The sequence below is a fragment of the Periplaneta americana genome, chromosome 4 (assembly GCF_040183065.1).
Source record: "Periplaneta americana isolate PAMFEO1 chromosome 4, P.americana_PAMFEO1_priV1, whole genome shotgun sequence".
NCBI classification, from domain to species: domain Eukaryota; kingdom Metazoa; phylum Arthropoda; class Insecta; order Blattodea; family Blattidae; genus Periplaneta; species Periplaneta americana.
In genome coordinates, this window is record NC_091120.1 from 122,236,732 (window position 1) to 123,281,987 (window position 1,045,256).

General features: G+C 35.4%; 2 protein-coding genes, 5 long non-coding RNA genes and 1 other non-coding gene across 9 annotated transcripts in view; 4 read left to right on the forward strand and 4 right to left on the reverse strand.

Moving 5' to 3' along the window:
- Window positions 1-131,636, reverse strand: part of LOC138698172 (uncharacterized) — a 367,249-nt gene extending 235,613 nt beyond the window's left edge. Inside the window, exon 1 of the long non-coding RNA XR_011331751.1 lies at window positions 131,622-131,636. This is a non-coding gene — a long non-coding RNA (uncharacterized lncRNA). The remainder of the gene's footprint in view (window positions 1-131,621) is intronic.
- Window positions 114,158-122,120, reverse strand: LOC138698168 (uncharacterized). Its single transcript, XR_011331748.1, has 2 exons — window positions 120,205-122,120; window positions 114,158-119,990 (listed from the first exon to the last, which is right to left on the reverse strand). It is a non-coding gene; the product is annotated as an uncharacterized lncRNA (long non-coding RNA).
- LOC138698167 (uncharacterized) lies at window positions 122,186-127,175 on the forward strand. 2 transcript variants are annotated; one of them, XR_011331747.1, is made up of 4 exons: window positions 122,186-122,562; window positions 123,003-123,120; window positions 123,573-123,702; window positions 124,790-127,175. It is a non-coding gene; the product is annotated as an uncharacterized lncRNA (long non-coding RNA). The 2 variants fall into 2 exon arrangements; XR_011331746.1 differs by having other exon boundaries at window positions 122,194-122,562; window positions 123,573-127,175.
- Window positions 131,637-135,591: 3,955 nt separating the features above from the next.
- LOC138698169 (uncharacterized) lies at window positions 135,592-141,197 on the reverse strand. Its single transcript, XR_011331749.1, has 2 exons — window positions 140,842-141,197; window positions 135,592-136,042 (listed from the first exon to the last, which is right to left on the reverse strand). It is a non-coding gene; the product is annotated as an uncharacterized lncRNA (long non-coding RNA).
- A 280-nt stretch (window positions 141,198-141,477) lies between these two features.
- Window positions 141,478-145,759, forward strand: LOC138698170 (uncharacterized). The gene is made up of 3 exons (XR_011331750.1): window positions 141,478-141,585; window positions 142,608-142,728; window positions 143,419-145,759. It is a non-coding gene; the product is annotated as an uncharacterized lncRNA (long non-coding RNA).
- A 54,027-nt stretch (window positions 145,760-199,786) lies between these two features.
- Window positions 199,787-352,313, forward strand: Usp14 (ubiquitin specific protease 14). Its single transcript, XM_069823918.1, has 11 exons — window positions 199,787-199,977; window positions 206,013-206,191; window positions 243,040-243,144; window positions 243,595-243,709; window positions 257,451-257,721; window positions 275,318-275,474; window positions 315,244-315,309; window positions 321,308-321,490; window positions 343,065-343,179; window positions 351,470-351,652; window positions 351,773-352,313. The coding sequence occupies exons 1-11, from the start codon at window positions 199,962-199,964 to the stop codon at window positions 351,913-351,915; spliced, it is 1,533 nt and encodes a 510-aa protein (XP_069680019.1). The 5' UTR covers window positions 199,787-199,961; the 3' UTR covers window positions 351,916-352,313.
- Window positions 241,478-241,549, reverse strand: TRNAC-GCA (transfer RNA cysteine (anticodon GCA)). Its single transcript has one exon. It is a non-coding gene; the product is annotated as a tRNA-Cys (tRNA).
- Window positions 352,314-388,143: 35,830 nt separating the features above from the next.
- On the forward strand, window positions 388,144-973,345 carry Src42A (Tyrosine-protein kinase Src42A). Its single transcript, XM_069823919.1, has 8 exons — window positions 388,144-388,684; window positions 785,383-785,504; window positions 798,207-798,370; window positions 893,819-893,987; window positions 900,352-900,510; window positions 925,352-925,530; window positions 949,180-949,336; window positions 973,073-973,345. The coding sequence occupies exons 1-8, from the start codon at window positions 388,287-388,289 to the stop codon at window positions 973,279-973,281; spliced, it is 1,557 nt and encodes a 518-aa protein (XP_069680020.1). The 5' UTR covers window positions 388,144-388,286; the 3' UTR covers window positions 973,282-973,345.
- Window positions 973,346-1,045,256: the final 71,911 nt, after the last annotated feature.

Sequence of the window (1,045,256 nt, forward strand, 5' to 3'; positions counted from 1 at the left end):
GTAAGGGGATCCACTGGCCTGCCTTCTTTTTAATATAGCCCTAGAGAAGGTAGTGAGATCAACTGGAAAACAAATAGGGAATACAATATTTTATAAATCAGCACAAATTCTAGCATTTGCTGATATTGTCATCATTAGTCGAAACCAGAAAATTTTATGTGAACATTTCTGAAATTTGAATGAAGCGGCACAGACGATGGGAATGGTAGTGAATATCCACAAAAACAAATATATGTTCACGGGGCAAGCAATATTACGAGGAGGAGAATCCCTTTCAGTACAAGAATACGAGTTTGAACGAGTCACGCAGTTTAAATACTTAGGATCAATCGTGACGGCAGATAATAGTATGGATGCAGAAATTAAAGCAAGGCTATTAGCTGCAAATAGAAGCTATTATGGAATGACAAGACTATTTAGGTCTAGAATTCTCCAAAGGTCGACAAAGATCCAACTATATAAAACCCTAATAAAACCAGTATTATTATATGGAGCAGAAACATGAACCATGACGAAAGCAGAAGAAATTCTCTTAGATCATTTGAAAGAAAGATGCATATAGAATATTCGGTCCAGTAAATGACAGAGTGTGTAGCGAAAGAGATACAACAGCGAAATAGACAGACTGTATGGTGAACATAACATAATCGCCGCCATAAAATTCTCGAGAATAAAATGGTTGGGGCATGTAATGAGAAATACGGAGAATAACATCCCAAAAAAGGTATTATTCAGTGAAACGTGGGGACACAGACGACCTGGACGACCCAAATTGAGATGGTTGGATGGTGTAACAGATTATTTGGTAAGAATGGGAATAAGAAATTGGAGAAGAAAAGTACAGAAGAGAGAGGAATGGAGGAAGATTGTTGAAGAAGCCAAGGCCCACTTGAGGCTGTAGCGATGATGATGATGATGATGATGATGATGATGATGATGATGATGATGATGATGATGATGATGATTGTCGGTTAATTTGTCAGATTCATGTAACAAATGTTATTACAAAATTTTAGAGTACCGGTATGTATCTGCGAATAATTATTCGTGATAATAAAAAGTAATCAGACTCACTTAATCTGACGGGCCCTTACTGCTCGCGGGCCCATATGCACTTGCCGCCTTTGCCCCCCCCTCTCGGTGGCCCTGGAAAGATATAATGATTTTCAATACGCTGATGCCCACGTTGTAAGATAAGCCATTTCAAATTTAACGTCACTGACCGACAGAGATATAATCCGAGATCTGTACTTTCTTAATAACCGTGTCTATATCAACCACAATTCTGTATGATTTGAGGCTTTCTCGGCGTTGGTTCGCTAATATGTTTTCGCGGGATATCAGCCGAGTTAAGATTTTGGAATGCTCCAAGCTTTCGACTGCTATCTCTGCAGCCATCTTCAGGGAAGTGATGTCCGAACGAAGGACTCCAGGGATTTACAAGATTCCATGCGAGTGTGGCGAAGTATACATAGGGCAGACTGGCCGCACAATAGAAGACAGAATCAAAGAACATAAGAGGAACCTGAGGCTGTATTACCCGGAAAAATCTGCAGTGGCGCAACACAGCATAGAAAAGGAGCATAAAATACTGTTTGACCACACCAAGGTCATTAACAAATCAAGCCACTACTGGGATCGTACAATCAAGGAGGCCATAGAGATCAAGCTGGAGAAAAACAACTTTAACAGAGACAGTGGACTCCAGCTCAGTCAGGCACGGACACCGGCCTTAGACCAACTCAGGCCCTCTTACAATCAAGGTCATGAAGATCACGGACCGAGGACGGCAACCGATTCCAACCGGCGGAACAGGGCTCGCCGCCCGCCAAACTTCACGCAGGAATCCCGGGAGGGGCGGAGCTTACGAGCGATGACAATTCCCGGCCCCGGATTGGCCGATCCGCCAACCAATCCCGTTTCACCTGAGACAGCCTAACATCTATATAACCTTTCGACTTTCTGTTCGGACATCACTTCCCTGAAGATGGCTGCAGAGATAGCAGTCGAAAGCTTGGAGCATTCCAAAATCTTAACTCGGCTGATATCCCGCGAAAACATATTAGCGAACCACAATTCTGTCTTCATACTTTGGAAGACAGAATATTTGTTTTTTTCTCGGTCTGTCATTCAAGATTTCCCCCTTGTGTCACATTTCTATGATTTGGCCAAGGTAGAATTTCATGCCTCATGGTACTAAAACAAAACTCCCTGTTGCGTAAGTTCCTCCACATTCGGATTCATTTACAAGGTAGTATTCTTCTGCTTCCAAGTTACCTATCATTAACCACACTTTCCTGAAATGAAAAACAAAACTACAAATAATTGTCTTGATAATCCATTTTGAATCTTGCGTACACTACTTTTAACACTTGAATGTAAGTAATTGATTAACTAGCGGACTTACTCGTGTTAATTATGCAAGTCTGTGCGGCTTACAGCTGTTTCGGTGTTTCACACACCATCCTCAGAGCCTACTAGATACCGGCGTTATCTCGTACTTCTCTGCCTGTTGTGTGGAGTCAAATAATTTCCTAGTCATCACAATAACAAAAATTGACAACAAACACACCTTCAAAATATACAGAAAACCAACCACCACCACCACACACATACACAACACATCTAATCACCCCACACAACACAAACATGCTGCATTCATGGTACACAGATTATTCAACGCACCCATGAGCCAACAACACTACAATGAAGAAGTGAACACAATCAAATACATAGCACAAGAAAACGGTTACAATCCAAACATAATAGACAACATCATAAGAAAGACAAAACAAAAACTTTACAAACACAAAAACACACAAAACACAAGAACACAAGAAAGACATTACACTAACATATAAAAACAAAAGCACACATAAGATCGCATCTTCATTCAGAAAGCAGAAATACAACATAGCATACAGAACAGAAATCACACTACAAAGACATCTCAACATACAAAAAAACACAAACAAATAAATACGACCACACAGGTGTATACAAACTTACATGTAATAGTTGCGACAAGTTCTACATTGGACAGACAGGCAGATCATTCCAAACACGCTACAAAGAACACATTAAAGCAATAACCAGAGGACACAATACATCTACATACGCCGATCACATAACCAATGCTAACCATACATACAATAACATAAATGTGGACATGGAAATCCTACACATACAACCTAAGAACCAAAAACTCAACACACTAGAACAATACGAAACATACAAACACACTAAAACACACCCCGATCAAATTCTCAACACACAGATCAATTTCAGTACACACACTATTTGACTCCACTTTTCAACACTTTTCAACAATCAAACGCACCCACACAACAGGCAGAGAAGTACGAGATGACGCCGAGATCTAGTAGGCTCTGAGGATGGTGTGTGAAACACCGAAATAGCTGTAAGCCGCACAGACTTACATAATTAACACGAGTAAGTCCGCTAGTTAGTCAATTACTTACAAATAATTAGTCAATTGCATTTACTGGGCCTACTACTAGACTACCCGACTAGTTAAGAACTGAGCTGCAAGTTATGTTGGTTTCATTTCAAACTTAGCCGTAAACTTGCCTGGATATCCTCAACTTTTTTACCTTGAAGTTCATATTGTGTCTTTTCAATGAATACTGAATTGTGTGCAAATTCAAGAACAACAGGAGACTGTCCATATCTGATATAGCCTAATGGAGTGTCCGTGTACCTCGAACCATTCTTATTTCCATACTTTCCTATTGCCTTTCAAATACTTCCTTTTCCTTTTATATGGTTTCTCCAGATACATTGATTCATTCATAGTTTTCTACCCAAGAGCATTGCAAACCCAGCATTCCCCAATTTTTCCTATTTTCTGTCTTCCTCTTTGTCTCTGCATGTGATTCATATACAGTATCTTAATGTATCCAGATACAGATATACTCCAGAATATGACGGCCTCTCTTCCTGGAATTGGTAAACTCTTATAAACCCCTCCTCTTCTCAATCCTTAGGCATGTGGCAGAAATACAATATGACAACGACTTCAACAACTGTCAACTCAACTAAGTGTTTATCACTTGCACATTCCTACAGTTAAGTGGTGAAGGATGTGACCGTGTGAGGGAAGGCCGTCATGTTTTGGAGCAAAGTATAGTAGGCCTACTACAATTTTGGACTCCAAGTCTCCACCAGCCACTACAGCAAATTCTTTTGCAGTATTTATTACAGCTTGCTCTCTCAAAACTTTCAGCTACATCATCCTTTTCACTTCTGTATCAACTCCATCTACTACGCCCTTGTCATGGGCAATCTCAAAGTAGCTCGAATCTGCTAGGAAGTCATAATGACCCTCATGATGTAGTATATCGTTGGCTTACTTAGGGTCACAATAAAACCTAACCAAAAATATGATACCGGTACATATAAATTCAGTTCTTTTAAATATTTCTCCCTGACTAACAAAATGTCTAACAAAATGTCCTGTGAATAACATCGTAGTGCATGAATTTTCAAAATGATTTTATATTTATAATTTTAAACTTATCTGAATACCAATTTAGCACCAAGCAGCCATGTTGAAAGCCTATCATTGAATGCAGTACCGGTATTGTCACCATAGGCAACTCAAGGCAGTGTTGCCATACCTACTGATTTAGCAGGAGATTTCCTGTTTTTCCATTGAATCTACTGCCCTACTGATTTTTTTGTCAAAAGTCGGAATTTCTCCTGCTTTTTTGCATGCTGCAGTTATCAATGGTTCTATGCCCGGATTTTCAATTTATTACTTTAGTATACATATATTATGTCACCATGTCTTATTTCTGCATCTTATCCACAAGTCAAACAAGGTTTTTATTTGTCTCCCTGCTCATAACGCGTCGACACAATAATGCTTACAAGGAGCAAGGTGTCGCCTCTTGCCTGGGGCCTGTTTCACAATGTTTACAAGCTTTGTAAATTGTAAACTTTGCTTGTAAATTGTAAACTTCTGTTTCACAATCTTTGTTTGTAATGTTGAACTTTACAAGGAAATCAAATCTTTGCAAATTAAATTTTGCTCACTTTACAAGTATTTTGTTTCACAATGAAGGGTAATTTTTACAAACGTGTAAACTTTACTTGTAAAATTAGCACATTTTCTACAATACCTCTGAGACATGTAAAGTTTGATATTGCAACAAATTATGAATAAATACAATAAAGATATACTTTTTAAATTAATTTTTGAGTAACTGGATAATATTAAGAATTAAACTAACGCAGTTTTGATGTTATTAAGGAGTTCTAATGACTCAGACAAAGATATTGAATTTAGGCCTATCAAACGAAGACGTATACGTAAAATTCTTCTGTCAAGAATTAATAACACTTTCGTATCTTTGTATGAATTTAATGAAAGGTTTCGAATGAGTCTCGCGCTATACTTCAGAATACCGTGTAAGTATTTATATACGAAGACTGTATTTAATAAGTACTCGCACTTAAAAAAAGGTCCCCTGCTCCAAAAATAAATAATTCAATAATGCAATAACGTCACTACTTATGCGGTATTCTGAAGTCGTTTCGCTGGAATCTCTCCTACAAGATATGGGACATCATATCCAACATCCAAAAGGGAAAAGTGATGCCCTAACCTCAAAGCGAGAACTGTATTGTTTTGCATTGGTTGCACAGTAGCTGTCAGTTCTGTGCGTTAACAGATAAGCACGGAATTTCTAAGATATCAGTGTGCAAAAGTGGCCACAGGATAGTTGATGTTGTTAAGAGTTAAATTCAGGGCAGGTTCTTGATCACCAAATGTTATTTACTATAGCACAGAATTTTAATGCTGCTGCTGGGATCACTAATGTTGTGAGTTTATGGATGCAACATTAATAAATACTGATGGATCAACACAAAGATGAACCTGATTTTGTAGTTAGACATCGTAATTATTTAATCAATTGCATATTTGTACATGGACTAAATCTGTTATTTACTTATTTGACTGAATTTGGTGCTAACTTTGATCATTTAAGTAATAGACGTATTTACATACTTGACCAATCACATCACATGAAATTCCATTGTTGCCAATATATAAAAATCTAAATACTTTTAATTTTCTTTAACAACATTTTATATTTTCTGTCGGTGAAATATGAATCAGCAAGCTTAGAATAATCTATTTTAGTACAAAATATAAACATACGTATCGGTAGTAGTAAAAATACAGCGACTTTAGCTCTGCTCCTTAGCGATATTTGTAAACTGTGGTTGGCGATATTATGTAACCAATAATGCGCATTTGTCAACGAGTTAGAAAGAGAAGGATATGGAGTGGCCATGTTGTCCTGTACAGCGCTCTTTGCGGTCCCACCGCGAAACACAGCAGATCTGAACTAAGCGCTCACCTTTGTAAAAATTCGTCTGCTTACAATGTTGTATAACGGAGGTAAGGGCTACAAAAAAAACAAAGAAAAAACATGTCTGTCGTGTGTGCTGCATATAACTGCAATGTCAAAAAGGAAAAAGACAACTGATATATCATATTTCATGCAAATTTTATGAAGTTAAGTCCATAGTTTTGTTAATTAGCAGCATTTTTTTTTCATGCATAAATGTGTAACAACGCCCGGCATAAGCAAAATAAATGGTTCACTGGTGATGTACTTAAACTAAATACGGATAAAACCAATACAATTCCGTTTCAGACCCAGTGAAAAACAAATAGCAATACAATATTGAAATTGTATTTCGACACCGGCATCCTTTATTTCTGCTCCTTCTGTCCTTACTGCTTATAGAAGAAGACGATGAGCTATAGCTTATGAAAAGTAGGCCTATTTCGAAGACACACAATTAATCAAATAAATGGTTCATTAGTAATAAAGTTAAACTAAATACGGATAAAACCACTACAATTCCGTTTCAAACCCAGTAATAGCAATCAAATATTAAAATTATATTTCGACACTCGCATCCAAAATAACGCAAAACTCTGGGATAGGTCGTATTGTTGTTAGTATTTTGACTGGAAAGACATGAAAGAACATAATTGAGCACCCACGTGCAATAATGGGGTAAGTATGAATATATTTCGTAACTACTTACCCCATTATTGTATGTGGGTGCTTAATTATATATTAATAATAATCAGTGGTGCCACAGCCCTTGAAAGGCTCAGACAGACCAGTCGGCTGTTCGCCTCACATTCAAATTTCGATAATTATAATCTACTGTAACAAAAAAAAACTGAAAGCGTGTTTGGTCATGTTTTACCCAAGTTACAAGCTTGGAGGTAAAGGTTGTTTACTACAGATAGGGCCTACTTTCATTCTATATCTTATGGTATAATAAATAGCTTTGCAACGTGTAGAGACTGGGGAAACAATTTAATAAAATCATCCGAATCATACTCGTTCATTTTATAGGCAATCATGCAGGTCGCATTTAAAAGAACCTAGGAATATTAACATTTTGTTCAGTTTATTTGCTAGGACTTCTTGTCATACTACATGACAATTTTGCTTAGGTTATTCTTTTAAGCATTCCTGCTAGGTATAGCTCAAGTGTTTTAAATTTAGCGTACATAAGTTTAGATTAAGTTCCTAGCACGTATTTGACGAAATACTAGGTTTTTCCACTTCAGTTTAACTGATTTATGCAAACGAAATTAAGACAGCTGACGATTCTAACGTCACTTAATTGCCACGCTCACTTTGTTTTGGGCGCATAAGTTCATGGCGGACGGTCGTTCAATTTTCTTCAAACATGGCGGCACAATGACCACTCTATATCTTTCTCTTTCTAACTCGTTGGTATTTGTAAATTTCTTTAGCTGATTTTGTAAAGTTCGTCAAACTTTACAATCTAATAAGATAGCATTGTGAAACACAATTTATAAGCATTTGTAATCTTTTACTTGTTATTTGTAAATTGATAATTTGTAATTTGTAAGGATTGTGAAACGGGCCCCTGGAGTCCAGGCGACAGCTTCCGCCCTGTAGACTAAACACTATTCTGGCGACGGCATATATCAGCAGCACACTGTGCAGATAAAGGCCATACTGTTTTATACACATGACTCAGAGTTATGTGTCTCTCTAATCTACTCGATATTGTAAACATAATTTTACAGAATGATAGTTGTTTATAGAGAACGAATTTTTGAAACCTTACCACGAAAGGATGCACACCCTCCTCCCCCCATACTCAGTAATATAATCTTCATGCAACGTAAGTATGTGATAAGTTATTTCAATATTGTTTTGGGGACCTGGGGAACAGACGAAGAAAACTTATTCTGGTTATTCGGTAGTGAAGTTTGTTTCTCATTGTGTGCACTTGAAACAATGAGAGAGTGCAGTGTAGGTACTGGTATTTTTGTGTTACATATTCTTGCACAGTGATCTTTTAAAATGAGTGAAAGTGTCCCAGCAAGAAAGAAAAGTAAATACTCCCAGAATTATAAATCGGAGTGGGAAAATGATGAACAGTTTAAAGGGTGGTTATGCAAAAGCAGGAAAGGGGATAATTTTGCGTACTGTAAAGTCTGTGATTTTCATATATCTATAGGAGCAAGCGGGAAAACAGATTTGGAAAGACATGCAGAAACACAAAAACATTTTAGAAATTCGAAAACACTTTTAGGACGAAAAACTCTATCAAATTTTACGAGTGCGACTACAAAAAGGGACACTCAGGTGAGAGAAGCAGAAGTGAGACTACCAGGTTTTGTAGCAGAACATAATCTGTCTTTCAATATTATGGAACATTTGCCAGCACTAATTAAATCCATTTGTCCACATTCTGGAATTGCCAAAAAGATAACTTGTGGGCGTACAAAAACTACAGCAATCGTCCAAAATGTAACGGGAGTGGAAAGCAAAGGAAGATTGTACAAAATTCTGAGGGAAAACAATTTTCTATCATTGTCGATGAATCTACGGACAAAAGTTCTACGAAACATTTGTGTATTGTTGCACTCGTTGATAATGGGGAAGATATTACTGACGCTTTTTTCGATCTTATTCCAATAAGTGAGGAAACAGCGGGGCATTTATATGAACATGTAAAAACCTCGTTTGTGTCTAATGACATCCCATATAAAGACAACTTAATTGGCTTTGCTGCAGATAATGCAAGTGTTATGATGGAGAAAAGACATTCTCTTTGCACTATGCTGAAAGCAGATGTACCCAACTTATTTATTATGAATTGTATTTGTCATTCTTTTAATCTTTGCTCCTCGTACGCTTGTACCGAACTTCCACGCGCTCCTGAAGATTTGGCACGTGATGTGTATAATTTTTTTCATGCGAGTGCAAAACGTATTGAACTATTCAAAAAGTTTCAAAGTTTCGTGCAGGTCAAACCACATAAACTGTTGCATCCCAGCCAAACACGTTGGTTGTCCCTACAAAGTGTAGTTTCCCGACTTATAAGAGCAATATGATGCACTGAAACTCTTTTTCACTCATTCAGCTGCAGAGGATAGATTGTTAGCTTCAGAATCTATTCTAGAAAAACTAAACAATCCATTCAATAAACTTTATTTGGAATTCCTTGAATTTGTGCTACCAATTTTCAATAGATTGAATAGACAAATGCAAAGCGAATATCCTCAAATCCATCAGTTGCGAACTAATGTATGTACTTCTGTCACAACCATTGCAGAATGCTACATAAAACCGGAATATATTGGAAGCAAAGGAATAGAAAATATTGATTATAAAGATCCCATTAATTTTTTGCCCATTGAAAATATGTATTTTGGTGCGAAAGTTTCCATTTCCTTATGTACTAGAAATCTCCAAGAGCAAGGCATAAAATTATTCAAACTAAGATGTATAGAATTCTACATGAAGTCACTTCGTCAAATATTTGATCGATTTCCATTCTCAGATCCAGTAATGAAGGATTTACACATTCTGGATCCCTCAGTATTAAAAGACTCCGCAATTCAATCTGTAGCACCATTGCAGCTTCATTCCCTAACATTATGAGGAGACGAAAATTCAGGAACTCGATACTGAATGGAGGTTGTTGCGCAACGCAGACATTGCTACGGGCAGTGACGGTACCGTTCAAGACTTCTGGATGAATGTGAGAAAAAGAAAATACGCCGAAAACAGTCCTGTGTTTCCATTACTATCAAAATTTGTGTGGTCCTTGTTGAGTCTTCCCCATTCAAGTGCGGCCGTGGAACGAGTGTTCTCGTCAGTTAACTTGATGAAGACCAAAACAAGAAACAGACTTGGAATAAAAAAAAACAATCTGTGGTTTACTGCACGCAAGAAAACTTTTATCAGGATCTCAGTGTTACTCATTTCCAATAAACACTTCACTAACGCAGAGAGTGACGGACAACATGAGCGAAAATGAAGAAAACTGAAGAAATAAAGGATGTGCTGATAGTTTCTGAAGATACGATGCAGGGTAAGTTTATTGTTATAACTTATAGACCCTAATGTTGCAGTAAAGCACACAATCACATGTTATTCAAAGTGACTGTCACTTGTCACTATCTTATTGTCATACTGTCTTTTTTGGACAGAAGTCTGTTATAATCGCAGCTAATGCAGTACTGTCTTTAATATAATCTTTAAAATAAATCTCGTTCTATCGAAAATCGTTTGTGAATAGTGTGTACAAAAAATTTCTGATTAATACATTTTAATGCGGAACATTGTCAATAAGACATTACTGTGGAAAAACAAAATTGCATTGGGCGTCTAGTCGTCTGTTTAGTTACATACGCTGAGTAGAGATGACAGTAGTTACATTTAGCAAAATTGTTCATTTCATTGGTTGAGGATGTGTTATTTAGTAATGCAACAGTATTATCTTTCTTACAGTAGGCCTACACTGTAATTAATATGATAATACAAAGAGGAAATTCATGTTTAATTAATCTACTGTAATCTCCTGTATTTTTTTTTCGATGATTTTCTTCTGATTTTCGTGAGTAGGTCGTGGCAACACTGCTCCAAGGTTGCCAGAATCAAAGTTACAATTTAAAAATGTTAGTTACAGGACACCATGGCTATTGGCAAACATAAAATATAATTTCTAATAGTGTTTACAGGTTTGAATACATTTTATATTATTCTATACCCTACAGTCATTATGCCAAATTATATTACTTGTGACTTTGAAAAACAGTAAAGACCTGAAAAAATATAAAGTATGTCATGTGACTAACGTGAAATTACTGACTGCCATAAGTATAATCATGAAATAGTGGTGAACCGAAAGGAAGCAGCTGTAATGATTCACATATCTTCAAACTATATGAAATAAACTTTCAATTGACATGTAACAAGAAACTATAAGATTATTTTTTTTCACTGCAAAGTGATCACTTACTGTGGAATGACCCTAAAATGCAAAAATAATTATGTAAATAGTGACAGTAATGTAGTAATTACACACAAAATCATTGTTATCATTGTAATTATTAACATTTAGTTTGTTTTCAAATATTACATTAGCCCAAAATTGTAAATGATATTTTTTTTTCTTTATATTTAACAATTCCTTGCAGAAAAGGGATAAGTCATGGTTCGATTAAACAACTTAAAAAAAAAGTGTTAGAAATGTCAGATGTCTAACGAGATGTATTATACTTCGCTGTCAATAATTAAACAAAGTAAGAAAAAATATTTATAATGATTACTCCAGTATTGGAAGAAAAAAAAGTTTTTATTGATTATCTCAAAAGTAAGATTTTATGACTTATCCCCTTTCTGCAATTACCGATTCAAATAATATTCCATGTAGCAATGTTGTATGTGTAGTGATACATAACGTTGTTACACTACCAAAACGTTTGAACGGAACCGCAATTTTCAGTTGACTGTCTATGCTGTAAACAAATGACAATCGCAAAGCATGTTTTATAGTACCGTAAATAATTTGCAGTTTGAAATATTGGCAAATATAGAAACAATTGTAGGAAGATGATAAAAACAGAAGAAAGTATATAAAGATTAGAAGAAATAAGGTACTCTAATACAATAAAACAGATATTAATTGACTTAGTAAAATTCTATTTCATCAATGTTACCTTCACCAAAATGTTTGAACGGAGCCGCCATTTTCAGTCGACTATCTATGCGGGAAACAAATTACGATCGCAAAGCATGTTTTATTGTATCGTAAAGAATTTGAAGTTTGAAATGTTGGCAAACAAAGAAACAAATGCTAGGATAGTGATAAAAACAAGCAAATGCTAGGGAAGCGATAACATTAAACAAATGCTAGGGAAGCGATAAAATTGTGCGATAAGCAGCCATGATAGGTTGAAAGACGTCCTTTCGTACGGTTTCATTGGTCAAAAGTAGTATGAAGTAGTAAAAGTGTAATAGTCACTATAAAAATTAAATGCTTATTTGTATTAACAAGCAACACATCAAAAACGAATCTTGTATTTTTATAGAATGTAACATACCAGTAACACATTAAACAAGGATCGAATTTTCAACTGGAAGACTCTCATAAAACTCCTTGTATTGAGACAAAAGAAACTGAAACGTGTTCAAAAGGTCCTTCTTTGTAGTTTGTTTGATAGGAATGATGCTTGTAAATGTTAAATATCTTTCAGTACAGGTACCTCTTTCTTTCCTCAGTTTGTTGCGAGGAGTATGATATTCAAGGATATAAAACATTATGAGATTTCCTTGCCCGAATTTTAGTGGAATCATGACTAGTCATCCTTAAGCTATACTTTTAGTTTGAGATCTCTTTTCATATAATTTTAATTTTGTGAGAAATATTTGAAATCTTCTCCTTTCATTAGAGTGACAGTGAACGGATTGCTAGGTCATGTCGTAGATACACACAGAGCTTTCGCTTACTAGATCGAGCGGGCCATGCAACTCGCGGCAAACCATCTCTTGCGTGTCTCGGCAGTCCACTTCAGTCTGTCTGTAGGAGTGATTGTGTTGACATTAGATTGCGTGTTATTCTTCTGATTGTGTTAGTGAGATGTTTAGATTTATATTTAAGAGTGGTCTTTTATGCTGCTGTTGTTATGTGGAACTGTAACATTAGGAAGATTTGTTGCAAATCGTCTTTTTACCTTTCCTCAATCACTCTTTTTCAGATAAGTCTATAATTTCCTGTGATGTAAATTTCTGTGGTACCATGTGAGCAAGCTAATCTAAACACTTCACTAACACAATCAGAAGAATAACACGTAATATAACGTCAACACAACCACTCCTAAGTCTAAAGACTAACCGAATCTTTTCTAATATTATCGAAGAGAAAGTGCTTAATGGTATGCTTGCTTAGAACATTTGTGACTCTAAAATTTGTCTATAGTAAAATTCCACAATTTGTCATTTCATTAAGCTAACGTATCTCTAATCTCAAAAGGAAAACAAGTTTTCTACATAAAACGTTGTTTTACATACCTCACTTTGTTCTGATAACTCAGGTTTATAATATTTCTGAAGCTAAGATATACTTTCTCTTGATCTCTGAGTATTTTCCAAATATTTTGCTTTCACTCAACCACGTTTCTTCGAAGCTTTCTTCCCGAATTTGAATGTTTTGTGTAGAGGATGACAACAGTACAAGTCTACTCTCCTCCATACTATCCTACTTACAACATTTTTACAGGGTAGCTAACTATTCAACTAATCCTGCTCTCACACATCTAATGTCCATACGATTCTTACTGTAGTTTCTAGTGATGCAGAGGAACACATGACACCTTGTTACATGGAAATCTCACTTTCGAAAACTATGTGGCTTACAACATTGTTACGGCCCATGCTTCAATTATTAGGAATTCCGAAAACAACAGTTAATAGAGCTTTAAAAGAAACGCCTTCATCTGCCTCATAAACTTCAATTGTTACTTGTACTTCATCCAGATGATTATCACAAAAGGTATGAGTTTGCTGTGAATACGCTTAATGAAATTGACAACGACGAACAGTCACAGATTCAATTTTTTCCAGCCAAAAAAAAATTCTACTTCTTTTTGGACATTCATTTCGTATAGTTAGTTGTAACAATGCATATTATTGCATTTGTTAGATTATTATCGTTTTTTGTTTTCTTCGCTACCTCAAACTTCCCACAAAAACTTTGAGAATTTCATTTTCATGTCACCAATATTAACATTACTACCTCTATTCGTTCAAAAATATAATCCTTTGAAACCTCACTATGACTTTTGGGACACAGTGTGTATCTACACAAAATAAAATAATAAATCTGTAACCAAAAGTTGTCTGGTAATTTTCGCATTTCTAAAAATAATTGGTGTTGACATGTATCCTGAAACCAAAAATTGCATTTTTGAAATTTTTGTCTGTCTGTCTGTCTGTCTGACTGTGTAGATGTTTGTTACCTTTTCACACGATAATGGCTAAACTGATTTCTATGGAAATTGGAATATAAATTAAGTACGTTCTAACTCAGATTTTAGACTATAAGGGGGCCTGAATTAAATAAATCGAAATATCTCGCTTATTATTGATTCTCATGGAAAATGTTACATAGCAAAAGTTTCTTTAAACGCTGTTTCCGATACGTTTTATTCTATGCAAAACTTTGATAGGACTCATATTTAACGAGATACACGAGTTTTAAAATAATAATACGTTTTATCAGCGCCGCCTCAGACTAATAGGCTATAATGGAATGAAAACAAATAACTCCGTCTAAGGCGGCCTTGCACAACAAACGGAGAATATTATTAATTTATCACTATTTTTATAAGGATATAATTGATTCTATGATGGGAATCTATACTAATAATAAATCTGTAGCCAAAATTTTTCTGGTAATTTTCGATTTTTCAAAAATAATTGGTGTTAGCATGTATAATTAACCATCCTGAAACCGAAAATCGCTTTTTTTTATTTTTGTTTGTATGTCTGTCTGTCTGTCTGTCTGTCTACTGTCTGTCTGTCTGTCTATCTGTCTGTTTGTCTTTCTGTCTGTCTGTCTGGATGTTTGTTACCTTTTCACGCGATAATGGCTGAACGGATTTCGATGAAAATTGGAATATAAATTAAGTTCGTTGTAACTTAGATTTTAGGCTATATGGCATTCAAAATACGTTATTTAAAAGGGGGGTTATAAGGGGGTCTGAATATCTCGCTTATTATTGATTTTTGTGAAAAATGTTACATAACAGAAATTTCTTTAAAAATGATTTCTGATAAGTTTTATTCTTTGAAAAATGTTGATAGGACTGATATTTAATGAGATAAATGAGTTTTAAAATTAAAATAACTGCCGTCTGAGGCGGTGTATTGAAATAAAAAACAAATGACTTCGTCTATAAGGGGCCTTGGACACAACAATCGAAAGCTATGAAACATAGCCTACAGACAAGACAATGTTTCTGTGTTTGTATGAAGTAATATCGGAAGCTAAATTAACCGATTTGTATAATTAATTATTATTTCATCATAGGAAAGTGTAGTTTCTCTGGATGGACATAATGCTATAATGTTATTACAGTAACTTGCGCGTGAATTGAGGACAGGTAAGATTAAAATAGCTTCTTATGCACAGAAAACTTGATAGGTTATTCTGTATATTCATTTCCTGTATTTCTTAAAATAATTTTTATGAACATATTCATTTTTATCTCAGAGAATTAACGAACAACGAGAGTGTATTGATTTAGTATGCAGTAATAGTACGTTAGCTTAGCAATTCATTATTTTATAATTCATTCAAGTTTTAACTATGCACAATTGAATCGTGTTAAAATACATAAAATATATATGCAATAAATGCAATGCAAAAAATTGGGTAATGAGCCAAGCAGATTATGTTGCGCTGTTGTAAAAGTTGTTCCTCCTGAGATTCAAGAGCTCCCATAAAAAATTAAAAACTTTCTAATTCGAGTACATCCGTTATCAACACACTTTTTACATAATATAATATAATATAAACATAATAATAAATATGTAGCCAAAATTTTTCTGTTAATTTTCGCTTTTCCAAAAATAATTGGTAATAACAATTAAGAAACATGTTAAAGGAATTGTCATTGCACCAAATGAGTGGTCTCTGGATCAAAATGATCGCATTTTAATATTTTAAATACAATTTAAATTAAGTAACATATTAAACGATTTATCCTTCTATCAAACACGAATGTTCCCTGGGTCAAATGTCCTATTTTAATTATGTAATTACTTTATATTTATTTCTAACGGGTGCAGCGGAGCGCACGGGTACGGCTAGTGTATTATAAATGAATAAATGTTTATCAATATTAATATACAGAGAATATTTGTGTGTGCGTGTGTGTGTGTGTGTGTGTGTGTGTGTGTGTGTGTGTGTGTGTGTGTGTGTGTGTGTGTGTGAAGTAATCTCAGAAGCTACTTAACAGTTTTAGATAATTCTTCTATTTGAAAGCGTAGTTTCTCTAGATGAGCGTAATGTTATATGTCATTACGGTAACTCCTGAGTGAATCGAGGATAGAGGTAAGATTAAAATAGATCCTTACGCACAGAAGACTTGATATTCTGTCGCAATGTTGTATTACTTGATTATTTAAACTTTATTTGGTCCACATAAAATACTCTAATTATACACACTTCAGTTTAATTTTGTCCTCAGACCATAATACATATTTTTAATTGTTTTATCGTATATATGAGTATTTTTACTGGACCAAAACCACAGCACATGTTGTTGTTTAGTAAACTGTCCGAAGACAGTTCTGAACCTCACAAGTGACACCAAGAAGGCACCACTTATGAGGCAACTAGGCCAGAAGATATTGGGGTAGGATGGCCAGTTCCTTTCCCTCTCCTTACATACATCGCCAACTAGCTACATATTACACAAGTCACACTTCAGATGCATACAAACAATTGTTCTTCCTCTGACACATATAGAATAAAAATTAGTATTTTATCGTTGAATTCACTGGGGCTGAGTTATTTTACAAAGTATCACGAAATGGTGTTAATGCGCTCATCATTTACCCATATTCGTTTCCTGTGTTTCTTAAAACAATATTTATGTACCACATTCATTTTCATTTTTTTATTTACATAAACAATGAGGCACAACCGAGCGAGTTGGCTCAGACGCTAAATTGATTTGAGACTCCATTCGGGAGGTCACTGTGGCCGAGGATTATCAGAGATATGGTCCGTTCCTGCAAGGGTCAATATACGAAAAGTTCTCACGTTTGGTAATGTCCACGTTACAAAAAATGTCCATTGTTCAAAAGCTTCTACAGTTATATGTTCCCGGCCTATAAAGTCCAACAAAAATGACCAGCATTTCATAAGGACCACTTTCATAAAATGTCCTTTTTCAGAGAAGTCAGTACTTAATTACGTCAGGTTTTTAAATGTCCTACGTGTTACCTCTTGCTGTCCTTCGTATGTTATTCAGAACCTCTCTCACTCGTACCTCTCTCACTTTGGAAGATCCAAATGGTTTGCTGTACCATCTTTTATGACTCTAAGATTTTCCAAATCTGAATTAGTCGTATATCTCGCATTACAGTTCTTCCGATCAAAACATCTCCTATATTTTCTGTCACCTTTTCGGTTGTCTTGATGGTAATGGTATAGATTATCGTGATGTAATAACATTGGTTTTCTTTTTGACTAGAGATAATTTGAGACATTCTGAGATTTTATATGCTATTTGAATTTGACATTCCACATTTCAATGCTATGGCATCGATAAACGATTATTATTGAAAACATTATGACATGCAATGTAATTAAGTGTGTGAGAAATTTAGTTGAAAGACTTTTAATGGTTTGACCAATTTTACGTGTGACATTAAATGTGGGACTATTTGACCTGTGGACCTTTCAGCTACGTGGGACAATTTTGTTGTGGTCCTTTTTATTATGTTGACCCCATTATATGCAAGACATTGAATGTGGGACTGTTTGGTTTCAGTTCTTCTTCGTTGGACATTGCTAGTGGGGACATTTTTATGACCATTTTCTCTTGGAAGCTGGCCGACCAATCTCACTGGGGATTTTCATGGTTTCCCTTAGTCATAAAGGTAAATGCTAGATTGAAAATTTACATGCTATAATTTATCACCGCCTCAATCATCAATACCAAAAACATAAATCAAAATCTATAATCAGTTAACATGAATACAAGCCATCTACAATAAACAATAGAAACAGGAACTCAAGAGTAAAAACGGCCTACCGGCATTCTCACACATTCTAACCACGCGATATGACCACGGGTGTTAAAGAGTGTACAAATAAAGTTAACAAAGAAAAAAGATTCACAGTGAGGCCAACATAAAAAATTATCTTCCTACACAATCTACTCTATATTGATATTAATTTAGAATAATTCATTAAAGGTTGCATTCAAGACTAATTTAGAAAATATTAAACGAATTATCCTTGTACCAAAAACGGATGTTCCCTGAACCAAATGATTCTATTTTAATTATTTGCATATAATAATAATTAAGAAATATGTTAAAGGAATTATCCTTGCACCAAATGAGTGCTCTCTCGACCAACGTGACTGTATTTTAATTATTTAAATACGATTTAAATTAAGTAACATATTAAACAATTTAGCCTTCTATCAAACACGAATGTTCCCCGGACTAAATGTCCTAATTTAATTAAGTAATTACTCTACATTTATTTCTAATAAGACCAGCGAAGCGCAAGGATATGGCTAGTTTGAAATAAGTCAACACATGAGTGATATTTCCATCTCACTTAAGTTATTTGTATTTCCATTACGCTCATTTTGACGAATAGGCCTACCACTGATTCCACAATTTGGGACATCTGGCCGACATCTACGGCTGACCACTAGCATCCAGAATACAAAGCGAATGTTAACTTACAAATAAAGTACAATTTGATTTGCGGAGAGAATATAAAATATAATATAAGGATTCAATCCAAATATTACATTACCATTTATATTTTGGCCATTGATGATTCTATTGGGTTTGCATTTCTCTGGACTTTTTACTAAACAATTCCTGTATGTAATCTTTTTATGTTTCTAAATTATTCTGCAGTGCTTTTATTCTGGATCTTTATGGTCACCCTCATTGTGGGCAGATTATTTTGTTAAAAATTAATATAATTAATATATAAATTTAAAAATAAAGTATAATTTGATTTCGTAGAAACATGAGATAAAGTACAATGAAGACTAATTGAAATGAAGTAAATAATATTGTGAAGTGTTAGACAAGAGATTGTGTAAAATGGACAATGAATCTCTCAATACCATTAGGCAAATTTTGTTAATGTCCTCATTAGAAGATGTAAGAGAAATGAGAATGGTTTTAGTTAAATTAAATTAAGTTCCCCTAACTCCAAAAAGAAGTCCTTTGACTTCCCATGTATTAATACTTATAACTGATTAAATGACGATCTTACTCGTGTTAATTATGTAAGCATGTGCGGCTTACGGCTGTTTTGGTGCTATTCGACACCATCCTCAGAACCTACTAGATCTCGGCGCTATCTCAACTTCGCTGCCTGTTGTGTGGGTGCGTTCGTGTGATGAAGAGTTGTGTCACATAGTGTGTGTGTTCTGAAATTGATCTGTGCGTTGAGAATTTGATTGGGGTGTGTTTTAGTGTGTCTGTATATTTCATATTGTTCTAGTGTGTTGAGTTTTTGGTTTTTGGGTTGTATATGTAGGATTTCCATGTCTCTTTTTATGTTATTGTATGTGTGGTTAGCATTAGTTATGTGTTCGGCATATGTAGATGTACTGTGTCCTCTAGTTATTGCTTTAATGTGTTCTTTGTATCGAGTTTGGAATGATCTGCCTGTCTGTCTAATGTAGAAACACATTACAGATACTAAAACAAATGCTCATGGTGTGTTGTTGTCTATGAGCATTTGTTTTAGTATCTCTAATGTGTCTTGACACACCACAAGAACACATCGAAGAAATCATCCAAATCACAGACATTATAACAAAGCAAAACTATTTCACACACAACATATACTACACCCAAGCAGAAGGATTTCCAATGGGATCACCCATATCTAGCATACTAGCAGAGATATTTTTACACAACATAGAACAAACATACATACTCAACAATGAACACAACAAATATGCAGACAACATAATATACTGGCACAGATACGTAGACGACATACTCATACTATACACAAACTACACCAATACATAAAAAAATACACCCAAAACTCCAATACACACTGGAACTTGAAAATAATAACTCCATAAATGTCCTAGACATCACCATAACAAAAGTTGACAACAAACACAACTTCAAAATATACAGAAAACCAACCACCACCACCACACACATACACAACACATCTAATCACCCCACACAACACAAACATGCTGCATTCAGGATAATGGTACACAAATTACTCAACATACCCATGAGCCAACAACACTACAATGAAGAAGTGAACACAATCAAATACATAGCACAAGAAAATGGTTACAACCCAAACATAATAGACAATATCATAAGGAAGACAAAACAAAAACTCAACAAACACAAAAACACACAAAACACAACACAAACACAAGAACACAAGAAATACATTACACTAGCATACGAAAACAAAAAAAACACACAAGATCGCATCCTCATTCAGAAAACAGAAATAGAACATAGCAAACAGAACAGAAAACACACTACAAAGACATCTCAACACACAAACAACACAAACAAATAAATGCAACCACACAGTCGTATACAAACTCACATGCAATAGTTGCAACAGTTTCTATATTGGACAGATAGGCAGATCATTCCAAACTCGATACAAAGAACACATTAAAGCAATAACCAGAGGATACAATACATCTACACATGCCGAACACATAACTAATGCTAACCACACATACACTAACATAAATACAGACATGGAAATCCTAAACATACAAACCCAAAAACCAAAAACTCAACACACTAGAACAATATGAAATATACAGACACACTGAAACACACCCCAATTGAATTCTCAGCACACAGATCAATTTCAGAACACACACACTATTTGACACAACTTTTCATCACACGAACGCACCCACACAACAGGCAGCGAAGTTGAGATAGCGCCGAGATCTAGTAGGCTCTGAGGATGGTGTGGAATAGCACCGAAAAAGCTGTAAGACGCATATGTTTACATAATTAACACGAGTAAGATCGCCATTTAATCAATTATTTATATTCAAGTGTTAAAAGTAGTGTACGAAAGATTCAACATGTATTAATATTAATTTTATATCTCTCACCAAAGTGAGGAATGTCCTACAGAATGTAGTTGCTGTCTTATATTAATAGTATTTCCCATCGCCGCTGGGAAAGGAATGTAGAAGCACTATACAAATATAAGACAGCAACTACATTCTATACTACATTCCTTACTTTAGTGAGAGATACAAAATGAATATGTAGACAGAATGAATCATTAGGTAAGGCATCAAAATATACAGGGGGTGCTGATATAATACGTCCTCAAATCGATGATTTTTTTTATTTTTCAAAATAATCTGAAGCAAGACAATGAACATTGAAAGTATGTGTGTCATACTTTATCAATATTAATTCATTAAATTTACAAAGGAATTATCAAATAAAATTAATTAGCAATTTCATCCTTACTCACTCAAAATAACTTCAGCCTGGCCTGTGAATTTCCTCAGGACATTGTCAAACTCCAGGGCCTCTGTTCGCTGCTTCTCAGAGTTACAAAAAAATAGTTTGCCTCTCGCTGATGTTTCATGGATAACCTTTGTCGACGATTTATGTATGTTAAAGTTGAAAATGTTGATTCGCATGTTGCTGTGCTGTACCCGAATTTTGTCACTATTGCCAACAAGCCATATATGTTTTTGAACACTTCGACCTTTGAATAAATTATCAATTTCGTTTTCATTAAATTTTGAAGACAAAATATATATCTTTACCACTGATACCTCTTCTCTGCTTGGGAAAGTTACACCTAAATTTACTAGGGATTGAAGATTTTCTATCTTAAGTTCTTCCACACTCTCAATAGCCAATGAAAGTTCTTAATTTTCACTGAAACGTTCATCTAATTACACTATCACTAAATCCACAGTTTCATAGAATATATTTTTTAGCTGGAGTGTATCGGAGCTGTTTGAGGAATGTACTGACAACTAAACAAAATAAATACAGTCAGTAGTTTCAGTTGTCTTCTTAGGTATTTATTTGGAAAGGAATCAGAAGCCAGTGTCTCTGGCAACAGATCTTCAGCTTCTTTCAGCATAGAAGAATATTGTTCATCTTGACGTAAATCAGTAATTTCATGTTTCACACACTTTGTGATAGCAGTTGCATCATTTAGGCTTGTACGACGATTTTAAAGTGTTTTTTATCGCCTAGCTCCAATAGTCCAAGAATTTTCTTGTTGAACACCAAGAGGAAACGAAATTTAAGTAAAGTCATTACAGTCTTCAAACCAATAATTTTACCTATGTCTTCTCCATTGAAGTTTTCACGTTCTATAGCATTAAGCACTCATATTATTTCTTCATATGTGGAAAGGATTATTTTAATACTTGCAAGGTATCCACTCCTTAACTCCATATGTAAATTAAATTATTGAGAATCATCAGTGTGGTTTTAGACGTAATAGATCAACTATCGATCAGATATTTTGTATTCGACAGATAATGAAGGAAAAAAGGGAGTATAAGGGTACAGTGGTCACTTACTCATAGATTCCAAAAGGATATGACTCGGTTAAGAGAAAAGTTTCATATGATATTCTTATTGAGTTTGGTATTCCCAAGAAACTAGTTCGATTAATTAAAATGTGTCTCAGTGAAACGTACAGCAGAGTCCGAATAGGCCAGTTTCTGTCAGATGCTTTTCCAATTCACTGTGCGCTAAAGCAAGGAGATGCACTATCACCTTTACTTTTTAACTTTTCTCTAGAGTATGCCATCAGGAAAGTCCAGGATAACAGAGAGGGTTTGGAATTGAACGGATTACATCAGCTGCTTGTCTATGCGGGTGACGTGAATATGTTAGGAGAAAATCCGCAAACGATTAGGGAAAATACGAGAATTTTACTTGAACCAAGTAAAAAAATAGGTTTGGGAGTAAATCCCGAAAAGACGAAGTATATGATTATGTCTCGTGACGAGAATATTGTACGAAATGGAAATATAAAAATTGGAAATTTATCTTTTAAAGAGGTGGAAAAATTTAAATACAACAGTAACAAAGGCACTCGGGAGGAAATTAAACAGAGAATAAATATGAGAAATGCCTGCTATTATTCGGTTAAGAAGCTTTTATCATCCAATCTGCTGTCAAAAAATATGAAAGTTAGAATTTATAAAACAGTTATATTACCGGTTGTTCTTTATGGTTGTGAAACTTGGACTCTCACTTTGAGAGAGGAACATAGGTTAAGTTTGCTCAGGAAAATATTTGGGGCTAAAAGGGATGAAGTTACAGGAGAATGGAGAAAGTTAAACAACACAGAACTGTATGCATTGTACTCTTGACCTGACATAATTAGGAACATTAAATCCAGACGTTTGAGATGGGCAGAGCATGTAGCACGTATGGGCGAATCCAGAAATGCATATAGAGTATTACTTGGGAGGGTGAAGGGAAAAGACCTTTGGGGATGTCGAGACGTAGATAGGAAGATAATATTAAAATGGATTTGAGGGAGGTGGGATATGATGGTAGAGACTGGATTAATCTTGCTCAGGATAGGGACGAATGGCGGGCTTATGTGGGAGAGGCAATGAACCTCCGGGTTCCTTGAAAGTCAGTAAGTAATCAAGTAAGTAAGGTATCCACTCCATCGGTTTTTAGAAGACGCACTATGGTTCTTCCTTTGTATAAGACTGCGATTTTTCCCCATTGATAAAAGTTGTGCAACATAGTACATTGATATAAAAAACTGTCTTATGTCACGTAATTCAGACACTGTTTTAACAACTACTAAATGGAGTTTGTGATTATAACAGTGGACATAAGGGACATTTCTTTTCACATATTGTCTTAATTTTTGTAGCTACACCTCCTTTCCTGCCGCTCATCACACTAACACCGTCAAAACACTGACTTAGTAGGTAATTCTCATCCATTACATTCAATGTGGCTTTTGTAAACGATTTAACATCCAGTTCTTTTGTTGTTACTAACCTAAAGAAGCGATTCTTTAACAACACCGTCCTTAACATAGTGAATAGCAAGGGCAATGTTCTTCCTGTTATTCCTATCTCTTGTACCAGGAGGGTGAACCAAGGCACATTTGCATTCATTACATCCTTAGCGATATTTTCTCGCATCACTTCTGCCATAACTTCAATGATATAATTTTGTATATCAGGTGAAGAATTCGTTGCAATTTTAGGTATATGTGTGTTAAACATTCTAAACAGGCTTTATCTTTCTTCAATGTGCGAGCATATTCAAAAAGATTTATGAACAAACCGTACTCGATTTTATCTTCAACATAATAATCTTCTAGTAGAGCAAGTTCATTGACTGCTAAAAACTGTAAACTTCCACTATTGATTTTAATAATAACATTGTTTCTCTAGGTCAGTTTCATTCACTAATGTTGAAACCGAAGTGCAGGTTTCTACACAGTTTTCTCGCTCCTTCCACATTGACATGGCACGGATATAAGTTTCAGTATTTCCTGTTTGGGAAAACCACGCTTGTTGCCTAATGCATTCTTCCGGTGTGTGAACCCTGTTTCCGTGAAACTTGTTTCCTTTGTGTCATGAGGCTGAAATTGCATGCAGACATAACAGAAAGCAGCGTTTTTAAGAACGGAATACTGCAGCCATGCAAACCGTCTATACCATTCAGGCGGAAGCTTTGCTTTGGGTAATTTGTCAAAACAGGTCTAACTGGTTTTATTCACTCACCTTTTTGTAGCAAATCAACACTATCCATCCAGGTTCTATGTTCTGAATTTTGGTTGAGGTATTGGCGCCATAACCATCCGATTTGTGTCGCTAGAGTGATTTGAGGATCTTTGCCTTTTCCCTGCCTTACGTTTACTTCCATATTCACTCACAAATCACAATTTTCACGCACTTCTATTGAGGCAAGTAAAACAGTACTGTGACACCACATGGGACGCACGTAAATGCATCCGGAAATAATATGAACTGACTCAATTAGTTAAAGTTAGTATTTCCAATACCAGTTCAAGGAAAGTCACCAAGTAGCAGCGCTAAACCTGCAGGATTCACGGATAAGTCAATAAGCAGTATAACTAACGGTGTACAGTAATAGTACCATTGTCTATCGCCACTTTTGTCTAAACATTCTGAAGATTTGAAATCTCGTGGTTTTTAAGCATGAGGAAACTTCAAATAACTATTTTTTCAAACCCCTTTTCCTGAGTCCAAAAATGCTTAACGACAAAGGAAACGCATAGGCCTAAATGCGAAAGTTCACCAGTACGGGCAAACTTTTTTCCAGTACGGGCGCAGCCCGATCTGGCCACCCTCTGGCTACGGGCCTCTTCCTAGCAAAATTTCAAAACACGTACATCCCTAATTATAAAATGTTAAATGAAAGTGAACGTTCGTTTTCTTCAGGTTAATTTTAAAATGTTACGTTAGGTTGTATAGATTTTAGTCACAGTTTGAAATATAAAACAGCATTGGATAAGATGAACGTTTTACTGTTATTGCAATGGACATAAGAGTAGTTTTGTGTCTATTAATTCATCCCTTATTTCTATTTGTTACTGTATATTATTTTTTGCATGCACCCGAAATTCGCACTTACGCAGAAATGTTGAGGATATTTCATGAAATTTCTGCCTGTTTAGCTGATGAAATTTTTGAGTTAAAGCTAGTAACATTGATCTTCTTAGTCATTAGAAACGGTAGCAGTTACAGAATGCCGAAAGTAGTAGAACCATTTATAACCGCAAGTTAATTATCCATCGTTAACTGACACTTCTTTTAATGGTACAATGTTTCTACGAAGAGACCCAGAGAAAGAATTCATACCTCTCACCCACGCACGTACGAGCCAATAACGAGCCGGCGGCGATCAGAGCCCCACGGCGGCGACCCTGGCAGATTCGGTCGAGCCCGGCTCGTAGGGCGAGTTTGGCCCATTGTAACCCGAGCCGAGCCAGACTCGTACGTATATGATCCCCTTTAAACTAAAACCTTACAAAATTGAAAATAAAAAGCGGAAAGGATCACCTAATATATGACTATTGACAGGCTTAATTACTAAAATATGAACACGTAATGCAAAAATGTAATGGATATCAATTGTAGAAATAACCGAATCTTGAAAAGGTGTGGCGGTGTCGCCATTAACGTACGCTGTGATCTCCATTATAAAATTATTCATCAGCTGTCAAACGAACAGCATGACCATCCTGAATTTCTCCGGTTACCAGAAATGTCTAATTACAAACCCTCAAAGGCTGGTTTTCCTAAGTGATATTGAAACGGCAATTTTAAATCGTGTACCTCATTATGATCACGCCATTGTAATGGGGGACTTCAATATATACTTAGTAGATCAAGACAGTAGTGCTTCCCTGCAACTTAAATCCATGTTCCATACAATTAAAATGTCTGTCCTCGCTTCCCAACCCACCCATCACACCACTTCTTCTGATACTCTTTTTGATATTATTGTCACGACTAATTTAATTCTGACAAAATACTTTGAAATGATCAACAAGATGGTCCTGGAATATCGGGACATGACATCATAAATATAGAGAGTACTCCTTACATTGCCCCAAGAAACAGTAAAAAATTAGCACGTATAGAGTCATAAATAATAATAATAATAATAATAATAATAATAATAATAATAATAATAATAATAATAATAATAATAATCTTGATCAATTATTAACCGATGCAAGTAACCTTCCCTGGGATTTAATTTGAACATTGCGAAACATAGATGAAAAAATGGATAAATTCAACGAGTTAGTTACCCATCTTTATGACAAGCATGCCGCTATAAACGGTTAACCAAACCCCAGGCTCTGTGGATGTCCGAAACCATACGTTTCCTTATGACAGCAAGAGATACCACTTATCGCAAATATCGCCGGAGCAAACGATTGACTGATTTTGAAAATTATAATCACCTGCGTAAAAAAAAAGACTAGCCAAACCATCAGAAATGCAAAATTACGTCATGCGCACACTCTTATTCACCCTTCTGTTAGTATGAAAAAAAATGTGGAAAAATATCAACTCTACGGGTCTAACGAAACAGAAATCTCAGGTAGAAGCCACTAAATTGCCACTTGACAGTTTGAACGAACATTTCACTTCCCCTTTTCCAGATCCCATATTGAAATAAGAAACCCTATCGGAATTATATTCTTATCCTGTACCTGACAGAGAAAAATTCTTTTTTAAATTCATAACCCCGGCTGAAGTAAGAAAATCGTTGAGAAGTATTAACTCAAAATCCCAAGGTATAGATAAAATTAATACAACTCTCCTAGATAAAATAATAGACGTAATGCTACCCACTGTAACTCACATATTTAATCCCTCTATTATATCAGGTACTTATCCGAACATAAGGAAAATGGCAATAGTAAAGCCTTTACCGAAAACCAATGAATGAATACAGGCCCATAAATATCATCCCCACTATTTCGAAAGCTCTAGAAAAAAATCATACATCGACAGCTAACGGACTATCTGAATGATAGACTTCAATCTGGATTCAGATCAGGTCACAGCACTGTTACGGCCCTTCTTAACCCTCAAACGGAGTTGTGGGGTGTTTTTCGATACCAGGCAAATTGTATACTCCTGACATTCCTTAACCATTGCTTTGTTTCTCTAAGGCCTAATTGTATAAAACTCCCTGACTAAAGATCAACTTTGATCGAAGATCGAAAAGTGAACCGAGTTCAGACACCTCTTCTATTGTATAAAACTTTTCTGCGATCAATTACCTTGGTTCAAATGCAATCTAAGTTCACGTGAAAAGGATTTGGCAACATCGCATAAACAGGTGAAATATGTGATGCGCGGACCATGTTGTACAAGTTTGTTCAGTGTTGCCAATCTAGCGACTTAACTCTTTTTCAATAACAATTTCTTTTAACTTTTGTATTGCTTAAATAGGGGTTTAGCGAACTTTTTAGCACCTCATAGTGACAAAATTTAATCTTTCTTTGTTGATTAATGAGAAATCTAGCGACTTTACAACTATTTTTTGGCGACTTTCCGTACACACTATTGGAGACACTGGTTTATTTGTGCAATGTAAATAATGGCGAACAATAAGAAGAAGGTTGACTGTTCTCCAAATTGTTATCATGTTATGATGTCTGATACTGCTAAACATAATAAAGCTTTATAAAACGACAAATTGAAAATTTATGAATATACCTATCACATCCATTAATAATTAATGGTTGTTATAAACATAATATAATTATAGGTTATGTTATTTGATACTGCTGAACACGATAGAGCCTTATAAAATATAAGATTGTTTGTGTATGAAAAAGAAATATATATATATATAAGTGTAACTACCATATCTATTAATATTAATAACAATGGTTATTCTATTTGCACAGCCTGCCACTCGTATATTTCAAACAGAAAAGAAATAACTGAACTTGGATCATCTAACTTAATCGGAGAAATTTCTTCAGTCAAAGTTGACTTTAGTTTGAGACAAATTAATCTCAGATTAGACTTTATACAACACAAAATTCCAAGTTCAGCCAGAATAAGGATCAATTTAACCTCTGATCTAAGATTAAATGGTTTATACAATCGGCCCTAAATCTTTTGTGTACCTTTTCCTTATGTCAAGTTCAATCCACTGGCTGTGTCGTTGACCAGCAGGTACCGTTATTTATTTCCAGTAATAGCTAAAATATTGAGTGGTATCCTTTCCGACCCCACAATTTAATTGTGTATCTGTTCCTTGTCAATGTACAACCAACGAGTTTTCATAGTGGAGTATGGCTACTAATGCGCGTAAAAGTATATCAATGCTCGATTCTGGTTTCCCACGCTTTGTAAACAGTGTTGTAGATGAAAGTGAAGGAAGTGATACGAGTACTGTAAGGACGAAAATGACAAGGACTATAATTCCGAACATGACACGGATTCAGAACAAGATTACGACTCGGATGAAGTGGATGAAGATGTAAGCCAACCAAATGGTGATTCATTGAATTTCTATGGTAAGAATGCATGCAGATGGTCTACTACCGAACCTAATAGAAACAGAAGAACACCAGGACACAATATTGTAATGAAAGTTCCTACACTCAAAGGAAAAGCTAAAAATTTAGGGAATTCGTGCAATCCTTTACAGGCAGGGAATGTTTATTTATAGAAGACAGGATTACAGAAATCGTTATACACGCAAATGAGAAAATTAGTTCCTACAGGGCAAATTTTTCTAATAAAACTCCTACAGAATTGAGAGACACTAATGCAGTAGAGCTGCACAGCAATTTTCAAATCAAACCATGAAAGTCTCGAGTCCATGTTTGCAACTGTTGGTACTGGAAGAGATATTTTCCGTGCCATTCTTTCTGTCAGGCAAACATATATCTTGATATATTTTGATGATTTTTCAATACGAGCAACAAGGAAGGAAATTGATCCATGTGTGGCAGTGTCGTATATTTTTCACAAAATGGTTGAAAACTCTCAGGCTTGCTATAATATATGTTCTTATGCCTGTTAGATGAGATGCTAGTAGGTTTCCGTGGCCGCTGCAAATTTAGGGTTTACATGGCTAGTAAGCCGGAGAAATATGGGCTGAAAATTATGATTTTGTCTTACGTTAACACTAATTATCTCTTGAATGCATATATATATATATGCTGGGAAAGACAGTGATGGGATAGGTCAGACTGCACAAGAAAAAACGCTGCAGAAACCAACACAATCAGTACTGAGATTAGTGAAGCCTATTTGTGGAAGTAACAGAAATGTTACAGCTGACAATTACTTCACTTCTATGGAGTTAGTTTCCGCACTCAAAGAACCTAAACTAACTTATGGGGGGACGATGCGGAAAAACAAGAAAGACATTCCACAAGAATTTCAGGCAAACAGGAAACGTAAAGTAGTCTCAACTGAATATGTTTTCCAAAATGACCGCAAATTAATTTCTCACGTGCCTAAGAAAGGAAAGTCTGTTACTTCGCTCTATAGCATGCATCAGATCCTGACACAGGCAAGCCTGAAATTATTTCCTTCTAAAACAGTACAAAAGGGGGAGTAGATAACCTTGACCAATAGTAACAGCAGACGAACCCGAAGATGGCCTCTGGCTATTTTCTATGCCATTCTGAATATTACTGGTGTCAATTGTTATATATTACAGATATCATTCAAGGATTATAAACCCATTTCCCGCTTTCAATTCCTGAAAACACTAGGAAGACAACTTACAGAGACATACCTACATGAAAGGGTTGTAAATGACCGACTACCAAAGGAACTCAGAATGATTGCTTCCAGGATTTTGAAGGAACCTCTGCCAAAGAAGGAAGGAACACACGAAACATCGAAAAGAAAACGTTGCGCACTGTGACCTCGTTCAAGAGAGAAGAAGACAAACCAGTACTGTGTTAGTTGTGACCGACCAGTTTGCCAGGCCTGCCGATCAATTACATGTAGAGAGTGTGGAGAATAAAGGAAATCCAGTTTGACAACAATGTATGCAACCAGACTGACAATTTTAGTGTGATTACTACATTTGAATGTGATGGATATAAAGAAAATATGATAAAATGGAACTTTATCTTTTACAATAATTTTAAATTAGCTCAATAAATGTCATATAGTCTTTCGGAGTTACATTATGTTATGCTATTTTTTCAATGTCTTGCACAAATTACTAATAATTATATTGTACTCATATTAGTTATATGTCCTTAATTTATGTAAACAAACTTAGTAATAATTACATTCCTATTAGATCATCTTAAAATGTAAACAAGATTAATATTTTACCTCCTTTTGTACTGGTATCGTTTTTGACCCCACAACTCCACTTATGTCACAAAACAGTCACAACTCCGTTTGAGGGATTTAACTGAAGACATTCGAAATGCAATGGACAGAGGAGAGGGGACGGCTCTATACCTTCTCGATGTGAGTAATGCTTTTAATTCTGTGGATATCGAATTGCTCTTAGCCAAATTAAAACCCTTCATCTTTCCGACAGTACTATGAGCTGGATGGAATCATACCTGCATGGCCTCCGACAACGCGTCTCCACAAAAGGGACTCAGTTCTCACTTTACACTTTTCAATATGTGAGGGGTCAGAAGTAAAGCGGTATAAGTGCAGTTTAGTTAATTTTGAGAAAATATGATTGAAAATGTTTACGCTTTCGTAAATTCCGTGAAATTTTAATTTTAAATTTTAATATGTGATGTCTTTAAAAGATATATCCCTTTGCCACTAAATTTTTTTTTATCATTTAGTTTATCCTGGATACACTTAAATCATTTTTAGACATGTCACTTATACTCCTTTGCTTCTGAACCCCTCATATGTAAATGACGTGTCAACGAACATAATACATTGTTGCTACCATCTATATGCTGATGATCTCCAACTCTATGTACATTTCCGACCTGATACAGTAAAAGATGCTATCCACAAATTAAACAGCGCTCTTATTTCAGTCGCGACATCGGCCAGCAGATCGGATTTATGCAGCTAAAGCCTGGTTCAGACGGTGCGTGTTTCTGTGATGAATTCCAAGGTGGCTGCGCGGATGGGTCGCCTGCGTGCTGACTGGCTGGCTCCCGTGTTGCCTACGGTGATGGTAGTTGTTCACACGGAGCTGGCTCTTTTCACAGTTCAAATTGGAAAATCATCTGCTGTTTCATCTGTTGCCAACACTCATGGTCAAAAAGAAACTAAACCGTGAGTGGAAAGCAACTAAAGTCCTACATTAACAGTAGTAAAAGTCGTAATAAAGTAATTAAGCCATAAGTGCAAAACAGCTAAAGTCCGATGTAGTTGTCGTGTCTTAGAAACCAAAGAATACAGAAAAAACAGGTTTAGTTGGAAAACAACGAACATGGCGACATGGTTTCAGTGGTGATATGATCACCTTTGGTTTCCAGCCTGCAAACCATCACGAAAAATAGCAAGGAACCTACCCTCGAAATCCAGCAAGCTAGTCATCCACGGAGCCACCAGAGCGCATTACTTCCGGTGAGTGACCACGCAGGCGACCCATCCGCGCAGCCACCTTGGAATCCATCACAGAAACACGCACCGTCTGAACCGGGCTTAAGACTCAGGCCATAATCATCGGAGCCAAAAGACTACTGAAACTTTGAACGACAGTCAAATTCCGATCATTACGCTTAATAAAATTGAAATTTCTTACTCACCTATCTTGAAAAATCTAGGAATATATTTTTATAACGAATTAAGTTGGAATTACCAAGTAAAGCACACTTGTAAAAAAAATCTGCTCGTCTATTCACTCGTTAAGTCGGTTCAAGCATTTCTTTCCTCCTCAAATGAAAACAGACATTAGTTAAAACACTCCTAGTGCTGCACTTTGACTATTGTGACGTATTGTTCACTGACTTAAGCACCGAACTCTCGAACAAATAACAACGTGTTCATAATATGTGTCGACGATAAATCATATTCACCATTTTTCGAACCTTTATCTTGGCTCCGGCTCAACGATCGCAGAACTTTACACTGTCTTTCTCTTCTATTTCAAATTCTGCGCACCTCAACCCCAAGTTATCTGTCGTCACATCTTGTGGATTTATGTTCCAACCATAAACTAAATACTCGATCTCAGATTACAGGTATATAGAGTACACCTCATCATAACACTTCCCGATACTCTTCATCATTCACCGTTTCAATTTCTCGTCATTGGAACTCGCTACCTCATACCTTAAAGAGCTGTCAGACATTTACTAATTTCAAAACCCGGTTGCCAGCTAGACTGCTTAGACTGTGAGCTTTCCTAAAATATAATTTTTTTCTAATAAATTATTTTTATTTTGAATGTATACATGTAAATTTTCTTTATTATTTTAACAATTACTTCGATTACATTACTGTAATTGTTTGATTATTAGAATTACATGTAACTAAACTTTTTTCATTTTGTTGTGATTATTATTATTATTATTATTATTATTATTATTATTATTATTATTATTAATTGTATAATGTTCCTGTATTTCTGCCATGTTTATATTTGTTATTGTTCTTATACTGGTGGAATGGAAGAGAAGGCTTTATGGCCTTATCTCTGCCAGTACAAATAAATCTACTAAATAAATAATAAATAAAATTAATTAATTAAAATAATGAGGCATGAATTACCAGGAGATTAATGTAAATTTATGTACAATTTAAGGTCCCAGTTACTTCAGGAAACTGAAATATTGTAGAATCTATCTTTGTCCAGCATGCGACATAAGAAAAGGGATATATCCCTAAAACAGAAAGGTGCTAACACTTTGTTCACATCTTGAATGATTCGTGCTGCAATTTTTCTATGTATCTGTTGAATTTCCCCCATTAGGATACTGAAAGTACTAGTTTCATAGAATCGTAATGTTGTAAGTACCGTAGTCGGTTCGTAAGAAAAACAAGATTGTTTTTGTTTATGGGATGTTCCAAATGATTCCTCGTCTGTTGCAGCACAAATGACACTTATAGGTTTCGATAAACGAAATCTCCAGAGGCAAGAGTTTTTGTTGTTGGCGATAAATGAAAAAGTTGTTAACTAAAATGTGTTTCATATGAATTTGACGTAAGTTTGAAGTGGCGTATGATTTTTCTCGCGAATTTTTTATATACTTGACTTTTTTCAAGAATATTATGTTTTCTAGCGATTAATAAGAAATCTGTATTATTTTTCCATTTTTTTTCTAGAAAAAATGTAGCTACATTTGTTTCAACTTCCAAAAAAATAACACTTTACAAATAAAATTTTAATTAAACATTCACAGTTTCATGCCATGAAATTAACTGTAAGACGATTTGAGAGCTTACTGTAGAATGACTTTATCTAACATGACATGGTGATGAAAAACACTGATGATATAACAATAATAATTAAAGCTTTAAATCATTTTTTGCGTGTTCAAGTTTACTTACCGGTACTAAATAATGTATCGGCAATGTTCAACCATACATTTAAAAATGCTAATTTTGATTTTCTTCTTTGTTACAAAGAACTTTGTACCATTGTTGAATAGTTAGTTAATCCTAAGATGCTACCGTATGTAATTTTGACGTATAATGGGTAAACGATTCATCCCCACAACTTTTTCCGCGAAGCAAGCCCATTCTTCTTTTAGCTATGCCTCCATCCGTCAGTTGTTGACTAGACATTGTTACAGTAGGTTCCAACTTATATGTTTAGTCATTATTAAAGACGAGAATTTCACGCAAATGCATGTTTTTATAGGAACATAGAACACAGCTTAAACTTATTATTTATCCATTTCATTGCTTTCCGGTTCCAAATACGTGTACTTTTTTTCGTACATATTTGCATGTTTTGGCCTTTTTGGGGATAAAAACATGCGTAATGCATAGTTGAGCAATTTTTATCTTAATCATGTATAAAATATACATTATATTCAGTTTACATGCATGTTTGAATGGTTTTGAGTGGACACCTCAGTTTCTCGATTTTTATGTTCCTTATTTTAGCTTTAAGGACAAGAACAAAAACTGAATAACAATAAAATGAAACAAAATGTTAAGATTTTCACAATACGATGTTAGAGGACCTTTCCCTAGACGAAAGTTCACTTTTGCAACGCTTTACCGACGACTCTCTACAGACTGCGTGTCATAAATGGATTTACTATGTTGGATATTTTGAGAATAGTAGAGAGGAAATATAGAAGGTTCAAGAAAACTACCGACAAATAATTTAGGTCAAAAGCACTCTTTCTCAGGAAGGTTGTAAATAGACTACTCTCTCTCTCTCTCTTTCTCTCTCTCTTTTCCAGTACTAGTAGCAATTTAGATTCTTCTAAAATTGGAATCATTCTCTAAACTGTCTTTGTAGTTATGAACCTCGTAAGTGGTTAATGTGTTTGTTTATTCTGTTTGTGTGAGTTAATGTGGTTCTAATATGCCTCCAATTAAAGATTCAAAAAGTATACTCTTTGCACAGTGGATTAAAAGAAAGGATTTCATTAGATCATATGGGGATGTCGTATTCTGCGATTGTTGCTGTAAAGACGTAAGCACTGCTATTCTGTTTCCGAATATTTTCTACGACAGTTGTTCTTTGTAAAACATTACAAAACTTCTTTCAAATAAACTGGACAGGGTCATAAACGCGAATCCAGACTACGGATTCTTTTGTTCAGTGAATTAAGTTATTTATGGTTCATTTAAGTTTGCATCCATAACTTCTTGCGATGTAGAGAAGTCATTCTCTGCCTTCAAAAACATATTACTGAGAAACACAAGAATCTCACAGAAACCAATTTAGAAATGTTGTTGGTCAATAACTGTGCAAAAAAAAAGAAGTGAGGTGAAATAAGAAATTTGGAACAAAAATGAAAGTGCATATTTTTAAGTATTTATCGCTTGATCATGGATGTTTCATAATTTGATAGTCCATGAATGCATGCATATTTTGGGATTTTATAGTGCATGAAAGTCTCGTCATGCATATTTTGGGATTTTATAATAATGCATGAAATTCTCGTCTCTAGTTATTATAAATAAATTATGGTTTATTTAACGACGCTCGCAACTGCCGAGGTTATAACAGCGTCGCCGGTGTGCCGGAATTTTGTCCCGCAGGAGTTCTTTTACATGCCAGTAGACTAAATCTACTAACATGAGCCTGTCGCATTTAAGCACACTTAAATTTCATCGACCTGGGCCGAGATCGAACCCGCAACCTTGAGCACAGAAGGCCAGAGCTATACCGACCGACTAGGCTACCCAGGCCGACTAGTTATTATATGCAGTAGAACCCCGATTTTCCGTCACCCTATTAACCGATTTATGGATTATCCGACTGTCTTTCTTTCTCGCCCTTTTTTTCTGCATTATATTATATTAGGACGAATTTTTTCTACAGAGTTTTTTTATACAAACCTTTACCCTTATTGATCAGCTAGTCTTCGAGTGGCCGTGCCGTCTAACTTCTATGCAAAATGTCTTCCACAGGTGTCAAAAGAAAACGTGTTGTGCTGCGAAAAAGTAGTGGTTTGTGAAAAAAACTGTGGTTCACGTCGCATCAGAATATAAAATAAGAATTACAATTGTGCGCGATTTAATGAAAAACAAATATAAAGTGTATAAAGTATGTAATTCTACTACATGAGACCTGTACTATTCCTATCTTTCCAAAGACAGCCGTCATAAGGAATTTCCTTGGCCATTAAAAACTGGTCGTTGAAAACCAGACTTAAATTAGTGAACTTCTGATCCACTACCTAGCGTATTAAAAGAAAAGACCACGGAGAAAATTACGAAACTGTATTATGCACTTAATTTATGAAAATCTTTCATGGTACGGATTATCCGATTTTTTCGAGTAACCGTTCACTCTACCCCCTTCATTACCACGGATAATAGAGGTTCTAATGTAATTATTTGGAAGTGTACGTCAGATTTACGTATCAATAGTATTAATAGAACAAATCTGTCAGTGCAGTCTATTTTCTTACAAGTGTATTTATCTAACAAAATATCTAATACTGGGTGAAAACTACATGATGGTCCTGATACTATTATGTAAATTATAGATGAAAGTTCAGATGATGGTGCTGAAGACAATGCAGAATTTGATTATGAAGTTTGTGACAGTAAAAATGATCCAGAGTAAGTACAGGATGAGGTTGCAGTTCAAGGAAAGAAAAATAATAGAAGATACAATAATAGAAATTGAGAATGCAGGAAACAAGCGAATGGAGAAAGATGAAAAGGAAGCAAGAAAACAGAAAAGGGGAAGCTCACCACATATTCAACTACCGAAGAGAAGAAAAGGAAATGTAGGAAATTAATCGAAACACTTCCAGTTGAAGTTGAAGAAAACTCCAATGCTGAAAATCCAATAATAAAACTCCAACCGCATTTTGAAGCAAAATTTCCCAGATTTTTCTGATGGGAGAAAGTTTTTCTTCCCATTTGCTCTGCTCTCGCGTATCTTTATCATCAAATTTCATGTACCGGTAGTTGTTTTGTTATACTTCGTAACATGATAATCCTCACCACACCACAATATCTATGTTCTATGAAACACTGTATTTGTAGATTTTAGGGCCGCCATTAGTACCAAGATTCATAACAATCCTTTGATTTTCATGTGAATAAAATTTACAAACATGAAACAAACCAACTTAATAAAACTAAGGAAAGGAATAATATCCTATTCTGAAATATTTTCTTGTAGTTACATATATATGATTTTTTGTTTCCTGTAAATTTATTTTCGTGTGAATAAAAATTAGAAATAAAAGGAAATAAAAGTAAGGAAAAGAAATAAAAAGTATATTCCGAAATATTTTCTTGTAAATATGTCTAGCTATATTATTTTATATTTCATATAAGTTTATTTTCATGAAAATACAAATTACAAACAAAAATAAACCTAAAAGAATTGAACTACAAAAATAAATAAAAATTATATTCCGAAACAAATGTAGAGCTCAAACTTTTTTTCACCTTTGACGTCATTTTTACTTACCAATAGTAATGCAGTACTGCTCAATGACAATAGTACTCTAGGGTTAAGCCATCACAATAAAGATAACAAATTTGATATTGTAAAGCACTGTTAGCATTGAAAGCAAAAAATTGATCCCTACCAAGTTTCTTGTGAAAAGTCCCTTCATTGTCTTTCGTTACCCGTATCAAATGCCGACAAAGAGAGATTTTTCTGTAAGTTTGCTTTGTTGTAACAGACAGAAGAACAACTACGAAGAACAAAATTGTCATAACTTGTACAGTATGTGGCAGTTTGATAATATGCCTAATGATACTGATGTGATGTAAAATAAATGTTTAAATTTGACGATAATGGTTTTGAACACCAATCACCAGTGTTACTGTACGTACCTATTAGCCTAATTAATATTTGTTAACTTTCATTTCAACCATTACTCATTAGTTTTCTCGAAAATTAGTGCGAAATTAATAATAATAATAATAATAATAATAATAATAATAATAATAATAATAATAATAATTGAATGGGAATTTATAATATAAGCCTAATGTTTAACACAAAACACCGCCGATTAAAAATTAATTATAATTTTTTTAATAATTATCATCATAAAATCTCGCCTCGGAAATCTCTTCTGAAATATTCTGTCACTCAATCACTCAAAATAAAGCTATCTCTCTCCAATCGAATACTCGTAACTTCGCGCTCAACGCCATCCCGATCCAGATAAAATAAATGATCTTCGAAATTCTGTGAATCTAACAGTCGACGTAAACATTGCCGGCAGAGGAAGGGAGAAACATAATTGCCAATCAAATAATGGTAGACGTCACATTCCAGGCTTATCTTGAAGTTGAGCGGGGATAGGACGCTTCAGATCGCCAACTTCAACGTCGCCTGTCAGATATTATGGAACGCAGTAGACCTATAATCACTGGTTATTTCCCACAACTGCTCGAAAGTGGACGGTAAGAAATTACGTACTGTGGTTAACCTCCTTTTCAATTCTCAACCGAGATCGATGCACCGTAAAAGTGCTTATTTGAGGGTTAAGTGGCAATGTAAGCCGATGGATACGCTATCCGAGGTTGATGTACTGTACGTGGTCATCAGATACATACTCAGATTTTCTTCTATAGAAGGTTGTTTACTTACCTGATGGTGCTTGTACACAAGAATTCCTCCTCTGTATATGGTCCCGGTATGTTTAGAGGAACACAGAATTGACAGATTCCATTGCTTGTATATGGATTCCAAGACTGTTTCTTCGGAGCAGTGAGTAACATTCACATGAGGAGTAATCATTAGTTCACCCGGACGAATTTCGTAAATATATTTTTTGTAGTCGTAAACCTGAAAGTATATTTTATCAAAATTTAGAAATAAAAAATCCGCTTTCTTCTGTCGCGGTGATTGGAAGATATTCTGTGTGTACAAAGTTACAAATAAAATAGATCCCTTTCGAAAGAAGATAGAATTATTTCTTATACTCTTGCAAAAATTGTTTGTTGCTTTAATTTTACTTTATTATATTTACTGCAATAATTAAATTTTGATATTTTCGTGAAAATTCACATTTTCAGCATTGTTTTAAGATAGTTTAGAGCGTAGCGTCCGTCTGTGTATAACCACTTTTATCGACGAATTTCATTCATATAGAAAATATAAAGTCAATACTAAATTACCATCATCATCATCGTCGTCGTCGTCATCATCGTCATGTGACTAGAAGCATTTGAAATGTGGATCTGGAGAAGAATGGAGAGTGTGAAATGGACAGACAGAATAAGAAATGAAATTGTGTTGAAAAGAGTGGGTGAAGAAAGAATTACGTTGAAACTGATCAGGAAGAGAACAATGAATTGGTTAGATCACTCGCTGAGAAGATACTGCCTACTGAAGGGTGCACTGGAAGGATGGTGAACGGGAGAAGAGTTCGGGGCAGAAGAAGATATCGGTTGATAGACGACATTAAGATGAATAATTTCGAGGGAAAAATTGTTCCGGAGTCGGGTATCGAACCCGAGACCTTTGGTTTAACGTACCAACGCTCTACCACTGAGCTACCCGGGAACTCTAACCGACACCGATCCAATTTTTCCCTGTATATCCACAGACCACAAAGTGGGCTGACAACCGTCAAGCAACCAACTTCGAGTGCACACTAACTCCGAGTGACTTAAATTGTGGTTTTCTGTTAACGAACAGTGACGTGTATTATGCAAATCAAGATTTCAGGTATAACTCCCTGTAAAGTTGATTTGAATAATTTCGAGGGAAAAATTGTTCCGGAGCCGGGTATCGAACCTGGGACCTTTGGTTTAACGTACCAACGCTCTACCACTGAGCTACCCGGGAACTCTAACCGACACCGATCCAATTTTTCCCTCTATATCCACAGACCTCAAAGTGGGCTGACAACCGTCAAGCAACCAACTTCGAGTGCACACTAACTCCGTGTGACTTAAATTGTGGTTTTCTGTTAACGAACAGTGACGTGTATTATGCAAATCAAGATTACAGGTATAACTCCCCGTAAAGTTGATTTGAATAATTTCGAGGGAAAAATTCTTCCGGAGCCGGGTATCGAACCCGGGACCTTTGGTTTAACGTACCAACGCTCTACCACTGAGCTACCCGGGAACTCTAACCGACACCAATCCAATTTTTCCCTGTATATCCACAGACCTCAAAGTGGGCTGACAACCGTCAAGCAACCAACTTCGAGTGCACACTAACTCCGTGTGACTTAAATTGTGGTGGCGGTTAGAGTTCCCGGGTAGCTCAGTGGTAGAGCGTTGGTACGTTAAACCAAAGGTCCCGGGTTCGATACCCGGCTCCGGAACAATTTTTCCCTCGAAATTATTCAAATCAACTTTACAGGGAGTTATACCTGAAATCTTGATTTGCATAATACACGTCACTGTTCGTTAACAGAAAACCACAATTTAAGTCACACGGAGTTAGTGTGCACTCGAAGTTGGTTGCTTGACGGTTGTCAACCCACTTTGAGGTCTGTGGATATAGAGGGAAAAATTGGATCGGTGTCGGTTAGAGTTCCCGGGTAGCTCAGTGGTAGAGCGTTGGTACGTTAAACCAAAGGTCCCGGGTTCGATACCCGGCTCCGGAACAATTTTTCCCTCGAAATTATTCAAATCAACTTTACGGGAAGTTATACCTGAAATCTTGATTTGCATAATACACGTCACTGTTCGTTAACAGAAAACCACAATTTAAGTTACACGGAGTTAGTGTGCACTCGAAGTTGGTTGCTTGACGGTTGTCAGCCCACTTTGAGGTCTGTGTATATAGATGGAAAAATTGGATCGGTGTCGGTTAGAGTTCCCGGGTAGCTCAGTGGTAGAGCGTTGGTACGTTAAACAAAAGGTCCCGGGTTCGATACCCGGCTCCGGAACAATTTTTCCCTCGAAATTATTCAAATCAACTTTACAGGGAGTTATACCTGAAATCTTGATTTGCATAATACACGTCACTGTTCGTTAACAAAAAACCACAATTTAAGTCACACGGAGTTAGTGTGCACTCGAAGTTGGTTGCTTGACGGTTGTCAACCCACTTTGAGGTCTGTGGATATAGAGGGAAAAATTGGATCGGTGTCGGTTAGAGTTCCCGGGTAGCTCAGTGGTAGAGCGTTGGTACGTTAAACCAAAGGTCCCGGGTTCGATACCCGGCTCCGGAACAATTTTTCCCTCGAAATTATTCAAATCAACTTTACAGGGAGTTATACCTGAAATCTTGATTTGCATAATACACGTCACTGTTTGTTAACAGAAAACCACAATTTAAGTCACACGGAGTTAGTGTGCACTCGAAGTTGGTTGCTTGACGGTTGTCAACCCACTTTGAGGTCTGTGGATATAGAGGGAAAAATTGGATCGGTGTCGGTTAGAGTTCCCGGGTAGCTCAGTGGTAGAGCGTTGGTACGTTAAACCAAAGGTCCCGGGTTCGATACCCTGTTCCGGAACAATTTTTCCCTCGAAATTATTCAAATCAACTTTACGGGAAGTTATACCTGAAATCTTGATTTGCATAATACACGTCACTGTTCGTTAACAGAAAACCACAATTTAAGTCACACGGAGTTAGTGTGCACTCGAAGTTGGTTGCTTGACGGTTGTCAGCCCACTTTGAGGTCTGTGTATATAGATGGAAAAATTGGATCGGTGTCGGTTAGAGTTCCCGGGTAGCTCAGTGGTAGAGCGTTGGTACGTTAAACAAAAGGTCCCGGGTTCGATACCCGGCTCCGGAACAATTTTTCCCTCGAAATTATTCAAATCAACTTTACAGGGAGTTATACCTGAAATCTTGATTTGCATTACATTAAGATGCATGCATCATATCCTGGGACTAAGAGGAAGGCATAAAATAGAAAAATGGGAGAATGCTGGGTTTGCTGTGAAAGACCTGCCCTTGGGCTGAACACTATGCCTGTATGCATCATCATCGTCGTCATCATCATCACTATTGGCCTCATATGTATTTTGTACTCTGTATTTCACAGCAAACGTTATTTAATATGATCCAATAATCCCATCTGTAATTTGAGAAAAATTCCTTCAAAGGTCCATTGTAATTCGAAGAACAGACACGTAATGTTTCAAGACAAATTTTACAACATCTTACATGATACAGCAAATTTCTTCCTTCTTTTCCAAGATTTAGGACAAGCATATTGTTATAGTTAATAAATATTGTTTCTGTACAATCTTTAACTTTAACTTTAATTCTTTTTAAATACCGAATTAAAATTAGTTGACTTCTCTAGTTAAGAATGATACAGTATAATAATCTAGAGTCCGGATTTTTGTGTAATTACGTATTTTTATTTTTTTTTCCTTAGTACGTATCATTTTTAAAACTCAACATGTTGGCAAATTAGTTTCCTAAGACCACTATATTTAATTTTAATGCTACATATTTCGCAAGTTACTATAAGCCTATATTTTAAGAAAATTACACATTTTAAATAAAATTAACATTCATGCCAAATCTGGTATAATTAAATGCCTTGTAAAGAAAATTGACAATATTTCAGCTTAAACAAAAATGAAATTATAATAGTAGTTTATACGGTGTATAAGAGAATAAGATTAGATTTTATGCGCGAGTAGAAAATTTAGCACCCGAGCCGAAGCCGAGGGTGATAATTTCCACGAGCACATAAAATCTGTTTACTCCCGTGTGCTATACAATATTTTATCCATTACTGGTATCTAAATTTCATGACTGGTGTCTAAATTAATTTTAAATTGTACGCCTTTTCGTTGTAATGTGTTGTTTGTGAAAAAGTTATAAATTAATGAATGTATGGATTTTATGGTTGCTAATGTGTTGGTAGTCATAGAAAAAGTTTTTCAGTGAATTATAAACTTTTAATTCAGTGCTGTGAATAAATTCATTGTTTAGGTTGCTAAAGGCGAAAATAAAGATCAGTTTATATACTAGTTATGGATAAAAATATTAATACAATCATTTTAAAGACAAAGTTGTCAGTGCATAATGGGATACAAATTTCAGCATTCAGGATAGGACGACCACTAAGTTTGAAACTGGTATTTATTTCCCTGCTAATCCTGCCGTCTTGCACTTAGTTCTCGATTTTGTAAAAACTTGGGCGAACACTACATAACAATTTCATGTCTCTATATTGTCCCGATACAGCTCAACTTTTAACTGCATCTTTTGTTAGCAGGTGTTTACAGATAAATAGGATTTGGCGAGTATGTAGGGCATTCCTATAACTGGAGGAGACACGTTTTGTTATACTGTGCTGTGCTTTAACTTTTATTCCAATATTTCCTTGACTACTTCGCAACGTGTCTTACAGAATATTATAAAATTATGTTTGAAGTGGCATATATCGACTGCAACTTCATCTGGACTTCCGAAAACATCGAAAAGTTGTACATTATCGAACTTTCGCTCATGATGTCGATGGATATTATCTGTGATGCAAAAAATACACTCAGTGTTGCCGGTGGAACTGCAAGTAAGCAAGGCGTGGAAAAAAAATCCAAGCAATTCTTGAAATAAATCGGAGTGAGGCCAGTTTATATACTGTTAGCCAGGTGCTCAGTATAGAAAAGCGGAACTTTTCAGAAGACATTGCTATCATCCAAATCCACTGTTTAAATATGCACCAGTAATCATATATGATGTTCAGAAATCATTTGTCGGTGCATAAGAGCATACAATCAAATCGCCGATGTAACTTAGCTCCTGAAAATATGGAGAAAGATCGTGTGGCACATTGTGCTTCATGCCTTGATTAACTGTAATTTGTATGAAATTATTCTTCTCATTTATCTTCATTTAAAACAAAACCATGCTTTGAAATAAGTAACAGTTTTTAATTCTGTTATTAGCTACATATGTATATATATATATATATATATTTTCCAGGATGAAAATTACATAAAAAACCGGACTCTACTCGTATTTATGTAGTGTTCCACGGTTATATTGTTCCGGCCTTAGTGCCAATGTTTGCTGACTTTTGCGTAGAACTGTAAATTTTTTCTCACTTCGTGGATGCTTTGCATTTTTATGTAAGTTAAGTCTTAAAATGGTTTAAAATGTCGTCAAAATTGAATAAGTTAGGGTGATATATATGAAACTGAGTGGAGCGATTAGCATGCGTTCGTGGAGTTTTCCAACGTCGGTCTAGTTTTAGCCCACATTTAAGAAAGAAGTTTGAATAACTCTTTATACAATTAGTTAATTGCATAGTTCGGTTAATTTTTAATTAGATGGGCTCAGGCTGAAATTAAGTCGTAAGCGAAGCAATCTCCAACGTCTTCAGGTTTCAGAAATGTCAACCCAAATAAATATTGCAACCACTTAACTTCTTGGGAATCATTTTCTCAATAGCCTACGCTTAGACCAAGGTTTTGAATTTTCTTCTATCACGCTGATCGATATGGAAGCAAAACTTAAAAAGGCCTCAATTAGACCATGATTATAGCACGATATTACGTATATCAAAATCGCACACTATTTTTAAGGTTCAAAATGGTAGGAATTCAAATTAAATAATAATAATAATAATAATAATAATAATAATAATAATAATAATAATAATAATAATAATAATGATAAATTAAGCTTCCCTTATGGAAAGGTTGCCAGATTTGACAAAGCGTATTACATATAATTTGGAAACATACCTAAAAGGTAAAATGATTTACATTTGAAACAGTTAGGGAATCGAATATACAAAACGTCAGAAAAATTTACACCTAAGTAGCGTTTGTGCTCGTTTGCAGTTAAGAAAGGGATAATAGTATCATCAGATATGATAGAATAAGTTGAATGCCATATACCGCAAGGAAAATAATAGTTACGGATTTATTGACATTGATATCAAAATCAATCAATAGCCATCGGTTAAGATAACTTGAAATTTCCATTATCACTTCCATACAAGTGATTTTTCAATATCTGAACCGATCCTTTGAGGGCACTAATGGCTATTTCCTTCACAATGCTGTGTGTTAGCCCCAGGTTTTTACATTTGTTGGCAAAGAAGGAGGGTATGGTACCTCGTGCTCCCACTATCAGACCTATTACATCAATGTGGGACAGGCTATAGACCTATTTATCTTTATAGAATGGAATTGTTGGTTCATAGATGCGTTTCTTTACACTGTCCACCTCATGCGGTTGATCTGCATGTGTCTCAAATCTGATGGTAGGATCAAGAATGTATGACGAGTTGTTCTTAACGGCAATGATATCAATTCGCCGAACTCTTTCTTGTGTAGCTAGTCCCTGCATCTCTTGATGGACTGTAAACCCTACTTCCTTCAGTGCCTCGGCCAGCATACAATGGACAGCATGGTGACGGATGTTGCGAAGGGCCTCTTCAACAGACGAAAGTGGTTAATATACGTCAATTCTGTTTTATGTATTAACAAGGAAAATACTAAAGGAATATAATATCCAATTTTAATTAGTGAAAAGTGAAAATCTGTATCCAAAATGTAGTGCTGTAATGAAATTTCATCTTCCATCCACGTAAACCTTGTCACATTCCGACAAAACGTCAAGTTTTCTTCACAAGAAAACTTAACTAGTCCAAAGCATACATCAAGAAGGGTAAAAAAAGGTTCTGCTTTCGTTGTTCGAAAGTATATTCTTTTCCGTATTTCAATAGCTTCATCACGATTATGCGGCAGATCAGATTGTTTTAAGAATCATGTTCAGCTTGAAGGGAAAGAGTGCGAGATTGGAAATGATTCACCAAAAATAGGTTTATAATAAGGCATTAATTTGAACACATATTGTTTTTAATTCCTGGTACAGTTTTAGATCCAAAGACGAAGCTTACCTGTAAAATTGCTTCCTTGAACATACTGTGAATGAGACATTGACATAGGAGACACAGGGAGGGAACTAGAAAATCTAACGGTGTGAACTTTCTAGTAACCATTTAATTTCTGGCCAAGTACGATCCTGTGTTATACATAAACCGAAATATACACAAAAGAGCCTAAGCTTTTCAGTTCAGAATGAGCTAATAGTCCTGAGTGTTGTACCACATTCAGTTGAAAGAAGATGAATACATTGAAGGTGCCCCATTTGTTTCTATTGTTATAAATACACCACAAGACATGACAACAGAAACCAATTAACTGAGTTACGTGAAATGTAAAGCTGGAAATCCATGTGATTTGAAGATCAATGAAAGCTCCTTAGATTTTCGCTAAGTAAAAGATCAAAGTACGTTTGTTATATAGAAGAAAATACGGAAAGTGAGTGCAATAGACGTGAAAAGACTCTTATTGACGTAAGTAAATTTCGTGGTCAGGGATATTACGGTTGTAGGCCTACCAGTACGTCAGGAGTGAATAAAATTGTCAGAAATAGAAATGAGGGAAACAAAAAACTGCGAATGTGCACTGTATGCTAGTACATAATTTTCTAGGAGATTTATACTGAAATAAAGATTTCCATGTCAGAACTTTATTTATTTATTTATCAATGGGTATATGCCGTTATAAAATGCTGACCTGCATGACTAAATGAAATTAGTTCCGAACGCGTATCACAGCCAATACAACAGAGGTGCAGACAATCATTAGGTAAGGAAACCCTATCATAACTATTATTTAAAGTAAAATTCGTATTGTCACTTCGAAGTAATTTATCGTCATTATTATTTTTATTATAGTTATATTATTATAATTTAAGTGCATAATATTATTCTTCTATAGGATAGACTATTATAGCACAAGTCATTTTATTAAAGCTAATATCTCGTCGAGCGTGAACACAAACTGCTGATGCGAACAACAAATGTGCATCATAAAAAAGGGTCGCTGTTTTGGGTGGCTTAGTAAGCTGTCATAATTTTAGGTCCTACTGGTAAGACACAATATGTACAGAATTTTACGACAGTGATAGTGGATTGAAACTAATATCACGTTAAAATACCAATTTAAAAAATTATCATTAAATAAGCGAAGACCGAACACGGTAATTTTTTAGTTTCATAGTCAATAATTTTACCAATGAGTTACGGCACAATTCGCCAACAAGTCTTTGCCAATGTCCTTTCCAAGCGCATGCGAGATGCAACTTGCGAGGACCTGAAAACGTATTTGTTGTTAAATTCGTGTATTTTGAAGTTTCGTGACTTATATCATCATCTCAATTAGATACAGACAACGGCAGAACAGCATTAGATTCGTTTTAAAGGTGTGGGAGAAAAAAATAGTGAATGTAATCATAAAATTTTGTAAAAATTCTGTACAGCTGTAGCTTCAGATTTCTAAATTCTATTGTTCACCTGTCTTCAGCTAAAATGTAACTTTGACATTGGCAGAGTTTCCCACATCTCCAACCGATAGCGGTGACTTGACTTTGGTGGTGTTTCGTCCCTCGGCTCGGCGACTGGGCGGGTCTGTTATGAAAATCTGTAGTAATCGTTGTCTATTCTGTTTCGAGTTACTTTGGCTGCTAGCTTAAATTTCGTTTCAATCGTGTCTATTCTCTTTCGTGGCAACATCTTCAAACTGCTATGGTTTGAAACATCAAAATTCGAAGTTACGAAAGGAGCTGTTTGAACTTTTTGTGAACACAACATTCCCAAAGTGTTAAAACGAAATTTACAATAGCTTGAACTTGGTTTTTGTACATGTGAATTTCTGTTCACCAAATTTCCTTATTAAATAAACATACATACATGTATATTTAAAACACTGGTAATGTTTCAGGGTATGGATCGCAAATATCCCTTACTCCTTCTTCAGTTTTCTTAGGCACAACACCTTTGAAAAATTGAAACTAACGGGCCCGCAGTGCCCGCGATGCGGTGGGACCCATGGGCTCAGGGGAGACAGAAAACCATTCTATATTTTACCTGAAAACATTATTTCTAGTTTGAATAACATTCATATTTCATTCATCCATTCCAAAGGTACCTATACCATTTACATTATTATTATTATTATTATTATTATTATTATTATTATTATTATTATTATTATTATTATTATTATCATCATCATCATCATCATTATTATTATAGTTATGTTTCTTTCAACAATCACTTCTCAAGTGTAATAATCTTTTCTTTCCAATGACGCAACGTTAATCCCCAAACCCGCTTCTCCAACACGTGTTAAAACTCTCAGCGATGGCTGAAAATTAGTGCCTTGGGTAATAGAACAACCAAACGCACTAAAAAATAACTCTGCCCTACGAGATGGTTTTCGCAATTTGATAGCTTATTCGTGTATAAAGTTGGGTTTTGCAGGTGATGATACTGTATGCTTTGAGATTATAATTCTGTTCTTGAACAAATCTTCGAAAAAAAAAAACAGCTCATGCATTGAAAAAGGAACTGAATTCCTTTGACTTTGTAGTTATGTTTGTGTTCGAGTGTAAAATATTACAGTACATCAATATTGTTTCAAAATATTTATAAGAAAAATCCTGTGACTTAAAGACGGCTACATCACTGTTAAAATAAATCCGAAATAATGATATAGAATGTTTTATTTCTAATGGCGGGTACTTGACTTCGTCATTTGAGGTAGTAATTTTCGAGTACTATTATAAAGGAAGGAAAGGAAATCTCAAAATCCTGGATCATCCAAACGATTCACCACAGACGAAGAAGTGAAGGAAGCATTTCATATGATATGATATATATTTCTTCACAGCACTTCTTTACATGTAATGGTGTACCTCACATTTCTGTATCCGGTGCCACCATTAACATATTATTACAATAACACAATATTTGCAGTACACGTCTACACAAAAACTCCCAATTACACTATGTACCTTTTTTGTTACTTGGTCAATCTCCCCTTCAGTATTTCTCCTACATTTCAATTGCTATTCTCTATTTGTTCATTAATCCTAATATATCTAATATTATACACTTCTTTCTCACCCCCGTTTTCCTCTAACTACTTTTCACTAAAATCTCAAATACAATTTTTCTCTATAAATTATTATATTGAATTATTTGACCTATTTGTTTTTTGATCTTTTATTCATTTACTGTTCCAACGTTCAAATGTTAGTACTAATTTTATGCTGTCACATTTTCACTTCTCTTAACCCTTTCTCACTATTTTCACTCATTCTTATTTGCGCTCACTTTCCTTTCTCACTATTCTGCTTACACCTAATCCATTGTCACTATTCTCACTTCCTATACATACTTATATTTATCTCTACACATCAGCTTATACACTTTCTCTCTCCCCTATACTTCTCGATCATTTACAATTTCACTTTACTTGCACTTTTGATAGCATCTTCACATTGATTTTTAAACATATCAAATATCTCTGCTATATCCTCAGCTGTCGCAGGTTCTGACCTTTCTTTACTGTTCGTCTCTGTCTTATTTCTACCTCTGTATTTCTTTCTATTTATTTCTTCTTCTATTCCTCTTTTATTTTTCCCCCCACGCTTTCACTTTCACATACTAGATTTCCACTTGCACTTGCACTCTTATTCTTTACACTGCTTTCTTCCCTATCACTTCCTGACTCTTGGTTTCTCTCCTTTTTTCTAGCGCCCGTGTTGCTTGTTCTGTTATTGTCAGCATTCCTTCTGGAGTGCGCTAACCTTACCGCCATGGTATGGAGACTAGGAATCCGCTTACGCTGCATGAACGCGTTACTGTTGTCTTCTCCTTGCTGTGCCATCATCTTTACACTTCCTCGTACGTCAGTATGTGGGTTCCTGAACTCATTACTATTCGCTCCTGTTACCATGTGTTGATCTGCGACAATCACTTGTTTTGTCCTTAAAGTTGGGATGATTTTCTTCTGCTCTTTCCCTCCGCTTATGTAGCTAACGTCGACTCTCTGTTGCCTTCTCGTTGCTTCCCTCTGCAAAGTTGAAATATGTCCACTGTCCTCTTTTGTTCTTCTCGTTAGTCCAAATTCTGGATGATCTTCATTCCTCAGGCAAAACTCCAGATCATAACATTTTCCGTTCACTTTCAGTTTATCCTCGTACATTTTAGCAAAGTGACCCTTCGCCCTCACTGCTTTCATATAAGGTAGTAGCTGTTTTCTTCTATTTCTTACTTCAAATGGCATATCTGTTTCCACTCTCACTCCTGAACCACAGAGCCGTCCTAGGTTATTCAGAATAGCTTCCCTTACTTTTGTATTCATAAAGCTCAAGAAGATAGGTCTTTTGGTCCCGTTCCCTAACCTGCACGTATGGTCGACATGTTCTTCTCTCAACTCGATATTAAAGATCACTTCACATAAATCTCTCACTTTCTCAAAGGTATCCATCTATTTTTCCCGGCCCCTTTCTTCGACCCCGAAAATTATTAAGTTATTTTTCCTCATCTTGAGATCGTAGTCACTCATCTTCTTCTTTAATTTGTTATTCTCTGCCATCAACTCTTCTATCTTTTCACTGATGTTTTCTACCTTTAGTCTTAAGTTTTCTAAAGCCTGGTTCTTCATTTCTACTTCTACTTGATTCGAGCCTGCCTTATTATTCCTTTCCTCTCTACTTAATTCACTTACTTTATCATTTCCTGATGTCTCTTTCTGTAACCACTGTTCCATCTTCTCTTACTGTATTCTTCGCTTCTTCCTCAGGCCAATAGCCTTTATACTGTGTTAGCGAATTGTGCACACGCGACTGCTCTCTCCGGCGTTCTGCTGTAAACTGTGGAAGCAATTCATATGTGAGTTGCTGCTCAGCCGAAATAATTTTTCTGAAGTCATCAGGAAACTTGTGCGACGATGGATCCATGTTGAAAAATGATGTAAGTAAGTTTTCTATTGTTGTAATAAATTATAAAACGAGAGTGCGGATACTTGTTGACTTCACTTCGTAACAAAAATCAAACTACAAGAACAGTCATCATCATCATCATCATTAACAATCTTGCTGTGTTGGACATACTGTCCTCCTCCATTTCTTGCGTAGTCTTCCCAAAGTAACGGAGAAAATGTAATATTCTGGAATGATAGTGGAGTTATAGAACCTCAGCACGGAAGTAAGACTACTACTAAACCCACAGAAAACAAAATTCATGACTAACAACTCCAAAATACCAATCACAATAGGAAGTGACTAAATACATCTACCTCGGCCAACTAATGTCCTTTCACAATAGACGACAGAACGAGATTCAAAGAAGAATCGGAAACGCATGGAAGAGATTTTGGAGGCTCAGTTTCATTCAAGACAGACAAGACTTGCAATTTAAAATTAAGAAGCGGAGTCATGAACAGCTGCATCCTTTCAGTTCTCCTATACGGAGCACAGGCATGGTCTCTAACGGAAAGAGAGCGGGACATGCTGAGAAAGTGCCAGTGAAAAATGGAGAGGAAGATGCTGAACATCACACTCAGACATAGACTACGTAACGAAGACATAAGGAGACAAACACATCTCAAAGACGCAGCAGAAACGGCCGACAAGCTGAAGAAGAAATGGGCACGACACGTGATGCGACTCAACGCGAACCGGTGGACACACATACTTACGACATGGGACCCAAGGATTGGCAAACACAACACTGGAAGACAGAAGACAAGGTGGGCGGACGAACTTAGATCAAAATCCGGCCATCTATGGTCAAGAACAGCGAAAGACCGACAACAATAGAACCTCATTACAAAGTGACTTGCAACCCAAACAATGCATAGTGAACAGTGGACTCTTCAGCTTTAACCCAGACAGCATCTTAAAACTATTATATTACGAAAGTGACCAACATTCCCGGAGTGGCTAACCGGGAACTGCTTGACAAGCCACCTTGCATAGTCAGGAGGCCCTTGCCCTTTACGCGATTTCGTGGTTAATTATTGTCACGGTCAAAACGAGGTAAACAAATGCAGTTCCAACAAGGTGATGCATAAAAATCATAAAAGAGAGTATACCTCAGACCCTAGGTAGTATTTAAAAAGAAATAGTAAAAATAATAAAACAAATGCCACCAGAAATAAATTATCTGGCGCATTTCTAAAATGCACTGACGTAAAAGGTCCAAATGTCATGTTTGTTAAAAACATATACTAAACAACAAATGTAACCCCCGGATGTAAAGGGTCCGGAGGATATCTTCATTGCTAGCTAGCAATATTGTATCGTCTATATACAGGCCTAGTAGAGAGTATCGAGGGAGTTATTATGCTAAAGCAAGATACAGTATTTTCATCGAGTTACAATAATATATTTTATCTCCAATATCTGATACTAACGTTGGTAAAAATAAGCTTGGATTTTAAAAAAATAATCTCAATATAACAATTGTAACTACACAACTCAGACCTGTCTTCGGACAGTTCACTACACAACAACAAACTACACTAATTGTCATTTCTACTAACTAGACAGCAGTCAACACCATAACTACTAGAAGAAATCAGAAAATTAAGTTACTTTGTCGACAAGAGCGCCATAAAGACATGGCGAAAGTTATGAGAACTATGAGAGCTATGAGAACTACAATAAGGAATATTAGCTATAACTCAGTACCACCTCGTTTCAGGGGCGTAATTAACGGGTCCGCAGGGCCCGCGATGTTGGGGGGGGGCAATGGGCTTAGGGGGGCCTGAAATACGTTCTATGTTATACCTGAAGATATTATTTCGGTTTTGAGTAACATTCAGATTTCATTCATGCATTCCAAATATAAAAATTGGAAATTTATCTTTTGAAGAGGTGGAGAAGTTCAAATATCTGGGAGCAACAGTAACAAATATAAATGATACTCGGGAGGAAATTAAACACAGAATAAATATGGGAAATGCCTGTTATTATTCTGTTGAGAAACTTTTATCATCCAGTCTGCTGTCGAAAAATCTGAAAGTTAGAATTTATAAAACAGTTATATTACCGGTACCGGTTGTTCTGTATAGTTGTGAAACTTGGACTCTCACTTTGAGAGAGGAACAGAGACTACGGGTGTTTGAGAATAAGATTCTTAGGAAAATATTTGGAGCTAAGAGGGATGAAGTTACAGGAGAATGGAGAAAGTTACACAACACAGAACTGCACGCATTGTATTCTTCACCTGACATAATTAGGAACATTAAATCCAGACGTTTGAGATGGGCAGGGCATGTAGCACGTATGGGCGAATCCAGAAATGCATATAGAGTGTTAGTTGGGAGGCCGGAGGGAAAAAGACCTTTGGGGAGGCCGAGACGTAGATGGGAAGATAATATTAAAATGGATTTGAGGGAGGTGGGATATGATGATAGAGAATGGATTAATTTTGCTCAGGATAGGGACCAATGGCGGGCTTATGTGAGGGCGGCAATGAACCTCCGGGTTCCTTAAAAGCCAGTAAGTAAGTAAGTATTCCAAAGGTACCTATACTGTTTACCAGGATTTCCCAACCGGTGTCTCTTAGCCCTATAGAATGTGTCGCGAAACTTTGGAATTAAAAAATAATTAAAAAATAAATTTTATGCCATCCAGAAAGTCTCTCTACAACGCATTTTTTTATTTACAACGGAGTCTTTGATATGATAAATTTTTATTTTGAGGCAGACTTTACCAATGAAACGTGAACACCTGCAATAATGTTCAATTTAATTTTTCTGCCTTGCGATAATTCGAACGAAAGTGAACTCCTGCAACAAATCTCAGTAATCCTTTACTCTTTCCACGTAGTAATAAACAGAGATTAGAATCGTCAGAACATATTGGTCAGTTTCAGTACATGCGTGTGAGCAGGTGATAGCCCGGCTATTTTATCAAAAGTACTTCATTTAGATTTTATCATGGACAAATTTTTAATTCGAAAAAGACAATCTGAATCAATTTCTGGGTTATATGACAATAGTGCTAATTCCAATAATATGAAATATATATAATGTATATAACTCCCTTCAGAATTAAAAAAAAACGTGCTACATTTCGTAAATATAGCTATGAATAATTTCAATATGCTTTTATGTAGCGTGGAGATAAATATAAACCAAATCCCGAGTGTCTATATGCGGAAATATTTTGCCGAATAAACTAAAAAGACATTTAGAAAGTAATCATTCTCATGTAGATTCAAAACCCAGAGAATATTTTGAACGTCTTTTGAAATCACAGGAAAAATCCTCTAGTCTGCGTTAGTAAAACGCATTTCTGTTTCTGACCAAGTATTGCAGTTTCTGAGTTAATAGCCCAACAGAAAAAACATCATAATATTGAAGAGGAACTAATATCACCAGCCGCAAAAAAAAAATTGTGAAAATTATGTTTAGTGATGCTGCGGGAGAAGAAACATCCAAAATTCCATTATCGGATAACATTGTTAGTCCCAGAATAAAAGAAATGCCTCATTACATTGAAATTAATGTAAACAGTAAATTAGTGGGGGATACTGTATTTGCTCTAGAGTTGGACGAAACCCATGACAAAAGTGGTAAATGCCAATTAATTACCTTATTAGATTCGAATATAATTTAGATATTATTGAACATCTTTTATTTTGCTAAGAAGTCAAAATCATTACTACAGGCAAAGATGTTGGGCGGTCGGTTAGCTCAGTTGATAGAGCAGCTGGCTACGGACTGGAAGGTCCGGAGTTCGATCCCAGGTGGTCACAGGGTTTTTTTCTCGTTGCCAAACTTTCAGAACGGCCCCGAGGTTCACTCAGCCTCCTATAACATTGAGTACCGGGTCTTTCCCGGGGGTAAAAGGCGGTCAGAGCGTGGTGCCGACCACACCACCTCATTCTAGTGCCGAGATCATGGAAAGCATGGGGCTCTACCTCCATGCCCCCCAAGTGCCTTCATAGCATGTTACGGGGATACCTTTACCTTTTTACAGGCAAAGATATTTGTGATTGTGTTAATAATTACAGTATTTTGTTGTGGGAAAATTGCATCTCTCTTTTTACAGAAGGAGCACCGTCATTAATAAGTGTAATGAAAGTAGTGAACCCGACTATAATGACAATTCATTGTTTCTTGCACAGTGAGGCGTTAATTATGAGAACTGTTGAAGGGGGACTTTTAGAATCTGTGTTAAGTACGACTATTAAAATGATAAATTAAATAACAAAAAGATCAGTTAAGTGTAGAGTGTTTCAAAAGCTTTGTGAGTCTATGGGGGCCGAGCATATCAATTTATTGTTGGCTTTCTAGGGGTAAATCAATAATGCGAGTGGTAGAGCTTCAAGACGAGCCTCATTTCTTTTGAAAACGAAAAGCCAGAGTATGCTAAACTTTTGGAAGATAAGTTTGATGTGCGAAACTAGCATATCTTGCCGAAATTTTCGAAAGACTGAACCTTTAAATGCAAGCATGAAACACAAAACAGAAACTATTATTTCAGCCGCAAACAAAATTCAAGAATTTTACAAAAAAACTTAAGTTTTGGGCGTCTTCGGTTATAGCAGGTAAATTATTGCCCTATTACCCTATTATTATTATTATTATTATTATTATTATTATTATTATTATTATTATTATTATTATTATTATTATTATTATTATCCTGCTATTGCCAGCAGTATTTCTATTCTGTGTACAGTTCTACAACTTTTTCTTACTTGACCAGCTCATGGCTACTTCCGTCATTGACTTTTAGCAAAATATGGTGCCCACAAGTGGCGAGGTGACACGTTGAAGTACAAAGTGTCCAACATGCCCGAATGTCCAACAGACCCTAATTTACCCTATTATTATTATTATTATTATTATTATTATTATTATTGTTATTATTATTATTATTATTATTATTATTATTATTATTAAATATCCACTCAAGAGAACCCTAATTTACCAAGCGGTATGCTAGGGTTTTAGTTTAGTTATACGGATACTATATATATATATATATATATATATATATATATATATATATACAACTTATTTTATGTCCACAGATAATGGTGAAAGATAGCTCTACAGTCTTATAAAGATAAAGTTTAACAAATTTATAAATTCTCTGTAGCAACACGGTTTTTTAATCACTTCACATGGTGGAGTGCTATACTCGGTGTTACAGTCCAGGAGATGTGTCTTTAGTTCAACTCTCTTTACTTCAATAATGGGAAAGTCAAACAGAAGGTGTTTCACACTGTGAAGGTCTTCGCGGCAGGAACAAGTAGAGTCGATGTCTGCTGGTATGTTGAATCTGCCGAAGTAAGTTCCAAATTTCCCATGTTCAGAAAGAAACTTCCTTCATATGAAAGTAGTTTGAAGTGAAGGCTTTATTATTATTATTATTATTATTATTATTATTATTATTATTATTATTATTATTATTATTATTATTATTATTATTTGGTAAGTTCAAATTAAACACTGAAATAATCTGGCATGGGTAGTTGCGAAAGATACATTGTTAATACGGCAATACAACAACTTCGGGGTGGACGGATATGAGAAGGGGGGCCCAATGGAAACTTTTGCGGGGGGACATGTTTTTTTAGTTACTTACGTTATTTACTTACTTACTTACTTACTTACTTACTTACTTACTTACTTACTTACAAATGGTTTTTAAGAAACCCGCAGGTTCATTACCGCCCTCACATAAACCCCCCTCCGGTCCCTATCCTGTGAAAGATTAATCCAGTCTCTACCATCACCCTCAAATCCATTTTAACATTATCCTTCCATCTACGTCTCGGCCTCCCCAAAGATCTTTTTCCCTCCGGTCTCCCAACTAACACTCTTTATGCATTTCTGGATTCGCCCATATGTTCTACATGCTCTGCCCACTCAAATGTCTGGATTTAATGTTCCTAATTATTTCAGGTGAAGAATACAATGCGTGTAGTTCCGTGTTGTGTAACTTTCTCCATTCTCCATAACTACATCCCTATTAGCCCCAGATCTTTTCCTAAGCACCTTATTCTCAAACACCCTTAGGGGAGAGTCGGGTAGTATCGGACATCGGGTAGTATCGGACAGTGCGTTTCTTTCATCTACCACCATATGGTAGTACCTGAATGACATGGTTACGTTTCTCTATGCGACACCACAGAAACGTAACCATGTCAATCAGGTACTATCATCGTGTGGTAGATTAAAGAAACTCACTCTCCGATATTACCCGACGTCCGATACTACCCGACTCTCCCCTAATCTCTGTTTCTCTCTCAAAGTGAGAATCCAAGTTTCACAACTATAAAGAACAACCGGTAATATAACTGTTTTATAAATTCTAACTTTCAGATTTTTGACAGCACACTAGATGACAAAAGCTTCTCAACCGAATAATAACAGGCATTTCCAATGTTTATTGTACCTTTAATTTTCTCTGAGTGTCATTCATATTTGTTACTGTTGCTCCCAGATATTTGAATTTTTCCACCTCTTCGAAGAATAAATCTCCAATTTTTATATTTCCTTTTCGTACAATATTCTGGTCACGAGACATAATCATATACTGTCTTTTTGGGGTTCACTTCCAAACTTATCACTTTACTTGCGTCAAGTAAAATTTCCGTGTTTCCCCTAATCGTTCGTGGATTTTCTCCTAACATATTCACGTCATCCGCATAGACAAGAAGCTGATGTAACCCGTTCAATTCCAAATCCTCTCTGTTATCCTGAACTTTCCTTATGGCATATTCTAGAGCGAAGTTAAAAAGTAAAAGTGACAGTGCATCTCCTTGCTTTAGCCAGCAGTGAATTAGAAAAGCATCAGATAGAAAGTGGCCTATACGGACTCTGCTGTAAGTTTCACTATGACACATTTTAATTAATCGAACTAATTTCTTGGGAATACCAAATTCAATAAGAGTATTATATAAAACTTCTCTCTTAACCGAGTCATATGCCTTTTTCAAATCTATGAATGACTGATGTATTGTACCTTTATACTCCCATTTTTTTCTCAAATATCTGTCGAATACAAATAAAAATTGATCAATAGTCGATCTATTACGCCTAAATACGCACTGATGGTCCCCAATAATTTCATCTATGTACGGTGTTAATCTTCTCAAAAGAATATTGGACAAAATTTTGTACGACGTCAACAAAAGTGATGTACAATTATGGACTCTTTCCATTGTTCTGGTACAATTTCCTTTTCCCAAATAGCAAGAACAGGCTTATAAATTTTGCTAAATAATGCATTTCCATCCTCTTATATTAATTCTGCTCGAAATTGATCGACATCTGAGGACTTCTTTTTCGGATTTTCTATCGCAATTTCGACTTCTGAAAGTGTGGGTTCGGGTATAAATGGCTCAGCAGTTTGTATTTCAGTTTCGTCCCTATCATTTCTATTTGGCCTGTGTACATTTAGTAGTTACCCAAAATAGTTTTTCCATCTGTTCAGGATAGAATAATAGTCTGCAAGCAAGTCACCATTCTCATCCTTGATCATGTTTACCCTTGCCTGATATCCGTTCTTAAATTCCTTAAAACCCTTATATAAATCTCGAATGTTTTTATTCGTACTATTTGTTTCTACTTCATTTAGATTTATTCCTAAGTGTACGACTTGCATCCCGTCTTTCATTGAAATAATTATATATATTCTCCTCAACTGGATCCTGTAAGAATTTCAATTTTGTCTGTTTCCTTCTTTCTACTACCATGCAACAATCTTCATCAAACCACGGTCTCTGTTTCTTAGTTTCATATTAACCTATGCTCTGCTCAGCTGCAGTTTTGATATTATCTCTGATATTTTCCTACACTCTATTAATATCTAATTCTTCCTCAACTTCGTCGGAACTTCCTAATATGGCAAACCTATTCGAAATTTCGACTTGAAAATGTTACTTAGTTTCCTCGTCCTTTAATTTCAGAATAACAAATCTACTAATATTAACTTGTTGCACTACTCGCTTGGCTACTGACAGTCTTTCTCTTAATTCTCCAATTACCAAATAATGGTCAGAATTACAGTGTGCCCCCCTGAAATTTCGAATGTCTACTATACTAGTATGTCTCCGTTTATCTATCAAGATGTGATCTATTTAGTTGTGTGTCAATTCATCTGGGGAAGTCCAATAGTATATTTCTTATATTCTTGTGGGGGAATGTTGTACTTTTGACAATGAAATTTTTTGATGTCGCAAAGTTAACTAACCTAATTCCATTGTCATTACAGTTACATGTAGACTCTCTTTTCCAATAATCGGTTTAAAAATATCCTCCCGTCCTACTTTAGCGTTGATATCCCCCAATAACATTTTCATGTGGTATCTAGATAACTGATCAAAAGTGTATTCCAATTCCTCATAGAAGCTATCCTTTATATGGTCGTCTTTCTGTTCTGTAGGGGTGTGAGCATTTATAAACTGGCCGAAATTGCGTGAGAAAATTTCTTCCCTGATAAGGACTCAAACTAGCGCACATTCCGTAACACGAATCCTAGGCAGGATACCTTAAACCACGACGCCACGGCGCGGTACAGTTACGCTACTACTTCCATTATTAATAAACCTAACTTTCCCAGGACTAAATTTACCTTCGTCTACAGATGAGCAAAAATGTGAGACCTTCATTTTAATCGTTGTATTGTTTAAATGAAACCCAACAAGCAGACGTTATGTTTGTTGGCGGGGAGTCGTAAGGCCGGGATTACGATCGACGTTCGTTTGCGTTTCGGTGAAGTACGTTGAAGTTCGACAAATGCAAGCTCCGTGTATTTCGTTACGATCAACGTTAGAATGAACGAACGCATGACGGCGTTGTTTCAACATTGTCAAGATCAAGCTTTCACAAACGCAAAGAAACGTAAGCTGAACGTCAACCAATCACGAATCAGAAGCCCTTCATATGTTTTCACCTCTTCTTTCGTTGTAGATGCGCCATATTGCTACTGAAATATTAAATAAAATCATATTAATTAAAAATCACGTAATACGAGAAACGATCTTTGATTGAATATGTCACATCACATGAATATATTTCCTCTATATGGCATAAATCACACTTTGTTTAAAATTAAACATTATAGGCAGCAAACATGAAAGCCTCCATAACACCTAATTCAACAGTTGCATTCCGAATTTCTCCGTAGCATAATGGTCAAAAGACTGGTCGTGGCGTGGATATTCCCTGCTTCGAGCCTCGGTTAATCTTCTTTTTTTTATCTTTTAAATAATTTGTTTACATTATTCTAGATACGTTATTTTATTTTAACCCGAAATAAAGGAGCTTTACCTCACAAATAATATATTCGTAATTCGTACTAGTCCAGCTATTTAGTAGGGAAGACTGTTGTACCTTCAGCATAGTATAGCTTTGAACATTTTTTGTTTTTTTTTTTTTTTTTGCTGCTACCTAGAGGACTCAAACTGAAGTAGATTGTAGAGAAAGTCGCCCAGTAGCTCTGGTCGTAATTTCGGTTTGATTTATTGGAAAGTGTGAGTTCTGTGGACGAAACAATTTTTTAGTACCAGAAGTAAACATTTCGTTCATTGATATATGTTTTCTAACACAAACCAAGAAATAAAATCTTGTAAAGTGAAGTTGTAAAGGAAACTTCAATAATTATTTCAAGCATTTTTCATTTAAAACATTTCATTTCTCAAAATTAAAAAAAGGTGAAAAGTGTTTCAAGGTACAGCAGTCTTCCCAAGTACCGGTATATGGTTTTATTATTATTATTATTATTATTATTATTATTATTATTATTATTATTATTATTGTCATTCTATATTATTCTGTCGTAAAATATTTTTATAATACCGGTAGGCCTATTTTATTTGTCTCAAAGTTACCATAAAATTCAATGTTTATCATAATCAGCTGACTGACTGACGTGTGCATTTCAGTACTCATTATGGCAGTCAGAGCGTGATAGTTGTCAAGAACGTCGATCATAATACACAGCCTCTGAACGTTCGGTAGAAATTCAACGTACAGATGAACGCAACGTAACGTAACGCAAATGAACGTCGATCGTAAAGAAACGTCATCTGCCTATCTATATACCAATATTTGCTTCATTAGCAATGCGGAAAGTGCAAGGTAACACCTCATCCGATGAAAAGACTATTAATTTTAATTAAACTTACTATTATTCTCCGAACATACCAAGTAAACTACTAATGATTAGTGATGAGAAATATATGGAAATGCATATTTGCATCGGAACGGCATATCTTAATGAAACTTAGTAATTACATGTTTCATGTTAAATTAAGATGATTGACGCATAGCTGTTCGTGCATATATGTGCATATTTTTTATGTTAGTGCATATTTTTATTATTTTTGTTTTCCATTTTGTAGCGAAAACAGTTTTCTAGTTTTATGGACTTTAGTCAGACATGTATGTAAGTCGTTAAAGGTCAGGATAGCGTTGTTGGGCAGTTGCTATGCAGTATAGACATCCTATGCGGAACCATTGTATTAGTACAGGTTATAGAGGAGGTTCGGAATTCATTTCCGGATATAAACAGTTTAATATACTCTGTGAAAAAAAAAAGTGTTTTTAAAAGTACCTTCCAGAATAAGCACATACAGATAGATGTCGCCAAATGTTTCTCTACTTCCAGAGCCTGTCATTACAAGATGGGGGATTTCTCTTGAGTCTGGTGTTTTTTACAGGAACATTTTTGTGAAATAAGATAGGTATGACATTTTAATTTTGAAATACATTAGTTAATTACTGATCTCAAATTTCCTTCTGCCATTAACTCTTACCCATTCAGATAGCCTACTAAACTCAATTGACGATGAGGTTACATGTGTTGGGGTTGCGAAGAAAGCCATGACTTCACCCAGTGTGCATAAGAAGCTTGCATATATAAAATCAAATTTTTACATTCTTTCTAGCAGCATCAAGCAATTGGAAACGCGAGGCCTGCAGCTTAGTGCAGCTTTGAAGGTGCTTGATGTTGCAATCAAAGCTGGTGCTAAACGAGGTTGATCATCAAAGAGAAAATGGCTATCGTCCTTGCTAAGAATAATGAACTAAAGAAGATGAGGTAAATTAGCAAAGTGCTACAAGGGTACGATAATGATGTGGACATTGACTCTACCATATTTCCGGATTATAAGGTTTTGTCCTCTCACATCATGTGATGTGGAAAGAATTTGTTCTATATACAAGTTCATATTTACTGACAGGATAAACAAGTTGGATCCTGATAATATGGAAAGAATTAATGTATCACGAAGTTTTACACAATTATGCCTTATAAAAGAAAATTGTCTGTGTAAAAGGCTGTAACTAAGAAATTACAGTGACTATTTCGTTTATATGACGTCATTCCATTTTAGACCAATGTAGTGTAATGAAATTTTGAATTCCAACCAATCACAGTCAGACTTTGCGATAATTTTTGCAGCTAGATTTATCGCTATCAATTTATCGCATGGTCGTTCTTTTGTTTAGTCGTTGTCGCCAACTGTTTCCCCGTAAATTGATGATCATGAATACATTAAGATGTAACTACACGGTTAAACTTTTATTTCAACTTTAAAGCAATGAATGCAAGATTGATATTTAATATTAATTAATATATTGACGCAGTGAAGACGACGTTCAAAATGGCGCACCATTTAGACACAAAATCTTCATGCATCTTAATTGAACGTACCTTTTAAACTTGATTCTTTCAATATTCTTCCCAGATTGCACGCATACGCGATTGGAATATTGAACTGTGTAGATGCAGCTTTAGTTCCGTTACACACCACAGCGAGAATGCGTTTGTCGAGCTATAAAAAATGCTTTCGTGTAGCACTGATTGTAACGGTCGAAATAAGACACGGCTGAGATTGGTCCTGCTTCCACAGGTAACATAACCTATCATCGCATATCAAACCCAATGACCTTGCATAGTAATAACAAGGTCTTTTGATCAAACTGCCTTCCGTATGGCGTAATAAAATTCGTGGTTTAATTAGGCCTAACTATACAGAGATGGCTTCACTGTGTAGCAACATGTCTCGCTGTGAATACATAAGCATTGGTATATAGCTGTCCCCACTGTTATTGTTAAATTAAATTATGATTTCAGCAGATAAAGAAAAATAATGTATTTATGTTATTATAATAATAAGAGAAAAGTGCATTAACATTGTTAAACCTGTATTTCGCAATTGGCATTACTGAATAATAACATCGAATTTCTTTATTGCAGTAATCGATATTCATCTACGAGTATTTCAACTTCACAATGTCTGAATAGGTTAAGTATTCGTTAATAAACAATTATTAACATTTTGTGATCGAATTTTAGGGATATATTATTTACATTTTTATTTTATTCACGAAATAGTCCTAATAAATGCCACTCGAGGTCTGAGATTTCCCAGATAAATCCACTCGCTTCGCTCGTGGATTTATCGGCGAATCTCAGACCTCTCGTGACATTACTACAGACAGTATTTTTCTTTAAGCCCAATAATTTGAATATTTCCTATCACATGACTTGTGTTTTGTTTTTCATCGGATTCTTTACTATGGTAACTTTTCAGTTTTTAATGCATAAATGTGCATCCTTAAGGATGTTTAGTGCATATATAAGGGTATATTTCGGCATTTTAGTGAATATTTTAGGTTTTTAGTGCATATATTTCTCAATACTACTAATGATGCTAATCTGTTTTACTGAATTAATTACCGTACAATCTTCATAAAATTCCGGGAACCACATATTGGCCAGCGAGATTGGTTGAACCCAAATGTTGAACATGATTGCCTCTTCAGTTTTAACCAATGCGATGCCGTGAGCAATAGGGTGGTCACCGGGCATCTCATAGTAGTTGGCTATTTGGTACAGATATAAGTGAATCGGTGCATCGTACCACACCGACAACTTCAAATATGAGCAGTTTTCTTTCGACAGCAACGTATTCTTTGGGTAAGATTTTCCATACCGAATTTCTTCACGTTCGCAACATTTGTCTGTGAGAGCGAATCTCTGACTAATAATGGAAGCAGTCTTAATTAATTCCGTGTTATAGTATGTGTTTTTATCTATCATATATACAAGAACTCCGCAAAAGCTACACACATCACTTGCCGAAGCCACAGACAAAATTAAAACCAATGCTAGTTGTCTCATCTTTTTATGTCCCCTTCGCGAGGTAAAGCCATAGAAATTCAACAAACAGAAATGTGCACTGTTGACTCCAGACTTCATTGCTACATGTTACTTAGGAAATAATACCATAGGCCAACAAGCGAAACCAGCGGAATATCTGAGCTTTTAGCGAGCTGACTAAAAATATTAAACTTTTCCCTCAATTTCGACAGATGACTCCAATAAAGGCAATATTAAGTGATTTCCAGTCCGTATTAAGTATTTTATGAGGTTAGTGGGGTTAAAGAAAAATTGCTCAGTTTTTATGATGGTACTAACGAAACAACTGACGGTACTTTTTTAAAACTTCAATCTATTTTAGATGAACACAATTTGAAAGTTTATAGTATATAGGGTGCGGCAGTGGGGTATGACGGTGTTTAGAACGCGCTCGTTGCTAGCTGTTTTGAGTGAAGAAATCAGCAGTGTTGATAATGTGATTCCCACTGCCTGCTAAGTCGCATCTTATAGCTGCATAAACTGCCTGCTCAATCAAAGTTATTTTGCCGCTAAGTGGCAGAACAGTACCCACCGATATTAACATTATCAGTATAGCCTATGCAAAGTCACTACCTGCCACATTATGGCTACTCGCGCATAACCGTTGATTGGGCAGGCAGTGTAAACAGCAATAGGATGTGATCCAGCATGCAATAGTGATTCCGAAGCCATGCAATATTGTTTTTCTCATTGTCGTGAAAGACAATATCGATAACTGGTCTATGGCAGAACATGAAATTGATCACTGGTGTGAAAAGAAGATTTAGGATTGAATTTAATCGCACGGCATGAAAGAATTGCGTCACAAAACACTATCCTAAAGTGGGTGAGTAAATTTAACAAATCTGGTAATGTTTGTGATAAATTTTTTGGTAGTGCAAAAAGTCCGCACTGAGAACACTGCGAGAGTTATAGAAGCTGTGCAGCAAAGTCCAATTCGCTGTCGGCCTGGTTGGTGCAGTTGGTGTAGGGCTGGCCCTCTATGCCCGAAGTTGCGGGTTTGATCCCGGCCAGGTCGATGGCATTTAAGTGTGCTTAAATGCAACAGGCTTATGTAGTAGATTTATTGGCATGTAAAAGAACTCCTGCGGGACAAAATCTCGGCACACAGGTGACGCTGATATAACCTCGGCGTCGTTAAATAAAAACATAACATTTTAACATTAACATCCAACTCGATCTGTAAGGCGCCAATCAATGGCTTTAAATCTATCGGACAGAAGGTTTCGCCGCATCCTACAATGTGACCTCAAATGTCATCCGTATGAAATTAAAATTTTGCAAACCCACCAATAAACTTCCTTGAGTGCAGTATTATAGTAGTTTACTGACATTTTGAATGCTAATCTGGATATTCTGAACAAACTGATAATGTCGGATGAGGCACATTTTCATCCTTCTGGTTATGTAAATGACAGTGGTGGCCGCTGATCATATTGCAGCATTGCACAACAACGAAGTTTTTCACTCCCATTAAAGTACTGTTTATATTAAATAACTAAGCAGATTTTAAGTTTCCTTCGCGTCGAATTTAAATGTATACATTCAGTTATTTTATAATTCAAGAATTGGAGTATAAAATAATTGACTTTTATAAAATCCATCAAATTGTGAATACTTCAAAAGTTGTCGTTGTGTGGCTCAAGCAACAACCAGATTCGTGTAGCGGCTAGTCCTGAAGGTAATCGTAATCAAACCATGGAGTCCATATAAGTCTAATCAATTTCTGTGCAGAATTAGATGGTGCATTACAATCCCACCTAGAAAAGGCCACAGCATTCAAGTGAACGTCCAAGATAATTCAAAATGAACTTCTTCAAGCGATGCTGGAGGTTTATAAAGAAGAAATTGCAAAATAAATCAGAGACAAATTTTCTCGCGACCATGGCAGATGAAACAAGGGATATTTCAAACATATTTCAAATGGCCATTGTACTGTATATCGCTATGTGATAAAGAGCAATGCTGTTGAAAGGTTTGGTTTTGTTTCGCTTCAACACCACGACGCTGAAACATTGGCCTGTTGTATTTATGCAGAATTGAAACAGCACAATTTATACATGCAAGAGAATGCTTCGAAGTTAATTCCACAAACCTATGATGGAGCTTCCGTTATGTCTAGGTCTTCTGGAAGTGTGCAAGCAATAATAAAAAGAACATTTCCTAATGCTGAAAATGTGTATTATTATGTTCATCAAGTTAACCTTGTAATGGGAAAGACTGATTTTATAATTTTTTTTTGCCAATTTACAAGGTATTTGCAAATTTTTTTCTGTTAGCCCGCAGCGGAATGCAGTTCTTGATTCAGTAAAGAAAAGTTTACCTCGTGCCAGCAACACTTGTTGGAATATTCAGACGGGGAATGTTAACACTGTATTTGACTATAAGAAGATATAATTCAATGCATGAATGAAATTTTGAAAATGTATTAAATAAAGAATTCACAAACACTTCACCAGGCTGTCAGCTATGGATCCAATTTTTGGCTTTCTTTCTTCAGCAAAATAATGCCACTGGTAGACATCTTGTTCTGCCAGCTCCAAAAAAAAAAGAGAAACCGATTCAATTGCTGCTCGGAGGGCTATTTCAAACTCTGAACAGAGCATTCAAGTCATTCGAAAACAAATTGACATTGATTTGAAAATGCCAGCACAATCATCTTGCACACCATCAAAAATAGAAAGACTGATTATACAGATTGGAAAAGAGAAGCAAAGGAATTGTGTGACGTTATAATACGTGAAATTAAAGACCGCTTTAATTTCACAGGGCATCGTGTGGCATCAAACCTATTTTCACTAGGTAGATATGTTTAAGAAGCAGTGAAGAAGGTGTGTTCCATATACAGTTTCTTTGACAAGGCAAAACTCTCACATGAGCTGTAGTTGTCAGGAACTGTCAGGAATTTCAGTCGTTGTCAGGAACTGTGAATATGCTAGATTTCATTGTAGACAATAATTTAACAAAATCATTTATGGAATCAACAAAACTTCTTAAGTTGGTGTTGATTGTGCCTATGACGTCAGTGGAAGCAGAAAGGTGTTTTTCTACACTGAACAGAATTAAAACCTTTATGAGGAACTCTATGTGTCAAGAGAGACTGACGGCATTGGCGATCTTTTCATCGAGAAGAACCCCATCATGGCGACACCAGACTTCAACCAGCGTGAAATAAACAAATTTGCTGCAGTGAAGGAGAGGAGAATGAGGTGAGTACAGGATTTGTTATCATTAATATCAATTATTGAAAGAGTTCTTTTTTTTACTTTTTCTAATAATTCATACGCAATATTGGATTCAAATGTTCATGACCATGTACGAGATAACTAATAGTTACCCGTCATCACAGAAAGTACAAAACCTGAACCCAAACTACACCGGCCGCCACTAGTAAATAAACAGAATTTCCGCTATTGGAGCGATGAACAATCCATTCAAGTCTGGGAAAAACCACTGCACAGTCCAAAAATAACGGTCTGGTGTGGCGTCTCTGCCTTGGGAATTATCGGCCCGTGCTTTTTCGAAGAAGATGGTCGTACTGTCACCGTCAACTCAGAACGGTATCAACAATGTTGGAAATTCCTGATGAAACTACTTTTGATGACGAATTATGGTTCCAGCAAGATGGCACCACGGCGTACACTGCTCATGATTTAATGAAATGTCTGAAAAACATGTTTCCAGGACGAATAGGCCTAATTTCACGATTTGGAGACATTGCCTGACCGTCAAGATCTCCTGACCTGACTGCAGCTGATTACTTCCTATGGGGTTATCTCAAAAGTAAAGTATATCGCAACAAGCCTCGCACCATCATCCAGCTGAAAGTAAACATAAGGAACGATATGTACAGATTAATAAGGAACGAAATTAGTATCATCGAACCTGTTTTGTTGGGGCGAGTTATGCAGAACTTTCATAGCAGATTGCTGGAATTTATTCATTGCCGTGGAGGCTGCTTACTAAATAAAGTTTTTAAAAAGTAATCAGACATTAATAAATTGCATTGTACTAGATTACTGCCAGTATATATGTTTTCCTTTAATTCGTCCTGAGTGTCCAGCAACAGGACTATAAAAACCGTCATATCCCACTGCTGCATCCTATATAAAGTTCCGGTACAGACGATGCAACAGTCAACTACAGAATACCCCATTCAATTTTTTAGAATTTCAAATCTTTAAAGAGTAGGTAACATAATTCAAGCGAATTGGAACTGTTACATTATTCATAACATGACGAAAAATGCGTGAAAATTGATAAAATTTGATGTCGAGTGCCTAGTGCTAAAAGTTCATAAGGAGTTTTCATCTTCCAGTAAGAAAACTAATGAACTCAAAAAAATTTTCAATTTGTTGAACAAGAATATTAAAATTTTAAGACATATTCCAGGTCTGTGGTTGTCCCTGTTACCAGCTCGAGCATGTGCTTAAGGGTACCCAGTAGGCAAAAATTCTTGAAAAAAAAAATTTCGTTTCTTATGCTATAAAATTCTACATTCTTTTCTGTTTAATTTGACATATACACTACTGTTTGTGAAAAGTGCAACACCCAGAAAGAATAGTCGGAACGGCTCCGAACTCGGGAGATGTGTAGAACAGTGTACCATCATTAATTCATTACGTTTCCAGAGAGACGGTGTGCACATAGACCCAACAGTCAGAGACTTTCTTATGTCACCAACAAGGTCAGTGTTATGCCTTGCTCAGTCAGTGTAAAGCTTCCAAACGAAGTGGAAAAGTGGAAGCTATTATAGGTATGCCTCGTTGACGTGGAAGGGCGCAATATCAGCACGTGAGTGAGTTCGAACGGGGCAGAATGATTGGTCTCCGGGAAGCACGTTTGTCATGCCGTAAGATTTCGGCTCGTACAGGGTATTCTGCTCCGACAGTGATGCGTGTGCGGAACCAGTGGATAGACGAGAGGTACTGGACCACGTAATGTGACCACAGCACGGGATGACCACCATCTTGTCCGCATGACCGTGACGGACCGTACAGCTTCATCCACAGTGTTGAGTCGACGTTGGAGTACTGCAACGGGTATGGACCTATCTGCGTCAACGGTTCGTCGCCGTCTTTTAAGGGCTGAACTAACGGCTCGCATGTCGTTGCGTCGGCTTCCATTGTCGAGAAACCACCAACGCCTCAGACTGATTAGTGGTCGACATAACATAGTTTTCGCCAGTCTCATGATGATTTTTTCAGACGTGACAACACATTAACTGACGCAATCATGAGAATCCCACTCCAGTTCCACGTAGCTTGGCACTCCCACGACCCAGCTGCTAGGTGATACGTGTTGCACTAGCGCTCGATTTTCTAGGTCAAAGCCACAGACGTTTTATTAGTATGGTATATGGCATCAACCTCTTACTCCCCTTTCTTCCCTAACCCAAGCGTAAGACGTATATTACATTATCCAAGCGTTTTCCTAACAATCTGGCACTGACCTCCTTATCGATTACGATAAAGTGACCCAGGTCACAGTTTATATTCCCCATGTCTAAGGCTGTTATATAAGTTCACATGTTCACAATAAATGACTAGAAGTCACCTGATGAAGCTGTCAGGTTGTTTAGTTCTACTTTTCGATTGAACTTGAACCATTGGAATTAAACACGTAGAAGCAGTACACGGCACCCGTTGACTCACTCATTTAGTCTACAAATATGCACTGCAGGAACGCTGTCAACATGTCACTTATTATCTGAAAAAAAAAATCAGTTTCTTTGCACACACGGCACTTGTGAATCTCTCGCACTCATTATTCACAAGACAGTTGTGTATATTCTATAACACAGGGATCTAACACTTCCACGTAATGTACTCCATGAGTTGCCGGAAAAGGTGCAAGATGTTCAAATCGTTTTTCGAGAGACTTCTTTCCTTCGTCTGTCTCAGTTTGTGATAACTCCTGAACAATAATTTGGCTGTTTTATTGCTCACAACATTACAAAATCTGCAGCGCTTTGTGTCTTCTTCTCCAATTTCGCAGCCATCCATGCCATCTTTCTTACTTGTCTCCAATCGCATTCACAGCCCCTTCGCCATGATATGACTGAAAGAAGTTCCATTATATGTTAAATCCAAATATGCGAGGAAGCAATGTCATATTGCTCAATATATACTTCTGCTTAAAATGACTCGCTGCCCCATCTGAAAATGTTTTTACCACCTCAATGTTCGGAAGAATTCCCAAAACTTTCTGAAAACATTTTGTAGACAAACATCCACTGCATATTTGTCATGTACTACATAATCTGACACTAATACAAAGGAGATCTTCTAAACTTTTTGTCACCTTCCTGTCTAAACCAGACAACAGCAGTAAATATTGAGATTTGCTTATTGCTCCAGTGAGCTGCCTGGATCTCATTTTGGTCTTTGCAGGTGTAATTTTCCGAGAAGTCAATTTGTATGATCGCTTCATTTACTGCAACTTCTTCCCGAGCACGTTTAAATGCCTCTGCCTGCTGCCTTATAACATAAACATCGTTCAGGGAATCCGGTAGACGATTGCCCAATTCTTCCATAAAATCAATTACTGATCCTTCTTTTATGTCAATTGGAGTTCTTCTGTTAAGAAATGTCCACTGACCCCACTCACGTCGTGAATTACCACATTCGTCTGCAATCTCAATTTCAGTTAGTAAAGGACATCTTTCACACCGGGTCTGCATGCATTCACCTGCGTTCTGGTCACAAAACACCTGACATAAAAACTCCCGAAATTCTGTCTCTTCAAATAAGCGTTTCTTATGTAATGCCTTTAGAAGAAATTTCACATTTTCGTGTATAGTGCATGTGTATAGAATATCACACTAACGATGCAGATGTGCAGAGTGTAATTCTGGAAAAACTAATAAGCATATTTTTATAATTCTGTATAAACAGTGCGTGTGCTTCCTTTAGTGTTACAACCAAATATACAATTCGCACCTCTTTGATTTCACTTTCACACTGATATTCTTAAAACCATATTTTCCTGTATGATATGAGATAGTATCGTCTTCATAGAACTTGAGGACCACTGCCTGAACATCATCTGCTAGCTGCTTTCTGGGTACACATTTTACTGCCTTACTAATCCTTATGCTCCGTTTTTTTGCCAACTTCGCTATAAGTTCTTTTATTTTTCTTGGTGAAGTGGGCAGTGTTTCCTCAATATGTTTCCTGCACTTACCGTAATTCTGCCGACTTTTGAATGCTGTAGCAAGAATCTCTATATTAAAAATATCTTCTCTTTCTTCAAGTCTTTTCAACTTGTCTCTTTATCGCTGAGCTTGTTTGTATATGCTGTGTTGTGCTTTAACTCTTTCTCTTCCTCCTTTAGTATTTCTTGCTTTAATTCTTTGTTCCTTTTCCGCTTCCTTGATGATTTTCTCTTGCCATTCTTCTTATTGTCCTCGATTCTTCAGACGGATTTGTATTCACGTTGACTTTCTACCGCGGATTTCCTCATATTACTGCAGCTCTTTACACCAGTTCATGTGTAATTTCTCCAAGGTTTTTCAAGCAACTAAGTACGCTGTGTGAATGAACAGCATAACCGAGAGAGTCAGTCACAATGCCGCTGCGGAAAACGAAATCACTTTAGAATAAACTACAGTAATATTTTCTTGTTGGTCATGTAGTGATAACGTATAATCCCAAAGGAAATTTTAATCTGTCAATTATTGTACTGTGTGGAAGAGTTTTTATATGTTTGTATTTATAGAGATTTTAAGTTATTTAGAACACTAGGATATTCCAACGATTCCAACTAATTTTATATTTACTTCAAAGAAAGACCAAAATATAGTATAGGCCTACAAGAAAAGAGGGCTCGAAATAAAACAAATTTATTTGTCCAAATTGTGACACGAAACATAAGTTTCTTTATGTGTTTTTAAAGTGTTTGGAATATACCCGTAACAAGATCTGTTATAGACTAAGAGAAAGAGTATTTGAAACTTTATCTTACGGAATAAGGAAACTTAAAGTATATCAACGAAAATAGTGCTATATTAATTTAAAAAATTTCACCTCAGTATATTTTCATGAAATTCCTCTTGTAACAAGTGGATGGCTGTACATAGCATTAGAATAACGGGTATAAAAAGACTTTTGAATAATTTCGAGGGAAAAATTGTTCCGGGGCCAGGTATCGAACTCGGGACCTTTGGTTTTAACGTACCAACTGAGCTACCCGGGAACTCTACCAGACACCGATCCAAATTTCCCTCTATCTCCACAAACCTCAGAGTGGGCTGACAACCGTCAAGCAACCAACGTTGAGTGCACACTAACTCTGTGTGTGTGGTTTTTCTGTTAACGAACATTGACGTGTATTATGCATCGAGGGAAAAATGGGAAAAATTGTTCCGGGGCCAGGTATCGAACCCGGGACCTTTGGTTTTAACGTACCAACGCTCTACCAACTGAGCTACCCGAGAACTCTACGAGACACCGATCCAATTTTTCCCTCTAAATCCACAGACCTCAAAGTGGGCTGACAACCGTCAAGCAACCAACGATGAGTGCACACTCTGTGTGACTTAAATTGTGGTTTTTCTGTTAACGAACAGTGACTTGTATTAAGCAAATCAAGCTTTCAGGTATAACTCTCTGTAAAGTTGATTTGAATAATTTCGAGGAAAAATTGTTCCGGGGCCAGGTATCGAACAGGGAGTTATACCTGAAAGCTTGATTTGCATAATACACGTCACTGTTCGTTAACAGAAGAACCACAATTTAAGTCACACAGAGTTAGTGTGCACTCAACGTTGGTTGCTTGACGGTTGTCACCCACTTTGAGGTCTGTGGATATAAAGGGAAAAATTGGATCGGTGTCTGGTAGAGTTCCCGGGTAGCTCAGTTGGTAGAGCGTTGGTATGTTAAAACCAAAGGTCCCGGGTTCGATACCTAGCACCGGAACAATTTTTCCTTCGAAATTATTCAAATCAACTTTACAGGGAGTTATACCTGAAAGCTTGATTTGCAAAAAGACTTTTATCCTGAAAGTATTTGTGGCTGCAAACTAAAACCAAGTTTTCACTAATAGTCATTCAAAAGGTAAGGTCAACCGGTGAGGAGATGATTTAGGGCGACATTTAAAGAGAGAAAGTCCTTTGTCAGTTTTATTTATTTGCAACCGTTTCAGAGTTACAGCAGGTCAAACAGTTAATTCACATCTCATGATACTTACAATATAGTAAATACTAATTTACCGACAGTTGTTCGTTTACAAAGCATGATTTCCACCACTGATGGAATGACAATGCAACACACGCCGTGAAATGTTGTGATTGGCCAGCACAGTCCCTTGACTTAATGCCTCTGAACTTGTTTGTATGGGGTTTTATGATTACGGAGATTATAGACAGAGATTACCTGCTCCAGCGAATTAATGCAGCTACAACAGACATCACACTACGAAACGGGCTGTTAGATCTTGTGCAGAGCGCAGTAAGAGAACGTGCCCAGGCACTTTTGCGTGCAGACGAAGAACATTTTGAGTAGCTGCTCCAATAAAGTACTGTAAATTAGCAATTATTGTAAGTAAGTCACCTTACTTAAAAACACTAGATCTACAGCGCAAGGGTCTGACAACATAAACATTGTTTTTATTAACAAATTAATCGATATCGTGCTTCCTGTGATAACACATATTTTTAATTCTTCCATCATTACTTCTACCTACCCAAATCTTTGGAAGACGGCTTTAGTGCGTCCAATACCTAAAGTAAACACACCTACATCTCCTAAAGACTATCGGCCAATCTGCATTCTTCCCGTTCTGTCAAAGGCTCTTGAACGTATTCTCCATAAGCAATTAAGCAAATATCTGATTGAATTTAATATTATCGACCACTTCCAATCTGGATTCAGAAGCGGGCATAGCACTTCCACTGCTTTATTGAATGTAACTGAATATATACGAGAGGCTATGGATAAACGACTAGCAACAATATTAATTTTATTCGATTATAGCAAAGTATTTGACTCTGTTGACATGGAGCTACTATTAACTAAACTTCGAGTGTCAAATTTTTCTGACAGCGTTATCACCTGGATGCACTCCTACCTCACTGGCCGTCAGCAGCGTGTTGTCTTTAATAATCGGTTCTCCTCCTGGCAGAGAGTAGAGTCAGGATTTCCCCAGGGTTCGGTATTGGGTCCATTGCTTTTTTGTCTCTATATTAACGATATCGCCAAGTCATTTAAATATTGCAGATATCATATTTATGCAGATGACGTTCAATTATACATTTCCACCAGTCCTGATAGACTAAGTGACTGTATTAATAGACTCAATAAAGATCTCGAATCCGTTTCATCTTGGTCTCAACAATTCGGACTTAACTTAAATACAGATAAATCACAGGCTATCTTATTTTCGAATAAAAGATTAATCCCCGATATTAATAAGCTCAACCTTCCTCCCGTGACTCTGAATAAAGCGATCATTCCATTCAGTTCAACTGTAAAAAACCTAGGAGTTCATTTTGAATCTAACCTTACCTGGGACACGCATATCAAACACACATGCAAGAAAGTATTTTCCACTCTTCACTCATTAAAAAGATTGTACCACTATCCAGCTAAATTAAAGCAGATGCTTGTACAGACTCTTATTATGCCTCATTTCGATTATTGTGACGCTTTATTCAGTGATCTCGGGGTGGATTTATCCCAGAAATTGCAACGTGTCCATAATGCGTGTGTTCGCTTCATTTGTAATGTCCGCTACTACGATCACAAGTCCACACCTGTGGAGTAACGGTCAGCGCGTCTGGCCGCGAAACCAGGTGGCCCGGGTTCTAATCCCGGTCGGGGCAAGTTACCTGGTTGAGGTTTTTTCCGGGGTTTTCCCTCAACCCAATATGAGCAAATGCTAGGTAACTTTCGGTGCTGGACCCCGGACTCATTTCACCGGCATTATCACCTACATTTCATTCAGATGCTAAATAACCCAGATGTTGATAAAGCGTCGTAAAATAACCTAATAAAAAAAACGATCACATTTCGCATTCTTTCGATAAATTATTGTGGCTCAGGTTAAATGAGAGGAGAAAGTTACATTCCCTTTCTCTCTTATACCGAATTTTGCACACCTCTACTCCCTCTTACTTATCTGTCCGATTCCACAGTCTTTCTCGGTAATAAATAAATTTGTTTAAACAACACGCTAGAAATACCACTGCACACATCATCTCTTTATTCTTCGTCTTTCACTGTTGCTACTTCTCGTCACTGGAATTCTCTGCCGCCTGAAATCAAGGGCTGCCGAACTTTAATTTCCTTTAAATGTAAATTAGAAAAGTATCTTATGATGAGTTGCCAGACCTAACGTGTTGCAAATGTGTTCCACTGTATTTGTTATTATTTTTTTTCTTATTTTCATTATCTAAATCGTGTTTATTTATCACTTAACGCCAATATGTATCCCACTGTGTTGTTGTTTTTCATTATTAATCTATTTTTTGTGTACATTTTATTCAATTGTCGGTTTCTGATTTAATTATGTAAGTCCTACTTAATTGTAATCTAATATTAATATGTATAGCCTACTAATGTGTTTATTTTTATTTTTACTGTGTACATTTTTCTTTTTTTATTAAATTATCGGCTTCTGTTTTTATGTGATTCGCATTTGATTCTAACAAATTAATATGTATTTCACTATGTTTACTTTTATTTTATGAGGTAAATTTTATGTAACTACCTCTTTTGATCTCATTATGTAATCAGTATGTAATTACTTAATTCTGATCAAGTTTTATGATCAACTGTGTAAGCAAGTTTTAATCCTGGTTGAGTGTAAGAGAAGGCCTTAAGGCCTTAACTCTGCCAGGTTAAATAAAGCCATTATTATTATTATTATTATTATTATTATTATTATTATTATTATTATTATTATTATTACTTGTGAGTAAATGTTTGACTTGTTGTAACTCTGGAACAGTTACAAATAAAACTGATAAAGATCTTCCCAAATGTCGCCCTCAATCATCTCCTCATCGGGTGACCTTGCCTTTTGAATCATCCTGTATACATCACGCAGAAGCCAGTGGAGGAAAAATAAATTTGCCTTCTTTGGTGCAACTTTTCTGGAGAAATGCCGTTATACCCTCACTATATTAAACGGCATGCAGCAAATTGTATTTTACTTTATTACGAAACGGAATGATAGGGCTTACTATTCATTTCATTCAGGAACAGCGTTCGCTCCGGTCTAATAATTCACCACCTGCATCACGGATACAATGAATAAAACTGAATCCTTGGTGTTGACTAACATGTAATACATATAGTAGGTTAATATTTTATTACAGAATCACAATTTTTATTGTTAAATATTATCTGGTAATAAAGTCATAATTTCATTTATAGTAGGGTCGCCATATTTTGATAAGCAAAAAAAATACTGATTTATGTATAGTATGTAGACTATTGAAGCTGAGAAATATTGCTAGTAGTAATTTTCTTAACCTTAAATAACAAAATAATAACACAAATAAGTGAATTGATTATAATTTAAACTTTATAATCATGAGTCTAATTATTAATCACAAAAAAGCAATAAAAATAACACACAATTTCAATACTTTGGTACCCTATAATATATTGATACAAAAAATTTACCTTATGATCTGTCACTTTGAGATACACTTTGTCCATCTTTCTGACGCTGACTGGCCCAAGCATATTTATCTGTAGATCTGATTTTGTTCAGTAATTGCTTATTACTTTAAAGATAGTTCTCGAATTCTTTGCAAGTAACATGCTTACAATTATACTGAACTAGCAATATACTTCGCACTGATTCCATAGATAAGTTTCCTCTTTCTTTGCTCCACTGACTTCGCATGAAAGAGAAAATGCGTTCCATGTTTGCATTATGTGATGCAATAGGAAAAACAAACTTTGCAGCCATCAAATGCTCTGAGTGACACACAATATTACAGGAATCAAAATACTTGGTCCACTTCTGATGTGCCTGACGATTAGCGAACCCATCTTTGTGTTTTCACAATTCAGATTTTCCTGCAAATCAAGTCCTCCTTTGTTCGACACTAACACAAATGTACCGTTTTTACTTACCATGTATTCACCTTCGAAATCATCTCTACCTCTTCGGAAACAAGGACATCTCCTGTAACTCGGCAGAAAATGTACACTTTCTTTTTAGTATTTCTTCTCGTACAAACTACAAACATGCATTTATAATAATAAAAAAAAACGTTGGTTGGTGGATTCACTGGACTGGGACAAGGTACAATTTTTCACCAATTTTTTTTTCTGAATTGCGATGTCTCTATAGATGATGTGAAGTGCTTTGATCAATTTTGCAACCTCAAGAAATTTGGTAGGCAGCCGGAAAGCAATAGTAACCGGAAGACGACATATAGAATTGTCACCTAGTGGCAACAGTTTTAAACACAAGACGCAAGCTTCCAAACATTACAAAAATAAAACATCGATAATATATCTCGGTCAAAGAGTAAGTTTTTTTTTTACGTTTAATATTGGTCGACCAGCAAACTTGCTATACAGACCACTGTTAAATGATGGAATATCACATGCAGAATATCATGTTGAGGTTGGCTCTAAAGGCTCCTCTAATTAATTTAAATTAATTAATTAAACATTTTTGTCAATTATGTCAACAAAAATATGATGATTTCTGTGTCAAATTTATGAAGAGTCGTCATTATCACTAAGAAGGATGTCTTGAGGGAGTTTCCTTTTAAGTCGAGATGGCTGACAAGATCTTGCTCCAATGTTATATGTCACAGTTCCAGGAACACCAGGAAGTTTGTTGAAGAAAGATTTTGACATTGAATGGATGTACTGTTCTAGTGGAAGAATTCCCAATTCTTGATGTAGTTGTTGATTTCTCACAAACCAGGGGGCATTTGTTGCAGTACGCAGGAACTTGTTCTGGAGAACTTGTAGGCGATGCATGTGTGTCTTATTTGCTGTCCCCCACACTGGCGCTGCATAAGTTAAAAGAGGTCGTACAAGCGAGGTGTAGAGTAGCATTGAACAGTCCAATCCAATTTGTGAACGTCTATTAACCAAAGGGTTTTCTTTTTCGAATTCTAGAAGAGGTTAGTATGACGATGCGAGTTATATGGGCATTCCATGTAAGTTTCGTGTCTAATAATATTCCCAAATATTTGACAGCTTCTTGACTGGAGAGCCATGTAACTTGTTCATTTAGAAGAACCAAAGGAGGTGGATTATGAATAGGCCTTAAAGAGAAGGTTTTAGCTTCTGTCTTGGTAATGTTGAGTAGTAATCTCCAGTCAGAGAACCATTTAGACAGCTCCTGTAAGGATGTCTGAAGAGTGCTGATTGCAGTATTTAGGTCACTATGAGAATAAAAGAGAACTGTATCGTCAGCATACATAGCTATGTGTGACGGTTGTAAACATGGAATGTCATATGTGAAGATATTGAAGAGAAGTGGTGACAGTATAGATCCTTGTGGTACTCCGGCTAAAACTGGACGAAGCGTTGATTTAATGCCATCTATACGTACTGAGAACTGACGCTCAGATAAAAAACTTTTCACGATGCGTGTGAGATAGTCAGGAAAACCAATTCTATATAATTTTAGCATTAGACCATCATGCCAAAGAGTATCAAATGCTTGGGCAATATCCAGAAACACAGTGGCAGTATACTGATTTTCTTCAAAGCCTTTTATAATGGATTCAGTGACTTTGCAGTTGGTGTGTTGTAGAATGTTTTGGACGAAAGCCAAACTGAAAATCTGGTATTATCTTGTTTTGGAACGTAAATTTACAAATGCGATGATGAATAACCTTCTCAAACAATTTCGATAGCGTGGGCAGTAAGCTAATAGGTCGATAACTTGATGGCAAGTGCTTAGGTTTGTTAGGCTTATGAAAAACAATGATTTCAGCAAGCTTCCAGGCTCGAGGAAAGTACCCAATTAAAAGGGCAGCATTGAAAATTATCGTCAAGTAAGTGAGAGCTTTGTTGGTGAGCTTCTTTAGTACAATGTTGGGTATAAGATCATGGCCTGGAGATTTTTTATTTGGAAGCCTTTGAATGAAGTGAGACAATTCTTGTGGAGTAGTATAAGAAATTTTCTCTGGCACAGTCGGTTTATTAATATTTTCTATAAGTCCTTTTTCTAATTCAGAGGTAGTCTGTTCATTTTTATTCTCGTTTGGGGTGAATACATGTTGATAATGAGATGCAAGCAAGTTAAATTTCGACTCTGTGTCTGTGGCTATTTGAGAGTCTAACTGAAGTGTCGGGATGACTGTTGGCTCGCGTAGAATACGCTTTGTAGCGTACCAAAGAGTATTATCAGCTTCAGATAGAGATGATAAGTAAGACTGATATGACTGCAGGCGAAGTTGTTCAGGATTTGTCTTCAGCTTCTTCCGCTGCCATGGTTGCCTCTCTCGTTGCCATTGTCTACGAATACGATGTTTTTCCTTAATTAATTGGAGTATGGAAGATGGTAAGTAGTAGCGCGTTAATGACCGCTTGGAGCATATTGTAGAATAATTTACACATGAGCATATTGTGTCCGTAAAATGTTGAACGTCAATATCTGTTGCTGTTAGTGGATGATATTCTGTGACTAACATTGAGTCTAGAGTCAACTGAAATTTATCCCAATCAACAAAACCATTAATAAGGCGTTGCACTTTAGGTGTTACATTAGGAGACAAGTGGAAAGTAATCAGCACTGGACAATGATCAGAATCAAGTGCTGTTAATGATGCAATATAAGTTGGTAAATGCATATTCTTTTCAATTCCGATTCCAAGAATATCGGGAAGATTGACGGGATTATATGGATAGTGTGTTGGTTCAGTTGGTGCGAGAATATGGAGACCAAGGTTGTTAATGCAGTTGTAAAGACGATGTCCATTTGGGTTCGTTACTCTGCAACCCCATGATGTGTGTTTACAGTTTAGATCGCCCACAAGAAGTGTTGAACCGACTGAGGGAAATGAAAGAGCAAGGTATGCAGTATTTAGCAGATATTTTGGGGCTTATAAGCACAAAATAAAACAAAATCATGGTTATTTTGACACTTAATTTTGATTCCGACTGTTTCTATATCAGACGTATAAGGAAGAAGGACTTGATGATGTGTAATATTTCGTTTAATTAAAATGGCAACACCACCAGATGCAGTTGAAGCATTCCTATCATATCTATATATTTTATATCCTGGAACAGTGAAAACTTCGTTTGGAAGAAGGTGAGTTTCTGTGATGCAGGCTATCATAATATTATGTGTTGACAAAAAGGCAATCAGAGAAAATCGTTTCATTCGAATACCATCAGCATTCCAATTATTATAGTGAGTTGATGAATAGAAATTTTATTATTTGCTGCCATTCTGGAAGTAAGATGACAGAGAAGAGATAAAGTAATCTTTAATTTCTGACAAGAATGGAGTCAATAAAGTGATAATGTGCGGAATAACCTTAGAGAGTAGATCGGTTAAGAGAGATGAAGTGGAAGATTCTGGAGCAGGTTGACTTATAGGGCAACGGTGACTCTGATCAAAGGATCCTTTCACTGCATTTGCATACGTCTTAGATCGAGAATTTGCTTGAAATTTTGACGTAGATGGTTGAGACATTGAAGGATTTACTTGATGTTGAGAATCTTCTGTGCGTTGAAGTAATAGTTGCGAAGATTCTGGAACATGAATCCGTTTTTCTTGTCTTAACTGAACACCACGTGAGAGTTTTTCCTTCAATTGTAAATAGTGTTCACAGCCTCTGTAGTTAGCTGGATGTTGTTGTTGACAGTTGACGCACTTAGGCGGTATTGTTTTGGGATTTGGGCATTGAGAGAAATGATGAGCCTCTAGACATCGTACGCAGCGTGGTTCGAGTTGGCAGTAGTTCTTAGTATGACCGCGTGGTTCGAGTTGGCAGTAGTTCTTAGTATGACCAAAATTTTGGCACCTTGTACACTGAGGAATCTCTTTGGATTGGCGTCTGATTTCGACTTTAACTACACTGTAAAATTGCACAAAGTGGAGTGGGCTGTTTGTTCTTTCCTAGGAGTCTCGTTACTTTATGAACTGGATAGTTAAGTTCTTCAAGGGCGACTTTTATCTCTTGATCACTGAGAGAGTAGGGTACATTTCGAATAACAGCAGAAAATTTCTTTTCAGAGGGATTTTTATAAGTATAGTATTGCTGACGAATTGAATCAAAGTAAATAGTAATTGATCGAAAATCATGGGATGTTGATGCGTATACTTTTATGATTGAGCCTTTCAACTCTGTATGAAATTCCGATTGTACATAATTCTGTATGGTTTGTAATAAGAGCTGATAGTTCTCAATGTTCTTTAAGCGGATAGGTGGAATTTTTTTCCTTTTGAAGTGTAGAAGCAGCAGAAGGTTCCTCCATGCTGTCTTCCGTAGCTAAAGGCTGAAATCTGTTTTGAGTTGGAATGTTGGTTTAACATGTCATATTCTGTGCTATTTCTGTATTTGAACTTGTGCACGGCCGCTTATTAATTTGCATATTAGAAGGGGTTGCATTCAGATTAGGTACTGAAGAGTTATTCTTGTTCGCAGTATTTAAGATAGTAACATTTTTACTTCCAAGAGGAGTCAACTTAACATGCTTAGCAGAAAGAGGTTTCAGTGATTTTTTAGGTAGCTGCATAAATATTGTTTTTTGATCTTCTTTTGTTTGTAACTAGGCACCAAGGAAATGTTTACAGAGCCTGTGTCATTTCCACAATTATCAATATTTATATCGCTACTCACAGTTTCCATTTGATCAACCATAGTATCAAAATCATGTTCAAATGTGTTAGGATCTAAACCAGAAGAACCGGATTCATTTCCAGAAGAACCACTAATTTGAACTGTGTCCATGCTTGAAGAAAGTTTTTCACGCACTCGCACCAATGAATAATAATGTTAATTTGAAAACTAATTAAACCATTATTTTAAGTAATTAATCAACACTATAACAAAATAAACAACAATTAACACTAATATTGACTCTTCAGGTTGAAATAATTACAGTTAAACCACTCGAAAAATCAATACTGTATCAAAACACAAGGCACATACACCCGATCACCTCGACGGTTCGCGTGCGAATCAAAAGAGTAAGTTACAGAAAGGGAATTTCACTAGAGCATTTAAAGCGAGGTGGGCTAAAGCGTTACTTAAGCCTGGTTCAGACGGTGCGTGTTTCTGTGATGGATTCCAAGATGGGTGCTCGGATGGGTAGCCTGCGTCCTGACTGGCTGGCTCCCGTGTTGCCTACGGTGATGGTAGTTGTTCACACGGAGCTGGCTCTTTTCACAGTTCAAATGGGAAAAATCATCTGCTGCTTCATCTGTTGCCAACACTCATGGTCAGAAAGTAACTAAACCGTGAGTGGAAAACAACTAAAGTCCTACAGTAACAGTAGGAAATGTCTTAATAAAGTAATTAAGCCATAAGTGCAAAACAGCTGAAGTCCGATATTTAATTTTTGTTTCTTAGAAACTACAGAATATAGAAAAAAACAGGTTTAGTTGGAAAACAACGAACATGGCGACATGATTTCAGTGGTGATATTATATGATCATCTTTGTTTTCCTGCCTGCAAACCATCACAAAAAATAGCAAGGAACCTACCCTCGAAATCCAGCAAGCTAGCCATCCACGGAGCCACCAGAGCGGATTGCTTCCGGTGAGTGACCACGCAGGCGACCCATCTGCGCAGCCACCTTGGAATCCATCACAGAAACACGCACCGTCTGAACCGGGCTTTAAGCCTGGTTCCGACGGTGCGTGTTTCTGTGATGGATTCCAAGGTGGCTGCGCAGATGAATTGCCTGCGTGCTGACTGGCTGGCAGCCATCTTGGAATCTATCTCAGACGCACCGTCTGAACCGGGCTTTAGCTGTAACGATTAGAATGTTCCAAGTCACAACAAAGTAACTGTTGCAAATGTTTAAGCCATTTTCCTTCGCTAGTAACGTCATATTTTAAGCTTAACCTAAGAACCCGGATAATTAGCCAGAATCTAAAAACTCGCCCGGACGAAAAATTTAACCCTAAAAAGAGGATATGTCCGGGAAACCCCGGACGTATGGCAACCCTAATTTATAGCCACTCTCATGATGATTCTCACTGCAAATCAGAAATCTAACGTAATGTGTGATTAAATCGATTGTTATTATAGTTATCGTAGCCACTCTGATGTATTAGAATACATTTTGCTACATTTTCTGAATAATAAATTTAAAACAGCTGCAAAATGTTTTACCGACCTCTGTGTGTAATCGTAATCGTTGACAGAGGCCAAATGTGTCTTGAAAATTTGCTAGCGATTAGAGCGAGAAATGTGTTTACCTCGTGCGAGATGAACGAGAAACTCGTTGTAGTGTAGGGCTCTCTGAAGACTATACTTCGTCCCACAATATGTACAGGAGAAGTAAACATTGCCGACAGCCGAGGAGAGAAGTATAATTGCTAACCAACCAATGGTAGAGGTCTCATTTCATGCTTATCTTTAAGTTGGGTGATGGTAGAATGTTCAGACGCCCTATTTCAAGACAAGCGTGGAATAAGACCTCTATCATTAGTTGAATAGCAATTATACTTCTCTCCTTCTCTACTGGCAATGTTTACATATCCTGTCAGACATTACTGAACGAAGTATAGGTATCATCGTCCGCCAGTTTGATTCTTTCGTTGCCGGTTGCAGCTAGGAGACGAGTTAGGTATTTCCCGCCCCGTTAATATTGATCATGTCGTAGCTCCTATGGCAATCAATCAATTGCGCTGAACTGCTTCTTTATTTATAGCTTAATGTCTGAGGAAAAAAACAAAGAAAAGTCCAAAATCAAAATCTTTTTTCATAAGCGCGAGAAAAAAATACTAATTTCGAAATGATATCTTCAGAATAGACATTTACACCTTCAAAAGTTGGTAAGCCGCAAACTTTTTTATTTCTCGCTTAACATGAGGAATGAGAGCAAGAGAAATGTTGAGAAAGAATGGAAATTACTTTTAACAGTGCTAGCTACTCAAATCCTTACTGATTAATGGGGCTAGAGGTACAACCCACAGGAGTGTTTAGAGTCTTACGGAAATTAAAAGTTCCTGACAGCACCCTGGAGATATTCTCCACTGCATTGAGGTCATCGATTTCCATAATTAACCATAATTTATATTCGTTATAAAATGTAATTTTTATTGTAAACTGTCTGTTGTATTTTCAATAAATTTTTCCATGATAGCCTACTTAACTAGGGTTTCTAATGTTTAATAATAACAATAATAAGAATAATAATAATAATAATAATAATAATAATAATAATAATAATAATAATAATAATAATAATAGACATTACGGCGAAGTGAAGAGAAACGACTAGAAGCATTTTAAATGTGGATATGGAAAGAATGGAGCGTGTGAAATGAACAGAGAGAATAAGAAATGAAGCTGTACTAGAAAGGGTGGGTGAAGAAAGAATAATGCTGAAGTTGGTCAGGAAGAAATAAAGGAATTGGCTAGGTCACTGGCTGAGAAGAAACTACCTACCTACAGAATGATGCAAAGGAAGGAATGGTGAACAGGAGGAAAGTTTGGGGAACAAGAAGATAGCAGAAGAGATGTATAAGTCGTATGCGGAGATTAACCCTTAAATTGAATCGTGATTTTATAATTTTGCTAGAAGTGCCGGTCACGATCTAGGCCTAATAGTGATATAGTTTGCAGTTTTCTGTTATTCTCCAGACGGCAAAGACCACTGTCCAAAAGCATTGTGATGGATTTTTGTGTAAATTTACTTGGCATTTTTCACATAAGAGTATATCGAGGGGTCGGCACTAAGAGGGTTAAGAGAAAGACAGAAAATAGGAAAGAATGCTGGGTTTCCAGCGAAAAACCTACCTTTGGGCAGAAAACTATGAATGAATACAACTAAAACTTTCATTATTATCAGAGTATAAAAAGGCCATATATGAAGCAAAGCTCAACTCATGGAAATCCTTCTGTTTTCTGCAAACATCACGCAACACTAGTCTTTTATGTACAAGATGTGTAGGAAGCCAGAAAATTTCAATAAGTATTCAACTACTGTCCAAACCCAAAATGGTACCATCAAATCTGCACAATACAAATCACAGGTTATGGTTAGGCATTTCCTCCCCCTGACAATTGGGATGTTAAACAGATACTAAGGCGCAGAGACTCCGAAATCATCCCAAATAGAAAACGACATAGCATTTTCTTCAAGAGAAATAGGAAGAATAATCATGTCTCAAAATGATCGGAAAGTTCATGGGATTAACTCATTACTAGACAGCGGATGCGGGATGACTTATCCTTGAATGAAGGTGCACATTTACTATATGTTACACTTTTTTCATTCAGACAATTGGCTCAACAGGTTTTAAACGTAAACAGACGACGTCAACATGCTACTGTAACAGAAGGAAAAGGAAAATGAAGTACTGTAGCACATACCTCGTCATCATTAATGGAATTACTAGCGTTGTAATTAACGACGATATATTCTCGTAAGTTATCGAAGCTGAATCATCTTCGCCTATCACTTAAACAGTTTTTGTATCGAGAGAATTTCTGAAGAAAACCTCTAAAATGGGGTCACTCAATTTCTTTAGAGGAACATTTGCACTAAGCATCATGTTGCACATGTCTTTGCAAAACGTTTCGTTTAGACCCGCACAACTAAATTATGATGATGGTTTCTCAGATTTCATTTCAACGCATTTCCTGTGCGATGAACTGTTGCAATTTTTCTCTATAGCCTGAGTTCTTCTGGTTTTTATTTCAATTTTACACATTATACAGGTACACAAAAGACGGACGACGCGGCATGTACCATATACTCTGATACGAAACAACTTCACTTTTCCTTAAGTCTTCCCGGAAACACTGTCTGCTCATTACCTGTTGAGATCACCATACATGCACATTTCGCTAAACACAAATTTATAACAAATGTTTGGCCACTGATACCTTTCCAGATCTGTGAAAGACTGCTGTTGTAAAAGTCATCCCTAACAATTCTTAAATAACACATCCAGTCTCAAAAATGTATGTCCAATTACCGGTTCATGGAAAATTTTTGGAAAAATTATTAATTGGCAGAATCATGCTCCATCTACAGAGTAACAATCTCCTAAATCACAATCAGTTCGGATTTTTGCCATCTCTACAGAAGACGCCATGCATAAAGTGGTTCACATCATGGAAAAAACTTTACAGAAAAGAGAAATATCACTGTTCATTTCACTAGATATCCTGGTGCTTTTGATCATGCTTGGTGACCGAAGATCTTAAGCGTACTGAAAAAAAAAAATATGCCTTAAGAATTTTAATAGGCTAACAAAAAGCTACCTAAATCGTCGTAAAGTCAATTTCACAACAGGAGGATCTACAATTATGACTGATATAACTAGAGGGTGGTCCCAAGGTTCAGTCTGTAGTCCAGATCTTTGGGTAGTTCTCTGCGACAATATATCAGAACTGGTTCTGCCTGACACCTGCGAAATACAGGGTTAAGCTGATGATGCCCAATCTGCGGTTTACATTGAAGGACATAACTCAGATCGAAAATGTTGCAAACATCGCATTCCATATATTGCACAAATGGGGAGAAGAGAACAAGTTAACGTTTAATCCTGGTAAAACCAGGACTATGTTAGTCACGAGAAAGAGAAACATTGAAACTCGGTAGAGTTACCATACAAATTACAGTCTCTTTGAAATACCTTGGACTGATTCTAGATCAAAAACTCTCCTTCTGGAAACATTTAGATTACATTTCCACTAAAGCTAACCGCTTGCTTTCTAATCTGACACGTGCAGCTAGGCCAACATGGGGACTGAACCCTGAATTCCTTAAGATCATTTACAGGACTGCAGTTGTATCCTTAACATTATATTGCGCCTCCGCCTATGTTAAAATATTTTCCAAAATTGGGCTCAGAAAAAATTAATTCTAATTCAAAGAGGTTACACGTTGAGAATTATCAAAGCACGTAGAAAAGTATCGTAGCTGCAATGCTTATAGCTGGAATTGAGTCACTCTCCTTTACAGGATTAATGAGTGCAGAGATCTACATGATTGAGAATGGAGAAATCACCATAACAAATTAATATAAATTTAAATATTGTAAACCGACAAATATTTTGACAGCGGGACATCTTGCTGTGTTTGCAAATTCTATAAAAACTAATTGCAGCCATAATCACAAATACGAAATGTTCACAGACGAATCGCATATTGGCGGAGAGACCGGGTGCGCCTTCGTGGTGTATAGGGAAGGACAGGAAGTTAACTCATCCTTTTTCAAATTGGCACCATGTTGCACGTCTTCCAAGTGGAACTGTTTGCGATCAAAGAGGCGTGAGGTGGTGCTCTTCCAACAACAGCAGCTCCTGAATACTTAGTGACTCCCAGTCTGATCTGAATTCCATCGAAGATAAGTATAATTTACATTCTCTAGCTGTTGAAATGAGAAATATAAACAGCCGCACAAAACACATTTGTATGAATTGGGTTCGAGGTCACTCTAGACTGCTTGGAAACGAGAGAGCTAATGAGATAGCTAAGATCGGAAGCCTGTCCAAACAGCCACATGAAGAAAATCTGTGTTCCCTCTCGTATTTCAAATCCAAGATGCATCAGTACATGATGGATAATTGGAACGACAGATAGGTGAATAATTTAACTGGAAGCACAACTGGAAACCTATTCTTTCCTACCATAACAAGTAAATTCTTCCAACCGAACTTTATCGTTGCCAAATTTATTTCTTACCATAGAAAATTCAAACCACATTTAGTCCGATTTAATATCGTAAATCACCCAAACAGCTTAAAGTGCACATGGATGACGAAGAAAATCTGACGGTTCCCCAGTGGCTACTCAAGGAGGGGTTACCGGGTTTGAAACCCCCCTTGAACTAAAAAAAAAAATACTTAGGCTATATTTAGATTTGAGTATTTTTTTATCCATAATCTTTTTCCCTTCTCTAATTTTTCACTGTCAGACTAACAAGATCTACATCGACATAGGGCATATTTCTCATATATATATATATATATATATATATATATATATATATATCAGGACTCTTAGCCTGATATCACACTCGGCAAAGATTCTTCTGCAAATACTGAATAGAAGTTTATATTTTAAGATGGAAGAACTGTTGAAAGAAGAGCAGTTTGGCTTCAGAAATGGAAATGGTATGAGAGATGCAATTGGACTGCTACGAACAATCAGCGAAAGATACCTAGAGAAGAATAAAGAAGTGTATGTGGTATTTGTGGACACAGAAAAGGCGTTTGCCAGAGTGAATTGGAATAAACTGGTGGGGATCCTGAAGAAAATTGGCGTGGATTGGAAAGAGAGGAGGCTGTTCAGTACCCTTTATATGAAACGAGTCGAAGTCAGGATAGGAGAAGAAATGTCAGAAGGAAGTGAAATAGAAAGAGGAATATGACAAGGATGCCCTATCACCTACCCTGTTCAACATCTACTCGGAGGATTTAATGAAGGACTGTTTTCAGAACATGAGAGGAGTGATAGTAGGAGGAAGAAGAATAAATTGTATAAGATTTGCTGATGATATGGCGTTGTTAGCAAAAGAGGAGATGATACTAAGGGATATGCTACTACAGCTAAGTGACAGCTGTGAGCAGTATAGAATGAAGATAAATGCCAACAAGACGAAGACCATGGTAATAGGAAGAAAAGTAAAGAAGGTAAACTTGCAAATTCTAAATGAGGCAGTAGATCAAGTGGACAGCTTTAAAGATTTGGAGTGTACTATAAGTAGTAACGTGAGCTGCTGCCAAGAAGACAAAAGGAGAATAGCAATGGCAAAGGAAGCTTTTAATAGTAAAAGGAGCATCTTCTGCGGACCTCTGGAGAAAGAACTAAGGAAGAGACTTGTGAAGTGCTTTGCGTGGAGTGTAGTATTGTATGGGGCAGAAACTTGGACTTACGACGAAATGAAGAGAAACGACTAGAAGCATTTGAAATGTGAATATGGAGAAGAATGGAGCATGTGAAATGGACAGACAGGATAAGAAATGAAGCTGTGTTGGAAAGAGTGGGTGAAGAAAAAATTATGCTGAAACTGATCAGAAAGAGAAAAAGGAATTGGCTGGGTCACTGGTTGAGAAGAAACTGCCTTCTGAAGGATGCACTGGAAGGAATGGTGAACGGGAGAAGAGTTCGGGGCAGAAGAAGATATCAGGTGATAGACGACATTAAGATATATGGATCATAAGGAGACAAAGAGGAAGGCAAAAAATAGGAAAGACTGGAGAATGCTGGGTTTGCAGTGAAAGACCTGCCCTTGGGCAGAACATTATGAATAAATGATACGTGTATGTATGTGTGTATATATATACATATATACATTATGAATGAATGATACGTGTATATATATATATAATCACCTACCGCCTAGTACCGATCTTGTAATAAAATGAAGCCGACACAATATGAAATTTAGCTTGTTTGACCTACCGCCTAGTACCGACCTTGTAACCGACACAATATGAAATGTAACTTGTTTATTAAAAATTTGATGACTGTGAAAAAATTACGTTTCAAAGGGATATTAATAAATATACCTAACATAATAGTAATAAAAATAATAATAGTAATAATAATAAAAATAAAAATATCAAATACCGATAATGTAAATTGTAAACAAATGTAATAATAACCCCCTTTGGCAAAACTCTGCGTACGCCACTGCGGTTACCCATCTGCTTTTCAAGCGGCCCCGCTTTGAAAGGAGAAGACGCATGCTCTCCCTCTATCTCGGCCGTGAATACATTCATTAGTTCACTACAATAGCCAATCACCACTCCATTTCATTTTTAACAATGTTAAAGCCAATAACAGTTTAATTTGTAATTTTTAAGCCACATGCACTCGACATTATGATAATTCAATGTAGGTATGTAATAACACTAATAGCATGTACTTATATATAATATTGTACATATTTTAATGCAATAGCAGGTATTTCTATGTAATTTGTCTGTATCTATATTTAATATGTATTTGTAATGTAATTTCTGTAGCTAGGCCTAATACTGTACTTCTTTTTATATCATACATGGGTTGATTTTTTAGGAGTGGCAGCTATGCTGCAGTGATGCCTGCAAAGGAACCAGGCAATATCGTTTATACCACAGGTTGCTTACATGTCTCCTCTCCCTCAGAGCTTATAAACTCGCCCTCCCCCTCCATGTCCGTTCACAGTGACAACAATAAGACGAGCAGTTGTGAGCAACCGGTCGCAGAATACAGTCGCAATGTTTTCGAAGGAGGAACAGAGAACCTGGTTAAAAAATTCAATGTCCTAGACGTCGCACGACACAACAGTGTCATCAAGGAGTGCAAGAGGCTTGTGGTGCGGCTGCGTTACCTTACCGAACGGTAGCAAGATGGGTTAGAGCCTTCAGACCTGACGCTCTTTACATGCAGTTGTTTATTGGCTTTTCTGGCTTTGAGGCGAAAGCGTGTTGGACATGCCTCGATCTGGTCACCCACCAGCAAGTGACGAACAAGTACAGACTATGTCCGCGTTAATGGAAACGGGTCGGAACTTAACGATTCGTGAGTTAGCGCAAGATACAGGATTGGCGCCTTCGACTGTGCTTCTCATCCTGAAGGACCGCTTGAAAATGTGGAAAATTGCCTCCCGCGTGATTTAAAGGAATACAGAAATGGCAACAATATGACGCTTCTCGTACTCTCTTGCAGCGCTATGTGCGCAAAGGAGAGGTCTTCTTACGGCGTATCATTACAATTGATAGGACCTGGGCCAGATCGTATGAACCTCAGCTGAAACGCCAATCCGAAGAGTGGCGCCATCACGGGTCACCACGAAAAACAACAGTTCGGCAGACCCCCACCAATATGAAGGCTATGCTGATTCTTGCCTATGATTGGGATGGTATGATCGTAAAGCATACTGTACAGTTTCCTCATGGAAGAACGTTAATGCGGAGTAGTAGGCCTACTGTTCGTTTTTGCGAAACTACCTGTGAGCAGCTCTGAGAAGAAAACGGCGACACTTTATGGATAACCCACCTATCGTTCTGCATGACAATGCTAGGGCACATACAGCAGGAGTTGTGTCTGAATTGTTCAGTCGCCGGGGCTGAGAAGTGCTCTATCACTCGCCATATTCTCAGGATTTAAGTCCCTGCGACTTCGATCTAATCCCTAAGATAAAGGACCCACTCCGCGGGATTCGCTTCTGAACAGTTGAAGATATTTTACAGGCAACCGAGTCCTCTATTCGCACCATCAACAGATTAGGCAGTGCCAAAAGGAACGAACGGCTTCCGCATCGCTGGGAACACGTTGTTCGCAACGCTGGTGACTAAATCGAAGGCTTGTAGAACTTAGAACCATGTAAGTATGCTAAGTATTGAGAAAAAAAATAGTTGCGACAACTAAAAAATCAATTTATGTATCTATGAAACTTCTATGTAATGTGTCAGTTTTGTGAGGTGTTTTTGTGTGCCATATGTGTGTAATTTCTATGTGATATGTACTTGTTTTTGTGTGCCATATGTGTGTAATTTCTATGTAATATGTTTGTTCTAATGCAATATATCTGTTTTGTGTCAAATGTGTAATTTCTGTGTAATATGTCTGATTTTATATAATATATCTGTTTTTATTAAATATGTAGGCCTACTTATTTATATGTAATTTGTCTGCTTTTTATGTTATATGTAGGGTAAGCATTGGTAATTTCGTGATAATTTCATGAAAACTAATTTAAAATGCAAATGTGTAACTATATCCTCATTCCGATTTTTTCATCTAAAAGACGATAACTTGCTGTACAAATCTGGAGACATAAAAGATTGGATACGTTCTTGAATATGTGCCAAAAACCACTTTTACAACTTAAGCTGAAAGGTTGGTTATTTCGTGATAACCTTGGTAATTTCGTGATAACCTTGGTAATTTCGTGATAACCTTGGTAATTTCGTGATATTGCATTGATAATTTCGTGAGAGGTAGAAGAATTGTGGAAAAATTCATTAAAGTCAAATGAAATTCTCATTCATTGTTACAAGACTTCAAACATAGAAAATTCCGTCTAATATTCATAGCAAGAAAACATAGAAATACATATCAACACATAATAAGAATGAAATCAAAGTAAAAATTGAAATTGAAAAGGGATCTTCTTTGCCCTGAAAGGGTGAACGCTTTTATTACGGACTTTACTATAGCCTATATTACTAGGGTAACTCCAAAAGCAATACATAACCTTTGTTTAAAAATTATATTTCTATCCTACAGCTTTGCTATTTTCACAGAATGTAGATGCATCCTTAAGGAACAAAATGTCACTTTTCCACATAATCCCCGTCTCTTTTAACTGCCTTACGTAACCTAGGAACGAGGGCCTGTAGACCAGCAAGGTAAAAGTCTGGACCAACAAGTCTGAGCCACTCTTTAGCAGCGTGCACAAGGGATTCATCTTCTAACCTCGTTCCGCGAAGGGATCCTTCAGTTTACCAAAGAGATGGTAATCGCACGGTGCCAGTTCAGGACTGTAAGGCGGCTGTTTCAGTGTTGTCTATCCGAATTTTCTGATCTGGTCTGTGGTCTTGTGACTGAAATATGGCTGTGCGTTGTCGTGCAATAGCAGAACATCCTGCTTCTCCCGATGTCGTCGAACATGACTCAGTCGAACTAGAAGTTTCTTGAGATTTGCAACATACCCGTCAGAATTAATGGTGGTTCCGTGTGGCATGATGTCCACAAGCAAGAGTCCTTCTCAATCGAAAAACACAGTAGCCGAAGGTGCCGAAGGTGTACTTTTGAATTTCTCTTTCTTTGGTGAATTTGCATGATGCCACTTCATTGTCTGCCTCTGTCTCCGGTCCAAAATGGTGGAGCCATGTTCCATCACAATTCTTGCAAGTAAGTCATCTAGCACTTATCATTGACACTTAGCATGATAACAATTCAAACAGAAGCTACACTGAACCCATTGCGTCTCCGTTTTCTTTTTTGTTGTCACATCTTGTCTTCAGATTTCTAAAATTCCTATTGTAATACAATTTTTAAAATAGTATAAAATGTAACACTTAATGCTCAACAAAATTTCACCTCAAACAGCTAAGATTTCTATCAGTAAAGCTAAGCCTATATGGCGACTACAGGTGCATCTAAAATTCCAAAAACATTTCCTAAAATTTCATGAAGATACAATAAATCTTTGTACCAAATATCATATGCTTACCTTTAGTAATAAGCCTGTAATGTAATTACAAACATCCACAAAATCTGTACGCCAGAGAAGTCGACGTAAACTTGCTCTCTCCAAATATAAAAGCTCACTGAAGCAACTACAATAGTCACACAAAGTCTAGCTGTATGTTTCTGGAAACTGGACAACATATGCAATCCCTTGGCGGAAATTTGAATCTCGTAACACCATTGGTTAGTTCAAAAAAGAGCAAAGAAAAAGTATCACGAAATAACCACTGCCACGAAATTACCAATGTTTACCCTATGTAATATTTATGTCATATATATATATATATATATATATATATATATATATACATACATATATTTCTGTATGTATATGTTATGTACTTGCATGTAATATGTCTGTCTGCCATAACCTCATAAGTAATATATATTCGTCAGTAACCTTTGAGTAATTTTATTGGAAACTAGCCATACCCGCGCGCTTCGCTGCACTTGTCATAAATAAATATCATTGACTTAAATCTGTTATATTTCCAAATACAGCTTTGTTATGGTTAGTGAATAATTAATTTATTATCAATTATATATCGTTTGCTCCTGAATTTCTTTCAAAGTTGTATTTAGAACTATGAATGTAACTGTTATTACCATGCAATAGATTCTATAGTTGTTTGATTAATTCTACTTTTAAGCTCGGTATTATGTTAGACCTAACAGCGTCTGAAATAGAATATATTTGTAAGAACTGAAGGTTGTTACTCTCAGCTGGAAGAAGGCTTTCTCACCAAACGATACCATTCGAAATAAGACGACCTATTCAATGTATATGCAGGCCGGATTCCTGAATCCACCGAAACTATTCGAGCCAACACGAACGCTCCCGAAGTTGGCCGGGACTGCAGCATATCGCGTTTGGCGCTCGTAAACGAGATGTAACGAAAGACCAAACTTGCAATTGTGGTCGGTTTTTACGAACGGTGGAGGTGGAGAAACTTTTTCAATCTTGGCACAGTGACACATGTAAATGAACAACACATGTAATCATGCACCATTTAGAAAACACGTTAGAGAATTCGATGGCTTGGGAAAATAATTTTTATGCTTTGTATTGATTTGTAACTTCCCTTATTTCTTGAGAAATTACCCTCATTGCCTATGTGAAATGCCATTAATGAAAATATATCTCCGCGAGGTAATATCAGTATTTGGTTTACATTAGAGATGGGTGCGTTAGGGGTAAAATGGGAGGTAAATGGAGTTTGGCTTAAAAATCGATAATGTGTTAAATTGGAAAAATCATATTAAAGAAATTACCCCCAAACTAAATTCAGCTTGTTTTGCTATTAGATCTATGCAAAAGATAGTAAATATCAATACCTTAAAAACAATATACTTTGCATACTTCCACTCGGTAATGAGTTTTGGAATAATATTCTGGGGAAATTCCACAGATAGTAAGAATATATTTCTATTACAAAAAAGAGTAATTAGAACAATAGTATGTGCGAAATCTAGGGAGTCGTGTAGGACTATTTTCAAAAAACTACAAATAATGCCCATGGCTTGTCAGTATATCTTTTCATTAATAGTCTTCCTCGTATGTAATCGTGAAAACTTTGTAACTAATTCAACAGTTCATAGCATAAATACACGTCAAAAAAATGACTTTCATACTCCATCGGCAAGTCTATCGTGCTATCAGAAAGGAGTGCGTTATATGGCAGTAAAAATTTTTAATAGCCTCCCTATCGATATAAAAAATGAAACTCAAAACATAAAATTATTTAGGGCCAAATTAAAGAAGTACCTAATTTCTCACGCCTTCTATTCTGTAGGTGAATTCATGACATTCAATAACACTTCATGAAATTGATACTAAAACTATGTGTTGTACTAGTAGACTGTACTGTAAATCTCGTCTGTATATATTTCATCTAGACTGTGACTATAAATTAAGATTTTATAATAGTATTAAGTTTTTTGACTTGTTCCATATTCTAGCTGTAAGCATGTATGAATACCATGGAATGTTAATAAATACAATACAATACAAGATATACAATCTGCTACATATGCAGGGGCAAGAGCAGAGCAAGTTACCTTAGCAAGTGGCGAACTGGCGAATTAAAATCTTTCATCGTTTTTGCCTTTCTGTTCGCCTGAATAGCATCGTTAGTCAAATTTTATTTTTCAGAAAGTAAAGAACTAAAGGATAATAAGTTTAAGGAACGAGATATTTAATCAATGTAATCCATTCATTTATTGACACGTACAGCAGAGTCCTTATAGACCAGTTTCTGTCGAATGCTTTCCAATTCACTGCGGGCTAAAGCAAGGAGATACACTATCACCTTTACTTTTTAACTTCGCTCTGCAATATGCTATTAGGAAAGTTCAGGATAACAGAGGGTTTGGAATTGAAGGATTACATCAGCTTCTTGTCTATGCGGATGACGTGAATATGTTAGGAGAAAATTCACAAACGATTAGGGAAAACACGGGAATTTTATTTCAAACAAGTAAATCCCGAAAATACAAAGTATATGATTATGTCTTATGACCAGAATATTGCACGAAATGGAAATACAGTGTAAAAATTGCAAATTTATCCTTCGAAGAGATGGAAAAATTCAAATATCTTGGAGCAATAGTAACAAATATAAATCACACTCCGGAGGAAATTAAACCCAGAATAAATATGAGAAATGCCTGTTATTATTCGGTTGAGAAGCTTCTATCATCCAATCTGCTATCAAAAAATCTGAAAATCAGAATTTATAAAACAGTTATATTACCGGTTGTTCTTTATGATTGTAAAACTTGGACTCTCACTTTAAGAGAGGAACAGAGGTTAAGGGTGCTTGAGAATAAAGTGCTTAGGAAAATATTTGGGGCTAAAAGGGATGAAGTTATAGGGGAATGAAGAAAGTTACAGAACACAGAACTGCACGCATTGCAGTGGCGGCTCGTGCCTTTCTTGGATGGGTGTTCACAAAAAAAATATTGGTAATGAACACACTGATATAGGCTATTCTCGTATAGGTGAGTCACACGTCAGAGATAAACGAGTTCTAATATGCATGTACCAAATCTACGCATATACACCAAAATTAAAACCATTAAACAAGACTAGAGTAAAATTAATTCATAGGACTCACCTTCACTGCTGTTGTTGAAGATCTAGATTTATTTGTAGAGAAACTCCATTCGCCTAGTTTTGAGAGATGCAAATTTATCAATAACTCTAATGTTGTTAACAAGTTTTTTTTTTTTCCACGGCCAACATACCCAATGTACTTAATCGCTCTTATGTCATTGTGCTACGGAGGAATATTTTAATCCTCTCTTAATTTAACACCCTCACAACTTTACACACGTGTGTTACTTATTTTGCTGAACAAAAGACAACAGAACCAACCCCCGTGCGTATCGGTATTTTGAAAAGAAACAGTAAAGAGAGAAAACGAGGAAAGAGGGAGAAAGGAACAGGATGCCAGACCCAAGGGAGATGGAGCATCTCTCTTTCTCTGTCACTAGCACGTTAAGACTTGTGCGAGCCAGAGCTATTGTAACCATTGTACCAAACCAGAAAATATTCTCGCCTGAGGCCATTCCACCCTGCTACGGAAAAATTGTGCGAACTGCTGTGAATCTGTCCAATAGAGATTTAAAGACACACGACACGCGAACAGGACATTCTCTCGAGACGAAATATGTAGGAACGTCATTACACATTGGAAAGTAATAGATTTAATAATATTAATACAGTAATATGTACGATTATTGTTGGTTTTTAAGGTGTTCACGTGCTCCTGTGCTCATATAGAGGAACCGCCACTGACGCATTGTATTCTTCACCTGACAATTAGGAATATTAAATCTAGACGTTTGAGATGGGCAGGGCATGTAGCACGTATGGGTAAATCCAGAAATGCATATAGAGTGTTAGTTGGGAGGCCGGAGGGAAAAGACCTTTGGGGAGGCCGAGACATAGATGGGAGGATAATATTAAAATGGATTTGAGGAAGGTGGGTTATGATGGTAGAGACTGGATTAATCTTGCTCAGGGTAGGGACTGATGGCGGGCTTATGTGAGGGCGGCAGTGAACCTCCGGATTCCTTAAAAGCGAGTAAGTAAGTAATGTTTAAAAACGTCTTAAAATATTATTAGTTTATTGTTATAATTAATGGTAATAACAATTGTATGGTATTTAGTAGTAATCATCATAACATTAATAATAATCATACAATAACAATATACCGGACACAGGGGACACATTTGCCCTATCCTGGTTTACAAGAATCCGTTTTATTACCACGGGCAGTGAAACGAATACTCTTCTTTTATAACTATGTAAGTATATGTAAAATTCCTTAATAATTTGTCAAACAAAACGAATCATACGAGAGGCTCGGGTCAGGATTATCAAACGTCTGAGATTAACAAGAGCGGGTTGTGAGATTGTAAACTGCGCATCCTGCGCATGCGCGGCCATCTCATGCACTGCCAGTGATATCCTTACCGATATTTACTTCATGCGAATAAACGGAAGCTTTTTATTCGAATATTTACATGTGAATGTACAAATGTGCAACGTAAATATTGCGTACCTACCTCTAAAGACAATTAAACGGAAGCTTTTATTCGAATATTTACGTGTGAATATACAAATGTGCCACGTAAATATTGCGGATCCTTATCGGGATTCACTTTGTGCGAGAAAACGGAATTTTGCCATTCAAATTCTGTTTATGTACTTTTTTGTATATTTACATGTGAATATACAAAATAATGGGCCACGTAAATGTTGCGTACCTGCCTGTAAAGGCAATTATTTAACTGGTTCGAAAGTGAGTGTATTTTTATTCCCTAAGGATGAAGATTTACGCCGGAAGTACATCAGGGTGATACATCGGGATAATTTTGTCAGTCAATGTATTTTTATTCCCTAAGAATGAAGATTTACGCTGGAAATATATCAGGGGGATGGATCGGGATAATTTTGTCTCAAATAAATGTGAGGTAAGTATTTAGTAGAATTTGAATAAGAGGTTATGTAACATCAACTGATATGTAGCCTATGTTGTAAAACTTAACTTGAGAAACAAAAACTAATGAGTATTAATTTGTTTCGCAGGTATGCGAGTTACATTTTGAAACCCAGTATATTGAAAGAGAAGCATCAGTGTGTAATTCGAAGACTGGGAGATTATGAACAACAAATGTAACGTCCCCGTCTTAAGAAAGGTAAGTTGCAATTTGTAAAGAGAAATTAGTTAGGCTACATAAGCTGTAATAGCTTCCTATACACTAGTGCAATTTGTTAATACAGTACTGCAACTTGTTCACATCCTGAAAGACTCATAATTATTATTTTGCTCCAGGTTTGAGGTTATGACCTCAACACTAATAAGACACATTGTTTTCTTTTATTGTTTATTTTGCTTCCATTCTATAAAATATAATTAAATAAGAATTGCATAAAATCGTCACCATAATCTGAAATAGTTTACATACGTAAAATTTATTTCAGATACGTGCCTTCAAAACTTCCTGACTGTCCTTCATATCAAGTCTGAAGCCTCATCATCCAGGGAGAATCCTATTGATCGTAGGGAACGTCTACAATACAATCGCCTTAAAGGTTCGATGGAGGAGAGTTTATCTGTGTATAATAAACAAATGGAAATGATATTTAATTCTTTAGATGAACTTACTTCTAAATCGAAATTGGACAGTGATTGGGTACTTATGACGAAAAACACCTCTGTTTGCTTGTTGTTAATTTGTGAAGTTCCTTACCCAGAATACTGTAGCCCAGCGTTTCTCAAATTGTGTTCCCCGGAACCCCGGGGTTCCGTAAGCAACTCTTAGGGGTTCCGCACAATTCCTTATGTGAAATTATTTATTTTTTAATCTCTAAAATATAATGTTATAAAAACATGAAAAAGAATAAGAACAGAACTATAACTGTTTATTCAGCCATTCTATTGACAATAATCAGACAATAATGGGTACCGTTTACGGCAAACTAATCATTAATGCACATTGTTGAAATAATAATAATAATAATAATAATAATAATAATAATAATAATAATAATAATAATAATAATAATAATAGGTGCGCTTGAAATAACTTAAGTGTCTGCAGCTAACACATTTTTCAACAATAATGCACGGGTGTAAATTGTATATGAAGTTAATTGAAAGTTCTGTGAAGGATATTTTGCAGAGTTGTTTTGACGTTCCTTCAAGAAAGCACAGGAAATTTCTTTTGGAGAAGAAATAACATTATTTTGAAGTTCAAGGTTAGTTATGTGTTAATTTTGTGTCTCAACGTTTATTTAATAATATTCGAAAAAAGCTAATGTTTTAAAGAAAAATTGTGCGAGTTTTGTCATCCCTTCTTCAGAATTGTGTAAATATAGGGCAAGACCGAATATTGTGCGCTACATCATCCTATTTTTAATACAGAGTGATACCGATCCTAACTGTACTTTTTTTAATACAGAGTAACACTGAATCATGGATCGGTGACTTAAAACAGGATCATTAAAACAATCAACATCCAAGTGTGCCACTATAACTTCAACTATCCCTAAACAAGTATGTGGGTCTGATGAAGGCGAAATGGAAACACCAGGTTTACAAAATAACTTCTCGTCACCTGAAAATGTGAAGGTGCCAATATCAAAAACATAACATGAACCTGTAATTAAAAAACGTAAACATAATGTGAGCTACTTAGCCTTGGACTTCATGGATGCTAAAAATTGCCCTCAGTGTGTAATATGTGGCAGGATTTACCTAATAATTCGATGGCACCTTGAAAATTACGTCGCCATTTTGAAACAAACCATACTCAGTTACACGACAAGAATATTGATTTCTTTTATAGAAAACGTCGTGAGTTACTAAATTCACAAAATTTCATAGCTCAGTCATCTTATAGTACAAATGAAAAAGCAACAGAGGTATCTTTCATTGCAAGCTACAGAGTGGCTCAGGCAGGTGAGTCCCACAAAATAGCCGAAAAATTAATAAAACCCTGCGCGATTGACATGGTTAAGTGGAGAAGGAGGCTAAACAATTATCTTCCGTTCCGCTTTCAAATGACACCGTGGCTCATCGCATTCAAGATATGGCAGCTTACGTCAAGGAAGAATAAAACCGTCGGCTGAGATCATGTTAATTTGCACTAGAGATAGATGAGTCAAGTGTTGTAGCAGATCTGGCAGTTGTTCTAGTGTTTGTCCGTTAACATTATTAAGGTGCTATTGAAGAAGATATGCTAATACGTAAACCACTGCCAGCTAATGCAACAGGATCTGAAATTTTCAGACTTGTTAGTGAGTACTTTGAAGAAAATCATATACCCTGGGACAATTGTGTTCATGTCTGCACGGATGGTGCAAAGGCAATGGTTGGGAAAACAGTTGGTGCAGTATCATGCAAAAAGTCAGTTGCAAAAAATTGCAAAATCAGTCCTTGTATTTTGCACCGTCAAGCTTTGGCCATATAAAAAATTCCAGTGTCCCTCAAAAATGTTCTTAATGAAGCAGTAAAAATCGTTAATTTTATCAAGTCCAGAAAACTAAATTCAAGGCTCTTCAAAATAATTTGTGACGACATGGGAAGCCTTCATAAATCTCTGCTTCTCTATACAGAAGTGAGATAAGTTTCTCGTGGAAAAACTGTAAGTAGACTCTTCGAACTTAAAGGCTGAGGTGATGGCTTTCTTCATTGATCACCATTTCGAGTTGGACGATCATTTGAGTGACAATCAATGGCTCTTGAGATTTGCCTATTTAGCAGAATTTTTGTGCTAATATATTCAATGCAGAAAATAAAATCATGGCTTTCAAGAAAAAATTGCAGCTCTGGATGAGAAGTCTAGCCGGCCGTGAATTTGAGAGCTTCTCTGGTTTGAAAGATTTCCGTGAGGAGAACGAAGAAACTCTCCGAGAACTTGATGAAATCAATGAAGAATTTGTAAAGCATTTGGAGAATATGCGCCACACTGTAGAGCGGTACTTTCCAGAACAGGAAAGTGAAAACAATTCTCAAAACTTGTAAATCAAAAATCCACATGATATCAAAGAAAAAAACCTTCTTCTCTTGCTTCTGAAGGATATCAAGCATTACCACAGTCTAATATATACAGTCGCGCAACTTCAAAACTTTTTCGCCAACATTCACGACACTAGCGCTCAAGCGGCAGGCAAGGCACTGGTATTAGGGTTGATACAGCCAGCACGTGCTTTAAAGGTATGCGAGATGTTATAATAACGTTTTAATCATGCGTCGGAATAAAGGTAATGTGTGCAATGACGTAAATTGCATTAACAACATGTTTAAATCTCCGAATATGTCGTTCTTCAGATTCCCTAAAGATCAAGAGAAAATCATAACTCAGTCATAACCTATAATCCACGCTGTAGGTAGCCTACGTATTGTGTTTTATAAAACATTTATTAGTTATCAGTTACCTATTTGTATGTCAGGAAGGAGAGTTTAAATAAAAACAAAGTAAATACCTGTTACAATATATTAGTGTTTTGCAGAGATCATATGTAAATGTGTACCGATTTTGGATAATGTATCTACAGTTTTTAATGCAAGTAATTCCATAATTTTTGTATTCGTGTTTTTTTCTTTATATTTTTCAAAAGTTGAATGTTATATTGCATTCAAGTAGGGCTATGATGTTAATTTTTTCAAGAATCCATGGCGTATTATAATCCTTTTGCAAAATATTCACTTCTTGAATAAATCCAGACTGTGTCGATAAATTTCTGATGTGTTGGTGTAGACACAGTCTAAGATACAGTCACGCAACTCATACGTATAAAATATGCCAACATTTGACAGCTGGCGCGACAGTAGCCCTCTAGCGGCAGGCAAGTTAAAAGTGTGCACACGACATATGATAACACATCAGAAGACGGGTTTTGCGTAATTTATTTTATATTTTTATGCTATACAATAAGTGTATATGGTTCTTATTAATTCTACTTTAGAATCCTGGAAGAATTTCACACGCAGTTAATCTACAAGTTTCAAAAGCTGGGAATAAACGTAATTCTTTCTGCTCCTTACAACTGAATCATGGCCCTGATCTCGTATCATGGTTTGAAATGATATAATTGTTCGTTGCGTGGGCGGTTAATTCAATTCATTCCTAAATATATTTATGAATCATTGGAACTTTGTATTTCCTGTGAGAAGAGTAAAAATTACGTAGCAGCTTCAAAATTGTAGGGAATATCTCGTAGGGTACATCGCGTGGTAAACTCCTCTCCCTATTTCCTGAGAAATTAACGATTTTGCATACCGCAAATTGGGGTAACTCGGCCGCTGAGGTAAACTTGAAAATAAAGAAAAGGGGAGGATTTAAACATTAATATGAAATTCATTATTTTTCCATTTCTTAACAACCGGTATTTCCTTTATTATTTTGAGTCACAAATAGTGCTGATGTTATGGTTTAAATTTTTATGGCAAGTTTACCGCATTTTACATTACATTTCCAGTTTTCACACATAATGCCCAATTTTAACATATCCTACCTATAAATACGTAATTTACATGCACTTACTGTTAATATGACGTAGGTGAGAACAAATAAATGAACATACAATTTTGTTGAAAAAATTGTAACTTCAATTAACTCAGAAAATGTAGGCCTAATTTTATTTTCAGAGCAGAAGTGGTGTAAGTCAAAAATGGGTAATGAGGGGTTAAAATAAACATTCTGTAAAATACATCGCAAAGCGGCAGTTAATATTGAATGTATTTAAACTATTAATAGTCAGTGAATAGCACGAAAGATATATTAATTGCTACTTTGCGCTGTATTTTACAGAATTTTTACTTTAAACCTCATTACCTGATTTTGACTTACACCACTTCTGCACTGAACGGCTCAAATAATCACTGGGAATGTAAAATCAACACCAATAACAGTCATGCAAATTATTACAGAAAAGATTGCTTTTTATATTAAATTTAAAAAGGCTCTTTTATTTCTTGAAAACTTAATACGTCTGCCACATGAATCTACACGAACACATCAGAAATTTATCGACACAGTTTGGATTTATTCAAGGAGTGAATATTTTGCAAAGGGATTACTATAATCCATGAATTCTTGCAAAATTAACACCATGATACCTACTTGAATGCTATATAACATTCAACTTTTGAAAATATAAAGAAAAAAACACGAATACAAAAATTATGGAATTACTTGCATTAAAAACTGTAGATATATTACCCAAAATCGGAATGGTTACACATTTACACATATGATCTCTGCAAAAAAATAATATACTGTAACAGGTATTTACTTTGTTTTTATTTAAACTGTCCTTCCTGACATACAAATAGGTAACTGATAAGTAATAAAATAATGTTTTATAGAACACAATACGTAGGCTACCTACAACGTGGATTATTGGTTATGACTGAGTTATGGTTTTCTCTTGGTCTTTAGGGAATCTGAAAAAAGACAAATTCGGAGATTTAAACTTGTTGTTACTGCAATTTTCGTCATTGCACACATTGCCTTTATTCCGACGCATGATTAAAACGTTATTATAACAGCTTGCATCCCTTTAAAGCATGTGCTGGCTGTATCAATCCTATGACCAGTGCCTTGCCTGCCGCTTGGGCGCTAGTGTCGCGAATGTTGGCAAAAAAAAGTGTTGAAGTTGCGCGACTGTATCTATTAGACTGTGGGTGTAGATTCATGTGGCAGACGTATTAAGCTCTCAAGAAATAAAAGAGCCTTTTTAAATTTAATATAAAAAGCAATCTTTTCTGTAATAATTTGCGTGACTGTTATAGGTGTTGATTTTACATTACCAGTGATTATTTGAGCCGTTCAGAGTAGAAGTGGTATAAGTCAAAATTAGGTAATGAGGTTTAAAGTAAAAATTCTGCAAAATACAGCGCAAAGTAGCAATTAATATATCCTTCGTGCTATTCACTGACTACTAATAGTTTAAATGAATTCAATATTAACTGCTACTTTGCGCTGTATTTTACAGAATGTTTACTTTAACCCTCATTACCCATTTTTGACTTACACCACTTCTGTTCTGAAAATAAAATTAGGCCTACATTTTCTGAGTTAATTGAAGTTAATTGTGCATTCATTTGTTCTCACATACGTCATAATAACAGTAAGTGCATGTAAATTACGTATTATATAGGTAGGATAAGTTAAAATTAAGCTTATGTGTGAAAACTGGAAATGTAATGTAAAATGCGGTAAACTTTCCATAAACTTTTAAACCATAATATCAGCACTATTAGCGACTCAAAATATTAATTTTAAAAAATTGGATAATAATGAACTTTATAAATCAATGTCTGTCAAATTAAGGTTTAAATCTTCCCCCTTTTTGATTGTTAAGTTTACTCCAGCGGCCGAGTTTACCCCAGTTTGCGGTATGGAAAATAGTTAATTTCTCAGGAAATAGGGAGAGGAGTTCACCACGCGATGTACCCTACGAGATATGCCCTACAATTTTGACTCTTCTCACAGGAAATATAGAGTTCCAATGGTTTATAAATATATTTAGGAATGAACTGAATTAACCGTCCATGTACAAACAATTATATTATTTCAAACCATGATACGTGATCAAGGCCATGATTCAGTTGTAAGGAGCAGAAAGAATTACGTTTATTCCCAGCTTCTGAAAATTGTAGATTAACTGCGTGTGAAATTCTTCCAGGATTCTAAAGTAGAATTAGTAAGAATCATATACACTTATTGTATAGCATAAAAATATAAAATAAATTACGCAAAATCCGTTTTCTGATGTGTTATCATATGTCGTGTGCATACTTTTAACTTGCCTGCCGCTAGAGGGCTACTGTCGCGACAGCTGTCAAATGTTGGCATATTTTATACGTATGAGTTGCGTGACTGTATCTATTAGACTGTGGCATTACTGGAAGTGACGTCTGATTCATCCCTGCAACCTCGGTGTAAGAATCTCTCTGAGGTGGATTTTTGACGAGACGATAAAAGTCACCCTCGGCTCCCTTTATTATGCATGCGCTATCGGTGAAGAAATTCCGCTTCCGGTGCGATGCTGAGCCCCGTTGTAAGCATAAAAATGTTTTATTTACCGCAATCCAGATATTCAGTGTGTTCCATTAATTACATTACATCCTCAACATGTAATTTCGCACCACTATTCAAGCAACAAACACTTATTTTGCACTTATTTAATGCTAACGTATTATTGTTTTTATCATTATCTTAAATGAATAATGTCTCCATGTATCGTCTCTTATTTTCTCAAAGATAATTTCTGTAAATATTCCTCATAATTTATATATTATTTTCTGTTAATGTATTGTGCTCTATTTTTGCCCTGTAAATATCTTACATTTGTAACATTGCATCTTATAGTCGTTATTTATTATCCTTATATTTTGCCATAACCTAAATCAGTGGTTTCCAAATATGGTGTGTGATGAACCCTTTGAAGCTTACATTTCATTTTGGTGGACCTCCAGTGTTTTCTGTAATAATCTGGTAATCATTTTGTACTCATTAAACATTTGCATAATGTAGTGAATTAACTACCCTTAATAAGTTGGTAGCTATATTAAATATCGGTTTTAAGTTTTGAATATAATATACAAATACAAGGTTATTTTATGTTTTATCATATCTTTACTGTCAAAAATAAAACCATACGGTTTCCAGTGGGATGTTTCTTTGGTGTTAAAATTAACATTACAAAGACTGGGACTTTCAAACTACCTAGTACGACCAGCACCGGTCATTTTGACATGCACGTTTTATCCTAAATTTCTGTCTCATTAGCAGCTTTCATTTGAAATATCGTCTTATTACAGACTTAGTGGGTATAATTAAAGAGTTGCGAGTTAATAATTTCAGGACAAAATTTGAGACCACAATACACTCTTCTTCTAAGAAGAAATTGTTATGTGTAGATGAAGAAAATTTGTTTTATTAACTGTGTATAAGTACTAGCATATTAATTCTGCCATTTCTCAAATGCAGTTCTGTTCTTAACATCATGTTCACTCAATTTTACATTAAATATTTTTTACATATATATTTTGTGTTTTCTGAATTTATCTATAGTCTATTGATTATTATAATCACATCTTGCACACACACATGTACATGATTCTACACTTTGCACACACATACATGATTCTTTCAGAATTTGTTATACTTTGCGCAGACATGTGATGTCTTATTTCTGCTGTGACACCCTCCAATCTGACAGGTCTTTCTCTCTGGTTTCCTGGACACTGCTGGAATATATAATCTCGCGAGATATAATTAAAATCACCAGTCTCATTTTCATCTTCGTCACAAACACCAACTGGATATTCTCTTTCCTAATCTATTTCTGACAGTGTTTCTAAATAATGCAGAATTCTTCATCCCTCATAATCTTTCATAACAGAAGTTCATCGCTCAAACCCTTTCGTGCCATGTTTGCAAAATAACTACAGTATATGGCAAATAGAAATCTTGAGATAGACTAATGAAATACTTCACACAGTTGCCAAAAGAATTGCCGCTGTTATCCAGAATATATTGACTATATTGTAATGTCATAGGAAAGCGGTTATAAACTCCCTATTGTCGTTCTTATGTTTTGAGTATCAACCAGTCTACATAAAGGGAATATTTTCGGTAATATGAAAGACTTGCCACATACATTCAGTAAGCTTGTTACATGGGGACAATGTAGGCCTATTGAGTTCATTATTAGGAGGCGTAAGACGATCATAAAACAGCAATATTTGTAGTTTGCTGCTGCATGAAAATAAGACAGTACAGACCAGTAAAAATGACCTATGTTCGTCCTTCTAGGTAACTGTACTTTTATCCCCATAAATAATGATAGGGACTTGACATTTTCAGAGGATCTAAAAAGAGTAAATTCAATAAATGTTCTGAAGGACTAGCTTGATGAGCAAATACACAGAGGAGGTACAAATTAATTAAATATCGAAATGAGCCAAATGATCGGTTGGTTCTTCTAGTGTTAAACAAGTTTTTTTTATACTTATAAAATTATTAGTGGAATGGTTGAAGTCGCTTTGCGAAGTCTGGCTGAATTGTAGGTACTCTAAAGCTGCAGTTTGTTTACGGCGATCATTGCTTGGAGTTGCTGGCAGTTAAAATGAATGAGCACTGTTTCTTTACAGTGATGATTGTTGGACGCGGTGCAGATCACTGGAGGTTGCTTCTGAAGCAAATTCAGGACGCATATCACTCCATACATCGCTCATTTGCGATAAGAGTGACACAACTTAAAAAAGTGTTAATTTTACAGGAGAAGCATTTCAAAATTTTCATATTCTTAAAAATCAAATTGTAGGCACACGCTTTTTCCAAACGGAATGCAATTTGGACATGTATTATATTTCTAGTCTTGTAGCGTATAGTACCATAATTATTAATTAATTTCAATAATTTCAACAATTATTTTAAGTTGTGTCGTTCTTTTTTTAAATAAATATATGTCTGTTTTTAGTTATGACAGTAAGAATATTTACCTGACGTACAATAATTGTACAATTATTGCAGTTGTACAATAACTGCACAATTATTGTGTTTGTAGAAAAGCAATTTTTCGATAAAGTAATGCAAGGGAATAATTTATTGGCATGTCATTATACAATAATATTATAAGGATGCTCTGTGACATTAATTAATAAATTTAAATTTTAACAAAGATGTTTTATTGACAAACGAATGTAATAACTTTTTATGAAAATTATACTTTATAATTAACCGTATAACTTAATGACTATGAATTATGTTAGAAAAAATAATATAATAGCAACAACCTAGATTGAGAAAGCATTATAAAAGATCAGAAATTCTTTACACAAAATCATTTTAGAAATAAATTGCCCAGTAAACATAAACTACAGCACAACACTTTCAATACAGTTCACAACACTTCTCTACACTTTCAGAGATTCAAAGAATTCTTTATAGAAGCTTGGAATGTGATTCAGTTTAATGAGATCTAGTAAATCTGCTTCTTTTCTCTCACTTATACCTATTTTTTTCATTATAAACTTGTGGCAATTCTGGAGTCTCGGTTTTGGTTTCAGTTCTTGAAGAACTTTTTTTAGTTATACTGCTTGAAATTCTTCGTCGAAATAGAATGTTTTGTAGAAAAATGACAATGGATGACTTTGATGCACTGTCAAAACCTTTACTTCGTTCATTTTCCTTGTGCTCCTGAAGTAATTTGCGTTCTTGTAATTTGTTCCTAGATTCTTGATATTGAAAAAGTCCTTATGGGATATTTCCTTGGTTTTGTAGGTCCGTCCTATTTTCTTTGCAGCTTTAACAATAGAGACAAAATGATGTGGAGTGTAAATCGGACCACTTTTGGACACGCGTTTTACTTCACTCTCAATAATTGAAAGGGCACTATCATCTTCATCCTGAGTGTGTCCAGTTATCAAGAATTTATGGATAATGGATTTCAGATTTGGGAATTTGGATACAGTGAACACGTACAGATGGATCATGAACCTTAGAACAGAAGTCCTCAGCAATGATCAGTATAGAAAATTATGTTTATGACTTCAGCCGACATTTTCTGTTTTTCTTCCAAGAAGTTAAGTACACAGATACCTATTTCATTGACATCTCTTTCTGCTTCTCCCACATGCCAAATGAAACAGGTGACATCAGTTGTTTTCAAGTTAAAAATGTTAAATTAAAAACATTCTATTTAGAATCTGTATCAGCATCATTTACACTAGCATGCTTACTTTATGTAAATAACAGGGTAGATCATTATTCATGTTACATATTTTAAACTTATTTCATTTACAGGGACACTGTTATTTCTTTTAAATTTTTAATCAAGGCGTTAATACTATTCATCTTGATAAACTTTTCGGTATATTATTGAACAAACATTCGAGTTGTGTTTGAGTAACCGGCTGCCAGACATCATTGTCTAAAAATGTTTGTTTTGACAGCTTTAGAATTACATGGGAACGTAATTGACTCATTTCTGTGTAAAAAAAATTACTAACCATATTCAAAATAAAGGTAAAACGTTATTATACTTTTCAAATAGACAGACATAACATTAAATAATTATTAAATTAAAATAGTTTTAATCATAAATACCGTCACAGTATTAAATGTAAGCTTACTGATGATAAGGGAAGTTAAGTAAGTATTTGTTACTTTTCTAAAATAATGACACAACGCAGAATAATTCTTTGCCGCTGAAAAAAAAAATTATTCAATGAAAAGACGCAACGCAAATTCTATCACTCTTCATGAAAAGATTTAAACCTTTCAGTTTAAATGCTTCGTAACAACTAAAATTAAGTCTTTGTTGTTGTAATGATTTTGTTAGATTAAAACAATTTAATAAAGACACATCTGCCATCTGGGGGAAAAATAATGTAATCATGTATTTGTCGTTATTCACGATGAAAATATACTACTTTTGGAGTTCATTTTTGTAAAAATCTCAAAAATGAAAAATTTTGAGTTGTGCCTCTCTTGTCGCAAATGAGCGACATGTTCAATAATCGATTTTTAGAGAAGCCCATGTAGAAATATTTAATCGAGTTAAAGTAGCAAAACAAATGAGAATTGACAGCGATTTACACTGATAAAGAAACCACTTCCTGACAATCATCACCAGCATTTATAATCGCCGGCGATGTGCGTCCGGTGATGATCACCATAAACAAACCGTAGCTTAAGTTGCAAATCTACCTTAAGATTATGTTTACTTCTATACTCGTATTTGTTCTTCAAGAAGACCAGAGCAGAAAATGTACTCTCACTGAAATATACTGATGCAAATGGCATTAAGTGTAGTACTGCAATCCAGAAAACATTGAGATATACTGGTGAGTCATGGAACCAAGATTGCAACAGAGATGTTTTAGGAAACACAATTTTTAACCACGATATCAGTAGATAATTCTAATAATTTTAAGAGACCCTTTTCTTTGGTCAAACTATTAATTGTTTGTCATCGGGAATGAATTTTTCATACAATTGTCTTTATTAGATAATATTTCCGTAATTTTAATGTCAATCAATGAGGATACTTTTATGCTTCCAAACATATTGGACGAAAGTCACGGAGTGGAACATTAATCGAATTCCCGATTGATAACTCAGCAAGACAAGTTTAATTTCTTTATTGTTGCTTTAGTCTTATCCTGAATGCTGAACACAGTTGGATCCTGGAGATTAAAATAAAGAAAAATAATAATAATAATATCGGATATGTAAGCAAGAGTTTCAAGCCAAGGGAAGTCCTTGGACAAACTCATTCCTGTTAAAATCTCAGAAGTGTGAGATAAAAAATATTTCAGCCAGCTGATATGTCACAGAATGCGATGAAGTTAAATTTAGTTAAAATAACGTTTGAAAACATACATTGGTTCCACACACCCAGGTGGGCAACCACTTGCTTAGGTAATTTGTCAACTATGAATGCCATAAATTGTGTATTAAGTTATACATCAATATTGTATAGCATTGTTACATGTTTTAATAATTTTTGTCCTGTAAACATCTTACAGATTATTGTAATACAGTTTCTTGATGGTTTCTTGTCCATTTTGTTACTCAACTGTGGAATAATAAATAATAATGAATATAGGTCTATGCCGGTAATAATAAAAAAAATATATATTTTCTTTTTTCCGAGATGTTCCAGTCGAACCAAACCACTACTCTCTATAGAGTTCAAATAATAATCTTTGGCCTATATCCTACTTCATCTTTCAAACAAATTAATTCAATTTTTAGCTATACTAGTGCTGAAGTAGTTCCCTGCTTATATACATGTTGCATATACGAATCTGTGACAGGTTAGATTTGGTTAGTTTAGGCTTTTGTTATGCCATGCATATATTTGTCTATGATGCATATACGATCAACTGTATCTACATAAAAAGAATCCGTTATAAATTCAACAATTTTCACTTCCGAAATCACCAGAACTACCTCAGCGCTAGTTTCGCCGCTTTATTAACATAGGAATATCTCTTCGAATTGTTAACAAGGTTGAGATCACTCTTAATTTTACTGGATGTGATGCCCCTGGTTTTATAAATTTGCACACAAAGCGTCTTGCAGCCCCTCTGAAGTTGGCACCTACATTTGGTGATATTTATTTGCATATCACGACATTCATAAGTTGGTTTACAGTTGAAATATCCAGAACTACCTCAGCGCTAGTTCTTGCCGCCCCTCTGAAGTTGTAGATGGAATATTGTGTTGGCCAAGTTTAATATCAATACTACCACCAGAAATTAACTCTTAATACATATAGCCTATCAAGACTTACGAGGAAATATTCTGGAATACAATTATACAAAAATAAGGTTTGACTTGGATAACAGGAGCTGGAGTAATAATTGCGAAATCTACCAATGCACTATTATTATAATTACATAACTTGTATCACCGAAATGTAAATAATATATGATTGTGACGAAGGTGAATCTAGCATGCGGTGAATAAAACAATTTTTATGCTTACAACGGGGCCCAGCATCACACCAGAAGTGGAAATACTACACCGATGGCGCATGCGCAAAAAGAGAGTCGAGGGTGACTTCTATCGTCTTGTGGATTTTTGGCACAGCCTGAGAAGAGAGTACCCAGTTTTATCAAAGAAAGCTATCACAATTATACTTCCTGTTGTAAGTACTTATCTATGTGAAACTGGGCTTTCATTGTATACGTCTATCAAAACTAAATACCGAAACATACTGGATGCAGAACCGGACATGAGACTTTAGCTTTCCAACATTAAACACGGTATTAAAGAAATATGCAGGCGTAAATAACAAAAACACACGTCCCTCTGATCTATTTCAAATAGGTGTCTTTTTCTGAAAAAAAATTAAGGACCTGAATTTTAGTGTGAACTTAAAAACAGTGTAAACAATGCAAGTGAACTTAATTTAATTTATACTTGTTATATAATTACTGACAAAAAACATGTTTAATGTTAGTGGTAAAACTAAGTCAGGATTACTAATCTTTGTAATAACAGCAAATATAGTTCAACAATATAATTTATAATTTTTAAATATGTATAATTTGTGATATCAATAAAAATGTGTAATGTTAGTGATAAAAATTCATTTCGTAATTATATATATATCACTAATATTCCGCTGGGTTCCACAGTTCTATTTTAGCTTTAAAAGGGTTCTGCAGAAAGAAAAGTTTGAGAAACGCTGCTGTAGCCTATTATGTAGTTATAAATAGTGATTAGTTGTAGTGCATGTGAAAGATACACAAGTAAGAAGGATAGACAACGCAACTCTTCCAGTCATGGTAAGTGACATATGTAAGTTAAACACTATAGTGAATGAAATTAGTGTTAGATTTAAAAATTGAGAATATGCAGTTACTGACAAACTGGAATTGATTCAACACTTGCTAAACAGCTTGTGTATCGATCTGCCAGGAAAAGAGCTAATTAGTTTGCTATTTTTATAGTTCAACAAGTTTCTCTGTTAAATTGTAAGAAGTCAGCATGAGATATTCATGGACGTTAATGGTTTTCTGGTCACTGGTACAATCTGTATCAATAGGCTACATTGTTACATATACATAAGAAGCAATACTGGTCTAGTGTTGTCTTTTGAAATTACATTAAGTAGGGTCTGCAACAATTTTTCCACAGATACAATAATATATCAACAGTCTTCAAATTTCTTAAATTATTTGCCCAAGAAAGTATAATTTCTAAAAGACGAAGATAAAATTGTCTTACTGCTCGTGGATGAAGTCCATTTAAAAGCCCAGTTTGATTACAAGAGTGGGAATATAATAGTTGATCAGGCAGAAGAAAATTCACAGTTTTTATGGCACAAAGTTTGGACACAAGTTATTTAGATGTAGCACATATCTTGCGTGATGCAACCATAAAAGCCGAACATTTGTATTTGTTTGGAAGCGGTATTATTTTAAAGCTGGAGGAGATAGGTTTCCACGTTTTTGACATTGTCTCAGTTAACAATGCTATAAACAGAAATACTGTTTCATTATTTAGTAATGCCCCAATAGCAATCTCACAGAGTGATCCCTGTACTTTATTTTTGACAGTGTAGGCCTACTTATTTTAAAGTAAGTTATGTCAGAAATAACTGGCTGAACCAAACAGATCAAGTTATTAGATTTAAATGTTACTGTGATGGTAAGGAGAGGCTTCTTTTGCTTCATGCCCTAGAGGACAATTTATTGAAATATGGTAAAACTCTGACGTGTTAAATTGTTAGTCGTTATTCAACAGTGTTTTCCATTAAATCATTAAAATTTGCATAATACTAAAATGTTACAGTTGGCTATTAAAACACTTAAAAAGTTAAAAGTTTCAGTGCTTTAAGTACTGTCCTATCCTCAGTAGCTATTGAGTCAGCCAGCTAAAAACACGTACCAGGAACCAATACACTAAATTCTCAGAATATTACAGAATTTAAGACTAGCTTTTCTGTGTGGTTGAGCAAGGGAATGACAGGTTTCAGTATGCAGGCAGTCGTCATTCTAACACACAACAGTTGTCTTGCTTGACTTATTTTCATTGGATCAACATAATGCATTGGAACTATTTTTTAACTTGTTGGGTGCAAACAGATGACCTGGAAGACAGATTTGGTAACTACCATCAAATGAGTGCTGGGAATTACCACATATCTGTCAGACAGGTTTATGAAACAGAAGCAAAATTAAGAGTACAAATTTATTTGCAGTTAATTATGAGATCGAACAAAGTAGGAAATATCTTAATTTCACACAATGAAATCTATGTAGGCCTAAATGATTCAATGTGAAAGGTGGTAAATGATGTACCTCATGAATTTAATGTTACTGTAATGGAGGATGACATAAATGATTTAGATGAGAGTACTTTTCCTGTATTGAGTCATTCCATGCCAAATCACTCAGCCCACAACCTTACATCCTCTGATCTTCATCAAATTTGACATATTTGCAGACCTTGTTAAAGTAAATATTCATATAAAATTTTAGGTTCATATCTTATATAAGGAATACGGGATTTCAAAGAATTTAAAAAGTAAAGGATTTTCTAGCATATGACTCTATTTATTGGTATAACTCAAATAATAGGCCTAATTAATTTAGACTTGGGAAAGGCCTTAATCGAAAGCTAATGAAAAAACCTTTCAAATGATATATATAACACAAATATATTTGTAACCCAGGGGCGTATACTGGTTAAAGGGTTTGGGCTACCGCTGACCCTATTATTACACAAAATATATCTAACAATTACTTTAATTTTAATTACTATGGTAAAACTAATAATATAAAATTATTACATTATGTTATATTATAAACTTTTTCTTTTGTAATTTCCTTGGGCTACCGCCGGTAGCCCCGGTAGCCCGCAAAATACGCCCCTGTTGTAACTTTTTAGTTTGCAAGGTCATGTAATTTGACCTTTCAACTTGAATAACGCAAAATATGTCATCTCAAAAAATTCTGAAAAAAATTACACAGAAATTAGCAATGTTAACTTCATAATTACCCATAATATCAAACTGGGACGCTAACATGTGATCATGAAATAAAATTTCATACAGTGAAATATACATCATAAAGCAATGTAAAAGTGAATCGGTCAAAGCTAAAAGGCATTATGTCAGTTTTTTACAAGTTTTCAGGAGAAGGAAAAAATGTATCTTCAAAAGATTTTTTGTACACATTTTTCACTCATTCAGTATTGTAGAGTACTGATAGACACGACGTTTTCATGGATAAATATTTGGATTTGTTTAATCATTTAAAAATAATTGTTATATAAAACTGACATAATGCCTTTTAGCACGGAAATTTATTTCCAGTAATGCAATCAGTTTGAAATCTTATATACCTTTATTTGTATTCACCGAAATTTGGTTATAGAATATTAAACAGCGTTAAGTAGTAGTCTGCTGTGTTTATTCAGTAGTAATACAAAACATAATAATTCAATTTTTAAACTATAGGTATTCAAAATTAATAACAAATACCCGCAAGATGATGATAATAGATTTACCTGTATAAAAAGTCAAGTCGTTATTTAATATATATATATATATATATATATATACATACATATATATTAAAAAAATTAGCAAAAAAAACTGTTCAAATACATTATGTTATATATCTATTCATTACTGATTTGTTATCATCTCCTCCCCTGGCAGTAGTATCTCCTGCAGGCTATTTCAGAATTTTTTTTTTTTAAGTCAGTGCCTTAGGTTTCACACATTTAACTAATATTTTAATATCCTGTATCTTTTTTTAATTGGTTCGTACTTTTCCATCATAATATGTTTTATCTTGAATCTTAGTGCAAAGAATGTTTAACTCTGACTTTTTCAGAGAGTGTGTCTGTTTCATTGAAGAAACATTGTAAAATCTGAAATATACAGAATGTTAAAAAAAAGTATCCAATATTTTAGATGGTGATAGTATGCATCAAAACAAGAAAACAATGTCTAATAGACATGAGTCCTACAACACATACTTTCGGAGCTCTGTGCACTTGCTCATCGGAGGTGCTCAATGTGACGTCCATTTATGGCAATGCATTTCTCTGCCCTACAATACTGCAGACTACCAGATAATCATACCGTAGTTGACACCTGGAATGGAATAATGATAGGTCGCAAGTAATACTGAAAACAAAAGTCTGGTTGCAGATTTGAGCGGGATTCATCAGAGATGGTGTTGTGAATTTTCATAATCAGCATGTGTGGGCAGATGAAAAACCCCATGCTGTTGAAGAAACAAGGCATCAGCACCAATTCTCAATCACCGTATGGGCAGGCGTTCTTAGTGACAGATTAATAGGGCCACACATGCTACCACAGAGATTAACTGGGGATAGTTATCAGGACTTTCTTGTTAACATATTAAGACAAATTCAAATGGTGAGTGATTCCTTACGCCGAAGGGCAGAGGAATGCATTGCCATGAATGGACGTCATACTGAACAGCTCTGTTGGGATTCTTATCATTAGGGATTATACTGGACACCAAAGTGACATGGTAATACTTTATATGTTAAACTTTCAAGATTCATTTATTTATTAAGTCATTTAAAACCTCTTATTCCCAAACATATCTTCAAAACTCATATTATGCACTTCTTCTCTATGGTGTAATATCTTATGCATTCGTATAGCAGTGCTATGTATCTGAGGTGGAAAATTTCAAATACCTGGGAACAACAGTAACAAATATAAATGATACTCGGGAGGAAATTAAACACAGAATAAATATGGGAAACGCCTGTTATTATTCGGTTGAGAAGCTTTTATCATCCAGTCTGCTGCCAAAAAATCTGAAAGTTAGAATTTATAAAACAGTTATATTACCGGTTGTTCTTTATGGTTGTGAAACTTGGACTCTCACTTTGAAAAAGGAACATAGGTTAATGGTGTTTGAGAATAAGGTGCTTAGGAAAATATTTGGGGCTAAGAGGGATGAAGTTACAGGAGAATGGAGAAAGTTACAAAACAGAGAATGCACGCTTTGTACTCTTCACCTGACATAATTAGGAACGTTAAATCCATACGTTTGAGATGGGCAGGGCATGTAGCACGTATGGGCGAATCCTGAAATGCATATAGAGTGTTGGTTGGGAGGCCGAGACGTAGATGGGAAGATAATATTAAAATGGATTTGAGGGACGTGGATATGATGATAGAGACTGGATTAATCTTGCTCAGGATAGGGACCAATGGCGGGCTTATGTGAGGGCGGCAATGAACCTCCGGGTTCCTTAAAAGCCAGTAAGTAAGTAACTTAAGTGCTATGTATCCAAATTTCTCATTCTCAAAAAAAGAAGGTATACAGACTTTCCTTATGATAAACATTATAGATCTTTATTCATCAGAGAAAAAATTTTAACTGTCGTAAATCTTTGCATACTATCCTGTTTATTAGGTGTTGACAAAACTTCAACAATTATATTAATAGATCTAAATTTCACAGTTACAGCACGAAATATAATTATCTTTCTGAACCAAATATTAGACTGAACAAATCAAACAACTGTTTTAGCTCCATAGCAGTTGCTACAATCAATAAATTGTCACAACAGATACATAGGCCTATACAGACGTGGACAAATTATTAACAAAATTGACGATTTTTATGATAATTCTGTTTACAAAATTTGACTTTTCAATTTAGACTACAGTTGACAATTTTGCATATTTCCATCATTACAATAGACAGAAATATGCAAAAACGTCAACTGTAGTTTAAATTGAAGAGTCAAGATTTGTAAAAATATATAATAAAAATCTTCAATTTTGCTAACAATTTGTAAATTAGCAAAAATGTCAACTGCATTGAAGAGTCAAATTTTGTAAAAATATAAAACAAAAATCTTCAGTTTTGCTAATAATTTGGAAATATCCAAAATGTCAACTGTAGTCCAAATTGAAGAATCGAATTTTGTAAAAATATACAATAAAAACCTTCAGTTTTGCTAATAATTTATAAATATCCGAAAATATCAAATGTAGTCCAAATTGAGGAGTTAAATTTTGAAAAATATACAATACAAATCTTCAATTTTGCTAATAATTTGGAAATACACAAAAATGTCAACTGTAGTCTAAATTGAAGAATCATATTTTGTAAAAATATATAATAAAAATCTTCAATTTTGCTAATAATTTGTCCACGTCTGTATTGTACATTTTAACACATTTAAAATCATCTTGCAACATTTGGTAATAGAAACCCACTTTTATCATATTAAGGATTTTTTTGAGCGCCACAAAGGTGTGAGGCTGTCAAAATAGAGGGGTAAAACGGCACATTAGAGAAGAGCAGCACTATAGAACAGTGGAGTTAAGCATGTTGTTAACGCCTTGACAGCAGTTTTCAGTTTGGTTTTGATAGCTCACCTGTATTGTTAAGAATTATGTTTGGCATTACAGATATACACAAAACTTCAAAATTTTAAGACCCATATATTCAAGAAACAGGTTTATGGCTTCATTCATCAGACATACTAGGAGCATGTCCTGATGGACTTAATGATGTTGAGGGGGAAAAACATGTACACTTGAAGTAAAATGCCCCTAAATTCACTACAAATACATTAAACAATATTATAATTAATTAATAAAACACATTACGCACTTAAACTTCTTCCTACGACTGTTTTTGTGAACATTATATATTGGTCGAAACAACATAGCCTAAAAGAAACTGAAATCTTGGAAAGTTAGAACTCGATAAAAAAAAATTCAGGCACCATACAAAAATTGTTTGGTGCCATGGCAACCTGACGCCAGATATTTGTCTACACCTGGATGTGTTGTTTCTAGTGAAATGAAACGTGTAGCTTCTTTCCTAATTTGGTTTTTCTTTCACAGATCCTTATTTGGAAAACTACAATGACTTGAAAATTTGTTCACCACATTTTTTTCTGTTAAGGGTATTAATGTAAGTCTATTCACATTATTACTTCTTATGTTCGTGCAACCATGGCACGAATTTATGAATGAGAAATGACTGCAATATTTGCATGTTTTTTTTTCCCATGAAGAGTCCTTCTCAACGAAATACGCAACAGGCTGCTGTGCAGCCCATACTGCCAAATATCCTACATCACAACCTGTCATATACAACTGACTTTGGATTTGATGATAGTAATCATGGTCCATATTAAAAAAAAACATCATCATCATCCACAAACAATATTCAGTGCCTGAGTCAATGTTGTATTTTTGTATTTATAGCGGCATTTTATTTCACGTGTACATGTTTTTCCCTCAATATCATTAAGTCCATCAAGACTTGCTCCTAGTACGCCTGTTGAATGAAGCCATAAACCTGTTGCTTGAATCTGTGACTTTAATAACCCTGAGACTTCTAACACTGCTACTGCTTCATGCTGTTTTCCTCACTACACAGCTTTTACACTTGACATATCATAACCAACAAGTTTTTTAAAGACAAATGGGGGAAATCTATCCTTCTGACAGGATTTGAGTAAGATACAAAGTTACTTGCAGTAAATCTACACTTTCTTTGAGTTCTGTCCATCTAGTATTTACTGTCTGCCCCTTAGTCTCATCAGCAGAGTAATTGCTGCATCTGACAAGGTGCAGTGTTGCTTTAAGAAAGCCCCTTTATCTTTTGCACTATTGTAGTTCTCAGAAAAGATAACTTTTTCCATACATGGTGCTAGAAATGGTTCCAGGTACACAATATTCTAAACCTAATAACTAAGTAAACCCAACTGTATGATGATATTTCAATGAAGAAAACACTAGGCCTATCTTTTATGTCCATTGCAGGCTTCTTATTCAAAGGATTGTATTCCTTTTCTGCTGGGAACAATTGTTCAGTAGTCTTAATTTCACTATCTTCCTTCTGCTTTCTCACACTCCAGCTGCACGACTAGTCAGTCACCGACACATTGTGATGTGCGTGTATAAGCAGCGCTGCCATAAGACATCCAAATGCTCCTCAAGGATAGAAACTTGCAGCACCACCGATATTACCATCTTCCATCGTTAACTATTAAAAAATCAGAAAATCTCAAATTAATAGGCCTATTCACAGTAGTACTACGCATGTTGAACTAACTTCAAACATGAAGTATCAATTTACACAGTAATTTACACCAACCTGAAATTCATGTTTTATTTTTCATACTAGTTTTAATATTATATACGTATCTTACATTATTTATACATATCATATGCTTTAATTACCAGCTACTCATACTTACCTCACAATTAGTTGGGACCAAATTATCCCGATGCATCGTCATGCTATATTTCCGGCGTAAATCTTCTTCTTAAGGAATATAAATACACTGACTTTCGAACCAGTTAAATAATTGCCTTTAGAGGTAGGTAGCAATATTCGTGTGACATATTTCCGTTTAATTGTCTTTAGAGGCAGGTACGCAATATTTTCGTTGCACATTTGTATGTAAATTTTTGAATAACAAGCTTCCGTGTACTCGCACGAAGTAAATACCGATAAGGATCTGACTGGCAGTGCATGAGATGGCCGCGCGTGCGCAGCATGAGCAGTTAACAATCTCACAACCTGCTCTTGGTAATCTCAGACGCTTGATGATCCTGACCCGAGCCTGTCGTCATTTTCTTCGCTCTTGTCGTTCAAATGATCTCTGATTAATATGATATTAATCTGTATAATTACCCGTGGTTATCAATATATCCGAATATTAATCGATTTAATATTATTTAGGCGTATTAAATTAATTATTGTAGATATTGGCAAATTGATCAGTTGTGTATTTATTCGTCATATGTTATGTGATCACAAGAACCAATCACAACACAACGAATTTATACTATCTTTGGGATGAGAAACGGGTTTAATTTTGTACGTATTTAACTTATATTAACATTGAACTTAGCAGCTGATATTTCCTATATATCTTATTTCATTACGTGAATGCATAGAATATCTTCTACTGATAAATCAAAATGTTCTCTTCTTTCGTCCTCGTTGCTCCGATATGAACACTTGATTCTTTGATAATACCACAGTCTACTATATACAGTCGCGAAGCTTGAGGTGTTTTTTTTGCAAATCTTGTGATAAAGCGCTCCAAGCGGTTAGTAACTAGAAACAATAGACTGTCCATGTTCGACTTTGGACTGTGTCGTATTTCTATCGAGTGCTAGCTCGTTGCGTATTTCACATTGATGCTTGTGAAATGTTCGTTATTGGTTATAATGAAAATGTTAATGACTAAAATATAATAATTGGAATAATAATATGGGACAAGGAGGAGACGTTTGCAGTGCTATACATTGTAGCAACATTAAGAGAAAGAGGCCAGCGTTATCCTTTTTCCGGTTTCCGAAAGATTCAGAAAGATTCCTGGGTTTCCACAAGAATGCTGTGCAAAAACAAAACTGTTAATTTGAAGTTTTTTGTGACTATTAGAATACATTATGTTCTTAAATTTCACAATGAAATGTTTCAGTCTAACCGAAAGGACATTAGATGCCGGTTAAAGTTCTGTCACTTAGGCTGCTAGATTTCCAGAGAAATAAAGGTTAGGTCTACTTTTTTTTTCAGAGAATATATTTTTAATTGTAGCTAGTAATTTTGTTATTATTCTTATGTGTTATTTTACTAAAGACGTAGAAAAATTAAGTTTGTTTTAATGAGATTTATTGATCACATTTTATTTTCAATTCTGGTGGGATTATTATTGCTTAGGCCTTCTTTTTTCTTCAAAGGGTATGTTTTTAATTATAGCTGTTAATTTTGTTGTTATTTTTATTTGTTGCTTTACTAGAGACGTAGAAAAAGTCTGTTACAATAAAATCTATTGATCACGTTTTATTTCCAATTCTGCTGTGATTATTATTGCTTAACCTCATCCCACATTGTTAACTACGTAAGCCTACACTACAAGTACCGGTACACGTAAGTTACTCCATTAATCATATTTCCATTATTATTGTTGTAAAGAGAAATGCAAATTAATATTTATTGGTTTCATAGTTGATTATCGCTATAATCTTGAATGAGTGAAGCTATTATAGTAAATTTCAGTTCGTTTTGCACAAACAAAAATTATATTAACTTAAGCCTGGGTCAGACCAGGGGGGTTTAACTCAAATGATAGATATTGGATGCTCATAGATGTTCCATAGTTTGCCGCATGTGGTCAGGACAGCGCTGGCTGTATTTCGTTCACAGAGTTTGTAAAATTAACAGTACAAAACTCTTTGGTTTCGAAAGTTCTTTGGTTATAAGTTTTGCCAATATGACAGTTTTAAACAGATATTATTAATATCCATTATTTACAGAATGTGTCAGTTTTATAATATTCGGATTATTATTACTATTACTATATAGCTAATTTGCATTTTCATTCGAGGACAAAGTAGCCATATTAGTGTACTGTGTATGACCTATTAACCTCATTTGTTCAGTTGATCAATTGTTGGATGTTGGCATTCCTATTCTGTTTAAATCTTGTGTAAATTATGGAATGGACGAACATGGCTGCTTAAGGAAGAAATTTGAACAGATCGAGTTAATTGAGAAGTTACTGGTGCTTTCCTGCAACGAGAAATAATTCGCAACGTTAAAGGTAAGAAAGAAATATGTTTGAGATTACATCTACACGGTTCAACTTTTCTTTCAACTTCACACATTCAAGCAATGCCTGCAAGATTGGTATTTAATAATAACGGAAGTGCACACAATGTGCAGGCTAATATATTATTTTAGCTTTCGCTGCTGCAGAACTTGGTCAGTGAAACTATAATCGGTTTTTACACTCCATCACATGGTATTTTAATATTAATATGGCGTACCTTGTAGATAGAAAATCTTAATGTACCTATCTTAATTCAACATGCGCTTTAAACTTGATTCTTTCAATATTCTTCCCAGACTGCGTGCGTACGAGCATGAAAAATTGAACCGTGTAGATGCAGCTTAACTGCACCGTCATGTTTTCTAATTTAAACTGAATTCTTCCATCATATCTTAAACGTTTATTAAACTGAGATCTGTAATTGTTTTCAGGGATAAACTTCAGAACGCGATTACCTTCCTTCTACCACTACCAAATGATGAACTGACTTCTGTGTTGAATTACAACAGTGTATTAGGCCTAACTGCAATTACGCCAAGAGCTTTAAAGGTAAGCTAACAGAGTTAATATACACTTTGGGTATGAACGAACATCTTATTTTTGTATATAGCAAAGTTAAGTTGGTCAGACATCTTAAAATTCGTGGGACAGAATCTGATATGACTAAATATGTTGTTCCCGGTGTAATTCTTTACAGTTGCGTTACCAAAGGATGGCGGGATACCTTAGCTTGGTAACGCAATAGTAAAGAAGTGTTCCTGAAAAGATATATTTTAGAAATTTGACTTTACAGTTAACAGTAGTACCTTTACTGGAATAATTTTGATAAAATAAAAAGAGTTAAATTGCCGGAGATATTTATTATTTTTATAGACTCGTGGATAGAATTCTTCCAGGAATATTTCACAAACGTTGATTATACTGCAATCCTTCAATTGTTCTATGAAATGTAGTGTTATTAATACATTATATGATACTAGGCTACTGCTGGTTTGTTTCAGTTAATAGAAAGACAAATGGCGGAGTTTTACACTGTGAATGTGCTGCAGTGTACTGTCAGAAATCGGATAGTAATGAAAAGACCTGGTTATTCCTGTTTCCTGCGCCAAGTAATGCAGCACAGTTTAAAAGGTAAGCAATGCCGTTAGCATAAGCTCAATGCAAAGATGCCCTTATATATCATCAGTAAATAGTCAGGGTTGGTAAACTGTAGTGGTTTTTAAATTTAGGTGGGAATTATTTGTCAAATTCATATTAATTTATTAAAATGAGTTTTTGCCTTCTTTTGTAATTCATTTAAACTTAATTTGTGCATTAGTTCCTACATAATTGTGTATTTTGTTAATGTGTTATTTTAAGTAATTAACAACATCGCTTCAAAAATAATTTACTATGTTTACACATAGGCCTCATTATTAATACATGAAGAGTTACAGCACTAATAACCTGCACTTAATGATAATAATAATTAGCTTAGACTTAGGCAAGATATTATGCTCAGTTTATTATTCATTAGAAAAAAATTCAACTATTTAGGGAGATTAATATTTACAAATAAATTTATCAGAAGAGCTTAGCATTGTGTGTTTTCAGAATAAATACGTAGTCCATTTGGCATTGTGCAACTTTTACTTTGAATATTGTTATGAGCTACAACTATTCATTTCAATCCTCAACATCATACTGTGCTTTAATTAGGTGGTGATTCCGAAAGTAGGCTCTACTTGACTACCTGTACCATGTGTTCTGTTGCTCCTTAATTAGGAGTTGGGAAAAGACATATGAGAAGCAAACTTTCAAAACCTGTCCATTTCTTCAGAAAATGCTAGAATTATATGTCTGTAATAAACAAAGATTTTTCTGTGGTGAAATTTTATATGAATTCATAGGAAGAAAAATATATTTCACCATAGAAAATATTTTGTTCATTGCAGAGATGCAAGTTTGCTACTCATATAATATTGCTAATAGTTTTAAGAAGCAGCAGAACAGTCATATGTAAAAACGTTAAAATTTTTTTTTTCAGGAAGTTAATGTCTCATCTTAATCATGTTAGGTGCATTTAATTTTAATCTGTGATTTAAGTAGTAACAATTATTTGATGTAAATAAAATGAAAATTATTTTATTTACATCATGATTAAATCATTAATTTAAATTAATACCAACCCTGGTTTGTGTATTTTTTTAAGATAATAATAGAATTTTGATTGTAACAGGTACCACATGTGGGCTGCTGTGGCAGAAAATCCTCATCCTTACAGAAGGGCCTATATATGTGCAAGCCATTTTCGCAGTAATCAGTATAACGGTGACTTCAGATATAACTTACAAAGAGGGGCCATTCCATCAAGGGATGCTTGGTATCCCACTCAAGAACTACGACCCACTTCATCACCAGCCTACTTACATTAACCTTTTTCACCACCAAACATAATTGCTTCATTCATTGCACTTCACTGTGGCATCAATTTGAACCTGTATTCTCTTTCATTGAGTGATTCATTCATTGTCTTTTTAACAAAATTGTGTTTAATTTTGTTGAGAAGTGTATGGTAATGGACTTCATTTATTATTATTATTATTATTATTATTATTATTATTATTATTATTATTATTATTATTAAAGGTAAAAGGCGAAGGTATCCCCGTAACATGCCAAGAAGGCATTTGGGGAGCATGGAGGTAGAGCCCCATGCTTTCCATGACCTCGGTACTAGAATAAATTATTATTATTATTATTATCATTGTTATCTCATTTCGTTTAATGAGTTGATTTCTTCAGTTAATTGAAGGAAAATAAGGGGAATTCATTCATTCATCTGAAAAAAAAAAAAAGTAGAGTACTTGACTTCTACATTATAAGCAATATAATTTTTGTAATATATAGGGCAATGATAAATCTAACGATCTTTAAGACCCTAAGTTAACATTACATAGTAATATAAATACTAATAATACTTACTAGTACAATGAGCATTTCAGTTGTGTCATCTATAGGGCATAGGAGGAAGTCCAGTGGCAGCGATACGAATCTGCAGCTTCTGCAACTGGTGAGATTTGGGTGTATTATTTAGAATTTTTACAGAGTAAATATGTTGTTGTTTTCTAATGTCAGGCGTTTGACAATAAAGTCATTTGACTTCTTGCACTACAATATTTTTCAAAGATATTATCATTACCAGAGTAAATATGTTGATGTTTTCTAATGCCAGGCATTTGACAATAAAGTCATTTGACCTCTTGCACTCCAGTATTTTTCAAAATTATTGTCATGGTCAGCCACTGAAGCACAGATTTTGAGGTGTTCCGAATCCATTTCTTAGTTTGAGTAGCACAATGGACAGTTAGGAGACTGATATTTTCCAATTCTATGCAGCAAAATAATCCCCCAATCTGATTTCTGGGCGGGACTACTTTAATGGTACAGAAGCAACTAAATTTTTTATAATGGAATGCTTGTCGTATAACATCAGCTAAGAAGAGAGTAAATATGGTACAATATTTTGTCTCATCTCACTTTATAGATCTCTTGGATATGGAACAACAAGTTTTGACGGAAAAATCATTGTAATAAGTGAATGTCTCAGGAATCTTCTATGCCACATCAATAAATTTAAGAATACAGTTATATCCAAAGCAGCTATTCTATCAATAGTCTCTAAATACATACTTTCATCTCAAACAGCAGAAATAACTAAAATGCTCTCTCAATTAATATCACTCAATAAAAGAATTGTATTCCAGTGGATACCATTCCATTGTGGAATCCTGGGAAACGAGAATGCTGATGCTTTAGCGAAGAAGGGCAGCACTGCTACTTACAGACCTGTTACTAAATCTACGTATTACTCTGTGAAAAGATTTATTAAATCTACATACTTAGACTTCAACAAACAAAATTTGATAACACAAATCTCGAGGGAAAAAATGGAACTCTCTGCATCATAATCCACAGTTAATTCCCGATTTACCACGAAAATCGTCTGTAGCTGCATTTAGATTGACAACAGGCCGTGACTGTTTGGCCAAACAAACACCTGCATAGAATTTGAATATATCAGTCCCCTAACTACCCACTGTGAAACTCAAACCTAGAAATGGATTCGGAACACCTTAAAATCTGTGCTTCAGTGGCTGGCCATGATAATATCTTCGAAAAATATTGGAGTGCAAGAGGTCAAATGACTTTGTCAAACCCCTGGCATTAGAATACAACAACAACATATTTTGAGCAATGGGGCCACAACCAAATCAAACACTCAGTATCAAAGCTCAAAATTAGGAAATGTTGCGAAGTATAGACTTATCTCTAATAAATTGTATTGCACTTTTTCTAATATGTTGAGTGTTTTGAATCAACTATACATCAGAGAATGAAAAATAATTTTTTTACTTGTATTTCTTAATGGTGTTTTTATTAAAAGTCTAAGTTAATTTTATGTCTGTTGTAGACAAATAGTTTTCTTTGTATTCTTTATCAGTGGTGATTATTGATTACTTAGATTTTTAATATCCATATATTAAACTAATGGCAGTTACTTTTAAAAATAGATGTTCAGCTCTGACAGTGTAAAACAAATAAAGTGGTGTTTTATAAATGTTTATGAACGTGCGTTGTACTATGTCACAGCAAAACATCTTATGACTATTTTCAAGCTAATGTTTGACATAAAAAAATTAAGAGCGAATTATAATTATATAACTGACCAATAATAACTTCGAAGTCAATATTCCAAAGTCAATCTTTGTTTTTATCTTCCAATACATGATACATAACATTAGTTAAAAATAGTGCTTAAGGTGTTTTGGAGAGAAGTATCCTATCCTATTCGCATCCTGTATCTCAATTACATATTTGATCTAGAAGATGCAAAAACTTTTATTAGTCAAATTTGATAAATTAATTTAATAAAAGGGTTAAATGACTGTGTTAAAAGAGGGAGTGTGTTAATGGTTTTCAGTTTCATGTTCAACCATTATATTTATATTCACATGTTAGAACAAAAATGTGATATAAATATTGTGGTTAAACATGTTATTTAAACTGATAAACCATTACACACTCCTTTGGCGATATGAAAAATGCCAGTATGTGTTGGTATAATAGGTATCTGCAGTACCGATCGTGCTCTAATGTTGACATAACGGATACCTGTAATACCGATCGGGCCGTGTAACAAGGGATGGAGTTCCGCATTCTGCCGCTATGTGTAACGAGATGTAGTTCCGATGTTTTGCCGCCAAGTGTCTTGACGTCGCGTCAATAGCGTGTCGAAGGTAATGCATTGAGTTGGGGGTCTTTCTATTTATTTGTCTATGGGTCAGACGGTGCAAGTTTCTGTGATGGATTCCAAGGTGGCTACGCTGATGGCCGCCCTGAGTGGTCACTTGCTGGCTCCCGTGTTGGCTACGGTGACTGTAGTTGTTCACACGGTGCTGGCCAACGAGATAGTGCTGGCTCTTTTCAGAGTTCAAATTGGAAAATCATCTGCTGTTTTATCTGTTGCCAACACTCATGGTCAAAAAGAAACTAAACCGTGAATGGAAAACAATTAAAGTCCTACATTAACAGTAGTAAATGTCGTAATAAAGTAATTACGCCATAAGTGAAAAACAACTAAAGTCCGATATAGTTGTCGTTTCTTAGAAACTAAAGAATATAAAAAAAAAAGCAGGTTTAGTTGGAAAACAACGAACATGGCGACATGGTTTCAGAGGTGATATTATATGATAATCTTTGGTTTCCAGCCTGCAAACCATCACGAAAAATAGCAAGGAACCAACGAGTTAGAAAGAGAAGACTATAGAGTGGTCATGTTGTCCTGTACATCGCTCTTTGCGGTGCCACCGCGAAACACGGCAGATCTGACCTAAGCGCCCACCTTTGTAATAAATTCGTCTGCTTACAATGTTGTATAACGGAGGTAAGAAGCACAAAAAAACGAAGAAAAAACATGCCTGTTGTGTGTGCTGCATATAACTGCAATGTCAAAAGGAAAAAGACAACTGATATATCATATTTCATGTAAATTTTATGAAGTTAAGTCCATAGTTTTGTTAATTAGCAGCATTTTTTTCATGCGTAAATGTGTAACAACGCCCGGCATAAACAAAATAAATGGTTCACTGGTAATGTACTTAAACTAAATACGGATAAAATCAATACAATTCCGTTTCAGACCCAGTCAAAAACAAATAGCAATACAATATTAAAACTGTATTTCGACACCGGCATCCTTTATTTCTGCTCCTTCTGTCCTCACTGCTTATACAAGAAGACGATGAGCTGTAGCTTATAAGAAGTAGGCCTATTTCGAAGACAAACGATTAATCAAATAAATGGTTCACTAGTAATAAAGTTAAACTAAATACGGATAAAACCGCTACATTTCCGTTTCAAACCTAGTAATAGCAATCAAATATTAAAATTGTATTTCGGCACTCGCATCCAAAATAACGCAAAACTCTGGGGTAGGTCGTATTGTTGTTAGTATTTTGACTGGAAGGACATGAAAGAACATAATTGAGGACCCACGTGAAATAATGGGGTAAGTATGAATATATATTTTCGTAACTACTTACCCCATTATAGTACGTGGGTGCTCAATTATACACTAATAATTATCTGTGGTGCCACAGGCCTTGAAAGGCTCAGACAAACCAACCGGCTGTTGGCTTCACGTTCACACTTCGATAATAATTATACTTTACTGTAACAAAAAAAACTGAAAGCGAGTTTTGTCATGTTTCACCCACGTTACAAGCTTGGAGGTAAAGGTTGTTTACTACAGATAGGGCCTACTTTCATTCTATATCTTATGGTTTAGTAAATAGTAATGCAACGTGTAGAGACTGGGAAAACAATTTAATAAAATCATTCGAATCATACTCGTTCATTTTATAGGCAATCTTGCAGGTCGCATTTAAAAGAACCTAGGAATATTAACATTTTCTTCAGTATATTTGCTAGGACTTCTTGTCATACTGCATGACAATTTTGCTTAGGTTATTCTTTTAAGCATTCCTTCTAGGAATAGCTCAAGTGTTTTAAATTTAGCGTACATAAGTTTAGATTAAGTTCCTAGCACGTATTTGACGAAATACTAGGTTTTTCCACTTCAGTTTAACTGATTTATGCAAACGAAATTAAGACAGCTGACGATTCTAATGTCAGTTATCACCACGCCCACTTTGTTTTGGGCGCATAAGTTTATTACCGACGGTCGTTCAATTTTCTTCAAACATGGCGGCGCAATGACCACTCGATATCTTTCTCTTTCTAACTCGTTGCAAGGAACCTACCCTCGAAATCCAGCAAGCTAGCCATCCACGGACCCACCAGAGCGGATTACTTCCGGCGAGTGACCACGCAGGCGACCCATCCGCGGAGCCACCTTGGAATCCATCACAGAAACACGCACCGTCTGAACCGGGCTTTATTTCTTGCACGTTTCTTCGAGTTTATGGTGGAATTTAATATATTTCATTAAAATAATAAATTAACTTTATGCATTTAATATTTCAATAATGGAAGGAAGGTGTTAATTTTTCCAAAAGAACACGACAACGAAAGTGTAACATATTTTGTCGGCTGCTAGGAGAGATCTGCGATGATGAGGCGATAGTAGCGATCCTAGTGGTGGGCAACTACCCATGTTTGCATTTTTACTACATATTGAGATTCGCGACTGTATATAGTAGACTGTGATAATACCAAAGCGTCACTAGCTCATTTCTTTTATCGTTTATCGTTGCTCCAACGTGTACGTACTACGTACCCTCAAAGCTTCCGACACGAGACTGAAGTGGCTTCACCCATAGTCCTTGTCTCTCTCTGGCTGCTTCGCTCTGGCAGCACCAGGGGAGAAAGTGACTTCACTAACGATTACGTGCATGTCAAAGAGAGCGAAATTTTTAAAAAATTCGAGCCGCTAAATGTATTTCACAACATAAAAACGAGACAAGAGCCACAAATGTCTGGGGGTGCTGCAGCTCCGCAGCCCCTCTTCGAAAGCCGCCCCTGGAATTGTGCCATTCGAATTCTGTTTATGTACTTTTTTAAGAATTGCATAAAATCTTCACCATAATCTAAAATAGTATTCATATGTAAAATTTATTTCAGATACGTGCCTTCAAAACTTTCTGACTGTCCTTCATATCTTTCTGAAGCATTATCATCCAGGGAGAATCCTATTGATCGTAGGGAACGTCTACAATACAGTCGCCTTAAAGGTTTAATGGAGGAGAGTTTATCTGTGTATAATAAACAAATGGAAATTATATTTAATTCTTTAGATGAACTTCTAAATCGAAATTGGACAGTGATTGGGTACTTATGACGCAGTGGCGTATACTGGTTAAAGGGTTTGGGCTACCGCTGACCCTATTATTACACAAAATATATCTAACAATTACTTTAATTTTAATTACTATGGTAAAACTAATAAATTATTACATTATGTTATATTATAAACTTTTTCTTTTGTAATTTCCTTGGGCTACCGCCGGTAGCCCGCACGAAAGATACCTCGGTGTGCTTGTTGTTAATTTGTGAAGTTCCATACCCAGAATACTGTATCCTATTATATTGTTATTAATAGTGATTAGTTATAGTGCATGTGAAAGATATACAAGTAAGAAGGATAGACAACGCAACTCTTCCAGTCATGGTAAGTGACATATGTAAGTTAAACACTATACTGAATGAAATTACTATTAGATTCAAAAATTGAGAATATGCAGTTAGTGACAAACTGGAATTGATTCAACATTTGCTAAACAGCTTGTGTATCGATCTGCCAGGAAAAGAGCCAATTAGTTTGCTATTTTTATAGTTCAACAAGTTTCTCTGTTAAATTGTAAGAAGTCAGCATGAGATATTCATGGACGTTAATGGTTTTCTGGTCACTGGTACAATCTGTATCCATAGGCTACATTGTTACAGATACATAAGAAGCAATTCAAGTTTATTGTTGCCTTTTGAAATTACATTACAGTCCATGAGGATTTACTTGTCTAGTCCCTTTTAGAAAGAGAAAGAATACTCACCGTCTCTCTCTACCCTCATTTATGGTGACGGCGGTATGGTCGACACTCCTTCCAGCGACCAGGAGTTAGCAGCGGCGGCACTCTCTTCCTCTTCAAATTCTGACTCCTCTCCGCCAGAAAGTTCCTCGTCCGTGTCCGTGTCATCCAAATTTATTACGAATCGATCGCTAATTTCGTCTACTAGTCCGTCCTTCTCCCAATAAAATTGTTCGACTTTTTCCACGTGTTCACAGGCCTTTCTCCAATTATCTTCCGTCACTTTTGCAAGAGCGCTCTCAAACAACAATTTCACATCTTTACTTTTGAACGAAATATTACGCTTCGCAACGTCATTTTTAAACTGCCCCCATATTAATTCGATCGCGTTTAAATCACAATGGTATGGTGGCTGTCTCACTACAGTATGGGAGTGCATTGTCGCAATTTGGTCGATTTCGTATGTTTTGAAATTATCTTTTTTAGTTTTTACAAGTTCATATAATACAGGTTTCGTGGATCGTAAATCAAATTCAATGTTATTGTTACGAAGCCAGGACTGCATTTCAGATTTCGGTGTTGATGAAATTGGTGCCTTATTGAGTTCTGTTGAATGATAGGGGGCATTGTCCATTACAATGATGTTATTGAGAGGAATGTTTGGTAATAATTGATTAATGAACCAGTTCTTAAATACAGTGCTGTCCATCTCCTCGTGGTAGTCTTTAGTTGATTTAGATTTGAAAGTTAGAAGCGCGTTTGGAATGAAACCTGTCGAACATCCGGCGTGTAAAATAATAAACCGTTGACCTTTTCCTATTGGGGTTTGAAGTGGGAAGTCAATTTCGTGATCATCGCTTTTCCAAACTTTGCTTTTCGTATGGTTCACATTAACCCAAGTTTCGTCTAGATAAACAACGGCGCGTCCAGTGGCGCGTAATTCTTTCATTTTTCTTAAGAATTTAAATCTCTTTAAAATAACATCTGACCTTTCCATTAAAAATTTTCTGCCTTGAGTATTTTTAACATACCTAAATTTCATTTTTTTAAGAATTTCTCTCAAACTCCATATGCTTCCAGTGAATAAGCTTTCCTTAATTAATGCGTCATTTATATCCTTCAAACTAGGCAAAAAATCAGTCCGATACAAAGAATAAATTACTCGTCTTATAGCGGCGGCAGAAAATGAGTCAATTGCAGTTTTCTGAGGGGTCCTGTTTGGGCGTTTCTTTCCTGGAGTTCGCAGAACACTTCCACTTTCTAGTGCCTCCCTTTGTTTTTTTAAAATCCTGCTAACACTACGAGACGATATACCTGTCGCTGCAGCAGTTCTTTCGATAACACTCGACACAGATATTGTTTGCTTTCCGCGTTTCAGTGCCTCATATTCTTCAGTAAAGAATTTGTGTACATTAATAACCATGTTCATACTGTCCGACTTCAAGGCTTTCCCGCGTTTTCCCATATTGCCTACCATGATTATTAAAAACAAGAGCACAACACACATTACAATGTTTAAGATAACAGGGAAACCATGCAATTCCGAAAACATTTTGTTTAAATTGTGAATTATTGTATATTATATTATATTATATTATATTATATTATATTAAATTGACACAACGAGACACACACTTACTTCACTATTCACAAAACACTACTGAATAAATGAACTCGAACAACGCCAAGACGCCACTGAGAGACCCACTAATTGGATTTGCAAAAGTGTGTTCTAGAAGGGCCAAGGGAGAAGGAGGGAAGGGAATTCCAAGAATTCTACAAAAGAAAACCTTTCCCCCCTTACATCTGTTGACAGTCGATAGACAAGGACCGCAGACAAGGATAGTAGAAATCACGCCAACTTAACCCTCATGCACTGTAAGTAGGTCTGCAGCAATTTTTCCACAAATACAGTAATAGATCAACAGTCTTCAAATTTCTTAAATTATTTGCCCAAGAAAGTATAATTTCTAAAAGAGGAAGATAAATTATCTTACTGCTCGTGGATGAAATCCATTTAAAAGCCCAGTATGATTACAAGAGTGGGAATATAATAGTTGGTCAGGCAGAAGGAAATTCACAGTTTTTATGGCACAAAGTTTGCACACAAGTTATTTAGATGTAGCACATATCTTGCGTGTTGCAACCATAAAAGCCGAACATTTGTATTTGTTTGGAAGCGGTATTATTTTAAAGCTGGAGGAGATAGGTTTCCACGTTTTTGACATTGTCTCAGTTAACAATGTTATAAACAGAAATACTGTTTCATAATTTAGTAATGCCCCAATAGCAATGTCACAGAGCGAACCCTGTACTTTATTTTTTACAGTGTGTGCCTACTTATTTTAAAGTAAGTTATGTCAGAAATAACTAGCTGAACCTAACAGATCAGGTTATTAGATTTAAATGTTTCTGTGATGGTATACTTAGCTGCAGAGAAGGAGAGGCTTCTTTTCCTGCTCTTAAAGTCCTTCATGCCCTAGAGGACAATTTATTGAAATATGGTAAAATTCTGACGTGTTAAATTGTTAGTCGTTATTCAACAGTGTTTTCCATTAAATCATTAAAATGTGCATAGTACTAAAATGTTACAGTTGGCTATTAAAACACTTGAAAAGTTAAAAGTTTCAGGGCTCTAAGTACTGTCCTATCCTCAGTAGCTATTGAGTCAGATCAGCTGTTGTTCTTGCTGATGTCTGGTATCTATGTAAGCCTATATTGCTGGAGTCAGCCAGCTAAAAACACGTACCAGGAACCAATACACTAAATTCTCAGAATATTACAGCATTTATGACTCGTTTTTCTGTGTGGATGAGCAAAGGAATGACAGGTTCCAGTATGCAGGCAGTCGTCATTCTATCACACAACAGTTGTCTTGCTTGACTTATTTTCATTGGATCAACATAATGCATAGGAACTATTTTTTAACTTGTTGGGTGCAAACAGATGACTTGGAAGACAGATTTGGTAACTACCATCAAATGAGTGCTGGGAATTACCACATATCTGCCAGACAGGTTTATGAAACAGAAGCAAAATTAAGAGTACAAATTTATTTGCAGTTAATTATGAGATCGAACAAAGTAGGAAACATCTTAATTTCACAAAATGAAATCTATGTAGGCCTAAATGATTCAATGTGAAAGGTGGTAAATGATGTACCTCATGAATTTAATGTTACTGTAATGGAGGATGACATAAATTATTTAGATGAGAGTACCTCATGAATTTAATGTTACTGTAATGGAGGATGACATAAATGATTTAGATGAGAGTACTTTTCCTGTATTGAGTCATTCCATGCCAAATCACTCAGCCCACAATCTTACATCCTCTGATCTTCATCAAATTTGACATATTTGCAGACCTTGTTAAAGTAAATATTCAAATAAAATTTTAGGTTCATATCTTATATACTTTAAGGAATACAGGACTTCAAAGAATTTAAAATGTAAAGGATTTTCTAGCATATGACTCTATTTATTGGTATAACTCAAATAATAGGCCTAATTAATTTACAGACTTGGGAAAGGCCTTAATCGAAAGCTAATGAAAAAACCTTTCAAATGATATATATATAACACAACTATGTTTGTAACCATTTAGTTTGCAAGGTCATGTAATTTTACCTTTCAACTTGAATAACGCAAAATATGTCACCTCAAAAAATTCTGAAAAAAATTACACAGAAATTAGCAATATTAACTTCATAATTACCCAGAATACCAAATTGGGACGCTAACATGTGATCATGAAATAAAATTTCATACATCATAAAGCAATGTAAAAGTGAATCAGTCAGAGCTAAAAGGCATTATGTCAGTTTTTACAAGTTTTCAGGAGAAGGAAAAAATTTATGTCTTCAAAAGATTTTTTGTACACATTTTTCACTCATTCAATATTGTAGAGTACTGACAGACACAACATTTACAATAATGGATAAATATTTGGAGTTGTTTAATCATTTAAAAATAATTATTATATAAAACTGACATTCATTCATTCATTTATTTTATTCCATAAATCTTACATGAGCAATGAAGCTTTAAGATGTGGAACAAGTCAAAATTTTACAATATTACAATTACAATTTTTACAAATTTTTATAGTTTTACAATTTAGTAATTTTCTACAATTTTTACAATTTTGTGCAATTTTTTACATTTTGGCGAGATGTAGTGAGATGAGGTGATGTCAGAGGATTCACCAAAATATTACCCGGCATTTGCCTTTTGGTTGGGGAAAACCACGGAAAACCCCAACCAGGTAATCAAATCAAAGGGGTTGATGCCAAGGACTCGCCATAGATCATTCAGCTTCAGTCCCACAGCTGTGGAAAACCTCGGAAGAAACCGAAGACCAAAGGGGTTTCCAATCCAAGCCCGAACGCAGCTCCGGATCAGCAGCCCAGCGAGTCTGCCGACTGAGCTACATCGATGGCTCTACTAAAAGTATACAATACATAGCCAATCAGATTATTAAATTTACAAACGCAAACGATCATTCATCAGTTGAGCTATATGCATAATACAAAACAGGTAAGTTAATTAAATTTAAGGCATAAACAACTCAACCAGTTGTGATATACAGAAATTGATAATACATATCATGCAAACTACTTCAAATTACAAACACAATTTATCAAGAGAGCTATATAGATTACTATTCAAATTAAAGCATATACAATTCATCGGCCAAAACTATAGAAATATATACAATACAAAGTAGCATACTTTCATTAAGCTATACAAATTTGTGCAATTAATATCAAGTAGATTAATTCAATTTATAATCATAAACAATTCATCAGTTGAGCTATATACAGACTACTATACAATTTACAGCATATACAATTCATCAATTGAGGTATACAGACTACCATTCAATGCTAAACAAAAATATACAATGCATAGTAAACAGATTAAGTCAATATAAAAACATATTCTAGTTGAGCTATATAAAATTGTACATATCATTTAAGTAGAATAATTCAATTCACAAGCATAAACAATTCATCAATTGTGTAGAAGGTATGAGTATGTAGAAATTTGGTTAATTCTTTTCTGAACCTTTTCTCGTGGTTCTTCAAATCTTTAAGATAATTAGGCAGTGCATTGAAGACTGTTATACATGAATAGCGAACTCCTTTTTTAAAACAGCTTAGACTAACAGAGGGTAGATGAAGATCTGATTTATGTCTTGTATTAAAATGATGAATGTCTTGATTAGTACTGAATTTATCTTGGTTCTTAATATACAGCATCATTAGGGAAAGAATGTATTCACAAGGTATAGTCAAGATTTCTAAGTTTCGGAAAATATTTTTTCATGATGTTCTTTTATGCACACCGGCCATTATTCTTATAGCTTTCTTTTGTAAAACAAAAACGTGTTTAGCTTCAGACGAGTTACCCCAGAATATTAATCCATATTTCATTACAGAGTGAAAATATGCAAAGTATGACATTTTAAGTAAGTTTATATCACCAATAGTAGATAAGGATCTTAATGCATAACAGGCAGAGCTCAATTTACGAGTAATACATTCTATATGCGTTTTCCAGTTCAAGTGATTATCCAATTCTGAACCAAGAAACTTTGTGCTTATAGATTCTTTGAGATGAGTTCCATTTAATCGAATACTGTAGGAAACCTGAGCACTATTGTGTGTACTAAATTTGACTGCACTGGTTTTATCAACATTAAGTGCTAGTTTATTTGCATGGAACCATTCATTCATTAGATTCAGCACTGTATTAGAAGTGTTTATAAAATGATCGTATTGTTTGCTTGAAATAATTACACTTTTATCATCTACAAATAAAATTACATGAGATAAATTGTTTATGGTCAAGGCTAAATCATTAATATAAACTAGAAACAACAATGGACCTAAAATTGACCCCTGCGGAACACCATGTTTAATATTTCTAAATTCTGAATAAGTAACTTTATGACTATTTGTTGGCGGCCGGGTAGCACAGTTGGTAGAGCAGCTGGCTACGGACTGGAAGGTCCGGGGTTCGATCCCAGGTAGTGACAGGATTTTTTCTCGTTGCCAAACTTTCAGAACGGCCCCGAGGTTCACTCAGCCTCCTATAAAATTGAGTACCGGGTCTTTCCCGGGGGTAAAAGGCGGTCAGAGCGTGGTGCCGACCACACCACTTCATTCTAGTGCCGAGGTCATGGAAAGCATGGGGCTCTACCTCCATGCCCCCCCAAGTGTCTTCATGGCATGTTACGAGGTTACCTTTACCTTTACGACTATTTGGTACATTTATTTCTACTTTTTGTTTTCTATTTGATAAGTACGATGTAAACCAACCCAACGTCTCATCTTTAATACCATAAAACTTCAATTTTTTTACTAATATACTATGGTCTACAGAATCAAATGCTTTAGCCAAGTCACAAAAAATCCCACCTACATGTAGTTTCGAATTTAATGAATTTAGTATTTCATCCACCAAACTAAAAGCAGCATTCTCTGTCGATTTTTGTTTTCTAAATCCAAACTGTTCTAAAACTAATATATTGTTGGACTCCAGGTAATGATATAATCTATTATACATAACTTTCTCAAACACTTTTGAGAATGTTGTTAATAATGATATGGGTCTATGATTAGCAATGGTACATTTATCTCCCTTTTTGTATATTGGTTTGACTATTGAATATTTGAGTATTTCTGGAAAAATACCACATTGCATTGACAAATTGCTTAGATAGCTTAACGGAGGGGATAATATTTCAGAACAAGCTTTCAGAACTTTACTTGGAATTTCATCATATCCAGAGGAATATTTTGTTTTTAGTTGTTTTATCACATGCATGATTTCTGCTACGGTAGTGGGAATAAATTTGAGACCTAAAAACTCAGTGTTAAATGCATCAGTTAGGTAACCAAGTGCAGCATCTTCTGCACAATCTTGAATGTTTAAGTTCTGAATAATATTTATATAGAAGTCGTTAAAATGATTTGCAATTGATTTTGGGTTATCTATTTTACTATCATTGATTTTAATGCAAGTAATATTTTCATTCTTTGAATATCGATTAGTTTCATTTTTAATAATATCCCAAATAGTTTTAATCTTATTATCTGAATTTTGTATTTTTTCATTCAAATACATTTTCTTTGCATCTTTTATAACTTTTGTCAAAGTTTTACAGTAATTCTTGTAGTAATTAAGAACATGAGGATCATCACTATTCCTACTCATTAAATATAGATTCCTTTTTGTAGCACATGATATTTTAATTCCCTGAGTTATCCACATGTTTTTTCTTTTACATTTTTTCACCACCTTGACTGGAAAACATTCATTGAAATAATTCGTAAATGTAGTGAAAAATTCATTAAATTTTGTATTAATATCAATGGTATCGGTACTATATACATTTTCCCAAGATTCATTTTGTAGGCAAGTATTTAAATGATGAAGAGATTCAGCATTTATAATCCTTTTTTTGATTTTTAAATCAACACTTCGGAATTTTTCACTCATATTGAAAACACTTAGAATTTGTGCATCGTGATCAGACAGGCCATTGACTAATGGTACTGTTGAATAGGAATTCAATCTACTTTTATCTATAAATATATTATCAATGGCTGTACTACTTCCAGCTTGTATTCTGGTTGGAAAACTTACTGTGTGACTAAGATTATAAGTTTCAAGAAGTGAGTTTAATTTTCTTTTACGTGAGCTTTCTGATAGATAATCTATGTTTATGTCACCACAGATTACAAATTCGGTATGTGGTTTATAAAGCCTTTTCAATAATGAATCTAAGTTAGTTGTAAATTTCTTATAATCTCCCATTGGCGCCCTATAAACACATAAGATATTATGTATTGATATCTCAAAACCAATTTGTATTCCACAGATTTCAATATCTTGTTCAAGACAAAAATCAGATATATCAATTTTACTAAATAATAGATCCTCTCTGATAAAAATACAGGCACCTCCTTTTTGGAAGACATGTCTACAGAAATGAGAACCTAATATATATCCATGTAAAGACACTTGTAATATTTCCTGTTGCTTCATATGATGTTCAGTTATACATAATATCTGAGGTTTATGATTTTGAGTTGCTAAAAAAGTGATCAATTCATCAGTTTTTTGTTTTAATCCCCTAATATTTTGATGAAAAATAGTGAAATTACTGTGTTCATTACTAGAAACATCAGAGCATTTACAATTTAGTTGAACTTGTTTCAAACACCTTACTAGTGGGAGGTTTAACCTAAAAAAGGAGAAGCCCTAGCATTAACTAACACAGGAATATTACAACTCTGCTTTTTAACATGGCTGCCTCTGATGCTATTAGCAATAAGAACCGAAAGGTGCTCCTTGCCTCTACCATTCAGATGCAGGCCATGTGACGTATATTCATACCTTCTTATAGGGCTTACATCTATAAAATCAATGTGTGATGTCCCAGGTCTCATCAGAGCCTGCTCAAGCCGCATATTCACACTTCTCACCCTCCTGTGAAGACACGGCTTGTCGTACCTGCTGAAAAGACTGAGAAATCCCACATTGGTATGGCTGCTCATTTCAATTATGTTGTTGACATCTTTCTCAATATAATAGTTACAATCGTTATCAATACTATTACCAGGCCCACCCACTATAACTACATGAGCCCTCTTAGAAAAATCTGAACTCAATTTCGTCATATCCTCAACAACATTCTTGAGAGGAGCATTAGGTTTACATACACTAGATACTTCAAACTCATCGCCCATTTTCGACTTCAAAAGTGAGGAAATACCTCTTGCATGGCTGCTTCCTAAAATCAATACTTTACTCTTACAATCATTAACCTTATCTGTTTTCTGACTGACCTTTACTAGTGTCGATACTGGGTATGAGTTCTCCTGATCAACATTCATTGCTTGAAGAGTACTGAATTTGTTGGTCAGTTTGATTGATGCAGCATCATCCGCAGAGAAACGTCTACTCATAGATTTGGAATTCTTCGGTTTCATCCAAGTGTCAGATCCCCCTTTATTCGAAACACTAATGCTATCCTTCAAAGCTCTCAATTTATTAATTTCACACTTTGCCTCATCTAATTCCAATTCTAGGGCTCTGATTCTCTCCAGTTAATAGCGCATCTTTCTATCATACATGCAATCACTACATTCCCAACTACCATTACCAACAAAATTATCAGGATCTATATCTATACATTTCCAATGAAAGCAGAAATTACAGTTATTACATACCATTCCTTTCACTACAATCCTTCTACAACTACGACAGTTTCCAGACAGAGCAGCCATAGCACACATTGTGTATATTACAAATTCAGTTTCACTCACTTTTCAATTTAATGTACTTGTGTATATTAGTTTTAGGTTATTTCTACCCTTTAGTATTACCACACTATAATATTTCAATAGGCCAACACTACACATTTATCACTTCACTATACCACACTTGCCGTTAAACTACACGACACGTCACTGCACTTATATTTCAGTCTAGATGAAACTTCACTATTTATGTTTTAAATTATTTCTACTTTGAAGTATCACCACACTACAATATTTCAATGGACCAACACTACACTTTATCACTTCACTATACCAGTACCACACTTGTCGATGTTAATCAAGGAGAGGAGTAGAAATAGAAGAGAGGGGGTCAATCGTATCTATTCCCTGTTAATCGCTGTTAATTCTATGGCACTGCCACGATGAGCGCTAACATCGCCTCTTACCAACATTCCGTCACTGATTTTAGACTCTTGGAAATGGAGAATGAACTTGCGTGCTCTTGGTTTAAGTTGTTAGTCCTGGAACAATTTCTTGCCGTATTTCAAGAACTGAAGAAGAAGACATATTGAATTTTCTTGCCTAGGCGAGGGAAGGATGGCCGGACGAATTAAATGCGAATATCCATACTGCGGAAGTAAGAAGAGTAGTCACCACTCGAAATGTTTCTTCAAATACCTGGGATAGTGAGAGGTGAGTTTTCATTTACAATATATAGCACTGTTATCACTTATAACTAATTTGATATACTTGTAAATTTTGCTAGCCACGTGCTCATTTTAAATTATATAGGTTAGGTTATCAGATATTAATTCATACACACATATACAGAATTTGTAACATCTAGTTACATATTAACAGACTTTTATTATTATTTCTATTGATAGAAGTATATATATATATATATATATATATATATATATATATATATATATAGAAGATGCATTTTTTGTTTTTATTTTCGAAGCTTTTTATACAGTGCAGGAGAAACTTTGCTGTTTTGCGCACCACACACGGGAGAAAAAAAGTTATTTCAAACACTGAATATAACCAATAAAATTGCAGCAAACCACGTCGTGTCGTGTGCTGCTTGGTACCGGAGTTTCAATATTCCAATAGAAAAAAATAGAGTAATAGACCCTTTCCTTGAATATTCCCCGCGTGGTATTATTACTTGAGACTTTTACATATTTATAACATTTATTATAAAAATAATAGTAATATTTATAATAATAAATTGCAATAATAATAATAATAATAATAATAATAATAATACAAGTCTACTTATGATATAATTAAATGTTATATAGGCTATACTGTATATGTGTATGAAATTACCGTAAGCACAGGAACGTGACTTCGTGGCACTCTAATAGCCTATAAAGTGAAAGGGAACAGCTGCAGTGAGCTATGATGATGTAGCTTATACTTAAACCATTTTATGACATATTTTATCCACCTATATTTTATTTAATTTTTTGTTTCGCCTACATTGTATTTTTACAAATGTTGTCTTTAAATACGAATTTTTTCCTGGACCAAAATTAGGCCTACAATAGAAATGATGAGATAATTAGTATTTTAACGTGAAGCTGACTGGAGGAGTTTATTTTAATTTTTCTTGGTTCTCAAAGTGATTTTATTAAGTGCCATGAAATGGTTTTCCTGTGCTCATAATTTATATTTATTTTACATTTTATTTCAATTTTTTTCAGATGCAAGGCATGCCTAGAAGCATTGGGAATATAAGATCTGATGGTTAAAGAGCCCAACAAACTGCACAACAGCTTTCGGGAGCCATACCTTTCAAAGTTGAAGCTATCTCCAATGGTCAAGGTAACTTACCTAAGTAACTGCAAGCCTTTTATATTATGAAATTTCAGTGCTTCATATCTATACCTATAAATTCTGTCGTAATTGCAAATTGTGAATGAATACGTAAAGAAAAGCCATTCACACAAATAGTGAAGTATCAGGCTAAGTAGATCCCATAATTAAAGCGTTGGGGCGAATAATGGTCTGTATTGCAATCTGCTAACTGGGCAGGAGGAACGAAAATGTTACATCGTCATTCCACTCATAAATAATTTACTATTGGACGGGCAACATACACCGTTATTCCATCAATATGTTTTGTACACTAAGCAAAGTATAGATTGTATGTTACTGAAAGTCATATTAAACATCGGAGAAGTTTGTAACATTATGAACAGAATAATAATGAAGACAATGACAAACACAGTTTTTAAATGTTGACTATAAGAGAGTAACACATTTTAAACAGTTCCTTTCTGACATCAAGAGCAAGCTGTGAGCACATCTTGAAAGAATTTCCGCAAATCTGTTCCTGAAACGAAATAATTTGATAACATTCTAAGATAAAGTATAATGACAAAAATTGTAACATAAACCATTATTCGGCCCAACGCTTCAATTGTAACCTCTATCCTTGGTGGTACAGGACTACTTACTCTTGCTGTCAGTTCATAATTGTAACCTTTTGGTTGTTTTATTTTGTACGGAAAGAAACAGAGGACCCCCGCCAGAGAGGCTGGTGACCCCCCAAGAGAGGAGAGGCAGTGAGAAGAGGCTGGGGAGCCCCCAAGAATGCAAACCACGGCCACACCGATAGTAACACTGAAGAGGAGGAAAATTTGCAGTCTTCGAGTACAACTGCATCATCTGAGAGGAAGGGTCCTCAAGACCACACAGAGAGATCTGAAGATTGACATTGCCCTTGCAACTTTAAGGAAGAAGGTTCCCGGGCCATTATATGAATTGGTAAAAAATTGTCTCCTCAAATGCAAGGTATGTACAGAGAGTTCGGTGGTCACAGGAATTGAAACCAAAGGCTCTTAATATGTATTTACAGAGCCCAAGTGCCTATAGAATGATTAGGAAGTTATTAAATTTCCCTTCTAAGGCTACATTGCTTAGAGTTTTGCGAAAGTATACCACTGATGTTGGTTTTAGTCACAAATTATTCGACATATCAAGGAATGCCTGTAGTAAGATGACTCACACTGACAAAGTAGGTTGCCTTATGTGGGATGAAATATCTTTAAAAGCAGTGTTGACAAGCAATAAATGTCTGCAGCAACTAAATGGCTTAATGTCCATGTTGCACTATTGAACATATACCAGGAGTAGCAGAATTTGCTAAGAAGTAATTCATTACCTGCTTGTAATAAAGACATAGACCACTCACCATAGACACAAGCATCTGATTTGCGGGTTTACCTGACAAGTGTTTTTCAAATCTTTGAAACCCATCAACAAAATCATCATTATTGTTACAAGCCAAGCTGATTTTAGTGGTATTTCATCGCATATGAGACAGCACAGCTCATCTATGTCACTCATTTTGTCACAAGCATATTTTAGCTTATCCAGTATTTTCTCACAAAACCCAACATCATTTGTATATAAGGCAAACTTTCGTAGAAGAGTGGCTTTACAAGGAATACTCAATAATTTTCTAACAATTCTGTTTCACTTGTACTGTATAAGTAGATATTAAGGGCTTTACATTTGAATTCTGTTAACCAGGGACATTCCTGTACAAATCATGAACCAGAGGATTGTCTGCAGGATTGTATATGTAAAATAATATTAACATTACTTTTCAAATACAACTTTATCTTCGCTGGCACTCCTCTTCTTCATGTCAACGAGAACTGCAGGTGTGAGAAGTTTTGCACCTAATGTGCTTGTGAAACTGGATGCAGAAAAGTGATGTGCACATTTACTGATACTGTGGTATTGTGGCCAAATGAGTATTTTTTCTTTGTGTATTTTTGATTTAAGATTTTGCATGTTTAATTTTAGTTGCTATTTATTGCTATTTTGTATTGTTCTTGTATTTTTGTTACATTATGTTTCTTGTTATGATTTGGTATTTTTCTCAAACAAAAGGAACCTAAATTAACTACAATACGAAGTAACTCAAGGCAATAATAATTTTTTTTTTCTTGAAATAACATCATAATATCAAACACAGGACCGATGTTGTTGGCATATTTCAACAAAGCCTGTGAAATGTACTGTAGACTCTATTTACCATAATCGCAATGTTGGAACATAAAGTTATTGTATTCTGCACTAGCATTTAGAATATTTTCATATTAAATGACAAATTATGCCATTGAGGAAATAAATACAGTAGTAGGTGCTACATATACGTTGGAATTCTTAAACCTGTACAACTTAACTGAAATCAACAAATGCTGAGTTTTTGGCAATAAACCCATTAACTCTCTTACTCTACTCTCTAATATTCCCCACAGGCAGCTTAAAATTTCATGTTGAAGTTTACAGACAAACTGGCATAATGTCATTAAATATTAATTTTTATTGTTTTAATTTTATGTTTATCATGTACTGTGTATGATTTTATTTCTTCAGTTTGTTATATTTGTGTTTCTCAGAGAAATGGAACTTAAATTAACTAACCACAATACTAATGTTCGTAATGTTTGAACACAAAGTTACACTAGTGAATACAATATTTTCCAATATTCCCCACATATGGTCCAAAATGTAATGTAGAAATTCATGAACAAACTGACATAATGTCATTAAGTGTTAATCTTAAAAAAAATATTTGTGCATGATTGCCTTCAATGTAACCAGAAGACTTTACACATTATAGCTACTTATTTGGAGACAATAAGAACACAGCATTGTAGACTCCAATTTCTACTAAGAGTTATTTGAAATTATTTTCCTTACAACACAATAATAACTAATGGTAGTATATCTGAAAATATCAGAAAATTAAGCGGTTAGCTGACTTCAAAGAGCAGAGATTACTTCATTAATAAATATGTAGAGTATTAAGAATGTTTTGGTATGATTTTTTTTTCTTTGTGTAACATTTACTACTATGTTGTTAATATTATATATATATATATATATATATATATATATATATATATATATATATATATAGTACCTATCGTGAGCTCACGATCTTTTCTCTATTACAGTAAAACATCAAACAGTTAATTTCAATAAAGATCTTTGTGTTTATGTACAAAATGAAATATTGTTAATAAATAAATCTGATACATTCCAACATAACAGATTTGCTTGGTCATGTCTAAATCATTTCCAATTTCACAGTCCATTTCCTACCTCTACTACTCTACTTCATGAGATATCTCATTCTTAAAACACTTATGGTATTCTAATTTACAAAAAAAGGTTTCTGGCTAAAAAAAAAAAAAAAAAAAAAAAAAAAGGAATTTCAATAGGGATGGTTGGTTGGTTACATTTCAAACATTCATGTTAATATGAATGTAAAGGGGATGTGCAAAGAAGTATTTTGAAATTCCCGCTATTTCCGGTGCAGGAAGTCGTTTGAAAATCCCGCCATTTTTGTGCATGTGGCGCTCCACTGCTAGTAAAAAGAAGCTTCTTGACAGATTACACTTAATCCGCCTCTTGAGCCCCTCTCTTCTATTCTACTCCTCTTCATGTTAATCTACATCAGGTATGCTCATTCTCTGACTCCCGATTACGTTCTGTAATCACAACCTTCGAATGTAGCGTGTGCTGTTCCCCGTTCGAAGCTCGACGGATGGCTGCAGAAGGCTGTTCAAGTACTTAGTAAACGTACGAACAGTGTGGGACAATGACACAGTCAAAACCTTCTGTAAGCAAACGATCATTCCGTACAGTGTGGGAGGTAGACTATTTTTGTTGTACGTTCGGTGAAAACGGAAAGTGATTACTATATTGTAAGGTACTGTCAGAATACTACTGAGCAACATAAAACTACATTATAGGCTCTGCTACCCAGAACATGCCGAAGTGACAGAGAAGCTGTTTTCTGTAATATAGCCTATTTTCATATACCAACGTTATTATTATTATTATTATTATTATTATTATTATTATTATTATTAGACCTATTATTATTGTTATTGTGGTGATTTTATTCCAACAGAAATAGATATTTTGATAAAATAATTTTTCAGGGATGCAACGTACACTACAGCTTCAAGAATTGAAAGCACTTCATGAAAGGCCAAACATTGAAGAGAGTCGAATAATTCAGAGTCTATGTTTTGAAGCAAGTTAGCCTATGTAGTATGTTGGGAATTAGCTAAGGCACTAAAACCCTTCACGGATGGTGAACTTGTAAAGAGATGTATGGTGCCTGAACAAAATATAGTTAATTAGTCTCTGTACTGCAACAGTTCAAATGTGAATTCACAGAACATAGATTTAGTGATTTTAGACGTATGGAGAGTGATATTAGTATTTTTGTTAATCTTTTCATAAATTTAGTACAATCCGTGAGGGTGCAGTTCCAGGACGAGTTAATTGATTTACTAAGTAACGTAGAATCCAGAACTAAATGCAGAGAATATGACTTGACATGCATAGAATTATTTTAAAAAATGAACAAAAGTAAATATTACAAGATGAGCTTTATTCGTTGCCACTATGTTAGCTACCTTCGCCTCGACATATGTGTGCGAACAATTATTTTCGAGAATGAAGGTTACTGAATCCAAACATAGGTCCCAATTAACAGATGAGCATCTTTAGCGCATTGCAGTAAATTCGTTGGAAATAGATTCCCGATTACTTGCAGAAAAGAATGCAGATGTTGAATAGACCGCAAAGTAGACTATATGGTGGAATATGAAAATGTTATTATCTATGATATTATTATATCATAACTATATTAAATATAATAAATAATGTAATAACTGAATATTGCAGTGTATACGCTTTCCTTTTTGAAATTCAGTTTATTATCCGTATTTGTAAGAGTGTAAGAACTATGCTACGGGCGGTGCTGCAATGTAGTTGCGGAGCCCAGTTCGTACCCAGTGTGTGTTATGCAGTGCAGCATCATCCGTGTAATTGGGGCTTTTACAATTTTGAGCATACCTGATCTACATGATACGTCACTTCATAATGCCTTTGAGCACGGAAATTGGTTTCCAGTAATGGAATCAGTTTGAAATTTTATATATCTCTATTTTTATTCACGAAATATGGTTATAGAATATTAAACAGTGTTAAGACGTGGTCTGCTGTGTTTATCCAGTAGTAATACAAAACATAATAATTCAATTTTTAAACTATAGGTACTCAAAATTAATAACAAATACCAGCTAGATGATAATAATAGGTTTACTTGTATAAAAAGTCGTCAAGTCGTTATTTAAAAAAAAAAAATTAAAAAAATTAGCAAAAAAAAAAAAGCTTTTCAAATACATTATATGTTATATTCTCTATCCATTACTGATCTGTTATCATCTCCTCCCCTGGTGGTAGTATCTCCTGCAGGCTATTTCAGAATTTTTTCTCAAAAACTCAGTGCCTTGGGTTTCACACATTTAACTAATATTTTAATATCCTGTATCTTTTTAGAATTGGTTCGTTCTTTTCCATCATAATATGTTTTATCTTGAAACTTTGTGCAAAGAATGTTTAACTCTGACTTTTTCAGAGAGAGTGTCTGTTTCATTGAAGAAACTGTAAAATCTGAAATATACAGAATGTTAAAAAAAAGTATCCAATATTTTAGATGGTGATAGTATGCAACAAAACAAGAAAACAATGTCTAATAGACATGAGTCCTACAATACATACTTTCTGAGCTCTGTACACTTGCTCATAGGAGGTGCTCAATGTGACGTCCATTTATGGCAATGCAATTCTCTGCCCTACAATACTGCAGACTACCAGATAATCATACCGTAGTTGACACCTGGCATGGAATACTGACAGGTCGCAAGGAATACTGAAAACAAAAGTCTGGTTGCAGATTTGAGCGGGATTCATCAGAGATGGTGTTGTGAATTTTCATAATCAGCATGTGTGGGCAGATGAAAATCTCCATGCAATTGAAGAAACAAGGCATCAGCACCGATTCTCAATCATCGTATGGGCAGGCATTCTTTCTTAGTGACAGATTAATAGGGCCACACGTGCTACCACAGAGATTAACTGGGGATGGTTATCAGGACTTTCTTATTAACATATTAAGAAAAATTCAAATGGTGAGTTATTCCTTATGCCGAAGGGCAGAGGAATGCATTGCCATGAATGGACGTCACACTGAACAGCTCTGTTGGGATTATTATCATTAGGGATTATACTGGACACCAAACTGACATGGTAACACCATATATGTTAAACTTTCAAAATTCATTTATTTATTAAGACATTTAAAACCTCTTATCCCCGAACATATCTTCAAAACTCATATTATGCACTTCTCTATGATGTAATATCTTATGCATTCTATAGCAGTGCTATGTATCCGAGGTGGAAAATTTCAAATACCTGGGAGCAAGAGTAACAAATATAAATGATACTCGGAGGGAAATTAAACATAGAATAAATATGGGAAATGTCTGTTATTATTCGGTTGAGAAGCTTTTTATCATCCAGTCTGCTGTCAAAAAATCTGAAAGTTAGAATTTATAAAACAGTTATATTACCGGTTGTTCTTTATGGTTGTGAAACTTGGACTCTCACTTTGAGAAAGGAACATAGGTTAAAGGTGTGACGTTTGAGATGGGCAGAGCATGTAGCATGTATGGGCGAATCCAGAAATGCATATAGTGTGTTGGTTCGGAGGCCGAGACATAGATGAGAAGATAATATTAAAATGGATTTGACGGAGGTGGGATATGATGATAGAGACTGGATTAATCTTGCTCAGGATAGGGACCAATGGCGGGCTTATGTGAGGATGGGTTCCTTAAAAGCTAGTAAAGGCTGGTTCACAATAAACCGGGAACGGAAACGACAACGAGAACGGAAAATATTGTTAAAATAAATATACGAGGCGCAACCAGAAAGTAAGTTTCCCGATTTTTTCCCCTTGAAAGTAAACGTAATTAGCCGTGTCAATTGCGCATGCGTAACAGATCTATGACGTATCAATCATATGCCAGCCGGACAGGTCCCGCCTGGTGCCAGTAGCGTGGCAGCAGTGGTCCGAAATGGTAGCTCTTATTCCTTCTCCCGCTGCCTGCGAGGTTTGGTCAGTGATAAAATTCTTTAATGCACAAAACATTGCGCCAATTGAAATTCATCGGCAGCTCTGTCAGGTCTATGGGCCGAACATCATGAGTAAGCAGATGGTGCGTCGCTGGTGTAGGCAGTTTTCCGAAGGTCGTCAAAGTATCCATGATGAAGAGCGCAGTGGGCGACCGTCCCTCATCAATGATGATCGTGTTGAGCTGGTGCGGCAGTGCATCATGGAGAACTGTCGCTTCACGATTACGGAGCTGAGCAGCCATTTCCCGCAGATATCGCGATCCTTGTTGCATGAGATTGTCACTAAGCACCTGCTGTTCAAAAAAGTGGGTGCCGAAAAACCTGATACCGGAACACAAAATGCAATGTTTAGGAGCAGCACTGGCATTTCTGCAACGGTATCACGATGACGGCGACGAGTTCCTCAACAGGATCGTCACAGGCGATGAGACTTGGATTTCGCACTTCACACCAGAAACCAAGCAGCAGTCAATGCATTGGCGGCATAGTGGATTTCCGGTCAGTACGGAAAGTGATGTGCACAGTGTTCTGGGACAGGAAGGGCATTTTGCTCATTGACTTCCTTCCAAGAGGTGAAACAGTGAACGCTGACCGTTACTGTGAAACACTGCGAAAATTGCAACGCGCCATTCAAAACAAGAGGCGTGGAATGCTTACTGCAGGTGTTGTGCTCCTCCATGACAATGCTCGTCCACATACAGCTCGGCGCACAGCAGCTGTTTTGAGGGAATTTTGCTGGGAATTGTTTCATCAACCACCCTACAGTCCTGATCTTGCTCCCAGCGATTTTCACGTTTTCTTGCACCTCAAGAAATTCCTGTCCTCCGGTGAGCGTTTTGGAAACAATGAAGAGCTGAAGATGTCTGTCACACGCTGGTTCCATTCACAGGCAGCAGAGTTCTACGACAGAGGAATACAAAAGTTGATCCCACGATACAAGTGTCTCAATTCTGATGGTGGCTATGTTGAAAAATAGATGAAACATTGCTGTACCTGTTGCCAATAAATGTTTTCCTGAAAGTGTGTGTTCTTTTTTAAAAAAAATAGGGAAACTTACTTTCTGGATGCGCCTCGTATTTAAATGTAAACATTCACAATTAACTATTGTGAATGCTCATATTTAAATACGTTTATTTTAACTTTATTTCCGTTCTCGTTCTCGTTTGCGTTCCCTGTTTATTGTGAACCAGCCTTTAGTAACTTAAAGTGCTATGTATCCAAATTTCTCATTCTCAAAAAAAAAAAAATTATACAGACTTTCCTTATGTTAAACATTATAGATCTTTATTCATCAGATAAAAAATTTTAACTGTTGTAAATCTATGCATACTAACCTGTTTATTAGGTGTTGACAAAAACCTCAACAATTATATTAATAGATCTAAATTTCACAGTTACAGCACGAAATATAAATATCATTCTGAACCAAATGTTAGACTGAACAAATCAAACAACTGTTTTAGCTCCATAGCAGTTGCTACATTCAATAAATTGTCACAACAGATACATATATTATACATTTTAACACATTTAAAATCATCTTGCAACATTTGGTAACAGAAACTCACTTTTATGATATTAAGGATTTTTTTGAGTGCCACGTAGGTGTAAGGCTGTCAAAATAGAGGGGTAAAACGGCACATTAGAGAAGAGCAGCACTATAGAACAGTGGAGTTAAGCATGTTGTTAACGCCTTGACAGCAATTTTCAGTTTGATTTTGATAGTTCACTTGTATTGTTAAGAATTATGTTTGACATTACAGAAATACACAAAACTTAAAAAATTTAAGACTCTGCATTTTACCCATATATTCAAGAAACAGGTTTATGGCTTCATTCATCAGGCATACTAGGAGTAAGTCCTAATGGACTTACTGATGTTGAGGGGAAAAACATGTACACTTGAAATAAAATGCCCCTATATTTACTACAAATACATTAAACAATATTATAATTAATTAATTAAACACATTACGCACTTAAACTTCTCCCTACGACTGTTTTTGTGAACATTATAGGTTCGTTCCAACAGCAGTCAGGAACCGTCCGTAACCATTGTGAGCATGCGCAGTACAGAAAAAGCGTTCCAACACAATCCGGACCAGTCCTGAACCGGAAACATGTACTGCAGTCGGGCGTTCCAACAAGCTTTTGACATGGGTTCGGAACGGTCAGAAATAGTCTGTGGATTGAGGCATGTACGGAAGAGTACGTAAGACGCGCATGCGCATAAACTCACTGTCTCCTGAATACTGAAGAAAGACATGATCGACTGTTCACATCAGTGAGGTTAAAGATGAAAAGTGACAGTACAGACGAATAATAAAACTGGAGATTTAATTTAAATTTTCGCCAAAAAGAAAGGGAATGGAAACTATTTGGGTATTGAAATAGTTAATTACAATTTCAATATGCAGCTTTGTTTAAGAGTATAATAAATAACGTAAATACATTAATAATAAAAAAAGATTTATTTTTAGATGAGAGTCCCCCAGTACACAACATTGAATTAACAGAATTCTTGCCTTCCATATTTTTTGTCAACTTTTTATAGAATATGATCGAAATTCTATTTTCTGCAATTATAATTAGCTGCAAAACGATAATAATAATCATCCCGTTCTTAGCAAAGATGATCACAGTTATAGCATCTCTGGATTTAGTACATAACGATCCGCTAAAGCGTTCCAACAGCGTCCAGTCCAGTTTCAATCACATAGCAGATGCTCGACTAGCGCATGCGCATAGGATCGTACAGGAACCGTACATGAACTGATCCATGAACCGCTTGTTGGAACGAACCTTATATATTGGTCGAAACAACATAGCCTAAAAGAAGCTGAAATCTTGAGAAGTTAGAACTCAATAAAAAAAATTCTGGCACCATACAAAAAGTTTATGCTGCCATGGCAACCTGACGCCAGATATTTGTCTACACCTGGATGTGTTGTTTCTAGTGAAATGAAACGTGTAGCTTCTTTCCTAACTTGGTTTTTCTTTCACAGATCCTTATTTGGAAAACTACAATGACTTGAAAATTTGTTCACCACATTTTTTTCTTTAAGTGTATTAATGTAAGTCTATTCACATTATTACTTCTTATGTTCGTGCAACCATGGCACGAATTTATGAATGAAAAACGACTGCAATATTTGCATGTTTTTTCCCATGAAGAGTCCTTCTCAACGAAATACACAACAGGCTGCTGTGGAGTCCATACTGCCAAATATCCTACATCACAACCTGTCATATACAACTGACTTTGGATTTGATGATAGTAATCATGGTCCATATTTAAAAAAAACATCATCATCATCCACAAACAATATATAATCATTTACCCCTTTCAGTGCCTGAGTCAATGTTGTGTTTTTTTTATTTATAGGGGCATTTTATTTCACGTGTACATGTTTTTCCCTCAATATCATTAAGTCTATCAAGACTTGCTCCTAGTACGCCTGTTGAATGAAGCCATAAGCCTGTTGCTTGAATCTGTGACTTTAATAATTCTGAGACTTCTAACACAGCTACTGCATCATGCTGTTTTCCTCACTACACAGCTTTTACACCTGACATACCATAACCAACAAGTTTTTTAAAGACGAAGGGGGAAATCTATCCCACTCACAGGATTTGAGTAAGATACAAAGTTACTTGCAGTAAATCTACACTTTCTGAGTTCTGTCCATCTAGTGTTTACTGTCTGCCCCTTAGTCTCATCAGCAGAGTAATTGCTGCATGTGACAAGGTGCAGTGTTGCTTTAAGAAAGCCCCTTTATCTTTTGCACTATTGTAGTTCTCAGAAAAGATAACTTTTTCCATACATGGTGCTAGAAATGGTTCGGCAAAAACGTATTACGGCGAACGCCAGTAGGGGAAGTTATCCCCACCCGCGCCGCTCGGCACCTCGCTCGCATGCTCTCTCTCTCTACTATCTGTCCCGCTTCGATGGATCACTGCCTACCACATTGTAATACGCATTAGACAACTGTCCACAACCACAATGCAATACGCATTAGACAACTGTCCACAACATGTACTGACACAACACAACACAACACAATGTAATGTGGTTTGCCTACCACATTGTAATATGCATTAGACAATACGCATTAGACAACTGTCCACAACCACAATGCAATACGCATTAGACAACTGTCCACAACATGTACTGACACAACACAACACAATGTAATGTGGTTTTCATTAAACAACACTCACCTGTTAACTTTGCACATCCTCGAAGTAACACAATAGTCTTTTTTTTCCCACGGGTTGGACACTCGTAATAACTAGCAAGTAGTCCATGCTCCTCACAGTACCTTACCGTATCCGCCTTCAAATTCTCCCTGGACATTTTCAGGAAGAAGTACACGTCTTCGGTACGGATCATCACTACACGTGGTTACGTCTGTACACGAAGTTGGACACGGACACAATGAAGCTCCACGCGTTAACACTTATGCCACCCCCGTAGTCAACCCCTACCAAGCGACATTCACAAGTCCACCAGTTTCTACCCACGCTATTCGGTCATTGTCCCCTTCTACAATACGTTATGGCAGTTCCCTTAAACATAAATAGATGCATTTTCCCTTCTACCCCAACTCGCCTCGGTAGCCGAGAGGTCTAAAGCGTGATCAAAAAGCGTGCGTTTAGGTTTAGTTACGAACTTTCTCGGATCGCATCTCCCCTCCTGCGAAGTCGTAAGAAAAAAAAAGAGAGAGAGAGAGACATGAAGCAAGAACCAAAGAGTTTGTAATATATAACTAGAGACACCAACGGCGCTAGTTTCGCGTACAAAATTGAACCGCTGTTCGGCCGCCATTAAAGGGAGTTGATGCTTCGCCGGGAGTGCGAGCAAATAATGCATATTGAGGAATACGAATAAATATAAATACACTTGAATGGAAATAATAAGAAAATGGTGAAATACTGCGCCACAAATAATTGTTCGAACATAGCTACTATTGTAGGATGCTCAGGAAAGCATGCATATCTTAATATTTGGAAGAATGTTCCAAATGCAGTTCCTCCTTTGTATGTGTTTACAGAATGTCGGAATATTTCTTCGATAAAGTTTTTCCAGAAATACATTAATCAGGTTTATAAGGTTGGCTTCAAAAATGTATGTAAGGGTTAGGTGCCATCATATTATAGAGGATTATAATAGCAGAGTGCATAAGAAAATCCTCAGACTATATCTGTCTAAAACTGTTTTGTTTCACAATAAATTAATTAATCATGTAATTCCCGTTTAGTACAGTATGTATTTCTAGTTTTTGGTTGTATTAAATGCAAAGAAATTAGTGAAAATATAGCTGATGCCCTAACTAGGCCTATTATTACCACTACTACTAGGTCTACTATGACCACTACTACTACGCCTACAATTACCACTACTACTAGGTCTACTATTACCACTATTACTATAACTATTATTACCACTACAACTAGGCCTATTATTATCACTACAACTAGGCCTACTATTACCACTACAACTAGGCCTACTATTATCACTACTACTAGGCCTACTAATACTACCAGAACTAGGCCTATTACCACTACTACTAGGCCTACTATTACCACTACTCCTAGACCTACTATTACCGCTACTAATTATATTAAAAAGTCCTGTACTGACCTCTAACTTGGTGGTCATCAACTAGTCCTACACAATGAATAGATTGTTTTATGATAAAATTTATTCTCATATTGTAAATCAGTTCCCAGAATTTTTATGGTATATTTCACCACTAAATATTTTCTAAGCAACATATACCTTCCATATAGGCTACCTTCCTCTTACTTTGCATGAAAGGACTGAAATATAGATCATTTTAATATTACAGTAAATATCCATTATTATGTCCTTAAAACAATACTAGTAATACTGAAAATTAAAGTTGACATGGCCATTATTCAATATTTCACATACTTATCCCGAGTGTATATGGTTGAATTTATTTTTTAGAATATCGCCAAATATGAATCATTATAATACTTTAATAAATACAGCGCTCCTCTGCCATTCATGTTTATTTCATCACGACTCCTCCTTTGCAAAAGATGTTTAAAACAGTGTCTATCACCAGGCTACATCAATGTATTGTGGTACTGTTTTCGAATTTCGCGCCGCAAACACTCCCTTTAATGGCGGATGCTAGCCGATTCAATTTGTGACATTTTTCTTGCCTGCCACTCACGGGTATGTGTCTCTAGCAACGAGTTAGAAAGAGAAAGATATAGAGTGGTCATTGCGCCGCCATGTTTGAAGAAAATTGAACGCCCGTCGGTAATGAACTTATGCGCCCAAAACAAAGTGGGCGTGGTGATAACTGACATTAGAATAGTCAGCTGTCTTAATTTCGTTTGCATAAATCAGTTAAACTGAAGTGGAAAAACCTAGCATTTCGTCAAATACGTGCTAGGAACTTAATCTAAACTTATGTACGCTAAATTTAAAACACTTGAGCCATTCCTAGAAGGAATGCTTAAAAGAATAACCTAAGCAAAATTGTCATGTAGTATGACAAGAAGTCCTAACAAATATACTAATATTCCTAGGTTCTTTTAAATGCGACCTGCAAGATTGCCTATAAAATGAACGAGTATGATTCGGATGATTTTATTACATTGTTTTCCCAGTCTCTACACGTTGCAAAACTATTTACTATACCATAAGATACAGAATGAAAGTAGGCCCTATCTGTAGTAAATAACCTTTATCTCCAAGCTTGTAACGTGGGTGAAACATGACAAAACTCGCTTTCAGTTTTTTTGTTACAGTAAAGTATAATTATTATCGAAATGTGAACGTGAGGCTAATAGCCGGCTGGTCTGTCTGAGCCTTTCAACGGCTGTGGCACCACAGATAATTATTAGTGTATAATTGAGCACCCACGTACAATAATGGGGTAAGTAGTTACGAAATATATTCATACTTACCCCATTATTTCACGTGGGTCCTCAATTATGTTCTTTCATGTCCTTCCAGTCAAAATACTAACAACAATACGACCTATCCCAGAGTTCTGCGTTATTTTGGATGCGAGTGTCGAAATACAATATTAATATTTGATTGCTATTACTAGGTTTGAAACGGAATTGTAGCGGTTTTATCCGTATTTAGTTTAACTTTATTACTAGTGAACCATTTATTTGATTAATCGTTTGTCTTCGAAATAGGCCTACTTCTTATAAGCTACAGCTCATCGTCTTCTTGTATAAGCAGTGAGGACAGAAGGAGCAGAAATAAAGGATGCCGGTGTCGAAATACAGTTTTAATATTGTATTGCTATTTGTTTTTGACTGGGTCTGAAACGGAATTGTATTGATTTTATCCGTATTTAGTTTAAGTACATTACCAGTGAACCATTTATTTTGTTTATGCCGGGCGTTGTTACACATTTATGCATGAAAAAAAATGCTGTTAATTAACAAAACTATGGACTTAACTTCATAAAATTTACATGAAATATGATATATCAGTTGTCTTTTTCCTTTTGACATTGCAGTTATATGCAGCACACACAACAGGCATGTTTTTTCTTCGTTTTTTTGTAGCCCTTACCTCCGCTATACAACATTGTAAGCAGACGAATTTTTACAAAGGTGGGCGCTTAACTCATATCTGCCGTGTTTCGCGGTGGCACCGCAAAGAGCGCTATACAGGACAACATGGCCACTCTATAGTCTTCTCTTTCTAACTCGTTGGTCTCTAGTAAGTATTACAAACTCTTTGGCAAGAACAGAGGAGAGGCTGGAGAGAGAAAGGTGAGAGAGAGAGAGAGAGAGAGAGAGAGAGATTGACAGGACGAAGTTCCTCTTTTGCTTAGTAGATGTCGTTACTCTTTTTGTTCCACTTCCCTACACTAGATGTCACCCACCCTAAACCCCTATTTCCACTCTTTCCCGCTAGGGTGTGTGGTAAGCTTGAAGGGGAAAAGTGGAAAGGGGACGTCGGCGGAGCTTTGCGTTCGCCGTATTACGTTTTTCCCAATGGTTCCAGGTACACAATGTTCTAAACCTAATAACCAAGTAAACCCTACTGTATGACGATCCTTCAATGAAGAAAACACTATATTTTATGTCCATTGCAGGCTTCTTATTCAAAGGATTGTATTCCTTTTCTGCTGGGAACAATTGTTCAATAGTCTTAATTTCACTATCTTCCTTCTGCTTTCTCACACTCCAGCTGCACGACTAGTCAGTCACCGACACATTGCGATGTGCGTGTATGAGCAGGGCTGCCATATGATAACATCCAACTGCTCCTCAAGGACAGAAACATGCAGCACCACCGATATTACCATCTTCCATCGTCAACTATTACAAATATCAGAAAATCTCAAATTAATAGGCCTATTCACACTAGTTAACATGTTGAAATAACCTCAAACATGAAGTATCAATGTACAGAGTAATTTATACCAACCTGAAATTCATGTTTTATTTTTCATACTAGTTTTAATCATATGCTTTAATTACCAGCTAGTCATACTTACATCACAATTAGTTGGGACAAAATTATCCCGATGCATCGTCATGATATGTTTCCGGCGTAAATCTTCTTCTTTAAGGAATATAAATACATTGACTTTCGAACCAGTTAAATAATTGCCTATAGAGGTCGGTACGCAATATTTACGTGACATATTTGTATATTCACGTGTAAATATTCGAATAACAAACTTCCCTTTACTCGCATGGAGTAATTACCGGTATGGATCGCGCTGGCAGTGCATGAGATCGCCGCGCATGCGCAGTTAACAATCTTAGGCCGGTTACACACTATCACTGCCATCGTGATCTAATACAGGCCTTAAGGCAGACCACGTGACTCGCTTAACAGCTGATCGCGAAAGGCGGTCTTTCAACCATATGAATTAGTTGCAGTGCATGAAGAATAACATATATTTCTCTGAAATGCAGTGTAATTGCGTCAGTAAAATTTTAAACAGTGATTGTGGGACACTTGAGACACAATTTACTTGCAATTTAAGGTATAACATTATTTTTGGTGTGAAAATTACGTTGTTGCAGGCAAAGTTCGTATGTGTAATACCTGCCTTTATTTCGATTTAATATTGCGCCCTTATGTGGTTAAGTGAAATTTTGGTCTTATAAACAGTAGGCTAAATATGTGTAATAATATATACGTGAAAGTGAAACATTGACTGGCATGTGAAGCAAGTTGTGATTAGGCCTAAGTGCAGCGTTACCGATGTTACTCTTGTCTAATCCATTATTGCTAGTTTACCGTATTTGTCTTATTAAATTTAAATTATTGCGCCCTTTTTATTTGTGAATAACCTACATTATACGAGTAAATAATACGACGTTTGATAATATACACAATTTGAACTAAAAACGAGATACATATAGTATATTACGAAAAATTATACCCTATAGTTTTCATTACTGTTACAGTATCTAGAATTGTAATTAGTTGAAATAAAGCACTCATGCTTCATTACGAAATTCTTGCACATTCATTTATGCACGTTTCAACAATTTTCAGTTGCATCGCACGCATAGGCCTATTTTAATGTGTTGAAGTTATAGGTTATGTTTATTCTATCAGTACTTGCCTTATTTCCATATTCGCAATTATGCATTATAATTAAGCATAACGCTACGTATAACTTATAAATGCAATTTGTCTACACTTCAATTGTATTTATTCGTTTCAGACGGTACTCCAGTCTGAAGTCTGATTAGTTTAATATGTTACTGGGGCTAAACTAGCGCTGAAGTAGTTTTCTTCGTATTCATACATCTTGCATATACAAATTAGTTCGGTTCGTTCAGGATTTTAATATGCCTTGCTTATAGGATCAAATGCATCTCCACAAAAAATAAATTCAACTGTTTTCAGTTCAGAAATTACCGGAACTATACCTCAGCGCTACTAAGTAATATAACGTATGTACATTTCATAGGAGGGACTGTGGTGAATTTTCTACCTATTAGTAAGGACGGTAACCGTGTTCTGAAGTTCATCCTAAAAATATATTCTTCTTTATTAAATCTCAAAACAGTTTTCGTTCTCAACTTTAGCCTAAAATGTTGACGCAGATAGGTTATGTTAACATGGTAAATTCTCTTCACATAAAAATAACACAGTTTTATTTATTATTCCTGCCACATTATGCAACACATAAATGGAACTTATGCACATATTACATTGAATAAAAATTTAATTGTATTATTTATTTGTTCCCTATTATACTGGGTTGTAATGAATTGTATTTATCTAATCTACCAGATTAACACACAATTGTACATACACTAATTTCATAGGAGGGACTGTGGTAAATTTTGTACCTACAAGTAAGGAAGGTAGATGTGCTAAATTAAAATCACAATATAAATAATTCTTCTTTATTAAATCTCAAAATAGCTTCCATTCCAAACTTAAAATGTTGATGCAACCAGGTTATGTTAACATGTAAAACTCCGTTCACATTAAAATAACACAGTTTTGTAATTATTTCTGAAACATATTATGCAATAAGAAGTGTGAAGGGGTCTTACACACACATTACACTAAATAAAATTGAGCGCCGACACGCTATAAAGTAAAATATTTCACTCAGCTCCGTATACTCAAATAGAAAAGCCCGACTCATCGAGTGACGTCACACAACCTGCATTACGGCCTGGTCTAGATCACGATGGCAGTGACACTATACCGCGAAATGTGTAATGTGAAATGTGTGCCGAGAAATGCGTTTAATCGAAAGCATTGTTTTAAATGGAACGTCACACACTACAACGAGTTTCTCGCTCACCTCGCGCGAGGTAAACACATTTCTCTCTCTGATCGCTACCCAGCGAATTTTTCAAGACACATTCGACCTCTTTCAACGATTACGATTACACACAGACATCGGGAAAACATTTTTCAGCTGTTTAAATGCAGAAAACTTAGCAAAATTGTTCTAATATGTCAGATCGGCCATTGAACTTTTTTGGTATCATACAAATAAGTATGACTCACGAGACGATAACTATAATAATACTAAATTGAAGTCGTCGACGGAAAAAAGGAATGTAACATCAAATTATTAAAATATGTTATGTAGGGAGGAATAGAAATTTTAAAGCATTTATTTATAACAATAAACTGAACTCAATGGCTGAATAAACATTTATCCCTGTTTAGTGAAATGATTGTGATAGTAAATAAAGCACTAATGAAATATGTTCCTGAAATAATTTTCCTTTCTACTGAAACATGAATTTACAGTTTTGTTCGTTATGCCCTTATTCCGGAGAGGTCTTCAAATAAAAGAAGAAATCTGGAAGCAGATAACCGATTTAATCAGACATTAATTAGGTTAGGTTTCTAATGTAATGCCAATTAACGTAAGATTGGCTATGAATGAAATTATGACTTTATTATCACACAATACTTACCGATGAAAAGATATGATTTTATATTAGATATTACTGTATGTATTACTTGCTAGTCAACATGATTTTATTAAGGATTCAGTTATCTTAATTGTACTCGTGATTCAAGGGTTTCATTATTGGACTGAAGAGAATATTGTTCCTGTTCATGAAAAAGTGAACACTATCATTCCGTTTCGCGATAATGTGAAATACAATTTCCTGCATGCCGTTTAATACAGTGAAGGAATAATGGTATTTCTCCAGAAAAATTACACCAAAGAAAGGCACAATTTTCTTTCGTTTCACTGACTTCTGCGAGTTGTATAATGTGGTAAAAACATGGTTTTGGTTTGCAGCCACAAATATTTTACTTTCAGGATAAAAAATCTTTTGATACTTGTGTATTCTAATACGATTGTTGTATCCCGCACTTGTTAAAATTATACAAATTTGATTCTTCTGTATTTTAATACATTGTTGTAGCCCCCCCTCACTTGTTACAAATATAACACTCGTTAGGTCCAAGATGCAATACTATGAAAACTGGTTACTTCCCTAGTAATTAGTGCAGGAACTATTGCGTCTTATGTTGATAATTTTGCCAAATATTGTATATAATTGGGTGCTAAGAAAGAAGCTCTATCACCTATATTATGACCACATTGTCATAGTTTCACTGAAGGCCGTGAAAAAATTGAAAATGCATAGTTCCAGAGCCACTGTCGCATTAAAGAGTATATCAAATACACTTATTGCAGTTTTATGCAATATAAATCTTTTTCATAGTAATGGAGTAACAAACGTCTCAAAGAAAATAAAAGTTACATTTAATTAATTCATGTTTTGCACCACGAAATTATGTAAACTACTTACCTTTTTAGTATTTTTAAACTGTTCGTTCTTGGTTTGATCCACTGCTATATTTTTATTAAGAAAATGCATGATTTATAAGGTTCAAACTATAGGCTACAACATAATAAACATAGAAAAACAATTATTTGTATATTAACATTTTATTTATATTATGCTGTGAATATGAATATCCCATTTATTGTACAATGAACTGCATTTACGATACTGTACCATTTATATAGAGTCCGAGGATTAGGAAGAGCTGTATCAAATTCTTTAACAAAGTCATATGTGTTTGGGGAAAGAAAATTAATTGTTACCGGTACGTTTTCATCACACTGTTTCTTTTGTTTTTTTACCTTAACAGTTCATATGTCTCCTGAGAAGAGATAGGCCTACAAAAGTCTTTGAAATGGAACGTGACATATCACAAAACTACTGTTCAAAAAAGATTTTTTGTTTCACAGTTTCCAACACATCTTTCAAATCACCCACTGATTTCACCACTCGCCATTTATACTGTTGCAATATCTAATTCTCTTTTTGTACACAAAACGATCCATTCCTTAACTTCCTTATTCTTCTTCGATAGAACCCGAATTTCATTTTCAGTATCACCTTCCAATGACATAACGGAGGTCCCAACTTCGTCTACAACTGTCAAGTAGAGAGAGGGAGAAAAAGATTTCAGCAAACTTCAGTTTTACTCTTCTTCTTTCCTGAAAATAATAATTCATATAACATAACGAGCCTACTTTATACACAACAGCGAATAGATATACCAATATTATTCTATCAGTGTAATGATCATATAATTAATCTTTTGTTCTTCAGGGTGCAAATATATACAGCACAGCCCCCTTTCTGATACATACATGATAAGGTCGTGCGATCCATATCCTCCTCCCTGAAGTGACTGGAACAAATTGTGCTGCGACAACACGAGGTGTCCGAACAGCTTCAACCTCAGGATCCTTTTGAAAGCTGTAACACAAGTTAAATTTAAATATTAATAAACTACAGACGACAACAACTCCGGATATTTACGTATACAATGTCATTAGTCTCTCATACATACCCATGATAGGTTATTCCAGGTAAGTTCTTGGACACTTTATTTCCTCTGCCATATAGCACACCGGATCGACATATTTCAATTTATCAAAATATTACTAAAAAATTTAAAACAACACAACTACACCATGAAAATATAATGATAGGTTAAATTAAGATGGCTACTGCGCGAAACCTGCAACTATTTTCTATTCTGTACTCTTGGTTCGATTCTGAGAGGATTACACATTTCTCGGCGCTGTGTGTAGACAATGCTGTCTCGCCTCGCTCGCGCATTTCTCGGCACACATTTCACATTACACATCTCTCAGTATAGTGTGTAACCGGCCCACAGTGGGGTATTTGCATCAAAAAGTTGGCCAAAAGTATTAATTATCATAATAAAATTATTATTGTGTTCCAATCGCATTTAATTGGGATAATATATTAAATTAGGATGCAATAAGGAGATTATGGCACTTGGAGAGAAATACAAAATATGTTTTATGTTATTTATTGATTTATCCAAGTTCTTTATTTATTATTTTAAATCGCAGCAACTTCAAGGTTTTCGACTAATATGACTACCTATACACATAATTACAATTACAAAAAGATAATCAGTAGTGTCATTAGAGTAGGTATACATTAGTAGTGAAAATAAACTATTATTGCATCATGTATAAACTTACATTATATGAAAGCCAAAAATCAAAACGAAATTGTTACATTTTAATGATACATATTTTATAATGATTAGGCTATGTAATGTTTGCAATTTTTACACTTAGTCAATCAATTAATATAGGCCTAATGGTCTTAAACATATATTTTTCATACAGCAGATACAGGTAAATTTATATCTCTGTAGCAAAGATTATAGTTCATTTACGTAAATCTGATTTCGTTATACAGAAGGCAACAACTCAACTTAAATAAAATTTAATTTATTCTAATTAAAGACATAAATATATAATAATATACGAGTACTTTGAAAATAAGTTAACACTAATTATATAATATATGTAATTATGTAAGTATATAAGATATTGATCTAAAAATACGTAGATGGTTCCCATGTCATGAATATATAAGTTTATTACTAATTTTTGTTTACCTAAACATTTAACTCACTTTCAGTTTGTTAGATACTCTATTAATGAGATTATTCCCAAGATTCCTCATCAGAAGACTCTTCAGCTTCACTTGCAGATTCATCGTCTTCATTTCGATCAGCAGAAATTGTAAATAAAGAAGGTAGTAGCATTTCTGTGGTTTCCTTTAAAAATGGTTTCGTTCTCTTTCTCTGGGTTGGTCTCATGCTTGTGAGCAGAGGATCCGAGCTACGCAGCAGCCTGTTTATAATATCTAGGTTACATGACTCTCTAGAAAACTTCCTGGCATAATTTTGGCGATAGGAACGGAAGTGCTTATTCCTTGCTTCAGCTGCTTCCTCTGACAGTTGTCCAATCGGTAAAAGGGCATTTTCAATTACAGTTGGGCCATGAATTAAAATCTTATGCATTGTGGGGGTCATTGGATGCCATGAATACAGCTGAACATATAGTTTTGCTGTATCCATGGCGTAAGCAGGGAATTTTAGAGTATCAACTTTATGTCCACTTGATATAACTTCTAAAATGACTCTGAATCGATAGATCAGTTCAACATTCATACCTGTTATTTCAGCGGACAAAGCAGGATCCATAAAAAATCTTCGGCTGGTATTTCCATCATTGCTGTTTCCAAACCCAGGTTTAGGAACATCTACAATAATGCCCATTCTATTCTTAAATTGATTTTGAATGTCCGTCTTCCTCTGTTTATAAATCTCTTTGTCATTTTTGTTCTCAGTTGCCATTTTTTGAGGGGTAACTTATAAGACAAGTGCAGTAGACTCTCAAATAATCGAATTCTTGCATGCAAGATGGATAATCCAAATTTGAACGTGTTTGATCAGCTTCCCTTCTATTTGATAAACTGTTAAATTCTTTTGATGTGGCTCCGCAGATATAACATTTCATAGTAGATGTAGTATTAGTGGCCGCATTGCATATTTTGGCATTGATCATAGTTAGTATCAGTGTGTGTTTTATAACCAAGTTTCTTCCATTTATTTCAATTTTCGTTTCATTTAAAGTTACTATTTTTGGTTCCAAGTAACCGATTTCTTCTCTAGTTAAATCAGCTGACTCTTTCACAAATCTAATCTTAATGGGTCGACAATATCGAGGAGAAGAAGGTGTAGGAGTTTTCCATATTACCTTCTTTATATCTGTACCGTAAACTAACTGTAAAGATACTAATGAGCTTTGAAATATATTGGCATCTGAATCTATATCAGTTTCAAATTTCTTTTTAAATTGAGTCGAGATCCGTCGCACCCCCATTTGGTTATTAATTCTAATGTATTGCACTCATCTTCACTCAAAGTTTGCACAACTTCTTGCAAATATAACAATAATCGAGCAACAGTGTGGTTTAATAAGTCTTGCAGATTTATTTCTGCGCAAGTAGCTGTCACTTGATAAGATTCAGGTACAGGGTAACAGTCTTTCTTAGCTTTCTGCAACACGGAGTAGCATGGGTAAAGCGTTTTGTCGCTGGCTCTTACGATCTCGTACTGTCTTCTTGATAAACCTATAAAGAAGTATATAAAATAAATATTTTTCATTTGTTTGTGTACATCTGAAGTCTGATTAATGTAATATGTACCAAGTCAGCGATGTATGAAATGGAGGGGGAAAGGAACTGGTCACTCTACCCTATGCCTCTTTGTTGGTATCACCTGTGAGGTTCAGACCTGTGTTTGGACAGTTGACTCAACAACAACAACAATGGAAATAGAACAGATAATTAAGGAACAATAAGACATAAATAGCAGGTGATAAAGTAAATTACCTGCTTCCACGAACATAGAAAGAGCTTGTAGACGTGACAACTGCCCTCTTTTTTCTTGTAGACTGCTGGAGTACGCCTTCCTGTATTTTGTCGCTCGCTTAGGAGATTTAGTAATTTCCTTAAGAACTTTTGATGCGTCTGGTTTTCCACAAGCTCGCAGCTTCATCTGGGTGGCAAAAGTCAATTCCTCGGTATCTACTGTTTCTCTAAGTCCTTGAGTCTTCCTTGTTTTACTTCTTTCACTAGAGTCGCTGAAAGATTTTTGTGGCCGTCCGAATACAGTCGTAGCCGCTGTCATTGCTTTGGGTAACTCCAAGGTCCCTTGAAGCCAGATTTCATTCTTTTTCCTGAATAAATTATCTTTTCTATATGCACTAAACCATCTCCTTTTTAACTCTGCCTTTGTATACGAAAATGTATGTTTAAAAGCCTTAATTTGTTCCTCTGAGTAATTCTCTTGCATCAGCAAATATTTTTCGAGATATTCTAATTTTTCGTTGATATCACATTCTTTTTGCTCTTGCATGATATCATATAATTGTTTCCTTGACAAAATTTTGATCCGAGATGACCCTAGTAAAAGAAAAAATATATATATTTGTAGCAGAGTAAAAAATTGAGAATTAGTATTTGTTACAAAAATGTATGAAAATAAACAATTCGCACGAGATCGCAGCCAATTTCTTTTCTATTACACACCCAAAGATCTAGTCTTTGTAATAACATAGGAAATAACATCGGGACTCACCCTGAAGTACACTAAATCATTAAACAAAAACTTGGGTTCGTAAAATAAATACTGAAAATATAGACGGTTTTCTAACCTCAATAACTCTGTAAATATATTTTATATAAACACAAAGAGCCCTCAAAAGTGAAGTACATACTTTGCTGAGAAAGATCCATCCTGTAACAGGCCACACTGTTTCTTTAAAACGTAGACAAACAATAATGAACTTGTCAACTTGCTCAGAGCGTCAATAAGATACACGTATACTGTCACAAACATTCAACTTTCGACTCAGCTGACGACCACATGATGAAGCAGATGAAACACAAACTGTTATCTTATCGCTCCCCCACTATTTCTTTCTGTCAGGGAGCAAGAATTTCAGGGGTAGGACAATATTGAAATATCGACTTTTGGCCAGCTTTCTGATGCAAATACCCCACTGTGCGGCCTTACAATCTGCTCTTGGTAATCTCACACGCTTGATCCAAAGGTCTTTCGATTTCGAGGGTAGGTTCCTTCCTCGTAGGTTTTGATCACCGCCGTCTGGATTGCAATATTATTACAATATATCTTCCTGTTGGTAATACCACAGTCTACTGTATACAGTCGCGAAGCTCAATATGTAGTAAAAATGCAAACATGGGTAGTTGCCCACCACTAGGATCGCTACTATCGCCTCATCATCGCAGATCACTCTCCTAGCAGACGACAAAATATTATACACTTTCGTTGTGTTCTTTTGGAAAAATTAACGCCTTCCCTCCATTATTGAAATATTAAATGCATAAAGTTAATTTATTATTTTAATGAAGTATATTAAATTCCACCATAAACTCGAAGATACCTGCAAGAAATAAGTTAATATTATTTTTGTTTGTGCAAAACGAACTGAAATTTACTATAATCGCTTCACTCATTCAAGATTATAGCGATAATTAACTATGAAACTAATAAATATTAATTTTCATTTCCCTTTACAACAATAATAATGGAAATATGAATTAATGGAGTAACTTACTTGTACCGGTACTTGTAGTGAGTAGGCTTACGTAGTTAACAAAGTGGGATGAGGTTAAGCAATAATAATCACACCAGAATTGGAAATAAAACGTGATCAATAAATTTTATTGTAACAGACTTTTTCTACGTCTCTAGTAAAGCAACAAATAAAAATAACAACAAAATTAACACCTATAATTATAAACATATCCTTTGAAAAAAAAGTAAATAATCCCACCAGAATTCAAATAAAACGTGATCAATAAATTTCATTAAAACGAACTTAATTTTTCTACGTCTCTAGTAAAATAACACATAAAAATAATAACAAAGTTAACAGCTATAATTAAAAACATATCCTTTGAAAAAAAAAAGTAGGCCTAAGCAATAATAATCCCACCAGAATTGAAAATAAAACGTGATCAATAAATTTCATTAAAACAAACTTAATTTTTCTACGTCTCTAGTAAAATAACACATAAAAATAACAACAAAATTAACAGCTATAATTAAAAACATATCCTTTGAAAAAAAAAGTAGGCCTAAGCAATAAAATCCCACCAGAATTGAAAATAAAACGTGATCAATAAATTTCATTAAAACAAACTTAATTTTTCTACGTCTCTAGTAAAATAACACATAAAAATAATAACAAAATTAACAGCTATAATTAAAAACATATCCTTTGAAAAAAAAAGTAGGCCTAAGCAATAATAATCCCACCAGAATTGAAAACAAAACGTGATCAATAAATTTCATTAAAACGAACTTAATTTTTCTACGTCTTTAGTAAAATAACACATAAAAATAATAACAAAATTAATAGCTACAATTAAAAATATATCCTCTGAAAAAAAAAGTACACCTAACCTTTATTTCTCTGGAAATTTAACAGCCTAAGTGACAGAACTTTAACCGGTATCTAATGTCCTTTCGGTTAGATTGAAACATTTCATTGTGAAATTTAAGGATATAATGTATTCTAACAGTCACAAAGAACTTTAAAATTAACAGTTTTGTTTCTGCACAGCATTCTTGTGGAAACCCAGGAACAGTTAGGAGAGCTCTAGAAATTAATGTTCCACATTTAAGTTTATGTGCTGTGCCATCAAAAATGCGTGATAGTTTATTTTCACAATTCATAAGAAATGAATATACTTTATTGTTGCACACAGTCAAGCCTCCAAAGTTACTGCTTTCATCATAATTCTTAAAATAGCAGTAAATCTTAGTATCATTATCAAGAATACATGTTTCATCTACTAATGATGATTTACACCTATCACAGTCATGAACAGAAAAAAGCTTTTTCTGTACATATCCAAACACATACTGCATAGAATTCAATTCTCCCAAATCTCTCGGCAATTCTACACTAGGCATGTTGACATCTGTTTTAGGACTTAGAGTAATAAGTGTAGATGACATTTTACATTTATGAGCAGACTTCATATCTAGAATTAGTTGGCCCCAGTCTACAATTTCACAATTACTGTTATTATCATTTGAAGAATTCAATATTTTATACAAAGATGCATTATTAAAATTGGACATGAATTGTTTTGGAGAAGGGTTGCTACAAAATCCTCCCTTGTGTCTTATAGTTGCGAAAAAATTCTCAAGACCATCTTGATTAATTTTTTTCATTAACAAATACCTGTCATTACCAGATAATAATTCATCTTTCAGTAATACTAGAGCAACAATATTAATTTTCCATCCATTTACACACTTAATTCTATTTGTATGATTCTTTCCATTACTATCAACAAATTTCCAAGACTCAATCCAGTCCCTAAGTCCTGAGAGTACTTCAAGGTGATCTGAATCATTTGTGATCGCATTTCTTAGGTGCACTGGCTCATGGAGAGTAGTACAATTAAATATATCAAATAGGTCATTCATTTTTTGACAAAAAAAATAGCTGTGGCAAGAGCTGATGATTCCATGACATTACAGTCTACAAGTGTTTCAATAGCAGAAGCTACTGAATGACTAAAAACATGAGCAGCACTGCTTACCTTCATTTTTGAAAATGCAGGTAATGATACTGCTTTCTTGTTAAGTTTGGGAGCAAGTTTGTATTTCCTTTCACAATCAGTTGCATGAAGTTTTTCAATTACTCTCCAAGATGCAGTGAGAAAATCATTTTCTACCTTATGTAAAACATTATACTTAAACAAATTATTGCGAACACTTTTCAACAGATGAGGTGTGTCATAGAAGAATAATATAGTTTCATTATTATGCACTATGTATGGTTTTGTCTCAGTAATTCCTAACCTCTTCCTCCATTTCATAAAATTAGAACCTTGATCACAGACACAGGTTTTCACAACTAAACCAATTTCACTTAATTTATCGAGTACTTGAGTAAACAATTTTTCCAACTCTACAGCACTTACACCATCCTGTGTAAAAACATAAACCAAGGGCTGCCTGAATTTTGAAAAAATTCCATTTATCATTATAACAAGGGCACTGTTTGCAATTTTTGATGTCCGATTATCACCCATATCTTCAAACACTACAATGCAATCACTGGAAGCATCATATGACAAGCTACAATTTAAAGATATTTCATCTAAAGACAAATTTACTAGTTTTTCTTGTACTGAAAAAGATTGCACTTTTTCTTTCAAAACTTGAAATATGTTTTCATTTATTCCACTGTGAAGTCTTATTCCCTGTACATACTTCTGTAAGATTCGAACAGATGGTAAATCAAAATATTGAGACAAAAACTGGTAGCCTTGTGGGCTACAGTACAACATATTTAATGCGAATAATTTCATTTTGTCATCCCACCTAAAGCCACATTTCTTTCTTAAGGGCAATCTAATTTGGTTAAGCAATACATTGAGAGCCTGTGGTGTTAAATATTTTGAACCTATACACTTCAACTTTTCTTTATCTGAACAACAGTAAGACTGATTAATTTACGAACTTTTCTTTTGCACTGACAAGTACATGAACACTTTTTAAGTTCTTTACACTTTCTGCGTAAACGACTGATTTCTGCCGACTTGTATTTCACTTGTTTCCTTAAACTCTCAATAAGTTTATTTAATTTCAGAACTTCTTCTTCTGTAGAGACTTCTGTAAATGGTCCCTGTCCTGGCAAAGAATGTGCAGAATTGTCTGAAAATGTATAATTATTCAAGGAATCAGCTGATACAGAGGTAGAATTATTGCAGAGCTTATGTTTCTTAGCTGCAGGTCCCAGACTTCTGTAGGTATTTTTCGCTTTAGTGATAAGAGTTTATTTAATTTCAGAACTTCTTCTTCTGTAGAGACTTCTGTAGATGGTCCCTGTCCTGACAAAGAATCTGCAGAGTTGTCTGAAAATGTATAATTATTCAAGGAATCAGCTGATACAGAGGTAGAATGATTGCAGAGCGTTTGTTTCTCACCTGCAGGTCCCAGATTTCTTGTAGGTATTTCTTGCTTTAGTGATAACAGTTTATTTAATTTCAGAACTTCTTCTTCTGTAGAGACTTCTGTAGATGGTCCCTGTCCTGACAAAGAATCTGCAGAGTTGTCTGAAAATGTACAATTATTCAAGGAATCAACTGATACAGAGTAGAATTAATGCAGAGCTTTTGTTTCTCAGCTGCAGATGATAACAGAAAAGGTTTATTTGAAACATCAAATAAAGTTGGAACTGCATTCCAGATTAATTTATTTTTCTTTTCATTCATAAATTGTGTGTTTTCGAAATGAAGAGAGCAAAACTTTATATTATTATAAAGATATGCTTCATTCTTTGTCATTAGATCTTCCCTCCTGCTGTTTATTAACCACTTTTTGCATCTAGAAGTAAAATAAGAAATAGATGTTAGGATATTATAAATGTAGGCCTACTAATATACATTAATAGGATAATCCATCAATAAACACTATAACCTTACTCTTTATAATGGTATGTACTTTTTAAAGTATCATAGACAACTACAAATTCGTCATTTATACGTAATTTTTACATTTTTAATGTAGGCGAGATAGTAGGTATGTTTTATAAACTCACCTTTCTGAATCTTTCGGAAATCGGAAAAAGGATAACTCTGGCCTCTTTCTCTTACTGTTGCTACAATTTATAGCACTACAAACGTCTCCTCCTTGTCCCATATTATTATTCCAATTATTATACTTTAGACATTAACATTTTTATTACAACGATCATTTCACAAGCATCAATGTGAAATACGCAACGAGCTAGCACTCGATAGAAATACGACACAGTCGAAAGTCGACCGTGGATAGTCTATTGTTTCTAGTTGCTCACCGCTTGGAGCGCTTTATCACGAGATTTGCAAAAAAAACACCTCAAGCTTCGCGACTATATATACTAGACTGTGGTAATACTGAGTAAGGTGCGCGTGTAATAAGCAAGCTGGAAATATTGAAGAAAACTAAGCAGTCACACAACAAAATAGCCGAATAACACAAGGTCAGTAAATATAGACCTAAGATAAAGTACTGCTAATATTAGCATCACATCCGCCGCAGAGAAAATTACAAAAAACGAAGTAATCATAAACCACGTGAGCGAGAAGCACGGCCGACTTGATGCTCGCTTTGCTTCTTCCTTACCGGACTTGACAATTCATGTTGATCCCTGTGTTAAAGCTGTAATCGAGAAAATATTAAATTTCCGCCAGGTGGCATTAGCTGCCAAGGTTCGCTGAGGAATGTGTGTATGGTTTCTTGTACGATTATACTAAAATATTGTGCTTCTTTCTACTGGTAAGTCAGTTTATTGTGATGTGATTCAAAATGACGAATTGTTGTGTACCATTGTGTACTTCGAATAGAAAAAAAGACTGAGGAGCAATATCATTCCACGAATTTCCGTGTGATAGGGAAATATGCGAAAAATGACTTAAAGTGATTTCACGCCTAGACTTCGTTCCAAACAGCAACTCCCCATCTTCAGTCGGATGTAGTTTACATTTCAGGGAAGAAGATTATTCTAATAATGGAAAATTTAGACGACTAAAACCAATGCTGTGCCAACAAAATTCCATCATTATCTTAGGTATAAAGTGACAAATATCAAAAGACCAAGACGAACGATTACTAAAACTGATCTCCCTCCACCAAAGAAACACTAATCTTTTAGTAATATTGGTTTTGCACTATTTGAACAAGATGCCCCGAGTGGTTCAACATCGGTTAGTGACATTTCCTTCTTGCCAGTTGAAAATGACCATAAAGCCACGCAAACAGATGCTGTCACCATTGAGAGCTAAAAAGAAATATTAACAGATTGCGTGTGAAAATTACACGACTTAATCGGGTGTTACAAGAGAAGCAAGATGAGATAACGAAAACAACCGAAAAACTCCAACTAATTTAAAGAGATCCGTTACATAAGGAACTGGAAAATGTAAAGAAAGAGGCAGATGAAGGCAGTATTCATGCAAAATTTATCCTAGATCAGCTGCTTAATCATCGAAAGAGAATACCAAGGTAGAATAGTGAGACAATCAGAGAATGCATAATACTGCAATACATATCTCCTAAAGGTTATTCCCATATACGATCAAGAGGTGTTTTTAAACTACCTTCTAAGAGAACACTCACGAGATATTCTGGCCCTTCTGATAGCTCGTCTGGAGTCACTCCATTGATTAAAGAAAGGTTGGTCTTAGAGGCAAAAAACCTCACTGTAGTTGCGCGTTTTACATCACTTATTGTAGACGAGGCTGCAATCAACCCCAAGATAATATACGATCGCAAGATTGATACTTTTTTTGGCTATAAGGAAACAACAGAAGCACAAAGAAATGAGGATGAAATACTTCATATTCCCAAGAAAGAAGTAGACCTAGTGGCTAATCGAGTCTTGTGTTTTGTTTTAAGGGGGCTCTCAACCAGCTACCGTATACCATGTGCATTTTTCTTCACATAACAATTATCAGGGCAAGAGTTACATGCATTAACATTGCAAGTGATTAGCGAAGTCGAGAAATGTGGTTTTATAGTTATTAGAATTGTTTCTGACAACCATAAAAGCAATACTACAATGATGAAGCATCTTTCAGGTGGTTCATTGAAACCCGTGACCACACATCCTTGTGATGGAAACAGAAAGTTATTTCTAAGTTTTGACCAGTGCCACATATTGAAAAACATCAGAACCCAATTCCTGGAACGTGAAATGTCTGATGGTACTGGAACAATCTCAGGGAAATATGTGAAATTGTTACACAAACTCAAAAAAGATGATACAGTGGAATCTGTCAGATATCTCACGAAAAAACAGGTTGAGCCTACTGCATTTGAAAAAGTGAACGTTCGAAGGGCAAAAGAAATATTTTCTCCATGTGTAATTGCTGCTATCAGAACATTGAAAGAAAATGCAAGCTCACACCCTGAAGCCCACAAATTCAAAGATTCTGATGCGACATTGACTTTTATGGAAAATGTCAACAAGTGGTTCGCAATGCATGATATTAGCAATACACATTATCATGTGGAAAGTAGAAATCATGATAAGCAACAGTTCTTCTCTTTGGATGATTATCGTCTAGACTGGCTAGAAAATTATTTCCTTTCTTATCTCCAAACAACGAAGTGTGCAAGTAGCACACGACAAAATGATTCCCTAAATAACGAGACATATGAAGCTATCACGTTGACAACAAAAACAACCATTAAGTTCTTACTAGAGCATTTTCAAGTGATCCTGTTGAGTCGCTCTTTAGTACATTGCGCCGTATGTCCGGATCAAATGACATGTTGGATGCAAGGGCAGTGAACTTCAGTTTACAAAAGATTTTGAAAACGGGTATTTTTTGCATGTCAAACTTCAGCAGTATAGAGAACCATGCATCTGACATAACAGATGGAGGACCTATTCAAGAACTATATATGCCAGATACCGCTGCTGCACCATATAGTATTCCTGAGTCAGTTTTAAACATCCTGCAACAGCTACTAAACCAATCAGGTAAGCTATAGGCATATTGAATGACAATTAGTCATTTAATTTACTAGTAATTGTTACAATGACCGTGAACACTGAGAAAAGAAAATGTCAAACTTTTTCCCTATGTCACAATCAGTTAACACCGGCTATTATATACAACAATACACAACTGGACAATGTCCAAACATTCAAGTATCTGGGTTTCACTTCTGATAAAAAAAAACTCACATGGAAAGATCATTGCTCCGAGATAGCTTCAAGATCCCGTGGTAGATTATTATCCTTACTAAAGCGGCTTGCTGGAACCAAATAGGGAAGTGCTACATCTACGCTAAACTGTACTTATAAGACATAAGTGAAACCAATCATGATATATTGCTGTGGTGCCCTTACAACTGCATCTGATCAATCAGTAAGCTAGACTGTGTCCAAAATCAAGCCATGAGACTGATTACTGGTGCTGTCAAATCAACACCAATAAACTCACTATTGCTACATACCAATAACATAGACATCAAATCATAAATAAGACATCAGCGTTAAAACGTCATGGAAAACTCACTGGTTTGTCTGATATTGAATACTCCTCTTGCTCCTCACACACTAACCGCAGATTAAAAACCCAAGAGGGTTTCCTGCAAAAAGTAATCACTGAAAGGCATCATCTGGATCTATCCTGGAAACCCCAGCAATTGATACTACCAACCAACCCACTGCGTTATATCATATTGACTATGCACTAGATCTTATTGCAATAGAAAATAAACACGACAAATGTAGTGAAGTACTCCGTCTTTCTGCCTTAGAAACATTACAAATCTGCTACCCACAAGGCAAATGGCTGCATGTGTACACTGACGGCTCCCAAATACAAAAACTCGGGCCCACTGGAGCCGGAATTCATTGCCAACTGTTCTCTACCTATCTCACTCTAGGCAACAACCATACACCTTTTGATGGAGAAGTAAGAGCCATATGTACTGCTGTGAAACAACTGTTGTGCAGGTCCTTCCCATTTCCAAACATTGTCCTCCTCAGTGACCCAAAAGCAGCGATATCTGCAATTAGAAACTACTTACTACAACAGCTAATGATGACATTCAACAATGCAGAGAAAACATCAAGAAACTAAATAAAATTGTACATCTGCAATGGATACTTTCTCACTGCGGTATTGCCGGGAATGAAGCAGCAGACTTTCTAGCAAAGAAAGAAACAACTATCCCCCTTTCATATTCTAATATGCTGCCATTCCACAGAGCATCTACAAATATAAGCAGTTGAGTGAGACAATGTTTCCATAAGAGTTTGGAGGACCAAATTAAAGGTAAACACTGGAAGGACGCACTAAACTCTACTCTCCCCGAATGGCCCAGAAGAGAAGCTGTTGCGACGTTCCGCACCGCAGTAGGTCATGACTGTCTGGCCAATCAACTCCACCGCCTGAGTGTATTATCCAGCTCCCACTGCATGCTCTGTGGATGTTCCGACACCATGGACTCAAACCACATTAAGACTTGTCCAGCACTTTCATCTGCCATCTTTGTGGATAGGTACTGCGAGGCCAGAGCAAGAATGCAGCAGTGCTGACATCCACTCCTTCACAGTTTCACTTGGACATTGCTCACTTTATTTCGTTTTCTTTCCTTTTAGTTTTTATCGCCATTGTACGGCCAATGACTCTAGTCAAGCGCCACTGCATTGAATTAAAAAAAAAACAATGTTTCATTAAAATTTTCTGTGGTTCTTATTACTTATTATTGCAATTTTTTTTGTAAACCAGGAATGGATTTTTTTTACAGGCATTACATTACCAACAATGAAAACAGCAAGTTTGACATATTTTGGTGGCTATATAGTACGAACAGTGGAAGAAAGGGTCTTCTGCATGGGATGCTTAGATTGTATAGCTCAGAACACTAATAGCTCTCCATTGATGAGTCTTATTGCAAATCAAGATTTAGGAGCCCTGCGATATCTGAAACCTACCTTTGTTTCAATGTTATCAGTCATTCATCATCGTTTTGTTGAACGGGCAGTACCATTCATACAAAACAAAAGTGTATTAGAAAATTTGTGTTCGGAAATTGAGCCGTTACTGTGTAGATGCCCTCGCTTGCAATGCCCAATTTGTGACGAAGACGGCCAAAAATGGCTTGCTAATATCATTACTGTGAAATTTGTTAGGCCGCTTCTAGATCACATTGCAGCAGATTTAACTGAACAGCTTGTTCCTTCGAAGAATGTGGCTTATAATCCACTGAGACGCAAAACCTTTAAACTATGATTCTTGAATCTGCAATAACAAGTGGAATGTACCAGTGCAGTGAGTGAAATTATAAAACTTAGTACAAGATATGATAAATATTTACCCTAAGTGATTACTTTGAAACATCGCAGTTTAGGCTAGGAGTGCTACTCAGCGAATAAACTACAAAATTACGCCTCTGTCATGATGTTACTTAAACTGAACAAGTTACTGTGTGTTATCTTCCCTGCTTTTAAACTCTCGCTTTTACCATAATTAACAGAACTAAACATAATGATACTTATTATTTTCTTATTTATTATTTATAATTGTTATTACTACTCATTATTAATCTATTTTAATTCATATTCAGTATTTCTTCTGTGGACACCAGAGCTTGGCAGAGAGCGCCTCGTGGTGGAATTGACAAATTATCCAAATTCAGCAAAATATTACTATTGTTAAGGCCGTATACAAAAAAGCGAAGGGAACATCAAGTCGGCCGTGGCGAGAAGAAAAATAGTACGTGAAGATACCAGTAGAGTGCAGTATCGACAATGCCAGACCAGAGAGAAGAGAACACTTCAGACGACGATGCAATGATGCATTGCCGATCATGTAAGCAAGACCTCGACAGAGATGATAAGGCTATAGAATGTGATCGAGAAACTCACCTTCTTCCAAACGAAGTCTTCACTGTTCCAGGATATAAAATATATAGATATGATAGGAATGCTTCAACTGCATCTGGTGGTATTGCCATTTTAATTAAGCGAAATATTACACATCATCAAGTCCTTTTTCCTTATACGTCTGATATAGAAACAGTCGGAATCAAAATTAAGTGTCAAAATAACCATGATTTTGTTTTATTTTGTGCTTATAAGCCCCAAAATATCTGCTAAATACTGCATACCTTGCTCTTTCATTTCCCTCAGTCGGTTCAACACTTCTTGTGGGCGATCTAAACACATCATCATGGGGATGCAGAGTAACGAACCCAAATGGACATCGTCTTTACAACTGCATTAACAACCTTGGTCTTCATATTCTCGCACCAACTGAACCAACACACTATCCATATAATCCCGCCAATCTTCCCGATATTCTTGACATCGGAATTCAAAAGAATATGCATTTACCAACTTATATTGCATCATTAACAGCACTTGATTCTGATCATTGTCCAGTGTTGATTACTTTCCACTTGTCTCCTAATGTAACACCTAAAGTGCAACGCCTTATTAATGGTTTTGTTGATTGGGATAAATTTCAGTTGACTCTAGACTCAATGTTAGTCACAGAATATCATCCACTAACAGCAACAGATATTGACGTTCAACATTTAACGGACACAATATGCTCATGTGTAAATTATTCTACAATGTGCTCCAAGCGGCCATTAACGCGCTACTACTTACCATCTTCCATACTCCAATTAATTAAGGAAAAACATCGTATTCATAGACAATGGCAGCGAGAGAGGCAACCATGGCAGCGGAAGAAGCTGAATTATCTCATACGATTAGTCAAGACAAATCTTGAACAACATCGCTTGTAGTCATATCAGTCTTACTTATCATCTCTATCTGAAGCTGATAATACTCTTTGGTACGCTACAAAGCGTATTCTACGCGAGCCAACAGTCATCCCGACACTTCAGTTAGACTCTCAAATAGCCACAGACACAGAGTCGAAATTTAATTTGCTTGCATCTCATTATCAACATGTATTCACCCCAAACGAGAATAAAAATGAACAGACTACCTCTGAATTAGAAAAAGAATTATAGAAAATATTAATAAACCGACTGTGCCAGAGAAAATTTCCTATACTACTCCACAAGAATTGCCTCACTTCATTCAAAGGCGTCCAAATAAAAAATCTCCAGGTCATGATCTTATACCCAACATTGTACTAAAGAAGCTCACCAACAAAGCTCTCACTTACTTGACGATAATTTTCAATGCTGCCCTTTTAATTGGGTACTTTCCTCGAGCCTGGAAGCTTGCTGAAATCATTGTTTTTCATAAGCCTAACAAACCTAAGCACTTGCCATCAGGTTATCGACCTATTAGCTTACTGCCCACGCTATCGAAATTGTTTGAGAAGGTTATTCACCATCGCATTTGTAAATTTACGTTCCAAAACAAGATAATACCAGATTTTCAGTTTGGCTTTCGTCCAAAACATTCTACAACACACCAACTGCAAAGAGTCACTGAATCCATTATAAAAGGCTTTGAAGAAAATCAGTATACTGCCACTGTGTTTCTGGATATTGCCCAAGCATTTGATACTCTTTGGCATGATGGTCTAATGCTAAAATTATATAGAATTGGTTTTCCTGACTATCTCACACGCATCGTGAAAAGTTTTTTATCTGAGCGTCAGTTCTCAGTACGTATAGATGGCAATAAATCAACGCTTCGTCCAGTTTTAGCCAGAGTACCACAAGGATCTATACTGTCACCACTTCTCTTCAATATCTTCACATATGACATTCCATGTTTACAACCGTCACACATAGCTATGTATGCTGACGATACAGTTCTCTTTTATTCTCATAGTGACCTAAATACTGCAATCAGCACTCTTCAGACATCCTTACAGGAGCTGTCTAAATGGTTCTCTGACTGGAGATTACTACTCAACATTACCAAGACAGAAGCTAAAAATCTTCTCTTTAAGGCCTATTCATAATCCACCTCCTTTGGTTCTTCTAAATGAACAAGTTACATGGCTCTCTAGTCAAGGAGCTGTCAAATATTTGGGAATATTATTAGACACGAAACTTACATGGAATGCCCATATAACTCGCATTGTTACACTAACCTCTTCTAGAATTCGAAAAAGAAAACCCTTTGGTTAATAGACGTTCACAAATTGGATTGGACTGTTCAATGCTACTCTACACCTTGCTTGTACGACCTCTTTTAACTTATGCAGCGCCAGTGTGGGGGACAGCAAATAAGACACACATGCATCGCCTACAAGTTCTCCAGAACAAGTTCCTGCGTACTGCACCAAATGCCCCCTGGTTTGTAAGAAATCAACAACTGCATCAAGAATTGGGAATTCTTCCACTAAAACAGTACATCCATTCAAAGTCAAAATCTTTCTTCAACAAACTTCCTGGTGTTCCTGGAGCTGTGACATATAACATTGAAGCAAGATCTTATCAGCCATCTCGACTTAAAAGGAAACTCCCTCAAGACATCCTTCTTAGTGATACTGACGACTCTTCATAATTTAACACAGAAAATCATAATATTTTTGTTCACATAATTCACAAAAATGTTTAATTAATTAATTTAAATGAATTAGAGGAGCCTTTAGAGCCAACCTCAGCATGATATTCTGCATGTGATATTCCATCATTTACCAGTGGTCTGTATAGCAAGTTTGCTGGTCGACCAATATTAAACATAAAAAAAGAATGTGATCGGTGCCTAAGATGGACCCACAGAAAGTGCTCGCGTCTAATCGGACAGGAATTAGAAGTCCTTGACAGAAAAACTGCAAGCTCATATGGCTATGTGAAATTTGCAAACCCGAAGCGCTAAAACTAAATAACGCATACGAAAAGCAAATTGAGTAACTCACAGGAAACCTGAACGAGCTAACAGAATACATACATAAATATATGCAAGAAACAATGGAAAATAATTTCAAAGAAATACTTGCCACCGAACTAGGAAAATGGACAACCAGGCACTCTGCTACAAAGGACAATCAAAACGATGATCAGAAGCAAACCAGCAGAAGGGAAAATAACTCCCAAAAAGAAAAAGGGTAGCGAGAAATGCCACTTCTGATGCCCGAAGAGAAAACATCTACTACTCAAACGAATACAACCAGGCCAAGGCGGAAAAGCGAAGGAGATACATATCTTTCTACTAAACCTCAGGGAGCAGAGAGTCCCAAAATGTATGTGCCAACGAGCGACGCCGAAGAAGGCTGGACGAAAGTAATGAGCGGAAGAGAGCGGAAACAGCAGCACATACCCAGAGCACCCAGAGAAGACAGTCGTAGAAATCTAGCAGAGAACATGATGGAGCGACAACAGCAGCACATGCCAACATCATCCAAAGAAGACAGACGTAGAAGACCAGCAGACAACAGATGGGAACGACGAAAACAGCACGTCCTGACAGGAACGAAAGAGGACAACAGTAACACAATAAGAGCAGGTCAGAGAGCAGCCTGGCTATATATAGGAAAATTGAATCCAGCAACAACGGACAAAGATCTCCAAACGTACCTGGAAGAAAGTAACATACAAACTATTGAATGTGAACAACTGGACACTAAAGGAGTGAATAAAGCCTTTAGAGTAGGTATCCCACTGGAAGACTTAAGCCTTGTAGATCGACCGGATTTCTGGCCCAGAGAAGTTGTAGTAAGGAGCTACAATTTTCGTAGATCAAGGCAAAGAGAAGTGGCCATATGGCAATAGTGAAAAGCTCTCCACGGAAAAACGTAACATAGGGATAAGTTTATGGAACATTGAAGGACTGAACACGATGAAGAGAAATATGCCCATAAACATTTTAAGGGAAGACGTAATAATACTGACTGAAACGTTTTTATCAGAGGAAACCGAGCTGCAATGGTACAACAGTCATCTTATTCTTGCAAAACAAGGTTTAATCGGAAGGCCCAGCGGAGGAATATCCTGTTTCTTCCTTCCCTGGTTAGCACCCTCTTCATGTATTACTATAACGCCAAATCTACTGGTAACGCAATTAAAAGGCATGGCTGTTATAAGTGGCTACTATCAACCAGAATGCAGAGCGCAAGAAATAATAGAAGATCTCACGGAAGCTTTCAACAATATCAAGAACCAACAACCAGTCATAGTAGCAGGAGACTTCAACTGCCGTATTGATAAAGGAAACCAGAAGACAAGAATGCTTACCAATTACATCGTTGAGGAAGGCTTCACATTGCTGAACAACCCGAACGAGCCCACCTACATCTGTTATAATGGCAGAAGTACAATCGATCTCATCTTTAGGAACTCATGGCTAGAAACAGAATCGATAAAAATATTTACAGACTCGGCAATGGCTCCACTCAGAAAGCACCAACCTGTCATAGCATCTGTGGTACAACTAAAACCCAGGAGAATAGAGGTTCATGACCTACCCACCCAAAGTGCAATGAACCCTAAATGAAGAGACACTGCAGAACCATCTACAAGAATTACCAGACATCAGGAGCCAGATCAAAAAGGGACATATAAGTTTGTTCGCATCGAGTGCTGATCGGAGAAGCATCTTATCGAACAGTGCTCCGCCCTGATTTGTGTTTACGTAGTTTTTTCAAGTTATATTTAGTGGAATTATATTATTATCTAACAGTTTAACGACATTGTGTGGTGTTTGTTTAAGTTATACCTTTATTTCTTCATCATTTTGTGTTACGTGCGCGAACATAATCGAGATTGTGTAGTAATTACTTTAGCTTGGCTCTCGGAGCCAAGCGTGGTGCCTGTTAAAATGACTCAAAATACTGAAGACTGGTGTCTAATCGAAAATCAACCTGGTGTATTCAACATAGTGACTTCAAATACGACAACAACCACAACATCTGTAACAAGTAGTAATACCCCTACATATACAATGACTACATTATGTGAATCTACTCGCGTACCCAATTCAACTAGCAAACAAATTAATCCCGCGGAAAACGCAACTTCAAGTAAAAGTAAAGTAAGAGATCATGTCGTTAAGAAACAGAAACTAAATACGGACAAAGCCAAACCGAATTCTTCAGTTTCCGATACACAAACAACATTATCTATCTCATGAAACATTAATTCATCCGGATATCAAACTACAAAATGTTTTTGATCCTCTTGTCCATGAAATGGACACCAACATATCACCACAAAACCAAAATAATCCTCAAGTAGGAAACCAAAAATATAACAACAACACAGATTTTCCTAGACCCAAATCAACTCGAATGCCGCCAATTATTGTGAAGAATATCCCAGCCGGAAATTTCTTTGCAAATAATAAAAAACTGCAGTCACTACTTAGCCAGCCACTGAAAATCACATACTCTGCTGAAGGAATGAAATATTTAACTAGTTGCCGCGCTGACTATGACAAGTTATATAATATCTTGCAAACTGAAAACCTTCAGTTTTATTCTCACGAACCTCGGGAAACTAAATTACTACAAGTAGTACTGAAAGGACTTCCAGCTTTTGTAGAATCTGCTACTCTCAAAACAGAACTTGAACTCTTAGATTTCCAAATAGAACACATTCGTCAAATTACTGTTCCTTGCTACGACACTGATGGCATACCGACACGACGTCCCATCCCCATCTGGATAATTACACTTCCAAATAATGAACACTCCCGAACCATATACCAATTGCAAGATATTAACAATCATATCATAAAAATTGAGTCATATAGACCTCGTCCGCATATTACACAATGTCATAAGTGTCAGGGTTTTGGTCACACTTCACGTCGATGTAATTTGCCTATTCCATGTGTTAAATGCGGAAATAATCACTTATTCGCCGATTGTCCTCTGAAAGGCCCTATACATAACCCTAAATGTGCAAATTGTGACGGTGCTCACACTGCCAGCTACAGCCAGTGCCCAATTCAACTAAAGAAGAAAGCGGAACTTCAAGAGAAGATGAGGAACAGGAGAATTCTTTCCGACGAACGTTCTACACCACCGACATGGAAACACAGTGACTTTCCTCTACTTGCTAATCCTGGCAACACCAAAGCTTTCCAGTCAACATTAAATTCTCAAAGTGCTACATCAACATCATCTGAATCAATATCAGACTTCTTCAAAGATATTGTTAATATGTTACGCTCACTGAACATTCAACGTACAATTCAGCTTGTCCGCACAACACTTCATAAAATCCAAAATGCAAATGACTCAATATCCAAGGTCAAAATATTCATTGAAAGTTTCATTAATCTTTTCAATTTACAACAATCTATAAATTACCCCTAAATGCTTTCCAAACACAGAGGACTAAACATCTTAAATTTCAATGCCAATGGAATAATCCACCAGACTTACGAACTACAAGCCTTGCTCTTTAATTATGATATTGACCTCGCATGTATTAGTGAAACTCATCTAAAACCCACTATAAAATTTCGTGTACGCAACTATACTGTTATCCGTACAGATAGAAACAACCGACCTGGAGGAGGAACTGCTATACTCATTAAAAATTCCATACCATATCGAACAGCCATTCTACCGATTTTTCAGAATCTTGAAGCCACTGGTGTATTCATCCAGCTTGAAGGAACAGAAATACTCATAGCATCTGTTTATTACCCGCCATACGCTCAACTCAATGAAAACGACCTGACCCTACTTATCACACATCACAAACATTTCATTTTCTGTGGTGATCTCAATGCAAAACATAAATCATGGAATTCTAGACTGAATACTCCGAAAGGTGAAACTTTGTCATTACATTCCCATAAATTTCATTACTCAATTACAGGACCAAAAGAACCTACAAGATTTCCCTGGATAACCACTCATCATCCAGATGTACTTGATATTTGTTTATGTAACACAAAATATTCCCCGGTTCAACAAATCTGCTTAAACGCTCTTGACTCCGACCATATTCCAGTACTTCTGACTTTCAAGGCCCCTTTCCATATGATATCAGATCAACCTTCTACAGAAAAAGTTACAGATTGGAATGGCTTCACAAAACGCTTGCACCAAATCATCCCAGGTACTCTACTGACTTTAAAAACTTCAGAAATAGAAACTGCTATAAAAATATTTTCAGACACTATCATAGACACATTCGATGAAATGTCCTCCACATTGACTTTTGAGAAATCAGATAACAACGCTTATGGTAAAAATGAACTAAAATATCTTCTTAAAGCCAAAAACCAAGCTCGAAAACGGTGGCAACTTTATGCGGATCCTCAAGCAAAAAGAGCTTTTTATCGGTATCAACGTGCTATCCGAAGAAAATATGAGCTTTACAAAATCAATAAGTTTGCCGACACAGTGGAAAACATAAAGCCTACAGGAAAAACCTTTTGGTCGTTTACAAAACGAATGTTAGCAAAATCTATCACAAAAAATTCAACACCTATTAAAGACTCAAGTGGTGCATTTAATTATGATCCCATTGATAGGCTTGAAGCTCTTGCAAACTCCTTTCAAAACCGATTCTCCTCCTGTCATCACTCTTCACTACAAGACTTTTCAACAACAATATCGCAACATGTACAGTCCATATTACATCCCCCTGAACCGGGAAATGCACCTCACGTACGACCACAAGAAATCAAGATCATAATTCGAAATCTAGCACCGAAGAAGACACCTGGTCCGGATAAAATCACACCAGCCATACTGAAGAAATTACCAAAAAGAGCAATAACACATTTAACGAAGATATTCAACTCATGTCTACATCATAATTATTTTCCAACAGCATGGAAAACAGCACATATTATACCAATTGTTAAACCGGGAAAAGATCCAACATTACCCCAAAGTTATAGACCAATCAGCCTAACCAACTTCCTTGGAAAAATTTTTGAACGTATCATTCTGGCACGACTAAAGCCATATTTAACTGCACCAGATGTCATCCACCATGAACAGTTTGGATTTAAACCCCACCATAGTCCCAGAGAAGCACTTCACAGATTAACAACATCCGTTCAAAGAGGATTTCAACTTGGACAACATACAGTAGCTACATTTATCGACATTCAGCAAGCTTTTGATACTGTCTGGCACACTGGTTTATTATATAAACTTCACAAACTTAACATTCCTATAAATTATATTCAACTTATCGCCAGCTACCTTTCAGATAGAACTTTTCGTGTTCAAAACGGACGCTGTCTCTCAAACGCTCACGTCATAACAGCAGGAGTTCCTCAAGGATCAGTTTTAAGCCCAACACTGTACTGTGCATATGTCCGTGATATACCAATTCATCCAAAATGTAAACTTACACTATACGCTGATGATACTGTTATTTATACGAAGCATATAAACATTCATTTTGCTTGTCTACAAATGCAGGAAGCCTTAAATATTATTACCCAATGGTCCACAAAATGGCGCCTTAAGATAAATGGCTCCAAGTCGCAAGCAGTTGTTTTCACAAGAAGATTTCCACGGCAATCACAACCCTTAACCATTCAAAATGAAAATATACCTTTCACAACTACCGTCAAGTATCTTGGAGTTTTTCTTGATAAGAGACTTACTTTCAAACATCATGTCTTACATATTCGTGAGAAGGCCTTCCAACGATATATGCATCTTTACTCATTTTTCAAGAGTTATATATCTTTAAATGTTAAAACCATGTTGTACAAAGTTCTAATTCGATCCTACATGACATTCTGTTGTGAAATATGGGCTCAAGCAAATCAGCGACATCTTCAACGACTGGACGGACTTAAACGACCCATCTGCCGAACCATCACTGGAGCGGACTATCTCATTCGAAATAGCCAACTGTACGACGATCTTGGCATACTGCACTTCTCAGCTTATATCTAAACTCTTCGTACAAAATTTCTAACATCCCTCCATAAACATCCAAACCCACTAATAAGTAAAAATATACCGGTTCCTTTTACATGACATTATCAACATGCTCACCCTGCTATTGGTAGAGTTACGGTGCCTTGAAATATTTTAATTTCCAACTTATCATATGATCTCCTACACTTCTTTTAAAAGGAAAGGGTCAATTTCGACCTGGTACTTATGAAAAATCAATCAATGAAAAAAGAAAAAAAAAAAAAGGACATATAGAAGAAGCAGCCCACAGAATAAAATCCATGATCCAGTCGGCCCAAACAACACAGGGTTTGAAAAGGAAATCGCAGCCTTGGTTTGATGCGGAATGTCATCAAGAGCGAACAGCAGTCCTGAGATCTCTTCACCAGGCTAGTAAATCAGGGAACCTCCAAGATTTAGAACAATATACCGGCACCAGAAGAAAATAGAAGAATCTCCTGAAGAGGAAGAGGGAGACACACCTGGAAGAGGAAAGCAGACGCCTAATAGAGGAAGCAAGAGACAACCCTTATGCCGTATTGAAACCGAGGAAACCGACTTTCGCATCCGCTCTTCAAAAATAGATTCCTGGGAACAACACTTCGCTCAGATCCTTAATCAGAGACAACCGGGTAATGAACCTGACACGGAACAACAGCCACAACCGATCACTTTCCCCAAAATAATAATACGAGAACTCACATCAGCAATACAAGACCTGAAAAACAGAAAGCCGCCGGACCAGACCTCATATATAACGAACACCTGAAACAGACGGGAAATGTACTTAAAGAAACATGGGTCGAACTTTTCAATAAGTGCCTGGAGACGGGGCGAATACCAGAAGATTGGAAGAAATCGAACATAAAAATTATGTACAAGGGCAAAGGTAACACATCCACAGCAGACTCCCACCGCGGAATCCCATTGGAAAGCACCATTTTCAAGCTCTTCACGAAAATAATCACAAACAGACTCTCGAAAGAAACAGAGAGTAAAATCCCTGTGGAACAATTCGGCTTTAGAAAAGGAAGATCAACCATCCAAGCAGTCGCTAACCTTCTAGAAGACATTCAAGACGCCCTACTGGAACCGAAAGGAAAGCTGTATGCAGTGTTCATCGATTACAGCAAGGCATTCGATATGATCGACAGACAAAAGCTGATCAAGAAATTAGGAAACATGATCAGAAGAAACAATTACCTGACCCACATTATCACGGGAATACTTGACCAGAATGTAATTACCATCCACGACGGCGCAAGCGTCTCAAAACCCATACTACAGACGAACGGCGTACTCCAAGGCGACCCTCTGAGCCCGATTCTATTCAACATTGCGACAGCAAATGTAGTAGACATACTGGACAGCCACACCCCAACGAAAATGTACATTTCCGCTGACGATATGGTCATGACTCCGAACAAATTGGAAGATCTACAACTAAATTTCAACCGACTAATAGACTGGGCAGACGACAACGGACTGAAAATAAATCGAGACAAAACTCTACAGATGGTCTTCCGGAAAGCAGGGAAAATAAAAACTCAAGACCGTATTTGCTACAAGAGGAAAACCTGAGCATCACCAACTATTTTAAATATCTAGGAGTGACATTCCAACCCAGCCGAACCACATTCGGACTACACGCAAATGAAAAGGCAGTCGCAGCCACTAGAGCTATGAGCGACGTACTCCACCTGCAGGCCATCTCATTGGAAACAGCAATGAAGATTTTCCGAGCCAAAATCGTCCCAATTCTGACCTACGGAATCCATGTGATTTGGGAGTACCTGAAGAAGAAAGACCTGAGAGCATGGGAGAAAGTAAAAGTCACATACCTAAAGAGGGCACTAAGGGTATCGAAGTTCACACCATCCAGACTGGTGTATATATTAACCAGATAATCCTTCCTGATCGAAGACTTGCGAATCACCCTACTCCTGCCATCTACGGACGCCTATGAGAAACTTCTTGCACAGAATCTACGAAAGAAGAGCGAAGTTGAAGAAGAATTCTATGGGACCAGCGCCATGACTGACAGGAGCTGGACAGGAACGAATCAACGGATGAGACATGTTGTTGCCAGGTTGGCAGTCTATGGATTTCATCACAAAGTGTGTAGCACCAAGTCACCACACTGCCGGCTGCGCAGAAGATACGACTGGACCCAAATTGAAGCGATCGCTCGCCGCCATCTTGGGGCAGTGACGATAGCGGACGGAAAGCAATGCTGATAGAACGCAATCGTAAAACAAACTAACATTTATTACTATACAACATAAAAAAACCAAACATGAGCCTAAGAGTAACAAGGATAAAGACAAATATAAATAGTAAAACGTAATTACCTGCATTCTTGTGATATAATATCAAATAATCAAAGATTTTAATCCTGCAACTGTAAGTCAATAATCGTCGTCTTTGTGACTTGGGGGTATTTATATTTACATAATTCATCATATCCATAGGATGGGCTTCCTGAAATGTATTTCAATAACCGAGTGAGAACATTAACTTAATCTTGCACATTGTGTGCATCTTGCAGTCGTGAAAATTAGCGGACGAAAAGTAATGCTGATAGAACGCAACCGCAAAAGACACTAAGATTTATTATTATACCATAAAAAAACAACCAAATATAAGCTAAAAGAGTAACAAAGATAAAAACAAATATGAACAGTGAAACGTAATCACCTGCATACCTATAGTAGTCTACAACAGCAAATAATTGGAGAAACTGGAACTGTCAGTCAGTAATCGTCATCTTTGTGAACAACAAATATTAAGGTGTTATGCTAAAACTGTCAATTAAAAATTCTTGTCTTCGTGATTGGGCCTATTCATATTTACACAATTCATCAAATCTGTACCGATGGAGTTCCTGAAATATTTATTTAATCGAGTTAAGACATTAACTTAATCTTGCACACTGTGCGCATTTTGCTTAGGCCTAATAATAAATATTTCAATAAACAAGGAAATGCATCAACTGTTATTATTAAATCGAATATGTGCAAGAATGTCAAAATATTGTAACTAGGCCATATCTAGATAGTATGAAAATACTTAACCAAATTTATTTTGTACTCACTTATTGATTCATAAATAAAATTGATTTAGGGAGATGCTGTTTAACTACCTTCTTGTGCAAAGCAATACTGGTGGTGAATTGATGGTATAAATTTATCGCGTTTAACAGCAGATAACCATTTACAGAGAAGCTCAGGCTTTTGCAATGGAAACCTAAAAAGAAAGTTTGCGCTTACTCCTATAAAACATTCTCTTCTATTAACACAATAAATGTGCTAATGTTCTCAATCATTGTACAATATCCTAATACAATATGTAACTTACTTGTGAAAAGAAATTTCCGAATCTTTCTTACGTCGATTCGTACAGTTGTATGCGACACAACTATGCCCATGATTCCACTTACGGAATTTATATAGGAGTACGATGAAAATAAATGATAAAAGAACACTATTTGTACAGTTGTATGCAGCACAAGAGCACACGATGGTTTCACTTATAACAAAGAAATATGATTAAAATACTATCTGTATAGGCCTCATATGTAGCACAATAGTAGGCCTACACTGTGATTTCACGTATATCACAGGAGAACGATTCATTTAAACTACATAAACACTATATATACACACACTATTGATTAAATTAATACGCACTTACTCCTAACACATTCAATAATACTGAATAACCTTCTATATTATTTCAAATTAAGCGGAATTGTGATGTAAACATATTGTAATCACATGGCTCTCTGCCCCAAGATGGAGATGCGCGAAAGTGTTCAATTTTTGGTCGAGGAACAGCGCTCGTAGTGAGTCTAGGTTAACCTATAAAACGTATTTGTGTAGCACAAGCGCTTTCCACACGGCAAATGACAAGTGCGTTTGTAAATTCTGTGATTCACAATTGCGGCAAATGCCACGTTCTGAAATGTAGCAGATGCAGCAAAACAGTGACGCAACTCAGCGCTGAAAACTGAATTATCATCTATGCACCCTTGTGCACACTCTCTATATTATTGATGATCCTGACCCGAGCCTCTCGTGTTTTCCCTATACCCCTCCCCCTGCGGCCATAGCCTTGAATCCAGAGTTTACAGGCGCTGCAAAATTTGCAGCATTTTCTCAGTAGCGCGCAGTTTTAAATACACTTTCTTTAATGTTGTGAATATAACAAGTGCAACAATGTTTAATTCTGTACAATATTTACAGTCTATTCAGTTCAGCACCTTAACAATTCTGGAGAAATGTGAAATTAAGTGCCCATCAGTTGAAATTCATAATGGAAAGAGCCGCTAAACAAAATGGCCTACAAAGCTCAGATATTTTTTCCTAATTTATCCAGTATCCCTGCTTTCTTCTCTCGATCTCCACACAGCCTGTATTAGATTAATGTGTTTCAAAGACAATTCCATCAGCTAGGGCAAAAAGATGGAGTTTTAAAATAAGAACCGTAAATGTTGTTCATGAAAAGGAGCCATGCTAGAATATTATAGATATATTAATTTGTCCTACAGAATTTATCTGTAACATTGATTTTTAATATTTAGGAGAAAAATTCGCTCCGGCGCACAGTGGTTCCAAACTCAAATCTGACTGGACAAAAGGTATAAATGTTTGAGCTTCAAAACATTATAAATACTGCAGTTCTATAATCCTAAATAGTCGTGTATCTACGATTCGTATTCTGTTTTCCATAAAAATAATGTGGTCTGCGCAGGAGCAGGTAGAAGTCAAGTGTTCAGCACAGACGTTCTCTTCTCGTTAGCATCGCTCGGCAAGTTACCTTCGGAACATCGATGTGTGAAGATATAATATATTGCCAATCCCCTTCGAGTTTCGATGAATAAAACTACAGGTATTTCCCTAAATTTTTAGTGCATTTTCGAACTTTAACATTGTGTTATTTAGTTATAATACTCATTAATACACAGAGAAGTGTTCCATGAATATTTTTTAAATTTTATTTGCTGTAGCAGGCCCGCAAAAGCAAAGGCCACAAAAGGCCATTGTCAAAGCAGGTTCAGCATTTACATTAGTCATTTAGGTATGTAATTATAAAGGTTTTATAACCAACTTCAACCACCTTCTCCTTTTATTTATATTTTAGTGATGGTGAACGGAATTCTAAGAAGAGAACTAGTTGACATTTCGTGAAAAGAAAATAATATTGTAAGAAGATTAGCCTGTGTGTTTGAGTATGTATTAATAAAAATGGTTTAGGAGATTCTGAGGAACATGGTCGTAAATTAGTGTAGAAAAATTTCTGAATTCTGAATGAAACTTAAAGAGCAATGGACTAATTGCCTCTATGTAAGTTATTATAAAATTTTCTTAAGGAAATACAAGGATTAGTTAAGTGTTAAAATGACTTTTTTTAAATAGACTGTGTCTAGCAACGAAAAAACAAAGATCGTCCACAAAAGCCGTTTCATGAATGTGCTGAGAAAAGTCAGAAGAGGAAGCTAAAGCTTTTGCTGGAAACACACTTGGTTGATGAGGCTGCTTTTGTCGCGGAAGTGGATTTGAGATCAACAGGCAGGCCTGATGCAGCAGAAATGGTAAAGCAAGTGTTAAGTTTTTACTCAGAAAGAGCCACGAAAATGAATGAAAGAAAAGAAAACAAGATCGCTTACGTAAAGAAATGGGACTTCTCGTCGACATTTCCAAACCAGAATTTGGTACGACTAATGACGGGATTAGCGCGCGGAGGTTCTTCAGGTTTGGCATCAGAAACTACTGGCGTAGAAGAAGGCTTAATTCGGTGATTTGGAACCATCTTTGAAACCAGTGGTCGTCATTTCGTAACTCGCGAATCAACCCCTTAATATACAAACAGGGCGGAGGGGTAAGGCATGATCTCCCTCCCCTTAGCCAACACTTGTTCATTCAACGTTAAGCAATCTGGATACCCTTCTCATCTACATTCCCCTTTGCTGTGTATTGCGGGCTGCATTTTATATGACTAATCTTTGCCGACCACTGCTTAAAACAATCACCAGTGGGTACAGCATTAATATTGGAGAGTTTGAAAAAATACTTTTTGGGCACTGTAGAATTATACATCCAGAAATATAAGTGGTATTATATGCCGCAAAGTGTGCACAAAATACTTATTCATGTTGCGCAGTTGATAAAGGAAGCCGTACTTCTGTTTGGATGATGTCCGAGAAACCCCAAGAAGTCCGATATAAAGATTACAAGAATTTCAGGGAATAAGCTTATCACGCGTGCAAGTTTTGTACAGCCGATACGACGATGGATTTGATGGAATTTCCTCTGGCCCGATGGTAAGCAGTCTTCGTATCTAACGCCAAAAGAGTAGAAAAAGTGTATCTTCTGATGTAGACTTAATGAGACTGCTCCAGGATCACGATGGTGATGATGGTGATGGTGATGATGATGATGATGATGATGATGATGATGATGATGATGATGATGATGTTTGAAAATTAATAGTGTTACAACTCTCTAAAATATCTGTAAATATTTCAAATGTAGGTTTATTTAACCAAAGTTAGCGGTTTTGTTAAAATTGTATTAATATGTAGGCTATTTTATTTTAAAAAATTCAATGATATTTGACTCAATATGTACGACTGTTGTGTATTTTCAGCATCTTTCACACATTAAAATCAAATGGAAAGTATATAATGCATTTGTCATTTCGTTCCAATCCCTGCGAAAATCAGTTTTGTAAAATTATTATAATGCTTTAAAATCTAACCCCTGTGAAAGGGTGGTTTATTTTATCCAATCGTGATCAGAGTTTACATGCTAATGCAAAATTCCATTTGTAACCTGTAGACAAAATATTATGAAAATCTGTTAGAAACGAGGAGAGTTATTAATTTTGACCTGCTAGATGTGTATTTGGAACCACTGTGTGGCGCCGGGAATAGATAGATAGATGGATGGATGGATGGATGGATGGATGGACGGACGGATGGACGGACGGACGGATGAATGGATAATTGGATGGATAGATGGATGGATGGATGGATGGATGGATGGATAATTGGATGGATAGATGGATGGATAGATGGATGGATAGATGGATGGATAGATAGATAGATAGATAGATAGATAGATAGATAGATAGATAGATAGATAGATAGATAGATAGATAGATAGATAGATAGATAGATAGATAGATAGATAGATGGATGGATGGATGGATGGATGGATGGATGGATGGATGGATGGATGGATGGATGGATGGACGGACGGACGGACGGACGGACGGACGGACGGACGGACGGACGGACGGACGGACGGACGGACGGACAGACAGACAGACAGACAGACAGACAGACAGACAGACAGACAGACAGACAGACAGACAGACAGACAGACAGATAGATAGATAGATAGATAGATAGATAGATAGATAGATAGATAGATAGATAGATAGATAGATAGATAGATAGATAGATAGATAGGTTTATTTGTTCCATAATATTCTTACATTTGCTTTACAGCATAGAATAAAGAACATGTCCAATTCTTACGTTTAACAATAAAATGCAATACATATAAAATGCAAATATGAAATATGTACAGAATTAATACCTTAATAACAATAATATGTTGTACAATGTAATATGTTTACCATTTAATAGTATTATAATATTTACACAGTACTGTGAAATGTCAAGAATTCATCTACAGAATTGAAAGTGTGAAATATTAAGTAATTTTTTAGTTTTGTCTTAAATAATGCAGGGTTTTGGCTATGATTCTTAATGTCTTCAGGAAGACTATTGAACATTTTTATCGCCATGTAACGTACTCCCCTTTGAAAGCATGATAAATTTGATGATGGCGTATGAAAATCATTCCTTCTGCGGGTATTTATACTATGTATGGCTGAGTTAGTTGGAAAATTTTCTTTATTACATAAGAGGAAATTTATTGTAGAGTATATGTATTGATTTGTTAAGGTTAGAATCTCTAATTTTTTTAAAAATAATGTACATGATTCTCTAGCCTTTGCTCCAACTATTATTCTAATGGCTCTTTTTTGTAATAAGAATATATTTTTACTATCTACAGAATTTCACCAAAATATTATTCCGTAGGACATAATGGAATGAAAATAGGCAAAATATATTGTCTTTAAGATACTGCTGTTTAGAAATTGTTGTAACGACCTAATTGCGAAGCATGCTGAGCTAAGTTTGGGGGTTATTTCTTTGATATGATTTTTCCAATTTATTGTATTATTAATATGCAAACCAAGAAATTTGGTTGTTGATGTTTCTAGTAGAGGTATATTGTTGATAGTTGTGTCCAATGTTTCAGAGATTAAATTTGAAGTGGCTTTAAATTGAATTATGTTAGTTTTATTAATGTTTAATGCTAGTTTATTGGTTGTAAACCAGCCATAAATTTTAAGGAGAATTGTTTCTGTTTTATATTTGAATGTGACAAAGTTATTGTCTGTAATTATGATACGTGTGTCATCTGCAAGTAGTATAGGATAACCTATTCCTTTTATTATGGGGCCAAGGTCATTTATAAAAATTAAAAAAAGAAGAGGCCCTAATATAGATCCCTGTGGGACCCCTGTATGAACATTTCCCCATGTTGAAGTAGATTTAAAGGAGTTATTAAATGCGTTGATTTCTACTTTTTGTTTTCTGTTCCGGAGATATGACTCAAACCACTGATATGCTATGCCTTTAATACCATAGTATTCTAATTTTTGTAGTGGAATTTTATGGTTAATACAATCAAAAGCTTTGGAGAGATCACAGAATATCCCTCCTACTTGTAATTTTTTATTAATAGCTTCCAGAATTTTATCGGTTAAATTAAACGTCGCTTGCTCAGTTGACTTATTCTTTCTGAATCCAAATTGTTCCGGAATGAGAATGTTGTATCTATCAAGATGATGATATACTCTTTTATATATAACTTTTTCGAAGACCTTTGAGAAGACTGGTAGAAGGGATATGGGCCTGGAGTTTTCGGGCGAGGTTCTGTCCCCTTTCTTGAATAAAGGAATAACAACTGAATATTTCAGTCGCTCTGGAAATACACCATTAAACATTGAAAAGTTACATAAATAAGACAGGGGCTTGGCTATTATTTGCGAACTGGCTTTTAATATTTTACTAGTAATTTCATCATATCCCGAGGAATTTTTAGACTTTAATTAAGAATTGTAATTATTTCTCGTGAATTTGTTGGAAAATTTTGAATATTTGGGAAAGTTACAGGAATAGATATTTTCAAACAATCGATGGCATTATTATTATTATTATTATTATTATTATTATTATTATTATTATTATTATTATTATTATTATTCTGTGGGATGTTTAGGTTATCAGTTATTGAGAGAAAATGATTGTTGAATATGTTCGCAACTTCTGTTGCATCTGATGTTTTTCTATTATCTGTTACAAGAGTGTAACCTTGTTTTTTACTTCTACACTTTCCACTTTCTTTTTTTATTATGTTCCAAGTTGTTTTGATTTTATTATTCGAGTCAGAATAATTCCGTTATAGTAAAGTTCTTTGGCTTTTAAGATTACTTTGTGTAATATTTTAGAGTACTTTTTAAAGTGAGCTATTAATTTGGGGTCATTACTATTTCTACTTTGAATATAGAGAGACCTCTTAGTTTTACAAGAGATTTTTATGCCTTGTGGAATCCAATTGTTTTAGATGTTTGAGAATTTTTGTACTTTACAGGAAATCTGGATTCAAAGATATTTAAGAATGTATTATGAAACACATTGAATTTACTATTCATATCACCATTTTCATATACTGATTCCCATGTTTCATTTTTTAGTTTAGCTTCGAAGTCCCTTAAAGATTCTTCATTTATGACCCTTAACCTAAATTTATTCGGGTGTTTTGATGCAGGAATGCTATCATTTCTTCTTATTAGTTGAGCATCGTGGTCTGAAAGACCATTTATAATGGGAACTGTGTGGTAACTATCTAATCTATCTCCCCTTATAATTATATTATCAATTGCAGAAATCGATCCTTTTTGTATTCTAGTTGGAAAATTGACTGTATGTATTAAATTGAAGGTTGCTAATAATGTGTTAAATTCTTCTTTTTTAGTGTTCTCAGTGAGATAGTCAATATTTAAGTCCCCGCAAAATATGTATTCTTGTTTTTTTTTCATGTATGTGTTGTAATGTATTTTCTAGTAGATGAAGAAAATGTTTGAAATCTCCAGAGGGCGACCTGTATATACCTATAACTATAAGATTACCAGATTTAATTCTAATTCTACCGCACACAGCTCTAAATCTTTTTCTCTGCTAAATTTTGAAAGGCTGATATTTTTTTAATTTATATCGTTTCGAACAAATATGCACACACCTCCTTTCTGTAGATTCTGTCTACAATAGCTATCTCCTAGTTTGTATCCTTCCAGTGAAAGTGCCGATAATTCCTGTTGTTTCATATGATGTTCAGTGACGCATATTATATATGGGTTTATTTGTTCTATTTCTAAGAATGTTAATAACTCTGGTGACTTGTTTCTAAGGCTTTGTATGTTTTGATGAAATAAACTAAACTGACTTCCGGTATCTTTTGTTTTGAATTTGAATTAACTCCACAAAATTTATGATTTGTATTTACTTCACTGTTCTGATTACCTGTAGGCCTACTTTCTTTTTCTAATTTATATTTTACCCTAAAAAAGGAGCTGCCCTATGATGAACAGCAGGAATTATATTGTTAATCACTGGAATCCTACCCTTTATTCTATTAGCAATCAGATGCGAAAGCTTCTTCTTGCCTCTAGAATTCAAGTGTAGGCCATGAGATGTATAATCATCTCTCTTCATGCTGCATACCTCTATCACATCAATATGAGAGGCATTGGGTCTGATCAAGGCACGTCCAAGTCGTGCATTCATACTCTTCACCCTGCTATAAAGCCACGGCTTGTCATACCTGTCAAAAAGCTCCATTACCTCCACATTTGTGTGGCTGCTGTCCTTACTTATGTTCTCTAGATCTCTCTCAACAGAGTAACTAACATCTCTATCCAGGCTGTTCCCTGGCCCAACCACTATTACAATATGATCCCTCTTGGTAAAACCAGAAGATAGTTTTACCAGATCTTCTGTAACATGAGTAAGTCCAGCACTAGGTTTTACTATGCTACAAATCTCACAGTCAGTCCCTAATTCCTCTTTCAACAGGTTTGCTATTCCCCTCCCGTGACTGCTCCCCAGTAACAATACTTTACTTTTTCTACCATCATCTTCAGCAGAAGCCTGTTGTTGAGGATTTAGGGATGGTTGATCAACTTCCATTGTTTCTAAAACATTGAATATGTTGGTCAACTTTATTTCACTAACATCCTCAGCAGAGAACCTTCTCCTCCTACGATTTCGTCTGGATACAACCTTAAAATCAAGCAAATCTGAATTAAAAGTTGAAGCAACATTTCTACTTCCCAACTGAATTTTGAAAAGTTCCAGCTCATATCGTATGTTGGCGATGGTTTCCTCCTGTTTCACAACTAATGTTTTATAGTGACAGAGTTCACATGACCAGTTATCGCATAGACTAACCTCATCACTAGTAGTGTTACTACATCCGTAATGAAACCACATTCTACAACTGTCACAAAATACTCCCTGTCTAACTTTCCTACGACAAGCACCACAGTTTCCACTCAAATCACACGCCTTAGTACTCATGTCACTGGCATAATAAATCACGAAAACAATTAGGCCTACACTTCACACTTCCTAGTATTACACACTTATTGTTAGCACTGCACTTTATCACTTCACTATACCGGTACCACACTTGTCGATGTTAATCTACACGATACGTCACTTCACTGCACTTATATTTCAGTCTTGATGCAACTTCACTATTTATGTTATTTAACACACGCAATTTCTTAACCAACAATAGTATTTATATTGGAATGTGTTATTAATGAATTAGCCTAGTCCTTCTTAAACTATGTAAACATATTCTATATTAGGTGTTACAATTAAGCCTACTTGTGTATCAATTAAATATTTCAACTTTACAAATAACAAAAAGCCTTAAAATTAGTCAACTTATGAGTTAAGAATTGCTCGAACCCGGGTCCTTGGTTCTACGTACCAAGCGCTCTGACCACTGAACTACGCCGAATTCAATCCACAGCACCGGATCGAACTTTCCTCCTACGATGTTTCCCTTTGTGGCCTGACTCCAAGTTAGGCATATAATTATATGTTGACGTGTATCCAATGTCAACTGCCATTTATACTAGGAGCGCACTCCGCTGAGTGACTTGTTGGCCGGGAATCCGCAGTTATGCACTGCTAGCTGAGAGAATATTATAGACATATTAATTTGTCCTACAGAATTTATCTGTAATATTGACAGTTAATATTTAGGAGAACAATTCGCTCCGGCGCTGATTGAATTCGGGGTAGCTCAGTGGTCAGAGCGCTTGGTACGTAGAACCAAGGACCCGGGTTCTATCCCCGGCGCCTAAATGTAAGTGTGAAACTTTTTCCAATGTTCGATAAAGACAAACTAAAAACGGAACTCACTGTGTTGTATCAGAGACAAGAATTCAGAAATATCAGTGACCCAGTCAAGCTCTTGCAGTTTCTTCTATTTGAGAACTTGCAGGCCTCATTTTCAGAAATTGTGGAACTACTACGCATAGCTACGCAGTAAAATCCTATCTCAGAAATACGATGAGAGAAGAGAGACTGACCGCATTAGCTATGTTTTCCATTGTAAAGACTATGTTAAACGACATATCAGATTTTAATAAGAAGATGATTCAAAAGTTTGCAACCTACAAGACAAGGCGCATGGAACAAATCTTTAAATAAGGTAAGTTGCATGGTTTATTTTTGTATGTAGCCCTCTGAATTCAATACCCACGAGTCGCCACAGATGCATAATTTTTTTCATGTAGTACCTTGCGAACGTTCGTCATAATTAAACATCAGTCATTGCGAGATTGCATTATTATTATTATTATTATTATTATTATTATTATTATTATTATTATTATTATTATTATTATTATTATTATTATTATTCGGACGGAGGATATTTTGCAGTAAAGTCGGGTAATTTTGGGATTACATATCGGTAATTTCATTAACAGGTTTTGGCGAAACTGAAACAATTGAATGTTCAAAGATCTAAGTAGCCATGATGCTGACTGCTTAGTTTTAGAAGAGTAATTTCTGAAAAATTTTAAGAATTATATTCCATTTGAGGATTTATACTTCATAATTTTTTTTCTAAGAATTAGTGATTTATTTCTGTATATCGTTCGAGAAATTATAATATATCACCATGCCAACGTATAAAGGTAAGCATAACCTCTATTCTTGTGACAGTAGTATGCATAAAAAGTATTTAAAAAATGGTTTTCATGCGCTTTCTTTACTAATAACCTTCATCGTTTAGATATGATACCATAACTTAACATTTAATTTTGTTATTTCTTTATGGAGGTTATCCCATAATGTTCTGAACATCCAACAAGTATTTTGTCAAGAATTCATAAAACTTCCCATATTTGCCTTTCAGTATATGTAAACTTACGTTCATCTTTTCATAATGTATAAACATGCATCCTACCATATTTATTTCTGTCTGCATCTTTGTAAGTTAGTCAATTTCGGGAAAATTTTAGAACACGGACTGCCTACCAAATTATATCTTAAAATACTAAAATGAGCAGATTTGTCTGAGTTTGTCGAATGCGCATCATTATCCTCAATTATCCTCAATTTATCCTCAATTTCTTACATACTATTTGAATTTAGTAGCTCACTCCCAATATTGGTCCACATTTATTATATTGTAGCTTTGGGGAAAATTTCATTACACGGATTCCTCACTGACAATTATATCTTAAAATACTAAAAAGAGCAGATTTATCTGCGTTTGTCGAATGCGCATCATCATGCTTACGAAGAGCCAATAATTTATTTTGTGTGCACATGGTTGGAATTTTGAAGTAAGAGGGACAGGAAGAAATCCGTGTTTTGAAATTTATCCCTAAAGGGGACACAGTTTTCTTTTTGCTTCACTGGCTTCTGTGAGATGTAACTATAACTCTGTAGTGATAAATAGACCACTGAACTTCATGCACTAAAAAAAAAAACCTGAAAATATACATGCAGCTAAAAATTGAAATACACGCAGTAAAAAATACACTTTAGAGGTTTATTTGATTTAATGATGTGATATAAATGAAAATAATTTTAAGTAATAATTGTCAGCAAGCCATCATTATTATTTTTATTATATCAGTGACTGTTTCACATTTTCCACTGAGAATGTCAGTAATATGGAGCATACTTTTACAACCAGGATTATTCTCCAACACATGCTTAAATTTTGCAGTCACTGCTTTACCTTGTGATCCAGGAACTGCTTCCAGCGAGTTTTTTTACCTTTTGCACAATTGCAAGGGATTCCTGTTAGGGGAGTGCCCACGTTTTACAGCATGTTGATGCTGCTGTCTTTCCTGGAGGTGTTAGCAGCAACATAAGAGAGCTCCTTCCAGAGGTTCTTTTTTCACATAATTTGTATATATCTTGCAAATTATTCTTATATTTATCTTAAAGAAATTTTGAAATTAGATAATAAATCGGGAAAAACGAGGAAAGATGTTTATATAATATTCAATTAATTAATAAGAAGCAATGCGCACAAGTGTGCAAGAGTTGATTTGTTATTATTCTTTGCTGTATTCGCTAATTGACTTAATTCTGTTCTTGCATTTTATTATATGATATCTTTCGCAGAGCTGATCACAGAGTTTGCACACACATTCCGGGCTAGGAGAGTGGTAGTGTTGGGTCTTGCAGAGTTTGTGGTGGTAGCCGTGGGTTGCCAGACTTGTTACTGTATGTCGTAGTTCTTGGTTGGGTCCTGCCCAAGTTCTGTCGGTCATCACATTCGTGCTATAGAAATCAAGGCATATCTCGTCTCTTTTCTGTCTCCTTTCCTCCATCAGTCTGGTCGAGCTCTCGGTAGATGGCAGTTTGTACAGTAGGTCTTCTATCAAGAAATTTTCCCTCGCCAACTCGTAGACTATTCTCGATGGCGCGTGTTTTGAGATCCCAAGGACTGCTTTCAAGAACTGCGCTTTGACGTTTATCATAGTTCTGAGATCTCTTAGGCTTAGGTTGGTCCATATGATGTCAATGCCGTAGGTTAATATCGGGACAATTTTTGCCTTGAAGAACCTAATAGCAGTGTCCAGGCTGAACTGCCTTATATTCTTAATATCAAATATTGCCTTCATTGCTGATGTTGCCCTTTCTTTGACATGGATCCGGAAGGATTTCGTCGTTGTTTGCAGTGTTACTCCCAAATATTTAAACGCATTGGTGACTTTTAGTGGTTCATTTTTGTAGTAGAGCGTGTCGTCCGTCTTTCTATCTCCCCTCCTGAACGTCATTTATACTGTTTTGTCTTTGTTGATCTGAAGCTGGTTTTCGTCTGCCCAGTTTACAATCCGGTTAAAGGTTTCTTGCACGTCTTCTTTCTTTGTCGAGCCTAGGGCCATGTCATCGGCATATATAAACAAGGAGGTTGTGGGCGGGCAAACTTGAGTTACATCAGCCGTAGCGATGTTAAAAAGCAATGAACTCAGTGGGTCTCCCTGTAATATCCCTCTGGTTTGGGTGATTCCTTCTGATATTGTGACAGTGTCATTTACCTTAATGATGTTTTGGGCTAGGATGTTGTGGACCAAGGTCGCTGTGTGCTCATCTAGTCCTGCTATTTTCATCAATTTTTGCGAAAGTATGAGTCTGCTTACGCTGTCGAACGCTTTTGTATAGTCGATGAAAATGGTGTAGTACTTCCACTTTGGCATTCTAAGTGCATCGTGGATGTCCATTAACAGGCATTCTACCGCTTGCAAACATGAGCGACCTCTCCTAAATCCAAACTGTTGCTCAGGCATTTGCGCGTCCGCTATCTCCGTGATTCTCTTTGTTAGTATGGTCGTCAATAGTTTGAAAGCGTTGTTCTCTATTCCTCTATAGGAGTTGGGGTTGTCAGTGGCTCCTTTGCCTTTATATAGCATCTTGATGTGTGATAGCCTCCAAGCGTCTGGTATGTTTCCCGTTTCCAAGCACCGGTTGAAGAGGGAATCTCATGCCCCGGCTAGTACATGATAGGAGTCTATAATGTGTTCGTTCACAATCCCATCTGGTCCAGCTGCTTTCTTCATTTTAAGGTTCAGTATCGCTTCCGTGATTTCGTTTGTGGAGATGCATCTGTACGTCTCTTCTTCTGGTGGGGGCTGTTTGGGAAAAGCATAGCTGTCCCCATCTGGGTTCAAGATGTTCGTGAAATGTGCTTGCCAAGTTTTCATCTGAATGTTTGGTGGTACTGGTATTTTCCTTTGCCTCAATGCTACGAAGGGGTCTGTTTTGGCCGCTTCCACTTGTTTTTGTCCCTCATTTTTAGTGTGGGCGTTCCTTTTTTCTTTCAGGAGGGTTTTGTATCCCTTTCTAGCACTCACGTAATTCTCCAGATCTTGTGGGAGCCCTGTACGTTTTGCTTGATGCAAGGTCTGCAACGTAACCTTCCTCTCTCTGTAACACTGGGTGTCAAACCACGGTTTTGCTCTTCTGTGTCTTGCTGGAGTAGTGGCGGTCTGGAGTAATCGCTGAATTTTGTGGAAAGCTTCTGTTGTATCACACTTTATGGTCTCTTGAATTGAGCTTATTTCTTCGCTGGCTGCTGTCAGTATTTGTGGGTTGAGTTTCCCCGATATTCTGGGCGCATTCTCTCTGCCCCTAGGAGCTTTATTGCCTACGCTGAAAGTGGCTGTTACTGGGACATGTTTCCTGAGCGGCGCTGGCGCAGAGGCGTATGCCACTGAGTGCCCTCTTACTTGCAGATTGTTCCCTCTGTAGAATATGAGATCAATTGTGCTGCTACCGTTGGGCGCAAAATATGTCTTCTGGTCAGTCTTGTTTAGTAGTGTGAATCCTTCTTTCTCAAGGGCTTCCACTAGAATTTTTCCTCTCTGTCCGTCTTTGTCTATCTTGCAGTTGAAATCTCCTGCAATTATTGTGGGGTCTCTGGGGTCTGTTTGAGATAAGGACTCATTATAGTCTGTACTATCAGATCTATATCTGTGTGTGGTTTGAGATACATGCCTAGAATGGTTATCGTGTTAGTTTTCAGAAGTATGAAGTTGTTTTCAACAATTTGGTGTGTCTTCTGTCCTAGATTTGGGCTGAAAAAGCACCATAGTCCTCCGCTTGGTCTTCCTTTGTTTTCCTGCTGCGCCAGCAAGTGTGTTGGGTATCTTCCCGGTAGATCTATCGATTCAATGGTCATTGTTTCTGTCAATATAAGTAGATCGTATTTCATTAGTTCATTTCCTGAGTCCATGTGTAGTACGTTCTTTAGTCCTTCCACATTCCACAGAAGTAATGTCAATGTTCCGGTCTGGGGTGCCGAGTCATCATTTGTATTCCGCTTTACCTTCCCAAGGGGGGCCTTTTTCTTTTGTTCTTGTGAACATCCTCTTCCTGCTCCTGCGATGTTACGAAAGTGATACGCCTTCTGTCTGTTGCCTATCTCTGCGAAAAAGAAAGCATCGTGAGATTGTTCCCGCAGGCCAAAACTCGGGTGATTTCAAATGTTCTAAATATTGGTATGGTACTCCTGCTTTGAATGCCTTGTTTCTGCCCTTGGTAATTCCTCACATTCTATATCCCCTTCTATGCCTTTCCTTTCCAGGAAGCTAACGATATAGGCTGAGGTGGTAGTTTCAATTAAAGTATTCAATTAAAGATGCAAAATAAAAAAAAAAAAATATGTAGGTATACCCTATATCCTTTTTAAAGGTAAAACCGTCGAAATATGTATTTATGCAAAATAAAGTTGACTTCATTCGAACGTAAAAACCATTAATGGCAAAGATCCACTATTCCTTTTCAATATGCCAAATCGATAAAAACATGCAAATGGATGAAGTTCCGCAGTATAGTGATAAACATGTGGCTTTGGTTAACACCCACATAATACTTTCAACATAAAATTCGTTTAAAATTTAGCTACATAGGCGATTCTAATGCATTGTTGTAACCCTTCTCCTCATTTCTTACCAATAAGCTATAACACTGGAGAACTCCAAAACGCAATACTAGGGAAACAGACCATTTTCCTAGTACCTAATTCGTGTTGGACCTCTCGTGTGTTATGTTGGTAATTAAGAGAGTGGGAAGGGAGATGGCCTTCTTTAGTGTAGTTCTTCTGGAGAATTACGAAAATCTGTTTTATAGGGACCTGGGCATACTTCCTACATTTTGTGGACGGGTGTCTCTTGTTCTGGTGCACGGAAACTTGTAGTTTACTATATGGATGGATGTTTTAAGTTTTCTATTCATTTTTCATGGGTTCATAACCAATACAGGACAGTCTCTGTGCACAATGTTCTTTGTTATCATTATCTGCCTTCTTTTGGATTAGTCCTAACGAAATGTTCCCCAGATCTTTATACATTCTGTAGAGGAACATTCCATCGTTCTGAAACAATATTGCGGAAGAAAACTGGTGTAGCTACATAAACTAGAAGTTTACCCAAAAAATGTTTTAACCTTTAAAAAATTTAACATATTGTGTACCGAAGCAAACTTTATTCATCATCTTTAAGTGCACGTAAAATTCATCCCTTCGTCTTAATATAACTTAGATGAATCTGTGAGTTTATACTAGTAGTCAAATGAGCTCTGTGATGTATGATAGATAGTTGAACTTTGCTACCGTATGATCACAGATTCGTTTGAGATACATTATCCAAGATCAAGGAAGTGATTTATGCCTCATATTATGAATACAAGGAATTTATTTTGCTATATAATATGTTCTTTCGTAGCCATGAAATGTATTGTAGATATTTTCTAGAGCTTTGGTTCACACTACAGCCCAGACCCTTTCTCTCTTACAGACGAACAAAGCATGTCATCTGTTACAGAACGGAACTATAACAACATTCATATGTGATATGGATTGATGCAATTAATATTATTCTTGCTTTATGTATATCTAGTAATTTTCCTAGGTTTGGTAGGTTGAATAAGCTTAGGTTTAGATTTGAGCTTGTTAGTGCCTAAGTAGTAGCCAAATCTTTTCATCATAGGCGTATGCTTACATATTTTGTATGTGTGCAAATATTCTTATAGTAGGCCTATTTGCTTTTCGTAATTCTGCATGTTGTAAATATGCATGAATGACATAGTGTAAATCTGAGAGTGGCATGGAAATATGTTTCTTTTATCCTACATATTTATATAACCAAAAACGTATTTAATTATAAATGCCTGTATTCTGATGTACTTCGTATTAATTATATATTTTCAGTAAAGGTAAAATGGGGCAAAGAGAACTATCCTGATGTGGAAGTTAACACTGACGAAGATCCTTTGGTGTTCAAAGCGCAACTTTTCGCCCTGACAGGTGTCCAACCTGATCGCCAGAAAGTCATGCTTAAAGGAACAACTCTGAAAGACTCAGACTGGGGAAACATTAAACTTAAAGATGTAAGTCTTAGTACCTTACTGAGTACAAATAAGAATATGATAGGAAAAAATCTATTGATTTCCTCATCAGATAGGCCTATACCTTCTAAACTTCGTAACAGTTCACAGTGTTGTGTAATTTAACATTGTCGAACTAATTGAATGAAAGATCTCCTAAGGAGATTTTCTGCTTAGACCTAGTCTACATGAATTTTTAATTTTTCGTAAGAAGTATGGAAAAAATATTTTGGTGTTGCAGAAAATTGATTTCAAGTTAATCTCCATCATCATCATCATCATCATCATCATCATCATCATCATATGTTCATGCAGCTTTCTTTCATCCTTGTTACATTTTCATATCATTTTTCTTAATTATTTATAATAGCTATTGATGACACTTTCATTTAGTTTGTCTTCATTTCTCTTTCTGTTCTGCCATCTAAGTCCAACAATTAGGCTAATCTTCATATACAGAGAGTTTCTATGCAGACCAATCCCACGCCAACTTTTACCTAAAAAGAATCTGTTGGTGGGCAGCGAGTGGTTGTGTTCAAGCATACGGACAAGTCTGAGCATGCTTCCCTAAACAGGTAGGTTCCACTCCACCCTTTACCGCTTAGCTTCCTCAGGACAGGCACTCCGCATTACGGTCATTAAGCCAAGAGAACATTACTACCTGGGACCGGTCTGCATAGAAAATCTCTGTAGGCTATATGAAGGCAGTATGTTCCTTATCTCGGTAGGTGAAAGTCCAATGTTTCATGATATGAGAATAAAAAGTTTTTATCTGCGTTTTATTATATAATTTTTTGGGAGAGAGGCTTCAAGTTTGAATTACAAAATACTTCCCATTTTTAATTCAATTCTTCTGAAATTTTGTCATGTGCTTTCATTAAGGGAGGACAGTCTGTGATTGGAGTTTCAAAATTAAAGTTGTACTGTATCCCCATTGCTGAAATAATAATTTTTCAGATACTGGAAACTTTTTACACTGAAAAATAAGAAGAGAAAACAAGGACAAGAGTGGAAGATAGCATCAATTATGTTAGAAAACTTAATTATTAATATTAATAATATTTTAATAGTGGTAGCGCATTTTCTAGCGAAATTTATAAGCTTGTATTGCTATTTGGGAAAAGGAAATTGTACCAGAACATTGGAAGGAGTCCATAATTTTACCTATCTTTAAGAAGGGGGGGGGGGAAGACTAACTATAGTAACTTTTGAGGACTATCACTCTTGTTGATGCCATATTATGGAGTTAATGTTTTCAAAAGAATGTTGGATAAAATTTTATCTGAAATCAACAAGAGTGATATTTCTCAAAGATTGTATGTAGATGAAATTATTGGGGATCATCAATGTGATTTGAGACGTGATAGATCGACTATTGATCTGATTGTTTTATTCTACAGATACTGGAGAAAAATGGGAGTATAAGGGTACAGCAGTACACCAGTCATTCATAGATTTCAAGAAGGCATATGACTTGGTTAAGAGAGAAGTTTTATTTAATATTTTCATTGAATTTGGTATTCCCAAGAAACTAGTTCTATTAAATAAATTAAATTGTGTCTGAGTTGAAACGTACAGCAGAGCCCACATAGATTAGTTTCTGTCTGATGCTTTTCCAATTCACTGTGTGCTAAAGCAAGGAGAATATGCCATTAGGAAAGTCCAGGATAACAGAGGATTTGAAATTGAATGAGTTACATCAGCTGCTTGTTTATGTGGATGACATGAATATGTTAGGAGAAAATCTACAAACTATTAGGAAAAACTCGGAAATTTTACTTGAGGCAAGTTTGGATAGGTTTGGAAGTAAATCCCGAAAAGACAAAGTTTATGATTATGTCTCGTGACCAGAACATAGTACAAATGCAAATATAAAAATTAGAAATTTATCCTTTGAAGAGGTGGAAAAATTCAAATATCTTGGAACAACAGTAACAAATATAAATGACACTCTAGAGAAAATTAAATGCAGAATAAATATGGGAAATGCCTGTCATTCAGTTGAGAAAAATTTGTCATCCAGTCTGCTCTCAAAAAAGCTGAAAGTTAGAATTTATAAAACAGTTCTATTACCAGTTGTTCTGTATGGTTGTAAAACTTGGACACTCACTTCGAGAGAGGAACAGAGGCTAAGTATATTTGAGAATAAGGTGCTTAGGAAAATATTTGGGCTAAGAGGGATGAAGTTACAGGAGAATGGAGGAAGTTACACATCACAGAACTGTACGCATTGTATTCTTCACCTGACATAATTAATTAGGAACATAAAACCCAAATCTTTTTAATGGGCAAGACATTTAGCATATATGAGCGAATCCTGAAATGGATATAGATTGTTAGTTGGGAGGCCAGAGGAAAAAAAGACCTTTGGAGAGGCCGAGATGTATATGGTAGAATAATATTAAAATGGATTTGAGGGAGGTGTGATATGATGCTAGGTACTGGATTAATCTTGCTCAGAATAGGGACTGATGGTGAACTTATGTAGTATTTAGTGTCTATTTATTTAACCTGGTAGAGATAAGGCCATCAGGTCTTCTCTTGCCTTCTGCCAGGAAATTAAAACTATAATATGAAGAATACAATTAAAATTATAATTACAATTAATATTAATTACACAGAAATTACATTTTTACCATGGTTACTGTGTAACTGTCATTTCGTAACCTATGATTACTGCATTTTTAACCGATGTTGATACACTTTGCCATTAATGTATTTTGCTTGTAAACCAACGATATTATAGTGATAGAGCAGCAGATATTTCCCGCTCATTATCATGGATGATGTCATTAGCAGTAATGGAATTAATTAATCAGTGCTATTTGAAAAATTGATGATGTCACGTGTATCTTGTACCATAATGTAGTTACATGCACCAAATCTCTACACTCATGTTAGCCCCTCGTTCTAACATAACACTCAAAAACAAAAATTCCAATACCTATCCAAACACAAAAGTTATAATAGGTGCACAAGATAAATGGGACACCCTGTATATATATATATATATATATATATATATATATATGATATGATATACAGAGTGGAAGGTAAGGTAGTACATTAATTATTGACAGGAGCCATAGAACTCATTATTTAAAGTAGCCTAAGTTTTGTCAAATAAAAAAAATTGTGGGACTAATGGATAGTGAGATAATTAGAAGTGTTTCGAAAATGCTGACGGCGATTACAAGATGTCATAATGCTGCATAAGTAGTACCTCACATCCCATGCAGTCAGTGACTTGAAGGGGGTGGGTTAAGTTCAACTACCTTTCACCGTGTATCTTGGAGCAGGTGAGGGGAGGACGGCAAGAAACAAATGTACTGAGCTTCGATGCAATACTTCGCAAGCTAATCTGGGGATAAAGCTTCGCACAAAAATGACCTATGTAAACTCTGGATAGGGACGTAACTGTTAAATGTTTAGTTTGTGTAATTTAATATCAGAAAATGTCAATTAACAACCCGAATGAACAAAATTTCTCGTTTCTGGGCGCACTTCAACAATGAATGCAGAATTATCAACTTACAATGCACTACACTAACAATTCAATACTAATTATGGCATAATAATTTTAATATAAGCAAGAAATACGTACAGCAGTAACAAGAAATAACGTGAAAATGAAAATTATGTCCAAATTAGTGAAAACACTTAGGATTGAAGTTTCAGTTACATTTAATGAAAAAATAAAACTGATGTAACTTTGTGAACAAAATGTAATTAACATTACAGTTTGTTGTTTTACGAATCACTAATTCTGGGCGTTAATAATGAAATAAAGAGTAATAAATTCTGTAAACCACATTCCACTCACATCTTACAGGTACTGTTCAAAATGTCCACAATCAGCATTCGTGCAGCTTTCACATCTTCTAGTCCAATTATGATGTACTCTGGCCAGTAGTTCTTCACTGTTCCGAATTCTTCCGCGGCCTGGATCATGTCTAAGTACTCACGATTTGTGAACTCTGGCATCTCGTAGTTTTGAAATAAACTAAACTGTATCGCTGTACGTCCAACTGCACACTAATGCAATGTAAACATCACAACAGCTGATCATTTGTGAGTACTAGGCAAACTGTCTGCCGTCTGGACAGCAATGCCAGATTTTTAGACCTTCTGTATGTGACCCGACAATCAATGTTTCCGTTGTTTCTTCAATCGATTAATTCGAAATCTGTGAATTTTCTAATTAAAATACTGCTGCACCATGAACATAATAAACGTTCTTTTCGTTGTTATACAAGAAAGTAAACTGTATTTTAAACAGTACTCGTAAAATTCGCGATCGAAATGTCGGCATAAAAGTATTATTTCTTCAAAAACCTCGCAAAAACGAGCAAAATGGTATTATACTGTGACAGCCACGTCGAGAGTCGATCACGCGTCCCGCAAGAGGGCAGGGCGCGCGGCAGACGAGACGAGCCCCATGGAGCACTGGGGGCCAGCGTGCAGTGTAGAGAGGAGAGGAGAGATGGCAACATGCTGGGCCGTGGCAGAGAGGGGGAAGTAAAGCAGTTGCGACAGAGGGGAGCAATCCAGAGAAGTCGAGAGGCGCCATCTTCTCGGCATCTGTAGAAATTTCGAGCATCGTACTTTCCCGAAACTATGGTCTAGTTATAAATAGGAGACGCAAGTGAGCTGAGCAGTTGTTGTAGTCATTACTAGTTTTTGGACAGCAAGCGAGTCAGTCTTGTGTAGCAGTGAAGCCAGCTTCGAGACCGGAGTTCGACTTGAGTGTGTCTGCATCTGTGGGAGCGTCCTGGCCAGTGGACTGTTGCCGGAAGTCCTGAGTTCGAGTGCAGTGGACCGCAGTTGGGGGACCTGAGTTCGAAGTTCAGTGGACTGTCTCTGAAGGTCTTGGGTTCGAGATACAGTGAAACCTGCCTTTGCGGTCACTTCATTTAAACGGCCACCTGGCCAAAAGGCCAATTTTCTCTGGAACCAATTGGATTTTCCATAAGATCAATACAAATTCTCTCTTTATTTAGCGGCCACCTCATGCGCTGGCCAGCGGCCGGGGTCTATTTGGGTTGGAACCTGACTATAACGGTCACTGTCCAACAAAAAATCTTTTCACGGATACTGTCTGACCTATTTTTTCGATGGTTAGAGGACAGGAAGCTAAGTGTACAACAGTACGCCCTCCATATCTTGGGGTTAGTTGGTTACTGTTTTATGACTCTTTTGTCACTTTCCACTCCGACCGTGCACAGCTATAAATTCTTATTCGTTTTTTAAGGATTGAAACACGGAATTTTTCTATCGAAAATGTCACAGTATGTTTTAGGTAGTTAACCATTCGAATTTTTTTTAATTTTCTTTCTCCTCTTTCTATCTTTCTCTATATGGACCAGCTTTTACGAATTTTTCTTCTTTTCATTCACTTGATTCAGAGGAACTGTGAAGTTAGTTTGAGAGAGAAATCATGTCTAACAATAAATTTATAGTGGTGTTAAGTTTAGAGGTGAGACGAAAAATGAGAAGGGAACATCTGCGAGAAAAATTGCAGAAATATTCAAATATGGAAGGACACAAATAAACGGTATAATTAAGAATAAAGATGAAATATTAAAAGAATGGGAGGAAAAGAGAATCTGTGTTTAATAATGTGAATGATTTCGTTTATGAATGGTTCAAGTGTGCGAGGGCGAAGAAATTGCCAATAAGTGGGCTTATGATTCAAGAGAAAGCTCTTGAAATTGCCAAAGAACTCAATGTAAGACATTTTGTTGTTAGTAATAGTGGTTAGAGTGCTTTAGAAAATGGCATAACATTGCATTTCGTTCTGTGTCTGGTGAAGGTGACGTTGCAACCAATGTTATTGAAGAATGGAAAAAATAGACTGCCTTCAATTCTTGCGGAATATGAACTCAGAGACATTTACAGTGTTGACGAAACAGGGTTTTTTTCAGGGCCCTCCCTAACAAAACTTAAGTTTTAAGAAAAAAGAGTGTAAAGGGGGGAAGTTGGCAAAAGACAGAATAACGCTGCTCTTTTGTTTTAATGCTGCAGGAGAAAAAGAACTACTGTTAATGATAGGGAAATCATTGAAACCGAGATGTTTGAAAAATGTTGACGTGGGCTTATTGGAGGTGAAGTGGACTGCCAACTATAAAGCTTGGATGACATCATCATTGTTTGAGAATTAGCTATGCGATTTCAATTCCAAGATTAAACGACAAAACCGCAATGTGATCCATGAAATAGGTGTTTCTTCTCCCAAATACCACATCACACCTCCAGCTCCTTGATCAAGGTATTATCCAATCATTTAAACTGAGGTAGCGCAAGCGAGTTTTGAAATGGCTAGTTGCAAGAATGGAACAGGCTGACATTAATATGCATGACTGTTGTAGCGCACAGTCCTAAAAAGTCCGTGAAATTCAGTATTTTCATGCTGATTCATAAAAAAACGCAACCTTAATCAAGCGGCCACCTGATAAAACGGCCATTTTACAAGGTAACTTCAGATGGCCGCTTTAGACAGGTTTCACTGTACTGTGAACTTGAGTGACTGAGCTAGAAGAACTTAGCCAAGGCAAACGAACTGAGAACTGACAGTTTTGTGTTGTAAATAGTGCTTTGTGAACATTAGTTGAGATTAGGAGTGCATTGTTGTTCGCAGTAATCCAAGTGAATTGTCATTGTCATCTGTGGAGTGCAATAACGAATACTTTGTTGCTGTGTGGAGTGGAAATCCCATTGTTGACGGGAGTGTTTAAATTAAATTGTAGAAAGTAATTATTGTTGTGAGAATAAAATTACATTATTGTTTTGAAATAAAAGTTACAATACTTTTTTGTTCGTTACATTTCAAGGAATCACATCTAAAGGCTGGTTCACAATAAACCAGGAAGGAGAACCAGAATGAAAACTAGAAGCAGAGGATGTGAATATGAAAATTTTTTATTCACAATAAACCAAGAACGTAGACGACTATGCATATCGATATACATGTCAATAACGATATGTAAAGTCGATATTACGCATTCTGATGTTATTTGTGTATAATTGACCAATGGCGTTCTCTCATGAGTACAAGGCAGCCAACATAAACACAAGTTAACCAACTTCGAAATTTCAACTGAAACATTTCATTATGTACGGTACTATAAATATGCCCATGCATCTTTATTATCACAACCTATTTTAAGTCTACCATAACGTAAAATAATTAGAGAAGAAACATTTGTAATAGAACAAAAATGAACACAACAGTAGTTATTGAATTGAAGCATGAATATGTAGTGTGTAATACAACCAATACAGTAATAAAATATGATTCACTTCTGATCGGTGTTCAAAGACGCAGCTATTGAAAGCCACGTATTCTCCTTCATTTTCTCATCTTTATATGAGGCGCGCCTCTTATCGTAAACGTGAGGATTTTCCTCAATACTCAATATTAGAATCTCATCAAATGAAACTTGCTCCATGATGCACAGCACAGAACGAATAATGCATAGGTTATGTCACAGTCTTCTTTCTACAAAATATACGACAAAATAGCTTTTAGATGGCAATAGAATGAATCTAGTGGGCTGTGATCGGAAACGTGAACGCCAAAGTTGAAACTTGGCCAACTTTCCGTTCCCGATCCCAGGCTCCGGCAAGCTTTTCGTTAATTGTGAATGCTCACATTTAAATGTACACATTTTAACAATTTTACCGTTTTCGTTCAGATTCTCGTTTCCGGTTTATTGTGAACCAGCCTTTACAATTAATGTACTACCTTATCTTCCACCCTGTATATTTATTACCATTAACCTGTCTCCACATTTTCTGTAACATTTGCTTATTCTTATTAAGTATTGATATTTAAGCCTTGAATAGAATTACTATAGGCAGTCCAATTATTTCCATCTTTTTGCTGCTACTGTATTACCTACATTTAAACCTTGTTTCATTTTTGTAATCTAATCAATATAAAGTTATTATTCTAGTTAATTTTCAGCCCTTTCCTTCGTATCAATCCACAAGATCCAAGTTCACTACAACGTACTTTAACACAATTCAGCAAGCTTTAATACACTTTTTGACCTCATCACATAAACCTACACCTTCTGTACTTTATCACAGTTTTTTCCTTAGTGCCTGTTTTAATATCATTTACATTACATCAACTTGAAACCACAAGCATCATTACAACATTTTAGTCTATATCTTTCGTGATTTGACATTGGTATCTCAACTGTGGTAGGAATTTGAAGATGAACAAAAATGAGTTCAGGAGAAATGACATTTTTAACGAAATGTTGCATAAAACTATTCATGATTTACAGGTGAGGAACAGGAATTCACATTATTTCCCATTAAAGAATGTTCTGGTATTATGCTCACCAAATACAGTTAATCCCAGTTGATATACTTCTAACTTATAGAGATTTTTTTTTTCATAGTGTTCTGCCCAGGGGCAGGTCTTTCATTGCAAATCCAGCATTCTCCAGTCTTTCCTATTTTCTGTCTTCCGCTTTGTCTCCTCATATGATCCATGTATCTTAATGTCGTCTATCATCGAATATCTTCTTCTTCCCCAAACTCTTCTCACGTTCACATTCCTTCAAGTGCATCCTTTAGAAGGCAGTTCTTCTCAGCCATTGACCCAGCCAATTCCTTTATCTCTTCCTGATCAGTTTCACCATCATTCTTTCTTCACCCTCTCTTTCCAACACAGCTTCGTTTCTTACTCTGTCTGTCCATTTCACATACTCCATTCTTCTCCATATCCACATTTCAAATGCTTCTAGTCGCTTTTCTTCACTTTGTCATAATGTCGATGTTTCTGCCCCATACTACATGCTACAGTCCACGCCTGTGGAGTAACGGTTAGCACGTCTAGCCGCGAAACCAGGTGGCCCGGGTTCGATTCCCGGTCGGGGCAAGTTACCTGGTTGAGGTTTTTTCCGGGGTTTTCCCTCAACCCAATATTAGCAAATGCTGGGTAACTTTCGGTGTTGGACCCCGGACTCATTTCACCAGCATTATCACCTTGATCTCATTCAGACGCTAAATAACCTAAGCTGTTGATAAAGCGTCGTAAAATAATCTACTAAAAAAAAAATACATGCTACACTCCACACAAAGCACTTCTCTCTTCCTTTGTTTTCAGATGTAGCCTACCTATTACAGAAATAAATGCAATGAAATAATTTTTTATGGCCATCTTCTGCATTTTGTAAGTGAACTTTCTTTAACACAGTGAACATAACACTATTCAGTGGATAAGTTTCTATAAAAACTGCACAGAACAATTCACTTATTAAAAATTATTATAGTTACTAGCTAAAAGCACCCAGCGTTGCCTGGATTTTCCTTTTTGCTTCAGACTTAAGGAGATCTCGGCAACTCAAGTATAGAAAAATAAAAATAATTACTGTCTTTACTAAGTTCTCCTCGTCCCTAAAGATAAATCTTTACATAGCGTCACTTACATGAATTAATGACCTTCTTAGCCAAAATCATAGACAAATAAATATAAAGACCCCCAACTCAATGCATTACCTTCGACATGCTATTGACGCGACATCGAGACACTTGGCGGCAAAAAATTGGAACTACATCTTGTTACACATAGCGGCAGAATGCGGAACTACATCCCATGTTACACGGCCTGATCGGTATTACAGGTATCCGTTATGCCAACATTAGAGCCCGATCGGTACTGCAGATACCTATTATACCAACACATACTAGTATTTTTCATATTGCCAAAGGAGTGTATAATGGTTTATCAGTTTAAATAACATGTTTAACCACAATATTTATATCACATTTTTGTTTTAACATGTGAATATAAATATAATGGTTGAACATGAAACTGAAAACCATTAACACACTCCCTCTTTTAACACTGTCATTTAACTCTTTTATTAAATTAATTTATCAAATTTGACTAATAAAAGTTTTTGCATCTTCTAGATAAAATATGTAATTGAGATAAAGGATGCGAATAGGATAGGATACTTCTCTCCAAAACACCTTAAGCACTATTTTTAAAGAATAATGTTATGTATCATGTATTGGAAGATAAAAACAAAGATTGACTTTGGAATATTGACTTCAAAGTTATTATTGGTCAGTTATATAATTATAATTCGCTCTTAATTTTTTTATGTCAAACATTAGCTTGAAAATAGTCATAAGACGTGTTGCTGTGACATAGTACAACACGCGTTCAAAAATATTTATAAAACACTACTTTATTTGTTTTACACCATCATAGCTGAACATCTATTTTTAAAAGTAACTGCCATTAGTTAATATATGGATATTAAAAATCTAAGTAATCAATAATCACCATTGATAAAGAATACAAAGAAAACTATTTATCTACAATAGACATAAAATTAACTTAGACTTTCAAAAATAACACCTTTAAGAAATATAAATAAAAAAAATATTTTTCATTCTCTGATGTATAGATAATTCAAAACACTGAACATATTAGAAAAAGTGCAATATAATGTATTAGAGATAAGTCGATACTGAGCAACATTTCCTAATTTTGAGCTTGGGATACTGAGAGTGTTTGATTTGGTTGTGGCCCCATTGCTCAAAATATTGTACCATATTTACTCTCCTCTTAGCTGATGTTATACGACCAGCATTCCTTTATAAGAAGTTTAGTTGCTCTGTACCATTAAAGTAATCCCCGCCCGGAGATCTGATTGGGGGACTATTTTGCTACATAGAATTGGAATATATCAGTCCCCTAACTGTCCATTGTGCTAATCAAACTAAGAAATGGATTTGGAACATCTCAAAATCTGTGCTTCAGTGGCTGACCATTTCAATAATTTTGAAAAATATTGGAGTGCAAGAGGTCAAATGACTTTATTGTCAAACGCCTGGCATTAGAAAACAACAACATATTTACTCTCGAAAAATTCTAAATAATGCACCCAAATCTCACCAGTTCCGGAAGCTGCTACTGGACTCTCTCCTATAGCTGATACAACTGAAATACTCATTGTACTAGTAATTATTATTTGTATTTATATTATTACGTAATGTTTACTTAGGGCCTTAAAGATCGTTAGATTTATCATTGCCCTATATATTACAAAAATTGTATTGCTCATAATATGGAAGTCAAGTACCCTACTTTTTTTTCAGATGAATGAATTCCCCTTATTTTCCTTCAATTAACTGAAGAAGTCAAGACATTAAACGAAATGAGATAACAACAACAACAACAATAATAATAATAATAATAATAATAATAATAATAATAATAATGAATGATGTCAATTACCATATACTTGTCAACAAAATGAAACACATTTTTTGTTAAAAGATAAAGACAATGAATGAATCACCCACTGAAAGAGAATACAAAGAAAACAATTTATCCACAACAGACATACTGTAATAATTAATCTTAGGCTTTCAACAAAAGCACCATTAAGAAATACATACAAAGAAAAAAGTGGTACTTTTAAGCTTCTCATGTACAGCTAATTGGAAGCACCACCATATTTGATAAAGTACAATGTAATTTATTAGAGATAAGTCGATATTTCACATTTCCTTATTTTGAGCTTCGATACTGGCAGTGCTTGGACTGGTTATGCCCCCATTGCTGGAGTATTATGCCACATTTATTCTCTAAAAATACGTAAATAGTGCACCCAAAACTCGCCAGTTGAGAAAGCTGCAGGTTCAAATTGATGCCACAGTGAAGTGCAATGAATGAAACAGTTATGTTAGGTGGTGAAAAATGTTAAAGTAGGTAGGCTGGTGATAAAGTGGATCGTAGTTCCTGAGTGGGATATCAATCATCTCTTGATGGAATGGCCCCTCTTAGTAAGTTGTACCTGAAGTCATCGTTATACTGATTACTGTGAAAATGGTTTGCACATATATAGGACCTTCTGTAAGGATGAGGATTTTCTGCCACAGCTGCCCACATTTGGTACCTGTTACAGTCAAGATTCTATTATTATCTTCGAAAAATACACAAACCAGGTTGGTATTAATTTAAATTAATGATTCAATCATGATGTAAATAAAATAATTTTTATTATTTACATCAGATAATTGTTATTATTTAAATCACAGATTAAAATTATAAGCAGCTAACATGATTAAGATGAGAAATTAACTTCCTGAAGAAAGAAATATAAACGTTTTTACATATGACTGTTCTGCTGCTTCTTAAAACTATTAGCAATGTATATGAGGAGCAAACTAGCAAAACTTGACATATCCATTTTTAGAAAATACACTTCATATGCCAAAATATTTCATCTCTGCAATGAACAAAATATTTTCTATGGTGAAATATATTTTTCTTATAAATTCATATAAAATTTCACCACAGAAAAATCTTTGTTTATTACAGACATATATTTCTAGCATTTTCTGAAAAATAGACAGGTTTTGAAAGTTTGCTTCTCATATGTCTTTTCCTAACTCCTAATTAAGGAGCAACAGAACACATGGTACAGGTAGTCAAGTAGGCCTACTTTCGGAATCACCACCTAATTAAAGCATAGTATGATGCTGAGGACTGAAACGATTAGTTGTAGCTCATAATATTCAAAATAATAGTTGCACAAATGCCAAATGGACTATGTATTTATTTAGAAAACACACAATGCTAAGCTCTTCTGATAAATTTATTTGTAAAATTATTAATCTATCTAAATACTGTTGTTGAATTCTTTTCTAATGAATAACAAACTTCGAATAATATCTTGTCTAAGTCCAAAAATACACAATCATGTAGGAACTAATGCATAAATTAAGTATAAATTAATTACAAAAGAAGGCAAAAAATAATTTTAATAAACAAATTTGATTTCGACACAAAAAATCTCACTTAAATTTAAAAATCACTACTGTTTAGCAACCCTGACTATTTACTGAACATATATTATGCCAACGCCATTGCTTACCTTTTAAGCTGTGCTGCATTACTTAGCACGGGAAACAGGAATAAGCAGGTCTTCTCATTACCCCCTGATTTCTGTCAGTACACTGAAGCACATTCACAGTGTAAAACTCAGTGTAACTGAAACAAACCAGCAGTAGGCTAGTATCATATAATGCATTAATAACACTACATTTCATAGAACAACTAAAGGATTTTAGTATAATCGACGTTTGTGAAATATTTCTGGAAGAATTCTATCCATGAGTCTATAAAAGTAATGAATATCTCCGGTAATCTAGGCTTTTATTTTTTTTATCTAAATTATTCGAGTAAAGGTAATACTGTTAATTGTAAAGTCAAATTTTCTAAAAGATGTTGTTTTTTTGGTGACGGCACTTCTTTACCATTGCATTACCAAGCTAGGGTACGACGCCATCCTTTGGTAACGCAATTGTAAAGAATTAACCTGGGAACAATATATTTATTCGTATCAGGTTCTGTCCCAAGAATTTTAAGATGTCTGACCAACCTAACTTAGCTATATAAAAAAATGAGACATTCGTTCATACTCAAAGTGTATATTAACTCTGTTAGCTTGCCTTTAAAGCTCTTGGTGTAATTGCAGTTAGGCCTACTACACTCTTGGAATTCAGCACAGAAGGAAGGTAACCGCGTTCTGAAGTGTATCCCTTAAAACAATTAAATAAATTAAATAAATGTTTAAGATATGATGGAAGAATTCAGTTTACATTTAACAACAAGACGGTATAGTTAAGCTGCATCTACATGGTTCAGTTTTTCATGCGCGTACGTATGCAATCTGGGACGAATATTGAAAGAATCAAGTTTAAAGCGCACGTTGAATTAAGATGCATGAAGATTTTGTATCTACATTGTACGCCATATTCATATTACATACCAATCTTGCATGCATTGCTTGAATGTATAAAGTTCAAAGAAAAGTTGAACTGTGTAGATGACGTTAAGTCTGGTAATCTCAAACGTATTTCTTTCTTACCTTTAACTTTGCGAATTATTTCTTGTTGCAGGAAAGCATCAATAATTTCTAAATTAACTCGATCTGTTCAAATATCTTCCTTAAGCATTCTTCGTCCTTTCATAATTTCTTCAAGATTTAAACGTAACGGACTGCCAACATCGAATAATTGATTAACTGAACAAATGAGTTTAATAGGCCATACACAGTAGAATAATATGGCTACTTTGTCTTCAAATGAAAATGCAAATCGGCTATACAATAATAGTAATAATAATCCGAATGTTATAAAACTGACACATCCTGTAAATAATGGATATTAATAATATCTGTTTAAAAATGTCATATTGGCAAAACTTATAACCAAAGAACTTTCGAAACCAAAGAGTTTTGTATTACCCTAGATCATACAAATTCTTTGATCAAAATACAGCTAGCGCTGTCCCGACCACTGTGGCAAACTAAGGAACATCTATCATTTAAGTTATACCCCCCTGGCCAAAATACCTGCCAAGATTAACAATTTAAAACAGCTGAAGATCAAGCACCGAAGAGAAAAGATAATATCATGTACCTTGCTGTTTTTGTTTTTAATTATCTTTGTTTTGTATTTAATTAAACAAAAATATCCCCTCGGTCCCTTTACATCCGTGTGGCATAGACTCAATGTTCTACATAGATCTAAAGCTGTACTGACACAAATTTAATGTATATAATTCCCTGTCTATGTTCGCTTTTGCTTGATGTTTAAAGACAGTTGACAATAAATAGGGAATTATCTTGTTACCAGTCTGAACCTCTTGGGGTCTCATGGTGAGTTAAAATTTACCTCTTTATCGCTCGTATCAAAGAATCAATATCAAATCAAAATGACTTTTAAGGGACCCACAGATTTATTGCCGCCTTCACATATGTCCGCCATCTGTCCCTATCCTGTGCGAGATTAATCCAGTCTATCATCATATCCCACCTCCCTCAAATCCATTTTAATATTATCCTCCCATCTACGTCTCGGCTTCCTCAAAGATCTTTTTTCCTTCGGTCTTCCAACTAACACTATATGCATTTCTGGATTCGCCCATAAATGCTACATGCCCTGCCCATCTCAAACGTCTGGATTTAATGTTCCTAATTATGTCAGGTGAAGAATACAATGGGTGCAGTTCTGCGTTGTGTAACTTTCTCCATTCTCCTGTAACTTCATCCCTCTTTACCCCAAATATTTTCCTAAAAACCTTATTCTCAAACACTCTTAATCTCTGTTCCTCTCTCAAAGTGAGAGTCCAAGTTTCACAACCATACAGAACAACCGGTAATATAAACAAAGAATCAATATGTAAATAAAAATATATATAATAGGATTGGAGAATTTTGTACCTCTTGCCCGCTTATGTCATACCCGGTTTCTTAAATATGACTTGAAAAATGATGTCTTACAAATACTCGTATATAATACATATATGACCAGCCTCATGGTCTAGTGATCAGAGCTTCTGGCTATAGTTCATGAGGTCCTGGGTTCGATTCCCGGTTAGAGCACAGGAATTTTTCCTTAAAGGGGATTATTCCTGTGTTCGTCCATGGTCTGGAATTTAGGTTAAGTTTAGATTTAAGACCTCTCCTGGCACTACATTATCATAATCATCCTATCACATCATTGGGGTAATGTAACTCTGCCTTCCAGGCGCCCCAACCTCAGAAGTGGGTTACAATTAAGCCACAGCCAAGAGAGAAGACCAGAAATGTCGAAAAGACAACCTGGTGGCATTGGATAAAAAAAAAAACATAATACTGTATATTAATATATGTCATTTTATTTTATGTACAGAATACAGTATAATCTCGGAATGAAACATTTTTTTGGATTTTAAGAATAATATTTTGATAGAAGCTTATTTTAAAAATTAACAGATTGTTATTTCCAGTAGGTTTAACAAACATACATTCACGACATAATAATACATATATAATTTAGCAATGGTGTAAGTACACTCGTGTGACATTGTGACCTGTTCTGGTTCTTGGTAAAAATGTTTGAACATGTCTGGGCAAATTTTTGTACTTTTCCAGGTCATTTGGTCTGTTTTGAATGGACTGTAAAATTTTTCCCTTGTCAGAAGAGAGCCAATTGTTGATCCATAGGTTTATAAAATGAGACTTTACTGAAGCAAAAGCACTGGATAGAGATATCACTTGAAGAGGTCTTGATTCCAAATATGTTGCCTGTTTTGCAATATTATCGACTTTCTCGTTTCCAGGTATACCTCAATGACTAGGTAGCCATTGAAATGTTATTTTCTTTTGGAGTTTTTTTAGTTTACTTGTTTCTGGATTGGAATAATACTATGTGCGTATAGGCTTGGTACATATTTAATTATATTAAATATAACCCCCTTGGAGTTGGTAAGTATGCAAATAGATTTTTCAGAAATTTGAGTAACACACTGAAGAGCAGCATCGATAGCTAGCAATTCAGTGTCAAGACTGGAAGAGAAGATTTGGATGAGGCTTGGAATTTTAAATGTATTTTTAGATTCTTTTGTAACACGTAGTGTCTGATTGGTTGAATATTACTTCAATTTCTAGGGCAACAGTTGATGTGGTTTTTGGTACTCCTAGGCATAATCTTAAGGCTGAGTTTTGAAGAACAGAAATTTTTTGTAGATGAGTTGCTGATGCTCCTCCCCATATTTCACATCCATAGGTCAATTTTGATCTTATATAAGCATTATAGAACAGACGCATTGTCGTGATATCTGATCCGCATTCCTTATTAGTAGGGATCGGAAGTTGAGGCACTAAAAAATGGTGTTTTAGGGTCCTAAAAAGGCACTAAAAATGGTATTTTAGGCTCCTAAAAAGGCACTAAAAATTGTATTCCAGGCACCTAAAAGGCACTAAAAATAAAAATTTAGGGAAAATTAATTACTGAAAATTTATTCCACACACAATAATTAATATGGGCTATTTCCTTACACGATGTTTTAATTAAATGCCAGTATTCGCTTTTTTGTTCATTATGTATACTGTCCGCGAAACTTATCTGGGCAGCTAAAAGAGAGAGGCACGGGGAATAGAGGGGTCGCTTCTAGCCAGGGGCATATTTTGCGGACTACCGGGGCTACCGGCGGTAGCCCAAGGAAATTACAAAAGAAAAAGTTTATAATATAACATAATGTAATAATTTTGTATTATTAGTTTTACCACAGTAATTAAAATTAAAGTAATTGTTAGATTTATATGCACTCTCTGCTCTCGAAAAGAAACAAGTTGTCAAGGTGGCATCGCTGGAGAAACCGCTTGCTACGTGAGGTAGCCTGTGACCGTACCGCGCACACTGTCCTGTCGTACAACTGCCCATCCCCCCGCTCTCTTCTGTTTCCATCGTGCAGTGTAGGCGGGTGAGTTGCTGCTCTCGTGATCGGTTTCTTCGCAGGCGCGAAGCAGCAATACGCTTAGCACGCTAGCTCATGAATGTGATTGTGTTCTTACAGTGCAGTATTTTAAATTTGTGATTTGTTCGAGTGTCTAAGAGTTATATTAATTGTGAATTATGAAGTTTTTAATTTCCCAATTAAGTGATATTGTGAAAAATATGGCAGAACAAGTTTCTGGAGAGGTTTGTGTTGAAAATGACTGTATAATAGAAGGTTTATTAAGTGCCTTTTAACCGTCGTACATACAACGAGGAAGTTGAAATTGTGAAAATGGAAAGACCAACTCCTGAGTTAAATTTGTCCATGGACGTAAAAGAAAAACAGCGTGAGTACACACGCCATTTCACTTCAACATCATATGGTCAGTGGAATTGGTTGTGTGGTAGTTCTAAACTGTCTAAACTATTTTGCTGGCCATGTTTGTTATTTAGCCGCGAAACTAATGTGTGGTCAAAAGAGGGTTTTCTAATATCAACTCCCTTCGAACGGCAGTCCTAAAACACGACAAATCAAAAGCTCATATTTGTAGTAGCATGAACTTTGCAAACTTTGGGAAGACAAGAATTGATTTGCAGCTAGATAAGCAAAAAGCTCTACATATCAACTAACACAATGCTCCTGTGGAAAAAAAATCGGGAGATTTTACTGCGTCTTATTAACGCAGTCTGCTTTCTAGGAAAACAAGAACTGGCTTTTCAGGATCATAATGAGAGTGTGGAATCAGACAATAGAGGAAATTATATTGAATATTTAAGTTCCTTAAGTGAATTTGACCATTTACTGGCCAATCATCTTGAGAGTTCAACAGTATTTCGTGGTACTTCTCCCGCAATTCATAATGACTTAATATTTGCTATAAGTGGGGTTATGATAAAGAACATAAAATCTGAAATAGAAGAAGCACATTTTGCGGCCATTGTTGTTGATGAAACAAGTGACTGCTCTAATCAGAGTCAATTGCCCACTGTTTTAAGATACGTCGATAGTACTGCCAATGTTCAAGAACGGTTTATAGGATTCACAAATGTCAGTTCGGGCAAAACTGCTGCTGCTTGGTTTCAGCATGTGGAAGGTGTTATAGCAGAATACAATGTCGGCAATAAGTTAATTGCACAGACATACGATGGTGCTTCAGTTATGGCGGGAAATATTAATGGCTTAAAAACAAAAGTTCAAGGAAAGTATCCTCAAGCACTATTTGTCCATTGTTACAGCCATGTTCTCAATTTAGTTTTGCAACAAACTAATTCATCCATTCCAGAATGCCGCATTTTTTTTTTCAAAACACTGTTGGGTTTAGCTGCATTTTTCTCATCATCTCCTAAAAGATCAGAAAAACTCAAGAATTTATGAAAAAGAAACTCCCAAAAGTAGCACCAACTAGATGCAATTTTACATCTCGGCTTGTAAATACAGTAAAGGAATACAGAGAACAACTGACTGCTTTCTTTGAAAATATCATTTGTAATGACTCTGAAGAAAACTGGGTTGATGATGTAATTGTGCAGGCTCAAGGTTATTTGTATTTTTTTCACACAGTTTCAGAATATATTTCTTCTTGAAGTCTATGCTAGTGTGTTCGCACATACAGATATGCTCTACAATATTCTTCAGACAAAAAGTCTAGACATAGCATACTGCTTGCAAGAGGTATCAAAGTTAAAAAATACTATATTCGAGTTCAGACGTAGTGGGTTTCCGTCCATATGGAGTAATATGGAAAATGAAAATTCTTCAGCCAATACAATGGAACCACCATTAAAGCGAAGAAAAGGAGATGATGAATTGAAATACAGGCAGCTGTACTACAGCATACTAGATGGTATGCACATGGAAATTACTGACAGATTTTCTGATTATGGAAAGCTTCAGTTCACATATCTTCTACATTCTCAAAAATTTTCTGCTATAGAGAAAACTTCCCGAATGAGGCACTAAACAAATTATTTCAGTCCTATAACAGTCACTTTGATCAAGTACGTTTGAAAAATGAATTAAGTGTAATATATTCAGCAGAAGTCTTTGATTTTTCAAACAAACCTATCCATGAAATATTATCTGCCATATATGAAAATCAGCTGAACCAAGTTATTCCTGAAGTCCTTAAATTGGCAACATTAATTGTGACAATACCAGCTACGTCAGCATCAGTAGAAAGAACATTTTCTGCGTTGAAGAGAATAAAATCCTACTGTAGATCAACTCATACACAAGAACGTTTATCCGGCTTGGCACTGATGTCGATTGAAAAGTCATTTCTACAGAAACTTCGCAAGCGGCCCAACTGTAATTTCAATGACGAAGTCATCAAAGCATTTTCGTCCCAATCAAGACGTCTGGAATTCATATATAAATAGGTAAGGAATTCTATTATAGGGACTTTAAAATATATTTTGTGTAATAATAGGGTCAGTGGTAGCCCAGGCCCTTATACCAGTATATGCCACTGCTTCTAGCAGTAGCGTGGCAGGAGAGGGGAGGATGGTGTACAAGGTGGGTAAAATACATTTGCTTGCTTAATGTGATCGAAGAGTTCGTTGTACTTACAGTAATTTTGCGTTCTGTGAAGACATATTTATGCAATGGCCTTAGTAATGCGAGATGCAACAAGGTTATACGCGTACACAGTAATGAGAGAGAGATAATAAGATCAGTGGTTGTTTGTTGCGATCAAGAGGCGGAAAAGAAATGTCTTACTTATTTACTTACTTATGGCTTTTAAGGAACCCGGAGGTTCATTGTCGCCCTCACATGAGCCTGCCATCAGTCCCTATCCTGAGCAAGATTAATCCAGTCTCTACAGTAATCATATCCCACCTCTCTCAAATCCATTTTAATATTATCCTCCCATCTATGTCTCGGCTTCCCCAAAGGTCTTTTTCTCTCAGGCATCCCAACTAACACTCTATATACATTTCTGGATTCGCCCGTATATACTACATGGCCTGCCCATCTCAAACATCTGTATTTAATGTTCCTAACTATGTCAGGTGAAGAATACAATGTGTGCAGTTCTGCGTTGTGTAACTTTCTCTACTCTCCTGTAACTTCACCCCTGTTAGCCTCAAATATTTTCCTAAGCACCTTATTCTCAAATACTCTTAACCTCTGTTCCTCTCTCAAAGTGAGAGTTCAAGTTTCACAACCATACAGAACAACCGTTACCAACTGGTTTATAAATTCTAACTTTCGGCTTTTTTGAGAGCTGACTGGATGACAAAAGCTTCTCAACCGAATAATAGCAGGTATTTCCCATATTTATTCTGTGTTTAATTTCCTCCCAAGTATCATTTGTATTTGTTACTGTTGCTCCAAGATACAGATATTTGAATTTTTCCACCTCTTCAACAGATAAATTTCCAATTTTTATATTTCCATTTTGTACTATGTTCTGGTCACGAGACATAATCACAAGGTGTGAGTCCAAGATCCATACTCACAATAAGGAAAGATGCGCAACAACATCCAAACGAGACTCTGAAATCTCCTAGGAAGAAGAGGTAGGTTAGCACAATGATATTAATTTTTCAATTTTTTTTAATACTCGGGCATTCAAAAAGTAATGGCAACATAGTTACTAACGGAATATGTTGTCAAGAAGGACATGATATCATGGCTCGATAAGAAAGGCATTCCTATTTCGTCGTCTATGAGAAAATATGATTTGATGGACCTAATTGACCTACATAAACCAGTAGAGAAATTATTCAGAGTGGACCAGCTTCTGAAACAGCATGGCCATTCAATACTTCTGCTCCCACCATACATGTGCGAGTTCAATTGCATAGAGCTGGCATGTTCCAAGATTAAACACTAGTTCGTGAAAACAATCCTGTTGGTGATCTGTCACTGAAGACACTACAGGAGACGACTACAGCAGCTGTGGACCAGGTGACAAGAGAAGACTGTGCAGGCTTCTGCAACCATGTGATGCATTTCGAACAGGACTACTGGAAAAATGACGCCATAATGGAGGACACTATTGACGAATTTACAATAAGTCTAGACGACACCAGCAGTGATGATGATGATGATGATGAAGAAGAGGAAGAGGAGGAAGAAGAAGAATGTGGATAATAATGACTGTGTGTGAAAGTGAAGTTTTTTGGAAACCCAACAACTACAGACTTTTGCTTCTGTTTGAAAGACTTTATGTATCGCTTACCATCACGGCCAGATACGAATATTGTAATAATTGGAGTTGTGATCATACTGTATTGCACACAGAAGAAGAAAAATATAATTTATTTATGTTTGTTATTTTGTGAAACCATATACTTTCTCCTACCATATCCAATGGAATGCACTGAAATTAAATACCAAATGATGTTTTTGTAACTGTACGTACAACTGCTGCAGCGATAGTCAGGTAGCCAGCAGATAGCTATGGGGCAGCGAGAGAGCACTAGGGAACCCAGGTGCCTAGATAAGTTGCGCGGACAATACACAGCAAATTAACATAACACTGCATGACTACTTAAAAAAATTAGACCTACGGAATGTTTAATTTAGTGTGCGTCTCCATGTTCATAATTTGAATGACAGTACATAACAAGCAACTTTTCAAGATTAAAACACTCGCTCTTGTGATGTCTATTGGACAAAGTTTGTTTATATGCCGAAAAGGATTTCTCAACATGAACTGAAGTGACTAGAACGTGCTTATATATTTTTTATTTTAGTAGGTTATTTTACGATGCTTTATCAACAGCTTAGGTTATTTAGCATCTGAATGAGATGAAGGTGATAATGCCGGTGAAATGTGTCTGGGGTCCAACACTGAAAGTTACCCAGCATTTGCTCATATTATGTTGATGGAAAACCCCGGAAAAAACCTCAACCAGGTAACTTGCCCCTACCGGGAATCGAACCCGGGCCACCTAGTTTCGCCGCTAGACGCACTAACCATTACTCCACAGGTGTGTACAACGTGCTTATACAGTATCATCCTGGCTACATTAAACCCCTCAGGAAGCTCACCACCGGTCCCACTTAGAACTTTATAAACAGAATTAATGGTTTCATATCCAGGATTTCTTGAAATAACACCTTTTTACTTCTCATATATTTGAGCAGCATACTTGCCAGGAGCTACACATAATCTGTTCTTTGCATTCAAAAACAGGGACATGGATTCACAAAATGACAGACTGGTGGATTCCAGTTGTTGAATGGTATCTGCTACAAAAATGAAATGCGCATCGATATTTACTAAGTCTTCTTTAAGTCCTTTTTCTTGAAACACACACTGAACTTCTTTGATTGAGAGAGAATCATTACCTGAAAATTCCTTAACAATTAGTGCTATTTGTTCAAAGTTATTCACATAGTATTTTACTGCTCTCAACCATGCCCCCCACCTCTTAACAATATGCTCAGGGGGTAGAGGAATGTCAGATAACTTCTCTCTAAATACAAAGATAATCCTAGACTGTGTGCTTCAAGCAGATATGTCGTCTATGTTATGCAGGAGAAGGGTAGATAATAAAGTAAACCATTGGCTGAACTCAAGACAGTGACTGGTTGTTATGAACGATGGGACTAGTTAGGTAGAGGGTCTTAAGAATTCCATCACAAAAGGGTGTCTGAAATCTTTGTATACTACAAGAACTATCAGTTTCAAGCAAAAAAATTAATTAACTATATATGCCTTTACAGAAAAGGGAAAAAAATAACAAATAAAATAAAAAAAGGCACAAACTGTAAAAAAGGCAAATATAGGCAATATAAAACTTCACCACAACATTTGATTTTTCGTGATTCGTATACATAAATTAACAGCCTTAAAATACATACATTCAAACAAAATAGGCATTTTCCTAAACTTCCGATTCCTACTTATTAGCTATGATCTTCAAGAGATTTAATCGTGGTAGACACTGCGAAGCAACATTGGTTAAATGTGTTTTCCATAAAAGTTTTTCATCAAAAATTAATCCTAGGATTTTAGGAGTTGGATTGTACATAATTTCTTGATTATTCAAATAAATGTGAGGTTTATAGTTTTTTAAGCTATACCTATCTTCTTGTGAAGGCAGTATATTCAGTTTTTGATTGTGAGATAGATAGATTCCATTTGGATGCCCAATTACTGATATTATTTACAGCTGTTTGTATAACTCTTAATGATTCATTTGGATTGTTGTTCATACCCCATATTGTAACATCATCTGCATAGATACTTATTTTTACCTCAGGTGGAACATCAGGTAAGTCATGTAATAATAATAATAATAATAATAATAATAATAATAATAATAATAATAATAATAATAATGATTTATTTAACCTGGCAGAGTTAAGGCCATACGGCCTTCTCTAACACTCAACCAGGAGTAAAAACTGCGTTACAACATGTGACATTATATTAAATAAATTTGGGTTTAAAACAGAACCTTGAGGTATACCACCTGTAATTTTTTTGGATAATAGATAAATGATTATTTACTAAGGTTTGAATTGTTCTTTCATTAAGAAAAGAATGTAGAAATCTTAGCATTCTGCCTTTGATACCAAGTTTCATAGATTGTAATAAAATGGATCTTGAAATAACTACTGAAGCTTTCCTGGCGACGTGATACAGTCTACGATCCCAGATCCAGTTCACGATGGAGGTTGAAACGAACGGTAAACTCCCATTTCTGGACATCCTTATCTCCAGAAATAACAACGGTCTCTGGGCCATGCGGTATACCGTAAACCCACACACACCAACTTGTACCTGAACGCGAATAGTTTCCATCACAAAGCGCAGCGGATGGGCATACTTAACACACTGGCCCATAGAGCAGTCTCTATATCGGACCCGGAGCAATTAGACACTGAATTTCGACACCTGAAGCTCACCCTCCAGCAGAATGGATATTTGGCTAAAGACATCACGGCCTCTTTGAATAGAGCAAGACACAAGAAGCAGCAGCAGCAGCAGCCCATCACGGACTCACTAGAAGCGGAAAAACCAGCCACAGCCTGTCTACCATTCACAGGGAAGTTGTCGGGAAAGATAAGCAGACTGCTCCACAAGCATGGAATAAAAACAATCCACAAACCTCCGCCAAAAATCAGGAACAAGGTCAGATCAGTAAAAGACGATCTAGGCCTCAGAGTACCAGGGATCTACCGCATCCCGTGTGAATGTGATGCGGCTTACATTGGACAGACTGGACGCACAATAGCTACGCGTCTTTCGGAACATCAAAGAAGCATCAGATTAATGCAGCCCGAAAAATCCGGATTGGCTGAACATTGCATTGAAAAAAGCCATAGGGCTAATTTCAATAACACCGAGGTCCTGGTAAAGTGTGCGGGCTATTGGGATAGAAGAGTAAAAGAAACCCTGGCCATAGCGGCGGAACGCGGTAACCTGAACCGGGACTCGGGTCTCCAACTAAGCGCGGCATGGTCACCGGCTATTAAATTTCTCACCTCCCGGACGACGGGCCGTCATCAGCGGAGAACCCGTCTGCCGAGCCCACCGTGAGACCCAAGGTCATTCAGCCGGAAAGCACAAAGCAAGACGACACGGCGGCAACGTTCTCGCCGCGGTCCGCACTAATAACAGCCAATCGGCGCACAGCTCCTCGGCTGACTCCCTCTGGCACTATAAATTAAGGAGCTAGGTACCCTCAGATATCACTTAACCCTGAAGATGAGGAAGATGAACATCCTCGAAACGTCGGTGGATCACCAACTTATGACCTGGCTGGAAGCCCGAAAAAATGGATCTTATCAAAAGCGGCTTCAAAGTCTATCATTACAGCTAATGTGGTCTCCTTTTCTGTAAAATCTTTATAAATTTCTTGAGCAAAATATAATAGAGCTTCAGTTGTGCCACATGATGGTCTAAAGCCAAACTAATATGGGCTTAAAAGATTGAAAGTTTCAAGTCTACAGGTTAATCTTCTGTGAACAATGCATTCGAGTAATTTAGAAATGCAGGATGTTAAAGATATCGGTCTATATGATTTAGGATCCAATTTGTCTTTACCTGGTTTGAGAATACGAATTACAAAATTGCATTTTTCCGAGTTTTAGGATAGAAGCCTGTTTTCCAAATATTATTGAAGAGATGGAGAATTTCTTGCCTAATTTTATTAGAGGAATTTAATAACATGCTGGTTTGGATTTCGTCTTCTCCTGTAGCAGAATTGTGTAGCTCTGATATTGCCAAGTTTATTTCTTCAGTGGTAAAATCATTGTCTGTTATATCATTATGATGAAAAATGAGTTGAAAATTACTTGTAAGATATTGTTCTTCTTTGTTCATATATTTAGGCCATAATGAATTATTAGTCAGCCTTTGGGCATAGTGTGAATTTAAGAGTTCTGCCTTTTTAGTATTTTCTGTTAATATTGTTTGATTGCTATCTTTAAGGTGAGTGATGTGTTCATAACTCTTGTCTTCTATGGCTTTAAATATTTTCATGCAGTTGTAGGCGGAGTATTTGGGTTTAAGGAGTGAACAAATTGCTGCCAGCTTATTCTTTTGGCTTCAAGAATACTTCTTCTGAGATTTGCCCATGCTTTATTATATTTTATTTTGTCATCAACTGTCCTCATTTTCATCCATTGTCACCGAGCAGATTGCTGTTGTTTTCTCATGTAAGTTGAATCATTATTCCACCAGATGTTCATAGGTCTACAAGATTGTTGTTTGATAGTGGGAATAGACTCTTTTGCTGCAGTTATGATGATATCAGTAATTTCTGAAGTTCTGGAATCAATGGTTTTTTGAGACAATGTTGTTTCATCATTAAAATTGTTAAATCTTATAGTTTCATTATTGAACTATTGTTGATTGTTGATAATATTGCCAAACAGGCAACATCTTTGGGGTCCAAACCTATGCAAACAACTTCTTTAACTTGCGCATATTCTGCAGTTAATTCTCATTTAACAAATTTATGGGTCGAATTATGGCTTTCTTTTGATAAAGGCAAAGTTCTTCAAAACATACAAAAGAAACCTAAATGATTTACAAATGTTCTGCAACATTCCCAGTTACATACAAACTTTCTTAGCAAGAGCCAGGACAGGCCATATTATCACTCAGAAGTATCTTCACCACTTTAATCTTGTTGACTCTAGTAGTTGTTGCTGGTGCAACAATAACGAAGAAGTGTTCGCGTAGGCTTCCGCGGCTGGTGTACATGGTCTGTGGATAATCTTCGGGGCTTCTACCGCGTTGTCTTGGTGTTGGTGGCTGACATTTCGACCGCTGTGTTGTGGTCATCTTCAGAGCAGTTGGATAAGGAAATAGTCTGCGAGCTTATATATACAGGGTGTTTCAAAAATACGGGGCATAATTTCAGGTATGTATTTCCCACATGTAGACAATCAAAATAGTTCATTACAACATGTGTCCGGAAATGCTTCATTTCCGAGTTATGGCCTTCACAACATTGAAATTCACCGGAACGTTTTTCTTTCCGCAGGTCGTTGTCATTACAGAAGATGTTCAAAATGTCCACCTCCTGCTTGAATACAGACCTCACATCAATGTCTCATTGACCTGCGAACACGATCCCAAACTCCAGGAGTATTGCGTATGTCCTCAGAACATGCCACAATTCGATTCCGAAGGGATTCCAAATCAGGCACCGGAAATGAATAAACCAATGATTTTAAATGGCCCCACAAGTAGAAATCGAGAGGGTTCAGATCAGGTGAGCGTGGAGGCCAAGCAATTGGGCCACCTCTACCTATCCATCGATCAGGAAACCTTCGATCCAAGTACCAGCGAGCTGTATGACTGAAGTGTGCAGGAGTGTCATCATGCAAGAAGTGAATATGTTGACGATTGATCAGTGGAGTGTCTTCTAAAACATGAGGTATGGTGTTTTCCAGGAATTTTGTGTACGCCTGCCCCGTAAGTCTGTTTACAAGTACATGGGATCCAACTAATCGATCACCAATGATACCGGCCCACATGTTGAGGGAGAACCGCACCTGGTGATGAGATGGAACAGTTGCATGTGGGTTTTCATACGCCCATACATGCTGATTGTGGAAATTTGTTATGCCATCTCGTGTGAACTGTGCTTCATCTGTAAATAATACTAAGGCAGGAAAGTTCGGATTTACACCACACTGCTGCAAGAACCACTGACAGAACCTAACTCATGCAGGGTAATCTGCTGGTGACAGGGCCTGTACACGTTGCAAATGATAAGGATACATCTGATACTCTTTCAACAGTCTCCAGACAGTCGTATGAGGAACATTGACTTGCAACGCTACCCTTCGTGTGCTGATAGAAAGAGTCATGTTCACAGCCTCCAGAATCTCCTCCTGTACTTCTGGAGTTGTAGATCTTGGTCGTCCCCTTCCCAAACCAGGAGAGTTAAATTTTTCATACTCGCACAGACGGTAATGGAGACGTACAAATGTCTTCCGATCTGGACATTGTCACTGTGGGTACCTCTCCTGGTACAAACGACGAGCCAGCGCAGCATAGCCGTCTGACTTACCGTACATGAAGTGTATCTCTGCCAGCTCTTGATTTGAATACATGTCGCACAGTCTAACGCCTACACAACACTGAATGTAACCTTCGCCTCGGAATGAACTGTCAGAGTGCCCTCTTAATGTCTCCTTTGACGGCAACGACCTGCGGAAAGAAAAACGTTCTGGTGAATTTCAATGTTGTGAAGGCCATAACTCGGAAATAAAGCATTTCCGGACACATGTTGTAATGAACTATTTTGATTTTCTACATGTGGGAAATACATACCTGAAATTATGCCCCGCATTTTTTAAACACCCTGTATATAGTAGTCTCGATGGGGGGAGTACTTTCGGTGATAGGTCGTAGGTTCTCCTTCTGGCATCCGATTGGTCCTTCATTGTCCAATATGGTTGAGGTCTGTATGGAGGAGAGTATTCATATTAAATACTGGCCCTCATAAGGTCCGAAAGAGTGACCTTGATATCGTGCCCGATGTCTGGATGAAGGAGGAGGGGCGCCGCGTACACGTGGAAATCTGGTTTCTCATTCCTAAGTATGATCTTGGAATAGTCTTCCCCATGAGTTGCTGAGTTGTAACCCCTCGTCCTTGTTGATGTTGTTGGGATGTAGTTTGATGTGGAAGGCTTCTTTGACCAGTCTTCTGTATAAGTTGTCTTCTTTATCTATTATCTTGATATTGTCGAATTCGATGGCGTGGTCTGAATCTGCTGAGTGTAAGGCTATAGTTGATTTTTCGTATGGTCCGTATTTGCAGAGTCGGATGTGTTCCTTCCTTCTATCTTCCACCTTACGTCCAGTTTGGCCTATGTATTTTAGACTGCAGGAGCAAGGGATCATGTATATTCTGGCTGATTGGAGGTATGGAAATTTATCTTTGACTTTGACTAATGAGTGGGAGATCTTGTGTGGGGCATTGTATACCGTCTTGATATTGAATTTCCTCAATAATTCCCCAATTCTGTCTGTGGTTCCTTGTGTGTATGGGAGGAAGGCCTTCTGTTTCATGTTCACAACACAACACAGCGGTCGAAACGTCAGCCACCAACACCAAGACAATGTGGTAGAAGCCCCGAAGCTTATCCACAGACCAATAACGAAGAAGATTTGGAACATATCCTCTTAAACTACCCTATCACAAACATATATAGAACTAATTTAAAATCTGCAATCCCTGTAACCTTGAACAATTTTCTCCATTATATACTGAATACACCTCATCTTTGGAATGTGGCTGCTGAAATATACAACCAGCATCGTGCTTTTTGCCCATCATTTGTAAGAAGAGGAAATTCGTAGTGAAACATAGTGGAACATGTGATGTCAGCAAATAGCTGGAGACACTACGAAGATAGATTATTGAACTTACACCAGTTTGCAGACTTTATTTTCCATTTTGTTTTAGGTAGCATGTTATCTGGCGAGTTATTTGTAGAGAATGAAAATGTAATATAAACAGGAAGATGATCACTTGACAGATCTTCACCAATACTCTAGTTTTTTAAATTATCGTATATGTTTGATGAGCAGAAAGAGAGATCTAGAGTACTTGTAGATCCTGTACTTGCACACTGAATGTTGCTGTTTTGTTGTCATGAAGTAAAATGATGTCAATATTCAGTAACCATTTGTAAATTATGTTTTCATATTGATTTGAAGGTCCATTATTCCATATGTGATGTTTACTGTTAAAGTCACCAACTATGATAAACTTGTGATCAGATGGGATCAATTGTTCTATATCATCCATTACTAGGTTTAGCCTGGAGGTATACAACATATACATTGACAAGTGAAAATGAAATGTTATTTTTAAGTAATAATTTTGTCCTAATGTGTTCAATTTGGCCTTTAAATTGTTGTTTAGTTTCAATTACATTAATGGAGTTGTGGATTATGGTAACAACACCTCCACCCCCTCTATACTCACGAAACAGATTAAAAATTTTGTAGTCAGCAAATTTGTAAAATTTTAAAATATTATCAATCTGAAAAGATTCTTGTATGCATATTATAGAAGGCCTTTTGTCTTGAACTTCTTGCTTTAATAAAGACCTAGAGTTCCATTGTAAAATTTTTAGAGTGTCTATATCTTTTTCGTTATGTTGCCTTTTCGTTTTAATTCTCGGTCTTTAAATGAACTACCCAATGAGACATTGAATTTATTCTTTTTAGCCTCATTTTTTATATTACAGAGAATGAATTTTGCTTTTGCATTGGACTGACACCATACTTCAGTCCTTTTGGTATTATATTTGCCTCTTTGTGTCATAATTGAGATATATATAGACAAAAGAATTGGGACAATTTACATTATGACATAATTATGCTAATCTTTTATTGCCTGTTAAGACGATTTGTGGTCATAAACTGGTATGCTCACAACACTAGCTCGAGGTATCGTAATTCACATTACTTATTTATGGCTTTTAAGGAACCTGGAAGTTCATTGCTGCCCTCACATAAGCCCGCCATCAATTCCTATCCTGAGCAAAATTAATCCAGTCATATCCCATCTCCCTCAAATCCATTTTAATATTATCCTTCATCTACGTGTTGACCTGCCAAAGGTTTTCCTCCTCCTGTCTCCCAACTAATACTCTGAATGCATTTCTGAATTCCCCCGTACATGCTACATGCCTGCCCATCTCAAACGTCTGGACCGTAATTTACATTAGGACAACTATTTCACCTTTACATTTTATGTTAATGAAAAGTGTATCATGCATTTAAATGTGTGGCATTAACATTCCTATAAAAACGGAGTTCACCTTTCAGCACTGTTGCTGTACACAATTAGCCACATTTATAAGTTTTTAGGTGTGAAACTGTTGTCTCGTAGCACATTTTTATAGGCTGGGAAAGGCCTTTCTATGGCACAAGATGTCAGTGGCGCATATTTCATAGATGCCATTGCTCGTGGTCTCCTAGGTAATTCTACTGTGAACTCATTCTCCCAAATGACTGCACTCACTGTTTTCATCTGTTCATACCTGGGATACCTTTTCAGAATGTTTACTAATTCATTAGTGCACTCTGTTCCTATAGATCCAGATATTTCGTTGACAGAATTCTGTACCATCTCCATGGTGCCAAAACTTCTTACATTGACAGTCACAAAGACCCCAGGCATTGAATTGCAGCTGGAAGATGTTGAAAGTGCACCCTTAAGAATGTCAAAGAGATGATGAGAAGTAAAACCATGGCCACTCCCCAAAAATGAAAATTGCTTTTCAGTTCTTGTTGGTAGAGGCAAAGTTTATGGTCTGAACTACCCCATTCTGTCAGCAGTCCCCTTGAGGGTTGTGAACAGTTCTATGACAAAATAACATGTGCAATCTGTGTAAAAATCGGTAGCTCTACATGGGTGAGAGAAAAAATATGGATTTACTTTACCAATTTTGAAAATAAAGTTTCAACTTTTTTTAGGTATTATTAAAGTCTCGTTAGCCGTTTTGAGGTTCAATAAAATTCACACATTAGAATCTTGTGAGCATAAAACGTAAAAGTATGTTGAAATTTTGTAATTAATATGCAAGGAAAAAAATAGGTTAAAACCTAAGAATCCAGGCCCTAGTTATTATATTACTATGATGTATCAAAGTACATATGATATTTCCGTGCAGGAATTCTTCACCTAGTTATTAGTTTCACTTATACAATAATTACACTTTTAAAAAATTTGTTGAATTTATTTTTCTAAAAGAGATGATATCTTTTCCATGGTCAATGTGTATTGTCTTCCAGTTGGGGTTTGGGCTCAGTCCTTGTCAGGGGAGAATCCAAAATTTCTGGGTTTAGTGTTGGGTAAAAAAATTAAGGATGAACGAAGAACTTCCTGCATTCAAGGTTCTTTGTAAAAAATGTAAGCAACCTGTCACCAAGTTTGAGACTTGTTGCTATTGGTTATTGTACTTGAAACAAAACCAAATTCAAGAAACTCCATCCTGTTTGGAAACTTTTTCTATACTTATTTTATTGTTTTAACTCTGAAAGAGTAGGTCACAGCTTGAAATTCTGACATGGGAATAAGAGAATATAGTTTATGAGTTTCTAGGATCGTTATTGAGACACAAACTGGAATAATCTACTTTCTCTTTCCTTATATTCCTCTGTTGTGGAAAATTTAAAACAGATTGCAGGAATATTTCCTTTTGCAAAATCGTAAAGTTGCGTGGATGTTTTAGGACTTTTTTCGCCTCTTTGCATCTCTCTGAATGATCTTTACAGTTTGTCCCCACTCTGGTTGTATAGCAGCCATACAGCTCGTGTCTCACGTCCTGAGCCGAGAGTTCCCTAGTGCTTATAACCACGCCTCTTATGTCTGCTCGGACTATCACTGCTGTTGCAGTGTGCGGCACAGTAGCATATTACATGTTCTGAAAACATTATCCTATGCCTTTTGCAGGGGTCTTTACTGGTTATAATACTGGAGACTCTAATTGTGGTTACCACTGCTATTATATCTCTGATGGTGATTTCCTAAAATGTATGTATGCACTAAGCCACTCTTTGTTCAATCTGGACAACTGCTGAATTACCATAGAGCAGCATTTCTCAAAGTATGTTCTGGGGTTACATGAGCCCTATATGATTTTAAATTTTATTTTATACTTTTTTTACTTGGTTATTTAACGACATTGTATCAGCTACTAGGTTATTTTGCATTGATGGGATTGATGATAGTAAACTTGTATTTGGCGAGATGAGGTCAGGGATTCGCCAAAGATTACCTGACATTCGCCTTATGGTTGGGGAAAACCTCGGAAAAAATCCAACCAGGTAATCAGCCCAAGCGGGAATCGAACCCGGGCTCGAGCGCAACTCTGGATCGATAGGCAAGCTCCTTAGCTGACTGGGCTGCTCCGGTGGCTATTTTATACTTAGTGGATACTATAAAAACATATAAATATTACGAAAATATGAATCAATATCATGAAACCACTGATTATGATGATGATGATGATGATGATGATCCAAGAATGTGCGTAATAATAACAATAATAATAATAATATTCCAAGAATATGCGTAATAATAATATTCCAATAATATGAGTAATAATAATAATAATAATAATAATAATAATAATAATAATAATATGTTTAATGAACATCTAAAACGGAAAATACCAGTAATACTTATCACTTTCATTACTGGATTCTCTGCATATGTGTTTACTAAAACAAAATGTCGAAAACACAAAATGCAGAAGTACAGTAGAAATGAAACTGCAACTTTCCGCCATAAAACCAGATTGCAGGCTTAAAAAGCAAATACATTCGTTCCATTGAACAGAATTATTGAGATACTAGCTTTCACTTGTCTGTTAATTATTAAATGCTAATAAAATATTACAAGGATTCCACAGTTACACTTTAGATTAAAAGACGTTTCACGATGGAAAAAGTTTTAGAAACACTTAATATTTGAGGAGAAAAATTCGCTCCGGCGCCGGGGATCGAACCCGAGTCCTTGGTTCTACGTACCAAGCGCTCTGACCACTGAGCTACACTGAATTCAATCCACAGGACCGGACCGAACCCTCCTCCTTCAATGTTTCCCTTTGTGATCTGACTCCAAGTTAGGCATATATGTTGACGTATATGTCCAATGCCAACTGCCATTATACTAGGAGCGCACTCAGCTGAGTGACTTGTTTGGCCGGGATTCCGCAGTTACGTGCACAGTAATCTCTACAAATATATGCACTGCAGCTATGAGAATATTATAGATTTATTAATTTGTCCTACAGAATAATATCTGTAATATTGACAATTAATATATATATATATGTCTAACTTGGAGTCAGGCCACAAAGGGAAACATTGAAGGAGGAGTGTTCGGTCTGGTGCTGTGGATTGAATTCAGCGTAGCTCAATGGTCAGAGTGCTTGGTACATAGAACCAAGGACCCAGGTTTGATCCCCGGCACCGGAGCGAATTTTTCTTCTCAAATATTAATTGTCAATATTACAGATATTATTTTGTAGGACAAATTAATAAATCTATAATATTCTCATAGCTGCAGTGCTTATATTTATACAGATTACTGTGCACGTAACTGCACAAGTCACTCAGCTGATTGCGCTCCTAGTACAATGGCAGTTGACATTGGACATACACGTCAACATATATGCCTAACTTGGGTCAGGCCACGAAGGGAAATATTGAAGGAGGAGGATTTGGTCCGGTGCTGTGGATTGAATTCGGCGTAGCTCAGTGGTCAGAGCGCTTCGTGCGTAGAACCAAGGACCCGGGTTCGATCCCCGGCCCCAGAGTGAATTTTTCTCCTCAAATATTAATTGTCAATATTACAGATATTATTCTGGAGGACAAATTAATAAATCTATAATATTCTCATAGCTGCAGTGCATATATTTGTAGAGATTACTGTGCACATAACTGCGGAATTCTGGCCAAACAAGTCACTCATCTGAGTGAGCTCCTAGTATAATGGCAGTTGACATTGGACATATACGTCAGCATACTTGGTGTCAGACCACAAAGGGAAACATTGAAGGAGAATTTGGTCCGGTGCTGTGGATTGAATTCGGCGTAGTTCAGTGGTCAGAGCGCTTGTTACGTAGAACCAAAGACCCGGGTTCGATCCCCTCTGGAACGAATTTTTCTCCTCAAATATTAATTCTCAACATTACAGATATTATTCTATAGGACAAATTAATAAATCTATATTATTTAGAAACACCGCCAAGAGGAAAGAGTTTACGGATATGCACACATGACAACAGTGATCGCGATTAGGTCGATAATCTCGAGTAGAGGTGTAGTCTACCACTGGTATTAGTGTTTAGTTACAGAAATTGATGAGTATGACATAATTTGTTTTGTGAGGGGATAGCCTATACATTCGCTTGTCCATGGCTGATCTTGTTCCACAGCTGACAACAACAATCCTGAAAAGGACAATGTGTTGAACGTAGGGTCGTAGGCACATGCTGTACCCAGGACCTCCCACTCTCCCCCTCTGTGTCTCGCCCCGCATAGAAACAGCTCAGGAAGTGAGACACAGCAGTATCTGTTGTCTTGTCCAAAGGGGTCAAAACATGTTTTATTTTCTTTTCTTCTTGAGATTGCTGTAATCTCTTTACCTTCTTGCTGATAGTCGAATCTGCTTCTTGTTTCGCCATTCAGTATGCACTAAATTAATATTGTTGGTGAGCTGATGTCGCCTGAACATGTGTACTACTCCACTGCTACGAAAAAAAATATAGTCCATTTATGATCAGCTACTATATACATAACACAACCCCTATCAAAGGGACGGAAATCTCTCTGAACTTCACTATACCTATACAGTGTGAAAAGGATATAACTGCATTAATTTGAACAAGTAATAGATATCAATGAAACTAGTAGATAAGTTCAAATAACCGTTTCTTTATCTATAATTATTATTATGATGTATGGAAGTACATATGATATTTTCGTGCAGGTATTCTGCGTTATTATATGATGGATGGACAGAACAGAGAAAAATTCTCTCCGGCACCGGGACTTGAACCCGGATTTTCAGCTCTGCATGCTGACGCTTTATCCACTAAGCCACACCGGATTTCAGTTCTGATGCCAGATCAATCCCCTCAGTTTATGTTCTATCTCTCAATTTTCTCTTTGGTGGCCTACCTTCATATACTGAGAGATAGACCTTCAATTGAGGGGATTTGATCCGACATCGGAACTGGAATCTGGTGTAGCCTAGTGGATAAAGCGTCAGCACATAGAGCTGAAAACCCAAGTTCGAGTCCCGATGCTGGAGAAAATTTTTTTCTGTTCTATCCATCCTGTATCTATCTGTAATGACTATGGAAAAAATCGAATTTCTATTGACAGATTGGAAGTGGCTACATTGCAACAGCGCAATGCTTTGTTTACAATTGTGGCAGTATGAAGTCTAATGCAGTAGTAAAAAGCAAAGGATTTGCTTCTGATTGCATTGAAAGAGAGGTATTTTAGTGAGGAGACGTTCAATAACAGCTGATTTGTGTACTTTCTAAAGACGAAAATTCATACATGTGCTTTATTTTTACGAATAAAGTAAAGAGAATGGAGTACTTAAAGATAACCTTGCAATTCATCATTAACAAATATAAGCAGGCTAATTATGAACATCAGTAGGCCTGTTTTATTAAGAGTTTGTGAATAACAAAAAACAATAAAATTTATTAATATATCCATACTTTCAGCGGAATTACATTGCAAGAAATAAAACTAAATTGCACTTGAACTTGGACAGTAATCAATTCTGTGCAGAACAAATCATAAAATAAACTTTATAAGACATAAAGATAGGCTAGTAACCGCAGTTCTCTATTTCTACAGGCTGGAATTACACATCCAGTCTTTAACACTCGTTGTGTCACAGCAACAAACGTTCTCGGATTTTGCATTCTTCTGTTAGGAAATCTCATCTGATACAGTCTTACTGATTCATAGGAATTCTGTTTTGATTTCCCATCAATTAAAATCTTATCTAGATACAATTAGTAAATTTTGGCATTGTCCTTAATTGACTTTACTTTTAGAATTCCACGAAAAGATTAGCATATGTCTTGCTACTGCTGAGGTACAGCGTAAGAACACAGATAGACAGTGTACACTTGCTGAGCAACCCTTAAGTGCAGTGATGCCAGATTTCCTTGAACGTTCCATCACACTGTAAATGCGTTTTTAATCAGTACGTTATTACACGAAACGTTTTTTTAAATTACAAAGGAATATTTTTTTCACCTTGTTCTTCACGTTGATATCTTACCACTCATATGTCTCAGTACCCAATAGTTTTACCATAAATGGAATTCAAACTGCAGATACGTATTATTTTTTTCAGCTAAACCATTATTTAAATACCAAATGACATTTTACTTTTTGGTTACTTATAACCTAAAGATTCTGTTCTTAAAATGAATGCAGTTATACCCATTTTATCCTATATATTACGAAATGATGCTTTTGCAATATTTATTTATTTATTTGTCTATATTTTATTTATTTACTTCTATATTTATTTATTTACTCATTCATTAATTCATTCATTTATTTCAGGGTGTTACTATCCTTATGATGGGCAGTAAAGAAGATGTTCCTACAGAACCAATTGAAAAACCTTTGTTTGTTGAAGATATGAATGAAAGTGAATTGGCGTCTGCTGTAAGTACTGTAGATGTGATTGTGTAAGATATCCAGCATTAGATCTAGATTCATTTTCCGGGCTGAGAGGCCGTGGTCTATTGGTTGGTTTTATACCAGACGTTTAGGCTGCAACTGCGGCAGACATATTCAGTGGAGTGGTATCAGAGGTCGCAAAACTCTTCTCGGCGTACCTGAGGCAACTGATCTGATCAGTTGCCTCAGGTACGCCGAGAAGAGTTTTGCGACCTCTGATACCACTCCACTGAATATGTCTGCCGCAGTTGCAGCCTAAACGTCTGGTATAAAACCAACCAATAGACCACGGCCTCTCAGCCCGGAAAATGAATCTAGATCTATTGACTCCGGCTGTGAAAGCCTACACTGCAAGATATCCAGCATTGTTCTGTCTTAATGCAATGCATTCATGGGAATGCCTCTTTTCGTAATCTTGTCTTCCCATTGTTTCAGCTTGATATGCCAGCAGGACTTACGAATTTAGGTAATACCTGCTACATGAATGCAACAGTGCAGTGTCTCAAAACTGTTCCTGAGCTTAGGGATGCATTACGAAATTTTCAGGGAGGTTAGTATAACAGGACATAAGTATAAGTAAACAGTGTTATGAAGATGATACATATATTTTCACATTACACATTGGGAATCTAGCATCTCCGGGCTAGAATTTATCTGTCGCTTCTACAATAGATGCCTGCTACACCTCCAATGAAGAATATAGCATCTCCTCTGCGCAGGTGAAGTCTAAACCTTAGTTTATAAAGAGAACGAGACTTCCTCTAAATTTGAGAATTGTTTGTAAATATCTGAAATAATATATTACGCAAATTTTCATGCTTGGCTGAGCCCTGAAAGCCCCCAAACAAGAGACGCTTCTGTTTATTTTTATTATCTTTTAACAATCATACAAAAGACATCTATACTAATAATAAATCTGTAACCAAAATTTTTGTGGTAATTTTCGCTTTTCCAAAAATAATTGATGTTAACATGTATAATTAATCATCCTGAGATCGAAAATCGCTTTTTTGAATTTTTTTTTTGTCTGTCAGTCTGGATGTTTGTTACCTTTTCACGCGATAATGCCTGAACTGATTTATATGAAAATTGGAATGTATTTACGTTCATTCTAACTTAGATTTTAGACTATATGTCATTCAAAATATATTATTTAAAAGGGGATTATAAGGGGGCGTGAATTAAATAAATTGAAATATCCCGCTTATTATTGATTTTTATGCAAAATATTACATAACAAAAGTTTCTTTAAAAATGATTTCTGATAAGTTTTATTCTATGCAAAATTTTGATATGACTGATATTACTATGTTGTATCGAAGTACATAATGATATTTCCGTGCAGGAGTTCTGCATTACCACATGGTGAGATATATCTGTTTTAAAATAACAATGCTTTTTATATCTTTGCCACCTCAAATTAATATACTAGTAATGAAGATAAAACAATTTTTTTTTTATTCAATGCAGTGGTGCTTGACTAGAGTCATTGGCCGTACAATGGTGATAGAAACTAAAATGAAAGAAAACGAAATAAAGTGAACAATGTGCAAGTGAAACTATGAAGGAAAGGATGTCAGCACTGCTGCATTCTTTCTCTGGCCTCCCAGTACCTATCCACAAAGCTGACAGATGAAAGTGCTGGACAAGTCTTTATGTGGTTTGAGTCCATGGTGTCAGAACATCCACAGAGCATGCAGTGGGAGCTGGATAATATACCCAGGCGGTGGAGTTGATTAGCCAGACAGTCATGACCTACTGCGGTGCAGAACTTCGTAACAGCTTCTCTTCTGGGCCATTCGGGGAGAGTGGAGTTTAGTGCGTCCTTCCAGTGTTTATCTTTAATTTGTTCCTCCAAACTTTTATGGAAACATTGTCTCACTCGACTTCTTATATTTGTAGATGCTCTATGAAATGGCAGCATATTAGAATATGAAAGGGGGTTAGTTGTTCCTTTCTTTGCCAGAAAGTCTGCTGCTTCATTCCTGGCAATACCGCAGTGAGAAGGTATCCATTGCAGATGTACAATTTTATTTAGTTTCTTGATGTTTTCTCTGCATTGTTGAATGTCATCATTAGCTGTTGTAATAAGTAGTTTCCAATTGCAGATATCGCTGCTTTTGAGTCACTGAGGAGGACAATGTTTGGAAATGGGAAGGACCTGCACAACAGTTGTTTCACAGCAGTACATATGGCTCTTACTTCTCCATCAAAAGGTGTATGGTTGTTGCCTAGAGTGAGATAGGTAGAGAACAGTTGGCAATGAATTCCGGCTCCAGTGGGCCCGTGTTTTTGTATTTGGGAGCCGTCAATGTACACATGCAGCCATTTGTCTTGTGGGTAGCAGATTTGTAATGTTTCTAAGGCAGAAAGGCGGAGTACTTCACTACATTTGTCGTGTTTATTTTCTATTGCAATAAGATCTAGTGCATAGTCAATATGATATAACGCAGTGGGTTGGTTGGTAGTATCAATTGCTGGGGTTTCCAGGATAGATCCAGATGATGCCTTTCAGTGATTACTTTTTGCAGGAAACCCTCTTGGGTTTTTAATCTGCGGTTGGTGTGTGAGGAGCAAGGGGAGTTTTCAATATCAGACAAACCAGTGAGTTTTTCATGAAGTTTTAACGCTGATTGTCTTATTTCTGATTTGATGTCCATGTTATTGGTATGTAGCAATAGTGAGTTTATTGGTGTTGATTTGACAGCACCAGTAATCAGTCTCATAGCTTGATTTTGGACACAGTCTAGCTTACTGATTGTCTGATCAGATGCAGTTGTAAGGGCACCACAGCAATATATCATGATTGGTTTCACATACGTCTTATAAGTACAGTTTAGCGTAGATGTAGCACATCCCCATTTGGTTCCAGCAAGCCACTTTAGTAAGGATAATAATCTACCATGGGTTCTTGAAGCTATCTCGGAGCAATGATCTTTCCATGTGAGCTTATTATCAAGAGTGGCGCCCAGGTACTTGAATGTATAGACATTGTCCATTGTCCAGATAAAACAAAATATGACTCTGCATTTATTTAAGGCAGCCATGGAGTCCTTGGACAACAATCGAATTAATATTTATTTAACAACCTTTTTTGTACGGATGATATTCATATGTGTTTATAATATTGTCATTGTTCCTGCAATAACTCCTATACGCGAAATATAAAATTTTGCAGTAAGAAGAAAAAACACATTTATTAGTGGAATTTTTTTCATTTATTTATTTTACACATTTAAATAACATCTATGTGCAGTCAGATTACATAATTTATAACAATAATTTACACTTACCAAGCCAGTGTGTCACAGTTATAAAAATATATGCTTAATATTCACATAGGAGGTTTTACTTGTTCCTCTACATCATATGGGAGGAATTGCATTGCATAGCCTACAGTATAACAAACGGTAATAAGAAGTATAACCCTAAACACAGTTACAATGAAACTGACAAATTGTGTTTAATTGAGGGGGTCCCGGCAAGAAAGTGCCAACCCACATTTTTACACTTTTGAAATAAGGCAAGTTGAATGTTTGATCAAATCCTCAAATCATAGAAAAAGTTAAATTTTGATTCTACATGTGTAATGAGTTTCCTTGATATATTTTTAATTAAAATGTCAAATATATTGTACATATTTTTTATTATTTTATATTAAAAATTTATATTTATATGTATAATGTTCCATTGCTTGACACAATCTTGGCCAAAAGAATTACTAATTATATAGTGTGAAGTTTAATTGACATTAGAAATGTTATATTTTCAGCTATTATTTACCATTTTTTAAGACAAAGAAACTTTATATTAATTTCGTTACTTCCCAAAAGACAAACAATAACCTAAAATATAGGGTATTTCAAAAGTCACTTCAAACATTTAACCCCTGTAAATATTATAATATTTGAGATAGGATAGAAACAAAAACATCACAGTGTTGGGCAAACAACGGGGTTTACAAAACATTGAGAAGATGTCTGCCGTTCTCTTGTTCAACGTACAGCATTCTGTCTGCGACACCATGCACAGCATTTTGCAGATAATGTCTTGGAATATTGGCAATTTCTTGCGAGATGACATCTTTCAGTTGCAGTAGGCTTGTTGGATGTGTCAGGAAAACTCGTTCTTTAAGGTAACCCCACAACCAAATAAGTCGTCCGGATTGAAATCTGGAGATCGCGGAGGCCACATTGTTGGATAGTGCCTACTGATGACTTTGGTCGGAAAACGAACCTCAATTAAACGTGTTAACTCCACCATTAATTTTTAGTAGGTTATTTTACGATGCTTTATCAACATCTTAGGTTATTTAGTGTCTAAATGAAATGAAGCTGATAATGCCAGTGAAATAAATCCGGGGTCCAGCACTGAAGTTACCCAGCATTTGCTCATATTGGGTTGAGGGAAAACCCCCAAAAAAACCTCAACCAAGTAACTTGTCCCGACCGGGAATTGAATCTGGGTCACCTTGTTTCCCGGCCAGACGCACTAACCGTTACTCCACAGGTGTGAACAATAATGGAATAAGGCAGACTGTTACAGTACACGGGAAGCACTACTACAGCATGTTACAGAACTTCATCATCCCTAGACAGAGGAATCACGATATGGAAAACATAATCTTCATGCAAGATGGCGCTCCACCCAACATCTTTATCCCTGCAAAATAATTTATTACACATATGTTTGGCGATCGTGTCATCAGTAGGCACTTTCCAACAATGTGGCCTCCGCGATCTCCAGATTTCAATCCGGCCGACTTTTGGTTGTGGGGTTACCTTAAAGAACGAGTTTTCCTAACACATCCAACAACCTTACTGCAACTGAAAGGTGCCATCTCGCAAGAAATTGCCAATAATCCAAGACAGTATCTGCAAAATGCTGTGCATGGTGTCGCAGACAGAAAGCTGTATGTTGAACAAGAGAACAATGGACATCTTCCCAATGTTTTGTAAACCCCGTTGTCTGCCCAACACTGTGATGTTTTTGTTTTTTTCCTATCTCAAATTTTATATTTATAGCGGTTTAATGTTTAAACTGACTTTCGAAATACCCTATACATCTTCCACAGCATATTCCCCATCGTCACCATCATCATCAAATATCAAGTTGAGGAAAAAGCCATGGTGGATTGGGGGACATATTCCATTAGCTTTATTACATCTGTAAGTTTGATTTCCTTTATTTTCACAGATCACACATTTTTCTGTCTACAGTCATGGTACTTCAAGAAACCTCTTCAAATTTCATATTCATTCTGCTGTTGTTCATTCATTCTGCTGTTGTTCATTTGTTCTCTGTGATTTTGAAGGCTGTCAGTGCTCATAAATTATTTTTTTCCAAACTCTTACTGACCTTCCATTAATTTTAACAATGAAAATGAAAATGCATTGTTCATAGCAATTTTCTGGGGAATTCTTCTTGTACCTTTGCTTTACATGACCGGCCTCAATACTGCCGAATAGATCAGTATTTTGCTTAACAAAGTCTCCTAAAATCCCAGAATCCATTGAACACTTTTTTAATTGTATCTGCATCTAAATCAAAGCATCTTAATGTACACTTGTACATTTCTCCTATTGTTGCTGACGTGACAGGTTTACCTGCTGTTGAAATATATTTGCGACCTTCATTTTTTCGTTATTTATTTCGATTAACCTCCTTCATATTTTGCACTCTCTTCCTCAATGTAGATTGTTTTTCAGGACTGTTGAATGAAGATCTACCGTGAGCTAACTCTTTTTCTTCTTCTCGTGGCAAGATAGTTCTATTGTCATCTTGAAGGAAATGTATTACTGATATAGTTGAAAAATATATTTTAATAATGCATTTTTTCTTTCAATACAAAATACCATGTTATAAAAGTCAAATTAGTTCACATGTTTATACTACTCAGAAATCTACTTGATGGCAATTCAATAATATGGTAACACACTCATAAATATTAAGGGTGCTGTTCATAGACATTTCGCAGCACGCGCTACAAGTGTACAAAGCTAGCCCCTGCTATCCACTGGTTACTTGTACAGAATTCAAATCATATCCTATCGCTAACACTGGTTTATGAATACGAAAAACGCTGATCATCCACTGGAAACCCGCGCTAAAAATGTCTATGAATACGGCCCTAAATATTTAGGACAAGAAAATGCCAAACAACATATTGCAAAAATTTAGGGCAAGAAAATGCCAAGTAATAATTTTAATTTTAAGAATATCTTGACTCACATAAGATAATAAAAGGAACAATATGTTAGACATTAATGCACAGTATCATTACTTTAAATAAATAATGAAAAAGCAATTAGGCCTATAAACATGTTTTTTGAAATGAAATGCATACTTTGACCAACCAACACATCTACATTTAACACCCTGAGGGCAATATAATGCCAAGCAACACTTAACTGTATTTCAGTTTTTGATATTAATTCTTCTTCAGAAAGTGGCAAATATTCAGAATCAGAGCTGGAATCACTGCTTTCATAATTTGATTCATTAGAAAACTTCAGATTCCTCCAGTGCACAATTCTCTCCAAACTACCTTTGTTGCTTGACATTGTCTTGCTGTTATAGAAGATGCATGAAGTATTAGGGCAAGAACATAAAACAGATAATAGAGCCATCTGTTAAGTTTTATGCAGAAACGTTTGACACCATAATTTTAAATATATTATTTCCCATGAAATGGCATGATTAGTTCAATTTGACCAAAAATGTGGCTTGGCACTTTCTTGCCGGGACCCCCTCAATTAAACAATTTAAATTGTTGAAAGTGTGATATTTATGACTTGTACTTAAGGTCATAAAGTGAATGGTGATATTTATCTTTTACTGATTTAATCTATTGAAGGTGCTTATATTTAGTTTCAGTAAATTGTAACTGTTAATCATACAAGGGATTGACAGCACCGGACTGAACCCTCCTCCTCCTCCAACATATACGTCAACATATATGCCTACCTTGGAGTCAGGCCACAAAGGGAAACATTGAAGGAGGAGGGTTCAGTCCTGTGCTGTGGATTGAATTGGTGCCAGAGCGAATTTTTCTCCTCAAATATGTTGTTGTTGTTGTCTAGTGCCTTGCATCTGGCAATGAAGCCATTAGCAGTCGTGCTTTCCAATACTTTTGAACTGTAGTTTCTTCTGATCTTAATGCTTCACAGGTCTTCAAGTGATCTTCATTCATTTCTGCTGGATCGTTACACAGGACACATATTGGTGAAGCTGAGATACCTATTCTGTAGAGATGACTTGCTAGACAGTCATGATTTGTCAATAGTCTGAAGACTGCAACTGCTGTTTTCCTTGGTCTCTGGGCGATTATATCTGGGTTGGAAAGTAGTGTAATCCATTTTTTGCCTTTAGCATTTGATTCTATTTCTTGTAGGTATGAATGAGAAAATTTTGTAGTGATCAAGCGTTTTATTGAGGAATATGATAAATTAAATTTAGACTTTTGTTTTATTGTTGTGCCTTTCTTTGCAAATGTGTCTGCGGTTTCATTCCCCAAGACTCCACAGTGTGCTGGAATCTATTGGAGATGGACAATCTTATTAACTTTTTGGAGTTGTGTTAACATTTTGTAGCATTCTCTTATTTTTGTTGACTTCTTTGTAGCATTTGAACATATTCCCTGAATTGCAGCTTTAGAATCTAAAAGAATTACTGTCTTGTTATATTTATTTAAGGGAAGATTTAATAATTGTCGGAGAGCAATGTGTATAGCCTCTATTTCACCATCATAATTTGTTGTGTCTCTGCCAACAGAATGATAAAAGGAAAAATGTGTACATGTAACTCCAGCTCCAGTAAGGTTTTCTGTGGTGGATCCATTGGTATATATGTGTAGCCATTCTTCTGTAGGGTATTTAGTATTGATCGTTTCCAGTGCTAGAAGTTTTTGTATTTCTTTTGGCGTGTCTGATTTACTTATTTCCTCTGTTAATTCCAAACTGAAGGTAGGTTGCAATAATTCCAATGGATTTTCTCTTATGAGTAAATTTTCTCTGGTGTTAGGAATGTTTAATTTGGATTTAATCTGTGTTACCTTTTCTAGGAAACTACTAGGAGTTTTAAGGATTGAAGAAGGGAGGTTCTTTTCTGTCCATTGAGAGTTTGGCAGTCGTGACATTTTCTCATGTTGGAACAGTGCTTGTTCTTGTATTTTTGTTGTTATTGATGGGATCCGTGTTAAGGCAAGCATGGCATCAACAGGTGTGGATTTGACTGCTCCAGTGATTAGACGAAGAGCCTGATTTTGTAGTTGTTCAAGTTTATTGATGTTAGCATTTGCTGCTGTTATTAGTGCTTCAGAACAGTACAAAGTATTTGGGGCAAAGAGGGATGAAGTTACAGGAGAATGGAAAAAGTTACCCAACACAAAACTGCAAGCATTATATTCTTCACCTGACATAATTAGGAACATTAAATCCAGACGTTTGAGATGGGCAGGGTATATAGCAAGTATGAGCGAATCCAGAAATGCATATTGAGTGTTAGTTGGGAGACCGGAAGGAAAAATTTCCTTTGGGGAGGTCAAAACTTAGATGGGAGGATAATATTAAAATGGATTTGAGGGAGGTGGGTTATGATGACAGAGACTGGATTAATCTTGCACAGGATAAGGACCAATAGCAGGCTCATGTGAGGGCAGTAATTGACCTGCAGGTTCCTTAAAATCCATTTGTAAGTAAGTAAGTAATAAATTAATTATTCACTAACAATAACAAAGCTGTATTTGGAAATATAACAAATTTAAGTCAATGATATTTATTTATAACAAGTGCACCGAAGCGCATGGGTATGGCTAGTACATAAATAAAATTATATACTTTGCACCCAAATAATTTCAAATTTATGTACAGTATTTAATACACTAGGTTAACACTACATTAGGCATTGCAGCCCAAAAAAGCAGAAGCTCATCCTCGGGCGCAGTCACTTTAGTTATACAAAATTGAAGAGTGTTCATTACTAAAATACAAATCATGTAATATATATAAATATAGAAAATACAAAAGTACACGAGTGTTAGATTACAATTTTAAACTCAGCGTAAGAAAAGACAGAACAATAAAATAATTAATCTAATTTGTTTCCTAAATCTATGTTTGTTCATTGTACTTAGTTCAGGGTAAGCTCTAATTAATGCGTTATATATTCTGGGTCCAAAATTTCTGCTGTTTTTTAATCCAGCAGTTGTGTGGTGTTTGGGGGTGTTTAGAGAGAAACTGTAGTTTTGTCTCGTATGGTATTCATGAGGATCAAATTTTAATTTGTTGTAATTTTATTTAAGTAAATCGGCAATGTATGTTTATAAATTTGCTCTAGATTTGATACACCAAATTCTTGAAAAATTAATTTCGTTGGGTAATCAAAAGTTTATATAGACAAATTTTGATCATTCTTTTTGGAGCAAATTTAAAGGGTGGAGTGTCGATTTTGCCATTCCTTCCCAACCTAATATACCATACTGAATTATTGATTGAAACAGAGCTAAGTATACAATATGCAGAACATAAATAGATAAATAAGAATGAAGAATGGAAAATTTGTGGATTGTTTTACGCAATCTGTTACACAGGAAGGACATATGCTTGTCTCATTTTAAATGTTGGTCAATAATAATACCTAAATATTTAACTTATGAGGATATAGTCAAGGTGTGACATGCGCAAGTAGGTAGATTACAATAATGTATTGTTATATCTCTGTTATTAATTATTTTTAGTTGTTCAAGGCCATGTGATGTTAATGAAAATGGTATTAATTTTGTTTTAGAAATGTTCGAAGAAAGTAAGTGAGCATCCAGCCATTCTTTAATAATGTTAATACCACTGTTAGAATTTTGATAAGTTTCATTCCAGTGCAAACCGCTAAATATAACCACAGCATAAGAATACAGAGTACCTGAATATTTCTCAATGTCAATTTTAAGTAAGTTGTTGATACATATTAAAAACAAGACAGGACCTAAAATCATCCCCTAAGGTACATCTGTATCAATGTTATGTGATTCATTGATTTTAATTGATTGAGTTCTGTTACTTAAGTAAGATTTAAATAATTTTAAAGCCAATCCATTAATAAAAAAAATTTAACTTTCATTTTTCACATTGCACATACAGAAATTTTGTATAATCCAAAATATTAAGACATCTGAATATGCTTCTGTGTGTGCAATATTTTTACACAAATTCACAAGAAATATCTATTTCTATATTTTATTGTACAGTACATTATATATTTGCATCTCGATAACAAGCTCAACATGAAAGAACACATTACTTGACATCAGAAGAAGTAACATACAGAAGTAATATCTTAAAACGTCTAGGAGGTGTGAAATGAGGAAATACACAAGAAACCCTTAACAAAACATACAAAAATACATTAAGCCAATTATAACTTACGGAAATGAGGCACTAATTGCTTCTTCAAACCATCAAATCAAAATATTTTAACCCTTCAAAATAATGCATTGGATGTTGTAATTGGGCAAGTAAAAACAACACCAGGAATAGCACTGCAGTTATATACATCAAATAAGCTAATATCAGCAAAGATAATAAATAATCAAAAACAGTAATAAAATTAAGCACAGTAAATGATAAACCACGAACAGAACAGTGTAATATTCGACTGAAAACATAAATACCTCCAGTACAAAAAAAAAAATAGAAAATCGCTTAAAATATATACAACTCAACTATGAAGCAGAAGCTACAATTAAGTCTACAAATCAGCTTAAATAATGAATAATACCTTCATCTATTAGAAAAAGTATGGAAACAAGCATAGGCGGAGTTATGGGGGGCATGGGGGCACTGCCCTCCCAAACTTGTCTGAACTCTTATTTTTTTCTATTAATGTTAGAAAATATTTAATTCAAAATATCTTTTTTGCTTTTGTTTATGATTAAGTTTCTGTGCTTAAATTGATGAATTAATGTCTTCAGATCATGTGTCTAAGAATTCCTGTCCCATTCCGAGGCTTATTTGAAGGTTCGTAACAAGCTGTTTTTTATGGCTCCAGGTATCGATCAAATTCCAGCAGAATTAATACAAGAGGGTGGAAGCGCATTGTCTGACGAAATTTATAAGCTTGTACTTGCTATCTGGGAAAAGGAAATTGTACCAGAACAATGGAAGGAGTCCATAATCGTACCTATCTTTAAGAAGGGGGACAAGACTAACTGTAGTAACTTTCGAGGAATATCACTTTTGTTGACGTCGTACAAAATTTTGTCCAATATTCTTTTGAGAAGATTAACTGCATATGTAGGTGAAATTATTGGGGATCATCAGTGTGGTTTTAGGCATAATAGATCAACTATTGATCAGATATTTTGTATTTGACAGATAATGGAGAAAAAATGGGAGTATAAGGGTACAGTGCATCAGTTATTAATAGAGTTCAAAAAGGCATATGACTCGGTTAAGAGAGAAGTTTTGTATAATATTCTTATTGAATTTGGTATTCCCAAGAAACTAGTTCGACTGATAAAAATGTGTCTCAGTGAAACGTACAGCAGAGTCCATATAGGTCAATTTCTGTCAGATGCGTTTCCAATTCAATGTGGGCTAAAGCAAGGAGATGCACTATCACCTTTACTTTTTAACTTTGCTCTAGAATATGCCATTAGGAAAGTCCAGGATCACAGAGAGGGTTTGGAGTTGAACAGGTTACATCAGCTGCTTGTCTATGCGGATGACGTGAATATGTTAGGAGAAAATCCACAAACGATTAGGGAAAACACGGAAATTTTACTTGAAGCAAGTAAAGAGGTAGTAGGTTTGGAAGTAAATCCCGAAAAGACAAAGTATATGATTATGTCTCGTGACGAGAATATTGTATGAAATGGAAATATAACAATTGGAAATTTATCTTTTGAAGAGGTGGAAAAATTCAAATACCTGGGAGCAGCAGTAACAAATATAAATGATATACAGAGATTGTGTGCACTCGATGTGGGTCTCTGGCATTTTGTCAGCCCACGCGAGTTGTGTGGATATAAAGGGAAAAAAAGAGACGGTGTCGGGTGGAGTTCCCGGGTAGCTCAGTTGGTATGAGTGCTGGTACATTCAACCAGAGGTCCCGGGATCGATACCCAGCCCCGGAACAATTTTTCCCTTGAAATTATTCAAATCTGTTTTACAGGGAGCTTTACCTTAAAGACTAGATTTGCATAAAATATAAATGATACTCGGGAGGAAATTAAACACAGAATAAATATGGGAAATGTCTGTTATTATTCGGTTGAGAAGCTTTTATCATCCAGTCTGCTGTCAAAAAATCTGAAAGTTAGAATTTATAAAACAGATATATTACTGGTTGTTCTTTATGGTTGTGAAACTTGGACTCTCACTTTGAGAGAGGAACATAGGTTAAGGGTGTTTGAGAATAAGGTGCTTAGGAAAATATTTTGGGCTAAGAGGAATGAAGTTACAGGAGAATGGAGAAAATTACACAACACAGAACTATACGCATTGTATTCTTCACCTCACATAATTAGGAACATTAAATCCAGACGTTTGATATGGGCAGGGCATGTAGCACGTATGGGCGAATCCAGTATTGCATATAGAGTGTTAATTGAGAGGCCGGAGGAAAAAAAGACCTATGGGGAGGCCGAGACGTAGATGGGAAGATAATATTAAAATAGATTTGAGGGAGGTGGGATATGATGATAGAGACTGATTAATCTTGCTCAGGATAGGGACCAGTGGTGGGCTTATGTGAGGGCGGCAGTGAACCTCCGGATTCCTTAAAAGCCAGTAAAGAATTAAAATACTCATTCTATTTACACATTAAAAATGCCCATTTTACTTAAATACTTTAAACTGCTGATATTTTGAGAAGAGTGGATCCCAATTTCGCAGCACATTCCTGGCAGGTCATATTGAAGTTGGTTAAGATAGTAAGCAGGGCTCGAACAGTTTCTAAATAATTCTGGATTTTTTTGGATCTCCACAACATTTTCATAGGAAAAAAAATTTTCTTCACTGAACATTATTTCCAGGAAAACGTGGAGATATTTCGATCAACTTCTGGATGTGCACATAGAAAATCACTTTCTTTAAGAAAATAGAAAAGAATTGCACTCCATTTTGAAAGAAGAGTAACATTTTTTAATTCCACTTTGTTATTTTCTATGATGTCACATATTTCTTCAAGCAAGAAATTTCATAAAATAGATTATTTCATCTACAAAAAAAAAAAAAATAATGGAATGCCTCTTAAAATTTCTCTCTTTCTGGAGGACATCTCTCCAATATACATTTCACAGGTATGAATGAATACCAAAGGCACAGTGATATTTAACAGCATTTTCATAAAATTATAATAATTAACACTTAAAATTCTGGGATATCTGGGGACAAATTATTAAATTTGGGGACATTCTGGGGACAAATTTTGTTCGGAGACGAAAAGCAAAATTCGTCTGGTAACCTTATATTAGAAATAGTGGTTTGTAGTAATTATTAAAGCTATTGCTTGTCATATAACAAACAGAACTGTGGAATTGACTTCAGTTTTTAACTTTTTGAAAGACAGTTAATGAAACAGTATTCTATTATGGACATTCATTATCATCATACTTCTCCTGGTTCTGTTTTTAAAGTTCTGTGGATTGTTTCACACACGTAGTAGAATCTTAACAATTTTCGTTCTAGATCTTTATCCTCGTCATATGAAGTGAGACATTCCAGATAATTAATTAAATGTGCTAGCTTGTTTTATTGTTGTCCATAGGTCCTTTTAGAATCAAATTCTAGGCCATTTGGGTGAGATGCTGTCTGCTGACTGAATTATGGTTGGATTTTTGTTCCCTCCTCAATCATCACCATCATCATCATCATCATCATCATCATCATCATCATCATCGTCGTCATCACTGACATAGGGCTACCTCCTCCTTTTCCTTGTTCTGTTCATTGTTCTCTCCTTCTTTTTCTTTTCTTTGTCCTCTTCTCCTTCCCCTATTTCTCATCCTCATGCTCTTCCATTCTTCCAGTTCACCCTCGTTCTTCCTCCTATTTGTAGTCTTCCTTGTGCCTCTCTCTCTATTAGTCATTCGGATCCTCTTCTCCTGTCCCTCATCCTTATCCTTGCATCTTCCTCTTTCTCTCTCTCTTTCTCTCTCCCTCCTTCCCTCCCTCCCTCCCTTCTGTTGTCTCCTGGGTCTTCGTTTTCATTGCACTTGTATTTTATCACATTACCACATAGATTTCTACTGTACTGAATTCACGACAGTGATTTATATTCTTTTATGTTTCATTCAGGAGTAACGATGGCTGGTGGTATGGTGCCTGCACAGTCTATCACAGCTGCACTGCGAGATTTATACGATTCAATGGACAAGGGTGCCTCTATTCCTCCTATCATCCTTCTTCAGGTCCTTCATATGGCTTTCCCACGGTTTGCTGAAAAAAGTGATCATGGAGGTTTTACACAGCAAGATGCTAATGAATGTTGGACGGAACTAGTCAGAATGTTACAGCAGAAGCTTGCACCAAAAACAACTGAAGGATTAGAATCCTCATCGACATTCAAGTAAGAACATGTTTGTAATGTTGAAAGGGTTGGGATTATTGTGAAGCTGTGTGCACAAAATAGAATATTAATTATTCACTCTTCGTTCATTTGAGTGTTGAAATGTTTCAGCATGACAAGTTTTTTTCTTGCTTTTCTTGTGGTTTTCGTTTTCATAGCTTCACTATAGTACTGTTATTTCTGTAGTGCTCGGGTTAAAGTGACACAAGTCAGTTTCGACAAACCTTTTTTGAGAATTTATTGACAACTTAGGTAACATCTGTTCACTTGGAAAAAATTACATAGGTATTCCTCCCATTACAATAATTCATACAGAAAAAAATAAAATCGACATAAACCAGTGTAAGTTGTCAATAAATTATCAAAAAAGGTTTGTGAAAACTGACTTATGTCCGGAACAATTTTTCCCTCGAAATTATTCAAATCAACTTTACAGGGAGTCATACCTGAAATCTTGATTTGCATAATACACGTCACTGTTCGTTAACAGAAAACCACAATTTAAGTCACACGGAGTTAGTGTGCACTCGAAGTTGGTTGCTTGACGGTTGTCAGCCCACTTTGAGGTCTGTGGATATAGAGGGAAAAATTGGATCGGTGTCGGTTAGAGTTCCCGAGTAGCTCAGTGGTAGAGCGTTGGTACGTTAAACCAAAGGTCCCGGGTTCGATACCCGGCTCCGGAACAATTTTTCCCTCGAAATTATTCAAATCAACTTTACAGGGAGTCATACCTGAAATCTTGATTTGCATAATACACGTCACTGTTCGTTAACAGAAAACCACAATTTAAGTCACACGGAGTTAGTGTGCACTCGAAGTTGGTTGCTTGACGGTTGTCAGCCCACTTTGAGGTCTGTGGATATAGAGGGAAAAATTGGATCGCTGTCGGTTAGAGTTCCCGAGTAGCTCAGTGGTAGAGCGTTGGTACGTTAAACCAAAGGTCCCGGGTTCGATACCCGGCTCCGGAACAATTTTTCCCTCGAAATTATTCATGACTTATGTCACTTTTCCCAAGCACTGCAAATTTATAAAAGTTAAAGCCAACTAGGTTTATTTTCAGTTTTGACATTTTCTTCCTTTTCCTCTTCTTTGTTGTACTCCTATTTTAGCTGAATCTTTCGTTCTTATTATCACTTGAAAGGTTAAAATTGCATTCCAGTATTCTCAGATATGGTGTTGCTTATTACAAATTAGCAGTATCATTTTTATTAGCATAATATTGACAAGGAGGGCTATGCATTTACAATTGAAGAGTCCAGGAGAAAAAACCTGGTAAGTCTAAAATTATCGATTTTCTGATTTTGATGTTATTTAATACAATAGTTCATACATCTTGATTATAGTTCAGTTAAAGTAGATTTTTATGATTTAAATGTACAAAAAAACAACCTTTAATAACCCAACACAAATGATATATATATATATATATATATATATAATTTATATTTTTATTTATATATTTGGTTGCTTATTTGTTTATTTATTTACTTGGTAGAGTTAAGGCCTTCAGGCTTTCTCTTCCACTCAACCAGAACTAACTACTACAAACAATATAAAATATTTTGTTGTTGTTTTCTAATGCCAGGCGTTTGACAGTAAAGTCATTTGACCTCTTGCACTCCAATATTTTTCAACGATATTGTCATGGTCAGCCACTGAAGCACAGATTTTGAGGTGTTCCGAATCCATTTCTTGATTTGAATTGCACAATGGACAGTTAGGGGACTGATGTATTTCAATTCTATGCAAGTGGTTGGCCAAACAGTCATGGCCTGTTGTCAATTTAATTGCAGCTACAGACGATTTGCGTGGTAAATCGGGAATTAACTGTGGATTATGATGCAGAGAGTTCCATTTTTTCCCTTCAGATTGTGTTATCAAATTCTGTTTGTTGAAGTCTAAGTATGTAGATTTCATAAATCTTTTCATAGAGTAATACGTAGATTTAGTAACAGGTCTGTAAGTAACAGTACTGTCCTTCTTTGCTAAAACATCCGCATTCTCATTTCCCAGGATTCCACAATGGGATGGTATCCATTGGAATACTATTCTTTTATTGATTGTTATTAATTGAGAGAGCATTTTAGTTATTTCTGCTGTCTGAGATGAAGGTGTGTGTCTAGAGATTATTGATAGAATAGCTGCTTTGGAGTCTGGCAATATAACTGCATTTTTAAATTTACTGATGTGGCATAGAAGATTCCTGAGACTTTCACTTATTGCAATGATTTCTCCATCAAAACTTGTTGTTCCATATCCAAGAGATCTATAAAGTGAGAAGAGACAGCACATAACACTTACACCAGCACCTTGTTCCCTGGAGATCAAGGATCTGTCGGTGTATAAATGAGTGAAGCCAGTTTTGTGGAGGGTACCTAATATTAATTGTCTCTAAAGACAATTGTTTCATTATTTTAGTGTTTACTTCTGATTTCAGTATTTCTTCTGTTAAATTTAGATTGTACTCTATATTTAATGAGTTAAAGGGTTTAGTTTAATTTGTAAGTTTTCTTTTAAATTCGGAATGTTGATTTTCTGTTTTAATTCTTGAACTATGGATATGAAACTTTTTTGAGTTTTTAATCTACAGAGAGGATTGCATGAATGCCAATTGTTTCCTGGTAATCTGATAAGTTTTTCATATTGAATCAGTGCTTTTTCTTCTATTGTCATTTTGATGCTGTTAATATTAGTGAGGAATCTCATAGAATCTATTGGAGTTGTTTTAATTCCACCAGTAATGAGCCTGAGAGCTTGGTTTTGAACACGTTCTATTTCGTTTATGAAAGGTGAAGTAATTAAAATTTCTCTGCAGTACGTCAGCACTGGCTATATAAACATTTTGTATGTAGTGTTCAAAGTATTTCTAGAGCATCCCCATTTCTTTCCTGCTAGTCTTTTCAGAAGGAAGAATCTTTTACGAGCTTTTTCAGAAATATATTTCAAATGGTTGCTCCATGTTAACTTACTGTCGAAAATAACTCCAAGATATTTGGATTCATAAGTCCTAGGAAGGTGAATAATTTCAAGGGAAAAATTGTTCCGGGGCCGGGTATCGATCCCGGGACCTCTGGTTGAATACCAGCGCTCTGCCAACTGAGCTACCCGGGAACTCCACCCGACACCGTCTCAACTTTTCCCTTTATATCCACACAACTCGCGTGGGCTGACGAAACGCCAGAGACCTACATCGAGTGCACACAAACTCTGTGTGACTTGAAATTGTGGTTTTCTGTTAACGTACACAGTGACATATATATTATGCACCTTCCTAGGAAGGTGTTGGCCATTGTATTGGATATTGAATTGTCTTTCTTTTTTTACCAAGTGAAAATATTTGGTAGTTACTTTTGCTTAAATTGAGTGTCATCAAATTTGATGTGTTGCATTCATGTAGTTGATTTAGGGCTTTAAGAGCAGAATTTTTAATTTTGTCTCTATGTCTGTAAGATCCGGAAGTCCACAAAACTATATCATCTGCAAATAGTGCTGTTTTCATGTTTGATTCCTCTAATAGAGAGGGTAAGTCATTTATATAAATATTGAATAAAGTTGTGTTGAGGACAGAGCCCTGGGGTAGACCTCGATATGTTTGTCTATAACTGAAAAGTGAGTTATTGAATTTAGTAGCAATGAATCTTTGACTAAGGAATTCTGATATCCATCTGAACATATTGCTAGAGATACCTGATTTCTGGAGTTTTAGTAATAATTTATTTCTCCAAACAGAGTCATATGCTAATTGAAAGCCAATAAATATCGCCAAGGTATCTTCTTTTTTGTTAAAACTGTCTTTTATTTCTTGGCCGAGGTGTATGACTTGTTCATTAGTAGAGTGTAGTTGTCGAAAGCCAGCTTGTCTTAGTGATAAAAGATTTTGGGATTCTAAATACCAAGTTAATCTGTTGGAGATCATTGACTCCATAGTTTTTGCTATCATGCTTAATACCGGTAGTGCTATTGTGCTATAACTAGTAACATCATGAACAGGTTTCCCTTTTTTGTGAATTGGTACAATGATTGCTTTTTTCCAAGCTGCAGGAATTGAGGTGTTCCATGATAAATTGAAAATGGATAAAAGTACAGACTTGGCGTTTTCCCCCAGATGTTTCAAAACTTCTGAATGAATGTTGTTGGGACCAGGAGATTTCTTGGTTTTTAAATTTTTTATAGCTATTCTTAATTCTTTGGAAGTAAAATTTTGATTAAGTGTTTCAGGTTTTGTGATAGTACTAGTAATATTGTTTTTATTATTTTTATGTAATTCTCTTTTGATAAATTTGTCAGTTTTTTTGTTATTGAGATGTAATCTGTGAGAGTTTTGAGTAGTGTTTATTAAATGCATTTGCTATATCTCTACTATCTGTTAGTGTTTTGTTATTATGAATAATAGGTTGGCTAATATTTTCCTGTGTATTGGAAATATTCTTCAGAAATTTATATGTTTTAGCGCTATGGGTTCTGTAATTAATATTTTCAATCAATTTATTAAAACTGTTCTTTTTTGCTGTTATGATTGTTTTTTTTTTTTAATGGCAGTCTTCTTCCTCCAATCTTTAGTATCTTCTGGTGTTTTGCTATGTTCTGCTTTGGTTTTTGCTTTATCTCTATCTTGTTTCAATAAATTCAGATTTTCTGTCCAGATTGGGGTGTATTTTTTTGGTTTGCCTCGTGGGATGTGCTTTTTTGCAATTTTAAGAATAGATTCACAGAAATATTTGTTCAATTTATCTGAGTTTGTATTTTCCATTAGTGGTGTGTTGAGCTTGAGGTGTTCGTCTAGTTCTGTTGTAAATAGTTTCCAATCCGCTTTCTTAAAATTCCAGGTTGTTTTGTTATTGCAGGGTTCATTTCTTCGGTTTTGGTGGAGATGAATAGAAGTAATGATGACTCTATAGCCAGATCCAGGGTCTTCAATAATATTTTTCTTGGTTTCGTGATGGATATCTGATGTTACCAGTAATAAGTCTGGATTTATGCCAGAACCAGAATAATGTATGAAAGTAGGGGGATCTTCTTTCCCATAAAGTTCTGCAGTTATATAAAATATAATATTATAAATTGAAATAGATATAATAAAACGATTTTACAAGACAGTATTGGTATAAAAGGTTCAAGTAACATTTAACTTGAAAAATGTAAGCTACACTAAGAAGTAAATTATAGTATTCAGTAATTAACTATATTAAGCCCAGTAAATACACGCAAATAACAAAATTAAGAGAGAAAGGATGTAAAAATATGAATAGACAAATCATATTGTACACTGAATGATAGTAAGGTGATTCATTTTTTAATAGATGAATTTTCATTTTCTTTTTTTAATTTTGACAGTTCCTGGAAACCTCTGATAGGAAGAGGAGGAGGAGAATTACATGTTGCTTATCAGGTTTTCCAGGACTCTTCAATTGTCATTTACAGTATGTACAGTGTAGTCACAATTGTAAGCAATTTGATTCTAAGAGGGAGCCCATGACTCAGAGTTCAGCCACCTTACAGGGTCCGCAAGAACAATATTCACTGTTTCAGGTTCTGACTATCGTAATTTTACCAACAGAGAATCGAGGCAGTTTTGTAAATTAAATCGTAAGAATATAACAAATAGGGAAGGTAACGGGTGGGAACTCTCTTAGGAGACAGTCTCACTTCAGGGAGTAGCGACCCTGCCTACGTGAAGCTACAGGTCCTTCTGGCCCAGAAGGTAGTACCTGTTAAGGGCCCCATCCACAGGGTAACATGGAGGGAAGACAGATCTCTTAAGCTGAGGTGAAAGCAGTCTGCCTAGAGGAAGGAACCTCGAACACAAACCAAGCCTGTTAGGAGGCTGAAAGATGGCAACCCCATCACCTAAATATATCTGCGCAGCCCTCGTAAGGCGGCCAGATGAATTATCTATTACTGAAAAGCTTCAAAGGAAACAGCCGGACGGAAACATCGGTAAACGACATGGCCACGACAAAGGAAAACGATTTGGACAAGACAATATATTGAAATTAGGGACCTGGAATGTCAGAGGACTAGCAACAAAAGAACAAGAACTCAACAACGAACTTAAAAGAAAAGGAATAAATATTGCAGTCATAACAGAAACAAAAAAGAAACAAAAAGGGACGAAAGATCTAGAGGATTTTACTATGATTTATAGTGGTGTAGAACAAAACCAAAGAGCTTGTTGCGGAGTAGCTATTCTTGTGGATAGAAAATGGAGTACAAAAATCAAAAGCTATGCATATGTAAACGAAAGAATTGTAACACTCAGATTGAAAATTAAGAGAGGCCATCTGACAGTAATAGAAGTATATGCCCCAGAAGAAGGCAGAAAAGAAGATACAAAAGAATTCTATAGAATATTACAAAAGGAATTAGACAAGTGCACCAAAAGCGATCATGTCATAATAAGTGGGGACCTGAATGCACGAGTGGGCAATCTTCCCATCCCTAAAATAGTTGGGACTTATGGAGAAAATCATTTGAACGAAAATGGGAAAGAACTGAGGAATTTTGCAACTTTCAACAATTTGAAAATCACGAATACATTCTATAGAAAGAAAGATATTCATAAGTACGCCTGGTCCAGGCGAGAATACAGGTCGTTATTAGATTATGTTATTGTAAACGAAAAATTACACAAATTAGTACAGGATGTGAGAGTACACAGAGGAAGTGATCTATATACTGACCATTATTTAGTTATAGCAAAATTAATAATGTTATCTAGATGGAAAAAACAATACTTGCTCGAGAAAAGAGATGATGAAGTATACAAAACATACCTTCTACAGGAAGATAGCATAAGGAACTTGTATCAAACAAGACTTGGTAAATATCTTTCGGAAATACCAACTGAGGAAGACATAAAGCTAGAATGGCAAGTAATACAAAATACTGTAATTAAAACGGCATCTGAAGTTTTAGGAAAGAAAAAGAAAATACGAAGTAAAAGAGGGGTACGTATATGGAACCAAGAGATTGAAAAAGCAATTAAAGAAAAACAAAAATGGTATTTACATTATCTTCAAAATAAAAATGCAGAAACGTACCAGATTTATAAAGAAAAGAGGAACCAGGCTAAAAAATTAGTAAGAGACGCACATCAAGAATCCTGGGATACTTTTATATCTAGGACAGAGGATGATGTTCATGGACGTCAACAAATGGCTTATAAGGTGTTAAAACATATGAATAAAGCAGAAAAGGAAACCTCGTGCCTAAATGTTATATCAGAAGAACAATGGATAGATCACTATGGAAAATTATGGTATGATACTAACAGAAGTGAGAACGAAATAGAGCCAAATGAAGAAAATAACTATGATAACATAATTATCGACCCCATAACTTTGGAAGAAGTAAATCAAGCACTATTATTAACCAAAAATAGAAAAGCATCTGGATTGGATGGAATGACAGCAGAACTCCTTAAATATGGCGGACTGATCTTGAAACTAAGATTAGTACATTTCTATAATATGTGCTGGCAAAAATGCGAAATTCCAGATGAATGGAACGTTGGATTAATAATTCCAGTTTTTAAAAAAGGGGATAGAAATAAATGTGAAAACTATAGAGGAATAACTCTTATGAATGTAGGTTATAAAATTCTCACAAGAATAATAAATAAAAGACTGCAAATCTTATCTGACGTTCTGATACTGGAAGAACAGAGCGGATTTAAAAAGGGAAGATCGTGCACTGATAATGTATTCACAGTGAAGCAAATAATAGAAAAGCGCCGAGAGTTCAATTTAGAAACACACATGGCTTTTATAGATATTGTGAAAGCATTTGATAAAGTCGACAGGCCAAAACTATTTCAAATATTACAATCTAAAGGCTACCCACAGCACATTATCAGAATGATTAAGAGTTTATATAATGCCTCAAGAATTACCGTAAATGCTGGAAAACATTTAACTCGAGAAATTGAAACAAATATAGGCTTAAGACAAGGGTGTAGTTTATCACCGACACTGTTTAATATTTATGCTGACGAAATTGTTCGACAATGGAAAATTTTAGTAGATCCTGGAATTTTAATTGATAGAGGAATAAATATTAATATTCTGGTATTTGCCGATGATATGATTGTAATACAAGATACTGAAACAAAACTATAAAAAGCAGTATATGAACTGAATAAAATATGCCAGAAGCATAACTTTAACATATCAAATACAAAAACAAAAGTAATGGCATTTGAAGGCAAAAATACTGTAAGATCTAAGATTGAAATAGATAATAAAGCAGTAGAACAAGTAACAAATTTTAAGTACCTGGGATGTGATGTGAGTTACAAAAAGGATAATGATATAAAAATAAAATTACAATCATTCCAAACAGTATGTGGCACAATTAATAGAACTTTGAAGAATAAAAGCAGAAAGGAAACAAAAATAAAATTCTACAATGTAATGGCAATCCCTACTCTTTTATATGGAAGTGAAAGTTGGGTTACAACAAAACCTGAAGTTAGCAAAATACAAGCGGCAGAGATGAGATTCTTGCGAAAAGTAAAAGGATGCACGAGATTGGATAGAATTAGAAATGAAGATATTAGGCAGGAACTAGGAGTATACCCACTTATTGATAAAATAGACAATTACAGACAAGATTGGAAATTACATGTAGAGAGAATGGACGACTACAGACTTCCCAAGAAAGCAATAAATTATAAACCAAAAGGACGAAGAGATCAGGGACGACCGATGAAAAGATGGAGTGACCTTTGAAGCCGGAACGGGCAATTGCCCATACCATGAAGTGAAGAAGAAAAAGAAGATAACAAATAGGAATATTTGAAAAGAAAGGAATTGATTGCAGTTGAATTTAAACATATGGTAAATAAATAGAAAACTATTAAAACAAGGAAACATTTTAAACTTTTGTAACATCTTTTTCATGAAAGAATTCTACACTCTAGAGAATTAAAAAATACTCATAAATAAAATGTAGTTAATTACTGCTTGTGCCACCACATAAAAATACTTTCTTCATATATCACAGTACATATTGATCCTTTTAAGAGAGGAAAGAAAGAGCATAATCTCTCCATTGTTTACAGTCTATAACATTCGCAGTTGCACCTTCACTTCCCTGGTTTACATACTAAAATGCACGTTCCAATGCTTTTAATCCCTCAGCATGTGACAAAGTTTTTGAAGACGTACTTTGAAAGGTACATACCATATCCCCTGTAAAACTTATGAAATTTCTCTGAATGCATCTCTAGTTGCCTTGAGACTACGTGAATTTCACATGTGACTTACACATGTAGAAACAATAGACTTTGTTAGCAAAAAATATGCGAGGAAATGTGTTCAATGGTTCAAAATTTTGTACAAATGCAATTATTATACATCAGAGTTGTACATATGGTATGTTGAAAAATTTACATCACACATGAGGTACATAATTATAATATTTTGTCATAGTATGATTTATACGACAACAAAAGACAGTTTCACAATTTTTGCTTTTTTATTCGATTGATAACAAACTGAATTGTAATGGCAAGGAAATTAAATTTTGAACATTATTTTACCGCTTATTCCTAAAAAAATGGTGTAACTTACATGGCAGGTATATTGTGACACGACTTGTCAAGGTACTTACAAACATACAACTTACAAACATAATATTCTCAACCTTCTGTATGTTTCTCTGTCCATATACAAAGAATAAATGAAATGAATAGAATACAATTACATCTCTGTGCAACATAACAAGCTAATATAAAATATAACTCCATACTATATAGTTCAAACCAATGACTTTTATTGCCAAATAAAGTGTAACTCCATACAATATAACAAAACTTATGACTTTTCTTGCAATATATCACCTAGCCTAAAATTATATTCTTGAAATCAAAATTGAAGAAATATTTAAGTCTATTATCAAAAATTGGCTGTGGTAGTAATGCTTTAGGTTTCTGCATCATATCTTAAGAATTTAACTTTAATGTCTTTTTCTTTTTCACTTTTATTCACCACATTTGTTGCAAAGTGTTTGGTAGTTTTCTTTCCAGGTAATGGTACCAAAATCCAGTCCCCTATGTTCACTCGTTTCTTAGAATCTTCCTGTGTCACTGAAATGTTAATACTATCACTGTTGTGATTACTGGTATATTCAGCTGTTGGACAGAAAACACCTTCCTTAAAATCAAATAACCTTTTCGGCGCTCTGTGTGCAATAACAGAATATTCAATTCTGTATCAAAATACAGAGTGAAAGTAATAATAATTTCTAATATCAGGTTTCTTTCCCATTGGGATTCTACTTCCTTAGTTTTTGTGATTTGTTTGAATTGATATCACTTGCACTGCAGTATAAAACATTTATCTTTGGGCATAATTGCTGTGCACAATCAGAAAGTTGCTCAGCAGTTTCAGGATCAATTGTTCTGGCATGGCTAGCGTCTCGTACCCGTCGTTTTACCATACCTTCTAACCCATCTATGGCCCCTTTCTGTGGGCAGTAGCTAAAAAGTTCCAAGTAACCTCCTCTGGTTGTAAAGTTATCTAGGACAGAGAATACTTCTGTTTGAAATGTTGAGCTGTGCCATCAGATTGATACTGTGTATGTGAAAACAAAATGTTTGGATGCTTTGTCTTGACATGATCAACCAGCAAAGTATTGAAGTGGGCTACTACATACTTATCAGGCTGCATATAATCAGACACTGTAACATAGGATTCATGTTCTAATTGTTCAGTTTCTGAAGCAAAATATATAATAGCAGTATACAAAGTATGACTACTGTTGGTTTCTGGTAACTTTGTCCATGGAAGAGAAGTAAACAAGCTGGTGCCGGGGGGGAGGAGCGGGTGACTCATTAGGCAAGCTACTATCAATGAAAAAAATGTTTATTTTACCTTACTCATGGTGTGCTCAGTCGAAGTCTTCCTGGGAGGAGGAGAAGCTGGACACATCTGAACTAGCTTCGTTGTCACTATCACTGTTGGTGTCCAGGAGCCTGTTTCTCAAAAATACTAGTTTAGTAGTTCACCAGTTATTAGTTACCAGAGTGTATTTCACCAGCTCTAGTAGATTCTGTTTCTCAAACTATTTTACCAGTCTAGTAACTTGTGACAATTTTTCACTAGTCACATGATCTCTTTCATTAGTCAGCTGATTGAGTTCATTTGTTTATAGTCATTGGTAGGTATTTTTATTTGAGGTTAGAAGGCTAAGTTATTTGTGTTTTAGTTTTGATTTCTCTTTTCGGTTAAAATTCCATCAATTGAAAGCAAATTAACTATACTCAATGTGATTAATGAAGCAAAGGGTATACTGTTCGGTCCTTTTTCAAGCATAATAAGAAAAAAATTATAAAGTAAACGAATGGACAAAAAATGTTGTAATGTGTGAGGCTATGGAACTGATACCTCAGAACAAAGATTATGCATACGTTAGGAACATTTACTGGCCCAACATTAAGAAAGCAACTTTGATGAGTACCAATTCAAGTTCACAGTATCCTCACAGTCTAGTATATACAGTCAAGAAGCTTGAGTTTTGAGGGTGCTAGGGATAATAGACTGTGCCGGTACTATTTCGCATTGTATGTAATGAGGCGATATTAGCGATCTTAGTGGTTAGCAACTATCTATGGATGCATATTTACTACATATTGAGCTTCGTGACTGTATATATTAGACTGTGGTATCATAATATAAACATATTACGTAGCTAGTGGGTCTACTGCCGACATGAATGCCACTTATAACTTAATGAAAAATTAGCTAATTTTTTTCAGTTTTACATTTGATCTATTCATAAATTAGTGTCGTTTTATATTTAGTTTGTAGGCTTAAGTCGACAATGCCAGAAGAACTGACAGTGGAGGAGAAAATCCAGCAAAATTCACTGCAGTTGATGAATTAGTATTAGATTATTAGGAAAATAGTCTGCATGTGTTGCTGGTCTAGGACAGAAAGACCTGATGGCATTGGAAAATAATCAACATCCCAATTTGTAGAGCAATTTGTATTTGAAGCTTTGCTGATATTGCATGACTTCGATTATATGTCTCGTTATGGCAGGTTCCACTATATTTAACAACTCTCCAAGCTTTTCAAAATTCAAATTATGGTTTATTTAACGATGCTCGCAACTGCAGAGGTTATATCAGCGTCGCTGGTGTACCGGAATTTTGTCCCGCAGGAGTTCATTTACATGCCAGTAAATCTACTGACATGAGCCTGTCGCATTTAAACACAATTGAATACCATCGACCTAGGTCGGGATCGAACCCACAACCTCGAGCATAGAAGGCCAGTGCTATACCAAGTACACTACCGAGGCTGACTCCAAGCTTTTCAGCACTTTGCCTAAACTGTTCATTATATTTAAATAAATGCTCCCGTAAAGGAATAATAATTGTTCTTTCTCGATATAGTTTTAGCTCTTCTCATAACAACTTCATCACTTCAATCGGAATCACTAAACCACATGTATTAAAAAAATAAATAGATTATTTTGTTTTGATTATCTGAGAAAGGTTGTCACTGGTAACTAATAATATAGAAATTACCAGTCTTTAGAGTCTTGTAGGAATATTCCTATTGAATACTAGTATAATCAACTAGATTATCATTTTGAGAAACAGAATCTCTTATGAACTGGTGAAATCGACCAATATTACTAGTCATTGAACTGGTAACTACTACTTTACCCTTGTAGTTTCTAGAAACACAGACTTGTAAAATAAACTAATATTACTACTGTACAGACTAGTATTACTAGTCCATGAGTTTTGAGAAACAGGCCCCTGGTTGATTATTATACTGTCTATTACATCTAGGCAATGCCGTCTTTCTCCTGGTACTGTTACTCGGACGTTTCCACATGCCAACAGAAACCGTCCCTGTCTTCTGCAGTAACATTTTGTATAGCATCTGTTATAGTAGCACGTAACTTTTCTAATGACAAATCTGCTGTAACATTGCACTCTCTAATGAATCTTTTCATTTTAGACCAAGCAAGTTCTAATGCAGTTAGGTTACACATGTATGGGGGCAGACGAAGCACAGTGTGTCCGTAACCAGCTACAATATTGTCAAACTTGAAAATTTTTTCTTTAGGCTTTAATGACTGAATTAAAGCGTACAACTCAGTTTTTCGCATTCCCTCATTACATTTTACTCCCTTCTTGTGTAACCACAATAGCATGTCCTGCTTCACAGAGTAAGGAGTCTGTGGTTTATCAATTTGGATGGAATGGTATGGTGCAATGTCCAGTGCAATTACAAATTGCGGAGGAAGATTCGGAATTAATTGCTGCATTGTCCATTTCTCAAAATTTTGACTGTTCATTTGTCCATGGTAATCCCCTGTTGTGCACCCAGCCTTGTATATGTTGGGAAGAAACCCCTGCTTGCTACCTACATGCACTACTAAGAGCCTGTTACTGGAATTGTAATTCGTCTGGATGCCCATTACGTCACTACTTTGCCAACATTTCCTAAATGTCAAATTACTGTCCACCCATGTTTCACCTATATAAAACACAGGACGTCTTTCTTCGCGATACGCTTTCATTTTTACGAGATATTTTACTCTCCATTCCACTATGTCTGGCCTCTCAATCAAAATTTTTCGCTTTGATTGACACTTCTTCCATTTAAAACCCATTGATTTTATTGCCCAGCATAAAGAAGCCTTGCCCCAAAGAAAATTGATTTTACTTCTTACTATAGGAAGAAGCTTTGGAATCGTTGGCACCCTTTTCTCAGTAACATAAAAGTCTTGTATGACGTTTCTAATCACACACTTGTTGATGCCATCAACGGATACGATATTATGGGAAATCACTCTTCTCTTCTTTCCAGGTGACTTTAGATGGTTGTCTGCATTGGTCTCCTTCCTTTCTTTATTTTCTTTTCTAATATTCTTTATTGTAGAGTATGATACCCCAGTGTACATAGCGGCCCTTTCGGTAGATTTAGGCAAACTCCTTACATGTATGCACAACGGTATGTGGTTTTCGTAAAGCCATAGTACATTACGTTACACTATTTCACTACACTATACAGTAGTACACAGTAACAAGTACACTAATACCACAGTCTAGTATATACAGTCACGAAGCTCAATACATAGTAAATATGCATCCATAGATAGTTGCTAACCACTGGGATCGCTACTATCACCTCATTACAGACAATTACAAGTCACATACAGTATGTGACTCCCAATGAGCAAAATGTATCTCATCTTGTTATTGGAAGCATAGTTTTCACTGAAGTCAATTTGAATAATTATTGTATTGGGCACAATGTTTTTCTTCAGGTTTTCAAAATAGGAAGATTGTTTTGAGTTAATAAATGCATGCTTAAGGAATTGTGGCAGCTTACTTCTCATTGCGTCCAGTACAGACGTGGACAAATTATTAACAAAATTGACGATTTTTATGATAATTCTGTTTACAAAATTTGACTTTTCAATTTAGACTACAGTTGACAATTTTGCATATTTCCATCATTAGAGTGGACAGAAATATGCAAAAACGTCAAGTGTAGTTTAAATTTAAGAGTCAAGTTTTGTAAAAATATATAATAAAAATCTTCAATTTTGCTAACAATTTGTAAATTAGCAAAAATGTCAACTGCATTGAAGAGTCAAATTTTGTAAAAATATAAAACAAAAATCTTCAGTTTTGCTAATAATTTGGAAATATCCAAAATGTCAACTGTAGTCCAAATTGAAGAATCGAATTTTGTAAAAATATACAATAAAAACCTTCAGTTTTGCTAATAATTTGTAAATATCCAAAAATATCAAATGCAGTCCAAATTGAGGAGTTAAATTTTGAAAAATATACAATACAAATCTTCAATTTTGCTAATAATTTGGAAATACACAAAAATGTCAACTGTAGTCTAAATTGAAGAATCATATTTTGTAAAAATATATAATAAAAATCTTCAATTTTGCTAATAATTTGTCCACGTCTGTATCTCTGTAACAGACCCGCATATTCTTTTTCTGAATATATGTTTTCCTTCGCCCTTCACCCATTGTTTGTAGATTCTTTCATCATCTTTAGTATCTTCTGAAAATACATTAAGAATGTAATGGTCAAACTTTCTAGCAGAGCCATAGATGTGCATTCAGACATCATGCACTTCATTTCGTTCTCCTCACATACAATGTTTCGTATAAAATCTGATATGCTTTTAGACATTTCTGGTAATGATGTAAGTAGCATTGTCAGGTTTTCATGATAGACACAGAGGCATAAATGTTCAGAGTGTAGTGGATGAAGTTCACCAAATCTTGTCAATCCAATTTTAAATTCTGGGTAGGCCTAATCGTTTTGAAACTGTTTGTAGTTTCACTCACATTAAGGAACAGGTACCACATTTGTACCTTTTCTTTTTCACCTTCTGAATGAATGACTATATAATCCTTGGTCTCAGGCTTTTGATAGGAAATGCTGTCACTGTTATAGAAAGTGTGACTTACACGACAAGTTAATAAAAAATTATTACATTGAAGGCAAAGTATCTAAAGTTAGGAATCATAAATTTTATAACTTTACTCTTACTAATAAAAGAACATGATAATTTGCAAGGGATTACCTCTAAGCATTATACCTAGAATCTGAAAATTCACAAATTTTTGTGACAACCACACCTTAGTTAAACAATTAACTTTATTTCATACATTCCTTGCAGAAACTAACGTATTTTTTAGTTCAGTGTGAAGAAATATAGTTATATTTCAAGTTATTACGGTAAGTAATATTTACTTTTAACTCTTATAAACGTTCTACCTGCTTTTATTCTGGGTATAATCTTCAATACTTCATTCTGATGACACTTTCCTCCAATCTGACAACAATGCTGCCAACTGTGTCCAAAATTTAGAACTATGTCATTTGTTTCTAGAAGCTTCAATGTCTAAGCAACATTATTTTTTAGTGTTACCAGCTTAACACAGTACTTCCAAATTTTCACTCTGGGTATATATTTTCATGAAATACATCTGTGCATATATACATTGTGTCTCAGATATGGATGTACCCAATACCTCCTCTCACATCTTCTGGCAATCACAACAGCAGTCAAAGCAATAATTATATCAACATCATCGTCTGAAGAAATCTTGAGAATTGAGAACTAAGCAAAAGAAAACATTTGCCACTGACAACTGCCACTTTGATCTGCAACCTTCATGCAATTTGTTACTTGTCACTTGTCATCTGCCACTTGCCGTTTTGGTGTGAAAACCCTCTTACTGTGAGTTGTATAATGGTGTCTTTAAGGTGTATTTCTTCACATTTTGCTATTCTTCCACAATTTATAAATAAAAATAGTTCTTCCGACAAAGGAATGAAAACAGGAGGCATCAATGGCCTACGATGGCCTACGTTTTGAAGTGCTTTCTGTGCCTGACATCTCTTGTTTGAATGGATCACAAGAACCATCTCTGTTCACTACATCATCACATGTTCACTACAACATATCAAACCGTTCCTCTTCTTGCTACACCCAGCACACATCTGCCAGGCACTGCCCCCCACCCGCCCTTACTCCAGTTGATGAACACTGATTTAGGTGTTTCCTCGCTGCACTGTTGATATTTTTCAGTGAAAGGAATAGTTTAGAAGAGACAGTAGTATCAACTGAATAATGCTGAGGTAATAAAAATAATAAAAGAACGAAATCAAATTAAAAGACATATTAGTAGTACAATTTACATGAGCAAAGGCTGTAACTCTCAACCTTCCTCGCTCATACAATCCCTAATACAGTGCAGTACATTCTGAATTGCCCTGCGCAAAATGTAGTAACTATGGGGTTGGAAGCATGCATACGTACTTTTGTTCACCAACACATTCTATTTAATATTCAGTGTCACGAAGACAAAAGCATTCCAAGAAGGATAATGGAGATTAATAAAGCTTAGTGAGTATGTTGTTTGGGTGAAATTGCTTCCATAAAATACGAGTATATATATTTATGGAGAAACTTACTTGCCCCATTTGACATGAAAAAAATTTTAAGCTAAGGATTAAGTTCCTATCCTTGTGCATTTTGATGTGCTCTACCATGTCATATGGTATACTGAGGTGGCATTCTAAGCATACTCTGTATACACAGTGACATCAGGACCAGCGTATTAAACAAGTTACTCCAATGCCATAAGACAGCTTGAACTTTATTAAGTTCTTTCTGTAAAATAACATTGCTGAAACAAGAGAATAGCTTTAAATCCATGTCTTGTTCACTCATGCATTGAGGACATGAATATTGATTTCTTGTTTATTTTATTTTTATGTAGCAGTTTTTCACTCAACTTTTCATATGATCAACCGGAAGCAATGGCTATTTAAATTAATTTGAACTATTATTTTCGTTTAGATGTGCCATTGCATTTTATGTGAAAAATCTGTATTTAAAATATTTTTGTAGTTATTTATTAGCATGTGGACGCCTCAGTCATTGATATACATTTTTTCCATTACAGATCAGTGGTGGATCAATATTTTGGTGGCACCTTTGATGTTGAGCTGAAATGTGTGGAAGCTGAAGATGAACCCCCTAGCTGCAGTAAAGAAAATTTCTGATATACATTTTTTCCATTACAGATCAGTGGTGGATCAATATTTTGGTGGCACCTTTGATGTTGAGCTGAAATGTGTGGAAGCTGAAGATGAACCCCCTAGCTGCAGTAAAGAAAATTTCCTTCAGCTCAGTTGTTTCATTTCGCAGGAAGTGCGATACATGTTGTCTGGACTTAGATCTGTAAGTTGCCACCTTTTATTTTAAAATTTATTTTTACTCTCAATCATTCTAAATCATAAATTATGAACATATATTGTCCAGAGACTCATATATATTTACACATTTATAGAACAAGGTCTTGGGGAGGATTTTTCCAAGTGAAATATATAACAGTATTGATAAATTCTTAGCTTAACATGAAGAAAGTTACTGTATTTCGAAACAAATTTTGTTTCTTCGCCATAATCATCTTTTATAATTCTGTATACTTATCATCAGTATATGCTCTACCATAAGGTCACATAGTCACATGCCCTCCCAGTTGTAAATAAAATTGACGAGATTTTATTCAGTTCTAAATTTTTTCATTTGCACCCTCCTTCCCTTACTATTGGTTCAGGACTGGCACTTATAGTAATGTGACAGCATGGACTGATTACATTTCCACTGCCGATTTTTTGTGCCATACTGTTTTACAATGAATAATCATCTCAGTTGGTGCAGTTGGTGGGGAGCAACAAAAGATATTTCCTACTTCCTGATAGTTTTCGGTCACAGAGGTAGTGTGACTAACAACTTGAAATAACTAAAACACCCTAACCATCCCACTATTTGCCACCCAATGGTATCACTGTATTACTAGGCTTGCCAACCATCCCGTATTTCCCGGGACAGTCCCGATTTTGACCAGTGTGTCCCAAAATAATTTGCATACACATCAAATATCCTGATTTCATGGCATATTAGACATATACAGCTGGTTTTCGTTCCTATCAAATTGTTGGATTTAGTCTGGATTGGAAGATATTTCCGAACAGTCTCATACAGACATGCTTTGTTCCATTTTATGTGTCATACATTGGTTTCAGTGGCAAAATGGGGGGAAAAAAATTACACCACCACTTCTACGATACATTCATTCATTCATTTATTTTATTCCATAGATCTTACATGAGCAATGAAGCTTTAAGATGTGGAACATGTCAACATTTTACAATATTACAATTACAATTTTTACAAATTTTTATAGTTTTACAATTTAGTAATTTTCTACAATAGATATAGATATCAACAAGGACAACAACAAAGAATTGTAAAATACCGTAGCCCCTAAAATGTGATAAGATCTGGTAGCTCAGGTTATAAATCATGTAAATGTCTCTGTGTTTTCCAAGAAGAGTTGCTGAAATCTTTTGTGTACGTTTGTTAAGTTAGTTCGGGTTAGTTCAGGTTACGTTAAGTTAGGTTAGTGATTATATCAATATGATGGGTTCCTAGTTTCCAACGAGTTAACATTTTTTTAATAAAGAATTTATATTGTTTTTCAACTTGTTTTGTGGTGATTTTGGTAAGTTTTTGTAATTTTTTTACATATGAATCGAGATGGTTCTACTGATAGATGGAAATAATTAGTGCAGTAAAATTGTGAGTAATGCTTGTGTCCCTAATTGTTACTTACGAAAGTTGGCAAGCCTATATATTACACTGTATCAAAATTAATGGTTTAGAATTATTGTTTCCCTGTTATGAAAGCCCTCTTGCAGTGTGCGCAATTAAATGGTGAGAATATTTCAACAAAATATTTGAAAGCATGGACTGCAGAAAGAAATTCCGAAGTTATCAGTTCAGTCTAGTCATAAATAAAGATTTACTGCCAATTTAAGGAAGTGGAGGTCATTGCATGTTTCCTTAGCCGATTTCAGTTTCTTGTGTGAATGAAGTTGAGTCTTACTATTAAGGAAGTAGCAAAGTGACGTCTAGTTTTAAGTAACATGAATTATCATCAGTTATGTCAATCAAGTGGCCAACAGTGTAGTTTATTGTACTCAGTTATGAGTGAGAATTGTGTTTCAAATTGATTGTCAATAAGTGTTGTGATTCAAAATGAAGTAAAATGTTTACAAGGTAAAGCTTTATGCTATGAGGACAGACCTTTAGCAAAGGAATTAGGCCACAAAACCACAATTACAGATAAAACAAACTTTCAGGGGCAAAAGTAGAACTTAGAATAGAACTTTTACCATATCAATTTATGAAAAATGGGATTGGATAATTGCAGGTGCACCAATACAAATGTGTTGTTTTGTTTTCCTTGCATCTTCTTTGGGGACAATGATACATGGATTAAGCTGAGTGAAAGACTTGAAACATTTGCCTGAAAAACTAGGAAGCATGCCAGTTCGAAATCATATTTAGACAATGAACTAAACTTGGCTGTTGTAAGCAAAATTAACATCAGACTACAGCTCAATGATGGCTGGAGAGCTTTAATTTGCAAGCATAATGAACTTGTGGATAAAAATAGATACATTGTTTCGTGTTAAATTCTGTTGTGAGTTTGAATTAGCATTACATGATGAAAGTGAGGGCTCTGACAATCCAGGCATTTTCACGGGGTTAATTATTATACCTTGGCTCTTGACAATATTTTAAAAGATCATTTGGAAAATGCCACATCATCATTAGCACTTGTAAATTGATTCAAAATAATATTTTCTTTTTTAAGTGAAGGAAAACTGCTCCAGGCTTGGTAGAAATAATTTTAGGGCAACAAAATGAAATAGGGATAGAGAAATTTCCTAATAAACTCACTGCTATACATGTGATGGCAGAAGTGTAATGATTGGAAAAAGGAAAGGGTGCAGTATAATTAACGAAAAGTATCCCAAAGGAAATTTCATTCATTGTTACACACACCAGCGAAATGTGATTTTACAAAATTCCACCACAAAGTAGGATATTTTCCCAGGACTTGCAAAGAATAGGCTCATTCTTTTCCAGAGCTCCTAAAAGAATGGATTGTCTATCCCAATTTCTAAATAAACGAACTAACTGAACTCCATCTACAAGGTAGTATTTTTAACATCGAATTGTGAACACTGGTTTTTCAAGCATAGGGACAGTTTACTTAATTGTTTTGAACATGTTAGAGACAGCAAGGTTGACACAAATGTGTGTAGTCAATCTGCAGGATTCATACGAGCCCAATAAGATTCTCAGTTTCTGTTTTGGTTGGCTTTCTGAAACATAATTATGCCTCATGTTGCGATATTCTTTGATTATGTCCAGCAAAGAGACATTGGAGCTGTAAGAATCAAGAACTTTATCAGGCACTTTGTAGATGCAGTATCTAATATTCGTAAAATATACAAAGAAAATGAGCATCCTGTAGGTGAGCCCTCAAAAGGCATTTTATTGAACATGGAAAGGATCGAATTGCCACACTAAAAATATTCAATGTAATTGCGAATAAAATCAAAGACCTGACTCGCGTTTTCTGGCCACTTGTGTGGATTGAAGTTATTTTTTATTTTTGACTAAGGATTTTCACATGTATTCTATGACATTTTCAGAATGCGACTTTCAGAATACAATCAAATCATACTTTGAAGTAAATATTTCCAAATGCAAGTGGAATTGGAAATGTTGTATGATCGTGAAGACCTTCACTGTGCATCTGGTGTTCCATCCCTCTTACAGTTTTTCTTAGCAAATAACATGTCTCATATCTTTTCGGAATATCTGACATTTCTGAAAATAATAGTAACCATTCCTATGACGACTACAGAAAGTGGCAGGTGCTTTTCTATCCTGAATCGTCTGAAAACATCCATAAATTCTATGAGAACAGACAGACACAATGTGCTGGCAATGCTGTCAATTGGAAAGAGATAATGCACAGTATTCCTGACTTCCAACAAATGGATACTGTCAACCGGGATGACTTTGTCTCATTTTCAACACATTTTTCCCTTTGAAGTGAAAAGTATTTTTGTAAATTTCTGGAATATTATTTTCAAACTGTTTAGTGTCTAATGACTAATTTAAAGCCATTTTTCAAAGTTATTGAAATTTCCGAAGTCCACGTATTTTTTTTTTTTCTAAAAAAAATGGGACAATCTCGCCTAGTGTGACTTTGTCTTCAATCTCGAAAACCACTGAATAAGCCTTTACAGGAAATAAACAATGTCACCCCTATAATATCATAGAAAAATGAAACTCAATAAACAGTGATAATTTCATCCTTTTCAGTATGTGAAGGATATAAACTAGGCGAATAATACAATTTCATGAAAATTTCCATTTATTTTCATATTTTTTAAGTAATTTGAGGAGCACAAAAGCAAACACAAAAAAAATCTGGAAAACAAACAATAATAAAGGAACTATTTGCAGCAGTAATCACTCAAATCTAGAACTGAAGAATAGTTGTTCCTCTTCACCGATATAGGTCTTGGAGGATCAGTTTTCTTCAAAATGCTCTCCCATTCGTATTTCTGAGATGCCAGCTCTTACTTTCTTAATATTTTGCGCAAACCTCACCGTTAATTCAGGGTGATCATGGAGAAACTTTTTGATCCAATCAGAGGCTCGGGATTGTCCTTGAATTTGGGCACACTTACACCTTTCTGTTGCAGATAATATCGCACAATCATTCTAAAAACAGTTTCATCCACAGGAAACTCAAACTCTGATAACTTGATAAGATGGTCAACAAATGATTGTTCCTCCCTATCGTTGAAAATCTTTTGCTCCCCCCAGTGTTTTTGTATGCCTGTTTTTCAATTTATACTTCAAAGTTGTAATAGGAATTTCATAATTTATGGCTGCTTTTATTTGGCTTAATCGCTTCATTAAGACAACATCTATAGCTTTCTTCAAAGTTTCTTCATTGTAGTTTTTGTAGGACCGGCTACCTGCTGGGGACACATGGCATGATGGATCAGTATGTACCTAGACTTACCTATATGAAAACAAAAGCGAATACAAGTATTTGTTAGTATTCATGTATGGATATAAAGTCATTTTCAATACAAAACATGAGCAAACTTTGATGAGACAAAGTCACTCCAAATCACTGTTAGAAACACCACATTTCTCTAAACCCAACAAAATAACCTAAAATGTTGGCTCAATAATTGTAACTTTCATTGGTGTTTCAAGTAGACATTTTAGGAACAAAAATAAATATTTACCAACTTACTGAAGTAAGTTCAGACACCCATTGCAATAGAAACTTTGCTGCACAAGAAATTCACTAAAAAATGTAAACAACACAACAGTTCCAGTACAGCCAACTGTGGAGCTACAAAGTCCAATCTGAAATGTTCAAACTAGTTCTGCCACATATCGGAATCGGGCATTAGTAACCTTTTTCATTGAAACAAATGTGAGATGGCGCCATTTTTATTTTTTTTCTGGGATATGAGACAAGTGACCTCAGCTGATGTTAATAGAGGAGTTTTCTCTTAAGAAGGATAGGAAGATTGATCTCCTTTACAAGAAGTTATAGATGAGTTTTTATCTCCTGATTATTACATATTTTTTAAATATCTTCTGTTTGTGCCCTACCTGGTCCTAAGATCAAAAGTCGCCTTTGCTTATCACAAACAATGATCATCAACCAATTCTAAGCCTTTTAAGAAAATTGTTTGCTTTGGTTTACAGACCACTCTTTTACAGTAACTTACTTGTTATTGTTTCATTCAAACAAAACTTTTTTTGGCAGGAGGAAATAGGTGATAGGCTGAGGGGGCTAAATTTGGGGAATATGGGGGATGTCATTCAATTCAAAGCCATCTTCATCAATTATGCAATTTTGTGCAATGCAGTCAGGTACTAATAATAAATTCCCATCACAGTTTTACCTATTCTAAGTACTCTGTCATAATTATTCCATCTTTGTTCCAAGAAACTTGATGCAAGGACATTTCCTGTCAATTTTTTAACGTGAAATTCTTTTGAATGTCCCCATTCAGAGCATTTCCATTATTTTGATTGTTCTTTTGTCTCTGGATCATAATGATGGATCCATGTTTCGTTCATAGTTACATAGTTAGCAATTTGAAAATTGTCACTCTTGAGTTATTTCTGAACAGTGTTTAGGCATTTAAGGATCAATTTAGCAGATACTTTTCACATACCGAAATAATGATGTATAATTTGAAAGACAATGTTACAGAAAATTTTCGAAGTCTTTCATATATATGTTTAAGCTCAATTTTTCAATCCTCTAGAGTCATATTATGCATTGCATCAATATTTTTTTGAAATGATCATAGAAACAAGTCTTCCAAAATGATGTTTTTCTTTGATCTCCATTCTTATGTATATATTAGTCAGTTTACAATGCCTTTTGGCATTTTCTGGCAGCCAAATATTAATTTACAGTCACTGATAAATGTATCGCACTGCAAGATACCACTCCCCTCTATCTCTCCATAGGTCTTCTCCTAATTGTATTCTTTCCATAGCTTCCAGAATGCCCTTTTTCCATGTTGTCATAGGTCTTCCTCCTTTTCTTCTTCTTGATGGGGTCCAATCATATGCCCATACCATATTAGTTGTTTTGTGAAAATATCCTCTACAATATCATTCTTAACTTGCATTTTCTCTCTGATTATATCATTTCTAATTCTATCTCTTCTTGAAATGCCTGGTGATCATCTTCAATAATCCATTTTTAAGGCCAAAAATTTATTTTTGAATGCTTTTTGCAATTGCCAAGTTTCTGCCCCATATAAAGTTGTACTTCTGACAATTGATTTATAAATTTTATGTTTAGTTCCAATTCTGATTTTATTATCCCATAATACTTGATTAAGAGTGGATATTGCATATTTTCCTTTCTTCAAACGTTCTTTCATTTCTACATGGTTCCTTCCATCATCTGTGATTGTAACACCTAAATATTTTTATTTATTACTATATTTAATAACACCTTTATTTTCAAGTATCAGATTTTGTTTCTTTCTCCCAATAACCATATAATGAGATTTTTCATATTCTTCAATGAGTTTTCTGCTCATGTATTCAATATCATCTTGGTCTTCTGCTAGTATAATTTGATCATCAGCAAATTGTAGAGTATATACAGTATATTTTTGTCACCAACCAAAACACCCATATGCCTACATTTCTTCTTCCATCCTTTCAGAGCTTCTTCCAGGTAAATTTTAAACAGTGTTGGAGATAGGAAGCATCCCTGGCGTAATCCTTTAGTAATACGAAATTCAGTTGATACCTTATTTTTTATTTTTATTCTTGCTAAAAGAATGTCTGTATAAATTTTGAATTGCTTTAATTAAACTTTTTGAAATATCAACTCTTTCCAAATATTCCCTAAGTTTAATGTGTGGGACCATATCAAATGCTTTTTCCAAATCCACAAATAATATATGTAATTCTTGATTGTAAATTATTGTCTTTTCAATAATTTGATTTAGACAAAAAATATTGCCAGTAGTAGATCGTCCAGGCCTAAACCCTGCTTGTTCTTCAGCTTCTTTAACTTATTTATGTATTCTTCTTCTAGAATTCCTTTTAATATTTTACCATATAAATGACTAATAGTACTTGCAACAGTCAAACCTCTATAATTACTACATTCATTCTTTGATCCTTTTTTATGTATTGTGGATATATACCCCAATTTCCATTCAGTTGGTATGTCTTCACCATTTATGCATCTTTCAAATAACTCTCTTAATTTTTCCCAAGGTTTATCTGTTCCATGCTTCACCAGTTCTGCAGCAATTCCTCCATTACCACTAGCTTTTCTGTTTTTTAATTGACTTACGCTTGTTTCACCATTTCTAGTTCAGTGTGAATGCTATTGTCATTGTCACCCACAATCTGTTCATCATTTATATTAATTTCATATTCTGGTCTATTTTCTTCCAATAGTTCTTCTCCATTCTTCCTCTCTTAAATTCTCAACCCTATTTTGTATGGTGACATACAAAGGACAGTGATCTCTCAATATATCCACCATATCTGCATAGGTTTTCTTGCTGGATAACCCTTTAAAAAATAGGTACTTGATCAATTCAGCTCTAAATTTTTCTCTTCCTGTAAGAAGAACTTTGCCCCTTTCTTAATCAGCCTGAAGTTTGCCTTTCTTGATCTATTATAAGTACGTTCATAGTTATTATTATTATTATTATTATTATTATTATTATTATTATTATTATTATTATTATTATCTGTAATTGTGATGGTGAGTGAACTCCCAGATCAATACAGATAGATGGGTGATGAACATCTTCCGAAACTATTGAATGATAGCAAGATTAACTGAACAGTTATGAACATTTGTAAAAACAAGATCAAGAAGAGTTTTACAATTTCTCGTAAGATTAATTTGGTTTAGTCCTAGAAGACAAGATGAGGAAAATAAATCCTGAGACTTAATTTTTCATTACTACAATGAATATCATTAAGTGTGCAACCAGATGACCAATCCATGCCAGGAGAATTGAAATCCCCGAGAAAAACGATTCTAAAAATTGTGGGTATCAAGATTGTTTTCAATAAAATTTAGATAAGACCTTAAATGTTTGTGATCTGTGTCGGGTGGAAAATAGTGATTACCAATTAGCAGATTACAACCAGCTGACATTTTAATTTCGATGCAAACGCATTCATTAATGAATTCTAAATCATATCGCCAACGTTTAAAGGTATCTGGTTACTAATAGCAGTTAAGACACCCCACCTTTTACTTTGTTGGTGTCTTCAAACAACCTGTCAGCACGAAACACAGTATAATTATTAGGAAACAAATTTGTATTAACAACAGACTCGCATAACCATGTTTCAGTGAGACAGATAATGATATCATTATTACTCACTATATTTTGGAAAATTTCATCACATTTCGTATTAAGTCCACGAACATTTTCATAAAAAAATGTCAAGATTATTATTGGAATTGTACATTAATAGTTAAGTGATAGCAGATAAGACTAAGAGGCATTTCCCTGAGAATCTGAATTCGTAGAATGCGAGAAATGCTGTTCTGGTTTGAGTTTCCCAAAAAAAAGGTGCAATTAGGCATCCAGCAGGCCAAACTTCAGGATTATTTATCAAATCAAAATCCCTTTCATCCACAGCTACATGGAAGGAAGAATACGTTTGAAATTTTGTTTTAAGTTTAGTTACCAAGAGCGACCTAAGTTCTAATTGATTTTTGAGAGAGTCGACTATATTGTTAGAGCTAACTTTGGAACTGAATCTCGAAACAAAGAGAGATTTAGTTCTGATTCGCTCAGGGGCCATTTCAATGTTGCTAGTAGAAGAGGTTCCAACTTTGGGTTCTCTTTTTTTAAATTTCTTTCTAGAAACTAATTGAAAGCCTTCATTGTCAGTGTGAACATTAGTAGCATTGGCCTAATTCATTTCCTGATTCACATTATGTTTCACTGTAATAGCAGTCGCACATACTGGTTTACCAGTCGCTGAGACTGCAGAATGTGAAGTATTTGAATTGTCAGCAGCTACGTTATCCGACACAATCTTGCTGTAAGACTTCTTAGGGCCATTAGTTTGCACAGATTGTTGACCCTCAGAAGAAATATTTTGAGAGGATTTAGGGGGGCAGCATCCCTCTGATAACAATTCTGCCATTTGTTCTTTTAGGACAAAATTTTCATTTTTAAGTTCATTGAAGTCTTTTTGTAAATTCTTGACATAGATCAAAATGTCGCTAACCATGTCCAATAAAGAAACACTATTTAGTCTGACTGTTTCGATCTGAACAGCAAGAGCATCTTTAGACAAAGGGGTTAAATTACTATAAACAAGCTCACGTGTAGGTGAGATCACCTTCTTCTCTCCTGGAGTAATAGGACGCACTGGCGTGTTGTCCCCCTGCGCTGATTTCAGAGCACTTACACACTTCTGGCACTTATAAGTTGAACTGCCACTTTGCATGAAGATGTCATACTCAACATCTCCAATATTTAGGCAGCCTAGATGATAGCGAAGACCACAAGGCCCAACACATTTCAGAAATTTTTGCCTTCCAAAGAAAGGCAAGTTACACAAAAGGCGCCATATCCACTTATACTTCGATACACCTGCTGTATGCTGTAAGTTCAGGAGCTATATGCACACACAACCGAACAGCATGATGGCTCACGACTGAATGATGATATAATCAATCAATCTTATTTAAATTATTCTCAAGATGATTATCACTATCTTTATTCCACTCTATACAATTTTGATTGGAATTGTTTATATCTTACTACCGATGTCAATGTTGCTACTAACTCTCTGTCAAAAATCGTTAATGATGCTATATCTAAAGCTGTCCCTGTCACCTTTGTGAAGAAGTCGCACTATCCTAAATGGTTTTCAAACAGCATATGTCTACTCATTAAGAAAAAGAACAAAGCACATAGAAATTTCAAAAAATATAAATCTGATCACCACTATCAAATTTTCTCTCACTATAGGAAACAAGTCAAGGCATTGATTAAGTCTGATAAATTTAAATGGTTACAGTCCATTGATGATAGTTTAAAAAACGAGCCTAATAAATTCTGGAAATATGTAGAATCTTTTCGGAAATCGAAAAACATTCCAAATGAATTTATTATTAATGGGGTTCACATAGCTGATCAAAAAATCATTGCAAATGCATTTGCTAGTCAATTTAAATCAATTCAGATGAACCAGAACTCTAATTTTCTCACTTGTTATTCTAACTTTAAAACTTTTTACCCTTTCCTGTAATCTCTTGTGATGATGTCAGGAAGACCATAAAAAATTTCAAGCCTAATGAATCTATGGGTACGGTTGGCATTCCTAATTTTATTATTAAAGGATGCTCTGAAATTTTCGTACCTGTTTTAACCTGCATTTTCAATTTGACTTTAAAAACAGGGGTATATCTTTCTCTTTGGAAGGAAGCATCTATTATTCTCATATTTAAGAGTGGTAATAAAGCTATTTTAAGTAATTATAGACCTATGTCCATACTTAATAACTTCTCAAAAATTTTTGAAAAAATAATTCATAAACATATTTCTTTTCACGTGAAAAACAAAATCAATTCGGCCCAATATGGTTTTATAAAAGGAAAATCTACGACTACTAATTTAGTATCTTATCTCAATTATGTTATGCCTATAGTTGAAACTCAGGGTCAAATTGATTCCATTTATTTTGACTTCAGCAAAGCGTTTGATGTTGTTCCCCATAATATGTTACTGAGTAAATTAAATTTTTTGGTCTTACCACTAATTACCTGGGCTGGTTTGAAAATTATTTAAAAGACAGACAATCCTGTGTTAGACTTGGAAATTCTTATTCTGATCCTTATATTACTTTATGCGGAGTTCCACAGGGTTCCACTTTGGGGCCTCTACTATTTTTATTATTTATAAATGACATCTGTAAAAGAATAAGTTCTAACTGCCTTTTATTTGCCGATGATCTTAAAATATTTCGCAAAATTAATAGTCTGGCAGACTGTATAACTTTGCAAAATGATATAAATGCTATTGATCTATGGTCTGCTAATAATGGAATGAAAATTAATGAATCGAAAACTTTTGTCATTTCCTTCTCTAGAAAAACCACTTCTCTTAAATTTAATTACACTCTTAATAATATTAACATAATAAGGGAAGACTGTATTAGAGACCTGGGAGTTCTACTCGATAACAAATTACATTTTCATAATCATGTCCAACATATTTATAATCATTCCATTAGAATGCTCGGACTTATAAGGTCTATAACTTATTCTTTTTCTACTCCAGCTACTCTTGTAATTCTATACTATACATTAATCAGATCTAAACTAGAATATGCATCTGTCGCCTGGAATTCTATTACTTCTACTGATTCGTATCTTAAAAGTATTTATTTCAGTCACTGACTTCACAGCATATGTTTAAGGTGCTACGCCTTTACATTACATATTTAAAAGACATATGAACGTTTTCGTTGGTCTACGCCAACATCATCAGATATGAAGTACATTTCAGCAATATCAGTGCTCTCTACATAATATCTACAAATACAAAACATACGAGTATTTAGTGGCATGCAAAATGAGACATATTAAAAACCAACATTGCTGTGATACACATTGACATTCAATATGACTGCCTTAATTGTCACTTACTTAAAATACACGTATAAATTACAAAAAATATTGATTTACACACATATATATATAAATGCAAGTCTTCACATATGAGATAATAAAATGACATGATTTAAAAGTGATAAAAATAATAAAATATAAAACTAAGATAAAAAAAGTATTATGAATGTGAAGAGTTGCAAGATTACAGTAATTACATTTATTATATTCCTATTTCTGTTTCACAATAATATATATATTTCCACCATTCAGAAACGTATGTATCGTGGTTTGTGTCACATAATTATTTGAATATTTTTCAAGTTTATATGGTTTTATTATAAATGCCAATGTATTATACGTTGGGTTGTTTGATGTTGATTAATGATGTATATTTGATTTTGTCGATAATGCTGTTCGTCCAATCTGGAAGTAATTGAATTCAACAAGTTGATGACTCAATTTTTAACGGATTTAACATTTGATTTGTATGATATGTTAAATGGAAGAAACTTACATGGCGATGTATTGTCGATATCCAATACTGTAATTGTAATGAACGTGTGGTATGGCGCAAGTCAAGTATCAGAATTAACTGAAAAAGATCAAATATTGAATAAATATATCACTACTAATGATATTGATGAAGCAAGTATTTGACTGGCATCATATGAATTTAAATGAAAGTCAAAATTCGGTGCAGTTATTTTGGGTAATGAAATAGTTACGAAAATAAATATTTGTGTGTGGTTATTATGTACTAGTAGCAATTTGAAATTATAATTTAGTTAAGTGAATGTATAAATCAAGCTTTTTAGTTATATTATCCAAAACAGCATAAAAATATCTATATAGACTTACTCAGTGTAGACGTGCCTTCTTAGATGTTGATTATGTGGTGGTTGTGTGAGGACTGTGCGACGACTATGTGTATCATGGTCTGAGGAAGATGTGGACAGTGCGCGCATGAATACATCACGTCATATGTTGTATAGTGTGTTCTGTAAGTTAGATAAATTTTCATTAATTAAAGATTTATTTCTTTTATAATATTTCGAAATATAATATTCTTCCGCTGTATTTATATGAGTATTATCTTTATATGTTTTAATTATTGTTAAAGTATCATTTACTGAGCCAAGTTCGTGTCCGTTTTGAATGAGATGGGATGCATATTTTGACTTTGCTCTGTTATGTTTAAAATCGGAGATGTGTTCTTTATATCTTACTTTGAAGTTCCGTTTTGTTTGCCCGATGTATTTGGCATTACAGGTTTTACAATTTAACATATACACTCCTTTCTTATTAAGTTTATCAATATGGTGCAAATCATTATTAATGTTATTGTTGATTTTATTGTTAGTTTTGTATGCTATTTTTATGTTTTATTTTTGGAAAAATGTGCTAATTTGTTGGAAATTATTTTATTATAAGTCAAAGTCGACCACGTTTTGTTGCTCTCTTTAGTGGATCTAGATAAAGTGGACGAACTTTTCATTTTCTGTTCATTTTCTTTCTTAGATATTAGTTTTCTAATTAATGTTCTATTATAAACTTTTTCATGCGCGATGTCAAGAATGTTCTGTATTCCTTTTCTGTATTTTGTACGGGATAAGGGAATCTGCAATGCTCTATTAATTAAATAGTGAAACATACTTAATTTATGGGCAGGAGGATGCTCTGAAGTTGCTGGTATAGTATGATTAGTATGTGTTGGTTTCCTATAGATGTCGAAGGATAGGTTACTTTTTTGTTTTATTATTTTTATATCCAAAAATGGTATGGATTTGTTTGTTTCCAATTCAACTGTAAATTTTAGATTATTGTGAATTTGATTGAAATCGTATGCAATGGAATCGCTGCTTGATTTATTGTTGTGTATTATGATGGTATCGTCTACATATCTGCGGTAATATATTATACCGTGTTTATTTAGTAAGTTTTGAATGTGTTTTTCTTCTATGTGTTGTAAAAAGATTTCTGTTAATATGCCCGATAATGGACTGCCCATTGCTAAACCACTGTTCTGTTTATATATTTTTTGATTAAAAGTGAAATAATTTTGTGACGTACATAGTGTTATTAACTGAACTATTTGTTTGATTATTGAATCGTGAATTTTATTTTCAATAAGCTTTGTTTTAATTACTTCTATTGTTTCTTGAACAGGAATATTCGTATATAAGTTTTCTATGTCTAATGACATTAGTTTTGTATCTTTATCAATTGAGATATTTTTCAATCCATCAACTATATGTTTTGTATTTTTTACTGTATATACATTGTTCATATTAAGAGTCTGTTGTAACCATTTCTGTAAAAATGTACTAAGTTTATAATTAGGTGAATTCATATTGTTAACTATTGGTCGCATTGAAAGAACGGTTTTGTGGGTTTTAGGCAAAGCTTATAAGGTTGGTATTGAAGGATTCATATTTATATATTTATTAACTTCTGATTCTGGAATGATGTATGGTGCTGACTTTAATGCTATTCTAATTTGTTTTTGGTAAGAGTCCGTTGGGTCCTGCTTTATTTCTTCTATTTTGGATTTTACTAGAAAATCTGTGGTTTTCTCATTATAATGTTCTTTAGTCATAATTACAATTGCGTTATTTTTATCTACCTTTACATGGATCAAGTTCTTTTCTTTTAATTTCCGTTTTAATTTTGTTATCTTGCTTTTCAGCTTCTTTGCATTTTGTATGCGGTTGTTTGTTCTGGGGTCATTTTTGTAATCATTTATAATTTTGGATGTGTTATACCTTAAATAATCTTTATTTTCGTGAGAGCTGTTTTGTATTATGGTTTCGGTTTCAATTATTGTGTCTTCTACTGTTTGATTAAGGTTTGCTTGAGGAAAGTTGGTTTTATATCCTTGATTAAGAATTTGAACTTCGTCATCCGAAAATGTGACGGTGGATAAATTGACAAATTTTATCTGATTCTTGTTTCCTTTTTCTTTGGTCAAATTGTGTTTAGGAATTTTATTTCTATTTGCCAACATCATTAATTTACTTTGTAAGTGGTTATATTTTTTGTCCATTAAATGCTTTATTTTATTTTGAACTATAGTATCCAAAATTGGCCAATTGTTTCCGAAGGTTTTTCCTGCTAGCAAATGTTGTTGTTGTTTTCTAATGCCAGGCGTTTGACAATAAAGTCATTTGACCTCTTGCACTCCAATATTTTTCAAAGATATTATCATGACTAGCCACTGAAGCACAGATTTTGAGGTGTTCCGAATCCATTTCTTGGTTTGAGTTGCACAATGGGCAGTTAGGGGACTGATATATTCCAATTCTATGCAGGTGTTTGGCCAAACAATCATGGCCTGTTGCCAATCTAAATGCAGCTACAGACGATTTTCGTGGTAAATCGGGAATTAACTGTGGATTTTGATGCAGAGAGTTCCATTTTTTCCCTTGAGATTGTGTTATCAAATTTTGTTTGTTGAAGTCTAAGTATGTAGATTTAATAAATCTCTTCACAGAGTAATACATAGATTTAGTAACAGGTCTGTAAGTAGCAGTGCTGCCCTTTTTTGCTAATGCATCCGCATTCTCATTTCCCAGGATTCCACAATGGGATGGTATCCATTGGAATACAATTCTTTTATTGAGTGATAATAATTGAGAGAGCATTTTAGTTATTTCTGCTGTTTGAGATGAAGGTGTGTGTTTAGAGACGATTGATAGGATAGCTGCTTTGGAGTCTGACAATATAACTGCGTTCCTAAATTTATTGATGTGGCATAGAAGATTCCTGAGACATTCACTTATTGTAATGATTTCACCATCAAAACTTGTTGTTCCATATCCAAAAGATCTATAAAGTGAGAAGAGACAGCACGTAACACCTGCACCGGCACCTTGTTCTCTGGAGATCAAGGATCCGTCAGTGTATAAATGAAGCCAGATTTGTGGAGGGTACCTAATATTAATTGTCTCTAAAGACAATTGTTTCAGTATTTCAGTGTTTACTTCTGATTTCAGTATTTCTTCTGTTAAATTTAGATTATATTGTATATTTAATAGAGTTAAAGGGTTTGGTTTAATTGTAAGTTTTCTTTTAAATTCGGGATATTGATTTTCTGTTTTAATTCTTGAACAATGGATATGAAACTTTTTTGAGTTTTCAATCTACAAAGAGGACTGTATGAATGCCAATTGTTACCTGGTAATCTAATAAGTTTTTCATATTGAATCAGTGCTTTTTCTTGTATTGTCATTTTGATCCTGTTAATATTAGTGAGGAATCTCATAGAATCTCATAACAAATGTAATTCGTATAATTTGGTATTGATGTAATCTTTTTTCTTGTGGAGGAATTTTATTTCGTTCTTTACCCAATTTAACTCAGCTTTCGATTTTGTTAGTTTTGCTGTAAATGTTGTGTTCTTAATTTTGATTTTAGCATAATTAGGTATTGTGTTTTGTTGGAGACATCTTTGATTGAACCAAATATTGGCTTTTGTATTATGTAGTTGTACTTTGAGATTCAGATATTGCCTATACGTTTTTGCCTGACTGGCATGTAATATTTTGCAATTCATTTTTAATTTTCAGAGAAGTCTATATTATATCTTAAAAGTATTTATTTCAGTCACTGACTTCACAGCATATGTTTAAGGTGCTACACCTTTACATTACATATTTAAAAGACGTATGAACGTTTTTGTTGGTCTACGCCAACATCATCAAATACAAAGTACATTTCAGCAATATCAGTGCTCTCTACATAATATCTACAAATACAAAACATACGAGTATTTAGTGGCATGCAAAATGAGACATATTAAAAACCAACATTGTTGTGATACACATTGACATTCAATATGACTGCCTTGATTGTCACTTACTTAAAATACACGTATAAATTACAAAAAATATTGATTTACATATATATATATATATATATATATATATATATATAAATGCAAGTCTTCACATATGAGATAATAAAATGACATGATTTAAAAGTGATAAAAATAATAAAATATAAAACTAAGATAAAAAAAGTATTATGAATGTGAAGAGTTGCAAGATTACAGTAATTACATTTATTATATTCCTATTTCTGTTTCACAATAATATATATATTTCCACCATTCAGAAACGTATGTATCATGGTTTGTGTCACGTAATTATTTGAATATTTTTCAAGTTTATATGGTTTTATTATAAATGCCAATGTATTATACGTTGGGCTGTTTGATGTTGATTAATGATGTATATTTGATTTTGTCGATAATGCTGTTCGTCCAATCTGGAAGTAATTGAATTCAACAAGTTGATGACTCAATTTTTAACGGATTTAACATTTGATTTGTATGATATGTTAAATGGAAGAAACTTACATGGCGATGTATTGTCGATATCCAATACTGTAATTGTAATGAACATGTGGTATGGCGCAAGTCAAGTATCAGAATTAACTGAAAAAGATCAAATATTGAATAAATAAATCACTAATAATCATATTGATGAAGCAAGTATTTGACTGGCATCATATGAATTTAAATGAAAGTCAAAATTCGGTGCAGTTATTTTGGGTAATGAAATAGTTACGAAAATAAATATTTGTGTGTGGTTATTATGTACTAGTAGCAATTTGAAATTATAATTTAGTTAAGTGAATGTATAAATCAAGCTTTTTAGTTAAATTATCCAAGACAGCATAAAAATATCTATATAGACTTACTCAGTGTAGACATGCCTTCTTAGATGTTGATTATGTGGTGGTTGTGTGAGGACTGTGTGACGACTACGTGTATCATGGTCTGAGGAAGATGTGGACATGAATACATCACGTCATATGTTGTGTAGTGTGTTCTGTAAGTTAGGTAAATTTTCATTAATTAAAGATTTATTTCTTTTATAATATTTCGAAATATAATATTCTTCCGCTGTATTTATATGAGTATTATCTTTATATGTTTTAATTATTGTTAAAGTATCATTTACTGAGCCAAGTTCGTGTCCGTTTTGAATGAGATGGGATGCATATTTTGACTTTGCTCTGTTATGTTTAAAATCGGAGATATGTTCTTTATATCTTACTTTGAAGTTCTGTTTTGTTTGCCCGATGTATTTGGCATTACAGGTTTTACAATTTAACATATACACTCCTTTCTTATTAAGTTTATCAATAGGGTGCAAATCGTTATTAATGTTATTGTTGATTTTATTGTTAGTTTTGTATGCTATTTTTATGTTTTATTTTTGGAAAAATGTGCTAATTTGTTGGAAATTATTTTATTATAAGTCAAAGTCGACCACGTTTTGTTGCTCTCTTTAGTAGATCTAGATAAAGTGGACGAACTTTTTATTTTCTGTTCATTTTCTTTCTTAGATATTAGTTTTCTAATTAATGTTCTGTTATAACCGTTTTCATGCGCGATGTCAAGAATGTTCTGTTTTTCATTTTCTGTATTTTGTACGGGGTAAGGGAATCTGCAATGCTCTGAAGTTGCTGGTATAGTATGATTAGCATGTGTTGGTTTCCTATAGATGTCGAAGGATAGGTTACTTTTTTGTTTTATTATTTTTATATCCAAAAATGGTATGGATTTGTTCTAGTAAAATCCAAAATAGAAGAAATAAAGCAGGACCCAACGGACACTTACCAAAAACAAATTAGAATAGCATTAAAGTCAGCACCATACATCATTCCAGAATCAGAAGTTAATAAATATATAAATATGAATCCTTCAATACCAACCTTATAAGCTTTGCCTAAAACCCACAAAACCGTTCTTTCAATGCGACCAATAGTTAACAATATGGGTCATTCCACGAGATGAGGGACATAAAGACAAAATTTTATATTTAATCGAAGAAACTGTTCTTTTGCATTAAAAAATTCTCCAATTCATTGACTTTATACAGCATGGTATAATTTTAATTTTGGCGGCATAATTTCTTTGTTCCCAACAAGCAAAGTCGACATGGCTGCTACAGAGGGATTCTGGTAAGATTACGTCATTTGATTTTAGGACATTGCTATCAGAATATTAAATTCCATGAAGTTAGTGCTATATTACCTTTGAAAGTAATTGTTTCAGTGCCTGTATGTAGTAACAATGAGTGGAAATATAATCTATTAAAGTAGTTATCCACTGTTAAAAGAAATACTTAAGTTATGTAACGTTTGTTACAAAAATATTAATTTTATTTCATAATTAGAAAACTGTTTTTTATTTTAAAATGAAACTTTGTATTATCTTACTTCCTCATGTAAGCTACATAAATACTAGACATTCTGATTTTTAAAATAATAATTTTATATAAATTCTGTGTAACAAACGTTACATCAATAGTAACAATCGTTACATAACGTTTGTTACACAAAAAATAATAAGATAATCAGATGTAATACATGAAATTATTGATTAATGGCCTATGTTTGGTAAGCATATATTTAAAATAAGACATGTTTTAGTACGTTTTCATGTTTGATGGGCCATATATGCATTTCAGTATGAAAAAAGCTCCAAAATCTGCTGCTGAGAGAATGCGTGAGTACAGAGCTAGAATGGACACAGAAAAAACTCAAGAGAGACTAGAAAAGTGTCGTAACATTATGAGGAAGCTTAGGAAAAAGCCAAAATCAAAATCGGAAAAATCTACAGAAAGAGAAGCCACTAGGAAGCGAGTACAAGAATATCGTAGAAGACAAAAAGCAAGAGTTTTAAGTTCATGTATTTTGAAAGATGGTTCTTCAGGAAGTCCCCTTATAAGAGTGCAAATTCTTTTGGAAAGGCTATAAAAAGAGCACAAAGAAACCTTCCAAGGAGCCCTCGAAAACAAACAGCCATAGTAAGAAAGCTTGCCGAATCATTTAATCTATTAGTACAGCAAGCAAAACATTCCACATCTTCTACATTGTCTATTACTGCAGATACTATGAAAATGGTGAAGGATTTTTATGAATGTGATGATGTTTCCCGCCAACTCCCTGGAAAAAAAGATTTTATTATAATACGTGAGGATGGAAAGAAAGAATATATGCAAAAAAGACTACTTGTATATCATTTGCGTGATGTATACACACTTTTTCAAGAGCAGAATCCAAATGTAAAGATTGGTCTATCAAAATTTTGTGAAATGCGACCGAAACATGTCAGGTTGATCTCTGATAAGGATCAGATAATGTGCTTCTGTCCTTACTGTGAAAATACGCAGTTAATGATTACAGCAGCGCCCTGGAAAACAAGTGAAAAACCAAAAACCATCCAGGAGCTTCTGAAAGAAACAGTTTGTCAAACTGAAAATAAGAACTGTATGAAAAGAAGTTGCCAAGAATGTGGAGATATTGAATCCACGCTGATTACAAAAATTGATGATGACTGTGATGAGGTTCACACCAAGCAATGGGAAGGTGGACATCTGGTTCAAAAAGATATGTCTATAAATGAATTCTTCAATTATTTCAAGAATCAGCTAACGCAACTATCCAATCATATATACAATAAAAGAAGACAATGGAAGGAACAGCAGAAACAAAAATCATCACTACAACCAGGACAGCTGATTCTCCTAACAGATTTTGCTGAGAACTATGTAGCAAAATTTCAGAATGAAGTTATGGCAGCACACTGGACACACACATCAGCTGAAACATCAACGACAATCTATACTGCAGTTTGCTATTTCCGAAAATCTTCTACTGATGATGTCACAACAATATGTTTAGCAGTCATTAGTGATACACAGAGTCATGGCACTGCTGAAGTTGCTGCTTTCAATGAAATCCTACTAAACTACCTGTCTACATTAAAGCAGTCTCCTATAACTTCAGTTTATCTGTGGACTGATGGTGCTGCACAACATTTTAAAAACTGGAAGGCAATATCATACTTGTGCACATTACCAAAATTCTAGGATATAATGTTGAGTGGAACTATAACGAGTCTTACCATGGTAAGGGCCCACACGATGGTGTTGGATCTACCCTTAAACGCAGTGTATGGAAGCGAGTTTTACAAGGAAATGCTACCGTGCAAAATGCTGAGCAATTTTATGACATCACAAAATCTAACATTTACAACATACATTGTTTTTATGTCCCTGCTGGTAATATTGACTCAATTGCTGCAAAATATGTAGAAGAATGGAAAAGTGCATTGCCAGTGGTAGGAATCCAACAAGCCCGATGTGTGAAAATTACTGCACCAAACACAGCTGGGCTCTTCTCAAATACTGGAGATGTTGAACCATTTAAGAAACATAAAATAAAAGAAACGCAAGAAGAAACAAGCAGTCCTACAAAATCTACTCATTCCATTGATCATGCCATGAATTCAAAATTTTCAGAACTATCAGTTGGTGATTACGTATTGGTAATACGTACTACTACGTAACTTTAGTGACAGCAATTTTGTAAAATTTTGTGATATGGTAAGTTCAATAGATTGGAACCCATTAATCATTTGCACAGAGGTTGACATATCATTTCTGAATTTTGTAAATCATCTTCTAAATTGCTTTGAAACCTGTTTCCCATTACAACACAGAAAAAAAGTTGATGCAAGTCTATCTGATTCAAAATGGTACACAAAAGAACTCAAAGCTTTAAAGAACTCTGTACTTGCCCACCATACAGCCTATATGTGCACTAAAGCTGAGGAGGCAAAGAGACAATACTCAATTTTAAAAAAAGAATATAAAAGGAAAATAAATGAGGCGAAAAGAAGCATGTATGATAATTATATTAACTCCTCTGGCAATAAATGTAAATCAGCATGGAAAATCGTTAAGCAAGAAACTAACATGACCAACAACACAAAAAATGTTCAAATAGATCCTTATGCATTTAATGAATTCTGTATTAAATCAACTGAGGACATTGCTGACAAATTTGATGGTGATATACCTCAGCATTATATTAGCACTGCTCCTGAAGGAGAATTTACTTGGCGTAGTGTGACAGAAGATGAAGTTATGAAAGCAGTTGCTGAACTCTCTTCCTCTCATAGCTCTGATATTTTCGGCTTCTCTAACTTCTTCATTAAAAAAATAGTGAATTTAATTGTCATACCATTAACTCTTTTAATCAATATGTGCATCCATGAAAACTCCTTTCCAGATTGCTTGAAACTTTCTAAAGTAATACCCATATACAAACGAGGTGATATAAATGCAGTGTCCAGCTACAGACCTATTAGCCTTGTCCCAAGTTTTTCAAAAATTATTGAATCTCTCCTCTACAAGCAAATGAATGAATGGTTCGTCCAACACCAACTTATCTCACCTAGGCAGTTCGGTTTCCAAAAGAATAAATCTACAGTATTAGCCCTGGAATACCTGGTCAAAGAAATCATTACAGCATTTGAAAACAAAAAATGTGTCTCTTTAACACTGTGTGATCTTACTAAAGCATTTGATTGCATATCCCACGATCTTTTAATAGCTAAGTTACAACACTATGGTATTAGAGGAGAGAGTTTAAACCTTATCAGATCTTATTTAAAAAATAGAAGACAAATTGTTAATATATCAAATAAGCTCTCTGATGTGAGACTTGTCACTAATGGAGTTCCTCAAGGCAGCATATTAGGCCCTTTTCTCTTTCTTGTATTAATAAATGATTTACCATTCAGTCTGCCTCAAGATCTAATCATGTATGCAGATGATACCACCTTAATAACATCTCACTCAGATCTTAACCAGTTAAAGTTGTCACAGATGAATAATCTTAACATAGCTAAGCAATGGTTTCACTCAAACAAGTTAATGCTTAATGAAGAAAAAACCCAGAAACTAATCTTAGGCCTCCCCAACACACTAGATAATGAAATATCTTATGTTAAACTGTTAGGGTTTTATTTGGATCCAAAATTAGGATGGCACAAACACATAGAAAGTATATGTACTAAATTGTCGAGGGTAATTTTTGTTTTTAGGAAGTTAAGACCATTGGTTTCAACAGAAACTCTCAGACAGGTATATTTTGCACTGTTTGAATCTCACATTAACTATGGAATTCATATATGGGGAAGTGCAACAGGAGTCAATAGCATCTTAATATTACAAAAACGAGCACTGAGGGTAATATTCAATAAAAATACCAAGGAATCATGTAGACCACTATTTCCAGAGTTAAAGGTAATGACAGTTTACAATCTATTCATTTACAGAACCTTGATATTCCTCAGATCCAACATAGATCTTTATCAGACTAGATCAGATATACATTCCTTCAACACTAGAAATAAAGATAAATTAGATTACACAAGGTGCAGATTGAGTGTAAGCTCAAATACCTGCTTTTTTAATGGCATAAATATATTTAATAAGTTACCATTGGAGGCGAAAAAGTTACCAATAAATAGGTTTAAGTCCTGCATACATAGATGGTTGCTGAACAGACCTTTTTATTCAGTGAATGAATTCATGGAGTGTGATGTAAATATTGTATTTTAGAAATGTAACCCTTTCTTTATATTTTAATTTGTCTCTTTGTATTTTAATTATACCTTTTGTCCTTATATAAATGTGTTAACCTACAGCATACTCTGTTTATCTCTCAGTGTTTGTTTATTTGACTATGTATGTTTATTTGCTTATAATTATTTGTTTACTTGTCTATATTTATTTGTGCTAAGTTTGTTTATGCATGTGTGAGTGTATGTGTGCGTGTGTGTGTATTATCGAACCTGACGATGTCATATCCATGCCTTGTACACTGGTTTCTGACAAATAAATATTATTATTGTTATTATTATTATTATTATTATTATTATTATTATTATTATTATTATTACCCACAAACTGGACAATATTATGTTGGACATATAATCCTTCTCAATTATGTGAGTAATATGTGTAGTGTACAATTCATGAGAAGAAGAGAAGAAAAGAACACTTATTTTGTGTACCCAACAAATGACGATATAGATGAAATATCCCCAGACCTAGTTTTAAGCACATTGCCTAAACCTGAGGAAGTTAGGGGAAAATTTATTTTCAACACAAATTTTACTGTGCTAGTTGAGTAAGAATGTTATTGTACTCTCAAAAATTACCTTTTTTTTTAATTATCACTATGATGTTCTTTACAAACTGTTCAATTCTGACTCTGCAACGTTTGTTACACTGTTGTAACGTTTGTTACTCTAAGTTTTTAATTATTTTCAAGTAACATACATCTGTAGAATTAAAAACGTTTATGTCATTTAGTTCTGTAATCTTCCTAGATTCAAGCTGTATTTTTTTTATCTGACATAAAATATTGTAAGAACAGAGAATCACAACAGTCTTTCACAACTTGAGAATCCATGTCCTTTGATGTAACGTTTGTTACATTTTTTTCAAATTGTAAACCCAAGAACATGCACCATCACAGTATTATATTTTTGGTACTATATAATCTTCACACTATCCTCTATTACCAGGTATGTTCCAAAGCATTGCTCTTGTCTACAGTTGACTGCAGAAAAATGTCAAATGTTCAAATCCATGTAAGAATGTAACATTTGTTACAATGGAATGACCCATATGAATTCACCTAATTATAAACTTAGTACATTTTTACAGAAATGGTTACAACAGACTCTTAATATGAACAATGTATATACAGTAAAAAATACAAAACATATAGTTGGTGAATTGAAAAATATCTCAATTGATAAAGATACAAAACTAATGTCATTAGACATAGAAAACTTATATACGAACATTCCTGTTCAAGAAACAATAGAAGTAATTAAAACAAAGCTTATTGAAAATAAAATTCACGATTCAATAATCAAACAAATAGTTCAGTTAATAACACTATGTACGTCACAAAATTATTTCACTTTTAATCAAAAAATATATAAACAGAACAGTGGTTTAGCAATGGACAGTCCGTTATCGGGCATATTAACAGAAATCTTTTTACAACACATAGAAGAAAAACACATTCAAAACTTACTAAATAAACACGGTATAATATATTACCGCAGATATGTAGACGATACTATCATAATACACAACAATAAATCGAGCAGCGATTCCATTGCATACGATTTCAATCAAATTCACAATAATCTAAAATTTACAGTTGAATTGGAAACAAACAAATCCATACCATTTTTGGATATAAAAATAATAAAACAAAAAAGTAACCTATCCTTCGACATCTATAGGAAACCAACACATACTAATCATACTATACCAGCAACTTCAGAGCATCCTCCTGCCCATAAATTAAGTATGTTTCACTATTTAATTAATAGAGCATTGCAGATTCCCTTTATCCCGTACAAAATACAGAAAAGAAATACAGAACATTCTTGACATCGCACATGAAAACGGTTATAATAGAACATTAATTAGAAAACTAATATCTAAGAAAGAAAATGAACAGAAAATAAAAAGTTCGTCCACTTTATCTAGATCTACTAAAGAGAGCAACAAAACGTGGTCGACTTTGACTTATAATAAAATAATTTCCAACAAATTAGCACATTTTTTCCAAAAATAAAACATAAAAATAGCATACAAAACTAACAATAAAATCAACAATAACATTAATAACGATTTGCACCATATTGATAAACTTAATAAGAAAGGAGTGTATATGTTAAATTGTAAAACCTGTAATGCCAAATACATCGGGCAAACAAAACGGAACTTCAAAGTAAGATATAAAGAACATATCTCCGATTTTAAACATAACAGAGCAAAGTCAAAATATGCATCCCATCTCATTCAAAACGGACACGAACTTGGCTCAGTAAATGATACTTTAACAATAATTAAAACATATAAAGATAATACTCATATAAATACAGCGGAAGAATATTATATTTCGAAATATTATAAAAGTAATAAATCTTTAATTAATGAAAATTTACCTAACTTACAGAACACACTATACAACATATGACGTGATGTATTCATGCGCGCACTGTCCACATCTTCCTCAGACCATGATACACGTAGTCGTCACACAGTCCTCACACAACCACCACATAATCAACATCTAAGAAGGCACGTCTACACTGAGTAAGTCTATATAGATATTTTTATGCTGTTTTGGATAATATAACTAAAAAGCTTGATTTATACATTCACTTAACTAAATTATAATTTCAAATTGCTACTAGTACATAATAATCGCACACAAATATTTATTTTCGTAACTATTCCATTACCCAAAATAACTGCACCGAATTTTGACTTTCATTTAAATTCATATGATGCCAGTCAAATACTTGCTTCATCAATATGATTATTAGTGATTTATTTATTCAATATTTGATCTTTTTCAGTTAATTCTGATACTTGACTTGCGCCATACCACACGTTCATTACAATTACAGTATTGGATATCGACAATACATCACCATGTAAGTTTCTTCCATTTAACATATCATACAAATCAAATGTTAAATCCGTTAAAAATTGAGTCATCAACTTGTTGAATTCAATTACTTCCAGATTGGACGAATAGCATTATCGACAAAATCAAATATACATCATTAATCAACATCAAACAACCCAACGTATAATACATTGGCATTTATAATAAAACCATATAAACTTGAAAAATTGTGAAACTTGGACTCTCACTCTGAGAGAGGAACATAGGTTCAGGGTGTTTGAGAATAAGGTGCTTAGGAAAATATTTGGGGCTAAGCGGGATGAAGTTACAGGAGAATGGAGAAAGTTACACAACACAGAACTGCACGCATTGTATTCTTCACCTGACATAATTAGGAACATTAAATCCAGACGTTTGAGATGGGCAGGGCATGTAGCACGTATGGGCGAATCCAGAAATGCATATAGAGTGTTAGTTGGGAGACCGGAGGGAAAAAGACCTTTAGGGAGGCCGAGACGTAGATGGGAGGATAATATTAAAATGGATTTGAGGGAGGTGGGGTATGATGATAGAGACTGGATTAATCTTGCACAAGATAGGGACCGCTGGCGGGCTTATGTGAGGGCGGCAATGAACCTTCGGGTTCCTTAAAAGCCATTTGTAAGTAAGTAAGTAAACTTGAAAAATATTCAAATAATTACGTGACACAAACCATGATACATACGTTTCTGAATGGTGGAAATATATATATTATTGTGAAACAGAAATAGGAATATAATAAATGTAATTACTGTAATCTTGCAACTCTTCACATTCATAATACTTTTTTATCTTAGTTTTATATTTTATTATTTTTATCACTTTTAAATCATGTCATTTTATTATCTCATATGTGAAGACTTGCATTTATATATATATATATATATATATATATATATATATATATATATGTAAATCAATATTTTTTGTAATTTATACGTGTATTTTAAGTAAGTGACAATCAAGGCAGTCATATTGATTGTCAATGTGTATCACAGCAATGTTGGTTTTTAATATGTCTCATTTTGCATGCCACTAAATACTCGTATGTTTTGTATTTGTAGATATTATGTAGAGAGCACTGATATTGCTGAAATGTACTTCGTACCTGATGATGTTGGCGTAGACCAACGAAAATGTTCATACGTCTTTTAAATATGTAATGTAAAGGTGTAGCACCTTAAACATATGCTGTGAAGTCAGTGACTGAAATAAATACTTTTAAGATACAATATAGACTTCTCTGAAAATTAAAAATGAGTTGCAAAATCTACTGATTTGGCTAAATTGGAAATCATCCCTATGTGGTTTTAGGTTTTTACGAAATTCATCTGTTTTCAATTATGAGCGTACTTGTAAATAATTTAACTTTTCTAGCCTTTATGCTAGACGTCTTGAGCTTGACTATTTATTCTTTTGTAAGGCCTTAAAGGGTGATATTGATTGTGAATCCTTCATAAGTAATATCTACCTTCGGGCTCCTTCGAATGGTTTAAGATTTCAGAAAAATTTTTATACCTATAAGCCTAAATCTCTCTCTCCAGTTGTCAGATGCATGAAAGCTGCCAATTTACTCTATATTAATTCAGATCCGTTTAATGTATAGTTTGTTGTTTGGCTATTCTTATATTAAGCACATTCATTTTAACTTCGTTTGTGTTGTTTTTAGCTTTTCTGTATCATGTATTTTTGTAATTATCTATTCATTTTGTCATTATTGTTTATTAGTATTTGTCTCTAATTTAATAATTATTTGTGTGCACTGTTTCTTATATTATTCCAGTCTTCATTTATATGATTTCATTAATTCATTTGTAATTCATTTTATTTAATTGCCATTATTTTAATTATCTCACTGTACCTACTAATTGTAATAATTATTTGTGCTATTTATTTTGTTGCATTTGGTCAATGATTAATGTTGACTATTATATTGATTGTATTTCATCTCACTGGCATTTTCTGTCATTCATTCTCATCATCATTTGTTGTTTTGTTTTGTTTTGTTTTGTATCTTGTGCTAAACTGTAATTGGCCTTGTGCTTTTGTTTTGCACATTAATATTCTAAATAAATAAATAAATAAAAATAAATAAATAAATAATAATTATTATTATTATTACTATTATTATTATTATTACTACTACTATTATTATTATTATTATTATTATTACTAATTCTAGCTGTACCCGTGCGCTCCGCTGCACTTATTAGAAATAAATATAAAGTAATTACATAATTAAAATAAAACATTGGATCTAGGGAACATTCGTGTTTGATAGAAGAATAAATCGTTTAATATGCTAATTAATTTAAATTGTATTTAAATAATTAAAATGTTATCATTTTGGTCCAGAGACCACTCATTTGGTGCAAAGATAATTCGTTTAACATTTTTCTAAATTAGTCTTGAATGTAGCCTTTAATAAATCACTCCAAATTAATAGAGTTGATTGTGTACGAAGATCATTTTTATGTTAACCTTACTGTGCATCTTTTGTTTTTGTTAAGTTTATTTTATTCACGCCTTAACATCTGTGGTCATGTCACGTGTTTAGAATGTGTGGGTATATCAGCAGGCCATTTTTACTCTTGAGTTCCTGTTTCTATTGTGTGTTGTAGATGGCTTGTGTTCATGTAACTGATTATAGACTTTGATTAATGTTTTTGGTATTGGTAATTGAGGCGGTGATGAATAATGGCATGTTATCTTTCCAATCTGGCATTTGCCTTTATGACTAAGGGAAATCATGAAAAACCCCAGTCAGATTGGTCGGCCACGGGGTTTGAACCCGGGACCCCTGAATGCGTGTCTCAAATGCTACCACCTGAGCCAACTCGCTCGGTTGTATATCATTGTTTATGCAAATAAGAAAATGAGGTACTCTACATAAATATTATTTTAAGAAACACAGGAAATGAATATGGGTAAATTATGAGTGCAGGAACGCCATTTCATGACACCTTTTAAAATAACTCAGCTCCAGTGATCTCTATGGTAAAATGAGCGTATAAAATTAAAGTATTTTATGTGGACCGAATAAAGTTGCAATAATCAAGTTATACAATATTTCGACAGAATATCAAGTTTTCTGTGCGTACAGATTTCTTTTCATTTTACCTCAGTCCTCATTTGTAGCATTACATCCGTCTAGAGAAACTACAAATTTCAAATAGTGAAGGTTAATTAGCTTCTGAGATTACATCATACAAACACTCAAAATATTCTCTGTATATTAATATTGATGAACATCAAGGCCGCCTTAAATAGACGGAGTCATTTGTTTTGATTTCATTGTAGCCATCCCCGTCATTCCTGCAATAACTCCTATGTCACATATCGATGTTCAGACTTTTGCTCTATTATATAACTTAAATAGTGATGCAGCAAATAACACAATATACTATAAATAACTTAATTATATTTCTTTCTTTCGAAAATGTAAGAATTCACGATCTCTTATGAACTACTGCCATAGAATGAATAAATTTTTCTTCCTACTAAATAATTCAATATTTTGCACATAGAAGTTACGGAACAACGACACTGTAATCTGAGGCGGCGGTGGAAATGTATTGTATTGTTATATTAAAACTCCTATATATCCTTAGAGATCAGTCCTATCAAAATTTTGCCTGGGATAAAACTTATCGGAAATCATTTTTAAAGAAACTTTTGTTATGTAACATTTTTCACAAAAATCAATAATAAGCGAGATATTTTGGTTTATTTAATTCAGGCCCCCTTATAACTCCCCTTTTAAATAAAGTATTTTGAATGCAGTGGCGGCTCGTCATAAAATATTATGTGTGTTCACAATTTTGTGGTTCCAAAATCGAAGAGAATTTGAAATTGTACGTTTAGTCTAATATGAAATGTCATGATTCCAATATTTCACTATCGAAAAAGCCGTATATAAATTCAAAACGACATATAATAATAATAATAATAATAATAATAATAATAATAATAATAATAATAATAATAATAATAATAATAATAATAATAATAATAATAATAATAATAAGAAGAAGAAGAAGAAGAAGAGTAATAATAATAGTAATAATAATGAAACTCAGTCTTTCTATTTCCAATTTTTCCTGGTAAGCCAGTTTACCCAGTTCTTTACTGTTCCAAATTTCATTGAACAGAGTTCATTGTTTACGTTTGTTAATAATGAATACATACCACAGTCCTGTTATTTACAAACGCGTGTGTTCAGTAATATATTTTGATTCACAACACACTGATACACTATAACCTATACCAGTACTGTAATCCCATTCGCATAGATTGATTGCTATAAATACATGCCAGTAAATATTATTCTTAAATATTATACACTACCACACAGATATAGGTCGCGCCAGGGATTTTGGCAGATGGATTTTCTTAATGTGAACTGGAGAGCGAGTTCCTCACCGCTGCAAGATCGGCTGTTATCTCTGTCGCAGTGGAATGGGTAGGACATAAGAGTAAACATGCACGCGCGAGTATTTGTGCACTCTGGACAGTCACCTCCAAAAACTAAGCAAATATTACAGTAGTCTATGTGTCTTTGGTATTCCCAAGAAACTTGTTCGATTAATTAAAATGTGTCTCAATGAAACTTACAGCAGAGTCCTTATAGGCCAGTTTCTATCTGATGCTTTTCCAATTCACTGCAGGCTAAAGCAAGGAGATGCACTATCACCTTTACTTTTTAACTTCGCTCTAGAATATGCCATTAGGAAAGTTCAGGATAACAGAGAGGGTTTGGAATTGAACGGGTTACATCAGCTTTTTGTCTATGCGGATGACGTGAAAATGTTAGGAAAAACTCCACAAACTATTAGAGAGAACACGGAAATTTTACTTGAAGCAAATAAAGCGATAGGTTTGGTAGTAAATCCCGAAAAGACAAAGTATATGATTATGTCTCATGACCAGAATATTGTACGAAATGGAAATATAATGTGTTATATATATATGGAAATATATATGTATATGGAAATATGTTAATCCTTAGTCAATAGATAAGACTGAGTTTTACGAAATACGAACATTAAGGGATGGAAAATGGGAGGCAGTAATGATCAAAATAATTATACCAATTTATTTTTTTTAACCAGCAGATGTACAGCCTTTAAATTTAAAACAAAGATTCACTCATAAAATTGGGTTAGATTATTCATCTCATCTCTCACAATTGTTTCTAAAATGTATAAGGAAAGTAAAAAAAAAAAAAAGTTCCATTTCATGTAGGCTACTCCCTTGAAATAACGTCAGTTTTTTTTTTTTTTTTTTTTTTTTTTGCAAGCAGAGAGGAGAGAGAAAGAAGTCGACGATTTTAAAAATTCACTAAACTATATGTAACTAGAGACGTAAAATTTAAAATGAAGGTTACTCTCTGCAATATTGGTTAAATATTCTTAGATTTTTTAAATACCATATCCTAAGGTACTGATGAAAAGGCAGAAGGGAGTGAGAAATCTCATGTCATCCGATCTCGATGAAAGTCGATATCTGGGGATCTTTGCGATCACAGAATACGAATAAGGTAGTATTTAGTCCGACTTTGTCCCTAAAGTGGTGGAGTGGGACAAAAATGGGTGAAAAATTAAATTAGATATCTTAGGGGTTTTCGGGACGAAAATTACGAATAATGCAATTTGTGCGATTTCAATATGGCAGTTTCAGTACTATGAATTATATTTTAAAAAATTAAACATCGGACATCGCACAGGTAACACATGTACAGTATTTAAGGGGGTATGTAACACCTTTTGATAGTAGGCCTATACATTTAGTAAAATCCAAAGTGTAATTTCTACATATTCTGAATGAATGTTGTGCTGGAATTTAATATAGTCATCAGCCAATACCTCTAGATTAATAAACAACTTCTTAGAATCCATAAAATACAGTATTTATTGTGAATGGTAATTATATTTTTCAATTGGTGCAATTTGTGCAGGGAAAATTGGTTTCTCCGATGTTTTGTACGATTTCGAATATTTTAAAATGCTTTCTTCTCTGTTCTATTCATAATGTGCGTGTGAAGAAATTATTGCCCTTGTAATATCCATTACAATCCTATTTATTATACTCTTATATAAATCTAACTTCCGCAGCATGCAATTTTACCCAATTAACCAAATTATATTTTGATTGTGCAAATCAAGCTTTCGGGTATAACTCCCTGTGAAGTTGATTTGAATAATTTCGAGGGGGATTATTAAGAAGAATCATAATTTTATTAACTTGAATTGTCGCACCACCAGTAGACGATCCCTAGATTATTACTGGACAAATCTTGTATATTGATCTGGTAAGAGTAGGATTATATATATATATATATATATATATATATATATATATATATATATGAGCAATGCAATGCTTTTTCCTTTTAATTAAGAATTAATTTAATTTAGAAAATGTAGGAGACGTATTGTAAAATCATTGCGAACGGAAATCATTTACATTTATTAAAGGTATTCTTTGAGTAGGACTGTACCGTGGTGTGTTTCATAATAAGGATAATTGATATGAGCTGCTGTTATGAAAATGTGAACGACTCAGAATGTTACCGCATCTCATTCTCACAGCTTACACAAACAATATTGGCTCGCCTACTGGAAATGTCATCGAGGTCATCTGCCAAAATCGGTGCCTCCGACTATACTTAAATTCATACCACCACCACAATCAGCCACCACGTGTTTGAAAGTCAAACTAATGCTATTATGCCGACACTGAAGTATAGTAATTCACAAACTACACTCTCGTAGCAGCACTGTACACACATCTACGTAAAGTAAACGTTCCTACAGTCAGATGCTGACATCTACAGGCTTTTAAATTTTCTCCTCGAGATATAGCATGTGAAGGATAGGCACCGATGCACCTGACATCTGTAGGATAGATACTCATCATGTTCACTTAACGCTTTGTGCTCTTGACGAGTCATAAGCGGCCAGCTAAAGACAATTTTCTCCCGCGCATGCGTGAAATTCCTGTAACCATCTCGAAAAGAGCACGGCTTGTACGTGAACGGATGTTGCCAAGTTTACATAAGAAGTTTATGCAAGATGCGGGAAATTTAAAATACTCGATTCTGATATTATACATCCCCACTACATCAATACGGTATCAAATAATAAAACTAGTCGTGCATTAATGGAAACAAGGTGTTCACGTGCTCTTGTGCTCTTATTGACGCACCGCCACTGTTTGAATGCCATATAGCCTAAAATCTAAGTTACAACGAACTTAATTTATATTCCAATTTTCATCGAAATCCGTTCAGCCATTATCGCGTGAAAAGGTAACAAGCATCCAGACAGACAGACAGACTTAAATATCAATCCTATCAAAATTTTGCCTGGAATAAAACTTATCGGAAACCATTTTTAAAGAAACTTTTGTTATGTAACATTTTTCACAAAAATCAATAATAAGCTAGATATTTCGGTTTCTTTAATTCAGGCCCCCTTATAACCCCCCTTTTAAATAAAGTATTTTAAATGTCATATAGCCTAAAATCTAAGTTACAACGAACTTAATTTATTCCAATTTTCATCGAAATTCGTTCAGCCATTATCGCGTGAAAAGGTAACAAACATCCAGACAGACAGACATACAAACAAAAATTTCAAAAAAGCGATTTTCGGTTTCAGAATGATTAATTATACATGTTAACACCAATTATTTTCGGAAAAGCGAAAATTACCAGAAAAATTTCGCTTACAGATTTATTATTAGTATAGATTATTACTATTACTATTATTATTATTATTATTATTATTATTATTATTATTATTATTATTATTACTATTATTATTATTATTATTATTATTATTACTATTATTATTATTACTATTAATATTATTATTATTATTATTATTATTACTATTATTATTATTATTATTACTACTATTATTACTATTATTATTATTATTATTATTATTATTATTATTATTATTATTATTATTATTATTTCCTATGGTCTCATTCCATCGTTTCAGCGGACAGCCCAAAGATCTTGTTCCTAAAGTTCAGTAATTAAATGCTAGGCATGGTATCTATCCTTGTTCTAGGCTTCTTGAGTGTATGGTATTTCCATTTCTGTCTATAATTTTTTATTTTCTCTAAAATTGGGTCAGAATTTAATTCTTTCAAAATATCCTAATTTTTCCTCTTGTCTAATCTAGTATAGCCAGCGGATATTCATAGTCATTATCAGATTTCCTTTTGGATTTTTGTTCGTAATAATTATTGAACATGCCACAAACAGAACTTATGAATTGTGCATGTGATTCAAATAGCGTAATCCATGAACTATTACAATGTCTATGCTAACACTTCACAATTTCACATTTATACTATAAAATCTCTGCTGTGTGTCCTTCCAAACTGTAATTAAGAAAGTCGTGATAAACATACAAAGTTTATTCAACAGGCATGAGACCTCATTTCACTTCATTTCATACTTGCTGTTTCTCAAAGATAACATAGCTGACATGTGTAAAGGCCTTCATTATGCTATTCCAATTTTCATATGAACATTTATATGTCTTCTCTCGTGAAGGATTTATGAACATGTCTCCTGATAATAATTTGCAGCACTAGTTGCGACAAAATTCAATTAAATAATCTGCACAGGACACATCATACTGTGTTCTCGAAATTGTTTTCATTAATGTGACTCTGTAAACCTATATGCTCCTGACATATTGAATGTGTTGTCATAATATTGATCTCTACAGTAAATGAAATAAGCAGAATTGTATGAAAATATTTATTACTGCTGCAGTTAGAATTTCAGACATGGCAAAAAGTAAATGTGAAGATCAACAGGCCTACCATTTTCGCCCACATACCTTAATGTAAAAGATAACTGATCGATTTATGAAATATCCAGAATGGACTCAATTAATTATGATGGAGAAATATTTTGACCGTTTTATATCATCAATAATTATTTCTTTCACTTATGGGCACAGATTTTTCAGTATATTCTCCAAGAAAAGGATCGAACTCAGCAGTAAGTTATATACATATATGAGGGGCGTTCCGAATATAAGTTTCGTCATTTTATTTCACATGGAAGCTGTGTTACAAAGTGAGAAAATATATTGTCATAACAAAAGACAAACCTTTGGCTACTTTTCCACATAGTCACACCAATATTGATACATTTGTCGTACTGTGAAATAAATTTCAAGAAACTCTCCTGGTAAAATTCGGTGCCCAGCAATTTCATAACATTCTTTACAGCCTGTTGCACCTCTTTGTTGCTTCTGAAGTGATGTCCCGATAGTGCTGACTTCAACACAGGAAAAAGGTGGAAGTCCAGTGGGGCAAGAACGGAAGTTTCAATCTCTCTCATCCCAGATAACGAATGTGTTAAGCATCCTCCTCTCTTGTGTTGAATGGAGGACTTCAATCGGCTTAATGTGTGGCAATAGCATGCTGCATTGATGGTCCCTGTAGTGAGGAAATCAAGCAAAATGAAGCCCTTCACATCCCAGAACACTGTCAGCTTAATCTTCCCTGCGGACTGCGAAACTTTGAATTTTTCTGGATGAGTGAGCTGGGATGTTTCCATGTCATTGAGGCGGCCTTGATCTCCAGGGTAAAGTGGTGCACCCACTCTCATCTGCTGTGATGATCCTGAACAGGAAGTCATTGCCCTTGCGCTTATACCACCACAAGTGTTCCAGGCTTATTGCCATTCTTGCAGTCTTGTAATCAGGGGTGAGCTGTCCCGGCACCCATCTTGCTGACACCTTCCGATATCTCAACACATCATGAATCATATGGTGGGCCTGAGCACATCCAATACCCAATGACATTGCTGTAATGTTTATTTATTGAATGTCATCCATCTACCATGTAGTCAACCTTACGAAGTATGTGTGGAATAGGGGTAAGATATATGTTTTCTATGTCATAGGTTGTGAGTTTGCCTCCCAGTACAGTAATATTATTTTTTATTTTAATTTTTAATTGAGTTATTTTAAATATTTAATGACATAACATTAATAAACTTCGTTATGTCTGGTAAAAATATTATTGCCCATCACCTGTGGACTATCAATAGGCGAGACCTGGCCTGTATAAACAAAAATAATAGTTGTTTCACTGTCTAAAAAACCCGGAAGCACATAGAATAAATAAATACATACATGCCTGTGGTAGGGTCCGCAAACCACCTGCATCAACAACTACCCCCATTCTGCATGGCTTGGAGTCCACAAAATTATATTTATTGATGGAGTAATTGTGTGTCTGTCATATTCAAGAGTAATGCTGAGTCAACCATCTTATTTACAGACAGGAGTATCATTGCTCGGGAGAGGGGAGGGGTTTGCTATTTACTTGAGTTTGGGCATATAATGTGAGCGACATAAATCTAGCTTTGCAAGACATATGATAGGGAAATTTATAATTAAAAAAATTAAGATTGTCAGAGACTTGAACCTTGAACTACTCCCCATTTCAGTTTGGTTGATAGGCCTTCCCCTCTACTCAAACTCTCAACCATCAGTGAAGGGGAAGAAGCTACTATCCATCTTACTAATATTCGACTAATAATTGACTTTCAAACTAGTGAAAAATATTATTGAAAATGTTTATTGATAATCTATATGTAGAAAGTCTATACTAAGCGTTTATATTTCATTTTATTGCTGTTTTTACTAACTGGCACATTAAAAGCTACTGAGAGCAGAAGATAAATGTTTTCTTCACTGCTAGTTGCTACTCTACAGTACACAGAATGGGACAATCTGCACTGTGTCACTCCCCCCTGACTTTATAATACAAACTAACATTCATTACTATAAATATTAGTTGAAAATATTTAAGAACGACATTAAAATATACTCAACCATGTAATTGTCAAACATCTGTGTCACTGTATTTTATATTCAGTTATGTACTTTAAGATTCTATTTTCTTGTGTGTACAACTTGTTGCAGGTATAGTGGTAACAGCTATCGCCCTGTTACTGACGAACTTAGGTCAAGTAGAAGGGGAAAGAAATGCTTTTGCATCCTCTCAACTTGTATGAAATGTCGTTTAGTCACATGCTTTGTATACCCATGCTGTAACGATCTACACTCTTGAAATTGATAATACCAGATTGGCATAATACGTGACCTCTTGTTCATGTTCACTTCGATTGATTTTGTATTTATCAATTATATTATTTCTCTCTTCAGAGGCCCTGATGTATCTAAAATCAACTCTCCATTCACTCTATAACGTATTTCAGACTCTGAAACAAAATATACCAAATTTAAATTGTTTAATTAATTGTAATCTGGTGAACGACAGCTTTGACGAGATGAACATGTGAAGTATTATGTATCTGGAACTTATAAATTGTTGGTGGTGTATTCTTTTGTCGCACAGTATACTTACAAAAAAATAAGTAATGAAACACTGTTAAAAATTGTTAGTTGTTTTGAATAAATCAAAATTTGTGCTGTTCTTATTTAGGAGTTACAAGTTACATTATTTCTGGTGAAAAATCTCTGCTAGTACATATGCCTTTTCTCAGATGAATTGCCTTCTACTGGGTGAACAATCCTTCATGCACTCGCACTTTTACAACTTATGGCTAGTCGGCGGAATCAGCTGCTAAGCCTCCACAGTGCTGAAAGTCGTGTCAGGTGTCAGTGTGAGTTGTACTCTTATAAAATAAGCACGTGTGTTTTAGACGATGTAATACAGTGTGTTAATTAATTCTATTCCCCGAAGAGTATTCCTGTATGATTCATACGATTAAATTACTTTTACTTTACTTTTTAATTCTTTATCTTTTAAGTGTGTATTAGTATTTATTTTTTAAGTATTTATTAGTAATAACTTACGTGCCAAACTGTAGGTAGATGTGGACTTCCTGACACTTGATTCACCACAGTTATTGACTTGACCCCAAGACTGCAAGCAGTGGAAGCAGGCATGTGGAAGATTGTTCACCCAGTACATAGTGAATTTAATTGATAAAATTCTGGAGGCAATAGATAAAAAATTCCAAGTTGGAGGGATTTCCTGTGATTTATCCAAAGCTTTTGTCTATATAAATCATAAAATGCTACTAGACAAATTAGATTATTATGGAATTAAATGCGTTGCACACCAATGGTTTCACTCAAATCTCATAGATAGGAAAGAAAGTCGAAATCAATATCTCTAGGAAATCTGCCTCGACATGGGGAACTATTTAATAATGGAATTCCACAAGGATCAATATTAGGTCCTCTACTTCTTCTGGTGTTCATAAATGATCTTGCCCCCCTAATAAAAGATGTAGGTCATCCCATATTATTTGCAGATGATATAAGTATAGTAATTACCCCAATAACTCCAACACATTCCAATCTTCAACAGAGACAATTCTTCTCAAAATATGTGATTGGTTCTCAGTCAATAAATTATTATTAAATTGTAACAAAACTGACATAATTCAATTTAAATCCTGTTAAAATTCAAACCCAATAATTAAGAACAGGTCCCTAATAGAAACAAGAACCAAATTTCTTGGCTTACAAATCAATAATGTGTTAAATTCGAAAAATCATATTAAAGAAATTACCTCCAAACTAATTTCAGCATGTTTTGCTATTAGATCTATGCAAGAGATAGTAAATATCAATACCTTAAAAACAATATACTTTGCATACTTCCACTCGGTAATGAGTTTTGGAATAATATTCTGGGGAAATTCTACAAATAGTAACAGCATATTCCTACTACAAAAAGAGTAATTAGAATAATAGTAGGTGCCAAATCTAGGGAATCATATAGGACCATTTAAAAAAAAACTACAAATAATGCCCATAGCTTATCAGTATATTTTTCATTAATAAACTTCCTCTTATGTAATCGTGAAAACTTTGTAACTAATGCAACAGTTCATAGCATAAATACTCGTAAAATAAAAGACTTTCATACTCCATTGGCAAGTCTATCATGCTATCAAAAAGGAGTGCATTATATGGCACCTAAAAAATTTTCAATAGCCTCCCTATGGGTATAAAAAATCAAATTCAAAATATAAGATTATATTTAGGGCCAAACTAAAGAAGTACTGGTACCTAATTTCTCACGCCTTCTATTCCGTACGTGAATTTATGACATTCAACAATGCTGCATGAATATTTCTGTCTTGTATTAAATATTGACACTAACCCCTTGTGTTGTAATTGTATATTGTAAAACTCTTCTGTATATATTCCAAGTAGACTATTACTATAATTAAGACTTTGTAGTACAGTTAAGATTTTTTTGACATGTTCCATATTCTAGCTGTGAAGCGATGTACAAATACCATGGAATGTAAATAAATACAATACAATATGAACAAACCATGTCATTTAATTGAGAAGTAAAGGCTGCACTAAGAGAAATTTATAATTGATAATGGCATTCCTAAAGGACACTTTTTTCATGTCAAAAGAAATAAACTTCTGCATTGTCGAAGTAATAAACTTGACATATATATTTTGTAAACAAATATGGGTATTTCTGGATTTTAATCAATTTCATTAAATTTATTTACAGAAAATGCAGGAGCAATTGACAAAACAGTCCCCAACATTAGAACGAGATGCAGTGTACACGAAAACAGTAAGTTTACTCTAAAAATGAGAAAGTTTCTCTAATAGAGAAGTGAATGTATTATTGTCCTCTGTTTTAACTCTAGCATCAGTTCAGAATTGGGTTTTTGGGTATTCCACCATGTCCTGGAACTTGACATTTCCTATTCTGATCACAGTCACCGTGAAAGCCTAAAACCTCATATAATCTAGTATCAGTTATTTATAATATGTCAGAAAGCATTTCAGTTCCATTTCATCATAAACCTATATCACTTCGACAGCTATTGAAATAAGTACAAAGTTAATTGCATGAATCAAATTGTTCATAATAATAGTGATTGTTATGAAATTGATTTGATAGGATCTTCATGCTACAGAGTGTAATATTTTATGGTATAAAAAGTGATCACTCATTTACAAACATGTTTATTTATTGCCTTGATCTAAATGGAAATAAATGACTGTATATTTGCCAATTATCGTGTGTTCAAAATGCCATATGACCTACCATTATCCAAGAAAGAGATTTACAGTATCTGTAACCTAAAAATAAGTATGTATACATTCTACTCAAGTTAAAATTTATAATATATATTCTGGGAATACACACTGTACATAAAATACATGCATGCACATACACACATACATAGTGTTCTGCCCAAGGGTAGGTCTTTCACTGCAAACCCAACATTCTACAATCTTTCCTATTTTCTGCCTTCTCTTAGGCCGGGTGCACACAGAATCAGACGTGCCTCGGCACGACATGATGGTACATTTTGCTTTAAAATGCCTCGTGACAGCTTAAAACTGTCTGCTCATGACAACTGATTTGCTGCCTGTGTGGGTTTGGAAAACTGGCCTAGGCTATAAAATGGCGTCAAGTCTATATGAAAAATTCTATTGTATTTGGTTATTATTTCCTAAGGACACTTAATACACCTAAAAATCTGTAAGATTGAAGAGAATTAAAATTAAATACTACTATGTACTGCACAAACGTCATTTTGTATGTTTGTGACTACTTCACGACTTACAATAAAGAAAAATCATCATCATCATCATATCATATCCCTTACGTATTAGACCCTACAGGATCTTTTACGGTCTCATGCCAGCGCTTTCGTGGTCTTCCCAATTTTCTCTTTCCTCTTGGTACATAAGTAAGAATCTGTTTAGGCCATCTAGTGCGATCCATCCTTTCGACATGTTTTTTCCACTGAAGTCGATATTGTTGAACAAAATTAACTATAGGATCCATTTTGAGTTCCTGCAATATGTCTACATTTTTACGGTGTTCCAGCAAAGAGCATCCCGCTGTTCGTCTCATGAACCTCATTTCCGCTGTCGTCAGCCTTTGCTCATCAGCTTTTCTGATTGTCCATGCCTCGCTACCGTAAGTGAGGACCGGTCGAGCAAGTGTTTTATATACCTTTAGCCTTGTATGTTTCTGAACATGGGAGGATTTGAAGACGGCGTTAATGACGCCAGTGATTTTTATAAATTTAGATATTTTGTTTGACATATCTTCATCAGTGATATAAGAGAGGTTATAACCTAAATAGTTAAATGAATTAACACGTTCAATTAAAGTATTATTTATCATGATCTTACTTGGAATTGGGTTCTCTCCCGAAAATGCCATGACTTTTGTTTTCTCTTTTGAGATTTCCATATTGAAATCAGAGGCGATTATTTGCAAATTATAAATGGCTCTTTGTAAAGCATCCTCTGTTTTAGCGATAATAACCTGATTGTCGGCAAACATTAGTGTATCAAGAACTGTGTTTCGATTAATTTGAATTCCAGCATGATGGCTTTGCCTCCAAATGTATAAAATATGCTTCATATATATAATAAACAACAGAGGGGAAAGACCGCACCCTTGTCTAACACCTTGGTTGATGGAAGTCCAGCTAGTAGTTCCGCGTTCAGTTCTTATGGCAATTTCATTTTGTTGATATAAATTATAAATGGAGAGAATGATTTGGTTTGGCACATTATCATAGCGTAAAATCTCTAAATGTTTATTTCTATCAATTCTATCAAAAGCTTTTACGAAATCAATAAAAGCTAAGTGGGTTGGAATATTAAATTCTCTGTGCTTTTCAATTAAAATCTTCATGGTGAAATAGCTGTCACAACATGATCTTCCTTTTCGGAATCCATTCTGTTCTTCAGTGATTTTGTCTTCGTAAAGATGTGATAGTTTATTTTTGATTATGGCTGTATAGATCTTATATCCAGAATTGAGAAGACTTATACCCCTGTAATTTTCACGTAGTTTTTTGTTTCCTTTCTTATAAATGTGTACTACAATGGCTTTTTGGCAACTTTCTGGGGGGTTTAATCCTGCCCATATATTGTTTAAGAAATATAAAAATCGATAGGTAAATTCTTCTCCAGCGTGTTTAAAAAGCTCTAAATTTAAATTATCTTCGCCTGGGGCTTTCCCGTTTTTTAAACGTTTATATACTTCATTGAGTTCATCATAAGTAATAATATCTGTTGTGTTGTTGTTGGAATTCTTTAATGTAAGAGAGATGTTTTTGTGAAACCATATATTTTTAAAGTAAGCAAATAGAGATTCGTTAGGAATAGGGTTTATAACAGTATTTTCTTTTATCTCCGAATTTATTTTCTTTAAAATTTTGAAAGTTTTGGGTCTTGGTAATGTTAAATCTCTTTCTAATCTTGAGACGAAATCACTCCATTTCTCTCTGTGTTGCTTTCTTGTTTCCCGTTTTGCAATTGCTCTCTTTCTTTTATAATCAATCAATAATACATTCAAGTCTCATAATATTAACAATAAAGAAAAATAAGATATTAAATCAATACTGAGTGATAGTATAGAGCAGAGAATTAGACTTACTACAAATTATTATTATTACTTATTATTCACGTGGTGCTTTCATCTCATTTGCAATTTCTCACATATTTTTAGAAACCACATTATTGTCGTGATATTGTTTCAAAGATTGTACAGAATGTAACTTTCCTGTGCTGAAACAATTAATTTATCTGCATCGAGCTCCATTATGAATACTGTGCACTACACAACAATAGTATTCGTAAATAGTGAAAGTGTGCAAACATAGTCACTACTAATGCATGCGCAGTATACTGCAGCTATCAGACTGTCTCCTTGCGATGAACTTCAAGCAGTCATTCGATCTTGTCTCTCCATGTCTCCTCGTGTCTGCTCGCGACCGTCACACCACGTCTGATTCTATGTGCACCACATCATAAGAAATCAGTGGAAGACAAGTACCATGAGACAAAATGTCGCATCATGCTGCACCGTGTCTGATTCTGAGTGCACCCGGCCTTAGTCGCCACATATGATCCATATATCTTAATGTCGTCTGTCATCTTATATCTTCTTCTGCCCCAAACTCTTCTCCCATTCACCATTCCTTCGAGTGCATCCTTCAGAAGGCAGTTTCTTCCCAACCAGTGACCCAACCAATTCCTTTTTTCTCTTCCTGATCAGTTTCAGCATCATTCTTTCTTCACCCACTCTTTCCAACTCTACTTCATTTCTTATTCTGCCTGTCCATTTCACATACTCCATTCTTTTCCATATCCACATTTCAAATGTTTCTAGTCGCTTCTCTTCACTTCGTCGTAATGTCCATGTTTCTGCCCTATACATTGCCACATTCCACACAAAGCACTTCACTAGTCTCTTCCTTAGTTCATTTTCCAGGGATCCGCAGAAGATGCTCCTTTTTCTATTAAAAGCTTCCTTTACCATTGCTATCCACCTTTTGACTTCCTGGCAGCAGTTTGTTACTGTTTATAGTACATCTCAAGTATTTCAAGCTGTCCACTTGCTCTACTGCCTCATTTAGTTTTCGCTTGTTTATCTTTTTTATTTTTCTTCCGACAACCATGGTTTTCATCTTGCTCGCATTTTTCTTCATCCCATACTGCTCACAGCTGTCATTTAGCTCCAGTAGCATATCCCTTAGTATCGTCTCCTCTTCTGCTAACAGTGCTATATCATTAGCAAATCTTATACATTTTATTCTTCTTCCTCCTACTATCACCCTTCCCATGTTCTGAAAACAGTTCTTCATTAAATCCTCTAAGTAGATGTTGAACACAAAAGGTGATAAAGGTTCTTGCCGTACTCCTCTCCCTATTTCACTTCCTTCAGACATTTCTTCTCCTATTTTGATTTTGACTCATTGTTTCATATAAAGATTAATGAACAGCCTTTTCTCTTTTCAATCCATACCTATTTTCTTTAGGATCCCCATCAGTTTATTCTAATCCATTCTGTCAAATGCCTTTTCTGTCAAATACTGTATACACTTGCAAATCTAGTCTTTCAGGTGAAACTTCCTGTAAAGCAGATTTGAATAATTTCAAGGGAAAAATTGTTCGGGGGCCGGGTATCGATCCCGGGACCTCTGGTTGAATGTACCAGCGCTCTCCCAACTGAGCTACCCGGGAACTCCACCCGACACCGTCTCAACTTTTCCCTTTATATCCACACAACTCGCGTGGGCTGACGAAACGCCAGAGACCCACATCGAGTGCACACAAACTCTGTGTGACTTGGAATTGTGGTTTTCTGTTAACGTACACAGTGATGTATATATTATGCAAATCTAGTCTTTCAGGTAAAGCTTCCTGTTAAGCAGATTTGAATAATTCCAAGGGAAAAATTGTTCCGGGGCCGGGTATCGATCCCGGGACCTCTGGTTGAACGTACCAGCGCTCTCCCAACTGAGCTACCCGGGAACTCCACCCAAACACCGTCTCAACTTTTCCCTTTATATCCACACAACTCGCATGGGCTGACGAAATGCCAGAGACCCACATCGAGTGCACACAAACTCTGTGTGACTTGGAATTGTGGTTTTCTATTAACGTACACAGTGACGTATATATTATGCAAATCTAGTCTTTCAGGTGAAGCTTCCTGTAAAGCAGATTTGAATAATTTCAAGGGAAAAATTGTTCCGGGTCCGGGTATCGATCCCGGGACCTCTGGTTGAACAAACCAGTGCTCTCCCAACTGAGCTACCTGGGAACTCCACCCGACACCGTCTCAACTTTTCCCTTTATATCCACACAACTCGCGTTGGCTGATGAAACGCCAGAGACCCACATCGAGTGCACACAAATTCTGTGTGACTTGGAATTGTGATTTTCTATTAACGTACACAGTGACGTATATATTATGCAAATCTAGTCTTTCAGGTAAAGCTTCCTGTAAAGCAGATTTGAATAATTCCAAGGGAAAAATTGTTCCGTGGCCGGGTATCGATCCCGGGACCTCTGGTTAAACATATCAGCACTCTCCCAACTGAGCTACCCGGGAACTCCACCCGACACCGTCTCAACTTTTCCCTTTATATCCACACAACTCGCGGGGGCTGACAAAACGCCAGAGACCTACATCGAGTGCACACAAACTCTGTGTGACTTGGAATTGTGGTTTTCTGTTAACGTACACAGTGACGTATATATTATGCAAATCTACCCGACCCCAAAACAATTTTTCCCTTGAAATGATTCAAATCTGCTTTACAGGAAGCTTCACCTGAAAGACTTCTTTATTCTTCTCTAGGTATCTTTTGCTGATTGTTCGTAGTAGTCCAATTGCAGCCTTTGTACCTCTTCCCTTCCTAAAGCCAAACTGCTCTTCTTCCAACTGCCCTTTCATCTTAGAATATAAACATTGATTGAATATTTGCAGAAGAATCTTTGGCGAGTGTGATACCAGGCTGATAGTCCTTAACTCATTACATTTCTTGGCATGAGAATTTTGAATAAATAAACCTTTGTTGATTTATACATTAAAAATTTTAAAATGTAAAAGATGCTGTACTATGTTAGAAACTCTTTATATATCAAAAAAATTTAGAGTTGAAAGTTGCTGCCAGCCTGATAAGTGAAGATGTATTGAACAGTTACATAATTTTTTACAAACATAAAGTACGCATTTATATGTTTATGAGATAATGGAAAGATTCTGTTGTGTGAAGATGAACGTTTATTTTCTTGTGTTTCAGTCGAAGATAAGTAGATTACCAGCCTATCTGACAATACAGTTCGTAAGGTTCTACTACAAGGAAAAAGAATCAATAAATGCAAAGATATTAAAGGATGTGAAATTTCCATTAGAATTCGATGCATTTGAACTTTGCTCATCTGAGTTGCAACAGAAATTGACACCCATGCGTGCAAGATTCAAGGTAAAAAATTATATAATAAAATTTAATCTTATATGTATAACAGCACATATTTTGTATAAATTTTTTCCAGTATATTTAGATTTGTTTTAGTTCTCCTTTGTGATCTAATGGTTATTGTACTAACCTTTGGATCTGAGATTTACAGGTATGCAAATTCAGTAGAGAGCTTTTTTTTTTGCTAGAAAATCTATAGCATGAGTTCCTCAGGAGAGACGTATAGAGTAAAGTTCTTATTCCAGTGTTGCTTAATTTTCAAGGTGCAAAAAATGTAGGACTAAAGTGAAAACTCACGTGGTACTAATTAATATCGCAGATGCTGTAATGTCACAGTCCATAGATTATACTAATACTGAAGATATACGGTAACACCACAGTCTAGTATATACAGTCGCGAAGCTTGGGGTGATTTTTTGCATTTCTCGCGATAGTTGCTAGCCGTTTGGAGTGCTGTGTGTACTAGGAACAATAGACATCGTGATCTAATACAGGCAGTAAGGCAGACCATGTGACTCGCTTAACCCGATCACGAAGGGCGGCGTTTCAACCATGTAAATTAATTGGAATGCATAAAAAGTAACATATATTTTTCTAAAATGTAGTGTAATTGCATTAATAAAATTTAAAACAATGATTAGGAGACACTTCAGACATAATTCCTTGCGAGTTAAGGTGTAATATTGTTTTTGGTGTGGAAATTACGTTGTTCGTATGTGTAATAGACCTACCTGCCTTTATTTCGATTAAATATTGCGAAATTATTGTACATTCATTTATGCACGATTCAATAATTTTCACTTGCACCGCACGAATATTTAGATATGTTGAAATTATAGGTTATGTTTACTGTCCCAGTTGCACCTTTCTGTCTAATTTTAGTGGTCTCCAATGCCCTGCCATTCATATGGAAATATTATAGGTTATGTTTACTATATCTTATATTCCTAAATTCGCAATTATACATTATAATTAAGCATAATGTCATTGTATGATACTCCGCACATTCAATTTGTCTGTATTTTAATAAGCCTACTACAATTGAGTATTGATTTATTGTATTTATCTACTACCTAAGAGACGAAGTAACAATCGTACGTACACTAATTTCATAAGAGTGGTATGATAAATTTTCTATCTTTATCAAGGAAGGTAGATGTGCTATATTAAAATCACAATATAAATTCTTTTTTATTAAACCTCAAAATAGCTTCCATTCTAAACTTAAAATGTTGATGCGAAAAGATTATGTTAACATGTAAAATTCTCTTCACATTAAAATAACTCAGTTTTGTAATTATTTCTGCAACATATTATGCAATACGAAGTAAAGGGAACTTATGGACACATTACATTAAATAAATCTTAGCTATGATACGCAATAAAGTTATAATATAATCATTCACTGAGCTCCATACACTGAAATAGAAAACCCGAACATATATTACTGTCTGATCTAGATCGAAAAGGCATTGACTGTGCTGTATTTCGCATTGTTGTGAAAAGTTGTGTAAACTGTGAAATGTTCGTTATCGGTTGTAATAACTGTAAATGGCTAAAATACAATAATTTGAGTAATAATATGGGACAAGGAGACGTTTGTTGCACTATAAATTCTAAGAAAAAGAGGTCAGAGTTATCCTTCCGAAAGATCCAGGAAGGTGAGTTTATAAAATATAATATATACTTTATGAAAATAATATATAAACCTTATGTATTTCGTATTTCAATAGTGGAAGGAAGGTATTAATTTTTCAAAAGAATACGATATCAAAAGTACAATACATTTTATCGTCTGCTGGGGAAAGAGTCTGTGATGAGGCGACAGTAGCGATCCTGGTGGCTAGCAACTATCTATGGATGCATATTTCAACTGTCTATGTTTGCATATTTAGTAAGTATTGAGCTTCGCAACTGTATATACTAAACTGTGGTAACACCATAGTCTAATATATACAGTCACGAAGCTTGAGTTATGAGGGTGTTAGGAACAATAGACTGTACCAGTACTATTTCGCATTGTCTGTAATGAGGCGATATTAGCGATCCTAGTGGTTGGCAACTATCTATGGATACATATTTACTATGTATTGAGCTTCGTGACTGTATATACTAGACTGTAATAACACCGTACGATGATCTTTTTCTGGTTTCATTTTGTCTCTTTGCTAGTACACAGAGTGGATACTAAATACTGTAAGTAAATGTCAGGATGTTATAGATCACGTCGAAACAAGCATAATTAGGAAATAATGTATTCTTTATCTCGCAATTTTTCCTACAAGTCAAATGTGACTTGTACTTTTGTGAGTAATGTTACTATCATAGTATTAACAGTTTTAAGCTGGAATTTTGTTTCTAACATATCTTCGTTGACCATCCAAAATTACTCTTTTGTTCCTCCAAGCATCAGTTTGCTAAGAAGAATGGTTGATTGTGAATAAAAAGTTAGTTGTGCATTACATATTGAAAATGGTTCCTGCAATTCGTTCATAATGTGAAAATCAGATATGAAGGCCATTCCATAGATCATGGCAACTATTTTCATTTCTCCCGAAAATGCATCAACAATGTAAATTTAATATATGCATTTGAAAGTATGTAATGTGCATTGCTTACTGTCACCACTAAATATGGCATAGGTTCAGGATTTGCCAGCAGGGAAGAAGCAAAAGCACTCATATTGAAATCAACATTTATTCTGACATATAATGTACAAAGCGAACATGGAACACAGCATTGCACAATGTAACCAACATAGTCGCCATCATTGCCATCATCATAATTAGACTCTAATAGACCTGTTTCAGCCCCATCCAGTAATCGTTTGAGAGATCGCCTGGTTTTCTGTGCTCATTATTTTTGGGATTCTTAGGTGTGCTTTCTGGACACATTTGTGTTTCTTTGAGGCTTGAAAGTGATATTATTTTTCTCTAGGATAAATTTCTAGCCTTATTGCTAAGTAGTCCAGTAGTAGGGCTGCCATTTTATAGCTTCTGAACAAGCATGTTCTTTAATATATTCCCTGTAATTATTGTAACTGTTATACCACTGTGATTCAGCCGCCATTTTCTCGTTGATAAAAACAGAGTGGATTACATGAAGGTGAGGATGGCATTTCGATAAGAGAGACTATGTTTTGCATGTATCCTTCCATCATCCCAACCAGTGAAGTGCTGGTACAAACTGCTAAATGGTCATCTACCGTGGCATGCATAAGTGTTCCCTAAGTGGTGAAGAGGGGATATGATCAGTGGAGTTGTGTGACAGTCCTCTCAGCTAGGTCATATAGACCTGCTAAACAACAGCAAGTGTGGTCTTGCAGACAGTTTGGGAGTTGTGTGTAGGCTATATAACCACCATAATGCAGAGATATAGAGCCTGCAGAAAAATGGTTATATATATAATCGTTAAGGAAATGGAGTCTGAAGATAAGATGAAAATAATCAAGTCAGATCTGTGGAAATATAAAACACACTTGAAATTGTATGATGCTTATAACCCTCCCAGAAATAAACTTGATTTATCATTTATTAATATCACATCTAAAAGACATATAGTTGGAGATTTTAATGCTCACTCCAAAAGATGAGGGTTGTGAAAATGTAGATTATACAGGGAAGATTATAAAAAATTTTATAAACACAACTCTTGAGATTATGGAAAAGGAGATCCTCCAACTTTCCTTCATTATTCAGGTTCAGAAAGTAATCCAGAAATCTTGCTAGCTTCATCAGATGTTACCAAGAAGATTAGTTTGCAGTGTTATAGAAGATCCGGGCTCTGGCCATAGAGCGTTATTGCTACCATGTAATTAAATAACCCAAGCAGTGACTCATCTCATCCCAGACTATATTGGAATTTCAAAAATGGCAAACTGAAAAGGATACAGAGATGAGTTAGAATATAAATTCAGCTAACCTTCAGAAAACCCAGAACAAGTTGATCATATGAATAGAAGACTTTGTAACCTAATCCTTAAAATAAAAGTTCATTCCCCATGGTAAAGTTACAAATATCAAATCTTTTTGGTACAATGATTTATAAAAATTGAAAAAGTAAAGAGATGCAGCCAGCAGTGGCGAAGCTCTTAAGAGGCTTTTGAGGTTTAGCCTTCCCAAAAATTTGAGTTATTATACCTACAGTACGTCCAAATCTCCTGACATTTGGGGTGTGTTCACTTACACAGCAATATCTAGTAGCAACAGTGCTCCATTGCTGTGTACGGACTTTTGTTTATGCTGCTTGTAAAAGTAATATGTGCACTCGGACAAGTTCTTTGTGATAGGATCTCTACATGTGATTAGGTTGAATCACATTTTTCCGAATGTATAGAAACAAGAATCTCATTTCTGTGTCAAGTGGTTCGCATTTTATGTGTCGTAATCGTGTCCCTGCTGAGTCATGATTTTTATGGTCTTTCACGCGTGATGTTTACACAGCTGTGTGTCGATAAGAAAGCCTTTGGAAGCACAATGCTATTAACTATAAACAGTAAGGACCTACCCATTCACCAATATAAACACCCGAGAAAAATATTTATGAAGCGAGAATAAGAATGCCAGTTCTACATGAAACTGACGTTTTTCGAGTACACAACCAGAGTAACAAGGAAATTTACGTTGTCTTATTAAAAAAAAAAGTGTTTGCAAGTATTCTTACAGTTCATTCGACACTATAACACATAGATTTTCTTTATTATTCTGAACTTGAAGTAACTTTATAAGTATCGTTTATATTTTAAACTTTTAGAGTTTTACTAATGAAAGTTGCTTATAGATATTTTAAACAATGTTATAGTTTTTCACAGAAAAAGACGTGCACAAGCCATGTATATTTTTCTTACCAATAAACGCTATATAGCGGGCGTTTTTCTATACTGGTGTTAAACTGTATACATCATAACTTCATCATTTGATTACGTCGTAACTCTTTCTCGTTACATATTGACTGAATCTTGTTCGATTTGTATAACCCAATGATCGATATTACATAAGTTCATGTAAGATCGCGAATTATTTAGAACACAAATCTCACACAGAAAGAAATGGTAAGGAGGAAGAAAATACGATCTCCAAATAACACCAGGTACATTTCATCATACAATAACTCTTTAACATTTTCTCGGTATACAGAGTAATAATATTGAAGGATATTTATTTTGTTTAATTACAAAAATATGTATGCTTCAAATAGGAATACAAATAATTTTACACTTTAATACATTTATTTTTGTATTTCGAACCTGCAGTAATTTGACTAGTAACAAATAAATGAACAATGGACACAGTGACATCGAAGAAAATAGATGTAATGTATAATGTGAAATATCATAATGTAAACATATTCAAAAATATAATTACAATTCATTATAAAACAAAATAGGAAATAAGTACATAAGTCCATTATGACGTTTGTACTCTAAACTAAAAAAAAATGTATAGGCCTACCTCTAAAACAATAGTTGCATGATTATTCTAATCAGTTGCAATATTATTTATTAAGAAATCAATTTAAAAAGATAAACAATAATGTTATTTTCAACAGTACGATTACTTTGGCTCCCAATGGTTGTTGTTCTGTACAAAATAAGTATAATGTACACATTTTTAAACTACGAATAACAAAAGAATAGCAAGGTTTAGAAACAAATCATTCTGTATAGAAAAGATCTACTTCAGAGAAAACAAGTGTCATTCAAAGAACTATTTTATTGCATACGTGCTAATATCAACTATTTGATGTTCACAATTATTATTAGGGCCTATTATCATAGACTACATGATCAGGGTTGACTTCTTGTGTTTATGTATTAATAAATCTGTTTTACTAGTCTAAAGTTACGCTCGGTGGAAACACTTATTCATGGAATGGCCAATATTCGTTTCACAAGTGTTGCTAGAGAGGCTAGAGTTGTTTGGTGATCTTTCCATCAATTTAGTATGTAGAAAATGAAATGAGCATAATGTATAATGTGAGATATAATAAGTAAATGAATCCAAAATAGAATTACAGTTAATCACAAAACATAAAATTAAATAATTATTAACTCTAAATGCATTCCTCCAAAACAGTAGCTATTCATATACAGGGTAGAAGTGAAATAACCCTGCAGATTGTACGGGGCGATAAGGTCCACTTAAATGAATGGAAAACCTATATTACGTTTAATTCTCTAGTCATAGTAAACATACTAAAAGCATTGGTTGTAGTAGGTTTCAGAAGATATAAAGTTATTTTGTTTTAGTTTTACTATTGATCGAGTTTACTGTTTTTTAAGTGTGTCATTATTGTAATATTATAATTCAGTTTTCTAGTGTAAGCAAAAATTACAACCGTGGTAATTTGTGGATACTGAAAGTTTTTTTTTTTTTGCAATTTACGCTTTACAACGTCTGTAGTTTCACGCTGCATGCTGTTTGTTCCTCTTGATGATCTGCAGCTATAATATCTGGATGGTTCACTGTGATCTTCATTTTATACGTCAGAGCCGTCCACCCACAGAGAGATTGAATCAACTCGAATACTCGTTAAACCAACTACTGAGGCAGTACGCAAGCAGATGTACTTCGCATACTGCCTATAAAGCCAGACGTTCAGTAGCGCTGTGTAAGTTTCTTCTGTTTTCAACCGGTTTTGCAGGACTCTAGTCTGTACTGTGAGACTCTGACATCACGTTCGAGAAGATTCCATTGCTGTAGTCTAGACCCTAGAAATTCTGCCTTCTCCTTTGACAGGTCAAGGTCTCTACTGAGATCACTCAATTCCTCTTGACTCAGTCTGTGTTGTTTATCATCTTTTTTCCTCAAAATCAGGGTCATGGGATGTGGAAGGCTTGTTGGGTTCTTCTTCCTGTTCCACACTGTCTTCATTTTCTACTTCAAACACACAATTTTCGTGGCATTTTCACAAATTTTACACTTTAAAAACACTTCCAAACCAGGAATTCTGCATTAATTACAGCAGAAACAATATGAAATTCACAGTCACAACAACAATATCTATGTTTGTAACTTACAAACAGCTGAAGAACATTTGTGTTTTGTTATTTGACAGGTGTGCCAACTCCCAAAACAAAATTTCCCCCAAACTGAAAATGTTGACTCTAAAAAGTGAAATGTCACTTTATCTCCAAAGCAAGAGCTAATCTGTCATTTTTATGGTGATTTTTTAATTCAGCAGGTGAAAATACATAAGAATTAGCTATTTTTGAGCCAGAAACATTTACATTGTTGACCAGTGTTATTAGCAGATTCTGAAGATGACCTCCAGTGTTCTATTTTCCAATTACAACTCATTTCTGAGGAATATAGAATGGAAATTTCAGTTAATAAAACTAAAATAATGGGATTCATCAGAAAAAATAATCTCCGCAGCAAAATTTGCCTTTATAATAAACCTGTAGAAGAGTCTCATATTTTAAATATTTGGGTTATCATTTGAGCTATGAACAATAAAAAGATATTTCTACAAAACTGAATTACTTTAACTATGCAATAAATACCATTAATAACATTTTCAAACCTTCTCTTGTCCAAAAACATACAAGAATTAAAGTATATAAAACACTGGTGAGACCTGTTCTCATGTATGGAAGTGAAGTTTGGACCATACGTAAATGTGATGAACAATGAAGAAAAATTTGTATATTTTGAAATAATTAAATATTAACCCAGTTTTAGAGAAAATTCAAAATTATAGACAGAAATGGAAATCTTATATATTCAGGATTCCTAGAACAAGGATACCACACCAACCACTAAATTACCACCCTTTAGGAACAAGATCTTTGGGTCGTCCGCTGAAACGATTGAGTGAGACTGTAACAGGCTACCAGGCTTAATACGTGATAGGAAGAAGAAGATTTTAATCAGAAGTGCATGAGTGTGTACCGGTATGTGTTACATATTAATTTTGTATAAAATGGCTCATACTGAGAGAACATCGAGGTTGTTATTTGTAGAATTAAAAGAAAAATGGTTTTCAAGTTGGACGTATGAAACAAAATGTGCTTACAAAGATAGGAGATCGACACCACATTTTCATATTAGAATATCGCATGGAGGAAGACAAAATAGAAATTTTCAATTTTCATGGTATAAGAAATGTCTTTAGTAACAGAGTGCTCTGAGACAAATAAGTTGTATTGTTATACCTCTGTTTTGTTTGGGGCTGAAAATGAGTGGTCATCATCTTCTTGTGGAGTCTGTGTCACAAAAAATGTTGATAGAAAACCCAATAAACGTCTGTTTTATAAAAAGGTGAAAGATAAGCAGATTTTTTTCAGCCTACCCAGTTTTTACACCTTAGCTTCACCACTGGCAGCCGGAAATGTTGTGGAACATACAAAAATTATATCTGATACTCAGAATTGGTGTAAAAAGTGTGCAGTGCTCTATAAAGAAATGAACACTGCAAAGAAGAATTTTTTTACTAAGTTTTTACAGAACGTGGATGGCAAAAGAGTACACAAATTCATACATAATATAAACATTAATAAGGACAGTGCTAAAACACCTTTTGTTCACAACAAAATATTTACACAGGATGCAGATATAGCAGAATTGAGGGGTGCTCTGCAATAACAAGGTATATGTAAGAAGTGGATGTTTGGCAGTAAGTAAAAGTAACATTGTTTTTATTAACAAAGAAATGCCTTTGCAAATCTGCGTTTTTGAATTAGTATTATTGATAGTTTATATGTTTAAGTTTCATGTACTATTCGTCAAAATCATACTTTAATTCAAAACAAGAATGTAACTTTTATTGTCACAATAATAATCACTTGCTATAATTGAATTTAAACACTCCCGTCAACAATGGGATTTCCACTCCACACAGCAACACAGTATTCGTTATTGCACTCCACAGACGACAATGGCAATTCACTTGGATTATTGAGAACAAGAATGTACTCCTAATCTCAACTAATGTTCACAAAGCACTATTTACAAACAAAACTGTCAATTCACAGTTCGTTTGCCTTGGCTAGTTCTTCTAGCTCATTCACTCAAGTTCACAGTATATCGAACCCAAGACTTCTAGAGACAATCCACTGAACTTCGAACTCAGGTCCCCCAACTGCGGTCCACTGAACGTCGAACCAAAGACTCCAGATACGCCGCACTCGCCTGGACGCTCCCACAGTTGCGGACACACTCAAGTCGAACTCCGGTCTCGAAGCTGGCTTCAATGCTGCTTCACAAGACTGACTGGCTTGCTGTCCAAAAACTGAACTGGACTTCTTCGCATCTTCTATTTATTGTTACATTACACATTCTCGACGTTTCTGTTTCTGGACGATTCGTTTTCGGGAATAATCTGTCATGCTGCTTCTTCTCCCTCTTCATCTCGCGCCGCAGTTGGTTTTCTCCTTCCCTCCAAACCCCGCACAGTGCTCCGCGGAGCTCACCTCGTCTCCCGCGCCGCCTTCCTCCCCGCGCGCCCTCCCTTCTGCCGGATGTGCGCTAGAATCCCGAGGCAACGAGAAGTTTCTATTGTCGGACCATTGGATCTCTGCCCCTTCAGCGCTGTCGTCGTTCTTGGAAAAGTTAACACCTCTACTCATTCCATTCCACCAGCTTTCCTCCCACCACGACAAACTGCAGGCCACGAACCTTGCCGAATAGGGGTGTTGCCAAACTTCCGCCAAACAGTGTCATGTCTCTTGAATATTGCTTATTAATAATGCGAAGTTAATTATAATTACTTATTCTTAATTTAATTTAAGTAGATCTAATGACACTGATTGACTTCTACGATTAATTGGAGATAATTATGATTACAGTGGATATTTGTTGGTTAAATGGAATTTACGTGAAGGGAATCTATTTCGTTTCTAAAAAGAAATGTTTTCGTCATAAATACTTTTTCTTCACCTTATTATCTTATTTTGTTAGGTTTGGAACGTGATCTTGAAGGCCTAATAAAATTATAAAATTGTAGGACCTGGCTAAGGACCAGCTATGGCGAAGTTAATACATACTACGATCTTATAAAACATAATATACTGATAATGTGCAGGAGTTCTAATTTATTCTTATGAAAATAATTTACATATTTACAAAAGACCAAGACTTGTATTATGCATGAAATTACAGAGGACATATCCCGGACATATCTGAATCTGAGTCACTACTATTGCTGCTGCTGCTTTCTTCACCCAAGTTGATAACAAATCTAGCTACTTCCTCTTCTATTAATCCGTAACGTTTCTTTCCCACCTTGGAAATTTATTGCTTTCCTCGCAACCTTCAATAATTTCTTCAAAGTCGGAACTTCTTTCTGCATGGTATAAAATTCTTGTATCTTTCTTCTTAAAATATATCGCTCCATATCATCTACAAGAATTAAAGATTCCCTTGGTCTGTTCCTCCCTGGTGATTCTAGCTTTTCATCTTCTGCACAGACTCTCTTTCGCCTGATTTTCTTTATTAGGCGCTCTGACCCACCTTTATAAATTACATAAAAATGTTGTATTATATCAGTATTAGTTAAGTAAGTAATTTTAATATGTAATCAATTGAAATAAAATAAGCCTCATCTGTGATCGCAGCTGCTCTTTTCGTTGCCTGATTTAGAGGAAACAGATATTGACCTGTTTGTTTCTCTTCATCGGAAAATGCTATTACTTGCTTAATAATATTTTTTTCACCACTCCGTGCTATAGTATAGATGTTGAGTTGACAACACTGGACTGCAAGTGCAAATAAACTGAAGAAGGTTCAAAATTGTGAATAGTGGGGGAGAGAAAGGGAGAGAGATAGAAAAGAGAGAGATAGGAATGCAAGGAGGGAAATGAATTACAGAGGCTGAGGAGGAATTAGGGTTCAGTTCGCATATCTTACAGGGGCACAGATCCGATGGTCCCACTATAGCAGGGTTGCCACATTGCTCCCTCCTTAGGGCTGTCCATCCCTGACAGTCCCTTGGTAGGCTGCTAGACGCCCAGATGTACCACCATCATCTTCCCTCGGGGTTGTCGCTGGACACGGTACACCACATCGTTATCTGGGTCACCACGTGGTATGGTCCATCCCAGGCATGCTGCAGCTTCGGTGATTTTCCTTTGGTCCTGGTTGGTCGATACAGCCACACCAGGTCGCTGGCCATCTTGAGGTGCTCTCTAGCCAGTTGATGGACTCCATTCAACTTCTCGGTCAGTTCTGCCACGTAGTCAGTCGCTGGCTGGTTGGCAATGGGTGGCATGCCAAACAGCAGGTCACAGGGCAGGTGCAGCTCTCTCTTCCGAAGACCATGTTTGCCGGTGTCATCCCTGTAGTATCGTGGACCGAAGATCTGTAGGCCAGGAGGAACAGTGGGACTCTGGCATCCCAGTCTCGCTGATGGTTGGACACCACCTTCCGCAGTTGCTCTTCCACAATTTTGATGTAGCGTTCCACCATGCCGTCGGACTGTGGGTGGGGGGAGTGGTCCTGGTTTTATGCACCCCCAGACGCTCGAACATATCTGTCAGGTTGGATTCGTTACCATCGTAAAAGACGAACTTAAAGCCGATTTTGACAGACTAAATGAGAATTTTTCAACTATAAACGAAACAGTGCCCGAACTAAGACAGGATGTATACCAGTTCGACGGCAAAATTCGCGCTCTCGAGCGAGTGTGTTAATGGACCAACATGCTGTAGAAAACAAGCACATACTCGCGTTAGTGGATCGCCAGGCCAGAGAATAGAAACGGATAGTTGCAGAAGAGGCTCGACGGGCCATGGAGAAGGCGGCAACACAATTAAGGACCCCACACAGTGGCTCTGTGAAATCGACTCCTCCAGTCAGACATTCGAACGTTAAGACGCCGAAGTTCGACGGAACGACGTTCTGGGAAATATTTCGGCGCCAGTTCGAGGCTACCGCGGCACATAATGGGTGGACGCCAGCAGAGAAGACTACTTTACCAACTCCAATATCAAACAACAATGATCCTTGCTATATATCTGAAGATGAATTGAATATAGCTCTTAAAGCTTGTAAAAATAACAAAACTCCAGGTGAGGATGGACTCCCTATAGAACTTTTCAAATATGCTGACAGATCTCTCAAAATAAAATTTCTTAATCTTTTGAACAGAATACTTGAAGGAGAGGCTCCACCAACATCATGGCAAAAAGCTATCATCATCCCAATCTTCAAGAAAGGCAACATCAAAGATTGCACAAACTATAGAGGAATCAGTCTCCTAAATAGTGGATACAAAATTTTCTCAAGAATAATAGCTCTTAAGTTGGAAGCTCACTAGAAAATTCTATTTGGTGAAGAACAAAACGTTTTTCGAAAAGGCAAATATTGCGCAGATGGATATTTTACTTTGAAAATTTTGATCGAAAAACATAGAGAATTTAATAAAGAAACTCACTTGGCTTTTATTGATTACGAAAAAGCTTTTGATCGTGTTGACAGAAATAAGTTCTTTCAAATTTTGGCAAATGATTCAGTTCCAAACGCAATTATGAGAACAATTTACGAATTATATAACCACAATATTATCAAAATTACTATCGGATCAGAACACACCAAATGGAGACCAATAAACTGTGGAGTTCGTCAAGGATGCCCCCTTTGACCACTTTTATTCAATATATACATCAACTCCATCATCAGACAGTGGCGACTAACAATTCATGGAAACATCCCGCTCTTCCGAAATTGTACTCTAGATGCATTGTTATATGCAGACGATCAGGTTCTTTTTGCTATAAATGAAGACGAGCTGCAATACTCAATATATCACATGAATATAATAGCACAAAATTTCAATATGAAAATTTCCCCCAAACAAAACAAAAATTATGGTGTATCCAGGTAAACAGCCACTTAGGAGTAAAATTTGCATTGGAACCCATACGTTAGAACAGATAAACTTATTTAAATATTTACGTTCTTGCTAATAAAAACTCTATATACAGACGTTTAACTCTCTTATACTTATACAATGAGTAGTTCGTTTATAAGTCATGTGTAAATTCCTTACTAATAATCACTACATACATCGTGTATAACAGTATAACTGTTACACAGCTACGTCATAGTTTCGTCATTACTTCATTACGAAAGGTAACAGAACATCTGAGATTCTCTATTGCTTCCGGTAGAGTGCTCTAGTGTGCCGTGTTAAGAATCGATAGTACAACTGGCTCTGATCAATTACCACACTATATTTTGGTCAAAGAGAACAAGCTACAGCAATAATATTCTACTTATTCTGTGCTCTTTGGTGTGTTCTTCTGTGGTTACAAGGCATCCTTCATCATAAAATGACAGTCGATACGAACAGCTGTTAGAGGGGCGGCCATTTTTTCTCTATATATAACGCTTAAACAAGGGGTTTCGTATATATAACTACTGCAAAGCAATTCCCATTGTATAGTTACAGATTGTTTATACATCCATCGCTTATGCATGGTTTATTAGTAACGTTTTCTGTCTCAACACTGCATAAGTCTCGTATAAAAACTATACACGGTTTATTAGTAAGACCGTTAGGTTATAATTTGACATATTTACCTGTTACTGATATATCTGAAAATATTCAACATTTTAATGGAGCCTTAAGAACCATCAGCCAGGTTTTCACAGCCACGAAAACCCAAAAACATACCAGGTTAAAAGCTTACCTGCCCTCATGTATGGTAGTGAGGCCTGGACTGTCTGAAACTCAGATGTTCAACGCCTAATAACTGCGGAAATGAGATTTCTAAGGAGGACTGCCGGGTACAGCTTGCTTGACCACAAAAGGAATGAACTAATTACAAAAGAATTGAAAATTACACCTATTTATGAACATCTCAACCACTCTAGACAAAAATGACTTAATCATGTCAATAGGATGGACCGTTCCAGACTCCCAAGACAAATTCTCCGCTATATACCACATGGAAGACGATCTTTGGGATGCCTCCCAAAAAGATGGAGACGTAAAGGCCACTAGGCCTAATACCTGCAAGGAGGATGATGATGATGATGATTATGATAATACATTGCGTTCGTAGTTGGCCGGACCATTCTGCGGCGGCCTTGGACTGGGTGAAGAGTGGCGCACCTGCCGCCAGAGTTACACGTAAATGACCGGCAAGTCATGGGTACGGAACACTAACTACTCTACTAACATTAGGCTTACCTGCATCACAACAGATGTTGAAAGTGATGACCTTCAACTCGAACACATTCCCTGGTGTAACGATTCGAGAAGACCTGACCAGAATCCGGCATAACATCCTGAAAGAAGCCATCAATAAGTTTGGAGTGAATAGTGTGTGGACTCAGAACGGTGTTATCATAGTGAACAGAGGTGACTCGAAGCGATGTGTTACATGCTAGAGCGATCTTCACAACATTTAGAAGTCGAGAGTTTTGTATCACGACACAAGGTTTAATTCTGTTAATTCTAGTTATAGTTACATAGTACTTAAACCTATCTACTTTTTTTTTTTTTGCTTTCTTATTTAATATTAACTTACTAGCTGTTAGTTTATATTGACAGGAAAAGTGTTGTGAAAGTAGTGATAGCGTCTTGATTGAAACTTTTAACAAAAAGGTAGAAGTAGTGTAGTTTAGACTAGTAGTGTAATATTCTTAGAGTTGGTAGAAGTGGACCCTAGTCAAACGGAAATTCTGACAGTCTCTGACAATGACACTGACCTTCATAATTCCCCTCCCCTTACCAGCAACAACCTGCCCCAGCAGATGGCAGATATCTTACAGGCTGCTTTCTCTTTCCACCCCAATGCCCTTCGAGTCGCACACATAAACGCTCAAAGTATTTTAGCACACATTGACGACTTTTACGCTATATTTTCCCCACTAAACTTGCACGCCATCTTAATTTCTGAGACATGGCTTCAACCATTCTTTATCCTCTTCCCTAATTCACCTCGACGGATACAATCTACTTCGCAATGATCGGTTAAATAAGCGGGGAGGTGGTGTTGCAGCCTTCATTAGATCGGATCTCGAGCCCAAAGTTATTCACCAATCCCCCGGCAAATATTCCTCTCGCCCTGAATTTCTCTTCGTAGAAATACGAGTTAGTTTTCAGAAATGTTTGCTGTGTATTGTTTATAAGCCTCCGAAGGTTAATTTTTTAGCTGACCTGGAGACATCCCTACAGAACCTACTGCCATATTATGAACACGTAATCGTTATGGGTGACTTTAATACAAATCTACTTGCCGCTGACTCAATACAGACGACACAACTAAAGACAATGTTCCATGCTTGTGATATGACTATCCTTCCACTTGAACCCACTCATCATACTGCCTACTCAGAAACGCTCCTTGACTTAATCATCACCAATAATCCTGCCAAAGTTCTCTCACATGGACAGCTACCTGCGTCTGGAATATCTTCCCACGATATAATATATGTAATATACGCATTGCAGTGTCCCAAATTGACAACCAAAATAGCTACTTATAGAGACCTAAAACGTATTGACAATTCTGATTTAATAGACGACGCATTACTTATACCCTGGGACGCAATATGGAAGTTACGAACTGTGGACGAGAAGATAGAACAGCTAAATAACTTTATTATAGACTTGTATGACCGACATGCTCCTCTAAAAACTAGACGTGTGAGAAGACTGCCTGCGCCGTGGATGACTGCTGACATACGCAACATGATGGCTGAACGAGATTCGGCATATCGAAAATATAGACGAGACAAAAACGAAACTAATTTTAACAGGTACAAGCAACTGAGAAACAGAACCAGCCAGACTGTTAGGAATACTAAAATCCGACATGCATACAGCCTTATTGAACCAGGAACTAGCCCCTCCATGCTTTGGAGACATGTGCAGACAATGGGATTAAGACAGACAAAGACCCAGGTAGACGGCAACTCAATCTCACTGGAACAGCTCAATGACCACTTTACGAAAACTCACACTACAACCCTTAGCCCCATTGACAAACAACAGACAATCGATGAACTCTTAAACCTACGGACCAACCCCTCAAGGGAAAATTTTCACTTTTGGTATATTACGCAATCTGACGTAAAGAAAGCCCTAAAACGAATCACAACTAAAGCAGAAGGACCAGACCACGTCAATATTTCGTTATTAAACAAAATCATAGACGTAATACTACCGACTGTGACCCACATTTTCAATGCCTCAATTATGACTTCGACTTACCCACAGCAATGGAAACTCGCTTTTGTCCACCCAATTCCCAAGACCAAAACACCGACATCTTATAACGACTACAGACCTATCAGCATCCTACCTGTCCTATCCAAAGCATTGGAACGCATTGTACACAAGCAACTGACAGAATACTTAAACAAATACAAACTTCTCGACTCTTATCAATCAGGTTTCAGGGCCGGACATAACACAAGTACAGCATTACTTAAAATCACGGAAGACCTATGCGAGGCCCAGGACGAACGTAAAGCCTTCGATTCTGTAGACATTGACTTGTTAATATGTAAACTCAGAAGACTACACCTAGAAGAGCACATTGTCCTGTGATTTGACTCTTACCTTAATGGCCGCCAACAAAGTGTGATAGCTGGAAATCGTTCTTCCCCTTGGCAGGCCGTGAGGTCAGGGATCCCACAGGGATCAGTTCTTGGCCCTTTACTACTTACAATTTATATCAACGACATATCAGAATCTCTAAAGTACTGCCGACACCATCTCTATGCAGACGAACTTCAAATATACATAAAATTCCACACTGACGAAATAAATGATGCAATAACTAAAATTAATGACGATCTGGACTCAATCTGGACATGGACACGGAAATTCCGACTTAAACTAAATTCAGAAAAATCACAGTCAATCATTGTGGGCCATTCACGTTTGTTAAGCACTATTACCATACCAAATTTGTCCCCGATTAAAATACACGGCACCGAAATTCCGTTCAGTGAATCAGTAAAGAATCTAGGTATTTATATGGATAAAGGTTTAAATTGGAACATTCAAGTTGCAGAAACCTGCAAAAAGGTATTCTCATTAATCCACTCGTTTAGACGATTGAAGAATTTTCTACCCTTTTCCATGAAAAAAATGTTAGTGCAAACACTCGTGGTGCCCCACTTCGATTACTGTGATATTCTGCTTACTGACCTAAGTGTTACTTCGGCGCAGAGACTACAACGTGTTCATAATATGTGCGTCCGTTTCGTCTGCAATATTCGCCGGGCTGATCACGTAACACCATCCCTCGAAATGTTGTCCTGGCTCCGTCTAGAAGATCATAGGAAAATCCACTGTCTTTCCCTTCTCTTTCACATATTGCATTTCTCCACTCCTGTCTATCTTGCGTCTCGTTTTCAAAATTTATCCACTCATCATAACCTAGACACATGATCACAACACTCCTCAATAATTATTATTATTATTATTATTATTATTATTATTATCATTATTATTATAACTATTTCTTACCAGTGTTTATTATTGTCACACTAACATTAGTTATCCAATTTCATTATTTACTTTCATGTTGTTTTATGATCTAGATATTAATGTAATAACTATGTAAGCAAATGTATTTAATTAGAATTACAGTCTGGCTGGGCGGAAGAGAAGGCCTACTGGCCTTAGCTCTGCCAGATTAAATAAATAAATTATTATTATTATTATTATTATTATTATTATTATTATTATTATTATTATTATTATTATTATTATTATATCTCCGAAAACAATTCTGGTTCACTTGCAAAAGTTCATGTTGACTGATTGTATTTCTCTCGTGATGTTGTCCTTCAATTCTTGTAATATGTGCGGATTTGATGCGTACACTTTATTCTTTAACGATCCCCATAAATAAAAATCGCATGGAGATAGGTCAGGGGAACGAGGTGGCCACAATCCTCGATTAATTATTCTGTCACCAAACACACTTCGCAATTCATGCATAGAATTCTCAGTGGTGTGCGCTGTAGCTGAATCCTGCTGAAACCAGCCACTGAATCGTTCATTTCTTGTTAGTTGTGGAAAAAAATTATTTAAAATTGAAGTTACATAAACGTGTGAATCAATGTTGTGTCGAAAAATATGGGACCAATAATTCTACTCGCACTCACTGCACACCAAACCCCAACCTTTGCAGTGTGGTGAGGAACTTCATGAATAATATGAGGATTTTCAGTAGCCCAGTATCTATTGTTCTGAGTAGAAACGTGACGGTGAAGATGAAACCATGCTTCATCAATGAAGAATGTTAAAAGTGGGTCCACGTCGCCATTATGAACAGACTGCAAAAACCAATTGCAATAATTAACCCTACTTACAGGATCTTGTGGTTGTAAAGCATGAACTACAGTTACCCTGTCCGGCTTAAGTTTCAGAAGTTTTGTTGCCACAAAAGCTGATGTCTTGGAAATGCTAACCTCTTGTGCTAAACGTCGCAGTGATTTGCAGGATGAGTGCTCTAACTGGGCCCCTACTTCATTAAGCTTCTCTTCTGTCAATACATGGTGTTATTGAACACGTTTCTTGTTCAGAAAAGATCCTGTACTTCTGACTTTATTGACAAGGTCATGAATAGTTGACCTGCTAGGAATTCGAACACCTGCAAACTGATGTTCAAATTCTCTTCGACACCTTCTTGCAGAAGAGTATTTCACATATGCATCATAGAGAAAAATACGTTGTTCTAAAGTGTATTCAACCATTAATAATAGACACTTTATCACCACGATACAACACAATTTTACTCACAACACGCGCATAGACGTCTTTCCCTCACGACAGATCCAACTCGACTGACTAGTGCGTCTGCTGTAGCTACAGCGCTACTCTGGCGGCAAGCGTGCCAATCTTCACCCAGTCCAAGGCCGCTGCAGAATGGTCCGGTCAAGCTACAAATGCACTGTATATCGGCATTTCCCCCATGACTAATTGAAAACACAGCCAGACACATTGTATACTGCACCTTTGACCCATCACCTACTGGACTTTCTTTCATAAAAAACAATTTTTCCTTTAAATCATCATTGAAAAGGAATTTTCTCTTTGACATTTTATGATATTACTTCAGTAACAAACACAGAACACCAAATAAATTAACAAAACTGAAGTACTGGCCACGTGGTTGTTATAACTTTTAAACACTTCAACCACAGTTCACACCAGAAGAGAACAGACAACAAAATGAAAGAGGCACATGTGCATAGGAAGCACACTCTGTAACCAATTACATATATTTTACTTACACTGTAAGATCGCATCGCCATACTGTCCCACACTGTTATTGGCATAGTGCATATTCATTCAAATTTTCCATTTGGTATTGTATGGTAGCACTTGGATTTTTCTGTTTGTTTTGGTTAATAATAGCAGACAATACAACGTCTGATGAAACAGCACTGGATATGAATTATAGTTTGAAAGGGAGAAAAACACGTAACACATGTCATTCCAAAGATAATTTGTCGGAACATTAGGACAGAGCTCTGAAAAATTTAAAAGAGATCCTTATGCGATAGTAATCACCATCTTCAAAGCTTTAATTATTTTTATTTACTACCATAAAAAGTAGGGGTTTTCTAAACAGATTTGCATATGAAAGTCCCATGCCGTGGCATCACAGTCTAAGACATCCTGCCTAGGACTCGTGTTACAGAATGCTCACTGGTTTGAGTCCTCATGGGGGAAGAAATTTTCTCATGAAATTTCGGTCAGTGTATGGGACCGGTGCCCACCAAGCATCGTGATGCACTTGGGGAGCTACAATAGGTAGTGAAATCGTAACGAAATCCAGTTACGAAAGCCAGCTATAACAGCTGGGGGGATCATTGTGCAAACCATACTGATTGAATGATCGTCCACCTCTGCTTTGGCATGTGGACGTGAGGCCTACAGCCGGCTGGTTGGTCATGGTCCTTCATGGGCTGTCATGCCACGGATTATTATTATTATTATTATTATTATTATTATTATTATTATTATTATTATTATTATTATTATTTACTTATATATGAAAAGTAAGCCTTTTCTGAACACATGAAATAAAGTTACTTTATCGCACACTCCATGGCCTGCTGTGTTACAAATATATTGTATGACTTGTCACCATTGAAGGAGAATGTTGTTGCTATTAATGTTAAAAATAGATTCATGACATATTAGAGATTCTGTTAGACATTATAGGATGTTTTATTATGAAAGTAGAATAAATTTCTTCAAAAAAATGTGTCTTTTTCTTATGGTAATAAATAAAATTATGTATGCAATTTATATGTGATGTGAATTTTTTTTGCACTCGTCTAATTTTAGCGTGAGTCATACTATTATTTACTACCATAACAGGAAGTAAGAGTTTATTAACCAGTTTTGCTTATGAAAAGTACTGGTAAGCCTTTTCTGAACACAGTCAAATGAAGTTACTTTACTGCACACTTCATGGCTTGCTCTATTTTTATTACATAACTTGCCTCCATAGAAATAGAATGCTACTATTATTAATATTAAAAATCAATTCAGTACTTACTATAAATTACTAGAGATTCCATTCTCTTTGGGTATCATAGGATGTGTTTTTTATTATTAAAGTGGATCAAATTTCTTATAGAAAATGTTTCTTGTTGTAATAAATTAAAATATACATGGGTCATTCAGAAATTAGTGTCAGCACTCCTAATATTCAGCTCACTCCTTCACCACTCTGCCCCTTATGTGATCTTCAGAAGGAAATGGATCAAAATCATCTTCAGCACTGCCCAGCCACTATCAACTTGGCATCCTTGAGTGAAAAATACTGGAGAGCGAGAGAATTAATGATTTTGTTGTCAGAAATTCAGCATTAGCAAACAACAACAACATATTTATCTCACCAAGCGGTGAACCATGGTGCTTGTCACGTGGCTGCTCAAGTGATTGATTTACTATCAGGTGTCGACCTGGTTGGCAAGTTGGTATAGCGCTGGCCTTCTATACCCAAGGTTGCGGGTTTGATCCTGGGCCAGGTCGATGGCATTTAAGTGTGCTTAAATGCGACAGGCTCATGTCAGTAGATTTACTGGCATGTAAAAGAACTCCTGCGGGACAAAATTCCGGCACATCCGGCGACGCTGATATAACCTCTGCAGTTGCGAGCGTCGTTAAATAAAACATAACATTTTAACATTTACTATCAGGTGGAATTGCATAATTCTGGAGCATCTTCCATCTTTTCCGGTTATGAGTCTCTGCGCCCATGACCTTTTCCATTGCGAAGGTTAATGGGATGGGTATTTTCTGCCTTAGAGCATTGCAGATGACAGTCTTACTATTGCAGCCACTGCAAATAAAGTTTAAATGAGGTTATTACCTTATAACGTGCAGAAAACACATATCAGACATCATTTCACCTTTTATTATCAGCTTATATTGGTCACTGCTAGGGGAGCTGAATACCAGGAGTGTTGCCACTAATTTATGCAACGTGTAGGATGGCATGGACTTTTTATATTCATGTAATTTCAGCATAAGGCATCCACTTGCACAAAGAAGTTCCACTTTACATACAGATTGCATAAATAATTAACTATTAATTACAGCAATGCCTTCTGTTTTACTATATTTTCAACTTTTGAACGAACTTTTCGTGCAGGAATATGAAGATAAACGTGTAGAGGAAGCTCAGAAACAAGAGAAGAATACCAAGGATAAGGGAGATAGCAACAGTAAAGCAAGAATGAGGCATGAACCATTCTCCTTTGCAGACGGTATGATTTGTATAAATGTTATGCTATAATATACCTATTGAAAATAGATCTACTTTTTGCATGTTGTACCATCTGACCTATTAATAATAAAAGATATTTGTCTATTAAGAATTAACTTTATCTTCGTATATACAGTGAAACCTCTATTCATCATTTTGTTCTGACTTCTGAAAAAAAAACGGTGGAAACGGGAAAACAATTGATACGGGAACCTGTCTAAAATGAATATAAGCAATCAAATTTACTTACAGTACACACATGTATTCATATACTAAAGAATGTGTGGCACATGAATGATTTTTTGATTAACTCACTTCATTTCTTGTTAAAAAAGTCACTAATTTTCATTTGCTTACTTGCACCTTTACTTTTTAAGCTAAACAGTAGCTTCTCAATATTAATAATGTTCATTTGGTCTCTGTCGGCGATCTCGTGAGCATTATGAACGCTCTCATGGTCTCGAACGCACTTAGTGCTTCTTGAAAACTCAGCACTGGTTTGGGATCAACTTCATCATTATCGTCACTGTCAACTTGTCCCTCCTCCATGGAACTTCCACTCGCCACTTCCTCGCACATTTCTTCGACAGACAGACCACATGTCGCGAGTTCTTGGTCCACAGACACATAAGCATCGAAATCAACGCCAGCGGTTCCTGTCTCCAGCTGAGTCCAGTCTTCTTCTTCATCATTTCTGTTGACTTCCGACATGTCTGACTCTTCATTTCTGTCCCCATAATCACATTTTACGAAACAGTTCTGAATTGTGAACTGAGTCACTTGTTGCCATGCCAAAACAATAAAGTGAATGGCCTGTAGTATGTCTATCTTCGTTTTTACCTCTTTCCTTTCATCCATCAAACATAAAGCCCTCTGTATAGCTGCTTCTTATATGCCTGCTTGAAGTTCTTTATAACTCCTAAATCAAGTGGCTCTACAACACTGGTGCAGTTTGGGGGATAAAATATCACCTTGACATTCTTCAACGATGATGTGTCTGGAGAATGTGCAGCACAATTATCAATAAAAAGGAGGATTTTCCTGCCTTTTGCACCAAAGAATTTATCAAGAGCGTGAAGAATGTCTCTGAAAATCTCCGATGTCATCCATGCCTTGGAATTAGCATAGTATTTCACAGGTAGTTTCTTCACGTTTTTGAAACACCGTGGTTTTGCAGACTTGCCAATAACGATGGGAACTTGTTTGTCTGAGCCATCGGAGTTTGTGCACAGCAGTACAGTCAGTCACTCCTTCGCACTTTTGCCTCCGTGGCAGGATTCTCCTTTAAGTGCCAGCGTATGGTCTGGAAGACAGTTGAAGAAGAGGCCTGTTTCATCTGCATTATAGATGTCCCGAGGCTCGTACTCTTCCAGCAGCTCCGGGAGTCTTTGGAACCAGAGATCCGTGGCGTTGGTGTCCACAGCAGCACTTTCCTCAGCCAGTTTCTTAAACACCAAGCCATGGCGTTGTTTGAAACGAGAGATCCAGCTGTTCGATGCAGAAAAGTTCTCAATCCCCATTGTTTCAGCTATTTTCAGAGATTTCTCCTTCAAGATGGTCCCATCAATGGGAATGCCTGATGCTCGTGCCTGTTGATACCAGGAAAAGAGGACATTTTCGAGCTCGCTATAAGTTGACTCCTTGCCTGTCTTCCTCTTTTTAGCTGCTGTACCACACTTATCAGCCTGCTGTCTGATTTTATTTTCTTTGCCATTATGCAATTTAGAGTTGAAGGAGGCAGGCCAAGACGCTTAGCTATGTCAATCCTCTTCTCCGTTGGATTTTTCTCCACCTCTTCTATGATACAAAGTCGTTCTTCTAAAGTCCGAACTTTTTTACACGGAAATGCCATATCTGAGAAAATCAGATTAGAAACTGCCAAGTTAAAAATACGAACTGTCGAGAACCGAACACATGTGATAGACTGAGTACACAACTTGGTGGAAGCGCGGACTGGAATGTTTTACAATAGAAAACGATCGATAGGACACATGGCCCTTCTACATTGTCTTGCCAGGCAAGCTGTGAGGAAGGTCGGTGCGTAAGTAGGCCAATAACCATAAAACTTCACAATTGGAGCTTGCAGCACAACATTCTGAAGACATCAACTGCTACAAACATTTGTAAGCTTGTTGCTATTTCTTAAAACTGATCAATCCGGGATTTACACACTTCAGAGCTAAAAAATCTGGCCAATAGATGCGGGAAAACGATAAATCAAGGAACGATAGATGCAGGCTTTATAGTCGTAGTTTAAATAGAATATGTTCAGGGACCAACGAATTTGAATGATGGATCCAGGAAAATGATACATCCGGGAACAATAAATCGAGGTTCCATTGTAATACATTTTATCCATTGTAAATGATTGAGTCTTGATTTTCTCTGATAATGTCATCAAACTTAGCACTAATTTTGCTATCCTCCAGACCCTTATCTGAGAGACCCCGACAGTCATCCTCATCAGGTGTGCATACTTCTTTTGGTTCTGCATTACAATTAATTGAAATCATAATATATGGCAGTAAGTATTTTTCAGCATGATTTTTTACTTTGTCATCATGTTACGGTTTTCTTTAGTTCACCTAAACTAGAATTCGGATTTAGCTTTATAATAAAGATAAAGATAACTCCTATTTATTACTTTAATATCTGTTATTTATTTGCAATGAATAACCAATGTTGTTATACTGCATCAATAACTTTGTTGTTAACTTGTTTATACAATAGTGACATTGTCCTGTGAAATGGTAAAAGGAAAAATACTGTTTTAGTCTCAAATAGTTCTGAACACATTTTTCCTTGTGTCATTCTTGGAAATAAAAATGTTCGCAATCTTCTTGTTGTCAATCTCATCCGGTACTTGTTTGTGGATGTGACACACTGCTACATGGTTGAGCCTTTTTTGCATCATAGGTTGACCGCAAGTAAGTCTTGAGTCCACGTAGTGCAATGAAGCTACTTTTATCTTCACAGCTGGACAATGGATATGTCAGTAAAAGCCGGACAAGATTTTCTACATTTCTGAATATACATTTAACCTCTTTTTTGTCATTGATGACTTCAAGCTTCTCTAGCATCAATTAAGCAGAAAATCTTGTTCTTTTGTTGGAACAAATGTATTTCCACTTTTAATTATGTTGTGTCTATTTCAGGATAAAGTGCTATCACATCAAAATGTTCTCTCTTCATCAGGACATTTTTCAGCAAAACTTGATTCTTTCCGTCATGGTGATTGAGAATTCGATTTTGAAGTCCCACCACAACTATGTCTATCATTTCAAAGTATTCTTGTTAACAGTATTCTTCATATGATTGATATGCATGTGACTCAGGCTGTTCTGTCAAATTTGCTTTCTCATTACAATATTCTAAAATATATTGAAACTTTTCATTAGACCTAAGTCCGTTTAAACCAGTGATCAGCAAGCGTGCTCTTTGTGCAAGAGCGCTCTCCGTTGCACCTGAGCAGTTTGCAAGAGTGGATCCAAAGACATTCGAGGGATAGATAGGCTAATGTGGCTAACAAGTAGACCTCTCCAGTTCACCTGTACGTTTTCAGAATGAAACATATACTGACACATAGTATGCATTTGTAGAATTTATTGATATACCTTTTAGCTACTAATGATCATGGGAAATGAAGGTACAAATTGGAAATGTGAACTTCAAAGACATCAGTATAATTATATGAACGTATTTGCTGATTTATCAGTCTTAATGCACAAAAATGCGGCAATGGGCAAAGTGCAAGCCACCAGCATTCATAAAGGGATCAAAATAGAACTTTGCAGTGCACCATGAGCACCTGATGTAGAAAGAACCTCCACAAATGTCGCATAAGTTAACTCCTCATATTGAAAAGCGTACTGCTTCAGCACTTCAAACCATTCAATGGGATCATTAATGTACCCTGATTTATAAAATGTATATCGAATCTTGTCTTTGAATCACGGTGACAGTAGTTGATTGTAGAGAAATGAATGCAGAGTGACAATGGTATCTCTCTCATGAAAATGGTCGTCCTTGATTGCATAATTCGATATAGTCCTCCAATATGTTTTGTATTGTCTGAAAAGAATACGTCCAACAGTTGAATCAAACCGGTAGTTCCTTTTGGAATTTGTCGAACTTCCACTGACTTCCTTGTTCTCTTCTGTACCGAGTGAAAATTACGTTTTATATTTAACCTTTCTTGGTTGTAGAAATAAGACATTAGCATGGAATCTAAATTAGATAATATATAGAAGGTGTGTTTTAATGAATTGAGGAACAGTTAAGGCATGTAATTACTAATCTTTATTGCAGATATTAATGTATAGCCTATGGTGTAATTTTAAGTGTTTCACATGATATACACACTCCTATTACATAGAGTATACTCGTACTAAATAATTTTCCATTGAATGTTAAAAATTCTGTTCATAAGTTTTGATAGAGTTTCTCTACAACCAAATATTCAATACAGTATGAATTAAGGAAATTTCGCATGCTTTTTCTATTAAAGATCTAGGTTTAATCGAAAATCAAATTATGAGATCATAGATGAAGTATATGGACATCCAGGGTTTATTTTTCGTAATTCAAAAAATATTTTAAGGATGAACGTGTTTTAAAATTAAATAGTTTAATACATAGAAAATTTGAATTGTGTTGTCACCTTTATATAAAAATAATTATTAATTACCGTATATGCTGTAGAAACAAATTCAGAAGCATTTCCTTCGATATAAAGATTTAGAGAAAATAAATATGGTAGACCTAGTAATTAATAACAATTCTTACTCGTATAATGCATTATGAAAGGAATTTCATTATGTTGGCCTACCTCAATAACCTATTGGTAGAAGATTGTTGGCGCAACAATTATTCTTATATAAAATTGTTAATAGTGGTAATTATTATGAGTAAGGAACTATTACATCTTATTCATTTTAATACAGTGAAAAGAAATTGAAGAAATATACAATTACTGCATACTCCCATTTTAAATAAAAAATACCGATACTAAAATGCTCACTTTTAATTCAAATTTTTAGTTAATTCCCCATCTCTTAAAAATAACCTTCAGGATTTTGGCTTATCATTACAACATAGCCTATTCTGTACAAAATCGCTTTATGAACTTCTGTGCATGCCATTTGCTTAAAATTTGTATTAAAATTAGAGATTTTACATAGCTATAATATTTTTCTGTATCCTCAGACTTAATGAGTTTATGTATTTTGTTTTGCATTATACATCACAATTAGGCTTAGTGGGATTTATTTCTCTTGTTTGGCAAAATAAATAAGTGCTCAATCTGTTATAGTAATCTTCATAAAGGTTACATTCATTCTCTTCATGCATTATCCTGATTGTATGGTACACGAAAGCTACTGCTAAAGTCAATTGTAAAAGAGTTAAAATCAAACAAATGATCGATCATTCAGACTTTCAAGTATGCTAATTTCTGCAGCATGCTCGACAATATATGGACTATAAATCTATAATATTGCTATGTCCCTCCTTCAAAACGGCTTCAATTTATCGTATGACAAGTGTTTCCTTCTATCCCTCTAATATCTTTGGAATCGTGCACATGGCTTGCTTGCTGGTTTAAACTATCAACAGGAGTTTCAACAGATTTAATGAGATCTATCATAGTATTTTTCTTCCTCTAGAAAGACTTGTTCAAGAGTTCAAGGACATCAGTTACCTGTTCCCTCATCAAAAAACCAAGATATGTTACTCCATTTTCAAACACAATGACTAGATTACTGGCTTCTTCGTAACTTACTTCTGATAGTTTACTCAATGTTTCAAAGATCAAATAATATATATATATATATATATATATATATATATATATATATATTTTTTTTTTTTTTTTTTCAGAATGTTCTCTAATTGTGACTTTCGGTAGATCCATCTTGGGGGACAGAGTGGTTTGATCCTGGCAGTATTTTCAGTTGGTCCCTTAATTGCTTCCTCATGGATATGGGTGAATATAGATTTAACTTTCATGTTGGAAAATAAGATTCTCAACTGGTTGGCTCACTCCATAGCATTTCTTTACTAGAACTTTACTGAATTACAACTCTCTTTCATGATCAAGTTACAGCAATGAGAACCATAATGCACATAACAAGCCAAAGGTTGTTTGTCAATTATGATAGACTGAATATCTTTATTGAACCTACTCATGTTTTCAGCCCTATCACAAGCCTGTCGTCCAAGATTTGCCAATGGCAGTTGTAGTCTAATGAGAACATCTCGAATTAATGATACTATGGCTTCACTAGTGGTTAAAACAATTTGGTAAAATCCCATAAAAACAAGATTGAGACGAATTACACTCTTTAAATTACCTTGCCTCTAATTAAAAACGTACTTCACTGAGTAAATTACGAGGTTGAATTGGAAAGTAACGCACAATAATTAAAAAAAAACGTGTAATAGGTAACAAAAATAAAAAATACACAAATGAACTCTCATCTTTTAGCTACTTTTCTACATAGGCGCCAAGTTTCTCAACACATTTCTCCCATTGTGGTACCAGTTTCAGTACACCCTGTTCATAGAAGTCCATTAGTTTGAAGTATAGCCATCTGTGGACAGTTGATTGCACTTCTGCATCGGTCGCAAAGTGATGGCCGGCCAGGAATTTCTTCATGAGACCAAACAGATGAAAGTCTGATGGTGCAAGATCTGGACTGTATGGTGGATGCTGGAGCATCTCCCAACCAAATGTGTTGATTTTCTCAAGAACAGAAGCCGCTACATGGGGGGCGAGCATTGTCATGAAGTTTGACATCGTCACCATTAATGTTATGGCGTTTGTCACGAAGGGCATGACGCAACTTTACAAAGTTTGAATGTAAGCTGCAGCAGTCACAGTGGTCCCGTGTTTAGCAAAGTCAACCAACAAAACACCATGCATATCCCAGAACACTGTCACAGACACTTTCTTAGCAGATTGCGTCACTTTGAATTTTTTTCTTTTCTGGGGAAGCAGCATGTTTCCACTCCATAGAGGCTTTGTTTCGGGCATGTAGTGGTATATCCAGGACTCATCACTAGTGACAATTCCTTTCCGAAAGTCATGCCCTTCTGCAGCATAACATCTTAAGTGATCCAAGCATGTCATCATTCGCTGGCTCTTGTGGTCGTTTGTCAGGTTCTTAGGCCCCAGCAGGCACTAACTTTATGAAATTTTAGTGTGTCATGCACGATATCGTACACCGTATGAAATGTTGAACTGCTGAGATAAGATTCACAATTGGATCCGCCGGTCATTCAAAATTGCCGCCTCAATGCCTGTGACATTCCGCTGGGTTGTAGCTGATACTGGGCGTCCAGAACGTGGCGAATCACAAAGGTTCTCACGGCCGTCTGCAAAGAATGCGCACCATCTGGAGATTTGCTAGAGTCCATACAATCTTCCCCGTACAGGCTACACATGTCCCTGTGAATTTCACTCAGGTTATGTCCACAAAAATCGCACAACACTTCGCTGCTCTTCATAGATTGACGACAATAACATGCGTGCATCTTTATTGCATAGTTTATGATTCTCTTGATAGAGCTGCACGTGCAAACAAATTGTGTCTGTAGTGCAAACTTCAAACTATATCTTGGTGAAATGTCAACATCCCAGCCACAATACCAATGCAGAAAAAAAATTATTGTGTGTTACTTACCTATACACTCTTGTAGTTTCCCTCAGAACTATTTTTCGGAAAATTATTGGTGTGATAGAGAAGGCCTAATGGCTTTAACTCCACCAGATTAAATAAATAAATAAATAATGAATAATAATAATAAATACTTTTAGTAGGCTTATATGTAGTATTCTTATTCCTGATGCACCATAAGGAACACCGAGAAGGATAGTTTTGACTGTTAATCATTTTACATTTTCTCCCTCACTATGAATAAGATACTGAAACTATAGATCACTTTTCTGTCTTGGATATTGTCTGAGGTACACAACTTGTGGTGGATCTACTTTACACTAGATAATGATAAATTTTGGAATACTAGCAATAGAAATGGGAGTACTTCACAACTCTCTGTCTCTGTCTTAGTCCATCGAAAATTCCACTTGAATTCGATGAGAGTTGAACCTTGGTCTCTAATGCAGAAAGTCAGTGTTGCAGTTGTTTGAAGTAATATTTATGAAGAATTAAATAAAACATTTTGGACTGTACATTTGTTGACAACTTCCCTTGGACCATAACTCTCAATTGTACACAATTGTTATATGATCTGAACTGAAGAGAACTGGCAAATGTAATGTTGTGTTCCAGACCTGGGGTCAAACAACTCTGGTTACTACACATTGCAGGCTGTGTTGACCCATCGTGGACGTTCTAGCTCAAGTGGACACTATGTAGCATGGGTTCGACAGAAAGGAGATATCTGGCTCAAATGTGATGATGACCAGGTATCCCCTGTCACGTCAGAAGATGTGCTCAAATTGTCAGGAGGTGGTAAGTTCATGTTCTAAGAATAACACATAATATGAGTAAATTGTTGTATATATTCCAGTATTTTTATAGAAAGAGAAGAACTGACAAAACAGAGGAAATCAATATTTGCTGTTTAAATAGGTGACTGGCATTGTGCTTATGTACTTCTTTATGGACCAAGAATCCTCGAAGTTGCAGAAGATGAGGATCTGAAGTCAAAGGCACTCGAAGAGATAGCAGCACAGTCGCCTATGGAAACTTCATCCACTTCTTCACAACAGTGACATGTTACAAAGGTGCAAAATCATATTGGAACTGTAATTTCAATTGTTAACATTCTGAAACACCTCAGCTCCTTGCCTCTTTTTTATTTTGCATATTTCGTTTTTGCTACAATGATCCCAAATGTGTTGCATTGACCAGACCCTTGCAAACAAAAATAGATAATAAATTAAAATATAATGTAAAAATGCGTTTATGATTGAATTATAAATATTGCTTTGTGTATACAGTTTTGTCTTTTTTTTTGTTTCATGTAAGAGTTGACGAACAGGGTAGTTCAATTGCTTTTATATTTGGTTCGGCATTTAAGTGTATCAATGCCTGTCATTAGTGCCTTCAGGTCACCATCAGACTGACAGGTTTATTCATGGAGAATTAAAGAAATACACTGAAGTGGAAAGATTTTGTCACTTATTGCACGAGAATTGCTTTTGACTGTAAGTTTTCCAACTGTATTCCTCCTCTTATCACTCATCATTTAGTCTGCCAGAGCCATGTCGATAAACATGAAAAATGATTTTTAGTTGTGGTTAGGGATATATACATGTTCAGTATTAAGTATAGTTTATGATAATATTTTTACACGAATTTTACGTTTTCTTGAGAAAGTCTGTAGTTGTGTATTTTTTTAACAGCAAATAATATCTAGTTTTTTCATGGAAAAACTCGGTATGTATTTAAACATTTTCACTTCCTCTTATTTATATATGTTAAGATTGACTAAATAAAAGTACTTTTGTCTGTCAGTTAATAGCTTGACCATCCCTTAGGAACATTGCTTTCGTCCTATATGAATGTAAAAGAGATATTTTAGTGGTACTTCATAAAGTGAATATTTGTCAAACAACTCCACATATTTCATCACAAAAGTGGGAACTTAACTGTACCATATTTCAAGCAATGAATCTTTGCAAACTATTTTCATTCTAACTGATAGGTTTAGCAGATAGTTCACGAAGCGATGGTGTGAATATGGGGCAAAAAACTCAAATAATTGTGTCTTTTCATATGGTAGAATACCATAGTCATAGGTTTTATTTAAGTGGTAATGATATTTTTATTACAAGAGGTCTTAAATGAATTCGGAAAATAATGCAACTTTTATTGCAGTTAGTCCATTTCACTGATTTGGAGTTAACAATAAGTTAAAGTAATAACTGTGTTAAATATTTCACTACAACTTACCATTCATAATGTCTTTCAATTAAATATATCAATTATATTATAATTTGAAATAAAATCTGCTGGGTAATAATAGTAATAATAATAATAATAATAATAATAATAATAATAATAATAATAATAATAATAATAATATATACAAATCTACACTGCTCAAAAAAATTAAGGTATATTTTTGTATCTTCCAGATGCCTATGCGAAAAGGTGACTGGTCACTTAATTAACTAAAACAATAAATAAATGCATTACATTTCCATTTGTTTGGTGGAATGAACAAAACAAAGCAATATTAAGAGCACGTCCACACCTGTGGAGTAACGGTCAGTGCGTCTGGCCACAAAACCAGGTGGCCCGGGTTTGAATCCAGGTCGGGGCAAGTTACCTGGTTGAGGTTTTTTCCGGGGTTTTCCCTCAATCCACAGGTATAGGGCATTGACAGTGTGAGGTTGTCGAGACTTTCATGAGGAATTTGTTGCCATTCTTCTACGAGGTAGTGTTGTAACTGCTGTACAGTCACTAAAGGGTCCTGACGACTTGCAATCCTTCTACCCAGAGCATTCCAAGCATGTTCAATGGAATTGAGATCTGGAGATCGAGCTGGCCAGTTCATTTGCTGGATACCCTGTTCATGAAGCATATTGTCCACCATGTATCCTCAGTATGTTCGTGCATTATCATCCACAAGAATGAAGGCCTCACTAACTGCTCCAGCTTAAGGAACGTCTATGGGTGTGAGGATTTCATCCCTATATCTCACAACTGTTAGGGATCTGCCACTGACAACATAGAGGTCTATACGACCTCCAATGCTAATGCCTCCCCAAACCATTAGTCCTCCTCCACAATGAGCATACCTGTTTATGGCAAAATCCAGGTTGTTTCTGGTTCCTCGTTCTCTTCATATGCAGATACGCTGATTGTCAGGATGTAAAGAGAAGCACAACTCATCTGTGAATGGTACTGAATGCCATTGATGTGAGCTCCAATTCGATGTTCTTCAGCCCATTCTCTCTGGTCTCCAAGGTGCTGCTGTAAGAAAAACGTGTCTCCTCGGTCATTAGGCATGTAAATGATTCCGTATAATTTGCGATGATATATGCCTCCTGTTGCCAAAACAATCTCTCCTTGAAGTAGAGAAGCGTGGAGATGATGGTTCCGGCAAACCAAGAATTGGTCTCTTTGGTAACAATCATCCTATGGTACTGTCGATGTAGGACGACCTTGGCCAGGTCGTAACATGCCAATGGCTCTCCAAGCAGAATTTGTGGCTGACTGATGATGTCGATCCATGGTATGGATGTATTATTAACATGATGTCAGATTGTGAAGTAAACAACTCCTAAACAGGAAGTGCTGTTTATAGCCAGTGGGATCACCATCGCATGGTCAGCATTGATTGACTGATTTAACCCTGAACCTCAGTGCCACTATTTTAATTTAATGGTGTCCTTACAACATTGCTTTAGGTTTACAGTTACTGTTAGATGACTTTAGCAGTGTATAATATATTTAATTAATATTATATATTTATGTAATGTGTTTAAAATTATTTTTCCATCTAATCAAATTTGGTAGAGCAGATGTGATGTGTTATTACATGATGACAGACATATTATTTTATTGTGGTATTATCGTGGAAATTTGATACCTTATTGCACAAAAAAAAAATCTTACTAAAGGTTTTGATTTATCTAGAGAAAATTAAAACTGTAGTGAGATTTAATTGACTATTACACGAATAGAAGAAAGTATATAAAGATTAGAAGAATTAAAGTACTTTAATACAATAAAATATTAATTGACGTACTAAAATTCTGCAAATCAAGATTTCAGGTATAACTCCCTGTAAAGTTGATTTGAATAATTTCGAGGGAAAAATTGTTCCGGAGCCGGGTATCGAACCCGGGACCTTTGGTTTAACGTACCAATGCTCTACCACTGAGCTACCCGGGAACTCTAACCGACACCGATCCAATTTTTCCCTCTATATCCACAGACCTCAAAGTGGGCTGACAACCATCAAGCAACCAACTTCGAGTGCACACTAACTCCGTGTGACTTAAATTGTGGTTTTCTGTTAACGAACAGTGACGTGTATTATGCAAATCAAGATTTCAGGTATAACTCCCTGTAAAGTTGATTTGAATAATTTCGAGGGAAAACTTGTTCCGGAGCCAGGTATCGAATCCGGGACCTTTGGTTTAACGTACCAACGCTCTACCACTGAGCTACCCGGGAACTCTAACCGACACCGATCCAATTTTTCCCTCTATATCCACAGACCTCAAAGTGGGCTGACAACCGTCAAGCAACCAACTTCGAGTGCACACTAACTCCATGTGACTTAAATTGTGGTTTTCTGTTAACGAACAGTGACGTGTATTATGCAAATCAAGATTTCAGGTATAACTCCCTGTAAAGTTGATTTGAATAATTTCGAGGGAAAAATATACTAAAATTCTATTTCACTGATACTAGCTTCACCAAAATGTTTGAACGGAGCCGCCATTTTCAGTTGACTTTCTATGCTGTAAACGTGATGATCAGAAAGCATGTTTTATAGTACTGTAACGAATTTGCAGTTTGAAATGTTGGCAAACAAAAAAACAAATGGTAGGAAGATGATGAAAACAGAAGAAAGTATATAAAGATTAGAAGAAATAATGTACTCTAATACATCGTTTCCCAACCTGTGGTTCGCAAACCCCTAGGGGATTCGCAAAATATTTCAAGGGGTTCACCAAAACTTTTCCGTAATGATGGGTTTCGAAGTTAGGCCTATTACTGTTTCCTTCATTTCTGCGGCATTGTCATAATAATAATAATAATAATAATAATAATAATAATAATAATAATAATAATATATATATTTTTTTAATTAAATTAACCCTATAATGTCCCTTGTTACATATGTCTAACATCGGGAATTTATCACATTATTTCCAAAATAAATTAATATTTACCGCGAATGTCTGATTTACAGTTATGTAACAATGTTAGGAATGCATTTGATTTCACAATGGAAATTTAGTCTGGCAGCTTCTTTGTGTTCGAACAATACTAACAACAGTACCTCGACCCGACTAAGGAACAGTTACATGGCGGTCAGGCCTTTGATTTTAGATGTTAATGTGGAATTTCAACAAACTTATATTTAATTTTGCATTTTCAACAATAGCCTACTTCTTCTTTCCTTGTGGCAAATGCAGTAAGTTGTCAGTTGTGTATCAGAATCGTTTCCGTTCACATTAAAATGGATAACTGGTAGAAAAGTGGAAGTTTGAAAGGGAAACAGGGTTTAACAAAATCGCAAGTTAGTGTTGTGTCAACAGGTCATTCAGCTTCTAGCGATGTGTGTCAATCCGACAAAAGCGAACCGTGTGTAAAGAAAAGAAAATACGATGATAATTACGTTAGGTTTGGATTTTCATATATAGGTGACAAGGACTGTCCAAGACCATAGTGTGTTTTTTGTGGCGACATTCTTGCTAACAGTAGCCGAAACCTTCTCTACTTAAACGCCATTTAGAAACTAAACACCCCACCCACATAAACAAATCTGCTGATTTTTTATACGAAAAGCTAACTAGTCGAAAAATTATTTAACTACTTTTGTATCTGCTGCAAACAGTGACAATGAGAATACTCTTGAAGCATCTTATCACGTTAACTACAGAATTGCTAAAACTGCAAAACCTCATTCAATAGCTGAAGATTTAGTGCGGCCATGTATAAATGATGTAGTACAGTGCATGCTTGGAGAATCTTTCACAAAAAAAATCAATATGGTACCATTGTCCGACAATACGAACAACCGCTGGATTAAAGAGATGGCAAATTATGTCGAAAATGAAATTTTGAAAATTTTGCCAGTCATTCTTTTGTGATTCAACTTGATGAATCGACTGATGTTGCCAATTTAGTCATTTTGTTACTTTTCGTCCATTATATTAATGGAGAGTCTGTAAACCCTTAAAAGAGAGAACTACAGGAGGAGATATATTTAAGTTAACTGACGAATACTTTCGCGAAAATTCAATAAACTGAAGGCATTTGTTCAGATGGTGCGAAATCTATGACAGGGTGTTATGCTGGGTTTGTTGCCAAAGTGAAATTGGTAGTGCCGAACGCTTCTTGGACACATTGTTGCATTCATAGACAGGCTCTTGTTTCAAAACACATGCCCGATGGATTGAAATGTGTGCTGGACAATGCAGTGAAAATAATTAATTTTATTAAGGCTCACCCTACAAATTCCCGCATCTTTGCAGTGCTTTGTGAGGAAATGGGAAGCATTTATAAGTGTTTATTGTCTCACACTGAAGTTAGGTGGCTATCTCGAGGTAGAACTATTTCCAGACTGTATGAGCTTAAAGACGAAGTTTATGTTTTTCTCACCAGCCGTCCCTTTCACCAAGCAAAGTGCATGGAAGATGAAATCTGACCTCAGACTTAAGCTTATTTGGCAGACATTTTCTAAAAAAATTAACAGTTAAAACTTATCTCTTTTGGGGTCAAATATAAATGTTTATATTGTGCAAGACCATATCGAATCATTCATTAAAAAACTTAATTTTTGGGAAATGTGGTTCAATAGCAATCACATCAAGTGCTTTGATACCCTTCACGACTTCCTAGTGGAAAATCATCTTTCTTTGGACGAAAATGTCAAGAACATGGTTAAAGAGCATTTGAAGGGACTTGGAAAAACCTTCAGAAAATATTTCCCTGCTATGTCCAATAATAACAATTGGATTCGCAATCCCTTCGAAGAGTCAACAATTTTAGAATCCACATTAAGCGTAGATGAAAAAGAGCAGCTTCTTGAAATTTCCACTGATTTTCAGTTACAGAAAAGTTATAAATCTTTATCATTAATTGGTTTTTGGTTCAGTTTAAAGGAGTTCCCAGTGTTAGCGAATAAAGCCATAACGGCTTTATTACACTTTTCATCCACATATTTGTGCGAAAAGTCTTTTTCTTCATATGCCTATTTAAAAAATAAATACAGAAACAGACTTTGTGCTGAAAATGATTTGAGGCTTTATTTAACTTATGTGGTTCCTGACTTCAAAGCTGTGCCATGGAAAGCAGGCGCAACCTTCTCACTGAATTCCAAGGAAGAGGTGAGTAATTATAATGAAAACTTGTATTTATTATTGCAACTAGGCCTACACGTTGTGTAACTTTTAAGCCTTAACTAGAGTAACTATAGGTTTTAACCATTAAGGGTTAAGTTAATTTAAGGTTATTAAACCTATTGCTTGGAATTAAATTTTATGCATGTCTACTGTATGTATATTTAAAAGTCAGTGGTTCACCCAACTCAGATCGTTGTGGAAAGGGTTCACAAGTCGAAAAAGGTTGGGAACCGCTGCTCTAATACAATAAAATAGATATTAATTGATTTACTAAAATTCTATTTCACTAATGTTCTCTTCACCAAAACCATTTTCAATCGACTATCTATGTGGGAAACAAATGACGATCGCATAGTATAGTACTGTAAAGAATTTACAGTTTGAAATGTTGGCAAACAAAGAAACAAATGCTAGGGAACTGATAAAAACGAACAAATGCTAGGAAAATGATAAAAATAAACAAATGCTAGGAAAGTGATAAAATTATGCAATAAACAGCCATGATTGGTTGAAAGACGTCCTTTTGTACCGTTTTATTGGTCAAAAGTAGTATGATGTAGTAAAAGTGTAATAATCATCATAAAAACATGGCTCTAAAATTAGCTTAGATTCCAAAGCTATGTAGCACCTGTATTTCTCTCCTGTGATCCCTACAGAACATCTGTTACGCAACATGTTTAAACAGCAGTTTTAATTTGATGAAAAGTCATTTCATATATACTTTGATTGAATGTAGGTACTTAAGAACTATTTATAGTGAAAATTGTAAACTACGAGAGTCTCATATTAACTTTATAATCATTATTTGGAAAAATCCGAGTTTATGTAGACAGTCAATTGTAGAAATGTCAAAAAGAACGCAGTTTTATCCTAAATCTTCTTCTGATCCTGTCCTTGCATGTTATTCAGTATCCATTAAACTGACATTTTTTAAAACTTGCGTCAAATGCATTAAGTACAGTTCCGTATATGAAAAATAAATTATTCCTGTCGAGCATAGCTGCCCCCCAAAAAATAAAATAAAATAAAATTGAAATTTAAAATAGAATATTGTTGATCTACAATTAATTTAGATGCTGTTACCACTCGGTACCCCTTTTTCAAGGACAGCTATCCTTTTTGGATTCTTCTCTCTTTACGGAAAGAATGCTTAATGATGAAGTACAGTATAATCGATCCACAGTCCGTAGTTCTTAACGAAAAAAAGGGTAAGTCAAAAATGTCTTAAGTTTTACGTCTACTGACAGATAGTCTACAACCAACATGTCCACAAAGTTACATTTATTTTAATTGTTCTGTGGTGTTTTGGCATAAGCTGACATGTACATTTTCCTTATTTTACAGGGAAGCAGTTTTAAAGTTTACTGTGTCGAAAAATCAAGCCTACATTAGAAGGAATACTGTATTTTCTGGAATACTCTGCGCACTTTTTTTTTTTTCGAAATATACAAATAAAAACGTATAGCTTATTTGAAATGAAGTTAGCAACATTGCCCAATTTTCTTCCCGTGGAACTCCTAAGGTGGTAACACATGTCATTATCTTCCTGCACGGGTATTTCAACATTGTTAAATGGCATTTGAATTAACTATAAGCCTACATGTGTCAGAATCAAGTTAAAGTGTGGTGAGTGTATATTTTGTGCGTCTTATATTTTAATTTCTGAAAATTTCGTACCACTAAAGTATGAGATTGCAATCCTTTACTTGGAGTGAAAAACTTAAAATTGTGAAAAATGCAGAGGAACATGGAAATCGTGCAACAGCCCATAAATTTAATGTAATTGAAACTTGCACCACAGACTTGAGGATCCTGTTTCAGGATAACATTTGTTGTCAATGAACTGTATTTGTGTTTGTTTTTAATTTGTCGTGAATACACCTGTTGAAAGTTTTATTTTTGTAATTTGTGGTTTTCTTTCCATTTCCCCCCACCCCCTTTCAAAAGTGTGGTGCGTGACTTATTCCAGTGCACGGGGTATTCAAGAAAATACAGTACCTTTTTTATTACTTAAACTTACAATTTATGATATTTCCAATATAATACAACTGGTCCTGAAAGTATTCGGACATGTGCTTAAAATTACACAAAACTGACGGTAATGACATCTAGTAGTTAACAATTTCAATTGTCTTGTTAGGGCAAAAACGGAATATAGGAGAGACGCATTCTAAGAAAATACTGGTTCTTCTGCTGTCTATAAAGCCATGAGATTTGAACTGTAAATTGTTCCTCTTTCACGGCTCCTTTAATTTCATTCTTTTTTTTTTACTTGATATTTAATGACGCTGTATCAACTTCGGGGTTATTTAGCGTCGATGGAATTGGTGATAGTGAGATGAGGCCAACAATTCGTCATTCCTGACATTTGCTTTACAGTTGGGGAAAATCTCAGAAAAAACCCAACCAAGCAATCAGCCCAAGTGGGAATTGAACCCGCTCCCGAGCACAACTCCAGATCGGCAGGCAAGCACCTCAGCTGACTGAGTTACGCCAATGGCTTCTTTATCTTCAGAGATGGATGTGTGCAAGTTCGGGGTAATTTACCAGAATGTTTCACTGTCTACTGTTTCTCAACAAGAATGCATCAAAGCATTTCACCCTAGGAAAGTTGAATCAAAGAAAAATTCACCCACGTAAATTTCCTCCAGGAATATTCATCCAGTAAGATTCACCCATGATTCATTGCTACCCTCGCCCAAGATAATTCATCCATGAATATTCATCCAATAATGTCATTCTTCTTGTACTCAACAAATACAGCTTCACAAGTATTGATATCCATGACAATATATTTTTATTATCTCAGTAAAATTTATAAGTATAAACTAAATGCAAAATTGTAAAGTTCACAAAATTTACTATACAGGGTGATTCAGACCACCCATAACAGTAATTTATTTCGGAAACTAGTGCATTAAAATTTTCGAGAAAAAAATATTTATTACTAAACCACATGTGAACTTTCACTTGAGCTTAATTTCATCAATCAGCTCTAACAGGAAGTAGGGTCAGTGGCGTAACACTTTAAAATTTCAAATGGGAGTATGGATCAAATAGGGTACCATTTGATAGAGCTCTTCAGAACAAACAACTTTCATAGGAAACGTTTTTATTAATTCCTATTCTTTCAATGAGAAAACGTACGAAAAGGCAATAGGTGGTTCGGACCACACGTAAGTCATTTATTTCGGAATCTAGTGCATTAAAATTTTCGAGACAAAAATATTTATACTAAACTACATGTGAACTTTCACTTGAGCTTGATTTCATTAATCAGCCCTAACAGGAAGTAGGGTCAAATGGGAGTCCAGGTCAAATAAGGTACCATTTGATAGAGCTCTTCAAAACAAACAACTTTCATAGGAAACGTTTTTACCAATTCCTACTCTTTCAATGAGAAAACGTACAAAAAGATAATGCCATCAATATTGAGAAATGTTAAAAGACGAAAATGTAAACAAGACAATTAATGTTGACATTTTACTGAAAGACTGGACAATTCCATTAATTTTTATAAATGTTCAAACTGTCTGCCGTTCTGAGCAGCACACACCCGTACTCTTCTTCTAACACTGTCAGTGACTCGTAATACTTCGGCGTGGTCAAGTGACTGGCAGGTCTCCTGGATTCGCTGTTTTGTCATCTCTTATTGTGGGACAGTCTTGATAAACGATATTTTCTAACCGTCCTGATTAATGAAATCAAGCTCAAGTGAAAGTTCACATGTGGTTTAGTAATAAATATTTTTGTCTCGAACATTTTAATGCACTAGATTCCGAAATAAGTGACTTACGTGTGGTCCGAATCGCCTATTGCCTTTTCGTACGTTTTCTTATTGAAAGAATAGGAATTAATAAAAACGTTTCCTATGAAAGTTGTTTGTTTTGAAGAGCTCTATCAATTGGTACCCTATTTGACCCATACTCCCATTTGAAATTTTGAAGTGATACGCCACTGACCCACTTCCTGTTAGAGCTGATTGATGAAATTAAGCTCAAGTGAAAGTTCACATGTGGTTTAGTAATAAATATTTTTTTCTCGAAAATTTTAATGCACTAGTTTCCGAAATAAATTACTGTTACTGGTGGTCTGAATCACCCAGTATGAGTAATAGGGGAGATACATCCAGTGAAAGGCACGGATTTATTTTAGTGTACAGGGACTATATGTACAACCTGCAGGAAATTACAACAGGAAAAAAGCATATTGGGTATGTAGAATAAAACCAATTTGCACGAAATGAGCAACAAATGGTCCCACTGTAGAAGTTTTAAAGGTGGACAGTCATGAGCATCCTCTATGTCATGAAAAGATAGATTGCAGTTTAACCATGTGTTCAGTTAAAGCAAGCTGCCAAGAATAAGATCCTTACTGTCCTTCACAAATTATTCAGCAGGAGCTGGAGAATGTACAGTGAGGTTAGTTAGGGATGCTCGGGTTTTCGTTTGAAGCTGACCCGGCTATCAGTGTGTTGGTTACCGTGAGGAACACACGTGCGTCTCTGTCACTTTTAGATCTACAATCCTACTGTTACAATGCTTAAAAGTTACAGTACTTACCAAGCTCACATTTGTTGCTCAAAATGTCTTGCATTTACTGCAACACACATTTTACTTCTTTTTATGAAATTTGCAGACACTCTCACAAGTTCTTCAGCACTGATAGAATTTATTGTATCTCTTATATTCTGGTTAAGTTCGTTTATGGAGTGTGGGTTTCTTGCATTCTGTAGGGCTTAATTTAAGCAATTTTGTCGCTACACGAGCAGAACTTTTACTTATTACAGTTTCCTGCGCTAAATGGCTGAGGGATTTTTTAGGGATATTCCAGTCTTGCACCAGTCTCGTCTAATTTCTCTTCTGACAGAACACGGCGTTCTCTTTTCAGTTTTCATCGTTTACCGAACCTGTTTGCATGAACTTCTTTTTAAGTCTTATTGTACTGGCTGCTGGAACAGGTGTCTCTGGAAACTTTTCCTGAAATCTGCGTCTTGTTGCCGCACAAGATTTTCGTTTCCATGTGTGTATTGTATATTTAGATAAATATGTTCACATAGTGAATAAGCTATTACAACAGTAGCCTATACAGAGCACGTTAAACTTAACTTAAAATTTTAAGATTACAACTTTCACCACCAACTTATTTCTCACAACACAACTAAAGTGAAATTACAGTGTCACTCATTGCTTGCGTGCCGAGAATGCGGACGCACTATTCCTGGTGATCATGCCATCTCTTGGTGGGGAATAGCTCCTGCAAAACCCGAGCGTCCCCATTTCTACCTTTATGAGAATCATTGAATACAAGTACTAATCAAACGTGGCAGAAACGCTGTCCGGCAAACCCAAAATCTGTCGGAAATCTTTGCACCATGGCACTGGAATTTTGCATGACAACCTTGTTTCTTGACAGTCACAACAGTGCTGATGGGGGGTGAAACTGATCGAATAACAGTATTTGGTTCAAAATCTCACTTGAAAAAGCTGTCCCATTCTACAATGTGGTACATAGATGGCACTTTTCAGACAGGACCAAATATTTCAGGAGGAAATTAAACGCAGAATAAATATGGGAAATGCGTGTTATTATTCACTCGAGAAGCTTTTGTCATCTAGTCTGCTGTCAAAAAATCTGGAAGTTAGAATTTATAAAACAGTTATATTACCAGTTGTTCTGTATGGTTGTGAAACTTGGACTCTTACTTTGAGAGAGGAACAGAGATTAAGGGTGTTTGAGAATAAGTTTCTTAGGAAAATATTTGGGGCTAAAAGGGATGAAGTTACAGGAGAATGGAAAAAGTTACACAACGCAAAACTTCACGCATTGTATTCTTCACCTGACATAATTATGAACATAAAATCCAGACGTTTGAGATGGGCAGGGCATGTAGCACATATGGGCGAATCCAGAAATGCATATAGAGTGTTAGGTGGGAAGCCGAAGGGAAAAAGACCTTTGGGGAGGCCGAGACGTAGATGGGAGGATATTATTAAAATGGATTTGAGGGAGGTAGGATATGATGATAGAGACTGGATTAATCTTGCACAGGATAGAGACCTATGGCGGGCTTTTGTGAGGGCGGCAATAAACCTTCGAGTTCCTTAAAAGTCGTTAGTAAGTAAGTAAGTTATACTTAAGACTTTAAGGTGTATTTTTAGTAGACTTCAGTGTATGAGGGGGTGGCTGAAGTTGGAGTGTTTGTTTTGATGATCCTTGTATAGAAAGCATTGTGATGTATTAAGCAATTGGTCTGTCATTTTGTCTTGTATAAATTTAAAAAAGTGGTTTCTGCCCAATTTCACTAGTTTGTACATATTAAGGAATATACATACATATTAAGGAATTCTGAATAAATTTTGTCGATAAATCTTGTTGTCTGATAAAGTAAAGAAGAGGAGGGAAATTAGCAAAATGCTTCAAGAATATGATACAGATTTGGACATTAAACATATCTTGTTACCAGATTACAACTTTTATCTCACTTCATGTGATGTAAGAAGAACTTTTCCTATGCACAAATTTACTTTTGCATATAGGAGAAACAGCTTGACTCCTGAAAACATGAGAAAGATTATTGTGTCACAAAGTTTCATAAGTCATGATAGAAAATGAATTGTCTGTATCAAATTGGTTTTAATTAAATTAGCAATAGCCAGCAAGGCAATAACTAATTAAAGTGATTGTGCTCTTCTTTAAGCGAGTAATTTGAATATTTTCCATTATATGGGTGTTATGTTTTTCATGGGATTCTATACAATGATAAGTTTGTCAGTTCTTAAGTTTTAATGCATATATAAGTGCATATTTCAGCATTTTTAAATATGTATCTGCCGGCATATTTGTGGGTTTTTAGTGCATATAATTCTCAACATCACTTATCACATAATTATGTCTAATTCGTAAAATTCTTTTCAGTATTGATAATCAAATTCCATACAATCTGCCATGAAACAGATCAATCTTCAGCCAATCTGCATTCCAAGAACACTGTGGTGCAGATTGCTTGTTTGAAAATCTATTATTATTATTATTATTATTATTATTATTATTATTAGTAGTAGTAGTAGTAGTAGTAGTAGTAGTAGTAGTAGTAGTAATGGTAGTTTTTAGTTGGTAATTTAACGGTAATAGTAGTTTTCTTACTTGGTTATTTAACGATGTATCATGGTTATTTAGCGTTGATAGCGAGATGAGGCCGAATATTCGCCATAAATCACCTGACATTCGCCTTACAGTTGGGGAAAACCTCGGAAATAAACCCAATCAGGTGATCAGCCCAAGGGAAATTGAACCCTCACCCGAGTGCAACTCCGGATCAGCAAGCAAATGTGCTACTGCCTGAGCTATGCTGGTGGCAGGTATGGTAGTGATAGTAATAAGGACAATACCGTCTGTAATGCTGGACTAGTTATTAAACATTAGTTCATTATCAAGAGTGGAAGAGACTGGCCACATTATCCCCACAGATGAGTCAGTAAACTGTTGATCAAAAACCTGTATGATATGCAAATCTGTAATTGAGCTAATTGTGCAAGTACACTAAATATATTATTTTGTCATGTAAATTACATTAAATCAGTAGCCACCAGTGTAGTTCAGTCGGCTAAGGCGCTTGCCTGCCGATCTGGAGTTGCGCTCGGATGCAGGTTCAATCCCCGCTTGGGCGATTAACTGGTTACGTTTTTTCCGACTGTATGGCGAATGTCAGGTAATCTATGGCGAATCCTGAGTCTCATCTCGCCAAATACCATCTTGCTATCATCAATCCCATCAATGCTAAATAACCTGGTAGTTGATACAGCATCATTAAATAACCAAGTAAATAAAAATAAAATTAGTAACATCTCTAAACAATAATAATAATAATAGTAATAATAATAATCTTATTTTGGTCAGCAGCAGAAGAAAAGACTGGTAATGTCAACGTGATTTGGACTGCTATGCTTCTATGCTGCTAGATGCAAAAAGTGGCCCAACAAATGGCAGTAGATGGACTCTTGAGAACTCAGCAGTGCAAGTTGTCATAGGTACTTAATGAATCTTTGAACTCGCATTTTTTACTGATAGTGGAATCTTTTCTAAATTGTTCAGGAAAAGGAAACTAAAACTTTCAACTTTGTCTATATCTAAGCACATGTCCCTGTGTAGCTTCAGATAATTGGTATCGAAGTCATTTTTATAAAACTATTACATTGAATTTACGTCTCCTTTCACCATTGAAAAGTTTTCATTTCTAAAAGAATTTTCATTATATCAGAAGGAAAACCAGGGGCGAATTCTCTGGGATAGCTTAGCATGTGCCGCATGCTTGAAGAATAAGATAATAGGACAGAAAGTTTTGAATGTCAATATACTTACTTTATTTGAGAACAAAGGTGTCAATACTTTATTCTAACGTCTAAACTCAGTCATTGATATTGTAGGTTGACAGCTAGCTATTTCACCAGTCAGTGTGATGCTTGCAGGAACTCAATCGCTTGCTTGTGCGATGTTCACAGCAGCAAACACGTGCATGCACATGATGTCATTCTAAAGCATTTACACAGTTATTATTGTGATCAAAGCTTGCGGAACCAACTCAGCAAGAAATATATACAGTGTCTAGCTTGAAAGTGTGCATTTTTTTTAAGTTGTGAATTGTGAGTGCGTGGTCATAAGTAGTGGAAAGCAAATATTTTTTTTTTAATAAGTGACCATTTTCCAGAAAAAGTATAGGCCTATGTGTGCTAGGCTGATTTACAGACATCATACCTGCTGACAGCAACAGACAGACAATTCAAATTTGTCAACCCATTTTTACACCACACTCCATTGTCTGTTGAAAATATCAAACAAGGCCAGCAGAAAAGTTTATTTAGCTTTTTAGATCCAAGTTCAGATTGGTTACTGATCACGATTGCTTTAGTAAATATCTTCATCAAATACTTATTATGCATAAAGGAAGAGGATATAGTCGGCAAATTACAAATCTCTTGAGACTTATGTGGATCTTAGGTCCATATATTGGGATTGGGAAGCAAGAAGAAAGATACTTCATTGTAAAAAAATCCTGAGCATTACACACACACACACACAACCTAACTAATAACTATTTTAACCACAGGACAGCTGTCTTGTCAGCCAACAATTTTCTGCTAGAAAGAGAAGTGAGCAAAGGATGCCCACAAGGGTCCTGCTGTGGTCCTGGTTATTGGAATTTGCAATATAATTCACTGCTGAATTTAAACTTTACAGAACACACAAAAATTCTGGCTTTTGCAGATGATGTAATTCTATTAACTGAAGGGAGAAACGTCTTAGAAGTAGAGAACTACACTAATATCGAACTAAATAAAATTGAGACATGGGCGACGAACAACAAAATACAATTTAATGAAGAAAAATCAAAAGTCATGCTGATATCAAAGAAGAAAAGGAAAGAAAATAAAGACATAAGCGTATTTCTAAATAATATACAATTAGAACAAATTCACAAGATTAAATATTCAGGCATAATCTTAGACGAAAAGTTCAGGTTTGATGAGCACATTAATTATGTAGCAGAGAGGTGCACAAAATTAGTTCATTCACTATCCAAGTCTGCAAGAATCAGTTGGGGATTGAAACATGAAGCCATACAAACAATATACAAAGGAGCGATATTGCCCCTGGTATCTTATGGAGCCCCTGTGTGGATAGAGGCATTGTCAAGACAAAGAAATCAAAGAATATATCAAAGACTACAAAGATTAATCAATATTAGAATGGCAAAAGCATTTCGTACCACATCCTCCGAAGCACTGTGCATTTTAACAGGGTTAACTCCAATTATACTGAAATTACAAGAGCTCGCAAAGATATACAATGCAACAAGAGAAAAAAAAAACATGGACCATGATGTTCAATGTGACAAATGGCCACACCCTGCAGACATTGTCAAAATAAAAGAAGTGAATAAAAATAAGACTCACAAGTTTGAAGTATTTACTGACGGAAGTAAAAGTGAGAGAGGAGTAGGTTCGGGAATCGTAATATTTACAGATGGAACACTTACACATAAACTGAAATTCAGAGTGGATGCAAGGTGTTCTAATAACCAAGCTGAACAGATGGCAATTGTGAAGGCTTTAGATAAGATAATAGAACTTGGTGGAAAAGATAATAGAGAAAAGACAGTTGCAATATACACGGATAGTCAAATAACACTGGACTCTCTTAAAAATGGCAACAACCATAAGGCATTAATAGAAGAATGTAGGACGAAACTCAGAAAACTGGAAACAGACAACTGGACCATAGGATTCAGCTGGATTAAAGCACACGTAGGAGAATACGGCAATGAACTTGCTGACCAACTAGTGAAGCAAGCATCTCAAGACAGTGAACTGGAAATCTGTTACAAGAAGATTCCAAAAACCGAAATACTACGTGACATGAAACAACATAGTTTATCGAAATGGGAAAGCTTGTGGCAAACTACGTCGAAAGGGCAAATTACAAAATCGTTCTTTCCAACAGTAAAATCGAGACTGCAAGTGAGCCTACATATGACACCCAATTTCACCACATTTGTAACAGGACACGGTAAACTAAGACCCTATTTTCACCGCTTTAAAATTATGGAATCACCAATGTGTCCCTACAACCTAAATGAACAGACAATAGAATATCTAATATATGACTGCCCTAAACTGAACTTGCAACGAGCAATATTCAGGAACAAAATTTCAAGAAAGAAAGGGAAATGGCCAATTAATAAAATAGACATAATAAAATTGTTCTGTAAAGAATTCATGCAATTTGTAAATTCAGTAGATTTTGAATCACTGTAAAAAAATTGTAACAAATATGTATGCAGTAATTAGGAGGTAGAATATATAAGTAATATAACTATAACTACAACTATAACAATATTAAGAATAGAACTGGTATAAATAATTGTACGCATAAATTTTTGTACTAATCAACCAGTCATGTAGTATTACATTAATTGTAATAGAACATGATGTAAATAAATGCTTATAATAATAAAAAAGCACACACACCTGGGAATCGTGTAAATACGGGAAAATCAGTGACATGGTGGTCAAACGAACTGACCATATTAAGGAAAATGACAGGCTCTACGGAGCAGGTACCAAAGGACGAGAAATGACGAAACCTTGAGACAAGAGAGAAAGCTACAATACCATGAAGGCAAGAGGATATACCAGGAAAAATTACAAGAAGAAAAAATCAGATCATGGAAATTATTTTGCACCCAAACCAGTAATTCCAATCCTTGGAATGCCATGTACAAATTAGCTTCTGGTAAACTGCAGAACACAACCACTCTATCTACTCTTCGAACTTGAAACGGTAACTACACAACAGATATGAACAGCACAATCCAACACATGCTAGATTATTTCATACCTGAAGACAACCGGAACAACGATAATGAATATCATAATCAAATTAGACATCATGCTGTGCAGCCTATTGATACACCTGATGATGTGGACTTTACGGAGGAAGAAATATTGGCAATATTACAACAGTTCAACCCAGACAAAGCACCTGGGGAAGATGGTTTAAATAGCGAAATACTTACAAAGACATTCAACCTTTTTCCAAAATTGTTCACAGAGACATATAACCAATGTCTACAGAATGGCTGTTTTCCTAAACAGTGGAAACGTTCAATTATAATCCCCATAGTAAAGCCGGGGAAAGAAGCATGTGAAGATGTCTCCAAATATCAACCGATTAGCTTATTAAATGTAGGTGGCAAACTGCTGGAAAAACTACTCATTAACAGAATAAATCATCATGGCTTCTCTAACAAACTTCTAAATGACAACCAATATGGTTTTATTCCTCAAAGGAGTACAGTGGATGCAGCATTTGCTGCAAAAGAATTTATAAAACATAACTTACAACAGAAGAACTCTGTAATCATGGTGAGCTTGGATGTCAAAGGTGCCTTTGATGCTGCCTGGTGGCCGAACATACTAAGTAACTTCCACAATCTTAGCTGTCCAAAGAACCTCTACAAACTAACCAGTAACTATTTTGAGGATAGAGTAGCAACTCTCCAAGTAAACAGCTATAAAGCAGTAAAAGCGGCAACAAAGGGCTGTCCTCAGGGATCATGTTGCTCCCCGGGATTGTGGAACATCATGTACAATAGTCTCCTAAATTCAGAATTTTCTAAACACACAAAAGTAATAACTTTTGCCGATGATATTGCTATACTGACAACAGGAAATACCCCATGCGAAGCCGAAGTGTATGCAAATTCAGACCTTGCAAAAATAGATAAATAGGCAAGAGACAACAAAGTAGAATTCAATGACAGCAGATCAAAAGCTATGTTAATAACACGGAAAAAGAAAATCGAAAACATCGACATTTATTTCAACAACAGTACACTGGAAATGGTTGAAGAAATAAAATATCTAGGAATACATATTGACCACAGACTGACTTTCGACAAACATATAGATAAAGTAGCAGAGAAATCCACCACTTTGATCCATATGCCAGGTAGATCCGCAAAACTTAATTGGGGTCTAGGCCATAAGGCACTTAAAACAATCTACGAGGGAGCACTGATACCATTGATTGTGTATGGAGCCCCTGTATGGGAAGATTCTATAAATAAACAAGTAAACCTTCGGAAGCTGCAGAGGGTACAAAGGCTTATAAATACAAGGATGGCTAAGGCCTATAGAACTATCTCCTTTGAAGCCTCCTGTGTGATGGCCGGTGTGCCACCAATAGGAATGGTAATAGAAGAAAAAGTGCAGCTCTACAAAGAAAAACACCACGTAGAGAGAAGATCTGATTATGATCTCCTACTACCTGTTGAAGACTGGTCACACCCAGCACGACAGACGAAAATATATGAAATAAATGGCACAACAACATACCATGTACATATCTTCACAGACGGCAGCAAAATCGAAGATAAAGTCGGTGCAGGAGTAGCAATATATGTAAATAGAACTCTGATAAAGAAATTTAAGTACAGACTAGATCAAAATTGTTCAAACAATCAAGCCGAGGCTATAGCCATTTTGAAGTCCCTGGAACAACTACAGTCTCTCCTCAACTGTACTAACGACAACAAAACAGCAGCCATTCACACTGATAGCAAAGTGACGCTTGCCTCACTGAAGAATACTGTTATACATAGCCCAATAATAGAAGAAATTCAAAGGAAGATTCGCCAACTTAAGGACCTCAACTGGACAATTCACTTTGGATGGGTAAAGGCTCATATTGGTATAAAAGGCAATGAATTGGCAGACAGACTTGCCAAAGAAGCAGCCCAAGATAGTGAACTACCTATAATCTATAACAGGAAACCTGTAACATCAGTCGTCACTGAGCTGAGGAAAGAATGTCTTCAAAAGTGGCAGAGTCAATGGCAAAACACACAGAACGGTGCCATATGCAAATTATTCTTTCCAACAATAGAACAACGACTAAAACTGAAAATCCCCATATCACCAGAGTTCACAGCACTTGTTACAGGGCACGGGAAAACAAAAGCTTACCTTCATAGGTTTAAATTAGTAAACGATCCAATGTGCCCCTACAGCCTTGGAGAGCAAACTACACACCATGTCATCCATGAATGCAAAATATTAGAAAGACAAAGGAAAATTCTGAAGAACCAGATTGTATCTAGCGGAGGGAAATGGCCAACCACTTACAGTAACCTCATAGCAAGATATACAAATGCATTCTTAAGATTTATTAAATCGATTGACTTCGACAAATTGCAGTAATACCGCAAGTCAGATGAGATGCAAATGTATCATATATATTTTTAAGTCTGCAGAATTAGAATTTCAATATAAAAGAAAACTCAATATCACACTTGTATAAAAGTATTATACAGTGTATATATATCAAATTATAACTGATATAAATGTGTTTTAGTTTTACTTTTATTTTCTTTTTGGGATATATATATATATATATATATATATATATATATATATATATATATATATATATATATAAGTAACAATATACATCCATAAATTAGAGAAATAAAACAATCACCTCCAACTTCGAAAGTGAATAAACTTTAACCACCTCCGCTAAGATAGAACATACAGCTAAAAGAAAACTAAAACATGTAATACACACACACACACACTTGTCCGGTCTGGTGGATTGTTTCCTATTCATACTGCATACAAAAGGATGCTAGGTTTGGGTGAAAATATGATCTGGTGAGAAACCGTACCGCTGATATACACGTGATATCTAACATATACAGAGTGTTCCGAAACTATTCGTTCAAAATTATACAGGAGATAGAGAACATCAAAACAAATATATTTTGTAATGGTACATATGGTCCCTGAAGGCAATTTCTGATCCTAGGGACGATTTACACAGAAGGTAGTTTAGCATGCTAATTACATCAGTGGCATTCACAGGAACTGCTCGAATGCGTGACCATTAGCTTGTATGCACGCAGTACATCGTCGGACCGTTGATTGTCGTGTTCGCTCGAAGATACCTGGCATGTTCGCAATGGCATCAGCAGCGACAGTAATTCTAGCGACGAGGTCTTCTTCTCTTTCCACAACGGTTTCATACACCAGCTGCTTCATATGCCCCCAGAGGAAGAAATCCAGACACGTGGTCAGGTGACCTGGGCGGCCAGGCCACGGGACCACATCGGCCGATCCATCGATTCCCAAAGGTAGCTCTCAGATGATTCCTCACAGCAATGCTGAAATGGACTGGCGCCCCATCGTGCTGGAAGTACATCCTTTGTCTAACATTCAAAGATACATCCTCCAGCAGTTCCGGCAACACATGTTCCAGGAAGTAGCGATATGTCCGTCCGTTGAGGCGAAATGGAAGAATGTATAGTCCAATCAACCTATCGCCGAGAATGCCGGCCCACACATTAACACCGAATCGCTGTTGATGAGTACGAGGTCGAGTACTTCGTGGATTCACATGGGCCCAAACATGCGAATTGTGGATATTGAAACAGCCTTCACGAGTAAACAAAGCCTCGTCGGTGTACAGGACCTCGGCCGGAAAAAGGGGTCGAGGGCAGTCTGTTGTAAAAACCATTGTGCAAACTGCACGCGTGGGGGAAAATCTTGCGGTCCTAGTGCTGCAACACGCTGAACATGGATCGGTGTGTTTACAAGGAAGTCACCGTTGTTGTCACTAGGCGGTGCTGCTTTCGAATGAATCGGTATGTTTCCAAGCAGACCTCAGAGCCAACCAACTGTACACAGAGCAGTTTTGAATGTCAGTACACATTCCCAGTCAGCGACACCGTCACAACAGCTTACGTCAGCACCACTATAGGGGTACCACTTTGTAAATGCAGTTGTAATGCGCATGCGCTAATCTCCCCTCCTACAGTTCTTGTTCATGGCGAGCGCTGAATTCGTAGGGAGTACAGTTGCGCCAAAGTGAAGTGAAGTGGTAGTATAAAATAAATAAATGAATACTAGTAATAGTGCTGTGTGTTTAAGTTATAACCAGAGTATTGACATGTCTTTACGTGAGTAATATTGTTTGATCATAAACTCATGTATGAATGTTCCCCAGAAAAATAGACGAAATTATGCGAGCATGTGCGGAAATCAGAGGACAAATATTTTGACCAGAAGTGTACAGTTGAAGCGGAAGTAAAGAACACAATCCAATAAGAGTCTCGATAATAGCGACTTAGCACCGCCAACTTCGGTTAAGACACAGATTCTGATTGGTGATCGACGTCGGGGAATGCACAGAGGGGAACACGCAGCGAGTATGGGAGAAGGAAATGATTTAGGTTTCCGCCATAGCTGTCTTTTCTAAGTGGTCTAGCTATAACATAATGTTCCATAACATTACAAGTTGACTTCAGAGACCATATATTCCTTACCGAAATATTTTCGTTTTCGTGTTCTCTACCTTCTGTATTAATTTGAACGAATAGTTTCCGAACATCTTGTATACATAAGATGGCGGATGAAGTAAAACAGCAAAGTGAAAACGCTTTCAATACCTTAGTGAGCATTACGGAAAAAAGTGGCAACTTAAGAAAAGATCTGAAGAAGGACATACTAGATTCCGTAAGTACCCTAAGGGAAATAATTGTGGAGCTATGGGGAAATGTGGAAAGAAACAATCTGGAAAAGAAGAAACTAGCAGATGAGGTTAAAATCGTGAAAGACGAATTGGAAGCTATTCGTAGCAGTAGGAGAATGGTACAGACAGTGTCATCACAGTCTACTATATACAGTCGCGAAGCTCAATATGTAGTAAAAATGCAAACATGGGTAGTTGCCCACCACTAGCATCGCTACTATCGCCTCATCATAGCAGATCTCTCTCCTAGCAGCCGACAAAATATGTTACACTTTCGTTGTCCTGTTCTTTTGGAAAAATTAACACCTTCCTTCCATTATTGAAATATTAAATGCATAAAGTTAATTTATTATTTTAATGAAGTATATTAAATTCCACCATAAACTCGAAGATACCTGCAAGAAATAAGTTAATATAATTTTTGTTTGTGCAAAACAAACTGAAATTTACTACAATAGCTTCACTCATACAAGATTATAGCGATAATTAACTATGAAACCAATAAATATTAATTTGCATTTCTCTTTACAACAATAATAATGGAAATATGAATTAATGGAGTAACTTACGTGTACCGGTACTTGTAGTGTAGGCTTACGTAGTTAACAAAGTGGGATGAGGTTAAGCAATAATAATCACACCAGAATTGGAAATAAAACGTGGTCAATAAATTTTATTGTAACAGACTTTTTCTACGTCTCTAGTAAAGCAACAAATAAAAATAACAACAAAATTAACAGCTTTAATTAAAAACATATCCTTTGAAGAAAAAAAGTAGGCCTAAGCAATAATAATCCCACCAGAATTGAAAATAAAACGTGATCAATAAATTTCATTAAAACAAACTTAATTTTTCTACATCTTTAGTAAAATAATACATAAAAATAATAACAAAATTACTAGCTACAATTAAAAATATATCCTCTGAAAAAAAAAGTAGACCTAACCTTTATTTCTCTGGAAATTTAGCAGCCTAAGTGACAGAACTTTAACCGGTATCTAATGTCCTTTCGGTTAGACTGAAACATTTCATTGTGAAATTTAAGGATATAATGTATTCTAACAGTCACAAAGAACTTCAAAATTAAGAGTTTTGTTTCTGCACAGCATTCTTGTGGAAACCCAGGAACCTTTCTGAATCTTTCAGAAATCGGACAAAGGATAACTCTGGCCTCTTTCTCTTACTGTTGCTACAATTTATAGCACTACAAACGTGTCCTCCTTGTCCCATATTATTATTCAGATTATTATATTTTAGCCATTAACATTTTCATTACAACCAATAACGAACATTTCACAAGCATCAATGTGAAATACGCAACGAGCTAGCACTCGATAGAAATACGACACAGTCCAAAGTCGACCATGGACAGTCTATTGTTTCTAGTTGCTAACCGCTTGGAGCGCTTTATCACGAGATTTGCAAAAAACACCTCAAGCTTCGCGACTGTATATAGTAGACTGTGGTGTCATCTAGCGACCCCAGACTGGAGACTCCAGCAATCACCTCGCGACACGTGCAGCTATATAGTGAGGATCACGTTTAAGGTGCGTACACACTTAGCGAACGAACAACGAACGAATGATGAAGCAAAACTTCGTTGTTCGTTCGCTGTTTGAAGCGACGTACAAATCATCAGCAAATTGTCAGAAAACATTCACATTCGCTGATTGTCCGCTATAAAGGCAGACGAAAATATAATTATAGCAAGTGCAGGCCTGTTTCATAAACACTAATAATATTAAGTAATAGTAGGCTATTACAGTCATGAAAACAATTTTATTAACCGACTAAATTCTGTTTCATAAACGTTTTGCACGAGTCATAAAATACGTACAGTAGCAAGATGATTTGAGGTTAAGGCTGACAAACATAATCAAGTTGGTCTGCACTCTACAGCTATTTATATTATTCTCTCTGTTAACAGTTGTTGAATGAAATAAGTTTTGAAGTACTATCTTTAATAGCAACAACAGAGTAAATCGTAATATGTGTGAAGGTTTGGGAGACAATTTATTTCAGATAAGATTGTAAATCACTGCAACTCGAAGTTATTGTTTCTGTTATTTTGATTCAGTTGATTTACGAGTTGATATTTATCATTCCTAATTGTTCACGTCTCTGCTGTTGTAAAGTTTGCAATTCCAAAAACAGTGTATCAGTGACAGAAGCATGTGTGTGCCCGCGCGCGTGTGTAAAACTTGCACCTCGTTATCTAAAGAAGTACCATATGAAAATGTTAAGCAGTGAAAACTTTTGATGACAATATTGTAGCAGCCTTAAGGACAGTGTTAACGACAGGGTTGGTGGACCCTGCAAAGTGTCATATGTAAGATATTTTCAAGTTCCGTTATAATTCGGAATACTGCGCAAGTACTTATTGGTGCAAGCGTAAATAAATACACATAAAAATTACTCTTTTACCAAAAAAAAAAAAATAATAATAATAATAATAAGTAATGCAATAACGACATAAGTACTTACGAGGTGAAGTCGTTCCTAGAAAATATCGTGTTTGAGTTTGAAGGTGTGGATGTTGTAGAAGATTAATGTTATGACGAAATTAATAAAAATACTGAAATTGTCTTAATGGGTTTTTATTGCTGATTATGTTATAAGTAGTATTTTCAAGAAGTTACCTGACTATACAAAATGCAAATATGTTCTAATTAGAGATTGTGATGTGGAATTGTAGATACGGTACCTATAAATCTCGTAAGTTAATTTTAGTTTATGCCCTCAATAGGGGTGGTTTAAAGTAATCCATATATTTTGTAATAGATCTACTTGTTGATATATGTCTGCAAAAGATTTTGGCTCACCATGATCTTCACAATGTTAATTAGTGAAGAGTATATAGATTCAGGTTGTCACAAGTATACATTGAAAAAACATTTCAATAGGTACAGAAAATATTAATATTACTGTATTTTGTGATGTAAATGTCCCATAGGCATATATTTCTGAACAATTATTATAATTTAAAAAATGACGAGAAAGGAGGGAAAAAACGTTAAGTTCAATCATTCAAATAACATAAAATAATGTAAAATATACAGTAATTACTTTCTAACAGTTCTATACAATAATTGAATTTAATTTATATTTCACCCTTTCCAATTGTTCCTCTTTTACAATTAGATAAGATAGTTTTCAATTTCAGCCTGGTCCATCTACATTGGCGCCTATGACAGTTTGTAAGTATTTGTAAGTATGGAGAGGGACTTTGTTAATAATTCATTTTGTCTCTGATGCTTTTTAAAATGGGGAAAAGACGTGAAAATAACTTGAAGAAACAGAGTTTTTTGCAAAAAGTTCTCGAATTGAAAGGTCAACTATTTCATTATATTCGTAACTTTCTTGCATATGGTTGTAGGATATTCGTTGTCTAAAATTTCTTGGACGTCGGACAAACACTCCCTCTTCATCACTATTTGAGTCAGAATTGTCCATTTCAAATGTTTTCACGGTTTTATCTTCAAAATCTAACCCTACATTGGCATTTACTTTTTACAAATTATTAAACTATTACTTAAAATACAGTCATGGAACTAACGTTAATATTATTAATAAATTTAATTACCTTTGCTGCTTTATGAAACACTTTAGTAATATTGTTATTTATTTTAGTAATAATATGAGCGTTTACAGTAATAAATAATATTATTAACTATTACTTCTATGAAACAGAACAGTAATAATATTACTTTTTCAGTAATGGTATTAAATTATTACTTTTATGAAATAGGCCCCAGGGGAAAGTTTCAGTACACGGATACCTCACTGACAATAATTATCTTAAAATACTAAAAAGAGAGATTTGTCTGTGTTTGTCGTATGCGCATCATGCTTACGAAAAGACACTTTTCAGTGCCAATAATTTATTTTGTGTGCACAATGTTGGAACTCTGTTATTTCTGGGCGTGAATTTGTCCAAAAGGAACGACATATGTTTATACGCGAACCAAGTTGACTCGTACACTTCATCACTCCCCATTTCATATCTTCTTGTGGACTTCTGTCTTTCCCTCCGGAATGATATCAGTAGGGATTCAATTTTCTTTTTGACTTCTGCTCCCTACAATAAAAAAAAAACATGTATCTACTGAAAATAAATAAACAAAAATAATTTTCAAATTTTGCACGTGTTTGACTCGCCTATCTTGCAGCTGAACATCTTTCCAATAGGTTCCCAAACATCATGTTTTCTTACTTTATTGTGGTTAGTAGGATGCTTGGGATTCCATGAAGTTTCCTGCTCCCTATATGCATTAATAAGATTTATAACAGCGCCTTCCGTCCACTCCAGTTTCGACATCCTGTTAGTGAAATTGAACTAAACGCTGCGTTCTGCTACGAACAAAGAGTTTGTAATACTTACTAGAGACACAAACCCGTGAGTGGCAGGCAAGGAAAATGTCACAAATTGAATCGGCTAGAATCCGCCATTAAAGGGAGTGTTTGCGGCGCGAAATTCGGAAACAGTACCACAATACATTGATGTAGCCTAGTGATAGACACTGTTTTAAACGTCTTTTACCAAGGATGGGTCGTGATGAAATAAAGATGAATGGCAGAGGAGCGCTGTATTTATTGAAGTATTATATGATTCATCTTTGGCGATATTATAAAAAAAATAAATTCAATCATACATATAAGTTTATACTCGGGATAAGTAAGTGAAATATTGAATAATGGCAATGCCAACATGAATTTTCAGTATTACCAGTATTGTTCAAGGTCACAATAATAGCTATCTACTGTAATATTTAAAATAATCTATATTTTAGTCCTTTCATGCAAGGGAAGAGAAAGATATATGGTGCTTAGAAAATGTTGTGGTGAAATATGGGATCATCAAAATTCTGGAAACCTGATTTAAAACATAACAAGAATAAATTTTTATCATTAAACAATTTATTAATTGTATAGCTGTCAGTACAGGCTTTTTAATGCAGTAGTAGTAATAGGCCTAGTAGTAGTGACATAATAGAGGTCTAGTAGTAGTGGTAATAGTAGGTCTAGTAGTAGTGGTAATAATAGGCCTAGTATTGGTGATATTAGTAGGCCTATTAGTAGTGGTAAGAATAGGCCTAGTATTAGTGGTATTAGTAGGCCTAGTATTGGTGATATTAATAGGCCTAGTAGTAGTGGTAATAGTAGGCCTATTAGTAGTGGTAAGAGTAGGCCTAAGCCTAGTATGGATGGTATTAGGAGGACTAGTATTAGTGATATTAGTAGGCCTAGTAGTGGTAACAGTAGGCCTAGTATTGGTGATATTAGTAGGCCTATTAGTAGTGGTAAGAGTAGGCCTAGAACTGATGGTATTAGGAGGCCTAGTATTAGTGATATTAGTAGGTCTATTAGTAGTGGTAAGAGTAGGCCTAGTATTGATGGTATTAGGAGGCCTAATATTAGTGATATTAGTAGGCCTATTAGTAGTGATAGGAGTAGGCTTAGTATTGATGGTATTAGGAGCCCTAGTATTAGTGATATTAGTAGGCCTAGTAGTAGTGGTAACAGTAGGCCTAGTATTGGTGATATTAGTAGGCCTATTAGTAGTGGTAAGAGTAGGCCTATTATTGATGTATTAGGAGGCCCAGTATTAGTGATATTAGTAGGCCTATTACTAGTGGTAAGAGTAGGTCTAGTATTGATGGTATTAGGAGGCCTAGTATTAGTGATATTAGTAGGCCTATTAGTAGTGGCAAGAGTAGGCTTAGTATTGATGGTATTGGAGCCCTAGTATTAGTGATATTAGTAGGCCTAGTAGTAGTGGTAACAGTAGGCCTAGTGTTGGTGATATTAGTAGGCCTATTAGTAGTGGTAAGAGTAGGCCTATTATTGATGTATTAGGAGGCCCAGTATTAGTGATATTAGTAGGCCTATTAGTAGTGGTAAGAGTAGGTCTAGTATTGATGGTATTAGGAGGCCTAGTATTAGTGATATTAGTAGGCCTATTAGTAGTGGTAAGAGTAGGCCTACTATTGTTGATATTAGTAGGCCTATTAGTAGTGGTAGGAGTAGGCCTAGTATTGGTGGTATTAGTAGGCCTAGTATTGGTGATATTAGTAGGCCTAGTATTGGTGGAATTAGTAGGCCTAGTATTTGTGGTATTAAAATGTCTAGTAGTAGTGGTAAGAGTAGGCCTAGTAGTAATAGTTGGCCTAGTATTGGTGATAATAGTCGGCCTAATAGTAGCGGTAATAGTATGCCTAGAATTGGTGGTATTATTAGGTCAGGTGGTGGTGGTGCTGATTGTAATAGTAGGCCTAGTAGTGGTAATAGTAGGCCTAGTAGTAGTAGTAGTAGTAGTAGTAGTAGTAGTAGCAGTAGTAGTAGTAGTAGTAGTAGTAGTAGTAGTAGTAGTAGTAGTAGACCTTGTAGTAGTGGTATTAGTAGGTCTAATATTTGGTATTAATAGGCCTAGTATTTGGTATTAGTAGACCTAGTAGTAGTGATGGCAAGGCATCTTGTGGTGGTGGTAATAAATTTGTGGCCATCAGCTATATTTTCACGAATAAACTAGAAGTACCAAACGGAAATTACATGATTTACCGTAATTTATTCTGAAATAAAACAGTTTTATAGAGATACTGTCTGAGGATTTTATTATGCACTTTGCTATTATAATCTACTGTAATATGATGGCACCTAACCCTTACATACATTGTTGAAATCAACCGTATAAACCAGATTAATATGCTTCTGGAAAAAAAAATGTTATCCAAGAAATGTTCCGACATTCTGTAAACACATTGAAAGGAGGAACTGCATTTAGAACATATTTACAAATATCAAGATATGTATGTTTTCCTGGGCATCCTACAATAGCAAGCTATGTTAGAACAATTATTTGCGGCGCAGTATTTCACCATTTTCTTATTATTTCCCTTCAGGTGTACTTATATTTATTCGTACTCCTCAAATAAGCATGAACTGCTCGCACTCCCGGCAAAGCATCAACTCCCTTTAATGGCGGCCGAACATCGGTTCAAATTTGTACGCTACACTAGCGCCATTGGTGTCTCTAGTTATATATTACAAACTCTTTGGCTACGAACTACAAGCTAGTGGCAAATCCCGTCCACAACGAATACCAACTTCCTTTGATGTACCGACAAGCGACGGATCACTTCCGAAGGCAAACCAAACGATCGGTTTGCCTTTGTTGCGACGTACACACGTACCGATTTCAATCAACGAATGCAAAACTAAAACTATGTGTTGTACTAGTAAACTATATTGTAAATCTCGTCTGTATATATTTCATCTAGACTGTGACCATAACGAATAGAAAGAAGAAGTGTGCGCACTCCTATCTGTTCAGCATTGTCGACGGTGACCAAGAGAATTAGTGACGCTGCGATCGGTATTGCTCAGTTGGAAGCGAATATCCATAAAAGAAGCAGTAAAGTGTTCGTTCATTTCGTTTGCTTTTTTAGTATAATTAAGTGCGTTAAATACTTTAAGTGCCAATACACTAATCTGCAATTATTCGTACACGAGTGACAAGTGAGTAGCTCTCACGATTTATTTATTAAAGGACGAGATTATTATGTTTTTGTCGTGTTATATTTGAAGCAATGCCTTCGTGTTTTGTTCCGGGTTGTAGGGCGTGCGTGTTTCATTTGCTTATGCAAACAGAACAGACAATAAAAGAAAAATTGAGCGATGGAATGTGGGGCGACATATTTCACGAGTGCATAGACAGTATTACCTCAATTGTAATTCAGCCACCGGGAACAGGATTCTGCTTGGATCATGCCATGGATATCATACCGAAACTAATTTTTCACTATATGAAATGTCGGTTCTTCTTCCGGACGAAACAAATCCGACGAGAACTCCAAGCTCCGAGAGCCGCCAAACCATCTCGTAAATTCTCCAAAGTGTCGGACAAGTAACTGTTGGTGAGTACATATTGCATGCCTACAAGCAGCCCTAAGTTAAGTTTTACATATTAAACTATTATTTGTTTTACAGTGTGATGTATATGAATGTGTTTTTCTTTCAAATAGTCTTAATGTTGTAAGTACAATGCCAGTTACGTACGTATATGGAGCGAAAGGTAAACAGTGCAACTTACGTTAAATGTATTTACGTACTTACACACGGAACAGACTGAGCGAACTCTGCACTAGCGCCGCGTGGTATCGGCCGTTTGAATTAACAGAGTGCGACCACTACTTCTTTCTATTCGTTATGCTGTGACTATAAATTAAGATTTTATAATAGTACTAAGTTTTTTGACTTGTTCCATATTCTAGCTGTAAGCATGTATGATGTTAATAAATACAATACAATCGTTTGTCGTTCGTTCGCTTAGTGTGTACGCACCTTAAGTTCAGTTCCCAAACAGCAAATATTACGAGACGATAAAATTCACCCTCGGCTCCCTTTATTATGCATGCGCTATCGGTGAAGAAATTCCGCTTCCGGTGTGATGCTGAGCCCCGTTGTAAGCATAAAAATGTTTTATTTACCGCAATCCAGATATTCAGTGTGTTCCATTAATTACATTACATCCTCAACATCTTATTTTGCACTTATTTAATGCTAACGTATTATTGTTTTTATCATCATTTATCTTAAATGAATAATGTCTCCATGTATCGTCTCTTATTTTCTCAAAGATAATTTCTGTAAATATTCCTCATAATTTATATATTATTTTCTGTTAATGTATTGTGCTCTATTTTTGCCCTGTAAATATCTTACATTTGTAACATTGCATCTTATAGTCGTTATTTATTATCCTTATATTTTGCCATAACCTAAATCAGTGGTTTCCAAATATGGTGTGTGATGAACCCTTTGAAGCTTACATTTCATTTTGGTGGACCTCCAGTGTTTTCTGTAATAATCTGGTAATCATTTTGTACTCATTAAACATTTGCATAATGTAGTGAATTAACTACCCTTAATAAGTTGGTAGCTATATTAAATATCAGTTTTAAGTTTTGAATATAATATACAAATACAAGGTTATTTTATGTTTTATCATATCTTTACTGTCAAAAATGAAACCATACGGTTTCCAGTGGGATGTTTCTTTTGCTGTTAAAATTAACATTACAAAGACTGGGACTTTCAAACTACCTAGTACGACCAGCACCGGTCATTTTGACATGCACGTTTTATCCTAAATTTCTGTCTCATTAGCAGCTTTCATTTGAAATATCGTCTTATTACAGACTTAGTGGGTATAATTAAAGAGTTGTGAGTTAATAATTTCAGAACAAAATTTGAGACCACAATACACTCTTCTTCTAAGAAGAAATTGTTATGTGTAGATGAAGAAAATTTGTTTTATTAACTGTGTATAGGTACTAGCATATTAATTCTGCCATTTCTCAAATGCAATTCTGTTCTTAACATCATGTTCACTCAATTTTACATTAAATATTTTTGACATATATATTTTGTGTTTTCTGAATTTATCTATAGTCTATTGATTATTATAATCACATCTTGCACACACACATGTACATGATTCTACACTTTGCACACACATACATGATTCTTTCAGAATTTGTTATACTTTGCGCAGACATGTGATGTCTTATTTCTGCTGTGACACCCTCCAATCTGACAGGTCTTTCTCTCCGGTTTCCTGGACACTGCTGGAATATATAATCTCGCGAGATATAATTAAAATCACCAGTCTCATTTTCATCTTCGTCACAAACACTAACTGGATATTCTCTTTCCTAATCTATTTCTGACAGTGTTTCTAAATAATGCAGAATTCTTCATCACTCATAATCTTTCATAACAGAAGTTCATCGCTCAAACCCTTTCGTGCCATGTTTGCAAAATAACTACAGTACATGGCAAATAGAAATCTTGAGATAGACTAATGAAATACTTCACACAGTTGCCATAAAAGAATTGCCGCTGTTATCCAGAATAAATTGACTATATTGTAATGTCATAGGAAAGCGGTTATAAACTCCCTATTGTCGTTCTTATGTTTGAGTATCAACCAGTCTACATAAAGGGAATATTTTCGGTAATATGAAAGACTTGCCACATACATTCAGTAAGCTTGTCACATGGGGACAATGTAGGCCTATTGAGTTCATTATTAGGAGGCGTAAGGCGATCATAAAACAGCAATATTTGTAGTTTGCTGCTGCATGAAAATAAGACAGTGCAGACCAGTAAAAATGACCTATGTTCGTCCTTCTAGGTAACTGTACTTTTATCCCCATAAATAATGATAGGGACTTGACATTTTCAGAGGATCTAAAAAGAGTAAATTCAATAAATGTCCTGAAGGACTAGCTTGTTCAGCAAATACACAGAGGAGGTACAAATAAATTAAATATCGAAATGAGTCAAATGATCGGTTGGTTCTTCTAGTGTTAAACAAGTTTTTTATACTTATAAAATTATTAGTGGAATGGTTGAAGTCGCTTTGCGAAGTCTGGCTGAATTGTAGGTACTCTAAAGCTGCAGTTTGTTTACGGCGATCATTGCTTGGAGTTGCTGGCTGTTAAAATGAATGCGCACTGTTTCTTTACAGCGATGATTGTTGGACGCGGTGCAGAACGCTGGAGGTTGCTTCTGAAGCAAATTCAGGACGCATATCACTCCATACATGTTCAATAATCGATTTTTAGAGAAGGCCATGTAGAAATATTTAATCGAGTTAAAGTAGCAAAACAAATGAGAATTGACAGCGATTTACACTGAAAAGAAACCACTTCCTGACAATCATCGCCAGCATTTATAATCGCCGGCGATGTGCGTCCGGTGATGATCACCATAAACAAACCGTAGCTTAAGTTGCAAATCTACCTTAAGAATATGTTTACTTCTATACTCGTATTTGTTCTTCAAGAAGACCAGAGCAGAAAATGTACTCTCACTGAAATATACTGATGCAAATGGCATTAAGTGTAGTACTGCAATCCAGAAAACATTGAGATATACTGGTAAGTCATGCAACCAAGATTGCAACAGAGATGTTTTAGGAAACACAATTTTTAACCACGATATCAGTAGATAATTCTAATAATTTTAAGAGACCCTTTTCTTTGGTCAAACTATTAATTGTTTGTCATCGGGAATGAATTTTTCATACAATTGTCTTTATTTGATAATATTTCCGTAATTTTAATGTCAATCAATGAAGATACTTTAATGCTTCCAAACATATTGGACGAAAGTCACAGAGTGGAACATTAATCGAATTCTCGATTGATAACTCAGCAAGACCAGTTTAATTTCTTTGTTGTTGCTTTAGTCTTATCCTGAATGCTGAACACAGTTGGATCCTAGAGATTAAAATAAAGAAAAATAATAATAATATCGGATATGTAAGCAAGAGTTTCAAGCCAAGGGAAGTCCTTGGACAAACTCATTCCTGTTAAAATCTCAGAAGTGTGAGATAAAAAATATTTCAGCCAGCTGATATGTCACAGAATGCGATGAAGTTAAATTTAGTTAAAATAACGTTTGAAAACATACATTGGTTCCACACACCCAGGTGGGCAACCACTTGCTTAGGTAATTTGTCAACTACGAATGCCATAAATTGTGTATTAAGTTATACTTCAATATTGTATAGCATTGTTACATGTTTTAATAATTTTTGTCCTGTAAACATCTTACAGATTATTGTAATACAGTTTCTTGATGGTTTCTTGTCCATTTTGTTACTCAACTGTGGAATAATAAATAATAATGAATATAGGTCTATGCCGGTAATAATAAAAGAAAATATATATTTTCTTTTTTCCGAGATGTTCCAGTCGAACCAAACCACTACTCTCTATAGAGTCAAATAATAATCTTTGGCCTATATCCTACTTCATCTTTCAAACAAATTAATTCAATTTTTAGCTAAACTAGTGCTGAAGTAGTTCCCCGCTTATATACATGTTGCATATACGAATCTGTGGCAGGTTAGATTTGGTTAGTTTAGGCTTTTGTTATGCCATGCATATATTTGTCTATGATGCATATACGATCAACTGTATCTACATAAAAAGAATCCGTTATAAATTCAACAATTTTCACTTCCGAAATCACCAGAATTACCTCAGCGCTAGTTTCGCCGCTTTATTAACATAGGAATATCTCTTCGAATTGTTAACAAGGTTGAGATCACTCTTAATTTTACTGGATGTGATGCCCCTGGTTTTATAAATTTGCACACAAAGTGTCTTGCAGCCCCTCTGAAGTTGACACCTACGTTTGGTGATATTTATTTGCATATCACGACTTCATAAGTTGGTTTACAGTTGAAATATCCAGAACTACCTCAGCGCTAGTTCTTGCCGCCCCTCTGAAGTTGTAGATGGAATATTGTGTTGGCCAAGTTTAATATCAATACTACCACCAGAAATTAACTCTTAATACATATAGCCTATCAAGACTTATGAGGAAATATTCTGGAATACAATTATACGAAAATAAGGTTTGACTTGGATAACAGGAGCTGGAGTAATAATTGCGAAATCTACCAATGCACTATTATTATAATTACGTAACTTGTATCACCGAAATGTAAATAATATATGATTGTGACGAAGGTGAATCTAGCATGCGGTGAATAAAACAATTTTTATGCTTACAACGGGGCCCAGCATCACACCAGAAGCGGAAATACTACACCGATGGCGCATGCGCAAAAAGAGAGCCGAGGGTGACTTCTATCGTCTCGTCCCTGCTCTTGGTAATCTCAGAGTACTTGATGATCCTGACTCGAGCTTCTCGTGTAAATACCGGTAAGGATCTCACTGGCAGTGCATGAGATGGCCGCGCATGCGCAGCATGAGGAGTTAACAATCTCACAACCTGCTCTTGGTAATCACCATAGACAAATAACAGACTACTTGATGATCCTGACTCGAGCCTCTCGTAACTAAATCTGCTTTTTTTATATTCTTTAATTTCTAAGAAACAACAACTATATCGGACTTTAGCTGTTTTGCACTTATGGCTTAATTACTTTATTACTATATTTACTACTGTTAATGTAGGACTTTAGTTATTTTCCACTCACGGTTTAGTTTCTTTTTGACCATGAGTGTTGGCAACAGATAAAACAGCAGATGATTTTCTAATTTGAACTGTGAAAAGAGTCAGCACCGGGTGAACAACTACAGTCACAACACGGGAGCCAGCAAGTGACCACGCAGGGTAGCCATCAACGTAACCACGTTGGTATCCATCACAGAAACTTGCACCGTCTGAACCAGGCTTAATTTAATATGCCTATGGCATATTGGTTCAGTTTGCTAGTCGCTTGGAGTGCATCTGTCATAGCAGCTGTCGGATACTGGCAGAAAGAAAATGTTCGTTTTATGCGATTGTTATTTGAGACTGTGTTAAATAGTTTCATCGAACTAAAGCCAGCTGTGAACAAAGTTGATATACTCAACCATAGAGAATATGTAGCATGAATCAGATGCTGAACTTAGTCATTTTGTTTTTTAAAAGATGGCGGCAGCGGATGTCGTTAAATATTTACTTAGTTTTTAACATTCGATTTCATTACATTATGCATTATGAAAATTCAAATAGAGATATAATTGTATATAAATATACAATCATCTGTTTAATATGAATGAAATTTCACATTTGCCCAAATCATGTTAATAGTAGAAATTCTGATATGAGTGTCTGTAGATAGTACATAGTCAACCTGGAATTCCCAGAAGATGCTATCCCTAGTGAAAGTATTTAAATCGATTCAAATATAGTGGGCCATGTTATAATTGAACTACAAGGATGGTTGAATGAAGTGAAGTAAGCTGTGCCTTTGTGTTAAAATAGTGATTAAATGTGATCTTTCTAAAATGGTGCGTTGACTTTAGAATAGGTAATGATGTGTTTAATTTCTACCGAGCATATTGGACGATGAGTGTTTGAGTGAATCATACATGGTACTGCATTTTGAAAAGACTGTGATCTGTTACTGTGAGTAGTAGCGGAAAGCGTCAAGATGGGAAATTGTTTCAGCCGTCAGAGAACCCCGCCGCCGAAAAAAGAACTTCCATCCCTTATTAAAGATCCTAATGCCCCAAGTCCTGTAAACCCTCCCATTACTGGAGGGGCTGATCCAATAGGTGGGGCTGGCAGTAGAGAACCAGGAAGAAATGGACCTATGCCACCGATTCCTGAACCTGACAATCCTGGTAGTACAAATGCAAAAATATTTGTGGCATTGTATGATTATGATGCACGGACAGATGAAGATTTAAGTTTTCGTAAGGGAGAACATTTGGAAATCTTGAATGATACTCAGGGTGATTGGTGGTTAGCAAGAAGCAAAGCTACAAAACAAGAAGGCTACATACCATCAAATTATGTCGCAAAATTGAAATCCATCGAGGCAGAACCGTAAGTAATGTTTTAATTTAACATATGGTACAAAATAAGGGTTTAGTATTATTTATTAAATATTTTATAAATTATTAACTGTTGCTGTTTGAGCTGAGTTTTAGAGAAAGGTGGAAACATCACTTACAGTATGTGTAAATATTATTTTCAAGCATGTCGTTATACGTATGTTACTTAAACATCATCTAACAATAGCTTGCCATGTAATATGAGATACTTAGATTGCAATTTTGAAACACCTGAAAAAATTGTAAATATTTTTAAGAACTACTTCCAAAGTGTGTACATACCTAGTAATATCACTTCTGAAGTTACCATTGAACACGAGTCTCGTGAATATTTTGATTGTATTAACATTAATGTTATTAGCGAAGAAGATATTATTAGTGCAATTAAGAAACTTAGATCGAAGAAATCAGTAGGGCCAGACGAAATTCCCCCATATATTGTAAAGGGGTGTAAAGAAAGTCTCATCAAACCCCTATTGCATATTTATAATTTTCTCTCAAGACTGGGATTTTTCGTGATAGATGGAAAATAGCCAAAGTTTGTCCAATTCATAAGGGCGGAGACAAGGAACTGGTTAATAATTATAGGCCTATATCGATATTGTCGTCTTTTCAAAATTTTTTGAATCTGTTATATATAAATACATTTAATTCTCAGTCAAAAACATTATTGACGACAAACAACATGGTTTCGTTACTGGTAGATCAACTTCATCCAATTTAAGTTTGTGATTATGTCACTGAAAATATGGACATTGGTAATCCAGTTAAAGTAATCTACACAGACTTCAAAAAAGCATTTGATACTGTTGATCACTATATATTGTTAAAGAAGCTTGCCAAATACGGGATTAGTAATTCTCTTATAATTCTATTTAGAAGTTACCTATTAAACCGCAAACAGTTTGTTGTCTTCAACAAATGTCGATCTGAAGAATTTACAGTGACATCGGGGGTCCCTCAAGGATCAAATCTGGGTCCACTTTTATTTTTATTATTTATGAATGACCTACCGAACTCGATATCAAACTCACTATGTTTAATGTATGCTGATGATGTCAAAATTATTAAATCTTGTCCTACAGCTAAGGACTGTCACTTGCTTCAGAGAGATCTAAATGAGTTATACAAGTGGTCACTGAAGAATAAACTGTATTTCAACTTAAATAAATGTCATTATATGATATATACTAGGAAAAAAAAACTTATTTTACTTACAGATACTCAATGGGTGGGGAATTCCTGGAAATTACTGACAAAGTAAAAGATTTAGGCATAGTATTCACATATAATATGGATTTTTCCAGTCATATACTTGAACTTGTGTCTCAGTCTCTTAAACTTCTATGATTTATCTATAGACATACCACAAAATTCTCCTCTCAAGATAGTTTAAAAATTCTATTTTTTTCACTAGTTAGATCAAAACTTGAATATTGCAGTACTGTATGGAACCCCTATCAAATTAAATATATTAACAAAATTGAGAGTGTTCAAAAAGATTCATCAGATTTTTGTTTCTTAAATCATTTGGTTACTATCCCTTCTGGAATAATGAAAGTAGTATCTCGTACTCATCTCTTTTGTCTCTCTTTAATTTTGAAAGTTTGCAACACAGAAGAAATAATATTGATATAAAATGCGTCCATAATTTATTAACAAGTTCTGTAAATAGTCATCTACTGTCTAGGATAGCAATACATGTACCAAGGGAGAACTGTAGGACCAGTAAAACATTTAATATAAACTATGCTAGGACATGTTATTATAAGCACTCTCCACTTCTTAGAATCTGTTCCTTCTATGATAAACTGAGCAATATTGACATCTTTCAGGATAGAACCACACTCTTGAGAGAAATAAATACCAGTACCGTTCAAAACACTCCATAAGTATTTTGCTAATAAATAGGTCTTAACTGGTTTGCATATTGTATTTTTGGTCTTCTTTCTTAAATTATTTCATATCAATTATCATTACGAACTCACTCCTAATTCTGACTTAACGCAGGTCTAGTTCCTCATCAGTTATTGTATTATTGTTATTAATCTGTGACTAGTTATTTGCATTTCATGTTTTCTTCATACTGTAAATACTTTTGTTTTTGTTTACCGAGATTTACATGTACAATATTTGCTTAATATCTTCTGTTGAGTAGTATTGGATTGTAACTGTTGAAGTTTAAATACCATTATTATATGTATTACTACTGTTATTTTCATTTTATCTACTCTGTAATTACATTGTTGAGTGGATTAAATAAATAAATAAATCTAAGAAACTGAAAGGTTTCAGGTTGGTATAGCCTACAAGATTATATTTGTAACATATTTTAGTCTAATATTATGCAAATAACGTATTTCTAACACAAAAATAGATGAGCCTAGGCCTACACATTTAATACATATGTAAGTTAGTTGATTTGTATGCTTGCACTATAGGTCTAGTAGTCATCCTGTGTGTATTTTCTTGGTGAATATTATTTATGTCCCTGCCACTATAGGAACTTCATAAAATACTTTGAAAATGCCATGGATTTACATTATTGATTAGTTGAAATTTATGTGATCACTGAGAGAGCTCTAAATACGTACATTATATAAGAAAATCGCCGTGCGTGAATGAAGAATATGGCCATATTTCGTTAATGTAACAGTGGGTTTCAGTGTCGCTAACATAGTGGTAATACACACACCTAATCTAACCTGTCTCTCATAATACACACCTAATGCAACCTAACCTAACCTGTCATATAATACTACACACCTGTAACTTAGTAACATTCCTTACATTTAGCGTAATTTCGTTTGCATGTATTGTCGGCTCTGCTGCTGGTGTCGGTAGCCATCTAGTGGAAGTGGATCTTAATTCCATGAAAGAAATATGACGACTTTATGTGTGTGTGTGTTGTGTGTGTGTGTGTGTGTGTGTAAGCTGGTTACGCTTCTCAAATTTGCGAATGTCATAAATACCATATATTATGTCATGAATATTTAAGTCCACACCTGTGGAGTAACGGTTAGCACGTCTAGCCACGAAACCAGGTGGCCCGGGTTCGATTCCCGGTCGGGGCAAGTTACCTGGTTGAGGTTTTTTCCGGGGTTTTCCCTCAACCCAATATGAGCAAATGCTGGGTAACTTTCGGTGGTGGACCCCGGAATCATTTCACCGGCATTATCACCTTCATCTCATTCAGACGCTAAATAACCTAAGCTGTTGATAAAGCGTCGTAAAATAACCTACTAAAATAAAAAAAATAAATAAAATGAATATTTAATATTCGTTTTATGGCATTTTGATTCATTGTCGTACTTTTTTCGTACATTTTTGCATGTTTTGGCGTTTTTGGGAGTAAATTCATGCATAATGCATATTTTGAAGACTTTAGATTTAATAGCATATTTGACCCTTTTTTCTGACTAGTGCATATGTTATGTTAAACTTGCATAATAGTGCCTTTTATGAATGTTGCTTTGTAGAATCTGGCATTTCCACGTTATTTGTCTATTGAGAAAAAAAAATAGAAACAGAAACTTATTGGTAATATGGTTTCATGGCATCCTACATGACAACTAGTCTTTGGACTTGCAACTAAACTTTACCTTTATACTGGAATTTCACCCCCCTCCCCCCCGCAACTCTTGCTCGTTACAAACCAGAGGTTAAAATATTGAAAGAAGGGAAGACAGATGCAGTGTGCTTGCAAACTGCAATTTACTCGTAAGTTAGTACCGGTATACTTTTATGTCGAATTGCGAAGTGTTGTTGTAACTCTGTTAGAACTGCAAGAAGAGCTCTTATGACAAAATTGAGGAAAAAAAAATTCCTAAAGACGGACTGTGATGTTTATTGTGACTGCTGTAATAAAGATGTAAGTAATTGTGTATTTTGGAGTGCGCGATAGCGTCTCGGTTAAGGTGTGATGCTGCGAAGTCAGAAAGTCGCGAGTGCGACTTCAGATGAGGTCATGACCATGCGGAAATGCAAAAAGACTTACAATTCAACCTCACGTTTTCCCAAATTTCTTCACTTAAGTATGCACCTGTCATTTGTGATCATTTTCTGTGTTCAAGAACGTGGTTAAGATGAACAAATAAGCTTAAGTGAAAATAGACAGTGAGAAATTAGCTGTAGTAGCCTACGTTATTTCAAAATAAAAATGTAACTCCATTTTTCTACATTCCTTTTAACACTATATCACTGATTAACTTTCCAACTTCTTTATTGTTAATATTTAGGGGTATACCGGGCTACTAGTTTCGAAGTGTTATTCTTCATTGTCCAAAGTATAGTCAGACTAAGCTTTGAACAATGAAGGACAACACAGTTGCCAGGTAGGCTATATTCCTTAAAGTCTACTTTACAAAGCAGCCTGTGATATTGAAATTTAAATTCATTATCTAAACATGCCTATCTAAGTGGTGTCATTGTATCTCTCAGCAAATGAATAGAAACTTTAGTAGGTACCTATATGGTTACCTCATTGCCATTAAGAAAAGTTACTAAAAAAGAATAGGTTTGTATATATTTGTCGAATGTGCATCATTACACATACAAAAAGACACTTTTCAGTGCAAACAATTTATTTTGTGTGCACAAAATTGGAATATTGGGAGAACAGGAGAAGGAAGGTAACCGTGTTCTGAATAGACCTACGTTTATCAAATTGGAAACTGGTACCTATGCTGTAGTACCAGTATGAGGAGTATTGTAACATATAAATTTCGATTACGTATATTATATTCGGATATGAAGTATGAAACAAAATTTGGAACATCTTTAGTGTAGGCTACTTTGTATTTATTGCGAGCTAGGTATGTAATTAATGGGGGGAAGGCGAAAGCTGAGGAAAGAGGGCAGCCTATATAACATTATTTTAGCTAGTAAATTGTTGTTTAGATCAGTGGTCATCAGCACTTGCTGAAGTCATATTTCAGCAATTTATTGACATTTAAAATTGGCTGATGAGAGTCCTCCAACAGGAGGACAGTTTTATGTGATAAATGGAATGCAAGATAACATTCCTTCATCTTTGCAGTCTGTAATCAACAAGCTTCTGATAAGATAATCTTCATCGATAGGAGGGATTTATAAAATTTGGACCCTAAGGTTAGTCTCGTTTTAGGCTCTACCATTATTATTATTATTATTATTATTATTATTATTATCCACCTTACTCACTTCTGTCCCTTTAGCTCCTCACTTTTATGTGGTTCTTAGGTTATAGTCTAGATCATATAGACACAGTTTGCTCGGCCTTATAGGCTTTGACGGTAACAACTTTTGTCAGGTTTACTATGCTGCCATCTAGTTGTTACATAAGGAGTCACGTCATAACTCCCATTTGAATTGCATTAGCGACTGTACTGCCATCTTGTGTTTGTTTACAGCGGACGGGTGGCGATCCTGGCAGTTCTCTTCGAAGTGCTACCGATTTTAACATAGGGATGAGTAATCTGTTATAGGCTATGTGATTTGGGGTTATAGCCAACCTGTAAATCCTCCCTCCCTCCCCCCACCCCCCTTCATTCATCGCAAGTTTCGTTCGAGTGGCTGCTGTCTGTTCTGTTTTGAGTTATTTTTTCTTGCTCACTACTATCTCTAGGCGATCACGCATTTCAGTGTTCGGAAATTTTGTAGAGTTAACGCAGTTTCTGTGAAAACGAAGTTCTCCCATACTGTTAGCATTCATGCACTCCCACATTTCTGTACCCGAGTTGCCACATATTCATATTTTATGGTTGTGCCTACTTAATACGGTTGCCATAATTCTGGATACAAAAATACGGACACTTTTACTTTTCCCAAAAATTTGGAATGTAATTTGCGTTAAGAAAAGCTATCTGCTATATTGTGCAAATACTTAAAAAAAAACAACAATGAAACAATATATTATCATACTTTTATGCCCGGTTTCTGGTACACCTCAGTTAACTGTCAGTTACTTAACTGCACTTATAAATTTTACTGCACTGATAACTTTCATGAGTTTCCAAAAAGTTAAATGTAGATTTATCAGATCTTATAACTAACAGTTGAGGAAACTTCAAGTTCAGTATCTCTTGTTGTCCATAGATGTCTCCACTAGTATTTTGTTAGTGACTTTTTTTTTTAGTTATTTATAGTTATTTTTATTTGCAGAAGTTTTCAGTAGTAATATGACAGTGAGCTCTGTACTAGTAGCAGCAAGGCTTTTTAATTAAGGAACCGTGTGATAAACGATAGTGTACATGTACACTTCCATCTCAGTCATAATATGATGAAAAAGGCAATGATTATTGTTATTTGGCATGATCATTGAGGTAAATAATACTAGTGGAGAGAGGGCTAGATGTAATTTCTGCTACAAAACTGCAACTGCAATCAGCTGTGGTGGTTATGGCAGCCATATTGGTAAAGTAAAAATATGTTACATTCGTCCATATGAATGCCTTCATGTGTTCAAATGGACTTTTTGGAGACCGAAATACCATTGGCATTGGTAGAATACCCAAGAATGAAATACTCCTTGATTGACGACATAGAATCTGAAGTTTATGAAGAAAATTAAGCTTAAGATATTCGAAATTGTTTTTGCAAACACACATTATCAGGGAACGGATTTATATGGACTAAAAATATATGAAATATGTAAATATATATGTAGTTATTTTTACCAAAATATGGAATTAAATATGGATTTTTACCAAAATATGGAATTAAATATGGACTTAAAATTATAAAAAAATGACTATGTACGTTAAATATTGGTACATTTTAATCAAACTAAACAAAAAATATAATGGACGTACCTTATCTTCCAATGTAGTTTCAACAAAACACAATTTTTATTGTCTGTTACCATAACAATAGGTTACAAACATTTCTTTCAAGTGCTGAAAAGTGAATCTTCTTCTATTGTCTCTGAGGATAGATTTATACTGACTAAAAGAGCGTTCGACGTCACAAGAAGTAACTGGTACATAATTCAATTTCACAATGTCTGCTGGGGATAAGTCCAAGTTAATCTTCACTGTTGATTCACCACTCATCACAGCAACAACCTTTTGTAGTTCTTCATATCCAGGGTTTTTTGAAAGTACAGTGTCCACCTTAGCTCTTACTGCATCTGCAACTTTACCTCTACCACGATTCAGTTGTTCCACAGTACTATTTATAATTTCAAAACTTTCAGATAGTGAAAGGTGCCTATTTTGGAGACTTTTGAGCGTTTTTATGATGCATGAAAATGTATGCTGAATGTGAGCTAAGTCATTCTTCACACTTATGTCACAGGTAACTGTTTTCGCAGTATCAATTGAGACTGCATCTTCAGAGTCCAATGCAAGGAGAACATTGTTAATAGAGTCTATATGTTCGGCATAATATTCAACTGCTTCTAGCCATGTACCCCATCTAGTTAAAATTGGCTTTGGTGGCAATGGAATTTCAGGGTACATTTCTTTCAACACGTTAACTCTACTGGGAGCTTTGAGAAATACTTTTTTCACTGATGAAATCAACAAATCTACTTTAGGGAAATTGTCTCTGACCACTTCTGCCACACGATGAAATGCATGCGCCACACAAGTAAAATGAGTCAATTTAGGATATACAACAGATAATGCTTGTCCAGCTTTGACCATATAAGGGGCAGCATCGCTAATAAAGAATAACACATTATCGTACATAATACCCTTTGGCCACAGGATACCCATAGCTTCGTTGAACAGTTTAACTATAGTTTTGTTATTGCACTTTTCTAGAACATCACAATGTAAAAGAATTCGTTCAGAATATTGTTCACTTAACAAACCGATAACTACATTACCAACAAGTCTACCTTCTTTGTCGGGAGTCTCATCAATGGAAACCCAAATTGAACTATCTTTAATTTCATCTCTTATCTTCTGTATTGTCTCATCGTAGATGGATGGAGCATACGTCTTCCTAAGTGTTGACTCATCCGGGATTGTATGTTGAGTATATTTTTCAAGGAATTCCCTGAAGACCTTATTCTTTAGTTTGTAGAGAGGAATATCAGCAGAGATGAGAGAACGGCACAGGTCGATGTTAAACTCAGATCTTACATTCGATGTTGTTGGTTGTGTTAAAAACAATTGTCTCTGCTTGGAATTTAGTTGTTTGTTGGCCTGATGTTTACTAGTTGTAATGTGTTGTTGCACCAGGAACTTTTGTGTAGATGATACTGCACACTGACACAAATTACAAAATAATATTTTATTGTCAGTTGATAAACCATCTTCTTTAAATTCTGAAATGTAACTTGTTAGTTTTGATTTTAAATTGACTGAATGACGTACTTTTGGCATATTTACCGTCTTTATAGTATGATTTACAAAACTGAACCTATGTGTACTCTGACTGGCATTTAACTGTTGAGCTGCACAACTGAAGTCTGTTAAAAATTTTAAATTAAATTAATACAGTTTTGTAACTTACTTTCCCATTGTTGATAGGACTGCTAATTTTCAAATAACTCTGATGTTAAAGGGATTACTGAACATGTGTTTAAATCTCTATTGTTGAAATGTATTTTTAAAAGTTAATGGAATTTTGTTTTGTTTTATTGTTAAACCTAATATAATATGGACTGTTTTATATGAAATATGGAAAATATATGGAAATTAACGAAAATATGTACTAAACTCTAAAATATGGAAAAATATGGAAAATAAAAGTAGGATTTTTCAACCCTACACATTGTGAAACATAAAGATAATGCAAAATATAAATTATATTAGCTTTATAAGTAAATATGTATTTACATATAAATCCTTTCCCTGCACATTATTATCCTAGAAAGTATGTCATAGAAAGAAGAACATTTACCAGAAGTTATGTAAATAAAATGCTAAATTTTAATTATAACAATAATATAGTAAATTAATTAATTCCAGTTTATATTATTATTATTTAATGTCAGTCATTATATTTTACGAAACATTAATGCAGTAGCGCTGCATGTCGGTATTTGTTCGAATCAGTACTAACAGCCATGTAACACGGCCGACTTGATGCTTGCTTCACTTCTCCTTTACCGGCCTTGACAATTCATTTTGATCCCTGTGTTAAAGCTGTAATCGAGAAAATGTGAAACTCCCGCCAGATGGCACTGACTCCCAAGGTTCACTGAGGAATGTGTGTATGGTTTCTTGTACGATTATAATTAGTAATTTTGCGCTTCTTCCTACTGGTATGTGAGTTTATTGTGATATGATTCAAAATGACATATTGTTGTGTACCATTGTGTACTTCGAATAGAAAAAAAGAGTGGAGAAGCAATATCATTCCACGAATTTCCGAGTGACAGGGAAAGATGATTATATTTCGTGACCAGAATATTGTACGAAATGGAAATATAAAAATTGGAGTTGTATCCTTCGAAGAGGTGGAAAAATTCAAATATTTTATTTTATTTTAGTAGGTTATTTTACGACGCTTTATCAACATCTTAGGCAATTTAGCGTCTGAATGAGATGAAGGTGATAATGCCAGTGAAATGAGTCCGGGATCCAACACCGAAAGTTATCCAGCATTTGCTCATATTGGGTTGAGGGAAAACCTCGGAAAAAATCTCAACCAGGTAACTTTCCCCAACCGGGAATCGAACCCGGGCCACCTGGTTTCGCGGCTAGACGCGCTGTTACTCCACAGGTGTGGACAAAAATTCAAATATCTTGGAGCAATAGTAAGAAATATAACTGACACTCGGGAGAAAATTAAACGCAGAATAAATATGAGAAATACCTCTTAATATTCGGTTGAGAAGCTTTTATCATCTAGTCTGCTGTCAAAAAATCGGAAAGTTAGAATCTATAAAAACAGTTATATTACCGGATGTTCTCTATGGTTGTGAAACTTGGACTCTCATTTTGAGAGAGGAAAAGAGGTTAAGAGTGTTTGAGAATAAGGTTCTTAGGAAAATATTTGGTCTAAGAGCGATGGAATTAGAGGAAAATGGAGGAAGTTACATAATGCAATGTATTCTTCACCTGACATAATTAGAAACATTAAATCCAGACGTTTGAGATGGGCAGGGCATGTAGCACGTATGGGCGAATCCAGAAATGCATATAGAGTGTTAGTTGGAAGGCCAGAGGGAAGAAGACGTAGATGGGAAGATAATATTAAAATGGATTTAAGGGAAGTGGGATATGATGATAGAGACTGGATTGATCTTGCTCAGGATAGGGATCAATGGCGGGCTTATGTCAGGGCGGCAATGAACCTCCGGGTTCCTTAAAAGCCATAAGTAAGTAAGTAAGAGTAAGATGCGAAAATGCCTTAAAGTGATTTCACGCCAAGACTTTGTTCCTAAAGCAACTCCCCATCTTCAGTCGTGTGTAGTTAACATTTCAGGGAAAAAAGATTATTCTAATAATGGGAAATTTACACTATTAAAACCAAATGCTGTGCCAGCAATATTCCCTCATTATCCTAGGTATAAAGTGACAGATATCAGAAGACCATGACGAACAGTTACTAAAACTGATCTCCCTCCACCCAAGAAACGCAAATCTTTTAGTAATATTGGTTTTTCACTATTTGAACAAGATGTTCCGAGTGGCTCAGCATCAGTTAATGACATTCCCTTCTTGCCAGTTTAAGATGACCATAAAGCGACGCAAACAGACGTCAAATTTGTGGAGCTAAAAAGAAATAATTAACAGATTGCATGTGAAAATTAAACAACTTAATCAGGTGTAAAAAGAGAAGCAAGATGAGATAACAAAAACAAGCGAAAAACTCCAACTAATTGAAAGAGATCCATTACATGAAGAACTGGAAAATGTAAGGAAAAAGGCCGATGAAGGCAGTATTCATGCAAAATTGATTCTAGATCAGCTGCTTAATCATCGAAAGAGAATACCAAACAAGAATATATTAGAAAATTTGTGTTCAGAAATTGAGCCATTACTGTGTAGATGCCCTCTCTTGCAATGCCAATTTGTGATGAAGACGGCCAAAAACTACTTGCTAATATCATTACTGTGAAATTTGTTAGGCCACTTGTAGAGAACATTGCAGCAGCTTTAACTGAAAAGCTTGTTCCTTCGAAGAATGCGGCTTATAATGCACTGAGTCGCAAAATCTTGAAACTATGATTCTTGAATCTGCAATATCAAGTGGAATATATCAGTGCAGTGAGTGAAATTATAAAATTTAGTACAAGTTATTGTAAATAATTACCCAAGTGATTACTTTGAAACATCGCAGTTTAGCCTAGTGGTGCTACCCAATGAATGAACTACAAAATTACGCCTCTGTCATCATGTTACTTAAACTGAACAGGTTACTATGTGTTACTTTCCCTGCTTTTAAACTCTCGCTTTTACCATAATTAACAGAACTAAACATAATAATACTTATTATTTTCTTATTTATTATTTATAATTTTTATTATTACTCTTTAATCATTTATTTTAATTCATATTGAGTATTTCTTCTGTGGACACCACACCTTGGCAGACAGCGCCTCGTGGTGGAATTGAGAAATTATCCAATTTCAACATAAGATTACTATTGTCAAGGCCGTGTACAAAAAAGCGAAGGTAACATCAAGTTGGCCATGCATGTAAGTACAGGCTGAAGCACGTTACCAGTTGAAGCACAGATAACTGTAAAGATGACGATAACTGTTGTTTTGGAAATTTGTTTCAAACATATCAGCACGTTAAATCTTAGATAACTGTGTATGTACAGGTAACTGTCTTTCGAGAAACCAAGCATTATTCTCATAACATTAATATCCTGGTAATTACAAACAGATATGCTAGTCTGATTAGATGATTTGAACATAGTAGGTATTAATTATGTTAATCATCAATTGTTCTTAGACTTCTGGGAAGAATGTGGGTACTTGCTTTAGAACAGAAGTGTTTTCTTTGATGAAGTCATAGAAATACACGCATGAAAACTTTGAACTGACTTTAATTTGTATCAGTGCTTTTACCTTAATTATTATTAGAAGTCTCTTCCTTCCAGGTGTCGAACTGATTTTCATAAAAAAACACTCTCCTCCACAGGTGCAGAAGTTCTGGGATACAGTAGCTACACAAATTCTAAAATTTCTCAAAATTGTTATCCCAAAGTTTCGTTTCACTTTCTTTTAAATGGTTGAAAACTGTATTGCATAGATTTACACTTCTCAGTTCTCTGTTCAGGTTTTTTCTTTCTTTCTTTTTTTTCATTCCTGCTTCTCTATGTGTTCTTTGATTTTTTTTTTAAAGTACAAGATTCATGAACACGAACTCATCATAGAGTTTGCCAACATTCATGGAAGCATTAGAATTATAAATTTAGCTGATTTTTCGACAATTCTCCAGTGTAATTCATAACCTAAACTTATTTGAATCCAAGAAAACTGCTCAGCACCTTCATCTATTTTCAGGCAATACATCTCACTTGACAATATATCGAGGGTTCAGAATGACAAGGTTCTATCTTGTGTTTAGTAAATTTTACAGGAGAGCATTTTAAAAGTTTGGTTTTTAATAAAATCAATGCAGATAAGAACTTTTTCAAACTAACTTTATCACGAACAATAATTGAGATATCAACATATATAATTTATATGGTAGATAGCTGTGAAATAGCAGAATTCAACGCAACAAAAATCTCAATTTTGCTAAAAATGTCAGATAGAACCTTGTCATTCTGAGCCCCGCAATGTGTCAGATGAAGAACAGTTGTTTGTATACATCTGAAGCTTAATTAGTGTAATATGTTACTAGTCAGTCATGTTATGTTGACACGTTTTTGCTTCAACTAAGCTATTACTTGACTTCATTTCATTGCTGAACTGTAGCTATGTACCATACTAAGAATGGTTAACTTAGTGAATAAAAAGAAAGCAGCACACACATTATGGGGTTATGAAAGAAATGAAGATATAGATCATCTTACACCTTGCAAAGTTTCATTTTGGGATCATAATGGGATCAGATGATACAAAGAGCACATAAGTTTCACATGTACCGTACTGTAAGGAGAAATAGCCAGCTTATCCAATCTAGCCTTTGACAGAAGTCTAACATTAGACAAATCCAGCTGACTTATTAACAACAGTTTTAAAAACAAGAAGAAAACATTTCTTTTATCAGCTTACCCCAGAACATTAATATAGTATTTGAATGATATGCCAGGTATGGTGGCTGCTGCTAACTCAAGTCTGTTAGTCTTCTGTTTAGTGCAGGAGATGCTTCATGACCTTAGCAGTCTTCTTCTTTTCATTTTTAGGTTGAACATAAGCCCGACAAGTTGGCATGTAAGGATTCAGTTTGAAAATTATATCAGCATAAGGTATCCAGAGCACATAAAGTGTTGGAGGGTAATTAGAAGAATGACAAGATCCTGTTGGGTGAAGAAATGTAACTTTAATTTTCATGTCCATTTTCCCTAAAACATAACTCAATCACCGTCTTCCATTGTATATAGAAATTACATAACCATTCAGTTATTAATTTCACCAAGATCTGACATCTCTCCTTGAGGGATGACTGAATAGCTGGTTGATAAAGGGGAGAAAGGTAAACAACTTTGATAAACTTTTGTTCCACATATTGAGGGAATGAAAGCATGGAGCTTTCGAATTCCTGAAACTTTTGTTCCACATATTGAGGGAATGAAAGCATGGAGCTTTCGAATTCCTGAAATTGCCATGATCATACTGAATTGTAGTGCCAGCTGTTGTTAATTTTCTATCCACTGTACTGTTTTACGTGTCAGAGTCAGGATAGGAGAAGAAATGTCTGAAGGAAGTGAAATAGAGAGAGGAGTACGACAAGAATGCCCCTTATCATCTACCCTGTTCAACATCTACTTGGAGGATTTGGTGAAGAACTGTTTTCAGAACATAGGAGAGGTAAAAGTAAGAGAAAGAAGAATAAAATGCATGAGATTTGCTGCTGATATGGCATTATTAGCAGAAGAGGAGACAATACTAAAGGATATGCAATGGAGCTAAATGACAGCTGTGAGCAGTATGGGATGAAAATAAATGAAAACAAGACGAAGACTATGGTTGTCGCAAGAAAAATAAAGAAGGTAAACTTGCGAATTCTAAATGAGGCAGTAGAGCAAGTGAACAGCTCCAAATGCTTGGGATGTACTATAAGCAGTAACATGAGCTGCTGCCAGGAAGTCAAAAGGAGAATAGCAATGGCAAAGGAAGCTTCTAATAAAAAAAGGAGCATTTTCTGCGGACTTCTGTAAAAAGAAGTAAGCAAGAGACTAGTGAAGTGCCTTGTGTGGAATGTGGCATTGTATGGGGCAGCAACATGGACATTACGGCAGAATGAAGAGAAACGAATAGAGGCATTTGAAATGTGGGTATAGAGAAGAATGGAGCATGTGAAGTGGGCAGACAGAATAAGAAATGAAGTAGTGTTGGAAAGAGTGGGTGAAGAAAGAATGATGCTGAAAGTGATCAGAAAGAGAAAAGGAATTGGTTGGGTTACTGTCTGTGAAGAAACTGCCTTCTGACGAATGCACTGGAAGGAATGGTGTACAGGAGAAGAGTTCGGGGGGCCGAAGAAGATCTCAGATGATTCATAGGAACGATTGGAGAATGCTGGGTTTGCAGTGAAAGACCTGCCTATGGGCAGAACATGTATGTATATACTGTTCTTGCATAATGTATGTGAAGTCTATGGCATAACACCATGGCCTTCCACTTATTTCAGAAAAAACTTATTCAGTTTTTAACATCGAAATTTAATGATGAAGTGAAGAAGATTTTTAATTTTTCAGGTGGCTCAGCTGTCCAATATAAAATTAAAGAGAGCTTTTTAAACCTTTGCTATCCCAAAAATGATTTTGGACTTGTAGCACAATGATATTTTTCATCTACAGCTCACAGTAAAGACCCACGTGATGGGGTGAGGGCTACAGTTAAAAGAGAGGCACTAAGAACAAGTCTACAGAGGACATACCAAAATCAGATAAAGATACTTTTTCAACTCCATGAATGGGCAAAACTTTAAACTTTGCAAGACTATGGACTTCACATTATTTATGTACACTCATGGAAAGAAAAACTGGTGGCTTAGAAATGTCTTCATAGCATTCATGCAGTACAGTTTCACCAAAATTTTACATCACTGTTTCCCCTCCCATGCCTTTACAATGAACCGAACCATGTTCTGCCATTATGTATTTTTAATTTAGATAATGATATAACTCACGAAACTTCCAAATAAACGAATTTAACAACAAATAAATTATGAGGTACCCGTGATTTTCATTGTGCATACATGTGGATAGGACATTGGTAAAGACTTCTTGTCGAAGTGTGCAGTAACTCATTGGTATAATGCACGACTACCTACAGAACAGAAGTTACTCTGTTATATGAAACAAAAGTTGCCGTGTTCAGTACCCACTTATGTTTGACTTTTTTTAAGTTTGTATTTCACGTGATACAGTATTAATTTTATTCCACAATCACTGTCATAACATTTAGGTCTTATAAGTAGAGCTCGGAGTTTATGCAGTATGAAAATGAAAAAATGTGGCTAAAAATAGCAAAATATGTAATAAATAAAGCATATGTAACTTAAAATCTAAGCTTTATTAGATGTGTTTTTGCACACTGATAAGAAAACAAAACTGAACAAAATTACAGGTGCTCATGTGACTCTACCACATTTAATTATTATTTGGAGATGAATTAATAATTGAATATTGTTTTTTATTTTCTGCAGTCGTCGATTTCCTTCTGTGTGTTAGAATGTTCTTGTAAATGGAAAACAACTTCTCAACTTCACACGAAGTAACTGATGTGTATTTCAGATGAGAAATGATACACAGAACAATGTTCTCAGCAGGGAGCTGCACACAACCATCTTTTAAGTATTTTGCATACAGTGGAAAAAGTTGTGTATCCTGGGTTGTTTTTCAATACATCATTAAATTTTACTGAAACACTCACCGATTGCTCCCAGAACAACACTCAGTTTATTGATTGTAACTTCCACTGTCGACATAGATGTTTGAAGGTCCAGTCCAGAATGAAGCTCGAAATTCAACTAGAGTGACTTGTGATTTATGCTATCGATGAAGGTACCTTCGAATCTTGAAAGGCACTCATGGACTCATGCACAGATGGTTCACTTTCAGGAGAAAATGTTTCCACCACCGACTTCTCTGCCTCGAAATGTTCGTTACAGAAGTTCACCATCTAGTATTCACAGGCTGTGGAGGTAAAGGCACATTCAGTAACAGTTTCTTGTAGCACTGCATAGGGAGATTTGTGGAATACATTTTTTAGTTCTGATATTAAACCATTCACTTCAGGAAATTTATCTCTTATGGTCTCAGCCATTTGGTATAGTCCATGTGCCAAACATGTGAAGTGAACCTTATTGGGGTAAAACATAGACAGGGCACCCGCAGCTTTTAGCATATAGGATGCAGCATCCAAGTAGAGCACCAATACCATTTCTTTGTTAATCTCTAACACCTTAAGTTCAATTTTAATGAATCGAGAAACTGTAGTATGATTTATATGTGGTTTGCATTAAATTAAATATGGTTTGGATGGAGTCTCTAGATCCAATTTACCTGCGATGAGATTTGCAATAAAATGACCCAAGGCATTGATTGTCTCGTCAACGGCAAGCCATGCGTAGGAATCACCAAGTTCAACTCTAATTGTTTCCATTGTGTCGGTGTAGCAGGAGTTCAAATAATTTTTCTGGATTGTTGGTTCATCTGGAATATTGAAGTCACAGTATTTGCTTAGGAATGCTTGAAACTAGGTACCGGTACTCCAAGTTTATACCGTGGTATGTTTGCAGCAACCATTACCATTCACAGATCTTTATTAAATTCACTGGTAGAAGACAAAGAAAGTTCCAGCACCACTTGTGTAAGAAGAGCTTGTTTTTCCAACAGATCACGTTTTTTATTTCTCACATGAAGTCCAGTTTTTAAATGCTGTTCTAATTGTGACTTCATGGACACCCAATGCATTTGTCACACACTTTGCACAACGATTTTACGATCACTAGTAAAGGCATCATCAATTGAAATCCAATCTTTTAATTTGGATGCGACTGGCACCAAAGCAGTAGTCTAGCTAGCTTTATCACCTGATGTCAGAATAAGTTTCTCAAGCAGCGTTGCCAACCTCAGATCTACCTTTCCAGTTATATTTGGGCAATTCCACGAGAAAGTGGACGTGTACATGAAAATTTAAAATGCATGCAATCTGTATGTAAAATATACCAAACTGTAGGTAAGTTAAATGTGTGTAGTTTCATGTTCACAAGTGGGATGAACAATTATTTATCAGATTTGTATATTTTTCACGAAAATTTTCACCTGTGTCACTAGTAGCCTGTTTCCTCATTGCATATGTGTGTGTGTGTGTGTGTGTGTGTGCGCGTGTGCGTGTGCGTGTGGGTGTGCGCGTGTGCGTGCGTTTTTTTTATATAAAATATATTCATACATAAGAATTGACAGAGAATTTTTATTTTTGTTTTGTTTACATTCCTTCGACATTAAAGAGATTAGAAAATAAAAATATATTTTTTTCACTGCAGAACATATAGGCGTATTTTATATTATTACTTTTCAATAAGATGCTCCATGAAAAGTAATTCCATTGCCAAAAGATATGTTTTTTCTCTTTATTACCTTAAGAAAAGTAAGAATAATGAACTGCAGGATTTTCTAATTATATTATGGGACAAACATGTAGAATTTTTATTAGAATTTTATTTTTATTTACTATTAGGTTAATGGTGATAACAGAATTACAGTCATAGAGTATGCCATTAGGAAAATCCAGGATAAAAGAGAGGGTTTGAACGGTTACATCAGCTGCTAGTTTATGCGGATGACGAGAATATGTTAGGAGAGAATCCACAAACTATTAGGGAAAACACGAGAATTTTACTTGAAGCAAGTAAAGAGATAGGTTTGGAAATAAATCCAAAGCAAGACAAAGTATATGATTATGTCTTGTGACCAGAATATTGTACGAAATGGAAATATAAAAATTGGAAGTTCATCCTTTTGAAGAGGTGGAAAAATTCAAATATCTTGGAGCAACAATAACAAATATGAATGACACTCGGGAGGAAATTAAATGCAGAATAAATATGGGACATGCCTGTTATTCGGTTGAGAAGCTTTTGTCATCCAGTGTGCTCTCAAAAAAGTTGAAAGTTAGAACTTATAAAACAATTGTATTACTGGTTGTTTTGTATGGTTGTGAAACTTGGCCTCTCACTTTGCGAGAGCAACAGAGGTTAAGGGTGTTTGAGACTAAGGTGCTTAGGAAAATATTTGGGGCTAAGAAGGATGAAGTTACAGGAGAATGGAGAAAGTTACACAACACAGAATTACAGGCATTGTATTCTTCATCTGACATAATTAGGAACATTAAATCCAGGTGTTTGAGATGGGTCGGGCTTGTTGTACATATCTATATAGAGTTTTAGTTGGGAGGCTGGATTGAAAAAGACGTAGATGGAGGATAATATTAAAATGGATTTGAGGGAGGTGGGATATGATGGTAGGGACTGGATAATCTTGCTCAGGATAGGGACTGATGGCGGGCTTATGTGAGGGTGGCAATGAACCCCCAGGTGCCTTAAAAGCTGTAAGTAAATAAGTAACAGAATTACAATCAACAGTAACGGAATTACTAATCGTAGTAACAGAATTACATCAAGCTTCTCAAAACATTTTCATTATTCAAATCCACAGAGAAAACTTTACATCAAGGTTCTCAAATCTCTCTCCTTATTCAATTTCATAGATAACATATTTTCTACTTAATTATTTTCCAAGTTGGTAGCATTTCGTAATATTCAGATTGGTTAGGCTTTGTTAATGTAGTTAATTGTATCTCATGGGATCGCATATTATATTGATGGTGTCTTGCAGATAGTTACAGCAAATATGTAATTTTTAGGTCTTGCTTTGAGTGAAGACATTGCAATTATAAGGATAATTTTAATTACAGGTAAGTTAACAAATTGCAGGCCTGAATAAGATAATTTCAATTTCATGCAAATAAACTTGTGTCTCTTTTATGCTCCATGTTCTTTACAGATTGGTGTTAGAAATGCCTCTAATACCAAAAGAAAAAATGAGAATTTATAGGGAAAAGCTGACAAGAGACAAAGAGAAATATAATAAAGCAAAATAAAACAACAGAATTCGTAAGAATATTCGTAAGTTATAGAGAAAATGCCGCAAAAAGAGAAAAAAATGAAGAAAATTAACAGGGAAAGGATTAAAAAAAACAGAGAGAGACAATTAAAAATCTCAATGGAATCACATGGCAATCCAAATAAATTATCACTTCATGCTATAGGAAAATCTAAACAAAGGATTAAGAGATCTTCCCAAATCACCAAGGAAGAAGGAAATTATAATGAAACTTGTAGCTGATGAAGAAGGGATAGTAATGTGAGATGCAAGTACAATGAAAAATGATGTACCAATTCTACCAGAGCCTGAAGTTACCGATGGGAAGATGTTCTGTCTTTCAATGTATCTTTAGTTAATTATAACATGAAATGAGAGGTTCTTAAGTCAGTTTCGCATTATTACAGTCATTTTCAGTAAACGTAAGTCACTATTGTTGTTAAGTTATGAAGTTTGAGAAGTTTCCTTACTATATGTAATTCCGTTGCCAAGAAATGTAATTCTGTTACTGTACTCTTCATAAAACAAAGCATGTATGGAATATGTAGATGTTTTTTTTTTATCACAAGACAAATAGTCCTCATTACACTATTATCTGTGCATTTCGAATTGGCAGATCAAGGTCATGTACAAAAGTACAGGCCATGCACAAGTCACTGAACTGAAAACTGTGAACTGAAGCACTGGTAATTCGACTGTCCCACTTGACTTTAGTTGAGGAGAATGGTCCAGGATTGGGGTAAGCTCATGTGGCAAATGCAGTCCCTTGCTTGACCTTGAGCCGCCAATTTGGAATGCACAGATAATAGATGGTATTACTTGTATGACAAAAAAATAAAATAGGCTTGTGACAGACGTGACAGAAAATGGACATAGATAAGCAAACACTATCACAACAAGTTTAAACTCTCTGATTTGAATAATCCAAAAACATTGTAAATTTTTCTTTAAGACACAGACATATCATCCGTTCATCTTACAAAAACTAAAAATGTGGAAGAAAAAAAATTTACTTACTTTCTTATGGCTTTTAAGGAACCCGGAGGTTCATTGCCACCTTCACATAAGCCCACCATCGGTTCCTATTCTGTGCAAGATTGATCCAGTCTCTATCATCATATCCCATCTCCCTAAAATCCATTTTAAATATCATCCTCCCATCTATGTTTCGACCTCCCCAAAGATCTTTTCCCTCCGGCCTCCCAACTAACACTCTCTATATACTTTCTGGATTCGCCCATATGTGCTACATGCCCTGCCTATCTCAAACGTCTGGATTTGATGTTCCTAATTATGTCAGGTGGAGAATACAAGGCATGCAGTTCTGCGTTGTGTAACTTTTTCAGTTTTTCTGTAACTTCATCCCTCTTAGCCCCAAATATTTTCCTAAGAACCTTATTCTGAAACACCCTTAACCTATGTTCCACTCTCAAAGTGAGAGTCCAAGTTTTACAACTGTACAGAACAATCGGTAATATAATTGTTTTATAAATTCTAACTTTCAGATTTTTTGAGAGCAGACTAGATGACAAAGGCTTCTCAACCGAATAATAAAAGGCATTTCTCATATTTATTCTGCATTTAATTTCCTCCCGAGTGTCATTTATGTGTGTAGAAGGCACTTTACATTAAAAAATAATAATATTTGTGTGGCAGATATGACAGGCAATTTGTGACACATGACAACAGCAAATCAGTTTTGTCCTGGATTGTATTTCTTGCAAAATGCTGTTCCTGAGCATAACTAAATTTATTTTGAGTATATTTATTACAAGCTCTAGTGAATCACTAAATTAAATAAAAACTGCTAATGGAATAATTTAAATTAACCACAAAGCTTACAGTGCTCACGAACATTTACACATAGAGGAGTAGGTACAGCTTTTACAATATTGTCTCTTGTTTACCATACTGCTTGTTTTTTTTTTTTTTTTCCTTCCTCAAACCTGTATATTTCCTTGATACCTGTATCTTTCAAACATTGTACATGATATTCATTTTCAGCACAATCAGTGATCACTCCATACATAGTACCTCATATAGGATTTTGACACATTGTCTATTTTGTAGTAGAACTTCAAGGCATCATTGACTGATTTCATTTTCATTCCTGTTATTGCTTTGATCATCAATAAGAAAGTTAAAAAAGAACCTACTTTCAGTTTCAGATGTCTCTGAAACTTGTATAGATATGGAAATAAAATTTGGATCTTCCTCATTTTATAACTCTCGCTTACAACACACTGTGCATTTGCAGTAAACAAGAGTCCCTGTATATGTGCTACTTGTGGACAATCGTGTGAAATTGTTGTCTGATCAAGACTCGGCCCAAATTTTGATTCCGTATCTGTACAACTTCTGTTTGTTGTGATCTGAAACAGTGTGCTTTTCTGGTTCGAGGAATTCCAAATATATCATGGCCATTTACCATCCAACTCTTATCTAGGTCTATTTTTTTTCAGATTCTACAGCTTCTGCTGATATATGAATAATGTTTATGTTTGGACACAATTGTTTTACTACATTGAAAAATTCCAGTGAATTCCTGGGATCAAACTTTCTAGCTCTGCTGGCTTCTCTTACACTTTGCTTAACTGAGGCACCAATATAATCGAGTCCACTGCTGTGGAGTAACAGCATGTCTCACCATGAAACGAGTGGGCCCGGGTTCAAATCCTGGTTGGGACAAGTTACCTGGTTGAGCTTTTTTTCAAGGATTTTTCCTGAACCCATTAAGAACTAGGTAACTTTCGGCACTGAACCCTGGACTCATTTTGTTGGCATCATCATCTCATTCAGACACTAGATAACCATAGCAGTTGATGAAGTAGCCTATCATAAAATAACCAACTAAAAACAAATATCATTGATGCAGCCTTTCCCATGCAAAGTTGCAAAGAAATGCCAGTCTGTGGGAATGCTATTTGTTGTCATTGAGTTCAAAGTGTACTTTTGCTTAAAATGCTGAGAGGTACAATCAGATTGATAATGAATTTTCTTTATTTCATAATATGTGTTTCTTGTCTTGAAGACATTGAGAATCACTTTGTTGAAGACAATTATGGCATACTTATCATGATTCAGTCTGAAATCACTACATACAGCTTCCCTTTCACATGATTTTCATTAACACTATCTCTTTTTAAAGAAGTGTAATAATTATGTGGTGTATACAGTTGAACATGTGATTTACCAATGTGCTGACAATATTTCGTCCTGGTAAGTAAATACATAATTTTCACTCACTGAAATCAGCTTGTATAAGAGTGTCCTTGTATTAATGATTTCTTCATTTCAACAAAATGCTTTGCTTGTACACGTTTTACATGAACATGTCATAAAAAATATGGAAGCTTCTCTTCTAAAACAATGAAAACTTCATAACTTCAGCCACATCACACCGTCTCACCTGATTCCCTTCTGATTTTGTCCATTGCTTGTACTGAATGTCAAATTCCAGGATATTTTCAAAAATTTGTTTCAAAACAAAATCTCTAAACAAAAATAGTTAAAATGCACACTAGATATATAAAAGTGTTATTTTGTAGCCACATTCTGGGAAAAATTGATAAATCTCTACATTTTCAATGTAAAACTGAATTTTTTAAATAAAAAAGACTAGGGCCTATGTTGGCAATACTACAATTCTCTCTGCCAGCAGGCACATAATCAGTAGGCTATGTCCAAACATTGTCACATAGTTGTGCCACTTAAGGTACACCCACAAAACGCAAAAAATGATGAAAAATTAGAATTTTCAAAATATAACTATTTTAATAGAGAATTTTCTCCCCTTTAGTTTGATATAAGAATTTTCGATTAATGCCTTATGGTTTTTCAGATAAGTTCCATTTTTCAAAATTCTGCGTCATCAGCCATGGTCACTTCTATGATCACTCCAAAAGTAATGCACAACATTTTTTAAAATTTATTTTTATTCTAAACATTTGCAATTTATGGAGGCCATAGATACATCCTTCCCCCCTTGTATCCAAATTTAATTTCAGTCGTTCCCGTGAGTGGCGCTGTGATGTCACTTCTTCAAGATGGCTGCTGTACTTGACATTCATTAGAAGCAACGTGCTGTTATCGAGTTCCTGTGCTGTGAGGAACATTCACAAGAGGTTGAAAAAAGGTGTATGGAGAACCAGCTGTCGATCATAGTACGGTTAGTGGTGGGCAAGCAGATTATCTTGTGAAAGAGGCCACGCCAATATTCGGGTACTCCTTGCACTGCATGAAGACCTGACAACGTGCAGCACTTTAACAACATGGCTGTGGCTGACAAACACGTTACAGGGAAAGAATTGTCACTCCAAGTTGGAATAGAAGAAGCAATTGTGTGCAGAGTATTGAAACAGTTTGGGTTTGTGCCAGGTGGGTTCCGAGGATGTTAACAGAAGCCCATAAAGAAACCAGAAAAACAGTGTGCAGCGAGCTTTTGGACCAGTATGAAAATTATGGAAATTAATTTCTTGCAAGAATTGTGACAGGAGATGAAACATGGCTCCACGATTTTGGTCAGAGATAAAGAGGCAGACAATGGAGTGGCATCATGCAAATTCACCGAAGAAAAGAAATTCAAAACTGCGCCTTTGACAGGAAATGTTATGGCTACTATGTTTTTCGATTCAGAAGGACTCTTGCTTGTGGACATTATGTCACACGGAACCACCATTAATTCTGATGCATATGTGACAACTCTCAAGAAACTTCAAGCTCAACTGAGTCATGTTCGACCACATCGGGAGAAGCAGAATGTTCTGCTATTGCACGACAACGCATGGCAACATGCTAGTCACAAGACAACAGACCAGATCAGAAAACTTGGATGGACAACACTGAAACATCCACCTTACAGTCCTGATCTGGCACCATGCGATTACCATCTCTTTGGTAAACTGAAGGAACGAGGTTTGAAGATGATGACTCCCTCGTGCACACTACTAAAGAGTGGCTCAGATGTGTTGGTCAAGACTTCTACCATGCAGGTATACAGGTCCTCATTTCAAGGTGGCGTAAGACAGTTGAAAGGGTCGGGGATTATGTGGAAAAGTGACGTATTGTTCCTGAAGGATGTATCTACATTCTATGAAAATAGCAAAGCTGTAGGATAAAAATGTAATTTTTAAATAAATATTGTGGATTACTTTTGGAGTGATCCTCGTAGCAGTCAATCCTCCCGTCCAGCATTGCTTATAAAATAAACTTCTTTCTAGTTCCAAAATAGATGCATAGATATCAGGGCATGATCATTAGATTGAAAACACGTTTTTACATAATGAAGTAATTTATAATCTTTTACTGTTAGTCATAAAACTGTAAATTTGTATGTCAGTGATGTTGTACGTCATTTTAATAAGAGTCCAAAAGTAGAAATTAAAATTCTGAGGAGGATGGGCATAAATCCTGGGACAAACACCATCGCAGGATTCGTTGCATCAATGGAAAATAAGGACAAAATGCCTTATTCAACATCTGAAGTTAAAACAAGGAGGAGATATTTGAGAGGCAGAAACTGGACTGACATGAAGCTGCTTAAGGGGTGACATATGAGGATGGAGTCTTATAGGCTCTGAAAATTTGTGGCTCATTTACTGTAAATAGTAATTTTAGAATATTTAATTCTTTTAAACATGATATCTCAGCCAAATATGGTGATACCAAGAAGATATTGGTGTCATTTTGAAGCTTGAAATGTCCCCTAGTGCCTGACAACTAGTAAAATAACATTAATATAGTTAATAATTATCTATGGAATTTTACATGATATATGCAACATAAAATATTAGTATAAGTTACATATATGGTAATATTTAATTAATGTAAATGAAAATAAAAAATAGCTCTATGTCAGGCACTAAAGAATAGTTTTAGCTATAAAACAGTGAAAAAAATATGGTTCTATCTTAAAAACTGCATGAGCTATCATGTTTCAAGTTGTATGTCAAAATTATAAATGAAATAATTTTTATAAACAATTTAGGCCGGTATTCATAGTCGAGATAAGTCATACTTATATATAAGTCGAACTTAAATCTCGTCTCAATTGCAGATAAGTCGTACTTATTATAAGTCGTGCTTATTTTATAAGCTTAACTTTACAAAGTCTGACTTCATGAAGTTGAACTTATTGCAATTCATAGTGACTTAAGTGCGACTTTTGTTATGAAATAAGTTAAACTTTATCAAGTCAAGGGAACCCCCTGACTTATGTCAGTTTTAACCTAAAAATTAATAACGTTTATAATGAACTGGCCAAGGAAATGATTGAAATGCAGGAAATTTGCGCCCAAAAGCGTTACTTGCGAAACATCATGGGTCGCTTTGAATTTTATAATGATCTTGAATTCAAAAGGAGGTTTCGTTTTTGCAAAAGGTTTTGGAATCAGTACTTCCGAAAGTGGGAAGAACTCTTGCAAAACCGAGATAGCGAGGTTTGCCATTTCTTCTAGATTACTATTTCTTGTTCGCTTGAGATTTTATGCCACGGAAAATTTTGAAATAAGTTTAATGTTCTTAAAATATAGCCATAACGGTAGTCTATAAATATATGAGTTATTTGTCGGCCTAGGTAGCGTAGTTGGAATAGTGCTGGCCTTCTGTGCTCGAGGTTGCGGGTTCGATCCCAGCCTAGGTCGATAGCATTTAAGTGTGTTTAAAGGCGCCAGGCTCATGTCAGTAGATTTACTGGCATGTAAAAGAACTCCTGCGGGACAAAATTCCGGCACATCGGCGGTGCTGCAGTTGTAAGCGTCGTTAAATAAACCATAATTTAATTTACATTAAGTATTCAATATATCGGTGAGGTTAGGTTTCTTTAATATACATGAAATTTCAGTATTAGTAAGATTAAACACCCTTATCCAGTCAATTTAAATTAAATTATTATGTGTTAATAAAATGAATTTAAAACAAAACCTTCTTGCTGTCATACTTACTTACAATTGGCTTTAAGAGAATGCGGAAGTTCATTGCCGCCCTCACATAAGCCCAACATCGGTCCCTATCCTGAGCAAGATTAATTCAGTCTCTAGCATCATATCCCAACTCCCTGAAATCCATTTTAATATCCTCCCAACTAGGTCTTTATCCCCCAGATCTCCCACCTAACACTCTATACGCATTTCTGGATTCCATACATGTTACAGCCCTGCCCAGGCGATGCTGATATGACCTCTGCAGTTGTGAGTGTCGTTAACTAAACCGTAATTTAAAAATTTTAAATTTTTGTCTTTTTATGAATAAAGAATCCTGTTCCAAATTGGTGTTAGACCATTCTCATCTAACCTAACCCCCTGTACTCCCAGAAAGTCTATTCTATATCTAGCTAGTTGTTTTTTTTTTTTTTTTTGCTACCAATGTCCTGTTGTGTAAAGACTGGTGCCATTCGAAGTACCAAATTCCATAATCTTATTCCTTTGCCAAAGAATCGATTCCATTTCGAGGCTTATGTTGGGGTTTCGTAACAAGCTCTTTTTTACTGTGATGGGTTGTTAGTCCTTCGCCCAACCCTTAAGCTGGAGGACCACCCCTTATCGGCTGTCCACGACTGCTTATTCAATATATTCGCAGCTACCCTTCCCGGTGGTTCATTGCTTCAAACGAGCGTAGAGCTCACCAAACATGCAACCACAGTAACCAATTAAGTTTTCTTACTGTCATAATGAAAGTAAATAAATTGTCAAATGTAAGCAGTTGTGGAAATATCGGCTTGACACTTTAAAATTTATAGGTACAATAGAGCCGACAAAAGGACGAGAATTAATGTATTGGAGAGAATGTTTGAGGTACGGAAGGTAAGATTCCCTTATCTGTCGGTTGGTTTAAAAAACAAACTCGACAATGTCCCAAATATAATTTATTGTTGCCTGTGCAGTGCTTCACAATTTGAGTTCGGAGAAAATGACAACTTACCAGAAGATGATCCAAATGTAATGACTCTTCCATATGAATCTGTGCCTGTTGCATCATCAGCACAGCAATCTTCGGTTTGGCTTTCAGGGAGAACTGATTAACATAGTGTTTAGGAGGCATGATGATACAATGTAAATGAATTTCGCAATTAGTTTTAATGTATTTCACTGAAGAAAAATATTTATTCTTTTATGTGATTTACCAAAACATTTAAAATTTAGATGATTTGTAATATCAACAATGAATACTATGAAGTTTTATACAATAACCGATTGAAGTAATTTATCTGGATTTCATTATGGACAAGCAGTATTTGTTTGAGAGCTTCTGATCTCAGTTGCATTATTGACACGTAAAAATAATAATAAATTCACTCTGTTCCTTCAAAACTACATTCCTGCCCTTTCTTGTGTGATCCCCTTATGCTGCTGGAGTTGCTGTCGCTGTTGTTTGAGCTGCAATTGAGTTGGATGGACCAGCAGTAGAGGGGGATACGTCATCGGAAGGATTTGGTGCAATACGTGCTCCCTCTACTTCCTCTGCAAACACAACTGCAATGTAAACAATATGTATACTATGTCAACTGGCTAATTATGTTGTGTAGAATTTATTCTTCCTCATTCTATCACTTGTTAGGTATAGTTACCTATTACGGACTTGCTTCGTGTAAATAGATATGATTTGATAATTTTCTTTATTAACAAATAATAGCTAATAGGCTAAGAAACAAATTAAATGTTTAAGAAAGAATGTTGAATGTAATACTGCTTACCTTCTAGTTCACTCACAATCATATCGGAGTCAACCACTCCCGGAACTTGGACCATTGTGAGAGGGATTATTTTTGCTACAGGTGGATCAATGCCCTTCATATATTTCGGTTATTTGTAAGAAGTCGTCGCTGAACGATTCACATCGTTTATAGTTCACTTCTATTGTTACACAACAAGATGGATGCACTGAACGATTCACATCATTTATAGTTCACTTCTGTGAACGATTCCATTGTCTATTGTTACACAACACACTAAACCTGGAGTAATTTAAGCTTATTAATCAAATAAATAATTCTACTTACTGTTTTTTATATGCTCACCTGTATGTAATTTCTATTTTATACTTATTTCATTGTTATTTTCCATCCAAAGATCATTAAGAACGATGAATATTATTTAATATCTCCTATCTTTCTTCAAATAGTGTTCATATGCCATGTTAATTTTCATTTGTTTTCATAAGTTAACAATGATGCACATTGGAAGCAACATATAAGAAATTATTTTCCTACACAATGCACGCTATATTCACGTTGTTTTGAAATGATTAATCGAAGATGGTTTGCTTATTGTTTATTACACGCACATTTGTATGTAATTTCTATTCCATACGTTTTTCTTCTATCCCCCAATCATTAAGAATGGTGAATATTGTTTATGCTTGTTTCCTGTATTTCTTAAAATAATGTTATGTGGCATGTTAGTTTTTATTCGTCGTTATTTACGTAAAAATGATGCACCAAAAAATAAAAAATAATAATAATTTCGTCCTCACTCCACATCCCATTTATTCACATTTGTTTTTCAGTGATTTATTAAAGAGTGTACCGGTATTTAAAATACTAATAATTTAGAAACATGTTACATAAATCATCCTTGTGCCAAAACAGAATGCTCCCTGGACCAAACTGTCGTATTTTGCAGTGGTCATCAGTACTCGCTGAAATGGGTAATAATAGTATAATAAAATAATGTTGTACGTAGCCTTTAGAAACATGTTACATAAATCATCATTGTGCCAAAAGAGAATGCTCCCTGGACCAAATTATCGTATTGTGCAGTGGTCGTCAGTACTCGCTGAAATGGGTAATAATATAATATAATTGTTTTGCACGTAGCAAGCAGGGTATTGGGGCTGCAAACCCCGATGATGATCTGACGTGTAGCACATGATGTAAAAAGCGGGGTATCGGGGCTGCAAGTCCCGATGATGATCCGACGTGTAGCACATGATGAAAAAAGCGGGGTATCGGGGCTGCAAGCCCCGATGATGATCCGACGTGTAGCACATGATGTAAAAAGCGGGGTATCAGGGCTGCAAGCCCCGATGATGATCCGACGCGTAGCACATGATGAAAAAAGCGGGGTATCGGGGCTGCAAGCCCCGATGATGATCCGACGTGTAGCACATGATGTAAAAAGCGGGGTGTCAGGCACTTAAAAGTGCCTTTTGGAAGGCATGGTGATGCGCATTTGACAAACCCAGTGTACGTACTTGCTAATAATCCCTTTTTATTTGTCGTTATTTACGTAAAAATGATGCGCCAAATAATAATAATAATTTCGTACTCACTCCACTTCCTATATTCACATTTCTTTTCAGTGATTTATTAAAGAATGTATCGGTATTTAAAAGACTAATAATTTAGAAACATGTTACATAAATCATCCTTGTGCTAAAAGAGAATGCTCCCTGGACCAAATTATCGTATTTTGCAGTGGTCGTCGGTACTCGCTGAAATGGGTAATAATATAATATAATATAATTATGTTGTACGTAGCAAGATCGATTATGCAATTGATAGGATATTTTATGAGGTTGTCATGACTGAGGTATCTATTGTCAATTGCTTTTATTTGTCAGAAGGCCTTGACTGACGGGTATATAAGGACTGGCGCTCTTAGGGGTGGAGGTCGGGGTTTGGGACGGCTCACAAGTAACAAGAGGAGAAGGGATAGAGACACCTAGTATTTTAAAGATTTATATCGTTCACTAGATGAGTTGATTCAACTAACCTGGAAATAATGTGAATCGTTCAGCGACGACTTCTTGTAAATAACCTATATTTCCTAGAAGACGACCTCGTGTAGGCATCACTGTTTGACGTTAATTGGTCAAAACATTCCGTTGGTGACATTTGATGTTCGTCCATAGTAGCCTATCTGTAGTTGTTTTCCAAATCTCTGTAATCATTATAACCAAATTACAATAAAAATTTCCAACTTCGCGTAAACGAACTTCATAATTTCTTTCTTTATGTTATAATATACACTTTTCAAAGAAAATATTGTATTAGGCTTACTTACATATTCCACAATATGTATCGACGAATTGAATTCTTCTGCAATCTTCTGTCTTCAAAAAACTGCGTCGGTCTTCTTATTCTCTACAATCTTTGAATATTTTAGAATAATCTCATTCAATACAATCATCTTTCTGTACATAACTGAAATATTTTCTTTTCTTTTTTTCCGTACATTAAATCAATCATTTTATTGTATTGTACAGAAGCTATGCATACAAATTTAGAGACAAAAGAAAATCGACTGTCTGATTTACATTGTCGTGACAATGGCCTTGCAATTTCTCATACCAATAAGTTCGACTTATTTGTATACACATAAGTTACACTTATTGAATGAAACTTAACAAACTACGACTTATTAGCCGACTATGAATACCGTAATCATATAAGTTAAGATTTTCCAATAAGTATAACTTAACGAAGTCATACTTATTGAACCAATAAGTCACCGACTATGAATACCGGCCTTAGACATAATTTCAAGGGATCTGTTCACTTCATTCTCTTTCTGGTACTATTCTCAATTGTATAAAAATTTTACAGAGCAAAATAATGCAAAACAAATTTTTTGGTATGTAAAGGTGTACATATACCTTAAGTAATTTCAAAATATAGAACTGTATCCTGTGACAGACATGACAAGTTTTCCTTTTTCATCAGTTTTAGCACAATTATCATATAGGTCGTGTTCATACCATTAAGTTAGGGTAAGCCATAGCTTCTAATGAAGAAGAAAAATAAAGTCAAGTTGTTCAACTCACAGGATTCCTTGTAGTAAGGAAAAAACTTTTTTTGGGGGGGGGGGGACAGACATGACAAGCTGGAAGTGTCTTACAAATGCCATCAAAGGTAGTATTTACATTTGTGCTGGCAGTTTCTGGCTTCTCTCAATTGCTACAAGTGTCTCTTCATTAAATAACAAAAAATATATAGTTTAAACTCATCTTTTTTCTCTAGAGAATTTTATTCTTACTTTGTTTAGATGGTGAAATGGTGACCAAATAATATTGTTTGCCAACATTGTCATTATTACAAGGACAATATTGTGCAACAACATTAAACACATTTCTGAATACTTCCATCCCTTAGTATTAAAACTACAACAGGAATTTAATTTCTCTCTGTATTTTAAAATCTTACTCTTGGGTGACCTTAATATGAAATTAGCCCTAAGTTTCTTTAAGGTATACAGAATGACCAACAGGTAACTAAACATACTTGTTGCCATTGTGCAGAAGCACTGATTACTGCCTTCAGACTTCTTTTGGAGGAATTGGTAAAAGTCTCCATTCGTCCACTTTGTACTGAACATTAAACTTTTGTATCAAACCAGAAATGTCATTGCAATATACTAAGGCACCCTCTTATGAAGAGTAGGGCTAAATTACTTTTCTCTACACTTGTACCAATGGAGAAATGTTCCTGGTGTCAGCAAATTTATTTCTTTTAATCTGGAGCATAAGAGCTCAGCTTTTTCCTTGGGTAATCCTATCTAAATCTTTTATTAAATCATTAAGGTCAAACTGGTAAATTCTTCAGGAATTTCACTCTTTATATCACACAGCCTTCTAGATCCTCATCAACAGGTTAGTACAAAATTTTACATTAGAGCATTGGGTTATGGATGCAGCAAAATCACTAGTATATTAGGCCTAACAATATACAACATAAAATATAGTTTTGTGTAAAAATGGTGCGTGATGTGCCATCTTTTATGTCATTTCTGGCTTCAGCACACAAAAATACATAAAGGAGAGCAAAAATGTTTTAAAAAGTATTTTCATCGCAGGCCTGTGTTATTTATTGAATTTATGACCATTTTATTTAACTCGACGTTTTAAATATTTTGACTGTATTGCCATTCTTCATTAATTAAAGAGTGGAATCCATAATGATTTGATAACGTTAATCAAATATTATAAATGGCAATTGTAAATTATTCTTTTAGTCTATACATAATATATGTTTCAGTCTTATAATATGCTTTCGCGAGTATTTAACATTAGTGCAGTGGTCCCCGTTTTGTGATATTGCTGGTAAAAGTAATTAACCCTGCGTTAGTGTGGCACGGTGTCAGAGACCAACCTCAGAATAAATTTACTGTTCTTTCCCCATCCACTCAAGGACAGGGGTTGTTATTTTGTATAGCTTTCAATTTTATTGCCCTTTACATACCAGAGCAAGGCCAGTTAACAAAAGATCCCTTTTTCAAGTAAGACGAGGCGATTCGGTGTCAGAGACCGACCACACTGTTGTCGTAACTTGGAGATAGACAAGCAGGTATATATAATTTCCATATATATAAATACAGTTTTATATAATAATGTTCATATTTTGTTAATTTAATTATAATAACGATAATTACAAGGAGGTAAAGTGTAAAATTAGCATATTGATGAAATATAATAAAATAGGATATAGGCTAATCTCACGTTCATCACATTATTATTATTATTATTATTATTATTATTATTATTATTATTATTATTATTGCTATTTATATATGTAAGCTGTTCTAGATGTAATGAATTATGAACAAGAAAGTCGAATTCAGAGGCTACTAGAAAGTATTCATATTCCGAACATGAACCAGTATCAAATAACGAATCAGACACTGAGGAAGACTATATCATAGAGGCGAGAGAAGATGATTCAGGAAGTGAAAATGAGCTAGACGCTGAACATTATATTATATTGTAGAAAAAAATACAATGCATCCCTTTCAAAGGTCCCACATCTCAATTAAACATTGCTAACAAAAATATGCGGAATTATGAAATGAGACAGGTATTAAAAGAAAGAGAAAATCAAAGAAGTTTCATTGTCACACACTAATACACCCCCTACATGTACATTATTGGTAGCACGAACATCAAGTCTGTATTCGATTTCGTTCCACGTTCTGTCCAACAAGTCCACTGATAATGTTACAATATTGTGTCACAGATACGGGTCCGTAAAACTGGAATATCTTGTAGTGGAGTCGCAAACACATGGTCTTTACATAGCCCCAGAGAAAGAAGTCCAGTGGGATGATGTCTGGCGAACGTGGTGGCCACCAAATTGGTCCGCCTCGTTCAGTCCAGTGATCTGGGAAGGTTTCTGTTAGGGAATTCCGAACATCCAGGCTCCAATATGAGGAGTCTCCGTCTTGTTGAAAGATTACTTGAGGTTGCAGATCAGCTACCTGGTGGTACAAGAACTGTTCCAACATGTTTTGGTATACTGTGCCAGTTATTGACTCCTCATGGAAGAAAAAAGGACCGATAATCCTGTTCTTCATCAGACCGCACTAAACTTTTACTATTGGGCAATCCCGGACATGTTCATGGTAGACGTGTGAATTTTGTGTACCCTAGATCCTTACATTGTGCCGAGCATTTCAGTAGCAAATGTCTGTCGTTGTGGCCTGTCATCTGGTTTTAATTGTTGAATAATTTACCTCTTGTAGGGTACAAACGAAGTTTCTTATGAAGCACTCGATGCACAGTTGATCTCGGCACATTGAACTGTCGGAATGAATGGCGAATTGATTTTTGAGGAATTCTCTGAAATCCTGCTCTAATTTCTTCAATTTTCTCTTCTGAGACACGTCGACGAGAACCTCCTAATTGTTTGTTCACACTTCCAGCCACCAGAAACTTCTCACACCATGCCTTAATGATTTTCCCATCAGGTGCATTTCCTCCATATTCTCTTCTGTAATTTCTTTGCACGGGTAATTATTTATTTCGTCTCTGCATACCAGAAAACAGTTTGTGCGCGTTGCTGCGGAGTCGCCATTTTGTTTTATGCCATTGTTGCCGAACATGTGACAGATGAATTAATTTGGAACAATGAAATAATTCTTTGAGATTCTCATTATTTTATTACCAGACTCATTTCATTATTCCAGTGATTAATTAAAATGTGGAAAGTTTGAAAGGGACACGGTATACTTTTTCAAGTTTTGTTGCCCTTACAATATATGGAGAATGGGGCTTGAGTTAAAATTCTGAAGTGGAATGACAGATTTGAACCTAGGATCCTTTACCAAAATATAACTAATTGAAATCTGAATCCACATAACGGAGTAGGCCCATAAATCTTTCTTTTATCTAGTTACCACATATTCAGAATTTAGGAAAACATTCTCATTGGAATGACAAGATTTGAAGCCAGACCTCAGGCAAAACATTCTATAGAATCCCCCTCTATATATTATAAAAGTCCATGAACTTCAAAATATCATTCTCTCATCTCTTCACAATTTATAAGTATTTCCAGTTACAATGAATGGGACACGGAATTAAATAATTTGTATTGCAAGAACAGGCTCGAACCCAAGACCTGGTACCTACCTGTCCTTAATTTGAACCCAAGATATCTCAAAATTTAAGTCAGCTATCTTACGCACAGACATAACATGAAATAAAACTAAAAAGAAAGAATATATTGGTAGGATGGTCTGAGAGACCGGCCACACTAAAGATGTTGCAGTCTTGAGCCACACTTGCGCAGGGTTAAAATCATTTCATTCAATATTTATTTTTTTTAAAGAACAAGAGAATAATATTCAAGAACATAAACTTATTTTACAGGGGATTTATTTGCTTACACCTTACAACAAAAGATTTGAGATATGAATGAGAAACTTGAGCTTGTTGGTTCTTACACATAAGTTCAATTCTTGGTGAAATTTAAGATAAACACACACGCATTTCTTGTTCAACTGAGAGAAGTCTCGCACTTCTGGTTTTTTATGTTTATTAGCGTCAAAAAGCTCAGCCCGCACAAATAGATGGTTTGAAAATGTAATAGGATATTAACTGCTTCCATTGCTATTACTGGGTACTTTTTGTTCGCTAACATCCAAACTTGAGAAGTAGTTCACCATATTTCAGTTGAAGTGTTTGGGCTGTCTGAAGTTCTGTGCAAAGACGTTATACCGGATGTTTCAGACCACCCGTATCAGCCTTTTTTCTCGAAAACTATATGATACTGGTTGTTCATAAAAAAAAATTGATAACTAAAACCTAGTAAAGAATTGATTGGTGGTAGTTCCATTTCCCGTAACAAACTGGAAGTAGGGTTACCTGTGGTCAACTTCGAAATTTCAAATGAGAACATGGGTCATTGAAGGTACCATTGGAAACTACTTTTAAAAGGAAACAACTTTTACTGGATCTGTTTTTGTCTAACTTTTATTGTTTACTCACAATGCAACAAAAATGGTATCTTCTGAGAAATGCTTATGTCGTTTATGTACGTACACTGTTCATAGTAAGTGTTCAAAATCTCCGCCACCCTGTGCTAAACAATGTTCTGATCACCTCCTAACATTCGTGATTGCACATCAGCACAGCTGAGAGACCCACAGGCTTCTCTAATTCTTTGTTTCATGTCTGCTCTAGTTGTTGGACGCACCTAGTAGACCATGTCTTTAATTCTTCCCCACAAGAAGGCTTGCCCATGACTCAGGATTTCACCATAATACAGTGTTTAAAATTTTGAAAGACAACAAATTTCATTCATACCATATTAATCTCCATTAGGAACTTGGGGGACATGACTTCCAGACTCGTGTCGATTTCTACAACTGGTTTCTAAACACGGACAGTGATTTTGAGCTCAGAATTCTGTGGACTGATGGGGCAACTTTCAAAAGTAATTGTCAGCTGAATATCTACAATGCCTGCTATTGGTCTGTGGTTAATCTATGAAGTGGATTACCAGCACGTGTGGAGCCTCAACACATGGTGTGGCCTCCTCAGATACAGAGTCATAGGACCATACTTGTTTGAGGAGAACTTGAATGGTATAATGTACGCTTTCTCCAAAACATTTTGCACCAGTTGCTTCATGATGTTCCCCTTGCGCTTTGGTTAAAGATGCGGCTTCAGCAGGACTGCTGTCCAGGTCACTTTTCATGTAGGCCGCAGGGATGAGACGATATTAGCTCCCAATCACAGTAGAAGAGCTCGAACTTGATCACGAGCGCATAGTGCATCCACTACATAGCATCGTAACGTAGACATCAGGGATGTACAGTACATACATATACATCGCATAAAGGCAGCAGTTATTACAATAACTTGCGTTACTAATTTTCTGGCTATGTAATAGGGCTAATTATTCAATTATTTAATATATATGTACATAAATAAACAAATCCCAAAGGAAAGGGGATTTAAGAACAAAAAGAGAAGTAGGAAAAGTTAATTGTTTGTAAACCATTTTCTTGTTAAAGGCAATTGAGGACCGTTTTTGCAAAACTTGCTAACTGAAAAAATTAAATTTTACAGGAGAGACAAAACACTATAGTAAGCAAGTTTTGAAAAAACGATCACACTTTGACACACTACAATGAAGAGAAATAACCCAATTTTACTAAGACTCTTTGAACATCATGTAGAGGCCTGCCTTATGTTAACGAATCCATCAAAATCTCAATTTTGCAAATTTTGGAGTTAGCAAGTTTTGCAAAAACGGTCCTCAATTATTTATTATGTAAATACTTCACTTCATTGGTTAGTAGAAACTAATAGGGTCTACCTGCTCGACGTGTGTGATCTCAAAGTACTTTTTAGCATTTGTTGAAAAAATAATGACAATATTGATTGAAATAGAGTATATTGATTGTGTGATTGTGAAAATGTAGTCCCTACTCTCCAGTTGTGATTATGTAATGAGTTTTCTTAGAGTGATTTGTGAGATGCACGTAACATGAAAAAACAAATTGATTAAATTATGCTATTGAAGAGCCATCGTAATTTTTGGGGTCAATCATTTAAAGGGATATATATATATATATATATATATATATATATATATATATATATATATATATATGATTTTTAAAACTTCCACAATTTTCGTCCAAAATTTGTGAAATTTAAACTATATAAACAGATCTAGATCAGTAAAAAGGCTCCTGGCATCAACTTTTCAAAATTTTTGGTTCATATCTGCTCAAAATCTTGAAAATAGTTATGGGAATAAAAATTAATTAGCTTTGGAGATCAGTCTAAATCTCTAAATAGAGAGACACAATAAAATTTTAAACTTTATGAATTTACTATTACAGCATATTTAATCTAAGTGCAATATGAATATTCCCCGAAGAAACTTAATATTAATATTTCATACAAATGCTAATTAAATTTTATTTATCAACATTTAATTGATCTTTGTGAGAAGCTTCAGACCAATATGACAATAACTGTTATGCAAGGAGCTTTACATTCAGTAAACTGCTTAAAATTTTAAAGTCGACAAAACAGCATAAAAAAAGAACAAAAACAAATTTCCTCTCAACTCACCGCATGTATGGCCATATATGATTATATGGTTAAATCATTTAAAACAATTTCAAATATAATTACAATTATAAAAAAAAAAAAACTTGGATTTTCTTACATTTTCAGCATTATTTCTTGTCTGAAATCTATTTCTCTCTTCTCCAGAATAATGTCTATATCTGTGTTGTGTTGTGTTTCGTACTGACGTTTGAAATTTTTTTACAAATAATATAGTATATATTTTTTACTTATTAAACACTGTACTTCACCGTCATGTTCATTATATAAAAACTGAATCTTCTACTTATCATTAAAATCTGTATTGTACTCTCGCTTGCAATCTGTCACGGTCTGCAACGTTGTATGTGCTGTACACCCTTGTGCTTCAGGGAGAAAAGCTCTGTGCTTATGGAGAGAGCTTAAAAAAGCTCACGCTCAGAATTACTAGTAAGCATCCCTGACGTAGGGCTAAGGCAAGTTATTAACCGGTTATTTCCCCTACGGTGAATTGGACGAGGAGGACCAGTAGCTTGGCCGGCCCGATCTCCTGACTTCGCTCCAAATGACTTCTTCTTGTGGGGAAGAATTAAAGACATCATCTACCAGGTGCGTCCAACAACTAGAGCAGGCATGAAACAAAGAATTAGAGAAACCTGTGGGTTTCTCAACTGTGCTGAAGTTCTCCGTGCAATCACGGTTGTTAGGAGATCATAACATTGTTTAGCACTGGGTGGCGGAGATTTTGAACACTAACCACGAAGAATGTAAATACATAAAGTGTTGTATTGCATGTTTCCACGTATTCACATTTTTTTTATGTTCTAATGATATTCAACTTATTTTATATTTTTGTTTTCATATTTTCCGATAATGTTATATCTCTAATGTGATAAGTTGAGCTATATATAATCTTAATTTTCCTTATTGTGTGTACTTAGAAATATTGTATTCACTGTATACTTTGTACTGCATATTTTATTACTACTATTAGTATTATTATTATTATTATTATTATTATTATTATTATTATTATCATCATCATTATTACTATTCTTATTTTTTATTATTATTATTATGAATAATTGTCTTTTTTTTGTATGCCTCATTTATTTTGACCTGCTGTTCACATATTTTATGCTTCTTTCTTTCTGTATGTTATATATTATGTCTGATTTCTTCTTATTTGTTGTTTATTTTTTATTATTATTATTATTATTATTATTATTATTATTATTATTATTATTATTATTATTATTATTATCTTATTCAGTTTTGTGTGTAAAATTGTAGTGTAATTTGTAAATTTGTAGTGTTTTTGTAACGCAGTCTTTACTCCTGGTTGAGTGTTAGAGAAGGCCGTAAGGCCTTAACTCTGCCAGGTTAAATAAATCATTATTATTATTATTATTATTATTATTATTATTATTATTATTATTATTATTATTATAAACAACATACATCTCAGAAGATACCATTTTTGTTGCTTTGTGTGTAAACAATAAAAGTTAGAAAAAAACAGTTTCAGTAAAAGTTGTTTCTTTTTAAAAGTAGTATCCATTGGTACCTTCAATGACCCATGTTCTCATTTGAAATTTCGAAGTTAACCACAGATACTCCTACTTCCGGTTTTTTACGGGAAATGGTACTACCACCAATCGATTCTTCACATAGATTTTGGTTATCAAATTTTTTTTTGATCAACGAGTATCATATAGTTTTCGAGAAAAAAGGCTGATACGAGTGGTCTGAAACACCTGGTGTAGTATACTAGCACAGTCTAGTACAGCATTTCTCGAACTTTTTTGAAGTGGGGACCACTTTTTAAGGTCGGAACAGTTCCATGGACCATCTTACTCTTGTTCCCTTCGAAAGCAAATTTATCATTTTCGTAGCATATTTTGATACCAAGATACTTATATTTTAAAATTGAATTAAGGTTCGGTACTTTGGTCCTCTGTTATAAATTCGGGTGGTCCCTGGCTGGGTTACAGGTGCGGCGCCAGATGTGCAGGGAAAAGATGGCGAGAAACACCACGTGTATAGTGCTTTAAATCCCTCTTTTGTTGCTGAGAGTAGAGTAGGAAGTCGATAGATGGATAGGGTAATAAATTTCATAAAATGTCAGTACTGGGAGAAAAAGTGAAATTCGATTGCCATGTGTCATTTCCAAACTCTGAGATTTTAAGCTATAGTGTGATACGCAATTCGTTTGAATTTTACTTTTTCTTCTATCTTGTTTGAAGGACCACAGGTGGTCCGCGGACCGTACTTTGAGAAACGCTGGTCTAGTACATAGTCACGAAGCTCACCTATATGGGAAACACTCCACATATTTGTTAAAATTATATATCTGTGATTGAAAATCTGTATTTTTATCTTAAATTTTAATCTCTGTATTTTTTTCATGTGTTCATTCCTGTATAACTATTATTGTAAATTGTGTGTTATTCTGTGTCTATAGGCAAGCCTTGGAAGGTCAGATAGTAAAAACTAAAATAACGTTGGGAATATGCTTCCAATGACTTTAGTTGCTAGCCACTAGGATCGCTACTATCGAACAGTCTATTGCTCCTAGTATGGTACTCTCAGTTGCTAACAGCTTGGAGCATTGTATCGCGAGAAATGCAAAAAATCACCTCAAGCTTCATGAATGTATGTACTAGACTGTGATACTAGATTCACACGGAGCGCAGGTGTTCTGTCCAAAATTGAAACGGGTCTGCGCATGTTTACGCCGCCATATTTCTAGTAGAAACAGCGGTAAACACGATAGTGTCAGGCTTGTGGTTTGTTTTCGTCTCGGGTGGTTTTGTGAACACTATGAAAGTGATGTAAATCGATGTATTAGTATGAATTTTTATGTTTTGTAAATATTGTAGTTGATATGAACTTACGTCCTTTGTAAATAGTGTAACTTAAAAAATAAATAAATAAATAGTGTAAAATGGTGCTTTTCTGTGCGGCATATAAGTGCAATATACTATATCTCGTTTTTAGTTCAAATTGTGTATATTATCAAACATCGTATTATTTATAATGTAGGTTATTCACACATGCAAAGAACTCAGTAATTTAAAGTTAATAAAACAAATGTGGTAAACAATAATGGATTACACAAGAGCAACATAAGTAACGCTGCACTTAGGCCTAATCACAACTTACTTTACGTGTCAGTCACTGTTTCACTTTCACATGTATGTTATTACACATATTTACTGTTTATAACACCAAAAATTCACTTAACCACATAAATGGGGGCAATATTTAATCGAAATAAAGTATGGTATTACACATACGAACTTTGCCTGGAACAGTGTAATTTTGCACTAAAAATAATATTATACCTTAAGTTGCAAGTGAATTATGTATGGAGTGTATCACAGTAACTGTTTCAAATTTTATCAATGCAATTACACTACATTTTAGAGAAATATATGTTAGTCTTTATGCATTAGAGTCCTGCAAAACCGGTTTTCAATAATTTTTATTATACAGCGATACTGAGCGCCTAGCAGTGTAGACAGTATGCAAAACTCTTCCACCATGCGGACTGCCTTATTATTCGGTTTACCGAAGGCTCGATTTGTTTCGCTCTCTTTGTGGGAAATCGGCTGCGGATTCTGGATATAAAGGGCAGATCACATCATTGAGCCATCCAGATATTACAATTACCTAATCTTCAAAAACAACATGCAGCATAAAACTGCATCCATCAGGAATTATATTCTTTCTTAAAACTGGCATTCTATCTTCTTAGAAATGACTTCTTAATGAAATAATAATGCATGTGTACTTACAGTAGTTAAAAATCATTATATATGAATTACTTCTTTTTAGTTATACATGTTCATTTTACTAATAAACTATGTCCAGTATAAAGGTTATACAGGACTTATACACCAGTGGAACATAAAACGTAATTAATAAACAGTGTATAAGCTATTCTATATACAGGGTGATTCAGACCACCCGTAACAGTAATTTATTTCGAAAACTAGTGCATGAACATTTTCGAGACAAATATATTTATTACTAAACCACATATGAACTTTCACTTGAGCTTAATTTCATCAATCAGCTCTAACAGGAAGTAGGGTCAGTGGCGTATCACTGTAACATTTCAAATGGGAGTATGGGTCAAATAAGGTACCATTTGATAGAGCTCTTCAAAACAAACAACTTTCATAGGAAACGTTTTTACCAATTCCTACTCTTCCAATGAGAAAACGTACAAAAAGATAATGCAATCAATATTGAGAAATGTTAAAAGACGAAAATGTAAACAAGACAATTAATGTTGACATGTTACTGAAAGACTGGACAATTCCATTAATTTTTATAAATGTTCAAACTGTCTGCTGTTCTGAGCAGCACACACCCGTACTCTTCTTCTAACACTGTCAGTGACTCGTAACACTTCGGCGTGGCCAAGTGACTGGCAGGTCTCCCGGATTCACTGTTTTATATCATCTCTTATTGTGGGACAGTCTTGATAAACGATGTTTTTAACCGTTCACAAGAATAGAAATCCGAAGGATTCAAGTCAGGAGATAGTGTTGGCCATGCCACAGAACCACATCTCCCAATCCATCACCCAGCGAAGAGCTGATTGGCTTTATCACGTGCCACCATCCTGCTGAAGCCATCCTGCAACCATCCTGCTGAAGCTATATTACTACTCGTGTTGCCAGAGTGGTACGTCCCCAAAAGTTGGTTGAGGATGTTTTTTCAGGAAGTCAGCATACATGACACTATTCAGAACACCTTCAAAGAAATAAGGTCCAATCATTCGGTGTCCGAAGATGCCACACTAGACATTGACACTCCACCTATGCTGGTTGTCCACTTCTCTCAGCCAGAGAGGACTGACTTGAGACCAGTAGTGACCATTATGGATATTGACATCGCCATTTCTCTTGAATGTCGCTTCATCTGTGCAAAGAATACAGCGATGAAACCGACAGATTTTACCTGACAATTAACTCTATTTTTGGGGACGATTAGAAAACATCGTTTATCAAGACTATCCCGCAATAAGAGATGACATAAAACAGCAAATCCGGGAGACCTGCCAGTCACTTGACCACGCCGAAGTGTTACGAGTCACTGACAGTGTTAGAAGAAGAGTACGGGTGTGTGCTGCTCAGGACGGCAGACAGTTTGAACATTTATAAAAATTAATGGAATTGTCCAGTCTTTCAGTAACATGTCAACATTAATTGTCTTGTTTACATTTTCGTCTTTTAACATTTCTCAATATTGATGGCATTATCTTTTTGTACGTTTTCTCATTGGAAGAGTAGGAATTGGTAAAAACGTTTCCTATGAAAGTTGTTTGTTTTGAAGAGCTCTATCAAATGGTACCTTATTTGACCCGGACTCCCATTTGAAATTTTAAAGTGATACGCCACTGACCCTACTTCCTGTTAGAGCTGATGATTCATGAAATCAAGCTCAAGTGAAAGTTCACATGTGGTTTAGTAATAAATATTTTTGTCTCGAAAATTTTAATGCACTAGGTTCCGAAATAAATGACTTACGTGTGGTCCGAATCACCCATTGCCTTTTCGTACGTTTTCTCATTGAAAGGGCGGCCGGGTAGCTCAGTTGGTAGAGCAGCTGGCTACGGACTGGAAGGTCCGGGGTTCGATCCCGAGTGATGACGGGATTTTTCTCGTTGCCAAACTTCCAGAACGGCCCCGAGGTTCACTCAGCCTCCTATAAAAATTGAGTACCGGGTCTTTCCCAGGGGTAAAAGGCGGTCAGAGCGTGGTGCCGACCACACCACCTCATTCTAGTGCCGAGGTCATGGAAAGCATGGGGCTCTACCTCCATGCCCCCCAAGTGCCTTCATGGTATGTGACGGGGATACCTTTACCTTTCTCATTGAAAGAATAGGAATTAATAAAAACGTTTCGTATGAAAGTTGTTTGTTTTGAAGAGCTCTATCAAATGGTACCCTATTTGACCCATACTCCCATTTGAAATTTTAAAGTGATACGCCACTGACCCTACTTCCTGTTAGAGCTGATTGATGAAATTAAGCTCAAGTGAAAGTTCACATGTGGTTTATTAATAAATATTTTTTTCTCGAAAATTTTAATGCATTAGTTTCCGAAATAAATGACTTACGGGTGGTCTGAATCACCCTGTATAAGAGTTGTACAATTACACATGATAATCGTTACACATCCTATCACCCTAGTATAAGCCTTGCACAGAAGGAGAAGATGGCTGACTTCGTAAACAGCTGACCGTTTGTTTCCCGACTTTTTTTCGAAAACTGAGCTAAATCTCCCGTAAAGAAAGCTATACAACCGAAATGGAAGATTTAAACGATTATTTAATAAGTACAAAGGACATTGAATACATTGATGGTATAAATAATTGTGGCAATAGAAAAATTAAGCCGTACAAATCTCGTTTTTATCCATTTAAATTTAACGATGAGAATTTTGAAGGAAAATGTAGATGTACCAAGCAATATATATGAATTATTGCTGACTTTGTAAAAGAAGATTTGAAGCCGGTGGATCTATAAGTTCTAAACTGCAAATTTTAATATCACGTCGAAGTCTTCGCACATGGGGAAGAAATGAAGTATTGACTTAATTTTAAATAGGCCTAGATCTATGAATACGGTTACTATATTATTTATATTCTATGTCCGAGTTTGGGAAAGTGAAAGGACCATGTCTTTTTAATATATCCTTCCCTGTCCTGTTGGGTAGAGAATTGATTAAAGCACGCTTTACTTTCGTTACTAAATGCACTTACCACTAATTTGAATAGTTAATGAGAGAAAACTTCTCCTTTCAGTAACCATTATTTATACATTTATGTCTGAAGTTCAATTGGTGTAATATGTAGCTAGTCGGCGATGTATGCAATGGAGGGGAAAAGAAACTAGCCATCCTACCCCATTATCTCCTGACTTAGTTGCCTTATAAGTGGTGCCTTCTTGGTATCACTTTGTGAGATTTGGACGTGACTTCGGACAGTTGACTAAACAATAATCCTCAATATCTCCTTTTTTCCTTAAGAATAAAAATAAGTATAGCATATATATCGTTCTACTTATGATCAAAGCATACGTTTATTGTAGTGTAAAATATTATCTGAGTATTCTCATGGCTTATTAATGTAATGCTACCTATTATAAAATACGTTTATTAATATACACAATGACGTATATGGTACTTAATTTTTCTGTACTGCCCTTATTTGGAGATCGTATTTTGTTCTCCTTTCCCATTTCTTTCTGTGTGAGATTTGTGCTCTGAACCATCCGTGATCGTACATAAACAGTAAACACTTACTATATGTAATATCGGTTACCGGGTTAAACAAATCGAACGAGATTCAATCGATATGTGACTAGAAAGAGTTACGACGTAATAAAATGATGACAGAGTTATGACGTATATTGTTTAACACTGGTATAGTAAAACGCCAGCTATATAGCATTTATTGGTAAGAAAAATATACATGGCTTATGCATGTCTTGTTCTGTGTAAAACTATACCATTGTTTAAAAATAACTTTTATTAGTAAAACTGTAAAAGTTTAAAATATAAACGTTACTTACGAAGTTACTGCAAGTTCAAAATAATGAAGAAAATTTATGTGTTATAATGTCTAATCAACTGTAGAAGTTCTTGCAAACACTTTTTTTTAAACAATTGTTACTCTGGTTGTGTACTCGAAAAAAAGTCAGTTTCATGCAGTGGCGTGCATTCTGGGTAGGCTAGATCTGCTGCGCCTACCCAGACAGACAGGAAGAAATTTATTAAATTTGTATTTAAAAGTAATACTGTTAATTTAAGAAAGTCTGCAGAGTCCTTAACTAATTTAGCAAACTTTGGCTTGGCATCCTATTTTCATTTCCTTTTGGCTGGTACTGTACATCGCATTTGAATTATTGTCCGCTGTGTGCGCGCCCTCGCGTCATCTTTCGTCACTGGAGAGTTGGGCTCCCGGGGCCACAGCCTACCCGGCCCTGCAGTGAGCGTAGTGTTTCCCTTCATAGTCAGTACATTAGGACAGCTGGCGCATGCGCCCTGATTTACGTGTCTTGTCCATTGCCGTAATACGCTAGGCTGGTAGGCGCTATTGAAAGCGCTTTTGGTGATGAAATTATTGTATTATAGTGTTTATTTGAACTTCTGGTGGTAAAGCGAGTGTGTTATAGAGTTTATTTGAACAAAGTGAGGTATAACTAGTGCGATATTGTTGTAATATGGCAAAAGATCACTGTATAATTGAACAGATTTTTAAAAAGCCTTTTGGTTGTAGATCATTTAGCGAAAAAGTTGAAATTATAACTGTGGGGGGAAGACCAGTGCCGGCGCTTCCGAACTTAAAGTTTTTACATAAAGAAAAGAGTAGAGAATATTTACGTTATTTCAGTGTGAACCAATATGTGAAAACTAATTGGCTAACCGGATGCTGTCATCTTAATAAATTATTTTGTTGGCCATGCTTATTATTTTGTAACGAACAAAGTGTGTGGAACAAAGAGGGTTATAATAATTTAAATAATCTCAGCAATGCCATTGTCAAACACGAACGATCGCAGTGTCATTTGCGTTCGGTTGTTCAGCTTTCTTGTTTTGGAAGTGTTCGTATTGACACCCAACTTGATCAACAATTGAAATCGGATGTGGCGCGTCACAATGAAATGGTGAAGAAGAACAGAGAAATATTGAAACGCCTAATCGACGCAACGTGCTTCTTAGCCATGCAAGAACTGCCGTTCAGAGGGCATGGCGAAAGTGAAGATTCACTTAACAAAGGCAACTATATAGAACTTTTACATTTGTTGAGCAACTACGACACTACTCTTCGAGAACATCTAGAGTCGTCTACAACATTTAAGGGCACATCGAACAGAATTCAAAATGACCTGATAACTGCTATCAGTGGCGTGTTGATGGAATCTATTAAGAATGACATTTCCATGGCCCAGCATGTTGCAATTATTTTAGATGAAACATCCGATGTAAGTAACAAATCACAACTATCCACCACTCTCAGGTATGTCCATGACCAGACAGCACAGGTTCAAGAAACGTTTATTTCCTTCGTTGATGTGAGTGCAGATAGATCCGCTAATGGCTTATTTAATCATGTAATGGACATAGTGGCATCTTATGATATCAGAGACAAATTAGTTGGTCAAACATATGAGGTGCGGCAGTGATTGATGGCTGGAGAAATAAATGGACTTAAAACCAAAGTTCAAGACATTTATCCTAGAGCTCTATTTGTTCATTGTTTCAGTCATGTCCTAAATCTAGTCTTATCTCAGTCAGCTATGAGTATTAAGGAGTGCCGGATCTTTTTTCAAACATTGAATGGACTAAGTAGCTTCTTCTCCAAGTCTACAAAACGCGCGCATGCTCTTACTGAATATTCCAACAGAATAATTCCAAGAAATGCACCCACAAGATGGAATTTCTCTTCCAGAATAGTCAATGTTGTAAACGAGAACCGTGAATTGCTGGTGGACTTTTTTAAAAATATACTCAGCAACTCATCAGACTGGGAAAGTGAAACTGTTGCTCTTGCGCGTGGATATTTGTCTTTCCTTTCAAAATTTGAGACCAAATTTCTTCTAAATGTGTTATCAAAGATCTTTGCATACACTGACATTCTGTACAACATTCTTCAAACGAAGCATTTGGATATTCTGTATTGTGCAGAAGAGGTTAATGAAACAAAACGTATTGTTCTATATGAGAGAGACAGATTTGATGCATTATGGAGTGATGTTTGTAATGAAGTCGAATGTGAAGAAGTGCAGCGAAAAAGAAAATGCCTGGAAAATGATGTCATAAAATACAGGAGAATATTTTTTGAAATAATAGACAATGTGACAAACCATATTACAGATAGGTTTGGAAATCTCCCTCAGTTGGAATTTATTTCATTGCTTGATCCAACGAAATTTCAGTCATAAATTACATTTTCCTACTTCCGCCCTGGATGCGCTGAATGTAAATTACAGTACAATGTTTGACATAGTCCGTCTAAAAAATGAATTGACAGTCCTATATTCAATGGAGGAGTTTCGTGGAAAATACCCTCATGAACTGGTAACACATTTAAAATCAAAACAACTCCACACAGCATTTGTCGAATTGTACAAATTGACCCTACTGGTTTTGACCATACCAAGCACATCTGCATCTGCTGAGAGGTCATTTTCTGCCCTTAAGCGGATTAAATCATTTCAAAGATCAACTCAAGGGCAAGAAAGATTGAGCAGTCTAGCCTTGATGTCCATTGAGAAGAAAAAGCTGAAAGAAATCCGAAAATCCCCTACATTCCACAGCGATGTCATTGAGGAGTTTTCTAAAAAGGAACGCAGAATGGAGTTCACCTTCAAGTAAATAAGGTATGATTTATTTAATTACTAATTTATTTTATCATTAGTTTCCGAAGGTTTCTGTTTTCTTACCCTCCTTCTGGCTGCTGCTCTGGTTTGATGTCAGAACTCACTAAAATTAGCCTATATCAAATATCAAATTATCAATATGTTCGAGATATTGTAAGTCGTATACCTATGTAGCATGCAAACATGAAGAGCCTACCCTAATGCAATAGGATCCGCACGCCACTGGTTTCATGTATGATTATGCGCGCCAGGTATTCTAACTAGTCTGAAATACATCAGGGGTAACCGCTTGAAAGTCGAATATTCGGCCGGACGTTCATCTTAACCGGTCGAATTTAAACCGGTTGTAAGCGCTATTTTGCAGCACTCTGTTATGCATTCCAACTAATTCATATGGTTGAAACGCCGCCCTTTGCGATCAGCTGTTAAGCGAGTCACATACGGCAGTATGTGCGCCAGCTTGTGGCTAGACCTGAGAGGATAAAAAGGCTAGACCAAAGAGTTTGTAATATATAACTAGAGACACCAACGGCGCTAGTTTCTCGTACAAAATTGAACCGCAGTTTGTCCGCCATTAAAGGGAGTTGATGCTTCGCCGGGAGTGCGAGCAGTTAATGCTTATTTGAGGAGTATGAATAAATATAAATACACTTGAAGGGAAATAATACGAAAACGGTGAAATACTGCGCCGCAAATATTGTTCTAACATAGCCTACTATTTTAGGATGCCCAGGAAAGCATGCATCTCTTAATATTTGGAAGAATGTTCTAAATGCACTTCCTCCTTTGAATGTGTTTACAGAATGTCGGAACATTTCTTGGATAAAGTTTTTTCCAGAAACACATTAATCAGGTTTATACGGTTTATTTCAACAATGTATGTAAGGATTAGGTGCCATAATATTACAATGGATTATAATAGCAAAGTGCACAAGAAATCCTCAGACAGGATCTGTATGAAACTGTTTTGTTTCAGAATAAATTATATCATATATGTTCTCGTTTTGTACAATATGTACTTCTAGTTTATTGTTGAAAGTATAGCCGATGACAACCAATTTATTACCACCACCACTACCACTACTTGCCTTGCCACCACTACTAGCCTACTAGGGATACTAATACCACCAATACTAGGCCTGCTACTACTACTTGGCCTACTACTACTACTTGGCTTACTACTAGGCCTACTACTACTACTAGGCCTACTACTACTACTAGGCCTACTACTACTAGGCCTACTACTATTACTAGGCCTACTACTACTACTAGGCCTCTATTATATCGCTACTACTAGGCCTACTAATATCACTAACACTAGGCCTACTATTACCACTACTACAAGGCCTACTGTTACTACTACTATTAGGCCTACTATTATATCACTACTACTAGGCCTACTACTACTACTGCTGCTGCATTAAAAAGTCTGTACTGACCTCTAACCTGGTGGTCATCAACTATACAATCAATAGATTAAGATGATAAAAATTTATTCTTATAATGTTTTAAATCAATTATGTCATAATTTTGATGATCTCATATTTCACCACTAAACATTTTCTAAGCACCATATATCTTCCTTTTCCTTTGCATGAAAGGACAAATATATAGATTATTTTAAATATTACAGTAGATATCTATTATTGTGGCCTTAAACAATACTGGTAATACTGACAATAATTATTCATGTTGGCATTACCATTATTCAATATTTCACTTGCTTATCCCGAGTATATATGGGTGATTAATTTATTTTTTATAATATCGCCAAAGATGAATCATATAATATTATTTCAATAAATACAGCGCTCCTCTGCCGTTCATATTTATTTCATCACAATCCATCCTTGGTAAAAGATGTTTAAAACAGTGTCTATCATCAGGCTACATCAATGTATTGTGATACTGTTTTCGAATTTCGCGCCGCAAACACTCCCTTTAATGGCGGATGTCAGCCGATTCAATTTGTGACATTTTCCTTGCCTACCACTCACGGATATGTGTCCCTAGTATTACAAACTCTTTGGGCTAGACCAAAGCTCTCACATTGTCGCCAACTCTACGTTAGTCCCCTCTCGCATTGTTGCCAACACGTACGTTAGTGTGCCGCGGGAGCTCACTACATAGGATAGTGTGCCGTGAACAAGAAAAGGTTGAGAACCACTGCATTAGTGTAGTCCTTCCCACTTGACTACAAAAAATCAGTGACAACAGAGGTTATTGGTGTGTATATTGAATGGAAACCCTAAAACGACCCTTTTCAGGGGTACATAATTTTCCCAAAATGTATTCAAGGAACATTCTGAGTAATACGCGCTCATCAGAAGCGTTGACATAGTCATCAATTGCAAGAAAAATGAGGCTGTTGTTTTAGATTCCACAGTTCGTTTCGAAATAAATATCGACCAGGATAAGGAAGTTGATTTGGAAAAAAATAAGAATTTATGAACCATGTATTCCCGACTTAAGCAACCGTTGCGGTATATTATGTACGTCTCAACAACTGGACAGCCTAGAGCATATATATATATATATATATATATAAAGCGGCCGGGTAGCTCAGTTGGTAGAGCAGCTGGCTACGGACCCGAAGATCCGGGGTTCGATCCCGAGTGGTGACGGGATTTTTCTCGTTGCCAAACTTTCAGAATGGCCCTATAAAATTGAGTACCGGGTCTTTCCTGGGGGTAAAAGGCGACCAGAGCGTGGTGCCGACCACACCACCGAGGTCATGGAAAGCATGGGACTCTACCTCCATGCCCCCCAAGTGCCTTCATGGCATGTGACGGGGATACCTTTACCTTTATATATATATATATATATATATATATATATATATATATATATATATATATATTGAAAGGGGTGAATAATAAATAAGTAAATAACCGTAATATTGATTTCCTTCCCCCTCTTCAGCATTCTTCTCAAAACTCGAGAATACCGGGATGTTACTCGCCAGATGGAATCTGGTGCATCGGATGATCGGGATATGCGCAGTGGAAGACTTAAAAAGAAATATATAGTGTGAATTTATGATAAATATAATTAACAAATAAATAACAGGTACATAATTAGTTTGATGAAGCGAACATAGAAAGTATGAAGTTAAATGGAAACTAAAAATGATATAATAAATTAATCTGAAATACAACCATAAGTAAAGTCCAGAGCCTTCAACACTTTCAATTATATGTCCCAATACATTCCTAAAGTCATAATTCAGTCTAATCGGAAGTTCACAAAACAACAGGTTAATGATCTATACAATATTTCCCCGCTGGAACATTGTCACAACATCTCAAACAACATATAAACTTTAACCCCAATGTCCAGCGGTTCCCAGAACCCTTATTAAATGCCCAATTAGACTTCAATGATTCCCACAAATAGACAAACAACAGGTTCCAGATATTAACTCATTGCATCCCAGGGAAAATAAACGCACAATAAAAGAGTCACACACCAGATCAATAGACAAATAATAATTAATTAAAGCTTAATTCTTAAATACAATATATAAATACAATAAGTCTGTGTACTATTACCATAGCCATAATGCAGAGAGAGAGAAAAGGGTATATATGTATACCAATGATACCTTAGAATTCGCGTAACCACGTAAATATACTAGGATCGCAATACACTCGGATTAGTAAATCGAATAATCTAAAATGGCAATGCTCAATTTGTAAATGAACAGTAAAACAAGCAGCAAGGTATACGAATTCGGTCCAACCTTTTCCACGATATAATAATAACCATCAATCACAATTCCGCCCGGGTTATCTCGGAAAATTTTGAAGACAACGTAAGTACACAATAACTCCGTATCTCAATACTCACGCAAATCAAATCCCCAAAACACTCCACTTCCTGTAACATAACATGTACCAAGCGACATAACCCACCAAACTAAAATGCCGCAATATCTGATAAATAAACCAAGATATTACCACTCGCGGATATTCTCATTAACAATTTAACAAATATATCGTAATTAAATACAACAAATACCGAACCAGCTCGTACTGCAAGATTAACTACGCCATAATACATTGAATACAACCTTGAACATGTCGACTGCATCCATAACCGAAGTTAATTGTAGAAGATAGAATCCCGAAGTCGTTGTAAACTTGCTAAATACAATTGACCAGCTGACATATGGTTCCCGAGTGAACTTAACTGATCCAACATTCCTCGAAACGACCTTCCACGTCGAGAGTGAACTCCAGAGTGAGATGCTCTGCTACTGAACATAAACGAGAAAACTCGGTTCTCTCCCCGGCATTTGTTTGAAACTGCTAGCCGGCCAATAGGAATTTTGGTAAGAAAATTAGAGGAAAAGATGGCGCCATCGGCGATATAATAATGAAATGAATTCTGTCGCGAGATGGTCTAGTAGATGATTGACTGATGCGTCGAGCTCGGCTCATATATATATATATATATATATACACACACACACAAACACACACACACACACACACACACACAAACACACACACACAGGGTGTTCCATTTATCTCGTGCACCTGTTATAACTTTTTTGTTTGGATAGGTATTGGAATTTTTGTTTTTGAGCGTTATGTTAGAACGAGGGGCTAACATGAGTGTAGAGATTTGGTGCATGTAACTACATTATGGTACAAGATACACTGATGTCATCAATTTTTCAAATAGCACTACTGACTTTAATCATGTTACATTGATTACACACATTAAGACGAGTTCAAAAATGTATCACAATGTCACCATCCTAATGAATAATAACAACAAAACGAAACAAAAACGTACTTCCAATGTGATAATGTTATGCTTTAAGAGTCACAGAAGATGTTCTAAATGGTGACCATTCACATTAATGCACATTCGAAGAGCGTTCCCCGAAAGACCGTATGACTGCCCGGCATGATGCTGGCTGAATGGACACACAACCCTGTTGAATGCGTTGCTGCATGTCGTCTGGCGTTGTCAGAATGTTCTAGTACACACTGTCCTTTACAGTTCCACACAGAAAGAAGTCGAGTGGCGACAGGTCCGGAGAACGTGCAGGCCACGTGTACGTGAATTGTGGCGTTGACAGTTGTTATGGTTTGTTTACATGTTAAGACAAGAAACACACAACATACGACGTGTACGAACGTCAGTCATCTTTCGTTTTGTGTAAATTAATGCACAAGATGAATGGGGCACCACAACAAACGGCACATTCTGATGGCATTCATTTCGAATGTTGTTATTGATTGGGAAGGTGACATTGTGATACATTTTTGAACTCGTCTTAATGTGTGTAATCAATGTAACATGATTAAAGTACGTAGTGCTATTTGAAAAATTGATGACGTCACGTGTATCTTGTACCATAATGTAGTTACATGCACCAAATCTCTACACTCATGTTAGCCCCTCGTTCTAACATAACTCTCAGAAACAAAATTCCAATACCTATCCAAACAAAAAAGTTATAATAGGTGCACAGGATAAATGGGACATTCTGTATGTGTGATCTGGGTGGACAGTCATGGGTTTACTTTTTGGCAGTAGAGGTAGTGTTTTAAAATTTATATGGTGTCTACTAAAATCTCTTTGAATTCACACCAAACTTGGAAAATACTCGTTTTATGTTTGGCATCATCATCAATCATCGTCCTGTCATTTCGTAACGCGTAGGCAGGATGCCTAGACCACGACGCCACGGCGCGGGACCTGATGTTACATGCGCTCTATAATAGCCAAGAATGACAAGGTTTAGTATTTCGTCGGCACAACTGGATGCTTGGTCAGTTTATTTATTGTACGTAATAAAAATGAAGAAAAATCGGCTGCTCTGATTTGAAGTAGACATTTGATGTTGTTGATTTAAGATGAAGACCTATTTTTTTCTACTGACTCATTGTTACATTTTATGTGCATAATTCTCCGACACAACATGTGTGTGACTAACATTAACTTGTATATAATGAATATGAACGAAATCTGACAGTTCAGAATAAATCGCTGTTCACTGAAAGACCACCCAAAACCCTTTTCCGGCGTCAAGTATGCTTAACGTATCTTGAAATCAATTTTTTGCAGCATCACAATTTTTTCTCTTTATAGGCCTAGTTTGTATAATGAAAAACAAAAAAGTGTTGTTTCTGAATCTAGGATTGCCAAGTCTCTCATATTTCCCTTATCATCGTGCCATGTTATAATCCTCTAAGAACTGTTAGGGTCTACAAGAAATTTATTTGTCTGGTTATATCTTCTCTGTAGACTCGCAAGCATGAGTTTCACTCCAACTAGTTGCTAGCAAGGAGGAGGTAAGTCCAGTGGTGGGACTGCCAACTTCAGAGTCTGGGCAATTAATGTATACCGCAGATGGAATGGTTATACCGCCATTGCTCGGTCCCCCAAATCCTCGTTCGTGAAAACAGGTTGTACCGTACCGCATAAAAATGAGGAATAGATGTGTGTAGATAGGTGATTGGAAGCACTTCACTATCCCTTCTAACTCTTTCACGTATAGATACTATATTTTCATAAATCTTCCGGCTCCCGTACTTGGAAGAATTCTCCCGAGTAAAGATTATTTAAAATTTGTATTTATGTAATTTCGGCGATTAAATTTAAATTTCTATTAGGTGATCTGGATTTCAGATTTTCTATTATCTCCAGGTAAATGCAAGAATAGTACTGCGCCTAATATAAAGGGTTATGACCTGCCTCCTTACCAATTCTGTGACCCTTTATTGCACATAATTTCATAATGTTGTCCGTTTTCTGCGACAGACTTACCATCTGTCCTGTAATATTGTAACTGACTGAGTTGTGCTTCCTTCTATCGTGAAACTGAGAGACATTGCCATGGAGTGTGAAGGGATAACGACTGATAAGTAGAAAAGCTCTTAAAATTTTGAATATACGATTTTGTCGTTAATGATATTGTCTATCTCGGTAATCGATATCGAAGGTAGATTGTTTTTTGGGAGTTATTCTTCGTGCTGCGGGCAGTATACAATACAAGTTGAAAGTTGCACTGATATTGATCGGTGTTGGTTAATAGAAGTGAAGTAGATTCACTTATACTTCATGGGTTTAGGAAGTCGCGAGAGTAATGGGGATGAGTGATGCAATAAACTTAAAAAAAAAAAAAAAATATTGTGCTTGAATCTTCTGAAGTTAAGAAACTTACTGGCTCATTCGTTCATTCATAGTGTTCTGGCCAAGGACAGGTCTTTTACTGCAAACCCAGCATTCTCCAGTCTTTCCTATTTTTCTGCCTTTTTGTCTCCTCGTATGACCCATATATTTTAACGTCGTGTATCATCTGATATCTTCTTCTGCCCCGAACTCTTCAGGGGGAGGGGTAAAACTAAAGCGCAAAGCATCCGAGACGAGACTGGCAGCTCCAGGGGAGGAAGTGGCTTCACCAATTTGTCCTTGTCTCTCGTTTCGCTCTGGCAGCACCAGGGGAGGAAGTGACTTCACTAAGGATTGCGCGCATGTCAATGAGAGCGAAATTTAAAAAAAAAATGCGAGCCGCTAAATAGAGACTGTATAATAAATGTATTTCACAACATAAAACGAGACAAGAGCCACAAATGTCTGGGGGTGCTGCAGCTTCGCAGCCCCCCTTCGAAAGCCGCCCCTGATCAAAATCTAAAATCAGTTACATGAATCAAGCCTTTTACAACACCCGACAATAGAAAAAGAAACTCAACAATAGCAAAAACGGCCTACTGATATATCCAAAGATCCTACACACGCGATATGACCACACATGCTAAAGAGTGTATTAAATAAACAAAAAAAGGACTAAAAGCTCATTAAAATTATTACGGACAAAAAAGCTTATTACAACTCTTATCAAACTATAAAAATTTAATTGATAAGACCAGTAGTAATATAATAAAGAAGATTTTTTAGTTTTGAACCAAATTTTTTAAGAAGACTATTTAAACACGCTTTATCAAATACTAGGTAATTTAGCGTCGATGGAATTTGTGATAACGAGGTGACATTTTGGTAAGATGAGGCCGAGGATTCACTATGAATTACCTTGGGAAAAACCTCGGATAAACCCCAGCCAGATAATCAGCCCAAGCGGGAATTGAACCCGCTCCCAGCACAATTCTGGAATTAGAACCATATTATAACGTACATATTCAGTGGATACTATGTCATCGGGATTTGTGGAAACGAATTGTTGACCAGTAATTATAGCTAAACAAGTGACAAACTGTAATATGACTCTGGCAATTGGAAATACACTCGAAAGTAATTAATGAATTAAGAATAAAGTGGTAAGTCCTTCTCAGTCCTCAGGGACCATCGAGATCACTGAATTTGACCTCAGGAGACTTTTTCCTGTGGAGATAGCTGAAGGGAAGAGTACGCCAAACGCCCTCGAATTTTGAGCGATTTGAAGGAGAACATTACACGCGAAATGAAAGATATTGACAGTGCAATGCTCGAGCGAATGGCCAGAAACATACAATGACGTGCAAATCTAGTCTTTCAGGTAAAGCTTCCTGTAAAGCAGATTTGAATAATTTCAAGGGAAAAATTGTTCCGAGGCCGGGTATCGATCCCGGGACCTCTGGTTGAACGTACCAGCGCTCTGCCAACTGAGCTACCCGGGAACTCCACCCGACACCGTCTCAACTTTTCCCTTTATATCCACACAGCCCACGCGAGTTGTGTGGATATAAAGGGAAAAGTTGAGATGGTGTCGGGTGGAGTTCCCGGGTAGCTCAGTTGGCAGAGCGCTGGTACGTTCAACCAGAGGTCCCGGGATCGATACCCGGCCCCGGAACAATTTTTCCCTTGAAATTATTCATAGAATGACGAGTTCAGCTGTGTCTTAAGTCGGAGGTAGGGCATATTCAGCACTTAATGTAAAGGTAAAGTAATTTATAGAGATACTGTGTATTTAGGACGCAATGCTTGCACATTTCTTGTTAAGGGAACGAACAGGTGAAATTACTAAATCTTGCAGTTTTCATTTTTTTTTCTCAAAGACCAAGGACACTATAATAAAATTATGTGACACGTTTCCTTATTAAGATAAAATAAATGGCAAGCATTTTTTTCAACGTGATTTTCTTTAATTTTCGACGTGTGGAACCAAATTAAAGAAAATCACGTTGAAAAAAATTACCTTGTATTATGTCCTGATGCTCTGGATATTTAATTCTTGTCTAATGATATTATTGGTTTTGTGATGTGTTAATAAGTACCCTGCTACAAAGTGAAGGTATTTAATTTCTGCAAATTATCTTTTTCTTGTCCCGCGCTGTGACGTCGTGATCTAAGGCATTCTGCTTAGGAATCGCGTTACAGAATGCGCACTGGTTCAAGTTCTCACGGGGAAAGACATTTTCTCATGACATTTCGGCCAGTGTATGGAACAGGTGCCCACCCAGCACTTGGGAAGCTACGATATGTAGCGAAATCCGGTTACGAAAGCCAGATGTAACGGTGGGGGAGGGATCATCGTGCTAACCACACTATACCTCCATTCTGGTTGGATGATTGTCCATATCTGCTTCGGCATGTGAACGTGAGGCAGCAGCCGTTTGGTCGGTCTGGGCCCTTGAAAGGGCTGTAGCGTCACGGTCACGGATTAATATTTATATATCTTCTTCTTAAATGAGCTGTTGTGATTGTCCAGCTTTAACTGCCATGAAGAAGTAACGAAAGGGCTATTGACTTTGTATAACTTCTATAGCATTTTTATTTTAGTGTATGCTGGATCGTCCCAGTAAAATGTCTAAATGTATGAAGTCTTGTATCTAAATTTTGTGATTTTGTATGTGTAACGTTAAAACGTAACTCTTTAAATTCACTAATCTGCTTTATTATTTTATCATTTATCACTATATTTGCTTTTAGACTATTGGACTATTCCTTTAAAAGCCATATTCTTTTTTTTTTCTCTCAGTTGAAAACATATAATTGCAGAAATATATTTAAGCGAGAAATATGGATACAAAAAGTGAAATAAAGAATCCTAAAGGCAACTGGTATTCACAAGCACACAAAATGAAATATAATATCTAAAATTTAATTACGTCTCAGTGACGAATGAACAGAGTAAGATCTGCCTTTATGTGGAGATAAGGAATCAGATACGTAGTCCTAATCTAATCCTAATCCGTGGTGATTATGTTGGCCACAATACTACTAATAATAATAACAACGTTGTTTTGATAACCGTCACTGAGCTTAAGATGACAATTTCCAGTAAAACATAATTGAGGCACTCAGAAGCAAAGTGATACAAGTGACAATTTAAAAAAAAAATTGAGGTAAGTGTATATTCTAAATCTTTAACGTCACTTCTGTTCAGAGAAAAAGTAATATAAGTGTAGTTCCAGTTAGTGCTGCTCCATGTTGGCGTTACTCTTGTATTACAATGCATACAGAGTTTTGTCTGAGAGGCAAACTAATACAAGTACGTTGTTTACATAGTGGTGCGTTTTTTTTCTGTTTATGACTAATTCATTTGCCACAATGGAGAGAGGTAACATATTACATATTCGAAACATCTTCGTGGAAGGCCTGCACACATTGAGCTGGACCAACTATACAATAAGGATAACTTTTGTTAAGTGGAGCAACTTGCAATAGCTAAAGAAATTCATTCCACCCATACACTACTCTTTATTTGATGACCTGAAGCATGAAGGATGGGCCTATAATAAGGACTGCAGGACGTGGAAGAGTGCGTGGAAGAGAAAGTTCAAGGAATACTCGCGATAGGAGTCCTACAGATGTAATATTCAACCTATCAGACACTATGTATTAAAAAAAGGATCTAAAAATACGTCATTTAAAATTGCAAGTCTCATCCAGATCTCAGATGTTCTTCAAACTGTCAGATAATATCGTGTGTAACTTCTACAAAATAAAGACAGAAGAAATACCAATATATATCACAGACACCACTCATTGTTAAAACGTCAGTTGTGAAATTCCTCCATGGAAATGTGTAATTCCAGAGCATTGCATACAAATTCCAGGAAATCATTCCAAAAATGATCCTCCATACATTCTTAAGCTAGATGCCATGGAACTACTCTGCAGCACATATAAGGATCATCTTCAAATTTATACAGATGGATCTCTAAACACTGATGATGGGATATCAGGAGCAGGGTATTATATTCCAAAATATCAAGAAAGTTACTTCATACCATGTTCATCATCCTCCGCCTTGACACTGAATTGCTAGTATTGATGCTGCTCTTCAGTGTGTTACTCAAATTTCTGAAAAATCTATTTGCATACTTACCGACTACAAGGAAGCTATATTTAATATAGTTAAATATGTACCAAACCTATACGCACATAGAATTATTCCAACTCAGAACTAAGTAAACTAAAAAAACTCCAAAAGGAAATAACATTTCAATGGATACCTAGTCATTGTGGTATACCTGGAAACGATAAAATCAATAACGTTGTAAAATAGGCAACATATTTGCACCCAAGACCTCTTCAAGTGACATCTCTATCCAATGCCTTTGCCTCAGTAAAGTCTCATTTAATAAACTTATGGATCAACAATTGGTTCTCTTCTGAAAAAAGGAAAAATTTTACAGTCCGTTCAAAAGAAACCAAATAACCTGGAAATGTACAAAATATTGCCCAGACATATTCAACATTTTTAACAAGAGCCAGAACAGGTCACGTCACACAATTACCTACACCGAATTCACCTTTCTGATACTTCTACTTGTCTGTGGTGTAATAATCATGATGAAGATCTGGAACACATTCTTCTATGCTGTCCATCCATAAACCACAAAAGAATTAAATTAAAATCATCAATACCAACCAATTGCAGAAGACACAGCTCTGTAGTATATATTGCCTACTCTGGCTACAAGCAACAGGCATCTAGTATAATGAACACCGTTCAAAATACCCCTCACTTCTCATGAAAAACAAAAACTGAATAGGCTATAGTGAATTTTATGTTGGCAGCAAACAGCTGGATACGTTAAGAATATTGACTGAGTGATTCTTTTGGTTATACAGACACATTTTGTGTTATAATATGATAATCAGAAAGCTCAAATGCTGTTAAGACAGAAATGTTTGAATGTTGTAAGGAATTTTCTTGTTCTTGTTTTAAATAATATATAAATACTGAAAACTTTTGCACTTATATTACTTCTATTACTTATATTGGATTATGAGATAGGCCTATGTCCTTATAGACCAGATATGCTCATTCTCTGACTCGCGATTACGTTCTGTAATCACAACCTTCGAATGTAGAGCGTGCTGTTCCTCGTTCGAAGCTCGACGGATGGCTGCGGAAGGCAGTTCAAGTACTTAGTAAACGTACGAACAGTGCGGGACAATGACAAACTATCATTCTGTACAGTGTGGGAGGAAGACTATTTTTGTTGTGCGTTTGGTGAAAACGGAAAGTGTTTATTATGTTGTAAGGCACTGTCAGGAATACTACTGAGCAACATAACACGACATTATACGCTCTGCCATCCAGAACATGCCGAAGTGACAGGGAAGCTGTTTTCTATAATATACATTCCTATATCAAAGTTATTATTATTATTATTATTATTATTATTATTATTATTATTATTATTACTATTATTATTATTATTATTATTATTATTATTACTGTTATTATTTTGGTGATTTTATTCCAAAGATATGATGAAATAATTTTTCAGGGGTGCAACGTGCACTACAGCTTCAAGAATTGAAAGCACTTCATGAAAGACTAAGCATTGAAGAGAGTCGAACAATTCAGAGTCTATGTTTAGAAGCAAGTTATATAGTATGTTGGGTTAACTTGTAAAGAGATCTATGGTGCCTGAACAAAATATAGTTAATTATATCTCTGTACTGGAACAGCTCAAATGTGAGTTCACAGAACATAGATTTAGTGATTTTAGATGTATGGAGAGTGATATTAATCTTTTTGTTAATCCTTTCATAGTAAATTTAGTACAGTCCGTGAGCGAAATTCCAGGACGAGTTAATTGATGTACGAAGTCACGTAGAATTCAGAATTAAATGCAGAGAATATGACTTGACAAACATAGAAATTTATTAAAAAATGAACCAAACGAAATATCTCAAGATGAGCTTATTCGCTGCCACTATGCAAGTTACCTTTGCCTCGACATATGTGTGCGAACAATTATTTTCGAGAATGAAGGTTGCTAAATCCAAAAATCCAAACATAGGTCTCGATTAACAGATGAACATCTTTTGTACATTGCAGTAAATTCGTTGGAAATAGATTTCCGATTACTTGCAGAAAAGACTCCAAATGTTGCATAGGCCGCAATGTATGGTGGTATATGAAAATAATATTATCTATGATATAATAGTAAGTTATCATAACTATATAAAATATAATATAATAAATAATGTAATAATTGAATATTACAGTGTATACTCTTTCCTTTTCCAATTTCAGTTTATTATACGTATTTGTAAGAGGGTGTGAGCGATGGCATGGGCGGTGCTGCTATGTAGTTGCGGAGCCCAGTCCGTAGACTATGTGTGTTATGCAGTGCAGCATCATCCGTGTAATCGGTGCTTTTACAATTTTGAGCATACCTGTTATAGACTATGTTTTTATGAATAAAATATATCATATCATTCCTCCACAAAAATATTTTCGTGGAAAAATAATACAAGTGACTTTAGGACCCTATTTTACCTAAAATGATTTACAATAGGTAATTTCTATTTAGAAGATAAAAAATATAGGTACCAACATACACAACTGTAAATTTACAGCAACATAGCCCTGGAACAGAATTTTTAATTTCCTTTTCAACTTCAAAGTCATTTATCTCAAAACTTGTATCACTTTGCTTCTGAGTACCTCAATTACGATTTTCAAGTGTTCTCCACAGTGCAGAATAATGGAAAGATCGAATTTAATGCTGAAATAAGCATCCCTATATAAAGGGGCGAGAACGTCCTTTTAATTGTAAAATATCATCGATAGGACATCCCTGACCTCATTGTCTTTAATAAATGCAGTACTTTACAGTTTTGTTTACACTTAACTGGCCTTACGGTACCAAAAGCGTCGGAACACAAGGTATAACCGCTTCATTAGTGTGCTGTCCATGTGGGCAGCTTCGAGGCAAATCGGGTAATTATTGTTTGTTTATGCATTTAATTTATTTCATACGACCTTGATCCAACAAAGGGCACTCACTCTACAATATAGAATGTTGGTTGTCACATCCTTTACAGGAAATAGACGGGGACACCAGAAGAGCGTTTCTTGGGTTGGGCAGGGCGGCAGCTAATTTCCCGACATTTGCAACCCTAGGTGGAATTTATTCAACTTTCTTCGTGTGTCAGATTATGAGATAGTAATTTTGTGAATAATATTAAATAGCCTACAGAATAAATCCAAACACGAGAAATTTCGATCAACAGACGCCTTAGACAAGGGAGCATTATTTCCTGAAACCAGTATTGAAGGACTATATTTTATGCTGCTCAGACGATGTTGTACTAATAAAAATATTATCTATATGAATAACAATACAATTTTAGTAGAATATTATTAAAGAACTAAGGGAAACTACCAATGCGGTGAAATATGTTGTCAGGAAACAAACCTCTAGTAACCATTCTCAAATTATTCAGAACTTGGACTCAGTTTTTTTAGAATGATGAACTTTGTAACGATCCTAGCCTCAATGGATACGAGTGGGACGTTTCTTAAGTATTTTTGTTGTGGTTTTTGAAATGTAATATTCAATATGATTTTATTAACTAACTAGCCGTACCCGTGCGCTCCGCTGCACCCGTTAGAAATAAATATAAAGTAATTACATAATTAAAATAGGACATTTGATCCACGGAACATTCGTGTTTGATAGAAGGATAAATCGTTTAATATGTTACTTAATTTAAATTGTGTTTAAAATATTAAAATGCGATCATTTTGATCCAGAGACCACTCATTTGGTGCAATGACAATTCCTTTAACATGTTTCTTAATTGTTATTACCAATTATTTTTGGAAAAGCGAAAATTAACAGAAAAATTTTGGCTACAGATTTATTATTATGTTTATATTATATTATATTATATTATGAAAAAGTGTGTTGATAACGGATGTACTCGAATTAGAAAGTTTTTAATTTGTTGTGGGAGCTCTTGAATCTCAGGAGGAACAACTTTTACAACAGCGCAATATAATCTGCTTGGCTCATTACCAAATTTTTTTGCATTGCATTTATTGCATATGTATTTTATGTATTTTAACACGATTCAATTGAGCATAGTTAAAATTTGAATTATAAAATAATGGATTGCTAAGCTAACGTACTATTACTGCATACTAAATCAATACACTCTCGTTGTTCGTTAATTCTCTGAGATTAAAATGAGTGTACATAAATATTATTTTAAGAAATACAGAAAACGAATGTACAAAATAGCCTATCAAATTTTCTGTGCATAAGAAGCTATTTTAATCTTACCTGTCCTCGATTTACTCAGACGTTACTGTAATAACATTATAGCATTATGTCCATCCAGAGAAACTACACTTTCCAATGGTGAAATAATAATTAATTATACAAATCGGTTAATTTAGCTTCTGATATTACTTCATACAAACACAGAAACATTGTCTGTAGGCTATGTTTCATAGCTTTCGATTGTTGTGTCCAAGGCCCCTTATAGACGAAGTCATTTGTTTTTTATTTCAATACACCGCCTTAGATGGCAGTTATTTTAATTTTAAAACTCATTTATCTCATTAAATATCAGTCCTGTCAAAATTTTTTAAGGAATAAAACTTATCGCAAATTATTTTTAAAGAAACTTTTGTTATGTAACATATTTCAGAAAAATCAATAATAAGCGAGATATTTCGATTTATTTAATTCAGACCCCCTTATAACCCCCCTTTTAAATAATGTATTTTGAATGCCATATAGCCTATAATCTAAGTTACAACGAACGTAATTTATATTCCAATTTTCATCGAAATCGGTTCAGCCATTATCGCGTGAAAAGGTAACAGACATACAGACAGACAGACAAACAAAAATTTCAAAAAAGCGATTTTCGGTTTCATGGTGGTTAATTATATATGTTAGGACCAATTATTTTTGGAAAATCGAAAATTACCAGAAAAATTTCGGCTACAGATTTATTATTAGCAGGGAAAGGATTTATATGTAAATACATATTTACTTATAAAGCTAATATAATTTATATTTTGCATTATCTTTATGTTTCACAATGTGTAGGGTTGAAAAATCCTACTTTTATTTTCCATATTTTTCCATATTTTAGAGTTTAGTACATATTTTCGTTAATTTCCATATATTTTCCATATTTCATATAAAACAGTCCATATTATATTAGGTTTAACAATAAAACAAAACAAAATTCCATTAACTTTTAAAAATACATTTCAACAATAGAGATTTAAACAGATGTTCAGTAATCCCTTTAACATCAGAGTTATTTGAAAATTAGCAGTCCTATCAACAATGGGAAAGTAAGTTACAAAACTGTATTAATTTAATTTAAAATTTTTAACAGACTTCAGTTGTGCAGCTCAACAGTTAAATGCCAGTCAGAGTACACATAGGTTCAGTTTTGTAAATCATACTATAAAGACGGTAAATATGCCAAAAGTACGTCATTCAGTCAATTTAAAATCAAAACTGACAAGTTACATTTCAGAATTTAAAGAAGATGGTTTATCAACTGACAATAAAATATTATTTTGTAATTTGTGTCAGTGTGCAGTATCATCTACACAAAAGTTCCTGGTGCAACAACACATTACAACTAGTAAACATCAGGCCAACAAACAACTAAATTCCAAGCAGAGACAATTGTTTTTAACACAACCAACAACATCGAATGTAAGATCTGAGTTTAACATCGACCTGTGCCGTTCTCTCATCTCTGCTGATATTCCTCTCTACAAACTAAAGAATAAGGTCTTCAGGGAATTCCTTGAAAAATATACTCAACATACAATCCCGGATGAGTCAACACTTAGGAAGACGTATGCTCCATCCATCTACGATGAGACAATACAGAAGATAAGAGATGAAATTAAAGATAGTTCAATTTGGGTTTCCATTGATGAGACTCCCGACAAAGAAGGTAGACTTGTTGGTAATGTAGTTATCGGTTTGTTAAGTGAACAATATTCTGAACGAATTCTTTTACATTGTGATGTTCTAGAAAAGTGCAATAACAAAACTATAGTTAAACTGTTCAACGAAGCTATGGGTATCCTGTGGCCAAAGGGTATTATGTACGATAATGTGTTATTCTTTATTAGCGATGCTGCCCCTTATATGGTCAAAGCTGGACAAGCATTATCTGTTGTATATCCTAAATTGACTCATTTTACTTGTGTGGCGCATGCATTTCATCGTGTGGCAGAAGTGGTCAGAGACAATTTCCCTAAAGTAGATTTGTTGATTTCATCAGTGAAAAAAGTATTTCTCAAAGCTCCCAGTAGAGTTAACGTGTTGAAAGAAATGTACCCTGAAATTCCATTGCCACCAAAGCCAATTTTAACTAGATGGGGTACATGGCTAGAAGCAGTTGAATATTATGCCGAACATATAGACTCTATTAACAATGTTCTCCTTGCATTGGACTCTGAAGATGCAGTCTCAATTGATACTGCGAAAACAGTTACCTGTGACATAAGTGTGAAGAATGACTTAGCTCACATTCAGCATACATTTTCATGCATCATAAAAACGCTCAAAAGTCTCCAAAATAGGCACCTTTCACTATCTGAAAGTTTTGAAATTATAAATAGTACTGTGGAACAACTGAATCGTGGTAGAGGTAAAGTTGCAGATGCAGTAAGAGCTAAGGTGGACACTGTACTTTCAAAAAACCCTGGATATGAAGAACTACAAAAGGTTGTTGCTGTGATGAGTGGTGAATCAACAGTGAAGATTAACTTGGACTTATCCCCAGCAGACATTGTGAAATTGAATTATGTACCAGTTACTTCTTGTGACGTCGAACGCTCTTTTAGTCAGTATAAATCTATCCTCAGAGACAATAGAAGAAGATTCACTTTTCAGCACTTGAAAGAAATGTTTGTAACCTATTGTTATGGTAACAGACAATAAAAATTGTGTTTTGTTGAAACTACATTGGAAGATAAGGTACGTCCATTATATTTTTTGTTTAGTTTGATTAAAATGTACCAATATTTAACGTACATAGTCATTTTTTTATAATTTTAAGTCCATATTTAATTCCATATTTTGGTAAAAATCCATATTTAATTCCATATTTTGGTAAAAATAACTACATATATATTTACATATTTCATATATTTTTAGTCCATATAAATCCGTTCCCTGATTATTAGTATAGATGAAATGAACATTCCTAGTTCATCTGATAAGGTTTTTTAAATTCTATACTTACTTACTTACAAATGACTTTTAAGGAACCCGGAGGTTCATTGCCGCCCTCACATAAGCCCGCCAACGGTCCCTATCCTGTGCAAGATTAATCCAGTCTCTATCATCATATCCCACCTCCCTCAAACCCATTTTAATATTATCCTCCCCTCTACGTCTTGGCCTCTCCAAAGGTCTATTTCCCTCCGGCCTCCCAACTAACACTCTGAATGCATTTCTGGATTCGCCCATACGTGCTACATGCCCTGCCCATCTCAAACGTCTGGATGTAATGTTCCTAACATCAGGTGAAGAATACAGTACGTGCAGTTCTGCGTTGTATAAATTTCTCCATTCTCCTGTAACTTCATCCCTCTTAGCCCCAAATATTTTCTTAAGAATCTTATTCTCAAACACTGTTAATCTCTGTTCCTCTCTCAAAGTGAGAGTCCAAGTTTCACAACCCTTTTTTAATCCTATAGTTCAATTTAATTCTGTTTGTAAATATATGTAGGCCTATGTAATTAATTACCAATATAAGAGTGGACGAATTTTATATATACATTGTTTCAAAACAATAAAATATCGTTGTCATACTGTCTTACACCACACACTGTTCGTCAGTGCTTTTTAATTAGAGCTGCGGAGATACATTACATTCTTGCTGTCAGTTTTTCTAACACTTCTGTGTATACACTACCGGTCAAAAGTTTTCGATCACCTATCGCAACTATGGATTTGTGGTTAAAACAGGGATTTCGTTTTGAATATTCTATCATATCATATAATGCTACAGAGATAAAATATTTATTTTGTTGGTCTATTTTTATTTTTTCCGATGTGCTTGTACATTGAAATAAAGTATATAGTTTTCATAGCTGATCGAAAACTTTTGACCGGTAGTGTATAGGCATTTATGCTTGAAGGAGGGATTGCCAAAATTCCTCTACTTCTTTTGGAGACATCTGTTTTCCCTTTCGATATAATTTTTTTGTCCCATAGCAGCTAAATGGAAGACGAGTCTGATGGCGTGGGAGGTCAGGCCATGGTGTTAAGGGCTCCGAAAGTTTATTTTCTTGCTACATACCTACTTTTTACAAAACTCCTATGGATACTTGGTCAAAATGAAAGTGGTCGGTGTCTGAGAGACTAAGTTCGAATCGGGTATTTCCGTGAGCGCTCGGGACAGCCAGGCTTTGTTCAAACGATTGGGTTATATAGTAGTTACAATGGGGAATACGACTATTAATCACTAAAATCTTCCGAGAAAAAATTCACATACGAGATTTAAAACAGACAGATCGTTCAGAGTGTTTAAACAGTGTAACACAAACACTGTATACTGTATAACAGGTTCTCATGTGGAGTATGGCCATTGGTATAGGCATCCGACAAGGAAAACTCAGTGCGCAGAAACCAGCGGGCGTGACTGTCTCGCGCAGATGACGTTTGCTCCCGTTCCCAGCATGCTCTCACGCCTACTGCAGGGGGGTAAGAGGGGTATAGCATGCGCAGCGCAAGGAGTCCGAGCCAAGAGGACTATATATATGAGGGGTTCATAAAAGCCGGATTAAGTGTAATCTGTCAAGAAGCTTCTCACAACTACCAGAGGAGCGTCACAAGCAAGCAAAAAATTGCGGGAATTTCAAAAGACTTTTCTTTACCTCCCATCTGTAGTAGTATTATTATTATTTACAATTTCAAGACTTCCGCCGATAAATATAATTACTTAGAAATTCTCTGCACCTCCACGTGAATTATTTACAAATTCTCTCCGTTACATTACTATATATATATATATATATATATATATATATATATATATATATATATATATATATATATATATATATCAATGTTTGAAATGTAACCATCCCTACTAAAATTATTATTATTTTTTTGTTGGAATAAAGATCTTGAGCCAACATCATCAGCATTTTCAGAACGTGATATGCCAGGAAGTGAAGGTAGGGAAAGGGCTGTGAAATATGAAATGATTAGACATGACCAACCAAATCTGTTGCTGTTAGAATGCATTAAATTTATTTAGGTAACAATATTTTTTTTTCATAAACATACAAGATATTTTGTTACAATTAACTTCTACTGTTTTATTGCAATACAGAAAAGATTTCATGATCCTAAGTTCACTATTAGTACAATAATATAATTAATCTATATATATAATTTGAACTGGTAATGGAAATTACGGGAAGACGGCTGAACGGATTTTAATGAGTGACCCCTCATTTTCATGCCTGGCATCCAAAGTTTTTCGGAAAAGTAGTAGTTTTCAGTGAAATGTCAATTTTCCTACATGATTTTCCTATTTTCCAAAATCCATCTGTTGTCAGTTTTGAGAACTAATTTTATTCAATCACGGCCGACTTGATTGAATTTCAGAACAAAACACACACTACAATAAACAATAGGCTATTACACGAAGGCCATTACCTGCAGGATTGCCGACATATTTAGAGCTCAATTCAATTTGTTATTAAAAACTGATTCTGCAGTGTATAATTTTCTGAGTACAGCTGTGTATTGGATATTCAAATCTACGAAACTTGAGGTGGTTTGATGACAATATTATCATTAGAAATTAAATATTATTATAGTTAATATCGTGATGCATCTATTTTTTCATTAATTGTACATAATATTGATGCTACATTGATGACATGAAAGTGAAACGTTTTGTGGTTATGTAAGTATATGTAGAGAATATCTTAATTTAGATCTTCATTTCTATAATTTACTGAGTGGCTGCTATATATAACTACAAAACTTAAGTAAGATAATAATATTGTTATTAAAAATCAAATATTTTTATACTTATTAACCCAGTGGGATTGGGTCTTTTTCATATACTTAATGGCGGTGTAGTGTAGATATTGATATGTGTCATTGTCTTCAGTATTGGCTCGAGAGAGCGCAAAAATTACAGTTCCTAAGGAAAAATCAAAAGGTATTACATACTGATAAAATAAGAGGCCTAGAAAATTTTGTAGTCTCCAGATCATTTCAGCAGGATCTCTTAGTAGGATAAAATGATTTTACGCTGTACATTTCAAGTTCTACATGCAGCAGCTATACGAAAATGCTATTGTTCGAAAGCTTACCAAACCTGACATTTTTTTTAACTTTTGCCTACAATCCACAATGACCTGAAATATCTACTGCTATCGTCCTGACATTGATACTTGCGTTTTCGCGTTGAAACTCAAAAACTGAAGTTGGATAGGTTCAAGAAAAAGTATTTGGCCTAAAAAAAATCCATTCAGAGGGAGTATGTTTCATTATTATGGAAGCAAATAACTATCAAAAAGACAAGTATTCTTCATTGAAAATAAATCTGAAAAATTGTTATTTGAACGTCTAACGAACTTAGTTTGCAGCAGTATTTGCTGCACAAGCCACTAGTATATTATAATTATCATCATAGGAAAGTGTACAAAAAATCATATGCATACTTAAGTCTGTTGGAAATCAGAGATTATTTCATGAAAAATATTTAAAGTCAGTTTGTTTAATTTTCTTAAATGTCTAGATTTATGATTAGAGTTATTATTATGAAGAAAATAATTTCAAATCATCCTCAGTAGAAATCGGAGTCTGCAATGCTGTATTCTTATTGTCTTGTACAAATAAATATTGATGTTTCAAATAAGCGGTTACAGTGTGTTAAGCCTTGTGATAACATTGAAGGCACATACATTTTTTTTTTAAGATTAACACTTAATAACATTATGCCCGTTTGTTCGTAATTTTCTACATTAAATTCTAGTCTGTGTATGGGAATATTGCAGAGCAAGAGAGTTGATGGGTTTATTGAAAAAAACTCAGCATTAGTTAAGAACATTAAATTTTATATGTTATTGAACACTTTTAATAAGCTGCATTGATTAAAGAATTCATCCCAACCTATATCTAGGATCTACAACTGAATTTACTTCCTTCATGGTACGATTTGTTGTTTACTTTTGAAATATTCTATTCGCTAGTGTAACCGTTTAAATTAGGATATATAATATCTTTCACAGGCTTTGTTTAATGTGTCGAGAAGATAGCTCCTATGTTTGACACACAACCTTGGCCACAATCAGTGTCACACAATAGCATATTACCAGGATCACTTTTCCGCATCCAGTTTCACAAGCACATGTTAAGTCCAAAGGCACACAGCTCTTCAAATCTTAGTGTGAAATTTTTATTCTGATACACCATCAATTCTAAGAGTAACACCTACTAAGATGAAGACGCTTGACGTTGCCCCAGAAGTTTTTCCACTTAGAATGCAGACAGAAGTATTTGAAAAACATTCACTGCTGTTCTCTTCTGGAAAGACAGTAACACCAAAAAGGAGGAAAATTCGAAGTCTTCGCATCCAACTGTATCACTAGAGTATGGAAAGGGAAAACAAGGTACCCGTACAATAAGAACTGAAGACAGAACAAACCCTGTGCACAATGAGACAAGTTGTGCCTGAGCAATTATATGAATCAATAAAGAAATTGTACCAGCTCATGTTCACGATTTGCAGAGGGATGTCACTGATCATCAGAATTGAAATGTAAAACCCTTAATATTTACTTACAAAGTCCAAGTGCAACAGAATTTTCAAAAGTCATTGAAATTTCCTTCTAAAGCCATTCTTCTACATAAGTTTGCTAAATATACAAATGATGCTGATTTTGTGAGAAAATATTAGGTGAGCTAAAGTATGCTTGTAACAAAATGACTGACAGGTGAGCTGTGCTGTCACATATGCAATGAAATACCACTAAATATCAGTTTAACTTGTAGCAATAATAATGAGGATACTGATGGTGGATTTGAAAGATTTGCAAAACACTCATTATCAGGTAAAACTGCAAATCAGGTGCTTGTGTGTGTTTATGGCAATTGGTCTTTGTCATAATTACAAGCAGGTACAGAATTACTTTATAACAAATTCCGGTACTCCTGATACATATCTAGTAGACCTTATTTTCAATGCAATTCAGACATTACAGAATGTTGGCCTTAAGGTAATAGCAACTGTATATGAGCATGGGCTTAATAATCAAAAAACTTACATCTTGCTTGGGGTAAAGCCAGATTAACCATTTTATTCAGCAAATGGTCAGATAATTGTGGATTTTTTTTTTACACAAACCATGTCTTAAAATGTACACGAAATATGTCGAAAAAGTATAACGTAATAGTTCAAGACTAAAATAGCAAAATGGAAATATATAGGTCTATAGTATACAAATTTGATAAAGATAACCAGTTTCAGTTAAGAATTAATGATAAACATGTGTATGCAAGTGTATTGAGACTGATGACAGTAAGGACCGCAGCACGGACTTGAGCCATTCAGTAGCTGCAGACATTTCTTGCTTGCCAACACTGGCAGTACATGCAGGAAATGCAGCACATAGAGCAGAATTTGTAGGAAACATGGACAAGACATTTGATTCACTGAATGAAAGTACAGTTTTCGAGAATAGGAAGACAGTATGTGTGGCTGTGAAAGAAAAGTCTATGCATATATCCACCTGGAATGAAATGTTGAATTTTTAGTACTGTCAAATTTATAAATAGTGACGAACTATGGATGTGCCATCCACATCTATTTAGAGTTATGACTTAAATGGAGCAAAATTACTGTAGGAAGTTGTTAAAAATGTGCACTGATATGCATACGCTCTTAATTTGGAGTATTAATTAAGATTATTTAGAGATTTACTTTTGCATAATTAGAAATAAGGATGGTAGAACAACTCTTCCTGCAATGATATTCAGTACAGTAATCGGGCATTGCTTGTCAAAATAATGTTATGTTCTAGTAACAAATGGATTGTCACAGAATGATGTAATAAAGCATTTTAATGAGCTTGATTCATAATAGTGTTAATTTTGATTTTCTTTCATACTGTAACTAAAACTGCAAAAATTATTTTTTTCTCACTATAATGTTAAATCAATGCAAGACTAAGAAAGCTGAATGAAGATATGTCTTCTGATGTAAAAAAATAAGAAAACAAAAACTATCTGCACCAATGAACTCCTAACATAAAATAGCATAAATATAATATGAAATTATATTATATAAGACTCCAGTTTATTGATGCAGAACTTTTTTCATTTTCTTTTCTTCCTTTTTGTTGTCATCACTTGACAGTTTTTCATTCATTCTCCGTAATCTTGCATGAATCAGCACTCTTGTGACCAATGAAACCAAATATTTTTTTTTACAATCAGAATTACAAGTAGGTGCAAGAAAATAAAAAAAAAAATCATCCTGAATGAGGCTAGTAAATCTCTGTACTACATCAGGTTTGGAAATCAGTTTCCAAAGTTATTATCAAACTTAGGTGTCATATCTTCAACACATTTAAGTAAATCCGCAGAATAGTTTTTAAACATGTTTCGTGTACTTTTAATCAAGTGTGGAGTGTAAAAAACGCCACAATTTTCCAGTCATTTACTGTAAAGGATCACAAACAGTAGCTACTACTTTTAAACCAATGCTACTTAGCTTCTCTATTGCTTTGCCAATTACTTCAACAAATGCATTGCCAGGGGTGCTTGAATGTGCTAAGAAAGAGCCCGGAACTTGTTTGTAATTAGGTACTGAAAATACCTCTAACCATAAACACAAGACCTTGGTTGGCAATTTTATTTGATGAATAATTGCTAGAATACCTCTCGAAGCCGTCTACGATGGCTTCATTACTATTGTAGCACAAGTTTGCTTTTGAAGAGATTTTATCCCACATAAGGCAACACAGTTTGTCAGTCTCAGTCATCTTACTACAGGCATTCCTTAGTATGTCAAATAGTTTATCACTAAAACCAATATCAGTGATATACTTTTGCAATGCTCTAAGCAATGTAGGGAAATTTAATAACTTCCTAATCATCCTATAGGAGATTGGGCTGTGTAAATAAATGTTAAGAGCCTTTGTTTTCATTTCCGGTGACCACCGATTTCCTCTGTACACACCATGCATCTGAAGAGATGCAATTTCTTACCAGTTGATATAATGGCCCAGGAACCTTACTTTTTATACATGCAAGGGCAATGTGTATCTTCGGTTCTTTCTGCGTAGTCTTGAGAACTCTTCCTCTCAGACGATGCAATTATACTTGAAGACTGCTAATCTTTCTCCTCTTCAGTGTCACTATCAATCTCCCCGTGATCTCCGGAGCTCTTGGAGTGGGTTGAGCAGCCTCTTCCCACTCCATGTGACTTGGCCCTGCAGAATCTGTATAAAACAAAACAACAGAAAATATATAATTATAAACTAACAGTAAGAGTAAGCAGGCCTATAACACCACGAATAGAGGTTGCAGATATGGAGTCTACTAAGCCCAATATGGGACTACTTATCTTTTCCTATAAATAACAATTACAGAATCTCCAATTATGACAGAATTTGTGAGTATAGTTCTGAAACATTGAAATTGCATATCATTGGCTTACTTTAAAAATCTTGTAACTGCATTTCAAGAAATTGCACAAAAGAACAAAATAACTTATTATTTTTATACCCCAGCTAACAATTGTTAGACATTTGTTGTATACAAAATGTAGAAGCATTTTCATACTAACGAGATGTTATCAGCAGACGCATTTTAAAAATAGTTAGACACAGATTTCAACATTCTTGAAAATTTGGACTTGGTTCTAGAAGTAAGCCGATGGAATGAGGTGTTGCTCTGTTTTATATTATTTAAAACGTGTGTTGATAACGGATGTACCACTGTAAGTTTTTAAATGGTTGTGAGGGATCTTGACTCTCATAAATAATAACGCTTCCAGCAGCACAACATAATCCGTTTGGTCCTTTACCCCATTTTGCGTTTCATTTTATCTGTTTTACCGATTGAATATCATTAAAATGAGCATAATCGATATTTAGATCGTAATGGAATGCTAACATACGTATCGACTACGCTGTCCAGTTCTAGCAGTACGCTCTCGTTGTTTGTTAATTCTCTGAGAACGTTCAGCACTGCTTTCTCTTTTTCGACCCTGGTAAGTTCGAACTCTCATATTGGCATGTCAAAGCGTTCGATGCTAGTTTCTCTTGCTCGAACCACTAAAATGTTTGCATAGTTATTTAAAAAAATGATTCTCCCGTTCTTCCTCACCCTTATTAAGTCTCCGAATTTTGTTTTGTCTTCAGGCAGAAGTGTTTCGGTATAACTGAAACATTTGTTTGGCATTTTCAAACAGCACAGGCCTGCCTGCCTAATGTCAACGTATAAAATCTTTTCTCACAGAACACTACCCGAAATTATTAATGTCCAACTTTTATTTATCCATTAAATGAACGAAACACAAATCGAATTCAAAACACCACATGCACTACTGCTCCTCTAGCACGCAGCGGTTCCTGAGTGCTGTCTACCATAATTCTCTGTAGAGCAAGGCACAATCGCGTGGTGACACCTACAGAGCGTTCGTTTACATAATATAGGTCGACCGGCACGAAGGCCTGGCAACCCGCGGCAAACCATCTCTCGAACGCTCAACAGTCCATTTCAGTAAATCCGTTAGAGTGGCTGTGTTGACATTAGATTGCGTGTTATTCATCTGATTGTGTTAATGAAGTGTTTAGATTAGCTCGTTCACATAGCAGCACAGAAATTCAAAATTCGCATTAAAGCAAAGGATTTTCATGATGTTATTCATCTGATTGTGTTAATGAAGTGTTTAGATTAGCTCGTTCACATAGCAGGACAGAAATTTAAAATTCGCATTAAAGCAAAGGATTTTCATGGTAGAGACTTTCGGAAAAGAGTAATTGCGAAAATATTTTCTAATGTAATTGTTCCACATGTCAACACTATACGCAACCTCGTGAAACATTTAGAGGAACTGGGTCCATATTGAATAAAAGCAGCAAAACACCACTTTGTGTACTTCTGAGAAAAACTGAATGAAATATGAGAAAGATTGGATCACACCTCATAAAAAATAGCTCCGTCATTTCGCGCAAAAAATTGGCGCCTCTAAAACCACATCATATGAAGCCATTAAAATTCTTAAAATATATCAGATGTGTTGCAGCAGAAGGTCATCATTTTCAACACCTCTTTTATTCCAGGTAAGTTCAGTAATAATAAAACTGCCAAGCGTACGCGAGACGGTTTGCCGCATGTTGCATGGCCTTCGTGCCGGTCGCGCGTCTCCCATGTCGATCTACATTATGTAGACGAATGCTCTCTAGTATACAGAACCTACAAAATGGGACACATTACTTATTAATGTCCAACCTATATAACAAAATCAGATGATATCCTCTCACACCACAGCGTACTTAAATCAATGAAAATAACCTCAGAATTATAACACACTACTCTACAGACACGATGTGATCACTCAGAAAGTTATATCTTATATATAAAAGTCAATGTGGCTATGTATGTATGTATGTATGTATGTATGTATGTATGTATGTATGTATGTATGTATGTATGTATATGTATGTATGTATGTATGTACTCAATACAAATCTACACGCTTCGACCGATATTTGCCAAAGTTTGCACATTTAATCTTCATAACCCAGAGAAGAACATAGGCTACATTAAAATTGGACAGATGGACGTTAAATTATTGAAAACAATAAAAATTAGAACGTAAAAAGGCCTTTATGATATTAAAATGGCCTCTACAATCAATTGTTTCTTATTGACGTCATCCAGTCACGTCTTCTTCCGTTGTAAAAGCGGCCATATTGTTATACAGCAAATGTAAAACATTCATAATACTTAAATTCAAGCAATTCAATACATAGCTTTCTGTAGCGTAGTGGTAAGATGAATGATTATAGTGTAAGGGGTCACAGGTTCGAACCTGAGCTCAACTCCTCTTTTTTTTTTTGATAGTTTATTTACATTATTTTAGATACGTTATTTTATTTTAGCCCGCCATAAAGGGTGTTTTACTACATAAATAATATACCCGTAGTATTTTATTTATGCTGTCTCAAACAAAGTTACCATACAATTATACTGATATCTTAATATATATGGTAAAAGTGAATGTGGGTATGTATGTTCTCTATACAAATCTACACGCTTTGACCGATATGTGCCAAAGTTTGCACATTTAACCTTCATAACCAGGAGAAAAACATAGGCTATATTAAAATTGTACAAATGGACGTTAAATTAATTAAAATATAAAAAATAGAAATAAATACGACCAAACATGTAATATTAAAATGCTATCTTCTATAGTCAATTGTTTTTTATTATTGTATTTTGTATTCAACATCGACTTTCACAAGGCCATGGAAATTATAACACGAATAACAATGTTGGTAAACATCATGAAGGCTAAAACTAGATAATTCGTACAATAAATATCTTTACGCAGTCCATAACCGTATTATGAATTTCTCGATGCAGTTGTAGATAGTGAGCAGGCTGTGTTTTATCCAACTGAATTCTAGAATTCTTTCAAACTACAAGGATTGCTGCCACATAATTTACTTAATATTGAATAACCAGACGTACTACTGCGAAATATTAACCCATCAAAATTATGCACCAATATGAATTGGTGTGAAGAACCCATGCGAAACGTAATAAAGTCGCAATATTAACTGGAAAAACGAAAGGATAAGATGTTTTTATCTCACGTATTGCTATGATACCCATTCTATTTAATGCAATTGCAATTCAGTGCGACTAGCATTTGTAATGACCATATTAAAATGAAGCTCAAGGACAGTACCTCAAAGTTATATTTTGTACAAAGGAGTGGGGGGGGGGAAGATTTTACACATATCAAAAAGCAATTCAATGATAGTTTTGTCATGTTGCTAATGTACGTAGTATGTGAATGTACATAAGCCGACTGACAATAGCATTGTATTAATTCTAAAATATACGTCTCTCAAAATATTGTGTTCACGTCCGAAAATATGTTACTGCGAAATTTTATCTGTATAATTACGTTGCAAATGTAGTATGTTATGGGTTGTGGAAATAACAATCTCTTAATTTCTAAAATAGCGTCAAGCCTATACGTCTCTCAGAATATTAGTCTTTATGTAAAAAAAAATGACTTATTGCAAGTTCATATTGTATCTGTATTCTGTGTATAAAATAAGAATTAATATAATATGTTCTGAATTTGTGAGATATAATTTTCCAAGTCATATTAAAAAAAAAAAAACTGGGTATGATATAAGTGGGTGTACAGCGGTCAAGGGGTAAAAAATCTTCCAATATAAATTAAATTATATATGTACAGTTACCCTTAAAAAGAATGAGACGATTCTTGGTCGTCGGAAGTTAAAGTTCTACAGCGCGGTTCACTCGTTATCGACGTAACGATGCATACCATGACAAATAGTACAAGAATTGTTACAAGGACCAGAATAAGGATCACGGAGAAGACAGCCATTTAAGGCCAGGATTTCACAACATAGCTCGAGTCACAAAATATCATTGCTTCACTGGACCGAATGGCAAATGCCTGCTAAGGGATCTACATTCTGGACTGCTGCTGTCACTGTCTTGTCTCGGTAGCTCATATAGTAGCGTGTCTGTTCCACTGTATAACCGAAACGTCTCGTGTTCGATCCCGGATAAAACTTTTTTTTTATTGAGGTGTAATTAATTTGTTCAGAGTTCCTCGACTGTCTAATTTGTCGAAAAATATGGAATAATTTATGCCCAATTTCTAGGTCTTACAAGTGGGCTGAACCTCGTCAAAAAAAAAAAAAATAAATCTTACTTGGAAGTTAAAAGTGTTCTTCCTCAAACAAAAATCATAAGAAACAAAAAGAGATATGTTAACTTAAAATCTTGCCCACATGCTTCTATTACAGCTCTAAGTCGATCCGGCATGGATGTCACGAGACTGTGGAATAAGTTCTGATCCCCGGCGAGATCTTCCAAGGTGTCAACTTCATCCCACAATTCGTCTCGATTTCGAGGGCGTCGGTGGGCAAAGGTGGCTATCCTTCTCTTTTTCAATTCCGCCCATAAATTTTCGATGACATTCAAATCAGGTGACTTCGGAGGCCAATTAATGATTTCGATCTCGGGTCTCCTTTGAAACCATCTTTGAATGCTTGCAGCATAGTGCACGGGATGGTTATCCTGCTGGAACAGCAATGTTCCTTCGGGAAAACGTTCTCGGGCGGAGGGAAGGAATATATTTTCCAGAATGTGCTCTTAAGTTCCCGCATTAAACCGGCCATCGATGCGTTCTATAACGCCAGGTCCATCGTAAGACATCTACCCCCAACACAATATGCTAAAGCACCCCGATCTTTCACGTCGGTGCACATAGCGCTGGTCATGTCGGAAACCATCCTCACGATAGACACGGACAGGACCTTCGTAATCACTCGAGATGGTTGTTTCGTCGGAGAAAATTACATTTCTCCAATCGAAATCCACTCGATTGGTAGCGAAGGCAAGACGGTCGACAGCTTGTGCTTCCCCCAATATTTCCATTTGCGCAACCCTCCGGCTCCTAATACCGCGGTTCCTCAACCTGCTGATCACAGTCTGTGAAGAGCCGGGAAAGTTAGATGCTGCTCTTATTTCGTTAGCAGTCCGAAAGGGGTCCTGTCGAACAGTCTCGAATAAGAGAGCATCGTCTTCCAATGAAGAAATCCGCGGACGCCCAGGAATAGGGCGATTTTCGACCTCCCCTGAATTTTGGTAACGATGAACCCCTCTCGCGGCTGTACTTCCAGGAACACCGACCAAACGGCCAACAGATCTAGCCCATATCCAGCCTCAACTAGAGCTATAACTCGCTGTCTCATGTCACGTCGGTTCGCCATTAAGATGAGAAATGAGGGATGACGATAATACTTTAGTGTAGACAATGACTATTTAACGTGATATAGAATTATGGAAATAAGGGGCATCTTGCACAGTAAGAGTTAATAAATCAAACCTAAATTAAATATTTAAATAACAGGATATAACAGGAAGTCCAGTTGTTGCGAAACTAATCAAATTAAATATAATTACATTAAGTAAACAAATCCCAAGTTATGACACCACGTTGCTACAGCTAAATTGTAGGTTATTAACGTAAGCATTGAATAGGTCTGTGCTTATGCGTTGGACGACAAAACCAAACATCGAAAGTTCGAATCTTGCCGAGGAATGTAACTTCTTGCTTTTTATAATGTAAATCAGACTTATAACTACAATCATTCATATTTCTTACATTATTTATTAATATTTATAGCCAACATTGAATTTGTAAAGAAAAGACTTTAGAAATCTCATATGGAATTTGTGATCTGTAGTGACATAAACATAGATTATCTCTCGGAACTTTTCCGTAAAAATAAATTAAATTCACTCCTTGGAGCTGACAATTTCAAAATATTAATTTAAAAACTAAAAAAGGTCGTAAATGCTGTATCTAGTGATTATTTACATTTATGTCTACAAAATGAATCTTGGAAAAACGTATATAATACTGGTACTGCTGATATTAAGAGTAAATGTATTATATTTTTCACTTAATTTCAGAATAACTTCAGTGGATGTTCTCCATTCAATGTTGTGAAAAAATTCAAAAGTAAAAACAAGTAGATAATGCAGGGACTTAAAAAATCTCATGTATTAAAAAGAAGAATCTATATGTAATAAGTTGCAATGTAATGATCCTCATGTTCTTAAATACTACGAGAAGTACAGTGTAATTTATCAAAAATTATGAGAGGGAAATAGAATAAATTTGAATAGAAAAGTACAAAATTCAAATAATGTAATTGAAGCTATTAGGAATATATCAAAGTTAAACTTGTAGATATCCTAAGAAAGAAAATATTTTTTCATTAAAACCAGTGATTATAAAGTAGAGGATCCCAAATCTATTGCAAATTCTTTTAATGTCTTATAGTATATAGTACAGAAATATTATTGACAAATTAAGGATTCAAGATTTTGCAAAAGATACTGCAATTTGTTACTTAACAGATGCATTTAATAATTAGTATTAATATATGTAATTAGTCAATAACTGCAATAGTGCTTCTTCATTCAATCATAACATGAATAAAATTGAATGCACATTAAATTAAACACTATTGCAAACACGTAGATAAAATAGTTAAAATCAGCTGAAGGGGTGAGAATGAAATAATCCAAAGCCACACTTTTAACAAAAATTGTTTTGTGCGAGTGCATTTCTTAACATATGGGAAAGCTACTGATAAAATATTGTAATAATTACTCAACAAATGACATAGCCTAAGGACTCTAAACCTTCATAAAAGTTTGTCTGTGTGGCTTAGGATAATTTTTTAATTTCATTTTAATTGTTGGTTTTTAATATATATATGCATTTACATTGTATGTGTGTGTATGTATAAATGCATTCATTACATTAACGTTTATAATATTGTAACTTGTAATTTTGTATTGTCTGTGATCATTAACACTTAGTCTGAGGACTTTGTAAATCTCTATTTCAACGTTATTTAGCTGTTTCAAAGTTATTTAGAAAAAAAAATCATTATGTAGACTAGGAATCGAACTCGCACTCTTCTGCACAACACGCAGAAGTTTTAGCGTCTGAGCTATTGCAACCACACGAAAGCTTTCCTTTCTGTGCGGAGTGTCGATCTAGTCATGAAGGTCCATTGTCGATTTAACTACACGATTTATGTATATATTTATCTTTTATTTACGTAATATGATCATATTTTTTGCAGTTTTTGAAGTTAATTTCGGAACAATGCTAGTAACAAACCAAATAGCCTGAATTTAAGTAACTCAATATTCGTTATCTTGTGTATCAGTGCTCTGGTCTCTGATCATGCGCAGTGTCTTACATCTCCGACTTAGGAATATTCAATCGTCTCATCCTTTTCTAGGGAAACTGTACATATTGATTCGATGCTGAAACTGATCAGAAAGAGGAAAAGGAATCATATTATTGTTGGATTTTACTTTGTTCATAGTTCGATTTTTCTATTATTTTATTTGTATTTCTGGCGGTGTGGAAGAGAAGGCCTAATGGTCTTAACTACATAAGAATAAATAAATAAAAACAAATATATAAATAAAAAAAACCTTAAACGTCAGGCACATGATGACATGTTTTCTTTTCGGTGTCTGATTTACAACTGTTTTAAATTGAGTTAACGCTGGCAAGCATTTCGCTAAGGAGTTCATCAATTCATGTAAGTGACGTTAAGTAAAGAATAAATCTTAGCTTAGTAAAGGCAATTCGTTTTGGTCGTTTATAGTTAGGTTTCCGAGATTTCCGAAAATGTAATAAGCAGTTTAATTAAAAACAGAAGCAGGAAGGAAAACCCGTGCAACGCCGGGTGGTTTTAGCTAGTACTTAATAAGTAAGAGTTCTGCATGGTGCACAACACTTCATATTGAATAATATCAGCAAAACAACATCTTCAGCACGATTTGTGATGTGTAGGCCACCCCAAACCTCGAACTCCACCCCTCTGCACGCGAGATCTTATATAGGCCTACTCTGCTTGTTGCGGCCTAATTTTATGAGTAAACATAATTAACAATAGGTATCTGAGTCATAACGTCATACAATATCAGATGGAACTATGAAGTAATTACATAATCGAAATACGACTATTTGGTCCAGGGAGCATCCGTTTTGGGTGCAAGAATAATTCGTTTAACATGTTTCTAAATTAGTCTTGAATACATTCCTTAACAAACCATTCCAAACCAATATGAATATAGCGTGGATTGTGTACGAAGGTAATATTTTGTGGCCTCATTGCTCATCTTTGTTTACTAAATAAAAACACATTAAAGTTAATATGGTAAATAAATATTATTTTAAGAACCATAGGAAACAAATGTGGGTACATAATGAGCAAATTAACGCCATTTCATGGCAGTTTGTAAAATGACGAGGATAATCTAGAAAATTAACAGTTCCAGTGAGCTCCAAGGTAAAAATACTAATTTTTATTAAATTTCTTTTTATTTTTGGTCCAGGTGAAATAGGTCTACTTGCCTTTTACGATAACATTCGTAAAAATGCGATTATATTCCATGGACAAAAGAAATAAAATCTAGTAAAAAGTAAGATTTTACATGGACCAAATAAATTTAAAATACCGTAATTATACATTACCGTACCTCACCCAAATATGTAATTAAGCAATAAAAATATGCACCGTTATCTTACTGAATAATTAATACTGGTGAATATTACTTATGTCCCGTACATTATAAACACATATGAATATTCATCTGATTGTTGTTCAATACCGCTTTAAATAAATGCAGTCGTTTTGTTTTATCTTTATTACTCGTATAATCTGAGGTGGCAACGACATAAAAAGCATTGTTATTTTAAAACTAATGTAGGCTATGTCTTTAAATATCAGTTCTTATCAAAATTTTGCATAGAATAAAACTTATCGGAAATCATTTTTTAAGAAACTTTTATGCAACATTTTTCATGAAAATCAATAATAAGGAAGATATTTCGATATATTTAATTCGGTCCCCTTATAACTCCCCTTTTAAATAAAGTATTTTCAATCCCATATAGCCTAAAATATGTTACAACGAACTTAATTTATATTCCAATTTTCATATAAATCGGTTCAGCCCTTATCGCTGACATGCAGACAGACAGATATACAAACGAAAATTAAAAAAAAAAAACCTATTTTCGGTTTCAGGATGGTTAATTATACATGTTAAAACCAATTATTTTTGGAAAAGCGAAAATTACCAGAAAAAAAAGTTCGGTTACAGATTTATTAGTATAGATGTTTGTTGGAGTTTTTCAGCCTGATTCTTTTAATGATTTTCTATTTTCAAATACAACATTTTCACAAAAAAACTTCATGACGTCCAAATTGTCTTTAGGGATTCACAGTTTGGAATATGTTGGTCTATAACAGCGGTCGGCATTAGAGCATATTCTGTAAGTGGGTAACCGCTGCTTGCTCTGTGTCCTGACTAAACAGGCGATCAGACCATCTCCTAGGTACACTGGATCCGTGGCGTGTTCATCACGGCAGAGAACATGGAATCCAGCAAAAGAAGGGATAAGGAGACTCGACCTGGTAGTCGATAGCATGGTAGATAGTGTACATCTGTAATTAACGACCGTACAACATGTCTACAATTATTATTATTATTATTATTATTATTATTATTATTATTATTATTATTATTCCAAGAAAATATAGTCTAATATTGAAAGACAGTACGAAGTAGAGTTGAACAATGAGCGAGAAAGCAAGACTAACAGCGCCCGCAAAGCCGAAAATCCGCACGACAATTATTATTATGCCTACGTTGTTGACGCAACGACTGTTTGTGAGTGAATCAAGCGAACGTTCAAGACATCGAGAATGGTCAACTCTCGAACGTCAAGCAGCCTTGAATCGTCACAATTGTTCATACTTACAATTTATGAACTTCTATCTGTTTTGGCAATTGTTATATATGTATAAACAATCAAGTAGCCTATTTGAAATATCATCTCTACCTTTCACTGTATAATAATCTGTTCCCCATTCTTTATTTAATTACTAGGCCCATATTACAAGGCTAGGATTTTTTTCGTATGTTTCAGATCAAGTGTACAATCTCAAGTAAAAAAAAAAAACGCCTTGTTTAACGTTATGTTTTATGTTTCTTAGAAATGCAAATTTATTTGAGAATTGTTTTTTTCTATTTATGTAGCCTAACCATAGATATAGAACCAGAACATTTTGATAACTATGATACTGTTTTGTTTTGCCTTTTTATATCAGTTAAACATCTCTATTGTTATTTATGTTAATTATGTACCGGTATGTTATTCAAAGTTATGAAATCTTTTCACGTCGACCAAATGCTGTTTCGGGAATGATGAGCAAGACTCGAAGCGCACGAGTTACGAGACGAGACTCGAAAGACAAGTACAATGAACACAGCGAGCGAGAGCGGCAGTTAGTTTTGTTCTTCTCTAGTACAAAGCTAGACACGCTGCCACGTACTGTATGATGAATTAGGAGAGGAGGAACATTTCGAGAAGTTTGAATACCTAAAGTAATCGAAATCGCTTTTCTTTTTGGAATTGTTATATGTTATTATCTTATTATTTCTTATATTCTATGTTATTGATACATCATATTTTATAAATTTTTTAATGTTTTTATTTAAGCTAACACTGATTTATTTTTATTCGTAGATTTAGTAGGCCTAAGTTAACTGTTTACCTTTGCACTTTATTTTTTAACGTTTCAAACAGGAAGCTGACTTACAGACTTTGAATCAAAGTCCTGTTATAGCTAGATACAAAATCGCATACTTAATTGCGAGAGAATGCAGGCAATTTATTCTCAGAAGGATATTCCATGAAACCGCCTTTGCGTATAACTGCTGCCAAATTTAACATGCTCAGCCTCTCAGTTCGAACTGTGATTTGCCGTATAGACGAACTTAGTTCAAATGTCGAACAGCAATTATCATTACGAATGAAAACACGTTAATCGTTAAAGTCAGTTTAATAATATAATCAATATTATAAATTGTATAAGCTTCTGGTGGTCAGAAATGAATAATCAATGAAAATTAGCATAAATTAATTAATGATGTTAGAAACAAATATTTCCGCACTTGTTAAGGATACCGTAAAAAAATATAGTTGCTATAGGAAAACTTGTGTCTGTTGCTATGATTGGCAAAACTGACTTGCATATCGTCGTTGTTCCTGCAATAACTCCTATGTGCAAAATATACAGTTTTTCAGTAGGAGGAAAAAACACATTTATTCATCCTATGGCAGCCGTACATAGGGGATTGTGAATTCTTACATTTTCGAAAGAAAGAAATTTAATTACATATAGGAGATTTTATTATTTGCTGTATCACTACTTAAGTTATTTAATAGAGCAAAAATCTGAAAATCGATAAATATGTCACATAGGAGTTACTGCAGCAACAACGACGATATGGTTCGAGTATTTTGTTAGTCGATACACAATGTACTCCATCAGGTAAGTTTTTGCGCCAAAGTTCTTAAATATGAAGAGATTATTGAAACTGTAGTGAAGACAGTTTTAATTAGATCTGCAGGACTAAATCATAGAAAATTTAGATAATGCTTACAACTGTCGAATGGCCACATACTCGTAGTTACTATTTTTTCTTATTTTTGTGCCTAATATTGTTGACTCGAGGTATGACTCTTGAACGGTTTTTCCATTTTAGAAGAGAATTCCGATTGATCCTTGAAATGAAACACAAACACATTTCGGAGCTCACTGGCCTATCGTAGATATCACATCTTGCATTTTTGTGTGATGTTACAGGTCATTTGAATTTTTTGTGCACGTCCTTGCAGGGTATAGACATACTTATAATGTTCATATGTGAACAGATCTAAACGTTCATTGGAATCTTTGTGGTAATACAATTAAATTACAATTTATTTTGCATTATTAGCCTATTATGATATTTCGGTAAACAGTTTTGGTCTTCAGAAATATTTTATTTAAGTTATATAATTATCATATTATATGTATTTATGTATCTCAGTTATCAAGAATATTATTAATATATTTTCATTATTGTATAATAAAGTGCCGGTAGTTTAATTTACGGTTGAAAGTTGAAATAAAATGATTGCATATCTGTCACTGCACGTTTCTACAAAATATATATCTCGCCGCTGCTAATCTCCAGATGACGTAAAGAGCTCACTGCTCCTCACTGATCATGCAGCTCCCGGCATCAACCCTCTTTCACGTTAAGAAATGAATTTGAGAAACAGAGTGGGAGAGGAAAGAGGATAGGGGAAAAAGAGAGAATATTCAAAACAGTCAAAATTTCTGATGATTTGTACCACTCTTTGTGGAACGTTTTAAAACAAAACAAAAGGATGAAGGTTAAAATTCTGCAAATTCTTTATAAACTTTGATTTTACTGTATTATAGCAGATTAAAAAAAAACTCAATAATATACTAACTACAACAGTGTGTCAGTAATTGTGCAGATACAATATTTATCCAGAATGGAGGGAGTAGGACTCCCTAAATGAGCTGAACAGTATTAACCACAGGCAATCAGGAAGTAGATATAAGAGGCAAGAAACGTAGAAAAAAATTCTATAAATTCGAAGCGGCTGTTTCGTCTGATATCTGTGAAATCTGAAAATAGCAGGAGCAGATCTTCAATATCTCCGTAGAACTAAGACACGAAGTACGTGTAGGAAAGTCTTTCAGTTCATACCCGTTATTTCAGAGATAAAATAAAGCTGCGTATTTAAGAAGTGATAACCTTTATCTTTGTTGACGCAGGAGAAGGAAAAATTCGTTAATAGCGTATTGTTGATACCAGTTACACATTATGCCTATTTTATTTCCTCATAACTTCAGATCACAGGTATTTCTGTTCTCATCATTGCGTGAATTATGTATCCTATGACCATTACGAAAAACCAATACGGTACGCTGATGATACAGTTGATTTATTCAGTCACAGCTTTTATCATATTTCATATGAAAATGGATTTAAAAATTTTTCGAACTGTACAGCTTTTACGTCTAGACCAGTAGTGTCAGAGTTGTAAGCTCCAATACCGGTTGTGGAGCTAGATCGGAGCTTGAACTTGCTTATGTCTGTGGAAACACCGGAGCCCGCAACCAGTCTAGTGGAGCGCTCCGCTCCGTTTAGTCCCTGTCTGACATCGCTGGTCTAGACCATTTTGTTTGAAGTTGTTGCTCATTTTAAAGCATTTAGGCAAAAGCACAAGATAGAAACTTCCTCGAAACCAGCTGTAAAAAGTATGCAATTTTCCCTTATTACGCAATAAAGGCTAAGACTTGGCTTATATAGTGTAAACGTATGTTCCCTAAAATAGTTAAGTTCAGAACAGCAACTTTATCTTTAAAGTCGAAAGTTTGAAGCCCAGATTCACATTTACGAACCTATTCTTTTTCTACATTGTTAATCTTATAATCTAGAAATTTAGTGTGCTATTCATAGACATTTCGCTAGCCCGCGCTACGAGCGTGCTAAACTAGCCCCGGCTATCGACTGGTTACTTGTATCATCCACCGGAAGCCCGTGCTAAGAATGTCTATGAATACGGCCCTCGATGTTTTCCTTTACGTTTCAAGTTCCGATGAACAAAATACGAGTGGAAGATGAGAATTGAGAAATTCTAATCCAGTATACAGGACTATAAATTGTCCTTTCATTACTTTCACTTAACGCAAACTATTTTTATAGAAGAGTCATGTCATGTTTTCTTTTATAAAAAGACTTTAATATTATGTAATTTTAAATGTATTCGTATATTTACACTCATATTGACTTATGATAGGATCCCTTTTTTAGATTGTTGAGAGTCTTTCGATAGAACCATACATTTCGAAGTTGAAATTTCCGGTAACTTGGTATAGAAATAGTGTGGCAAGTCTCTGGAAGTAGTTAGGGTACACTTACTGTATTTCGCTGGTATATTTCTACTCATATAAAAATGTCTTTACGATCTGTATTTGTAGCAGATTCATTTTTCGAAAGAAAATTAAAATCAGTAGTTCAGTGAACTTCTATATTTGTAGCAGTTTCATTTTTCAAAACAAAATCAGTGATTCAGTGAACTTAATTATATTTTTGTGCTTAAAGCACTCTTTCTCCTTTGTGGCAGCTCACAAATGGTGAGTAGGTATCTTGAAATCGCGTACATATATAAAAAATACCATTGAATTATTGGTTTTGGTATGTCTACTGTACAGGATGTTCCGGGAGATCACAGTGTCGATTATTTTGAACTAAAAAGTTAGCTAATATGAATATGTGCTTTATACTTCACGGATGTCAATATAGAATTATTTGAATGTAAAGCCTACTTCAATTTGGTGCTGCCGATGTAGGTACATTCTAGATCAGTGGTTCTCAACTTCTGAAAGATCGCGGTCCGATAAATTCATTTTCTATAAGATGGGGGCCCGATCCCATCAAATTGACACGTACCTTTCTTAGTTTTTTTTAAAAGTTCATACATTTATCTAACATAAGTATTAATTTTATTAAGTATGGCGTAATCTTAAGACTTTAAAATGATGTGACATATTGACAAATAATTTAATTGATTTATCAATAATTGGATTATATAAATGATGTAGGATGTTGTAGTTCGCTCAAGTCAACATCATTAATTAATTTATGCTAATTTTCATTAATATATTGTTCATTTCTGATCACCAGAAGCTTATAAAATTTATACAATTGATCATTGTTTTATTAAATTGATTTTAATGATTTTGGTTTGAAAAAGAAATGGTAATGGGAAGAATGAATATGCACTGTAACTCACCACAGAAGTCAGCTGAGCAGGGAAAGCAGCAGAAGGATGTCAACATGTCTGTGAAACACTTATCACACATACACACGGCGAATGTTTTTATACGAATGTTTATGTATAAAAATGTATTATTTCCAACACTAAATTTAATATTAGGTTTGTTCCAGCAAACAATTCAGAACGGGTTACGAACTAATACAGAACTTCTTTCGATGCATGCGCTGGTTGAGTACGTTCTCAGAACTAATTCGGAATTTTACGTTGTTGGAACGTTTCTTGGACTGTTCTTTCACGGCCTTCGGAGTTTCTCCTCATATTTTATTACATACATCTTCCGAACTTAATTCGTCATAAAATATGTCACTATCACCTTCCAAGTCACTCATGATCGATTATTTTTTAATTTTCCCCAGTCTCGAAGCATTTTAACCTCAACCTCAGATTAAGCATCTGCGCATGCGTCAGCAGTTCAGAATTATCAGTTCCTTCTCTTAATCGGGAACGAGTTCCAAAGCACGTAGGAACAGGGAACTAGACTTCAGAACCGTTCAGAATCAGTTCAAGTTTTGTTGGAACCCACATTGAGATACTGAGCATGAGCAGGCAGTTCAGAATCGATTCTGAACCGTGTTGGAACAAACCTATTATAAATTTTAAAACGTAGCACATTAACACATCAATGATTATAAATTATTGAAAAAAATAATCTTAGTGCTTAGTCTATTTTATTTTTTATTAGACTTGAGAATTTTTAAGGTTTTAGCGAGGTTAGTGTTTCCTGTTTCCTGTTCGTTAGCTTGTTAATTCTGGGGTGAATTGAAGTGATAACCAAAGGAAGACAGAAAGTTGCAGACGGTTCCTTTGTATCGTTCTAAGCACAATCATGGCACAAAATGCAGTTTTACAAAGATGTGTGTTGGAAAAATAAATGAGAAATCTGATTGCTACTTCATGTAAATTTGGATATTCATTTTTCATTCTTACCTAGAATTTCGAATTACTTATTGATTTAAAAGTACGTACATTACTTTCCAGGTCGGCTCGGTAGCGTAGTCGGTATAGCGCTGGCCTTCTGTGCTCGAGGTTGCTGGTTCGATCCCGGCCCAGGTCGATGGCGATGTGCTTAAATGCGACAGGCTCATGTCAGTAGATTTACTGGCATGTAAAAAGAACTCCTGCGGGACAAAATTCCGGCACACCGGCGACGCTGATATAACCTCTGCAGTTGCGAGCGTCGTTAAATAAACCATAATTTAAAATTTTACTTTCCATCCTCTGATGATAATTCAAGAAGTTGAAGAGTTTCTTCATGGGAAAGAACTGTCTCTTTCTGTTCAACGAAAGGGTTCACAATCCACATGTTTTACCTCCGGGGATCATCATGTTCGGGATAGTAATTTTCAAACGATCACATCGTCTTCAATTGGGCTGCAGTAATATTTGAGACTGAATCCTGTGAATTGAAATCGTCTGCTTCTATAATATAATCAGAGTACGACTAAAATATTTTTTTTTCTATTTAAATGCATTACTTTTACGTAAAAATGAAGAATTCAATGGGTTTCTTGACTAAATCGGAATGTTTTGTGTTGAGATGGCGAAAAGGTCGCAATTAGAGCTGGGGACGGAGCGAGTAGAACTGTTGAGTTACTCGGATCGGTTTATGTACTTGGCAGCGGAACACCGAAGTTACTCGGTTAACTGTAGCCGTTACCGGTCAGTTCAAACAGAGTTCACGTGTTTTATTTCATTCTAGCAGACAACAACATAGGTACTTACTGGCTTTTAAGGAACCCGGAGGTTCATTGCCGCCCTCACATAAGCCCACCATTGGTCCCTATCCTGAGCAAGATTAATTCAGTCTCTACCATCACATCCTACCTCCCTCAAATCCATTTTAATATTATCTTCCCATCTACGTGTCGGCCTCCCCAAAGGTCTTTTGCCCTCCGGCCTTCCAACTAACACTCTATATGCATTTCTGGATTCGCCCATAGGCTACGTGCTACATGTCCTGCCCATCTCAAACGTCTGGATTTTATGGTCCTAATTATGTCAGGTGAAGTATACAATGCGTGCAGCTCTGTGTTGTGTAACTTTCTCCATTCTCCTGTAACTTCATCCCTCTTAGCCCCAAATATTTTCCTAAGAACCTTATTCTCAAACACCCTTAATCTCTGTCCAAGTTTCACAACCATACAGAACAACCGGTAATATAACTGTTTTATAAATTCTAACTTTCAGATTTTTTGACAGACGACTAGATGACAAAAGCTTCTCAACCGAATAATAACAGGCATTTTCGGTATTTATTCTGCGTTTAATTTCCTCCCGAGTGTCATTTATGTTTGTTACTGTTGATCCAAGATATTTGAATTTTTCCACCTCTTCGAAGGATAAATCTCCAATTTTTATAGTTCCATTTCGTACTACATTCTGGTCACGAAACATAATCATATACTTAGTCTTTTCGGGATTTACTTCCAACCCAATCGCTTTACTTGCTTCAACTAGGATTTCCGCGTTTCTCCTAATCGTTTGTGGATTTTCTCCTAACATATTCACGTCATCCGCATAGACAAGAAGCTGATGTAACCCGTTCAATTCCAAACCCTCTGTGTTATCCTGAACTTTCCTAAAGCCATATTCTAGAGCGAAGTTAAAAAGTAAAGGTGATAATGCATCCCCCTGCTTTAGCCCGCAGTGAATTGGAAAAGCATCAGATAGAAACTGGCCTATACGGACTCTGCTGTAAGTTTCACTAAGACACATTTTAATTAATCGAACTAGTTTCTTGGGAATACCAAATTCAATAAGAATATTATATAAAACTTCTCTCTTAACCGAGCCATACGCCTTTTTGAAATCTATGAATAACTGATGTACTGTACCCTTATACTCCCATTTTTTCTCCAGTATCTGTCGAATACAAAAAATCTGATCAATAGTCAATCTATTACGCCTAAAACCACACTGATGATCCCCAATAATTTCATCTACATGTGGAGTTAATCTTCTCAAAAGGATATTCGACAAAATTTTGTACGACGTCAACAAAAGTGATATTCCTCGAAAGTTACTACAGTTAGTCTTGTCCCCCTTCTTAAAAATAGGTACGATTATGGACTCCTTCCATTGTTCTGGTACAATTTCCTTTTCCCAAATTGCAAGTACAAATTTATAAATTTCGCTAGATAATGCCCTTCCACCCTCTTGTATTAATTCTGCTGGAATTTGATCAATACCTGGAGACTTGTACCTTTTTCAGATTTTCTATCGCAATTTCGACTTCAGAAAGTATGGGTTCCGGTATAAATGGCTCAGCAGTTTGTATTTGAATTTCGTCCCGTTCATTTCTATTTGGCCTATGTATATTTAGTAGTTGCCCAAAATAGTTTTTCCATCTGTTCAGGATTGAATGGGAGTCTGCAAGCAAGTCACCATTCTCATCCTTGATCACGTTTACCCTTGCCTGATATCCGTTTTTAAATTCCTTTATACCCTTATATAAATCTCGAATGTTTTTCCTTCAAGTAATCTCTCTTTTTATTCCTAAGTGTACGACTTGCTTCCCGTCTTTCATTGAAATAATTATCTCTATTCTCCACGATTGGATCCTGTAAGAATTTCAATTTTGCCTGTTTCCTTCTATCTACTACAATGGGACAATCTTCATCAAACCATGGTTTCTTTTTCTTAGTTTCATAATAACCAATGCTCTGCTCAGCTGCAATTTTGATATCTCGGATATTGTCCCACTCTCTATTAACATCTAACTCTTCCTCAGCTTCGTCAGCAGTTGCTAAAGCAGCAAACCTATTTGAAATTTCAACCTGATAACGTTGCTTAGTTTCCTCGTCCTTTAATTTCAGAATAATGAATCTACTAATATTAGCTTGTTGCTGTACTCGCTTGGCTACTGACAGTCTTTCTCTTAATTCTCTAATTACCAAATAATGGTCAGAATTACAGTCTGCCCCCCTGAAAGTTCGAATGTCTACTATACTAGTGTGCCTTCTTTTATCTATCAAGATGTGATCTATCTGGTTATGTGCCATTCCGTCTGGAGAAGTCCACGTATATTTATGTATATCCTTATGGGGGAATGTTGTACTCTTGACAATTAAATTTTTTGATGTGGCAAAGTTGACTAACTCCATTGTCATTACTACTTACGTGTAGGCTCTCTTTTCCAAATGTTGGTTTAAAAATATCCTCCCGTCCTACTTTAGCATTGAAATCCCCCAATAAAACTTTCATGTGATATCTAGGTAACTTATCAAAAGTGTGTTCCAATTCCTCATAGAAGCTATCCTTTATATGGTCGTCTTTCTCTTCTGTAGGGGCGTGAGTATTTATAACTACGATATCGCACCATCTACCCTTAAGTACTAAATACGATAAACTGTCACTGATAAATTCGACCTTTTTTACTGCTGATTTTATTATTTTATGTACAAAGAATCCTGTTCCTAATTGGTGATTATCATTTCCTTCCCCATAATACAATAAGTAATCGCCTATTTGTGATATGCCATTCCCATCTAACCTAACCTTTTGTACTCCCACTAAGTCTATTCTATATCTAGCTAGTTCTTTTGCTACTAATGTTACCCCTCCTGTTCTATAAAGACTAGTTACGTTCCATGTACCAAATCTTATAACTTTTTCCTTTGCTGTGGTCGTGCCGGAGAATCAATCCCATTCCGAGGCTTACTGTTAGGTTTCGTAACAAGCTGTTTTTTACGGTGTTGGGTTGTTAGCCCTTCGCCCAACCCCCAAGCTGGAGGACCACCCCTTATCGGCTGTCCACGACTGCTTATTCAATATATTCGCAGCTACCCTCCGTATCTGGAGGCCGTCTCCTCTATCCGCAACCTGAGGACGCGCCATGCCGTGGTGATAGGGACCCACAATACATGGACAACATAGGTACTGTTGTATTTAAATATTTTCTGCTGCAGAACAAATTATTTCCTTATTCCCAAGGCGGGCTGAAAGGCCTCTAGTATTGAAGAGGAGTTCATCCTATTATATGACTTGTCAAGTGGGCCTAATAAACACTGACAGTCTCAACATATTACTGTAAATAATAATAATAATAATAATAATAATATATTATTATGCTAGGTTAGGTTATTATTATTATTATTATTATTATTATTATTATTATTATTATTATTATTATTATTATTATTATTATTAAAGTCCAGGATAACAGAGGAAGTATGGAATTGGACGAATTACATCAACTCCTTGTTTATGCGGATGACGTGACTATATTAAGAGAAAATCCACAAAAAATTAGGGAAAACATGGGAATTTTACTTGAAGCAAGTAAAGAGATACGTGTGAAAGTAAATCCCGAAAAGACAAAGTATACGATTGTCTCTCGTGACCAGAATATTGTACGAAATGGAAATATAAAAGTTGGAAATTTATCCTTTGAAGAGCTGGAAAAATTCAAATACAGTACCTTGTAGCAACAGTAACAAATATAGATGATACTCGGGAGGGAATTAAACGCAGAATAAATATGGGAAATGCGTTTTATTATTCGGTTGAGAATCTTTTATCATCCAGTCTGGTCTCAGGAAAGCTGAAAGTTAGAATTTATAAAACAATTATATTACCTGTTCTTCTATATGGTTGTGAAACTTGGACTCTCACTTTGAGAGAGGAACAGAGGTTAAAGGTGTTTGAAAATAAGATGCTTAGAAACATATTTGGGGCTAAGAGGGATGAATTTACAGGAGAATGGAGGAAGTTACATAACGCAGAACTGGATGCATTTTATTCTTCACCTGACATAATTAGGAACATTAAATTCAGACGTTTGATATAGGCAGGGCATGTAGCACGTATGGGCGAATCCAGAAATGCATAGGCTATAGAGTGTTAGTTGAGAGGCCGGAGGAAATAAGACCTTTGGGGAGGCCGAGACGTAAATGGGAGTATAATATTGAAATGTATTTGAGGGAGTTGGGATATGATTATAGAGACTGAATTAACCTTGCTCAGGATAGGGACCAATGGCGGGTTTATGTGAGGGCGGCAATAAACTTCCGGGTTCCTCAAACGCCATAAGTATTATTATTATTATCATCATCATCATCATCATCATATTAGAGTGTTTGATTAATATTAAAATATGTTAAAAAAGAAAGTGCATTATATTTTTCTTCTTTTTGTGTTTATTGCATTTGTGTTACCTTATCAGTTATCATTTTATTTGTATTTATTTCTACGAATTATGTTACCTAATTACTTTAATTTATCAATAATATTACTCTTCACCAAAGAGAACATGATTGTATTAAAGGCTAGTAATGTTCTTCAGTTTAAGATTCCACGTTTATTGATTATTTTATCCACTTTCCATAATAGTAAATAATTCTATGTGTTATTTTTGTGTTTTAGGCAGCGGTTCATGGAGCCCGTTTCTTTCTATCATCTTTTTTACTTAGCTACAGCGTTTAACCTTTACCTCATATGTTAATTTATTAGCTGTTAGTATTATAAATTATTTTATCAATTTTATTTCGTCTGTCATATATAACAACACTGAAAGTTAAATAGGCCTTTCATACAAAATAACTCCGCAAATAGTTGTAATCACGCAAATGAAATTTGCAACCGCCATTTTGCAATGAAGAGGAGCACTTTTTTCTCGTCAACTGGCAAAGCGAAAGCGCTTTACTACAACGCTTTTAAAACATGCTGGGTTTCACTTCCAAAGTACGTTCTAAAATCGACTCAATCTATCTAAATTTTAAATCTGCCGCCACAAATTTGTACCCGGTACTGTACTCGGTTCAACCGAGTAATGACGTCACATTAACTGCTCCGACCCCAGGCCTAGTCGCAATTGCTTCATATATTCATTACCCAGAACAGTAGCCAAATGACACATTGAGGTAGTGGCAATTGTGCAGTGTCAGCGCATTTTATTAATCATATTTTAAGTAGCATGTACTTATGAGTGAACGTATTTTCTTGTGTGTGCTGATACTTTTCTCCTCCTTTTACTTATCCTGGAGATCACTCTGTGGATTTGTGGTAGATGCATCACTAGTTGTTGCGTCATAAACACCGTCAGTACGAAATTTCTTGATGTCAAAATTAAGCAATGTCCCTTGTCTTTTATTTATATTAATATTTAAATATGTATGTCTATTACTTCAAAAAATCACGACACTCAGCTTTTGAAACAAGCAGTTACACAATGCAATACGAACTTGCGTAGAGACAGTATGCACTATGACTAATAAGTATGGAGAACTGGATGCAGACTGCCTTAATTTTCAATTTAAGTGGAAAAATATATATACTTCGCAGCTATTTAGTCACTGACATCTGCAAAATAATATACAGTATGTTATTTCTTTTGACATCTGCATCATGTTATTTCTTTCAGTTTAGAGAGCAGAGGATTCGGCGCCCATTGTTATAATCGGCTTACGACCGGTCATAAACAGCGTGGTTTGATCACTAATAATGCTACACAGATGTTGTATAGTAAAATTTTAGAATTTAGAGTTTAGAGACTATCTGGATCGGCGATTTTCGACACAATCACAATTTCGACAAATTAGTCTCCTAAGAATATTTCCACTATAAACTCTTTATTTGTGAAAAATTCTTAGAAAAGGAAACTGACAAATTCGAGGACAATATCTCGCGGCCCGATATAATTGATGCCAGGGCCCGGTACCGGCAGCAGCCCGGCGCACAGTGCGGCCAAAAGGGAAAAAAAGTAGGCAAAAAATATTTTAATGGTTTTTAGGTAAGTTAATGGGCAGAGACATGTGTATTTCTTTGCTCCTTACCTGTTTTAGATTTTCGAAATCTTTCCTCCTATCATCACTTACGGAAACATAAATTTATAACATTTAAGTAATGAACCTTGAAAGTCACTATTAATTTCAATTCAAAATGAACACAACGAGTGACGTACGTAATTTTACAATATATAAATAATCAATATACAGTTCGTAATAATGAACTTACCCGAAAGTTTGTGCATTCCATAATTCTTAATATGGACTTTGTTGAAATGTGGTTTAATATTGAAATGACGAGTAGAAATAAATTGTATGGGACACCGTAAACAAGCAATTATTTCGTCTTCAACAATAAAATAATCATATTCCCATTTCCTTTGGAAGTAGTATTCCTTCACGAGTTTAGATTTTGCCATGTTCCAGTTCTCTTTAAACTTCAGTACGCATATTATTTGTTTGTTTGTTTATTTACCTACTTATTTACTTACTTAATTACTTATTTATTTGTTTACTTATTTATTTCTTTACTTATTTATTTATTTACTTATATATTTACTTATTTATTTACTTTATACTTATTTACTTACTTTTTATTTCTTTGTTTATATATATATATATATATATATATATATATATATATATATATATTTATTTATTTGGCTGGAGTGCGTTACAATGTTGAATGACAGCATTGACATCCGGTCATATAGCTATCACTCACTTATCAACGTACAATTTATTTATCGTCATATTATTAGTAAAACCAGTTCAGATCAGTATTACAAGTTTTGTAAAAGCAGGAATTAAAACTTTATTAATGCACGAAAAATCACAATAAATTCTTCAAATAAAGTAATTGGTTTGTTGCCTGCCTGCATGCACATTTCGGACTTATTTCATTTTAGTAGAATACAGAGAACGGAGAGACGAGTCGGGGACTGTACTTAACTTATTTTACACAAAAATGGATTTAATCGGCTTTACTAGTAATAGGACGATATATACATAGAGAGACCTTCTTACATTATATGCACAGATACATTTTAAAATTTATTTTACATGTCTTTTAATGTATTTATTTCCCTCATTCATTTTTCTCTTACTTTCTAAAGGTATGTTCGTAAGGATTTTATTATCTGTTCATTTGTAATTCTTGATATCGTATTGTATACCTGCCGCCGCGAGATGCGGCCGAGCGTAACTAGAACGTCATGACCGCACTGGTAGAAAAGGTGGGTGGGGTAAGAAAGGGGAGGTAAGCAGTCGCTCTGAGGAGCTACAGTTCTGCAGGTCTGATTTAAGCAGTGAATATTGTAACACAAACACTATATACTGTACAACAGGTTCTCAAGTGGAGTATGACTATTACTCGTTATAATGTCATTCTAACTGCAGTGAAACTCTTAGCGTAGTTTGTAGAGCGATAGCTAAGAATTCGTGACGTTGCAAGTTCAAATCTTTGTGGAGTTACTAAACTTATTTTTTTGTTGCCTTTTAAATGCATCAGTGAAAATATAACAGGTTTTCGTCATTTTTTTATCCTTAGAATACTTTTCGCTTTACCATTTCGTTCGTGTTAATATAAACTTTTGACGCTAGATGGATGTAACGGTAAAGACGACAATTAGGGACTTTTATATTAAAATGCTGTATTAAATATTTTATTGTCCCTGCTGCTTTGCACGCTATTGCCTAAGGAACATTCAGTAAATATGTTGACAGTTAAATAATTGGCAATAATTAATTTGCAAGTTGTGCTACAGGGAATATGATTATTAGACTAATCTAAATCCGTGATCATCAGAACCTAAACGTTGTAATTGTAAACAAGAAGGAAAATCATAATTCTGATGACAAATTATATTCTGATTTCCACAAATTTTCATCAATTTTGTAATTACCTGTAAGTAACATGAATTAACACAAGCATAATTATTTGACTATATTACACTAAAAGGAGCTGTAAAAAATAAAAGAAAGAACAAAACAAAAAATTCGCTATGGAGATTCGAAGTCGAACTGTCTACATAGAAATTAAGTAGCTTAACCACTGCTCCACGCCAAGCATGTTGTGGAGGTACCGGTATTAAAATGCTGTGTTAATTATTTTATTAATCCCTGCTGCTTTACACTCTATTGCCTAAGGAACATTCAGTAAATATGTTGACGGTTAAATAATTGGCAATAATTAATTTGAAAGTTGTGCTACAGGGAATATGATTATTATACTAATCTAAATCCGTAATCATCAAGGCCTAAACGTAGTAATTGTAAAGAAGAAGAAAACCATAATTCTGATGACAAAATATATCCTGATTTCCTAGAATTATAATGACTATTACACTCTTACTACGTCATACTACTTTTGACCAATAAAACGGTGCGAAAGATGTATTTCAACCAATCATGGCTGCTTATCGCACAATTTTATCGCGTCCCTAGCATTTGTTTCTTTGTTTGCCAACATTTGAAACTGCGCTGGTCTGGACGTCAAAAAAGTATATATATATATATATAATTACCACTCCAGTCGATGCACAGCAGTTTCAAATATGACGCATTGACATTCAAGAACAAGGATTAATAAAAATCACTGATCATACCTATGCATCTTCTGAAATCCGATTTACAAATAAATGAAGAGCACCATTCGGAAATCCTAAATAAGTTGAATACACCATGTAGGCCTAAATCAACGAGTTCCATTTCTATTACGCACACGTCCAATGTAACATCAATTGAACCACCAACCACATTCAAATTTGAAAATTGTACATTCAATAATTATTCTTTTTAAAATTATTCATGTTTACTTGTTATGTCATCATCGTTAATTAAAACTTTTCTAACACTTGTGTATATTAGTTAAGTTATGTTATAGCTTCTGCTATATGATATTATGGATAGTCACGTATCAGAGATTGTTTAATATTAAGATTTATTGAAAAATCATCTGCCAAGTGACGTTGATCACTGGGATTCGGATAATTGAAGTGGAATGTTGCATTTTAATAAAAATGAAACTGAATCAACAAAGCCTTCTTGACTAGTAACATTGCCATCGTGTATAATAGATCGAGAACTTCTCGACGAGAAGGCATTGCTCACTACTACCATCTAGCATGCATCTAGCGTAATATTTGTAATGTTGAAATGGTACAATAATGCATTTGAAGACAGTTGTATTTTCGTAAGTCAATTAATATTTTATTGTATTGGAGTACTTCGTTACTTCTAATCTTTAAATACTTTCTTCTAATCGTGTAATAGTCAATTAAATCCCACTCGAGTTTTGATTTTCTCTAGATAAATCAAAACGTCTAGTGAGATTACTGTTGATAAATTTTCACCAATTTTGTAATTATCTGTAAATAACATGAAATAACATAAGGGCTATTCCATATGAAATCGGACAACGAAATACCATGACATGTCAGAATTGTCTGAAAATTCGTACAGACGTTTAGTATATGGGAACTAGTAAATGTAGAAATTTTGGCTTTCCTTAGCCCAGTAGTTTTCAGATAAAATTCTTTAAAATTTAGCGTATTTTGTATTTTCTTCTTACTTTAAACACATACTACTACGCCTGGCTTAGAAATAAAAAATTAAGCTATAGCTAATTTTGTAGTGCACATTTAAGTGTATTAATGGGGTGTAACACATATATTTTATTGTTTGTGGAAATCATGGATATACTGTTTTTTGTGATTTATAACTTGTTACCACCAAAAAAGTATGGATATAAAATACTATAATATTAGTTATTGTTGAGACAAAAATCATACAATTTTTTTTAAAAAGCTATTTTAAATGAAAAGCCTTAAAATAAATATTTCAAATCTCGCTATAAAAATACGCGCTCCCTGCAGCGTCATGCGGCGATGTGAGAGGAGCCAGAATGTTCTTATCAGCTGGCCTTGAAACAGCTGGTGTGTAGTCACAACACAAGGGATGAGACGATTACGTGACCCACCAGCCAGTCTTCTGCGTATATTATTACAGGGTGACAGAGGATATTCAGTTCCATTGTTTGAAAGTTTTCTGTTATTGTGTTGCAGAAAATTCAACAAAAACTACTCTGTTAAGGTAAGATGATGATTACCAGGGAAAGGATTTATATGTAAATACATATTTACTTATAAAGCTAATATAATTTATATTTTGCATTATCTTTATGTTTCACAATGTGTAGGGTTGAAAAATCCTACTTTTATTTTCCATATTTTTCCATATTTTAGAGTTTAGTACATATTTTCGTTAATTTCCATATATTTTCCATATTTCATATAAAACAGTCCATATTATATTAGGTTTAACAATAAAACAAAACAAAATTCCATTAACTTTTAAAAATACATTTCAACAATAGAGATTTAAACAGATGTTCAGTAATCCCTTTAACATCAGAGTTATTTGAAAATTAGCAGTCCTATCAACAATGGGAAAGTAAGTTACAAAACTGTATTAATTTAATTTAAAATTTTTAACAGACTTCAGTTGTGCAGCTCAACAGTTAAATGCCAGTCAGAGTACACATAGGTTCAGTTTTGTAAATCATACTATAAAGACGGTAAATATGCCAAAAGTACGTCATTCAGTCAATTTAAAATCAAAACTAACAAGTTACATTTCAGAATTTAAAGAAGATGGTTTATCAACTGACAATAAAATATTATTTTGTAATTTGTGTCAGTGTGCAGTATCATCTACACAAAAGTTCCTGGTGCAACAACACATTACAACTAGTAAACATCAGGCCAACAAACAACTAAATTCCAAGCAGAGACAATTGTTTTTAACACAACCAACAACATCGAATGTAAGATCTGAGTTTAACATCGACCTGTGCCGTTCTCTCATCTCTGCTGATATTCCTCTCTACAAACTAAAGAATAAGGTCTTCAGGGAATTCCTTGAAAAATATACTCAACATACAATCCCGGATGAGTCAACACTTAGGAAGACGTATGCTCCATCCATCTACGATGAGACAATACAGAAGATAAGAGATGAAATTAAAGCTAGTTCAATTTGGGTTTCCATTGATGAGACTCCCGACAAAGAAGGTAGACTTGTTGGTAATGTAGTTATCGGTTTGTTAAGTGAACAATATTCTGAACGAATTCTTTTACATTGTGATGTTCTAGAAAAGTGCAATAACAAAACTATAGTTAAACTGTTCAACGAAGCTATGGGTATCCTGTGGCCAAAGGGTATTATGTACGATAATGTGTTATTCTTTATTAGCGATGCTGCCCCTTATATGGTCAAAGCTGGACAAGCATTATCTGTTGTATATCCTAAATTGACTCATTTTACTTGTGTGGCGCATGCATTTCATCGTGTGGCAGAAGTGGTCAGAGACAATTTCCCTAAAGTAGATTTGTTGATTTCATCAGTGAAAAAAGTATTTCTCAAAGCTCCCAGTAGAGTTAACGTGTTGAAAGAAATGTACCCTGAAATTCCATTGCCACCAAAGCCAATTTTAACTAGATGGGGTACATGGCTAGAAGCAGTTGAATATTATGCCGAACATATAGACTCTATTAACAATGTTCTCCTTGCATTGGACTCTGAAGATGCAGTCTCAATTGATACTGCGAAAACAGTTACCTGTGACATAAGTGTGAAGAATGACTTAGCTCACATTCAGCATACATTTTCATGCATCATAAAAACGCTCAAAAGTCTCCAAAATAGGCACCTTTCACTATCTGAAAGTTTTGAAATTATAAATAGTACTGTGGAACAACTGAATCGTGGTAGAGGTAAAGTTGCAGATGCAGTAAGAGCTAAGGTGGACACTGTACTTTCAAAAAACCCTGGATATGAAGAACTACAAAAGGTTGTTGCTGTGATGAGTGGTGAATCAACAGTGAAGATTAACTTGGACTTATCCCCAGCAGACATTGTGAAATTGAATTATGTACCAGTTACTTCTTGTGACGTCGAACGCTCTTTTAGTCAGTATAAATCTATCCTCAGAGACAATAGAAGAAGATTCACTTTTCAGCACTTGAAAGAAATGTTTGTAACCTATTGTTATGGTAACAGACAATAAAAATTGTGTTTTGTTGAAACTACATTGGAAGATAAGGTACGTCCATTATATTTTTTGTTTAGTTTGATTAAAATGTACCAATATTTAACGTACATAGTCATTTTTTTATAATTTTAAGTCCATATTTAATTCCATATTTTGGTAAAAATCCATATTTAATTCCATATTTTGGTAAAAATAACTACATATATATTTACATATTTCATATATTTTTAGTCCATATAAATCCGTTCCCTGGTCATTATGTTACTCTCTGAGTCTGCTTTAAAAAGAGATGTCGTTGAAAATTCTACCACTAAATGTCTCTGAGCAATGTTCTTCCAAAGCTAAGAATTTTACGAAAGTACGATAAATTTGACGCTCTATAAAATGAAATATAATATTAGTTGGGGATATTTTAATTCACCATTAGGCTTGTCCAGTGAAGGCCTTTCAGTGACAGAAGCACCGTTTTATTTAAAAAAATGCGAGATCAGATTTTGTGAAATTTTGTCCGATTTCACATGGAACAGCCCATAAGCAAAATTATTTGATTATATTACACTAAAAGGAGTTACAAAAAATAAAAGAAAGGACAAAACAAAAATTTTCTACGGAGTTCGAAGCATGCTGTGAAGGTAGCCCAAATCAGCGCCTTGTATTATGAAGTTAACTAAAGCGACGCACGGAGGTTTACGGTAGTAAACTGCGCGCTCACCCGAAGGGACTTAGAAAATTTTCGCTGCTCAAGAGACCGGCCACTTTCATTTTGACCAAGTGTACACATATATTGAAATTATACAGAATTAGAACTAACAAAGATTACAATTATCAGTCAGAATCTGAATTATCATCACTTAACTTATTTTAAAAATTATATTTAATGTTTGGTGGCAGTAACATATCCAGCACTTCTTTATCAAAAGATGAGTTTGTTAATTTGTAATTCTTCTATGCTTGAAATGCACGGTTCAGATGCAATCAACAGCCTATTGAGCACATTTTGATTAGTCTTCTCTCCGGGCATTTTTCTTGTGAAACTTTATCTGGTCTTTTGAAAACTTCATTACTCACTTGAAATCGGTTGATGGCATTGGGCACCAAAAATATTTATCGATAAAATCTTGTTCCGAATTTTTTAGTATCTGTGGTGTGTCCATTGCCTTTAAATCTTTCGAAGCCCTTGGAAGATAATCCACAAATATAGCAACATTGTGTGGAAGTAGTTTCAGTCAGAGCGTTGCACACTTTCCCTCCACCATTGTTAGTAGCATTTTGTGACTTATCTCAATAACTGTTATCAATAGTGCATTCTGTTCGTTGTTAAGTCCATAATTTGACTCTATATATGAGTTCTTTGAGGCTTGGAAAGATCAGCAGTCTCGTCTGCAAACTGAAATCTGATGGATCTACAAAATCTCCTGGATGAACACGTTCCATTTTTCCAAATTGCAGTTTCCTCGTTTGTCTACAGCAAGTCGCAAAGGCACTAGAGATTAAATGAATATATTAGCATCAGTTGCTTCGGGGTTCGTGGTAAATTTCTGCTTATACTCTGATTGATTGTATGCATCAAATCCCCATTTAATAACCAAACACAATTTTCCCGTTCTTCCTAGTCCTTCATTCATTAAATAATCTTTTTGAGCTTGCGCAATTCATGAAGCTGTATTCAACAGGAGGGCAGAAGTTTCAGTTACATTTGCTTGCGATAGCACTTTTTTTTTTTTTTTAAAGAATTTTCTTGTAAGAAGGAATTCAAAACTTTTTTCCTCCTGATTTTATTGTACTGTTCTCTTGTAAGATTAGTTGCAATAAACATAGATAAAGCTTGGGTTGTTGGAAGTTCTCGGATCCCTAGACTGTTTAACTGCTTACATAGGCCTACAGTTCTGTATTTTGAAGATTTCTTGGTAAGCTGCCCAGGAGAATATTGGAGCCGCATATTTGTAATTTTCTGACATTTCGATTTTTTACTAATATCTTCAAAATTTGTTCGTAGTCGCCGATTTTCTTTCTTTCGGCGGCCAGATAGTTCGGGAATCTGAAGTAGTTCCGAGCCAATTTCTGTTAATTTGAAGAAATATTTCCTCTCTTCTATTGGACTCCTGCCACCTCTTTTTGAAATCGGAGACAAAATAAAATACCGCCAAACCGTCTAGAGTCGACCGCCTTTTTTCGTACTTTTAACGCTACTTCACAGACAGTGAGATCTACTATTTCAGTGAAAATGGTATGTTATAGCGCACAACTCAGGGATTGTTTTCTGTTATTTTAATTTTATGAAGTTCCACGGTCACTGAGGAAAACAAATTTTAAACGCCGGTCGACTCAACCCTGTACATGGTGTTAAGTCGACCACCATATTAAAAATACATGTAAATGAACGTTTGCTCTCATTCCGGTCGATATCGACCTTCTTTTGGATGCTTTTATTATTATTTACTTTATTATTTTTTATTTTTAAGTTATTTGAGATGGGAAAATGCGAACTTTAATACAGTTATCTTAATGTGCATACATTAAATAGGTTAAGGCTCATAAATTTAATAGAAAATATTTAATTAATTAGCCGACATAAAATTACGTCAAACTACATACAACATTATCACATTATTAATGTACTAATTAATGAAATAGCCCTGGAAAATGCAGTTTCCATCTCCTAATTAATATCATAACCATGAAAATCAACACCAAATTTTACGAATTCCTTTTTCTCCATAGGAACAGGAGCACTTAGTTTTCTTTGTACCTGAACATAGTCAATAAGACTCACATCTAGAGTCGTGCAAAACCGGTTACAAGAGATAGGAAGAGACATATTGCTACTGAACGCCTGGCGCTATAGACAGTATGCGAAGCTCTTCTGTCTCGCGGGGTAGTCCAATATTCGGTTTGACGAATGTTGGACTGCTCTGGATCACGAAAGACAGATATTATTGAGCCATCCAGGAGTTCCAAGAATCGTTGCAAGGACGCGATTATCATCGTGTACTTTGGCTTGATATTTCCTTCTCTCTTCCCATTGATTGATTGATTGATCCAGGTAATGCAACAGCATGCATCATGAAGCTACAATATTTAGACTTAAGAGTGCTTTTATTTTTATTAATAACTTTTTATCTCTTTAAAAATGATATCTTAGTGAAATAATAATAATACATCCACTTACAACAAATTTCACAATTTGGGACATCTGGCCGAAATCTACGGCTGACCACTAGGATCGAGAATACAAAGCAGAGGTTAAATTAAAAATACAATATGATTGCGGAGAGAATACGGAACAATGATAAATTTAAAAATAAAGTACAATTTGAATTAATAATTAATAAACAATAATTAAAACACATAGGCTATATTAACAACTACTCTTTCAGAGGTACCCTATGTATTATGAGTTTAAAGTATGAATATTACAATAGTAAGTCTGTACATATTTGCTCTTCTATTTTGTAAGTAACTGTAATTTATTTTATTCTTTTATTAGTTTACATGTAAGATTTCATCTATGCATTATTTCCTTTGTTACCGGTGTCCATTATTGATTTATATATTAGTTATGAAGATAAATGTACCAAAGTGTCCAATCAATTATAATCCTATTTCAAGCTAACTTACTTAGTTACTTACTTATGGCTTTTAAAGTTTTTGCTTGATTTAATTATTTTTTGTCTTAATGATTATTTAATTTGTTGTTCATTCGCAGTAATAAGTTTTATAAATTTATGGAGAACCCGGATGTTCATTGCCGCCCTCACATGAGCCTGCCATCGGTCCCTATCCTGTGCAAAATTAATCTAGTCTCTACAATCATATCCCACCTCCCTCAAATCCATTTTAATATTATCCTCCCATCTACTTCTTGGCCTCCCCAAAAGTCTTTTTCCCTCCGGTCTCCCAACTAACACTCTATATGCATTTCTGGATTCGCCCATACGTGCTATATGCCCTGCCCATCTCAAACGTCTGGATTTAATATTCCTAATTATGTCAGGTGAAGAATAGAATGCGTGCAGTTCTACGTTGTGTAACTTTCTCCATTCTCCTGTAACTTCTTCCCTCTTAGCCCCAAATATTTTCCTAAGAATTTCAAGCTAACACTTTTTTTTTAATTAGGAAAATCAAATTTCCTTCAATTGTTACTCCATTTGTGTAGTTACAAAATGTCATCAGAGTTCCTGTATGATGAAATTAGAGTCCTGCAAAGAAGTCAACTCTGATCATGTAGTCTATGATAATAGGCCCTAATAATAATTGTGAACATCAAATAGTTGATATTAGCACGTGTGTAATAATATAGCTCTTTGAATGACACTTGTTTTCTCTGAAGTAGATCTTTTCTATACAGAATGATTTGTTTCTAAACCTTGCTATTCTTTTGTTATTCGTAGTTTAGAAATGCGTAAATTATACTTATTTTGTACAGAACAACCACCATTGGGAGCCAAAGTAATCGTATTGTTGAAAATAACATTACTATTTATCTTTTTAAATTGATTTCTTAATAAATAATATTGTAACTGATTACAATAATTAAAAAGCATGCAACTATTGTTTTAGAGGTAGGCCTATACTTTTTTTAAGTTTAAAGTACAAACGTCATAATGGACTTATGTACTTATTTCCTATTTTGTTTTATAATGAATTGTAATTATATTTTTGAATATGTTTACATTATGATATTTCACATTATACATTACGTCTATTTCCTTCGATGTCACTGTGTCCATTGTTCATTTATTTGTTACTAGTCAAAATACTGCAAGTTCGAAATACAAAAATAAAATAAATGTATTAAAGTGTAAAATTATGTGTATTCCTATTTGAAGCAAACATATTTTTGTAATTAAACAAAATAAATATCCTTCAATATTATTACTCTGTATACTGAGAAAATGTTAAACAGTTATTGTATGATGAAATGTACCTGGTGTTATTTGGAGATCGTATTTTCTTCCTCCTTACCATTTCTTTCTGTGTGAGATTTGTGTTCTAAATCATTCGCAATCTTACATGAACTTATGTAATATCGATCATTGGGTTATACAAATCGAACAAGATTCAGTCAATATGTGACGAGAAAGAGTTACGACGTAATCAAATGATGACGTATGTTGTTTAACACTGGTATGGAAAAACGCCAGATATATAGTGTTTATTGGTAAGAAAAATATACATGGCTTGTGCACGTCTTGTTCTGTGAAAAACTATAACATTGTTTAACATATCTATAAGCAACATTCATTAGTAAAACTCTAAAAGTTTAAAATATAAACGATACTTAGAAAGTTACTGCAAGTTTAGAATAGTAAAGAAAATGTGTTATAGTGTCGAATGAACTGTAAGAATACTTGCAAACACTTTTTTTTTTTCAATAAGACAACGTAAATTTCCTTGTTACTCCGGTTGTGTACTCGAAAAACGTTATTTTCATGTAAATGCGCCTGATGTTCTGTCTACTCTGCAATACATCAGGCGTAATCGCTCGACAACCGAGTTATTCGGCCCGATGTTCGTCGTAGCCGGTTGGGCTCCCGACCGGACGAATCTAAGGCTGGTATTCATAGTCGACACTTTCGATTAAAGTGTCCTTTGGAAGACGCAAAGTATCACTTTTCCGTTGCACAGTCGACACTTTGGTGCAAAGGAACACTTTGGATGAAAGTGTAGTTCCGACCACACTTTGAGCCGAAAGTGGCACTTTGTATAAAAATGGCGGACGTCTTGGAAGTTGTCGAATTATGAGAACGTGTGGAAGAGATGGCACAATTAGTGGACAATGTACAAATTAGAGATAGGCCTAAAGACAATCCCGTGGAATTTTATAATGATATAGAATTTAAAAAAAACTGTTCCGATTTGATAAAGAAACTTATTGAGATTGCTTATATTTTCGATGACTGGTTGACAAAAACGAATAATAGACGTTTGCCAGTGCCTCCAATAATACAGTTATTGACTGCATTAAAATTCTATGCTACAGATATGTACCATACATTAATATATATAATATTATAGTTCAGGTATTTCTGTACTAACATTCGTATATTTATAACCTCAATTCGATGAAGTGATATGTAGGTAGATATGCCTATATAACCTATTTTTTATTACTGAAACGAATTTTTTAACTTAAATAATATTAAACTAACTTCAATCTAATGTAGGAATAATTATTTTAAATTAGCATTGAGAGACCTCACGTGCCTGCCTTCTAAGCAGATTCCATAATTATATTGGGTTTAAAATGATTTTGATTTTTGTTGACTACCTGTATTTTGAGATAAGATTTATCTTGATGTTGATATAATCATTACTGTTTTGATACCGGTAATATATATTTTCACGCCGGTAAGCAATACATCTGTCTCTAGTTCATGTGCAGTCATAACCTCACCATGAAAAGAGATCTCATACTATTAGGCCTATTTTGTTTTGCATTATAGAAACATTTGGCATTCAAAATATTCCTGAAGAGCAGGCAATAATGGAAACGAGAGAGAGAAAATAGTAGTAGTAGTAGTAGTAGTAGTAATAATAATAATAATAATAATAATAATAATAATAATAATAATAATAATAATAATAGCAGTAGTAATGTGTTTATCTCATTCTTTTTTTACTTCTATTCACGAAAAAGACAAAAATGAAAATAACGGAAATAACACGATATATCAATGAAGCAGATAAGTATAAAACCTAACCTAACGATATAAATTTAATGATTATATATATATATATATATATATATATATATATATATATATATATATATATATATATATATATATATACATATACAAAACTTAAGCTACTCAGTCTAACTTAACCTAACTATATAAACTAATAGAAGATATGTAGGCTACAAAATTTAACTTAGCGACATAAATCAATGAAAAAGATATGTACAGAACCTAATCTAACTATATAAATTAATGGATCAGTTATGTACTGTACAAAACCTAACCTAATTTCACCAGCAGTATCACTAACTATTTAATAAAATGCTATATATCTGAACTGACTGAAATAATCTAAACTATCGGCAACAAAAACTAGAAACTGAAATAAAACAACTTTAAATATATATTTTCTTCCTCGCGCAATCAATAGGCTCCCAATTCAAATCACAAGCATTGTAATTTGTAGGTTATACGTCATTAATTTGTTATTGTTTGTTCACTTGTTTTGAAAGGCATTGTGGGACTTCTATTACCAACCAAATTGTAACTCTACACTTTGCTGGCGTAAAGTGACACTTTGTGAAGTGCACTTCTTCAATCGTCTATAAATACCACTAATACACTCAGGGACAAAAAAAACCGGACACTTCTTTCTATATTTGCTTGTATTTTGTTGCCAATTATTTCAAAATGAAACAAAACCCATTTAAACAAAATAATGTTTCATTTAGCATCTTATACGACAACATTTGAAAAAAAAAAAATCTCTGATGAGAAAATTTACAAAAAAATTACAAAGGGCGTATAACTATGGCATCGTTTGGTCTGTTTTTTTCATTTTATGTATGTATTTATTCACACTGCAATGGGTATATACCCGGTGGCAGTGGTAACTAATTACACTCAATAATGACAATAATAAACTTATTAATTAAAAATACAATTACTAATAATACTAATAATTAATAATAATAATAATAATAATAATAACAACAACAACAGGGAATATACTAAATTAAATGGAACGATCACCTTCTTATGGTGCCTTAAACATTAAAAACTCTTTTTAGTAACGGGTATTACCCCCTCTGGCTTGAATAACTGCAGCCATACGTCCTGGCATGCTCTCAATTTGGTTAGCAATGTCTTCTTGAGGAATAAGTTCCCATTCTTCGCCAAGTGCTCGCCTCAACTCTTGTAACGATTCTGGTCTCGGTCGTCTATTCTTAACACGCCGTCCCAGCATGTCCCACACGTGTTCAATTGGGTTCATGTCTGGACTCCTTGCTGGCCATGGGAGAACATGGATTCCCACTTCTTGGAGATAATCTCCGACCGCATGGGCAATATGCGGCCGTGCATTATCATGCATTAAAACAAAATTATCGCCTACAAATTGGCCAAATGGCACAACATGATCAGCCAAACATTCATTTATATACCTATCAGCTGTTAGTCTTCCATTTTTAACAAAAACCAACTCTGTACGAGCATCCGTACACACTCCTGCCCAAACCATCACTCCACCACCTCCATACGGCACATTTTCGGAAATGCAACACTGTGAAAATCGTTCTCCCCTCCTTCTCCAAACTCTTTCACGTCCATCAGGTGAGCACAGATTGAAACGGGACTCATCGGTGAACAGAACACAGCTCCACTGTCCATTTCTCCAATCCCTGTGATCATTTGCAAAACGCAGTCTTTCAACTCGTTGCATCCTGAGAAGTCTGGGACCAGTTGCAGGTCTACTTGATATCAGTCCACTTGCTTTCAACCTCCTTCTAACTGTTTTGGCCGAAATTGGGCGTCCATGCATGTTAACAAATTGCTGGGCTACACTAGTAGCTGGCAGATTTCGCTCCCTAAGAACTCTCAACACCATATACCTGTCTTCATTTGGATTTGTAGCTCTTAGACGACCCGAACCTGGTCTTCTGGTATATTCTAGGGTCTCCCTATACCGTTTTATGGCATCATGGGTTGTGCTTCTAGCCATATTCATAACATTTGCAATGTAACGTACACTGCGTCCATCATCGTAAAGGGCTACAGCTCGAGCCACATCTTCAGGTCGCATCTTGTTTTAAGACAATTGTTACAACCCCACTTAAACTCAGAAAATGTAAAAATAAAGAAATAACGAATGATAACGATGATGGTTGATACAAAATTGTTATAGCTGAGACTCCGAAAGCAAAATTGGAATATTTGGTTGTAATGGCTTGTTTATAAAACAAAAAACAATCAACAATGTATACTCGTCTCCATAACAACAGATGGCTACCATAATATTGTATGAGAAGATAATGTTTTGCAAAATACCAGCAAATATTAAAATGTCCGGTTTTTTTTTTTTGTCCCTGAGTGTATGAAATGCCACTTTCGTCAAAAATGTCACTTTGCAAAGTGGTGATATAAGTGTCGACTATGAATACCAGCCTAAACCGGTTGTGTGCGCAGTTTTTCAAGTCTCTACTCACATCCTCCACCTCAGGATATTTGAACTGGGATCCACCACATTTCTAACAAAACGAAGTTCAAGTCCTTCTCCTGGAACCAGTACCTCAATACAACCGACATACAATTGAATTGTCTTTTTAGTTGAGAACTTCACTAAAAGCTGATCCCCTCATTTAGGATCATCGAAATTGTCATTATCATTGTTACCTTCCTCATCTGACGAATCTTTAGTGGAATGTCGTCCGTCTTCATCACTATCACTGGACTCCTGGTATCCTCTCTGTTTTCTTTTCTTGGTGGTTTTCTTGGCTTCTCTTTTTCTGGTCTCCTCAGTTGAGACAGGATGAGAGATTTCTTCATTTGACTGAGATGTTCCGCCTTCGGTAGGTCTTGTGATACAATACTTTTTCCTGGGTCAATTTCAATTTTCCTTTTTCTTTTCTTGGCAACCAATTATTTTTCATATCTCATGCCCTGGAGCACTTTGATGACCGCTTCTCCCACCAGTGCCGGTGTGGACTGAGATTCTGGAGACTCTATCAAACCAGATTGTGGTAGTTTATTAAGGGCTCTTTGTGGCTCGAATGGATAAATTCCACAGGCCTGCATGGTCGACTCTGTACTGGACTACAATTTCAACTTCTGACATCTCTCAACAATATGAAAACTATTTTTTTGTTGTAATATGTTGTTAAGCTTAAAATTCTGATTACAGAAATATAGTTATTTTGTATTGCATTACAGTTAAACAAGGCTAAATTGTTAAAAGTTAGAGTACTTTTTTATTACTATTTTTGCTATTGGCAACAATGAATTTTACATAATCATGGACGCAAAATACGTTCGGCATCACCTTGCGAGATTGAAAGAGGAAGTGTTATCAGTCAACTGGAAGCAAGCAGTGGCGGCTAGTAGGCAGTTCTATTGGAATAAACACGTGAAATTAGAAAGTGTACACAGTGGTCAAATCTAGACCCCCAGGTCGACTCTAGACGGTTCCACGGTAGCCTCTTATTTAAACACGAATTCATATTTTCTGGGCATTTGGTATGTTTTTTCACAAATTCCTTCAAGAATCACCATTTATCTCCTATGTTTTTCTTGCCAGAATTTATTAGGTCATACAGGGTTTGCCTTTTTAAGAAAAAAATCATTACAGCCAGATCCTTAAGAAAAAAAAATAAAGAAAATACAATTAGCTAAAAGAGTAAAAATTACTGGCCGACATACGTTCTAAAGAAAGTATTATGCAATATCTGCAAAATTTTATTAATGTGTTTACAACTTGATTAATGTAAATACCATAAAAATCAGAATTATAGCCCGGACCTGCCCGGAAGGTAACTTAAATCGTAAAAATGTAACTATAACTAGATTTTTATCCTAATGTAACACGTAGTGTTTCTATTAGTAATTTCGAAGTTTTCTCTAAATATGAACTTTAAAAAGAGTAAAATCATAAACTATGTATAGTCTACTTCAATGTGAAGACTCCGTGTCCATTTCTATTCTATAGATGAACACACAACGAATGATATCAACTTGAAAACAGCGCTCTTTCCACTTATCACTTCATCAGTGCAACGTGCAAGTTTTGGCCTGCACAGTGAGGAATAGAGTACTTCTTGCATCATTTACTTATCGAAATATATTGCAGACGGTCTTTAACTTTCTTGGACAAGGATTATTTTTAAAAAATTTCGCGGTTTGATTCCTGTATTTTTTGCCAGCTTTTCCCGTATTTGGCCCCACTGTGCGGCAGTTGAGACACACTTTCTAGATTATATCGGATTATGTGTCTTAATGTCGCCTAGAATCTCAAGAATTTAGTCCAGAATATGTATAATGTTAAAGTGATTTGTTATATTTCAGATTAAGGTAGCTGTCGTAGAACTGTGTCGTTGATGGACTTGTTAATATTAGTTATTTTTTATATAATCTTTTCGTGAACGAATTATGCCTTTCACTGTGACAGCCCGTGTTCGATCCCTGTCTCTATTAATGTGGAGTTTATGGTGGAAAAAACGAGTGCTGAGAGTTTTTCTTCTTGCGATTCTCCTGGTTCTTTCTCCCCATTATTATAAAATTCGGTCAACATTTCATAATCATCCTTCACTTCGCGGGTTCTCGAGCTTGACCTTGAGAACAAATAAATTACTAAAAAGATGAACAAGTTATTTTAATAATTTTTAAATTATTATTATTTGAGTTTTCTCAAATGTTGTAGTTTTTTTTTATTTTAGTTGCTTATTTAACGACGCTGTATCAACTACTAGGTTATTTAGCGTCGATGAGATTGGTGATAGTGAGATGATATTTGGCGAGACGAGGCCGAGGATTCGCCATAGATTACCTTGCATTCACATTACGGTTGGGGAAAACCTCGGAAAAACCTAACCAGGTAATCAGCCCAAGCGGGGATCGAACCCGCGCCCGAACGCAACTTCAGACCGGCAGGCAAGCGCCTTAACCGACTGAGCCACGCCGGTGGTTACTGTTGCTTTCCTACAACCCATTGTTTCACCATAAGTTCTATCCTTCGTGTCTTTCTGGATCAACCCTTTATAAATAATCTATATTTCTTCGGACCCCATCCATCCATTGTTCCTCAAGTCTTCCTCGTCTACAATAATTACCCTCTGCTTCCCACTCCATCACCTTTGGTATTCTGTCACTTGTCAAACCGTTTTAATTTTCTTTCTTCTATCACCTCGGAGACATATTTTTAACGTCCATAGTTTCTATATTTCTGTACTTCAAACATATCTCCCCTTGATTTCCTCCAAAAATCCATCTCTATTAGTAATAGTTTTTGTTTGTTTGCATCCACGTTACCGTTCCATTTAGTAATAGGGCTACACTTCAGACTAATGAGCTATAAATAGGGCTTTTCGTTTTGTTCAAAATGTTTCTACTCCGTAGTACTGAATTTAGCATTCCAATTATTTTTCTTTCAATAACTTACTCTTGTGTCTATTTCTGCTTGATCCACTGGTCTTCCAAATACTTGAATTTACTGTCGTAATTCCCTCGTTTTCATTCTCCAGATTTTCACCAACATTGATCTTCAATTATAAATATTCTCTTTTATTGACAAACATTTATTCTCCAAACTTTATATTCCTCAATTAATTTTTTCCAAATATGGAGCATCTTCATTTTTTGAGCGATCATTACATGGTCATCTGCGAAAAGTAATTAATTCAGATGTATTTGGTTTATTGGAATTCCTTTAGTGTTATATTTTTTTTATTGTTTTCTTAAGCAAACGTCTACATTTATTTTGAAGCGTGATGGTAATTACGGCAAGCTTGTAGTAACTCGTTAGAAGCGTAAAATTCTCTAAATACAGTATTACATAGTTTCCCACTTTTATTCAGCACCTATTCTTTGAGTATATTGATCCTTATAAATCGAATTATTAAATAATAACTTAAAAATATGGGTCTTATAATACACAAACAAGTACGCGCACGTGTTCAACACCTAATACTACGTCATACATTACAATTCGTTGGTGAATATTTAACATCAATAACTGTGTTTGTGACTTCCTGCAACTGAAATTTATTGTTTTCAAAAGTGCTTGTGGCGTAACACAGCGTGGCGATTGTGCCCTAAAATAGATGACATAAACTGCACAACAAAAGAACGTGCTGTTTTACTCGTAAATGCTTTTGCACATAATTTGATATGACGTTTCCTTTTATTTACAATCTTAATCGCATTGATGACGTGCGAAAGATAAGTTTGAAAACCTTTATTTGAAAATGGATCTGTGAGTGCAATAGGACGATGTTTCATTTCTCGTGAATTCACACAAGACGGATGATGGATGAATGCATTTAAACAGAGAAATATTATGGAAGAATATAATAATAATAATAATAATAATAATAATAACAACAACAATAATAATAATAATAATCATCATCATAATAAAAGTAGAATCGGGGTAAGAACAACCAGAATTTTATTAGTTTAAATTTTTGAAAAGTTTCACGAAGAAAATATTCTGAAATGAAATTAAGAGCATTTACGGACATGGCAAAATGTAACACAAAACAACTGAAGATATGCGTAACGAGTTGCAAATATTTTGTCAAAATGGCAAAATGGAGGAATATAGAAGTGGATATTCCACGTCCAAAGGATGAATCTTAACAGATTACCGTATAAAATAAAAACCTACTTATCAATAGGAAGGAGAAACATCGAACATCCGAGAAAACGTTGGCAGACAAAGATATGTAAATTGCTACAGGCAGATGATGTTCATGAAGAAAGAAATGCTCATTGTATAGGGTCTAACGACAGCATAGCTTACATAAGTGTGAGAATTGAGTAAGAATAGTCTTTTTTTTTTTTCAGAGAACTTTTAGTCTCTTGAAATGCATCATCTAATTGAAAGCAAAGTAATAAAATATTAATGGACGTAGGTCACAGTCATTTCTTACAGCTACATCTGTAGCTCAAGCGCTAGCGCGCTGGTCTCCCATCCAGGTGGCCTGGGTTCGATCTCTGGTCAGGTCGTGATGGAATTTGTGATGGACAAATCAGACGTTTCAGAGATGTTTTCTCAGGATACTCCCTTAATATCATCTATCCTTTGCAATAGTAAAAAAAAAAAAAAAAAAAAAAAAGACTGGGGTAAAGTGTTGGAGGTTGAAAGTGTTACTTCTTCAATTATATAATTTACAGAGGTGCTAACTATTATGGCTTTTTCGTAATTATTACTCATTCCCCCTCCCACTATGGTCAGAGGAAAAAATTATTAACGGTAAAGAAAAATTATCAAGGCAAATATTTATACTTCTACCTAAAGGAGGAGAATAAATGTAGAGAAACGTCCTATTGAATTTCGAGTTTCTTGAGCATCCGTAAGTTATAGAGATTTTGCATAGAAAAATGTTTCATTTTCATCTCATGAATATTTTATTTAAAGATTCACAACTTTTATTAATGAAGGTGAGCATGCCAGATTTGGAGGCGATTTTGCAGCCTATCAGTGCGATATTTTTCCTGAATATATCATAAACGGATCTAGAATAGATGAAAATTGGGCAGGTAAAGTATAAAACAATAAGTGAAGTTGTGTATGCAGTACCTCACAATAAATTTTCCTACAGGAAGTGTCTTGTGAGAAAAAAAAATCAGACACACTAAACATATCAGCACTGGAATCACTTCTGATCGAGTTAATCAAGGTAGCAGCACAAGGAGAAGTATACTGCAAGAAGAAATTTGCAAGAAAGGAGCTGCTAGATGCAAAACACGCCACAAAACGTTTCTCGCAGAGGAAGTGATAGTTAACGTGTCATCATATAGGCCTGTGTATTACAGTGGTTCCCAAACTTTTTCGACTCACGAACTCCTTTCAGAATGATCCGTATTTGACGAACCCCTTATTAATAGAAATAACATTTAACAACCTTAAATTGACTTAGGCCGGTATTCATAGTCGAGATAAGTCATACTTATATATAAGTCGAACTTAAATCTCGTCTCAATTGCAGATTTCGGTCCAAATAAGTCGTACTCACTATAAGTCGTGATTATTTTATAAGCTTTACTTTACAAAGTCTGACTTCATGAAGTTGAACTTATTGCAATTCATAGTGACTCAAGTGCGACTTATGTTATGAAATAAGTTACACTTAATCAAGTCAAGGGAACCCCTGACTTATGTCAGTTTTAACCTAAAAATTAATAGCGTTTATAAAGAACTGGCCAAGGAAATTATTGAAATGCAGGAAATTTGCGCCCAAAAGCGTTACTTGCGAAACATCATGGGTCGCTTTGAATTTTATAATGATCTCGAATTCAAAAGGAGGTTTGGTTTTTGTAAAAGGTTTTGGAATCAGTACTTCCGAAAGTGGAAAGAACTCTTGCAAAACCGAGAGAGTGAGGTTTGCCAGTTCTTTTAGATTACTACTTCTTGTTCGCTTGAGATGTTATGCCACGGAAAATTTTGAAATAAGTTTAATGTTCTTAAAATATAGCCATAACCGTAGTCTATAAATATATGAGGTATTTGTCGCCTAGGTAGTGTAGTTGGAATAGCGCTGGCCTTCTGTGCTCGAGGTTGTGGGTTTGATCCCGGCCTAAGTCGATGGCATTTAAGTGTGTTTAAATGCGACAGGCTCATGTCAGTAGATTTACTGGCATGTAAAAGAACTCCTGCGGGACAAAATTCCGGAACATCGGCGGCGCTGCAGTTGCGAGCGTCGTTAAATAAACCATAATTTAATTTATATGAAGTATTCAATATATCGGTGAGGTTAGGTTTCTTTAATATACATGAAATTTCAGTATTAGTAAGATTAAACACCGTTGTCCAGTCAATTTAAATTAAATTAATTTAAAACAAAGCCTTCTTGCTGTCATACTTACTTACAATTGGCTTTAAGAGAACGCGGAAGTTCATTGCCGCCCTCACATAAGCCCGACATCGGTCCCTATCCTGAGCAAGATTAATTCAGTCTCTAGCGTCATATCCCAACTCCCTCAAATCCATTTTAATATTATCCTCCCAACTAGGTCTTTTTCCCCCAGATCTTCCAACTAACACTCTATACGCATTTCTGGATTCCATACATATTACATGCCCTGCCCAAGCGACGCTGATATAACCTCTGCAGTTGCGAGCGTCGTTAATTAAACCATAATTTAAAAATTTTAAATTTTTCTCTTTTTATGAATAAAGAATCCTGTTCCAAATTGGTGTTAGGCCATTCTTATCTAACCCTCTATACTCCCAGAAAGTCTATTATATATCTAGCTAGTTCTTTTGCTACTAATGTCCTGTTGTGTAAAGACTGGTGCCATTCCAAGTACCAAATCTCATAATCTTATTCCTTTGCCAAAGAATCGATCCCATTTCGAGGCTTTTGTTGGGGTTTCGTAACAAGCTCTTTTTTACTGTAATGGGTTGTTAGTCCTTCGCCCAACCCTCAAACTGGAGGACCACCCCTTATCAGCTGTCCACTACTGCTTATTCAATATATTCGCAGCTACCCTTCCCGGTGGTTCATTGCTTCAAATGAGCGTAGAGCTCAAATTGTCAAATGTAAGCAGTTGTGGAAATATCGGCTTGATACTTTAAAATTTATAGATACAATAGAGCCGACAAAAGGACGAGAATTAATGTAGTGGAATGAATGTTTGAGGTAAGGAAGGTAAGATTTCCTTATCTGTAGGTTGGTTTAAAAAACGAACTCGACAATGTCTCAAATATAATTTATTGTTGCCTGTGCAGTGCTTGACAATTCGAGTTCGGAGAAAATGACAACTTACCAGTAGATGATCTAAACGTACCTAATGACTCTTCCATATGAGAGTCCATATGTGCCTGTTGCATCATCTGCACAGCAATCTTCGGTTTGGCTTTCAGAGAGAACTGATTAACATAGTGTTTAGGAGGCATGATGATAAAATGTAAATGAATTTCACAATTAGCTTTAATGCACTTCACTGAAGCAAAATATTTATTCTTTTATGTGATTTACCAAAACATTTAAAATTGAGATGATTTGTAATATCAACAATGAATACTATGAAGTTTTAAACAATAACCGATTGAAGTAATTTATCTGGATTTCATTATGGACAAGCGGTATTTGTTTGTGAGCTTCCGATCCCAATTGCATTATTGACCTGTAAAAATAATAATAAATTCACTCTGTTCCTTCAAAACTACATTCCTGCGCTTCTTGTGTGATCCGCTTATGCTGCTTGAGTATCTTCGCTGTTTGAGCTGCAATTGAGTTGGATGGCCAGCAGTAGAGGGGGATACGTCATCGGAAGGATTTGGTGCAATACGTGCTCCCTCTACTTCCTCTGCAAACACAACTGCAAAGTAAAAAATATGTACACTATGTCAACTAGCTAATTATGTTGTGTAGAATTTATTCTTCCTAATTCTATCACTTGTTAGGTATAGTTACCTATTACGGACTCGCTTCATGTAAATAAATATGATTTGATAATTTTCTTTATTAAGCAATAATAGCTAATAGGCTAAGAAACAAATTACATATTCAAGAAAGAATGTTGAATGTAATACTGCTTACCTTTTAGTTCACTCGCAATCCTATCGGAGTCAACCGCTTCCGGAACTTGGACCATTGTGAGAGGGATTATTTGTGCTACAGGTGTATCAGTGTCCTTCACATTTTTACTAGAAGACCACCTCGTGTAGCCATCACTGTCTGACGTTCATTGGTCAAAACATTCCGTTGGTGGCATTTGATGTTCGTCCATAGCCTATACGTAGTTGTTTTCCAAATCTTTGTAATATTATAACCAAATTACAATAAAATTTCGCATAAACGAACTTCATAATTTCTTTCTTTATGTTATAATATACACTTTTCAAAGAAAATATTGTATTAGGCTTACTTACATGTTCCACAATATGTATCGACGAATTGAATTCTTCTGCAATCTTCTTTCTTCAAACAACTGCGTCGATCTTCTTATTCTCTACAATCTTTGAATATTTTAGAATAATCTCCTTCAATACAATCATCTTTCTGTACATAACTGAAATATTTTCTTTTCTTCTTTCCGTACATTACATCAATCATTTTATTGTGTTGTACAGAGGCTATGCATACAAATTTAGAGACAAAAGAAAATCGACTGTCTGATTTACATTGTCGTGACAATGGCCTTGCAATTTCTCATACCAGTAAGTTCGACTTATTTGTATACACATAAGTTACACTTATTGAATGAAACTTAACAAAGTACGACTTATTAGCCAACTATGAATACCGTAATCATATAAGTTAAGTTATTCCAATAAGTATAACTTAACCAAAGTCTTACTTATTGAAGAAATAAGTCACCGACTCTGAATACCGGCCTTAGAGTTGCTGTTATGATAAATGGGCCTACTTTAGAATTCCCCTACAAAAATTAAGCAAAAACGCATAAAATGTTGAAATTACTTAAGTTCAAAGGATTAAACATTTATTTCACGTTTGAAACATTCAAACCTGAATTAAATAGGTAAATTAAATTACAATAGCGCATTGTGCTATCTTTAAAGTCACATTATTGGAGTTCACACATTTTAATTTCAGCATACACTGAAAATTACTTTACTGATACTATGGAAATATTTTATGTAGTGACAGAATTCATGCGGGCCTAAGTTGCAGGGCAGTTTCAATATTTTAAACTTCTGTCTTAATCTAAACGTTTTTATTATAGAGTTACTCATCTCATGAGAAGGACGCTCTTAATTTCGGTAGCACTGAGCTTTGAAGTTAGGAACTAAAGAAGTTGCAGGAAATCTCATATTACTTTCAGCACAAAACTATCTCTGGACTTTTTTTTTAGATAAGGTTATGAAGGAAGTGACTTCCCGTACAGATATGTGGATGAAAAGGTAATGACTTATGGTTTTATTCTCTAACACTGGGAACTTCTTAAGGCGAGACATTATTGACATTTGGCCATTTTGGACATATTTTTCGATTTTACAATTTTGCCACCAAAAAATCTGCGGTTTCATGAAGAATCGCATAGTGAAAGTTTAATTTCGATATCTCACTTCTAAGTAATATTTCTAGCCATTTTAAAAAATGCTTGCACGCAGTCGGGTCATTTAAATGCCATGTGGGTGTGGCACTATAGTCCGTCCCAGAATCTGTAGAGTGATTTGGCGCATATGGGAGCGGAGTCTATCTGTGCCAGAGTGTATTGCGGGCAGCATCACCTCGAGGACGCTAAGGGGTAAGATGCTCGTGGTAGGCAGTTCAGATAGAAATTATCCTCTTCCTGCAAGCGATTGGTAGCTTCGTTCAGCCAGTGGCTCCCCTCAAAGCGGTCATTGGCCCTAGGCCTACCACATACCACTTGTGCAGAGGCTTTATTTCATTTTTCTACTCTACAGATTTCTGGGACGGATCATAGTGCTCCGTCGCTATTACACTTATCTTATTAAATTTAAACAGAAAGGATTTTGTATTTCATAAAGCAAAGCTTGAGCACCGTACTTCAGTTTACGCTTTTCTCGGCAGAGGGATCTGCAAATCAATGCGAGCACATGTTTTGTTTTGATCAGTTGGCTTGGTTTGTGGCTGTTGTTTGTGAACGCACTACGTTTGGCTAGTGTTTATTTTTCGTAGTTTATAATTATTTTCCCGTAATTCTAGTTATTTAAAAGTTTATTTCTTCGTGTAAAAAGTAGCGTGTAAGTTATGTTAGGCTTAGTTTATTAGTTTAGGTGTAGTGTACAGTATAGGTTAGGTAGTAAGTCATGGCTAGAAGTAAGAAGAACATAATTCTAATTAACAGAAAAATGAATAACTCAGGGCAGAGGGGTGCTTTGAGGCGTCAGGAGGAATGTACACATGGGTCAGGAAAATTTTTAACAGGTTAGAAATTTTTCTCTAAGCATTTATTTTGATTCTGTAAATTTTTAAAGCATGTAGTGAACTAAATTGCAATTTTCAACTATATTTTGTTGCACATAACAATGCTTTAAAATATATTTCTCAGGAATGACTGCATCTATAGACTTAAAATTGTATACACAACAGTGGCGGTGCGTCAATAAGAGCACAAGAGCACGTGAACACTTTGTTTCCATTAATGCACGACTAGTTTTATTATTTGATACCGTATTGACGTAGTTGGGATGTATAATATCAGAATCGAGTATTTTAAACTTCCCGCATCTTGCATAAACTTCTTATGTAAATTTGGCAACATCCGTTCACGTACAAGCCGTGCTCTTTTCGAGATGGTTACAGGAATTTCACGCATGCGCGGGAGAAAATTGTCTTCAGCTGGCCGCTTATGACTCGTCAAGAGCACAAAGCGTTAAATGAACATGATGAGTATATATCCTACAGATGTCAGGTGCGTCGGTGCCTATCGTATCGTTCACGTGCTATATCTCGAGGAGGAAATTTAAAAGCCTGTAGATGTCAGCATCTGACTGTAGGAACGTTTACTTTACGTAGATGTGTACAGTGCTGCTACGAGAGTGTAGTTTGTGAATTACTATACTTCAGTGTCGGCATAATAGCATAGTTTGACTTTCAAACACGTGCTGGCTGACTGTGGTGGTGGTATGAATTTAAGTATCTGTATGGTATTTAAGAATAATATTTACTGGCATGTATTTATAGCAATCAATCTATGCGAATGGGATTACAGTACTGGTATAGGCTAAAGTGTATCAGTGTGTTGTGAATCAAAATATATTACTTAACACACGCGTTTGTAAATAACGGGACTGTGGTATGTATTCATTATTAACAAACGTAAACAATGAACTCTGTTCAATGAAATTAGGAACAGTAAAGAACTGGGTAAACTGGCTTACCAGGAAAAATTGGAAATAGAAAGACTGAGTTTCATTATTATTACTATTATTACTCTTATTATTATTATTATTATTATTATTATTATTATTATTATTATTATTATTATTATTATTATTATTATATGTCGTTTTGAATATATATACGGTTTTTTTTTCGATAGTGAAACATTGGAATCATGACAGTTCATATTAGACTAAACGTACAATTTCAAATTCTCTTCGATTTTGGAACCACAAAATTGTGAACACACATAATGTTTTATCACGAGCCGCCACTGATACACAAATGAAAAATGGTCCACTGATACACAGTCTTACAGGAAATTTCAATAACAATTATTTTATTGTAGTTCATGAGGTACATGTGTTTAAAACTTTTAACATGAGTTATGTAGGGACCATTTTTTTTAACATTCCTCCGTATACTTGTTCATGGCATTCTTCACAGAATTCATTAGATTTGATGAAAATTTCTAGACATGCTCAGCAAAGATGCCTCTAAGGACTTAAGCATGGGATTTGTGGTATTTTGAAATACAACAGAGGTATTGACTAATTGACTTTCAATAAATTATTATCTTCATTTAATAAAAAAATGGACCTTCACTAATGAATACCTAATTAAATTAATTATTTACTTTATTGCATGCAAACTGTTGATGCCAAAAATCTGAAGAAAGGTAGCTTAATTATTAAATACCACAGTAGCTCTGTACAAAATTTCAAATGGATTGTACCAAAACTGTGGAAAATTAAAATTTCATTAGCGTCTCGCCTTTAAACTGATTAATGATAAAGATTTATAACTTTTCTGTAATTGAAAATCAGTTAGCAAGAACGTCACCACAAACAATACACTGCGGTCTTGGACAGTCTTTGTCAAATATATAGAAAAATTCAAATTTAATATACCGGTAATTATCATCGTACTTTCTTCACTTTACACACGGTTGACTTTGTCGGATTGATATACATCACTAGAAGTTGGAATCACCCGATGGACTTGACACAACACTCACTCCCGTTTCTTGTTCCCGTTTCAAATCTCCGCGTTTCAACCAATTATCAATTTTAGATGTGAACTGAAATGATTCTGATACTGATACGCAACTGCATGTGCCAGCCAGGTCAAGTAGAGGTAGCTTATTGTTGTGGCTACAAAATTGTACAGTTATGATTGGTTATTATATTTGAAGTTATTACGTTTAGAAATTTAGGGTAAGTTTGGATTTTAGAAATTAATGCAGAAACGTCTTTTAAAATTCAGTTCAAAGTGCAATTCAGCACTTTTATGACTGCTCTAAGTGCTACCAGAAGAAAACAAAGGTTCAGACACGATGTCTGAAAACCATTTAACAGGTCGGAAAGACAATAAAAGAATTAACACATATCAGATAATTGCACATGTAAATATGCAAAGATCGTTCAGGACCTAAAAATGTACGTGCTCTACAAATAATACCTCCTGAACCGTCTCTTTACTGTGTCATAAATATTGTAAGTCTGATCTTTATGACACTGCGAATTCTACCCTTTGTCACTATTCAATCGTATAAAGCCATAGCATAGCGGTATGTTTTAGTATCCGCCCGTCTCTTCCTTCCTTTCGTCGTCTGGCACATATCTCCATGTCCAGGACAGTGTCTCCTCCTTATAACAGACTGGAGCAGCTATTTCCTTTCACTGTCCAAACACATTTCATTTCAAAGAACCAAAAACAATATGTCTGATCACATAGTCGTAGTTGCTATAGGTCGATATTCCAGATGTAATTTGTAATAATACAATTGCAATAGAAAAAACAAAAAACTCAAAGTCAGCCATTAGGAAAACATTTCGGCGAATCCCTTGCAAAATTTCACGAACCCCCTAGGGTTTCGCGAACCACAGTTTTGGAAACGTTGCTTTAGGCCTACATCGTTACCAGAAGAGGGGGCACGCGCTATGGGATTACTGATTGGTGACCCACTTGAAAGGTTGGCACCTCTGTTATAAATTTAAATTTCTCTCCTTACTGAATTAGTCAGAGTTGATCAAGCAGATTTAGTAAGAATCCCTTTTCAACTAATTTTTTTGGTCAACTGAAGACGAAGATGGAGGCTGTCTTCGAGACGACGTGATTTTCTTTTTCATCACCAGCAATGGAAAAAGTCCACTCTACATCTCTTCTAAAATGAATCACTTTTTTTCTTTTGTTAAGTTTCCATAAGTCTGTGGAGTCTGTAAAGTAGGTTATGTAATCCAAAATAGGATTGTATCTTTGTTGAAGCTTCTTATTTCTGATGTTAACATATTTAGCAATCCTATATTTCTGGATTAATTTATATTTTTGTATATGATAAACATCAGTATTGCCTGGCGCTTTTTGTAGGTTTCCATATTCAATTTTAATTGAATTATACATTTTTGTAAAAATTGTGCATAGGATTGATGTGTATATTATATGCATTGTCATGGTTCAATACAGGCTAGAATTATGACTGGGATAGTAGTGTTTATTGTGTCCCTCCGTCCGTACATACAAAGGTGTATCTACGCATGCTACTTATGTAAGTTAGTAATTTATTCTTACTGGTCACTGCTGGAGTTTCTAATTCTTCTACGTAATGCAGGTTTTTAATGGTACGTTTCGGAGCAAGAACTCGAAAGTTTGTCATGTTTGGAAAGAAGTGAATTGAAAGTTTTGACAAGACTAGGTATATTCGATCCCAACCAATTAGGAAAGAAACTGGGGAGACAGTTTGACACTGTTGGTGAAATAATACTCTACATATTAGTAGAGTCGGGGCTTAATCGCAGTGGAGGAGAGATATTTAATCTCGCCATAACTTGCAGACTCGCTTCGGGATCCACTCAACCTTCCTGTCATATCCGTCGTCACGGCTGACCTAATATGTTTTTAATTATGAGTTCCTGTTGAACATTTCACGTAAAAACTGTAAAGATTCACCTTTATGTGAATTAAGGGTTTGAAAGCTGACGACCTTCTTGTAACCGTATCGAAAATTATTTGACATCCTTCTCCTGGAGCTCTTGAAGCCCAGTCATTGAAATCAAGTCTTTTCCATACCTAGTTATTTTCGAACAGAAGTACAACTTATTTAACACTTGCATTCGAAGCTGACTAATGGAATACTTCGCATTTGCATGTCCGTGGTTATACAGCATATTGGATGTAATGATAATGGCACATTTCCTTCTAAATCTTAGGCCGTGTAAAGCTCAAGTTCATATTACACACTAGTGACTAGCAACTAGGTGACTTATAAACTACACACTAGAGAGCTTTGGACAAAATTTTTATTGACTAGTAAGTAGGCCTACATTTTTATTGACCCGTTTTACTTATCCTCCGAACCCTTTACATCCGGAGGTTACATTTGTTGTTTCATATTATGTTTTATAACGTACTTGACATTTCGGACATTTTACACCCGAATATTTTATAAAATGTTTATTGTTTTGAAATTCGCCAGATAATGTATTTCTGGTGGTATTTTGTTTTATTATTTTATTGTTTCTTTTTAAATACTATCTAGAGTCTGACAACTGCTCACTTTTATGATTTGTTTGCATCACCTTGTTGAAACTGCATTTGTGTACCTCGTTTTTACCGTGACAATTTTTTTAGTTAATTTTAGCATTCATCTTATTGTACTGCATATGTTTTTGGTTTTGTTAAGAATTTTAGGTAAGGGCGCAAATAGCCATAGCAGCTGACGCGCCCTTTTTTAGCACCACTAACTCGACTGGGTACTCAGTTTGATAGGCTGAGTGAATCTCGGGGCCGTCCTGGAATAAAATTTAGTCTATGAAAACATTTTTATTTGATAGCTATATTGTTCATCGACATGAAATTATATGCAACTAACGCCAGTTTAGTATATTATAATATTATATACCTTTTATATGACATACATTTAGTGGAATTCCTAACTACAAATCACAGGTCGACATGAAACCTCAATGTCGTTAATCTATATATCTATACATTTTCATAGTTGCAATTTATAGTTAGGAATTACATTAAATGTACTATATATATATATATATATATATATATATATATATATATGAGAAGTTTAACACTAAACTGCTGTTAGTTGCATAAAATTATGTCAATGGGCAATATCGATATCAAAGAACAAGTATTATTTCATGTAACATTAAAATAAACCGAACATATTACTCTAGTAATCGGAATATTTAAATAAAATTACACACTAAATTTTAAAGTTGTGTTTTATTACATTGCCACATATCAATAATTAGTATACAACTACATACAGTATACATCCAATATACAGTATATACTACATACATCCATGTAAACGCTTGTCGCAACTTGTCTAATGAAATTGGGGTTTGTTTAAATAAACTTGGACTTCAAAACATCTCTTCTGATTCACTTCAAGTGAAAAAATTGAGACAAGAGCTCAGGGAGCGAGCATTTCAATCTTGGTGCTTTTTAAATCAGAAAGGGAAAGGCGTCATCCTCTATAAGGAGTTCACTCCCGCCAATAAATGGATCCGACAACCTGATCGCCTACTAGCAGTGAATGGAGACAAGCTCTTAAAATGACAGCTAATGTTTGTCCGCTGCGTGCTATAACAGGAAGGTCCCGAGACGGAAACCACTCGTCGTTGCGTCAGTGAGATTGAAACTCTTGGCCACGTTTTGGGTGCCTGTCCTTTCAGCGAGACACTGCGGAACTCTAGACATCACAGAATCAGGTCCATGATTGCCGAAGCCTTGAGGAAGAAAAGTCTCACTGTGGACGAAGAAGTCCATGGCATCTCTCAAGAGGGATCCTGTCGGCGAATTGACATGCTTGCCATTCCACCAGGCTCCACATCAGCATACATTATCGACCCGACAGTCAGGTTCGAGGCACAGGAACAACAGCCCGCTGAAGTCCACTCAGAAAAATGCAGGATTTATGAGCCCACAGTTCCATTCTATTTGGAGAAATATCACCTCACCTCCATTGAAGTAGTTGGGCTGATGGTTGGCACTAGGGGCACAATACCTAGCCTCTTTGTCAGTTTCTGCAAGAAGTTCCAGCTGAACAGTGACTTCATTCGTGATGTTTCCCTTGCCGCTATCAGAGGATCACTTTCCATTTTAAAATACCATCTGTACTTTGTTTCCTAAAAAGGGAGAATTTTGCTCCAATATCTAATCTGTTTGTTTACTATGTTTAGGCATGTTATATGCATGCTATTATCTTTCCTGTACTCAATTTTCCCTTTTGTTCGTTCCCCTCCTTTCTCTTTTGTGGTCTGTTTTTGTTTTCACTCAATATGTTTATTATGCTTTGTCCAATGAGGCAGTCCCGTCATTGGGAAAGCAGAAAGAGTGTCTTTCAATGTGTGTGTGTGTGTGTGTATATAATTACATTTTGTGTTTTCATACGTAAAAAATCGTACTTGTGCATATTCAACAATGTTATGTTATTGGTTATTCTGCGACGAGGTTTACGTTACAATACGTTATAGGCGCTGTGATAATTTGATAAATCTCACTCAGAATGTTGTCAGTCCTGAGCCCAACCAGCAGACTGTTGAGAAGGGCAGGGCATGGTTGCGCCCCACAGTCAGGTAAGCTGCAGCAGATAAAAAAGGTTCCAGTTTTGTGGGCATAGTTGCGCCCCGTTCTCATCAGGTAGAGAAAAGGAGCATGGCATAGTTGCGCCCCGATGAAATAATTAGACATACCGTGAAAGACTTCGTTTATAAACCACGTGATTGAGGAATTCAGAAGCGGTAAAATAGACAAATACATGTTCTTAAAAAAATGTAGCTACCACTTAATATTTTTAAGTAATTTATTTCTTTTATGACAGTCACTTTCGTGTGTACCATGCCGATCGGGGCGCAATTATGCCATGTCCATTCTGCTACCTGATTTCTTTGGGGCGCAACTATGCCATGCCTAGACCTCCGAATTGACCGCGGGGCGCAACTGTGCCATACAGGTAGAGAACTCGTCAGCAGCGAGCCGAACGAAGCGGAGCTGAGTCCACCCAAACATTGCCGAAAGCCTAGATTATAATAACAGATAGCTCATCCCTATGTTAAAATCGGCAGCACTTTGAAGAGAACAACCGCCAGGATCGCCATCCGTCCGCCGTAAACGAACACGAGATGGCATTACAGTCGTTAATGCAATTCAAATGAGAATTATGACGTGACTCCTTATGTAACAACTAGATGGCACCATAGTAAACCTGACAAAAGTTGTTAACGTCAAAGCCTATAAGGCCGAGCTATCTGGGTATATATGATCTAGGCCGAAAGTCTGCGCAGCTTTCCGTGGCAAGCTTTTCTTGCGCTTCCTTCTATGAGTAAAAGTGACTACCACTCGGTTTTCGCAGTTTTCTAGATGCTTTCCAATCGGTCAGATGAAAGATGATGGACCTGTAATATTTCCGTATTCATGCTTTAGTAAATGTCCTAAGTTTCCGCAGTTTTCTAGAAGCTTTCAGATCGATCCCATGAAAGATAATGGACCTGTAATATTTTCATCCGCATGTCTTAGTAAATGTCAGGCTTTCGCAGTTTTCTAAAAACTTTCAAATCGGTCGGTCCCATGAAAGATGATGGACCTGTAATAATTCCACCCACATGCTTTAGTAGATGTCTTGGGGCCAATTCGGCTAAATAAAGAAGACAAACAAATGGAGTGGATACCCAACATGATTTTCAATATTTCGAATCATACCACCTTCAGCGCCGACATTTGTTCCGTCCCAACAAATTGCTGTTAATTTCATAGTATCTACATTATGAGAATCCATGTCACTGATAAGTAAAGACCGTTTTCTTAGTTCAACATCATTGAAATGAGTATAAGCGTGCACGGGATATACATTACGTCACGTGTCCTTCAATAGACACCTGCTCACAAACGCAAGTAACGCGCACTACAGGGACACTCTAGAACAGATTCCTTCCTCCTAAACAAGTACTTCAGTTGAGCAATGTTTATGAAGTTAAATTTTACAGCAAAGGTTATTGCAATATAGGTTTAAACATTTCATTCAGGGCAGTACCTGTGTTACAGTTGTGTATCGATGTTTTAAATTAAAATTTTACATCAAAACTTATCGTAATATGTGTTCGCGTAGGCTTCCGCGGCTGGTGTACATGGTGTGTGGATAAGCTTCAGGGCTTCTGCCGCGTTGTCTTGGTGTTATTGGCTGACGTTTCGACCGCTGTGTTGTGGCCATCTTCAGAGCAGTTGTTGGATAAGGAAATTGTCTGCCAGTACTTATATATATATATTATATATATATTATATATATATATATATATATATATATATATATATATATATATATATAGTAGTCTCGATGGGGGAATATGGATTTGAATATTGCATTAAGAACGGTACCTATGAAACACTAACATTTTAAGTTAAAAATTTACATCAAAGATTGTTGTAATATAGGCTTAAACATTTCAATAAGAATAGTGCTTGTGGAATAGTAATATTTCAAGTTAAAAGTTTACAGCAAAGGCTATTTTATTCTTTTGTAATACACAACACAGCCCCGTCCTTTATGCGGAAGTAGTCTTATGTCGTATATCACCACGCGCCACTACCCTTTGTCAAGTGATTTGGTTCATTAATCATTCACAAACTCCGTACTCACTTAACTTCAAACAATAATGGCTAAGATTCCAGTCTGATAAGTGACCACACCACCTTCAGCGCCGACATTTGTGTGACTAAGATATTTGCGACCCTGTTCTTTTACAAGCAAGTAGTGGTCTTCATTAGTCTGAACATGTGATTTCTGGTTCTTTTCTTAACTAGAGTCAAAATTGAATTCTTCAATCCATCGAAGTGGATACCAACTGGTGATATGTCTCCACTTAACCGTTTCTCATCTGTTTCTCTTTTTAGCTGTGTTGGTGACCTCCTTTTCGCTTTTTGGATTTTTCCTTTGAAAATCACTGTTATTTCTCGAGTCTGTTCCAGATGTTTCATTAGTACTCAAAGTACAATCTGCTGCAGCTGTATCTGAAGTATGCAACCAAATATGTGATTTTTTCCATCATTTCGCACAGTTTTCTTTTCTAGCTTTTTTTCCCCCTTTTTTCCCTTGCTTGAATTTGTTTACTCATGACGACATGTACATTACCAATAGCCATTTTCGTACTGTTCGTTGGTCAATAAAAAAGACTCTCTTTTCCTGGAACTTCACATAATTTACTACAATTAGCCTGTATAACGTATGCGACACACAAAAACATAAATATCAAACTACTTGCTAGAATTTTCCTTTACTTCTTCTAATAAGATTGCTAGACTTCTCTTTGTTTTTAAAATACTGAAAATTTATTGTGGTAATTTATGATAATTTAAAATTTCTTTGTAATTGTTAAAAAGAAAATTTTCCCCGTTTATCATGATATTGTAAGACCTAAATTACAATTATTATTTGTTAAAACATTCTGTTACGTCACCTATTCATAGCTAATGCATTCATTATATCGTTCAAAATATATTTTGTAATTTTTTATTGCCTGTGACTAGTAACACTTAGCCTATCGGAAGTCTATCTCACTGCACTCGCGGTCGGCCGCTTAGCTTAATTCTAGGACTTTCTAGAACTCCATTTTAACGTCTCTTATTCTTCTTCTTTTTCTTCTTCTTCTTAACATGTATCAGGCCATGTGGCCTGTCACGGACTGGATTAATCTTTTTGCAGGGCGTCCTATTGGTCTTTTCCTTGGCGATCTGTAACGGAGGATAATTTTTTTTTTTTTTTGGGGGGATTTTGCTGTTATTCACCCTGTTCCATTTTTAACGTTATTCAGGAAAAAAAAAAAGCTCACGGGCATAGATTTTGAACTCGCTTCCTTCCGCATGAGACTCCGATGCACCAGCCGTCTGAGCCACTGACTCGATGACTCGAGATGGTAGGTGTCACTTCAGCGCGGTGAGTCGATCTGCTCAAGAAGATCAAATTTTCGATTTTAATACACGATGTTTATATTTTGTACGGCATTTATCTATTATTTATAACACATTGTAACATTAAAGTTTTTCTTGCTGTTTTCAAGTGTTTTTCGGAACCAGTTCCAACAATAAACCAAATAATAGTGAATTTAAATAACTGAGTTACGTATCATCATGTGTATCTGTGCTGTGGCTCTCCGATCATGCGTAGTATCTTTTATCTGGAGCTTAACAATATTTCAGCGTCTCATTCTTTTTTGGGGGAGAGGGACTGTACGTTATAGAGCGTTTCACGAATAGAGAGAGTTGACTTCAATAGCCTTAAGAGGCTACTTGAACATTTTCCTGGAAAACCACGTTACTGTTTCTGATGCAGGTGTAAGGAGGGTTGAAATAAAGTCGCTGATGTTTCTGTAGTTCCTATTGCGTACAGATGCTACAGTCATAACCAGTTTGCTATTTCAGGCAGTTTGATGTGGATCGTGGTCTTGTGAACCATGGCAATCTTAAGTGTAAGTTTTATGTTATGCTTATTGTAGTGTCTTATTTAATTGGTAGAAGAGGGGACCATATTCGTTCCGAAAATAAAGAGCTTGCATACCGGGTTCACGAACATTTTCAGAAAGAATATAACAATGCGAGGTGCGGTAAACCTATGATATCCGTCACTAAGTGTATGAAAGAACTATTAAAGCGACTGGAATTAGTGAAAAGTAGAATTGTTAAGGAGAAATAGGCGATTGTTCTGAAAATAATGTAGCTAATTTCGACAGTGGTGCATTAAGGAGGAATATTTTAAGTTTGTGTGGAGAAGGTTACATTCCAAGTTTGAATGACGTATTGAAAAGAGCCAAAGAGAAGTTGTGTTTCCCTGCGTCTCGATCATCTCTCTGGCGGATAATGAGAAACATTGGGTTTCGCTATAAGACGAATAAGATGGCTCGGAAATATTTGATGGAACCTAAAGACATAGTTGCATAATCAGTTTCTTTGTGCAAATAAAGATATAAGATCAACCGAACGTCTCTCAACGAAACATGGATGAATGTTAACATGACAAAAGATAAGGAATGGACAGTGAATGATGACGACTCAGTTCTGCGTGCGCCGATTAGTAAAGGTTCCAGGATTATAGTACTCCATGCCTGTAATGAACAGGGATTTGTAAAAAAAAAAAAAAAAATGGGTTACTGGTGTTTAAATCACGTTCAACTGAGGATTATTGCGAGAAATGGAGAGCGACCGTTTAAAAAATGTTTCAGAAGCAGTTTTTACCCAATATTCCACCTAATTCTATTATTGTTTTGGATAACGTAGTACATGATACATACGCTAGTGTTCTACCAGAATTATGAAGTTCCTTTTGAAACGTTCGGTAGTTCTATTGCCTTCCTGGAAAACTGACCTGTTACTGATTTTAAAACACAGCGAAGCAATCCTCTCTATTCGTAAAACGCACTGTAGTCACTTGACTAATTATCTTCAACGCTTCCATTCCGAAAGAGATAGTTCTTCTCATGTTTAAACCCATTTATTTGCAGTAAGAAATTTCTGAAAAGTGAACTCCGTTTCCCTTATGCTTTAAGGAGCCCTATTTTTTGTATTCTTCAAATTTTAAAGTACCGTATTTCAATTTTTTTTATCAGTTCGTTTTATGCCTAACTTTTCAATACATGTTAATGATTCCTTAGACAAATTCATAAAATGTTTGACACGTAGGCCTATGCTATCAGCTTTAAGAAGTGTGATGAGTTATTAAAACGCTGTATACATGCTTCCCATGTTGCTCTAGCCCTAATCCTTCAACAGAATTTTCATTATAATTTATCGATTCGGGAATGTCATTTGGAAGATCTAATATTTCTTTTAATGCAGATTTTTTTAATAAACTAATATAGTTTAAAACTGAAGCCCGTTGTTTATCAAGAGGAGATGACTGAAGGGAATGAACAAGAGAAAGCTAAATGATGAAGGTAAGATTGTTAAATTTCTGGTTCGCTTTGTGAAGAGTTGAAGAATTCAAACTGTCAATCTTATTTTTAACTGTATAATACCTTTAGTATCTAGTATATTAAAAGTAATGACCTAAATATTTTATTATATGTTCATCAGCAGAGATATAGGCAACATTAAAACCAGAGACAATTTCATCTTTTACTAGTTGTCATCCACCTTATTTAATATTTATATGAATAACATTAACAAAAATTGGGAAGACGAATTGCTCACAAATTTTATGATTGACAACTTTCCACTTAACACATTATTTTACGCACATGATCAGATAATCTTAGCAAATTCTGAAGACAATTATTTACAAAGAGCAACAATACACACACTATACAAGATAGCAAAAAATTATAATTTGAAAATCTCTATAAATAAAACCAGAATCATGGTCTTCCAAGGAAAGAACCATATAAGATCCAAAATTGCAATCAATAATAATTGTATAGAACAAGCCAACACATTCAACTATCTTGGCTGCAATCTTTCTTATATAAACTCCAGGGACGTAGATATTAAACTACCCAAATTTCAGCAACTGTTAAGAACAATCAAATCAACTCTATTAAAGAAAGTTCGACCAGAAGCAATTTTGAAATTCTATAAAGTTATGACAATCCCGGCATTATTATATGGATCAGAGACATGGTCATTAACGAAAGGGCAACTTCGAAGAATAGAAGCTGCTGAAATGCAATTGCTAAGACCTCTTGCAGAATATACTCTTTACGACCATAAAAGGAACGCTGACATCCGAACAGAATTGAATATCACCGCCAATTACGGATACTATAGAATCTTACCGCAACAACTGGTATGAACATGTATTAAGAATGCCCAACAATAGATTACCCAAGAGACTATTGGACTATACACCTCATGGAAAACGAGACATCGGAAGACCAAGGAAGAGATGGAAAGACCAACTTTCTTCTGGAAGCGGAACAGGCCAGGAGACCTAATCCAAGACTGTTATTGATGATTGACTAGTTGACCTTTTTCCAATACTAATCAGGTTTTTTCTCCCCTTCGTAATGTTGTACTGGAAAATCGTTGTAATGCGCCTCGTAGGTCATCTAGAGATGTCAGGAATGTTTCGAACATTTGTTGTTCTCTTTCTACAGTATGTGACATTGCTGTTGGGGACATAGCAGCAAATATCTTTTTAATGTACTTGCGAATTTCAACGAACCTTGATACACCTCGTATAGTCGCATTTCAAGGATGATGTTTGGACGAAAGTCCGGTTTGTTGGTTGTGAGTTGTACACGGTCAAAACATCGGCCCGAGACCTTCGCGAATTTCGTAGAAGTTTCTACTCAAAGAAACAAGTGTAAACAAGCGCAATAATCTCCTCTCCTTTAATAGGAAAATTGAATATCTTATCATGAAGACCATTGTTCTTAAACGTCAAGGAGACGATGATTGTCACTCATATCACGAAGACTTATGGAAGATTCAACATACCAATTACTAAATTCGGTTAGTAGTAACAAATTATTAATAACCAAGGCTGCCACAGAAGTAAGCTCAGTATTTCTTTCGTGTTGTAGACGGCCGATACGTATTTTTTCTTAAAACGACAACGAAACAACTTCGAAAGTGTGTCAAAAATATTACATACGTATATTTTTGTAATAATTTTCTTCTGTTTATCGTACCATTGCATTGTTTCGTATTCAGAGAAGAAGAGAAAGGTTAAATGTCCTTTCTCTTGACCAGAAATTCTAAATGTAGACAATATAATTATTTTAATGTTGACATGGATTTATGATTAATTCTTTAATTTTGGAATTTCTTTTACTTTGAACGTAAAATATAGCTGTTCTTTTTTTTGGGGGGGGGGGTTGCTTCTTTGTGATAAATTTTGCAAATAAATGCACATTTATCTGGTTTTCAGTCCTTTTATCGTTTGGTAAATATTTCGTAACCTTTCTCCGTGTGTTATTGCAAAACGGTTTGGAAATTAATATGTCAGTGTACGTTTTGTAATGAGTATACATTATTTATCACATGATTTCCTTACATTATCCACTTGCCGTCGTGTATTAACCTTTGCAGAATATTATTATACTGTATATCATTTTACACGCGTAGCAGGAGTAGGCCCAACGTTTCTATATAACAGTCATTTTAAAAAGTTGGAAAATGTCATTTATTTGTTATATTTTGCGGAAAATGTTAATCTGTTACTGAAGATTTTCTTTATTTTTTATACTTATTTTATTTACCCAAGCGTTACGTGCAGTTCGTATTGAAACCTGCAAGATTATCAAAATTTTTGTGACCCTGAATACCATGGGATCAATGCTGACCCCAGAATTTAAAAAATCGGGGGGGGGGGGGGAAACTTACATTTTCAATACTGACATTTATGCACAAAATTAGTCTTCAGCCATTCTTTTCATCATAATTTATTCATAAAATATTTATTTAACTACAATATTAACATTTTTATACAGTTATTGATACTGATGTGTAGAGAGGTAATATATTTTTCAAATGTGCTTCGAAGGATTTCGCGAATCAATTACTATATTGTTTGCATATCAAATGGTCTTGACATGTAATATTTGCACCAATTGAGCAGAAGTGCCCCGATAAAAGTCCTAATATTTCGATTTTATCCATCACAATTATTATTTCAGTCAACACTGGGAATTGAACCCGAGAGTATCTAGTGATAGGGACACGTGCTAGCGTTGATAAACTAGAAGCCTTTATTATATTTTAGGATAGTTTACAGTAAGGATATGACAAATTTTTGTACTAGGTTATTTAACGACGCTTAATGAACTATTGGATTGCAAATCTAACTTTCAAGTAGTCCTATAGCTCCCTGTGAAGCTGATTTGAATAATTTCAAGGGAAAAATGGTTCCAGGGTCGTGTATCGAACCCGGGACATTTTGGCTAAACGCACCAACACTCTACCAACTGATCTACTCAGGAACTCTACCAGACACCGACACTATTTCTCTCTTTATACCCACAGACCTCAAAGTGGGCTGTCAAATGTCAAGCAACCAACATTGAGTGCAAACAAACTCTGTGTGACTTATTGTGGTTTTCTGTTAACGAACAGTGATGTGTATTATGCAACCTAGCTTTCAGGTATAGCTCCCTGTGAAGATGATTTGAATAATTTCAAGGGAAAAATTGTTCCGGGGCCGGGTAACGAACCCGGGACCTTTGGCTAAACGCACCAACGCTCTACTAACTGAGCTACCCAGGAACTCTACCAGACGCCGACTCAATAGAGTTCCTGGATAGCTCAGTTGGTAGAACGTTGGTGCGTTTAGCCAAAGGTCCCGGGTTCGTTACCAGGCCCCGGAACAATTTTTCTCTTGAAATTATTATTCAACTACTGGGTTATCTAGCGTCGATGGAACTGGTGATAGCGAAATGATATTTGGCAAGGTGAGACAGAGGATTTGCCTTAGGGTTGGGGAAAACCTCGGAAAGAACCCAACGAGGTTATCAGTGCAAGCGGGAATCGAACCGACGCCCGAACGCAACTCCGGATTAGCAGGTAAACGCGCTACCGCCTGAGTGACCATGACTTGAAATTGCGTTGGACAGCAGCAGTCAAAATTTTCATCCTCACCGTCAGACGAGGACTCGATACTTGATGCACAATAACTATTCGTAGCATCACCACCGTCTTCAAGACTTTCGATGGCGTCAGTCTCCTCATTGTCATCAGAAAGGTTCTGGTCATCGTTCGTCAACAGCATAGCAACACAATCGCATCATTTTGTTCTAACAAAATTTTCATACTTCATGATCGGGCAGATTTAGACTTAACAGCAGCCGTAGTGTAGTAGCTTAGACCGCAAAACAAAGGCTGTTAATTGCTGAAATATTAGTGAAATCTTGCCGAAAAAAATAAGAACTGGACTAAATAGTGTCATAATTTGCCACTAGGTAGCATAAGAGTTAATTACGAGTGGTTTGTCCGCAATAAATTATAAACCACACAAAATGTCGTTTTGGGGTCAATGTTGACCCCGCGATACTAGATGTAATTAAATCAATATTTCGGAAACTGAAAATGATAGACGAGAAATATTTTACAGAAGTGTCATTAATCTAAAATAAATCAAAGTCAAAAAGGGGGAAAAAATATAAACATTTTTTGAAGGAGATACGAACGATTTGTTTAATCCCTGGGGGTCACCATTGACCCCACAGTAGTAGGAGGTTTAAGTCTTCAAAATGTTGTTGGAATGGTACGGTTTCAGAAAATTATTTTTAATAAACAAAATAGAAGTCATGACATTTAAAAGCGTTTAATACTTCGTCTTGAATCATAAACGTATGTGGATCATGAGAGTCAATGTGGCTATGCAATGGCTCTTGTAGAAATCTGGTCAGCGGGGCAGCTGTCTACTATCACCTGCTGTTGCATCACGACGTTCAGTGCTATGTTGCCGATTACTCGCAATGGAGATTCCAATTCGTTGATGATGACGTAAGGGCAACGTAATCGCTGTTACGAGTGTGCTATAACTTCTCGAAGAGCATTTGGACGGAAGATATGAAAAACCTGTTTTATCGTCATATCAAAACGAGTAATGCCAAACATTAATGTGAAGCCACACTAATTATCATGCGTGCAATTCTTTGTATGCACTTTGCAATAATAGTAATGGCGTACCGGTATTCAAAAGAAAGGCACATTTTTAACACTCGTATTTTAAGTGCACACTTGTATTCATAAATCATGTGCTGGCCTGGAACAGAGCACAAAATATGGGAAATGGACCATCCTGCGTGAAAATTATTATTTTTTTTTTAACTGTGTAAAGTCATACATTTTAAAACAGAAAAAAACTGATGAGTGCTTGTAAGACTCATTTTCAGTAAGCAAGAAACTATGTGTTGTATTTTATAAACAAACCTATTGCCATGGTGACGAAAGCTAAAAATACTGAATTGCGACAAATCCCCACTGTTTTCAATATTTTCATAACTTACTACCACCACCACCACCACCACCACCACTTCTATTTTGAATAAACTTGGAAAGAGTTAAGGCATTTTCAAAGTAAATCTCTTTTGAGTAAAGTTATAGGTCTACGTCTGCCTGATGAATCAAAATATATCATTTCGCTGAAAATTATTACAAATAAATTTAACTTAAATGCAGTCGCCAACATTTTCATGTACGTACTGTAGTCACCTTTCAAAACACGTGTGCTAAGTTTCGTTTGGGATTGCTAGTAATGAAAGAGCAGACACCAGTCTGCTGCCAGTTACAGTATCATTTATACCTACGGTAAGTGTCCAATTTCAGACGTGAGAAGATGCAGCTCTCTGGTATCGATCCCGGGACTTTTGGCTTAGCGCACCAACGCTCTACCGACTGAGCTACCCAGGAACTTCACCCGACATCATCTCAATTTTTCCCTTGAAATTATTCAAGTCTGCTTCACAGGGAGCTTTACCTGAAAGTTACATTTGCATAATATATGTTACTGTAGATAATTTACGTTAACAGAATACCACAATTCCAAGTCACACAGAGATTGTGTTCACTCGATGTGGGTTTCTGGTGTCTTGTCGCCCAGTCGATACCCGGCCCCGGAACAATTTTTCCCTTGAAATTATTCAAGTCTGCTTCACAGGGAGCTTTACCTGAAAGCTAGGGTGTTTGATAATAAGGTGCTTAGGAAAATATTTGAGACTAAGAGGGATGAGGTTACAGGAGAATGGCGAAAGTTACACAAAGCAGAACTGCATGCATTGTATTCATCTGGCATAATTAGGAACATTAAACTCAGACGTTTGAGATGGGCAGGACATGTAGCACGTATGGACGAATCCAGAAATGCATATAGAGTGTTAATTTGGATGCAGAGGAAAAAACCTTTTGGGAAGCTGAGACGTAGATGGAAGGATAATATAAAAATGGATTTGAGGGAGGTTGGATATAACGATAGGGACTGGATTAATCTTATATTATTACAATGTACCGAAGTACGTGTGATATTTCCATGCAGATATTCTGTGTCATCATATGATGGATGGGTGGAGCGGAGAAAAATTCTCCCTGGCATCGGGATTTGAACCCGGGTCTTCAACTCTACGTGCTCTCAGTGGATAGAGCGCCAGCTGAAGGCCCGGGTTCAAATCCCGGTTCCAGAGAGAATTTTTCTCCGCTCCACCCATCCTTCATCATATGCATTAATATTGCTCAGGACACGGGACCGATGGCGGGCTTATGTGAGGGCGGCAATGAACCTCCGGGTTCCTTAAAAGCCGTAAGTGAGTATTGCAGTTCTCCCAAAACAGCAGTGCCATAAAATAATTTGATTGAATTGGACAATTAGTGCACACTATGGAATCTTCAATGTATGTTTTAAGAAATAGGTCTACAGTTGTTACATCTGAAAAGTCTGGTTTCAGAACTGTGACTGGATAGACTTATATTGTATTCTAAATATAGGTTAACGGGTAAGAAGTCTGGATTTTTTAATTGAATATAGGTTTAATCATTGAATTACATTAGATTGTTAATATAATTTGTTTTATTAAATAGTTATTACACTGTATAGTTACATTTCGTGTTCTCATTGTGCATTTTCGTGTCTCCATATATACTTGTTTTCAAAACCCAATGCGAATACAAAATTACATCCCTCAGCCATATTATAAGCTTAACCCTAATCAGTGGTGCAATTTCAAGTCAGTACAGGCTGGAGCGCGCTGCGGGCGTATTACTCTGCTCGCGTGTTACCTTCCTTCCCCTACTAGAACGTACGGAAAGAGGGGTAGCTGTGCAAAGATTGTCCATGCATAGCTTAAGTAGAGCAGCGATGTATACAACAAGATGTACTGTCCTTATTATGTGGAAAACATTGCCTTATTAAGAAATGAAGTAGGCTATTTAGAGGCGCTAAATGGAAATGATTCAACACAAATTAAACCTCTTCTGTCATCCCCATTCCGCCAATCCAGTAAATTTGCCTCCAGAGTCGCGGCTATAATTAATTGGTCTTTCACATACTGCACTGCTGAAATGTACGTATAATGACGAGGACTAGGTTAGCTTTTTCAATTCCTTAAACAGGGATGCCGAATATGCGCTCCCTAAAACGCAGACATTACCATCCCTACTTCCTCCGCCTCCTTACCGCGACTGTTTTCATTCTGTTAGTCGTTAGCTGCTGAACTAAACATTCAGAACGTACCGAAAGAGGGGTAGCTGTGCAAAGATTGTCCATGCATAGCTTAAGTAGAGCAGCGATGTATACAACAAGATGTACTGTCCTTATTATGTGGAAAACATTGCCTTATTAAGAAATGAAGTAGGCTATTTAGAGGCGCTAAATGGAAATGATTCAACACAAATTAAACCTCTTCTGTCATCCCCATTCCGCCAATCCAGTAAATTTGCCTCCAGAGTCGCGGCTATAATTAATTGGTCTTTCACATACTGCACTGCTGAAATGTACGTATAATGACGAGGACTAGGTTAGCTTTTTCAATTCCTTAAACAGGGATGCCGAATATGCGCTCCCTAAAACGCAGACATTACCATCCCTACTTCCTCCGCCTCCTTACCGCGACTGTTTTCATTCTGTTAGTCGTTAGCTGCTGAACTAAACATTCAGTGGCGAGCAGTTTAGAGAAAATTTGAAAGTGGCACTGTCTAAAGTATCAAGATACAGCTCAGTAAGGTATGGGAATATGAATAATTTGTTTTTAAAAAGCTAGTAAAGCTAATTGCCTATTATGTTCCGTTCAGTTTCGTTATATACGGTATTGTAATATACAGTAAGACGTCGTTTCAATGCTGCCCATGGTCAAGATTATGGGAAAAACAATTTGCTGCTTCTTAGAATTAGAGGTTAGTAGACTGTTAAACTAGTTGGTATTCAATTACTCGTACTTCAGGTATTCAAATTTTAAAATGTCCACATATGCATTGAACTTTACACTTAAATAAATGCAGTAAGTTCAGCTAAGGCAACTTATTTCTATTTTCATAGGGAATGAAATATAGATGAAATTGTCAGACCCAAAATGGATTAGTGACTTTACATTTTTAACAGATCTGAAAGGTAATCTTAACACATCAGTACTCAAATGCAAGAAAAGATATAGTAACCATGATCGATAATATAAAGAAATTCATGGCATAAATTAAATTTATGGAAAACTCACCTGGATAGTCATATCGCGTTCTACTTCGCTTCTCTGGATGTTTTGGAAAATAAACGACCAGCTTTGTATCACAACTACGTCTCCATTCTGGAAAGCCTATATACCTAATCTGAGATCAGATTTTCAGAAATTATCTTAGATAAAGATATGCTTTTCTTTGCAAACTATTAACTTTCGATCCAATAGAAGCTCTTGTATAGTTGCAACTAAAATTGCTCACAATGCAAAACAATACTTATATAAAAGGGAAAAGTAGTAGAGATTTATACTAGTTATTGTTTTTACAACATGAGTTTATGTACTATCCGCCGCTGAAGCAAGTTTGAGCTTGAGAGCGATGTATGAATGTCAATAGTGTCTAAAAGATTTGGAATGAGGTTGACGTACTTTTCTCTTCAATTGAGTTCGGCATTGCTGCCTCATTGTGATCTGTTTCTGAAAATTCGTAAATTTGCAGCGAAAATTAGTCTAGTATGATTTTCAGCAGCACATAGCCTACGTACCGGTAGTTTTTCATGAACCTAACAAAGCCAAGATTAAGGGCCAAGCTATCGGTCATGATAATTGCCCTATGCTTAGATTTGCTTCTTTAAATAACATCTTGCGAAACGTAATAGGGCTGGTATGATGCGGAAATCGAAGAAGAAATTCTGGCTAAATTGTACCTTGAATAGTTTATTTTCGCATAACAGTATTGCTATTATGGCGGAAGTGATGTAATATTTCAGCAGTTTCGGAAGTTGTATACGTGAACGCTTTTCATTTTAAGTTATTCATTCCGTATTGTAATGTACAAAAAACATTTTGTTTGTTATTCAAAACCGTACATATATAACATCTTCGGCTGTGAAACAATTGTAGGGCCTAACACATTTATTAAAAATGTGTAAACGAAAGCATAGAGAGTTATTGCATCTCGACTTCATAATGCTCATTTTGTTCAACCTTGCCTTTTGGTCGTTCCTATTTGAACAATATATACAGTATACTGCAGCCAGGTAGCAAGCGAAAGAATTGAAGGTCGTTTATGCGCTATTTCTTATACATACCTGTCCTAAATAGTGCTAGAACATAATGAAATCTTGTATTGGATTCTAATCATAACTGACAAGAAAATAGATTATAATCGCCCGGATATGGTATTATTGGGTGAAAGACTATTTCAGGCTACAAGTATAATGGTGCATGAACGGCAAGCATACGAATTTATAGATCCATAAAATACATTAAAATTTAGTCTTCAAAATCAAAAGCTTACGAAAATTGCACTTGGTGAAAAGTGCGATCGTCACATCAACAGTAGGAGCAGCAGTAGTTTCTCTTATCAAACGGAACATCTGAAAAAAATAAGACTTTTGGTAAGATATCTTACCGATTCAAAGTAACATTGTGCGGATGTTGCTAACAGTTATGATAGTAAACATTTATACATTTGAGGTCCATCCAGTGACGACTGTCAAGTCAATAACAATAGTAATAATAATAATAATAATAATAATAATAATAATAATAATAATAATAATAATAATAATAATAATAATAAGCAGCCACCAGGGCACATTATTTTCAGCAAGTGAGCGCGCAGGACAGCCATCATCTGATATATTGCAGACAACATTTCAACATATTCATTAAACTAACTTGTAAAATGCTCACAGAGGGTTAATAACAAGACTTATGATTTTAATAAAGTTAAAATGTTATTAATATAATAATTAGATTCTACTTACGTCAGTGTGTGAACTCGTATACTATTAATCGAAAATTGATAGCGGCTCTATCCCCTCCATATCCGGCACAACCACAACACACGCTTCGTTTACTAACGGCTTCAACAATAGGCTACTACAATACAATACAATAATCACTGTCGTCTGCCACAAATTAACTATTAGGACTCACTGTAACTGATTGTGAGACACTGACCTTGACCTCAGATGGTGCAAGAAAGACGAAGTCGGGGATTCACAAAGCCATCTTTCACGTGATCAAGGCGTGCATCTCTCACGTGATCGTTCTCGGAACGCACACGCGCTAGACGCAGAGGGAAGACGCATTTTGTGCCGACAGACACGGTGATTCAATAACAGGAATACAGGGATATCGAAAAATTTTCATTAGTTAGATATAAGTTATGCGAGTTGATATCGAAGAGTTCATTATTTCTCTACTGGGAATAGTGGATTTTCTTTTTCTGTAGATTCGTCATTAAATGTTATACTTTGAAGAATGGAGAATTTCTTTAATTCTACAGAAATTTCTTCGAAGTTGGCAACACTGAATCTCGCACTGTGTTACCAGCTGTGCTGATGTGCTCTTTGAAGCTGGAGGTCACTTTGGGATTTACGTTTAATGCCTATTATGCATGCGCGTTGCCATAATACACGTTACAATGATTTATCATGCAATGTCTGAAACTGCTAATCTAAACATATTGTTTAAATCGTAATAAAGTGTTCTTCTAAGCATGTTTAATTTACCCTATTCCATGTATAGTATACATTTTATTATTTTTAGAAGGAACTATTTTAATGTGAGGAAGAAGATGACAAGCATGAGCTTGGAGGCGTTGTGCGTCCAATAGCCAATCAGGAACCATTATGACACGTGAATTTATTTACATTTACTTCAATACATCACATATTCATTATATATGTGGTCTCGCCTACCTCATTGAATATTACACGACTACTATGAAGTAGCCAATGTTAACGAGGGGTGTTCCGAAAGTAAGTTTCGTAATTTTTTTTATGTGAAGATGGTACAGCAGGTGAAACAAACAATAACCATAAGAAACTACATATGTTGCTGGTTCAACGACGGAATATTCCGTCAGCGGAGGGGGAATGACGCATGCGTAGATCGCCGAGAAAAAGAGCGTAGCAGTTGAACGGCGTGCCCAAGTTTATTCGAGTAAAAATTACTATGGCAGACAGACGTGTTCTGACAACATGGTCGCCAATGGAAGTGCGTGCTGTTATCCGGTATGAACGGGCACGTGGGAGTAGTGTGTCCGTCATCCATGAACGCCTACAGACCGTGTATGGTGAAGAGGTCATGTCTCGTCAAATGGTTGGTCCCTGGTGTTGCATGTTCAGTGAAGGAAGGCAGAGTGTGGAGGATGAAGGTCGAAGTGGGCGTCCCTCCACATCCACAAATGAAAACAACATTGCTAGACTACAGGACATGGTGTTAGTGGACAGGCGCATAACGGTATCAGAGGTGACGTCCACATTGTATATTGGTTGTGCTCAGGCCCATCACATCCTCCATGATATGTTGGGTTACCGAAAGGTCTCTGCAAGATGGATGCCGAGAAACCTGACCCCGGATCACAAGAGCGCAAGAATGGGAATCAGCCTCGATCACACGATGCGGTACGCGCGAGAGGGAAATGAGTTCCTGTTCAGAGTCGTCACAGGCGATGAGACATGGGTGCACCACTTTACCCCAGAAACCAAGGCCGCCTCAATGACGTAGAAGCATCCCACTACTGCAGTGAAGAAAAACTTCAAAATGGCATCCTCCACAGGAAAGGTTATGGCCACAGTGTTCTGGGACGCAAAAGATGTCATTCTCCTGGATTTCCTCCGCGAAGGGACCATCAATGCGGGACGCTACTGCAATTCCATCACCAAGCGCAGGTCCGCCATTCGACGAAAGAGACCAGGGCTCTTGAGTGAAGGTGTTGTGCTCTTGGACGACAACGCAAGACCATACACAGCAAGGCTCACACAAGATCACATTCGTTGCTTCGGATGGGAGAGATTGGATCACCCGGCCTACAGCCCCGATCTTCCCCGTCGGGCTTTCACCTCCATTGAAAACCAAACTTTCGGGACGTCACTTCCAAAACAATGATGAGGTGGAGCAGGATGTGTGACAATTTCTTGCATCGCAGGGCACCGACTTTTACCAGAGTGGTTTCTTCAAACTGATTACACGCTACGACACCTTACACTATTTTTCGACATAGTCGACACCGACATTGAGACATTTATCGTAGCGTGCAATCAGTTTGAAGAGACCATTCTGGTACTCGTAAAACTTGGTACCCTGCGATGCTAGGAATTGTCGCACACCTTGCGCCACCTCATCATTGTTTTGGAAGTGACGTCCCGAAAGTTCGGCTTTCAATGCAGGGAACAGGTGAAAGTCCGACGGGGCAAGATCGGGCTGTAGGCCGGGTGATCCAATCTGTCCCATCCGAAGCGACGAATGTGATCTTGTGTGATCCTTGCTGTGTGTGGTCTTGCGTTGTCGTCCAAGAGCACAACACCTTCACTCAAGAGCCCTGATCTCTTTCGTCGAATGGCGGACCTGAGTTTGGTGAGGATGTTGCAGTAGCGTGCCGCATTGATGGTCCCTTCATGGAGGATATCCAGGAGAATGACACCTTTTGCGTCCCTGAACACTGTGGCCATAACCTTTCCTGCGGAGGATGTCACTTTGAATTTTTTCTTCACTGGTGAACTGGAATGCTTCCACGTCATTGAGGCCGCCTTGGTTTCTGGGGTAAAGTGGTGCACCCATGTCTCATCGCCTGTGACGACTCTGAACAGGAACTCATTTCCCTCTCGCGTACCGCATCGTGTGATCGAGGCTGATTCCCATTCTTGCACTCTTGTGATCCGGGGTCAGGTTTCTCGGCATCCATCGTGCAGAGACTTTTCGGTAACCCAACACATCATGGAGCATGTGATGGGCCTGAGCACGACCAATATGCAATGTGGACGTCACCTCTGATACCGTTATGCATCTGTCCACTAACACCATGTCCTGTACTCTAGCAATGTTGTTTCCATTTGTGGATGTGGAGGGACGCCCACTTCGACCTTCATCCTCCACACTCTGCCTTCCTTCACTGAACATGCAACACCAGGGACCAACCATTTGACGAGACATGACCTCTTCACCATACACGGTCTGTAGGCGTTCATGGATGACGGACACACTACTCCCATGTGCCCGTTCATACCGGATAACAGCACGCACTTCCATTGGCGACCATGTTGTCAGAACACGTCTGTCCGTCATCGTGATTTTTCCTCGAATAAACTTGGGCACGCCGTTCAACTGCTACGCACTCTTTCTCTGCGATCTGCACATGCGTCATTCTCCCTCCGCTGATGGAATATTCCGTCGTTGAACCAGCAACATGTGTAGTTTCTTATGGTTATTGTTTGTTTCACCTGCTGTACCATCTTCACATTAAAAAAATTAGAAAACTTACTTTCGGAACACCCCTCGTATTATCACCATTTTAATTCGAGAAAAATTCGTTCCGGCACCGTGAATCGAACCAAATATAAAACCATATAAGTGATTTTAAGAGAGGCGACAGTATGTAACTAATAGGAGTAAAATACAGGAAAGGTGGTGGCGAAAATTTTAAAAGATTCAGTAATTATTTAGAAAATTTAACTTCAAATTTGAATATAATACAGGGACTTTTAGAAAACTGCAATTATTAAAACTACAGGGATATCACTTTATTTTTACTTGCATTTTTATTGTACCTGCGTTTCTGAATGTACTTGACTTCCAACCCCTTTCACTAATGTTCCTGCTCCCGTCAGCCACACAAACTTACGGCCGCTGTTGCATTCGAAGTCTGTTAGCAGTGAAGTAAACAGTACATAGTATAGTGTGTTTCAGAAATATGGTTGCGTTTTCTATAGAAGAAAGAGCCTATATTATTGAAGCTTATTTCCAGGGTCAGGTATTTATGGAGATTGACTTTATTATTTGTGTTTTTTAATACTGGTGTCGACGGAGATTGTTGGAGATTGATTTGTACTCTTGGCGGGTATTAATGGAAATATTGAAAAATACAATTGTTTTGAAATTTGAGTATTAACTCAGTATGAATATTACTTTCCAAATAATTAATATTAAAGGTTCATTGGATTCTGGTAAAGGTGTGGTATAGCCAATAGACAATATTTGTTGCATTGAGACTGTATGCAACACACATGTATTAAACACGAAAAAGAAAAAAAAAAACTTGCAACCCTCAAATTAACACTTTCAAATTATTAGTGAAATGTTGAATTCTCCGTCTCTTTTGTTCACTAATGTAATCAGAACACCTGGAATATCATGCAATGTAGCCTACTTCGATATTATAACAAATTCAAAAGAAAAAATAGTCCGAAAAAAGAACTCAGAATATGAAATTCGCTATAAAACGACAGAATAATAATAATTCGCGAATGTGTCCATATTTCGCTATTAGAACTCTATTTCGCGATTTGTCGTGATTATTTTATCCGCATATTATTAATCAGAATCACTTAATTCGTAAAGATTAGTAAAAATATATTGTATATCTATTATGTCGTGATTTTCGCGATCTACACAAACACCTGGCCCTATTTATTTCGCACAGGTACGGTGTGTAGCATGACTGAATAACTTTATCTGTGTGGACTGAGCAGAAGTGAAGATTAGAGTTACCCAAAGTACGGTAATATGCTGAATAAATTAGCCATTATATAATGAATACAACCGCCTGAAGAGTTGAGTTTGTGAAAAAAAAAACTGTTACTACTCTACTGTATTTTGATAAAATACCGTAAAAGTAATAAACAAACTGAAAATCGTAATATCGCATTTCCCTCTAATGTAAGTGGATACACTACTTTACTCTCCTCCTATAGCTAGTAAAATGATTTGTTTACATATTGCACTAGTAACACCAAACTCCTGTAATGAAAGGGGGTAACAGTGTTTCCGAGTATAGCCAGGTTAATGTTAAAAATGTTGGTAAAAATAAAGTGATGTCCCTGTACAAATAACCTCTTAGCATGCAAAATAATAATATTAAGGAATGACACTAATAGAAAGTTGTTGATAACTCACCACAGTTATTGAAACGATGAGATACGGTTAGCATTGTATCAGAAACAACAGGAGCCACACCTTGCTACACTTCTTTTCGCGTGATGGACACATTGTATAGCCTAATATAATTTAAAACAAAATATATTGATCCCACACGTGTCTCGCAACTAGGCTGAGACTTTTGGAGAATAAAACTGTTCTTATATTTGACGCAATAATGACAAATTATGTGTGATGTGAGTGCCGAGTTCCTCTTTGTTAACAAAAAGAGTTTTTTTTTTTGTACTAATTTCGGCACCGCAGCCGGAGGCTTATTGTAACTAGACCCACAACTCTACTGAACACACGCACACACTGCAGGACTCCCTTGTGTACTGGGTCAGGGTACTCGGGGGCCACTGCGAGACACCACACACACTGGAACAATGGACAGACAACCAGTCCCCGTGAAGAGATCCGAATTAAATCCCCGCAACTTCACGACCGGGAATCGAACCCTTGCCACCTTGATCAGGAATCCAGCATGCTACCTCAAGATCAAGGAGACTGACAAAAGAGCCTTACGCAATAAATAGAAAATTCAAGTATGCCCTATAAACACATAAATACTAAACTCTTGATCGTACAAACATCTATATATATATATATATATATATATATATATATAAAACTTGAACTGGTAATGGAAATTACGGGAAAACGGCTGAACGGATTTTAATAAATGGCCCCTCATTTTGAAGCTTGGAACCCAAAGTTTTTCGGAAAAGTAGTAGTTTTCAGTGAAATGTCAATTTTTCTACATAATTTTCCTATTTTCCAAAATCTATCTGTTGTCAGTTTTGAGAACTAATAGCTTCTCATATTCGAACAAAGCAATAAAATAAACATTATCAAGGAGGCCATGCCTCCAAGATTTCCAACAGATTCTTTGACATCACAGTGTCAATAGGTCGATTTTCGATATATAACTACAACGTCTTTGATTTTCATTGATGTCAGAGAATACTTAAGAAGTTTTTTAAATATTGTATAGTTAATATCATGGTTTTTTTCTCGCTGTTATTTATACTCGCTTTAAAATCATACCGCGAGTTATCTTCTGTGTGAAATCCGAAGGCCTGTGTACTATTATTGAGACTGGTTCTATTGTTGTGAACTAGATGGCGACTGTATACGTATTACTGATTTGTTATGAATATGATTCCGGTGATATTCAGGGATGTTGTGGTCCGAATTTCCTGGCATTTGCATTTGAGGGAAAACTGAAGAAACACCTCAACCAGGAAATTCAACCCGACCGGGAATCGGACCCGGGCCCTCTGCGTAAGAGACCAGCATGCTGACCTCTTACACCACAGAGGTGGTCTCATGGTTTATTTTTCTCTAATGAGACACATTAATGCTATTATTGGAACGACTCCAGAATACCGCGTAAGTACATGTCGTTATTGCTTTGTTGAATGATTTATTTTTGGTTCAGGGAACATATTTTTTATGTACTTATTTATTTTTCTACCCTTGTGCCATCAATAAAAACATGTGTTTTAATTATTTTTAATTTGCACAGTCTTTGTACATAAGTACTTACGTGGTATTCTGAAGTATAGCGTTATTATTGATAGAAAAACCTTTTGAGGTTATGTAAGTAGACAGAGAGAGCTGCCGTGTGGCCAGCGAGCTGCAGAGCAGCGAGGGTGGGGATAACTTCCCCTACTGGTGTTCTGTTCTTTGCGATTTATCCTATTGTATATATTGTTATTAAAAATGAAATATTTAAGTGGTGTGAGTCTTTTTCAGATATTTAATTGCAATGTGGTGTAGATATGTACTGTAGGCTATTATGTGTGAGTACCTAATTTTCCTAGGTAGTAGTGCAGTCATTACGAGCTTATGGACAATAAAATTGTACGTCATTTATTCGACATAATTTATGCTAACGTTTTACGTGGCCAAAACGATGTCCGGTATTCACTGGTGCTTAATATACTCCAAACGTTGTCAGATAATATCCTTACCAACAATCTTTATGCTATTTCATACAAAAATCCAAGTCACTACCAAAACATAAAATCAGTAGGTATGAGATTATATCACCTTATATCACTATAAAGGATTAATCCTAGGATTTTTGGAAAATATAATATTGCTTTTTTTAAATAAGTTAATTCATTGTTGCAAATAATTTTAAAATCAAAAGCTAATTCATGAAAATAATTTAAAAATCAAAAGCTAATTCAAAGTTATGCGTCAGAGCCTTCTAGCGATCTTCTCCAGTAACATGAACTTTTGAGATTGGAAATGCTCGGCGCAGTAGCATTTTCTTTTGTTAAAGCAAGTCCTGACCATCGACCAAGAATGAAGCGATCATGTTTTCAAGCAGCGCGTGTTTTGATTTAGTTAAACATTTGTTTAAGTTGATTCGTGCTTAATTTAAGTAAATTATTTATATAAAAAGTGGTTTCGTATTTTTTAGGTAATATCGAAATGAGTTGAACATATGTTTCAGTTTAATTGTAATTTCTTAAATGAAGTGAATTATTTATGTAAAAAGTGATTTCATCTTTTTTTAAGTGATATCGAAATGAGTTAAACATGTTCCAGTTGAATTGCAATTTCGTAAGTGTAGTGGATAAAATGAACTACGTAAAAAGTGATTTCATCCTTTTTTAAGTGATATCAAAATGAGTCTAAGAGGACGCCCAAGAAGGCGAGGCGATGGACATCGCTGCGCTGCTGCAGCCAGGGCTTGTAATCGCGATGCAGTGAAGAATATCCGTAATAGTAATGTAAATCCGTTAGCACGAAATACTATTCATGATGAAAGATTAATTGAAATTTTCAGTGTTGGCTCTTTAAATGAAATTTGTGGACACTGTCAAGCAAGACACTTCCAAAATGAAATGGTGAACGGGCATTTCAATTCTTGCTGTCATAATGGTTTGGTTTATTTCCCACAACCTCATATTAATGATACTCTTACAGATATGGTGATAAATGATAATCAGTTTATGAACAACATAAGAGAGTATAATAGTCACAGGTCATTTGCTTCGTTTTCTGCTAATCGTAGTCATGTTCCTGGGATAGGTCCTTATTGTTTTAAAATTCAAGGACAGATATATAGATACATATCGGATTTATTGCCTGTTGAAAACTGCTTGCTGGTCAGCTTTATGTGATAGATTCCACTGTTGCAAATAGAATACGGTGTGAACATGAAAGTAATTCTTCCCTAAATCCATAAACCATACAAATTCTTTCAAATATTTTGGCAAATAATCCATATGCCATATCATACCACAATGCTGGTAATGTACTGAGACAAGAAATGTTAACAAATCAACCACGCACTATTGATTTAAGATTTGTCGATAGTATATTTTGGATCAGCGCAGATACAATAAACCAACTGCAAATGAGATAGCTGGGGTGTTTTTCTCGGAAACTGGAGAACCTCCACGTAATCGTTATGTTGTTGCTCATGGAAAACAAGATGGTCCGAAACTGCTCTCTACTTACAGTCCGCATTGTGATCCAATGATGTATCCTCTGATTTTTCCTTCTGGAGAACCTGGCTGGGACAAGGAACTTAAACATAACGGCAATAGACGTCAAGTAAGCTGATCAAAAATAACACTGCTTCAGTTTATTTGTTATAGACTTTCGACTAGACAAGACTTTTCCCATTTACACCAAGCAAAGAAACTTTTCCAACAATATTTAGTTGATCAGTACACACGAGTTGAGACTCAAAGATTAGAATACATAAGAAATAATCGGGCCATTCCATGTCAAATCAACACAAAAAAAGTGGACTTTTCAACCCGACCACCTCAGATTTTCATTAAACTTGGTGGGATGGTAAAGAACCTTAAGTTAATTAATTATGTAAAATTTTAGCCCTCAATAATGCACGATATCCATACAGCAATTCTGTCAATACGAGAAAAAATGTAAAAATGTCGCATACTACGTCAACAAAAATAATTCATAACTTTTCTTCTAATTGAGGTAGAACCTTAAACTTGGGCTTATTTTAAAGCTAAGGGATCATACTTTTCAATAAAAATAGGTTTGCATCAAAGTAATGAATTCTTTATTGAATGGTCACGTGAAACACATTTTAACATTGAATATCTATAAATGCGGGATACAAATTATTTCGCGAAAAATGTATGTTATGGAGGTAAGAGCATTCTCCCCTTGGTGTAAGTTTCATTTTGGAAACGTTTCAGGAATATCAGTAAAAAAATATATCAATGTATTGGTTTGTAGCACTTAAACCCATCTTACACCAACACTGCATGCGCGCGAGTTCGTACTTGTCTTATCTGCGTCGCCGAACAGTCAGGCCGTCATGAGTGGCAGTTTATACAGTCTTCAATTTATAAAAAACGTGCGATCTGTTTCAAATGCAGTGTCGTTAGTTTTTGTAGTATGTGGTAGTTTTGTGCGATGTAATGGAGTTGCGTTTTAAGTTATAGGCCTATGTTTGCCGCAATCCCTTCGAGAAATCAGGGCATTGTAATTAGAGGAAAACTTTAAGAAGTGTGATATCGTGGATGCTTAATGTATTTCCTGATTTAAAACAGGAACAAAATGTGTGCGCTATGTGTCGCAAAGGAATAAAAATATAATATGATGCTATTACGCAGAATCCTCAGAATGACTCTAGTAATGAAGAATACGTCGATTCTACAGCAAATGTAAGTTCATTAAATACAAGTCTTTTTGACCAAGGTATGTGCCTTATTAAACAGAAAAGGCTACAACAAGAGAAATATAAGAGACAGAAATTTGAAAATATTGTAAAAGATAAAGTCTTCGATATTAAAGACGCCGAGGAACCAGGACCTTCCTGATTCTGAAATTTTGTCTCAGTTGCAGGAAAATTTTCAAAATTCAGGTAAAAGTGAGAAAATCACCATTTTAACACTACTACCTAAAAGCTGGAGCGTAAATAATATAAAAAAGAGTTTCTTTCAGCTTTCGAATATATAATTCGGAAAGCTAAAGTCCTGGCAAAGGGAAAGGGAATTTTGTGTTCACCAAATCCGAAACTTGGAAAACCCTTGCTCGCGGCTGTTGCCGATAAAGTTAAAGAATTCTGTTGTTGTGACGAGATAAGCAGAATGATGCCTGGTAAGAAATATTTGTTGTGATTAAAGAATCAGGGAGTAAATCGCATGAGCAGAAATGAATTATATGCAGTGTTTAAAAATTCTAACCCTGAAATGAAGGTAATATTTTCCAAATTTTCAGCTCTTAGACCAAGAAATTGTATTCTAGCTGGAGTTAGTGGAACTATACTGTCTGTGTTTGTGTCCTTATCAGAATGTAAAACTTATGCCGGAAGCAATTTATTAAAGTTTCAGGTCTACGTGGATTTCTAGAAAATTTTTCTTCATACCTTCCAACTTATCAACATTTCTTGGCTACTATGGTGTGCAATCCTCCTAATATAAATTGCTTGTTCAGGAAATGTACAGAATGTCCTGAACCATTCAAAATAAGAGAGAGTTTAGAGAAATGTTTCGAATAAAACTTCGGTGAATCAGTGACCTACAAGCAGTGGATGACGACTGACCGATCAACGCTTGAGACCATAATGAATCCCATAGACAAATTTTTCGACTGTCTCTTGGAGAAACTTGGTGATTTACTGACTCACTTATTTATATCATCTGAACAAAGTAAGTTTCTACGTGATATGAATTCATTTCTACAGCCATGCCAGCTTGTTGTGTTATGCGACTTCGCTGAAAACTATTATTTCGTAATCCAAGATGAAAGTCAGTCATATCACAGGACTAATGTGCAGACAACCACTCATACTTTCGTAGTATATTATAACGAATCGTCATCCGATACAGTCTCTATTAAAAATTTGGTAATAATTTCACACTGCCCGAAATATGACACTACAGCTGTACATCTGTTTCAGAAATATCTAATGGAGTCATTAAAAGAAACATCTGTAATTCACCACAAAAATTATGTATTTCTCCGAAGGATTCTCTGCTCAGTATAAAAATAGGAAAACATTTCCTGAACCTCACATTACATGAAGATTTTGGATTTCCAACAGAATTGCATTATTTTTGCATAGGCCTATCGCATGGCAAAAGAGCATGCGAAGTTGTAGGTGGGACACTTAAAAGGTTTGCGGCTTGTGCTAGTTTGCAGAGACCATTCGATAAACAAATAACTACACCTAGGGAATTGTACGACTGGACAAGGGATCATATCCCAAACATTAATACCGTTTATGTGACTGAAAAAAGCTATACTGAAGAGGAAAAAATGCTTGCTCTTCGTTTTGCAAAATCCACCGCAGTGTCTGCAACACAAGTTTCATATAGTCCTGCTGTTTAGGATTGGTATTATACTTGCTAAGCAGTTTTAAAATGCAGCTGAAACAACGCAGCATCCTGTCTGGAAAGATGAGCAGGCTATTTCATCTCAGCAATGAAAGGTAAGCATTTCTTACATAATTTCAGGTTTAACAAAATCCATGTGACAATTTATTTGAGATAATAATTAAAAAAATTCGAATTAAGTACTACAAGTTAAATTACATAGCCACAATCAAGAATATGATCAAATATAATTAAATACAACGAATGTGTGGGACATAATTATCGCGACTTATACAGTTAGCTTACGCTTGCAGTGACATAATAAGTTTTATCTTTGTAACCTATGATGATTCCAAGTTGAAACTTATCAGTTCATTATATCACTAATTGAGGCGTACTATATATTTTTTTTCCTTAAAATAGAACCCCCGCATTTTTAAATATGAATATATGAAAATTGTTCCACCATGTTTTTAGTGTAATTGAATACATGCAGAAAACAATATAAGCAATAAAAACTATCACATATTAAGAATGTATCACCCAATTTTTGTAAATTTATATGGAGACGTTGTTGAGATATATAATTTTAATTGAAGCGGCGTGCTTACAAAAATATGATTTTTCTTCATGTTTGAAACGCCACTGACAGAAAACGAAAAGCACAGGACATAAGAAACTCGGCAGTTTTAGTTAGCTCGGCAGGTAAAACAAACCCTCAAATTTTGAAAGAAATCTGAGTTGGTCGGGTTGAGCGCCTTGTTGAGTTGATATGGAATGACCCAATCAGCAATCATTAAAAGTGGAACATTTTCAAGGACTGCAAGATTTTGTAGTTAATCAATCTAACCGAAATGGTCTTGCAGTTGGGAGAATTGTTATTTTGCCATCTAGCTTTCAGGGAAGTCCGAGAAATATGCAACAACGTTACCAGGATGCCATGGCTATAGTCAGGAAGTATGGGGAACCTGATATTTTCATCACATTTACTTGTAATCCACAGTGGCCTAATATTATTTCTGCTTTGCAGCCGGGTGAAACACCTGCAGATAGAGCTGACATAGTTTCACGTGTTTTTTCCTTGAAAATGAAGGAACTTAAAAATGACATATTAAAAAAAAACATGTGATCGGTAAAGTAATTGCATATGTTTATGTAATAGAATTTCAAAAAAGGGGATTGCCACATTGTTACATGCTGTTAATACTCGAAGACGATTACAAAGTTAGAGAACCAGAAGATATTGATACTTTTGTATGTGCCGAATCACCTAATAGAGAATTACATCCAATAATGTATAATACTGTTATTTCTTGCATGGTACATGGTCCTTGTGGAGAGCGTAATCCAAATGCACCTTGCATGAAAGATGGTATTTGCAGCAAAGGATATCCAAAAGAATTCCAAGATGTAACCATTGAAAACTCAGATGGATATCCAATTTATCGCCGCAGAAATATTGCACATGGCGTAAAAAACTTTACTCCGATTGACAATAGAGACATTGTACCCTATAATCAGTTTCTTACTTTGAAATACAATGCACATATAAATGAAGAAATCTGTTCCTCTGTGAAGAGTGTAAAATATCTTTTTAAATATGTCTATAAGGGATATGATGCTGCAAATATGGAATTTTTTAGTAATGAAAATGGTCAAAATTATGATGAGATACTGAGCTTTGCAAATATGAGATACGTTAGTGCCCACGAAAGTTGCTGGCGATTGTTTGAGAATGAGATGCAAGAACAGTCGCACACTATTATCCGCCTCGCTGTTCATGAACCTCAATATCAGAATGTATACTTTAGGGAAGGATCCGAGCAAGTGGCTATTGATTCAGCTGTAAATAAGCATACAACACTTACTGCCTGTTTTGAGCTTAACAGAACGGATCCAGATGGACACTCTTTTCTTTACACTGAAATACCTAATTATTATATTTTTTCCAACACATGGAGGAAAATGAAGCTAGGTGGAAATAAAGTTATTGGTAGAATGTATGCTGTTGCTCCTAATGATCCTGAACGTTTTTTATACGACTTTTGTTGTTATATGTTAAAGGAGCTACATCATTTGAAAATCTACGTTCAGTGAATGGTATAATTTATCCAACTTTTCGCCAGGCTGCCATTTCAAGAGGTTTAGTCAATGATGATAGAGAATTGCACAACTCTTTGACTGAAATGATTTCTTTTGGAATTCCCAAACAGATACGAAACATAATTGCTTATATATGCTGTTTCTGTGAACCATCCTCGCCATTGGCTTTGTGGAATGATTTCAAACACCATTTATTTGAAGATTTTGCTCAGACGAATGACAACATACACTCAGAACAAATGGAATTACTTGAAATTGAAGATGTTTTGAATTCCAATGGGTTTTATTGCAAAACTCTTGGTTTGCCACTCCTCACTGATGCTGCGCCTATAATTCAAGCTACTTCAGCATCAACTCTCCAAAATGGTCGACAGGGCATGGAGATGTACGCAAAGTTAAACTTGGAACAAAAATCAATTGTTGATTAAATTGATAATTCTACAGGTCAGAACATCTTTTTAGAAGCTCCAGGTGACTGTGGTAAAACTTTTGTATATTCATGTTTACTGAACATTTTAATAAAGGTGAAGTGGCATTAGCTGCAGCATGGACTGGTATTGCTGCATTATTATTACCGAATGGTAAAATACTTCATAAATCTTTTGGCTTGCCAGTTCCGCTAACGGAAACTTCTGTTTCACACTAAATATAATAGTAAAGAAGCTGATATTTTGCGAAGATCTTCTATTATTATTATTATTATTATTATTATTATTATTATAGATGAAGCATCAATGATTCCTGCATTGGCAGTAAATTGCATTGATCGCCTGCGAAAGGACATTATGAGATGTGGAAAAGAGATGGGCGGTAAGACTGTGGTGTTTGGTGGAGATTTTCGACAAGTTTTGCCTGTGATACATAAAGGAGGAAAGGTTAAAGTAATTGAGTCATGTATTCAGGCTGCTCAAATTTGGTCAAAAATTAAAATACTACATTTGAAGTCAAATATGAGAGCCAAATCTTCAGAAAAAATTTTGCAGAGTGGCTTTTACAATTGGGAAATAATGAGATCAAAAGTGACATAGGAGATAACCTAATAAGAATTCCTGATGAATTTATAACTAATGATTCACTGATAACTCATGTTTCTGGTAATTCTATTGATAACAATATTACATCTTACTGCAACAGAGCTATTGTCTGTCCATTCAATGATGACTGTACAATCATTAATGAGGAAGCATTACAACTAATTGACGGATATACAAGAGAATATAACAGTATTGACATGGTACTGCCCGATGACCATGATGACAATTTAATAAATACTATACCAATAGAATATTTGCACTCCATCACACCATCTGGGATGCCTCTGCATACATTAAAGCTGAAAGTTGGAGCAGTTGTAATGCTTATCCGAAATATGGATATGGGCTTTGGTTTGGTAAATGGTGTCCGAATGATTGTTAGAGAGATGTATAATAATCTTTTAAAACTAGAAGTGATTACTGGTGCATCCAAAGGACAAGTAACCTATTTACCACGTAATGATTTGTTGTCCACTGACAATAATACATTGTATAAGCCTTGCTTTCGCAATGACCATCAACAAAGCACAAGTCCAGACTTTAGACAAAATTGGAATTTATTTGTCTCGGTGTGTTTTCAGCCATGGGCAGTTATATGTGGCATTCAGCAGAGTCAAAGCCGCAAGTGATGTGAAAATTAAGATTATGCCTACTTCACATCAAGGTCAATTTCCAGGTGCTGAAGGATATTTCACCAAGAACATCGTTTATGATGAAGTATTGAGATGAAGCAGTACTTCATATTGAAGATATGGCTATGGTATAATTATGGTTTCATTTACTTTGCTATAATCAATTAAATGATTATCAGTTCCAACACAGTGGTATAATCACTAAAATATGCAGCTAATGCTGCGACGAGCCACTAGTATTAAATATATACTATATATTTCGCTTGTGCTCAGTCTGGGTCAGTGCAACCTGTATTGAGAGGGTTTAATCATCCAGAAACGAATATTACGATTTAAATTTGAATTAAACTCAAGGGAGTGAGAAATGTTTATAATTTTTGAAGTCTTAACCATTAATTCTTTATTTATTTATAAATCAGATTCTTACAAAAACAATAGCGAAATGTTTAATCTAAATATTAATGTATCCGAAAATACAACAATAATAATAATGTATTATATTTTACCTGACAGAGTTAAGGCTTTCTCTTCCACTAACCAAAGTCTACAATTAATACAAATAATAATAATAATAATAATAATAATAATAATAATAATAATAATAATAATAATAATAGGAGCGTTGTGAAATACTATTATTGAAACTGTATCATACAAGAATATGGAGTGAAGTATTAATATTGAAAACTACGGGAAATCTTATTCAAAGTTTCCCGTTGTTTATGTTAAAAACATTATAACCAAATTACTGTACCACTTGACGTAATAAGAAGTTTAAGGTGGTGTTCAAGGACTACTTGTTTTCATAATATTTACTCGCAACAAGAATTTCATTGTAATTATATATACTGACATGTCCATTCATACATTGTATAAGCCTACAAAATAATATACACCAAAATAACTATGCTTTACGAAGCGTACGCCCCTACTTAAAATAAGATATATCTTCTGTTTTGTTGGTTCTGTGTGTGCAGTTAGGTTTGTTTCGGTTTCTCGTGCTTGTTTGAAATTGAGTTAATTCCATGAATTTTAATAATGAATTTTAACTAAAAGGACATCTATGTAAAGATTAATTTTTTGGTCCTACAGAATTATCTGTTCTCCATTAATAACAAATTGTAACCATCATAAAATAATATGTATGCACGATTGATTGGATTTAAAGTATGTTTACCCTTCCTATATTTTACGATAAGATTAATATAATATTTAACCACAATACCACACTACCGATGAAAATCATCTTAAAAAGCACCAGTTATTTGCCCAGGACATGTGTCACCCTGGTTTTGTTTGATGATCTAAGCGGCAGTCATGTGTCTGCTGAACCAGATGACGTGACTGTTTAGTATTGCCTTATAATACTGGAATTAGGACGAAACAGACTGATGGATGGGCTCAGTCTTTGGAAGATAGACGAAGACGACGACGACGGTGGTGGTGGTGGTGGTGGTGGTGGTGGTTTTAAAAGATAATTCAATGTCATATGACTATATTTCCTGAACTATACGTTGCATTTGAAGGACCTACAGAACATTTGAAAGAGAATGTCCTAAAGTTTAGAATACTACCGCTAGAGCGCTCCTAAGCGCACAGGAGCGTCAGTTGTAATTAAGGTAGGTCGCATGGGAAATGAAGACCTGGCGCTTTAGTTTTGGCCACCGATGTCTCCTGATATTACACTATGTGATTTTTTCCTGTGAGGGCTTCGTGAAAGATGCAGTTTACGTACCACCTCTTCGCACAAATTTGAATTACCTAAGACACCGTATCACAGCTGCAGTGGACTCAGTGATGCAAGACATTCTTCATCGAGTGTAGGATGAATTCAGCTACCGTCTTGATCAGCGGTCATCAGCACAGAGCACCCTGAGGCTAGCGTCTCTTACCCGTGGAGAAGACACTGCACTATGGTGCACTCGTAGCTGCTAGCGGGTATGCTCTCTACCTTTTCCTGCTGCTCGACGGGGCACACGGGACGGCTCCGCTTACCCTTTACCCATTTCGGCGAGTGCATGAAGGGTAAGGAAATATGCTCCGTCGTGCACCAGGAATAGAGAGACAGCATACCCTCCAGCAGCCACAAATGCACTCTAGGGCAGTGTCTTGTCCGCGGGTAAGAGACGCTAGCCCGAGAGTGCAGTGTTCTGATGACCGCTAGTCTAGATATTATCCGTGCAGCCAGAGAGAGGCACATTGAACATTTATAAACTTGAATATGTGTATAACCAAATGTAATTTACATAATTCAAATACAACGTATAGTTCAAGAAATATAGCCATATGAAATTGAGTCCATCTTGTAGAATCACACTGTATTTATAATCGATGTTCATCGTATGAACTCTTTGTTTGTAATTTATTCGCCCCCAATGTTCATGATATACGATGTTTCGCTTAACAATTGTCGACTTCAGTCGGAAGAACTAGTTCGTTCAGACCTTGGTAACCAGAGTAGGCGTATTGAAATAAAGGATTTTCCAAATGCCGCCTGTCAGATGATTTGAATACAGTAACCTCTTAACTTTCCTTCAGAGTGGGACAGTCCTCTGAACTCCCTAGGACAAGAGAATGCGTTGTTTGACCTTCCATGAATTAATAAATTAAAATAAGCGTAGTTTATGGTGTATTGCATGTTCGAGCGTAGTTTGAATGGGGGCTATATGGTTCTAATTACGTGTTTTATGCTATCCTTTAAACGTATAAACTACTCAAATATTAGCCTTGCTAAGTCACAATAAACACCATTTTCAGCATCTGTAGCATCTTCACCATCCGATTTATAGTAATTGTCTCCGCTATCCGGTTCCTGAATTCAATAAGCTTTTCCTAATCTCCTTCCTCAGTTCTGTTTATTTTATTTTATTTTATTTATTTTATATTTTAGTTGGTTAATTAACGACGCTGTATCAACTACTAGGTTATTTAACGTCGAAGAGATTGGTGATAGCGGGATGATATTTGGCGAGATGAGGCCGAGGATTTGCCATAGATTACCTCGCATTAACATTACGGTTGGGGAGAACCTCGGAAAAAACCCAACCGTCGACCTGGTTGGCGAGTTGGTATAGCGCTGGCCTTCTATGCCCAAGGTTGCGGGTTCGATCCCAGGCCAGGTCGATGGCATTTAAGTTTGCTTAAATGTGACAGGCTCATGTTAGTAGATTTACTGGCATGTAAAAGAACTACTGCGGGACAAAATTCCGGCATATCCGGCGACGCTGATATAACCTCTGCAGTTGCGAGCGTCGTTAAATAAAACATAACATTTAAAACCCAACCAGGTAATTAGCCCAAGCGGTGATCGAACCCGCGCCCGAACGCAACTTCAGACCGTCAGGCAAACGCCTGAACCGACTGAGCCACGCCGGTGGCTTTCTGTTTCTTCCATCGCACAATGGACCAGACTGCGGTCAAAATGGGACAAAAGTATTTCGTCAGCTTTTTGACATGGATGAAAGGTAAAATTCATATCCATACTTAAAATAAGGTACATTCCTTATAGAAAAAGCTAATAATTACACATTTTATTTATTTTACCTATAAGAAACAATCTTGCTATTCACTGTCACATTCCTCTGCACTGGTTGACTGCTGCTGCTCCTCCTCCAGCTCCTCTGCCTCTGCAATTTGCTCTTCCTCTTCTTCATTTCCATTTTCACCACTTTGAGACTGCAGTAAGCTTCTCGCCTCGTCAGGGAGAATACTGGAAGGCTTTTCATGTGACTTTCTTAAACTAGAAATGAGAGGATCCGACGACACTATCAGATTGTTTACTAAATCCGTCATTGTATTGATACGAGAGTTTTTTCTTGTATGATGTTCTCGGAACCTTTTAATGTCTTTGTTGCGAACCTCCTGAGCTTCCTCCGATAATTGTCCAATAGGAAGCATGGCTGAGCTTATTATCTAAGAGCCATGAATTAACACTTTGTGGATACTCGCAGGAAGGTAAAACCAGGGGTATTTCTGTACAAAGAGCTTTGCAGTTTCAAGTGCATAGTCATTAAAATGCTCACTATTTATATCTTTTCCACAAGAAATCACTTGAAGAATAACTGAGAAACGTCGTACAATTTCTACAACAACTCCAATTATTGTAGCAGCTAGTTCAGGATTAGCAAAAAACCGGCGCACCGTATTGCCATCGTTTGAGGTGCACTCCCATCCGGTTTCGGTCTATCTATTATGAGTCCCATTTTGGCTCGAAAACTTTTCTGGATTGATTCTTTTCGAAGCTTCATGATTTCATTATCTTTACCACGAGCTTGCCATTTCTTGAAATCGAGCCTGTAGGCCACATGAAGGAGACATTCTAAAAAACGGATCCAAGCATGAAGAATCGACAATCCAAATGAAAATGACTTGCGAGCCACAGTTCTTTGTTCCACAGAATCTGTATCATTCATAATCTTTGGCGACGCTCCACAAATATAACACACTTGTGCAGAATTGTTTTCCATAACTGTGTTACATATTTTACCATCAACCATGGTCATTTTCAGTTTATACTTTATTTCAGCTGCAATATTATTAAAGTCAACTGTTGTTGATTGAATATTGTTTATTTGATTATTAATACAGTCAATTTCTTCTTTTATCAGATAACTTGTTTCATGTTTGAGTTTAATGTTTATAGGCCTGCAATAGTTAGTTGAAGATGGCCTTGGATTTTCCGAGTACAAAATGTTTGTTTTGTCATCTTTCTCACACTATACAGTAATACTTACTTACTTACTTACTTTCTTATTTATTGGCTTTTAAGGAACCAGGAGGTTCATTGCCGCCCTCACATAAGCCCGCCATTGATCCCTATCCTGAGCAAGATTAATCCAGTCTCTACCATCATATCCCACCTCCCTCAAATCCATTTTAATATTATCTTCCCATCTACGTCTCGGCCTCCCCAAAGGTCTTTTTCCCGCCGGCCTCCCAACTAACACTCTATATGCATTTCTGGATTCGCCCATACGTGCTACATGCCCTGCCCATCTCAAGCGTCTGGATTTAATGTTACAGTAATAGTGGTACAAATGATACCAAGAAAATTTCAGTATCAGTCAAAGATTTTCCATTAGCAAGTTTCTGCTTAAATTCATTGTGGCCTGAGCTCCCACCACAACCCCATTTACTAAACACTGTCAGGTTATTCTGTTAAAAAAAATGAGACGGGATCATTTCTATGCTTCTAACAATACGTTTAAACTGTATGCTCGAGCAACCCTTGTAAGCTTATTTCAGCGCTAACTTCAGTTATAGTAATACAATCTTTATCTGGGTAGCACTGAAACTTAGCCTCGCGTACACTATTATAAGTTGGGTATAAATCTGCATTTATACATTTGGTTCGAAGTCTCAGAACAGAATACTGGTGTTTAGACAGCATAGTATCTATTATAAGTGCTAAGGCTTCATTGCTTGTATATTTCTTTACGCTTTGAGAGGAAGTTTTTTTTGTAGGAAGTTGATATTTTTGTTGCTCGAGTAGGGGTACTCATTGCACTTTCAATTAATTTGGCTGCATCAATTTTCCCAGAACTTTTAAACTTACTTGAGTGGCGAATACAAGCTCATCAGTACTAGCTGATTTTCTGAGCTGTTCCGCATTCCTTCTCTTTGATTTGATACTACTCTCTGAAAACAGTTTTTCTCCGACGGCCGAAAGAACTAACTGATATAGAACTGCTAGTATTTGATTCATCTTGAGGAAAAGAAATTTGATAACAAGGAATTTCAAATTCCTTGCTTAACCAGTCACCATATTTTGTCTCGAATCTTTCTTTCATTCTGTGTGGCACTTTTCCACCTTGTGTTAAAGTTATTATAATATGTCTCTACTTTAGCTTTCAATTTTGAAAAGAAATCTTCAGAATAATTATTATCTATTCCTAATTTTGAAATTATGAAGTCATAAATGCACTTCTTTTCATTTTGTTTGACAGCAACACTTCGAAAAGTTCTTGACGTGAAAAGCGTCACCCACCTGCAATGAAAATTACAGTGTCTCAAAAAATGATTCCCTACATGAAAGGGGCAAAAAAAAAAAAAGGCAAACTGAGATTTCAAATTTATACTCTGTAAGATATGATTGATACCTCAAAGAATAAATTGGAGTGTAGAAACGTGAAGGACATTTTAAAAGTCTAAACATATCCTTATAAATTAACTTCATAATCTCATTAGTGTCTGCTAAACTTAACACAATATATGTTATTATTAACGAACTTATTTTGTAAAAGGTTAATAATGGAAATTGAAACTCAGTCTGAAGTATTTATAGCTGCCATCATATCACTATTATCTTCAGTACACAGTAAGAAAATTAACCTCTTATACACTGCCACACTTGCTGATGCAGTGCCCACGTATCATGTGTCGCTAACAATGTAACATTCAGGGCAGCCAACAGTAGACAAATAAAGTCCGTATGATGGTTTCAAGGTCACTTCTGTATTCTTCAACATCTCTACTTTCATCTCAGAGCATCAAAAAGATAATTATGAACATGTGATTTTTTTTTACTTTTGTCCCATTTTTACCTGGTTCTGGCCCACTGCATCGTATTGAAGACTTGAAGTAAATAAAGGTATTTTATATTTATGTACTGTTGCCTCAAGAGCACTCTAATTTACCAAGTGATATGCTAGGTTTTAGTATAATACTGTGTGTATACACTAGTTATTTTATGTACAGACTTCAATAACGATGAATGATTGCTGTACACGCAGGGGCCCCGTCGGTTTATTTTATTTTAAGCGACGAAAGATGTAGTATTGTAGCCTCAACTGATGCACTTCACTGTGTAAATTTTTAAATTGTGGTGTTATTTTATCTGATTGTCTAGTTTCGACACAATTTCCATTATCCTCTGAATTCTAGTGAGTTACCGCGCTTCTTGTTATGTTGGGGTGTGTTCATGACTGGTAGTGTTGTATCGAAAAGGGTGTGTGTTCTGAAATTCAGTTCATTGTTGAGAACGTGTTGTGGGCGTGTCTTTGTGTGTATAAATGTCATATTTTTCGAGTATCGAGTTTCTGCTTTTTTTGGTTGAATGTGTAGTATTTTCATGTCAGTTTCTATGTTACTGTAGTTATATTTGAAGTTTACGTGTTCTGCTTAGATCAGTTTGTTTAATTTAGTTATGACTGTGATATGTTCGTTACATGTTTGAAAAGATCTTCCAGTTTGTCCAATGTAAAAGTAAATACCATTGCACGTTAGTTTGTATACACCTGTCAAGTTCTGTTTGTACTGGAAATTACAGACCTTCCGAATGATTCAACATTAAAAAACAAGTTCGTAGGACTGTCGCTTATTGATTTCTCTTCTATGTGTCGTACGTTTCTCCAAAAACAATTCCGATATATGAAAAAATAAATTGTTAACGCTGTTCATATTTGATCCATGTGGGTCCCTTTCACCACGGCATGGCGCGTCCTCAGGTTGCGGATAGAGGAGACGGCCTCCAGATATGGAGGGTAGCTGCAAATATATTGAATAAGCAGTCGTGGACAGCCGATAAGGGGTGGTCCTCCAGCTTGGAGTTGGGCGAAGGGCTAACAACCCATCACCGTAAAAAACAGCTTCTTACGAATCCTTACAATAAGCCTCGGAATGGGACTGATTCTCTCGCACGACCACAGCAAAGAAAATATGAAAGTTTGAATTTATAAAACAGTTATATTACCAGTTGTTCTGTATGATTGTGAAACTTGGACTCTCACTTTGAAAGAGGAACAGAGATTAAGGGTGTTTGAGAACAAGGTTCTTAGGAAAATATTTGGAGCCAAGAGGGATGAAGTTACAGGAGAATGGGGAAAGTTACACAACGCAGAACTGCATGCATTTTATTCTTCACCTGACATAATTAGGAACATTAAATCCAGACGTTTGAGATGGACAGGGCATGCAGCACGCATGGACGAATTCAGAAATTCGTATAGAGTGTTAGTTGGGAGACCGGAGGGAAAAAGACCTTTGGAGAGGCCGAGACGTAGATGGGAGGATAAAATTAAAATGGATTTGAGGGAGGTGGGATATGATTATAGAGACTGGATTAATCTTGCACAGGATAGGGACCGATGGCGGGCTTATGTGAGGGCGGCAATGAACCTGCGGGTTCCCTAAAAGCCATGTAAGTAAGTAATTTCATATTTGGTAGCATTTATTTGTGTGAACATCTCTTCAGCCGAATGAACCATGTGAAATAAAGAATAAGAACAAGTATCACAGATGTACACTTCTACAAATCGCAACAAGCGATATAAAATTGGACATAGATAAATTAGTGCAGCAAAAATTATGCCAAAATTTCTTATTAGTAGACTGCATTAAGGCAGCTGTCAAATTAGAAAGATTTCTATTACACTGGTAAAAAAAAAGTTAAGCATAATTAGGCATATAACGGTTTTTATTAATTAAAATAAAATAGATAAATTATAATTGGGTTTCTTGGTTCCACAGAATAAACTTAAAAGTAGAAATACACTATTTGTTAACAATGGACTCAATATGAAATGAAAAAGTTGCATTGTTTGGAAACAACTGAAAAGATAAGGGAAGTTGAAATTCGTACATCATCAAAGAAAAGGAAATGGTGCTTTCAGTACCCTGTTTAATAACGTGTTGGTCCTCCACGAACCCTGAGGCACTCTTGTATGCGACGGGGCATACTCAGTACCAACGCATCTAAGATCTCCTGAGGCAAATTGTCCCATTCTTCCAAGGCAGTATTCCTGAGTTCTTGAATCGTTAATGGGTGATGTGGACGATTGGAAATGGCTCTCCTGAGAAAGCTCCATGCATGCTCTATGCAGTTCATATCCGGTGAGCATGCTGGCCAATCCATTTTTCGGATCCCATGTTCTACCAGATACCGCTGCACTCTATGAGCACGATGAGGCCGAGCATTATCGTCCTGTAGAGTGAACCCTTCTCCTACAGTCTCTGCAAAACCACTTACTATGGGTTGGAGGATGTTGTTCTCATACACGCCAGCAGCCATGTTTCCCTCTATTGAAACCAGTGGTGTGAGGCAGCCAAACATGACACCTGCCCAAAACAAGATTGAACCACCAAACTGTTGGTGACGTTCCACGGTCATTGAGGGATGATTTCGTTCCCCTGTTCGTCTCCATACGCGAATAGAGTTGTTGTCAGGGTGTAGGCCCATTCTCACTTCGTCTGAGAATAAAGTTCTGGTCCATTGGTCTCGTGTCCAATTCTCATGTGCTCTAGCCCATCTTGCACGAGCACCCCTGTGATGTGGACGGAGTGCTGGAGTCTTGAGTGGTCTTCGAGCATACAACCCTATGTCATGAAGTCTATTGCGCACAGTTTGGCTACTTACAACACCAGTGGCTTCGCGCAGGTCATGGCTCAGAGTTGTAGCTGAGGCTATAGGGTTCCTACGTGCAGATAACCTTACATACCGGTCCTGACCTGGTGTTGTTTTGCGTGGACGGCCCTCGCGAGGTCGATCTGCTATTGACTTAGTTTCCTGGAACTTTCTCCACAGTCTGGAGACAATACTCTGATTCACATGAAGGATGTTAGCAACATCAACTTGTCTCATGTTTTGTTCCATCAAAGTGATGATTTTGATGCGGTCTGCCATTGTACTGCACTATGAAGCACTATGAAGCAAAACGACACTGATTGAACTTTGCTCGAATTACAGTCTTTGTTTACTGCACTATGAAGCAAAACGACACTGACTGAACTTTGCTCGAATTACAGGCTTTGTTTATTAGCCGTGATTTGGACATTACCTAGTGATGCAGAATAAAATAAATGAAAGAGTTTGAATTGGTAAACATAATACGTGCCACATAAAACCAAAAGAAACATAAATATCAGGTATTATTGGGTAAACTGGAAATATGCTTAACTTTTTTTGACCAGTGTACAGACGTGGACAAATTATTATCAAAATTGACGATTTTTATGATAATTCTGTTTACAAAATTTGACTTTTCAATTTAGACTACAGTTGACAATTTTCATATTTCCATCATTATAGTAGACAGAAATATGCAAAAATGTAACTGTAGTTTAAATTGAAGAGCCACATTTTGTAAAAATACACAATAAAAATCTTTAATTTTGCTGAAACTTTATAAATATGCAAAAATGTCAACTGCAGTCAAAATGGAAGAGTCAAATTTTGTAAAAATATAAAATGAAAATCTTAAGTTTTGCTAATAATTTGGAAATATCCAAAATGTGAAGTGTAGTCCAAATTGAAGAGTTGGTAAAAATATGTAATAGAAATCTTCAGTTTTGCTAATAATTTGTAAATATGCAAAAATATCAAATATAGTCCAAATTGAGTCAAATTTTCTAAAAATATACAATACAAATCTTCAATTTTGCTAATAATTTGGAAATACGCAAAAATGTCAACTGTAGTCTGAATTGAAGAATCATATTTTGTAAAAATTATAATAAAAATCTTCAATTTTGCTAATAATTTGTCCACGTCTGTATTTATCGTTCTCTTAACGTATTATATGATTCCTGATATTCTGAAAATTGACTTTAAAGTTTAATTGCATTTTTATTAAATTCGGCCCTTGATCTTCCGTACATAACCTAATGCGGCCTGCTAACAAAAAGGTGGGAGACCCCTGCCCTACAGTCTTTTAAAATATATAGGCCTAGTTCAACAAATTTATTCTCCGTAGCAATAAGTTTTCTGGAACACTTTACATAGCGATGTGTTGTCCAGAAATGTTTTAGTTTATGCAATTTTTTTCAAATTATTTTCATTTCCAGTTCCGTTGTTGTTTGGTTTCAGAATTTTTTCTTCTATAAATAAATGATTTTCTGAAATTTTGAGCGTCCTTTATATTTGTTTTTATATTTGTATGGACTTCTACAAATTGTGTAATTTGGGAATGTATGTCTTGTGATTAAATAGGTACTGATAATTTTGTCGTGGGCATAATGAAACAACTGTATTTATCATCATCTTGAAATAATCATGAACGAAGTATTGTATTTACTAGCCGTTTTGTCTCAACAGGAAAACATCCTTAAACATATTAATATAGTTTATGAAAATATTTAGTAGGAACATTACTAAGGAACTCGTAACATAAGAATGATTTTAGGACAAAAACAGAAAGAAAAAGAACAAAAAACAAAGAAAAATAAAATAGAAAAAACTTATGGTATTAGTACTTTAAAAGGGAAATCCACTCAGGAAATACACTCATACAATAAAAATTCTGAGCTGCATTAGGGGTACACAGGTACCCAGTCTAGAGAATGAAACTACATTTGCGTTGTCTTAAATGTTTTTTGTTTTTGATGTACAAAATGTATAATGGGTCTCTGCTCAGTAATGTCCATTTTGAACTTAAAAATTACAAGAACTGATGAAAAGTAGGGATCAAGCAAGATTAACTTCAGAAAACTCTTTAAAATATTCAGAACTGGAAGAAAAAAATCAGCAATGTTATAGAAAATCATCACGGAAGAGAAACAAATTCTGAACCAACCCCTGAAAATCTATAAAAGCTATAAAAATAAAGGATATACAATACTGATGGTAAATCATTTAAGCTATGTGAGAACTAGAAACTAAGCCTCCAATATGAAATTTACAAGTGAGGTTACGTCTGTGCGATACTTAAGAATGAAATGAATGGTTCCTCCTTTCACATAACTTTCCAGTACATAATAACATATTAATCTTACTTTGAATACATTTCACTAATGAATCACACGCAAAAACTCACGTATAAAATGTTACAGAATCTTCTGCAGCATACCAAAATCACGTGACTTAGGTTTCCAATGTTGATACCCTGCGCAGTGGACCAAGAGCACTCTATATAGAGCACTCTAGAGGTGGGGAGAAAATAACGTAACGGTTATTTTGGAACAGGTGTTTGCTTGCAACTGATACAAAAAGTAACAGTACCTCGGAATACTACGTTCCAAAATAACAGTGTTGTTCTGAGCTAGTACAAAATGCTTGCTGTTACAAAATACTTCTTTCATTTTGGAACTAAATTTGACAACGCCTGTTCCACAGAACGTAACATGTTTGGCACTATTGGATGCAGAAGTCACACCGAAAGAAATGTTGGAAACTAAAGTAAAAGATAAATAGTAAAAATACGAAGAATTTCTTTGAGAAAAATGTACAAATTATCTTGAAACTGATGTTACAGAGCATAGGAGTCTATCAATTATTAACATAATGCATGTATTAAAGTCAAGTATAGTATAGGAGGTAAGACTTGTCTTGTGGTCTTATCATGTGCCGTAGCTATATCACCAACGGGTGTGGAGGGGAAATATAGGTTTTAATCTGAGATCAACTTCCATGTCGGTAGATCTGTATAATATTAACAATAATGAAACAAATTCTCTCTCTGATAGCTCATTCTTTCCTTTCTCGCACACCCCACATGCCAGGTCTCGCCTCTTATCTGTAAATCTATTGTGAATTTTATCAAGGGAGATGAAAATATATAGGTAAAGTTTCATTTACAAATGTTTTCTATTTTTAGTTTCATTATCAATTTTTGAAATTAAACTAAATTCTGTTCATACATGTAACCTTAGTGAGACAGCGGAGAATGTTGAAGATTTCCTATTACATAGGTTGTAAATTTTCCTATTTCATTACAATAAGATTATTACTCTTCATGACGGTATTATGTATTTTAGCACGACTGAAATGATTATAGTTTTTTATTTACTATTTTTGGAGAAATTGAACACCATTGTGATCTTGGCTGGGCAGAAGAGGAAGAATAGGTTAGGTTTTATTTATTATTGCGATCCACTTCGATTTCGTGACCAATTTACAAATAATTTAAAGTTACATTAAATTTCCTGCTCTTTTCCTTCGATGAAGCACTGTTAAGCAGGAAAAAAGGAGTCTTTACCCAATGTTTGCAGCGCTCTATTGTGGTAACGGCCAGAGAGAAATGGCTGATTGCTATACAAGCAGATAGATAAAAATAATCTGAATAGTTAGTGTTTTGAGTTTTTTTTTTTTTCAAATTAAACTGTTCAGCCATGAATTTAAATTGAATAATTGCGAAAATCGTTAAAATAAATCTTGCAACGTAGCGCACTGGTAAGTGCGTGAGACGGAGTACAGCAAAGGAGTAAGGGGAAGTAAGGGAAGGGTGGCCGAGCTTGCTAGAGTTATTGCAATAGCCGTGATGTTGCCAAATGCTTCATAGAAACATAACGATTTCCTCTAAAACGGTGAATGTTAGAAAAAAAACTTATTTAGATTTTTCAAACCTCTCCTCATGATCTATTACCAGTTTCATTTTGGTGCAGAGGTTACCTTCCACTCTGTAGACGGTACTGTTATTTCGGAATTGTTATTTGGTACATAGTATTTTGAATGAAGTGGAACACTTGGAACTGTAATAAGAAAATAACTTTTTACATCTTTAGAGCACGCTGCCTATTTCGTACTCTATGACAAGGACCAGTCTCTGCACTTGACAACCGAGAAGGCACCACTTATGAGGCAACTAGGTCAGGAGATAATGGGGGTAAGGTGATCAGTTCCTTTCCCTCTGTTTTTTTTCTCTTCGCCTAAATTGTCAATGAATGTTTTAACGTCAGCCTTCTAACGTTAATCCCTTCAGCTGACAACGTAGTATTTAGTCCATATTTGCAACATACGGCTGTAATTCCAAGCTCGGCCGCTTCAATGTCCTGTCTAGAGCTGGGATTTCTATATAATTTAATTACGTTTTTTTTCCTTTCTATTTAGACGCTGGGAAAAGTTATATGTTCACAAACTACTATGTTAGGATCATTATAACTGAATTTCATTTCACATATTTGTAGGTATTTTACATATTCTTAGTGATATATAAAATTACATATTTTAGCATTTTCGTATTAAAATGAATGTAAATTGCTGTGTTGAAGTTTGAAACTCATATCCGAGCTGTTGTCAGTAGCCACAATAGGTGGATTAAGATGACTGACAGCTGACAGGTATTTGAAAGTATGACAATAAATTGCAGGTATAGACATTTCTAAAATGAGTTTTACCAAAGGTTCCAAATAGTTGCAGAAAACACTCCCATATCTTTCTTTAATGCTATACATTGTGTGCCAATCTTTACATCTTTCATCCTTTTTAGGGTTAATTGGCTTTAGACTAGCCACCTGCATATTGAAATTTCTAGAAATACTTTCCTAAACAAATTTATGTGACCTTTTTGTTACTTTGGAATTTCCAACTCTGTTCTTAAAGGCTTTGTACTTTTGAAATATCTCATATAGATTTTAGTTTCGTTTAAACAGTGAAGGAAATAGTTCATTCAACACCAGTCTTCTCTAGTGTCAATATGGCACCAGTTGCGTCCTCGTTGGATTTAAGGTTAAAATCGTGGATTGCAGTTGACGAGTCTTTTACAAGTAATGGTAAAATAGTGATTTGTCAAGCATGTAACAAACATATAGCATATTCTATAAAATCCCAGCTTGAACAACATGTACGAAGTGCTCAGCATAGAAAAAACCAACAATTAGGTCTACAGAAGAAACAAATACTTAACACAGATGAAGAATCCTTCACCTTCATGGAACTCTTTTTATAAAGACTTACGTAGTGCTATGATTGCAGTCAATATTCCATGGTATAAACTTGAAGTGCCTGAATTCACATCTTTCCTGGAAAAATATTGCAAGCAACATGTTCCTCTTCAATCAACACTACGCAAGAATTATCTTCAAGTCTGCTATGACGAAGCACTGTACAACATAAGAGAGTACATAAGAAATGCTTTCATATGGGTTGCTGTTGATGACACAACGGATGCTAAGGGTCGATTTATTGCGAATCTTGTGGTCTGGGAAACTAGAACCTGACAGTGCCTCAAAGCTGGACTATACAAATCACTAAACTATTGCAAGATTTGTGAATTATGGATTAAAAGTTCTGTGACCGACTGGAATGCAAGAGGAGAAGGTAAAAAGAAAGTAAAAGTAAATCCATGGCACTACAGCCCTGAAGGGCCAAGACCGATCAGCCGGCTGATGGCCTCACGTTCACTTGCCGAAGCAGAGATGGACGGTACTAGTGATTTATTCTGATGTTGCAGCATATATGCTTAAAGCTGCAACTGCTCTTAAAATGTTTCACTCCAATATGCTCCATTTTACGTGCTTGGCCCATGGACTTTCAACGTGTTGCCGAAGATATTAGAGCTAAATTTACACAAATAAACAGATTAATTTCAGCAACAAAAAAATGTTTTTTCTAAATGTTCCACAACGAGTGTTGTCTTACAAACAGCAATTGCCAGAGATGCCACTGCCCTCGAAACCAATGTTAACGAGGGGGGAACATGGATAGAAGCAGTTAACTTCTGTAGTGAGCATGTAGATGCTGTAAAGACTGTTGTACATTCTTTTGATCCTAGTGCCGCATCTATTTGTGAATTCCAGACTGTCTTTAGTGATTCCAAAATGATCTCAATTGGCTACATCAGGGGCAACTTCAGCTGGCCTCCAGAAAGCATCAAACCTCTAGAAACATCAGGACTTCCTGCAAGATTCTATTGGTGTCATAGAGGATGCTATTGAAAAACTAAATGCTGTGCATGAAGAAACTGGTGCAAGTGTGTTGAGTAAATTGCAAAACGTTTTGAAAAGAAGCCTTTCGTATTCAACATCTTACAGTGTGTGCCGAATTCTAAATGGAGATGATGTTAATCCAGGTAAAATTCCTCTCCTAAAATTTGCCCCAGCTACATCATGTGACGTAGAAAGATCTTTTTCTGCATATAAGAACATTCTGAGTGACAAACGTTTTTCAATGATCCCAGAGAACATAGAAAAATACATTATTGTTCACTCCGCTACAAAATTTAATCTATAAACGTGTTTTGAGTGTTGTAACTAATAAAATACTGTAATAACTTTGTATTAAATATGTGATATTACATATTTTTCCCGTTTTACATAATTTTACAACATACTGTATTTCACTATATTGTACATATTTTGCTAAGTGATACTAAGTAAAAATTTCAGCTCTAGTCATGTCCCTTCTTTAAAAAAGAACAGGTATTGAAGTGTGTCGTAGCTGTGTTGTATGCTAAGCGCACAGAGTGGTGCCGGTATCTGTACCATTGTGTCCAAGCATCCAAGTGAGACATATGTTGTTCGAAAGGTAACTCTGTCGCTGATGGGTGAAGGTTATATTTTGCAATGATGGTATCAGCTTGGGAGTCATTGAATATGCGGGCTGTGTTTTCATTTTTTATATACCATTGATACCTATTACTATAACATAAATAAGAATCAAAATCGAAATTCGTTCCTTTATCGTTTTATTAGGCGTTCGTAAATGTGCATGTGCTTATAGCTTCAACGAATACAGGATGAACCGTAAGTAATGTCATTAATTCCAAGTGATTATTCTTTGAGATATTTCAAACAAAATATTGTTTTATATGAAAGCTATATTGATATAATTCCCAATATACTCAGTCAGTTTAAGAGATATTATGATAGTAAATGATTGAAAGAATTTTAGTTTCGTTCTTTAAATGTGCAGAAATTCGATCCGAACAAATGTAACTTTTCGTTCTGAATAGGAATTTTACAATTTTACAAATATGAGTCATTCCACGTCAAATCGCACAGCAATAAAACACGACCTTCTCGGAAATGGTGGAATTTTTTTTCATGAATTCCAGACATCAAATAAGGAGACCCGTATTGTTTTATTTTCACAATTATTAATTATTTGTGTAGTTATGACGATTTGAAATTAGGCCTACGCAAATTATGCGCGCACTGTTACATAAACTCACTTGGAACTCTGTGTCTACATATAATTGACATTTGCGGTTTGGAGCATTTGAAAGACTAAATACAACACTTTTTATTACTTTAGGCTTATCACAAATAAATTTAAAATTTGGCCTATTTTTTAATCATTTCTTTTTCAAAGCAAAACTACTATATTAAATAGCCAAGTTAAAAATCTGAAAAAATATAGACTTGTTCGCTGATGTATTATCTGTAAACTACTACATGTATAAATGTGGGATCGGGACCCATACATTTGTAACAATTTATTTTCCGGAGGCATGCACGCGCTCGCGATGCCCACCTAATGAACTGCTTCTAGCCATAGGCTAGAAGGCTGCCCGCGGAAAGTTTTACGAAATTCCCCGTTGCATCTGATGTCACCATACTAATCATCAAATGATTAATACGTTAAGGAGCAGTAAATATCTTACCTAAAGTTATTTTATTATTGTCAGCTCAGCTAAGAGGGGAAGCCCTTCACAGTGCTGTATGTTTATACTGTAATATAGCCAAGTGTTTGATGATAGCAAGGCTGGGTAAGGGAGTAAACTTTATGGCAGTAAACAGATGGCAGGAGACAAAATATAGAAGAGAAAAATGATCAGTTTGGGTTTGAATTTCACGGAGTGACGTGACCTCTATACAACATGAGTGATGGTAAAGATCGCGTAATATATAACAAGTGTTTAAACCATTTACCTTCCTAATCACGCTTTTAAAAAGAAAAGTACACTAAGACTCGTAAGTCGCGACTTATTGATAAAGCTCAATTTAAAGGAGTCTTTGAATGTGCAAATTTGTGATTCGTTCCGTAAAAATCAATCAATTTCCGGATAGGTCAGGTGAAATTATATGTAAAGCCGGTAGTTCTTGTGATATTAATAAACATTTTTTATTTTAGTAGGTTATTTTACGACGTTGCATCAACATCTAGGTTATTTAGCGTCTGAATGAGATTAAGGTGATAATGCCGGTGTAATGAGTCCGGGGTCCAACACCGAAAGTTACCCAGCATTTGCTCATATTGGGTTGAGGGAAAACCCCGGAAAAAACCTCAGCCAGGTAACTTGCCCCGACCGGGAATTGAACCCGGGCCACCTGGTTTCGGGGCCGGACGAGCTAACCGTTACTCCACAGGTGTGGGCGATTAATAAACATGAATGAAATGAATGTGCGGACAGAGAAAGTGATTATCCCAGTTCTTCTTCTAGCAGTTCTATGGATACAGTGCTAGAAATCACTAATATTGAGGCATTAAACAAGAGTTTGATGTCAATAGAATCCCCTATCAAGAAAAGAAAGCTACAACAAAAACGAAACCCCCGTGAAAAGTTTCAAAAACTAAAAGGCTCCCTAGCATGTAAAGTTTTTCATGCAGAAGATGCATCGTCATCCCTTCAAAAGTCAGCCATATTTTATTTTTGACGGAATGCAAAGAAATGTACAACCTGAAAATTACATAGTTATTGGAGACTTTTCTGAAAATTATTCATTTGTAATTCAAGATTCAATACAAGGTGTGCATTGGAACATATGCCAAGGAGATACAGAAATTCGTCACAAAAGTATTGTTATCTCAGAAACTATGAAACATGACACCGATCCCTTTCACTTTTTTCAATCCGAAGCAATCAATTTCTTAAAGCAAGAATTCAACGATGTGAAAAAAATCATCTACTTTTCCAATGGATCAAGTTCACAATACAAAAAAAAAATAATAATAATAAAATAAAAAATAATTGCTTGCATGAAGACGATTATGAAATTAGTGCTGAATGACACTTCTTTGCAATGTCGCATGGTAAAGGTCCATGTGATGGCATTGGAGATACTGTTAAAAGACTTGCCACGAGAGTTAGCCTATACAAGATCCTGTAACAATACCCCCCCCCCCAAAAAAAAAAAAAAAAAAAAACTGTTTGATTAGTCACAAAAAACATTTCTAACGTGTCATTTACATTTTGTCCATTGAATAAGCACAAAAACCACACTGAAAAATTTGCAGGCCAGATACAATCTAAAACCAATAACTGGTACATTAAAATTACTGTACATTCTTTCAACAAAGAAGGTAGGCGAATGAAAATTTAAAGTGTGAATGAAAAGAAACGTTTAAAAAGCATAATGTACAAATATTTGAAGATATCATAATAAGTAAATTAGCAGCGTTTCCTCGAGTGATTTGTTCCGTACTGGATGTAATGTTGCAACGTTCAGTCAATCATCCAGCGCCGATAAACCTCCCAGCGCGCTTCTCGTCCACTGCTGCTGCACCGACCGCTACACATTGTGTCGTAAGTAATTAAATTTCCATTAAACTATTGGAGATCCCATTCTGATTTTTTCTGGAATTATTAAGAATACTTCAGTGCACCTAGTAGGAATTTTTTTTTAGATTTTTAATAGGGCTATTTCACATTGATATATAACTTTTAAAAATTCAATTATAAACAAATATTTGTAATAATTATATTAAAATTAGTTAGTAAATATTTAATAAAAGACAGTACTTTAAGCTTTTAAATGCATTTTTCAAAAAATGTTTAACATCAATATCGTCAGAAATATGACGCTTTAAATGTTGCATTGTGCGACATTTTTAACGAATTTTAACATGTAATATTTTTAAAACATGTGGACTTAGGAGGAAATAAAACTACACTTGTTGGTTTATTAGACCCATAGAGTTGGTAAAAAAATATCTAAACGCAATCAGAAATATAAAGGTCAAAATTTGTAAAATTTTGTGCGATTTGACGTGGAATGACTCATATACAGGATGAGTAAAACATACGGAACAATACTTGAACTTTCTTATTTCTAATTTTATGAAGAAAGTATTTATACACAAGTTGTAGGGTATCAAAGAAGGAATATTTTGAACATGTTTTCAAATACTGTGCTTTTCATTTATAAAGGTTATACCAATGAGTATTTTTTTTTTTAATGGCACCATGTACTTATTTCTGCATTTTTGGATTCCCCAGGTCTCAGTACGTACAAAATCATAATATTTGTTTGTCATTTATAAACTATTCTTTTGTAAAAATTACCTCTTTTGATGGCAATGTATGTGTACTGAATAAAGGAAAATTTTAGTGCTTTAGTACATCAATTTGAGGAGGCTTTGGATTAAACAATTGCAGACAAAAGCTAATAGAAACAAGTGAAAAAACTAATAAAACAATTGACTAACAATATTAATATTATTTAAACTTATAATTTTAAAAATACACATTGTAGGATATGCACATTGAAATTTAACTGCAATAGTCATGCAATACATGGATTTTAAAGCAAGAATACCCATTAAAACCAAAATTAGCATTGTTGTGTTGTATCACGTGTTGATTTCAGTTCACAAAAGGTGCTCAAAATGGCCTCCATTTACTGCCAAAAATGCATAAGTCTGCCTTTGAAATTGTTTAATTTTTAGCCATTGTTATTCATTTGTTTTTATTAGGTTTATTCACTTGTTTCCATCAGCTTTTGTCTGCAATTGTTTAATTCAAAGCCTCCTCAAATTGATTAACTGAAACATAAAAATTTATCTTTATTCAGTACACATACATTGCCATCAAAAGAGGTAATTTTTACAAAAGAATAGTTTATAAATGGCAAAAAAAATGTGATTCTGTACGTACTAAGGCCTGAAGAATCCAAAAATGGGAAAAGAAGTATATGGTGTCATTAAAAAAAAACAGACTCTTTATAAATGAAAAGCATAGTACTTGAAAATATGTTCAAAATATTCCTTCTTTGATACCTACAGCTTTTGTATAAATAGTTTCTTCGTAAAATTAGAAATAAGAAATTTACAAGCATTATTCCATACTTTTTATTCATATTATATACAGTATACAGATGCGCGCGTGCACACACTTACTCTGTTGGACAGCCTATCTCCTTTCTTCCGTTGTGTATGACCAAATCACATATTGTTTTCGTTATGAATTAATATACAGTATTATGTTGTCTACTTCCAGAATGCCTGACAATTTATTTGTCTTTGCTCATCTTGATATATACGTCTGAATTTCCTTCAATACTCAATTTCTGTCGTTCATAAGTTTTTTTTTCTTTTTTTAACTTGGAACGTTTAACTTGGCACACATTCGGGAGAAATGTCCGTTACCATTTCTGTAATACTCTACGCACATGTAGTACCTTTGATTGAGGTTCTGGCTGATATGTAAATCTATTATCAGGCAGTACATCTCACTTGACGATATGTGTCAGAGGAAGGTTTGTCTGCTCTGATTAGTGTAATCTACAGCTAACTGGCGATGTATGCAATGGAGGAGGAAAGAAACTGGCCACCCTACCCCATTATTTCCTGGCCTAGTTGCATCATAAGTGGTGCCTTGTTGGTATCACTTGTGAGGTTCAGACCTGTCTTCGAACAGTTGAGTAGGCCTAAACAACTACGCACATCTTGCTCCTTAGGTGGAGCGGACCGATGCAACCCGCAACATATTGCTTCTTAGCGGTAGCATGCCGATGCAATCCACAACCTAGCACAAAGGTACAAATAAGATTATTCATAATAATGCAACATGCATAATCTTTAATTTATTTCATACACTTCATAACCTACAAATATCCAAACTCATACAATGACATTGCCATCAATCACTTAAACATTTCACGCAATTACAGGAATTCTACACGAATCCCCTGCCATCTTTTGTTGGATCATTTGGCCATACTTCGAAATGACACAATATTGTATTTTTAATTACTGTGTTATATATTACTGATGTGTTTTTTTAGTATACAATTTTAAGCTCCTAAGGCTCTTCTTTCTTATGGTCTGCTATACCTTGTACGATTCCTTGCGTAGGCATTTGTAGTCACATCATCGTTTCACAGTTTGGTGTTTGTCTACTTATATAGTTTTATTATTATTATTATTATTATTATTATTATTATTACTGTTTTCAAAATTGTATTTATCGCTCTGCCACCATCTGTTACCCTGTCTCTTGTCATTGTTTCTATCAGTTATCGAAAATTTTATTCGAGTGTATTTTGGACAGACACAACATCTCTGACATAATCATTTCGTTGTGAATAACTCTTGATGTTTTGTTTTCTATTTTTATTTATAGTGGTTTAGGTTAAAACACACACAATTCTAAGTTAAAGAGCACCCTCTCCACATTTCAGCTAGTAGGTAATACCATCTTCTTCACTTTGTACTAAGGACGCTTGTCTATTCCTACCCCACCTTGAAGAGTAAGATCGTCTCTTCCTTGGGCGACATATACAGGCTATGAACATACATCACTTCCAACTTTACTTCTGCATTTTACGTAAAAATTCCGTATTTTGTTATTTATAAAAGGAAAGTTCTCGTGCAACCTTCTAAGAATTTAACACGGTCGCAACTAGTGACCCCGTATGACAGGTATCACGTGGGATATGCGACCATGATACTCTGTATGACCAGTAGCATAAAAGTGGATTGTGTTTGTTAAAAGAATGTCTGTACAGTACTTTTGTCTGCTGTGAGACGTTCAGGTGGTGACTGAACTCTTGAATGAGGAAGAACGTATCAGTGAAAGTGAACAAAATCGATGTATTTTGTGCATACAATTGAAGTTGGTTTTATGGACGAAGGTTAACGACTGTGGATACATTATTCATAAGTAGCCTTGGCGTGGTATAATTCGGGAGAATACAAGTTCATACGCATTGCTTGTTTGCGGAAATTAATGAACAAACAAACAATAGTGTTTCTCGAAACAGTTGACAGCTTTACGCGCGCAGCCTCGTAAAAAATACTTCTCTTGATTGCGGCACTTCGGAAGTCTGAAGTTCTTAATAGTGATTATACAACAGCAAGTGAAGTACAACACTTTGAGGTGAAACTCGTGTGCATAATTATTTGGCGCCGGTGATCTCCGACGTGCGGAGTATTCAGCTCTTGCATGCGACTACCTGACGGCCCGAAGGGCGTGTTATTGGTGTATATTCTCGGAACTTCTAGGCGTCAAGGATCTGTGTATAGTGCCGTAGTTGTATCTGGAAAGTGGAGCAGACTGGTCGAGTGTTGTCTCATCTCGCTTATGGGTCCACAGTTCCGCGACCCCGCGCATCGCGATGGTTGTGCCCGGAGCTCTAGTTTGGTGTCGGCGGGACGGACAGCTCCTGCCTCTGAGACTGGATTCCATTAAACTGTCCGGTGTACTTACTGAAGCTCATTGGGACGGAGTATCGCGGTTCCTCGATTTAGTGGCATCTAACAGACTTATCATTCAAGAAGATGAGGGAACTACACTTTCGCATTCCGATGGCAGCTCAAAGTATAATGAAAGTTTTACGAAGTTAATACAACATCCTGATTTGAGAAAGTATTCTCTCTCAGACCGTAGTGGAGATGGGCTTTGGGATTATGGTGAGAAGTTTGTGAGCGTTAACAGAGACAATCAGCAGAACATTTTCACTAAAAGCGCATCAGTATTACATGGTGGAGATATTCGCAAAAATAATAGCTCTGTAGTGCTCTCCGAGGCAGGCAGCAGAGGACTGCGTCGTTCACGTAACGGTGATGTTGATTTAAAGCAGACAGTTGAGAGTGTGGAAGAATTTGTTACCAGTTTAAATTGTGAACACAGCTGTCAGAGCAAGATTGATTCACCGTCTGGAAATGCAGCATTGCTGTCGTCAGAAACATCTACTGCAAATATATCGAGAGAGATGACAGATATTTCCAATTTTTGCGAATGTGAAATACATCAGAGTGATCTGGAACAAGTTAGGAAAGTCGATGTTAACTGTAAGAATAACTCCATTTCGGACTGCGATCATAAAGGCTTTAATTATTTCCAGTGGTTAATCAACAATGATCCAACAGAAGCTTTGCACAGTGAAATGTTAAATTACTGGCAGAACGTATTGCAGAAACGATATCCACAATGGGAAATACTGAAGACAGAAACTAGTGCGTCTCAAGAAACAGAGACATCGAGCTGCAGTCCCTCCAAAGTAGAGGAGCCTAGACTAATAACAGATGATGATGGGTGTCATGAACACGATTTGCCAGCAGTTGTCACGTCTCCTCAAGGACAGTCGTGTTATATCTGTTCAGCAGAGAAATCTTACCTGGAGTCTACAGAAAACTTGCATGGGAATGACCGTGAAAATGTGTGTGAACTTTGTCAGCGATGTAATTGCGTAACAAAAGTTGTAACACGGCTTCGTGAACTAAATAAAAACTCAAATAAATCCATTGTCTCTAATAAGAATAAAAACTTAGACATTTGTGAAGGAGTTCAATGTTCGGAAAAAGTACCTTTGGATGTTGCAAATCACAATTCACTTGAAGCTGTGCATCAAAATATCCGCTGTACGTATTTTCGGCAGGATAGTGGGGAAGCTCACGTTAATGAGCACATTCCTCAGAACTTAGAACACATTCAAGTTGCGCAACTAAGTGAAGGGCACGATCAGCGTAAGTCCGAAGAAGATTCAGAGAAGCAGATTCAACGGAATTTGACAGCGTCCGTTAATCATTTAATTCCTGCAGGAAGAGACAGCCCTACTTTATGCAACTTGTGTACTTTCGAACACGTTGTGCGACTAGCGAGTTCCGTTTCCTATCAGAATGTTATAAAGTGTGAGAGAAAGAAACCCAAATACCATCAGTGTCAAAAAAGAACAGGAATTGTGCCGGAAAGTAACAGTGCTACTGTTTGCCAGTATTGTGATGACGTGAAGAGACAAGTATTGGATCCAAAACTAAATAAGGAGGCTTTGTCAACCTGTAGACAGTGTAACTTCGATAGAGGGGTTTTGCACAAAATTGTAGACGTTTTAGTTGAGAAAATTGAAAGTAATAAGTATGAGGCAGAGGATTGCACAACTGATACACAAGATACGATTCAGAAAGGGAAGTGCTGCGCGGAGGACTTCAATCCAGGAGTCCCACATAAGAAAAAACGAGGATTTGTATTGTGGCAGAGACTGTTGAGGAAACACGTGACATCCAGTGGCGGTGGAAAGCTGATATCACTAGATGGAGTTGCTCTGCATTCCGATTCCACTAGTAGACAGTGAGTATATTATCTTTCCAAGCTTGATACACCTGACAGTAGAAATCTTTCACACGTTATACTTATAATATGCAATTACTCGCCAGTTATAAGAAGTATTGTTTTAGAAATTCACTGTCCCCCGTCCGCCGATAACGATAATCGAGTACTTGTTGAAGACTTAGCCTTAGCTCAATTACGTAACATCTCAAGAAAGGGGGCTGGGGTTCGATTGTCGCCAGATCATGAAATCTGTGGTAGACAGTGACTATGAGGCAGGTTTCCTTCGAATATTGTGATTTCCTTCACCATTCTCATTCATCCGTACTCCATTTTCGCCGTGTCATTTCACAATCTCTGCATAACCTCATTAAAAGTTAAATGGGACATCGAGTAAAGGAATTGCAACTTGCTGGAAAATTGCATTTGAATAGAAAGAGAACCGTATGCTGCTAAGTTCAGGACGTTTACAGAAAATAGTTATCAGCAGCAGTTCTTTCGCTTTAGCTTTACGTAGTACTACAAATATGAGATTAAATCGAGCAAATATATTGATTAAAAATAACTCTTTTCGGATAGAAACATAAAATGTCTTAACAAGAAGTTACCTAGATATTCAACTGAAGTAATTTTCAAAATAGACTAAATAATATTATAGATAATTGTGCTCTTTTTTTTAATTTCAAAATTGAGTCAGGCTCCAAATTAAATATACTGTAGGTCCAATTAAATTCAAGTGTTTTTCAGATCTGAATTTAATTAAAACCTATATATAAATCCCACAACGGTAGCTGTCCTTCAGTAAGGTTACCAAAAGACACAGCATACTAAAGAAATAAAAATAAACATTTGTGTAATCAGTATTTATGATTATTATTTTCAAATGGAAGCCACTCTTGGGAAAGTACGTTTTTCAATAGCAACTTTAACTATTTAAGAACTCAGAAAAGTGTGGAGGAAGTAAGCGTTATAAGAATGTAGAATACGTTGTCATTACGCTTTATATTTATTTACATATATAATTTGAACTGATAATGGAAATTACGGGGAAAAGGCTGAACGAATTTTAATGAGTGAACCCTCATTTTGAAGCTTGGCATCCAAGGATATGCGGAAAAATAGTAGTTTTCTGTGAAATGTCAATTTTCCTACATCATTTTCTTATTTTACAAAATCCATCGGTAGTCAGTTTTGAGAACTAATGGCTTTTCAGGAAAAGACAAAACACGTACTACAATAAACATTATACCCGAAGGCCATGACCTGCAGGATTGCTGACATATTTAGAGCTCAGATTCTCTGACATAATGTCAATAAGTCGAACTTCATTTGTGTATTTTTTAGAACATCTCTATATTGCTTATTAAAAACTTCAAGACTTACTAAAAATAACTTACAGGTCTGATTCTCTGTTATGTAATTTTCTGAATACTGCTCTGTATTGTATATTAAAAACTACAAAGCTTAAGGTTTGATGACATTATTAAAATTAAAAATGAAATATTACAGTTAATGCCATGATGTATTTGTCACTAATGATACACATCAATGCTATGAATATATTGATGATAATGAAAGTGAAACCTTTTGGGGTTGTATAAATAGACGTATAAAATATCTTAAATTAGATCTTCATTTCTATAATTTACTGAGTAACGGCTGTACAGTAGGTATATATAATATGTTACTGAAAACTACAAAATTTAAGTAAGATAACAATATTGTTATTCAAAATGAAATATTTTTACAGTTATTAATCAAGTGGTGTTGGTCCTTTTAGATATTCAATGAGGGTGCGGTGTAGATACTTATATGTGTGAAATTATAATTTTCCTAGGATATAGTACAGTACTTTGGAAGAGGCATTAGTAATTGGTTGAGGTGCTGAAAATGAGGCGAATGCTACAGCAGAGTTGTAGAATCGTATCTCGTACATCCTAAGTAAAATTATTAATCGAAAATCATTAGCTGTTTCAGCGATTTATTCGTTGCAGGTTGCGGGAAATAAACTAACTGATCATGTCTGCAAGAAATGGAATGGCCTGTTATTCTTCGTACAATAAAATGATGTACTTGGCAGCGTTCACGAATCTGATCGATTAAACCAAAGGACCATGAAATTAATTTTGATGTAGTTTAAAGACGCAACTAAAATAGTATGACTCAATTACTAATGCCTTGTCCATAGTACTGCACCACTAAGTAATTAAAGAATCGCACATAAATATCTGAAAGAGACACCACTTGATTTGTAATTATAAAAGTATTTCATTTTTAATAATATTTATGTCTTACGTAACTTTTGTAGCTTTTAGTAACATATGTATAGCCGTTACTCAGAAAATTATAGAAATGAAGATGTAATGTAAGATATCCTCTACGTTTACTTACGTAACCCCAAAAGGTTTGACTTTCCTATCATCAATAATAGTGTGGCGTATTCGTGAGGGATAAATATCGTTTTACTCACATAGACAAGCATCACTAGTAGGCCTAGTACAGTTCGTTATCTTTATTCCTTCACTCTCTATATTACATACAGTGCTGCCAACACCTAACATTATCTCTGTCTCTGAAATCCTTTCTGTCTGACACACATACCACACTCACACCATCTACATTCGGTTCTCAACAAATAGTATTAATGTGTATCATTAGTGACAAATGTCGCGGACAGCCGATGAGGGGGTGGTTCTCCAGTTTGGGGGTTTGGCGTAGGACTAACAACCCATCACCGTAAAAAAAAAACTTGTTACGAAACCTCAAAATAAGCCTCGGAAAGGGACTGATTCACTGGCACGACCACAGTGATAATTGGAGAACTAAGAGAAAGACTATCAGTAGCCAAAGAGTAGAGCAACAAATTAATATTAGAAGATTCAATATTCCGAAATTAAAGAACGAGGAAACTAAGCAACATTATCAGGTCGAAATTTCAAATAGGTTTGCCGTATTAGCAAGTTCCGACGCAGTCTGCAACTTTGAGCGACTGTTCTTGAGCTTCATTTTAATATGGCCCTTACAAATGCTAGTCGCACTGAAATTGCAGTTGCTTAAAATCGAAAGGCATGTTAGTGGATATCATAGGAATACGTGGGATAAAAACATCTCCTTTCGTTGTGCCAGTTAACATTGTCACTTCTATTACGTTTTGCATGAGTTTTTTCATACCAATTCGTGTTCCATTGTCTAATTTTGGTGGATAGTATTTCCCAATAGTACTCTTGGTGATTCAATATTAAGTATTAAATTATGTGGTAGCAATCCATGTGGTTTCAAAGAATTCAAGGATTCAGTTGGATAAAACGCAGCCTGCTCACTATGTAGGCCTACAACTGCATCGAGAAACTCATAATATAATATGATCCTGGACTGCGTAAAGATACTTATTACATGAATGGTCTAGATTTTGGCCTTCACGATGTTATTTAATTTCGTGTTGTAATTTCCATAGCCTTGTGAAAGTCGATGTTGAATACAGTAGACAATAATAAAGAACAATTGCCTACCTATAGAAGATTGCATTTTAATTTTACACATGAATGTTTGATTGTATTTATTTTTTAAATTAATTTAACATCCATTTTCACAATTTTAATGTAGCCTATGTTTTTCTTCTGGTTATGAAGGTTAAATGTGCAAACTTTGGCACATATCGGTCAAAGCATGTAGATTTGTATAGAGAATATACTATATACCCACATTAACTTTTATATATTAAGGTTATTTTTATGTAATGTCTATATTGACAGTGAAAATATTAGTTCATATTATCATCGACTATGCCCTGCAATATTACACGCATGAGCGTCTTACCTAAGGCATTTTATCTCTGCAATGAACCGTCAATCAGCCACAAAGCAGGGGCGTATTTTGAGGCAGACTAGGCAGCTGCCTAGGGCGGCAGATTTGAGGGGACGGCTTTTAAGCTATTACCACAGTCTAGTATATACAGTCGCGAAGTTTGAGTTTATGAGGGTACTAGGAACAATAGACTGTGCAGGAACTATTTCGCATTGTCTGTGATGAGGCGATAGTAGCGATCCTAGTGGTTAGCAACTATCTATGGATGCATATTTACTTCTTATTGAGCTTCGTGACTGTATATACTAGACTGTGCTATTACGTTATTTTTTTTCGTTATATGTATTAAATTTTATTCATAACTCTTTAAAAACGTACATGAACTTAAACGCACAATAAAAAGGATATGAATGACATTGGCAACAATCAGTTCAAATTTAATCAACGATCTGCCAACGGAAAAATGACAGTTTTTCAATAATAGTGTCACAATGCGATCATAGCACTTTTTTTCATCTCACCGTGAGAGTCTTGCGTGATCTGATAACCTTAAAGAGCTTACTGGTATTATATTATTTTTAATACCTAGGTGATTTATATTTTAATATTCATTAGCCTATAATGAGTGACAGTCGGAAAAAGCTAAGTGGTTCTCAATACCGAAAACACCTCTGATTGAGTTATAATATTTGAGGAGAAAAACTCGCTCCGGCGCCGGGGATCGAACCCGGGTCCTTGGTTCTACGTACCAAGCGCTCTGACCACTGAGCTACGCCGAATTCAATCCACAGCACCGGATCGAACTCTCCTCCTGCAGTGTTATTTTCCTTTTGTGGCCTAACTCCAAGTTGGGCATATAATAACATCTTTAGTAAAACCTCTGATTGAGGTTCTGGCTGATATGTACATCTATTATCAGACAGTACATCTCATTTGACAATATGTGTCAGAGGAGGAACTGCATCTGAAATCTGATTAGTGTAATATGTAGCTAGTCAGCGATGTATGCAGTGGAGGGGGAAAGGAACTGGTTACCCTACTCCATTATCTCCTGAATTAGTTGCCTTATGAGTGATGCCTTGATGGTGTCACTTGTGGGGTCCAGACTTATCTTCGGACAGTTGACTAAACAACAATACCGGAAACTCACAAAAGACAAGGCAATAAAAAAAAAAGAGGAAACTGTGAGAAAAAGTGCAAAAATAGATGAGAAGCTTGGTATCAAAGTTGAACAACTCCAGTTTTTTTTTATACAGGAGAGGCGAAAATTTAGATCCTTGGAAACCAATCTCACCGTTATACGTACATTTTTTTAAACATTCTCATGGGTCATAGAAACATTTTTCAGTCTCAAAATGTGATTAAAATTAATATTCAGGTCGCAATTTAAGTTTAAAAAGTGGAGTAGTCCATATCTGAAACCAAGTCTTGTCTGTTTTTGAAACCAAATGAAGCCATATTTAAAGTGGAGTTGTCTATTTTTGAAACCAAAGAAGCTTCCTTTTGAGCAACTTCTTTGACATGAACTTCCATATTCTTATTGAAATAACGATGTAACATAATTTTACAAAGGAAATTTACGTAAAACAGTATGTCTTATTCATCCTCTAGCCGCTTATATAAACAATCAGCCATGCTGGATTCGCGATGCGTTATGGGAAAACGTGATACTATAGTCCCGACGCTGTTATTTCCGGCGTGACTCCGTCTCTTTGCGTACGTCTTAGAAAGTGAAGGCTCTACAAAAGTCTAGGTAGGTAGTATCGTTCGCTATTTTTGTTCTTACGTTGCCGAGCTATCATACGAGGAATCTATTTGCCACACCGTTAAACATTATCATGTCGTAGCTTCTATGATAATAAATCAAACGCAATGTAATTCAGTAAATAATTGAGCAGCAAATAACGTCTTCGTGTGCTTTCTGCGAACGCCAACGAAAGAGCTAAAATGGCGGGCGATTATATTAAGTATTTATCGAGCCTTAAGAAATGAATCAGCGAATCACGAGACGCACACGTTTAAATGTAGCCGACCTGCAACGCGATTGGCTACCGGAAATTAGAGCGACGGGACTATAATGTGGACTATTCATTGGCTACTGAAGGAACTGTCCTAATTTGAAACCAAGCCACAGTGTATCTACATTTTGATTCTAAAGCGCACAATTAAGCGCTATTTTCGCTCTGTTCTGCCCGTTTTTGAACCTAAACAGTTCCAGAATCGTATTCAGCATACAAAATTCTATGAGAAACAATCGATATCTCGAAATCGAAAAAAATGGAGTTGTCTAACTTTGATACTATGCTCATCAGATGTGCTACAACCAGCTTGTTCCAGTTCGAGTCCAGATACATCAGAGTGTAATAATGTTGCGAACAGTACGCAAGATAGTGGAACGTGTGGTTTATCTAAGTCAGGCGTTTCCGATATTAGAAACAGTAACATAGGCGGAGAGAGAACCGTTTCCTTGGGGGGACAAAGCAAAACCATAGAATCCCGATATAACGAGGTTACGGAGATATCATTTACTTACTCCCCTGTTATAACTTGACCGTGGTACAGTATATCGGAATATGATCATTTAATAAAAGTATTTTTGGGGTGCATGTTTCTTGTAGTGTTACATCCATATCCACGACGTTTCAGACCGAGTTGTATAGGGCTTCAACTGTAGGTCTACTACAAATTATAATAGGGCATAACCATAGGCAGAGTTGTGGGAGGATATGTGGGAGCACTGCCCCCCCCCCCAATTTGTCTGAACTCTTTTTTTTTCTATTAACATTACAAAATATTTAATTCAAAAGACTTTTCTTGCTTTTGTTTATGAATGGGATATTACTTGTAAATGCTACCATCGTACCATCTTCCTGGAAAATGGCTTTTTTTCACAAAAAAAATCTTTGGACTATGGTTGTTTTATGAAAACTACTGAAAATTTTCACTCCTTTAACATGGGACTATGGTGTTTTTTTTTTTTTTTTTTTCACTAACACCTAATTCAGTAGATGGCCGCTGCAAACTTCTTACACAGGAGTACAGGCTGTTGCAAAAGAAACATTACAGTGCTTCTATTCCATGAACGAGGTATTGAAATTCTTATACGTTCAGAAATTTAAAATAAATATTATAGTCTAGACACATGATCTGAAGACATTAATTCGTCAATTTAAACATAGAAACTTAATCATAAACAAAAGCAAGAAAAGTGTTTTGCATTCAATATTTTCTAATGTTAATAGAAAGAACAAGAGTTCAGACAAGTTGGGGGGGGGGGGGAGCAGTGGGATAGAGAAAGAAATGATGGTATGAGAGAAACATTGTTGTTTAGTCAGCTGTCCGAAGACAGGTCTGAACCTCACAACTGATACCAAGAAGGCACCACTTGAGGCAACTAGGCCAGGAGATAATGGGGTAGAGTGGCATTGCATACATCGACGACTAGCTACATATTACACTAGTCAGACTTCAGATGCATACAGACAGGGGCGGACGCAGGATTTTTTTTGGGGGAGGGATTTGAGGAGATAGTAAAAATGGAGTAATGAGAAATAAGTTTATATACTCACAATTTGTTTCCGAGTCACAAACATTTACAAGTTGGCCTGAGTAGCGTAGTCGGTATAGCCTTCTGTGCTGGAAGTTGCGGGTTCTACCCCAACCCAGCTCGATGGCATTTAAGTGTGTTTAAATGCGACAGGCCTCATATCAGTCGATTTATTGGCATGTAAAAGAAGTCCTCAGGGAAAAAATTCTGGCACACCAGTAACCTCGGCAATTGCGAGCGTTGTTAAATAAACCACAATTTTTACATTTTAATATTTACAATGAATGCAATACAAAAACAATGACAGTGATATTTACAGAAGAAGGTGACGAGGCTTCTTAGACATTTCATCCAGTACTTCATAAGCTTTTATTTCTACATTTTTATGTATCATCATCAAGACCAGTCCATTTAATCTGTCTGCTCCTCAAGTAAGTCTTCAAATACCGCAATGTTGAGAACGACGGTTCTGGTGTTGCTGTAGTTACAGGCAACGTGCAGAAAAGTTTTAGCGCCTTGTGGGTGCAGGGAAAAATAATTTCATTGCACCTGTTCAAAGATGATATAAAATCAGTAGGCATTAGGTGAAGATTTTTCTGATCAAGGAAATTTCTTCTCCACATCTTCAATTCATTGAAGAAAGACTCTGGTGATGCATCAACATCATTGGGCCACTGATCACTATAGCCTCAACAGCAGTTTCTAAATCTTCATCTGATGCTCGCACTGTGTTTTTAGGCAGCAAAGTTTGTATGGACTTTAGGATTCCCTTATGATTTAAAAACCTGTCCTTGAGCTGACTAATAAAATAGTCTAAGAAGGGAAGGAGAATTGAAAGCCTAAAATACTCTTCAGGACTCTCTGTCTTGAAGTTAGAATGCTGTGTTTGTCTCCCTGCAGTTCTTGGAATTTCCAGCGTAATTCCAGTAAGTTGAGCAACACTTTTTGCCTCTAGGTTCACTGGCTGAAAATTTAAACGAAAATCTTCCAGTTCTCTTCCTAGATTCTCACATAGTTCAATGCATGTCTTAAGGCCCATCTGTTCTGACTGTAGTAGACTGGCTAAACCATGTGACAGGCTAAAAACATGGCTAGCTACAATCATTGACACCAAAAATGTTGGTTTCTGTATGGCTTATATTACGATGTACCGAAGTACATATGATAATATTTCAGTGCAGAAATTCTGCGTCATCATATGATGATGGAAGAGCGGAACAGAGAAAAATTCTCTCCGGCACCAGGATTTGAACCCGGGTTTTCAGCTCTACGTGCTGACACTTTATCCACTAAGCCACACCGAATGCCCATCCTGATGTCGGATCAAATCCTCTCACTTTAAGTTCCACTTCTTGGCTTCCCTCTAGTGGCCTACCCTCATGCACTGCGTCGTAGAGATGTATGACAATGGCACAATGTCCATACATGTGCAGAGGTGCATATCATGATATGCGAAAAATAATCACTTTGTGATTTAAGATGGTGCTTATTCCGTCGGATCCTGGCCACTTAGTCACTCATAACGAGTTATATTATTAGTCCTCTTGCGTTGGATCTCTTGCAGTAAGTGTCAGAGAACAGTGCTACTCTCCAGTGGGCAGTGGATCAGAGTTGCGAAGCAGAGGCAAGAAAAATCCCAGATGTAGGGATTTCTTTCAATGCGAAGATACATTTATTTAACATTTTAGCAAAGGGAATTTACGTGGAAAACCCTCTAATTCCTATGTACATTCACGAATTAAAATCAATATTATTTTTGTTTCTCGTTTCGTATTTTTCTCAAAATTTCAGGAGGGGATATATCCCCTTAATCCCCCCCCCCCCTGCGTCCGCCCCTGCATACAGACAATTGTTCTTTCTCTGACACATATCGTCAAGTGAGATGTACTGTCTGATAATAGATTGACATATCAGCCAGAACCTCAATCATAGGATGAGAGAAACATGTGAAGTTGAAAATATTGATGAATGGGTATACAGGAAACAATCTGTAATGGAATTATCATATAAACAGGATGGATATTAAGAGAATTGTTAAAATTGCAATTCCTAAGGTAGAAGAAGCCAGGTACGATCCAGAAAACGATGGTATGACGATTTGGGATGAGGCAACGAGAACTGAAGAAAGGACAGCGTATAACGGAAGAATGAGGAAGATTATTATTATTATTATTATTATTATTATTATTATTATTATTATTATTATTATTATTATTATTATTATTATTATTATAGTACATGGCAATGTGATTTTACTTGCTTTGGTAATATCTGATAACAGTTGGCAATATTGAAAAGACAGTCATATTAGCTTTCTAGGAACAAATATTACGTGAATCGCACTATATAATGGGGGTGAAGTATCTGTGCTTTCGACGGTTCCAGTAAATATGTCAGCACTGTCAGCTTGATAATGTTTTATATGTCGCTGTCGATTCGGAAGGAGGGTTGGATTTGTGGAATTCATGACCACTTCGCATGTTAATATCTGACATAGAGCTGGGGACGGAGCGAGTAGAACTGTTGAGTAACTCGGTTCTAGCGGTTTAATGTGATTCCAGCGGAGCACCGAAGTTACTCGGTTAACCGTAGCCGTTACCGGTCAGTTCAAACGGAGTTCACGTGTTTCACTTAGTTCTAACAGACAACAACGTAGGTACTATTGCATTTAAATATGTTCTGCTGCAGGACAAATTATTTCCGATAGGAGATCATCCTTATCCCCAAGGTGGGATGAAACCCTAGTATTGAACAGGAATTCATCCTATATATGACCTGCCAAGTGGGACTAATGAACACTGACGTCTGTACATATTACTGTATATAATAATAATAATAATAATAATAATAATAATAATAATAATAATAATAATAATAATAATAATAGAAAAGTTTTGGAATTGAACGAGTTACATCAGCGGATGACGTGACTATGTTAGGAGAAAATCCACAAACTGTTAGGGAAAACACGGGAATTTTACTTGAAGCAAGTAAATAGATATGTTTAAAAGTAAATCCCGAAAAGACAAAGTATATGATTGTTTCGTGACCAGAATATTGTACGAAATGGAAATATAAAAATTGGAAATTTATCCTTTGAAGAGATGGAAAAATTCAAATACCTTGGAGCAACAATAAATATAAATGCCACTCGGGAGGAAATTAAACGCAGAATAAATATGGGAAATGCGTGTTATTATTCGGTTGAGAATCTTTTGTTATCCAGTCTGCTCTTAGAAAAAGCTAATTTATTAAAACAATTATATCACCGGTTGTTCTGTATGGTTGTGAGATTAAGGTGCTTACGAAAATATTTGGGGTCTAAGAGGGATGAAGTTACAGGAGAATGGAGAAAGTTACATAAAGCAGAACTGCATGCATTTTATTCTTCACCTGACATAATTAGGAACATTAAATCCAGACGTTAGAGATGTGCAGAGCATGTAGCACATAAGGGCGAATCCAGAAATGCATATAGAGCAGTGGCCATCAGTACTCGCTGAAATAGGTAGAGTGCATGATGGGTAAGGAACTCTGCTCCGTCGTGTACAAGGGATAGAGAGACAGCATACCCGCCAGCAGGCGACGATTGCACGCTAGGGCTCTGTCTTGTCTGCTGATAAAGGCCTCCCCGAACCAACGCGGAATATTCGCAGCCGTGGCGGCTACGAATCAGCATACCCGCCAGCAGCGACGATTGCACGCTAGGGCTCTGTCTTGTCCGCGGGTAAAGGCCTCCCCGCACCAACGCGAAATATTCGCAGCCGTGGCGGCGACGAATCAGCATACCCGCCAGCAGCGACGATTGCACGCTAGGGCTCTGTCTTGTCCGCGGGTAGGCACCAGCCCGAGCGTGCATTGTTTTGATGACCGCTGTTATAGAGTCTTAATTGGTAGGCCGGAGGGAATAAGACCTTTCGGGAGGCTGAGACATAGATGGGAGAATAATATTAAAATGGATTTGAAGGTGGGATATGATTGTAGAGAGTGGATTAATCTTGCTCAGGATAGGGACTGATGGCGGGCTTATGTGAGAGCGGCAATGAACCTCCGGGTTTCTTAAAAGCCATAAGTTATTATTATTATTATTATTATTATTATTATTATTATTATTATTATTATTATTATTATTGAGTGATTAATTAATATTGAAATATGTTAAAAAAGGAGTGCATTATATTTTTCTATTTGTGTTTATTGGATTCATATTGCCTCATCAGTCATCATTTTATTTGTATTTATTTCTATGATTTATGTTACCTAATTACTTTCATTTTTCAATAATATTACTCTTCACCAAAGGGAACATGGTTGAATGGAAGGCTAGTCATATTATAAAATAAATAAACATTATGTTTTTCAGTTCAAGGTTCCATGTTTTATTGATTATTTTATGCACTTTCCGTAATAGTAAATAATTCTGTGTGTTATTTTTAAGTACTTTAGGCAGGGCGTCTTGGAATCCGTTTCTTTCTGTCATCTTTCTTACTTCGCTGCGGCGTTTAAGGTTTACCTCACATATTAATGTATTAGCAGTTAGTATTATAAATTATTTTATCAATTTTATTTCGTCTGTCATATATAACAATACCGAAGGTTAAATAGGCTTCCATATAAAATAACTCCGCAACCACCATTTTGCACTGAAGAGAAGCACTTTTTTTCTCGTCAATTGGCAAAGCGAAAGCGCTTTACTACAACGCTTTTAAAACCAGTGTTGCCAACTCAGAATTCCAGTTACCGCTGCACAAGTTTTAAAAAACCGCTAAACTGTAGTTTAAAAACTCCAGATTTTTCTTAATACATCACTTCCAAATTCGAAATACAAACTATACATCTTAGGGCAATGCATAAGTGCAACAACATTTTTCAAGTCTTCTCAGTCCTACTCGAATGGTCAAAATTGTATTTAGCTTGGAATTTTCCATCCTGTTGCTGTGGTTTTTCACAAGATTCATCTGCATTTGACAACGGTAGGATAAGGAAATAAAATGCCAGTTGAACTAGCTCTCTGAAGGAACAGTCACCACATGCATCACTGAAAATCGTAACCTAAAATTTGGAATGAACCATAATGAGATTTAAAATTTTAAAAAACCTAATATTTCTAATCCTTTGGAAATTGAAATAACACCCACCTCTGCCTAGAAGCGTGTAGTGTTGGAAACATTTTTCCAATCCCCAAAGTTAATTTGTGCGAGATCGCGCGTATTTGCTTGGTTTCCGCACAAAACCAATCCGCGGAAAGTCTAAAATTCCACATTCAGTATTCCCAACCTAACACACATAACAATTTCCCTCTTCTTACCGCTTAAGTGACATATTGATTTTACTGCTTTAGGCTTTTAACATATTATTTTTAGAGACGTTCAATATAGTAATAATTATAAATTGGAAACTTACCACTGCAATTTCACCTAAATTGCACTGTTAATTATTGTTTTTAAATATTTTCAAAAATTAAGTAAACTCTACAACTCTACTAAAGTTACTGCATTCGTGATGCAAGTAACATTAAGGAAGCCGTGAAAAAATCAACAAGATCCCAGACTCATCATAGACTGAGGGGGAAAAAAAAAGACAGACGTATATCACGGCCTGCTGGAGTATAGTAAACACAGAAAACATTTTAAAGCAACAATGTTGAAGATAGATATTTTTGTTTTGCAAATTTGCCGTCATTGAACAGAAACCAAGATGGAGATTTCATTGCAACTAATTAGAAATTCCTCTTTCAGGTATGTAATAAACGATCTTCGCACAAAATAATGTACGATACACGAGCGGTATGTTTTCTTTCAATTCTCGGAAATTAAAAAAGCTCAACTACGTTTCGCTTTTCCAAACTTTTCCTCGAACATGAAAACTCAACATACCACTCTTGTAACGCATATTACTATTTCCGCCACTGTATCTCAGCAACTGTTGCCAAGCAACAGAAAAACACTCGCTACTTTTTTTCTGTTTATCTCTATCAGCATGGGTAATTAAATGTTAATATTTTGCATTCAATATCACCTTACACCATTTACACCGAGCTTTCGAACTATCACCGGCAGCTTCTTCCATCCAATTTTTCAACACTATGTTTTTTCCACACATCTCTAAATTTTTGTACTTATGGAGTTTTATGCGACATCGTTAAATAAAATATGTATATCTTCAAATTGGATGAAGTAGATAAAGAGTATACTGGACACTTCGGAAATAATCAAATCGCAGTCGGTTCGAAATCTAATTTCACATCGAGTTGGAGACATGCCTGGCAACACTGAGTTTGGTTTGAAGTTTTAAGTATGTCTGTGTTACATAAATTATAATGCGAAATGAAAAATTAAATAATAATTCAGTTCATTATCTATTCTCTTTGAGATTAAATATATCAATTCATTTACAAAAACAATGCATACATTATATTAAGAGTTTAACGAATGCGGCATATCTTATTTGTACAACAACAATGGATGACGCAGGAAATGGACGTTGTAGCACCAAATGGAGTTAACATAAAACGTTGATATTTTACACTGGCACAATGAGAAAGTGTGATAATACCAAACTAAACTCAGGTTTATGATTAACTAACATTGTTGTCTGCAAGTACATATAACATCTGTACATAAAAAATGGCAATGGTAAACTTTAGCTGTCCCTGCTTAGGTCGTTATTGCACGCATGCAAGTACAACGGGATTCAAAAGCACTGCCATAATAAAAAAAGGCTGACGGTTTTATGTATGCAATTGACGGCGTAGTTTACGAAGCCGACACTAGAGTGACATCAAAAAGCGCAATTATATTAATTTGTCTATGATTATATTCACACAATGAACGTCTGTCACTTTAACCTCTCCTTTAAATGTCAGTCGACGGTTCGAACCCCGAAATTAAATTATTCTTTATTATAGGTATATAAAAAGCGCAATTATATTGTCTATGAATATATTTACACAATGAACGTCTGTCACTTTAACCTCTCTTTTAAATGTCATTCGACAGTTTAACCCAACGAGCACAGAATGCATAGAGTAGATATAAACAGCTTGGAGGTGAAGCCGCTTTTGTGGACAGTCGCCATTATGATGCTACCAAAACATTGCGCTCCCGGTTAGCACATGGGCAGTTGATTGTGATGTTGCATCGTTGTTTTAATTAATAAATTAACTAATTTCAATATGCCTACATGTTCTGCGTATGGCTGCACAAACAGGTTTCCAAAAAAAATTCCTGGAATAACTTTTCACGGGTAAATATGCATGTGTGAAATGTACTTATTACCGGTAGGCTAGATACGGTAATGAATGATTTAGCCTAAGTTAGTCGGTTAGATTCGTATTGTTCACGTATTTGTTTGATTAAGTGAAAGGATTAGTGTATTGATATTATTGTAATTAATTTTTATAATCACGAAATCAGACATGCTTTGCAGACTTAGCATTTACGAGCGAAGCTAACCTAACAACCCATGTTGGAAGTTTGTGTCGAGTGCTATAGAAAACTGGTGTACCGAGGTTTCTCTTAAACCGAATGCACGTATTCGTTTGATGAAGAAAAAGAAATAGTGTATTAATATTATTGTAATTAATTTTTATAATCACGAAATCAGACTTATGCTTTACAGACTTAGTAGCTTCATTAACTCGGTCGTGAACTGACTTGACCCACTTGGTAATAAAACTTCACTTTTGTTCGCCGTTATAATCTAATTATATACTATAAACGAAGAGCCTATCAAATATTATATGGTTAAGAGCATTCCATTTTTTCTCTAAACAAAATCGGGACATCTATACGAAATACTGGCAAAAGGAAGAGAATGATAATTTGCGTTAAGAAGCAAGTTTCATTATTAAATCGAAGCAAATGGATCAACCTATAAAAGTAATTATTATAGGGTAGCATTTTTATTGGACTAGTAACAAAATAAGGTCAAACTGTTATTTTCCTTTTTTATCATTATTGTTTGTTTAACCTTCCAGATTATCTATTAAATACCATACTGCAATTTGAAGAGCTGCCAATTTAAATAACCTGTATATATGTGATTTATCGATGACAGTTTCGTTAATTTTTGCTAAAAATACGTGCATAGCGATTCTGTATTACGAAACAAACAAGAAAGTGTGAGTCCTACAAGAAATTAGGGACATATGGAATTCTTATTATCATAAGATCTTCTATAACGTAATAACTATTTTGCAATGTTTTGGTAGCAACAAGATGGCGTCAGGTCCATCAAACCGGCTTCACTCCGTCCAATGGTATTAAGATGCTAGTGTCTACTCTATTGTATTCTGTGCTCGTTGGTTTAACCCCTCTTTTAAATGTCAGTCGACGGTTCGAACCCCGAAATTAAATTATTCTTTATTATAGGTACATAAAAAGCGCAATTATATTAATTGTCTATGAATATATTTACACAATGAACGTCTGTCACTTTAACCTCTCTTTTAAATGTCAGTCGACGGTTCGAACCCCGAAATTAAATTATTCTTTATTATAGGTAGGTATAATACAATTGCTCGAAAAATCTAAAAGAAAGTGTATACACAATGAACCTCTCAGTTTGCAGTTTGAACCCAGTGACGGGTATATTTTGCGAATTCAGGCCCCGAAAATTAATTATTTTTATTGGGGGTTTAACTCAATTGCTGTAAAAATCTAAAAACTTGTATACACAATGAATCTCGCCCTTTAAATCTATAATTTTAACACAATGAACGTCTGTCACATTAACCTCTCCTTTAAATGTTAGTCGACGGTTCGAACCCCGAAATTTAATTATTCTTTATTATACGAGGTAGGTATAATACAATTGCTCGAAAAATCTAAATAAAGTGTATACAGAATGAACTTCTCCCTTTAAATCTCAGTTTACAGTTTGAACCAAGTGACGGCTATATTTTCCGAGTTCAGGCCCCGAAAATTAATTACTTTTATTGGGGGTGTAATTCAGTTGCTGTAAAAATCTAAAAACTTGTATACACAATGAATCTCGCCCTTTAAATCTATAATTTTAACCAAGTGACGGCGTTATTTTCTGAGCTGTAGCCCCGAAATTTGAAGTTATAATTTATTAATAGCATTATGAACGATTTTCAAGAAAAATGTCAAAAGTAGCATACACAACGAGTGTGTAACACACAGTATCACTACACAATTCTCATCCTCTGCTCTGTAATATTATATGTTGGCTCTGAAAAGAGCCCAGTGACGGGTATATTTTGCGAATTCAGGCCCCGAAAATTAATTACTTTTATTGGGGGTTTAACTCAATTGCTGTAAAAATCTAAAAACTTGTATACACAATGAATCTCGCCCTTTAAATCTATAATTTTAACACAATGAACGTCTGTCACATTAACCTCTCCTTTAAATGTTAGTCGACGGTTCGAACCCCGAAATTTAATTATTCTTTATTATACGAGGTAGGTATAATACAATTGCTCGAAAAATCTAAATAAAGTGTATACAGAATGAACTTCTCCCTTTAAATCTCAGTTTACAGTTTGAACCAAGTGACGGCTATATTTTCCGAGTTCAGGCCCCGAAAATTAATTACTTTTATTGGGGGTGTAATTCAGTTGCTGTAAAAATCTAAAAACTTGTATACACAATGAATCTCGCCCTTTAAATCTATAATTTTAACCAAGTGACGGCGTTATTTTCTGAGCTGTAGCCCCGAAATTTGAAGTTATAATTTATTAATAGCATTATGAACGATTTTCAAGAAAAATGTCAAAAATAGCATACACAACGAGTGTGTAACACACAGTATCACTACACACTTCTCATCCTCTGCTCTGTAATATTATATGTTGGCTCTGAAAAGAGCCGTTGTTTCTGCTGCACTGGATTAGACAGGGTAGAAAGCTGCAATTTGATCCAGCAAGTTATCAAATGCAGTCCGTGTCTTCTTCCCACTCAGCTGCCGCCACATGAACTCGACCATGTAGGATGGGAGATGAGCGTCACAAGTGCCGGATATCTCCTATATCTTCTGCTTCACATTTTTCCAGAAGCATTCCACATTGTTGGTGTGTACACCTGTCAATGGAGCCATAAAATTTTCGGAATGGTTCACAGTCAGATGCCTGAAACTGTGGACTGAAGTTTAAAGTGAGAGGGTAATTGTGCATACTTTTTTTTCAAGCAATTGTATTATACCTAGAATAAAGGATAATTAAATTTCGGGACTCGAACTGAGGAAATATAGCAGTCAGTGGGTTCCAACTGTGGACTGACATTTAAAGTGAGAGGTTCATTTTCTATACATGTTTTTAGATTTTTCCAGCGATTTCATTATACCTACATAGGGGTTCACAACCAGAGTGGACCATGTCCATCTGGAATAGTTCTGAGATATTGAGTCTTCATTCACCTTCCATAGGAAATGCTGTCCTCTGTGGAGTAACAAATGAGTTATGGACTTTGTTATGGTAATGGATAAATCTAAGTTTTCTTCATCCGAGATTGTATTACTCCACAAACTGATCACGGGTGGACTTGGTCAACTCTGATTGTGAGCCCTTCAAATAATAATTAAATGTCGGGGATCGAACTAGGGAAATATAGCCCTGACTGGGTTCAAATTGAAGACGGATATTCGATGGAAGCGAATGGGACTCTGGTGTAGCCAAAAATAATAATTACATGTCTGAGATCGAATTTGGCAAATATAGCCCTGTCTGGGTTCAAACTGAAGACTGATATCAATGCCTTCTCGATCTAGACCAGGGGCCTGTTTCTCGAAACTCATGGACTACCGTAATAATATTAGTCTGCACAGTAGTGATATTAGTTTATTAAATAACATTTTTACAAAGTCTGTGTTTCTAGAAACTACAAGGGTAAAGTATTAGTTACCAGTTCACAGACTAGTAATATTGTTCGATTTCACCAGTTCATAAGTGATTCTGTTTCCTAAATTTTTTTTGGGTTATTTTACGACGCTGTATCAACATCTAGGTTATTTAGCGTCTGAATGATATGAAGGTGATACTGCCGATGAAATGAGTCCGGGGTCCAACACCGAAAGTTACCCAGCATTTGCTCATATTGTGTTGAGGAAAAACCCCGGAAAAAACCTCAACCAGGTAACTTGCCCCGACCGGGATTCGAACCCGGGCCACCTGGTTTCGCAGCCAGACACGCTGACCGTTACTCCACAGGTGTGGACTCTGTTTCTTAAAATGCTGATTTAGTTGATTATACTAGTATTCAACAGGAATATTGCTACAAGACTCTAAAGATTCGATGATTTCTATATTATCAGTTACCAGTGACAATCTTTCTCAGATAACACTGGTAAACAAATTTTAATCAACTTTCTGCTTATGTTGATTTTTTAGGGGTTTATTAATAACTCTGACCCGCTGATCACGAATATCACATCAGTTTTTTCATAGTGTCAACGGTTTGGTTGATATAATCAATTTATATTTGATTAAAACAGTAAATTAGTTATGCATTAGTTAGTTATTGGACCGGTGTCGGTTAGAGTTCCCGAGTAGCTCAGTGGTAGAGCGTTGGCACGTTAAACCTAAGGTCCCGGGATCGATACCCGGCTCCGGAACTATTTTTCCCTCGAAATTATTCAAATCAACTTTACAGGGAGTTATACCTGAAATCTTGATTTGCATAATACACGTCACTGTTCGTTAACAGAAAAACCACAATTTAAGTCACACGGAGTTAGTGTGCACTCGAAGTTGGTTGCTTGACGGTTGTCAGCCCACTTTGAGGTCTGTGGATATAGAGGGAAAAATTGGACCGGTGTCGGTTAGAGTTCCCGAGTAGCTCAGTGGTAGAGCGTTGGCACGTTAACCAAAGGTCCCGGGATCGATACCCGGCTCCGGAACTATTTTTCCCTCGAAATTATTCAAATCAACTTTACAGGGAGTTATACCTGAAATCTTGATTTGCATAATACACGTCACTGTTCGTTAACAGAAAAACCACAATTTAAGTCACACGGAGTTAGTGTGCACTCGAAGTTGGTTGCTTGACGGTTGTCAGCCCACTTTGAGGTCTGTGGATATAGAGGGAAAAATTGGATCGGTGTCGGTTAGAGTTCCCGAGTAGCTCAGTGGTAGAGCGTTGGCACGTTAAACCAAAGGTCCCGGGATCGATACCCGGCTCCGGAACTATTTTTCCCTCGAAATTATTCAAATTATTCAAGTAAATTAGTTAATTTGTAACATATAAAAATTCCAATAACCTTTTTGCTTATGTTTATTTTTTAGTGTTATACTAATAACTCTGACCCGGTGATCACGAATATCACATCAGTTTTTCTGCAGCTTCAACAGTTTGGATGATATAAGGAATTTAAATTTGATTAACACAGTTAATGATATTTATTTGTATCATTGTAAGAAAACAGTTTCAAACCTAGGACAGTCATTAAAACTACTTCAATAAATCATGAGTGACATGTAAATACACAAATACAATACAAGAATGCAAAATTGTTAACTCCGATGACCTAGAATGACCTAGAAAATATACAGGGTGGACCGCTCGAATGTACCTAATTTCAATTGTATTTGACTGGTAAACGGTTGAAGATAGAAACCTACAGTAACGTTTATATGAAAGGAAAACTCAACAAGTTTCGATATGCACATCACCCTATCTTACGTGAGCTCCAGCTGTGACAATATCGAGGCGATGAACGATTTCTTGCCAAGCACGTTGGAGCATGTCTTCTGGAATGCTCTCAATACCCACTATGATGCGTTCCCGAAGATCACGAAGGTCTCTGACTGGAGTGGCGTACACTTTATCTTTGACGTAACTCCAGAGAAAGAAATCGAGCGGTGTTAGATCCGGAGATCTCGGGGGCCAAGCGATCGGTCCTCTAAAGTCAGGATCAGCGCCGAGACGGTCTAGCGTCGTATTGACGAAATCCACTCATTTGGGTTTGTCATCCGGCTTCAGACGTTGCATTAACTGCACTTTGCATGTGTACAGTTTGAGACATTTGTGGACAATTCGTTGCAATGTTCATTTTAGTACTTAAATTTCCCGCGAAGCTCTTAATCACTTCCGCGGGCTTCGTTCATACGCGGCTTTAACATTTGCAACCATTTCGTCGGATGTTCTACGACCACCACCATGCTTCTTCAACTCCGATCCTGTAGCTAAAAATGTATCGTGCCACTTCTTAATGGTTTTAGCAGTTGGAGCATCATGGTTAAACACTCGCCGATACTCCCTTTGAACTCTAACAATTGATTTAAAATCCGCATACCACAACACAGTTTGCACTTTCATCTGCGGTGTCTCCATTTTGACAATCGATACAATCTACGAAAAGAAACCTTGTATATGCACCATCTACCGACAGAATTCGAAACTTGTTGAGTTTTCCTTTCATATAAAAGTTACCGTAAGTTTCTGTCTTCAACCGTTCACCAGTCACATACAATTGAAATTAGGTACATTCGAGCGGTCCACTCTGTATAACGGTCATTAATTTAGAACATTTTCCTTGTTTAACTCACGAAGTAATTTCAGACTCAGTACACTTGTTATGATGCAGAAAATGCAACGCAATGCACATGTTATGGTAAGAAATGCAAAAATTAAATTATTATGTAACATAGTAAAATATTTATGATGAACATATAAAACCACTCACAATAAAACTGAAAGAAAGTGTTGATGGATAGGTCAAACCACATTCAAAAGTGAAGATTTCTTGTTCTTCTTTTGTGGGAATCCATCTCTTCATCGCGTACTAGTCCCCATATGTAGTCACCCATCATCGCACAGTCCCATCGTCCCTGATATCTACTCTTCATGGTCTCAATGTCTTGGTGGAATCGTTACCCGTGCTCTTCACTTATGTCTCCCAAATTCTGCCTAAAGAAATCCAGATGTGAATGAAGCATGTGCAATTTCAGGGACATTCTACAGCTAAGTTCTCTGTACCGTTCAATGAGAGTTGTCACCTGTTCATCATATGCCTCACTTCTGTTGTGCACGAGAAATCCAGTCACCAACACGTGAAACGCCTCCCAAGCATTTCTTTCCAACTCAGTCATTTTTTGTTTCAGTTCGTCACTACCTAGCATCATTCGAATCTGTTGTCCTGTGAAAATACCACCCACAATTTTGGCTTCTGATCAATTAGGAAACATTTGTTTTATAAACTGTAGAGCAGCTGACTCTGAATCCAATGCTTTCACAAACTGTTTTACCAATCCAAGTTTAATATGCAGTGTAGGCAGCAGAATCTTTTCTCTAGATATAAGAGCCACGTTTAATACATTTTGAGTTCCTGGAATTAGCCTAGCCGTCCACTGGCACCGTGAACGGCCGAATATTTGTTAGGCCGTATACGGCCGAATACCGGACGACCGGCAGAAGAGCCGATCGATCGTCCACTGGAGCCGACGCTTCGGCCGTCAATTATCAGTTGTATGTCCTCGTACTATACTTATACATACATACATAAGTAGTATAGAAATGACGGCCATACCACCAAGAAAAGTGGTGCGAGGCGGGTGCGAGGGTTACGTCACAGGTGGGCGTGGGAAGTGACGTCACAAGTGGGCGTGGCAAGTGACGTCATAGTGGGCGTGGCAAGTGACGTCATGGGCGTGGCTAAAGTATGACGTCACGGAGGTGGTGGGGGGCTTAAATTATGACGTAAGAAAGGGGCGTAACTTAAATTATGTCATAAATGGCAATCTAAGAGTTCAAGGTTAAAGTGTGACGTCATGCACACGTGCAGGTATGTAATTGAAGTTGTGGCATGATATGTTCATGCAAGTTTGCAAGTTCATACATGTTTATCTCCTCAATGCAGATGTAATGTCAGCTATGTGTGCAAATATTATGCTGATTCATATCCAGCGATTGTTTTCGAGTTAATTGTAAGGGGGGGTGAAAGACACAAGTTCATACATGTTTGAAAATCCCACAATCGCTATCTGCTATGTGTGTAAATATGCTGATTCACATCCTGCGATTGTTCTCGCACTGCTATCTGCTATGTAGGCAAATATTATGCAAGCTCACATCCGGCGAGTGTCCAAGAATTAATCTATCACACTTAGACACATACATTCTTTTTCTTATTATTATTAAGATTCTAATGTAATGGTAATTTAATTGATTGGGGAATGGGTTGGGTGTTGGATATTGGAATGTGGGACATAAATGGTTGTACTAGTGGTGCAACTTAAAGTGTTACAGAGTGCAAGATTAAAGTGCGCAAGTGCACGTATGTAATTGAAGTTGGGGGCGTAACGTAATAATTTGAATTACACATGTTCATACAAGTTTGTATAGTTGCAATACATAAGTTCATACATGTTTGAAACTTCACCTGCACAATTATGATGTGATTACACGTGCAAATATTATGCAAGCTCACATCCGACGATGCAATTGCTGAGCAATGATAAAAAAAAGATATTGCACAAATAATATGCAAGCTGTTAATTCACATCCGGCGATTGTTCTCGCAGCGTCTTATGTTACACAAATATTGTATAAGCGCTATCTGCTAGGTGTGCAAATATTATGCAAGCTCACATCCGGCGACTATGCAAGGGCTGAGTAATGATAAAAAGCATGTTTTCGATTATGTAGCGTGTTATATTACACAAATATTGTATGATGCAAATAATATGCAAGCTGTTAATTCACAATACGGTGAAGATGCAAGTGCTGAATAATGGCCACCTGTGGTATGTTATTTTACACAAATACTGTATTGATAATCGCCATCTGCCATGTGTTATGTTGTGCATTGTGAATTGGGGATGTTGATAAAAGAAATCAGTAACAAAATAAAATTATGTGTATATATTGAGTAAAAAATAAATACAATACAATGATTATTCACGTACATTTTCAATTAATGAATACAAATTCTGACGATGTTTCCACCAAAACTGAAGAACTTTTACATTTTGAAAGGCGCATTCCACATTATTGTCTCTGCAGTGATAGAAGCACATGTTCCTTTTTGATAAAAAATATTAAGATTCTAATGTACTGTTAATTGAATTGATAAATAGTAATGGGAAATGGAAATTGGAATGGGGGAATTATTGATGGCGTAAATGGTTGTACTTTAAGCCAATTGGTGAGTAATTGATAAAAAAAATAATCTAGCACATTTGTAAATTAAACACATACATTCTTCTTCTTCTTCTTCTTCTTCTTCTTCTCATTATTATTATTATTATTATTATTATTATTATTATTATTATTATTATTATTATTATTATTATTATTATTATTATTCGTCATAAAGAAGATTAAAGTGTGACGTTATAAATTTGTAATTGAAGTTGGAAATGGGCGAGGGCTGTTTATAATTTGAAATACATACGCGTAACTTAAAGTGTGATGTTCTAAATTTGTAATTGAAGTTGGAAATGGGGGGGGGGAATTTGATAAAATTCTAATGTAATAGTAATTTAATTGATAAATAGTAATGGGGAAGGGAAATTCGCAAGTGTTAATTGAAATTGGAATGGGGGAATTATTGATGGCGTAAATGGTTGTACCGTAAGCCAATTGCTGATAAAAAAAATTAATCTAGCACACTTGTAAATTAAACACATACATTCTTCTCATATTATTATTATTCCAATGTAATACATTTTGAAGTAAAAAATTGAGTGGTTTGTTTAGCGTATTTAATTTAAGCCATACTTATTACCAACATTAAATTCATCAGAATGTGACATTATTATGATTTAGAGCAGTAATTGTATCAGATAAATCAACGTAGATGTATATGTTGTGTAATGTTATTACATATGCATAAGTGTGCAAATATTATGCAAGCTTGCTGAATCACTTCCGGCGACGATGCAATTGCTGAGTAATGATAAAAACATGTTTTTGAAGCACCTGGAACGTGTTATATTACACAAATATTGCATGATGCAAATAATATTCAAACTGTTAATTGACATCCGGCGATTATTCTCGCAGCGTCTTATGTTACACAAATATTGTATTGATTAGAAGTGAATAATCACTATCTGCTATGTGTGCAAATATTATGCAAGGTAGTAATTTTACATCCGGCGATGAAATTGCTGAGTGATGATAAAAAAGAATACAAAAATATTGCATGATGCAAATAATATGCAAGCTGTTAATTCATATCCGGCGATTGTTCTTGCAGCGTCTTTTGTTACACAAATATTGTATTGCCTAATAGCTATCTGCTATGTGTGCATTATTAAATTGAATATTGCTACTTTGTGCTGTATTTTACAGAATGTTTACTTTAACCATCAATACCATTTTTGACCTACACTACTTCTGCCCTGAACGTCTCAAATAATATTGTATGATAGGTCCAATATATTGCACCTTTTCAATAATTACTTAAGTTGGTGCTCTCTATTCGTACGTGATATTTGATTAAAAAACAATCGCAGAACATGGCATTGGCGTAACTTAAAGTGTGACGTTATAAATTTTGTAACAAAACTCGGAAATGAGGGAGGGGGGTAATAATTTGAAATACACACGGCGTAACTTAAAGTGTGTCGTCATTCACAAGTGCAGGTATGTAATTGAAGTTGGGGCGTAACGTAATAATTTGAATTACATATGTTCATACAAGTTTGTATAGTTGAAGTACACAAGTTCAGACATGTTTGAAATTTCACTTACACAATGATGATGTGATTACACGTGCAAATATTATGCAAGCTCACATCCGGTGATGCAATTGCTGAGTAATAATAAAAACATGTTTTTGAAGCACCTGCAACGTGTTATATTACACAAATATTGCATGATGCAAATAATATGCAAGCTGTTAATTCACATCCGGCGATTGTTCTCGCAACGTCTTATGTTACACAAATATTGTATTGATTACATGTGCATTATTATTATTGTTATTATTATTATTATTATTATTATTATTATTATTATTATTATTATTCCAATGTAATACATTTTGAGTGGATTGGTTAGAGTATTTAATTTAAGCCGTACATTATTACCCACATTAAATTCATCAGAATGTGACATTATTATTATTATTATTATTATTATTATTATTATTATTATTATTATTATTATCATCATCATTGAAATTTAATACATTTTGAAGTAACATTTATTGGTTTTATTTATAAGCCATATATTATTAGCGAAAGTATGATTTAGAGCAGTTCGTAATATTCACTTAAATTCCAGAGTAGTATAATATTATACTGTATTAAGTGGATCATAAAGAAAGTGAAATTCTAAAGAAAGAGATTGAGTATGACATGATAAGTTGGAATTTATATTGATGGTATCTTTAGTCTTACAAAAGTAATCAATAAACTAATAAAAACAATATTACAGTATAAAGCAAAGTTACCTAGGTACTGTATCTGTTTTAAGTGTAACTAATATCACACAAGAAAACTCTTATCACATTATGCTTTTAAGGTGATATTTGAGAAACTTCCTATCATCAGAATATTAAATTATTTTCTCTAAATCTGCTGAAGCATATTCGATATCTGCTATATTATGCAAGCCTGCATTAACATCTTGTGATTGTTTGACGACCACCTGCAATGTATTATATTGCACAAATACTGCATGCACATAATACCTATCTACTATTTTCAGCAAATATTATGCTAGCTTGCAATACAGCATGTCGTTGCAATAACGCAACAGCATGTCGTATGTCGTTGCAATAACGCAACAGCATGTCGTTGCAATAACGCAACAGCATGACGTTGAAATAACGCAACAGTATGACGTTGCAATAACGCAACAGCATGTCGTTGCAATAACGCAACAGCATGTCGTTGCAATAACGCAACAGCATGACGTTGCAATAACGCAACAGAATGTCGTTGCAATAACGCAACAGCATGTCGTAAGCGTGATTATGAAGAATGTTCGAATTGTAATAAATGTGTTTTTTTTTTTGTAAATAGTATTGCACTGTAATTTTTTTCTGTATTAACCATCCATTTTCGACAAGTTGTAACATATAAGTCCCAAGATTACGATTTTCGACAAGTTGTAACATATATGTAGCAAGATTACGATTTTCAACAAGTTGTAACATATATGCCGCAAGATTACGATTTTCGACAAGTTATAACGTATATGTCGCAAGATTACGATTTTCGACAAGTTCTAACGTTTATGTCGCAAGATTATGATTTTCGACTAGTTGTAGCGTATATGTCGCAAGATTACGATTTTCGACAAATTGTAACGTATATGTCGCAAGATTACGATTTTCGACAAGTTTTAACATATATGTCGCAAGATTACGATTTTCGACAAGTTGTAACGTATATGTCGCAAGATTACGACTTTCGACAAGTTGTAACGTATATGTCGCAAGATTACGATTTTCGACAAGTTGTAACGTATATGTCGCAAGATTACGATTTTCTACAAGTTGTAACGTATATGTCGCAAGATTACGATTTTCGACAAGTTGTAACGTATATGTCGCAAGATTACGATTTTCGACAAGTTTTAACGTATATGTCTTAAGGATTATTAATATTTGAAAACCTATATACCAATTCTTAATATTGGAAAAGGATTACTAATATTTGAAAGGAGAGTGTTATAGGTTAATAACCCATTCCCCATTTGCAACTCTAAACGATCCCAACCCTTTGATTATGTGAGATGGAAATGGATGGTTAATACAGAAAAAAATTACAGTGCAATACTATTTACAAAAAAAAAAAAAACATTTATTACAATTCGAACATTCTTCATAATCACGCTTACGACAGATATGCTGTTGCGTTATTGCAACGACATACTGTTTCGTTATTGCAACGACATGCTGTTTCGTTATTGCAACGACATGCTGTTTCGTTATTGCAACGACATGCTGTTTCGTTATTGCAACGACATGCTGTTGCGTTATTGCAACGACATGCTGTTGCGTTATTGCAACGACATGCTGTATTGCAAGCTAGCATAATATTTGCTGAAAATAGTAGATAGCTATTATGTGCATGCAGTATTTGTGTAATATAATACATTGCAGGTGGTCGTCAAACAATCACAGGATGTTAATGCACGCTTGCATCACATAGCAGATATCGAATATACTTCAGCAGATTTAGAGAAAATAATTTAATATTCTGATGATAGGAAGTTTCTCAAATATCACCTTAAAAGCATAATGTGATAAGAGTTTTGTTGTGTGATATTAGTTACACTTAAAACAGATACAGTACCTAGGTAACTTTGCTTTGTACTGTAATATTGTTTTTATTAGTTTATTGATTACTTTTGTAAGACTAAAGATACCATCAATATAAATTCCAACTTATCATGTCATACTCAATCTCTTTCTTTAGAATTTCACTTTCTTTATGATCCACTTAATACAATATAATATTATACTACTCTGGAATTTAAGTGAATATTACGAACTGCTCTAAATCATACTTTCGCTAATAATATATGGCTTAAAATAAAACCAATAAATGTTACTTCAAAATGTATTAAATTGGAATAATAATAATAATAATAATAATAATAATAATAATGTCACATACTGATGAATTTAATGTGGATAATAATGTATGGCTTAAATTAAATGCACTAAACAATCCACTCAAAATATATTACATGGGAATAATAATAATAATAAAAATAATAATAATGCACATGTAATTAATACAATATTTGTGTAACATAAGACGTTGCGAGAACAATCGCCGGATGTGAATTAACAGCTTGCATATTATTTGCATCATGCAATATTTGTGTAATATAACACGTTGCAGGTGCTTCAAAAACATGTTTTTATTATTACTCAGCAATTGCATCACCGGATGTGAGCTTGCATAATATTTGCACGTGTAATCACATCATCATTGTGTAGGTGAAATTTCAAACATGTATGAACATATGTAATTCAAATTATTACGTTACGCCCCAACTTCAATTACATACCTGCACTTGTGAATGACGACACACTTTAAGTTACGCCGTGTGTATTTCAAATTATTACCCCTCTCCCCCATTTCCGAGTTTTGTTACAAAATTTATAACGTCACACTTTAAGTTACGCCAATGCCATGTTCTGCGATTGTTTTTTAATCAAATATCACGTACGAATAGAGAGCACCAACTTAAGTAATTATTGAAAAGGTGCAATATATTGGACCTATCATACAATATTATTTGAGACGTTCAGAGCAGAAGTAGTGTAGGTCAAAAATGGTATTGATGGTTAAAGTAAACATTCTGTAAAATACAGCACAAAGTAGCAATATTCAATTTAATAATGCACACATAGCAGATAGCTATTAGGCAATACAATATTTGTGTAACAAAAGACGCTGCAAGAACAATCGCCGGATATGAATTAACAGCTTGCATATTATTTGCATCATGCAATATTTTTGTATTCTTTTTTATCATCACTCAGCAATGTCATCGCCGGATGTAAAATTAGCAACCTTGCATAATATTTGCACACATAGCAGATAGTGATTATTCACTTGTAATCAATACAATATTTGTGTAACATAAGACGCTGCGAGAATAATCGCCGGATGTCAATTAACAGCTTGCATATTATTTGCGTCATGCAATATTTGTGTAATATAACACGTTCCAGGTGCTTCAAAAACATGTTTTTATCATTACTCAGCAATTGCATCGTCGCCGGAAGTGATTCAGCAAGCTTGCATAATATTTGCACACTAATGCATATGTAATAACATTACACAACATATACATCTACGTTGATTTATCTGATACAATTACTGCTCTAAATCATAATAATGTCACATTCTGATGAATTTAATGTTGGTAATAAGTATGGCTTAAATTAAATACGCTAAACAAACCACTCAATTTTACTTCAAAATGTATTACATTGGAATAATAATGATATGAGAAGAATGTATGTGTTTAATTTACAAGTGTGCTAGATTAATTTTTTTTATCAGCAATTGGCTTAAGGTACAACCATTTACGCCATCAATAATTCCCCCATTCCAATTTTAATTAACACTTGCGAATTTCCCTTCCCCATTACCATTTATCAATTAAATTACTATTACATTAGAATTTTATCAAATTCCCCCCCCCCCCCCATTTCCAACTTCAATTACAAATTTAGAACATCACACTTTAAGTTACGCCGTATGTATTTCAAATTATAAACAGCCCTCGCCCATTTCCAACTTCAATTACAAATTTATAACGTCACACTTTAATATTCTTTATGACGAATAATAATAATAATAATAATAATAATAATAATGAGAAGAAGAAGAAGAAGAAGAATGTATGTGTTTAATTTACAAATGTGCTAGATTATTTTTTTTTATCAATTACTCACCAATTGGCTTAAAGTACAACCATTTACGCCATTAATAATTCCCCCATTCCAATTTCCATTTCCCATTACTATTTATCAATTCAATTACCAGTACATTAGAATCTTAATATTTTTTATCAAAAAGGAACATGTGCTTCTATCACTGCAGAGACAATAATGTGGAATGCGCCTTTCAAAATGTAAAAGTTCTTCAGATTTGGTGGACACATCGTCAGAATTTGTATTCATTAATTGAAAATGTATGTGAATAATCATTGTATTGTATTTATTTTTTACTCAATATATACATATAATTTTATTTTCTTACTGATTTCTTTTATCAACATCCCCAATTCATAATGCACAACATAACACATGGCAGATGGCGATTATCAATACAGTATTTGTGTAAAATAACATACCACAGGTGGCCATTATTCAGCACTTGCGTCTTCACCGTATTGTGAATTAACAGCTTGCATATTATTTGCATCATACAATATTTGTGTAATATAACACGCTACATAATCGAAAACATGCTTTTTATCATTACTCAGCCCTTGCATAGTCGCCGGATGTGAGCTTGCATAATATTTGCACACCTAGCAGATAGCGCTTATACAATATTTGTGTAACATAAGACGCTGCGAGAACAATCGCCGGATGTGAATTAACAGCGTGCATAATATTTGTGCAATATCTTTTTTTTTATCATTGCTCAGCAATTGCATCGTCGGATGTGAGCTTGCATAATATTTGCACGTGTAATCACATCATAATTGTGCAGGTGAAGTTTCAAACATGTATGAACTTATGTATTTCAACTATACAAACTTGTATGAACATGTGTAATTCAAATTATTACGTTACGCCCCCAACTTCAATTACATACGTGCACTTGCGCACTTTAATCTTGCACTCTGTAACACTTTAAGTTACACCATTAGTACAACCATTTATGTCCCACATTCCAATATCCAACACCCAACCCATTCCCCAATCAATTAAATTACCATTACATTAGAATCTTAATAATAATAAGAAAATGAATGTATGTGTTTAAGTGTGATAGATTAATTCTTGGACACTCGCCGGATGTGAGCTTGCATAATATTTGCATACATAGCAGATAGCAGTGCGAGAACAATGGCCGGATGTGAATCAGCATAATATTTGCACACATAGCAGATAGCGATTGTGGGATTTTCAAAAATGTATGAACTTGTGTCTTTCACCCCCCCCCTACAATTAACTCGAGAACAATCGCCGGATATGAATCAGCATAATATTTGCACACATAGCTGACATTACATCTGCATTGAGGAGATAAACATGTATGAACTTGCAAACTTGCATGAACATATCATGCCACAACTTCAATTACATACCTGCACGTGTGCATGACGTCACACTTTAACCTTGAACTCTTAGATTGCCATTTATGACATAATTTAAGTTACGCCCCTTTCTTACGTCATAATTTAAGCCCCCCGCCACCTCCGTGACGTCATACTTTAGCCACGCCCATGACGTCACTTGCCACGCCCACTATGACGTCACCTGCCACGCCCACTTGTGACGTCACTTCCCACGCCCACCTGTGACGTCACCCTCGCACCCGCCTCGCACCACTATTCTTGGCGGTATGGCCGTCATTTCTATACTACTTACATACATACATGCAGCCAACGGCGTGGCTCAGTCGGTTAAGGCGCTTGCCTGCCGGTCAGAAGTTGCGCTCGCGCGCGGTTCGATCCCTTTTTCTTGGTTGATTACCTGGTTGGGCTTTTCCGAGGCTTTCCCCAACCGTAACTTGAATGCCAGATAATCTATGGCGAATCCTCGGCTTATCTCGCCAAATACCATCTCGCTATTACCAATCTCATAGACGCTAAATAACCTCATAGTTGATACAGCGTCATTAAATAATCAACTAAAAAATTACATACATGCATATATACATACTGTACATGGATGCATACATACATACATACATACATACAAATGGCTTTTAAGGAATGACGAATAATAGGGTATATCCGATGCTTAGAGAAAGGTGTCGCATGGGTAAATTTCATCATCTACGACTACACAATAAACTTCTTGAGCATAGTGCTATGTTTTTCGATTAATATCGGATGAATGTTGATACATTTCAATAGCTATATTTTAAATGTAATTTGTCCATGAATCTCAAAATGGTCAAATTTCAGAGAAGTTGTACCACCTGAGAAACGTTTGACAGTGATCTTAAAGTAAGTAGTACATGAATAATAATTTGTTAAGCCTTAAAAATTTTATTTCACTTGTTTAACGAAAAAAAAAGAAACACAAGAACTAATTAACTTTTCGGCGTTCATGGCGAAATTTATGGAAACAGTCATCACATGTTGCCCTGTTCGGCCGAATGAGACCGGAAAATCCCATCTGAATTGGATCGAATCGGCATTCGCCTGTCTTCGGTCGCAAACGGCCGAATAGGACGAGTGTAATGGACGCGCGCCAATGCATTCTCTTGTTGTGGGATCATTCGGTCGTGTACGACCGTAAACGGCCGAGTTGTTATTCGGCCGAATTCGGTTCCAGTGGACGGCCAGCCTTAGCTCTCTTCTTTCAAGCCACACGGTTTGCACGTAGTGCTTGCTAGTTGCCCGGCTGTCCCAGAGACAAAGAAAGCACATGTACTTCGTGAATCCACTTTGTAAGCCTGTAAGAAATCCAATCATTTTGAAATCTCCACATATGTCCCATTGGTGGTTTTCGTACTTGATTTTATCCAACATCAGCTTCACACTTGGGTAACTCTCCTTCAAGTGTATAGAGAATGCGACTGGAATTGAAGGATGCTGATTTCCAACATGCAGGAGGACAGCCTTCAGGCTACTTTTGGAACTGTCCATGTTCAAACGCCATTCCTTCGGTTCATACGGAAAGCCAATGGCATTAAACAGTCCACATATGTTGAAACAGTAGCACAACGATTCTTCAGATGTAAAATAACATGAAACCTGCTTGTGTCTGCTTCTGTACTTCGATATTTTACAGGAAGGAAGTAGAATGTTCCACTCCTTTAGTCGCGATGCTAAAAGTTCTGACTTACTTTTTGGTAATTGTAGACCCTAATAAGGTTATCTAGCTCATTCTGATTCAGTAAATGAGGTTCGTTTCTATCCCCCTCCATAAAAGTCTTCTGAACTGTGTGTGTGACTTGCTTCTACAACAGGCGTCGTTTGAGGTAGGAGGTGAGGGAATAGGCAGATCTTCGCTGTGTGAAACAGGCGCTCTGGAGGGCGGTATGTCGGGGTACTGCAGCTGTCTTCTGTTCTTGCCGTTCTTGAAATTTTTTAAGTTGACCATTCGTCGTGGTGGTTTCCAGGTTCCCTCCAAATTCGAGGAATGGCAAATTTCATGCTTTTCCTACTATCACGTAGCCAATGTTCTAGTGTTGCCCGGCAGTTACCACAAGACACGTGGGAGCCCACGCCTTGTCAAGATCACCTACGGCCACACACCAAAGTAAGCTTTGTATGCCTCACAGAACTTTGTTCGAGGCACAATGGTGCATTTAACTTGCTTTGGTCCAATGTAATATCCACATACATAGAAGAAAGAGTCTGCCTGTAATTTGCACTTCCGCCCTGTAGACATGGTGTAAAGAAATACTAAACACAAACACACACACAAATGCAAAGATAACGAACCTACCATCGTGACTGATCTTCACCAGCAGGTATTTATACGCAAGAGCCATGTTGCCACCTAGCGGATATCGACATAAATACTTACATGTACATATTGCTAAACCAGTATTCTCAGAAATAAAATATCCCGATATAATCCAAAATATTGACACTACGACAAAACCATTAACGGATTCATGTTCAGCGTGTCCAAATTTATAAGTAATGATCAAAAAACAATGATAAGCAAAATCTTGTTTACCAGTGCAATCAAAACAAAATATTGTAGTTATTTTTTTAATATGTGGTTTACTGGTTGCGATTGAAGTGATGAAGTTGTTGTGAGAAGAGCTAAAACTATATCCAGAAAGAACAATTATTCCATTATGTTAGCACTGTTTAAATATAATGAACAGTTTAGGTAAAGTGCTGAAAAGCTTGAAGAGTTGTTAAATATGTGGGACCTGCCATAACAAGACAAACAAATAGAAGTCGTGCATTATGAGCAAAGCTTCAAATACAAGTTGCTCTACAAATTGTAATGTTGATTATTTTCCAATGCCATCAGGTCTTTTTGTCCTAGACCAGCAACACTTGCAGAATTTTTTCTTAATAATCTAATACCAATTCATCAACTGCAGTAATTTTTGCTGGCTTCCCTCCTCCACTGCCAGTTTTTCTGACACTGTCAACTTTAGCCTACAAATTAAATATAAAGCTACACTAGTTTATGAATAGATCAAATGTAAAGGTGAAAAAAAAAATAGCGAATTTTTCATCAAGTCATATTAAGTGGCATTCATGTCGGCAGTAGACCCACTGGCTACATAATATGTTTATATTATGATACTAACTGTGAACTTGAATTTGTACTTGTCAAAGTTGCTTTCTTAACGTATGCATAATCTTTGTTCTGAGGTATCAGTTCCATAGCCTCACACATTACAAACATTTTTGTCCATTGGTTTACTTTACCATTTTTGTTAATATGCTTTAAAAAGCACCGAATAAAATATCCTTTGATTCATTAATCATATTCACTATAGTTGATTTAGTTTAAATCGATGGCATTTCAGCCGAAAAGAGAAATCAAAACCAAAATAGGAACAACTTAGCCTTATAACCTCAAATAACAGTACAAATGACTCTTAAGGAACCCGCAGGTTCATTTCCGCCACACATAAGCCCGCCATTGGTCCCTATCTTGTGCAAGATTAATCCAGTTTCTATCATCAATTTCTACCTCCCTCAAAAGCATTTTAATATTATCCTCCCATCTACATCTCGGCCTCCCCAAAAGTATTTTTCCCTCCGGTCTCCCAACTAACACTCTATATGCATTTCTGGATTCGCCCAAACGTGCTACATGCCCTGCCCATCTCAAACGTCTGGATTTAATGTTTCTAATTACAGTATGTGAGGTGAAGAATACAATGCGTGCAGTTCTGCGTTGTGTAACTTTCTCCATTCTCCTGTAACTTCATCCCTCTTAGCCCCAAATATTTTCCTAAGAACCTTATTCTCAAACACGCTTAACCTATGTTCCTCTCTCAAAGTGAGAGTTTATTTTAATTTAGCACATTTACCTTCTTTAATTGTAGGTAGAAAATTCACCACAGTCCCTTCTATGATATTAGTTTACGTCCTCTGGTAGATAGTAGATAAATATAATTCAATACAACCCAGTATAGTAAGAAACAAATAAATAATACAATTAAAATGTTTATTTAGTGTAAAGTGTGCATAATTTCCATTTATTTGTTGCATAATATGTTGCAGGTATAATTTTAATGTCAAGAGAATTCAGCATGTTAACATAACCTGTTTGCATCAACATTTTAATTTGAGAACGAAAGCTATTTTGAGATTTAATAAAGAAGAATATATTTAGTATAGAGTTCAGAAAACGATTACCATCCTTACTTGTAGGTAGAAAATTCACCACAGTCTCTCCTATGAAATGTAGCTTACATAGGTTAGGCCTACCGTATATTACTTCCCCTTGTAGATAGTCGATAAATACAATTCAATACAACTCAGTATCGTAATAAATAAGTTAATTAAAATACAAATTGAAAGTGCGGGGTATCATACGTGACATTATGCTAATTATAATGTATAATTGCGGATATATAAATAACTTTTGAGGTAAATACAGTAAACATAACCTATAATTCCTATATGGTATCATAACGTAGTTATGGAATGACGGGGCATTGGAGAACATCAATATTAGACAGAAATGGTTATATTATATAACTGGTTCTTAATTTGAACTGAGTACATTAAGCATTCCTGATATTTTCCGGAAATGCTTTATCATCGTCTATAACTAGTAGCCTATATGTGAAGATTTCTCAACACAAATGCTTTCTTTCGCTGTAAAATAATTATTCAGCAATATATTTATACATATATTAATACAGTGGTCTGTAATTTGAATAATTGTGCTATCACATTCACATTCGACATGACAACATAACCTTGTAAATCTGGTTGCTTTGAGGTTGCCTTATTGCAATACAGCTGTCATTTAGTCAAGTGTCAAGTGTCCGAAGACCAATAAAGCATCACTCATAAAGCAACTAAGCCAAGAAATAATGGGGGTAGGGTGGCCAGTTCCTGTTCCCTTCCATTGCATACATCACTTACTACTAGCTCTGAGGTAGTACTGATGATTTCGGAAGTGAAAACCGTTCAATTTATTTTTTGTGGAAATGCATTTGATCCTATAAAAAGGCATAATAAAAGTAAATTAACCAAACTAATTCGTATATGCAAGGAGTATGTGCGCTAGTTTAGTCCTAGTAACATATTTAACTAATCAGACTTCAGATTGAAGTACTGTATGAAACGAATAAATGTAATTGATGTGTAAACAAATTGCCTTTACAAGTCGTCATACGTAACGTTATGCTTAATTATAATTGCATAATTGCGAATGTAGAAATAAAGTAGTGATAGAGTAAACATAACCTATAATTTTAAAACATCAAAATATGCGTGCGATGCAACTGCAAATTATTGACTCGTGCATAAATGAATGTGCAAGAATTTCGTAATGAAGCACTTCATTTCATTTAATTACAATATTAGGTACTGTAACAGTAATGAAATCTATATGGTAAAATTTTTGGTAATATACATCTCGTTTTTAGTTCTAATTGTGTATATTATAAAATATGTATTATTTTCAATGCGAATGCGACTCTGCTGTACCCAAAAATAATAATTTCATGTCGGGGATCGAGCAAATATTGCCCTCACTGGGTTCAAAATGCAGACATATTCCGCGAATGCGACTCTGGTGTAGCCTTTGTAAACTACGTCCATAATTCCATAGATGAAACCGTTAGCCTTCTGTTATTTCCGTCATCCTTTTGAGTCATGTAGTACTTCCTGTCCAAAGATTGTAAATTCCATTGTTATTTTCATGCGTGCAAGAACGACCTAAGCAGGGACCGCTAAACTTTACCATTGCCAAAATATCATCTCTCTGTGCCAGAATCATAAAAAAAACTCGAAATAAATAGCTGGCCGCTGACGGTAAAATTCTGTAGCTGTCCATAGTCTTAAAAACACCAGATTTAGTTACAAAACCGCTGACTTAGCAACACTGTTTAAAACACGCTTGGTTTCACTTTCAAAGTACGTTCTAAAATCGACTTAATCTATCCTAATTTTAAATCTGCCGCCACAAATTTGCACTCTGTACTGTACTCGGATCAACCGAGTAATTACATCACAGTACCTGCTCCGAACCAAAGACGTTATATAGTATACTAGACTCACACAGAGCGCTGATGTTCTGACCGAAATTGAAACCAGTCTGCTCATGTTTACGCCACCATGTTACTGGTAGAAACAGAATGGTAAACACTAGCGGTGTTATACTTGTCCTTTGTTTTGTCTCGGGTGTTTTTAGTGAACACTGTGAACGTAATGTAAATTGATGTGATGATAGTATGAATTTTTGTTTTGTAAATATTATTATAGTTGATATGAAGTGATGTGCTTTGTAAATAGTGTAAAATGGCGATTTCCTGTGCGGCGTTTGGGTGCAATAACACGTGGCTTAGAGGTCAGGAATTTCTTTTCACGTGTAAGTACACACGTTTTAAAATAATAAAATAGGATTCTGGAGGCTACATTGAAAATGTAACATATTATGTATATGCAAATCAATATTTCAGGTATAACTCCCTGTAAAGTTGATTTGAATAATTTCGAGGGAAAAATTGTTCCGGAGCCGGGTATCGAACCCGGGACCTTTGGTTTGACGTACGTATTAGAGAATCGAAAATGATTTTACCGGTACTTCTAGACCACAGGACATAAGTAATCTGGCAAAATATAATGCGCACAGGTAGCCAAATTACATTGAATTCATTCTTCAATTAATAAAGGGAATGCTATCAATTATAAAAAGTACCGGTACCTAATACATTGCAAACAATAGGTAAACTGAAGACCTAAAAAATTAACATACTCACTTTATGCAAAATAAAAAAAACATACTTTTTATGAGTGGATTTCTTTACATACCGTACTCTTATTTTAAATAAATATATTATCATTGCTTGCGGAGTGATGGTACATAATTTTTATGTACATTATGTAATATCAATAAGAATTAAGATGGCATTCATTGCTGTTTTTAACAAGATAGGCCTATATCCGGCAAAATATAAAAGGGTTATTTATAGGTGAACCCTGAATCATAAGTTCACAAAGAAGACCTAGCTGTCTGTCTGTCTGTCTGTCTGTCTGTCTGTCTGTCTGTGTGTTTGTTTGTCCATATATGGATTTTGAATGAAATTTGATTATCTTGCAGATGAATTAATTTACATAATAAAAACCTTTGGTCAAACCAAAGGTCCCGGGTTCGATACCCGGCTCCGGAACATGCCATGTAATTGACAAAGAAAAATCCATAACAGTTTTTACATACAGCATTTATTTGAAGTTTATAAACATAGAAAATGTATAAAAAAAGTCTCAAACAGAAGCAACTGTTAAATCAGTACATTAAAACAGCTCTCCTCTTGCTTTCTTATATGTCAGTTCATCAATAACATCTCTGATAAGTCTAATTTTTCATACATCTCATTTTCTGTAGTTAACAATCCTAAATTGTTAAACCTTTCTTGAGTTATTGTTGTTCGTAAATATGTTTTAATAAGTTTGGGTTTTGAAAAACTTTCACCTGATGCTACACTCACAGGTAATGTGAGAAAAATTCTGAAAACTATAAACAGATCAGGAAATGATGACGTCAAATGATTTTGGTAAGTGATGTGAACTACTTTCGAGTTTGATAAATGCAGGTTATTTAACTAGATTCCGTACTTCACTGGACATACTTTCAAGAAATACAGATTTTTTTTTTAATTTCTCAGAAATAATTGTCTATTTCCAGTTATAATCACGGTAAGAAAAGATAATTGGCTAGTCAGATTTTTTCAACATTCATTGAACTGTTCAGAGCTGATTAGTTTTTAGATTTTTAGAACAATTTACATAAAGGCTTGAAGTTTTCTAAACACCGTGCTTTCAACCTCAGTAGGCCTATACAGCAGTTCTTGATTTCAATACTGACGTTTAAAGTAGCATTGTGTGTGACTGCTTGGAATTTGGAAACCGTAAATGGAATAGAAGGGCTAAATATTTAACGAAATGGACTAGACAATATGAAGATATTCATTTTCTTGATTATATAATAAAAAGTGAGCCTTGACATGTCACAGAATAATTAAAAAATATATCTTTTTAATAGGTAAATTTTATTCTGCACAGTATATAAATACGATTTAAAATACCTACTATATATTTAGTGACTAAAATAACGAAAAAATATTAAGATTAGGGTATCTATAACTATTTTTAAAATGGCCTCCCACATTTGACAAGATATACATATATTTTATCATAGTTAGCTTAGGAGATAGAAAGATGTGAATTCTGACTCTTCCTCTAAGTCTGTTTACTTACGGAGGGGAAGTTGGTTCTGTATAAATGTTCGTGTTTTGAAGTTATTTCGAGTGACAGTTAAACACAAAGTAAAGGCATCGCCAAATCCAGTAATCTACGTATTTTGAGTTATACAGAATAGAACAACACTGTGACAGTGAATTTTATTTTTTATTTTATTGGGTTATTTTACGGCGCTGTATCAACATATAGGTTATTTAGCGTCTGAATGAAAATGAAGGTGATAATGCCGGTGAAATGAGTCCGGGGTCCAGCACCGAAAGTTACCCAGCATTTGCTCGTATTGGGTTGAGGGAAAATCCCGGAAAACCCCTCAACCAGTAACTTGCCCCGACCGGGATTCGAACCCGGGCCACCTGGTTTCGCGGCCAGACGCGCTGACCGTTACTCCACAGGTGTGGACTGTGACAGTGAAATTAAAGCAGTTTTCTTCATAGTAGCATCAAATACCATTGAAAATAGGCATGCAAGAATAATTAGAATGTAGTTCTTAGTGTCTTAAGTAAGTGCAGTAATCTCATTTTGAATTAATCATTTTTTTATTTTTCATATTTGTTCCTAATAAAACCGCATATTTAAGCACAATCATTCTGTATTGAATATAATATAGTCCTCTAATGTCCGTATTCAAATTAATGTTATTACGTTGTTAGAACTGCAATTCTCGTTGTTCAGAAAAGAAATTGATTAATAGAGTATCTTGAATTATGTAATGGTAATGAGCAGAAGAACAAGCAGGGCTTCTGTACTGAAATTCTCCAGATTCACCATCGCCACCACCTCGGACGTGATCAAAATGTGCTCTGAGGCTGCGATTGCGCATGTGTTCGGGCTCATTATCTGAGTGTTTTTGTCGAAGTTTTCTCCACTTTGTCCCACGCCGTAGTTGCGTGGTCTAAGGCTTCATGCCTTCGACTAGCAATACAGAATACCTGCTGGTTCAGATTCTCATTCGGGAACATTTTCACATGAAATTTCGGCCAGTTTATGGGACCGTTTTCCATCTAGCGTCATGATGATTTTTGAAGTTACAGTGAGTAGCGAAATCTGGATTCGTAAACCAGCTACAACAACTGTGCTAACCACACGTTAACCACGTACTGGTAAAATGGTCGATTATCTCTGTGGACGTGAGACCGGCAGTCGGCTGGTCAGCCTTCGCTTTGCATGGCTTTCCCGCCACTGTAAGGTGAATGTCAGGTATTCGGATGGTGAGTCCTCTGACCCATCGCTATCACAAATATCGTCGTCACGTGTCATACTGCTTACGAAACAGTCGATCTTCTGAGGGAAAATTTCAGAAGCTTAATCATTTCGCGTGGTGGTAATGTTAAGTGACACTCGAGATCATGTGATTTGACGCCGCTGAATTACTTCTTAAATAATGTTAAATAATGGTTTATCCCAACAAACCAGAAACAGTTAATGACCTAAGGAACAATATGACATGTCTTATTCGTGAAATCGAGCCTGGTTTATGTTTGTCTGCTATTGAAAATTGGAAGACCCGTATGTGGGCAACCCCAAACCGCGGCGGCCATTTACTAACGTTCTCTTTCATACGTAATGACATTAAGTGTGCTTCAAAATAATAGTAATTAAATAATAAACTCTCTTTCGTTTATGCAATTTATTTCATTTTAAAAGTGTGACACACTCATTGGAAGACTCTATATTTTTCTCTTTCCAAAGAGCTGATACTTTTTTATATTACGACAATGGCCCTGTATTGTAATTAGAGATGAGCATTGGGCTGTCCCAGGCCCAGTGTAAGTTGCGTCATCATATCATGCAGGCTTGTATCGTCCGTTGCTCTTACTTCGCGGGTTGAACGAAATATACATTAATATGTTAAATTATTATTAGAACGAAATACTGTATTCACAAATAAAAAAGTGTCTGCATAAAAATTCAGTTTCAAATTATGTTAGTTATAATTAATGTTGTTAATGTTCTGTATTTCCTTTTCAAGCAATGTAAAATATGCAGTTGTAAGTTAAAAAGCAACATTATTATTGCACATAAAATGTATCTTTACTGAGCGTTTGTAAAGGAGTAGAAGACAGAGCTGGAGTGATACTGATGTGGAGGACAATAAGAATACAAGATAATTATAACGATGTGGAGAAATATTCACGAGTAACAACTTACTTAACCACAATTTTTCGTTCACAGATTCGTCCACTCCACATTAGAACTTACGTCCATTTTATTAGCTGTCTAATGTCTGTAGTAATAAAATATATCCTCAATTTTTACAACTAAGCAAACTAGTCAATGGAATTGTGTTTGAGAACATTTTTCCGGTTATACGTATATGCACTTTTCGTTAGAAAAGATGAAAGTATGTAAAGAAGTCTATTCCAGCATTTAAAAACTATAGCAAAAGGAATAAACTTGGATTTAAAGCTACAATTTATGGCTGGTCCATACTAAACCGGAAACGGAAACGAGAACGAGAACGGAAATATTATTAAAATAAATATATTTAAATGTGAGCATTCACAATAAAATTAACTACCGGTACTGTGAATGCTCACATTTAAATGCATTTATTTTAACATTATTTCCGTCCTCGTTCTCGTCGTTTCTGTTCCCGGCTTATTCTGAACTCACCTTTAATCTTAGTGGAATTCAAAATTAGTGCAATAAGTATCGCTCAAGTTTCGTTCCAAAAGTATGGCAAAGAGATGTCTTATTTCTTTTTCGTTAAAACATTTGTCGTCACGCAGTAAATCTTGGACTTCTAGAACATTTCTTAAATTATGTCATTCTCAATGGCTTTCGTCGCCTTCTGATCTTTCCTCTTGTTTCATTGGAAGATGTAGAAGATAATTTAAACCAAAAACCAGACAGTTCTGAACATGATGTCCAAGGTATTTTTGCATGCATTAAGACAATATAGGCTATGCAAGAGATCGTCTAACAAGAGGTAGAAGAGGGCTACCTCCAAGATTTTCACTCACACTTTGGAATGTCTACGGCCAAGAGACAAGTGTAGAGTACTAATAAATTATGTGGAAGGGTGGCATTTCCGTTTTCAAAAAAATCATTAGAACACATCATTCAAACATTGGACATTTTGGAACACATTAAAAAAGATCGTTCGGAAATACAAACTGCGATTCTACAGTTAGGTATCCGCGGGACACGTAAACATCAGATTCCTTGTTAAAAAGGTAGTCTACATCCTGAAGCAACGGTAACTAGAATAAACTGAGGGTAGATATCAAACATATTGTAAACATAACATTAACCTGTATTTGAGAAACATAAGTTACAAAATTAAATTGTATTCGGTAGAACCACAAGGAGAAAGAGAACATTAATAACTATGGGCAAATTTTTTGACGAAGAGACTATTAGGCCTATATTTAACATGGAATATTATTATTATTATTATTATTATTATTATTATTATTATTATTATTATTATTATTATTATTTTCTATGACTGTGATATCATATGGACGAAAAATCCTTGTGGATGAACAATATAGGTGGAAGAAAAGGGAGTGGAGAAGTATATAAGCTTACTTACAATGGAGGAAAGATTAATGTAGACGAAAAATAAGAGTAGACGAAAAGAAAATGGACGAAACTCATGTGGGTGACACATCTGGGAACAATGAATATGTTATTATCCAATTAATAATGAGAATGAATTGTGGTAGTGTCAGAAAATTACCATTTCATTTATTTGTTAACTCTGTATTGAAGAATTGCTGTAATGTATAAAATAAGAGTCTGTTTCTATATTTTACTTTTTATTCGAATATGAACAAGTTTAGTGTGGCAGTACTGTTATTTTTTAAATAATAAGAGTAAAGGATAAGTTTATTTACAAAAATGTATTATATTATGCATAAAGTAAAGGAATATTGTGTTGTAATGCATTATTTGCAGAAAGAATGGTTAATATTATATAAGCAAATAGTAATGGATCAGTCGATGAAAGACAGAAAGAGGAAGGCTATGTCGTCTTTGAGACGGGTCGGGGTTCACACGAACTGTGAAGGAATCACTACGGTCCACAGTGTGAAATTTCGCCAATCTAGCTGGCCAAAAATATTTGTCGCTTCTATAAGCACGAGTAGTAATGTTTTATGTTACAATAACATGAGATTACCCTTATTCCATCATTTGAAGACAGTTTCAGATGCGCGAGGTTTCTGAACTCGCGAGATGTCGGTTCGAATCTCTACGGATTACAAAAAAATATGTTACATTTTGGAATTGGCATAGAATATTCTTAAATTGGGCAATTGGAAAAGAAAAATTACTGTAGGTAATGTTCAATATTTTAAAAATAATTTTATTACTTCTTTAACCAGAAATAATTATTTTGCGTTAAGTGTTGGACGGATAATTATCGGACAATTATAATACTGACACGTACACATTTTAATCACTGTCTTAGCAGATATGGAAAAAGCTACTGTATTTTAACTCACATATATTGTATCTAACATCTAGAATCTTAAACATTTTCACAATACATCACACTTTAGAACGTAATAAAATATATAAAATATTATTGTCCAGCAGTGGGGAAATAAAGACATGTTAGCCAGTAGTTTATAAGTGAATGAAATTACACTTAAAAGTAACATTTAATAATGATAGTAATAATAAAAATAACAATAATAACAATAATAATAACAATAGCATACTAAACATAATAATTGAATAAACAGAAAATAAATACTCCTGTGTAAATGGAGATAGAGCAGACTGAATCACACAAACAGAACATAATACGAAATAGAAATATTGAAAAAAGAATGAAGACGGTAAGAAGGCAATAATACTAACTCAAAATAAAGTGAATAATAAAATATTAATAAGGGAAGTGTGCCTAATATCGCACCCATTTTGAAAAAGTAGTTTTTCAAGTATTAATATATTACATAAATTTGAAATAAATACGAATTTTTAATACGGGTTTATTATACTTATATCAGTGAGGTCAAATTTAAAAATTACTTTTATTTTACATTTGTTTTTCAAGTACAAAAGAAAAATTGCAAAAACGGTGTAAGGAGAAATAGTGCTCCTAATATCGCACCCCTCATTTTGTGAAAAATACATAGGACAAATGTTAAGTTTATTGTATAGAAACAAATTTTATTACATATTTATTATATATTTGTTGTATTTAAGCACAAAACATGTTTTTTTAATAACATACGAATACAACACGGAAATTATAAGATTTTCTGATACAATGTGTTTGACAGTAAATAACTACATATTCAGCTATCAAGGTATAGAATGAATAATTTCGAGGGAAAAATTGTTCCGGGGTCGGGTATCGAACCCGGGACCTTTGGTTTAACGTACCAAAGATCCCGGGTTCGATACCCGGCCCCGGAACAATTCTTCCCTCGAAATTATTGAAATAAATTTACAGGGAGTTATACCTGAAAGCTTGATTTACAAGCTATAGATTGTTTGTTAATTAAACATAATCCAGATATTTAGAGAACTTAATCTAACTTTCCAAACAATAACACAATGAAACTTTTGTAGTCATCATTCCCAGAACACTCTTCATGGCACCAAATTCCACATTTAGTGCATATGATCCATTTTTCTCCCCTCTTGTCAAAAGAAAACTTCCCGTTGCAATATAGACATTCTGCATCATTTTCGCTATCTCCATTATCAATGGAGATGTATACTGACTCATCCAACTCTTCGTCTTCTGAATCTGAAGATACCTGACTTTGTTTTTTCTGTCTCTTCCTCTGAGTACGTACTTTATCAGTCTGCTTCTTTTGAACGCTTTTTCGTTCATAAGTCTCCTTGTTTGTGAGTAATTTCCTCTTAATCATCAGCCAATTCGTTTTTATATTGTGAACTTTTTAGTAGAGCAGCAGAACCACTTTTACGTTCTCTATCAATTGGACTTTTTTGTTGTAAGTTATTTTAGGAATTGGTGAAATGTCAGCAGGTGTAACAAAAGATAGAGTTTGCCACTCGACTAATTTTGTGAAGTTTTTGGCCCGTTGATACTGCTAGAGCCTGGCCGAGGTTGGGAAGTGTTGGCATCATCTAATCTATTTGGTAAAGCTTCAGATGAATGATCACTTGCTTCATGGGTATTACGAGAAACTTCTTGAAATTCAAAGTCGCTGAAGATATGGCGGTTGCAAGGATACAGACCGATATTTCTGAAGCCATTTGTAGCTACAGCAACAGTTGCTCCTTTATTGAAAGCTTCTCCCAATAGCATACCAACCTGGTAGTGAGTCACTACTCTGCCTGCATTTTGTTTCAGCCACTGTTCAATTGCTTGAGCATAGTAAGTTTTGAAAGGTAGCATGAATGCCACATCCAAGAGTTGCATCTTATGCGTGCAATGTGGAGGTAAGCACACAATATGAGCACCATTAACACATGCTAGCTCGAGGAGTTCAACAATTCTAGTGTGGGAATAATGCCCATCTAACACTAGAATTACTGGGTCATCTTTTGTAGGTTTCGCATTGCTGAGAATGTGATGACACCATTGAACAAAACTTTCATTCTGAATCCAGCCAGATTTGTGACAGACCGCTAAGCTACTATTTGGTGCTCCATCCAAAAGTTCGGCTTTCATGTTGACCCTAGGAAAAAACAAAAACGGGGGCAGGAAATGGCCAGCTGCACTCATTTGTGTCACTACAGTCACTAAAGACCCCCTCTCTGCTGAAGATACAGATCCAACCTGCCTCTTACCTTTCAGACTAACTAGTTTGTTGCCTTTGTGTTGAATCACTGTCAAATCTGTCTCGTCACAGTTGTACAGTCTGTTTGGTGAATGGTTGACAGTGTTCATCAATGGTTCCCAAATGTCAAAAAAATTAATTACGTTCTCCTGATTGAAACCTCTGATCCTTGCCATAGGCGTGCTTTGTGGTTTCCGGAGACTCAATTCCTGGTGTCCTCTCAAGAAAGTGTGCAGCCATTTCCGTCCTGTGGCTTCATCGTTCTTCGAAAATGGGTGGTTCAGACCTTTCATAAATGCTAACTGAAAAGCCATAGTTTTTAAGTCCTTTGCAGATAAACCATAAAATCGCTACTCCATTTCTAAGCAATATGAAACCAAAGAATCTTCCAGTTCAAATGGAAGTACAGGTTTTATGCCAAGTTTCGTGCTCACTAGTTTATATACACCCCCTTTGTTATTGACTTTATCTTTTAAAGTATACTTGGGAACATTGAAAGTATTTGAAACACGTTGCAATCCCATGACTTTGTTCCTAACTGATATGATTGCAGCCTTCATAACCGCCTCTTTCCACAGCTTACGACATTTTGGATTCATCTGCAATGGCAATTTTTTAAGAACCTTCGAATTACCAGACTCATTGTAGCATTATATTAGTTTGCAGTAACATCGTCCTAATATCGCACATCATCATCCTAATATCGCACTGTGCGATAATAGGAAAACAGTAAGTGTGCGATATTGGGCAAATAACATACACGAAATATAATAGCTTGTTCGAATAAAAATAAAAAGTTTATAATATTTCCATAGCTGATTAAAAATATTACACGACTAACTAAATCAAACTAACAGTGTATAAAAGTTTTGCTCCTTACGGTTGGCTGTATACTCGTCCCGAACACCGCACACTACAAATACTTTCACATTGCCTATTCCTAACTCAAGGCGTGTAGTGTGTATTGAAGCCCGTAGCAATCCATCTGCGGGCGCTAACGCTCCTTTTAATTGAACTGAATAAGCTGCTATTCCATTCAGGGTCTTATGCCTGTTCTGAGCTCGTAAACCATGGGGTGCGATATTAGGCGCATGTGCGATAATAGGCACAGTTCCCTTATAATAAAGAAGGGATATATTAAAATACTGACTGACACTTAAATTAAAACAGGTAATATCTAAGCAAGAGAATGTTTTCAGACCAACAAATGCTTGAAACTCATTATCACTCTCACTATCTCCAGCATTAAAGGGAATGTCAGGGTCCGTAAGCAAATTTATAGCGGTGATAAATCAACATGTGTTGTGTGCCGAAACTTTCTGAGACTGGAGATGGTAGGATCACTTGAAATCAACATCATAGAAAGTATATCTCTGTTAGTATGGATTCTTGACATCTTTCCAGTATAATTCTGCCTGTATCTTCTACAGTCCTTGTTGCGAGCCTCTTGTGCTTCTTCCGATAGTTGACCTATTGTAGCATGAAATTACTTACAATTTCTGGGCCATGTACCAGGATCTTATGAACAGATACTGCCATATAATACCATGTATATAAATTAATGTACAGTTCTCTTGTTTGATTTAAATATTGTTTGAATTTATTTTCATTGGTGTCCTAATACTATTTAGAACATCCTCTTACACACTTGGTAATCTATGAACTGTATGGTCCAATAATGACTGTAATTTAATTTCTGCATTTACTTCTGTGATCGAAATACTGTCCTCTGGAGGGTAACATGCTTCTTTTGCCTGACGTAAAATGTAGTAGGAAGGATATATCAGTGATCCTAATTCTTTTGCATTGTTGTACACAATTTTATATTGATTATACGTAATATTGGCACTAACATAGAAGGATAATGCCTGTTCAGGAGTAATTTGCTTCGGTTTTGATTCGAATAACTGCCTGGCTTCTTATTTTTGTTGCTCTTTTAAGGGAAGCTAGGAACAGTTCTTTAACAATGTTAGCAGCATCTCTTTACCCTAAATGTTTAAGATCTAGTTCAGCTGCTAACATTACAGCTCCGGAACCTTGCCCCTGAGAAAAAGATTTAGCTTTCCGCCTCTTACTCCTGTAATTACTATCGCCAAAGAATAATTTTGGCCTACCTTACTTGAACCCGATTTGTTCGTAAATTCTGCACAGTCCGATTTCATGTTTCTATGTATTTCTGCTGCGAATGTTAAGTCACAATCTAACCACTGGTGATTCAATTAAAAACAATTGATGCATCCGTCTTCCACACTTAACCCACTTGTTATTAAACTGTATCGAACGTTTTGACAAAAAAAAATTTCATTTTATTAAGAGTTGTTTTATTACATTCTCCTATGTCCAAAGCCTGAAGCAGCGAGTCCAGCATTTTTATATTCCTTGTTTGTTTGGAGCTACTACGCCACACTTCAAACAGCCTCCGCCTTGCATTTGAAGTGCGCGAGTCTGAAAATGACAAACTTCCGCACATTTCCGCACTTTGAGATTTTCCATGCATATTTAAAACAAATCGATCTTCATAATTATGTAAATTCCAGAGTTTGGAACTTTTTGGAAATTTTCAAAACTCTATTTAAAGGAGAAAATATTTTTTTAAATCCTATATTTTTTGGCCATTTTAAACTTAATGCTGTGGCTTATTAGTAGAAAACAAATTATTTAAATATATATAGGATTAAAGTGCATACCTTCCTCTGCATTTTCCATGTTTCACTTTTAAAATACCACGCTTCTGACAAAAGTTATACAGCTTCTTCTTATGGTGCGCTGAACGCAACTGAGAACGGCAACCGAAAGCTTATCTCGAGGCGTATGTTTATGCTTGTGCTGAGTGTAAACTATGATGACCCTTGCCAAACAAAATGCAGAACAAGATACTCCAGACATTTAAGAATAAAATGTACTGCAGCATGGATCTCAATTTTCGAAGTCAAAAATTGACTTTTGGCCAGCTAGATTGGCGAAATTTCACACTGTGCGGTCCCCAGGCAGGCCTGCGTGGGCTCCGCGGGCCAGTGGTCTCGGACTCGGCGGGCTAGAGTTCGTTGCATCGAGCACGAACACTGAAGCAAGAGTTCACAGGGACCGCGTGTAGGCTTGGCGGTCTCGCTGCTGTGTTTGGAGGACCACGGTCTGCCCTTGTAATGTGTCCATTAGCTGAGATACTCGTATTTCCAGTTGCTTTTCGAATATTGAAATTTATTTCGTGAATCATTTTTGTACAGCTTCTTCACTTATAAAATCTTTAAAACTTCATTTAATTTGCCCTAAATATATGTAGTTTATTCTTTATCCAAGTTTCACTTCTTGTGCAAATTTTTTAATAGATATTACTTTTTAAATGCCATTATAGTATCTTCTTTAATTCTGTAGATATCTTCTCATGATACAAACCTAATTTATAAAGCAAAACTTCTCTATGTTGTCCCTTTAAACTGAATTACATTTATAATGACTTACATTCTGTAGGCCTATATCTAATATTGTATTCGCTTATTCAATATTGTTCTCTTCTAAATACTTTCAATTTTATTTGTAGGAAACTCTATATTATATCATGTTGCTTAGTATTTTATTTACTGTATAAGCTAGTTATTTTCAGAATATTCTGTGATTATGACTTGCCAACTAGCGAAAATGAACGACTTACAGAAATATAGTCTTTGGTTATGTAAGTTTTCGTCAACTATAGGTATACCACTTTGTAAATGCAGTTGTAATGCGCATGCGCTAATCTCCCCTCCCGCAATTCTTGTTCATGACGAATGGTGAATTCGTAGGGAGTACAGTTGCGCCAAAGTGAAGTATAAAATAATAAATTAATACTAGTAATAGTGCTGTGTGTTTAAGTTGTAACCAAAGCATTGGCATGTCTTTACGTGAGAATTAGTGTTTGATCTCATGGATGAATATTCCCCCGAAAAATGAGGAAATTATTTGGGCATGTGCAGAAAATAGAGGACAAATATTTTGACCAGAAGTGTACGGTTGAAGCAGAAGTAAACAAGTAATCCATTGAGAGTCACGATAATAGCGGCCTAGTACGGCCAACTTGGGTAAAGACAAAGATTCTGATTGGTGATTAACGTCGGAGAATGCACAGATGGAAAGACGCGACGAGTGTGGGAAAAGGAAATGGGTTAAGGCAGTGGTCCCCAACTCAGAGCACTGTGTCGTCATCAAGCCTTGCCCGCTCGCCCTCTCGGCAAGGGAAAGTCGTAACGAGGCAGGTAAGACGTTCAGCGGCGGACCACAATAGGAATTTACTGAATAGGTTTATGATGTTTTCTGATGAAAAAAGATACGGGCTGAATAGAAATAACTAAATAAACTATCTTAAGCAATTTGAAAAAAAAAAAAAAAACATTGTAGCCTATTTTCAACAAAGTTAGAAGTTAATAAATTTATAACTACTTTCAGAAATGAAATACACATTTCATGTTAATTATTCGGGAAATGCATGACAATTTCTGTAAATGTATAAACTGCTTCTGTGAGGGAAAATGTTGAACAAAACACATAAAAACCTTAGGAATAGTAATGCAGAAATTAACTCCATTCAGTCCACTCAACACTGGCATTAGCACTGATTTTTCGGGATTTGTTTAATTCTCTTTTCCCTCAGCAATTTCTCAACGTTTGGAACTATTGTTTGTATAGTGTATAATGTGACAGCACATTTTAAGTTGTGATTCGATACTTGGCTTCCATGACATGGCTTGTTTATCGTCATCATAGGAAAAAATTACTGTTCGCACAGATATATGAATCCGAAAATGTATGTCTGTACAATCGGGGAAATCTAACAGATGGGAAGTTCATATAAAAGTCAGATAACTTCTTTACAATTCACTATCGTAAAGTAAATCATTAAGTTCCATTTACAAATAATAACCGAAAATCAAATTGATCATTTCCCTAGTCTTTAAATCCCGAATCAAATTCCTGGCGCAGATCGCATGATGTGTGAATATATTCTTCGAAATCCAAAGACTTACGAAACTATGCCTATGCCTATGCCTATATCGTTGTTAATTTTGAAAAATGTGCCGCAGCTTATCGTTTTAGTTAAGCTAACGTTTCCATAATTACAGATGGTTTCATATTAAACGCTTTTACTCTGTCATATAACTGTGTAATAATCTTGTTGTTCCTTGTAGAAAACAATTAAAGCATTCAGATAATTTCAGTTGGGAGAGCATTGGTACGTTTAACCAAGGTCCCGGATTCGATACCTGGCCCCTGAAAAATTTTTCCCTCGAAATTATTCAAATTAACTTTACAGGGAGTTATTCCTGAAAGCTTGATTTGCATAATACACGTCACTGTACGTAACAGAAAACCACAATTCAAGTCACACAGAGTTAGTGTGCACTCAATGTTGGTTGCTTGACGGTTGTCAGCCACTTTGAGGTCTGTGAATATAGAGAGAAAAGTTGGATCAGTGTCGGGTTGAGTTCCCGGGTAGCTCAGTTGGGAGAGCGTTGGTACGTTTAACCAAAGGTCCCGGGTTCGATACCCGGCCCCGGAACAATTTTTCCCTCGAAATTATTCAAATTAACTTTACAGGGAGTTATTCCTGAAAGCTTGATTTGCATAATACACGTCACTGTACGTAACAGAAAACCACAATTCAAGTCACACAGAGTTAGTGTGCACTCAATGTTGGTTGCTTGACGGTTGTCAGCCCATTTTGAGGTCTGTGGATATAGAGGGAAAAGTTGGATCGGTGTCGGGGAGAGTTCCCGGGTAGCTCAGTTGGGAGAGCGTTGGTACGTTTAACCAAAGGTCCCGGGTTCGATACCCGGCCCCGGAACAATTTTTCCCTCGAAATTATTCAAATTAACTTTACAGGGAGTTATTCCTGAAAGCTTGATTTGCGTAATTTAACATCATTCAGAAACTTCGATCTTTTTTTTAAGTTGATAGAGAATAAAAAATTGGGACACATGTCTCGGCATTTTCTTCAATATGATCCAGATAAATCAAAAATATTTTTTAGAAACTCCGTACCAGAGTTGTACGTAGTCCCTTCTTGCGCTCATAATCTCATTGTGAACTATACTCCCATTGTAGCTACTGTCACACTGCAGACCAATTTGAGAAGTTATGCTGCTTCTGTTCCGAAGCATAGCTGCCACAATACCAGAAATACTGTAGATCTAATGCTTTAAATTGTTCTTTCCAAGATTCTAATCAAAGCATATTAAGAAACAGTTTATGTAACAGAGATATACTAGCTAGATATGCTATACTAGTTAATAAAAGAAAGACTCATCTATTCCTGGTCCTCTGTAATGGTGCATTCACTACAGAACTGTGGATAAGTGTCGAAAAAGCAAGGAAAACAGATACACTTTCTGCACCAAGCACACCTGATGAAGCTCATTAGTCATCATTCCACATCCACACTTGCTTTACTTAACGTCATTCTGGAAGCATATGTCTTTGACGTTCATGAAAACATTTCTTTCGGCTACTAACTTGCATACCATGCATATAGCAGCATGTCTTTAAAAATTGGAGCCGAAGCTGATTATGTACAGCTGTCAAAAAAAAAGTGGCCGCACTCGTGAACAGCGAATATTTTCAAAGTCCACTTCGGGTCGCGGCGATATTACACGATGCATGTGCTTGTACAAGCAGTTCCGGAACTATGGAAGTGTTCCATATCTGCTCCTCGCAGACCAGCGGTAGAGTGCTTGTTTAATGATTCAGAGGTTGTGGGTTCGCGCCTTCCTCAAGTTTTCATTTCATTTTTTAATCATTCTTTAGCGATGTAAATGATATTCAAATTATCATTTCTATCCAGTTATCGTTCTTGATGGATATCACGTTATTTATATTTTGTTATCGTTCTTTAGGGATATGAATAAAATTCAAGTCATCATTTGTATTCTGTTATCGTTTTATAACGATATGAATAATAATAATAATAATAATAATAATAATAATAATAATAATAATTATTATTATTATTATTATTATTATTATTATTATTATTGTATCTCCAGTGGGGGTTAGCCCTATTTTACATATGTATGTTAGGGCTATAAGCATAAAGAGAAATGGAAAAGAAAATTAAATTAGCTTACGCGATGTAAACAAAACATAAACAATCCGTAAATTAGGCATTGCGATTGCAAAACAAATATCAGTTATCAATTTCAAACATACAAAAACATTAACAACACACATACGTAACACTTCTGTAACACAAATATGCAGCTTTCCATACCATACATCATAAATTAATACACAATAGTCACACAAACACAATCAAACTATAATTACGACATTGCGACGACATCAAGCATCCCATAACTGACTCACATACATAACAAATCAAGCATCCGTTGCAACACATACACTTCAACATAGTAACCACACTTTTAAAAGTTACAAATTTGGCTCCAAGAAGAATAAATAGGACAGTTACTAATTACTATTCTTCTACAATTTCTTAAATACATCTGTAATAAATCTGTGAAATTCCGATATGAATAATATTCACGTTTTTTATATTGTTATCGTTCTTTAGCGATATAAATAATATTCAAGTTATTTATATTGTTATTGTTCTTTCGCAATATAAATAATCTGTATTTTATGTAGGTAATTATTATAACACAAATAAACATCTTTCTTTGTAAAATAGGTTACTTTATTTAGATAATTAAACACGTATTATATAATATCTTATATTAATTAAACAAACCGATATTTATCATTTATATTGTGTTATCGTTCTTTAGTGATACTGTATAAATAATATTCTAGTTATTTATATTGTAATCGTTCTTTAGCGATATAAATAACATAAATGTAATATTAGGTTTGGAAAAATCCAGTTGCATAATACTGCTATTAGTTTTTCTTTTTGTATTATTACATTATACTATCTTGAACCACAATAAAATGAAAAGGAGTAACGAGGAATTGAACCTGAGACGTTGACATCTAAATTCCGACGTTCGTCCGCTGAGCTACGAGGGCAAAAGTGTGGAAACATTTTCGGAAAAATTGGCCCAATCACACTCTAAGATTTTCTGATGATTCGTAGAAGCTAGTCCAGGATGCGGGGGGCAAAGGCTAATTGAGATTTCCCGATCTCTGATAGGGTCAAACATCCTGATAGAATTAATATTTAACCCTTGCCGTGACTTTCGGTGAAGTCCGGAGGGCCCAATTAGTCAAATCCACTTTCCTCATCTCCACGCTTGGGCCCCCTGGAATTTAATAAGATGCGAAAGAGATAGTGGTGTGCGGAAAGCAACGGGATGTTACCGCATTTAGGCCTATCCTTCCCAAGAAAAACTGCAAACATGAACAAAGGAAGCTTTAAATAGAAGAAGAAGCATCTTCTGCGGACCTCTGGAAAAAGAACTAAGGAAGAGACTAGTGAAGTGCTTTGTGTGGAGTGTGGCATTGTATGGGGAAGGAACATGGACATTACGACGAAATGAAGAGAAACGAATTGAAGCATCTGAAATGTGGATGTGGAGAAGAACGGTGCGTGTGAAGTGGACAGATAGAATAAGAAATAAAATTGTGTTTGAAAAAGTGAGTGAAGAAAGAATGATGCTGAAACTGATTAGAAAGATAAAAAGTAACTGGTTGGGTCTCTGGTTGAAAAGAATAATAGACGACATTAGGATATGTGGATCATATGCGGAGACTAAGAGGAAGGCAGAAAATAGGAAAGATTGGAGATTGCTGGGTTTGCAATGAAAGACCTGCCCATGGACAGAACACTTATGTATGTATGTTCAGAATGCCTGGAATATCGTGTCTAAAAACAGTCGCTATTTGCATAGACTAGTCTATTCCATGCCCACTCGACTGCAAGATGATCGAGATAAGAGGAAGATAGACTAAATATTGAATTATGGCTTTTTGTTTTGTTTTTTGAACGCTTAATTGTTTGAATGTTTTAAGGCCGACGCCAGTAAATTTGTTTTGTTTATGCCACGAAAGATATTTTTATTGAGAATAAAATCTTTTTTCTTTCCATTTGCAGCCACAATATCATAATGATAGTCATGGCATAATATATTAATGAACCTGATGTTAATTACTAAAATAATCGTAAAAGAGAAAGGAGCCATTATGTATAGTTTGTCTCTCTCAAAAACAACAAAAAAGAACATAAAAAGCACGTGGTTGTAGTCGAACGCAGGACCTCATGAATAAGAGGCCTGAACGCTACCATTATGCTATCGATAACACACAGAATACTTCAATTATAACTGTAGATATCAGGCAACGTGGTCCAACAACATGTAACATCGCCTGTCTCCGAATTGTAGCGAAGATACCCGAAGGGAACTTTGTTCCAGGAGAGCGGCCACTTTTTCTTTTGACAGCTGTACAAGGGAATGAATTGTTATTTCATTCTACTGAGAAGAGATATTTCGACTTCTTTCTGATAGATATGTGCCTGTTTGGAGACGTCATAGAAACTATTTAATCCGCCTCTAAAAGTACATGTCACATGGCTGGCATAATGATGTACATTTAGGAGGAATAATTTTTAAAGTACATGTTGGGAGGTTGTCTCATTAACAAACTTTTCGTATATATCACTGTTCGTTTGTCCATCCCATGAACCTAACATAAGGAAGAACTGTTTTTGTTCTACATATGGCTGCGGAACTGTATCTAAAAATTTCTCAAAAAGCGCGGAAGTCAGTTACCTGAAATTGAACATCTTCACAACCACATTTAGTTCATCCAGTAATTCATTAACCCTTAAGGCTGGTTCACAATAAACCGGGAACGAAACGACAATGAGAACGAAAACAGACATATTGTTAAAATAATTGTATTTAAATGTGAGAATTCACAATTAACTCTCACGTTCCCGTTCCCAGGTTCCGACAAGCTCTCGTTAATTATGAATGCTCATATTTAAATACTTTTGTTAAACAATATTTCCGTTCTTGTTCTCGTCATTTCTGTTCCCGGTTTATTGTGAACCAGGTTTTACGTTTACTCTAGGCCCAAATTTACCTCCAAGTTTCACAAAAACACTTTAGGTATTGTTTTCCCGAAGATGTTATTGCATATTGTGCAGTGTACGAATGTGTCGTATCTTAAAAGCAACGATCCAGCTGTAACTTGCTATGAAGTCGAAGAACCCGAAAGATATTGAAAGTCCGCCACTAAAGCCCACTCCTGCAAGCTCTTGGTTGTCACTTGTTCATTTCTTCCTCTGGGACCTATTTCATAAACACAGTAATAATATTAAGTATTAGTATTACAGTCATGAAAATAATTTTATTAACTGACTAAATTCTGTTTCATAAACGTTTTGCACAAATCATAAAATACGTACAGTACTATTATTAATTTCTTAATGACCGCATTCTAATATGATATTAAGCCGTGGATGGTCATGCGTGGTAAATAGTGGTTAGAGTGTGTTTATGTCGTTTGCAACCATAATAAATATACGATTTGAGGTTAAAGCTGAGAAACATAACCAAATATCGCTCCACGGTTTTTTTATGTATTATCTCTCTGTTAATAGTTGCAAATACTGAATAAAATAGGTTTCGATGTACTGTGTTTAATAGCAACAGAGTTGAATTTACACAAGTAAGGTCAAATTCAACAGTGTTCATAAATGAGATATTAAGCATACAGAGAAATAATTTATTACAGTTGTATGAACACTTTTTGATAATTAAATAAAAATTAATATAACCAGTTAAAAACCAGACATGTTTCGGAGGAATGCTCCTCTATCTTCAGTGGCAATACCACTCCTTCAAGCCACGATACGCGGTCGAACATCTGAACCAGCGTCGTGGTATTGCCACTGAAGATGGAGTAGCATTCCTCCGAAACATGTCTGGTTTTTAACTGATTATATTAATCTTAATTTAATTATCAAAAAATGTTCATACAACTGTAATAAATTATTTCTCTGTATGCTTAATAGCAACAGAGTAAATCGTAATATATATGAATGTTTTGGAGACAATTTATTTCAGATAGGATTGTAAATCATGGCAACTCGAAGTTATTGTTTCTGCTATTTGTTACAGATGATCCATTGAAAACAAACAATTTGATAAGTCTAAAATATTCTCATTCCTAATTGTTCACGTCTCTGCTGACGCAAAGTTCGAAATCCTAAAACAGTTTATCAGTAACAGAAGCGTGTGCGTATGTATAAAACTTGCACCCTCGTTAATTAAAGAAGTACTATATCAAAAAGTTAAGCAGTGAAAGCTTTTGATGACAGCTAAACGACAGGTTTAGAAGTCCTTGCAAAGCGTCATATCGCAATCTCAAGTTCCGTTATACTTCGAAGTACTGGTACTGCGCAAGTGCTTATGTAAAAATACTTTAAATTAAAAAAAACTGTTAGTACAAGAGTAAATAAATAAACGCACAAAAAATAAATAATTCAGTAATACAATGACGACATAAGTACTTATGCGGTGTAGTGGTTTCTAGAAAATACTGAGAAGTTTGAAGGTGTTGTAGAAGATTAATGTTATAATGAAATGAATAAAAATACTCATGTCTTATTTTTATTTTTTTGTTGATTATATTGTAAGTAGCGCTCTCAAGAAGTTGCCTGACTACAACATGCAAATATGTTGTAGTTAAAGATTGCGATGTGGAATTGAAGGTACCTAAAGATCTCGCAAGTTACTTTTAGGTGCTCAATAGGGTGATCAATAGAGGTGGTTTAAAGTAGCGATATATTTTGTAACAGATCTGCTTGTTGATGTAGGCCTATGCAAGATTGAAAAAAAAAAACATTTCAATGCAGAAAATGTTAATATTATTTTATGATGTAGATATCATATGTTCTTTTAAAACTACTCTTAAAACATGTGACCAATAGGCCTAGGCATATATTTCTGAACAATTATCATTTAAAATAGAACGTGAAAAGAGGGAAAACGTTAAGTTCAATCATTTAAATGACAACATAAAATAATGTAAAACACAATTGCTTTATAACAGTTCTATATTGTAATTTAATTTAAGTTTTACCCTTTCCAGTTGTTCCTCTTTCCCAATTAGATTAAAAAAAAAAAGAATCCGTCTAATTTTTTTCTCATTTTAAGCATAACAGGTACTGTAGTAGATTTGATGGCTTTCAATTTCAACCTGCATTGGCGCCCGTGACAAGTCATTTGTAAATATGGAAATATGGTAATTAATTTTGTCTCTGAGACTTTTTAAAATGAGGAAAATAAGTGAAAAGAGCTTGAAGAGACATTACTATTTGTGTCAGAATTATGCATTTCAGATGTTTTCACTGTTTTATCTTCAAAATCTAACCCTGAACTGCATTTACTTTTTATTTCTTCTTCTTCTCGCTTCAAGGTTTAGGTGATATCACCTGTTCCGGTCTCTATCGTCCAGCCACCTCTTGCGAGGTCTACCCAGATCCCTTTTCCCGATCGGGCGATAATTCATTATCTTCTTTGGTAGCCTATTCTCTGCCATTCTGTCAACATGATCTTTCCATTTTGTTTTATTTTCTTCTACCATGTCGTGTACTGAGAAAATATTTAAATCTGATCTTATTGTTTCATTTTTTATTTTATCGGCTTTAGTGCATCTTCTAACGTATCTCATAAATTTCATCTCTGCTGATTGTATACGTGATTCTTCTTTTTTTGTTATTGTACATGATTCAGAGCCATATATAAGAGTAGGTACAGCCATAACTTTATAAAATTTCATTTGAGTTTCTTTTCTCGCTTTTCTTCCTAAAGTTCTTCCAATTGTTCCACATATCATCTGAAATCTATTAACTTTCTTCTCAATATCTTTCTCATAATTAAAACTAATATCACATCCTAGATAATTGAAGTGGGATACTTGTTCTAAAATGTTTCCATTTACTATTATCTTAGATCTAACAGGATTTTTCCCTTTAAAAGCCATTATCTTTGTTTTGTTTGCAGATATAGTTAGATTGTAAAATATTGCGTTTTGGCTTAATCTATACACTGCTCTTTGTAGGTTATCTTCTGTTTCCTGGATAATTATTTGATCATCAGCGTATAGTAAAGTATTTAAAGGTGTGTTAGATTCTATTTTAATCGCAGTCTGTATTTCATCTTTCCACTTCAAAACTAGATCGTCAATATATAAATTAAACAGAGTGGGTGATAAACTGCACCCTTGTCGAACACCTAAATTTGTTAAAATTGCTTCTGACACTTTAAAACCTGAGCTAATAACTATTTTGGTATTTACATATAAACTCTTAACGGCACTAATAAGGTGCTTAGGAAAGCCTCTTATTTCCAGTATTTTCCATAAAAGGGGTCTTTTCACTTTATCGAAAGCTTTTTCATAGTCAATGAATGCTAAGTGGGTTTCCAAACCAAACTCTCGACGTTTTTCAATAATCTGCCTCATTATAAATATATTATCACTAGATGAGCGTCCTTTTCTAAAGCCTGATTGTTCCTCTGATATTACTACATCAGCAATAGCTTGTAATCTTTGATTAAGAATTTTTCCATAGATTTTATATCCTGCATCTAATAAGGTTATTCCTCTATAGTTTCCTGTGTCATTTCTATTACCTTTCTTGAATAGGGAAATAACTTTGGCTGTATTCCATTCCATGGGCACTGAACAATTTTTCCAACACATGTTCAGAAAATGAAGGAAACAGAATTTTAATATCATTCCACCATATTTAATTAGTTCAGCATTAATTCCGTCCAATCCAGTAGCTTTTCTATTTTTTGTTACTTTTAAAGCCGCTTCTAATTCTTTTATGTCTATTTGATCTATAGAACTACTGTCACTTTCTACATAATAATTCTCTTCACAGTTTTCATCATACCATAAGTTTCTGTAGTGTTGTATCCATTGGTGTTCTGTAATAATGTTAATACTTGCAGTATCTTTCTCTGCTTTATTCATATGTTTCATAAGCTTAAAGGCTACGTTCTGTCTTCCGTGGATGTCATGTTCAATGCTAGCAATAAATCTTTCCCAAGATTCACTATGAGATCTTTTTATCAAATTTTTTGTTTTATTTCTTTTTTGTTTATATATTTCCCAAGCTTCATCCGTTCGTGTTTGTAAGTACGATTTATAAGCATCCTGCTTTTCTTTAATACTATTAGCTATTTCTGTGTTCCATATTTTCAGACCCCTTTTCCGATTTGATGTTTTACTTTTTCCAAGTACCTCATTAGCTATTTTCAATATTGCTGATTTTAACCTACTCCATTCTTCTTCAATATTGTCTTTAGTTTCAACCATTTGCAGTTCACGTATGAGTCTTTGTTGGTATAAGTTCCTTATACTCTCTTCCTGTAGAAGATGCACCTTAATTTTAAAATTCTGATTTTGAAGTTTCGTTGAACATTTTTGTTTCTTCCATCTTGCCCATATTTCAACCTTTGAAGTAACTAAAAAGTGATCGGAACTTATATCATTGCCTCTAAATACGTGGGTATCTCGAATTTGGGAAGACATTTTCTTATTGGCTATTACATAATCAATTATTGAGCGTGAGCCCCTTGCATTCCAAGTATATTTATTTATGTCTTTCTTTCGAAAAAAGGTGTTGGTAATTTTAAGCTGATTAAAAGTAGCAAAATCTCGTAGTGTTTTACCATTTTCATTTAAGGTAATTTCACCAAATGCTCCCACTATATTTACTATTGGTACATTTCCTACTCGGGCATTCAAGTCTCCTAATATTAACATGTGATCAGTTTTATTGTATTTATTCACTTGTTTTTGTAATTCTTCATAAAATATTTCAGTATCTTCACGTCTTCCTTCCTCAGGTGCGTATACCCCTATGACACATAAATGTCCTCTATCGATTTTAAATCTAACAATCACTATTCTTTCATTTATGTAGACATAAGATTCTATCTTTCTTTTCCATTTTTCATCTATTAGGATACCTACTCCACCCACTGCTCGTTGTGTTTGTTCAACTCCACTGTAGATCAAAGTATAGTTCTTTAAGTCTTTTGTTCCTCTCAATTTCTTCTTAGTTTCTGTTATAACGGCAATATTGATATTTCGTTGTTTCAAGTTTTCTATGAGCTCCAGTTCCTTTATATTGAATCCTCCTCTTATATTCCAGGTTCCTACATGTAAAATATCTTTAATACCAGTTCGTTGTCCTTTATTATGGCCTTGTCGTCTTAATTGATTGCTATCCGGCTGATTCCTTAGAGACTTATGAGTTGGTAAGTTTTTACGTGAGTGGGTAACCAGCCCACTGCACAACCTCCGCTCTGGAGGACCGGGTTTTATTTCGGAGTACCTTCGCCTAGGTAGATTGCCTACCAAGGCTAAAGAGATCTACCTTCCCTGAGCTGATCGGTTTTATGGCGCCGAAAACTCGCCAGACACACCTTCACCTTCAGTAAAAGCAGCTCCACCACGTGCAGGTAGGTGATAGGAGTTTAATGGGAAGAGGCTATAAGCCGCAAGCTATGGAGGTATTTTATAGTTTGTAGGAGCTCATCCCCACAAACACCTCAGCAATTCCCAATCTTTAGGAGCCACTTTTTACTAATAATGAAATTAGTAGTTAAAATACCTTCATGGAAATAACGGTAATAATATTAATACATTTTAATACCTTTGCTACTTTATGAAACACTTTGTTAATGCTATTATTTATTTTAGTAATATTATGAGCGTTTACATTAATAAGTAATGTTATTAACTAAAACTTTTATGAAACAGAACAGTAATAATATTACATAATGCTATTACCATTTTAGTAATAGTATTAAATTATTACTTTTATGAAACAGGCCCCTGGCCTCCACAAATCTGTCATACACGCACTTGTCTATCATAACAATTTTATCGTATCGCGTACCTCCCGTTTCGATGTCTCTCCGCCACAATGCAAGAAGCCTCTTACAGACGGGAACCCTGATACTGCAATATATGCAAACTCCAGTTCGTGAACCAAATTTACCACTTTTATTTTTGTGTCCAGTGGTATCCGCTCGTATCTCTGGAGTTTTTCTGGACTTGGTTGAAAGTCCGACATATCAGTCTCATCCGTTGACGTAGCGGTAGGTATTTCTGCATCCTTTTCACGAACAACTTTATAGAAGATTAATTCTTCATTATCTTCGAACTGGAAACTTTCTAGAGCTTCCATGAAAAATGTACAGTTCTGTCACCTATCTGTCGAGACTGTAAATTTACTTCCGCACTGGAGAGGTCTTCAATCAGTCCCAACTCTAGAAGCCGATCTTGTAGTTAAAATAAATAACATAAAAAAATCTGTACATCTTAACAAATTAATAGTCTTTCAAATTATAGTAGTTAATTTTATTATTATTTTAGTGACTGTAGATCTACTATGAATGAAAACTGATACTAAATTTTCATACAAAAAAATTACAATGATCATGGTAATTTATTTTGAAAAGTAGTAATACATAACGTCTTCACCTTTAAATTATCGCATCATTCCCGTAAGAACAGCTTTATTGACAGTTTCCGCATTCATCGAAACGTCAGGCGATGTGTTTGTGTCCTTGTCACTTGACATTATTGAACAAGTAGAAGAAATTCAACAAACAATGATTATAATAAGTAAAAAATAATAGGCTTAATAATATCAGAACAAAAAATATTATAACGTATTGTAAATTCGGTTACAGAGATCGAAGACGTCAGTCTGTGTTGCCGTGTGAGCGGTGATTAATTTGCATGCAACAGCGACTCAAGAACATTAGATAGTATTTCATACTTTATTTTTTACGACTAAACTAGGACCTATGGGAGAGAAAGCCGAGACATAGGTCGTTTTATTTTAGGTATATTTTCACCAAACAAATTCCCATACAAAACTGTGACATCGATCTGACAACCTCTCCTTGTAAGTTACAACGAACTTAATTTTATATTCCAATTTTCATATAAATCGGTTAAGCCATTATCCGTGAAAAAGTAACAAACATCCAGACAGGCAGAAAGACAACACATACAGACAAAAATAAAAAAAGCGATTTTCGGTTTCAGGGTGGTTAATTATACATGTTAACACCAATTATTTTTGGAAAAGCGAAAATTACCAGAAAAATTTTGGTTACAGATTTATTATTAGTTATAGATTACAACACATGTAAGATGTTGGGTCTATTACGATGAATTTTATTCGTTCACTATTTCACTCTTTAATGCTTTACTTTATATTAATGAGTTCGAAACTCCAATATACATCTGTAGTCTGCAAATTCTGTTGCAACGTAAGTTCATATCTCTGTTCTCGTATAGATTCTGCCCAGTAACTCCAATGAATCTTCAAAAAAGCAGTATGTTCTACAGAAGACTTGACATGTCACGGTCTTTTCTACGGTAGTAATTGTACATATCTTTAACCCGTCTCCAGATGTCAATTTGCACAGCAAAAAATTTAATCCATTTACTGTAGAGCGATTCCATGAAAATGTCATATCGATGTGAATTTTTTAAAATTAACGTGGGAATATTTGTATTGAACAAATATGCTTCTTTATAGTTTAAGTTGACTTATTTCATTAACTAATGTTTCAGATACTCTTTGTTTTAGTTTATAACTTCTGGCAGATTTTGTCATATTGCAAACACTTTACAATTACGGAGGGGAATGTATATTTAATATCACAATTTGGACGCGTAAATTTGTTTTATTTCAATTCTTTTTGGTATACCATATTTTGATCTTTCCTTGAACTAAATATAAAAATAGCTGGAGTATCCTAAGGTTCTAAGTAACTTAAAAACATTATAATTATTTGTACTATAAGTTACGGTCAGTCAGTCCCAATAAATATACAAAAAATTTTTACACATAGCACAATAATTGACATATTAAACTTTCCTTTGAGATTCTACGTTATCACTATATCGCTAACAAAAAAGTATTAGAAAACTTTTTTCTAAAATTATTTCATCTTCCGCTGCAGCACTGTAACTGACTGACAAGTCGCGCTCTCGATTATGCTGTTCTTTCTCACCGCATACACAGTTGCTTGGGAGACCTTGGTAAACTTACACTTGAACTGTGTTATATACGTGAAGCAATGTGTGGGAAAATCCGCGGTAGAAAGTCAACGTGAATATAAACTTCATCTGAAGAAGCAAGAATGGTATAAATGGCAAGAAAAGAGACACTTTGAAAAGATTTCAGGGAGGAGAACAAGCAGTTATTGTGAACATACATAAGAACCATGGATATTATGGGAAATATTAACTGTGACCTGTGTCACCATATCGTAATAGCTAAGGCGATTATTGGCGGATTGTTAGGAACGCGCCTGGATAATGTACTCTCGAAGTTTTTTTTTTATTCCACTTGACAGATTAATTTGCAGCTTTTAATCATGCATCTTTTAAATGTTTCTCTGAACTGCTTTAGATTACGAGCGAATTCAGAAGAAACTGAACAATAGCTAATAATATTCGATTATGTTGTCTACATTTTTGTTCTCTCGAATATTATTTATTATTGCGTTTCTTAAGGTCATTCAATAGATTTTCACATTCCGGGAACAAAAATAATCATATTTACTATTATGCACAAATTTCATGTTGGTAAATTTCCTTCGAAAGTAGTAGACTGAGTATAAACAACATTTCCGCATACTGGGACAGATATGGCACATATCGGTTTTATATTCATATAACTCATAATATAAGCATATAATATTTCAAACTGCATACTGGGACAGATATGGCACACTGTCAATAACTGGATTTGACCATATGTGACATCATTTGAGAAAGAGAGAACTACTGAAGTTATTTGAATTTTAAAGCCGTGTGTGCAAAACTGTCCTATGCAGTAAGGGGTTAATATATCATACTTTTTTAATTTAGCATGTTCTTTATCACATAAGGAGTAATGTTGTATATTAAATTTATTAGTGTCTATTAGCATTTTGAACCTAACATAAAATGTACAGTGTGTTCTCCCCTTCTAAACAGCAAAAGAACTCTTCTTCAGATTACATTTACAATAATGTCTAGTCGTTTTTAACTCGTGCACACTGATTTGATGTACATGCACATGCATCGAATAAAGGCAGCAATTATTCAATAACTTGCGTTACTAAATTTCTGGCAATATAATAGGGCTAATTATTCATTTGTTTAATATACATGTACATATATAAACAAATCGCAAAGGGAAGGGGTTTTTTAGGAACAAAAAGAGAAATAGGAAAAGTTAATTGTATGTAAATAATTTTCTTGTTAAAAGCAATTATATATTATGTAAATACTTCACTTTATTGGTTAGGAGAAACTAATAGGGTCTACCTGCTCGACGTGTGTGATCTCTTAAGTACTTTTGAGTATTTGTTGAAAAAATAATAATGACAATATTGATTGAAATAGAGTATATTGCTTGTGTGATTGTGAAAATGTAGTCCTTACTCTCCAGTCGTGATTATGTAATGAGTTTTCTTAGAGTGATTTGTGAGATGCACGTAACACGAAAAAACAAATTGATTAAATTAAGATATTGAGAGCCATCATAATTTTTGGGGTCAATCATTTAAGGGGATATGTATGATTTTTAAAACTTCCACAATTTTCGGCCAAAATTTTTGAAATTTAAACTATATAAACAGATCTATAATAATATCATCTGCACAAAATTTGGTGCAATTAGGTCTAATAGTTTTGAAATTATATTTTTAAGTATATTTTATATTGACGTTACTAAAAAAGCTCCTTGCATCAAAGTTTTCAAAATGTTTAGTTCATATTTGCTCAAAATCTTTAAAATAGTTATTGGAATAAAAGTGAATTAGCTTTTTGAGCTTAGTAATAGTATAAGTTAAAGTGCAATCAAAGATAAAATATTATTTCTAAATTAAAGAAACACGTAGTCTAATAAAAGTAAGTATCCAGAAACAAGCAACAAATAAAACATAAACAATACATTTAAAATAAAGAAATAAAAGGAATCTAGATACAATCTACTGACCCAAATGTAAATTAATTTACCTTCGATGTCAATTCCGAAATCAATTTATTTATCTCTTCTCCTGAATAATGCCTATATATTTTTTTCATGTTGCGTCTCATAATGCCGTTTTATGTTGCTTTTTTGCAAATATATATATATATATATATATATATATATATATATATATATATTTTACACAACAAACACTGGACTTCATCACCATGTTCGAAGCATAAATATTGTATCTTCCACTCTTCCTTGAGAGCTTTAAGCGCTTCCGTTCCGTCATGATGCGCTGTGTTCTAAGACCTGTACATCCTTTAGCAATGTTTACAGGTAAAAGAGCTCCGCGCGCGAGCAGCGGGTATAAAAGAGCTCTAGCTCGAAATTACTAGTCGACATCGCAACACTGACGCCGAAAGGTTGGTAAACAAGGATTCGGGAGGAAAGGGGTGTAGTAATTGATGTCACGCAGCACGATAAGCGCTGTCAAGGTCGATTTGACATCAGTCCTCAAATGACACACCAATATCTACGACTGCTGACAATATTTAACTACACAGAAAGAAATAGCTATGTACAGTCGGAAGCAGCGAGTTTGGCAGGTGACCTCGATGACAATTCCAGTAGGCGAGCCAATATTGTTTGTGTGTGTGTGTGTGTGTATATATATATATATATATATATATATATATGTATATGTATATATATATATGTATATATATATATCAATGTACAAGATTTGTTCAGTAATAATCTAGGGATTTCCACTGGTCGTGCGAAATTCAAGTTAATAAAATTACGATTCTGCTTAGTAATCATGCATGCTGCGGAAGTTAGATTTATGTAAAGGTATAATAAATAGGATTGCAATGGATATTACAAGGGCAATAATTTCTTAACACGCACATTGTGAATAAAACAGAGAAGAAAGCATTTTAAAATATTCGAAATCGTACCAAATATCGGAGAAACCAATTTTCTCTGCACAAACTGCACCAATTGAAAAATATAATTACCATTCACAATAAAGGCTGTATTTTATGGATTCTAAAAAGTTGTTTATTAATCTAGAGGTATAGGTTGATGACTATACTAAATTTCAGCACAAAATTCATCCAGAATATGTAGAAATTACATTTTTGGATTTTACTAAATGTATAGGGTTACTATCGAAAGGTGTTGCATACCCCCTTAAATACTGTACATGTGTTACCTGTGTTTATGTATATTTGCGGTATCCGATGGTTTATATTTTTGTTAAATATAATTCATAGTACTGAAACTGCCATATTGAATTCGCACAAATTGTATTATTCGTAATTTTCGTCCCAAAAACCCCTAAGATATCTAATTTAATTTTTCCACCCATTTTTGTCCAACTCCACCACTTTAGGGACAAAGTCGGACAAAATAATACCTTATTCGTATTCTGTGATCGCAAAGATCCTCAGATACCGACTTTCATCAAGATCGGATGACATAAGATTTCTCACTCCCTTCTGCCTTTTCATCAGTAGCTTAGGAGATGGTATTTAAGAAATCTAAGAATGTTTAACTAGTATTGTAGAGTATATTAAAAGTATTTATTTCAGTCACTGACTTCACAGCATATATTTAAGGTCTTAAACCTTTGCATTACATGTTTAAAAGACGTATGAACGTTTTCGTTGGTCTACGCCAACATCATCAGATACGACGTAAATTTCAGCAATATCAATAGTCTTTACATAATCTCTACACATACTATACATATTTAGTGGCATGCAAAATGAAACATACTGAAAACCAACATGGTTATGATACACACTGACATTCTTGTATGACTGCCCTTATTGTCAATTAATTAAAATACACGTGTAAGTTGCAAAATATATATATGTTTGCAAGTCTTCACACATGGAATAATGAAGTAACATGATGTAAAAGGAATAAAAAATAAAATATAAAATTAAGGTAATTATATATTGTATTGTAGAGAGTAACCTTCATTTAAAATATACGTGTTTAGTTAAATATACTTTAGTGAAGTTTTAAAATCGTCAAATCTCTTCTCTCTCCTCTCTGCTCGGAAGTTAAAAAAAAAAACCCTGAAAATTTGTTTGAAGGGAGTACATGAAATTGAATTTTTTTACATTCCTTATACATTTTAGAAACAATTCTCAGAGATGAAATGAACAGTCTAACCCAATTTTATGAGTGAATCTTTGTTTTAAATTTAAAGGCTACACGTCTGCTGGTTAAAAAAATTAATCAGTATAATTATTTTGAGCATTACTGACTCCCATTTTCCATCTCTTAATGTTCGTATTTCATAAAACTCAGTCTTATCTATTGGCTAAGGATTAACAGAAACCTACGTAGACTATAGGGTTTAAGGAGATTTTAAGTTGACGAATCAATCAGTATGTTGATTATAGAATAGTTTTTTTTTTATTATATAGATTGTCTTTATACTTTATAGTAACGAGGGAAAGATTATGCAGCGGCAACTGGAATTATCTCGAAAAAATGTGTGCCACGAACTGGTCCCTTTTCATATACGTACATGCACACGTTATAGATTACTGTAGTTCTATAGTTTAGCTATGTGTGTATAGTTTTTGGAAGTCACTGTCCATCTAAGTCGGATCTCGAGCCTGTATGTTTACCCTTATGTCCTACCCATTCCAGCTTCAGTTTGCTTGCTGCGGAGATATCAGCCGACCTTGCGTCGATGAGTAACTCGCTCTGGAGTTCCGATTAACAAAATCCGTCTGCCAAAATCGCTGGCTCCTACTATACAGACCGACTATTTAGTCCTGACAGCTTAGCGACGCGAAAGAGGGGAAGTAATAGGAGGTGTGGGGATAGCTCCGGAGTAGAGATAAGGGCGAGCGGTCGGTAACGGAATGCAGTACAGTTTAATTCTACTGGAAACATACTGTTCTACCGCACACATGACATCCGATCGCTCCGAAGACAAACGAGCGAATAACCCAGACACCCCTTGGCGTAACTAAATGGACTCGTCTGACCCAGACGCAGATCGCCGGCGACTGTCAGGACTAAAAAATAATCGTACTGTATGTTATGAAGTACAGCTCTTTTACGTTTTCGTTACCGACGGCAGAAGTTGGAACAGTTGCAGTCGGAAGGAGAACGTAGAGCAGGGATGAGACGATATTAGCTCTCAATCACGGTAGAAGAGCTCTACCTTGATCACGAGTGCATAGCGCATCCACTACATAGCGTCCCAGCGTAGACACAGGGATGTACATGCACATGCAGCGAATAAAGGCAGTAATTATTATAACTTGCATTACTAAATTTCTGGCTATGTAATAATTAATATATGTACATATATAAACAAATCGCAAAGGAGAGAAGAGAACAAAAACAGAAAGAGAAGAAGTTAATTGTTTGTAAACCATTTTCATGTGAAAAGCAACTGTTTATTCTATAAATACTTTACTTCATTGTTTAGGAGGAATTAATAGGGTCTACCTGCTTCACGTGTGTGATCTGTAAGTACTTTTGAGCATTTGTTTAAAAAATAATGAGAATAATGATTGAAAGAAAGTATATATTGATTGTGTGGTTGTGAAAATGTATTCCATACTCTCCAGTCATGATTATGTAATGAGTTTTCTTAGAGTAATTTGTGGGATGCACATATCGCGGAAAAATAAATTCATTAAATTATGCTATTGAAGAGCCATCGTAATTTTTGGAGTCAATCATTTAAGAGGACACGCATGATTTTTAAAACTTCCACAATTTTCATCCAAAATTTGTGAAATGTAAATTACATAAAGAGATCTACAATACTATCATCTATACAAAATTTGGTGTCATTAAGTCTAATAGTTTTGAAAATATACTTTTGAAAATATATTTTATATTGACGTCACTAAAAAGGCTCTTTGCGTCAACATTTTCAAACTTTTTAGTTCATATTTGCTCAAAATCTTGAAAATAGTTATGAGAATAAAAATTAATTAGGTTTTAGGGCTCAGTTTAAATAGAGAGACAAATAAATGTTCATACTTTATGAATTTATCATTACAGCATATTAAATTTAATCTAAGTGCAACATGAATATTCCCCGAAGGAACTTATTTCATACAAATGCTAATTAAATTTTATTTATCAACATTTAATTGACCACTGTGAGAAGTTTCAGACCTATATGACAATAACTGTTATTCAAGGAGCTTTTTTATGCAATAAACTGCTTAAAATTTTATAGTCGTGAAAACAGCATTAAAAGACCAAAAAATAAAAAAAAAATAAAATAAAATAACGTTTCTCTTAATTCACGCACCGTATGTTTGGCTACACTTCTGTATAAGGTTAGATCATATAATTATGATCATAAAAACAAAAAATATGGATTTCCTTAAAATTTCAGCATTATTTCACCACAGTGTCCCCTTAAATGATAGTTGCACCTGTATTGTCTTGTCTAAAACCAATTTCTCTCTTATCCAGAATTATGTCTATATCTGTGCTTGTGTTGTATTTCGTACTGACGTTCGATATTTTTTTAGAAATGTGTATATATATATATATATTAAACACTACTTCAATGCGATGTTCTTTGTATAAAAACTGAACATTTTACTTATCATTAAAAAAATATTTATTGTAATCTCGCTTCCGATATGACATGGTCTGCAACGTTGTATGTGCTGTACACCGTTTCTTACTGCTGTATTAGCAATGTGCTTGAGACAGAAAAGCGCCGCGCCTTCAGAGAGAACTTAAAAAAGATCGCGCTCGGAACTACTGGTAAGCACCGCATCACTGACGTAGAGGGAGTGCGTGTACAGTACAGACCGATTATTTAGTCCTGACAGCTCAGAGACGCGAAAGAGTGGAAGTAATAGGAGTAGTGGGGAGAGATCCGGAGTAGAAATAGGGGCGAGCAGTCGGTAAAGGAATGCAGTACAGCTTAATTGTACTGGAAAATATCATTCTACCGCACACATGACATCCGATCGCTCCGAAGGCAAGCAAGTGACTAACCCAAACATCCCTTGTCGTAACTAAATGGACTCGCCCGACCCAGGCGCACATCTCCGGCGACTGTCAGGACTAAATAATCGTACTGTACAGATCAGTAGGAATTAATCGCTGCAGTCCGAACGTAGTCTTGTGACATTGTGTGAGTGCGTAGTTGTATCAGAGCGCCGCTTCTATCCGCTCTGGTTGTAGTGATGGAGCATGGAGGCATGGCGGGTCCTTCTCGTGCAGTGACACATTCACACGGTAAGCAGATAATATACAATGTTATCCAGTTCTGCGAATATGAAAAGATAAACGGTCTGTCCATTCCGCTTCAAAAAGCAACTGAACGAGCAGCGAAATCCGCAGGAAAAAGTGTAAAAACTGTTTATAACATTAGAAGGGATGTTGAGAAAGCATGTGCAACAGGATCAAAACTCTAGAAAAATACGCAAACAGAGACAAAATTAACCTTGATGAATTCGATAAATGTGCGGTTAGAAGGAAATTCCAGGAATTTTATGGAGTGAAGAAGGAAATTTCAAGGGTGGGTACAGTACATGTAGGAAAATCATACAAGATATGCGATTCAAGTTCAGCAAATGTAAAAATAAACGTTTAGTGCTCATAGAATGCCACGATAGTGTAGCACTCCACGCGGCTTACTTGAGAGCAATAAGACAAAATGAAAAGGGGCCTCAAAAACCTATTATTTATACAGACGAGACTTGGATCCTTACACACTATACTGTCAACAAATGTTGGCAGCATGAATCTTTTCCTGGAGTCCTTCAACATTCTAGCGCGGGAGAAAGGCTGATACTGTAATAATGCATGCAGGGGGTAATATGGGCTTTGTTCAAGGTGCAGAACATTTTTGTCATTCGAAGTCAAAATCTGCCGATTACCATGATGAGATGAATGGTAATAATTACAACAAGTGGCTGGAGGAAAAATTGATTCAGAATCTTCCACAAGACGCCATTGTGGTGTTCGACAATGCTCGCTACCATACAATTCAAGAAAATAAGGCTCCATCCAGCAGTAACCGCAAAATTGAAGTTCAGACATGGCTGCGAGAAAATAACATACACTTCACAGAAGATCTTATGAAAGCAGAACTATAAGAGATTGTACAAAGCAGGCTATAAGCGAGATAACGTCTACAGATTGGTCTCGTCCGTGCACCCACGTAAAAAATATGAGAATGACTACTAGCGTAGGGACGCGCTTATTGAGGATGAAATGGGAAAGAATAATAATTAATGTTGGTGTTGATTCTGGAAGCGAATATGAAACAACTGATAGTGTTAATGACAATACTATTGACAGTGATAGTGCCACAGAAACAGCTGATAGTTATATTAATTCATATGGTGATAGCTCTACACAAAATGCAGATGAGAATTCTTGTCTGGGTATAAAGCCGTTACAATGATAAAGGTAAGTATTATGTAGTGCGTAATAGCAAGAATGTATTTTACTACAAATTAATGTTATGCCAATTAAATTACGTTACATTGATTTATCGTGTTAAATTCGCTTCGAGATTCGATCTTTCGTATGTGGGCTCCAGGGATTTTGGCAGATGGATTTTCATAATCTGAAGTCGAGTGCGAGTTACTCACTGCTGCAAGATCAGTTGTTATCTCTGTCGTAGCTGGAATGGGTAGGACATAAGAGTAAACATGCACGTCCGAGTATTCTATTGGACTCTGGACAGTCACCTCCAAAAACTAAACAAATATTACAATAGTCTATATGTGTCTTTGGTATACCCAAGAAACTAGTTCGATTAATTAAAATGTGTCTCAATGAAACTTACAGCAGAGTCCGTATAGGCCAGTTTCTATCTGATGTTTTTCTAATTCACCAAGGAGATGCACTATCACCTTTAATTTTTAACTTCGCTCTAGAATATGCCATTAGGAAAGTTCAGGATTACAAACAGAGTTTGGAATTGAACGGGTTACATCAGCTTCTTGTCTGTGCGGATGACGTGAATATGTTAGGAGAAAATCCACAAACGATTATGGAAAACACGGAAATTTTACTTGAAGCAAGTAAAGCGATAGGTTTGGAAGTAAATCCCGTAAAGACAAAGTATGTGATTGTCTCGTGACCAGAATATTGTACGAAATGGAAATATAATCTGTTATATATATATATATATAATATGTTAATCCTTAGTCAATAGATAAGACTGAGTTTTACGAAATACGAACATTAAGAGATGGAAAATGGGGGGGGGGGGCAGTAATGATCAAGGCTGACGTGCAGCCTTTAAATTTAAAACAAAGATTCACTCATAAAATTGGGTTAGACTATTCATCTCATCTCTTAGAATTGTTTCTAAAATTTATAAGGAAAGTAAAAAAATTCAATTTCATGTAGGCTACTCGCTTCAAATAACGTTTCAGGTTTTTTTTTTAATTCCGAGCAGAGAGGAGAGAGAGAAAGGAGTTGACAATTTAAAAAATTCACTAAAGTATATTTAACAAGAAACCTAAAATTTAAACTGTAGGTTACTCTCTACAACATTGGTCAAACATTCTTAGATTGTTTAAATACCATCTCCTAAGATACTGATGGAAAGGCAGAAGGGAGTAAGAAATCTCATGTCATCCGAGCTCGATGAAAGTCGATATCTGGAGATCTTTGTGATCACAGAATACGAATAAGATATTATTTTGTCCGACTTTGTCCCTAAAGTGGTGGAGTGGGACAAAAATAGGAGAGAAATTAAATTAGATATCTTAGGGGTTTTCGAGACGAAAATTACGAATAATACAGTTTGTGCGAATTCAATATGGCAGTTTCAGTACTATGAATTATATTAAAAAAATGAAACATCGGATACATAAACACAGGTGACACATGTACAATATTGAAGGGGGTATGTAACACCTTTCGATAGTAGGCCTATACATTTAGTAAAATCCAAATACATATTATTCTGAATGAATTTTGTGCTGGAATTTAGTATAATTATCAACCAATACCTCTAGATTAATAAACAACTTTTTAGAAACCATAAAATACAGTATTTATTGTGAATGGTAATTATATTTTTCAATTGGTGCATTTTGTGCAGAGAGAATTGGTATCTCCGATATTTGGTACGATTTCCAATATTTTAAAATGCTTTCTTCTCTGTTTTATTCACAATGTGCGTGTTAAGAAATTATTGCCCTTGTAATATCCATTGCAATCCTATACCTTTACATAAATCTAACTTCCGCAGCATGCAATTTTACCCAATTAACCAAATTATATTTTGATTAATAAGAAGAATCGTAATTTTATTAACTTGAATTGTCGCACGACCAGTAGAAGATCCCTCTGGTAAGGATAGGATTATATATACATATGAGCAATGCAATGCTTTTTCCTTTTAATTTAGAAAATGTGGGAGACGTATTGTAAAATCATTGCGAACGAAAGTCATTTACATGTATTTAAGATATTCTTTGAGTCGGACTGTACCGTGGTGTGTTTCATAATAATGGTAATTGATATGAACTGCTGGAATGAAAATATAAGCGACTCAGAATGTTATCGCATCTCATTCTCGCTGCTTACACAAACAATATTGGCTCGCCTACTGGAAAAGTCATCGAGGTCACCTGCCAAAATCGCTGCCTCCGACTTTACATACGGGGCAGGTTACTTTCGCTAACCTTTAGACGGCACTGTACTGAATAGTCTGATGTTATCTCCAACCGTGTGCTCTAGCCTAGATCATATATACCCAGATAGCTCGGTCTTATAGGCTTTGACGGTAACAACTTTTGTCAGGTTTACTATGCTGCCATCTAGTTTTTACAGAAGGAGTCACGTCATAATTCCCATTTGAATTGCATTAACGACCGTACTGCCATCTCGTTTTCGTTTACGGCGGACGGGTGGTGAGCCTGGCGGTTTTTCTCTTCAAAGTGCTGCCGATTTTAACATAGGGATGAGCTATCTGTTACATATATGATCTAGGGCTCTAGTCAAAACACGGTAACAGCGCTGTGACTCCGATCGGTAATCAAAACATGAAAGAGCTGTATGTAATATCTGCGATGTTTTGTGTCATTTAAGGTGCATGTTAGACAAGGTAAGTTTTGTGTTTCGGAAAATATATTATTAATTTAAGTTAGTTACCAAGTCTGACCTAGAAACTAACAGGCTCGACTCCGGGGTTGTATCCGGTGTGGCTTAGTGGATAAAGCATCAGCACGTAGAGCTGAAAACCCGGGTTCAAATCCCGGCGCCGGAGAGAATTTTTCTCCGTTCCATTACTCTTTCATCGTATAACAGCCTCGGGTTCAAGTCCTGGTTGGGACAAATTATCTGATTTCGTTTTTTTTGGGGGGGGGGTTTCCCTCAACCTATTAAGAACAACTGCTGGATAACTTTAGCGCTGGACCTTGGATTCATCTCAGTTTCATTATGACCTTCATCTAACTCAGACGCAAGATAATCATAGCAGTTGGTAAAGCATCGTAAAATAACCAATTATAAAAAAAAATATGTTACTACTTAATCAAGTTTCATGCTATTTTGTATTATTTGCGGTTCCATAATACGGAATTAAAAATAAAAAGAGGTCAGTAGTTACACAACACTTTTTCGGCCGTAACTCCATTACTAATCGAGGTTCAGAGATCGTTTTCAATTTAAACAGAAGATTGAAACTTCCTCTCCATACAATATTTTGAAAAAAAAAAAAAAAAAAAAAAAAAAAAAAGGAACTATTAGGGGTGACATTTCAGAGAAATTTGAGGAGAACCATGTTCACCTGAAGATAGAGTTGACATTTATGTCAGTCAGAAACACTTTGAAAGTAAATGAGTAGTATACCTTTTCCTTTGAAAGTCGTTCATATATATATATACACATACAGGGTGTTTTTGCTTATAACTTTCATTTCCGGGCTATAGTTTCTGATCTCAAATTGATACATGTGCCTTTCGCCATCACCCTTGAAAGCTTGTAACACAACCTCGGAAACACTCTGTATATATATATATATATATATATATATATATATATATATATACTCTGTATGTGTGTGTGTGTATATATATATATAGTACACTTTCCTTTATCAAATCATGCTGACACACATTTTAATTTCAACCTATTAAATAATTTAGGTAGACATGTTGCTGTTAAAATGTACTGTAAATGTCAGTCAGTCACACGTGGAATTGCTCTGTATAAACTAACTTAGAATTTGCATATTTGTAAAATATTTACGAACAGTGTTTTTTTATATTAATTACCCCGTCACTAATATTGTATTTTATAATAACCCTCGTGCTAATTTATCATTGACTGATCGCTGTTGCCTAGCACTTATACGTAGTCTATATTATTATTATTATTATTATTATTATTATTATTATTATTATTATTATTATTATTCATCTTGATTACACACTTTTAGCACTTTGTATCACTTAATAATATGGTTATGGAAGTTATTACAATCACCTAAGTTATAATAATAATAATAATAATAATAATAATTATTATTATTATTATTATTATTATTATTATAGTCTGTAATTTTACACTAACTGTTACTAACTGTTACTTTTTGTTGCAAAGTAATGTGGCATCCATATAATATTAGAGTGGTAAAAATGAATAATAATTCACCTATTGAAGAAAATTGATTGGTTTGATATCCCCGCGAGGAAAATCCTGTACTAAACTTATGCCGCCCCATGGGCTTTATGTTTTCACTTGGCAGGAAAAAATCTGAATTCAACACTACACCCACATATCTGCTGTTTGAATTGGTTGGAAGTTTCTTCACATTCTAAATTTAGGTGTAAATGTATTATACTGATATGTTTAATTACAATATGAAATGTAATTACGTGGAGTCGGTGACATATTGGCAACAGAGTAAGAGTGGAGTATATAACAGTCCAGATCAAGGATGAAATTAATGTGCTCGCGCGGTCAGAGTAGAGGAGGAGGAAGTGGATCTCCTTGAAACAGGGCATGGCATAGGCGGAGAATGAACCGTTTCCTTGGGAGGGGGGGGGCAAAGCAAAACCATAGAATCCCCCATATAACGGGGTTATGAGGGACATCATTTACCTCCTTCCTCCGTTATAGCTTGACCGTGGTACAGTATATCGGAATATGATCATTTAATAAAGGTATTTTCGGGGGCATGTTTCTTACATACAGTGTTACATCCATATCCGCGATGTTTCGGACCGATTTGTATAGGGTTTGAACTGTAAGTCTACTACAAATTATAATAGGGCATAACTTAAAACAATATCCCTCTTTTTCTCTCTCGAACAGAAACACATGCATACATCAATAGGACTACGTAGCAGTACTAACAGAATCTTTTAAATGAAGTTTACCTTCCTGAAAATATCATATGAAGTGTAAACTCTAATTATTTTATTTAATCTCGTCTTTACGTTTACACATTATACCGGGATCTTTTTTCTGCATTGTTGTGCAGTGTTATTCTTATTTCTCCAAGTGACGGCCTGAACATCTGCAGACTTGTAAGACATGAGTACAGTCTGTTACAAAAGAAACATTATCGGTACTGTGCTTTCATTCCTGAAATGAAGTATAGCAATTCTTATACATTCAGGAATTTAAAATAAATGTTATAGTCCAGACACATTATGTGAATAAATTAATTCATCAATTTAAGCACAGAAACTTAATCATAAACAAAAGCAAAAAATATCTTTTGAATTCAATATTTTTTTACGTTAATAGAAAAAAAAAGAGTGGAGACAAGTTTGGGTGGGGGGCAGTGCCCACCCATGCCCCCCCCCCCCCATAATTCCGCCTATGGGGCGTGGATCCACCGGCCACTATCCTTAGTTACGTTTTCCTTACATTCCATACAGTTACATATTGTTGGACTCAATGCATTTTCCTCCAAAAGAAAACATAGGCCGAAATCCTATTGAGAAAAAGGGAAAGGGTAACTGTTTGTTAACTACTTTATTACAAATAACTGAAAAGAGCGTTTCAGCAACAAGGTAGGTTCCAGCGTTTGAACGTAAAGAGAGAGGTTGTATTAGTAACAGGGACTGTTGGTACTGTGCCTATGCTTTGCACTCCTATTTTAATATATGCTTATTACTGTAATAACTTTATCATCATCAGCCTCGTCTTTCTCAGTAGGCGTATTGGTCCGTCAAATGCATATAATAGAAATTACTGCTGTGCTGCCACATTGGAACACAATAGTAATTACAAAGTAGATTGCAGGATCCATTATTAAGCATAAACGGAGCTGAGCCATCAAGTTTTTATCACTGTGTATCACCACAACATTATCTGAAGATAGCCCACTTTGTCTTAAACATTTTCTTAATCTTCCCACAAAACCGGACTCATAGCCCAACATAGACGGTGCGCCATCTGTTGCTACAGAAACCAAGTTTTGGAAAGAAAGCTTAAATTTGGCCATTATTGTCATAGCATCAAAAATATTGTCTCCACATGTGCGATCTTTGAGTGGAGAATACATTACAGTGGATAACAGTTATATTTGTACAGCTGTATTTAATATTTAAAACAACGTTTTTTCTGCAGAAATAAATATTATATTCTTCTGTTTTATGTTGCATTATAAATTATTTACATATTTAACGATAATAACATATAAAAACCATTTGTCAAATACTTTAATGTAACAACTTCCTCGATTTAAACAAAAACACAGCCTTTTCCCTGCAACATTCTTATTTGTACAGTTACAAAAATAAATTATAAAATGTTTCTTTGTTTTTACATTTATGGCACAGATGGAAAGTTCTAATACTTTGTTGAATAGCCCCTAGCCTTCAGTACAGCTCTGCACCTTCTTTGCATTGACTTTACAATTCTAAGACAAGTGGCAGGTTTAATTTCTTCCCACGTCTTCATAATAAATTCCTTTAGATCTTCTTCAGATGTTACTTTACATTTACGAACTCTTCTCTTGAGAATTGGCCATAGATGCTCAATAGGATTAAGGTTCGCAGATTGAGCAGATGTTCTAAGCTGTTTAGGGACATTCCAAATGAGCCACAGTTTGTTAATTTCTGCTGTATGCTTGGGGTCGTTATCTTGCTGAAACATGTAAGATGCTGATAGACCTATTTTTTCCACACTTTGTTTGACATTATTTTTTAAAATGTTCAAATAATCCCATTTGTTCAAGTTGTCATCAATGAAATGAATCGTACCCACTCCTTTTGATGACATACACTCCCACAATTTAATTGATCCACCTCCGTGCTTGACTGTTGGTAAAGTATTCTCCACATTATCGGCTGTATTGGCTTTCCTCCACACCATCTGTATTCCATCAGATCTAAATAGATTTATTTTAGTCTCATCAGACCAAATTACAGTATTCCAGAAGGTTTGAGGTTTGTCCTGGTGCTCTCTAGCAAATGCCAATTTTGCTGCACGATTCATTTTACTTACATATGACCTTTTTCTTGGGATTCCGCCACGATTCCCATGCTGCCATAATATTCGACGAACGGTCTGACTGAATACCTTCTTACCCGATGCCTGTTGCAACATCTGAACAATTTCTGGTACACTTACACGTGGGTTTACCGTAACCAGGACGAATAGAAGAAAATAGTGTACGCACTTCTATGCTTTCCCATTGTCAGTGGCGAACCTGACAACTAGTGGCGCTTCGATCGCCAGGATCTATCTGTTGTCTGAAGTCAGACATCTCGCGCGTTTAATGACGAAAGTTGTTAGGGATTGTTAATATGCTTTGTTGTTGAGGGTTATGTAGATGTCTTAAATTTGTTGTGCTTTGAATTTACCAGTGACAAAAGAATATTGTGTGGTGGATTACAAAATAATTACAAAAGTGCCGTACTGTTTTGTTCCGGGTTGTAGATCGGAATACAATAGAAATAGTGCGAATACCACTCTTGCTGCGTTGATTGACAGATGTTTAGTGTATCATGTGGCCGGTTATGTAGTAAATCCTTCCTCTAAGTTTATTGCGTGTACCGTCCGTGCCCTTCGACAGGAATGTAATAGTCTAAACATTGTGCAGCTCTCAACCAAATCAAAGACTGCCGATCAGGTACGAACGTCAGTTTTTTAACCCAACCCTCCCAAGCTGTGTATGACGTACTTATTCAAACATAATTGAAAATTAAAGAAAAGATAAACTCAACAAGTGCAATGTGGGATGCAGTGGCGTATACTGGTTTAAGGGTCTGGGCTACCACTGACCCTATTATTACACAAAATATATTTTTAAAACCCAATAATAAAATTCCTTACCTATTTATATGTGAATTCCAGACGTCTTGATTGGGACGAAAATACTTTGATGACTTCGTCATTGAAATTACAGTTGGGCCGCTTGCGAAGTTTCTGTAGAAATGACTTTTCAATGGACATCAGTGCCAAGCCGGATAAACGTTCTTGTGTATGAGTTGATCTACAGTAGGATTTTATTCTCTTCAACGCAGAAAATGTTCTTTCTACCGATGCTGACGTAGCTGGTATTGTCACAATTAATGTTGCCAATTTAAGGACTTCAGGAATAACTTGGTTCAGCTGGTTTTCATATATGGCAGATAATATTTCATGGATAGGTTTGTTCGAAAAATCAAAGACTTCTGCTGAATATATTACACTTAATTCATTTTTCAAACGTACTTGATCAAAGTGACTGTTATAGGACTGAAATAATTTGTTTAGTGCCTCATTCGGGAAGTTTTCTCTATAAGCAGAAAATTTCTGAGAATCTGGAAGATGTGTGAACTGAAGCTTTCCATAATCAGAAAATCTGTCAGTAATTTCCATGTGCATACCATCTAGTATGCTGTAGTACAGCTGTCTGTATTTCAATTCATCATCTCCTTTTCTTCGCTTTAATGGTGGTTCCATTGTATTGTGTGAAGAATTTTCATTTTCCATATTACTCCATATGGACGGAAACCCACTACGTCTGAATTCGGATATAGTATGTTTTAACTTTGATACCTCTTGCAAGCAGTATGCTATGTCTAGACTTTTTGTCTGAAGAATATTGTAGAGCACATCTGTATGTGCGAACACTCTAGCATAGACTTCAAGAAGAAATATATTCTGAAACTGTGTGAAAAAATACAAATATCCTTGAGCCTGCACAATTACATCATCATCCCAGTTTTCTTCAGAGTCATTACAAATGATATTTTCAAAGAAAGCAGTCAGTTGTTTTCTGTATTCCTTTACTGTATTTACAAGCCGAGATGTAAAATTCCATCTAGTTGGTGCTACTTTTGGGAGTTTCTTTTTCATAAATTCCTTGAGTTTTTCTGATCTTTTAGGAGATGATGAGAAAAATGCAGCTAAACCCGACAGTGTTTTGAAAAAAATGCGGCATTCTGGAATGGATGAAGTAGTTTGTTGCAAAACTAAATTGAGAACATGGCTGTAACAATGGACAAATAGTGCTTGAGGATACTTTTCTTGAACTTTTGTTTTTAAGCCATTAATATTTCCCGCCATAACTGAAGCACCATCGTATGTCTGTGCAATTAACTTATTGCCGACATTGTATTCTGCTATAACACCTTCCACATGCTGAAACAAAGCAGCAGCAGTTTTGCCCGAACTGACATTTGTGAATCCTATAAACCGTTCTTGAACATTGGCAGTGCTGTCGACGTATCTTAAAACAGTGGACAATTGACTCTGATTAGAGCAGTAACTTGCTTCATCAACAACAATGGCCACAAAAGGTGCTTCTTCTATTTCAGATTTTATGTTCTTTATCATAACCCCACTTATAGCAAATATTGCCATTCTGAATTGCGGGAGAAGTACCACGGAATACTGTTGAACTCTCAAGATGATTGGCCAGTAAATGGTTAAATTCACTTAAGGAACTTAAATATTCAATATAATTTCCTCTATTGTCTGATTCCACACTCTCATTATGACCCCGAAAAGCCAATTCTTGTTTTCCTAGAAAGCAGACTGCGTTAATAAGACGCAGTAAAATCTCCCGATTTTTTTTCACAAGAGCATTGTGTTGGTTGATGTGTAGAACTTTTTGCTTATCTAGCTGTAAATCAATTCTTGTCTTCCCAAAGTTTGCAAAGTTCATGCTACTATAAATATGAGCTTTTGATTTGTCGTGTTTTAGGACTGCCGTTCGAAGGGAGTTCATATTAGAAAGTATTCTGTGTGTTATCGATAGCATAATGGTAGCTTTCAGGCCTCTTATTCATGAGGTCCTGCGTTCGACTACAACCACGTCCTTTTTATGTTCTTTTTTCTTCTGTTTTTGAGAGAGACAAACTATACATAATGGCTCCTTTCTCTTTTACGTTTATTTTAGTAATTAACATCAGGTTCATTAATATATTATGCCATGACTTTATCATTATGATATTGTGGCTGCAAATGGAAAGAAAAAAGATTTTATTCTCAATAAAAATATCTTTCGTGGCATAAACAAAACAAATTTACTGGCGTCGGCCTTAAAACATTTAAACAATTAAGCGTTCGAAAAACAAAACAAAAAGCCACAATTCAATATTTAGTCTATCTTCCTCTTATCTCGATCATCTTGCAGTCGAGTGGGCATGGAATTGACTAGTCTTTGCAAATAGCGACTGTTTTTAGACACGATATTCCAGGCATTCTGAACATACATACATAAGTGTTCTGTCCATGGGCAGGTCTTTCATTGCAAATCCAGCAATCTCCAATCTTTCCTATTTTCTGCCTTCCTCTTAGTCTCCGCATATGATCCACATATCCTAATGTCATCTATTATTCTTTTCAACCAGAGACCCAACCAATTACTTTTTATCTTTCTAATCAGTTTCAGCATCATTCTTTCTTCACTCACTTTTTCAAACACAATTTTATTTCTTATTCTATCTGTCCACTTCACACGCACCGTTCTTCTCCACATCCACATTTCAGATGCTTCAATTCGTTTCTCTTCATTTCGTCGTGATGTCCATGTTCCTTCCCCATACGATGCCACACTCCACACAAAGCACTTCACTAGTCTCTTCCTTAGTTCTTTTTCCAGAGGTCCGCAGAAGATGCTTCTTCTTCTATTTAAAGCTTCCTTTGTTCATGTTTGCAGTTTTTCTTGGGAAGGATAGGCCTAAATGCGGTAACATCCCGTTGCTTTCCGCACACCACTATCTCTTTCGCATCTTATTAAATTCCAGGGGGCCCAAGCGTGGAGATGAGGAGAGTGGATTTGACTAATTGGGCCCTCCGGACTTCACCGAAAGTCACGGCAAGGGTTAAATATTAATTCTATCAGGATGTTTGACCCTATCAGAGATCGGGAAATCTCAATTAACCTTTGCCCCCCGCATCCTGGACTAGCTTCTACGAATCATCAGAAAATCTTGGAGTGTGATTGGGCCAATTTTTCCGAAAATGTTTCCACACTTTTGCCCTCGTAGCTCAGCGGACGAACGTCGGAATTTAGATGTCAACGTCTCAGGTTCAATTCCTCGTTACTCCTTTTCATTTTATTGTGGTTCAAGATAGTATAATGTAATAATACAAAAAGAAAAACTAATAGCAGTATTATGCAACTGGATTTTTCCAAACCTAATATTAAATTTATATTATTTATATCGCTAAAAAACGATTACAATATAAATAACTTGAATATTATTTATACAATATCACTAAAGAACGATAACACAATATAAATGATAAATATCGGTTTGTTTAATTAATATAAGATATTATATAATACGTATTTCATTATCTAAATAAAATAACCTATTTTACAAAGAAAGATGTTTATTTGTGTTATAATAATTCCTTACATAAAATACAGATTATTTATATTGCGAAAGAACAATAACAATATAAATAACTTGAATATTATTTTATAATGCTAATGAAGGAAAACAGAATATAGGGTAAATGATAACTTGAATATTATTTATATCGCTAAAGAACGATAACAATATAAAGAACGTGAATATTATTCATATCGGAATTTCACAGATTTATTACAGATGTATTTAAGAAATTGTAGAAGAATAGTAATTAGTAACTGTCCTATTTATTCTTCTTGGAGCCAAATTTGTAACTTTTAAAAGTGTGGTTACTATGTTGAAGTGTATGTTGCAACGGATGCTTGATTTGTTATGTATGTGAGTCAGTTATGGGATGCTTGATGTCGTCGCAATGTCGTAATTATAGTTTGATTGTGTTTGTGTGACTATTGTGTATTAATTTATAATGTATGGTACGGAAAGATGCATATTTGTGTTATAGAAGTGTTACGTATGTGTGTTGTTAATGTGTTTGTATGTTTCAAATTGATACCTGATATTTGTTTTGCAATCGCAATGCCTAATTTACGGATTGTTTATGTTTTGTTTACATCGCGTAAGCTAATTTAATTTTTTTTTCCATTTCTCTTTATGCTTATGTTTTTTGTGTATAAAACTATAGCCCTAACATACATATGTAAAATAGGGCTAACCCCCATTGGAGGTACTGTAGCTACAATAGTAATAATTATTATTCATATCGTTATAAAAGGATAACAGAATACAAATGATGACTTGAATTTTATTCATATCTCTAAAGAACGATAACAAAATATAAATAACGTGATATCCATCAATAACCATAACTGGATATAAATGATAATTTGAATATAATTTACATCGCTAAAGAACGATTAAAAAATAAAATGAAAACTTGAAGCAAGCGCGAACCCAGAACCTTTGAATCATTAAACAAGCACTCTACCGCTGGTCTGCGAGGAGCAGATATGGAACACTTTCATAGTTCCGGAACTGCATGTACAAGCACATGCATCGTGTAACATCGCCGCGATCCGAAGTGTACTTTGAAAATATTCGCTGTTCACGCTGACAGCTGTACTGTCTGATAATAGATGTACTTATCAGCCAGAACCTCAATCAGAAGTGTTTTCGGTATTGAGAAACAGCTTTTTCCGACTGTCGCTCATTATAATGAATATTAAAATATAAATCACCTAGGTCCAAGGAACTGCATTCTTTACCTTTTCAAATTAAACTGAACTGCCAAGCGTCCGGTTGCTACAATGGCTGGTGGTATTTTCTTTGAATTTAAGTCTGAATGGACATATTGAGTGTTAATACTGGCTACTCTTATGACAGAGTTAGCGGCGTCTCTCATCACAAAGCTTATGATTGCGAGCAACGAGATTCGCCTTCCTAACGTACCGTAATATACTCGTAATACCAGTAAGTTCTTTAATGTTATCACGTGAGACTCTCACGGTGAGAGGGCATAACATTAAAAAAAAGTGCTATGATCGCATTGTGATACTATTATTAAAACATATAGTAGAATTCTCCAAAAAATAATAATTGATTTACAACCTTCAAAGAAATATAAATATAGGAAAACCTAGAAAGAGATGGTTTTAACAGTCTGAAAGCGAAACAGGTTGAAACCCAAACCATGAGGCAAGAAGAATAAAATGAAATATGCAAGACTGGCCTCCAACTTTATTTTCCTTGTTGCGGGTTCCATCCCGCTTAAGTGTGCTTAAATGCGACAGGCTCATATCAGTAGATTTACTGGATTTACAATTTAGTTTCCTTTTAGAAATAACAATATGAGGAACTTTTATCGTTCTTAAACTGCAGATTGAACTCGTGAACCTCGAACTTATTAGCAAACATGATTGATAACTACTTAGGCCCTAAGTTTCTGCGCCCGTGGCTGAGTGATTAGCCTCTCTACCTTCCACCGTGGCGATGCGGTTCCAACCCCGCCTGGGTCATGAAGGTATTTGTGTTGGACGAAACGGGCGCGAAGAGTTTTTCTCGGAGTTTTCCTGTTTTCCTTCACCATTGTCATTATGATTCCACCAATACTCCAAAATCACCTCCCCTTTGCGAGCTCCTAAGCCAGGCCTCCGGAACAAATAAAAATGGCTGAAAGAAAGTTGTACACAATGTGTGTATAATTAGAGCCCGGATGTTTAGGCATTTATAACAGTTATAATAGGCAGGCAAAAAAATGCAATAAAAACAAAAAAAGAGGCACAATAATCTTTGTAAAAGGCATTATAAACTTTAAAAAGGCATATTATATTTTAGCAATAAATTTAAATTATATAAACATAATTCACATATTTACTTCGTAGATGACATATGTTGACTTACAAAATAGGCTACTTTTTTTTTTTCGTCATTAACTGTCTTTTCACAAACCTTACATAACAAAACTGTTCCATCGGTTGAAAACACATGGACACCAAATTCACTAACGTGAGCATGGAAGTTTACTTTTCAGTGGTTTACTGTCTAGCTAGCCGATCTTATACCTACTGTCACTTGACAATAACTGACTTCCTCACTCAAATTTCTTTCTCCTACAATAATAAACACGTGTAGCAGAAAATTGTAACAGTAAGATTTGAAAATATGAAAGCAAACAAATTGAAAATGCTACGTGACAACTTCTATGAGAACGAGCTTAATATTTAAAATTATAAAGCTGATTGTTGGTATCGTGAAGACATGATATTATTATATTTGTAACTAGCCGTACCCGTGCGCTCCGCTGCACCTGTTAGAAATAAATATAAGGTAATTACGTAATTAAAATAGGACGTTTGATCCAGGGAACATTCGTGTTTGTTAGAAGGATAAATCGTTTAATATGTTACTTAATTGAAATTGTATTTAAATAATTAAATTGCGATCATTTTGGTCCAGAGACCACTCATTTGGTGCAATGACAATTCCTTTAACATGTTTCTTATTTGTTATTACACGCAACTATAGTTTAATGAAGATTGACATATCGTTTAGTTTTATTGTGTATAGTTTATATTACTTGCTATATGGTTCCATTGAATTATGATGATAACTTAATTTTAACCCTTGTTTTCTATGTCTTCAGTAAATGGCGCTTGTCCCACTATGATTCTGAAACCTTCAAATAACTTAAATAGTGATATGTAATTATATTTCTTTCTTTCGAAAATGTAAGAATTCACGATCTCTTATGTACCATTGCCATGGAATGAATAAATGTATTTTTTCTTCCTACTCAAAAATTTTATATTTTGCACATGGGAATTACTGCAGGAACAACAACGCTACAATCTGAGGCGGCGGTGAAAACGTATTGTATTATTATTTTAAAAGTCTATCAGACCTACCAAATTTTGCATAGAATAAAACTTATCGGAAATCATTTTTAAAGAAACTTTTGTTATGTAACATTTTTCACAAAAAAAAAACAATAATAAGCGAGATATTTCGATTTAATTCAGGCCCCGTTAAATGAAGTATTTTGAATGCCATATAGCCTAAAATCTAAATTTCAACGAACTTAACTTATATTTCAATTTTCATCGAAATCCGTTCAGCCATTATCGCGTGAAAAGGTAAACAGACAGACAGACATACAAACAAAAATTTCAAAAAAGCGATTTTCGGTCTCAGGATGAATAATTATACATGTTAACACCAATTATTTTTGGAAAAGGGAAAATTACCAGAAAATTTTCGGCTACATATTTATTATTATATTATATTATATTATATTATATTATATTATATTATATAAAAAGTGCGTTGATAACGGATGTACTCCGATAAGAAAGTTTTTAATTTGTTGCGGGGGCTCTTGAATCTCAGAAGCAACAACCTTTACAACAGCGCAACATAATCTGAAGTATTTTGAATGCCATATAGCCTAAAATCTAAATTACAACGAACTTAACTTATATTTCAATTTTCATCGAAATCCGTTCAGCCATTATCGCGTGAAAAGGTAAACAGACTGACAGACATACAAACAAAAATTTCAAAAAAGCGATTTTCGGTCTCAGGATGAATAATTATACATGTTAACACCAATTATTTTTGGAAAAGGGAAAATTACCAGAAAATTTTCGGCTACATATTTATTATTATATTATATTATATTATATTATATTATATTATATTATATTATATTATATTATATAAAAAGTGCGTTGATAACGGATGTACTCCGATAAGAAAGTTTTTAATTTGTTGCGGGGGCTCTTGAATCTCAGAAGCAACAACCTTTACAACAGCGCAACATAATCTGCTTGGCTCATTACCCAATTTTTTTTTTTGCATTGCATTTATTGCATATATAGTCTATTTTATGTATTTTAACACGATTCAATTGAGCATAGTTAAAATTTGAATTATAAAATAATGGATTGCTAAGCTAACGTACTATTACTGCATACTAAATCAATACACTCTCGTTGTTCATTAATTCTCTGAGATTAAAATGAGTGTGTACATAAATATTATTTTAAGAAATACAGAAAACGAATGTACAAAAAAGCCTATCAAATTTTCTGTGCATAGGAATAGTTTAATAGCTTTCGACTGTTGCTGTCCAAGGCCCCTTTTTCGATTGTTGTTGCCCAAGGCCCCTTATAGACGAAGTCATTTGTTATTTCATTGCACCGTCTTAGATGGCGTTATTTTAATTTTAAAACTCATTTATCTCATTAAATATCAGTCCTATCAAAATTTTGTAAAGAATAAAACTTACCGGAAATCATTTTTAAAGAAACTTTTGTTATGTAACATTTTTCACAAAAATCAATAATAAGCTAGATATTTAGATTTATTTAATTCAGGCCCCCTTATAACCTCCCTTTTAAATAAAGTATTTTGAATGCCATATAGTCTAAAATCTAAGTTACAACGAACTTAATTTATATTCCAATTTTCATATAAATCGGTTCAGCCATTATCGCGTGAAAAGGTAACAAACATACAGACAGACATACAAACAAAAATTTCAAAAATGCGATTTTCGGTTTCAGGTGGTTAATTATATATGTTAGGACCAATTATTTTTGGAAAATCGAAAATTACCAGAAAAATTTCGGCTACAGATTTATTATTAGTATAGAATAGATTGCAGATTGTCGATCATTATTCATATTACGTCAATAGTATTAAAGCACGATTATTAGCAGATTAAGCACCGAAATAAATTAATTTTATTTACTATTGTTAGTAGTCTAAAGTGAGTCATTGTTTCATCTATTTTAATTGCAAACACATTACATTACAATTAATTAGAAAATTGCAAATGAACAACATATATTGTTTTAAAATGACAAAAAAGGCATTTATTATTAAATTAGTAAGAAACGCCATAAAAAGGCAAAATGAAAATTGGCCCCCATCACTTTGATTTACCCCAAATCACATTCATATCTATGCAAATAATGATTTACTTCCACCCAGTAAAAAAGGCATTTTGCCAAACATCCGGGCTCTAGTAATAATGAAGACTGTAACTAAGTTTCTAGACTGCCAGAAAGTATAAGCTTCAGCCTAACCACGAAACCGTTTTAAAAGTGTTTGCCTCTGACCTGGCGTGTTGGAATCTGCTCTTCCTCTTGGTATGCGTTTTAATGAAACGTTGCTTTTCCAGTTCGCAATCCCAACATGTTGATGTGAAAGGACTCTGTATCAGCGATACGTCCTATCGGATAGAATCACCGTTACCTGACTGAGAGGCAATACAAATTGCCATATCGTTACATAATCCTACGTTAGGCCTACTCTACAAAGTCATAGTTGTTGTGTCTTAACGAGGTGCGTCACATCAGTTTTTGCTTGAGGGAGGGACAAGATTTTTATGGAAGACCTTATAGTCCATAGGGTATAATCGTATATCACGTGGAGTACTCCGTTCCTATTTTCTCTGAAATTAATTATTTTCCATACCGTAGACTGGAATAAATTTAACCACAAAAATATTTAAACCATGATCAGATGCATTGAACATACTTTTCAGGTTCATTATTTTTTCTTCAGTTCTGAAGTGTTTTTTTTATTGTTATTTGAAGTCAGAAGTAGAGCTGATACGGTTTAATGTTTTATGTTTCTTTCATTGCTGTACATTTCCAGTTTTCACGCACAGGCTTAGTTTTAACTTCTTATCGTTATACGATATGTAATTTACATGCCTTACTGTTAAGATGACGTTGATGCGAACAAATGAACACAATTTGATTGACAAAGAGATTTTAATTTCAATTAACAAATTAACAATAGGTAACAACCACTAAGATTCTCACCGTGGCGTCGTGATCTAAGGCCTAGAAGGCAGTGCCGAGACTCGCGTTACGAAATGCACGTTGATTAGAGTCCTCATGGGGGAAGAAACTTTTTCGGCCAGTGTATGGGACCGGTGTCCACTCAGCATCGTGATGCACTTGGGAGCTGCGATAGGTAGCGAAATACGCTTACGAAAGCCAGGTTTAACGGCTGGGGGTATCATCGTGCTAACCACATGGTGCCTCCATTCTGGTTGAATGGTCGTCCACTTCTGCTTCGGCATGTAGACGTGAGACCTGCAGCCGGCTTGTCGGAATGGGACCTTAAAAGGCTTTAGCGCCACGGATTATTATTATTATTATTATTATTATTGTTATTATTATTATAGCAATCACTAATGTAGCAAAGATTTTATGACAGCAAAGTCATTAACTAACTCGTCTTTTCTGTAGAGTTCAGTTCTCACAATTTTTCTTTAGTAGTACTAGACCAATTGTAATTTATTATAATATGTTATACTCATTGGGAGCAGTTGCTCCCTTCCTCCCTACGTGACATGGACATAACTATCTAACTTCGAACATTTTCATAAGATCCTTTCATTTGATTTTCGTCGTTTCCTTAAATTAATAAGGTTTGTCATTGGTCACACTCGTGATTCTAAAGTGCTGGGCTCCTTCTGTGGAGAGACAGATGACGTTTTTGTAACGCGAAATGAGATATAGTCCATTAAGGTAATATCACCCCCCCCCCCCACTAGAAGAGTGTTACATCTCAAAATATCATACTTCCGGGAAATGGAGATCGAAATTGAGACAGTTTTGGAATCATGCTGGCGACTACTGTGGACAATGATTTGTAACTTTCTCACAACATGGGAGTTCAATCATAACAGTAATTGACTTTTTTGAATGAATTGTGATTTTAAACATTTTTTTAAATATAATTCCACACGATGTAACCATATGCGAGAAAGGCTTCCTTCGCATTTTCGTGAGATGTAACGTTAATACCATTAATAGTATTTTAAAATAATTATTTTCAATTTATGTTATTGAAAATATTTATTTGTTTATAATGATTTAAGGAATTACTGAAGGAAATAATAACGGAAAACAAGCTTTTTCTATGAACTTGAGTTATTTTCTCAGAAAAAGGAAGCACTGAAGTGTCTGTAGTTATATATTTTAATTATTTATCATCCGAAATGAAATTTATCACAGTTATGCATTACATTTATTTATAATAAAAGTCATTCATTACAATTCATGTTCATAGTCCCTGAGATACCTTGTTAAATTTATTTTCTCTTTTTTCTTATACAGTTCGGTAGAGATTATATAAATACTGATGTTTATCCATGAGAAATTGACTATATTAACATAAATTAAGAAAATAAAACCAATATTATTTCAGTCTAAGTGATACTGAATTACAAAGAGGTGGAATTCTTCACAACTCAAAGTCTTAAATCTTACTTCTTTCGAACAGAAATGAAATCGAACCATTGATTTTGAGTAGCTTTTGGAAAGATTCTACAGGGGTGATCTTCCTTGCTGGAAAGCAACTCCGAATAGCTCTCTTTATCTAGTAACTCTAAAGAAGAAAAATTATTCAGTATAAGTCTTTCAAAATATGGTTATCAACAAATGGGAGACAAGAGTCATATTCGAAAGGCAATGATTCGCAATATTCTTCTGCGACAAACTTTAGGCTCCTCATTTTTGTTTCATCATTCATTTTGCATATAGGCTTATGGCCTAAGTTTTCGCTATTCTGATTGTTGGTGGTTCCATTGAGGATCATTTTACTAACTGCTTACCTCTTTCCATTATCTGAAAATGTGAGTTTAGAGTAATTAATTAATATGAAATACGACTTTAAAGTAGGTATGTAATTAATATAAAAGTTAAATATAAAATACAGCATTCCAAAATAATGAAATTGAATTTTCAGGAGCTTTATATGACCAGTATCATACATGGAATTAAGCCTAAAAAATATTTATTTTTAGAAAGTAAAATGAAGAGGCAAACGGTTATGATATTGCTTATGTGTAATTAAATATATTACATCATAAGCTGTTACAAGTAAAAAAAAATATACATACTGTATAAGTGATGACAGTTACATGTTTATTTATAACCAAATTTAAGGAGACTACAATGAAAACAAAGTCAGATTTAATTACTCGAAGACTGTTACATCTCAACATGTAACACTTCTTTTAAACAATCAATGCAAGATGAATAGACTTTTATAGCGGAAGACAATTGCATCTCCTCATGTAACAGTCATCTGGGATAAGGAATACAAAAAGCAACTTATCCAAAACCAAAGATGGTTATAACTCTAAATATAACGTTATTAACCACCTCACAACCATGAAAACTAGCAAAGCACCGAGTTATTCCGAAATGTATATGTAACACTAGTCGCCCTTCCGTCAATTCCCCAATACAAAACCGAAGAGCATTACATACGCATTCTAGTGCCTATTTGACGAACTAAAGTTACAACGTTAATTTAAATGATAGAATGCGTTTTTCTGCATACGAAAATGGTGTTATCTCAAAATCGACAATTTCATAGATGTAACACTCTTCTTGTGGTTCGAGTTCTCATGAGGGAAGACATTTTCTCATGAAATTTCTTTCAATGTAATGGTCCGGTGCCGTTCAGCATCATGATTAATTTGGGGAGCTACAGTGAGTAGCGAAATCCTGTTTCGTTAAATCAGCTATAATGGCTGAGAGGATCATCCTGCTGACCATACGTTATTCCCGTACTGGTTCCATGCTCATTCACCCTTGCTGATGCATGTGGACTTGAGACTATCGGTTGCCCTTTGTCCTTATGAGCTCTCTCACCACAGATTTATTTTATTTATGATAACATGCTTAAGGCTGTTGAGGTTCATAATTCTAACGAAAGGAATAATAAGAATACCATTTCAATAGGGATATCCTGAACTAGCACCAACAGATAGCGCACATGTACTTTGAGGGATGCGCTTTGCGTCTGCATTTGTTTTTCGGTATATAAACATTGAGGATTTACGTAGTGTATACGCTTAAAACAACTCAAAATGCCAAATTTTTGTTTTGTTCCTATATGTAAAAACCAGGGAAAGCTTCATGTCTTCATTCAGGTCCCGAAATATTCTGAATATATGCTTTAAACCTTAAAAATATAACTAATTAAATTGCGCCTCGAAAGTAACTACTTCAAGTAAGGAATTGCTGGCTGCAGTTTCATTTTGGAAGAGGGAAAATAAAAATTAATAAAAACATATGCAAGCTCGACAGCAAGCTATGTTAGCTTAGATCCCTAGGATTATATGCAGTAGTTGTAGGAGTCTCCGAAGTTGACGCCTGCAGTAAATTCTCGATAAGCTGGGATGTTTATTATCCAGGACGATCCGTAGTGAATAATGTTTTAATGTACTGTAGACTAATTATTAAAACCATGTTTTACCTTCAAATTTTCAAAATCATCCTACATAGTATTCAAAACTGCATGTCCTTATCCTACAAAACACAGGAATAATCGTGACACTACTGCGATCATAATAATTATTACATCAACCTATCAAACATTGTACTTCATCTTTCTGCAACTATTGTATAGAAAAAAAATACGAGGAATTCAATCTCGATAGTCCCTTCCCTATAAAAAAAACACATTGGTGGCTGCATATCCTGTTTTTAGCGTAACTTACCTACGGTACTTAAATACTAATGATTAAAGAGGGCAATATTCACTTTCGACATAGTTCCTATTTTTTTTATTCGTGCACCTCGTTCTCAAACTTCTCGTTTAGGTTCATGAACATTCAATTTACTCGTACTTATATTCTGCATACTGCAGATTTCTCCACCCATCTCTTAAAGGGAATCGCTCAATATTATACAGGTTTACGCTATTACTTATTGTAAATTAAATTCAATTATGAGGTAAGAAAATACTGAATTATATTAAATTATACTAGGTTATACAAAAAATTGTAAATATAATTTTGACACGCACAGGTAACCAACAAATCTGAAAATTAGAATTGTAAAACAGTTATATTACCGGTTGTTCTTTATGGTTGTGAAACTTGGACTCTCACTTTGAGATAGGAACATAGGTTAAGGGTGTTTGAGAATAAGATGCTTAGGAAAATATTTGGGGCTAAGAGGGATGAAATTACAGGAGAATGGAGAAAGTTACACAACACAGAATTGCAGGCATTGTATTCTTCACCTGACATAATTAGGAATATTAAATCCAGACGTTTGAGATGGGCAGGGCATGTAGCACATATGAGTGTTAGTTGAGAGGCCGGAGGGAAAAAGACCTTTGAGGCCGAGGCGTAGATGGGAGGATAATATTAAAATGGATTTGAGGGAGGTGAGATGATGATAGAGACTAGATTAATCTTGCTAGGATAGGGACCAATGGCGGGCTTATGTGAGGGAGGCAATGAACCTCCGGGTTCCTTAAAAGTCAGTAAGTAATTATTATTATTATTATTATTATTCCGAGATTCTGGGAGAACATTTAAATTAGCTGTTTTTCCACTCACCGCATGATCTTTGTAGTCTAGTGATGATTGTACTGTGTTTCAGCTTCGCAACCTAGTGAAGCCGTGTTCTGTTAAAAGGGCTGGAAAATTATGCATTACACCGATGCTGCTTCTTTAGTCTGTTACGTAACGATGCTGTATCAGCTACTACGCTATTTAGTCTAAGTGGAATTAATGATAGCAATATGAGACCGAGGGTTCGCCAGACATTTGCCTTAAAATCGGGAAATCAGCCTAAGCCGGTATCGAACCCACGTCCGAATGCAACTGCGGATCAGCAAGCAAGCGTGCCTATTGTATGAGCTACGCTGGTGACCATCACACATAAATTGAAATAACTGCCTTATGGAGTTCATTTTTATTAAAAAATTACTAGGGGTGTTTCGAAAGTAAGTTTCGTAATTTTTTTTTTAATGTGAAGATGGTACAGCAGGTGAAACAAACAATAACCATAAGAAACTACACATGTTGCTGGTTCAACGAAGGAATATTCCGTCAGCGGAGGGGGATGCGTAGATCGCCGAGAAAAAGAGCGTAGCAGTTGAACGGCGTGCCCAAGTTTATTCGAGTAAAAATTACGATGGCAAGCAGACGTGTTCTGACAACATGGTCGCCAATGGAAGTGCGTGCTGTTATCCGGTATGAATGGTCACGTGGAAGTAGTGTGTCCGTCATCCATGAACGCCTACAGACCTTGTATGGTGAAGAGGTCATGTCTCGTCAAATGGTTGGTCCCCGGTGTTGCATGTTCAGTGAAGGAAGGCAGAGTGTGGAGGATGAAGGTCGAAGTGGGCGTCCCTCCACATCCACAAATGAAAACAACATTGCTAGAGTACAGACATGGTGTTAGTGGACAGGCGCATAACGGTATCAGAGGTGGCGTTCACATTGCATATTGGTCGTGCTCAGGTCCATCACATGCTCCATGAGTGTTGGGTTACCGAAAAGTCTCTGCAAGATGGATGCCGAGAAACCTGACCCCGGATCACAAGAGTGCAAGGATGGGAATCAGCCTCGATCACACGATGCGGTAGGCGCGAGAGGGAAATGAGTTCCTGTTCAGAGTCGTCACAGGCGATGAGACATGGGTGCACCACTTTACCCCAGAAACCAAGGCCGCCTCAATGACGTAGAAGCATCCCACTACTGCAGTGAAGAAAAACTTCAAAATGGCATCCTCCACAGAAAAGGTTATGGCCACAGTGTTCTGGGACGCAAAAGATGTCATTCTCCTGGATTTCCTCCACGAAGGGACCATCAATGCGGGACGCTACTGCAATTCCATCACCAAGCGCAGGTCCGCCATTCGACGAAAGAGACCAGGGCTCTTGAGTGAAGGTGTTGTGCTCTTGGACGACAACGCAAGACCACACACAGCAAGGCTCACACAAGATCACATTCGTTACTTCGGATGGGAGAGATTGGATCACCCGGCCTACAGCCCCGATCTTCCCCGTCGGACTTTCACCTCCATTGAAAACCAAACTTTCGGGACGTCACTTCCAACACAATGATGAGGTGGAGCAGGATGTGTGACAATTTCTTGTATCGCAGGGCACCGACTTTTACCAGAGTGGTTTCTTCAAACTGATTACACGCTACGACACCTTACACTATTTTTCGACATAGTCGACACCGACATTGAGATATTTATCGTAGCGTGCAATCAGTTTGAAGAGACCATTCAGGTTCTCGTAAAACTTGGTACCCTGCGATGCTAGGAATTGTCGCACACCTTGCGCCACCTCATCATTGTTTTGGAAGTGACGTCCCGAAAGTTCGGCTTTCAATGCAGGGAACAGGTGAAAGTCCGACGGGGCAAGATCGGGCTGTAGGCCGGATGATCCAATCTGTCCCATCCGAAGCGACGAATGTGATCTTGTGTGATCCTTGCTGTGTGTGGTCTTGCGTTGTCGTCCAAGAGCACAACACCTTCACTCAAGAGCCCTGATCTCTTTCGTCGAATGGCGGACCTGAGTTTGGTGAGGATGTTGCAGTAGCGTGCCGCATTGATGGTCCCTTTTGCGTCCCAGAACACTGTGGCCATAACCTTTCCTGCGGAGGATGTCACTTTGAATTTTTTCTTCACTGGTGAAGTGGAATGCTTCCACGTCATTGAGGCCGCCTTGGTTTCTGGGGTAAAATGGTGCACCCATGTCTCATCGCCTGTGACGACTCTGAACAGGAACTCATTTCCCTCTCGCGCCTACCGCATCGTGTGATCGAGGCTGATTCCCATTCTTGCGCTCTTGTGATCCGGGGTCAGGTTTCTCGGCATCCATCTTGCAGAGACCTTTCGGTAACCCAACATATCATGGAGCATGTGATGGGCCTGAGCACAATCAATATGCAATGTGGACGTCACCTCTGATACCGTTATGCGCCTGTCCACTAACACCATGTCCTGTAGTCTAGCAATGTTGTTTTCATTTGTGGATGTCGAGGGACGCCCACTTCGAACTTCATCCTCCACACTCTGCCTTCCTTCACTGAACATGCAACACCAGGGACCAACCATTTGACGAGACATGACCTCTTCACCATACACGGTCTGTAAGCGTTCATGGATGACGGACACACTACTCCCACGTGCCCGTTCATACCGGATAACAGCACGCACTTCCATTGGCGACCATGTTGTCAGAACACGTCTGTCCGTCATCGTGATTTTTACTCGAATAAACTTGGGCACGCCGTTCAAGTGCTTACGCACTCTTTCTCTGCGATCTGCGCATGCGTCATTCCCCCTCCGCTGACGGAATATTCCGTCGTCGAACCAGCAACATGTGTAGTTCCTTATGGTTATTGTTTGTTTCACCTGCTGTACCATCTTCACATTAAAAAAAATTACGAAACTTACTTTCGGAACACCCCTCGTACTAAAGCTTATTAGTTATTTTTCAGTGTGTGTATAATAAATCGTAAATTAATTTTCTAGAAAGTTGCGAATATCTTAATAAATATTATATAAGTATTAAAAGGATTAATATGAGAAACTGATTTCAAGAATTAATTAAAACTTCCTTAAGAAATTCACAAATATATTGAAAATGTGATGGAAATTAGAGAATTTGAAAGCAAAACGTAAACCACCAGTAGGTTTCGAGGAAAGATTTATATTATATAAAAGAGTGTAGTAACTTCTTTCAATTTGACCTTTGCAATCACTCTCTTCCTTGCGACAATAGAATTCAAATGTTAAAAAAATTACACTTAATTGTACTTCATAAGATTGCAAAAATGGCACTCGAATAATATGGACACTGTTAAGGGAATGCACATGTTACCCCAATACAGGCATGCCAAAACCCTGCACACGAGCCCCTACCACGCCGTAGCGGAGAACTGAGAAATATGTTCCCAAATTGAAGCAGCAGAAAGCCGCCATTTGTTTGTTAGAAAACGCGCGGGATTTCGAAACCGCTATTTGAATACGTATTGTATTGCGTATTCGAGAGCTAAATGTTTATGTTTACAGGAACAATACTTCCTTTCCGATATACCTTTAATAACGTGTTTCTGCTGTCAGCAGAGTTGCTAGTCTTTCTGCGAGGGAAATCGGGATATCAGAAGCTAACTTAAGACATTAGATTTAACATCACTTTATCAAAGAGATTTATAGTTGTTTTCTGCAAAGTAGTATTCGCGTGCTTTTAATGTAATATTCACCTCCCTAAGAAACACTAAAATACGAAAGACACACAGTACAGTGACTAGTACAGGCTAATCGTATTTTCTTTTATTAACCACGAATATGTTTTAATCGATCGCTACAAAATTAACTTTGCAACTTTTCTTTTTCGGAACCGGCACTGCAACAGTACATCTGACGATGAGTCCATGTTTAAACATAGTTCACTGCACTACAAAACGCAGCAATTATATGTGTCTGTTATTAGTGTAAAATACGATATCAAAACGCATTTTTTTTGGCACTTAACGCACCTAAAATACACAATGTTGATTACTTGCGAGAACAGCAACTAGGTTACCGAAACGGATTAATCAACAATGTGGTAGAACTAGGGGAACTATTATCTTGCGAGTAGAGTTGCCTTACGGCAATCAGCTGGGTTACCTCACAGACTTACTAAATTTCCGCGGGCTACCTCTATGTTTACAATGCAACCATTTGAGTCAATATATAAATAAAAATATCGGATAATATGAAATACAGACTAACTTATTTAAATTACGTTCTAGACTATTATCCCTCAAATCGGGATTTTTATCAATCTCGATCCGCTTTATCGGGATTCAACCAGGCTGTCAGGCTTGCATCATTTTCATAGGAACTCCGAATGTGAATATTCATCAAGGTTAATGATGTCTACTTTTTAATTTAATCTATAGGTTAAACTGTTGTATAAAATCAAAAAGCATTATTATTATTATTAGTAGTAGTAGTAGTAGTAGTAGTAGTAGTAGTAGTAGCAGTATAAAAAACTGTTTCATTAATCCGTAACTAAGACAAGAGTTACTTCCAATCAGGCATATTAAAAAATTAACTTTTTGGAGTTTATACAATTTCTGTTGAGTCGTCCAAAGGAACGATGGTGTGAAAATTCCTCTAACAGGCTATGTGGCCTAATACTTGTTCTGGGAGATGAATTTGAAATGTGTTATGCCATTACTTAATGAGTGGATAGTACATGCAGTATTAATGAACATGTTTCAGCTTTTAGGCTCTGAAATTTATATATATTTTTTAAACAGGATCTATTTGTACCGTCCCGCGCCGTGGTGTCGTGGTCTAAGGCATGCTGCCTAGGACTCGCGTTACGGAATGCGCGCTGATTCGAGTCCTCATGGGGGAAGAAATTTTGTCATGAAATTTCGGCCAGTGTATGGGACCGGTGCCCACCCAGAATCGTGATGCACTTGGGGAGTTACGATAGGTTGCAAAATCCGGTTGCGGAAGCCAGCTGTAAAGGCTGGGGGGATCATCGTGTTAACCACACGATACCTCCATTCTGGTTGGATGATCGTCCATCTCTGCTTCGGCATGTGGGCGTGAGGCCAGCAGCCGGCTGGTCGGTCTGCCTTCACGGATTGTAGCGCCACGGATTATTATCATTATTATTATTATTATTATTATTATTATTATTATTATTATTATTATTATTATTATTATTATTAATTCTGTATATTCGAATTCGGCGAAGCAACAGCTGTTTGAAGAAAGGGAAGGATATGGAGTGGATGAAGGACAATAACAATGTATACGGTAATAACGTACTTTGAGAGGTAACAACTGTCTTCGAAATGAGTTGAAACACTGAATGATTCATTGTGGGGTAGAAATTCTCTCTGCGGATTGCACCTATCCATTTTCGGTTAAGGGGAAACTTTACTCAGAGGAAATCTGAAGCACAAACAGTCGTATAAGTACAATAGTTTGTCTTCTGTAACATAATACGGGCCAAAAATATTGTAGAAATTAAAGATTAACTAATGAGTGAAATGTAACAATCCTTCCTTCTTTATCTTTACATCTGCGTGCATTGCTTCAATTAAAAATAGCACACGAACGAACCTGTACTTATTCAGCTCAACCAAACAAATGGCCGGCCGTCGGCTGTTCAATTTGGGAGCATTACACTAGCGCCACTGAGCGGTCTAGCGGTTATTTAGTAAGTCACAGCAGTTGTCTCTGTGCATGTGCACTTTCTATTCCCCTACCTGGAGGGAGTGAATCGGCTTGAAGTGGAGCGCGACAGGGCAGTACATTATACTCCATGTCAGACCAGCAAGTTACTATGCATTTGGAATAGGGAACTATGTTGCTCATTTAACAATAGCTCTTGGAAGAAATATTTAAAGGACCTTTGTATTTGGAACTCAGCAGGTATAGAATTGTAAGCTTTAAACCATGGATGAATATATCTGTGGTGTTTGGGTAAAGGGAGATAAGTCATAAAAATGAGTTCGGAGATAAATGAAAATTAAACTTGGAACCCTTATTACAAATAATTTTCTACACAAACAAAACACATCAACTGCTTTGATTTTTGCACATCCACTTGTATAATTTAACTTGTGTGTTCATCTGGGGAACAAAATTCCAGCTGGACAAAAAAATGACTTACACCCCTTTACCTGAACACCACAGATATAATAGGATGCGAAACTTACTGAGTTTCCCGTAACACATACTAGAGGCGTTGTTGTAGAAATTGATCTTGCTGCCACCTGTTTGGGGGAGGGGCGTTATTACATCTAGCAGCGCACCAAGTAGCGAAAAGAGTAATTAATCCATGCATTTAGCAGCGCACCTGGTGACGAAAATGTTAAACTGTGCAGAAAGTATTCCCTCCCACCCTCATCGATATTCAAAACTAACCCAATTTAAAATAAAACATTTACATTTTTATTCCTCACAGCATCTTCTACTGAAAATTCTTACCAACAGCCAACAGGAAGATAAAAGAGACGATCTATTTTACACTACCCAATTAAAATATAACCAGACAGAGACCAAAAATAAAGCAAAAGGTTAAATAATTGGGATTGTATTCTTTGGGTATTTATTGTACCGCGCAATGGAAAAGTCTGCAAGAACTACTTAGATAATTCAATTTATTATACGACTGCTTAGTGTCAAAGGACACTAACTACAAAAATCGATTTTTTTAGTTATTTATAGTATCATATTGTACAAAGTAGCCTTTATATGGTGTGAAAGTAATATGCCTCTACAAATAATAGTTTTATTTATTTATTTATTTTTTTTGGAGATAGTGTTGTGTTAATTTAGACAGATGCTGAGTGTCAAACAACACTATCTAGACTTAGTTTTCTTTGACAGTAACAAAATATAGAATAGAAGAACACTAAGTCGAGATAGTGTTCTTTGTCTCTAAATTATTTATCATTTCTAAGATTTTATTGGTGACACTGCCTCAGAACATACAACCAAGAATGTAATACAATCACCATACTGTTCATTGTTAGAGAATTTTTTAATTAATAGAACAAGCATTCTTAAATCAATTCAGTTTGTAAGAAGTTTACAGTTTGTAAGAAATGCACCACAGGATTGCTCTGATAATTTGATACTCTTTTATTAGAGCTAAAAAATACTCAGATCGAATACTAGGGGCAGGTTAATGGTGAAGTTGGCTTTAGCGACATCTAAAATTTCGCAAGGAATGAGTGATGAAGCTATTAAGAGCACAGTTGTTAGTAGTCCATGTCCAACGCCGGATAACAGGGAAAGCCCACAAGTCCTTAAATAGTGGAAAGAAATTGCTGGTAAAAAAAGTTCTAGACAAAGATTGTACAAAATGTCCCCTTAAATGAAACCTCTCATTTAGTGCTGAAGACAAACATGAAATTCATAAACAATATTGGAATATTGAGAATAACGATTTGAAGCGGCAATTTTTATGGGCCTTACAAAGGTGAAGGAAATCCAAATCCAAAAAGGATGAATCTAGAAGGCAAAACACCATTTTTTGTCTTGTGAAAAATAAAGAAAAGATATGGGTATGCAGGGGTTTTTTTCTCGCCATCTTTGACATATCCAACACAATAATAGAACATATTTTGAAAAAAGTGACAGTAACTTAGTGGATACTGATCGAAGAGGAGAGCATGAACACGGAGTAAAGAAATCTGAAAATACTCGTGAATATATAGTGAACCACATAACTTCATTTTCAAGAGTACTGTCCAACAAGAGTACAAGAAACGACCCTGCAAGAGAATATCTGTCTTGTGATTTAAATTTACAAAAAAATGTATGAATTGTATAAAGAAAAATTCAGATTTTGAACCGAGTTCTATATCTGGACTATATACCTTAATCAAGGTAACAGGGCTGATGAATCGGTATTAAATTATAAAACATAGCACAATAAGCCTAAGGCTGCAGTGCGTCCGGAGCAATGACGGGCCTAAATGTTGTGGGGGGGATTCAGGAATGCTAATGTTCAGGCAGAAAACCTTTCATATTATTATCGTCATATTTTCAAAAATAATTTTAATATAGCTTTTCATAATTCCAGAAAGGATCAATGCGATAAATGTTATAAATATGATCACATGTCTGAACGTAAGAAGATAGAGACAGAGGCAGTTCATCAGTCCCACATTGAAAGAAAGGAAGGAGATCGTCAAGTAAAAGACGATTACAAAATTTAGGGCATCAGTAAACCATCTTTACTTTTTTAAATCTGATTTCGAAGCTGTGCGCTACAGTCCAAATGTTAAAATGGAATTAGTATTTTATAAACGTAGAATACCTGTATATAATTTGATCGTGTATGATGCAGCCAACAGAACAGCAGAACATTGTTTATGGAATGAGAAAATTGCAGAAAGGGAAGCTGCAGAGGTACCATTATACAGGGACATCATTTTATTTTTACTAACATTTTTAATATTAACCTGGCTATACCTTTCTATTAACGATAGAAACAGGAAACACCGTTTGCTACCCTTTCCACGACGGAGTTCGATGATACTGGCGTAAAATACAAATCACTTTACTAGGTATAGGAGGGAAGAAAAGTAGTTCATCCACTTACGTAAACTAGGAAATATCGCAATTTTGAGTTTGATAATTTTCATTAGGTTTTTGTTTAATCAAAATACAGTACTGTATTAACACTTAGTGTTTTTACACACGAATTCAGCTATCCATTCGGAAGTATTAATTATACAGTGTACTGTATATTGTACTGTTACAGCAAATTAGCGTACAATATAGATAATGAAGTTAAATTGAAAAATAATCATAATATGGATATTTAAACACATTTTAGAAAATGGTGGCCGTTCATTTCGATACAGGCTTCAGTTCTTTTGTGCATATTATCGCACTATAGACTATTGTACCTAATTCCAATTACCAGTTTCGTCCTTCGTACGAGTAACTCATGTTGAAATAATTCTGTACCTACTCTATAAAAGAGTATCTTACGTACTGTAAATTCAGTCTTCACTTCTGCCCGATCCGAAAAGATAAAATCACTCAGAAATGCTATCTACTGTCCGTTCAAGTGGTTTTGTCGCAGGTTTGTAGAAAGGGGGGGGATCACGTGACAGTTAATTACTTAAGGAGGCCCTTTTATTTAAGTTATTTTAAACACTTGTATAATATTACGTAGACGTCCAATTCCTAACAGAAATTAATGTTTTCAGAAAAGAGCTAAGATAGCCCAGCTACTAGACTTAACAGAGGGGCGAACAGAAGCAGGTAGGGGAAACCGGGATGCGACATAGGGAAACCGTCGACAGTACCCGTACGAAAATATGATTCAATATTGAAAGCTCTTTCGTCACTGGAAAACGCGAACATATTTCTGAAACGTACTATACTCAGTAACTCAGTATACTGCTTACGCGGCCTCGGCTCTGTGTCGTGAAGGGTTGGAAGTTTACTAGTAGAGGGGGTGGGAGTGAAGTACATTCCAAAACTCAGGTACAATAAAAATTGAAGTAAAAATAAAATGATGTCCCTGTATCTCTTTGCTCAAATGAAAAAAAAAACTGCAAAATGGTAAAAGGTTCTGTTTCATGTCCGATACCTATGGAGAACTGTGCTTATATCAACCATGCTCCTTTACGCTGTGAATGTTTTGGACGTAACTCAAGTTGAACTTTTTTTAACTAGGACATTCACAAATGGACACAGTCCACGTGCACATTAAAAAAAAACAGCAAAATATACAGAAATATTTGATCCATCAGAGTGGTATACTATAGTTAGAGCTGTATCCAAAATAGAAGTGGAACAGAGTAATGTAATGATGTAAGAGAAATTCAGAAGACATCAATAAAGAACAAGAAAGTTGACACTAATGGAAATATTGTAGATGGCTGGATATAGTGTGGTTCCAGTATCGGAAAAGTGACAGTGAACACGTATTTTTTTTAAATACAACTATGATGAAGAATTCCATAAATTCAAGGTACAGAGGAAGATTGCACGTGGATTTAGGCTGGATTATCTTAAGCTTAAACCAAAGCATCATGGTGCACTGAAAATATACAAGATTAGAAAATGAATAATGTATTGCAACTATGTAAACGGAACATTATACCAGGAAATTACCATTTTTTACAACAGTTTAAAAATGGAGAACAGGAAATCGTAGTAGAAGAATCTCAAAATGAAGAGCAATGAGTGATTATAAAATCAAGAAGAAAATTTAAATATTTGTATGAGAGGTATGGATATTGATACTACTCAAAATGAATACTGAATCAAAATATAATATATTCAGATTATAATTTATTCAATGTCATTTAGGGTATAAATTCTGAGTTAGGTGTGTATTTTCTTTTTATTACGTGCAGACAGACTTTTACATCAACTGAATTTGTAGACGTTGCTATTTTTTAAAATAAATTGATCATTAGATAAATAACTTTTTCGTCCAAATCCCTCATCAGCTGTGGTAAATTAAAGTAGCGTAACATTAGCAACTATTTAAAAACACTGTTGTTCTAAAATTCAATGTAAATTGAAGATAACATTACTCTTTTATTATTTTATAAGTGCATTGTTAAAATTATTATTTCAGATAATAGTATAAATTAATCTAATAATGATAACATTATGCTTTTATGCTTTATAAACAATATTAACTGGCACTTTTATAATAATGCTGATATGTTTTGAGTTTAGATAATGTTCCTTTATAAAGAAGAAGAAATATGATAATTGCAGCTCTCCACAATAAGTTAAATTTATTAATTTGCATTGTCAAATAGATCTATAATTTTTTATTAGAGTGTTTAAATTCAATATTTTGGCATTTATTTTTTAACACTGTCTACTAAATTGAACGCTTCGTGTTAGTAACAAAGAACACTATCTCCAAAATTTGTTAATTTTTAAGACAATATTAAATATTTCTAGAAAATATGTATTGTATTGTCTTTAAGGTTATATTCTATATATATGCTTTAAATTTTATCAACATATCTCTTAAATTAAAGCAGTAACATAAGAAAATGTACACAATTAAACTGTTTTTTGCCTCTCCTGAAAAGTTGTGATTTTGGAGTTAGTGTTCTTTGACATTAAGCCGTCGTATATTACTATTACTTTACAATACATTCAACAACACTATTTTTACAACGTCCATAAACATCAATGTTTAACATGCACTGCTTATACACACACGTATCACTTTATGTTCACTTATTAGCAAGTTTCTGTCTGCCATCTCGTCTAGTCTCCTCGAGCAATATCTCGAACGGATAAATAGAGAACTCTGGGTAATGTACCCAACACGTAGTTCTAATGTTCACCACCTACGACGTTGGGCGCTGATCATCTTATTTCAACCCCCTGCCGCCATATGGTGCTGACCGCAGTTTCACATCCTTTTATGTATTTATCCATGTTTAAACCATCCCCCCCTCAGTTACCGCTTGTCAAGAGGAGTAGAATCTATTCTACTCCTCTTGCCGCTTGTCGCTGGGCTCGTGCAAACGTATTACTATCCAGTTTGAAAGTGTCGATTGCCAATCTAACCGCTGTTGTATTTAGTTTGTGTAAATATTGCGTGTTTTTTGTATACAATTAGTTTTAGTTTAGTTTAGTTCATCTTCAAATAGCTGTGTAAGAATAAGTCAGTGTAGTGCCTTCAATTAGTTTGCTCTTTTTTATCGTACGGAAACAATGGAGAAGTCGTCAGAATGCTTAAAAAAATTGCGAACCCGAAAAAGGAATATTAAGTTCCGATGAAAGAACTATGGTGTTAAACGTGTATTTGTGGTTTCGTACTGCCTTTTTATTCAATGTAACTGAAGCTCCTAAACATACGGCGTTAATCACAAAAATTGTCTTACAAACTATTGCTAACAATAAGAAAGGAGTTTAAATTGAAGAGGAAACTTTCAACACCCGTGAAAAAAGCCCAGATATTCAAAAGACGAAAGTGCAGAAATATGACTCAATGACTCAGGCTGCAATAAGGCGTCCTATGCATTCATTTTACAGGAAAAACACACTGTCAACATAAATAAATGTGAAAGCAGCCTTTGATAAAGACACAGACATGCCTAACGTATCAATTTCAACGTTACGAAGAATACTAAAGGATATGGGATTCGAGTTTACTAGAATGAAGAAGAATGCCATGCTAATTGATAGAGACGACATAATTGTCTGGAGGCACAGGTACTTGAGAGCTATTAGAAGTCGCAACAAACAATAGGAACATTATTTACACAGATAAGACCTGGATAAATGCAGGGTGTACAACTTCAAAGTCTTGGGTGGGCACTACAATTGCCTCTGTTTCACAAGCCAGAAAAGAAGGTCTGACGACTGGTAATAAGATGCCCTCTGTCAGAGGTGGACGTATAATATTAGTCCATGCTGGTAATGAGAATGGTTTTAGTCCAGGAGCTCAATTAGTATACCACGGAAAGAAAGATGGCGACTACCATGATGAAATGACTAGTGTTATGTATGAGAAATATTTTGCGGACAAATTGCTTTCAAATCTTCCTGCGAATAGTGTTATTGTGTTAGATAATGTGTCTGTACATTCGAGGAAGGATGAAAAAATTCCCGTAAAGAGGAACAATAAAACAGAAATTAGGTCCTGACTTGTCTCTGAAGCAATTCCTGTTGGTGAGGACATGCATTAGGGCTACTGGAGATGGTGGAGTCTGTGCGGTCTCGATATGAACTCAAGTGCGTAATAGATGAAATGCCTCGAGCACATGGACATGAAGTATTGCGAATCGCACCATACCTCCAATTGAAGAGGTGTGGAGTCAAGTCAAATAAAGTGCGAGAGCATTTGAATCAGGAATCAAAGAAGTAACGCAACAGCAATGGACTAATTACGTGCGGCATGTACAAGATGTGGAACAGGGCATGTGGGAAACGGATGACCTCCTGGATTTAATGCACGACGATGTAATCATCGATCTTGGCGAATCATCTGAAGAAAGTTACAGCGAAGATGAAGATGTAGAAGTCACTCCTCTTCCTGATTTGTAGTGAGTTACACTAATTTTATTCTCTAATTCAATTAGTTAAATTGTTTGCTTGATGTAAAAGAAAACATTTTTTTTTAGAATGGATAGTATACACAAGGCGTCAGTACGCTCTGCCATACTTGCCCTTCCCTCACACCCCTGGGCAATTACTATTACTGATTGTTTGGCTGTAGCTGTGGTGTGAGGGTTTGTTGTCCAATAAAGCCTGCAGTAACTTGCTGGTCTGACACGGAGTATAGTACCTGTTGTATCAGATCAGCTTTTGTTTCAGTAACAATGTTTTAGTATGGGCGCTGATTGAGCTGTGACTGTGAATGCGTTATGAAAAATAAAGTGAGGAGTCCACAGATATAACAAAGAAGAGAAATCACGAATCATATAACATAATTGTTACAATGTTTTCCTCAGCCAATAATAATTATTTTAAAATGAAAGGCTTTCATCATCTCATGTGAACCTAATAGTGTTGTGAGAATTTATATCAGATTAGTAAAGTTCTCAAAATATAATTCGCCAGCGCTTATTTCTTATTAAGTACTCTTACGACAAAACAAACGTGACAATAGCGTTTTTTTGGAGTCTGTACTAACACAGCCATCAAAAGTTAGACGACTTAACACTTCTATTTGATAAGCTGATAAGTGACGAGAATCTTGAGTGAGGAATGCTAGTGAGGCTCTTGAGATTGTAAGGAAGCGAAGAAAGCAGCTATTTGCAAGGCGGAACATTTTTCTGGAAAAATATATACAGGGCTTTCATTTCAAAACTTTCCAGTTTAAATAAATAACTAATTATTTAAATTTAATTCAATTTAAACAAAAAAACACTTCAATTTAGATATTGAGGGGGAAGTCTGAAACCTGGCTTAATTGCATTCTGGATTTCCCCCCACCCCCAGCCACCTCCATTTTGAAATTTCGAATGGCACCCCTATATTTTTATACTTAAATATGAAAGAGCATTCAATTGTTTATACACGTCATTCATTTATTTCATATCTTTTGTTTTATATCGTAGCCTGGTAACCTCGATTATTGTTATTGTTGATTGCCGCTGAAGCTATAAATACCATTGAACATTTCTTGTAATAGTTGTGTTCATGTATTAAATTTTTGTAAAATGGTGTATACTCTTTAAGAGAGAACATAAATCATATTTATTTATGGAGCTGAAACCCTTGTGCTCTTAGAACTGCTAGACCTGTTAGAGCTTTCAACGAGAGGCATCCTGAGAAAAACGTAACCGATATGTCATAGATCTACGAGTAATACGGAAATTTTAAGAAATTGGTTCTGTGTGCAATAAAGCAAATGGCCAACCTAGAAAACTCGATAAAACTTCGCAGATTGAAATACTAGGTCATCGCAGATTGAAATACTAGGTCATTTCATTAATGAACCCACCACCTCCATTCCAAAAGCAGCTGCTGTAACAAACATTTCAGTTGGTGCCATACATAAAGTGCTGGAAATTAACAGATTTTTCCCCTACAAAATACAAAGTCACCAACAGCTCAGCGAAGACGATTTTGATAAAAGAGTAGAATTTTGTGAACAGATATCTACTGCATGTAATTGGGAGTATAATATTTTCTTCAACATTTGTGTACCAATGGTCCCAATAATGCTTGACGAATAGTGAAAGAGTATTACTTTGAAATAATTAGTACCTACTACGTAAAATGAAATACTGTGTTCGTTTTATTTTTTTTTTTTTTTTTTTGTAATTACTACAATATTTATATTTTCTTCAAATGCTGTATATAAATCATGTTAATGAATTATGCTTTACAAACCACTGCTTTGTGAATTGCTATAACTGAGTAAGCCTAATGTTTCATGTCTTACAATTGCAAATATAGACACTGACAATAATTGTTTTTTTTCCCTTCTGTTAAGTGTGTTTATAATGTCCAAATGTCAATTTAATCGAACACTACAAGCGCAGAATAGATTCTTGTATACCCCTCCGGCTAAGAAATTGGTAAGAACAACGCGTGAATGACGCAATCTGTACAGACCTGCGATCCCACGCACATAACTGCACATTCGGTGTCTCATTTCTGGCTTGTCTGCCCTAATAATTTTGAGTTACGAAGCATCAGATAGTATGTTGGTAAATCTGAACTAAGGTGGCGAACTGTAGTGTGAATGGTGTTTACAGTGATGGGCATGTGAACGCTACAAATATAATAAGAATGTGAGTACACTTTGGAGTATAGCAAAAATAGTGCTGTTGTTGATTTTACATGATTTACTTAATGAATGACTGCCACAAATATGTGCGTAGTACCGAAAACTTTACAGGCGGGAATGGTAGATTTAATTTTACTTGAAGCAAGTAAAGAGATAGGTTTGAAAGTAAATCCCGAAAAGACAAAGTATATGATTATGTCTCGTGACCAGAATATTGTACGAAATGAAAATATAAAAATTGGAAATTTATCCTTTGAAGAGGTGAAAAAATTGAAATATCTTGGAGCAACAGTAACAAATGATAAATGACACTCGGGAGGAAATTAAACGTAGAATAAATATGGGAAATGCCTGTTATTATTCTGTTCAGAAGCTTTTGTCATCTAGTCTGCTGTCAAAAAAGCTGAAAGTTGGAATTTATAAAACAGTTATATTACTGGTTATTCTGTATGGTTGTGAAACTTGGACACTCACTTTGAGAGAGGAAACGGAGATTAAGGTCGTTTGAGGATAAGGTTCTTAGGAAAATATTTGGAGCGAAGAGGGATGAAGTTACAGAAGAATGGAGAAAGTTACACAACGCAGAACTGCACGCATTATATTTTTCACCCGATGTAATTAAGAACATTAAATCCAGACGTTTGAGATGGGCAGGGCATGTAGCACGTATGGGCGAATCCAGAAATGCATATAGAGTTTTAATTGGGAGACCGGAGGGAAAAAGACTTTTGTGGAGGCTAAGACGTAAATGGGAGGATAATATTAAAATGGATTTGAGGGAGGTGGGATATGATGGTAGAGACTGGATTAACCTTGCACAGGATAGGGACGATGGCGGGCTTATGTGAGGGCGGAATTGAACCCCCGGGTTCTTTAAAACCCATAAGTAAGTAAGTTTAATGGTAGATTTAAACATAATAATCCACATGGTGTGGGTTCTGAAGCATGTACTCCCTGAACAGACTAACCATCTGTTGAAATAATACACTAATGCAAATATGGACACTGTCATTCAAGATATTATGGGCACAATCATTGAATGCTATTTTTTAAATCGTTCATTAATATTTTTCTATAGAATGGAATTTTAAGAGGTAAATGTCATTTATATACAGTAATTGAAATTTACTTATATACAGTCAACTCTGGATATAGTGAACCTCTACGGACTTGCATATCTCGTTCACTATATTCGAGGTTCACTAAATCCGAAGTGTCTCTCCCCTAACCTTAATGACAGGAATGAATGAAATTGTGAACAAGAAAGTAAAATACTATAAAGTAATTAAAATATTTCATTTTTGTGAAATGGATTACACTATGTACTGTAAACTGTTACTCACAGTTGATTTACTTAAACTATGCTGTCGACCCACGTCCGCTTGCGAAAGACCACGATCAATATCACTTACAATATTCGCCTTATCTTCCAAAGAAAACACATTTACGCTTCGACATTTTTATACAGTACATTCACTGTTCGAACACTAAAAAACGGACTGATCAGGTAGAAATGACAAACGCTATTATGGTGTGACTGCGTACTCAGCCTTGGAATTTCTCAGGTCACTTAATGAAAACTGAGAAGGGATTGATAGAGTTTGAAAGCCATCGGAATCTTACCTTAATTTATGCTCTGGACATAATGTCCGTTTCCTTTTAATAAAAGAAGGCAATTCCATTTTCCGTTGTTTCGATGCTATCCATCATAATGGAAATGTTTCTGAGAACAAAAGGCATCCCTTTTGACGGTGGAGGATTAGAAATAACAGTGTGCCTGAGAATAGAATAGCAACCCTTCGAGGTGGAGTTACTCGTTGCCTAGATTTACAGTACAGATCATTGCCTAGGAAACACTAATCCTACCTTTGTCCTTTGACTAAAGGAGTAAGAAAGTTAGAATGTTGTTCTCAACACATTCTTTCAATTTTATACAAGAAGGTCTGACTTCAAGTAAGAATTTGTCAGGAAACAACTCTTGTAACTTCAATTTTTAAGGTTCACTATAACCGGAGCGAGGGGTTACTATAAACGGAAATAGTAATGTAATTTTTAATGTATGCAGGTCGGGACCAATGATTTAGTTTCACTATAGCCGAATGTTCACTATAACCGAGTTCACTATATTCACAGTTGACTATACTCGTAATTATCTCTAAGTTGTCAAATTCTAAGTCCTACTTACTCTAACTTTCCATTCCAATTTGAAGAAAATTAACATTCGATGATTTTATAACTCCCTTCTCAACATCAGGACAGTTGTATAATAATTGTTTGGTTCATTGCTATAATTGTATTGATTATAATATAGAATATTTTGCCGTGTTTGCATTTGTCTGAAGTTACCAAAAGAGTGGCAGCAAGAGCCAATAAATTTAGAAAATCAGCAACTCAAAAACACTTGAATACGAACGCATCTTCTTCGACAAATGCTTCTTGCATTTGTCCTGCATGTGGAGGAGACTTCTATATTGAACAAAATGGAGAAAAGTGGGTACAGTGTGAAGGATCATGCGGTTTTTGGTACAATGAAGAAAGTGTTGAGATGGAAAATTATTCATTTTTCTGTGATGACTTCACGAAATAAATTTAGAACATTAGTTTGGCTTCTTTTGCTTTTGTTCTTAGTCTTTTAGGGATTTATACCATTTGAAATAATATTTGTCACTACTTAAAGTATTTTTCGTAGTCTTTCTTCCTCACTGAATGTGTTAAATCAATTTTAAATAAGTATTTACTTAAATATTAGTTTTTCTTTTTCATTTGCTCAGTGTTATGTTACTTTACCAATAACATTGTTCTATGAAAGGTTGGTGTAGAAAGCATTAAATATATTTTGTATTAAATATATGCTAGAAAATTTAAAATGCATTTAATTCCAATACTGCCCATATTACCAACATACATGCTCACATTATACTTACAGTGCTGATAATATGGGCACTTGTAAGGTTCTAGTAAACAGCATATATGCGACATAAAAGAATAATTCTAACATTTGATTGGGCTATATTTTTTAAAATAGATATACACTAAAATGTTTTAGGTTTTCAAGCTGATATCATTACTCAAGTGCAAGATATATAGGTAGAGTAAAATGCTTTATGGTGTTTGTATTTGCCCGATTTACCCTATTGTAACCAGTTTTCAATTCTCTCTTGGATGAGTAGGCTAATTGTTACATTATCAGATGCGTAGGGTACATAATAGAGACTTTAATACTTTTCATATTTCGTTCATTTTCATTTATTATATTGTGTGGCTTTGACTCTCAGGTGTCTTCTGATTTCACAAATATAATTTTTAAATATTTCGTTAATATGATAATGAATAGAATAGTGGCAAGGGGATGAGAATTATTCGACAAATATTTGCTCAGACTATCAAAAGCCATTTGCAATCACCGAGATTTAGATCTGATCAGATTTGATCTGATCTCCGTCATAGGCATTTGAATAATTTACGCCATGCCATAACTTATTAGTCTTGAATCATTTCAGTCAAGTTTTTTTTTTTTTTTTTTTTGACATGTCTACATGATGATTAGCCCCTTGTTTCGGCTTCATATCATCCATCCCTTTCTTGGACGGCCTTTGTCTTCAATTGTATTGAAAGATATGTTTTGGTGATATTGACTTGCGAGACGCTTTCCCCGAAATATTGTGTATAGTCTCAGTCATTGGCGCAATAGGTTTTGCATTATAACTTCTTTGTGGTATCCGTCGAGCCTGTATCATTATTTACTGCTTTGGGTCAGCCATCCATGCGGCTGTTGCAGAGCTATAATCTTCACGTTTCACTACCATAAAACAACATGGTCATAACTTTGAAAACTTCAGTTATGTATCTTCAAATATACTTCATAAGAAAACATTAATTTGTGATAAAATGTTGCGAAAAGTAATATAATTATTAGTAATATCCGGTATGAGTTGCTGATAACTTAATATATTTTTCTCAACGTGTGATATTCCAATTCTGTGACACTTTTTAGAACTGCTTTTAAACTAACTAAGATGGGCGCTGATAAAGAGTCGCAGAAAGACTTTATTAAACGGTGAAGTAATAGTTCTTTGTAAGGAAGCAGAATAATTCTGCGACAGCGCCTATTTTCACAGCTTTTTTTTCTTGTCTTAATTCCAAGGCAAACCGCTCGCTGCTGCATAAATCGTGATACATAGTTGCCAGGTGGATGTGAGCGCTGTACTTTCCCAACTGCATTGTAATTAAGGTTATAAACTCACGATGATGAAGTAAATCACATGCCTTCTTGATGATGATGCTGATTTTGATGTGTGTTTGTGTGTCTGTGGTAATCAAGATAAATTATTCTCCATGTCTCGTGGTGTGTAATGAAACAGCCTTAAACTCGTTTACTAGGTATTAATCTAAGGTCGAGAATTAGAGGTTTATTTGGTGCTACTTGTTTTACAAGGGACATAAACGAATATTGAAATTGATTTTATGATGGAACCCAATGTCTTTGATACAAAATTCAAATAAACAAATACTGATTCTTCCGGACGTACAAGATACAGTACATACATAGTATGTAACGTCAGTTCTGCATGCAACTGGATTTCGATGCCCACGTATGTACGTTGTTAGAACAACGAAATACAAATTACGGCCCCTGGGAGAGTTTATTTTCATCTTCATCTTCTTCCTCTCCTTCTCCTCCTCTATCGTGTGCTTACTGCAGTTCGCCAGAAACGATGTATAAATGTCATAAATATCTTCGGTCCATTATATACAGTATATAACAGTGTTGTTTGTACAGTTATATTTTCAAATAAAACACTAATTTATCTTATGAAATTATTTAATTTAATTTATTTTCATATGAGATAACTATTAGGCCCCTACTCATGGACTTCAAACACTTATTAAAGTCAAAAAATGAAATATAAACTTCTGAATACATTAAACAAAACATAATAAATAACAAAAACATGTCCAGTATCTATGTAACAGTCTTGTTCATACACTTCGATTATTTACAATTGTGAAAAACAATAACTTGTAGCATAACCTTTCTACTTTATTACTGCTTTGCATCTCCTTCTCATTGATTTTACCAAGTTTTTACACTGTTCTGGTTTAATTTTAGCCCATTTTTCTCCATTACATGTTTCATTTCCTCTATGTTTGTACACTTCTGCTTTCTCACACTCCTTTTCAAAATTCTCCACAAATGTTCAATGGGGTTTAAGTCTGGTAATTGAGGAGTTGTTCGCAGTTGCTGGGATGTGTTTCAAATGAGCCAATCCTTATTAATTTGACAGTATGTATAGTGTCAGTGTCTTGTTAGAACATATACACAGATTACATCCCCAATTTTTGTGCACTCTGCCTAACATTTGACCTTAAAATGTTATTGTACACATACTTATCCATAATCCCATCTATGAACTCAATATTCCCCACACCATTTGCAGACATAAATCCCCACAACATTATGCATCCACCTCTGTATTTCACTGTAGGTAATGTGTTGTTTCTGTCGTTATCTGTGTTGGGCTTCTTCCATACCCTAAGAATGCCGTCGGAACCATAAAGATTTATCTTCGTCTCATCTGACCAAATCACCCTGTTCCAAAATTCCTCATCCTTACCAACATGTTCTTTAGCGAAGTCCAATCTTCGAGCTCGATTTGTCTCACTAATGTATGACCTATTTCGTGGTCTTCTGCCATTGTAACCATTTTTCCACAACACACGCCAGATAGTGAGATTACTGATCTTCGTGTTTGAAGACTCTTTAATCGTGACTCGAATTTGTGGAACATTTATTCTTGGATTTTTGGCAACTTGATTAACTATGAATCTCTCATCACGTGTATTTAGCAGTTTTTTGCTTGGTTTTTCGTGCCAAGTTATTCCAAGTTTCATGATTTCGAAATTTTTCTACAATGTGTTGTACTGCAGAATGTGTTTTATGCACTACTTTACTTGTTTTTCCATAGGAATACTCTTTCACATCCAGGCGAACTATAACTTTCTTCAAATCGGAACTAAGCTTCTTACGGATCTCGGATTTTATCTCTGCCTCTGTGTAGGGTCACATTTGCGGGGGGAAGTGAGTGGTTGGAAGGAAAGTTGTAATGCTTCTCAATACGCTCACGCTCACGTTGTAAGATAATTCTTTTGAAATTTAACGGCCACTGACCGGCAGAGATATAATCCGAAATCTGTACAACGCTCCATTGTACACAATTATGAATTACAGACTAACAGCAAGTGACCTCCACTGAAAGACAACCCTGTGCGCACTGCTTGCTTGTTTAATGTGCATCTAAACGTAACTATTCCTCTCCGTGGGTACGAACAACATTGTTAAATGAATTTCACGGAATATGCAGTTTCAAATTTTTATGTAAATCACAGGTGTATGTAAATTAATTTTAGTCATGTTACTGTGTTCGTGTTTAACTCATCAAACATAATGAATTTAGTGTTACTGATATACTAGCTAAAAGCACCCGGCATTGCACGGGTTTTCCTTTTTGCTTCAGACTTAAGGAGATCTCGGCAACTCAAGTATAGAAAAACAAAACGAATTACTGTCTTTACTAAGCTTTCCTAGTCCCTAGAGATGAATCTTTACGTAGTGTCACTTACATGAACTCTTAGCCAAAACACCTGCCGAAATTAACAGAATTTAAAATAGCCGAAGATCAGGCACCGAAGAGAAAATATGTCATCATGTACCTTACTGTTTTTGTTTTTAATTAGTTTTGTCTTGTAGTTCAGCTAAACAAAAACATCTCCTCGGTCCCTTTACATCAGTATAGCATAGACTCAGTGTTCTACTTTGATCTAAAGCTGTGCTGACACAAATTTAGTGTAATTTCCCACATGTGCTTTTGCTTGACGTTTAAAGACAGTTAATGATAAATAGGGAATTCTCTTGTTCCCAGTATGAACCCCTTGGGGTCTCATGGTGAGTTACAATTTATCTTTATCGCTCGTATCAAAGAATCAATATGGAAATAGAAAGAAAATATATATAATAGGATTGGAGAATTTTGTACCCCTTGTCCGCTTTACGCCTGCTTATGTCATACCCAGTTTCTTAAATATGTTAGAAAGCATGATGAAAGATATTCAGATAGTCAATATAATATGATATAATATAATATTGTTTTATTTGTAAATGTCATTAATTTTTTTAAATTGTGATATCTCAATTAGACTGAACATCAAATAAAACAATATTATATCATTCTTAAATATGACTTGAAAAATGACGTCTTACAAATACTCGTACATAATACTGTATATTAATTATGTCATTTTTATTTTATGTTACAGAACAGGCCCTACAGTATAATCTCGGAATTATTGGATTTGAAGAATAATATATTGAGAGAAACTTATTAAAAAAATTAACAGATTGTTATTTCCAGTATTCTTAACATACATACTACTGAACATTCACGACATGATAATATAGGTATAATTTAGCAATAACACATATTCGGACATGAACAACAATATTTTGAAAGACATACATACTACTGAACATTCATGACATGATAATATGGATATAATTTAGCAATAACACATATTCGGACATGAACAACAATATTTTGAAAGACATATATATTAGCATGAATACACTGTTATTTTCAGTGAGCTTACGTACGTACAGTACATTCACTTAATTGTATGGTAACTTTGTTTGAAACAGCATAAATAAAACACTACGGATATTATTTATGTAGCAAAACCCCCTTTATGTCGGATTAAAATAAAATAACGTAATCTAAAATAATGCAAACAAATTATCAAAACAGTAAAAAAACAGGTTCGAACCTGGGTTCCTCTACACCAAAGTAATTCACCCTACCACTACGCTACAGAGCTATCTAGTAAAGCAATTGAACTTACGTATTATGAATGCTTTCATGTTTGCTGCCTATTATGTTTGATGTTGAATTCTTAAATATTAAAGAAAAATGTGTTCTATGCCATATTATATTGTATATTCATGCCACATGGCACGTTCAATCAAAGGATCGTACCTCATTTACGTAATTCTAATTTAATGTTATTTTATTTAATATTTCAGTATAATTTTATGGTAACTTTGTTTGAGACAGCATAAATAAAATACTACGGATATATTATTTATGCAGTAAAACTCCCCCTTTATATCGGTTTAAAATAAAATAATGTGTGTAAAATAATGTTGTATGTTAATTATGTCATTGTTATTTTATGTACAGAATACAGTATAATCTCGCAATAAATCATTTTTGAACTTGAAGAATAATATTTTGAGAGAAACTTATTTTAAAAATTAACAAATTATTTCCAGTAGGCTTAACATACATACTACTGTACATTCACGACATGATAATATAGATATAATTTAGCAGTAACACATATTCGGACATGAACAACAATAATGTAAAAGACATATATTTTAGAATTAATACACTTATTTTCAGTGAGCTTATGTACGTGGGTCCTCTTCCCATTATTCCATTTATAACGATAGAATTATAAATTCCTAACAGTGAATAGTTTCAATACTAATGTAGTAAACGTCACAAGAATTATTTCCTTCATGTGAAATACTTCACGAGAATAAAATAATATTCTCATAGTAAAGCTAAAATGCCGTGTCCATACTAGTCAAGTATTTAAAATGGAGTGTGATTATGTCCAGATAAAGGTTTGTTTAAATGTAATTGAGAAAAAAATTAAAGAAAAATTTATATTATCAAAACTTCTTCATTTATGTCTGAGTTTATATTCCCTTAAGTATGATTGCATAATGACTCTAGTCCAGTAAATCAGTCAGGTCTGTTACACCGTTCTGTTCCTATGGATATACAGTTCAAAAATAAATCCCACAGATGTCAGCACAAGCCAGGATGCAAACTGATGCACAAAGAGCCATCTTGATTGTACTGCTATGTTCACCCATTTTGATTTGACGAGTTTGTCTCTCTTACTCTTGTTTTGTATTTTACTCTAAGCGTGTATTTTTTCTCTGTCAGATCTGTTTGTGTTGTGTTTTTCACAAATAACAACATATAAAGTCAAGATCAAGAGGACATAATAGTACACGTGTACAGTAGTTAAGTTGCTATTTTAAAGATTTTTACGCAAAAAAATTTTAGGTTAGCACATGCTTATGTTTGCTTTGCCATGTCTGTTACCTGTCAAATCTATTACTCCGTGTCATGTCTGTTACATCATTAAAACAGTACCATATTTTTTTCTAATTATCTATCATTAAAGAAACTAAGGCTCAAATATCTTCGCCTTAAGGGCAATTTACTAAGATAATTGTTACTGAAAGAATGGTTTTCTGTTAATTATTGAATAATTTATTATCTTTATTTTAGGTAATAGATCTGATACTAAAATGTTGAAAATATTTGTCCATTTTTGATCTGAAATTAGTTTTGTTACTCTTCTAGGATTCATACACTAAATAATACTGTACCTGTATCTTATATAAAAACATAAAAGAATTCTATTTCTATAAAAGATCCATTATCTTGTCCTATAACACACCTGACATTTAGTCGTGCCATCAAAAATTCATTGGTACTTGTAGAGAATGCTGTAAAGCAAGGTGAGTGTACAGTGGCTGATTACTATGGCAGAGTCATTGCACTATATTAATAAATGCGGAATATGCACTAAATAGTTCTTTAATTTTGACATTCTCAGTCGTCCATTTGTTATACAAATTTTGCAAATGAGTTAAAATAAAATAACTTATCTAAAATAATGTAAATAAATTATCAAAATAATAGAAAAAGTTTGAAATGAGTAGATGTTCGAACCAATGATCACTTACACTAAAGTCACTCACCTTACCACAACGCTACAGAGAACTACTTATTGAAGTGCTTGAATTTCTGTCTTATGAATGCTTTCATATTTGCTATCTATTATGTTTGATTTTGAATTTTTAAAAATTAAACAAAAATGTGTTACATGCCATTTTTTATTGTACATTATTGCCCATGATACATTAAATCATTTTTATTTAATATTTCAATAACAATATGGCCTCTTTTACAACGGAAGAAGACGTGACTGGATGACGTCAATAAAAAATCAATAGATTGTAGAATAGGCCATTTTAATATCATACATGCCTTTTTTCGTTCTAATTTTTATTGTTTTCAATAATTTAACGCCCATCTGCCCAATTTTAATGTAGCCTATGTTCTTCTCCGGGTTATGAAGGTTAAATGTGCCAACTTTGGCAAATATTGGTCAAAGCGTGTAGATTTGTATTGAGTACACTTAGCGGGAAAAAGAATGGGCGACTCTTGGTCGATAGAAATGCTAAGTTCTATCGCGGGGTTCACTCGTGTAAACGTAACCCAGTGCAAGGCATTGCTGTGGTGTCTCTTCGTAGAAAGTCATCCGTCTTTAATGTAATAAACCCTACGAGCAGTGTGTGGCCCAATGGTAAGAAGTCTGACATCCGTGCCAGAGGTTGTGAGTTCGCCTCACAACGGTACAATTTTTTTTCTTTTACTTTAACTTTTACTTAATTTATTAGTTTAAATGTGAAATGGCATTTGTTAACAAACTTCGTTATGCCTGCCTTGTAAAAATAATATTGCCCATCACCTGTGGGCTATTAATAGGTGAGACCTGGTCTGTATAAACAAAAATACTTGTTTCACATCCTAAAAAAACGGACTCATATCCAACACAAATAAATAATTAAATTAACAAAAACAAACAGTTTGTTAATATATTAACAAAAAAAGCCTGTGGTGGGGACTAGCATCTCGCTCACAAACCACCTGCGTCAACATCTGCCCTCATTCAGCGCGGCATGGAGTCCACAAGATTATGGAACAGGTCTAAATTCTTGGCCATCTTCTCCCTTGCATCTAGAACTCTGTCCCACAATTCCTCAGGTGCCCTAATTAGAGCGTAGGGTCCTTTTGACTGCAGCCCACAAATTTTGAAACGGATTCATATCTGGTGAATTTGGAGGCCAGTCGACTGGGTCGACATCACGCCTCCTCGTAAACCATCTTTGAATCCGGTTGGCGGTGTGTATCGGATGATTATCCTGCTGGAAGAAAAGTGTTCCTTCTGGATATCGTTTTCGTGTGGAAGGGATCATTACATTTGCCAAAATGTGTTCGTAGACTTCTGCCGTAAACAGACCGTGGATGCGTTCCAGAAGTCCTGCCCCATCGTATGACATCCACTCCCAACACGCGACCCCGACACGAAGCGTATCGGTGTCATTCATACAATAAACTAGGGCAGTACTATTATTGCTATTGGAGACAATTACCTCGTCGGAGAAAATGACATTTCTCCAATCAAAGTCCTGTCGGATAGTAGCATACGCAGAATAACCTATGCGAACCAGGGCAATGAGTTATTGTTTCTGTGCCATCTTCAAGCGTAATGACGAAACAACGTTATATTAACAGATAGCAGTATTGCTTGAAAGAGAGAGGGAGGTTTATTATTTATTAGAGTTTGGGCATATTCTAAGATATATCGCCACATAATTATAGCTTTGCGAGACACATATGATGGCAAATTGTAATAAAAAAAAAAAAAAAGAAGATTGGAGGAGATTCGAACCTTGAGCTACTACTACTAACTTGTAACATGCCGTAACAACTTACGCTACTGCAACTGTTTATATCAGTTCGGCATAATACATGATTTTCGTGTTCATATTCGCTCCGGTCGATTTTGTATTTATCAATTTTATTATTATTTCACTCTTCAAGGGCCCTGATGTATCTAGAATCAACCCGCCAATCGAGTTTATTACATATTTTAGCCTCTTAAACAAAATACAGCAAATTTAAATGGTTTAATTATGTGTTACCTAGTGAACTACGGCGTTGACGAGACGAGCATGCGCAATGCATGTCTCTGGAACTAAGAAATTGTCGGCCGGCCCATTCTTTTTGCCTCCAAGTGTACATACATAGGCTACATACATACATACATACATACATAGCCACATTGACTTTTATATATAAGATTTTTAATTTTAATGTCATTTCAAAGGTTAGTTTAACAATATTTGAGGTGTACGAACAATACTGTTATTTACCGTACATCAACTATGTCATAGATACTGGGACAATCTGCGTTGAATGATTGTAAACCGATCGCAGTATTGCAGCTATCATAATAGTAATATGCGTTACAAGAGCGGTATGTTGAGTTTTCATGTTCGAGGAAAAGTTTGAAAAAGCGAAACGTAGTTGAGCTTTTTTAATTTCCGAGAATTGAAAGAAAACATACCGCTCGTGTATCGTACATTATTTTGTGCGAAGATCGTTTATTACATACCTGAAAGAGGAATTTCTAATTAGTTGCAATGAAATCTCCATCTTGGTTTCTGTTCAATGACGGCAAATTTGCAAAACAAAAATATCTATCTTCAACATTGTTGCTTTAAAATGTTTTCTGTGTTTACTATACTCCAGCAGGCCGTGATATACGTCTGTCTTTTTTTCCCCCAGTCTATGATGAGTGTGGAATCTTGTTTTTTTCACGGCTTCCTTAATGTTATACTTGCATCACGAATGCAGTAACCTTAGTGGAGTTGTAGAGTTTACTTAATTTTTGCAAATATTTAAAAACAATAATTAACAGTGCAATTTAGGTGAAATTGCAGTGGTAAGTTTCCAATTTATAATTATTACTATATTGAACGTCTCTAAAAATAATATGTTAAAAGCCTAAAGCAGTAAAATCAATATGTCACTTAAGCAGTAAGAAGAGGGAAATTGTTATGTGTATTAGGTTGGGAATTTTAGACTTTCCGCGGATTGGTTTTATGCGGAAACCAAGCAAATACGCACGATCTCGCACAAAAGTAATGTATTGTTCTTCGTCCAAAAATCGTCTGCATTTTTTTTAACATGAGCGATTGTTTCCAATCTCCGATTGTAATTTTTTGGAATGCGTCGGGCATCATCCTTGGTTCCGCGAACCCTGTTTTTTGAATAATTATGTATCCTTTTACTTATCTCAAAATATACTCAATCGAGTTGAAATCGGAATGGTATGTTGGAAGTCTTACAGGAATGAAATCTTTGTGACTCAGTATGTGGTCTGAAGATTCGACTGAAGGCTTATGTTCATCAACTCCAATAGATTTGTTTTCATCTTATCTTCTACAATATCGGTTCCCAACCTGTGATCCGCGGACCCCTGTGATTGATATGGGTTCGCGAAAGCAGGACGTGTTTTCAAACGGTACTTTAACTAAGCTTAACTTTATCACGTTCTCTGAATTTTATCAGCTTGCTGGAATATTTTTTGTTTATCTCAGACTTTTGAGAGCCATAGTTTGACAGAAATGAGTTCGCCTGAGGAACTTGCAAGTCTTGGGTACCTCTCCGGCAGTTTTAGTTTTTTTTTTAATTTTTTTTATCTTCAGGATCAACAATAAATAAATTAAATTTGTGATCTCGCTGAGTTCTCAATAGAGAATTCGATTAATTTTCCACTGTCATTGACTTTCTAGTAATACATGATGAAGAATTTTCGTCCGATATCTTTGAAAGTACATAAACAAGCGCCTGTATTGATTGATATTAAAATTAAAAGAATACTTCTTTCTGCAATTGAGAAAAAAACAGTTTTATGAAAATTATCTTCTTGGTGACAACTAATAGTTTGCCCTCCAGAAAAGAATACGGGCTGTTAGAATTATTATTAGAATTATCTTCTGACTCAAGCTTAAAACTCGTGTTTCCTACAACGTCGCTATTGCAATCTTATGTTAGTTGTATGTACCACTACAACCTATATCCCGATGTTTCCCAAATTGCAGTACAACATTTAATGCCATTTTAATCAGCCTACTATGTAGGAGCAACGTTTTACTTTCTAGTCTCCTTGAAGAAGTTAATACAAAAGTGAACTTAATGTTGAAGTGGACTTGCGACTTAGAGTTTCTACAATAATGAGTCAGACTTCGCAAAGCAACATCAACCATCCCACTGATAACCTTATTCCAAGTCTGAAAGATCGGTTTAATTTTTATAGCAAAGTCATATTCAGTCATTCATAGTGTTCTGCCCAAGGGCAGGTCTTTCACTGTAAACCCAGCATACTGTAGTCAAGAAATAATGTAAAATAAAATTATATTTATGCACTTTCAAATTGTATTCAAATGCTAAAACTTTTAATATCGCTTTCAGTGTATTAAGGATGTTTAATTCACTACATAATCCAGATGTGTAATGAGTAGAACATGATTGCCAGTCTTATTTTTACAAAACATTTTGGAGTTCTGCCAAAATGAAATATGAGCGTAAGACACTCCGAAAGTTGGGAAATGGTTTGTATAATTTAGGCTGTTTCTACTCATTAAACATATTTTGCATAACGTAGTGAAAATATGTCTATCCTTAATAAATGGACAGCGATTTTAAATTTCAATTTTAGCTTTTGAATGTAAAATGAAAATACATGAATACAGAGTTACGATTTTATGTTATATCATACCGTATATTTTCTGTGAAAAATTGAACTAGTTTTTTAGACACCGTAAGGTTATGACTGGGATGGTTGATGTTGCTCCGCGAAGTCTGACCCAATTGTAGATATTCTTAAATCACAAGTCTACCACAACATTAAATTTACTTCTGTATTAGTTCTTCAAGACAATCAGAGCAGATAATGTGCTATGTCAAATTGTCACATAAAGCCAGTTTTAAGTTACCCTTTTACATAAACCGTTTGAATTTTGTATACGTATTATTTACAAATGGCTTATAAAGAACCCTGAGGTTCATTGCCGCCCTCACACAAGCCCGCTGTCGGGCCCTGGCCTGAGCAAGATTAATCCGGTCCCTAAGCATCATACCTACTTCCTTCAAATCCATTTTAATATCATCCTTCCATCTATGTCTCTGCCTCCCCCCAAAGATCTTTTTCCCCCTCAGTTGTACCAACTAACACTCAATGCATTTCTGGATTCACCATACGTGCTACATGCCATGCTCATCTCAAACGTCTCGATTTAACACTAATTATGTTCCTGTTAAGTGAAGAATACAATGCATGTAGTTCTACGTTTTGTAACTTTTTCCACTCTCCTGTAACTTCATCCTGCTTAGCTCCAAATATTTTCCTAAGAATCTTATTCTCGAACACTCTTAACCACCGTTCCACTCTCAAACTGAGAGTCCAAGTTTCACAATTCTACAGAACAACTAGTAATATAACTGTTTTAAAAATTATTACTTTCAGTTTTTTGAAAGCACACTTATTAAATTAGAGGGATTCATCTTTCGGTAAGCTTTTCTGAAATTTTTAAAAGTCAGTGTTATGAATATTCTATATGTTTTTTTGAGGAGCTTCGAGGTCATTTTTAATGAATTTCACACAGTTAACAAAATGCACCACCTCGAGTATGATTGAAATACAATTATATTTAGTTGTTCATCGTTTTTTATATTTTTATTTCACGTCCAACCATTTTATTTGTTGACTCACCACTAACAGCAATAGATGGAGATAAGACAAATGAAATTACCGGTTCACAGATTTCATTTTCACTTAAAGCCAATTGAGAATTTTCTTCATTAAATGCAACGAATGCATTTTTCATTGACTCCTCAGTATGTCTTTTCTTTTTAAGAAGAGTAAAGAATGTCTTTTGTTTTGCCATCGTACATTGAAATGTTTATATTTACTATATATGCAGTAACTATTTATTCAATAAATATTTTAGTAAAGAAGATTATTGTTACAGACAGAATTTTCATGCACTATCAAATCTTAAAATATGCATGCTTCTATGCACTCTCAAATGGTCAAATATGCACAATGAAGGAAAAATATCCTGAAAATATGCACTATCAAAATTGAAACTTACATTTTATTTTCGAATTGCACAATGTATTACTAACAGTCTTCCCAAATTTCTAAGATATTCTTTTCCCTTGATCCACTGTGCCACAAGATCTCTTCTCGAATATTTAATCGGGGGCATTACAACACTTCACACATCACCACAGAACACAAATACAGTAGTTAATTCACAAAACACCTGTACATGTAGCCTACTACAGACCTTCTACCTATCTACCTTTCCAAATTAAAGGCATATTAGGGGTAGCATATTAGTGCTATTGTTGCCAAAGTACAAAGTATGGGAGGGAGCAGAAGAGGCATCCTTCTAATAATAATTTTAGCCTCAGGGTAAGACTTGTATAGAACAGGAGTGTAGAATTCCAGTGTGACAATACAATGAGAGGATTAGCTGGTAAGATTCAAAGTCCTCAGGTAGAAACCCTGGAAACCGTTAGCGTTTCACTTATATTTTTCACAGTAGGACTCTACGAGGCAACATTTATAAAATGCAGTATCATGCGATTTAATATAAAATATGCAGTGAAACTATAAAAATGGTCGTAATATGCAACATAAACCTCAAAATATGCATTATTAAACTTAAAATCTAAAAAAAAAAAAACATGCATTATGCATGAATTTACCACTAGAAAGGCCAAAACATGTAAATATGCATGGAAAAAGTATACATATTTCGAATCACTAAGCCATGAAATGGATATTTACAAAGTTTGAGAACTGTTGCAAGCTTATATAAAAACATGCATTTGGATGGAAATCCTGTCTCTAATTATTATATTTACTAAAGAAAACTAACATTGAAAACTATGCCAATAAAAACACCTGACTTCTAAACTTTAACAATCAAGGCTGAAAATTCAGACTGTTTACATTTTAACCAATCAAGATTGGTTGGCAGTCTCAACTGTGCGAATTGTGTCAGCAACTAAACTTTCCTAAAATCCCCTATATAAAAAACACCAACCTTCAAGGAAACATCTATCTGAAAATATGTATAAAAAAATTTATTTTAGTTACTGTATTATAGGCTATAGATTTGTATAAATTAGATTTTTTAGTTTAAGAAAACTTAAGTCTCCCCGCTCACCGGATCATTCCCTGAATTCATCACTGCCTCCAGCCATCTAATGGGCTTTTCGTGGACCATAAAAGAGTTAACTTCACTTGTAGGGTATTGTTATATATTGTTTCTAAGAAAATTATGAAGGTACAAGGGAAATAACAAAGTTATAGAATACCTTTTATATTATATATAATACCTTTCCGCGTTTTTCGTATAGCTGCGAATTTTTGGTTAATGAGGTACTTTGTCTCATTCTTTCTTGTAAATAAGTTCCTAGTCAACTTTTCAGCAGATTTATTCTCCAATTTATGTGCATTTGCGGTTTTCAGTTCCTGTACCAGTACTCCTACTGTGGAAGCACTTACAAGGCAAACAGTAATAGTATTGCTGGAGCTAATTCGAGAGAAGTTTACGACTACAAACAGCGGTTGCTTGCAATCGTGAAGTTGAGGCACGTGGATGTTAACGTTCCGGAAGCTTCTGCGTTTGGCGAGCCAGACGGATTGTGTGAAGAACGGCCTGAAGTCCAGTCGCGTTCTCACGTAGATACTTGACAGGCGGGCGTGCACTTTCTCTTTCGGGAAATGTATTTATTGATGCCGGGCGGGACAAGTTCTCGCTGCAAGTGATCTTGGTTTTCTTATCATCGCTGTGAAGACAACACAAATATCGTTTTAAGTTACACTCGTCATTGTTCGAACTTTCATTTCTATATCTTGGATGTTTATACGAACGAACGGTCTGATAATTGTTTGAAAGCATATTTATACAAATGAAATAAAGCTATGTGGAACGCAGTGTCGATTTTAGGAAAAGTGGGAACAAATTTTAATAAATGCATATTTTTATAAGATAACACTGGCATTGGACCTAATTTATTCAGAATTATGTACTTCATTTTAAATATTTCTTCTTACATTGGATTACATGTAACAAACAATCTTACTAACAATTTATGAAGAAAAGTTTTATGGTGCGTCACTTGTAGTTATTGACCGTGGAATAACGCTGTATGACCCTTCCAAATTTTAGACCCAGTAAATTATCAAACTACCACTGTAAATAGTACATTCAGTTGAAGAAAAACTTAAGTAATAATAAAATTAATATTTCTCAACAGTGTTTTGATCAATGAAAACTAACAAGAACTAATTTCAGCTTACATATAATTAACACGAATAACAGTGTTAACTATAAAAAAAAACACTGGATTACTTATGTTTGTGAAAACACAATTCTACTTAAATACGTTAAATTTTTTTACGATAATATGTAAAGTTGCATTTCACCCACTGTTATCAGTGTGTAAAGTGAGCCTTTAAAACACTAGTGCGTAAAAAGTAAGTACTCACTTTAGACATTGCTATTCACTTTACGCACTGGCATAGAAAATGCAGTATTCAGTGTACAAATTCCATTCAGTACAAAATGTATGCATTGCCTCGGATCTTTCATGACGTAAATATTACATGTAACACAAATAAATAACATATTGAACATTCATATTTATATTTATATTATTCTGAGGTTACATTATGTAGGGCCTAGTAGTCGTTGCTTGCATTGTTTCAAAGATCTGAAGTAACTTCACTTTTCAAGGTTGTGATTCCATGGTTACTTATTTCTTTATGGTTCTGAGTTCTGAAATGTAATTAAAAAACGTGTCCAGAATGCTGTGTTAAAATCAGTAACTTACTAGCAAACATTTTTGGAACGAACTAGCCCATTCACAAAGAAAACGTTATAATTAACGCGAGAACGTAAACGTTGCAGTAACGATAAGCAGTTGAGTCATCATTTGCAATGGAAATTTGGCGTTACCCTAAGACTATGAAATAACGTAGTATATCCGTAAGCAGATTACTGCAGTCATAGAGAAGAATCACATGAAAGTGCGGTCGAATATTTTATGTTCGTATAAAAGAATTGCAAATATGAGTTATTTATTTGTTCCACATAGTAGCGCATATGGCTGACCACTACAAATTAGTATTTAGCCTAGATATTATTAATATTATAGGTTAGCTATAATATTGTGAATATTATAAAATAAATTAACAAAATACATACTCTTGCAATTCACGTTAATGGCGATTGTTTTCCATATAACTATTTTCTTTCAGCCTATTATCTTTATATGAATGATGTGGTGTGTCACACAGGCAGCGATATTACTGGAAAAGGATTAAACTTTCATTAAAATTTACCGTTTTATGTATGTCTTCTAGCGTTTCCGATAGCGCTCTTTTTATGCGCAGTCAGTGTTTTTGTTAAATATATTCAGGGTGTTTCAGAAATACGGGCACAATTTCAGGCATGTATTTCCCACATGTAGACAATCAAAATAGTTCATTACAACATGTGTCCGGAAATGCTTCATTTCCGAGTTATGGCCTTCACAACATTGAAATTCACCGGAACGTTTTTCTTTCCGCAGGTCGTTATCATTACAGAAGATGTTCAAAATGTCCACCTCCTGCTTGAATACAGACCTCACATCGATGTCTCATTGACCTGCGAACACGATCCCAAACTCCAGGAGACGAATAAACCAATGATTTTAAATGGCCCCACAAGTAGAAATCGAGAGGGTTCAGATCAGGTGAACGTGGAGGCCAAGCAATTGGGCCACCTCTACCTATCCATCGATCAGGAAACCTTCGATCTAAGTACCGGCGAGCCGTACGACTGAAGTGTGCAGGAGCGCCATCATGCAAGAAGTGAATGTGTTGACGATTGATCAGTGGAGTGAGTGTCTTCTAAAACATGAGGTATGGTGTTTTCCAGGAAGTTTGTGTACGCCTGCCCCGTAAGTCTGTTTACAAGTACATGGGGTCCAACTAATCGATCACCAATGATACCGGCCCACATGTTGAGGGAGAACCGCACCTGGTGATGAGATGGAACAGTTGCACGTGGATTTTCATACGCCCATACATGTTGATTGTGGAAATTTGTTATGCCATCTCGTGTGAACTGTGCTTCATCTGTAAATAATACTAAGGCAGGAAAGTTCGGATTTACACCACACTGCTGCAAGAACCACTGACAGAACCTAACTCGTGCAGGGTAATCTGCTGGTGACAGGGCCTGTACACGTTGCAAATGATAAGGATACAATTGATACTCTTTCAACAATCTCCAGACAGTCGTATGACGAACATTGACTTGCAACGCTACCCTTCGTGAGCTGATAGAAGGAGTCATGTTCACAGCCTCCAGAATCTCCTCCTGTACTTCTGGAGTTGTAGATCTTGGTCGTCCCCTTCCCAAACCAGGAGAGTTAAATTTTCCATACTCGCACAGACGGTAATGGGGACGTACAAATGTCTTCCGATCTGGACATTGTCGCTGTGGGTACCTCTCCTGGTACAAACGACGAGCCAGCGCAGCATTGCCGTCCGCCTTACCGTACATGAAGTGTATCTCTGCCAGCTCTTGATTTGAATACATGTCGCACAGTCTAACGCCTACACAACACTGAATGTAACCTTCGCCTCGGAATGAACTGTCAGAGTGCCCTCTTAATGTCTCATTTGACGGCAACGACCTGCGGAAAGAAAAACGTTCCGGTGAATTTCAATTGAAGGCCATAACTCGGAAATATGCTCCGTATTTTTGAAACACCCTGTATATATATATATATACATATATATATATATATATATATATATATATATATATAGTCACTGCTGACGTCACCACAAGCGAAAAGCTTCGAATTTGCAAGCTTCTGTGTTCACATTGTCGTTTACTTCTAATGTTAACTTCTACGAAAAACATTGTGAATGATTACATTAAATAACCTGACCGCAAGCTTTGGCGTTCACGTCTACTTTTCATTTTCGTTTAGATAGCCATTAAATTGTGATCATGAATAAAACAAGCTGTGATTTCATGGATACTTAATTCTTAATGATTCTGAATTTAGACGACCTCTCCAACTTGAAATATTTATTTAATGTGAATTTGTGCTGCATTCGTAAAGTTGTCTTTTTTGGCTCTCGTATCGCTGAGTTTCACAAACTACTCTCGTGCCAAAAAGAGAACCTTTACTAACATGTCTCTTAAATAACTAAGTAATAAATAACTCTTGTTCTTCTGGTTGATTTTGTTGGTAAACTCCCATAAAGTCTCTGTATTACTGTTCTAGTAGGTCTTCCTTCTTTTCACGTGTAATCGGAAGAACACCATGGTGAAGTTGATCTAATGGCTGCTACAGAGATGTGGTAGTTGATTTCTTTTCCATATATTATATTGTACCCGTGATTCAAGAGTTTTGTGGCTGATCCATACGCGATCAGAAAAATGATTATGTTATGTGAACTGGATCCCCATTATGTTTGTCTTGAGTTAGGATGCATCTCAACTTGCACTGGGATGCATCTCAACTTGCACACAACTGTACAATGTTATTAGTCTCTCTTGATTAGATTTGCTTTCCTCTGGATATTATTTGCCATCTATTCATTTGTAGCTACTCATTTCCACTGTTTCTCAGTCTTTTTCGCTTTACATTTTTGTCACCCGCTTATGTTTAACTTCGCTTTCTTACTTTATTGATGTATGTAATCTGAGCTATCTCCGCGGCAAATCTGCGTATGACGAGTAGAGTCGGGCAAACAGCCTCTTACTCCCGCTCGTTCTCGTAGGCGAGACTAGCTGGCCGATAACGCCAGTTCCGAGAATCGTATTCTCGAGATTGACACTCTCGGGAACGAGGAATACCGGGTCCCGGCCTGTTATCGCACGGCCGACTTATCGTTATGAAATGCGTACACTGACTGCCGGCTTAATTGCCGCTCATCACTGCAATTCGTGACTCTTTCTGAAATATTAATGTTCATAAAGTAATTTAAGAAGGCACAGCAGTGTGGTATGCAATAAATAATACAGTACATTATGATTGTCGACATTCTTACAGAAGTCACACTATTTTAATGAACTATTTATTGCCTTTCCGGAGAAACAAAATAATGCAGCACTTTCAGCCGTTACCTAATCCTAAGCTAGTCTAAAACAACAACAAGTTATGGTTGGAGCTATGATATACTTTCTCGCTATCAGCATTTTGTTGACATTCCATATTTAATCTTTCGATAGTGTTTTGTATACGCTATAGTAATGGATATCACACGACTGTTTTATTATTATATTGCGCGTTCACATCTGGATGTTTCGTTGTTATGCAAGGGCATCTTCATCAGCATGGGTAATTATTGCGCTGCGTAAGGACGAAATAAAATAATACTTATTTATATTATTATAAAGGACAAAAGATATTTTTGTTTCCCAACTGATAAAATGCTGAATGTGAAATGGAAACACTTTTGCAAGGGGAAGGACAGAATTACGAAATAGAGTAGATCCTTTCACAAATTGATCATAATTACTTAAAATACAAATGCGTTTTAAGGAACCCGGAGGTTCATTGCCGCTCTCACATAAGCCCGCCATCGGTCTCTATCCTGAGCAAGATTAATTCAGTCTCTACCATCATATCCATTTTTATATTAGCTTCCCATCTGCGTCTCTGCCTCTCCAAACGTCCTTTCCCTCCGGCCATCCAACTAACACTCTATATCCATTTCTGGATTCGCCCATACATGCTAGATGTTCTGCCCATTTCAAACCTCTGAATTTAATATTCCTAATTATGTCAGGTGAAGAGTACAATGTGTGCAGTTCTACGTTGTGCAACTTCCTCCATTCTCCATCCCTCTTAGCCCCAAATATCTTCCTAAGAACCTTATTCTCGAACACCCTTAACCTCTGTTCCTCAAAGTGAGAGTCCAAATTTCACAACCATACAGAACAATCGGTAATATAACTGTTTTATAAATTCTAACTTTCAAGTTTTTTGAGAGCAGGCTGGATGACAAAAGCTTCTCAAACGAATAATAACAGGCATTTCCCCCCCCCCCCCCCCATATTCATTCTGCGTTTCTTCCTGAGTGTCATTTATATTTGCCTTATCATAACAACAGAGAATAAAAGAGGGTTATTATTATTAAATTACCTAGTTACTTTACGACGCTTTATCAACTGCTATAGCTATCCAGCGTCTGAATGAGATGATAATGCCAGCGAAATGAGTCCAGGGTCCAGCGCCGAAAGTTACCCAGCATTTGCTCTCAATGGGTTGAGGCGAGAAACCTCAGCCAGGTAAAGGCTGGTTCACAATAATGTTAAAATAAATATATTTAAATGTGAACATTCACAATTAACGAGAAGATTGCCGGAGCCCGGAAACGGGACCGTGAAAGTTAATTGTGAATGCTCACATTTAAATTTATTTATTTTAACAATATTTCCGTTATCGTTGTCGTTTCCGTTCTCGGTTTATTGTGAACTAGTCTTAACTTGTTCCAACCAAGATTCGAACCGGAAGCCGATCGTTTCACAGTCAGGTGTGCTAACCGTTACTCTACAGCGATTATTATTTATTATTATTATTATTATTATTATTATTATTATTATCATCATCATCATCATATTATTATTAGTATTACTGTTATCATCATCATTATTATCGTAATCATTAGGATGATTAAGATTATGATTATCAGGATTATTATGATGGTTATTATTTATTACTGTCTTGTAAGTTATCATTAGGTACCGGTACAAGTATTAGAAATCTGATTAATTCTTAATTTGTTATTCTCGTTCCTATAACATATAGGATAATTATTATAAACCATATATGCCTATATAATTTTATATTGTAACATGGCTAGAATACAATAATGATTGTTCTGTAACAATAATTTATAACGTGCACACCAATAGAAAGTGTAGTTTTCTATAATATAGGCTGGTTCACAATAAACCGGGAACGGAAACGAGAACGGAAATAATGTTAAAATAAATGTACAGTATTTAAATGTGAGCATTCAGAATAGTTAATTGTGAATGCTTACCTTTAAATACATTTATTTTAACAATATTTCCGTTCTAGTTCTCGTTGCCGTTTCCGTTCTCGGTTTATTGTGAACCAGCTTTTAATATTTTTATGTTTCATATCATTGTGTTACAAACTATTTTTTTATTTAGTTATAAAAGATAGCCTAATTACTGTAAAGTGTAAACCATCTTGGACTATATAGCCTCATTTTCAACTACCGGTATTAAAATACCATTTAATACCATTCGTACAATAACGAGTTTTCAAGCGTTGAAGGGTTCCGTACAAATTTCACGGAACAAACGTTTGAGTCATGAGTCCCGCGCTAACAGGTTAACTCGCCGTTATTCGAGAACCAGTAAAAATTTTGAGTTGCCATCACTTTTAAAAGTAATTTCCAACCTTTCTCAACATTTCTCTCGCTTTGACCCCCCATCTAACATGAAAAACAAAAAAGTTTGCCGCTTACCAGCGGTGAAGTCTGAACAGATCAATCTCCATCGAAGTTAATATATATTTTTTTTCACTTTCCAAAAAAGATTTTCTGTTCGATTTGTTTTTCTATGCTTTCCTTAGACATTGAGCTATCAATCCAAAAAATTACAGCGCGATTGATTAAGTATTATAGGAGCTACGACATGATATATATTTAAAGAACCGGGAAGTGTATAAGCCAATGCTTCCTATAGGAGCACGGCCCGAGCGATATTGCTTGCTTATCAGTACTACAGTCCCGCCTAGACCTCCGAGACTGTCGGGAGTGATCTAGTATCGGTAATCTCGGGAGCAAGAGAATCTCGTGTTCTCTATCAATGAGTCATTTGGCTACGTTAGGTACTCGCGCACTGGGCGAGACTGAGGTGATCACCAAAGCTCGGAACTTGGGGACTTGGTCTTTGAACGTGGCTAAGCGACCGGACTTCAATGTCAACAAACACCCGCTTCCAGCACAGAGGTACTGTCTGGTCTGCTATAAAAGTGGTTTCTGGCTGCAATAACATATTGATAATATTATGATAGGTTGTAACACGTAATTTTATAGCATATATATAAATAAACATGCACAATACATCAAATTTACAGTTCTGCTCTGTACATTTCATTACAGTGTATGACTACATGCATTCGAAGATTTTCGAACCCATAAATTCTTCGTCTGTTAGTTAAACATGATTTGAAACGAAGGAAACTTATTTCCACGTCACATGAAGTGACTGGAGCAAACTTTAATTTTTTTATTTTATTTATTTTAACTAGCTACCTAGTGAGTACAAATTGCATTTATAAAATAAAAATGTTTCTAGCCACTACCGTAAGAGTCAGGCTCGTGTACGGTGTGGTCTTAGTGAATAATATAACATAAAATTAACAAGGACAATTTACTAAATACAGTAAGTAACTTAATTCAAACCAATAAATACAACACAAGAGCAAGAATAAAGAAGAAGGAGAAGACGAGAGAAAAATACACATTTAATATAAATTGACAATCAGACAGAAGCCAGTGACATTCAATAAAAACATTAATATAGTCGATAGAAATAAAAGGTAAAAAAAGTACATTTGTTACTATTATATATCACGGATAATTTTACAAATTTCTTTCTTAAAAGTTTCAATTTTAAAAAAATTTCAAATTTGGAAAATGATTTGAAATTTATATTATAAAGTCTTGGGCCTAAATAAAAAACTGAATATTTTCACTGTCACTGTTTCCTGTTCGATTTTCAGCAGCTCTCGTATCTGAGAAAGATAAGTATATCCTAAATTTTTCTCGCAAATAGTTTTCAATTAGTGTATCACTACTAAGGAAGGTCCCTCTACGACTTGATCCATGGCTATGGACAAATTTTCCATCAATTTAAAGGACTGCAATGTCTTTCAATGAATGCCCGTTTCCAGCTCTAGTTTATGTGTGGCACAACTTACAAAATATAAACTCTGCATTAGAAGAAAATAATGTATCTCCTCAGAATTCCTCCACGAAATTCTGTACCTAAAATTTAAGAAATGTATTTTCAAACTTCCATAACACCCATTCGAATAACACGTATTTTCTCATTCCTCAGACAGACCATTTACCTGTAATTCTCTTAATGTAATTGGCTTCGACATGACACAGTTTCTTCGTTCGTCTTCGTGCCATTCGATGTGCCCACTTTCTTAGTACACACGACTGTCCCTGAGCACTTGCAGCGTGAGCTTTGTGTACGTTGTACCTGTAACCTTACTCAAGCGCACTACACACAAGTCCCCAAGTTCCGAGCTTTGGTGATCACGCAACCGAGAACGGGCGATAATATGAGGCAGTCTGCCCGACTCTAATGACGAGAACCAATAAAAGATCGCTGGCTTGTGCGAGAGGAGGGAGTGACGTTTCGTGCTGGGGGGGGGGGGGGAGACGGCGATCCCGGAGCGAGAGGGAGATTACCATTTTCCGTCTTCGTTAATATTAAATGATGTCGTAGCTCCTATGATAGTCAGTCAATCGCGCTGTAATTTTTATGATTGATAGATGAATGTCTAAAGAAAGGATAGAAAAAAATTCGAAATCATTTTTTTTTAAACAGAGAGAAAACATCAGTAACTTCGAAGTGCTGGTTGGCGAGTTGGTATAGCGCTGGCCTTCTATGCCCAAGGTTGCGGGTTCGATCCCGGGCCAGGTCGATGGCATTTAAGTGTGCTTAAATGCGACAAGCTCATGTCAGTAGATTTATTGGCATGTAAAAGAACTCCTGCGGGACAAAATTCCGGCACATCCGGCGACGCTGATATAACCTCTGCAGTTGCGAGCGTCGTTAAATAAAAAACATAACATTTAACTTCGAAGTGATGTGTTCAAAATCGACATTTACACCTTAAAAAGGGCAAACGTTTTTATTTTTCACTTTAGAGGGATGTCAAAGTGAGAGAAATGCTGAGAAAGAATGGAAATGGGTTTTAAAAGTTGACGTTCTTCAAAATGTTTACAGGTTTCCGGAGAGGAATCATAAGAATGTGTCGAATGTGTGTTTGATTTCATTTTTCTTATAATTGTGTATCTTCAGCGATGCAAGCATTCTACGAGGCGCATCCAGAAACTAAGTTTCCCGATTTTTCCCCTTGAAAGTAAACGTAATTAGCCGTGCCAATTGCGCATGTGTAACAGATCTATGACGTATCAATCATATGCCAGCCGGACAGGTCCCGCCTGGTGCCAGTAGCGTGGCAGCAGTGGTCCGAAATGGAAGCTCTTATTCCTTCTCCCGGCGCCTGCGAGGTTCGGTCGGTGATAAAGTTCTTTAATGCACAAAGCATTGCGCCAACTGAATTTCATCGGCAGCTCTGTCATGTCTATGGGCCGAACATCTTGAGTAAGCAGATGGTGCGTCGCTGGTGTAGGCAGTTTTCCGAAGGTCGTCGAAGTGTCCATGATGAAGAGCGCAGTGGGCGACCGTCCCTCATCAAAATGTTATGTTTAAAATGTTATGTTTTATTTAACGACGCTCGCAACTGCAGAGGTTATATCAGCGTTGCCGGATGTGCCGGAATTTTGTCCCGCAGGAGTTCTTTTACATGCCAGTAAATCTACTGACATGAGCTTGTCGCATTTAAGCACACTTAAATGCCATCGACCTGGCCCGGGATCGAACCCGCAATCTTGGGCATAGAAGGCCAGCGCTATACCAACTTGCCAACCAGGTCGACTCCCTCATCAATGATGATCGTGTTGAGCTGGTGCGGCAGTGCATCATGGAGAACCGTCGCTTCACATTTACGGAGCTGAGCAGCCATTTTCCGCAGATATCGCGATCCTTGTTGCATGAGATTGTCACTAAGCACCTGCTGTTCAAAAAAGTGTGTGCCAGGTGGGTGCCGAAAAACCTGACACCCGAACACAAAATGCAACGTTTAGGAGCAGCACTGACATTTCTGCAACGGTATCACGATGACGGCGACGAGTTCCTCGACAGGATCGTCACGGGCGATGAGACTTGGATTTCGCACTTCACCCCGGAAACCAAGCAGCAGTCAATGCATTGGTGGCATAGTGGATCTCCGGTCAGGACGAAATTCAAACAGACGCTGTCGGTACGGAAAGTGATGTACACGGTGTTCTGGGACAGGAAGGGCATTGACTTCCTTCCAAGAGGTGAAACAGTGAACGCTGACCGTTACTGTGAAACACTGCGAAAATTGCGACGTGCCATTCAAAACAAGAGGCGTGGAATGCTTACTGCAGATGTTGTGCTCCTCCATGACAATGCTCGTCCACATACGGCTCGGCGCACAGCAGCTGTTTTGACGGAATTTGGCTGGGAGTTGTTTGATCATCCACCCTACAGTCCTGATCTTGCTCCCAGCGATTTTCACGTTTTCTTGCACCTCAAGAAATTCCTGTCCTCCGGTGAGCGTTTTGGCAACGACGAAGAGTTGAAGACGTCTGTCACACGCTGGTTCCATTCACAGGCGGCAGAGTTCTACGACAGAGGGATACAAAAGTTGATCCCACGATACGACAAGTGTCTCAATTCTGATGGTGGCTATGTTGAAAAATAGCTGAAACATTGCTGTACCTGTTGCGAATAAATGTTTTCCTGAAAGTGTGTGTTCTTTTTTTTTTTAATAGGGAAACTTACTTTCTGGATGCGCCTCTTAAACAATAACGCTCTTGTTCCAGAATACGTTAAGTTCTAACTCTGCGCTATAACACGTATCTTCATAATAATTTGTACAGAGGGAACAATTTAATCTAAAATTACCTTTTTTCCAGGCGTGCTTAGAAATTAATTCTCTTTATACCTAGCAAGATACTGAATTTTAGAATTAAATAAATGCCCGTGGTATTAGCATTAATGTTTCTGGCAATAAATGAAAAGTAAATGAACCTTAAATTGAAAAGAATTGAAAATAATATAATCAAAATAATACAGTATCTTTGAGCATGCAATACGGTATTTATTTTCTAAAAAATAAATACAGTAAAATTATAGTAGGCGACATTCCTTTTTCTCTGACCCTGACATATTACCAGCGCATGTTCACAATGTTACTCGTTTTTAAGTCATTTTCCCACCAACTGATTTTTCTCCTTTAAACTTCAATGGTTTATCTAGCGCTAATATTGATATAATAAGTCAGTCTCGTAACCATTGAAAATGTCAACAAGCGAATAGCAATGATGTCTTAGTATCCGTTAGTCGTTAGATGGACATCAATGTGAAGTGCATGCAAGAACAGTTGCACTGCAGAAATGCACGTCGCGTTATATATAGTCCGTGTCAGCTTACTTAATACCGCAAGGGTGAAACCTAACCATTTTCCCCCATTACTTCATAAGCTAGTGGATTATGGTGATTTTCTAGTTTACAGGTTGAATTTTCTTTTGCCAACTTCGTTTCGAATTTCGGTACTGAGAAAAACTATAACTGGTAGTGATTTTATAACTGTTATGTTGGCAGCAATGACACAAGTTGTCATTGGTTTAAATTCTGAAAATTCAAATTGTTCTAGATTTCTGAATCCGTTACTGAAAGCTAGTAAAATTCCAACATACCAATAATTAATTAATATCAGTATTAATATTAATACATAATAGTTATTGCATGTGTTGCTTTGTGTTGTGGTTACAATTCAAGATTAGAGTTAGGTAGGCTAAGTGTAAATAAATATAACATATTTTGTGTGATACATATCCTTGAGTACTCTATAGAAGTACCATTTCACATTTTAATTAATTTCTTTCGTGTTTAAACTTTTATTACAATAATGGAGTACATTTAACGTGATCAAACAAAATACATTTTTAGGTTAGGTCTCGCGATTCGTAAACTATTTAATCAAAGCAATGAATTTCATGTTGTCAGAAAAAATACATTTTAATATTAGATCATACACTAATCTACTAACTACTAACATAATTTGCGACAAGTCCAGAAGGAAAATATACTCTTTCACAAATTATTGAACCTTTTAGAAAACATTTCCCCAACATAACGATGAGATGTGGTAAATAAGCAAGACATCGTTTTTGTTACATGGCATTGTGTGATTTTATCCTCTTGGTGATATCTAGTATTCGTTGGCAACACTAAAGATACGGCCAAATTAGTCTTTTAGGAATTACTCTTACGTGATCCTCAGTATACGTACGGTTAGGAGAAATTGGTGTGTAATTGTGAAGTAATGATTACAGTCTACTTTGCTGAAAATGGTCGTGTCTTGCACTTCATATAATTATACAGACATAACACAAAACAAGCAAATAATTATTGTGGGCTCTTTTTAGATATGCTACCATATTAAATTTGTAAAAAAAAAAAAGTACCCATTTTAAAGTATGTTTATAGACGATTTAATATCTATGATCATATCGCGTGTGTAGGATCTTTGGGTATGTCAGTAGGCTATTGACTATTGACTGTTGTTGAGTTGGTGTTTCCATTGTTGTGTGTTATACTGCAAATGGTTTGTGTTAATGTAGCTTATTTAGATTTTGTTTTAATATTTGTTTATTTATTTATTTATTGATGATGAATCATGGTATAGTATTAAATTTACAATCTGGCATCATTTGCTCTTTTCACAGAGAAACCATGAAAAACCCCAATCAGAATGGCTGGCAACGGGGTTTGAACCAGGAACTTCCCGAATTCGTTTCAAACGTTACAGTCTCACAAGCAAACATTCTGATGGGGCAGATAAAAATGTTATTTTTTTTTCTTTCACCATGTTAATAATGTCAAAAGAAGTGCTTATACAAATTTTGGTCACTCGACCACAATTACGAAGGCCCTAAAAATAAGTTCGCCAGGGAACAGAAAGAAAGCATAATTTCATTGGAAAAATTTATTGGAATAGACACACCAATTGTTGAGCTATTTTTCAACATATTCTCCACCGGAACTGAGACATTTGTCATATCATAGGATCGACAGAGAGGTGCAGACGACTGTCAAACACTGGTTCCAATCCGAGGCGGCTGATTTCTACGACACAAGGATACAAAAATTGATCCCATGGTATGACAAATCGTCGCTTATCTGACGAAGTGACGTAAGCGCCAAAACCAAAAATTTGGAGATACTTCGCCAGCACACTTCGTTGGACCATATCTATATTCTGACGAACTGGCGTACATCCATCTCTGATGGTTACTTGGCAGTGAACATCGTGTTATCGTCGTAAACGCCATTGCTCTTTCATTCTTTTTCAGACGAACTGGCGTATCAGACTCGCAAGTCGCTTACGTCTCTTCGTTAGGTATTACCATTTTAAAAATTGGTCGTTACGTCTATGTGGCAGTGTATTGCTAGGCTCCCTATAATCCATGGATTGCCACGTGATGCCAAAAATGAACATTTATTTATAAATTCGAGCAAACTAACTATTTCAACATTATTAAGCTGTCTAGAGTATGAAATTGGCACAAAAAGAAACAGATTGAATGGACTACAGTCAGAGAAGTCAGAGTGACCAAAGACGACCCTAACTGCGTTTTTGTAAAAACCAGTCATTTGGACGAACATTATGAGCAGCTGTCTCTGAAATCACGGAATATTTCTGAAATTTTGAAGCTTCCTCTGCCTCTTCTTAATGTCACCTCTCCAAAGATTTCGGTTGAGAAGTACAACGATTTGCAGCAGCTATGCAAAGGGTCAACACCAGTAATAAGAGATGTTGTTTATAAAACGTTCTACAAGGAACTCCCACATTAATTCTAGGGTACAATAATTATTATTAACCCATGAACATTTTCAATACTTGTTTGTGTTTCTTAAAATTGTTTGTAAACAAATAAATACATTGAATAATTTCAAGGGAAAAATTGTTCCGAGGCCGGGTATCGATCCCGGGACCTCTGTTGAACGTACCAGCGCTCTGCCAACTGAGCTACCCGGGAACTCCACCCGACACCGTCTCAACTTTTCCCTTTATATCCACATAACTCGCGTGGGCTGACGAAACGCCAGAGACCCACATCGAGTGCACACAATCTCTGTGTGACTTGGAATTGCGGTTTTCTGTTAACGTACGCAGTAACGTGTATATTATGCAAATCTAAACTTTCAGGTAAAGCTCCCTGTAAAGCCGATTTGAATCATTTCAAGGGAAAAATTGTTCCGGGGCTGGGTATCGATCCCGGGACCTCTGTTGAATGTACCAGCGCTCTGCCAACTGAGCAAATAATTATAATGTATAATAAAATAAAAAATAAATAAAATGAGTCAAAAAATAAATAAAGAATAATACAACTCAAAGAATAGCATAAATTAGTATTATACGATCAGTCATGTGTATGGCGTAAGTGCCTTCCTATTACTGTAAGAGTGAAATCTTTCGAACAGACGTATCTCCAATTAAGGCCTTCTTGGCCTATAAGGTATCAAAATTTTAGAGTTTGCCATTAGTCCTTATTAAGAGAAACAATAAACGAACTGAATCAATGTATTATCTTTGACGTGTCAATTTATTACTTTGAGTTGTAGGTCCGCATATAAATACACTTTTCTTTCAACTGTTCTCCTGTAAAATTACACATTTGTCGCTTACGCCACTTCGTCTTTTTAGCGACGAAATGTCTCAGTTTCAGTGGGGAATATGTTGACAAATAGCGCAACAATTGCTATATCTGTTTAAATAAATCTTTCCATGCAATTGTGCTTTTTTCTATAAACGGGCCCAGGGAAAATCAGTTTCTGGACGGCCTCGTAATTCCGGTCGAGTGGCCAAAATTTATATAAGCACTTCTTTTGACATTATTAACACGGTGGAAGTGTGGAAGAGGAAAATAACTTTTTTATCTGTCCCCATTAGAATGTTTGTTTGTCAGATACACCGCTCGGAAAAAAAAAAACTGATTTAATTCAGAAAATGGCAGTTGGTTATAGAGATTTCAGCAACAAATTTGTAGGCCTATTATTTAACGAATTGTAATAATTAAATTTGTCACAAACGATTAGGGAAAACACGGAAATTTTACTTGAAGCAAGTAAAGCGATAGGTTTGGAAGTAAACCCCGAAAAGACGAAGCATATGATTATGTCTCGTGACCAGAATATTATACGAAATGGATATATAAAAACTGGAGATTTATCCTTAGAAGAGGTGGAAAAATTCAGATATTTTGGAGCAACAATAACAAATATAAATGACACTCGGGAGGAAATTAAACGCAGAATAAATATGGGAAATTCATGTTATTATTCGCTTGAGAAGCTTTTGTTATCTAATCTCCTGTCAATAAAACAGTTATATTACCAGTTGTTCTGTATGGTTGTGAAACTTGGACTCTCACTTTGAGAGAGGAACAGAGATTAAGGGTGTTCGAGAATAAGGTCTTAGGAAAATATTTGGAGGCTGAAAGGGATGAAGTTACAGGAGAATGAAAAAAGTTACACAACGCAGAACTGCACGCATTGTACTGTATTCTTCACCTGACATAATTAGGAACATTAAATCCAGACGTTTGAGATGGGCAGAGCATGTAACACGTATGGGCGAATCCAGAAATGCATATGAAGTGTTAGTTGGAAGGCCGGAGGGAAAAATACCTTTGGGGATGCCGAGACGTAGATGAGAGGATAATATTAAAATGGATTTGAAAGAGGTGGGATATGATGATAGAGACTGGATTAATCTTGCACAGGATAGGAACCGATGGCGGGCTTATGTGAGGGCGGCAATGAACCTGCGGGTTCCTTAAAAACCATTTGTAAGTAGGTAAGTAATAATTATATTTGTAATAAAAACATTAAAAAGCAAACATTTTAACTCAGTTTTCTCCAATGAATGGTGTCTTAATATTCCACGACATCGTCATCGGTTGTACGGTATTGTTGCGTGATATAGAGCTCGGATTTTAGATTTTATGCCTATTTTTTTCCTGAAGGAATAAATAAAAACCAATGATGTAGGTACAGGTTTCATGAAAAGCTATATCACCTGACAGTTTAACTGTGCCTATTTTACTAATTTGTACATATTTTGTGTGTGTGTGTGTGTTTTTTTTTTTTTTTTTTTTGGAGCCTAAAATAACCGAAAGTAAATATTTCCGGAGATCTTTTAATTTTCCGGAAAAATGCCAAGTTGTAATTTCAGACTTTTTTTTTTATTCATGAAATTATTTGGATCTTGTGAATGGTTTCCACTTGGGTATCGTCAGACTTTTGCTAAAATTTGATGCAATATCGCTCAAGTCGTTCTGTCATTTGACAATCCGACTGGGGGGGGGGGGTGTGTTCATTACACTTCTTCACTCGTGAGAAGAGCTAAGATTCGTATGTAGTAAAAGCTAACATTTTTAGTCGGTTAGTTTATAAACGTGCAAGCCATGTCCCCCCACTCCTTATACTTGTCATTCAGTACTTCCATTAGTTAGCGCCAAGGGTCTTTAATCCTCTTAACGATCATTTACAAAACAGCGGGGAGTTTAAAAGCTGCATTGTCTAGTCCTTGTGATTTTTCTTGCATTTCGAATCTTGTCAACCAGGCTTAAAACCTTTTTAACCGGCATCACATCGTCTCAACTATACTCGGCGTCTTCTTTACTCTTAGTCCCTATTTACACTTGCTATTTGTTGCGCAACATCAAGCGCTTTCTGTCGGCTATATGTAGCATCACCGTTTATACTTGGCAGATTTTTCGTCTACAAGTCGACGCAAGTTGTCGAGCAACGTCCTATATCAAGCGCTTTCTGTCGGCTAAATGCAGTATAACCGTTCACTCTTGGCAGATTTCTCGTCTGCTACTCGAGGCTGGTTGTTCAGCTCGAGCAACGTGTGAGTGATGTGGTGAGCCTTTTAAGTGAACAGAATGGATTTTAAAAATAAAAAAGTAGCTGTTTTAGCTTCTGCAGCTTCAAGTGTTTTGTTAGCTTGCACTAATGAGAAGGAAAAAAGACTGGGAAAGGAAATGGATATCCAGAAGGCAGGAGAAAGGGTTATTCCATGTTCTCAGTAAAGATTTCAAACTGGAACAAAATTGTCCAATAGATATTTATTGTATTAAAATGAATTGGAAATTTAATTTTTTTCTTGCATATTGACTCCTGATGTTCTTTATTTTTGTTTTGATGTCGGAGGGAATAGTATAGACTGCGTGCGCATGGCGATAATTTGACTATAGGGGCTATCAGCCGATGCGGAAGATAAGTCGTGTGAGTGCAGAGCACGCAATTGAATAGAGACATGTCGTCGTCTATAGAGATATACGTGGGTTTTAAAAAAATTCAGTGGGATGCATCGTATTTTAGAGCTTCTACACTAAAGAAAGGTGCACAACTCGCTGAAAGTAATCACATATTCCAAGTGAAAGAGAAGTTGAGAGAAGAAATATCCGGCTTATGCTTGAGAGAAACAAGCATTAATCAACCGCCTTATGCAGTTCAACTTAAAGTAAGATTTATTATTTCGTTTTGCATGACTTGCCATATATTCGTATATTTACATTATTCATTTTAAATATAACTTCATTACCCATGTACCCATCACAGTTTAAAATTAGTTTTACAGTTAATTTACTCTAGATTTATTTCTTACAGATTCATTGTAATAGAAATGTTATATCAGCTGAGTGCAAATGCAAAGCAGGCCTTTCAAGAAGCTGTAAACATATTGCTGCGTTGTGCATGCACATTAATATTGACAGAGATTCTTCCAAAACATCTTTTCTGCAACAGTGGGAGAAGCCTAACAGTGTTGCTGCAGAATATTCTAAAGGGGAAAATGTAGGAGAAATATTCAAATACAAATCAGAAAAGCGACCGATTTATTGCGTGTCAGAAAGTGAAAAACAAGGAAGCATTATGCAAAACAGAACTATACGAGCAAATAAAAAATATAGACTGTCCCTTTTCAAAAAATTTAAAGGCAGAATGTGAAAATGAATCTGCAATTATCTCCACTTCCATTGTTAAACAAATCGTAGATAGTGCTATAGAACTGGGCGAAATGGACTACTGTTTCACTGTCTTTACCAATTAGGTAATCAAAAATTTCACAAACTGTTTAGATGCTATGAAGTTAATTATCTGTCCAGTAGTGGCAAAATATCGCTAGTGCAAAAAGATTATGAGCGCGTGTTGACAAGTATTCAATTGAATTTTTATTGTGACAATGTGAAAATCACAAATTCGCAGAAGCATAAAATTGCAATTGAGACAAGGACGCAATCAAAGACGTTATAATAGTATACTAGACTCACACGGAACGCTGGTGTGCTCTCCAAAATTGAAACCAGTCTGCGCATGTTTACGCCGCCATTAAATAGGTAGAAACAGCGGTAAACACGAAACCCGAGCTACTTGCAAAGTGGCTTGTTGCTATTAAAAGAGATAAATGTATGCCTTCACCTAACGTAAAATTGTGTTTGGCTCATTTTAAAGACACAGATTTTTGGAAAAGTAATGGCAATAGAATTTTGAAAGATGATGCTGTACCATCCCTGTTTAATTTTCCAAGCCATTTGCAAAAGGAACGATATATTATCTCTGTTGTTACACTATCAATATCATTAAAAATCAATCATTAGTTTACGACAATAAAGAATACTTAATTGTTACTACAAGTACATCAGACTGTAGAGAAATCCCACTGAGTGAATTATTTAGAATTACACATCAGTTATTAAACACAATTAGTGGAAAGATAACTTTTTGTTTTTATTATGTAAATTAATTTATCTGCAAGATAATAAAAATCGATTCAAAATCTATAGGTGGATAAGTAAATAAATAAATAAATGGCTATAATAGCTAAGCCTACTTTGTGGATTTATGATTCAGGGTTCATGATCAATATGTATAGGCCTAACTAGACTAATAAATTAGCCAGCCGTGGGTTTGATCTTGTTGGAGAACATGCTATGTTTCAGATGTAAGGAAATGAATACATAATTTCCTGTGGGAATTAAATATCACTAATGGGATTCTAGGAGGGGGGAGGGAGAGGAAAGTTATTCTTTTCTGTTCAACCATCTTTTGCCGTTTAACAGCAAATAAACATGATCTACCTAATTAAGTGTATAAATATTTAATCATTTAATATTACATTGTAGCAGATTTTGTAACTTAATAGAGGTTGTTTTTTGTAGGTTGAGACATAACTACGTAGGCCATTAAAATTACTTTATATTTGTGAGTGGTCTATGCTGTCATTTGCACAGCAATTTTTGTTGTTGTTTTGTTTTTGCAGATATTCCTAGTGCATTATTTTTCACTGGGGGGTTATAAATGCATATAGTTCACGTACAAATAACCCGTTTATATTTTGCCGGATATATTATTAAAACAGCAAGGAATGTCATTTTATTGATATAAAATATGTGCATAAAATTACGTACTATCATTCCCCAAGCAATTATATATATTTAAAATAACAATATATTATGTAAAGAAATCCAGTCATAAAAAGTATTTTTTTTACACAATGTGATTATGTTTAGTTTTTAGTTCTTCATGTTACCTATTAATTGCAATGTATTAGGTACCGGTAGGCTACTTTTTATAATTGATAGCATTTCCTTTATTAATTGAAGAATGCATTATAAATACAATGTAATTTTGCTACCTTTGCGCATTATATTTTGCGTGGTTACTTATGTCCTGTGGTCTAAAAGTACCGGTAGGCCTAATATAATTTACGATTCTCTAAAACTTAACAGGTCTATACTGATTATCACATATTTATTTCACTTAAGAATTTGATTATAATAAGAACTTGTATAATCAAGATGCATATATTTACGTCTTGTGATCTAAGAGTAATGTATGTTAATATAATTTTCGATTCTCTGAAACCTAACAATATGCTGATTAACGTAAAATTATACATTCTATAATGTGTATTGTGTAGGCCTATTTATGGATGTATTAGCATGTTTTGTATCAATTGCTGCGTACCTATTTTCTTTTCTTTAATGCTCTGACCCATATCAATGAAACTTTGAATATATTCATTTCGTCCTAATTTTACGTTAAACGTCGATAATGGCCATAATCTGTCAATTTTAGATCATCACAGCGTTAAATTGTGTGATTTACGTTCTGCTATTATGCGTCTGCTCTCCTACATCATGGCGGCAAGCGCAGCGTTCAATTTGCCCCGGTTTCCTCGTTCCGCGCAGCCGAGACTGTAGGGGCTTGGACGCAATATCGATGTTCTGAGTGGTTCCAACAAAGGAAGTTACGCATTTCGGCCAGCCAGAGTGTACACAAGATTATGACACGGCACTCTGGAGACTATGATACACTAGCATTAACGTTCACTGGTTCTAAAGACATAAACAGTCCAGCAGTAAGATACGGCAGAGATAATGAACAGACGGCACTTAAAGAGTACTGCTTGACATATAAATGTTGTGTGAGACAGCTTGGTTTGTTTGTAAAAGAACAACAACCATGGCTTTGCTGCAGTCCAGACGGAATAGTGCTAGGTCAGGATTGTCTTACTCTCTTGGAGATAAAGTGTCCTTATTCATGTCGGGAGAAACCAGTAATTGAGGAGCAAATATGTAATGTTCCATATTTGTATGTAACCAGTGATGGTGGTGTAACATTGAAGGACACTCACGTATATTACACCCAGGTACAGGTATAAATGTATATTTTGAATCTCGTCTCCTGTGATTTGTTTATATATTCTCCAAAGGGGAGTGTGAAAGTGAACATTTCCATAAATGAAGAATTCCTTTCAAACCAAAGTAGAGAAATTTTATTTTGAACATTATCTTCCATTAATTTGTAGACAAGCAATAAGTTAAATAGTTTTAGTGCATTTCATCTATTGTAATCCCATGTCTCTATAACTGCCATTATTTAGACACGAAATTTGAAAGAATATCAAGGTTGCAATACTATAGTCAGAGCAGAAAAAGAGAACAAAAAATTAAATACAGAAACATAGTACTGATTATACAAATTACTTAATTAAATAACTAATAATGCAGAATATTTGAACTAAAATTGCGAAAATACAACATGTTCCATTAACACTATGCTTAATAATTATAAACATTAGACTGGACCTTGATATTCAATTAGATAATCTGCTGTGACTACTTTAGGTTCATATGCAACTTAGTCTTGTGATTTAATGATAGGAGGACTAAAGTTTACCAAGACACCTATTACATGAAGAATTTTGTCTATATGAGGTAGTAAATCCATACTAACTTTGTTGCTTAATAATTTGAAAACCTTCATTCTATGAATGGCTCTTTCAACATGAATTCTAACTGATGCTATATCATATGTTGTATCAACTTCTTCAGCTGAAAACTGAGGATTAAATGCAAAAGGTGGCATCACCATTATAGCCTTCTTGTTTTGAATACAAGTTTTTATTTGTGGGAACCCTTTGTCGCACATAACCAAATAATATACCGGAATGAACTGTAATGTAGCTGTCTGTCGCTCTTCCACCATAACATTTAGAAAGAAAACAAATATATCCTGATGGAGTAATGGCGACAAGAAATTTTAAGGTGAATGTATTTTTATAATGAGAAAACATTAAAATTCTTTGGCGAACAGTCTGAGGTCTTTCACAGGACACTTCACTGCAGTCTAAAATACATGTGCAATTTTCAAAATTTCGTTTAAATGCATTTGGCATAGTATTTATAATAGTGGATCGCTGTGGCCAGAAAATCCATTCCTTTGTTTTCTCAAAAATATGATGGAGAGTAAATTTGAAAGTGGCAGATGCTGTAGTTCTGTGACAGTTAACAATAACGCCAAGAGCTGCAAAACTAATACCGAGTTTACATTTCATTAATAGAAGTAATAGCATATTTTCTTTACTTAGTGTGTATTTCTTATTGACAGAAGATAACAAAGATAACAGAATGTGAAACACGGCAAGCTTAACACCAGCTAAATCAAGAAGATTCTGTTCGTTTTCTTTCACTGAACTAAACCCACAAAATGAATGTTTGACATCAACAGAGTCTACATTAACACCACAATCTCTTTTGAACCCAGTGTCTGTCATTGTCTGCTTATTTACACGAGGCACTGATAGGTTTGTCTGGACTTCCGCTTCATAATTATTTCGCAGAGAAGAAAACAATACATTCACACCACTATCACTACTTAGGGTCACTACATCTGTCTGTGTACTCGCGTCACTGAATGTGCAAGATTCCATATCACGTCAACCATCTCATTTTCATGTCTATGTTTTCGCCTCTTGTATCTAGCCGTCACTCGGTATTCTTCTCTTTGTCGGTGGCGATCCGATAAATTTGGACTTATATACAATCTTGGTATATAACCAGGACTGTCAGGATCTCTTGTCGGTGTTCCGCCTATAAAATACCGATTACAAACACGTGAATTATTTGTCGGATACCATGGCTTCCCATCAATCGTGTCTCGCTTTAATGCCGCAATCCAAGCTTTCCTCCTAATTATGTGCTGCCTACTGTTCGGGAACACGAAAAACTTGGTCCCAGGAGGACAATTTCTATAAGTGCTGTTACATCCAACCACAGAATAATTTGTTCTACTTTTTGTAGAATTTTCCTCCATAATATTAAATTTAACTTCTTCCCAATAATGGCAAACACGTTCATACGCATTCATATACTGACACTGACAGTCGTGAGTCGTGTTACATGAACTGTTTAAACGAGTGGCCGCTAGAGCGCAGCAGTTGGGATGCGCACGGAGTCTATTGGGACGAACAGACTCCAAATTTTTACAAATAAACTCCAGTGCATTTTCCCTCCGAATCCTATTGATAGTCCTTATTTTTGATGTCATATATAGTCCTTATTTTTGATGTCATATAAGCTTGGACATTCCTCGTAAAGCTCGATTAATTTCATTACTTGGTTTTTGTTCCACCCTGACATGATGCTACAAAGCGCGCGGAAACAGAGAAACAGCTGATTAAAAGATGTCTGCTACTGCTTTTCCGAACCATGTTCGCGTCCTGTCGCTTGAATTCGGCTGGCCCACCTACGGAAATGTCGCACAGAAATAGAAACAGCTTCTACCCAGCAGATGTCGTACTGCGCATGCGCCCGCGCTATAAGTCGAACGACATTAAGCAAGTGTAAATAGGGACTTACTACATATAAATCCTAGCTCTACTCATAAGTAGAGATGGGTAAAAAATAACACAACAGTTATTTTGGAACTGTTCCGGTCTCGGAACTGTTGCAAAAATGAACAGTAGGTCGGAACCTCCTGTTCCGAAATAACAGTGTTCCGACTCCGAGCTGCTCACTTGCCCAGCTGTTGCGGGCTCGCAGTACCGCGTTGCACAAGGTATGTTCCGACTCCCTCGGAACTGTTGCAAAAATGAACAGTAGGTCGGAACCTCCTGTTCCGAAATAACAGTGTTCCGACTCCGAGCTGCTCACTTGCCCAGCTGTTGCGGGCTCGCAGTACCGCGTTGCACAAGGTATGTTCCGACTCCGAGATAACAGTCGGAACGTCGGAGCTTGTTCCGATGAACCAACGACAGCTGCAGTTACACTGTTCTCGTTGTTCTTTATGTTATACTTGGAACTTCGTTGGATGAAGTTGGTACTTGAAACTCTCACATGGTTGGAGGGGGGCGCATGGAAATTGAAATCCTTGCGGTGGCGCGAACTTTAATATCAACATTTGTAAAACTGGCCAATCATCTGTAATGTTATAGTAAGTATTTAATAATCTGTAATATTCATTCCCGCTTTATGGTTTATTTCACCATTAGTTGACTAATTCTGTTTTATAAACATTCTACAAAGTCATAAAGTACGCATACTATTATTAATTCATTGATCAGCTGATTTTATACAAAGGTTAAAGTCGTAAATGGTAATGAGTGGTTTAGTTACAATGTCTGTATGTCGTTTATTGAGGTTAAGTCTGACAAGCACAAGTTTTTGTGCTATCTTCTCTGTTATCAAAGAACGACAAAAATGTTGTGGCATTATTTGTTGGAAACTACCCATATAAGTACTGATTTGGAGAGCGAGGTTTAATGCGAAGTTTAAATTACACTTTGGTAAAGATGCGATTCCAACATTTTACTAACCCACTGCGGGGTTTCCAGGTTTCAGTACTGCCAATATATATCTTTTTTATTTATGAAATTGTAATATATATATTATTATTATTATTATTATTATTATTATTATTATTATTATAACTGTGCATTAAGAAAAGTAAAAATAAAAATTAATGATTTGTTTTTTTTATTATGTAATAGAGAGAACAGAAATTACATACCATATGTTTTAAATGTTATGTTATTTTTTTTTTTAGTCGGCTACCATGTCTTTATAACTTTATGTACGAAAACAAAGTGTTGTATTCTGTCCTTGTAGTCAACAGCTGTGTAATTACTAACATTAAGCTTTTGAGTTCTGTCCGCATGCACAGCAATTTTCCAAAATCGATTCGAATGTGCATTGCAGTGCCATCTATAGATAAGAATGTGAACTATGTCATGCCTATGCGTGCTCCAGTGTGAGCAGCATGGTGAAGAGGGAAGGTTCTGTACCGTTCGTTTGAACGACTCAACGACTCCGACTCATCACCACTGGTGACTGTTATTTCGGAACTGTTATTTGGAACATAGTATTTTTTCGGAACCGGAACAGTCGGAACTGTTCCGGGAAAAGAACAACTTCGCCCATCACTACTCATAAGCCGACTGCCAGCGACTAATCCTTTCTGCGGACGGGAAAAAATTTACGCATGCGCATGAATGTCCCTTACACATCTCCGGAGGATGTCTACCGTGCTTCATTTGATTTCGCGGGAAAAAATAAGGTTAAGCCTTTTTTTTCCTAATATAGTCCACATAAGCTGTTTAGCCCATGTATTGCATGAAAAGAATTTTCTATAAATCTCCATCGAGAGCAGCATTGTTCCTACAAATACTTTCTTCAGTCTCTCTTCCACCAGAACCTGTCATCACTCACTGGGGCACCTGCATTGATACAGGTAGCGAATTATGTTGAACATTTAGAAGAGGTTGTCGATGTGGTGACAGTGCTATATGTGTGAAAGAACTGTTGCAGGATAGCACCTTGAAGAGGGATATTGTTTACATCCAATCAAATTTTAAATTTCTGTCTCACTGTATAACGAAACTTGAAACAGTCAAAAAAAAATTCAGTCATTAAGGAAGCAGAAACTGAAGTAAAAAGTACAGCAGGGAGGGTTAGTGACAATATTAGGGATAATTAATGTAATAATATGTTAAGAAAAAATCCTGGAGTTTCAATTCTGATTAGTGTATGTGATGTTATGAATGAGGAGGATGTAATCTACCGGAACAAATAAGCATGGCAAATATAGCTAAGTTTAAATACGCACTTATCACGTCAGTGTCAGTTGAAAGGTCTTTTTTCTGCTTACAAAATGAATCTTTCAGATAAAAGATGCAGTTGAACACCTGAAAATCTAGACAAAATAATTGTGATGTATTCTAATGCCAACTATGAATAGGATAGCACCAGGAAAATGAGAGCATCGAAATAATGTAAAAATATGACAATAATTTTCCTTTGTGGTCAATAAATAGATTTATTATACGGTAGTTAATTAACTTCATCCGCGTTGGTTTGATAATGGATACTTATCCATCGTCATATCACCATGGTAATGACATTCATTATCGCACTCAGTCAACGATCGGCTTACGCCTCGTTCTTGCAAAACACATTCGAGCGGTAATGATGCTCATATTCCACTAGTTGCATAAATAACTGTTATTTTTTTTATTAGTTTCTTATTTCTTACATCCATTTTGTTGTTAATGATAATGATATTATGTGACATTACACATTTTTAAAAGCTTAAAATATTTTTAGTACCTATTTTACAGTTTTAGAGCCTATTTTAGGTGCCTAAATCTATATTTTTAGAGCCTAAAATCCGAGGTCTAGTGATCTACTTTTTGCCGTGCAACATGGCAGCATTCACGGCTTTACTGAGAATCATTACAAAATACAGTGACTTTATAAGACAGTGTGGCCATATGATTTTCGGCCGCCATATTTCTTCCAACATTCATTGTCGGCTTATGGGGCAAATGGAGAGTAAAATGAATTTTCTGAATATTTAACACTTATTTCCTCTAAACATGAATACAAATCGCATATTTTTCCTGTCTAAGGCTTGGATTTGATGCTTGCTAAAACTGTCATCTTCATTTTATTTTGATTTGTTCCGATAAGCAAGTTATAATACAATATTAAGTTTCAAATGGGCCGTCTGTGCTTATCTAATTTTATGAAGTACTAATTATAACATGAAAGTTTTCGGCACTAGTGTGCCATTTTCAAATGTATAGAAGATGCTGCCTAGTTACATTGTCAAATAGATACACGTAAACATGATCATTGATCATTATGTGTGTGAAAACTTATAGTATATACCCTTAAATTATAACATGAAATGCAAAACTCTTACATATAGTTAATTAAAACACATTCTTAAAAATATTAATTAAAATATAGTTTTGCTATTATAATGTCCATCGTTGTGTGATGAACGTTGTGGTTAACTTGACGTTGTCAAATGGAGTGATCCAGTTTCATATTAAAAACGTTGTTTAGTTGCACTATGATGTGAAATATTAAATGTTAATTAAACTGTGAAAGTCATAAAATCGTTTCTTATTGATCAAGGTCCACTTGTCTTTTGTTGATCACTTTCACATAATGGAGCACTTCGCAATAATGAAACATGGTGTGTGACACGTAATGTAAGTTGCGGTGATTGATTATAATACCTGGTATATGAGGCGTCTAGAATCAAAACCCTCAAAGTCCATAAAACAAAATTTGTGGGAAAATGGAAAAAACTGTTTCCGTATAAATAAACATTCATGTGATATAAACAATGCTTTTATCAAGTATTTTATTATCATTAGTTACATTCAAACAAATTACAGGATTGTAGCTTCATTGAAACTAACAAATTTGTAAGGTTAAATTAGCACCTAACTGATTTTGAAACTGAAAAGTGTATTTGGAGGCTTTTGAAAGTAAGAGAATTAGTTCTAAGCATAAAAATGAGCCAAAAAGGAAAACATTTTAACTTAAAACTTACAAATTATGTAGGCAATGAAAACCAGAAATGAAGTATGATTATGCACATGCTTTAAACATAACAGCAGTATAAATTTGAATACATGTTGCACTTTTTAAGTTACACATATTTTACACAATATTGTCACATTCCTCTTCCTCCAGATTAACAGTTTCTTCTTCTTCTTCTTCTTCTTCTTCTTCTTCTTCTTCTTTTTCTTCACGTTCAATGGTATTTCTTGAATGTATAATCTCCACATAAAATTTCAATGCTCTTGCCAATCAGGCCCAAAGTGCTTCTCCAAACCTTTGGTCTTGTCTTTTACCTTAAGTGAGTTCAAAGGCACTCCAAGGCTTAAAATATCAGGATCAATCATTCTGAAATTCTATTGTTTTTTCTTGTTACTACCTTTGCAACAACGGTGTCAGTTCTATAGTTAAACTCATCTTGCGCTGTTATCTGTTCTTTCAATGCAGAGCGTCTTAAAATAAATATTTTACAGGGACTGAACTTAAAATGGCAGGAGATCTTAAAATTATGTCTGCCTCTTTCTTCCAGTCTTGAAGAGGTAGGCCTACATCTTCACTTCCAAGATTAAAGACTGTTCCATGTTTGCCAGTAATATCTTTATATTCTTGAGGATCTACAATCACTTCCTTATTTCTTTTTAGATTACTCCAAATATGCGATCGGGAGGGAGAAATGAATGTGCCCAACCACAGGAAGTGTAATTTACCATTTTTAATAGTTAGAGGTGCTTCAGTGAGTAGCCATTTAGAGCACATTCCAATCATTGTTGTATTTTTACTTTGTGCAGTAATACAATTGTCTTATTGCTGTTTATCTGATAAAGAGTAGAAAACGGAATGGAACTTCTTTATGTCCAACAAACTTAAACTGTTTGATTTCCATTTACTGCGAACAGCATGATTACAAGCTGGTATAGCAGGAGAGCCACAAGAGGAGTACCTACAAAATTATGTAATTAATTATTGATTGGTAAGAATAGGCGTACAATATGTTGTAATAATTTAATACTGTACTTAATATTTATATTTATCATACTATGTTCTCTATGTAATGAAAATATAATTTCAACCACGCATACCTTTCTTTCCTTTTCATTTCTTTTTTCCATTTCTCCCTATTTAGTGTTTTTACACGAGCTTTTCTTTGTGAACATTTTTGTAACTCACTGCTCACTCTATCCACCATTTCACTGAATATTATTAGAGTAGAAATTAAACTTAATAAGGTTTAACAAAAGCTCAACCACACAACTAATAAATCAACATCGAATAGCTGAGGAATGCTGGGTAAAGGAGTCCCACAACCTGATTGGCAGAAAGGGACTTGGAGGTTTTTGAAACTAACAATGGCCGAAATTCAGTTGGATCTAGCGGATATTGAAACTAACCCTAACTTTTGTCCAGCATTTTCAGAGGAATCCAGCGGATATTGCAGAAAAATAATGCCAGCGTCGGATTGGCCATGCGAAGATAGACAGTAAAATAACTTTATTTCATTTTTTTTCTTCGATGGACTTGGCGGGTTTTGATTCTAGACGCCTCATATGTTTTCTTCAGATTGCCGATGTTAAGATCTTACAAATTCAGGGTTGTCACCGTCCGAATATCAGCCTAGCCTTGTGTACTGCGAACATAAAAGTTATGCTGTTACATATGCTAATGTGCTGATGGTCCGATAGAATGAGTAGGCAAGTAACTTACGTGCAATAACTGGTTGTACTGTGTGTTCGGCGTTGGCTTGGCACAGACTGAGAGTCGGTCGGTGTTCACATTGGATTTTAGCCTAATGAACGTCTAGCGGAACCGAAAGTGGCGTGGGGGTGGGGGGACTCGAGGAAGGGGGGAATGATCTTGTTTGATTTCGTGAAATTAATTTAAATAGGTTGAATAAAGGGTTATTGGTATTGGCTATTTGCTCATTTAAAAGCGGGTTTCCTTCATTATGGCTCCTGGCGATGTAATATTGCTCTGCCGTGTCAATTAAGGAGCTGCTAGTAACCTTAATAACTTTTAATGCGTCTTTTATTCAACCTATTTTGTAATAAGGAATAAGAAAACAAAATAAAAAAAAATATTGGTTCCCATTAAAAAACGTACCTTGACCCTCAAATGACCATCCAAACGTTCTCCAAATAAAACACGACAAATGGTATTTACTTTCCTCCATAATATCAAGCCACTTTTATTCAAGACATTTCTTTCTACAATGCTTAGTTCTGGAAATATTGGACAGTATTAACTTAAATGGTCCACAAATGGTTACAAAACAACGGACACAATGTCTCATTGCCTCCTCGCCTATTGTGATGCTGGACTGTTTCGAATGGGTCCAATAATTCATTGCGCTCTTCGTACACAGCCATTCATAATTTTTGTTGTTATTTACGTTGGTGTAAGAAAAATTGCAAAGTGCTTCATACAGAAGTTGTTTAGTTTTTTTATGAGGAATGAGAAAACAACATAAAAATGTAGGTTCCTATTTATAAAAATAAAATTGACCCTAAAATAACCATCACAACGTCCTCCAAATAAAACACGACAAATGGCATACTTTCCCCCATAATATCAAGCAACTTTTATTCAAGACATTTATTTCTACAACGCTTGGTTTTGGAGATATTGTACAATATCAACTTAAATGGTCCACCCCGTATATATATATATATATATATATATATTTAATTTATCCCAGTTTGATAGCTTATATTTCTCTGAAGCTCTATCATCTAGTAACAATGAGAAATCATTTTTTACAACATTATAAAAAAGCTTGACAGCCGAGTTTTGAATTGGTACAAAGTTACAATTTTGATTTCATTAAAATAGTGAGGCATCCGTTCCTGCTGGTTGCCATTTGTGGTTCATTGTCAGCTTAAGAGAGATAATTCCACTGAACACAAGCTTTGTGCACATCATTCCAACTCTTTAAATAAACACTTTTTTAATGCAGAATTCTCATCATAATTTCGCTTCCCTAAATATTTAGCAGATAATTAAAACACCGATTACTTTGGATTTACTATTTATTACTTGGACGACACGACAGAAACACAAAGACACATGCCAATTAAAGTGCATTCATATGATTTCACTGTTGAGTATGGATTAGTAAGCGAGTAGTTATGATGGAATGATTACTTGTATCACAGAGAAGGCTGCCAAACTTGCATGTCTTTTTCGTGCATTCACAATCAAAACATTTCATGAAGTAGAAGTGGTATTTGGTGGTTTATTGACTCAGTGATATAAAAAAAAACTGGTACCCTATGGTGTAGGCCTGCTTTCAAAATTTTATTTTATAGCTCAGTTTTTAATTTTTAAATTTTAAGCTAAGTTTGTATGAGTAGAAAAGTAAAAAAAAATTAGAATATTTTATATAATTTAAGCATCTTAAAATCCTTTTTCAATGGATTTATTATAAATATAACAAAACCTGGTTTAGATGGTAGGCATATAGCATTCAGATTGTTTGCACTGTATATCCTACAAAAATTCCTTGTTAATAATAATGTTTGTTTGAAAAAAGTTAAAAGTTTGGCTCCATGAAGTCAGGAGCACCACTGTAGATTCATAATTGTACATTTTATAAAGTCTCAATAGATGCCAACCCTCGTACTGTACTCCAACCACGAGAAAGTCTCAGGGGAATGAAATGCAGCGGGGTTATGCTGTGAATGAATGTTGATGTCATAAGATGTAATTAGGTCACACACGTGGGTACGCGTATCTCTGTTGGTTATCTTTCACAGCACAAACAATAACACTGATACACACATATTTATATTACCCTAGTTACAAAATTAGATCACTGTTAATCTCCTGGTCATTTTATCTTCCCATACAGGAAATATTGTAACATATGCAGGAGAGCGCATGGTTTTTAAACTGACGTCATAACGGTAATATTTTCTATCTGTTTCGCTCCAATAGATGACGCAACAGTAAGCACATTCCTTTCACGGTTAATCTCCTGGTTGGAGAACAGTACGGACTGGATTAATCTTGCTCAGAATCAGTGGCGGCTCGTGGGTATTGAATTCAGGGGGGTTGCAAACTTTTAAATCATCTTATTAAAATCCGATATGTTGTTTAATATAGTCTTTACAATGGAAAACATAGCTAATGCAGTCAGTCTCTCTTCTCTCATCGTATTTCTAAGATGGGATTCCACTCTTTTCAAAGACGAAAAGCAAAGTTCTGGTTCGGAAATTGTCATTGGTATGGTGATAGGTATGCGTAGTAGTTTCACAACTTCTGAAAATGAGGCCTGCAAGTTCTCAGATAGAAGAAACTGCAAGAGCTTGACTGCGTCACTGATATTTCTGAATTCTTGTCTCTGATACAACATAGTGAGTTCCGTTTTTAGTTTGTCTTTATCGAACATTAGAAAAAGCTTCACACATACATTTAGGTCATTTTCAGGAAATGAGCTTCTGTAGCATTCAAATTTTTCTTGACACAGAAGAGAAGATAATATCAAACGATCCATGAATTGGAATCGGGTGTTAGCTTGTGTGATAATGAGGTCACACATTTCATTGGCTGCCGCAACCCTTGTCTGAATCCCTTCGACCTTACGACGGACGCCTTTTAGGGTTTTCATTTTCGCAGAGTTGGCCTCGGTAGCATAGTCGGTTGCGAGCTCGATCCCGGCCCAGGTCGATGGCATTTAAGTGTGTTTAAATGATACAGGCTCATGTCAGTAGATTTACTGGCATTTAAAAGAATCCTGCGGGACAAAATAAATGAGCAAAAAATATGCGAGCATTTGCATTTTGTTTAGCGGCTCTTTCCATTATGATATTCAACTAATGGGCTCTTAATTTCACATTTCTCCTGAATTGTTAAGGTACTGAACTGAACAGACTGTAAATATTGTACAGAATTAAACATTGTTGCACTTGTTATACTCACAACATGAAAGAACATGTATTTAAAACTGCGCGCTACTGACAAACTGCTGCAAATTTTGCAGCGCCTGGAAACTTTGGATTCAAAGACGGGGGCAGCAAGGGGAGGGGAAAAACTAACGCGCAAAGCATCCGAGACGAGACTGGCAGCTCCAGGGGAGGAAGTGGCTTCAGCCATAGTCCTTGTCTCTGGCTTCGCTCTGGCAGCACCAGAGGAGAAAGTGGCTTCACTAACGATTGCGTGCATGTCAATGAGAGCGAAATTTAAAAAAATTTCGAGCCGCTGAATAGAGACTGTATGATAAATATATTTCACAACATAAAACGAGACAAGAGCCACAAATGTCTGGGGGTGCTGCAGCTCCGCAGCCCCTCTTCGAAAGCCGCCCCTGCTCAGAATACTGTTCCCCAACCAGGAAATCAACCGTGAAAGGAATGTGCTTACTATTGCGTCATCTATTGGAGCGAAGTAGATAGATAATATTATCGCTATAACGTCAGTTTAAAAACCATGCGCTCTCCTGCATATGTTATTTCCTATATGGAAGGATTAAAAGACCAGGAGATTGACAGTGATCTAATTTTGTAACTAGGGTAGTATAAATATGTGTGTAACAATGTTATTGTATGTGCTATGAGAGCGAGCCAATAGAGATACGAGTACCCACGTGTGACCTTATGACATCTTATTACATCACATTCATTCACAGCATTACCCCTCTCCGTTTCATTCCGCAAAGACTTTCTCGTGGTTAGAGTTGAGCTTAAACGATATTTTCAAGTATCTGTGACAACTGTGACTGTGACAATTAAATATCTGTGACTTTTATCTGTGATTTTGTCACACCGATATTTTATATCGCTAAGTAAGCACAATATGCATGAATTATACCGATATTTTGTCACACCGATAAAAATTAACAGGAAATATTGAAGAGCAGTGCAATGTGAATACGATTTCTCTATACACGGCACATTTCAGTGGTTTATATGGGAAAATCCAACAAATAAATTATGTACATGTACCATTAACAAATAAATACTAATCTAACTGAACAGTAACATGTAAAAAGTTAACCTCATATACCAAGAGGTTATATCGTAGTTGATTGTAGATACGAAATCAGTTGATAATTTTTAATGTAGTTGGGTACGGAGAAATTGAGGTTATGTGATTATCCTAATCGTTTTAAAAATTGATCCTTTTTATTGTATATAATATAATCGATAAATTATTTTAAGTCGTGCATTAACATTATAATATTGAGTCAGAATAAAAATTAACGAAACATAAATATTCGGAAAAACAATAGAAAATAATTACAGAACAAGACAGTTGTTCAGACAGGATTTTACACAAGATAAAGTATTGGTAACCAATGGTATTATTATTATTATTATTATTATTATTATTATTATTTAAATCGTGTAATCACTATATCATTTATAATAAGATGGTGAAACTAGCGCTGAAGTAGTTTCGGCAATTTCGGATGTGAAAATCATTGCATTTATAAGGAATTTTTTTGTGGAGAGACAGTTGCTCAGGTTAAACTAGCGCTGAGGTAGTTTCGGTGATTTCGGAAGTGAAAATCGTCGATTTTGATTGTTTGTGGAGATGCAGTTGATCGTATATCTAAGGCATAACAAAGCCTAAACTAACCAAACCTAACCTGTCACAGATTCGTATATGCAAGGTGTATAAGGGTAATACGAAGGAAACTACCTCAAGGTTAGTTTAGCCAAATAAGTTTTATCTCGTTCGGTTTTAATTCTATAGGTGCTGTTGTCGGCTTGTGAGAAATGCTTCGAAAGTTCGGAAGAGCATAACGTTCAGTGATACGGAATGAACTAACATGATTTACGTTTGATACCCCTTATTTTCAAATGTAATTAATTATCCCATTTATGTGTAAGTGTAGGTCTATTTTAAAAGTGTGCAAGGGCAATGAGAACGATTTGTTGGAGCAGTGTCTGCTAGATGTCAGATCTTTTTGGAATTTATAAAATCGACAATTTTTGCTAATACCCCATATTATTGTATTTAAAAGTTGAAAATTACTTGCAAGTTGATGATTTTAACAATATCTAGATAAATATCACTAAATGTCAAGTTTAGAACATTGATTAGGCCTATTAATTGGGTAAAATAACACCCCACACGAGTACCAATGTTAGAAAGCACTGTGCGATTTCCTAAGAGTTAATAACCATAAACAACATACCGGTAATGAACTTATTACAAATAATTTTATTTTAAGTTTAATTATTTTAATGAATACTACCCTGCACTGTTCGTGTTAGAGCTATACATTAAAACTGGATCATACATAAATGAGAGAAGTACATGTAAAGTTATTAAAATAATGTAGGCTCCTGTAACTATTCTGTTTGTAATTAATAGTATAACTAAAAAAAATATTGTTACTGCGTAAAAATTGAGTGGAAAATACTTATACATTAATATATATTCACAGTAATATGAAAATGTGAAGATCTCGGGGGAATATATCAAATATTTATAAAACATATAGACTTAATATGAAAACAAAATGTTAGATTCATGATTATATTATTATAATGCCGCTAATAACTTTGCAACACATCATCACTTTGAAAAAAATAATATTGAACAAAATATCACGAAAAAATAATCAAATACCACCGCCCGATTGCTGTTATTGTATCATGCACATGCGCAAACCCACGACGTAGAGGAGAAAATATCAGTCGCAGACGTTGCAACAGTCACAGAGTACTGAATACGGAGCAGATTTCGATAGCGATATTTTGTCACAGATATTTCGCATCATCAGTCACAGGTTTATCTGTGACAAAAAAATACCTGTGACAAAATATCGGTTTGTGAAATATCGGCCATCTCTACTCGTGGTTGGAGCACAGTATGGACCGATGGCGGGCTTATGTGAGGGCGGCAATGAACCTCCGGGTTCTCTAAAAGCCATTTGTAAGTAAGAAGGGTAATAAATAAGGGAATATGTCCAGCGCGATTCCCAGATCTTACCTATGCGATTTCTATGAATTTATTTTTGTGGCGACAGAAAGATATCATTTCCAATATCTTCTATGACAAAGGTATAGGTGCTTATTGTAATTTGAATGAGCAATCTGCCCTTGACTTATGGCTTTTTTTGTTTGGTCAACTGTTCGAAGACAGGTTTGAACCTCACAAGTGATACCAAGAAGGCACCACTTATGAGATAATGGAGTAGGGTGGCCAGTTCCTTTCCTCCCTCCATTGCATTCATCCGAATTTGCCGTGTTTCCAGCCCCCAAGCACGGCCTCAAACTCACAATATAACATCTATTCGGAGACTGTATTTAACTGCATTTTACCTTGCCTGTATCGTCAGGAGTTGGGTTTCCTTCTTTTTCTTCGTCCAATCTTTCCTCTCCGTCCGATTCAAAAGTGAGCAGATCTATGATCTGTTAACAGGGCTCTCACTTTTTCGTACACATGACTGCTTTTTTGTGTGATACCTTTCTTTTACTACTAATAACAGGATCCGATGTATCTAACATGTTATGAAAGAGGTCTATCATTGTTGCCTCCCTAGAACATATTTTGTATGTTCCCTCTCTTTACCGCCTGCAGCCTTTGTTGTATGCATCTTAAGTCCCTTCGAACAGTTGTCCTATGGGCAAAATAGCTGATTTAATTATGCAGCTATCATGAATTGAATATTTCTGGACGCTAGCGGACATTTCGATTATGTTGCTCCATCGATCCGGTTCACACGAGCGGAATATCTGTGGAACGGCAGCCGCACCATTTCCTATGGCACACTAATTTAAATGTAGCAGTTCACACAGGACGAACAGTCTGCGGCAACGAAACGTCTCCGCATGCAAGCCGCATCGCCCATAGCGGAACGGACGCCGCACGGTGGCCGCTAGTTCGCTGTGGGCTATTGAATTGTATCAATCATACGAGCGGACGCGGCAGTTTGGCGACGAGTGTCCAGATGACATAGGTTGGCTTTTACGAGAGCAGGACTCGATACCTACGGAGTCGGGCAGTTTCTTGGTCAATTTATTATCTATACAAATATTCATTGATAAGTTTGATGGGCTTATTTAGATTTAGTATATGAAATACTCTTTTAATTCATTTTACCCTTTGGGTGGGAAATATAATGCTTGTACGAAGTTCGTTGTATCCAGTGGCGGCTCCTGGGTATTGAATTCAGGGGGGCTGCGTACAAAAATAGACCAAACAACTTACTTTATTTAAAGATTAGTTCCATGCGCCTTGTCTTGTAGGTTGCAAACTTTTGAATCACCCTCTTATTAAAATCCGATGTCGTTTAACATAGTCTTTACAATGGAAAACACAGCTAATGCGGTCAGTGTCTATTCTCTCATCGTATTTCTGAGATAGGATTTTACTCTCTTCAAACACGGAAACCAACGTTCTGGTTCGGAAGTTGCCATTGGTATGGTGATAGCTATGCGTAGTAGTTTCACAACTTCTGAAAATGAGACCTGCAAGTTCTCAGATAGAAGAAACTGCAAGAGCTTGACTGCGTCACTGATATTTCTGAATTCTTATCTCTGATACAACACAGTGAGTTCCGTTTTTAGTTTGTCTTTATCGAGCACTGGGAAAAGCTTCACACATACATTTAGGTCATTTTCAGGAAATGAGCTTTTGTAGTATTCAAATTTTTCTTGACACAGAAGAGAAGATAATATCAGATAATCTATGAACTGGAATCGGGTGTTAGCTTGTGTGAAAATGAGGTCACACACTTCCTTGGCTGCTGCAACCCTTGTCTGAATCCCGTCGACCTTACGACGCTTTTTAGGGTTTTCATTTTCACAGATCTCGCTGCTCAACTGTGCATTGTTCCGTATTGTCTGTATGGCATTAACAAAGCTTGATATACAGAGTCGGCCTCGGTAGCATAGACGGTTGCGGGTTCGATCCCCGCCCAGGTCGATGGCATTTAAGTGTTTAAATGAGACAGGCTCATGTCAGATTTACTTGCATTTAAAAGAATCCTGCGGGACAAAATTCCGCCACACCGGCGACGCTGATATAACCCCTGCAGTTACGAGTGTCGTTAAATAAAGCATAATTTAATTTTTTTTACATGCAGATTTGAACCTTAGAAATATCTAACTGGCGATGTTGTAGTTGATTGTATAATATATCTGCATGGTACATCAATAAATGAAAAAAACTGAGCCAGAAATTGAATTCAGGATCTTCAAGAGTACGCACCAGGGCGCTTGCCTCATTTATTGTGATGTTGTTAGATGTTTCAGATTCCATTATGGTTTGAAAACATTCTAGCAATGGCTCCTTCTTCTCATGAACGACATTTACTGTTCTTATTTAAAACTCCATCTTGCTGCCCCAGCTGATGGAATTGTCTTTCAAACATATTAATTTAATACAGACTGTGTGGAGATCGAGAGAAGAAAGCAGGAATACTGGATAAATTAGCAAAAAATATGCGAGCCTTTGTATATTGTTTAGCGGCTCTTTTTATTATGAGATTCAACTGATGGGCACTTAATTTCACATTTCTCCTGAATTGTTAAGGTACTGAACTGAATAGACTGTAAATATTTTACAGAATTAAACATTGTTGCACTTGTTACACTCACAACATTAAAGAAAATGTATTTAAAACTGCGCGCTGCAGATATCTGCTGCAAATTTTGCAGCTCCTGGAAACTCTGGATTCATGGCCAGGGGCAGCAGGAGGAGGGGTAAAACTAACGCGCAAAGCTTCCGAGACGAGACTGGCAGCTCCAGGGGAGGAAGTGGCTTCACCCTATAGGTCTCAACTCTGGTTTCGCTCTGGCAGCACCAGGGGAGGAAGTGACTTCACTAACAATTGTGTGCATGTCAATGAGAGCGAAATTTAAAAAAAAAATTCGAGCCGCTAAATAGAGACTGTATAATAAATGTATTTTACAACATAAAACGAGACAAGAACCACAAATATCTGGGGGTGCTGCAGCTCCGCAGCCCCTCTTCGAAAGCCGCCCCTGGTTGTATCTCTTCTTCCCTCAGAATGCAGCTAATCTGCATAGCAAATGATAGTTCCTTAGAGATGGACGTGACAATTAGTTTCCACTCTTTTCTTTGTTATACTGTGCTGCTTCTTCGTATAATTTTTTAAGACGGCCTCACTGGGTCCTGAGGGTTGCCTTCTTATAGCATGGGCAACTGTGTCTGAAAAAAATGCTTATTTTGGAACCATCTTTTCTTCTATGGCTTCATTGCCATTTGTTTTTAGTTTATATAAAAAATCTCAGACTATATTCTTAACACTACTCAATATATCTTCGCCGCCATTTTGTTTTTAGTTTATAACAAAAATGTCAGACTATATCCTTAACACTACTCACTATATCTTCACGGCTGTCTTTAACATTATACAACACGCGATAAGTTATATACAGAGTTATAAAAACACACGATAATGTCATATAGAGAGTCAGTTATTTTGTTCATTTCATATTCAGCAAGCCATACTTCGAATAATGTTTTCGAGGTTGGTTCCCTTTGGCATAGAAAATAAAATTCTTGAATACTGGGCAGGGACTAGCAGCCAAATTTTTATTAAAACAACGTATAAATAGTTACTTTATACCAGAGGCGCCGACTACGGATATGCTCGGTCGCAGAGCTTACCTCATTGAAAATTGTAGTATTCTTTTTTCTTTATGTCTGTAAAAGAAAAAAAAACGTTTTCATCGTACCCAACCGGCACTATAAAGGTTTGCTTCTTGACCGTAATTAAAATCGACTCACTCACGCATTGATGGGCGGCTGGCTTTTGTAATACACCGATGTAAAAAGGTTATCTTAAAACAAATGGCTAATTGAATTCGTAGGAATTAAAATCCACGTTGACATATAAGTGAAGTGACCGTTTTCTAAATAATCCGAATATTAAGGGAACTCCGCTTGTTAAGTCAGTAATGTAAACTGAAGGCGGTAACCTTTAATTATTGTATTAAGTAACTAGAAATGAAGCGGATTGGGTACGATACGATGAAAACGTTTATACTACGAATTTAATTAGCGGTTTCTTTTAGGATAACCTTTTGACACAACCACATACGTTACCAGTGAGCCGACATGCCTGTTGTGAAGAGTGCCCCATCCCTCCTAGCTAAAACATTCAGTAAATGGACAATACTTATAACAACTTGGCGAAGTCCTTTGTGCTTTAATTGGCAGCTCTGCAACAATCACGAAACGCAACAGCCAGCGAGAGATTTTTTCTCGTGAAATCATGTTGGATACAGTGTAACTTATACCGTACTGAATTTGAATTTCCAGACTTAAACAATTGAACGAAGTAGTCAGAAGTCAGAACTTGTAGACCGCTAGGCGTTAGTTTGTGTTCTGTTTGACCTGTGTCACTTATGCTTGAAATTATATTGTCTTCATGTCTTGCGTGTCAAAATCGTTAAAATGGATAGTGAAATACAAAAGGACTTGACTGATAATCGTGATTGTGATATCGAATCGACAGCGTGTAGCAGTAAAAGTGATCCATCTTCGGCAGCTTGTGACAATGCAGTCCCTGTTACTATTTCTGGTAATTCCACGAAAAATGATACCGGTACTGAAAGTGGCAGCCGCAGGGGAGAGACTTTTCAAAAACACTGGGTAAAAACATATACATGGATTCAGTATGACGAAAAAGATGACTGAGTTTGTTGTTTTTTGTGTAGGTCTATGTGTGAAAACAAGAGATTGCCTCCAAGAACTGTTACTGCGAACAAGGATTCCTATAATGCATTCGTTAAATACGGCTTTAAGAACTGGTCCGTTGCTCTAAAACGATTCATATCTCATGAAAAAAGTAATTTGCATATAAAGGGTACACGGGAAAAACGATCAAGGTCCATCAAAAATCGAAATTGAGTTAATAATACTATCTTATAGTGGAAAGGAAGTACTATCATGTGGTCTAGCTAGTAATAAGAAATAATCGTTCTTGACATTACACTACGTCAATTTCTATTAAATACACACAACAAAGTATTAAGTGCTTGAACTTTAAAATTCGTTTTGTCGAAACTTTCTAAAATGGACCTTGATCGTTATTCCCGTGTACCCTTCATATTTGTTCAGTTAGTACAAATAATTCTATGAAAAAAGAAGTAAATATTCTGTCATCAATTTAGTCATTCTAAAGCAAAAGAAATGCAGGCCTTACGTGGCCATGTTGATGAGTCTTCTAATTTTGTCAATCTTCTGAAATTACGTTCCGAGGATGTACCCGAACTGAAACTATGGCTTAATCAGACTAGTTACAGGTGGATGTCTCATGACATAATTAATGAAATTATAGCATTGATAAGCATGTCTCTTCAGAGAATTTTGATTCGACAAATAAAAGAATATGATTTATATGCATTAATGTTGGACGAGACATCCGATATATCAATTAGAGAGCAGATGTCTGTCTGTTTTCGTACTGTTGACCAAAATGTTGCTGTTCATATTGAATCCAGGGCTGTTTACATTCACTGCTTGGCTCATTCCCTAAATTTAGTTGTTCAAGACTCATTTAATAGGCTAACATTCCAGTATTAAGAGATATTCTGTCAATTCTCAAAGGTTTGATTTCATTTATTCGTGGTTCACCAAGAGGCTAGGGAAATTCGGAAATCTTAAACAATTGCTTTCAGATTCTCATGACATTGAAGCAGGTCAAGGTTTAAGACCGTTCTGTCCAAGGAGATGGTGCATGCGTGTTGTGTGTCTGTTGTGCATAGATAATAATTATGAAGTTCTTTTGCAACTTATTAATGATACGCAAGATGAAAGAAATGATGCTGGTGTAAAAGCTAAAGGATTTATAAAATATCTGCAAAAATTTGAAACTCTGTTTCATATCAAGATGATAATTTTTGTATTTCAAAGAATAGAAAAACTTAAAGTTTCATTGAATTTCCGCCTTGCTCGTAATTCTGTAGATGCTGTTTTGTCTTCAATAGAAGGAGCCAGAAATACAGATACATTTTTATCACTTTGGGAACATGCTAAAGAAAAGTGTGATACATTGCAATTAAGGCTGGTATTCATAGTCGACACTTTCGATTAAAGTGTCCTTTGGAAGACGCAAAGTATCACTTTTCCGTTGCACAGTCGACACTTTGGTGCAAAGGAACACTTTAGATGAAAGTGTACTTCCGATCACACTTTGAGCCGAAAGTGTCACTTTGTAGAAAAATGGCGGACGTCTTGGAGGTTGTCGAATTATTTATTAGAACATGCGGAAGAGGTGGCACAATTAGTGAACAATGTACGAAAGCGCTACATTAGGAATAGGCCTAAAAACAATCCCGTGAAATTTTATAATGATATAGAATTAAAAAAAAAACTGTTCCGATTTGATAAAGAAACTTATTGAGATTGCTCATCTTTTCGATGACCGGTTGACAAAAACGAATAATAGAGGTTTACCAGTGCCTCCAACAATACAGTTATTGACTGCATTAAAATTCTATGCTACAGATATGTACCATACATTAATATCTATAATATTATAGTTCATATATTTCTGTAATAACATTCGTATATTTATAACCTCAATTCGATGAAGTGATATGTAGGTAGATATGCCTATATAACCTATTTTTATTACTGAAACGAATTTTTTAACTTAAATAATATTAAACTAACTTCAATCTAAAATGGCGTAACTATCTTAAATTAGCATTGAGATCCTCACTTTCCTGCTTTCTAAGCAGATTCCATAAAATTATATTGGGTTTAAAATATTTTGATTTTTGTTGACTACCCGTATTTTGAGATAAGATTTATCTTGATGTTGATATAATCATTACTGTTTTGATAACATAATTATATTTTCATGAGAGTAAGCAATACATCTGATATGGCTGCTTCTACTGAGATACTGTCTGTAGTTCATGTGCAGTCATAACCTCACCATGAAAAGAGATCTCATACCATTAACTTAGGCCTATTTTGTTTTGCATTGTAGAACAATTTGGCATTCCTGAAGACAGGCAATAATGGAAACAAGAGAGAGAGAGAGAGAGATAATAATAATAATAATAATAATAATAATAATAATAATAATAATAATAATAATATCAGTAGTAATGTGTTTATTTCATTCTTTCGACTTCTATTCACTATTCACGAAAAAGACAAAAATGAAAATAAAGGGAATAAAACGATATATAACAATGAAGGAGATACGTATAAAATCTAACCTAACAATATAAATGAAAAAAAAAAAAAATCCCCCCCCCACACACACACACACACACACACACACAACTTAACCTACTCAGTCCATCTTAACCTAACTACATAAACCAATAGAAGATATGTACAAAATCTAACCTAACTATGTAAATCAGTGGCACGGATACGTACACAATCTAACTTAACGATATAAATCAATGAAAAAGATTTGTACAAAACCTAATCTAACTATATAAATCAATGGATCAGCTATGTACTGTACAAAACCAGAACCTAATTTCACTAGCAGTATCACCACAGTCTAGTATATACAGTCACGAAGCTCAATACTTACTAAATATGCGTACATAGACAGTTGAAATATGCATCCATAGATAGTTGCTAGCCACCAGGATCGCTACTATCGCCTCATCACAGACTCTTTCCCTAGCAGACGATAAAATGTATCGTACTTTCGATATCGTGTTCTTTTGAAAAAAATAACACTTTCCTTCCACTATTGAAATACGAAATATACATAAGGTTCATATATTATTTTCATAAAGCATATATTAGGGTAAAGTTGCTATCAATGGGCCGGTTCCTTCGATGGGCCGGCTCGATTTCTTCATATGTATTGACAATAGGCACACTCTGGTGGCTGTTTAGTGTACTTCGGGTTGCCAAAGTGTCGCCATATTAGTTGTGAGTTGCTTGACGCATACACAAAGTAGCAGTGAAAGAAGGTAAGATTTTCACGTTTATCTACTAATTGACTAATGTAAAGAAGGAAGCATTTCTGTCAGATATTAATCCTGTATAAATTTCTACAGACAGTGCCTGAAAGTACGATGGATTCTCGTTATTTAGTCATATTTACATTATAAGTTTAGTTACTGTGAACGGAGACAGGATCATGTTAAACGATGCAGTGCTAGTTGCCTTCAATGAGCCACTCCGAGTTGCTATGAATGGGCTAGTGGCCCAATGATGGAAACCGTACCCGCGCACACTTTGGTAACTACTGTTTCGAATTAGTTAACAAAGAGCCCTGCTAGCTGATTTAATACGTGTATAATGTAAACGAATGATTAGTTATACATTCATATATTATAAATATATATGATATGTGTCGTGCTTTAGCTGCAGTACGAAATGGTGACATGGGTGTCAATGAGGCTACCAGAACATATAGTGTGCCCAGGGTAATATTACAAATACATTTAGCGGGCAAGAATTATTTTGCTGTTGAACATAAAAAAAATTATAGATGGCATAGCTAATCTTCCCGCAGAAGTGGAAAATGAACTTGTTGCTCATGTTCTCTGAGGAATTTATGTTGGTATTACACCAAGGAAACTGCGCTTGATATAGGAGAAAGGAACGAAATCCTTCATAGATTCTGTAAAGAAAAGAGAATAGCCGGAAAGGTATGGTATTATGCATTTAAGAGGAGACATCCCCAACTTAACTTGCGTCAACCATAGTCGATCTCTTTTGCTCAAGCTAAGGGGTTTGATAAAGAAAACGTAAGTCACTTTTTTTGACACCTTGCAGAAAATTGTTGATGTAAACCAACTCGATTCAACGCAAGTATTCAACGCTGTTGAGACTGGTTTATCAACTGTGTAAAAGAAACCTAGAAAGGTGCTTGCCTTCAAAGGTAAAAGAGCAGTGGAGAAAGATGTTCCACTACTACTCCAGTTTGCTGCACAAGTGCTGCGTGTCAGTATCTTCCACCACTGATCATCTACAAACGTTAGCGTTCTGGGGAAGGGTTAGAAAATGTAGCTCCACCTGGAACAATTTTTGCTTATAATCAAAGTGGATACATTAACAAAGATGTATTTGAGAGGTGGTTAAGGCATTTCATCGACACTGTCCGTCCTTCAAAGGAAAGAGAAGTCTTCCTTCTTCTCGACATTCAACTCACACCAGAAATCTCGATGCTCTAGATATTGCTCTAGAGAATGGAGTCATCATGCTGGCATTTCCAGGACACACTACTCATAGGTTGCAGTCACTGGACGTGTCGTGTTTTAAGCATTTGAGTAAGCAAACCTGAAGTTGTTACCCATTTTCATATTCCACGACTGTCTGGTAAAGCGTATGGACTAGTGGCAACAATAGTGACTGCAGTGAATGGATTTACAAAAACAGGAGTTTGACCAGTCAACAGGGATGTGTTCCAAAATTGTCATTTTGTGGCACCGATGCAGTTTGAAACAAATAATGTTCCCGTTATGGAAGCTTGTACAATTGAGCCTGTCAATGAAGAAATTCCAGAACCAAATAGGCCTAATACCAAGATTCTATAAAAAGGGAGCAATAGCATCTGGAAGTCAAAATAGTTTAGAATCTCTTCCAGCTGATGCAGCAACATTTGCACCAAAATGGCAAGTTTCCTTATGTAAAATCTCTCCTATACCAAACAAAATTTCTCTCGAAAGAAGTGCGAATAAAGCTCAGAAAATGATAACAATAACGAGTAGTCCGTACAAGCAGAGACTGAAAGAGGTAAAACAACTAATAGGAGACGTCTTGAAAATTCTGCACCAGAGAAGTCAGCTCAAACCAAACTCTCATTTTCTTCAAATGGTTCAACGAGATGTAATTCTAACAAGGAGTCATGGTATTGTGGTATCTGTAGCAATGACATAAAATAAGATATTCACTGTCTGTCATGTAACGAGTGGGTTCATGAGAATTGTGCTGGTGTTACAAAAAGAGCCAAAGTGTTCTATTGCGGAAACTGTGACTAAAGTGTGACAATATTTTATAAAAGTTTTGTTTTGTCTCATCTTAGCTGCTATAAACAAACTGAATTCATGGTTTTCGTTGCACGTTCTTTTTCAAGTTTTTCAGTTTTTTATTTGGTCAGCTAACGAGAGAAGAACGATTGAGTTTAGAATTCAGAGTTAAATAATGGTATTCAATTGTTTTGATATGTTTTGTTTTCAGTGTATATAAATTGTTGTTTTGTTTGATTAGCCTTTAAACTATAGTTATTTTGAAATGTTTTACTTCTGTTTAATCACACTATAGAACAAATAGGGCCTAAAGTGTTTTCTTTTTATTTCTCTAAGATCGTAAATCATTTGAGATAGAAATGCTGAAGATCTTAGCCTGATTACAAACTAACAATGATGTATTTCGTTTTCTTGTGTTAATGAAATATCTGAAGATTTTTTAAGTGCCCCAATGGTCTTGCTTGGGATCGAATACATGTTCTATGGCTCCATATGCCAACACACTACTTCTATTAATGGAGAAGATATTGTGTATTGGAATTTATTTAGATGTGGGTTGTTATTTAACAATATTATTCTGCAGCCCATTCATGGAAACTACCTGGCCCAAAGAAGGAAACGAGTCTCCTTCATTGGGCTTATTTTTATTTTCCTAATATTTAATTAACATCGAATACTTATAACTTCTATTTGTAGCGTAGTGAAATACAGAAGGTAATATTTAAGTTTGCGTGAAAAAGGAAATAAATACTACTTCATCCGAGGATATTATATAAGAGTTCTTTTAAGTGACCCATTGACAGCAACCTTACCCTATATTTTATAAACTCACCTTCCTGGATCTTTTGGAAGAAGGATAACTCTGAACTCTTTTTCTTAGAATTTATAGTGCAACAAACGTCTCCTTGTCCCATATTATTATTCCAATTATTGTATTTTAGCCATTTACAGTTATTACAACCGATATCAAACATTTCACAGTTTACAAAACTTTTCACAACAATGCGAAATACGGCACAATCAATGCCTTTTCCATCTGGACTGCCTATCTGCGTATCGTTGCTAAGTTTTCTTTAGTGTAATGTGTCCATAAGTACTGTATAATATGTTGCAGAAATAATTATAAAACTGTGTTATTTTAATGTGAAGAGACTTTTACATGTTAACATAATCCGTTCGCATCAACATTTTAAGTTAAGAATCGAAGCTATTTTGAGGTTTAATAAAAAAGCATTTACATTGTGATTTTAATTTAACACATTTACCTTCCTTACTTGTAGACACAAAATTTACTATACCACTCCTATGAAATTAGTATACATACGATTGTGTTACTTCGTCTCTTAGGTTGTAGATAAATACAGTAATTCAGTCTCAATTGTAGTATTAAAATACAGACAAATTGAATGAGAGGGATATCATACATGACATTATGTTTAATTATAATGTATACTTGCGAATATAGGAATATAAGTTAAATATAGTTAACATAACCTATAATTTTCATACGACATAATATACCGGTACATATGTAATGGCAGGGCATTGGAGACCACTAAAATTAGATAGAAAAGGGCGACTGGTACAGTAAACATAACCTATAATTTCAGCATATCTAAATATCCGTGCGGTGCAACTGAAAATTATTGAATCGTGCATAAATGAATTTCGCGATATTTAATCGAAATAAAGACAGGTATTACACATACGAACAACTTAATTTTCACACCAAAAATAATGTTACACCTTAACTCTCAAGTGAATTATGTCTTAAATGTCTCATAATCATTGTTTTAATTTTTTTTAATGCAATTACACTACATTTGAAAGAAATGTGTGTTACTCTTTATGCATTCCAACTAATTTATATGGTTGAAAAGCCGCCCTTTGTGATCGGGTTAAGGGAGTCATATGGTCTGCATTACGGCCTGTATTAGATCACGATGGCAATGGCACAATCTATTGTTCCTAGTATTCACAGCGCTCCAAGCGGCTGGGAACTATCGCGAGAAATGCAAAAAATCATCCCAAGCTTCGCGACTGTATATATTAGACTGTGATATCACTACCTATCTAATAAAATATTATATATCTGAAATGACTGAAATAATCTAAACTATCGGCAAAAAAACTAGAAAGTGAAATAGAACAACTTTAAATATGTATATTTTCTTTCTCGCTCGATCAATTAGGCTCCCAACTCAAATCACAAGCATTATAATCTGTGGGTTACACATTAATTTGTTATTGTTTGTTCACTTGTTTTGAAAGGCATTGTGGGACTTCTGTTACCAACCAAATTTTAACTGTACACTTTGCTGGCGTAAAGTGACACTTTGTAAAGTGCACTTCTTGAATCGTCTATGAATACCACTAATATGAAAGGCAAAGAAGATAGTAGTTACGTTACTTTTTACGGTGACGATTTCGACTGTGTAAGACTGATTCTTCATAGAGATATTTTGTTAGATGTGGTAAAACAACATGATGTTACCACTGTCTAGTATATACAGTCATGAAGCTTGAGTTTTGAGGGTGCTAGAAACAATAGACTGTGACGGTACTATTTTGCATTGCCTGTAATGAGGCGATATTAGCGATCGTAGTGGTGAGCAGCTATCTAATGTTTGCATATTTACTACGTATTGACCTTCGCGACTGTATATACTCTAGAGTCTAGACTGTGATGTTACACTAGATAGCTTTGAAAGTGTAGTGCAATACTTGAGTAGGACAGAGGATGACAAGTGTGTAGTTCTGACTTATTGCTACTTCTTTTAACGATACCTGTATCCACGTGTACTGCAGAACGTTTTCTGCACTTCGAAGACTGGAAACTTATACCAGAGCCACCATGAACCGAGACCGGTTAAATCATGTAGCATTATTGAACATCCATTCCGATTTCGCAAGGGAACTGAACCTGGAACCTCTAATCAACGAATTCATCAGCAAAACAACTGTCAGGAGGAGCACGTTCCAGTCTCTCCCTATTTAGATGAGTGATCATGCATTTTAAGTTAATTTTGTAGGATAGAATTTACATTTATTATAATTATGTTAATTTTGTAACATTTACATTTACTATAATTATATAGGGGGTATAATTATGAGTTTTAAAGTGTAACATGATGAGCATACCCCAAGATTTTCAAAAGTCGGCGCCTACGCTTTATACAGTATATTGAACACAGTTTTTCTGCAGTGACTCTTAGCGGTCATTTTGTACTGCTAATAATTGAAATTTAACATTCAGCTCCAGTTTCAATAATTGTTTTTCATATACATTATTATTATTATTATTATTATTATTATTATTATTATTATTATTATTATTTGTATGGATGTAAAAGTCCGTACCATTATTACTATTATTATTATTATTATTATTATTATTATTATTATTATTATTATTATTATTATTATTATTTTGAATGGAGTCTTCATCACACAAAAATATAATACACATGAGACACGATACAGACTTCACGCTAACCCTTGAAAGCCAGAACTATTCCAGTAGTCTGCCGCAGAGAATGCATTCACAAAATATTTATCAACGTTTACACAACTGTGAAGACCACACGTGCTGTAATATAATTATCTTCATTGATCTTGAAGGAACGAAATGTTTACAAAGGGAGGATATAAATTCCTGTGTTTCTTTGAGTTTAAATGAATTTTGTCCAGCTAGATTCCCGATTTGGACCACTGTGGGCCTGTTAATATACTAAATTAATGCCTTCATTATTACGTCGAGCCACAGGCCTACAGTGGTCCAAATCGGGAATCTAGTTGGACAAAATTAATTTTATATGGATATGAAAGTCCGTACCTGTATTATTATTATTATTATTATTATTATTATTATTATTATTATTATTATACGTGCCTCTAATTGAGGTTCTGGCTGATATATACAGTTGTCAAAAGAAAAAGTGGCTGTTCTCTTGAAGCAAAGTTCCCTTCGGATATCTTCGCTACAATTCGGAGACAGGCGATGTTACATGTTGTTGGAACACGTTGCCTGATATCTACAGTTATAATTTATTAAAGTATTCTGTGTGTTACTTGATAGCGTAATGGTAGCATTCCGGTCTCTAATTAGTGAGGGCCTGAGTTCGAATACAGGCGCATGCTTTTATGTTTTTTTTTTTTTTTTTTTTTTTAAGAGAGAAGGACAAAATATACATAATTGCTCCTTTCTCTCTTACGATATTTTACTAATTAACATCAGGTTCATTAATGTATTATGCCATGACTTTATCATTATGACATTCTGGCTATAAATGGAAAGAAAAAAGATTTTATTCTCAACAAAAATATCTTTCGTAGCATCAACAAAACAAACTTACTGGCGTCTGCCTTAGAACATTCAAACAATTAAGCATTCAAAAAACAAAACAAAAAGCCACGATTCAATATTTAATCTAGCTTCCCCATATCTCGATCACATCTTGCAGTCGAGTGGGCATGGAATCGACTAGTCTTTGCAAATAGCGACTGTTCTTAGACACGGCATTCCAATCATTCTGAACATACATACATAAGTGTTCTGTCCATGGGCAGTCTTTCATTGCAAACCCAGCATTCTCCAATCTTTTCTATTTTCTGCCTTTTTTTTTAGTCTCCGCATATGATCCTCATATCCTAATGTCGTCTTTTCTTCTTCTCAACCAGAGACCCAACCAATTCCTTTTCCTCTTTCTAATCAGTTTCAGCATCATTCTTTCTTCACTCACTTTTTCCAACACAACTTCATTTCTTATTCTGTCTGTCCACTTCACACGCTCCGTTCTTCTCCACATCCACATTTCAAATGCTTCCATTCGTTTCTCTTCATTTCGTCGTAATGTCCATGATTCTTCCCAATACAATGTCACACTCCACACAAAGCACTTCACTAGTCTCTTCCTTTGTTCTTTTTCCAGAGGTCCGCAAAAGATGCTCCTTTTTTTTTAAAGCTTCCTTTGCATGTTTGCAGTTTTTGTTGAGACTGATAAATGCGGTAACTTCCCGTTGCTTTCCGCACACCACTGTCTCTTTCGCATCTTATTAGATCCCAGAGGGCCCAAACGTGGAGATGAGGAGAGTGGATTTGACTAATTGGCCCTCCAGACGTCACCGAAATTCACCGCAAGGGTTAAATATTAGTTCTATCAGGATGTTTGACCCGATCAGAGACCGGGAAATCTCAATTAGCCTTTGCCCCCCGCATCCTGGATTAGCTTCTACAAATCATCAGAAAATCTTGGAGTGGGATTGGGCAATTTTTTTTTTTGCAAATGTTTCTACACTTGTGCTCTCGTAGCTTAGCTGAAGAACGTCGGAATTTAGATATCAACGTCTCAGGTTCAACAATTCCTCGTCACTCCTTTTCATTTTATTGTGGTTCAGGATAGTATAGTGTAATAATATAAAACGAAAAACTAACACCAGTATTATGCAACTGTATTGTTCCAAACCTAATATTAAATTTATGTCACTTATATCGCTAAAGAACGATAACTGAATATAAATTATAACTTGAATATGATTTATGTCGCTAAATAACTATAACAAAATATAAATGATAAATATCGTTTTGATGAATTAATGTAAGGTATTATATAATGTATATTTAATTATTTAAATACAATAACCTATTTTACAAAGATAAATGGTTATGTGTATTATAATAATTACATAAAATATAGATTATTTATATCGCGAAAGAACATTAATAGAATATAAGTAACTTGAATATTATTTATAACGCTAAAGAACAAAAGCAGAATACAAATGATAACTTAAATATTATTTATATCGCTAAAGGACGATAACAATATAAAAAACGTGAATATTATCCATGTCATTAAAGAATGGTAACAGAATACAAATGATGACTTGAATATTATTTATATCGCTAAAGAACTATAACAGAATACAAAAAATTATAACTTGACTATTATTTATATCGCTAAAGAACGATTAAAAATAAAATGAAAACTTGAAGGCCCGAACCCACAACCTACGAATTATTAAGCATTAAGCAAGCACTCAACTTCTGGTCTACGAGACGAAGATATGGAATACTTCCATAGTTCCGGAACTGCTTCTACAAGCACATGTATCGTGTAACATCGCCGTGACCCGAAGTGGACTTAGAAATTATTCGCTGTACACGAGTGCGGCCACTTTTTTTGACAACTGTACATATATTATCATGCAGTACACATCACTTGATATGTGTCTGAGGAAGAACAATTGTTTGTATGCATCTGAAGTCTGATTAGTGTAAGATGTAGCAAATCGGCGATGTATGCAATGGAGAGGAAAATGAACTGGCCACCCTACCCCATTATCTCCTGGCCTAGTTACCTCATGAGTGGTGCCTTGTTGATAATACTAATTGTAATGTTCAGATCTGTCTTCGGACAGTTGACTAAACAACAACAATTAACAGACTGCAACTTCATAGTCCAGTTTGTAAGTTGTGACGTGTGTTTCGCGTTGGAGTGCGAGGGTTAGACGGACGCATTATCCACTTTAAAATGGACTGAACTAGGTCGATAGCGTTCCTATGACCATGACCCGGTCCAAACAGATCGACCTGACCTCACGTGACCTGGCTTGACCTGACTCCACTGGCAGTATATCAACGATTAACCGTGAGCCATCGTCGAGAGTTACTGATCAGGACTCGAATTTTTCCACGAATCGCCTAGTTTGTCTGACAAGGAAAGTCGTTTGTTATAGAACCCTGGATTGAACATCGAGATCAGTACCGCACCGACTCGAGTTTCGAGTATGGCCGCCGTTCTTTCACGTTAAGCCTCGTCAGGGTTGCCAGATACAGGAATTGGAACCGTCGTACCAACATATGAAAATTGTCGTACATTTCTCAGCTTCCTAATATATATTTATATATATATATATAAAATTCTAGTCCACCGCTGTATAATAATGGTTAGCATGTTTGACTGTGAAACAAGCAGGCTGGGGTTCAGATCCTGGTTGAGACAAGTTACCTGATTGTTGAGGTTGTTTTCGGGGTTTTCCTTTAACCCATTAAGAGAAAATGCTGGGTAACTTTCGGCGCTGGAGTCATTTCGTTGGCTTTATCACTTTCATGTCATTGACGCCAATTAAGGATCGCAGTTCATAAAGAATCGTAAAATAAACTTATATTTATATAGGTTATGTCTACCAGTAAATTTTAGTTCTAATTAAGAATACTATTAATTATTGTTCACATCCAGAATGACATTCAGCACTGAAACAAATCACATCCATTTCTTCGTAAACGTGCACGATGCCGCTTGGTTAGAAACAGCTTTGTTATATTTAAAGTCAGTAGAAATTTGATCTTTGGCGACAGATATTTTAGTATCAATCAATGCAGCGCTCAAAATTATATCAAATTAATTCATCTACAGTCGACTCAAACCCGACACCTCTATAATGTCGGCGCATTCTTAAAGTTACTGCGGTACTATTTCAATGATAAAAGACTTCTTTTGTCGAACGAACAAGGAACTTAATAAAATTAAACCTGTATTACTTTGATGCAGCAGAAGTTATCAGATGATTGAAGATTAATGAATCATATGACGAGACAAAGAGGAAGGCAGAAAATAGAAAAGACTGGAGAATGTTGTGTTTGCAGTGAAAGAGCTGCCCCTAACCGCGCCGTGTACGTGAAACCTAGAGCTGAAGATGGCAAGTTATGACTTGCATGGCAAGCATAGTTACCAGATCCATTTTCAAAGCATTTTCCCTCCTTTAAAGCATGTTTCTTTCATATTAGTCAAGGATATACTTAATGAAGAAAACTTGTCTAAAAGGAACGAATTAACCTTGAATTTTATTTTAATTATAAACCAACATTAAAGTTGCAAAAATGTTTCCCTTCAGTGAAATAGTCGTACAAAATTACGTACGACATAGAGTGCGGTCGTAGCTCGTACAGTTAGTCAAAATAATCGTATGCGTACGACTATAATCGTATATATGGCAACCCTGAGCCTCGTTCACACTTTTGAAGTAACTTGAATTCAAGTCACGTGATTTCAAGTAACCTGAATTCAAGTCACAGTTCAGACATATTCAAGTTATTTTGTTTTAAAATAAGTTAAAATGGCGTCGATGGAAGTTGTGCAATTAGGAATTTCTGTAGTAGCCTAGATCATATAAACTAACAGATAGCTCTTTTACATAGGTTTTATGGTTTGCAATTGAGGCCGACTTGATGTAGTTCAATAATCGTCAACAGATGGCACAATGACCAACACCATCACGAGACACACGGACTCTGAACCGGTCTGGTCGGTCTAAATCGATTATTTCGTTTGTATGTACTGTCGACAACTGATGACCATGGAAAAAAATATATTATTGGCCTATATGACCTTGACAAATTCGGAACGAGGCAGCTAAATTATAGTTGTCACGTGGGCGAAGCGAAGAGATAAGATAAAGTACGCCTTTGTATTGAATAGAATTCAGAGTCTCGGCCAGACAAAGCCAATGTAACTAGAATACTTAGACCATGTTATAATGTTATCGGTCGGCAATATTGTGATTCGTTATCTCTTCTGTTTTTATATATTTGCCGTGAATATTATTTATATTATCAACTGAGTGTATAACATAATTTATCCGTTAATTGATATTTTACCAATGATAAATCTAAAGAACAATGGGAAATAAGGGACTAAACACTGAAAAATAAATAAAATAAGAGAATTTGACGTTCATAATTATAATATGTTGTCGGAGTTTTGTTATACTTTACTTTGAATTATTTTAACTTGCACCACAAGAACGTATGAAAATTAATGTTAACATTACCTATTTAGTTGTGATAGTATATTGGAAAATTTGTGCATATAGCCTGATTACAATATATAAGTAATCCTATCCTAACCTAAGCAATAGTAGTCTAGTTTATTTCATACATTTTCGTATAATTATACAAGAACAAGAATAATCTAGTTTGCAGCCTGTGATGTCTCGTTTACAGTATTATGTAATATACATATTACGATATTTACTAGGTACATAAACAATATATAGTTAATAATATTATAAAATATACAGGCCTAATCCATTACCAAGAAATACCCCTTCCCTCACATTTTCAATACTGTTTACCTCAAAAGGCCTTCAAATCTTAAAAACTATTACAAACTGGATTAAAATAGTCATGTTGATGTAGGCCTACAACATTACATTTTTTTTGTCACTACTCCTGATCCCATTCTAACAGTTTCAGGTTTTGTAATTTGTAACAATACTAACAATACTGATGGGTCATTCCATAGTGACACACGTAACATTTTCAGAGTAACTATGATCTTCACAGGATATTTAATTAAATACTTAAGAGTTCATGAAAGAGACATCACTGTCTTTTAACGTAAGCATTCCAAAATATAAACAGAAAATCTTAATGAAAAGGAATAATTAATAATGTAAAAAATATGAAATATTATGGTGTGAGACATGAACATTTTTTTGCCACTTAATTTATTACCAAAATGGAAAATGTTCATATTATTGTGCCAAATGACATAAATAGTTGTTTTCCAAAGAATTAAGACACTTGTGTAGTACATGTAACTGCTGACATACTTTACATACTTACTTACTTACAAATGGCTTTTAAGGAACCCGAAGGTTCATTGCCGCCCTCACATAAGCCCGCCATCGGTCCCTATCCTGTGCAAGATTAAGCCAGTCTCTATCATCATACCCCACCTTTATTTTTTATTTTTAAATACATTAAGCCTGAATAAAATGCCAAGGTGTTGTATGCCTGGCTGCAAATTCAATTACCAGAAAGGAACTTAGTGGCGATATTTACTTTCCTTCTGGTGAAGTAACAAAAAAACAGGAGTAAGATTAAGAAAATAGTATTTAAAATTAGCTTACGCGTGTATCCATACGCATTTGTAAATTTACATTGCGCTAAATTATTGTAATTCTCTACTGTAAAATGAATAACTTTGATTTGTTATTTCACTCTTTTTAAAGTCTTAATCTGTGTGCCCTTTACATGACATTTGATTTTCGCTTTCTATCTCATTCCTAAAAAATTAAAGCATAAACATTCATTTTACACGGTTGTTTGTACTTTTATTACAATTTTTTTTGTTTTCTTTTGCATGATATTTATTCTTTATTTATTGTCAGTTAGTAGGTAAAAGTCTTTTGACATGTATATTCTTTGACTCGCTGAGTCTCCTCTGGGAATTAGTAAAGCGGAAGTAAATATTAATATAAATTTAAAGTTTAAAAATATGGATTTTATAATAAGAAATTCCCAGTAACTAACAACAATGTTAATTCGTTTAAGGTGGGAAATTATTGGTCACGAATAGACCTAACATGTCAGACGGCGCCAAACTTGCTACACTTACTGCTCCGTGTGGCCGCTTCCATTTAACTCAATACGGTCTATAATCCCAGCTACATTTGTCGCAGAAAGTTGCTACAAATGTCGCTACGTGTGGCATGTCATGTGGCCACACGTAGCGACATTTAACGCAGAAACTAGCAGTAATTGTAGCGCCCGTGTGGCCACCCATTTTGCGACAATTACGGCAGCTTCATTTGTAGCAGAAAACCTGCGACAAATGTAGCTCGTGTGGCCGTACCCTAATTGTCGCAAAATGGGTGGCCAGACGGCGCTACAAATACTGCTCAGTTTCTGCGTTAAGAGTACGGCCACACGAGCTACATTTGTAGCACGTTTTCTGCTACAAATGAAGCTGCCGTAATTGTCTCAAAATGGGTGGCCACACGGGCGCTACAATTACTGCCAGTTTCTGCGTTAAATGTCGCTACGTGTGGCCACATGACATGCCACACGTAGCGACATTTGTAGCTAGTTCTTTTGCGTTTTGCAGCACTCAGCCGTAGTGTAGTGGAAGCTTTCTTCCGAGATGGATTATGAAGCCAAAGTCGCTTTGTGTGTGTTGTTAGTGTACATTATTACGGTGACACACAATTGTAATGCGCATGAGAAGAAAATTTATAACAGTGCCATAAAGTTAACTTTTATTCCTATGTCGATTTTACAACAGGCAATATTGTTCGTCAGTAACAATCGGAAGTACGGTGTGGGTGAAGGGTTTGCTGAAAGGCTGTATGAAGACCTAATTTCTCGTGGTTCTGTAGAAGGGTCATTGGGATTGTACGACAGATTAGACATGCTCTTCCCTTTTCAATACATGAATTTCTGAAGCATCTTCAAGTAAAAAGGAGTTTTAAACATGACCCAAAACACATCTGTCTTGTAAAAGAATTGTTTTTCTTTTTTACCAAATGAAGTCGCTGTGAAGGGTTTACTGGAAGGCTGTTGTATAGATTTTATTATTGAAGGAAACCTTTGGTCGAAAATGAAAGAAAAAAATGTGTACTCTCAAAGAACGGTATTTTGAAAAGAGTATAAGTGAACACATCTATCATAAAAGTTATCTTTTTCTTGGTTTTGCAGAATGCTTATTGGACGTTGCGGCAATTTAAACTTGACCCTTATATCCCAAAATACAACTCAAAATGGAAATGTCTTTATAAATAATACTGATTTGTGAGGTCTGTCCTGCAAAAGAATTGTACGTTTTTTACGAAAAAAATTGCTGTGAAGGGTTTGCTAGAACGCTTTTGTATGCATTTTATTATTGAAGAATTCTTTAGGTCGAAATTGAAAGAAGAAAAATGTATGTATTTTTTAAAGAAAGATATTTTGAAGAGAGTTAAAAAATAGGGCAACTCAGCTGGACTATACATAAGCGAAGCAATATTTATTGGCACCGTATTGTTAGTAACAAAATATGTCATATAGGCCTATATTGGCATCGTATTGTTATAAATCTGGCATGATAATAATTTCCCATCTAAAAGTCAGTCTCCCTCTCTTCTTCACTCCCTCATAAACACAAGTGAATTCTGTTGTTATGATTACATATACACACTGAGAATTCAACCATTAAAAAAACGGGTTTTCCTTCAAATTTGAGAATGCCTTTCTCCCACTATTGGCCTACATCTTATCCAATAGAAAACAGAGTTTACGTTCTCTTAAACATGATAGATCACGTTTCTCATATTATTAAATTTCGGGGTAGGGGGAACTAAAAGGTAAATCTTAGGGTATGCTACAGTTTCATGTCTCATAAAGTTTTTTTACCAACAAAAGAAAATTTTAACGCTAAAAGATAAGCGGGGTGGTACAAATTGCGATATCTTATAGCTAATTCGAGAGACAAATTTCACTGCACTCATCAATGTCATTTGTTTTATTTTTAAATACATTAAGCCTGAATAAAATACCAAGTTGTTGTATGCCTGGCTGCAAATTCAATTACCAGAAAGGAACATACTGGCGATATTTACTTTTCCTTCTGGTGAAGTAACAAAAAACAGGAGTAAGATTAAGAAAATAGTACAGTATTTAAAATTAGCTTACGCATTTGTAAATTTACATTGCGCTAAATTATTGTAATTCTTTACTGTAAAATGAATAACTTTGATTTGTTATTTCACTATTTTTAAAGTCTTAATCTGTGTGTCCTTTACATGACATTTGATTTTCGCTTTCTATCTCATTCCTAAAGAAATTTAAGCATAACCGTTCATTTTACACGGTTGTTTGTACTTTTATTACATTTTTTTTTTTGTTTTCTTTTGCATGATATTTATTCTTTATTTATTGTCAGTTAGTAGATAAAAGTCTTTTGACATGTATATTCTTCGACTCGCTGAGTCTCCTCTGGCAATTAGCAAAGCGGAAATAAATATTAATATAAATTTAAAGTTTAAAAATATGGATTTCATAATAAGAAATTCCCAGTAACTAACAACAATGTTAATTCGTTTAAGGTGGAAAATTATTGGTCACGAATAGACCTAACATGTCAGACGGCGCCAAACTTGCTACTTTTACTGCTCCGTGTAGCCGCTTCCATTTAACTCAATGCGGTCTATAATTCCAGCTACATTTGTCGCAGAGAACTTGCTACAAATGTAGCTGCACGTGTAGCCACCCATGTCGCTACGAGTGGCCACCCAACAGCAGTAAATGTCGCAGAAAAAATGGACCCGGACTCATTCGAGTTGCGACACGACCTTGGGATGCGCCAAACTTGCTACATTTACTGCTCCGTGTGCCCGCTTCCATTTAACTCAATGCAGTCTATAATTCCAGCTACAGTTGTCGCAGAAAACTTTCTACAAATGTAGCTCGTGTGGCCTTAAATGTAACTGTGTGTGGCCACAAGACGTTCCACACTAGCGACATTAATTGTAGCTTAGTTATTTTGCGATTTGCAGCACTCAGCGCACTCAGCAACTCTTTAAAAGATCTTCTTCTTTACCTCCTCTCTCCTTAACCCTACTTCCATTTTTATGATATATCTTAGGACTGTATAACCTAAGATGTTGATAAAGCGTCGTAAAATAATCTACTAAAATTTAAAAAAAAATCTTAGGACTGTACATTATTACGGTCACACACAATTGTAATGCGCATGAGAAGAAAATTTATAGCAGTGCTATAAAGGAAACTTTTATTCCTGTATCGGTTTTTCAACAGGCAATATCGTTCGTCAGTAACAATCGAAAGAATGGTGTGGGTGAAGGGTTTGCTGAAAGACTGTAACCATATATATTATGAAGACCTAAGGGCAGTAGCGGCTGGTGGTCAAAATAATGAGTGTGCTGCAATCTCTATATTGGCCTACTGTATACAATTATATCCATTTATCTTAATTTGAGACTCGCCTAGTGACGAAATATGGAGTTCCTTCCTACTGCAGAACTTGTCAATTACCCTGCTGTTAAACGTTAAATCCCTCCATCCTGGACATTATACTCTTTTCTATTGACAGTATTGCAGGAGCAGTGAGGCAATCCTGGGACATAGTGTTCCTTAAAAACGTTTTTATGCGTTTCAAGCAAGAAAAACATCTTTCTGGCTCAGCAGTGGTCATTGGTGTTGTAACCAAAATATTTAACAACTTCGTTACTTCACACAATGGATCCCGTGAGTTGTTGGAGACTATGTTTTGTAACAATTGAACAGCCATCTATATTTCTGAAGTCGGATCTTCCGTATAGAACTCCAAGTTGTGTCTTTAACATTCCTTTGTTCAGTACAGTATAGCTGTTGACAGCAACTTCAAGTTCGCGTTCAGGAAAATTATGCAAAAAATTGTCAAAAAATTCGCTGTTTAACAATTTTGTTGCGTCTAGGTAGCTTAAAGATTGGAAACGATGAGTAGTTTCCTGAATTATATGGTTACATACCTCCTTGGCATCAATTTTCTGGGATTCAATTTTCCGTCGCTTGCTGACTGATTCAGGAGGAACCTCAAAAAACTGGTAGATGGCAGCAGCAGTCGAACATTTGAATTACCAAATACATTGTACATAGTTCCGAGTTTCTCCACAAACAAGCATTCTTCCCTTACGCTTTACTTTTGCAATCTCCAAGCTGTGTTGTGCTGAAACTGACTACAGCACTTCCCCGTGTAAAAATAGCCAATCAGAGCCGTTATTTCAGCTTCGCACATGCGCATTAACTGTCTACATTCTCATGTAAGTTTTGAGTAGCACAACGAACCCCCTGAGGCACCAAAGAGCGAAGAGCGAAGACTAAACACTCTATAACACGTCATGAACATAACAACGGGAAATTGTCAAATGGCAGATCAAATACTATGGTACTGCAAACACTCTATTTGAGCAAAAATTATCATTGTGCTGTAGCACTGTAGCACATAAGGACGGGCCGCCCCTGCCTAAGGTAGGGTCATGGGGGTTTACAACAGATTAGACATGTTTTTCCCTTTTCAATACATGAATTTCTAAAGCACCTCAGCATTGAGTAAAAATGAGTTTTAAACATGACCCTTATTCCTTAAAACACAACTCAAAGAGGAAATGTATTTGTAACATATTTGAGAGATCTGTCTTGTAAAAGAATTGTTTGTGTGTGTGTGTGTTTTTTTTTTTTACCAATTGAAGTCGCTGTAAAGGGTTTACTGGAACTCTGTTGTATAGATTTTATTATTGAAGGATACCTTTGGTCGAAAATGAAAGAAAGAAAAAATGTGTATTCTCAAAGAAAGATATTTTGAAAAGAGAACAAGTAAATACATCTATTATAAAAGTTCTCTTTTTCTTGGTTTTGCACAATGCTTATTGGACGTTGCGACAATTTAAAGTTGACCCTTATGTCCCAAAATACAACTCAAAGTGGAAGTGTATTTATAAGTTATAACACAATAGTATTTATAAACAATACTGATTTGTGTGATCTGTCCTGCAAAAGAATAGTGCTTTTTTTACCAAACGAAATCGCTGCGAAGGGTTTGTTAGAACATACATTTTATTATACATTTTATTATTGAAGAATTTTTAGGTCGAAATTGAAAGAAAAAAATATATGTACTTTTAAAGAAAGATATTTTGAAGAGAGTTAAAACATGGGGCAACTTAGCCCGAACTATACATAAGCGAAGCAATATTTATTGGCACGGCATTGTTAGCAACAAATATGTCATTTATTGGCACCGTATTGTTAAATTCTGTCATGATAATAATTTCCCATCTAAAAGTCAATCTCTTTCTCTACTTCACTCCCTCATAAACACAAGTTGATGACTACATATACATACTGAGAATTTCAACCATTAGAAAAACGTGTATTCCTTGAAATTTGAGAATGCCTTTCTCCCATTGTACATTTTAACCAATAGAAAACAGAGTTTAAACTTTATAGATCACGTTTGTTGGATTATTAAATTTCGAGGGAGAGGGGAAACTGAAAGGTGAATCTTAGAGTATGTTACAGTCTCAGTCTCTCATAAAGTTTTTGACAAACAAAATATATTCTAATGCTATAAGATAAGCGGGGTGGTACAAATTGCGATGTCTTACAACTAATTCGAGAGACAAATTTCACTGCTCTCATCAACGTCTGTTTTATTTTTGAATACATTAGGCCTAAATAAATTGCCAAGGTGTTGTATACATGGCTGCAAATTCAATTACCAGAAGGGAACTTAGTAACGATATTTACTTTTCCTTCTGGTGAAGTAACAAAAAACAGGAGTAAGGTTAAGAAAATAGTATTTCAAAATTAGCTTACGCATGTATCCATACGTATTTGTAAATTGACATTACACCAAGTTATTGTAATCCTCTACTCTAAAATGAATAATTACTTAACTTCGATTTGTTATGTCACTGTTTTTAAAGTCTTAATCTGCGTGTCCTTTACATCTCATTGCTAAAAAATTAAAGCATGGCCATTCATTTTACATGATTGTTTGTACTTTTATTACAATATTTTTGCAAGATATTTTACTTTATTTATTGTCAGTTAGGAGATAAAAATCTTTTGACTTGTATATTCTTTGACTCTCTGAGTCTCCTTCGGAATCTACTAAAGCGGAAATAAATATATTAATATAAATTTAAAGTTTAAAAATATTGGTTTCATAATAAGGAATTCCCAATAACTAACAATAATGTTAATTCATTTAAGGAGTAAAATTAATTGGTCACGAATAGGCCTAACAAGTCAGACGCTTGCCCCTAAGTTTTATTATTATTATTATTATTATTATTATTATTATTATTATTATTATTATTATTATTATTATTATTGTTATTATTCGTTGTTTCTAAAATTCATTTTCCCTAATAAAGGATTATTATTACGTGTGGGTAGTTACTGAGAGAGGAGGGGATGTTTTGTAGAATAACTTTACATCATATTTAAATAACTTCAAAGTTTTTCGTTGAATAAAGAGCGACACGAATATCAATTTGTTAATGGCTTTATTGCTGATCATTGCTATTATTATTATTATTATTATTATTATTATTATTATTATTATTATTATTGTTGTTGTTGTTGTTGTTGTTGTTGTAAAATTAATAAATCTATATAAAAAAGTTTATACAGGTTTTCCTACGTATGATTTTAAAAAGTACAAAATGCCAGATCATGCTGTGTTCGGATGCAACAATTATGCGAAGAAAACCAAAGGTAGAGAAGTCAAATACTTCCAGTTTACAAGAAATAATGACCTGGCTACAATATGTAAACGAAATTACAAACATACTGACACCAAATGCATATCGCAGTGACATTTGTAGCGACGTGTCGCTACGTCTGGCCATCCAGCAGCAGTATGTGTCGCAGAAGAAATGGACCCGAGTTGCGACACGACCTGGAATGCACCTAACAAGCTACATTTACTGCTTCGTGTGGCCGCTTGCATTTAACTCAACGCAGTCTATAATTCCAGGTTGTCAGTGTCTTGTGTTTATTATTAGGAACACTGGGGTGAAAATTGTTTATGCTATAGTGCTTCAAATCACTTTGAAATAGTGATCGATAAGATAATAGAAGGTCAGAAAACAGACAACTGGCACTGTAACTTTTCAATATTCTAATGTGTATGTACTTATATTTATTGTCATCAAAATCATGTACAATTTGTGTATCATCCGTTATTATATCATATTTTATGTGTGTTAGACTAAAAAAAAAATTAAGATACATGTTAAATTAACGGCATTATAATAATTTAATCATAAGTCTGATATTTGTTTTCATAGTTAGTCTGTATATATGTTTCATAAATATTTTATGTATTCCTCAAGATCATTACATTTACATATAACTGTGAATTTATATTAACTTAACTTATATGTATTTTCCACTTAATTTTTACATAGTAACAATAATTTTTCAGTTATATTTTTAATTACAAACTGAATAGTTAAAGAAGCCTACAACATTATTATTTTGTTACCAGCATACCGGACACATTACAAAATTAAATTATTTTCCACTGCTGTTGAACACAGATTTAAAAACTCTCCCTATGGTACTTTTTAAATTTCCAACCGACTCTGTTGTTTTATACTCTCTAGCAGCGATTTTCTCCTTGACTACTTCTTCTCTAGAGAAACTATTTTAAAATGTGTGCTTTCATAGCCTGTGTCTGTGATGAAGGTTTTTCGGGCTGCTATTATACTATCAAAGTTCTTTGACAAAATATATATTATAAAATATATGACAGTGTAATGGGTTTTGTTTTATAAAAGTTTCTTTGATGAAAGATCTTTTATAAAATGTTAGTGCAGCTTGTTATCTTTGATAAAAGATTTCTATACCTTGAAACAGATACGGCGAAACGCAAATATAACTGGACTGTTGCTACCAGAAAAATTCTGATATCGGAGTATGAAGGAAATGAAATGTTGTAAATAAATAATTGTATAATATAATATATTATATAATAATTTGTATAACTTTTTAAGTCCTCGCATTGTAGCTCTTTCAATAAGTTCTGATGTATACCTCTCTTATCACGTCTTGCAATACATGGTTTAACCCCTGATCACATATTTGTGTTGTGATCAGGGGTTTAACCGTAGCCTTCTTCAGTTACAAGCTGGAGAATGGGTAGGCTTGGCAGCGCTGAGTGGAGGCGGGAGATTTTAGAGTGATATTGATGTAATTGTGCTTGCTCATTGCTTTCATTGTACGTAACGTGTATTTTTTCAATATTACTTTATGCACAAATGTAAGATCAAGATTCAGAGTAGTGATGTAAATTATTACGTATTCGAAAATAGTGTTTTATTGCAATCATTTAGCTATACGACGTAAGTAGGCTGCTTACATACAAATACTGCCACTTAAACTAATGATAAAAAAACACGTTTTTTAATTGATAGTACAAAGGTAAATAAATAAATAAAAAAGATATTTCTTGCACCTAAAACAATAAAATCAATAATGCAATAAAGACGTAAGTTCCTATGCAGTATTCTTAAGTTCCATTCAATTAACAAATTTGTGGCTAGCAAATTGACAATGTTTTGCGACTTTATGGTGTTTCACCTCCGACATGAAAGGTCTAGGGTATCATATACATTTTAATTTCATACGATTATCTGTCGTGCTTTTCTATAAATATTCCGGTTTTAGTTTGAATCTGGCCAGTCACCATAAAAATACTGTTATCCTAAATTATTTGTTATAAACTTTTAAAATATAATTTTAAATAAATACAAACTACAGAAGACAAGCTAAGAATGTAAATTATGCAAATAAAATAAAAATGTAAACAGATGAAACTATTGCCATGTTATAATAAAGTATGAGGATCTAAATAATCTAAATACAATTAGGCCAAGTATTAAGATCAATGAAAAAATGAAGAAACATACCTTCAACATAATACGTAACAAAACACATCATTATCTATTAAGTATATGCCAATTTACGTAAACTCTGTGAACTTTAAATCCTGTAAATATGAAGTGAAAAGGAACATGTTTATAACCAATTTATTACAAATGAAATAATATTAATAAACAAACCTTGAAAACCAACAAAGTGAGTGAATGCATCTGCAAATTATAGATAGTTCTGACGTATAGCAGGCATTCCGAATCTTCAAGAAAACTGCAACATTTATGGGATCACGAAATAGCTGTTTACAATGACCTTGAAAATCAACGGCGTAACTTTATTGATATAGCAGGCAAGACCCAACAATTTGGCTAGATTCTGATACACTACAAACCACAGTAAGACTATAAAAATGTAGTTTATACAATATTTAATATTCAGAAGAATTGTCAGTAACTTTGTCATTAATAATCATCATCATCATCGTCCTTGCAGGTATTAGGCCTAGTGGCCCGTTACGTTCTCCATCCATCTTTTCAGGGCTCGTCCCAAAGATCGTCTTCCATGTGATATATAGCAGAGAATTTGTCTTGGGAGTCTGGAACGGTCCATTCTATTGACATGGTTAAGCCATTTTTGTCTATAGTGGTTGAGATGTCATTAATAATTGTAAAAATTGCTATAAAGATGTAGCCATATTTTCTTTTATTGTTTTGTTTTTATCGCCAACACGCACTTAGTTTATAATACATCAACAATGAACGTTTGGTACGACCGCGAACATAATTCCATCGACACACACTTATATTGTAACATTAATTTGCATTGAAAACCAGCATTAGCACAAACACGTGTTACGTATCGTGGCCTCCGCTTGACAGTTAATTACAGTGTTGCCGACGTATGACTCCGGCTTGTAACTGAAGAAGGCTCTGGTTTAACCCACAGGCGTTTCATATTGTAATAATTGAACTAATTGTAGCTAAACAAGCATAATACTGTTCTTAATTCATGGTGTTATAAACTTAATGAGTAAATATTAGTATAAACAAATCATAAAATTAACGTGTAAATATTAGTATCAACAAATCCTCAGAACACGTGTTCACTGTTGTGGAACAATTGTTAGAAGAGCTTTTGTTCCTAATTTTAGGTTATGTTTGATAAAATCTTTTATAAAATATTTTATGTGGTGTAATATATATAAAAATCTTATCTTTTATCAGAGATCTTTGATAAAATATTTTATTATTTCTTTGTCAAAGAACTGTCTTTAGAGTTGAGCTTAAACGATATTTTCAAGTATCTGTGACAACTGTGACTGTGACAATTAAATATCTGTGACTTTTATCTGTGATTTTGTCACACCGATATTTTATATCGCTAAGTAAGCACAATATGCATGAATTATACCGATATTTTGTCACACCGATAAAAATTAACAGGAAATATCGAAGAGCAGTGCAATGTGAATATGATTTCTCTATACACGCCACACTTCAGTGGTTTATATGGGAAAATCCAACAAATAAATTATGTACAGGAACAACTGGATAATACGCACGGCAGACCAACATCGATAGTCGACTCTACTCGCTGGCCACTAGTCACCGGGCCGTACCGAGCCGCATCAAACAAAATATAATCGAAATGGTGGTAGTCAAATTCGCGACTATATTCTTAAATAATTCACTCCATTAGTCAAGTTCAAGGTTTTATGTAGTACAACGGCGGTTTTTTGAATGCATTAAGAGAACATGAAGATGTAATAAGATAATAAACTAGGTTATCACAAGGAAATTAACAGGAAAAAAGGTGTGTTTCACAGAATACCATTAAAATGACGGAAAGTAAATTTCCGGTTAATGTTCGCCAAAGCGTAAAGTACGTAATTATGACAGCGTTGCTGTTTTATTTCTGGCCTATAGAAAAATACCTAGCCTTTTACGAAAAAAAATTTAGGGACCATGAAATTATTCACCGCTTACATTATAGGCCTATTATTTATTAACAATATTACGAATCAAAAACTGTCATATTATATAATTTTAACTACTACATGGACGAATGAAATCAAGCTAACCTAACCAAAGCTAACCTAACCTAACCAAAGCTAACCTAACCTAACCAAAGCTAACCTAACCTAACCTAACCTAACCAAAGCTAAGCTAACCTAACCAAAACTAACCTAACCTAACCAAAGCTAATCTAACCTAACCAAAGCTAACCTAACCTAACCTAACCTAAGCTAATCTAAGCTAACCTAACATAACATAACCTTCGTAAATGCAAGGCCTGTAACCGGAGCAAGAAGGGATCTCAATCATTTAATCTGCAAGTACACGCAAAAATAAATTCAAGTAAGGATCACGCTCCCACTGCATGAGAGGTTCGCGCATGCGCTACAGCAAAACTGTTTCTGTCCCGAGCCTCTCATCTAAGGCACTCGTCATAATTTACTCGCTATATTTACGCAAATACACACTGTCGCTAACAGTGGTGCTATCTCTCAATAATGTTCAGAACGAAGGAGGTAGACAGAGAAAGAAAAAATTCCTCCCGCCAACTACGCCACACACCAACGTCATGTTCTTATGTTGGTGACATTGTGTATTTACTTAAATTTGGTGGTAAACGTAACGGCACGGTTCAAAGCGACCGTGCTAATTCTCCAGTATAGCACCAAGAGATTATATCGTAGTTGATTGTAGATATGGAATCAGTTGATAATTTTTAATGTAGTTGGGTACGGAGAAATTGAGGTTATGTGATTATCCTAATCGTTTTAAAAATTGATCCTTTTTATTGCATATAATATAATCGATAAATTATTTTAAGTCGTGCATTAACATTATAATATTGAGTCAGAATAAAAATTAACGAAACATAAATATTCGGAAAAACAATAGAAAATAATTACAGAACAAGACAGTTGTTCAGACAGGATTTTACACAAGATAAAGTATTGGTAACCAATGGTATTATCATTATTATTATTATTATTATTATTATTATTATTATTATTATTATTATTATTATTATTTAAATCGTGTAATCACTATATCATTTATAATAAGATGGTGAAACTAGCGCTGAAGTAGTTTCGGCAATTTCGGATGTGAAAATCATTGCATTTATAAGGAATTTTTTTGTGGAGAGACAGTTCCTTAGGTTAAACTAGCGCTGAGGTAGTTTTGGTGATGTCGGAAGTGAAAATCGTTGAATTTGATTGTTTGTGGAGATGCAGTTGATCGTATATCCAAGGCATAACAAAGCCTAAACTAACCAAACCTAACCTGTCACAGATTCGTATATGCAAGGTGTATAAGGGGAATACGAAGGAAACTACCTCAAGGTTAGTTTAGCTAAATAAGTTTTATCTCGTTCGGTTTTAATTCTATAGGTGCTGTTGTCGGCTTGTGAGAAATGCTTCGAAAGTTCGGAAGAGCATAATGTTCAGTGACACGGAGTGAACTAACATGATTTACGTTTGATACCCCTTATTTTCAAATGTAATTAATTATCCCATTTATGTGTAAGTGTAGGTAAATTTTAAAAGTGTGCAAGGGCAATGAGAACGATTTGTTGGAGCAGTGTCTGCTAGATGTCAGATCTTTTTGGAACTTGTAAAATTGACAATTTTTGCTAACTACCCCATATTATTATATTTAAAAGTTGAAAATTACTTGCAAGTTGATGATTTTAACAATATCTAGATAAATATCACTAAATATCAAGTTTAGAACATTGATTAGGCCTATTAATTGGGTGAAATAACACCCCACACGAGTACCAATGTTTGAAAGCACTGTGCGATTTCCTAAGAGTTAATAACCATAAACAACATACCGGTACTGAACTCATTACAAATAATTTTATTATAAGTTTAATTATTTTAATTAATACTACCCTGCACTGTTCGTGTTAGAGCTATACATTAAAACTGGATCATACATAAATGAGAGAAGTACATGTAAAGTTATTAAAATAATGTAGGCTCCTGTAACTATTCTGTTTGTAATTAATAGTATAACTAAAAAAAATATTGTTACTGCGTAAAAATTGAGTGGAAAATACTTATACATTAATATATATTCACAGTAATATGAAAATGTGAAGATCTCGGGGGAATATATAAAATATTAAGATATATTCAGACTTAATATGAAAACAAAATGTCAGATTCATGATTATATTATTATAATGCCGCTAATAACTTTGCAACACATCATCACTTTGAAAAAAATAATATTGAACAAAATATCACGAAAAAATAATCAAATACCACCGCCTGATTGCTGTTATTGTATCATGCGCATGCGCAAACCCACGACGTAGAGGATAAAATATGTCGCAGACGTTGCAACAGTCACAGAGTACTGAATACGGAGCAGATTTCGATAGCGATATTTTGTCACAGATATTTCGCGTCATCAGTCACAGGTTTATCTGTGACAAAAAAATACCTGTGACAAAATATCGGTTTGTGAAATATCGGCCATCTCTAACTGTCTTTGATAGTGTAATAGTAGCCTCACAGGGACTGTATTTTCTTTGCAATGTACCATAATTTGGACTCATCTTGAAAAAAAAATCAAAAACGAAAACGTTTGAAACAGTAGCTATTCGTTGATCGAACCACATACACAAGCACAAGCCTGCGCAAACTCAATTCATAAGCAACTGATGAAGTGGAAACTTGGGCTCGATGCCTTGATACAAAATCCACCGCACAAAACTGCTCAGCAAGCAGTCCGCTCCGACCCGTGCGGTGAGACTGGGTGACGTCATGGGCTAGTTCCGTGCGGCACTGTGGAGCCCAGTATGGTGCAGTGCCAAAGCAGCCCATGGGCTGAGCCATTGTGCAGGTCTCTGGCCTACTGGCCGTCGGCAACAAATAATATGTTCTGTTCCTTGGAATATCAATAGTGTAATTCATTCTGCAGTTGCTCTTGGGTTAAGAGTATCAAAATTTGATCAGGTTGGTGCGTGTTTTCTTTGAATGTCACTTATGCTTCCAAAGTAGGTATTGGCAGCTGCGGTAATGTTTTATTTCTTTTTCGCTCCCTCTAAAGGATGAGTCGTCTGTCAAGTGCTCATTTTTTACCTGTTCACAGGTAGCTTTGTTTTGTATGTTATGCTTTGGACTTTCTGTTTTCTAAGGCACTTGTAAATTCACAGACTACGGTATTGACAGTTATTTTATACTTTTTTTAGTTTTTACTTGTAAATTCACAGACTTCGGTATTGACAGTTTTTTTTTATACTTTTGTTAGTCTTATATTTTATCATGATTAGAGGTAAGCTTACCAGATTTCTCCTGCTGAAAACCATTACTCATTAGGACCTGTGTATTATGAGTTATGAGGTTATTACATCTCGTGCCATATTAAAAAATGGCACCACAATTTTTTACCTTTCAGAAATATTTTTCATTGCTATGGATTCTTTTCAACATATGTTTGTTTTGAAGTCTATTATGTATGCATTTCTATACAATTTACATTAAATTTCACACTGCAGTGGTAACAGTTGATACATATATGTTACTCTTTTGTGATGTTCAGTTTTGACTCATATTTTAAAATATCCTTTCAACACATATGTTAGATCCTGGCAACGAAAATAAAAATTCAGTTAGCAGGAAAGACTTGGAGTTACACCCTGATTTGTTACTGACATGATTTAGTACGACGTTCCATTTTCGTTCAATTGCCATTCCATCTTCCCACCCATTTTCAAGAACCTTTTAGCTTTTTTTCACGATGCAAAATACGTAAGAAGGAATACATACTTAAATATCTCCCCATTGTGGCACAGTTTTCAACATAATCTAGCAGAAATTTTTACATTTTTCATAGTGCACACCCACATATCCACATGTAGATTTTCAAAGTACAATGCCATAAAATGTGTGTACAACTGAACGAAATATTTTCTTTCCACTTGCATTTTGTTGAAAAAGATTTGTTTCCAGAGATTTCATAAGTGAAGATAGAAATTTACCGTAGTTTCTTTCCTGTTTCCAAACTGCAGCAACTTGTAACTATGCAGTAAGCAGTGGTGGGCCGTGCCTAAAATGACAAGGGGTTCACTACTTTTATGATATTACATGGTTTTCCAACAATTTAAATAATAATTTACCTAATTTCTGAAAAATTTAAAAAAAAAAACTACAGTTCTGTAAAGTAGATAATTACCTTATAATGAGTCTGATGATGATGATGATGATGATGATGATGAAGAAGAAGTTGAGTCTTCTGTATTTATACAGAAAATCCATTCTCCCTTCTTTCTTTCTTTCTTTTTTTTTTTTTTTTTGTGTGGCGAATCGATGATTTTCTTTTCTTTATCCTTAGCAAATAGCAAGCATGGGAAACAAAATAATTTATTTGTAGATTTTCAACCGCAAATCCAGCTATTTCTTTCATATATTTTTACATTAAAAGCCCTGCAAAATGTCTTACCTCAGCTATTTTGTGCTTGTTTTAAATCAAATTGAGGTAACGACCTTCCAAGCTTCTTTATTTTACACTTATTCCAAGATTAAATCTGAAAAATTTGTTTGTAAAAGATATTGAACACTATTCATTTTATTTGGATACAAACACTGGTCACACTCATAGGTGAATATATTAAGACTAAAACATCATGAGCGACTAAATGGACAATTAAAGGATTGTAAGAAACCACTAATAAATACAACAATAAATAACACACACGTACACATGCTAAAAGCATGATCTCAGCTACAGATTGAAGCTAACTTCCAGTTTGGCTCACTTTGTATTTCTTACGTTTCCGCCAGAGTGTGTTGGTTGTCTCATAATTACAAACTGTGCAGCTGCGCTGGTCCTCTTACCAGCACATCCACACGTTTCCTCTGCAGTGTTTACTCCTGCCTTTTGCCCCACACGCAAGTCCAGAAGCTGGCTTGGCGAGGTTCAGAGGAGAAATTGAACCTCAGAAGCACTCATAAGCATGTATTCTTAGGTCTCGGAAGCATTTGTAAGCATGTATTCATAGGTTTTCATGACAAGTAAACTTATTAAAGATGAGCAAGAAACAAAGAGTAATAATAATAGTTTTATTTTCCCTGGCAGAGTTAAGGCCATCAGGCCTTCTCTTCCTCTCAACCAGGATCAAATCACATACAGAAAAATACATACCGGTATACAAATATTAACTTAAAAATAATAATAAACATAATTAAGTAAGAAAGAGAGACTGAATACATATACACAATCAGTATTAACTTTAAAATAACAATAATAAAAAAATATATAATAAAAAAAGAGACTGAATACATAATCACAAACAGGAAAATACATTCTAGTATACAGTATTGACTTAAAAAAAATTAATAATACATATAAATACAGTCTCACAACTAAAGGAATAGTAGAATTAGTATGATCAGCACAGCACGTGTTACATTGAGACAATGACAATTACCTAGATATGTGTTAATGGAAAAATAAAGTAATGACTGTGTAAAATAATAATAATAATAATAATAATAATAATAAATAAAAATTATACCTAAAAACTGAATCTTTGCATTTAAAATATTTCTAAACAACCTAATTTTAAACAACTGAGGACTAAGACTACCCCTGATTTCGAGCGGCAGCGAATTCCATGAGTGGGCCATGGCTATTGAGAAAGAACTTGAGTACAGAGATGTCTGATGACGTGGTATTGATAGCAACAAATTGTGCTGTGAACGTGTATTTCGATTATGATGTGAAGCTAGGAGAGTAAACCAAAAGGCAAGGTAGTTGGGTGTGGAATCATGTATAATTCGATATAGCAGGCAAAGAGAATGTACTAAATGTCGATCTTGCAAGCGGAGCCAGGAGAGTCGTAGAAAATATTCCGATATATGATCATGTCGGCAGATATTGAAAATAAATCGGACGCAGACATTATGTACACGTTGAAGTTTTTGAGAAAATTCAGCACTTAGGTCGCTATATAAAATATCACAATAGTCAAAGTGAGGCATTACAAGAGTCTGTACTAGAATTTGTTTGAGTTTAGTAGGAAGGAAATTTTTCAGGCGTTTCAAAGAATGCATGATAGAGAAAACTTTTCTACAGGTATATCTGATTTGCATATTCCAGTTCATATTAGAGTCGAAATAGATGCCGAGGTTTTTTACAGTAGCACTGAAAGGAATTATTTTGTTGAGAGAGACAGGCTGAAGGGTGTTCATATTAATGGAGGATAAAAGCCTTTGCTGCCCCAAGAGAATGGCTTGGGTTTTATCTGGATTGATATTTAGCCCAAATTTCCTTGCCCATTTATTGACAAAAGATCGCCATTGAGGCTCGACACACGTTCATTAACAATATCAGGCCGAGAGTGTATATATACTTGAAGGTCGTCTGCATACAAATGATATTGGCAGTGCTCCAGAACTGAAGAAATGTCATTAATATATAGAGTGAAAAGCAGAGGACCTAGTACAGACCCCTGAGGGACACCTGCTCTCACGTGCCACCAAGAAGAAGAACGATTATCATGATATACACATTGCTGGCGGTCGCGAAGGTAGGAGTCCATCCATGTGACTGCACTCTCAGAAAGATGCATCTGTCTTAGCTTTGAAATCAATATGCCAATGTCGACAGTGTCAAAAGCTCGGCTGAAGTCAATTAGTGTCAATACAGTAATTTCACGTCTGTCTATAGCTTCACGAATGTCTTCAGAGATCTTGAGTAGAGCAGTAGTCGTACTATGGTGATTTCTAAAACCTGATTGACAGGTGTCCAATAGATTGTGTGTACCAAGGTAAGCAGTCAGCTGTTTGTAAACAATGCGTTCTAGGGCCTTCGACAGTGTGGGAAGAATGCTGATTGGTCTATAGTCATTTGCAGTCATTGGTTTGGCGGTTTTAGGAAGTGGATGAACGAGGGCGTATTTCCATTGTTGTGGGTAGGTAGAGGTGATGAGGGAAGCGTTGAAAATGTGAGACAAGGTAGGGAGAATTATATCTAAAATCAAATTTAACATCAAAATATTAATGCGATCTGTGCCTTGAGCTTTAGTTTTAATCCTTTGTAGTGCTATTTTTACGTCTAGATCAGTGACATTAGTGAAATAAAATTTGTCGCGGTCTGGGATAGGAGCGGTTGAAAGTTCATCTATGGCTTGTTGTTTCAGGTCAGTATTGGGATGTGTAGTGGAAGCGGATGTAAAATGGTCATTAAGTACATCTAGGGGAACGTTGATGGGATCCGTTGGCGTCTTATTCTTTCCTATTCCCATTTGTCGTAAGTTGTTCCATAGTTCACGTGCATTTGTGGACGGCTCGATTAGGCTATGGGTGTGTCGGAGTTTGGAGTTACGTATCATTTGTGTGGTTTGATTTCAAAATTTCTTGTATATTTGCCAGTTTTCATCAGTTTTATTGCGTTTAAATTTACGAAAGGCTTCATATCTTCTACTCATGTGATCACGAATTGATTCTGTGAGCCATGGTGCATGACAGCGCTTCAGACGCTTTGTTTTTGTAGGTGCGTGTTTATCATACAACTGCAATACTAAAGAATTGAAAGTGTCGATTTTTTCATCTACAGTGCGTAAGTTCCAGATAGAACTCCAAGGAAGCTCAATGGCGTCGGCTGTGAGCTTTGTGACATCTATATTTTTTAGGGCTCTGTACGTTAAAATTTTAGAGGTTTTTTTCGGGCACTGCAATGAGTATTCAGCAAAGATTAAATCATGTGCAGATAAACCAGGAACAGGTAACTGTCCATGTTTCAGTATTCTCTGTGGCTGCGATGTTACAATTAAGTCTAGAAGAGTATCTGATGTGCTGGTATGGTGTGTAGGTTGGAGGGGGAGAACAGTCATATTACAAGAATGGAACATATTTTTAAGCTGTGTGGCAGAGGTAGAATTAATAATGAGGTCAGTGTTGAGGTCACCCATAAAAATGACGTGTTCATAGGAAGATAGAATGTCGATAAGAGCATTTTCAAGATCACAGAGATAACCAATTTTAGGGGCTTTATATATAACACATATCAGACATTTCTGTACACTAGTTTGAATTTCAATAAAAAGGAATTCTGGACGACCACAGTATTCAGAAGCGGACTGGCATATAACCCTAGGTTGCAGTTCATTTCTAATGTAAGCGGCTACGCCTCCTCCTCTCTTGCCTACTCTGTCATTTCGAACAAGAGTGTAGCCATCTAACTTCACAAGGGACGATGGTAAGGTTGGCTTCAGCCAGGATTCACTTACTAAAATCACACTAATTTGAAGGGGTACGAAGATTGAATGAAATTCATGGCAATGACAAAGGAGACTCTTGACTATTGACGTGAGAGATTTTTAGTGAGGTTGGAAGAGCTGTGAATGACCGTCTCAGCAGGTCCGATGGTAGTGTAAATTATAAATAAATCTATTTAAACAATTAAATTGTTTTTCCTTGTTTTTCCTGAACGTTCTCTGAGCCATTTAATGCATAGGATGCACCATCACTGGTAGTAAGTGCTTCAGTTAATGTAAGAGCTTGTTTCTCCGTGTCTCTTTTCGTTGAATCACATAAGTTTAATTGGTTATGGACAAATATAATGTCACAGTTATTCCTAAACTTCGCAAATCCAGTGACGTTGAAATCGAGATTTCGGACTTAACAGTTGCAAAATATTCTCAATGGTTTAAAAACGCTTATGGAAAAATGGACAACACATTTCCCGCAAATGACAAAATATAAAACCGTGTAGACCTACATTGGAATGATAGCATACCTATTAATGCAAAAGTTCATACACTTAATGTTTGGATGTACGAGTTTTTGGTGCTTTATTCTGTTAACACAAAATGTGGTAAATGGTCAGTGCGAGGTATTGAAAGTTATATTTTGTGAAAGCACCTGCTTACACCTCCTTCAATATTTTTCTTCTTACTGATAAATTTTTTCTGGAGGCTTTGAAATAGCATCTACAATAAGTCATAATTCACAGTCTTCTTGTTCCAAATATGACATTATAACCAAAGGCCGTATTTTCTCTGATAAGAAATATGCGTTTAGTACAGGAAGCAGTTTTGTAATTCTGTCAAGTTCTGTCTTCAGTTCTAGTTAGTGAGTGCTACTGTAATCAAGAATTTTCTTATACTGAATGTTGACAAATCACAGAATTCTTTGAGATGTTCTGTGCAGACAGTAAACATATGACAGTATTTCAATACCTTGATAATAAATATTTCTACAACCAAGGGAAATTGGTTGCAAGCTGTTTCCACATAGTTATGATTATGAATAATGTGCAATATGCAGCCAATTCCTATCAAAAGGATGTCAGATTTTCTTGAAGTTTATGAAAGAAATTGTTTGACCCTTCTCGCTAAACACCTCCAAATATGGAGTGGGTATTATCAGCAGGCACTGTTCATGTTTCTTGAGTACTAGTTCTGATTCAGTGCAGAGTGCCTCTACTGTTCCAGAGATAACAGAATCGAAATGACACATTTTCACATTTACACCTGATTTATGAATGTAGTAGTGTGGCATCATGGTTGCTTGTGTTCACAGATATAACTACTCGTAAAACCCTATTTACCATATATATTCGCAGATAAGACGGTAGATGAATCATAAAAATACTCACAAAATAGGGGATCATCTTATATGGCAGATAAAAAAGAATCTTAAAATTCTACAGTAAAACCATTATAAAATACAACAAATCACTTACCTGTATATTTAGAATTTGTGGTAACTTTCGAGGAATATCACTTTTGTTGACGTCGTACAAAATTTTGTCCAATATTCTTTTGAGAAGATTAACTCCGTATGTAGATGAAATTATTGGGGATCATCAGTGCGGTTTTCGGCGTAATAGATCGACTATTGATCAGATTTTTTGTATTCGACAGATAATGGAGAAAAAATGGGAGTATAAGGGTACAGTACATCAGTTATTCATAGATTTCAAAAAGGCTTATGACTCGGTTAAGAGGGAAGTATTATATGATATTCTTATTGAATTTGGTATTCCCAAGAAACTAGTTCGATTAATTAAAATGTGTCTCAGTGAAACATACAGCAGAGTCTGTATAGGTCAGTTTCTATCTGATGCTTTTCCAATTCACTGCGGGCTAAAGCAGGGAGATGCACTATCACCTTTACTTTTTAACTTCGCGCTAGAATATGCCATTAGGAAATTTCAGGATAACAGGCAGGGTTTGGAATTGAACGGGTTACATCAGCTTCTTGTCTATGCGGATGACGTGAATATGTTAGGAGAAAATACACAAACGATTAGGGAAAACACGGAAATTTTACTTGAAGCAAGTAGAGCGATCGGTTTGGAAGTAAATCCCGAAAAGACAAAGTATATGATTATGTCTCGTGACCAGAATATTGTACGAAATGGAAATATAAAAATTGGAGATTTATCCTTCGAAGAGGTGGAAAAATTCAAATATCTTGGAGCAACAGTAACAAATATAAATGACACTCGGGAGGAAATTAAACGCAGAATAAATATGGGAAATGCGTGTTATTATTCGGTTGAGAAGCTCTTATCATCCAGTCTGCTGTCGAAAAATCTGAAAGTTAGAATTTATAAAACAGTTATATTACCGGTTCTTCTGTATGGTTGTGAAACTTGGACTCTCACTCTGAGAGAGGAACATAGGTTCAGGGCGTTTGAGAATAAGGTGCTAAGGAAAATATTTGGGGCTAAGCGGGATGAAGTTACAGGAGAATGGAGAAAGTTACACAACACAGAACTGCACGCATTGTATTCTTCACCTGACATAATTAGGAACATTAAATCCAGACGTTTGAGATGGGCAGGGCATGTAGCACATATGGGCGAATCCAGAAATGCATATAGAGTGTTAGTTGGGAGACCGGAGGGAAAAAGACCTTTAGGGAGGCCGAGACATAGATGGAAGGATAATATTAAAATGGATTTGAGGGAGGTGGGATATGATGATAGAGACTGGATTAATCTTGCACAGGATAGGGACCGCTGGCGGGCTTATGTGAGGGCGGCAATGAACCTTCGGGTTCCTTAAAAGCCATTTGTAAGTAAGTAAGTATATTTAGAATCCTGCGAAGTCATCACATTTGTCATCTGAGGCAAAGAGCTCGTAAAGTACGTTTTGGCTTTCACTGTTGGCAGCATCATCATATGGGTCCCATTCTAAATGTGGTGAGTCGGTTTCTACTTCATAATTGGTATTCCATAATATATCGTCCTCTGTGCCATCCATAGCATTAAATATTCCGCACTTTCTCAAGGATTTTATCTGTTTCCATTTCCACTTTTTATATTACTAGTATATTTATTTTTGATCTAAATTTCTCATAGACAGTTGATAGTTTGGGGGTCGTCTTAAAGGACAGATATAAGCTAAAACCATAATATTGTGCTCGAAATTTATACCTCGTCTTATCTGTGGAAATATATGGTAGTTCTTTTTTTTATATGATTTGTACAGTACATCATAGTACTAAAACATTATTTACAACTAGCTAAAAGCACCCGGCTTTGCATGAGTTTTCCTTTCTGCTTCTGTTTTTAATTAAACTGCTTATTACATTTTCGGAAATCTCGGAAACCTAACTATAGACAACCAAAACGAATTGTCTTTGCTAAGCTAAGATTAATCTTTACTTAACGTCATTTACATGAATTGATGAACTCCTTACCGAAATGCCTGCCAGTGTTAACTCAATTTAAAACAGTTGTAAATCAGGCACCGAAAAGAAAACATGTCATCATGTGCCTGACATTCAAGGTTTTTTTAATTTATATATTTATTTGTTTTTATTTACTTATTCTGGGTAGTTAAGGCCATTAGGCCTTCTCTTCCACACCGCCTGAAATACAAATAAAATAATAGAAAAATCAAACTATGAACAAAGTAAAACCAACGAAAATATGATTCCTTTTCCTCTTTCTGATCAGTTTCAGCATCGAATCAATATGTACATATATAATTTAATTTATATTGGAAGATTTTTTACCCCTTGACCACTGTACACCCACTTATATCATATGCAGTTTTTTTTTAATATGACTTGGAAAACTATATCTCACAAATTCGGAACATATTATATTAATTCTTATTTTATACATAGAATACAGATACAATATAAACTTGCAATAAGTCATTTTTTGACATAAAGACTAATATTCTGAGAGACGTATAGGCTTAACGGTATTTTAGAAATTAAGAGATTGTTATTTCCACAACGCATAACATACTACATTTGCAACGTGATTATAAAGATAGAATTTCGCAGCAACATATTTTCGGACGTGAACAACAATATTTTGAGAGACGTATATTTTAGAATTAATACAATGCTATTTTCAGTCAGCTTACGTACATTCACGTACTACATTAGCAACATGACAGAAATATCATTGAATTGCTTTTTGATATGTGTAAAATCTTTTTTTTTCCACTTCTTTGTATAAAATATATTCGAGGATGTGAAAAACACGCAGTTTTTAAGTCAGTGTCTGCAACTTTGAGGTACTGTCCTTGAGCTTAATTTTACTATGGTCATTACAAATGCTAGTCGCACTGAAATTGCAATTGCACTAAATAGAATGGGTATCATAGCAATACGTGAGATAAAAACATCTTCAACTTTCGTTTTTCCAGTTAATATTGCGACTTCTATTACGTTTCGCATGAGTTCTTCACACCAATTCATGTTGGTGCATAATTTTGGTGGGTTAATATTTCGTAATAGTACTTCTGGTTATTCAATACTAAGTAAATTATGTGGTAGCAATCCTTGTAGTTTGAATGAATTCTAGAATTCAGTTGATAAAAAACAGCCTGCTCACTATCTACAACTGCATTGAGAAATTCATAATACGGTCTCAGTCTACTATATACAGTCGCGAAGCTCAATATGTAGTAAAAATGCAAACGTGGGTAGTTGCCCACCACTAGGATCGCTACTATCGCCTCATCATCGCAGATCTCTCTCCTAGCAGACGACAAAATATGTTACACTTTCGTTGTGTTCTTTTGCAAAAATTAACACCTTCCTTCCAGTATTGAAATATTAAATGCATAAAGTTAATTTATTATTTTAATGAATTATATTAAATTCCACCATAAAGTCGAAGATACCTGGAAGAAATAAGTTAATATAATTTTTGTTTGTGCAAAACGAACTGAAATTTACTATAATAGCTTTACTCATTCAAGATTATAGCGATAATTAACTATGAAACCAATAGATATTAATTTGCATTTCCCTTTACAACAATAATAATGGAAATATAAATTAATGGAGTAACTTACGTGTACCGGTACTTGTAGTGTAGGCTTACGTAGTTAACAAAGTGGGATGAGGTTAAGGAATAATGATCACACCAGAATTGGAAATAAAACGTGATCAATAAATTTTATTGTAACAGACTTACTTTTTCTACGTCTCTAGTAAAGCAACAAATAAAAATAACAACAAAATTAACAGCTATAATTGAAAACATGTCCTTTGAAAAAAAAAAAAGTAGGCCTAAGCAATAATAATCCCACCAGAATTGAAAATAAAACGTGATCAATAAATTTCATTAAAACAAACTTAATTTTTCTACGTCTTTAGTAAAATAACACATAAAAATAATAACAAAATTAATAGCTACAATTAAAAATATATCCTCTGAAAAAAAAAAAAAAGTAGACCTAACCTTTATTTCTCCGGAAATTTAGCAGCCTAAGTGACAGAACTTTAATCGGTATCTAATGTCCTTTCGGTTAGACTGAAACATTTTATTGTGAAATTTAAGGATATAATGTATTCTAACAGTCACAAAGAACTTCAAAATTAAGAGTTTTGTTTCTGCACAGTGTTCTTGTGGATACCCAGGAACCTTTCTGAATCTTTCGGAAATCGGAAAAAGGATAACTCTGGCCTCTTTCTCTTACTGTTGCTACAATTTATAGCACTACAAACGTCTCCTCCTTGTCCCATATTATTATTCAGATTATTATATTTTAGCCATTAACATTTTCATTACAACCAATAATGAACATTTCACAAGCATCAATGTGAAATACGCAACGAGCTAGCACTCGATAGAAATACGACACAGTCCAAAGTCGACCATGGACAGTCTATTGTTTCTAGTTGCTAACCGCTTGGAGCGCTTTATCACGAGATTTGCAAAAAAAAACACCTCAAGCTTCGCGACTGTCTATAGTAGACTGTGATATGGTCCTGGACTGCATAAAGATATTTATTGTACGAATTATCTAGTTTTAGCCTTCATGATGTGTACCAACAATGTTATAATTTCCATGGCCTCGTGAAAGTCGAAGTTGAATACAAATGACAATAATAAAAAACAATTGACTATAGAAGACAGCATTTTAATATTACACAGGAATGTTTGATCGTATTTATTTCTATTCTTTAATTAATTTAACGTCCATTTGTACAATTTTAATATAGCCTATGTTTTTCTCCTGGTTATGAAGGTTAAATGTGCAAACTTTGGCACATATCGGTCAAAGCGTGTAGATTTGTATAGAGAAAATACATACCCACATTCACTTTTATATATAAATATTTCAGTATAATTATTGTATGGTAACTTTGTTTGAGGTAGCATAAATAAAATACTATGGATATATTATTTATTAGTAAAACTCCCTTTATGGTGGGTTAAAATAAAATAACGTACCTAAAATAATGTAAATAAATTATCAAAATAATAATAATAAAAAAAAAGAGGACTTGAGCTCAGGTTCGAACTTGGGTTCCCATACATGAAAGTCATTCATCTTAGCACAACGCTACAGAGAGTTACGTATTTAAGTGCTTGAATTTAAGTATTATGAATGTTTCACATTTGCTGTCTATTATGTTTGATTTTGAATTTATAAAAACTAAACAAATATGTGTTTATGTCATTTTGTATTGTATATTATTGCCCATGACACATTCAATCAAGAAATTGTCCCTCATTTTTGTAATATTAATTTAATGTTATTTTATTTCATATTTCAATAGCAATATGGCCACTTTTACAACAGAAGAAGACATGATTGGATGACGTCAATGAACGACAGTTGACTGTAGAATATTAGGCCATTTTAATATCATACAATATACTTTATTTCTGTATCATTTTTATTGTTTTCAATAATTTAACGTCCATCTGTCCAATTTTAATGTAGCCTATGTTCTTCTCCGGGTTATGAAGGTTAAATGTGCAAACTTTGGCACATATCGGTGAAAGCATGTAGATTTGTATTGAGTACATACATACATACATACACACATAGCCACATTGACTTTTATATACAAGACTAGCTTAAATTACCCAGTGTTGCCCGGGTTTTAAATTTTGGTCTATTTCTAAATAAACTGTTTGTTAGACTTATCGGAGACCTCGGCAAGGGAACTATATAAAGCCAAAACGAACCATGTTTACTTATGTTTTCTCCTCCCTAGTGACGAATATTAAAGAAAATATCACTAATATCCAAAGAAAGTGACTAATCGAAATAATTCCATCTCACCTATGAATAGAGTTTTAACAACATTAAGACCTTATGCTACAGGGATATTTAAGATATGTAACATTGTGATCGATGATAATATTTATCGTGCCACGGCATTATGCATTATTAAGCCTTTCTGCCCACAATATATTTAATTTCCTTCAAGGCCAAACTACAATCTGTAATGGATGGATTCTATCAATACATGGATTTCAGGGTGTTTTGCAGTAATGGAGACTGTACTCATCAGAATTCACTCTCTTGGAGAAGGCAATGTAGAACACTACCACAACAGAAAATCATATTTTTCTATAAACGGCCAAGTCATTAGTGACCATAACTTATTAATAAGAGACGGGTTAACAGTAACAGTAAAATAGGCTCTATATTATTATTGCAATATTATAATATTGTAATATTATCACAAATATTACTATAACTTATAATAATTGCTTAAAATCGAATGGCTATAATAGCAATACGTGGGATAAAAACATCATCATCTTTCGTTTTTCCAGTTAATATTGCCACTCATATTACGTTTCGCATGAGTTTTTGACACAAATTCTTGTTAGTGCATAATTTTGGCGAGTCAATATTTCGCAGTAGTAGGTCACTATGGCTATTCAATATTAAGTAAATTATGTGGTAGCAATCCTTGTAGTTTGAAGGAATTCTAGAATTCAATTGGATAAAACAGTCTGCTCACTATCTACAAAACTGCATCGAGGAATTCATAATACGGTCCTGGACTGCGTAAAGATACTTATTGCATGAATTATCTAGTTTTAGCCTTCATGATGTGTAACAACAATGTAATTTAATTTCGTGTTAAAATTTCCAAGGCCTCGTGAAATTCTATGTTGAATACAACAGACAATAATAAAGAACAATTGACTGTAGAAGATTTTGCATTTTAATATAATACATGAATATTTGATCTATTTATTTTTATTTTTATATATTTCATTAATTTAACTTCCATTTGCACAATTTTAATGTAGCCTATGTTCTTCTCCTGGTTATGAAGGTTAAATGTGCAAACTTTGGCACATATCGGTCAAAGCGTGTAGATTTGTATAGAGAACATACATACATACATACATACATACATACCCACATTCAATTTTATATATTAAGATTGTTCGAATTTCGTTCTGGCAAAAGAATTTAGGTTCAAGAATATGCTTCATGACCTGAAACATGTAGTCTATGGAAGCATAATTTTGATTATAACAGATGGTATGATTCCCTCCATTGCTGCCAATTGAATCTCATCACCACTTAATGAAGAAATAAGATAGAATGAAATTAAAATATCACGACTGAATTTAGAATGGTCTAATCAAAGATATTAATAAAATTAAACTTAGACTTACTGAGTGTTTTGGGTTGAAAGTACTGGGAAACACTTTTTTGTGATATGAATGCATGCTGTGTCATCTTGTGTTTTTCAGTTCTTGTATGAGCAGTTAAATCTGCATTTCCACCCTATGAAACTTAAAATGTACTGTTACACAGAGTACAAAATGCATCCCAGTCAGATGCTGGAGGGTTCAAAAAGCTATGCGTTTCTTGAAGCTGCTCAGTAAATTTACACTTTCACTTCAGCATTGTAACAGAATTTCTAAGAAGAGAGCAGGAGTCACAAAGAGCCTGATAATTAGGCAATCAGAATTGTCAGTCTTTTCATTATGAAAGTCCAAAGTAAATATTCAGAATATTCCATAGATGTGAAATTTCTATAACACAAAATACAGTGACACTGTTTTGTTACGCCACAGGTTTTCATTTTTCCGTCACCTTCCGCTAGGAGCTTATCTGTGACCAAGCGGCCAGCTGGTTTACCGGCACTGAAACATTTAGTATAGGAATTTGTACTTACGCAGCTCAAAGTGGGTGTTGAAAATGTCCCTCACCAACTGCTACACACTGTTGACACCTTCTTACAAAATTGTTAATTACTTTAAGAAGTTCTGTTTCACTGATTGACTCGATTTCAGCTCTTATATAGTCTTTAAGCTCATTTATTGTATGCGGGTTTTGATCCGACATTAATTTATTTTTCTGATGGGGCCTATTTTCATTTAAATGGACACGTATCCTCACAAAATCATCGGTATTACAATCAGAAGAAACCCAATCTTGTACTTGAAACACCTTTGTACAGTGAAAAAAATAGGTGTGTTATGTGCAATGAACAGACACAGAATTATTGGACCTATTTTCACTCAGGGCACAATTACCAGCGAGTGTCACGTGAGTGAGATCCTTGACCCATTTTTAGATGAACTGACTTATGGAGAACGTTCCTCAGTATATTTCCAACGGGACTCCTCCATGTCTCATACTGCCAAAGAATCCATGAGAATTGCGTCGAATTTTCTGAAGAAGTCCAGATTTAATACCATGCGATTTATTATCTATGGGGGCATTTAAAAATAAGGTTTATGCGAAAAACCCACATACAATAAATGAGCTTAAAGTCTGTATAAGAGCTGAAATCGAGTCAATCAGTAAAGCAGAACTTCTTAAAATAATTAACAATTTCATAAGAAGGTGTCACCAGTGTGTAGCAGTTGATGGGAGACATTTTCAACACCTACTTTGAGCTGGGTAAATAAATTCCTATACTAAATGTTTCAGTGCCGGTAGACCAGGTGTCTGCTTGGCCACATATAAGCTGCTAGTGACGGGTGATGGGAAAATGAAAACCACGTAGCTAAACAGAACAGTGTCACTGTACTGTTCTTAATAATATTGTAATTCAAATAAAAAAAATAATCTATAGGCTAAAATCTGGCACAATTACCTGTCTCAATGGACTCTTGTGGGAACGTGGGACAGCTCTGCTCAAACTGGACAGTCCTGGATAATTCGGGATGTATGGTAGGCTTAGCTGGAAGACATGCAAATACTTTGAAATAATATCTGTGTTTTTTAACCAGCCATTCTATGTTTCAGAAGAGGCCTAGTAAAATTATTTAATGTATGTGTAAGGCAGATACAACACCTTCCTCAGCATTTAATTCGTTTTGTTTAATACTTTATTTCATACCAAAACTATTTAGCATATTATACCAGTGAGTTTAATACTAAGAAAAACGATATCAGGTTCAGAGATACGCCCAGAAGAATGCCTTTTTTTTTTTTTTTTTTTTTTTAAAGGTAATTGCATGTCTCATGATCATGAAAGGAAATGATCTTACCTTTTTCACTATCAAGCAGTGATCACTGAGTAGCTTTCTTAGTGTACATAAATGCACATATGTAGGTCAATATATTTTAATACGTATTTCTTCAATATCTTTAAATTCCTTTTTTGTCGTAATACTTCCTCAAAGCTTCAAATAACGAGGAAGTAAACATTGCATTTGTACATTATATCTAGTTCAGAAAAGAATATAGTGCAGAGATTTTTTAAGTAATGATGGTCTCAGTCTCAGTCAGTACAACAAGATCATTTGGTTAAGGAATATCCTCTAATACTTAGAATAGCATCTGTTATCATTTCTCATAAAAATTATACAACAGTGTGTTTCATTTTATTTCTCAGATGGTACTTCGGCAAAATCAAACGCATTGAAGCAGAGAAGAAGCTGCTGCTACCAGAAAACGACCATGGAGCATTCCTTATACGAGATTCAGAAAGTCGCCGCAATGATTATTCTCTTTCTGGTAATTATGTCATCAGTTTTATGAAATATTATTATTAGGGCAAGGCATTTAATTACCTATAAATTGGTAAAAAAATGCAAAATAAAAAATGCATTTATGACCTAAAAATACAAAAAATGACCTAAAAAAAACAAAAAAAGACCAATAAAAAGTAAAGCATTGCCAATGAAAATACTTTTAATTACATTAAGTACTCACTTGATTACTGAACTACATAAAATTTAAAAAAATACATGTTACAATACCTTGTATTGCAGAAAATTCATTTCAAGTGCACTTTTACAACAATTTTGAATTGCAGTTAACAATCAAAACTTGGTGGAGATTTTCAAACAAAAATGATTGTCTATTGTCTGCTAGTACCAACTAATAAATGGAAAAGCTTCTCTCTACTTCAACGGAAACAATTGGAGCAAACTGAAAGCAAGCAATATCTCCTGTATTTAACTCACAGTCAGGAAGAGAAAAATTTTCACCAGACAAAGCTCTGCCAATTGAACACAATGTTGTGTACCCCCTGTTCTTGCTTAGACAGTTTTTCATTTTTATTGACACTGCATCACCCACTTTACCACATGCACGGCTCAAATCATTCACCACTTTATCCACTATTTGTAGCTGTTCCACTAATGTCACTTGGGATTTTTCCAGTGCAGTTATGACATCAGGAAGGAATCCAAAATTAGTATTTATGTAAGAAAGTTTACCAGCAATTTCTTTATCAGCTAACAGTTCTTGCGCCTTTTTTATTGACACTGACTCACCATTATCAAAAGAATCAACCACTTTCTTCACAACATCGAAATTCTTGCAATAATAACTGCAAGCTTGGAGCCATGTTCCCCATCTAGTCAAAACAGGTGAAAATGGCAATTGGATTTCTGGAGCTTCTGTTTTGAATGCTGAAATTCGAGAGGGGGCTTTCAAGAAAACTTTCTTTATGCATCCAATTAATTTATCCACTTCAGGAAAATTTGCACATACTTCTTCCACGACCCGGTGTAATGCATGCGCTAAACACGTCACATGTGCCATTTTTGGGTACAGTGCACTTAAAGAAGCAACTGCTTTCATCATGTAGGGTGCTGCATCTGTTATAAAAAGCAATACATTGGAATTTCGAATCCCATCAGGCCAAAGTATTCTCAATGCATGGTCAAATACTAAGCTGATCGTTGAGTAGTTGACTTTGTCTAGCTGCTCACAATGTAGTAGAAATTGTTCTCCAGGGCTGTGTGCTTCTAAAACTCCACAATAACATTAGCTACATAACGGCCCATAGAGTCTGTTGTCTCGTCAATGGATACGAATACATTTCTTTCTCCAATCATTTCTCTTATTTTTTTCAAAGTTTTGTCATAGCACCGACCTATGTATGTCCTTCTCAATGTTCTGGGATCTGGTATTAATTATCTGGTCTCCTCTTTTAAGAAAGTTCGCAGCTTAGGATGATTCAGTTTGTGAAGTGAAATATCAGCCGATAGAAAAGCTTCACATAGTTTCTCACAAAATGGCGAAAACGTTGAACACGTATCCCCCAGAAGCATTTGCTGTAAGTTTACACTGGATTTATTTTCAAGTCTCTGCAGGCCACGTTTATGTTTCTCCCATGACATGTGTTGTTCTATTGTAAACTTTTTTTCAGCAGCCACTCTCACGTCGCAGATCTTGCAGAATAAAATACGACCGTCCGTTGAAAAAATATTTTCTCCATATTTTGAAACAAATGCCTTTAATTTAACACTAGCACCTTCCTTTACTTTAGGCATTTTGCTCTTGACCTGTTCACACAGACGACTAGAAACAACTGACCACCTCAATTAACAGCATAACAATGCCAGTTTACCTGGAGAAAGGAATCTCTGTGGGAGTGTGGGTAAATTCCTAGAAGTGGACAAGTTCATTATGCCTTGAAAAATAGGGGTACAAGCTAGCATATGCTCTATTTGAATAAAATTCCTAGAAGTAGGCAAGTTCATTATGCACATACCTTGAAACATAGGGGTAGAAGCTAGCAAACATCTACTTAATTCCAAGAAATTGTATTGACAAGGAAAATACTGAATTATAATAAAAATCTCAAATCAAATATAAATAATGTCACAGCCTTCCTGAAAAGTGTAAAAAATGCTCAAAATGACCTAAAAATTGCTAAAAAATGACATATCCGTAAAAAAGTTAAGAAAATGCAAAAAAAAAATGCCCAAATGAATTGCTTTTATTTAACCCGGTTTTTAATGTCATACATTTCCATATATGCTAGCAACGTTTAAACCTTCATAAGAAAAAGATGCAAAATCATTAATTGCCTTGCCCTAATTATTATATTTCAAAGGATATATAGCATCTGTATGGTAGTAGTCATGATAGCTCTAATCTGTATAAAGTGTATTGCTACATTTTTTGTGAAAATGCTAGGGGGGGGGGGACCTCGCTCTCTCTCTCTCTCTCTCTGATACTTGCTAACTCACACTCCATTCATTCATTCATTCATTCATTCATTCATCCATTCCTCCCTCCGTCCGCCCTTCCACCTATCCATTTCTCCATCCATCCAACCACCCTCCCACCCACCCGTCCATCATGTGGGTTTATTTTTAGATTACACCTCTCCACACTGCACTCCACTTGTAAAAATGTCTGTTTTAAGTACCTACCTATGTAAAGAATTTCATAGAAACCTGTTATATCCCTAAAGAAGTGTCTGCATTTTATTAACAAGCATTAAGAACACCCTTTAATATTGTTTGCTGCATTCTTAGTTGAACAGTGCCTTGCAGCCACACAGAATGTAAATAAATATGTATGCTGTTTTAGAACAGAAGTAACATAAATCGTCAGTTTATCCATTTTCTTGAGACGATAGAGGAATAATTTCCATTAAGTAGGTCAGGATTATCAGTCTTAGGTCTCATCTGTTCTGAATTAAAAATGTTGCAGTCTGCTTTTGAATAGATAAAGTAAAACGTTTTTGATGAGACTGAAAATATCTTTCCAATAGGAGCATTTCTGATATTGGTCTCACAATCAATTATTCACACATTCTGCCTCTGTCTGTCTCTCTCTCTCTCTCTCTGGCATCTCACATGCACACACACACACACACACACACACACACACACACGCACGCACGCACGCACAAACACAGAGTGAGGGAGGGAGAGAGAGAGTTCTAATGGTTGGATTGAATATAACCTTGAGGACTGAGTTCTGCAACCCAAAACCTATTTATTAAAATTAGAGGTCGCTATCTGGAAGCGTAATATTTTAACAACATTCTTACCAAGGAGACTACTCTTCAAATCCTACAACTTGATATCAATTTCATTAAAATAACCTAATTCACATCTTCCTTGTAAGAAAGGCTTGCTAAATAAAAACAAGTTTTTATTTTTCTGGTAATACACCTATGTTTGTAGAGTTGCAAGACTAAATATATTACAGGCAAACCAGATTCGATGTGGCAGTGAAGCAAAAATATTCCCCTACTGCTGCACAAATTTTGACATGGTCACGCCTTGAGCACTATTTACTGCACCGTTTCTCGATTGCAGTTTGAGAAACACTTACACAAGCAGTTCAGCTTGCTATTAGAATAGCAAGGGGTGAACTTTAAGTTTAGTGTGAGGTTTGAGAAGGGTGTCACCAAAATTTATAATTTGATACAACAAATGTTTGAACAGCATGATGAAATCTGACACAGTTTGACAAACATATTGTTGAGAATTTTGGAAGACAAAAATGAGAAAGTGAAATAAATGTTACAATAATGCAACAAACAGTAAATTGTACTAAAGAATCTCTGGAGAAAATAACTTCGAAAAACAACTTACAGCAATTAGAGTTTTCTTCTTTTTCTTCTTCTTCTTCTTCTTCTTCTTCTTCTTCTTCTTCTTCTTCTTATTATTATTATTATTATTATTATTATTATTATTATTATTATTATTTGCATAAGTAAAGAAGTGCATCCATCTTCTTCTTCTTCTTCTTCTTCTTCTTATTATTATTATTATTATTATTATTATTATTATTATTATTATTATTATTATTATTATTATTATTATTATTTGCATAAGTAAAGAAGTGCATCCATCTTAACTGAATATTGTACCTTTCATTTAATTTGTGAACATCAACAATAGGAGAAAAAAATAACAAAAGGCAAAAGTATTCTTCATACATTGTCATGAAGGTACTTGGGATGCATGGAGGTAGAGCCCCATGCTTTCTTGACCTCGGCACTAGAATGAGGTGGTGTGGTCAGCACTATGCTTCTACCGTCTTTTTTACTCCCAAAAAACACCTGATACTCAATTTCATAGGAGGCTGAATTATCCTTCGGGGCTGTTCTGGAAGTTTAGCAACAAGAAAATCCTGTCACCAGTAGGGGTCGAACTCTAGACCTTCCATTCCGTAGCCAGTTGCTCCACCAATTGAGCTATCCAGCTGCCCAACAACAACAAAAATAGGGAACTTTCATATTGTCTTCATGGAAGCATTCGTATTCAGTATTAACTGAAAGAAATACCGTAATTAGTTCATTTGTATAAATATGTTTGTGAATTTTACTTTGCCTGTTCAAGAGGACGCTGTATTGCGACAAAATTATTTGAAATCAGGCAATCTTTGTGTTACATGTGTATTACTGTGCATATACAAACTCTATCCACAGTGAAGCATGACACTGATAACCCCAGTTAAGTTGGCAGCATGGACTCTCACTTTGTAACAAAATTGTATTTTCTTTCGACCACTCTGTGAATGATTGCAGTTTAGAAATGTTTGATATCAGATTTCTGAATAATTAAAATTAATACAGTAAAAATTAAAATTGCTCACCATAATAACAATAGATTCTGGAAACACTTTCCTTTGTATTGAATGCAGACATTGATCTATTACAATTTAACTATAATTTCTTCATTAAATGATTGCTTATACAGTAATTATTTTAATTTTAAGTTCATCAGTTGGCATTGGGTTGCTCTTGTATGACCTATAATTATTAGATTTTACCACACCCCAGGAGAAATATTTTGGATGAGTGAGATCCAAGTATCATGATGGCCAAAGTCCCTCAGAAATAATTCTTTCTCCAAAGATTTCATTTGAAAGTTCCATCATACCGTTTGGTGTATGTGCCTTTGTATTGACTTGCTGAAAGAAACAATGTTTGAGCTTGTCCTGATTTAGCAGGGCAATAAAAGGATATATATTTTTTTTTTATTCGTTCCATAATATTCTTACATTTGCTTTATAGCATAGAATAAAGAACATGTCCAATTCTTACATTTAACAATAAAATGCAATACATATAAAATGCAAATATGAAATATGTACAGAATTATTAATACCTTAATAACAATAATATTTTATACAATGTAATATGTTTACCATTAATAGTATTATAATATTTACACAGTACTGTGAAATGTCAAGAATTCATCTACAGAATAGAAAGTGTGAGATATTAAGTAATTTTTTAGTTTTACCTTAAATAATGCAGGGTTTTGGCTATGATTCTTAATGTCTTCAGGAACACTATTGAACATTTTTATCGCCATGTAATGTACTCCCCTTTAAAAGCATGATAAATTTGAAGATGGCGTATGAAAATCATTCCTTCTGCGGGTGTATATACTATGTATGGCTGAGTTAGTTGGAAAATTTTCTTTATTACATAAGAGGAAATTTATTGTAGAGTATATGTATTGATTTGTTAAGGTTAGAATCTCTAATTTTTTAAAAAATAATCTACATGATTCTCTAGCCTTTGCTCCAACTATTATTCTAATGGCTCTTTTTTGTAATAAGAATATATTTTTACTATCTACAGAATTTCCCCAAAATATTATTCCATAGGACATAATGGAATGAAAATAGGCAAAATATATTGTCTTTAAGATACTTCTGTTTAGAAATTGTTGTAACGACCTAATTGCGAAGCATGCTGAGCTAAGTTTGGGGGTTATTTCTTTGATATGATTTTTCCAATTTATTGTATTATTAATATGCAAACCAAGAAATTTGGTTGTTGATGTTTCTAGTAGAGGTATATTGTTGATAGTTGTGTCCAATGCTTCAGAGATTAAATTTGAAGTGGCTTTAAATTGAATTATGTTAGTCTTATTAATGTTTAATGCTAGTTTATTGGTTGTAAACCAGTCATAAATTTTAAGGAGAATTGTTTCTGTTTTATATTTGAATGTGGCAAAGTTCTTGTCTGTAATTGTGATACTTGTGTCATCTGCAAATAGTATAGGATAACCTATTCCTTTTATTATGGGCACAAGGTCATTTATAAAAATTAGAAAAAGAAGAGGCCCTAATATAGATCCTTGTGGGACCCCTGTATGAACATTTCCCCATGTTGAAGTAGATTTAAAGGAGTTATTAAATGCGTTGATTTCCACTTTTTGTTTTCTGTTTAGGAGATATGACTCAAACCACTGATATGCTATGCTTTTAATACCATAGTATTCTAATTTTTGTAGTAGAATTTTATGGTTAATACAATCAAAAGCTTTGGAGAGATCACAGAATATCCCTCCTACTTGTAATTTTTTATTAATAGCTTCCAGAATTTTATCTGTTAAATTAAATGTCGCTTGCTCAGTTGATTTATTCTTTCTGAATCCAAATTGTTCCGGAATGAGAATGTTGTATCTATCAAGATGAAGATATACTCTCTTATATATAACTTTTTCGAAGACCTTTGAGAAGACTGATAGAAGGGATATGGGTCTGTAGTTTTCAGGCGAGGTTCTGTCCCCTTTCTTGAATAAAGGAATAACAACTGAATATTTCAGTCGCTCTGGAAATACACCATTAAACATTGAAAAGTTACATAAATAAGACAGGGGCTTGGCTATTATTTGTGAACTGGCTTTTAATATTTTACTAGTAATTTCATCATATCCCGAGGAATTTTTAGACTTTAATTGCTTTAGAATTGTAATTATTTCTCGTGAATATGTTGGAAAAATTTGAATATTTGGGAAAGTTACAGGAATAGATATTTTCAAACAATCGATGGGATTATTATTATTGTTATTCTGTGGGATGTTTAGGTTATCAGTTATTGAGAGAAAATGATTGTTGAATATGTTCGCAACTTCTGTTGCATCTGATGTTTTTCTATTATCTGTTACAAGAGTGTAACCTTGTTCTTTACTTCTACACTTTCCACTTTCTTTTTTTATTATGTTCCAAGTTGTTTTGATTTTATTATTCGAGTTTAGAATAATTCCGTTATAGTAAAGTTCTTTGGCTTTTAAGATTACTTTGTGTAATATTTTAGAGTACTTTTTAAAGTGAGCTATTAAATTGGGGTCATTACTATTTCTACTTTGAATATAGAGAGACCTCTTAGTTTTACAAGAGATTTTTATGCCTTGTGTAATCCAATTGTTTTTAGATGTTTGAGAATTTTTGTACTTTACAGGAAAACTGGATTCAAAGATATTTAAGAATGTATTATGAAACACATTGAATTTACTATTCATATCACCATTATCATATACTGATTCCCATGTTTCATTTTTTAGTTTAGCTTCGAAGTCCTTTAAAGATTCTTCATTTATGACCCTTAACCTAAATTTATTCTGGGTTTTTGATGCAGGAATGCTATCATTTCTTCTTATTAGTTGAGCATCATGGTCTGAAAGACCATTTATAATGGGAACTGTGCGGTAACTATCTAATCTATCTTTCCTTATAATTAATTATATTATCAATTGAAGAAATCGATCCTTTTCGTATTCTAGTTGGAAAATTGACTGTATGTATTAAATTTAAGGTTGCTAATAATGTGTTAAATTCTTCTTTTTTAGTGTTCTCAGTGAGATAGTCAATATTTAAGTCTCCGCAAAACATGTATTCGTGTTTCTTTTTTTCATGTATGTGTTGTAATGTATTTTCTAGTAGATGAAGATATACTGCCTCGGAACAGAATACATCTGAATCAACGAAACTAGTGAAGAAAAACAGTCATAAAATCATTCTTGCTCTTGAAACTATGTCATTTCAGTGAAAAAAAGTTATGTTTAAAACTTTAATTCCATGAAAACCAATGAATATCTAAAACCTTTGGAAGTCCACCATGATTGTGGATTTATATGAAAATAATTAAGTTTTCTTGTTAGTCTTATGTGCTGTCAGAAACATATTTGCCTCTTGATCTGATTATCTCCTGGATTTTGTAGGGCTCTCCAGCATTACATCCGAAATAGCCTCAAATTTTTCTTTCGTGTTACTTCTTGGAGCATTATGAACTGATCAAATTTCTCGAAATTTCTTTATCAGATTCTTCACAGTTTTTTAGATTTAGACACGTCGAATTAGGAAGACTATCCTGAAATTTCAATTTCAATTTCACTTAAATTTATCACTGTTATAGAAAATATGTTCTGCTAAAAACACTTGCTTTTTAATAAATACCATCGTCACCACCAAGTAATATCCCCTTTTTACGTGACTAGACTTCACACTAAGCTGGAACTCTTCCATATTGCCACCTCAACCCCCCCATTTGAAGGTCCTGCTAATGACTCCGGTAGGATGTGATATCAACTTTCCATGCTGTAAGTTAGAGCAAGAATAAAATGAGATCACAATTCCGAATTGCAAGTGATAGTATCATTACTAGACATCGGATTTTTAGGCACTAAAAATTGCAGTTTTAGGCGCCTAAAATAAGCTCAAAATTTGTAAAATTAGGCTCTATTTTAATGAAAATAGGCATTTTAGGCACATCAAGGTATCATACTTATTTCTTTCACTGAAATTTTTAGTTATACATTAAAATACGCACAAAAAAGTATGTTTAAACATTAAAAAAGAATACTATATTATATTTATAAACAGAGCTGCACAAATTTAATATATTGAAACTAATGAAATAATGATTATTGATATCAAGATTACTCATTTTAAGTTATTGAAATTCAGTTCCATGCTCAGACTTTATTATAATTATCTGCACAGTACACCACCAGAATTTTTTCTAAATTCTCCACAGTTAACCTTTGCCTTTTGTCACTGAGAATCATTTTCAAAGCAGAAAAACTTCTTTCAACCGAAACTGATGTGAGAGGCGCAAATTTTAAATTAGGTACAATAGAAACATCAATACTTACTGGAACATTTACACTTTCCCCCGATATCACTCTTGATACTTTTTCCAACAATGAAAATCCTACATTCTTATTTAATACGTTGTCCCACTTATTTTTAACTTTTTTCCCAGTTTCGCCCAAAGCAGAATGTATGTTCACTTGAGCTTCCTTTACTATTGCTATTTGGCTACAAAGAGATTGTTTTTCACGTTCTAATTGTTCAATGCTTGCAGGTATGAAAGAAAAGTTTGATGTTATGTAGGCAATATCGTTTTTCACTCGTGAGTCATTCAGACAATCTTTCACTGCTTTCACACACGTTGCACTATCAGTTTCAGGGAATTTATCAATAACTGTGACCACTTCTTTAAAATACTTAGAATAATACACCACTGACTGAATCCAGGTTCCCCATCGTGTAACAACCGGCTGAAGTGGGAGTGGGATATCTGGAAAGTTCTCTCTGAATATTGAAATCCTGGATGGGGCTTTACAAAAACATTTTTTTGTGTTAGAAATAAACGAATTGACAAGAGGAAATTCATTCCGGATTGTTTCAGAAACCCTGTGAAGGCCATGTGCTAGACAGGTTACATGCGTGAGGTTAGGATAAAATGTTTTAAGAAGTGGAGCTGCAGCAACCATGTATGAGGCAGCATCAGTACAAAACAACAGAACTTTAGAATCGTCTATATTACCTGAGTATAAAGACTGTAGGCCTTTATTTACAAAATAAGCAATGGCTTGGCTATTCACTTTCGAAAGTTCCTTAACACATACGAGGTGTGGAATCGAAGGTCCATCAGAACTAAGTTTTCCTACTACCATATTTGCTATATGCCTATTCATAGGATCTGAGGTTTCATCCACAGAGACCCATATGTAAGAATCACCTATATCCTCCCGAATGGAAGCTAAAGTTTCATTGTATATTCTGTCTAAGTAATTTTTTCTTAGGGTCGACTCAAATGGGATATTTTGTTTGCAGTATTTTTGTAAAAACTGTCTTAAAACCAGATTTTCAATTGCATTCCAGGGAATGTTAGCAGCAACAAACGCTCTGGTTAAATCAGCATAGAAATTGCTGCTGAGATTGGATGAAGTAGGCTGTGTTAGTAAAGTTTGTTGCAGTTGATTTTTCTGCTGAGCTTTAGCCTTATGAGCCACTCCTTGCACATGCTGCTTTAGGTGGCACTTCTTTTCTAGCGAAATCTAAAAATGTAAAGTAAACTGAATTAAAATAAAATCCTAATTGTTGTATTGCCGTATTTCTATCACAAAGTTAGTGGGTTCGAACAATCAAAATTTTAATGACCTGCAAATACTTTAACTATCGGAATTTAAAAGGTTAAAGTGTAGTGGTCTTAAAAAGAATTATATCTCAGGATAGCTCAGTCAATGTATAAATATTATAGGCCTACTCATTAAAATTAATAGAATTTATATATTTCAACTATTGTTACATACCTGTTTGCTACAAATCTTGCAAAATATTATTTTTCCATCATAAGTGAATTCTGAATATTCTGTTAGCCATTGCCGGATCAATGTAGATTTTGCACTTATATTTTTCGGCATTATCGCGTTAAACTTCACAGGAAAACGTCCTACCGCTCAAAACTTCTCAACACAAATAAGGTGAGGGAAAGAGCAACTGTTAACGAGCATTCAAATGAACCGTTGTTATTGAGATTCAATTGGACAAAAATACAAAGTTCCACTTATTGTTGCATTTCCTGGTAGTGTTAACACTAGGAGGGCCATTCTTTTAAATATTCTGTAACGGTTTACCCTACTAATTCGCAGTTTTACGACTTTTCATAAATATTTCAAAAACACTCTTTCTCCAAAAATTGTGATTTTATGACACTCTGAAGGGCAGTACAGCTAATCGGTTTCAGACCGAAAACAGTCATTTTTATAGTATAGTATATCTCTAAATCGGTAGCAGCACATGTTGTGATTGTTGCCTGCTTCAAAACTAAGGTTGGTTCTTTGTCGGCATTTATGCCTCCAAACATGTTAAATTCGGTGAAATCTATTGCGAGTGTCGTGAGATTCAAAACATTTTGTTTCCTTTATCAATGGTTTCATGGCCGGTGTGAAGCAAACTTTCCACTTTTTAAATGCCTTAAATTTCGCAGTGAATGCATGTATAAATTATAAAAAGTAAGAGTAAAATGCGAAACTTTACAGTGAGTTAGGCATTTTTAGGCGAATATTAACAAATTAGGCTCTAATAACCGTTTTAGGGCATTTTAGGGCACTATAAAACTCTTTGAATACCTTTCAATTTCCATGAAACACAAATATTAATAATTATTTTTACTTTTCTCCTAAAGAAACAAAATAGGCATTTGCCCTAGAATCCGATGTCTGATCATTACTTATAAATGAATGAACCACTGAAGTGAGTTTTAATATATTTTAACATTTATATAACTTTTAAATGCCAATTTTTGTAAGTAGAAAAATAAGTTATATAAAAAAAATTAAATGTTTTATTTAATGACACAACTACCGAGGTTATATCAGCAATGCCGGTGTGCCAGAATTTTGTCCTGCAGGAGTTTTTTTTTACATAGCAGTAAATCTACTGACATGAGCCTGTCTTATTTAAGCACATTTAAATGTCATCTACCTGGGTTGGGATCGAACCTGCAACCTTGGGCACAGAAGGCCAGCACTGTACTGACTGCACCACCTAGGCCGACTTAATTATAATTGATTACAGTATACATATACCTATTTAAGTTCTACGAAATCACATATATCTACCTAATTCATACAATATTTGAGTAGATATTAAATTATTTCATTTGTGTTGAATATGTGTAAGAAAATAAACTGTAAACAGTAATATCATTTACAACACGGCAAAAGAACTGAATTGTTGTGAAATGCGTAAAATGTATGAGAAAGTATGTGTCATATTTGTAGCACTCATAAAATGTGTATGAAATCATTTTCTTTTGCTTCCAATGCTGTGAATATACTAGTACAACTTCTACTCATATCAACAATTTCACATATATTTCTGGCTAGAACATCAGTTTCACCACACTGGAGACTCAAGTTCAAATTTGTGGTGAACAAAAAGACTGTGTCTTGAATATGTTTCCTAAGCTGGCATTCCACTATTTCTCAATAATCATCATTCTAATGTTCACCACAGGCAATTTCGAAGACACTGAATGATATGTAGTTCTGGCACATTGTTCCTGGAACAGGATTTTTAGATCAGTTGCTGAAAATCGAAGGTTTAATCATATGAGCTTTGCTCTTTCGGGGTACTTTCATGTAGCGTTTTTTATTTATTTGTTATTATTAAATAAATCTAAACCTAAATAAAAGAATATAAAAAAATTGAAAAAAATGTCTTAAAACTTGATATGTGGTCACCATGAAACATGTGAAATGAAATATGTGGATATTACAGTTCACAGATTATTTAGAACAGTTTACTACTTATCAAATAGAAATACTATAGCTTCTGTACTTCATAAAAACCTCTTCAAATACAAAATTATAAAAACATAACATAATGAGGGATATCTTGAAATTTATAAATGTTTTTGTTTTACAGTGCGTGATGGAGATACAGTGAAACATTATCGTATCAGGCAACTTGATGAGGGAGGATTTTTCATTGCACGTCGCACAACATTTCGAACTCTTCAGGAGTTGGTGGAACATTACAGTAAGGATGCTGATGGCCTTTGTGTAAATCTTCGGAAGCCATGTGTTCAGGTGAGTTGCAAAATATTTATTGGAATACAAAAATTGTATTATATTTAAAGTCTTGCATCGGACTCTCAACAGATTAATAGGTTAATATGAAGTTGAACAACTGCAATCTGCATATCTTTCAGTGCATTGTATTGCAGATAATTCACGATTAGTTTTATTCTTATGTTGCATATTATACAGACTGTAAAAGAAAAATGATAATATAAATATTATAAGGATATGAGTAATATTTCTTACTTTTTTTTTTTTTACATTCTCTGTGCAGTTACTGAGTATTTGTTTTATGTTTTAAAATTACTGTAATATGGTTTGATTTTTTACTCATGTAATTAGATTCGATTGTTTTCATGATTTTAGGTAGAGTCATTTTACTTTTAGGACCAAAAATATAGGTAAAAAATTGTAGAATCTCCCATGCACTCTTTTTGCTTAGTATATTTGTTGTTGATATATTCTTCTCTCAAATAAGCTTTTCGTTATTTTGAGCTTCATTTTATTTTATTCAATGTCCCTTATTTTTGTCATGGAATTTTGGAATCATTGCTATTGTAGAATTCGTACAAATTTTCTGAAGATAAATGAGTAAAATATTTAATACAGCAAATCTTTTTCCTAAATTTTTATACATTTCAATATATATATAAATAGTGCAATGATATATCTGTTTATTTCCAAAAAAAAAAAAAAGAAAAAATACTTTAGTTGTCTTATCATATGCATGTTACGTTTATGCATTTCCTAGGGTGGGAACATTTAGACTCACATCAACATTTCATTAAATTCTTGTAGCTTTCACCAATATTTATTTCCCTGTTACAGTAATAAAATTTGTCACTGATACACATATATCTAGGTATAGGGTGACCAGATTCACATTGATAAAAAAAGAGGACACAAAACTTCAAAAAGGAGAATATTGTTCGAAAAAAAGAAGACAGAAAAGATTTAGGCTTATTATACTTTAAATTACATCAATATCTATTTTAATACAAAATATTTACAGTAGAGAATTAGGCTTATATCATACTTAAATATATATTAATATCTATTTTATTACGAAACAATTATGAAAAAATGCAATAATAATGATTTTACATATGAAAGTCAAGGGAACTATAATTATTATTAAAGATGACAGATAATATCCATTTAGATTTAGGCTTAGGCCTATATTATACTTAAAATTATGACAATATCTATTTTATTACAGCATATTTATGATAAAACTTAATAATATAAAATGATTTTACAGTTGATGAAAATTCTAACGAATAGGAGCAAAGAGAGTTATGATCGTTCCGTTGATGCTGCTGTGACAAATTGCTTGAGAAAGGGTCAAATCAGATAATTTCAAAATATCAGGCATACAAGTTATGAAAAGGAGGACATTTCTTGTTTTTTTTTTTTTAAATCCACCTGGACCCTGGACAAAAGCCTAAAAAGGAGGACATGTCCGTACAAAAGAGGACGTCTGGTCACCCTATCTAGGTAAAGTGTAAGACACAAGTCATGAGTAGACAGTATGCACCATTATTTCTTATATTTTTATATTATAAATTAACATACAAATATTTTTATTTGTTCTGTATTAATTGACTGTCTGGGAAAATAGTTCATAGTAGATCTGTTCAGGTATATAAATACACAAAATAAGGTGCGAAAGTTGTACAGAATATTGAAAGTTGTAACATCTCAAAAGACATACAAATTAAGTGAGCGAGCTTATGTAATGGAATTAGTTGTTTAAAACTGTTGTATTTGGCAATGGCACGATTTATCATCACCCTGCTAACACTGATGGTCACTTCAGACTTGCTTACCTGATACTGTAAAGAATGAGTAAAATGTATAGAGTGTTGCTTATAACTTTTTAATTTTTAGTTTTATTGAAAAATACAAGAGTTATTAGGAATAAATTAACAAATTTTACATGTTATGTTTGTAAAACAGTAGTTTTTCATTTTGTAAAGGGTGTGCAAAAGAATGTATTTTTCTAAATGTCAGCCTATATTCATATTTTGATTATTGTGTTCTTCAAATAGTAAAATGTATGAAATCATAGACATTGTTCAAAATGATCTCCATTCACTGTCAAACAATGCATGAGTCTGTCTTGGAAATGATTGTTTAATACTTCCAGCAATGATGTTCTGCTTATCTGTTGTATCTCAAGACTGATCCTTCATTTAAACTCTTGTACATAGGTCGTCTGATTTGTTTTAGTAGGCTTTCCCCTCCAATAAGCTCTTTAACCTTTAAACTCAGGAAGACATATACCATTATCACATGAAAATTTCTAACTTTCAACCTAGAGTTCATATACGTACATTTTCCGAGGTTTTCCCCAACCGTAAGGTGAATGCCAGGTAATCTATGGCGAATCCTCTGCCTCATCTTGCCAAATATCATGTCGCTATCACCAATCTCATCGACGCTAAATAACCTCGTAGTTGATACAGCGTCTTTAAATAACCAACTAAAAAAAAAAAAAAATCTAACAGCAAAATCCATCATCCCAGAAACAAGATTTGATCCAGTCTAAGGATCAGTACCCTGGTGGAATGAAAAGTGCAAAAAAAGCAATTAAAGAAAATAGAACACAGTTTTATACAAATACCATAAAAACCCAACACTAGAAAGCAAAATAAACTTCCTTAAATTAAGACCGATTGCTCGAAAAACTGTAGAAAACAGGAGGCAAACATGGATAAACTATGTTTTGAGCATGACCAATGAAACTACGATACAAGAAATATTCTTAAAATTAAAAGAATTTACAGAAACAATAAATCATTCTCTATCATTCTTAAAAAAAACTTTATTCAAATACTCAAATCACTGATGCATATGAATTTCAAAACTCTTGCTGAAACATTCTATGATGTCACAGGCGATAAACACTACGACTCTAATTTCTTAGAAACAAAACTACTGACGCCATAACCAGATCTCGATACAAAACTAAAAAAACATGACAGTTACAATGACAAAATCCATCTGTATGGAAATTCCAGCTCTGAATCAGATAACATACCTTATGTATTTATCAAAGAAGTTCCATCTGAAGGGCTAAATTATTTCCTTGGAATATATAACTATATATGGACCAGTAAGATATTTTCAGACCAATGGCAAATCGCCACAGTCATACCTAGTATACGTTAACAGAATAAGGATTAGTTACTCGAAAACTACAGACCCATTGAAACTTCTGGAGAAGATAATCAACTGTCTTAGAACATGATTCTTTACTCTTGTCCAGAGTGGATTTAGGAAATCTCATTCCACTATAGACAACCTAATTGCCCTAGAGACAGAGATATTAAATATTTCCGAAATAAACTTCATATTAGTTTGTTCAGGTCAGGCATCAAAAAGATCTATGATCTGAAAAAAATAATATACATTTCTTGCTGCAAAATGGTGTAACAGGCAATATGATCCACTTCATATAAGACTTTTTTTCAGAGAAGAAAAATACGAATGAAAGTGATTAAAATGCTATCAAAATAAGTAAATATTAAGTGGAGTACCTAAGGGATCCGTTTCGAATGTTACATTATTTTTAATAGCTATAAATGATATTGTGAATCGTATTCAAAACCCAATTAAAGCAAATTTATTTTCAGACATCTCACATTTTCTGTTCCGGTGCTAATACAAACATAATCTAAGAACTTCTCCAAGAAACACTCCAATCAATCCAAAAATGGACTCAACAAACTGGTTTCAAATTTTAGTCACCAAAAACAAAATGCATTACCTTCACAAAAAAAAATAAATATATTCACCCGGTAGTGTATATGAAGAGTTTATTGATAATGACGGCTGTACATTATAGCTGTACCGAAATTTTGCATCATACTATCTTTATAATTCTGCTTACTGTTTTCCCTCCCACTCCTTTAGAACAACCCTAGCCCTGTTCTTCTATCTGTTTCTAATTTAGAAAATTATATAACTCATGAAACTTTCAAATACACGAATTTAACAATGAATAATTTCCCAAGTGCCTGCGACATTGGCAAAAGCTTGTTGTCGAAGTGTGTCATAGCTCAGTGATATATTGTTTCACTATCTACGAAACAAATGTTACTGTGTTCGAGTATTGCTCATTGCTTTGTTTCTTTTTTAAGTTTATATTTTCATGTGATATTAATTTTATTCCACAATCACTGTCATAATATTTTGCTCATATTTTGCAATTTACTGACCTACCCAAAACAAAAGAACTCATGATGTATTATAAACAATCTCGCATTTGATTGACACTGCATTGGCGTACTTCTGAGCGATCTGTTTTGTTTTATGGTGCATTTTTTGTTGCTAGCAGTCAGCAGTTTGTTTTTATGTTCGAAATTTTAATTTTGATATAAGAACTTATGCTATTAAAATCCATTGCTATAGAACAACGATATGTACTTAAATGATAATATAATCAAATTGGTAATATAATCAAATACAGACGAATCACTTTGAAATGATAATGCCAGTTTTACTTTAGTGATGCCTTATTGTTGTCACTTAGGTTCCAACCAGTCTTCAGACTGTTGACTAAACATACATACTACACCTACACTAATAGCCTTTGATACAATTTTCCTTATCGAATGATTCTGTTTGCATCTCGTGGTGTGCTCTTGCTAAGATATGAGTTTAGAGATTATTCCTTCATGCATTTTCAACGCCCAAACCTCATGAGGATTAAGTTATATTTTATCTTCGTTCATAAAGTTATAAAAATTATTTTAAAATGTTGTTAATTAAATTTGCATAACCTGTATTTTATTATTTGATATTCTGTGTGTGTATTCAATGCCTACCCACTTCAGTTACGTGATTCGGGTTTCACGTATTCTATTGTTAACGTTTTTACAGTATAATATTAACATTATGCAATAATAAAAAAAATAAAGAAAAAAGAACTAGAGACTGTAAATTATTATTGAATTTATGACGATATTATTTGACTCGAATGTTTCAAGTATTTTGTCTGTATTTCCATCAGTGATTTATCATAAAGTAGAATACATAGTGATAATGCTAGTCATATATTATAGGTGGCAATTATAAATTATTGTTCTGGTCTATATAACTATGTACAGTGCGTTTGTAGCTCGGCCGGACCATTCCGCAGCGGCCTTGGATTGGGTGAAGATTGGCGCGCCTGCTGCCAGAGTTACACATAAATGACTGGCAAGTTATGGGTACGGAACACTAACTACTCTACTAACATTAGGCTTACCTGCATCACAACAGATGTTGAAAGTGATGACCTTCAACTCGAACACATTCCCTATATCCCCAAAAACAATTCTGGTTCACTCGCAAAAGTTCATGTTGACTGATTGCCTGTATTTCTCTCGTGATGTTGTCCTTCAATTCTTGTAATGTGTGCGGATTTGATGCGTACACTTTATTCTTTAATGTTCCCCATAAATAAAAATCGTATGGAGATAGGTCAGGGGAACAAGGTAGCCACAGTCCTCGACTAATTATTCTGTCACCGAACACACTTCGCAATTCATGCATAGAATTCACAGCGGTGTGCGCTGTAGCTGAATCCTGCTGAAACCAGCCACTCAGTCTTTCATTTCTTGTTAGTTGCGGAAAAAAATGATTTATAATTAAAGTTACATAAACGTGTGAATCAACTGTTGTGTCGAAAAATATGGGACCGATAATTCTACTCGCACTCACTGCATACCAAACCCCAATCTTTGCAGCGTGGTGAGGAACTTCATGAATAATTTATGGGGATTTTCGGTAGCCCAGTATCTATTGTTCTGAGTAGAAATGTGACCATGAAGATGAAACCACACTTCATCAGTGAAGAACATTAAAAGTGGGTCCACGTCGCCATTATGAATGGACTGCACAAACCAATTGCAATAATTAACCCTGCTTACAGGATCTTGTGGATGTAAAGCATGAACTACAGTTACCCTGTATGGCTTAAGTTTCAGAAGTTTCATTGCCACAAAAGCTGACCTCTTGGAAATGTTAACCTCTTGTGCTAAACGTCTCAGTGATTTGCGAGGTGAGTGCTCTAACCAGGCCCCTACTTCATCAAGCTTCTCTTCTGTCAGTACACGGCGTTGTTGAACACGTTTCTTGTTCAAAAAAGATCCTGAATGTCTGATTTTATTGACAAGGTCATGAATAGTTGACCTACTAGGAATTCGAACACCTGCAAACCGATGTTAAAATTCTCTTCGACACCTTCTTGCAGAAGAGTATTTCACATACGCATCATAGAGAAAAATACGTTGTTCTAAAGTGTACTCAGCCATTATTAATAGACACTTTATTACCACGAGACAACACAATTTTACTCACTACACGCGCATAAACGTCTTTCTCTCACGACAGATCCAACTCGACTGACTGGTGCATCAGCGGTAGCTACAGCGCTACTCTGGCGGCAAGCGCACCAATCTTCACCCAGTCCAAGACCGCTGCAGAACGGTCTGGCTGAGCTATGAATGCACTGTATTTCAGTCTTAAAAGATGCTTTCGCGAGTATTAAAAATTAGTTTATCCTTTTTTACTCGAATACAAGAAGTTGCTGACAACAGAGGTCTTTGGTGTTCATATTGAATGGATGGATGCCCAAAAACAGACATTTTCAAGACTACACAATTTTTCAAAAGTGTATTATAAAATACAATTGAGACTGACTCAAGTTCAAATTGCTCGAAAACATTTATATAATCTTTTTCAATGTAATTTTCATACAAGCCTGTTAACAACTTTTGTTACACATTCTAAACATAGTTATATCATCTTTGTTGTCACTTTATGCTTTTATTAATCAATTGTTATAAAATTGTTTTTTTTTTTTTTATTTCAGTCATGTTATCTCTGTTCTATCACTATATATTGTGTGGTATTTTTAGTCTTTACCTCAAAATCGAGAAGTTTTTAAAATAATGTGTTGTAATAAAAAAACATTCACGGGTGAGGGTCGAACATGAAACATTCTCTTGACAGACTAACGGGCTACCATTCAATAAATTATTAAGGAGATATGGAATGCATGAGTATGACGTTGAAGTTGGTTGGCATATATTAATGTCATCTCTAATGTGTGTTTTTTTAGTCAGCAATCATTTACACATGTAAATAGTTTCTCAACATTCTAAATCTTGATTATTATGCATGTTCTTACATACCACAACATTAGGATTAGTTTTAATTGTAGTATTGTGCCTTATTGAATTTATGTCGATGACTGTACTAAGTGTTTAGTTAAAAAAACACAGCCAGCCATTTTTATGTTTTTGTAAGTGTACAAACCCATAAACTTTAAGGAATGGTTTTTGATATCAAATTGACGTGGACTACACACTTTAAAGCAATAAGAGATTAATGTCGACAAAGAACACATATTCTAAGATCCATAGCATTCAAAATTTTTATGTAGATTTTCAAAAAATTCTTATCAGTAGGCCTACTTATCAAATCATTAGGCCTAATCAGTCTAAGTTGGAGTATGCCTCAACCAAACCTTCAGACTTGAAAAGGGCGCAAATAGCCATAGATGCTGACGCGCCCTTTTTAAACCCCACTAACTAACTTCAGACTTGAACATGCTTGACACAGTTCAATCTACAGCCCATGGATGACGCTTGGTACTTTCCATTCTAGTATGATAAAAAGCATGCAAATTGAGGCTAATGAACCTCTCCTTGCTATCTGAAGAGAAATACTCACTTTTTCCTATGCAGTTAAAGTTTAATCTAGAGCAGGATCCAGGATGTATGATCATGTGTATCCAGGAATAAATTAATTCCAACAACCAAAAAATATGAACTCCTGTATTTTTCCACACTAGAGTTCAGTATATGCTGCAGAATGCAAACTATATTATCCCTCCATTTATGTTGACCATAACTTTTCTTGAACATCCCCCATGGCAACTACAACAAATCCATAACCGTGATTATCTAAGTGATTATACGAAATGTGATACTTGAGAAGATCTTTACAAAAATCACTTCAAGGAACTACTACATAAATACTGTAAATCTCATTGAAAGAAAAAAGAAAACCGTAGAGTAATTCATTATTTGTTAGAGGATTTCTTCCTTGTAAGCTGAAAACAGAAATATGGCGGGGCGTTCACAAGTTTGTGAATAAATCGCATTAAAAAAAAAAGACTCTTTCTAGAAAAATTCGTAATTTGTTAAAGAATTTTTTCTTATAAGCTGAAAACAGCAATATGGCTGGACATTCACAAGTTGAATTTGGAAATTATGTTCAGAAGAAAAAAAAAAAAATTGAATTTATAATTATAGTTGCTCGTGACAGAGTTTATTATAATGGTTTCCATTCAGTAAACCCACGCCTATTGAAAATGCTTTTGGAAGGAGTTAATGTGATAGACCAGTCAGACTTTAATTGAATATAATAGCCTTATCTATTACAGTAATATTTACAATAACATTTAGAACACTCTACTATAATATGGCAGTGAGTAATAACTCATCATTACTGATTATTTTGTCTTCATAAGTGAATTAATAGACTGAAAATAATATCAAGTGAAGTGCAGTAAAGCAATTGTGTGTGTGGTTTCCATATTGTTATTGTTGATCTGACATGTGTCCATGGATTTGTTTTGAATATGGATGTACCAGATCTAACTTAAATGACCAATAAAATTCTCGGACATGTGGATAAAAATGTTGATTTTTATCATAGGATCTGTTGGTGAGTATATTAACTGTAGTTTTCCATATCACTGATAAGAATACAAAGAGAAACAACACTTCATTTATGCCAAATTAAATCCCATTAAAATTTCTTTGTTGTTCACAAATTTCCCTTTTGTACATAATGCTGAACTAAATATGTAATGGAAACTAAATGTATCTTTCATATTGTTCTACAAAATTACCATAGGCTATACATAAACATATGTCGATGTTAAATGAGAAGACTAAGATCCAGAAATTAATTTCACTGTATCACATCGTGGTGCTACAGAGTAAGTCTATGTTTTGAAATCTCGTTTACACTTCTCTGCTGATTAAAAGACTAGTCCCAGACTTCATCTTGTAATACATCAGTCCCAGTGAATGAGTACCTCAACATGCTACAGTAGAATCCATCTTAACTGGCACCAAAGGGACCAGGGCAGTTCCGGATACGAGATTTTGCCGGGTAATTGAATAAATACTGGTACATACAAAAAGAAAAGTTCGTATTTCAAGGTGTCTAATGTTGAAACTGCAACTATATGAAGCTTAATTTCTCTATCACTTGCTCAAAATTGAATAAACATAAAAACTGTGTGGATTTTCGTTATTAAAACACATCACACAACATAAATAATACACTAATTCTAGGTTCAAATATTCACTCAAAATGAAAGTTCATGCAAACTTCTAATGTGGCAACACTGACGGCCTGAATATAACTACTTACTTACTGGCTTTTAAGGAACCCGGAGGTTCATTGCCGCCCTCACATAAGCCCGCCATTGGTCCCTATCCTGAGCAAGATTAATGCATTCTCTATCATCATATCCCACCTCCCTCAAATCCATTTTAATATTATCTTCCCATCTACGTCTCGGCCTCCCTAAAGGTCTTTTTCCCTCTGGCCTCCCAACTAACACTCTATATGCATTTCTGGATTTGCCCATATGTGCTACATGCCCTGCCCATCTCAAACGTCTGGATTTAATGTTCCTAATTATGTCAGGTGAAGAATACAATGCGTACAGTTCTGAGTTGTGTAACTTTCTCCATTCTCCTGTAACTTCATCCCTCTTAGCCCCAAATATTTTCCTAAGCACCTTATTCTCAAATACCCTTAACCTATGTTCCTCTCTCAAAGTGAGAGTCCAAGTTTCACAACCATAAAGAACAACCGGTAATATAACTGTTTTATAAATGCTAGCTTTCAGATTTTTTGACAGCAGACTGGAAGATAAAAGCTTCTCAACCGAATAATAACAGGCATTTCCCATATTTATTCTGTGTTTAATTTCCTCCCGAATATCATTTATATTTGTTACTGTTGCTCCAAGATATTTGAACTTCTCCACCTCTTCAAAAGATAAATTTCCAATTTTTATATTTCCATTTCGTACAATATTCCCGTCACGAGTCATAATCATATACTTTATCTTTTCGGGATTTACTTCAAAACCTATCTCTTTACTTACTTCTAGTAAAATTTCCGTGTTTTCCCTAATCGTTTGTGTATTTTCTCCTAACATATTCACGTCATCCGCATAGACAAGCAGCTGATGTAACGCGTTCAATTCCAAGCCCTCTCTGTTACCCTGGACTTTCCTAATGGCATACTCTAGAGCAGCAGTTCCCAAAGTGTGATTCTCAGGGGCTCCGTCCGCGGAAATAATGAAGATGACAAAAATTGCTAATTCCATCTAGTCTCTAGCGGGGGAAACGGAAACTACTTCCATCAAGTGAAAAATACTTTCTGAGAAAGTAGTTTGCGTTCTTCTTGCTACATGGAAGCATTAATATTAGATCTACTCGTCACTGGAACTATCTCGATCTTTCTTGCTTGCCAAGTACTCAGTGATTCTCGAAATTTATTTTATTTTTTATATACTGGGCAGGCAGCGTTTGTTATTCGTGGTACGTGGAATCTATAATCTATTGACTGTTACGTTACCTCATAAAATATATATACTGTATACCTGCATGTTAATTTGATAGCAGATGTGTTAGCTAAACTTTCGTTGAACTGGAACTATGGCTTAAGACGGGCTCCCTAAGACCTAAGAGTCCTCAGCCATCAACCAGTGCTCAGTCAAAGTGAGATAACAACAGCTATAACCTTACTTTCAAAGAAGATAGTGCGAATATGTTGAACATGATCCTGTCTCAGAGTCTACAATGTCTAGTGTAGAGGTATTGAAAGTAGCAAACGAAGATATTGTGATTTATATTTGGACATGGGATTCAGTGAGTTTGCTGATGAACGTCCACAGTGTGTGATATGTAACAAAGTTTTTCCCAATAGTTCTATGTTCCCTGCCAAACTTAGATGGCATTTCTCAATTCAAAAATTCACAAATAAAACTGCAGACTACTTCGAAAGAAAAAGTGACGAACTCTATGCAGTTCAGACGAAATTTTACCTCGTGTAAAAACAAACAACGAGAAAGCACTGAAAACGTCGTACTTGGTTAGTCATGACCAGGCTCTTGCTGGTAAACCTCACTCTTGCTGAAACTCTTATGAAACCACTATTAGTGAAGGTAGTGAAGTGCATGGTGAACGAGAAAACTGCAAACTTGATTTCCAGTGTGCCCTTATCAAATAACACTATGCATAATGGAATCCAGAATATATGAGAAGACGTAAAAAAATATCATGATTTTCCATATCAGTTAAACGAAATTTTCGTTACAACTTGACAAATCCACGGCCTTTGCCAGATTAGCTATGTTAATGATGTTTGTGCGGTATGAATTTTCAGGTCCTTTCATGAAATATTTTGTTCTGCAACCATTGCCATCCTCTACAAGCGGTACTGAAAATTTTTCTTCTTCGTTGAAAACTTGATACCGTGGGACAATTGCATTGACGTGTGCACAAATGGCGCAAAGGCCATGGTAAGGACCTACCAATGCCCTCGCAACAAAAAAAATGCCAGTTTATTAAAGGAGGTACTAGACAATGCCGTCAAAATATCAACTTTGTTAAGGCACGACCTTCGCAGTGTGACTACTTAAAATGCTGTGCGAAGATATGGGTAGCATATACAAGTCATTACACACAGAAGTACGATGGTTGTCGCGCGGTAAAGCGTTGTCCCGATTACATGAAATTCGAACGGAAGTTTATTCACTTTTGAATTACCAGAACAGTTTGCTAGCAGATTATTTGAATGATCCGGAATGGTTGTACAAATTATGTTATTTGGCAGACTTTTTCAAAAATGAATTCAGCACACACATACAAGGTAAACGGAAGACTATATTCGATGCTGATGACGAAATTGTCGCACTGAAGAAAAAGATAGCATTCTACATAGAAAGCGTCGACAGTAAGGATCTTACGTTTCTAATTGACTTCAAACTTTATAGAAGAAAAAGACATAACAATGAATGTCTCATTCATAGCAATAATGAAAGAACACCTTGACAATTTGCTTCAAAATATGAATTCATACTTTCCAAGGGACACTCAGGAATCGATTCTAAAGAAATGTGAGTGGATTGTAGATCCATTTCCAGTGATGTCAAAACCAGCAGCCCTCACTGCTTCAGATATGAGATCTTCATAGACATGGTTTCGAACAGCCACTGTCAGGCATAATTTAAAAGTAAACCATTTCCCAAATTTTGGGCTAAGTTAGGGGAGGATCTCTTGATGTTAAGTTCAAAAGCTAAATTTCTCTCACTGCCTTTTGGTACTGTGTACCTCAGTGAAACGACTTTTTCGAGGCACATGGCTACAAAAAAAATATATCGAACTTGGACACAGAAGATGATATACGTCTTCAACTGACTTCTGTGACACCGGACATTGACAAACTCTGTCGCAAGAAACAGGCACATTCTTCACATTAACTTCGGGTGTACATGTAATATTGTAACATTTTTTAAATATCTTAACTACTTGTTAATATCATTTTGTAGATTTAAATAAATTATATCCAGTACTTTTTTACTATTGTTTCCTTTATATATATATATATATATATATATATATATATATATATATATATATATATATATTCATACTTCCGTTTATGTATCATGTGAAATATGCTTCATAGAACGTAGACAGATAAAACTAAAAAGTAAACATTTCTTGGGGCTCCACGAGAAACTTTTGCTTCAAAAAGGGCTCCGTGGCTGAAAAAGTTTGGGAACCGCTGCTCTAGAGCAAAGTTAAAAAGTAAAGGTGATAGTGGATCTCCTTGCTTTAGCCCACAGTGAATTGGAAACGCATCTGACAGAAACTGACCTATACGAACTGTGCTGTATGTTTCAGTGAGACACATTTTAATTAATCTAACTAGTTTCTTGGGAATACGAAATTCAATAAGAATATCATATAAAACTTCTCTCTTACCCGAGTCATATGCCTTTTTGAAATCTATGAATAACTGATGCACTGTACCCTTATACTCCCATTTTTTCTCCATTATCTGTCGAATACAAAATATCTGGTGAATATAACTAACTAAACATAAAAACTGTGTTGATTTTTTTTATTAAAACAAATTACACAACACAAATAATGCACAAATTTTAGGTTCGAATATTCACTGAAAATGAAAGTTTGTGCGAACATCCTAGTGTGGCAAAACTGGTGGCCCAGACTGTGGCAATCTGGCACAGTTTTAAACTTTTTTTCCCCCATCCAAAAGTGCCCATTCTTTGGGTGCCAGTTATATAACATATCTGATGTTACATCAGCAACTGTAGTGAAGTGCAGTGTCGAAGTTTGAATTTGATTATGCGCCACAGATTCTGAACTTGACCATGCATTGACACATACTGAGCTTAATTTAATTTCGTTTATACCAATAAGAAGCTCTTAATGCTAATTTTAACTAAAATCTTTTAAAGTTTAATTCTAAGTTTATCTGTGTTATAATTGATATAAATGGTGCTTAATTATTACAATTTATTTTTACAACAATATTCATCTTTAATTAATTATATTATTGCTATTAATTTCTGGATCCTCGTGGTCATCCTTAATTAAGGCTGGACAATTTATTTTTCTTTAAATCTCTCTCTCTCCTAGAATAAATTTCTATTAGATGGTATCAGTAGTCATTTCATGACAATTTAATCAACCCCGATTCAGTTCTATTTTGACAATAGTTTTATCTCAATGGTTATGTCAACAGTAAAAATATCCATTATTGGAGTACAGATAATATACTTAAGGTGTTGGAAAATTTGTAGTATAATATGTAATTACTACTCACAGGATTATTTGATTAATACTTAAAGAGATAATATAATCAGAAAAATGTATTACCTTAATATTCTCCCCCTCCAAATATACTGATAAAGGCAGTGGTTATATTATATTATGTAGGGCATAACGTCATTTCACACGCCACCATCTGTTATTGAATGGCCACAGTTCGTGAAATATTTTATGATCACATTGTGATTCGCAGACTGTGGCCTCCAAGGTCCACTGATTTAAACACATGCAATTGTTACCTCTGAGGGAAGTGAAGTGCATAGAATAATCATCATTTCCAATATAGACTTAAAAGTATCATCATCAGCTATCTGGGTTAGTCCTGTTGGCCTGTTCGTCACATCTGGAGAATATATTAGTGCTGCGTATGATTAGGTTGTATTCAGAGTACCTTCGATTGATGCCACGCACAGGTTGTATATGCGCTGTAGCGCAGATGTACACCTTCCGCTGTGCATTCCATTATTTGGAACATGTAGTGGTTCGAATCCGAGTATTTTTACAATAAGTGTGTAATTTTTTGTCTATTCTCATTTTTTCACTTTTTTTTTTTTTTTTTTTTTGACGTATAACCGACAGATTTTTGTACATTTCAAATTCATATCATTTATGGAAGAGCGTGTTATTTTCATATTATTGATCAAATTAATGTCATTAAATTCAGTTACTGCGAAATCTATAGCAAAAGTAAAGTTTTTCAGTAGCAAATGTAAACAATTATAGTTCTCCTAGAAACATTCGTTTATTCACAAATAGTTGTTGTTTCAATGCCTTGCATCTAGCAATGAAGCCATTAGCATTCAAATAGTAACTGCCAATATTAGTCTAATCGATTGAGTTTAACGTAAAATAATATATTAAATAAAATTTCAGAATGAAACCAAAGAAATGTGTTGTATGAGTGTGTTAAGGTTCACTGTTCAAAAATAATTTATTCAGGCTCTTCGTTACCTTAAACTATGGAAAACATTTTTACATAATATTCATGAATATTTTCTGTTAGAAAATAATAATAATAATAATAATAATAATAATAATAATAATAATAATAATAACAGTAACTTTCGAGGAATACCACTTTTGTTGACATTGTACAAAATTTTGTCCAATATTCTTTTGAGAAGATTAAATCCATATATGGATGAAATTATTGGGGGTCGTCAATGTGGTTTTACACGTGATAAATCGACTATTGATCAGTTTTTTGTATTTGACAGACATTGGAGGAAAAAGTGGAAGTATAAGGACATAGTACATCAGTTATTCATAGATTTCAAAAAGGCATGTGCCTCAGTTAAGAGAGAAGTTTTATATAATAGGTATTCTTATTGAATTTGGTATTCCCAAGAAACTAGTTAAATTAAATTAAAATGTGTTTCAGTGAAACTTACAGCTGAGTCCGTATAGACGAGTTTCTGTTTGATGCTTTTCAAATTCACTGTGGGGTAAAACAAGGAGATGCACTATCACCTTTACTTTATAACTTTGCTCCAGAATATGCTATTACGAAAGTCCAGGATAACAGAGAGGGTTTGGAAATGAACAGGTTACATCAGCTCCTTGTTTATGCGGGTCATGTGATTATGTTAGGAGAAAATCCACAAACTATTAGGGAAAATACGGGAATTTTACTTCAAGCGAGTAAGGAGGTAGATTTGGAAGTAAATCCCGAAAAATCTGTGTATATGATTATGTCTTGTGACGAGAACATAGTACGAAATGGAAATATAAAAATTGGAAATACCGTATTGGTCCGAATATAAGCCGCACTTTTTATTCAAATTTCAAACTCGAAAAGTTGGGGTGCGGCTTATTTGCGCGGCCGATAAATTCAAACTTGAAATGTGGCGCATGTTGTTACCGGTAATTTTATCATTTTGAAATGGAGCAACAATGCCACGCGCTCGTGTTTGAAATTGTCAGCAGTCGTATGGTATATGACGCAACAATGTACCAGTCTTCATATTACAGTGATCGTACTCTTTTGTATGATAGGACAGATTAAAACAGTTTGTACTTAGCTACGGGTTCAGCCATGAGCAGAAACGTAGAAAGAAAAGCTTCAACAAGCTTGGGAATTCGGCGCAGTTATGACGCTAGTTTCAAACTTGCAGTTATTCGTCATGCTAGGAGTACGTCTAATAGAGAAGCCGGCAAAAAGTTTAGTGTGTATGAGTCTAATGTGCGGCGCTGGATCGCCTCGGAGGATAAACTGAAAAATGCCAATACAACCAGAAAATCTTTCAGAAGACCCAAGGCTGGGAAATACCCTGAACTAGAACATAGGGTCCTTTCCTTTGTACAAGACAAAAGGAAAGAAGGGATGCCTATCTCTCGACAAGTAATCCAGGTAAAATCGTTGGAAATAGCGAAGACCCTAAACATTCCACAGACAGAATTCCATGGGAGTATAGGTTGGTGCCGCAGGTTTATGCGTAGAAGTGGCCTTGTTCTCTGACGAAGCACTTCATTAGCACAGAGACTGCCAGAGGATTTTACTGAGAAACTCATCAACTTCCAGAGGCTCGTCATTGAATTGCGTCAGCGCCACTCTTACCCATTACACCAGATCGGCAATGCCGATGAGACGCCCGTATTTTGGGACATGCCGAGCAATATGACAGTTAACAATAAAGGGGCGAAAAGCATATCATTGAGAACAACTGGAAATGAAAAACAAAGAATCACTGTGATGCTGGCGGTTACGGCAGATGGAGGAAAACTGCCTCCGTACGTTATTCTGAAGCGTAAAACTATGCCCAAGGAGAATTTACCTAAGGGATTAGTGATTCGTTGCCAAGAGAAAGGATGGATGACAACTGAACTAATGGTGGACTGGCTAGCTATGGTTTGGAATCGCAGACCAGGTGCGCTGCTCTATGTTAGTATTGGATGCCTTTAAAGGTCACCTCACACCCGAAGTAAAGAAGAAAATTACTGCATTGAAGACAGACCTAGTCGTCATACCTGGAGGTATGACATCAAAATTGCAGGTGCTTGATGTCGTCGTGAACAAGCCTTTTAAAGACCATCTCCGAAAACAGTATTCGGATTGGCTTCTAGAAGGGGGTCATGCATTCACTCCATCTGGGAAGATCAAGAAGCCATCTGTCAGCCTTATGTGTGAGTGGATTCTCTCTTCATGGCACACGATATCACCAGATTCAATCATCAAAGGCTTCAAGAAATGCTGCGTGTCTAATGCTCTGGATGGCAATGAGGATGACGTACTTTGGGCGGAGAGTGATGAACAAAGTGACAGTGATGAAACAAATACCGGTACCGGTAGTAGTGAAGTCAGCAGTGACATTGGAGAAGGCTGTGATTAGTTGTACCGGTATTTTTGGTGATTTACCCACTTAATACCGTAATTGAAGAAAAAGTGTTTAAATAGTGTAAACAGTTTTGTAACTGGATAATGTGACAGGTAAATTTCACTGCACTCAATTTTCCTTTTTTTCTCATTCTGCACTCAATTTTTCTTTTTTTTTTTTTTCTCCTTTCCCCCTAAAATTAAGGGTGCGGCTTATACTCGGGTGCGGCTTACACTCGGGCCAATACGGTATATCTTTTGGAAAGGTTAAAAAATGCTGATATCTTGGAGCAACAGTAAACAAATATAAATGATACTCGAGAGGAAATGAACGCAAAATAATTATGGGAAATGCCTGTTACTATTCGGTTGAGAAGCTATTGCCATCCAATCTGCTATAAAAAATATTGCAAGTTAGAATTTATAAAACAGTTATATTACCCATTGTTCTGTATAGTTGTGTAACTTGTACTCTCACTTTGAGAGAGGAACAGAGATTAAGGGTGTTTGAGAATAAGGTGCTTAGAAAAATAATTGGGGCTAACAGGGATAAAGTTACGGGAGAATGGAGAACTCCACGCATTGTATTCTTCACCTGACATAATAGGAAATATTCAATCCAAACGTTTGAGATGGGCAGCGCATGTACCACATATGGACGAATCCAGAAAGACATATTATAGAGTGTTAGTTTGGAAGACCGTAGGGAAAAAAGACCTTTGGGGAGGCCGAGATGTAGATGGGAAGATAATATTAAACTGGATTTGAGGGATATGAGATATGATGATAGAGACTGAATTAATCTTGCTCAGGATAGGGACTGATGACAGGCTTAGGCAATGAACCTAAATGTTTCTCTAAAAAGCCATTTGTAAGTAATAATAACAGTAATAATAATAATAATAATAATAATAATAATAATAATAATAATAATAGTACACAAAATTCAAAGTACCGATATTTATTCATGAGTAAAAGTTATTTAGCTTTAAATTATGGATCATACGAGTTTTGACAATGACCTTTGGATCATGAGTGTTCTGAGAGTGCTCCATTTGGAACATGTGAGTTTAGAAAATGACCATTTGGGATCATGTGGGATTCGACAGTAACAAATTAAAATATTAGACAAGAACATTGCCTCAAGCATATATTTTAATTCAATGTAAAACAATAGGTGTCCAATTATTAAATTCTTTAGATGAGTACATTTTACAAAATAACAAAATACAATATAAATGGAGGGATCCAGTCAGAGAGAAGGATAAGTCACAAATCTTGAAATAGAGAAATTAAGTGTTCTGATAACAGTCTGAGAATTTCTAATCGACATTTGAAAGTTCAGTGCTATAAGCTATTGCCAGAAATAAGTTTATTGCAATTTATTACGACACAACATTCTAGAGACGAAAAAAACTACGATTTTCTTAGAAAAGCGAGTTTTCCCCTTATTTGAGTTGACCCCTCAATTTACAAGTTACAAAAGAAATACTGATAATAAATTTTATCAAAACTCAAATTTTCCTTACTATGTTCCTTTATATCACAAGATTAACATCTACTTCCACCAATTCACACATATGTTCAATATTGTCCAATGCATGATTATTGTGATAAGACCCTTGGCCATTCTTAATTTACAATATATCACTAGGACCCAAGCAGAATCAGAACAGAATGCTAATCTTGCCAATTTGGCCTGGTTTCTTTTAGTTATTTCTGGAGTTGCTATACATTTCCTTGGTCGTCCTCTATCTCCAACAGGTGATATGTTCTCTTCCATTATGTTACGTGTACGAAATGCTCAATTGCAGCCGCTAAATTCACTGATATTTATAAAAATAACACAGCACATGCAAGATATTCATCCGTAACCATATTCTACACAGCAAGAAGTAGAGAAGCGTGAGGAAAATACTGATCGGTGATTGGTCGGGAAGTGCTATACAACAGAACTCACAAGATCCAGTGGATCATGAGACTTTTGACAGAAAGCAGGAAGTTTGTCGCCCATTTACACAAGCATCATGTAAGAAATGTGAAAAATTAACGTCTGAATCGTGCTCTACTCAGATAACCGCATTGGAATATAACGGTATCTCAATTGTAAACAATTTTAATAATAACCTCCTTGACAAACATTTTTCCATTTTAAACTGAATGAAAGAATTTCTATGTGTCGGATACCCACTTCAGTGCCATTTTATTCCACTGACACTAATGCCAGTCTTGTCGTTTGGTTGACCTGTCGGTCGTCCTTGAGAATTCCGTCTTCTGATCGTCGCTTGCCTCCGGAGCTCCGCATGCCTCCGTATACTGCCTCTGCCACCTACGGTAGTACCGGAGATCACTGGAGGAGAGCTTTATTCATAATATCCAATTCCTCCGTCAGTAGTATTCATCCGCTGAGCAGGACTAGAATATATCTTGCCTCCTTTTCCTGCATCCTCTTGGTCTGTAATCTATAACTTTTCTGGGAATTCTTTCTCGCCATTCTTTGAATGTGTTCATGTCAGTTTGTTAGTTCAGTCATGTGCAATAGATCTTTAACATGTTTTGCTTCACTTAATTTCTGCAATCTATTAATCATGTTTCATTTTTAACTTCTGCCTAAGTGATTACTTTAAAATTTGATCTTCGTTCATTCTTTTCTTTCATTCTTACACCAAATTAATGTTGTGTGTCTTAAGTGTGAAACTTCAGAATTCTGCTCATAGATTTTTGTGACAATTACCGAAGTATTACATACTTTGTAGTAGATATTTCGTTACTTATAAGAGACGTCTGATTAGTGAATGAATTTTTATTTTTGTGGTTTAAGAATTGCAGTTTGGTTATAGCTGTTTAATGGAATTGAAAAGTTTTGCGTTCATAGTTGATAATTTAATTACTAAGGAAAAGGGAATTGTAAACAAATATTGTATCTGTTGCTGTGGAATTAACAAATGAGTTATTACTTTTATCAAGAATTTTGTTCCCTATTGTTCCATAAGTGTGAATCATGATATAAGGTACATGATATTGATATGTAAAATGACTTCTATGCAAAACGAAATGTTTGATATCTACACATGTCATGGAATTTTTATTTCCTCGCAAGTGCTATAGATACTATACTAACAGCATATTATGACTGAGTGGAAGTCGCACGTTACATTGTGGTTTTGGAAGCTATTTTGTAAAATGCTTCAATAAATTTAATTATTTTTTCATTACTGCAAAATAGTTTAATGTAGGTATTGTAAAGTAATGTGTTAATTTTTCTAAACTACAAATTAGAAGCTTAATCAATTTAGTAAATTATTTTTTAATAATTTCAGATTTATGAGATTCTACTATGCAAGACCACTGAAGAATACCCAGTCCTATCCAGCCCTGGTAATCCTGTCCTATTGCCTGTCATCTTGTTGAGAAAGGTCATATGTGGCTATTTTAACCATCTGTTTAATACAAAAGTAAGATAAATAGATTTTGTAATGATTATGTACATTGGCTTCAAAGAAGTGTTCTGCACCTTGTTAACTGCTCATGATTGAAGTGAGTGGAGAACAGTAAAAGTTCAATTAATTTGTCTGCAGAGGATCGGTCCGTTTTCCTCTACTGTTTCAATAATAGTCAGTAGCTTATCTTGTAGTGGTACACTTAACTAAAATGTTTTTTCTCAGGAAATGTGAGGCGTGTTCTTGAAGTAAGTTCCAAAAGGGTGTAGTAAGTAAATGGGAAGATATTTACAAACCATTTCTGTTGCATTGTATTCCCCACACTTCAATTACTTCTCAACATAATCGCCACCATTATTGAGGCATTTATCGAGTTGTGGCACAAGTCTTTCTATCCCCTCATTGTAGAATTCGCCTGCCTGCAATGCAAACCACTCCCGCACTACTGTTTTCACTTCATCGTTGCCATCAAAACGTTGACCACTGAGGAACTTCTTGAGTGCAGGAAGAGATGAAAGTCACTTGGAGCCAAATCCGGGCTGTAGGGGGGATGGTTAATTTGTTCCCAGCCAAATTTCGAGATGAGATTTTGGGTGTCATGAGCTGTGTGTGCAGCGTTGTCATGAAGTAACACAACTCTGTCGGTCAGCATCCCACGTCTCTTGTTCTGAATTGCGTGACTGAGCTTCTTCAAGGTCTGACAATAGGTTTCTCTATTAATGGTTTCACCCCGAGGCAAGAATTCGATGAGTAGGACTCCTTTTCTATCCAAAAAACAGTGCACATGATCTTGCGTGTTGACATGGTTTATTTGAATTTCTTTTTCCTTGGCGATGCAGTGTGCCTCCATTCCATGGATTGCTGCTTCGATTCATGTGTCATGTGAGACACCCAATCTCGTCACCTGTCACAATATGGTCAAGAAACTCATCGCCTTGCTCACTGTAACGTATGAGAAAGCTCAATGCACTGGAAGCTCGTTTGGTTTTGTTTTGTGTTCCTCGGTGAGCATCTTGGGTACCATCGTGAGCACAATATTCGATATTGTAATCGATCTGACACAATTTTGTAGAGGACACTCCGCGACATTTGTGGAAAATTCAAGGAAAGCGAAGAAATTGTGAACTTCCTGTTTGTTGAACTTCCTAACCCATCTCCTGATCATTCCATCACTAATGGCATCATCACCATACACCTCACAAAGTTGACGATGAATGTCAGCTGGTTTGATGTTTCTCGCATTCAAGAAACGGATAACAGACTGCATCTCACAGTCGGCGGGGTGCTCGATCACTTTAAATATTTCAGCTGATCACAGCTAACCTAAATATTTCAACTGATCACAACTAACCACACACACGGACTGAAGCTCTGAAACTGCATGCACACGTTGCCTGAGGACTGAAGAAGAAAACACACATGCGCAAAATAATGATTGCAGCGATGTGACGGCTATAATTGAAAACGGAACTTACTTTGAGAACACGCCTTGTAGGTGTCAGTAAATGTTTTTCTTACACTGTATTCAACAGAAAGAACTATCTTTGCTTTCTGACAGTAATTCCAGAACACACAAGTCTCTGAGCATGAGAGCTCTTTAAATATGAACTGGAAACTTTAACTCAGGTTTCACTTCAAGGAAAAGGAAGCCTTAAAAATAAAAAAAAAAAAAACCCCTTTTTATAGATAATTACTCGTAATAGTGTATTGTAAAAATTAAGCATCCTTCTATTTTTTTTAATATATGCTGTTCTTTGTTACAATCTGCTTATTATATTCCTTGGTTTAAGGGTTTTGTGAAAATGTTGAAAGTCTAATATAGATCCATATCACTATTACAGACCCATATCACTTCTACTAGTCTTCTCCAAAATCTTTGAAAAAGTAATGTATAAAAGATTTTATCATCATCTAGAAAGATACAACATTTTATTCCCATAACAGTTCGGATTTAGGAAAAATAAAGGCACAGAAAATGCAACATTTAGTTTAACTGACAACATTCTGGAGGCAGCTAATAAAAAAACTACAAGTTAGATGGATTTTCTGTGATTTATCCAAAGCATTTGACTGTATAAATCATAAAATGCTGCTAGACAAATTAGATTATTATGGAATTAAAGGCGTTGTACACCAATGGTTTCACTTGTATCTCATAGATAGGAAACAAAGTCGAAATCAATACAACTATGAAATCTACTTCGACATAGGGAACTATTAATAATGGAATTCCTCAAGGGTCAATATTAGATCCCCTACTTTTTCTAATGTTCATAAATGATCTTGCCCCCCCGTAATAAAAGATGTAGGTCATCCCATATTATTTGCAGATGACACAAATGTAGTAATTACAACCAATAACTCTAAAACATTCCAATCTTCAACAGAGGAAATTCTTGTCAAAATATGTGACTGGTTCTCAGTCAATAAATTAGTATTAAATTGTAACAAAACTAACATAATTCAATTTAAATCCTGTCCAAATAATAACAACATCAACCAAATTTCTTGGCTTAAAAATCGATAATGTGTTAAATTGGAGAAATCATATTAAAGAAATTACCCTAAAACTAAATTCAGCATGTTTTGCTATTAGATCTATGTAAAAGATAGTAAATATCAATATCTTAAGAATAATATACTTTGCATACTTCTACTCGGTAATAAGTTTTGGAATAATATTCTGGGAAAATTCCACAGATAGTAACAGTATATTCCTACCACAAAAAAGAGTAATTAGAATAATAGTATGGTAAGTGCCAAATCTAGGAAATTGTGTAGGACTATTTTTAAAAAAACTACATATAATGCCCATGGCTTGTCAGTATATTTTTTCACTAATAATCTTCCTCGTATGTAATCGTGAAAACTTTGTAACTAATTCAGCAGTTCATGTAGCATAAATACGCATAAAGAATTACTTTCATACTCTATCGGAAAGTCTATCATGCTATCAAAAAGGAGTAAGTTATATGGAGTAAAAATGTTTAATAGCCTCCCTATGGATATAAAAAATTAAACTTAAACCATGAGATTATTTACGGCCAAATTAAAGAAGTACCTAATTTCTCACGCCTTCTATTCTGTAGGTAAATTCATGACATTCAACAACGCTTCATGAAATTGATACTAAAACTTTGTGTTGTACTAGTAGACTATATTGTAAACTTCTTCTGTATATATTTCAATTAGACCGTGACTATAAATTAAGACTTTATAAGCAGTAGTAAAGTTTTTGACTTGTTCCATATTCTAGCTGTGAAGCGATGTACACATACCGTAGAATGTTAATAAATATACAATACAAACGAAATAGAAATTCTGTTGTTAATACACTTCTGTACTCTTTTTTCATAAAAACAACATTATTTGTGGATTTCAGAAGCTAATTGAGGGGCTTGTGCCCTTTTTCAGTAAAACACTTTATTGTGTTCTCTGATCTGTTATGCATATGATCACCAAGTTGTAGTTCAATGCTGTGATCATAAAGATCAGGAGTACCCAAAATGTAAAGGTTTGAATTTTCAACATCAATTTTCTCAAAACTTACATTTGAGAGAAATGCCTTCCTTTGCACCCAACCCCTCAATTACAATCTGTAATTCGAATGTTTTTACCAAAATACATGAAGTTATACCCATTGTTTGACGAGGAAATTATATTGCAGCTCTTAACCAAATAAAACAACTCATAATTCTTACTCATGCTTTAATTGTAATTATGAATTAATTAAAACACATATGAGAATTCGTTCTGATTTATATGTAACTAAATGAGCAACAAATAATATTGTATGAACTTTCTGTATTTTTCTCCTCTTCCTTTATACAGAAGAGGGACCCAAAGGCTAGCACCGCTTGTACCCAAGTGTTTCAAGAGACTATCTCTTAAATAGAGATTAGAACGGATAGAGCTTTGCTTGGCCTTTCCTCATTTACAAGGCAACCGGCAATACAGAAGTCAGTTCTTTATTTCCCCACCATGTGGAACTAGGATCATGAACTTACAGGAACTGAAGGACTGGGGTTTGACTTGCAGGCTCGCAGCTCTATATGCATCGCATGGCTCTCAGTTGCTGTTCATGATTATTGACATCTAAACTTGTGTCGTGTGTGTTGTAATTTATAATAATATGACATTATTGGCTGTAAGGGATGTTATGCATAATCTACAACTAAGCAAATTCAAATTGATAAAATTTGAAAGAAGTAATTAAGCAGTGCTGTATAGGACAATTTTTTACTTATGGTAGATGAAGAAGGAAGGATTGTGGGATATGTTCATTGTAAAAACGGAGATTGCCTTCTTTGATATCGTAGTTCAATCACTTCTCAAAAGACATAACAGTCAGGGTATGTCAGGAAAGAGTGGGATTACATGATCAAATGTCCGGCCAAGTATTGCGGAGGGAAGTAATATTTCATCGGATGTTACAGATGTTCTGGCTCAGATGTGTGCTTTGGATCTTAGATCATTAGCATAGTTAGCGGCATACTTTGCAACATGTGGCTGAAATTCTTATTGATATTGGAACACAATATGAATGTGTGGCCACCAAGAACGTCCTACCACACAAAAAAATCCTATCAAACAGAGTGCCCTGCATGCCGAAATTATACATCAGTTTCAAGAAGGTTTCAAATTTCACTCAACTGCTGCAACAACAGATATTTTTTGGATAGATATTATTGTTTATGATTAGGTAGCCGCAAATTTGGATGGGTCGTTGCACAAAGATAATATCCTCACCTGGTGGAAGACTCAAGAAATGGTACTTCTAAAGTAGCACTTGTAGCTAAAAAATTCTGTGTGTGCCAGTCACAAGTCCACCAAGCGAACGCGTTTTCAGCATAGCAGGGTTTTTACTCGATGAGACACATTGAAAATTGCACCATGATAATGTAAATGATTTGGTTTTCCTTTATTGCAAGTTTGTTATTTATTGCTACAAATGACCCTATAATGATTTTTTTTTTTTTTTTAATAATTAGACTATAGTTAAGATTGTAGGAAGCTTTTATTTAGGTTTAGTAAGAGAATCAAAATTTTGTTGTAGCAATTTGAATTTTCGTTGCATTTGGGAACGTGACAAATATTTATTGAACGAAAATTTAGATTGAAAACATTTCCACAAATATGTTCAGTTAAGAGTTCCTTTTAGAAGAATGAAACTTTCAGTGCGTCATTTCTGTGAAAAGTAATTTATTTTCTTTCAGATGTTTGTCATACTAGAAGGATTTGACTACTGTACATAAGTATTTATTTTATTTTGTTTCGTGACTTTCATTGAAGCCTTACCTCATGTGCTCGAAAGATGCCCTCAGGGAGAGCTACTACGCATAAAACATCACAATATCGTTCGAGCAACCATAACCAAGGCCCTCAAATTACAAAATATTGAAGTTTATGAAGAGATCCGTTGTGTAGCTGAAGATGGTAGCATTCGTTGAAGACAAAATTGCAATAAATCTGGGGGGAAAAAAAAAGATAAAGATGAGATCATTGTGATAAGGTTTGAAGACACCATCTAACAGCCTTCTAATGTGGACAAAAAAAAAGGAGATATACACGCCAAGAGTTCCCTTTCAAAATAATTATAATATCAATAACATAAGTGTTACAAGATTATTGCTGAGCGCCAGGTGATCTGTGCTGAGATTATTTGTTAATTGGTGTGAAAAATATAAAATCAAACAGCAAGTTCAGGAAGAAATAACAATTCTGTTCAACAACCTGGAAGTCAAATTAGAAAACATTTATAAAAGGAAACCTATAATGCTTGGGCTAGTTTCCAGTATAAAGGAAAATGAATATCAGTTTTCCAAGATGAACTGAAAGTAAATTCTTGGATGAGTAACAGAAAAGGATTATCGTCATCAGAATGGATCACTGCCATTAAAATGTCATGCAATACTGCAGCAGTAAGATCAGTACCAGGTCAAACGACTTCACGACAGTGTAGAACTCCAGGATGTGAGGCAACTGAGACTCTTGGTCATGTGCTAGGATTATGTCCTTAAGGAGATTTATTGCACAATGCACATCATCATAGTGTTCGCTCTTATATTCCTCACATTTAAGGAAAAATAAAAATCTTGAAATACAAGAAGAAGTACATTGCATATCAGAGGATGGCAATAACAGATGAGCAGATATAGTTGCTTTTAATAGACAAAAGAAATGGACCCAACTGTACGGTTCGAAAAGGATGTATCTCAAGCATTAGCGGTTGATCAAGAAAAACAAGTCATTTACCGCCCATGTGTTCCTCACTTGAGTGAGAGATGTAATGCAGTTGATTACACATGGGAGGTGAGGGATTTGCTTTTTGGTGCCCGCAGATCGGCATATAAATATACTACTGACATTTTAAAACAATATGAATGTCATCCCTAGATATTAAAAATATTTGTTTAAATATCTTAAAGAAATCCATAAGCATTTTACATAATCTATACTAATAATAAATCTGTAGCCGAAATTTTTCTGGTAATTTTCGATTTTCCAAAAATAATTGGTCATAACATATATAATTAACCACCCTGAAACCGAAAATCGCATTTTTGAAATTTTTGTTTGTATGTCTGTCTGTATGTTTGTTACCTTTTCACGCGATAATGGCTGAACCGATTTATATGAAAATTGGAATATAAATTAAGTTCGTTGTAACTTAGATTTTAGGCTATATGGCATTCAAAATACTTTATTTAAAAGGGGGATTATAAGGGGGCCTGAATTAAATAAGTCGAAATATTTCGCTTATTATTGATTTTTGTGAAAAATGTTACATAACAAACGTTTCTTTAAAAATGATTTCCGAAAAGTGTTATTCTTTACAAAATTTTGATAGGACTGATATTTAATGAGATAAATGAGTTTTAAAATTAAAATAACGCCATCTAAGACGGTGCAATGAAATAACAAATGACTTCGTCTATAAGGGGCCTTGGGCAACAACAATCGAAAAAGGGGCCTTGGACAGCAACAATCGAAAGCTATTAAACTATTCCTATGCACAGAAAATTTGATAGGCTTTTTTGTACATTCGTTTTCTGTATTTCTTAAAATAATATTTATGTACACACTCATTTTAATCTCAGAGAATTAATGAACAACGAAAGTGTATTGATTTAGTATGCAGTAATAGTACGTTAGCTTAGCAATCCATTATTTTATAATTCAAATTTTAACTATGCTCAATCGAATCGTGTTAAAATACATAAAATAGACTATATATGCAATAAATGCAATGCAAAAAAAAAAAAAAATTGGATAATGAGCCAAGCAGATTATGTTGCGCTGTTGTAAAGGTTGTTGCTTCTGAGATTCAAGAGCCCCCACAACAAATTAAAAACTTTCTTATCGGAGTACATCCGTTATCAACACACTTTTTATATAATATAATATAATATAATATAATAATAAATATGTAGCCGAAAATTTTCTGGTAATTTTCCCTTTTCCAAAAATAATTGGTGTTGACATGTATACCGTATTTACTCGAATATTTCACGCACTTTTTTCCCGCAATTTCGATCTATAAATTAAGGGTGCGTGAATTAAGCGAGGAATTTCACAAGCTGGTATTTTTAAGGGTAAAAATGACAAAACTACGCAGTTCCCTTACATATCCTAGTAACTTGTCTTCAAGATCAGGGAATTTTCCACTTTTTGGCCCACGAAATGTTTTCCTTGATGCATTTGTTTCTTGAAGAGCTTGTTTTTGTTTCCTCCAGTAGCGAATATTAAATTCTGGAACTGTGAATTCACGTCCAGCTGCTCTGTTGCCATGTGTTTCTGCATATGCAATAACTTTTAATTTGAAGGACGCAGTATGACTCGAATATCGGGATTTACCATTCATTGTTAAAACTTTTAAAAGACGGCTTTTGACAGGTTTCCCTTTTCGAGTCTCAAACTCAACTGATGCGATCCAACACAAAGCTTTCAAACCACCCCCATTCAAATGGTACCCTATACCGGTATTTTTAAAGGACTTTCATAGACGAGAAGGGTGCGCCTGTAACAGGTAGCTGTCCGGTCCCAAATACTGCTATGCACTCTCTCGTTACGGCATTTAAGATACCGTACATTCAGGGCTCCTCAACATAACACACCTCATTACTTCAAGTTTCAGTATGTACTTGTTACAGTATTTCACGAATATTAAATGCGTGAAATATACGAGGAAATTAATTTATTAAATTATATAGTAAATAATTTGGGTGCGTGAAATATGCGATGGCGTGAATTACGCGAGTAAATACGGTAATTATTCATCCTGAGACCGAAAATCGCTTTTTTTTATATAAGTTAAGTTCGTTGTAATTTAGATTTTAGGCTATATGGCATTCAAAATACTTCATTTAACGGGGCCTGAATTAAATCGAAATATCTCGCTTATTATTGTTTTTTTTTTTTTGTGAAAAATGTTACATAACAAAAGTTTCTTTAAAAATGATTTCCGATAAGTTTTATTCTATGCAAAAATTGGTAGGTCTGATAGACTTTTAAAATAATAATACAATACGTTTTCACCGCCGCCTCAGATTGTAGTGTTGTTGTTCCTGCAGTAATTCCCATGTGCAAAATATAAAATTTTTGAGTAGGAAGAAAAAACACGTTTATTCATTCCATGGCAATGGTACATAGGAGATCGTGAATTCTTACATTTTCGAAAGAAAGAAATATAATTACATATCACTGTTTATGCTGTATCACTATTTAAGTTATTTGAAGTTTCAGAACCATAGTGGGCCAAGCGCCATTTACTGAAGACGTAGAAAACAAGGGTTAAAATTAAGTTATTATCATAATTCAATGGAACCATATAGCAAGTAATATAAAGTATACACAATAAAACTAAATGATATGTCAATCTTCATTAAACTATAGTTGCGTGTAATAACAAATAAGAAACATGTTAAAGGAATTGTCATTGCACCAAATGAGTGGTCTCTGGACCAAAATGATCGCAATTTAATTATTTAAATACAATTTCAATTAAGTAACATATTAAACGATTTATCCTTCTAACAAACACGAATGTTTCCTGGATCAAACGTCCTATTTTAAGTACGTAATTACTTTATATTTATTTCTAACAGGTGCAGCGGAGTGCACGGGTACGGCTAGTCATATATATAATGTTTAATCTTTTAACCTTTCTAAATTGCATATTGTACTATGATTGCTACCTACTGTATTAATTTTTCTCTCTATTTCATATATGCATTTATGCTCGACCATGCCGAAATGTAGTAATTATACACCTGGTAGCAGTCCTTTAATGCATGTCATTAAAGTACACCTACTCATTAAAGTACAGGTGTTTTCAGCCAATGACAACTCAGCTTACAGGTGTTCAGCCAATAACAAGTCAGCTTTGTACCATTATAAAACCGCAAGTATCGATTATTCTCGGATATGCAATCGAAAGAGAATTAGCGAAAAGTCACGGAGGCTGGGAATCCAATACTGTCGCAGAAGGTTATGTTCTGTTACTATAATAATTAGCGTTAATTGTAAATAATATTAAAATAAATTCAATTTGTCATCTCGTTTTTCAATGTCGAATTCAATAATCAACGTTATACCAAGTTTAACAGGATAACACAAGGTCAATGACATTATTGTTCCTCGGAAAAAATCAATACTTTCGCTTCCGCGCACATCTCACAATTCACGACCTAGAACAAGGTCACTTCCGATCTTGTCAGATACAAATAAAATGTATGTTACATCTGAATAATTTCAAGTTAGAAATATGGTCGAGCATAAAAAGTCGTATGAAACTCGCCTATAATGGTAATTAAGAAGCTCGTATGAAAATTATGAAACTCACGCTCGTTTCATAAACATCCATACTCGCTTCTTAATTACTATCATTATAGGTTCGTTGCATAATGTACTATTTTTAAATTGTTTTCCGGATCTATATGGTCACCTGCTATGACAGGCGGATTTTATTATTATTATTATTATTATTATTATTATATTTATTTATTTATTTTTAACAACAATAATAAAATTATCTGTTACAATTGTTAGGAACCATGTAAATGGCATGCACAATGTTTAAGACATTGTTGATTTTACATTATCAATTTGCATGATCGATTTGCATTGTTGATTTACAGAACATTCCTAATTATTTAGAAACTGTATTTTATAAAGAACATTGTTTTTTTTTTTCTAAAACACATTTGTGAAATATTCTGTGTCTTGGGCAAACACATATATTTGTGTCAGACTATATAAATAATTACAGATTTAAGAAAAGAAATAAATGTGCAAGTATGAGATAAGCATACTTGAAGTAGGCTACATATTATTTTGATTTGGAAATTAAACATATGTTTTCTATATGTATAAGTAAAGGTAAATAATCCGTACTATAGTCCGGGTCACAGCTTACTTCATACTCTAAGGGTGAAACTTAACCATTTTTCCCCCAATGCTAGTGGATTATGGTGATTTTCTAGTTTGCAGGTTGAATGTTCTTTTGCCAACTTCGTTTCGAATTTCGATACTGACAAATACTACAAATGGTAGTGATTTTGTAACTGTTATGTTGGCAGCTGAGACAGATGTTGTTGTTGGTATTGCAGTGCCATGAAATTAAAATTGTACTAGATTTCTGAGGCGGTTACTGGAAGCTAGTGAAATCTGAACATAATATTAATACTGATATTAATTAATTATTAGTAATACATAACAGTTGTTTTATGTGTTGTGGTTACAATTCAAGACTGTAATCAGGTAAGTGTAAATAAATATAACATACTTTGGTGTGATAACGCAGGTGGGTAATCGTTAGAAATACCATTTCACATTTTGATTAATTTCTTTCGTGTTTAGATTTTTATTACAATAATGTCAAAGAGAGGAAAAGCATGGCAGCGAAAACACCAAGAAAGCATAAAGCATGCTGCGAAAGTGGGGATAACTTCCCCTACTGGCATTCTGTTCTTTCAGATTTAACCGAAAGAAGATAATGAAGAAGGAATTATGCTCACTGAAACAGCAATTATAACTAGATTAGCAAAATAATTTGAAGTAAGTATTCTTAAGCATACATTTCATGGTGATATTCAGTTTTCGGAGTTAGTACTAATAATTTCATGTGATCAAACAAAATATATTTTTAGCTTAGGTTTCGTGAATCAGTTGTTTAGTCAAACCAATGAATTTCATATTGCCAGACAAAATACCTAACATGTTGATCCCTTTCTAGTATAGTTTGCTTACGAAAATATGTTACAAATTATTATCGAACTATATAGAATAACCTTCCAACATGAAAGTAAAGTACGGTAAGTAAATAAGTCATTCAGTACATAGGATCGTGATTCTACTTCATATGATGATATCTGGTAGTGATGGGCGAAGTTGTTCTTTTCCCGGAACAGTTCCGACGGTTCCGGTTCCGAAAAAATACTATGTTCCAAATAACAGTTCCGAAATAACAGTCACCAGTGGTGATGAGTCGGAGTCGTTCAAACGAACGGTACAGTACCCTCCCTCTTCACCATGCAGCTCACACTGGAGCACTCATAGGCATGACATAGTACACATTCTTATCTATAGATGGCACTGCAATGCACATTCGAATCGATTTTGGAAAATTGCTGTGCATGCGGACAGAACTCAAAAGCTTAATGTTAGTAATTACACAGCTGTTGACTACAAGGACAGAATACAACACTTTGTTTTCGTACATAAAGTTATAAAGATATGGTAGCCAACTAAAAAAAAAAAAAAAACAAATCATTAATTTTTATTTTTACTTTTCTTAATGCACAGTTATAACAATAATAATAAGAATAATAATAATAATAATAATAAATATTACAATTTCATAAATAAAAAAGATATATATTGGCAGTACTGAAACCTGGAAACCCCGCAGTGGGTTAGTAAAATGTTGGAATCGCATCTTTACCAAAGTGTAATTTAAACTTCGCATTAAACCTCCTCTCGAAATCAGTACTTATATGGGTAGTTTCCAACAAATAATGCTACAACATTTTTGTCGTTCTTTGATAACAGAGAAGATAGCACAAAAACTTGTGCTTGTCAGACTTAACCTCAACAAACGACATACAGACATTGTAACTAAACCTCTCATTACCATTTACGACTTTAACCTTTGTATAGAATCAGCTGATCAATGAATTAATAATAGTATGCGTACTTTATGACTTTGTAGAATGTTTATAAAACAGAATTAGTCAACTAATGGTGAAATAAACCATAAAGCGGGAATGAATATTACAGATTATTAAATACTTACTATAACATTACAGATGATTGGCCAGTCTTACAAATGTTGATATTAAAGTTCGCGCCACCGCAAGGATTTCAATTTCCATGCGCCCCCCTCCAACCACGTGAGAGTTTCAAATACCAACTTCATCCAACGAAGTTCCAAGTACAACATAAAGAAGAACGAAAACAGTGTAACTGCTGCTGTCATTGGTTCATCGGAACAAGCTCCGACGTTCCGACTGTTATCTCGGAGTCGGAACATACCTTGTACAACGCGGTACTGCGAGCCCGCAACAGCTGGGCAAGTGAGCAGCTCGGAGTCGGAACACTGTTATTTCGGAACAGGAGGTTCCGACCTACTGTTCATTTTTGCAACAGTTCCGAGGGAGTCGGAACATACCTTGTGCAACGCGGTACTGCGAGCTCGCAACAGCTGGGCAAGTACGCAGCTCGGAGTCGGAACACTGTTATTTCGGAACAGGAGGTTCCGACCTACTGTTCATTTTTGCAACAGTTCCGAGACCGGAACAGTTCCAAAATAACTGTTGTGTTATTTTTTACCCATCTCTAATATCTGGTAACAGATGGCAACACTGACAAGACGGCAATATTTGCTGTTTAGGTACTGTTCTTGTGTGACCCTCACTATATTTAAGGTTGTCATTTCTGTTGCTTTGTTTCACTGCCAGGATAGGTTAGTTAGTGTAATGGAAGTCACTCTCGGGGAAAATACCTACTGCAAAGCAATCTGCTAAACATAAAGCTCAAGAAGAGTCAGACTGCTGAAGAGAACTCAGCTCGAGCTGGGCTTATGCTTAGGCAGGGAGGAGAGCTAGGAGCTGGGTCAAAAGCCTTGTTTTCTCATGTCTACTGTTAAATTTAAAAATGACATACACATTCCAATAATATACAGAGTGAGTAAAAAGTATGGTACAATGCTTGTAACTTTCTTATTTCTAATTTTATGAATAAACTATTTATACACAAGTTGTAGGGTATCAAAGAAGGAATATTTTGAACATGTTTTCAAATACTATACTTTTCATTTATAAAGGGTGTGCCAGTGAGTCTGTTTTTTTTTTAATGGCACCAGATACTTATTTCCCCATTTTTTTTATTCTCCAGATCACAGTATGTACAAAATCATATTTGTTTTTGCCATTTATAAATTATTGTTTTGTAAAAATAGCCTCTTTGATAACAATGTATGTGCACTGAACAAAGGGAACTTTTAATGCTTCAGTACATCAATTTGAGGAGGCTTTGGATTAAACAATTGCAGTCAAAAGGTAATAGAAATAAGTGACTAAAGCTAACAAAAACAACTGAATAACAATATTAATATTATTTAAGTTTATAATTTAAAAAATACACATTGTAGGATGTGCACCATTGAAATTTAACTGGAATAATAATGCAATACATGGATTTTAAAACAAGAAAACTCATTAAAACCAAAATTTGCGTTGTTGGGCTGTATCACGTGTTGATTTCAGTTCCCAAAAGGTGCTCAAAATGACCCCCATTTACTGCCAAACAATGCATAAATCTGTCTTTGAAATTGTTTAATGTTCTCAGCAACACTGTTCAACTGATCTGCTGTTTTCCATCCCTAATTCTTCGTTTTAAGTCTTCGAGGTCTCGTAGTCGATCCTAGTAGACTCTCCACTTCAAATATCCCCATAAGAAAAAATTAATGGGTTCAAATCAGGGGATCTTGGTGGCCATTCAATACTTCCTCTTCTGCCTATCCATCTTTCTGGAAATAATTGATTTAAATAATTCACCAATGTGTGCAGGGGCACCATCTTGCTGGATTAAGATATAATCTTGAATTTCTCCTCTTTCTCCAGGACATAAAGTACTGCAAGCTGGAATTATTACATTCTGCATAAATTTTAAATACAGTTCGGAATTTAAGTTGTCATCAATGAAAAATGGGTTTATAAATCTGCCATCAATTATACCAGCCCAGCCCAGTGATCGTTGTGTGTGGTGTTCTATCATCCAATGGGGATTCTCTTTATCCCAGTAAGGACAGTTATGACGATTTACATTACCATTTAGATAGGAAGTAGCTTCATTGGAGAATATGATTTTTTTCATGAGGTTAGGTTTCTGGTTAAGCATGTCTTCTTTTTTTAAATTTTAGTAGGTTATTTTATGGCGCTTTATCAACATCTTAGGTTATTTAGTGTCTGAATGAGATGAAGGTGATAATACTGGTGAAATGAGTCCGGGGTTCAGCACTAATAGTTACCCAGCATTTAAGCTTGTCATTGAGGGTTTCAGCAAATTGGGTACGTGTATGAAAGTCATCTTCACTGAGTTCTTGCAGCAGATGTACATTATATGGGTGTCATTTGACTGCTTTCATGAAGTTGCATATTGATTTTTGGCTGACATCATGGTCAACTGCAAGCTGGCGAGTCAGTAAATGTGGGTTCTTTTCTACTGCTAATAAAATATCAAGAGATTTTTCACCATCTGTAATTTGATTTCGCCTTCCAGACTTTGGCTTATTTTTAATACTTCCAGTTTAATTGAACTTTTTTTAAATTTTAGATACCGTAGAATGAGTAATATTCCTTTTCGGGATGAATTTCATTAAATAATGCACAAACCTCTTCCTGAGTCCTCCTTCTATCACCATAGCTGATCATTAATTCGTTGTCTTTCTATAAGGTTTCCATGATTAATTACCTTCAGGAAGATATTGGAATGAAATAATCATTGTTATTCAATTGTTTTATTAGCTTTATTCACTTGTTTCTATTAGCTTTTGTCTGCAATTATTTAATCCAAAGCCTCCTGAAATTGATGTACTGAAGTATTAAAATTTCCCTTTGTTCAGTACACACACATTGTCATCAAAAGAGGCAATTTTTAAAAAAACAATAGTTTATAAATGGCAATGATTTTGTACGTACTGAGACCTGGAGAATAAAAAAACTGGGAAATAAGTACATGGTACCATTTTAAAAAAACAAACTCATTGACAAACTCTTTATAAATGATAAGTGTAGTACCGGTATTTGAAAACACGTTCAAAACATTCCTTCTTTGATACCCTACAACTTTTGTGTACCGGTAAGTATTTTCTTCATAAAATTAGAAATAAGAAAGTTACAAGCATTGTTCCATACTTTTTACTCACTCTGTATATAAACTAGTAGCTTGTGTAGCAAATGCTGCAAATTAAATTCATTAGAAATTCAAATAAAGATTTTTTAAATTTATTTTTCAGAAATGTAGTGTTACAGTGACTAGGGAAACTCCAGAAGGAGAAGGGGATCACCAGCGTATAGGATATTTGGTTACCTCTTAAGAATCTTTAAAGAAATAGTCACCATCAGATTAACAATTTAATAAACTCTAGAAACAATAACAAGAGTAGGGAATATTACTAAGAACTACATAACAAAGTAACTTAGAACTAGAATAATTACCTAAATAATGCCACCAATTTAGGGTTACTAAATGTACTATTAACTAGAACCTAGCGCTGAAGGCAAAAGGAAATATAACATGACTTGGTGACTAAGCAACAGTAGCACAGTAGGTAAATAAAGTAAATGAATTAATCACTGTCTGAAGCGGGCAGTACATGAATAACAGGAGCTGAAGTTAATCACACAGATTTCAAAGTCTGAATAGGAACGGTACAAACGTGGATCACATAGTGATCAAACCAAGAATCTCCATATAAAAAAAAATCACTGACATACAAGGGCCATTCTAGAATTGGCAATGTAACCTCCTAGAAATATGTGAGTCCATCCACATGGTCTTGGCACTATCCGTCCAATGGACCACGTAACCAAACGGTGATCTCGTTAATGGAATCTTTTTCCATGTTAAATAAATAACACAGGTGCAGTAGTATGCTGACAGAAGTACAGGAACTCTTAGCTTGTCTATTGTCAAAGCAACTAACACCTAGCTGGCGATTAGAAATGGCAGCATAAAGCTGCCAGCAGAAGATACAGATGACAATATCTGTGTCAGATCCACAACCTGGCTTTTCCTGGTGACGGGAAAACATCCTGCTGGACAGGCGCCATAATGCAGTCCACTGGCTTTCCGCTCTCCCAATTTACAGAGCTGGTCTGGTCCTCACTGCCTCCGCTCAGCGACTGACCTAGGAGTAGGTAGATCACCACCCAGAATAGCCAACGGTTGCTGCTTTAAATGCTCCAATCAGGAGTCAATACCTGGCTCCGAAGAGAACAAGGAAAGTTGCGTTCATGAATGACCAAATGCAAAGATAGAAATTATAATACACCATTTAGCCACCAGAGGAACAATAAGGATATATCCGCGATAAGTGGCAAAAACCATAACTACAGTAGATGATAACAAGCAATACACTTTGTGGCAGAATATGACTGAAACTGTATTACTACAGGATGTATTTTTTTTTTTAATTTTATTGGGTTATTTTACGATGCTGTATCAACATCTAGGTTATTTATCATCTGAATGAAATGAAGGCGATAATGCCGGTGAAATGAGTCCAGGGTCCAGCACCGAAAGTTACCCAGCATTTGCTCCTATTGGGTTGAGGGAAAACCCCGTAAAAAACCTCAACCAGGTAACTTGCCCCGACTGGGATTCGAACCCAGGCCACCTGGTTTTGCGACCAGACGCGCTGACTATTACTCCACAGGTGTGGACTACAGGATGTAAGAAAGAACTGTGATGACTATACCACAGAAAGAATACCAGACATTTTGAAAGTTATTTGCTTCCATAATAGTGAAGTATACATCACTGAAGATCTAACGTTGAAAGCAAACCAATAAATCAGTGAAGTGTAACCCCTGTTAAAATCTTTTGTCTAGAAATTGAATTAATGTTTAAAGTATATTGTTTCGATAAATGTGATATATCAATGAATCCTTTGTAGGCCTCATGAAATGGTTTGGTAGTCATATGATTTGGTTTGCTATGGTGGGAGGAGTGATTCATTGCTGATTGCGGGAAATAAAATAACCCATCATGGCAGCAAGAAGTGAAATGGCCTGATATTCTTTCTGCAGTGCAACATATTAAGAAACAAATAATAATGCCCTTCCATCTTAAGTGGCAGATTTGTTATTTAAAAATTTTCCTCCACCTAGGCAGTTACTCAGGGGTTGGCGAAGGGCCAACAACCCATAACTGTAAAAAAGAGCTTGTTATGAAACCCCAAAATAAAATTGCACGCATTGTATTCTTCACCTAACATAATTAGGAAAATTGAATCCAGATATTAGAGATGGGCAGGGCATGTAGCATGTATGGGTGAATTCAGAAATGCATATAGAGCGTTAATTGAGAGACCTGAGGAAAAATATCTTTGGGGAGGCTGAGACTTAGATGGATAATATTAAAATGGATTTGAGGGAGGTGGGATATGGTTTAATCTTGCTCAGGATAGGGACTGATGGCGAGCTTATGTGAGGGCGGCAGTGAACCTCCGAGTTCTCTAAAAGCCATTTGTAAATAAAGGTACGGTCACACGTCGCTACTTTTGCTGCGCAACTTTTGTACTGCAGCTGCAAAAGTTGCGTGTCGTGTTCACATGTAAGCCAAAAGCAGCTCGCTCCACGCTATTTTTCGTGCTGTGCAACCCGAGTGCTGCAAAAGTTGCAATTGGAGGTTGCGAGTCTGTTCACACACAAGGCACTACTTTTGCAGCCGCAGTCTTGCTGCAGGTTTCCATCTCCATTTTGACTTCTCAATATACATTTTATGGTTATGTTCACATTATTAATAACCTCATGCGAAAGCGTACTTATCTATTATTTGCTTTTCTGTCCTAACTAGTATTAAAAAATTGACATTATTTTTACTATAAAGCTTTTAAAAACGCCTAGATACTTAAATGATAACCAACAGCATATTCACGTAATCAATGTTGGCAACCCTCCTGTTTGAAACTACGCTATGGAAAATTTAAAAAATGAATTATATCGTCAGCAAATGTACTCAGACTGTGTTGTGCATTTAATAACTGTTACAAATAATTTATTTTCATCACATATAACATTAAAATATATCCAAACAATAAAAGTATCATTGGCACATTTGGATGGCAACCTGGTCGCAACTGCAGCAAAAGTTTCAACAAAACCGATATCAAAAATGCTGTGGCTGCAACCCTGAGGACCCTGTTCACACGTCGCTACTTTTAAGCTGCGCACAGCATGAAAAAGTAGCAGGCAGCAGGTTCGGCAGTCGCTACTTCTCGGGTTGCACCGTTGTTCACACGTCGCAGTACAAGAGTTGCGCAGTTTTTTTTACTGCAGCGCTGCAAAAGTAGCGACGTGTGACCGTACCTTAAGGCAGCTGCCTACTTTGCCTATGTGTAAATTCTCTTCTGCACACACACACACACACACACACACACACACACACACTGGGTGAATAGACTAGAGAAAACATAATGCAATAATCCAGTTTCAGATGATCCACTTGCAGACTCTGGTTATGCAGACAGCTTGCTATTAGTGTTATGTGACGCAGTATTGGAGATATAGAGGGGTGTGGGTAGAGCACACGAGAAAGAGATAGATATGAGAGAATATTTTTTTAACAATGTTTTGAAATTGCGGTATGCCTTCTGACAAGCTTGTTTGTGGTGGTTGCATACATAACAAAAGTTTTCAGGTTTCTTTTTTTTAAGACCTTGTGTTTGTTGATTTATCTTGCATATCACTATCCCGAGTGTCCTTAGGCTATAGCCTTTTAATAATAATAATAATAATAATAATAATAATAATAATAATAATACATTTATTTATTCTGGTGGTAATCCATCAGGCCTTCTCTTCCACCAGGTATATCAGATATATGTATACATACAGTGAAAAAAACAAATTAATAACTTTCACTCAAAACAAGAATGTTTACAAAAAAGATAATGCAAAAACAATAAAAATTTTAAATTTATATACTATTTAATAAAACTTAAGATCTATATTAATATTAATCTAAATAACTAAACGAGAAAGGGCAATTAATAATGTAAGCAAGAAATACAGTAATAAATTTCATTAGACAAAAAGTGCATTTCTAACTTAATTTTCAATTTTGATAGTATCGGCAAACCCTGATGTCACTGAGTAGAGAATTCCAAAGACAAGGTAATGATACTGTATAGGAGGATGAATATAATGACGTTTTGTGATGAGGGATAGAAAGAAATGCTTGTTTCTGATTCTGTACTGTTGTGAGAAACTGAAAACGTGCTGCTAGATAAGTAGGAGTAGAGGTATGCAAGAGTTTAAATAGTAGTGTCAGTGAATGTATGATTCTTTGTTCCTTCATGTGAACCCATGATATAAGCTCGGGGGATGGTGTTACATGATCAAGTTTGTGCATATTTCAGATGAATCGTATACACATATTATGAGCACACTGCAATCTTTCAGCTAGGTTATAGGTTGCATTTGTCAGTAAGGAATTGCAATAATAAAAAATGGTGCATCACAAGTGTCTTTTTAGGGATAGCCAGTGCCGGATAACTGATTTTGCCGGATAATTGGAAAATACGTTTATAGGTTATGTAAAGACATACTGTACTGCACAAACGTTTTTTTCCATGTTGAAATTTAGTAATTTTTATATAGATATTTAAAAATAAAGTTTTGAAATACGTACAGTGTTTATTTTTAGTATTGAATATGGTAATGCACATTCATCAGTTCATAATTAGCCTATAGTAATACATAATAGCGTAAAAAATACTAAAAGTTTTCGTAACCTTACGACAATTTTAAATGGCGGCCATGTGACGTGAAGAGCAGTGTAGCCAATGTAGCAACTATGAAGATGATGATGTATCTCTCGATAATTTGAACCTCTTCAACATATCTCTAATATCTGCTTGTTTATATTATACTATCACTATCACTCGAATGAAACTTTTACACGCTGTAGGAACAGAGAATTTCACACTTTCCTATTTAGACTCATCCTACACCCCTTCGAAACGGGCAAGTTCAAGTGGTAAATTTAAAGACATCATCTCTGTACATTGTTTGCAAGGCCCAAGTGACAACTTACCGATGCTACCCGAACTACTCCAGGGACATTACAGGGTTTTCAGTCTTTGTTTCCATGTGTGAACCATGTAAAGAGTAAACACAATATGTGGCATGTGCGATCCACAAAAATCACTCACATCTTCGTCCGACTCTTCAGTTTCGCATGAATGACTTTTTTTTTTGACTTAGCCAAAAGTGCCATTGTTTTGGTATTGCCGGTTATTTGGGTGCTGGATACGAGGGATTTTATTGTACATGGATAAATAATCGAGCAAATTTCTAATGTTATGAGTACATGTGTGAGAATAAAAATTCAGATTACAATCTATGATGATCAGATTTGTGCTATTAAAATATATTTTGGCAAACAGATGACAGTTGATATAAAATTTCTATTGTATTATACTATAATTTCGAAAGTAGTTCTTCTTTGTCTGAATAAAATTCGGAATTTAAACAGGAAAATTCTCAAATGTTCTTCTTCAGACCATTAGTAGAACTTCATCAGATCTGATTAACAAATAAATACTGGTACTAGGATTAAAGATAGTCTTTAGAAGACTAATCAACGAAATTTAATAATCCAGCAAAATTGGAGCATTCATTTATAGAGCATGAGAAGATGCAGGCTTCCAAAATTGAATTTAATTATCTTACTTAAAGACAGTGAGATGATTATGATGGTGGTAATAATAATAATAATAATAATAATAATAATGATAATGATAATGGCAAAAACAAGAAAAAAAGTCTTTTAATTTAGCAATAGAAAACAGAATGATTGTATATAACAATATTATTCTTGTAAATAGTCTAAAGTCTGATATGTAGCTAGTCAGCGATGTATGCAATGGAGGGGGGAAAGGCACTAGCCATCCTACCCTATTATCTTCTGGCTTAATTGCCTCATAAGTGGTGCCTTGTTGGTATCAGTTGTGAGGTTCAGACCTGTCTTTGGACAGTTGACTAAACAACAACTTGTAAATAGATTATTTTTCCAAATACAGAATGTGCAAGTAAATAAATATAGAATTTTAGAAGAATTGACCTAACAGAATTCAAGTCTGTTTAGAATTTGTAAGTGAAGTGAAACAGTGAAACTCTAGACACAAACTAGACTTACCGTAATTTTCACAGGAGCATTACCTCTCTCATGTCCTGAACATAATATTCGTAAACAGTTCTGCATTATGTAAAATATACCTGCAATTTTTCGTTTAAACATAAGCAAAATAATACATCATCATCATCATCATCATGCTTTGTATCATATACCACCTTATTTTTTACTTCACTGGTCTTTTACAGTCTCTATCCATATATTTAGGGGTATTGTAAGTCTTTTACAGTATCTCAGAATGCGTGATCAAGTGATAAAGTTAATTTTGGCATTCGAAAGTCTGTTCTTGGAATATATTTTTCCTTTTCTTTTCCTTTAATGTAATGAAATGTTTATTCTATTTTTAGGTTTTTATAGTAAATCTCTGTTGTGGTGGTGAGATTTTTTAAAACACAGGAAATAATATTTTCAGATTCAATTCAAAGGCAGTGGCAATCCTACAATCTGAACTAAATATACTATATACAGTAACTCCATTTTAAATGACATTCAAGTCTGTAAATTCAATTCACTCTATTAAATTATTATTTACATGACTTTTATTCTGAACTATCTCAAACTATTTGTGATAAGACGTGTAATTAAATTCGAAAGCTATTTTGGATCACACAGCTAAAAATTGTTATTAATTGAGGAAGAACTCATTTTGTGGTATTTTTGTCAGATCTTCAAAGTAGAATCCTTTATCTAGGATTATAATAGTTAAAAATTATTCAATATTTTCATGCATTCCATTCAGTGGTTGTATTCTTGAACTATACACAGACAAAGGGCATGTCAGAAACTACTTTCTGTCAGCAGGGATGATGTCGTGCTTTTTCCAAAGTGTCAAAATTACTATTTTTACAGCACACCAATATTTTCTCTACATTGAATTTAATGAGAAGGTGATATCTATTGTGTAGTAAAAAACTGAGAAAGGAAAATAAGACGACAGTATTAATATATTACATTGCCAGAATGTTATGATGTATATGTTTATTTTATCCTCTTTTTTTGGTCAAATTCCCTATCTTTTGATATACAAGTAGGCCTATATTATGCTTATTTTTTCATGCTTGTAATATACAGTAGAAAATGAAACTTCATATACGTTTTTCTCTATGTATATCAGCAATTGCTCATCTGCCCCATCTTCATTTGCAGTAATCATTTCTGTTGAAATGACAAGATGTAATAGAGAAACACCTTCGCTGGAGTTCTTAATTTGAGTGTTATAAATTTCACTATACAGCTGTGTAATAATTATGTTGTTAATTTTGTCTCTTGTAGATATTAATACAAGTATATATTTATGACTTACACTTTGAGAAAATTTAATTCTCTTTATTTGTAGATTGACCATTAGTAAGTTAAATAAGTAATATTAAAGAATATAACTTTTCTTTTCTTGAACTGTTGTCATAAAAAACCTTGTAATGAAATTGTGCTATGTAATTGCACAGTTTATAGTTTCAGGTGCAGATCAAGTATCAGCTCTGCAGCTTTCTAATTAATCAAAGAATCGTGTATTTGTATTTATTACTCCAGAGCAAATGTCATATTCTATTATAAGAAATAGTATTTCTGTTCCGAAATTATTAAAAAATAGTCTACAAGTGGAAGCTGATTGAAAGTTGTTAATTGTATTTAATGGGTGGTGACAATGAACCAATTATTGTTTGTAATTTTTTTTCACTGCTTCTCCCACTGGACATTTTGGTAAATGATTTAGTGTAGTCCTGTTGTGTATGGTATATTGCTCTGACACGTAGCTTGTTCCACTGCATGCCCCACTGCTGCTAGTTCTCCTAATACTTGTTGCGGGTTTCTAAAGCACCCGTGACCTAAGCAGCAGGTAAATTATTAGAAAAAGAAAACTATATGAAGTCCTTTTCAATTCTGTTTTGTTATAATTGATTCTCAATGTTTGTCTTGCACATTGCTTTTTGTACAGCAGAAATTAGGTCTGATACTGTTCCTCTTGTCCTGTCTTCTTATTGATTTCTTATTTTTTTGTGAAAATTATTAAATACAGACGATAAAGGCTTAATGTGTTGCCTCTAGATGGGATTTCGATTATTTAATTTAGGATAAATAGAGTTATATTGTGATAATGAGGTACTTTTCTTTGGTTTACCAGCATATGTGTATATGTTTGCAGTATGTGCTACTCTGGTTCACGCTGTTGAACTTCAGTCATAAATAGAAGTTTTTAAAGGTGTGGAGGGTGTGTCAAATCATCACTTTTTCATTGAATATAATGAAGCAGTTAATTCTTTCCCCTTTTTTTCAAATTTACAGAAGTATTGAATTAATTTCCTTCCACTTTCTCTGTAAAAGACTATTGCCATTTTCATGTTGTATCGTATATTTTACAATTAAGAATTATAAATTATTGCTTTAACTACTTCATGATATTTAATATTTTGCAGATAATTATTTCTTGCATCTTGTTGAAATGTTGATACTTTGTCAACAATCAAACTGTAGGCATTTAAGTTACGTATATATATGTATTTAATGATGCACTGTTTTGACTTGAATCGAAGTTTTCTTGGATATTACTATCGTTTTTAGGATACTGTGAATTAATGTTTGGGTTCTCACAAAAAATGAGCAAAATTAAAAATCAAGTATGGTAATTTTTGTGAAAGAGTACACATGTCATCATATTCTGTAGTGTGCAGGTACCATGCTGATCATTGAGGTTTGCAAGTTCAAAACTGGCCGAAGGCCTCGAATTCTGTCCCTAATAGAAGGCTGTAGGAAAAATTCTTCAGCTGTTTCTCATCCGTGTTGAAATTCCGATGCTGAAAAACCTCTGCAGTTGACAGCAGCTTTATATAAAACATGATTACAAAGGTTCAAATTGTGAAATGTGTAGTTTTGAGGTACAGTGGTGACAGATACTTGCAAAAGAACTTTTTAAAATAGTTGGAAGATGTGATTTTTATATAATACCACTGTAACTGAAAAGTTCCTGAAAACACTCCCAGGAAAGTGTTCCATAGAATTCCTCACTGCAAGGTGCAGTCGGTTTCATGAAGCTGTGTTACTGTGATTTGGTGAATATTCCATGAAAGGGTTGTGAAAAAGGGCAACATGTTTGTATTAAATTCTTTTAGTGAAAACTGAAAAGTTGCTTACATAGATTTTTTTAACATTTAAAAAAGTTATATGGATAATGTTAATGAGAAAACCATAGTTTTCACTTACATGAGAGATTTGAAGAGAACAGACAATCTGTTGAACAGCTGTATATAACTTCATGTATATGTGGTATTTCTTTACTCAGGAAGAACTTGGATAGACGTGTTTGATATTCCAGGTTTTGGTATGATTCACCAGTAGCTAGAAATCTTAATGTAGCACATAACTTTTCATTGGGCGAAATTGCCTTCCTCACATGTATGTCTTGCTTTTTAAGTGGGTTTTCCATGTAACTGAGAAGTTTATTAGGATTACTTGTACTCATTCTCAAATAGTTCCCAAACACTAAAATATCCCGTAAATGCAATTCGTTATTCAAAAATTGAAAACTGCTTGTTTCTTCCCTTCTTTTTTGCCATGATTTTGCCCAACAAGTTCGCTTCTCTTTTGACAGTTGCTGCGAAAGTAGTATAGAAAAGCTGCTTGCTATTCGACATACTGTAGAGCTTTGCAGAGCTACATGCTGAGGGCGACAGAGGCAAATGCATGCGCCAGTTTGTTTGAGGAATAGTCAATCAACACATTCCTGACAGGAATGAAATTGAGAGCAGAACTTGATTGTTTTCTGAAGCCTGACTTGGAGAAAAAATTAAGTGCGCATGCTCAGAAAGTCAAGCACCTGAAAGCAGGCGAGGAAAACAAAAATGTCTAAACAAGCAAGGGCATATGGAGATGGCTAGTGAATTAAATTTGAGTTTTAATGTTTTACAGAAAATTTTGACTGAAGCTCTCCATATGCGTCATGTGTCTGCAAAACTTGTCCCAAGTTCCCTAGCAGACAGACAAAAACAGTTTCACGTGAAAGTATGACAGGACTTCTAATGTGGGTAGGAAATTAATAAAATTTAATGAATGTAATAATTACTGCAGGAATCATGCATATAAATGCAGTGATCCTGAAAACTAAGGCTCAGTCATCTGAATGGATTCATAAATATTTTTAATCTTGAATATGCTTCAAGAGACACACAATAATCCAACGCTATAGTCCGGGTTAGCTTACTTCATGCCCTAAGGGTGAAAACTAACCATTTTTCCCCCATCTACATATGCTAGTGGATTGTGGTGATTTTCTAGTTTTCTAGTTGAATTTTCTTTTGCCAACTTTGTTTCGAATTTCGATACTAACAAATACTACAAATGGTAGTGATTTTGTAATTGGTATATTGGCAGCTGAGACAGATATCGACAATATTTGTCGGTACTGGAGTTCCATGAAATTAAAATTGTACTAGATTTCTGAGCCACTTACTGGAAGCTAGTGAAATTTGAACATACTAATAATTAATTAATATCAGTATTAATATTAATACATAATAGTTATTTTATGTGTTGCGTTGTGGTTATAATTCAAGACTATAGTCAGGTAAGTTTTTGGAGTTAGTACTAATAATTTCATGTGCTCAAACAAAATACATTTTTAGGTTAGGTCTCGTGAGTCAATTGTTTAGCCAAACCAATGAATTTCGTATTGCCAGACAGAATACTTGACATGTTGATTCCTTTCCATATAGTTTGCCTACGAAAATATGTTACAAATTATTGAATTATTTAGAATAACCTTCCAACATAAAGTACGGTAAGTACATAAGTGATTTAATAGGTAGGATCATGTGATATCTGGTAACAGCTGGCAACAGTGACAAGGCAATATTTGCTGTTTAGGAACTGTTCTTATGTGACACTCACTATATTAAAGGAATGTTTTGCAGGGACTAGGGAACAAGTTGGAAGGAAGAGGCTAGTGCTAGTCTTGGGTCTTGCATTAGTGCATTGTGGCCTAACTGTTGCACAGTTTCTAAAGAAATTCGATGTTCCTTACTCCCCCATTAACTCTGTTCTCATTATTTGGCTCGAATGTAGACTTTTATCTCTTTCAAATACTTACATTTCATCTCACAGAAATACATACCAACAAAACCAGTTGCGACCTTGCACTGAGGAATTTTAGGGAAGATTTCTTTGGGGTGTTATTTGCATTTATGGAAGAGTTTTTTTCCCAGCTTCAAGCAATGTCTATACCAATTTTTCTGTCCTAATTATAAAATAATTACCCGGGACTTAAATATAAACAATAAAAATAATTTAAAATCATCATTACACTTACATTTCAATCAAATTTGAATTCTTATGGAAGTACTGAAATTTCTTGTTTATCGAAAGTCAGTAGAATAGAAGTACCGGTTATGCATGTCTTTAACAAACAAATATGTCTGATGAATTTGGCCAATGGAAGTAGCACTTTCCTATGAATTTCTATACCAATAAATATTGTCACTTCAAACCAGACTTACTGGCCTATATACTAGAAAACTTCAATTACTAACAAAATAAAAGTTGTCTGTGGCACAAAAGATTAGGATGTTTTGCATATAACAAAATAAATACTTTTTGAAAAGTGTTTTTGCAGTACTTATCTTTGTCCTGCCAGAAAGCAGGAGACTGAGAACATAAGACAAAACAAAGAAAGAGAACTAAGATAAAACGCTACACATACAATTTTGTTAGTTAAATACCGAACTACTGTAGCAGAGGAGCCTTCATCTGCGCCTAGTTTGCAGTTGAAGCAGTATACTTAACAAAGAATAGGTATTCCTTGGTATGGTCTGCCAATTTCCGAAAAGATGAATGTTGCAACACAGTATGTCTTCTGTATAAATTCACATAACGAGATTAATTTATTTTTCAGTCAACACGAATTTTTGACTTGCAAAGATTTGTGTTAAAGTTTCATTGTGAGAATTCTAAATTAGATTAGATTAGATCTTTATTAACCTATAGAATTACAAGCATTCATGGCATGGTCAGTTCACAAGAAAAATGACATAACATACAAAATAATACAGATAAACTTAATTCTAAGTAAACTTCCCGTGCAAAACTACTTACTTAAGTACAAATGGCTTTTAAGGAACCCGCAGGTTCATTGCCACTCTCACATAAGTCCGCCATCGGTCCCTATCCTGTGCAAGATTAATTCAGTCTCTATCATTATATCCCACCTCTCTCAAATCCATTTTAATATTATCCTCCCATCTATGTCTCGGCCTCCCCAAAGATCTTTTTCCCTCTGGCCTTCCACCTAACACACTATATGCATTTCTGGATTCGCCCATACGTGCTACATGTCCTGTCCATCTCAAACATCTGGATTTAATGTTCCTAATTATGTCAGGTGAAGAATACAATGCACGCAGTTCTGTGTTGTGTAACTTTCGCCATTCTAAAAATTTGTAGATTGTCCAATAAGTTGTATTATGATGAACGAATAATGTGGTTTCAATGTTTCCGTCTTGACTTATTTATAATGTCAACCAAAAACATATTTTTTTGTTAACACATTTTAATTATTTTGTGAACGTTTTCGCCCTGTATGGGCATCTTCAAACAATATAGATATCTGTACATAATGTATATCAAAATTACATAATACATGTGACCAATTATACAAATACTAACTTAAAGTTTTAAAAGGCAATTGAAAACACTTTTAAAAATCTAACTAAAAGTACAGCAATAAGATTAATCAATAAGTATAATAAATATGCATATTTAATATCATACTGTGATCATCCATCACAGATAGAGATCACAACCGGGCTATTATGTGGGATCGATAAGCTGTATTGTTATTAGTATACGAGTATGTGTGAAGACTCTTAGGAGGATACTTATTTGACAATAGGACGCATAATTAAATGTGCATATTTTAACAAAGAATACCATAAAAATGTTTGCAAATCAATTAAGGTATATAGGGTCATGGATAACTAGTATGCTTCTGAATTGGTGTTTGGGCGTGAATAGAAAATGTTATGGATTGATAGGAGGCTTGTAAATACAAGATGAATGTAGTTTATACAAATTTAAGTAAGTAATACTATGATCACTTATTAGCAAATATGTAAAGATAAAAAAATATTATTATAAAGAGTTGCGCTTGTATGGTAAGTGAACATCAAATGTTATAAGTGTACATCATTGTGATGGGTAGTATCATATATACTATTAATCTCGTACTGCCGTAGATGATCGCTCTATGTTTTTCTAACAGAGACTAACATGAAAAATATTTGCAAAACAATGAAGGTATATAGGGTCATGGATATCTGGTATGATTCTAAATTGGTGTTTAGGCATAAATAGAAAATATTATGGATCAATAGGAAGGCTTGGAAATACAAGATAAATGTAGTTTACATAAATTTAAATAAGTCACACTATGATCACTTATTAACAAATATGTTATAAAGATAAAATATTATTATAAGGAGTTGCAATTATATGGTGAGTGAACATCAAATTGTTATAAGTGTACATCATTGTGATAGGTAGTATCATGTATACTATTAATCTCGTACTGAATACGTGAGAGAGGATCAGCTGTGTTATGTTGTGTATTCAGTCTACCTTCATCTTCCTGCCAAGACACATCTGCTCCACATACACTCAACCTCTGTCGTATTTCGTTACATTAGACCTTTTCCAAACACTAGTTTTTCAAAATCTCATATTAGCTTTTCTTCTTTACAGAACATTTCATTACCACAGCTCAATAACATGCTGCTTATAAGTCGATAATTAACATCGTCGAAGATCCGACACAGAGAATTTACAATTTCGACTCTACTGCATAATACTTCAGTTTTAAATGATTTTAATATACATCACTACATCAATTCAACTATTCGTGAAGCTATTTATGACCAGCAACTTATTACTACATTTGTCATACATTATTAATTAATCCTTGACAACATAAAGCGATAGTCTACGGCAGTACGAGATTGATAGTATACATGATACTACCTATCACAATGATGTACACTTATAACAATTTGATGTTCACTCACCATATAATTGCAACTCCTTATAATAATATTTTATCTTTATAACATATTTGTTAATAAGTGATCATAGTGTTACTTATTTAAATTTATGTAAACTACATTTATCTTGTATTTCCAAGCCTTCCTATTGATCCATAACATTTTCTATTTATGCCTAAACACCAATTTAGAATCATACCAGATATCCATGACCCTATATACCTTCATTGTTTTACAAATATTTTTCATGTTAGTCTCTGTTAGAAAAACATAGAGCGATCATCTACGGCAGTACGAGATTAATAGTATACATGATACTACCCAGCACAATGATGTACACTTATAACATTTGATGTTCACTTACCATACAACTGCAACTCTTTATAATAATATTTTATCTTTATAACATATTTGTTAATAAGTGATCATAGTATTACTTACTTAAATTTGTATAATCTACATTCATTTTGTATTTACAAGCCTCCTATCAATCCATAACATTTTCTATTCACGCCCAAACACCAATTCAGAAGCATACTAGTTATCCATACCCTATATACCTTCATTGATTTGCAAACATTTTCATGGTATTCTTTGTTAAAATATGCACATTTAATTATGCATCCTATTGTCAAATAAGTATCCTCCTACGAGTCTTCACACATATACTACTAACAATACAGCTTATCGTTCCCACATAATAGCCCGGTTGTGATTTCTATCTGTCATGAACGATCACAGTATGATATTAAATATGCATATTTATTATACTTATTGATTAATCATGTTGCTGTACTTTTAGTTAGATTTTTAAAAGTGTTTTCAATTGCCTTTTAAAACTTTAAGTTAGTATTTGTATAATTGGTCACATGTATTATGTAATTTTGATATACATTATGAACAGATATCTATATTGTCTGAAGATGCCCTTACAGGGCGAAAACGTTCACAAAATAATTAAAATGTGTTAACAAAAAAATATTATTTTGGTTGACATTATAAATAAGTCAAGGCGGAAACATTGAAACCACATTACTCGTTTCTCCATTCTCCTGTAACTTCATCCCTTTTAGCCCCCAAATATTTTCCTAAGCACTTTATTCTCAAAGACCCTTAATCTCTGTTCCTCTCTCAAAGTGAGAGTCCAAGTTTCACAACCATACAGAACAACCGGTAATATAACTGTTTTATAAATTCTAAATTTCAGATTTTTTGAGAGCAGACTAGATGACAAAAACTTCTCAACTGAATAATAACTTGCATTTTCCACATTTATTCTGCGTTTAATTTCCTCTCGAATGTCATTTATATTTCTTACTGTTGCTCCAAGATATTTGAAGTTTTCCACCTCCTCGAAGGATAAATCTCCAATTTTTATATTTCCATTTCATACAATATTCTGGTCACGGGACATAATAATATACTTTGTCTTTTCGGGATTTACTTCCAAACCTATCGCCTTACTTGCTTCATGTAAAATTTCTGTGTTTTCCCTAATTGTTTGTGGATTTTCTCCTAACATATTCACGTCATCCCCATAGACAAGAAGCTGATGTAACCCGTTCAATTCCAAACCCTCTCTGTTATGCTGAACTTTCCTAATGGCATATTCTAGAGTGAAGTTAAAAAGTAAAGGTAATAGTGCATCTCCTTGCTTTAGCCTGTAGTGAATTGGAAAAGCATCAGACAGAAGCTGGCCTATACGGACTCTGCTGTAAGTTTCATTAAGACACATTTTAATTAATCAAACTAGTTTCTTGGGAATACCAAATTCAATAAGAATATTATGCAAAACTTCTCTGTTAACTAAGTCATCTGCCTGTTTGAAATCTATGAATAACTGGTGTACTGTACCCTTATACTCCCATTTTTTCTCCAATATCTGTTGAATACAAAAAATCGTATCAATAGTCGATCTATTACGCCTAAAACCACACTGATGATCCCAATAATTTAATCTACATACAGAGTTAATCTTCTCAAAAGAATATTGGACAAAATTTTGTATGATGTCAACAAAAGTGATATTTCTCGAAAGTTACAACAGTTAAGCTCTGTTCAGACGGTGCTTGTTTCTGTGTTAGATTCCAAGGTGGCTGCGCTGATAGCTACCCTGCATGCTCACTTGCCATGTTCGTTGTTTTCCAACTACTTAAACCTGTTTTTTCTATATTTTTTGCTTCTAAGAAACAGCAATTAAATATCGGACTTCGGCTGTTTTGCATTTATGGCTTAATTACGTTATTACGACATTTACTATTGTTAATGTCGGACTTTAGTTGTTTTCCACTCACGGTTTAGTTTTTTTTTGACCATGAGTGTTGGCAATAGATGAAACAGCAGATGATTTTCCAATTTGAACTGTGAAAAGAGCCAGCCCTGTGAGAACAACCACCATCACCGTGGCCAACATAGGAGCCAGCACTGTAACCACCACGGCAACTAGCTTGCTAGCCAGCAAGGAAACACGCAAGAAAACAAGCACCGTGGGAACTGAGCTTTAGTCTTCTCCCCCTTCTTAAAAATAGGTACAATTATGGACTCCTTCCATTGTTGTGGTACAATTTCCTTTTCCCAAATAACAAGTACAAACTCATAAATTTCGCTAGATAATGCGCTTCCACCCTCTTGTATTAATTCTGCTGGAATTTGATTGATACCGAGACTTGTACTTTTGAGATTTTCTATCGCAATTTCGACTTCAGAAAGTGTGGGTGCGGGTATAAATGGCTCAGCAGTTTGTGTATGGATTTTGTCCCGATCATTTCTATTCGGCCTATGTACATTTAATAGTTGCCCAAAATAGTTCTTCCATCTGTTCAGAATTGAATGAGAGTCTACAAGCAAGTCACCATTCTCATCCTTGATCACGTTTATCCTTTATACCCTTATATAAATCTCCAATGTTTTATTCTTACTATTTGTTTCTTCCTCATTCAGTTTTTCCTTCAAAGGAATCTCTCTTTTTATTCCAAAGTGTATGACTTGCTTCCCATCTTTCATTGAAATAATTATCTCGTTTTCCTTCAAGGAATCTCTCTTTTTATTCCTAAGTGTACGACTTGCTTCCCATATTTCATGGAAATAATTTTCTCTATTTGCCTCAACTGGATCCTGTAAGAATTTCAATTTTGCTTCTTTCCTTCTTTCTACTACCGTGCAACAATCTTCATCAAACCACTGTTTCTTTTTCTTAGTTTCATAATAACCTATGCTCTCCTCAGCTACAATTTTGATACTATCTCTGATATTTTCCCACACGCTATTAACGTCTAACTCTTTCTGAACTTCATCAGAGCTTTCTAAAGTGGCAAACCTATTTGAAATTTCGACCTGATAATGTTGCTTAATTTCCTCGACCTTTAATTTCAGCATATTCAATCTACTAATAATAACTTGTTGCTTTACTCGCTTGGCTACTGATAGTCTTTCTCTTAATTCTCCAATTACCAAATAATGGTCAGAATTACAGTCTGCCCCCCTGAAAGTTCGAATGTCTGCTATACTGGTTGAATTGTTTATGCCTTAAATTTAATTAACTTGTTTTGTATTATACATATAGCTCAACTTATGAATGATCGTTTGCGTTTGTAAATTTAATAATCTGATTGGCTATGTATTGTATACTTTTAGTAGAGCCATCGATGTAGCTCAGTTGGCAGACTCGCTGGGCTGCTGATCCGAAGCTGCGTTCGGGCTTGGGTTGGATCCCCCTTTGGTCTTTGGTTTCTTCCGAGGTTTTCCCCAGCTGTGGGACTGAAGCCGGATGGTCTATGGCGAGTCCTTGGCATCAACCCCTTTGATTTGATTACCCCCCTTTGATTTGATTACCTGGTTGGGTTTTTCCGAGGTTTCTCCCACCAAGAGGCAAATGCCGGGTAATATTTTGGCGAATCCTCGGACCTCATCTCATCTCACTACATCTCGCCAAAATGTAAAAAATTGCACAAAATTGTAAAAATTGTAGAAAATTACTAAATTGTAAAACTATAAAAATTTGTAAAAATTGTAATTGTAATATTGTAAAATGTTGACTTGTTCCACATCTTAAAGCTTCATTGCTCATGTAAGATCTATGGAATAAAATAAATGAATGAATGAATGAACTAATATGTCTCCGTTTATCTATCAAAATGTGATCTATTTGTTTGTGTGTCAATCCATCTGGAGAAGTCCAAGTATATTTATGTATATCCTTATGGGGAAATGTTGTACTTTTGACAATTACATTTTCTTATGTCGCAAAGTTGACCAACCTCACTCCATTTTCATTACTAGATACGTGTAGGCTCTCTTTTCCAATAATCGGTTTAAAAATATCCTTCCGTCCTACTTTAGCATTGAAATCCCCCAATAAAATTTTCATGTGATATCTAGATAACTGATCGAAAGTGTGTTCCAATTCCTCATAGAAGCTATCCTTTATATGGTCGTCTTTCTCTTCTGTAGGGGCGTGAGCATATATAACTATGATATCACATGATCTATCCTTAAGTACTAAATACGATAACCTGTCACTGATAAATTCGACCATTTTTACTGCTAATTTTATTCTTTTATGAACAAAGAATCCTGTTCCTAATTAGTGATTATTGTTTCCTTCCACGTAATACAACAAGTAATCGCCTATTTGTGATATGCCATTCCCATCTAACCTAACCTCTTGTACAATCCCTTTAATTATACATTGATAGTGAACAACGGTATAGATTACATAAGACATGTGTTGCACTGTTCCATCCAGTCTCTCTATTTCATTTTCCCAGTCTTGGCTTCAACTCTTGGCTTATCTGGAACATAAAATGATCAAAGGCAGTTTCAAGGAGATAACGTTAATTACTACAATTTTAAATTTAGATATTCTTTTGTAAAAAATGGCATATGTGTTAATAAAATGTTCTTTACCTCTTTTTTTTTTTTTTAATTTTCCCACTTTAAGTTATTTGATCTTTTGTTGAAATTTATTGTATAAATTGCTGCTTCTGTGTGATATGCTGTTAAGATTTCTGGTACGCCTGTGGTAATTCAAACGTATGTTTTGGGATATTCTGGTGCTATACTCATGATAGATTGTATTTATTTTAAAGGATTCTAGGTTTTTATGAATAAATCACACTATTTCTAAAATATAAATGCATGGCACAGGTAAGATTTTTAATTCTCTGAAAATTTTTATACTTTCAATATGAATAGGAACGTGCTTAATGATTTTAAGTATTCTTTTCTGCAATTTGAGTACTTATGTCAGTTTTGGTGAAGATCCCCAATTAATAATGCCATATGATATTGAATGAACATATCCAAAGTAGGCTGATATTAAAAGTTCTGTGGGTGATACTTTCGCAAGGACTCGAAAAGCATAACATAAGTGACTCAGCTTCTCAGATGTTGTATATGTTTTTCCCATGTCAGACTGGAATCTATCTGTATACCTAAAAATGTAGTGCATTCTACTTCCTTAATTATGATATTATTAAGTACTATGTGAATCTGATCAGATGGATACTGATTAAATGGACAAATACAGTGTTACTTGCTCTAATTTACGTGAGAATAGTGAAACAATTTTACTGTGGAAAAGAGCAAGAGTTATGTCAACTCAAAACTATTTGAATTTATTTTCTAAACTTTTAGTGACTAAATTACAAGTTTTTAAAATTCACAACCCCACTCTTTAAACTAGAGTTCCAGGGGAAAACGTTGTGAGAGAAGACAAGAGGCAGAAAAATCGAAAAGAGTTCTTATAGTTCTGCAGAATACAAAGACAGTTGCTGTCATAACAGCTTTTTCTAGTTCAAATGATGCTATGTTATTGGCATTAATAAAAATTATAATTTATTATGCAAATCTTGTGTTCAGATAGTAGCTCCCTGTAAAGCAGGTTTGAACAATTTTTCCTTGAAATTATTCAAACCTGCTTTACAGGGAGCTACTACCTGAACGCACGATTTGCATAATACATTCGTTACTGGAGGTACGTTAACAGAAAGCCACAATTTAAATCACACAGCATTTGTGTACACTCATAATTGAGTTCTGGCGTCTTGTCAGCTCATTTGAGTTGTGTGGATATGAAGGAAAAAGTGACGGTGTCGTGTATAGTTCCTGGGGTAGCTCAGTCGGTAGAGCGTTCCCGCGCTAAGCGAAGGGTCCCGGGATCGATACCCAGCCCCGGAAAAATTTTTCCTTGAAATTATTATAATTTATTGTTTCCATTAGCATAACAATTCAGATACTTTTTAACTTCAGAAATATTGAGTATGAGTAAATTAAGAGCCCCAAATCTGTAATCAGTATTCGCTTAAAATGTTTTGAATAGGTATCAGATTTTAATTTCAAATCTTGACTGTGACATATCATACGAAAAAAAATGTATATAAAGAATTGCGAAAGCTGTAAATATCTTAGGATTAGAAAACAAAATTTTAAAGGTTAATTTACCTATGTATGTAGTTTTAAAATATTGTAGAATGAGAGCACATGATACGTATCCTCCTCCAATCATCTGCAAAACAGTGAAATTAGAAAAACACACACTCTCTCTTGTGGATTGGAATAAACTTGTGGCGATCCTGAAGAAAATTGATGTGAATTGGAAAGAGAGGAAGCTGTTAAGTAAGCTTTATATGAAACGAATCAAAGTCAGGACAGGAGAAGAAATGTCAGAGGGAAGTGGAATAGTGAGAAGGATATGATAAGAATGCTCTTTATCACCTATGTATTTAACATCTGCTTGGAGGATTTAGTGAAGAACTGTTTTCAGAACATGGTAGGATTGGTAGTGGGAGAAAGAATAATGTGCATAAGATTTGCTGATTATAAGGCGTTAACAAATGAGTTGATGATGATAAGAGATATACTACTGGAACTATATGACAGCTGTGAGGAGTATGAAGTGAAGATAGATGCAAACAAGACGAAGACCATGGAATTAAAATAAAGAAGGTAAACTTGCGAATTCGAAATGAGGCAGTAGAACAAGTGAACAGCTTCAAATACTTGGGGTGTACTATAAGTAACATGAGCTACTTCCAAGAAGTCAAAAAGGAAGATATCAATGACAAAGGAAGATTTTAACAGAAAAAGGAACATCTTCTGCAGGCTGATCTTTTGAAAAAAAAAAAAAAAGTTAAAAAATACTAAAGTGCTTTGTGTGGAGTGTGGCATTGTATTACTTATTTACTTACAAATGGCTTTTAAGGAACCCGCAGGTTCATTGCTGCCCTAACATAAGCCCATCATCGGTCCTTATTCTGTGCAAGATTAATCCAGTCTCTATCATCATATCCGACCTCCCTCAAATCCATTTTAATATTATCCTCCCATCTACGTCTCAGCCTCCCCAAAAGTCTTTTTCTCTCCGGCCTCCCAACTGACACTCTATATGAATTTCTGGATTCGCCCATACATGCTACATGCCCTGCCCCTCTCAAACGACTGGATTTAATGTTCCTAATTATGTCAAGTGAAGAATACAATGCATGCAGTTCTGCGTTGTGTATTTTTCTCCATTCTCCTGTAACTTCATCCCTCTTAGCCCCAAATATTTTCCTTAGCACCTTATTCTCAAAGATCCTTAATCTCTTTTCCTCTCTCAAAGTGAGAGTCTATGTTTCACAACCATTCAGAACAACCGGTAATATAACTGTTTTATAAATTCAAATTTTCAGATTTTTTGACAGCGGAGTAGATGACAAAAGCTTCTCAACTGAATAATAACATGCATTTCCCATATTTATTCTGCGTTTAATTTCCTCCCGAGTGTCATTCATATTTGTTATTGTTGCTTCAAGATACTTGAATTTTTCCACCTCTTCGAAGGATAAATCTCCAATTTTTATATTTCCATTTTGTACAGTAATCTGGTCACGAGACATAATCATATGTGGCATTGAATGAGGTAGAAATATGGACATTACGACGAAATGAAGAGAAATGACTAAAAGCATTTGAAAAGTGGGTGGAGAAGAATGGAACATGTGAAATGAGCGGACAAAATAAGAAATGAAGCTGTACTAGAAAGAGTGAGTGAAGAAAGAATAATACGGTACTGAAACTAATCATGAAAAGGGGAAGAAATTGGCGGGACCACTGACTATGAAGAAATTGCCTACTGAAGGAATGGTGAGTGGGAAAAAACTTTGAGGCATAAGAAGATATGAGATGATGGACAACATACGATCTATACATCTATCTTGATGGATCATATGCGGAGATAAAGAGGAAGGCGAAAAAGAGGCAAGATTGGAGAATGCTGGACATGCAATGAAGGACCTGCCCTTGGACAGAAAACTTAATTTTAATGATTATGATGATGATGGTCCTTATTAGGCATGCTATAGTCTTCTAATTTCCGTTCGTATCTTCTTAGATTGACCGAGGGATCATTTCCCAGCAGGACCATATTTCAGAATTGATTTTCGGGATGTACTATGGTCATTCTATCCACATGATTTTCCAGTTTGTTGATAGTGCCAAATGTAGATCATTGCAGGTTCTTCTTCTTCTTCTTATTCCTTCCATTATAGGCTTATAGCCTGTTCTTCTTTCAGTTGTTGTTGCCTCATCTCAAGAGTGCAGTTCCGTAATAATAATAATAATAATAATAATAATAATAATAGTAATAATAATAATGATATGTTATTATTATTATTATTATTATTATTATTATTATTATTATTATTATTATTATTATTATTATTATTTCATGTACCTATATTTGCTAGTAGGTTCAGTCTATAACTTATCTATTTGTACAGTGTCCGACAGAATGTTTTCCTCAATTTGAATTGGCCGCCATACAGTTTCTTGATAGATACACTTGAATGGTATATATCTTTGAGCAGCACAAGCTAGATCATTTCAGTTACCATCATGACGTGCATTTGTTGTTGAAGCGTATTTAAAAAATGGTGATTCTCTGGTTGCAACACACCAGCAATTTCGTACTCATTTTAGAGTAGGTCGACATGAAAGAATTCCTGATAAGAAAACCATATGTTATGGGTGAGAAATTTCAGACAAAAGATTCACCTTTCAAACAGAAGTCGTCCGGTAGATGTCACAATGTTCGGATCCCAAGAATATTGCAGCAGTGAGTCACGCTGTTACCACATCTCCACAACATTCAACCATTAAACATGCTCTGACATGGAAATATCTGATCGTAGTGTCAGACGAATCTTATACCTAGACCTCAAGTTCCATCCCTACAAAGTTATGGTGGTTCAGTAATTTCGGAAATGTGACTGGCTCAGCTGCAAATATGCTTACGAGACTATATTGGAAAATGTTCCAGGTGACGCTATTGTGCTCAGTAGTGACTAAGCTCATTTTCATTTGTCGAGCTGCATCAACAAACAAAAGTTTGGTGTTGGGACCCAGAAAATCCTCTAGAAATGCCTAAGCAAGCTCTCCACAGTGAGTGTGTTACTATTTTTATGTGCTGTTGCACAATTTGGAATAATAGGGCCATACTTTTTGAGGAAGAAGGACACACAATCACTGTTTCAGGAGTGTATAACTCGTGAGGACGACATATTTGAAACAAAGTAATATCAAAATGGCAAGCATTCTTCTGTAAAAAAGTAGGATCTATGAATGTTGCTCTTTTTATATATGTTTCAAATCAGGGAGATTATTCTACTGAACCCTGTAGAATGACTTAACAAATAGTCATATTTAAAGTGATGGTTTACTTTATTGGACTAACATTTTGGATACTGCGTCATCTTCAAGTCTTACTACATATATGTTTTCCATTACGAATACTACTTATTGTGTAACAACATTGGAGCTAATTACATAACGTATTTGTATTTGTATCTATGTTGTAAATCATTCATTTTGTTTTACTTAAAATAAAAATCGCACTTCCCTGAATTGAACATTGATTTAAAACTTTTAAAGGTAAATTTGCAAAATATCCTTAAAATTAAGATTAAAATACATTGTTCATTTTTTTAAAGCTAATACTTACTTACAAATGGCTTTTAAGAAACTCGGAGATTCATTGGCGCCCTCACAATAAGCCTGCCATCAGTCCCTATTCTGGGCAAGATTAATCCTGTCCCTACCATCATATCCCACCTCCCGCAAATCTATTTTAATATTATTCTCCCATCTACGCCTTGGCCTCCCCAAAGGTCTCTTTCCCTCAGGTCTTCCAACTAACATTCTATATGCATTTGTAGATTCACCCATATATGCTACATGCTCTGCCCATCTCAAACGTCTGGATTTAATATTCCTCATTATGTTAGGTGAAAACTACATTATGTAACTTCCTCCATTCGCCTGTAACTTCATCCTTCTTAGCCCCAAATATTTTCCTAAGCACCTTATTCTCGAACACCCTTAACATTGTTCCTCTCTCAAAGTGAGAGTCCAAGTTTCAAAACCATACAGAAAAACTGGTAATATACTGTTTTATAAATTCTAACTTCCAGTTTTTATTAGAGCAGACTACATAACAAAAGACTCTCAACTGAATAATAACAACAGGCATTTGCCATATTTATTCTGTGTTTAATTTTCTCCTGAGTGTTATTTATATATTTATTACTGTTCCTCCAAGATATTTGAATTTTTCCACCTCTTTAATTTCCAATTTTTATATTCCCATTTTGTACTATGCTCTTGTCACGAGACATAATTATGTACAGTACTTTGTATTTTCGGGATTTACTTCCAAACCTATCTCTTTGCTTGCTTCAAGTAAAATTCCCATGTTTTTCTCCAGTAGTTTGTGGATTTTCTCCTAACATATTCACGTCATCCTCATAAACAAGCAGCTCATGTAACCTGTCCAATTCCAAACCCTCTCTAGTTTCCTGACTTTGCTAATGGCATATTCTAGAGCGAAGTTAAAAAGTAAAGATGATAGTGCTTCTCCTTGCTTTAGCCCAGGGGTTCCCAACTGATGTGTCGCACACTGGTGTATTGCGCAGCCTCATGGAGTGTGTTGCGGAATTTTGGAACTGAAAAATAAATTTTATGCCATCCAGAAAGTCTTTTTACAACGCATTTTTTATTTATAACGAAGTCTTTAATATGATACATTTTATTTTGAGACAGACTTTACCAATGAAACGTGAATACCTGCAACAATGCACAGTTTAATTTTTCTGTCTGGCAATAATTCCAATGAAAGTGAATACCTGGAACAATGCTTTGTAATTCGTTTACTCTTCCCACTTAGTAAAAAACAGAGTTTAGAATCGTCAGAACATATTGGTCAGTTTCAGTGTGAGCGGGTGATAGTGCTACTATTTTATCAAAATAGCTGTATTTAGATTTTATCATGGACAAATTTTTAATTCGAAAAAGACAATCTGAATCAAGTTCTGGGTTAGATGACTTACTTACTTACTTACTTACAAATGGCTTTTAAGGAACCCGAAGGTTCATTGCCGCCCTCACATAAGCCCGCCAGTGGTCCCTATCCTGTGCAAGATTAATCCAGTCTCTATCATCATACCCCACCTCCCTCAAATCCATTTTAATATTATCCTCCCATCTACGTCTCGGCCTCCCTAAAGGTCTTTTTCCCTCTGGTCTCCCAACTAACACTCTATATGCATTTCAGGATTCGCCCATACGTGCTACATGCCCTGCCCATCTCAAACGTCTGGATTTAATGTTCCTAATTATGTCAGGTGAAGAATACAATGCGTGCAGTTCTGTGTTGTGTAACTTTCTCCATTCTCCTGTAACTTCATCCCGCTTAGCCCCAAATATTTTCCTTAGCACCTTATTCTCAAACACCCTGAACCTATGTTCCTCTCTCAGAGTGAGAGTCCAAGTTTCACAACCATACAGAAGAACCGGTAATATAACTGTTTTATAAATTCTAACTTTCAGATTTTTCGATAGCAGACTGGATGATAAGAGCTTCTCAACCGAATAATAACACGCATTTCCCATATTTATTCTGCGTTTAATTTCCTCCCGAGTGTCATTTATATTTGTTACTGTTGCTCCAAGATATTTGAATTTTTCCACCTCTTCGAAGGATAAATCTCCAATTTTTATATTTCCATTTCGTACAATATTCTGGTCACGAGACATAATCATATACTTTGTCTTTTCGGGATTTACTTCCAAACCGATCGCTCTACTTGCTTCAAGTAAAATTTCCGTGTTTTCCCTAATCATTTGTGTATTTTCTCCTAACATATTCACGTCATCCGCATAGACAAGAAGCTGATGTAACCCGTTCAATTCCAAACCCTGCCTGTTATCCTGAACTTTCCTAATGGCATATTCTAGAGCGAAGTTAAAAAGTATAAAGGTGATAGTGCATCTCCCTGCTTTAGCCCGCAGTGAATTGGAGAAGCATCAGATAGAAACTGACCTATACGGACTCTGCTGTATGTTTCACTGAGACACATTTTAATTAATCGAACTAGTTTCTTGGGAATACCAAATTCAATAAGAATATCATATAATACTTCCCTCTTAACCGAGTCATAAGCCTTTTTGAAATCTATGAATAACTGATGTACTGTACCCTTATACTCCCATTTTTTTCCATTATCTGTCGAATACAAAAAATCTGATCAATAGTCGATCTATTACGCCGAAAACCGCACTGATGATCCCCAATAATTTCATCTACGTACGGAGTTAATCTTCTCAAAAGAATATTGGACAAAATTTTGTACGACGTCAACAAAAGTGATATTCCTCGAAAGTTACCACAGTTGGTTTTGTCCCCCTTTTTAAAAATAGGTACAATTATGGACTCCTTCCATTGTTCTGGTACAATTTCCTTTTCCCAAATAGCAAGTACAAGTTTATAAATTTCGCTATATAATGCACTCCCACCCTCTTGTATTAATTCTGCTGGAATTTGATCGATACCTGGAGACTTGTACTTTTTCAGATTTTCTATCGCAATTTCGACTTCTGAAAGCGTGGGTTCGGGTATAAATGGCTCAGCAGTTTGTATTTCAATTTCGTCCCGATCATTTCTATTTGGCCTATGTACATTTAGTAGTTGCGCAAAATAGTTTTTCCATCTGTTTAGGATTGATGGAGAGTCTGCAAGCAAGTCACCATTCTCATCCTTGATCACGTTTACCCTTGGCTGATATCCGTTCTTAAATTCCTTTATACCCTTATATAAATCTCGAATGTTTTTATTCTTACTATTTGTTTCTACCTCATTCAGTTTTTCCTTCAAGTAACCTCTCTTTATATTCCTAAGTGTACGACTTGCTTCCCGTCTTTCATTGAAATAATTATCTCTCTTCTCCTCAACTGGATCCTGTAAGAATTTCAATTTTGCCTGTTTCCTTCTTTCTACTACCATTCAACAATCTTCATCAAACCACGGTTTCTTTTTCTTAGTTTCATAATAACCTATGCTCTGCTCAGCTGCAATTTTGATACTATCTCTGATATTTTCCCACACGCTATTAACATCTAATTCTTTCTCAACTTCGTCGGAACTTTCTAAAGTGGCAAACCTATTCGAAATTTCGACCTGATAATTTTGCTTAGCTTCCTCGTCCTTTAATTTCAAAATATTGAATTTAGTAATATTAACTTGTTGCTCTACTCGCTTGGCTACTGATAGTCTTTCTCTTAATTCTCCAATTACCAAATAATGGTCAGAATTACAGTCTGCACCCCTGAAAGTTCGAATATCTACTATACTAGTATGTCTCCGTTTATCTATCAAGATGTGATCTATTTGGTTGTGTGTCAATCCATCTGGAGAAGTCCAAGTATATTTATGTATATCCTTATGGGGGAATGTTGTACTTTTGACAATTAAATTTTTCGATGTGGCAAAGTTGACTAATCTAACTCCATTGTCACTACTAATTGCGTGTAGGCTCTCTTTTCGAATAGTTGGTCTAAAAATATCCTCCCGTCCTACTTTAGCATTGAAATCCCCCAATAAAATTTTCATGTGATATCTAGGGAACTGATCAAAAGTATGTTCCAATTCCTCATAGAAGCTATTCTTTATATGGTCGTCTTTCTCTTCTGTAGGGGCGTGAGCATTTATAACTATGATGTCGCACCATCTACCCTTAAGTACTAAATATGATAACCTGTCACTGATAAATTCGACCTTTTTTACTGCTGATTTTATTCTTTTATGAACAAAGAATCCTGTTCCTAATTGGTGATTATTGTTTCCTTCCTCATAATACAATAAGTAATCTCCTATTTGTGATATGCCATTCCCATCTAACCTAACCTCTTGTACTCCTACGAAGTCTATTCTATATCTAGCTAGTTCTTTTGCTACTAATGTTACCCCTCCTGTTCTATAAAGACTAGTTACGTTCCAAGTGCCAAATCTCAAATCCTTATTCCTTTGCTGTGGTCGTGCCAGAGAATCAGTCCTATTCCGAGGCTTACTGTAGGAATTCGTAACAAGCTGTTTTTTACGGTGATGGGTTGTTAGCCCTTCGTCCAACCCCCAAGCTGGAGGACCACCCCTTATCGGCTGTCCACGACTGCTTATTCAATATATTCGCAGCTACCCTTCATATCTGGAGGCCGTCTCCTCTATCCGCAACCTGAGGACGTGCCATGCAATGGTGATAGGGACCCACAATACATGGGGGTTAGATGACAGAAGTGCTAATTCAAATAATGTGAGCGAAAATTCCCTTCAGGATTCACAAAAGCATACTGTGTTTCATAAATATAGTGATGAATACTTGCGATATGATTTTATGTGACGTGGAGATGAATATAAACAAAATCCTTATATGTGGATATGTTTTGTGAAATCAGTTGATGGTGCCGAATAAAATAAAAAATTATTTGGAACTGCCGTTTTCAAATTCATACTTGTGTGAATCAGCATTTTTATACCATGGAAATAGTGAAATCTAAAACAAGGAACAGACTGCTGCATCTTGAAGATCATTTATGTGTTGGCCTGTCCATTATAAGGCCACGTATAAAGAAATTCTGTGCAAGCCACGAAGTGCAGACTTCACATTAATTTAAATAGGTGAGTTTTCAAAAACGATAATAAAAATCTTTTATTGGGTATCCAGTATAGTTAAGTTGGGATTTTTGACACATAGGTATTGTACCTTTGGTTTTTTCTAATATCACTCAAATTGCTGCTTGTTTTTTTTTATATATATTTTCGATTGCTTGTTAACATCGACCTATCTACAACACTGGATGTCCGACACTACATAGAAGTTGTTATCAGTGCTTTTTTTTTTTTCTAGTGATACGCACTGAAACGGCTTAGACCTTGAAAATCTTAGTTTGACCAAACAGGTTGAAAACAACAAAATTCCCGTGCAATGAACAGTAATCATCTCCCCATTTGCTATAATATTCCACACAGAGTTCCACCACCTTTTTCTCTAGAAACAGATAAGTGTGTCGCGATATCATGAGCGTTCACTAAAGTGTGTCGTCAGTCAGAAAAGGTTGGGAACCACAGCTTTAGTCCACAGTGAATTAGAAAAGATCAGAGAGAAACTGGCCTATACAAACTCTGCTGTAAGTTTCACTGAGACACATTTTAATTAATCGAACTAGTTTCTAGGGAATATTAAATTCAATAAGAATATTATATAAAAGTTCTCTCTTAACCAAGTCATACACCTTTTTGAAATCTATGAATAACTGATGTACTGTGCCCTTATACTCCCATTTTTTCCTCCAATATCTGTGAAATACAAAAATCTGATCAATAGTGCATCTATTATGCGTGTACTATGCCCTTATATTCCTATTTTTTTCTTCAATGTCTGTCAAATACAAAAATCTCATCAATAGTTGATCTATTATGCCTAAACCCACATTGATGATTTTCAGTTTCATTTACATTGGGAGTTAATCTTCTCAAATGAATATTGGACGAACTTTTGTATGACATCTATAAAAGTGATATTCCTCGAAAGTACAGTTAATCCCTTAAAGATAGATACAATTATGGTCTCCTTCCATTGATTGGGTATAATTTACTTTTCGCAAATAGCATGTATAAGTTTAAAAATTTCACTAGATAATGCATTTCCACCCTCTTGTATTAATTCTGCTGGAATTTGATCGATACCTAGAACTTGTACTTTTTCAGATTTTCTATTGCAATTTCTGCTTCAGAAAGTGTGGGTTCGGGTATAAATGGCTCAGCAGTTTATATTTGAATATTGTCCTGGTCATTTCTATTTGGCCAGTTTAGTAGTTGCCCAAAATAGTTTTTCCAACTTTTCAGGATGGAATGGGAGTCTGCAAACAAGTCACCATTCTCGTCCTTGATCACATTTACCCTTGTCTTATAACCTTTTTTAAATTCCTGTATATCCTTATATACATAAATCTCCAATGTTTTTATTCTTACTATTTGTTTCTACCTCATTCAGTTTTTCCTTCAAGTAACCTCTCTTTTTATTCCTAAGTGTACGACTTGTTTCCCATCTTTTATTGAAATAATTATGTCTATTCGCCTCAACTGGATCCTGTAAGAATTTCAATTTTGCCTGTTTCCTTCTTTCTACTACCGTACAACAATCTTCATCAAACTACAGTTTCTTTTTCTTAGATTCATAATAGTCTATGCTCTGCTCAGCTACAATTTTGATATTATATCTGTTACTTTCCCCACAAGCTGTTAATATGTAATTCGAATAATTTAAAGGGAAAAATTGTTCCGGGGCCGAGTATCGATCCCGGGACCTCTGGTTGAATGTACCAGCGATCTCCCAACTGAGCTACCCGGGAACTCCACCTGACACCGTCTCAACTTTTCCCTTTATATCCACACAACTCGCGTGGGCTGACAAAATGCCAGAGACCCACATCGAGTGCACACAAACTCTGTGTGACTTGGAATTGTGGTTTTCTGTTAACGTACACAGTGACGTATATATTATGCAAATCTAGTCTTTCAGGTGAAGCTTCCTGTAAAGCAGATTTGAATAATTTCAAGGGAAAAATTGTTCTGGGGCCGGGTATCGATCCCGGGACCTCTGGTTGAACGTACCAGTGCTCTCCCAACTGAGCTACCCGGGAACTCCACCCGACACCATCTCATCTTTTCCCTTTATATCCACACAACTCGCGTGGGCTGACGAAACGCCAGAGACCCACATCAAGTGCACACAAACTCTGTATGACTTGGAATTGTGGTTTTCTGTTAACGTACACAGTGACTTATATATTATGCAAATCTAGTCTTTCAGGTGAAGCTTCCTGTAAAGCAGATTTGAATAATTTCAAGGGAAAAAATTGTTCCGGGGCTGGGTATCGATCCTGGGACCTCTGGTTGAATGTACCAGCACTCTCCCAACTGAGCTACCCGGGAACCCACGCGTCAGCCCACGCGAGTTGTGTGGATATAAAGGGAAAAGTTGAGATGGTGTCGGGTGGAGTTCCCGGGTAGCTCAGTTGGGAGAGCTCTGGTACGTTCAACCAGAGATCCCGGGATCGATACCCGGCCCCGGAACAATTTTTCCCTTGAAATTATTCAAATCTGCTTTACAGGAAGCTTCATCTGAAAGACTAGATTTGCATAATATATACGTCACTGCGTACGTTAACAGAAAACCACAATTCCAAGTCACACAGAGTTTGTGTGCACTCGATGTGGGTCTCTGGCGTTTCGTCAGCCCACGCGAGTTGTGTGGATATAAAGGGAAAAGTTGAGATGGTGTCGGGTGGAGTTCCTGGGTAGCTCAGTTGGGAGAGCACTGGTACGTTCAACCAGAGGTCCCGGGATCGATACCTGGCCCCGGAACAATTTTTCCCTTGAAATTATTCAAATCTGCTTTACAAGAAACTTCACCTGAAAGACTAGATTTGCATAATATCGTCCCTCCTCTGGCAAACTAGCGAAAGTACAAATTGTTAATTTTTCAGGAGAGCTAAAACAAACTTTGATTGCTCACGTAAAATCAAGTATTATTCTTACATGGTTTATTTCATGTGTTAAAAAACTAGTTTACCAACTTGTGTGAGATTAGTTTCGGTTTGTGTGCTTTTCTTTGTTTTAAGGGCAGAAATGGCAGTTTCGTTACTTTGCCTAAGTGATATTATTACACATCCCATCTGTTATCATGGTGCAAAGTGTTGAATCTGCACTACAACCGTTATTGTTTTACCGTTATTATGATTTAAGTAGATACATTTGTACTTAGAAATTAGAGGGATTGAAAGGAAATAAGAAGTGTATGTAATAATTTATTAGAACATTTAATTTACGAGTTGATTTTTTTATTTTATTAGGTTATTTTAAGACGCTTTATCAACAGCTTAGGTTATTTAGCGTCTGAATGAGATGAAGGTGATAATGCCGGTGAAATGAGTCTGGGGTCCAACACCGAAAGTTACCCAGCATTTGCTCATATTGGGTTGAGGGAAAACCCTGGAAAAAACCTCAACCAGGTAACTTACCCCGACCGGGAATCGAACCCGGGCCATCTGGTTTCGCGGCTAGACGCGCTGTTACTCCACAGGTGTGGACTTCACGAGTTGAGGGCACATTCAAGAAATAATGAAATAACTTTTTTTGGTCAGTAATAATTAAAAAAAAAAAAGACTTTTGTTTTATTTAATAATACTTTTCCAATCTATTCTTGGTCTGACTCCTCTGAAATATATGGCTCTGCTAAAGCATCACTCACAGTTGCTGATGATGGAAGACTTTCATAAAATCCATGATATGCCTTCGGGATTTGCAGATCATCACAAAGTTTTTGCAGATCCTTCCGTTTGGCATCAGATATACATAATCTTGCACAGTAAGGTTTCACTGGTTCAGACTTTAATGGGCGGCTCCTTCGTTGCCTGAAAGTGAACCTTTTGAAGTAGCTATCTTCATACCCAGTCTTTATCTGAACCGTACATGGTGCATCCTTTGTGTAACGAAACCACACCGTTTGTCGGAAGGGCAAAGAAGTATTCTCTTCCTCAGCTGTAAAATTATTCTTGTTTTGGTTGAAGTCAAGGAAGTCACCATGTACCAATGAAGATACATTGTAGGGTGATGGATTCTTTCGTGCATTCCTTATCTATTGAACCCACCCTTCTGGAGTGTACACTGGGAGTTATTTATCAATCTGCTGAATTTTTGGATGGTTTTTTACTGCTTCTAGACACATACGTACAAAATTTGTGTTTTTGTTTGCTGTCCTCCGCAGCTGTCTGACATCATCATTACAGTCTCAGCATTAGGGTATTTCATGAGGTAAGAGTAAACGCAAGTTGAAATTTCCACGCTTCCTCTCTTTCCTTCAGTCTCATCTCATAAAAAACATTCTACTGAAGCATCACCTAAATTGTAAGCTGTTAAATAATACACAGCCAGCTTCCTTACATAGAAAAGTGGACCCTGAGCTCCTTTTGGGGTACTTAAAACATCCTGCAAATCGAATTCAAATGCCAACATTGTTTTGTATTCTTTGTTTTCTCTTTACCAACATCTTTCAAATTACGGGCAGCTTCTTTCCTCTCCACATGTTTTTGTACGATTCTTTTTCATTTTCACCCCTCTTTTCTTTTTTTCTACAGCCGTGAAACCAGATGGCCTGGGTTCGTTTCCCAGTCGGGGCAAGTTACCTGGTTGAGGTTTTTTCCCGGGGTTTTCCCTCAACCCTATACGAGTAAATGCTGGGTAACTTTAGGTGCTAGACCCCGGACTCACTTCACCACCATTATCACCTTCATCTCATTCAGACGCTAAATAACCTAAGACGTTGATAAAGCATCGTAAAATAACCTACTAAAAAAAATATATTGAACAAGTTTTGCAGTGATCCTTCTTAGGAACATGGAAGGTAATTTTGTATTCACGGAAAATTCTCCTGTACTTCTCAATACTTGCACAATATCTTGTTTCTGAGTCACATTTCTTTTCGTACAGTTCATACATTTCTGTAATGTTTAGAATGGTTCCAGATATCTGTATTCACTTTTCCTCCGGCAGTAGTGTGATTCTACGCTCGGGAAAGACAGTATGTGTTCCCTAATGAATGCTTCGTCTTCTGTATTAACCTTGTTCTTTGGTTCATGTGTCCCTCTCATCTCAGGAAGTAAAATTCGTTGTTCAGTGACTTCACATAGTGCTCCCCTCACTAAACCTTCGGAGATATTTAATGTGTCCAGAAAAAACTCGCGACAAACAAAAACCGCGGGAAAATTCTAACAATCACACAGCTGATCCGACACTTTCGTTAATTGCCGTAGTGAATGTTGACGACTTCCACAATAATGACTATGGTAAACTAACAACAGTGCAGATTCGCTACTTCTGCATAGTCTAATATGCTAGCTTCGTAGTTCGGTCAAAAAAGCACAGCTTATTGTAGCCATAAAGAAGGAGCTGCAGATACGATACTTTGCCAGAGTGTAGTTCTTATATAGATTGTACAATGTAGACCTTAAGTGAAGATTCGCTAATTTGTCACTTTCGCTAGTTTGCCAGAGGGGGGACGATATATACGTTAACAGAAAACCACAATTCCAAGTCACACAGAGTTTGTGTGCACTCGATGTGGGTCTCTGGCGTTTCGTCAGCCCACGCGAGTTGTGTGGATATAAAGGGAAAAGTTGAGATGGTGTCGGGTGGAGTTCCCGGGTAGCTCAGTTGGGAGAGCGCTGGTACGTTCAACCAGAGGTCCCGGGATCGATACCCGGCCCCGGAACAATTTTTCCCTTGAAATTATTCAAATCTGCTTTACAGGAAGCTTCACCTGAAAGACTAGATTTGCATAATATATACGTCACTGTGTACGTTAACAGAAAACCACAATTCCAAGTCACACAGAGTTTGTGTGCATTCGATGTGGGGTCTCTGGCGTTTCGTCAGCCCACGTGAGTTGTGTGGATATAAAGGGAAAAGTTGAGACGGTGTCGGGTGGAGTTCCCAGGTAGCTCAGTTGGGAGAGCGCTGGTACGTTCAACCAGAGGTCCCGGGATCGATACCCGGCCTCGGAACAATTTTTCCCTTGAAATTATTCAAATCTGCTTTACAGGAAGCTTCACCTGAAAGACTAGATTTGCATAATATATACGTCACTGTGTACGTTAACAGAAAACCACAATTCCAAGTCACACAGTGTTTGTGTGCACTCGTGGGTCTCTGGCGTTTCGTCAGCCCACGCGAGTTGTGTGGATATAAAGGGAAAAGTTGAGATGGTGCCGGGTGGAGTTCCCGGGTAGCTCAGTTGGGAGATCGCTGGTACGTTCAACCAGAGATCCCGGGATCGATACCCGGCCCGGAACAATTTTTCCCTTGAAATTATTCAAATCTGCTTTACAGGAAGCTTCACCTGAAAGACTAGATTTGCATAATATGTAATTCCTCCTCAACTTCTTCCGAACTTCCTAAAGAGGCAAACGTATTTGAAATTTCGATCTGATAATGTTGCTTAGTTTCTCATCTTTTAATTTTGGAATATTGAATCTCCTAATATATACTCATTGCTCTAATTGCTTGACTATTGATAGTCTTTCTCTGAATTCTCCAATTACCAAATTATGGTCAGAATCACAGTCTCGTCTTCTGAAGGATCGAATGCCTATTATACTAGCATGTCTTCGTTTATCTGTCAAGACAAGATGTGATCTATTTGTTTATGTGTCAATCCATCTGGAGAAGTCCGAATTTATTTATGTATATTTTTATGCGGGAATGTTGTACTTTTCACAATTAAATTTTTTGATGTGGCAAAGTTGACTAACCTAACTCCATTATCATTACTAGTTACGTGTAAGCTGGTTTAACAATATCCTTCCATTCTACCTTAGTATTCAAAATCCCTAATAAAATTTTCATGTGATATGTAGATAACTGATCAAAAGTGTGTTCCAATTCCTCATAGGAGCTATCCTTTATATACTCGTCTTTCTCTTTCTCTTCTGTAGAGGCGTGAGCATTTATACTATGATATCGCACCATCTACCCTTAAGTACTAAATATGATAGCCTGTCACTGATAAATTCGCCCTTTTTACTGCTAATTTTATTCTCTTCTGAATAAAGCTTAATAATAATAATAATAATACTTGCTTACTTACTTACTTACTTACTGGCTTTTAAGGAACCCGGGGGTTCATTGCCGCCCTCACATAACCTGCCATTGGTCCCTATCCTGAGCAAGATTAATCCATTCTCTATCATCATATCCCACCTCCCTCAAATCCATTTTAATATTATCTTCCCATCTACGTCTCGGCCTCCCTAAAGGTCTTTTTCCCTCCGGCCTCCCAACTAACACTCTGTATGCATTTCTGGATTCGCCCATACGTGCTACATGCCCTGCCCATCTCAAACGTCTGGATTTAATGTTCCTAAATATGTTAGGTGAAGAATACAATGCGTGCAGTTGTGTTGTGTAATAATAATAATAATAATAATAATAATAATGATGATGATGACAATAATATTAGCAGTAGTAGTAGTAGTAGTAGTAGTAGTAATAATAATAATAATAATAATAATAATAATAATAATAATAATAATAACAATAATAACTTACTAGTAATAGTGTGGCATTGGCAGTGAGGGTGGAAGTGGTAATGTTGTATGAGGACATCTTCGACAATGATGATGATGATGATGATTCTTCATTGTGGCAATAATTCAGAATTAGGATACCAGTACATTACTGCTATTTTAATTTTAGGGTTGTGACAGGAATGGGATATTTTTAGAAAGTTAGAGCAATTCGTCATAGAACTTAGATAGTTGCATAAAATACACTTTACTTTAAGCTGTTTCTAGTGAAGCAGAATATGTTATGATTTATAAACTGCTGGTAGATGCCTCTCATAGTAATGTGTCATAGTATGTTTTGAGTTGTTTTAGTTAGAAATAAAGGGAAAATTACCAGTACTAGTAGAGTTAATTTATGTTTGAGTTCGTAACTTCTTGATCTCATGCATAGGCAGAGAGAGAACTATTTCGGGGAGGGGGGGGGGGCAAAGCAAAAACCATAGAATCGCCATATAACGAGGTTATGGAGGACATTATTTACCTTCTCCCTTCTCCCCCCATTATAGCTTGACCGTGGTACGTATATCAGAATATGATCATTTAATAAAGGTATTTTCTGCGGGCATGTTTTGTATAGAGTTACATCCATATCCGCGATGTTTCAGACCGAGTTGTATAGGACTTGAACTGTAGGTCTACTACAAATTATAATAGGACATAGGCTAACTTAATCATAATCATAATCATTTATTGCATCCACCGAACATATACAGGGTGATTCACGAGGAAAGGTAAAAAATTTAAGATACGATATCTTAGGCCATTTTGAGTGAAAAAGTTCATATGAACATAGGTCCGTTTTCGAACGATGGCGGAGCTAGATGCATTTTTTTGGTAAAACATCTCGCCCCAATGTGAATCAGACATTACCATATGCTGCTGAGGTGAGAACTTGAGACAAGGTCACCGATCGCAATGAATGACGTAACATTGGAATCTGCATTCTGAGCGATGTAGATAAGAGAAACAAACTGGGTGGGGGGCATTACAAATGTCCAATCACCTGCCCTTGTCTGCTGTAATGACACAGAACCAGCACATAACACAAATACCACTATCACTTAGTTCACAGCAGTTCAGTCAGCTACCTGCAGTACAGTAGTTATACAGGTACAGTTATCAGAAGTGTTAAGTTGTGTTTTTCAAGATGCCTTATAAATTTTCGACTACAGAATATGCTGATATTGTGTATGTTTATGGTTTGTGCGATGGAAGTTCCTTGCGTGCCATTGCTGAATATGAACGACGCTTTCCGAACAGAAGGATACCATATCGAAGAGTATTTACTGTCAGTGGGGTTGGATGAAAGACTTAGTATAGCAAAGGAAGGGGGAAACGAGAGAGGCGCTAATCGACTGTATTTTGGATGTGGCATAAAGAACAGCCATGTGCAACTCTCCCAAGCGATGAGCGCGTTTCATGCCCGAGCACAACATTGCATTGGAGCAGAAGGAGGTACCTTTGAAAATGTGCGAAAACATCTACCCCGATGTCTAGAATATTAAGTATATATTGCTACATGAATATAAACTTTAAATTTGTCCGTTATCTGTCTCTAAATGCGAGTTAGTACAATGGAATCCCAGAAATTTTTGTGAAATCAAAGAGCCATATCTCCGTAACCGTTCGAAAACGGACTCATATTCATATGAGCTTTTTGACTCAAAATGACTTCAGAATTCACATCCTAAATTTTTTACTTTTCCTCGTAAATTCTTGACCTCTTTTAAGAGTATCTGTTCTGTAGTTGTGCTCTTTGATTATATTATCAAAAGTACATCCACCATGATTTGTTGTACACTTATTCTGCAACACACATTAACTTTCATATCATGTAAAGGGATTTCATACACTTCTGTGCTCAAGTGCCTATTGTTTTGAGTTATAACATGGCCATATAAATGGAACCATTCTTTGTCAGTGAAAAATTTTAATTATGGATCCACCATACCATTGACTAAACTTTGCAGAACCCAATTACAGAAATTCACTCAACTTACTTTATCTATTGGTTGCAGTCCTTGTACTACTATCATTCTTAAACAAAATTGCATGAATGTGAACTTAAAACATGATTGCTGCTTCTGCCTCACAGACATCTGATCTTCTACATAGGGGAAGCTATTGTACCTAGAGACAGTTTTTTAAATTTCAATTTTTTAAATTTTTGTGTAAGCTTTTATAACTTTTTATTATTAACAACAGTATCTTTGAAGTGTAAAGTATCTTAGAAAAAAAAAATCAATTAAATATTTTTTGTATAGATTTTTTAATTTTCCTGAAGTGCTACATACTGTCCCTAGATACATAAGGGTGATGTACCTTGGGACACAGGGTGATGTATTTTGGGACATAGGATGACATATCTTGGGACATGGTTCAACATAATATTAATGTAACTAATATTTTGTGAAGTTTATAATTATACAAAATACGGATAATTTACTATTTTCTAATTATTATTAATGATGGTTTTGCCTTTAAATTTAATGTAATAACAGAAGTGATAATGTTGCTAAGTTTATAGTTTTAAAATAATTTTCCATTTTCTTGACAGGAAACAATATTAGGTTCTCCAATTAAATTAATTTCTTATTATGCAAGGACATATCCTTCAAATGACATTTTGAAAACATATTTCTTAGGCTTGAAACTTTTCTTTGAGAAGGTGGGGAAGTTTGTTCACAATATTCTCTGAAGGAAAGTAAAAAATTTTTGATTGCTCATCATCTAAAAAAATAAATTGTTATATTTAGTAAACTTCTTTAGGTACTGAACTTCAAATTGTGTTTCACAAAATATGTTCTTACCCATCCTACTGACAAAAAATTTATAATTAGTCTCTCTTTTCTGTCACACGAATGAAAACAAAATTTTCTTCTCTTATTTATTCTAAATTCACTCGAGCAATCAACTCAGCGTCATTTACAGTTGAAATGGCACCTTCATCATCATTATCATTAGCACTAACACATACCTCGGCTCATTTGCAGTCTATTCTGAATTATCTTCTGGAAACAGAACTTCTTCCATTGCTGAACTTTATCCATCATATTTCTCTTTTCACGCAACTTTCTTTTTCTTTCTCCTACCTTGGTTTTCTCTGGTGTATCTGTTATTCTTTTCCTGGGAGGAGCATATTATAGCTTTGTTGGGGTTTGTCTCTTGACTTTTAATTTGCTGCATGACATTTCCACTGAAACACCCCATAAAAGTCATTACTAAATTCTATTTTTGATTATTCATCATAAGAGTAACTTATGTACAAAAATATTTAAAATATAACGAGGTTCACTTGAAGACAGTTTTCCCCAGGTACACCATCCCTAGGTTCATCAGGAATCAGTAAAATAAATCTCAGCAAGTTTCAAGATTGAGGTTAGGAAAAGATGCCAATAACCACATGGATTCGTAGCTAGAATAAAGGGTTTAAAAATGTAGATTAAAAAATCGTGTATGTAAAGAATTAATTTAAAATATTCCATTAATTTAAAAATTACAAAAAGTAAATCGTTCACATAACAGCTGAATGATGAAATTAGAGTCATCAACTGTGAAAACAAAAATTTCACACATAACTTTGAAAATAAACTAGGTACAACTTGTCCCTAAGTACAACAGCTTCCCCTACCTATCTACAGAGTATCCCAAAAGGAATGTGAAATACTTCTGGTTTGGGTTAAACTAGATTGATTTAACTCTATGTATGTTTGAAGTCTTAATGGTTGGGGAGAAATTTACACAAGAAATAATGGAATATCTTGCTGTTTCATGTACCTACTTATACTTGACGTGCTTGCAGCATAGCAGCTGAAGGAGGAAATTTCGAACAGCTTGTGTAAATTGCAATTTAGTACCATACCTATATTGCACTGTATGATTGTTACCCTGTTTTATCTAAAACTATGGAATAATGTGACTGTGCTGTAATAGCATAACACTATGGAACTTTTATACAAACTGTATTGATGTAAATAATTTCGAGGGAAAAATTGTTCCGGAGCCGGTATCGAACCCGGGACCTTTGGTTTAACGTACCAACGCTCTACCACTGAGCTACTCGGGAACTCTAACCGACACCGATCCAATTTTTCCCTCTATATCCACAGACCTCAAAGTGGGCTGACAACCGTCAAGCAACCAACTTCGAGTGCACACTAACTCCGTGTGACTTAAATTGTGGTTTTCTGTTAACGAACAGTGACGTGTATTATGCAAATCAAGATTTCAGGTATAACTCCCTGTAAAGTTGATTTGAATAATTTCGAGGGAAAAATTGTTCCGGAGCCGGGTATCGAACCCGGGACCTTTCGTTTAACGTACCAACGCTCTACCACTGAGCTACTCGGGAACTCTAACCGACACCGATCCAATTTTTCCCTCTATATCCACAGACCTCAAAGTGGGTTGACAACCGTCAAGCAACCAACTTTGAGCGCACACTAACTCCGTGTGACTTAAATTGTGGTTTTCTGTTAACGAACAGTGACGTGTATTATGCAAATCAAGATTTCAGGTATAACTCCCTGTAAAGTTGATTTGAATAATTTCGAGGGAAAAATTGTTCTGGAGCCGGGTATCGAACCCGGGACCTTTGGTTTAACGTACCAACGCTCTACCACTGAGCTACTCGGGAACTCTAACCGACACCGATCCAATTTTTCCCTCTATATCCACAGACCTCAAAGTGGGCTGACAACCGTCAAGCAACCAACTTCGAGTGCACACTAACTCCGTGTGACTTAAATTGTGGTTTTCTGTTAACGAACAGTGACGTGTATTATGCAAATCAAGATTTCAGGTATAACTCCCTGTAAAGTTGATTTGAATAATTTCGAGGGAAAAATTGTTCCGGAGCCGGGTATCGAACCCGGGACCTTTGGTTTAACGTACCAACGTTCTACCACTTTGAAGTCTGTGGATATAGAGGGAAAAATTGGATCAGTGTCGGTTAGAGTTCCCGAGTAGCTCAGTGGTAGAGCGTTGGTACGTTAAACCAAAGGTCCCAGGTTCGATACCCGGCTCCGGAACAATTTTTCCCTCGAAATTATTCAAATCAACTTTACAGGGAGTTATACCTGAAATCTTGATTTGCATAATACATGTCACTGTTCGTTAACAGAAAACCACAATTTAAGTCACACGGAGTTAGTGTGCACTCGAAGTTGGTTGCTTGACGGTTGTCAGCCCACTTTGAGGTCTGTGGATATAGAGGGAAAAATTGGATCAGTGTCGGTTAGAGTTCCCGAGTAGCTCAGTGGTAGAGCGTTGGTACGTTAAACCAAAGGTCCCGGGTTCGATACCCGGCTCCGGAACAATTTTTCCCTCGAAATTATTCAAATCAACTTTACAGGGAGTTATACCTGAAATCTTGATTTGTGTATTGATGTAGCTTATAAGCATTCTATATGTTCACTATATGTGTGTGTGTGCGTAATTATGAAAAGAGACCAGTTGTTGGGTATTGAGTTATTGTTATTTTTTAACTCTACAATATTAGTTTAACATGTGCATGGGAAGAATTAATGGATTTAAGAAAAATAAGACCTGTAAAACTGAAGCCATATTCTTATTAAAGAAAAACCTATTTTTCAGTATAGAGATTTCTAAATTTATTATATTTAAACATTCATAACTCTGGTTACATACATCACTTACGCTGATTATGCTATTTTCTGTTTCATTGGCATGTTTTATTTAGACCTTAATTTCCAAAATAAGTGAGTGCTTTTTCTGGCATCTGTTTATCAACAGGAACATCCAGATTTTCAGTCTCAATTTGTTTCTGTTTATTTTATATAAATTCACACATTTAAGCACATTTACACTGATCTGTTGTGCGGATTGACTGGCAACGACGCTGCTGATTATCTTGCCAAAAAGGGCTGTGGTACTATTCAAAAACCTGCTACACAATTATCCTATTATACAACAAAAAGAATGATTACTTCACAATACCACAAAATTATAACAAATCATTATCTCCAAATTTCCAAAAATAAAAAGTGGGAATCTGTCTGAACCCAAAACATCCCTGGATACCCAAGGAAGAATGTAGTTGCAATTTTTAGACTGTTTGCGGGCCACAACTGCTTGGCCAAGGATCTCCACAGGATTGGAATATCTCCTTCACCACTCTGCCCCTTATGTGATTTTCAGGAGGAAATGGATTAAAATCATCTGCAGCACTGCCCAGCCACTATCAACTTGACGTCCTTGAGTGAAAAATACTGGAGAGCGAGAGAATTAATGATTTCGTTGTCAGAAATTCAGCATTAGCAAACAACAACAACAACAATGATCTGTTGGAATCACACATGAATTTTACGATTGTTGTTCATCTCTGCATTTTGGACAAATGACCACACCCTTCACTGTCTGATCAATGTGGCCAATCTTCTTCAGTAACTACATGCAGAATGATTTCTTTTTCTACGAGATACTTTTCTCGGAATAGGAGGCTTCCGTGTTTTATTAGTAGAAGTTGACCATTAAGGGGATGTAGAAGAAGGTGGAGTTGCTGATCTGTCTTCTTCTGAATGTAGAAATGGAGGGAGGTCTTGGTCACAGTATATTCTTATCTTTAGGCACAAAACGAGGTATCTTGTCATACAAATAAGTCTGTCTCTTGTGGGTAAGACCACTTGGTCTTACGATTTGCGGCATGTCTGTAAAACTTGCAGGCACATCACCATGAAGAATATTGAACTGCACAATTTCTGAATGTAGAGAACTTCTAGTAAGCATTTGTCCAGGAGCTTCTTTCCTTATTTCAAAATGGTGAATTTGAGTTACATTTGGAATGTTCTTAATTTTAATCTCAAATTTTAATTGCCAGTCAGAAGTCGGAATGGATACCTTTTTTGATTCTGTTCCTATGGCAATTGAAATTATAGATTCAGCTGATGGGCAACTTCTTTGTGCTACTTTCAGAACATCATTTATGGTAGCGCAAGAGTTCCTTCGGAATGCCTTTTGAAATATCCAAAATATAAATCTGGTTGAAACTTTGTGTGTTCAGTTGGCAAGAAAGATATTTTACAGCACAGATTCTTATCACACATTACTCATATATCTCATTAATAAGTTTTTATTTTGTCCAACACAATTGTCAGCATGCAGCAGCACAATACCAGCAGTGAAAATATTACAACTGCACTGTAAACTTTGCACATTGGACTATTAGGCCTACACTTTTATATCCTACTAGGCCTATATTACACATTATTTCATTTTTGTTGGAAATACAGTAATACTAAAATTATTTTGTAATGTGTTACTGCTGTGTACAATAATAATCTGTCTCTTTTAGTGGCTGATTGAAAACTGAAGTCGTGGCAATAGTAATGAAATACGGTTCTTCTCTCTTTCCCTTTCTTGTGTTATAAACATACCAGTAAACATCCCCCTCTATATGTGACAATGCATCTTAGCCCAGCCTGTCTGAATTGGTTTGTTTTGTCTCCCGATGTTACAACTGAAATACTGTTATTATACACACTGATTTTGCAGGCAGATATTGACACATCTGTGTTATAGAAGAACGAAAAACATTTCGGTTAAGTGCATGTGTTCACTGTGCTTGTAATTTTGAAAACTTCGGGCCACCCCTCCCTTTCCTCTCTTCACTCTCTTAGAGGATGAAATTTGAAAACACCTCGAAAGTTTAAACGAATTCTAGAAAAGTGCCTTTGTTAAATTTCAAGGCTGCATGTCTGTTGGTTCAAAATATATAACAGTGAATTTTGACATTTCTACCTCCCCCTTTCCGCTCCTTAATGTTCGTATTTCGAAAAAATCCGTTTTATTTCTTGACTAGGGATTAAAATAAACCTACACACAAGGATATACGATTATAAGTCAGTCTGTTGATCATAACATAGCGTAGGCCTATATGTATACAGGGTGTTTCAGAAATATGGGGCATAATTTCAGGTATGTATTTCCCACATGTAGACAATCAAAATAGTTCATTACAACATGTGTCCGGAAATGCTTTATTTCCGAGTTATGGTCTTCACAACATTGAAATTCACCGGAACGTTTTTCTTTCCGCAGGTCATTCCCGTCAAAGGAGACATTAAGAGGGCACTCTGACAGTTCATTCCAAGGCGAAGGTTACATTCAGTGTTGTGTAGGCGTTAGACTGTGCGACATGTATTCAAATCAAGAGCTGGCAGAGATACACTTCATGTACGGTAAGGCGGACGGCAATGCTGCGCTGGCTCGTCGTTTGTACCAGGAGAGGTACCCACAGCGACAATGTCCAGATCGGAAGACATTTGTACGTCTCCATTACCGTCTGTGCGAGTATGGAAAATTTAACTCTCCTGGTTTGGGAAGGGGACGACCAAGATCTACAACTCCAGAAGTACAGGAGGAGATTCTGGAGGCTGTGAACATGACTCCTTCTATCAGCACACGAAGGGTAGCATTGCAAGTCAATGTTCCTCATACGACTGTCTGGAGACTGTTGAAAGAGTATCAATTGTATCCTTATCATTTGCAACGTGTACAGGCCCTGTCACCAGCAGATTACCCTGCACGAGTTAGGTTCTGTCAGTGGTTCTTGCAGCAGTGTGGTGTAAATCCGAACTTTCCTGCCTTAGTATTATTTACAGATGAAGCACAGTTCACACGAGATGGCATAACAAATTTCCACAATCAGCATGTATGGGCATATGAAAACCCACGTGCAATTGTTCCATCTCATCACCAGGTGCGGTTCTCCCTCAACATGTGGGCCGGTATCATTGGTGATCAATTAGTTGGACCCCATGTACTTGTAAACAGACTTATGGGGCAGGCTTACACAGACTTCCTGGAAAACACCATACCTCGTGTTTTAGAAGACACTCCACTGATCAATCGTCAACACATTCACTTCTTGCATGATGGCGCTCCTGCACACTTCAGTCGTACAGCTCGCCGGTACTTAGATCTAAGGTTTCCTGATCGATGGATAGGTAGAGGTGGCTCAATTGCTTGGCCTCCACACTCACCTGATCTGAAACCTCTCGATTTCTACTTGTGGTTCCATTTAAAATCATTGGTTTATTCATCTCCGGTGCCTGATTTGGAATCCCTTCGGAATCGAATTGTGGCATGTTCTGAGGACATACGCAATACTCCTGGAGTTTGGGATCGTGTTCGCAGGTTAATGAGACATCGATGTGAGGTCTGTATTCAAGCGGGAGGTGGACATTTTGAACATCTTCTGTAATGACAACGACCTGCAGAAAGAAAAACGTTACGGTGAATTTCAATGTTGTGAAGGCCATAACTCGGAAATGAAGCATTTCCGGACACATGTTGTAATGAACTATTTTGATTGTCTACATGTGGGAAATACATACCTGAAATTATGCCCCGTATTTTTTAAACACCCTGTATATGTAAGTATAGATTCTGTTATAGTATAGTAACAGGAACTGGTCCCTTTTTGCCTTCGACTAAATTATACAAATTTTCAGTGTCCCAACTTACCTATGACTTTGAAACTTATACTATGGTTAGTTTACACATAAAAGAACACAAAACCATAAAAAACGGAAGTAGCAAAATTTTACCCCTTTTTCTTAATTAGCAATTTACTTAGAAACTGTGGGCCAAGAACTGATCCCTTTTCATAGCACACACACATATTTTGTTTCTGTGCTTATCCAGCTTCTAAGAAAAAAACAACTATAACTTTATTGCATAGTTTCCTGCCTTCTAGTGTGAAGGTCAGAGTTCACATAAACATAAGCTTAAACATAAACATGAATACATTTCTCCTGCAGCTGCGGTGAAGTTCATGGAATCCATAAGAAGGATAACCTCAGTATTTTATCTTGTGTAGTTATTTAATTCCCTTACTGAGTTGGTGTATAATGTGAAAAAGACTTATTAGAACAACATAAGATACAACATTTTTAATAATTCATCATATCATGTTGTTTTAAAACGTATAAATATTCATAATTTTAATTGGTTTATTTTACGATGCTTTATCAACTGCTATGGTTATCTAACATCTGAATGAACTGAAGGTTATAATGCCAGTGAAATGAATCCTGGGTCCAGTGCCAAAATCTACCCAGAATTTGCTCTTGATGAGTTGAGAGAAAACCCTGGAAAAACCTCAACCAGGTAACTTGCCCAACCAAAATTTGAACCCAGGCCTGCTCATTTCTTGGTCAGGCATGCTAACCGTTAATTTCCAGCAGAGGATAATTACGTATATACTTTCCATAGGCAAACACATCAGCAGAAGACCTCCAACACAATGTATACAATTCATTTTTCAATTCAAAGGTTTTCATTGCCAGATTATATATAGGCACTACAGTGTATACATTTTACCTTTCCCCCCTTGCATATGTGCAGCTGCTCTGTGCACTACTGCACCCACTATACATACACTATGCATTATACAAGAAAATACAGTAACGACTGAAACCTGCATTGCCGTCAAATATTGGAGAGCTAGATTGTTAATGGCTTAAATGCCAAAACAGCACTTCGGAAACTAACCAAACAAAATAAGGGAATGCATACAGACCCTATGGCTGTTTTAGGGTCTTAATGTGTACGATTAAGAGACTATTGAGATTATATACCAGTGGTGGCAATATGAACTACACATCCTGATCATTATTGCAGGTATACATTATATCAACAATTTTATTATTCTTCATATTACTTCCCAAAGGTAGAGTGCAAGATTTATCATAATTTTTCTCCTGAAAAGGTACATTTTACTGTTACAGCAATATTTCTCAGAAAATAATAACTCTAACCACTCAGTATTTATACTAAAATTAAAAGTTGTTGTTGTTTTCTAATGTCAGGCATTCGACAATAAAGTCATTTGACCTCTTGCACCCCAATATTTTTCAAAGATATTGTCATGGTCAGCCACTGAAGCACAGATTTTGAGGTGTTCCGAATCCATTTCTTGGTTTGAGTTGCACAATGGGCAGTTAGGGGACTGATATATTCACTAAAATTAAAAATAAAACTAGATGAACATACATATACGGTTGAAATTGTAAATTAATTTTATTTTATACAATTAAATGTTGTCAAAGAACGTCACGTCCATGGACTGTCACAACACCCAGATTAATACAAAAGGTTGTAAATTAAAACTAAAACTAAATTATAAACCAGAATTTCATTATTTGAGATGTAAAACACATCAAGATAAGCCTGAAAACTTGAAGTAAGTAGGTAATATCAAAACAGTGAGTTTTACAACAGACGAAATACTTGTCACAAGAATTATCACCTTGATTATTACCAGCCAGCCATACTGTATTGGAAGCATATTGCTTTCGTTATTGTTTAATATACTGGTGAGATAGTTTCTATTGAAGTACTAGATTTTGATTTTGCTAAGATCATTCCGTCACATCTGTGGACATGTAGATATTCTAAATATTAAATAAATAGTTAATTTTACATAATTAATAAGTGGGGTAAGCAGGATTAAACATTACTTAAAAAGAAGAACTTTATGACCTCAAAATTGCTGTATTCATGGAATGTTCTAACTAAATTAGTCATGTTTGTGGACATCATGTCCGTGAACATCACGTCCATTGACATGCCATGTCTGTGGACATTATGTACATTGACATACTATTCCATGGATGTGACAGTTAATCAACAGACATGACTAAACGTTAAATAAATTTGAAATTTATTTGAAACTATGGAATTTTATAAAGGTACATTTCCAAACATGTATTCTAGCGCCACCCAAATGAGCAAAGCTCGTCTGAGGGAGCTGTTCTGCATTGCTGTTATTAAAACTAATTATATAGGATTGCTATTTTAAGTAATTATTCAGTATTAGTATTACCGGTATTATAACTGTGGCTAAAAACATAAAATTTAAAGATATAGATAGGTACATAATGATAACATATTATTTACAGGAAATCATATATTAAAAGAATCATGTAAAATAAATGATATAATGTACTTAATTTTTTTTTTTAATTTGTCATTGATGAATTTCGTTAGTTTAGGTTTTTTAATAAAAGAATTGAATAACTTAGGATAAAACTTGAGCTTTGTTTTAAATCAGCAGTTGTGAAACATTAGGTTCAGTTAATAAATTTTTGTATGGTTTCTGCTTGAGTTTTTGTCTTGTTCAGACCAAAATATTTAGAAAATGAGGAAGACAGATAGAAGAAGACAATGTAAAAATTTGAGCATGTGAAGGGCTACATCACATATGTAGACACACAAAATATTTAAAGTGGATTTAATGCCGAAATACCAAAATCTGATCTAGACAAGTAATATAGTTTAATAAAAGTTAGTGGAGACTAAGACAAAACATACAAAAAATCATTTTTATTCTAATTTTAAATTTCGGAAAACACCTTTTCTGGAGAATAGGGTGGAAAAAAAAAATCATGATTTTTTTTAAATTAAAATCAAAATCAGTGATTTTTATTTAAATCAGTTTTTTTTCAATACAATTTTTTTACTTAAATGCTTTTAATTAATTTTTAAAATTGTTTTTATTGAAGTATACAAGGTACTGTTAATAACAAATCACACCAAGTACCAAACAGGAATTAGAATTTTTCCAGTTTTAAGTTAAAAAAAAATACTTGAAACAAGAAACAAATGAAACCAGAAGCTCCACAACTGAATGCTAACCTAAAATACACATGCCTAATATACCTACCAGTCAGACCCCTAGTTAATTACATGTCTGCACCTGCATACGAGATAGTTAAATTCATGGAAAACATAATCAGAAACAACATAAAATTCACCAATCACACTACAGTCAAGAACAGCACAGACCTAGTCAACCACATCAAGGACAAATACATATCCCACATTTCAACACTCGCATCGTTTGAATCACAATCTGTATACTCACTAAAATACCCATACGTAAAACAATAAAAATACTAGAACATTATGTTAGAAAACAATAACACACCACAACCACAAATAGATGAAAATTCAACATATTATTTTCAAATAGTTTCTTCATCTTGGATTGTATTTAATGATGTGTTCCTATGCAAACGCTTGAATAAATAGACAAGTTTTGATTCTTTGTCTGTACCAAGCCTGTTGGTTAACTTTAGAATGCACCAGGGTGTAAAAAAAAATCATGATATTTATTTAAAAAAATAAAAATCAATGATTTTTTTTTTAAATTAATTTTTTGATTATATAAATCATAAGAAACTATTCTCAGATTGGTGTATGCTTCGGTGTTTATGAATTACCTAGGATAAATACCGTAAAATGGGGTGAATAGGATCAGTGGGAGTGAATAGGATCAAAACTTTATTCTTGGTTATAAAGTTTGTTATAAACTGCAATTGAGCAGGAAGACAGTCATTGCTTACTAGAACAATAATAGTAACCAATGACTGTGATCCCGCTCAAGTACAGTTTATAACAAACTTTATAACCAAGAATAAAGTTTTGATCCTATTCACCCCCACTGATCCTATTCACCCCATTTTACGGTAATGAAGAATCAGTCTACATGCTGTATTTTAACAATAATTTGTGTTGGGATATGATATATTTCATTATATTTTTGAACCAGTTCTTCTGTCTTATAGCTGAATGTAACAAAAAGAACTGTTTGTAGCATAACGGAATTTAGCAACTTGTTTATCTAAGTATTCTTTCTGTTTGTTATTCATGTGTTTGGATGACAAAGGGACTAAGCTGACTTCGCTTAATTTTCAGAAATTTTGATCTTCTTTGTCAGATATTGGAATAGGCCTATCCTAATTTTTGTCTTCATTTACCTTTTATGCTGTTACATTTTTGAATATGTAACTTCATTGTAGCAATTAATCCCTGTATTTCTAAACCATATGATTTGCATTTAGTTTCATGCCTTTTCTGCTTGAAGTGGGAAATACTAAACAATTTTTAATTCTGAATAAATTCAAGGGAAGAATTGTTCCAGGGCCGGGTATCGATCCCGGGACCTTTGGCTTAGCGCACCAACCCTCTACCGACTGAGCTATCTGGGAAACTTTAGTTAGTTTTATTTTGATGATGTGTTAATATTTATATTTGAGGAGTTGAGCATCATGATCTGAAAGACCATTAATTATTGAGGTTCTTTGAGATATACCTATTCTTTCCTTTCCAATAAATATGTTATCTATTGCAGTAGCTGAATCCCCTTGTATTCTGGTTGGAAAATGTACTGTGTAAATTAAATTGAAGGATGCTAGCAATGGATTTAGTTGATCTTTCCTGTTGCTTTCTGTTAGATAATCGACATTGATGTCTCCGTAAATAATACATTCACGTTTTACAGTTCCTGTAAATATTCCAGTGTCTTTTCCAATAAATGAATAAAATTTTCATAGTCTCCAGATGGTGGTCTATATAGACATATTATAATGAAATTATATGTATAATTTTTCAATTTAACAGCACAAATTTCAAATCCTTGTCTTTGCAAAATTTGAAATTAAGGTCAGATCTAAGAAATACACTCACGCCTCCATCCTCAAGAGTTTGTCTGCAGTCACTAGCACCTAATTTATATCCTTCCAATGAGAGAGACAATATTTCCTGTTGTTTCATATAGTGTTCGGTAATGCATAGCACATTTGGATTTAATGAGTGACTTGGTGGCCGGGATTCTACAGTAATATGCACTGTTGGGTGAAGAATCTACATAAAGATTAGTCACTCAATTGAGTGCGCTCCTTGTATAATGGCAGTTGATTTAATATGAATGTCAACATACATGTCGAACTTGGAGTCAAGCCATAAAGGGAAAAACACTGGAGGAGGGGGATTCGATCCGGTGCTGTGGATTGAGCTTCAGTGTAGCTCAATGGTTAGAGAGCTTGGTGCATAGAACCAAGGACTTGGGTTCGATCCCTGATGCCGGAGCGAATTTTTCTCCTCTAATATCAATTTAAAATATTAAGTTGGGGATGCAAGACGTACAAGATAAGAGAAATCCGTCAGGCGAACTCTTTCCTATTAAACTCTGTGTCTTAAAAGTGTGAGATAAAAATATCCAGAAAGCTGATAAAAATCAGAGAACATGATAAAGTTAAACTTAGTTAAAATACTATTTGAAAATACACTTTGGTCCACAGACCTCCAGGGATCCATGGGTTACAGGTTGGGAACTGCTGGTCTAGACAACCATTTTAAGGTTAGGAGCATGGGATTACTAACTCCCCATTATGGTGCTATGCTATGCCAAAGATGTGATCACGTTGACTGGAGAGTAAGCAGCCAATGGTGGTATGGTATGTAGCTAGGGGATATAAGAGACACAATAACACGATGTCTCAGTGCAGAATGCATTTCAAAAGTGAAACAACTCAAAATTTAAAGTTTTGATAAACCTGCATTTTAAAGCTTCGTGTTGCTGTGAAGAATCCAAGCATCATTGAAATTACTCCAAATTCTGTTAATAATGTTTCATATATTATACTATAAGCTTCAAATTATAGCTTGGTAATTGGATTTTTCACAGCAACGTGGAGCTTTGAAATGCAATTTTCTGAAAACTTCAATTTTGAGATGTTTCTCTTTTGAACTGTTCCATCGAAGTGTGTGCCATTGACTGCATTGCACAATTCAAGAGAAGAACCACATTAAAATATACTCAGATGCTCGATCTCTGACTTCAGCCTGTAGTTGCTGCAGTTAGTGCACAGCACCTCGTCTCCAAGACAGTGGCATTCCAGAGTAAACTAAGCTAGGGGTACATAGTACACTGCCATTTGCTTAACCTCCAGGTGGAATGATGACATCTTTGGCATCATGTAGCGTAGTAATGATTCATTTTCAGGAACCCCATGTTTCCAAACTTAAATTGTTTGTCTAGACCAGTCCTAATATTCTCCACAAACTCAAAATATGTACTTATTTCAAAGGCATTGTGCTCTGTATACATATATATGTGATTTATGTTACAATTAAAAAAATTGGTGTGGTCATGAAATTAATATTTTGCTTTCAATTTTTTCTTTATTGCACATATGTTTTGCAAAGTGAAAATTAAATTAGCCTACTTTTCTTTTGTTAATGGGTGAAGAGCTTTTGCAGAAGTTTCTATTTCAGAAAGTATTACACTGTTAAAATTTTTTTTTTTGGATATGTTCTTCATTGTCACACATCTTTGCATATTCTGAGCAGAGTTCTTATAAGTCACTTGAAACCGGGGTAGAATTTATTATGAATGGTTAAATTAGCCATCTATATATATTCTGTCGTGCTGTACGAAGTGGAATCTTAAATGTGATTTTTTTTTTAAATATCAGTAATTAGTAATTGGGAACATTAACAGTCTCATAGATGAATCCTTATGTTTGGAAGAGTGTTTAAAAGAAGTTATGTGACATGCTAATTAAGCACTATATACTATATAAATTTTTAGGGCAGCTTTTCTTGCGTAGATAATACTTTTGTGAACTTATTTTTGTATTATCTGAAAAATAGTAATCTATTAAGATAGTTAATGTAAATTTTGAATTGTCTTATTGCATTTAATGTTGATGAGAAAAGTATGTACACATACATGCTGCATGCGCACGCACATACACACATAATGTTCGAAATTGGGATTTAGAAGTTATGGTATATATTTTTGATATCAAATTAATTAAAAAGAAGAAATATGGATGGTCTGCAAGAATTAAAAATAGAACCAATAACATTTCATATCAATGCATTGATTCATTTGGCAGCATCTTCCATATGAAACAGATCATATCTGCCTCGACAGTTTGTAAATGACCAGTTATGAGTTAAATCTTAGCGGAGAAACCCAGAATGACAGGAGACCAACATGCCACTAGGTCTAATACATGCAAGGATAGAAGTTGTGTCAGTGGGTGTGATGATAACATAGATGATGATGATGATGATGATGATGATGATGATGATGGTGGGCTGTGCTGTTGAAAAATATATATGAAAAGTCCACTGCAAGAATGATGGATGTCACTTTCTTGTCGAAAATGAACCAAGACTGTCAATGCATAGCTTAAGACATATAGAATGTACATAGAGAGTTATATGGCATTAACACTGATAGTCATTGTCCAGTAATGATCGGAAAATCTCAATTAAGCTTTGAGCGCTAAGCATTTCAAACTTTCAATTGCTTCTCCTGCAAAATGTATTCCAAATGACATCCATCATTCTTGCAGTGGACTCTTCATATACTAAACTGCTTTATTCCATGAAACTGGTACTAATATCTCCAAGCATACAGCATGAGTTTCTGACATTACTAATGCTTGTAATGTTTCTGTACAAGGTTTTATTTTCTTTTGCTGGTTGGTACACTGTCACTTTTGATTCATTTCATCTGTGGATAACCTGAGATATGGTGTTTCGTATCCTCTGTATAAAAATATCATTAAAAAAATGCGCGAGATACGAGGTTTTCATCCTAGGATGATGATAATAATGAAGTATAAATCTTTCTTAAAGTCTCGGTGAATTACACGCAGTACATTTTATTATGACTGCTCTTGAAGTCACTTGTGTACTGTTACCATGAATTCATATTTAGATAATGCACTGTAATTAAAATGAAGGTTTTTTTTTATATTTGCATTTATTTATACAATCTTTAACATCTGTGGTCATATCGCGTGTGTAGGATCTTAGGATATATCGGTAGACTGTGGACTATTGTTGAGTTTATGTTTTTATTATCATATGTTATAGATTGCTTCTGTCCATGTAACTGATTTAGATTTTGTTTTAATGTTTATGACATTGATGATTAAGGCGGTGAGAATCATGGTATGTAAATTTCCAATCTGGCATTTGCTTTTGTAACTGAGGGAAATCATGAAAAACCTGAGTCATATTGGCCCATCATGGGGTTTGAATCCAGGATCTCCAGAATGCAAGTCTCAAATGTTACCATCTGAGTCAAGTTGCTTGGTTAATAAGGTGTTGATTCTGTGTTTGCCTGCTGCTCTTTTTTTGTTCTCCTTAAACTTGAGGAGCATTCCAATCATGATTGCAGAATAATAATAAATTTGAATGCATAATTTTGTGAAGAATTCAGGTATAGTTTCTTTTATGAAATGTTCAGTGCAGCAGCTGATTTTAACTGAACTTGCTCTGTAACTTTTAATTGAACTAAAGCAGTATTTTCAAATATATTTGTATACATTATGAATAAAAAGTAGCAAACCCACTCGAATACTGTGTGATTTGGATTTGTAGCCTTTAGATACCTACTAGTAAAGTTTAGACAGACCAGTAATATGTCTTTTCAGAATTGAAGTTGTGATAGACATGTCAGGATGAGAGTGCTTTTGTGTAAATATACTAAAATTGCAACACCATGAAGGAATCAAATTTATTTTACAAATTACTAATATTGATGTACATAAATGATTAACATTTCAGACCAATACACATGAATACATCAGTATTTTGTGAAACCTCCATGAGTTGCCATCAAAGCTACTATACGTCTGGCATTGAATCAAAGAGGCTTTGGATCTCTTCCTTAGGAATGGCCTGCCAGGGTGCTTATATTTGTGCCTACAGTTCATTTCAGCTGGCTGCTGGAATTTGTTTAACGGACTACTTGTAGACCAACCATATCCCATACATGTTCAATAGGCGACATATCTGGCAACTGGGCAAGCCACTGAAGAAGCTGAATGTACTGTGTGTTGAAGAGAGCTTGAACATTCCTGGCAACATGTGGTCGGGCATTGTCTTGCTGGAATATAGCATCAGGAGTGCGCTGAAGGAAGGTTATGACTTCCTGCCTCTATAACGTCCTCATGTACCGGTTGCTTTTGAGTCTAGCCTCAATATGTAGCTGCCGAGATCGTGAATGACACCCAATGGCACCATACACCATCATGCCTGGCATTTGGCCAATATGACACTGAACAATGCAGTCTCAATGATACCGTTGATCATGATATCGTCTAATGAGTATATGACCATCATTGTAGTCCAAGTTCAAATGGATTCGTCCAAAAACACCACGTGTTGCCAATCTGCACTCCACTCTGTGTGTTCACGAGCTCATTGTAGCCTGAGACATCGATGATCTAGGGCAGGCCTGGCCAACTTGTTTTATGGTGTGATCTACCTTTTCTTGTTAAGACCTGGTGCGAGTTACTATATATATATTCACCCCACCTCATTACCACAAATACAAAATTTTAAATACAATATCAAAGTACATTAGATATGTATTTAATAATACAAAGTAACACACTATTTTAAGTTACTTTACCTTGTTAATGAGAAAATTGTGGTTTCATGTCATCTACCAGGCTTTCAAAATCAGGCATATATTGTGACAGCGCCAGTCTCAAGGAACTTTCCAAATGCAGGTCCGTTAAACTGGAATGATGTTTTGTCTTCGTTTGTTTCAAGTATAAAAATGCAGACTCACATAAATATGTTGATCTGAAGCAAGAATGCAACATTTCACTGCATTTCCTAACATTGCTGTATTTGTATCGGGAAACATATTTCCAAAATTCTTCTTCTGATGACCGTGCCTTTAAGAACATATCACACTGAAGAGTTATAATCTCATTTTCAAGAGATACATTATCCATGGAGAAGATCATACTGATTTTCCCTGCGATGTTCTTTCTAAGTCTTTTCTGAATGGGAAATAAAGATATTAAATAATATCTTTGATGTTTTTTTTTTTTTTTTTTTTTTTTTTTTTTGAAGTCACAGAATCTAGATTCAAAGTCCGGAATAACTAACTTTACCGATTTCATCAACAAATTTCTGGGTTTCAGTCTCAAAAAATCAGGATATATTTTGTTCTTATGATCTTGCTACTTTGGGAAATGCTCGAAATTGTTTTGTTAAAGGTCAGTTACCATTTGAAACTGGTTTTGATAAGCATAAATCAGGCCAATCATGTCACTCACTGTCTTCTTTCTTTCTTGGAGCTCTAAATTCAGAGTACTTACTTTGCCTGTGTAATCTGTCAGAAATGCCAAGTCGCAGAGCTATACCACATCCTCTAACTCTTGGTGATCATCTCCCCTTTCCTCCAAGAATGTTTTAATTTCACTGAATAAATCATGGAATCTTTGGAGAAACTTACTCCGGCTGAGCCACCTTACATCCGTGTGTAATATTAAATCTCTATGTTTTCACCCAGTTGCATCCTGAAGAGGTCTTTGAAGAGACTGTCCTCAGATGGAATTTACAATTTTGAAGGTTGTGTCCATCTTTGTGTTTAAACGTTTGCTGGCCAGTACCTGCTGATGAATGATACAATGATAACTTTAAAAATCTGGAAAGTCAGCATCTTTCCGGCATAAAGCAGTGAAACCTTTAAAATGACCAGTCATACATTTTGTTCTGTCCATTGTAATGGATACTAACTTAAAGAGAAGCAATTTAATTTTATCAACAAAGTTTTTGAAGGCATTGAATATATCCAGACCTGTGATTTTCTCTTTCAGAGGAATCATATCAAACATTTCTTCTTTTGAGGTAAAATCACTAAAAACCATTCGTATAAAAACAATAATTTGAGCGGTATCACTAATATCCATTGAGAGAAAAGGCATTGCACTGACGTAGATATGTCTGTTTGCAATTGTTGGCTCACATTTTCATTCATTTTTTCAATTTTTCGCATCACAGTATTTCGTGATACAGTAACTGTAGGTCTTGAAAAGCAACCCTAATCTTATTATCGTTTTTGAAATTTTGAAAAAGTACATCTGTTATTTATATAAACATATCCTTAATAATTTCGCCATCACTAAACAGTTTACTTTTCTTGACAAGAAGATGGCTTAATTTGAATGATGCAATAGTTGCTGCTTTCGATTGTAAAACTGATTTTATGAAGAGTTTCTGGTATGACGATTTAAGTTCATCGAACTTGCGTTTTCTAACTTTATTATTGGGTGGAAAGTCCAACTGGTATTTGCTGTAGAGAGTATTGAAGTGCTCTTCTAAATTCCCTTTCGGGGCATTGGTACTGAAGCATTATAAATAATGCAATAACATTTGTCTTTTATCATAACAAAGAAGTAATCATGCTCCCACTCTTCATGAAAAGGATAAGTCTTGCTCCTTTTAGATAACTCATTTCATAAGATCACTAAATACAACATTCACTGTTATTACAAGTCGTAGTACGAGTGTGAGGCACTACTTTTAAGACACGGAATCAGAAGATGGAGTAATGAAGCTGATACAAACAAAAACACACAGGAAAACAATCGACTTCTACCTTTCGTGTATCAGTTGTTCTACACAGGGTAGTAGCGTTGCCTGATAATTACTGTTTAACAATGTCGCCAACTTGACAAAGACTAACCATGCTCCCAATAAACATAAACTATGTCGAGTCTTGTGGTTCTCTGCCATCTATCGTTCGCGTGACGCAGCAACTCAACTTGCCTGACAAAGGATCGCGAAAATTTAAATTATTCGATTTTCGTGGATTTTCACATTATAACTCGCTCACAGAACAAAATGTTAGCGATCGACCTGTTTGTCAGGCTTGATCTAGGGTCAAGGGAATCTGCCGCAAAGGAGTGCGTGCAACCAGCCCTCTGAGAAGCAGACATCGTTGAACAGTGGAAACAGACACCTGTTACAGTGCTCCACCGTTGTGCTAACACTTGTGATGAAACTGAACGATCCGTCACTATCATGCGGACGAGATGTCTATCATCCTGTGGTGTCACAGATTGTGATACACTGCCGGATTTTCGATGTGTCCGATTCTCTTCAGTTCATTGCTTCCACACTTGTATCACTGTAGTGGCATGATGTCCCACACGAGCAGCAATATCGCGATACGAAAATCCACCTTCACACAGGCCAATCATTCAAACTCTGGTGTTTGTTTATACTGCACCCTTTTAGCACAACGAGGCACAGTGACTCTTAAAGAAAGGTTTACTGCCTGTTAACTCTAATACATTGCTCATCTAGCTCCACAGCAGCTCTCTACGTGCCTACCACGACAGTTCAGAGGTCACTGCTGGGTTCAGGATGCAAAATCATTTTGAAATTCTAATCACTTGCTTGTCATACCCTGCGTTATATTTAGTATAATTTTCACATGCCTATGTACGTTGCTTCATGGTGTTGCACTTTTTACATATAGTAGTGTATTTTGAATAATTTCCAAATTACTAACATGTTAGTTTTTTGTTACCGGTACCTTGATTGTACTTTCACTTGGAAGAGGAGAATGATGAGTTAGTTAATCAGTAATAAGTTCTAGTTCATTACAATGAAGGTAATAAAAATGGCACGCCTATTTTGACATAGAGAATATTCAAGAAAATTAATTTGTGATATAATTTGATTTGGTTGGAAAACATGTTGTTTATAGAAAATTTGGTAGTAATTAATGAAAGTTAACAATTTAACCCAACATTTAGAAATTTTTTATATAACAACATACAATGTATTATGCGTTTTATACTGATTCATTGATTAAAAGTGTTGATTTATATAATTCTAATTGTTGCTCACAATTGGAACTTATGCATGGCTGAAATGTTTGCAACTATGTCATTTATTCTGTTAAACGAGATATTATATGGTAATGCAGTTTTTATTAAAATCCCATGTCCACAATTTGTAATTAAATTATAAGCTCTGAAAGGTTACAAATTTTGTAAAGGTTAATAGCTACTTGTCTATGACATGATACTTTTTGTATGGCAATTGGAATTTGCTTTGCTTTGTGAAGTAATATGTGAAACTGTAAGTAGATTGTAATTACAGGTCATAAAATGTGAGGAAAGATGTCAGTAACAATGAGTTACCAGTGTGCAAGAGATTGTATTGTAATGTTGTTTGTGCAGATTGAGAAGCCTATGACAAGTGGCCTGTCTCACAGCACACGAGACCAGTGGGAGATTGAGCGAAGTTCTCTCAAGTTCGTACGCAAGTTGGGACATGGGCAGTTTGGTGAAGTGTGGGAAGGATTGTGGAATAACACTACTCCTGTAGCAATCAAAACACTGAAACCAGGTGAGATAGAAAATTAATATTAAAATCAGTTCATACATCCAGTACTTACAATTTGTCGATTAAAGGATGTTGCCAATGGTCTGTAGTCTGAACGAACCATTTGAATATATCATAAATAAACACCTATAATAGTAATAGTTGGGTGAAATAGAAGTACTTATAAGTTAGGTTTACTTTTGCTTATTGTTAGGCATTATTATAGAATAGTTTTTATTTGTAGTTCTAGGTTTATTGCATCTATTTATTTATAGTTAGAAATAAATTTAGGTTTATTTTATTTTATTTTTTATTTTTTCTTTTATTGCTGTAATTATTGTATAATTTTGTTACTGTTACTGTTGCTCCAAGATATTTGAATTTTTCCATCTCTTCGAAGGATAAATCCCCAATTATTATATTTCCATTTCGTACAATATTTTGGTCACGAGACATAATCATATACTTTGTCTTTTCGGGATTTACTTCCAAACCGATCGCTCTACTTGCTTCAAGTGAAATTACCGTGTTTTCCCTAATCGTTTGTGGATTTTCTCCTAACATATTCACGTCATCCGCATAGACAAGAAGCTGATGTAACCCATTCAATTCCAAACCCTGCCTGTTATCCTGAACTTTCCTAATGGCATATTCTAAAGCGAAGTTAAAAAGTAAAGGTGATAGTGCATCTCCCTGCTTTAGCCTGCAGTGAATTGGAAAAACATCAGATAGAAACTGACCTGTACGGACTCTGCTGTATGTTTCACTGAGACACATTTTAATTAATCGAACTAGTTTCTTGGGAATACCAAATTCAATAAGAATATCATATAATACTTCCCTCTTAACCGAGTCATAAGCCTTTTTGAAATCTATGAATAACTGATGTACTGTACCCTTATACTCCCATTTTTTCTCCATTATCTGTCGAATACAAAAAATCTGATCAATAGTCGATCTATTACGCCGAAAACCGCACTGATGATCCCCAATAATTTCATCTACGTACGGAGTTAATCTTCTCAAAAGAATATTGGACAAAATTTTGTACGACGTCAACAAAAATGATATTCCTCGAAAGTTACCACAGTTGGTTTTGTCCCCCTTTTTAAAAATAGGTACAATTATGGACTCCTTCCATTGTTCTGGTACAATTTCCTTTTCCCAAATAGCAAGTACAAGTTTATAAATTTCGCTATCTAATGCACTTCCACCCTCTTGTATTAATTCTGCTGGAATTTGATCGCTACCTGGAGACTTGTACTTTTTCAGATTTTCTATCGCAATTTCGACTTCTGAAAGTGTGGGTTTGGGTATAAATGGCTCAGCAGTTTGTATTTCAATTTCGTCCCGATCATTTCTATTTGGCCTATGTACATTTAGTAGTTGCGCAAAATATGGGAAATGCGTGTTATTATTCGGTTGAGAAGCTCTTATCATCCAGTCTGCTGTCCAAAAATCTGAAAGTTAGAATTTATAAAACAGTTATATTACCGGTTGTTCTGTATGGTTGTGAAACTTGGACTCTCACTCTGAGAGAGGAACATAGGTTAAGGGTGTTTGAGAATAAGGTGCTTAGGAAAATATTTGGGGCTAAGCAGGATGAAGTTACAGGAGAATCAAGAGGAGTAAAATAGAAGCTTCTATTCTACTCCTCTTGAGGAGAATGGAGAAAGTTACACAACGCAGAACTGCATGCATTATATTCTTCACCTGACATAATTAGGAACATTAAATCCAGACGTTTGAGATGGGCAGGGCATGTAGTACGTATGGGCGAATCCAGAAATGTATATAGAGTGTTAGTTGGGAGACCGGAGGGAAAAAGACCTTTAGGGAGGCCGAGACGTAGATGGGAGGATAATATTAAAATGGATTTGAGGGAGGTGGGATATGATGATAGAGACTGGATTAATCTTGCACAGGATAGGGACCAATGGCGGGCTTATGTGAGGGCGGCAATGAACCTTCGGGTTCCTTAAAAGCCATTTGTAAGTAATTAAGTAAGTAATTATTGTATAATTGTAATGGTATTATTGTATATTATATCACTGCCACCGGATGTATACCCAATTGTAGTGTTAATAAATAAATAAATAAATACATACATACATACATACATACATACATACATACATACATACATACATACATACATACATACATACATACATACATAATGATTCAAGCTATTCTTATTGGCCATAAAGATCATAATAAAATACTTCAGACTACAGTGATTACCTTTCTTGTCATTGAATCGAAATTCGAAGGTAATAACAGTCCTTACAATGGTTTTTTTTCAGAAGGGAAACAAAATAAAAAATCCCTTTTCTTAAATTTACAGCACGTAAAACAACTTTATTCCTGAATGAAAGGGCTTCAATTAAAATTTTTTTCTGACTGATATCTATGCAGGTCCTGATGTTCGAATCAAGAACTGAGAAAGCACTTTGTTGTATGAGTTTTGAGATCTTGTGAAAGGTCGTTGAAAATTTTCAGAGTTGGGCGAAAATGACTTTAAGGGGTTAATTTGTGCTGAGTGCTCAGGAATAAAATAATGTGCATCATAGTCTTCTATATGTTTGTGCCATTTTATTGAATAACAGATCGTATTACCGAATCACTTCTTGTTTTAATTGCAGGAGTTTGGAGCACATTTGAGGGCAAGGAATGGAAGAGAGCACATGCCTCTTTCCATAAAATAAAATGTTAAATTTATACGTATATTGATTATATTTTTAATGTTTCTTATAAAAAGAGTAAGGAATTAAATATTTTTTTTTTATAAAATTATTGAAGTGCATATGTTTCCATAAATTTTATTTTTATTTATTTTTGAAAATTTTGATATAATTTTAATGTGTACATGAAGTTACATCTTTCATTTTGTTCCTTGTTTAGAATTTCGTTGACTTAAATACAATATTCCGGTACGAGGTTTATGGTTTTTCATCATGTCATAGATGTAGAAGCAACAACTTTGCAGAACAAAATATTGGCTCTATCTTTGGTCAAAGCACAGAAGTTATCAAGAGCTATTCTCAGAACTGAGGAGGGATTGGATTTTTCTAATTTGAAATTATTGTAAACAGTTCCACACTTAATTCTAGTGCATACATATACTTTTATTATTATTATTTTTTCCCCCTTTTGTAACTTTCTTACATATGTCGTAACCTTGTTTTATGGATTTGTTGCGTTATTAACTATTTGAAAATAATGTAATATTGTCATTTTTGGTTAAAAGTTTATTTTTTGTCACATGGTCGTATAATATTCACACACACAATTCAAGCATCTCCCTTCAGGGTTGCCTGCAGCTAGATATCTTCGAATGCCACTCTGCTCCTCCAGAGAACTCTGTCCTGCCAGTCTCTGTCAGCTTACCCCTGGATATCATTGCCAATCTTAATCTCTGCATCTAAATTCTGTGGGGACGTCCTTTTCTTCTTCTTTGTCATGGGGTTCCAATGAAGAACTTGCTTGGGTAATCTAGGTCCTCCATCCTCTTGACATGACCGTACCAAGTTAAACGTCTTTCCTCTATCTCAGCAGTCATCAGAACACTGCATTCTCAGGCTAGCGTCTCTTACAGCCCCAGCGTGCATCCAAGGCTTCTGGTGGGTATGCTTCTTCCCGCACAAAGGTGGATATAGCCATGTACTGTTTACCTGTAACCTATTTCAGCGATTGCTGACGACCACTGCTCTATCTGATCCATGATACTGGTGTTCTTATCCACTGCTATTTGAATGTCTTCTGTCGTCATGTGGTTCATTACAGTTTTTCTAATTCATCTCCTCCAGAAATTTAACTCTATGGCCTTCATACGTCTTTCTTGTTGTGTTTTGGTCGTCTCCACAATTCCGCGCCATACAATGTGATACTGTCAAGCACAGTGTGGTATAGAAGTTTCTTAACATCGAGAGATATACTTGGGCTTCGCAGGACAGTGTGTAACATCCTTGTACAAATTCTTCCTTGTTCTATCATCCTTTGTACAGCTTGATTCAGGGATTTTGTCTTTTGCAAAAAGTAAGTAGATAGACTAAAAAGTCGGCCTGGGTAGCATAGTCGGTATAGTGCTGGCCTTCTGTGCTCGAGGTTGCGAGTTCGATCCCGGCCCAAGTTGATGGCATTTAAGTGTGCTTAAATGCGACAGGCTCATGTCAGTAGATTTACTGGCATGTAAAAAACTCCTGTGGGATGAAATTCTGGCACACCGGCGATGCTGATATAACCTTGGCAGTTGCAAGAGCATCATTAAATAAATCATAATTTAAATTTTTAGACTAAGCGCGAGTTACTCATCACTACTGGCAGGCTGGGTCGCACAAGTCAGGCCCGCACAGTCATAACATACTCTCTGTCTTAAAAACACAATATTGTTCCACACGTCCTGTTACTAACCACTATGTCTGTTGACTAAACAATGTTATGACGACTTATATTTTCTTGACATGGAGTGTGTCTCAGCTACGAGCATAGATATAATTTTCATTCTTTCTCTTCCCTCTTTCCCTTCTATGCACGTTTGTAAGTAAATTTCTTTCTTGTGATGCAACACAAAGCTCGCTCACTAGCCAAACAACAAATGAGCTGTACATCTACATGGCTGCTTCCACTTGAATCCATCCAATATCCAAGATATTTAGACTCTGATGTATCTTGCACTCCACCCGAAATCAGATATTCACACTTGTTAAAATTAATGGTTAATCCCCAAGCAGAATATTCGACGAAAAGTCTTCTTACTAAGAACTCTGCATCTTGTCTATCTTGGGCCAATATCATTTGGTCATCCGCGAAAACAAGAAAAAGAAGATAACTATTCTTAAGGGGGATACCCATTCTCTGGCCACCTCTCATCCACTTTCTCAAAACTACTTGTGAGTTTTAAAACATTTGGTGATGCTGAACATCCTTGCTTTAGTCCTTTATTCACAATAAATGGCTTAGACGGAGAGTAGGCATTCCTGTTTTACATAGTAAATGTTCCTCGAATGAACTAAGTTTAGCAGAGCAATGTTCTTTGCAGATACCTCTACCTTCTCTATTTTCAAAGAAAAGGCCAAGGCATGTTATCATAAGTCCATAAAGACATGTGGAGCTCCTCATTCCTAGCATTCATCTTCTCAGATATTTGTCTTAGTATAAGTACAAGTATATTATCCATGCATGAACCCATTTTGTTCCTCACTTGATGGATATTCTGAAAATGCTCTAATATTTACAATACAACTCAATACTCGTAGAAAAACTGTGCATCACTGCAATTCCTCTGTAATTTGTATAGATATTCTTGTCCCCTTTTTTAAAATCACATGTTAAATAGGACTTCCTGATTCCACTGGAAAATGATTTCGACTCGAGAATGTCATTGAGGAAATTTGTAGAAGCTCTTAATGCTACCAGGCCAGCATATTTAAGAAGTTACCTGTTAATCCCTCCAGATTCTGGAGATTACATTTTTGAGTCATGTCAGCACATCAACAATTACTTCCTCCATAATTGGCTCGAAATCACACAAATCATGCATGTTTGGAAGTGAAAATTCTCTCCAGCTCTCTTGAAAAAGTGCTCCAAGTGTTATCCGATCCTCCAGTGATATAGATGAAGTTCGTGCTTGATAATTGCTATTTTTTCTCAAGGCTTTGAGGAATTTCCAAGCATGAGTTGATCGAGCATGCCCTGATGAGCTGCTAATTTCAGCATATTTCCCTTCCCACATCTAATTTTTTAGTTTATTTACCTCTTCTTGAACCTGAATTTTTTAGTTTATTTACCTCTTTCTGTTGGGCATATTTGTCCCAGTTTCTCTGATCCTGCTTTACCATCCATTCTTGATATAGTCTTCTTAAAATCTATATTCTCTCTTAATTCTTCCTGCCACCAATCATTCTGTTTGTTGTAAAATTTAGAGCCTAAGGCCTCTGTTGCTACCATCTGGAATATCTCCTTAACCCTCTGATATTTTTTCCGAAGAGTTAATCCACTTAAATGGATCATTTTAAATTTCTCTTCGAGTCTGTTCTGATAATAAGGCTGTTTCACTTTTCCTGTTAGAGATTTTCATGATCATTACCACACTGAAATCTATTACTGGTATAATGGCAGATCTGAATATAGAACTTTTTCTTTAATTACTTTTAGATACTTAGGTTCAGCAGAGAAAACAATAAAAACTAGACCATCATGGATGACCAGACAAAAATGAATATACAAATAGTTACAATTCTTGACAAATGTTATTTTTTTAATTGGTGCTTCTCATCAGAAGTAGTTACTAATTTACTATAAATTGGTTTATGTTACTATTACTTGCTATCTGTTATTTGATGATTCGGTTTCTTGTTTTCAACATTACACTCATTATATTTTGTAGGTACTATGGATCCAAAAGATTTCCTGGCTGAAGCACAAATAATGAAAAAGCTTCGGCATCAGAAGCTGATCCAATTGTATGCTGTGTGTACCATGGAGGAACCAATATACATCATCACAGAACTTATGAAAAATGGGAGCCTGCTAGAATTCCTGCAGGGTTTGTAAAATTTCACCACATCACATAATATATTATTTATTTTTAAAATGCAAGAATATTTAAAATTGAATGAATGAATGAATGAATGAATGAATGAATGAATGAATGAATGATCCGTTTGTGTCCCATTAAGGGCTAAGGCCTCCTTCCTATTCCACATGCTCTATGATAGCTCATATTATTTCACTACACTTGAGTGTTTTAATTAGTGTTCACATATGTAGCACTGTCATGGTTTGTCTTGCACTTATTTTTGCTTATAGGCTACTCCAGGTACTTCGGGTCCTCACTGTACTAGACTAGGCTTGGCCAACTTAATATCTATCGTGGGCCATATTTAATTCAGAGAACTCCACCAGGGGCCAGATCATGCCATAAGTTTAGTTTTATCCATGCGGAAGGAAAAATACAAGTTATAATTAATATAATTTAATGAATCAAGATCAGATGCCTGGAAATTTGTCATTACTCAACACAAAATAGTAATAGGAAAATATATTCCTCTTTCAGCACGAATGAAGACAAAAATTTTGTGCAACATGGTTTCTATGGTCCTTCCTTAAATAATTGAAATCTTTCTAAGCCTAAATTCTTCTATACATGCTGATTAATGACGTCATTGTGGTTTCTAATTATGGGAAATAAATTGTATAAAGACCTCTTTTAATTGTGGGGTTGTCGCTCGAAGAATATATAACATAGCATCTCAAAATCTGTGTTCTTAGCTTTCACATGCTTTGGTGGAGGAAATGCAGCTTTCATAATTATGTAGGTGTTTACAAAAAAAAGTGTTCCTCCCCCCCTATTGTTTTTCCCAACTGTAAAGCAAAAGCCAGGTAACCTATGACAAATCCTTGGTCTCATCTCGCCAAATACCATTTCTCTATCACTATTTTTGACGACATTAAATAACCTATTAGTAGTAGATACAGCATTGTTAAATAAAAAAAAAAATTTACTGGTGCTTGAAAACATCCTAGACTCTGTGGCTTGTGGTTTTTATTTTATATAAAATAATCCTTCACAAAAGTCAGTATGTTAAGAAACAGTAAACATCCCTTCCCCCTCAAGTCAGCTTTCAAGGAGCAGTCACTATTGTTTTGGACATATAATAAAAACTTCCTTTTTAACCACTACAGTCTTTTGTTCAGTATCATCACCCTTGGAACAGAACTGTAGGGAGCTTATTTTGGACTTTCTTGAAACTTCAAGACAAGTTCATTGTTATTAAAAGCTTTGAAAGAGAATATCCAACACAGAGAAAACTTATACAGTGTATTGTAAAACACTGTAAACTTGCAAAGTGTTCCGATAAAAGAGAATACTATGTTGGTACAGTAGTAAAATTATTATTTTGAAAAGTAAACCTCAGAGTCCCAGAGGCCAGAATAAATCAGGTTGCTGGTGTCAGTTCGTCATCGCTGCACTAGACCAATGTACTCCAGCAATTTTTCTAAAGGAGTCTGCATTTTAAAATTAGTCATCCAAAAATAAATTGTACAGTATATAATGAAAAGTGTTATTGTATGTAATTTTGATATCTATCAATGTAATACATTCATTTGTTTCAGTTGCAGATGTACAAGTGGCGTTCTCTTGTACTCAGTATATTATATTTCCATTTCATTTTGAGAGTGTTCAGATAAGAGTCATTCCAAGTCAAATCGCACAAATTTAACCTCGAACTGACTTTCATGTCTGTGATTTAGATAAAACAAATTTTGCACATTATATGGATTGAAAACATAAATACGTGTTTTATTATTGTTGTCTATATCGATTATTGTAGTAGATATGTGTTATCAAAGATTCTGAAACAGTTTGCACATCATTATTGTTAAACGTGATTATCTCCATTAATAATCATCACAGAGATTTGCTCTTGAAGGTGACAGTACATACTTTGTTCTTCGCATTATAATATAAAAATATAAGTTTGTTAACTTTGTCTTAAAAAACATTTAAACACATAAAGATATGTTTTAATGGCAGCGACTTACTTTAAAATTACAGAAAAAAATCCTTAAATACCTTGAAATTATTTTAACCACTCTTAAAAAAATCATGCTACTCTGAGCCATTGAAGAATAATTAAATGATTCACCAAGCTGCGCGTCTTGAGTTCGCGGGCTGCATAAGTACTGTTGCAAGATGATGTGCAAGTGCAGCTCTGGATGAGAGTCATGTGACCACTTTACACTGTTCTATGGTCAGATATCACTCTTTCACGTAATTAATGTAATGTAGTACGGTATTTAAATATTGTTTTTGTGAAATATACACTTGTAAGAATGATAACTACAGTTTACACACACTGCACTTTTAAAACTAATCACCTACAACCAATTCTATTTAATGTCCACCACTTTATTCTCACTTTGAAGTGAATAGTTCTTTATTATGGCCTGAGATTGTGTCAGTGGAACAAAAGAATGAAGTTGTAAGATACCTCGTACCACTTTTGCTTGTTGATACCTTGAGTAGAAAATATAGCTAAGTTATTTGTATTCGCTAATGGTAAAAATTTAAAAGGAATATTATAAATAATATTAATTCCATCAAGCATTAATTTAACATTTTAATGATGAACATAGACACAAACTGAGTGCGTGCCACCTGTTCCAGGGAGTACACATTCCTTTGGTCTGAGTTTGAAAATTTTTGAAAATCCTATTTTGATATATGGATATTGCTCTTTGAAAGACTGGTAAGTTTTCTTAAGATTACATAGTACTGTATTAATCTTTTCTGTTTGTGAACTCTCTTTCCATCTTCTTTAACTAAAACACAATTCTTTTTGCCAGCCATAACCCTCCTCACATCATCAGAATTATAAAATTGAACAACCTTCTCTACTATAAATGTTCCCAAACTTTTTCCCGATTTAGGATTAGGAGTAGCCAAAATCCCCTTTTCTGCTCCTACTTGTTTAGAAATTCATGTCATGTGAGTGGTGACATTAAAATATTGTTGAATTTTACTGTAGAATCAAGTTAAAAAAATGTTTAATATATGTATTTTGAGATTTCTGTCATCTGTTTCATGAAAGAAGTTTATCAATTTCTATATTATATCGGAATTATTTGAATTTTCAACTGAAGTTGTGTCTTCTGTGATATGAAATATTATATGTTTAAGTATATCTGTAACTTTCTGCATTTTTTTTTGTTTTGGATATTTTTTTAGATAATTTTGTCTTCTTTATTGGCGATTCTCAATCATCACTAAGCTCTCACACATCTTCAATATATTATTTTTAAAGTTATTTCTTACTCGAAAGCAATCTGAAATCAGCGTAGTTCTATGTAAAATATAATAGATTATACTTTCTTTTTGCATTTTTAAAGTACCGATTAGCTGTTATAAAAAATAATTGTTTAAAAAGTGACCCTCTAAAACAACCTCATCAATAAATCGATTAATATAATATTCCATTTGTTCCCATTTCAAATGACACCAACACTCACTATCTATGATGCATAGAATCTTAACAATGAGCATTTTCATACTGCGTCGTGCATGAATTTGTTATATAATTAAAAGAGTATAAATAGTAAAATATTAAAGTATGATTCCAGAAAAAATTACAGACCTCTTATTTTGATCTGCAGAACATATTTTAGAAGATTTAAGCAAATACTGAATAGTCACGTTTCGTATACAGGTGTTTGATTTGACATGCACACAACACAACACAACACGATACCTACTCCGAAAGACTTAGGAGTTATTGTTAGATAAATTAAAGGGAAACTGCTAAGTGTTGAAGGGACATTATGTGCTTTTAGAACTAGAGGTTATCTGTTTATTTACGTAAAGTAACACCGCACCACTGATAATGTATTACTCATTCCCGCTGCGCCTATCACAGCTGCATGCTCCAGCGTGCAGTGTCACTCAATCCGACCCGAACACAGCATCAGTAAATTATTTGCACAGCGACTTCTTATACGAATAGCATTCTAAAACCAACGCAGTTCTACATAAAACATTTCAAAGAATATAATGATATTTTTTCCCCTTTTTAGAAGCAAGTCCCTGATATATAAAAATGTATTTTAAAAATATAATCCCCTAAAAGGGGCTCATTTTATATTTTGATTGAACACTAAAAATTAGTGTATAATACTGCAATTATTGCACTTTAAAATGATATAAATACGAAATTTCTACGGTTTATAGAATCTTCAGTATAACCATTTTCATAATACATTGCATCCTAATTTACGAAAAAAGTAACATTTAATAAATGACTAAATAATTGTGTCAGCCCGAAAAAATTATACATGGGTTATTTAATTTAATCAATAGAATATATATTAAAAAATTGAAGCAAAGACTAAGTTGTCATGTTTAGGTAGGTGTTCGATTTGATATGGAATGACTCATAAGTCTCTAAGTAATATCAAATAAATATTTTATTATATTTTTCCGTCATTGACTTAACATATAATATCATAGAGTGGAACTCTTAATATTAGCCTACATATTTTACAATTTATACAAACGTTTTCGTCACCATTGTGTCATCATCAGATACATGTAATTTTCAATATGTTAACCTCATTTGTATGGTATTTGATTGTAATATAGTAGAATGGAATTGTTAACACAATATTAAAGGTGAATGCTAAAGGACTTATATTAAGTTAAAAAGTTAAAAACATTTTAAAAGATACACTACGAACTTTCACTTACTAATAAAACAAACATTTTTATAAATATATAAATATTGACGAAGAATGTTGCATCACAAAACATTATAATAAAGACAAAATACTTATTAATGAAAACTTACCCAGTTTACAAAACACTCTATACAACATCTGATCACTCACATGTATCAATACATGCATCCAAGAGCAAACCCTCTACCATCATGATATACAGTCGCTCTCCAGTTTTCAGTCAAGTAAGAACACACAAATACCAACAGTAAGTATTATATAACATTAAATAATTTCACAGACACAAATGAACATATTTTTACGCAAAGTCATTCAGTTTCCATAGGTAACATTAGATCTGTACTTAGTCCAGCCCTCTTAAATAACATGTTGCATAGCCTACCTGATGTCATTCCTTCTGACGTCAAAATATGTATTTATGCTGATGATGTTTCATTATGGGCTACCAATAAAGACCCAGACAGAGCATTAAAATCTATTCAAATAGCCACAAATAATATAAACACTTGGGCATGTAAATGGAAATTATCTATATCGCTTTCAAAAACCGAATACACTGTTTTTACAAGAAAATGTAGTCTGAAAAACTATAAACATCCCATTTTCATCAACAATCTGCAAATCCCATATAATCCAACTCCAAAAGTTCTCGGCATTATTTTTTATGGAAAGCTCCTATGGCACGCACATATCAATCATATTATTACACAATGTGTGCCTAGACTTAAGCTTTTAAAAATTGTTGCAAACAAAAAATGGGGATCTGATATAACAATGAGATCATTTTATATAGCTTATATAAGATCCAAATTATTATATGAGTTGAAGTTTGGGGTGGTACATCAAAGACACACCTGAAGAAAATTACTACTTTCCAAAATGCCGCATTAAAACTGTGTTTGGGAATGCCTAAAACTACCTCAACATGTGCAGTAGAAATTGAATGTAATGTCCAACCTGTTTGGTTATATATACGTGAGAAAATTCTTAAAATTCACCTTAAGCTTCAGTCTTCGTCAAGATGTATGTTTTTTCAAATAACGGATCACAACTTCAGCAAGTTTTATAATATACAAATGGAAGACGTTCCTTTAAATGTAACTTCTTTAATGATGGAACAAAATTTAGTTGTCAATGAAACTCCACCATGGATGTGGAAAAGGCCAAAGTGTTATATTAATATCCTTGGGGATTATACTAACAAGAGACACCTTTGACCTCGAACGATCGCAACTGCACGAAAACATGCTTAGAATAACAATCGATCATAAACAAAACAGTGGTGTATGTCATTTCCATGCAAAACTTCGCACTTGTCTGCTAGTGTCATTAGATGGTGGCATATTGTAGCTGCATTAACCAGTGCTCCAGTTATGTGAATGGTATCGCTGCAGTACATATTTGTCTCTTGGAGTGTTTGCAAGTGGGTTACTGTGTAAACTGTGTACAGTGCAGTGATATCATGACGAGAATTAATCCTACAAATGTGGTCCAGATATTAGGGACAAAGTTGCGACGTGCTGAATATGGAAATGACATCGGGGCCGAGGATATGGAGTTTGCGGATATATTATATAACATAATAATTCAGAAATATAATGGGGATGACACAGAAATACATGACATTACATTGGATAGATATATTAATTTTGAAGGAGAGGAGGAACCTGAAGGTGGCTGTTCAAGCAGTATACGACGTTCATCTGCAGAGCAACAGGAACAGTCAAGTCAAAGTGAGTACGAACTCTCTCCACCCAAATAGTTGAGGTCCAGTGTATTAGAAGATATTGATGACAGCGTATTAGTGAACATTTATGAAGACTATTACAATCGTGGCTTCAATTCCCATAGCAAACTAATGGTGCTATAAGTGCATTAAAAGTAAATCAAATTGCTCATTAATTCTAAATTATGTGTCTAACAAACAGCGAGCAGGAGCTCATTTCAAAGGAAACAGACTGTCGCAATTACAAACTATAAAAGAGCATGTAATATCGCAATTTGATAGTGCAAGGAGGTATAGATCTACAGTTCACTATTGGCATCTGCAGATGTGGGCACTGGAAGCGGCTAAAATGGTTGGCTTGGACAATTTCAAAGCTTCCATTTCCTTTATCGACCATCTCAAGCGTGAATATGGTATTTCATCCAGGCATATTACTACATTTGTCACACGTAAGGACATAGAAGACGATAATAGTATACATCAGAAGGCACAACAGTTTGTGGAGGGAGTGAACATGTTTATAAGAGAGAAGGATGTGGAGAAAGGTAATGTTTGGAACAGTGACCAGAGTCAATTCCAGTATAAAATGTCTTCAGCATCAACACTGTCCCACAGAGGAGAGAAAACTACAGCCAGTGTGTTGCAGTCTGTACATAGCTCTACAATTGATGTGGCTTTATCAATGACAGGCAGACTAGCAAACAAGTTGTACATCTGTTTTCAAGAGACGCAAGGCACTTTCGGCCCAAATATTTCAAAGAAACTTGAAACAACCTGCCCACAAAACATTCATGTGGAGGCAAGCAAAGGTGGAAAAATGACTAAAGAACACATGAAACGTTTTCTAACTTCAGTCCTTGGCGAACATGTAACAAGTGAAGAGCCTATTGTTGTGTGATTCCTGGTCAGGTCATACAGATCGTACTCTTCTGGATGCAAGTTTTCCAAACAAAGATGTTATGCTGAAGATATTGCCACCGAAAACAACAAAATATTGCTAACCCCTTGATGTTTACTTCTTTTGGAAATATAAGCTCTATATCAGAAGTATTACTGATTTTGTAAGACTACAATGTGCCAAACCACAAGTGAAGATACATGATCGTTATTTCATCATGAAACTTCACTCTGTGATTTACAGTCAATTTGCTGCACCTACGTATAAGCCTTGTGGTGGAGGGCGGCGGCGGTACGATCATCCACTCCTCCTCTTTATCCTTCTTATATTGGCTGCTTTCGCCAGGTGGACGGCACATTGGAAGGATTGGATGTGCGCAGTGGAAGACTTTTAGAAATGAATAGTGTGAATTTGTAAAACAAATATAATTAACAATAATAAGTAACAATGTACATAAATGAAAAATGAAATAACAATAAATATGAAGTGGGTGAGTGAAAATAGGACAAACTAATCTGAAATGATATCCCCAGGATATGTAAATCATGTAAGTATCACAAGGCTGAGGCCAACACACTTATAAGTGATAAACAATCTAATATGGCCGTCTCTCGACAATCAATGACTAACCTATTAGCCATATGTTCATGAACCACTCTTTAATATATATATATATATATATATATATATATATATATATATTTATTAACTATCTAAGTATGAATCTGAACACAACACCCAGCCGGCACATTAACTTAATACATGATCCATTCGAGCATAGATACCACTCAATCTGAGTAACCAAACTATAAATACATATACACTCAATAAAAGAGAAACTCTACCCAGGATAAGACATACATGACTGATCACTATACATTACCCATTGCACATATTGCTCACATACTCTGTCCAAATTGCACTAACACAAATCTCTGCACTTTACAAAATGAATACCCAACGGAGAGAGAGAGGGATGGAGACAGATACACGTAATAAGTAACAGAGGATAATTCCAATCTCAAGGATCGTTTAAATAACAACAAAACTCGACGCATATGATAACAAAATAGCGGCGAAGGAAACCAATAATCAAATGGAGCAGGGAATACACTAAAACGATATGTGAGACTGTAACCACTGCTTTATCACTAACCATCTCGGAACATGAACTCACGTTTCAAATCAAATCTCATTACATAATTCCCAAATACAATTTACCTCAAACACATATATCTCACAAATATGTTACTCAATGCAAATACTAAAACTTGCCCCCAAGACGTATCACTAGCAAGCGATGTTTCAAACTACGATCCACTAAAATCCCAAAGGCACACGACGCAATTTAACTACTCCACTGATCTATCTCCAGCACATACAAAGCCCGAGTCACGCTGTCTATATCTGCCGCGTACCAAAATCCTAAGTCTTGTTAAATGTTTCTGCCGCGTACGAGAGCTTGAATCTGAGCCAACTATTTCCCTGTATCTCCCGCGTACGAGAGCCTAAGTCTTGTTAAGTGTATCTGCCCTGTACCGGAACCCGAGTGACGTTCCGTGTATCTCCGTTAAAACAGGTAAACTCTCTCCCCCTCTATCCTCGTGAGACGTAATGACCCGGCCAATAGGATTATTTGGAAAGAACAAATGAAGGGATTGATAGCACTATCTATTCTGTGACGTCTGATAGCGCTCTGACGGATGAAGTGACGTACTAGGTAAACGACTGTGGTAGTAGGCACGGCTCAGCCTATGTTGCAATATGCTTGGCGAAAGCCAAATTATGATATAGACATACCAACATCATCATTTGAAAATGTAATAAAATTAGTGTGTCTTTTGATATTGGTCTGCGTGAATGCAAAAGTGATTTGGAATGTGATAACGTGGCTTTTGTGAGGTGTCCACATTGTTTTCTTCCACTTTGTTTTACCCACTTCATCGAAATCCTGCATCTGCACTTTGAGGACTAATATAAGCACTATCAGGTGTGTGGTACTGCTGTATATGTGTGTTTTGTGCTATTATAAGTACTTTAAGCAGAGAGTTTTTGGCACTGTTGATTGAAAATGTAATGATACACTGATGTCATTGAATTACGTATAATTTCCCTCCTATTGTATTGATATCTTGTTACTTTGTTTCTCTCTATTAAAATGTCACTTGAGGTAGAATGCAACGTTTTGCATGGAAATGACACACACCCCTGTTTGTTTATGATCGATTGTTATTCTAAGCATGTTTTCTTGCGGTTTCGATCGTTCGAGGTCAAAGGTGTCCCTTGTAAGAATGATGCACCACATGTTTTTAATCTAGTGCCATGGAACTAATCTGTAACAAATATGAAAATTTTCTTCATATCTATACTGATGGGTCACGTAATCCTGATGATGGACTTTCAGGTGCAGGGTTTATATTCCAAAATATAATAAGAAATATTATATATCATGTTCATCTCCCTCTAGTCTCGAAAGAGAACTACTGGCCATAGAGGCAGCTCTTTTACATATCTGATATACTTGTATGCATTTTCAGTGACTCGATGGGAGCTATTCTAAATATCATGAAATATACGCCAACTTCCTATGCATAAATTACAATCTCTATACAAAAAATGTTAAATAAACTAAATCTTCAAAAAGAAATAGTATTCCTATGGATATCTAGTCATTGCGGCATTACTGGAAATGAGACTGTAGATAATATTGCTAAACAGGCAACATCTTTGGGGCCCAAACCTATGCAAATAACTTCTTTAACCAGCGTATATTCTGCAGTTAATTCTCATTTAACAAATTTATGGGTCGAATTATGGCTTTCTTCTGATAAAGACCAAGTACTTCAAAACATTCAAAAGAAACCTAATGATTTACAAATGTTCTGCAACATTCCCAGACACATGCAAACTTTCTTAGCAAGCGCCAGGACAGGCCATATTTTCACTCAGAACTATCTTCACTGTTTTAATCTTGTTGACTCTAGTAGTTGTTGCTGGTGCAACAATAACGAAAAAGATTTGGAACATATCCTCTTAAACTGCCCTGTCACAAACATCCATAGAACTCATTTAAAATCTGCAATCCCTGTAACCTTGGATAATTCTCTCCAATATATACTGAATACACCTCATCTTTGGAATGTGGCTGCTGAAATATACAACAAGCATCGTGCTTTTTACCCATCATTTGTAAGAAGAGGAAATTCATAGTGAAACATGTGTTGTCAGCAAATAGCTGGATACACTATGAAGATAGATAGATTAATTTCTACTTTTAATCCACATAAATAGAAATACAATCTGTGATCATGCACATGCAGATTCTTTATTTATTACAGGCCTGCACAAGGTTTGCGCTCTGCGAGCCGGCTCACAGGTCATGAGCGGAATGCAGATATTAGCTGCGCTCTGTATAGGGTGGACTGGAAGAAGGGGTGATCTCGTACAAAATGTACACAAAAGGAAGTACTATTACGAGTTTCATGAAATGAATTCCCGTTCAGTGTTTGCAAAACTATCTAGGACTTATTAATTAATACAGAAATATTTATTTTACAGAAATAATAGAAATTTGATACCTACTTAAATATACAATATCATTTTGTTATAGTTTTATTTATTAGTACATGAAAACGAGGTTTTATGCTGTTGGCAGCAGAAAGGAACAATAGCCTACTGATCATAATGAAACATCAGTTACAGATGTTCGATGCCTGCCTTTATTAATGTTGATTATAGAAAATAGTTGCTCACAAATATAAATGTTGAGCCAAACATAGCAATAATTTTCACAGCCAGCCTGTGTAGTCGTGGATATTATTGCTGAGGTTTAATCTTGTAAAACTCAACCAGGCTAGTAGTATTATTCAAACGATCTTTAGCCCTTAGGCCACATTGAAGATCAATAAGTCCGAGCTGTAAATCGTTAAATGTTATGTTTTATTTAACGACGCTCGCAACTGCCGAGGTTATATGAGCACATTTAAATGCAATCGACCTAGGCCGGAATCGAACCCGCAACCTCGGGCATAGAAGGCCAGCACTATACCAACTGCGCCAACCAAGCCCACCTGTAACTTATATGACACTGTTTCAACTGGTATTGAAGGAATTTATTATGATAACTTTAAACTTCTTTCCAATTAAGACAAGATTTTTAGTAGGCTATTTTACGATGCTTTATCAACAGCTTATGTTATTTAGCGTCTGAATGAGAAGAAGATGATAATGCCACTCAAATGAGTCCGGGGTCCAACACCGAAAGTTACTCAGCATATGCTCATACTGGGTCGAGGGAAAACCCCGGAAAAACCTCAACCAGGTAACTTGCCCCAGCCGGGAATCGAACCCGGACCACCTGGTTTCGCAGCTAGACGCGCTAACCGTTACTCCACAGGTGTGGACCTTAAGACAAGATCTTGGAACCTAGAATTAAATTTATTTTGAATTTCAATTAATATTTGCACATAATCGTTTAACATGGCTTCATTGCGAGCAGTTTCTATCATTCGAAAGTAAGCCATATTACCTTCCCGAAATTTACTTACGAAAAGTGTAAGTTTAGGACTGAAATCCCGTAATTTATTCAACATATCAACACTGAGCTGGCCTTTTCCCTGAAGAGAGATATTTAAATTGTTGAAGATTAATATCTTTAGTATCTTTATGTCTGGACTCGTAATGACGCATTATGTTATGTTTTTTTCTACCTTTCAAAATGTTGTGGCAGATAAAGCACTGAGTATTTACTCCAGCAGCTATGAAAAAATGAGCATTTTCCCATGCAACATTGAAAGAATTTGCCTGATCACCACTTTTCCGTCTTTTATATTCCTCCATACTGTACTGTAGCAGTAGGTAAGCAACGTGAAACAGTTACTGAGAATATGCACTGCACTCCACTAGATAGCTGAGTGGTCGTTTCCCTCTCCTCTACCTATAGCAAGTCTATGTCATTCTGACGTATCTTCCTCTCCGATTCAGCAAGCGGTAAACACAGCTCTCCCGCTCCGAAGGAGCGCTCGTGCTCATTGAGCGCTCTTTGTGCAGGTATGATTTATTGCATTAATAACTGCATTCAGTAAGTTCAATTTCATAATACTAATAAAACATATCTCTCCTTTTATTTTAGACAAGCTGAAAGCACCCGGCATTGCCCAGGTTGTTCTTTTTTTCTTTTTTATAATTACACTGGTTATTAGACTTTCGGAAATCTCAGAAACTCAACTATAAATAACCAAAACGAATTGCCTTTATTAAGCTTTCCTCACCATAAAGATGAATCTTTACATAGCGTCACTTACATGAATTAATGAACTTCTTAGCCAAATGTCTGAAAGGATTAACTCAATTTAGAACAGCTGTAGATCAGGCAACGAAAGAAAACATTTCATCACGTGCCTTACGTTCAAATGTTTTTAATTTGTATGTGTGTTTATTTATTTATTTATTTATTTATATATTTGGTTATTTATTTGTTTATTCTGACGTACTTATGGCCATCAGGCCTTCTCTTTCACATCACCAGAAATACATATAAAATAATAGAAAAATCAAACTATAAATAAAGTAAAACCAAACGAAAATTTGTACAGATTACAGTCATACAAAATTTAAATGAGTTAGCATTGTCTTGCACCAAAACAAAAACACTCCTCGGTCCCTATATGCCCACTTAGCATTATCTCAATGTTCTACAGATCTTACATTTTATTTCTGCCGGTCAATAACTGTTAAATTTCTTAGTTGTCAGAGTCAGCGTATTAAGAAAACATTACAACCTTTCGACCATCTCCTTCTCTCCCCACCGCAAATGTGATGTTGCACAGAGGCAGAGATAAAATAATTATAAGATCTGTACATTGATCTAAGCTGTATATTTCACGTAATTTCATATCTATGTATGCTTTCACTTGAATTTCAGAGGCAGCTGATGATAAACAGGGAATTCTCTCGTTTTTAATCTGAACCCATTGGGATGTCATTATGAGCCAAAATTTCTCTCTCTGTCGGTCGTACCAAAGAATCAATATAATATACATAGGATAATATTTTATTTATACGGTAGGATTTTTTACCCCTTGACCACTGTACATTCACCCTACCATACCCAGTTTTTTTAATATGACTTGAGAAATTATATCTAAAAAATTCAGAACATATTAATTATATTGATTCTTATTTTATATAATTGCAGAATACAGATACAATATAAACTCGCAATAAGTCATTTTTTAACATAAAGACTAATATTCTGGGGAACATATACAGGTATTTTAGAAATTAAGAGATTGTAACATACTACATTGGCAATGTGATTATACAGCTAGAATTTTGCAATAACACATTTTCGGACATGAACAAAAATATTTTGAGGTGTATATTTTAGAATTAATGCAGTGTTATTTTCAGTCTATTAGGTAGTCGTATATTCACATAATCTACTACATTAGGAACATGACAAAATTATCATTGAATTGCTTTTTGATATGTGTAAAATCTTCCCCCCCCTCCACTCCTTTGTATAAAATATAGTTGAGAATGTGATAAATGCGCAGTTTTTAAGTTAATGTCTGCTACTTTGAGCGACTGTCCTTGAGCATTATTTTAATATGGCCATTAGAAACGATAGTCACACCGAAATTGTAATTGCTTAAAATCTAAAGGGTTGTTAGTGGGTATCATAGCAATACGTGGAATAAAAACATCTTCTGCTTTTGCTTTTCCAGTTAATATTGCCACTTCTATTATGTTTCGCTCGAGTTTTTCACACCAGTTCTTGTTCCATTGCATAATTTTGGTGGGTCGTTATTTCGCAATAGTAGGTACTGTTAGTGATTCAATATTAAATATTAAATTATGTGGTAGCAATCCTTGTAATATCAAAGAATTCAAGAATTCAGTTGGGTAAAACATAGCCTGCTCACTATCTACAACTTCATCGAGAAATTCATAATATGGTCCTGGACTGTTTAAAGATATTTATTGCATGAATTGTGTAGATATTAAAATAATACTGAATTCACTTTGCAACTTAAATGCGCGATAACTTTGTCGTAAACCACTTAAAAACAATAACGTAAGTTTAATTTGCACATCATTCAAAACAAATTTCTATTACAATCTATATAATACACTTAAAATAAATTTAATTTTAGATAATCTCCGATGAAGTTCCACAATATACACCACTGCTTCCAAATTATGTATGATAACATCATTGTAAAAACTACATAAAAGTAACTATGTAAGTCTATCCGCACAGTCAGTCTACTTAAACATCTCTCTAATAATTAATATAATATCTCTACAATACTCTTTCTCTTTTTAGATAATATTTCGACAATAGTTCCACAGTTTGCATCATCAAATTGTACAAAACTGGAATACGAGAGCAATTACAGCTCGATTCAGCATTAATGGCCCTTGTCCTTGGTTGTTTGTCTAGTGAGCGAGCTGTGTGTTGCGTCATAAGAAAGAAATTTAATCACAAATGTGCATAGGAAGGGAAGAGGAAAGAGGAAGAATGAAAATAATATCTGTACTCGAAGTTGAGGGACACTCATGTCAAGAAAATATAAGTCATCATGACATTGTTTAGTCAACAGACGTAGTGGTTTAGTAACGGGTTGTGTGGAAGAATATTATGTTTTAAGACGGAGTGTACCGCAACATGATAAGGAAGTGTTAGGTTTATGACTGCGCGGCCTGACCTGTGTGACCCAGCCCACCAGTAGTGATGAGTAAGGCGGGGTGCACACAGAATCAGACGCGGCGCGGCATGACGCGACATTTTGTCTCGTGGTACTTGTCTCCCATTGATTTCTTATGATGTGGTGCACACAGAATCAGACGCGGCGCGACGGTCACGAGCAGATACAAGGCGACACGAAGAGACAACATCGAATGACTGCTAGAAGTTCGTCGCGAGGAGACTGTCTGATAGCTGCAGTGTACTGCGCATGCGTTAGTAGTGGCTATGATTGCACACTTTCATTATCTACAAAAAATACTATTGTTGTGTAGGGCACATTATTCATAATAGAGCTCGATGCGGATAAATTAGTTGATTTAGTACAGGAAAGATACATTCTGTACAATCTTTGAAACAATATCACGAGAATAATGTGGTTTCTGAAAATAAGTGAAAAATTGCAAATGAGATGAAAGCACCAGGTGAATAATAATTTATAATAATAACACTGCGTAACAAATGTTAACATTTTTTTTTGCGCTAGGCATGTGATATATGTTTTCTATATAATTTGAGCCTCCTGAATACGAATATGACAATAAAAACAGTTGTTGGTTACGGTTTTTGAGAAATTTTGGAATTTATATCTATTCAAAATATTGATTTATATAATGACAATAAGGCTAAATATTCACTGTTCAGAAGATTACAGCTTTCTTTTTCTCCATTTTCTTTTACACTGGGCATCAGGTACATCACGAGCTAAAGTCCAACAATAGTCTGCTAGCATATTGGTACTCCATTGTCCTTGGTATCTTTTTTCCATAGTTGAAATTTCTTGATGGAAGCGCTCATCATGCTCATCACTGAAATCGCACAATTCTCGGGAAAAAAAAGTCAAGATGTGAGTGAAGGAAGTGAATTTTCAGGGAAATTTTACAACCCCTAGTTTAATACGCTGAAGTAAATTTTTCACTAGTTCTTCATAGTTCTCACTTCTACAGTTATCCAGAAAATTAATCCAACCTCCTTGAATGCAATCCAGACGGCTGTCTCTTTTCCTTCCAGCAAAGATTCGAAGTGATTGTCCTTCATTATCTCTCTAATTTGTGGTCCATTGAGAACTCCCTCTTTTATTTTTGAATCACTAATAGCAGAAAATGTTAAGGAATGCGCGCTGGTTCGAGTCCTCATGGAGGAAGAAATTTTCTCATGAAATTTCGGCCAGTGTATGGGACCGGTGCCCACCTAGCATCGTGATGCACTTGGGGAGCTACGATAGGTAGCGAAAGCCGGTTGCGAAAGCCAGATATAACGACTGGGGAGATCATTGTGCTAATCACACGATACCTCCATTCTAGTTGAATGATCGTTTTGGCATGTGGACGTGAGGCCAGCAGCCGGCTGGTTGGTCTGGGCTCTTCACGGGGTGTAGCGCCACGGGTTATTAATAGCAGGAAATTTTTCCTGGATATTTTTAATTTTATAATTTATCCCTTTAACAAAATTCTTCATTAACCCTAACTTATTGTGTAAAAGGGGTAAAATTACTTCGCTTTGAGGTACAAGGGGTTGATGTATAATATTTTTCTTCCTTGGCTCTAGTGATTGTCGTTTTATTTTATAATGCTTATCTCGAGCGCGAGTCCACACCTGTGGAGTAATGGTCAACGCGTCTGGCTGCGAAACCAGGTGGCCCAGTTCGAATCCCGGTTGGGGCAAGTTACCTGGTTGAGGTTTTTTCCTGGGTTTTCCCTCAACCCAATACGAGAAAATGATGGGTAACTTTCGGTTCTGGACCCCGAACTCATTTCACCGGCATTATCATCTTCATTTCATTCAGACGCTAAAGCGTCGTAAAATAACCCAATAAAATAAAATAAAAATAAAATATCTGGAGCGCGACTGTCCAATTCGTACAAAAAGCAGCAAAATTTTGTGTAGCCTAATTGCATTCCAAAAAGTAATGCTACAACCTTCAAATCCGCATATATAAACCATTCGTACTTTGAATATTATCATTATAGCATGTTTTAAAGAAATAGCCTACACTTCCTACACAGAATACTAACACCACAGAAATATCCTGGTAAACTGAAGCGTTTTCATACGGCGAACCTGTTTCTTCCCCTCCAAATGGAACCGAAAAGGCCAATAAAACAATTTCCGCTTCTAGAAGTGGTTTTGACATGGTGATATATTGCAAAATATAAACTACAGTAATGTAATTAAGCTCACCGTGAAAGAAATGCACATCTCAAGTAAAATCAGGTAAACTCAAGTGAATTTACACCGCGAACCTGTTTCACTCCCTCGAAATAGACTCATAGAAGGGCAATAAAATAATTTCCCTTTCTACAAGTGCATCTAACATGGTGCCCTAGTTATACTAATATTGTTTTCACATAATGGGTCTTCACATTTGTAAAACAAAATAGTTACACACGAAATACGGTGATTTTTAAATAAAATGCATAGAAAATTAATTGTATTGTGCATCTCGAAAACCCGAAGTGATGGAACATTTTGCTTGTTATTTTTTAATTCAGGAGGTCTAAATTATTAAGAATTTGTTAGTTTTATGTCTGGCGCAAAATGACTGTTGACCAGTGTAATTTGTAGTAAGCCTAATTTTCTGCTCTAAACTATCACTCATTATTGATTTAATATATTATTTTTCTTTATTGTGAGTCGTGAAGTAGTCTTAAACATAAAATATGACGTTTGTGCAGTACGTTTTAATTTTAAGACTCTTTCAATCGTATAGATTTTTAGGAGCTTGCGTCCTTAGGAAATAATAAGCAAATACAATAGAATTTTTCATATAGACAGGCCTCTATTATTGACGCCATTTTCTAACCTAGGCCAGTTTTCCAAACCCACACAGGCAGCAAATCAGTTGTCGCGAGCAGACAGTTTTAGCTGTCGCGAGGCGTTGTAAAGCAAAACGTAGCGTCACGCCATGCCGCATCGCGTCGCGTCTGATTCTGTGTGCACCTGGCCTAACTCGCTCTTAGTCTGTCTACTTACTTTTTGCAGGGGCCAAAATTCCTGAATCAAGCTGTACATATACTGAAATTTTATCTATCAAACGAAAACTTCACATCACATAGATACATAAACAATACAAACATTAATTACTGATTTCAGATACAGCATGTAATATAGTTTATATGAAATGCAAATCGTTCTACATGATACAAATAAAAAATTGAAAGCGAGTTTTCGTTTTAGGATTTATAATTCTAATTATATTACTAACAATATTATCACTAAAAGAACCATATATTTTAAGAGACCCAGACAATTTTACCGGAAGTGTTGTGTTATGTTTACTCCTACAAATATAGTAGTATTTATATTAATAAAATAAAAACTAAAAAGATAAAAATATAAATAATAATATATGAATTAAATTCATTACTCACATATAACTATATAAAATTAATGATTTATACAACAATATTGCATGATTTTAATTATGAACATACAACACAAAAAAAAATGTTTGTTTTATTAGTAAGTGAAGGTTCATAGTGTGTATTTTAAAATGTTTTTAACTTTTTAACTTAATTTAAGTCCTTTAGCATTCACCTTTAATATTGTTTTAACAATTCCACTCTATGTATTACAATCAAATGCCATACAGGTGAGATTAACATATTGAAAATTACATGTATCTGATGACGTCACAATGGTGACGAAAACGTTCATACAAATTGTAAAATATGTAGGCTAATGTAAAGAGTTCCACTCTCTGATATTATATGATAAGTCAATAACGGAAAAATATAATAAAACATTTATTTGATATGATATTATATTATATCATATTATATTATATTTCGCTTGCAATCTATTTCAGCCCAGATTTTCTTGGAACATATTATTGGTATAGCCTTTTAACATTATGACAAGTGCGTTTGAAAGTATTAAGAATGGCTACAAAAACGAGACATTCTAGATAATATTCTTTGAATGATTTTCAATCTGTTGTTATACTATCTAAACTGGTCATAGAATACTTATAGTTCCTTATCATCCTGGCTGAATAGTTCACCCAAACTCATGCTGTGTTGGGACATGAAGATATTCAAATCAATGAAATAATCAAGACTATTCAAGGGAGGATAAAAAAAAAAATCAGACAGTATTCGGCTTGGTTTGTCTTACATGTCAAATAGGCTGTTTTAAACTATATGATTAGAAGTTAGAAAGAAAGATATGAAGAATATATATATATATATATATATATATATATATATATATATATGCGCTCAGAGGATCTAATTAAAGAATGAAATGAATGTTGGTCTTCAAAATTGTTCCATATAAACAGAAAAGACCTAAAATGAGTTGCTGATGTTGAGAGTTTAGGATGACCTTCCGTAAGTACAATCCTTGAAATTCTGAACGAAGTCAGACAAGTTGTGCATGAGGATCATTGGATAACAATTCAGAACATTTCAATGTGTCATATGGATCAGTGCAGGCAATCCTCATATCTGTTTTGAACAAATACCACATTGCCACAAAGTTCCTGCCCAGGCTTCTGAAGAAGGAGCACCATGTCGAAGTCTATCAGGAACTCTGTCAACATCCCCTGGATGATCATCAAGGATCGTCACTGGGGACAAGAGTTGGATCTATGGTAATGACCCAGATACCAAACAATAGTTTTTTCAGTGGAAGAGCCCAGATTTCTAAGACCTGAGAGGATGAAGCAGGTCAGGAATGCGATCAAGTGCATGCTTATCATTTTCTTTGGCATTCGTGGGATTGTGCACCATGAATTCGTCCCTGAGGGTCTAAACTTAATTCCAAGTTCTGCTGTCATGTTTTGAGGCGTCTGAGAAAGGACATTCAGAAAAAACACCAAACTGTGGCATGAGGGCAGTCGAGTGCTCCAATATAACAGTGTACCTGAACACACAGCTATGAAAATGTCCGAGTTTATTGGGTGCAGCAACAACATCATCGTTGCTCCTCACCCCCATACTCTCTGGATTTGGCTTCCTGTGACCTCGTCCTTTTCCGGTGAAGTTCAAGCTGAAAGTTTGCTGGTTCAACACCATGAATGAGATCAAGCGTGAATCACAGATGATGTTGTGTATGTTTTGAATAGCTTTCCAAGCATTGGGATCAGTGTATTGTGACACAAGGAGACTACTTTGAAGGAAATAGTGGCCAAATTTAAATCAGATAATTTATTTTCATTTTACAGAACCATTTTTGAATCTTTTTGATTCCACCTCATATGGTATGTGAATGGCTACAGACTGAACACATTACATTATTAATTTAAATATAGCTATTTTGCTTTGCAGTTCTGTTTTCCTTCTCTGACTTCCCCCTTTCGATTTCAGTCAGTTATTAGTTAAATTTACATATTTTGTGAATATCTTCATAATAAGAAGTAAAGCAAATATATCAAGATGCAAGATGGATTTCTTGGATAATTAATTTGTTTTAAAAACAACTTCTGGCTGTTACGGAGCTGAACAAGGGTAAAAGTGTTCAGTGAGAGAGGGGGAGAGTGAAGTATAGTAAATTAACGCATATGTGAGTAACAAACTGTGTGTTAATGGAGAGAAATATTAAGAGGTAATAATTGTAGTGTTATCTAAAAAGTTGTTATATTGGAACACTGTATACGAAATTTAATTTCTTATTACATTTTATAATATAACTAGTGGCTTGTGGAGCAAATGCTGCAAACTAAGTACATTAGAAGTTCAAATAAAAGTTTTTCGGATTGAAAACAACATAATAACTCAATGAAGTGTGTAACCGTATCAAAAATATCTCTTTTCAAAAACTTCCGTCTGAATGGTTTTTATGCAAAATACGTTTTCTTTATTATATCCATCTTCAGGTTCTTGAGTTTCAGTGCGAAAATAATACAAGTAACAATATAAGGATGATCAAGGGTTTTTCATATGGGAGTAAAGCAGTAGCTATTTCTGGTTATTGCGGATTATAGGTGAGAGTTAAGAAAATATCAAGTTTGCCATGCTTTCGAATAATAGATGTATCATCATGATATAGCTGTTACATGTTTCGTGAACTGTCTTGAAATATAGTATCAGTAAGTAATGCCTTTTGGTTTTTCCTTAGGAACTGTAATCTTTGCGCTTCTGCCCGACAATACTGGTTTACTAAATATTGCTGGATTAACTTGTGTGACTAATGTATGTGTGAGAAATGGCTACAAACAGTGATCCGAAATGATAGAGACTAAAGTAATTCCAGTGAGCTTGTTTTGCTGACTTGGGGCACTGTAAATCATAAGGGAAGAGGGGGGGATATATCATCACATCACAGCGAGGGCTTAATTTGCTCCCCCTTGTCTGCCATGCACAACATGATAGTATTTTGGTGGCTTACCATCTTTGGAGACAAAAACACACACAATGTCCTCTGCAGTAAATGTATTGTATCGTCGTTGATCTAATCCAATATGATCAACAAAACGTGAATCTATAGATTGCACAAGTTCTTTGCCAATATTTGAGCTGCATTTTTGTAGGAAATAGCATAAAGATTGTTAGCAACAATATCTGCTGACAACGTTTGGAGTGTATTAGGTACCTGTGAATGCTGAACACCATTGTGGCCACGTAAAATGTTAGCATAAGATGATTCAATGACATATAATTGACCATCAGGTCATCATGAATTGTTAATAGCAGAAGATCAGAGATATAAGTTATTTACTGGTATGTATTATCCCATGTATTTTCAGCAGTATAGACTTGTGAGGAATCTATTGCTGAGATGCGGGAAATGAGGCAATTCCTATAGCAGAGAATCTTATATGCACCCTAAATAAAATTGTTCATCGTAAATCATTAGCAGTTTGTGTTTCATCATGGCAGCAAGAATTGAAATGGCCTGTTGTTCTCCCAACGACAGAATGATATGCTTAGAAGCAACCACAGATCTAATCGATTAAACCAAGGGAATATGAAATCCATTTTGATGTAGTTTAAAGATGCAACTAAAATAGGAAGCATGACTCAAGTACTAATGCCTCTTCCATAGTATTGCACTATTACATAGGAAAATTAGAGAATCTATACTGCACACATACGTTTTGTAGCTTTAGTAATTACTACATAATCGTTACTCAGAAAATTATAGAAGTGAAGATCTAATTTAAGATATTATGTACATCTACTTATGTAACCTGAAAAGGTTTCACTTTCATATTATCACCAATAATATATTAATATGTATCATTAGTGATAAATGTACCAAGGCATTAAGTACAATAACATTTCATTTTTACTGGTAATGTCCTCAAACCTCTCTAAGTTTTGTAGTTCTTATACCCACTACAAAGCTGTACTCAGAAAATTAGAGCTGTAAATTTATGATTTAATCTTTTTAATAAGTGTTGAAGTTTTTAATGACCAATATAGATACATTCTCAAAAAATTACACAAATGAAGATTGACATATTGGCATTGTGATCTCCTAGAATCTGAGCTCTAAATATGTTAACAATCTGCAGGTCATGGCCTTCATAATATGTTTATTTTAGTGTATGTTTTGTCTTTTTCTGAAAAGCTTATTCAAAACTGACGACAGATGGATTTTGGAAAATAAGAAAATTGACGTTTCACTAAAAACTACTATTTTTCCCCTTATCTTTGGATGCTAAGCTTCAAAATGAGGGGTCATTCATTGAAATCCATTCAGCCATTTACCCATAATTTCCATTACCAGTTCAAATTATATATTTAGATACATTATTAGCCTAATTTGTATAATTTTATTATTGTTTACATGGAATAGTTTCAGTGGATACATTGAATTGATTAGTAGTACCATAAAATGCTTAATATTGAGTTCTACAATTCATCAAGCATAATGTACGCACATATATTATACTGTAGTTTTTGCAGGCCACTGCACACTTAACTTCCACAGAAATTTTGCTAAAATTACTCCTGTGCTTGTAGGTTTCCTTTTAAGTGCACTGATCTGTTAATATCTCAGTTATCATATTCATAAGTCTTCAGTTTTGTGGTAAAAGTATTGACTGAAGTAGACCATTATTTGTTAATGAGGAATTTGGCTTCTTTCCAATCCCCTAGGAATTTTTTATAAAAATGTTTCGATGTTGTATGTCCCGCATGTACAGGAAAGCCAATAAAGTGAGATTCTAGACCAATGGGTGCATTTTAAACCTCTCTTTTTGGCCGCAGTATCTTTACTTGTAACACCAATATGATCAGAAACCCGCAGAAGTTGTATTTTATTTTGTCAGAAAAAAAGCACTGACCTTCCAAATCCAGATGAAACTGTTATGCATTTATTATGTGAATTCGGAGCTTTATCACAGTTAGCGGGGAATGTCTAATTCCTGGCTTGCACAAATTATATTTTTCTGCCGACTTTGTTAATATGTACGTTTGGCATCAACTACCAGCACCACAGGATGTCCAGCCATGTTCCATGTTTACTGCATACCAGTAATGGGTTTCAAAAGTAAATGCACCATGCTGATTGTTCACAGAAGCACTAATAACTATGCATGCATTACACCACTGAATATCAAATAATGGCATAGTGGCACATTCGTCTTTGTGCTTCATGCAATTAGTGACACACCATGTTTATTTCATGAATGAAAACTTCAAAATCTTGAATCTTGTTGTTCGTATTTTTCAGGTTACTAAAATTTACTTTTAGTTGACTATTTTAGAATTGCATTGCATTGAAATAACGTTTTTATTTTCTTTATATAGTTACTATTGTACCTTTTCACTTATGTTATCTGTGAAAGGACTGAAAGAGGCCTTTATATACATAAGTTCTTTTGTTGTAGGTTTAATAATGCTTGGAGAACTTTTTATGCTTACATAGATTTTGCAAATACCGAAAATATTCCTTCCAAAGCCTGGATAGACAGAATTTTCAAAATTTCTGTACTTGGCTGTGACAAAGTCCATATACACAATATATCTGACCAGTAGGAAAGTGTCAGACTTGGGTTTTGCAATGATGTTATCCTTCATTGATATTTACATCAAATTTCGTTGGTTTACATCACACCAGAAAAAATATTAAATATAGTCTGTTAATAGACATTAATTTTACGTTAAGCTATTAATGTCATTGGATGTGAACATTTCAATAGAAAAATTTAAGTCCAGTTCATATGTTTTTCTGCTATTTTCTCATCTCTTTGAAATATTAACATACTTTTTCTCATTCTGGTACACTATCAGCTGGGTGGCTTTTCTTCTAGAAGCCCAGGTTCAAATCTCAGTTAATTCAGTTGACATGTTTTGATATACAGAAACTTGTTTCTAGTTAGTTTGATGTCTGTTTTAAATTTCAGCATACTTCTGATTCTGGTACATTATCAGCTGAGTGACTTTTCGCACTAGAAGACTAGGTTCAAATCCCAGTGAGTTCAATTAAAATTTGTAATGGTCAAAGACTGGGTTTGGAGCGATTCACCCCCCCCCCCCCCAATTCAGTGGACTCCCTCATTTCTTACCAACATTCCACCATTCTCTTTATTAATTATTATCCTGGTTTAATATATTCACAGATCCATTCTCATGGTCGAAAGACAGGAAAGTATGGTTTTAGTGAATTGCTTCTGAAGGTAAATGAACATCTGATGTCAAATGAATCAATAGCACTCACCATTAGAAAGGAAAAATTTTTTCTCGTTGCAGCTTATCCTCAGTTTGTAGTGATGGCTGTACACTCTTCATCATGTCTCCAAGACCCCAAATATTTCATTTTCAGTAGATCCATCACTGTTCTTGGTTAAAGGTGCTAATTAACTAATTTTCTGCTGTCTTTGTTTACAGGTAAAGGTCGTACACTGAAACTGCCACAATTGATTGATATGGCAGCACAGATTGCTGCTGGAATGGCCTATTTGGAGTCCCAGAATTACATTCATCGAGACTTGGCTGCTCGAAATGTTCTTGTTGGAGATAGTAATATAGTAAAAATTGCAGACTTTGGACTTGCTCGTCTTATCAAGGTAAGATTTATTATTATTATTATTTTTTTTTTTGTGGTAGAAGGAAACTAGTTGTACATCAGATGGTGACCAGATGTCCTGTTTCGAAAACGTGGCTTAGAACTAGAGATGGGTTGATACTTCAACTTTAAAATGAAAAATGAAAACACAACAAAAAATTTAAATACTTCAAAGAACATTGGAATTTTTTACACTGTACTAATATATTCTACGTCTTATTGGTCACATCTTATTTAAGAAACAAGTAAGGAATTCCTAATTTTAAATAAATTATTTTTCTCAGGTATACCAGATGTCAATTTTAGACTTATGAAGTTCATTCATGAATCTTATTGGCACCGTACTTGACAGGAACTACTGTGGTCAGACAATGGCATTACTATCTTTTGCTATTTCTCTGGATGTTCCTATTATGCACCATTACTGAGAGATTTTCCAACCCCCATGACTGTGGCAATTGAAATCTTTTCTTTACCGAGGGTGAGAATTACTTTACAAGCTACTGTTAATTAGAGACTAGATGTTAGGCAAAATGCCTATATTTTATTGTTACATATATCATCAAAATGACAATATAAGTTTATGTCATATTATTAGGGTTGCGTAAAGCAAATATAACTTTGCCTGTTTTGTCCATTTTCGTTTAAGTTTTTGCGTAATTTAGTTATTTTTTTCTTAATAATTATTTAATTTATTATTTGTTCGCAGTAATAAATTTTGTAAATTTATGGGAGTTTGATTTGGTAATTTTGATTTATTATTGGTAAAATTTGTGCCAGCATCCCCGGTTATACAATGAATATAAGTAGGCCTAAATCTTTTTAGTTAAAGTAGTTAAGAGTTTTGTTAGAGATTATTTTATTGTTTTTGGGTGAAATCTTAATATTTATTATGACTTTATTAGTATTTGAGGCTATGAAATCTTTTGTTTTAAACTAGGATTAGATACCCTATTATTTTGGATATAAATTATTTTTAACCTAAGTAGTACTAGTTAAGGTCTTGAAACTTAAAGAATTTGGCGATATTTTAGTCTTTTTAGAGGAATCTGTCCCTTAATCGATAGTCCACGTTGAACCTTACCAAGATTAGTAGGGGAGGATTAGGTTAACTGGACCGGTTAGGTTAAGTGGTCCATGCTTTTAAATTTTGGTGGGAGTTGTTTTCTGTCCTATCCAATAGATGGCATAAGCAATTCTACAGTACAGACAACCTAAGAGCATATTCCGAATCTCACCGGTGAGCAATCCGATGGCATCACGGTGTTCCGAATTCCACCGATGACGTCATTGATGCTCCACCGGTGTCGCACCAGTGCCATCAACTTGCAGAGGTGGTGGCAGTCTCCATCAGCCGCCATCAGTGAATCTGATTGGTTCTTGTATAGGGCAGGAATTAGCAGACGAATAACATCGTGCACTGTTGTGTCATGGCGGTGTGTTCTGCTTTAGTTCTGCTGTATTGTTTGTAATGAGCACAACGTAAAAACAATATGTTAATGGCTTATGAGCGAACATGTCAACGGACCAGTTATTACTACTGGTTCAAGAAATAAAATTGTTCATGCTATCTTTTCTTTGAACGAGATGGGAGTAGGAAAATTTCGCAAAATTTTGCTAGCGTAGCACAGACAACAACTTGTACAGTCACCATGACAGCATCGATCCTTCCAGCAGTTTTGTTCCTTATTTCGCTGCAACGTGACGTCATTGATGCCACCGGACCAGTGAGATTCGGAATACGCTATATGCCTTCAAAAACAATTGAAGTGCATAAGGCATCCTGTTTAGAGAGGCTTTGTTGTTCAAGGAGGTTGGAAGTTTTTTTCCTGCTTGGTTTTTCCCTGGTTTCATCACAGCTGAAAAAGAGTTACGGAAAAGTTCTTTACACCATATTAACCGTAAGTATTTACTCTTTAAAACAGATTATTTTGTTTTTAAAAATATTTGTTTCATATGTATTTTAGAGGCGGACAAAGAAAGCATGTGCTGTGGGGTTAACTGGCCACCAAACTGGTTAGGTTATGTGGACCGGGCCAGTTAACCCCACTATAATTTTCATATTATTGAAGTTCATTTTTTAATTTATTTTTTAATAAGCTGAAGTGTAGGCAATTCTCTTATGTTATTTGCTGTTTAGTCAACTGTTCGAAGACAGGTCTGAACCTCACAAATGATACCAACAAAACACCACTTATGAGGCATTAACTTACTTATTAAATTCTGATTGAGATACACTTCTAATTCCAAACTTTAATTTCAGATGCCACGTGTTCGAATGCGTACAACCAATCACCGGTCGTATTCAGTAGAAGATTTGAAAGTAGCGGTAACAGCCACCAAAGAAGGAATGAGTATTCGTGCAGCATCTGCTCGATTTAACATCCCAAGGACGACGTTGAAACGTTTTGTCAGCAAATCTGTTGATGGATGTGTGGTAAATTTTAGGCCATCTAATGAACACAAAAAGGTGTATACGCCAGCAGAAGAGCTGTCTCTGTGCTCCTACTTGAAGAAAGTTGCATGTATGCACTATGGTTTGGCATTCACAGACACAAGAAAGTTGGCTTATGAATTTGCTGCGGCTAATAATAAGCAACTTTTGCCAAATTGGTCTGAAGAGAAAATGGCTGGGAAAGAATGGCTTCGTTCTTTTATGAAGAGGCACAAACTTTCTCTCAGACAACCAGAGGCTACAAGCTTGAGCCGTGCAACCAGTTTTAACAAATTTAATGTAGACAAATTCTTTTCAAATTTGAAATCAACCTACGAAAAATTTGGATTTGGACCAGAGGATGTTTACAACCTTGATGAAACTGGTCTCACAACAGTGCAGAAGCCTGGAAAGGTAGTTTCCCCTTGTGGCCAGAAGCAAGTGGGTAAAATTACTTCTGCAGAGAGGGGCACTCTCATAACTGTGTGTGCCATTATTGGGAGCACAGGAAAAGCAGTCCCTCCATTTTTTGTGTTCCCCCATGTGCATTTCCATGCCTCACCTGGAAGTAGAGGTGCAGCTCGCACCTCTGGATGGATGACTGGAGACATATTTTTGTCTGTATTGGAACATTTCATCAAACATGAAAGGCCATGCAAGGAAAAACCCAAGCTTCTCATATTAGATAATCACGAAAGCCATATATCAATAAGGGCTGTATCACTTGCAAAAGAAAATGGTATAGTTTTATTAACAATACCACCCCATACTAGCCATAAGCTTCAGCCACTCGACGTAGCAGTTTATGGTCCATTCAAGCCATATTACAATAAAGCTTGTGATAGGTGGCCAATCAATCATCCTGGACAGACACTACGCATTTATGATGTAGCAGGCCTTATGGGTGAAACTTATCCATTTGCATTCACTCCTAACAATATCATCAAAGGATTTAAATCCACAGGGATAATGCCCTTTAATGACGAAACATTTGGTGAAGCTGATTTCCTGTGCTCATCTGTGACAGACCGTCCTTTAGATCAAGTTCCTTCGCCCAATCATGTCTCTGCTATCCATCTAGAGCCTTCAACCTCTTGGACCTCTGTTACTGATCCAGTTCCATCCACGTCTTCCACCTCTGTTACTGGTCCAGTGCCTTCAACTTCTTGCACCTCTCCTAATGATCCAGTTCCTTCAACATCCTTTTCCTCTGATATTGATCCAGTTCTTTCATCTTCTTGCACCTCTGAAAGTAATCCAGCTCCTTCACCTTCTAAAGAAAAGCAATCTCAGACAGTGGAGAATTTTGTGTCACCTGAGATCTTGAAGCCATTTCCAAAGTGTGGATCACGAAAAAGAGATGGTCGTGGTCGAAAGAAAGGAGAATCTCTCATTCTCACTAGTTCGCCCATCAAGGCTCGTCTGGAAGAAGAATTCCGTGTCAGAGAAGCAAAAAAGTTCAAGAATAGGAAAACTGCTAGACTGGCACTGGACTCGTCATCAGGTGAAAGTGAGCAGTTGGTGTTAGATGACTCTGACTCTTCTTGGAATGAAGAATGTGAAGACGATGATGATTCCTACAAAATTGAAGCTGGTGACTTCATCATTGCTAAAGTTCATAGAGTGAGAAAAGAGTCTGGTCGCAACTTTGTAGCAGTTGTGAAGGAGTCACTTCGTAGTGGTGTTCAAGTGACATTCTATAAGTAGCATTTGCCGTCAACTCGATTTTCTATTACCAATGAAAGTGCCTTTGTTGCCACTGCTGATGTTGTTACGAAACTTCCACGTCCTCTGAAGGACTTAAGACAAAGATATGGGGGCATGATTTATTTCAATATTGCCTTGTATGAATACAGCCTTCGCTAGGACTCGTTTCTAGCTAAATATTTGATAAATTGATGTATGTTATGTTTTAATAATTAGTATTTTTCGTAAAATGTGGTTTTAGAGTTCTTGCAATATGCATTGAAGTTAATATTAAATTTATTAAATTCATGTCCAATGATTTCACTACCCGGTCCACTTAACCTTACCGGTTAGGTTAACTGGTCATTTTTCAACTTAGTAAATAATTTCATTTTTCACAAAAAATTTGAGTACTATGGAGTCATTGCTCCCCATATTGTGTGGACAACACCTTACTTAAACTTCACAAGAAATTTAATATAGATAAGTTAAATATGTAATATTTGAGACTAATTTGAAAAAAAAGTGGTCCAGTTAACCTAACGCTCCCCTATATGTATACCGCCGTTATAATGAAAATCTTTTTAGGGTTGTAAAATTTTCTTAGTTTAATTTGATAAATTATTTCAGGTCAAGGTGCAGTTTATATTTTGGTGGAGATGGATTACATTTATATTTATTATTGGATTATTAGAAGTGCCAATTTACATAATTATTTTAATTAACTTTGCATTCCATTCAAACAGCTGAAATATACAGTCACCAATATTTTCTGAATGCATTATTCTTTCAATCCACTTCATATTCCCCTTATGTTTCTGGTGACCCAAAATTTGTTTCCCAACTCCTTTGGCTTCTATTGTGTATGGTCAGTCACCTACTTCAGTTAAGTAAGAGCACCAATAAACACCCCCATCACTTCCTTAAACTGTCAATCATGGTCTTTCTTTCAACTGCAAACACATGTGAATATCAGGTTGTAGATAGTGTCGGGGGAACAGACGGACATCGTTGACATTCTTTCTCTCAGTTCACTTTACTCGTCCATTGAAGACTAGTAGAATATTTTGTGTTAAGCAGTGTTCTGTGGTATCTTGTTGATATTTACTGGACAGTTTTTTCATCATGCCAAAAGAACAGACAGGATTAAAAACCAAACTGAATAATTTCGTAAAAGAATTCGGTGATGAAGTATTTTTGACTGATGGCTCAGTCTTGTTTTGCAAAGTGTGTGAAACGTCAGTGAATAAAATTGCGCGAAAAGTGCCATGGTTCGCAGTATGATTTAAAGATTTATTTCTCTTGGTAGCAAATTGTTTGTAATATATGTTCAATTGTTCATGTTCCACACACATTACGTTACTGGGAAGTCTATATCAGTAATTATTTTGAAAGCCTCAACACTAAATTAAAAAATAGTGCCTATTTTAATGACAATTTCAAGATTTTTAGTGCATTTTTGCCTGCCTATTTTGAAATTTTTAGTGCCTAACATCCAGTCTCTAGTTATATATTATGGATCGGATTCCAACATAGCTCAGTTGGTTAAGAGCACTCAGCATGTCAAGCTGAGGTTACTGGGTTGGATTCCCAGTGCCAGAATTTTTCTCCATTAATAGTAGGATATACTCGATGGCCACATAAAGTCATGGAAAACACAATTTTCATTAGAGAAAAGTGAGGTCTTCATATATGAATATAATGTATATGTGTGTTAACAGTGATCTAAAATTGTTGTTAAAAATGGCTATAAGTCACTTAAATATGCGCTCCTGCATATAAGACATGTACATATGTCTAAAATGCAGGTAGTAGGCCATTGTTGCTATGAAGGAGGAGAATTCGACTGGCGCTGTGGATTGATCCCAGCATAGCTCAGTTGGTTAAGAGCACTCAGTGTGCCAAGCTGAGGGTCCTGGGTTCGATTCTTAGTGCTGAAACGAATTTTTCTCCATTAATAGTATTGTTATAATAGTTATTTACGTTACAAGTCTTAAAAATAGCATTTTATTTTGTGAGTAGAGATGTTTATGTTGTTGTTGTTTTCTAATGCCAGGCATTTGACAATGAAGTCATTTGACCTCTTGCACTCCAATATTTTTCAAAGATATTATCATGACCAGCCACTGAAGCACAGATTTTGAGGTGTTCCGAGTCCATTTCTTGGTTTGAGTTGCACAATGGACAGTTAGAGGACTGATATATTCCAATTCTATGCAGGTGTTTGGCCAAATAATCATGGCCTGTTGCCAATCTAAATGCAGCTACAGACGATTTTCGTGGTAAATCGGGAATTAACTGTGGATTTTGGTGCAGAGAGTTCCATTTTTTCCCTTGAGATTGTGTTATCAAATTTTGTTTGTTGAAGTCTCAAATTTTGTTTGTTGAAGTCTAAGTATGTAGATTTAATAAATCTTTTCACAGAGTAATACGTAGATTTAGTAACAGATCTGTAAGTAGCAGTGCTGCTCTTCTTTGCTAAAGCATCCGCATTCTCGTTTCCCAGGATTCCACAATGGGATGGTGTCCATTGGAATACAATTCTTTTATTGAGTGATATTAATTGAGAGAGCATTTTAGTTATTTCTGCTGTTTGAGATGAAGGTGTGTGTTTAGAGACTATTGATAGAATAGCTGCTTTGGAGTCTGACAATATAACTGCATTTTTAAATTTATTGATGTGGCATAGAAGATTCCTGAGACTTTCACTTATTGCAATGATTTCTCCATCAAAACTTGTTGTTCCATACCCAAGAGATCTATAAAGTGAGAAGAGACAGCACGTAACACCTGCACCATCACCTTGTTCTCTGGAGATCAAGGATCCGTCAGTGTATAAATGAAGCCAGTTTTGTGGAGGGTACCTAATATTAATTGTCTCTAAAGACAATTGTTTTAGTATTTCAGTGTTTACTTCTGATTTTAGTATTTCTTCTGTTAAATTTAGATTATATTCTATATTTAATAGAGTTAAAGGGTTTGGTTTAATTTGTAGGTTTTCTTTTAAATTCGGGATATTGATTTTCTGTTTTAATTCTTGAACAATGGATATGAAACTTTTTTGAGTTTTCAATCTACAGATCTAATAAGTTTTTCATATTGAATCAGTGCTTTTTCTTCTATTGTCATTTTGATGCTGTTAATATTAGTGAGGAATCTCATAGAATCTATTGGAGTTGTTTTAATTCCACCAGTAATGAGTCTGAGAGCTTGGTTTTGAACATATTCTATTTCGTTTATGAAAGGTGAAGTAATTAAAATTTCTCCGCAGTATGTCAGAGATGTTTATAAAAATAGGCATCCATGTCGGTATAGAGCCAATTCCTCACCTACTCTATTACTGTATTTCCCCCTCATTGTATTAGTGAAAGTTTATCACATTCTAAGCAGGCAGTGGTATAGCTCAGTGATAGAGATTGGACTAGATCAGGAGATCCCCAGTTCAAACCTGGGTTGGGTGTCCCCTAATTTTTTTTAATTGCATTTAGTTCTTAATTTTATTTTATATAGTTATCAATAAAATAGTTGTTGAAGCAGTTTTTTAAAGTTTAGTAACCAAAACATTCATTTTTAAAGCTAGGCCTGGCTTGTTTCAACTACTTTATTGATAAATGACGATTGCTGCTGTATGACATCTGGTAGGAAACAAATTACAATCAGCGCAAAAGATAATTTTCATACTAGTGTTAAAAGTACTTTTGCATGCTACTGTATAATACTCAATTTTCAATATGCTTGCACACTACTTTAGCAATGGCTGTCTAAAAGTTATGTTTGAATGGTGGAAAGCTGAACACATTTCTGTAAAACGTGGAACAGAGATAGATAGCCTATACTACATGATTCCATTAACTTTGACGAAGTGGAAGTCTAATCCATCACTGAAATGAGAAGGAAGATTATTATTAAGATAATTATTGAGATCTTTCACTCTCGGTTTAGCCTGACAACAAACATTTCAAAGCGCACAGAAACCAAGTGCTCCTACTGGTCATATTGGATGGGGATTAGGTCATTTGACTTGAAACTCTTGAAGAGTAGGTTTCTATTCCTGTGAATTACGGTTTATTGTAGATAGCGTAACATAGCACTTTTGTATTCATACTATGTTAGTGTATTTCAGGTCAATCTTAAAGTGTAAAGTGGCCTACCTCTCGCATCTTTCGTTATCAGATAGTGGACATAAAAGTATGATGTCATGCACTAAGTAAGAACGGAAGTGCTATGTTTAGTCTGTTGTCACCCTATATTCTGAACATCGAGACCCAGCTCTGCTTGGAACCCTCTAAATCAGCTATGGCCAAACATAGCACACATCGCACTCGGTTCCGAGTCTTGAAAAGCATCCCCTCCCTGCGGGATGGTGGACATGTTTACTATACTCATTGCTGTAGTTCTCATATTATCTGTAGCATCTTGAGGAGAACAGGTAACGTTTAACATAAAAAACATGTCTCTTTCTAAGTAGCTTTCACAAGCGAAAAAAACAAAAAAGATATTATTTTCACAAAAGACTGGGAAGACCAATTTTTTTGTTGTGAAGAGAAAGACCACATTTGATGTTTGATGTGCACTAAAGTGTTACGGGCGGTTAAAAAAAAAAAGCAACTTAATCATTGTGAATACAGTGAAATTAAAGGTAAGAATAGTATTCTACATTTTACAAGTGTATAACGCGAAGTTTCGTCAAAATATTTGGAAAAAAATCTTTGTTCGTTTCTTTCTTTTATATCTAATCTCCGTCCATCATAAGAAAAAAGCAACATAAATAGAAGCACATGGTTAGAAGTACTATGATTGGTGCCTGACCACATCACCTACAATGCTCTTGAAGAAAATAGTTCCCTTTTTTTTAGCGTCTTTCGTCTCTGTTCTCATACAGATATATACATTTAAAACGTATGTGACACAGAAATAAATATCTTACACAATGGTTGATTCATTGATATAATTGTAACCAATAATATAAATTCTGAGTATTTGCATCTTCTCGCATTTATAATGGATAGTCAGTTCACAGAACAGTTTGCAGTAGTACCGGTAGTGCACCACATGTTGTATCGCTTGTCTAGAATACTGTGTGATTATGACAGTGACAGTGGCAGGTCCGAGTGATATTATCAAACATTCTTAAGGTAAACCGTTAAGAAATGGGGAAAAGAGAGTAGTTAGACATTTAAATTACGCGAGGTGCAGGAGCTTGTCCACGCTGCCTTACAAGAGGTCACGGCCGAGATGTTGCAACATGATATCAAACATGTGATTTCTGAAGAATAGCAGATGTGGGAACTCAATGGAAAAGTGGACCATGTGGTGGATAGTTTAATTATTAACATCGGGAACGACTCTTCTTTCAGTGATTCCAATAGTGATTCTGATTTGGGAGTAAGCCTTCTTCGTGAAAGTAGTAGCAACTAGAACATTGGTAAGTTTTGCATTTTGTGACAAGCTTTCATTATATATTGATATTAGTAGAAGAATTAAACAACAGACAATGACATGTGATTGCAGGAGTTCATGAGGCGAAGATATTGTTATTGGAATAAAACATTTCTTGTTACGGTATTAAATATCAAATTGAATTTCCTATAATTTAATGTACTGTTAATATTTTTCAAATGGAAGCAGAATGCATAGCGTACAATACAAAGTAATAATTAGATTGGTGTTGTAACTGACTGTACCGCAAATAGTACCACTGCAGCAATCTACCAATCAGAACAGACTACTGCAGAATGATACTTACTAGCTTTGTTTACGTTGCTTTTTTCTTATGGTGGATGGAGATTAGCTTATTTTGCATTGTTAAAAAAACACATGTACTATATTAGTCGATTGGGTGACGTGACATAGGTCTGTATTGTGGATAACTTAATATGTTAAGACAGCAATATTTAAAAAATGGTGAACACTGTAAACTGTTTTTATCCAATTGAACATTCGTACATTTTATAACTTATTTGTATTTTCATCATTAATTTACATACATTTTGTTTTTTTTTTTCACATAATCTCAGATCTGATATTCACATATTTAACATAAACTAGACACTTGAAGCAATTAATAATTCATTGAAAATTTTATAACACAATACCTGGCTCTGCTAGAATATTGTTTATGTACAATTTTAAAGCTGAGATATACAGAGTGATTCACGAGGATTTACCATCACTTACGGAGCTTATTTCTGAAGACATTGAACAAAAAATGTCATATAAACATTTGTCCTAATCTCAATATTTTCAGAGTTACACTAATTTAGTTTTAAGGGTAAAAGAATTTTACAGATAAAGAATGAACTATTCAGGAGTATCATTTCCTTAATTAGCTAGTATTCTGTTCGATTTTTAACTACAAACTTACACTTTTCTTATGCATTTATCACAACAATTGTTACAAATCACGCCACTCTTGTAAATCCTTGAAGGCTGTACATTAGGATGCATATTGAAACTGCAAAGAATCAAGTTCCTAAAGTCGTATGATTTGTAACAATTTTTGTGATAAGTGCGTAAGAATGATGTAAGTTTTAGCCTAGATCATATATGTAACAGATATGTCGGGCTTATAGGCTTTGAGGTTAACAACTTTTGTCAGGTTTACTACGCTGCCATCTAGTTGTTACATAAGGAGTCACGTCATAATTCCCATTTGAATTGCATTAGCGACTGTGCTGCCATCTCGTGTTCGTTTACGGCAGACGGGTGGCGACCCTGGCGGTTGTTCTCTTCAAAGTGCTGCCGATTTTAACGTAGCGAGGAGTTATCTGTTACATATATGATCTAGGGTTTTAGTTAAAAATTGAAAAACACTATCAGTGCAAAGCAATTAACACATTTTTAGCTTCAGAACACTAACCATTTAAAGAAATTATACTTCTGAATAGTTCATTCTCTATTTGTAATATTCTTTTACCCTTAAAAAAATGGTATTTTACTAAGAACTTCAAATTAGTTTAACTCTGAAAATATTGAGATTAGGACAAATGTTTATATGACATTCTTTGCTTAGAATGTATTCGAAAATAAGCTCCGTAAGTGGTGGTAAATCATTGTGAATCACTCTGCATTAGTAATTATCGGTTTGTCTCAACACCATTTCATTTATTTCAAGTATTTGAAAATGTTTATTTTATTTATGTAGTCAGTGATGTCACCCAAGTGCTAGACAATTAATCATACAATTATTGCAATACTAGATTTAATGATTTTAACAATTTGGAGAACAATTTCTTATTATTTTTTAACCTATTTCATTTTGATGTCTGACATGTTTAATTAGATTTGCAGACGGAGGTTATTCATCTAAAAAATGACACATTTACCAAAAGTAAACGTACTAATATTGTTGTCTTGGACATATATAAACAACTTCGTAAATTAACATATTCAAATCTACATAGTTTTACTATGAAAATTGCATCAGTGTTTGGCTTCACCTACATATGAACAGGTTATTTGAGAAACCCCTCATGTTCATTTTTTTTTTTTCAAAATTGAGATAAGGATCATATAACATCTTTAGGGGTCGATACATCGTTTTATGGAGAAACTCCTCAAGTTTAGTCATTCTTGTAGCATACAGAGCCTGTTGAAAAATAGATATATTTGAGAAACCCCTCAAATACAGGACATGAGGGTTTTCTCAATTACATCACTTTCTGTGTTTTTGGAATAGTTTTCAAAATGTTACAAAATTTAATATTTATATGTTGGTAATGTCTCGGGAGGAAATTAAACACAGAATAAATATGGGAAATGTCTCTTATTATTCGGTTGAAAAGCTTTTATCATCCAGTATGCTTAAAAAAAACCTGAAAGTTAGAATTTATAAAACAGATATATTACCGATTGTTCTTTATGGTTGTGAAACTTGGACTCTCACTTTGAAAGAGGAACAGAAGTTAAGGATGTTTGAGAATGAGGTGCTTAGGAAAATATTTGGGGCTAAGAGGGATGAAGTTGCAGTATTCTTCATTTCACATAATTAGAAACATTAAATTCAGACGTTTGAGATGGGCAGTGCATGTAACAGTATGGACGAATCTAGAATTTATTGCATATAGAGTGTTAGTTGGGATGCTGGAGGGAAAAAGACCTCTAGGGAGGCCGAGACGTAGATGGGAGGATAATATTAAAATGGATTTGAGGGAGGTGGGATATGATTGTAGACACTGAAATAATCTTGCTCAGGATAGGGACCGATGACGGGCTTATGTAAAGGCGGCAATGAAACTCTGGGTTCCTTAAAAGCCATAAGTAATGTTAAAAGTTACATATTTATATCTTGGTAGCATTTGTATGATTTGATATAACTGGACAATGCTGTAGTAAGACATTACCTAAGGATGATTAATAGAAAATTCTTATCAACCAACTTTTTTTTCACAGTATTATTGACTGATACCAATAATTTTTGTAGACATCAAAATATAGGGTGTGGCAGTGGGATATGACGGTTTTTACAGCCCTATTGTGGGAAACTCGGAACGAATTGAAAGGAAACACATACTGGATGTAATCTAGTACAATGCAATTTATTAATGTTTGATTATTTTTAAAAAACTACATTCCGTAAGTAGCATCCACTGCAACAAATACATTCCTACAATCTGCTATGAAAGTTCTGCATAACTCGCCCCAACAAAACAGGTTCGATGGCACTAATTTTGTTCCTTATGTTTTGTTTCAGCTGCATGATGGTGCGAGGCTTGTTGCGATACACCTTACTTTTGAGATAACTCCATAGGAAGTAATCAGCGCACACTGCTCATGGTTTAATGAACTGACTGCAAAACATGTTTCCAGGATGAATAATTTCACAATTTGGAGACATTGCCTGGCCGCCAAGATCTCCTGACCTGAGTGCAGCTGATTACTTCCTATGGGGTTATCTCAAAAGTAGAATGTATCGCAACAAGCCTTGCTTCATTATCCAGATGAAACAAAACATAACTAAATTAGTGCCATCGAACCTGTCTGTTGGGGTGAGTTATGCATAAGTTTCATAGCAGATTGCAGAAATGAATTCGTTGCCGTGGAGGCTAGTTACGAAATGTAATTTTTAAAAAAGTAATCAAACATTAATAAATTGCATTGTACTAGATTACTTCAAGTATATGTGTTTCCTTTCAATTCGTCCTGAGTGTCTCACAACAGGGCTATAAAAACCGTTATATCCCACTGCTGCACCCTATATAATACGTGTATTAATACTTTATAACAATACAATACCTTCAATCGCATTCTGCTTCAATAATAATGACATATCTTCCCACATTTAATCTTTTATTTGAGAAAGCCCTCATGTCCCAAATATTTAAATAATTTTTCTGAGGAACTGACTTGTGCTAAAACCTCAATTATGAACTTGAAACATGTAGTTACGCCATATACCCAAGGGAAAAGTATATATTTCGATATATTTTCATATGAGAAATATTTAGTTTTTTATCTCTCCTGAAAATTTTAAGATTTTGGACATGAGGGGTTTCTCAAATAACGTATTCATATGCGAAAAGTGTTTTTCGCAGATGATGTTATGAACAACAATCCAAATGAATCATTAAGAGTTATACAAACAGCTGTAAATAATATCAGTAATTGGGCATCCAAATGAAATCTATTTATCTCACAATCAAAAACTGAATATTTATTTATTTATTTCTTCCTGTAGGCACTACAGACTGCCATTGACAAAGAGTACCATGATACAATAAATAGAGTAAATACCTTGAGGCTTAGTGATACATTGTTGTTAGAGTGAAAAATAACAATTTGAATCAGATTGAAACACATGATAATAAACGAGGTAACGTCAAGGAGATGCGAATTAAAGTCATGGTCCATATGTATGATGCCTGACAATAGCTATTGATCCTTTGAGTGTTGCAATTGCTAGATCTCTTAAAATATCTTTATGTAGGCCAAAAGATTTACAGAAGTTGACTAGGAACCGGGGTATGGTCACACGGGCTCCTATCATTAGTTCTGTAATGACGATGGATTCCAGATGGTATTTGTCCTTATAAAAACTGATGGAGGGTTCATGTATATTCCTTTTTCCCCTCATGTACTTCTTCTAGCTAGTGTTCATGCATTTCGAATCTCACAGTAGGGTCTATGATGTAACCTTCAAGAGAGGGACGTTTAAATGCAATTATTCGATTCTTCGATTACTGCCCTCACTGGATATGCCGTGTACTTCTTCATATACTGAATAACCTTTGTTCCTTAAGGCAGTTGCTATTATAGATCTTACTGTATGATGCCGCATATTTCGTAGAAGTTCACCATGTGGACAGGCCCCCAGGACATGGGCAAGGGTTTTAACCTCCCTATCGCAATGTCGACAGAGGTTACTGCCCGAAGACCTGCCAGGTACACTATGCACAACTGATACATTCGTATTCATCTTGATTGCTTCCCTCTATTCACTACAGGAAAGACCCTTATGATTCCAGATCCACTTATTGGCCGGGGTATATTGTTGGTATAAGAGTACGCTTTTGCCTTTATGTTTTTTCTGGCTCCAGTTCTCAAACACTTTTTCTCTTAATACTTGCCATACCTTTTGCGTATCTACAGTGCCGTATTTGTCCAAAATATTTGCTAATTCGGTGATATTGAGTGCTGTGAGACTGGATGTAATTTCTTGGGATAATTGCCTTGTAGCATGTAGGAAGGAATCATTGGATTTAAGCAATATCTTACATGCATTTATATGTTGTAAGTATAATTCCCATGCTGAACAAAATAAACCTAATCCCTTGAATTTTGTGTCTGTATACAACATATCTGTAGGAAGGTCATTAGGCAGTTGCAGTATTTCTTTCAGCACACCCCTATGAATTTATTAGAAATTTTTTTTGGAGGCACTGTCTGAAACGGATACATTAGACTAGGACAGATTGAGGTGTTAATGATGTTGTATTTTTGATCCGCTTGTAAGTGTGGTGAAGAAATAAGCAATTCTACATTTGTTCTTAGTTTAGTCAATGTTGAAAGAGGATCAAAATTAATCTCGTCATAAAAATTGACTCCTAGATAGCAAATGGTCATCTCTTTGCAAACCAGCTATTTCATTTCCAGACGAGATGTGGAAATTTTCTTCAAACAGCTGACCCTTTTTAATACATATGCCTTTACACTTGTTAATGTTAATATCTAGTCTGATTTCATGAATTGTTGAACTGCGTGATTGAAGAGTGTTAAAGCGGATTTTTTGTCCTTACCAATGATAACAATATCATCTGCGAAGCCCATTACAGTTAATTGATCTTCAGATGGACTTAAGTTAAATCCATACTGACAAGGGAAGGGTTTCGGTTCGAACAGGAATTTTTGGTTAAAAATTCGTACATAGGCTTACCTCACAATGGTGATGAAGACCGTAAAAGCATTCATTTGTGTAACTCTCCATTTGGTTGGTATTGATCAATATACTTCTTTAAAAATGTACATGAGGATTCTCTATAAAATACATGAAACAGCATGGAGCAGAGCAATAAGCACAACACGCAGAAGCAACACCTTAACAATCTTCTGAATTACACTCCAGTGCTGAAAAATCAAATGCTACCTTAATTACATTTTTGAAGTCCGAGACTTGTTCAGGATTCACTTAACCAGCTGACTGCCAGGAATACTGGAGCATAGGGCGGTATACTGCAGCAGACAACTGGTTGTGAATAACAGAGTGCATTTTTATTATAAACACTCGATTTCCCAAGTTAAGTTCTGGATTCTCAGCAAGAGTCCTTATGCAATCTGTTATCCTCCGAGGATATATTTTATATTGTCTAAGGAAATAGATATCCAGAGGCTGGAAATATTTAGTTTTTTTTAGGTGGAATGATCATACATTCCATGTCGTAGCCTTGGAATAATTAATTTATTAAGGTTGTGTCCTTGTGCGCATTCAATGACTCACGCATGTACATTTTTGATTAGCTGCAATATTTTCAGACAGAACGTTGGAGAAAAATGTTCTTAAATGGGCTCTAGACATTTTACCAATCACACTAGCTTCTAGGCTAGGCTAGGCTTACGGATAAGGTATCCCATCCTTTTAACTTGTGCAGTGCTCTCCCCACCCCCTCAACTTGTGCAGTGCTCTAACAGACAAACCACACATTACACAAACGAATGCTTTTGGGAGTTTTACAGAGATGTAAAGATGGGCCTGTATACAAATTTTGGATACGAAATTCCTGTTCGAGCCGAAACCCTTCCCTTGTGAGTAGTCATGCCGTGTTCACTAAGTTCGTTGAAAATATGGTCAATGCATAGATTGAAAAGAGTAGGTGACAAAGGGGAACCTTGTAATACACCTCTGACTATGGTGATGGGTTTTGTTTTACCATTGTTAGATTGAATCGTTGTTATATTGCCTGTCTGTAAGCTAAAGACCAGATTTGTGAGTTTAGTTGGAATAGGTAATGCGTTTAAGGTATTTCTTAAGTGGTTATGACCTATGTTATCAAAAACTTTCCTTATATCAATGAAAATAACAGCCAGATCTTTTGCATTTGTTTTGGCTTCAAGTAGCAGAGAATCTAGAATTGCAGTGTTGATGTGAGTACCAGAGGAGTTGGTGAAACCTCTTTGGTTGGGGTTAAAACTCACGAATTCGCGGATACGTCGGTTAAGTACGCATTCAGTTACTCTTTTGATCACTGAACATATTGTGATAGGCCTCCAGTTTGTTAAATCCATTGTATCACCACCTTTATGGATTAATATAGTTTGAGCTTGTTTAAACTTGGAGGGTACGAAGCCAGTTTTTAACATTCGTGTAGCGATGGAAGCTATTATTTCTGTTGCTGTTTTATTTTTAATTACTCTCACAATGATGTGATCAGGGCCAGGTGATGTATCTACTGCTATACTCCTTAGGGCTGTCTCAATTTCCCCAGTACTTATTGTTTCCATGAACATGTCGTTCATTTCAATTCGTTCATCTATTTTTAGGGTGGAAGAATATTCAGTGTGAACCATATGATTAGGCTCTCTGTGTGTATCAGAACAGTATTTAAATATAGCTTCAGTTGAAACATTACAACTTTCGGCTTTGGAACGTAGGACAGACCTCACTGCTTTCCTCTGTTGATTGTAATAGAGGTATTATGTAAGTTGAAATTTATACTTTTCTCTACGTTTTAGTCGATCTCTTTTAGTTGCACGTTCCGGATTTGTAGTTTGTTTTTATTTTTTCTGGTTATCTGTGATGCTTTTGTTTTTCCGATATTGGTTGTACTTCCGAGCTGGATGTTTTGGACCTGGAAGTAAATCGATCGCTGTAGCCAAGAATTCAGTCCACTGGTTGACATTAAGATTGTAGTCTTCTTCATTAACATCTAGAATAAATCTATCTCGCCATTCTGTCATTTTCTGGTTAAATTCTGTGCACACAGTGCGATTTCCAATATTGTTATGTTGAGCGGATGATGGGTTACAATCTGTATCCTCAGATATCCCAGAACTATGGTTTTGTTTTCCATGATGTGATAGTAAAGTCTGACGGTGTATTTCATGGTGGACTTTGCTGATATGAATTTTTACGCCTTGTTTATTTGAATAGAAACAGCCACAGTGTGGACACTGAGATGGATCAGAGGCTTTACTTTCCTGTATACTTAGAGAATTATGAGAAGTCTCGCTTTCTCGCGAAGACTTTCCTTGCTGATCAGTATCATTAGTAATACAATCAATGTTGTTAACAGAGTCTTGAGATGACGAATTATGACTTCTAGCTATATGTATGTGAATACCTCTTTTTGTAAAATTTCTATTACAAATGGTACATTTTATTATGTCTGAGGAATTAACAAAAGATATGGATGTGGATGGATTAACATCAGTTTCATTCATGACAACATTATAATACTGGTTGCCAATGTAAACAATTCTTGCATGTGGTTATCAATATTCTATATTGGAGAAAGAAATAAATTTATAAAAACTTACATTCAAGTGCTACTAACATCATCACACGTTCCCATCAACTTATACTTCACATCCAAAATCATAACTAAATAAATTAACTGTTGAAAACTATGAAATCACAAGAAAACAACGAACTAAACTATAGGCCTTGTATTTCTTCACAAGAAGATATAGCTTAAAAAACTATAAACCTCACATTTATTTGAATAGTCAATAAATTCGGTACAATCCAACTCTTAAGGTCCTAGGATCAATTTTTGATGAAAAAATTTTATGGAAAACACATTTAACCGATGTTGCTTCGCAGTGTCTACCACGATTACATATCTTGAAGATCATAGGTAATAAGAAATGGGAATCAGATATCACGACACTGCAGCTGTTTTATAATGCTTATATACGATCAAAATTGACCTATGGATGTGAAATATGAGGAGGAGCATCAGCAACTCATCTACAAAAAATTTTTGTTCTTCAAAACTCAGCCTTAAGATTATGCCTAGGAGTACCAAAAACCACATCAATTGTTGCCGTAGAAATTGAATGTAATATTCAACCAATTAGACACTATGTATTACAAAATGGTCTAAAAATACATTTAAAATTGCAAGCCTCATCCAGATCTCAGATGTTCTTCAAACTGTCAGATAATATCCTGTGTAATTTCTATAAAATAGACAAAGAAGAAATACCAATCTATATCACAAAAACACTCATGCTAAAACTTCAGTTGTGAACGAAATTTCTCCACGGAAATGGGTGATTCCAGAACATAGCATACAAATTCCAGGAAATCATTCGAAAAATGATTCTCCATACATTCTTAAGTTAGATGCCATGGAACTAATCTGCAAAACATGTAAGAATCACCTTCAAATTTATACAGATGGATCTCTAAATCCCGATGATGGGACATCAAGAGCAGGGTATTATATTCCAAAATATTAAGAAAGTTATTTCATACCATGTTCATCCTCCTCCAGTCTTGACACTGAATTGCTAGCTATTGATGCTGCTCTTCAGTGTTTTACTCAAATTTCTGAAAAATCTATTTGCATACTTACCGACTCCAAGGGGGCTATATTTAATATAATCAAATATTTATCAAATCTATATGCACATAGAATTATTCCAATTTAGGAACAACTAAGTAAACTAAAAAAACTCCAAAAGGAAATAACATTTCAGTGGATACCTAGTCATTGTTGTATACCTGGAAACGAGAAAGTCGATAACATTGCGAAACAGGCAACATATTTGCAACCAAGATCTCTTCAAGTGATATCTCTAGCCAGTGCTTTTGCTTCAGTAAAGTCTCATTTTATAAACTTATGGATCAACATTTGGATCTCTTCTGACAAAGGAAAGATTTTACAGTCCGTACAAAAGAAACCAAATGACCTGGAAATGTACAAAAACTTGCCCACACATATTCCAACATTTTTAACAAGAGCCAGAACAGGTCACATTGTCACACAATAATTGTACCTACACCGATTTCACCTTTCTGATACTCCTACTTGTCTGTGGTGTAATAATCATGATGAAGATCTGGAACACATTCTTTTATACTGTCCATCCATAAACCACAAAAGAAATAAATTAAAATCATCAGTATCAGTTGCAGAAGACACAGCCCTGAAGTATATATTGACTACATCCCAACTCTGGCTACTAGCAACAGGCATATAGAATGAACAGTGATCAAAATACCCCTCATTTCTCATGAAAAACAAAAACTGAATAGACTACAGTGGACTATAGTGAACTTTATGTTGTCAGCAAACAGCTGGATACATTAAGAAGATTGATTGATTGATTGATTGATTGATTGATTGATTGATTGATTGATTGATTGATTGATTGATTGATTGATTGATTATGCTGAGTACTTCAAAACCTAGATACAGACTTACAGACGATAATAATTTGAAGGATCAGCTCACAATTGCAGTGACTGATATTATTCCCGATTTCAGACTACACTTGTGGGATGGTGAGTGAGTTGATAAATTTGATGGATTTGTTTCCTAGTAGCTTATTTCCTAATAGCACATTATTTTGATTTTGTACCTTATATTGTAATATGGGTTTTGAAGTTTATAGTTTAAAATGTGTGTGTCATATGGTGTAGGCCTATAATATTTTGCAGCCCATCAAATACAAATTGGAATGAATACGGGAATTACTTAATTTCCATTGTTGCAATGTATACTCTTCGACACAAAAAAAATTAGTGATCTCCTGTAGCCTGAATTTCTGTTAAGTCCACCTTCAGACAGCTCCTTTTTCACATAATGAGTGAAAGGATGTTTATTTTGCATCTACTTTACCCCTTGAATATATCTTTGTTCTAAACTATTTATAATATTTGATTTATAAACAGAAAGAACAGCAAATAAACACAGAATGGACTCTTGCACTCATACCCTCTCTTTTACTCAACCGCCACGTGAACCCTGGGTTTCGAGGTAACAGTCACGTGTTCTTACAATAAGAGTTATTTCAAACAATGACAACAAATTATTGGAACTCTCCCGTCACTTAATACATTTGTTCACGAGTGAAACTAAGATCTCACGAAAGCACAGGTTTGAGTGTGATCCAGTTGATGCAGGACTTTAATATTTTTATAGTATATTGCTTAGGATGTGATTATACCAAAGGCATAAAAAATAATTAACCAGTTTGAATACTGCCTCTGTTTTTTTTTTTTAAGATTACATCTGAAACTAGAAGGTGCCAAATGATCCCTTTTTATATGCACGAACACATATACAGTATTTTTTTTTTTTTTAATGATGGGGGTACTTGACTGTTCGTCATTCACCAATACGAAAACAATTGTGTAGATTTGTTGCGATGTCACAGGGGAACCAGAGCATTTGGAGAAAATCCCTGTGTTACTTGGGCTATAGGCTTTCCCAATACATGTCATAAATCGGGAGTCCACACCTGTGGAGTAACGGTCAGTGCGTCTGGCCGCGAAACCAGGTGGCCTGGGTTCGATTCCCGGTCGGGGCAAGTTACCTGGTTGAGGTTTTTTCCGGGGTTTTCCCTCAACCCAATACGAGCAAATGCTGGGTAACTTTCGGTGCTGGACCCTGGACTCATTTCACCGGCATTATCACCTTCATTTCATTCAGACGCTAAATAACCTAGATGTTGATACAGCGTCATAAATAACCCAATAAAATAAAAATAAATAAATAAATCGGGAGTAAGCTGAGAATCAAACCCGGGTCCACAGGATTATGAATCCAGCACACTCTATGCACTGGACTTCTGTGTCTTCATATGGGTGAATGATGAACAGTCAAGTACCTACCATAAAAAAAAATATATGTTTCAAAATCCTGCTGTAATTTTTTTTGTGCCACCTAAAATGTTGCATCTTTAATAAAATAGGGCCTGCCCATATACTGGATTTCATGAGAATTTGTTCCCCTATGAAGACTCGAACTAACTCTCATTCCATAACACTAGTCCAAGGCATGATACCCTAGACCATGCAGCTACGACGCAGAAGGAAAATCAGAATTGATGGCAATAGAAAAATATTGGAGAATGAATAATAAGGATACTGTATAGTGTTTTCATTAAGTGTGGAATATTACTTATAAAAGGTAAAATGGTAAAGGTATCCCCATAACATGCCATGAAGGCACTTGGCGGGCATGAAGGTAGAGCCCCATGCTTTCCATGACCTCGACACTAGAATGAGGTGGTGTGGTCGGCACCACACTCTGACTGCCTTTTACCCTCGGGAAAGACCCGGTACTCAGGTTATATTACTTATTACTTATAACTTTTTAAATTTTAATTTTATATATATATATACACACAAAATAGTTTTATACTAAAGCTTTTGGATATAAACCATACAATATGATAACCAGTGTTCTAGAAGAAGTTAGTTATTCAGGCATATAGGGTTTGACATTGAACTTAATTTTTTTAAATGGCACCCCATTTTAAGATTTACTTATTCTGAATCTCCATTAAATTTTATGTATGAATGCATAAAAATTTTACCCATTCACCCACCTGTTTCGTATCTTTTAACTATTTATTAAACTTGTTTTATGGACCTCAAACTTGAGACAAAGAAATATGTAAAATCATATTGAGTAGGCCATAAAACTAAACAAAGCACTAACACTATCCAAACTTTACAACAAATGCTCAAAATGGGACCCAATTACAGCCAAACAATGTTCCAGTCTATCACAAAAACAGTCCATTGTCTTTCTCACAATTTCATGACTGATCTATTCCATCTCATATCTTCAGGTCTTCAATATTTTTTGGTTTATCCTGATATGTTCTGGACTTCAACTAACTCCGAAGAAAGAAATTCATACTTAAAATTTGATGGAGATTCAGAATATGTAAATCTTTAAACAGGATGCCATTTAAAAAAATATTGTTCTAGTGTGTTTAGTTTCTGGCTTTTTGGTTGGATGTGTAGTATTTCCATGTCTGTGTTGATGTCTCTGTGGGTGTGGTTAACATTTGTGATGTGTTCTGCATAAGTGGAGGTGTTTTGTAATTTTGTTATGGCTGTGATGTGTTCTTTGTAATGTCTTTGAAACGACCTGCCTGTATATCCTATGTAGAAGTTGTTGCAGGTATTACATTTGAGTTTGTATACGCCTGTGTGGTTGTATTTGTTTGTGTTGTTTGTGTGTTGAGATGTTTTTGTAGAGTGTTATTTGTTCTGTATGCGATGTTGTAATTTAATTTCTTGAATGAGGTTGCAATTTTGTGTGTGTTTTTGTTTTCATATGTTAGTGTGATGTATTTTTTGTGTTCTTGTGTTTGTGTTGTATTCTTATGTTTTTGTGATTATATTTTGTCTTACGTATTATGTTGTCTATTATGTTAGGGTCGTATCCGTTTTCTTGTGCTATGTATTTGATTGTGTTTAGCTCTTCGTTGTAATCTTGTTGGTTCATTGGTATGTTGAGTAGTCTGTGTACCATTGTTCGGAATGCAGCTTGTTTGTATTGTGTGGGGTGGTTGGAAGTGTTGTGTATGTGTGTTGATGACCCATATATAGGTCGAAACATGTAAACGAGGTACATTGAAATTTAACACAGGAAAGTCTTACCATATATATTCCGAAGTGATACAGTGTTAAAAGTTGTGTAATCAAGATGTAAAAAAATTAAGTTTACTGTCACACACTGTATGCCTGCAATTAAGCCAGGAGATTAATGGGTTAGGGTGGCCAGTTCCTTTCCCCCTCCATCGCATACAGTTCAAATGCGACAGGCTCATGATAGTAGATTTACTGGCATGTAAAAGAATTCCTGTGGGATAAAATTTCGGCACACCAGCGACACTGATGTAACCTTTGCAGTTGAGAGCATCGTTAAATAAACCATAATTTAATTTAATTTAGTTTTCCATTACATACATTGCTGACTAGTAACATAGTTCACTAATCAGACTTGAAATGTATGCTAAAATTATTGTTCTTTCTCTGGTACATATCGTCGAGTGAGATGTACTGCCAGAACCTCAGAGATATTGCTAGAAATTGTAGTTATTAATGAAAGACTATGTTATATTCCATAGGAAGATGAATATGAGGCTCGTGTTGGTGCCCGTTTTCCTATCAAGTGGACGGCACCTGAAGCTGCAAACTACAGTAAATTCTCCATTAAGTCAGATGTATGGTCTTTTGGGATTCTGCTCACAGAACTTGTTACATATGGTCGCATACCTTATCCAGGTAAGAAATAAACTTATATAAGTGCATGTTACAATGTAAATTATAGATGTGTGTGACTGAGTGTTCTTGTTAAAGTTAATGTGTTTTAGTTATGTTGTGCAGCCAGGTGATGATTATTTGATTTCTACTTAATATTTTTCATATTATCATCATCATCATCATCATCATCGTCGTCGTCATCGTCAATTGTTTGGTTCCTGTTTTCATAAGTCCTTATTTTGACATCTTCCTCAGAAATTACTAATTGCTTATTTTAAATGCTTCGATAATTATAATTATTCTTAAAGTTAAGATAGAATAAAATATAACCACAGCCTAGTATATACAGTCACGAAGCTCAATATGTAGGGAATATGCATCCATAGATTGTTGCTAACCACTAGGATCACTACTATCGCCTCATCACAGACAATGTGAAAAGTACCAACACAGTCTATTGTTCCTAGTACCCTCAACAACCCAAGCTTCATGACTGTATATACTAGACTGTGGTATAACTATATTATTAATGTATTTTTTTCAAGGAGCAGGACTTTCTTAATTATACCTGATAATACACTACCAAAAAAAAATTTGTTTCAATTGTGATAGAAAATCTGAAACAGTGCAAGTCTCCAGCTATCAATCAAATTCCAGCAGAATTAATACAAGAGGGTGGAAGCGCATTATCTAACGAAATTTATAAGCTTGTATTTGCTATTTGGGAAAAAGAAATTGTACCAGAACTATTGAAGGAGTCCACAATTGTACCTATCTTTATGAAAGGGGAAAAGACAAACTGCAGTAACTTTCGAGGAATATCGCTTTTGTTGACATTGTACAAAATTTTGTCCAATATTCTTTTGAGAAGATTAACTCCTTATTTAGATTAAATTGTTGGGGATCATCAGTACGGTTTTTGGCATAATAGGTCGACTATAATTGATCAGATTTTTTGTATTCGACAGATATTGTAGAAAAAATGGGAGTATAAAGGTACAGTACATCAGTTATTCATAGATTTCAAAAAGGCATATGACTCGGTTAAGAGAGAAGTTTTATATAATATTCTTATTGAATTTTGTATTCCCAAGAAACTAGTTCCATTAATTAAAATATGACTCAGTGAAATGTACAGCAAAGACCGTACAGGCCAGCTTCTGTCTGATGCTTTTCCAATTGGCTGCAGGCTAAAGCAAGGAGATGCACTATCACCACAGTCTAATATATACAGTCATGAAGCTCAGTTACGTAGTAAATATGCATCCATAAATAGTTGCTAACCTCTAGGATCGCTAATATCGCCTCATTACAGAGAATGCGAAATAGTACCGGCACAGTCTATTGTTCCCAGCACCCTCACAACTCAAGCTTCGTGACTGTATATACTAGACTGTGCTATCACCTTTACTTTTTAACTTTGCTCTAGAATATGTTATTAGAAGAGTCCTGGATAACAAAGAAGGTTTATAATTTAACAGGTTACATCAACTGCTTGCCTATGCAGATGACCTGAATTTGTTAGGAGAAAATCCACAAACTATTAGAGAAAACACGGAAATTTTACTTGAAGCAAGTAAAGAGATAGGTTTGAAAGTAAATGCCGAAAAGACAAAGTATATGATCATGTCTCGTGACCAGAATATTGTACGAAATGAAAATATAAAAATTGGAAATTTTTCCTTCGAAAAGGTGAAAAAATTCAAATATCTTGGAGCAACAGTAACAAATATAAATGACACCCAGGAGGAAATTAAACGCAGAATAAATATGGAAAATATCTGTTATTATTTGGTTGATTGAGAAGTTTTTGTCATCCAGTCTGCTCTCAGAAACCTGAAAGTTGGAACTTATAAGACAGTTATATTACTGGTTGTTCTATATGGTTGTGAAACTTGAACTCTCATTTTGAGAGAGGAACAGAGGTTAAGGATGTTCAAGAGCAAGATGCTTAGGAAATTATTTGGGGATAATAGCAATGAAGTTACAGGAGAATGGAGAAAGTTACACAATGTAGAACTGCACGCATTTTATTTTTCACTTAATATAATTGGGAATATTAAATCCATATGCTTGAGATGGGCAGGGCATGTAGTATGTATGCGCGAATCCAGAAATGCATATAGAGTGTTAGTTGGGAGGCTGGAGGGAAAATGACTTTGGGGTGGTCGAGACGTAGATGGGAGGATAATATAAAAATAGATTTGAGGGAGGTGGGATATGATGGTAGAGACTGGATTAATCTTGCACAGGATAAGGACCGATGGCAGGCTTATGTAAGGGTGGCAATGAACCTCCGGGTTCCTTAAAGCCATTTGTAAGTAAGTAAGAAAGAGTTCTGCAATATATCATGGAATTCTATACAATGTTTCTAATTTTCCCCTCTTGCCAGAGCTGCTAGTACTTGCAAGATCATTTTAAATTTTAGAGTAGGCCTAGTATGTTACGGTAGATAAAATTTGTTTACAGATATCGAGCACTGGTTTGCCACAAGGGCAGACATCTCAAACGAATATACTAAGATTTTCATCCTCAGGTGATCCTTGTTCCACCAATTTAAACTACACTTACCTTTCGTTAAAATATCAACATGTCTGAAATGATAAAGAATTATGTATGTGAAATTATCTCTACATACATAGCTACTTCAGGTAAACATTAATATTGCTGATGACAGTGATAACTTCTGTAAGCAATCTCCCAATCTGCCACAAATCTGAGCCCCCAAGCAGTGTTGCTGCATACAGCGCGGTGGCCTTCCAATCAAGTAGGCCGTGACTAACATAGGGAAGATGAAGATCTGATTTATGTCTTGTATTAAAATTATGAATGTCTTGATTAGTACTAAATGTATCTTGGTTTTTAATATATCATTAGGGAAAGAATGTATTCACAAGGTAAGGTCAAGATTTCTAAATTTTGGAAAAAATTTTTGCATGATGTCCTTTTATGCACACCAGCCATTATTCTTATATTTTCTTTTGTAAAACAAAAATGTGTTTAGCTTCAGACGAGTTACCCCAGAATATTAATCCATATTTCATTATAGAGTGAAAGTATGCAAAGTAAGACATTTTAAGTATGTTTATATCACCAAGAGCAGATAGGGATAGTAATCCGTAACACGCAGAGCCCAATTTAGATGTAATACATTCTATGTGTGTTTTCCAGTTCAAGTGATTATCCAACTCTAAACCAAGAAACTTTGTGCTTATAGATTCTTTGAGACGAGTTCCATTTAATCGAATACTGTAGGAAACCTGAGCAGTATTATGTGTACTAAATTTGACTGCACTGGTTTTTATCAACATTAAGTGCTAGTTTATTTGCATGGAACCAATCATTCATTAGATTAAGCACTAAGTGTTTATAAAATGATCGTATTGTTTGCTTGAAATAATCACACTTGTATCATCTGCAAATAAAATTACATGGAATAAATTGTTTATGGTCAAGGCTAAATCATTAATATAAACTAGAAACAACAATGGACCTAAAATTGATCCCCGGGGAACTCCATGTTTAATAATAATAATAATAATAATAATAATAATAATAATAATAATAATAATAATAATAATAATAATAATAATAATCCGTGGCGCTACAGCCCACGAAGGGCCAAGATCGACCAGCCAGCTGCTGGCCTCACGGCCACATGCTGAAGCAGAGGTGGACGATCATCTAACCAGAATGGAGGTATCGTGCACTATGAGCCCCTCAGCCATTAAGCGGGTTTGCGTAACTGGATTTCGCTACCTATTGTAGCGCCCCAAGTGCATCATGATGCTGGGTGGGCCCTGGTCCCATACACTGGCCGAAATTTCATGGGAAAATTTCTTCCCCCATGAGGACTCGAACCAGTGCGCATTCCGTAATGCGAGTCCTAGGCAGGATGCCTTAGACCACGATGCCACGTTGCAGGACATTCCATGTTTGATATTTCTAAATTCTGAATAAGTAACTTTATGACTATTTGGTATATTTATTTCTACTTTTTGTTTTCTATTGAGTCATTCCATGTCAACTCGAACACCTACGAAACATGACAACTTCGTATTTGCTCCAAATTTTTTTTATATATTCTATTGATTAAATTAAATATCCCATGTGTAATTTTTTCGGGCTGACACAATTATTTAGTCATTTATTAAATGCTACTTTTTCCGTAAATTAGGGTGCAACGTATTATGAAAATGGTTATACTGAAGAGTCTATAAATCGTAGAAATTCCGTATTTATATCATTTTAAAGTGCAATAATTGCAGTATTATATACTAATTTTTAGTGTTCAATCAAAACATAAAATGGGCCCCTTTTAGGGGGTTATATTTTTAAAATACTTTTTATATATCAGGGGCCTACTTGTAAAAAGGGGAAAAAATATCATTACATTCTTTGAAATGTTTTACGTAGAACTGCATTGGTATTAGAATGCTATTCAAATAAGAAGTCGCTGTGTAAATAATTTACTGATGGCGTGTTCAGGTCGGAAGGCTCGGATTGAGTGAGACCGCATGTCGAGCATATAGCTGCAATAGCCGCAGCGAGAGGGAGTAACACATTATCAGTGGTGCAGTGTTACTATACGTAAATAAACAGATAACCTCTAGTTCTAAAAGCACGTAATGTCCCTTCAACATTTATCAGTTTCCCTTTAATTTATCTAACAATAATTCCTAAATCTTTTGAAGTAGGTATCATGTTGTGTTGTGTGAATGTGAGTCGTTCCACGTCAAATCAAACACCTGTATACGAAACGTGACCATTTAGTATTTGCTTAAATCTTCTAAAATATGTTCTGCAGATCAAAATAAGAGGTCTGTAATTTTTCTGGGATCATACTTTAATACTTTACTATTTATACTCTTTTAATTATATGACAAATTCATGCGCAACGGAGTATGAAAATGCTCATTGTTAAGATTCTGTGCATCATAGACGTTGAGTGTTGGTGTCATTTGAAATGGGAACAAATGAAATATTATATTAATTGATTTATTGATGGGGTTGTTTTAGAGGGTCACTTGTTAAACAATTGCTTTTTTTATAACAGCTTACTTTAAAAATGCAAAAAAAAATAATTATACCTAGAACTACGCTGATTTCTGATTGCTTTCGAGTAAGAAATAACTTTAAAAATAATATATTGAAGATGTGTGAGAGCTTAGTGATAATTGAAAATCGCCAATAAAGAAGACAAAATTATCAAAAAAATATCCAAAACAAAAAATGCAGAAAGCTACAGATACACTTAAACAGAAAATATTTCATTTCACAGGAGACTCAACTTCAGCTGAAAATTCAAATAATTCCGATCTAATGCAGAAACTGGTAGGCTTCTTCCATGAAAAAGACGGCAGAAATCTCAAAATACAAATATTAACAATTTTTAAAAGTTGGTCCTACAGTAAAATTCAACAGTATTTTAATATCACCACTCACATGATACGAATTTCTAAATAAGTAGGAGCAGAAAAGGGAATTTTGGCTACTCCTTATCCTAAATCGGGAAAAAGTTTGGGAACATTTATAGTAGAGAAAGTTGTTCAGTTTCATAATTCTGATGATGTGAGGAGAGTTATGGCTGACAAAAAAAATTGTGTTTCAGTTAAAGAAGATGGAAAGAGAGTTCACAAACAGAAAAGATTAATACTATGTAATTTTAAGAAAACTTTGTGTTTCAAGAGCAATATCCATATATCAAAATAGGGTTTTCAAAAATTTTCAAACTCAGACCAAAGAAATATGTACTCCCTGGAACAAGTGGCATGCACTCAGTTTGTGTCTATGTTCATCATGAAAATGTTAAATTAATGCTTGATAGAATTAATAATATTATTTATAATATTCCTTTTAAACTTTTACCATTAGTGAATACAAATAACATAGCCATATTTTCTACTCAAGGTACTAACAAGCAAAAGTGGTACGAGGTATCTTACAACTTCATTCTTTTGTTCCACTGACAAAATCATAGGCCATAATAAAGAACTATTCACTTCAAAGTGGGAATAAAGTGGTGGACATTAAATATTGTAAATTTTTATTACTAGAAGACAACAATGTAATTTTATTATCTCAACAATAACTCTTCACTCTCTACAATTTAATTTCACTCCCGTCAACAATGGGATTTGCTCTCTGCACAGCAACACAGCGTTCGTTATTGCACTCCACAAACGACAATGACAATTATTTGGACTATTACGAACAACAATGAACTGTTAATCGTAACTAATATTCACAAAGCACTATTTACAACACAGAACTGTCAGTTCTCAGTTCACAGCTTGTTTGTCTTGGCTAGTTCTTCTAGCTCAGTCACTCGCGTTCACAGAATCTCGAACCCCAGACCTTCAGAGACGATCCGCTGAACTTCGAACTCAGGTCCCCCAACTGCGATCCACTGCACTCTAACTCCGGGCTTCAGGCTCCACAGTTACTGACACAACTCAAGTCGCGCTCTGGTCTCGAAGCTGGCTTCACTGCTACACAAGACTAACTCGCTTACTGTCCAAATCTGCCTGTAACCACATTGGCTTACTGACTGACTGACTCGCGTTCACTTGCACGTTGTATTTATAACTAAGCCATAGTTTCTGGAGAGTTCGCGGTCGGTCGACAGATATCTAGAAGATAACGGCTATCCAGACTTCTCTGGAACTTTCTCCTCACTCCACTCTACTCCCTAAGCCACAGCATATGCCACAGGAAGTAGATGCGCGCGCAATCTCCGCGCTGGCCAAAATACGGCTGACCTTGCACTTCCTTCTGCTGGTCGTGAGATCGAACCTCACGTGGCCATCACAATATAATTGGTTGTAAGTGATTAGTTTTAAAAGTGCAGTGTTGTGTAAACTGTAGTTATCATTCTTACAAGTGTATATTTTACAAAACCAATATTTAAATAAAGTACTATATTACATAAATTACGTGAAAGAGTGATATTCTTACCGTAAAACAGTGTAAAGTGGTCACACGACTCTCATCCAGAGCTGCACCTGCACATCATCTTGCAACAGTACTTATGCAGCCAGCGAACTCAAGATGCGTAGCTTGGTGATTAATTTAATTATTCTTCAATGGCTCAGAGTAGCATTCTGATTTTTCTAAGGGTGGTTAAAATAATTTCAAGGTATTAAGGATTTTTTCTGTAATTTTAAAGTAAGCCGCTGCCATTGAAACATATTTTTATATGTTTAAATGTTTTTTAAAACACAGTTAACAAACTTGTATTTTTTAATTATTATGCGAAGAACAAAGTATGTACTGTCACCTTCAAATTGAGACAAAGAGCAAATCTCTGTGATGATTATTAGTGGAGATGATCACGTTTAACAATAATGATGCGCAGACTATTTCAGAATATTTGATAATATATATCTACTACAATAATCGATATAGACAACAATAATAAAACACGTATTTATTTTTTTAATCCATAGAATGTGTAAAATTTGTTTTATCTAAATCAGAGACATGAAAGTCAGTTCGAGTTTAAATTTGTGCGATTTCACATGGAATGACTCTATTTGATAAGTAAGATGTAAACCAACCTAACATCTCATCTTTAATACCATAAAACTTTAATTTTTTTTACTAACATTTTGTGGTCTACACAATCAAATGCTTTAGCCACGTCACAAAAAATCTCACCGACATGTAATTTCGAATTTAAAGAATTTAGTACTTCATCCACCAACCTAAAAGCAGCATTCTCTGTCAATTTTTGTTTTCTAAATTCAAACTGTTCTAAAACTAATATAGGGTAAATTAGGGTCTGTTGGACCGTTGGGCATGTTGGACACTTTGTACTTTAATGTGTTACCTCACCACTTGTGGGCACCACATTCTGCTAGAAGTCAATGACGGAAGTAGCGCCACTCATGGCTACTTCCGTCATTGACTTCTAGCAGAATGTGGTGCCCACAAGTGGTGAGGCAACACATTAAAGTACAAAGTGTCCAACATGCCCGACTGTCCAACAGACCAATTTACCCTATCGTTGGACTCCAGATAATGATATCTATTATACATAATTTTCTCAAACACTTTTGAGAATGTTGTTAAATAGTATAAATTGAGAACACTGTCTAAAAATTGTTTAAAAATGTCTTTATCAGTGTAGTTATTATGCTATTTTACTTCATTTAGTAAATATAAAGAAATCTAAAGAATTATGCATACATTCTAAAACACTGAGACCTCTGATGATGGAAAATCAAATTATAGAAAAAGTTGAAACATGTAACTATCTGGGAAGCTAGTCTCCACAACTGGAGGAGCCATTGACGATATCAGATCCAGGATTAAGAAAGCAAATTCGATATTCACTCAATTGTATCTGGTCTGGAGAAATAAAAACATTTCTAACCACACAAAATTGAAAATCTTCAGGAGTAATGTTAAAGCTGTCCTGTTATATGGATCTGAAACCTGGCTGTCAAACAATACAATTTATTATAATAAAGTTGCAATCCTTTATGAATAGGTGTCTGAGGAAGATTTTAAATATCTACTGGCCAATGATAATAAGTAACGAAATTTATGGAGACTAACAGAAGAAGAACCAATAGAGATTCAAATTAAAGGACGGAAATGGAGGTGGATAGAACATACTCTGAGAAAACCTAATTAGGCTATAGAAAGACAAGCATTGAAATGGAACCCCGAAGGAGCTAGGAAGGTGGGGCGACCAAGAGGGACATGGAGAAGAACGGTTAATGAAGAGGTGGGAAAGTCTGGAGAGAAGTGAAGGCTATGGCAGCAAATCATGTCCATTGGAAGGTTCTCACCGAGGCCCTATGCTCCACATAAGGAGTGAAAGGATATATTACTACTACTACTACTTCAATTATTACACCTGGAGGAATCTCATTTGATCAAAATAAAATATAGGCAATTTAGAATAGGAAATCTAGAATTTAAGCAACATTGACATAGGCAGAGAGAGAACAGTTTGCTTGGAGGGCAAAGCAAATCCATAGAATCCCCATATAACAGGGTTATGGGGGACATCATTTACCTCCTCCCCTTGTTATAGCTTGACTGTGGTATAGTATATCGGAATATGATCATTTAATAAAGGTATTTTCTGGGGGCATGTTTCTTACAGTGTCACATCATATCCACAATGTTTCGGACCGAGTTGTATAGGCTTGAACTGTAGGTTTACTATTTATTATAATAGGACATAACTTAAAACAATCTCCCTCTTTTTCTCTCTCATATAGAAACACATGCATATATCAATAAAACTACGTAACAGTGCTAATGGAAACTTTTTTATATGAAGCTTATCTTCCTGAAGACATCATATGAAAAATTAAATTATGGTTTATTTAACGACACTCGCATCTGCAGAGGTTATATGGGCGTCACCGATGTGCCAGAATTTTGTCCTGCAGGAGTTCTTTTACATGCCAGTAAATCTACTGACATGAACCTGTCGCATTTAAACACACTTAAATGCCATTGACCTGGGTCAGGATCGAACCTGCAACCTCGAGCACAGAAGGCCAGTGCTATACCGTCTATGCTACCCAGGCCGATTGACATATGAGTTAATAGAAAAAAAAAAGAGGGGGCAGTGCCCCACCCATATCCCCCCCCCCCATAACTCCGCCTATTAACATTGATAAGGACTTAAGAAATTGGAATGTCAAATTGAATCTTTCTTCAGTTTACATATAATGTTCTAGAAAATCTCTTATTGTAGCAGGCCTGCACTGCTTGGTTGTCATCAATAACTTCTCTGCTTCATATTATAGCAATGTACCGAAGTACATGTGATATTTCCATGCAGGAATTCTGCATTATCATATTATGAAGGATTGGTGGAGCAGAGAAAAATTCTCTCTGGCACTAGGATTCGAACCCGGGTTTTCAGCTCTACGTGCTGACGCTCTATCCACTAAACCACACTGGATTCCAATTCCAATGCCGGATTGAATCCTCTCAGTTTTACGTTGGATCCCGGCCAATTAGTCACTTGTAATGAATGTACCTCTCTGCACATTAGTGTGTTGGACATTGTGTCACGGTCACACATCTGTGACGCAGTGCATGAGGGTTGGCCACTAAAGGGAAACTAAGAGGTGGAGCCACACCGGATAAAGCGTGAACACATAGAGTTGAAAACCCGGGTTCGAATCCCGGTGCCGGAGAGAATTTTTCTCTGCTCCACCAATCCTTCATTCTCTGCTTCACATAACATCATACTAGGGTTGCCAAGTCTCCTGTATTTCATAAAAAAATTTTTTGTTTATTAAGTTTTTCTGCTAAAATTTCCATGTTGCTTAAAGATTGTGATTCATTCACATTTAACACTTCCAGTTTATTATTTTTCCCACTATGTTTGTTAACTTTCATGACGTAAGTTTCATCTTCGAAAATAAGTTGCTATACTGCTTGCCTTCTTTCTTTTGTCTTGCACAGTATCATCCTTGTATCATAAGAGGTACATGTGCAGTGTTTGTTACTTTCAGGAGCCAATGTCCACACTGAGAAAGTGTTTTCACTTATGAATAACAGGTTGACAGATGCAAAAGCAATAGTTCTGCTGACCTCACTAAAGCTGAATTACAAATTGTTACGAATTTCAACCTTCCTTATAAAGATTTTTTCAGATCTGTGAAAGATAGTGTTAGATTATTATTAAATAAATGCAAATAAAATTGTAAATATTACATAGTGTTTTGAGTGTTACTGTAAAGAAATATTTTGAGTGCAATTATATGTAAATGTATTTAAACATAACATTACACTCTAAAAGGTAGAAAATGTTGATAATAATGTAGTGTTGGGGTGATTTAGACAATAATTTCCAAAATCTCTACTATTTTCTGCCTGAAAACCTGGCAGCCCTACATCATATGTAAAAATATGCTGATCTAAATTTTAACAAACCATAAGTAACACAAAGACAGACTGACTACTTTCCGCTAAATTGAGACCTTACATTCATTAAATACCCATGTCATCATTGTTCGGAAAGATGAACAGCTGTCAGGAATTGGTGGGTCAATTATAAATAAATACAGTGAAACTCTGTTTTAACATTCCCGTGTTTAAGGAATTCCCATTTTTAAGGAATAATCTGTTAAGTTCGAGCCAGTTTACCATAAGAATAATGTAATTAATTCCTGCTTTTAAAGAATACTTTTCAAGTGGGTTTTGTGATAATGAAGTCCAAAATATCGAATCGACTTACAATAATCAATAGTATCAACATATTCAATAGTGCATCTCAATCAATAGTAATGCAGCACCACATGGCTGCGTTATTCTTTACCATTCTTTATGGTGTTGCTTTGCGTTGCTTTCACTTTCACAGAGTGATTGCTTTGCTTGCTTTGTTCTCGTGAGTTGTGTGGATCCTGTTTCCAAGTTTTTTTTTTTTTTTATGCTGTTTATGTATTACTAAACAGAAGAAATTAACTATCAGATGTAAAGTGAAAATAATAAGGTATGTCGAGGTTAATCCTCAAATGACACTATCACATTTGGCAAAAAGGCATGGTTTGCCAACTACTTCATTATGAGAAATAATCAAGAAGAAAGAAGAAATTTTCAATGCCGAATTTCAATGTGGTTTGGGTTCAACCAAATGGAAAAACATTAGTGCCTCACCATTTGAAGGATTAGAAAATGAAATATACTGTGAATAATAGGGAGTAATTGTAGATCTAATAAAATAGAAACTTTTTTGATCTTGGATCCCTTTCGACTCGAAAAAAGATTCATGGATCCTCAAATTAAATTAAATTAATTTAATCGCTAGTTTAATATAAATATAAATTTAATATCCTTCCATATTTATATTCTGTATGTATTTAACATCGACAATAGATCAACAATTACATTAATTACCATGCATAGTCATGAGTTCATAAACATGCAGTACCGGTAGTATTTATAAACTGTATATATTTTTTTCAGTAATTCATGCATTATAAAAAAATACCTTCAAATTGCTAATGTGAAGAACGGTGTTTTTTCCTCGTCTCATAACTTACCTGGTATGATGCCTCTGTAGAATTTTCTTTGTCGATTTTCGCAATTTTCACCAACATATTCTGACAATGTTTTAACCCTTCAAGTTTACGTTGAAAAAAATGTATGTTCTTGTTCTTACTTTGGGGTGGTTTGTTCCATATGTTTATGCAGTTTTGCAGGCAATAAAGAACTGTTATGTAATACTTGTTACATAGCACACAAAGGACATCTGAAGCAATTTTATTGCCTATATATGTAAATCCAAGAGCCAAATATGATTCATCATATTTTCGGTTTTTGGTTGATTCACTCATTTTTAAATTAGCAGCACTGGAGTGTGATACATGACAAGGTGATCAACTAGTTTATGAATTTGTAGAACTGTCATCTTTATTGTCTTTTATTAGCCACCGATCCATTGAAATGACATTGTATAATATGAAAATTAAAATTATTCGTAATGTTAAATTAATATTATTATGTTTGTGAATCAGAAATGCGTGGTTATTAACACACAGTTTAATACGAACACACCACATAAGCCTGCTCGTACTGAAAGAATAAAAACTGACTTCACAATAAAAGTAGCAGAAGCAGAACATGTGCAGAACAATGGACAAAGTTCGTTTCTTTTTAAAAATACGTGCGAAAATTTATTGCTGACTACATAACATTGTCAATCAAATTTATTTTACAATTAAGACATTAAGTCTCCGAGCATATTTACAAAAACTTATCCTTACACTGTTCGCGTAGGCTTCCGCGGTTGGTGTACATGGTTTGTGGATAAGCTTCAGGGCTTCTACCTCGTTGTCTTGGTGTTATTGGCTGACGTTTCGACCAATGTGTTGTGGCCATCTTCAGAGCAGTTGTTGGATAAGGAAATAGTATCCTTACACTGTTGGTCTCGAGAGAAACGAAGTGCAAACATTCACACACACCAAGCAGATAAGAACTAACTAACTAATAATTCGCCACCCTTGCTAAGCAGACAACATTTTTCAATAGAATTGACTACCTTAACTGAAAAAGAAAGTCGTGTATTTTACAACAGCTTGAATACCAGCTCACGCAAGGGTGAGATCTAGTCATCTACACTTGCCGATATACTAACTTTCACAAGTACAGTCACACACAGTAATGTACAATCGCATAGAGAAAAATGTAGTATTATATGTTATTTATTTCAAAATATATATTACCAACTGTGGATTCCCTGATAAGTGTTGGTGGATCCACAGGAATACACTTTGGGAGCTGCTGTCTTAGTATATTTCTACACGTAGAATTAACTATTTATTTTCACATGATTTGTCCGTTGTTGTTAGAAATTTTATGTAAATAGTAAAACTTCATTTATATGTTTTTATGGGGTATGAAGAAATAACGCATAAGTTAGAAAAACTTATAACCGAAATGACATTTAATAACATCAGAAGTAGCATTTGAAGACTGTATGAGGAGAACAAGTTAAGTCTATTTAGTAAAATTTTCACAACAGATAAAGCAATCTTTTGAGTCTATGATACAGTACTCAAATTTATAACATGCATTCTTGAAGAATGTGAGATTATTTTGTCGTGCGCCGGTCTCTGCTGAGTTCCCTCTGCTGAATGCTGTAGTTCCAGTAGAGAGGGGAAATGGGAGTGACAGGACAAGATGGGCCGAAGCTTATTGGGGTGATGATGGAACGATGTTAGGCAATTGTAGTGCGCCGGTCTCCGCTGATGTCCCTCTGCTGAATGCTGTAATCGAAGGTTTTGAGAGGGGAAACAGAAGTGACAAGACAGGATAGGCCGACGTGTGTGGGGATAATGTTGCGATGTTGAAAGGAAAAACTCTGCTTACAGATACAGATATTTATTTCAATAATTAGTTCCTCTACTCGGTCTTGGGCAGGGGAAACGGGAGTGTCGTTAAAAATTTCTAATATTGAAATATATATTTCTGTGCCTCTGATTGAGACTAGTTGGAGAGCTGACAGAGCTAGGATGGGAGATATAAGAAGTTAGGTGTAACGGGAGTATCTGGAAAGAGGTGAAACTAAACTTGCTCGAAAAAGGGGCGACTAGGGCGAGTTAGAGGGAGTCTCGAACTAAGGACCTTCACCTATCGAGCTCGCAAACATGGCCCGCGACTCCGACCGATGAAGAGATGGGATGCAATTATCGAGCTCGCTAAACATGGCCCAGCGATTCCGACCACTGCAAGGGGTTTGAGGGAAGGACTAGGGTTGAGCAAGCCGGGGTGAATGTGGGAAGAGAAGGTGAGAGAGTGAAGCGCTTAGGCTGGTATTCATAGTCGACACTTTCGATTAAAGTGTCCTTTGGAAGACGCAAAGTATCACTTTTCCGTTGCACAGTCGACACTTTGGTGCAAAGGAACACTTTGGATGAAAGTGTAGTTCCGACCACACTTTGAGCCGAAAGTGGCACTTTGTATAAAAATGGCGGACGTCTTGGAAGTTGTCGAATTATTAGAACGTGCGGAAGAGCTGGCACAATTAGTGGACAATGTACAAATTAGAGATAGGCCTAAAGACAATCCCGTGGAGTTTTATAATGATATAGAATTTAAAAAACGGTTCCGATTTGATAAACTTATTGAGACTGCTTATATTTTCGATGATTGGTTGACAAAAACGAATAATAGACATTTGCCAGTGCCTCCAATAATACAGTTATTGACTGCATTAAAATTCTATGTTACAGATATGTACCATGCATTAATATATAGCCTATAATATTATAGTTTAGGTATTTCTGTAGTAACATTCGTATATTTAGGCTATAACCTCAATTCGATGAAGTGATATGTAGGTAGATATGCCTGTATAACCTATTTTTTATTACTAAAACGATTTTTTTAACTTAAATAATATTAAACTACTAACTTCAATCTAATGTAGGCATAATTATTTTAAATTAGCATTGAGAGACCTCACGTGCCTGCCTTCTAAGCAGATTCCATAATTATATTGGGTTTAAAATGATTTTGATTTTTGTTGACTACCTGTATTTTGAGATAAGATTTATCTTGATGTTGATATAATCATTACTGTTTTGATACCGGTAATATATATTTTCACGCCGGTAAGCAATACATCTGTCTCTAGTTCATGTGCAGTCATAACCTCACCATGAAAAGAGATCTCATACTATTAGGCCTATTTTGTTTTGCATTATAGAAACATTTGGCATTCAAAATATTCCTGAAGAGCAGGCAATAATGGAAACGAGAGAGAGAAAATAGTAATAATAATAATAATAATAATAATAATAATAATAATAATAATAATAGCAGTAGTAATGTGTTCATCTCATTCTTTTTTTACTTCTATTCACGAAAAAGACAAAAATGAAAATAACGGAAATAACACGATATATCAATGAAGCAGATACGTATAAAACCTAACCTAACGATATAAATTTAATGATTATATATATATATATATATATATATATATATATATATATATATATATATATATATATATATATATATATATATATATATATATAAAACTTAACCTAATTATATAAACTAATAGAAGATATGTAGGCTACAAAATCTAACCGAACTGTATAAATCAGTGGAACGGATACATACAAAATCTAACTTAGCGACATAAATTAATGAAAAAGATATGTACAGAACCTAATCTAACTATATAAATTAATGGATCAGTTATGTACTGTACAAAACCTAACCTAATTTCACCAGCAGTATCACTATTTAATAAAATGTTACATATCTGAACTGACTGAAATAATCTAAACTATTGGCAACAAAAACTAGAAACTGAAATAAAACAACTTTAAATATATATTTTCTTCCTCGCGCAATCAATAGGCTCCCAATTCAAATCACAAGCATTGTAATTTGTAGGTTATAGGTCATTAATTTGTTATTGTTTGTTCACTTGTTTTGAGAGGCATTGTGGGACTTCTATTACCAACCAAATTGTAACTCTACATTTTGCTGGCGTAAAGTGACACTTTGTGAAGTGCACTTCTTCAATCGTCTATGAATACCACTAATATGAAAGAGCCACTTTCGTCAAAAGTGTCGACTATGAATACCAGCCTTAGAGGAGAAGAGAAGTAGTTAGTTTGAAGATGAAAGGCCCACTGGCTGTAGCACGTAGCACATTCGAAACGAGCTTATAAAGGCCGGCTCCCCCACCCATCACGTGACTAGTGACGTCACATCGGTGCGGACCAATGGGGAGAAGGCAATTCCCCCACTTAACGATCCGTGTCTCGCCTGAATGCCCTCTTGTGGATTTTAAAGTAAACTCCTTGTGTGGGCTACACTGGCTGCATTGGTAGGGTGGGAGATGCAAGGTTGACAAGGCAAAGTAGCCGGTCATTGGGAGTAAAGTCTTTCTGCTACCTGGGTGGCCAAACCGTTCTCCCCTTACTTAACAAGGGTGCCGAGGGTAGAAGGCAGGGGGAGATGACCGTCTGCTCTCTAAGATTTGCCATGTGGCGGGCGAAACTAGAGAATAAATAAAAAGTCGAGGCAGGCTTGCAAGGAGCATAATGAAGGAATCACAACAATTTGTAGAAAATCTTAGATGCTTAGAGCCAAAACTGGCTGATATATTACATTTCAAACTCCAATCCAGAAAATTTTACGAATTGAATTTACCTTAGCTTATCTGTGATCCTCATTTAATAACATGTAATTATTTTACAAAAAGTTATTTTAGACTGTTTGATCCCAAGGAATAAACATGCCCTCAAATTGAGATAACTGTTCCATAATTTGTTCTCATGATGTGTTACGCAACAGTTTTACTGTTTCTAAAGCATTAACAGCACCATTAAAGGGCACAAGATTGTTGGAGGCAAGCGTGAGCATTTCGAATTTTCATGAATTTCAAAGTGGGCTTCATCTTGACAGTGAATATGTTCTTACATTTTCATATCAAACCTAAGTTCGAGCAAAATTGATTTAGAACATATAAATGAAATTTCATACCTCCTAGGGTTTAAAAAACGTGTAAAAATGGATAAATGAAAAAAAAAAACGAAAAGCATATATCCGAAATAAATTAATGTGGAAAGTAGAGGAATTTTGCTGGGACCTGGGGGGGGGGGAGGGGAGGAAGAATGAGTGTGAAAAATTCATAAGTGTGAAACGCATGAAAGAAGTTTTACTGTACATCATGGTATTGTTTCTTGTTTCTGTTGTTTGTAAGTAATACCCAAACATTTGATGAAGTTGTTCGTTAAAATCAGATGTTTCAGGTAAAGATGTAGTGTAAATTGAACATATTTGCATATTCTAAATTAACTCAGACACATAAATTAAGTATTAAAATTTGCTTTAAAATAATTGAGAAAAGATAAATTGGGTAAACTGTCACTATAAAGTACTGTATGGCAGGCAGGAGAAAATCTATGTATAAATGCAAATTGAATGCGAGATCATGAGATGAAGGCACTGTTATTTTCTCCCATACTCGCCAATATCATATGTTTACATTGTGAACAGTTAGAAGTACAGTGACATTCATTATACATCTGAAAAGAAGTGGAAATACACTTAAATTGTCATCATTTTACGAGGACTTATCAGTTTTTCGAGTTTTATATTTTTACTTGATAAACAAAAGAAATACTTATAAACAGAAGGAATTGTAAACCATATTATTGATTAGTGATCATAGACGAAGACCATGGTTAAGAGAAAAAACTAAAGGAAGTAAACTTACGAATTCGAAACGAGGCAGTGAAACAAGTGGACAGCTTCAAATAGTTGGGGTGTACTGTAAGTAGTAACATGAGTTGCGGCCAGGAAGTCAAAAGGAGGATAACAATGGCAAAGGAAGCTTTTAATAGAAAAAGGAACATCTTCTGTGTACCTCTGGAAAAGAAGTAAGGAAGAGATTAGTGAAGTGCTTCATGTGGAGTGTGACATTTTATGAGACAGAAACGTGGACATTATGACATGGGGCAGAAACGTGAACATTACAACGAAGTGAACAGAAATGATTAGAAGCATTTGAAATGTGGATATAGAGAAGAATGGAGTGTGTGAAGTGGACAGACAGAATAAGAAATGAAATTGTGCTAGAATGAGTGGATGAAGGAAGAATGATGTTGAATCTGATCAGAAAGAGAAAAAGGAATTGGCTAGATCACTGGCTAAGAAGAAACAGCCTATTTCAGGATGCACGGGAAGGAATGGTGGACAGAAGAAAAGTTCGGTGCAGAAGAAGATACCAGATGATGGACAACATTAAGTTACATGAATCATATGTGGAGTCTTAAGACGAGGGCAGAAAATAGGAAAGATTGGAGAATGATAGGTTTGCAGTGAAAGACCTGCCTTTGGGCAGAACACAGTGAATGAATGAATGAATGAATGATTGAATGAACAACATTCAACAGTCTCTAGCTTTGCATGATCTCTCGATTGAAAATTAATTTACAAAATATGTCATATATGTCTGATGTGATGCACAGACTATCATAGGAATATGGGAAGCAGATATTTCATTAAATGCAGTTTACTAAATGCCGTGGAGCAAAATGTGCCTAGTGTGAACTACTGGTTTAAAAGACCATGGGGAAGAATAGAGTAAATAGTTGATAGAGACGGCAGTGATTCTAGTGCAGTATTACTATAGTTATATTTTAGTAAATCAATTATAACTAGACTTCGAAGTTGAGGCACATTTACTCTGAAAGTAAGTACACACAGAATAATGCAGTGTTTACAAAGCAACTGACAAATGAGCTTAGACTTGGAGATATAATTAATTAATGCGATCTTATTCAGAGTATTTCCATCATCACAGCTACACGATACTTCTGAATTGAACTTACTAGACGGAGGTGTGTATCACCCACCATTGGTTGTCCTAGAATCCAAGTGCTGGTAAAGTTTATCCTCGTAACCTATCAAGGTTTATGATCCTTTTGCAGAGTTTTTCCCTGGTTGGCATACAATATCTCTGTTCCAAATGTTCTAGTGACAGTTGTATACAAATGTTGCTTTGTATCACATATTGTTTACCTTTTATATTATTTATTTTATAACTGTACTTGACTTTTTTATACTTTACAATATTTGTGTGAAAAGTGTAAGGTATAGTTTAGTTAAAAAATTACTACTCTAAACTGAACTTTTTGGGAAATTCGCGAACTACAGTGTTTTCTGTGGTACCTACCATTTCTTTTGTAAAAGGAGAATTCAAGAAACAAACCATTAAGAGCCGTATTTTGAATAAGTGATTTCATTCATTCATTTATCCATCCAGCCATCCATCCACTCACCCACCAGCATAGCTAACTTGGCTAAGGCACTTGCCTTCTGATCCAGAGTTGCACTCAGGTGCGGGTTAGATTCCCGCTTGGACTGATTACCTGGTTTGGTTTTTTTTCGAGGTTTTCCCAAACCGTAAGGCAAATATCAGGTAATCTACGACGAATCCTCGGCCTCATCTTGCCAAATACCATTTCACTCTCACCAATCCCATTGACACTAAATAACCTAGTAGTTGATACAGCATCGTTAAATGACCAACTAGAAAAAATCACCCACCCATCCAGTCATTCATTCATTCATTCACTTATTATCTGTTTGTCTCTTTGTTTATCGGTTTATCCAACAAGCTAAATTAACTCTACATTATTAACTGTAATAACTGGATGAAGATTGATGTACAATTACCTGTTATAGTTTATGATGCGATGGGAAAGATCAGTTTCATTATAATCTTATTTTAACTAGAAGATAGAAATTCGGAACCTAATTTATTATAGGTACAATATTAATGTTTATCAGTTTCTCCGCATAATTAAAAAAAATCATTGCTATAAAATCGAATTACTTAAACAGGACAAACAGGAGGTGAGTTTCAGTGAGCAATATTTTCTGTTTCATCTGCTACTTTTTATTTTATCATTATATAATGTGTAAATAAGAGTGTGATTGTTTTTGGTATACCATTTATATGTTTGTTGGGCTGTCCATCTGTATATAAGGATTTCTCCTAGCAGGCTGTTGTGATCTGACCACTGTTGCGTCCCTCGTAGTGTCGAAGTGAAGATAAAGTCTCAGAATCATGGACAAAAGGGCTAGAGCTTTTAGAGGAGGAATGATCTAATGTAGTGATACAGAAAGGGAAGACTGTTTTAAATATAAATATTGGTATGATGTAGGGACAGGAGAACTTCAGAGAGATGGAATCCAAGTTTGAGGTTAGTTCAAGCAATTTGTCGAAAACAGAAGTGTGAAAAATGGGTAAACTGTGCTATTGAGGGCTCTAACGAAAATAGCTCGCGATTTTTCGACCTCCAAAGGGTCTCAGGGAAGAGCTAGGGTTCAAGCAAACAAGGGCAAGACTGTGAGGGCCGAAGATGCTGTAAGTTGGAAGAAGACTTTGGAGTGCGAGAAAGAGGGAGGGAAGGAGGAAGAGAGAAAAATTGAGGGTATGAGGGTAAAGGAGACAGTCAAGGGCGTGTGTCTGTACTTGGGGATGTTGGATCTTGGATGTTGAACACACCCTCAGATATGGCAGCATACTGAATTAAAAAAAAGTGTTAAATCCGTGGCATTTGGGGCATAGTAGCAGTCCCCTCGCCAGTAAATGAGTGGAATCTGTGGGAATCTTGTCCCAGTTGATGTTACATTGGCGTGGAGTTATCACTTGTTTGTGCATTTCCCTCTGGAAACACCAGGAATCAAAGTGACAGCCAGACAGTAGACAAAGCCTACTCACCCTCTCAAGTAACTTGAGCTAGGATGAAAGCAGCTCGCTGTGCTCTTTCAACAAGTAACGAGCAGATGTTAGAAAAATAACTTGTGCCACTCATGGCATAGAATAGGAAACTATAGAGTATTCGGATCTTAAATTGCAGTACAGCACTTAAGGAGTACGTTGTTGCGATGTCAACTGCAGAAGAGTGCGCGCAAGAGTGGTTTACGCAGAACGTCACAACTATAATTGCGCGCAAGAGTGGCTTAAGCGGAACGTCACAACTACACATTAAATAACTAAAAATTAAAGTTAACTCCAGGCTGACATTTACCCAGGATTCATCTGTGTAAATTATAGGTTTATTTTGTGCCCTTAAACATTTTATTTCCCGTAAGTATCTGTCCCTCCAAGTAATAATTTCATTGGTTTTGATAAAAGTAGCTTTATTACCTCTTCTTGGTACCGGAAACCTATGTCATGCAAGAAATGTTACAACGTAGTTCTGGAAAATTGTGGCAAAGAATCGTCTTCACTTACCTTTGTCAGAATTACATTCAGTGTCGGAGGTATGTTTGCAAATAAAAGAGAATGAATCACTCGACGTACCCCAGTCTGCACAATAGCATCATATTTAATTTGTCTCGTGATGTTCTTATGTCTTTTCTTCGTCTTCTTCTTGGAGAGAGTTCACAAAGGACCCTGTTTTAGTTCCTTCCTTATAGCATACTGTATATTGTTCACTCAGAATAACCTGTCACTTTAGCAGTTTTTCTAACCGAGTTACTTACATTCATTTTCTTTAAAAAAAATAGTCCAGGACGTTCATAACAATGCTGCGTTCCTTCTCCCTAAGCTTACCTAAGGAACGTTTCTTCTTAATTTGAGAATCCATTAGGAACTTTTCTTCTTAATTTGAGAATCCATTTTACACTTTGATATCTTATAGGCCTATATCTTATTTTATCTTGCACAAGTTTTATTTTAAGAAACTCTAAGAACAACCACACGCACACGCAAATGCACACATGCACATAAAATTACTCTCCTCACTTGTATATAATTGGATATATTACAATATAAAAGTTACTAATGACCGTCAATGCACGTGACCGTCTCAAGATTAAAATGTATAACTCCGTGATTACCGAATGTGTGTATTTTGTACAATAACTGCAACCTTGAGCTAACGTGGCGCATCAGAACGAATCAGATCAGATATCCACCCTTTCCTAAATCATCCTAGAACTAAATGAGCTACAGACTTGGGGTTTGTTTCAAAAATAACTTCCATCTTCGAAGGATATTTCTCCCGCTTTGACCCCTTGTACCAGTCAACACCAAAAAACTTTTCCACTGGCTGAATTTTTCGTGTTTTCGTGTAAAAAATTGTTTACTATGATTGAAAAGAAAGAGACATTCTGCATTTTCTTATCATTCAAATGTAGATTTAAACTTATGTACTTGGAGAGTGAATATTTCTTTACAAAGAGTAAAAGGAAAAAGTTTCTAATGGATTTAATATAGGATTTATGACGTGTTATGTTTTGTGCACCGAAGATTTTGCATGTGGGGTAAATTTTCATTATATTGACATTTTAACCTTTAATTACTATGTAAGTCATTTTTCATTAATGCCAACAGATGCAGCTTCAAATTCTGTACGTATGTATTTTTATCAATTACTATATATATTTCAGAAATGTGGCAACCTTGTTTGATTAGAAAAGGATAGCGCTTATGGTGAAATTCATGAGAAGGAAAGACACGAATAGATTCCATTCTCAGTTCTACTGCAATTTAAGGTCCGAATACTCTATACAACACTGTGTAGAAATAGTGCACAAGAAACAACCATTTTTACGACGACGACGACGATGACGATGATGATATTATTATTATTACAGTAGAACTTGGTTATAGCGACCTCTTTTTGTGCGACACCTCGCCTATGACGTCAAATATTCTGTGGTCCCAACTAATTCCCCATAAGACATATGCTTTCCTACCTTGCTTAACCCATTAACACCCAAATTATTTTTATTTAAAAAAAAAACGCAAATATTATATCTATTTCATAATTTTAATCCATAAGATGCCAAGAATATGTTTTGTTTCTTCTGCCGTGCACCAAGTAGCTGAAAATCACCTGGTCTATAAATAGACCGCTGGGCACATTATTATTATTATTATTATTATTATTATTATTATTATTATTATTATTATTATTGTTGTTGTCTCCTACTTTTATACTTTGTATGTCTCATTTATTTTGACTTACTGTTCACATTGTGCATTTTCCTTTCTTTCTATATGTTATATATTATGTCTGATTTCTACTGACTTGTTGTTTACATTATATTATGATTATCTACTTCAGTTGTGTGTAAAATTGTAGTGTACTTTACTTTGTAAATTTATAGTGTTTTTTTGTATCACAGTTTTACTCCTGGTTGAGTGTTAAAGAAGGCCTTAACTCTGTCATGTTAAATAAACCATTATTATTATTATTATTATTATTATTATTATTATTATTATTATTATTATTATTATTATTATTGATCTTCCATTTACAGTAATGTCCAGTGTTTAATGATGATAGGCAGTTGAATCACTATTTCTTCTGCTGCAGCTGAAATTATTGCCTAGTAATTAATCTAGTTGATTTCTGATATAGAAAAATTTCTTACCAGGTTTCCTAGAGCATTGTGTATTGATCTTCCATTATTATCACGCACAGCATTGACATATTTACAGTAATACGCAGTGTTTAATGATGATAGGCAGTTGGATCACCATTTCTTCTGTTGCAGCTTATTGACCAGTAATTCATCTAGTTGATTTCTGATGTAGAAAAGTTTATCATATTTGATATTTTTCACACATTTTTCCTTAATATGAATTAATTTTATGTTATCTGATTAGTATGTATGGAGGTGAATTACGTTCAATTTACATTATACTCTGTATTAATCTTTTGTAACTTGGGAAAACAATCAGTAATGGATATAAATATGAAATACTACGTCCTTGTTTCATTGCAGGGATGACAAATGCAGAAGTGCTCCACCAGGTGGAACATGGCTATCGCATGCCATGTCCACCAGGCTGCCCCACTGCTCTTTACGATATTATGCTTGAATGTTGGCATAAAGACCCGATGAAACGGCCAACCTTTGAGACACTTCAGTGGAAACTTGAAGACTTCTTTACCATGGAAGGTTCCGAGTACAAAGAGGCATCAGCCTACTGAGAACACGCCCACCTCCCGGAATGGCCACTCTCAACACTACGTTTACGCCTCCCCCTCCCTCCCCTCCCTATGTAAGAAGTTTGCAATGGGATGCATTGCCTCCTTTGTGGCCATCACACCAGTTGCAGAAACACGTTCCTATTTAGGAATGAGAAAAGAGCTCAAAGTATTGACGTTCCTCTGCATACTGTGTATGATATTAAAAGTGTGCAGAAGGTTTACCTTTCATGTAGATGTGTATAAAAACCAGACTCTAATTTTTTATGAATTTTATTCATTTTTATATCTTCAGTCCCAGATGGTTCTAATTTTTTTAAGGAGAGCTGTCCATTAAGAGTGCATGCTAAGATGTGAATTTTTATTTTTATGTTGCAGTCAGATATGAGACGTGAAGGTTTTTGTGACAGTTATGTTAGATAACTTTCATTATCAAACTATATGCATTATATAGTTATTTCTTTAGTTACTGTATAAATACTAAGGAGAGCTGTCTTATCATAACTAGTTATGTACCCACAGGAATTGTAACATGTGTTCTGTTCTTAATGATTTTTTCTTTAGATTGTATTTAACACATTCCAACAGGTGGTGCATGCAGAGCGTGAAATATATTATACTTATCAGTACAGTTATCCCATGCTTGTGAGCTGCTGCAGTAGCAATAACTTTACAACTTACTATGTATTACAGACACTCACAACTCACTTGTATTGTGATTGTTGCCTAGAAAAAAAGAATATATAAATATATATATATATATATATATATATATATATATATATATATATATATATATATATATATTTTCTACTCCCCCTCTCTCTTTCAGAGTAATTAACTCCAGAAACAGGGTATCATAATCTTTGAAGTTATTCTTGTGTTAATTAAGATTGATATCAAATGAGTGTAACACTGGGACGATGCATTTGCCTGTTAAACACAGTAATGAAAAAAAAGAATAATAAATATCAAGAGCACATGTAATAAACGTAATACAAAACGGAATATCAGGACAAATCAGTGTGTCACATGTGATTCGCATATAAAATTTTGATTAAAGAAATAGGTTTGGTTATACTTTACAAGAATTAGCTTTAAAAGAACTGTATACATTTTTCTTGACATTAGAATTAATTATTAATAGCATTATAGATATAACATTTCCGTGTAATTTTATAAAGTGTGTACATTAGAATAAACATTTGAAAAAACTTCTAATGAGGTGGTGGGAGTTGTGTTTCTGTCTGAGGAAATGATAGAATGTATGCATAACCAAGGAAATTGCAGAGGGATGGAGGCACATTTGAAGTGTTACAATGCAGACAGCATGAGTAGTTTATAACTGCTTGCAACAATATATTCTATTCGAAAATACAGCCCGAAAGTACTAACTAAACAAAAAAGAATTGAAGGATTGCCTTACTGAAGTTTCTCAAGAATCTTTTCAACATTCTTTTCTTAGCACAAATTTAAATTATTTTTATCTAAGAATTCAGTTTTTCGTTGAAACTTGTTATGGTATCACTGTCAGGAATGTGTAATTAATAATTAATGAATTTAAATACTATTATAGTCACAATCATGCCATGATATGAAAGAAAAATTACACAACCTTGAGCGGGAATCGAACCTGCGACTTCCTATTCTCTGGTCAGGCGCTCTGCCACTGAGCTATCGAGTTCGTCTCACGCCAAAGGCTTGGAATTTCTTCACACCCATAAGCAGTGCTGACTAGATCAGACGCTATGGACAGTACTCTATAACAGAGTCGCCAGTATGAAAGGATAATTCCAAGCCTTTGGCATGAGACGAACTCGATAGCTTAGTGGTAGAGCGCCTGACTGGAGAACAGGAAGTCGCAGGTTCGATTCCCGCTCGAGGTTGTGTAATTTTTCTTTCATACCATGGTATGATTGTGACTATAATAGTATTTAAATTCATTAATATGTCACATCAACGGACGTATATACGTCACCAAACATCGTAAGATGAAGATTACATTTGTAAAAAGTTTCTTTACACTCATAAGCAGTGCTGACTAGATTAGACGCTATGGACAGTACTCTATAACAGAGTCGCCAGTATGAAAGGATAATTCCAAGCCTTTGGCGTGAGACGAACTCGATAGCTCAGTGGTAGAGCGCCTGACTGGAGAACAGGAAGTCGCAGGTTCGATTCCCACTCGAGGTTGTGTAATTTTTCTTTCATACCATGGCATGATTGTGACTATAATAGTATTTAAATTCATTAATATGTCACATCAACGGACGTATATACGTCACCAAACATCGTAAGATGAAGATTACATTTGTAATAATTAATATAAGGAGAATGCAACATTTACTAGCTTTTACGGAAATCTCTCATGTAATAGACGATTGTATTTGATCAGAAGAATAAAATATGTGTTTTAGAAGTTCTGGAAGTTTACATTATAAGTCTCGTAGATGGGATAAAATGATATTGACTCCTTCCAAGAAGTCACTGAAGACATCAGAAGGTTTACTTTTCTTCCTATGTATTGATTATATTAGCTTAGTTCATTTAATTATGTGAATTTTGATTATGGCATTGTAGGTACCAGGAATCATTAAATTGTGGTTTCTTGCAGCATTGCATAACCCAATATGTCTGGTAAATTCTATCATTAGTGCATTCATGTAATATTATTGTTGATGTTGAAGTAGAATTAAAACTTTGTATTTTGTGACACTTACAGGCCACTGAAAGAATTTTAATACATTTAGAATGGCATTTTCAAAAGTTACTTAAATGCCTCCAGCCTTCTTGAGGCTTGTAGATGTTGCATCCTCTTTTTGAAAGTATAGTTTAAACATTCTATATACGATTGTAATAAATACATATCTTGATGCAGTAGTCTTAACAGAATATAAGGTTTATTAAAATGTTACACAATCACAATCTACATAGAAATTTGGGTAACACTTTGTTCTTATATTCAATATTTGAGAGATGAATTCCATGCTGAATACATTAAGATTGCACTTCAGGAGAAGTTAAATATATAGATCTTTCATTTCTTTTTTTCAGTAATCATCCAACTAGAACTAGAACAAAGTATTTTCCCATAATTTATATAACTGCTCCAATTTTTTGCATAGATAAAATCTGCATTTAAAAATGCTTCATTTTGGTTATGGATAGTAGAAATTCCGTCAGAAAATTTTTTATAATTTTAGTGCAGTTTATTTTTTATAGATGAGATTTAATGAGATGATGAAAAATAGGTACGGCACTACCTATACTACTTTAACCTAAGCTTTTTTTTATTAACATCAGTTATTTGAAGAGCCTTTATCAACTGCGAGCTTATCTAGTGTTGGTGGAATTGGTGATAGTAAGATTGTATTTTGGCAAAATGACTTGCCATGAGATTAAACTGATATTCGGCTTATAACTGGGAGAAAAACTTGGAAAGAATTAGATCAGATAATTGGTTGAAGTGGGATTCAAACCCACACCTGGGTGCAGCCTTCAATCACGATTCTAGCTTACTATCTCTGAGTTACACCAAGCATTTTCATTTCTCATTTCATTTCATTTATTGTATTCCATAGATTTATGATGGACATTCCAACAACAGTTCATATTATAGCTGAGAGTACAATTTACATAACTATGAATGCACCATATTTTATATTAATTTTTAACAGGGATATAAATAGGTATATCGATACTTGATAGACTTCAACATAGAAAACAGCAAAATTAAAAATATAAACTGATTCCCCCCTCTCTCCTCCCCTCCCCCTCTCCCCCCTTTCTCTCTCTTTCTCACGAAATTACATAAATTTTAATTTTAGTGATCCCTAAAGAAGTGCTCCTGTAAAAAAATAATTTCGTTAAATTATATTAGCTATGCCCAAGTCTCAAGTCGGGTGATGTTGCACACATGATTCACTTCTATACGCATGACCTAAGCAAGAATTTTCCTGCACAGATAGCAGAACTGAAGATTAGTTTATCTAGAGGCTATGAGCATGTCGTAGCTTCTATGATAATCAATTGCGCTGTAATTTTTTTGTTTGATATTTCAATATCTAAGAAAAACATAAAAAAGTTCGAAATCAAACTCTTCTTTTCAAAGCAAGAAAAAAAAAAGATTAACTTCAAAGATATCTGTTCAAAATAGACATTTACACCTTCAAAAGTTGGTAAGTGGCAGACTTTTTTGTTTTTCACGTTAGATGAGGTTCAGAGTGAGAGAAATGTAGAGAAAAAATGTAAATTACTTTTAAAAGTTATCACTGCTGAAAATCTTTACTGGTTTTCGAGTTATGGTGAGTTAAGTGTCAAGACTCAACCAAATGTGTGTAGTTTAAAATATAACACAAATTCGTGTAATTCTAATTGCTTCATTGCTAGATGCAAGGCATTGAAACAACAACAACAAATTCGTGTAAAGTAAAAAGCACGAATACTTCAGTAAAGTTACAAATAATTAATCAAAGTCGTTCCTATTAATTAAAAAAGTCACCACTGAAATCTGGTTCACTGACCACCCACAGTTACCACTCCGTCATTCTGCAACAAGCTGAGACTTGTGCTACATGCCAGAAAGAATAACAGAGATCGTTCATATCAGCAATACCAGCCTGCATAATCTTTACTTGCTAACGGCATGCAAGAGATATACGAAGAAACTTAATTTCCAGTTATGAAATATTTTATTTCTATGCTTGTATGCCATGGATCAAAAATCTGAAAGCTGCATTATTTAGTCCTAAAAGTTTGCAATATTGCCATATTTTTGCTATTCATTTCATTTCTGAGGCAATATTGCCATATTTTTACTATTCATTTCATTTCTGAGGAAACAATTCAAATACGAATTAAATCGACTGTGTCCTAATCTTATACAACTATGATTATGTATTACAAATCCGTATGTTCGGGAAGATGAGAGCTTTAAAATGAGATATTGTTGAAATTTCAATTTGAAGAGTTTGCAGCTATGGCTGTATAAAGAACGTAATTTTCTTCATATATGGTAAATTTGACGAATTTTTGTAAGAATATATTTCGCAAAACATCCATCTCTCTCTTTTCTAATTATATAAAAATATAATGAAAATCAGAAATGATTGGGTAAATTTTCCTAATTTTCCGCCTGATTTCACATGGACTCACCCATATAGACGGAAGTTACAGTCATGAATTTCATACAGTTTCTTTTTTTTTTTTTATATACTCCCATTAACATCTCTGAACATATTGCGAGTTAATCTTCTGTGTGAAATCCGAAGGCCTGTGTACTATTGTTGAGACTGGTTCTATTGTTGTGAACTAGATGGCGACTGTGTATGTATTACTGATTTGTTATGAATATGATTTCGGTGATGAATGAGACCAGTGATATTCAGGGATGTTGTGGCCCGAATTTCCTGGCATTTGCCTTATGGTTGAGGGAAAACCCTGAAAAAACCTCAACCAGGAAATTCAACCCAACCGGGAATCAAACCCAGGCCCTCTGCTTAAAAGACCGGCATGCTAACCTCTACATCACAAAGGTGGTCACAGTTTCATTATTAGTCTTTCTGTCGTTAATTTTCAGTATTTGCCTTAGGAATCCTCTGACTTCGTTAAGTTTGTCTTTTCATTCATACCAGTTTCATTAATGAAAGAAATATTGTCACCTAAAAATGTGAATTGCCATTTGTACTTGTATAATTTTGTTGTCAAAAATTATTTTGAATGTAACTAGATACGTTTTCTTTCCGTTATTTCCATCATAAAATCTTCAGTAATATTATTTAGATGTTAAATCATTCTTTGCAATTCGTCCTCATCTTAGATTAAATTTGATAATCTACATTTCTCATAGTATTGTATCAGCATTCATACCTCAAGTGATTCTGTTTCTTTGTACTGTAACACAACTCATCTAAACATGAAGTATTTTATGTAAATAGAAAACAACTTCTCGCTTGCATTATATTTGTGATTATAATTATATAACAAAGCAATATAGAAAATAATTCCACTATTTACAAATTTAAACAAACAGTTAAAAACAAACAGTAAAGCGGGAGGAAAAGAGAGCATGAGTTGATTTTATATAAAAATAATCCTACTTCTTGCAGTCATCATAGTATTTTCTAATCAGAACTTAATATTGTAACACCTTTCTCTGACATTTCGTTATAAAAAAATATATATCATTACAGTAGTTATTTTTTAAAGCGTGTCTTCCATTCGGTGGTTGTCTTGAATACCTAATCTCCATATTAGTTGGTTTGATTTTCACATCAATTTCCTTGCTCCCCCCTCCCCCTGTAGTATTGAATACAGTACCTAATCTCCATATTAGTTTAGTTAGTTTGATTTTCACATCAATTTCCTTGCTCCCCCCTCCCCCTGTAGTAAGGTGTGAATTTATCTTCAGCTTCTTTGCAAGTCTGTTTAGTTTCTCCAAGACATTCTTTATCTTCCTATAAGAATTATGATATGATTTGATATGATTTATTGTCACTCAACTGTTTGGTTCTGCTGGCCCTTCACATTTCTGTATTTGGGCCAGCATTTCCATTCTTATATCAATTTTAAACTTCGTGGACGACTCATACACTTATCTTCCTTTATTCAATGCTGTGTCCTTCCGTGTCCATTCTTTTACTTATCATTTTATCTGTTTCGCACTTTTCATCTGACACTATATATATCGTTCTAAAACCTATCTAAAACTAGTTTCCCTATCCCATAATCAATATTAGATGAAAATTATAAAATCGTTCAAATGTGTATATTATTTTTATTTATGTGAGTTAAATATTGGATTTTTGTTGAAACTGATATAATATAAATTATTTTAAAATAGAAGTGGTCATTCAATAAATGCCTCAACAAGTTTCTGCAGTTCAATATGTGAAATCCATTACATTCGAAAAGTGGTGATAAATCAGTAAAAATTCAAGTACGATATATTTTATTTTAAAAAGGTTACAAATTACAAAAATGACAGTGTGTTATCATTTCATAGGTGAAGAGTAATTCACTGAAGTAACTATAAATGTTAGGAATCCTAGAAGAAGAATTGCTATTTTCTCTAAGAAGTAGTGTGTTAGAATTGTTACATTTAAAAAAAAAAAATTAATTCTTAGGATACAATTATATTGCTAGTTCATGTTGATATATTAAAATATTTTTACAATAAAGCAGCAATGATTTTAAGATTTTTGTTTATTAATTCAGAGTATATTAATGATGAAATTAACAAGGTTTCTTTGTTTTCACAATGTTATACATTTGTTACCTGGGAATAAAATTTTCTTTTTTCACCTTCTAATTTTTTCTATTGTAATTAACTTAACTACTGATACTTGAAGTCAAACAGATCCTAAATGGTTTCAATTCAAGATATCACTGCTCCTTATCCTCCTGCTCCTCATCCTTTTCTTTCTTTTCCAGTGCACAAATGAAGTCGTATCTTTTAAATGGTGGTGGAATATGCTTTCTATTGAATAAGTTCAGAAATGTATAGAACAGTTTATTTTTATATTTCAACAGCAGCATAGTTCTTTCTATGGTGACCTTTAAATATTAGTAAACTACATGTACATGAAGTTCCATATCTATAATGAAGTACAAAGAGACGGCTGCAATGAATCACTTTCATGATTTTGTGGAAATATGCGTATTCAGAATCTTTTGCATCAGAAAAAGATGTAACATTTTGTCAATTCTTATATAACCTTTTTTTTTCTGTATTCAGTACTTCGAAATTAATTTACCTAGGAACCATACAATTACCATAGTTACAACCCGTATGCATTATTTTTATTTTTTAATTTTTTCTGATTCCCAATTGAATGTTTCGAAAAAGCTTCAGTTAAACGCAATGTTTTATTTTACGCTTAAATGTGGTTTAGATTGAAAAATTCTTCAAATGATTCAGTTCATGCAAAAGAACTGAAGGAAAGGAACTTCTATCATGAGGAAGAATTGATGATGATGATGATGATGATGATATTTAATATCATCAAAACTCATACAAGTAGTAATGGACTTTCACATTTCTATATGCAGATACTCACCACATTATAACTTAACATGTAATGGCATCAAAGCATATACCGGTACTTGTTCATAATGACCTGAAAGCATTTCTGCATTAAATTTTAGGTATTGTACTCGCCTTAACTATAGCTTAACTATCATACATGTCACATATGTTAGATCTTCCCTAATATTGATATTGTACACTATAAAATGAAATTTTTGTCCCATCATTAGTAACCACATCATCATCATCATCATCATCAGCATCATCATCATCATTAATTGATGAACTAGTGGACTTACTCATGTTAAATATGTAATATTTGTCTGGCTTACAGCTGTTTCAGTGCTTCACGCACCATCATCAGAGCCTACTAGATCGCGGCGTCATCTCGAACTTCTCTGCCTGTTAGGAGGGTGTGTTTTATTGTTGGAAGGTGTTGAAGTGTGGAGTCGAATAGTGTGTGTGTGTACTGAAATTGATCTGTGTTTTGAGGATTTGATCGGGGTGTGTTTTAGTGTGTTTGTATATTTCGTATTGTTCTAGTGTGTTGAGTTTTTGGTTCTTGGGTTGTGTGTGTAGGATTTCCGTGTCCGTATTTATGTTATTGTATGTATGGTTAGTATTGGTTATGTGGTCGGCATATGTAGATGTATTGTGTCCTCTGGTTATAGCTTTAATATGTTCTTTGTAACGTGTTTGGAATGATCTGCCTGTCTGTCCTATGTAGAACTTGTCGCAACTATTACATTTGAGTTTGTATACACCTGTGTGGTCGTATTTATTTGTTTGTGTTTTTTGTGTGTTGAGATGTCTTTGTAGTGTGTTTTCTGTTCTGTATGTTATGTCGTATTTCTGTTTTCTGAATGAAGATGCGATCTTATGTGTGCTTTTGTTTTCATATGTTAGTGTGATGTATTTCTTGTGTTCTTGTGTTTGTGTTGTGTTTTGTGTATTTTTGGTTTGTTAAATTTTTGTTTTGTCTTCCTTATGATGTTGTCTATTATGTTTGGATTATATCCGTTTTCTTGTGCTATGTATTTGATTGTGTTCACTTCTTCATTGTAGTGTTGTTGGTTCATGGGTATGTTGAGTAATCTGTGTACCACTGTCCTGAATGCAGCATGTTTGTGTTGTATGGGGTGGTTAGATGTGTTGTGTATGTGTGTGGTGGTGGTGGTTGGTTTTCTGTATATTTTGAAGGATTTTAAAGGATTAAAACATAACATACTACACAACACAGGACCAAAACAAAAAACACAGACAATCATCAACACAGAAACAGCAATACAAAACACAAAAACAGAACACCAAGAATACATCAGACAAGACATCATAAGACACGCAAACAAAATACACGAACCCAACACAAACAAAAGAGAACAGATAAAAATAAAAACACTAAAAGCAAAACAACAACAACATAACCTCATTTTCACTAAAGCAGACAAAGGCAATTGCACAGTGATACTACACAAACAAGACTTACACAACAAAATAGAAACATACTTTAAACAAAACAATATCACAGAACTCGAAAAAGATCCCACCACACAATAAAAAACACAATCAACAAAAGCAAACACGTAATACCACACAACATAAAACACCAACTCAAACCAATCAAACCAGCAGCACCTAAACTTAATGCACTACCCAAAATACACAAAGAAAACATACCTATCAGACCCCTAATCAACTACAGACAGGCACCAGCACACAAACTAGCCACACACATGGACAAAATCATCAGAAACAACATAAAATTCAGAGAACAATAAAGAACACTATAGACCTCGCCAACAAAACAAAACAACAACACATACCACACAGTGCAACACTAGCATCATTCGATATCACCAACTTATACACTAATATACCAATACAGGACACATTACAGATACTAAAACAAATGCTCACAGATAACAACACACCACAAGAATACATCGAAGAAATCATCGAAATCACAGACATCATAACAAAGCAAAACTATTTCACACACAACAACAAATACTACACCCAAACAGAAGGATTGCCAATGGGATCACCCGTATCCAGCATACTAGCAGAGATATTTTTACACAACCTAGAACAAACATATATACTCAACAATGAACACAACAAGTATGCAGACAACATAATATACTGGCACAGATATGTAGATGATATACTCATACTATACAAAGGAAACAAAAGACAAATACACAAACTACACCAATACATAAACAAATTACACCCAAAACTTCAATACACACTAGAACTTGAAAACAACAACTCCATAAATTTCCTAGACATCACCATAACAAAAATCGACAACAAACACACCTTCAAAATATACAGAAAACCAACCACCACCACCACACACATACACAACACATCTAACCACCCCATACAACACAAATATGCTGCATTCAGGACAATGGTACACAGATTACTCAACATACCGATGAACCAACAACACTACAATGAAGAAGTGAACACAATCAAATACATAGCACAAGAAAATGGATACAATCCAAACATAATAGACAACATCATAAGAAAGATAAAACAAACACGCAAAACACAACACAAACACAAGAAATACATCACACTAACATATGAAAACAAAGGCACACATAAGATCGCATCTTCATTCAGAAAACAGAAATACGACATAACATACAGAACAGAAAACACACTACAAAGACATCTCAACACACAAAAAACACAAACAAATAAATACGACCACACAGGTGTATACAAACTCAAATGTAATAGTTTCGACATGTTCTACATAGGACAGACAGGCAGATCATTCCAAACACATTACAAAGAACATATTAAAGCTATAACCAGAGGACATAATACATCTACATACGCCGACCACATAACCAATACTAACCATACATACAATAACATAAATACGGACACGGAAATCCTACACACACAACCCAAGAACCAAAAACTCAACACACTAGAACAATACGAAATATACAAACACACTAAAACACACCCCGATCAAATCCTCAACACACAGATCAATTTCAGTATGCACACACTATTCGACTCCACACTTCAACACCTTCCAACAATAAAAACACACCCTCCTAACAGGCAGAGAAGTTCGAGATGATGCCGCGATCTAGTAGGCTCTGATGATGGTGCGTGAAGCACTGAAACAGCTGTAAGCCAGACAAATATTACATATTTAACACGAGTAAGTCCACTAGTTCATCAATTAATTATATTCAAGTGTTAAAAGTGGTGTACGCAAGATTCAAAATGGATCATCATCATCATCATCATCATGAACAGGTATACAATGTAAATACATATTCCTGTGTCCAAAGTTTATTCCATTTTTATTTTCATCCTCCATTCTATTCTGTCTTTCCAGTTCATTTCTTCTAAATTTTTTCTCTCGTCCATCATCTAATATCATCCATTCAAGTGCTTCTGGGATGACCTCTCTTTTCTCTTCCAAGTAGAAACTAGACTCTCTTTTCTCTTCCAAGTAGAAACTAGTCTAGAATCTTTCTCGATAGCCACTGACCTGACATGCCCATACCATTCTAACCACTTATATTTCACAAAATCTAAAATTGAATTTTGAACTTTCATTTCTCTTCTTATTGTCTCATTTCTAATTTTTTCCAATTTATAATGTCTTGTGAAGCATCTTAAATAGTCCATTTCTGTACTAAGCAGTTTCCACATTATAATAGTCGAATTATCTCCGATCTTCCATCAGCATCTGCGCCAACATATTATTGTCCATGAGGATTTACTTGTCTAGTCCCTTTTAGAAAGAGAAAGAATACTCACCATCTCTTTCTACCCTTATTTATGGTGATGGTGGTATGGTCGACACTCCTCCCAACAACTACGAGTTTTGCAGTGGTGGCACTCTCTTCGTCTTCAAATTCGCCAGAAAGTTCATTGTCCATGTCCATGTCGTCCAAATTGATTACGAACCAATAATTAATTTCATCTACTAGTCCATCCATCTCCAAATAAAATTTTTCGCTTTTTCTACATGTTCAGAGGCCTTTCTCCAATTTTCTTTCGTCAATTTTGCAAGAGTGCTCTCAAAAATTAATTTCACATCTTTACTTTTGAACAATACAATATGCTTCGCAACGTCATTTTTAACCTGTCTCCATATTAATTCAATTGAGTTTAAGTCACAATGGTATGGTGGCCGTCTCACTACATTATGGGAGAGTGCATTGCTGCAATTTGATCGATTTCATATGTTTTGAAATTGTCTTTTTTCGTTTTTATAAGTTCATACAATACAGGTTTCGTGGATCGTAAATCAAATTCAATGTAATTGTTACAGAGCCAAGACTGCATTTCAGATTTCGGTGTTTATGAAATTGGTGTCTTATTGAGTTCTCTTGAATGATAGGAGCATTGTCCATAACAATAATACTATTGGGAGGAATGTTTGGTAATAATTGACTAGTGAACCAGTTCTTAAATACAGTATTGTCCATCTTCTCATGATAGTCCTTAGTTAACATAGATTTGAAAGTTAGAAGTGCGTTGGGAATGAAACTTACTGAATACCCAGCATGTAAAAGAATAAACCGCCTACTTTTCCTATTGGGGTTTGAAGTGGGAAGTCAATTTTGTGATCATCACTTTTCCAAACTTTTTTTCCTTTTGTATAGTTCACATTAACCAAAGTTTCGTGTAGATAAATAACGATGCGTCCAGTAACACGTAATTCCTTCATTTTCCTTAAGAATTTAAATCTTTTTAAAATAACATCTGACCTTTCTATTAAAAATTTTTACTTTGAGTATTTTTGACATAGTCTACCTAAATTTCATTTTTTAAATAGAATTTCTGTTAAACTCCATATGTTCCCAGTGAATAAGTTTTCCTTAACGCGTCATTTATATCTTTCAAACTAGGCAAAAAATCAGTCCAATGTAAAGAATAAATTACTCGTCTTATAGTGACGGCAGCAAGGTTTTCTCGCATTTTCCCATATTGCCTACCATTGTTATTAAAAACAAGAACACAACACTCATTACAATATTTAAGGTAGGCCTAACAGTGAAACCATGCAATTCCGAAAACATTTTGTTTAAATTGTGAATTATATTATATTAAATTGGTACAACAAGACACAAACTCACTTCACAATTCACAAAATACTACTAACTACTAATGAATTCCAACAATGCCTAGACACCATTGTGAGATCCACTAATTGGGTTTGCAAAAGTGTGTTCTAGAAGGGAGAAGAGAATTCTACAAAAGGACACATCTGTTTACAGTCAGTAGGCAGGACAGTAGAAATCATGCCAACTTAATCCTCATGCACTTTACACCAAATCAATTAAACTATAATCAATTTTACAGCCCTTTCACAAGTATCTGACGACACAGATTCAAGATCATTTTCACGCACTTATACACACTTTAGACTCGCTGACAATCATTGACATCTTCACTACAAAAATAACTTTTCACAGACCTTACCCTATTATCAGCCTTAGAGTCATCAGATTATTACGTCCTTTCATAGTGGCCGCACCACCATATTAATGCACTTAATACCATTATTTCAACCATCCATTTGAAGCTACCTCTTAATAATAGAACTATTTCAGTCCCGTTTTTACCAAATTACAACTTATCACAGTGTAAATATTTGTTATTCTTTTAATACTACTTAGACATTGAAAACATATACTTGTCATCCTTCAATAAGCTTATATTCTTTGTAAAGCACTCTAAACCAACCAGATTATTAACAGCATTATCCTGTTTACAGTACGGTACATCTCTAATACTATCACAGTTCCCTCATTCTTTTACTTTTTAAGATTAATATTCTTTCCCATTTTTTCTTTAGATTATTCAATTGCTCTATAACGTAATTTGTCCTAAGCAATACCTACTCTACTGAACCAGCTCCCATTGAAGAACTTACATCTTGTGTCGAATTAGACTTCCTCCTTGAAGATTCCTCATACTTCCATTTTCCTCTACTATTCGTAATATCACTATGTATTGTCCACTGGTCATCGACCTCAGGTAACAGCTGCTTACTTGCTGATCAATTTTCATTCTGTATGCATATACTGTGCTGCTGATGTAATCTGCTCGTTCCCTCGCATTCTTCTTTTCGGTGTTTTTCCTCTGCTCTGTACTAAAGTTATCACCCTGCATCTCCTTTTGATTTTGTCTTTAGTATCCAGTTATTATTTGACTTAAAGTATTTCTGGCAATAATAAAGATCATAGCTGTTATCATTAATTTTCAATTTGTCGAATGCTAAAATTGCAAATTGTCCCTTTTTTCCTGGCTTCTTTCAAATAAGGCAGAAGCAACTTTCTCTTCTTCCTTGTTTCCCCAACAATAATCCTGCTCAATCCAGAGTTTAGATCCTCTTAGGTTCTCCCATGATGCGAGTATAATGGTGTGTCAATATGCTTGCTCAAAACGTGTCTTTCTTTGTGCATGATGTCACACCCACAGCTTCTGGCAACTGTCTTATGTTGTATTAAGTGGTATGATTGAGCAGAAGCATGTGTTTAGGACCTAATGGAAAGCAAAATAGTAAAAGATAATCGATATTTACATGTTCATTAATATTACTAGAATGGTCTGCCGAGTTAGCTCTGTGGTAGCGTGTCTACCTACAGACTAGTCAGCCCGGGTTCGATTCCCGGTGAGGTCAGAAATTTTCATGTAAAATATGCGGAATCGAATCATGCAAGTGAAGTGGGTCTGCATTAGACACACACATACATCTTACTAGAATTGAAATAAGTATTAATACAAAATTTTAATTCTGCTGGCCTCTGAAATTATAGACATGCAATCCTTGGGTTTAATCAGAGGGGAGACTCATTCTGTATTATATACTGCTGTAATCATTTACAACATTTTATTTTATAATTTCAACACATCTCTATTTACATGACACTTTAACAAAATAATATGACTCTAAGTTGTAATAATTTATATATTGGATGTAACTGGATTCTGGTCGAACCCAAATATATTTTATAGTTATACTACCATTTACGTGATACTTGGGGAAGTGTATGAGTGATATAAAATACACAAACATTTGCAAGTGTTATTTAAATACAATTTCCTCTATATTAGTACATATTTTTGCTCCTCTCTAAATTCTGAATCCAAAGATGTATAATAGGCTCTATCGAAAATGGGGGGTTTAAATTTTTTTTTTAGAATCCAAATCGCTAATAGCAGTAAAAAGTTGCAGTAGGACCTAATTACTGTGCATACCAAATTTGAAGGTCCTGAACTAAGGTTTGACCGAAGCGCAGTCACATTGAAATTTCACCAATATGCTATTTATGTCCATTATTTTGCAGCTCTCTACATGATGTAGACTGTAATTCTGAACTGTTCTGTGGATTTAAACTGTGTAATTTGACTGACATTAGTAGGCAGAACATGTGTTAAAGGCTACATCAACCCAGAAGTCACCGTCAGAAGGTGGCTGCTATCGAGTGCCATCCTACCCACTCTTCATTAAACTTGATTCATTTATTCGTTGACTCACCAACTCTCTGATTACTTTCTCTTTCTCAAACCAAAGAATTCACCTTTTTTTCTCATATGTTTTGGGCAGTACTGCCCGTGTCTCACTTCCTGAGCCAAGGACTCCCTGGTGTTATAGCCACTCCCCTTATGTCTGCTCGGATCACGGTAGCTACAGCATGCGACATGGCAGCATATTACATGTTTTGAAAACATTATCCTATGCCTTCGCAGGGGTCTTTACTGCTTATAATACTGGAGACTCTAATCATGATTACCACTATCGCTATTATCTCTAATGGCGATTTCCGAAAATGTATGTACACACTAGGCCACTCTTCGTTCAGTCTGGACAACTGCTGAATTACCATAGAGCAGCATTTCTCAAAATATGTTGTTGGGATTCCATGAGCGCTATATGATTTTAAATTTTATTTTATATATTTTTTTTTGCTTGGTTATTTAATGACACTGTATAAACTGTTAGGTTATTTAGCGTCAATGGAATTGGCGATAGCAAAATGGTATTTGGTGAGATGAGACTGGGGATTCGCCATAGCTAACCTGACATTCGTCTTACAGTTGGGGAAAACCTCGGAAAAAACCCAACCAGGTAATCAGCCCAAGCAGGAATCGAACCCGAGCCTGAGCGCAACTCTGGATTGATAGCAAGGGCCTTGACCGACTGAGCTGCATTGGTGGCTATTTTATACTATACTATGGGTACTATAAAAGTATATAAATGTTACGAAAATATGAGTCAATAACATGAAACCACCGATGATGATAATAATAATAATAATATATATATTTTTTTTGAACATCTAAAATCGAAAATAATACTTATCACTTTCATCACTGGATTCTCTGTGTATGTGACCACTAAAACAAAATATCAAAGCAGACAAAATGCAGATGTAGAAATGAGACTACAACTTTTCGCCATAAAACCAGATTGCAGGTTTAAAAAGGAAATGCATTTGTCCCACTGAACAGAATTATTGAGGTACTAGTTTTCACTTGTCTGTTATTATTAAATACTAATAAAATATTACAAGGATTCCGCAGTTACACTTTAGGGTAAAAGGGGTTTTGCAGTTGAAAAAGTTTGAGAAACACTGCCATAGAGGAAAGAGTTTATGGATGTGTACATACAATGACCATGATAGTGATTAGGTCGATAATCTCGAGTAGAGACTGTAATCTACCACTGGTATTAGTATAGTTACAGGAATTGATGAGAAGGACATAATTTATTTCATTTATTGTATTCCATAGATCTTACATTAGCAATGAAGCTTTAAGATGTGGAACAAGTCAAAATTTTACAAGATTACAATTGCAATTTTTACAAATTTCAATTTCAGTTTTTTACAATTTTTTGGTGAGATGTAGTGAGATGAGGTGAGGCTGAGGATTCGCCAACAGATTACCTGGCATTTGTCTTATGGTTGGAGAATACCTCAGAAAAAACCCAACCAGTTAATCAGACCAAACTGGGGGTGAAGTGAAGTGAGGCCAAGGACTTGCTACAAACCACCTGACATCAGTCCCATGGCTGGGGAAAACCTCGGGAGAAACCAACCAATCAGATCAAACAGGGATCCAGCCCAAGCCTGAGCACAGCTCCGAGTCAGCATACCAGCGAGTCTCTTGACTAAACTACATTGGTGGCTCAACTAAAATTATACAGTACATATCCAATCAGATTATTAAATTTGCAAACCCACACGATTATTCATCAGTTGAGCTATAAAATATAACACATAGCAAGTAAGTTAATTCAATTTAAAAGCATAAATAATTCAATCAGTTGAGATATACAAAAATTGATAATACACATCATACAAATTACTTTAAATTACAAGCATAAAAAATTCATCAGATGAGCTATACAGATTACTATTCAATTTACAACATATACAATTCATCAGGCAAAGTATATAAACATATACAATACATAGTAAACAATACAATACCTCCTTCTAATTCTTCTACTTCCCAAAGATCTCCAGCTTGTATTCCCAAATTATATAAAATGGCACAAGAAATTATTCTCGTGACATTTCTTAACTTATTTTGCATTTAAAAATAAAGACAAGGGGATCTTTGTTTCCATCTTCCAATTGTTCTTTCAGCTCCACTTCTAGTAATTTTCGGGCTATTACTGTAATTGTGCTCTCGCTGATTGACTGAATGTGGAACTGGAGTATAAATATAACTGTTGGTGTCCAGGAATTTGTCTCTCACTCAATGCAACTCTTATTCCACTGTTTTAAAAAATTCTACTATCGTGTGCTGAACAAGGCCATCTTACAACTATGTTGTCTAGAATTTCATCATTAGGTCTACTAACAATCTGTACATTGATAGAAAAATGAGACTTCCTGTTTCTAAATATTTCTCCCCTATTTCCCCCAGGACTTTTTGTTGGAATTTGGGTGCCATCAATATTTCCAGGTCCAGGAAAACCAGCTTTTTGAAAAAATTGTACACGAATATTATTAAAAGCTTGTTGTGTTGATGGAAATTTGATGAACCTCTTCACATGTCGCACAAGAGTTTCGGAAACCTCTGAAATAATCCGGCACACAGTTGACTGGCTCAAGTGGTATAAATCTGCACAAACCAACTGCAAAATAATAACAAAACCAGAATAGCATAATGTGTTGCCAAAACTAGGTTATTATTATTTATTGCTGTATTATTACATAAAACCTTCCTGAAATGATGCTTAGCATAAAATCTCAAAGCAACGAGTATTTTCAGCAGTGGTGAAATCGGTAAGCCTCTCATGGTTGTATTGTGATTTTCAATGAGAGGCACCAAAATATCCACAATAGTGTTCTTGTTGAAACGGTATCTCCTCTTAAATTGTTGGTCATTGTACATCTCTAAAGGGTTTTCCATATCTCTGATATATCTTTTGTTTTGCTGAAACATATTTTCATTTCCATTATAGAACTCGATAAATTCAATAAAATAATAATCATCATCCAATGTATATCGAATCAGCTGATTACAATGCATATGAGGAAACACTTGAGTAAGCTGACAAGCTACCTTATTTTGAATAAGTGTTAACTATGAATTCGGTCCTTAATATTTATCTACTAATCATCATTAGTACAAAAACAATGAAACTTCAAACATTAAATATTTTTAAACATCACCTGAAAGGATTGAGGTGAAACTTTATGAACCTAAAATAGCTGTAGTTTTCTTTTCGCCTCATTGTACTTACAGTACGATTTTTTAGTTACTGTACTCAAGGAACATCCATTATGATGCTGTGTTTTGCGCATTAAGTTACACATATACGAGCTTAGGGACAATTTTAGGAGTTGGTTACAGCAACTCCTGAAACCCTCCTGGTTACGGCCCTGATTAATTTGAAAAATATTTTTGGATACAAGGATTCATTTGATAATAACAAAGTTCTTAGTAAATTTACAATGGGAAAACATGCATGTCTTGGACTGGTCTTGTAGTGAAGGAATATTGGGTCATCCATCTTTGCAGAAACCCTATGTAGTTGTCTTTGCTACATACAAGGGAATTTTTTAGATCTTCTCCAAAATAATGTATTAAAATGTTTATTTCAACTGAGGTTAATTTGTTTTTGTCAGTCTTTAAAATTCAAGTTTAATTTCATTTCACATATAAAGTAAAAAAAAGAAAAAAGAAAAAGTCTGTTCATCCCATTAGTCCTTAAAGATCATGGCGCACTGTTAGCTGAATGGCTTGAGCATCAACTTTCCACATTGATAACCTGAGTTCAAAACCCGATGCATCTTTGTGTGGAATGTGTGGTGGACAAAGACAGTGTATGGTGGTAGGTTTTAGCGGAATACTTCCACCATCAACATTTCGTCATTGCTCCATTAATCATCATAATCATCGTACTTGTGCATTCTACATGAATCAAGAAGTACAGCACATCCCACCTAGAGTGGACAATTGGATGAACGACATAAGTCAGATCCCCACGATTGAAGAAAAAATTACCTTACAGCATTCTCTTAATTCAGAGGAATATATAGAATCTTTCCTTGAATAGGTACCGGACCATCAGGAGATACTGTGGTAGTTTCTTTTATTATTGTACACCAAACATAACTGTTGATTTCAAAATTGCACCATTAGCTAGATCCAGGTTCACACCATGAAATTAAAGTGGAATTTGTAGTGGACAAGGATGGTGTTTGAGGCATGTTTTTGAGGTTACTTCTATTTCCTTTACCAGTTCCTCCATCAATCCTTATCCTACTGTAACAGATCTACCGCCCATGTTTGCACAAAGGGCAATATGATGTCTAAGTGATCTACCAAATCTCGGGTCATTGTTCCTAAAGGAAGATGCTTTAGGTCCATTGTATCCATAATTGGATAAAAAACATTATACATTAAACATTTTTGGAGACAGTAATAACCTCCTTGGTCTGTTAACAATTTTGTAATTTATCATTTATTTGTAATGCATATTATATGTCAACATTACTCATTAATAACATAATCCTACATATTGTTGCAACTTTCCCCTCTCTTACATGTAGAGATCAGTTGTAAATAGATGCTTTGGAATTGTTTCCATTATATTATGATATGTAAGCATTTTTGTTCACAAGGCTTATTGAGTGTGTCTGGCAGTATTTTTATTCCGAGGTATCTTTGAATTTACCTAATTTTAAAGGATTTAATCATAAAGTATTACTTATGAATTTTCTTCTATATTTGAACCACCTGTCTTGTAAATCCCACACATCATTGGTATGGTTTGGCTTTTGGAAGGCAGGACTGGACCGGGCCAGGCCAGGGACAGATCTTTGCACTTAAGTTTATATTGGCCTATTTATATGCAATGATTGTCCAAGTCCGACAGATGGTCTTCCTGGCTTTTCGTGACTCTGATGCTGAATGGTGAGCCATCCTGCCTCAATCCTGACAGAGTCCCATCTCTAGATGAATACCTGATAAACCCCAAGACCCAAAGCCCCAAGTCCTTCCTATATCAGCTTAGAAACTCATACTATCCCCAATACTTCATATTTTTAACCATTGCAGATGATAGATGAATTGAGAGGAAGTTGGAGAGGAGAGTATTGGTGGAATGGACGGAAATTTAGAGACCCAAAGAAAAAACCTCTTCATCGTCTGATTTATCTACCACAAATTCCATCATGACCTTTCTAAGGGATCGAAGCTGGGATGTCTAGAAGGAAAACTAGTGCACTACCTCATCAATTAGTCCCCCTTGATGGGAGGGGCACAAGCTGGGTACTGTCCTCACACATAGACTGTTTGGGTGGGCCCATTGTACCACCTGAAATGGAATGGTGTGCATGCCCTAAGGCTCCCTGTACTACATATTCCCCTACAGTCTACAGAATCTCTTTATTTTTCTGCATAGGCATCACAGCAGCTCTTCAACCCCAGAGTTCAGATTACTACCACTACTAATGACCACACACTGCGGGGTCCAAGTTTGGTGAAAACCTGCAGCCGATTGTATATAAGAGCAAGCCTGGAATATAGGAAAGAAACTGAGATGATGTGGAAAGAGAGAAAGTGTAATTATGATGGCGAAATGAATCCTGTGGTCCAACGTCGTAAGTTACCCAGGAATTCTGCTTCAATTCGTTGAGGGAAAACCTCGGAAAAAATCTCAACCAGATAACTTGTTCCAACCAGAATTTGAACCTGGGCCTCCTCATTTCACATTCAGACATTCTGTTACTCCACAACAGTGGACCCAGTGTGCTAGTACTTCAGCCAGGGGTGCAGCTGTCACCAATATTAAGATTCCTCTTAACATACCAGTAGCAGTAATCAGTTATTCCTTTGCATTTTTTATTTTTGCTACTTGTAATAAAACACAATGCGCATTTTTCTGACCAGGAAGTTAAAACCGTCGAGAACTTTATGTACTCCATGCCTGAATGCAATCCTTCTGATGAACTCCTTTTGGAATGTGTTATCACGACTGTAATGTATTTCTGCATAACTTTAAATAAGTAACATTTTCTGAAAGTTTACTTACCAGTATTTATTTTTTTTACGTTTTTCTAGTTTGTCAGATGAAAATTTGTAACTCCTACTCTTATTTTCTGTGTCTTCAGTCTTTTCTATGCATTATATGCTTAAGACTGTAAAGTATTATTATAATATGAGCTTGGCTATGAAATGTGAAATCTTTGGTTATGGTTTGATAACTCTCAGGAAAGAGGAGATAAGAATGCAATAAATTTTGTAATATTATATTTAAATTTGTATTCAGTACATTATGTAGTGTATGTCAGTCAAGCTGAGAGCTAGATGTCTGGGATGACTAGATGGCGGCTCAAGTGGTGGATACTGAAAGGAGAGTAGTGGTTGCAATGGCAGAGGGTTAGGAAGAATTTGGGAAGGAAATGTGTTTTGCAGTGAGATTTTCGGGTATGGTGGTTTTGTGCAGAAGAAAAAGAAAGTTTGAGGTGATTTTCGAGGTTCATAGGATTGCATTTTTCATCAGGAATAGTATGTACAGATAGGGAGGGAAGGTATGTTTTTAAACCACGCCCTCTTTGTGTTACAGTGTCAGTAATAGGCATTTTTATATAGTTACATAGTCAATAGACTGTTTCAGATGTGAAGAGTAGTTTACATTAACCATCAAGTGATGTGAGTGAGAAATTGTGTGATGAGAAAACAAGTACTGTCTTAGTATGTATCTGTGTTAAAGAGTGAAAAAATATACCTTTAGAAATGTTGTAATACTCCTTCAGTGTTTGAAAAGTAGCTTTAAAATTTTGTGGAATGTATTCTGAAAATGAACATTTCTTATGATAAATTCCTACACAAATGAGCGTTGATACTGTTGGGACCATGTCACAGAAAACAACACGTGAATGGGATTTAGTTTCCTGTAAATTAGTAGTGAAGAGTTACGCCACGATGCTTTGCCATTATTAAATTTATGCACAACAGCAAGTTGTACAGATTATAGGGATTATGTGATCACATTTCCCATTATGATAATATGTCATTTACTACATCCTTTTCGAGGTAACTTGGCTGTTTGCATTACATTTCGTTTGGTTTCTATGTGAAAATAACGATATTAAATTTTGCAGAGTATTTACATTTACAGTGCAAAAAATGCATTATGATCTTTGGCATAATGTTTTGTTTTGCCACACTACCAACAGGTCTCTACGAGACAGAGAAGTAATTTACTTGGTGTTGGAATGTAAATATTGCTGTGAACCTAAAATTCTGAAGTTTTAAAATAATCTTGTGAATTTATTAAGCACAATAAGATCCTACATTCAGTCTAAGATTTATGTAACATGATTAGTAACAAGAAATGCATTTGGGATCATTCCCTTACATTTCATTTTAATAATAATACAATGTCATGTCATGAATGAATATTATCACTGGCATAGTTAGGAGTTGAGGGCTCAAAATCTTGTGATTAGCCATTAATAAGAATTTGTCATGGAATAGCCACAAATTTAAATATAATTGTTTTCTTGTATATGTACTTTAGTAACAGTTATACATTTGAATTGTAACTTTCCAGAGAAGTGCAGTGAAGTGAAATGGGTGCAAGAAAAGACTCAAATACTGAAAAACAAGAAAGGCAGTTTTATTACAAAAATGTTGAAACGTGAACAAAGTAGCACATAAATGTTTTTATGGTTTTATATTTCTAATAGCTTCTTTTATAAAACTTAAGTTTTTGACATGTGACAGGCACAGTCACTTTTATAGTTGTTAGTGAATGTAAATAACAGATGAATATATCATGGCACAACTCTGTTTTGCTATTTAATTTTGGTGCACTTCTCTTAGACATTATTATTATTTTTATTTTATTTTATTTTTTTTACATACCTATATGGTTTCAGGTTCCATATAATTATGTGAATAACAATTATTAAGTAATATATAAAATTGTTCATGGTGGTTATCAACTCTTCATGAAGGTTGTGCAGAATATGAATAAAGGATATGGTCCACTTTGGCTATTATTACCTACACTGAAAAGTACGTTTGCCAATTATCTAAAGTACCAAAACATCATGATATGCTTTCAAACATATCTATATATTAGCACAGTGATCATCAACTCGCGTATGAACAGGTGGGGGCAGTGCAGACGGTTTGTGACGTTGCACTGTAGTGAACAGTGGCGGTTCTTGCCATCCATTCAAACAGGAGATGTGAGGAGCAGAAAACCCTTCAAAACGTAGGCCACATTGAAGAAATACAACTTACAGATACATTATACAACACACAGTAACGAATATGGCAGATATGAAGATGAAGAGCGTGTAGCATTAATTCAATAATTGAAGGAAAATGAGCTAGAAGTTGTTTAACCCTTAATTGGTGAGGTGGTGACTGTGAGTACCCCAGCCATTGTAAAAAAAGAAGCCTGCGCCAGGTGGATGTGCGGAGATATTTTTTTTCTTTTTTATTGCTTATTATGCTGCCTGCTTGCCTAATTTTGAAGAAAACCTAGTTAAAGCAAATCAAAGTACTTGATTATATAAATTAAAAATTTACTTTGATTATATGAGTGCTACGATACAGCACTCTAAGTTGGGGTAAGTGCAATCCCCTCCTCACTAGTTACCACTTACGGGTTAAGATCACAATGTTAGTGAATCGGCTGTGCGACTCAGTTATAAAATTTCACTTGTAATAGTAAGATGTTAGAAACCTTTTAAAGATTGAAAATTTGAAGAATGTTTAATTACAACTGAAGAACTTTTCTCACAACAAGTGTAGGAGTTTGAATCTATCAGTTTGTCTCCTTCCATTGTAATGCATCCCATCTGAGTTCTAGCTGAGGACGTTCAGGTACAACTAGTAATTATTTGTCAGTATTTTATTTGTTATTTTTTGGCAGTAGATGAAAATACTTATGTAAGCGATAATCCCCAACTGGTGATTTTTGTAAGAGGCATTATTGAAAATCTTCAGATTAAGGAGAGCTCTTATACATTGTTCTCATAAAGGATACTATTACTGGTTCCGATATTTTCTTGTAGAGGCTGTAGAAATTATTTTGGACTACCTTGGAATAAACTTATATCCTTGGCAACCAATGGTGCTTCTTCTATGGTTGGAAGTAAAAGGGTGTAATAAGGAATCTAAGGGACTAGATGAAAAGCGTTAATTTATCCCGTGAATTTATTTCTATTCACTGCATTATACAACAACAGAATTCATGTGTAAAACAAATAAAAAATAGTGTTATGAAAGTAGCTCAGTTGGAAAAACCACCAACACAATTATATCGAAAAGCCTCGCTCATCATCAATTTAAGTTTTTCTTGATGAATGAAATAGTGAGTATGGCGATCTGTCATATTATAGTAAAGTGCGGTGACTAAGTCGTGGCAAATTATTGAATAGGTTCTTTAAACTGAGGGAGGAAACATCATCGTTCACGGAGAAAGGATAAAAGTCTGGATCATAAGTGAAAAATGAAAGAAATGGATTTGTGAACTTGCCTTCTTAATGGAATTATCTGAATGCTTTAAATTGTTTTCTACAAGGTAACTACAAGATTATTACACAGTTATATGACAGAGTGAAGGCATTTAATATGAAACCATCTCCAATTATGGAACGTTAGCTTAACTAAATGGATAAGTTACAGCACATTTTTCAAAATTAACAATATAGGCATACTAGTTTCTTAAGACTTTGGATTTCGAAGAATATATTCACACATCATGCGATCTACGCCAGGAATTTGATTCGAGCTTTAAAGACTACGGAAATTTTCAATTTGATTTTCGGTTATTACTTGTAATTGAAACTTATTGATTTACTTTACGATAGTGAATTGAAGGACCAATATCAAAACAAAAGAAGTTATCTGAATTTTATATGAACTTTCCATGTGTTAGATTTCCCCGATTGTACAGACATGCATTTTCGGATTCACATATCTGTGCGATTCCTATGATGAAGATAAGCAAGCCATGTCATGGAAGCCAAGTATCGAATCACAACTTAAAATGTGCTGTCACATTATGCACTATACAAACAATAGTTCCAAACGTTGAGAAATTGCTGAGGGAAAAGAGAATTAAACAAATCCCGAAAGATCAGTGCTAATGCCAGTGTTGAGTGGACTGAATGGAGTTAATTTCTGCATTTCTATTCCTAAGGTTTTTATGTGTTTTGTTCAACATTTTCCCTAACAGAAGCAGTTTACACATTTACAGTAATTGTCATGCATTGCCCGAATAATTAACATGAAATGTGTGTTACATTTCTGAAAGTAATTATAAATTTACTAACTTCTAACTTCGTTGAAAATAGGCTACAATGTTTTTTTTTTTTTTCAAATTGCTTAAGATAGTTTATTTAGTTATTTCTATTCAGCTCGTATCTTTTTTCATCAGAAAACAATCATAAACCTATGCAGTAAATTCATATTGTGGTCCCGCCGCTGAACGTCTTTCTTGCTCTGTTGCGACTTTCCCTTGGCGAGCGGGCAAGGCTTGATGACGACACAGTGCTCTGAGTTGGGGACCACTGTATTAGCATTTCATCAGTAATTAATTTTCTTGATATATACCTATGGTATCTTTATATAACATTGTTATATAAATTAAACACATGTAACCTATTGCCTGTTATTTCGTAAAATTGAATACATAATATTTAATTGTTGAGAGCGTTGTAAAAAAAAAAAAAAAAAAAAGATACGAGTTTTTCCTGTTAAACAGGTCGAAATTACATTTCAATATAAATGTGTATAATTGCACTGTCTTGCATGATATTAAATTTTATTTGCTGTGATGTCCTTACATTTTTAAAACTCATTTCAAAACAAGGAACTTGAAATCATAGTGGTTTAATGTTATAGTACTCACTTTTAGTTAGTTTCATTCCTTCAATAAGATGCTGAAATGTATGTACGGTAGTTTACTTTATAGCAAACGAAGAAATATGCACAAAATGTATTTCTTAATAAAAAAAATTGTAAAGTGATTATAAAAATGTACTATCAAGCATCTCTTTTCATTTATTTTGTATGTTAATTTGAGAATACATGTACTACTGGTATTTTCTCGTACAGGATTGCCTGTTCGGTTATGGTGATGGCACTACATAATTGTTGATAAACTTCAAACCAACTTCTTACCCAACTACTGATTTTTTGTGAAGAAAAAAATGAAATATTAATGTCTTTTTGTCTACCTATTGAATTCTTATTTGTTAAGTAATAATTACATTCAGAATTATATTTATTCCAATATTTGATTCTTTATCATAGCATTAGAGAGGAAAGTCATCTTTTATTCAATTGTGATTACTATTGCACATAAAAATTTGCTACAAACTGATTACCTTATATCACGTTCAGTATACGAAAGACACATTCTGATGGCACAATAAAATTTACCTATTTGGGGATATAAATATACTTAAAACTATCTGTATAAGAAAACAGTTTATACCTGTATCCATGTCTTTTAGCTTATCTGTGAGATCACTAAATGTTTAAGTTACGTACTTAAATGATAGCACCGACATGCTATAAATAACGAAATATAACGTCAGACATACAATTATATCACTTTCAATAGTGCCAGTGGTCAGAAGTCTGTTTTCAGGAAAGGCAAACATCTGCAATATTTGTCACTTTTTTGTCTGTAAACAGTTTAAAAGTAAAATAATGAAACTTTTAAGTTTTATATTGTAGCTTCAAATTTTTAGCATTTTATATTCATTTTTGGATGTATTGTGAATGAATAGATTACTGTGTGCAATATAATTCGTATTACTTATTACAGGCTTCTGTTGACTTTTTAAAGTAATATATGTTCGGTTTTTATTTTGCATTGAAGTAGATTGTATGCTGTTCTTTTTCTTTGTAGTCGGAGGTCATAAACAAGTGCACAATGTTACTAAGTAATGTGTTGTGGTCTGTATAGTTTGCTTATGTAAGTTAAGCACCTAATTCAAATTAGGCTGATAAATTTAAGTTGTTTATTTTTCTATTCCTGTGCCTCATTTATCCCACCTATGAAAACACGTCATATAACATTGAAGTTGTGGTGCTATAAAATTTTCACAGAAGAGGTTTTAATGAATGTAGCTGTAAACTAATAAATACATTTTATATAATTTTGTATTACTTTAAAATATAAATCGTGTATAATTGTTCCAGTTTTTGGTATTCATGTCTTAAGAAGGAGCCCTTCACACCAATGACTCTCTTAGACATATTTCTTTGGGGATTTGTAAGTATGTAACTGTAAAAAGTATAAATTATGCAACTACATTGTGAAGTTTTCAAGAAATAAAACTTAAAAACTTTAAACACACTGAGTCATGTCCATATCGGGACATAATGTATACCATTCTTTGGTTTAATTCATTGATAAAAACAAAAATTATATTTTCTTTCAGCCAGCCAGTAATTTTTAAATTAACACTAGAGTAGAATTTTTCACTTTGAGAGGAAAAAACATACAGACTTCATCTACAATATGTAGAAAATCAGAGTCTTCAAATAGACGTCCATCTGTGAGTGTGCAGCCTTCTGTGGCAGCTAGAAGCATGCTGTTTGCCCACAGTGTCGGATATTTATAGCTCCTTAAGTCAAGCTCACAGATTGCTCAAGCAAATTACAATAACCACCTATCTTTGTCATAGAAGATTTTGGAAATGACTCACACTTTGTAAGAAAATTTGCATTAACATGCATTAGTTCTTTTTCTGAAATTGCTGCAATTTCCCTTCTTATATTTGTCTTTCAGTTCTGCATCTCAAGTTTAGCATAGGTTACAAGCGATGTGTCACTAGAAACTCTCGCAGATAGAATATATAATATTGTTTATTTCTCGTTTACTGACGAAAGCAAAATATATTCATGCAGAATGTTTCAAACTGGTTTCTTTGAAATTATTCTGATTTCGATAATTTCTGAGGCAGCAGTAATCTACAAAATATATATAGGTAGTTTACTTTGTATTAATTTCTGCAAATAAAACTTGTCAAATACGTGGCATTAAAATCTTCAGTTTAATTTTAATTTACAGTAAAACTTATTTAAGACAACACCAATTAAGACATTTTTCCACATAAGAAGTCAGAATAATTTTGTATCAAAATTCCTTTTATGATTAAGATCAATGACGTTAAATAGTTACTTACCTAGATGCACAGGCAGCGCTGCTTTACTGTACAAAACTGAATCTGTTCGCGAATTATCATTGTTGTGGCACCTTATGGCATTTAGCACGTGGTTGTGATAGTGATTGCAAGTATATCCTGTGTTTATTGTTATGTTTCATTTAACGACGCTCGCAACTGCAGACAGTGTATTCCGAATCTCACCGGTCCGGTGGCATCAATGACATCATGTTGCAACGAAAATAAGGAACGAAACTGCTGGAAGAATCGATGCTGTCATGGCGACTGTGTAAGTGGTTATCTGTGCTACGCTAGCAAAATTTTGCGAAATTTCCGTATTGCCATCTCGTTCAAATAAAAGAGATCATAAACAACTTATTTCTTGAACCGGTAGTAATAACTGGTCCGTTGACATGTTCGCTCATAAGCTATTAACATATTGTTTTTACGTTGTGCTCATTACAAACAATACAGCAGAACTAAAGCAGAACACACCACCATGACACAACAGTGCACGATGTCATTCGTCTGCTAATTCCCGCCCTATACAAGAACCAATCAGATTCACTGATGGTGGCTGATGGAGCCTGCCACCACCTCTGCAAGTTGATGGTACCGGTGCGACACCGGTGGAGCATCAATGACGTCATCGGTGGAATTCGGAACACCGTGATGCCATCGGATTGCTCACTGGTGAGATTCGGAATACGCTCAGAGGTTATATCAGCGTCGCCGGATGTGCCGGAATTTTGTCCCGCAGGAGTTCTTTTACATGCCAGTAAATCTACTGACATGAGCCTGTCGCATTTAAGTACACTTAAATGCCATCGACCTTGCCCGGGACCGAACCCACAACCTTGGGCATAGAAGGCCAGCGCTATACCAACTCACCAACCAGGTCGACTTCCTGTGTTCAGGGCCACCGAGAAAGGGGGGCAAAAGGGGCAAGTGCATATGGGCCCGTGAGCAGCAAGGGCCCGTCATATTAAGTGAGTCTGATTTCTTTTCATTATCACGAATAATTATTCACAGATACATACCGGTACTATAAAATTTTGTAAGAACATTTGTTACATGAATTTGACATATTAACCAACAGTAGTAGAATTAATACAAATTACCACTTCATTATGTAAATGTTTAACTTTTATATAATAGAATATCGATTTCCCACATTAACAATCATCGACACGACACTTGAGGGCTGCGGGATTTGCCTGAAATATGTTCCCGTCGCTTGTGCCGAACATGTTCAATTGGCTTGTCCTATTAACTACCAAACCCTGCCAGTCCACCGCAATATGCTAGTGCAGCATTTCTCAAACTTTTTTGAAGTGGGGACCACTTTTTTAAGTCAGAACAGTTCCGCGGACCACCTTACTCTTGTTCCCATCTAAAGCAAATTTATCATTTTTATAGCATATTTTAATACCAATATATTTATATTTTAAAATAGAGTTAATTAATTAAAATTAATTTAATTAATTTAATTTTATATTAGTATTAACTAATTGAGTTAATGTTAATAGAAAAAATTCATTTTCGTTTTTAATAAATCATGGCTATTAGAGTTTGGATAATCTTTAACTTATTAACTAAACAAAATAAATAAAGATTGATACATTAATGAGATGGATAAGCCTGCAGATTCTTGCACAGTTGTATATTTGGATGTATGCTGGCAAGCTTAAGTCGGAGATCGTCACATACATCGAGTTGATTTCGGTACTTTGTTTTCATTAGAGTTAGTGATGGAAACCCTTTTTCACACTGACATGTAAAAGCAAACTGAATTATAATCTGTAAAACACGATTGTACATCTCACTAGGTCTATATTCTCTTTTCACTTGTGATAAGGTCCAGAAATTAACCATACCTTCCGCTGGAATTTCATTTTAAGTCCGGTGTCATTCGAGAGTTCAATTAACTGTTCTCTTTCACTCAATGAAAGTTTGTTATTTTGAATATCACAATGAAAGGGATACGAACCCATGAAAATTCGTCATATTTACGTGGAAAATAAGTTTCAAATTGTGAACTCAGAATTTCGAGATGCGAACATACAGTATGTCATTGCATAATTCTTTTCCAATAACGATATCATTTTCAATCAAAAAAAGGCTCTAGGGTTGGAAATAGTGAAAAAATCCTCTGTTTTATGGAATTGACCCACAAACCAAGTTTCCTCTCGAACACTTTTTTCTCATGCGCATTGAGAACAGTCAAAGAATTACCTTGTAGAGAGAGATTTAGTTCGTTTAGTTTTCAGAATACATCTGGAAGTTATGGCAATGTACTTAGCCACATGTCATCAGCTGATGTGCAGGGAAAAGATGGCGAGAAACACCACGTTCATAGTGCTTTAAATCCCTCTTTTGTTGCTGAGAGTAGAGTGGGAAGTTGGTAGACAGGAAGGGTAATACATTTCATAAAATGTCAGTACTGGGAGAAAAAGTGAAAGGTGATTGCCATGTGTCATTTCCAAACTCTGAGATTTGCAGCTATAGTGTGGTAGGCAATTCATTTGAATTTTATTTTTTCTTCTGTCGTTTTTGAAGGACCACAAGGACAGACCTCGAGGACCACAGGTGGTCCGCGGACCATAGTTTGAGAAACGCTGTGCTAGTGGACTCTCCCAAATTCAAGCTGCAGGATCACGTTTCCTTTTCAGTAGTGCCTACATAGTATGTTTCGTCTTTTCGTTGTCGTTTTTCTAGTAAATTCTGTTCATTAGTGTTACCAATGGACAATTGACAAGTAGAAGCATAAGTCAAGAGCTGAGAAGCGCAAGAAGAGACAGAAAAATTGGAATATATTAAGAAAGGGAGTAGAACTTTGAAGTTGGTGCGAAATTGAGCAATGTTGGAAAACTAAAAAGTAGCAGACAAATTGTGTCATTGAATGTGTTGTTCGAAAACAAGAGCCTTTCCGTAAACAGTATTAGAGTATTTTCAAAATCAAGAATGGAGAATGTGTTCCCAGAGACTGGCTAGTGTGGAGTGAAACAAATCAGGGAAAATAGTACAGTGACTGATTTGTTTCACTCCACACTAGCCAGTCTCTGGGAACACATTCTTCATTCTTGAGTTTTGAAAATAATACTGGAAAGGCTCTTGTTCCGTCACTTAGAATTTATTTGTTTTTTTTTTTTTTTTTTTTTTTTTTTTTAATTTTAGTTGGTTATTTAACGACGCTGTATCAACTACTAGGTTATTTAGCGTCGATGAGATTGGTGATAGCGAGATGGTATTTGGCGAGATGAGGCCGAGGATTCGCCATATATTACCTGGCATTTACCTTACGGTTAGGAAAAACCTGGGAAAAAACCCTACCAGGTAATCAGCCCAAGTGGGGATCGAACCCGCACCCGAGCGCAACTTCAGACCGGCAGGCAAGCGCCTTAACCGACTGAGCCATGCCGGTGGCTCCATCACTTAGAAGGTTATTAGGCAGGTTGGGGGTACTTTTTCGAACAACACATTCAATGACACAATTTCTCTGCCACTTTTTAGTTTTCCAAGGTCGCATGTTATTTGCCATGACTCAGAGTTAGGAACTGGTGTGTGTAAATTTGTTTCACTTGCACATATTAACACATCATTTTTACTATTGTTTGCTTGTTCTGATTCAATACTATACTGTTATCAGAATTTTTTTCTAAACAGCCACAACCATCAGTATTCACTTCTAAACATGAACTGTCTTCATTTTTGACAACCTGAACAGACGGGCTGGAGATTGGTTTATTTTCTGCACCTTCACAAGCAATGCTCAATTTCACATCAACTTCAAACAAAATGAAGGAAATAAAAATGTATTCAGAGTAACAATGTGTCAAGAAAGACTGAGTAACCTTAAAGACTCCTTAGTCTGGAGAGCGATCTTGCTAAATCTTTAAATTTTGATGATATAATTGATTATTTTGCATCAATGAAGTCAAGGAGAGTTGTTTGTTGATGTTGGGCTGCAAGTCAGAAATTACAGCTGTTTAAGAGTACCGGTAGTGTTTTACAGTGGCGTAGCATGAAATTTTGAGTAGGGGAAGCTAACTCAAGTTGTCTTTCATGCAATATGAGAAAACGTATTACAAAAATACAGTCTTAAAATAAATAGTAGTCAATTTCAAGTCGGCAGTCGAAAATTGGTTGGAACATCGTAAGTAACACCAATAAGGCATGACCTCAAATGATACGTAGTAAAATATGATTTCACGGTTTACACATATCTCTTAACAAATAGACACATATACGTATAACATTAGCTCACTCCCTGCCATACTTAGAGAAATCACAATATTAGTATCATTACTTAAGTATGTGTCTGTCTTTTGGTTATTCCTTCATTGACAGCAAGGGAGTCGGTCATTTGTTTTAAATCACACTTTTGTTCTTAAGTCAGTCTTGATAATACAATTGTCCTAAAAAAATTCAAGTAAATTAGTGTCAGGAACTGATATTTCGCTCATTATTTATTATATCAACCACAATGCACACTAACACTTCAACTGAACACAACTGACGAAAAGGGTTAACTCGGAAACTACTTATTTTAAATGTTAAAGCTAGCTTCTTGCGAGCCTTGCGACTAGGGTACTTTAGTTAGAAAGGGATGGAAAATCTGCGGGGTGGATTACACAGAAGAAACCAGTCTGCTTGGAAGCTGGTGTGTGCAGGCTTCTTGTTTACTGCTGCATCACAAATCATCCTGAGCTGTCGCATCACAATATATAACGTGTAAATGTAAATTCTGTTAAAATTAATAAATAATTTTCTCCATAAACTGCAGGTTTATTATGAAATTATTATTAACTGGGGAAGCTAAGCTTTTTAGCTTACATTGACGCTACGCCACTGGTGTTTTATGAAAACGAAACAAAACAAACGACAACGAAAAGTCGAAAGTTTCGTCACGAAACATACTATGTAGGCCCTACTGAAAAAGAAGCGTAATATATTGTGCTAATATGAAGTTTTGATAAAAGTTTTCAATGTAACAAAAGTGTATATTTTTAGATTTGATTCTGTGTATGGGGTTATCTTTTATTTATTTTGCAAATAATTATTATCGTTAGAATAATTGGTAACTTGTAATTTTTAAGTTTTTTTTTCAATGGGGCCCGAGCACAATATTGCACAGGGGCCCATAAATCCTGTGGGCGGCCCTGCCTGTGTTTATTTGATGAATATATCATAATGGTGCATTCTTCTTATAACTGCACAAATCGCTTCAAGAAGGACTCCAGTATCACTTTTCATAGATGTATCTAATAGTTTAACATTGAATTAATGCAGAGAGTAAACAGCACTTCCATGTACGAAAATCACTCCAAAAGTAATCCACAACATTTATTTAAAAATTACATTTTTATTCTACAGTTTTGCTATTTTCACAGAATGTAGATACATCCTTTAGAAACAAAATGTCACTTTTCCACATAATTCCCGTCCCTTTCAACTGCCTTATGCCACAGAACGAGGACCTGTATACCTGCACGGTAAAAGTCTAGACCAACACGTCTGAGCCATTCTTTAACAGCATGCACAAGGGAGTCGTCATCTTCAAACCTCGTTCTGAAAAGGGATTCCTTCAGTTTACCTGAGAGATGGTAATCGCATGGTACCAGATCAGGACTGTAAGGCGGATGTTTCAGTGTTGTCCATCCAAGTTTTTTGATCTGGTCTGTGGTCTTGTGACTGACATGTGGCTGTGCATTGTCGTGCAATAGCAGAACATCCTGCTTCTCCTGATGTCGAACAAGACTCAGTTGAGCTTGAAGTTTCTTGAGAATCAAAATTAATGGTGGTTCTGTGTGGCATGATGTTCACACGCAAGAGTCCTTCTGAATCGAAAAACACAGTAACCATAACTTTTCCTGCCAAAGGCGCAGTTTTGAATGATGCCACTCCATTGGCCGACTCTTTGTCTCTGGTTCAAAATGGTGGAGCCATGTTTCATCTCCTGTCACAATTCTTGCAAGAAAGTAATCTCCACCATACTCATACTTGTCCGAAAGTTCGCTGCACACTGTCTTTCGAGTTTCTTTGTGGACTTTTGTAAACATCCTTGGAACCCACTTGGCACAAACCTTTTATAACTCCAACTGTTTCAATATTCTGCACACACTTGTTTCTCCTATTCCAACTTGGAGTGACAATTCTTTCACTGTTACGCATTTGTCAGCAACAACCATGTTGTTACAGCCGGAGGCAGTGATTTTGGCAGGTGACCTCAATGGCATTTCCAGTAGGCGATCCAATATTGTTTATGTAAGCTGCATGAATGAGATGCGATAACATTCTGAGTCATTTATATTTTCATACCAGCAGCTCATATCAATTATATTAGTATGAAACACACCACGGTACAAAAAAATCTTAAATACATGTAAATGACTTTCGTTCGCAATGATTTTACAGTACGTCTCCTACATTTTCTAAATTAAAAGGAGAAAGCATTGCATTGCATTATATATATATATATATATATATATATATATACATACATACACACACACACACACACACAAGATTTATCCAGTAATCTAGGGATCTTCTACTGGTCGTGCGACAATTCAGGTTAGTAAAATTACGATTCTTCTTATTAATCAAAATATAATTTGGTTAATTGGGTAAAATTGCATGCTGCGGAAGTTAGATTTATATAAAGGTACAATAAATAGAATTGCAATGGATATTATAAGGACAATATTATTTCTTAACACGCACATTATGAATAAAACATAGAAGAAAGCTTTTTAAAATATTCAAAGTCGTACAAAATATCACAGAAACCAATTTTCCCTGCACAAATTGTACCAATTGAAAAATATAATTACCATTCACAATAAATATTTTATGGATTCTAAAAAGTTGTTTATTAATCTAGAGGTATTGGCTGATGACTACGGTATACTAAATTCCAGTACAAAATTCATTCAGAATATGTAGAAATTACATTTTTGGATTTTACTAAATGTATACTATCGAAAGGTGTTACATACCCCTTAAATACTGTACATGTGTTAACTGTGTTTATGTCTGTCTGCATTACCTGATGTTTCATTTTTTTTTAAATATAATTCACAGTACTGAAACTGCCATATTGCATTCGCACAAACTGTTTTATTCGTAATTTTCGTCTTGAAAACCCCTAAGATATCTCATTTAATTTCTCACCCATTTTTGTCCCATTCCACCATTTTAGGGACAAAGTCGGACAAAATAATACCTTATTCGTATTCTATGATCGCAGAGATCCCCAGATATCGACTTTCATCAAGATCAGATGACATGAGATTTCTCACTCCCTCCTGCCTTTTCATCAGTAGCTTAGGAGATGGTATTTAAAAAATCTAAGAATGTTTAACTAATACTGTAATGAGTAACCTTTATTTTAAATTTTATGTCTCTTGTTAAATATACTTTGGTGGATGTTTAAAACCGTCAACTCCTTTCTCTCTCCTCTCTGTTCGGGGTGGGGGGAACCTGAAAAGTTATTTGAAGGGAGTACATGAAATTGAATTTTTTTACATTCCTTATAAATTTTAGAAACAATTCTGTGAGATGAGATGAATAGTTTAATCCAATTTTGCGAGTGAATCTTTGTTTTAAATTTAAAGGCTGCATGTCTGCTGGTTAAAAAAAATAAATCGGTATAATTATTTTGATTATTACTGCCTCCCATTTTCCATCTCTTAATGTTCGTATTTCGTAAAATTCAGTCTTATCTATTGACTAAGGATTAACAGAAACCTAAGTAGACTATAAAGTTTAAAGAGATTTAAGTTGGCGAATCAGTCAGTCTGTTGATTATAGAATAGTTTATATATATATATATATATATATATATATATATATATATATATATATATATAGTCGTTATACTTTATAGTAACGAGGAAAAGACTATGCAGCAGCAACTGGAATTATCTTGAAAAAGTGTGCTGGGAACTGGTCCCTTTTCATATACTACATGCACACATTATAGATTACTGTAGTTCTATAGTTTAGCTATATGTGTATAGTTTTTGGAAGTACTGTCTATCTAAGTCCACTCGGATCTCAGGCCTGTGTGTTTACTCATATGTCCTACCCATTCCAGCTTCAGATTGCTTTCTGCAGAGATATCACCCAACCTTGCATCAGTGAGTAACTTGCTCTGGAATTCAGATTAAAAAAATCCGTCTGTCAAAATCGCTGGCTCTTACTATCATGCACTGCATATTGTCAGGACTTCGTGCAGTGCAGAGTCTGCCGCTACAAGGAGTATCCCAAATAATGGCGCACCCTCTTTCACCAGATAATCTGCTTGCCCACCAACTAACCGGACTGCAATCAACAGCTGCATCTCCATACACCTTTTTCAACCTCTTGTGAATGTTTCCCACTGTCTCGTTCTCAGAGCACAGGAACTCGATAACAGCACATTGCTTCTGACAAATATCAAGTACAGCAGCCATCTTGAAAGAGTGCTATCATGGCGCCACTCACGGGAACGACTTAAATTAAAATACAAATGGGAAGGATGTATCTATGACCTCCATAAATTGCAAAGGTGTAGAATAAAAATAAATTTAAAACATAATGTTGTGCATTACTTTTGCAGTGACCCTCGTAGATTGAATTATTCTGTCAGCGTGTGACAAGACAAATAATTTAATACTAAAACTATTTTGAAGAACCTATTGCTGGTAATTCTTTTTAAATATGATAGAGGTATTATAATAATGAAATATGTGTTATTTCCACCTTTCCCCTAAAAGAAACAGAACTACTGTCGCGATGACTGTCTGCCATTAAAAGAGATCATTTTATTCCAACAAAGTATCATAAACTGTGTTCAGAACATTTCACAGAAGATTGCTTCTGGAAATCGCATACAAAAAAGGTTTGAAAGATGATGCAGTTCCAGCTCTTTTAAACTTTTCAAAACATCTTATGAAGGTAGATTCATTCTTAAACAAGTTAACTTACATAAGCCTAATTTCCATTGACTTGAACTTAATCCTTTAAAAGTACTTGATAGTATTGTCTTCATAGTAAAATATTATTTTCTGGGTCGAAAAACTCCCCTAGGAGAATTTTGAATAGAAGTATTGAATTCTCAGAAGCAGGTAATGTAACTGTTATCACCAACTGTTCACACATCCCTGGATAATATTAGTTCAGAACACAATTATATGCTCACAAGGAAAGCTCACCAAGTGATAATGAATTTTCATAACTATTTTCTCCCCATACGTTTCATCTGAAATAAATCTCCCTATAAATTTCTACATCCTGAGAAAGCCTACGATATGAGTTTTCAAAATAATCGCTTGATACTCATATAAGTCTCGTATCTCCATTGCCATCGTAAAAAGAAAATGTTTAAGGCCCCAAATATTGCATTGCCTTAAAACTCAGGAAATCTTATGAAAACTCACCTCTTCAAGATGTTTCAATAAGTACACTTTCCATCTGTCAGTGATCATATCATTCTTTTGGTAGACTTGATCAATTACTGAGATAGACAGGCTGACCGGAGGGAAAAAGACCTTTAGGGAGGCCGAGACGTAGATGGGAGGATAATATTAAAATGGATTTGAGGGAGGTGGGATATGATGATAGAGACTGGATTAATCTTGCACAGGATAGGGACCGATGGCGGACTTATGTGAGGGCGGCAATGAACCTTTGGGTTCCTTAAAAGCCATTTGTAAGTAAGTAATAGAAAGCAGTGGCGGACGGTGGGTTCAAAACTTGGGGAGGCCAGCACGTGATGAAGGGTTACAAATAAAAACTATTTAAAAATACATATACCGGTACTCACATTACTTGAACAGCAAATTCACTCGACGATCCTTCTTCTTTGCAAAGCGATCGATCAGGTCATCATTCCATGTGGGTCGACTCTGAAGTTTGTGGAGGATCCCCTTTTCAATAGATATACATGCCAATGCTGAGAGCCGTTCTTGAGTCATGGAGTTTCTTAAAAAAGTTTTTACGCGATTCAAATACGAAAAGGAATTGTGGCTATAAGACAGAAAAGTTTAAAGGCATTGGGAAGAATTTCACTTGTTTCACTTTCAATCATCTTCTTTATCAGTTCGCTCAAACTCTTGCCATGGAATGTCTCCTTGTGCAGTGGAGAAAACACAGTTTGAAGCTCAACACGCAATTTCACACTGTCAAAATAAGTTTCATAATTCTGAAATAATGAATCTAGTGCTTCAGTAGGGAAATGCTGACTATAAATTGAAAATCGAGTAGTGTCACCTAATTCAAGAAACTTCAATTTCTCATAATTTTGAAATCTTGATTCCAACTGTGTTAAAATATTGTCCAAAATTTCGAAGTACAGTTGCTTATACTTGTAAGGAGCACATTCTTCCATTAATTCATTTCTTCTTAAAGAAGTCAATGAATCTGACCTGGTAGCAGTTCCAGCAGCCTCCATGAATACACTGTATTGCTGATCACTCCTTAAATTTCTTATGTACAAGACACAATCTGAAATTGCATTGATACACATCCGAATATCATTTGTTTTCTTTTGAAGAATATTAAATAATAACTCAGTTCTATTAAATATTTCTTGGAAAGTCAAGAGAAGAAAAACAAAATTGAAATCACGTAGGTTGTTTATAAATCCTTGTGCTTCCCTTGCTGAATTACCGTTTGAATCCGGGAAATCTATTATTTCATTGAAAGCTTCGATTAATTTTACCCTTTTTGTGTGCACTACAGAAATGAGTTTGGAATTAGAATTCCACCTGACATCACTGCTTGTAGGCATACGTTGTTCCACAATTCTGTCGAGAATAGCAGTACGCTTTGAGAACCGATTAAAAAAGGCAGGTATTCCATGAAGTGTCGAGAAAAAAATTTTCACAGACTTAATTTTAGAACAACTCTGTTGTAAAACTAAATTCAATCTGTGTGCAAAACAGTGAGTAAATAAAGCTTGTGGAGCAAGCTCATTAACTTTAGCTTTCAAGCCATTCAACTCACCCGCCACAACACTTGCGCCATCATAGGTTTGAGCCACTAACTTACTTTGAACATCGTATTTCTGAAGAACATTACACAGTACATTACACAAACCTTCAGCATTTCTGCTTTCACTAACATCATGAAAACAAAGGAAAAACTCTTGAATATCACCTTCTGTGTCAACTAGCCTAACAGCGATAGAACACTGAGATGTTTCAGTGATGTCAGTCATCTCGTCAACAATACAGGCAAAGAAAGGGGCCTCATTAATTCTTTTTCCAATGAAATCTTGTATTTCTTCTTCAATGCACTCAATGAGTTCATTCTGAATTGTTTTCGATACCCCTCTAAAGTATCTCATATTCTCCCAATGTTTTTTTAATGCCACATCCCTACTTAGAACTAGAAGAAATATAGTTTTAAAATTTCCTGGGTTTAGAGAGCATTCCTTTTCATAATGGCCTCTGAACGCGATTTCTTGCGCAGCCAGAGCACACGTGACATCAATTAAAATTTTGTAAATTTCCCTGTTGAGTTTTACTTCTTCATTGTATTTAATTTTTAACAGTCTATTCTGTTCGCTCAACATTTCGATCGATGGCACAGCCTCTACACCCGTACGAGTCTACAGACGACCAAAGGAAAACCTGAGCATCATTGAAAGCCAACCAGGAGTATTTACTATCATGACTGCGAGTAAAACATCGCCAACAACAGTAACAAACAGCAACAAAACTGTAAGTACAAATATCACATCAACAGTGACACTGACAATAAACAATTCTTCAGCTTCCTCTTTGTAAAGAAAACACCTTTTAGGATATAAGGCTTTAATAAACAGAAAACCAATACAGGTTACTACAACAAACAAACACGGACCTACTTCTGCAGCTACGAAAATGATGTGCTATTTTTGTTGTCGCGAAAAGCACCCTCGTACTCAGTGTCCGGCTAGAAATGCCATCTGTAAGAAATGTGCCAAAATGGGGCATTTTGCTAATGTTTGTAAATCGAAATTTTTCAAACAATCTCAAGATAAAACTTCAGCGTCCCTCTTAGCTGCTTCACCATCCTGTCTTTCTAAAGCCGTTGTACAAATTAAAGTTAATGGCTCTGAAACTGATGCATTAGTGGATACAGGAAGTTCACAAAGTTTCATTAGTCTTGAATTTGCATCTACTCATAAGTTCAAGATTTTACCAGCTCGAGGTCATGTGTCTATGGCTTCTACATCTCTCCAATCTCATGTGAAAGGAATGTGTATAGGAACATTACAATTAAAGGATCACACATATAATTGTATTAGCCTGCTAATTTTAAAAGGCTTATGTGCTGATGTAATTATTGGACATGACATTTTAAGACAGCACACTAGTCTCAATATTTCGTTTGGTGGATCTAAAGATCCTCTTTCAGTATGCAGTTTAGTTACTGCTCTTGTCCCTCCAGCATCACTTTTTAACACACTTACTTCTGATTGCACTCCTATTGCCATAAAATCTCGATGACACTCAAATGAGGACAATGAGTTCATAAAACGAGAAGTTGAAAAATTATTATCAGAGGGAATCATAGAAGAAAGTCGATCTCCATGGCGAGCACAGGTCTTAATCACTTCCAGTGATAATCATAAAAGACGAATGGTAATTGATTACTCTCAGACGATTAATAGATTCACTCTTTTGGACGCATATCCCCTGCCTCGATTAGAAGACGTTGTAAGGAAAGTGAGTAAATATGAAATATTCAGCACTATAGATCTGCGTAGTGCGTATCACCAGATACCTATTATGTCGAAAGATAAGCCATATACGGCTTTTGAGGGGTGTGGTCGATTATATCAGTTCTGTCGAATTCCTTTTGGTGTAACGAATGTGGTAGCATGTTTCCAAAGAGCTATTGGCGCTATTATTGAATCACAAAATCTAAAGGACACATTTTCGTACTTGGATGATGTAACAATATGTGGATGTACTCAGGAAGAACATGATATTAATTTGCAACGTTTTCTCAAAGCTGCAGAGAAATTTCAACTCACACTAAATGAGAATAAATCTGTCTTCTCTACTAGACGTATCAGTTTATTAGGCTATACAATTGAGAATAAAACAATCAAGCCAGATGTTGAACGACTTCACCCTCTGTTAAATTTACCTCAACCTAGTGACAGTCGCACTTTACGACGTGCGGTGGGAATGTTTGCACATTATTCAGGGTGGATACCCAAATTTTCCGAGAAGGTACGACCTCTTGTTCAATGTAAGGCTTTTCCTATGACTCATGATGCTGCACTTGCTTTTAAGAGTCTAAAACAAGAAGTTGCAGATTCAATTGTAACTTCTATTGACGAAGACTCCCCATTTACAGTTGAAACAGATGCCTCTGATTTTGCTATTGGAGCGACTCTGTCACAGTCAGGGAGACCGGTTGCTTTCTTCTCTAGAACTCTTTCTAAAACCGAACAGAGGCACTCTGCTGTCGAAAAGGAAGCCTATGCTATTGTTGAGGCCTTGCGTAAATGGAGACATTACCTCATAAGTCGTTATTTTAAGCTGATAACCGATCAGAAATCAGTTATGTTCATGTTTAATAATACTAGAAAGAACAAGATAAAGAATGAGAAGATTAAGCGATGACAACTTGAACTGTCGTGTTATAAATATGATATAGTTTACTGGCCTGGACGAGAAAATGCAGTTGCTGATGCATTCTCCCGTATATGTTCTGCTACAGAAATGCCTGGAGACAAACTAAGAACATTACATCAAGCACTCTGCCATCCTGGAATAACTCGTCTTTATCACTGGGTAAGAAGTAAAAACTTACCATACTCACTCGATGATATTAAGAAAGTAACTGCATCATGCAATGTATGTGCAGAACTTAAACCTAGATTTTTCAGACACAATGGAAAATTAATAAAGGCAACCTCACCCTTTGAACGATTAAATATAGACTTCAAGGGACCAATCCCTTCAACTACTAGAAATTGGTACATTCTGACAGTTGTGGACGAATATTCTAGATATCCCTTCGCATTTCCTTGCTCGGATATGAAGTCTTCGACAGTAATTAAACGTTTACAACAACTTTTCTCCATATTTGGTATGCCCTCTTACATCCATTCAGACAGAGGTACATCCCTTATATCGTATGAATTGAAAGCTTTCTTAGCAAGTCATGGTATAGCATCTAGTCGCACTACTCCATATAATCCTCAAGGCAATGGGCAAGCTGAAAGGTACAATGGGATAATATGGAAAATTATTTTATTAGCTCTGAGAGGCAGAAAGTTAGAAGTATCACAGTGGGAGACAGTTCTCCTGGATGCCCTTCATTCAATAAGATCATTGCTGTGCACTGCAACTAACCAGACTCCCCACGAACGTATGTTTGTTCATCCCAGGAGATCATCTTACGGTTTTTCTCTACCAACATGGCTAACAACACCTGGACCAGTGTTGCTAAAACGTAATGAGCGTCCTACAAAATACTGCCCTTTGGTTGATGAGGTAGAACTTCTAGAAGCAAACCCTGAGCACGCTCATGTCCGCTACTCAGATGGTAGAGAAGATACTGTATCTACAAGGCAGTTAGCTCCATGTGCCCAGGAATCGCCATCTATGTTACCACATGAGAATGATAACACAGAGCGGGATCTCATAGAAAAACACACAGAGTATGTCAATGATGAACAGAACAGCATCCCTGTAAGACAGGACTCTACAGTTAATGGTGGGAACGAAAATAACAGTGATAATGGTCTACAAGAACAGCAGCTTCATCGTTCTAATCGGACAAGAGTATCGCCTAAGTACCTGGATGACTATGTTAGCAAGTAACATCAAAGAGGGGAAGAATGTAGTGAAAATGAATTACTTGGTGTCATAGCAACGTGTTTGTTTGTTGTAGTAACCTGGTTTTCTGTTTATTAAATTGTAAAGAAAACACCTTTTAGGATATAAGGCTTTAATAAACAGAAAACCAATACAGGTTACTACAACAAACAAACACGTTGCTATGACACCAAGTAATTCATTTTCACTACACTCTTCAAAGAGAGAACCTAAACAAACGGAAGCCACAAAGAAACAAAAATTAAACCAAGAGGGAAACGAACACTGGCAGTCAAATATACACCCAAGTATACCATTAAGTAATTAATTTTCTCCTCTCGAACAAGAAATGGACCAAGAACATATTTATGAACCCATGGATGACAACAATAAGCAATCCACTACCCTAGATAATACGACTAAAAGAATTAGAATGCCACCAATAGTTGTAAAAAAATTACCAGATGGAAATTTCTTTGAACAAAACAGGACAATACAAAGTAGGCTGAGTCAACCCATAAAAATTAGTTACACATCTGACGGCATAAAATACTACTCTTCATGCAGAGCTGACTATGACAAACTCTATAATATCTTACAAAATGAAAAACTTCAATTCTATTCCCATGAACTACGAGAAAACAAACTCATACAAGTAGTACTAAAACGACTCCCTGCATCTGTTGAATCAGCTGTTGTAAAGGAAGAATTAGAGAAACTAGGCTACGCAATAGAACATGTGCGACAAATGACGATGCCATATCATACACCAGACAGATCCACTCAGCGACGCCCAATTCCAATCTCGGTTATAACACTCCCAAACACTGAATTTTCTAGAACCATTTATCAATTACACGACATCAACAACCACTTAGTAACTATTGAAGCCTACCGACCAACTCCTCACGTAACACAATGTCACAAATGTCAGGGGTTTGGACACACATCAAAACGTTGCAATCTAGAAATTCATTGCGTAAAATGTGGAAACGATCATTTATTTGTAGACTGCCCCTCGAAAGGAATCCAATACCCAGCTAAATGCGCCAACTACCATGGAACACATACTGCCAGTTACGGACAATGCCCAATTCAACAAGAACAACGAGACTTGCTTCGACAGAAACTGAGAAACAAACAAACCATAAACTCCACAGCAAACAAACATCAACCAATACCAACACAAGACGACTTTCCTACATTGCGACAACCAAGATCGAGAAATTTATCAGCTTTCGAAAACACTTTCGGCTCATCTTCAGCACATTCACAACCTGTTCCTGAATCTCTTGCCGATTCATTAAAATATATTATTGCTCTTCTTCGAGGAATAAACATAAAGGGAATTATTCGTACAATTAATATAATAATACAACGCCTCAAAACGACACCAGACCCTTTGTCTAAAATAATGGTTCTACTAGACGGATTTACTCTATTCACAAATATGAACTCCACTGTCGATGGACCTTAAACCAATGGTAGGACACAAAAATCTGTTATTACTTAATTTTAATGCAAATGGAGTCAAAAACCAAACCTACGAACTACAACAACTACTAAACAAATATGACATAGATATAGCATGCATCACTGAAACACACTTACAACCAAATACGAAATTTAAAATCTGCAACTATAAAATCCATCGTTCAGACAGACTTCAGAGAAATGGTGGAGGAACCGCTATAATTATAAAATCCAATATACCTCATAGACGAGCAATATTACCACAATTCAACATATTAGAAGCCACTGGAGTTTACATTAATTTCGATAATACTGAATTATTAGTGACATCTGTTTACCATCCACCATATCTGCAAATGAACGAACCTGATATGACCTCATTAGTTTCCGTCCATAACAATTTCGTCTGCTGTAGTGATTTAAACGCAAAGAATACAGCCTGGAATTCCCGTATCACTACGCCAAAAGGTCTATTTCTATTGGACCATTCTATAAAACATCATTATGCGATTGCAGGCCCATTAATGCCAACCCGATATCCTTGGTCACAAATACATAAACCAGATGTTCTAGACATCTGTTTATATAAAACCAATACTATCCCAACCAATCAGCAATGTCTCACAGCGTTGGACTCCGATCATATTCCAATCCTAATTACAATCAACAAACCGATCACAAAATATGAAATGAAAAATATAATAGCAAAGACGACAAACTGGGACGACTATACAAAACAACTCCACGAGTCAATACCAGTAAATATCCGTATTTTTTAACCATCGGATATAGATACAGCACTACAATTATTTACGGACACGATTATTGCAACCTACAACTCTGTCACTACTACATCACCAATACCTCCATCACTCAACGAATTTCCAGACCTGAAACAACTCCTTACAGCCAAAGCTAAAGCAAGGAAAAGATGGCAGGAATTCCGGGAACCACAAGCCAAGAGAGCATTTTACAGATACCAAAGGGCCATACGAAGAAAACATCAAATATACAAAATAAACACCTTCGCCACAAAAATAGAAAGTTCTCCACCAACTAAAAGAGACTTCTGGAAATTAACAAAAGACTATTAGGTAAAACAAATACCTCACATAACTCACCTATACAAAATATCAACCACCAAATGATATATGATCCTCGAAAACAAGCCGAAATTCTTGCAGATTCGTTCCAACATCGTTTTGAACCACATGAAGAGCCATCCCAACCTAAATTCACAGAGGAAGTCACGCAAATTGTGAAGAGCATACTACAACAGCCTCCAAGACATACTATACTAGTCACCACCCCACGAGAAGTACATAACATAATCTGCAAAATCCCACTTCAGAAAACAGCTGGTCCAGACCACATTCCTCCACAAGCATTGAAGAAATTACCCCGACGCTCCATAATACACCTAATGAAGATCTACAATGCCTGTTTCAAATTCATTTACTTCCCACAAGCATGGAAAGAAGCCATAATTATTGCAATCCACAAGCCAGGAAAGGACCCCACACTTCCTACAAGCTACAGACCTATCAGTTTACTTGACTTCCTAGGAAAGATACTGGAAAAACTTCTGCTTTCACGACTACGTCCAATCTTAACTGCTCCAGATGTTATTCAAAATGAACAATTTGGATTCAAATCTGAACATAGCACTCGGGAACCATTGGTCAGGCTAACGCACTTCATACAGACAGGATTCTTATCTCAACAACATACCATTGCTACATTTTTAGATATAGAGCAGGCATTTGATACTATCCGGCATGATGGACTTCTGTATAAGTTACAAAAACTCTCAATCCCTGATGTATACATTCACCTAATAGCAAACTTTCTGGAAGGAAGAACATTTCAAGTCCGTTATCACAAACAAACTTCCACTTCCAAACCAATTCATGCAGGAGTACCTCAAGGTTCCATATTAAGTCCAATTCTATATTCAGCTTACGTTCAAGACATCCCTTCGCACTCAAAATGCCAACATGCTCTCTATGCAGATGATACAGTCATATATACGAAGCACTTCAATATACAGTATGCCCACAAACATATGCAAGAAGCTCTAGATAAAATAACGCAATGGTCAATGAGATGGCGGCTTAAAATAAATAACACCAAGTCAGAGGTAGTCATATTCACAAGACGTTTCCCCCGTATAAATGAGCCACTTCATATTCAAAACCAAGCCATCCCCTTTAGTTCAACAGCAAAATATCTTGGAGTCCTCCTTGACAAGAGACTAACATTCAGAGACCATATTCATTCCGTGAGAAATAGAGCTTTTCAACGATTCATGTTCCTATATCCCATCTTCAAGAGCTCAATACCAACAAAAACCAAATTACAACTGTACACATCCGTCATCAGATCACTCATGATGTATGCATGTGAAGCATGGTCTCACGCCCACCCCCGCCATCTTCAAAGATTCAACGGTATCCAACGTGCAGTATGCAGAACTATCACTGGAGCAGATTACCACATCCGAAATACCCAATTGTACAGAGACCTCAACATCAGTTTATTTAGTGACTACGTTCGAACGTTACGGAAAAATTATCTGGAAAAGCTACATTCTCACATCAACCCTCTCATGCACGAATTAACTCAGTGATTACCCTCCACCTGCTACACTCAGCTCACCTATCTCCACCACTGATGAAGATAAAAGGAAGAAGAAAACATCAATGTCACATAATCATATTTCTCTACACGACTGCAAAAGGCAAGGGTCCATAAGAGACCTGGAACTTATTGAAACAGGCATATAAAGTGCCACCAATTTAATATATATATATATATATATATATATATATATATATATTGTGAACTTTATTAGTAACAACAATGTAATTTATTCGTCACAACAATAATCCCTTTCTACAATTCACCTTAAACGCTCTCGTCAACAATTGGATCTTCACTCAACAAAGTATTCGTTATAGCACTCCACCGACGACAATGACAATTTGCTTGGACTATTACGCACAACAATGAACTGTTAATCTTAACTAATATTTACAAAGCACTATTTACAAATCAGAACTACCCGTTCTCAGTTCACAGTTCTTCTATCTCAGTCACTCGAGTTCACAGTATCTCGAACCACAGACCTTCAGAGACAGTTCACTGTACTCGAACTCGGGTCCCTCCAACTGCGTCCACTGCACTCGAACTCAGGTCCCTCTAACTGCGGTCCACTGCACTCGAACTCAGGCCTTCGGATGCTGACGCGGATGCGGACGCACACTCGAGTCGAACTCCGGCACACAAGTCTGGCTTGCTTGCTCTGGCTTACTCACTGACTGAATAACTGAAAACTGCTGTCGTTCCTTCGCGACCGTAATTTATAACCACAGCGACGTAGCCTCGAAAATTCGCGAGTCTTCCACTTCGACGGATTTCTGGAATAGTCGGGAAGGTCGTTCCACATTCACTGCGTTAAGTAGCAGCTGCGCGCGCAGCCTCCCCTCGCGTGTAGGCTCCTTTCCCCTTTCCCCGTGAAGCCCGCGCGATATGCTCTCTCGCGGGACGCTGGTCGTGAGTTCGAATCTCACGTCGCTGTCACATTGCTCCCTCCTTAGGGCTGCTCGTCCCGGGCAGTCCCTTGGTAGGCTGCTAATCGGTCCAGATGCACCACCATCATCTTCCCTCGAGGTTGTCGCTGGATGCGGTACACCACGTCGTTGATCCGGGTCACCACGCGGTATGGTCCATCCCAGGCACGCTGCAGCTTTGGTGATTTCCCTTTGGTCCTGGTAGGTCGATACAGCCACACCAGGTCGCCCTCCTGTAATCCTGCAGAGTTGGCTAATCTGTCGTAGCGCACCTTCATCCTGTCGCTGGCCATCTTGAGGTGCTCTCTGGCCAGTTGGTGAACTCCATTCAACTTCTCGGTGAGTTCTGCCACATAGTCAGTTGCTGGCTGGTCGGCGCTGGGTGGCGTGCCAAACAGCAGATCACAGGGCAGGCGCAGCTCTCTCCCGAAGACCATGTTTGCCGGTGTCATCCTTGTTGTATCGTGGACCGAAGCTCTGTAGGCCAAGAGGAACAGTGGGACTCTGGCATCCCAGTCTCGTTGATGGTTGGACACCACCTTCCGCAGATGCTCTTCCAAGGTTTTGATGTAGCGTTCCACCATACCATCGGACTGTGGGTGGAGGGGAGTGGTCCTGGTTTTATGCACCCCCAGACGCTCGAGCAATTCTCCCATCAGGTTGGATTCGAAGTTGCGCTCCTGATCGCTATGCAATTCCCGGGGCACCCCGAATCGGCAGATGAAGTTGTCAAGCAGCGCGTCTGCCACCGTCGAAGCCTCTTGGTTGGGAATCGCGTACACCTCTGGCCATTTTGTGAAGTAATCCATGGCGACTAGCAGGTAGCGGTTCCCGCGATCCGTGACCGGGAACGGTCCAGCAACGTCGATGGCGATCCTCTCAAAAGGAGCTCCCACGTTGTACTGCTGCATGGCTCCCCTGCTGCGGGTCCTTGGTCCGCGACTGGCTGCACAGGTGTCGCATCTTCGGCACCATTGTTCCGTGTCGGTTCTCTGATGCAACCAATAGAACCTCTGCCTTAACTTGTCCAGCGTCCTGTTGGCTCCCAGGTGGCCTCCAGTCACTCCAGCATGAGTCTCCTCCAGCACTTCCTTCACCTTGTTCCTGGGCAGGACAAGTTGTTCTATGCGGGTCCTTCCATCGGCCGACTCCCAAATCCTCTTCAGGATACCGTCCTTGACAGTGAAGGATTCTCACTGGGCCCAGTAGCTCTTGTAAGTGGTGCTACGGTTGGCGATATCGGCCCATACTGGTCTCTGGCCGGACTCCACATCACGTAGTAGCTGTCCAATGTTTGGGTCCTCCAGCTGCTCCCTCCTTATAGCGGCGTTATCCCATCCTGGGCTCGGCTGGGCGGCAATTGCTCGGACTGCGTGGGCGCCACCTCGCTCTTCTATTTTCAGGCAGTGTTTGCAGCCATCCGGGCATGGACGTCTTGATAAGGCATCAGCGTTGGAATGTCTCTTCCCTTGGCGGTGTTCGGAGGTGAAGTTGTACTCCTGCAGTCGTTGAACCCAACGGGCGGTCTGCCCCTCCAGATTCTTGAAGCCCAATAGCCAGGTGAGTGCAGAATGGTCTGTCCTCAGATGGAACTCCTGGCCATACAAATATTTGTGGAAATGCTTCAGAGGGGTCACGCAGTAGTTTCTCTCAGCCTTGGACAATGTTCGGCTGAAGTAGGCAATCACCCCCTCTTGCCGTCCTGTTCCTGAGAGAGTACTCCGCCGATGCCTACGTTGCTAGCGTCCGTGTCAAGTGTGAACTTCCTTCCAGGGATGGGATATCCCAGTACAGGAGCAGTGCAGAGCGCCTCTTTCAGTGACTGGAAGGATGACTCCGCCTCGTCCGTCCACTGGAACTGTCGTTTCTCCTCGGTCAGCTGGGTTAGAGGCTTAGCGATGTTGGCTACGAACCTTCTGTAATAAGTGCAGAGGCCGAGAAAGCGGCGCAGCTCCTGCTTGTCCCTCGGTCTCGGCCATCCTCTGACGGCTTGTAGCTTCTCCGGGTCCGTGGCCACTCCGTTGGTCCCTACTACGTGTCCCAAATAGTTGACCTTCTTCTGGAATAGATGACATTTCTTCGGGTTCAATTTCAGTCTGGCTTGTCGCAGTCTCTCGAACACTTTCCTCAGGTTCAACAGCTGTTCGCCGAAAGTCTTGCCCACCACGATGATGTCATCAAGGTACAGCAAACAGGTGTCGTATGTCAGGCCTCTCATTACGGACTCCATTAGTCTCTGGAATGAAGCCGGAGCGTTGCAGAGGCCGAACGGCATAACGGTGAACTGCCATAGTCCCTGGCTTGTAGAGAATGCCGTTTTCTCCTTATCCTCCGGATGTAGTGCCACCTGCCAGTATCCTGACTTGAGATCCAACGTCGAGAACCACTCTGCTCCGGCCAGGGTGTCCAAGGTGTCGTCAATTCGTGGAAGGGGAAAGCAGTCTTTCCTGGTGATGTCATTCAGTCTTCTGTAGTCCACGCAGAAACGCAGGTCCCCATTCTTCTTCTTCACGAGCACCACAGGTGATGACCAAGGGCTGTCGGATTCCTCGATGACCCCTCTTTCTTTCATGCCCTCCAGTTGGCTGTCAATCTCCCTCTGTTTAGCTAGAGGAACGCGTCGAGGAGGCTGTCTGATTGGGCGAGCATTTCCGGTGTCGATGCGGTGCTGAACTTTCTCCGTTCTCCCGTAGTCGTTTTCAGGCAGACTGAACACGTCTTGAAATTCTGTCAATAGATCGTGGACTTGTCTTCTATCTCTTTTGCTTAAATTCGCCGGCAATTCTCGAGCCAGCTCTTTCAGTGATGGGTCTAGATCTGGACGTGGTCGGTGACACTCCTCGTTATCTGCCAGAGACGTCACAGACACCACCGGCTCGACGCTACCTAGTACAGTTCCACTAGGCACCTCTTTGTCCCGATTGGTGACATTCAGGACCCTCACCGGTACCACCTTCTGTTTCGGGAGTAGGGATCTGGCCACATAAACCCCATCTATCAGAGTTGTTTGCGAATCGAGGAGCAGGTTTCTCTTAGGTTGTCCGTCCAGTCTTGCCGTCACCACCATCTCGCAGCCTGCTGGGATTGTCACTTGATTCTCCAAGGTGAGTCTGCTGGCCATGGGTTGGTCTTCGATGTCACTCAGGAACACTTCATCCTGACCAAAACGGAGGGTACGGCGCCGGACGTCCACCGTTGCATCGAAGATCCGCATGGCGTCGAGTCCCAGGATGACGTCTTCAATGATGTTGGCGACGAACACCCACATCTCCAGTCTCCTCTTTCCCAAGGTCAAGTCCAGGAAAACCTCTTTTTGGATGGGCAGGTTCTCGCCTGAGGCAGTACGTAGCTCATACCGGCGCAGCGGCGTCCTCCCAGGTAGTCCACGCACGACTTCCGGTCTGGCGATAGTGAGCGACGCCCAGGTGTCTACCAGTACTCTGCATGGGCGGCCTCTTATCCATCCGTCAGCAATCAGCCCTTCGTCGCATCTTCTGTTAACCGTCTTCAAGATCAGCCGAGGGGATGGTGATGACGGCGCCGACGTGCCCCTCATCGCATCGGCCCCTTTTAGTTTTCCTGTTTGTGGCCAGATCGGTAACAGTCCCTCCTCAGGTGTCCAGGCTCGCCGCAGGACCAGCAGGAGGGCACTCCTCGTCTTCGTCGCTCGGGTGATTTCGGTTGACGTTCCTCGACGTCGGCCGCCGCGACGCTCCTAATCCGGTGCGATGCCGAGACGTTCGCCGTCAACTTGGCTGCCTCCATCCTGAGGGCCGCCGCCAGAACTGCATTGATGGTGCGATGCTCTGCCAAGAGTAGCTGTTGCTTTATTTCCGGGTCCGAACTCCGCTGCCGAAGGTGTAGGCCGCCTCTCCAGCGATGAAGTCATTAGGTAGGCCCCTGAGCGCCTTATGGGCCAGTTGTTCCACCGCCATCGCGAATTCTTGCAGGGACCTGCCTGACTGTTGGACCCTCGTTTTCAGTTGGGTCCTGAACGCTGCCGCAAGTTGATGGTCACCATAACGTCCTTCCAAGGCCGCCATTATCTCAGCGGCTGTCCCATCTTCTGGAACGCTGTGAAGAATCTCCGACGCCTCTCCCAGAAGCGCGGCCAGCAGCTGAGTAGTTTTCTCTGCTGGCGTCCACCCATTGTGCTCTGCGATGGCCTCGAACTGGCGACGGAATATCGCCCAAGACGTCGTACCGTCGAACTTCGGCGTCTTGACGTTGTGATGTCTGGCTGAAGCCGATGGTTCCGCAGGGGCACTATATGGAGTCCTCAACTCTGTGGCCGCTTCTTGCATGGCACGTCGAACCTCCTCGGCAATTATCTGTTTATGTTCTCTAGCCTGGCGATCCACCAACGCGAGAATGTGCTTGTTTTCCTCAGCGTGTTTATCCATCATCTCACTCGTCTTGTCCAGCAACTCGATCGTCTGCTCTTGACGACGCTCGAGATCACGGATTTTGCCATCGAAATGGTCTACCTCCTGTCTCAATTCGGTTACTGTCTCGTTTATAGTTGTAAAATTCTTGTTTAGGTTGTCAAGATCGGCTTTGAGTTCGTCTTTCACGATGGCGACAATTCCATCTACGTGGGCCGAATCGCTTTCAATTTGCGAAGTGACGTCATCTTTCACTCCGCTTATGTCGCCTTTCACTCCGCTTATGTCGCCTTTCACTTCACTTATGTCACTCTTCATCTCCGTTTTCACTTCACTTATGTCGTTCTTGACCTCACTGATATCGTTCTTCATTTCTGCTTTTACGTCACTTATGTCCTTTTTCATTTCAGCTTTCATTTCCGCGATGGCTTGTAGGATCTGCTGTAGGTTCTCCATTGTCGATAATATCCCGGTTCTGACACCAATGTGAACTTTATTAGTAACAACAATGTAATTTATTCGTCACAACAATAATTCCTTTCTACAATTCACCTTAAACGCTCTCGTCAACAATTTGATCTTCACTCAACAAAGTATTCGTTATAGCACTCCACCGACGACAATGACAATTTGCTTGGATTATTACGCACAACAATGAACTATTAATCTTAACTAATATTTACAAAGCACTATTTACAAATCAGAACTACCCGTTCTCAGTTCACAGTTCTTCTATCTCAGTCACTCGAGTTCACAGTATCTCGAACCACAGACCTTCAGAGACAGTTCACTGTACTCGAACTCGGGTCCCTCCAACTGCGGTCCACTGCACTCGAACTCAGGTCCCTCCAACTGCGGTCCACTGCACTCGAACTCAGGCCTTCGGATGCTGACGCAGATGCGGACGCACACTCGAGTCGAACTCCGGCACACAAGTCTGGCTTGCTTGCTCTGGCTTACTCACTGACTGAATAACTGAAAACTGCTGTCGTTCCTTCGCGACCGTAATTTATAACCACAGCGACGTAGCCTCGAAAATTCGCGAGTCTTCCACTTCGACGGATTTCTGGAATAGTCGGGAAGGTCGTTCCACATTCACTGCGTTAAGTAGCAGCTGCGCGCGCAGCCTCCCCTCGCGTGTAGGCCCCTTTCCCCTTTCCCCGTGAAGCCCGCGCGATATGCTCTCTCGCGGGACGCTGGTCGTGAGTTCGAATCTCACGTCGCTGTCACAATATATATATATATATATATATATATATATATATATATATATATCAAGAGGACTAAAGGTAAGCGTTCACTACATCGTATCGCACGGATCGGAAAAAGACTATCTTTGCTGTAATTGTTATGTAACCGCGTTCACTACATCGTATCGGACGCATCGCCTCACGGCAAATCCGTCCACGTTTCTCGGATGGGCAACTTCTCCGATGCGTGCGATCATGGCCTTCTTTAATAAATCGATTTTAATTGGTCAACTGTTACTATTATCACAGTCTACTATATACAGTCGCGAAGCTTGAGGTGATTTTTTGCAAATCTCGCGATAAAGCGCTCCAAGCGGTTAGCAACTAGAAACAATAGACTGTCCACGTTCGACTTTGGATTTAGAGTGGACTGAGTCGTATTTCCATCGAGTGCTAGGTCGTTGCGTATTTCGCATTGATGCAAAAAGTGGTTAATAAACAGCAGGAGGGAAGATCTAATGACAAAAAATGAAGCATATCTTCATAATAATATAAAGTTTTGCTCTCTTCATTTCGAAAACACACAATTTATGAATTAAAACAAAAATAAATTAATCTGGAATGCAGTTCCAACTTTATTTCATGTTTCAAATAAACCTGTTCTGTTATTACCTGCAGCTGAGAAACAAAAGCTTTGGACTAATTCTACGTCTGTATCAGCTGATTCCTTGAATAATTGTACATTTTCAGACAACTTAAGCCTACTTTTTTTTTTTTTTCAAAGGATATGTTTTTAATTATAGCTGTTAATTTTGTTGTTATTTTTATTTGTTACTTTACTATAGACGTAGAAAAAGTAAGTCTGTTACAATAAAATTTATTTATCACGTTTTATTTCCAATTCTGGTGTGATTATTATTGCTTAACCTCATCCCATTTTGTTAACTACGTAAGCCTACACTACAAGTACCGGTACACGTAAGTTACTCCCATTAATTCATATTTCCATTATTATTGTTATTATATTATTGTTGTAAAGGGAAATGAAAATTAATATTGTTTCATAGTTCATTATCGCTATAATCTTGAATGAGTGAAGCGATTATAGTAAATTTCAGTTCGTTTTGCACAAACAAAAATAATATTTCTTGCAGGTATCTTCGAGTTTATGGTGGAATTTAATATACTTCATTAAAATAATAAATGAACTTTATCCATTTAATATTTCAATAATGGAAGGAAGGTGTTAATTTTTCCAAAAGAACAAGACAACGAAAGTGTAACATATTTTGTCATCTGCTAGGAGAGATCTGTGATGATGAGGCGATAGTAGCGATCCTAGTGGTGGGCAACTACCAATGTTTGCATTTTTACTACATATTGAGCTTCGCGACTGTATATAGTAGACTGTGCTATTATGTTGTGCCATGTTCAGTGTCGCGCCAAAATGGCAGACGGAAAACTTATTTCGCGTTTAGAAAATTGCAAAGAATTATATAATTTGAGGCGTTCCCATTACAGTAATCAAGTCATTTCTTGCAAATATATTATGTAACCAATATTTCTTTCGTTTCTTCGTCTTCAGTTAAGACGCATGAAGCAATTACAAATTCTTATTCGCTAACAGACGTAATAATAGACTTAACCTCAACTCCTTTGCTTTCAGTAATGTCAATATCGTACGACGTCATGTTTTAAACAGCTGATAGGGGAATCCGATGAGGCGATGCCGTTACAGTGAACGCACTGCACTTAAAATATCCGTCGCGTGCGATTCGTACGAGCAGTGCGATACGATGTAGTGAACGCTTACCTTAATAATATATAGGCCTCTTGATTATTATCGAGCTTGTAGGCGAGGGCATGGATAAATATATAACATAGACAAATAAATAGAGATATATAATAGGATGCGAAACTGCGGTCAGCACCATCTGGATTTGGGGATTTGAAATAAGGTGATCAGCGCCCACCAACGTAGGTGGTGAATATTAGAAGTACGTGTTGGGTACATTACCGAGAGTTCTCTATTTATCCGTTCGAGATATTGCTGTCCGGGAGAGTTGAAGATTAAGATAGCGGACTGAAACTTGCTAATAAGTGAACATAAAGTGATACGTGTGTGTATAAGCAGTGTATGTTAAACAGTGATGTTTATGGACGTTGTAAAAATAGTGTTGTTGAATGTATTGTAAAGTAGTAGTAATATAATAAATTGAACTAAGTAGTTCTTGCAGACTTTTCCATACCCAAAGAATACAATCCCAATTATCTAACCTTTTGCTTTATTTTTTGTCTCTGGTTATATTTTAATCGGGTAGTGTAAAACACATCGTCTCTTTTATCTTCCTGTTGGCTCCGGTAAGAATTTTCAGTAGAAGATGCTGTGAGGAATAAAACCGTAAATATTTTATTTTAAATTGGGTTAGTTTTGAATATCGATGAGGGAGGGAGGGAATACTTTCTGCACAGTTTAACATTTTCGTCACCAGGTGCGCTGCTAAATGCACGGAGTAATTACTCTTTTCGCCACTTGGTGCGCTGCTAGATGTAATAACGCCCCTCCCAGAAATAGATGGCAGCAAGATCAATTTCTACAACAGCGCCTCTAGTATGTGTTACGGGAAACTCATTAAGTTTCGCCCTAGGTTTCGCATCCTATTATACTAGTGGCTTGTGCAGCAAATACTGCTGCAAACTAAGTTCGTTAGACGTTCAAATAAAAATTTTTCAGATTTATTTTCAATGAAGAATACTTGTCTTTTTGATAGTTATTTGCTTCCACAATAATGAAACATACTCCCTCTGAATGGATTTTTTTAGGCCAAATACTTTTTCTCACAGTCTAATAGATACAGTCACGCAACTCATACGTATAAAATATGCCAACATTTGACAGCTGGCGCGACAGTAGCCCTCTAGCGGCAGGCAAGTTAAAAGTGTGCACACGACATATGATAACACATCAGAAAACGGATTTTGCGTAATTTATTTTATATTTTTATGCTATACAATAAGTGTATATGGTTCTTATTAATTCTACTTTAGAATCCTGGAAGAATTTCACACGCAGTTAATCTACAAGTTTCAGAAGCTGGGAATAAACGTAATTCTTTCTGCTCCTTACAACTGAATCATGGCCCTGATCACGTATCATGGTTTGAAATAATATAATTGTTCGTGCGTGGTCGGTTAATTCAATTCATTCCTAAATATATTTATGAATCACTGGAACTTTGTATTTCCTGTGAGAAGAGTAAAAATTACGTAGCAGCTTCAAAATTGTAGGGAATATCTCGTAGGGTACATCGCATGGTGAACTCCTCTCCCTATTTCCTGAGAAATTAACGATTTTGCATACCGCAAATTGGGGTAAACTCGGCCGCTGAGGTAAACTTGAAAATAAAGAAAAGGGGAGGATTTAAACATTAATATGAAATTCATTATTTTTCCATTTCTTAACAACCGATATTTCCTTTATTATTTTGAGTCACAAGTAGTGCTGATGTTATGGTTTAAATTTTTATGGCAAGTTTACCGCATTTTACATTACATTTCCAGTTTTCACACATAATGCCTAATTTGAACATATCATACCCATAAATACGTAATTTACATGCACTTACTGTTAATATGACGTAGGTGAGAACAAATAAATGAACACACAATTTTGTTGAAAAAATTGTAACTTCAATTAACTCAGAAAATGTAGGCCTAATTTTATTTTCAGAGCAGAAGTGGTGTAAGTCAAAAATGGGTAATGAGGGGTTAAAGTAAACATTCTGTAAAATACAGCGCAAAGCGGCAGTTAATATTGAATGCATTTAAACTATTAATAGTCAGTGAATAGCACGAAAGATATATTAATTGCTACTTTGCGCTGTATTTTACAGAATTTTTACTTTAAACCTCATTACCTGATTTTGACTTACACCACTTCTGCACTGAATGGCTCAAATAATCACTGGGAATGTAAAATCAACACCAATAACAGTCATGCAAATTATTGCAGAAAAGATTGCTTTTTATATTAAATTTAAAAAGGCTCTTTTATTTCTTGAGAACTTAATAAGTCTGGCACATGAATCTACACGAAGACATCAGAAATTTATCGACATAGTTTGGATTTATTCAAGAAGTGAATATTTTGCAAAAGGATTACTATACTCCATGAATTCTTGCAAAATTAACACCATGATACCTACTTGAATGCTATATAACATTCAACTTTTGAAAAATATAAAGAAAAAAACATGAATACAAAAATTATGGAATTACTTGCATTAAAAACTGTAGATACATTATCCAAAATCGGAATAGTTACACATTTACACATGATCTCTGCAAAACAATAATATACTGTAACAGGTATTTACTTTGTTTTTATTTAAACTCTCCTTCCTGACATACAAATAGGTAACTGATAAGTAATAAAATAGTGTTTTATAGAACACAATACCACAGTCTGATAGATACAGTCACGCAACTCATACGTATAAAATATGCCAACATTTGACAGCTGGCGCGACAGTAGCCCTCTAGCGGCAGGCAAGTTAAAAGTGTGCACACGACTTATGATAACACATTAGAAAACGGGTTTTGCGTAGTTTATTTTATATTTTTATGCTATACAATAAGTGTATATGGTTCGTATTAATTCTACTTCAGAATCCTGGAAGAATTTCACACGCAGCTAATCTACAAGTTTCAGAAGCTGGGAATAAACGTAATTCTTTCTGCTCCTTACAACTGAATCATGGCTCTGATCACGTATCATGGTTTGAAATAATATAATTGTTCGTGCGTGGTCGGTTAATTCATTCATTCCTAAATATATTTATGAATCATTGGAACTTTGTATTTCCTGTGAGAAGAGTAAAAATTAGTAGCTTCAGAATTGTAGGGCATATCTCGTAGGGTACATCGCGTGGTGAACTCCTCTCCCTATTTCCTGAGAAATTAACGATTTTGCATACCGCAAATTGGGGTAAACTCGGCCGCTGAGGTAAACTTGAAAATAAAGAAAAGGGGAGGATTTAAACATTAATATGAAGTTCATTATTTTTCCATTTCTTAAGAACCTGTATTTCCTTTATTATTTTGAGTCACAAATAGTGCTGATGTTATGGTTTAAATTTTTATGGCAAGTTTACCGCATTTTACATTACATTTCCAGTTTTCACACATAATGCCTAAGTTTAACTTATCCTACCTATATAATACGTAATTTACATGCACTTACTGTTAATATGACGTAGGTGAGAACAAATAAATGAACACACAATTTTGTTAAAAAAAATTGTGACTTCAATTAACTCAGAAAATGTAGGCCTAATTTTATTTTCAGAGCAGAAGTGATGTAAGTCAAAAATGGGTAATGAGGGGTTAAAGTAAACATTCTGTAAAATACAGCGCAAAGTGGCAGTTAATATTGAATGTATTTAAACTATTAATAGTCGGTGAATAGAACGAAGGATATATTAATTGCTACTTTGCGCTGTATTTACAGAATTCTTACTTTAAACCTCATTACCTGATTTTGACTTACACCACTTCTGCACTGAACGGCTCAAATAATCACTGGGAATGTAAAATCAACACCATAACAGTCATGCAAATTATTACAGAAAAGATTGCTTTTTATATTAAATTTAAAAAGGCTCTTTTATTTCTTGAGAACTTAATACGTCTGCCACATGAATCTACACCAACACATCAGAAATTTATCGACACAGTCTGGATTTATTCAAGAAGTGAATATTTTAAAAAAGGATTACTATACTCCATGAATTCTTGCAAAATTAACACCATGATACCCACTTGAATGCTATATAACATTCAACTTTTTAAAAATATAAAGAAAAAAAACACGAATACAAAAATTATGGAATTACTTGCATTAAAAACTGTAGATATATTATCCAAAATCGGAATGGTTACACATTTACACATATGATCTCTGCAAAAAATAATATACTGTAACAGGTATTTACTTTGTTTTTATTTAAACTGTCCTTCCTGACATACAAATAGGCAACCGATAACTAATAAATGTTTTACAGAACACAATACGTAGGCTATCTACAACGTGGATTATTGGTTATGACTGAGTTATGATTTTCACTTGCTCTTTAGGGAATCTGAAGAACGACAAATTCGGAGGAGATTTAAACTTGTTGTTGCTGCAATTTTTGTCATTGCACACATTGCCTTTATTCCGACGCATGATTAAAACGTTATTATAACATCTCGCATCCCTTCAAAGCACGTGCTGGCTGTAACAACCCTATGACCAGTGCCTTGCCTGCCGCTTGGGCGCTAGTGTCGCGAATGTTGGCAAAAAAAGTGTTGAAGTTGCGCGACTGTATGTATAAGACTGTGACAATACGTAGGCTACCTACAACGTGGATTATTTGTTTTGACTGAGTTATGGTTTTCTCTTGGTCTTTAGGGAATCTGAAAAACGACAAATTCGGAGATTTAAACTTGTTGTTACTGCAATTTTCATCATTGCACACATTGCCTTTATTCCGACGCATGATTAAAACGTTATTATAACATATCGCATCCCTTTAAAGCATGTGCTGGCTGTATCAACCCTATGACCAGTGCCTTGCCTGCCGCTTGGGCGCTAGTGTCGCGAATGTTGGCAAAAAAAAGTGTTGAAGTTGCGCGACTGTATCTATTAGACTGTGCTTTTTCTCAAGTCCCCACACTGCCGGCTGCGCAGAAGATACGAATGGACCCAAATTGAAGCGATCGCTCGCCGCCATCTTGAGGCGGACGGAAAGCAATGCTGATAGAACGCAATCGTAAAACAAACTAAGATTTATTACTGTACAACATAAAAACAACCAAACATGAGCCTAACAGTAACAAGGATAAAGACAAATATAAATCATAAAACGTAATTACTTGCATTCTTGTGGTATAACATCAAATAATCAAAGATATTAATCCTGCAACTGTCAGTCAACAATCTTCGTCGTCTTTGTCATTTGGGGGTATTTATATTTACACAATTCATCATATCCGTAGGATGGGCTTCCTGAAATATATTTCAATAACCGAGTGAGAACATTAACTTAATCTTGCACATTGTGTGCATCTTGCGGTCGTGAAAATAGCGGACGAAAAGTAATGCTGATAGAACGTAACCGCGAAAGACACTAAGATTTATTACTACACCATAAAAAAACAACCAAATATAAACTAAAAGAGTAACAAGGATAAAAACAAATATAAACAGTGAAACGTAATCACCTGCAATCCTATAGTAGTCTACAACAGCATATAATTGAAGAAACTGGAACTGCGAGTCAGTAATCGTCATCTTTGTGAACAACAAATATTAAGCTGTTATGCTAAAACTGTCAAATAAAAATTCTTGTCTTCGTGATTAGGCCTATTCATATTTACACAATTCATCAAATCTGTACCGATGGAGTTCCTGAAATATTTAATTAATCGAGTTAGGACATTAACTTAATCTTGCACACTGTGTGTATTTTGCTTAGGCCTAATAATAAATATTTCAATAAACAAAGATATGGATCAACTGTTATTATTAAATCGAATATGTGCAAGAATGTCAAAATATTGTAACTTGGCCATATCTAAATAGTATGAAAATACTTAACCAGATTTATTTGGACTCACTTATTGGTTCAAAAATAAAATTGATTTAGAGAGATGCTGTGTAACTATCTTCTTGTGCAAAGCAATACTGGTGGTGAATTGATGGTAGGCTATAAATTTATCGCGTTTGACAGCAGATAACCATTTACTGAGAAGCTCAGGCTTTTGCAATGGAAACCTAAAAAGTTTGCGCTTACTCCTATAAAACATTCTCTTCTATTAACACAATAAATATGTACTAATGTACTCAGTCATTTTACAATATCCTAATACAATATATGTAACTAACTTACTTGTGAAAAGAAATTTCTGAATCCTTCTTACGTCGATTCGTACAGTTGTATGCGGCACAACTATGCACCATGATTACACTTACGGAATGTATATAGGAGTACGATGAAAATAAATGATAAAAGAACACTATTTGTACAGTTGCATGCAGCACAAGAGCACACGATGGTTTCACTTATAACAAAGAAATATGATTAAAATACTACTATTTATATAGCCCTCATATGTAGCACAGAACCGGTAGTAGACCTACACTGTGATTTCACGTATATCACAGGAGAACGATTCATTTAAATTATATAAACACTATACACACACACTAGTGATTAAATTAATACGCACTTACTCCTAACACATTCAATAATATTGAATAACCTTCTATGTTATTTCAAATTAGGCGGAGTCGTGATGTAAACATATTGTAGTCACATGACACTCGCCCTCAAGATGGAGATGCGCGAAAGTGTTCAATTTTTGGTCGAGGAACAGCGCTCGTAGTGAGTCTACGAGTCTATAAAACGTCTTTGCTTTTTCTTGAACCTATCCAACTTAAATTTTTGAGTTTCAATGTGAAAACGCAAGTATCAATGTCAGGACGATAGCAGTACAAAAGTTAAAAAAAATGTCAGGTTTGCTAAGCTTTCGAACAATAGCATTTTCGTATAGCTGCTGCATATAGAACTTGAAATGTAGAGCGTAAAATCATTTTATCCTACTAAGACATCCTGCTGAAATTATCTGGAGACTACAAAATTTTCTAGGCCTCTTATTTTATCAGTAAGTAATACCTTTTGATCTTTCCTTAGGAACTGTAATTTTTGTGCTCTCTCGAGCCAATACTGAAGACAATGACACATATCAATATCTACACTACACCGCCATTAAGTATATGAAAATGATCCAACCCCACTGGGTTAATAAGTATAAACATATTTGATTTTTAATAACAATATTATTATCTTACTTCAGTTTTGTAGTTATATATAGCAGCCACTCAGTAATAGAAATGAAGATCTAAATTAAGATATTCTCTACATTTACTTACATAACCACAAAACGTTTCACTTTCATGTCATCAATATAGCATCAATATTATGTACAATTAATGAAAAAATAGATGCATCATGATATTAACTATAATAATATTTAATTTCTAATGGTAATAATGTCATCAAACCACCTTAAGTTTCGTAGATTTGAATATCCAATACACAGCTGTATTCAGAAAATTATACACTGCAGAATCAGTTTTTAATAACAAATTGAATTGAGCTCTAAATATGTCGGCAATCCTGCAGGTCATGGCCTTCGTGTAATAGCCTATTGTTTATTGTAGTGTGTGTTTTGTTCTGAAATTCAATCAAGTCGGCCGTGATTGAATAAAATAATTCTCAAAACTGACAACAGATGGATTTTGGAAAATAGGAAAATTATGTAGGAAAATTGACATTTCACTGAAAACTACTACTTTTCAGAAAAACTTTGGATGCCAGGCATGAAAATGAGGGGTCACTCATTAAAATCCGTTCAGCCGTTTTCCCATAATTTCCATTACCAGTTCGAATTATATATATATATATATATATATATATATATATATATATATATATATATATATATATATATATCCATGGCGAGGGATTGACGGGGAAAGGAGAGCAATTCTGACGTCACAAGATAGCTGAGCGCGCCAAAGCTCAAATGCTTCAAAGCAGTATCTCGTGTTTTTTCTCGTTTATGTTGTTTTGAATGTATGATGCCATGTCAAAGATGTGCTGTTGCGTTATGCAACAATTCTAACGATAGAAATAAAGAGTTGTCTCTCTTTACCATTCCTAAAGATTTAGAAATTAGAAAAAAAAGTGGGTATTTGCGTGCAAAAGACAGGATAAATTCAATCCTGATGCAAGCAGATTATGCTCTGATCATTTGAAACATGACGATTTTGTTCCAGATTTTCGAGCAGCTTTAATGAAAATAAAGCCGAAACGACCGACAATGTTAAAGCCTACAGGTAAGTTTGAATAAATCACGTAGGTCTATATAAGTAGCCTATGTTAATACCAGCTTTATATAATTAGATTAGGTTCATCTATGTTAACATACAAATTATTTTCTTTCTTTTGTAATCATGCTACTTATATAAAAAATACTAAGGCCGTGTCTCAAAGTTACATTTTCAGCTGAAGTGAAGTAGATTGTTGACTAAATAGCCGGATGTGGCGTCAGAAGTTATCTTCCAAAGCTACATAGTGCATAGCAGTCAAGTCCGTAGTAGCTAGTAAACGAAAATGCTTGCTTTATTGTTGACTTGTTCACTAAAGAAACATGGGTACCTCATCAGCAATTGGGGTTATGAAATCTGAAAATGCTTTGGAAGTGAAATAATGTAAATATAATGTAGAATAACACGTTAACTTTGAACACTGACATTGTTAGTACCTTCTATACAATGTTTTAAACATTACTGTAATATATTAAGCCCTTATCTTTTCCACATAACTCGTAATGAAACTGCATTAGGACACTGCCTTCTTAATTCAGTGCTGCACCGTGATGTCATGGTTTTTACAAAAATATTCTATGAAGAAGGCCATGTTTCAAGCATACATTTCCAAAGCTCCCTAGTGTGTAGTTTACAAGTCACCTAGTTGCTAGTCACTAGTGTGTAGTATGGACTTGAGCTTTGAGACACAGCCTAACTACTAATACTAACAGTTGCATACCAAAGGGGTGGAGGGTTAACGACTGATACCAGTGATGTTTTTTCACTATAATTCTCATTATATTGATTTTATATTAACGATTTATGACATTTTGTCATTATGGCATAATCAGTGGGTTAATCATAATAGCCTCCAGTGACAATTCATTGTTGAGTTATAATGATTATTGTAAATGAACGTGTTGTTGACATTTCATTACCGGCCCTTTTTCCAAACTTTAGCAGTGGCGGCTCGTGCCGGATGAATTAGGTGAAGGTCAATAGAATTCTAGGTAATTTCCTGGAATCGTGATATAGCCGTGACGTCGCGAATGCTTTTGTAACCTATACGATGGCCATATTGAATTTAATGTAATATATTCACCATTTTCTTAAGTTTTATGAAAAGCACAGCATATAAAATAAACAAATTTTCAACATTTTCGGAAGCTACGTCCCCTTAATCCCGAAGAATTCACTGTCCCAACAAAACTTCCACATAATGCATACCACAACATAATAAAACAACCACAAGTCCACATGACATAAAAAAGACAAAATCTAACACATTTTATACAATACATCAAATTAAAAGAGTACCGGTACACAAGAAATAGGACCCATAACAAAATTAAAAATCACAATCATAATCGTAAACTGTATTGATATTTTAAATCAACTTCGGAACATGCAACTTCCAATATAAACTTACCTATCCAGTAAAATCAAGTAGCTACGATTAAATCAAAGCAGTATTCTGTTGAACAGAAAACTTACACTTGAACGGAAAAGAAAGGGGCACTAGTAATTTCATCTCTTACAAGTTCATTGATGCATTCAGAAATACAATCAATTATTTCATTTTGAATCGTTTTAGATTTCCCAGAAAGAACAGGCCTAATTTTTTTCATAGTGATTTCTAATTTTCATAGGGCCAATGAAATGAGAGCCAATAATTCTTTGAAATTCCCTCTGTTCTGTGACGAAATACTCTCATCATGACCGCGAAAAGCCAACTCCTGCTTGCTTAGAAACAATACCGTATCGATTGCGGTGTGCATTACCAGTCTATTTAAACGTACGTTTTCATTAAATTGACTTACGTATATAACCTATAACTTTCCTTTAGTGCATCCGCAATGGTGTTCATGTTCTTCTGCAGTGCCTTTAATTGCAAAATACATTTAATGTGTTCAGCTGAATCTGCATGGCTGTGAAGACCGCGATTGACATTTTTGAAATCGCAAAATCCAGTTGAATTCCAAGCGAGTTTCTTGTTCCCCAGAAGAAGACAAGGCCAACAATGTAACTTCTCGTTATAGTCCACATAACCAGTTGCAATCAGCATACCACGAATCTTGAAACTGAATATTGTATGACCGACCACCACTTTTCACTTTTTTCATAGTTATATTAATGTGACGTGTTGTTCTGCGGTATTTTAAAATACCTTGCTTATCTTCTGCACACCAACGAAAGAACGGTGTCTCCAAAAGATTACACACTAAATCGTTTAACGGATTCATGTTTTCATCTCATTAATACACGTAGTAACACCTTCACACTTCGCTGCACTTGTCACAACAAAGAATACGTAAAGCGAAATCGTTGGTCAGCGCGGGTTAAATGTACAACGTAGTTTCAAATGTTATGCCAACTTTCTTTATTACAGGGTACTCAAATTATTTCAAAATCCATACAAAACATAATATTCAAGAGGTGCTAACGTTAAAAAATACCAAAATATATACGTTATATACTAAATTTAAACAATGTTTAACTTCTTTACAGAATATTTTATGTTTTCTTATTTAGTTGCAAAATATTACAGTTTGCCACCCTGATCCAATGTTTGGACGAGAGAGAGATTCTGTCTTTCAAGAATAGAGAAAGGAGATGAATGCCTGCTCCACAGAACTTCATAATAGCCTCGCAAAAGGGACCGGTAATTCATAGTAAGCAACTCGTTGTCATGGCAACCGGGTGTGTTTACTGAAGGCGAAAAGCAAAGTCTCATTCGGACCTTCAGCTGGTCTGCTAGCCACGTGGCCTGGCTGGTGAGGGGTTCGTGTGAAGTACTGCAGTGAACGTTAACTGAGTGGATTAAGCCGAACAAGATATTAAAAAATAGAGCAAAATATGGTTTAGTGAAGAATTCATTTTATTTTAATTTATTGATAAAATATATTTTATTAAAGCACGAAAAAAGGGGTGAAGGTGGCCTTCATGTACTTCACTTGAATAACCGAGAATGATATATTAAAATCAATCAATGTTAGATTTTTTTTATAAACATCCATTTAAAACAAAAACACCACCGTCTTGGCCCTCTTTAAATTTTAGTAAATTATTCTATCTTTTGAAGGTTTAACCATGCCATCACCAGCATGGCTAAGTACTTTCAATAATACTGAAAAATTCTACAATGCGTTTCATGGCAAGAACATGATTAAAAAGGGGCGGAATATTATAAAAAGAACCAAAGAATATGTGGCAATGTTCGTACATAACGTTCCACGTGAAATTTTATTGTTGATTGTACGGTCAAAACTAGGTTCTTTATACGACTCTAGTATGTGAACACAAGACTGGAAACTAGCAGACGAAAACGGACGTCAGACACTGAGAGCAGACGAATTGTTAAGAAATACAGAAAAATAATGCAGTGACAAGTACAGCTTTTATATACAAGGTGTAAACATTTTCAACGTATTTATTTTATTCCATGATACGTACACGCTTGGTTTATATTCCTTGCGATGTTTTTATTTGAGGCGATTATTTTTATAATGCACACTTATGATTGAAAATAAAGGACCAATTAGCATGGACTCTTCACCCGTCATCAGCCAACTAGCTATTTGATTGGCTATTGAAAAACGAGATAACCTATTGAAAGTATAGAAGCCTTGATCTATACTTGTTTTTTTGAAAGATGGGACATGACAGGAGCGTTGCGATCGCAAAAACAACTGAATGTCACATAGCATGGTAGACCTGTTGCTATGGTAACAACAGTTGAGTTGCCAAACTTACAGTTCGCACATGGCGAGTGCTTAATAGCTCTCTTGGCGACATTTATTGTGCACACAATCTTAGCATTGGTACGTTTCGTCTTTGATTCTCTGTCGATTTTTGTATTGTTTTCTTACCTTCGCGTCAATTGTCAATGAATGTTTTAACGTCAGCCATCTTAACCACAATTGCTACCTTCCATCAGTTGGACGCCACTTTTTACCTTTTTCAAAATCGCTGAAATAAACTGTAAAATTAAAGTATTCATTAGTACCAACGAGTTAGAAATTCTCTTTCTAACTCGTTGATTAGTACAAATAGATGTGATCATTTGGAGAGCTGTGGGCCTACCCAACCCGACCTAAATAGGTACTTTACTTATATACGAAAATCGTCGTCTGTGAATGAAGAATGCAGCCATATTTCGTTAATTTCATAGTGGGTTTCAGTGTCGCTAACATAGTAATAATACTACACACCCAATAAACCTAACCTAACCTTCCACCTGTAGCAACATTCTTCACGTTTAGTATCATTTCGTTTGCATGTATTGGCAACCCAGCTACTCGTGTCGGGGAGCCATCTAGTGGAAGTAGATCGTACTGCCAGGAAGAACAGTCTGCAATATTCGTTCGTTCCTGCTTAAAAAGTAAGAAAATAACAGTACATGACAATCTTTAATAAGTTTTCTACATATTAAATAATAAAGAATTATAATCGTGGTTCTCATTGAATTCTTAATCGAAGTTCTACAGAAACCTTGTTCTGAATTTGCTGCAGAGACTGAATTCCAATCAAGACAGATATAAATTAACAGTACTTGAGGCAACCTCAATGCTTACAAAGGCATGGAATTCAATCAGCAAGGAAGCTACTGCCAATTGCTTTAGAAAGTCTGGGTTCAGTGGAGTTGTTGATGATGATAATGATGTTTGTGCAGGAGTGAGCTCCCTGATGTCTGGTTGAACATTCAGGGGCAAACTTAGAATCATCTCCATATTCAATGAATTTGTTGATGGTGATGATGTTCATTCATCATGTGTAGAGCAAGATATAGAGCAGCCATGCAGCAATGTGAAGGTAAATTACAATGGGGAACAAGAAAATGAAAAAAATGACATAGATGACTGAAAACCACTACCGACATGTTGGTAGGCCATGGAGTTTTTGGACATTTATGACAATTTCCTTCGAGGAGTTGCCAGTACGTAAACATATCACAACAGATCTGTGGGAACTAAAGGATTATACAGCCAACCAAGTAAATTGTCAAACAAACAACATTGATAAATATTCTTCATTAGGTGATAGTATTACATTTCATTCATTCATAGTTTTCTGGCCAAGGGAAGTCTTTCACTGCAAACCCAGCATTCTCCAATCTTTCCTATTTTCTGTCTTTCTCTTTGTCTCCGCATATGATTCATATAGGTATATTAATATCTTATATCTTCTGCCCAGAACTCTTCTCCTGTTCACCATTCCTTTCAGTGCACCCTTCAGTAGGCAATTTCTTCTCAGCCAATGACCCAACCAATTCCTTTTCTCTTCCTGTTCAGTTTCAGCATATCCTTTCTTCACCTACTCTTTCCAACACAGTTTCTTATTCTGTCCGTCCATTTCACATGCTCCATTCTTCTCTATATCCACATTTCAAATGCTTCTAGTCGCTTCTCTTCACTTCGTCGTAATGTTCATGTTTCTGCTCCTCACTAGTCTCAGTACTTTTTCCAGAGGTCCGCAGAAGATGCTCATTTTTCTATAGGATAAAAATAATTGCATGTGGATTGTATATGCCATACAGTGATTTATCAGCTTCACCTTCAGGACAGTACTAACTTAAGTTATAATAAGGTAAAATGTATAATTTAAATTTATATTTGTGATAATTTTATGAATAATATTTTATTTATTTATTTATTTATTTATTTATTTATTTATTTATTCTGGTGTAGTTACGGCCATAATATGGTAATGAATAAAGTATAATTTCCAATACAAAAGTGATAAGAGTACTTTATGGTACAACCAATTTTTCAGGGTCCCTTTTTAAGAAGTTTTCTGCTCAATAAGCTCAATTTACTGATTTCCCCCCCCCCTTCCAAAATTTAAGAGGTTTTCGCAGTAATTAATTCTGCTTGCTGCAGCAAGAATAGATGGTTAGTTTTATTATCTAAATTATAACGAAGTTTAAAACACGAATGTATATACGTACTAGTTCGTGATTCCTGCTTAAGTTGTAGAATTTTAATGTGAAATTTGTATAAATTTATAAACAAGTTGAAAAATTAGTAAATGAAAGGGCTGTGAATGTGTAAAGCTCTGTGTACTAACTAATATCATAACCTAACATAAAGATAGACTAATAAACAGTTAAAATGGGTTTAGTATTTACTTTTCTTTGCAAAGTTTTCGATTATTTCTTGTTATAAGCAGTAGTGGCTCATGTATTTTATTCTGTAAGGTCTCAAACATAGATATGAAAACAAAGAATGACAATTTTTGTATAGCAAAGTAGGTCACTAACCTTAATTATCGCATTTGTTCTAATATAATACATACTTCAATTTCTTTATTCTAAAGTCCAAAAAAAAAAAACAAATTATTGGCGAATAGGTATATTAATTAGGTTGATGCATAAATTCGAAGCATTTTCTTCGTCATCACAACACAACATAGCGTTCTTAGGAGATTTTTAATCATTCGTCATTTGGAGTATTGTGCTTGTGGTTACACCTTGAATTTTGCGAATTTAAAAAAAGGTTCGTGCTATGTGTGGGCTAAAGAAGTTGGAGTGTCAAGTGAAAAAAAAAAACTCTTATGACATATTCTTCTGTTTGCATTTAATAGAAGAGCAAAGGCAATGGAGGAGGCTTGAAACGTTTACACCATGTAAGGGGAGAATGCCATTGGAGAAGGTTCTGTCGTTTCAAAGATGGCCACTTCAATGTGAATGATTCATCACATTCAGAAAGACCATCGGGCTTTGATGAAGATCTTCTGAACACGGATGTAGTGGAGGTGAAGCGGAGCTCCGGCACTGATTTGGAATTTTAAAATCTGTTTTGACATCACAATACTTTCCCAGCTAACGATATATTAGTTAATGTCAGAATATTTGGTGATTATATTTTCTGTGCTTCCTTTATAAAATCGGAACAAGTTCGGAAATAGAGAGTCACGAGACCACTAGGAGCGTAGACAGGGTGTGTGGTGAGAAATGGGGGAAGAATCAGTGACAAGACAACCACCAAACTAAACTTTAGTGCGCCTCATAGTGTGCAGTTTTCCCATTCTAAGTGGACAAAAATCAAATTTCGACTTGTTTAGTTAGGCATAGGTGAATACGAATTTATGTTCTTTAACATTTGAAGAATGTTGTGAGAAATAGCTTTTACTATTTTATCAGTGGCAAGCTGTATTTAGAAAGGTATGAACAATGAGTTCTTCCTAACACTTCTCGCTTCGGTTCAGTCTTAGACAGAAAGACTTACTATGTGAATGAAAAAGAGCCAATTGTTAGTGATGTATTGTGTTGTGAGACATGGATTCTGTTCAGATAGGTACGTTCTTACTAATGTGACTTCAATTACAAATTTTTAAAGTATTTCTCTTCTTACAGTACGGTTTAAACATTACAACTGAAAAAAAAATTATTTTAAAGTTCTCTAAATATAATGTGAGTTTTAATATAGCTGGTCACGTTCGGTTACAACAATTCTTTTGCCATTTAATACAACATCATTTAGAGTGTTGAATCCCTGTTTTAAAGTTTGCACGTTCTTGCGCATTTATCAGTAATTAATTTTTTTCAGTGGTGGGGCATATGGTAACTGTTCCATGTTTCACTTAACAGCAGAAAAGAATCATGAAATAAGGAAGTTTTTAATCACTTGTGAGTGTTTTAGGCCTGCAGAATTATTCACATGACATCGAACATCAGGTGAAAAACACATTGGACACATTTTTATCTAACCTTAACAAACGCACAGTGAATCAGAACGCAAATCACTGGCTGAACAAAATTAATAACTTCTCTGCATTCTAACGGATTGCTATGAAACTTTGTGCATGCCTTACAGGTGACACACATGTTTTTGTATACAAATTCTGATTACGTTTGCACAAGAAAAACTACCCCTTTGTAGCGAGGGCATTTAAACAGAATTAATAATTTCTCTCCCATCTAACAGATTTTTATGAAACTT

What these genes read in the sequence shown, in the direction of transcription:
- Usp14 (XM_069823918.1), top strand. An exon ending in AAAGTGAATTGGCGTCTGCT is followed by an intron (nt 243,145 to 243,594) that starts GTAAGTACTGTA and finishes CCATTGTTTCAG; the next exon opens with CTTGATATGCCAGCAGGACT. An exon ending in CCATGCGTGCAAGATTCAAG is followed by an intron (nt 321,491 to 343,064) that starts GTAAAAAATTAT and finishes CTTTTCGTGCAG; the next exon opens with GAATATGAAGATAAACGTGT.
- Src42A (XM_069823919.1), top strand. Translation starts at nt 388,287, where the DNA reads ATGGGAAATTGTTTCAGCCGTCAGAGAACCCCGCCGCCGAAAAAAGAA. An exon ending in CCTGCTAGAATTCCTGCAGG is followed by an intron (nt 900,511 to 925,351) that starts GTTTGTAAAATT and finishes CTTTGTTTACAG; the next exon opens with GTAAAGGTCGTACACTGAAA. An exon ending in TGGTCGCATACCTTATCCAG is followed by an intron (nt 949,337 to 973,072) that starts GTAAGAAATAAA and finishes GTTTCATTGCAG; the next exon opens with GGATGACAAATGCAGAAGTG.